This window comes from Ornithorhynchus anatinus, chromosome 12 (genome assembly GCF_004115215.2).
Source record: "Ornithorhynchus anatinus isolate Pmale09 chromosome 12, mOrnAna1.pri.v4, whole genome shotgun sequence".
NCBI lineage: Eukaryota > Metazoa > Chordata > Mammalia > Monotremata > Ornithorhynchidae > Ornithorhynchus > Ornithorhynchus anatinus.
Window position 1 is genome coordinate 29,278,173 of NC_041739.1, and position 1,110,262 is coordinate 30,388,434.

At 44.3% G+C, this 1,110,262-nt stretch overlaps 2 protein-coding genes, 1 long non-coding RNA gene and 3 other non-coding genes across 6 annotated transcripts; 3 read left to right on the forward strand and 3 right to left on the reverse strand.

Annotated features, from left to right (window-relative positions):
• Positions 1 to 22,446: 22,446 nt before the first annotated feature.
• On the reverse strand, positions 22,447 to 23,500 carry ATOH1 (atonal bHLH transcription factor 1; the record flags this gene model as incomplete). Its single annotated transcript, XM_029077115.1, has 1 exon — positions 22,447 to 23,500. A coding segment is annotated over one exon (588 nt), but the record flags the coding sequence as incomplete, so codon positions are not given.
• A 34,973-nt stretch (positions 23,501 to 58,473) lies between these two features.
• GRID2 (glutamate ionotropic receptor delta type subunit 2) lies at positions 58,474 to 932,168 on the reverse strand. The gene is given in 19 exon segments (XM_029076869.1): positions 58,474 to 60,930; positions 67,597 to 67,837; positions 138,817 to 138,983; positions 160,014 to 160,209; positions 166,122 to 166,260; positions 200,463 to 200,775; positions 221,823 to 222,020; positions 240,339 to 240,440; positions 306,619 to 306,738; positions 312,047 to 312,208; positions 317,215 to 317,388; positions 326,595 to 326,648; positions 382,728 to 382,933; position 402,093; positions 403,175 to 403,212; positions 403,215 to 403,264; positions 403,266 to 403,455; positions 752,716 to 752,871; positions 931,999 to 932,168. Coding segments are annotated over 19 exon segments (3,021 nt in total). The 5' UTR covers positions 932,087 to 932,168; the 3' UTR covers positions 58,474 to 60,504.
• Positions 133,165 to 133,302, forward strand: LOC114815865. Its single transcript, XR_003763666.1, has one exon. It is a non-coding gene; the product is annotated as a small nucleolar RNA SNORA7 (small nucleolar RNA).
• Positions 149,949 to 150,086, forward strand: LOC114815794. The gene has a single exon (XR_003763596.1). It is a non-coding gene; the product is annotated as a small nucleolar RNA SNORA7 (small nucleolar RNA).
• Positions 244,329 to 247,038, forward strand: LOC120638728. Its single transcript, XR_005660618.1, has 2 exons — positions 244,329 to 244,442; positions 246,868 to 247,038. It is a non-coding gene; the product is annotated as an uncharacterized LOC120638728 (long non-coding RNA).
• Positions 818,431 to 818,568, reverse strand: LOC114815756. Its single transcript, XR_003763558.1, has one exon. It is a non-coding gene; the product is annotated as a small nucleolar RNA SNORA7 (small nucleolar RNA).
• Positions 932,169 to 1,110,262: the final 178,094 nt, after the last annotated feature.

The window sequence follows — 1,110,262 nt, forward strand, 5'->3', positions numbered from 1 at the left end:
ATGGGGTTCACAGTCTAAGTAGGAGGAATAGAGCCAATAGACAGTGAGGCAGAAAAGACTAATTCAGCAGCATCCTCTGGCCGTACTGACGATGAGACAAGGTAGGGCGGAAGGAAATGGGCTTACCCTTGAGTTACCTCAAGTTCCCGAATGAGGGAGACAAGAGTAGGAGACGCAGGATGGTGGGAAGAAGGCAGTAAGATACCTCCAGCCTCTCTTTTAACTTTCACTTTCAGATGTCACTCTATTCTGCAGAATTTTCTCCATGATATTTCCTGGCTTCACCCCATCCTCTCCCTGCAAGCAGTTCCTGTGCTGGTTCAAGCTCTCCTCATCTCCTGGTTATATCTGTTCTCTTCCCTCTCAGTTCTCCAGCTCACATTCTTGGCTCATCGCAACCTAGCCATCTTGCTGTGCCTCACTCTAGACTCTCTTACCTTCAACATCCCTCCTCCCTTATTTTTCTAATGGCATTTGTTAGGCGTTTACTATGTGCCAGGCACTGTACTAAGTGCTGGGGTAGATACAAGCTAATCAGGTTGGACACAGTCCATGTCCCACATGGGGCTTTGCATTTTACAAATGAGTTAACTGAGGCAGAGAAAAGTTAAGTGCCTTGCCCAAGGTCACACCGAACGCAAATTTCAGAGCAGGAATTAGAACCCAGGTCCTTCTGACTTTCTGGCCCGTGCTCTATCCACCAGGGCTTGCATGTCCTCCAGTCCGCCTGGTAAGTCCCACTCTTGAAAGTAGCCAGACCTCAACTTTCTCCATATTCAAAGCCCAACTGAAATCCCTCCTACAGAAGGCCTTTCCCAACTAATTTTCCCTACTCCAGTTCATTTCAAGCTGACAGATCCCCTTAGCACTTACATTTATATGACAATCCTTAAGGACTTACGTATATATTGATTGACTTACCTCACTTGACTTCTGTTATATTTATCCACTCATCTTTCTAGACTCCTGCTATGACCAGTTCCAGCTTTGTTTTTGCTCTTGATTCCACTATTTGTAGACCAATTGTGCCTGCCTGTCTCCCCTTTCAATTCTAAAGCTCTAGAGGACATTTACTGAGTCCTACTGCATGCAGAGCACTGTGGGAGAGTACAAGACAGCTAGTAGGTATGATCTCTGCCTTCAAGGAGTTTACAGACTAAGGGAGGAGACAAATGCTAAAATAATTTACAGATCAGAGGAAGGGGAATGGCTATATAGGTGAAGGAGTTTTCTAATAGTGTAGATTAAAGAGTGATACAGATGTTTGTGGGTATATAACTGCACAGTTGATGAAGAAGTGTTGGGAGGATAAAACCCCGAGGAGAGGGGAAATTTAACAGGGAAGGCCGGCTGAAGGAGACATAATTTCAGAAGGGTCTTGAAGATGAGAAGATTGATGGTCTGACACATACTAAGGGGAAGGTAGTTTCAGCTATGCAGAAGGGTCTGACCCAGAGATCAGAACCTGGAGAATCAAGAATGAAGCACAGTAAGCTGGAGAAGAATGAAGAGTGCAAGCTGGGATATAGTGAGAGAATAGTGTGGATAAGTAGAAGGGAGACAACTGAGTGACTGCCTTAAAACCAACGTGTCCTATTCTTGCTTTTCATGCATCATCTCAAGCACTTAGTACAGCTCACTGCAAGTAAATACCACTGAAAATAAAATGGAAAGTGTATGCTTGCAGTGTTCTCCTGCTGGGAGCTACTTTCCTAAAGGCCAGGAGATATCCATTTCTAGATCACCCTTCTCCTGTACTAGACCAATCATCCTCTCTATTAGACCACCCTTCCCTGTATAAATGACCCTTCTCCTGTAGTGTAACAACCTGGCTTAGAACTCCCTTCCTCCCCTCTAGATTGTAAACTCCCTGTGGACCGGGAATGCGTTTACCAAATCTACTGTATTGTTCTCTCCCAAGCGCCTAGTGTTTGGTCTGCAATAAATACCAATGAGGGATCCCAACATCAGATATAGTTCTCTCTGCAGTTAAATCCCTCCTAAAATTCCATCTCCCCCAACAAGCTTTCCCAAGTTAATAGCTCAGGACCTTAAGCCATATCATCCCTTCAGCCAGTTCTAGCCTTTATGAACTGATGAGCAGCATGGTGTAGTGGAAGAGCACCAGCCTGGGAGTCAAAGGACCTGGGTTCTAATCCTGGATCCACCACTTTACTGTTCTGTGACCTCAGACAAGTCGCTTAACTTCTCTGTGTCCCAGTTACCTCATCTGTAAAATAGGGATTCAATCCTTGCTCTCCCTCTTACTTAAACTGTGAATGCTTTCTGGGAGAGGGACTGTATCTGAACTGATTCTCTGGTGTCTTCTCTAGCACTTAAAACAACACTTGATGCATATTAAGCACTTAGATACTGCGATTATTATTATTATTATTTAAATCCCCACTTAGTACTCATGTATATCTGTCTGCTCAATCTAATTATTTGGACCACTCTAGTTGTAAATATTTGTGTATTTATTGCCCCCTCTAAGGCGTAAGCTTCTTGGGGTCAGAGAATGCATCAATTTGTTATTCTGTTCTTCCTGAGCACCTACTTCAGTACACTGCACAAAATGGGCACTTAATAAATACTACTTACTGCTAACCATCACCACCACTACTACTATCGATGGTATGTACTGAGCACTTACTCTATGCAGAGAACTATATTAAGCACTTGGAAGAATCCAATGGAACAACGAACAGACACATTTCTGCCCACAATGAGCTCACAGTCCTGAGGGGGAGACAGACATTAATATAAACAGATAAATAGATAGATAAATTACAGGTATATACATATGTGCTGAGGGGATGGGAGGGAGGATGAATGAAGGAGCAAGAGCGGAGCAGAAGGGAGTGGGAAGAGAGGGGGGCTTAGTTAAGGAAGGCTTCTTGGAGGAGAGGTGCCTTCAATAAGGTTGAAGTCGGGGAGAGCAGTTATCTGTCCGATAGGAGGAGGGAGGGCATTCCAGGCCAGAGGTACGATGTGGGCGAGATAGACTAGACTGAGGTACAAGAGAGAAGGTTAGCGTAAGAAATCTGATGGAATGAATGAATGAATGAATAACGTAGCCTTGTATAAGTGAAGAACTTCACACTCGCAAAACTCACACGGTAGTACTACGCACACTTTGTCCAACAACACACGGATATGCATAAATGCTTCTTCTAACATGGCAACAGCATTCTACCCCAAAACATCTTACTAAAAAGAGGTTTTTGGAAGATCTGCCTGCACCTGATTTTTCAGACCTATGTTTTGAGACCCGACCATGGCCTTTGATGCAATTAGATTTACTATTTGTTTAAAGTATCCCTTTAAAATAAAACCTCTCAAAGTTGGTTTGTAGCCCCCCTTCTCCCAACAGCGTTTTGGCTCCTGGATAAACGTGGTGCTCTGATGTGGCAGGGGAAAATTTGCTTCGTGCTTTCTTATCAGAGATAAAGAACCTTACTCTGGACGCAGCCTCAGTCCTTCAGCCTAATCATAATTCTACCACACAACCCGCATGTTCTAACTCAATCAGCAGGGTACTTTTTTTTTAATCTGTTCTTCAAGGAAAATTCAATTGATGACTTACAAACCTGATCCACCATCAGAGTTTTTATTAAAGGGGCTGTATTTTCTGTGTTTTCCAAAGCTTAAAGTGGGACAGAAGTGGGGCCTTTTGGGAGGAGACTGACAGTTCAGTCGTGATCAAAACTGATGAGAAAAGGAGAGAGAAAGGAGAGAAAGAGAAAGACAAACACAAAGAGACACAGAGAGAGAAAGAGATGGGAAGAGAGTCAGAAAAAACACGGCCTAGTGGACAGAGCACAGGCCTGGGAGTCAGAAGCACCTGGGGTCTAATACCTGTTCTGCCACTTGTCTGTAGTGTGACCTTAGGCAAGGCATTTAACTTTTCTGTGCCTCAGTTACCTCATCTGTAAAATAGGGATTAAGCCCGTGTGCTCCATGTGGGACACAGAATGTGTCTAACCCAATCAGTCTGTATCTATCCCAGCACTTAATACAATGCCTGGCACTTAGTAAGTGCCTAAATACCATTAAGAAAAAAAAGAGCTCAACACAGAAAAACAGAAAGAGAAACAAAAAGTGATTACCAATCAATCAATCGATCAATTGGATTTATTGAGCATTTTATGGGTGCAGAGCACTGTACCAAGCACTTGGGAGAATACCGTATAACGGAGCTGGTAAACAAGTTCCCTAACAGTTTTCATGTTCTCTCCGCAGTGCTTAGTAAAGGATTTTGCATAGTTTAACTGCTTAATTCTTACCTACGATCAATAAGTCAGTCAATAGTATTGAGTGCTTACGGTGTGAGAGTGAGGCAGCAGAGACTCTAGGACACAGAGATACTAAAGATCAGAGATAAAATCAGAGATAGAGACAGGCAGAGCCAGAAAGACACATGCAGTTGGGATCAGCAGGCACACACACACACACACACACACGCACATACACACACAAACCACCTATTTTTTGTCCTCAGCAAAGGGGTATGCAAGGACAAGGAAGGCTAAAGTAGAAGACATCAGGTCTTCTCCTATCCCCATTATCCTCTAGATTGCAAGCTCCCTGTGGGAAGGGATTGTGTCTTTTATATCATTCTATTGTACTCTACCAATTGCTTAGTATGGTGCTCTGCACACAGTGAGTGCTTAATAAATACGACTGGACCGGTTTGGTCTCCGCCACCATCTGAGTCTGCTCCTTGTGGCTTCCGCTGAGACAGCCCTGTGTGACCATGAGAGCTAGTTGAGACATAAACAGCGTGGCTTAGTGGAAAGAGCAAGGGCATGGGAGTCAGAGGACCTGGGTTCGAATCCCGGCTGCGCCGCCTGTCAATTGTGTGACTGTGGGCAAGTCACTTCACTTCTCGATGCCTCTGTCATCTCATCTGTAAAATGAGAATTAAGACTGGGAGCCCCACGTGGGGCAACCTGATAACCTTGTAACTACCCAGCGCTTAGAACAGTGCTTGGCACATAATAAGCGCTTAACAAATACCATCATTATTATTATTATTATAAATGCAAAGGAACAACTCCTGGTAGTAAGTGGTAACAAGTCCTGTCGCAGTTGCAGCGACAATGAAAGCAGCAACCAAGCTGAAACTAGTGCAGAAGGAAAGTTACACACCATCACGTACACAAGCACACTCACAAGAAGTGATTGGAAGGAGCTTAGACAGAAGATGGAACATGAAAATCTTTGTCCACCTCTTGCTCGTATTCATCCATCTCGTTGGTTCTTTAAGAATTTCCTCAAGTTTCCCTGCAGAACCCGAGAATCTCAGCAATTGAAACATCGCACTTTTTATAATGATTCCTAAAACAGTTTAGATTTCCCTCCTTCAAGCTACATCCTTGAGAACACCTGCTTTGAGCTGTTAACAGATTATTATTAAGCAAGAGCAAATGTCATGGCGTCAGTTACAATAAAGTGTAAATAAAAGAGTTTATGGTAGGGTGTGTGGAGCTAAAAATTGAAATTAATCGCCCAGGCAGCAAATGACAGCTCCAAAGGTCGCGGTTTTGTTCGCTTGAAAAGCGTAATTTAATACTTTGATCAAAGAATTAATCTCTGTTCATCTTTTTTCATCTTAAATGGTGGAACGCTCATGGCGAATTCTTGCCTGGATCAGGCTTCCTGTTCAGACTGTCTATCCGTGTTCCCGTACTCTCTGGGTTGGAGAATTTAGGGTTATCACCCCACGTCTGGACCCTCTTCCCTGATCCCTGATGGTGAAGCAGCGTGGCTTAGTGGAAAAAGCACAGGTTGGGGAGTCAGAGGTTATGGGTTCTAATCCTGACCACCACTTACCAGTGGTGTGACTTTGGGCAAGTCACTTGCCTTCTCTGTGCTTCAGTTCCCTCATCTGTAAAATGGGGATTAATACTGTAAGCCCCAAGTGGGACAATCAGATTCCCTTGTATCTCCCCCAGTGCTTAGAATAGCGCTCGGCACATAGTAAGCACTTAACAAATGCCATTATTATTATGTTATTATTATCCCTGGTTTAGGCCGCTCCAGTCCAGAATAATGATAATGATAATTATGGCATTTGTTAAGAGCTTACTATGTGCAAAGCACTGTACTAAGCACTGTGGAGGATACAAGGTGATCAGGTTGTCCCACGTGGGGCTCACGGTCTTAATGCCCATTTAGTAGATGAGGTCACTGAGGCACAGAGAAGTGAAGTGATTTGCCCAAAGTCACCCAGTTGACAAGTGGCAGATCAGGGATTTGAACCCATGACCTCTGACTCCCCAGCCCATGCTTTTTCCACCAAACCACGCTGCTTCTCCAACATGAAAACATGAAAACTTACTCTCTCCCTCCTAGCCCCATCCTTCCAAACCCCACCCTCGCACCCCATGCTTACTCTCTAGGACTCCTCCCCTCCCATTTCCTGAGATCCGTGAATCCCTGTCCCCCGACCCAGGGGAGTCAAGCCCCTGACATTGGGCCAGAAAATGGTGGAATTTATTCTAGTCCAGAAGAGCAAAGTTCCTTATTTTAGGGGCGGGAAGGACCAGACAGCAGTGTCTGTTAATTGCTTTACCCTTTCATTCATTCATTCAAGTCATTCACTTGCATTTATTGAACATTTACTTGTGTGCAAAGCACTATACTAAGCACCAGGGTACAATACAACAATACCTCCGAGAAGTGGTACCCGTTTTACCACTGGCTAAGTTTAGCCTTTTGGTGGTGTGTCGGTGACATGTTTTTCACCCAGTGCCATTTTCGACTGATCCAGTTCCCAAAGAGTAGCTCGAAGAGGCAAGACTTAGTGGATAGAGCATGGGCCTGGGAGTCAGGTCATGGGTTCTAATCCCGGTTCTGCCACCTGTCTGCAAGTCACTTAACTTCTCTGTGCCTCAGTTACCTCATCTGTAAAACAGGGATTAACCCAATTATCTTGTATTTACCCCAGTGCTTAGTACAGTGCCTGGCACATAGGAAGCATTTAACAAATACCATTAAAAACGATAAAGGACAGCCAAGTCCCAGAAAGAGAGAGAAAGAGAGACAGAGAAAGAGAGAGAGACCGTGTGTGTGTGTGTATGTGTGTGAAGAGGGGTCTCCGGAGGTTGAGGTTTTGGGTGTTGGGGAGATCCAAGTGGATGGAGGGATCCGATGTGATAAGGGATCAGGTTGGAGTGGAAGAGTCTGAGTGAAAGGCAGGGACTCTGGTGGGAATCTGTTTGTTAATTCTGTTGTATTATACTTTCCCTAGGGCTTAGTACAGTGATCTGCACATAGTTGATCTGCACATAGTAAGCACTCAATAAATACCATTGATTGATTGATTGAGTGGGTAAAGGGTACTGAGTCTGAGAGTGACAGAGAGTGAATGGGGAGGGGCACTTCTAGCTAAGCACTGAGACTGCAGGGATACAGTTTCTAGATATGCTTGAAAACCCCCTGTCTTATTCTCTCTTTCTCTCCCCCTCCCCCTCATTCCTGGACTCCAAAGCTTTCCTCACTTCACCTCAGTTCCCCAGAATGGTGAAGTGAGCATAGCAACCCAGGAGTAGGGACAACACAGAGAGATAAGGCTTAAAGGCGATATTAATATCTGTCCACCCCCTGGACTGCGAGCCTGTTGAGGGCAGGGAACATGTCTACCAACTCTGTTGTGTTGTACTCTCCCAAGCACTTAGGACAAGGCTCTGCACACAATAAGCACTCGATAAATACCACTGATTGATTGAAGAGTTGATCAAAAATACAGCAGAGTCCCTAATTCCAAGCATCGTGAACCACCACCATATCATCAGCAGCAGCACTTAGAACAAGTGCTCAGAGCTTAGAACAGTGCTTGGCACATAGTAAACACTTAACAAATACCATCATTATCATTAGTATTATCACGACCATCGTCCCTGCCCTGTCATCACCCTTGATGTCATTGATATCATCACCATCCTCCTCCTTACCAGAGTCACCACGGACAGAGTCATAGCCAACATTATCATCTCTGCCCCATCTTCATCATCATCACCACTGACAGAGTCATTCATCGCCACCATTATCGCCCCTGCCCCATGCCATCCCTAACACCGTCGGCATCATCATCATCATCATCATATTATCATTATCATTATTATTATAATGGTATTGGTTAAGCTCTTACTTTATGACAAGCACCGTTCTAAGCGTTGGGGTAGATGTAAGGTAATGAGGTTGTCCTCTGTGGGACTCACAGTCTTAATCCTCATTTTCCAGATGAGGTAACTGAGGCACAGAGAAGTTAAGTGGGTTGCCCAAGGTCACACAGCAGACGAGTGGCGGAGCCAATATTAGGACCCTCATCTTCTGACTCCCAAGCCCGGGCTCTTGCCACTAAGCCACACTGCTTCTCAGCCATCACCTTCACCACCATCATCACCCTCACCAGCATCACCACTGACATAGCCATCACCACCATCCTTGTCTCTGCTCCATCTTCATCGTCATCCTCACCACTGACAAAGTCAGTGGGGAGACAGCGTCATTCATCGCCACCATCATTGTCCTCGTCCCTTGTCGTCCCCGGTGCCATCCCCATCACCATCCTCACCGATGACATAGTCATCACCACCAACATCGTCCTCACCTCCATTACTATCTGAAGAAAAAAGACCTCCGATCAACCTGCGTTAAGCATCTGGTACAGGTCAAGGACTCAGGGAGGGTCCATGGGAAAGGAGAGCAAGACAGATTTCTGGTCTTGAGGTGCTTGCACACTAAAGGGAAAGGCAAGACAGACCCAAGTGAAAGGCCATGATAACGGGAGTGCCAGATACATACCAATGGCCCCTAACCAATAGCGGACACGTGAGAAGAATCCAGGTTCAGCAGGTGATTCCGGTTTAAAGGAGGGCTGGAGGAGAAGGGTGTCGAGATGGATGGTCATGGGAATTAATGGGTCTGGGAAGTTCATCTGAAAAATTTCTGAGGGACAATCTGAGTCAGGGAAGGATTGAGAGGAGGACAGAAATGCAGAGATGCAAATGTTAATACACCTCCCAAGCCTTCCCAAGCTTTCCCAAGCGCCCCCTGCCCTGCCAAGCCCTCTCAAGATCTTCCATGTTCTCTCCTGCCCCGCCAATCCCTCCCATGATCTCCCCAGTCCTCTCCTGCTCTTGTAAGTCTTCCCAAGTCCTTCCATGCCCTCCCAAGCTCTTTCATCATGCCCTCTAAGCCAACCCGTGACATTTTAGAGACGCGGCGTGGCTCGGTGGAAAGATTGCGGGCTTGGGAGTCAGAGGTCGTGGGTTCTAATCCCGGCTCCGCCGCTTGTCAGCTGTGTGACTGTGGGCAAGTCGCTTCACTTCTCTGTGCCTCAGTTACCTCATCTGGAAAATGGGGATTAAGACTGTGAGCCTCACGTGGGACAACCCGATGACCCTGTATCTACCCCAGCGCTTAGAACAGTGCTCTGCACATAGTAAGCACTTAACAAATACCAACGTTATTATTATTGTTTTAAGCCCTCCCATGCTTTCCCATGTCCTTCGCCCATGACCTCCCGTGCAGTTCTCTGCCATTTTAGGGAGAGAGAGCTTCAATCTGAAAGTTTCCAAACTGGATGTTACTTTTTCCTAGCATTACATTTTCCTATCAAAAAATAAACCTAACTCATATTCATCACCATCATCTTAATCACCATCAAGAACATTAACTGAACCTTCTTGGGTACAGAAAACTGAACCTAGCACCCACTGTGTGCAGCACACTGTACTTGGCCTGTAGGAACAAGCAATAGAAGCAATACACAAATCTTCCTTCCAGAAGACTGCTTTCTAAGAAGGGGGAAGACACATAGTAGTAGTAGTAGTAGTGCAAGGAAGCAGCGTGGCTTAGTGGAAAGAGCCCGGGCTTGGGAGTCAGAGGTCGTGGGTTCTAATCCCGGCTCTGCAACTTAGCTCTGTGACTTTGGGCAAGTCATTTCACTTCTCTGTGCCTCAGTTCCCTTGACTGTAAAATGGGGATGAAGACTGGGAGCCCCACGTGGGACAACCTGATTACCTTGTATCTACCAGTGATTAGAACAGTGCTTGGCACATAGTAAGTGCTTAACAAATACCAAAATTATTAAATTAGTAGTAGTACTAGTTACAGTATTTACTGAGCACTCACTGTGGGCAGTGCATGCCCCAAGTGCTTACAAATTCAAAACAAAATAGAGAAGAGCATGGACCTGGGGGTCAGAGGACCTGGGTTTTAATCCCAGCTCTGACACTTGCCCGTTGTGTGACCTTGGGCAAATCACTTAACTTCTCGACTGGAACTATGTCCAAACTGATTTCCTTAGATCTATCCCAGCTCTTAGTATATTGTTTGGCACATACGAAGCTCTAAACGATTACAATAATAAACAACAACAAAAAAACCAAAGAAGTGACCATGGTCTCCGTCCACAGGAATTTACACTTTAAAGAGAGAAGTAGATATAAAAATATTTACAAATACAGTAGTCAAAATAAATAGTTGACTATATAATTGAATGCACGTATATACAAAACGGCTGAAGATGGAAATAAATGTTAGTAAATACTAGACTGGGCTGATGGTTTTAAGTAACTTGGGTTATTGGGGGAAATAATTGGGGATGGTTTATTGGAGGAGGTGGGAAATTAGGAGAGCTTTGAATGTGGGGAGAATTGAAGCCTGGCTGATTCGGGAAGAAAGGAGTTTCAAGCCAGGAGGACAAAGCGAATGAGGGGATGGAGGTAGAAGAGTCAAGAGAGGGATAAGACGATAGCTTGCTTGGGAGAAATGAAGAGAACAAGCTGGAGAATAGTGGGCTGAGAGAAAGCATAGGTAAGGTGAGGTGGATTGATGGGGAGGCTGGAAGCTGACAATTTTCCTTGAATATGGTGAAGCAGCAAGGCCTAGTGGCAAGACCATGGCCCTGGGAGTCAGGGGACCTGAGTCCTAATCCCAGCTCCCCCACACCTCCTGTGTGACCTTGAGTGAATCACTTAGCTTCTATGTGCCTCAGCTCTCTCACCTGCAAAATGTGGATTATTATTATCCTTATTATTACTATGGTATTTGTTAAATGCTTACAGGCACTGTACTAAACCCTGGGATGGGTACAAGCAAGTCGGGTTGGACAGAGTCCCTGTCCCATATGGGGCTCACAGTCTCAATCCTCATTTTACAGATGAGGGAACTGAGGCACAGAGAAGTGAAGTGACTTGCCCAAGATCACACAGCAGGCAAGGGGCAGAACCGGGATTAAATACCTGTTCTCCTTCCTATTTAGTTGATGGGATCTGATTACCTTGCTTCTACCTCAGAGCATAGTACAGAGCTTGGCACATAGTAAGTGCCTAACGAATATAACAACCCAGGAGTAGGGACAACACTGAGAGATAAGAAGGTTTAAGGTAACATTAACGTCTGTCTCCACCCCGAACTGTAAGCTCACTGTGGGCAGGGAACATGTTTACCAACTCCGTTACAATAATATAATAATAAATGGAGGAACAAAGGAAACCAGTGGAGAACTTGAAGGGAGGGGAGATGCATGCTAAATGATGCCTCTAGAAGATGATCCATGCAGCCACATGTAGTATTTTTCACTCCCCCAAGCGCTTAGTACATTGATCTGCACACGATAAGACCTCAATAAATATGATGGATCAATTGATTGAGAAGAGAGAGACCAGAGGCAGGGACGCCAGCAAGGAGACTGAGACAGTAGTCTAGCAGTGATCCAGGAACTTATTCCAGTATGGTAGCTATTCGGTGGAGAAGGAAGGGTGGATCCGAGAGACGCTGTGCGAGAAAAACCATTAGGAATTGGCAGGGGTCGGAAAGCTAGAGTTGAAAGACAATGAGGAATCAAGGTGACGCCGACGGCGTAAGTACAGAAAGTTATCTTGGAAGGAGTGAATCGTACGAGCTGGGAAAGTACAAGCAAAGAGAGTAGAAAGCTAAGAAGGGGATGGCTCCTTCTCTACACTGTAAGCTCACTGTGGGGAGGGAACGGGTCTACCAACTCTGCTGTATTATATTAGCCCAAGTACCTAGTACAGTGCTCTGCACAGAGTAAGTACTCAATAAATTCCACTGTTGATGATGATGATGATGATGATGATGATGGCTTATGGAGAATCCTGAAGCCAGTGATCAGAAGTTTCTGTTTGGGGTAGAAGAAGAGGTTTTGAAGAAATATGGTGATGGTTCTGGCTGGCTGGAAAGTAACTGGGGCAACTAAATGCAGGAAAGACCAAGGAAGTTGATGGAGTTAGTAAGCATCACCAGTTACTGTATCATTTCTAACCTCACCAACTCTGAAAATCCCCCTTTCAGACCACAACCTCCTAACCAGTAAGCGCTTAACAAATACCGACATTATTATTACTCTATTATACTTTCTGAAGTACTTAGCACACACTAGTAACTCAATAAACACTACTGATCGAACGACCGATTGTACGGGAAGGCTGGAATCACCTTGGTGGCTCCAAGAATGAAGAGGAGAAAGCACAGATCCGGAAAGTACCGTAGAGGTAAAAGCAACAGGATTTAGAGATTAACTGAACGTGGGAGAGATGTGTATTATCTATCCCAGTGCTTAGAACAGTGCTTTACGAATACCATCATCATCATTTAAGTCCCCTATTGTTCATTGAACATTCACCATTTTAACTGAGTTTAGATGGAGAGGAGGAAGAGATTGAAATGTGTCAGAACAGCAGGAGGAACAATTTAGAGGATATTTAAGTATTTGGTCCAAAGGATGTTTACACGGAAACTCCTGAAAAGACCCGTATGACTTTCCGGTGCCGCATCTCCAGAGGCCAGACTTAGGCTGTCTCCTTCATGGGCTGGAGAGTTGTGTAATTAATATTCATGATTCTACTACTAATAATTCTAGTTAAGTGCTTACTATGTGCCAACCACTGTTCTAAGTCCCGGAGTAGATACAATAATAATAATAATGTTGGTATTTGTTAAGCGCTTACTACGTGCAGAGCACTGTTCTAAGCGCTGGGGGAGATACAGGGTAATCAGGTTGTCCCACGTGAGGCTCACAGTTAATCCCCATTTTCCAGATGAGGTAACTGAGGCACAGAGAAGTGAAGTGACTTGCCCACAGTCACACAGATGACAAGTGGCAGAGGGGGGATTCGAACCCATGACATCTGACTCCCAAGCCCGGACTCTTTCCACTGAGCAACGCTGCCTCTCAGTCAATCAGGTTGAAAGAAAGCCTGTCTTACTGGGTGAGGGAACACCTCCTCCTCCACCCAAGATGCCGGGGGCAAAAGCCAGACACCCCCCACCCTGACATCATGGAGGCTGTCGTAACAGCACTCAGGACCGACTGGGCACCAGACCTGGCCACTGGCCACCCCACACCCTGCGAAAGCATTCCGCAGGAATCATTAACCGCACAAACACGTGTGAGACAGCAGATGCTTGGCTCAACACCCTCCCTCCCACTCTACCCCTCGTTCAAACATATTTGTCGAGTACGGTACATATTTATCTACTTTCTGGACCCTGTCACCTCCCTTCCAGCAGGAAGTCCGCAGGGTTACTCCTCAGAGGGTTGTAAAAACATTCTCAGCAGCTACTGGCTTGCACACGATATGGGCCGGGGGTGAGTTTATATCCCCGGATTAAACTGCTGAGCACTTCAGACCCTGTAGGTGACCAGGGAGACAGAGAAGGACGTTTCGTTCCCAACCTGCCAGAGGTAGAGTTATGGAGCACTCGTACTCTCGAGTTGTAACCTCATGTCGGAGAGCTAGCCAATGAAGCAGTTAATCAGTAGTGGTTTTTTAACTCCTACTATGTGCCCGGCACTGAACTAAGTACTCGGGAAAGTACAGTCCGATAGAGCTGGCAGACGGTAAGGTCGTTTTGGACAGGGAACCAATTCTGTTTTACTCTCCCAAGTGCTTTTTACAGTGCTCTGCATGCAGTAAATACTCAATAAATACCATTGATGATGACTTCTGCCCTCGAGGAGTAAAATGGAGTGGGACTGGACTCTCCTATCAGGGCCAGAAATTTCTATTTAGCAGCTAATCACTCAGGAGGATATCCAAGCAAAACAAATGAAGAAGTAAATGAGAGAGTCCCTCCTCTTTTGAAAGACCTAAGACACGCCCTCAGCAATCTCCAGAGATAGAGTACCCGGTCTTGGAGGGCGGGGTGATATTCACCCCTCCCTCAACCCCACAGCGCTTATGTCCCTCTCCGTAACTTATTTATTTATATTAATGTCTGTCTTCCCCTCTAGACTGTAAGCTCGTCGAGGGCAGGGGACATATCTACCAAGTCTGATACTGAACTCTTGTCTTACATTGTACTGTGATTAGCACTCAGTAAGAACTCAATAAATATGATTGCTTGATTGGTCACTATCAGAAGCCATTTTAAAAACACAGAATCCTGGGAATTACGAATGGACCGTCTAGGAAATTTCTGTAAGGAAACTGAATGCTTCAATCTCTGACTTTTGTACACAGTGGATGGGTTGTGCCCATTCATTGCAATCCTCTGTATCAAACCCCTCACTGACCTCCCTGCCACCATCCTCTCGCCTTTCCACTCAATCAGTTGATCAGTTGTATTTACTGAGCATTTACTATGTGCAGAGCACTGTACTAAGAGTTTGGGAGAGTACGGTGTAGCCGTTCATACTTCAATCCGCCGCCCGGATCGCTTTTCTAAAATACTGTTCCGAGCATGACTCCCCACTCCTCATAAACCTCCGGTGGTCACCCATCCACCTCCATCTCAGGCAGAAACTTCTCACCACGGGCTTTCAGGCACTCAATCAGTTCTCTTCCCCATTCCTATCCTTGCTTTTCCCCCAACTATGATCCAGCCTGCACTCTTCACTCCTCTAAAATCAGTGTATTCACCATCACCCTCTCTTGTCTTGCCTTCAGCATCTTTCTCATGCCCTCCCTTCCTGGAATTTCCTGCTATTGTGCCTGGAATTTCCTCCCCTTTCACATTCAACAGACCACCAATCCCCCCAACTTCAAGGCGCTACAAAAATTATATCTCCTCCAGGAAGCCATCCCTGCATAACCTTTCATCTCCCCACTCTATTATCCCTCCTTATTGTACCATCTGCCCCTCTCAGGGTCACACGTGAAGAGTTTCCAGTCCTGTACCAGCCTTGACTCTGAGAGGGAGAGTCAAGCAGAGACCTAGCCATTCCATTCCTAGCTTGGGCAGTGGCTAGCGAGTGAAAGGCAATCTGCTATAAGTCAGAATTCACCTGTGCTGGGCAGCAGTGGCATGAGAGAGAATCGAGAGTGGAGACTCGAGTTTACTGCACGGAAGGAGATAATGGTAAACCACGCCCATATTTTTACCAAGAAAACTCTTTGGACACACTACCAGAACGATTTCAGATGGAGGTGGGGCGTTGGGGAAGAGATGTGTCTGCGGCGTCGCTACGGGTCGGAGACGACTCGACGGCATAAGACAGGACTGTATCATTTATGCACTTGAGTCTGTACCCACTAAGCACTTTGGTATGTACTCCACCCCTAGCCCACACAACACTTATGTACAAAGCTTCATTTTAGGTTGCTTTCCCTACCCGAATAATTCATTTTAGTGTCTTTCTCCACTCTCCGGCCCTCCTGCCCATACATAGATTCTAAACTCCTTGAGGGCAGAGATCGTGTTGACTTACTGGAGTAAGTAAATAAGTAAGCCTCCTCCCCCTGACTTTCTCATCACTGCAGACAGCAACACTATCCTTCCCGTCTCACAAGTCCATACTCTTGGAACGATCCTTGACTCCTCTCCTTCGTTCAACCCACATATTCGATCTATCACTAAATCCTGTCTGTTCAACCTTCACGATCTCGCTAGAATCTGCTCTTTCCTCTCCATCCAAACTGCTACCATGTTCATCCAAGCACTTGGCCTATTCTGCCTTGATCAGTGTATCAACTTCCTTGCTGACCTCCCAGCCTCCTGTCTCTCCCACTCCGGTCCAGACTAAACTCTGCTATCCGGATCATTTCTCTACAAAAACGTTCAGTCCGTGCTTCCTCCTCAAGAACATCCACTGTTGGCTCATCCATTTCTGCACGGAACAGAAACTCCTTACGATCGGCTTAAAAGCACCCAACTTACCTCCTCCTACCTCTACCTTGCTGGTCTCCTGCTACAACCCAGCCCACAAGCTTCATTCCTCTAATGCCAACCTGCTCACTGTACCTCAATCTTCTCTATCTCACCAGTGACCTCTCACCCACGTCCTGCCTCTGGCCTGGAACGCCCTGTCTTCTCATCTGACCTCTCCCCACCTTCAAAGCCATATTTAATCAATTGTATTTACTGAGCATTTACTACGTACAGAGCAGCGTATTAAGCACTTGGGAAAGCACTGGACAACGCAATTAGCAGACACGTTCCCTGCCCTCTGCAATCTTATAGTCCAAAGGCATATCTCCTCCAAGAGGCCTTCCGTGACTAAGTGCTCATTTCCTTTTCCCCACTCCCTTCTGTGTCACCCTGATTTACTCTCCTTATTCATCCCTCCCTCAGCTCCGCGGGACTTATGTACATATCCGTAATTTATTCATTTATTTATATTAATGTCTGTCTCCCCCCTCCTTGTGGGCAGGGAATATGTCTGGTATATTATTCTACTGTACTCTTGGCAAACACTTAATATAGAGCTCTGCACACTGTAGGTGCTCATTAAATACTATTGATTGACTGACTGATTGATTGCTTTGTGAATTAGAGCTCTCCCTCTTCATTCCAGGTTGCTTCAATTAATCAATCAGTCAATGGTATATGCTGAGTGCTTGCTACGGGCAGAGCAATACACTCAGTGCTTCGGAGAGAACAATATAATAGAATTGGCAGACACAATCTCTGCCCTCAAGGACCTCGCAATTTAGTGGGGCAATTGGCACTGGCATTCACTCGACAGTCCACACTGAATCTCTCTCTCGCTCTCTCTCTCTCATAAACACACGCACTCACTAGACGCAGATGCACACACATGTGCACGCACATGCACACATACACACACACACCCCCACACAAATGCTGACATTCAATCCCTCCAGGCTCCCAGCTGGAGCTGGCCCCTGAGCCTTGTCAGGCTGGGGGTGCAAGTTTGGGAGCTGGGGTGTATGTTTCCCTCCCCCAGACGACTGGTTGGGAGAGGCTGCCCACTGGTTGTTCAGAGATGTCTGGACAGGCCCATGGCGATGCCCAGTGAATGCCTCAGTTTCCTCATCTGTAAATTGGGGGTTCAATACCTGTTCTCCCTCCTACTTAAGACTGTGAACTCCATGTGGACGGGGATTGTGTCCGACCTAATTAACTCGTACCTACCCCGGCACTTAGAATGGTGTTTGACGTATAATAAGTGCTTAACAAGTACCATAAAACAAAAAATAAAGGACCAGGATTCTACAGCTATTGGAAGAAGAAGGGACTGCACCCTGCAGCCCAGGCAAAGCAGGGCACTGGGATGGCACACAGGGAGCTTCCCTCCTCTGGCTGGAGTCCTGGCCCACTTCCATCCTCTGTGCCAGGAAGTCCACCAAAGACTTTTTCTGGGATCTAACACAAACCCAGAGCTCTTGTCCCCACTGATGCCCAGCCAGCACTGGGAGGGAGTTCCACTCCTGACACTGATCCATGCCCTGGGCCCCCAGATTCCTCCAACCCCACTCACCTCCTTCCCCTTTCTCATCTCCCTTCTTCCTCCCCTCCACCTTTTCTCCTCAGTCTCCTTCCTAACCGCAGCCTGCGGGAGCCCATCCTGTGCTTGCCTCCCAGACTACACACAATCCTGCTTCTCTCTCATAGAAGAGCCCTTCCCGCTACCAAGACCGCCCCCGGCTTCCTAGTTGGTTTCTGTGTGTGTGGTTGTTGTTGCTTTTATAGTATTTGTCAAGTGCCTACTACCTGCCAGGCACTGTACTGAGCGCTGGGGTAGATACAAGCTAATCGAGTTGGACGCAGTCCTTGTCCCATCATAATCCTCATTTTACAGATGAGGTAACTGAGGCACAGAAAAGTGAAGTGACTTGCCAAAGGTCACGTAGCAGAGAAGTGGTGGAGCTGGGATCAAAACCCAGGTCTTTCTGACTCCGAGGTCCATGCTCTTTCTTCCATGCCACGCTGGTTCCTCTCCTTGACTCATCACCCCGTCCCCTTTTACCCTGCACCCTGGCTCTCTGCTTCTCTGGTCTGCCCAGCATCAGCATCACCATCCCAGTTACCAGCAGCATCTACAGGGTGCATCTACCAAGCGCTGAGCTCTGTACCGTGTGAGGGTGTGGAGTGGGGACGCTTGTCGATTTGGCAGATAACACACCGAGCTGCTTTAGAGGCCCCCCTAACCCAGCTCTCCACCCTCAGCTGCCCAGTACACACACACACAGCCCCTAGATACTGACGCAAGCAGACCCAAATACGCATATGCCTAGATGCTCTCCCACCCAAGCACGCACAGACTCACACAAGAAGAGGGTGCCGGGGCGAGGCGGACTACTGGGGTTATGCCTGCCTCGGACCCCGACTTCCCAGTTTCCGCTGGAAAGGTCTCTGGCGGACAGGCAAAGTGGGCTAGTGGATAGAGTGCCGGCCTGGGAGTCAGCAGGACCTGAGTTCTAATCCCCGCTCCTCCGCGAATCTGCCGTGTGACCTTGAGCAGGTTACTTCACTTCTCTGTGCATCGGTTCCCTCATCTGCAGAATGGGAGTTAAGACCGCGAGTCCCATGGGGGGCGTGGATTGTGTCCAACCTGATTACCTCGTGTCTACCCCAGCGCTTAGCACAGAGCTGGCACACGGCGCTTAAGAAACACCATTAAAAAACCCGAAGAGAAGCCGGTGTTTCCGGAGGGGCCGGGGCAGGGTGAAGGGGCCAGGGGTCCGGGCTGGCCGCCCCCCCCCCCCCCCGGGACCCCCGCATCCCCCCGGCCCTGCGGCCTCTTTGTATGTCGGGGCGGGGGGAAGCGGGCGGGCTTCCACCGTGAGTATCTTGGATACTTGGCGGGGCTTTGGGGGTGGAAGCTAATTGCTAATAATGGAGAGAAAGGAGTCAGCCAGCATGGCAGGGGCGGCCTGGCATATGGGGAACGAGACCTCCGAAACGTTCAATATTCAGGTTTCCAAAATATTAATGAGATTAAAGCAACCTGCAGCTCGCCGGCCCAGCTTGTTAACGGGACGGGAGAGCGCGGCCTGCCAGCCGCTTCTTATGCAAACTCCACGGCGGCGTTTCTGCGGATGGAAAACGGGGGGTCTGGGGGGCCTGGGGGGAGGGGGCAACTCCCGACCGGAGGGGCGAGAGAGGGCCGAGAGACAAGAGGGAGGGCAAGGAGAGGGGGTGGAAAAGATGGAAAGGGATGGGGGAGAGGAGGGAGAGAGAGAGAGAAGGGGGCAGGGAAGGCGGGGAGGAGTGGAGGCAGGGGAGAGGGGAAGGAGGTGGGGAAGAGACGAGAGAGGAGCAAAGTGGGGGAGAGGAAGGGAGAGGGGAACAGGTTCAAGGAGAGGAGAGAGAGGTGCAGGGTGGAGGAGAAGAAGGGAGAGAGGCGCAGGGTGCGGGAGAGAGGAACAGGTCCAGGGAGAGAAGGGGAGAGAGGGGCGGGGTGGAAGAGAGGAAGGCAGACAGGAGCAGGGTGGGGAAGAAGAGGGGAGAGAGGGGCAGGGTTGGGGAGAGAGGAACAGTTTTGAGGAGAGGAGAGGAGGGGAGAGTGGTGCAGGGTGGAAGAGAGGAAGGGAAAGGGGAGCAGGATGGGGAAGAAGAGGGGAGAGAGGGGCAGCGTTGGAGAGAAAGAGAGGTTCGAGGAGAGGAGGGGAGAGAGGTGCAAGGTGGAAAGGAAGGGAGACAGGAGCAAGGTTGGGGAGACAGGAGCGAGGTGAGGGAGAGGAAGGGAGACGGGAGCGGGGGCGGGGGAGAAGACGGGAGAGGGAGAGAGGAACAGATTCAGGGAGAGGAGGGGAGAGCGGGGCGGGGGGGAGGGGGGGGAAGAGAGAAAGGGAAACAGGTGCGGGGTGGGGAAGAAGAGGGGAGAGAGAGGTAGGGTTGAGGAGGAAGAGAGGTTCGAGGTGAGGAGCGGAGACGGGTGCAAGTCGGAAAGGAAGGGAGACAGGAGCAGGGTTGGGGAGAGAGGAGCGAGGTGAGGGATGGAGAGAGGAGGAGGAGGAAGATGGAGAGAGTGCGCGGGGAGAGGTAGAAGGGGTGGGCAGGTGAAGGGGAGGGAAGGGGAAAGGGAGCAGGCAGAGGGCTGATTGGGCCTGGGCCGCAATCCAGCCCGGGGCCGGGCTGCCCGGCGGAGGCGGCCGCCGTGCCTGCGCCCTGGTGCCCGTCCCCTCGTGCCCCCCCCCCACCCCACCCCCGGACCGGCCGAGGGATGCCCGGCCCCTCCCCGGGACACCCCGAGGGACACCCCCACCCCAGCACACAGTCCCTGTCTCTGTCCGTCTCTCTTTCTCTGGTTGGGTGCCGCCGTCTCTCTCTGGCCGTCTCTCTCTCTCTCTCCGTCTCTGCAGCCTCTGGTTGGCTCCAGCCGTCTGTCTCTGCCTCTCCCCGTCTCTGGGTGACTATCTCTGACTCTGGTCTATCTCTGCCCGTCTTTCTGTCTCTGTCTCTGCTTGGCTGCCGACCTCTGTCTCTGTCCATCTCTCTGTCCGTCTGAATCCGTCTCTGCTTTGGCTGCCGACCTCTGTCTCTGTCCATCTCTCTGTCCGTCTGTCTCTGTCCCTGGCTGCCCTCTGTCTCTGTCCATCTCTCTGTCCGTCTGTCTCTGTCTCTGATGGACAGAGACAGAGGTCGGCAGCCAAACACTCTGTCCGTCTGTCTCTGGCTGCCGACGTCTGTCTCTGTCCGTCTCTCTGTCTCTGGTTGACTATCTCTGACTCTGGTCTATCTCTGTCTCTGGTTGACTGCCGGTCGTCTCTCTCTGTCTCTCTGTCCATCTGTCTCTTTCTCTGGTTGTCTGTCCCTCTCTCTCTCTCTCTGTGTCTCTGTCGCCGTCTGTCTCCCTCTGTCCATCTCTCGGTCTCTCCCGTCTGTCTCTGGTTGACTGCCGGTCGTCTCTCTCTGTCCTTCCCGATCTCTGCCTGCCTGTCTCTGTCGTGGGCTGCCCCCTTCCCCCTGTCTCTCCCCGTCTCCCTGCCTGCTATCTCTGCCATCTACGCGTCTCTGTCTCTGTGGCTGTCCGTCTGGCTGGCCGCTCCCGTCTCCGTCCGCCTCTGTCTGATGGGGCTGGTCGCGATGTAGCTGAGAAGCGGCCTGGCCTGGGAGTCAGAGGACGTGGGTTCTAATCCCGCCTCGGCCACGTCTCTGCTGTGGGACCTGGGGAAAGCCCCTTCGCTTCTCTGTGCCTCAGTTTCCGCATCTGTAAAATGGGGATGAAGCCTGCGAGCCCCCAGCTGGGACAAGCTGCTTAGCTGGTACCTACCCCAGCGTTTAGAGCGGTGCTTGGCGCGTAGTAATCACTCGACAGATACCATCGTCATCATTGCTATCATTATTATTATTATTATTAAGAATAATAAATGTGGGTGGGTGGGTGGTTGGAACGTGACCCCGAGCACTCCCCGCGCCCAGGTCGGCCGGAGCAGCGAGCGGGTCCTGTCGACTGGTCCTGTCCCGGCCGAGGGATGCGGGACGGGGATGCCCGGGGACCCAGTGATGCCCGAGGCTGCCCCGGAGTGGGCACCGGGGGTGGTTGGCAGGGGGTGAGGGGGTGAGGAGGTGAGGGGGGGGGGGGGGGTGGTCCTCAGGCAGGAGGTGATGGGCGCAGGGGCGATGGGTGACGGCGTGGCCGCGGGGGGTTGGTCCTGCCCGGCGGGGCCGGGCTGCTGCTGTGGAGGTCGCCCTCTCTGCTCTGACCGACCCTGACCCCAACCCCGACCCCCGGGGTGGGGCTCTCACTCATTCGCTCGTACTTATTCAACGCCTACTGCGGGCAGGGGACCGTACTAAGCGCTTTCCCGAGAAGCAGCACGGCCTGGTGGCCAGAGCCCGGCCGCCAGAAGGCCACGGGTTCTAATCCGCGGTTTGTCCGCTGCGCGACCTTGGGCTGCCGACTTCTCTGGGCCTCAGTTCCCTCCTCTGTAAAAGGGGGACGGAGACTGCGAGCCCCGGGCGGGACGGGGCCGGCGTCCGACTCCATTGGCTTGGGCCCGCCCCGACGCCTAGTACGGCGCCTGGCCCCCTAGTAAGCGCTTAACAAATACCAGAACCATCTCTCCTCTTTCTCCGCCTCGTCCTCCGCGGCCGCTCTTGGGCTTCTGCCCGTTGGCCCGAGCAAGGCCCGGTCTCGCCCTCCGCGGCTTCGGGGTTTTCGTTGAGGGGGGAGAACCCCCCCTCCGAAATTCGTTGCGGAGGCTCCCGCACTTCCCCAGAGGCGGCCTTTCGTTGCCGCACGCCTTTCCCCGCGAAGACATCGGCCGGGACACAAGGCACCACGGGCTCCTTTCCCACCTTTATTGCCATCCTCGCCCAGGAAAACACGCCGACTCCGCTAAATTAAAAATAAACGGCTCTGATAGAAAAAAAAAACCAGTACAAAAAGAACCCCAAAACGGGGGGGAAAAAAAAAGGTGTGTGGGGGGGGGAGGGGGGTGGTAGAAACGGTAGCAAACACTCCATAATAAATACCTGTCCTAACGTCAACGGAGCCAAAGAGAACAAAACGAAATCTTTCGTCCCGGGGGGTTGGGGGGGGATCTTTTGGTGTTTCTGTCTTCTCCGGGGGGCCGGGGTACGGGCCCCGGGCGTGTGCGGGGTTTGGCGGGTGGGGGGGCACCCCGGATGGAGGGGGAGGGGGGAGAAGGCGGCATCCCGTTTCCCCGGCGACGGGGGGAGGTGCGGGATGCGGGGGGAGGGGGGTCGGCATCTCTGTCCGGCCCGGCCGGCCCGGGGGCGTCCACTAGCTGGCCTCGTCCGAGTCGCTGTAGTGGGAGCGGGGGGAGAACTCCCCGTCGCTGCGGTGGGAGCGCGGGGAGGCCTTGCGGCCGCCGTCGGGGCCGGGCTGCAGCAGGGTCCCGGCCAGCGCCTTCTGCGCCACCATGGCCCCCAGGGCCCGCTCGTCGAAGGGGGCGAAGTGCAGAGCGTCTAGCGGCAGGGGGAAGCCCCCCGCGGGGGCCCCGGGGAAACGCGTCCTGCCCGGCCCGGCCGGGGGTCCCGGGGGCAGCGGCGGCAGGACCGATCCCGGGAGGAGCCCGGGCTCCGCGTCCCCGACGGGAGCCGCGGCGGGGGCGGGGGCCGGGCCGGGGGCGGCGGCGGCGGGGGCGGGCGCGGCCGCCTCGGGCCCCCGCAGCAGGTCGGACAGCGCGTTGATGTAGATCTGGGCCATCTGCAGCGTCTCGTACTTGGACAGCTTCTTGTCGTTGTTGAAGGACGGGATGACGTCCCGCAGCTGGTCGAAGGCGTGGTTGAGCCCGTGCATCCGTCGGCGCTCGCGGGCGTTGGCGGCCAGGCGCCGCTGCTTCTGCACCCCGGGGGCGGCGGGGGCGGCGGGGGCGGCGGCGGGGCCGGCGGCGGGGGCGGCGGCGGGGGCGGCGGCGGGGCCGGCGGGAGCCTCGAACGCCGCTCCGGCCCTGGCGCGGCCCGGTTCCCGGCCCCGCCGCCGGGGGGCGTCGCCGTCGGGGCGGGGCTGCGGGGGGCCCGGCCAGGGGTAGGCCGGGGCCCAGGCCCCCGCGGGCGGCGGGCGGGACATGGCTGGCTCGGCCGCCCCGGCTGGCGGCCGCCGACCCGTCTCCGGTTGCCCAAGGCGCCGCGGCCCTTTAAGGAGCGGCACGCGCCGCCGGCCCGCCGCCCCTCCCCCCGCCCCGGCCCTCGTGCCGCGCCCGCCCCCTCCTCGCGCCGGTCGCGTGGCGCCTCGGCCAATGGGCGGCGCCGCCCGGCGCGTGCGAGGAGCCAATCGGAGCCCGCCCGGCTCCCTCCCCTCCCTCCCCCCCCCTCGAAACTGGCCCCGCGCGCGCGCGCGGGCGGGCGGACCGGCGGGCCGGCGCGCGCGCCCCCAACTTTTTCTTTCTTTCTTTCTTTCTTTCTTTCTTTCTTTCTTTCTTTCTTTCTTTCTTTCTTTCTTTCTTCTTTCTTTTCTTTCTTTCTTTCTTTCTTTCTTTCTTTCTTTCTTTCTTTCTTTCTTCCTCCCTCCCCTTCCTTCTCTTTCTTCCCTTCCTTTCGCCTTCTCTTCTTTCTTTTCTCTCTATCCTTCTTTTCCCTTTTTTCTTTCTTTCTTTCCTTCCTCCTTTCTTTAGTTTTCTTTCCGTCTCTCCTTGTCTTTCTTGCCTTCTTTTCTTTTCTTTCCTTTCTTTTCTTTCCTTTCTTTCTCTTTCTTCCCTTCTTTTCGCCTTCTGTTCTTTCTTTTCTCTCTATCCTTCTTTTCCCTTTTTTCTTTCTTTCCTTCCTCCTTTCTTTAGTTTTCTTTCCGTCTCTCTCTTCTTGTCTTTCTTGCCTTCTTTTCTTCCTTTCTTTTCTTTCCTTTCTTTCTCTTTCTTCCCTTCTTTTTGCCTTCTCTTCTTTCTTTTCTCTCTATCCTTCTTTTCCCTTTTTTCTTTCTTTCCTTCTTCCTTTCTTTAGTTTTCTTTCCGTCTCTCTCTTCTTTTCTTTCTTTGCCTTCCTTCCTCCCTTTCTCTTTCTTCCCTTCTTTTTCTTTTCTTTCTTTCTTTTCCTTCCCTCCTCTCTTTCTCTTTTTTCCCTTTCTTTTTCTTTCTGTTCTTTCTTTCTTCCTTCTTTTTTCCTTTCTTCTTTTCTTTCTTTTCCTTCCTTCCTCTCTTTCTCTTTCTTCCCTTCTTTCTTCTTTTCTCTCTTTCTTTTCTTTCTTTTTCTTCTCTCTTTTTTTCTTTTCATTCTTTTCCATCCTTCCTTTCTTTCTTTCTTTTTCTTCCCTTCTTGTTTCCTTTCTGTTCTTTCTTTCTGTTCTTTCTTTTTCCTTTTCTTTCTAATCTTTCTTTTCCCTTTTTTCTCTCTCTCCTTCTTCCTTTCTTTCATTTTCTTTCTTTCTCTCTTTTCTTTTTTTCTTTTCTTCCTTTCTTTTTATTTCCTTCCTCTCTTTCTCTTTCTTCCCTTCTTTTTTCCTTTCTGTTCTTTCTTTTTTCTTTTCTTGCTATCTTTCCCCTTTCTCTTTCTTTCCTTCTTCCTTTCTTTCGTTTTCTTTATTTCTCTCTTTTCTTTTTTCATTTCTTTCTTTCCTTCTTCCTCCTTTCTTTTTCCATTTTCTTTCTTTTTTTCTTTCCTCCTTTCCTTTTTCCTTTATTTCTTTTTTCTTTCTTTTCCTTTCTGTCCTTCTTCTTCCTTTCTTCCTTTTTCTTTCTTTGTTTTTCTTTCTCTTCCTTTCTTTCCTTCTTTCTTTCCTTCTTCCTTTCTTTCTTTTCTTCCTTTTTTCTTTCTTTGTTTTTCTTTCTTTTCCTTCCTTTCATCTTTCTTTCTTTCCTTCTTTCCTTCTTCCTTTTACCTCCCCGCTCTCCTTCCAACCCCCCACCCCCCCGCCTTTTTTCTTTCAAGTCTCCAAATTCATATGTTAATCGAAGGGCCGTTACTGCCGCCCGAACTCCCGCGGAGCGAAGAACGGCTCCCGCCTCGCCATTCGATCAGATTTATGATGATGATGATGATGATAATAATAACAATAATAATAATAATAATAATGGTGTTTGTTCATTCAACAGTATTTATTGAGCGCTTACTCTGTGCAGAGCACTGGACTAAGCGCTTGGAATGGACAATTCGGCAACAGATAGAGACAGTCCCTGCCCAGCAACGGGCTCTCAGTCTAGAAGGAGGGAGACAGACAACAAAACAAAACAAGGAGTCGGGAGTCAATACCATCGAAATAGATAAGTAGAATCACCGATTATATTAAGCGCTGACTATGTGCCAAACACTGTATCGAGTGGGCAGAGCACTGAGACAGTACAGTACAGACTCGCCTCCCGCCCCTTTCGCCCTTCCCGCGTCCCCGCTTCATTACTATTATTAATAATAATAATGAAAAATCGTATTATTGAGCGCTTACAGTGTGCGGAGCACTGTAGTGAGCGCTTGCGAAAATACACTACAGACTCGCGTTCCTTCCCTTTCGCCCTTCCCGCGCCTCCGCTTCATTACTACTATCAGTAATAATATTTACAAACCGTGTTATTGAGCGCTTAATGTCTGCAGAACACTGTACTGAGCGCTTGGGAAAGTACAATACAGCCTCGCGTTCTTTCCCTTTCATCCTTCCCGAGCCTCCGCTTCATGAATATTATTATTAACAATAATCGTATTTATTGAGCCCTTATTGGGTGCCGATCACCGTAGTAAGCGCCTGGAAAAGTACAATACCGACTCGCGTTCCTTTCCTTTCGCCCTCCCTTACCGCGCCCCCCCCCTTATCATTATTATTATTATTGTTACTCATCGTATTTACTGAGCACTTTACTGTGTGCAAAGCACTCTACTCAGCGCTTGGGAGAGTGCAATATAACATCAAACACATTCCCTGCCCACAACGAGCTCCCAGGCTAGAGGAGGAGACCGACATTAATATAAATAAATAAATTACACATATATAGAGAGAGATCTAGACGCATGTGCCTTGGAGGAAGGGAGAGAGGACGGATGAAGGACCGAGTATGAGCGGAGCAGAAGAGAGTGGGGGGAATAATAATAATGTTAGTATTTGTTAAGCCCTTACTATGTGCCAAGTACTGTGCTAAGCGCTGGGGGAGATACAAAGTATTCAGGTTACCCCCATTTTAGAGATGAAGTAACCGAGGCACAGAGAAGTGAAGCGACTTGCCCAAAGTCACGCAGCTGATAAGTGGCGGAGCCTAGATCAGAACCCACAACCTCTGACTCCCGAGCCCGGGCTCTTTCCACTAAGCCACGCTGCTTCTCTGGGAAGAGGAGAGGAGAGCTCAGTCAGGGAAGGCCTCCTGGAGGAGATGGGCCTCCGATACGGCTTTGAAGCGGGGGAGAGCAATAATAACAATAATGATGATGATGGCATTTGTTAAGCGCTGACTATGTGCCAAGCACTGTTCTGAGTGCTGGGGGAGGGAATACAAGGTCATCAGGTTGTCCCACATGGGGCTCACCCTCTAAATCCCCATTTTCCAGATGAGGTCACTGAGGCCCGGAGAAGTAAAGTGACTTGCCCAGAGTCACGCAGCCGACAAGTGGCGGGGTCGGGATTAGCACCCAAGACCTCTGACTCCCAAGCCCGGGCTCTTTCCACTGAGCCACGAATGATCTGTCCGAAAGGAGGAGGGAGGCCGTCCCGGGCCAGAGGGAGGATGTGGGCCAGAGGTGGGCGACCACTTGGACGAGATGGCGTTATAGTGAGGTACAGCTGACCCTCCCCGACCCTTCGGCTGGTGGGCACCAAAGAACCCGCTGCCAAGACACCTGCACCCCTGGACTTATAATTATTATATAATTATTATTATTATCAGCTGGGCTTAGTGGAAAGAGCACCTGCTTGGGAGTCAGAGGACGTGGGTTCTAACCCTCCCCCTCCGCCACTTCTCTGCTGTGTGGCCTTGGGCAAGGCACTTGGCTTCTCTGTGCCTCAGTTCCCTCATCTGTAAAATGGGGACTGAAACTGTAAAACCCACGTGGGACAACCTGAGTACCTTTCATAATAATAATAATGACGATGGTATTTGTTAAGCGCTTACTATGTGCCGAGCACTCTGCTATCTCCCCCCAGCGCTTAGAACGGCGCTCGGCACCCAGTAAACGCTCAATAAACGCGACTGATAATAATCATCCTAATGATGACAGTATTTGTGAAGCGCTTAGTATGTGCCAAGCACCGTTCTATCTCTCCCCGGCGCTTAGAACGGTGCTTGGCACACAGTAAGCGCTCAATAAATACGATTGAGAATAATCATCATAACGATGATGGTGTTTGTTAAGCGCTTACTATGTGTCAAGCACTTGTCTGTCTACCCCAGCGCTTAGAACACAGTAAGCGCTCAGTAAATACGATTGATGATCGTAATAGTCATAATAATGATGGTATTTGTTTAGCGCTTTCTATGTGCCAAGCACTGTTCTAAACGCTCGAGAGAGCATAATATAACATTAAACCCAGTCCCTGCCCACAACGAGCTCCCAGGTAAACGGCGCGCGGGGCCTCTATATCTGCTCCCAAGGCTGGAGAGAGAGAAAATGTTATTTTATCGCCTCTTCCCCACCTCCCACCCCCCTCGCCCCCCTTAGCCAGTTTCGGGGTGCCCCCTCCCCTGCCAACGCCTCCTAGCCCAGAAATTTTCATCAGAGGGAGGGAGCATGAGTGTGGCCTGGAGGGGAGACCCTCGGCTGTGGGAATTAGGGGACGGACATATAGGATTAAACCTACGTATGTCCCCTAATTCCCTAATTCCCACGGCGTCCCGACGGGCCTCGGGAAAACCACTGCCTTCCCTCCTCTGTAAAATGGGGATTCACTCAGTCGTATTTTCTGGGCGCTTACTGTGTGCAGAACACTGTACTAAGCGCTTGGGAAAGTACACTAGAGCAATAAAGAGTGACAATCCTTGCCCACAACGAGCTCACCGTCCAGAGGATAATAGTAACGATGCTGCTGCTGCTGCTGATGGTATTTGTTAAGCACTTACTCTGTTCCAAGCGCTGTTCTAAGTGCTGGGGTAGATATAAGGTAATCAGGTTGTCCCACGTGGGGCTCACAGTCTTAATCTCCATTTTGCAGATGAGGGAACTGAGGCTCAGAGAATAATAATAACAATGGTGGTATTCGTTAAGCACTTTCTGTGCCAAGCGCTGTTCCAAGCGCTGGGGGAGATACAAGGCAATTAGTTCGTCCCACGTGGGGCTCACCGTCTTAATCCCCCTTTTGCAGATGAGGTAACCGAGGCACCGAGAAGTGAGGTGGGTTGCCCAAGGTCACACAGCAGACAAGTGGCAGAGGCGGGATTAGAACCCACGCCCGCGCTCACACCGCCGAGCCACTGTTGATACTTGTCTCTCTCCACCTCGCAGGGATGATGATGTGAGAGCCAAGGTATAAGGAGTGACGTGGCAGGTTGGGAAAAGCAAAATGCGAGGAGGTTTCCCATCATCGTGACCCCTAGTGCCTCCGACCGCAGCAAATCCTCCAGTTGGGCCTTCGTGGGCGTGTTCCCTCCCTTGGCCCTTTGGCTTGGCGCCCCCCGGGTTCGCGGCGATGCCCGGACGAGAGCCGAAGGAGGGGCCGCCGTCGTCCGGCCTGGGCTACTCGCCCACTGGCCCACTCGCCCACCCACCCACGAGGGCGCGACCGGGAGGCTTCTGCACCGTGCGGAAAAGCTCGGATCTCCCCCTTCGATATACCCGTTATACAGTTACATCGCCCTCTCCCAAGCGCTCAGTACAGTGCGTGGCCTAGGGACAAGAGCCCGGGCTTGGGGGGTCAGGGGTCGTAAATTCGAATCCCGACTCCGGCACCGGTCCGCCGTGTGATCTTGGGCAAGCCACTTAGCTTCTCTGCGCCTCGGTTACCTCATCTGGAAAGCGGGGACTCGAGACCGTGAGCCTCACGCGGGACGACCTGATTACCCTGCATCTCCCCCAGCGCTTAGAACAGTGCTCGGCACATAAATACCATCATTATTAAGCCCTCGATAAATACGGCTCGGCTTAGCCCCCCACGCGGTAGCGCTGGCATCGATTCGGCGTCCGCTGGACGGTGAGCGCGTTGTGAGCGGGCAATCCGTTGGATGCCCTACGGCGCTCTCCCCGGGGCTTAGTACAGTGCTTTGCACGCAGTAAGCGCTCCCCAAGTACGACTGCTCACACTAGGCGCCCAGGACTGGCTGGAGAGCGGCGGCTGCCGGGTCCGGGAGGCGGGCCCGTGGCCGGATTAGCTTCGAGGGCTTCTCAAATCCCCTTCAGAGCGCTGGGTTGGCACGGCCTCCTCTGGGCCTTTCGCGGGCTCGCTCTGGGTGTCACCCCCCTTCCCCTCCCCCTTACCGATTTCTTCTTTCAATCTTCTCCGCTGGAGCCACGAGGTGACAGCTCCGGGCTCGACAGCCAACAGCGTTGCCAGGCTGGCAGCGGCCCGCGGGGAGGTGGCGTTGGCACGGCCGGCGCGCGGGCCCAGCACGGGAGCCCGGCCGACAGAAAGGACGGGGAAGGGCACCGGTGCCCCGGGGCTCTTCGAAGCCCGAAGGCGCGGGGACTCTGCTCCCCCTGGGCGGGAGGCGCTTTCCCTTTCTGCTCCGGAGCCGCAGAGCCTCATCCTCCTCGCCCGGAACCGAGGCTGCCCGGACCAGGCCTGGTGGGAGCCCAGAACCGAGGCTACCAAGACTAAGGCTGGTTTGAGGTCAGAACCGAGGCTACCCAGGCCGAGCCTGGTAGGAGCCCAGGGTCTTCCCGGGCCAGGCCCGGTGGCAAACACGAAGCACAGGGGGTAGCTCTCCTGGGCCGTCAAGACGGATCAAACATCAGGGCGACCGGGACCACCCCAAGCCCCGTCTCCCCTGGAACCAGGTCCCACTCCGGACGGGGTCACCATCGGCCGTCCTCTACGGTCACGGGGAGTCGGTGTGGACGGTCCAGGACGGAGGGGGGCCGGATTCCGGGGCCGGGGCCGCCCCAGCCAAAGTGCATTGGCAGGGCCAACGTCATGGAGAGTCAGAGAGGCCACCGGGCGTCTTGACGATGTTCCCTTCTCCATCCGTCCCCATCTTGGTCACTTGTGCAGCTCCATCCAACGAAACTAGAAGAGGGTAAACTGAGCCTGTGGGCCCTGGATTGGCAGTGCGGTTGAGTTGAGGGGTGCGGGGGTGCGGGGGGGGGGGGGAGTTGCTTCTGGGTCTGCTGGTTCTCCTCGAAAACCTGGGGCCCGTGGTCTCTGGCAGCTGCCCACCTCTCCTCCTCCCCCATCTGCCTGCTTGAATTCTGGGGATCTGCAGGCTGTGGGTGGGAATGAGGGGGCAAAGCATGAATGCCGCCAGCCGTCGGGGTTTCTGAGGGGAGAGCACACAGCTGGGAAGCACGCTGGGCACCTCCCTACTGTTTCCTTGTCTCCACCTCCGGAGCGGTGACTACGAGATGGACCCCAAGGGTTAGGCTTGCTCGGGGGAAACGTGGCGGAGACAGGATTTCTAATAAAAAACATCTCCCCCCTTGCCCCTCCCCCCGCAGATCACGCCGACGGCCCAGGCCACGTTGTTGTTGAAGGCTGGGACAAAGGAGCCGGAGAATTTAGAGGGTTCTCTCTGGGCCGATGTGGACGACACAATGCGGCCCGGCCCGGACGCTGCAATGAATGTGTTTAGGCCCTAAGCCAGCATTTGGGAAACTTGACGGACAAAGTTGAGAAAATGAATGACCGGTTGATCCCCAGAGGGTGTTAGTGCATTAGTCATACCAGAAATGCTAAATGAGGTTTTAATTGCTGCCTTTCTGGCAGCTCCAGGAGAGGGACCCAGCACCGGCCGAGCTTCGAACTCCTCTGACCCGGGCCGAGGGGCTGTGGCATCTCCGGTGCTGGGCTGTGGAGGACAAATTCGATATTAAGGAAACACGATGCTGAGGGGACAATCGGTGTGAGCCTCTGCTGCTCGAGGACGGTTAATAACGACAACAACAATAATGACAATAATAACTGGGGTATTCGTTAAGCGCTTGCTATGTGCCAAAGCACCGTACTCAGCGTTGGGGTAGATACGAGATCAGCAGGTCCCACCCGGGGTTAACAGGCTAAGTAGGAGGGAGAACAGCCATTGACTCCCCATTTTGCAGATGAGGGAACAGAAGCAGGGAGAAGTGAAACGACTTGCCCAAAGTCACACATCAGGAAAGTGGCAGAGCCGGAATCAGAGCCCACGTCCTCTGATTCCCAGGCCTGTGCTTTTTCCACTAGCCCATCCTACCAAGCCCTGGGCCAATTGCCGGGATGGATAGAATGCAAACCCTGTAGTAGTGTACTCTCCCAAACGCTTAGGCCAGTGCTTTGCATGCAGGAGGCGCTCAATAAATACCATTGAATGAATGAATGAATCCCTGTCCCTCGTGAAACTCACAGCCGAAGGGGTAGGGAGAAAACTGAGGCACAGACCAGTCAAGTGACTTGTCCAGGGGTGAGGATCGTTTAGTATGTATAGCCCAACCTGGTCACTCGGCCTTAAAATGATCCTTCTCAAAACCGTGCGTTACTGGGGGTCGCCAGTTACCTCCATCCGCCCCTTCCTGCGTACGCCAGGCCTCTTCACATCAGGGTGTGGAAATTCAGACTCGTTTGCAGGTGACTGCCTTTCCTCCCAGAATAGACCCCAGAATAAGTTCATAATGAATGACATTTCTGTCCTTGAAAACATTCAGTCGGAATCAAGAGGGACAGTTTGACTTGGTCTAGATAATGCCTTCTCACTCAAGGTATCCGGGCCAGCCAGACGAGCCGCAAATCGTCTAGATGCGACTATGTAGTATATTGAAATTCCTCGGTTGATCTTTCAGAAGAAATATTCTGACTGGCTATGAGGGCGGAGATCTGCTGGAGGCTTCAGTGCTATTGATACACCTATCGCTCACAATGTCTTCTTGATAGTTTGTTTTTTCCGGCTGCTTGGACCCTGGGATATGCCCAGTCGATAAAGGAAATAAATCCCATGGTCTTCTGGGCCCCCAAGATCTCCACAGCAGGTTTGGGAGTAATGGAGGGGGGAGCAAACTTCTCCCCCCCTCCCAGGCCCCTTCCGTTCTGCGTTTTTCTCGCCACCTGGCAGGCTCCGTCGGATGAGGGCTTTCCAGTGGAGCTGACTGCGTCTGGGTACCTCCACGCCTCCCCACACCTGGCTCTTTGAGGTGCCTACATCTTAGGGGACTTAGCGACGGTAGCTGGGTTACCGGGAGAGCTGCCAGGAACACATGCCTGCTGCTGTTCCTCCCTGGGCCCGGACCCAAATAGTAACACCTCTGGAGCCCACTCCTGTCTGATGCCAGGGCAGGGGGGTTGAGGGGGTGGGGGGTGGGGGGAGAGCCCGACCCTCTGGGCCTTGAAAAGCCCGCCTCCCTGGGACCGACAGATCCACTCTCCTTGTTCATGTGAGAGAGAATGGAGGCCAGCTTTCTTTGGCTGAGAATGTGTCTACCGACTCTGGTATATTGTACTCTCCCAAGAGCTTAGCACACTGCTCTGCACATTGTAAGTCCTCGATGAATACGTTTGATGGATTGATGATTGATTTACCTCTCCTCTAGAGTAAGTCACTACTGGCCCCAAGCAGTGGGAAATGAGAGGCTGAAGATCCGCCAAAACCCAGGCCTCCTGTCAGGGTGACAGTCTGAGTGGAGGCCTATGGAAGCAGAGCACAGTCCTCCAGAGTAGACAGACCCAGATGCAACAACAGGCAGAGCAGACTCCTATGGCAGACAAGTCTTCCATTCATTCATTCAATCAATCGTATTTACTGAGCGCTTACTGTGTGCGGAGCACCACACTGAGCGCTTGGGAGAGTACAATAATTACAATGAAACAGACACATTCCCGGCCTGCGGCGAGGTCCAGCAGGAAGAGACGAGTGGGGAAGGAGGAGGCCAGCAAGGGAAGAGAAGGCTGGGCCGAAGACACAGAGGGGAAGGGAGACCACACAGGGAGAGATGGACAGGCAGAGAGCGGGAGACTTACCTTACCCAGTGCGCTCTGCCACATGCTGCCCCCGCTGCCTCATTCGGGGGCTCGGCAAGTGCCTCCTGCCTTGGCTGTCATCCCACTCCCCAGTTAGGAGGCAGAGCTGGGCCGTGGCGGGGCGGGGGAAGGGGGAGGAGGAGCACACTGACACAGTCGATGCCAGGGAGTGTCTGCGAGCGAATCTCGGTGTCCCCCTGGCAGCGAGCTTTCTCCAGACAGGCAGGGTTGGTCGGCCCCCGGGCTGGCTCCGTGCCCCAGCGGGCTGCTGGGGGGAGCTGCCACACAGCTCTTCACCGGGGGTTCCGTTCTCCATTAAGGCATCCTCGTGGCTTGGCTTGGATGCCCCTTTCCGATCCCTCTGCCGCGTGGCCGGCGTCGGTTTGGAGAATGCAAGCCGATGCCCCTTCCTGAACCGGGCACCTGGTTCCTCAACTGGAACACCTTGAGTGGCTGCAGTCAGCCAGTCCCACTGACGGATAATGCTGCAGTGGCCTTGATGCCATTGATCAGACCACGGGCCCACATCCTTACCTTCCTTCGCATGCATCGGTGAACTCTTTCTCTTTGTGGGGAGGAGGAAGATAGTGTTAGTGATTACTAACATACCGATATGACACTATTGCTATTTCTTTTTGGAGAAGGAGAAGTGTCTCAGGGGAAAGAGCAAGGGACTGGGAGTCAGAAGATCATGGGTCCTAATCCCGGCTCTGCCACGTGTCTGCTGTGTGACCTTGGGCAGGCCACTTCACTTCTCTGGGCCTCAGTTACCTCATCTGTAAAATGAAGATTAAGGGTGTGAGCCCATGTGGGACAGGGACCGTTTCCAACCTAACCTGAATCTACTCCATCGCTTAGAAGAACAGTGCTTAGCACATAGTGCTTAATAAATACCCTAATTAATTAAATGGTTTTTTCCGACCCCATGAGGCACGACGACTTATTTTTCACATCTGGGTATCGCAATCCTACAGTAAACTGGTATCGATCCAACAGTACACTGGTATCTAAATCCAAGCAGCTAATGTGACTTGGGCACTTGTAAGATCAATTAATCAATCAGTTGAACTTACTGAATGATTACCATGTACAGAGCACAGCACTAAGCACTTGGTAGAATACAGTCTAACACATTTAGTAGCCACAGTCCAGATGGACATTTATATAAATCAGTAAATAACCAATCGGTACAAAATGCTGTGGGGCTGAGGGTGGGATGAATCATTCAATCAGTTGGATTTAGTGAGCCCTTTCTTTGTGTAGGGCACTGCACTGAACGCAGAGGAGAGTAAAATACAGTTGGTAGACACTCGAGGAGCTCCCGATTTAGTGGGGTGATCTCTGGGAGAAGTGGGGTGGCAGGAGATTCCTAGGTCTTTTCAGTCACACTCACAATGATGAAAAAGATCTCATCGTCAAGGGCATCAACTCTCAATATAAAGTAGAGCCCCATAAAGATGGGTCCTTTGGGTTTCAAGTTGACGCTGCAGACAATGCGACTGTTTTCTGTGCTTCCAAATGTGGACGATAAGACCTCTGTGTGACATCCCTTCCACAGTCCGCATGTAAACCCTGGCCCTCGCTGCCCTGTTGTCGTGCCTGGTGCCCTTTCTGTTTCTCCCTCTTGGTGCCACCATTTTTCCAAAGCCTCTATTTTAGAAGTGGCCTGTGCTATTTGACCGTCACTCCATTCCTGATTGGTCTATGGCTGATCAACCTGCCTTTTATCGTTGGCTTCTAACTGTCCCCGGCTCCGCTAATTGGCTGGGGTTTATGCTTCATTGAGTCTTTAATGCTTTTTCTGTTCACTCTATTTATGATAACTCGATTTTATCCCACCACAGAGCCGCTGTTTGGGCACCTTAATGTCACATATTTTGGATAAGCATTGCATATAGTGAACACCGATGGCTCTAGAATTAAATGTGTTGCTGCTGGTAGGCTCAGGTCTCTCAATCGGTCAATAAATCCATCGTATTTCCTGGGCATTTACTGGGAGCAAAGCACTTGGAAGAGTACCAACTAACAGAGTTGGTAGACTCTCAACTAATATCGGCCTTTAATTTGGTACAAATCTTGATGCCATGTAGGAGCCACATTCAGCCAGTCTACCAAATGACAGATTAGCATTCTGATTTGATTTTCTACTTTGTCTATCCTTGCATCATTGGATAGTGTGCTGCCTAGGTAGCAGAATTAAGTGACTGCAGTCATGATTCATCTAGGTAGATATCAACAATACCAGTCTCCAGTTTAGATCCATCATATAATAGTAATAATACCAATAATGTCGGTATTTGTTAAGAGCTTACTATGTGCGGAGCACTGTTCTAAGCGCTGGGGTAGATACAGGGTCATCAGGTTGTCCCACGTGAAGCTCACAGTCTTAATCCCCATTTTACAGATGAGGTCACTGAGGCACAGAGAAGTGAAGTGACTTGCCCACAGTTACACAGCTGACAAGTGGCAGAGCCAGGATTCAAACCCACGGCCTCTGACTCTCATGCTTGTGCTCTTACCATGCATATATGAGAAGCAGCATGCCCTAGTAGTGAGAGCATGGGTCTGGGAGTCAGAAGGACCTGCGTTCCAATCCCAGCTCTGTCACTTGTCTTCTGCGTGAACTTGGCCAAGTCACTTCATTTCTCTGTGTTTCTCTGTGTCTCTTCATTTCTCTTAGTTACCTCATCTGTAAAGTGGGGATTAAGACTGTGAGCTCTTCCTGGGACAGGGACTGTATTCAACCTGGTTACCTTGTACCTATCCTACTCTTTAGAACAGTGTCTGGCACATAGTAAGCAATTAATAAATACCATAAAAATCAAAGATTAATTTTGACATGGGTAAATTAAAATATTATGCTAGAATTAATATTTCTTCAGGATAACCAAAAATGGCAATCCTGAAAAATTTTCAAAAAGATAATTGTATTATTTCTTATTTTAAAAGAATCTATATGCCACCGTAATATATGAAGCAATATATCATATGTTTCATAATAGCCTTTCCAGGAACACTTTCAGATTACTAGTAAACAACTTAAAAATGAAAAAAAAAGGAATCAAATAGACCATACCTTGTAATAGCATGATCTTTTGTGAGATTCATAGGAGAAAGGAAAGAAGTGATGTCATTTAGGTATCTAATTGCTTCTCTTTGGCTATAATAAGCATTCACTGCAGCAAGTATCTTTGGAAGTTCATTGTATCCTCATTTCTTTGCTCACAGTACTTTAGACTCGGAGCCTCATGAAGGACAGGGATTGTGTCCAACCTCATTACCTTATATTTACTTCAGCGTTTGGTACAGTGCTTGGCAAAAATTAAGCATTTAACAAGTACCCCCCCCCCCAAAAAAAGTTCCTGGGTTAGCCCCTCTCTGAGCACAGGTCATGAGAACATTCATTCTGTACCATGTGCTTTGAGTGAGAACTTAGACTGTGAGCACAGTATGGGACAGGGACTATGGTTTTCCTGATGATCCTTTATCTACCCCAGGGCTTCTCTGTGCCTCAGTTTCCTCACCTGTAAAATGGGGATTAAACGCCTGTTACTCCTCCTACTTAGAATGTGACCCCGGTGTGGGACAGGGTCTGTATAAGCACCCGAATAAGCAATTAACAAATACAATGATGAAAAAAAAATAATCATCCTGATTTTTCCTGTCTTTGCTCAACTAATCATGAGAAGTCAATGCTACATGTTACTGTGAAAAATAAAACACAATATGATACGCTATGTATATATATAAAATCCTAATTCACTGGAGCCAGTGCTGAATCTACTATAACTCATTCTCTGACCATTGTGTAGCACATAGACTGCATACATGTCTGCCATAGAGAAATGTGACATTTAAGGGCTCATTCTTCCCATACGTTGTTTGTGAGCCAATTTCAACTGGTGTGTATGTGTGTGTGTGTGTGTGTGTGTGTGTGTGTGTGTGTTTGTAATGTGCAAGAAAGTACATATTGAGCTCAATCAATTGATCAGTGATATTTATTGCATGCTTACTATGTGCAGAACACTGTACTAAATGCTTGGGAGAGTACAGCAACAACAAAATTAGCAGACTCCCAGACTCGAGATCCTGCAACTCTAAACATTTTTCCTTCAGGCTCGGGTTTGGCCAGAGAAGGTTGAGGCTATTCAGGAACCAGAAACTACATTAGCCAAGATAGAAGTTGATCAAACCCGACAGCAGAACTCTAACCTCCCTTGTCATTAGGGAAATACATCAGAGACTCTTTTGTCTACAGAACCATGATAAAACCCAGCAGCTCCCCGAATAGTATGTTGAGAGCATTTGATATTTTTCTTTTTAGTACACCACTGATCTCACTGACGTGTAACCCCAACCGCAGAGTCTGCAGAGTCTTTTCAGGGAGCCCCATGAAATGTTTTCAGAATCAAACCTTCCACCACAAGCCAGGCAAAGGGAAGAATGAAAAAGTCAAAGCTGCCAACAGGCTGACAGAGGAAAATAGCAAGCATGGTTAGTTAAACTGAAACACTGTTTGCTTTGTAGGTGAGAAATAATTGACCCTGAACCGAGCAATAAGTGGTGATCTTCCTCAGTAGTAAAATAGTATTAGTCAAGAATGAAGTTGGCATTCAAAGGATGAATATACTTCCAAATAATGAAATCAACTTGTAACACATCCTTTTTGAAAGAGGCAGATAGGGCACTGAATGGGCCATCACCTTGAATTCCTTTCCTTTTGTGGTGACTGTGAGAGAAAAAGAGCCTAGTCTTGTCATCTCTCCCGTGAAATGAATTGAAAGGCTCATACGTATCGTTTTCTCACTTTACCCATTTGTTTTTAAGTTGCCTATCTGGATGCCCGATTTGGTAACCGTCGTCATTCCTCTTTAGCACTGGGCTTTCTTTTGCTGCCTCGTGGGGCCTAATACTGTGACTTGTTTGAATATCGGTGACTGTGACACGCTTTGGCCCTAAAAGTCACACACAGTAAGCCAGAAACACAGGAGGAACTGAACAAATTGGGAATCTTTTGAAAGACATGCAGTTAGGAATTGGAACATCATTACACTTTTAAATGTGACAGTTTTATTGGCCAGGGTATTTTTACAACTATTTCAAAGCAATTTGGAGTCATTAACATTAGAATGATTTCAGCATTCACTTATCTGCAACCTGTTCCAATGAATTTGGCCAACAGAGCCCGGCTTTGCGTCTCTCCCTTTCCACTGTGAGACAACACCCTTCGAAAAATGAAATGCCCAAATTGGATTTCTGTACTGAGATGACCAACAGAAGCTTTAGTGACAATATGCTGGAGGTGACTGAGAAATTAGCGAGCCCTAACCACCACTCCTGCTAAGACAATGTTCGGAAATTAAGCCGATTGAGGAACCCGTGGTCAAACCCTTTAGAAAAGAAGAAAATCAACAATTTAAGTAGCACAGTTTCCCCAGCGGATGATTTACACGGTCACATCAACCCTAACTTACCTCCTTCAGTTCTTGTAACCTTTGATTTGCAACACTGACTGTGTTTTCATCCCTGTACCTCACTGAGACCCGTTACTTTGCAGATGAACACACCCTCATACACACACACACACACACACACACACACACACACACACACACAAACAGTCAAAGTCAAAGGCAGTGGGTGGTTTATGTCAGAGCTGAGCTAACTCTACTCTCCCAGAATAAGATAAATGTAAGTGCTGAAGAACCCCTGGGGTTAGCTAAACTCATTGTGTATTCAACACTGCCTGGCCCCTTTCTCTTCTCTTTCTCTCTCTCTTTGTATGTTCAAGCTTACTTGAGTTTCTTTTTTCTTTTGTAGAACTTGGTTCTTTTGATGTGATTCAGGGCACACCCTGCTGCAATGAGAACTTCCCAGGAATCGGAAACACTAGCACACAGGTCTGTAGCAGTTACTGTACAATAGCAAGAATGTTTCAAGCTTAGAAAATGAATTTTCTCTCCCCAAAGAAGCATCAAAGCTCTCTGGGAGGGAGAGGAGGGGAAGGAAGTACACCGTATCAATAGGAATACAATTTTAGAGAAAGCGATATTATTGCACACATTGGCCAGTTCCAAACCCACCGATTGGCTGGGGAAAGCTTCGACCCAGACCAAAATCTACAGTAGCATTCTATTCGGGGCTCTGTTTGATAGGTTAGTCTAATTTCATCTCACATCACTATATAAATCCGCTCGTCCGTCATTGGCGCTTTAGAATCAGCACAGCTGATATTTTCTGCAGCACACTCTGCTCTTCAGGGTCATTTTCCAGTAAAAAAAAGATACATGTAAAATGATTCAAGGCTTTGTGTACACTATTTACTTTGTCAAGAAAACACAAAAAACCGAGAGGTACATACTATGGTAAGGCTATGGATCTTATAAGGTTGGCCTGGGGTGTCCTTTCTGTATTAATTATTACAGAGGGGCTGGAGTGTTGTCAGGTATTTTAGTCCTAACTTTGCCAGAGGCATTATCGTTCATCTTGCGAAACACTGGTGTGAAAACAGGCTAATTGAAACACCTCCCTCCACCCCTAAATGCTTTACTTGCATATTGCACTGCAGAACTGGGAAAGGGTGAAAAGGTGGAAAGGGTGAAAAAGGGAGAAAGAGTCATCTCTTTAAAAGTGACTAGGCAGATTAGCAGATGAAAGGCTTTTGGGATGCTTAAAAACCCTTAATTAAATTAGATAACATATTTTCCAAAGTTCCTGAAATAAATTAGAAAAGTGAGAACAAGGTAGTTTTGTTTTCAGTGGCAGATTTGGACAAGATTTCAATAATTCTAAACTAAAATCCAAATTAGAAAAAAACCAAAAAGGCAAAGTAACTAGTGTTTTATCTAACGTTAGAGATGGCTTAGCAGAAAAGAGTGCAGGGAAAGAGGCTTTTAATCCTGCTCTTCTAAAGGCAAAACTTTGTGGGCTGGAGGGTTAACATTGCTTTCCTCTAAATAAGCGATTACATTTTCTCTTAATCCTATTTTTGCAGTCCGGTACTGGCGAAGGACGATCCGGTTGTGCTGACTGGGGGGCACCGGTGTAAATAAGAGTGCAAGGCTGGGAGCTGGAAGAGGAGGAAGAGGAGAAGAAAGAGGCGGAAGAGGAGAAAAGGCTACAGACCCTCGGTCCTACCGCCTATTGTAATGATGTTCCCACAACCCCCTTGCTGTGGTTACAGCCTTCTGGTCCTTGTCTTCTTCCTCCTCCTCTTCTCCCTCACTTTTGGTATCAGTGTCCTCTTTGAACTCTAACACCCACAGAAACTGGTGACACCAGGCTCCAGATAAGCACCAGCCCAGCAGCCCATCCCGGAAAACTGTGAAGGACAGACAAGGAAAGATCGCTCCTAAGAGAAACTGAGCGTTCAACATTTCTGAACAGGGAAGGGCACCTGCCCCAGGCCGGTGAAAGAGTTGGCACGTCCCTCCCGAGGGAGAGAGCCCGGACGGCTGGGTCTGGAGTCCCCGAGGGAAGGGGGCGACAGGTGGGGAGTGGGAGAGGTGGGGAGGAGGAAAAGCAGCACGGCCTAGTGGATGGAGCCCGGGCCTGGGAGCCAGAAGGTCACTAGTTCTAATCCCGGCTCCGCCACTTATCTGCTCTGTGACCGTGGGCAGATCACTTTAGTTCTCTGTTCCGCAGTTACCCCGGCTGGAAAATGGGGATTAAGACTGTGAGCCCCACGTGGGACAGGGACTGTGTCCAACCTGATTTGCTCCTATCTACCCGGACACAGTAAGCACTTAAATACCATAATAATGATTATTATGTAAACAACGGAGTTCCGCAGGCGGAAGGCACGTAGGGGACACTTGTCCAGAGAGGGACGTGGCCCGCAATCTCCACAAGCACCCCTCCTCCGGCTCCTGCTTCCGGTTCCAGTTGGACTCCTGGGCCCTACCCCTCGCCCCCAGTCCATCGATGGTACTTATTGAGAGTTTACTGTGTCAGAGCACTGTACTAAGCGCTTGGGAAAGTTCAGTACGACGGAGTTGGTGGACACTTAGGGACTAGAAGGGGAGACGGACGTTAAAATAAATTATAGCTGGATGTGTACCTAAGTGCTGTGGGAGTGGGGTGAAAAAGCGCCTAAGGGGTACAGAGGTTAGACGCCTCTCGCCTCGACCCTCAGAGCAGATCTCCCTTCCCGTGCTCTCCCAAATCATACCCATCCAAAAAGCTTTTTGGCTTTCTGGGCCTAGAAGGGGAGATTGAGAAATTTGTTCTCAGTTGTACTGAGTGTTTTTTTTAAAAAAAAGTCATAACCCGAACCAATCACAACTCTAGAATCCCCACGCAGCTCAACCTCTAAGCGATCCTTTCACTCGGAACTCCGGGTTCACAGGGTGGGCAATTCTCCCTTTATGTCTTAATTATTGATTTTGGTGATCACCCACTTTAGACCACTGACGGCTATATTCTTGTCTGAAGAAATCCGTGGTAATCCTGGATCAAAGCCCGGTAGAAAAGGCCTCTAGCCAGGAATCTGAATTTGTTTGAATTCCACTTTTCCCACATGGTAGTCTATTTATGGGGGCGGGGAGGGAAGGGAGGGCACTAATTTTTCTCACCCTGCCAGCTTCTTGCCTTCCTTCTCCCTACTGAAGCCTTACTTGTGCCTCTGAAATGCTCCTTCCTCTTCTTCTTCCTCCTCCTCCTCCACCACCACCTTCTCCTCCTCCTTTTCTCCCTCCTACACCTCCTCCTCTTCTTCTCCTCCCCTTCCTCTCGGTCATTTTACCCCTTGTTCTCCAGTTACTTCCCATCTCTCCCAGCCCAGGGAGCCATGGCACACTGCTTATACTTAAATCCCCAGACACTAACTAGAAAGTCAGGATGGCCAGATGCCCGGGACTGCGTATTTATACCCCGAAGCCCATCGACATTACCTAATTAAATGCATTTAAAGACCATCCACCGAGGGTTGGATAATCTTATTAACATTCCGATTGCAAAAAGGGTCCAGTCACTGACTGCGTGCGGAGTACTGTGCTAAGCGCATTGGAGTGTGTAATACGACAAAGATGGTAGACACGTTCCTTGCCCACCACGAGCTTACAGGCCACGATTCCTGGAGGTGGAAGTGATCGTCGAAGTCGGGAAGACGGCGGCCCTCAATCCGAGCGTCCTGGGCCAGAACGGGTCCCGATGGGCCCTTGGATGGTTTCCCTCCGGTCACTCTGGATGCAGTGGCAGGGGCCAGGCAGTCCGGACCGGTACCGGTTCCGTATTCTGTGAAAAACATCCCGGAATAGTCACGTTTTAGGATATATATCCTAAATATATATATATATATATTCTAAATATTTAGGATATATATCTGCGAGGTCACATCAGAGATGCTAGTTGCCCTCTTAGGCTTCCCCCTAATGACTCTCGGACATGCTTGAGAGGGTCGAGGAAGGACGAGGTACTTTACGTGGTCAGTGGTTAAACGGTTTAAGGCAGGTACACATCAAACACTCATCTGAGGGTTTATAGTCCTAATCCTCTCAACGAGTACTAATACGTGTTTAAAGAGGAGATTACACCACATTTATCCTCGGTGACGACCGTACCCATTTGGTAATCTTTAAGAAGAAAAATCCACTTGAAAATTTACAGTGTTGTCGAAAGGGGACTCTCGGGGACAATGAAGCTACAATCAAGCAACAAAAGGGAAATCGTAACCGGAGCCCGGTAAAGGACAGCGACGCTAAGTTAAAGCTTATAAAGTTGTGGATGCGAGTCCTTGCCAAGAGGCAGAAGTCTAAAGGTGCAGTGTCAGCTTTCTCTTCACGGGTCATCTTCTCTTTCTTTGTGTTCGTTCCCTAATGAAACCTCCCCCGCCCCCTCCCCAGAAATTTCAGTGGACATGAACGCCCATATCTGGACCCCCTACATATATCTTAGCACTATGCACGTCCACCACTATCCTCCCCCGGGCTAAAAACATCCGATGCCCTGGGCTTTAGTCTTCCCGTGAGCTCTCTCCCCTACATGTACATGTCCTTCTTTCTCAACTTGGCTCAGTGGAAAGAGCACGGGCTTGGGAGTCTGAGGTCGTGGGTTCTACTCTCGGCTGTGTGACTTTGGGTGAGTCACTTAACTTCTCTGTGCCTCAATTCTCTCATCTGGAAAAAGGAGATTAAGACTGTGAGCCCCACGTTGGGACAACCCGATTACCTTGTATCTACCCCAGGGTTTACAACAGTGCTTGGTACACTGTAAGCGCTTAACAAATACCATTATTATTATTACTACTTAACAGTCACCAGCGCTACAAATCGTTTTGCGCCCCCATCACCTTCTTCTGAACCAACTCCCGAGAGAGAACAAGGAGCAAAGGATTCCTCTCAAGGGTGAATTGGTCATTCCGGGATCATGTCATTATCAATGCTCTCCGCCCCCTCCGTCCCCAACCCCTGCAATTCTATTGGGATAGATCTGTAATCATGTATATCTGTAATTTTATTTATTTCTACTGATGCCTGTTTACTTGTATTGATGTCTCGATGTCCGTTTAGCTATACTGATGTCTGTCTCCCCCCACTCTAGACTGTGAGCTCGTTATGGGCAGGGATTGTCTCTCTATTGCCGTATGGCACTTCCCCGAGCGCTCAGTACAGTGCTCTGCACACAGGAGGCGCTCAATAAATACAATCGAATGAGCGGATGAATTTTTTCGAAAACGAATGTAGTCTTCGCCGGCCTTTTCGGACGCAGCAGCGAGGTGTGCTCGCGGGAGTGGGCGGCGAGGAACAGAGACACGGCCAAGAAGCAACATTTCGCACACCGTAAGGGGAGAGAAGTCGGAGTCCAGGCTTCCCCTCCCACCCCCAACCCCACCTTCTCATCCCACGACCAGAGTCCGGCCGTGGTCAAAATAATAACGATAATGATAATGCTATTTGTTAAGCGCCTACTAGGTGCAGAGCACCGTTCTAATGCGGGGTCATCAGACTGTCCCCCGTGGGGCTCACATCTTTTAATCCCCATTTTGACAGATGAGGGAACTGAGGCGCAGAGAAGTCAAGGTCACCCAGCGGACAAGGGGAAGAGTCGGGATTAGAACCCACGACCTTCCGCCTCCCAGGCCCGGGCTCCGGCCACTACGCAGCGTGGCTCAGTGGAAAGAGCACGGGCTTTGGAGTCAGGGCTCATGAGTTCGAATCCCAGCTCTGCCACTTGTCGGCTGTGTGACTGTGGGCAAGTCACTTCACTTCTCTGGGCCTCAGTTCCCTCATCTGTAAAATGGGGATTAAGACCGTGAGCCCCACGTGGGACAACCTGATTCCCCTCTGTCTACCCCAGCGCTTAGAACGGTGCTGGGCCCATAGTAAGCGCTTAACAAATACCAACATTATTATTATTACGCCGCGCTGCTTCCCTGCAGCCGGTGCAGGGCCGGGCCGGACCCCTCGCCGACCTCCCCTCCAAACCCCGAGGGGCGGGGGACGCCCCCCGGCCCCTCTCGACCCGGTTCGACCCGGTTCGACCCGGGCCCGCGGCAGCCCCGGGGGTGCTGGTCCGGCCGGCCGGGGCGGGGAGCCGCAGGATGGAGGCTCGTAGGTGTGGGTTATTAAAGTGTCGGCGGGACAATGGCGCTCTCTGTGTCCCATTCGTAACGCTTGGGCTCCTCTTTGGAAAGGGCACACAAAATGTGACACGATGTTGGCTTCCAGCATTATTCAGTCTGCATAGCAGCGAGGCCCTCCCTGTCTCCCGGGAAATCCATCGCCGCCCGCCGCCTGCGCCCTGCCGGCTCCGGGGCACCTGCAGGCCGGTGCGGGGCGGCAGGGCCGCCGGGGGGCCAGGGGACCCGGGACCCCGGGGGCTGGGGACTTGCACGGGCACCGACCGGCCGGGCCGCTCCCCCCGCACGCTCCCCTACCGACGCCCTGGACACATCTTCTCCCCCCCCCCTTCGCGGGCCCGGCTGCCCTCCCGGTTATTAGACTCGTCGTAACAAGAGAAACGCTAATCATCATCATCATCATCCTGTTGGCGTCTGTTGAGCGCTAAGTGCCACCGACACGCTGACATATCTTCTCCCCCTCCGTGCGGGCCGGGCCGCCCTCGAAGTCATTATAGTCATCGTAACCAGAAAAAAACACTAATAACGATGATAATAATAATGTTGGCATTTGTTAAGCGCTACGTGCCACCCTGCCACATCTTCTCCCCCCCTTGCAGGCCCGGCCGCCCCGGAAGTTATCAGACCCGTCACCACAAGAAAAACACTAATCATGCTGATAATGTTGGCATCTGTTAAGCGCTAAGTGCCACCGTAACATCTTCTCCCCTCCCTTGCAGGCCCCGCTGCCTTCGAAGTTCTTAGACTCATCATAACAGAAAAACACTGATAATATTAATAATAATAACGTTGGCATCTGTTAAGCGCTAAGTGCCACCGACACACTGACACATCTTCTCCCCACCCTTGCGGGCCCGGCTGCCTTCGAAGTTATTAGACTCATCATAACAAGAAAAACATTAAGAATGATAATAATATTTGCATTTGTTAAGCGCTATACGCCACGGACACACTGACACATCTTCTCTCGTCCCCCCATCCCCCTCCCCTCCATGCAGGCCCGGCCGCCCCAGTAGTTATTATACTCATTCCAACAAGAAAAACGCTAAAAATCATAATAACAATAATAATGATGTTGGCATTTGTTAAGCGTTATGTGCCACCGACACATCTTCTCTTCCCCCCCCCCCCCCCATCCCCTCGCAGGCCCGGCTGCCCTCGAAGTTGTTATACTCATCATAACAAGAAAAACACTAATAATTCGTAATAATAATATTGGCATTTGTTGTGCGCCAAGCACTGTTCCGTGTGCTGGGGAGGATACAAGGTGATCAGGCTGTCCCACGTGGAGCTCACAGTCTTAATGCCCGTTTTACTGGTGAGGAAACTGAGGCCCAGAGAAGTGAAGTGACTTGCCCAAAGTCACACAGCAGACAAAGGACAGAGTCGGGATTTGAACCCACGCTCAACAGTAGTATTTATGAAATGTTATGCGCCAGGCACTCCACTAAGCACGGGGACGGATACAAGCAGGTCGCGTTGGACAGAACCTCCATCCCACGTGAGGCGCACAGCCTCAGTCCTCATTTCACAGACGAGGACACTGAGGCCCAGAGAAGTGAAGTGACTTGCCCAATGTCACTCGGCAGACCCCGTGACTTAGAGGAAAGAGCACGGGTCTGGGAGTCCGAGGTCGTGCGTTCGAACCCCGGCTCCGCCACTTGTCTGCTGTGTGACTTTAGGCAAGTCACTTTACTTCTCTGGGACTCAGTTTACCTCATCTGCAAAAAGGGATCGAGACTGTGAGCCCCGCGTGGGACAGGGACCGTGTCCAACTCAATTGGCTCGTATTCACCCCAGAGCTTAGTGGCCTGGCGTAGTGCATACGGCATAGGTCTGGGAGTCAGAAGGTCCTGAGTTCTAATTCCAGACCCACCGCTTGTCTGTGGAGTGGCCTCGGGCAAGTCACTTAACTTCTCTGGGCCTCAGTTACGCTATTTGTGAAAAAGTGATTAGTACTGTGAGCCTCAAGAGGGACAGGGACTGTGTCCAACCCGATTTACTTGTATGCACCCCAGCTCTCAGTATAGTGTTTGGCGCAGAGTAAGCGCTTAATCAATATCACAGTTATTACGGGCCTTAGTGGAAAGAGTACGGCCTTGGGCGTCGGAGGTCGTGGGTTCTAATGCCGGCTCCGCCATTCATCAGCTGTGTGATTTGGGGCAAGTCACTTGACTTCTCTGTGCCTCAGGTACCTCATCTGGAAAACGGGGAATCAAGGCTGTGAGCCCCACGTGGGACGACCTGATTACCTTGTATCTCCCTCAGCGCTCAGAACAGGGCTTGGCACATAGTAAGCGCTTAACAAGTATCATTATTATTATTATGATTTATCGTTAGAGTGCCTGGCACACAGGAAGCGATTAACAAATACCATCATTATCATAATTATTATTGTTTAGTATTCTAGTGCCTGGCACACAGTAGGCGCTTAACAAATACCGTCATCATTTTCATCATTATTATTCTAGTGCCTGGGACATAGTAAGCACTTAAATGCCATCATCATCATCATCATCTATCACTATAGTGCTTGGCGCATAGGAAGCACTTATCAAATACCATCATCATCATCATTATTATTAGAGTGCCCGGCCCATAGTAAGCGCTTACCGAATACCGTCATCATCATTTTATTACTATTATAGTGCCCGGCACCTAGTAAGTGCTTAACGAATACCACCCTCGCCACTTTTATTTACTATATCATAGCGCCCGGCCCATAGTAAGCGCTTACCAGACACCATCTTCATCATTTTTATTTATTATCATCATGGTGCCCGGCCCATAGCGAGCGCTTACCAAATACCCTCATCACCATTTTTATTATCGTCGTAGTGCCCCGGCCCACAGTAAGCGCTTAACCGTATGCCATCACTATTATTATTTATTATCATCATAGCGCCCGGCACACAGTCGGCGCTTAACCGATGCCACGGTTTTCCAGATGAGGAGAGTGAGGGTGGGAGAAGGGCAGTGAGTTGGCCGAGGTCCCCCGTCCGCCAGGGGCGGGGAGCGGCGCAAGGGGCTCGGTGGGGCCGCAGCGCCGCCAGCCGGGGGACCCCACCACAGCCAGGGACGGGAGCCCCGGACGCCCCTCCCCCCCCGGGGGCTGCTCGGGGGTCGTCATCTCTCTCGGCACCGGCCGTCAGGCCTCCTTCTCCTCCTCTCTCCCCCGCGCCCCCTTGGCTCTGGTCCGTCCTCCTCCTCCTCCTTCCTCCCTCCCTTCCTTCCTGGCCTTCCTTCTAGTCCTCTCTCCCTGTCCTCCTTCCCCTGGTCCTTCCACTCTCTCTCCTTCTCCTCTCCCTCCCTTTCTTCCTTCCTGTCCTCCCTCCCTCTCTTCTGGTTCTCCTCTCTCCCTTTCCTCCTTCCCCCGGTCCTTTCACTTTCTCCTTCTCCTCTTCCTCCCTTTCTTTCTTCCTTCCTGTCCTTCCCCTGGTCCTTCTTCTGTCCTGCCTCCCTCCTGCCCTCCCTCCCTATCTTTCCTCCTTCCCCTGGTCCTTCCACTCTCTCTCCTTCTCCTCTCCTTCCCTTTCTTCTTTCCTGTCCTTCCCCTGGCCCTTCTTCCAGTCCTCCCTCTCTCCCTTTCCTCCTTCCCCTGGTCCTTCCACTCTCTCTCCTTCTCCTCTCCTTCCCTTTCTTCCTTCCTGTCCTTCCCCTGGCCCTTCTTCCAGTCCTCCCTCTCTCCCTTTCCTCCTTCCCCTGGTCCTTCCACTCTCTCTCCTTCACCTCTCCCTCCCTTTCTTCCTGTCTTTCCCCGGCCCTTCTATCCTCCCTCCCCCCCCATCTTTCCTGTAATAATAAAAATAATGTTGGTATTTATTAAGCACTTACTATGTGCAGAGCACTGTTCTAAGCGCTGGGGGAGATACAGGGTAATCGGGTCGTCCCACGTGAGGCTCACATTCTTAATCCCCATTTTACAGATGAGGTGACTGAGGCACAGAGAAGTTAAGTGACTCGCTCACAGTCACACAGCTAAGTGGCAGAGCCGGGATTCGAACCCGTGACCTCTGACTCCCAAGCCGGTGCTCTTTCCACCGAGCCACGCTGCTTCTCTCTAGTTCCCCTCTCTCCCTTTCCTCCTTCCCCTGGTCCTTCCACTCTCTCTCCTCTCCCTCCCTTTCTTCCTTCCCGTCCTTCCTCTGGCCCTTCTTCTAGTCCTCCCTCCCTCCGTCTTCCTCTCTTCCTTTTCTCCTTCCCCTGGTCCTTCCACTCTACCCTTCTCCCCCGCCCCCCTTTTCTCCTACCCGTCCTTCCCTTGGTGCTCCTTCTTGTCCTCCCTCTCTTTCCCCTGGTCCTCCCCTCTCCCTTTCCTCCTTCTCGTCCTTCCCCTGGCCCTCCCTCCTCTCCGTTTCCACTTTTTCAAATGGTATTCAATAGCGCTTACTATGTACCGGACACTGTTCTAATCGCTGGAGTAGATACAGAGTAATCAGGTAGGGCACAGTCCATGTATCCCACGGGGCTCACAGTCTTAATCCCCATTTTACAGATGGGGTAACAGGCCTAGAGAAGAGAAGTGGTTTGCTCAAGGCCACGGAGCAGACAAGTGGGCAGATCCACCATTAGAACCCAGGTCCTTCTCACTCACAGGTCCTTCCCCTCTCTCTCCTCTTCTCCCTCCCTGTCCTTCCCCTGGGCCTTCTTCTAGTCCGTCCTCCCTCCCTCCCCTTCTGTCTCACAGGCCCGTGCTCTATCCACGAGGCCATACTGGTTCTCGTCCTTCCTCCCTCTTTCGCTGGTCCTCCTCCCCCCCCCCCCCCCCCGGCTCCGGTCTTCCAGCTCCCCCTTTCCATCCTTCCTCTGATCTTAATAATAATTATGGTACTTAGTTGCGGTGAGCGCTTACTATATGCCAGTCCCTGCAAATAAACGCTGGGATGGACCCTAGCAAATCAGTGGGATACAATCCCTTGTCCCAAGTGGGGCCGACACTCTCAATTCCCATTTTTCAGATGAGGTAACTGAGGCCCAGAGGAGTGAAGCGACTTGCCCGAAGTCACATAGCAGATAAGCAGCAGAGCCGGGATTAGAACTCACGACCTTCTGACTCCCAGGTCCGTGCTCTATCCACTACCCAATGCTGCGTCTCTTCGTCGCCCCCCCCCCCCGACGTCCCCTCTCTCCCCTCCTTCTCAGGGGAAGATGCTGGGAGTTGCCCGCTTTCCCCAGCGGCCCGGTCCATTCCTGTCCAGTCCCGTCCAGTCCGGCCGCAGAGATCCCGAGGGTCTCCCCAGGCAGCGTGGCGGGCTCGGCCTTGGGGGTGTTGGGGGGAAAGGAAGGTCATCGCACCCTGAGGATGCTGTCCAGCCCCCTGACAGGGGACAGGGCGAGGTGTCCTGCGGGGAGCCCCCCGCACGCCCCCCGTCCCGCCTCCGCTGCAAACTTGCCGACCGGGGCCGGCCCCGCACAACTCCCCAGGCCTTGGACCACCCTGGCTCAAGTATCCAGGACCCCTTCTAGACTGTGAGCCCACTGAGTAGGGTGTGTCTCTATCTGTGGCCCAATTGTACTTTCCAAGCGCTTAGCGTAGTGCTCTGCACACAGTAAGGGCTCACTAAATACGATTGAAGGAACTGAACTCGCAGCGGCCCGGCCGACCCCACGCTTTGGGGTCTGGAGGCAAGTGGCAGAGAACCGGGCTTACCAGGCAGCCCTCCCCACCGGCCGAATCCCCCTTCTACACTCAGCAGGCCTCAAACCGCAGCTGCAAGGAACACGGGGAGCTTCGGGACTGACCTTCTCCTCCTCTGCCCTCAATCCCCGACCTCCACCTTGATCCCTTTTAAATGGGATCGGCCGACTCCCCTAGCACCCTGTGGGATCAGCTAAATCCCCCAGCTCCTTGTGGGATTGGCTAAACCACCCCCCTCCCTATGGGATTGGTTAACTCCCCGAGATCCCTATGGGGCTGGTTTACTCCCCCAACCTTTAGGGGATTGGCTAAATCCCCCGGCTCCCTAGGGGACTGGATCATATTCCCCAGTTCCTTATTGGGCGGGGTAGTTTCTTCTGCACTCTATGGGATGGGATAGAGGTGAACTCCCTAACCCTTGGCACAGATCTACACAACTCTCTGACAATTCACTCTTTCACTACCGCTGATCATGATGGTATCCGTTAAGCCCTTACTATCTGCCGAGCCCTGTTCTAAGCGCTGAGGGAGATACAAGGTAATCAGGTCGTCCCACGTGGCGCTCACGGCTTTGATTCCCCATTTTTCAGATTAGGTAAATGAGGCACAGAGGAGTTAAGTGACTTGCCCAAAGTCACACAGCTGACAAGTGGCGGATCCGGGATTAGAACCCACGATCTCTGGCTCCCAAGCCTGTGCTCTTTCCACTGAGCCATGCTGCTTCTCTACTACTACACCAACATTCCTTCATTCGGTTATATTGATTGAGCACTTACTATGTGCAGAACATTGTACTGAGGGCGTGTACCAATTTAACGACGACTGTTTCTACTATTTCCTCTACTGTGGCACACACTTTCGTAGGGCACGGACTGTGCTTTCTCCCTGCTACTTTTACCGATTTTATTGCACAGGGAACATCATCAAGTAGCTTGGCGGGGACTCAGCCGAAGTCCACTGAATTTGATTTAATCGGGCAAAAAAGAACACTATCAATTGGTGTTGCCAATTGCCTTGGGTCAAAACACTCACTTTATAGTTGTAAATCACTTGATAAAAATTCAGCCTGTTTTCCTCATAGCCCTTGTTTTTTCTGTTTAGCTAGGCAAAAAGGAGACAGAAAATCCCAAGAGAGTAAGAAGAAACTTCTCTTCACAGATAATAAAAAAGGGTGAATTGTTGAGAGAGAACCTATTGTTTCCTCCTCCACCATTCCCTTGCTCTGCTTCCTTGTGGGGTTTTAGGGTATAATTTCATTACTTAAGAACACACAAAAAAGATGTCTGTAGTTTATGAACAATCCTAACAGCATGACAATCTATCTAACAATCCTAACCACGGGTGGCTCAGGTCTGCACAGCATAAAGCCAATCTGGGGATGAGGATTTGTCCAATTATATAATTATGGCATTTATGAAGTAACAGAATAATAAGTGTTGCATGGTTTCCATTTTTAAGTGACTCGCCACATTTTCTAAACACACGTTAATCTCATTTTCTCTCTGGGGAGACCTTTGCTTAATTGGTATTTGTTAAGCACTTACCATGTGTCCAACACTGTTCTAAGGGCTGAGGTAGATGCAAGTTAATTAGATCAGACCTGACGCAGAGACGTTTTCTGGGATGTGCAGAACTGAGTAAGGGCACCAGGAGTCTTGCTTTTGCTTTATTCTTATACCTCCAGATGCATCCCTTTAGCAATCAGTGATTTTAACACATCCCATCCATTCCTAACCAAGGGTGGGGTCTGCATAGCAGAAGACCAACTTGGGGAAGAGGATTTGTCTAATTATAATAATTAAGGCATTTAGTAAGTGCTAATGGTTCCCAGTACTGGGTTAAGTACTAGGGAAGATACAAGGCTATTAGCTTTGACCATAGCCTAGAGGAAAATTTCCCTAAGTGACCAAAACCTGCCCAGAGAGAATTAAATCCCCCATCTCCAAACCTTGCAGGGAATTTCTCAGGAATCATATTGTCAGTCAGTCAATTGTATTTATTGAGCACTTACTGTGTGCAGAGCAGGAGAATACACTATAACAATATAGCAGAAACATTCCCAGCTCCAGCCCAGAGCTCCTTGCCCGGTTTAGCAACCCTGATCCTGACTTTGCAAACTTCATTCCTTCTCTTCATTTCCTGTTACATAGGGGAACCTCAGCACCGCTATAGAATGACTGGCTGGTTCCTATTTGAGACAGGGACTGTATCCAATCTGATTATCTTGTATCTACCCCAGCACTTAGTAGAGAACCTGGCTTGTAGTAAGTGCTTAATGAATACCTTTTTAAAAAACAAACAAACAAAAAGCTGCTATCCATCAAGAGGACTCCCAACCAATTTGAAGGCAGCAGGTGAATGCAAACTCATGTCATAAAATTGTGTCTGCACCATCCAAACCCAACAGTTTTGGCCCAACTGATGGCTTTCCAATTGCCTTTTGTTCAGAATGTGAAGGAAACAGGGCACATTTGCACGGTTGGAACACATCTGGAAGAGAACGGGGGTTTCACCCATGTAGATGTGATGGATGGGCGTAGCCTAAGGTTGATAAAGCTTTGTAAAACAGGAGCTTTTTAAATGAGACTAACCCTGATTCTTCTAAGACTAATAACTGTGGCATTTATTAAGCGATTACTATGTGGATAGCACTGGGTAGATGCAAGATCATCAAGCTGGGTACAGTCTAGGAGAGGAACCGGTATTTAATCCCCATTTCACATATGAGGAAACTGAGGTATATAGAAGGTCAGTAATTTGCTCGAGGTTGCCCAGTAGGTAAGTAGCAGAGCCAGGATTTAGAACCCACGTCTTCTGACACACAGGTCTGTGCTCTTTCCATTAGGAACACTGCCTCTCAGAAGAAGATTTTGACTGTTTGCGCTTGACCTGGTTTCCTTTACTGTACTATATAGTGAAAAAGGAAAAATACAATCTTTTAATGTAAATTTTGATGCAACAATAGAGAGATAGATCTCTCTTATTATAGACCTCAACACAAGTTTGATAGGTGAGAGTTGTGAGAGAACGGATGACGGTAGGTGCCCTTCAACTCCACATAATTAACTGTAACCACTTGGCTGCCTTCCCTGTGTTGCCCAGTCTGTTGTCAGCTGGGTGACTTTGGGCAAGTCACTTAACTTATCGGTGCCTCAGTGACCTCATCTGTAAAATGGGGATTAAGACTGTGAGCCCCACGTGGGACAACCTGATTCCCCTGTGTCTACCCCAGTGCTTAGAACAGTGCTCGGAACATAGTAAGCGCTAAACAAATACCAACATTATTATTATTACTATTATTTGTGTCCCACGGGTGTGAAGACATGAACCAGTGGTGAAATTATACCAGTCCATGTGGGCACAGTTCATCAGACTGATGAACTTTTGATAGCCCCTTCATCACGCTGTACTTTATTGCGCCATTGTATTGGTTATCTACAGTGCTGGGTATTTTAGTTTTGTGATCTTCTTGAAGTTTCTCTTCAAGACGGACCTTCCATTTCTGATTCCTGCCCATTAAGCTGGCATGTCTTCAGTCCATCACTTCTGCTTCATTGTAGAAGTCTTTCCTAAATCCTCATTTTCTCTTCTCCCACTCCATTTCGTTGCCCCCTTGAACTTGGGATTTGTACCCTTTATTCACCCCACTCACAACCCCACAGCACTTACCCATAATTTATTTATATTAATGTCTGTCTCTCCCTCTCGACTGTAAGGTTCTCGTGGGCAGGAAATATGTTTATCAACTATTGTACTGTACTCTCCCAAGTGCTTAGTACAGTGCTCTGCACACAGTAAGTGCTCAGTAAATACGATTGATTGGTTGAGTCTTTAAAGCATTTCTCCTGCCTTACCCAAGAACTGCTGTTTGGGTTTCTCATTGCCATTTATTCCCAAACACATCCCACCAGGAGAAAGGGTGGACTAGAGACTACAGCATTTTTTTTTTGGCCAGTTTCCAGAGGGATCGATCTGCCAGGAGAACAGAAGGGTGTTTGCTATTGGGAGAAGCTTGTGGTCTCCTAGCTGAGGGCTAGGGGAGCAGGAGAAGTAGCTGTGGAGGAAAGGGTGGTAAGGGGCGGTGCCATCACATACAGGGAAGAATGTGGAGAGCCAAACGATTTACTGAGAATTGTAGAAGGGTTACTAACAGAGGAGAAAGTTTATCCAGACCCCCAAACTGCCCCCACCTTGCCCTTTCCACCCCACCATGCTGGCCCCTCCTCCGAAACCTCTGGGGTCTCCTCTCAATCTCCATGCATGGGGTCCAAATCTTTGGGATAATAATAATAACAATTGTGATATTTCTTAAGTGCTTACTATGTGCCAGGCACTGTTCTAAAGGCTGGGGTGGGTACAAACCAATCCGGTTCGACACAATTCCTGTCTCACATGGGGCTCACAATCTTAATCCCCATTTTACGGATGAGGTAACTGATGCCCAGGGAAGTGAAGAGACTTGCCAAAGGTCACACAACAGACACATGGCAGAGCCAGGATTAGAACACAGATCCTTCTGACTCTCAGGCCCATCCTCTATCCACTTCGCTACACTGTTTCTCCAAGGATGACAGGGTCGGGGCTGGGGAGGGAGGGAAAAGGGAGTTGGGGTAGGCTCTACTGACCTGATCATCCCCCATCTCCTCCCCGACGAAACCACTGGACTGACTTCCACCTTGATGTTTGCCCAGATTTTCACTTTTCCAGGAACAGGTGGTGTTGAATTACGTGAGAATTTTCACCCTAAAACTCTAATGAGTTTGTTTACTTCCCGAAGTGCTGGCCAGCAATATCATTTGCATGGTAGGTGGGTTATAAGAATGTTATGGGTTTCTTTTTAGGGTATTTGTTAAGTGTTTACTATGTGCCAGGCTAAGCATTGAGCTAGATACGAACTAATCAGGTTGGACACATTCCAGGTCCACAGGGGGTTCCAGAGTCTTAATTTCCATTTTACAGACTGAGGTGACTGAGACACAGGAAGCAGCGTGGCTCAGTGGAAAGAGCACGGGCTTTGGAGGCAGAGGTCGTGAGTTCGAATCCCGCCTCTGCCACTTGTCAGCTGTGTGACTGTGGGCAAGTCACTTAACTTCTCTGTGCCTCAGTTCCCTCATCTGTAAAATGGGGATTAAGACTGTGAGCCCCACGTGGGACAACCTGATTCCCCTGTGTCTACCGCAGGGCTTACAACAGTGCTCGGCACATAGTAAGCGCTTAACAAATACCAACATTATTATTATTATTATTATTATTATTGCTCTGCACATAGTAAGCCCTTAACAAATACCAACATTATTATTATTATTAAGTTAAATGATTGCCCAAGGGCGTATGGTAGACAAGAGGTGGATCTGGGATTAGAAGCCACGACCTCTTACTCACAGGCCCGGGCTCTATCCACTAGGCCATGCTGGGTCTCTTGGTAATTATGTGGTGGGTGTGTTATGGGTGTATTGAGGATGTGGCTCTGGATGTGGTTTGGATGTGGTGTGATAGATGCATTCTGGGTACAGGAGAGGTGATAAGTATGTTGTGAGTACTTTGAAGGTATGTTGTTGCCATGTTGCGTTTCTTTAGAACTTGAGAGAAGTATTTTGTAATTAGGAATTGTATTTCCCTCTCTAGGCTGTAAACTCTTTGTGGACAGAGAATGTGTCTATCAATTCTGTTGTTTTGTACTCTCTCAAGCCCTTAGTACAGTGCCCTGCACCCCCTAAATGCTCATTAAATACAACTGAGTGATTGATTAGGAAAGAAGCTTTGTTTTGAAAGTATGTAATCATTAGAAAAAGATATAAAAAATTAGAACAAGAAGAAAATAGCGATTAAGAAGTTGAGGGGATCTATGTAGCGTCACTCTGGAATAATAATAATAATGATAATAGTGATATTTGTTAAGCACTTACTATGTGCCAAGCATTGTACTAAACACTGGGATAGATACAAGGTAATCAGGTTGCACATGGGGCTTAACAGTTTAACATGAGGCTTACTCAGTAAGCTTTATACTTAGACTGTAATTCCCATTTTATAGGTTAAGAATCTATATATTCTGAACAGTTATTGAATCCCTACTTTGCCAGTGAGGGAACTGAGGCACAGAGAAGTTAAGTTTAGGGAAGCAGCTTGGCCTAGTGGATAAAGCACGGGCCTGGGAGCCACAGGACCTGGGTTCTAATCCCTGCTCCATCACTTGCCTGCTGTATGACTTTGGGCACTTCACTCTATGTACCTCAGCTTCCTCCAATGAAACAATGAGGATTCAGTATCTGTACTTCCTTCTACATAGAATGTGAACCCAATGTGGGAGAGGGACGGAGTCTGACCTAATTAACACGTATCTACCCCAGTGCTTAGATGAGTGCTTGACACAGTGTTTCACAAATACTATATAAAATGACTTGCCCAAGGTCCCACAGCAGGTATGTAGCGGAGCCAGGATTAGAACCCAGCTCCTCTGACTCCCAGGCCCTTTCTCTTTCCACTAGGCCATGCTGCTTCCCAACGTGACTCAGCTGGAAAGGGAGAAATGAAGGAACATCTAATCTGAACTCTCAGAAAGGTGAAGGGGGGAACATGAGTTTTCATTTAAGTAAATCACTCACCAGTGATTTGTTATTACTGCCATCCATCAGCACTGCTAGGCAGACATGAACACCCCCACTTTTTCTATTGTCAAATGTGCCTCCCGGGTGAGTCAGTGGTTTACCACGTAACCGAGGAACCCGAACAATTTGTTCCCATCCCAAAGTGGGGCTCCACAAGGAGCAGTTTCCAGGAGTCGAGAAGTCTAAACTGGCGAGTGCATACAGAGACTCCCACAGTGCCTCATTCCAATGCCTCCCACCCAAATGGGGCCTCAGTGATTTCATTTCATCATCGTCTGACTCTCCAGGTTGCCAAAGCTGTCACTAATCCTTGCTTCTGGGAGAAGGAGACTTAGAAGCCACCACAACTCTATTTGCCCTTTCGTCTTTTGTTGACAACTTCCACATTGGAAGTTTCAGAAGGAAAGGCCGTCTCTGGTGAGCAGTTTGTTTAGCGCTGCCTGGAAGCTGTTTTTCCCCGGTTTGATCGCTCTATCAGCCTTTCAGAAAAGACTCTGCCCAAATTGGTTGGAGTGCATTCTAGTTTTCACTGTTGGCTGAGTGAATGCTGAAAAGGCAACTGTCATTTAAAGCAGTAGTCCATGTAAAGAAATATAAAAAGCTAATTATGGTAGTCAAATTCATTTGCATGAAATGCATCCTAACTAGTACGCTATAATGACCTCAATGAAATGAACGGTAAATGTGCCGTTACTAAACTAACCCCGATTCTCTCACTCTGCCGGAACAGGAGTCCTGGCCCGTTCCTTCCACCAATAAATTCTCTTACATAAAAAGCTTTTTGGTTTCTGTCTCTTAGGCCATACATACTCCCACCCCCACCCACACTTTGGAGAAAGCGCAAGTCTAATTCGCGAGAGCCGGTACGGCACTGTCGGTGCAAAGGGACAAGCTAGGAAGGCAGCCCTTTCCTCTTCCAGGATTATTGTCCGGCCAGGTGGGTAGCAGGGATTGTGTCCAAAACCGAACTTCATCGGCCCCAGGGGCTTGTACCTTTTCACTTTCCACATTATTTACAGAGAACTTCGGTAGTGTGAGAAGCAAGTTTAGAAAACAATTTTATTAGACAAATTATTTAGACAAATTATACACTGAAAGCTCTGCCACTTGTAACTGAGGCCTCCAAAAAGTGTTCTGTGTATTTGTATAATAGGCAGCACATTAAAATAGGCCTATTTTAAATATCGTACAGAGTTAACGGTTTGTTTATAGCTAAAACCACGGCAACATCTGGTCTGTCCCTACATAGCTTGTTGTGAAGAGTCTTTACTCCGAGTTGGTATGAGATCATGAATGTTACAAGGGGAAACAAGGTGTGCATGCGCTCAGATTCTCGTTCCCCTGGAAAGAAAACGGCTTTTAGCAGGAAATCGTTCTGCCTTACCCAGTAGACAATATTTGAAGATTTAGTACAAAAACAGTGACAGTAGAAGATGCTTCTCCAGAACAGAATTTGCATCAAAATAGATTACATCTGAAGAGTATCCCTTCTAATTGCTCCTAAAGCAAACCACGAAGGCTGAGCCTATATCCACCCTAACCACAGACTGAATCTGAGTAAAATAAGGGGATGGCTGCGAGAAAAACACAGGATAAGTTGCTTGCTCCCTACTTATCACAGTTTAGTCTTAAGGATTACAAACTGAAAGCTCACTCTACATCTCTAACAAGCAAGAACGTTACTTTAAAAGGGTTGTGTGTGCTCCAACCGGCATGGTCTTTGCTGTCTCCCTAGACACTCGGCACTAATGTCAAAAATGTGCGGCTCCTCTAAATTGAACTAAGCCCAGAAAGGGTGCCGGTGAGGCGGGGGGGAGGGGGGCCTGGTCAGGGGGTTTTGGATAGCACATGATGGTCATTAAGGCCACATCAATGTCCTCGAAGGCTTCACCCCCTCACGCAATGACCGTATTGACTGGCCGAACTACTTTGGAAGAGGATTTATTAACCTTCAATGATCTATACTTAAACTCTTAGAGAGTTACATTAGAATTTCCCGGCTTGCTAATTAACGTAAAATGATCAAGGCTAGCTTCATACACCACCGGATGGCAAAGGCAAACTCGATTCCGGGGTGTCGCACCGAGGCAGCAACGTTACGTTGCTCCTGGATGCTCTAATTCGAAACGTGTAAAATAACTCAGGTGGCAAACGACGAAGCCAGCAGATTAAAGCAATCCGAAGTTTCCAACTGAAAATCTATCCCCTGCACTGTACATCTTTCCTGTATTCCACACATTTTGAACTAAAGCCTTATTAAGTGAATCATAAATAGCAATGGCCGCCGTCATCTATGTATATATATACATATATACAAATATTTAGATGCATATATATGTATATATATATGAGATAGTAATTTATTTAACACAACAGAGGCTTCTGCCATATGATAAAGTTTACTATACATAAGAAAAAACTTTTAACACTATACAATCACATAATGGTCATATGCACTGTTGCAGTGCAAAAGTCGATTGAACTGTAGTCTTTACTGGCATAGTAATGGCTTTTTTGTAATCCTACAAAATTGCATTCTCGTGTTTGGCGGCCTGAATCGTCTTTCTACCCTGCAGGGCTCGATCTTGGCCCACAGGTGAGGACCCACAGCAGCGGAAAAGTTCTGGGAGGAGGAAGCTGGACGGGTGGAAAGGGGGTGAGGTTATTGCAATCGTGTGTGGTGGTGGAAACGGAGAGAGACGTCACAGAGGCCCTGATGCGAAAGGGTGTTCAGCACTCGCATCCTATACTTGAAGCACAGTGAATGAAGAGGGTAGTAACAGAAGACAGTTACGGTAGATTGCATTTGTGGATGGTTGGGGGGGGGAGGGAAGGGGGAGGTGTCTAACCAACAAAACGGCAAGGGGATGGGTGGCAGGAGGTGGAGATAAATAAAAAGAGCCAAGGAGAATGGAGAGAAAGCGAGTGAGAGAGACAGACAGACAGAGGGAGAGAAGTTACTGAGAATCCTGATTTTTTTTTTTAAAAAGTTACATCCTTGTTAGTCCCACAACACTTCAGCTGCTCCTTGCGAAGGGAGTCCTAGACAGAAACAGGGAAGAAACTTTGCCGTTCAGATGGAGGTTCCTCGGTCTGGGTCACTGCTGCCCAGGTTGAGACCGAGCGTGGGAGTCGGCTGGTACGGGATGGAGGACATGGTCTTGATGGGGCTGCGGAAAAAGCCCCCGTTGGGTGCTCTGTGTCTGAAAGGGCCCGTTCGGTGCTCCGGCATGTTGCCGAAAGAGAACCCAGAGGCCGCTTTGGCGGAGAGTGTGCGGCTGAGAGTCTGGATCTGCTCTGGGATGAAGGTGGTGGTGGTGATGTGAGTGTTCCTGAAGTCGCTGATCTGCTCCAGGGCCTGGCGCGTGGGCAGAGTGTCCATGTCCAGGGGCGTCAAGTCAATGGACGAGGTGGAGAACTGTTTATGGGGACTGTCGTCGTCGGTGCACAGGCTGTTCACCCGCCGGTGGAGCTGCTCCAAGTCCATTTCCTTGTCATCCTGGGGGAGAGGAAGGGGAAACCCGTCAGTTCCCATCGGCGCGGCGGCGATCCACCGCGCCGGTTCCAGAAAACGTGGTGTGGCATTCAGTGGGGCGTCCCCGAGGTAATCGGGTACCCCTACGATAAGGGGGCACGCCCCGGTTTGTCAGACACCCGGTTTTCGTCGGGCACATCTGGAGCCGATCGTGTTCATGGAGCGCCCTTGCGTTCATCAGCTGTGTGGATGTAATTGGGCACACCTGCTTAAATGGGGGTACACCAAGGGGGAATCGGTCCTCCAAATGCAATGGATTGGAATGTAAGTGCCCAGCCCCTGGGCAGAACCTCTGGCCAAGACCCTCCAGATGCTCTGCTCAAATCCCCTCAGGACTCTGGACAGTGATTGGAGCTGCTGGAGAGTTCTGGCTTTCTGGGGATCGTTCTGTCACCAGGCGGCGGAACCGAGCCCTCGTCTAGGCTCCGGCTGGCCCCTGCCCTTACCCAGGGGCACTCTGAAGGCAGGAATGCCAAGCTGGGACAGCCAGATGTGGATACAGCCAGATGTGGATTCGGCACAGCCCCAGGTGATAGCAAGATTCCCAGAACCAGAGCCTCTTCTATTTATCTCTGTCTTGGGTTCTGGACCCCTTTAACATGGGCCACCCAAAAGGAACAGGTCCTCCCGCTTCCCCATTGATGACGGAGGAAAAAATGGGGTAGCCGATCATGAAAACCTCTGGGAAATAAGGCACTAGGCAAAATCAAGGCATTATGACAGGGTTACCCCCGATCACTCCCACATTCTCTAAGCTGTAAACTCGTCTCTAGTCTGTAAGCTTGTTGTGGGCAGGGAATGGGTCTCCTAACTCTGTTGCATTCTACTCTTACAAGCTCTTAGTACAGTGCTCTGCACACAGAAAGGGGTCAATAAATGCGATTGATCGATCCACATCCCTAGGGATGTCACCCCATCTGCCACTCACCTGGGGACGCATGTATTTCTGTTTATTTGTTAGCTCTTTATTTCACTGTTGGATTGTGCTTGATTATTTGTACCTAGGCTCTTACTCTGGCATCTCTCTGTATGTTTGGCAATTTGTATCCACAATAGACGGTAAGCTCTTCAAGGGCAGAGTCTTGCTTAGTATGACACTCTACACATAGTATAGAGAGATGCTGGGGATAATGCTGATTTCACGGGAACCAGAAGATTAATCAATGACACCTTGATGAGAGGGACTTTTATAAAGGATACAGGCCTGAGCCAGGTAAAACCAGCCCACGATTCAATCATTCTGGGGAAACCACTTATATTGTTGATTCCTTACCCCACACATTAAGCCAACTGGCTTCAGTATTTCAGATGAGAGCTACGAGTAAGTAAATCCCTACCCAACTGGACCGAGATTAAGAAATCAACAATGAATGGATTTTGGAGGAAGCTCTGCCCCAAGTAAGGTTCAAATTTTCAAAGGGTTGAAGAGACCCCTGAGAAATTAACCAAAGAAGATGTTGAAATGTGGAGGCATCTTAACTTAGAAATGGATGATGGTGATGATGAAGATAATGATGATGATGTTGGTATTTATTAAATGCTTACTATGCTTCAAACCCTCTGCCAAACTCCAGGGTTGATTCAAGATAATCAGATCAGCTATGGTTCCTGTCTCACATGGAGTTCACACATTAAGGGGGAGAATGGGTATTTTATCCTCATTTTACAAATGAGGAAACAGAGGCACAGAGAGATAAAGTGACTTGCCCAAGGTCACAGAGCTTAAAAGTGGCTGAGCCAGGACTAAAACCTGGGTTCCCTGACTTCTAGTCTGTTCTCTTTCCACTAGGGCACAGTGCAGATATTGGTAAGTTAATTGCATCTCATTCATTCAGAGGTATCATGCAATGAGGACCTCATCAACTTAGACCATCTGATGCATTGCTGGAAAATTCTAAAACAGATGAAGAAGTTATGATTTCTCAACTACCAGCTTAAATTCGGGATTAAACAGTCTCATGTCAATTTTCAAGCAAGGAGATGAATTTATAAATATGACTGAAAAAAAGACCTGAATGGGGAAAAGGGGTCAAACATGTGCAGAGTTGTTCAGAAAGAGTTCACAGCTACAAAGGACTTTTAGAAGAAAAGAAAAGGGATGCTTTTCAATCTCTAATAATAACTGTGGTATTTGTTATGCACTTACTATTGGACAAATTGTTTATTAAAGTTGAAACCACCGGCAGCAGAATAAGTTTCTATGTCGGTAGCCTTCTGTAAAGATTCATAATCAGATACCAATTTTAAATGTATTTAAAACTGGAATGTTTATCTTTCAATTACTTTTACAAGATTAAGCAGTAGTTTTGTGACATTTATCATTAACAGCATAAGCATGGAAAGGAATTTCGTATTCTTTTTCCTGAGGATCAGAAATATACTCTAATTTATAACACCTTAGTCTGTGGGAAAACATTCCCCAAGATACAACCATTCATCACATTAAAACCATATTTTGAGGACCATAAACTGGTTGTATTGGGGGGGACACCTAATAATGAGGAACTGTAATCTCAGACCGCCAAACTTTTATTTACACTCTCCGTTGCATTTATGTATGCATGCTGGTTCAATTAATTTACTTTGACCGCTTTAGTTGTAAATATGGTTATGTTTGTCTTTCCTATTATTAGAGTATAATCTGCTTGTGGGTAGGGAATGTGCCAATTCAGTATTCTGTAGTTCCCAAGCATCTACTGAAATGTATCACACAAAGTGGACATTTAATAAATGCTGCTCCCACTACAACCATTATCAGTTATAGTATTTATTAAGCATTTACTTTTTGCCATGTTGGACATAGTATCTGCCCCACATGGAGCTCACAGTCCAAGGGGGAAGAAGTAGGACTGAATACACACCTTACAGATGAGGAAACTGAGGGACCAAGTAATAGAGTGACTTGTCCAGGGTCACATAGTAGGCAAATGGCCGAGCCGGGAGTAGAACCTAGGTCCTCCGACCTTCAGGCCTGTGCTCTTCTACTCCTTTGGCCTGATTCTGATGATCATATTTGAGCTTTAAATTTGAATTAAGAAAATCTTTGTCTGACACACAGAGTATTCTCTTTGCCATTATTTAATTTAAATCAAACTTGAAGGCCAAAGATAACCAGAATGTTGTTTTAATAGCTGTTAGTTACAAGAGAAGGAACAGAATAGGTCTTTCCAACAAAGCAATATGGTCTAGTGGATACAGCACAGGCTTGGGAGTCAGAAGGACCAGGGTTCTAATCCCAACTTTGCCATTTGCTAGCATGACCTTGAGCAAATCACTTAACTTCTCTGTGCTTCAGTAACTCATATATAAAATGGGTATCAAGGCTGTGATTCCCTAGTGGGACAGAGACCGTGTCTAATCCGATTAACTGGTACCTACCCCAGCACATAGTTCAGTGCCTGGCATATAGTGAGCACTTAACAAATACCATTAAAAAATGCCTTAGAGAGAAAGAAAGACCTGCTGCTGTAAACCTGTGCTATTCCAATGTCCTGGGGGTGCTCACGCTTGGATGGGATTCACTGTTTTTCCTTCTCCTTGTCTCAAAACATGACAGTTAGATTGTTGTTATTGAAAATTATCACTGAAATGTTGGGGATTGGGAACTGGTTTACACAACTGTAATTTAGTCATCCAGATCACATGCATAAAGCTAGAGTTTAAACGCGGCTTATTCAGGGATAACTCAGTGCAAGTCTTTGGAAGCCTATAGTTTCCAGATTTATTTGAAAATACAAAGCACAGTCCTAAAACTGAGTTAAAGTGGCCTTTTGCATTGAAATAATATTGACTTAGGTGCCAACAGAATCTCAAATAATTTATTTGGTGATTCTGTCACTAAAAAATGAATTCTTTGTGCTTCCACTCTGGAAAAATATTGTTGGCATAGTAGCTATTTTTCCTTCACAGTGATGTTTCTGTTTATCAATTTATTGAAACAAGACAAATGTGTGGCTCAAAAATGAAAACCTTCCCCTACATCTATGGATACCATCAGTGGTATCTATTAAGTGCTTACTATGTGCAGATCACTCTACAGAGCTCTTGGAATAGTACAATATAACAGAATTTGGTAGCCACGAACTCTGCCCACAACGATTTTATGATTATTCTTCCGGGACCATTACCACCCTATTCCTGGAAAACCTTTATGCACAAGCAACGCTTCCAATGGCAATGACGAACTTAATGCTGGCACTGAATTCTGCTACTTTGTCAGTATATCATCCAATAACGCCTGGATTGATAGAGCAACAGAACACAGAATAAAATAGGCCAGCATGATTTTTGACAGATTAACAACATGTGGGATAATGGAATGACAAATCCACACCAAGTTAGAGGTCTTCATAGAAGACCTATATATGACTCTGAGACCAGGAGCTAATAGAGAAGTCACATTCAGCTCCTTAATGTTGGTATTTGTTAAGCGCTTACTACGTGCCGAGCACTGTTCTAAGCGCTGGGGGAGATACAGGGTAATCAGGTTGTCCCACGTGAGGCTCACAATTAATCCCCATTTTACAGATGAGGGAACTAGCCACAGAGAAGTGAAGTGACTTGCCCACAGTCACACAGCTGACAAGTGGCAGAGCCGGGAGTCGAACTCATGACCTCTGACTCCGAAGCCCAGTCTCTTTTCCACTGAGCCACGCTGCTTCGCTGGTCCACTAGTGTTGCCTAACGACCACACTCAACATCAGATGACAGGACCAGATTAATGACTAACCAAGTTCTGGAACACACACAGTTAACTAGTATATGAAGCAGCATGGCTTAGTGGGTCAGTGGAGTGAAAGAGAAGCAGCATGGCCTAGAGGATAGAGCAAGAACCTAGGGGTCAGAAGAATTTGGGTTCTAATCCTGCCTCCTCCACCTGTCTGCTGTATTGTACTTTCCAAGCGCTTAGCACAGTGCTCTGCACACAGTAAGCGCTCAATAAATATGAATGAATGAATGAATACTGTGTGACCTTGCACAAGTCACTTAACTTCTCCGTGTCTCAGTTACCTCATCTGTAAATTGGGGATCAAGACAGAGACTATGCCCAACTGATTAGCCTGTATTTACCCGAGCGCTAAGAATAGTAATTAACCCACAGTAAGCGCTTAACAAATACTATTATTATTAATAAAACAATGTTCATACAACCAGTTTGATGAGGCAGGACACGTGGGGAGGACAACAGCAAGGTATTCGAGCAGCTGCAGAATGAGGAACCGAATGAGGACATTGCTAAATCAGGACACCAGAACGACTGGCTTAAAGATAGCATGAAACACAGTCTGAAAAGCAATGTGACACAGCAGTGGGTAGTTGGGAGACCCCTACAACTGACAGGTCAACCTGTTGGGCAGCAATCGGGAGAGGGTTTGCTTTCCTTGAGCGAAGATTTTGAGAAGACTGGCATGTCAAGGTTTGCTTGCAAATAGAGACAGGCCTTGTGTGGTGCGACTCATTATCACAGCAAGGATCTAACTTTACCTGCAAATGATGTCGGGGAGGGAGAAGGGCCAGTCACTCATCGCCAGTGGTACTACTACTAGCAGTAGAAATATTATTTATTATTTACTACATACATAGCACTGTACTAAACGCTGGGAAAGATTACACAGGTGGGTATTAGACATAATAATAATGTCGGTATTTGTTAAGCGCTTACTATGTGCAGAGCACTGTTCTAAGCGCTGGGGTAGATACAGGGGAATCAGGTCGTCCCACGTGAGGCTCACAGTTAATCCCCATTTTACAGATGAGGACATGGTCCCTGTCCCTCAGGGGTTTCGTGTCTTCAAAAATAAGGACAGACTTCTTTCTCTCCTTCTCTTTCTTTCTCACTCCTCCCCTCTCAGAATATATTTATAAATATATACACATATGTATATGTATACATATAAACATACACATATACATATATACAACAGATACACATATATACCATGTAGAGTAGAAGGGGCATGACTCACCAAATTGTCAGCAATAATGACCTCACAAAGAAAAAAACAAACATCCCAAACTAATTTTGGTGATTCTACAGTGGAAAGTTGGCAAGCAAGCACACTACATGTCTGGAGTAGAGAACACCATTCACTGGTGGTCTGTAAAGTGCTATATGTACACAGAAAGTACTGATTGCTCCTGGAGCCATCTGGTTCTCAGCTCCTTCCTCTCCACGCAAAGCCTCGTTTACTAGTTATGTTTTTCCAATGCTGCGTCTCTGTCATATCTGCCAGGCTCAGGAGAGTGATACAGGTGGAGCAACGCACTGAAATGGTGCGGCACTCACTCTAGGACTGGGTGAGAAGTACTCAGCCCTCACCCGTCACTGGGTCTGATGCCCATCACTGGGTCTGATGCCTGTCACCGGATCTGATGCTGCTCTGAGCAGCAGAGGGAGATCGGCCCTCCTGCCTGCAGTCCTGGACCACGTGGCAATGGATGGAGTTGGATGGTCTGCCCGGCTCACCTTCCCGGGTTGCTCCAGACACAATAGTGAACCAGGGCCACTTTGGAACTTCGGGAAAATTTGCACAGAGGGAATGGGCAATAGATTAGTTTTGCAGCCTTTTTCTTCCTGGCATCCAGGCTCCCTCCCTCCCCTGGGAGTGGGGAGGAAAACGAACCCCTTACCTCTTTAGAAGGAACTCGGGAGCCTTTCCTCTTGTTCCACCACGTCTCCAGCATAGCGATGAAGCAGGAGAGGACGATTCCCGCCGCCAGGATGCAGAAAACTCCCGCGAAACTCTTGATGTCCAGAGCGCCCCCTTTCTGCTTGGGGTCGACGCTCGAGTACAGGTCGCACTGGCCGTTCCTTGGCCACCATTTATGCTTCAGGATATCCATGTCCCCATTCTGCTGGAGCTCCAGGATCCTGGGGAAAGAACACAGCCCAGTCGTGGTTAGAGAAAGAAGGGGACGTTGGGACGACTAAAAAGATGTGTAAACCGACCGGAGCTCAAGATCTGGAAGCAGAAACAAAAGTGGCTTGTGATGTGTGCCGTGGGGATCTGAGGGAAGACATACTTCCTCACCCCACTCCACCGAAGGAGGAGAATCCACGTGGGGTCAGGCCTTTCTCCTGAAATGGAGAATATCCACCCCGGGATTTATAACTACCTTACCATCTCATCGCAGTTTCCTGCTCCTCCTGCTCTGAATGGAGCTCGGGTGCTTCTGACTTGGCCAAGAGCATGCTACTGTGCAGAGTAATGATTAATAATAATAATAATAATAATAATAACTGTGGTATTTGTTAAGCGCTTACAAGGTGCCAGGCAGTGTACTAAGCAATGGGGTGGATACAAGTAAATCAGGGTGGACACAGTCCCTGCCCGCATGGGGCTCACAGCCTTAATCCTGATTTTACAGATGAGTTAATTGAGGCACAGAGAAGTTAAGTGACTTGTCCAAAGCCACACAACAGACTTATGGCAGAGCCAGGATTAGAACCCCAAACCTTCTGACTCTTAGGCCTGGATTCTATTCACTACATTATGCAAGAACCTGCAGTCTAGCACATACATCTGCTTTGCATCAGGGGTCCAGACCAAGTTCACTGTTCTCACTGGGGTGGGATTGCGTATTGAGACCATTTCAAGGTGGCTATTTAGTTGAAGCTGTTGCTCACTACCCAGCTCCTTCCCTTTTGAGAGCCAAAGTTGGAATGCGCGTCCCTTGAAGAACAATGTGAAAAATGGTTGGAAGGTTTTCAGATGGAGTCAGTAAATTCCTATCAGAAATACATTTCTTTCAGAGTCTGGAAATGGCCTGTTTCATACAGAGAAAGAGTTTCAATCCATCCCAGATTAGCTTCAAAGGTACAGTTTGCTCTCTGAATGCACAGGGATGTCTCACTCCACCTTGCGGGGTGCTACAAATGCACTCCTTTGTGCTACAATGTAGGTTTAACCCAGAAACTACTGACTTACTAATTAAGAATGTGAAACACTCGGATGGACTGAGTGTATGTGTGTGTGTGTGTGTGTATGAGAGAACATGGGTCTGCTTAGAGGGAATGTTGTTATTGTCCTGGGATTGGAGATCTTCTTTTCGCATGTGTGCGAGAAACATGATCTAGTAGCTTGAAAGAATCACTGTGGAGGAGAAGAATCAGTGGGTCTAACCAGGATATCACATTTTCCCCCTGAATGATGAATCAAATCGGTATGACTTACCCAAAACCCTTTGCTCAGAGGGGAGTAGCATCCATTTCATCATAAACTGGCATTCCTTTGTGGATGCCTAAGCTGCAAGCCTCAGAGTTGACACCTTCCAGAAAGATATTGGACCGCCCTAGTGGAATCAAAAGTCTTACCTCCCCAGGCTCCACTTTCCCAGGCTGTCTCATTGGTCAACTCTCCCCGACCCAGGTTCTGCTCAAAACGGAAGACGTCGGTGCTCACCGGACACCCGGAGAGTCACGGGGGACAGACCGCAGGAGACATATAGTAGCGCATGCGTGTACGATCATCGGTGTCACCAGAGGAGCAGGAGGGCTAGGTGCCTGGGAGGGATCCCAGAGCTGATGGGATACTGGCTGAGATCTACAAGCAGGAGGGGATGTGCTACTTAGTTGTCGGCACAGCCTCGTCCTCAACGCATGGAACTTGGAAGAAATCCCACGTGGAAAGAGCCGACAGTCATGGGATCTCTCCAAAGCTGGCAAGATCCTGGCCAGGCTCCACCTGGGTATCTAAGGGGGAGCATCATTAACCTCGCTCACCTGGGTCACAAAGCAGTCACAGTGGGACATGGCAGACGTAGCATACCTTCGCCGGGGGGGGGGACTCAGGTCAGGGAGAGATACTCAGGGAGAGATACACACGTACAGGGAGAGAGAAATAGATCATCAGCGTGTCCTCAGACTAAACACACGAAGAGAAAGGATGACAGAAGGCTATCCAAACAGCTACTTTTTGGCGAGCAGCAACGGGATAGTCACAGTAAAGTCGGCCAGAGGAAAAGCTTAAAAAAATCCAAAGACTAAACCTCAAACGATGTTGCAGTAGGCAGGCAGCGGCAGAGGGCAGGTCAATGTTTTGGGAGGCTTGCGAGTGTCTCCTTTTAGTTCACCCTGCATTTCCCTAGGGGGTAAAGTGCAAGGCGATTGAAAGGCAATCATAAAAGCCAAAGATAAATCAGAGCAGTCACTGATCCATTCCTGGGGATGTCTGAGAGACAGGGGAGAATAATGGCAAGAACCTATTCACATCAAGTACATTTAAAGTTCCCATTCATGTGTCGACGTGTGAGTTTCAGGACCGGAACAGGTACGTAGATACCGGGCAAATCGTAAGGAAAACCAAAAGAACTGAGAGAAAACGATTGAAGGGACCGAACAAATAGTCTATTTTGGTAATTTGTAATTGCCCGACCCAGCTAGCCCGAAGGGAGTCGGATGAGAGATAATTTACCGAACACTGGTCCAAGGCCAGACAAGGCATTGCCCTGCAGTGGGAGAGCACTTTGCATCCGACTATGCTTTGCTCACCTTGGCTTGCTATTGCCAACGGATAAAGGCCAGCGGAAGCCGAGCCCTTCAGCGGGGGGGATTGGGAAGGAGGTTGATTTCTGCAACCGTTTCCTAGTGTCTCCGGAACTATTTTCCACAGTGGGAAGCCTCAAGTTTTGGTTGCAAAATTCTCGGTATGTAGAGCAGGTGAAGAAAATACGTGACCCCCAAACAGCCAAGCCCGTCTTTAGAGGTTTCCAACGGGAAATGTGTTTAACCGGATTGAACCTGCGAGTTTGGCCACGGACGAACTCGCCACAAGATGTCAGTGTTAGCTTAGAAGACCAAAATAAATGTCATCGCGGCCACAATCGCTCTTTCGTGCACACGGATTGCACTACTGATTGACCTCTCTCGCTGTAAACACCCATTTTAATAATTGCAGTGGAAGATTTAATTTTCACATTTAATTGCTTGGTATGTTAACAGACTAGCAGAGCGGTTTTTCTGAAAGGCTGACATGAAAACCCACGTTCCGGTTACGGGCCGCGTCCTATCATCGGTGAAGACCCACTCTTTGCAGGTGAACCGTGACGACACATTTGGCTAGTGAATGATGGACTACAAAAGCGGGATAATGTATTATAGGTAGAAATGCTAGAGTTAGGTGGAGAGAGAGGAAAACATTTACATCTCGCTCCCTCTCTATGTGTGTGTTTATGTATAAATGTGATATTTATTGTTTACTGTGTGCCAGGTGCTCTACTATAATAATAACAGTAATAATAACGTTGGTATCTGTTAAGCGCTTACTATGTGCAGAGCACTGTCCTAAGCGCCGGGGTAGATGCAAAGTAATCAGGTTGACCCATGTGAGGCTCACAGTTAATCCCCATTTCACAGATGAGGTAACTGAGGCACAGAGAAGTGAAGTGACTCGCCCACAGTCACACAGCTGACAGGTGGCAGAGCCGGGAGTCGAACCCATGACCTCTGACACCGAAACCCAGGCTCCTTCCACTGAGCCAAGATACAAGCTAATCAGGTTGGACACAGTCCCTGCCCCACATGGAGCTCACAATCCATCCCCATTTTACAGATGAGGTAACTGTGAAGTGACTTGCCCAAAGTCGCACAGCCTGATGAACGGCAGAGCTGGGATTAGAACCCGGGTCCATCTAACTCCTAGGCCTGTGCTCTGTGTTTGCATCCTGTGTGCTCCTTGCGGGCAGAGAATATGTCTACCAACTCTGTTGTATTGTACTCTCCCAAGCGCTCAGTACAGTGCTCTGCACATAGTAAGTGCTCAATAAATACCACTGATTCATTGATAATGCACCATGTATCAAGCCAATTAATGACGGCGATGCTCTCCGCTGGATTGTAAGCTCTTGGAGGGCAGGAAGTTAACTCCCCCTGAAGTCTCCCAAGCACTTAGTACAGTGTTCTGCACCCAGTAAACACTCAGTAAATGCGGTGGATTGATTGGTGATCATGGTGACAAAGACCCTAATCTTCCCAAGGCAGGCATTCTTTGCTTGGTGTCAGTTGCTCCTCTTCCCAGTCCCACGGCACTTCTGTACATATCTGTAATTTATTCATTTATATTAATGTCTGTCTCCCCCTTTGGACTATAAGTTTGTTGCGGACAGGGAATGTCTCTGTTTATTGTTGATTTGTACTCTCCCAAGCACTTAGTCTCTCCTATGAATTGGCAGGAGTGTTTACGTAAGCTGATGAAGCTTAGAGCTATACCATATAGGGCTACCCGTAATGGAAACGTCTAAGCCGAAGCATCAGACAAAGCCGATTCTCCAGTGCCGCATTGTACATTCCAAGCGCTTAGTACAGTGTTCTGCACATAGTGTGGCTCAGGGAAGCAGCGTGGCTCAGTGGAAAGAGCACGGGCTTGGGAGGCAGAGGTCATGGGTTCGAAACCCAGCTCTGCCACTTGTCAGCTGTGTGACTGTGGGCAAGTCACTTAACTTCTCTGCGCCTCAGTTCCCTCATCTGTAAAATGGGGATTAAGGCTGTGAACCTCAAGTGATTACCCTGTATCTACCTCAGCACTTAGAACGGTGCTCTGCACATAGTAAGCGCTTAACAAATACCAACATTATTGTTAGAGTAAGCGCTCAATAAATACTATTGAATGAATGAATGAAAGAGTCAAAGGTGGATGATCAAGTGATCAAACGCTGTTCAAAGACGGTGGCAGAGACTCAAGTTTTTACCACGTGGAAGAAGGCAATGCTAAACCACTTCTTTATCTTTACCAAGAAAACTCTGCGGATACGCCTACTTGTAGGATTTTATGACAGAAGACAGTAGGCTCTGAAGAGGGTGTGTCCACGGAGCCACTATGGGTTGGAAACAACTAGAAGAAAAAAGCACTCAGTACAATGCTCTGCACACAGTAAGGGCTTAATAAATATGATTGAATTGAATAAATGAATGCTTCTTTATTTTAGACACTGCGTTTTATTATACTAAGGTACTCTACAATAGCGAGAGCAAAATTCCTCCTGCTTTGCTGGGTTTGGATGTATCGGTGCACTGTTCATAACCATGGCTAGAAAGACATTAGGGGGAAAAGTCCATTTGTTATACAGGGATACGAGATTTCACGAGGGGACCCGTGATTCCAAAAGACAGTAATGATCACTCTTGGCCATCGCTCTCCAGAAGGATTTTGTTCTGAATCATCATTACCATCATCAATGTTATTTATTGAGCGCTTACTGTGTGCAGGATATTGTGCTAAGTGATTGAGAGAGCAGAGTTTGGCCACAATGAGCTTCCAGTCTAGAGGGGAGACAGATATTAATATAAAAAAATTATGCTATACAATTTATCGATATGCATGTTCATAAGTGCTGTTCTATGCCGAAGGAAGACAAAGGCAAATCCCTCTTCTCTTAAAAGGTCCATTTCTCTAGAAAGCCTTCTCTCTGATCCCCAATCAATGAATCAATCAATGGCATTCATTGCCAATCAGTCAGTGGTATTCGTCGAGCGCTTATTGTGTTCCGAGCACTGTATTAGGCACTTTGGGACAGGACAATACAACAGAGTTGGCAGACACGATCCCTGCCCACTCAGAGCTTACGGTCTCTGTCATGTTTTTCTCGCCTTCTGTTCTCCTCAGTTGGGGAAATCACCGGCCTGGGTCTGGAGCTGGAGGAGCCGTGTCCACAGCCATGTCCACAGGCTTTTGAAAGCCCGGAATATGGCAGAAGGACTCACCCGCGGGCCTCCTGTAATGATATTTATTAAGCATTTACTACGTACCAAACCCTGTGCTAAGCACCGGAGTAGATACAAGATAATCAGATCAGGCCTAGTCCCTGTATCACATGGGGCTCACAAGAGGGAGGATGGATATCTTTCCCCCTCACTTAAAGATGAAGAAACTGAGGCACAGAGAAGTTAAGTGTTCTGCCCAAGGTCAACCAGAAAACCAGTGGCAACTGGACTAAAACACAGGACTCCTATCTCCCAGGCCCACGGTCTTCTGCCACCTCCTCTCTGGACAGCATTCCAACTGCTCTAGAGTTTCAGGTGAGGGTGTTCCATTTCCTGGAAATCACTGGCTGGGGATGTGGGGGCTGGGTCCAGTGTAAACAGCATGGCTAAGTGGATAGAGCAAGGCCTGGGAGTCAGAAGGACCTAGGTTCTAATCCCTGCTCTGTCACATGTCTGCTGTGTGACTTTGGGTGAGTTGCTTAACTTCTTTGGGCCTCAGTTACCTCATCTGTAAAATGGGGATTAAGAGTGCAAGCCCTATGTGGGACAGGGACTGTGTCCAACCTGATTATCCTGTATCTATCCCAGGGCTTAGAACATTGCTTCTCACATAGAAAACATTTAACAAATACCATCAGTGTTGTTATTATCATTAATAATAATAAGAGGAGTTTTCCCGTCTGCCCTTAGGGCCTGGCCAGGACTTTGGCTCCTCTTAAATTAAGGAAGGAGGGACTAGCCTAGCGGCCCCAGCTCAATCTGGCAGGCCCGGATGGAGCGCCTACGATTACGTGACCATATATTCTGAAGCCAAGGGAGCTGGCAGGGAGCAGCAGTTTCATTATGATCCACATCCCCGGTCACGTGGCCCCAAATCTGATGATCAGCAGCTCTAGCAGGCTACCAGGGCCTCACTATCTTCCCTCCACTACTCTCTAGGCACAAGAAGAACCACCACCTCATCTCAGCCATTGATAGATGACGAAAAGTTATGAATGTTGCATTAAATGTTCACTTTGGCTGCCGCGACATCATCGTAGCTCTGCTTTCTTGGCAGTAGCCCTTTATTATGTCATTCATCACGACAGAGGAAATGTTTCCTTCCCTAGGGGAAAAGAGCTTCGAGAGGGTATCCGTGCATCCTCCGGCTGGTCTTCCCTCTCACCTGGATGCACAGTCCAAAAACTGCATCTGTGTTGGGTCTGAGAAACACTGTCTGTGAGACTCTCTCTCTCTCTCACTGTCTGTCTCTCCCTCTCCTAAATCCGGCTCCTATCTTTTAACTTTGTTATTTGGTACTGCATATTTCTGAGGAGGGAACTGGGGCATCAATAATTGCAATAAAGTCTAGTGACAATGCGAAGTCTAGGTGTCGGGGTCATCCTCTAGTCCCCGAATCAAGGAAGGAGATGGGAGGGGATGGTTGGACACTGTTTCTGACTTGGTGGGGAGGGGATGACCAGATTCTGCTTCTGATCCTGATCTGGGGACCCAGGAATTCCTGGTCCCTGCAGTGTTGGACTCAGATGGCGAAAGGCTAAATAGTCAGTGCTCAGCAAATATCATGAATTGATTGATGCTCCTAATAATAATAACTGTGGTATTTATTAAGTTCTTACTATATACCAAGCACTGTGTTAGGCCCTGGGGTAGATACAATACAATCAAATCAAACACAGTCCCTGTCCCACATGGGGCTCGTAGCCAAAGTAGGCTTTGGGTCCCTATTTCACATATAAGGAAAATGAGACCCAGGGAGGTTAAATGACTTGCCCAAGGTCAATCAGTCAATCGTATTTATGAGCACTTACTGTGTGCAGAGCACTGTACTAAACGTTTGGGAGAGCACAATATAACAATCAACAGACACATTTCCTGCCCACAGTGAGTTTACAGTCTGGAGGAAGCAGGCAAGTGATGGAACTGGAATTAGAATCCAGGTCCTTTGACTCCCAGGCCTTTACTCTTTCTACTAGGACACACCGCTTCCCAAGGATTGGGTCCAGAAGAAACCCGTGCTAAGGAAAACTCACAATGGAACATGCATCCCTTGATGGATACGGCATACATGCACGTAACTGTTCCCTTTTCCACCACATCAGGTTTTATCCAGATAGACGAGGGTTGTGGGAATAACATTCCCTAATTCCCCAGAAGCTTTTCTATTCAAAATCCACAATGAAAACACACGTTATGGAAAAATTATCTGTTCCTCTGTGTCTCCCTACCCCTACATCTGCAGCTTCCTCTCCTGCCCCCACTTCGGCCTCCTCCAGGCTCAGAACACATGGCAGCTGAGGGTAGAGACCTGGACTCCCCAGGGTCAGGAAACAGAATCCTAGTAATGGGGATTGGGGAATTCTTTTACTGAGCCACTGCTCGAACCCCGCAGTGTTATCAGCTGCAGAGTATCTTGAGTTGCCCAGGTGGAACAGCACTTGCTGCCATTGAGTTTTGATGGAAATAATAATAATGATAATGGTATTTATGAAGTGCCATGTGCCAGATACTATACTAATCACTGGGGTGGATACAAGCAAATCGGGTTGGACACAGTCCCTGTCCCAAGTGGGGCTCACCATCTCAATTCCCATTTTACAGATGAGGTAACTGAAGTACAGAAAAGTTAAGTGACTTGCCCAAGGTCACACAGCAGATGAGTGGCAGAGATGGGATTAGAACCCATAACCTCTTGACTCCCAGGCCCATGCTCTATCCACTACACCATGCTGCTTCTCTGGCTCAGAATCACCCAGTCAAGAAAACAGTCTCCTCAGCTCTGCGCAGAGTAAGCGCTCAATAAATGCCGCTGACTGACTGATTGATTTGTTGGCCCTTTTCCCCAGCCTGCCTGAAATAGGGCCAGTTACCAGGAGAGCCAACGCTGGGCAGAATCCCACAGGCTCCAGCACACTGGCTGTCAGACACGACTCACGGTGGATTGGTTCCCAGCCTGGAAGCTTAACCCTGCTTCCAGCCGGGCTCACCCCTGCCCCTCCCTTCCCAGACAGGGAGGCCTGGAACTGCAAGGATCTGATGCTTTGGGAGAAGGAGAAATGGCTTTAGCGGTTTCTGCTAGAAGTCCTCCCCTAGGCAGGTTTAGATCAGATCCAGGAGATGTGCAGCTGCCCAGTCAGAATGCTCACCATGGGCATAGAAGGAGAGGGTTACTCTATGCCCCTTGCTGACCAGTCTGCTCCTAGTTGAGGACATATCTGTAATTACATGTACATATATACATGTAATTATGGACATATCTGTAATTTATATTAATATCTATCTCCCCATCTAGACTGGAAGCTCATTGTGGGCAGGGAACGTGTCTGCTTATTGTTATATCGTACTCGCCCAACCACTTAGTACAGTGCTCTGCACACAGTAAGCGCTAAATAAATATGCTTGAATGAATGATTGAATGATGGGAGTGGTGCTGTTGAGTGCCATCATCCGTCACAGAAACTGAAAGCAGAGGACGTCCTGGGCCCACACCACTTCTGGCCAGAGTTCTTGCTGGTTGATTCCCCCAATGCCTGAAAATATGGCAGGAGAAGCAGTGTGGCCTACTGGAAAGAGCCTGGGCCCGAGGGGCAGAAGGATGTGGATCCTAAACTCGGTTCCACCACTTGTCTGCTGTGTGATGCCGGGTTAGTCACTTAACTTCTTTGTGTCTCAGTTACTTCAGATGGGATTAAGACTGTGAGCTCCATGTGGGAAATGGACATATCCAACCTGATTGGCGTGTATCTACTCCAGTGCTTAGTACAATACCTGGCACATAGTAAGTACTTAACAAATACCATAAAAAAAAGGTGTTTGCGAGCTACTTCTCAGAATCCATAAAACTGTACACACTTGTGATTACTGTGAGGATGATCAAGGTTATATATCAATCTGTGCCTGGCCATTGCCACACACGACCAAAGGTCAACATCACAGGTGAAGAGTTGAATATTACCTTTGATTTTCTGTTACCTGGGGGGTACAGAGTCCAGTAATGCAAGAATAGACCATTAGGTAGAAAACCAAATCAAGATATAGGGTGCGCTTCGAAAAACTCAAAGATTCTGGCACCAGCGTGGCATGAAGATTCGGATCAAACGGAAGGTGTACTGGGCTGTGAGGCCTGGATCTTCCTTAATGGCACATTTGGTGTCTAAAATAGTACTGAATATCAGATGGCAGGCAGGAAAGTACCACATACAATTATGTCCATGAGTTCAGTCAGATCACCAGCAACGAAGCCATGTTTGTCAAATCATACCTTGGGTAGGACATTTAAGGAGAATGGACCACAACCGAATACCCACACAACTACTCTAATGGTGAGCCAAAATGGAGCAACTGTAAAGGGGGAGGAATACTTTAAAGAAAATTTGAAGCAAAACCTCAAATGACCCGGTGTAGCAGTGGACAGCTGGGAGACAGCATAAGAGACAAAAGAGTGACTAGAGGAGCAGAATTTCAGACTCCTGGTGCATGAGTCCACAGCGACTGTGTCAGCTCGAGCAGCAGCCACCATGGTCTTCCCGAGCTTCTAGGTTCTGTAGAGGCCTCGTGCTGCGGCTGCTTCTCGCCTGTCCTGTGGCAGTGTAAGGCACTTGACAAATATCACGATCATTACATAGGTTTATTAAATATTCTGTCACACACATTGACACTTTCTGCTAATTAGACTGAATTAGATGAGGCCAATAACTGTGTCTTCCACTTCCTGTTTATCCCTCCACAAACCAGGAAGGGCTCTGTCACTGGGACTTTTCGAAAAAGTTGAGGGGAGGGGAACTCGGATTAGTTCTTCGCAGAACCACCCTCTTTGAATTAAAGGTGTTGTAACACATGCACACATACATGTATACATCTCTATGTTTGAAGTTGATGCGTCCGGCGATTGAGGCCTTATCCATTGGTGTGATGTATGATGGACATTTTTTTCTATCCAGAGCATGTGAAGATGGTCCTTTGTGGTTCTGATGTGCTTGCCACTTGCTGTGCCTGTCAATGTCGTCAAATTTTCTTAGTCGCTCGATTAGGTCAAAGAAAAAGTCAGCCTTCTGTGCTCACAGGCCTTTCCCTGACAATCCCCAAGCGCACCGCTGGTGGTTTTTGGTTCTTTCTGCCTTTTCATGCCCTCTCAAGGAAGATGTGGGGGTCAGTATTTGTGTCAGACCCTGAACTGGTAATCTCCCAGCAAGGAAAGAAAAGCAGAAAGGCCGGGAAACCCCTCACGAAAAGGCTGCTTGCACAGACCGACCAGTCCGAGAATAGCACATTATTCCAAGCCCTCTGATACTATCCCAAATATCAATTTGCTGAACACTAGAGGGGAAGACAGGTAGTGGACAAAGACTCCACCCCATTGCTCCCAGGCCATCCAAGATCCATGAATCCACTCCTACTCCCAGCCCCCTGAGAACCAGATGTGCCCCTTAACCTCTCTTTCAGCAGAGGATACATCCCGTGAATTTATCATCAGGTCTCCAAGTGCCTTTACTAAAATTTTTACAGTAAGGAAGTGTGCTCACATAAAGAATATGTTCTGAAGGAGGTCGCTCTTCAGTCAGGGTCAAACCACAGGCACTTCTCGACTGACATAAGACTTTTTGCATAGGCGAACAGCACTTACTCTTCTAAATTTACACCATCTTTCAGTTTTACCACATATGGGTTTCAACTTTTCATAACACTAGCCCCCTGTTCGGCACTGGCTCTGGGGCACGGACAATGGTGGGGAAGGAATCATGACATCCCTAGGGGGAGCAGGGAAGTGACATGGCCTAATGGAAAAAACACAGGCCTGGGAGTCAGAGGATCTGGGTCCTAATTCTGCCTCTTCCACCCATCAGCTGTGTGACCTTGAGCAAGTCACTTGATTTCTCCGTGCCTCATCTGTAAAATGGGGATTATTAATAAAGATGGTATTTGTTAAGTGCTTACTATGAGCCAGGCACTGTACTAAGTGCTGGTGTGGATACAAGCAAATCGGTTGCACACAGTCTCTGTCCCATGTGGAGCTCACTGTCCCCATTTTACAAATGAGGTCATGAGGCCCAAGGTCACACACAGCAGAAAAGTGACGGAGACAAAATTAGAACCCTTGACCTTCTGATTTCCAGGCCCGGGGTCTTTCCGCTATGCCATGAAGACTGTGATCCCCATGTGGGACACAGACTGTGTTCAACTTAATTATCTTGTATCTACTCCAGTGCTTACTGCTTAACAAATACCATAAAAAAACACAAACCTCCTCACAATTTTCATGTCAGGGGTGGGGGTAGGAGGAAAATTTATAGAGGGTGGGTGTTGGAGGAAGGGATGGAACTGGAGCCTCCTGTGACCCCTCCCAACAATGCACAAATGGCTCAGATTGGGCCTAGCCCTCCTAGCCCTAGGAGACCCAGCTGAGGCTCTCTGAACCCGACAGCTTTGTCCAGGGACCCAGAAGGCTGGGAAGTCAGAGGAGAAATGGAAACAAATCTCTTTGTCTTGGTGGGGAAAGTGGAACTGTTCTTCTTACTCAGAGCCAAGCTTCAGGCCACGCAAAGCTGCAAACTTGTAATATTCTAAATGGGAAGAGAATGCAACAGAATCGAGAGCCATTCGCCTAGCCCAGGGCCAATGTTCTGGGTTTGTTTCCAGTCAACTGACCTAATACCAAGTTCAGGAAGAGGGGCAGTGGCCTGCTGAGCTTTCACATAAGAAAATACTGGAAAACGCTGCTTCCACAGGGCAGTGTCAAAAGATAAATCTTTGATCTAATAATAATTATAATACTACTAATAATGATGGTATTTGTTAAGCACTTACTATTTGTCAAGCACCGTTCTAAGCTCTGGGGTAGATACAGGTTAATCAGACTACGAGTTAATCAGACCAGATACCGTCTTTGTCCCACACAGGGCTCTAAGTCTAAATACAAGGGAGCACAGGTATTGAATCCCTAGTTTGCAGTTGAGGACACAAGCATAGAAAAGATAAATGACGTGCCCAAGGTCACACAGCAGGCACATGGCAGAGCTGGGATAGGAACCCAGGTCCTCTGATTCCAGGACCACGCTCTTTCCACTAGGCCAGGCTGCTCCCTCTATTTTCAAGCTGAGGATTGGGTAGCTTGCCGATAGCCTCTCACTGGTGCCTTCTGCAGTCAGTAGCTCCATCTGCTTTTTAGCTCTGATTCCTACGTTAGATGTCCTTTTGTCTCTGTAGACTGAATTTACTGCGGCCAATAACTGTGTCTTCAACTTCCTGGGTACCTGCCCATAACCTGGGACAGGGCTTCTATCCCAGGGGTTTCTGAGAAAGTTGACAGAAGAGGGACCAGGATCAGTCTTCCCTGCTTCACTAGAAGATCCCTGGAGAAAGATGCTTTGAGCTCCTAAATTATAAAGAGGGTTAGGATGACAGTCTAGGGGCGAGGGCAGGAAGAAGCCAGAGATGGGGGAGGGAGGGTGAGAGAAGACTGCTTCTTTTTTGTGATTCGATAGGGGCAGCAACTGCTTGGCTGATGGGAATCTGGAGGGGAATTGGGGGTGGGAGGGCTGGAGGGGTTTCCCCTCCTCTTCCTCCCCAGGAGGGTCCCCTGCTGATAGATGGCTGGTCTTGAGAGGATTTCAAGTCACATATCTTGAGCTTTGTCAGGCCCTGAGCTCCTGGGGTGTGTTGATTCTCCCAGGCAGACCCTGTTGTCCCCAAGGGTTCTGATCATTTGGGAGAGTTTCCAGGAGGTGGGAAGGGAGTGTCCTCTTGCAATAATCTGAAAAGCCACACCAGTCCACACTGATAATATTTTACCCTCTCAAATAAATGCCACGTTGTATGACCATAAAGAATTGAAACAGTTTATCTACTCTAGTATAGAAGGAAACCCATTGGTATAAACTGGTTCTAGGTTTAATTCACGCCTATATTAAATTCAGTTCGCCTGTGTTTTGAAAGGCCTTGATTTTCCATTTGCATGTCTGACCCTTTTCTCTCTATGAAAAACAGCACCTGGGATTTGGGATACGTGGCTTCCACTGCAAGTTCTTGGGCATGGCCGACTCCATTTTGCCTGGGGTTGGAAATATCCGAGGTTAGGGGGCTCAGTCTTTGCCCAGTTCAATCTGATGAAGTGTGAGCTCCCCATACAACTTTCCTTCTGGGCTTGTGGGATTCTTTGAGTCCCCAAGAAAATAGATCTACTCTAAAATGAAAGATTCAGGTTAGGCAAGAAAGCTTGTGAGAAACCGTCTTTATGTCGCAGAACCCAATTCAGTCAAATTTACCCAAATGAAACCAAGTCCTTGCAAAAATGAATTTTTAGGAGACTTCAACTGGAACAAAACCCAATTCCCTGGGCCCCCAAAATCTGTGATGTCTTCTGATCCTGGGTCCAGTGGATATTTTAGAATTCATCCTTTCTAGGCAGTACTCATTCGGGAACTGATATTTTATGACCTCGGACAAAGTATCATATTGTCTGTTTGCTAAGGGTACCACATTCCAACTCGGACCAACTCTGGTCGTACAGGGTATTGGATACAAAGTCAACATAGGTGAGCTCTCTCAACAAGGTGACCCTCATCAAGACCCATTCATGGATGAATTTAGGGATAAATGGTTTAATAGTAATACAATGATATTAATGATTGTGTTTTCTGTTAAGCGCTTACTATGTCCCAAACACTGTTCTAAGCACTGGGATAGACACCATACAATATGACCAGATGCATATTACACATAAAGCTCAAAGTCTCAGTAGGAGGGAGAACAGATATTTTGAATCCCAACTTGGCATATGAGGCAAAGAGAAATTAAGCGATTTGCCCAAGGTCACACAGTAGGTAAGTGGCAGATCTGGGATTAGGACCCAGGTCCTCTGATCCTGGGTCAAGAGAAACCTCCAGTGGTTGCCCATCCACCTCCGCATCAAACATACTCCTTACTGTGGGCTTAACAGCATTCAATCAGCTCTCCCCTTCCTGCCGTACCTCACTGATTTTCTACTGCAACGGACCCACGCACTGTGCTTCTCTAATATCGACCTATTGTGCCTTGATCTCGTCTACCCCACCACTGAGTCCTTGTCCACTTCCTTCATCTAGACTGGACCTCCCTTCCCCTTCATATCTGACAGATCACCACACTTCCCATTTTCAAAGCTTTATTACAATAAAATCTCTTCCAAGATGCCTTCCCAGACTAAGCCTTCATTTCCCCAATCTCTCTCTCTCCAGCGTCACCTATGCATTTGTATCTGTACTCTCGATATTTACTCCACCTTAACCCCCACAGCACTCATGTATATACCCACAATTCATTTTAATGTCCTTTTCCCCCTTGGACTATAAGCTCCTTATGGGCAGGGAATGTGTCTACCAGCTCTGTTGCATTGTTTTCTCCCAAGTCCTTAAAGGTACAGTGCTCTGTACACGATAAGCACTCAATAAATACAATTGATTGATTGATTGATATGTTGACTGTGGCCACCACAGGCCTAAAACAGCTCACTCTGCTGTCTTCCTGAGAAATGTGCTGTAGATTTATTCATTCAATCAATCATATTTACTGAGCACTTACTATGTGCAAAGCACTAGATTATGGGAGAGTACAACAATAAACAGACACATCCAGCTTCTGCATAATGCAGAGGAGTTTAGCTTGACCTTTGTCCATGAGACAGAGCAGCAATGTATGGAAAACCTATTCTGTAGACCTGCTTGGAGGCTCGGGGTGGAACGCTGATAGAGGAGATGCTCCCTAAACCACCTTATACCAGGGAAATGGCTTCTTGAAGTTTGGCCTGAAAATGTGAGGCATTTTCTGTTTGTTCTGAACTATTTCTCATCAGAAAGTCTTTCCGATCAGCCTTTTTCTGTCCCATTGTGCTTATATTTTTAATTCATTGGGGACCCTAACTGAAATTGGGTTAGTTCTTTAATGTCAGGGCCGTGTCCCTTCTCTGTCAAGGGAATGGATTTGATATCCTAATTGGCCTTTTCTGTGTCTTGCTACCACAGTTAATTTTTGTTACAGCCCAATTAAAACTGCCTAGAGAAATGCATTTTCTTCAACTCTTGGAGGAGAGGTTAGTGCTTGTGCTTCATTCTCAGAGGATCAGCCAGGGACCTTTGAAAAGAGATAAAAATGTGGCCCGGCTGACCCGGCGAAGAAGCCTTTCTTCAAAAATCGCATTTACCAAGGAAAGCGCTCTACACAGAGCAGAGCTCTTCGATGAACTCACTTCACCAGGAATAGGGAAAATGACCACCACCTGTCAGTGGAACTGTGTTCTACACCCATAAGATTCTCAGACCAAAGAACTGCCAATCCGGGGCCTCCAGCAGTGTGGCCTAGTGGAAAGAGCACAGGCCTAGGAGTCAGAGGACCTGGGTTCTAGTCCTGGCTCTGCCGCTCACCTCCTGTGTGATCTTGGGCAAGTCACTGAATTTTCCGAGGGACCCAAGCCTAGAGTGGCACGTTTGTTCGGGAGGAGGGGAGTGGAGGGAGAGGTGGCAATTTTTCAGGGGAAGTCCTCAACCAAGACCTTTTCTGTTATCGGGCCAAGGTCTCTGAACATAGCTTTTCAGTGGCAGCGTGTGTCACTCTCACCCTCTGGCATTAGACCAATATGCCACACCCACACCCTCCAAAAGCAGTGCCATCTTTAAACCCGAAACCGCTCCTCTGTGAACACGTCCCTTCGCATGCTGTGAGTGTAAGGACAGCGTGGCTCAGTGGAAAGAGCACGGGCTTTGGAGTCAGGGCTCATGAGTTCGAATCCCAGCTCTGCCACTTGTCGGCTGGGTGACTGTGGGCAAGTCACTTAACTTCTCTGTGCCTCAGTTCCCTCATCTGTAAAATGGGGATTAAGACTGTGAGCCCCACGTGGGACAACCTGATTCCCCTATGTCTACCCCAGCGCTTAGAACAGTGCTCGGCACATAGTAAGCGCTTAACAAATACCAACATTATTATTCTACGTAGATACTTGGATTCTGAGCCCCTTGTGGCAGAGGCACTGTGTCGTGCCTAATTATCTTGTATCTACCTCAGAGCTTAGTACGGCGTTTGGCTTAACTAACACTAATACCACGGTTACTATTATTATTATTGTTATTATTCCTGTCACAAAAATAACAAAGCATTTGCTCATCCACCAAGAAGAGTCAACTTAACAAACCCATTATCATTCCAGGAGATGACCTGGAGCCTACAACTTAACAGCTTGGACAGGACACTACTAAGGAGACCAGTTTCAGAGCCTTCACTTGAGTGTGCCAGCAATATTATGGAGAGGACTGGGTGGGCAGGGGCTACAAGCCCAATAAATCAGAAGTGTAGTTGGTCATCAGCTAAACTGAATTTCACAGTGGAAATCACCTCTGTGACGGTTACCACGGTTGCCGACAGAGGACCTTTCATACTGAAGGATATCATGAGATCCAGGATGCTCCTCTCAAAATCATTCTTTCTTTTCTTTTTGTGATATCTGTTAAATGCTTAATGTGCCAGGCACTGTACTAAATGCTGGGATAGATTCAAGCTAATCAGGTTGGACACAGTGCCTGTCCCACAAGATACTCACATTCTTAATCCCCATTTTACGGATGAGGTAACTGAGGCCCAGAGAAGTGAAGTGACTTGCCCAAAGTCTCAAAGCAGACAAGTATCCATCCCAGAGCTTAGTACAGTGCCTGGAACATAGTAAGCACTTAACAAATACCGTGCTAATTATTTTTAATAAGTGGCGGAGCCACGATTAGAACACAAGTCCTTCTGACTCCCAGATCCATGCTCTATCCACTAGACAATGCTGCTTCTCTTTCTATTTCTCTCCATTGACCCCTTGCTCTTGCCCTCCTTCTTGCCAGGGATTCCCTCTCACTTCACACCTAACAGGTAGGCGTTTAGCACACTGCCTGGCACATAGTAAGCCCTTAACAAATACCATAATTATAATTATTATTATCAGGACTCTCTCCATCTACAAGATCATACTAAAACCATGTCTCCTTGGCTGGGATTGACCACCGAGAGGAGCCAGAATCTGCAAGAGGCAGCCTGCACCTCTGAGCCCTGAATTACAAGTGTCAGAAAGGAAACAGTCTACGCTCTAGACTGTTAGCTCGTTGCAGGCAGGGAATGTGTCTGTTTATTGTTGCACTGCCTTCTCCTGAGCGCTTAGTACAGTACTCTGCACCAGGTAAGTGCTCAAGAAAAATGATTGAGTGAATGAATGAACGAATGAAACAAATTGCCAAGACTCAGCTCACTCAATCTGAGGCCACGTTCACAAACAGCTCTGCTGGGCGGGGCATAGAAGAAGATGGAAAACACCTAAGGAACTGCTGCATGGTCAGCCAGTCAGTTTACATTTATTGAGCACTTACTATGCACAGAGCACTGTACCAAGCACTTGGGAGAGTATAATACAACAATATAACAGGCACAGTCCCTGCCCACAACCAGTGAACTGAAAGAGACGACACGCAAAGCAGGACCACAGAATAAATGATTTAAAGGCAGAGTGGAATACAGTCTTAAGCGATTAGGCAGAGCAGTGGGCTGCAGGGAGACTTCCGCAGCAGAGTCTAGCATCGCAGGTAATAATTGGAAGGGGGTTGCTGGAGCAAAGACTTCAAGAAGTTTGGCATACCTAGAGGCCGACTCTGGTTTCCAGTCAGCCGTCTCACTTTTATCCTTGAAATGGTGATTACCGTAGCATTGTTTAAATATTTTGGCATTTCCTCAGTGTCTGACTTCCAGGCCCATGCAAAGTTTCAGCATGGGAAAGCTAATAACTGAGGCTTCCAAATGGAGAGAGGAAATGGACTTTTAAAAAATACGTTAGGCCGTTGGCTTCATCAAGTCCCACGTTTTGGGGTACATGGTAGGGGGAGAAGAGAGAGGCCTTCCAAAAGGGCAGGGAACCAATTAGGCTAATGATGCCCAGCTCCACTGGGATCCATTCCATCTCGAATGGCCCCTTTGGTCAGTCATGTGTGGTCGCCAGGCAGATGGATGAGGGAGAGCTGCTTGTATTCTTTGGCTAAATCTGCTTAATTAGGAAACAACCCGCTTTCGTTCCTCTGTTTTTCATTTACACTCTCCTGCCAATGCTTAATGTAGTTTTCCAACCACAGACTAGTGTTGAATGCCGATTTGCCGATCTCCGGTTCAATCCCCAGTTCAAAGAGGACTTTTTTTTAGCTAATAGGTAGCCTTCTGCTTGCTTCTAAAGACATTTTTAGAAACTATTCAGCTTTCATGAACTCTGCTGGTCTCACCTACTTATTTATAAAGTTGAGGGTTGCTACTAAAGCAACACAGAACAATTTGTTCACTGGTTGAAAATTATCCCCAAGGATGAATGATGTCATGTCAAAACAACTATTGTCTGGGGACTGCTACGATCACCCTCCTCACAAGGGCTAAACTCTTTTCAGATAAAGATTTTAAAGGAGTTTTTTCTTCAAGTGTAGCCTGTTATCTTTATTATTTCCTACAAGAGTCCTCCTCTCTTTCTGTTGTCTATCACCTTGATGAATTGTACTTTCCAAGTGCTTAGTACAGTGCTCTGCACACAGAAAGTGCTCAATGAATACGACTGAATGAATGAATGAATCGAGACAACCTGACAATCTGTCTGTCCAGCTTCTCTCAGGGGAATCTCTTCCCAAAATAAATCTTCACCTTCCCTTTTGAGGAAGCCTCTGGGATTTTGTGTTTGGAGGGGGGATTACTTTAGAAAGCACTCTCCCTTATTCCCTTTCTCTCTCTTTTTCTCTCTCCCCATACACTCCCTCCCTCTCCAGATTATTATTAGTTGCCAGTTTCCAGTGGACAAATGGAAACAAAAATAGCTTCCATTGGCTCCCGCTTGCAAGTCCAGGCTGTCTGGTTTACTTCTGGCAGCCAACAGAAAACCATCCACATTTATGAGAAAGATTTATAAAGAATAAAATGAAAAGATGGTAATTCTGATCCATCATCCTAATGGAGACAGTGAGAAGGAGGAGGAAAAGGAGGAGCCAAGGACAACGTTAGGGAGATGGAAAACAAGAGCAGGTAGAATGGGGAGTAGCAGAAAGAAGAGAGAGGGAGGAATGAAGAGAGAGAAAAGGAAAGAGGGAGGAAGAGAAAGAGAGGGAGAAAAGGAGAGGCGGGAAGATGAGAGGGAAGGAGGGAGGGGGAGAAAGAGAGACTGTAGTGAAAGGAAAAAAGGGCCAGGGAAGGAGAGAGTGGGGGCAAGTAGCATTCTTTCCCAATCAGGTTACCCTGCTTTTGGCCATCTAGGGGGCTATCAGTGTCCGGAGGAGGATCCAGTTTACAACAACTAGAGTAACAAGTAGCACAAATCCAAGGAGCAATTCTGTCGGTAATAACCTGCTACTTATGGAGATAACTGCTGAAATACTTACCTCGAGTACCTCAGGAAACTGCCCTCTTATTATGTTTTAAGGGGCAAAATGCAATAAAAAGGTTCTCCGCCTTTGGAAGAGCAATAACGTTATTGATTTTAGTCGTGAAAATGGTAAGGAGGTTTTGCTCCTGCCACTGCAGCAGCTGCTTTTCTAACTTTACTGCTGGGCTTTTAAATGGCTTTTTTCTTGTTCGTGTCTTTGCTGCTCCCCTTTCCTTCCTTTAAGTGGCCCCGTGTGTGCCCCACAAAGCAAATGTTTTCTTGGGAAGGGTTGTGTTCTTGCCGACATTATGGAAAAAAGTAAGAAAAAGCCATTTGTACTCCAGGAGGATGGGAAGCTGTCCTTTTCAAAAGCATTTCTGCAGTATGGCCATTAGCCGCTGATGGAGTTGCCATGGTTATAAGAGGTCCTCTGTGGGAGAAATCTTCATTTATTATTAGATTTTGACAGCAGCAGTCAGAATGCATGATGGGAAAAAATAAGAACAAAAAAAGTCTCAGCTATTTTACCACTAACAGCTGAGTTAGAGAATCAGAAATATTCACTGATGGAAATGAGGGGGAAGCAAGTGGCGAGACAAATCTCGTTTCTGAAATGAAACATTCCTGTAAACTGCAGAGATACGAGATACTAGTCTAAGAGAGAGAGAGAGAAAGAGAGAGAGACACACATAGAGGAAGAGGGAACGAGGGAGAGTGCAGAGAGTAACAGGCAGACACCTGTTGAGCGAGATGGATGAAATAATTCCATAGCATCATTGACCTTGGCTCCGTCGATGTTCACCTCAGTTGGACAGATCTGACGGTCAATATCCAGGATTTGGGGAAGTGGGCATTGCCTCGTAACTGCTTGCCCAAATGAAAGAGAGCTGGTGCACTAACCAGCCCTGGGAAGGCTGAACTGATGGCCTCGCCAGAGTACACGGTTCAAAAAGCTGGGCTGAGCCCTCCCTTCCCAGCCAGCCGGGGCATAACCTGCCAAACTGACGGCACTTTCTTATCTCGGACAGGTGGGTCTCACCCTGAAGGATTAGACCTTAGGGACAAACAGCTCCTCTCTCCCAGTTTCTTTCCAGTCACGCGTGGGTGTAGTCAGAGCTCCGCCAGGCACCGGCAGAGGGCCTTGCTTGCATCCCATCTACCCTCACAACACGGAAAGCCCAGAGAAGGCACTGGTGCTGTTTGTGGCTGATTGAGGGCCGGGGTAATGGTTTGGAGGGGGATAGTGGGGACCCTGTAAAAGGGACACCGGCAGCTCTCCCTTGTCCTCTCTTCCTTCTCTCCTGCCCAGAACCTGCTTATGGCCCTCGCCCCTCTAGACTGTAAGCTCACTGTGGGCAGGGAATGTGTCCGTTATAATGTTATATTATATTCTCCAAAGCACTTCATAAAATTCCCTGCACACGGTAAGCGCTCAAGGAATACGACTGACTGACTGATTCGTGGACTTGCAGAGGTATCAGGGCTAACAATGCCACTGACTCTGTCAGGACGGGCAGCCGATCTGACTTCTCCAGGTGAGCAGCGTGGTTGAGTGGTTAAAAGCATGGGGCTGGGAGTCAGAAGGACCTGGGTTCTAATCCTAGCCCCACCACCTGTCTGCTCTGAGACCTGGGGCAAGCCTCTTCATTTTTCTGTGCCTCAGTTACCTCATCTGTAAAATGGGGAATAAGACTGTGAGCTCCCTGTGGGACAGGTACTGTGTCCAACTTGATTAGCTTATAGCTACCCCAGTGCTTACTTAATTAGTACCATTAAAGAAAAAAACGCATCCAACCAGGCCTCTGGGGAGAAAACCTGAGCTCTGGCTGAAAATTGCTCCCCAGCAGGACACCAGGGAGAATCAGGGCTGTCCCCAAGAATGGATGATAATGATGATAATGGTGTCAAGCACTTACTATCTGCCAAGCACCTTACTAAGGGCTGGGGTAGTTATAAGATCATCAGGTGGGATACAGTTCTTGTCCTATCTGTAAGGAGACTCCAGAATTCCAGTTCTCAGCATCTTTGAACTGCAGTCTTTTAACCCCAATTTCCTGGATCTTCTCTGGAACCCGATGGGTGGAATCTCAGCAGCAGGCACACAGAATGACGGCTCGAGGGGATTCAGGCAGTCAGAGCTTGGCACTTAGAAACCCTTCCTGCTCTGAGCCAGGGACTTGCTGGCATTCCAAAATAGCGCAGCGGACCGGGTAGCTTTACTGTTGATGCCCCTGCCCTCTGCGGGGGAGAAGCGCAGTCCCGGGGAGTAGAGAAAACTGGACCTGTCTCTACAGAATCACAGGGGATCTTGCAGTCTGCAAACCTCGCTCTGGGAGAGGGGGAATCAATTGAAATGCTACAAAATGGGGGCAATCGTGGCAATCATATCACTCTCTGAAATGCAGGCGGGCATGGTGATTAATAATGGTAATTATGGTATTTGTTAAACACAAGCAGTGCCAAATACTGTTCTAAGTACTGGGGTAGATACAAGGTAATCATGTTGGACACAGTCCCCGTCCCCCATGGGACTAGGCGTCTTTATCCACATTTTACAGATGAGGGAACTGAAGCACAGAGAGTAATAACGACGATAATAATGGTATTTGTTAAGCGCTTACCATGTGCCAAGCACTGTTCTAAGCACTGGAGGAGATACAGAGTAATCAGGTTGTCCCACGTGGGGCTCACAGTCTTAATCCCATTTTACAGATGAGATAACTGAGGCACAGAGAAATTAAGTGATTTGCCTAAGGTCACCCAGCAGACAAGTGGCGGAGCTGGGATTATAACCCATGACCTCTGCCTCCCAATCCCGTGCTCTTGCCACTAAGACATGACTTACCCAAGTTCACACAGCAGACAAATTGCAGAGACGGGATTAGAATCCATGACCTTCTGATTCCTAGGCCTGTGCTCTATCCCCTAGCACCCGCGGGAAGGGGACAAGGCCGCATCGGCATCATTAGGTAGAATTTGTTCTTTCTCAGATGCTGGCTTTGACCCCTTTCCCAACTTCCCAGCCCTCTCCGGGCAGCAGGCAGCCGCCCTTCCTTGCATGCAGTGGAATCAGGCATGAAACCAATTCAGCCGAATGGCTGCTCAGGACCCCACGTGGGAGCTTTGAAGCAGAAACTGTCATCACCGGGGGACGTGCTCTCATTTAAGTTAAACGAGTTTGGGGGAGATTAGGTTGCAGTAACAGAGTTCCAACGGTCTCCTTTTTTGTCCCTTTCAACCCTCCCTTCCTGCTCCCATCTAGCTCTTGCCGTCCGGCTTCCACTGTCTTTCCCGCTTGCAGCCCCTTCTTGAGCGAAACTGTCCTAGATAAGTAAGGTAGCACCATCTGTTTGTCAGGCTATTCCCGGGCTGGCCGGGTGTGTGTATGAATATTTAAGATATAGCTTGCTGGTGAGTGCTGTTTGTTTGCTGTTTATGAGTGTCTGTCTAGAGAGTGTGGACAGACATTAATCCAACCAGTTAGGTCTAGAGAATCTCGCCACTCCAAATCATCTTCCCAGCTGTCTGATTTTTCTCGAGTCCTTCCCGCATTCCCAAATGGCATCACCACAGGGAGCAGTGGATCACAGAGAAGCAGCATGACTTAGTGGATATAGCACGGGCCCGGGAGTCAGAAGAACCTGGGTTCTAATCGCGGCTTGCCCTGTCTGCTGTGTGACCTTGGGCAAGTCACTTCACTTCTCTGGGCCTCAGTTACTTCATCAGTAAAATGGGGACTAAGAGTGTGAGCCCTGTGTGGGATAGGGTCTGTGTCCAACCTGATTAATTTGTATCTACCCCAGTGCTTAGAATAGTGCTTGCCCCATAGTAAGCATTTAACAAGTACCATTATTATTACGATTGTTATCATTGCACACCGGACCACCAAAGCCTGGAGGGTCAGGGTGTAGGATCAGATGTAAATAAAAGCTAGTACAAATTCTCCCTTCTCCACGGACTGATTTCATTTTAGACCCAGCCTGATTTCTTCAGGAGTGATTACTTAATTATAACAAGTGATAATCATGGTATCTGTTTAATGCTTATTATGTACCAAGCACAGAATAATCAGGTAAGGTACAATTCCTGTCCCACACAAAGCTCACAGTTTGAGGGGGAGAGATAACAGGTATTTAATTCCCATTTTACTAATGAGGAACCAGAAAAGTTAAGGGCTTTGACTACAGTCACACAGTGGGCAAGTGGATTAAAACCCAATCTCCTGGCTCCCAGGTCTATGCTCTTTCCTGTAGCTCTTGACACCCGAATCTCTTTAACCCATTTGGGTATCCGTGCCAATGTTTATATAGTCCTCTAGACTGTAAGCTCGTTATGGAGAAAGTGTCTGCTAATTCTATAGTATTGCGGTTCTCCCGAGTGCTAAGTGCCGTGCTCTGCGCAAAGTAAGTGCTCAATAAAGGCCATTTATTGATAGAATGGGGAATGCCACTGATATAACCATCAAGGTCTAAACTCCAGAGCCGGTGATTAGAAATCTAAAATGGATTCACTAATAAGGGGAGAGAGGATAAGGAATAATGTCCAGAAAACCTTGGAGCCTGAAAAAATGGCAAATACCAATAACATGAAGCCTGCCTTTCCAGCAAATCTCAGGATGTTAAAGTTTCATCTTGTGAATCATTCTGTAAATCCATTCTTGTGTGCTTTGAGAATGATTCCCCTTAACTATAAATCCCACTGTGGTTTGCAAACACGGAGAACTTGTGAATTCTTAGAACTAGGCAGATCATGTGAATCAGTTTGGCTGGGACAGTGCTGGATTTCAGTAGCTTATTCTGTCTGATTTTAGCAAAATAGCCCCATGTCTGGCTAACCTAGGTAGCCTATCTGTGTCCCCTGCCCCTTCCCACCTCCACACTCCATCCCTCCCACTGCCCAACTCAATAACTTCCCAGGTGCTCTTCAGGCTGAAGTATGCTCAGTCCTTTCTCATTATAGGTTCTATTGCTTGCTGAGGTCTATAGTAGTACTTGTTAACTGCTTACTATACGCCAGGCACTGTACTAAACACTGAGGGGATTGATTACAAGATAACCGGGTTGGACACAGTCCCTGTCCCACATAGGGCTCATAGTCTCAATCCCCATTTTACAGATGAGGCAACTGAGGCCCAGGGAAGTGAAGTGACTTGCCCAAGGTCACACAGTAGGCAAGTGGCCAAAGTGGGATTAGAATTTAGGTCCTCTGATTTCCAGGACTGTGCTCTTTCCACTAAGCTACAGTGCTTTTCTATAGTCACATGCAGTATGGCCTGTGAGATAAAAGGTCATGGGTTCTAATATGGGCTCCGCCATTTGCCTGTTGTGTGACCTTGGGCAAGTCACTTAACTTCTAGGTACCTCAGTTACCTCATCTGCAAAATGGGAAGTGAGATTGTGAGCCCTACGTGGGATAGGGACTGTGTTCAACCCAATTTGTTTGTATCCACCCCAGCGCTTAATATAGTGCTTGGCACATAGTAAGCACTTAAAAAAACCATAATTATTATTATTATTATAGGGGGACTGCAGCACCACTCTTCCACTCGATTCTCCCAATTACCAATGAAGCAGCAGAAGGGTGGCTAGCTCAGATTGGGGACCTGGTCAATCGATTTGATATCCATCAAAATATCCTACACTTCAGCCACTGGAAAGAATTCTTGCCAAAAATGCATTTCAAGAGGAAGTTAGAATTATTAACAGCCTGTTTAGAGTTTGAAATGCACCTCTCAGGCCTGAAAGAATTTTGAGTTATAAAGAGCTCGCCCAGTGGGCTCTCAATAAATACTACTATTACTGCTACTAATACCCTCTCTGAAGTAAGTCCCTTGGACAGAGGGGTTCTAGGAGCCCCAGTGTTAGGCAGAGACCTGGGCACAAACCCAGAAGGATATGTCAAGTGGCAGCTGGGTAATGAATCAAAGGGAAGAGAAAGAAAGAGAAGGAGATGGAGAAGTAAGGCACCACTGGAGAGTGAGGAAGCCCTTCCCCAAACTGGAAACACTGCAGGGAGAAAGAAGGTGGAAGTTGGTGTGTGCCCAGGGTTCCTAGGAACTCACAGAGGTTATTTATTTAAAATGGTACTTAAGTGCTTACTACGCCCCAGGTACTGTTTGCAGTGCAGGGGTAGATACAAGCTAATCATGTTGGACACAGTCCCCGTCCCACATGTAGCTCACAGTCATAATCCTCATTTTAAAGGTGAGTTAACTGAGGCAAAAAGAAATGAAGTGACTTTCCCAAGGTCACACAGCAGACAAGTGTTAGAGCCGGTATTAGAAGCCAGGTACTTCTGACTCCCAGGCCCGTACTCTATCCACTAGGCCATGTAGGAGGGGCAGAAGTAACAACAGCAGCAGCAGCAGGGCACATCCTGAACCCCGGCTCTCAGAACCAGTTTTGAAGAAACACAAAGACCCCCAACAGTAAATTTCAGGGCCAGGAGTGAGGAAGAGCAGTGGGAGGAAGAGCAGTGGGGAGAAAGGGACATGCGGAAAGGCAAATGTGGCCAGCAAAACAGACAGCCGCAGAGGTCAGGGAGACCGTCCATCAGGCTTCGATCCAGAGGAATGTGGAGCCATGGGGTTGGGGGAGAAGGCACACACATCACTGTACTGAGATGCACAAACAGCCTCTGGTTCTCTAGTGGAAAAGATCTCTAGATCCCTTGTTCCTAGAAATACCACTCGAGCTCCCCAGGCAGCTATTGCCGAAGAGGAAGGAGAAATATTGTGTCCGGTAGCCCCAACCCTAGACCCTTCTCAGGCAGCCAACTTGACTAATGGGTCTCTTGCGTCAGGGTTAGATGACAGCCAAGGGGGTGTTCATGGTCTGGCCCTCTGGCCTCCCCCTGACAAGCCCCTCAAAATGTGCTGCAGACAGCACCCAGCCCAGTGGCGTCTGAGCATCGGGGGAAAGAAATGGAGGTAGAAGTCATCTCTGGCAGTTTCACTACCCTCTGTGTTGGTCTCCCTTTGGTCACCATTTCTTGGTAAAATAGGGCTTTTGGAATTCAGCAATCCTGTGTCTGACATTGAATTATGGTGATTCTTTTGTAGACGATCATTGTCCTGCCAGTCTGACGCCGCTCGGCGGCTTGCAGGGAGGCAGTCCGATTCAGCAACAGGCACAGCAAAGCAGACAAGTGGCAGAGCTGAGATTAAAACTCGAGTTCTCTGACTCCAAGGCCTGTGCTCTTTCCCCTAGGCCATGCTGCTTCCCTAATTACTTTGCTACTTCCCCATCATTACTTTGTTCTGGGCCCCAGCCAGACAGGTGGCCTCTTGACTTCTATACTTCTTAGGAGAGTAAGAGATGAGAAACTAGACTAAGATATTGAACTTAGAGGTAGTTTTGGTTTGTTAAATTAGAAACCAAAGGCCCTATGGGAGCACAGTACTGGGGGGTGAAAGGGCAGAGAGGAAGCAAAGAGTATAAGGATGCCATGCATGGAATTTGGTTTTAGGGGAGAAAGTGAAGGGGAGCATTGGTAGGGAAAGCTACTATTCCCTCAAAATCAGGGATTAGTGGGTAGGAGGGAGTGGGAAGATTGAGAGATCACTTTGGTGGGGAGGGAAATGCCCAGGGAACGATCAGAGGCGGTCTAGCAGCATAATCTATGGAGTCCCTACTCTCTAAGCTCTTGGGAAAGGGCAGTCAAGACAACAGAGGGAAGATTCCTGCCCTCCAGGAGAGCCATGCCAGTGATACAAGCATTGGGGAAACCAGTCCTGGGGGTCAGGGGCGGGTCTCCTGCTTGGCCTCTGGAAGGGCAATGAGATGGCCATCATGCGATACATCAGGAGCCTCCTTATTGCTTTCCCCGCTTTGGCCTTGGCTCTAGGCCCATTAGTTTGGATTGGAACATGCCCAGATGGTGCAGGCACAGATGGTAGTAGAAACCCATTTTCCGTTTGGGCCTAACTGCTTTTTATACTATCGCTCTGCTTGAAGATACAGTAACCCCTGGAAGCTTATGGATTCCTGCTGAGAATGAAAGCTGCCTCTCCAATAGCAGAGACAGATACCAGTTGATCAGCTCCACCTGTAGAGAACCCAAGCACTTTCATCTTCGCTAAAATAGCTAAGAGGTCGACAGGCGTTTCACCTATATGTTCTTTTCGGTTTCAATAATCGATTTCAACAATCAACAATCTATTAAGCAAATCAGAACCTGGTGTTTGCATAACCCACCTAACCCTTTGCATCAGTCCCCATGTATCATGCCTATTTAATCTGCCTAAATCAATCAATTGGTGGTATTTATTGAGCACTAACTGTGTGTGGAGCACTGTACTAAGCACTTGGGTGGAGATGATCCAAGAGTAGATACAATCCCTGCTCTCAAGAGTCTATCTAACCAGTTAGGTGGACAGGTTAAACCTAAGAGAGTGTCTCCAAGAAAGAAAATTAAATCACCTACTTCAGTTGGTGAAGTTAATGTGAACTGCTTGAAATACAGCAGTGTGGCATCATGGGAAGAGCACAGGGCTGGGAATCAGATGACCTGGGTTCTAATCCTGGCTCTGCCACTTCCCTGCTATGAAACCTTAGGCAAGTCATTTAATTTCTCTGTGCCCTAACTTCCTCATCTGCATATTGGGAATTAAAAGTAGGTTCTCTCTCCTACTTAGATTGTGAGCTCCAGGTGGGACAGGGACCATGTCCAACCTGATTATCTTGTCCCCAAATGCTTAGCACAGTGCTTGACACATAATAAGCACTTAACAAACACCGCAGTAAAATAAAAGAAGGGCACAAAAGTACAGGGACTTAGCAATGTAAATTGAATAAAGAGGCTAGAAATTGACCCATTTCCTCAAAGACCTAAAAGCACTTTACAATTACAGCCCCCATTACTCTTCTGAAGATTGGCCCTCTTATCGCTCACACACAGGAGGCAAATCAGTAGGGCAACTGCAGGCCTGGCTTGACCTTCAGTGGAAGGAAAATAGGGATGCTGTTCCTACCTAAGGACCTCTGCCTGGAAATCAGATAACCCTGTCCCTCCCCACCTCCCTGCCTCCACCTGGCCTGCTTGTCCCTGCTCCTCTTTAACCTCCCCATGACAGCTTTTAAAATGATTGAAATCGTTTCCCTTTCCCCACCTCACATTCCCCATGTGCCCCCCAAATCCATCCCCTCACCCCTGAAGCTCCTCTGGAGTCTCTGAAGCAATTCAGTATGGTGTTGCTTTTTGATTTATCTATTAATCTGCTCCCAACTAGGCTGGCTCCTTCCTGCTTTGAGGTTGGAGGGACCAAGCTGGGGCCAGGTGGGATGGAAGAGGGTGAGGACAGTGGCAGCCCACACCAACCAGCTCTCTTCCACCAACCCCGACTGGCTTTGTCAGACCCCTGGAAAAGCTCCAGGAGTCATGATGACTATCTGCCCTTTCCCTTTCCTTAGGGAAAGCAACCTCAATGTCCAGAGTTAGAAAGCACTCCAAAGCCTACTGGGAATGGGAAATGAGTGAGAGCAAGGATGGCTGCTTAATCAGTGGGCTTCTCCTCCCACGAGCCAGTGTGGTCAAACCTAAGCCTGAATAGAATGAAAAGCAACATGGCCTAGTGGATAGAGTACAGGCCTGGGAGTCAGAATGACCTGGGTTCTAATCTCGGCTCCTCCACTTGTCTGCTCTGTGATCTTGGGCAAGTCACTTCACTTCTCCTTGCCTGTTACCCTGTCTGTCAAATGAGGATTAATACTAAGAGCCCCATATGGGAAAGGGACTCTGTCCAATCTGATTACCTTGGATCTTCCCAGTGCTTAGTACAGTGCCTGGCACATAGCGCTTAACGAATACTATAAAAAGCCCCCTAAACGGCCAGTTCTCCATTTCAAGGAAGAAAAAAGGAATATTGACTCCACAGAGTTTGATTACTAAGAAAATTCTCCCCCACCCGTATCTCTAAATTACTGAAGCTCTTAAAGCACTTTGTAAGTTTACCTGCCAAGACCAGAAAACATTCAGTCTGGAGTTCTTAACTGACGTGACAAGCGCTCTGGGGCTCCACTGCTGTGAAAGTCACATGGTTCATAATAATAATAATAATAATTGTGGTATTTGTTAAGCGATTACTGTGTGCTGAGCACTGTTGTAAGTACTGGGGTAGATATAGGGTAATCCGATTGTCACACGTGGGGCTCATATTTTTCAATTCCCATTTTTACAGATGAGGTAACTGAAGCACAGAGAAGCTAAGTGACTTGCCCAAGGTCACAGAGCAGACCAGTGCAGAGCCGGATTAGAACCCACGTCCTCTGACTCCCAAGCCCGTGCTCTTTCACTAAGCCACGCTGCTTCTCATATCTTGAAACAAGGAAGAGATCTTTTCCCTGACGTAGCCTTCTGCCAGACAGGGGCACATATTCTTCCTCAGGACATACCAGAAGCCAGTTCCCCAGAGATGCAGGGATAGGGAATGCAAGAGTGAAACAGTAGGGACACCCCTGAAGTCACTTTGAGGGCAAGCCAGGGGGAGGGAGAGGCAGTGAGTGGCTGATCTTACTTCTACAGAGTTCCATTAAGCTCACCCTCAGGGGGTGAAGAGGTCCCACTTAAAATGGCTCTCTTTTAAAGCCTCACTGAGTCAAGCTGGAACAATCCAGACAGGCTCCTGATTGCCCAGGCAATCAGCCGAGTCTTTGAACTAGGAATTTGTGTGATGGGAGTTGTCAGTCCTTTAAAAATCCCGTGTATTTGGTCTATATCTTCCCTTGTCTACTGTGGGGACTCACCCTCTGGTGTTAATCTATCAATCATTCAGTCAGTCAATCGTGTTTATCGAGCACTTGCTGTGTGCAGAGCACTGTACGAAGGGCTTGGGAGAGTACAGTATAAAACTATGACAGACACACTCCTTGTCCACAACGAGCTTACAGTCCAGAGGAGGTGGCACAGATTAATATAAATAAATTACTGATGTGTACCTAAGTGCTATGAGGCTGGGAGGTGGGATGAATAAAGGGGGCAAGTAAGGGTCATGTAGGAGGGAGTGGGAGAAGAGGAAAGGAGGGCTTAGTCAGGAAAAGCCTCTTAGAGGAGATATGCCTTCAATAAGGCTTTGAAGGGTAGGAGAGTTATTATCTGTTGGATATGAAGAGGGAGGGTGTTCCAGGCCAGAGGCAGGACTTGGAGCGGAGGTCAGCGGGGAGATAGATGAGATGGAGGTACAGTGAGAGGTTAGCATTAAGGAGCAAGTGTGTGAGCTGGGTTGTTGTAGGAGAGTAGTGAGTTGAGGTAAAAAGGGGTTAGTTGATTGCTTTGAAGCCAATGGAGAGGAGTTTCTGTACTTTGTGGGAAGGATGGGCAAAAATCTCACCGATTTACACCTAACTTCAGAGACACTGGACCTTCCCTGGGATGTCACCACTCTCTGCCGGGCACAAAACAATGATAATAAAACTATTGCATTGTTAAACACTATGTGTCCACCACTGTGCTTAACACTGGGGTACGTGCAATACAGTCCGATCAGACACAGCCCTATCCCTTATGGAACTCACAGTTTAAAAGTGAGACATAACAGATATTGAACACCCCTTTTATAGATGAGGAAACTGAGGCACAGAGAAGTTAAGTGACCTGGCCAAGGTTACACAGCAGGCAGGTGAACTGTACAGGTGCTCTGCACACAGTAAGCGCTCAATAAATAGGACTGAATGAATGAATGAATGGAAGCAGCGAACCAGGGTTAGAACACGGGCTTCCTGACTCCCAGTCCTGTGATCTTCCAACAAGCCCATGCTGCTTCTCAAGTACAGGGCACCAAGACCTGGGCTTGGAAAACAGCCTGGATTTGGCTGAGCCAAAGGGAGCCCCAGGACCCCACAAACCAGAGCTCACATCCAGGTGCCTGCCCTTCTCATGGGGGTCACTGCTGTAGAACGCTCTACCCCTCTACAAGGAAAAAGAAGGGAGTGAGGATGGTCGAGAGCAGCTAATGCTGACTCCTTTCAAGATCTGGAGAATACGGGGTGGGAGGCCCAATGTTAAGAATGACAGATTTGCCAGTATTCTGGTCATCTAAGTCAACATCCCTGCCATCAAGAATCCAGAGTGCACACACACTGGGTGGGTCAGAAGCCAATGACTAAAAGAGTTTTGAGCTATCTGGACTTAACTTAGGGAAGCAGTTTGGCCTAGGGGATAGAGCACAGGCCTGGAAGACAGAAGAACCTGGCTTCTCATCCCATCTCTGCCCCTTGGCTGCTGAATGACCTTGGGCAAGTTACTTCACTTCTCCTTGCCTCAGTTACTCATCTGTAAAGTGGAGGTGAAGATTGGGAGCCCTGTGAGGGGTAGGGACAGTGTCCAACCTGATTCACCTGTATCTACCCCACCGCTTAGTACAGTGCCTGGCACATAGGAAGTGCTTAACAAATACCATTAAAAAACAAAAACAAAAACACCAGCCTAGATCACAGAATCAGAGTTGGCTATATTTATCCCAAACTGCATGAAAAGAAGTAGGGAACAGCTTGACACTGTGAGCGCTTGCTTGTTAATAATAATAATAATAAAAAAACCAGACATCGGCAAAGCATTGGGGCGTGGGGTAACTGTCATCTTTTAATTGCCCCTGACAAAAATACTGCAGCAGTTAGTTAATGATTTTGAGTTGGAGACTGCACACAGCTGGAAGCACAAGAACATATTTTTTAAATCAATATACTGATCAATCCTCTAAAACATTCCTATAGAGTGTAAGAAGTAGTGATCTTTGGGAGCTCTACTGCTTTTTAAATAAATTTTGTTTCTGGACTGAAAATTTCTTTTCTATTATATCATTTAAGAACAAGTAGTTTATCATCCCATAGGTTCAATTTGTTCTCATACTGAGCTGAGATAATCCTGTGTTTTTGTAAAGTCCACATTCTTATTTTTAAAAAATGACCTCATATAAAACACAAACTTTCTATTTACTACCTAATCTAGGAAATCTATGTTCATAAGACACAAAATTGCCATTTTATAGGTGTCTAGACACTTTAGGAAGTGTCTTGTATTTTCCTTAATAAAATTATGCAAACAGCAAAAGCATCTAGTATTCATGAAATATGCATATCTTACAACCTCACAGAGTTGAACAGTAAAACTGCTTAGACTGAATATGAACTCAGTGAAGTGACTCATGTTGTATTTGACTCTAATCATATCTTATTTTGGTTTATCAACCACTCGATGGTAGTTATTGAGCACTTAGTGTTTATAGAGCACTGTACTGCACACTTGGGAGAGTGCAGCATAATAGAGTTGGTAGACAAGATCTCTGCCCAAAAGGAGCTTATAGTCTAGAAGAGGAGACAAACATTAAAATAAATTACAGACCGGGGGAGCAGCAGACTGTAAAGTTATGTATATAAATGCTATGGGGTTGGGGGTGAATATCAAAGTACTTAAAAGGTACCTGCTCAAGATGCAGAGGGGATGGCGAATAAGGTGGGGAAATGAGGGGATGGTCAGGGAAGACCTATTGGAGGATATTGTTATAGTATTTTTTAAATACTTACTAGGTGTCAAATACCACATGCACACAATGTCCTAAACTCTTGGGTAGATACAAGTTAATCAAATCGTTAGCAGTCTATGTCCCACGTGGGGCTCACTGTCTATTTAAGAAGGGAGAGCAGGCATTGTTCGATTTTAGTAACACTTATGTTAATGGGCTTGGGCATGACCCTGTGGCATAAGCATGATCTTGGGAGCCAGAGGATGTGGGTTCAAAGCCCAGCTCTGCCGCTTGTGTGCTCTGTGACCTTGGGCAAATCACTTAACTTCTCTGAGTCTCAGTTATCTCATCTGTAAAATGGGGATTAAGACTGTGAGCCCCACATGGGGCAACCTGATTACCTTGTATCTACCTCAGAGCTCAGAACAGTGCTTGACACATAGTAAACACTTAAAAATACCATAACTATTATTATTATTTTGGGGCAGGACTGACACAGATGATACCAAGGATGCTTTTAGAGGGCAAGTTCAGCTTCTCTTTAATTGAAACACTAGTTTGGCATAAGATAAACTGAAATTATATTGTTAGTGGTATTATTTTCAAAGAATGAAGGATAGCGCCCTCCTTTTCTTTCTCTCTCCATATTAAATCGCTCTATATCTCTATGTTTATAGATATCTGTTCATAGATTTTGAAAATAATGTGACTGACGTCAGGTCTTGGCTAATTATGTGAATGTGGCTATAAAGACTGATGTGTAACTGTCACCTTCTGTTGTACTACTTGTGTTTAAGGATGGATCCTTGTTGGCTAATGGGTTATTTTCATTCAGGGTGTGTCTCTGTTTTGGCCTCCAGACTGTAAACTCGTTGTGGGCAGGGAATGTGTCTGTGACACTGTTGTGTTGTACTCTCCCAAGTCTAATACAGTGCTTGGCACATGGTAGGCCTCAAGGAATATGAAGGATTAAATTGAACCTGCTTCCTTATGTCTTGATCTTCCCGGCATCTTTGCTCAAGTTCTCTCCAATGCTGCCTGTCAGGCTGGTCTGTCAGCTGCAGGGGTGTCCCAACAGTTCAAGTGCTTTGTCACACTGACCGAAGTGTGCTTCACTAGGTCTTTCCACCATTTATTCTGCCCTCCTGGTTGTTTGTGAGCCCTTTTAGCGTACCTGCTAAAGAATCGTCTTGCCGTCCATTCTCCTCATTCGCCCCATGCAGTGTTACCGAATTGCTGTGACCATTGATTACTGCAATGCTGGTGAGCTGTGTTAGTGAAATTACTCCTTCCCAGCCAAATATTGGACTCTACAACAGTTTTATAGACCTATAGCTTGCTGTGGAACTTGATCCCCACATACACAACAACTTCTGTCCTGCCGTCTGACAAAAGCAGTGCTGGCCTTTTAAATTCTGCTTTCTAATTCTTTGTCTATCCATACACCATTAAACAGTTTGCTGCCTGAGAAGCAGAACTCAGGGTGGCTTTAAGTTCTGGGTGACTGATGAAAACATTTAGTTGCCTGTAAGTTTCCCGTGGGTCAGTTGGTAGATAACTGTTTTTCCTCAGATTTATTGCCCATCCCTAAGGGTGTGTTGAATTTGCAAATTGATCAATAATCACTTGTTTTTCTTTCCTTTAGAGCCCTGTCCCTGTACAAAGCAACCCTGTATTTTTCCAAATGCACAGTAAAGTGCTCTACCCACAGTAGATTCTCAATAAATAACATTGATCGACTGAGCCACTATCAAAAACATGTGAAGATGCTTATAGTCTGTTGAGCTGGAAGAGTCTTCTGGTGAATCAGAAGTAAATTTTGACTATGGCCTGCAGATCTACTGTAGCATTTTTTATTTAAAAATGCTTATTTAATGGCAAACTTTGGTAAGCATGCCGGGGTGGACATAATACACAACTCTCACTGCATGTTCAAACATGGCAGCATGGAGTAGGGTAAACAATATTGGGCCTACCACACCAAACCTACTTCTCTCCAGGACAGATGGGGAAGCCGTTAGACAAAGGATCTTCACCTTTGACTTGACTGACCAGCCACTCCTTCAGCAGTAGTCCTAGGGTCTTGATTTATTTCTCTGAACAGCTGAATTTACCTAGCAATTACCAGAGCCCTGATCTACAAGTGGTGTCATAGGTCACTGAATACAGCATAGAAGTCTTGGTGTGACTTTCTGAACTAATCTTGTAGGAGTCACGCTGCCAAGATCTGGCCTACTCTACTATACTTTGGTCTGAAGTCACTCAGTGACTCAGGGAGTGCCTGCAGTGAAAAAAAGGGAGCTTCCCCGGTAGTTTCCACAGCAAGTTCTCTCCTATTTCTTTTTGAAAATTATGATTGTAGCAGCCTTTGAAGTCCTCAGTACTTGTTCCACATTATGGTTGAGGAAGCTGGCAAGACCTGCCACTCTAGCAGGATAGACTTAATACCAAATGGATGACTTTTTATCACGACCACTGGCACACATAGATTGAGCAAAGCTTCTTTCACCGGAGTCTATATCTCAGTGTCAAAAACTGTAACTCTCTGGGAAGGTGGCTGATTAAGAATATACTGTGGTTTGTTTTGCAATGACACCTTCATATTCAGTCCTGACAGGTTGTGGGGTGACAGTCTGGCATAAATTTTTCCTGACACTAAGAGGGAAGGGTGGGGGAGGGAAGGGGTGAAGGAAGGAAGGAAGGAAAGAAGGGGGAAGGAAGGAAGGAAGGAAAGAAGGGGGAAGGAAGGAAGAGAGGAAAGAAGGGGGAAGGAAGGAAGAGAGAAAAGAAGGGGGAAGGAAGGAAGGGAAGAAAGAAGGGGGAACGAAGGGAGGAAAGAAGGGGGAAGGAAGGAAGAGAGGAAAGAAGGGGGAAGGAAGTAAATAAGGAAAGAAGAAAGGAAGGAAAGAAGGAAGGAAGGAAAGAAATAAAGAGGAAAGGAAGGAAGGAAGAAAGAAAGGGAGGAAGAAGCAAGCAAGGAAGGAAGGATGGGGAAGAAAGAAAGGAAAAGAGGAAAGGGGGAAGGAAGGATGCAAAAAAGGAATTGGTTGGTCTTGTAAAAGCATTGGGAGTGATTGAAGAAGAAAACTGATTTATGACAGAATCCCTAATTCCTGACATATAGGTTCTACCCTGCTGACACTATGACTGCAGCTTGCCCGAAGGAACATAGAGTGGCTCTATTACATTCTTTGCTTAAGTGGTGAGATGCGTTCAATCTAAGGACAGGCAAAGAGGCAAGGGGTTTTGGGTGAGAAATATAAATAAGAAAAGAAAGGCTCCCAGCTTCATCCTTCTCAATCGAGTCCCCTGAAAGGTAGGGATCGTTACTTGTGGGGGATGAGGATGGAAGACTATCTGATGAAGAACACAGCACATGTTATTGGCTCAGGCAGCCTTGCAATCCACCTGGGAAAATGGGAACTGGATGGGGAGGGTTCACATGATGGTAGTGATGGTAGAAGAAATGGGGGTGGTGGTGTTGATAATGATGCTAGAGATGGAGTTGGAAACAGTGGTGATGGTGAGTAAAAGGTACTAATCAATTGAATTGAGTGAAATTTTCTTTTGTAGAATGAAATGGACATGTGGGAAACTTCCCATTTAGTTGTTTGCAATAAGGATAGTCACTTTCTGTGATGCCTATGCTTCATTTCCAAATGCTAACAGGCAGATGTGCATGTATTTCCAGCAGAACTGACGGGGAGTTTAGATGAACATCTCAGAAGTGCATGTGTATCATGCCTTCTTTTAAAATCCAAATCAATTTTGCCTGAGTAAAATCTCTCAGAGAGGCTAAGGCTGAAACATATCCATTAGTGGTATTTATATTAGGCAAATGTCTGTATTCTACCACTGTGCATTACCTCAGATTTATTCTTATGACTGATATCCCTGCTAAAGAATGACACTCCCGATTCCAGCCGAGGAAATCCATGGGTTTAAGGACACAAAGAGTCTCCCTCTAGCCCATCCCCGGGACCCAGGAAAGATAGCTCCTGACCTTTCCAGGAAAGAAAGCAGCCTTCTTCTCCAACATGAACTAAGGGCCCTGTTCCACCTCAGGTGATAAGAGCAATAATAATAATAATAATATTGGTAATTGTTAAGTCCTTACTCATTCAATCATATTTATTGAGCACTTACTGCGTGCAGAGTACTGAACTCCATAGTAAGCACTGTACTAAGCAGCTGGGGTAATACAATGTGTTCAGATCAGACACCGTCCCTGTCCAGCATGGGATTCCCAGTCTCATGACTGCTCCTGACAGCTCATGACTCCAGATAATTGTCAGGTTAATGATATATTATCTGCTCCTTCTCCCTTCCCAACCCCACCTGCCTCCCTCTTTCCGTTTCCTGTATCAAGCATCTCTGAGCTGGAATGGCAGCCTTGGTTGGCATTTTAATGCCATGAGACTCCACTCCAAACTTGAAAGGGCTAATAAGATCTCTTAACTTTCTGTTGGACTGCTGAATTGTAAGAGCTTCACTAGGCACTCTGTTGAGCTGTGTTGGGTTAACAGATTAATCACAACTAAAAATTAAAAACAATAAAATGAAAAAACTAGAGAGCGAAACAAAGTGTTGCCATTTGAGAGATGACTGACTCCCGATGACTGACTGAAATCTTCCCATAAAACCTCTGCAACCAGGGCAAGTCCTGTTACTTTGACAACTTTAAATGTAGTGCCGTTCGACACCTGTGAAACCCAATTTCTATGTAGAAAGTCATCACTAGCTAACATCCCTTTAGTATTTCACATTATGAGCAGGCTCATTTGGGAAAGGAAATACCTGGAGCACTGCTGTGCTTGGATGGAAACCTGAAGCCCCACTTCAGCTCCTTGGGCGATGTCCAGTCCTGAGGAGAACAGAACTAAAGTGACATTCACTTTTAATTCTTTCATTTTTTGCTAGGCAATATATTTATTGTTTATTGTTATTGAGTAGCAGCCTGGACTAGTGTACGGAACACAGGACTGAGAGTCAGGAGACCTGGGTTCAGAACACAGTTCTGCCACGTACCTGCTGGGTGACCTTGGCCAAGTCACTTAACTTTTCTGTGGCTCAGTTCCATCTGCAAAATGGGGATTCAAAATCTGTTCTCCCGTTTATTTAGACTGTGAGCCCCATGTGGGATCTGATTATTTTGCATCGACCCCAGCACTTTGTACATTGCTTGGAACATAGTGAGAGATAGCATGGCCAAGTGGAGAGAGCATTGGCCTGGGAATCAGAAGGGCCTGGGTTCTAATCCCTGCAAATTGCTTGCTGTGTGACCTTGGGCCAGTCATTTAACTTCTCTCTGCCTCTGTTTCCTCAACTATAAAATGGAGTTTCTTGTTTTCCCTCCTATGTGGGACAGTCACTGGATCAGACCTAGTTAGCTCGTATCTACCTCAGTGTTTAGAACAGGGTTTGGCATATATTAACCTCATAACAAATGCCAAAAAAAGGACTTAATAAATATTATTTAAAAAGTGCACTGCTGTGGTTTCAGGGGCATAGTGTACAAGTATGCAAAAGTTTCTCACACCTGTGGATACAATCAGCAATATGCAATCAATTGTATTTAACACTTATGGTGTACACAGGACTGTACTAAGTGCTTAAAGTATTTTCTTAACTCGAAGGACAACATTATCTATACATGCTGTGAGGGCTACATTATGTTAGCTACACTATGGCTTACGCAACCCGCCTGAGTCAAGCAGCTGGACTGGTTTGAATGAATATGTTGTGGAGCCAAGCAACAGGTTCTATTTACCAACTCGGTGTGCAGCTGAATTCTCAGAACAAATATCTAATGAATACTGAAATGCGAATGCAAAGCAGAATCAGCTAGGGTTCTCATCGAGATGGATTAGAAGGGAAATGACTAGACCAGGAGTCGACAAGAATTTACAGCGAACACCTGAGAAATGGTCTGCTGATGGGGGAGCTACTCTAAAAGTTGAGTGTGCTCTCTGTAGTAAGTCCAGGTAGGGTGTCCAGTCTTCTGGTATTACACTGGGCAGCCCAGTATAACTGAGCAATTGTTTGTATAGTGGCAGGTGGGTGACATCATTATGCGGGGCTCTGTGCCTGTGCAGTGTGTGATGTCACATGTTTCAGGGACTGGATTTTGGGAGTGTTCATTCATTCAATTGCATTTACTGTGTGCAGAGCCCTATACTAAGCGTTTGGGAGAATACAATTTGTTCTCCCTCCCTTCTGCGTCACCTCAACTAGCTCCCTTTGCTCTCCCCCGCCACCGCCCGCAGAATTAAATATATTATAATTCTCTTTGTTTACTTCAATGCCTGTTTACTTGTACTGATGTCTGCCTCCTCCCTCTAGAGTCTGTAAACCCGTTGTGGGCAGGGATTGTCTCTCTTCACTGCTGTGTTGTACTTTCCAAGTGCTTAGTACAGGGCTCTGTATAGAGCAAGTGCTCAATAAATACGATTGAATGAATTGAATGAATGAATGAATGATAGACACATCTCCTGCCCATAATGAGTTTACAGTCTAGAGGATGTCACTGGCCACCGTGAAGAAAGTTGAATGCCCTCCTAATCTCCCACCCCCAGGAGATGCCCCTTCAAATTTTGATAATAGTTTCTTGAAGCCCTTCCTGTTTTCCTCCATACCTTGAGTCCCCAAGTCCCACACCTGTCTTCCTGAAGACCTCTAATAATTCATGTAACCATCTCTTTTTTTTTTTTAATGGTACTTGTTAAAGGGCTAACTATTTGCATGGGGACTGTACTAAAGACTGGGGTAGACACAGGATAATCAGGTTGGATATAGTCCCTGTTCTGCATGGGGCTCACAGTCTAAATCAGAGGGAGGAGAATTTTAATCCCCATTTCATAGAAGAGGTAACCAAATCACAGAGAATTTAAGTGACTTGCCCAAGGTCACTCAGCAGACAAGTGACAAAGTGGGATTATTGAGTGTTTACTGATTGCAGAACTCTCTTCTATGCACTTGGAGAGTACAATACAACAGAGTTGGTAGACATATTACTTGCCCACAGTCATTTTACAGTCTAGAGAGGGGAGATTACATTAGATTAGATTAAAACCCAGGTCCTCTGATTCCCAGGCCTGGTCTCTTTCCACTAGGCCATACTGTTTCTGTCTCAGTTCTGCTAACTCACTGATGGGTGTTCTCCACTTTCTTCCCTGCTCCCCTAAATTCTGTTACCCTGGATGTCAGCTGGAAGGGGTTCCCGGAGGGCCTGTGAGCCGGACCTGTCACCATAGAGTGACTTCTCATCTTCTCTGCAATCATCTAATGGAAACTTAACCTTCCCCATATTTCTAGGTCCCTATTCAATCACCCTTCCAGGTGTTGAAATCCAGTGTTGCACTGCCTGATTATCTTCCTCAGAGAAAATTCTGAGTAAACTGGTCTTTTTCAAGCAGTTCTGAGCAACCAGAGCAGACATTATAGTAGCACATTCACTTTAAATGTGGCTCCATCACATCTCTAGTTCCCTTACTAAAAGGCAGTTCCTTCAAGTCAGTTTTCTAAATTTCATCTTATAGCTAACATCTTTTTGGAATAATTTGAACATTTGCTTGCCATCTGTCTTACCAGACTAGGCTTTTTTCTAATATGTTAATGTGCTAATTGTACCTTTTCTGCTGGTAACAACCCGAGAGGTCTCCTGCTGTTTAGTAAAACGCCTTCTTGCTGTTTTAATAAGGAGCCATCAGGCAGTCTTGATACTATACTGTTGTAAACAAACAGGTCTCCCTGTAATTCGACCTATTAGCATTATCGATTTGACAGAGCCTTTGTTTTCTCAGAGCTTCTGGGAGCTGCAGCTGCACCGGGGCCCCAGGTGGGCACTGAGTTGGGGAAGAGAGATGGGGATAAATGCAAAAGGTTGATATGTGGTTTGTCCCTTAGGCAGATGTGTCGGCAGAGGATGCTCACCTATGTCCTGAGGCTGGGCTAGTGGTTTGGACTTTGAGAATATTAGCTTTGACTGTGCAGGGGCCAGTTTTAGTAAGAGTGAATCGGTGCAAGATTAGAAGCAGTGTAGTCTAATGGATAGAGCTTGGACCTGGGAGTTAGAAGGACCTGAGTTCTAAACCCAGCTCTGCCACTAGTCTGCTGTGTAAAACTTGGGCAAGTCACTTGGCTTCTCCGTACCTCAGTAACCTCATCTGGTAAATGGGGATTAAGACTGTGAGCCTCATGTGGGACATGGACCGTGTCCAACCTGATTACCTTGTATCTACCCAGTACTTAGCCGGTCACATAGTAAGAGCTTAACAGATGTCATTAAAAAAAAAGGTTAGGGTTAACCTAGCAGATTCTGCTCATGAGGGATTTTTAATATATTCACCTGCCCCAAGCAGACGGGACTCATTTCCATTTCTACGGATGGATTTTATATGCACAGAAATCTGCCGAACAATTCTCAAATGTGCTTATGAGTCAAGTGAATGTTTTCTGGGGTGGCATACTACGTTTATGGGGTTGCTTTACTCAGCTTGGTTCTTCATAAAAACATACCTTTCTGATGCCAAACATGGAGATTAGAAAGCAGGAGCCACCAGCATTTAGCTAAGGAAGGCAGATTTTCAGGAACTCAAAGTGGGACAGAGGATGGGGAGATGGAATTCCATGGGGGAGGGGACCAATGCCCAAGAATAAAGAACAGGAGAGAGAGAGAAGCTCAAGGATGGAGAGAGAGAACTAGAGAGAGAGAAAAAAAAGAGAGAGTCACATAGGCAAGGAAAACAAACACACACCCCCACACACCCTATGGTGTGGCCAGCCAGTCAAGGCAGCAGCGGTTAAGAAGGGGAGAGAGGCCCCTCTGCCGTCATCAGTGCTGCAGTTGTTCTGAGCTTCTCCCAGCCGAAGGCAGGGGTTGTGCTGTCCAGCACAGTTCACCTGCCCCCCAAAATTTTGAAGCTGCCCACTGATATGGCTGAAGTATCTCTAGACTGTAAGCTCATTGTGTGCAGCAGACATTTCTACCAACTCTGTCGTATTGTACTCTCCCAAGTTCTTGGTTCAGTGCTCTGCATCCAGTAAATGCTCAATAAATACCACTAATGACGTGGCAGCAATGGAGGCGCGGGGCGAAATGTCTTGCTTCCTCTTACTTTTTAAGGCTCTATTGTACCCACTATTACTTTACTGTCCTCTCTCAAACACTCAGTCCACTGTTCTGCACAGAGTGAGTGTTCAATAAATACTCCTGAAGCCAAGTCTGGCTGCTTCTGCTGGGCTTCCTCTCCCAGCAAGTGCTACCATGGTTATCGCTCTTTCCCCTCCGACTGAGCTGGGGCCTGTGGGGGGTTCTAGCTGCCGTTTCTGTCAAGAACCAGATTTCAGGACTACCCTCCTGCATTTGGAACTCATGGTCACTTTAGTTGAAGCACAAACTGGGACTACACAAGAAGCAACATGGCCTAGGATGAAGCAGAGTGGTCTAGTGGATAGAGCACAGGCTTGGGAGTCTGAAGGATCCGGGTCCTAATTCTGGCCCTGCCAATTGTTGGCTGTGGGATCTTGGGCAAGTAACTTAAATTTTCTGGGCCTCAGTTCTCTCATATGTAAAATGGGGATTAAGACAGTGAGACCCATGTGGGACATGGACTGTGTCCAGCCTGATAAGCTTGTATCTATCCCAGCACTTTGTACAATATCTGGCACAGAGTAAGCAGGTAACAAATTACATTAAAATGAACAAAAACAAAAAACCTCCCTACCTCTGGGTCTGCATTCTTCTGATACAATTCTCATTGTATCTGAACAGTTTCTTGTGAAACATTTAGATGCTATCGGAACCCAGCCCAGCTTAATGAGCTGGATGTCATGCAAATGTCCAGTGTATCTCAAAGAGATGAAAACCCCTGCTTTAAATTAAGAAATAGAAAATGAAACAATGGCCAAAGAGTAAAAGCATGGCCTAGTGGAAAGAACACGGACCTGGAAGTCAGAGGACCAAAGTTCTGATACCAGCTCGGCCACATCCCTGCTGAATGACCTTGGTCAAATCACTTTACTCTCTGTGTCTGAGTTTTCTCAACTGTAAAACAGAGATTCAGTAGCTGTTCTCCCCCCTTTAGACTCTTAACACCTTGTGGAACAGGATCTGTGTCCAATCTGCTTATACTAAATCTATCCCAATGCTTAATACAGTGCTTGGCACTTAGCGCTAAACAGACACAATTATTAAATGGATGACAGAATAGAAGGAGAAATGGATTTGCAGAATGTCCAAAATAAAATACTGAAGGAAATCTGGATTCACTCATTACTGTCAACCTCTGGCCATGAGCTTTATTAATGGGACACTCAACCTTTTGTCACAGCTCTCTTGACCTGAACAATGGCACAGAGAGACAATCAAAAAGGTTAAAGAGCCAGCTAATGAGGCATTCTCCAGGGGTGTCCATGTGACCAAAACAAGCTAACTCGGTGAAATCAAGAACATTTCTAGGGGTGAGTGAAAGTCTCCACAGGGGCAAATGCAACTGTTCTTTCTTATTCACTCAGTCCCTCTGTGGAGTTAGTTAATTCCATTGGCTAGACAATATAACATTTCCTCTTGTCTCCAGTACATTCCCACCTGGGAAGCAGCATAGCGTAGCAGTTAGAGCATGAGCCTGGGAATCAGACGGTTATGGATTCTAATCTCAGCCCCTCCACTTGTCTGTGTGATCTTGGGCAAGTCACTTCACTTCTCTGTGCCTCAATTACCTCATCATTAAAATGGGGATTGAGACTGTGAACCCCATATGGGGACTCTGTCCAACACCATTTGCTTGTATCCCCACCAGCGCTTAATACAGAGCCTGGCATACATTAAGTGCTTAACAAATACCACAATTATCATTATTACGGATGACCAGCTGATACCTCAAACTTAAGATGTCCAAAACTGAGCTCTCCTGAATCTCTTTTAAACTCCTTCTCCTCCTGACATTCCTATTTCTGTAAACATCACCACCATCATCCAGCCCAGAAACCCACACAATCTTAGCATTATCCTTGACAACTCATTGATATTTAGCCCTCATATTTAGTCTGTTAGTAAATCCTGCCCATTCTTTCTTCACATTTCTCAGATCTGACCTTTCTTTCCACTCAAATGGCCACCCCCACTAATTCCAGCTCATATCTTCTTCTGATTAAATAACCGCATCAGCCTCCTCACTAGTCTCCTTACCTGCGACTTATCCCCACATTAGGCTACACTATAATGATCAGATCGGCTTCTTGAAACGTTAAATTCTGGCCTCAAAAAAATCTCCTCTAGCAGTTCTTTTTCCTCAGTATCAGGCCAAAACTCGTGACCTTTGACTTTCAGACTCATTTGCTCTGCTCTTGGTTATCTGCTCTCTCTCCCTGCTACTCCACAGTCAAGCTCTGAAGTTCTCTTAAGTTAACCTCCTCGTGAGGTTCACTGTTGCAGAGTCAGAACTATTGATTGGTTGATTAAGTGTGACCCAAACCAGCAGATTAGGTTGATGCTAAATTTTGGGTTTGCTGAATGTAAACTTCCATTAGAAACCAGTTAATAATAATAATAATAATGTTGGTATTTGTTAAGTGCTCACTATGTGCAGAGCACTGTTCTAAGCACTGGGGTAGATACAGGGTCATCAGGTTGTCCCATGTGAGGCTCACAATATTAATGCCCATTTTACAGATGAGGTAACTGAGGCACAGAGAAGTTAAGTGACTTGCCCACAGTCACAGAGCTGACAAGTGGCAGAGCCGGGATAATGACAAGAAGCCTCAGGACAATAATATGGCTTTTGGGACAGAATGCTAGCCTCTGGGATATGGGTCTGGTCTGCTCATATCCCCCAGAGGCTCAGCCTTTGCTTTTGCTTCTGTTTAACCTGCCCTAGGCAGTGAGGCCTGTTCCCTGCAGGACCCCCCTTTTTTTTTTTTAAAAAAAAAAGGTATTTGTTAAGCATTTACCGTGTGCCAGGCACTGAACTAACTGCTGGGGCAGGTACAAACTAATCAAGTTGGACACAGTCCATGTCCTACGTGGGGCTCAAAGTTTTAATCTCCATTTTACAGATGAGGGAACTGAGGCACAGAGAAGCTAAGCGACTTGCCCAAGGTCACGCACAGCAGACAAGTGGCGGAGGAGGGATTAGAACCCAAGCCGTACTCCACTAGGCCACACTGCTTTTCATTTGTGGATCTTGTGGGAAGGCAGTAGCTTGTTCCAGGAAACCTCACCCTCCATCTGGAGCTCCGGCTCTCAGAAGTCCTGGCACTGCCCTGGGAAGGGCAGGTGGACAGAATCCTGTAACAGATCTTTTTCAGTGGCATCACATCAAGATGAGTCCATGCCCACGGGTGGAAACCCACCCTCCTTCCCGCTCACTCATGATCACCTAGAGGATTAGTCAAAGTTTCACAGTTTGGGTTGGTGCTCCCATGCAGCCATCCTGGGGTTTCCAGAGGAGTGGACAGGGAACATCTTGTATGGCCGGTCACCCCAGGGTCTTCTCCGGCTGTTTGTAGACTTGAGAGTCATGGGCTAAACATTTTCAAACTGCTTCTTCTTTCCCTTTCATATTTTTTTCCGGCAGAGGATGTTAAGTTCATATCCAAGTGCCCTAGTTCTCCAATAAATTCTCTCCGGAGGCGCCCAGGGGAACGGAACATGAATTCATTTCACACTTAAAAGCGAAATGAAGTTTGGTTTTATCAGTCTGCCAGGTGTTAGAATGAAAAGAGGACCATCATTAAGTTGTATTTTTGATGGTTCAAAATGTATAATTAGCTGACAAAGGAAACAGATATCTTGTTGGGACTGCAGAAGAAAAGTCTATCTGTTCACCCTTTGAGCCAAACTAAAAAGCTTGCTGGGGCTCTGAGAGGGATTTTTCTTTCAGCTTTTTGTCTCGAAACTTCAAAGGGGTTTACATTCTTGAATGAACATGGTCTTTAGCAGTTCTGTGTCTCAATTACTAATGAAGTGATGTCTAGGTGAATAATGAAAGAACTCCAGATTGTTCTGAAGGACCCCATTCTCCTATACTTCCCAGAGAGGCCAGCAGAGTCTGGTTTTAGCTGGGTCTGGGCTGCTCAGGTTTATGGGACTCCCACGTGACATCTGGCATCATTATTAATTACATCACCACACATGATACAATACGATGCATTACTTCCAGCCTCAGGAGTGGTGAGATTCAAAAGGAATAGCAGAAGATGTGCAGAAAGGAAATTCTATCTGGGGCTTTACATTCTTGTCCTCCCTCCTGATGGGCTCAGGCCTAGGTTATGGACAGGTGCCTAGGTTCTGATGGCTCTGTGCCATCTCTCTTACTGCCTTTGGAAACCGGTCAGGCAAAGCTGTCAGAGGTGGCAGCTTGGAGATCAGTCAGGCCAGCTGTGGGGGCTCCTGTAAGGTGGCCCCATGAGAAGGCTGGAAGGATCTCGCTCGGGCATCTAGGTGGCAGGGCTGACCTAGGGTCCCCAGACTGGGCTCTGAGGTAAGCAGAGCATCCTGGCTCCATTCACTGATGCTGCCTGAGCGACCAATTCCCAATCCCATCAGTGGAGCATCCTGGCTCCGTTCACTGATGCTGCCCGAGCGACCTAATTCCCATTCCCATCAGTGGGAGCACAACACTGGGCTGCCTCATGAAGGTTCAGGGGTAAAATGGAATGACCCATTCCAAAACATATACCTGTTCAATGAAGACATGCATCATAATTCTGCTCTACACTGTAAGCTTGTTGTGGCCAGGGAATATGTCTGCTTATTGTTTTATTCTGCCCTTCCCAGTGCTTAGTACAGTGCTCTGCACACAGTAAGAGCTCAATAAATATGATTGACTGACTGCCGGTCTCTGGGCCTAAACAGATTATTAATCCATCAATCCTTCACTCAATGGTATTATTTGAGGGTTGTGTGCAGGGCACTGTACTAAGTACTTCGGAAGAAACAGTATAAAAGTTGGTAACCAAAATCCCTGCCCACTAGGAGCTTACAGTCTGGGGAGCCAGAAAGACAGACATTAAAATTAATTACTTAGACCGGATGATTATTATTTTCTAAATTCAATAAATCTGACTACAACAGATACCTCCAGTGTTGGCATCTACACCACTCACCCCATCTCAAGTCCCCGGGCTATATTCTGCCATGGGGCAAACTGCAAGGTACTTATTCTGGTTTGAAACTTACATTTAAATGCACAGGATTCCTGTCCCCATTAACCCAGAGGCATTATTATTCAATCTATTTTGGCATACTCAACTGGGAAAAATGAACCAAACTGTTTATATTATAATACCAAAAGCAAACACTGCCACATTAATTGCTGAATCTCAGTGGTGACAGAAAACAGTCACTTGGTAAACAGATTAGCTAACATCAATCAAGAACCTCAGCCTCTAAATATAGCATTTCACAAAGACTTTCCTAGCATATGGAAACCAGTGATTGGAAACGCTTTATGTCTATGACGCTTTAAAAATAATCTGAAAGCACTTAACGTATATAGCCTTATACTCTGGTATTTTCCTTTTCTGTGAGTTCTTTTAGCGTCTGTCTCCCCGGCTAGGTTGTAAACTCCTTGAGGGCAGGGATTGTAAAACCAACACTATCATATTGCATTCTTCCAAGCATTTAGCACAGTACTCTGCGCAAAGTAAGCATCCAATAAATACCATTGATATTGATTCATTTTTTAATGGGGTTTGTTAAGCACTTACTATGTGCCCAGCACTGTACTAAATGCTGGGGTAGCTACCAGCCTAATCAGGTAGACACAGTCCATGTCCCACAGTCTTAATCCCCATTTTACGGGTGAGGTAACTAAGGCACAGAGAAGTTAAGTGACTTGCCCCAAATCACGCGACAGGTGGCAGACCTAGGGTAAGAACTCAGATCCTCTGGCCTCCTTGAAATCTGGTGGCATTTCCTCTTTGTGGTATTTGTTAAGTGCTTACTCTGTACCAAGCACTGTGCTAAAAACTCTGGTAGACACAAGATAATCAGGTCCCCCATGGGGTCACAGACTAAGTATTGAATCTCCATTTTGCAGATGAGGGAACTGAGGCACAGAGAAATGAAGTGACTTGCCCAAGGTCACACACCAGGTATGTGGCAGAGCTGGGATCTGAACCCAGGTCCTCTTATTCCCAGTCCCGTGTTCTTTTCATTAGGCTTCACTGCTTCTCAATTTCCTCTGTTTCATGGGGCTTTGGAGTCAGAGGTCATGGGTTCGAATCCCAGCTCGGCCACTTGTCAGCTGTGTGACTTTGGGCAAGTCACTTAACTTCTCGGTGCCTCAGTTACCTCATCTGTAAAATGGGGATGCAGACTGTGAGCCCCACGTGGGACAACCTGATTCCCCCGTGTCTACCCCAGCGCTTAGAACAGTGCTCGGCACATAGTAAGCGCTTAACAAATACCAACATTATTATTATTATTATATATTGAGGGAGAGTCTGGGAAGGTGACTAAGCAGCCCATCATCTCCTGCTTGTAGATTTCAACTTGCTACCATCAGATCTGGGAGCTTTGCTTTTCTGCCAATTATAGCCAGAGGAAGTCTCTGGAGACCTAGATGGACACGGTTTCAGTACGGAAAGAAGAAGAAAACCAGATTGCAGGGAATCGAGTGGAGAAGTAGTGAAGGCAGTGAATATATAGAACCCATTCAAAGGATCTGGACAGGATTGGAAGCAGGGAGACGGGATGAGAACCAGAAAGTTCGGTGGGATCCAGAGAGGGCTTTCTCACAGGTGAGACTTTCACATGTTTGAAGCTGAGGGGAAGGAAGCTGGGCAGTGTGAGAGGTTGAAGGTGACTGTAGGGCAAGAAGCATCTTGGCTTAATGGAAAGAGCATAAATGTGGTTGTCAGGAAACCTGGTTCTAATACCAATTCTGCCACTTGCCTGTTGTAGCCTCAGGCAAGTCACTTACCTTTTCTGTAAAATGGGGATGAAATACTGATTCTCCCTCCCCAGTTAGACTGAGAGGCCCATGTTGGATAAGGACTGTGTCCGACCTGATTGTACTCTCTCTACTCCAATGCTTAGAATGGCGCTTGGCCCTTAACAAATATCATTAAACAAAATTAGAATGGGAATGAATGGTTTTAATTGGTGAGAGGGGTTGGACTCCAAGGCACGGGTAGGGGGGCATGATTTTGAAAGCAGGAAGCAGACAGCTGGAGACAAGTACATAGATATGGTGGGCTTTGATAAAGTCCACTTTTGATGGACCCCATCTTAATAACAACACAATTAACAAGACCCTCAGGGGTTAGAGAGGTAGATGGTAACAGTGGGGGTTTCAGAAGGAAGTTAACGGTCTGGGAGCAGTGGATGCCTGAACCAAAAAGGAAGATACAGTAATGCAAAACACTCTGTTTACTCTAAATAAAGAGGAGGCTTAGAAAAAGTGTGTAAAAAATGCCTGCTTCACCCAAACCCATTCATTATATTATTATCAGGCTCAACTCACTATTGTTTCATTAATTTACATCCATTTGTCTCCCTCAGTAGATCGTAAACTCCTCAAGGAAAGGAACTCTGTCTTTCACTCTTGCATGCCCCCAAGTACCTAGAAGAATGCGCTATACAGTAGTCACCCAGGGCAATGTTTTGTTCAAAGTCGGCACCAAAGCCACTTCTCCGTACCCAGTAGATGTCAGTAGCAGTACTCTGCCACAGTGTGGCTCGAACAAATTCTGATGTTGATTATGGGAATATAATGCCTACATCTTCATGCCCAAACCACAGGACAAGCAAACCAGCATCTCATCTAAGTCCAGGATGCAGACTCACCTGGTGTTCCCTGAATCCTCCAAGAATTTGAGAATACTGTCCTAAATAAGGCTTGAAAGTTAAGATCAGCTGAGGTATGTTCCACAGAAAAGAAACCCAATTTGATGTCTCAAGTGAATGGTATAACTTCAGCTGGTAAGTTATCTGAGCCAATGCTTCGGGACAGGAAGTGGAAGACATTATTTTTGCAGGGGTAACAGATTTCTACTTGAGGTTTTCAGCATTTAAACTGTTTTTCAGGTGAGCGAGACAAAACTGTGAAATACTGAAAAGCTGAATGAGGGGGTAATTAATGTTAAATGTTAGCCAAGAGAATCCTCATGTTTGCTTCCTCCTGCTCAGACTTCATTACATCTCTGTAAGAGCCAGGATGCTGTTATCGGAGGCCTCAGAGGAAAGACTCTAGAAAAGTTTAAAGTACCACTGGTGTGGGCATTAATAATGATCTAATTGATCTTCTAAGATAAGATGTTAGCTTCTCATGGCAAGCAATTTTTGTCCAACCTGATTATCTTGTACCTACCCAGTCCTTAGTACAGTGCCTGGCACATAGTAAGCACTTAAAAAACACTATTTAAAATAGGGGGATTGAGTATCATTTGCTAGGTGTAATCAAATTTCCAAAGCAGAAAACTGTTCCCCTTCCACAGTTTAAAAAATTGCATTTAAGTGCTTAATTGTTAGAGCATAGGGATGGGAGTCAGAAGGACCCGGGCTCTAATCCTGGCTCTGGCACTTGTCTGCTGGGTGATTTGGGGCAAGTCACTTCACTTCTCTGGGCCTCAGTTATCTCATCTTTAAAATGGGGATGAGAGTGTGAGCCCACTGCGGTACAGGGATTGTGTCCAACCTGATTAACTTGTATCTACCCCAGTGCTTAGAACAGTGCTTGGCACATAAGTGCTTAACAAGTACCATTATTATTAGTAGTATTATCCTTCAAAAATCACAGCTCCTCCAGTAAGCCTTCCCCAACTAATTTCTCGTATCCCACTTTATTTCCCTCATCTGCCACATCATCACTTTGGCACCACCTAAATACACAAAGTATTCACATACACTCTTAGAACGTAAGTACGTCTTTATGTACATCTGAAGCAGCATAGCCCTAGTGGATGGAACACAGACCTGGGGGGTCAGAAGGACCTAGGTTCTAATTTCAACTCTACCACTTGTCTGCTGTGTGACCTCGGGAAAGTTACCTAACTTCTCTGTGCCTCAGTTACCTCATCTGTAAAATGGAGATTAAGATTATGAGCCCTATGTGGGACAGGGACTGTATCCAACCTTTCTAGCCTGTATCTACCTCAGTGCTTAGAACAGTGCTGACCCAAAGTAAGCACTTAACACATACCATTATTTACACTCAGTTACTTCTTCCTACCTATAATTTACTTTAGCTTTCGTGTCTTCCACTAGATGGTAAGCTTTTTGAGTGCAAGGATCATATCCAGCAATTCTACTGTCCTCTAATGGGTTTAGAACAATGTTCTGTGCAGAGTAGGTGCTCAACAAATATTACTGATTAATTGTTTTACTGATTGAGGTCCAAGCAGGCAGTACACCATTCAGCACAACAAAGAATGAAGAAATTAAAAGATTCTGGGAGAACAACAGAAGATACATTTTAAAAGAGGCTGACACTGTGTTACAGGAGATATTCAGAACTCTCATAGGATAAAGACTAAGAATGTGACATTGGCAATGAGGGAGGAGCCTATATAATCACTTTGGCTAAGGCTGATCACCTGCACATCATGATTTTATGTGATTTCCAGAAATGCCACCATATTGATCTGGACTGAAGTGACGTCTCGAAAATAGCGGGAAGTAGCATTTGCCCAGACTGAAACCACCAGATGCTGCATTGGAAGTTATAAACCTGTCAACGCTCATGAAGTCCGAATTAAAAATAAAGCTCCAAAACCATCATGAAAGTGCCAATTTAGCCAAGGAGTGTTTGCAGAAAATCAAACTCATCACACCTCAACTCTTCAGGGAACAGACGGTGATTCTGATTGGTTCCTTACGCAACGGACCACAACAGCAAATAAGACAAAATTGAGGACAGAAAGAAATGAAGGGCTAATGAGGAGACATTGGTAATGGTGGTAAGAAAGCAAACCTGAAGGAATCAAATGACAAGGAATCCCAGATACTTTGCCAGGATAGTTGGGAGAAGATTAAAAAATACTAACAAGTGCTCAGAAAGGAGGAATTGAGAAGAGACTAGAGAGTTGAAAGACATATAGCCCAAAACAAAATAGCCACATGGCACCCAAAGATGAAAACAGGGAGAGAACAACAGAGTTTAGACTAATGAAATATGCACAAAAAACCAACACAAGCCCTACTCCTCCACCATTTCATAGAATCATTTCTATGATTCTTGGAGCTTGGAACATGTTCCAGAAGCAATTTGGGAAGCTGGTTTCACTTTTTGCAATGTGAAAAGTACAGGGAGGGGTGATGTATGGCCAGAATGTCTCAAAGCAGGAAGCGAGCATCTAGTTAAGGTGCCAAGAAGCACAGCCCAACTTGTATTTCAAGAGCAAGCACCAGTCAACTGTGTGGAAAACAAAGAAAAGACAAAAAAATCCTTAGAGTAGGAGAGGAGGCACTAAAGGTCTCCGAACAACCCTCAACTACACTAATCCACCCCAAGGCCGACCTCAAACTGCATTCCAGATGAGACTAAGTCAGATTTAGTGCAGGGTCCTCTATTATTGACCAAACCTACTCCTGACAGGGAACAGAGAAACAGAAAGACTACCAAATCCCAGGTTGCTTCACATTCGTCACCTACAAGAGCGTGTTGGACTCAGAGAAATTCAGCACTGCTTCAATTACGTTCAACAGAACTGAAAATCCAATCGACATCCAAAAAGAGCCCAACACAAATGAGGCCTAATGGATAGGGCATGGGACCAAGAGTTGGGTTCTAATCCTGGTTCTGCCATGGGCCTTCTAGATAGCTTTGGGTTATCTTCATTTGCCTCAGTTTTCTCACTTGTAAAATGGGGAAACAATATTTATTTCCCCTTCCTCATAGACTCTGGGCCCTGGAAGGAATGGGCAGAACACTGTACTAAGTGACTGGGAGAATACAAAAATAGCAAAGTTGATAAACACATTGTTTTTTGGGGGTATTTTCCTTCTCCCCACTCCATAGAGAGCTTGTTATGCCCATGTCAAAGTGTCCCCTGGGTCAATTTTAAGTACTTAGAACAGTGCTCTGCACACAGTATGTTTTCAATCAATACCATTGATTGATTGACTGATTGGTTCACGGTCATTGTTTTTCTTGCTCCATCTCAAAATCCTCATTTCCAAATCCAGTTTTGGATATTTTTACATTTTGGGTTGATGAGACAGCCTGATGCCCTAGATTAAGCCAGGGACCTTATTCGACTTACCTCGATATGGGTGCTGACAGGTGGCTCCAATGATGAACGTTCATTTAGGCATTTGCGTTATTTGCAAATGCTGAAAAGCAATCATATTGCCAAAGGAAAACTTGCCTCACAGATGTTAATACACATGAATCATTCAAATAAAAGCTCAAATGAAACCCCAATTGAAAAGAAGTGAATCTGATTTTTATCTAATTTTAAAAATAAAACCCTAATATTATCCCTTAAATTACATTCATTCTCCAAATTTTATATATACATATATATACACAGAGAGAGACACAGAGAGAGAGAGAAAGAGAAGCAGTATGGTCTAGTGGAAAAAGCATGGGCCTGGGAATAAGGGGACCTTGGTTCTGATCCTATCTCTGCCACTTGCCTGCTGTGTGACCAGGGGCAAATCACTTAACTGTTCTGTGTCTCGGTTTCCTCATCTATAAAATGGGGTATAAATACTTCTTCTTCCTCCCACTTAGACTGTGAGCCTCATGTGGGAGAGGAACTGTATCTAACCTGGTCATCTTGTATCTACATCACTAAAATTCACCATTTCCCCTCCATCCAAACTGCTAATACACTGCACTTATCCAAGCACTTATCAAGCCCACCTTGACAATGGCATCAGCCTCCCTGCTGACCTCCTTGCCTCCTCTCTCTTCAGTCCATATTTCATTCTGCTCCCTGGATCATTTTTCTGAAAAAATGCTCACTTCATTTCTCGCCACTCCTCAAGAACCTCCGGTGGTAGTCCATCCATTCCACATCAGTAACACAAGCTCCTTACATTCAGCTTATCCCCTCCTGCCTTACCTCACTGATTTCCTACTAGAGGCCAACCTGTGCCCTTTGCTCCTCTAGCACCAGCTTGCTCATTATCCCTTGATTGCATCTATCTTGCTGCCATCACCTCTCTTACATCCTCCCTCTGACCTGGAACTCTCTCCCCTTCCATATATGACAGACCACGACTCTTCCCAAGTTCAAACCTTTATTAAAATCACATCTCCTCCAAGAAAACCTCCCCAAGCCTTCTTTTTCCCTATTTCCCTCTTCTGCATCACCTATGAACTTAGATCTGTACCCTTTAAGCACTTGATATTCAGCCCACCCTTAGCCCCACAGCACTTATGTGCATATCTGCAATTTATATTGATGTCTATCCCCCCTCTAGACCGTAAGCTGCCCGTGGGCAAGGAACTTGTCTACCAACTCTCTTGTAATCTCCCAAATGTTTAGTACAGTGTTCTGGACACAATAAGTTCTCACTAAATACCACTAATTGATTCATCTACTTCACCACTTAGGACAGTGCTTGGCACACAGACAGCACTTAACAAATAATATTAACATTATTACTATCATTAATAACCTGTAATTCCTTAACCTATCAACAATCTATGCTGGATAAATTTACACTGTAGAGGGATGACCCTCAAACACATTATCTGAATCCAAGACCCTCCTCTGCTTTGGATCAATGATCCAAGAAATAATAATGTCGGTATTTGTTAAGCGCTTACTATGTGCAGAGCACTGTTCTAAGCGCTGGGGTAGATACAGGGTAATCAGGTTGTCCCACGTGAGGCTCACAGTTAATCCCCATTTTACAGATGAAGTAACTGAGGCACAGAGAAGTGAAGTGACTTGCCCACAGTCACACAGCTGACAAGTGGAAGAGCTGGGAGTCGAACCCATGACCTCTGACTCCCAAGCCCACGCTCTTTCCACAAGAAACAAATCCGTTGACCCCACAGACCCGTCAGAAAACCTTGGCATTGCTGGCACTGGTCCAGAGTGGCAATTTAGCTTCAGATGAGTATTGGTCCCAGTAAGAGGGGCATCTGTGCTCCAGTAGCAGCCAATGGGAAGGCCGCCTGAGACTGGAGTGGCTGAATCACAGGAAGCCTTCTGGCCACTGTCTCAGGGAAGTGGAGACAGGAAAGGAGCCCCATTGCAGAATGACAACTGGCACACCATTTGTTAGGATTAGAAGCTATCGTGCTCAATAAATACGATTGATCTATCGATCGTATTTATTGAGCAATCACTGTGAGCGGAGCACTGTGCTAAGCACATGGGAGAGTACGCTATAACAGAGTTGGTAGACATGTTCTCTGAACACAAGGAACTTAGAGTCTAGAGGGAAACCAACTCCATGGATTCCTTGGGTTTTAAAGAAATGCTCTTGGGCCCTGCTTGTTTCAGAATGGCACAAATGAAACTAATGGTTTCATTACCCAGAATTCAGTGTTGTTCATCCTCGGTGGTGGATTACTTTGAAGCTGTACTATTGGATGAGGGAAACATAGAACTGGAAACTCCTCAAAGGCAGGGAATGTGTGTCTTGTTACTGTTATTCTCTGCCAAATGCTTAGTACAGTGCCTAGTACTCAGAAGGCATTCAATAAATGACAATAAATTTCTCTCATGAGTAAAATCAAAGTTTTTGGGGGAGAACCGTTTTCATCATTGTTATTTTGGCACTCTATTACCCCTTCCTTAGCTATCTGCAGGTAAACTGGCAAGCAAAAATATTATTTCCCAGTGTTTTTAAAGAAAATAAGTACAATTTGAAAGATAACCACAAATTTACACAAATGAAAGCTATTTTGACTGGAATAATGCCATAATTGACTTAAAAATTGCTTGAATAAATGGAGTTAGAGATACTTGAATACTCCCAAATACTCCCAAACGGCTACCTTACTATTACGGGCTCTCGTTATATCCCGGCTAGACTACTGTGTCAGCCTTCTCTCTGACCTCCCTTCCTCCTCTCTCGCCCCGCTCCGGTCTATTCTTCACTCCGCTGCCCGGCTCATCTTCCCGCAGAAACGATCTGGGCACGTCACTCCCCTTCTTAAACAACTCCAGTGGTTGCCTATCGACCTCCGCTCCAAACAAAAACTCCTCACTCTAGGCTTCAAGGCTCTCCATCACCTTGCCCCTTCCTACCTCTCCTCCCTTCTCTCTTTCTACCGCCCACCCCGCATGCTCCGCTCCTCCGCCGCCCACCTCCTCGCCGTCCCTCGGTCTCGGCTATCCCGCCGTCGACCCCCGGGTCACATCCTCCCGCGGTCCCGGAACGCCCTCCCTCCTCACCTCCGCCAAACTGATTCTCTTTCCCTCTTCAAAACCTTACTTAAAAATCACCTCCTCCAAGAGGCGTTCCCAGACTGAGCTCCTCTTCCCCCTCTACTCCCTCTGCCATCCCCCCTTTACCTCTCCGCAGCTAAAGCCTCATTTTCCCCTTTTCCCTCTGCTCCTCCACCTCTCCCTTCCCATCCCCACAGCGCTGTACTCGTCCGCTCAACTGTATATATTTTCGTTACCCTATTTATTTTGTTAATGAATTGTACATCGCCTCGATTCTATTTAGTTGCCATTGTCTTTACGAGATGTTCTTCCCCTTGACGCTGTTTAGTGCCATTGTTCTTGTCTGTCCGTCTCCCCCGATTAGACTGTAAGCCCGTCAAACGGCAGGGACTGTCTCTATCTGTTGCCGACTTGTTCATCCCAAGCGCTTAGTACAGTGCTCTGCACATAGTAAGCGCTCAATAAATACTATGGAATGAAATACTCCATGATTTTCACAGGAGAATGGCCACTTCTGAAAATAATTTAAGTGAATAAAGTGCTAGAAAATTTTGGAATTTAACTGCATGCTTCCCTTTCTTTTTCCTCCCTTCCCCTCTCTCCAGACAAGAGTAGTATAGTCCCTGGATTTGAACATAGCAATTGATCACAGCAACACTGATATTCATATCAAATAACCTGCCCTTGGTAGAGCTACTGGGAATGAATCTGTGGCATTCTACCAAAGAGACCATTAAACCCCTAAACTCTGAGAGTACAAAGGATTAAGTTCTGACATCCTGATCACATATTCATTTTGAGAAAGAGCCCAGAAGAGCCCCCACAGTGGCCTCTCTCAAAAGCGGTGTCCAAGTAACCATGGAAAAGAGCGAGAGGAAGGGAGCAAGTCTTCCCTCAAATGGGCCTGAACTCAATCTTCAAGATCTTTATAGTCTCTTTTCCCTCTTCTGTCTCCACTGTCTACAGGATAGAGCGCAGGCTTACGAGTGAAAAAGACCTGAGTTGAAATTCCGAATCTGCCACTCGTCTGCTGTCTGACCTTGGGAAAGTCACTACACTTCTCTGTGACTCAGTTACCTCATCTGTAAAGTGGGGATTAAGACTGTGAACCCCACTGTGGGACAGGGACTGTGTCCAACCTGATTATCTTCCATCTACCCCAGCACTTAGAACAGTGCTTGACACATAGTGAGTGCTTAACAAATACCATCATCATCATCGCTCTGGCGATCGTCAAGGTTCAGACTTCTGCGCACCGTCAGCCAGTGTCAGTCTCTGTTATAGACCTTTGCCTCTTCCCCAAACTTCCCTCCCTTCAATATATTCTGCTCAAGGAGGAATTCAAGAACACAAAGCCCAAAAAGCAGAGGATTTCAGGAAAATGCTTCTTGTGTGGGGATGGATGAGAAGGCTTTGATTTAGTGATAGGTCCCTTTTGGAGATGGCTCAATGTGGGTTGCTTCTGACCAGGCAGTGAGTTTGGCACCTCAATCTGCCCCGAGTGCTTGGTATCCTGCTGTTGCTCATTCTCCTCACATGTCCACCTCCAGAGATGAGGTGCTGAGCGCATTGTTTCAATGTTGGTGGTCTGACAGGATCTCACTCCCTTCTTGTCTACGATCCTGTCCTGCCACTTCTCCTACCAGCATAGGTGACACTGGCAAAACTTCTTTAGAAGTTGAATATAAAATCTGTGGTAGGTTCAAGTCTCCCTTCCGGACAAGACGTGGGCCCTGACGAAGTCAGGAGAGATGGATGAGCCGTGGGTCTGAGAATTCAGGACAGAAAGTCTGTGCAGTGGAGTTGTCGATGGGGGTAGAGGCTTGAACAGCTCCACACTCACTCTCTCATTGTTGTCTGGCTTGTTCCTGCTGGGGCATGGAGTGTGAGGAGAGCAATTAGGCAGGTCAGGAGTGCAACCCAATGCTACGTGAATGTGTGGGTATTCATCCACATTAGCCAGCTACACGTAGGACCTGGGGTAGCACTCAGGTCTTCTGATTCCCAGGGCAGTCTTTATTCCACTAGGCCAACTGCAGGGTTCATGTCGGACACTACACTTATATTCTTTCCCAGTACTTATTACAATGCTCTTCACACAGAAATTACTTCAACTTGAGAATCCTAGGGTTTGACCTGAATCTTGTGGCCGGGCCTTTCCCATCCAAGCCAACAATCTGATTCGCTCATGTTTGAAAGAGCTTGTAAATTCTGGTCACGGAGATTGTCCACAGACTAAATACCCAAATCACAACTCTGGTCTAGTTCCGGATATTTCGCCTCACATAGTTCTGTGCCTCTGGATGCAACAAGTCCTTTAAGATTGAGGAGGTCCGAGTCCATCGCTCAGCTTTGGATAAGGAGCCGGGACTTGGGGAGCACAAGGAAATTTGGAAATTGAGATGAACGGGCGCAACGAGAACCTCCCTTTGAGAGCACACCACTCTATCTCTGAATGTGTCTGATTCTGTATCATTCTTGTTGACTTTCCTTAGTGTGAGATATGTGGTACGGGGAAGAGCAGGAAGCTGTCACAAATCAATAGGAGGGAGAGGCTATGGTTTAACCCCACCTCCCCTACTCCACTTCCTGTCCCAGAACATGCCCAGCCCAGCCCCCTCTGAAGGAGAGGCTGGAGCAGGTCGGTAGCATGCGTGACTAGGAATTCTATTCTCCCAGCTGTAGTCTCTGGGCCTCTGCTGAGAAATATTTCCTAACATTAAATGGGATTCAGGCTGCTGGCAGCAGCAGGGCCCACTGGTAATATTAGTAATATAATATTAATAATAATGATAATAGTGATAATGATAAATCATGGTGGTGGTATTAAGTGCTTACTCTCTGCAAAACACTCTGCTAAGTGCTGGGGTAGATACAACACAACTAGACCAGAACACAAGGGGCTCACAGTCTTATGGGGAAAGAGAACAGATACTGGATCCCCATTTTACAGTTGAGAAAAACCAAAACCCAGAGAAATTATGTGACTTGCACATGGGCATTTAGCAGGCAAACTTGTGATTAGAATTCAGGACTCTTCAAGGCCCAGGCTCTTTCCACAAGGCTACACTGCTTCGAGGAGCACCAGGAACCAGGTCAGGAACCAGGAGCACTGGAACAATCCATGGTTTTGTTTGCCCAACCCAGCTAAGAGGGCACTGTGGGAATTCATCATTCTACACTATCTCACTGGGCAATAGGGACTTTAAGTTGTCTCATTTATAGCTTGGGGTAGGGGGGAATCAACCTCACTTGAGTTGTTTTTTTCTGTTCTGAACGCTTGTGTCTGCGACAGACAAGGCATATCATGATCCAATTCCAATGTCTTCTTATCATGCTAACCCAAGGCTTCAGGAGAAGGTCAGCCTGGAACACTGTCCACCGGCCTGCATTAACAGAACAGCCTCCACATGCAAAGCTGAGGAAGGACATCCTGGGATGTGGTGATCAGCGCCGCAGGGCAGGGCAATTTCCAGTAGGCTTCTTCTCTCCCCCAAATTTCATTATATTTTTCTTCATGGGTTTTTGAATTTCATATCCCCATTTCATAATGCTGCATTCTGCTGTCCTTTTAAAGCATCCATTTGTATGCATTTATTCTGTTTTATCTATTGTTTTATCAGGCCGTTTCAATATTCTGGTTCTACAAAAGCCTTTTCCCCTTACTCAGGAACTGCAGTCTGTAATAATAGCAATCAAGACAGTTCATTCTGACAAATGTGTGTAGGGAAAAAAAATCCTGCTGTGACTTTGAAATATTGAAAGTGACTGATAATATAATGTGCGGAGCAGGAATAAATGCATATAAATGGGAGTTTCGGCTAAGCACTCAGAGTCCAAACTGAACACGACGTCGGAAGCCGGCAACCCGGAAGGAAGCCCTCTCTGTTGGGCTTTATGATGGTGAACGACTGACTCAAGCTGCAAATGTGTTTGAGGAACACAGCGCTAAGTGGAGCGTGATTGTACCATTTCTCCCGCCATCTCTGAACGGCTGTTTGGCCAGAAAGTAGAGGGACTCATGACGCTTCCCTAGTCCTCTGTGGGGAAATCTGGGCAGAGTTTTCAGAGATGAGAAAGGCGGCAGAGAGCGGGCCGGAGCCAAGGTGGAGGGTATGGTCAACCTGACAGGAAGCAGGAATGGCTGACAGTGGGCCAAACCCAGCTTCCGAGCGCCACAGACCGGCTGATTAAGACGCTAAGTGATGAAAGATCGTCCAGGCTGGCTATTTGCGGAAACGATTGCTTCCCTTTTTAAAGCTTTTTTGACATTTAAAATGGGGTGCTCTGAAGCAATGGCTAATAAAAACGAAATCCTTTTCTACCCTTCTAATATTTGAACAATCACGGTTGACAAGAATGACTTTATTATCTACCAGAGGCTTTCGTGATTTTGGGCCCCAGTGTTCTGAAATGCATGCTAGGCTTGGAGGAGAATTAGACAGATTGATTTCACGTTAATTTCATTGGGGAATCAGTCTGACCTCATCTGAGAAACACAGCAGACACTACACATCAAGACCAAACTGTCTCTCAAAAAGACCGGCTAATCAGTCAAACGCACGGCTATGAAACCTGAACTATTTTGATCAACTCTCTTGAAGACGGGAGTTACCTCTCCCTAAAAGAAGCAGGTACCAAAGATTTAGGGAAAGTGAATTTGCAGATGTCTACTGTGATTTTCCTGTGGAGCAGACGGAACATCAGGGGGCAGGGCACGACTGACAAGCCCGAAGCCTTGGAACACTGTCAGCTCATCAGCTCGTAGCATTACTGCCTCTTGGGGCAGGACATACGACAAGAATAGCTCCAGTAGAGGTCCCAACATTTCATTCTGAGTACAGGGGACAAAAGAGGGAGGGGATTTCAGTGGGAGGGGCAGGATGGAGACCACGAGAAGATAGGCTTCACAGCGCTAATAGTCCAGAAAGCCATCATTTCAAAGCTTTTCGGCCCTTACTGGAGACTCTCATGTCTTTTCAGAGACCTGTGATGAATAAAGATGGGAATCCGTTCAAAAAGCCATAGGGGGCATGACTGCCTTTGCCCTCTTGGAGAGGGCACCTTGGCTCACAGCAGGATACCCATGAAGCTGATGTATGGTAGACTGAAAGGGGGCATGAATGTGCTGAGCAGGCCATGGCTTAATGGAAAGAGCCTGGGCTTGAGAGTCGGAGGTCATGGGTTCTAATTACGGCTCTGCCACTTGTCAGCTGTGTGACCTCTCTGGGCCTCAGTCACCTCATCTGTAAAATGGGGATGAAGACTGTGAGCCCCACGTGGGACAACCTAATTCCCTTGAATCTACCCCAGCACTTAAAACAGTCCTTGGCACATAGTAAGCACTTAACAAATACCAACATTATTATCATAAGTGATTTATAGACAAAGAGAAATGCAATACCAACCAATGCATCCTAGCACTGGCTACAGTGGTCAGACCAGCCTAGTGTTGAGCAATTGGGAAAGGGGTTACTCTCCCCAAATGATGACACTCTTTTCTTTAAAAATAATTAATTTTACATTTTCTTATCTTTAAATAGTAGTGGTAAATTACAATAACTGATATTGTTTCTGGCATATGATCTGAGTATTATTTTGGAACATCTACATCATGCTTATTTACTTTTTATATTCTTGTCTTCTGTGGTATTATATTTCCTTAGGTACCCTGCTCTAGCATAAACAACTCACATTCCATTTCTGACATATTTTGCTACTCCAGTCTTGTCTGATTCCATAAGTTTTGATATTTATTGCTGTGAAGTTTTGCCCACTGTAAGTTGCTCAAGTGTGTCTGTCATTTTTAATCAACTGTATAAATGCTCCTATTCGGTTCCTGAATTCCTTTTTGGTTTAAGAAACCAAAGCAAGATGACAATACCTGTTGCAGTAGCAGCAGCATTTTCCAAAAGCAGGGCATTATGTTGGTTGAGTGATCCTGTCACTTTTTTTTGCATTTATTATCATGTATCACTGCATTATCATGTATCAAACATTATCATGTACCAAATATTGTCTGTATTAAACAAAAACTCTTCACCACTGGCTTCAAAGCACTCCATCACCTTGCCCCCTCCTACCTCACCTCACTTATCTCCTTCTACAATCCAGGCTGAATACTTTGCTCCTCTGGTGTTAATTAACCTCCTCACTGTGCTTCAATCTTGTCGGTCTCACTGCCGACCTCTGGCGCTTCAATCTTGACGGTCTCACTGCCGACCTCTGGCCTAAGTCCTGCCTTTGGCCTGGAACACCCTCCCTCCTCAAATCTGACAGACAATCACTCTCCCCTGCTTCAAAGCCTTTTTGATGGTACATCTCCTCCAAGGGGCCCTTCCAGACTAAGGCCCACTTTTCCTCATCTCCTACTCCCTTCTGCGTCACCCTAACTGGCTCCCTTTGCTCTTTCCCTGCTTCCTCCCGGCCCTGCAGCACTTATGTATATATCTGTAATTTTATTTATTTGTACTGATGTCTGTCTCCCCGCCTCTAGATGATGAGCTTGTGGTGGGCAGGAAGTGTCACTGTTGACTATTATATTCTTCTTCCCCAAGTGCTTTTTTTAAGCGCTGGATTTTTAAAATCAGTGAATGAATGAATGATTCACATGTACATATTTGTTCCACCACAACCAAATTTTGGTTATCCTCTGTCATCTAGCCATTGTGAAGCTCTTTTACTGATTTTTAAAAATCCAGTTTATCTCCTTTTGGTAGATTTTCCCATTTTTCATGGTTTGATCTGCAAAAAAGAATTCCATTCAGTCGGAGTTCCCAAATTTCAGTTTTGAGTCGAGTTTTGTGGGAATGCTAGAGAAGTTGTAAAAGTTTCATCTTCTGCTCGAGACCTTAATTTCAGGATTCACTCTTTTCAGGCTCTGATAGATTCAACAGAGGTTGACTGAAACCTGAGGAACATCATGTAAATTTAGTACTCTTGTTGCCAGGGACAAGGAAAAATCTTGTATTAATTTTTTCCAGTCCTGAGCAGCATTCACTATCAGTTTTAAATTGCTGTTCTGCCTCTAACGAGAGATCTTTCTTCCCTTCCCAATACCCAGTGGGTATTCAGTTCGGGTCCGGAATCATATTGTAATGTTTTCCCTGAGAAGCAAACCACTCATGCATGTTTTATAACGCATAAAAAAAGAAAGCCATTTCAAGATGAAAGTATTTTCAAGGGAATCTGACCTAAGCTCTATGCTCTCCTCTCTGCCTTTTGCTGCTGAACTTTGAGTCCCTCTAGAACATTCCCTTTCTTAAAGGGTTCCTATCCTAATATCCATCTTCCAAAAAGGGCCAAGGTTTGGAGAAAAGGGAAGATGGAGGGAGTGAGGGGAGAGGAAGTCGGTAATAACTTTATTTTATGAAATCACCTTATATAAGATTGTTACAGATATTTCAACAAGCTGTCATGAAAATGAGTTACTTACCATGATTTCCTCTGAATTGTTCACTATGTTCCTGGGACTTCAGAGAAAGATATGGATAGCTCACCTATTGTCTCTCCTGTCTCTTACTTTTTCTGGAACTTGTTCTTAGTGGAGCTGCCTGAAGAAGTTCCATCTGCCCTATTCTGCATGCCTGAGAACTATACAGGTGTCGGTCAAGGAAATACAGAATTCCACATTAGGCGGGAAAAAATAATAATTATACTGGTATTTGTTAAGTGCTTACTATGTCCAGGCACTGTACTAAATTCTGGGGTGAAGATGAGCAAATCAGGTTGGACACAGCCCTTGTCCCGTGTGGGGCTCACAGTCTCAATCCCCATTTTACAGATGAGGTAACTGAGGCATGGAGAAGTGAAGCAACTTGCCCAAGGTCACACAGCAGATGTTGCGGAGCCAGGATCAGAACCCTTGGCCTTTTGACTTCCAGGCTTGTTCTCTAATCCACTAAACTGTGCTGCTTCAGATTTCCATGGGGAGTGAGGCCTGTGTCCTGCTGTAAACCTATTGTATCCCAAGGCCTATTGGGATGGGCTTCAGGTTCAGTCCAGCCTCTCTGGGATGCCCTAAGGGGTGCCCAGAAATGGGTGCCTACCACAAGGTGCTTCATCATGGAACTTGGCAGCAGTCGGGAGAGCTTGATGATCTACCACCAACTCCCCATGCAGTTCAGCAGTTCCAATTTGAAAAGCCCCGTATCTACCACAGGAAGGTCTAGTAAGGTTTCCTGCAGAGCTTCTGGCTCACCTCAGAAAGAAAGGATTGTCACCCCAGCAGGGCAAGTGCGTTTGTCAGTCTACAAAGGATGTGAGACTCAGTCAGAATCAGGGTCCCATTATTCACATTTTTGGTGGATTTCTATTTCTGCATCCCGAAAAAGCTGGTTTTGGAGGCTCTACTGTGTAGATCCCCTTTCAGGGTAGCACCTGGAGAGTTTCCATTACTCTACCAGTCTTGGCTACGGAAGGGAGAGTCAAGCAGAGGCCTACCCATTCCGTTCCTAGCTCGACCAGTGGCTAGTGAGTGGAAGGCAATCTGCTACAAGTCAAAACTCACCCGTGCTGGGCAGCAGTGGCAGAGGAGAGAGTCGAGGGTGGAGACTCATATTTACTGCACGGATGGAGGCCACGGTAAACCACTTCCATATTTTTACAGAGAAAAGTCTATGGATGCATTACCAGAACAATTGCAGATGGAGAGAGGGGCGTTCTGGGAGAGATGTGTCTGAGGTGCCGCTATGGGTTGGAAATGACTCAGTGGCATAAGACAAGACTGTGTAGATGGTGGTCACAGGGGGTTTTGAAACACCTAGGATCCGAACCAGCCTCATTCTTATTCACAAAGCTCCGGGCTCACATATTCATCTGGGAGAGATTTCTCATGTTTATCAGATAGGGATCTACAATACAATACAGGTTTTTTAATGGTATTTATTAAGTGCTTACTATGTGCCAGGCACTGTACTAAGAGCTGGGGTAGATTCAAGCTAATCAGGTTGGACACAGTGACCTTGGGCAAACCACTTAACTTCTCTATGCCTCAGTTCCCTCATCTGTAAATTGGGGATTAAGACTGTGAGCCCCATGTGGGATAACCTGATGACCCTGTATCTACCCCAGCTCTTAGAACAGTGCTTGGCACACAATAAGTGCTTAACAAATATCATCACTACTATTATTATTATTATTGCATAGGGCTCATAAACATATTCCCTGCCCACAGTGAACTTACAGTCTAGAGGGGGAGACAGACATTAATATAAATAAATTTTGGGTATGTATTTAAGGCGCTCTGGAGCTGAGGGAGGGGTGGATAAAGGGTGCAAATCCAAGTTCAAGGGTGGCACGGAAAGGAGTGGGAGAAGAAGGAATGAGGGCTTAGCTGGGCAAGGCTTCTTGGAAGAGATGTGCCCTCAATAAAGCTTTGAAGGTAGGGAGAGTGATTGTCAGGTGGATATTCATTCAATAGTATTTATTGAGCGCTTACTATGTGCAGAGCACTGTACTAAGCGCTTGGGATGAACAAGTCGGCAACAGATAGAGACAGTCCCTGCCGTTTGACGGGCTTACAGTCTAATCGGGGGAGACGGACAGACAAGAACAATGGCACTAAACAGCGTCAAGGGGAAGAACATCTCGTAAAAACCGATGGCAACTAAATAGAATCAAGGCGATGTACAATTCATTAACAAAATAAATAGGGTAACGAAAATATATACAGTTGAGCGGACGGGTACAGTGCTGTGGGGATGGGAAGGGAGAGGTGGAGGAGCAGAGGGAAAAGGGGAAAATGAGGCTTTAGCTGCGGAGAGGTGAAGGGGGGATGGCAGAGGGAGTAGAGGGGGAAGAGGAGCTCAGTCTGGGAAGGCCTCTTGGAGGAGGTGATTTTTAAGTAAGGTTTTGAAGAGGGAAAGAGAATCAGTTTGGCGGAGGTGAGGAGGGAGGGCGTTCCAGGACCGCGGGAGGACGTGACCCGGGGGTCGACGGCGGGATAGGCGAGACCGAGGGACGGCGAGGAGGTGGGCGGCAGAGGAGCGGAGCGTGCGGGGTGGGCGGTAGAAAGAGAGAAGGGAGGAGAGGTAGGAAGGGGCAAGGTGACGGAGAGCCTTGAAGCCTAGAGTGAGGAGTTTTTGTTTGGAGCGGAGGTCGATAGGCAACCACTGGAGTTGTTTAAGAAGGGGAGTGACGTGCCCAGATCGTTTCTGCAGGAAGATGAGCCGGGCAGCGGAGTGAAGAATAGACCGGAGCGGGGCGAGAGAGGAGGAAGGGAGGTCAGAGAGAAGGCTGACACAGTAGTCTAGCCGGGATATAACGAGAGCCCGTAATAGTAAGGTAGCCGTTTGGGTGGAGAGGAAAGGGCGGATCTTGGCGATATTGTAGAGGTGAAACCGGCAGGTCTCGGTAACGGATAGGATGTGTGGGGTGAACGAGAGGGACGAGTCAAGGATGACACCGAGATTGCGGGCCTGCGGGACGGGAAGGATGGTCGTGCCATCCACGGTGATGGAGAAGTCTGGGAGCGGACCGGGCTTGGGAGGGAAGATGAGGAGCTCAGTCTTGCTCATGTTGAGTTTTAGGTGGCGGGCCGACATCCAGGTGGAGACGTCCCGGAGGCAGGAGGAGATGCGAGCCTGAAGGGAGGGGGAGAGGACAGGGGCGGAGATGTAGATCTGTGTGTCATCTGTGTAGAGATGGTAGTCAAAGCCGTGAGAGCGGATGAGTTCACCGAGGGAGTGAGTGTAAATGGAGAACAGAAGAGGGCCAAGAACTGACCCTTGAGGAACTCCAACAGTTAAAGGATGGGAGGGGGAGGAGGCTCCAGCGTAGGAGACCGAGAATGATCGGCCAGAGAGGTAAGAGGAGAACCAGGAGAGGACAGAGTCCGTGAAGCCGAGGTGAGATAAGGTATGGAGGAGGAGGGGATGGTCGACAGTGTCAAAGGCAGCAGAGAGGTCAAGGAGGATCAGAATGGAGTAGGAGCCATTGGATTTGGCAAGAAGGAGGTCACGGGTGACCTTAGAGAGAGCAGTCTCGGTAGAGTGGAGGGGACGGAAGCCAGATCGGAGGGGGTCTAGGAGAGAATGGGAGTTAAGGAATTCTAGGCATCGATTGTAGACGACTCGTTCTAAGATTTTGGAAAGGAAGGGTAGTAGGGAGATAGGACGATAACTGGAGGGGGATGTGGGGTCAAGAGCGGGTTTTTTTAGGATGGGGGAGACGTGGGCGTGTTTGAAGGCAGAGGGGAAGGAGCCCTTGGAGATTGAGTGGTTAAAAATAGAAGTTAAGGAAGGGAGGAGGGCAGGGGCGATGGTTTTAAGAAGGTGAGAGGGAATGGGGTCCGAGGCGCAGGTGGAGGGGGTGGCACTTGCGAGGAGGGAGGAGATCTCCTCTGAGGATACTGCAGGGAAGGATGGGAAAGTAGGGGAGGGGGTCGTTGGGGGGGAGGGGAGAGGCGGAGGGGTGACTTTGGGGAGCTCAGACCCGATCGTGTTGATTTTCGTGAGGAAATAGGTGGCCAGATCATTAGGGGTGAGAGATGGGGGAGGGGGAGGAACAGGGGGCCTAAGGAGAGAGTTAAAGGTCCGGAACAATCGGCGGGGGTGACGGGCATGGGTGTCGATGAGGGAGGAGAAGAAGCTTTGCCTGGCGGAGGAGAGGGCAGAGTTAAGGCAGGAAAGGATAAATTTGAAGCGTGTGAGGTCGGCTTGGTGCTTGGACTTTCGCCAGCGGCGCTCAGCAGCTCGAGCATAGGAGCGTAGGAGGCGGACGGAGGAGGTGATCCAGGGCTGTGGGTTAGTGGCGCGAGAGCGGCGGAGGGAAAGGGGGGCGAGAGAGTCGAGATGAGTAGAGAGGGTGGAGTTGAGAGCGGAGACCTGATCGTCGAGAGTGGGAAGAGAGGACAGGGCGGCGAGGTGAGGCGAGATGCTATTGGAAAGACGGATGGGATCGAGAGAGCGGAGGTCTCTGTGGGGCAGTAGCGAAGATTTGCAGGGGGAGGGAGTGTGAGAGATGAGGCAGGTGAGAAGGTTATGGTCCGAGAGAGGAATTTCAGAGTTGGTGAGTGAGGAGATAGTGCAGCGGTAGGAGATGACAAGATCGAGGGTGTGACCGAGTCGGTGAGTGGGCGCGGTATGGTGGAGGAGGAGGTCGGCAGAGTCGAGGAGGGATAGCAGGCGGGCGGCGGAGGAGTCGTCGGGTACATCCGTATGGATGTTGAAGTCTCCAAGGATCAGAGTGGGCAGAGAGAAGGAGAGAAGGAAGGTGAGAAAGGGGTCAAGGTGGTTGAAGAAGTCGGAGGTGGGACCGGGAGGGCGGTAGATGACGGCGACAAGTAACTGGAGTGGGTGGTAGAGGCGAATGATATGGGCTTCGAAGGAGGGGAAGGAGAGGGAGGGGGGAGGAGGGATAGTGCGGAAGCGGCATCGGGGCGAGAGGAGGAAGCCGACGCCTCCTCCCTTACCGGTGAGTCTGGGGGAGTGGGAGAAGGAGAGGCCTCCGCTGGAGAGAGCGGCGGCGGAGACCGTGTCTTCGGGAGAGAGCCACGTTTCCGAAAGGGCGAGGAGGAGGAGAGAGCGGGAGAGGAAAAGGTCATGGATGAAAGGTAGCTTGCCTGTAACAGAGCGGGGGTTCCAGAGGCCACACTTGAAAGTAGCTGTGGGTGCAAGGGAGGAGGGGGGAAGGGCGGGGGGAGGGGAGGGTTTGGATGGGAAGGAGGTGGCGGGGCCCTGGACGAGGAGAGGGGGATGAGGGGTGGCGGTGGGACAAGAGGACTGGGATGGGGCGTGGGTGGGGAAGAGAGAAGGGGGAGGGGGTGAAGAGGGGGTTAGGTGGGGGAAGAGTAGGGGGAGGGGGAAGAGGGGTAGCGCTGGTAAAGTGGGGTTCTAGGGCGGGAGAGAGGAGGGGGGGGAGGAGACAGAGGAGAGAGCGGGAAAGAGCTGAGCGAGAGAGGGGAAGGGGAAGGGGAAGGGGAGGATAGGAAGGGGCGGGAGGGGGGAGGGGGGGAGGAGGGACATGGCGAGGCCAGAGAGGTGGGTGGCAGCACTGACAACAATAAACAGTAATAAACGAAATCGGTAATATGGCAACATGATACAATATGATACAATACAGTGGTGCTAATATAGCAACATGATACAGTATGATACAATATCGTCGTGTTAATAAAAGGGGTGATGACCAGGGTCGGGGGTAGACTCGATTAAGGGGCGACCTGAGAGGGAGGATGTTCCAGGGCATTCCAGAGGCTGCTGGACTGGGATGAGAATACCACAAGGAATACCATAATTACTGTTATTCTGCGGGGCTCGGACTTCCGTCAGCAGGGAGCCTCCTTCTGGTCACAGGGACGCCGACTAGATACTGGCCTGATGAAGGGCAGCCTGAGATTGCTACCCCAAAGTGTTTCTGTGTGGGTCAGTTTGTAGTTTTGGGAGAGCAGGCCACAGCTTGGCTGGGAAACACAGCTTCTTGGAATTTGACTTCCAGTTAGTGGGAACACACCTGACCTGAACCTTTGACTACGCCTCTGGGGATCTTTTGCTGCTGCCTAGAGTCACCGGTGTGTGGCCTGAATGAACAGGACCCCCTGTGAGTTAGTCTGTGATGATGAACCCCCTACCACCTCCAGAACGTATTATTCTTCAACTTCTCGACTCAAAACAATGACTTTTTTTTACAGGGTTCAGAGGGAAGAAGTTATCTAGCGCTGCCAATAAAATGAGGGATCCAAATGACTGCACAAACCTCCAGTTCCTTTCCCAGTCAGCTAGTGCTTCTCCTCCAACACACCAATGTCACCTGCCTTTCATGCCCCGATCTTATCACTGGGTTTAGGTACAGTCACCCTGTTTAGTGCCAGAGCAGTTTACTTTTTCCTGCCCAGCCCTGGCTGAGCTCTGGGAAGTCAGGTACCGAGGGTATCCATGAGGAGACGGCCCTGTGGGTTTTGGTCTTAAACCCAGTGCTTTCCCCAGCTGGGAGAGCAGAATGCAAAGCATATAGGGCCACTGGCAGGAATTCCTGTGCTCTTCTGTCTGGAACGGGCTCTGGCCTCCATCTTACCTCTGAGAGAAGACATCACGGTACGGACTCCCATGTTGCAAGGCAATGCCGTAGCCCCGGTCAGCCACCGTGTTGCCCACGGTGTAAAAAGAGCACTCTGGGTCATTGATGGCCACATACTCCAGCACAGCCGCATCCCACACGAAGGCGTAGTTCCCGTGCTTCACCTGCCACGTGGGGAGAGGAAGACAAAGAGGAGAGGTCAGGATGGAGCTTTCCCAGAATATCTTGGGACAGTTGATGTGAGAGTCTGAGATCCCAGAGCTGGAAGAATAGCAAAGGGAGGCCTGCACTTATGGGTCCTAACCCTCTCATTCTTGATCACCATTTGCGATCCGCTCTGATTTCCTTCTGGCCTAGAGAATGGCTCCAGCAGGCTGGAGAACTCTGTCTCCCCTGAGCAGGTCACCCACTGGAGCTACTCTGGAGTCCCCGATATCGGCACCGTAACCATTTTCAAAAAGAAAATCATCAGTGGGAAAGCTGAGAAGCGCCCAGAAGCTCAATAAAAGGCATCATTTGCACCGAAGTGTGGAAGGATTCTTGTTTCAGACTCTGGCGGCACTAATAATAATAATGTTGGTATTTGTTAAGCGCTTACTATGTGCCAAGCACTGTTCTAAGCGCTGGGGTAGACATAGGGGAATCAGGTAGGTCAGCCTGGGTCACGCACGGTTCATTGCTTCCCTCCTATGTTTTTAGAAGGACCCCCAGACCCAAGTGTGCAGAGGCCATTCCTGCCACCTCTCCTGTCAGCACCATGGGCCTCCTTGGGTGGATGGAGAGAGACGAGCAGTGCACGTGTGGTCATTGGTCATTTTGACCTCTCCTCACTATTTCCGGCCATGCCTTCGAAGCTGAGGACCGCAGGGGGAGATGGGAAGCATCACCATCCAACTAATGTCCCCAGATAGCTGTGTGCTATTGTTAATTCAAAATGCTTCAGCTTCACTGATTCATTCAATAGTATTTATTGAGCGCTTACTATGTGCAGAGCACTGTACTAAGCGCTTGGGATGAACAAGTCGGCAACAGATAGAGACAGTCCCTGCCGTTTGACGGGCTTCTAGAAACACATGCTACTGCCCCAAACACCTTTTCTGCCCACTGGGAATGCCTCAGCCCTGGCACTTAGACTCTGAATTTTGTGTTCAGCCCTTCAGTTCTTTCCCTTTCTCCATTTTCCTTCAAAGTTCCTGCTGAAGGTGTCTTCCCTTTTTAGCTCTTTCATCTGCCCCTTGTGAAATAGCAGCCCAGTTCCCCAAAGCCTTGTATGGTTCGCTTCTGCCTACCTGCCCCCAGGGATATTAACTGGAGGAGTAGTGATTTCTCCTTCAGCTGGCTTCCCCCTGATCTGACTCTGTCTGCTGCTTCTGCCACTGTCTCCTGTAACCAGACCCAAACAGATCCCATGACCCTAATCCCACAGACACTCAGTAGGAGGGATGGAAGGAAAAGTAGGTGTTTCTTGGAGGCCAGCTGATCTCGTCTCCTCCACATACCTAGCCTGCATGCCTCAATCTATCAAACAAGGCAATGGTATTGATTGAGTGCTTCCCTTGTGCTCAGTCGTTTGGGCAAGTACAATATGACAGAGTTGGTAGGCATGATCCCCACAAGGAGTTTATGCCTGACCGGAGTGAACACTCTGTCTGGCACACTGAGGGTTTCGATGCCATCCCGCCCTCAAGACCGCACCTGGGAGCATCTCTTTAGTGGCATTTTATCAGATTTCTGGGAACGTGACCACGGCTTCTAGGTTTTAAGGTGAATTGTGAAGAAGCCTCTTCTAGCGGGGTGTGTGGTGTCTCAATTATTAGCGGCAGCCCGAATCGAACCCACACTGCGGCAGGAAGAAAAACACCTTTGTTAATTTTGCAGCAGGTCTGTTTTTTTTTCCTTTCCCAAGTCCTCCTGCTCAGAGCTATCTGCACACAGCCCCTGGACTTCTCAAACTCTTATAATGTAATGGCGAGTGGGGACTCAAACGAATGATTAACCCAGAATGGATTGATTATGGCCCGCAAGATTCCTCGCTGTCGTAAGTCCTTATGATTTGATAGCCGTTCGCTTTTATTATGCCCCAGCCAGATGGTGACCTGCTGCAGGGGTGGCCGATTCATCTTCCTGCACCATCCTCTAAACTTTCCTGAGTGCATGCAGAAAATTATAATCAAGGAGGTTAATATATGAGTCTATTTCCCGTTGTCCAAACTCCCGCTCTGCCCTGTTTCTTTATCTCTTTCGATGTTTCATTTGGTAGCTGTGCTCTGAGGCCACCTGCCAAGGCCGCCATGCAATCTGAATACAGAGTTCCTCATTTATGTCTAGATTCAGTTTCAACACTTTACTATTGCATTTCCCTCCCCCCCCAAAAAACAAGTACATGGTCTATCCCTGACCTTATCCTCCCATCCCCCCATCTTGCTTTCCTCCCCGGATTCCCTAGCCCCCCTTTAATCCCTTTACCCCCCATGCCATGGGTTCAGGTTATGGTCACTCTGAGGGTAGGATTCTGGCTGCCAGTGACTCTAGCTGGCAGAAGGCTTGGCAAGGCCACGTTGGAAGCAGTACTCTGAATTCAGGTGCATCGATGATTTAAACATCACATTTCTGGAATTTCCCTCTACACCCATGGGCTTTAGGGACTTTGAACCCACCCACCTTTGATTGCCTTCAGGCTGGACAATGTGCTAAGATCTAGTCAAACCTAGAGGGACTCTGCAGAAGGCTTGGACATGGTCAAATGGGACCATGACCACTTCTAAGTGGGGAATAATCCTGGTTTCATATCAATCAGCCATATTTATTGAGAGCTTACCGTATACAGAGTAGAGAAGCAGTGTGACTTAGTGTAAAGAGTACAGGCTTGGGAGTCAGCTGTGTGACTTTGGGCAAGTCACTTAACTTCTCGGTGCCTCAGTTACCTCATCTGTAAAATGGGGATTAATAATAATAATAATAATAATAATGTTGGCACTTGTTAAGCACTTACTATATGCAGAGCACTGTTCTAAGTGGTGGGGTAGATACAGGGTCATCAGGTTGTCCCACGTGAGGCTCACAGTTAATCCCCATTTTACAGATGAGGTAACTGAGGCACAGAGAAGTTATGTGACTTGCCCACAGTCACATAGCTTACAAGTGGCAGAGCCGGGATTCGAACCCATGACCTCTGACTCCCAAGCGTGGAGTCTTTCCACTGAGCCACACTGCTTCTCTAAGACAGTGAACCCCACGTGGGACAACTTGATTACCTTGTATCTACCCCAGCACTTAGAACAGTACTTGGCACATCGTAAGCATTTAACAAATGCCATCATTATTATCATTATTCTGTACTAAGCACCTGGAAGAATACACTACGATATAATACAATCATTTGGTTAATAATCCACAGGGGTCCCCTGGAGAGGCTGGCTGGTAGACTGGGGTAGAGCTGCTCAGGGCAACTCAGGGTAAACTGTGTTTTGAGGTAAGGGCAGAAGTAGGGGAGGACGGAGAGAGCAGGAATAGGAGGAGGGAGAGAGGGAAGGGCAGGAATGAGGAGGAAGGGAGAGGGCAGGAGAAAGACAAGTGGAAGAGAGGAGAGGGCAGGACTGCGAGAGAGCCTGAGCAGTGAGCAGCAGGAAGAATACGGGCCAGTGACTGACAGGGCTGGCACCACGTCTGTTTGATTTTAAGCCCTGCAGATCAATGACTGGGGTGACCGTTGACTGGGCACCATTTCACCAAGAGAGCTACCTCTCTTACCCTGGGACAAAGGGGAAGTAGGAGAGAATGGCATGTGGACAGGACAGAGGAAGATCAGATCAGAAATCAGTTATAGTGGAGGGGTTTGAAGGGAAGGGGAGCAGAACTTTCATCTTCGTCATCCTCCTCTCCTCCTCCTTATCCCTACTTGTAATTGAGCCTTACTGAGTGCTGACCACTGAACTGAGTGCTTGGGAGACAAAGATGCAGAAGTTGTGATCCCTGCCCTCAAGAAGCTCACAGTCCAAGTGGGGGATGAAGTGATAGATGTATTATGGTTAAGAGTGAGAAGATAGATATTACTCCATGTGTTTATTCTTGATGGTGTTACTCCCGTGATTAAGTGCTTACTGTGGTCCCACAATGTGTTAAACACCTGGGTAATTATAAGAAAATAACTAAAACATGGTCCACGTCTCCCAAGGGGCTGACACTGAAGATCGGGGAGGACAGGTACCCAGAACAACAAGGATATAATTCACACCAAAGAAACCAGATAAAATTCAACTCTCCACAGTGTCATTTGTAAAATATGTCCTGCGGAGGGCAGCTTACGGCCTGGGTCCTTCACTCTCCCCTCCTTGAGTTCTGGGGCCAGGTCGGGGCTGGTTGCTTGGGCCCGAGGCTACAGCTTCTTACCCAGTGAGCCGAACTCCCTGTATGCCTCCTGCTTGGAATCCCTACCTCCAGTGAAACCCCATCCCAGAATGTCTTTTTCTGGGAGCCCCTACCCTTGGAAATCTCACCCCTCAAAGTCCCATCTCTTCAAAACTGCAGCCCAAGCTCAAGCCGGAGCTCCAGCGGAAACGTTGGTGTCTAGGATGAATACATTTCTTTAAAATGCAATGACTCTGGGGGCCTCGATACACACACCCATTCTCAGGAAGATAATCTGTACACTTTCTGAAACAAAGTGACCAAAACACACACCCAATAGCTTGAAATAAAGCTAGTTGTTGGGTCACCTATCACTTTCTGGAGCCAGGCATGAGCCCACAGGGTAATTACAGCTTCAGCCTGGTGGGGGAATAACAATAATGACTGTGGTATTTGTTACGCCCTTACTACATGCCAAGCACTGTACTAAGTGATGGAGTAAATTATGACATAATCGAGTTGGATGCAGTCTCTGTCCCACAAGGGACTGACATGGGAAAGGAAAAGGACTGAAAACTTACTGCTTGTCCCAGTGTATATCAATTGGTCTTCCCCTTCAGGCAATTACTGCAGGATCAAGGATTTAAAGGACGGAAGAAAAATACTTTGTAAAAGTGACATTGCCTGGTGGCAGGAGAGTTGGACTGGTGTCTTCTGACAAGCTAAAACCAACCCTCCTGAATCCTATGCCATCCTCTAATGATTCTGGTGCAAGGGAAAGGGACAGACCAGAATGGACAATGCAATTAATATGTGAAAAGAACTTGTCCTTCAAATGGCAAGCAGAGGCTTCCTCCATCCTAGTGTTTTTCTGGTTCTGAAGTCCTCCTTCACCTCATCAGCCACTAGCTCCCTGTTCCCAAGCAGCAGAAATTTGCACTTAGAAAAAATGCTTCCATTTCACAGTAGCGGAATCACTTCCCTCAGCAGCTGTTATGAAAATTCACCTAACACATCGTCACTCAAAGTCTACACTTTCGCCAATTAACCCCGCCCATCTTTCGGCCTTTTGACATAATTCACAATTTGCTCTTCTTCTCCAACTCTGCAGTGAATTGCTGCATATATTTATCCAGGATACATGGACCATATATTTGTCTTTTTTACCACCCCTCTGGGCTTCTGGGGTACCTCCCGATCTCAGAACCATAAAGAAAATTTGCTACTGAAATTGGTCTACAGACTTTAATTTTCATCCGAAGTTTGATGTACCACATTCTGTCAGTTTTCCAAAGGATGTTTTGGCTTTCTTGAGTTTATTTTCTACCTTTTTGACTACTGTTGTATCTTGGGTGCCTGGTGATGATGCATTCATAATCTAGGTCTTCTTCACCCTAATGCTGATCCAGAGCATTTGAAAGCAGCTCATAATCATCTGTGGGTTGCTTTGAGTGGATCTTAGATTGTGTACTCCTTGAAAGCAGGGACTGTGTGTACCAACTCTATTGTATTCCTTCTGATGGCATCTTCGTACAACGCTCTGAACACAGTAAGGACTCACTAAATAGTATCGATTGATTACTTGATTGATGGCTTCCAGAGCACAGTGATCTACGGGTAGGAACTTCTTTCTGGGTGATTCGAGGACTTGGATTGCTGCTCTCAGCCTGTTGAACTGAGTTTTTTTAAATTATATTTGTTCAGCGCTGATAGCATACTAAATACTGAGGTAGTAACAAGCTAATAATAATGTTGGTATTTGTTAAGCGCTTACTATGTGCAGAGCACTGTTCTGAGCGCTGGGGTAGACACAAGGAAATCAGGTTGTCCCACATGGGGCTCACAGTCTTAATCCCCATTTTACAGATGAGGTAACTGAGGTACAGAGAAGTTAAGTGACTTGCCCAAAGTCACACAGCTGACAATCAGATTGAAGCTAATCAGATTGAACACAGTCCATATCCCACATCGGGCTCCCAATATTAATCCCCATTTAACGGATGAGGTAACTGAGACCCACAGAAGTGAAGTGACTTGCCCAAGGTCACACAGCAGACCAGTGGTGGAACCAGGGTTAGAATCCAGGCCCTTGGGACTCCCAGGCCCCCACTCTAGCCACTAGCCATGCTGCTTCTGACTTCCAGACCGCTGCTCTATCCACTGGATCACATTACTTCCCCTGAGTTTCTAAGGGGATCGGAATCGTATTCTGACACCAGCTTCCGGATTCCTTGATGCGCCCTCGAACACGGCTGTACAAGCGAGGCGGAACAGAACTGGGCCTTGAATGTAGCCCTGCTTTACTCTATTGCTCTGATGAGGTCCCTCCAATTCTGACTTGGCCGGCTCTAAGAGTATGGCCTAGGAGCTCAGTAAACTTCCAGGAAGACCAAACATCTTCAGCAGCTGCAGGAACCCAGGTGAGCGCACGATTCCCAGTTTCCATTTAGAAAACCCAAAATCCAGGTGATGAGGCTTTAAATGTTTATGGCAAATGGACAGAGTTGACCACAGGCTGTCAAACTTCATATCATGCAGTAAGTCCATAGAAATATCTCTGTGAGGCCTGAACTTATTTCAGAATACACATACCATCCCTAAAGCTGTTTCAATATCAGTGCCTAAGCCTCACTCAACATCAGTTGGACAAAATTAGAACAACAAGGCCCTGGGAGGGAGACTAACTCACCATAATCAATATCATGCTCACATCAACTCAAGTGCTTAGTATACTGAGCTCTGCACCTTGTATGTGCTCAATAAATATCTCATTTGCTCTTGTCCCACTCTCTTCTGCATTGTCCTAATTTGCTTTCTTTATTCACCCCTCCCTCAGCCCCACAGCACTTAGGTCCCTATCCATAACATCTTTATATTAATGTCTGCCTCCCTCTCTGGACTCTAAGGTTGTTCTGGGGAGGGAATGTGTCTGCCAACTCTGTTATAAGGTACTCTCCCCAGTGCTTAGTACAGTGCTCTGCTCACAGTAAGTGCTCAATAAATATAATTGATTGATTGACTGACTGATAGCACTGATTGATTAAGATATCCAAGAAGTCGCCACATGGTGAAGTCTCAAGCTGGGAGGGCAAAATAGATGATTTAAAGGCTTAGTGAAGCTCAATCTTAAAGAACGTGATATGCAGTGGATTATTGAGGGACCATCTCAGGAAGTCTTTAAGAGAAGGGTTGTTTTCCTCTAGCAAAGGCATCATGAAAACTGGGACACCAAGAGGCAGGTTTGAAAGCAGAGGTTGGGTGGGACAATCCTATTATCTTTAGGTGTACACAACCAGCATGGCCTAGTGGATAGAACATGGGCCCAGGAGTCAGAAAGACCTGGGTTGTAACCCCGGCTCTGCCACTTGCCTGCTGTGTGACCTTGGGAAAGTCACTTCACTTCTCTGGGCCTCAGTTCCCTCATCTGTAAAATGGGGATTAATAATCATAACAATAATAATACTTGTGACACTTAAGCTCCTACTATGTGCCTCACATTCTTAATTCCCACTTGTATTAGAACACAAGTCCTTCTGATTCCCAGGCCCGTGTTCTATTCATATAAGCCACGCTGCTTCTTGTGACTCGTGACTTAAGTCTGTAAGCCCCATGAGGGACAGGGATAGTGTCCAACCTGATTAGCTTGTATCTACTCCAGTGCTCAGTACAGTGCCTGGAACATATTAAGCACCTAACAAATACCACAATTATTATTATTTTTTCAACTGGAAGTCATGAACATTCATTGTTAATGCTACAGTTCTCTCAGTGCTATGGATCTAATGAAGAAAGGAGAATTGGAAAGTTCGAGCAGGAAATTTTCATATGGCAAAAGCAGAGACTCTGCTTTAAGCATGCTGCCAATGGTAGCCCACTTGGTTAAATGGGAAGGTCCTGTGTGTCAGGATTCATCAGGAGCAAATTTACCAGCTGAATTTCAAGGCTGTGAGCACAGAGGTTTAACCCAAAATGCTGAGATCCATCATTCACAAGTTGCTAGGCACACTCAACCTGCCCCAGCTAATCTACTGATGTCTTTTCTGGGGCCTGGGGAGAATCAGGTCACCCCAGAATGCACCGTGAACTGAACACTTTCTCCACCCCTGGGGGCCTACCTTGAAGTCCCTTAAACTTTCCAGAGCAGTGTGATCTGAACCACCATCCTTGCGGTCACTCACCCTTCTCCTTTCTGCGCTCAGAATTTTTGACATTTACATTGGAACTCAGGTCAGTCGAATGCCCTCTGCCACAGACATGAAATCTCAGTCCTCTCTCTGAAATAACGTTTTTGGAAAGGTCCAGGATTATGAATTTGAAATTTGGGAAAGGGAAAGATGCTGAGTTTTTCTCTTTAGAATCCTCAAGGCCCTCCTTCAGTCTGATTAAAAGAAGTAGAGCGAAAGGGGAGGAGGACTGGGCCTGAGGTCTCTGACCTTAGTTCTTCTCCAGCCTAATGTAGAGGGGCAGGAGTTCCCTTTGAAATTAGAGGGAGCTTGGAGGGCATGGATGAACTGGGTAGATCAGGCCACAGAAGACTGTCTCAAGCAGGCTCAAAAATTTCAGGAGCTTTTCTTAAAAAGGTCATTTTTTTCCCCCAGGAATCCAATTTTACTTGCTGACATTTAATGGATTTGTGAAACTGCATGAGGAGATGAACATGGATGTTTAAGGAGACAACGTTGCCGTGAACGCTGAAGGCAGCGTTGAGTGGCACGGCAAGGGAGATTACGCTAGTTAATGTTAGCCGACCGAAGAGGAGATGGAAAATCATTAGAAACAGCAGGACAACCATCTCTGTTGTAAGGGCAGCCAGCGCTCTGCAGGTCTGCGGCAATCCTGTGACAGACATTTAGGGCACCACAGCAGTTCAGAGAAACTCTCTTTCTGGTGAACCTTAATCTGCTCCTGTGATTTTCCCATCATAAATGTTCTCCCCTAAATAATTAGGCTCATTGCTATTGTTCTCACCAATCTTTTAATAATAATAATAATAATGATGATGATGGTGTTTGTTAAGCGCTTACTATATGCCAAGCACTGTTCTAAGTGCTGGGGTAAATACGAGGTAATTAGGTCATCCCACGTGAGGCTCACAGGCTCAATCCCCATTTTAGAGATGAGGCAGCTGAGGCACAGAGAAGTTAAGTGACTTGGCTAAGGTCACATAGCAGACAAGTGGTGGAACTGGGATTAGATCCCAAGACCTCTGATTCCCAAGCCTGTGCTCCCGCCACTAGGCCATGCTGCTCCTCTTATATTTAAATTTTAAATGGCGGTAGACATCTGTATGGCATTGATAACATACACCGGTAAAGGCTGCAGGAGATGAAAGTGGCTCTCGGGCAGGGTCTGAAAGCCTCTCTACCCTTAGGGAGCTCAGATTTTGGATAGAGCATGGGCCCAGGAGTCAGAAGGTCATGGGTTCTAATTCCGATTCTGTCACTTGTCTGCTGTGTGACCTTGGGCAAGTCACTTCACTTCTCTATGGCTCAATTATCTCATCTGAAAAATGGGATTGAAACTGTTAGCCCAGGGTGGGACAGGGCCTGTGTCACCCCGATTTGCTTGTATCCACCCCAGCACTTAGAACAGTGCCTGGCACATAGTAAGTGGTTACAAATACCATAATTATTTTTATTATTATTAATTTTCAGGGCAAAGGGGAAGGCCGTACCCATTAGGACTATTTTGCCTTCCATATCAGGTGTCATGGGAATATCCCCCAAGCTGCCTGTCTCGAACCCACATTTCTCTGGTGCAGAGCAGTCATAGTCAAGCATGCATGAAGTGGACCAACAAAAAGGAAGCAAGAGAGAAGATGATGCACTGCCTAAGGAAAGGTCAGAAAACCTGATGAGAGTTGCCCAATACTTAGCCCTGGGACTAGGTAACTCGGAAGAAATCTGTAGGAAATTAGAACCCACAGCTCCTAACTCCTTGTCTCTATTGCAAAGATGAGCTCAGCCCATCTGTGAAATGGGAAAGTGCTTTTTTTAATGCTCTCAGGATTTAGGTAGCTCTCGCCGATGATTCTGGGAAACAGGTTGCATTTTGCCCATCCATCTCGTTCCCTCCAAGGGGTCATTGAGATGGTCTGGCCCTACAGTCTCTTGCCACTGGCCTTCCTCTAGCTCTAATCTATTTTTGTGTCTGTCTCCCCTGTTAGATTATAAGCTACTTAGAGGCAGGAATCAGGCCCACTAACTCTACTATACTCCCTCAGGTGTTTAGCATGGTGCTCTGACCAGAGTAAAGGCTTAATAATCAATCAATTGTATTTACTGAGTGCTTACTGTGTACTTGGGAGAGTACAATATAACTGGCATGTTCTCTGCCCACAACAAGCTTAGTGGCAAGACATAGGGGATGTGGTGGTGTTGGGAGGTTTGAAGAGGGAGTTAAATGTCTGGAACAACTGGCGAGGCCAACGGGCATGAGTGACAGTATGGATGGAGAAATAATATTTGCAGGCAGAGAAGAGGGCAGAGTTAAATTATGTAAGGATAAACTTGAAGTGGACGAAGTTGGCCTAATATCTAGATTTTTGCCAGCAGCGTTCAGTGTCTCCTGCACGAGAGCGAAGGAAGCAGACTGAGGAGGTGATGCAGGGCTGTGGGCTAGTGGTATGAGACGGACAAAGGGATAGGGGAGCGAGTGAGTTGAATTCAGTAGAGATGATGATGTTGAGAGTGTCAATTTGGTCGTCAAGGCAAGGTAATATGTGTATGGAGCCTAAATGGGGCATGATGAGTTAAGAAAATTGGATGGAGTCAAAAGATCAGCACCTCTCAGGGTTGCACCTGGAGAGTTTCCGGGACTCTACCAGTCTCGACTACGGGAGGGAGGGACAGGCAGAGGTGTACCCATTCCATTCCTAGCTTGGCCAACGGCTAGTAAATTGAAGCCAATCTGCTCTAAGTCAAAGCTCCCCTGCTCTAGGCAGCAGCAGCATGGGAGAGAGTCGAGAGCGGAGACTCAGGTCTACTGTGCGGAAGGCAGCTGTGGTAATCCGCGTCCGTATTTTTACCAAGAAAATTCTAAGGATAAAGTATCAGAAAGATCACAGAGGGAGGTGGGGTGTTCTGGGAGAGATGTGTCCACGGCGTAGCTGTGGGTCGGACACGACTCAACGGCATAAGACAACTACAGAGGTCACTGTGGGGGAACTGGATAGATTTGTGGGGAGGAGGAGTGTGGGAGAGAAGGCAAGTGAGGAGGTTGTGGTCAGAAAGAGGGATTTCAGAGTTGATGAGGGTAGAGTGTGCAGTGGCTAGAGATGATGTATACAACTGATTGACTGAGGTTGACAATGTTGTTGAATTTTCAAGGACTGACCCTTTTTCTGCAATGGTCAAGAGGGACTTTTTGTGGTTTTCTTTGTAACCATTCACCTTTATTTTGGAACCTATTTTGCTCTGCCAATCACTGGTCAACAAGCTGTCTTAGGCTTTCAATGGATTGGGTAGCAAGAAAGAATTCACTCACCAAATTTCTCTGCATATGCAGGCTTCATAGTTTTATCTGGAAGCCTGTTTGCTAGGCAGTGATGCAGCTGATAGGGATAAAAGAAATCATTTTTGGAGGCTCAGAGGGTTCAAACCTGATTCTTAGGAGAGCTAATCAAAGAATCAAAGAATTTTGTACTCTGTCCAGTTGTTTCCTGGAATTTTACTGTCAGCTTTAAGTTGTTTTCTCTTTTTCTCTCATCTAAGCAAAGCAGAGCTATGTAGGAGCTGGATTTCTGACCATCACATCTTAGTTTCAATAATGAAAGGGGAAGCCCAGAGAAGGTTCCCTTCATTATCCTTTAGCCCAGGGCATCTGCTACTGAGGAAGATTTTGAGCCTCTGTTGAATGCTGACGTCTGGGGACACTGTCAAGCCCCACACTCTTGTCAATTGTCTTCCTGGACAGTAAGCTTCTCGCAACGATTATCTCAACAAACTGCTGAACCCACAAGGAACTTCTTTCTTGACAAGAAAGAAGTCCTTTCTTGTCCAGTAAAAGTTTACTCAACCACTGATTCCATTTCAGCCCAAGAACCAGAATGAAAGGAAAGGCAGAACACTCTTTGCAATAGAACCACGGAGTTAGGAGTCCTGGGTTCTAATTTGCTGTGTGACCTTGGGCAAGTTACAGAACTTCTCTATGCCTTGGTTTCCTCATCTAGAAAATGGGGCTTAAATTGTGTGTAATGCCACCCTCTTAGAAAGTCCAATGAGGGACAGGGACTGTGCCACATTGCATCTATTTCAATGCTTAGTACAGTCCTCGGCAAATACAAGCACTTAACAAAATACCACAGTATTGTTATTATTAGGGAGAGAGTGTGGATGGCTCAGTGCAAACCTTACCTACTGCAAAACAACTTAAATTCATTTTTTACCAGCCTTACATAGATAGGACTTTTCCTTTGGCTCTCCTTCTTTCATCACTAAGTTCTAGGCAGCTTAGGCGGTCACATTCTAGTCTGAATGACTGCAGTGCCTTTCAACAGTGTCCTTGGTGCCTGAGCAGTGGCTCAGCCCTGACAGTACAGGGCCAGAGAAGGTTTCTGACATTGTTCTCATAGTCAGAGTGCAAGAGACTGAGTTTTCAGTGACACTTCCACACATAAATGCAACCCCACTGTTAGCAGCTCAGTTTTTGAAACTAGGTAGCTCACTACTGCTGAGACGCACAAACACACACACACAGGCACACAATACTGAACACATTCCCATATATATATTTATATATATTAAAGCAATGGTTCCAAGGAATACTAAAGCCTTGGGAGGAGGTTAGGATTAAGAATTAGGAGGATGATGTGTCTCGAAAAAGTTACAAAGTGATATGTCACATTCTAGATCCAAGTGAATTTTACAGGCACCTTCAGTGAATATTTCAACAAGCAGAATTGGGAAAGTTCACTTTTTAAAGTTTACTTAGAATAAATAACTTCCCAAAGAGCAGTCACAGATTATATTATCCATGCAGAAATGGAAAAATCAATTGAAAATATCTAAAGTAAAATAAAACAAAGGATGTTGAATCAATACTTCAATGTAATCAATTTTGTATATAAAAATATTAGGATAAGCACACTATTTAGTGGTGTATGTGTGTTCGTGTGTGTATTTAGCTGTTGTATGTACCTGTGTACGTAGATGTGTGTCTGTGTGAGTGCATGTATCTGGGTGCAAGTGTATACCCCAAAACAGAGGCACTTCTACTGAGATCTCTGTATTTCATTCTGTATTTCTTTAGAAATACTTTAGAATTTACATGAATTCCGGATTGTACAGAAAACTATCTGTCGGTTTTCCTCCAGAAGAATATTAACACCACCAGGGCTCTGTGTCTAATAGTAGCATCGGGATGCTTGAAGAAACTGTATGCTGGTTGCCCTGCCAGACATTCACCCTTCTGGTTAGAAATGAATCATCCAGGACCACTCATTCACTATCCCTCTCCATCCATGACTTTCCTTCCAGTATATCAACCTCGGATGCTTGTCCATGGATTTCTCCAAACCCCTCTGGGAACCTGCTGTTGTTTTTCTGAGGATATAACATCCCATGGCTACAAATTTTGTGCTTACCCTCCAATGGATGAAGAAGTGTTTATTGTTACTATGGTCATCATTAATAAGAACAATATTACTGAGAGTGTTATTGTATGTGAAACACTATTCTAAGCCCTGGGGGAGTTACAAGTTAATTAGGTAGGGTACAGTACCTGTCCCACATGGGTTTCACAGTCTAAGGGGGACAGAGTACCAGTAATGAATCCCCATTTTACAGACGAGAAAACTGAAGCACACAGAAGTGAAATGACTTGCCTAATGTCATGCAGTAGGCAAGTGGTGGAGTCAGGATTAGAATCCAGGTCCTCTGACTCCCAGGCCCATTCTCTTTCCACTAGACTATGCTGTTCCTATTTGTTTTAAAGTGCTATCCTCAAACATCTACCATAGCACTCAGTACAGTGCCTGGCCCTTAGTAAGCACTTAACAAATACCATCAACAAACAAAAAAAAAGCAAAGACAAAACAGAGGATTTGGGGTTTTAATTCCAGCTCTGCAATTTACCTCCTGTGTGACCTTGGGCAAGTCACTTAACTTCCCTGTGCCCTATTTGGGATCTTATTATCTCGTATCTACCCCATTGCTTAATAGAGTGTTTGGCTCACAGTAGTAAGTGCTTACAAATACTTAATATTATCATTATTGTTATTGATATCAAGTGCATAGAAAGTGTTTACAAATACTTAATATTATCCGTATTATTATTATTATTGATACCAAGATCTCCTTTTTGAGATTGTGACTAATGGGTCTAAATCCATTATAATTTGGTTGTAATTTACATGATTTTGCTTTAGTGCATTTTTTTTCCCTTATTCATTTTGAAGTATGCCTGCTAGTATTCTGCCTGCTCCCTCAGTTTTTTGAGGTGTTCCTCCTTCTTTTCCCCATCTACAAGAATTTAGCCATCCAGAGGAAACATAGCATCACCTGCAATCATGAATATTTCACTATGCACTCCCTCTATCGGTTCTTTTATAAAAATGTTGAATTAGTGCTAACACTAGTTTTTGGGGATTTTTAAGTGGTATTTAAGTGCTTACTACGTGCCGGGCACTGTACTAAGCTTGAGGGTAGATACAGGCTAATCAGTTTGACACAGTCTATGTCCTACCTGGAGCTTACAGTCTGAATCCCCATTTTACAGCTGAGGTAACAGAGGAACAGAGAAGTTAAGTAACTTGCCCAAGGTCACACAGCAGACAAGTGGTGAAGCGGGATTAGAGCCCAGGTACTTCTGGCTCCGAGGCCCATGCTCTATCCACTAGGCCATGCTGCTCCTCACTGTTCACATTTCTCCATTCCCAAAAAGTCATCATTTAGCCCTCTTATCTGTTTCCTACATTTTAAATAGTTTCCCAACCATGCGCACACTCCTGCTCCATACCAGATTCCAAAGTTATTTCCTTTTTAAAAATGGCAAGTTTTTGGTTTGAACCCTTGTCAAAGGCCTTCTGTATATATACATCTACAAAACGTTCATTTGTCTCTTCCTATCTACCCGCTTACCTTACCCTACCCTATCGACCCCTTCCAAGAATCCCAGGAGATTAGCAAGACATGATTTCCCTTTCTAAAAATGAGGTTGTGTTTCTCTCAGCAGGTTGTGGCTGTCTGAGTGCATTATTGATTCTGCACTTGATTTATAGTCTATCAATTTGCCAGATACATAAATTAGAGTCACTTCTGTAAACCTTCTTACACCCAGATTCCCAGCTCTCAAGTTCAGAGGTCATTTGTAATGATAAGTTATGAAGTCCTCTCAGGCGTTCTGTAACTATCATCCATCATCTTCCGTTTGAGATATAACTCGTTATGGGCAGGGAACGGGTCTACTAATTCCATTGTATTGTACTCTCCCAAGCACTTACTACATTGCTCTGCACATAGTAAGTGCTCAATGGGTACCACTGATTGGTTGATGGAAATGATCTACTGAATTCTAATCTAGCCACGAGTCCATCACCTCTGAACACTCATGAAAAGTACTTTCCTGCAGTAATGCTCCACCTGACCTTCTGATAGAGAGAACTATTGGCTCTAGTCCGTCGGCTCGTTGTGGGCAGGGAATGTGTCTATCAACTCTACCGTCCTGTCCTCTCCCAAACACCTAGTTTATCGCTCTCAGCATACAGTAAGTGCTCCCAAAATACCACTGATTGATTGACTTTGGTGCTGCATCAGTGAGAATGGCCTTGGAGTCATTTTTCTTTTCTTTTTTATTGGTCAGAGGAAAGGAGGATTTCTCAGAGAGATGTGGGAGGGAGAGTAGTCTGTTGCTCTCTGAAGGAATTACATCACCAGTTCTTTGCAAAAACCAACAACATCAAAATTAAACATCACAGGCAATTCTGGTTCAGTGGAAAGGCAGCAACAACTGTTTTCAACAGCAAGAAATCCAAGATGAAAATCTGGAATTACAAACGTTGGTTGCTTTCCTCCACTGAAGGATGTTAGTCAACACAGCTGTGTTTGATGGACTCTGGTGTCTCATCCTCCATCAACCCTAGTGTCATTGGCAGGTAAGCCACAATGATGAATTTTGTACTCTAAAGGACCATTCTAACCATATGGGTCTTGCAAACGGGACCAAAATGTATTTTATCAAGAGTTGTTTCCCTGCCTCATCTGTCTTCTGCTGTCCCTGTGTTCTGCACTTTAGAAAGAGACACATCAAACACATTTCAGCCTTTGATTCTTTTGGCAGAGTTTTGTAACAAGACCCTTTACTAACTGCCTTAGGAAATCTCTGACTTGGAAAAGCCCAAAGTCAAGGAAAGTGAGGAGTAGTTTTGCTTGTGAAACTTTCCCTGCTGGGTAGGGAACAAACGCAAGCCAATGGGAGCTTCCTGCCTCCCCTTCCCCACCTCCAGCCATCACTATCAGCAGCCCCTCCAAAGTTCCCCTGCTGATGGACTTAGCAGCCATTTTTAGAAGAGGAAGACACAGCCCCTAGGCAGTGCCTGAAACTTCGTAGTAGCTCATGGAGGGACTGAGGATTTAGGGAGAATCAAAAAGCCAAATGAAAGAACTGCGGGGTGAATGGTGATCTCTGTGCCTATCCCTCCCCACCGATGGGAAAGCCTCTGGTTTCCTGGCTTCCCAGGGGCGCTTAACCCCTCATCCCTCTCCCCATACTCAGATGTCTTATCCCTTGTACAAGAGACCATGGTCTTGAAGCCAACATTGAAAGATGCAGGGCGACTTTCTGGGCAATCATAGACTAACAGAAGGACCAGCACTGAAACGTTCCCTCTGGCCCTACTTAGGCACGGTGGAGTAATTTGCTGGAATCTCTAGGCCAGAAGTGTCAGCTACTTGTCTGTGTAGTTATCTGAAAAGGGTGTTTTAAGAAATCTTGGAAATAAAAGTGGCAAAATAAATGTAGAATAATTCTACAACTCCCTGGAAGCCCACATGTCTCCCTATATTTCTCTCTGCAACAGTCTGGCAGTCAGGCAGACTAGCCCCACATTCAGTGGAAGCAGGACGGTTCTAGAAGAGGAGGAAACTCACTCACTCCTAAGCGGGGATCCTTTCCCTGAGGGAAAACTAGTTGAATTAAGTATCAGATGCCTCTACCTGGAGCACAGATAATCACAGGGGAGGCGTGGGAGAGGGGAAGAGCGGCTTGCTGGTCTCTTGGCCATCTGGGGACAGGAGGTTTTTGGGAAGTGATCTTGTAGGGACAGGTCGCAAAAGTGGGGTTCTTCATATTGGGGTACAGGCTCCTTCCCCGAGAGGTAGAAATGATCTGGAGGATCAGCAGCAGATCTACCCTTGCATCTGAAGCTCCTAAGGGAAAGATTTGGGAGGGGAGACACAGGAACCTGACACATCTCAAAAGGAGACTGGAAAGGACTGGAAGAAGACGTGTACTGGGAGGCCTACAGAAAAGTAGAAAGGGTCCTGGAGAAAGGTGGGGAATGTGTTAGAGAAAGGGAAAAGTCACCGGGATCAGAATTTTGTTCTACTGGTTACCTGATGGATGAGCGAATAACACTTGCAAAGCATATATTAAACCTGTTCAGATCTGTCACCTCAGTGTTTCCTTTGGCACAAGTCTAGGAAACCTGGGGTACCTGGGAGATGTGTTAACCTGGGAAGTTGAGAGATGGGAAGGGAATCCTTCCTCCCCTGAAGTTCCTGTAGCCAACCCCAGGAGTGGGGTGGCCAGCTACACTCTGAATGAGGAGCAATCACTTGAAAGACAAGGGTGGTGGAGGAGGACAAGGGGGTGCAGAAGCGGGGGGTCTCTGGGTAGTCAGAAGTGGAGGGTTCTAGGATCCCGGGGATGGTATCGGGGGTTGGGGCTCTCCTAACTGACACCGAAGGATTTAGGGCTGAGGATTTAGGGCTGAGGATCGCTGGAACTGTGGCACACCCCACAAGATGCACGGCTCCTTCACATGGACCAAGATGCCTTTCAATACAGTAAAAAAAAAATAGACCCTCTCACAGATGCCCCGGTAAAGTGATTTTCCTCACAAGGATAGACAGTCTAGTTGCAGCAAGCCTTATTCACTGTGGGCTCAGGTACTGTCTTCCTGCTACCAGCCTGTTATGAATAAAGCAGTTTTGCTGGGGCTTTTGGTGGGTCAGTAAAGAGCAACGGAGGCAAAAATATAGATTTCCTGAGATTAAGGAAGTTTATGAATTTCTTGGCCATGGCAGCAGGAGAAATGAAATCAAGTGAGCAAATATCATTCACGTTACAAGCTGGCAGGAACAATAAATGTGAGTTGTTCATATGGAAGGCAGCTTGCCCTCTTACTTTTTGCTTGAAAATCAAAGTTGCAGGGGATGACACACCAGCAACTTCAGGGTGGAACTTAGACCAGAGTTCAGAAAGCTGTCCATCACGTTGCCCTCTCCTACCTCACCTCCCTTCTCTCCTTCTACAGCCCAGCCGGCATACTCCGCTTCTCTGCCGCTAACCTCCTCACTGTCCCTCGTTCTCTCCTGTCTTACTGTCGACCCCTGGCTCAAGTCCTACCTCTGGCCTGGAATGCCCTCCCTCCTCACATCCGCCAAACTAACTCACTTGCCCCCTTCAAAGCCCTACTGAAAGCTCACCTCCTCCAGGAGGCCTTCCCAGACTGAGCCTCCCTTTTCCTCTGCTCCTCCTCCCCTCCCCATCGCCCCGACTCCCTCACTCTGCTCTACCCCCTTCTTCGCCCCACAGCACTTGTGTATATTTGCATATATTCATTATTCTATTTATTTTATTAATGGTGGGTATATATCTATAATTTTATTTGTTTATGTTGATGCTATTGATGCCTGTCTACTTGTTTTGTTTTATTGGCAAGTCTTCCCCCTTCTAGACTGTGAGCCTGTTGTTGGGTAGGGATTGTCTCTATCTGTTGCCGAACTGTACTTTCCAAGCATTTAGTCCAGTGCTCTGCACACAGTAAGCACGCAATAAATACGATTGAATGAATGAATGAATGAAATGCAAGAGGTCTCTCACAGTAGTTGTCATCTTTGGAAAAAGTTTTTTTCACCGCTCCAACAGGTGTAATCTAAATCTGAAAACCGTTTGGGAACAAACTGGAATTTCCCCCTAGGGAGCAGGGACTCATTCATTCATTCATTCATTCACTCAATAGTATTTATTGAGCGCTTACTATGTGCAGATCACTGTACTAAGCGCTTGGAATGTACAAATCGGTAACAGATAGAGACAGTCCCTGCCCTTTGACGGGGTTACAGTCTAATCGGGGAAATTGACTATGTGAAACTCATCTCACTATGTCCCACGGGATTATCTTGAATTGACCCTAATGCTTAGTACAGTGCCCGATGCATAGTAAGCACTTAACAAATACTACAATTATTATTATTGTTATTAATATCTGGACTGTGGGACTGGGGGGAGATGGGGAGGCAGTAGTCCAGACTAGACATGTTTGAATCTTCCGTTTCGCTGATCCTATTTGAAGTGTGATAAATACTCCGCAAAGCAAAGTGTCTGTCTCTAAACCAATTGTTCCATTTGATCTTATCACAGAATTATTTTAGTTATTAGAAAGATCAAATTGACCTATTTTTGCTTGGGGTCTGACCAGACTCTGGGTGGGAAGTCCTAAAATACTTCCTGAGCAAGTTTTTCAGGACTCCCATTTTAGAGAGTCTGGTGGTAAGCAAGTTCCCAGTAAAGGGGTTGAAGGCTTTGAATTCCCTTCCCTGGACTGTGTGTTCCCTTATTTGTGTTCCTAATAGGCAGGAATTTAGAGCTGGCTTTTGGCTTTCCAAACCAAAGAAGAACTACTAGGGTGACACAGTCCTAAGAGCGTGAACCTGGGAATAAGAGAAACTGGGTTCTAATCCTGGATCTGCCATTTGCCTGCTGTATGACCTTGGGCAAGTCACTTAACTTCTCTGTGACTCGGTTTTCTCACCTGTAAAATGGGGATTCAATACCTGTTCTCCCTCCTATTTAGACTGTGAGGCCCATGGGGGACAAGGACTGATTATCTTGTACCTGCCCTAGTGCTTAGTCCAGTGCTTGGCATCAGACTGTGACCCCGTCATTGGGCAGGGACTGTCTCCATCTGTTGACGAATTGTACGTTCCAAGCACTTAGTACAGTGCTCTGCACATAGTAAGCACTCAATAAATACTATTGAATGAATAATCAATCCCACAATTATAATAATAATTATGGTATTTGTTAAATGCTTACAATGTCCCAGGCACTGTTCTAAGCATTTGAGTAGATACAAGCTAATCAGGTTGAACACAGTCCAGGATCTACATGGAGCTCACAATCTTAATCCCTAGTTTACAAATGAGATAACTGAGGCATAGAGACGTTAAATGACTTGTCCAAGGTCACACAGCAGGGCCCAGGACTTTCTGACTCCCAGGCCCTTGCTCTGTCCACTAGGCCACACTGCTTTTCTATTATCACTACTCTTTGCCCTCTAGAAACGGTGAGAAGCAATCCTGATTTGGGCCGCGGAACCATGCCGACTGTCACGGGAGAACTGGGTAGGTAATAATAATAATAATAATGTTGGTATTTGTTAAGCGCTTACTATGTGCCGAGCACTGTTCTAAGCGCTGGGGTAGACATAGGGGAATCAGGTTGTCCCACGTGGGGCTCACAGTCTTAATCCCCATTTTACAGATGAGGGAACTGAGGCCCAGAGAAGTTAAGTGACTTGCCCACAGTCACACAGCCGACAAGTGGCAGAGCTGGGATTCGAACTAATGAGCCCTGACTCCAAAGCCCGTGCTCTTTCCACTGAGCCACGCTGCTTCACAAGGTACCTTGTGGATGCCCGCCGATGACTCCTGAACATTGTTCTCTGATCCGTTGCTTCTGTTGATCATCCGCCACATCTGAGAATACACGTTGTCCCTCTCGAACGGGTTCATCCCCTTCACACGGACATGCTCGTAGACTGCTGAGTCCAGGACGGTGCCGTACGGAATGTCTGTCTGCCTGGAGAGATCCTGAAGAGACCTTAGTTGTTGGGGAAGACAAGAGACACAGGCGGTGAGTTGACACTTCCAAGTGGAAACGGAACAGCCAGTGAGCAAAGTTCAATGTGGGAGAAAGGTGTCCTGGCCTTGTTGTAAAGACCCAGAGTCCTGCATTCTACTCCCAGTTCCTCCACTGGCTTGCTGGGTGACCTTGGACAAGTCATTTAACTTCTCTGGGCCTCAGTTACCTCACCTGAAAAATGGGGATTAAATTCCTGCTCTTCCTCCTTTTTAGACTGTGACCCCTGGGTGGGACAAGGACTTCGTCTGAACCTATTATCTTTGCATCTATCATAAGAGCTTAAAACTAAGAGAAAGAGAACAGGCCAGGGAGTCAGAGGACCTGTCTTTGAGAATCCCAGCTCCACCACATGTCTACTGTGTGACCCTGGGCAAGTCATTTAACTTCTCGGTGCTTCGGTACCCTCATCTGTAAAATGGGGATGAAGGCTGTAAGCCTCACATGACACATGGACAGTGTCCAACCTGATTAGCATGTATCTATCCCTTTGCTTAGTACAGTGCCTAGCTCCTAGTAAGTACTTAACAAACACCATTAAAAGAAATAGAAGACCTGAGGCAGAATGTAGATGAAATTCCTTAGAGATGGAGGCCATCTTGCTAGGTGATCACTGTCTTTGGGAACCAGAAAACTTGTCAGCTGCTCCAGCAAAGGCAAACGATTTGAAAAGCAGTCAGGTAACGGTGGACAGTGATCCAGCCTTGGAGCGGACTGGGAGGTGAAAGACCCCAAATCTCACCTCTTCAATCACCTGCCAGACCTAGATCTAGTGCCACCCTAGAAATGGATGTTGACACAGCTGAAAAGCAGCTTTTTTTGGATTTCACGCAATCAGTTTTGGGTTGATGACCATCCCAAGCTGGGGGTCGAAACTGGCCTCCGGGAATACTCTAATGCACCACTTCCTGCCGACCGGAGCCCGGACTGTATTGTTTATGACCTCCAAGGGGTTGGTGATTCAATACTCAGTATCCCAGTAACTACTTTAAGGCTGCCCGAGAAAGAATCTCATTCTGGTGAGAGGGCAGATGTCAGATCGGAGAGCGCCGATCAGGGGATCTTTTAACGGTGAAATGTTTCTGTTTGCTCAGTCCTGAACTTCAAACAACTTTTAACTAAACCTGAATCCTGCCATCATGATCCACTCTACTCTAGCCCTGAGTACCCATGGCTTTTATATCCTTCCCGGGATCTATCAGGATTTCGTCCAAGTGGAATCCTAAGGGTCCTGCCTAGCTTTGTGGGCACTGATTATTGTCAACATGAGCCAGATGTTTACACGCAGCGACAAAACAAAGCTACAAAGCAATGAGACGTAGAGAGGGAATTCACCTAGGCCAGGCCAGGCCAGGCCGGGCCCGACCCAGCCCTCTGCTGACCGAAGGCTGGGGGAACTGTGGGAGGATGCCGTGAGCAGGCTGCGCCCCAGGTGGTCGTGGCTCTAGCGTTTGGTTAAATGTGGATTCTTTCTCTCTCCCTGCATTCCCACACTCTCTGGCCTCCTGGAGCCTCAGCCCTCAGGTGCACCTTTGCTCTTTAAACTGAACGTGAAGCTTAGGTCTCAACCTCTGTTTTGGAAATCCTCCATACTCCATCAGTTTAGGATATTTCATCTCAAGAAGTGGATTTCTCACCGCTTTACTTATTGGGTTATTTAAACAACTTGAATTATTAATCCACTTTCTCTCACAGGCTTGTCAGCGTCTCCCGAGACCCGAAGGTAAGATGAAAAACAGCTACACCAGTTTCTTGGGGTGACTTGTTCTCACTTCTTATTTTGCAGAGATTCGTGGCCAACAAACATCTTTTGTGTGATTTCCTGGTTCCCTGTCAATTTTTTTAAAGGTTGAAGAATTAAATTTTCCAGCTCGTCAGAGAAACTTAGGTCCCTAATGAATTCTTTAACATATCTAATTACTCTAATTTTGAGTTGCAAACCTTGTTGAGAGATGTCTCCGGTTTTAATTTTAGGAGATCTCCAGCTGCAACATTTTCTGATGAATAAAACATTTTCGGAAATTTTCCCCATAAATAATCTGTAGAGCAATGTTCACCATAAAGTAGGCACTCCACCAAGCCGGGGTGAAGGTTTGGAAACAAATACCAAGAGTGCCATGGATCTACCATGTGGCTAGAGAAGCAGCGTGGCTCAGTGGAAAGAGCATGGGCTTGGGAGCCAGAGGTCATGGTTCGAATCCCAGCTCTGCCACTTGTCAGCTGTGTGGCTGTGGGCAAGTCACTTAACTTCTCTGTGCTTCAGTTACCTCATCTGTAAAATGGGGAAGAAGATTGTGAGCCTCATGTGGGACAACCTGATTTCCTTGTATACCCCAGCGCTTAGAACAGTGCTCTGCACATAGTAAGCGCTTAACAAATACCAACATTATTAGTATAGACATACTTGTCTCTCCTGCCATTGACCCCTTGCTCACATCCTGCCTCTGACCTGGAACTCCTTCCCCCTTCATATTCAACAGAGAAGCAGCATGGCCAAGTGGATAGAGCACAGGCCTGGGAGTCAGAAGGGCCTGAGTTCTACTCCCAGATCTGCCACTTGTGTGCTGTGTGACCTTGGGCAAGTCACTTCACCTTTCTGTGCCTCAGTTCCCTCACCTGCAAAATGGGGATTAAGACTGTAAACTCTGTGTGGGACAGGGACTGTGTCCAGACTGATTAACTTGTATCTATCTTGGCGCTTAGTAAAGGGCCTGGCACATAGTAAGCGCTTAACAAATACCATTAAAAAAAAGAACACCACTCTCCTCATCTTCACAGCCCCACTGAAACCATATCTCCTCCAAGAGGTCTTCCCTGACTAATAGCTCTTCTTCCCACTCTATTCATTCTTCACTTTGTGTCATCTATGCTCTTGTGTCTGTACCCTTAAGGACTTTGATTTTCACCACCCTGACACATATTCATCTGTAGTTTGTTTTCACATCTGTCTCCCCTTCTAGTCCATAGGCTCTTTGTGTACAGGGATTGTGCCTATTAAATCTCCCAAGCAGTTAGTACGGTGCTCTGCATGTAGTAAGTTTTCAATAAACACCACTGTTTGATCCGACACCATCCGTCACACACAATCCCTCTTGTGCTGGCAGCCTCCTAATGGTTTGGATTTAGCCCTAAATTGGATTATCCAGGTGAATCACTAGGTGACAGGGTGAAGCAGCATAGTTTAGTGGAAAGAGTAAGGGTTTGGGAGCCAGAAGACCTGGGTTTAAATCCCAGCCCTGCTACTTGCCTAATAGGAGACCATAGATAAGTCATGTAACTTTTCTATGCTTCTGCTTCCTCATCTGTGTATATATAGTTCTTCTTTGCATTAGAAAAAGACACCACTGACAATCAAGGCCACCTATGAGTGAACGTGTGTGAGAGTGTCTGAAAAAGTCAGTGTGCAACCCATAGTCCTGGCCATGTTGGGCATACAAAAACGCTGTCCCTCGTTGTGTTATTAGGCTAAAAATTTGAGGTGCCTGGCTCTGTTTTCTTTTTTGTCTCCCTGTCTCTCTTTCCATGGAGAGCTTTTGTTCAAAGAAAGTCACTCCTTTCTTGATATTTCTCCCCTTGGAAGTCTCCCTCTATTCAATCAATTAATCAGTCCTATTTATTGATCACTTACTTTTGTGCAGAGCACTGTACTAAGTGCTTGGGAGAGTGCATTATAACAGAGTTGGTAGATTTTCTCCATTCTCTGTTTCATCTGTAAATATACTCCTCATATGTAAAATGGGGATTAAGTGTCTCTTCTTCCTCCCCTCTAGAATCTGAGTCTCATGTGGACCACAGACTGTGTCTGATCTGGTTGTACTGAATCTTCTCCAGTGCTCAGCACAATACTTAGCCCATAGTAAGCACTTAACAAACAGCCAACTTATTATTATTATTCTTACGGTTAATAATAATAGTTTCTGGTATTCCTAAATCCCTCAAAAACCTAAAATGACAAAGCAAAAAACCCCTCCAGAACCTGAAGGAACCACCGCCACTGAATTCTTGCTTCCTGTGAGGTGGCACTTTACGGGGAGGGAATGCTCCAATGCCGCTGGGTCTTTCAAGGGTCAGATCCGCTGACAGTTTGGTAGGGTGTAACTGGTATTCTAGGGGCTAGCAAGAAGCATGTGAACCACTTTTTGCATTAAATTTTCACATCTGACCACTATTTAAATGATGTGAGATTTGGATCTAAAGATGTTTACTTGGCTACTGAACTGGAAAGAACCAGGAGGTGGAATCCGAGGTCGTTGCACTCTGCCCGGACAACGGCAGGAAGGCACGCTTTGTGTCACCATTGTGTCAGGAGACTAGATTCCAGACATCTGTGAGCTGCCTCCGTCTCACAGCTGGGTGGCCCAGTGTTGGAATTTGAGCACAAGGATCTTATCTGAGAGGAGAAGAGGGAAATGCCACAGTAGACCCTGAGCCCCAAGACAGGCAAGGACTGTGACTCACCTGATTATCTCAAATCAATCAATCATTCGTAGTTATTGAGAGCATACTATGCGTAGAGCACCGTACCGTTTGGGAGAGTACAATATAACAGAACTAGCGGACACGTTTCCTGCCCATAACAAGCTTACAGTCTAGCGGGGCGAATCTAGTCCAGGGCTTATTATAGTGCTTGACACACAGTAAAGACTGAACAAATGCAATTATTATTGTTGTTATTATTATAATGATGATTATGGCAGACAGTGGGTCCCCAAGTTCCTCAGACAAGGACTCACTTTCTTATTTTTCCTTTGGCTTGTGTATATCCGAGAAGTCACAGAACCTTGTGGCGGGCTCTTTCAGCTGGCACGGAATTGACCACAGCCTGATCTCTTTGGGCACTGAGGCACCAGGGCCCACACAGTGCTCCTTAAGCACTAGAGTCCAAAGAGAAACAACAGCTCAAAAAGGGGAGTAGAGAACCTCAGGGCACAGCCCAGGACAGAGGCAGAACGTGGGTCTATTAATTTATTTATCGCTTATCGTGTACAGTGCTCTGTACACAGTAAGCATTTGATAAATACCACTGACTGAGGTAAGAGAGCTCATCAACTGTCTCTCTAGTTCTTCCCCTAAACCTCTCCATAAGGAAAGAAGAATGTTGGGATAAGAAGCAGGGACTCCACAAGGAAAGAAGAATGTTGGGATAAGAAGCAGGGACTCCAGCCCTGCTTGGTGGTGGTCTTGGAATTCCAGAAAGGCAAGAAGGTCCAGAATCTGAAGTACTGACATTATACTGTACTCTCCCAAGTGCTTAGTACAGTGCTTTGAACACAGTAAAAGCTCAAAAAATACGGTTGAGTGAATGAATGAATGAATCCCTTTGAGTTCTATCAAGCTGATTCCAATTATTGGACTTGTAATAATAATAATAATAACGGTACTTGTTAATTGTTTACTATGTGGCAAGCACCGTTCTAAGCGCTGGGGTGGATACAAGCTAATCAGGTTGGACACAGTTCAACCCGCAGGGGGCTCATAGTCATAATCCACATTTTATAGATAAGCTAACGGAGGCCCAGACAAGTTAAGTGACTTGCTCAAGGTCACACAGCAGATATATGGCAGAGGTGGAATTAGAACCCAGGTCCTTCTGACTCCCAGGTCTGTGCTCTATCCACTAAGCCAGGCTGCTTCTCCTACTCCCAAGTTTTTCAGGAGAGGGAATAGTTGGACCACGGTCATCCAACTCTGCCCCTAAGCCGGTCCTTTTTCTTCTGTGGAAAGAGGCTCCTAATAAAGTATGCAGTAAGTGCTCGATAAAGACCACTGATTGATTACAGCGGCTCTTAGACACCAACTAGCTGCTCCCGGTTCCCACCCAGTCCCCTGAAAGTTGCTCAGGCCCTCTAGCCCACCGGGTCTGGCCCACTTACTGGATCGAGCTCTCAATGCGAGTGATGGTGAGGAAGGCCGCTAGGTTGGCAGTGTAAGATGAGACGACGATCAGAGCGAACAGCCACCAGGCGCCCATCATCATCCGCGTGGCCAGGGTTGTGTATGGGACCTCGCCTCCTGTTGATCAGAGGAAGAAAGATCAGCATGGACAATTTCAATTCTCGGTCAACAAGGGGGTAATATTGATAATAATAATAATAGCAATATTAGTGGCATTTGCTAAGCACTTACTATATGCCAAGCACTGTTCTAATTGCTGGGGTGGAGAAGCAGTGTGGCTTGGTGGAAAGAGCATGGGTTTGGGAGTCAGAGGACGTGAGTTCTAATCAAGGCTCTGCCACTTGTCTGCTGTGTGACCCTGGGCAAGTCATTTAACTTTTCTGTGCCTCAGTTACCTCATCTGTAAAACAGGGGTGAAGAGTGTGAGCCCCACGTAGGACAACCTGATTACCTTGCATCTACCCCAGTGCTTAGAACAGTGCTTGGCCCATAGTAAATGCTTAATAAATACCATAATTATTATAATGATTATTATTACAAGCTAATCAGGTTGGACACAGTCCCTGTCCCACTTGGGGCTCACAGTTTTAATTCCCATTTTACAGAAGAGGTAAATGAGGCACAGAGAAGTAAAGTGATTTACCCAAGGCCACACTGCAGGAAAGCAGCAGAATTGGGATTAGAACCCAGGTTTTTGTGCCTTCCAGGCAGTGCTCTATCCACTAGGCAATACTGCTTCTCGTGTACATTTAGCTCTCTCTGTTTCCCCATACTTGTGGGTCATTTTGTGGACTGAGAACCAGTTCTAAAGATAAGAAGTGTGGTATTTGTTAAAGGCTTACTATATGCCAAGCACTGTACTAAATTCTGGGGTAGAACAGGACAATCGGGTCCCACGTAGGGCCCACAGAATAAGTAGGAGGAAGAACAGATACTGAATCCCCATTTTGCCAATGAGGGAAATGAGGCACAGAGATGTTAAGTGACTTGCCTAAGATCACACAGCAGGTAAGTGTCAGAGCTGGCATTTGAAGCCAGGTCCTCTGACGCCCAAGTCCATGTCTTTTCCACTAGGCCTGCTGTTTCCCACACATAATTAGCATATTCAAGTATATTTCCCCCCACTCAGCATCAATTTAAAATTTCTCATACTCTTCAGCCTAGGATGCTTCTACTGAACATCCTTCCTTTTAAAGGTTCTCTTGATGCTGGGTAGGAGATACTGATGAGTGCCAACCCCTTTGCCACCTTTCCCCCTCAAGTATATGAGAATGATTTATACTAATGTACTGGCAGACATAAATGAAGAAAGATCACATGTGCCACACTCCCTGTCCTGCTGCCAGGAAGTGAAATCGGAGGGCCGTCCCATTCTGTCATTCCCCAGCCGTTTGGCATTTTACAGGAACCTTGAGACAGAACAGTGATCCAGTCTGAATTCCCAGGGTTGAGTTCCAACACATTCTTAATTTTTCCTTGGCTCATGCCTATCCCAGAAGTCACAGAGCCTAGTGGTTGGCAACTTTTGGTTGGCCACTCATTCCCCTTCTGGATTTCTCTCCATTGAAATATAGCCCATCAGGAGAAACTGGCCCAGACTTTTCAATTTCCCAGGGGCCGACAGTTGGGAGCCATTTTGCACACCATTCAAATGCCTTGTACAGTGCACTGCTTCAAGGGGATGCTCAGTAAATACTTCCACTGCTACTATAATAATTTCCTTCTTTTCCCCTTCATGGAAGAAGCCATGAGGTCTCCGCATAGAGGCAGACCCCTCCTCCCCCATCCTCCCACCCATCGCTCCCAGGAGATAACAAGGATTTTGGGACAATCTTAGCAAAGGAATAAAGACATGGTCAACAGCTGTCTTGATTACCTGGAATCCTTTTTTCCTTCCCCCTCATTTTCACTTATCTTCCCCGAGTTATGGACTACCAGGACCAATAGCTTTTTCCTTGAAGGCTCTATATTTAGAGATAATCTGAGACAATCCTCAATAATATTTATTGAGTACTTACTCTGTGCAGAGCACTGTACTAAGCACTTGGGAGAGTGCATTAGAGTTGGTAGACCTGATCCCTGCCCTCAGGGAGTGAACAGTGCTTGGCACATAGTAAGAGCTTAACAAATACCATCATTATTATTACAATCTAGTGGATCTCTGAGGCTGCTGCCAGAAGCCAACCCTTCCTATTTAGACTGTGAGCCCCATGTGGGACCTGATTATCCTATATTTACCCCAGTGCTTAGTAGGGTGCCTAGCATATCGTGAACGCTTAACAAATATCGTAATTTGTCCATAGGTAGGCTCCTTATGGACACGGAAGGTGTCTATGAACTGTTTTGTTGTACTCTCCCAAGCGTTTAGCACAGTGCTCTGCAGACAGTAAGCACTCAATCAATATCACTGGTTGACTGATTGACAAGACAACTGAGAATGGCTCTAAATTCAGAGCCGAACAGTTTCCATGCAGAGATCTTCCAGGGTGGAGAAGAAGCAGAGAACCAGCTCCACTGAAATCCAGTGACCCAACTGATGGAAAAAAGTTGTGCTCTTAAGCAAGATGGGTGACAGTTTCACCTAAGATGGACGGGAATGCTGCAGAGCAGTTGAATTCTGATTATGAATAGTTGTATTTCTTTTTCTGGAAAGCAGGATGTCAGCAAGGGTCATTCAATTTTACAGATCCAAGAATGCGGAGGCCTTGGATGTCCAGGGCAGCTGCTCTCAGACATTTACATGTCACCATCTGGACTGCCTTAAACTTCTCTCTGATTGCAAAATGGTCTCAGGAACAGTTAAAGGACAAAGACCTGTTTCTGGCAGAAAGGAAATGGTTAGTCCAGTGCTCTTGACACTCAGTAAATACCCCTCCCCCTCTATAATTTTTCATTCCAGTCATTTTAGGCACAAATATAGATTTTTCTTTTTATGAGTAGATCAAAAAAATTCTCCCCAAGCCTTCAGAATCTATGGCAGAGAGCCTGCAAACTGTGACAGCAGCTGAAATCCGTCCAACCATCCTGACAGAATGACACCTTACTGGGCATTCTTAGACTATTAGTTATTGACTTTTCCCTTTGCGGATCAAGCATTCAGAAGTTTCCAGACAGGGAACTGCTCTGTAAGTGGAAGCCACCTATGGTGACCTAGAATATCAATCAATCCATCAATAGCACTTACTGATCACCTTCTGTGAGGAGAGCACTGTACTAAGTGCTTAGGAAAGTATAATTGGGTTAGAAGGCACGATCCCTGTCCTCAAGAAGTTAACAATTTAGTGGGGAAGAATGACACTTAAATAGTTTACAAATCGGCACATAGTAAGTGTTTAATAAATATCACTGTCGTGATTACGCTTGAAAATGTGAGTGGCAGTTAGAAATTTAAGAAGGGTGTTTGGGAAGGAACCCATTAATAATATAATGATGGCATTTGTTAAGCACTTACTATGTGACAAGCACTGGTCTAAGCGCTGGGGTAGATACGAGGTAATCAGGTTGTCCCACGTGGGGCTCATAGTTTGAATCCCCATTTTAGAGATGAGGTAACAGGCTCAGAGAAGTGAAGTGACTTGCTCAAAGTCACACAGCTAACAAGTGGCGGAGCCGGGATTAGAACCCACGACCTCTGACTCCCAAGCCCGGGGTCGTTCCACCGAGCCACGCTGCACTAATCAACAGAGCAGGGTCCTAGAACGTCAAGAGTTAATGAAAGTGGAATAAGCAGACACCCTGAAGTCAGTTGGCAGTGCACTATCCCACAGAATTTTGCCATTTTGCTCTGCAGCATATTTAACAGTTCATTCTCCCCTGCTTCTTTTTCTGAAGCCATCAAAGCCTTTTGCCCATATTAATGATTTTTAAAGAGTCTATGGATCGGGATGAATTCCAATTGGCCCTTGGAAGTAGCATATCCAAAAACACACACACACACACACACACACACACACACACACACACACACACACGTATACCTGCAAATTGGTTCAGTTCAAGAAGGCCAGCAACTCCAAGGCCCATGGAAACCCAGATTACCCTTTCTGGTATGTAGTGCCACTACTGATAATCTCTCAGGGTGTTTCATCAATCAGTCGATTGTATTTCCTTTCTGAGTGCTTACTTTTTGCAAAGCACTGTACTAAGTGTTTGAAAAAATATGATACAACAGAGTTGGTAGATTATTATTAATAATCATAGTAATAATGATAATACTAGAAATAACGGTAGTATTTGGTATTTACTATTTGCCAAGCCCTGAACTAAGCACTGAGGTAGATACAAGGTAATTTGTTCCTACATGAGGCTCACAGTCTAAGTAGGAGAGAGAAAAGCTATTGAATCCCCATTTTGCAGATAGGGAAGTGAGGCACAGATAAGTTAAGTGACTTGCCCAGGGTCACACGACAGTAAGTGGAGAACTGGGATTAGAACCCACATCCTCTGATTCCCAGGTCTGTGCTCTTTCCACTAGGTCACGCTGCTCTCCTAACCACAAGGAGCTTATGGTCCACAGGTGGAGGCAGACATTAATAGAAATTACATATGGGAGAAACAGCAGAGTATAAGGACATTTACCTAAGTGCTGTGGGACTGGAGTGATACCAAAGTATTTAAGGATTAGACAGACAAGTTTGAGGCCCTAGGGAGGATGTGTCAGCTCTCCATGGCCACGGAGTAGCTATGGTTGTTGGGACTTTGGTGAAGCCCCAAAAGTTTTCTTTTTTTCAAAATGGTATTTGTTAAACCCTTACTGGGCTAGATGCAAGCTCAGGGTCTTAATCTCCATTTTGAAGATGAGGTAACTGTGACACAGAGAAATTAAGTGACTTGCCAAGCAGCGGAGCCAGGATTGGAACCCAGACCCTTCTGATATCTAGGCCCGTGCTCTATCCACTAGGCCACTCTGCTTCCCTTTGGCAAGAAGCCATTCAGGTCACACGTGAGCTGGCCCCGGGGCTGGCCCTGATGTCACCTCCAACTACAGGGAAATAGTCCAAGGCCTGAAGCAGACAGGCAAGCAGGCGGGTGGGCAGGTGAACCGGTGAACAGGTAGGCAGGAGGGACAACAGAGAGCTAGGTGGATGGGCAGATGGACAGAACTGGTTCTGTAAATGCAGCTCATGCATTGGGATAATACAGAAGAAACCACCAAACTTATTTCCTAACCCTACTTCCCTTCCCACAACAATCACTGTTATTACTAATAATAATGATAATAACAATAATAATAATGATCATGGTATTTTTAAAGTGCTTACTATGTGCCAGGCACTTTACTAGGCGCTGGGGTGGATACAAGCAAATCGGGTTGGACACAATCCCTGTCCCATGTAGGGCTCACAGTCTCAATCCCCATCTTACAGATGAGGTAACTGAGGCCCAGAGAAGTGAAATGACTTGCCCGAGGTCACACAGCAGACAAGTGGCAGAGCCAGGATTAGAACTCATGACTTTCTGACTCCCAGGTCTGTGTTCTTCCCCCTTACTACCCTGGAGTCAGGACCCCAGGGCAGACAATGGTCTGCTCCATCTGTTATTCACTCCCAGCTGCTCACAGGATTAGTGTCTGATCATGGCCTACAACCCAGACCTCTAGGAAAGAAATCTGGGTAAAACTCTCTGTGCTGGCACCAGGGATCAAAGTCCACCTCTCAGGATCTCCTTGGGTTTCGGCTGGAAAGCAGAAATGTGCCAATGCGCTCCTGCTCAGGGAGGGGATGGAGAGCAAGATGAGAGCATTTCATGCCTTGTTAATATCCCCAGCATCTTTCCAACTAAGGCCTTTTAAGACTGAAGGGGGCGGAATACTTATTTGGAAATTTAAAGCTTTTGCATCCTTAAGCTCTTCAGAGGGAACATGCCACATCACTGAACAGCAGTGAAGAGAATTGTTAATTGGCAGTGGGGTTGGGCTGCAGGCCATTAAAGCTAACTCTTACTCAGGTCTCTCCGGTTTCCCTCCCTTGCCTGGAACTCCCTCCCTCTTCAAATCCACCAGAGCTCCTAAAATCCACCCCCATTTTGGGAAATATCAGTCCGTCAGCCACCCTCGGCACTCATGTGTATATCTGTTTATTGCAGCACGACCGGTGGAAAGAGCACAGGACTGGAAGTCAGGAGATCTGGGTTTTAATCCCATCTCTGCCGTTTGCTTGCTGTGTAACCTCGGGCAGAGCACTTAACTTCTCTGTAAAATGGGGATTTAATGACCCATTCTCCCTCCCTCTTAAACTGTGAGCCCCATGTGAGCTTGGTTCCGTGTCTGATCTGATTGCATTGGATCTACCCCTGCACTTAGCAGAGTCGCTGGCACAAAGGAAGTGCTGAACAAATGCCCCAGTTACTATTATTAATCACTTAATTGTCCAACTGTTTTGTTTGTTACTATTTTTCTGATTATTTGTATTTGCATTATCTGTCACTGTTATATGCTATTACTCTTTAATTGGTTGCACATTAGACTATCTGTACTTTTTGTCTTTCCCGTTTCTTTCGTAAGCTCTTTGAGGGCATAGACCACCCCTTGAACATCTGGTGACTTGTCCCCAGAATCCAGAACTCTGCTCTACACAGAATAGGTGCCCAGTACAGTGTCTTCCACCCAGCAGCATCCCAATAAATGCTACTGATGATGATGATGAGGCTGAACAAGGAGCAAACCAAGCAGGCTGTCATCCTCAGGGCCAGCTCCAACAGTGTTCTAATCCTGACTCTGCCACTTGTCTGCTGTGTGACCTTGTGCACGTCACTTCACTCCTCTGTGCTTTTGTTTCGTCATCTGAAAAATGGCTATTTAGACTGTGACCCCAAGTGGGATACGGATTTATCCAACCTGATTACTCTCCCCCTCTAGACTGTAAGCTCTCTGTGGGCAGGGAATTTGTCTGTTCTACTGTTACGTTGTACTCTCTTTGCACACAGTTAAGGTTCAAGAAATATGACTGATTGAACAGTGCAAGACACCTCCAGATCCCCAACTGTAGATGCAATGCTGGCTTCCATCCTCTAGCCTATTTCAGGGCATCTTTCTGTCCACCCACCAGAGCAACAGCAAAAAGGGAGGCAAAAACGAGTGCTTACAGCAGGGAGGACTGGACTCTGGGTTGGTGTTTCACTGAAAATCTCTCCAACTCTTGTCCCCCTTCCCTCTGTCTGATGGACCTGAGCCCCCCAGGGCGGGGAGCTGGAGCTGTGAGATGCTAAGGCAGGAGGCCTGTCAGGATGACAAACAGCTTGTCAGACAGCATGAATCAGAGCTGCAGGCGAGACAGGGCCTGACATCCTGGGGTGAGGGATGGACTTTTAATGTTTTAAAATAATTATAGCGGTGCCCCAGACACTATATAAAACCACTCTATAAATCCCAACGCCATTACCCCCCTTGTTTCGCTGGGATTCCATCAATCACCGGCTCCCAGGGAAGCACCATCCGGTTTCCAAGGCTGAACGGCCGAGGTGCAAGAGATGGGCACCCTCAGGAGTGAACTTGGCGTGAAGGGGTTAATTATCTGGGAATGGGCCGAGGTGAGCTCTTTGCAATCAACTGCCCAAAGGGCTTTAGAGCCAAGGGCGAGCTTGATTCCTCTTCTCAACTCAACCTCAACCCGGCGAGATTCCTAGGATAGAGCATGAGGGCCAGGAGGAAGGTGGACCAGATTCTGTCCTGCTAGGATGCTGTTCTCCCAGAATGATCCGTTCACTGTTGCTAGACCAATATCTGCCCCCTCTGAACAGACAGATTCCCATCCCCAGGGCCCTCAGGTATCTTCTAAGGATAGATGGACTCCCATGTTCTCAGATGTCTCCTCTGGACAGACTTTCACCCCTGTGGGCCTTAGGGCGTTTCCTCAGGACAGGCATGATCCCATCCCCAGGGGCCTTCAGGTATCCCCCCAGACTTCTGCCCCTAGGTATCTTTTCCAGACAGGCAAATTCCAGATTGAAATTAGTTGTTTCCATCCATCAATCAATCAATCAATCTCAGTGCTTAATACAGTGCCTGGCACAGAGCACTTAATGAATATTATTATAGTATTATTTATAATTATTTATGATAATTATTTATTGAGCCTTCACTGTGTGCACAGCACTGTACTAAGTCTTGGGAGAGTACAATGTAATAGAGTCAGTAGACACATTTCCTGCCCACAATACTAATAAGACTGAGGATGTGGTGAATAAAGGTTGCAAATTCATGTGCAAGGGTGATGCAGAAGTGGGGGATGAGGAAATGAGGCCTTAGTTGGGGAATACCTCTTGGAGGAAATATGATTTTAATAAGACTTTGAAGGTCAGGGGAGTGATCGTCGGTTGGATGTGAAGGGGGGAAGAAGGTTCAGGCCAGAGGCAGGATGTGGGCGAGGGGTCAGCGGTGAGATAGATGAGGTCAAGATACAGTGAATAGGTTGGCATTATGGGAGGGAAGTGTGTGGGCTGGATTGTAGTAGGAAATCAGAGAGGTAAGGCAGGAGGGAGCAAAGTCATTTAGTATTTTAAAGCCAATGGTAAGGAGCTTCTTTTTGATACGGAGGTGAATGGGCAACCGCAGGAAGTTTTTGAGAAGTGGCAAAACAAGAACTGAATGTTTTTGTAGGAAAACGATCTGGGCAGCAGAGTAAGAACTTAAGTGGGGAGAGACAGGAGGCAGGGAGGTCAGCAAGGAGACAGGTGCAGTAATGAAGGCGGGGAAGTATACGTGCTTGGATTAAAGAGGTAACAGTTTGATGAAGAGAAATGGGCCAGTATTAGTGATGTTGCAAAGGTTGAACTGACAGGATTTGGTGACAGACTGAATGTCTAGGTTGAATGAGATGGATGAGTCAAGGATAATGCCAAGGTTACGGGCTCGTGAAACAGGGAGGATGGTGGGGCTGTCTAAAGAGATGGGAAAGTCGGGGGAACTACGGGGTTCGGGTAGGAAGATGAGAAGTTCTGGACACGTTAAATTTGAGGTATTGCAGGGATGTCCAAGTATAGATGTCTTAAAGGGAGGAAAAAACACGAGACTGCAGAGAAGGAGAAAGATCAGGGCTGGAGATGTAGATTTGGGAATCATCTGCACAGAGATGGTGATTGAAGGCATGGAAATGAATGAGTTCTCCAAGGGTGTCAGTGTAGATAGATTATAGAAGGGGACGCAGAACTTAGTCTTGTGGGACTTCCACAGTTGGGAGTAGGGGGCAGAGGGGGAGAAATGTCCTGGGAACACACCTAGACTGTAAACCCAGTGTGGGCAGGGGATGTCTCTCTTTGTAGCTGAATTGTACTTTCCAAGGGCTTAGTACAGTGCTCTGCACACAGTAAGCGCTCAATAAATACGATTGAATGAACCTAGACTTCTCCCATCTCTGTCTCTCCCTCTAGATTGTACATTGCTTGTAGGCAGGAATCATATCTACCAACCCTGTAGTACAGACCTCTCCCAAGCACTTAGTACAGTGCTCTGCACACAATACACACTCAGTAAATTCACTGATTAACTGAGAAATGGCTATAGATATTAATGACCTCCTGTGCCTCGATCCCAGGAAATCTGCCCGAGTTCCACATCCCTTTAGTTCTTCTTAGTTCCTTGCCTAAGTCCCAGATAGATTTTAGCCCATAGAAAGCCAAGGAAATCTCTGTAGTGGACAGACTTTATGAAACTATTCATTATTTGTGGTCCCATATTGGCCCAAAGCTTGTTTACTGGATGGAAACCCTCTCTCCAGTTTAGAAAGACTGTACTCCGTTCCAAAGACCTTCCAGACTTCTCTCCTGCCGGAAGACTCTGTAAATGAAGGAGAATCAACTTGGGGAGTTCGCATGATGTCTCAGAGTGGGCTTTCTGAGAAAGTTGTGAAAGAGGACAGAAGTTAAGAAGCTGTTATGGAGTTTGGTCAGCTGCCCAAGATCAATGTTGATCAGGATTTTCTTTCTTCTATTCCCTTCTTCCCCATCTCGTATCTCTCTCTCTCTCTTGGACTTAACAGCACTACCTCTTCCTTGGTTCATCACCAGCAATACGGTTTTTCCTTTCTCAGTCACCACGTGAAAACCTTGCTTTTGCATTTAGGATAATTGGAACCATCACACTGGCTCACGTGGGACCGTTTCATGAGTGCGTAATTCCTGCCTTTGCTAAATGTAACTCTATTTCCCTGCTTCTCTGTTGCTCCCTATGTTCACTTCCCAGTGACACTTCTCAGAAAGCTTTTTTCCCTGGATTTCAGTTTCAATTATCCATCAAGCTTTTTACTTGCATAATTTGGAAATAATGTGAATTCTAAGAACGAATCTGGTTATCTTAGAGGAATTCTGTTTTACCACATAACTAACTACATAATCAGATCGCTATTGTTCCGCTAAAAATACTCCAGTCAATCAGTGATCTCAAACTCATCTTCTTTTAAATTAGAAAAACCTAAACTGCATGAGAATACATTTTCTGGTGTCTCTGGCCTCCTGCCTCATTCTTCATTAAGGTTATGATACCTGGCAAATTCGGGCTCTGGAATCAAAGTTTTGATCTTATTTGGGGGAGAAAACAGCATCATTTGCCTTTGCGTGGCTACTTTTTTGGAAGGAAATAGCTCCCAGATAAGCAGGTGACAAGGTTGTTCCAGTCTTAAAAACATCTGATTGGTTGCTCTATTCTAGCTCATAAGACTATTAGCTTGAATTTACCTTTATATGAATCATTAGGGTTGGGTTCTATCTACCTGTCTTCTCTTTTGGATGATGGTGCCGCTGCGTGCATGCGTGCGAGTGTGACTGAAAAGACTGTAGACTGTAAGCTCTAGACTGTAAGCTCGTTGCAGGCAGAGAATGTGTCTGTTTATTGTTTTATATTGTACGCTCCCAAACACTCAGTGCTTTGCACACAGTAAATGCTCAATAAATACAATTGAATGAATGAATGAATGAATGCTGCACGATGGATCCTCCCTTCCTCATTGTTTGCAGGAGACCTTTGCTATGCCCATGGCCCCCATAGGGCCTTTCAATGTTTCCATCTTTACCTCTTAGTATTCCTGTCTTCACGAAGCCTCTGCTCAAAGAGAATAACCCTTCTCTTGATTGTTGCCCACGAAGCTGGTCTGCCTGCTGGAACGATCCCCCTCCAGTGCTTAGAACAGTGCTCCAGAGCTTAGAACAGTGTCTGGCACATATTAAGTGCTTAAAAAATACCAACATCATCATCAACTTCCACTACTCTGCCATACTGTTTTTCAGACTGAGCATCACTCTACCTTTACATTGCTTATTCTTCTCCCAGCTTCCAATTACCCCTCAATTCTCTGTAAGCCAAACACAACCAGAGGCAAGGTTGGACAGTAAGACAGCATTGCAGACCATTGCTTTGGGGTGTAGTCTGATTCCTGGACCCCCTGTCCTTCAAACACTAGAATACTGTAAAAACAGACCCATAGAATGTCCCACGTATCACGCTGGGGCCTCAGCATAACATGTTGTTGCCACATGTGTTACTTTCGGACATAGGTTGATTTCATGTGATCGTCTTGGATTTTTTCCTGGTGGAGTCCTGAACCCTCCCACCTGCTCCAGAGTCATTATGGTCACCTCCTAGATCTGTATAAGTTAGAGCTTTGTCCAAATTGGCAGCAGGAGCCATAGCAGAGGACGGCTTGAAAATTTTTAAAAAACCAAACAGATATCGAAGAATCTGTTACAATATCAGTACTAGGTTTTTTTTTTTAGGGTTTTAATTAGTGCTTACCATGTGCTAGGGACTGTTCCTAAGTGCTGGGGTAGATACCAGCTAATCAGGTTACAGGGACTGTCCTACATGGGGCTCACGGTCTTAATTGACATTTTACAGATGAGGTAACTATGTCACAGAGAAGTTAAGTGACCTGTCCAAGCTCACACAGCAGATAAGTGGCGGAGCCAGGATTAGAAACCAGATCCTTCTGACTGCCAGGTCTGTAATCTACTAGGCCATGCTACTTTTCAACAAAAAAATAAAGATACAAAAGCATAAAAGACATAAAAGCACCCTGTTCTATGTTGACTCCATCAGTAGATCCAGACTTTGGAAATTGCCCTGGAAATTTGGTTTCCCGAGAAGTTTGTTAACATTCTGAAACTGCTTCTGGCCATGTCAAAGATAGGGTGCCTTGTCTGGATCACTCCTGGGAAATGCAGGGATATGAGCCCTGTTCAGTATGCATTCAACCCTGAGGAAGCCACAAAGGCCTCGAAAGCAGGCAATAGACTACACTGCTTTTCCTCCGGGAAATTCTTCCAACTCAATAGGCTACGACAAGCATCATCTAATGTCCTTGAGACAGTCATTCAAGTATTGCCGTACGCAGATGACAGCACCCTTGAGGCCCACACCCAAGAAGACATGCAGATGATTCTGAACCATTCTGCCAAGTCAGTCAGGCGCTACAGACTGATGATAAATCTGAAGAAAACTGAAGTAATTATTCGGCTGGCACCAGAGAAGCCATACGCACAACCAAAGGTCTTAACTGGTGACGTGGAGGTAAAGAATTTTGTGAATGAGACAACATAAAGGCCAAAGATGGAAAAATAGAAAAGGAGATGGAGATTTGAATCAAGGAAGCCACAGTACTCTTTGGGAGTGGAGGTGATTATATTAGGCATTGGACTAAACTGAAGGCCTACGGGCTGTAATGCTGACCAAACGTCTCTGTGGCCTTGAGATCTAGATCCTCTACAGATACATCTGACTCCTTGGTTAGTTCTATCAGTATCACTAAGGCCTCTGCCCAGTGACAAGGCAGGATCTTGAGTGGGGAAGTCCTGGAAAGAAGTTACCAATTTTCCCTCAGTTCCCTGTAAGTCAAACACAACCAGAGGCAGGGTTGAAACAAGTGACCTCAGGACGGTTTTGCTGGGTGGAATGTGTGAAGGGAATGGACAGTAGGAGAGTTAGCCAGTAGATACGGTTTAAGGGGAATGGAAATCGGGCAGCTGAAAAGAGGGTAACAGAGGAAGCATTTTAAGGTCTCGATAAAATAAAATCTCAGACAACGGAGCATCTCAGCCAAAAACCGGGAGACGGCAGACGCAGCCCGGCCAGTCTGAATCACTATAATCCAGAAAGAAGAGGGTCTTTTTGAACAGAGGCTTCAAGAAGTAGCATGGCTTAGTGGAAAGAGTATGGGCCTGGGGGTCAGAAGATCTGGTTAATAATAATTAATTGTGGTATTTGTTAAGCGTACTTGTTAAGGCACTGCTCTAAGCGCTGGGTGGATACAAGCAAATCATGTTGACTGTAATCATGGTTCTGCCGCTTGTCTGCTGTGTGACCATGGGCAAGCCACCAAACTTCTCTGTGCCTCAGTTACCTCATCTGTAAAATGGAGATTAAGACTGTGAACCCTGTATGGGACATAGACTCTATCCAACTTGACTGATTTGTATCTAGCCCAATGATTAATTCAGGGCCAGGTACATAGTGTTTTACAAATACCATATTTAAAATAAGAGGAGATGAGAAGGAAACAGAGGTAAAAACATGGTAAGATGAGGCAAATGTGAAAACAGGGCCAGGAGCTGCAAATACCAAACATGGCCACACAATAAGGGACAATCTCTGTTCTGGGACTGTGAGTTCCACACTGCCCTTTTCAGTCACACACACATCCCCACGGATGGGCTGCACACCAGTGCCATCATCTTCAAGGATTTAGGCCTCTTTCTCTCTCTCTCTCTCTCTCTCTCTCTCTCTCTCTCTCTCTCACACACACACACACTCAAAAGAAATGGAATGGTGTTTTGATGTCCCCTGTTTATATTTTGGTGACACATCAGTTCCCCTGCTGAAAAGTTTACAGAAAATATGGCTTAATAGCCATCCTGTAGAGATTGTAGGGAGCTCCTTGCTGGAAGAGGAAAACTAGAAGCAGCATGGCTTAGTGGATAGAGCATAAGACAGGCCTGGGAGTCAGAAGGACCTGGGTCCTAATCCTGGCTCTGCCACTTGTCTGCTGTGTGACTTTGGACAAGTCACTTCACTTCCTCTGTGACTCAGTTACCTCATCTGATTCATCCCCTCTCCCAGCTCCACATATACATATCTGTAACATTTATATTGGTGTCTGTCTCCCCCTCTAGACTGTGAGCTTGTTGTGGACAGGAAATGTGTCTGTTTATTGTCATATTGAACTCTCCCAAGCACTTAGTTTAGTGCACTGCACACAGTAAGCGCTCAATAAATATGATTGAATGAATCAATGAAATGGGGATTAAGACTGTGAGCCGCATGTGGGACAGGCACACTGACCAACTTGATTAGTTTTTCTACGCCAGCATTTAGTACAGAGCCTGGCTTATAGTAAGCACTTAACAAATACCATTATTATTATTGTTATTATTATTATTATTCCACACCTGTTTTCTCCATCAGGGCATCATTCAGCCTCCTACATACTCCAGGTTGCCCAGAGAATTCCTCAGTTGAAAGCTCAGTTGAAAATTCTTCCCTCTGTAGGCACCCATCAGACCTGCTGCCTTTGTTGAGGGGTTCCATCTTCCTCTCTCTCAGGTTGTGGATGCTTATGTCGCCTGGCCCGCGGAGAGGCTTTACAAGGATGAAAGCTAGAGGCCCCTGACCTAGACAGCTCATTTCTCCCAGGCAGACTAGTGCCAAGTTTATGAGCCCTTCATGGCTCACATGTGGAACCTCACTGTGTGGGTTGCAAGAATGAATTTCTGAGGAGAGAGCTCTATATGTGCTTCCCGTCGATTCAGAATAGTTCACTGAAAATCCCAGCGGTGAATTTGCCATCCTGTGGAGCTCACAGCTAATCTTCTTCTCCTAAGGCTGCCGAGAGACTCTTTTCTAATCTCCTTCCCGCTTCTTTTTCTCTGGCTCCTTCGCATTTGGATTAGCGGAGGATTAAGGAAATGTTTATGTGTGGAGCAAGAGGGGGAAGGGGTGGAAAACTCAAAGTCAAGCCAAAGATATGATGAACTTTGCCAACGCTAAATTAAAAGGCAGTGAACACCTGGGATTCCACTGCTTATAAATCTTTGAGATCTATCTCTCCTCTGAAGTGCTAGCTCTTTGTGGGGCGTGATACTGTAAGCTCAATGTGGGAAGGGAAAGTGTCTGCCAACTTGGTAATATTGTAGTTTTTCATGTGCTTAGTATAGTTCTCTGCACACAGTAAGCACTCAGTAAATACCACTGACTAATTATGCTTTTGCCGAATTTTCCCAAGCATTTAGAATAGCGCAATGGTCTATTCTACAAGTACAGTTATTTTTACAATTACTGCTACTTTTACCTTGGCTGGGATTTATTAATTTACTTATTTGTAGTATTTGTCAAGTGCTTGTTATGTTCCAGGCACTGTACTAAGCACTGGGGTAGATACAAGCTAATCAGGTTGGACACCGTACAAGTCCCACTTGAGGCTCACAGTCTTTATCCCCATTTTACAGAATGGGTAACTGAGGCACAGAGAAGTTAAGAGACTTGCCCACAGACATACATCAGACAAGTGGTGGGGCCGGGATGAAGCAATGCACTTCTCAGAGACTTGGTGATAAAGCCAAAGCCATATTAAAGTCACTGAAATGAGATCTACAGCCTGTATTGCCCAAACACTGGGATCCAGAATGATAATGGAAAATCTCACCTCTCTACAGTTGAGCTGAGATTCCAATTTTCTGCATCACTACCAATGATAATGTTACACAAACAGTGCTCAATCATTAAATTAATTTCCATTAAATCAATGTCCTTAAAGGCCAAACAGTCCTTTAATAATTACCTGATTGAAATAGGATTAGCTCAGTGTATTAGAGTATGTTTATAATTCCTTTTCAGTGAACGATCCTGCCAGTCCTGTTCTCTCTCTTCCTGTTTCCCTTCCTGGTCCCCATATAAGAGACAAAACAGGGATAGGAGGAGACGTTCATTAGACAAGTAGAAAGAGTCCCTTGGGTGTGGAGCTAACCATACCGAAGAAGCAGCATGGGCTAGTAGAAAGAGGGGCCTGGGAATCAGAGGACCTGGGTTCTAATCTTGACTTGGCCACTTGTCTGCTCTGTGACCTTGGGCAAGTCACTTCAATTCTCTTAACCTCATTTACCTCATCTGTAAAATGGGAATGAAGACTGTGAGTCCTGTGTAGGACAGGTACTGTATCCAACCTGATTATCTTGTATCTACTCCACCTCGTAGTACAGTGCCTGGCACATGGTAAGAACTTAATAAATACCATTAAGAAAAACAAAAAAACCCAGTGATGGACGGTTTGATCAGGGGACTGGAGAGGGCACTTCTCTTCCACAGTCAGGCAGGGAAAGGAAGAGAGGAGTTTTAACTTCAATTTCAAATTCATGTGCGATGCTTGTAGTGTTATCTTAACATGATTAGCAGGCTCGTATTCCACCAATGCCAGATGGTCTTATCTCAAAATGAAACCCGTATTTTGACAGAGGGAATGTTTCTGTTATGCCACAAAAGCTCCCTTGTTTTCTCTGCCTCTGCAGTTCCCTGATTTCATACACAGCCTTTCCCTAGTTCTACTCCTAATGGACTTGAAAAGGAAATTAGAGAAAGTCCCATCTAACAGCTACTCCCAGTTCATTGATTTGGTTTAAAATCATTTTTTAAAAAATTGAACATTGTTTTACAGTACTCTAAAAGGGAGGAAAATCCAATAAGGTGGTAAGCGCTTCTTCTCAAGAGAAGGCTCTTATCAGCTATCACTTATCACCCCACAGTTACAATCCAAACCATGTATGAAACTAGCAGAAATTGGCCTGAACTAGGCTCCAGTTTAAGAAAATGCCCAGGGATGAGAGTTCCTCTAGAATGCAAGCTCCTTGTGGGCAGGGAACGGGTCTCCCAACTGGGTTGAACTGTACTCTCCCAGGTGCTTAGGACAGTGATCTGCACACAGCACTTAATAAATATAAATGATTGACTGATTGATTCCAGGACAGGAGACACTGCAGTGGGTGGCGGGGTGGGAGAGATGGAGGGTTGGTGCTGCCCTCTCATGTGGGCGTGGGTTGGGGGAGGAACTTGCTCCCCCACCCCCACAGCCGCTACTGTCTGCTGCAACCCACTCCCTCCAAGGCATTTCTTTTTTTTAAAAAAAATAGCATTTGTTAAGTGCTTACTATATGCCAGGCACTGTCCTAACCCCTGGAGTAGATACTAAATAACCAGGTTCAGGTTGGACACGGTCCACGTTCCATATGGGACTCCCAGTCTTAGTCCCCATTTTACAGATGTGGGAACTGAGGCACAAAGAAGTGAGGAGACTTGCCCAAGGTCCCACAGCAGACAAGTGGCAGAGCTGGGATTAGAATCCAGGTCTTCTGACTCCCAGGCCCATGCTTTTTTCCACAGGGCCGTGCTGCTGCTCTACTGCCAAGTAGTAGGCTTGTGTTTGGGAAAACTGAATACATTGAACATCTTGGGGACTCTCTGCTCAAAGGTTGGTAATGATGTCAAAGCTTGGAACAAAGCCATGACTTGGAACAAAGCAATGATCTTCCTCTGCTCGATGACCGTCAAACAGCAGATTCATTAGCAGTATCCTCTTCTGTATCCCAAATTGGGAAAAGGCACATTGTGTTTGAACAATGGCAGCTCAATGGATACGGAATTATCCATCAGATGGGCTCAAGAGGAGCCGCACTAGCAAATTGAAATCCCAACAACTCGTCAGATCCACACCTGGGCTATCAAACCAAGCAACACATCCAAAAGGCAGCCACCACCCAAACTTTCATGAAGACTCAATACCAAACTCCTGCAGAGTGTCTGCAGGAGCTCTACGGGGGAAGATGTTCCATCTACAGTGATACTCTGCCATCACTCCTTGGTGCCCCTCATTACGGTAAAGCCGAGAGGGAAGCCACCACAGACTTGCCCTGAGCTAAGGAACAAGTAAAATGCAGGGAATCTTCTTTCTTGTTATAATGTACTCTCCCTAATGCTTAGTACAGGGGTCTGCATACAGTGAGAGCTCAACAGATATGATTGACTGGGAGGTCAGAGGTGGAGAGATCCAGGCATAGTCACTAGCACCAAACCAGGTTTTTCTTTACTCACTGCTAAAAGGCCATAGCCAAAACACAACTCTGCTGAAGAAGACCATCAAGAGCACACACATCACAATCAAAGCTTGCACTGTACCCAGTAGATGATGATGGAGAACTGACAAAAAGAGATGAAGACCTGCCTTTGCTCCAGTGTTTGAGGACATCAATATCCTAGTCAAAGCTAAGAAAAGTGTCAAAGTACCTTGGTCTGTTGGCATTTCTGAAGAAATCAACAAGCACGGAAGAGATCTAATTCTCAGATGCTCGCATGGAGGCTTCTTCAACATATGGAACACTGAAGAGAGCCACAAGATATTGATGTTGCCCTAGGGTCATCATCTCCAACAAGAGTGAGATTGTTGACTGTGAAAACTAGGTGGCTCATCACTTTCCATAATTGGCAATATCCTCACGTAATGTTTGTTAGGACAGTCTGTTTGGAAATATCATTAACCTCATCCTCCCCACATTGACAGTGGGACTTCACACAAAATAAAGCATGCTAGATATGAACTTGAAGACACACAGGGACACATCAAGGCTTATAAACATATCCAGAGACTTCACAATAGCATCTGACAACATCATCAGACTTGGACTTAGGGAATTAGCCAGGGTAAAGAAGCAGCATGGCCTAGTGGAAAGAGAATGGGTCTGGGAATTGAAGAACTCATATTCTAATCCTGGCTCTGCCAATTTCTTGCTGTGTGACCTTGGGTAAGTCACTTAACCTCTCTGGACCTGTTATCTCATCTGTAAAATGGGGATTATATCTTCCTCCCTCCAGTTTAGACTGTGAACCTCGTGAGGTTCAGGGACTGTGTTCAACCGGATGAACTTTTGTCTACCCCAGTGCTTGACTGATAGTAAGTGCTTAACAAACACCATTTTTTAAAAAGGGATAACTTGAAAGTGCTTGCCAACTTTGAAAAGATAGAGTATTACATTAAATGGTGAATCTAGAATTTCAGTTTGGTCTTTATCCATATCTAGATATCAGAAACAAAGCAATAGTGCATGGACTCCACCAAGTCAGGTGGCAGGTAGGAAATCATGTGATCTTGGATTCAACATTTGGATGCAAAGAAGTCGATTTGGGCCATGTATTTCTAAAACATGTTCACATTGCAACTGTAGTTGGCCACTGTGCTACAGAAAACAGAGAATTGAGTTGAATTGAGTAAAGATCTTGCTGTTTACTAATTGAGTTGAAGTGAGTAAAGATCTTGCTGTTTACTGCTTTGGACTCGTCCTCACCTTTGGGAAATGCACATTTGAACGTTAGTCGCATCTCTCTAAGCCCAGGCTTTGGCTCAGTGCACTGAAGCAGAGCCAAAAGTGGGGCTGAGGGTGTCAGCTTACAGCAGTGGGTTCAGAGTTGCCCAGTGAGATGTTCTCAGCTGAGCTGTATATCAGATTGAACGCTGATTCCAAAATCATTCCACCCCAAACCTTGGCTGCAATACAAACAGGTGTAAAAGGCAGCATCTGGACTGCTGAGACAACCCCACACCAAGTTCCTGGAGAAGGAAGACAACAACATCCCAGCTGCCCTATTGGAATTTGGAGCAGCATAGCTTAATGGAAAGAGTACGGGAACCTGAGTCAGGGGACCTGGGTTCTAGTTCCAGCTCTGCAAGTAGCCTGCTGGGTGACCATGACAAGCCACTTAACTTCTCTGGGTCTCGGTTTCCTCATCTGCAAAATGGAGATTAAATACCTGTTTTCTTAGACCGTTAGTCCCACGTGAGACAGGGACTGTGTCTGATCTGATTGTATTGTATCTACCTCTTTTATATGGTATCTGGTAAGCACTTACTATGTGCCAGGCACTTTACTAAGCACTGGGGTAGATACAAGCTAATCAGGTTGGACACAGTCCCTGTCCCAAATAGGGCTCATAGTCTTAATTCCCATTTTACTGATGAGGTGCCTGAGGCCCAGAGAAGTTAAGTGATTTGCCCAAGGTCAAACAGTAGACAAGTGGGGGAACTGAGATTAGAACACAGATCCTTCTGACTCCCAGGCCCATACTCTTTCCACTGGATCATACTGCTTCTCTTGTGGGAAGGGGGACATGTCTTCCAATTCTGTTGTACTGTACTCTCACAAGTTCTTAGCACACTGTTCTCCATGTATAAGTACTCAATAAATACCACTGATTGATTGTTATTATTATTATTATTATTATTAACTCAAGTGCAGTTAATCATAAAAACTGGTCAAGGGACCTCAAGACTGGTTCGATAGTATGGCTCAGAGACAAAAAACAAAAACAGCAGTAAAGCAAGACCTTGACCAACACTTTGCACCTCTTTATGCTTACAAAAGGGACACCTACCACAAACTACAATGTGACAAGCAAGATTAGCCCTGGGAAGCAAGGCTGAAGGGATGAAAGGGGAAAAAAAACCATATTTCATGAGCTACTGCTCATACCTTTTAAGGTGAATGGCCAGATTAGCCTGCTCAGAGAAGCAGAAAGAGTGTGACATGATTTGATGGATTCTGCTTTTACAGTGATAGAGCAATAAGTAAATGTGCTTTAAGATTCATAATGTAACCATTTGAAATGGTAGATGATCACACCCACTAATTAATACAGAGAACCTGAATATGTTTGCCTTCACACCTAGAAAATCCAATAGTTTAATGGTTTGCCTTTAATTAAAGTCCTTTAGAAGCTAACAAGTATTTATTGATTGGCATTCATCCTTGAGATGTCAACACAGCACTGAGTATGTATGTGTGTGTGTGTGTTTATGTATATACACAACTCTGGACTGATCACTGAAGAAATGTTAATCTTGCTCTCCCAAAATCACAATGTAACTTCAGATGACAGTTGGGCAGAGCTCTGATGCACTTCATAGAGAGGAAAAAGTCCAGGAAACAACAAAAAGAGCTAGATATTGTGTTTATAGATCTTGCAAAAGCATGTCACTCCTAGTTGACCTGCACTCCACCAACTACCAAGTCTGACTGTCCTGAGAAGTTAAGATCCCAGTAATATTCCATGATGATATATGGCTGGCAGCATCAGAGTTAGAGTAACCTTGTCTAATCCTTTCCCCCTCACCAATGGACTAAAGCATGACTATTCACTATGTAGAATCAACCCATTCTACACCCAATCGTGCTGGGAAAGACAACTAGGAATATGAAAATTCCTCTGGACAACCTTTTCAACTCATTCATTCATTCATTCATTCAATAGTATTTATTGAGTGCTTACTATGTGCAGAGCACTGTACTAAGCGCTTGGAATGTACAAATCGGTAACAGATAGAGACAGTCCCTGCCCTTTGATGGGCTTACGGTCTAATCGGGGGAGACGGACAGAAAAGAACAATAGCAATAAATAGAATCAAGGGGATGAACGTCTCATTAAAACAATAGCAAATAAATAGAATCAAGGGGATGTACATCTCATTAACAAAATAAATAGGGTAATGAAAATATATACAGTTGCGCAGACGAGTACAGTGCTGAGGGGATGGAAAGGGAGAGGGGGAGGAGCAGAGGGAAAGGGGGGAAGAGAAGGCTTAGCTGAGGAGAGGTGAAGGGGGGTAGAGGGGGAGAAGAACTCAGAAGTGAAAGGGCACCACAAAATATTTTTAAATGGTCATATAAGAAGACAGTCCCCTAAGGAGGATATCACATGGAAATATGTGCCTATGTTTGCAACTTGCTTTGCAGAATCGGCCTTGGCCTTGGCCTATGAGAGAGACCGAGAAGATTGGAGAAATGTTGTGCTGCAGCCTGCCGGCTCTTGGCCATCTCTCAATACAAACTGATGCTCTACATTGATGGCCCAGAAATGAACGTTGTCAGTCCATTCCACCACCAGCCCTGGACTGTCTCAAGATGAAAGCATGGAAAAAGAGGACCAGAAAGGAACTGGTAAGAGGTAGCAGAAGTTTGACCGAGCAGTATGGTATGCAGGAATGAGAAATGGGGTGACTGTTTTCCAGCAGGAGTTTAGAAAAGATTGGCAATGACAAATCCAAAGAGCTAGAAGACATCAGCAAAAAATAAAAATGAGGAGAGGGTCGGAGGGACTCAAAGAGAGACAGGGAGCTCACTGTGAGTTGGGTTTGAAGATGACGCTACTAAGAGATTCAATTTGTGCGTTAGGAGTGATTGAAAATCTCATCCATATTGTGTATGTGAAGGCAGTTCTCTGTAATGCTACTAGATTTTCTACTCCAAGTGAATGCTGCTGTTTCGATTTCTCCCTTCTCTTTGTGTGTATATATAGATATATATATATGGGTATATCTCTCTCTCTATATATATATTTGTATATTGCTAGCTAGATATCCAAATAAATAGAGAGAAGAGGAGAGAAACAGATCTCATTTTTGAAGATAACACTACTGACAGTACAGTCCTATCTTTGTGTGTCAGTATAATTTAAAAAAGATCGTCACACGATCAACACACCCTGCCATATTCTGCGCACTTAGGGGTAAATCCTTGCTGTGCCGATGGGCTTCTCAGGTTCAGGGACTTGGTGTCTGGCTCTAAGACTTGCAACTCTTCTTGGGAATGCTGCAAGCAGGGGTAGATTGACTCCCACAATGGCCTCCCCTAGGTTTCACAGTGTTGGAGTTTGTACTTCGCTCTGCTTTCATATTGTTATATTCTGCCTTTCTGACATCAAGTTTCATGCCATTTTGAAAGTCTTTAAGACGGTTAGGGTGTTCAATCTTCATCTACGGCTGTAAGACCTGGTCCTAGACACATAGAGAAGCACTGTGGCCTAGTGAATGGAGCACGGACCTGAAAGTCAAAGGAAATGGGTTTTAATCCTGGCTCTGCCACATATCTGCTGTGAGACCTTGGACAAATCACTTTATTTCTCGTTGCCTCAGTTACCTCATCTGTAAAATGGGGATTAAGACTGTGAGCCCCATGTGGGACAGGGACTGTGTCTGACCTGATTACTTTGTATATATCCCCACTCTTAGAACAGTGCTTGGCACATAGTATGCTCTGAACATATACCACAGTTATTATTATTATTATTATCCAGCTTCTGGAGATGTTTCCCAGCATCACCCATGAACCATACTCAATGTCAGATGGCACCACAAGATCATCACCAGCGAAGTCCTGAGATACAGTCAGCTCACCAGCTGACAGCACTTATGCATGTATCCATAATTCATTTATTTACATTAATGTCTGTCTCCCCCTCTAGACTGTAAGCTCACCGTGGGCAGGAAATATGTCTACCAACTCTTTCATATTATAATCTCCCAAGCACTTAGTACAGTGTTCTGCACTCAGTAAACACTCAATAAATATCACGGATTGATTTATACAGTGCTCCCAATAATGCAGCTATGCTGAGTGAACATGTGAGGACAGTGGCTGGCAGTTGGACTCCCAAACAGCTGATGTAGGGGGAACTGAAAGGGGTCACACAAAGGCAGAATGGGCATAAATAAAGTCTTAAAGACACAGTAATGAAACTTTTCTAGTCCCTTTCCATTCAGATGAGGATTGTTCATGCATCAGTGACTGAGAGGGTGTACTCTGCATTTGCAAGAGTACGACAGAAGCAAGACACATGCTTTCTGGCTTCAAGGAACTGAGACTCTAATGGAGAAGACAGACAAGTATTCTTTACAAATAGGGAGCAGGAGGAAGAAGAAGGATAGGGCAGGAAGCAGAAGGTGGACCTAGTGGGAGAAAGGGGCTGAGTCTAACTTGATTATCTTGCACCTACCCAAATGTTTAGTACAGTATTTGGCACATAGTAAGCAGTTAACAAATACCATAATTATTATTATTGTTAGGAAGTTAATGCAACAATGTCAGGGCGAATTTGGCAAATCTGTGTTCTGTTCTTAGTACTGCTTCTCTGCACTTAATTAAGTGGTCTATTTAGAAGCTATTTGAAAGGACTTAGTACAGTGCTCTACCCAATAGGTGCTCAGTAAAAACCATTGATTGATTAAGTATAGGTTTAATCATGCAGTCATAAGAATTCATATTGTTTTGGCAAATGGTGACTCTACAGAAAGGGTAGAGTACAGTCAAAGGAAACAGGTCTCCTGGAAAGTCTAAAGTATTTCAATGTCTGATGGGACAAGGGATTTATGATCATTTTAGCCTTTCCTTTGTTCAAAATGGATTTCTGAGCAGGTAGTTTATTCTAAATGTAAAATTCAACACCACTGGTTCAGTTAATTAAGAGAAAATGTCAATAGAACTGAACACTGTCATAAGACAATGGCTCCTGCTGCTAGATATATTCCATGACGATGATAAATAAGATGAGGTAATTTATTAAGCAATAGGACACTTCAGGCAATACATTTCTAGAGGATTATAGTACTCCTTGGGTGGTGATATAAGGCATAGATTGAAGACTAAGTATTTAACTGAATGATCAGTGCCATGATAGCCCAGAGGTACAAGTCTTCCGGCATTAATAAACGGAGTTTACATTTGGGAAAACAGGCAAAAAATGGGCTAACTGGTCTATTTAAAAGAAATACCAAGCATGATGGGATGCTGTTGAGAAGTCTTCAAGCTGCCTCAGCTAGGAAGAGAGACACTACTGTTTGTCTTTTCCAAACTTAAGTCACTATTTGTTATCGAGCTGTTCAAAGTCCCTAGCTGTGGGTAATCAAATACAACTGCCTACAAGATAATAATGGACACAGTTACAGGTAAGTACTGATTGCTCCCCGTATTCAGCAGCATAGCTTAGTGGATGGAGTATGGGCCTGGGAGTCAGAAGGACCTGGGTTCTAATCTAATCCTGGCTCTCCCACTTGTCTGGTCTGTGATCTTGGGCAGGTCGCTTCACTTCTCTGTGCCTCAAAAACCAAATTTCATCAATGCTTTTTTAAAAAGCATTCCAAATCAAATAAAGATGAGAAAAATCTCCATAAAAAACAAGTCAAAAATTCTGTCTTTAGATATACAAGTTTTTTTCTTTCGAGTCAAGCAAGTCACAAATTAAGAATCCAAGCACCATGAAGCAAGTCACAAATTAAGAATCCAAGCACCATGAGGCAAAATTTCCCTAAATGGTGAGTGTTGCAACTTTAGGCGGGCTATAGTGTCCCAAAGATTCATGCGGGTGAGCAGTCCTTGCAGAGGAAGAGGAGAGTGCTATGGATTTTCATGGCCAGGTTAATGAACCAAAAGCATTAGGGAGGCAGTATGGGAGCAGCTATGGCTCATTAAAGGTCTTCCTTTTGGCGGGCCACAGCCTGTCCAGGAGGATCATAAGTTTTAACACGAGCTGTAAATTGTCACTAAGATACCTGGCTTCCAACTGGTGGAGATTCCAGGCAGAGTTTATTTTCCAAGTCTTGCTTTTGGCCAGAAAAAAACAAACAAACAAACAAGGAAGGACTATTCACCAGGGCCCAAAGACTCGGGGCAGATATGATGAGATCAAGGTCCTTTGCCCTTCAGCCCTGGGCTCACCCACAAGGCAGAGGCAGCTGGGTCAGACTCCTCAGTGTAGGGGGAACTGAGTTGGTCCCAAATTTTAGAAAGGGTATCGGTTTATATCATCTTCTCTTTCATTTCTTTCCTGGTGGATTCTGGTTTCTCCATCCTTTGAAAGCCAGTGGTCTCAGGCTGGTGGTACCTTTCACGTGGCTGGATTGAGGCACGAGTCCCAGAAATAACATCGCTCTTTTCACTATCAGATTTTGAATGCCTGGAATTTCACCCCTGACCCTTATCTCTTCAATTCAGTGCTCTGCCCGAGGGCAGGAGAAGTGCTTTTGGAACACATTTGCCTGTGACAATGCCTGCTCCTTTCATTATTGCTTTTACACTGGGGGAGGATTGTGATAACCCAACTGCATAAGCACTGAGTACAGCACATATGACAGACAATACAATTTTAGAGGGCCTCCGGGACCTGCTTTTTCTATCATTTAGATTTGATTTTTTAATATATTTTCTTACAGTCCTTTTGGGAGCCATAAAACCAGCTCAGAATATCTCAAGCATTGCCTTCATTGTCTGCCTCTCAGGAAACATCTTTGTCATAAATACCAAAATCTTGTTTGTAAATACAGAATTATTCATAGCTGGTTCAAAAACCGCTAACAAAATCTGGTTCATGCCAGCCCTGGTTCGTGCCAGCTCTAGTTCACAGGCAACAGACTTGATTTCTCCCCCGATGCTTTCTGCCCAGAATTAACTCTGCAAAGGCAAACACCGTCCTATCTGTCTCTGTGAATAGATTCCAATTCGAGCCCCAGAAACGACACCAGTGTTAAACATTTTCAGGAGCATTCTGGGTCTACCCGTTACATCAGAACTAGCCTTTGAGATCTTCATTCGGGGCTTGGCTGTCTCATTTGGAGATGTAAATGCCACAGCCGGGCATTTTAAAGTCAAGCCAGGCATAGAGAGATCAAGCATCTGCCAGCTCCACTTCCTTCAGCTCAAGACTTCAGTTTCTGGGTCTGAGAGATTGGATGATAAAAATGAGTAGCTAGTCAGACTTTAAATCATCAGTGAGGAAGTCCCTCAAGTGAGTTTGACAGCATTTAAAAAGCTCTATGCCGTCTCCGTTAAGGTGTGCCAATCACAATTAATGGTAACAGTGGCGGTGTTCTCAAACAAATAAAACTGCAGACGGCCTCGCTGAGTTAGGAAGCTGATGACAAGGGAATACAGAAGCAAACTTACTGCTCTAGCTAGTTAATCTGTCACTGGGAATTACTCTCATTTTTCCTGTATTCACTAGGGTCAGTAAACAATTGAGCTGCAGCTAATATAGTTTTTGTTATATTCAAATTGAATGTGAAATATCAGATAACATTATAAATGAATCCCTTTTGCTTCTGATTTGGAAGGCTTAAATCCTTTGGGCCTTTGTGATTAGATCGTCCGAAAGCTTCAAATATTTTGGTATCTCCTGGATTAAAGAGGATGGATTTCTCTCCCCACACTGAATTAAGAGTTTTTCTTTTACGTAGAGCATGAAGGGGATACTCCCCTACCATATACCATATACCTACATATATATATATACACACAAACACATACACACACCAACATATATGTGTGTGTCCTTCATACTTGAAGAAGACAGTGATGGTGAAATTCATTTGTGAGGACATGCGTGACTGAAAAGACCAATGTGGGACAGAAAGTCAATCGATGAAGGTTATTTTTTGAGCCCTTACTGTCTGCAGAGTACTACAGTAAGCACTTGAAAGAATACAGTAGCAAAGAGTTGATTGACTCTCTGACCCCAGGGAGCTTACAGTCTCCTGGTCTTATTCTGTGCCCCAAAATGCTGTCCCTTCTTATGCTGTCAACTCTTCATCTAACACATGGCCTCAATCTGCTTGTTGCATAAGTGGGAGAGTCTGGATTCTTGGTGGAATGAGATGGAAGTGGGGAATCTTCAGGAGAGAGCCAGTATGGCCTAGTGGACAGAGCATGGGTCTGGAAGTTGGAAGGACCTGGGCTCTAATCCTGGCTCTGCCACTTGTCTGCTGTGTGACCTTGGGTGAGTCACTTAACTTCTCTGTGCTCGTTTACCTCATCTGTAAAATGGGAATTAAGATTGTAAGCGTCATAATAATAATGATAATGATATTTTAAAGCACTTACTGTGTGCCAGGCTGTGTACTAAGAGCCGGGGTGGATATAAGCAAATTGAGTTGGACAGAGTCCCTGTCGCATGTGGTCCTCACAGTGGGGCTCATGTGGTACAGGGACTGTGTCCAAACAGATTAAGTCGTATCTATTTCAGCGATTAGTACAGTGCCTGGCACATAGACTGCACTTAACACATACCATAAAAAAAGGTTCTACTTCTAGAAGTCAGGACCTTCCTCCCAGAACCTCCAGAGGTGGTGGGTTTCATCTGGACTGCTCCATGCACTGCCTCTTGGGTTCTGTCTCTCAGGGAGTGGTGCCTGATCAGCAAGTGGAGCTATAGGACTGGGCTGCCCAACAGGGATGTCTTCCTGCCAACACGATGGCGAAGGCAGGGACTCCCCCTGGGGCCATAAAACTCAGAAATTCAGGCCAGCCCAGATGATCTTGGACTCAAAGACTCATGAAAGCATCTATCAAGGTTTATGGGTCTGAGTTGCGGGAGGGGGGTACTGGCCTAAACCAGAACCCCTGAGCCCAAGGAATTGCCAAATTACCCATACCCCAGGTCCTGCAAACCTGGAGACTCCTAGTCTAAGCAGTGGACTTGGTGGCCCACGGCTGTGGTCCCGGGACTCCAGGCTAGTTCCAGTCCCAGAGGCTAGCCAGCAAGCTTACAGAGTGTTGGCTCCCCCCTTCCTGCTCCCAGGACCCCTCCCAGCAGAAAGTACCTCTTTCACTGAGCAGGAGCTGATGCTGATGGATAGGAACATCATCTCAGGCAGAATTCTGCCTGCTCCCTCTCTCAAGGTATCCAGGTATCAAGGTATCTCTGACAGGTTGACCTGTCTGCCCATTGCACCCTCTTAAAAGTAATAATAACGATAATAATTATGGAGCTTAAGTGCTTACTATGTGCCAAGAACTGGGGTAGATGCAAGCTAATCATGTTGGACACAGTCCCTGTTCCATATGGGGCTCACCCTCTTCATCTTCATGGGCTGTGGGAGTGACGTGTGGCCTAGAGGTTAGAGCAAGGGCCTGGCAGTCAGAAGAACCTGGGTCCTAATCCTTCCTCCACCACTTGCCTGCTGTGTGACCTTGGGCAGGTCACTTGACTTTTCTGGGCCTCAGTTATCTCATCAGTAAAATGGAGATTAAAACTTGGGGCCTCATGTGGGACATGGACTGTGTCCGACCCGGTTAACTCAGCGTGGCTCAGTGGAAAGAGCCCGGGCTTGGGAGTCAGAGGTCATGGGTTCGAATCCCATGTCAGCTGTGTGACTGTGGGCAAATCACTTAACTTCTCTGGGCCTCAGTTCCCTCATCTGTAAAATGGGAATTAACTGCGAGCCTCACGTGGGACAACTTGATTACCCTGTATCTACCTCAGCACTTAGAACAGTGCCCTGCACATAGTAAGCGCTTAACAAATACCAGCATTATTATTATTATTCATCCCCATTTTTACAGATGAGGTAGCTGAGGCCCAGAGAAGTGAAGTGACTTGTCCAAGATCACAGAGAAGACATTTGGTAGAGCTGAAATTAGAACCCAGGTCCTTGCTGCTTCTTTCCCTTCCTCTCTTCCCCTCCACTGCCCCCTGAGTCCCTTCTTTGCTCAAGTTTCTCTCATGATAAGGAGTCTTGGTCATCAGTGGCGGGCAGAGAGACTGTGAGTCTACTTAGCCTTGCAGAACAGTTGGGGGAAAACTTGAGTCGAAAGACTGGAAAGATGACATTCAAATCACTGGTACAGAATACCCTGCTGCGGCTGCCAAACCGGGTAAGAATCCTAGGGAGCAAGCCCGTCTAAGGGAGCTGGGATACCTAGGTAAAAGGATCACTCTCCCTTCTGCACTCAACAGGCTACATCACCAGCACTAATGTCACTGTCAAATAGATGCACAACCGGGCTTAACTATGACCCATACCGCACTTGCACAGTTGGGTTCTCTGGCTGCTCTGCTGGGGACACTTTGGAATTCCGGATGAGTTAATGGGCTTGGCCGTTCCCCACAGATATTGAGTATGCTCCGGTTTCTCATATGCCCCAGTTCTTCCAGCTTTCCCCATTAGCCCACTGTCTGGGCACCGGCTGATAGCCCATCGTAGCTCTGTCTGATAGCCCATGGTACAAAGATCTCTCCGACGGCCCACTACATCAACCTCTCTCTGACAGCCCATCACGGAGAGCTCTTTCTGATAGTCCACATTCAGGGCTTTCTCCAAGAGTCGGTGTATGGACCTCTCTCTTAGCCTGTATACGGACCTCTCTCTGACGGCCTGTGTACAGACCTCTCTCCGCCAGCCAGTGTGCAGCCCTCTCTCTGATAGCCTGTGTACAGACGTCTCCCTGATAGCTCGTGTACAGACCTCTCTCTCTGGTAGCCTGTGCACAGGACTCTTTCCGAAAGCACATACATAGACCCGTTCTGTTATTATTATGGTATTTGCTGAGCACTTACTATGTGCCAGGCACTGTACTAAGCACTGAGGTAGCTACAAGCTGACCGGGTCGGACACAGTCCACGTCCCACACGAGGCCCCAAGTTTTAATCTCCATTCTACTGATGAGATAACTGAGGCCCAGAAAAGTCAAGTGACCTGCCCAAGGTCACACAGCAGGCAAGTGGTGGAGGAAGGATTAGGACCCAGGTTCTTCTGACTCCCAGGCCCTTGCTCTATCCACCAGGCCACACGTCACTCCCACAGCCCATGAAGAGACCGTCACTCCCGCAGCTCATAAACAGACCAACTCTCGCGGATAGCGCGTCGTTGGACTGCTCTCCAGTAGCTCATGCACAAGGCTCTCTCCAATATCGCATTATACAATGCTCTTCCTGACTGCCCATTTTACGCTGTTCCCTCTGACAGCCCATCATACCGAACTTTCCCCGACAGCCCGGAGAATGTCTCTTTTATTCCTTTTCAATCTGCTACAGCTGCTCAATAAAGACTGCAATTTCGAAACAGCTTCTGAACTTCGTCTTTTTTTTAAAAAATAAGATATTTTATTGGAAATCATCTCCCTCTGTCTTGTTCTCCTGCCTGCGTGCGGAGACTGCCATTGATTTAATACCTTTCCTCCTTGAACGGTATTTACAAACCCCTTCTTGATTTCTTTTTAATCAGGCACTGGAGAGGCTCAGCATACTCTCAATTTTTAAACGACCTCCTTCTGATTATTAGCGAGACGGGAATAATGATATTTCTAATATGGGTTCTTTAGTCAGGCAGAAGCTAGGGACTGTTTGGGGCTTGGAGCAAATGTGTGCTCACCCTCGAAGCTTGCCAGCTGAGTGGAGGCAACAATCCCCATGGACGTCGCTTCCTCTGGCTCAGCCAGGAATGAGACATCTGGGACCGTGGTACTGGAATTAACCCACCAAACTCTCCTTGTATTTCTGACTTCCATGATCACCCGCTTGTTCTCTTTCCCGAGTCCTAGCAGCAATGCGAGAAGCAGCGTAGCCTAGTGAGGAGAATACGGGTCTGGGGGACAGAGGACCTCAATTCTAATTCATGTGCTTGCTGAGTGACCTTGGGCGCACCATACACCTCTCTGGGCCTCAGTTTTCTCATCTGTAAAAGGAGAAGTGCTACGTGGGCAGGAACTGTATCTGACCTGATTGACATGTATCTACCCCAGTGCACAGTACATTCAGAAGCGGCGTGGCTCAGGGGAAAGAGCCCGGGCTTGGGAGTCAGAGGTCATGGGTTCGAATCCTGGCTCTGCCACTTGTCGGCTGGGTGACTGTGGGCAAGTCACTTCACTTCTCTGGGTCTCAGTTCCCTCATCTGTAAAATGGGGGTGAAGACTGTGAGCCCCACGTGGGACAACCTCATTACCCTGTATCTCCCCCAGTGCTTAGAAGAGTGCTCTGCACATAGTAAGCGCTTAACAAATACCAACATTATTATTCATTCATTCAATCATATTTATTGAGCGCTTACTGTGTGCAGAGCACTGTACTAAGTGCCTGGAAAGTACAATTCGGCAACAGATAGAGACAATCTCTACCCAACGACGGGCTCACAGTCCAGAAGAGGGGAGACAGGTACAGTGTATAGCACAGAGTAAATGCTCAACAAATGCCACAGTTATTACTCTTTCCCAAATAATTATTACACAAAGTGGCCGACTGCCCTCCTGTCCACAGTGGGAACGGAAAGACCCTGAAATTACCATAGCCCCAGCTGCAGCCTTGGTGACTGGGCAGAGGTCCGGCCCTAGGAGAGAAGCCGAACACTGGAGCCAACTCTAAGACCGATAGCGTGTGAACTCTCGTGATAAGCTTGTGGGGGAGTGGGATGGGGAAGGGAGTTGGGGGAAGAATCTAAGAAAGCTGAGGATGAGCTACGATCTCCGGATGACTCCTATTCCAATCTCAATCTTTCAGCCTTCTGAGCTGTTTGAGATGACCCCAGGTTCTGCAAACACCTTGAGCACTGTGAAGATGAGGCGGGCCATCCACATAGAAAATCCTAGTAAGACTACTATTAACGTAATTAAAAGCCCAGTTAGGCAGCAATACTTGCCTCTGCAGACATAGGGTTTGAGCTGCAGGCACTAATGAAGAAATAGTACAAATTCTGGTGGCTTCAGACCAATCTCTATGCCAGGGAGCTGGTTTTAACTGTGGCCTTGATAATAGAAACCCACTAAGGGCAGAGCTACTGTTTCTACTTCTAGTGGAATCATAAAGCTAGATAGGAGCTGCAGTCCTCTGCATCCAAGCAGGTGGAGGACCAGATTCTCTTTGCATACGTGATCTCTCTTTTTCGCAAAAGTCTGGACTTCAGGGAAGGACAATCCACAACCTCCCTGAGTAGCCCTTTTTTTAATCACTCTACACATGAGAATGAACTTGTCCACTCTTACATCTAGCTACCTTGCTACACAAAGATTGAATGAAAAGGTTATAACTCTCCAGCAGGAAAAGTTGTCAGCTGAGAGAGGGGCAGAAGGGTTGATGTTTACAAAATCCCAAAGGGTGTGAATTGTGTTCATTAAATCCCATACCACTAGGACCGGGGGTAAACACTGATGCTTGCCAAAAGTGGATTCAAGAGAGGCAAAATGAAACACTCTACCCCCAGTGTAAATATTTGGAACTTACTACCACAGGAAGTTTGTGCAGCCAGAACTATCAAGAGATACAAGAGAGGTTTGGATACATTTGCAGAGGAGAAATCCACAATAACTTAGAGAGAAAATTTGGGATAGAGAAGGGAAGAGGTAGGGATGCTCAGTGATCTATCCCTAACCATGATGAAGGATGTCCAGGAGGGCAGACATCACCCATTTCCCCAAGCATCCTTTGAGGCCCACTCTCAGAGAAAAATACTAGTTTGGGGAGCACCATTTCTGTTTGATCCACTAATGGTATTTCTTATATGCTTATGCTTTAAAAATCAGAAACAATGTTTTAATAAGCATTACCCAAAAACTGAATTCAGCAACTAAATGATTTCCCACTTCTTCTACTTCTTACCCCTGCTAATACCTTTCAGCACTGTGTTAGTAATAGCATTGCCTTGCTAGCTCATATTCTGCTTTTTTAAAAAAATGGTTAATGGTTTACTGTGTGCTTGGCAATGTACTATTAATATAACAAAATCAGGGTGGACACAGTCCCTGTCCCACAAAGGACTCATAGTCTTAATCCCCATTTTACAGATCAGGTAATTGAGGCACAGAGAAGTAAAGTGACTTGCCCAAGGTCACACAGCAGACAAGTGGTGGAGCTCGGATCAGAACCCACATCCTTCTGACTCCCAGGCCTCTTTTTCAGACGTATTGGCACTTGGACAATCTTTTCCCATCCCATCTAATTATGCACATATATGCACAGAAATACGGCTTGGATTCTGAAACCATTTTCGGGAACTAGCAGGAATCTGAAGATGCCAAGAAAAGTAGCTCTGATCATCAAGATACTAGGGGAGAGTAGAGTGGATTTGTGGAGAGATTGTAAGACAGATCAAGGAGAGAGAGAAAGAAGTAGGACGACAAAGTCTTGGGAAAATGGCTTGATTTAGAAACAAAGTTGCCATCCAAAGTCTTTCGAGGGCATGCCTGGGTGTACTCCTTAGTGAAAGAGTCTTGTCTTATACCGTCAAGTTGTGTCCGACCCATATCGACGCCACGGACACATCGTTCCCAGAATGCCCCACCTCCAAAGATGGATCCATAGGGTTTTGTTGGTAAAAATCCGGAGGTGGTTTACCATTGCCTCCTCCCGCACAGTAAACTCGAGTCTCCGCCCTCTACTCTCTCCCGTGCTGCTGCCCAGCACAGGGGAGTTTTGACTTGTAGCAGATTGCCTTCCACTTGCTAGCTACTGGCCAAGCTAGGAATGATTCCATAGTCGAGACTGGTAAACTACTGGAAACTCTCCAGGTGTGACCCTGAGAAAGAGTATTGGGTGCTTATACTGTTTTCCATGTAACCGTTCCTGTGCTTAGTACGGGGCTTGGCACATAGCATACACTGAACATTTGCCACTATTTGTCTTAGGGAGTGGAGATTCCGGAGTCGGCGGGGAAATCAGCAAACATTCTTTCTCCCTAAAACAAGGGCTTCCTGGACCCAGCAATAACCAGGGCAACAGAACCCTGAGGAGGCAACTCCTGGCACTTTTGAACTGAACCTCAGAGTCCCCTCACCTTGCTGAACGAAGGAGCCGTAGACAAACCACATGGAATTGTAGAGCGTGGTCGAAGTCATGGAGCCCATCTGCAAACGCGGGGGGTTCAGCCAGTTCAGGAGGTAGACCAGGAGCCCCACCAGTAGCACGGTCCCAGCAATGCAGGCCCACAAGGAGAGGTCAAACGGGGCCAAGCAGGCAAACATGTCCATCGTCTTCTCCGCCCTGCGGAGCAGCACGCCCACTGAATAATCCAGGTAACGAGTTGTGAAGTCCACCACGTTTTCCCGAGCCGGGGTGATGGTTAAAGCAGAAATCCCTATGTCAGCTCGCTGAAAAATTGAAAGAGAAAGGAATGCATTAGCAGCATGAGCAACAGATACTATCTTGGCTCCGACGTGATTTATTGTGGCTCTACTCATCCTGGGGGAAAAAAAAAAAAGCCCCCACAGGTGCCGTGGGCCATAGCTCTCGTCTGTTTTAGGAAGGCTGGAAAACTCTGCATTGGCAGCGGAAAGAAGAGCTTCCCCATGAATCTTACACCTCTTAGAGCAAACCTTGTCCCCCCAGCTGCAGACAAATTAGTTTGCCCACATTATTAGTGTACATGAAATCGGGGAAGAATATTTCACACCCAGATAATGGCTGGAGGAAATCCACTCTGGTTTTCTTGCTCCAGTTTATCAGCTCCTTCATTATCCTAGTGACAGAAGGCAAGGTTTATGTAGGCATTTTAACAGAAAATGATTTCCCTCCCCGCCCCCCCCCCCCCCCCCACCACACCCCCCGATCTGATATAATTCTTAACATTTCCGTGACAGGAGATTCTTGAAAAACACCACAGTTGGTCATTACCTCGGGTTACGGCTTTTTGTGTCGGAGGTGCTTCTGTTCTGAGTAGGAACAGATTTTATGCATATTTGACTTTCTGGTTTTCACCCCTGATAACGTTGCCCTGACTCCTCTATCACCCAGGGGTGGAAGATGAGTATAATTCTTCCAACCTCTGAAATCCTTCAGGAATCCATTAAAGATTAGGAGGACTGAGGCTGCTCTGGGAAAATAATCGGGTTGTTGTTTCCCATGGGAGGCAGCCAGATTGTAGTAATAGGGACGGAAGCTTTGCAGAAGATTACTTTCCTTAGTGCACACACAATTAGAACTTCTTGGAAACAAAGGGGGATAACATTACACTTAATTCAATACACCAACTAAAGCCTGATCTCCTATGAATCAGATTGGGATTCCATCAAATGGGACCTAGCGTAGCTTAGTGGAAAGCGCATAGGACTAGGAGTCAGGAGACCTGGATTCTAATTCTGGCTCCACCACTTGACTGCTGGGTGACCTGAGGCAAATCGTTTAACTTCTCTGTGCCGCCATTTCCTCATCTGTAGTATGGGGAGTGCAGCGTGGCTCAGTGGAAAGAGCCCGGGTTTGGGAGTCAGAGGTCATATGTTCGAATCCCAGCTCAGCCCCTTGTCAGCTGTGTGATTGTGGGCAAGTCACTTCACTTCTCTGTGCCTCAGTTCCCTCATCTGTAAAATGGGGATGAAGACTGTGAGCCCCACGTGGGACAACCTGATTCCCCTGTGTCAACCCCAGTGCTTAGAACAGTGCTCTGCACATAGTAAGCGCTTAACAAATACCAACATTATTATTATTATTATTATTGTGAGACCCTCAAAGGACAGGGTCCCTCTTGGGTACTCTTTCCCAGGACCAAGTACAGTTCTCTGCAACCAGAAAGTGCTTAATGAATACTATTTCTACTACTTGTTCTCTCACCCCCTTTGACTAAGAGCCCCATATGGGACAGGGCTGTGTCTGATCTGATGATCTGATGATCTAGTATCTACCCCGACACTTAGAACAGTGCTTGGAATGTAGTAAGCACTTAAAATATACTACAATTATTATTATTATCATTGCTATTAGAAATAAAAATAATTAAAGCTTCTGCTTCTTGTGGGCAGTAATGAATCACTGCTATGATTAAGACAGATGGAGTCCCAACCAGAACAACAGCACAATGCAGGAGCTGGAAAGGACAGAATACATCCCCCCTTGGGTGAGCATTTTCCTGTTTTGATTCTTTCAGCCACGAAAAGTCTCCTCCTTAGAACTTCCTGGAATAAAAGGGGCATTTAATTGAAGCCGATAACATTACCACTTAAAGACCACCAACTAAAGCCTGGTCACCTACGTATCTGTTTAGGATTCTATCAACTGGGACGTAGCACAGACGTTGAGCCAGATTCTTCCTGTCCTCAGGGCCTAGAGGCTATAGCTTGTTTAGCGTCACTCCCCGAACCAGAACTACCAGCTGTGTTTGTTTGGGACCTTGTTGAACCCAGACAGGGCGTTGGTGAGCACCCCTGCTCCCATCACGGAGGAAGCCCAGGGTTGTGGGGGCAAGATTGACCAAGGTTCGGGAGGTGATAGGATGGTTCTCATGGATGGTTGTCCAAAGTCCCAAGAGGTGGAGATGCCCCCTCCAGGGCTGCTTCCATCTTTGGTTTTGCTGGGCCTGTGCAATTAAATCAAAGGTGAGAGAACCCTGGAGTTTTGAGATTCACTCTAGGGGCCCCAGTCTACTGGTTGCCATACTCTGGGAAGATAAAGCCATTTGGCCTTTGATCTTATCAGTAGTTCCTACCTCTGCCCCATTTCTGCCTCCCCTGGCACCTTAGCTTGGATCCACTCTCTCAGGACCTAACAAACTCAACACCTGCCAGGTTGTCTGCTCACTGACAGCTGGAGAGTCCCTTAGGAACTAGAAGCATCTGACTCCATAATAATTTTCAGGGAAGTACCAGAATTAATCTCTGAAGCCAATTCACCTTCTGTAGGCCTGTGTTCTGCTATTGTATTTTTTCTCTTTACTAATAAGCTCGGTTCCCATCCGATGGAGATTAATAACCTGCCAAGCAGTGAAAAGGAATCGGCGTTACCTGAAAATCAGAGAATTACTTGTGTATGAATTGAAACTCCCAAATTGGTCCTTTGGAGAGAGTGTTTCCCAGAAGCTGGGTCTCCAGGCTGGGGTCAGACCTCCCAGACTGATTAGCTAGATGTTCTTAGCATTCCTATACCCCAGTCACCCTATTTATGAAAGAAAGCAGTGGTGCCTAGATGTTCTCGTTGGGATATTTAACCCAGTAATTACACAAATGGCTCACATGGTGAGCAAATCAACTACAGAGCATGATGGGATTGGAATGACTAGCATGGATGCCCCCAGGTTTACAGGCAGCTGGAGGGATGGGAGGTGAGGATCTCCTCCAAGAGGAATTCCCAGACTAAGCCCCACTTTTCCCCATCTCTCACTCCCTTCTGCATCTCCCTGACTTGCTCCCTTTGCTCTTCCCCCTTCTCAGCTCCTGTAATTTTATTTGTATTGATGTCTTCCGCCCCCCACCCTCATCCCCAGACCGTAAGCTCAATGTGGGCAGGGTATATCACTGTTTACTGTTGTATTGTACTCTCCCAAGAGCTTAGTACAATGCTCTGCACACAGTAAGTGCTCAATAAATACAATTGAATGAATGAACGGTACATTTAACCCAGTGTAGGTCTGGGCACGGAGGACCAGGAAACCCTTTTTTATTTTATTTATGTTTTTAAATGTTATTTGTTAAGCACTTTCTCCTTGCTAGCCTGAGATGCTGTGGTGCATAAAAATAGGAATAGTTCTTTGATCTTACAGGCGAAGTAAAATGTTCTGTAAAGTATTAATCCTTAGCCCGATTTGTCTTCCCTGCACAAAGAAACTTAATTATTTCTCTTTGAAACAAATATAGTTGGAAGTGAGAAACGATCACAAGAGGAAATGTGGAGGGAAGAAGGCTTGGTCTGGATCTGTTAACATTTTTTAAACTTGGAACTTATTGAAAACAAGGTTATTGCCACAGCACAACTTCGCAACATTAATTCCCTATAGCTATTGTTGGACTCTATGGTTTAGTTACACAGTTTGGGCATTATCCAGGCTCCTTAGTTCTTTCTCCTTCTCTTAACCTCTGATCCCTTTTTAGGGTGGTTGGGTTAATAATGAGTAATGGACGAGCACAGAATTATTTGGAAATGGTGGACAGGAAGGAGGAATTTCATTCTGGGAACTCCCTGCTCCCACAAAGGCAGAGACATGGCTAATAAAGTCCATACCCTTCTAAGTACTTAAGTAATCACCCCCCATGGCCTGCCCCATAGCACTTATGTACCTATCTTTATACTAGGCTGCTTCCCCTACTTAAAAAAATGCGGTATTTGTTAAGCTCTTATTATAGTTCAGGCACCGTACTAAGTGATGGCATAGATAAGAGAAAATTGGGTTGGACACAGTCCTACTTGTAATTTATTTTAATGTCTGCCTCCACAGCTAGACTGTAAATTTCCTAAGGATGGGGATTGTGTCTAACAACTGTATTGGATTTTCCCAAATGCTTATCCCAGAGGTCTGTACACGGTAAATCTTAATAATACCACCGATTGATTGCTTGGAATGAACTATCAACATCACAATCCTTCAGTCATCTGGACTTTAGAAGGAGGTGGTTTGGGCTACTAGGGACACTTGGGGGAAAATGAAGGTGTTTTAAGTTTTCCCCAAAAGTCCACAGGCCTCTCAAGATACCACAGGAGTTGTGAACATAGGCAAAACAGTTACACTCTTCTCCACTCTTTCTCTATATATGTGTAGAGAGATAGTAGATTTATGCAGTCTCTCTCTTCTAATAAAAATAGTTGTGAGTACCCAGCCTAGGTATTCTGGCCAAATCGTGATAACATTTTAGCTTAGCACCACGGATGGGTTGCCACATATAAGAGTGGGTCACTGCATCATTGGCTTTGATATACTGCATTCATTAATGGTGCTGTTGATTTTAAAGTCTTTATTGGTATCAGCTTGGATGATTTTAAGTAGTTTAGTGTCTGCCCGCTATAAGAAGGACAATTACATGTATGACCTAGTTTCACCAGGATAGCCAGGTTTCAGGTGGTTGGCCCAGGATCCTGGAAATGCCTTGCAATACTTCAGAAAACTGGGCTGGTCTGAGACTCCAAGAATTAACTCTTCATGTTTGTGATCCTAGTTTTTAGTCTGATTTCATAAACCATGAGCAACGGCATTACTGGGCCACATCCAAGAACCATCGAGCCCAGGACTCTTTCTCTTCACAGGGGCACCAGGATCCATAGAAGTATTCTGTGATGTTAGCCCGAAAGGCCACCATCCTACCTGGGGATGGCCATTCTTCTAGTCTGTTCTACAACTTTTGGATCTACATCCCTTCCTGTGAGAACAAATTCCAAACGCTTGGACACAGAGATTGCTCAGTTACACATACTCTCAATCAACCGATCGATCGATTGTATTTCTTGAAGCCTTACTGTGTGCTGAGCATTGTACGAGACCCTTGGGAGAATACAATATGTCAGAGTCGTAAGCCCAGAGTGAGCTAATAGTCTAGAGGGGGATACAGACAGTAATAGAAATAAATTACAGGTATATACGTTATGGGTACATAATAAAGGCACTCTGCTGGGATCCAGAGAGCTGAGAATCACAATCGAGGTGGCATGACTGTGGGGGCACTGGGCCTTGAAATATTCTCGGGGCAGGGAGGGTACCACTTCTTCCCTGTATCTCCCTCTCCCTCAAGCTAGCTGAGTAAAAAGGAGTGTGCGATGGAAGAGCTGGGGATTCAATGGAGGAAGAAAGTGGAGGGCCTCCAAGGCAATATTTCCCGGGCAGCGATCCTCCCTGTGTCCATTTCCATTTCTGTCCATTTCCATTTCCCTCTTCCTCTGGAGGTGACATTCCTACTGAGGAATCCATGTCCCTCCACTAGAACAAATTCCCTGCCTTGCTTCTGGAGAGTCTATATTCTGAGAAGAAATGTCTTAGGAGGTGCTGCAGTACCAACCACGTGGTGGCAAGCAGTTTCGGTTCTGGCTCCGAAACTTAATTTTCTTTGCCGGAAAGCGAGGGCTAGCTATCCTTCTTTGGCGTCATCGGTAAATCTCCATCACAAGTCATTTTTAGGCAGAGAGATATAGCGGAAGTCCAACTGGCTGATTGTTACCATTTAATAGCACTTGGGGGAAAAGTTGGGGAATCAAGTGAAGACTTCTGGCTAAAATTAATATTTTTTCCCACTGTCTTTAAATTTAATCATCCACACCATGGATAATCGAGAGTTTATTGAGCAGTGTTCTAATGCTGAAAAAAGGACCACATCTGTCACACTCAGAGATCATTTAAATTCTGACTAGATCTAATGATTGGTTTTTACTTATGGTATGTATAAAGTGCTTACTATGTGACAAGTATGGTAATAGATAAGAAGCAGCGTGGCGCAGTGGAAAGAGCACGGGCTTTGGAGTCAGGGCTCATGAGTTCGAATCCCAGCTCTGCCACTTGTCAGCTGTGTGACTGTGGGCAAGTCACTTAACTTCTCTGTGCCTCAGTTCCCTCATCTGTAAAATGGGGATTAAGACTGCACATAGTAAGCGCTTAACAAATACCAACATTTATTTTTATTTAGATACAAGATAATCAGATTGGACAAAGATCTCTGACCCACAAAGTGGGTGGGTACAATCTAAGAGGGAGAGACAAAATGGATTTTCCCTCTGCCCCTCATTGTCTCCACAATTTTACCAGTGAAGAAACTGAGACACAGATAACTTAAATGAGTTGTCCAAGGTCACACAGCAGGCAAGTTGCAAAGCCAGGACTAGAACCAAGATGCTCTGACCCCCAGTCCTGTGCTTCTTCTACTAGGCCATGCTGAAACAGATCATTTAAGGAAAGTAACCTATGTATGTTTCTAGTATATCTAGTCATATAATTTTCTTCCTAGGTGAGACCACATTACTTGTGTGCTTCTGCGTTTTTCTCCCACCAGAAGAAAATGTTAATAACACAGTGTACGAAGTTCACAGTCTTTTCCAAGAAAACTGTCTCAGTAACTAACAGTTGGTCTGAAATCCTCAATAAGCCTTAATTTAAAACAATGGGGAGGAAATAATGGCTTCCATTTGAATATCAAAATATTCATAGCAGTCAGTATCCATTTGTTCAAATCTAGACTTCACAAATGTTAATTACACTAATGTTTAGAAGTACTGCTGCCAGGGTCAAATAGAAACAATGTTTCCTAGGCATATGCAGTTTTATTAATACCTATATTTACCAAATACAATTTCAACAAACCAACAGTGTTTATAAGTTGAATGCGATGATGTTATTAATCTGATTGGTTCATCTGCAAAACATGAGTTTCTCTCAATCTTTTTCTTTTGCTGAGTGTTAAGAAAGTAACCCAGAAAGGCAACAAGATCTGTGAAGTCCTCATTGTAGTCATTCACTCTGGATCTTCCCCTAAAAAGTCCAGAATGCACTGATCTGACTGATCTGGTCAATGGGCGGTAGGTAGAACACTGACAAAGGGACAGTGCACTCTTGTTGACTGACAACTAAAGAAAACATCCTCTAGACCGTGGGCAGGGAATGTTTCTACTAACTCTATTATTTTGTACTCTCCCAAGAGCTTAGTACCGTACTCTACAAACAATAAGCACTCAATAGAAATTATTGATCGATTGGTTGGTGGTCCATAACTAGGCTCCCCTGACCCAATTTGCTAAAGTATTAGCTGTTTTTCCACCGGCCCTGTTCTTCGGCTCTACTGTTTTTCCTCTGTATTCTCATTTGAGGTTTTTCCGTGTGTGTTTCCAAACAAGGGTGGGCCTAAACCCAGGACACCTCATCCGATTGGAAGGAAGTTCTTCCTGGTCAGTCGAGCGTCATGGAGACTGATCGAATGCCATCTCCGTCCGCGGCAGAGACGGATGTCCAATCAGATGGTGAGTCTCTCAGTTGGAGGCTGCTTCTAGTGACTGGGTACCATTTCCTATAGGCTAGACACTGCTTCTTATCAGAAGTGGCCACTGTACCACCAAAGAAGGACATCTTTTAATCTCAACAGTGGAGCTACACTCAGGTGAATTTTTCTTCCTGATGACTGCGGCTGTTCGTTACTACGAGATAGAAGTTGTGCTGTTGGCTGGTTTTTTTTTAATGTTATTGTGGCCATGGCCTCTTCAGAGTAGTTTAATTTTCCTGAGATTTCACTTGCATTAGTTGAGATGGTAACCCACCAAACCTATCAATCATTTCTATTGAGTTCTTATTCTATGCAGAGCACTGTACTAAGTGCTTGGAAACCTATGCTGGAAATAATAATAATAATGATAATAATTATGGTATTTGTGAAGCACTTACTATGTGTCAGGCACTGAACTAAATGCTAGGGTGGATGCAAAAAAATCAAGTGGGACACAGTCCCTGTCCCACATGGGGCTCACAGACGTAATCCCCATTTTACAGATGAGGTACCTGAGGCATAGAGAAGTGAAGTGACTATTCCACATAGCAGACAAGTGGCAGAGTAGGGATTAGAACCCATGACCGTTTTACTTCCAGCCCCGTGCTCTATCCACTACACCATGGACTGATGGACCGATGGACCTTAAGAAAAACTTTGCTTCTGCAGCAATCAGCCTTGTCTTTTGCTAAATGAAGCAAATCAAAACTCAGAAGACATATCAGCACAACCCGAACACCTTCCAGCCCTGGAATTGGAATAGTAAAAGGCACAGCTAAAAGGTGTGAGGACAGTACCTCTCCTACTCCACTCCACCATATCCCACAATAGAATTTCGCCATAGTATAACAGGGGGCTCTTGGGCCTCAGAATGGAGGAGGTGGCTGGATCGAAAATGGGATCTAACATCCCCCATTACCATCCCCTTCGCTCCCACAGATTCAGGAGCCATAGGAATGGAGGGAGAGGCTCAAACTCTGTTTCTGACATAGGAGTGGAGTTAGGGAAGTGTTCTTGGGGTTGAGAAATCTCTCTCCTGGTGGCCCTGCTTTCCGAGAGGGAATATCCCTACCGCACAGAGAACGGGGCTGATGGAATGGAAGGCTTATGTTCCATTGTGACTCAGGGTTAGAGAATGAGAAAACTTCAGAACCTTCTCGGGGAACTTGCTTGAACGAGTCAGGTTTGGAATCAGCCTTCAACCTTGGCCCCTTCACTGTGGGGAAAAGGCACTTGGCTGGCTTACTTTTGAGTTCCCCATATAACCTTCCCATCCAGCCTGTTCCTTTCTTCTGAGTAGGAATGACTCAGCTCCCTTGATGCCTTGCGAAGGGCAAGCGATGAAGGGGCAGCAAGAGTGGCCAATCACCCTGGGTGGCGGAGCGGAGGACGGACGGTTTTCTCAAAGAGAGGGCCCGGGAGCCGCACCTGAGCTTTGTCTCTGTTCTGTCTGAAGCAGAAAAGAATATACATTCGCCATAGCAACCGTTGCCCCGGGTAGTGCGCCTACTACATGGTTTCCTTGGCAACCATGCGCTGGGTTCTGCTGGCATCCTTTCACTGAGGGCAATAATAAATCACATCAACATGGCATTTTTCAATAGCCAGAGGTCAGTGTGGTGCCCAAACAGATGGAATAAAAGTAGAAACAAAGTCTCTTGCTGGCTCCAAAGGGACAATATTTTGGGAAACACTGCCTCTCCCTGAGTAGGTCTCCCCAATACTTCTGACTGGCTCTCCCTTCCTCGTCTCCGACCAGGGCTATTACACCTCCCTCCTGTCCTACTCTCAAACTAACTTCCCTTTCCTACACTGACCAGCTCCCTCCCCGCTCTCTGATAAGCTCTTTCTTCTGAGTTTTTCACAAGCTACCGTTAACCCAGAAAGATTAACCGAAAACTGGCTCCACAAGGAAACTGGGGAACCTGATTCTTGACTTCTAAATGCACCTGATTAATTTGCATCTACCCCGGCTCTTAGAATAGTGCTTGACACGTAAACTCTTAACAAATATGATTAAAATAAATGATAATAATAATCAGCCTCCTCCAGGTGTTCTGCTACTCCCTGCTTCGGTCCACCTCGTCTGGAGGGGTAGAGGCAGGTGGAAATTCAGTTAAATCCTGTTCCCACTGACATCCTGAACCCTCACGGGCTGGGTGTGCTAGCTGAAGTTTTTTGCCCAGGAATCCCTGAACCAATCACTATGTGGTGGCTAAAATATTCTCCAGAGCCCAGGCCCAGGGTCTCCCTGTTTTCTCAATCAATCAATCAATTAATGGTACTTACTGAGTGCTTATTATGTGCAGAGCGAGCTAGGCCCTTGGGTGAGTACAATACAACAGAATTAGAGGGCATATTCCCTGCCCATAACAAGCTTACAGTCTAGATGGGGAGACAGATATTAATATGAATGAATAATTTGTAATATATAATTTAAAGAGATGTACATAAGTGCCGTGGGGTTGGGGGTGAGATATATGTCAAATGTTCAGAGGTCATTTACTCTTCTCAACTCTTCTTGGATTCAGTCCTTCTACCCCTCCTAATAATAACTGGAGTATTTGATAAGCTCTTACTTATTCTATGCCAAGTACTGTACTACATGCTGGGGTAGGTACAAGATAATCAGGTTGGATATAGTCTCTATCCCACAGGAGGCTGCTATTTTAAGGAGAAGAACAGGCAGCTAATCCTCATCTTACAGGTGAGGAAACTGGCCTGGAATGCCCTCCCTCCTCAAATCTGACAGACAATTACTCTCCTGTCTTTGAAGCCTAATTCAAGTCACATCTCCAAGAGGCCTTTCCAGACTGAGAACCCTCTCCCGCTTTCTTCTTTCCCACTCCCTCTGCATTGTCCTGACTTGCTCTCTTTGTTCTTCCTCCCTCCCAGACCCACAGCATTTATGCACATATCTGTAATTTATTTATTTGCATTGATGTCTGTCTCCTCCCCTCTACACTCTAAGCTTGTTGTGGGCAGAGAACCAGTCTATTATTGCATTGTACTCTCCCAAGTGCTTAGTACAATGCTCTGCACACAGTAAGTACTCAATAAATACCATCCGAATGAATGAAAGTTAAGTGGCTTGCGGAAAATCAGCTCCACGGGGTCACCAGGGAGGCGGTGATACTGAGCAAACACAAAGAAGGCAGTGCAACACCACAGATGGCTCTGTCTGTATCCCAGAAATGGATGAGAGAAGTTAGCCAAGGGGAGATTCTGTAACAAGCCCTGGGATAGGGAAGTCACTATGATGTTGCTCTTCCTTCAGGGCCTCAATGGCTCCTTTAGGACCCTGGGCCTCCCTGGACCCAGCCCAGTCTTCCCCAACAGGCCTGGCCTGCGCAAAGCCTGCTTTAAGTGCTTTATATAGTGATCTGCACACAACAAGCGTTCAGTAAATAGCATTGATTGATACTGATTTAGCCTGGTTTCTCCCCCAAGTAATTAAAAAAAGTATGAATTAACTCCCAAATCCTATTTTTCATATATTTGAAATTTTGCTTAATGCTATCACTGCCAAAATTGATTTACTGTGATTTACAAATCTAGACTGTGAGCCCCATGTGGGACAGAGTCTGTGTCCTATCAGATTTCCTTGTCTCTATCCCATTGCTTAGTACAGTGGTTGGCACAGAGTAAGAACTTTTTTTAAAGGTATTTGTTAAGTGCTCACTATATGCCAGGTACTGTACAAAGTGCTGGGGTAGGTACAGTACATGTCCCACATGAGGCTCACAATCTTAATCCCCATTTTACAGATGAGGTAACTGAGGCACAGAGAAGTTAAGTGATTTGCCTAAAGTCACAAAGCAGACAAGTGGCGGGGCCAGGATTAAAAACCTGGTCCTTCTCACTCCCAGGTCTATGCTCAGGCCATGCTGCTTCTTATTCAAGACCACAATTATTATTCTACCTCAGCAGATTCAGTGAATTGGTTCATAAATGTGGCAAGCCATCACTTACTCACTGCCACGAGTTTTGGAACAGAATTATTTCCTATTCAACTTCTTTTCCTCCAACTTTCCAATTTTCTCCTCTTCCTCTGCTCCATCTCTCTCTTTTACCCACTGCTCTCTGAATTCCACACCCTTCACTCCATGGAAATTGGCCTTTCTAGGTTACTAAAGACCTCTTTCTTATAAATGCGATGGTCGTACTCCACTCTAATCCTCCTCGACCTTTCTGCTGCTTCAACACTGTGGACCACCCCTTTCTCCTGAAACATCTGACACTGGTTTCTCCGGCCTTAACCTCCTCCTACCTTTCTGATGGCTCCTTCTTGGTCTCTTTCACTGCCTCCTCCTCTGCCTCCCATCCTCTAACTGTGGCATTTCCTCAAGGCTTAGTTCTAAATCCCCTTCTATGCTCCATCTGCATCCTTGGAGAACTCATTTGCTCCCACAGCTTCAACTACCATCTCCAAATGATAATAATAAAAAAATATGGTATTTGTTAAGTGCTTATTAAATGCCAGGCACCGTACTATGCCCTAGGGTAACTACAAGGTAATTGGGTTGGGCGCAGTACCTGTCCCACATGGGGCTCACAGTCTTCAACCCCATTTTACAGGCCCAGAGAAGTAAAGTGATTTGCCCAAGGTCACACAGCAGACTCATGGTGGAGCTGGGATAAGAACTCAGGTTCTTCTGATTCCCAGGCCTGTGCTCTATCCACTAGGCCATGCTGACTCCCAAATTTACTTCTTCAGCCCTAACCTCTCTCTGTCTCTACCATCTCACATTTCCTCCTGCCTTCAGGACATCTCTGCTTGAAAGTCCTGCCGGCACTTCAGATATAACATGTCTAAAACAGAACTCTTCATCTTCCCACACAAACCCTGTCCTCCCCCTGACTTGCCTATAACCATTTTCTCTGTTTCACAAGCCTGTAACCTAGGCATTATCTTTGACTCCTCCCATTCAACCCACACATTCTCCATCATGAAATCCTATCGCTTCTACTTTCACAATATCTCTAGATTCCATTATTTCCTCTCTACTGAAACTGCTATCATGCTGATTCAACTCTGTTGCATTGTTGTCTTCTGAGAGGTTAGTACGGTGCTCCGTACACAGTAAGCATTCAATACCATTAATTGATTGATTGATAACAGGATATCTGGAAGGCTTGGTCATTGAAAAATGAGTAGGGAAATGTGTTTTTCTTGGGGACTCTGCTCTTCTCCATCTCATAGAGAGACTGAGATATACCCTTGGATAACTGGCAGGGATGGTTGGTTTGAGCTTATCTTGCTTCTCCCTCCAGTATAGATCCTGCATCCCAAAACCAATATTAGATAGTCTTTAGTTTGGACTGACCTGGAGTCCAATACCTCAGTCTTAGCTGGTGACCTCAATATTGCTGGGAAGGATCTATGATGTTAAGCTTTTGTTCATAATAATAATAATAATTATGGCATTTAAGCACTTACTATATACCAAGCACTGTTCTAAATGCTGGGATAGTTACAAGGTAATCAGGTTGTCCCAAGTGGGGCTCACAGTCTTAATCCCCATTTTACAGATGAGATAGGTGAGGCACAGAGAAGTTAAGTGGCCTGCTTGTTTAGCCAATACACCTTTGGCAAATGACAGAAAGAAGTGTTCCTGTCACATAGATGATGTAATAAAAAACAAAAACAAAAAAAGCTCAAATGAAATTTAAACCTGCTTTCTGTCCCAATTAAACCCTCCCCCGACCCCACTCCCCCCACTCTTGATAACTGTACCCAAATTACATTTCTCAAAAATTGAAAATCCATGCCCTAACAGTGAACTTTCAGGCCTGTTTCTGAACTGCTCCCACCTGGGTCACTTCCACTTATACTGGGAATGAGGACTCAGTTTGAGATCCCCTTCATGAATCTGGAGCTTATAGGCTGCCAGTCAAGGAAGTTTCTGGAGCTCTAGAATTCAAACAAAATCCGAGGCTGGCAGGTAAATAGGGAGGGAGCAAGCTTCCAGAAACAGCATGTTCCCAGTAAACGACAAACCTCAGCTGGCTGCATGCCTGGTGGCTCTCACACACAAACACACAGACACACACGCACACAAACACCTCGATCATCAGCTTTTAGAAAGGGATAATGATGTTTTCTACCCCGACGCAGTTTATCATTTTGGTGCCATGCTGTTATGAGGATAACATTTTATTTTTCTGAACACTGGGACCAGCCCTGGTGGCCATTCTAACCTGTCCCCATTGAGGGGAATCTCTGCATCGTTAAAACAAACAGCCCTCAGCGTGTGAAGCGGCTAAACGATCATTTTTAAACAGCCTAAAATGCCATTAAAATTGGATGGTGCTGCCTTACAGCTCCTATTCTAAATGTCTTTTTTGAGAATGATGACGTTTTACATTAATGAAAGTTCTCTAATGGTGCAGATCCATTTCATAATATTCTTTTAACGGTTCTTCGTAAGTGGCCCTGCAGAAAGCAACACAAAACAAGATCTTGCTGCCTCCAGCTCTAGCGCTAACATCCATTTCCATGAATGCAGCTAGCGGCACTTCTCAGGAGTCAGAAGAAAATTTTGTTTCTAGTCCAGGAGTTAAAGACTTCGGGGTAATAGTAGGTTATTATTCTAGACTGTAAGCTCATGGTGGGCAGGGAACGTGTCTAACAACTTCTATATTGTAATAATGTTGGTATTTGTTAAGCGCTTACTATGTGCAGAGCACTGTTCTAAGTGCTGGGGTAGATACAGGGTAATCAGGTTGGCCCACATGAGGCTCACAGTCTTGATCCCCATTTTACAGATGAGGTAACTGAGGCACAGAGAAGTGAAGTGACTTGCCCACAGTCACCCAGCTGACAAGCGGCAGAGCCGGGATTAGAACCCATGACCTCTGACTCCCAAGCCCGGGCTCTTTCCACTCCCAAGTGCTTAGTACAGTGCTCCGCCCACAGTAAGCACTCAATAAATAGGATTAATTGATGGATAGAAATTGGGTGAGCTGCAGGACACTAAGCGCTTGGGAAAATTAAACAGAAGCTGGAGACACATTGCCTGCTCACGAAGAGATAAGTGCTGTGGGGCTGAGGGAGGGATGAATAGATCCAAGTGCATAGGCCACAAAGAAAAGAGAAAAGAGAAGGCTCTGGGGAAAATAGGGCTTAATCACGTAAGCCCTCTTGAAGGAAACGTTATCTCAATGTCAGAAGAGAGGTAGATAATAATTATGGCATTTTTTAAGATCTTACTATGTTCCAGGCACTGTACCGAGTGCTGTGGGAGAGTACAGCGTTGCTCAGTGGAAAGAGCACGGGCTTGGGAGTCAGAGGTTGTGGGTTCTAATCCCTGATCTGCCACTTATCAGCTGCGTGACTTCGGCCAAGTCACTTCACTTCTCTGGGCCTCAGTTACCTCAACTGTAAAATGGGGATTAAGACTGTGAGCCCCAAGTGGGACAACTTGACTACCTCGTGTCTACTCCAGTGTTTAGAACCCAGCGCTTAAAACTGTGCTTTGCACATAGTAAGCGTTTAACAAATACCAATATTACTGCTATCATTACAAGCAAATCAGGTTGGCCACAAACCTTTTCCCACAGTTTCAATCCTCATTTTACAGGTGAGGGTACTGAGTGAGGCTCAGAGAAGTAAAGTGACTTGCCCAAGGTCACACAGCAGAAAAGCGTCAGCACTGGGATTAGAACCCATGAACTTCTGACTCCCAGGTAGACGAAAACATTGCTACAACAATCCAGTGATCCTTCAAGAGGCTCCCATGGGTGCCGGCTTTCATTTCTCTAAACTTTAAGATGGATTCATCACCATGATAATAATAATAATAATAATGTGGTATCTGTTAAGCACTTACTATGTGCCTAGCATTGGACTAAGAGCTGTGGTAGATGAAAGATATTCAGGTCCCATATGGGGGTCACAGACTACGTAGGAAGGGAAACAGGTATTGAATCCCCATTTTGCAGGTGAGGAAACTGAGGCACAGAGAAGTGACTTGTCCAATATCACACAGCAGACCACACTGGGATTAGAACCCAGTTCATCCTAGATCTAGGATCCCAATCACTCTTCCCACCCCCCCACACATATTTTAGGAGCTGCTGTTTTCTGTTAGCCTTTGTCCTGGGCCTTCTGTGAACTCTTCCCATCCTCTTTAGCTCCAAAATTGGTTCCTGTAGAGTTATTTCCCATTTGACAAATATTCCCCCTTTTTTTTGTTTTTAATTGGATTCAAAACTTATTATTCAGCACTTACCTGCTCTTGCCATCCATTAGACCAAGCACTTAATGATCTCGGTCCTTTATCTGATTGCATGGCTGCTTTCTGTTAGTGAGGCTGCCAATTAAGCCTCACCTGCACATTTGGGAAGCTGTCCCTTCCAGCAGCCACTGTCATTCCCTGATACGGAAGTTAGTCCCTTCAACAACTGGGCTCTTTTTTCTTCCATTTCTTATGAGTTTTAGATTCTGTCCTTATTTCACCCTGCCTGCTTAGGGCTGTTTCTGAGAATACACGTCCAGGGTTTTCAATTAGGCTGCAGGTTTTGTGTTCAGTCCTGCTCAGTTAGGGAATTTAATTTAATGGGAGCTGCCCATTCTGGTCTCAGTCCTTCCTGCCTAGGGTTTCTTTTATTTTATAATGGGATGTGTTAAGTGCTTACTATATGTCAAGCATCATTCAGAGCTCTGGGGTAGATACAAGTTAATCAGGTCACACACAGTCCCTATCCTACAGGCGTTCACCTTCTGAGTAGGATGCACAAGAGGTAGTGAATCCCCATTTTACAGTTGAGGAAACGGAAGCACAGAGAAGTTAAGTGATTTGCCCCAGGTCACGCAGCAAGGCAACCGGCAGGGCCAATATTAAGACTCGGGTCCTCTGACTCCCGGGCCTGTGCACTTGCCACTAGGCCATGCTGCTTCTCAGTATTGCTCAGTTCCTTGTCAGAGGGAAGAATTGTGTTCCCTCAGGACCCTCAGAATTTATGCCCCAATCTTTTTCCTCTTGAGCTTCAGGAAGCTGGCTCTGTTCCAATCCCGATATGACCCTAGTCCTCACACCTGAACACCCCTCGACCTACCTTTAATTCCCCCCATCAAGTTATTTTTGTAACTTGGATTTGTTTTTCTGTATTTCCCATCACAGTGTTGCTGATGACAGCCCAGCCCCTTTTACGCCCGGTGTTCCCCATCCTCTGAAGATGTAAATTCTAGGGGCCAGGATCGGACCATGGCATGAAGCTGGGGAGAACCGGGAGCAGAAAGAGCAGAGGAGGAGGACGGAGGAGTGGTGGGGAAGAGTCTCAGCTTTTCCTCCCAAACTTTCCAACCTCCTCCTCCTCTGTGGTTATTGCATTCTCTTCCTGCTCCTACCCCAAACTGGGCCTGGCCATCTTAACTGGTCAGCCTAGATGACAGGGACTCCTGGGCGCTAGTCAGGCCAGGGTAGCAGCAGCTGCAATAACAGCGAAGTCCATCACATTTGAACTGTTTGAAAGAAAGAAGTTAAAAGAATAGAATATAAGGGAATGAGAGGAGGGGGCACAGGAGGACAGCGTAGTGATTTCTGATCGTGTATGGTTAGGGCAGAAAGCCTTGAAAAGGGGAAGGGCTGGGCAGAACCTCTTCCTTGGTGAATGAACTGAAATGGAAACTGTTGCTCTTGCCTTTCTCAGCCTTGGATTCTGTGGCAGAGAGGTGAGCACCAGGCTGCTTTCACCATGGAGCCAACTAACATCGGTCTTTCCCCCGACCCACTCACCATCCTCTCCTTCACCCCCACTTCCCTGATGACCCAGAACTTTGCACATAAAGCTCTGCTGCTGCAGGGCATCCCCGAGCTGCCAGGGTGGTTTCCTTCACTGTCCCTTTCCCCTACTCCAAACCATCGTCTGAGCTGGGCTCCGCGGTGTCTAAGGTTTCCTTCTGACTCCCAGGCCTGCGCTCTATCCACCAAGCCAATCTGCTTGATATTAAGCCACACTGCTTCAAAACCCAGGAGCATGAGGATCCTATCACCCAAGGAATATTTAAGCTTTTCTTAAGCTTTCTTACCTCATTTTCTCCCCTAAAAACTTTAACTTTGCCCTTGATAGGCCTATTCTGGACATCTCATCCATGTATCTATCTATCCAGAGTCCTCTGGATTCCACAGGTATTTTTGGTTGCTCCGCTTCCTCTGGGAACTGATTCAATTTCCCGCCCTCCCATTGAAACTGCTGCCCCCCAACTCTAATTGGTGTGCCTCATCCTGGTAGTGTAAAGATTGGGGTACAAAATTTTGTCGTTCATCCTGTTCACAGCTGGTCGGTGGGAGAAAGGCGAATCAGCTAGCTAAATGCAGTTTCTGGGGCTATGAATTTCAATTATCCCGGCTATCACTGTGTCCTCTCAGCCCACCCAGAGCTATAAAAATAATACTGTTAATAATGATAAGTTTTGGGGGTAGACACAAGTTAATCATGTTGGAACTATCGCTGTCCATCATCGGGCTCATGGTCTAAGTTGAAGGAAGAACAGGTATTGAATCCTCAGTTTTCAGAATGTGAAAACTGAGCACAGGAGTTAAGTGCCCAAGGTTGCACCACAGGCAAGTGGAGAAGCTGGGATTAAAACCCAGGTCTTCTGCCTCCTAATCTGCTGTTCTTCCCATTATCACTGAGGCCACTCTTCCGTGAGAAGAACACGTGTCACTTCCATCCCAAACCCTGGGAAGGAGAAAGCGGGCCCCTCTCCAGCCTTAAACTGGTAATTTCTTTTGAGCTTTCCCTTTTTTAAACTGAAGAAAATCATTAATGATCACTTCCCCTCTGCCATCCAGTATTTCCTGAACTGGGTAGAGTCTCACTCCTGTTTATCCCATCCCACTTTTAATTATCTCCTGGACGAGTCTGAGATGGCACCAATTTTAAGAGCAGGTGGAAACGGTGACGTTTCTAATGGCTCCGCAATCCCAAGGCAGAGCACTTGAGGAGGAATTTGCTTCCATTCCTGGTTTCTGATCAGCCTGCTCGCTGCCTGATGGACAAGTCTCTCATGCCTTTGGCCGGCAATTCTCATCTGCTATGGCAACTAACTCGTGGTGGGGTCATGGAGATCATTCCTGCACCTCTAGCGCAACCCCTATCCCTCTCACACCTTCCCTGTGTCCCTGATCAGTCATCATCATCAAAATACAAAAACTGTTCACCTCCCTTGTGGCACAGCTTGGTCCTCTAGACTATAAACTCTTTGTGGCAGGGAATGTGTCTATCAATTCTATTATATTGTTATATTGCACTCTCCCAAGTGCTTAGATCAGTGCTATGCAAGGAGTAAGTGCTCAATAAATACAACGGATTGATTGATTTCTTAGATAATCGCCTGCCCCTGTCTCCCCTGAGACCTTGAGGACTGGCAAAAGGGGAATAAGGAAGGGCTAAATCTCCCACGATCCTGGGGTGTCAGCACTACAAAGTCCCAGAATGTTGTGCAGCCTGGACTGAGCGTGGAATTGCTTTTCCCTATCCCTGCTACTCCTGCCTTGCAATATCTTCAATATGTCCACATTGCTTCTCATAAAAAATTAAAACTGCTAACCCTCAACTTCAAGACTATCAAATGGGCTCAATACAGCACACTGCATAAAGTACGTCCTCAGTACGGTGCTGGGCACACAATAGGGATGCCAAATCCTAATCGATCAATGAGTGGCATTTATTGAGACTTCCTATGTGCAAAGCACTACACTAAGCACTTGGGGGAGTACAATACAACAGAGTTGGTAGACTGGACAGAAGACGAAAGAGTCAGAATTGAAGCATATCTCAAGGCATTTCAATTGTTCCATCTATCAGAGCTGGCTTATTTGCCCATGACTCTAGGCTTGATGAAGCGATACATGGCAGACGAGCTGACATGTAACAGAGGCCTCTTCGGCTGCCAGCATTCTTCCTTGATGTGAGAGAGGCAAGAAAACTTTACTCCGTGGATGTGATGATCTCACCGGACTGCACTGCCATCTCCCAGCCTGGAGCCTCTAGACCTGCCCGGCCTCTGATCCTCCCCTGCCCAGGAACAACCAATCACACAACCAATGGCATTTATCGAGTGCCTACTTGAATACGAAGCACCATAATGCTCATTTGGTAGAGTATTCACTAGGCGCCAGACACGAAGAGCTTACTACTAAACCGGGGTGACAGGCATAGGTATTTTTCTCCACTAGTTGTACATCATGGATACCAGGGGAAGAAAAAGAACCCAAAAGGAAGTAGCACAAATACTCTAGGATGAATTAGCTGAAAAAATAATTGAATCTACAAATGATTACATAATTATGATGGTATTTCTTAAGTGCTTCCTATGTGTCAAGCACTGTTCTAAGCAGAGGGGTAATAAGTTAATGAGCTTGGACACAGTCCCTGTCCCACATGGGCTCATAGTCTTAATTCTCATTTTACAGATGAGGTAACAGAGAAGTGAAATGACCTGCCCAAGGTCACACTGCAGGCAAGTAGGTGGAGGCAGGATTAGAACCCAGATCCTGTTGGCTCCTAGGCCCATGCTCTATCCATCTTTAAGTTCTTGGGCAGGGAACACGTCTACCAATCCACGATATGGAACTCCTTCAAGTATTTAATACAGCTCTCTGCACACAGTAAGTATTCAGCAAATAACTTTGATTGATTGATTGACTGATCTATTAGCCAGCCAAGTCCCTTGGTCCCTCTGGGCCATGCCTCCTCACCAGCGAGGCCCTCCGTCATATGGAACAATTATGGAAACCCCAAACAGTGAATATGGTCCACTATTAGAGGAAACACATCGTCCTGGTTTGCTCTGTTTCCAGAAAGGGCTTGAGGTCAGGAATTTGTTTCAACTTGTAGGATCACAGGGTAAAGAGGAACAGGTTACTGTCACCCTTCCTCACCTAAACAGGGACCCAATTGCCCTTGCTCTGTAAGAACATGGCAGGCCCAGAAGAACCCATGTCCCAGGAGACCCAGAGAGGAGAGCTCCGTCCCTAGATGCCAGCCACTGAGGGTCAGACCCACTTTGCGCTAATCTCCTTCTCCCCCATCAATTTTGATAGGCTCTAGTGGGAGACTCACTGGCCAACTCCAAATTCCTGATCATTGGCCACCGTCCACCCCTCACTGAGAGCACTAAAGGACATGGGAGGCAGGACCTGTGCTGTGTCTGCATTGGTTGATCTACATGAGGGACACAGGGAGCCAAGTGAAGAGGGAGGGCAAAGGGAGGGTGAAAGGGTCGAGAGAAGCAGTGAGCTGGTCCTATCTGCTGGGAGCTCTCACTTGGCTCTTTCTAAATGCTGACCTCAGAAAAAGAGTTCATTATCCTCTAGACTGTAAGCTTGCTGTGGACAGGGAATGTGTCCATTTATTTATTGTATTGCACTATCCCAAGCACTTAGTACAGTTCTCTGCCCATAGTTAACGCTCAGTAAATACAACTGACTCGTTTTCCCTCTGTCCCTCAACCCAGCTGATGGTGGCCACCTTACCTTAAATACCAGTTCTCCAACGATGCCGTTCCATGTCCCGTCCTCTTGGGGACTCCCATACTTGTGATCTGGCGCAACGTAAATCTCATACTTGAAGCCCAGGTAGTTGGACAAGGCATCCAGGACGTCAATGGAGAAACCCTGGTATTTCTTCGGCTTCCCCAACACATTCTCCGAAACCATCACAAATGGCTCTTCCTGTATGGAAAAGAAGGGAAATGTCTTTAATTTCCATAAGTCTCCTCTACACTGTGGGTAAAAAGGGCGGAGAGCAAGATGTGTAGACTACACTGCCAACCCAGTCTCAAAATCACCATAAAACATGGCCTAATGGAAAGTACACGGGCCTGGGAGTCAGGAGACCTTGGTTCCCGATCCAATCTCTACCTCTTGCCTTCTGGGTGACCATGGCCAAGTCACTTATCTTCTCTGTACCTCAATTTCTTCATCTGTAAAACTGGGATTTAATACATGTTCTCCCTCGTATATGGACTGGGCCCCATCCGAAATAGGAATTATGTCTGAATTATCTTGTGTCTGCCCCGTAACTTAGTACAGTGCTAGGCACATAATCATCCCTTAACAAATACCACCATTATTATTATTATTACTATTATTGGGCTCGGTCTTGGTGGATGGGGTGGGGGGGAGGTCATCATTTCTAAACCAGAATTTCTTAAAAGCAAATGCCACTCTGTTACTTTATAATTTAGAACCTCAGATGCAAGGAATAGGGATACTGCAAAGGTTGAAAGTCTAGTCCAGTGGAGTTCCCCACCATCACTCACCACTTCCTTGCCCTATGGCCAACTATCCTACATTGGGTTCCCTCATAACTCCGCTGGTCAGTTCCAACACCCAAGCCCAAAGCAGTACCTTGGGAGCCACTGAGAGGGCTCCTGGTCATCTGGCAGGGGACTAAAATTTGGGAAGCCTGGTGCAAGTTGGGCCTTCATTTACCTCCTCTGCGTACTAGTAATAATAGTAGTATTAGCAGAGAAGCAGCGTGGCTCAGTGGAAGGGACACAGGCTGGGAAGTAAGAGGTGATGGGTTCAACTCCCAGCTCTGCTGCTTGTCAGCTGTGTGACTTTGGGCAAGTCACTTAACTTCTCTGTGCCTCAGTTCCCTCATCTGTAAAATGGGCATTAAGACTGTGAGCCCCACGTGGGACAACCTGATCACCTTGTATCCTCCCCAGCGCTTAGAACAGTGCTTTGCACACAGTAAGCACTTAACAAATGCCATTATTATTATTATTATTATTAGAGGTAGTACAAATAGTAGGAGCATTTACTGTGCACCTCACTTGGTGTGGTAAACTGTTCTAGGAGCTTGGGAAGAACAGAATTAAGAAGTGACATGTTCCCTCTGTGGGGCCACATCAATCAATCAATCAGCAGTATTTATTGATCTCTTAATGTGTGCAGAGTCCTCTTCTAAGTGCTCGGGAGGGTACAGTACAGTAGCTAGACACAATCTCTGTCCACAACGACCTTTCAAACTCTTCCCTGGCCAGCACTTTGTTCCCTCTCTGAATGGGTCCTTTCTATTTCAAGTCTCTTGTGTCTGGATTTTGCCTGGATTCCTAGCCTGGTCACAGCTCCACCCTTGCTCTCAAAATCCTGGTCAGGGCAGGGTCATAAGGTCTTGTCTTTTTCTGACAGTGCTTTCTTAACTGACATGCCATTGAAGAGCAGACCTCCATGTTTTTCTACAGTTATGTGATTTCTGCTAGGGCACGGGTCTTGGGTAAGGTGAAGCAGTGTAATCCAGTCTTTTCCAGAGAAAGAACACCTGATAATTAGGATGCTTATTTCACGCTTATAATATGCCGAGCACTATACTAGGCACTGGGGTAGATACAAGTTAATCAGGTCAGACACAATCTTTGTCTCACATTGGGTTCACAGTCAAAGTAGGAGGGGGTTAACGGGACTGAGATTAAGTCACATCAAACCTGCCTGACTGGAAAATGGCAACCGATGGCATGTGACGATTTACTGGTCGTTCAGGTGACAGTCTCAAAGCCAAAGCTAGAGTCGCTGAGGAAAATAAACGTTTCACTGCCAGCTGCGGTTTATCAATCCAAGGGCATCTCGAGGCTCCACTGAATGGCCTGCAGAAAAGGCACTTGAGGAGTTGATTTCCAGACTAGAAGGGATTTATTCAAATCACTCCTCAGGTTATGATATAATAGCTTCTCCTAGTGCTGAATTTGTATTCAGCTCCTAAAAAAATGTTTCTGCTAATTGGCTGGTTAATTTATGTCTGTACAAACCTTTCAGTATTCAGAGTTAATTCCATCTTTTCACTAAACTTTGGTATATTGTTAATTAGGAAAAAAAGGACAAGAGACAGACAAGATGCTGCTTCCCAGCCCCTGTTGTGGAGAAAGTTAGTTGGAGGGTCTGATGTGTGCAGCTTTCTGAATGTCAACAGGGTGAAAGGGAATGTTCTTATACGGTTCAATTCAACACGCTATGCTCCAAAGACATTCTGGGAGACAAAAATATTTCTGATGGTTTTACAAATTAACTGTTGGTTGAAATGAGTGGTGTCAACTCTAAGCGCCCTGGGATGTGGGGTCTGCTTAGTGTTTACGATAGAAGGCCCCAGCCCCTGATGGTTTGTACCAAATGGTCACTATTCCCTGGAGAGCCTGGAACATTCCATTTCCTTTCTCGCAGTAGTGATCCCATCATTCTTTAGTGTTAGAAATGTAAAGAACAGTAAGAAGGGCCCATATATTGGACAGGTTAGCATCATCCATGACTCATTTCTCTTATTCAAAGCACATTTGGTTAATGCCAACTGCTCTGGAGAGGGTAATCAGAAAAGCTGCCATTAAAAATTTCTCTCCCCCACTTCAAAACCTTATTGAAGGCACATCTCCTCTAAGAAGCCTTCCCTAAGCCCTCCTCTCCTCCCATTCCCTTCTGCGCTGCTTTTACTTGCTCCTTCCTTCATTCCTCCTCCCATCCCCAGAGCAAATATGTATATATCTGTAATTTATTTATTTACTGTCTTTATTTATATTAATGTCTCCCCCTCTGGATTTCAAGCTTGTTTTTGGCAGGAATGTGTCTGTTCGTTGTTATATTGCACTCTCCCAAGTACTTAGTACAGTACTTTGCACATAGTAAGCGCTCAATTAAATACAATTGAATGAATGAATGAATGGTAAGGCTCTGGTAAAGAGGTATTGCAGTAAGCATAAAACCAGGAAGGCAGTGTGTTACCCATGTCCAAATGGTATTAATGTGGGAAGAGGTTCTTATCCTCTGCACATAGTAAGTGCTCAACAAATACAACTGCATTGAATTATCCTGTTTCTCTTTAATTTGTGTAAATCTTTCAGAAACACCATGGCCCAATGGAGGAGCTCTAATCCTGCTCTGCCACTTGCTTTCTGTGTGACCTTGGGAAACTCACTTAACCCCTCTGTGCCTCAGTTTCCTCAACTATAAAATGGGGATTAAATCCTACTCCCTCCTACTTAAACTGAGAGCCATGGTGAACAGGGAATGTGTCTGACCTGATTACTTATTTTACCCCAGTGCTTAGTACAGTACTTGGCACATAATAAACACCTAACGAATACCAGAATTATTGTTGCTTACGGGAATTCAGGGGTATTATTACCGTGAGAAGCTTGCAAATCCCTAAAATAATGGAATTAGTTGATACAGTTGCCACTGTTGGGACAAGAATGAGAAAAAACATTTTTTTCTCTAGAAATCAAGAGAGAGTTGTTGAGGGAATGTGTGTTTGTGTGTGTGTGTGTGTCTGTGTGTAAGTGTGCATGCATATCTACAATTGATGCCTGCTCTCTGATGTATAGTTTCTGTTGCTTATACTGCTCCAGTTCTAGCTTTACACTCCACATGCAGTATGGGTGATCAAGGTGAGATGAAAACCACCAATCCTTGGCACAGAAAACACACTGAATGCACACAGACTCTGCTAATAGAAATAATAATAATAATAACGTTGGTATTTGTTAAGCACTTACTATGTGCAGAGCACTGTTCTAAATGCTGGGGTGGATACAGGGTAATCAGGTTGTCCCACGTGAGGCTCACAGTCTTAATCCCCATTTTACAGATGAGGGAACTGAGGCACAGAGAAGTTAAGTGACTTGCCCACAGTCACACAGCTGACAAGTGGCAGAGCCGGGATTCGAACCTATGACCTCTAACTCCCAAGCCCGGGCTCTTTTCACTGGTCCATGCTACTTCTCTAGAAATCCCTGGAGGATATCATTTTTGCTTAATAAAACTATGATTTCTAACAGGACAATGAGAATAAAATAATACTTCATAAAAAAGGGGAAGAAAACTGTAGTCATTAAAACTAATGCATCCTCATGCTTATTTGACCAAAGCAAACCTTGTTTAATACACTAGAAGCAGGGGTCTGATTTCTCTCCAACGATGTGAACCCAGGTCTCTAACCTTAGAACGCAGTCTCTTTTGGTTGGAAATCTCAGTGGGATCAGGAACACTAGGAAATCCATCCAGGATACCAGCTCCCTCCACACTGTTAGGCAAGAAACATTTATTTTCCATTCACTGAACTCACAATCATATGGTTTAAGGAGGATCAAGAGCCCCTTCTTCCCTGAGTTGGTTTCCCTGTCTTTGACTCTTCGACTGATGATTAGAATCTCTCGAGTGGCTGGGAAGCAGAAAGAGCAGGAGGGAGGTGCAATGAATCAGCTGTGCTATTTAAGTGCAATTTTGGTTGCTGTTTGGTAAAAGGGAGTGTTGACGGTATTGTCTACAATGAAGCGCCTGGATTACGCAGATTCCATTTACTCAAAACTATCACTACTCTGCATTTAAATTCATCATTTGAGTTTTGTCTTTATTTACTAGAGGAGTACTATTTAATGTGTAGTAATAAAGCAGGGCTCAGTGCAGAGGGAGCCTCCTTAACCTATCCTATACTGCCTGCCGGAGAAAATATTTCTTTCTGCTAATTGGCACATTTGCTATCTCCATGCAAAGGCTATCTTGGACGATTGATCCCTGGTGGAGAATATGTTTACAGTGCTTAAATTCTTCCCAAGAGTATGCAGTGGGGTGTTTGCATAAACTCCCTGTTAATCTGATTAGCGCACCACCTCAGCTTCCCCCTTCAGTGAGCAATCTCTTGATGATGTCTGTTGATGTCTGTTCCTCAGGCATAAGCTTTTCCTGGGAGTCCTGGCAGGGACTAACACACCACCTTCTCCCTCTGACTAGCAGCAGTAGCCGTGGTATTACAAGAGAGGCTATTGTGTACAATGCTCTATACTTAGTTTTTGGGAGACAAAACCGAAACACTGGACATGATCACTGCCTACAAGTAGTTTACACTCTGAGGAGATAGATATAGGAATACTGACCATGTATATACACACACCAGTAGTGAGGGGGGACATAAATGAATAATAACTGCATGAGAGCAAGAGGCAGCTGAAAGATTGCTAAGAATCAAGGTACTGATAGGTTTGGGGGAATGGTTTGCTGGGGGAGGTGGGATTTTTAGGTAGGCTTTGAAATGAGGTGGATATTTTTAATGAGGTGTATATCTCCTTGATCCTATCTATTTTGATGATGTTGTCTTGTTTTGTTTTGTTCTGTTTTGCTTTGCTGTCTGGCTCCCCGGTTTAGATTGTGAGCCTGTCACTGGGCAGGAATGGTCTCTATCTGTTGCCGGATTGTACAGTCCAAGCGCTTAGTACAGTGCTCTGCACATTGTAAGCGCTCAATAAATACTATTGAATGAATGAATGAAACTGGGGCGGGTTGAGGTCTGGTAGAAATGAGAGAGGACACTCCCGGGCCCGGGGGACAACATAATGACCAGGGATAGAGACCGGCAAGGTGAGAGTAAGGTGCAAGAAATGAGCTTGGGAGAAGTGAAAAGTGTAAGCAGGGGAGTAGCAATTGAGGAGAGTCAGTATATAAGATGGAGAGAAATATTGGCCTTAAAGCCAATGGTAGGGAGACTTTGAAAAGAAGCAAGGTAAGGAGATGGGCAAACATTGGAGGGCTCTGGGGAAACGAGAGATGCATGCTGGCTGACGTTTCAGGATGATGATCTGAGTACGCATGGCAAAGGAGAATGGCTGGAGGCAGGGAGACCGGTGAGGAGTCTGATATAATATTTCAATGGTAAGCAGCATGGCTTAGTTGGAAGAGCATGGGCCTGGGAGTCAGGGGACCTGTGTTCTAAATCTGGCTGTTCCACTTACCTGCTGTGTGACCTTGGGCAAGTCACTTACCTTCTCTGGGTCTCAGTTCCCTAATCTGAAACAAAGGGGTTCAAAACCTGTTCTCCCTCCTAATAGACTGTGAGCCCCATGTGGAACCTGATGATCTTGTACCTACTCCAGCCCTTAGTAGTGCTTGGCATATAGTAAGCACTTAACAAACACACTAATTAAGTGCTTGAAGCAGGGGAGTAACTGTATGAGTGGAGAGGAAGAGGGGGAGTCTGTAAGATGTCTTGGAGGGAAGATAATTTGGAGGAAAGACATCGACAGGTATTGGCAGTAGATTGAATGTAAGAGCAGAATGACAGTGAGGAGCTGAAGATGATACCAAGGTTGTGTGGTTCAGGAGGAGGTGGTGTCAGTGGAGATGGGGAACTGAGGATTCGGGAAAACTGAGGATTCCGTTTTGGACACATTTAGTGTGACATGTCTGTGGGTCACCGTGTAACAGTGAGGCTGAGTTGACTACAGTTTCAGAGGAGATTATCCCCTTAGCTCATCAGATCAATCTTTTCTGTGTGGGCTGTTGGATTACAAAACTTTCATCCTATGCAGCAGTGAGACCTGAATTTTCCAGTTTCTCAAGAGGTACCATCAACATTAGGTGGCAGAACAGTATCAGCGACAATGAAGCCTTGGAATGCCAAGAGCTCACTAGCAACGACGGCACTGCGATGAGATTCTCTGAAAGACAATGAGATTTCCTCTTTCCCCTCAGTAACTGAGACAAAATGCTGCTCTCTCTCCAGTATGTCTTGTCAAAATCTGCAGCATAGGGAAACGGGAGGTTGAGTCAAAAAATCATCCCAGGTCTCAGCACAGTGCGAGGTACAAAGCTGCAGTTAAGTGTGGATAACCAATCCAAGTATTTATTGATCCTTTGCTGTGTGCAGAGTACTAAGCATTTGGGAGAGTAAAATAGAGTTGAAGACACAATCCCTGTCCTCGTGGAGCCTACAGGAATAATAAGAATGGAGCCCAGGATGAGGAGGGAAAAGAGGCAACCGCCAGCCACTATTCGTGCTGGTAACATTTTTTTCACAGGCAGCTGGAGGGGTCCCAGGTGGGATTCCTACACTTCACCAGTTGAGTCATATTGCTTTTTTGGGGTAAGTAGGTGGGGCTCAACACTAACTCAAATAATAATAGTAATGATAATAATGATAGTGGTATTTGTTAAGCACATCTCATGTGCAAGCAGTGAATTGGTACTGGAGAAGATATGATAACTAAAGTCAGTTACAGTGCCGTATCCCTCCCGTGGAGGGGAGAACAGGTATTTAATCTCCACAGAGAAGTTAACTAGTTCAAGGAGCCGAGAAAGAATAGGAAAACCATAAACCAAATTTGAGCAATTTTTCCACAGGTATTTGACCTGGTGTTCTTAATTGGGGAGCATATTTATCTGGCCCTTGGCATTGTAACTGTTCAGTGGCTGCGTCTGAATAAGGAATCAGTTTGGTCCTTTTTCTCCAAAGATTTCAGCCAGTCACCCAGCCCCCAAAGGTTCATTTTCTGGAGTATTTTATCGACTTCAGACCAGGGGACCATGCTTGGCTCACAACATAGTAGCTTGTTATTTTTAATTGAACAGTAAAGTACATTGCTCCACGTTGGAATCGATGGGTAAAATTTAATTGAAACATTTAATTTTCTCATTACAGAAATCTGCCCACCAGCAATGGTTTAAAAAACCCAAAAGATTGAAATCTACTGAAATATGATAGTAAAATAGCAATCTGATTCAAGCCCATGAAAGCTGGGGAGATGAAAGGGAAGCCTGTTAGCTTCCCCTTCTTACCCTTCAGGTAGATGCTGTTAGACTTTAGAACACCAAGGACCTTGAGACCTAGTGAAATCATTTGCTCATTCCTAAGCACAAGGGCTTCTTCCTTTTCAGATTTAAGCAATTATGATAAAGTTGTCTAGGAAAGACATCTTCAAATAATCACATTCAGGCCACACCTGACTATTACTGATTGGTTAGGGGAGGAAGGGTGGCTTCCCTAAAAGTCATTTCCTTTAGGTGCCATTCCTAGAATAGGTCCCCGCTGCACATGTCAGTCATACCTTCAGCTCAGCTTCAGTGCTCACATGGATATTGGATTATTTACTCCTCTTATTTATATTTTGCTTTTGGTGCTTGCTACCACTTCTAGCTATGCTACCTACCACTCTTCTTTTCATTGTATTTATACTATTTAAATTTAATGGTCTTTCCCAATAGAACATAAAGTTCCTCAAGGGCAGGAGAGAGGTCTTTTAATTTTAATAGCTATTTCCAAAGTCCAGACAACAGAACTTCTCATCTTCCCTCCTAAATCATTCCTCCTTCTTCTAACTTTTCCCAATTCGGTAGATAGCGCTACTGTCCTCCCTTGTCTCAGAAATCTGCATTCTTGGTGTCAGCCTTGACTAAATCAATTAATCAGTCATATTTATTGAGGCCTTACTGTGTTCAGGGCACTCTTCAAACCACTTGGGAAAGTTACAACAATATAACAGACAGATACTCTGCACACAAAAAGCTTACAGTCTAGACTCTACCTGGTCTTCAACTCTCCTATTTAGTCTACCATCAATTCTGCTGGTCCTTTCTGTTCCAAATCTCCTAGACCGGCGCCTTCTTCTCCAATCCAACAGCATGCTCTAGTCATACTGTGGTTAGACTACTGTATCAGCCACCTTCCTGACCTCCCTGACTCCAGCCTCTTCTCTTTCTCCAATCAATACTTCACACTGCCACATGGATCATCTTATATCACCATTTGGCACACATCTCTCTGCTCCTCAAAATTCTATATTGGTTTTCCATTTCCATCTGCATCGAGCAAAGACTCCTCAGCTCCAGGTTTTTCCACCAACACACCCCATCGCTCATATTTTCTCTCTTCCCCAGTTCACTTTCTTGGCTCCTCCCAAGGTAACCTTCTAATTTCAACCTCACTTTCAACTCTCCTGCCTCCATCCCCTCACTCCATCCCCTGGCCTGGAACTCCTCCCACCCCACAAATGTGACAAACCCGCAGCTCTCTTTATATTCAATATTAAAGGCCCTCCTAAAATTCCATCTCTTCCAAGAAGCCTTCCCTGATTGCCTCCCAACACTCTAAGCTATATGAAACCAATAGCCAATTCTAGCATATATATATCTCTCTCCAACTTTGGCAGTTAGAAATATGCCTACTCAATGCACATTACATAATTATTCTGATTAATCTAGTTGGTACTACTTTAATGTTTGTCCCCTCATTAGAATGCAAGTGCCCTGTGGGCAGGGAATATGTTACTTCCTCAAGTTTTATTCTCCCTTGATCATAGGACAGTACATCACACCAGGTGGGCGCTCAGTAGATACCATTAGATTCCCCCGATTAGACTGTGAGCCGTCACTGGGCAGGGATTGTCTCTATCTGTTGCCGAATTGTACATTCCAAGCACTAAATACAGTGCTTAGCACATAGTAAGTGCTCAGTAAATACTATTGAATGAATGAATGAATGAATGAATGAACCATTACTACTGCTGCCCACAGAAACTATTCCCTCCCTCCCTAGAAGCAGAGCAGTAGAATTGCAGCGATGCAGTAGCAGTGCTGCGGGAGAGAGAAGCTGTAAAAGTGCGCGTTTGAGGGGTGTCGGCTGGTATGCTGAGTAAACACTAGGTCGTGGTCCTCCAGTCAATCAGTCAATCGTATTTATTGAGTGCTTACTGTGTGCACAGCATTGTACTAAGTCCTCCAGGTGTTCCCACATCTCCTGAGGTGGTCAACTTTGCCTTCACTCACTACTATCACCCACAAATACATGGTCCACTACTAACTCTAGGGGTTTTTTTAATGGTATTTGTTAATGCAGGCACTGTACTAAGCACTGGGGTAGACACAAGCGAGTCAGGTTGGACACATTTCAGGTCCCACATGGGGCTCACAGCATCAATCCTCATTTTACAGATGAACTGAGGCACAATGAAATTAAATGACTTTCCCAAGGTCACACACCAGACACGTGGCAGAGCAGGAATTAGAATCCATATCCCTCTGACTCCCAGACCCATGCTCCATCCACTAGGCTACCCTGTTGCCCAGTGGTCTTTAAGACAACTCATCAGATATAGAGCTTTTGAAAAATTTTCATATTTTACTTCCCTACACACTCTCTAGGACTTTTTCAGATGCTGGTGGGGTGCCATTTCAATTCTATTTATTGATAATGATGCTACTGATGCTTGTTTACTTGTTTTGATGCCAGACTCTCCCCTTCTAGACTGTGACCCCTTTGTGGGCAGGGATTGTCTCTATTTGTTGCTGAACTGTACTTTCCAAGCACTAGGTACAGTGCTCTGCACACAGTAAACGCTCAATAAATACGATTGAATGAATGAATGCCATTTTATCAATCAGTGGTATTCATTTTTAAAATGGAATTTGTTAGGCCCTTACACTGTGCTAAAGTGCTTCAAACACTCTGTGCAGAGCAGTGTACTAAGCACTTGGGAGACTACATTTCAATAGAGGTAGTAGACCCTATCTCTGCCCACAAGGAGCTGGTTTCTTAAGATCTCATTTATAATATTTTAGAATTAATTGGCGCCTGAGACTTTTATAAGCACCAGCAATCAGGATAGTGGTGATTCTGCCAGGTTTAACAATAATAATAATAATAATTGTGGTATTTGTTAAGTGCTTCCTATGTGCCAGGTACTGAACTAGGGACTGGGATAGATACAAGATAATCAGTCTGGGAACAGTTCCTGTTCCGTATGGCGCTCAAAGGTTAAGTTAGAGAGAGGTTTGGGGTATGTTTCAATCCCATGAGCTCCAGGCTCAAATTCCTTGGGGCAGCTCAATGGGATTGAATGAATTCTTCTAAAAAGGAGATTGCAGTTCAGAACATAATTTCCTATACCTGATAGGAATCCTTATATGCTGGAAAAGTCTGAAAAGGAGACTTGATATTCTTAGTATTAAGTTTAAAAGCTCAAGGTCACCAAAACTTGATCTGTTTCATACCTGAAGAAAAGATAAATTTTAAGTGGGAAACTCAAATTCCAAAAGCATAACTGTGGCCATCGGATTGCAGTAGCTAGGTAAAAGCCAATATGCTATTATTTTCATTTTCAGAGTTTACAAATGATTCTGCCAATATCTTTCTCAACTGTTACAGACAGGTGGCAAATCCATTTTTCAAATGTAGCTTCTGTAACTGAACTCTGAAATGTTTATTCATTGTTCCGTCCTGCAGGCTGGGTTTCAACTTATTCGAGGAAATGCAGTATCCTACTCAGAAGCTTCAGCAGGTTGGACGTGCTTAGGGAAACTTCTTGAGTGATAGTTTCCACCTCAAGGTCCAGGGTAACAGAAGAGACTTTCCCATGACCCACATCATCCTGTCATGTGCCACTGCAAGTTCCGCCGATTGATTGCAAGCTTCTTGAGAACAGGGATCGTGTCTACCAACTCTAGTGTCGCTTCCCAGAAACTTAGTATAGTCTTCTGCACATAGTAAATGCTCAGCAAATATTGCTCATTGACTGATGTGCCAATCCTTTAGCCTGCAATGAAACGAGCACATGGATCTGTGATGCAATGCAGAGATCCAGGAGAGACTCTTCAATAAGTAACAAAAGTGCTTCCTTCCTGCTCTCCTCTCTTTAGAACCAACACGCTGGTCAGAAGAAAGAAGCAGAGTAGGGTCTGGGAAGGTGAGGAATACAATCTGATGCTGACAACTTACCCTGTGAACCCTGGGTGGGACAGGGACTGTGTCCAATTTGATTAACTTGCATCCACCCTAATGCTTAACAAGTACCATTATCATTATAATTGACTAAGGAGAAATATTAGGAGATGACAATCAACATTTCCCTCTGATTAGCTCTCAAGCAACAAGATTTCAACTTGGGTGATTTTTTTTTTTTTTTACTTTTTGAAATTGTGGTCCATTCAAACACTAAAAGGACATCTTGCTAATTACTCTCTCACTGGATACTCTTCTCCCTTGGCACCATCACTGTTAAAAACAACTTCACACCCAGGGAAGGCTAAACATTTGGGTCTCCTGAGAGTTCTGGGGAAAGACTTTCTAATCCACAGACTCCTGGCCATCTGGGAATGGGCTGAAGCCTGGCCCTTCTTCTCAGGATGCCTCATTAATCTCTCAAGGTCACGCAACACCAATATGCATATCCCTATACTTTACCCTTTTCCTTATCTGTAATTTATTTTAAAGACTGCCTCCCCGGCTAGATCATAAGATCCTGGTGGGCAGGGATCATGTCTACTAACTACATTGTTTGTCACTCTCCCAAGGGCTTAGAACAGTGCTTTGCACGCAGTAAGTACTCACTATATATCGCTGATTGATTGACAAGAGATCCTTGAGATGGTTATCTGAACTGTGCCTCAAAAATGTCCTTATCTGTACTTAAAGAGAGAACGTGCCTCGGTTCAGTTCTCAGAGTCATAAAATTAATTCCATGTTTTTGTATTTTATGTAGAAAATCCAGGCCTCTCTGACTCTATCTTCCCCAGGTGAGTGATGAGACTGTTCTTTAGCCAACTTACCCCAAGAGGGAAGTTGTTCTCAAAGTCATTGAATGACAAATTGAAAAAAATTACTTGGGTTTTACAGTCAAGGACTAGAGCATCAGGAAATGCAACCCCTCTTCCACTGACTCTGATTAAATTATTTTTCCTTCAGCTAAAAGACTCTTTTTATTTTTTTGAATGGTATTGGTTAAGTGCTTTCTATTTGCCAGGCTTCCTTTGTGCCAGGACTATACTAAGTGCTGGAGAAGATACAAGATAATTGGGTTGGACAAAGTCCATGTCCCACACGGGGCTCACAGTCTTAATCCCAAATTTACAGATGAGGTAAATGAGGCACAGAGAAGTTAAGTGACTTACTGAAGGTCACACAATAGACAACTGACTGAACCAGCATTAGAACCCAAGTCATCTAACTCCCAGTCCCATGCTTTTTTGGCTAGACCACGCTGCTTCTCAATCCCTTCATAAGACTGTGAGTTAGGAGGCCCAGGTTCAAGACTATGCTCCACCACTGTGTTACCTTGATCATCACTTAACCTCTCTTTGTGCCTTAGTTTCCTCATATATAAAAATGGAGACAAATTCTCTGCTCCTTTTCTGTCTCCCTCCTTCTTAGATTGTGAGTCCCATGTGGGGTAGGGATTGTGCCTGATCTGATTAAATTGTATCTACCCAACGGTGATCTAGTGGAAAGAGTGAAGGCCTGGAAGTCGGAGGACCGGGGTTCTAATCCTGGCTCTGCCAATTGCTTTCTGTGTGACTTTGGGCAAGTCACTTCACTTTTTTGCACCTCACTTCCTCCACTATAAAATGGGGATTCAATCCTAACTCCTCCTACTTAGCTACTTAGAGTGTGAGCCCCACGTGGGACAAGGATTATGTCTAACCTGACAAAATTTTTATCTACCCCCCCACCCCCCTGCACTTAAACAGTGCTTGACACAGAGTAAGTGCTTAACAAATACCATGGCTTAACTGCCATTATTACTATCACTACTACAAGGTCCACCCAAAGGAGTAGCTAATGTTTCAGGACAAAAGTTTCAGAGCCTGCATTAACCCCTTTAAGAATCGGAAAAGTTACCACATTCTAGACTGTGCCCTAAAATCAATCATATTTATTGAGTACCTACTGTGGGCTCTTGGGAGAGTACAACACAACAATATAATAGACACATTCCCTGCCCACAACGAACTTAACAGTCTAGCTGCTTATTTAACTCCATTCACATTCCAAATAGGAACTAGAAATTAGGAAAACAAACATTCTAGTTGTTGGAAGTTAAATCCAAGAGAAGAGCAAAATCTTGAGCATCGGTTGCCTCTCCCCCACCTAACTTTTCTTCCCCTAAATTCCCTAAAGGTCCCTTGATCTCAATTCTCCTGCCTCTGACACGGATTAAGTCTTGCCCTCTGTCTGGAATAGTCTTCCCTTTCTATACAACCAAACCACACCCTTCCCTTGCTTCAAAGTCCTCCTAAAATGCCTTCTCCTCCAGGAAGCCTTCCATAACGATTCCCCATCTTTCTACTTCTGCTGCCCCTTTGTCATCTCAAATTTATCTGTTGATGTGTTCTCAATTTATTCATCCTCTGTGTTTATTATTTATGCCTACTCTGTCACTCTTAGCTACTGAATATTTATCAAGTTCCTTGAGGGCAAAGACCCCATCTTTCACTTCTTCCCTGTTTCCTGAGTGAATAGTGCAGCGTTCTGCCTCCAGAAGATGTTTGGTCAGTGCTGGAGATATGAATCTTGCCTTTATTTCAATTTCCAGTGCAGCCAAAAACCCTCCCTTTTGCTCTCCGTAACTTCTGCATTCTTCAGCGCATATTTTCCACGGTAGTGGAGAAACTAGTTTATCCAAACGCCTGCCTACCTGGGTCTTTTAATTCATATCCCTAGTCCTTCCCTGATTCTTCTGTCTGGTTGTTTTTCACTCATTCCACTTTCGTGTTTGGCTTCTGGTTTGTTATTGTAATTTGAATGCTCCTGTTTCTTGCTTTCCCTGGGGACGTAATTTCAGTTTCTTCTTTGAGCAACTCCATGATACAGATACAATTTCCAACTCAGTCTACAATTTAGTGACTAGGACTTTTGCATCTGCTTTCTTTTCCCAGAATCTCTCCCAAAGACTGATGTTCCTCTCGGTCCCTCTGGGGCCCCGCCAACAGCTGAAGTCTGTGCGGGCTGCCACTGGTCGGTAGTTCCGGTGACCCTGAAGGCATTAGAAGTGCTTGGGTACGGTATATATGCATCGACTTGGGGCCCACACACATAACTTTAAACACCAGTCCCAGCAGTAGGAATTAAACAAGTTCCCACAAAGGGAATTGCTTCACCTGCTGATTTGTCTTAATGATAACAATAGCATTTGTTAAGTGCTACCATGTGCCAGGCACTGTACTAAGTACTGGGGTGGATACAAGCAAATTGGGATGGACACAGTCCCTGTCCCACATGGGGTTCAAAGTCTTAATCCTCATTTGACAGATGAGGTAACTGAGGCACAGAAAAGTGAAGTGATTTGCCCAAGGTCAAAGAGCAGACAAGTAGCAGACCTGGGACTAGAACCCAGGTCCCTCTGACTCCCAGGCCCCCGTCTCAGACTTCTCAGGCTCCCGTCTTCCTCGTCAATCTCACACCTTCCTATCTGGCCCTTCCCAGGTAACTTCCCTGGATCACCGAGCACATTGCCATCAATCTCCTGGTCAGGCTGGTTCTTCTCCCATTGTCTACTGTGGAAAAAGCCTACTTGCACCTCTTGGCTTCAGCATCGGATCGTCCTGGGGTGGCATCGGCCATACGGTGGGTCTCCGTCACTACCCATGAGGGAGGGTCTGTGGTAGGGAATGTGGAGATCCACTGGGCAGCTCTGGACCCAGGTGGGGGCCAAATGGTGGAAGCAGGACCACTTTTGTTCAGCCCTTGTCCACAGACAGACCACACAGTGGAACGTCCAGAAGCTGAAGAAATGGAAGCAATAGGACAGAGGAGGGATGGCCATTCAGAAAGCCTGAGAGACACGATGAGCACACGGAGGGTCCCTTCCCTAGGCCCCTCCAGACAGTCTCCCCATGGGCTACCAACCTAATTCACAGAAGCGTCTGATCTGGGTTTGAAAACATGAGTTTAGATCTTGCTGCAGGGCCTCTTTCCCACTTGTATTGGCTAGAGTCGGGTGAATCTGCTACACTGAGCCTCCCAGAGTTGGAAAATTAGATTAAACCAACACTCCAAGAGTCATGTACAGTCAGGCTTCACTGAGCCCCCTACAGCCCTGCCGTTTTAGGACAAAACACATCCCAGGGCCAAGCCCAATCTAACCTCCTAGAAGCACACAAAGCTTGCTATACTCAGAGCCACACACATTTCGAGTCCAACATCTCTGAGTCTCCCGGAGCCACACAGAGTCTGACTACACTGACTCTCCAGGCTCTTTGACAAGGACAGGCAGTATGTTTTCTCCCTCCATGAGAGCTATGCTGGGGAGCGTGAGGACTCGCAGAACCCTAATATTTCACTGTGATCAAGAAGGGCTCCAGGCCAGAGTCATTCATTCGTTCATTCAATCGTATTTATTGAACGCTTACTTATTGCAGAGCACTGTACTAAGCACTTGGGAGAGTGCAATACAACACTAAACAGACACATTCCCTGCCCACAACGAGCTTACAGTCTTGGTGGGGAGACAGATATGAATGTAAATAAATTACAGACATGCCTGGGGCCTTCCCTAGGTGCTCATCAGATAGGAGAGTGGGGTGAATTTTCCTCTCTCCACCTTGCTTCCCAACAGACAGGGTCAGGCCTTTTTTTTTTTCAATAGTATTTGTTAAGCACTATGTCCCAGGCACTGTACTAAGGCCTGGGGTATATACAAAATAATCAGATTAGACACAGTCCCTGTCCTTTTAGGTCTCACACTCTTAATCTCCATTTTACAGATGAGGTAAATGAGACCCAGGGAAGTTAGGTGACTTGCTCAAGGTCACACAGCGGACAGGTGGCAAAGCCGGGATTAGAACCTAGGTCTTCCGACTTGGGCTCTTTTCACTTGGCCCCGCTGCTCCTCTTATTCCTTCTCCCAAGTCAACTTGGACCAGTCTCCGGGCTCTCAAGAGCCCAGTTTAGAGAGGACCGTTTCGGCTGGTACCCCAGTCCTGAGCCCGGCGCAACAGGAGGGATGACGCCTGCAGCCTGGTGACTAAATATGCTAGTTGCCTGGGGCATTTACTAGTCAGAATGACCCCGTAGCCCAGAGAGAAGCCTCAGAGACCATGGGCCCTTGTTCTGTAACACTGACAGATTTTCCCCAGGGGGAATTATTGTGTTCTGTAAGACGCTTTTTAAGGGTAGAAACTGCTTCTGGCTGTGGATATCCCCTGTGCTGGGAAATGAAGACACAAACCCATGTGTTATTGTGGATTACGAGTCTCAGTCCCAGAATCCCTTCCACAAATGGGCATCTGCACTACAAACACTCTGAAAGAAACTGTACCAGCAGCACCCTGGAATTGATCCTACTCCTGGTGTGACAGGATGGGATTCCGCACGTTAAAAATGGTGAGATGCTAATTTGAATCTCCCTTGATAGGGAACAACCACAGAACATTCATGTCAGGAAGAAACGAAGAATCAATTTTAATTTGAATGAAACGGTGTACCGAGGGCACCCGTTGCTGCTGTGATGTGATTTGGATGAACATCCAATTAGCATTAGATAGGACAAAATGAACACTATTTTGTTTCTCTCTCAAGTTACTAGCTTTTCCATTGGTTCACTGGGTTGATGAGGTCACTCTACAATGATGAGCCCCGGCCACAAGCCTAGGGGCATTGGCGGAAATCTGGCCAGATGGATTCCATCCGGAATTGATGAAAAAACGTTCACGGAGAAGGGTTTCTGGCTGTTGTAACTATCTTTGATTTTAGACCAAGCTCCTGACCAAATTTGAGGGCCCAGACTAAGCCCTTTATTGCTCCTATTTCCTTGCTGATAGCTTTCTTTGTCCTGCTCGCACCTCATCTTATGAGGGAGACAGGGAAACCGCCACTTGATCTGACTGGGCCCTTGGCAACTGCAGCTGAAGTGTTGGGAAGAAACGGCGGAACCTCTGATGTCCTAAAACAGGGCAATTGAGGAATCAGCAGATGATGATGATTATAATAAACACAACAATTATTATCAAAAATAATAATAATGGCATTTGTTAAGTGCTTACTATGTGTCAGGCACTGTACTAAGTGCTGGGTTAGATTCCAGATAATCAGGTCCCACATGACAGTCACAGAAAAAGGGAGGGAGAACTGGTGTTGAATCCCCTTTTCACAGATGAGATAACCTAGGCACAGAGATGTGACGTGACTTGTCTGAAGCTCCACAGCAGGCAAGTGGCAGATCTGAGATTAGAACTCAGGCCTCTTGCCTCCCAAACCCTTGCTTTTTCCACTTAGGTTAGACTGTTTCTCACCAGTTGGGACTATGTTGACAAGTAACGAACCTTGGGCATCACAGCATTTCTAAGAAATATCTGACCTGATGCTATCACAGGGAAAGTAGCCCAGAATGTCCTTCTGGCATCGCTGGCTAAACAAAGCAGCAACCCACAACCACCTCCCCTCTGTTCAGCATTCCAGCTGGGAAAAATCAAGGAAGAATGGGAACTTTTTGATAGAGATAAGGCTCAGGTTGCCCTTACCAGCACCGTGACGACACGAAGGACGACTCCACGCATGTTATTCTCCAGTTTTATGTCTGTCAGTGACCCATTCAGCCCCGTGATGGGATTCCAGCAGCCAAGCTGAAAGATAAAATCGCACCGATCACCTTTCTGCCTTGAGAACCTACACAGTAACCCCCACACAGAGGTCTCGGGGGGCTGCAGCCCATGGGTTGTCTCCAGCACCCAGGAGACAGGCAGGTTTGTGGGTGCCTTATCTTTGTAAGCACAAATAAAGTCATCATGAAAATCATGTCCCACTCTCAAATACCAGCTCGCTAGTGAGTGACAGAACCCTCAGTACAGTGCATGAGGAAGCTCAACGAGGACTTCAGATCTAATGAGGAACCTTTCAAACATGAAATGGTTAGAAACACAACCACTAGATGAAGTTCTGGGGAAGTACTAATTGGAAAAGCAATCGCTCACATCATTTCAGCAAAACATCTGTTCTGGTATTTTTAATTTTTTTTAAGGAATAAGTAATTAGTACAGTGCTCTGCGCATAGTCAGCCCTCAATACCATCGATTGATTTACTAAGCACTTATCACGTGCCTGGCACTGTGCTAAGTGCTGGGGTAGGTATAAGATAATCAGGGAAGACAGTCCATGTCCCACAAGGAACTCACAATATTAATTTCCATTTTACACATGAGGTAACTGAGGTATAGAAAAATTAAATGACTTGCCCCAGGTCCCACAGAGGACAAGTGGAGGAGTAAGGATTAGGACCCAGGTCCTTCCGACTTCCAGTTCATTGCTCTATTAAGTCACGCCGCTTATCATTTCTTGGATAACTCTGATAAAAGAGTGACAATAACTCTGATTAAACTCACTCTGTCCACCCTTTAAAAAAATCTGAAAACTGAAGGAGAGAAGCCCTTCTTCCAGAGCTTTGCCTCTGTCTGGGATAAGTGAGGGGGGAGGGTCTTGTTTGGGTACCGAGCCTGCCTTTCTTGCCTGGGTGATATCAGTCCTCGGGGGGACTGGGGACGAGCACTCTTCCTGGAGCAATCCCTGTGTTTGAATCTCTGGAATGCCTCTGCCCTTCGCCGCTGCAGAACCTGCTAGAGTGATAGCCAAATCTGTGAACTCATCGCCTCACAACCAATGCCTATACATCTCCCCTAGAGTGGGATGGATGGCTCTCCCCTCAGCATCAGGGAGAGAGGAAGAAGTGATGTGACTGGAATCAGCAGCAGCCCCTCTTTGTACCAGGCTGCCAAGAGAGAATCCTGCTGCCTGTCTTGGGAAACAATGTCATTTTGCTAGTGGATTCCAGGGCTGCGTACCGACAATCTGGAAGCCAAATTTCCATCTCTACGGAGTTGGTTTATAAACTCCCATTGTAGCCTTTTGCGGAGTCTGATTTGATCAGCAGAACCATTCCCGGGCCCGTTGACATCTGCACAGCCACGCGAGGGCCCCGGCGGTGTATTTTCTGATATTGCACTGTAGTTCCTAGCGCCCAAGTACAAAAATCACTGCCATGCCACCTGAACTCGCAGTCTAAGTGGGAAGGAGAACAGGTATTTAATACCCATTTTACAGATGAAGAAACTGAGGCAAAGAGAAGTCAAGTGACTTGCCGACAGTCACATAGCAGGTAAGAAGTGGAGGAGGGATTAGAAACCAGGTGCCTTGACTCCCAGGCCCATTTCTCTTTCTATTAGGTCACTCTGCTCTCAGTCAGTTTATGTTAGGAAGGAAAGGTGATGTCATCCCTTGGGATAAATATGCCAGAAGAGAGTGCAAGCCTGTGTTTTCTTTATTAAAATATTATAGAAAATGTTGCTAATTGTTAGGCTCAGCTGTAAAAGCACATTAAATTCATTCAATGACATGTCATTCTTAGTTACATAAAAGGGTCTAATTAGAACTTAGATCCAATTAGCAAATCTAAATGTGTTGAAAGTCTAATTACAAAAGTTATTGTATTGCTCTCGCCAAATTTATAATCTTAGGAAGTTTCTGAAGAGTCTTTGTTCGCTTTTGGGGTCAGCTGAAGTCCATCTTTAATTATGCTCATTAATGTGCACTTTTTTCTACAATTATCTTTTCAGTGGAATTCATTTCCACCACAAACAATGCTGGTGAAATAAGTTATCTAAAGGTTTAGGGAGGATCTCATTTTCCAATTTTCAATTGAATTTTTTCAATCGCGCTCATTTGGCTCTAAATTTAATGATTGTCTTATGTGATGCCATCTTGTTCTTGATGAATATGCAGAAGCTAGCAAAGTTAACACGAAGCTGATTTTTGTCTCGGCGTGAACGAGAATACTGAACTCCTTATCAAACTGCCCAAGAAAACCCATTACACGGGGGCCTTTTGATGCCATGAAGGGCAAAATATTTCCTTGGAACTATGAGAAGATTTCAACCGCTGAGCTTATTTATTCTGCACTTTATTTCAGGGATGTGGCTTAGGCCAACAACTTCTTAAATAGAATGGGATTTTACCACTGCTTTTCTTCAGTCATCAATTAATCAATCAGTTGCACTTACTGAGCACTTATTGCGTGCAGAGCACGGTGCTAAACATTTGGAAAAATACAATGTTATGGAGTCGGGAGATATGTTCGCTGCTCTCAACAAGTTTACAGTCTAGTGATGTTTGTGTAGACACAGAATGAAAATGAATGTTCAGTGCTTTTTGAAAAACATTAAGCAACTGAATGTGATTTTGGCTGGGGCTGTATGTGAACTGCATTTGGAAATTTGGAGGAACACTTTGACTGGATACATCTGTTTTCATCCCCTCTGGGTTCAAGGGAGAATGTAAAGTGCTTCGCAATTCAGATGGAGATGATGCAGCTTTATTGCTTGGACGCATTCTTATATGCCATTGCCTGGCCCGACTGGAAGGTTTTGGACTCTAAATGTACCATTTCTTTGGTGTTTCATTCATAGAAGCTTTGTGAGTCATTGGGGAGAATGTTCAGGAGACCAAGAAGCAAATTCCAAAAAAAACCGGGCATCTCACAGTGTACGATGGAGCCTCGCTTGAGGCAAGACTTTTCAATCCCACCCATTCCCAGGGACAGGATTTCACCTTCAATGGTGCTATCTTTGAATTCATAAGACAGCTCTGAATATTTCATGCCGTAATCAGGTTGCTGTTACCATTAATAATGATAAGGATGAGGATAATAATAATAACTATGGTATTTGTTAAGCGCTTACTATGTGCCAAGCACTGTTCGAAGAGCTGAGGTAGATACAAGGTAATCCAACTGGACACAGTCCGTGTCCCACATGGGGCTCAGAGGCTTAATCCCCATTTTACAGATGAGGTAACTGAGGTACAGAGAAGTGAAGTGATTTGCCCAAGGTCACACATCAGACATGTGGCAGAGCCAACATTAGAACCCATGTCCACCGGTCTGATAGTTCAGCTAATCAGCATCTTTATTTTGCTGTTAGCACTCTTCACCAAACAGAGATTCCCCCCTGCCATTCCTGTGGAGAGTGGGGACCTTGAGACTCTCTTCAGAACCTCTATTGACCTAAGCAAGCGGTGCCTGGATGATCTGCCCTTCCCTATGATCAGTAGGTACCCCGAAATGACTCCCCTGTTTCCCTCTTCCCTGGTGGTGCAAGCATTTGGTGGGCAAGACCAAGCCAGCTCCTAATGGTTCCAGGATAGGGAGAAGAGGAGCTTAAAGAGCAGAACACCCAGTAACTGCTGGATTGCTCTACCTTATTTGCCCTGTTCCTAGGCCCACTCTGGCTGGGGGCAGAGTTTAAGGAGCTGACCTACCATCATGTTGGAATATCGGCCACTTAATCTCTCCTTCCTTCAGCTCTGAGCCTCAGAGAGGGCTGAGAATGGCAGCAACCTGGGGCTGCCCAGCCTGGGAATCTCATCTGTGGTCAGTTTGGGCTTGTGTTTCATGGGCAAACCAGGAATATGGGTTATCTGACCACCATCTTCCCTGTCTCTCATTCCCCTCGCAACAGTGTCCCTTCCATCAGAGAAGCACCTAGGGTGCATCGAGAAACTCTCTAGTCTGAGGTGTCTTCGATCCTGACAGCAGTGAGCTGTGGGGTGAACAGGAACAGGACCATTTCCTCCCTGAGGTGAGTGGGGAAGGAAGATTTCCCAGAAATGGTCAACATCTAGGCCTCCCCTCCCCAAATCCAGGGCTCTGAGTGCTGAAGACAGGAACAGTGTCCCCAATCAACCCTTGGAATGTGCAATCCGCTTCCCAACCAGAGCTGGAACCGCCAGTGGTGACTCACGTTTCCCCAACTGCTGGGCCTCAGTGGTCTTTCAGTCAGGAGCTGTTCAGGCCTTCCCACAGTTGCTTGGTCTGCTCAAAATCTCTCCCTTCTCGTGGCCCCGGCTCTTCTACTCAGTGTCGCTCCCTAGCCCAACTTTGGACGTAATCAAATTAGAAGGATTTGGATCTAAATGCACTGACTTTCCTTATAAAATTTGGCAGAGACAGATATGAGGAAATGAGAAGTGAATCTACCATTGAGGCAGGTGGGACTACTGCCCCACATTACCTTCCCCTAGGGGGCCCCCTGGGAAGGGGAAAGCAAGACTCTGCTTTTAATGATAATAATAATAATTACGGTATTTGTTAAGCACTTACTATGTGCAGACCACTGTTCTAAGCGCTGGGGGAGATACAGTGTCATCATTGTCCCACGTGAGGCGCACATTTTTAAATCCCCATTTTTACAGATGAGGTAACAGCCACAGAGCAGTTAAGTGACTTGCCCAAGGTCACACAGCAGACAAGTGGCGGAGCTGGGATTAGAACCTCCAGCCTCTGACTCCCAAGCCCGGGCTCTTTCCACTGAACCATGCTGCTTCTCTAATGAAAAAACCTACTTTGGACTCCAATGCATCCTCTAATCATCATCCCATCTGTCTGCTGCTGAACTCCTTGATCGAGTTCACTGCCTTTTCTTTCTAACAACTCTCTTTTTGACCCCTTAAAAAGGTTTTCTTCACCTTTGCTCCCCTGAAGATCCAGGTCCAAGGTCACCAATAGTCTCTGGCTTCGCCAAGTCTAAGGGTTCTCCTCTTCCCTAATCGTCCTTGACCTCTAGGTCCAAATTGATCTAAACTTTCCAAACTGTTGACCACCCTCCAAGAGATACTCTTTCACCAACCTGGGATTCACTTGGTTTTCCTCATCTTTCTGCCCACCCTTTCTTAATCTCTTTCTTGGGCTTCTCTTTCTCCTCTTATCCCCTAACTCCGGGTGTCTCTGTCTTTAGAATGTGATCTCTGAAGTCAGAGACTATGCTTTTTGGCATCTTTTACTCTCCCAAGCCCATATGGCATTCCACACATCATAAGCACCTAGTACAGCGGTCACATTACCACACACCCCAGAACAGTACTCTGCACACTGCAGATACTCAGAACGGTATTTTGCAAAGAGTTGGCAATCAATAAATGTGATTGATTGATTGCTGGGCTGTGCCTGACATGCCTTGGAGCCACTGAAAGGACAGCAGCAAAGGCCAACCCTCTGTTCTCCTTGAAACTTAGACCATAGGGCTGAAGGGCCCAAAGCGAGAGGGCTCACTAATAAAAATAATAATAAATGTGGGTATTTGTTGAGAGTTTAGTATGTGCCAAGCACTGCTCTAAGCACTGGGGAAGGTACAGGGTAATCAGGTTGTCCCAGGAGGGGTTTACACTTTTAAGCCCCATTTTACAGATGAGGTAAGTGAGGCACAGAGAAGTTAAGTGACTTGCCCAAGGTCACCCAGCAGACAAGTGGCAGAGTCGGCATTAGAACCCGTGTCCTCTGACTCCCAAGCCCAAGTGCTTTTTCCACTACGCCACTCTGCTTCTCAGCCTTGGCCCCAGGCCAGATTTCCACACCAAATCCAGGGTTTTCTTCAAGATTAAGTCTAAAGCTTCAAGTAGCTTTACAGTTGGAAACTCTTAAGTTTAAAGCTTCAAGTAGCTTTACAGTTGGAAACTGCTCTTCCCTGACCGGCTGGGGGTTTCCTCTCCCGTAAGGCATAAGGGGAATGCCCAATCTGATGCAAGTTTGGCCTCTCTGCACCCTCCTCCCCAGTTCCCAGCCCAGCTCCTTCTCCTGCCAAGGCTGACGGGTGGGGCCACTGGAGCCAGTCATCTTGGTAACGGGCCCAATGACTGTCAATATCCCTCACGATGTGGTGTCTGCTCATAACGAACAGTGGATTCAAGAGCGAGGACCAATTCCATTTCCTTTCAATTGCAGCATATTGATTTTCTGCAGGATTTTCTGTTTATTGGATGAAGCCGTTTAGAAATCTTTTTTTCGAAAAATGTTTAATGCTTTAATTATTTCCTTCACTGGAGATTTGGCAATAACAATCCCGTAGCGTCGATTCCCGTCAATGCGGGCATCGTGTGATCGACAAACCGGCTGGAGAATTAGCAGGAGTGCAGTTGGTCTTTCTCCCGCACGGCCCCACCCCCAACACACTTTCGTGTCCTCTCTCAAGAGACTATTTGCTTCTTATAGTTTGGCTGTTTTTCCTCCAGGTTTCTACATCACTGGCCCGAAGCTCTAAGGGGTAACATTTAAATCTGGCTTTGCATGGCTGTTTCTCCGGCAATGTTATGAAGTAAAGAAGAGCCGGGCGGTTCAAGTTTAATTTTACGCTGAATAGTTTGTGGGCTTTAATAACACTATTCAAGAGGCGGCTAATTGAACACCGGATGCAATTTGCTGTATTTCTTCGTGTGCACTCCTAGTCACCACAGAAGGCTAAAGTTTTTGAATATCTAATGGTGATATCCAGGCCAGTGTCCTCTACTGAGGGGCTCTTCCCTTGAAGCCCCAATCCAATGATCCAAATAGGCCAGGATAGGCCAGGTCAGGAGTAAAGGCAAAGTTGATTGACCTAGGCCCATAGGAAATTTGTAACTGGGAGCATTTTATCTACCAGATGCTGAAAGCTTTCATGGGTTAGTTAGTGTATTTAGCAAACACCGTACCTAGTGCTGGGGTAATTGCAAGAAAATCAATTAACACACAATCCCTGCCCCACAAGAGGCTCAAAATCTAAGTGAGGAAGAGTAGACGCCTAGCACAAGAAGAATAAATGACAAGCGACAATTAGAGCAAGGTGAAATCCAACAATCCAAAGTATCGGTAAAAATATCTATCTAAAACAGGATTCTGCAAATAATACTACTAATAATAATTGTTAGGTGTTTACTATGTGTCAAGCACTATCCTAAGCAATAAATACAATAAATACAATACAATAGATTGTACGATAGTAGATACAATCAAATCAAACTGTACACAGTCCCTGTCTCATACGAGGGTTATGGTCTAAATAGGAGGGAGAACAGGTAATGAATTCCCATTTTATAAATGAAGAAAACAAAGCACTGAGAAGTTAAGTGACTCAGCAAAGGTCACACAGTTGGCAAGTGGCAGAGCCAGTATTAGAAGCCAAGCCCACTGACTCCCAGGCCCATGCCTTTTCCACTAGGTCACACTGCTTCACAACCTGGGTTCTGATCTCAACTCTGCCTCTTCTGAGCTTCGAGATCCTGGATAAGTCATTTAGCTTCTCTGAGGTTCAGTCCCCTCATCTGTAAATTGATGATTCAATACCTGACTCAATATCCCACAACGCTTACATACATATCCATAATCTATTTATATTTTCGTCTGTCTGCCCCTCTAGACTGTGAGGTCATTGAGGGCAAGAAAAGTGTCTAACGACTCTGTTATATTGTACTCTCCCAAGTGCTTAGTACAGTGCTCTGCACACAGTAAGTACTAAATAAATATGATTGATTGATTGACTCTTCGATTTTTCTCCTTCTCCTTAGACGATGAGCCCCTTTGTGAGGCAAGGACTGTGTTCGACCTGAGTATTTTGTAACTACCCCAGTGCTCAGTACAGTGCTTGGCACCTAGTTAGTGCTTAACAAATATCACAGTTATAATTATTTATTATAATACTGAGGGGTTCATGACTCATCGGTACACACCAGGGTATCATGGAGAACACTGGAAAGAGCACGGGCTTTGGAGTCAGAGGTCATGGGTTCGAACCCCGCCTCTGCCACTTGTCAGCTGTGTGACTTTGGGCAAGTGACTTAACTTCTCGGTGCCTCAGTTACCTCATCTGTAAAATGGGGATTAAGACTGTGAGCCCCACGTGGGACAACCTGATTCCCCTGTGTCTACCCCAGCGCTTAGAACAGTGCTCGGCACATAGTAAGCGCTTAACAAATACCACCATTATTATGGAATAGGAAGATTCTCCCACCTCCTTTCCCTGAAAAAGGTCCTGATGGGGAAAGGGCAAGGAATTCTCTACCCCTGGTCTGGAGCTGGCCTTGAGGTCCCACGGACCCTGTCAGAATGGATCAACTGCAGTCAGCAGCAGCAACAGCAGCGACTGTCAGTAGCATCTAGGCGGAGAGGAGGAGAGTCCGCTTCTTTGGCTAACATGAGAATGGCTCTCATCAGGTCAATGAACCCAAAGTTACTGCCAATTCCTTCATTCAGTCGCCTTTGTTGAGCACTAACTGATTTTACAGCTCGATAATAACGAGATCAAAGAGTGTAAAAAATGGGATTGAACCCAAATAATTAGATCACCAAATCAGGAGAAAATGCTGCTGCCGACAATAATGATAACGATAATAACAATGGTGATGGTTATGATACTGATAATAATTGTGGGTTTTAAGTTTCAATCGTATTTATTGAGCGCTAATTGTGTTCAAGGCACTGTACTAAGTGCTTAAGCGCTCACTATGTGCTGAGCGCTGGGATAGATACGAGATAATCAGCTTGGAAACAGTGCCCGTCCCATGTGGGGCTCACGGCCTAGGTAGGAGGGAGGATAGATTTTCCATCCCCATTTTACAGATCAGGAAACCTGAGGCACAAAGTGACTTGCCCAAGATCACACAGCAGAGCCGGGATTAGAACCCAGGTCCTCTGGCTCCCAGGGACGTGCTCTCCCCACTAGGCCAGACTGCTTCTCGGGCCAGGCATCATGAGGACAGGGCCTGAGCCATGCACAGTCACAAATGATCCTGACTTAAAAATATCAGTTGAAAAGATCAGCAGGAGCAGCTGGTCAAAGTGTGGGGATTAGGCCTGGGTCAAGCCCTCTGCTGCTCTCAGTGTTTAGTTAGGTGGTAATAATGATAATGATGGTATTTTTTAAGTGCTTACTACGTTCAAAGCACTGCTCTAAGCGCTGGGGGGATACAAGGTGATCAGGTTGTCCCACGTGGGGCTCACAGTCTTCATCCCCATTTTACAGATGAGGGAACTGAGGCCCAGAGAAGTTAAGTGACTTGCCCAAAGTCACACAGCTGACAAGCGGCAGGGTTGGGATTAGAACCCATGACCTCTGACTCCCAAGCCCGTGCTCTTTCCACTGGGCCACGCTGCTTCTGATGGGCAAATTCCCCGTGGGTTTGGATCACATCTCATCCTGGGCACGCTTGCCATGGCATGTATCTCAGTGCTGGGGCTGACACTACACGACTCTGAGCTCGTTATGGTCCGGGAATGTCTGTTATAGTATTGTGCTCTCCCAAGCACTTAGTATAGTCCTCTGCACACGATAAGCGCTTAATAAATATGAGCCACTGTTTGAAAGGTAGGTTCCTCCTAGGCCCGAAGCAGGATCTCTTTTGGGAATGACGCCATTTTCGAAGGGAACTTCATAAACATGCAAGTGCCGCCTGCAGTTACAGTGAGCGAGGCTGACAGGGCAATCTACCTGTCGTAGGCATTTCAGGGGTAAGTGACACACAAGTGCAGACGTGAGCAGCTTTAAACGAAGACTCCTGATGGAAATACCCAACTGCCAGTTAAAGTGATGAATGACAAAACAGAGCTGCTCTAATAAGCTCTCTGCGGAACCGGAGACGGTCGCGGTAGGGGCCACGCCAGCGCTGCCTTGGGGACAGTCTGATGCCACTACCGGCCACCCTCTGCCTGCCACTCAGAGAAGCAGAGTGGCTCAATGGATAGAGCGCAGGCCCGGGAGTCAGTAGGACTTTTCTGCTGTGTGACCTTGACGTCTCTGTGCCTCAGTTGACTCATCTGTAAAATGGGGATTAAATCCGTGAGCCCCATGCGGGACAGGGACGGTGTAAAATCGGATTTGCTCGTATCTACCCCAGCGCTTAGTACGGTGCCAGGCACGTAGTACGCTCTTAAACAAATGCCACAATTATTATCATTGTTATTATCGTTATTATACTTCCTGCCTAGAGGAAACCTGCTTCTTTCTAGGGAGATTGGGGCAGGTTGGTTATTGGAATGATCTCAAATGCTGTCTCCCTAGCTTGCTGACCATTCCTGGGGCCATCCAGGATCTTTCAACGATTCTCTTATCGACTGAGAGAATGACAGGGTGACAGCCCGGCCCTTGGCACTCTTTTGCTTTCCTTATCTTCATTTATCCCAGTGTGGCTTGGTGGAAAGAGGTTGGGCCTGGGAGTCAGGTTCTACTACATGACTGCTGTGTAACCTTGGGCAAGTCACTTTGCTTCTCTGGGCCACAGCTACTTTATAAGGGGATTAAGATTGTGAGTCTCATATGGGACAGGTATTGTGTCCAACCTGATTAGCTTAGATCTACCTCAGCACTTAGTACAGTGCCTGGAACATAGTAAGTGCTTTACAAGAACCATTATTATTATTATATTGGCATTTTCTTCACTCTGCACTTCATCCTAGCTCCTCAGGGCAACAGTAGCTTCTGAGCAGCGCGGCTCAGTGGAAAGAGCCCGGGCTTTGGAGTCAGGGCTCATGAGTTCGAATCCCGGCTCTGCCACTTGTCAGCTGTGTGACTGTGGGCAAGTCACTTCACTTCTCGGTGCCTCAGTGACCTCATCTGTAAAATGGGGATTAAGACTGTGAGCCCCACGTGGGACAACCTGATTCCCCTGTGTCTACCCCAGCGCTTAGAACAGTGCTCGGCACATAGTAAGCGCTTAACAAATACCAACATTATTACCCCTACTTGAAATATTACACATCTCATCGGTTTGAATGTTTGTCATCTTCCAAACAGATCCTATACGCACAATGAATGGAAGGAACATCACTTTCAAAACATATTTCTCTGTCCCTTCGAAGTATTATATCTATGAAGCACTTACTGTGTGCTAAGCTCTGAGGCAGATGATAGGGCCTTCTTCGCCCTCTCTCTTAATAATAATAATAATTTGGTATTTGTTAAGCACTTACTATGTGCCAGGCACTGGACTAAGCACTGGTGTACATGCAAGGTAATTGGGTTAGACATAGTCCCTGTCCCAGACTGGGTTCACGGTCTTAATTACTATTTTATAGATGAGGTAACTGAGGCACAGAGAAGTGAAGTGATTTGCTCAAGGTCACAGCAAACGAGTGACGGAGCTGGGCCTAGAACTCAGATCCTACTGAATCCCAGGCCTGTGCACTATCCACTAGGCCACGCTGCTTCCCCAAGCCCCTGGGACCAAGAGTCTGGTTGGGGCAGGGAATGTGTCCAATCTGCTTATCATCTGTCTATCGCAGCACTACCCAGGGCTTGAAACCTAGTAAACAATGCTGATAGTTGTAAAAACATGTCCCTCAGATTCCCTAAAGAGTTACTGTGCTTCCTCAAAGAGAGCAAATACTTGCTTGTGTTTTATTTTTTTAATGGCATTTGTGAAGCAGTTTAGTGTGTATCATACATGATTTTAAGCCCTGGGGGAGATTCAAGTTAATCAGGTCAGACACAATTTCTTTCCCACACATTGGGCTCACAGTCTAAGTAGGAGGGAGAACAGATTCTGAATCTCCATTTTGCAGTTGAGGAAACTGAGGCACCGAGAAGTTAAGTGACTTGTCCAAAAGCGCACAGCAGGCAAGTGGCAGAGCTGGGATTAGAACCCAAGTACTATGGCTCCCAGGTCTGTGCTTTATCTACTAGGCCATGCTGCTTCAAAAGCACTTAGTACAGTGCACTTTATCAAGTGAGTGCTCAGTAAATACTATTACTATTATTGAATAAACACCATTATCATTAGGAAGGACACAGTCCTTCTCCGAAACTGGGGTCACAACCAGTTTTATTCCCCTTTTCAGATGGGGAAACAGCCCAGAGTGGTAAAGTGACTTCCCAAGGTCACACAGCAGGACATGGGAAGAGCTGTGCCTAGAGCTTGGGTCTTCTGATACCTCATACTGGGTTTTTTCCAGGAGGCCAGCCACTCTAGAACTAATTGCTCACTGAATTCTGTTATTATTAGCAGTTTATAATGCCTATTTGGGTGGGTGTAAGATTGGGCAGTGTAAGGGCAACAGGATGATGAAAAATGTTCAATCGCATGTGGTTGCCTTATGCTAAATATTTTTCTACGAATAGAAATTATTCCTATGTTTTTTTTATGATTGTTGTTGTTAATTTGTACTTCACTCTGGGCCCCTGGAGGAACATGGCTGGCAGAGAGGAGACAGTACGAGGGGCATCGTGCAGATCGCTATCACTACAAACAATTCTTTGATGCAAGTTTTCGATCCTGAAGCCTCGGGTTGGAGTTTTTGACAGAAGTATCCATCGCCAGTTCCTTGACCCACTTTCCACCTACAAGGGGGACATGGTTTTCATTTTCCCTACCAAATTCCCCTGCCATTTAAGTGACTTCTCTGTTTCCCTCTATCTCCTGTTATATCCCATACTTTGGAGCTTCATATTCTGAGGTTTAGCATGAAAGTGGATTCTCCCAACTGCCATCGCCCACAGTTGTGCCATGGTTGCTATACAAGGTGCTACTGGGGAAGCATCGGGGTCTAGTGGGTAGAACATGGGCCTAGGCACTAGAGGATCTGGCTTCTAATCCCAGCTCCGTGACTTGGCTGCTGTTATGACCTTGGGGAAGTCACAACTTCGCCATGTCTGTTTCCTCAACTGCGTAATGGGGAGTCAATATCTGTTCTCCCTCCTACTTAGGCTGTGAGTCCCCAGTGAGACAGGGACTGCGCATGACCTGATCAACTTATATTTACTGCAGTATTTAAAATCGTCCTTGACACATAGAAAGCGCTTAACAAACACCATAAAGACACCCAAATCACCTTTGGAAGCAGCTGGAGAGAGAGCCTTGCTTAACAATTGCAGTCATTCCCACTTAATATACTGCTCACAGTGGTTTATTTTGCATGATTATGACATGGGGGCTTTCTCTTTTCATATCGATATACAATATTTTCCCAATTGCATTTTATTCTGTTCTTTTCTCTATGGAAATTCTGCTCATTAGGATGCAGATCTGTTCTCACTGGCCCTGGTGCCTCCATCCCCTCCTAGTTTAGTAGCTGAACTTCATCTAGCTGAACTTGTTAACTCCTCTTTCCAAAAGCTAACAAACTACTCAAAAGGGTCCCAAACACACAACCCTTGTGACACCTTAGAAGATATAGAACCTTATTCGGCAGAGTTCATAACTACATTACTCTCTGTTTATTTTCTCTGAGCCAGTTTTCAATTCATTTAAGAGTGTATCTCATTTTCAAGCCAATTCAAATTAATTTTGCAAGCAGAATTTTGCATGGCATTGTCTCAAATACTTTACTACGAGTCAAGATGTATTACATCAAGCCCGTTCCATTTATCTACTAATCTTGTAATTCCATCAAAAAACCAATCAAGTTTGTCTGGCACGATTTGTTTTTTATTAGCCCATTTATTCTATTTATTTCTCATCGTTATATTGTCCTCTGACTATAAATTTAAACCATAAGAAGTAGTGTTTTCAGGATAACTCCCTTTTCCATATTGTGGCAAAAAAAGTCTTAATTAGCGTCATGAGTCAACTTTAAGAAATAAATGAGGATTTTTCTTTTTTACCGAATAACTAAGATAAAGTTCTATAAATTATCTAATATTGCTTCCCTTTAGCGACTTTCCATTTGTGTTAAATAATGCCATGACAGCTAACATCCCACACTTTCCCGTTATGGACCATCTCATTCATGAACCGAACCAAAAATCGCTCCACTGGCTTTTATTTTCCATTTGTTTGTTTTGGATCAACCACACTCCCGCTTCGGCCTTCTTGAATCTGAAGTTGGAGCTTCCAGCCCAAGAGCGTTCAGGAACTGTCTCTTCCCGTGTAGCCCATTTGCGAATCTGACACCGCTGCAAGAGCCGAGTGCCAGTCAGTATTCTTGAAGCTGAAGGAAGGACACTTTTTGGACACAGTGCTTAGTGGTCCAAAAACCAGCCTTTACACTGATCACCTGTGTGGAGTCTTCAGCCCTGCTTTCTCTCCGTAGGCAAGTATTAGTTCCACCCAACCAATCAACTTTTGCACTATGAGTGCTGTTTCAGAAGCAGGGATTTTCCCATTTTCCCTTGCAAGAGGAATTGGATGCTTAACTCATTTCCGATTATTTCCCTTGCTCCACTGATAATGAAGGATAAAAGCCTACACAGATAGGTGTCACAGACTGCTTCCTCTCTATTCTTCAATCAGCCAGTTAAAGGACAGGAGGACTGGGCAATTTTCATATATAAATATATTGCTGAAGAAATAGAGAAGATGATACACTGGGCAAATACATTATCTCTCAGATGCAGAGCCTCTGAGCTAGGATAAGTCACCACTATCTGACAGTGAGGTTGTGAAGGAAACTGCTCACAAAGACAGTGAGGAGCAGAAAAGAAAATACATGAGTGATAGCAACATGGCCTAATTAGAAAGAGCATGGGCCTGGGAGGCACAGGACCTGGGTTCCAATCCATGCTCCGCCACTGGCCTACTGTGTGACCTTGGGCAATTCCCTTAATTTCTCTGTGCCTCAGGTTCCTCAACTGCAAAATGGGAATGTAATATCTGTTATCCCCCCTAATTTAGACCGTGAGCCCCATGTGGGATGGGGACTGTATCTGGCCTAATTAACTTGTATCTAACCCAGTGCTCAGAAATGTTCTTCACACACAGTAAGCGCTTAACAAATTCCATAAAAAAAGAAAGAGGAAACGGTCAGCTCCTGATTTTCAGCATCATTAAGATACAGTTTTGAGAAATTGCCTCAGGGACCTCAGTACAGTGCTTTGCACACAGTAAGCCCTCAATAAATGTGATTGAATTCATTCATTCAACCATATTCATTTGAGCATTTACCATGTGCAAAGCATTAAACGCTTTAGTGCCCTGCCCTGCTGCCACCTGCAGGGACCACGTTACATTCCCAAGGTCATCGGTGGCAATGTAGAGTAGTCCTTTGCACATGTTTTTTTTAATTCTATGAACTTGCTTTAGGGCCACACTCTAGAGGCCAACAGTTTCCCATTGGGGTTAAAATTGGACTTCGACGGCCAGGCTTCTGGGAGATTGGAAGCCCCCGAGAGCCTCCTGAGAGATGCAGGCTCCCGTTGCCTTATGGCGAGGGGGAGGCAGCGAATCGCTGACTTCCTTGAAACTCTGCAGTTCACATGATCACAGTCCATTCATTCATTCAATAGTATTTATTGAGCGCTTACTATGTGCAGAGCACTGTACTAAGCGCTTGGGATGAACAAGTCGGCAACAGATAGAGACAGTCCCTGCCGTTTGACGGGCTTACAGTCTAATCGGGGGAGACGGACAGACGAGAACAATGGCACTAAACAGCGTCAAGGGGAAGAACATCTCGTAAAGACAATGGCAACTAAATAGAATCGAGGCGATGTACGATTCATTAACAAAATAAATAGGGTAACGAAAATATATACAGTTGAGCGGACGAGTACAGTGCTGTGGGGATGGGAAGGGAGAGGTGGAGGAGCAGAGGGAAAAGGGGAAAATGAGGCTTTAGCTGCGGAGAGGTGAAGGGGGGATGGCAGAGGGAGTAGAGGGGGAAGAGGAGCTCAGTCTGGGAAGGCCTCTTGGAGGAGGTGATTTTTAAGTAAGGTTTTGAAGAGGGAAAGAGAATCAGTTTGGCGGAGGTGAGGAGGGAGGGCGTTCCGGGACCGCGGGAGGACGTGACCCGGGGGTCGACGGCGGGATAGGCGAGACCGAGGGACGGCGAGGAGGTGGGCAGCGGAGGAGCGGAGCGTGCGGGGTGGGCGGTAGAAAGAGAGAAGGGAGGAGAGGTAGGAAGGGGCAAGGTGATGGAGAGCCTTGAAGCCTAGAGTGAGGAGTTTTTGTTTGGAGCGGAGGTCGATAGGCAACCACTGGAGTTGTTTAAGAAGGGGAGTGACGTGCCCAGATCGTTTCTGCGGGAAGATGAGCCGGGCAGCGGAGTGAAGAATAGACCGGAGCGGGGCGAGAGAGGAGGAAGGGAGGTCAGAGAGAAGGCTGACACAGTAGTCTAGCCGGGATATAACGAGAGCCCGTAATAGTAAGGTAGCCGTGTGGGTGGAGAGGAAAGGGCGGATCTTGGCGATATTGTAGAGGTGAAACCGGCAGGTCTCGGTAACGGATAGGATGTGTGGGGTGAACGAGAGGGACGAGTCAAGGATGACACCGAGATTGCGGGCCTGCGGGACGGGAAGGATGGTCGTGCCATCCACGGTGATGGAGAAGTCTGGGAGCGGACCGGGCTTGGGAGGGAAGATGAGGAGCTCAGTCTTGCTCATGTTGAGTTTTAGGTGGCGGGCCGACATCCAGGTGGAGACGTCCCGGAGGCGGGAGGAGATGCGAGCCTGAAGGGAGGGGGAGAGGACGGGGCGGAGATGTAGATCTGCGTGTCATCTGCGTAGAGATGGTAGTCAAAGCCGTGAGAGCGGATGAGTTCACCGAGGGAGTGAGTGTAAATGGAGAACAGAAGAGGGCCAAGAACTGACCCTTGAGGAACTCCAACAGTTAAAGGATGGGAGGGGGAGGAGGCTCCAGCGTAGGAGACCGAGAATGATCGGCCAGAGAGGTGAGAGGAGAACCAGGAGAGGACAGAGTCCGTGAAGCCAAGGTGAGATAAGGTATGGAGGAGGAGGAAAAATATGGAACGCTTCACGAATTTGCAGTCCAGTGCCCGGTCCTCAGAAGAAACCATTTCCAGGAAACCCATTATATGGTGGGGCACGGATTCATTTTTGAAATCAGAGGTGAAGGCAATTAGCCCACCAGCATTACTTCTGATTTAAACACTTTACTTCAGACACTTTCATTAACTGTGCTGACAGGAGATATATATTATTCATTTTCCTTGCACTTCATTGCCCTCCTAATATGGAATCATGCCTGTCCAACGTGACTAACTGAGACATTCATTCTTTACTTGGGCCTAGGAATACCCCAACCCCTGACACCCTTCCCAGAGTGAATCTAAACCCCTTATTGTTCATTTCCTTCACGGATGCCTTGATGCAACAAATTCGCAATATTCCTCCAGAAGAATTGGTTGCCATACAAAAAAAAAGGCATGCCTACTCTTGGGAGAAAAACACCATCCATCTTTGAACTCAACATTTAAATTGTTGATCAAATTCACTTAAACATTACATGATTGTAGAAAATCAGCCTCTAAGCTGCATAGTAGATATATACTTATTAAATACAGAAATATAAAAATGCACAAATATATGCTCTCTGCAAAAGACTACTTAGAGCAGAGTGAGAACTCCAACATCTAGTACTTCCTCATAATTCTAATAATAACCGCGACAATGGTAATAATAATTTTTGTATTTGTTAAGTGCTTACTATGTGCCAGGCACTGTACTAAGCACTGGGGAGGATACAAGCAAATCGAGTTGGATGCCATCCCTGTCCCACATGGGGCTCACAGTCTCAATCCCCATTTTACAGATGAGGTTATTGAGGCCCAGAGAAGTGAAGTGACTTGCCCAAGGTCACATGGCAGAGTCAGGATTGATAATGTTGGTATTTGTTAAGCGCTTACTGTGTGCCGAGCACTGTTCTAAGCGCTGGGGTAGATACAGGGTAACCAGGTTGTCCCACGTGAGGCTCACAGTAAATCCCCATTTTACAGATGAGGTAGCTGAGGCACAGAGAAGTTAAGTGACTTGTCCACAGTCACACAGCTGACAAGTGGCAGAGCCGGGAATCGAACCCATGACCTCTGACTCCGAAGCCCAGGCTCTTTCCCCTGAGCCGTGCTGTTAGAACCCATGACCTTCTGACTCCCAGGCCTGCGCTCTATCCACTATGCAATGATGCTTCTCAAAGAGACCTACAAAAACCTTCAACGGGGCATTAAGATCAAGCTAAGCAACATCAGTGTCCAGTAGTTGAGTGTAAAGATTAAAGAGATCCAGGACTATGCTGCCCAAAAGATTTCTATTCATCACTAAGGAAGCTGTATGGGTCCACACACACTCCCACATCATCCCTGAAGTACACAGTTGAAAACACCCTCACCACAGGCAGAGGGAATTTTAGCTAGATGGCAGGAACATTCCCTCTTTGTGTAAAAATCAGCTTACCCTAGTGGATAGACCATGGATCTGGGAGTGAGAAGGACCTGGGTTCTAATTCTGGTTCCCCCACTTATCTGATGTGTGTCCTCGGGTAAGTCACTTCACTTTTTGGGCCTCAGTTACCTCACTGTAAAGTGGGGATTGAGACTGTGAGCCCCAGGAGGGACATAGACTGTGTCCAATCTGATTAGTTTGTCCCTACCTCAGCAGTTAGTACAGTGCCTGGCACACAGTAAGCACTTAACAAATACCAAAAAACAAAAACAAAACAAAAAATGCTTTATGCCATCAATGAGGAGGCCCTCAAAGCAGAGAAAAATCAATAGTATTAACTGAGCACGTACTCCGCAGAGCACTGCACTTGGGAAAACCATTTAGTGTGAAGGCAGGCATGATCTTAGTTCCAACCTTTGAAGAAGTAACTTCTGCAAAGCCATAAAAAATGATAAAGTTTCCAGAACTGGAGCAAAGTCTTTTCAAGCTGTTCCTTGACAAATGGGACACTGAAGAAACACCACAAAACTTTAAGGATGTTACCATAATCCCTACCTTCAACAAGAAAGGAACGAGACTGGATAGGACTGGAGAAGCTCTAGATTTTCCATCACTGGCACAAATTCTAGCCAGATCCTTCCAAATAAACCAATGAAGAACATAGTCACCTGTGTAGGACTTGACTAGCAACATGGCTTCAGACCAATACAGAGCACGGCAGGAAAGATCTTTCAAGCATAACGGATATAGATCAAATACAACACCAAGACCTCAAAATAATTCACTGTTCTATATCTAGAGAAGCAGCATGGCTTAGAGGAAAGAGCATGGGCCTGGGAGTCAGAGACCTGGATTCTAATCCCAGCTCCGCCACTTGCCTGCTGTATGACCTTCGAAAAGTCACTTGATTTCTCTGTGCTTTAATTCCCTCATCTGGAAAATGGGGATTCAATACCTGTTCTCCCTCCTACTTAGAAAGCGAACCACATATGGAACCAGATGATGATATACCTACCTCAGTGCTTAGTATGGTGCTTGGCTCATCATAAGGACTTAATACTGTTATTATTATTATTATTATTATTAATAACAGAAAATGGCTCTGGCAAATGAAAGTTTCATTGGCAGCACACAACTTGAAGAATTCATTATACTGTGCTATCTAGGCAGTACACTACCTAACAATGCATGGAAACGTTTTGGGCACAATGCTCTGCCTTTTTCTGTGATAATTGTTAAGTGCTCACTGTATGTCAGACCCTGTTCTAAAGGCTGGGGTTTAAATACAAGCTAATCAAGTTGGACACAGTACTTGTCCCACTTGAGGCTGGCAGTCTAAGTAGAAGGGAGTAGGATTTAATCCCCATTTTACAGGTGTGGGAACTGAGGCACCAAGAAGTTAAATGACTTGCCCAAGGTCACGCAGCAGACATGTGATAGAACTGGGAATAGAAACCAGGTCCTCTGACATCCAGGCCCAGGGTCTTTCCAGTAGGCCACGGTACTTCTCATCTAGCTCTGTCCCAAATGAATTCCCTGTAAGACTACTGGGGGGTCTGAATTCTGAATGGCTGTAAGAGCCAGACCTACTAAACATCCTGGAACGGTTTCCTCAGGGCCATCTACAGACCACCCTCAACATCAAAATGACAGTACAGCATTACTGGCAGTGGGCTACAGGAATGCAGACTGCTCACCAGCTCAAATATCTAGTGACGGTACGCAGCACCAACGAGGCACTCAATAAATGCTTCTACTACCCGTAGCAGAAGGCAAAGCAATGTTCGCAGCAACCCAGCTCCCCTGTGGGACAGGATGAGAGCAGGACTTCCAAATAACTATTTCGTTGAGCAGAAAGGGGAACGTACAAGCTAGAAGTACAGCAAAATACATTTAAAGAACCTGTGAAGCACAGTTCCAAATTACCTAACAGAGCAATAGTTGGTTGGGAGATCCCTGCAGCAAATAGACCAGCTTAGTGAGCAGCTATCAGGAGAGAGGTTGTTTTTGTCGCGTAAAAGTTTCACAAAGACCTGGCTGCCCAGGGGCAGGCTCAAAAACAGAGGAAGGCTCAGCATGGGACAAACTCATCAGTGCATCATCATCAGTGGTATTTATTGATTGTTTACTATGTGCAAAGCTCTACTTTAGGAGCTTGGAAGAGCACAAGAGAGTTGGCAGACATGTTCCCTGCCCACAGTAAGCTTGCAGTCTAGAGGGGGAGACAGACATTGATATAAATAGTTTAAAATATATAATTTATAGATATTTACATAAATGCTGTGGGCCAGGGTCTCTCCACTTGTAAACAAGTGCATAAGGGAGTGTTAGTCACCTTTCCCGTCACTCTTGCCTGCCTGGAGAAGATCCCATGGCTAGTAGCTTCAACTTGGAAAACAGATATATTGCAACTTTGTATATCATATATTGTAAAATCATTATAATTAATAGATTATATATCACATAATTTAATATAGCATAATTGAGCATCATCTATCACTTTTAGAGTATTGCACAATATATCACTGTATATACAATGTACAATGTATCATTATATATTATGTATACTAAATAATTAAAATACAAGCATAATATATTTTACTGTAAAAAATTAAATGGCAAGTTTTGGGGGAAATACTGCCAAAAAGGGACTGAAATTTTTTCAACTCTGCCAAATAAAAGAAAAATGTGTACATATTTTCCAGTAGCAAATAGTTATCTTATGAAATTCTTCTATTGCTATGTATCAGCACAACAGTTCTTGAGAAAATTCTATATTTGTCCCATGCAGAGAGTAGGTATAAATCAATTCAAATTACACCCGTTTAAACTTTTCCAGACAAGAATCATTTACTAAAATCTGTCTTTTCTCACAAAATAAATAAATCTGCAAGGCAACAGCGATCCCAGTATTAAAAGTACCGTTTTAGAAATGGTAGGCTGTTGTGGAGAACAACTCATTAAACTGATGGAGATGATAAAGAGCTATAAATGTGTTAATATAAATTACCATGGGAAGGAAATGATCTATTTATGAAAAGGATAAAAAGCCATTTGGCAAAGACAGAATAGGTGACCTTTGATTGTGCTCCTTCTTGAGAATGTGACTGTTACTTTATAAAAAGAAATGCAAGTGTCAGATACCAGACTGAATCAAAGCAGGAAAAACTCCAGAAACGAGGAACAAAGTGGTTGAGCTTTATAATCGAGCAATGAGTAAAGCAAAAATTTCAGCAAAAATTTGGCCTCTTCGAATTTTCCATTTTAGATTTTTATCCAAGCTTGACATTTTCTAGTCTATTTTAAACCTTGAAATCCATGCTATTCCTTTTGGCGCATTAAAAAATTGCTGATTCCTTTCCACCTCACACGGACTCCGGAACCTCAGGAAAATAAGTGGAGTTGAAGGTAAAATGTTGACAAGGAAGGATTTGTTTCCCTTTGTCCAGCAAAAAATTAAACTTGGGCTTGTAATCTAAGCACCAAGATCATCAACCCTATCTTCCTGTTTTCCACAAAATGAATTAATGATAAGTATTTTCATGAGAAGAAAGTAAACCTGATGAAGAATTGGATGTTAACCCTTCATAATAGAAGGTCAAGCTCCCTCGCACCTTCCATATATATTTTCCAGTGAGTCTACAGTTACAACTGACCTCATATCTGGTCAAACAGGAAACTGTAGCCTTGAGTCAGGTCAGGATAAATGGGTAAGTGTTCTATTACTGTGATTTCCCCAGAGCCCCAGACATTCATCTACTTTAGGATTCACTGATTTTACGACTCCCTTCCCCAAAAGCTTTTGCTGTAGTGTTGAAATATTGGCGAAAATATGCAGTCTCTCCCATTTCCACTTCTTGAATATTTTTCGTACTTCCCTCTCCTCAGGGCACTTTCCTCATTCAAGCACTGCCTGCTTCCCTTGAAGCATTAGTAATCTTAAAATTCTCCCAATTTCAAGCAGATCAGCTGGGAACAGTGATAGTATTAATGTGCCCGATTTAATATAATGCAAATAGAAAATGTGCAAGCTAGGGAAAAATAACAGTTTAGCACATAAAACCTTAGGCATCCTCCTGTCTTGTTTATTTTTTTCCGTGGAGTCAGTTAACTTGTTTCCACAGATCCCAGAGATGGATACATTTTAGTCATTAATCTCTAGAAATTACTTCATGTTCAAAATATTTTCATTGGGCAGGCTGACAAAATATTTCATCATTTGGGCAAGTGGTCTTGTGTTTACCATTGAAAGTGTGTTTTTTTTTGAAAATCAAGAAGTGTGCTTCAACCATGGAGGGGTTTAATAGGTATGCTTTAAAGTTAGACTCTCAAGTCAACAATACTTAGGTATCAGAGGCCAGTATTTTTCCACCCTCTTATATCTGGGAATCTTAGTGGAAAAACATTTTAGAAAATATAGTTACGTTAACTGGAATCAAAATTGCCCGTTTTTTGAAAAGAGATAAATAATGAGTGCATCAGGTCACCTACAGTTGCCCGATACTTATGAAAATTAAACATTTGAGATTTACTTCTATGGTCCACCTTATGGCCTGAACATGAAATACATTGAGAGATATGGTAAAAACCAAAAAAACAGAACAAGAAGAAGGTGGGAAGTTCATGTCAATTGACAATTATTAATCACTGGAACTTATAAATCAATGGTGTTTTGTGTTTACTGTGTGCAGTGCAGGCAGTAAAAGCCTAGTGGAGAAGCAGCATGCCCTAATGGAATGAGCATGGGCCTGGAGTCAGAGGGCCTGGGTTTTAATCCCGGCTCCACCACTTGTTCGCTGTATGACCTTGGGAAAGTCACTTATCTTCCCCAGGCCTCAATTACCTCATCTGTAAAGTAGGGATTAAGACCGTGAGACCAATGTGGGACATGGTTATGTCCAACATGATTATCTTGTATCTACACTAGTGCTTAGTACAATGCCTGGCACACGGTAAGTGCTTAACACATAACATTAAAAAAAGAGCACTGTGCTAAGCACTTAGGAGAGTATAATACAACAGAGTTGGTAGACATTCCTTGCCCTCAGGAAGTTTACAGTCTAGAGGGAAGAAATAGTAAATGGTGGGAAAAGGCTACTTAGCTCGCTGTGGGTGGGGAATGTGTCCATTATATTGTTGTGTTGCGTTGTTAGTACAGTGCCTGCACACAGTAAGTGCTCAATAAATGCGATTGATTTTTTTTTTCAATTTCCTATGGCACCTAGGAAAGTTTTCTGCACATAAGAATTCCATGATGGTTTACTGGAGGGAAAGTTAGGGATGTTTGATTGTTCACCCCTAGCCAGGGTAAGCTGAGCACTCAATTGTCACATCTTTATATACAAAATAGATAAAGCATCAGTCACTAGACTGGAAAGGTTCCTCACCAGTCCCAGAGACCAACATTACTTGTTTGTTAATATATAAAAAGAGTCGATCTGTGGGGAGGATTCACTCAACCTAGTGGATACAGCCTGGGCCGGGGAGTCAGAAGGACGTGGGTTCTAATCTCGGTTCTGCCACTTGTTAATCTTGGCATTATCCTTGACTACTCTCCATCATTCAATCCACATAATCTGTCACCAAATCTTGTCGGTTCCACCCTCACAACACCACCACAATCTGCCCTTTCATCTCCATCCATTCTGCTACCACATTAATACAATCACTCATCTTATCCTACCTGGATTAGTGCATCACCCTCCTTGCTGACTTCCCAGTTTCCTGTCTTTCCCCCTCCAGTCAATACTTCACTCTGCTGCCTGGATCACTTTTCTACAGAAATGTTATGGACATGTCACCCTGCCCCCACCACCTCAAAAAACACCAGTCCTTGCCCATCTACCTCTGTATCAAACAAAATCTCCTCTCCATTGGCTTTAAAGCACTCCATCACCTTGCCCTCTCCTTTCATAACCCAGCCCACACACTTCGCTCCTCTAGTGCTAACCTTTTCACTCTACCTCGATCTCCCTTGTCTCTCTGCCAACCCCTAGTCCATGTCCTACCTCTGGCCTGGAGTGCCCTTCCTCAACTAAATTGACAGATAACCACTCTCCTCTGCTTCGAAGTTTCACTGAAGGCACATCTCATCTGAGAGGCCTTCCCAGACTAAGCCCCACTTTTCCTCTTTTACCACTCCCTTCTGCGTCACTCTTAGTCCCTTTGTTATCCCTCCTAACCCCCGGCCAGCCCCAAAGAACTTATGTACATATCTGTAATTTTATTTAGTCCTTTGCTCTTCCCCTCTCCCAGCCCCAAAACACTTAAGTACATATCTGTAATTGTATTTATTTGTATTGATGTCTGTCTTCCCATTCTAGACTGTGAGCTCATTGTGGGTAGGGAATGATGTCAATGTTTGTTGTTGTACTTTCTCAAGTGCTTAGTACAGTTCTCTGCACATAGTAGGTGCTCAATAAATATGATTGAATGAAGGAATGAATCAATGTGTGACCTTGGGCAAGACACTTAACTTCTTTGTGCCTCTGTTACCTCATCTGTAAAAGAGGCATTAAGACTGTGAGCTGCATGTGGGACAGGGACTATGTTCAACCCAATTTGTTTGTATTCACCCCATCGCTTAAGTACAGTGCCTAGCACATGGTAAGTACTTAACAAATACCAGTATTTCAAAATAAAAGCAGTATGCAAATAAAAGCATAATGACTATCAAAAAGTAGATGATACACAAAGATAAGAATTATTATAACTAGATAAGTGGAATGCAGCGAAGTGCTTTTTCTTGATAATGAATACTGAAGTCCCCTAGATCAAATGTTATGCATTTTTTTAACATCATGAAAAAAATGTCCATTTCTTTCTCCCTTTTGCTTTTAAGCAGATGCTTGCTACAAAGAAAATGCCCCCTAAAGCCTGTGAGAATTCTGAGATTATAAATGCAACAAGATTAATCATCCTTACAGATCCCAAAGATTTCTCAGGGAATTCATTCCACAGATGAAATATTTTATAATTGTCTTTTGGAATGGCCATTGGCAAGGATGTGACAGATCATGATAGCGCATAATTCTACTCAAAACATGCTTGGTCTCTTCCCAAGAATATGACCTTTAAATCCTTTATGAGAGGCAGATACTACTGCCCATGTAGGAAGATACTATAGCAGCAACATCAGACCTCCAAATGCAAGGTCAAAGAATTTGCTGAATCCCCAACGGTCTGACAGATTGAGATAGTGATTCTGTATCTTTTCGCCATTTGAGTTGCTTATTTCCTCTATGACTTTAAGATTCTTCCACCTGTGTTTTTGCTCATTTTTGTATTTGTGATTTAGGGGCTTATTACATCCCCCTGGCATCTTTCAGAAGACGTCTGCACCTTGAAGGAAGGCGCAGATCTTGTTCTCCCTCAATAACGATCGGCAGCCATAGAAAGCCCTTCACAGTTCACCTGTCCTAGGAAACGCACAGAGCAAAATTCTTGGTCCAAAGTATAAATTCTAAAGCAGGGATGAAACTAGGATCCTAGGCCAAGCCTGGAACTAAACTCAGGGCACTAACCTACTCACTGTGCCTTACACTTATCTGTTTTGCCATCCATCTATGGCTTTCACCTTTTCCTCCTACTCAGAACTCCCTCCCGCTTCATATAGGGAAGACGACCATTCTCCCCTGCTTCGGAGCCCTACTAAAATAACATCCCTTCTAGGAGACCTTCCTGACTCACTGCTCCCCTCCCTACCTTCTTATTTCTCCTCCCTAAATGGGTCACCTATGCATGGAAATCTGTATCCCTTGAGCACTTATGTACTCCTCTCACTCCTACTAGTCCTCCCTCCAGCTCTCAAGTACAAAACTTTAAACTCTGTTTCCCCCCACTACCTGTAATTTATTTTACTGCCTCTCTTTCCCCCGCTAGACTGTAATTTCCTCAAAGGCAGGGATCATGTCTACCCACTCTACGGTACTCTCCCGAGTATTTAGTAAAAGGTACTGTGCAGAGTAAGCACTCACTGACAGTGTAGATCAGGATAAGAGTTACAGACTCTCACCCTTAGGAATGAAAACCTTCCAATTAGAGAATAGATGCTGCACATGCCCAGTTCAGCTCCCATTCCAATGAACCTGGAATGACTCTGAGGGCTACCCAGGCATATTCAATCTGAAAACCTGTTCAAACTCTTCAGGGCATTCCAATGAGGGTATTCCATCTGGTGATGAGTTTCATCATATGGACACTTATCTTGAGGGAACGGGACTGAGAACATCCTGGCATTTCCTGTTAGCCCTTGAACAGCTGCTGGTGTTAGTGGAATTTATCACTGACAACTTGGCTGGAGTCCCCGGGACCTAGAGGAATCCCGGCCCCATCTTATTTTCAGTCTCCCAGGAAAGTGCATTCTGTTTTAGCAGGTTTGAGAAAAGCAACACTGCTTGATTACGCTCCTTGAGGCATAATGTGGGCAGAGACTCAGAAAGGCCGAGGTACCCTGCTCAATAGACATTGGAAAGTGGATTGTTTCTTGAAAAAGAAATATAGGAAGATTCTGAGACCTTGAGAACTTAACCCCTAATTTCCATTATGTCAGTGATTCCAGAAGCAATTTAGAAGGGCATGGAATTTTCAGCAATTCTAACTTCAGGGCCATTTCAATTACACTCAACTGGTATACAATAGTTAGGACTAGATTCTCAGTGTACTTAGGTTGTCTCTAAAATGATGCTCACTTGATAATTACTGAATTGTAAGCTTCTCGAGGGCAAGGGCTATGTCTTTTATTTGTTCTATATGCACTCAGTGGTCTCTCAATAAATATGATGGTGCTAATCATGATGACTGAGTGAAACCAGCCTGATGAAAGGCAAACTTGGTGTCCCTTCTTCTGAAGAGGCCTCTTCTAATAACAAGGGCTGTGGCATTTGCTAAGCACTCACTATGTGCTAAGTGCGGGACTAAGTGCTGCAGTAATCAATCAACTGTATTTATTGAGTTCTTACTGTGTGCAGAAAGCTGTACTAAGAGCTTGTGAGAGTACAATATAATAAGAATAATATTGGCATTTGTTAAGCACTTACTATATGCAGAGCACTGTTCTAAGTGCTGGGGTAGATACAGGGTGATCAGGTCGCCCCACGTGAGGCTCACAGTCTTAATCCCCATTTTACAGATGAGGCAACTGAGGCACAGAGAAGTGAAGTGACTTGCCCACAGTCAAACAGCTGACAAGTGGCAGAACTGGGATTCGAACTCATGACCTCTGACTCCCAAGCGTGCTCCTTCCACTGAGCCAAGCTGCTTCTCAGTTGACAAGTGGCAGAGCCGGAATTAGAACCCATGACCATGCTAGGCCATGCTGCTCTCCTCTTCGGAGTGACATTATTCTGGAGGTGCATTTGCAGTAATCAGTCAATCAATTGCATTTATTCAATAATATTTTACTATGTGCAGAACATTGCACTAAGCACTTGGAGAGTAAAATAAAGAGGCATAATTCCAGTCCTCAAAGGTTTTAATCTAATATTAAATGGACAGACCCAAAATAATTTAAAAGTAAGAGAAAATAGAAAAGGATATGGTAGACTGTAGAGTCCAGACTGTGGGTTCAGTACGTGCAGGGAATGTGTCTACCACCTCTGCAGTACTGTCCTCTTCCAAGTGCTTAGTACAGTGCTCTGCACATAGTAAGCACTCAATAAATATCATTGATTAATTGAAGGATAGGTGAAAAGTGCTTAAATAGTAGACTAGGTAAATGTGGAATGTACGAAAGTACAGAAGGGAGTGGCAAGAGTGCTGAGATGGGATTTGGGAGGACATGATCTGTGGAGAAAAAATCAATCATGGAAGGCCTTCTGGAGGAGGGTGCTTTGTTCTTTTAAGGAAGGCTTGAAAGTGGGGAGGTTATGGTCTTGTCAGTCGGACAGTATTTACTTAGGATGGCAGTTGAGACTGAGTCTCTTGTCCTTTCTAGTACGGCATAAAATAGGCCTTCACTGAATTATGGTAATACCCCTTTCCTTATCTTTTTCGACCTCTGTTTGCCCATGATTGATTCAAAGATCAATCTCCAGCAGTGCAAGCCGCTGTCCACAGCATTCTGACTTCACCTTTCTTCCTATCCCCCAGCACGCCTCTATCACCACATACAAAAATAACCTTTTATTTTCTCCTCAAAGAGCAGGAACTGGGGGAGATTATGTGGTGGAGGCAATTGTGTGATTAAATATAAGTACCTGCGTGCAGAACTCTGTACTAGGCATTGGGCAAAAAATACATGGGTGAGAATTAGACATGGACTCTGGCCCCAAGTGGCTCACTTTCTGAGAATAGTTTGGGGAGAGGAGGTTGGCAATAGACAACTAGGAAAAGATGAAACAATCCAAACAATAGAGAAGACAAGGACAGTGATAAATGGAATAGGAGCAATAGGTTAATGTGTCTAGAAGATCAGAGTTTCAGGCTTCCCGTGACTCAGAGTCCAATAGTCACCACCTCCATCCCCGTTATGGCCTTTCCAGATGCTGATTTCTCATCCGTCTTGGGTTGGAGTCTAGCCTGATGGGAAGTTCCGGAAACACGGAGACTGGGCCGTTGGTCTCCTGTTGATGCTAAGGGAGCAGCTAGAATCTTATTCTGCTATTGCTGCTATTTCTCGGCACTATCTCAGTACTCATGTCAGCTTCGTGGAAGTACCTTTGATCCAACTCATTGCCTCTTTCAGCTATTAACCATGTTTAGCTCTCTCTACTCAGCTGTGGATCCAAAGAGACAATCTTGCCTTGAATTTGATTTTCTGTTGGTCCTACAAGGCACAAGTAGAGCAGCGGTATTTTTGCCCCCTGCGTGCTTACATGTATTGATGTGAACAGTTGAAAGGTCAGCTGCATGGCACAGTGGATAGAGCATGGGCCTGGGAGTCAGAAGGTCATGGGTTCTAATCTTGGTTCCATATGTCTGCAGTGTGACCTTGGGCAAGTGCCTTTACTTCTCCATGCCTCAGTTACCTCATCTGTAAAATGGGGATTGAGACTGTGAGCCCCGCATAGGACAGGGACTGTGACCAGCTTGATTTGCTTGTATCCACCCCAGTGCTTAATACAGTGTATGGCACATAGTAAGCACTTAACAACTACCATCATTATTATTATTATCATCACATCTTAGGACCACTGTTAATCTGATTTACTGCCACCAGGGCTAGTGAGGAGGAGCTGGTGCAATGAAAACAACTCAAGATATTTAAATTACTTGCAGCCCTGCAAGAAATTCATCAATACCGCTCGGCAGAGAGTGTCTCATGAGTGTAAGAAAAGGAGGTCTTGTAGGTTTACAAAATCTGCAACGGTTTATACAGCTTAAACTAAGAGACATGCGTGACTAGTGGAAGAATGCCAACTCTGAAGAGATCCATGATACATTGGCCAGCTCCATACTAAGGACTTTTACTCATCACTAAGAAGTTCTCATAGCACCCCAAACGCTTCAGTGACACCGGTGAAGGGTACAGTTGATACATCACAGACAGAGGAAATCTTACACAGGTGGCAAAGACTGCACAGTCATTTTCTGAACACACTTGCCATTGTTCATGAAGAGGTCCTTCCAAGTGTACAAAACTGGCTAAAATGTGGGGGCACAGCCTTTACTCTTATACAAAACACTGTTTTTCCCGGTAAATTGGAATCACAAAACTATTAAGATTTCAGCATTTCTACCAAATCTGTCTTATTGTACCAAGAACACTCTGCACAGTTAACACTCAATAAATGCAGTTGATTGATTGTGGTCATTTTGCTTGTATCTATAGGTCACACCTGTGCATAGTAGTTTGTTCCTTACTACTTTCCCCACTAAGCTCATACTGTTTTCTAGTCAGACATTTTTGTGATTAGGAAAAATTTTCCCCAAGTCAAAAGGTAGAGGAAACTAAACTTCTGAGCTATTTTTTCTTATTTTAGAGTGGTGGCAATGGGTCACAAGTATGGAAACCCACATCCTTAATCCATAGTTCGTCTAGACTGCTCCACGATACCATCCACACAGCCGGTGTGGATAGTTCAGGGCAACTTATCACCATGGCCAGAAAGCAAACTTCGGTTTGTCTGGCCTCTTTTTCCTCTCTCCTTTCCTCCCATTTTTAGGTATGAGGAGCAGCATGACCGAATGGAAAGTGCGTGGGCCTGAGAGTCAGAGGACCTGGGTTCTAATCTCAGCTCTACCACTTGTCTGCTGTGTGATGTTACCACCTCTGTAAAATGGGGATAGGGACTGTGTCCCACCCGGTTTGCTGGTATCCACCCCAGCATTTAGTACAGTGTCTGACATTTAGTAAGCATTTAACAAATACCACGATTACTAATTCTCACGGCTGAGAGCCCGGGCTTGGGAGTCAGAGGTCATGGGTTCTAATCCCGGCTCCGCCACTCGTCAGCTGTGTAACTTTGGGCAAGTCACTTCACTTCTCTGTGCCTCAGTTAGCTCATCTGTAAAATGGGGATTAAGACTATGAGCCCCAAGTGGGACAACCTGATCACCTTGTATGTCCCCAGCGCTTAGAACAGTGCTTTGCACATAGTAAGCGCTTAAATGCCATCATTATTATTATTAAGAATAATTTCAGTTCTATGCAAGTGAGCTTCCCACTGTCAGTCTCTTGAGTGAAGAGATAGCAGTGTCTTTCTGAAACACTGTGGTGACAGAGGTCTTACAATTCGTGAAGCTTTGGCCAGAGTAGCCTCCAGCTCCCACAGTGGCTTGCCCTGTGCTGCCGACTGCCTGTGAGGTACGCACAGGGACTTTTAGTCCCCACCTATCTCGGTCCCCAGCTAGCTGCCTCTTGGGAGACTCTAAAACATATCAGAAGGATCTGGTCAATGGGGAATCCCACACCCCCTCATCCACACTGAATGCACTTCTGCCAACAGATTTCAGTTCATCTAGAAACCTCCTCACCACAGCACTAGCTGTACACCATTCTTTTGTGGGATTGGAATTGAAACTGTGACAGTGGAACTAAGGAGATTTAGGGCTTGGGTTTCCATGGAAACATCTGCATTTCCTCTGCAGACCCATCAGGAATATGGACTGAATAGAGTGTGGGCTCATTGTGGGCAAGGACTGTGACTAACAACTCTGTTGTACTGTATGCCCCCAAGCATTTAGTACAGTGCTTTGCACAAAGTAAGTGCTCAATAAATAAGATTGATTGATTGTGTCTGGGAGTTCAGTTAGGGACTCCCACTTGTTTCCTGTCCTTACAAAGGCTATAGCAGCTACCTGTTCTGTTCCTCCCAAGGAGAAAAGACTTTCAGAATTCCCATTCATTCAACCATCCCAATGGAGTGGGGATTTTTTATCAGCACAAACTTCATTTTAGCCCACCCAGCCTCCACTTACTACCTCAAGAGAAGGAGGAGAGCGGAGGTTTCTAGATTCCCTAGGATGTGTCACTCAGGGGAGTGGCCCCGTTGATGCTCTGACGAACGAGAAAGAAATAGAATACATCCAAAGGATACATTTTGCAGCCAATGCACTATAAAAAAATGCCATTTGTATTGAAAACAAGAGCTGTACTTGCAGAAACATTCCTGAAGGGAAGAGTGGGGCCACTGCAAATACAAATGAGTTTATCTCCAAACTTCCCATGTCATTTCAGTCAGTGCAGCGCTCACGGCACACCTGTGGCACTAAGCCAACATGCTCTCTCTGGTTTAAGGTCCCTGTTTGTTTTCTAAATGGCTGCCTGCTGTTCTGCATCGTTGACTCTGGGAGAGGAGGATTAATTCTCACCATTAACAGTAGGGGAAGGAATAGGTTTAATAAACTGGAATGACTAGAAGAATTGAAAGAAATAACTAGAGATAGGAGAAGGTATTCCATATCAGGGAGTCAGTCCTTCGTGAACAACAGATTTAGGTTCCAACAGCTGGTAATTAGTTCAATTTACTTGATCAGAAAGAGGTGAGTTCCCAGAATGGTCCATTTCATTCACATTGGTGAAGCTCCCTGTGTTGTTTAAACCCCATCCTAAGAAACTTTACTTTAGAATCATAATCCTTGAGAATTTCTAAACAATCTCCAAACCTCAGATTCTAAAAAACTACCGGGTATATGCATATGGAGACAAAGAGAGCAGAAGACAAAATAACAGGAGGTGCTCAATAAGTCCTGTTGCTGAAGATCATTTTTAAAAGATGCTACGTGGAGTATGAAAGATATATTTAGCAAGACAGAGGGTGAGAAAGTGCAGGGAACACCGCCATATCATCTCCGCTGTACTGAATTCACTGACTTTACAAAAGCAGTGGTTACCATCATCAAATGAGGACTCTGATAATTGCTACACAGATTTAGCTTGCCTGAGCAATTAATTCTTCAACATACTTTGGCTACTCCACAATGGTACATGGCAGAGTTGAAGGACTCTAAGACTGTAAGCTTATTGTGCCTACCAACTCTGTTATATTGTACTGTCTCAAGAGCTAACCACAGAACACTGTACAGAGCTCAGTACAGTGTTCTGTGCACTGTAAGTGCTCAATAAATGCGCTTGATTGATTGACTCTTTCCCCATCATCATTTGAGTGATGCAGGACTTTGTGAAAGGTCCAGCCCTAAGGTTGACCTCCCTGATTTAACCTTCTTTAACCTGCTCCCTTTTTCCTTCTCCATCACCTATGCACTTGGATCTGACCCCTTTAAACACCTGATATATACTCTACCTTCAGCCCCACAAGACTTCTGTACACATCCAGAATTTATTTATTTGAACGCCTGTCTCCTTTTTAAGACTGCAAGCTCCTTGTGAGATGGGAATGTGTCTAATAATAATAATGATGGTATTTGTTAAGCACTTACTATGTGTCAAGCAATATGCTGGGGTAGATACAAGGTAATCAGGTTGTCCCACGTGGGGCTCACAGTCTTAATCCCCATTTTACAGAAGAGGGAACTGAGGCCCAGAGAAGTGAAGTGACTTGCCCAAGGTCACATAGCAGACATGTGACAGAGCCGGGATTAGAACTTCTGTTGTTTTGTACTATGCCAAGCACTTAGTTCAATGCTCTGCACACAGCAAGCATTGAATAAGTGCCACTGCATAAGTAAAAATCTATGCAATGAAGCTAGGACCAGAATACACCTCTGATCCACTGGGAAACCCATCCAGCTCAATAGGTTGTGGGCATTAGCAAAGTTTCTTGAGACAGTGGTTCAGGTTTCAGATGGCACCCAGCCAAGATGACATGCAAATGGGGTCTGAATTGTTTTGCAGTTTTGGCATTGGGTTTGACACAGGATCTGAAGAAAACTGAAGTCTGACAAGAGAATCAGACCAGGCACAGTCCCTGTCCCCATTTTGCAGATGAGGAAACAGGCCAAGAGAGGTTAAGTGACTTGCACAAGATTCCATAGCAGGCAATCAGCAGAGCTAAGATTAAAAACTAGGTCTTCTGACACTCAGCCCCAATGGTTTTTCCACCTGGCCACATATATTTCTCTGGTGTGCTCTGCCTGTATGCGCTCTCCTGGCACCCAGCCAGAAGCTCCACATGGTGAGCTATTTTTATATGCTGAATATATACCTGGGATAAAAAGGAAGCAAGGCTGAGCTAAATTGAGGTTATTTTAGTCTAAAATTATTTCAATCCTCTTTCCCCTGCAAAACCTTAAGGTACCCATGTGTATAAACCCAAGGTGGTGGTTTTGGAAATAGGGCAATCAAGCTTGGCATTAGCAGCTTTGAATCTCAGTGGCTCTAATGATCATTTTGTAAGTCTTCCTCTTTCTATCTTCTTTCGATATTGTTTCATTTTTCCAATATTAATAAAATCTTGACTTTGGTGCCTTTTCTATTTGGGAACTTGGTTTGGTCATGTTTGCTAGGGCCTTCACAGAGCTATCAACTGAATTCCAGCAGGACTCTAATCCTGCATCTCCCTTGGATTGCTCTCGCATAGGCTCATCAATCTTAGTCCTATCAATTAATCAGTGGTATCCATTGAGCAGCACTCTACCAAGTACTTGGGTGAGTAAAACAGATTTGATATCTTATAGACTGTAAACTCCTCCTATAGACTGTAAACTTCTTGTGGGCAGGGAACGTGTCTTGTTGGTAGGGAACACAACAGATGTGTTCTACTCTCCCAAGCTCTTAGTACAGAGTTCTGCACACAGTAAGTACTCCAAAAATGACTGATTGATATATGATCTCTGACTTCAAGGAGCATACACTCTAATGTAGAGTTCGATGTTATATAGCTATGCAGTCACAATCTCAAATCTCCTGAAGCAAAAGCTTGAGAGTCTAATAGCAACAAGTCTCTATTTATAAGCACAAACAATTCAACTCTTAGTCATACACCTACCAATGAACTACTTGCTTGAGTAAGTACAACAGAATGGTTGGACACAATTCCTGCCCTCCAAAGTTGACAACAGCAGTCTTTTCAGCCACTCACACACATGGATAGGATATTATCATAAGTACTGTCATCTTGAAAACCTTAGAGGATTACATACATATATATGAATTGCATAATTTTAGAGGTTCTGGAATGTATCTTCAATTTATGACATGAAGATCTACTGAAAAACAAACTATATTATACCCATTCATAACACAACCACATTTTCAAAGCAAATTAACTGGCTGCATTGTGGTGCATAACTCTCTATGTATATACATATGTACATATATATACATATATATGTACATATATGCAATAAGAGGTGGTCAGAGCATATCCAAATGATTCATATCTGAATTTCAAGTCACTTACTAAAAATGTATTGGTTGGGTCTATTTTTTCTAAATCTACTTTTGTTCTGGCAAAACAAAAGTCTGTTTTGCTTCTAGTAGAGACTCAGAGTTGAAAGAGTGATAATATTTCACAAATATATTACTTTCCTTCTTCTCTACAAGGCCGAAGTTTAATAAAACAAAATTAAACCCTAACACTGAGTATCCCCTATTGTCGCCAGCAATGGGTGAGCATGTAACAGAGGCTCCATTCTGGAGTTAACTCTGGACACTGAATAGGCTGAGCCTGGGCCCAGTCCTTTGACCAACTGGGAACCCGTGGAACCTGGCTCGGGCACCACACTCCACAGACCTTGGTAAAGCAGGACTCTAAGCTCTACGCTGCCTCTCCTATTCCCACGGTGGGAGAAGGAGAATGGAGTAAGGATGGGACACAGGTACCACTTCCAAAGTTTAAGAGACACAGCTCTAATGTGGGTGTCTATGCCTGTCCATCTTTAGTTTTCTATTCATGTAATTTGACTTGAGAGTTGGGGAAAATGCAAAGATACTTAAGTGACAGACATTTCAACCTAGGAGGGTTTGTATCCTTTATTCACGGCCTACTGGACTGAGCCCTGGGAGTGGAAAAGATTGGGTTCTAATCCCAGCTCTGCCACTTGTCTGCTATTTGACTTGGGGCAATTCACTTAATTTCCCCATGCCTCAGTTACCTATCTATAAAATGGGAATAAAGATTGTAGGACAGAGACTATATCTAACGTGATTATCTTGGATAAAGATTGTGGGACGGGGACTGAGTCCAACCTGATTCGCTTGTACCTTCCCAGAACTTGGAACAGTGCTTGACAAATAGTAAGTGCTTAACAAATACCATTATTATTATTATTGTTGTTAATAATGGTGACATACTTTAAACAATTACAAATGGAGCTTCCAAAATATATTGCAAAATGGAAATCTATTCTACTAAACCTATCCTATTTTCCCAGTGTTTACACATTTTGAGGCTTAGGTTTTTACATTCAAAGCACACATATACAGACAAAATCTAAATCTAAATTCTCTTTGGGGAAGTCCGTTTTGTAAACATTTCAGAGGATGGCAAATTCAAAATGATCAGTTTTACCTAGTGGTTTCAATTGTGTGCGTGGCTGGCTTTTAACGTTCAGAAAAGAAAATCCATCATTAGCTATTTGTAACCCTCAGGATGTTTATGGGTTCCAGCAGGTGGCTGGCTGGAAAACTGTCCCGTACAATATATTAACTCTAGTGTCCCTCTGCCAAGGGGCTAGGCACCTGAGATACCTCTTTAGTGCCACCAGAGGGTAATCCTTTGTGTTGAGAGCTCATACTGCTAGGTATTTGTTTTAGGAAGAACACCAGGATACTAATATCCCTAAGGACCTGAAAGAGTTACTTCACTTCCTTAACATTAAGATGCATTAACGTCTTACCACCTAGCAGCAGGCATGGGGGAAAATAAAGCTCAATAAAACTCAAAATCTTTTTTCTAAAATTAAAAAAAAAAATCTCCGTAGGCCTCTTCTTTCTTTATCCACCAATATGGTTTATGGAATAGCAGGTAGGTAGAACAGGGAAAGTCTGGGGTCACAAGTAGACTTTAACCACAAGAAAGTCTTCTGTGCCCTCACTGGATCTGATACTCCAGAGGCTTAGTGAAGTTTAGGTAGATAAGTTCAAAACCAATGTTTAAAGGACAAGAAGGAGCAAATAAATGGTCTTATGTCCAGTCGCCAACAGCTCGATCTCCCAAGGAATCAATCATCAGCACTTCTCACCCTAATTCTGGTCTTGTCCCAGGTCAACGGAAGAATGTCGAGGGCTGATTTCAGTAGGGGAAATGGAGACGATTGGAAAGTAAAAAAAAAAGTAAGGAAATACTTCTGCACACAATGAGGGTTAAACAATACAAATTGTGAGTTAGTGATTCAGTTATTCTTTCTGAATCTACTTGAAGGCCAACATTAGAATTTAAATCACAGTTAGCTAAGGTTATTTCCTTGGTTTTCCATTCACTGGCAAGAGTCCAACCAAAAGCAAATGAAAGGAAATACTTCTTACTTACATTAGCACAGTGATAAACATGGAATTATTTTATACCAAAGGAAGATGTGCAACTGGAAATATCAACAGTTTCAGAGAGGTTTAGATTGGCCCATGGATGGGTGAATGAATGAATGAGACACAGAGGTGGAGAAGGAAGGGCTAAGGGTGTCGAGCGGTTTCTCTTTAACTTTGAGAGTGGGGGTTCAGGAGGGCAAACCATTTGTGTTTCTTCCAAGCTGGGGCTCCTGATGGAGTCAGAATCCTAAGGTGGAAGGACCATGGGGCTGACCTAGTGATGCCATTTCTTATGGTTTTACATTCCTGGTGACTCAACTCAATTTGAAGCAGCGTGGCTCAGTGGGAAGAGCACGGGCTTTGGAGTCAGAGGTCATGAGTTTGAATCCCTGCTCCGCCACTTGTCAGCTGTGTGACTGTGGGCAAGTCACTTAACTTCTCTGTGCCTCAGTTACCTCATCTGTAAAATGGGGATTAAGACTGTGAGCCCCACGTGGGACAACCTGATTCCCTTGTGTCTACCCCAGCGCTTAGAACAGTGCTCGGCACATAGTAAGCGCTTAATAAATACCAACATTATTATTAACTCTGCAATTTATTTTAATGTCTGTCTCCCCAACTAAATTGCAACCTCTTTGAAGGCAGGGATTTGTCTCTACCAACTCTATGTCTTCCACTCTTCCAAGCACTTAGTAAAGTGCTCCCAACACAGTACTCTCAATAAATACCATTGATTGATTGACAGGTTCTATAAGGCTATTTCCTGCTCTACCTTATCAACAGGCAGTATGGCTAACCCCTGCTTCTGGAAGGAGAAAGTGGATGTTGATTCTACAAACCGAAGAACAAACTCAAGCTCTGGGTGCAGCTGTCTTTCAGGAGAAGATTTGAAAGTTCCCCAATGCAGAGACCCTGTGTGGGCTCGGTCCTGCTGGGATCTGCTGCCCTTTGGGGAATCAGGCTGAGAAACCAGAAAAATGATAGACTGCAAACTTCTTGTGGGCAGGGAACATTTCTACCAGCTCTGTTGTATTGTACTCTCCCAAGCTACACTGATCTGCACACAGTAAGCATTAATAGTAACCGTAGTAACCATTAATTGATTAAATAAATACCACCGATTTCCCTTTCATCAGAAAAGGGTCCAGTTGGTCCCTTTGAGAATCTTTAAATGGATTCCACACTGTACTCACTTCTGAAACCTAAAGACGTCCATGTTCTAATTTCCTGAATTTAAAACCTTAAGTGTTTTCAATTTCTATCCCTCCTTCAACATGTTCATGAGTCTCAGGTAAATTAAATTAATCAGGGGCAGGGGCAGGGTTATTGTATCTGGGAGAGTCCCTTATGATGATGGTGGCATCTCTTATATGCCTATTATGGGCCAAGCACTAAGGTAGATAAAAGATAATCCAGTTAGACATGGTCCCTGTCTCATATGGAGCTCACAGTCTAAGGGGGAGGGAGAACAGGTATTTATTCTCCATTTTACAGATGAAGAAAGTGAGGCACAGGGAAGTTAAGAGAGTTACCCAAAGTCTTACAGCAGGCAAGTGGCAAAGCTGGGATTAGAACTCAGTTCCTTTTATTCTCAAGATCATGCCATGCTGATTCTCCTGTCTGTAACATAATTCTATCCCTGTTCTAAAAATTAGCTGGGAGATGACCAGTCCCAGGGACTGGGCCTAGAATTTCTCAAGAAAGCTGAAAAAATGCAGTTCCGAAGTAGGGGCATTCTGGGTGTTCGGCTGACTTGCCTCTGGATTTATTCTTCCGCTTTCCTTTCAAGAGATAAGGATCCTCCTTTCCATCTCCCCCAGTTTCATGGAAAATTACTTTGTGTGTTTTATAGACCTGATTTTCCAAGGCTGTTCTAGGAAGCAGAAATGTGAATTCAATAAAATAAGGAAAAAGAAAAGGAAACCATATGCTAGGTGAGACAAAGCACTAAAGTAAAGGAGAAAAGAAGACAGGAGATGCTGTCAGATTAATAAAGGTAAAACATTACAAATAGAAATAAAACAATTAAGTTAGATGCAATAACAGTAAGCCAGAGTCAGGCAAGGACAAATTTCGTATCTAAATGAAATCCTGTGATTTATATGTCCTGTTAGGTGTACGTGTGGAGGGATATTTGATTTGTCATCCAACTCTCTGTGGGGAATGTCTCACATCATAAAAATTACAGTTTTGAATAACAGGAGAAAATAACATAGCCCTGTGATTTTTTTTCCTGTTCTTAATCTTCAATTTAAGAAGCATCAGTGTGATGAGACTGATAACAGGGACAATGGCGTGACCGCTGGCAATGTAGCTCATCTTGGCAGCAATGGTCTCCTTCCCCTCAGCACTCCTATCCACAGACAACACCCTCAGATAAGCACTGTATGTAACCGGGGGCCAAATCAAAACCAACCGAACCAACATCTTCTGGGAGTTACATAATAGTTGGGGGGGGAGAGAGGTGGGAAATTTCCCCATGAACCTCACAATGCTTTGTCCTGGTTCTTGTGGGGTGGGGGGTAAGGAAAGAGGGGTGATTGTCCCCACCACGCTGCGTCCCAGATCCTCAGGGATCTTGTGTCCACTGCCATAACCTCTGACCCCCACTCCTCTGGAGAAGAGAGAGGAGGGGTGGGAGCAGACATGGAATAGCTGCGGGCAGGGAAAGAGTTGGGGGTTCATGGAATGCCCCTCTCTCCCTTTTCCCTGGATCCACTCCCTTTTCAATAGGCTGTTGACCATGTAGTTTAAACCACCTTGACAATGGGTGAGTCCCTGAGATGAGGTGGTTGCTTATCGGGTCATCTTGAAGGATTTTGACTGATAAACGGGTCTTAGCTCAAAGTGACACTAATCCTTCAAAGAAATCTTCTCAGCTAGCTTTTGGATTAAGGTGAACTCACTCACTGTCTCCAACTCCCTTTATGGTGCCATACTGTGTGATTTCATCCCCCTTCACTTCAGGGAGTTTGCGCTCCAAGGTCACTAATGACCTCCTCATGGTTCAATCTTAATTGCGTCTCCTCCATCCCTAGTCCTTGTCGAAGGTTCAGCCACCGTTAACACGGTGGTTGGAATACCCTCTTCTCCTGGGAATGCTTCTAATTTTGATTTCATTCACTCAGTTCTCTTCTGAATTTCCCCCTACCTCTTTGGCTGTTGCTCTTTAATGATACTTAAGTCCCTGAGACCTGTGTGGGATAGAGACTGTGTCCAAGCTGATTAACATGAACCTACCCCCAGCACTTAGGACAATGCTTGTCAATTGCTCAACCAATGTGGTAATGATGATCACATCATCATTGAATATGAGAAGCAGCGTGGCTCAGTGGAAAGAGCACGGGCTATGGAGTCAGGGGTCATGGGTTCGAATCTGGGCTCTGCCACTTGTCAGCTGTGTGACTGTGGGCAAGTCACTTCACTTCTCGGTGCCTCAGTTACCTCATCTGTAAAATGGGGATTAAGACTGTGAGCCCCACGTGGGACAACCTGATTCCCCTGGGTCTACCCCAGCGCTTAGAACAGTGCTCTGCACACAGTAAGCGCTTAACGAATACCAACATTATTATTGACTATATTATTATCATTATTATCACATTTGTTAAACATTTACTATGTGCCAAGCACTGGGGTAGGTAAAAGATAATCAAATGTCTTTCTCAGTCTTTCACCAGCTCTTACATTATCTCTAATCCCGTCACTGTGGTTTCCCTCATGTCTCTCCTCTGGTACTCATCTCTTTTCTAAACTCCCTCCTTGTGGAGCTCATATGCTCCCAGGGTTTCTATTACCACCTCTATGTGACTAATTGCCAAATCGACCTAAATAGGCCACTCTTTTTCTCTCAAACCACACATCTCTTCCTGCCTTCAAACTAAACTTGTTGATTATCACAACATAACCCCCACACTCTGTTTCTCTAACACCATCCTACTCAGTGTACATCGAGCTCATCTATCCCATCACCGACCCGTTGCTCACAGGCCTGGAACTCCATCCCACTTTATATCTGAAAGTTTACCACTCTCCCCACCCTCAAAATCCTCCTAAAATAATATCTCCTCCAGAGGCCTTCCTAAACTAAGCCCTTTATTTCCATTCTGTAGTGACTATTGGCTGTGTACCCCTTAGGCAATTAAATAATAATAGAGTAAATAATCTTTTACACTACTATTTTCCCCTATCCTTAATCCATTTTAATGTGTCTTCCCCCGTGGACTGTATACTCCTTATGGGCTGGGATCACATCTGCCAACTGTTGTATACTTTTTCAAGCGCTTAGGACAGTGCTCCCCACACAGTATGTGCTCAATAAATACCAGTGATTGAGTAACATCTGTACATGGATGTTCCATCAACATCTCTAGCTTAATATGTCCAAAACTAAACTCCTCATATTTCCTCTCAGTTTCTTTCATCCATCTCATGATCCCATCAGAGTTGACAACTTTTTTATGGTATTTATTAAGTGCTTATTATGTGTCAAACACTGTTCTAATAGTGGGGTAGCTACAAGTTAATTAGGTCAGACGCAGTCCCTGTCCCACATGAGGCTTTCAGTCTAAGAGGAAGAATAAGAACTTAATCCCCATATTACAGTTGAGGAAACTGAGGCACCGAGAAGTGAAGCGATTTGCCCAAGGTCACACAGCAAGCAATTGGCAGAGCTGAGACTAGAACCCAGGTCCACTGACTTCCAGGCCCCTGCTCTTTCCACTAGGCCATGCTGCTTCTCTAGGGAGCTTGAGATCTCCGGCATCTTCACCCACTACAGGACAGGAATAAGTGGAGAGGATGGATTCCCCTGGCAAATATCTGCTAATGGCCACTCGCTGCTCACCTTCAATCTCAGAAAGCTCTCACTTTTCCTCTTAGATAATAGATGTTCTATTTCCAACTTACAGGACATCTGTCATCCTCAGCTCGAAAAGGTATTTTTATATTTCATACTCTTTGATTGGAAGAACATGTCTCTCAGGGGAATCTGTAAATCTTGAAAGGATTTTACATGGCACACAGCTAAGATGCTCCATCCTGGAAGGAATCCACAGCGATTACTGGAAATGCACACATCTCCCATTTCTTTTGTAATGTGGCATTTTCATGCAACTTAATAAACCGGTGTAATCAAAAGGATGAAAACTGTTTCCCTGGGAACACTTGCAAAAGGAAAATGTTTCTCAATGTGCTGTGCTTGCTAGCATGGCCTGTCCTCAGTGTGGGGGGTTGGGGGGAGGGGGGGGCGCTGTGTGATGGGACTGAATTTGGCCAGCCTGAAAGAAATCGATTTGGGAAACAGGAAAAAAAATTCATAAAAATTGAGTGAGAAAAGTAATTTAAAAATTCCCTGCCTTCTCCAGACTGATCTAGACTTTTTTTCCTTCCCCTTTCACTACCCAAAGCAGAACTCCTTATCTTCCTATCCAAACCCTGTCCTCCCCATGACGTCTCATTATTACAGATAGCTCTACCATCCTCCCTGTTTCACGATCCTGTAACCTTGACATTATCCTTGACTTCTCTCTTTCAATCCACATATTCGATGTGTCACTAAATCCTGCTGGTTCAACACTCACAACAGTCCTCTGGGCAGGGAATGTGGTAGCTTATTGCTATATTGTACTCTCCCAAGTGCTCAGTAGGGTGCTCTGCACACCGTAAGCCCTCAATAAATATGACTGAATGAATAATAATAATAATGGTATTTGTTAATCATTTACTATGTGCAAAACACTGTTCTAAGCATTGGAGGGGATACAAGGTGATCAGGTTGTCCCACGTGGGGCTCACAGTCTTAATCCCCATTTTACAGATGAGGTAACTGAGGCCCAGAGAAGTTAACTGACTTGCCCAAAGTCACACAGCTGACAAGCGGCGGAGCCTGGATTCGAACCCATGACCTCTGACTCCCAAGCCCATGCTCTTTCCACTGAGCCACGCTGCTTCTCAAACTGCTACTATGTTGTCTGTCTCCTCTCTAGGCTATAAGCTCGTAGGCAGGGAATGATTCTGCCACCTCCATTGTATTGTACTCTCCCAAGCATTCAGTACAAAGCTCTGCACATAGTGAGCGCTCAATAAACACGATTGATGACCATAATGATGAAGATGATGATGACCTGCGGGGGAAATAAAAGGGTGTGGGATGGTGACTGGATATCGAGGCAGAACCTAAAACCAAATAGACTGATAGTGGACACATCTAAACCTTCCCAAAGACTCATAAACAGCATTCTCTAGGTTTTAGGTCATTCTCTAGGTCCAGGTCTTTTGTACTGTACTTGCCCAAGGGTTTTGTACAGTGCTCTTCACACAGTAAGCTCTCAATAAATACCACTGACTGATTGATTGAAACTAGTCCCACCATCATCTCAAAGTCCCCACCCAACTTTTACCATTAGGGATGAGGCTCTAGCATTTGGATTTGTCTCCTATACTCACCTCTCATTCAATCGTATTTATTGAGTGTTTACTGTGTGCAGAACACTGTACTAATCACTTGGGAGAGTACAACAGTAAACAGACACATTCCCTGCCCACAACGAGCTCAGCTCTATAGCATTTAAGTCCATAAAAAAATAATTTATTTATTTATATTACCTGTTTGCTCCTGCACTAGACTATAAATTCTTTGTGAGGAGCAGTGTGGCCTAATGGAAAAAGCACTGGCCTAGAAGTCAGAGGACTTAGGTTCCAATCCTGGCTCTGCCACATGCCCGCTGTGTGAACTTGGGGAAGTCGTAACCTTCTCTGCTCCTCAGTTTCCTCAACTGTAAAATGGGGATTTAATACATGTTCTCTCTCCTACTTAGACTGTGAGCCCCATGTGGGGCAGAAACTCTGTCTGACCTGATTACCCTGTACGTATCCGATCGCTCAGAACAGTGCTTGACACATAGTAAGTGGTTTCCAAATTCCAAAGGAAAAAAAAGGGTCTACCAACTCTGATATATTGTCCTTTCCCCTTAGCCCAGCGCTTAACCCAAAGCAAGTGCTTAATACATTGCCACTGCTTTCATTAATCTCATCGTCATCGCCATCATTAATAATAAATGCTTCCATTCCCATGGCTGAAAGTAGAGTGAACTGTTTAACGTGATACCAATTTCTCAGTGCTGGGAAGGGGCTCTGATGAGTTGGGCAGGCTGCACGTTGGGCACTACTTCATGAAATAAACTATCAGGTTGACTGTTTTACAAGAACATTTTTAAAATTACAAAATGTCCTCACTGAGGAGAAAAATAAATTATGGATTCAGTGAGAAATCATACCCTCCAGCAGACAGCAGACGGATCGTGCCAAATCATTCAGCACTGTGATAGGAAGTAAACAAATACTCATCCTGTTATGTTTCCATCATTTTATTACGGTTTTTAAAAGGAAATTTCAATAAGGAAATAGCCGCTTGTGGATGGGTGATACCACACAAGCTGTTGTGATATGTGTTTCTTTAAGTATATTTTGCCGATGCTTATGCTCCGTCCACGGTTAGCTAATGCAATTACTAGCTCTTTGACTACTCAGTTGCTTCACGATTATCAAATGGGAAAGACGGAACCTCCTGAACTGATTTATCTTTGCTGCCATTTTTGCTATACAGTTAAAACTCTCACTGGAGTTCTTGCAGGCAAAGGGATTAACTTCTCTCTGCTGCAATGCCAGCCAGGCAAGAAAGAGTGAAACAGATTTGGGGCCCAGTGAAATACACATGACTGGGGACTGACCAGCCCAGTGGACATCAGGCGGGGGCTTTTGAATTCTTGTAAAGATAATCAGTATAGAAATAGGCCCTGGCTCATAAGGAGCTCACAGTCTATACAGTAGGAAGAACGGAGAGCTTCTCTCCACTTTACAGATGAGAAAACTAAGACCTCGAGAGGTTCAGCTACTTAGATAAAGTCACACAGCAGGTTAGTGGCAGAACCTGGACTAAAATAAGGCTCTTCTGACCTATGTTTTTTCCACAAACCATATTTACACACCAAACTGCAGTGTGGCCTAGTGAAAAAGAGCACGAGCCAGGGAATTAGAAGATTTGGGTTCTAATCTCAGCTCTGCCACTTGCCTACTGTGTGACCTTGGGCAAGTCACTTAAGTCCTCTGTGCCTCTATTTCCTCCTCTGTAAAATAGCTATAAATCCCTATTCTGATTCCTTCTGTGACCCCTCTTGGAAAGGATATTGCCATTTCCCCACTGGAGATGCTTATACGCCAAGAATAAAAAGTTTTAAAAAGCCTGACCTATGCTTAATGCATGCTCCCTACCTTGAGCACGAGCCCCCTCCTTCAATCAATCTATCACATTTCTTCTGTACAGAACATTCATCCAATCATATTTATTGAGCACCTACTGTGTGCAGAGCACTTGGGAAGTACAGTTCAGCAAGAAATAGAGACAATCGCTGCCCACAATGGGCTCATAGTCTAGAAGCTCTGTACTACGTACTTACGAGAGTACTTTACAACAGAGTTGGCAATATATTCCCTTCCCACAAGCAGCTCACGGTCTAGGTAGGGAGACAGATATTACAATAAGTTATGGACATGCCCCTAGGTGCTGTGGGGCTGAGGTTGGGGGCAGTAAAGGGCACAAATCTAAGTGCTAGGGTGATACAGAAGGGAGAAGGAGTAGGGGAAATGAAGGCTAAGACAGGGAAACCCTCTAGGAGAAGATGCGATTTTAATAAGGCTTTGAAGATGAGGAGTGCACTGGTCTGACAGATACGAAGAAGGAGGCACTTCCAGGCCCGCGGCAGGACATGGGCAGGGGGTCAGCGGCGAGATAGACGAGATTGAGCTACAGGGCATAGGTTGGTATTAGGGGAGTGAAATGAGCATGCTGGGTTGGCTTTCAAACAACCCTTCATAAAGAAACCTTCCCCTATTAATCACCCACCTTCACAGCCTGTCATCTTCTCAACTTCCTCCAAAATCTTGCATGCAGATTTGTTTACTCATTAGTGATCTGTCTACACAGTTGCTGACTAACCTCTACTGTCATGCCTTAGCCACACCTGTATGTAGTATCTATGTAGTGGATAGAGTACGGGCCTGGGAGTCGGAAGAACATGGGTTCTAATCCCACTTTTCTACTTGGCTGCTGTGTGACCTTGGGCAAGTCACTTCACTTCTCTGTGTCTCAGCTACCTCATCTGTAAGGAGGTGGGATGAACTCAAAAGAAGTCATGACGGTCTGGCTCTATTAGTTGGTTCAAATGGAGAGATGTCATAGAGCTACTGGGTATGTAATGATGATAATAACAACAACGATAACAGTTTTTTAAGCATTTACTATGTGTCAAATACTAGAGTAAGCACTGGGGAAGACACAAGATAATCAGGTCAGTCACAGCCCCTGTCCCTCATGTGGCTCAAGATCTAAGTAGGAGGGAGAACAGGTATATGATCTCCATTTTACAGATGAAGAAACTGAGGCATACAGAATTTAAAGGACTTTCTCAAGGTCACCAAGCCAACAAGTGGTAGAGCTGGAATTGGAACCCAGGCCCTCTGATTTCCAGACCCCAGTGCACACTTTCCATTAGGTCACACTGCTTCTCACAAATTATTGAAGAATTTACACATTTGGGTGCAAATTCAAAATCTTAGAGTTCAGAAGGTCAAATTATATGTACAGAGCAGCCAAATTGACTGAATTGTCTGCCAAACTCCCCCAACACATATCCTGTTCTCCAAAATTGCTCCATTTTGTGTTAGAGCACACTGACATGCACTTGGAAGGGGACATTAATATTGAACACATAGCATCAATTGAAGTTTATATAAAGCTGAACACAGATAATCTGGAGTGCAGGCAGATATTAACTATAGCAGGTTTTTAAGGTACAAATGAAATTCAGGAACCAAATAAGAAAACGTAGCTCTCAAGAAGTGGAAAACACAGTCCAAGATGATGAGCATCTACATTCCCCTCCACCCTTGCATTCAAAGGGCATAGGAAGAAAGATACGAAGTTTCTTGGAAAAAAATAAAGTTTTACTCTACAGTAACGGGGAAGTTTACTTGATTGCAGCTACCTAATTTGGAATATTTCAGTTGGATTTTAATATTTAAAATGCATTTACACCATAAAGTCTTATAACCCATTCAATGAATAACAAGCTTTCAGACTCAGTACTATTCACCCAGTGCTCATGGTTAATTCCTTTTCTACTTCTATATTATCATGTCTCCAAGTCACAATTGGTAGTTTGATGAATATTGTACTGTGTTCCGCCATGACAGCTGGGAGCTTCTTTAACCAGCCATTGTATGCTGGATCCGGGATAAAGAGCTGAATGTGCCTTTTGGGAGAGACATGCCAATGACAGAGGATCAGTGAGGCCTACTGGATAGTGCAAGAGCCTGGAAGTCGGGAGGACCTGAGTTCTAATCCTGGCTCTGCCCTTGTCTACTGTGAATCCTTGGGCAAGTCACTTAACTTCTCTGGGCCTCAGTGACCTCGTTCCTAAAATGGGGATTAAGATTGTGAGCACACCCTGGGATATGGTTGGTGTCCAATTTGGTTATCCTTTATCCCCTCCAGGGCTTAGTACAGTGCCTGGAACATAGTAAGCTTTTAACATTAAAAAAAAAGACAGGAACTGATAAAGTTTTGAACGGGCTGTTGGCTTTCTCCGATTACTTTCACTTATGGCTACTACCCTTCCACATGGGAACCAATGTTCATCAGAATGGAAATTTTAAGCCAGTAGGAATACCTGGTGTAAATAAGAAGCAGTAGTAGTAGGAATAATAGGGAAGCACTGTGGCCTAGTGGATAAAACATGGGCCTGGGGAACTAGAGGACCTGGGCTCTAAACCCGGCTCCACCGCTTGCCTGCTGTGTGACTCTGGACAAGTCACTTAGCTTATCTGGTCCTCAGTATCCTTAAGGACAAAATGGGGATTCAAAACCTGTTCCCTCTCCTACTTAGATTGTGAACCCATTTTATCCAGCCTGATTAACTTGTATTTACCCCAGTGCTTAGAAGAGTGCTTGACAGTGACGATAATCCATGACATTATCATTCCCAGGGTACACGAGGGATTGGACAAAAACTATTTACATTCATCCCTATGGAAAATTCTGACTTGCCTGGGCGGTTCTGCTTAACACAGGGACCCTGTCCAATTCCCAATTGCGTATTCTTTTCCAGTATTAATACTGTGCTCTGCACATAGTAAGCACATAATACATACTTTTTATGGTTTTTGTTAAGCACTGATATTGTGTCAAGCACTCTTATAAGACCTGAGGTAGATACAAGTTAGTCATTGTTAGATGGAAGGCCCTGAGTCTTTGATTTTATCTTCCTTCTTTGATGTGGCCCTTCCTGGTCATCTGGCCAGACTTAAAGCCCCAGAGACCTAGATTCGGCCCTCACCTTCTTCAGCTTATTCCATGACTTCCAACCTTAGCTCAGATCTAGGTTTTTTTGATGCTTCTCCTCAGCACTGGAACAGAGGTGGTTGCACATTTTGACTCAATGACATTGCTAAAATCAAAGCTTGAAGGAAAAACAAAGAGCTTAATGATGCCAAGGACAGTATTCGGGGGGAGGGGGGCACTAGAATGGGCTGGGTGAGGAGACAAATTGTCCTGGGTATCAATACTCAGAGAGGGCTAAGTTGAATGTGTATCAGGGAACCAGGGTGCACTGTGGAAAGATCATGGACTTGGGAGTCAGAGGACCTGGGTTCTAATCCACACTCTGTCACTTACCTGTTGTGTAACCTTGAGTAAGTCACTTAGCTTCTCTGTGGTTCAGTTCCCTCATATGCAAAGTGAGGATTCAATACCTGTTCTCCCTTTTAGGTAGACTGAGAGCTGCATGTGGGACTTATGATCTTGCATCTACACCAGCCTTTAGTATAGTGCTTGCACACAGTATGCACTTAATAAATACCACAATTCATTATCATTGTTATTATTATTATTGTTATTATTATTACCATTTGATAAGTCTTGATAAGGACAGGCTGGCTAGGTCATCACTTAGAACTCAGCTAGCATCTCCCCTGGCCATGATTACTACAAAGCCAAGGATCAAGCCATGTTTTATCTGATAAGTGTTATGGAACCTATCTTGTCTAGAAAATATTAGACTTAAATGATATGTAACATTATCTGGAGACACATCGTCAAAACCACCACCACCCCAACATAATAATTATTGATAATAATAACAATAATAAAAAAATTTGGTATTTGTTAAGCATTTTACTGAGCCAAGTACTGTGCTAAGCACTGGGAGAGTTATAATATAAATTAGCCCAGATTCAGTTCCTCTCCCTAGTGAGGCTCACAGCCTAAGAGGAAGGGAGAACAGGAACTGATTCTCCATTTTAAAGATGAGGAAACTAAGACACGGTCACACAGCAGGCAAGTGACAGAACTGGGATTAGAATCCAACTCTCCTTTCTTTCAGCTGAATGTTCTCTCCATTAGACCATGCTGTTTCTACTCCAAGGTGGGCCAATTTCCGAACCGAGTCAAGATGAACGGTGTCCATCATGTCCCTGTCTGAAAGCAGGTTCGGACACTTGAGGTATTACAAAATCCAAATTGGAGGAGTGGTGATCAAAAGGGTGGAAATTTCCATCCAGCAATGAGCCTGCACCTGGGGCAGAAGGACAAGGCACTCTAAAGTACTGGAGCCTCGGAGGGACATCGATGTGCCAAAGCATGAGCCTGACCCCCATGCCCCACAGAGATTGTCTCCTGCCTACCTGCACTTTGCTGCTCAGTAAGAGTTGTCAGCTCCCGCAGGCGAGGAGTTTGACACCTTGTTCCTTAAAAAGTGCTGATGGTTCAATCACAGCCTCTAGCCTAAAGGCCACACAGATGGCACATCACTGAGAGCATATGGCCAGCCCAGGGCAGTTAGAGTGATCTTGCTCACTGGGGAAGCCAGCCGGGAAGGGCTACACTTGGATCGTTCAGAGGGAGAGAAGCAGCCCAAGGGACCCAGACTGCAAAGCGAAAGAGCCAAATAATTCTTTGTGTGAACGGAAATTCGGATTTGGCGGTAGCTTCCTTCTAGCCAGTTTGACACATTTACACCAAGAGGAGTGGGGAGCCCAGAAATCAACAGAAGAGTCGATAACTTGAGTCTGTTGGATTTTTACTGAATTTGTTTTTCTGCGAGGGCATATTCTCTTGCCATATCTCCTTTCCTCCTTTCCTAAATTCACCCAAGCTTTCAACAGCACACCATCCAATCACACCCATGACGCCCACCTCTCTAGGTCCGATAGGACTATCTAGTCAAGAGAGGGGGTTAGTCAGTCAGTCACCATATTAACTGAGCACTTGATATGTGCAGAGCACTGTATTAAGCTCTCGGGAGATTACAATTGTAACAATAAACAGACACATTCCCTGCCAACAACAAGCTCGTTTTTATCAATAAGAGATTAATAGTATTGACTGGGCCCTTATTGGGTGCAGAACATTGTAATGGATGCCTGTGAGCAAAGCATTACGATGGCACTATACTGAGCACCTTGCATGCGAAGAACACTGAACTGGGTGCTGGGTAAAACACATTGCTACTGGCAAAAACAAATGCCTACCTTGCTGGTAGGACAAGTTTGAGACAGTGTTTAAGGGAACAGTTACATTCATTAATAGAGTCACAACAGTAAGCCACAGCTTTGATCGCAGTACAGAACTGAATGCTCTAAATAATAAAATATCTGATGTGACAATGTTTCCAAAAACAAAAAACAAAAACAAGAAAGAGTGCATTCTAGTGTTTGACTTAGATAACTCAAAAGAAACCTATTTAGCTGAAACAGGATGGATGGAGCAGCTTGAAAGTTGAGGGTCGATGCGGATGAAGAAATGTGCTAAAGAGACACCAAATCATCTTTCGGGGGAGCTTGTTTTGTTACATGGGGAAGTGCTATTGAACTCTCCAGCCCTTCAGAAGACACAGGCACATGCCCCATGAAGCACAAACTAAAGTCTAAATCAATCTTCAACAATTGGATGGGTTTAAGGACTAAGGTCCAGCTACTTCAAAAATTAGCCATCGATTCTGCTACTACAAAGGGAGAGTTCCCGTGGTAAGAGATAATCAGATAATGGCTTCAAGGGAAAGAGGACAAAACACATACGTTACGAGAAGAAACTGAACAGACCAGAGCGGTTCTGCACCGAGCCTCGATCAGCGATGAACACCGCTGTTCTCTGAGACCCGTGCTCTGTTAGGAGCTAAGGCTAACAGGCTGGATAGAGCAAGGCATGGAGGGAAGCGGGCGGTTGCTTTTGGAGTACATTGTCTACTGAAGAAAGACCCTACAAGTGTAGATAACATCCCCTTTTAGATTGTGAGGTCTCTTTGGGCAGGGAATGGCACTTAAAACCTAAGTCGTATTGTTCTCTCCCACGTGTTTAGTACAGTGGTCTGAACACAGTGAGTATTCAATAAATACAACTGATTGATTGAATGTGGCAAAGATTTGGTTCAATTCCTCCCATTTTACCCATCATAGGAGGAGTCATATTGTACTTTCTCTGAACACTCTGAAAAGCACTGAGCCTGATCAGGCATCCTGGGGTCATCCCCCCGTTAGACTATAATCTCATTATGGACAACACTGTGTCAGCCAACCCTCCTGTATTATACTTTCTTAAGCACTTCAAACAGTGCTCTGCAGACAGTAAGCACTCAATAAATACCATTGATTGATTGCCTGTAAGCATAGAGTCAAAGGCATTTTGATGGCAATCTGAGTCATGTTATTCTGAAATTATGGTTTGTGCTTGCATTTGCTTCAGTAAGTTTTGAAGACAGTCTTTTCCTTTCTCATGTCTATGAGAGGAAGTGCTGTGCTAGCCAATGAATCAATTTCTTGGGATTCATTAAAAAATTCACCCCGATACAGCCAAGGAGGCCAGAAACAAAATTCTTCTGATTTCGGGTTTTAGCCAGAAGTGAGCCCAAGGTGACAGAAAATATATAATTGTAGGAGACAAGATGGGATGATGCCTGGGGTGCGTGAGAGGAGCCCCCACTCAGTATGAGGAGTGTGTCTGTTTGGATGGCTGCCTGTCTAGACCCTGCTGCCCTAACCATTGATGTCATGGCTCAAAAGGGCCATCCCCAATCAAACCAACACCCTTCTTCCCCACTGCCAGCCAAATCAACACTCTTCTTCCCCACTGCCAGTCGAACCAACACCCTTCTTCCCCACTGTCAGTCAAACCAAAGCCCTTCTTCTCCAGTCCCAGTCAAACCAACTGACAAACAGGCCTGGGCATCAGAAGGACCTGGGTTCTAATCCCTACACTGTCACATCCGGGGTGCGACTCTGGGCGAGTCACTTCATTTCTCTGTGCCTCAGTTACCTCATCTCTATAATGGGGATTAAGACTGTGAGCCCCATGTGGGACATGGACTAGTTTGTCTCTACCACAGCACTTAGTAAAGTACTTGGCACAAAGTGAGTTCTTAGCAAATACCATAAAAAACCAACAAAAAGATGCCTTTCCTTCTCACTGCCAGTCAAACTGACATTTCTTCCCCACTGCCAAACAAAGGCCCTTCTTCCCTTCTGGCAATCAAACCTACGCCCTTCTTCCCCACCCCTATTCCTATCTGTCTATGAGCTGCAGCAGCCAAGGCTGGGTTTGGTGGAGGCTGAGACAACTTTATGTCTTAGAGGGAGAGGTAATAGCCTCCCTTTCCCTGCCGCATGCACCTGCTATTTAACACACGGTGTTGACAGCCCCACCATTACCGCTGCTGCTGTTTCTAATTGACAGGACCCATGAGCAAGCACTTTACTGGAAATCACTTTCTTGCAGACTGTAGGACATTTGATTTTCTGGAAGGAGGCAATTTACCTCAATTAGCTCAAGATTTTACTTCAAGGAAAAGTGTCTTTACTCACCTTATTTTTCTTTAACTGCCCTTGGGAAAAAAAAAACCACAACAAAAAAACAAGACATTGGCATTAGCAACTTATTTTTTTGTGGGCACTCTTCAGTGACCCATCACCACCATTTTCATCATCATCATCACTACCAGCATCATCACTGCCATCATCCAATTATATTTATTATGAACTACAGCATAGGAATGCCATTCTAGATGCATTCAGTCAATGGCATTTATTGAGGGCTTCGTGTGTGCAGAGGACTGTATTAAGCACTTGGGAGAGTACAAGATAACAGAGTTGTTAGACGTGTTCCTTGCTCACAACGAGCTTACAGTCTAAAGTTTACAGTCGTTATCATTCAGGCACAGTTTGCCCCCACTGTTCCGAAGCTTTCAATAGCCATAGCAAACAAGAGCATTAAATTCATGGCTCCTTGGCCATTCCACTTGACCACCTCAAGATTGCCTAATCAAGCCAAGCTCTACTGTAGGGCAAGGATGGGCTGTTTCTCTTCTGCCTAGCCTCAGCTGTCCACATCCACTCTTCCAAAATGTTGCAAATGATCAATTTTTATGTAAAATTAGTTACAACTCACAAAGAATTTGAGAAGCACCATTCCTAGTGGTTAGAGCATGGACCTGGGATTCAGAGGAGCAGGTTCTAAGCCCAGCTCCACCACTTGTCTGCTGCACGACATGAGGCAAGTCATTTCACTTCTCTGGGCCTCAGTTACCGCACCTGTACAATGGGGATTAATTCTGTGAACCCCATGTGGGACAGGGGCTGCGTCCAACTTGTTTAGCTTATATCTATCCCAGCGCTTAGTACAGCACCTGGCATATAGTAAGCACTCAACAGATACCAAAAGAAAAAAAGGAACAAGAGGAAATGGAATTGGTGAATAGAAATGCCTCTAAATAACTCACCCTTCCAGTGCTATGACAGGGGTTAAGCAGGGTCAGGGTCAGCCCAAGACTGGTGAGAAACCAAGTAAGGACAGGAAGAGAGAGACATAGAAAGAGAGAGGGACAGAGAAACTGCATGGAAAAAGTATGGGCCTGGGTGTCAGGAGACCTGGGGTCTTAATTCCAACTCTGCTGTGCCTCAGTTTCTCTGTGCCTCCGTTTCACCAACTGTATAATGGGCATAAAATACCTGTTTACCCTCTCCCGTAGACTCTGAGCTCTACGTGGGATGGGGGGCCGTGTCCAACCTGCTTACCCCTTGTATATAACGTTGCATAAAAGTTAATCCTTAAGAAATAGCATTATTTTCAGATAGGAGAGACACAGAGAGAGATAGCAGGGCAGGTGTGAGGCTGGGTTGAGCTGCAGGTGTCTCAGACAAGGCTGTGACTGCTTGAGACAGCTGTGGGACTGTATGAATAGCCCACGCCACCCCACCAAACTTCCAGAACCCTCGGGGGCCAATGTTTCCTTCAGCCCAGAGCAGGGGCGAGAAGGTGGTCTACCAGTGGAGTAAAGGGAAGGTTTGGCTGAGCTCCTTTCACCTCCTGCTTCCCTGCAGCCATCTTCCTTCACCTCAGGGACTGTGTGGCATCTCTGCTTGTAACAATCCTAAAGCAACATCCAGGCTGGGTGGCTCTGCTCCCTGTGATTCATTCGCTGCTCATCATGAAGTCCAAATTCCTTTTCCTCTGACTAAAAGCAGAGGGTGCTGGTCGAGTATCCGCTGATGTCTGTCCACTATGATTTTGGACAGATCCCAGATCCCCCACTTGCCTGACAACTCGGTTTGGGTTCTTCTATAACTCAAGCCAACATACTGCAAAATTAAGAGCACATTCTCAACACCCATAAAAGCAAGGTCATTTGTTTTGCTGCTGTTTCGAGGTGTAGACACATTTAAGCTTGGCAAGGAAGGTACACAAACTGCAGGGGTAACTAAATCACTTTCAAGTGTTAAGAAAAAGTAAACTGGGAAATTGTGACCCATTACACTTCTAGGTTTTTCAAGTGTTTGGTCAGAGGAGAGGAGAGTACAATACCAGACACGTGGGTCTTTAATTCGAGGTCAATTTTCTCGATTCCCAGTTTTAGAGTCCTGCTCTTACAGCACCAGGAGGCAGCATTGCATCTGTCAGTTCTGGGAGAGTGCGTGTAATCATACCAGCCTCTTTACAGAGTGGCTGAACTTTAGAGTGCTCAGATTCAAGTGCTCGTGGTGGGGTTATCTGAGCCGAACCGATAGCTGATCGGTCACTGTGAGTAACTGACTACTGAGGCAGCCAGGGCTGTGCAAGCTCAATCAATCACTCAATTGACCATATTTATTGCTTACCGTACACAGAACACTTACTAAGCGCTTGAAAGAATACAGTTTAACTGAGCTGCTAGATACGTTCCCTGCCCACAAGGAGGTTGCAGTCTAGATGGGGAGATGGTTAATAGCATAAATACATTACAGATATTGATAGAAGTGTTTCAAGCCTGAGGGTGGGATAAATAAAGAGGATAAATCTAAGCGCAAGGGCGACACAGAAGGGAGTGGGAGAAGAAGCAGTTAGATCCGGCCAAGAGCCCAATGTTCCGGTGTCATGCTGTAGGTTAGAGTTAACGTGGATTCACTAAGCAGGATACGCTTCTTCTTCTTGCCCCTTCCTGTTCATGCCCATACCTTCTACTGAGCCACCCAAATGATAATGATGATGAGGGTATTTACTAAGAGCTTATGATATGCTTCAGGGACAATTAGATCTATAACTGTCCTTATCTGATATGGGGCTCACAACAACAGAGGGAGGGAGGATGGGAATTTTGTTCCCATTTTATAGATACGGAAACTGAATCACAGAGGGGTTGAGTAACTTGCCCAAACTCACTCAGGAAGCAGTGTGACCTAGTGGATAGAGCATGGACTGGCAGTCAGAAGGACCTGGGTTCTAATCCCAGCTTTGCTACTTGTCTGCTGGATGACCTTGGGCAAGTCACTTTACTTCTCTGTGCCTCTGTTCCCTCATCTGTAAAATGGGGATTGACAGTGAGCCGCATATGGGACATGGACTGAGTCCAACCTAATTAGCTTGTACTTATCCCACTACCGAGTACAGTGCCTGGCACATAGTCAGTGCTTAACAAATACCATAAATACCGCCACCCACCCATGCCCCCAAAAAACAAAACCAAAACACAGCTCACACAGCCTGTACTGATGAGGCTGGAACTTCAACCCTGGTCTTCTGATTCCTAGTCACAGAACACACTGAAATGGAGCAAAATGAAAGGAACTGCAATAGGTAATCTATTAATCAATGGCATATCTTAAGTGATTACTGGTGGAGAACACAGTACTAAGCACTTGGGAGAGTACAACACAGTGGAGTTGGTAGACATACACAACGAGATTGGTAATTAGGGTTGTCTTCATGAATGACTTTTAGAGACCGTGTTCTGCATGGAGCTTCCAAGGAGCTGAGGGCAATGAGAATGGAAGGATGAAAGTCTCCTCAATTCTGATGGATGCCTTCCCACTACAGGATGGGCAGATACTATTATGAGTCACTTCTCAGAATCAAACCAAGCGTGATAGATTATTAGCTTGAAAAAAAAGCAGATTATATTCCAGTTTCCACCTGGGAAACCCCTGGCACAGACAGAAACCTTTATCTCAATCCAGAGTTGAATGCCATCAATAAATTCTAAATACACAATACAATTATAACCCAGCCTACACACACTGCTCCCCTAACTCCCACTTGCTCATTTTGCCCCGGTCTTGTTTACCTTGCCGCCAACCTCCTTCCTACATCCTCCCTCCGGCGTGGATTTCCCACCTCTTCCCTCTACATCAGACCACTACTTTCCCCATCTTCAAAGCATTATTCAGCTCCTATCTCCTCCAAGAGGCCTTCCCCGATTAAACCCTCTTTTCCCCAAATCCGTTTCCCTTCTGCATCATCTGTGCACTTGAATCTGCACCCTTTGGGCACTTGGGATTCACCCCACACTCAGCCTCACAGCACTTATGTACAAATCTGTAATTTATTTATTTATGTCTGTCTCCTCCTCTAGACTGTAAGCTAATCATGGGAAGGGGACGCTTCTGCCAAACCTGTTGTAATGCACTCTCCCAAATGCTTAGTACAGTGTTCTGCACATGGTACATGCTCAATAAATACCATTGCTTGATATACATCCACCATGGAAAAAGTACTTACCAATCAAAAGTATTGGCTGGACACTTGGAACAATAATAATAATAATTATAGTGCACATGGCACTATTCTAAAAGTTAGGGAGAGCATAATACAATCAGAAGATATAATCTGCTGCTCTCAAAGAGTTTACAATCTAGTGGGGATCATGTGCACTACAAGAAGTTACAGATAGTAATACAGCATGAAGATCTGGACAAAGGATGTCAATGAGTGAAGCCATGGTTGTTATTCCATGGTTTAGTAAACTATCCACCAAAAAAAACAGCCAAGAAAATGTCAACGTCTTCTGGGATTGTAAACTCTTCCTCTCTACTACTAGCTCGTTGTGGGCAGGGAACAAGCCTACCAACTCTGTTGTATTGTAGTCTCCCAAGCACTTAGTACAGTGCTCTGCATATACTGATCAGTCAATAAATAACACTGATTGATTGCTTGATTGATCTGCTGAGGTCCACAAACAGGGAGGGGAAGTTCGATAGTCAGCACTGGCTTTACCCTACTATTTGGAGGCCGGAGGAACGCCACTTGTCGGCGTATGACCTTGGGCAAGCCACTTAATTTCTCTGTGCTTCAATTTCCTCAGGATCCCAAAGTGGGACAGGGACTGGATCCAACCTGATTATCTTGTATAGTGGTTGGCACATAGTAAGTGCTTAAATACTGTGATTATTGTTATTACGGTGATTGACTGGATCTCAATATTAGCACTGTCTTCAAAAAGAAAGGGGAGAAACCAGCCTGGAAGCTATTTTGGAAAACTGTATTGGTTAAGCTCTACTGGACAATCACTCATGCAATGAAGAGAATCAATCACTGGTATTTACTGAGCACTTACTGTGCAGAGCACTGTAATGAGTGCTTGAGAGAATACAACAGAGTTGGTAGACATGTTCCCTGCCCTCAATGAACCTACAGTCTAGAGTTGGAGATAGACATTAATATATATGAATACACTGTGGATAAGTACATAAGTGCTGTGTGGCTGAAAGTGTAGTACAGATCCAAGCGCATTAGCAAGCCAGAGGGAGAGGGAGTCGAGGCAAATCCTTCAAATTTTGTTAAAGTATATTTTGCCTGCAGAATTATGAGACTTTTTCCCTCAACATTACCCTTCCTGGAGTAACTCAACACACTCCCATCACACCAATCCAACACCACCCTTAGCACTTATATTTCATTCCTCTCCTCTGTACTTATGTAACTCTGTGGCATTTCTTAAGTGTGCCAAGCACTTTGCTAAGCACTGGCATAGATACAGAATAATCACATTGTACACAGTCCCTGGCCCACATGAGGTACACAGATATATGTCTATTTCTATATTCAATAATTTATTCACTCATTGCATCCTGTTACATTTGTAAGATTTCCTCTTAGAACTCTGTTCTCCCTCCTGCTCTCACAAACTGTGAATAACTTTTGTCTGTCCACCCCTGATAGACTGCAAACTCTCAAAGGGCAACAATTGGTTGCCTTGCTTCTGTTGTATTCTCCCAAGTGCTTAGAATGGTGTTCTGTATTCAGTAGGTGCTCAATAAATACCACTGATGATGATGGTGCTGATGCTGTCAACGGCTGTAGAGGCTAGATTCTGAATTTTTTAAAAATCCAATTACACTAATTCATTCCAATTCATCACTTATTCTTATATCACCAGTACGTTTTCTTCGGTGATACACTGCAATCAAAATTATTACTGTTTCTCCTAGTATGATTCAATTGGAAGGAATGTCCTCAAAATGGAGAAAGGAAAATGGGACTAGGTAAAACCAGACTGATATCCCCATTCTTCTGCCTAATACAAAAAATCCCAAGTCAAAACAAGAGGCAAGGATAATTAAGCCAAAAATGGGAATCTTTTATTGATCTCTACAGGTCTTTTGGTAGCTTGATGGCTGATATAATAGCACTCTTGGTTAAGGCAAAGGATAGTATTTAGAAATTCCATTTCTGTTCAAAAATATATTGCTACCTTCATCCCCTGTGAGCAGAGTTTTGACAGGGGCTTGGAAAACAAAGCCAATCAGGATTCTAAAATATAGGCCCTGCAATTCAAGGTTTTTTCCCAAAACATATTTTATTACAAGTTTCTTTAAAAATATGTCTGACTTTAGAGAAGGCTTTTATATTCCAATCACTGTTTTGGCAATGTTTCCCTTTTTTGCAGATTATCTCAAGACAAAATATTGTCGGTGTGAACTGAATTGCTCATTCACTTCAATGACCTTTAAATTACTATTATTAAGCAAGTAGTCTAAGAATTTTTTTTAATCCTCTAAAGTAGATGATATGTCTTGGAAGCAATTTGCATGGTTAAAATATCAGGTAAATCAGAGAAAGTTCTCCACATTGCTGAAAGCCAAGCAGCAACCTATCCAGCTCTCCACAGGCAGCCTCCTCTTCTTGGGACCATAAATGAGTTGCTTAGCTCAGACACAAGACTGATCAATTTCCTGCCTTTTCACTGGAAAGATGAGCAAATAATCCATCCTTTCGTTGATTTTGTGCAAAGGCACGAGCTGCTCTTAAACTCTGGCCACTCTGCAGGTTCTTATAAAATATCCCAGCTCCCAAAGCCATTGCTACTGAGTCAGCAATGCGATCCTATTTTGGAAGTTTTTATTCCCCCCCATGATCCATCACCATAATGATGCTCTATCCCATACTGTAACTATCTAATAACAAAACCACTCATTTGAACCTGCCTGATCCATCCCTGACCCATTCTTTCCAAAGTTCACCAGAAAGGTTAGTTGTCCGTATTCATGATGTGGAGGGTATGCTTATCTGCCATTTTTATTAGGAAGTCACCTAATTGATATCGTATCGGCCTCCTTGATGATCTCTCTTCTTTACTTCTCTCCCCACTCCTGTCTATACTTCACTCTGCTGCCCAGATAGGTTTTCTAAAGAACACTTTGGTCCACGATTCCCCTCTCCTCAAGAACCTCCAGTTGTTGCCCAAACACCAAATCAAAAAAAAAAAGCTCCTTACCAATGACTCAATCAGCTAGTCCCCCTCCTGATTTCCTTACCTCTGTGATGTCCTATTACCATCCAGCCTGCACACTTTACTCCTCTAATGCTAATCTACTCACTGTACTTTGATCTCATCTATCTTGTCATTGAGCTCTCACCCACACCCTGCCTCTGGCCTGGAACTCCTTCACCACTCAAATAATAATAATAATGGTATTTGTTACACACTTACTATGTGCCAGGCACTATACTAAGTGCTGGGGTGGATACAAGCAAATTGGGTTGGACATAGTCCCTGTCCCACGGGGGGCTCACAGTCTCAATCCCCATTTTACAGATGAGGCAACTGACATCCAGAGAAGAGAAATGACTTGCCCAAGGTCACACAGCAGGCAGGCACCATGAACTTCTGACTCCCAGGCCCATGTTCTATCACTCTCCCCACCTTAAAAGGCTTATTAAAATCATATTTCCTCCTTCCCCAACTTCCCTCATTTCCTCTTCTACCACTCTCTTCTTTGTTACCCTTGCAATTGGATTTTTACCTTTTATTCACCCCACCCTCAGCTCCACAGCACTTACGTACATAATCTGTAATTATTTATAATGTCTATCTACACCTCTAGACTGTAAGATCCTTGTGGGCAGAGATCGTGCCTACCAATTCTGTTCTATTGTTCTCTCTCAAATGCTTAGTACAGTGTTCTATAAATAGTAAGAGCGCAATAAATACCATTGATTAACTTCTTTGTGACTCAGTTCCATCTTCAAAAAAAATGGAGATTTGGTACCTGTGCTCCTCCTACTTAGAATGTGATTATTTTATAATTGCCCCAGTGCTTAGTACAGTGTTTGGCACATGGTAAGGGCTTGACAAACAACCCAATCATTATTATTATTAGGAGCAGTAACAATATCTGTTAATCAATCACTGCTCACCCCAGTGACCAGTAGATACAATGCAGTGAGTAGATACAATGCACTGTATTTACTATGTACCAAACAAGTTAGATCTTCCCTGCCCACAGGGGTTTTTACTCTAGTTCACACTGTGCACAGATCTAGATTCAGATCTATTCACATGTTTTCAAGTGATGGAGCTAAATAAGTCCCTCCTAGCCAGTTTCGGCAGGCTGACATACAGGGAGTTTCCTTACACAAAAGGCTCAGTCTCACTGGGCTAAGCTGAATCTGGGTTAATCTTTTGTTGAATTCACATGCTTTTTCATAGTTCAAGTCAATCTGTGCCCTGGGCAGCTTGTGCTAGGGGGACTTTGCCACTCATGCTTTTTGTTGTAATTCAATGTGGGAGCCCTCCAGAGCTTGGTCTGAGGCTGGGCATGGCAATAGGATCCTGTTCTGAGGAGAATCCCCCAGTTGGACTTTAGCAGCTGTGTTGCTGGCAGCCACCACCTCCCCAACCAAGCACCTTGGGCTCTGAATCCCACGGGAGTGGTGGAGGGAGGGAGGGACAGACATGCAGGCCGGACCTCAGGCAGGGAACTCGTAATGTACCGCTGATACGGATGCTGGGGCCGGTTCCGAGGCAGAACGAACAGACGGCGGCTCCAGAAACACCGGTCTCCCAGCCGTGGGGCAATCCACAATGGTGGGATCTTGGCAGTGGATTTCAGTGTTCAGATTAAAGTCGAGGGACATTTTTCATAATACATTCCTCTGGTAAAAGTCCCTGCCCCATGCAGATCAGTCAGACCTGAGAGACGATGTTAGCAACAGAGATCCCATCTGCTGGTCCCTTTGGGGGAGCAAATTCCCCAAGCAGAAACCCTAGTTACCACCTAATCGTTCATATGGGTGGTGGGTCCATTTTCGTCCTGGGACAAGAATCATATTTCACATGGCTGGGGCTGTGAATAATAACTGTTGTATTTGTTAAGTGCTCACCATGTGCCAGGAACTGTACTGAGTGCTGGAGTAGATACAAGCTAATCAGGTGGGACACAGTCCATGTAGTGCTCACAGTAGTCTTATTCCCTATTTTTCAGCTGAAGAAACTGAGGCACAGAGAATTAAAATGACATGCCCAAGGTCATAGAGCAGACAAGTGGTAGAGCTGGGATTAGAACCCAGGTCCTGCTGACTCCAAGGACCATGCTTTATCTAAAAAGCCATACTGCTTTTCAACTCAAAATGCTTGCCAAGACAGCCCATCACTTACTTCCCTTCTTAGCTTCTAACTCCTATCTCAGGCCACAGCGATGCATAATGCATTTCAGTTGTTTTTGTTTTTTTAAAGCTTGTTGATTGCAGCAAGAATATTTTGAGATTTGTTTAGGGGCATTAGGTTGCCACCTAAAGCTTCTTATAAAATGATGCAACCACTTTGCATTTCAAGTTGGAATAACACCCAACATCATTTATTTGTGTAAGTGAATGGAAAAAAAAACAACAACTTGTAGTGTTCCTAATAAGATAGACATGTTAGTTATGTGTTGCCTGTGGGTTTGTTTTCTGTTCCTACAAGAGTTCAGAAGCTCCCTTTCTGGTTAGTAAATTACACGTTCCATTAAGGTTCCCTCCAGAAAGATGCAAGAGATTGAAATTTCTAATCTATTTCATACCCTCCAAGAATCTTGAAGAATTCTCATTGACTCCCAACCCAGTTACTGCCCCCAAGGTACTGAGAACAGGAAAGGGAGAGGCATTTTGATTCTGTACACAAACTGGCCTCCGGGAGCCAATGCACTTTACTCTAGCAGTTTCTTAAAGCTGAAAAGAAAGGGGGAGTGAATTAATATGGGGAACCTTGCTGCCAGTCTCAGGAAGCAATGTGGGCTAGAGGAAAGAGTATGGCAAGTCGGATCACTCGATCAATCAAGCGTATTTATTGAGCGCTTACTTGGTGCTGAGCAATGTACTGTTTGGAAGGATACATATAACGGAGTTGATGAACATGTTCCCTGCCCACAAGGATGATCTGGATTTAATCCCGGCTCTGCTACGTGCCTGCTGAATGGCCTTTGGCAAGCCTCTTAACGTCTCTGAACCTCAGGTTTCCTCTTCTGTAAAATGGGGATTAAATACTCGCTCTCCTTCTCCTTTAGACGTGAGCCCCAAAGTGGGACAGAGACAGTATCTGATCTGATTATATAGTATTGATGCCAGTGTTTAGCAAAGTGCTTGGTCATGGTAAATGTCTAACAAATACTGCAATAATGATGATAATGATGCCGTTACTAGAAACAGAAGTGGGCAAGGAGGTGGTTCTGGGCAGGGGAGAAATGACAGGGCAGATGAGCTACCCTGGTCTCCAGGAAATAACCTACTCTAGACCTTGGGATGGGAAGTTGTGAGGTCGGTTATACTCCCAAGGGGAAACATAATGGCCTAGTGGATAGAGCGTGATCCTGGAAGGTAGAGGATCTGGGTTCTAATCCCAGCTCTGCCACTAGCCTGCTGTGTCACCTTGGACAAGTCACTTAATTGCTCTTCAGTTAACTCAGTTGTAAAATGTGGTTTCAATACCTGTGCTTCCTCCTAGTTAGGCTGTGAGGCCCATGTGGGAAAGGGACCATGTCTGACCTAAGTTGCATCACTGCAGTGCTCAGAGTAGTGCTTGACAGATCATAAGCGATTAACAAATACCATAAAAGAGTGGAGCAATCAGATCTCTGGGGAATACCATGAAATGCAATGTTGTTTCTGCTCAGCTTGACGAACATGAAGCCATATAAGCAAATCACCCCAGAATGCCAGTGTCACAGCGAAGTTCTATGTATCTTCAAGTAAAAAAGTGCAAACTCAGTCATCAGCATGGAGAGGACAAGTGGCAAGTTAGAGATCAACAGGCACGTTAGTCATCTTTCAGTGGTTACAAATTATCTGGGAGAGGGGAAGGGAAAAGGTAGGACACTCAACCCCAAAATTTTCACCAGGAGCATGTTATTATTATTATATTATTATTATTATAGTGTACTATCCCAAGTGCTTAGTACAGGGTTCTGTACACAGTAAGTGCTCAATTAATACAACTGACTGACTAGTCACCAACTAGAAAACCCTTCCCTGTGCTTGGATGTTCTGAGAAGGAGAAATTGGTACTTCAATATGGACCCAAGATTTGGTAGACTTGCCATGATTCATATTCACACAGCTCTTTACCCTTGCAGACTGTCCCAGCTAGTAGCAAACTTGGACAGGTTGGGCCATGGGTCTGACCCTGTCAGAGATGTGTTTATGAGGTTATGATTTCTGTATGGATTTTAGAATGCTTTATCCATGCAGTTCAGTGCTTGCCCTTTAATGCCCCTTGAAGTAAACTCTGTCCAACATTCCTCATTTCACAGCCAGGCAAATCTAAGAGAGCTCAAGGGAGTTTGATGATCTGACAGAGTACTCCATGAAATGACCCATGAAAAGAGTTACTTGGTTTTGATCGAGGCATAGCACTTTCCTGTGTTTTATAGTTGAGTTTGTTTTCCACTGAGCTGTATCTAAATATAACAAAAGTAATCACTTGGACCTTTCTGTAGTCCGATCCCAGCGAATTGCACTACAGTGGAAAGTGATTATAACTGCACCTCGGCAGCACTGTGGCATCCAGTTGGCTAGACCGTGCTGGGTGTGAAGCCCGGCTCCCTGGCTTGATTTCAAATCAAGTCCCAGTGTGAATGAATTGCCCATAGACGTCTGCTTGGAGATGTTCAACTTCATATTTACTCCAGCAGGCCAACCTTCTGCTGTTACAGACACAGCTCTATGGTGGCAAAGCATGGAGAAGCACAGAGAGGTAGCATGGCATACTGGATAGAGCATGGGCCTTGGAGTCAACTATCCTGGGTTCTAGTCCCTGTTCCGCCGATTCTCTGCTTTGTGACCTTAATTTCTCTCTGCCTCTATGTCCAAACTGATTACCTTATATCTATCCCAGTGCTTAGAACATTGTCTGGCACATAGTAAGCACCTAACAAATACCAGAATTCATTCATTCAAACAGTCTTCCAACATGCTTTCCTGTCAATGGGAATGGTCCTCCTGCTTAGCACCTTGACACAAGCATGTGATAGTGATGCCTGAAGTTGCACTTTGTAAAAATAGCTTCTTAACACCAAAACCAGCAGAGAGCACACTGGTAAATTCAATGTTGAACACCCATTGGTTCTAAGCATTTTAACGGACTATGTTAACCGTACAGAAAATACATCTTTAATCAGAATTCCAGCCTGGAGAGAAGCCACTGTTTTAGTGGCTTTTATAATAATAACAAGAAGAACTTTGGTATTTGTTAAGCACTTAATATGTGACAAGCAATGTTCTAAGCACTGGGGTAGATATAAGGTAATCAGGTTGTCCCATGTGGGGCTCACAGTCTTAATCCCCATTTTACAGATACAGAGAAGTTAACTGGCTTGTCCAAAGTCACACAGCAGACAAGTGGCAGAGCCAGGATTAGAACCCATGTCCTCTGACTTCCAAGCCCGTGCTCTTTCCACTAAGTCATGTGAAATTTCAGTGAGAAAATGTGTGTCCCAACAGTTCATGTAACACTTTTAGCCAGCTCTTACATAAGAGAGGTACAAGCATTGGACAAGAGTTTATTTCTTCCAAACAATCTTCCTCTTATCCCAAGACAAAAAGATGAAATTCCTCAATTCAGAGTGGATTTTCTCTCTCAGAGTATGAGAATTATATTCATCAACCTGGGGTCTCACAGGGTGTTAGCAGCAGCTGGGGCTCTAACACCCAGTGTAAGCTTTGCCATTTTGAAAACGAGAGATTACAGAAGTTCATGACAAACCATTTTCTAGCTTTCTCCCGGGATGACAGTAGGTTTTGCATTTCTCTTTCCAAACTGAATCGCTAATAAAAAAAAAATAAAGCTTTCTCAAAGCTGGGACTCAGAGCAATTAAAATCCCAAAGGCACTGAAATGTTGCAATATTGTCTATCTACTTTCTTCTGTGCTGTTTACCTCACTCATTATGATTTATCATGAACTTTCTCTTTAGAAATGGAGTAACAAAGACAGGAAAAGAGCAATCTGGGAGTTGAATAATTGAAAGAAAATATCACCGACGCGTCTGGTCTCACCTTGCGGACGCCTCTGCCAAGATCTTCGCCATAGTTGGTCCCAAGAATTTCAAAGTGGACGTTGGGATTTCCCCCATGCTCTCCGAACTCCAGGTCACCAGTTAGACCACTCACACCACCCTGAGGACCAGAGAAGAACCATGATAAAGTTAAGGAGAAGGAACTGAGATTTTCCTCACCTACAGTTACTGGCCAATCATCTCTTGATGTGGTCAGTTCTCGAGTTCCTCAAGATTTAAGAGGCCTCTACCTGCCACAAATAAACAATAGTATCTGCGTGCTTACTATGTACAAAGCACTGTATTAAGCACATGATCCAATGGAGGTCAAAGATTAGAAAGGAGTGAAAGAAAACTGAGCGGTTTCCAAGACACAACCCCATTCACGAATTCTGCCCTGGGAAGTTTGGACAACAACATGATTCGTGGAGTCCTTCACTGAGATTGAATCAATTGACAGCAAAACCCTTTTCCAGTAAGGACTGTTGAAAGTCTTGGAACTCATTTATCAGTTATTCATATTTAATGAGCATTTACTGTGGGAAGAGCACTGCACCAAGTCCTTGGGAGAGTAACAGAGTTGGAAGACATATTCCATGCCCAAAGGGAGCTTTCAGTCATTTGGGAGATGAACTTTGTAATCCAGATTACTTCCTGAGGTCCCTTCCCTTTGACTTCTAGATCTCTAAAACCCTGAAAAGCCCAGGAATGCCAACCAGGCAGCATGGTGTAGTGAATAGAGCACAGGCCTGGGAGTCAGAAGGTCATGGGTATGAATCCTGACTCTTTCACCTGTCTGTGTGACCTTGGGCAAGTCATTTCACTTCTCTGGGCTTCAGTTACCTCATCTATACAATGGGGATTGAGATTGTGAGCCCCACGTGGGAGAGAGACTGTGTGTCCAACCTACTTTGCTTGTACTCACCCCAGCACTCAGTACAGTGCCCGGCACATAGTAAGTGCTTAACGGATACCATAATTATTATCACATGTGACTCTGGAAGGCTCCTGTTTCTCTTTAGTGTGAAAAACTTTAAGTTCCAGGATTTCAACCTTTCAGTTCTATCTCAGGATACTAACTCAGTCCTCTAGACGGTATACTCATGGACAGGGAATATGGCAACTCATTTTGTTGTACCATACCCTCCCAAGTGTTTAGGAGAGTACACGGTTCAGGGTCACACAGCAGACAAGTGCTCTGTACACAGTAAGCACTCCATACATACCACTGATTAATACTTCAAAGGGGCTTCAGAGCTTCCAGGTTGAAGCCCACTGCTTCAGAAAAGATATGTTTCGCTGATGTACAGAACCAAGCAATCAACAGGCAGAGCAAGTGCATCATACAGATGACCAGGAAAAAGTCAAAACCTCAATACTGGCTCAGTAGATGCGCTACTGGTGAGCCTAGAGAATTACTAAAGCCAAATTATGCAAGCCAATCTCTTGTGAGACAGCTTCAGGAGAGAAGGAAGGATCTAGTTATGTGGGTGGGATTTGAATCCCTTGGTGTCAGAACCATTTGGAGCGTGGCTCATGGGTTATAATCCTGGCTCTGCCACTTGTCAGCTGTGTGACTTTAGGCAACTCACTTCACTTCTCTGTGCCTCAGTTACCTCATCTGTAAAATGGGGATTAAGACTGGGAGCCCCACATGGGACAACCTGACCACCTCATATCCCCCCAGCGCCTAGAACAATGCTTTGCACAAAATAAGCACTTAACAAATACCATTATCATTATTATTACAGTGGATTCACCTGTAGTCATCTGCCTCTGAGGCCCAGATTCAATTAATTAACCTAGAGATCTTACCACATTGGGAATTCTCCTTCTTTCACTGGCTGCTAATTCTAACAAAAACAGCAACAGAGGGTAATGGTAGATTCTCCCTAAAATGACTCCCTGGGAACATTTCCAGATACTTGAGACAACAGCCTTCTTCCTTTGCCATAGGCACTGAGCAACCCCAGTAGCTAGAAATACTGGAAAATGTTGGAAGACCTTTCCCTCTGGCAATACCATGAGGAACGCCTAAAGGAGACTGCTAAATCAACAGAGAGGTCAGGCCTTTAGCTGGGAGAAGCAGCCTAGCCTGGGAGTCAGGAGACTGGGGATACAAATACAAGGGATGGGAAGTCAGTTGGCTTCTCTGTCTCAGCTGCACAGTGGGGATTAAATATTAGCACTTCCTCCCACTTAAACTCTGAGTTCTATGTGGGGCAAAGGCTGTGTTTGTTCTGTTTATATTGTATCTACCCCTGTATTTAGCATAGTGCTTGGCACACAGTAAGCACTAAAATATCACGATTACTATGGGTACCACAATAGCACCTGTCATTATTATTATTAGTAGTAGTATTATAATTAGTATTCCTTGGTCTAGGGTGTCTCCGCCCCAAGAAGTGCTGCCTGGAATGAAAAGAAAGCCAGATAAATCTGTAATTAGAGTTGAGATTTGGGTGATATGAGTTTTAGTTTCATGCTGGTTTTTGATCTTCTAACATTCTGTGCCTTGGTTTCCCATTTGTAAAATGGGGCACACAGTCACTTTGAAGGATGGGAAGGTGCTTCAGAGCTCAAATCCATAATGGCTAGCATCCCTCTGAAATAATGGGAAATGGATTGCTCCACATTTCACTGTGGCCTTTTTAGGGTGTTTAGAATTCACTCCAGTGCAATAAAAAGTTGAGAGAAGAACAAAACCTTATTCAGGGTGCACTTATGTTAGGGAAAACCTTCCTTTTCCGGGGAATTATTTTCATTTCTGGAAAAGATGCCTTGGAAACATCCTTCCCTATGCCTTTATGGATGTCAACCTGGCTGTGATTTCCTCCCCATTCTCCCCATAGGAGCTCCTCACCCACCTCCCCATGCTGTTATGGGTTTTTCTGAGGTAAGTGCCAGACATCGAATCTTGTGCTCCTCTGACCCGGCTGAACTGTGTTCCTCCCAGTCCTGTGGTCTCCCTCCCCCAGGATCTCCTCCCGTGCCCGGCAAGCACCACAGGCAGATGGAGCTGCCGGTCCTGGCACCACTGTAGGCTAAGAATGGCCCGAGGAAAGGGGCAGCCCAGACCCTCTCCTCTGCCAGGGCTCTGCCAGACCCTCAACAGGACTGACAACCCCTGGCTTCCCATCAAAGCCATTCCGTCCAGATGTGAGGTGTGCCAGGAGGAAGCCAAGGCCCAGCTGCCAAGATGCACATTTTCCATTTCGGAAAACCCTTCCATCATGTCCATTCGTCACGGACCCAGCCGGTGCCTGCTCCTTTGGCTGTGGTTGATTGGCCCTGGCTTTGCCTGGTGCACTGATTTCCTGGATTGACTATTGATCTTCAGGCAATAAGAGGAAGGGAGAGGGGGAAGAGAGTAGGTGTGTGAATGAGTTGATGGGAGAAAGAGGAGTGAAAAAAGGCAACAGAGTGCTGATAAGGAGGGCAGAGTGAGAGAGAGAAAAGAGGAAAGAGAAGAGAGTAGAGGATCCAGGGTTGATGTGGTGACTCTACATCTCAATGGGAATTGAGATTCAACTAAGTGGGACCAAAGTAGTTCCAACAGCTAATCAGTGTGCAACTACAAACCAAAAGTCTGAAACGTGTATGGGGAATGAAACTGTAAGAAAATGGATAGATTTGAATTTAGGAATATAGGGCAGAATTGAAGATTTGGCATGGAAGTTACACAAATGACCTTGGAATTCGGGTAGTTATATGTTTCCAAGAAGCCATTCAGAAGAAATAGAGGCTTATTTTCAGAAAAAAAACATGAGCAGATGCAAGTTTCTGTAACATAGGAGAATTGTTAAATCTCTCAAGGAAGCAAAAGTATGATGTAGTTATTCTGAAGAGCAAATGTTGAAGACCTCATAATAAATAGGTCAGAAATGGGAGCAGAAGGCAGCTTCCATAAACCCTTGACACAGTAAACTGTCATCTGTAAGCCTTAGACATACAGCAGATAGCATTGAGGATTAGCAATGCTGCATTATAAGTGGTTTTCATTGGTGTTTGCCTTATGCAAATGAGTTTTTTAATGGCATTTCGTGAGCACTGACTTTGAGCTAGGGAGTGTACTAAGTTGCTGGGGTAGATACTGGATAATCAGATAGGACATAGCCTCTGACCCACATAGGAATCACAGACTAAGTTGGAGGGAGGAGGATTTAATCTCCATTTTACAGATCATTTTACAGATGAGGCAACTGAGGCACAGAGAAGTTAAGTGATTTTCCCAGGGTCACCCAGCAGGTAAATGACAGAGCTGGGCTTTGAACTCACATCACCTATTTCCCAGGCCTGTGCTCTTTCCACTAGGTCATGTTGCTTCTCCATTTCACCTAGAGAAAACTGGGGTTGCTATCTCTAGACTGTAAGCCCATGTGGGCAGGAATCATCTCTAGTGCTATATTGCAATTTCAAAGCGCTTAGTACAGTGCTCTGCACACAGTAAGCGCTCAATAAATACAATTGAATGAGCAAATGAATTCCTTAGTTCTCTCCACTCATTGGCAGGGAACCTTTGCTGAGAATTCCTTATCTCCTCAGTCACCTCAGTGGAAGAAGGTTGGGGGCACTTGGTGGGGTAGGAGCCCTCAGACGTCTTGGTGAATTACTGCAATGAAATTTGGTCTACAACCATTGGGCATGCTGGAAGGTAATTGGAATTTACCTTTGCCGGGAAGATAATTGGGATTTACTTTTGCCAGGGAATAATAATAATAATAATGATATATGCACCGGCAGTGGGAATGGGGCAGTTTTTAAGATGGGAAGAGGAATCCAGGTCAAGTCTGATTCTTCAGGACTTCATTCCTATAGAACTAGGAAGGCTCTGCAGAGCCCTAATGCTCTCCAGAGCCTTCCTGGGACAGAGATGGGCTCTTGCTATTAGGACCCTGATGCAATCTGCATGTGTGTCCTGGTTTTCTCAAAGTTCGATCTCTAGGAAAGGACCTGAAAGCAGTTTGGGATTGATGTGGGGGAGGTAATTCCAGATTTCTGAAGTGGGGTTATTTTTTACTTCTAGCTAGGATAAAGATTTTGTGGGAGAGAGGAGGCAAAGAGTAAATAATCATGGTTTGAAATCATTTGGAAGACTTGTGAGATGCTCAACAATCAGGCTGGTTCCTGAAGAACAGAAATGCCTAGTAATAATCAGCATCATAACAGTAATAATAATAATAATGGTATCTGTTAAACAGTTAATGTATGCCAAACACTGGAATAGATACAGGATAATTGGACTGGACACGATTTCTTTCCCACAGTCTAAGCAAGGGGGAAAACAGGCACAATCTCCATTTTACAGATGAAGAACCTGAAGCAATGTGAAGTTAAATGACTTGCTCAAGGTCACCCAGTAGGCGAGTGGCAGAGCCGGGATTAGAACCCAGGTCTAAGTGCCTGACTGCCGTGAGAAAGAGTGTTACCTTCTTGATGGTGTCCAGCATGGACCGTCCTCCTTGCCATGGTTTGGAGCTCTTGCGGATGCAGGTCAAGCTAGCCATGCTATGCCATTTCCGGTCCTCCAGCTTCTTGTGGAAAGCATTGGCCAGCAGAAGCACTGTGTCGTAGATGTAGAGGTTGGAAATCTGCAAAACATGAGAAATAGAACTGTAGATTCTGAAACACCCACTGTCGACTAAAGTAGAATTCACAATGGCCTCAGCTGCGGCTAAGGGGTTTGAAGTTGGAGAGGTTTACTTTGAGAAGCAGCATACTTTGAAAAGAGCGGTTTGAGAAGTGTAGTGGATAGACCACGGGCCTGGGAGTCAGAAGGTCATGGGTTCTAATCCCATCTCCACCACTTGTTTGATGTTTGACCTTGGGCAAGTCAATTCACATCTCTGAGCCTCAGTTACCTCATCTGTAAACTGAGGATTGAGACTGTGAGCCTCACAGGGGACAAAGACTGTGTCCAACTCAATTTGCTCGCATCTACCCCAGCGCTTAGTACAGTGCCTGGCACATAGTAAGTGCTTAGCAAATATCATTATTATTATTATTTTCTAATTTTTTTCCACTCAGGCTTTCAGAAGAAGAGACACAGAGGAAGGGTAGAGAGGTGGAGAGGTTAAATTGAGTGTCTCATAGAGAAAGCACTGCATATTTCATTTGAAAGCACACTCAAATAGCCCAAGGGCCCACGGCTTAAAAACCAGAAGGGCGAGTTGAATGATCTTTTTTTCCAAATAGGCCAGGGTGGGTCAAATTTACATTTCAGACACTTGGGAAGAGCAGTTTCAGTCCAAGTTATGAAGCTAAAATGATGATTAAAAACAGGGAATTAAGTGTGTGTGTGTGTGCATGTATTTGTGTGCGTATGCATGTATTTGCTCAGTGGGGGGGTGAGGTACGACAGGGGAGGTGCACTGGTGGGATGGGGTGGTGGGTGGACAGGGCAGAGCCGGGTTTGGAACCCTGCTGCACTGATCCACATGTGGGGCCGCTCTGCTCAGCAGTCCTCAAAAATCCTCAGGAAGTGATGCTGGAATCCAGCATAAAGGAATAGGTCATGAATGGAATCCAGGTCAATTGACTCAACAGGACCAGACATTTTTCTCCTCCTGCAGAGTAAGGGTTGTTGTGAGTCTATTTTGACTGCCATCTCATTTGCAGATATACTCAGACCCTGCCGGAACCTGCGCTATAGCTGTTGTCAACATTCCCCTCCTGAGACCCAGATTGTCCAAAGTGGATGAAAATCCTCCACTTAGGAGCCCTGCACCACGGCTGGATGTGGGAGGCCACCGTGAGTGCATTAGCAGGTCAATCGGTGGCAATCTTACTCGGGGCATTTTTTTCTCCATTTTTCCTTTCCTGGTTTCAAGGCCGCTGCTCCTCAGGCCACAGATGGGGCAGCCATTTCTGAATCAGCGGCATCATTTTCAGCAGAGTGAGGTGGTATCCTCTTAGCTGTAAACTCCTTGAGGGCAGGGATCATATCCAATTACTCTCTTGTACTCTCCCAAGTCTTTAGTACAGGGTTTTTCACATAAGGAGTGCTAAATAAACTACCACTGATTGAGGGGTGCCCAGGGAGATAGGCCAAAGGGCACCCTTTAGGTCAAATGCACTCCAGTTTATTACATTCCCAGTTCTTCACTACTGCAGGGTAATTTTCTGTCCTTTCCAGGGTAACAATACTGCTTCGTAAACATACATATAGACACGGAACACTATTTTGCATCAGTGTATACCACAGTTTTCTCGTACTATTATTTTTATATTTGTTAAAATATTGCTTACTATGTATCAAGCACTGCTGTAAGTGCTGGGAAGATACAATTTAATCAGTTCGGATTGGATTGAAAAATGGGGATTAAGACTGTGAGCCCCATGTGGGCAGGGACTGTAACCAACCTGATTATCTTCTATCTACCCCAGTGCTCGGTTCAGTGCCTGGCCCGTAGTAAGGACTTAACAAATGCCACAGTTATTATTATTAGTTGGATAATGTCCCTGTCCCACAAGGGGCTCTTTAAGTAGAAGGGAGAAGAGCTATTGAATCCCATTTTACAGCTGAGAAAACTGAGACAAAGAGAAGTTACTTCCCCAAGGTCACACGGCATCCAACTGACAGAGCCAGAATTAGAACCAAGGTCCTCTGACTCCCAGGGCTGTGCTCTTTCACTAGGCCATGTTGCTTCTTTGTCAAGTGGCCTCCAGTTTGACATTGAACTAAATTTCCCTCCAGAGATTTCCTTGATCACTTTCCCTTTTATCTATTTAGTCTTTACTAGCCCTCCTGGAGTTTGAGAGGTTGGCAAGAATTCTCTTTCTAAATAGGACTTTCATTGGCCTAGGGCTCGATTTGTTTATCAGGAGAAGAATCTTTGGTATCCTTCCTCTCTCCCTCCCCTTCTTATTCTTCTTCCACAAACAAGCAGGAAATGCAAACACCGAAAATGGTTTCCCTTCACAGCCATGTTCACGTTGGCTGTGTCCGGGGAAGGTGCCAGCATAGGCCCCTGGGTATTATCTCATCACCTCGTTGGGCTGGATTATGTTTGCTTTTGCCAATCCCGGGGAGAAACTATCTTGACAACCCTGTGGGATGCCAGGGATATGGCACAACAATCCACATATCTATTCTAGACTGCTTAAGCCTTGACATCGTGGCTTGAGAGAAATAGGGAACTTGTATAACTGAAAGAGATTCATTTTAAGATGTCGTATCCTGGGTCCCTCCCGTATTCTTTGCAGGTGATCTGTAGTCGGTGGGGATGTGTGCCCGTCAAAGGGCAGGGACTGTCTCTATCTGTTACTGATTTGTACATTCCAAGTGCTTAGTACAGTGCTCTGCACATATTAAGCGCTCAATAAATGCTATTGAATGAATGAATAAGATGAGGAAAGGAAGGAAGACTGATACGCTTGGCTTTAGATGGTAGGCCAGGTAATTGCTCTCCCCAGGGTGGCATGTGGCTGGGCCTCCTGGATCATTCAAAATGTCTGCCATTCATGCCCAGCGTGCCCACAATTCATCTCTGATGTTGTGCATGCACAGAGGTCTTGTTTCAGGATGCTCCTCTCTCCCTTTCTCCTAAAATAAGCAGTGTCTCTGCTATCAGGTTTGTTTGTTTGAAAATGATTGTTCCTTTATTCAGCTGGGTGTTGGGGAGGTCAATGGGGTAGGGCAATAGCCAAAGAAAGGGGAAGCAGGAGAGGCATAGAGGGTAGGAGCCAGAGGCATAGGTGTTCTGGGAGCTGGGCATGGAAAGCCTGGCTTAGGACTCATCCCTATCCACCTCACTGCAGCCCAGGTACTGACTCCTGGCTGTTCCCTGAGCGGGAGGACAGGCAATGAATCCCCATTTTCCAAATGAGGAAAGTGAGACACAGAGAAGTTGTGACTTGCCCAAGATCACAAGCCCCAGAGCCAAGATTAGAACCCAGGTCCTGTGACACCCAGGCCTGTGCTCTTTCCAGTAAACCATGTTTTCCTTTAGGCTGTAAGCTCTTTATGGTCAGGGAATGTGTCTGTTATATTGTACTCTCCCAGTGCTCTGCATGCAGTAAGGGCTCAGTAAATATAACTGGCTGACTATCTGTCATCTATGCCCCTTCAGTGCCCCACCGGGTGAAGGTTGAAGACCATTGCTTCGATGCTGCTGGTTCGATTATCTTCAAGGAAAGACTTCATTGTTTGTGATCCTGTATTGTCGCTTGACGCTCCAGTATTTTACCCAAGTGACACTTGAATTATAGGTCCTGTCCCTTCCCCACACATTTATAGGTTCTGAGCCCCCTGTGGGCCAGAGACATTGTTTGATTCCTTATTCTCATACCTTTCTTCACCACTTACTACAGAGCTTATCACAAAGTAAGCACTAGATAATCAGAAGAATAACTGCCTTCTGCTCTATCTCTGAATTATGGAGTTCATGGTAGGTCCAGGACTCACTGTCATTAATGAAAGTAGGTTTAAGGGTATGACTGCTTTGAATACCTTTAGTTTTGTCTGCAGCTTGATGCATTACATGCTAGGACACACTTGCTTTCTTCCTTCTGTTTTCTACCTCAATCAATCATATTTTTGAGCATTTATCACGTGCAGAGCACTGTGCTAAGCGCTTGGGAGAAGTAAAATATAACAGAATTGGTAGACATGGTCCCTATCTCCTTGTCTAATCTTACATTATCATTCCCAGACATCAGTGGCACCATACCATTATCTTAGCAGGGATCTCTAAGGTTTAAAGACTAATATCTATGATTGGCAATATGTACTAAGGAATATGTGGATAAGTGACAACTCTCTCATCTACTATAAATTATACTTGTATTCCCTTTTACTTAGACTGTGAGCCCTACGTGGGACAGGAACTGTATCCAACCCGATTAGCTTGTATCTCCCCCAGCGCTTAGAACAGTGAGTGGCACACAGTAAGCACCTAAAAAGTACCATAATCATTTTTATAGTTTATTTATAGTTCTATAACAAAAGGTGAGAATAAGGCAGTCAGATTAATTATGCAGAAACTCTAATTAATGTAATGTTCAATCAATCAGCAGTATATATATTGATTGAATACTGTGTGCAGAGCACTGTACTAAATGCTTGAGAGAGGATAATAGATTAGTAGACAGGAACCTCATCCTTAGAGAAGGAGAATGTCCTAAGTGGATAAATAGATCGTGACCCTGGTAGTCAGAAAGATCTGAATTCTAATCCCAGCTTTGCCACTTGTCCGCTGTGTGGCCTTGGGCAAGTCACTTTACTTTTCTGTATTTCAGTTACCTCATCTGTAAAATGGAGATTAAGCCCTATGTGGGACAGGGCCTGTGTCCAACCCAATTATCTGTGAGCCTCACGTGGGACAACTTGAGTACCCTGTATCTACCCCAGCACTTAGAACAGTGCTCGGCACATAGTAAGCGCTTAACAAATACCAACATTATTGTTATTAATTATCATGTATCTATCCCAGTGCTTAATACAGTGCTTAGTACTTGCCACAGAGTAAGCACTTAACAAATACACCAATTATTATTCTTACAACCTAGCGGGGAAGATAGATGTTTAAGAGCAGATAAAGATGGGCAGTTAAAAACTGCCAGCAAACATGGTACCCAGGACTTATAGTAAGCATACCTCCATGTTCTGGGAGAAAGGATCCTTGGGGTCACACAGTGATGAAGATATTCGATGATTGCCACGGAAGCATCGTTGACTTATATTCTGAGGTACTGGAAATGTCTGGCGAATAATCGTTAGCCTTCCAATGGACCTTCTCACTAGCTCCTGGACATCAGCATCATTTATTTCCTGGTAGGAAAGGATAGAGGATTTAGAAGTATTTTAATTCAGCAATGACAATTCTAAGTCATTAAAGAAAAACAGTATAGACGAAGCAAGGGTCACTCTTATGTTGTCATATTAATGCAGGGTAATAATGTGTGCAAATTCCAGGGCTAGATGGTGAGTAAAATAGTTGATTCACTTAGAATGGTTCATGGTATTCTGCCTGTGCCACCCAGATCTCTGAAGAATTCAAGAAATTATTGCAATTTCATCAGGACTATATGTTCTTCTCTAGTACATTGTCTCTCATCTGAGAAAAGCATTATTTGGAGCAAAAGAAATAAAGAATTGAATAGGAGTACAGGAGAGTAGATCAGAAATTAATGCTGTGAGGTGTTTTAACACTTTCAAAAGATACCATGTAGTGTAAAATGATGCTATTTTTTCCATATACAATGACTCAAGAATTTTAAAGTTGTTAAAAGTCAAACAAATCAAGAGGTCAAGAGCTCACATTGGTTTCAATTTGCTCCTTGTAGCTGCGGGACTTCAGAAGCAGTGGTCAGTTGGAAAATGTCCCTCCCACCTCCTCTAGCCACTCCTATTTGGTTTAGAAAATTGTTCCTTCAGGACGTCTGTCTCTCTCTGTACACCTGTGAGGCTTCACATCACTACCTTGCCCACTCCCTTGGAATAGGATTGGGCTAATCTATCTTCACTTATCGGTACAGATTAGAATTACATTTGCTTTTCTGTGAAGAAAATCCTACTTTCACCTCTCATTTAATGTCTTTAAAGTCATTTTCAAATTTTTAAGCAGTCTAAATTAGAAGTGCTTGACATGAAATCGAAGGCAAAATGGCAGCGAACCCAGCCTTATGGGAAGTTTGGAAGCTTAAATCTCAAGTTCTGCCAATGGTTTGAATGTTCTGATTTCTGCCAGCAATAGGTGAGGAAGTCATGAGAGACAAAAATAATAACAAACCCTTCGCCCGATGTAATTACAACAGGTCTGTTTGGAAATGATTAGTCTCATAGCTCACCTCCAAGGGAGATGGGTTTCTGGACTAGCTTTTACCTTTTTCGAACCCTTGACCTGTTTGGGGCTAGGACATCTTTAGCCTCAGTAGAGTTTACTGGGATCCAAAGAACAGAATCTCCAAGAAGTAAGAGGCTTCAGTTTTTTGCTACAGTGAGAGTGCCTCAGGTTTAAAATAAAATCTTGTGATAGGAAAACTGGCAGCTAAGGTTCCACCCGATCATTTTTCCTACTAGGGCTATCAAAGAACATGCTCACAGAGTGTGTTTACATTTCCATTTTCTGTGATTCTGTTAAACATCTTGTCTTTCTTAGAGTATGCCATGCCTTTAGTATCCATCCGTTATTTATGCTTTTTATGCAATATAGATTTTCTGCAAGCAAAATAACACCTGGCATCAGCTGTGTCCAGTGTAATAGCTTGTATTTCTGGTCGATCAATCCTTAATGTACCGTGGATAATGTTTTTTTCAGCTTTAAATGGCAGTCTTTTCATTTAGCCTGTAACATTTCACTAGCAGTAAAGAAGAAGTTGCTTCTCTGGCAAAATACAGGTCATTTTTTTAAAAATCTATGTGCACTATAATCACAAAGGAGAGTGAAAAAGAAGCTTATTAATACTGTCCAAAGCCATACCTTTGACTAGAATGCTTACAAGAAAGGTCAATAATGATAGTCAACATGTAATTGGCTCTTTGTTGCATATCTTGACTAATCTTGTTCTCAGACGTTTTCTTTCGGAAAGCAAGGTGGCCATATTCCCATTGCATAAGCCTAGCTGTATCTGTAAGTTGTTGCAGTGCAAACGTTATTTGGTCAAATCGTGCAATATTCTTGGTCCCACTGCAACCCTTCCTTGCATTGTAATTACAATTGCCTCATTTTACTACATTTTGCTATTGCTACATTTCACACGTATCAAGTACTGATAAATGGTGACGATAGGGTGTCAAGCTCCACATCAAGTTGAAGTTTGACGAGGCTGTGGTGGCGTTCAACTTACTCTCTGAAGGTGAGACCTGGACCCAGTGCAGGAAACATATTTCACTCCGGGAACAGTTTCACCAGTGTCGTCTTTGAACCACACTCGACATCTCATGACAGGGCAGGATTCCCAGTAATAATAATAATGATGGCATTTGTTAAGTGCTTACTATGTGCCAGGCACTGTACTAAGTGCTGAGGTGGATACAAGCATATCGAGCTGGACAAAGTCCCTATCCCATGTGGAGCTCACAGTCTCAATCCCCATTTTTCAGATGAGGTAACTGAGGCCCAGAGAAGTGAAATGACTTGCCCAAGGTCACACCGGGATCAGAATCTTCTGACTCCTTCTGACTCCTAGGCCTATGCTCTTTCTACTAGGCCATGCTGCTTCTCACAAAGTCCTGGAATGCAGTCAGCTCACCAGCATTAAGACAGTGCTCTCAGTAACACAGCTCCAGCGGTTGAAATGTGTGAGGGTAATGGACAACAGGATATCCAAGTAGCTTCTCTATGGGGAACTAAAAAGCGACCATGTAAGCTGGGAGAGCAAAATGAACAATTTAAGGACCCAGCCCAGTATAGTATAAAATCTAAGTAGTAGTTGCCTAGGTTAAATAGGTTATGCAACTATGCAATATAGTGGACTGTTGTGAGATCTCAGGTGCAAATGAATCTATTTGTGAGGTCATCTTCTCAGAACCAGATTTCCTTCAGATTATTTGTCCATCAATTAGCCTTTTGTTGATCCTGAGACATGTTTTATAATCAGCTGTGGGTCTTTATTTTATTTTTTATTTTTGTGTCGGTATGTATGTCTGTGTGCACTTTCAGAACTCAGTTGCCAGCATGGTGAAGTTGGTGATCCAAGGACGTTTGTTGATGCCCTCAGCCTGTTGGTCTGAAAGAGTTTCCCTGAGGATTAGAAATGCAATCCAACTCCAGTTTCTTGAGATCCAGTTGCATAGAAGCAAAAAATGACTTGAATAGAACTGGACCTAGTACCCAGCTCCACTTCATTCTGTCTGGATTGGGGTAAGAATCTAATGAGGCCTCTCCAATCATGCCATATCCAGTCATATCCTCTTGGAGTAGAATGTGGATCTTGATTGACTTCTCTATGGACTGTAAACTCTTTGTGGACAGGATTCGTGTCTACCAACTGTATCACAGTCTCTCGAGCACTTAGTACAGTGTTCTGCACATTTTATAAATCTTATTAATTGATCAACTGATTCTCAGCCCAGCCAGAGAGGTTCAGAAGTTCCAGAACCAACATCTACTGAGATTGGCGAGTGCTTTTGTAAGATCTACAAACATTGGATAGAGGCCTTGAGGCTACTGTCTACATTTCTTGCCCGCAGTGGGGAGTGTGAAATAATGATATAAGAGAACGCACTTGTCCTAGCTTTTTATTACAAGCCACACAGCAAGGCAAATTTGGCTGCCCTGGTCTAGATCTTGAATGCTGTCAAGAGGGCTTCCTCATATTCATTAAATGAGAAATGGGATTGGTTATTATGATTGATGTTTGGCACATCCACTGGGCAGGAGTAGGCCAGTGGATTTTTCTTTCCAAGCCCATGTGCCTAGTGATTTTTCTCCCTGTTTCAGTCACTGGCTTTATGTGCAGTGAAATCTCCCCTGAGAATCAGCTTGCCTGCATCAGGACTGCAGTCATGAGTCTGTTTAGATTCTTAAAGAATCTTTCTCCTAATTTGTGTCGTCCCAGTTGAGGCACATGAACTGACGATTGGAGCCTAGAGCTTTGGTTTAATAGGTAATGGAGGGTCATGAGTTGCTCATTAAAACCTCTGGGCAGATTAGAAAGCTTGAAACAAGTGGTTGTCTGATTGAGGAACCCACGCCTGTGAGCCTTTCTCCAGGCGAGGGGAAACTTTCCAAAAAGCAGAAAATTTAGCACCATCTTCTGCCTGCTGCACTTCCACAGAAAGTCTTGCTTCACTCAGTACCAAAATATCGATTGTATATCTGGCTAACACATGTGCAACAAATATTATTCTCCTTATCTTATGGCTGCTGTTCTCATCTACACATAAAGGGCTGATGTTCAATCAATCAATCACATGTATTTAGTGCTTACCGTGTGCAGAACACTAAGTGCTTGGAAGATACAATATAACAGACACAATCCCTGCCCACAATGAATTTACATCTAGAGAGGGAGGCAGATAGTAATATAAAAAAAAAATTACAGATATGTACTTAAGTGCTGTGGGGCTGAAGGGGTGGTGAATAAAGGGAACAAATCAGGGAGACACAGAAAGGAATGGGATAAAAGGAAATGAGGGCTTAGTCAGGGAAAGCCTCTTGGTGGAGGTGTGCTTTCCCTTTATTCACCACCACCACCAGTCCCACTACTCTTATGTGCATCTCTGTAATTTAATATATTAATGTCTGTCTCCCTGTCTAGACTGAAGCTCGTGGGGCGGAAATGTGTCATATTGTTGTACTGTACTCTCCCAAACAGTAATAATAATAATAGTTATGGTATTTGTTAAATGCTTACTCTGTTCCAGATAGTGTACTAAGCTCTGGGGCAGATACAAGCAAATGGGGTTAGACACGGTCCCTTTCCCGGGGGGACTCACCAGACTGATTTTCTATTTTACAGATGAGGTAACTGAGGCACAGAGAAGTGAAGTGGCTTGCCCAAGGCCACACAACAGATAAGTGGCAGAGCCCGGATTAGAATCCATGACCTTCTGACTCCCAGGTCCGTGCTTGGCCACTACGTCACGCTGCTTACTCCGCACATAGGAGGCACTCGATAAATATGATCGATTGATTGATTGATTGAGCCATCTGCATTATCTCATCCAGTCTCCCCATGGATAGGGGCACACACTGTGAGTTGGCGCCATGCTTCAGGCTTCAGTCTGTGGCCAAGAAGCAGAATAAGTCTGGGCAACCTCTTCAACAACAGACACCACTGTACCCTCCTTCATTTGGTAGGCCTTTGCTAGAGATGGCACACACTACTGTGTGTGCAGCGTGGCTTAGTGGAAGAGCAGGGGCTTGGGAGTCAGAGGTTGTGGGTTCTAATCTCGGCTCTGCCACTTGTCTGCTGTGTGACCTTGGGGAGGTCACTTCACTTCTATGGGCCTCAGTTACCTTATCTGTAAAACTGGAGTATAAAAAATATGAGCCCCACGTGGGACAATCTGATTACCCTGTATCTACCCCAGCGCTTAGAACAGTGTTCAGCACCTAGTAAGTGCTTAACAAATACCATAATTATTATTATTGTTCCCTTGCAGTGCATGCAGCATAGTGGAACTGGAAGAATCCAGAGAGTTTACAAGTGATGGTCGTTGGAGGAAATGGAAGAGCGAAATGAAGAAAATAGGGGGCCTGTTCACCACAATGCATGTTCTCCAGGAGGCACAGTCCTCAACCTCAGGATATGGGGGACCCAGGCCCAGTACCACAACAGAAAATTCTGAAGGAGCAATGGGGTCTCCCTCCCAATTTGGCCCCCAAACCGGGTACCATTTTCTTCTGGACTCTTCTCTCTTTTCCAGTCAGAAGTAACCTTCTCAATGCTTTCTGCACTTAATCTTAGGCGTCTATTACTCTGCACCACTTGTAAATATCTGCCTCTGCTAGAAATTCTACCTAAGGTCCAGATCATCTGCTTGAGGGCCCTGTAGGGGCAACATGTATACAGAGAGGACATTCTGTTTAGGAGCCTATCAGTGTTGGTACTGCGACTAACAAATGATTGATCACCTGGCCGTGCCTAGTTGTCTCATTTTTATAAAACTCTTAATGTAAAGCAAAACGCTATTGTTTGTTTCCAGATTTCCAAATCAATTTATGCCAAAATGTACAATGCTGACTTTGATGTACTGCCCTCTATAAAATAACTACCGTTGTAATAAAATTAAATAACTCTTCATAACTTACTTCAAAAGAAGCAAATGGAATAATAGCTACAGCCCAAAGAAAGCAGGTAGATTCATGTTCAGAGAGTCAAACAAATGCTCCTGGTAGGGTTTTTAGTTTCCCAACTATACCTGAGCCCAAGGGAAATAGGACAAGTACACTTAGCATTTGGTGGTCAGTGGCCGTTTAATACCCTTTTTATAATTCCTCTCAAACATGAGAAAAATGTGCATAATGACAAGTGGGTCCCATTTGTAAGATTTGTTTTACTTACTAACAAGAGGAGACTTCATGAGAATCAGATGGTTTTTGGCCCTGACTTCTAGGGACTGTCAAAATGATTATTGATATAGCAGTGTGTTTTTGAGATTATTAACAGCAGAGGGACCCCTCTCTATATCAATGAATACATCTACAGAAGAAGTCAATACAATTAGATGATAACGATTATTGTTATTGTCTAATAAAGATAGATAATGCCTGCAGCTCAGACTTGGCATATCTGAAACTGAACTTCCTAACTTCCCTCCTCCTCGCCGTTCCATCTCTGTCGATAACCCCATCATCCCTGCCCGAGAAGCCCGCAACCTTGTAGCCGCCTTGACTCCCCACTGCTTTTCAGCTCTCATATTCACTCCCCTGATAAACCCTGACAATTTCTTCCTCTAAAATATTTCCCACATCCACCTCTTTTCACCCAAATTGCCAACGCTCCGGCAATTAAATCACAGTTTGACTAATGGTCTCTCTTCACTGGTCTTCCTGCTGTTGGGCTGGGGTAATGAACATGGTTCTGGGGATCAGGATCCCCGGCCCTGCAAGTATATTAATTATTAATATATATTATATCAATGCCTGTCTCCCCTCTAGACTGTAAACTCGCTGTGAGCAGGGAATATATCTTTATATAGTGTAATCTCTCAAGCGCTTAGTACAATACTCTGCACACAGTAAGTGTTCAATAAATAAAACTGAAGTAGGGGAATGCCTGCTGGGGCTAATCCCATTCACTCTTTAGTTGTGAGCTTTTGGGAAGGCCATGGACCACGTTTAATGTATTCTTCCCCAGTGCTTAATACAGTGCTCTGCACACAGATGATTGATTGATTGAATGAATGAAATAGGGCTAGCTAATATAACTACCAAAGATTGCAGTGGATCCCGAGGCACTCTGCCAATTATGGTTTATGGCACAGTATCAACGCTATGCTGAGGACACCCAAGTTGGAAATGGATCCTTCATGCACACAGCCTCTGTGTGTGCTTCACAACTTGCTGTACCCGCCTACCTACTTGTTCATTGCTTCTTCATGCCCCAAAGGGAACACAAATGGCAAGGACAAGAGAAGTGGAGTGGTATTGCACAAACTACTAAGGCTATGATCATTTCCTTCATACAGGTTTTTAGTCCTGAAGTCTCAGCATTGAGGTTTGTCAGTTGTTTTAGATGGGGATCCCATCATCATCAACATCATCATCCTTGTCCTCATCATCTCCCAGACCCTTCCCTCTTCTGACCACGCTTCATGCTGCTGTCCAGATCACCATCTTGCAATATGGCTCAGTCCACATCTCTTCCACTCCTCAAAAAGCTTCCAATCGCTGTCCATCTCCCTCCACATCAAATAAAAATTCCCTACCAAGGTTCACCCCTGTATCTTAATCTTATGTATTGGCTCTCTTCATCTACCAGTTCCCATGTCAAATGCTTACCTGCTCTCAAACTCACCTTTTATCTGGGTGCCACTCTTGGCTCTCCTGCCTGTGACCCCTTTCTCACCCTGATCCCTTCACCTGGGTCACCCTCCCTCCCTGGGATCTGGTTCTAGAGTTTCAGAGTCACTAGTTGTGTCAGTGTACTTGAGGCTGAAAACATATGGTGGCCATTTCTCTGACACTTGGAGGTAATTAGGAAAACAGAAATTGGCTCAGAAAAGGGTCTCAACATCAGAGGGGTATTTACCAAAACTCTGAGGTGGGTAAATACTGGGATCATGGCACTGATTTGCTCGTTCATTGTGGGCAAGGAATGTGCCTGTTATATTGCTGTGTGGTCCTCTCTCATGTTCTTAGTACAGTGCTCTGCATGCAGTAAGCGCTGAATAAATATGACTGATTTGGATCAAATCTATGTAAGCAAGTGATCGTCTTTTAGTAGCATGCTTTCTGGGCTCTAAAAATTCAAGTTTGCAACTCTCACTTTCTGATTTGTAAAAGGGAGACTGTGGGGCCTACTCTTCATCATAACAGACAAGGAACTGGAAAGGACCCCAAACTGGAAAAAAAACCAACCCACCCTAAAGTAACAAGGGAGCAGAGCAGATCTCCTAAAGTCAAAGCTGAAACATTAGTCCCTGCCTCTGAATATCTTCCATCATAGATACTCGGCAACATACTTTTGTTCGACAAGTAGGTGGTACAATAGAGCTGTGTTTTCTTGGCAAAGAAAACAGCATCTTCTTAGCATATTTTAATTTAAATAATAAAAATCAAATGACAAATCTTGTTTCCAGAAGGTGTGACAAATCCAAAACAGATTCACAAGCGCTTTGGATTTCTTCAAATGGCACGACAGTGCCTCGAGATTAATTTATCAACACAGGGCTAATGCAAAACAGGATCTACATTTGCAGTGGTAGATTGTATTTCCTAGACAATGTAGAAAACGCTTGACTACTGCAATAGGTTAAGGAAAGTTCATATTAGCACTCTTTGTATCTAGAGCTCCCTGCTCACTGACCCTTGGATTCTCATTCCCGGGCTTCTCTGCACAGCTCATTTGGAAGCTTTTCCTTTCTAATATCCCTTTCATTTCATCAACTGTTTTTGCAAAAAGCTCTCCCTGGATTTGACAAGTAGATAGATGCGTTTGTTCGTAGAGAGGACGGACTTCACTTTTCCGTTGATCCATATTCATACATTTCACTCCTTAATCCTAGTGCCCAGAAGGGGGAGTAGATAAAAGTTTTAGCTGCAACATTATAATATAAATGGAACCCAAGCCTTCCTCGGGGGAGGGTTCACTGGGCTCACAGAGAAACGCTGCGTTGTTGAAAAGGACAGGCTCCAAAGCCTGCAGCTCGGGCCAAGAAAAGAGCCTACGGATTCACAGCGGGAAGAGGCTTTCATTGGTTTTATTCCTAGGGAGCCCTTTATGGGAAACGTCAGCCTACTGCTGCTCGCAGCTTCCCCACAGCAGGCCGAGACTTCGCTCCCCATCCTGTTTCCTCTTGGCAAAATCAAGACCAGTCAAAACAATGTCAAAAAGCCCGAGACAATACGGTTTAGTTTCCGTTACCTCATTGATGATGATCCAGTGACAGTCAAAAGCCACTAAATTCGTCTCCACGACCTGGAATAGAAAACAAACCGACCATCAGACAACATCCTCCGAGAAGCTCCAACACAGCAGAATGGGTGGCCTCTTCGAAAGGAAGACGGTGGACCGGACCGTGGGATCGGAAATGGCCATCTCTGGTGCCTTTGAGGATGGCAGACCTTCCGCCAAGCTGAGCAGAAACACTTGTGGTTTTGTTTCTCTCGCTAATTCAATGTGGAACAGAATTCATAGATGGCATTAGCGAGGAAAGGCTTTAAGTGACTCATAAAAAATGGAGAGAATCATTTCCGAATCAACCCTGTTTGGAGGGACACAGGAGGGGAAGAGAGGTGAAGAGTCAGCTTTAAGCAGAAAGGATAGAAGATCAGACTGAACACTAAGGAGGACCCCACAGTATGGCAATCTTCTGGTAACCTCTGGGGTCGGGCGTAAACTGTGGCCCTCTCCAGCTGTCCGGTCAGAGTGGCTGAAATGCTGGGAGCTTTAGGCCTCAGAAACCCCTCCCCCATCCAATCAGACCACAGCATGGCCTAGGGGATAATAGCACAGTCCTGGGAGTCAGAAGGACTTGGATTCTAATATCAGCCCTGCCACTTGTCTGCTGTGTGAGCATGGGCAACTCATTTCATTTCTCTGTACCTCAGTTACTTCTTCTGTAGAATGGAGATTAAGACTGGGAGCCCTGTGAGACTGGGCTGATTAGCTCGTGTTCTAAGTGCTTAGAATAGTGCTTGATACATAGTAAGCACTTAACAAATGCCATCCTCATTATTATTATTATTATTATTATTATTAAGTGTGCTAAAGGCCTGGCATTGGTAAGGCAGCTGGAGCCCACCAGGTCCTCAAAACTGAGAGCCCCATTTCACTCCTGTTCAGAGGCATCAAATATATCTGATGATCATTAAAAGAAAAACACAAGACATATTGGGAGGATAGACTTTAGAGACTGCACCTCAATTTGTTCATTTTAATGTAACTTTGCTCAGTTCCTACCCTGGTGGACTCATATCCACCAGCAAAATAATGCATGGTCAAGTGTTTCAGGACTTACGTTTGTTCGCTGCAGATGTGAACATCACAACACATTAGACTGGAGAGTGGAAGAGACAAAAGCAAGGTGCTGAAATAGGAAGCTGTGCTTTCTGCCTCTGATCCAAAACTTCGGAAATCTTTGCCTCAACATAAACCATCTGATTTTCAAACCCTTCTCAGTCAAGCAAAGGTGATGGAGCTAAAGTTTGGTAACCTATAATAATGTTTGTATTTGTTAAGCGCTTACTATGTGCCAAGCACTGTTCTAAGCACTGGGGTAGATATGAGGTAATCAGGTTGTGCCACGTAGGGCTCAGTCTTCATCCCTATTTTACGGATGAGGTAACTGAGGCACAGAGAAGCTAAGTGACTTGCCCAGCTGACAAGCAGCGGAGCCGGGATTAAAACCCATTACCTCTGACTCCCACGCCCGGGCTCTTTCCACTGAGCCACGCTGCTTTTCATGGGACCCCTCGTCTGGAAACCATAATAGCATCTTCCCCAGAGGATTACAGTGGTGATCTAGAGTTTGGTAACCTAGGGAACCCCAATCTGGGTGGTTGTATCTAATAGCATCTTCCTTGTGGGCATCCTAAGGGTGGTCCTGAGCTCAGTAATCTATGGAAACCTCAACCTCAGTCTGGAAGCTAGACCAGCATCTCTTCCAGGGAATCTGGAGGTGATCAAGAACTTGGTAACCTAGGGAACACCAATCAGGAAGCTACAAGAGCATCTCCCCAAGAGATCTCAAGAAGGATCTGATATTAAGACAGACAAGAAGGACCAAGGGAAAATATCTCCTTTCCCTACATGGGGGAATTGGCTGAATGATGTTGAAGAAATGGAGAGGTAAGATGAGCAGTGGCAAGTGTTGACTAAGTGGGTGGTGGTGAATGCTGGGAGACCTGGTCCTGGAAAACATTTTAATACAAGAAATCCACTTAAGAGATGCTTCCCATTTTATCTTCCTTTTTTGGAGTCAACATTTCCAACTGGTCAGAATCATTAATTAATTTTCACTGCCCTCTCCAGCCCCTGGCACCACTGAGGGTTTTGAAAGGTCACGGGCTTCGCCTAGGTGCCTGGGGAAAAAAATTGCAAGGAGTTTGTCTTTCAGGGTGAATCAGTCAATTCCCTTTCTTTCTTTACATGGCATTTGCTAAGCACTTACTGTGTTCGACACTGTACTAAGCACTGGGGTAGTTACAAGTTAATCCAGTTGAACACAGTTCATATCCCATGTGGGACTTACAATTTTAAACCCCAATTCACAGAGGAGGTAACTGCGGCACAGAGAAGTTAAGTGACTGGCCCAAGGTCACAGGTCACCCAGCAGGCAAGTAGCAGAGTCAGAATTAGAACCCAAGTCTTCTGACTCCCAGGGCCGTGCTCTTTCCAATAGGCCATGCTGTTTCTCTCTTTCTTTTTCTTTTTGTTTGATTTGAAACCCGGTGACAACTGGTCTTTCTCTGCGATTCCACTTGGAGGCCGGTGTGGCAGGGGATTTTTCAATATTTCCATTTCATACAGTTATACTGTGGTAGAATCAATGCCATACCCTCAGAAGCTCTTGGGCCCAAGGGGAACTGCCCGATTGTTAAACATCTCCCTTCTTTCTACTCAACATGGCAGGAGCCAAGCCCCACTGCCACAGGAGTGAAGGTCAGGTTGAACCCCCTGCAACAACTGGTAGGGCATCAGGAAGGTCGGGGAGGTTTCTAGCCCAGAGTTATTTTCCTGGAGTCATTATGTGCCCAAGGACTCACCCCGCCAAGTAATATTTTCTTGATTGTGGTTCTCAAAGTCCCTTTCAATTTTAGCTGATGTCGGGAAATGCATAAAAATGAACAAATTGAATCTTCTTCTATCTGAAAAACCTAAATGAGCATGATTGAAATACTCCCAGTCGTTTCTCCAAAACTACAAAGTCGACTTTGATCACCATCTAATGAGCTCAAATTTACATCTTCTTGATTATGTTTTGACAAAAAAACTATTGACAAGGGTCACTTGCTCAACAGCCATAATTCCCTGGTCCTTCAGGAGAAGAGCATCAGAGGGGAAGAGCAGAGTTGGCTGTGCCTTGTTTTGCTACTGCCTTTCCAGAGTCATTTGGAAAAAGAAATAATTACATCTTTTCTAGAGAGAGAAATTAGATTACAACGGTGAATAAAAACAAGTAAAGATATCACCACCTTCCTTAACATTACATATCCTGGGATTGATGACCAAACTCCCATATATCACTGCCACGCATGTCATGGTACACAACTATGTGGAAGCTTTTATTGCTATAATATGCCCTTGAAGTTACTGTTTCCATTCATTATCTTAGGGAGAGTCTGCTGAGGGAGGAGAAGGAGTGTAATTCCTTCTGCTCAGGTTAGCCTCCCCATGCCCAGCCAGTGAGGTGGCAAAGGCATGGCCTAGTGGACAGAGCACAGACACGGGAGTCAGAAGGATCTGGGTTCTAATCCCGTCTCCACCCCTTGTCTGCTCTGAAACCTTGGACAAGTCATTTCCCTTCTCTGTGCCTCAGTTGCCTCATCTGTAATATGGAGATTAAGACCGTGACCCTCACGTGGGACATGGACTGCGTCCAATTTGATTAGCGTGTATCTACCCCAGCACTTAGTACAGTGCTTGGCACATAGTAAACATTTAACAAGTACTATTTATTAAAAATGAGAATAAAAAGAATTCAGGTCTGTTTCTACCTAATGATATTACTCCAGCTGGGCCTAAACAATATTACTCATTAAATGAAAATTTTCAATTTTATATTTTATCTTAGAGAAATTGGCCTGACAAAGCAGAGCAAGGGTAAGAGGATTTGGTGTGCTTAAACGACAATCAGAATTATCAGAGTTTGGGAATCCCCTGGGACTAGGCTACTTGGATAGCTTCTCCTCTCCTCAATAAGTTCCAGACCTACAAAGGGTCTTGAGTCCTTACACCTTGGCTGGTAGGTAGACTGGAATTAACCTTCCAGCCCATGGCTGGTCAAGAGTTCTCAGTACAGCCACCCTAAAAGTTTCCTGACCTGCATATGCTCTCATGTAGCAGTGTGGATGAAACAGCCTCCAAAAAGGAGGGTTGAGGCTTAGGTTTTTTCCTAGGAAGCAGAGTACACTGGAGGGACTGCAGAAACCGCAGAAAAATACTGTCAAGGCAGCCAGCTATTAGTACCAACAGACCATCTGTCACTAGATGGAACTTAAGAAACTTTGGAAAGCCTGGCCATTTATCACCGGCTCCTCCACCATTCTCTCAAATCTTTGGATGTGTTAATGGGAGTCAGTCTGAAGCAAATACATCTCTTCTATAACAGATAAATATGAGGAATCGTTCCTGCAGGTGCAGGTTGCCGCTTAGCTGACTAACAATGCAGACAATGCTGTTCTTTCCTCTTTCTCATGGCACCATTCAATGATATCTGTTCAAAATGTCCCATCCACCTTTACCAATGATCTGATTTCTTGGGGCAGGCAAGATGCCAAGGACTGCCTCAAAGCGCCACCTCCGCACCCCATTTAGGGGAGATAGGATGGGGGGGAAACAGTGAGGAAGGACCAAATAGCACAGTCAAGGAGAGTGGGTGGGATCATTATTTGCAGGGCTACCACTCCTGCTCACAACCAAAGAGAAACAGAATGGCATCGGAGACTGAATATAAGCCAGGCATGTTGCAGGCAAATTGTGACTCAAATATGACTTCATATTATGAAGTGTAAGTCACTTAACTTCTGTGCCTCAGTTTCCTCATCTGCAAAATGGGACTTAAAAACCTAGTCCCTTCTACTTAGACTCTGAGCTTCATGTGAGGCAGGGACTGTGTCCAACCTGATTATCTTGTACTGACCCCACTACTCAGTACAGCGCTTGGCACATAGCAAACGCTTAACAAGTATCATAATTATCATTCCCAGTGTTAATCAGGGAAAAGCTCTTTAATAATCAAATTCCTGATTCTTTGAATATGTCTTAACCTGGATGCCCAAGCTCCACTCTGAAATGAATAACCCAGTGGTAAAAAAGAAAATGAAGTTAAGGAGGACGAAAAGATTCCGACTAGGTCAAAGTTAACCAGCAAAGATAGGGATGAATCCTATTCTCTCATCAGGATTTTCTCCCTTATTCTCCATATTTCATTTCAAATTGTGCACATCTTCATTACAATTTTTGTACACAAATAGCTGCAGGCTCCCCACTAAGCAGCCACAAGCATCTAAGCAAGACTAAAACAGAGATCATACACTGCCACTCAACGTATCTCGTGAACAGAGTGTACAAACTTCTGTAGCTGACAGTGGTAAATGACTGAACTGGACTTCAACCCAGCTCTGCCGCAAAGACTAATTCAGGGATGTGAATCTCTCATGTCAGCAGGCTCCTTTGGTGGTGTCAGAAATGGTTAGTGGTTCTGTGTGAAGCCACTGAGCTGGGTCAGCATGGCTGTACACAGACTGATGGGGTGAAGCTCCATTTTCTTTATCCTACCTGGAACCCCGCATAAAGATGCATTGTCTTTCTGCCTGTTCTTTCCCACTGGAATCCTAGGACTGAAATAGAACTGGTTTGTGCCTATGTACATGTGTGTAGAGAGGAAGAGAGGTGGGATGGGAGGAAGAGAGGGAGAAAGAAAGATAAGTTAGGAGAGAGTGAGAGTTGGGAAAGAGAGGGAGAAAGATAACTGGGGAGAGAGAGAAGGCGAAGAGAGGGAGAAAGAAAGAATATATTATTTTTCAGAAAATGGTAATATCCTACCCTATTCATGTACTATTGCACCCTATCCATGTGTGGTGTAAGAGGCACATAAGGATAGATCCAAGCTATGTTGTTGGGTTTGTTCCCTAGAGGGATTGTCTCTGACTTTGAACCTTTGTATCCTGATCTTTACAGAGTCTTCACTGGAAGAAAGCAAACTCTCTCCCGATTGCCGCCGAACCGGCCTGCTCTCCCGGCCGCAGTGTTCATGGTCCAGAAAGGGGGTGATGGTCAGTCTGTCTGTTCAGTTCTGGGGAAAACCAGCAGATGGCATCCATAATCCCTTGGGCTACCCCTGGGCAGCGTGGACTGGTTTCGAAAAGCTGTCTTTTCGCATTTCCCCCTGAGCTCAGCGGGCTTCCAGCCGGTCATCTCTTCTCAACAAGATACCACGAGCTGTCCTGTCACCCTCCGCCTGGTGCCTCCATTCTGCTGTTCCAGCTGGAAGACTGCTAATGTGCTTTCATCCAAATCCTCCAGCCACTGCTGCCAATGGGACTTCATAAACGGATGTGGCAGGAGCCTTTGCCACCACTGTTCAGTTGAGTCTTTCCACATCCCCTAGGAGATGGATAGATGCCACCGTTGAGATCTGGCCAGCATGCTGCTACCTGCTATGCTTCCTGATGCATGAAGATGTCAGCCCGTGAAAGAAAACGGGTCTAGATTCTTCCGGTGGCACTTGGCCACCTGTCAATCTTGCACAGTTTTGAAGAAGGAGAATAGAGTGAGCTGTTGTGTCTATACTGATTTCCCATTAAGGAGAAAACAGACATTTTGGGTTTGGGATGGCAGAAGAAATGATCCAAGAAAAGGAGGTGATTTCCCAATTACACAAGAATAGGATCTTGGTCCACCCAGAAGGGTCTGCTACCACTTATTTTAGCACTTATCACGTATCCCTCTCCACAAAAAAGCCCACATTATTTTTTAATGTATTCGTTCGGGTCCTGGTCCCCAAGAAAAGGCAGTCAACCAGAGTTCAAAGGAAGCGATGCCATATCTGAAGGGAAGGAGAGATGAATGGGAGCTTCCAAGCATAGTTTTCATTAAACATTTCTGCTTTATCTCTTTTTGGGAATCTAGCTCACAGACCCAGATCTATCTGCTGAGCCATTATGTTTTCAAGAGCAAACCAAATTGCCACATACTAGAACTCTCTAGCTACCTACTCACACTCATCTCCCAATACCCTCCAGCTCAACCTTCGCTCCTCCCAAGCTAACCACTGCCTGCAACTTCATTCCCAAATCTTCTGGTTTCCATATCACCAGTCACTTCCTCCTGAAAGGAAAACTCCTTCATAGCCACCAGACCTTTTTTCTCCTACAAAGCCCTCCATTAAGCATTTTCTCCAAGTGGCTTTTTCCGATTAACCCCACCTCCTCCCCAGTCAGGTTGCTTCAGCAGCCCCCTCTACTAATCGTCCATCCAACCACGAAGAAGCAACATGGCTCAGTGGAAAGAGCATGGACTTGGGAGTCAGAGATCATTGGTTAGAATCCCAGCTCAGCCAGTTGTCAGCTGTGTGTCTGTGGGCAAGTCACTTAACTTCTCTGTGCCTCAGTTCCCTCATCTGCAAAATGGGGATTAAATGTGAGCCTCACGTGGGACAAACTAATTACCCTGTATCCACCCCAGCGCTTAGAACAGTGCTCTGCACATAGTAAGTGCTTAACAAATACCAACATTATTATTATCCATCTGTTTGTTAACCTATTTTTGTCTTTATCATTTATATATATGATCTTTAGTTTGAGTTAGACCTTTGGGAATCAATAATCAGGTTTTACATTTGCTCTTATACCAGGTTTCAAGGACTCCATTTTCATGACTCCTTGTCAGGTGGGAATATCACCGAGAAGGTATTTGTGAAGAAGTACGCAATCACCAAGAGTTACAAGGTATCTAAATGTTGACCCACACCAAATAGAACAAGCATGCACCTAGATGTTCAATCTTGGCAGCAACTCCATAAAAAGTACTTGAAATGAGAGTCAGGACCTGTTTTTGGAATTCCTGAATTCTTGCTTTGTCTTCATCTCTTAATTCAGAAGATTTTTGACTTTAATGAGACCAGATATTTTGTTTTTCCATATGAACATGGAGATTTGTCATTGAGGAACTTACTACTTTGTTTCAATTCATCTATATTCATTAATTTAGTTTGATTCATTCTATATTCCATTAGGCCACACTGAGAAGAAATGTGGTCTTGAGGAAAGAACACAGGTCTGGGAGTTATAGGATTTGAGTTCTAATCTTGGCTCTGCTCCTTACTTACTGTGTGACCTTGGGCAAGTCACTTCTCCGTGCCTCAGTTCCTCATCGGCAAAATGGGGATTCAATAACCGTTCTCCCCCCAGCTTAGACTGTGAGTTCCTCGTGGCACCTGATTATCTTGTATCTACCCCAAAACTCTGAACAGTGCTTGGCATGTAGTAAGCACAATTATTATAATTCAGCAATATCATGTCATTTGAATACACTTACTATGTTAACTATTTTATGTTGTGATTTGGGCTGCTTGTTTCCTCCATTAGATTGTAAACTCCTTCTGGGCTGAGATTATATCTTTTACTTCTAACCAGTGCATGCTCCCAAGCACCTTTTGCAGTGTCCTGCACACAGTAGGCATACAGTTGTGCACACAGACTCTCAGTGGACATTAATAATGAGAATGATGATGACAACGATGATGATTTGCAGATAGGGCCTGTCCTTTATCTGTCAACACTCGATGACTCTGGGAAAAAAATTTTAAACTGATTTGGAAATGAACTCCAAAACAACAAAATCAATGCTTTATCCTAACTTTTTCTTAAAAGCAAAGTTCAGACATTAAATGGGCTCTCTAGTCTATTATTAAGGCTTAGAGAAAAATAAATTATATTAATTTAAAATAAGAACATTAAAACTTCAACTTAAAAGGCTCTGGTTTTCAAAATCCATTTTTCTTTTCCACTGGAGCCTGCCATCTTCATTTGGCACTCTACAGATCTCTGATAACTTCTGACTCCTCAGAGCTAGGTCTGCTAGGAAAGATACTTTTGAATGAACAATAGTGGAATACATCTCAGAGCTAGGGTCTGCTAGGAAAGATACTTTTGAATGAACAATAGTGGAATACATAGGAATATTTCCCAGGTTGCAGAACTTTAATTTAAAATTTTTTGAAATCGTATTGCAAAATAATTTTGATTTAATGTAGATGTATCATTGAGAAGCAGTGTTTTAATTTCTTTTTGAATTTCATCTTGCCTTGTTATTTTTACATATTTGGTGAAAAATATGCTGTCCACTTCAAAGACCTGGAGAGATTCATCTTATATTATTTATTTCTTAAAAAGGAAATTATTCCAATATTACCTTTTGGAATACATTTTTCTTTTAAAATAAAGAAATACAAAATAAATCTGAAAAGGTCTTCAGAGTGGATAGCATAATTATTTTTCTTCAAACAAAACATAAAAAGGTGCTATACTTTCTAAAGCCAGGAAAATTGAGTTATTCTACTAAATAATGTGTTTTGTATTGATTTGACTCTCTAGCTTAATTGTATTTGAAAGGGTTATACTCTTAGGAAAAGACATCTCTTTGGTTTCCATTGAAAATTTAAGGAAGATAGAGAAAATTCAGGTAGAAAAAAATTGACAGGGGGAGTATAGGAAATCAACAAGAACAGTTAGCTAAGAGTTAAATAATGGGTAGTGCATAGTGGCAAAATAAACACTTTGAATCATACCACCAGGGGAGAAAAGGAATGAGATCCAGTGGGGCTTGGGGTGGGTAAGGAAGAGGGATCAGAAAAACCAAATGGGACCTCTGGTTAGGCTAGGAAGTTTACAGTCCATTTAATTATAAATTCTTTTAGGTTCTGTGAGCTCTGCTCACTAGGCATCCAGGACAGGACTTCACACCTGGAAGTGCTCACTCAGTAAATGCTCCTGCTAATGATGATGATAATAATGATGATGCGCTTGGTCTTTCTCCACACTGCAGGAACATTCAGGTGGAGAAATAATGACACTAGTAATTGTAATATTTGTTCACTGCTCACTATGTGCCAAGCACTAGTAGATATAATACAGTGATGTTGATGATGCTGGTATTGGTTAAGTGCTTACTATGTGCAAAGCACAGTTCTAAGCACTGGGGCGGGTTGGGGGGGGGAATACAAGGTGATCAGGTTGTCTTAATCCCCATCTTACAGATGAGGTAACTCAGGCACAGAGAAGTTAAGATTAGAACCCATGACCTCTGACTCCCAAGTCCATGCTCTTTCCACTGAGCCACACTGCTTCTCCAATCAAACGAGGTCCCTGCCCCACATGGGAGTCACAGTCTAAGTGGGAGAGAGAACCAGTATTGAATCCTTACTTTACAGATTAGGAAACTGAGGCACAGACAAATTAAGTGACTTGTCAAGGTCACACAACATTCAAGTGATGGACTGAGGATTAGAATCCAGGCCTTCTGATCCCCTGCCCTGTGCTTTTTCCACCAAGCCATGCACTTCTCAAAGGACCTGGGCGGGGACATCGCTAGGCCAGGACCTGAAAGGACAGGGAGTTTGTAGTACACTCTGAGGGCAGGTTCTCTAGAAACAATTGGGGATGAGGTTAGGAGCAATGTCACTCCTGATTCAGACTGTTGGCCAATCCAACATGGTGCTCTGACAGTGATGTGGAAAAACCAGATATAGTTTCCCCTCACCCAGCCTCTCCAGGGGCTGAATTCCAAGGGCTGATCACTCCTGCTATGATTCTCATTGCACACAAGATTTTACTCTACTGCAGTGGCTGAGGGAAATGCAGGAGGGCAGGGAGGAAGTTTTTTTATGGTATTTTTTAAGTGCTTACTAGGTGCGAGGCACTGTACTAAGCGCTGGGGTAAATTCAAGATCATTAGTTTGAACATGGGGCTCACAGTCTTAATCCCCATTTTACAGACGAGGTAACCGATGCATAGAGAAGTTAAGTGGCTTGTACAAGGTCACACAACAGGTAATGGTGGAGCCAGGATTAAAACACAAGTCCTTCTAACTCCCAGGTTCATGCAAGAAGCTCTGGCCCCATTCCACTCCGGCATCACTCCCTATGACTCCCTATTTACCTTACAATCACGAAGATCCCCACATGGAGATCTCCTCTCTCACCATTATAAACAAACCACTTTCTTTAGTTTAAAGAAAGCTTTTTCACTGCAAAATACAGAAGAAAGCCTATTCACAGAAACTAACTGGGAAGAAAAAGGTAGAGTTAACCAATTACAGCTGGGCATGATTCTCTCACTTGGTTCAGGGCTCTGAACTGGGCTCTTCAGGAAACCTGCCATCCGAAAGAGAGACATTAACAGAGTCACCCATTCCTGTTCAGAGAACTATGTCAACATATCCAGCCACAATCTGAATTTAGCACAAAGTGGAGTGGAGTATTTCAGTCTGTCGGCAGTTGAGAGCAGATGTTTGGGCCATTAGCAAGGAGTCTGAACTACAAGGTTCAAAACCTCAAAAATCTCTCCTTGTCGATAACAAACTCCACTATTAGTCACTAGTGCCTTGCATACATTAGGATGGAGAATGAGGTTTTCACTTGAATACCTACAATATCCCAAACCCTCGGGCCAACCGTCACCAAATATTATAATAATTGTACCTCCGCATGTCTTGTCTGGCATGGGAGAGTTGTTTCATGTGGGAGAATATTTGTTTTAGTTTTTGTTTTTCAGTTGGGAACTACTTCTGTGAAGACCGGCTACCTTGGAGTTTGGGAACAAGAAAACAAGAAGAGCAAATCAAACAGTGAAAAACATTTCCTAAATCAGGAGGGATCAGAAGGAGATCAACTGGAACCTTCAGGCTGGGGCTGACAGCCAGCTGACTATGCCCAGCTCTGACTAGATGGAATGTGAATCACTCTCCAGGAAGAAGAATTAATCAAATAACACTGCCTCCACATTCAAAGGGAATAGCGGGAGAGTGATCCCTTTCTGAAACATCTTCAAAATCCACTGGTGCGTGCTTAAATACACTTCACTCCCACCGAGCTGCATTCTTGGAAATACCTTAGTAACCATCTACCCCCTGAGAGTGCAAGGTGATGGGGGAGGAGGGTAACTGAAGGAAGAAAAATAATGACTTGTATTTTTAATTGGAATGTTTTCCACTGAACGGTTCAGGCCCACAATGGCAATTTTTTTAAATGACCTTTGTATACAGGCAGAACTACTGACAAGAGAAAAGTGTCCCCAGATCTAGTTTCCTTCGACCTTGCAGTTTTCTGATTTGGATCACTGGTTGATAGATAATAAAAAACACAAGTTTAGAATGGGACAAAGGATTTCTATTTCCTTCACATTTGCCTCAACAGGATTTCGGGCTCCCAGCTCGCTTTGCATTATCAAAACACAAAGTCTCATTTCCCTATCACAGAGACATTAACATAGACCCATGTCCGATGAGCTGGGGATCTCTAATTCCTGAGGGTTGTTCTCTCTGGATGGAATTTTGGAAACTTTCTCTGAAGGTGGCTTTATCCCTCTAAGGATCACTGGAGCAAAGGGGAAGATGGAGAGTTGGGATGGAGGGTAGAGCCTTGCAAAAACATTAGAAAACAAAACCCTCTTGCCTGATGAAAATCGGCTTTAGATAGTGAACAAACATCTTTCATTGAAAGGGAGACAATGAAAAAGGGCTGCAGTAGAAATGACTACTACTACAAGTTATCACTTGTCTGCTGTGTGACCTTGGGCAAGTCACTTAACTTCCCTGTGCCTCAGTTCCCTCTTCTATAAAATGGGGATAAAGACTGTGAGCCCCACATTGGAGGGGAACTTTGTCCACGCCCATTTGATTGTAACCACTCCAGATCTTCGTACAGTGCCTGGCACATAGTAAGTGCTTAACAAATACCAGTTATTAAGATTAGTAATCACATTTATTAAGTACTTACGGCATGCAGAGCACGCACTGTACTTAATGTTGAAAAAGAATACGTAAGTGGGAATAAGCCATGGAACCTGTCTTTCGAGGGGATGATAATCTATGAATATAGGTAGGGGAGAGGCCGGGAGACAGACACATAGGGAGTGGTGAAATGATAAAACAGCCCAGTAGGCAAGGATAAATAGATAAAATAAAAACAAAAATCAGTAGGGAGCTGTAGTGAGAGTAGGGAGTGTTGGAGACTTGCATGCTATTAATATTCAGCTGGTGACAGGAGTCCAAGAATCATGAGCACCTTAATCTCCCTACTTCACACCCTCAACGTGAAATGTTGATTAGCTGAGGGCCATCAGAGGTCTAATAGCCTCCTCTGCTCCAAAACAAAAGCAGCCGCCACGATTGGAAGGATGCGTGCCTTGGGCCATTGTTCAAAGGTAAAAGAGGCAAAAACTTCCAAGGATGAGGTTCTCCCACTAAGCCTTGTTTCCGCATTTGTTGTACAGGATAATTCAGGCAAAAAGTAAGTGAATCAAATCTCTCTTCAGACCACAGAATCCTATCAGGTCAGTGCATTCTGAATTAATAACACCAAAAGTTCCCTTCTGTGCGAAATATGGACATTCTGAAAGGTTTCGTCAAACAGCCCGGTATATACGACTCCAGCAGGTAATATTTATTGTTCCTTTTCCCTGACGGGTCCTGGGAGGGGGTCTGTGTCCAAACCTGTTTAAACTGACAAAATGGGATAAAGTAAAAGGGAAGCTTGAACCACTGTTTCTAATTCTAACAATCTCTCAATGGTATTTACTAAGGACTCACTTTTTGCAGAGTATTGTACGAAGCGTTTTGGAGTCTGTAATACAAGAAAGTTGGTAGATACATTCCTTGCCCATCATGAAGTTACAGTCTAGATTCTACAACACGTAAAGCTGCATTCTAAACCCCCATCAGTTTCGTAAACTTCAGGAAACTATGGAGTCTTAGAAACATATTCAAGTCCTGCCCCCCACCCCAAATCCTAGAATGCATGGTACTTGCTCCATTTCACCAGATCTCCGGCTAGAGAGATTCGTGTCATTCCAAGGCACTAGCTAGAAAGTGATAAATTGGGTTCACCTCTTGCCAAACACCTTCCAGGAGCACATTCATTTCTTAGGAAAACTGAAGGGGATTCTGGGAAATGACCCAACAGCTTGGTATTCCTCAAGAGAAAAACCTAGAAATTGTGAAACCTCTAGAAGGCCCGATTCATTACGTGTAAACTGAAGGGAAACCTAGGAATGCATCAAATATCTTATTAATTCCGATTTTAAAGCAGTCTGATGTGATCAACCACTGCCCTACTTAATCTGGACTCAGGCTGATCCAGGACCAGAGAGGGTTAAACAATAAAAGCCGGTGCTACAGTTATTGAAGTATAACTGCAGTAATTTAAAGGCACTTTGAAAACTTAAATTAAATTACAACTATAGCAACACTGTAGTAAACCACAAAGAGTCAATAAATCTCTAGAAAGGGCTCAAAGTATCTACGTCTTGGTAGCTGCCAAAACTCCTAATTCACCCTTGAAGTTTTAAAGTAAGTCTTTTAAGCACCAAACTTTTAATAATTTTAAAGGGCCCAAACTCACAAAGGGAAAAATGGGACAAGAGAAGGGTTTTGATGGGGTGGAGGTCCTGCCTTAATGATGGGATGCAAATCGGCTGCTCTTCGGTGATCATTCCAATATAGGTTGCGTTTCTTTCCCCAGTGTTTTGGCACTGGCAGCTCAGCAGAACTTCAAAATCCAGGTCTGAATAGGCTCCCTCAAGGTCCTTTTACTGGGGCTGCCCTGCCCGGCTATGTCCCGCTATGGGACTGAGACAAGTATCAACTTGGGGTACAGATTTAAGGACATAGGTGACGAAGAAAGAAGAACAAATAGAGTGGGAAAATAGGTAAGTCAGGGAAGGCTTCTTGGAAGAGATACTATATGGCTCATGCACAGACCCCTAATGCATCACGGGAAGCAGGGTTGCCTAGTGGAGAGAGCATGGTCAGGGAGTCAGAGGACCTGGTTCTTAACCCAGCTCCACCACTTGCCTGCTGTGTGACCTTGGGCAAGTCACTTCAATTATCTGTGCCTCAGTTCCCTCATCTGCAAAATGGGGATTCCATACCTGCTCTACCCGTTACTTAGACTGTGAGCCCCCGGGGGGACTGATTATCTTGTATCAACCCCAGTGCTTAATACCATAGTTATTATTATCATTATTATTGTTATTATCATGAATGACTTCCCTGCCAAGCTGAAGGATTTTCTGGGGCAGATCTGGGAGATTGAGGCCCATTCATTTGTAATTACCATTCTATGCCTTTATTGGAGAGATAGGTGAGACACTGTTCTTCATTCTGGGTCACCTATGTCCTTAAATCTGTACCCCAAGTTGATACTTGCCTCAGTCATATTTAATATACATATCTTTACACTCTGGCAATTCCCCAACTGTAATTTATTTCAGTGTCTGTCAATCAATCAGTGGTATTTATTGAGTGTTTACTATATGTACTATGAGTGGGAAAGTACAGTGCAATAATAACAATAATAATAATTATGGTACTTAAGCACTTACTATGTGCCAATCACTGTTCTAAGTGCTGGGATAAATACAAGTTAATCAGTTGGAAATAGTCCTTTACCCACAAGGGGCTCACACTCTTATCCCCATTTCATAGATGAGATAACTGAGGCACAGAGAAGTGAAGTGACTTGCTCAAGGTCACCCAGCAGACATGCGACGGAGTCGGCATTAGAACCTAGATCCTTCTGATTCCCAGGCCTGTGCTGTATCCACTACAGCATGCTTCTTCAGAATTAGCAGACATAATAATAATAATGTTGGTATTTGTTAAGACATGTTCCCTGTCCATAATGAGATTATAATCTAGAGGGAGGTGGCAGATATTAATATGAATAATAATTCATATTCAATCCCCTTTTGAAAAATGATACCTGAGGCACCGAGAAGTGACTTTGGCCAAGGTTACACAGTAGCCAGCAGCAGAGCCAAGATTAGGTCCCAATTCCTCTGCACGGGAGATGGGGAGGAGATGGGGGTGTGTGTGAAGGAGGGTGAAGGCCAACACTTTGGCCCCTGGTAATCTAAAATATACCCCATGATCATCCGCAGAACTTCTGCTGACTCTCAGGGCCTCTAGGAACAGAACCACGGTCCATGATGCAGTGCTGGGGTGGGAGAGAGAACCGATAGCCCCCAGAATGTCAATGTCTCCAGAGCAAACCAAAGTGAACAAGCACTCTGCATTAAGAGGATGGCAATCTGACCACCAACCTACGACTGGAGTCATGGCCCGTGAGACCCTCTGACACCCTGCTTTGTCTGAGACAGTAGATGATGTCAAATGTTCAGTTTCACCCCATTAGCACCCTGTTCTCTCCCCTACATTGGCCTCTGGAAAGAAAGATTGCTTTCCATCCAATGTACCCTTTCTCGTGTGCAAGACCTAAGCTTGAAGGAGAAGAGATACACTCCCAAACGTGACACCAACTTGCCCCCCTGGCTCTAGCCTCCAACCACGCCCAACACCCCCAGAGAAGTACAGACACCCTATTGCCACCACAGAGACACACTTGCGATTAAACACACCCAGTACCGGCAGAGCTGATTTTCCCCAAGTTTGCGGTGGAGGTTTGATGAGAACAGACTTCTCAATTTTACGGTGACAAAGCTGATGAGGGTTCCTCATCAAGCTAACACACTGAAGTAGTAGAACTACATTAAGTTTCTGCTTTTTGGTCTCAGGCTCAGCTTTAGGGAAATATGAAGTAGAAACTTGGTAATTAGAAATTTCAACTCCGACTGCAACCTAGCCCTGCAGCAGGACGGTGCTAAGAATGTTTTAATTCTGAATCCTGCACTTCCATCACAAATTCATTTAGGTCCGTGATAATTTAGTCATAAGTGCTGAGCTGAACATTAAACTGAAAGACTCTCCCAGTGTTCGGGGCAGCTTCTCCTTGACAAGGGGGCAAAGGGAGACATTGTTCAATTAGCTCTGACTTGGAATACCCTGGAGGAGGATAAATAACTTTTTATGACCATCACTTGTGTCTAAGACCTTTGATGAGCCCTGGCCTGCTCAGGTACATCCTAGTGGAAAGTGTTGGTGACCATAACCCTCGGGAATCTTCTTGGCCTATTAAGACCCACCTCTGCCATCTGGCCTTGCCCTGGTATCCGGGGGCAAAACTGACCAGAAGAAGCCTGGCCTAACTACCCCAGGGGTGGTGCCTTGGGATATGCTCTTTAGGGGAGAGATTACAATTGGGGAGAGAGTTCCACAGGGCAGAAGTGCAGCCAATCTGCCGCAGGGCAGGGAAGCAACCAGGCAGAGCTCTGCCCCTCTAAACTATAAGATCGCTGTGGGCAACGCATGTGTCTGGTATATTCATTCAATTGTATTTATAGGGCACTTATTATGTGCAGAACACTGTAATAAACACTTGGGAGAGTACAATACAACAATAAACAGACACATTCCCTGCCTACAATGAGCTTACAGTCTGGAAGGAGTGTTATACTATTTGTACTCTCCCAAGAGCTTAGTACAGTGCGCTGCACACAGAAATTGTTCAATAAATACTACTGACTGCCTGACTGACTGAAAGATAACATTCTCCACTCCCCTGTCATCACTGGGCCTCTGCCAGCTTTTCTTAGGGTTGCCAACCCTTACTCTAAGGCCTTCCACCAACTAGGACCCCTTCCAGGCTAGCTTTTAACCCACAGCCCTACCAAGAGCCCCTGTCCCATTTACCCGAAGAGACTTACGGAGAGTCTCCCATCTCATTCCTTCACTACTGTATTTAAGAAAATCCTTTTCTGAAAAACATTTTCTCCTATAACCGTGTGCAGAGTGCTGAACTAAATGCTTGGGAGAGTACAGTATAACAGAGTCGGTAGGCACGATCTCTGCCCATGAGGAGCTGACAGCAGGCTCAGTTACCTCATCTGTAAAATGGGGATTGAGGCTGTAAGCCCCACGTGCGACAGGAACCGTATCCAATCCGATCTGCTTGTATCCACCCCAGCGCTTAGTACAGTGCCCGGCAGATATTGAGTGCTTAACAAATACCACAGTTATAATTATTGTTATTATTCAAACCATCTCCCTTCTCTCCTTCAAAACTCTACTGTAGTTTGAAGGTCTCATGAAGCGATTTCCAATCAGCCCCAGCTGGCCCATCACCCCAGGGCACCGTGAGGGTTTGAGTTGGCCAGTTATCCCAGTTAGATTATCGGCTACTAGGGACTGGTGCCTCAACTGCTTCTTTATTTTTTAATGGTTTTGTTCAGTGTTTACTGTGTTTCAATCACTCTTCTAAGTGCTGGGTTAGAAGAACAGTGTCTGGCACATAGTAAGTGCTTAACTCTTCTTTTTTTATGGCATTTGTTAAGTGGCTTGCCCAGGTTCACACAACAGACAAATGACAGAGCTGGGATTACAACCCTGATCCTTCTGACTCTCCGACTAGTGCTCTATCCATTTGGCCACGCTGCTCTTAAGGTTCTGGCAATTATCAGGCCATGTAGGAAGCTAGATGGAATGAAGAACTTTCAAGTAATATTCCAGTCATCTTATTAGCCCCATTTTACAGGCACTGTTATCAAACATGAATAAAAATAAATCTGTTCTCAGAAACTTAAAAGGCATATATTTTCTACAAGAAACATGGCTCATTTCTGCAGATTTCTGTCTTCTTAAAAGACAGATGTGGTGGAGGAATGTTACATCAAAAAAGTAAAATTTCTTAGCACCAGACAATAATTGGAAGATTCAGTTCAAATACTCAACACAGTTTTTGGTTCGCTTTCTTTTACCCAACTTCATAGTTCCTATCAATCCTTCTGAGACTTACACAGCCCTGATGTAATTAAAGCGGCTTTTGTTTCTGAACCGAGGTTCTTTCAAGGAGCAGACAGACTCTCTCAGGCAGCGTGCTGGCAAATCTCAACAAATCGAAATTGTTTTGTGGTGCTCTCTTTTGTAAGTGTGGGGACCCACTTGGCTAGGATTGTATTTAGATCATAGTCTTAGAGGATGATCAATTGCTCTGACACCCTTTCTCGGTGGATTGGATTCACTCCCTTTTTCCAACTGGATACCCCATGACTATCAATTACAGAGGCACTATTGACCTGATGTGTTACTTCATATCTGACAGTCCACCCTTCTCCCCACCTTCAAAACCCTGCCAAAATCACTTCTCTTCTAAGAGGTGCTCCCTGACATAGCTCTCATTTCCCCTATCTGACCTTCTCTTTCATCAACTATGCACTTGATAGTCACTCCAGCTCCACAGGACTATATTTTAAGATCCTTGTGGGCAGGGATTATTCAACTTTATTACACTTTTCTTTCCCAGTAATAATAGTAACAATGATAATGACAATGATAATCAGGATTGTGGTATTTAAGTGTTTACTATTTGCCAAGCACTGTACTAAGCTCTGAGGTAGCTACAAGAGTACAGTATAACAGAGTTGGTAGGTACGATCTCTGCCCATGAGGAGCTGACAGCAGGCTCAGTTACCTCATCTGTAAGCCCCACGTGGGACAGGAACCGTATCTGATCCGATCTGCTTGTATCCACCCCAGCACCTAGTACAAATGGTCCCAAATGGGGCTCAAGGTCTAAGTGGGAGAGACAACAGGTACTGAATACCCATTTTTCAGATGAGGGAACTGAGGCACAGAGAAGTTAAGTGACTTGTCCATGGTCAAATGGCAGATAAGTAGCAGAGCCTGGATTAGAACCCAGGTCTTCTGACTTCCAGGCCTATGCTCTTTCCACTAGGCCACACTGCTTCCCGAGTGCTTAGGACAGTGCTCTGCACAGCACTCAGTAAATACTATTTATTGATTGATCAATAACATACCACCACAGCCCCTAACCTGGGAACTAGGGACATTGTAAATTCTCAGAATATCCTGAGTTTATTAAGTTTGCAGACCCAGTTGCTCATGGAGCTCATATATACAGCCAAATATCTATTTTGGTCACATGGAGATAGATGCTGTCATTGAATTTTCCTACTTAGGCAGCACACTCACCAACAATGAAACAGACAAGGAAGTAGAAAATCAAATTGGGAAGGCTAGAACAATATCTCTGGAAGTGATTAATTGACAACAGCATTGTAAACGCAAGAAACAGAATGGAAATCCTAAGGGACTGGACTGGAATGGCCCAGAACTCAGAATTCTTCAACTCTGTTTGGGCACTCAAAGCATGATCCACACTGCCTAGTGGATCCCTCTTCTCTTTCTTTGTATGTTTTTAAAAGGGTCAGGAAAGGCAGTGCCAGGTGCAGATTACGTGCAAGGTTTGTATTCCTTTATACCAGGGGCTGATTGCCACTTTTCAGTGAGTAGTATTATGAAGAAATGGCTCACATAAAACACAGATATTTTCTTATTCTTAACTAAAGCATATGTGTCTATGTTTCCAAAAATATCAACCAATACGTTAGGAAGAAATACTCCTGAAATCAACAAGCCAGAAACACCATGTTACCTCCTGCTCAACCAATCAATCATGGTCAGAACTGAAACATCTGCTTTAAAGGTAATTGCCCAAATGTCCAGAAGAAATCTAGACATTTCATTAAAAGAATTTTGCTTGGGATACATCATCCCTTTAATAGAGCCAGTGCACATTTCACCAAAACATAAGCAGCAAACTGTCAGAGTTCCCAAGTTCTTAAATTCTTATTTGGAAATAATTCTTTTTGTGTTTTCAAGCATCACCCAACATTAGAGAGGCAATTATTCAAAAATTATTACATGTAGATACTTATGCCTGGAAGTAAACATTCAAGAAGTCATGTACATGAACAGAAACCACTTAGCCAAATCAATGAGGCACTAAGGACCAGTGATGAATCTGTAGAAACTAAAGTTACGTATCGTCCTGCACTAGGGATACATACAATATAAAATGAACACTGGCAGGAGAGAGTTAAACACTAACACTATTGAATGAATGAATGTCTCAAAATTCCTATAGCTAGGCAGAACAAAGACCAATGACGGACAAGGAAATAGAAAGTCAAAACAAGAAGACAGCTCATCCTTTAGTCTGTTATACTTGCACTGGTCTATAGTGTTGGCTACTCTTTTCTCTGGCTGGGAAACTAGGTCCTCACCACAAACACCACATCCTATTCCTCGAGCAGTTCCATCAGTCACTTGCCGGCTACCCTTAGCATCGAATGGCAAGAAACGAACACCAACAATTATGTCTGGAAACAAAGGGAGCTTACTCAGGTTGAAGCTTTGCTCAACTCAACACAACTGCATTAAAGGGAGCAGGAGAGGAGAAAGGATAATGGCAGGGTGCCCAAACTGCTGGTGGGTTGGAAAATGGGAAATTAACAGGAGTAAAATATAACCTTAGCTAATATTGCAACTCAACTGAAAGCTGGGAGACATCGGCAGCTGGGAGAAGACCATAGCATACTGCAATTGAGAGACGGACAGTGCTTTTTCAGTAGAAGCTTTCAAAGCACTGTCAGACAAGGAGGGAAAATTGAAAACAGTGCTAGGGCCTGCGAACAGTAAGCATGACAGCGCAACAAGGGGCAGGATTTGTTTGTGCACATGTGATCAGGGTTTTGCAGCCATATACACCCATAGGTAAAGTTTGTTGTCATGGCTTCTCCTTCATGCATGAAGGATAACTGTCCATTCTTAAATACTGTGCTAAATGCTTAGTACATTGCTTTGCACACAGTAAATGCTCAATAAATATGATTGAATGAATGAAAGTAGTAATGGAATTGCCTGAAAGAGTTACTGCATGACCCAATAGCAATCAATCATATTTACTAAGCACTTGTTGGGTGCGGAGCATCTGGGAAAATACAAATAATACAGTTGTTAGACACAACCACTGACCACAAGGAGCTTACAGTATGCCTGTGCTTTTCAGTGGGATAGACAACCTCAACATTCATTCCAGTCAGAGAACTGCATATGGTGAGTTCACCAGAAGAAGACACTGGCAAAGAGAGGACAAACTAAAATGCCCTGAAATTGCTCACAGGTCAGAAAGTGTCTCAGAATCAAGGAACAATTCAATCCTAGCCTTCTGGGGTTTGTGGATGGAAGGAGGGAGGGAAGAGAAGTGCAGGTCTCCTATAGCCACATCTCTGCAGAAATATTCAGTTGGCAGAATTTTCTCTTGCTGTAGCTCAGACTTTGGGAGGGTCATGGTGGACTGACTGTGCCCAGAGTCAAGAGAAGCTGAGTAGATTAAGAATGACCGTGACCGAGCAGGAACGGACTATGATTGTTCTGGCTGCTTCCTTCTCTTCCTCTGACCCTCTCCCCTCCTACCTCCCCTGCCTCCCCACCCTCACTTTTTTATGGTATTTGTTAAGAGCTTACTATGTGTCTAACACTGTTCTAAGTACTGGCGTAGATACAGTTAAGCAGGTTGGACACAGTCCCTGACCCTTATGGGGCTCACTATCCAATTAGGGAGAACAGGCTTTGAAAACCCATTTTCCGGTTGAGGGAACTAAGGCACAGAGAAGAGAAGTGTCTTGCCCAAGGTCACACAGAAGAGAAGCGGCAGAGTTGGGATTAGAACACAGGCAGGGCATGCGCAATGTCGGGAAGGCAAGAGGACAAGCACTGAGAAGGAGAAGAGCCCAGGCAAGGATGGAGGCAAACAGTGTAAATGAAAAGCTTTCGGGTTTGGAGAGGCTAATTGAATGACTGATTCTTCAAAACCCAACAAACAACAACAAAGCCCTTAGTAGTAATGTCTGCCTAATTGAAATTAGCAGCATGTTTTCCAAGGCTGCTGGAATCTTTTTCCTTTGTCGGAAGAATTAGGAGAGTGACTTCTTAATTGGAAAGCATTAATCTGCAGTGAAAGAAATTTGTTTATAGCCCAGAGGTTGTAGAAGTAACTCCTTTCAACCATAACATATTGACACTGAATATTGACTAAGTGAAAGAAGATTTTCCCCAGATATTATGGGGTACAAAGTGCCAATTTGAAAACAATGGGATGGAAATTTTATTTACTGGAGAATTCAATCATCCTGAATGGGGCGATGTGAATGAATCCTGGCCTACCTTCTTCCATTTCAGCTTCACCCAAGTTCACCATTCTAATTTCTAAAACTTCAACTGGCCCTGGTCTTTGATGGGATAGTCTATCTCCTTAATTTCACCATAATGAGTACCCCAAATGTTCTTTAAATGTTTGTAACAGTGCCAATTAGCTGTCATCATTCATTGGAAATGCCATTATTCACTGTGGACCAATCAAATGCCATCATTCATTCTAAATGCCATCATTCATTTTTGACCAATCAAATACCATAACTCATTCTAAATGCCATCATTCATTCCGGATAAAATGCCATCATTCATTCTCTCTCTTTCACACTACAACCCTGACACTAAATTTGTCTCTTGGAGATCTTTTTCTATTTGCACCATTGCATCTTTCAAATCTTAAGCGATACCCGTTTGTGTTCTAAACTTCCTTCTCTCAGGGAAACTTCCATTTATTCGAACCTGTTGTTCTAGTGGAAAGAACACTGCTCAGTGATTTAGAAGACCTGAGTTCTAGTCCTGGTTCTGTCTACTGAGGCTGGGTCATCAGTGGTGAAGGTCTCTGAACTAAGAACCAGTTAGGCATTCTGCAAGGATGGAGGGAGGGATTCTGAAAAATAATTGGCCAGCAGGGATGGCTACCAAAGTGACCATCTGCTGGGTTATGGGTTGCACCTGTGCTTGTCTACTCACTCAGTGCATTCCATGCCCCAGCATACAGATGACAGAGAGGAATAAAGGAGTACGAATGGCACCACGCAAGTCACTAGCACTATAATCCATCTCTGAGAACGGTTTCTCAGTCCTGGAGTTTCAGGACCAAAGATCATCCAACACTCCCAGTGGGAGACTCCATCCTCGAATCCAGCTAGAGCTTGAGCACCCTCACTCAGGAATATGTGTGTATGTGCCTCTGTTATACCTATTATTATTATTAATTATAACTATAGTAGTTAAGTGCCAAGCACTATGCTAAGGTTTGGGCTCAATATAAGATAATCAGGCTGGACACAGTCCCTGTCCCAAATGGGGATGAAAATCCAATCAATCAGTGGTATTTATTGAGCGCTTACCATGCAGAGCACTGTACCAAATGCTTGGGAGAGTATAATGCAACCAAGTTGTTTGATACATTCCCTGCCCACAGTGAGTTTACAATCTAGGAGGGGAGACAGATATTAATATAAACTAATTCACAAATGTGTACATATGTGCTATGCGGCTGAGGGTGAGGCAAATACTAAATACAAGATTAAGTAGGAGGGAGCAGAATTTGATCACTGTTTAACAGTTGAGAAAACTGAGGCACAGAGAAGTGACTCGTCCAAGTTCACAAGGCAGGCAAGTGTCAGAACCAGGAATAGAACACAGGTCCTCTGATTCCCAGGGCCATATTTTTTCCACTAGGCTATACCGCTTCCTGCTGGGTTAGGCCTCTATGCCACATTCAAATTGACTGGCTAAGATGAGTATAGGTTACACTGTTTGAGTGATGGTCAAGATTCTTGTTTGATCCTCTTCCTAGCAAATAGAAACGATCTTCTTTTGTTCCCGTCTGGTGATTCTGACCTTACCATAGGGAACAGCTATAAAGCTAAGTTAAAATTGGTCATAGAGCAAAGATAACAAAGGGCTCAATTCCTCTGTTTCTTGATAATAAAGGAACTATAAGTAACTAACAGGTTTGGAATAATGTAGAGAGCTGTGGCTTCTTCCCTGCCTTTACTTAAACACTGGCTCATTTCAAATGCACCTCACCCAGCAGCCTGAATTGTTTTAAAGCAATTAAAATACAAACAAACATTTCTGCACTCTGAATGACTTATTTCTTAATTTGAGGTCTGTTGCTACCACTGTGCAAGAGAAAAACATTTTCTTAAGTGCTTAAAAAACCCCATGGAAAGAAGAAAAGAAAAAGGCAAATGAACATTTTCAAGATGCAGGAATAGGCATGACTCTTCTGCCATCCCACTTTCAGACCATCATCATCAGTAGGTGTATACATATGTAGATGTGTTTGTCCTTTGTTTTCACAGATGATGTTTTTGATGGTGAAATTCTGTCTTCTTACTACTGAACAGAGCACAGGCCTGAGTTCTTATGTCACCTCTGCCACTTGCCTGCTGTGTGATGTTGGGTAAGTCAATTCACTTCTCTGGGTTTCCGTTTCTTCCTCTGTTCTTCCTCTTACTTACACCGGGAGATCTGATGGGCCAGGCCAGGCACTGTGTCTGACCTGATTATTTTATATCGACTTCAGTGAACATAATAAGCAACCAACAAATATCCACAGTTACTATTACTGAGTGATGGATACTCCATTCTGTACAGTGTGCACACAAAGATGGCTGCTTGTCCCCTGATTCATCTCTTTTTATCGAGGGACTCAAATTTTTGTGAAGTCTTTGCTCAAGGAAAGCAACCCCTTCCTGAAATGCTGCCCACAGAGTTATCCTATCTTCTGCAGTGATCTCCAAACTGTTCTAGCTTTATTTGAGGCTGGGGGAGGACGGTGGGAGGAGTCAGCAGACCTCAGCTCTCCCCAACTTCAAAGCTCTTCCAAAATCTTACCTCCTTCAGGAGGCTTTTCTTAATAAAATTTTTGCTATTATCGTCTCAGAGTGTTTTGCTCCACTTCAGCACATGTGTACTCTGAAACCTCTGTGGAAAATTTGAACATATCAATCTATGCACTCAAATAATTAAGCACTACTTCTTTCCATCTCCGGACTGTAAGCTCGTTGTGGGTATAGAACATGTCTGCCAACTCTGTCATATTACACTCTCCCAAGCACTTAGTACAGTGCTCTTCACACACTAAGCGCTCAATAAATATCATTGTTTAATGGTCTCTGTTGTACTTTGTATCTGTCTTCCTACTAGACTGTGAGCTCCTTGAGGGCAGTAATTATATCTTCTCCCTCTCGATTGAACTCTCCCCAAGTACTTGGTACAGTGTTCCGTGCACAGTAGGCATTCAATAAATACTTCTGATGATCTCGTGGGACAGAAGTCTAAAATATGAATCCAGTTTCCTGATTTCTCTCTGCGTCCTTAAATATAACTTCCCAGAATAGGTTGAACGGTCCTACTTATCTCTATGATAAGGGGAAAAAACGGTTAGACAGAGAAGCTTCAATTCTGATTCAACAGTCCATCTGGCCCAAGGAAGGAGACTGCCCAGTATTCTCTTGGTAGGAAGGGGTTTCAACTCGTTATCCTGAAAGTGTCCAGGAGCGAGGAGGTATCTCCCACTACAGAGTGGCTAATTATTTTGGGAGAATAGGGTTTGCAATGTGCAACACGTCACTGACAAATTCAAGACACATTCAGTGTCCTGACAAATCCCTCTGCATAACCTACAAACAACCTCTAACTGCTCCCACCTACAGAGTCCCTCCCCTTTAAATGTCACCATCTCTGAGGTCTTGGATTTCTGCATTTGTCTCCAGTAGGCTTGAATCTCTGGAGCCCAGGGTGCTGTCCATTCCACCCTTGGGCTCACCAAGAGGATTGTGGGGGTTCTAGCGATCTGGTCCTGCAGCTGGGTCCCAGGTGGGAGACTGGAAAGAGGATGGCTGCTTCTGGGAAGAAAGGAGACCAGATTGCCAGGTGAGACTGGGGTAGAACAGAGTCTGGAAGGTAGCCAGCCAGAAGCCAGGCAGAGCCAAGAGAAAGGAGGGTGAGACCTGAACTGGCCAGGAGCAAAGAGATCATCCAAGACCTGGAACCTGGGCGAGGGAGAATGTTATTCTGGGCAGGGTGGGAGCAGGGCTCCAGGGGGTGCGGCGGATGCAGGAAACACTGGTTCCATCAACCTGGAGCTTCCTGCTGGCAGAGCTAGGCCATTACTTGCCTCTTCTCACAATTTCCGCCCTCCCTTCACTCCTCCTGTCATGACTACCCCAGTAGCAAAAGTCCAGCTGTCAGGTAGGTAGTCCAACACTCTTCCATGCCTCTGACAGCGACTAGAGAGACTGTTGGATCAACTCAACACTAAGAGAGGCTCGGTGTCTCCCTCCCTGGTGACACCTTCTCTCTTGGACATTCAACCTAGGCAATCAGGTGGGGTTCCTTTTCCAGGCCCCTGGGTCAAGCTTTATTCAGAACAACAATAATAATAGTAGTAATAATATTAATAATAATAATAATAGTGGTACTTGTTAAGCACTTACTATGTGACAAGCACTGTACTAAGTTCTGGGGTAGACACAAGATAATCATGTCTAACACGGGGCCCAAAGCCCAAGTCAGAGGGAGAACCGATATTGAATCCCCATTTTGCAGATGAGGGAACTGAGGCACAGAGAAATTAAATGACTTGCCAGACGTCACACAGCAGGCACATGGCGGAGCCGGGATTAGAACCCAGGTCTGCTGACTCCAAGCCCTGTACTCTTCCCACTAGGCTGTGCTGCTTCTCGCGAACAGCTAGACCAGCCCACCTCTAAAGGAAAAGCCAACAGATTTCCAGGGTACAGTCAGTGTCACAGCCAACTTACAGTATAAGAATTTCCATATGGAAAGAGAATTGCTCAATAATCTTAATATGAAAATCATTCTGCAGTAATAATCATAAGAAAATTCCCAAATTTACTCTGCTGAAACAATTCTAGAACACCACAACTGTTCTTCGAGGCCCTTATTATATTACCTAAATAGTTTCTAAGCCCAAAAGGAACAGAAAGAAAGTGTTCAATCAGAAAAGAATGGGTAACCTTTAAGGAAGAAAGAGGAAGAGACCTCAATTTCATCACTGGAAGACGATGACAAAGGGGAAAGAGGATCCATTTAGTGTATTTTTATTTTCATCATTGATTAAAACACTATGTTTATTTGCAATACTTCAAGTTCATTCATCACACTTCAGTCACTAAAAGCCATCTACTACCAAACTGGACAAAGTGAATTACAGAGTGAATACCATTTAGGAAAATTCAGCTTTCAAACATCGGCAGTAAATACTACATTCCGCTGAGGACATATGGGGAAAAAAGAGTTTTTCGGTATTACAATATTGGTCTTAATCCTGTTAACTTTTCAAAGCTACCCCAGTGATTGATGACTGCAGGGTGCCTCACTAAGAAAATGCACTAGATGTCCGAAGAAGTCCCAATTTTGGCTGCAGAAAGGTACAGTGAGACTTGAGGCAGGAAGAGTCTCTTTCTTGAAGGGCTAGAGGGACAGAGCTGGGTATCTGAATTATTTTCAGAAGCCACATCTGCATCTAGCCTAGTAAATCGGTTTGACTGTCTCTTTTCTCTCTCTTCAGCAGCCTAGGAAATAAGAAATTATTACGTGCCAACTCCAGGGGCAAATGCTGATTTAGATAATTGCACTGTCCTCTGGTGGGTCTGAAAATATTTCAGGGCATAGGAAGGCACATATCAAGAGTGATCAATCAATGATAAACTCATCAGGAAAGAATATTTCCTTCCCTCTCTGCTCTATACAAACAGGATTCTCTCACTTTCTCTCCAGGCCCTTCATAATGGGAAGCAGTGGGACACCTCGTTTATTTATTCTCTGATTGAAGAGGTGATTCAAAGGTGAAGTCAAATTACTATCTCTGTTGATATCAAGGGGAAAAAAAGGATTGTGCAAGATTAGACCAGCATAGAACAAGGACTGGCTGGGTGTGGATTTGTTGGGAACAACACCCATTCTTAATGAGGCCACTGACACTGGTCAGGGCAAATTTGGGGTGTGAATGGGGGCAAGAGGCAGGATATCCTAGTGGACAGAGCACCGGACTGGAAGTCAGAAGGACCTGCATTCTAACTCTGGCTCCTCCACTTGTCTGCTGTGTGACCTTTGGCAAGTCACTTAACTCTCCGGGTCTCAGTTGCTTCACCTGTAAAATGGGGATTAAGACCGTGAGGCCCATGGGGTACATGGACTGTGGGCCACCTGATTAGCTCGTATCTATCTCAGCAGTTAGTACAGTGCCTGGCAAAGAGTAAGCACTTAACAAACACTTTAAAAAAATAAAAAGAATCAGGTAGGCAGGGCCATAAGGTGGATTCTCCTCTCCGCATTGTCCTTTGAGGGTCCAACGGTATCTGGACAGTGTTACGTTGCTTTGGCCCAAACTTCGGAGAGCCTTGAAAGTTCTCATTCTACCTGACTGGACAGTCTAGCCAGTTGGGTCCATCCATTTGGCCAGTCTGACCTGCCCAATACAGCTGACATGGTGTCACTGGATCGGCTCCCACTAATCCAAGTTCTCCTGATTGTGGGCACTGCCCTGCCTTCACGCAGGCTAGAAATGAAGCTGGAAGTGCTGTGCAGCAGCAGACCAGTTTCTTGGAACTTGGGAGGTTATCTAGATTTGCGTTCTGGATCCATCCCTGGGTCTGTCGCTGGATGCTGCACAGTGAGAAGCAGCATGGGCGTAGTGGTGGGATCATGGGCCTGGGAGTCAGAGGACTTAGGTTCTAATCCTGACTCTACCACATGTCTGCTATGTGACCTTGGGCAAGTCACTTAATTTCTCTGTGCCTCAGTTACCCCATCTGTAAAACGGGGATTAAATTATTTTCCCCCCACCCTTCCTGGACAGTGAGCCCCAGGTGGGACAGGAACAGTATCAAACCTGATTAACTTGTATCTACCCCAGTACTTAGAATGGTGATTGGAACGTAGTAAGTGCTTAACAAGTACCATAATCATCATTAATTACTGATGCCGGAGTTTTTACCTGCTCTGTGCCCACTGCTTTCATTGATTTAACCCTTGATTGCCATATTTCTGCATGCACAGTCATGCTGAGGCCTGCTATAAGAGTGGAATTCAATATTACTTCCAACTCCTCTGCTAATGAAAACTTGGGCGGTTGTTGAGTTTGACTTGGGAGCAGCCTGGATATTTGGGGGTTTATCTGAATTTTATGCTAATTTTCAGCCCCCAATTAGTTTCTGGTTTAATTTCTGTTAAACCCCAACATCCTGGATTGTGTATTTGTTTCTCTACCCAAAGCTTGCTTTTGCTTCCTCCCCTGTTTTTCATCCAGCCAATCAGTCACACCTTTCCTTACTCTTCTTTTCCTTCTCTCATTCTCCTCCCCTTTCTCCATCTTAGAGGTGTGACACAATAATAATAATAATAACAATAAGAAGAAGAAGAAGAAGAAGAATGTTGGCATTTGTTAAGCGCTTACTATGTGCAGAGCACTGTTCTAAGCGCTGGGGTAGATCCAGGGTAATCAGGTTGTCCCACGTAAGGCTCACAGTCTTCATCCCCATTTTTACAGATGAGGTAACTGAGGGATACCCAGAGGAGCGGAGCTTCAAAGCTCAAGATCTTTCTTCAGCAAATCAATGAATCAACTAATCAATTGTATTATTGAATGCATACTGTGTGCAAGGCACTGTAGTAAGCACTTGGGAAAGCACAACACACTGTAACAGACACATCCCCTCCCCACAATGAGCTTACAGTCAAGAAGGGAAAACAGGCATTGATATAAATAAATACATTACGGATATGTACGTTAGTACTTTGGAGCTGTGGGTACGGTTGGTGAATAAAGGAAGCAAAGTCAGGGCAATGCAGAGGGGAGTAGAAAAAGTGGAAATAAGGCCTTAGTCAAGAGAGACCTTTTGGAGGAGATGTACCTTCAATAAGCCTTTAAAGATGGGGAGAGTAATTGTTTCTTGGATATGAGAAGGGAAGGGGTTCCAGGCCAGAGGCAGAACGTGGGTGAGAGGTCGGTGGTGAGATAGATGAGGTGAAGGTACAGTGAGTAGGTTGAGATTAGAAAAGCAAATGGGTTGGGCTATAATAGGAGAGTGGCGAGATAAGGTAGGAGGGGGCAAGGGGACTGAGTGCTTTAAAGCTGATGTTAATGAGTTTCTGTTTGTTACGAAGGTGCATGGGCAATCCTTGGAGGTTATTGAATAGTGGTGGTAGATTTCAGTGGGTGAAGAATGGAGTTGTAGTAGAGGAAGTAAAGACAGTAAATACATAAAACCTATCTGAGGAATGTGTAAAGGAATGGGAACAGGGAGATGGGGTAAGTATATGGGAGAGAGTGGGTCACTCAGAGAAAACACATTCGGTACAGACGATATATGTGCTTGCTTGAAGACAGAATGATGCATTCAGGAGAGAAAGAGAGGCTGAAGACAGCAGAAGGGATGAAGGAGGGAGCAAGTATTTTTAAGAGGTGTCAGTGGATGGGGTTCAGGTCAAATGAGTATCTGTGTATGGGAGGCCCCGGATACTGCAGATTCTGCGATTTTCATTCTATCCCTACTAGTATCCCTCCCATCCCACCTCCTAGAGTAAGTGGCAATGAGGGTGTTTTCTTCCCCAGCATCCTTGGCAGAGATCTCTTAGATCAGGAAATTATAAAAAAAAGCTTAACTAGTCAAAAAACGAATGGAAAAAAGAGAGATGGGAGGTTGAAGAGATCAAAAGTCAGGTAAACCTCAATCTACTGATTCTATCATAGTAATGATAGACCTGTAAATACCAGAAGAGCCTATCTAGAGCCCCATGACAGCATTGTACTACTGAACAAGACAGCTGATTTCACCTAGAGAAGGAGTTTTTTTTAAAAAACAAACTGTGTGTCAACACGGTTCTTAGCACTGGGGTAGATTCGAATCAATCAGGTTGGACACAATTCCTGTCCCACATGGAGCTCACAGTCTAGGTAGGAGTGAACGGACATTGAATCCCCATTTTATTGTAGAGGAAACTGAAGCACAGAGAATTTAAGTGACTTGTCCAAGGCCACACAGCAGACAAGTGGCAGAACTAGAAGGAGAACCCAACTCCCATGACTCTCAGGCCCAATGGTTTTCCCATTATACCATACCGCTTCCCAAGAGCTGACAATAAAGCAACAGACCTAATAACAATAATGGCAAATGAGATTCTTAAATCATGTCTCCTTCCAGAAACCTTCCTCAACTAACCTGTTTTCACTACCCTATTCACCCTCCTAAGCATTCGGATGTGAGCCACACGTGGGGCAACTTGATGACCCTATATCTACCTCAGCGCTTAGAACAGTGCTCTGCACATAGTAAGAGCTTAACAAATGCCATCATTGTGATTGTTGTTACTCCACTTGCAGAACCATGTCATTTCCGTACATATCTTTATATTCTGCTGCTTCCCCTATCTGTAAATTATTCTAACATCTGTCTCCCCACTAGCCCGTAAGTTTCTGAGGGAAGGGATCATGTCTACCAATTCTGTTATACTGTAATCTCCCAAGAGCTTAATATAGTGCTCAGCACATAGTAAGCACGCAATGAATACTATTGATTGATTACATCTTCTGCCAACAAAGTGAAGAACTTGCTAACAGGAGAAGACTTTGTCTAGGTTCCAATTTCTGAGGAAATGGCCAACAGAGATATATTACAAGCTCTGAAACTACCAGTGGGAGGAGATGTGATACTCTTATACATTCTACTCCCTGCTCTGACTCCATGCAACAAACAGACCACTGTGGGATTGCCAAAGGAGGATTATTCTGAAACTAGCCACTAGACCTTTACTGATTTATCTTACTCAAAGATAAAATCCACTTGCAGCATGCATCATTAAAATCACACAAAGAACAGTAGATGAAGAAAACATTTTCACACATGTATAGGCTTTTCACTGAATGATCTCAAAGAGTCTATACGAGTACTAATTAATGAACATTCTAAAAGCCCCTGTGGAGTTGGTAAACTCCAGTCATCTTAACCTGTTTACTGTTTTACCTTTTCGTTGACATCAATTGTGGGGAAATACATCCTTAGTCCCAAGCTTAATTTCCTTTCTCCAGTCAGAGACTAATATGTGGTCCTTTGGAGTGTAGCACCAGGAAGGCGAAACTACTTCCAATTGTAAACCTTTCTGATACTTTTCCAAAACAGAAGGATTCATTCCATAATAAAGATGATCTTCATAGAAAGAACAGCAATAAACCAAGACCATTATATATTGCACCAGGATTACCGGGTTAGCACATCTTGTTTCATAGTGAAGGGTTGCCATGGTGACTTGGTTGGGGATTTTTTTTTCCCTTGAATTCGGTAATAAACCAGTGCCATCTCAGTGGTTCCTAATGAAACAGAGTGCAACAATTTCCCATACATCCTTCCCAGCTTGCAGTTGTGCAGGAGAGTACCTGGTCTCAGACTGTAGAAATGGGAAATCATCCATCAATGAATGGCATTTATTGAGTGCCAATCATCTGTTGTTATCTTCATCTTTGAGGTAAGACAGCATTGTCTGCTCCTGAAAGATTCCTATGACTGTGTCATCATCGATACCTCATCAGTTGGATTTACTGAGTATTCACTGGGTGTAAAACATTCTACTGAGGGCCTGCTGTGTGAAGAGAATTGTACCGAATACCAAGAGAGCTAACTAAATGCCTACTTTGTAAAGAGCCCTGGGTTAAATGTTTTGGAACACATCAGGAGTAAAAGACATGGTCTCTGCCCTGGAGGAGCTTATAATAATAACAATAATAATAATATTAACAACAATAATTATTATTATATTCTTAAGTGCTTACTCTGTGCCAAGCATTTTCCTGAGCACTGTGGAAGATGCAAAATGATGAGTCAGTAACAGTCCCCGACCTGTGTGGGGCCCACAGTCTACATAAGAAGGAGTACAGATACTGAATCTCCATTTTACAGATGAGGAAACTGAATTATGATCTGATTGGCCTATTGGGGTGACAGGCAGACACAAATGGCAAATATACAGTAGGAGGAGGGAGAAGAACAGAAATACAACTGGTAAAAGATAAAAGAGATAAAAAAAACAAGGGTAGCCAGTTAAGTGAATCAATACATGGACTAAAAAAATGGATATGTACAGAAGTGCTAAGAAAGTCTGAAGGGATGACTGGAGAGGTAGGGATTGGTCATGGGATATACCTCCTGAAGTCAGTCAGTCATTTTTAGTGAGCTCTTACTGGGTGCAGAGCACTGTACTAAATGCTTAGGAAGTAGAATATAATAGACATATTCTCTGTCCCAAAGGACTAAGTTCTAGACTTATTATTAGACTTATTTTAAGATTATCTTCTAGAGATAATAGGATAATAATAATTATGGTTTTTGTGAAGGGCTTACTATGTGTCAAGAACTGTTCTAAGTGCAAAGAATATGGCTTCCATAACCATGCTAGAGCATTCCAGAATTTGGGGTGTGGAAGGTTTTTCTCAAAAGGTTATACCTGCTTTTCAGCTGCTAATTCACCCTGGTTTTTATTGCACACTTTGTATCGGAGACCTCAGACATGCGCTTTTCCTTTGATTACATCAACTCAGCTACTGCAGCCCTTCTTCAAAAGCAGCATGATTTGGTGGAAAGAACATGAGTCTGGGAGTCAGAGGACCTGAGTTCTAATCCCAGCTCTGCCACTTGCTTGCTGTGTAATCTTGGATGAGTCATTTAATTGCTCAGTGCTTCAGTTTCCTCACTGGTAAAATGGGAATGAAATACCTGTTCTTCCTCCCCTTTAGACCATGTGGGACAGAGACTGGGTCTGTCTGATCTGATTATATTGAATCTACCCCAGTTCTGACTGCAGTGTTTGACTTATAGTAAATGCTTAACAAATACCAATATTCTTTCTTCATTCCCAACAAACATTCACTCCTTAGATTTTATCCAATTATGTCATCACTAGGTGCTGCAGTTTGGAGTTAATGTTAGTTAAAATAGAAACTCCAGAAGGTTTTGACCAGAGATGGTCCATGCAAAGCTTTTCCAACAACTAAACTTTTCAGCTTCCGTAAGGTAGCACAAGTCAGAGTAGAGTAAAATCTCACTTCCCATTTATGAAACAGGTATTCAAAAATGAGGTTTTTGAGCTCAGCGGCATAAGATGAAGGTCATGAATGTTAAAGTCAGAAAATCGCATGTGGATTTCCCTGTGGTTCAGGTATTATATTGGTATTTGGGAATAAGCCCTTCTCTGAAATTTCCATAATAATCCAATTTTCCCATTTTATATTTAAAAGCTTAAGCTCTAAGTTCACGGTACCCGTTCTGCTGCATTGGAGCAGATTTTTCTTCTTCCTATGTTTCCTGGAATGATTTCCAGAACTTTTTTCTTAAGCAGGTAAACAGCTCTTTTGGAAGCGTCTTAGACTCCAGTTAGAGCAAAGACAACCAATCATTAGGGGATAATGCCTAGTGAAATAAAATTCTCCAGAGATAGTTCCTTATTTATAAAAGACTGGAAATGAGCTCAGCTCTTTCTTTTACCCACAATCGACATCACCTTCATAATTTTCTAACCCTTAACTCAAAGTAAATGGATACATTAGTTTTCTACAGTGTTCATAGACTATAAACTCACTGTGGACAGGAAACAAGTGTGCTAACTCTGTTGTACGGTACTCTCCCAGGCACTCTGAACATAGCAAGTGAAGAGGAGAGTAAGATATATGAGGACAATGATAACATCAACTAATTCTAGTGTACTCTCCTAAGCATTTAGTATAGTGCTCTGCACCCAGGGGGCAGTCAATAAATACTGTTTATTAATTGAGCATTTGGCTTGAATATTTTTAAAAGTCTATTACCAAAATATGAAAATGACTAAAAATGTACTTGAAGGATTTTACAGTTTCGGAACTAGGTGTTGCCAATGAATGAATGAAATGTAGTCATAAATACACCTTAAGTGCTTTGAATTGCTTGAGTGAAAACAGACCTCTTTTGAAACCATATTTCATTGAATGGGGCTAGAAGAGCAAATTCTGCATCTTATTTTGCACTTGCTTTTGGAAGCTCAGGATCCACTTGCTATTTTTCTACACTGTCCTGTTTTAATGGGGGTGTTCCACAGGGAACGGGAATTTCAGTGACAGAAGCTTTCTCTTTGCAAATGAACATGCCCTTCCTGGCAAGCTTTTTATGTGTGAATGTGGATGAGTGTGTGTGTTCTTCTGTCACACTGACAGAATTTGTAGGTCATCCTTATCTTCATTTACCTCTGCCTCCTGCTGCTCACAACTCTGCCTCTTAGTCTCAGAGAAAGCCTCCTCTTTGATGAGTGAAAAGGATTTCTCTTTGGGCCTTTGTGTTTGAACCAGCTATTTAAAGGAGGCCACAATGCACTGGGTTAAAACTGAATCAAGATTCTCAATTTTCCTCTCAGAATTCCAGATCAGAAGTGAGGATCTAAAAATTCAATCCAATCTCACAAAGGGAACCAAATGGGTTTTCCCCACTTCATCCACAGCAGATATGGGAGGGCACCTTGATGAACAGGGCTCCTTGGTGAATTCACCCTTTGAAGAGTTCACTGAGATCATTTCAATGAGGACAACTGTAGCCACATTGCTAGACCTTGCAGTTGCAGCAATCAATCCAGCAATCGATTGTATTCATTTATTTATTTTTTGGTGGGGGGGAGGAGAGGGAAGGGGGAGAAGCAGCACAGACTAGTTGAAAGAGCACAGGCCTGGGAAGACCTGGTTCTGAAATCTTGCTTGCTTGCTGTGTGACCTTAAACCAGGCACTTAACTTCTCTGTTTCTCGGTTTTCTCAACTATGGAAAGGGGATTAAATACCTGTTCTCCTGCCTACTTAGACTGTGAGCCCCAGGTGGGACAGAGACTGTGTCTGACCTAATTAACTTGTACCCACCCCAGCTCTTATAAAAGTAAACACAATAAACACAGTAAACACAACAAATACCATTGAAAATGAACCCAAAAAGCCCTGTTATGGCTTTTAAATAAGGATTGTTTGCCTAGAGCAGTGGAGAGTCTGAGAACTCCCATCTCCATGAATGGTTCATTTCCTTGTTTTGACTGTTGTCTTACTTTCTTGACTGAGTTGCTTGTTATTGTTGTTTGCATTCCATTGCAATCAAGTTTTTATCTGCCTATTCCTACCTAGACCGAGACCGTCACATGGGCAGGGACTGTGCCTGACCTGTTATGTTTGCATCTCTTCCAGCGATTAGCTCAGTGTTTTAACATAATAGGTGGTCCATAAGTAATGAGGTGCTGTTGCCAGATTCCAAAATGTGTCTGTCCACCTTCCGCAACCCTTATCCCACCTTCGAGCCCAGTCAATTTCCTGACGTCAGCCCATCCACTGAGTAACTGAGAGCATTTCAGATGTGTAGCCAGGTCTTGGAGGCGGGGGGAAGGAAGAATGGGGCAGTGGAGTGCTCAGGAACTTTCCAAAGGCCAAGCAACTTGGGAATGGACAAAGGAAGGGAAGAGCCCCAAATGTTACTGATTAGACAGACCTCCAAAACCAAAGATTCACTCTTAAGGGGAAGGGGACTAACACTTTTCATCTTTGCCAAGCTGAAGGGCTGCACCAAGTTAAAGGGACCAAGCTCCCCAGCATTAACTGGCTGACAAGTTAGAAAATATTTATTGTCAATGACAAGGTGGCAGAACTGAAGAAACTGTACTGTACTATCCCAGGCACTTAGAACACTACTCTGTCCATAGTAAAGTAGACTGAAGGCTCATTGTGGGCAGGGAATGTGTATATTGTTATATTGCATTCTCCTAAGCCCTTAGTACAGTGATCTGCATGCAGTAATTGCTCAATAAATACGGTTGACTGATTGACTGAATGAATACCATTGATGATACTTCCCATTTGTAAGGAGATTAACCCCCATTGTCAGACGAAAGAGCGTTGACCTTAACTGTGTGCTCCTCTCTCTTCCCCATGGATTACAACTTCCACCACTGCTATCCTACCACATGATACCTCACATCACGCTGCCCAGAGGTTCTGTCACTTGAGCAGGTAAGGCAGGCCTCTGCCAGGAGGCCTGAAGAGCTTCAAGGTCCACTCACTCCATCAGGTCTGCAATTGGGAAAACACTTCCACAGTGCCCTTTCTCTCCTCCAAAATGAAGATGGGCTCACTCCTCTAATGCTAACCTTCTTGCTGTGCCTCGATCTCATCTATCTCACCTCCGACCCCTCGCCCACATCCTGCCTCTGGGAGGGAACGCACTCCCTCCTCAAATCCGACAATTACTCTCCTCCCCTTCAAAGCCTTATATAAGGCACATTTCTTCCGGGAGGCCTTCTCTAAGCCCTCCAGTCCTCTTCTATCACTCCCTTCTGTGTCGCTCCAACTTGCCCCCCTTACTCAGTCCCCCTCCCAGCCTCATAGTACTTATGTGCATATCTGTAATTTATTTATTTATATTAATGTCTGTCTCCCCCTCTATACTTATAAGCTCATTATGGGCAGAGAATATGTCTGTTTATTATTTTGTACTCTCCCTAGCGCTGAGTACAGTATTCTGCACATGGTAAATGCACAATAAATACTACTGAATGAATTAATTAGTGCTGGTTACACCATGGTGCTGGATCATCAGCCTAGCCAGAGGAGGCCAGTTGCTCTAGATCTTGGTTTCCAAGTGGCTGTTGGATCCATTAAAGCTGATCCACTGAGCAGGGTTGACTGTAGCAAAATTGGATCTCAGGAAAATCCCTTCATTACCCCAAGCACTGTCATTTCCCCCTGTTTTCCAGGGAACTGAATTCACCCTCAGTCACCTTAAGTAGTCTCGGTCTTTTTGAAGAACTCACTTTTGCGCTGAAGGCGTTTTAGGATCTTTAGGCTCTGTTAAATAATCAACCTGCTGTCTGAATCTTCTGGTTTCCAAGTCCATCTCTGAGTCATTAGTAAGTGGGAAAAGGTTAATTCATTCTACTCTCTCCTCTTGGGAAATAATTGTCCGCTGCTTTCTGAGAATAATGAGTCCAATCTCCCACTACTCCAAAGGCCCTGTAGGGGTTATGGGTCATGTGGGCAAAGTATCTAGACAAGACTACAGTAGCAATGGGTCTACTTATAGCTTCTTTCCATGAGGAACCACGAAGAACAGAAAGCAAAATGGGAGAAAGGAGATCGCCACTAGCTAGTTAAATTGGAATTTTCCCAGTACTTACTCTGCTAACACTACTTGCTCATGGGACTTTTTATTCTGGAATTTTAATTTCATCATCTAGACTGTTTATGAAAATAAGGGGCACTGTATCAATTCTTAAAACATTAACATTAGAATAGGCTTTGCATTATATTTGACTACCATTTAAAAATCTCTATAAAATGAATATGCTGTCAAAATTTACATTTTACTGATTTTTTAATTTTTCCTCATGTAATAAGTCAGAGGAAATTTCCAATAAATTTATTACTGCCTCCAAACTGCCACCCAAGTTAATAAAATCTTAGAAATGAGAGTTGTTTTTTCCTCTGAGTGTGTGTTTCTCAAAATCAGTGTAAACTTTCATTTCTCCATCCTTTGTAGATTGAGGCCCATGTGGGATAGAGTACATGAACATAGGACAATCTCTCTACCTACTCCAGTGCTTAGTACAGTGCTTGGCATATAGGAAGCATTTAATACTATTTTTATTATTGTTATTTATTCACAACACACCTGGGCTCATGTCTTTATGTGCCAAGGCCTTGGCAATTTTTATATTTTTAGTTTCTAAAATTTTCAAATCATTTTAGTCTTTCTCTCTCTTTCCTCCCGGAACCCCCACTCCCAACCCTCCCCAGGCAATAGGGACTGATTAATAATAACAAGAATAATAATGACGGTGTTTGTTAAGCCCTTACTATGTGCCAGGCACTGTTTTAAATGCTAGGGTAGATACAAGGTAATCAGGTCGTCCCACATCGGGCTCACACTCTTAATCCCCACTTTAATAATAATAATAATAATAATAATGTTGGTATTTGTTAAGTGCTTACTATGTGATGAGGTGACTGAAGCACAGAGAAGTTAAGTGACTCACTCAAAGTTACACAGCTTTCAAGTGGTGGAGCCAGGGTTAGAGCTCATGACCTCTGTCTCCCAAGCCCATGCTCTTTCCACTAAGCCATGCTGCTTCTCAAGAAGTGTTTCAGACAGAATGGGCTCGCTTTTCCTAATAATAATAATAATGTTGGTATTTGTTAAGCGCTTACTATGTGCTGAGCACTGTTCTAAGCGCTGGGGTAGACACAGGGGAATCAGGTTGTCCCACGTGGGGCTCACAGTCTTAATCCCCATTTTACAGATGAGGGAACTGAGGCACAGAGAAGTTAAGTGACTTGCCCACAGTCACACAGCTGACAAGTGGCAGAGCTGGGATTCGAACTCACGAGCCCTGACTCCAAAACCCGTGCTCTTTCCACTGCGCCACGCTGCTTTTCCTATAGGGACAACCTATAACAGTGACCTCCGACTCTCATTCTATTAACAAGGACTATGTGTACTAGAGGATCACAAAACGGGGGGGAGGGGGCTTAAGATAAACAAAATCATGAACTGTGAAATGTGAAGGAATTGCAACAGGATAATTACAAAGACTGTGACCACCCAAACGGCTACCTTACTGCTACAGGCTCTTGTTATATCCCGGCTAGACTACTGTGTCAGCCTTCTCTCTGATCTCCCTTCCTCCTCTCTCGCCCCGCTCCAGTCTATTCTTCACTCTGCTGTCCGGTTCATCTTACCGCAGAAACGATCTGGGCATGTCACTCCCCTTCTTAAACACCTCCAGTGGTTGCCTATCAACCTCTGCTCCAAACAACAACTCCTCATTCTAAGCTTCGAGGCTCTACATCACCTTGCCCCTTCCTACCTCTCCTCCCTTCTCTCTTTCTACCGCCCAACCCACATGCTCCGCTCCTCCGCCGCCCACCTCCTCACCATCCCCCGGTCTCGCCTGTCCCGCCGTCGACCCCCGGGCCACGTCCTCCCGCGGTCCCGGAACGCCCTCCCTCCTCACCTCCGCCAAACTGATTCTCTTCCCCTCTTCAAAACCCTACTTAAAACTCACCTCCTCCAAGAGGCCTTCCCAGACTGAGCTCCCCTTCTCCCTCTACTCCCTCTACCGCCCCCCCCTTCACCTCTCCGCAGCTTAACCCTCTTTTCCCCCCATCTCCCTCTGCTCCTCCCCCTCTCCCTTGCCATCCCCTCAGCACTGTACTCGTCCACTCAACTGTATATATTTTCATTACCCTATTTATTTTGTTAATGAAATGTACATCGCCTTGATTCTATTTAGTTGCCATTTTTTTTACGAGATGTTCTTCCCCTCGACTCTATTTATTGCCATTGTTCTTGTCTGTCTGTCTCCCCCGATTAGACTGTAAGCCCGTCAAACGGCAGGGACTGTCTCTATCTGTTGCCGACTTGTTCATTCCAAGCGCTTAGTACAGTGCTCTGCACATAATAAGCGCTTAATAAATACTATTGAATGAATGAATAAAAGGTGAAGACTTGGAGCAAATGGTAAGCTCCTTGTAGGCAGGGAACATGCCCACCAACTCTGTGGTATTATACTTTCTAAAGAGTTCAATACAGTGTAACTTTTGGGGCACCATGAACACAGAACACAGGAAGCCTGCAGAACAATCAGCAGTAACAATCACTCTACCTCTGTGATATTTTTCCCCTATGGATCATATTTCCCAGATCTTGGTTCTTTAGGGAAAGTCAACATAGCCCAAGAACAGAGCTGTGAGATTCAATCAATCAAATGCATCTATTGAGTGCTTACTGTGTACAGAGCACTGTACTAAGAACTTGGGAAAATACACTATAGCGGAGTTGGGAGACATGTTCCTGCCCACAATGAATGTACAGTCTAAAGGGAGAGAGAGTATTAGAAATAAATAAATTACGGCTATGTACACAAGTGCTCTGGTGCCGAGGGAGGGTTGAATAAAAGCTGCAAATCCAAGTGCAAGAGTGCTCAGAAGAAGAGAGAGTAGGGGAAATGAGGACTTAGTCAGGAAAGACTTCTTAGAGGAGATGTGCCTTCAATTAGGCTCTGAAGGTAGAGAGAGTGATCGTCTGTGAGATAAGAAGAGGGAGAGTTTTCCAGGCCAGAGGCTGGATGTGGGTGAGAGGTCGGTGGCGAGATGGTCAAGATGGAGGTACCATGAATAGGTTGGCATTAGAGGAGCTAAATTTATGAAATCATGAACTAAAATACCACCAATCCTCCTGCCAGCACAACTCACTGGACTCTTAACTGGAGAGCAAGAACCACCCACATGGCTCCAAAACAAATGTAACATCCTGTACATGCTGACTGCCATAACTGAGGAAACTGGGCAATAATAATGACTGTAGTATTACTACATGCCAAGCTCTATACTAAACTCTGTGGTATCAGAAAATCCAGTCAGAGGCAGTTCCTGTCCCACATGGGGCTCATAGTCTAAGCAGGAGGGAAATAAGGTACTGAATCCCCACTTTGCAGCTGAGGAAACTGAAGCACAGAGAAGTTTACCATGTGACTTTACCAAGGTCACACAGCAGACAAGGGGTGGAGCTGGGATAAGAAACCTGGCCCTCTGACTCCCAAATTTGTGCTCATCCCACTAGGCCACACTGCTTTTCCTGGTGATGGGAACAGGAGAGGAAAACCAGGGTGATCTCTAGCCCTCGAGACCATTTCTGCATTAACTGTGAGGTGGACCTTTCCAACCATTTCCTGTCCTGCTGCTTTTTCAGTTTGTCTTCATGGCTACTTGCAAATCCCTCTGTTCTGAGGATCATGGCTCTTCAGCCCTCCCTAACTTCTGCTTTTCAACTTGGATCCTTATGTGCTATAAAAGTCGCCAAACTTATCAGAGGTGACAACAGACGCACCTCATCCACCTCTTAAGAGGCCGAATCGTGAATGTCCCGTCATTAGTGACTATTAACTGCCATTGTTTTTAATGCTTCACTGAATATTTCTGCTAATGTGTTATTGAACCAAATCTGCCTGCACATAATTATCTAACTAGGTCAGGCAAGCCTAAAAAGATAATTATTTGAAATGGATGCAAGCCACCTTCATCCCCCTTGGTTTATTAAAGTAAATACGTCAGTGACTGCAAGGGAGCGTTTCGCCCATAAATACAGAAGTTAGGAGCACAAAGTGACCCTGGGGGAACTCTGCAAAGAGGGATTTCACAGGCCAGCATCTCTGGTGTTTCAGAACCAGGGATAGATATGAAATGGCTTTTTGGGGCCAGGCAGTGGGACTATGAACACAGAGTCTCTTCCGCTACTGATTTCCCTCACTCTGTTCCACAAAAAAGGATGGCCTTAATCAAAGATTATCGTTCTGAGACTATTAATGCACTTTGAGGTTAAGGAATGTCAAGTTTTAATTTTCACAGTAAAGGACAACTTAATTGGAAATGGGAAAAAAAAAAACTGGAACATGTCCCTTCTTAGCAAATTTGGTGGAACTAGTATTCGACTGATTTTTTTTCCCCTCTAGGAAGCTGGCAACCTCCTGAAAATATCACCCTAGAAAGTAGCAGAGATTTTCTCCTTAACAAGGCCAAATTCTGCTCAGAGTCACCTCATATCTCTAAGTAAAATTGCAGAAGAGAAAATACAAAGGTCTCCAAACACCCTGACTGCCTTTCCTGTGTTATGCCTTCAGAACTGGTATAAGTGCAATAGATAGGACCTAACAGGGAAGCAGTATGACCTAGTGGATAGAGCATGGGCCTGAAAGTCAGAAGGACCTGGGTTCTAATCCCAGCTCTGCCACTTGTCTACTGTGTGACCTTGGGCAAGTTACTTAATTCTTAATTTCCCCACCTGTAAAATGGGAATTAAGACTGTGAGTCCCATGTAGGACATGGACTGTGCCCAACCTGATTAACTTGTATTTACTCCAGTGCTTAGTATAATGCTTGGCACATAATAAGCGCTTAACAAATACCATTTTAAAAAAATCAGAAAAGTGCCCTAACATTGTTGGTGGCCTAGATTGGCTGAAGACGAAGCGAGATACAAGGAGTCTTTTTCACAAATCCAGGCCAATAGTCCATGGTTTCTGAATTGGGAATTTAGACTGTGGGCTAGTGGCCAGTTTTAATGGATGCGTTCATCATCGAAGTTTTAAATATTTAATTTTTATCTGAACAGTAGTGTATTTTATTAGGGAGGTGACAGAACTGAGAAGCCACATTACCTAGTGGAAAGAACAAGGACTTGGAAGTCAGAGTACTTGGGTTCTAACCCCCACTGCTCAGGGAAGCACTGTAGTCTAGTGGAAAGAGAACTGGCTTGGGAGTCACAAGGACCTAAGTTGTAATCCTGGCTCTGCTACTTATCTGCCGTGTAACCTCGAGCAAGTCACTTAAATTCTTTGTGCCTCAGTTACCTCATCTGTAAAATGGGTATTAAGACTGCAAAGCCCATGTGGGACAGGAATTATGTCCAGCCCAATTTGCTTGTATTCATCCCAGTGCTTAGTACAGTGCTGGTACATAATAAGCACCAAATACTACAATTATTATAATTGGCATTATTATTGATAATAATAATAATCCTGGTTCCACCACTTACCTGGTCTGTGACCTTGGGAAAGTCACTCAACTTCTCTGTGCCTCAGTTTCCTCCTCTGTACAATGGGTATTATCAATTATCATTATAAATCAATCAGTCATAGAAATTGAATGCTTACTGTATGTAGAGCACTATACTAACTACTTGGAAAAGTATTATGTACCAGAGTTGGTAGGTAGTTCCCTGCCCACAAGGAGTTTACAGTCTAAAGGAGACATTAAAATAGATTGTGGATATGCATGTAAGTACTGTGGGCTGAAGGTGGGATGAATAAAGGGTGCAAATCCCAAGTTCAAGGGAAAAAAAAAAAAAAAAAAAAAAAAAAAAAAAAAAAAAAGGGTGACACTGAAGGGAAGGGGACTAGTGGAAATGACAGCTTAGTCAGAAATGGCCTACTGGAGGAGATGTTATTTTGTAATAAGGCTTTGAAGGAAGGGAGAGGGATAATCTGTTGGATATGAAGGGGGAGGGTTTCCTGGACAGATTGTTGGCTTTGGATAAGAGGACAGTGGTGAGATAGATGAGATATAGGTAGGAAATCAGCGAGGTAAGATAGGAAGAGGGAAGGTGATGGAGTGCTTTGAAGCCAGTGGTAAGGAGCTTCTGTTAGATGCAGAGTTGGTGGGCAACCATTAGAGGCTCTTGAGGAGTGGAAAAACATAGACTGAATGTTTTTGTAGAAAGAGAATCTAGGAAGTAGAATGAAGTAAGAACTGGAGTGGGGAGAGAGACAAGAGGCAGGGAGGTCATCAGTGAGGCTGTTGTAGTAACCATGATGGGATAGAATAGGAGCTTGGATCAGAGCTTGGATCAACATAATAGCTGTTTAGTTGAAGAGAAAAAAAGCAGATTTTAGTGATGTTGTGAAGACAGAACCCACAGGATTTGGTGACAAATCGAATATGTGGGTTGACTGAGAAGGATGAGTCAAGGGTAAAACCAAGGTTACAGGCTCATGAGGCAGGGAGGGAAAGTCATGGGGAGGACAGGGTTTGGGTAGGAAAATGAGAAGTTCTGTTTTGGACACGTGAAGTGTGAAGTGTTGGCGGTACATCCACGTAGAAATGTCCTGAAAGCAGGAGGAAGTACAAGTGCAGAAAAGGAGAAAGATCAGGGCTGGAGATGTAGATTTTGGAATCGTCCATACAGAGATGGTAGTAGAAGCCATGGGAACGAATGAGTTCTCCTAGGGAGTCGGTATAGACAGAGAATAGACGAGGACCCAGAACTGAGCCTTGAGCAACTCCCACATTTAGGTGATGGAAGGCAGTTCATTCATTCATTCAATAGTATTTATTGAGCGCTTACTATGTGCAGAGCACTGTACTAAGCGCTTGGAGTATACAATTCGGCAACAGATAGAGACAATCCCTGCCCAATAATGGAAAAGATTGAGAAAGAGGGGCCAGAGAGGAGGAGAACCAGGTGAGGGCAATGTCAGTGAAGCCAAGTTTAGATAATGTTTCCAGGGGAAGGGAGTGGTTCACTATGTCAAAGGCAGCTGAAAGACAAAGGAAGATTTAGGAGGGAGTAGAGGCCATTGGATCTGGCAAGATGATTATTGGTGACCTTAGACAGGAGAGTTTTGGTGGAGTGAAGGGGGCAGCAGTCAGATTGGAGGAGGTTGAGAGAATTGGCGTAGACAACTTTCTCAAGGAATGTGGTGAGGAATGATAGGTGGGAGAGGGGTGTTAACTGGAGGGGAGCTGGGGTCAATAATAATAATAATAATAATGTTGGTATTTGTTAAGCGCTTACTATGTGCCGAGCACTGTTCTAAGCGCTGGGGTAGACATAGGGGAATCAGGTTGTCCCACGTGGGGCTCACAGTCTTAATCCCCATTTTACAGACGAGGGAACTGAGGCACAGAGAAGTTAAGTGACTTGCCCACAGTCACACAGCCGACAAGTGGCAGAGCTGGGATTCGAACTCATGAGCCCTGACTCCAAAGTCCGTGCTCTTTCCACTGAGCCACGGGGTTGTACTGTGAGTCCCACATATGACAGACTGTTTAACCTGATTTTCTTGTTTCTAAATTACTGCTTCTTATAGTACTTATCACATAGTAAGTGCTTATCAAATTCCAATATTGTTATTGTTATAATTGTCATAACAGTTTCACCTTGAATTTACAGAGTACTTTTATTTCCCCAAAGTGCTTCCATGTCAAGTATCTCATTTTATCCTCATCAATCAATCATTCATTAGTATTTACTGAGCACTCACTGTGTGCCGAGCACTGAATTGAGAATTTAGGAGAGTACAGTAAAGATGGTAGACATGATCTCTGCCCACAAGGAGAAACACTGTCTAAAGTGCGAGGCAGACATTAGGAAAAAGGGAGTGACAGACCATAAGGATATGTAGACTTAAGTCCGGTGGGGCTGATGCTGAGGTTAATATGCTCAGTGTGGGCAGGGAATGTATCTGTATGTTGTTGTATTGTACTCTCCCAAGTGCTTAGTACAGTGCTCTGCACACAGCAGTAAATACAATTAAATGAATGAATGAAAAGTGCTTAAGGGGTACACAGCAAACTGCACAGAAGTTGCAGAAGAAAGGACGGATAGGGGAAATGCAGGCTTAATTAGGCAAGCCATGCCATCCATATGAGGTAGGGAGGGTAGAAAGGTAAATTATCCTCATTTTCTTGCCTCTACTGGGACACATCTGTAATTTACTTAGAGTGTCTGTCTCTCCCTCTAGACTGTAAGCTCAATATGGGCAGGGGGCATATCTACCAACTCTGTTACACTGCACTCTTCCAAGAGCTTAGTACAGTGCTCTGAATACACTAAGCACTCAATAATACAGTTGACTGATTGACCTACGTGGGAGGGAGACCAGGCTACCCCATTCTTAAACATGAGTTGCAGAATCAGCCACGGGAATGTCTTCCCTCATTTGAAACCAATCCTAATGTGTCCAGTATCTTTTTGAGGAAAGGCATTTGGGATTTATTATAAAAAAGAGCTTTCTAAAAGCTTCGACTGCTATATGGTGCAGACCACAGTGTGGGCAAAGGTTGGCATTTCCTCAGAAACCCAGCTTAGTGGAAGGCACTGAGTTACTGGGTTAGCACCGTTTAGCTATACTTTAATTATGAGGGTTCATTTTCTTTCCTCATAATGTGCCCATACTAATGAGTTAGAGAAGGAATAACATTTGTCTTTTCAGGATCCCAGGACTGAGCAACTAACAGTCCCTTAAACCAAAATTAATGGTCAAAACCATCCCTGAAGGACAGAACTGTGGCGTGATTGAAAAGCTGCCAGGAAGAAGAGGGAGATTTGTCAAGGACAAAGTCTCTGTCATTTTAGAAAAGTGACCAGTCATTCAACACTGGCTGGGATGGACACCTGAGCCCTCATTTGGGTGTCAGGACCTTGCAGCCAGGCCGCGGGATACCCTATTAGAAGCAGGGACTATCAATCCATAATATTTACTGAGCACTTATTCTGAGCAGAGCACTGTACTAAGCATTTGGGTGCATTAAAAATGTTGGAAGATGCAATCCCAGCCCCCTCAAGGAGATTGTGAGCAGGGGAAACAGATACTATAAGAAATCACAGAAAGGGAAAGAAACACAATTTAAAGATATTTACATAAGCGCTACTGAGGTGGAGGGAAGAAAATTTGGTGAGTGAGTACCCAAGTGTTTATGTGATGTGAAAATCGTGACATGGCAATTTGGAGGCATGGAGGAGGGGATGGAGAACAGGGTGGAAAGATAGCTTAATCAGGGAAGACTTCCTGGGGAAGACATGATTTCAGGAACTCTTTGAAGATGGGAGAGCAGTGGTCTTGGATGGGTCACGGTAGGTAAGGAGTTCTGGACAGGAGGAGGGTGGAAATGTTTGTAAATGAATGCCTGTGAGTTTCTAGGAGGATTGGTGTGTATCTACTGCATGTGCTCCCTTGCTGAAGTACTGTGTTCTTCTCTCTATCCCTGTCTCTCGTGAACCCTCGTGTCTACCCCCGTTTCTCTGTCTTTTCTCTACCACCATGTTTCTCTGTCTCTGTCTCTCTCTCCCTCACCTCTTCCCACGTCTCCCCATTCTGTGCTCTTTCATTCTTTCTTTTGGTTTCACTCCCATACTCTGGAGACTCTTGCTCCTATCCCACTTAGTGGCTCCACAAACACGGTTTCTCTTATGCTTTTAGACCCTGAAAAGTCATTTCCAAAGGCCCAAAACATTTCATAAAGAGTGGCATGACTGCCTATGGTCCCAGTGTAGAGCACAACATTCTGGCATAGAAGTGGAGAAGAAGCTGAAGAGTAGATGAGAAAATCTTGCAGAATCAAGGCAAGACTCAAACTCAGCCTAAGCTGCTTACTGGGAGGAGAACCAAAGGAGAAGGGAAGTTAATTAGCACTCAAAAAATAAACATGACCAGTTGAGCACTCCCAATTGAGGACTTTCCAAAGTCAGGACACACTAATTTAGATGTCCCGAAAATCGAGCATGGGTTAAACATCTTCCCAGAAGGCTGAGTACTGACTGAGCTATTTCCAGGCATCTTGAGCATTTTCATTAACAAATCTTCAGCTGTCATACATATGTCTCTTCTCTCTCTCTCTCTCTCTCTCTCTCTCTCTCACACACACACACACACACACACACAACCCTCTCCCCCTTCCCCCTCACCTCCCCCCCAAACTGAGGAGCCTTCACTATCTGAAAATTGCCTGTTGATCAGGGTTCAATCACAGCCATCCACTCTCCATATTAGAGGGATGAATAGGGAAGGAAAATGTTAGTGAATGGGAGATCTGATTTACATTCTCACCTGTCCCCACCAAGCCTCAAGGTATACCTGAGAAATCAGCCATGATGCTAAGTTCTGAAAACCCAGGGCTGGCTCACTCCTCTGAACACAGTAAATGCTTAGTAAAAACCATTGATTGACTGACTGAATGTCTGCCCCGCACCTTGTGCACCTGGCAGAAATCATTTTACTATTCTGGGCCTCAGTATCCTCCTCTGCAAAATGTGGATTAAATATCTGTTCTACCTCTGGAAATCCCACATGGTACAGGGCTGTGAGCCCGTTGTTGGGCAGGGATAGTCTCTATTTGTTGCCGAATTTTACTTTCCAGGCACTTAGTACATTGTTCTGCACACAGTAAGTGCTTGATAAATATAACTGAATGAATGTCTACCTGATTGCAATGCCACTTTCCCAGAGCTTAGTTCAGTTAACTTTTTTATTCATTTTTCTTTATTTTTCTCATTAATTTACACTGTATTTGAGATTGAGAGTAGAATTCTATGAAATGAATAACCCATGGGTAGATAAGAATGAGTTTTGGGGATAGTAGCAATGCAAATGACAAATAGTGTGGCACAGTGGAAAGAGCACAGGCTTGGGAGTCAGAGGTCATGGGTTCTAATTCCGGCCCTGCCGCTTGTCAGCTGAGTGACTTTGGGCAAGTCACTTAACCTCTCTGTGCCGCAGTTACCTCATCTGTAAAACGAGAATTAACACCGTGAGCCCCACGTGGGACAACCTGATCACCTTGTATCCCCCCACAGTGCTTAGAAGAGTGCTTTGCACATAGTAAGCTCTTAACAAATGCCATGATTATTATTATTATTGATGGCACCCCTCAAGGGTCAGAGACCATGTTATAATTCCCACTTGTGCAGTCTCAGCACAACTTCTCTGTGCGTCAGTTACCTCAGTGTGCTCCACACACAGTAACCACCTAAGAAATACCATTACCATAGCAGTCCACTAGAGAGCTTGTTTTGTTTCCAACCCAGAAAGAACAAACGTGAAGTAGGAATTTTCCTCTGACAGACTGTAGGAATCTTCCTCTGACAGATCATTGTTTTGAACTAATGTCTTAAATGTTAATTCACTAAACAGGTTCTTCATTTCAAGGAACAGTCACTCTATTTAGCATAACTTCACTTAACAAGAGCAAGATCAGAACACATTATCTTAGGATAGAGATGCTTTAATTTACCAGGTCAAAAGGTGAATGGTAAAAAAAGGGAAATCAGGACCTAGTTAATGGAGTAATGAATATAACATATTTAGCTTTTAAGTTAGCTTACTCTGCCTTCCTACCCAATGAAAGTTTCCAATCAAGAATCAACAACAATTTCTGTGAATTGTTGTTAGAAGCCAAATTCAAATTACACACAGAAATTCAATGTCATCTTTCGCTTAACTGGGGCGTTCCAAATGTGTACATTGGAAATTCATTGAGTCTAGGGAGAGGAAATTGGGACTCCGGCAGCTACATTCAGTCTTTCAGAAATCCAGGTAAAACATTTCTACTTTGGAGGAGACTGGGGGGATCTTGTCCAAAGGGAGGTGAACCACCTACATATCTAATCCATCACCCAATCCTGTCGGTTCCACCCTCACAACATTACTAAAATCCACTCTTTCCTCTCAATAATAATAATAATAGTAATAATGGTATTTGTTAAGTGCTTACTGTGTGTCAAGCACTGCTCTAAGCTCTGGGGTAGAGCAAGGTGATCAGGTTGGACACAGTTTCTGTCCCACATGGGGCACACAGTCTTAATCCCCATTTTACAGATAAGGTAACTGAGGCACAGAGAATAATAATGTTGGTATTTGTTAAGCACTTACTATGTGCAGAGCACTGTTCTAAGCGCTGGGGGAGATACAGGGTAATCAGATTGTCCCACGTGAGGCTCACAGTAAATCCCCATTTTACAGATGAGGTAACTGAGGCACAGAGAAGTTAGGTGACTTGCTCACAGTCACATAGCTGACAAGTGGCAGAGCCGGGATTCAAACCCACGACCTCTGAAAGGACTCACCCAAGGTCACACAGCAGACAAGTGGCAGTGCCGGTATTGGAACCCAGGTTTGCCGGATTTGGAACCCAGGTTCTTCGGACTCCCAGGCATGAGTTCTATCCACTAGGCCACGCTGCTTTCCGCACAAATTGCTACCACATTAATCCAAGCACTTATCCTACACCTCACCTTGATAACCGTATCAGACTCCTTCCTGACCTCCCTGCCTCCTGTCTCTTTCCACTTCAGTCCATACTTCACTCTGTTGACCGGATTGCTTTTCTACAAAAACGTTCAGTCCATGTTTTCCCACTCCTCGAGGACTTCCAATCGTCGTCCATCCACCCCCGCATCAAACGGAAACTGCCGGCTTTAAAGCACTCAATCTCCTTGCTCCCTTTCTGGTTTCCTACTACAACCCAGCCCACAAACTTTGCTCCTCTAATGCCAACCTATTCCGTGGATCTCAATCTCATCTATTTTACCTCCATCCCCTGCCCACATTCTGCTTCTGGCCTGGCACACCTTCCCTCTTCATATCTAACAGAGGATCACTCTTCCCACCTTCAAAGTTTTATTAAAAGCAAATCTCCTTCAGCAGGCCGTCCTCAACTAAGCCCTCATTTCCTCTTCTTTTACTCCCTTCTGTATCACCATAGCACTTGAATTTGCACCCCTCAGCTCCACAGCATTTATGAACATATCTGCAATTGTCTCCCCCTCTAGACCGTAAGCTCAACTGTGGGTCTCTCAACTCTGTTACACTGTACTCTCCTAAGCACTTAGTACAGTGTTCTGTACACGGTAAGTTCTCAAAAAACATGATTGATCACACAATTGTTCCTAAGCGTCCCCGTTTTGCACGTCACCCTCGCACTAAGTCTTCTGGGTTATAAAGGGAGGGGCAATGGATTCCTCTGGGGGACCATATCAAGCTCAGGGGTTCAGCATATTGCCTCAGAGAAAAGAGCGATTTAAAAGGACACTGGGGCAGATTGCTATTACGGTCAACTTAATAATAATAATAATAATGATGATGATGGTATTTGTTAAGCTCTTACTATGTGCAGAGCACTGTTCTAAGCGCTGGGGGAGATACAGGGTAATCAGATTGTCCCACGTGGGACTCACATTTTTTTATCCCCATTTTTACAGATGAGGTAACTGAGGCCCAGAGAAGTTAAGTGACTTGCCCGAGGTCACACGGCAGACAAGTGGAGGAGTCGACATTAGAACCCACGATCTCTGACTCCCAAGCCCGTGTTCTTTCCACTAAGCCACGCTTGGGGCCTGGTTCAAGGACCAGGCCCCTGCCCTTCCCGTGGCCGCGGAGTTTCATCTGGTTATTCGAACGCAGCAGTCCAGACAGGTTGCTGTTCTCCGGGACCTCTGAGAGGACAGCGGCAGCCCACAGCCCCAGTGAGAGGGAGGTGGAGAAAAGCCCATCGCCAGCGTCAGGCTTGCAGATCTAGAAAATCAGTAGGAGAGTGATGGCCACTGCAGAGTTGGGAAGAGCACCATCTAGGGCGAAGGGGTGATGACTGCACGGCCAAGGTCCCTGCCACTGGCAGAGGGCTGTCACATCAGCACCATCTGTGGGAGAGGGGCTCTCACTGCACAGAGGGGACACTGGCTCAGGGCCGCCTCCGTCCCCTACAGCTCAGTAGCGGGGCATACCTCTACAGAGAAGCAGCGTGGCTCACTGGAAAGAGCACGGGCTTTGGAGTCAGAGGTCATGGGTTCGAACCCCAGCTCTGCCACTTGCCGGCTGTGTGACTTTGGGCAAGTCACTTCACTTCTCGGTGCCTCAGTTCCCTCATCTGTAAAATGGGGATCAAGACCGTGAGCCCCACGTGGGACAACCCGATTCCCCTGTGTCTTACCCCAGCGCTTAGAACAGTGCTCGGCACATAGTAAGCGCTTAACAAATACCAACATTACAGCCTTTAGCAGCCGCAGATGGACCTGATCCCCGGACAGAGACTCAGGGAAATGTGGGCTGTGTCGTCTCTTCGGGACGCTCTCTAGGGACCTCGTCCCACAGCTCGGTTCCAGAGGTCCAGGCGGCCAAGGCCTCTGCAGTCATGCCGACACTGTCCGTGAGCCCTCTGATAGGGAGGGGCTTGGGCAGCAGCCTAATTCAGGAAGTGCAGAAACATGGTGGTCCTGGCCTCTTAATAATAATAATAATAATCTTGGTATTTGTTAAGCGCTCACTATGTGCAGAACACTGTTCTAAGCGTTGGGGTAATCAGGTTGTCCCACGTGAGGCTCACGGTTAATCCCCATTTTACAGATGGGTAACTGAGGCACCGAGAAGTTAAGTGACTTGCCCACAGTCACACAGCTGACAGGTGAGCCGGGAGTCGAACTCAAGACCTCTGACTCCGAAGCCCAGGCCCTTTCCACTGAGCCACGCTGCTTCTCCTTCTTCCAGGAGGGCCTGAGGAGTTACCCCAAACCCAAAGCCTGGGGCCTCCTGCCCCCCTGCCCCCGAAAATGCTCTGCCTGTTTAGGTGGCACTAAACACTAAACAGAGTTAACAGTGTTAACAGTGTTAACACTAAACGGTGTTCTTAGAACTGTGTCGGCACTAGGTGTTCCTTGCTACGGCTGGGGATCACCGGAACTGCCAGGCAGGCATCCTCCAGCTCTCACGCGTCTGCCTCGGTTTTGGGGACATGGACTCAATCTCTATATTCGGGTGGTGGGTTCTTTGGGTGGGACTCCCCCTGAGTGTGGCAATATCTAAGGTACCCGACCGACCGGCATCCTCAACAAGACTGTGGCTCAACGGATCAGGTTACCAGCTCTACGTTCTGTCCCCACTGAATGTCCGCTGAAGAGATCCCGAGGACTCGGCGCTGTGGGGAAATAGGTCCACCGAGAAGCAAGCGGCTCAGTTCTTTCCCCAAAGAAAATGGAGATGAATCCTAAAGCGGAATTCAACAATGCCATGAAAATGTTACCGGGCACCGGGGGACGATCTGTTTCGGGCCATTTCCTACAGGAATCAGGGACGATCTGCTTCTGGCCATTTCCTACAGGAATCAGAGACGATCTGCTTCTCCATCCACCCGGAATGACATAACGGAATTGGCGAATTGGGCCAGCTAGGCCTGAATAGAACTCATCTGCTGACCTAAACCAGCAAGCTCTCCCTCAAAACTGAAAACAACCAAGATCACCCTGGCTAACCAAACGTGACCCGTCCTGATCGGCACATCCACAATACACAAAGAAGCTTACTGTACTTTTCCAAGCACTTAGTACAGTGTTCTAACACACAGTAAGCGCTCAATAAATATGAGTGAATGAAGCTTAAGTACTCCTGGGACCGTGTTAGAGGCACTGCAACTAAGATCATTATTTCCAGCTCTTGAGACACAGATCTTTAGAAACTAAAGCCAAAATCTTGCTTAACTCAAACAAACAACCTTCAAAACAATCAAGTGGAAGAATGAGACTGGGGCCTGGGAGCAGCTCCTGAGGAGTTTTTCCTGGAAATCAGTTGAAGGGAAGGAGTGGGGGTGGAAGGGGAGAGAATGAAAGAGAGGGACAGTAGGTCCTAGAGGGTCTAGGGCCTCTCTAGCCAGCCATCAGAAAAGCTCAGAGGATCCATCTTCATCTCTGGCCAGTTCTGAATTCACGAAACATGCGGCTATCCCTGTCCCACTGCGAGGTGACCTCCTTAGAAGACATCAACAAACATCCACTCTAGAATAATAATGATGATAGTTGTATTTGTTAAATGCTTACTCTGTGGCAAGCCCTGTGCTGAGTGCTTGGATAGAAACAAGATAATCTGATCAGACACAGTCCCAGTCCCGCAGCCTAGCAGGGAGTGGAACAACACGTAGTTAATCCCCAATTTACAGATGAGGAATTTAGGAGCAGCGTGGTCTAGTGAATAGAGCATGGTCCTGGGAGTTAGAAGGACCTGGGTTCTACTCCCGGATCTGCCACTCGTCTGCTGTGTGATCTTGGGCAATTCACTTAACCTCTCTGTGCTTCAAATTTACTTCATCTGTAAAATTGGGGATTAAGACTGTGAGCCCCATGTGGGATATGGACTTGCAGCCAACCTTATTACCTTGTCTCATTACCTTCGGCGTTTAGAACAGTGTCTGGCACATAGTAAGTGCTTAACAAATACCATTAAAAAAAGTACAGAGAGATAGGTGACTTGCCCAAGGTCACGTGGCAGAGCAGGTTAGCTACCCTGGTCTCCTGATTTCCAGGCCTGCCACTCTTTCTACAAGGCCCCACCAAGAGCACGAGAAGGCCACAAGCAGTGTAGCCAAGAATTTCATAGGTGAAACCTCAATAGGTACATAGAATTGTTGACTTTGAGGGAGCACTGCCTTTAAGTAGTCAAATCAGAATAATCAGTAATGTGAAGAAGCACAGCATGGCCTAGTGGATAGAGCATAGGTCTTGGAGGCAGAAGGGACCTGGGTTTAGTCCTGGCTCTGCCACTTGTCTGCTATGTGACTTTGGCCAAATCACTTTCCTTCTCTGGGCCTCAGTTACATATCCTGTGGAATGGGGATTAAGACTTAGAGTCCCATGTGGGACATGGACTGTGTCCAACCTAATTACTTTGTCTCTACCCCAGCACTTAGAGGCAGTGTCTGCAGTCATTCCACGTGTCCATTATTTAGAGGGGTCACTGTCCTGGCCGGACCCTCTTTGCCAGAGGTTTTGGCAACATGACCTTGCTTCAACTAAGTCCCCCTGAGGTCTAGTGGAGTTTGAGGTGTGCCGATTCCCTAACTGGTCTGAAATTGCCTCATTCATTTGTCCTGGAAAGGAACCAGGTGTCCAACTGTGGGAGACTTGTCTCCACAGGGTGTTGACAGCCACCTAACCTCTCTGGCCTCAGGCTAAATACAAACAAATGCAAATATTCCTAATGATTGGGGGCCGGTATGGGGTAAATGTGATGATCAAAGAATTAGCTGTGCTCCTTCACCATTCCTGCTAATGAGAGTTGTGGAAGTTTAATTCCCTGGCCGGGTTCCAAAGACTTTTTCTCTTCTGTGCGTTCTGGACTGATATCTTGGAAAGCTGTCACGGGCACTCACCTCCGTAATGAAGGACTTAGCCGTGGATGGATTCATGACCAGGACAGCCCGTCTGAGGGTGTCCCGGTAACGGTTCAGCTCCTCTATCCGCATGGTTGAAAAGAGCCCCGTGATCATCTTGTTGATGTTGTTCTCCACTTTCTGGAGGGCGACGTCCATTCCCTGCTGAGACACTTTATCCAAGAACTCCTGGATTCCACGGATATCTAGGAACGTGGAGAGCACACAAAGATACCAATTAGGTCAGGGCAAAGACATGAGGGTATTTGGGTTAACTGAGCAGGACTTCTGCCCAACATTGGCAAAACCCCTGAAGGCAGGGCTCCGATAATGATAACAACAATAACAACAATAATAATGATAATAATAATAATTGTGGAATTTGTTAAGCGCTTATTATGTGCCAAGCTTTGTACTAAACACTGGTAGATACAAGATAATCAGGTGAGGCACAAGTCTTTGTCCATCATGGGACTGAAGCCTGGGTCAATCAGTGCTATTTACTGAGTGCTTACTATGCACTGTACTAAGCGCTTGGGAGAGTGCAGTTCAACAGAGGTGGGAGACACAATCCCTGCTCACAAAGAGCTCACAGTCTAGAGGGGAGACAGACAATAACATAAAAATATGGATATGTACATAAGTGTTGTGGGGCTGAGGCTGTGGTGAATATCAAGTGCTTAAAATGGGACAGATCCAAGTGCACAGACGATTAGAAAGTAGGAGGATTAGGGGGAAACATGGCTTAATCAGGGAAGTCCTCTTTTAGGAGGTGAAAATTTAATAAGACTTTGAAGGTGGGGTCAGGCACAGTCTCTGTCCCACATAGGGCTCACCATTCATTCAATCTTATTTACTGAGCGCTTACTGTGTGCAGAGCACTGTACTAATACTTGGAATCTACGTAGGAGGGAGAATAGGAATTGAAACCCCATTTACAGTTGAGGAAACAGAGGGACAGAGAAGACTTTCATTCATTCAATCATACTTGTTGAGCGCTTACTGTGTGCAGAGCACTGTATTAAGCACTTGGAAAGTACAATTCGGCAACAAATAACCAATCCCTACCAACGACAGGCTCACAGTCTAGAAGACTTACCCAAGATTCACACAGGAGAAAAGTAATTATGATATTTCTAAAGAGCTTACTATGTGCCAGACACTGTACTAAAGAGCTGGGTTCGATAGAAGCAAATTGGTTTGGACACAGTTCCTGTCCCACATGGGATGGTCTCGACCCATTTTGTAGATGAGCTAAATGAGGCACGGAGAGTTAACTGACTTGCCCAAGGTGATACAACAGACAAGTGGCAGAGCTGGGATTATAACCCATGACCTTCTGACTCCCAGGCCCATGTTCTATCCACTACTCCATGCTGCTTCTGTGGCAGAGCTGGAAATTAGAAACCCAAGTCTTCTGACTCCCAGGTTTGTGCTCTCTCCTTTAGGCCACACTGCTCCCGTTTCAAGTATATGCAGCACAGACCTCATGGACTCAAAGAGGAGACTGAGGTTGGTGAAGCTGAAACAACTGCACCAAATTCCTCCCTCAGGGGACTATATGTGTCTGGCTTACTGCACTTCCACAGCGAGCTATTCGTTGAGTACCATAGGGCCTGGTCATTCTCGGGAGACCTCTTGGGCCTCATGTGACAGCAGACTCGGGTTTGGGCAGATGCAGGAGGAAAGGATGGGAGAAGGAAAGAGATTTCTGCCAAGTGTGTGTAGGGGCATAATCATGATAGTAGTATTTGTTAACCATTTACTAAACGCCGAGGACTGTATTAATCTCTGGGATAGATGAAATACAATCAGATCAGAAATTAATTCTCAGGATTTTTCCTGCAGATTTTCTCCTGGACCTCAGTTCCATGTGGAAATCAGCCAGGACAAAATTGATCATTTACAAAACCCAGGAAATCACTTTTCTCTCATTTATCCCCTTTCCCGACCAAGTCTGGAAGCCAAGAGACGAAAGTCATGGTGGTTTCCATATCCCCAAGCTCTCAGCCTCTGGGCACTAATGAGCCAGGGAATTCCAGGAAACGATGAGAAATGGCCTTAACAGGGCTATTATCTCCAGACAGTGGCTTAAACCTCATGAACAACATTATCAAAATCACAAAATATTGGTGGTAGCATTTAGCTCCACCACATTTTCAAGCACCCTGCGTTATCCTTATCTTCCTCAGGCTCGGGCTCTGTGGCACAGAAGTGAGGGCTTGGGCTGCTTCCATCATGGAACTAACACTGGTAAGCTTTCCTCCCACTGTCATGACTCCTCCCCACACTGGGCCCTACACGAGGAGCCTCTGCTGATTTGGAGCTAGCTGTCCTTTTTCTATTTTCAAAAATGCTATTTATTAAGGATTAACTAAGTGCCAGGCACTGTACAAAAACTGGGGTATATGCAAGCTAATCAAGGTTAGACACAGTCCATGTCTACAGGGGGCTCAGAGTTTTAATCCCCATTTTAGAGATGAAGTAACTGAGAACAGAGAGGTTAAGTGACTTACCAGGTCACACGGTAGACAAAGTGACAGTTGAATTAGAACCAGGTCCTATGACTTCTAGGCCTGTGCTCTTCCACTACCATGCTGCTCCTCTAGGCCACACAGTTGTCTCTGGGCTGTCTACACTCTACTTTCTCTGGAAGTGGAACTAACCTGCAGATCTTTTTCCTGTAAAGGGCCATTTTCAAGGTTATATAAAGAGTTTATTTGATTCCCAGGCAACAGCTGATAGGCCTTAGAGAACAAATAGGGAATGAAGACTGGATACACTTCTTCTTTCTAACCTGCAGGAGAGCAATTTCCTGAGCGAGCCAGCAGCAGGCAAAGCTGCATTTCTGGAGGAGAGAAGATGCACTTCATTCAGGGTACTTTCACAATCTCCCTAACACGACTTTCTGAAAGGCATTTTAGGTTTTTAACCAAGCTACTGAAATCCTTTTAGAAAGTGTTAAAATTTGACAGAATAAGCACATATTCTTTCTAAAATAAGCTAGATTCTAAAAGGTAGTCAAGTGCTAATTGCGGTTTCTATTCAGTGTCTAAATGAGGAAGATTAAATTCAATCTAATTAGAGTAGTTAGAAATTTTTGGCACTTCAAGGCCAATTTAAGTAGCACAAGATTATGGGAAATGCTACAGAAATTCCTGGTTCCATGCAAGCGATGGGAAAAACTGCTGTGACTCTCCTCCCGAGTACACAAAATCATTCTGCAGACACCCAGTTCGTTGTCTGCCTCTGTACCTCACCAGCTCTCAGAGCTCCCGGATGGGCATGGGTGTTTCTTCAAATCCAGCTCCAAAAACGGTGGGTCTTCAACTGTTTACATTATGAGAAGATTTGACAAAAATCTCCCGGGAAATCAAAAATTACCTTGGAACCTACCTTTGTTGCTTTTTGGTCAATCAAAACTTCATTGATTTAGAGAACCTAAGGCTATATATTAAGTCAATGAAACAAGACCAAGAACCATGACTGTGCAAAATGCAGCATTTCCTTATCATATTACTAGGTAGGAAATCAAGGGTGGTTACTAATTCACCAACTATTATTCTAACTGTGTTTGGGGGTTTTAAGTTTAAGAATTGTTTTAAAAAAGGTAATTCCCATTACAATTAAGAAGCAATTAGAAATGCTCAGGAAATGTAGACAACAATTAACAAAAAACATTGGCAGACAAGCTGGTTACACTGAGCAGAAAACAACTGGTAGAAATGTCTAGTTGTAATACACATAGTAAAATTGGTAGAGCAGAGATTAAAGACTATGACGTTATAGGCTATGAATTAACTGAACTAGGTTAAAGCTAAAAAATAATCAGTGAAATGAATGGCTACAGGCCAGTATCCTGAATCTAGTTAATTGGTAATTCTAATAAGAACACAAGAATATAATAGCACCCCAACTAGACTAATGCTTCTCTGGCCAGGTACTGTTCTGTTTTGACCGGTAGCACCAGGCTGATTGGAGAACAATGGCTAGGTATGTAGCCTAGTGAAAAGAACCTGGACCTGGGAGTCAGAGGACCTGGGTTCTAATCCCATTTCTACCACTTGTCTTTATATGTTGCCAACTTCAGCTCTTACGTGTACACCTATGAACTCTACGTATTCACTTATTCAGGTATCCATGTTCCTAACTCTTGCTATCATCACTCACTGCACTTCCCTTCCTCATAGATGAGAAGCAGCATGGCCTAGTGGATAGAGAATAGGCCTAGGAGTCAGAAGGCCCTGGGTTCTAATCCCGGATCTGACACTAGCCTGCTCTGGGATCTTGGGCAAATCACTTAACTTCTCTGTGCCTCAGTTACCTCATCTGTAAAATGGGGATTAAGAATGTGAGTCCCATCTGGGTCATGGACTGTCTCCAACTTGATTAGCTTGTATCTACTTCAGTGTTTAGTATGGTGCCAGGCATAGAGTAAACACTTTAAAATACCATTAAAAAAAAACACAATTCCTAAATTATTTGTTTCTTGCTTCCTCTTATACACAGTAATTTCCATAATGACAGGGACCACATCTTTTGCCTTCTGTTTTGAGTTCCCGGGTGCTTATGAAAGTGATCTGCACAAAACATCCCCTCCAGTAAACACACTGATTGATTAATCAATTAATGTCAGTTCCCTTCTCTGGAAGGTTTGAGGTCAGCATTACAACAGGCCAGGTAAGTACAGGAGGAGTCATGGAGAGACAAGGCATGTGAAAGGGTCCTGAGCAAAAGGAGGGCAGCAGAGACCTGATTCGAGACTGAGCTGCTGGGATGAGGGAGGGGTCGATTTAGGCACACCTGCCCTCACTGCTTGCCAGGTGTCGGTGGGTCTGGCTGAGAAGACAGCTTCTTTCAGGGTTCCACGAAGAATTGGAGCATTGCATTCTATGAAATAGCAGCATGGCCTAGTGGATAGAGCACAGGCCTCGCAGTCAAGACCTGAGTTCTAATCCCTACTCCCTCAATTGCAAGTCATTTCATTTCTCTGGGCCTCAGCTGCCTCTACTGTAAAATGAGGATTAAGACTGTGAGCCCCACATGAGACTGGGACTGGGTGCCTTCTGATTACCTTGTATCTACCCCAGCAGTTGAGAATAGTCCTTGACACATATTAAGTGCTTAACAAGTATCATAAATATTACATGGCTCAGTGGAAAGAGCCCGGGCTTGGGAGCCAGAGGATGTGGGTTCTAATCCCAGCTCCGCCACATATCAGCTGTGTAACCTAGGGCAAGTCACTTCATTTCTCTGTGCCTCAGGTACTTCATCTGAAAAATGGGGATTAAAACTGTAAACTCCACATGGGACAACCCAATTACCTATCTAACCCAGTGCTTAGAATAGTGATTGGCACATAGTAAGTGCTTACAAATGTCATTATTATTATTGTTGTTATTATTCAAAGTCATCAGGAGAAATCCTTCAAGATGATCCCATGAAGGAGTGGTTTATAGTACCTCTTGGTCTGCTGTCTATGTAATTTAAATTATGAAGCCTCTCGACTTTCCAAGTAGGGGCAGTGTTGGGGAAGGGAGTGGCAGGACTTTCCTCAGAGATTGACACCAGTGGCAGAGGTGGGGGCAGGGTAGGGGGCAGAGTCTGTGGGATTGTGTGGGTTGTGAGGGCAGGGAGAGGCCCAGTTGCAGACCTCTCACACAGCCGACCTTTGGCCGGAGCAGTGCGGGGGAACCTCACCCTGGGCTGACGCAGCCTGTGTTCTCTTATAGCTCAGAATCCAGGGCACTATCAGAACTGAAAGGTCAACTTAGCTATCCTTATCTCAAGAAGAATATACTACACCTCTAAAAGAACTCTGGCTGGAGGCCATTTCAAACCCACAGGGTTTGAAACACACTAGGTTTTAGGGCCGAAGTTCTAGGTAGGTTGATGGCTTTTAAAAAGATGCCATTTAGCCCAGTACACAGGGAAAATGGGCAAACAGATCTGATGGGGTTTAACTGAGTTTCTATGGGGCTTTTCATTTGGTTTTGGAAAGTCTCTCTAGAATTTCTTAGTCTGTTTGATTTCATAATCTGAACAGTTGGGCTCCTTTTCTGATAGGAAATGGAGATCTTTAGTAAATGGTTGGGAGATGATTATATGGAATTTCTCACACAATGATTAGATAAATTAAACAACTATTTCTCTGGAATGAGAACATAATGGAAATTGTAATATGCACCACAACCTCTCATTAAGTGTTTTAATTGTCTTCAATCTGGGGCCCAGAATCTTACTTCTCATAACTTTTACTTCTTTTATGGTATTTGTTAAGCAATTACTATGTGTCAGGCACTGTTCTAAGTGCTGAAGTAACAAAGTAGTCAGGTTGGGCTCAGTCCATGTCCCACATGAGACTCACATCTTAATTCCCATTGTACAGATGAGGTAGCTGAGGTACAGACAAGTTAAGTGAGTTTGCCCAAGATCACACAGCAGACAAGTGGCACAGCCAGGATAGAACTCCGGTCCATCTGACTCCCAAAGATGTGTTCTATCCATTCTGCACACTGCTTCTCCCAAGCAGCAAAGACCTGAACTGATTACTCCCATATCCCCTCAGGAAAAACAGCCCCCTCGCTGTGTATAATCACTAGTGCTAGTACATCTAGGTACATATCCAGCCACCTAATGGCACACGCCAGCCCAGCGTGTTTGTCCCATTAATGAAAACTGCAGATTGGGAGGTGGACACATTTCTCACACTCTGGTCTAGAATGCTGTTGAGGTCATTTCAGCCACAGTTCCTTGTAGAGTGAGTAGGTGGGACCTGGGTTCTACTAAGAAAGAGGCAGTGAGGGATGGGGTGGGAACCTCAGCTTCACTTCAGACCACTACATGGGTATGTGTGGATACATAGTAAACGATACAGTGCCCTTATTCGATGGTCAAGCAATGGTCTGCTCCCTTTTCTTTCAATCTAGGTCTGGAGCAGCACATCTGGAAATAGGAAGCCCTCTGATGATGGGGAGCCAGATTGCCAGATGAACATAGAACTCATTTCCTGAAGGGTCCTGGAATGCCACCCGGGGTTCTGGTTATGAAAAACCCCAGGGTCACAGCTTGAACTTCCAAGGATGTTTGAGAGAAACCACCGGACTTGTCCTGGCTGAATTCTGTCTGAAATGACATTGTCCTAATGAGTTCCAACACAGTCCAGCAGGCAGCTACACCCTTCTTGTTGCAAGTTTACAATGTCAAGTGGTCAATCTCTTTGAGGATTATGTTCTAGCTGTCCTCTTGGCCGAGAGTATGCCGATTACTAATCCCTCCCAGAGAAGTGCCCCATGGTTCCACAAAATTACCAAACCCCACAAAATGGTGTGTGATTTCATCATGTTACATTCATGCCCAGTGCCACGTGTGACTTTACACACATTTCCCTGTCTGGAATTCACAAGAGTCATCAGTGGCCTTACTATCAGGATGTCAAATTGGGCGAAAAGCCACCTCAGAATACATTTCCTGGTTGAAGAGATCAGAAAGCAGCAGAATATATGGCCCTTGTTTATCTAGATGACATAGTGCGTACTAAGGCAAAGAAAAGAGTTCAGTGATGAGTACGAATTAATTATGTGTTTATCGAGGCACAGTGAAGTAGCTGAGAACTGGAACTTGGGAAGGGGCCAAATGAGTAATAAACAGCTTTAGATTGTCTAGAGACAGACTTGAGAATATTACAGTCATCAGGCAGATGAAAACAGCCTCAGGGTAATTATGAGCATTTGCAATCGATTAAGGAGAATGTGGCAATTTTATGAGTCTTTATTAAACTCACATCAACACTAAATGCTATGAAAGTGGGTGTGATTCTAAGAATGGGCCTGGCAGGTCAAGGCAGTCCCATTTCCATGGAGGTGGCCCAGTGGCGTGTTTTTGTATAAAATCTGAGGATGGAAGGTGAGCTTTGGGCAGTCCTCATTATCGCTGGGGGGGGTGCAGAGTTGAGGGCAAGGAGAGAGAGTGGGGAGGAGAGAGCAGCATTTTGTGGACTTGCAACCTCACATTGCCATGTGACAGGCATATGGTGGCAGCCTGGGACTACCGTAGAAAGGCGGTGAATGAGTTTTCTGCTTTGGAAAGGAATCTGGTGACAGCAGTAATGATTGTGGTACTGGTTAAGTGCTTACTATATGCCAAGGACTGTACTAAGCACTGGGGTTGGTACAAGATCATCAGTTCAGGCACAGTCCTTGTCCCACATGGACCTCACAGGGCAAAGTAACAGGGAGGGCAGGTACTCAATCCCCATTTTACAGTTGAAAAAACTAAGGCATGGAGAAATTAAAGTGACTTGCCCAAGGTCACACTGTAGGCAAGTGATGGAGCTGGATTAGAACCCAGGTGCTAGGACTCCCAGGTCTCTGTCTTTCCATTAGACTATGCAGTTTGGGGCTTGGGGCTTCATTATCAAGTGAATGAATCAATCAACTGTATTTACTGAGAGCATACTTTGTTCTTGGGAGAGTACAATAGAGTTAGTAACATGATCCCTACCTTCAAGGAGTTTATAGTCCACATGTTTAGCATTTGCTAAACGTAATTATGAGTAGGAGGAAGCAATAGAGTTTAAAAACATATGTAAGTTTACAGGGGACAGAGGTGGAGTGAGTACCCAGTGCTTAAGTGACCCAAAGTATTGAAGTGGCAGTAGATGGGGAAATAAAGTAGAAAGATAAAGATTCATCAGGGAACGGCCTCCTAGAGGAGATGTGAGTTTGAAAGAGTTTTGAAGATGGGGAGAGCAGTGGTCTCCAGATATGAAGACGGGAGATCGTGGAAGATGAACTACAAGACTTAGGCAGCAGTTAACATGAAAATGAGGTACAGTGAGTAGATTGGATTGAGAGGAGTGAATTGAGTCAGGTGGGAAGAAGTGGGAGAGGAGGATCAAAAGGAGTGGGGAGAGAGCGCTGTTTCAGTGCTTTTAAAGGCAGCAAGTGAATTGGAGCAAGCCACTCTTGGGACAGGTTCATTAACTAAAATCAAAATGGCCATAAGACTCAATTAAGTCTTTTATTTGAATGCCACAATTTAGCATTCTAGCAGGGATGAGAAAACGAAAAGGCCTGTATCTTCTGTGGACTAATCTAGAGATTCTGGGCCATCCACCCAATCCTGGAATGAAATTTTGCTTCTCCCGACAGACCCAAACATTTTTCACAACAACCTGTCAAGGGATGTGACTGGATTTACTTTTTAGGCAAGCCCAAACTCTCCTGCTTCTTTGCCATTTAACCAAACCTTAAATAGGGATTACAATGAATGCAACCCCCTCCCAACACTGCTGAATCAGAGATCAGATAAGAATGATGGAAACACAAGCCATGAGCAAAGTGAAAGTGCAGAACAATTTCACTCTGAGTTTCTCATTTTCTAACTTGAATTTGAAGGGATCCAATAAAATACACTTGGACAACCAAGGTGAAAATGACCGGGGTGGTGGAAATAAAAAGGAACGGGGAGAGGGAGGGCATTAGAAGGGGGAGCCTGGTTGGATTCAAGATAATTGAGGGCATAGTGGCCCAACCCCCAAACAAAGCAATGAACGCTGTTATGTGAGTCAGTAAATATCACTGATTGACTGATTTCAGTAAAAGTTTCCTGTTTTTCAACATCATAGAAGGCTTTGGTTAATCAAAAAAGGCCTGTCATTTTAGACAGGACAGCCCAAAGGGGGTGAGTTAAGTCCCCTGAGACTGAAAAGGAGCATATATCAGAGTGAATCTTGGTCGTGCTTACGTTCAAAATATCAACGCAGGATTAGGCATTGATCAGATTTAGTCGATAACTTCACTGTTGGAGTTGTTAAAGAGAAAATAATGGTGGCTAATCACAGTGCAGCAGACCAATCTGAGGAACATCAGAGGTAAGAGGAGATCACTGATCTGGATAGCCGAGGTGGTTGACATCCTATTAGCAGAGAGTTTATGCAAATACCACCGGGGAACTGCATTGCTGAGGAATAGGATCAAACTTGGGCAATTCCTTCTGCATTAGGGATGTCAGCCTAATTTGTCACTGTTATGAAGGCTCTCAATGCCAGTTGGTTAAGGGTCCAGAGAGCAACACTTTCTCAGTAGTCTCCATGGATTTACCAAATTCAAACCACTGACCACTCTAATAGGCACTGGTTCTGAACTTCTGACATCAGTGTTGTGAGTAAAATAATATCTCCTCCAGAGCTACACATTTGGGTTGTTCTATTCGAGGAGTTTACCTATAAATCAATAGGACGTGGTATTTAATTCCTTAGAATATAATCACGTTAAGGGTTCAACAAATTAAGTCAAGAGTTATATGAACTGGAAAACTTGCTATTCAAAGGCCATTTAAGGGGCTTCCCTGGTGAGTTTTGTTAAAACTATGAACGTTGGTCCTGCAGGAGGAGTTTGCTGTAGTAAATCCCAGTACACCGTGAACTACCCTGGAACAAGAGAAGTAGAATGGGCTGAGTGGTTCCTGATTGCAAGAATTATTTTTTATTTACATTTATCCTAGAATGAGATATCTACGATAATTATCCTCATTCTAGGATAATGAGACTCAGCGTGCCTAGTGGTAAGAGCATGGATGTGGGAACCAGAGACCTAGGGTCCTAATCCTGACTCTGTCACTTGTCTGATATGTGACCTTGATAAATCATAAAACTTCTCTGTGCCTCAGTTTCCTCATCCATAAACTGGGGATTCAATACCTGTTCTCCCTCCTATCTAGACTCTGAACTTCGTGTTTGACAGGGACTGTCACCGACCTGATCATCTTGTATCTCCCTGAGCGCTTAATACCATGATTCAATCAATGAATCATATTTATTGGGCACCTACTGCGTGCAGATCACAGTATTAGGCACTTGAGAGAGAGAATACAATAACACAGATTCGGTAGGCATGCTCCCTGCCCACCAGGAGTTTATAGTCTAAATAATTATTAATAGTTTTATTATCACTATTAGAATGGCACTTTGTTCCAAGTCATCTTTCCGGCCTTCCTCCCAAGAGACCGAACTATGTACTACAAATCTACTACTGACACAAGGAAGAACCAGGAGTTCAAGAGCCAATGACTAAAATTATCACTGACTCAGAGTTTGGTTAAAATCATGAGGTGCAAAACACAGCTCTGCCTAATTACAAGTTAAGAGAGACTGTAGGGAAACGAGTCACCACTAATACAGGCAAAATAAATTTTCTTCATAATCGAGTAGGTAATAGGCTTTTGGTAATCCAAAAATGGTAAATTATCAATTTCCATCAAAGTGTCCATCAAAAAGCCTAGCTGTAAGTGCCACATCTAATAGGTACTATGAATTTGGATGCATGTGTATTCTGTTTGTCTTCAGGAAAGTATGAATAACATAATTTGCCTCAGATTTCATCAGTCTCCCAGGACAAAATACATTTTGAACTTCCTGAAAGAACTTAAGTTCTTTCATTTCACTGATGGTCTAAAATATATATATATATATCCCAAAATATTTAAAAAAACAATACTCTGTATTAAATGGCAATGAAATTTGACTAAAGAATCCGACATTAAATGACTTACCAGTCTAAATATCCTGCTAATGTTGAAGTTAACTTTCCTTTAAGAAAACTACTGAATCATAATGTTTCATTCATTCTTCAAATTATATGTGATATTTGGAGATTAAATCATCTGGCTAATTATATGTAGTGATTAGTGCCATGCTATTGTTACAAGCATTTTTCTTCAATTTCCATTTTTTTCCCTAGTGGAAAGAGGAAACGGAAGTTTCAGGCAGGAAATTATATACTGGTCTAGGTAGCAATAGAAAACTAGAATTCTTTTCATCTTCATATGTAAAAGAAAATGGCTAGAAGTGAATATGTAAGCACATTCATCCAGCATCCAGTACTCCTATAACAGGACTGCATTCTTGGAACACATAGCTTTCTTGGAAAACTTTGTGGTTAGAAAAACTTATTCTGGAGTTCTTGGCTATTTGAGCAGCTACCCATGCATTAGCGGGTAGCGGGTAGAAAGTAGCGGTTTCTTCTAATAACATGGCTCACTGGGCCCATACGGGTTCATGTGGTGAAAGAACTGTCTCTAATTCCTGAACAGTGTTCTAGCCAGAACATAAGTTATGGCAGAACTGAGGATATCCTATTTCATATTTTGATCCTCTATGGATTCTAAGATTGCTTTCTCTTCATTTTCCTACCACTTGCAATATAGAATTTTGATGAGTTGTTAGTCATTTTATGTCCAGGGAACCCTTCTGTTTTTTCATGAGCTTTAACATTTTCTTGGAAATAGGAAATCACATCTGTCAAAATCATAACTTCAGAATTAGAATGAGTTTGAACACAAGAGGCTCGAAAGGATTAGAGATCCACTGAATACTGCTTTCTTCACCTCTATTCCAGGAACTTTGGATGCATTTGGCCCTCTTTCCAAGACTCTTGCCCACCATATTCTGATTTTTGAGCATCTTGTGTGATTCTATGTCTCCATCCCTTTGATCATTTCTGTTATTTTTTATCGTATTTTCAAAGTGAGAAAATTCCATGATTATATACGGGGGTTTATTTTATTTTAATGTTTTTGTTGCATTTTTTCATTGCTGCCCAATAATGAGCCAGTGATTTTAAAGAAAAGTTAATGTTGACTACAAGACCTCTTTCTTAACTTCTTTACAGTTCTGGTTGCTGGGTGGTACTTCAGGAAACAGATTTGCGATGAATCCGGGGGATGACAGGAAGGGATTACTGTAAAGGTTTTGATGGTATTCCCTGCATTTCTGATGAGTCTGATGTTTAATAGAGATCAGATGTTAAACAAAGATGCTTAACAAAAAAAAGTGTGGCCCCCTAGATAGAGCATGGTCCTGGGAGTCAGAGGTCCTGGGTTCTAATTTTAGCTCCGCGATTTGTCTGCTATTCTTGTCTTCACTTCTCTGGGACTCAGTTACCTCATCTGTAAAATGAGGATTAAGACTGTGAGTCCCATGTGGGACAGGAACTGTGTCCAACCTGATTAGCTTATAACTATCCAGTGTGTATTATAGTTCCTGACACATAGTAAGTGCTTAACAAATACCATTAAAAAAATTCACTCCACCTTGACTTGTTGTGGTTTGAATCTACACTCCAATTCTGTGTGGGCATAGTTTTTGAGTCGTCCTTCCAGGAATCTTCCAGCGAGGCTTCACCAACAATGGTGAATAGGGTTAGCTTGTTTTATGCCAATACCAGGCTGTGATTAATGGCAACTTCAAGCTGGCAACACTGATGTTACATTATTTCATGCAAAAAACCCAGTTAGTTTGTAGCTAGCAACTTGATGTTTTCATTGCGCCCATAAAAAAAGCTATAAATGCTAAATTTGCAGAACTGGGAGAAGCAGCATGGCCAAGAAACAACATGGCCTAGTGGATAGAGCATGGGCCTGCCTGGGTTCTAATCCTGGCTCTGCCACTTGCCTGCTGTGTGATCTTGGGCAAGTCACCTCATTTCTCTTTGTCTCAGTTACCTCATCTGTAAAATGGGGATTAAGACTTTGAGCCCCATGTGGGACAGGAACTGTGTCATAAGAAGTGTTTAACAAATACCATAAAACAAAACAAAACTATTCTGAGGATGTCCAAAGGCTTTCCATATCTTTGTGCTGTCTGGAAGGATAGTATCCCCTTTAACAAATGCAGGAGTAGTATAGAATAGTTGGAGATCTGAAACAATCACCTAGGCAGCAACAACAGAAATATTTAAATTCCTTTGTGCTCCAGACCCTGAGTTTCCATCTATGAATGGGAGTCTGAAAGAAATATTTATTTTCTTAGCCATTTTCCTGATGTTTTTGACACTGACTTGGGAAGCAGTTTTAGCATTTTGTTAAGGAGATTTCATTCATGTAGATTGAAAAATATTTTGGCCACCCTACCTTTCACAGCCTTTATTCAAGCAATTAGTGAATTAACCTAGACAAATTCAAACTTTCAGAATTTAGGAATTTTAGAGTTTACAAAGATTTAAAAAACCATAAAAGAATAAAAAAAAGCATCTTGTCTCTCTCCACACCAAAGAAATAGCCCTGCTGTCAGTCCAGTGAAAAAAGCTAAGTAGTAATACTAATAATAGTAGCAATAGTGTTTATTAAATGTCTTCTGTGTGCAAAACACTCTGCTAAGTGTTGGGAAAAATACTCACGGCAACTTTACGCCTGGTCCCTGGCCCTCAAAGGCTCAAAATCTAGCAATCTAAGACTCTGTTTTCTTGTTGGTAAGTCAGAACAGACATGAAGCTTTGATCATAATTAAGTGAATTCGTAAAGATCCTCCTCTATGAACTAAATTCACGGAGTCTAAGGAAACTCCAAAGAACAAATTTGGATACTTTTTTCTCAGCTCAGGGGCCCTGCCTGAGAGGGAGATTTGGGGATAGCACACCGAAAGGTGTATAATAAAAATTACTCGGAAAAATAAGGAAACAACAATGATAAATACATACAATTTAAAGGGTATTATGGCTAGAGGAGCAGGGTTTTAGTTTTATGCAGCTTGGAATCCCAAAAATTCACATCCACAGCTCCAGCAAAAGTGGGGCCGGTGAGGCAACCTGCTGCAGTTACTTTGGCCATAAAGCTTTTTTACACACTTCACAATGGTGAAATAGTTCTGCCCATCTACTCTTTCACTGAACTCTGTGTCCTAGGACACATGGCCAGCAGGACAAGAGTCAAGGAGCCACAGCACCAACCTTAAGAAAAATTAGGTGCTTTCTCAGTCCAAAGCTTAGGATCAAGGCTGGTCCATCATGCCTATGGGAGATTCCATCATCAGAGAAACAAAAACCATGACAAGCTGAGACCTTTTGGATCCAGTTCCCTTAATCTCCTCATTGTTTCAAGCAAAGTTCTGAATCTTTTCTTTTATTCTCTCTGAAAGCCCCATCTCAGCTTTCAAAGACTCCCTTTCTTGTTGGTAAAAGAAACCAGAGCAGACATTTTTACTCTGAAGCTTTAATCGTAATTAATTGCACTGAAAAAGATTCCTCTAATGAACTCAATTCAGGAGTCTAAGGGAAATCCAAAGAACAAATTTGGGATACTTTGTTCAGCTCAGCAGGTGCCTGTCTCTGTAACTAGTTGATGCTCGATCATTTCTCCTCTGAAAGACCATTCCTGAAACCAAAGATAAAAGTGAAGTGCAAGTCCAGCCAAAGAATTAAAATCCGATGGCACTGATCTCCAAATATGCAAAAGAGACTCTCTCACAGGTACGAGAATATTGACTTGTTTGATTAATACTTTGGATTCCAATAATAGGAGTTTTAGTAACAGGATTTATAGTAAAAATATCAAACAAATTTTATTTCCCTGAATAAGGATTTCCTAGAAAAGAGAGATTTTAAGGATCTGCGAAGTTTTTCTTCGAGAACTATTTGAGTAAAAGCCCAAATCAAGTTCATTAAGACAACATGAAAAAAGCACAATAAATTTTGACACTTTTGAAACTCTGCCACCATAAAGCCCACCTTTTCTTATTTTCTGAATACAAAAATAAACAGGTGTATGAAGCGGGGGAAAGTTTCAAATTAGAGGCTTTCAAACATGCTCTAATTGGTCTGGGATTAGAAACCAAAATGCTTACACTCTCCATAAATTAACAAAACAAAAACGAATGAGAACATCCTTGTTGTCAGGAAGAAACACAACTGCTCCTTGAGTGTTTTGCATCAGCCGATAAACACTTTGGACTGACAGTCTGAAAAAGACCGAAGTCATACTCCAAACATAGGCAAACCCCACTCCTGTTCTAATGGTATGCATCAGTGGTAACGTAGGTCATCGAATAGTAAAAAATATATTTGTTAAGCACTTACTATGTGTCAAATACTCTTCTAATGGGGTACATTTAAGTTATTAATCAGTCAGAAACAGTTCCTGTCTAATATGGACTCAAAGTCTACGTATGAGGAGAACAGGCTCTGATCCCATTTTGCACTTGAGAAACTGAAGCACAGAAATTAATTACTTGCCCAAAGTCAACACAGCAGAGAAGTGGCAGGGGAATGAGGCACAATGTTTGGTTATATTTGAGGAACTGGATGAGTTGTTAGAGAGGAACAAAAGTAGTGGGGAAAGAGTTGACTGTTTGCCTAAAAGTTGATGGTGAGAAATTCTTGCATGAGCAGAGAAATGAAATTATGTAGATTTGAGTGGGAGACATGCATAAAACAATGTTTCAGAAAAATGTAGACAACCTATAAGTATGACTGCAGAAGAACAGGTTGCAGCCAGAGAAGTCACTTGCAACAGTGTACCTAGTGAAAATGTACAGTTCAAGAGTCCGATCCCAATCTAATCCTGCTCTCCACTTACTACTGTTGATGGGAAGTCATTTAACTTCTCTGTAAAATGGATTCAGTACCTAATTGTGACCCCATATGAGACAGGATCATTCAATCTGAAACTGTATCTACCCCAGCATACTAACATTGCACATAGTAAACTTGACCACGCCACAAATATTAATATCATTATTGCCTGAAGCTATGCATAGTCAAATCAGAGACCAATGCTAAATCAGCTGGCATGGAGGAGTGGAAGAGTAGTTGAGTTCTGTAAAAAAAAAATATAAATTGTTTGCTAGTGATTAAAAGAAGAAAGTAAAAGAATAATGCCAAAGTAGCTGATTGTAGATGGCAGGATAGTTGTTGTCCACTGATGGAAAGTCAGAGATGAAAGATAATAGTTTAATAGTAGGAGTAATAATGAGCATAAAGATAAAAAACAAAATATATGGAATTGAGTTTTTAATGCTTACTCATTCTCCGTCTGACCTTAACACAACGAATTGTACCACTCAGCATCTTTTAAGCAATGCTCAACCAGATGCGCACATCTGGGGAGGCTACTGTAAGTCCACCCCAGATTTCTGCATGTCCTTGTTAAGATCTACGACTGTCACACAGCAGTAGTGCTTTCTCTTCTTCCCAGTGTTATGGTTAATTGAGCAGATCAGCATATCTTCTTCTCCTTTTTTCCTTTTAGGAACTATATCTACACAGTCTCCTCATCTGGAAACATATTCTCCAGTTTCAATGGCAGAGTTCTGAAAATCTGACATCCACACTCTCCTCTTACGCCAGCCAGTGCTCTGTGCTTGTCCCTTCCTGTGTGCTAACATGCCTAGTGAGAAACATGGGCCTGGGATCAGAAGATCTGGTTCTAAACCCATCTTTGCCATTGTCTCCTTGTGACCTTGGCAAGTAATTAACTTCTTGGGCCTAGTTTCCTCAACTGTAAAATAGAAATACTAGTCTCTCTCCTACTTACACTTAGCCCCATATAGACAGACTGTATCTGATCTAATTAACTGTATCTCTCCCATGATTAGAACAGTGTACACATAGTAATGCTAACTAATACCGTTGAAAAAAAAAAAAAAACACATACCAGGATCAGAGGGCCCACAATGGCAAAAATGTCTACCAACTCATTATAGTGTGCTCTCCAAGCTAGCACATGCTCTGCACACAGTAAGCACTCAATATATACAATTAATGGATTGAGTGACTGACCTGGTTTGAAAACCACTCTGCCACCTGCCTGGTGATACCTTGGCAATACTCTATGTCTCATTTCCTTATCTTTAAAATGGGACTAAATTCTTGTCTCCCTCTCCCTATACAGGGAGCATCCAATCTGAAACTTGCATCTTCTACACACTTAGCACAGTGTTCATACAGTAAGCATTAACAATATTATTATTATTTCCCAGTCGAACCAGATTCATATGCACATTAAGTCGTTCTGTTTTTGGCGTGTTTTAAGATCTTAGCAACGCATCAGGAACTTCATGGACTTTCCCAAAATACAAACAAGCAGCACATCGTAGTAGATCGAGCACGTCTGGGAGTCAGAAGTACCTGGGTTCTAATCCCAGCTCTGTCACTTGCGTATGATTTCAGACAACTGACAACTTCCCTGTCCTCATTACCGCATCCTAAAATAGGGATTAAGACTGAATCTTAGAAAAACATAACTATGTGTCCAACCTGATTAGCTTTACCTATTCATCATTCAATAGTATTTTGAGCGCTTACTATGTGCAGAGCACTTACTAAGCGCTTGGAATGAACAATCGGCAACAGATAGAGACAGTCCCTGCCGTTACGGCTTACAGTCTAATCGGGGAGACGGACAGACAAAACAATGGCAATAAACAGCCAAGGGGAGAACATCTCGTAAAAACCGATGGCAACTAAATAGAATCGAGTGATGTACAATTCATTAACAAAATAAATAGGTAACGAAAATATATACAGTTGAGGACGAGACAGTGCTGTGAGGAAGGAGAGGTGAGGAGCAAGGAAAAGGGAAAATGAGCTTTAGCTGCGAGAGTAAAGGGATGCAGAGGAGTAGAGGGGAAGAGGAGCTCAGTCTGGAACGCCTCTTGAGGAGGTGATTTTAAGTAGGTTTTGAAGAAGGAAAGAGAATCAGTTTGGCGAGTGAGGAGGAGGCGTTCCGGGACCGCGGAGAGACGTGACCGGGTCGACGGCAGAATAGCGAGATCGAGGGACGGCGAGAGTGGCGCGGAGAGCGGAGCGTGTGGTGGTTGAGAAAGAGAAAGAGAGGAGAGGTAGGAAGGGCAAGTGATGAGAGCCTCGAAGCCTAGAGTGAGGAGTTTTTGTTTGGACGGAGTCGATGGGCAACCACTGGAGTGTTTAACATGCCCAGATCGTTCTGCGAGAAGATGAGCCGGCAGCGATGAAGAATAGACCGGAGCGGGCGAGAGAGGAGGAAGGGAGGTCGGAGAGAAGGCTGACACGGTATCTAGCCGGATATAACAAGAGCCCGTAATAGTAAGTAGCCGTTTGGTGGAGAGGAAAGGGCGGATCTTGGCGATATTGTAGAGGTGAAACCGGCAGGTCTCGTAACGGATAGGATGTGTGGGGTGAACGAAGACGAGTCAAGGATGACACGAGATTGCGGGCCTGAGAGACGGGAAGGATGGTCGTGCCATCCACTGATAGAGAAGTCTGGGAGAGGACCGGGTTTGGGAGGGAAGATGAGGAGCTCAGTCTCGCTCATGTTGAGTTTTAGGTGGCGGGCCGACATCCAGGTGGAGATGTCCCGGACAGGAGGAGATGCGACCTGAAGGAGGAGGGGAGAGGACAGGGCGGAGATGTAGATCTGGTCATCTGCGTAGAGATGCTAGTCAAAGCCGTGAGAGCAAATGAGTTCACCGAGGGAGTGAGTGTAAACGAGGGCTATCACAGTGCCTAGGAAATAGTAAGTGCTTAAAAAATACCATAAAAAATGGGGTATATCACTTGAAGCAATCAGAATAAGGACAGTTTTCATTTTTGCTCCTCTTCACCATCCTTGAACCCTGTCCTGTCATGGTCACCCAGATAGCCAGGTCAGGGCCCCCAATCTGCAGCTACATGAGGGTCACAGCATGTCACAGTGAACCTGGCAAGTCAAGAAACATCTAGAATCACTTAAGAAAGCACTTCTGAACCCATCACCTAGCTCACCCATCCAAACTAAGACCTGACTCTTTACAAAAACAGCAGCATAGAACGAAAACCAGCATGGCCTGGTGGATAGAGCATGGACCGATCAGAATGACCTGGTTCTAATCTGGCTCTGCCACATGCCTTCTATGTGACCTTGGGCAAGTCACTTCACTTCTCTGTGCCTCCGCTACCTTGTCTGTAAAATGGAGATTAAGACTGTGTGCCGCATGTGGCACAGGGACTGTGTCCACTCTCGTTACCTTGTATCTATCCCAGTGCTTAAAACAGTGCCTGCCACACAGTAAGTGCTTAACAACTCTCATATAAAAAAGAAACCCCACAAGCTAGAAACAGTCACTTTTGCTTTCATAAACAATCTCTGAGCAGCACTATCTTCTTTCACCACACCAAACCAAGGGTGGGGATGAGTTGGGTAATAAATGTGCTAGTTGTTCAATCAATCAATTGCACTTATTGAGTATATAAATCATGGTACTAAGGGCTTGGGAAAGTAATCCATAACAGAGTTGGTAAGCACTTACTATGTGTTTGAGCAATGGTACTGAGTGTTGGGGTAGATATAAAATAATCAGGTCCACATAGGGCTCAGGCTCACAGTATAAGAGGGAGAACAGGTACTAAAAACCTCGCTTTGTAGATGAGGAAGCTGGGGCACATAGAAGTGAAGTGACTGGGCTTAAGGTCACACAGCAGGGTAAGTGGCAGAACTGGGATTAGAACTCAGGACTCTGACTTCCAGGCCCATGTTCTTTCTACTAGGCAATATTGCTTCACTGGATGCAGAAATCTGATTCATTCAAGTTCAAAGGGAACCCAAACAGAAACACAACCCAATGTCTACAGTGGCATTGGGACATCCGGGAGAAGTTGAAGATCCCTTCTTGTTGCGATAGGGACCAAAATGGTATGGTACTACATGGTGAGACTTACATATTGGTTATCATAGAAAATGATGAATTTCTGCCAGCATATTCTGTGATCACTCTCAGGATGACATCATTGAGATAGACAGGGGGCGGACGGAGAGGTGTAGTCGTCATTCCTGTTACTCCGGGTGAGTCCACAGCCACTCCGCGGCGTCCCCGCTGTTGAGCGCTGGATGAAGAGATGAGGGATGTGCATGGCATCTGCCAGAGACTGGAGAGACCCTGCTGATGTGCAGCCAATGGAGCTCACGAGGGCCAGGATGCCTTGGTTCATAAGGTCACAGGCTGTAAGAAGCACAGGGACATTCAAGATGATAGTGGGTGGAAGAGTAGAGACATCAGTCAGCAACAACTGCAAAATATCTGTGAACTGGATAGGGCCTCAAAAGGCTAATTAAACCATTTCCCAGATCCCGCTTTTAAATGCTCAGAAGGAAAGAATTGGATCATTTCAAATTCCTCCTCCCAACTCAACCTTCAGTTCTTTTGCAATGGGTGTGACCTTTCATTTCTAACTTCAGTCCCCCAGGCCTGTGCTTTCCTCCCTTCGTTGTGCCCAGGGAGACCCAGGCTATTTAGATAGAGTTTTGACTGCAGAAATTCTCCAGAATCCTAGAGGTTGAGTGTTTGTGGATTTTCTCCCCTTTATTTCCAGAGCCCATATATCAGATTTTGAAAGTTGATGAAAGCAAATTTGTCCAGAAATAATTAAAACAAATTCCAACTGCTTGGGAAGAGATCCATGGCATCAGGGGTGGGCCTGACCTTTTAAAAACACCCTCTTGAAAAACAATGCTTCTGAACTTTAATTTTATTGTTGATTTTCTATGATTCCTTTGGGAGCCACAGCCAGCTTAGGTGTCAAGTACCACCTTATAATGAATAGGCCAGTTAAAGAAGAATGATTTATCGTGGAAGTTCTGAAATCATACACTAATGACATTTTATAAAAATATCCTATACATTTATCTTGATTATTAAGTCAATCATACGTAGCAAAGGAATTAATCCATGATTAGGGTCATGATTTGAAAGATTCCACCTGGATCGATGTGGCAATAAAGAGTCTGTATTGAGCAACAGATGACTAGCCACTGTCACTGATCTATCATTCTATATTGGGAACCATAAAGATTCACCTTTGTAGTTCAGGACACTGGCACATGCAACACTTCTTGTATTCCAGTCTACTTGCTGGATAACTTGATAGCCTGTAAATCTCTCCTCAGGGAGAACAATACCTCTCCTGATTATTCTACACTGGCTGGTCTACCTGTTACTTCACATCTTATCAGTCTGCTGATCTATCACACTGTTCAAGACTTTTTCAACAGGTCTCTAAACAGATGTCTTATTTCTGTTCACCATCCAGAAGTTGAGTATCCCGGTATCATCTATTCTTTCATCTATCCAACCCACTGAATCTATATTGCTTTGAGCACTGACACAATCCTGGCGAGGCTGACTGCATTCCACGACCTCACTCCTGGCGATCTAGGATACTGATAGATGAAGAGAATGAGAGAGTGGATGTGGTAGTGGAAGGGAGTTAGGAGGTGAGGGGTAGACTTTGGGAGATCATGCCTGATAGTTTCTATTTTGAGTGGAGGAGTTAGGAGCACTTAGGGATTCACGAGAGAGGTAAGGGTCTGGAATAATTGGTGGGAGCAGATTGTGACTGTTGAGTTTCTTGGGGGAGGAGAAGAGATGTGCAGTAGAGAGAAGAGGGAAGGGTTATATAAGGATGAATTTTGAAAATGGCCCAAGTCAGTCAGACACCTGGATTTCCCACGACAGTGTTTGGTGGTGCAAACACAAACAGAACTTATGGAAGGTGATTCCAGGGCTAGGGGTTGGTGGGTGTGAGATCAACGGAGGGACGGAGGCTTAGAGTGGTAAATTTGTCAGAGAAGACAATGTCAAGGCTGAGGATTTATGGATCAAGGCTGGTTAGGTTGAGCAGAGAGTCCAAGTTGGACAGCATAAGTGGAGGAGATCAAAGTTCTCTATGGAGAGAGAGCAGTTTCATGGGATGAAATAAGCAAGGTTGTCAGAACCTGGAATTTCAGAGTTGGTGAGGGTAGCAATAGCACAAAGACTAGTGATGATGAGATCTAGCTCATGTCCAGGTTGATAAGTGCGGAGCAGTGCAGTGGAGCAGGCCATCTGCTGAATTAACGAGTGAGAGGAAATGGTGAGGGTCATTAGGAACATCGACTTGAATACTGAAGTCCAAGACTGGAAGTACCTCAACTTCCTCCCACAGACAGATGGATAATGGTCCCAGGTTCTACAGGAAAACCAGTTGGAACTAGAACTCATTGCTCTGGATTTGGAATATGTTTTCTCAGATCCTGTGACTACTTGTCTCTGAAAGTAAAATTGGTGCAAATAGGAAGTTTCCTTTCACTTTTCCATTCTTTTTCTTTTGAAGTTCAATTATTTTCTTTCCTTCCATTGAAAAGGAATGGTACAATGAGCTTCTACCATGTGCAGAGTACTGTACTAAGTACCTGAGAGAGGATAATAGATTTCAATGATAAGGAGCTCACATTCTAGCAGGAGAAGCAAGCAATAAATGTAGAGCTACATAAATAAAGTTAAATAAATGATTCGTTTGTACAAGCTGACCTTTGTGGGGCATATAAAATAAGCTTCCTATAACATTTACATTTATTTTTCTGTTCTGTGAATGTGTGCTGTCATAGGCATCTATATATGTAAAACTACATGAAGATCTAAGCACTGCAGAGCTTGTTTATACTGCATACATAATTGTTTTCAACCATTTCCCAACTTGTGGGTGGGTGATCTGGAGAAAATAATTTGGCTTCTTTGCCTTCATCATTCTATCAATTCCCAGATATTTTCATTTATCCTAATTTTTGCTTACAGGCGCTCACCTCTTCCAAGAATGTCCCAGTTAGTCTGTGTGGAGGAGGATGAAACATTCCTCTTACCCTCCGTGAATTTGGAAAAGGGTGTCTCCCTATACCTTTCCAATGGTATGATCTCCCCTTTATCCATTCTACCCAGGCAGAACTATGGGGATGATTGTGTCAATTCTGATTCTTTTGGTTTTCCTTTCTGCCCTCATATAGCCAAATTCACTTACTCTTCCACAATACATTTTTTTCCTCCATGGGTAAAATGGAGGTCATATTTGCTCCTTTCCTACCTGACAAGTCTTTTGCAATAGGACTTGGAAAATTCAGTGTTTCAGAGGAAAGGCAAAATTGTCAGAAAATGTTTTTTGAATGCTGTATTATTCCTAATTCAATTTTCATTCCCAGGCATTGAGCAAAAGCTTCTTATAGCTGCAGAAGCTGAAAATCACACCAAAAGGAACCTCAGAGAATGAGAGATACTAAAATGCTAGCTGGATGCTCAGGAAATGCTCTTTCAAATGCATTGATGTTTCAGACAGTGGATGGCATGAGTTCACCAAACCTTATCTTCTAAAGACAATTCATTCAAAGCTAGATCTTGGCAAATGATCTCGGTATTTTTCTACACCGCTCCTTTTAAAAGGCCACAATTAATCTCCCCCTTTGTTGTTAAGAAAGTGCTAGCATCTGTGTTATCAATGCATATTATCGAATCCTGGGCTGATGCTACGGACTTAACATAATGAAAGCAGTAATTGACCCTTAACTACATCTCAGCTAATGGATGCTGCAGTTGATTAAAATGAAGTGGAGCTTGAAGATTAAATCAGAGATGAGTAATACGGTTACACAGAATCATTTTCTTTTTCTTGGTGGAGGATGGCGTAGATCACACATGCACACACAGACCACATCCCCCCCCCCCCAAAGATGGGGAGTCCATCATTTCAAAGGTTTGTGCTATCCAAGGGAGGGAAAGAGAAAATGGTGGCAGAAGCATAAAATGTAGATTCTTTCACCACACTTCCCCTGTGAAAGTTTCTTCCAGGCTGCAACTATCTTACCATTCTGAGATTGATTTACCAGTCTCATCCACAGTTCATGAAGGAAAAAAAAATGATTCTTGTCCTTTAAGTGAAAGGAAACTTGGGGACTAAAAGTTGCACAACTTGTAATTTCCTTAAGGAAGTACAGATGAGGAAACAGAAGCCTAGAAAAGTTAAATAACTTGCCCACAGTCACACAGCAGATGAATGGCAGAGCTGTGACAAAAACCTAGGTCTGTGACTCCCACTTCTGTGCTCTTTCCACGAGACAGTATGCCTCATCTTCAACTGATGTCATCAACTGTAATTGAATCTGTTTGTTCCACCTTCACTACACCTCTCCAATCCAAATTTTCCTCTCTGCCCAAACTGCTACCATGCAGATCCAAGCACTTATTTCCTAACTTTACTCCTGCCTCAGCCTCCTGGCTGATGTCCCTCCCCTCATCTTTCCCCTCTCCAGTCTATACTTCACTCTCCTGCCCAGATCATTTTTCGGAAAATCCATTCTGTGCATATCTTCCTACTCCTCAATGACCCCCTAACCATTGCTTTTCTACCTCTGCAACTCCTAAACAACAGATTTAAGGCACTCAGTCACCTCTGTCCTTTCTACCTTACTTCAATCTCCTACTACAATTGAGTTCACAACCACCAGTTCTCTAATGCCAACCAATTCTCTGTACTTCAATCTCTGTGCCATCAGTGCTTTGCCTGTATCCTCTCTTGGGCCTGAAACACCCTTTCTCCCTACCTTCAAAACTCCTAAAATCACAACTCTGCCAAAAGGCCTTCCCTGACTAAGCCCCCATTTCCCTTATCTGTCCTCTCCTTTCCAGTGATTATGTACTTGGCCATGTGCTCCTTTAGCACTTTGATACCCTAGCTCCACAGCACTAAGGTACATATCCTTATACTCCATGATTTCCCTATTTACTATTCATTTTAATGTAGGGCTCCCCCATAGACTATAAATTCCTTGTGGAGAGGGATTACATCTACCAACTGTATCGTACTGTACTTTCCCAAGCACCTAGAACTGTGTTCTGCACATTCATTCATTCAATAGTATTTATTGAGCGCTTACTATGTGCAGAGCACTGTACTAAGCGCTTGGGATGAACAAGTCGGCAACAGATAGAGACAGTCCCTGCCGTTTGACGGGCTTACAGTCTAATCGGGGGAGACGGACAGACGAGAACAATGGCACTAAACAGCGTCAAGAGGAAGAACATCTCGTAAAAACAATGGCAACTAAATAGAATCAAGGCGATGTACAATTCATTAACAAAATAAATAGGGTAACGAAAATATATACAGTTGAGCGGACGAGTACAGTGCCGTGGGGATGGGAAGGGAGAGGTGGAGGAGCAGAGGGAAAAGGGGAAAATGAGGCTTTAGCTGCGGAGAGGTAAAGGGGGGATGGCAGAGGGAGTAGAGGGGGAAGAGGAGCTCAGTCTGGGAACGCCTCTTGGAGGAGGTGATTTTTAAGTAAGGTTTTGAAGAGGGAAAGAGAATCAGTTTGGCGGAGGTGAGGAGGGAGGGCGTTCCAGGACCGTGGGAGGACGTGACCCGGGGGCCGACGGCGGGATAGGCGAGACCGAGGGACGGTGAGGAGGTGGGCGGCAGAGGAGCGGAGCGTGCGGGGTGGGCGGTAGAAAGAGAGAAGGGAGGAGAGGTAGGAAGGGGCAAGGTGATGGAGAGCCTCGAAGCCTAGAGTGAGGAGTTTTTGTTTGGAGCGGAGGTCGATAGGCAACCACTGGAGTTGTTTAAGAAGGGGAGTGACATGCCCAGATCGTTTCTGCGGGAAGATGAGCCGGGCAGCGGAGTGAAGAATAGACCGGAGCGGGGCGAGAGAGGAGGAAGGGAGGTCGGAGAGAAGGCTGACACAGTAGTCTAGCCGGGATATAACGAGAGCCCGTAATAGTAAGGTAGCCGTTTGGGTGGAGAGGAAAGGGCGGATCTTGGCGATATTGTAGAGGTGAAACCGGCAGGTCTTGGTAACGGAGCAGGTCTTGGTAACGGACACACCAAGACCTCAATAATTTATTGCACACCATAAGCACTCAATAAATACAATAATTGACCATTCCATTAAATTGGAAAATTAGATGAGAAGGAATATGAGGAGTTCAGTTTTTGATATATTAAATTTAAGATGATAATCTGGAGACAAGAGGAAATGCAAGATGGCAGAGAGGGGGAAAGCTAGGGGATCAAGATCTAGAATTGGGAGCCAACCAAATAATGGTATTTATTGAGTACTTCTTACTGTGTGCAGACCACTGTACTAAGCACTTGGGAGAGTACAATACAAGAGAGTTGATAGACATGTTCTCTACCCACAATGAACTTACAGACTAGAGGGGATCATCCACTTAGGGGTGGTAATGGGAGCCCTTTGGGATGAGCTCCCGAAGGGAATGAATATAAAGTTAGAGAATCTGCAAATAATCTAAGGCTGAGGGAGAAAGCCCGACGGGTGACAGGAAATTATTTATAAAGAAGGTAACATTTGACTAAATTTCAAGGTCTTCTGAGTCAGCACGTGGGTAACTATTTAAAAAAAGTCACCCAGCAATTTGGTTTCTTTTGATACCACTGGCTCCTCTGCTGTTGCTTCTAAAACAAACACTGGCTCCATAACTATCTAATCCTGGCTGTGATGACAGGGTTAATTTCCTAAAGCTTCTCTGTTCTGGTAGCAGGGTTAGGGCTGTTGGCCAAAGGGAAAACAGGAGAGAGGAAACAGACGCTGTTTAGGATACCCCATAGTGCTCATCATCCTAGATGCAGGGTTTAAATTAAACTGAGATTGGATTAATCTCTTCATCTTGATACACCACCGTATTCTTTATTTAGGCTTAGAATCTTTTCTCATCAACTTGGACTGCAGATACAGTACATCATTGCTATGTGTGTGACTGGACTGTTATTTACTGTTCCAGGCTTAACCCAATATCATTTTCAGAGAATCTTGCCTATGGCACACTTCTACAGAAAAGTTTTATTAAGTGCTGTTACGTTAGGAAGATAACACAGCTTGCGGAGTTAATTGCCTTGGATAATCATCTCTCTGTTAGACTGTCTATACTGAATATCGGGAATCATAGAGAAGGGTAGGGAAATCCATAAGGACAAGGAGGGGAAAGGGGGGAAGCGCTGGGGTAAGAGGGATGGATTGGGGCTGCTTCAATGGGGAATTTGCTAAAGCAGAAATTTCATCAGCCAATTTTTTTAGAAGACATGATTTATGCTGGGCTGATGTGGATGGAGTCTTCTACAACATGTGGATTATGGAGGCAATGTCACAATCAATCAATCGGTGGTATTTATTAAGTGTTTACTGTGTTGTGCAGAGCTCTAAGTGTTTGGGGGAGTGCAATGCAATGCAATAGGTAGACATGATTTCTGCCCTCATGGAACTTGTTGTCTGATGGAGATTTGTCCCTGAGCTTTCTGCTGCCTCTTAGTTTGGGGAAAAAAATAAATGAACTGTTCTCTCAGATTCCTTTTGGGCTCAGAACGTGTCTATCAGTTCTGTTAAAATGTATTCTCTCAAGTGCTTAGTAGAGTGTTCTGTGTACAGTAAGTCCTCAATAAATACAATTTATTGATTATATGCCTTCACAACTTCAGGCGAGGGCTAACTTCGGGACTGCCATGACCCCACAAGGAATCCCATCCCTGCCATGTTAGTTATTAGGATGCAAGAGCACAGGCCTGAGTGAACACAGGCCTGAGTCTCAGGATCTGCGTTCTAATCCAGACTCTGCCACTTGTGTACTGTGTGATCTAGGTCAAGTCAAGTAACTTCTCCGTGCTCCACTTTTCTCATCTGTAATATGAGAAATAATCCGCCTACTTATTATGTGATCCCCAAGTGGGACAGTGACTGCGTCCAAATTGCGTATCTCATATCTAGAGAAGAAGCATGGTATAGTGGATAAAACACGTCCTGGGAGTCAGAAGGTAATGGGTTCTAATCCTGACTCCACCACCTGTCTGCTGTGTGACGTTGGGTAAGTCACTTCACTTTTCTATGCCTCAGTTACCTCCTTTAAATGGGGACTGAGACTGTGAGCTCTATGTGGGACAGGGACTGTCTCCAAGCTGACAGACTTGTATCTACCTCTGAGCTTAGTACAGTGCCTGGCATATAGTAAGCACTTAACAAATGCCCCAATTATTATTACCCCAAAGCTTAGTTAGTACCATTACCATTAAATACCATTAAAAAGAGAGGATAGAGGGAGAAAAGAGCTGCACACAAAAACTATCAAGGAATCTACTTGCTTTACATTGCTGACTAAATTCTAGACAGGATCCCTCTGGTTGGGCTACTGAAAAATGGAAGTAAGTGGACAGAACCTGAATCAGGGAAGCAGCATGGTTTAATGGATAGAGCACGGTCCTGGGCGTCAGAAGGACCTGGGTTCTAATCCTGATCTGCTGCATGCCCGCTGTGTGACCTTGGGCAAGTCACTTAACTTCTCTGGGCCTCAGTTATCTCATCTGTATGTACCCTAGTGCTTGGAGCAGTACTTGGCATATAGTAAGCGCTTGACAAGTACCATTATTATTATCACGAAACACAGCCCACCAGACCAAATACAGTCCAGGAGATATCAAGATGGAAATGATAAATAGCATAGATAGCATGATAAGAATGGACAAAGTGTAGGGAGCAACAGCAAGACTTTATAAGACTGCAGACTGCAAAATAGTTTTTAGTTTTCATTTGACTGGAACACTTTGGGCTTATTATCCAGGCTGAGTTATTTATAAACCCCATATGAAAATTAATTGCTGTAATGAGAAGGGAAGGAATAATAAAATGTGGAAAACTAAAATCTAATACCTAGTCATCCAGTTCACTTAACACTTGAGCCATCCACAGGAACATTTGAAAACCCCACACAAAATAAGAAAATTAATCATTGTAATGAGAGAATGAATAATAAAATGATGAAAAATAAAAAAGGAGCTTTTATATTTTCTTTAAGAAAAAAGGTAGCATATTAAAAGCTCATCTGATTAATAATTTCAAGTGAAAAATTTGAGCTCCTGAGTCATTAATATTTCAAGTGTTCTAGAAAAACTCTTCCTTCAATACCCTTAAAGTTTCAGCAGATGGTTACAGACATAATTTATTACCCAAACTCCTATAAATCATGTGCATGCATTGTTAAAGGTGAAAATGGCATACAGAAGCATAACAATATTTTATTGTCACAGTTGATTTTAAGAAAATAAAAATCTTAAAATGATAAGACTCAACATATGCATTCTTACATTGAAAATGCATTTGTAGTCTACTTTCAAAAATGGATCACCCTGACTTTCAACAGCTTATTCACACCCATTTCCTCCTTATGAAGAGCAGCTCATTAGTAAGGAATGAGCAGGGAGCTGAAGCAAGAGAAAGGTTCTTCAAAAAACATATCTTTCAGCTGGATGTAAACTGTCTATAGGATTTTTACAGTACACCTTTCATTTGAAAGGAAGTTATTTAATTTGAAATATAAATGGTTATTGGATACCCATATAAAGTTTGATCACTAATTCTGTCTTTCAATCTCCCCCATATCATGCTGGCCTTCTTAATTTGGTCTCCTAATTTATCTCTCTATGGATTGTTGGATAGTGTACTACCTACCTAGCAAAATTCTATAATATCATTAAGTTCTCCACTGCTGCTGAAAATCTTGGGTTGTGTAAAGGGTTTCACAGGAACATCTTTTATATATCAGTTTTAAAAATACTACTACTAAAAATAATTACTGTTGTGGTATTTGTTAAGCGCTTACTATGTTCCAGGCACTGTACTAAACACTAGGGTAGATTCAAAGTAATGGGGTTGGACATAGTCCCTGTTCCATGCTGGGCTCACAGTGTTCATCCCCATTCTACAGATGAGGTAACTGAGGCACAGAAAAGTTAAAAGACTTGCCCAAGGTCACATAGCAGGCAAGTGGTGGAGCTGGGATTAGAACTGAGGACCTTCTGATCCCCAGGCCTGTGCTGTATCCACTGGGAAGTTGCTCCTTCAGATTCACATAGTGCTGTGTTGACAGCGAAATAATTCGTAATCACCAGCATGTCTTCTGAGTAAGTGCTTCCAGAATAGTCATCTGCCTACAGAAAAAGCTCCTGGAAATTCGGCACGATGTTTTATGTATGCAGCTTGACCTAGTGGAAATAAACAGCATGGGCCTGAGGGTCCGGGGTCCTGAGTTCCGATTCTGGCTCTGCCACTTGTCTGCCATGTGACCTTGAACAAGTGACTTAACTTCTTTGAATCTCAGTTTCCTCATCAATAAAGTGGTGGTTTAACAACTTTTCTCCCTTTCCCTGCCCACCCTCACTTTCCTTTTTAAATGGTGTTTCATTCATTCATTCAGTAGTATTTATTGAGCGCTTACTATGTGCAGAGCACTGTATTAAGCGGTTGGAATGTACAATTTGGAAACAGATAGAGACAATCCCCGTCCAATGACGGGCTTACAGTTTAATCGACGGGCTTACAGTCTATTAAGCACTTACTATAAGTCAAGCAATGGTCTCAGAACTGGAATTGTCAGGTGCACATGGGGCTCACAGTCTAAGTAAGAGGAAGAATAGGTACTGAATCCTCATTTTATTGAATCCCCCTTAAACTGGGAGCCCCAGTTGGGAAAGGACTGCATCTAATTTGATTGCTGCGTATCTTCCTCAGTACTTAATACAGTGCTTGGCACATAATAAGTACTTTACACACAACACAAAGATGATGATGATTATTATTTTGAGCTGGAAAAGTTTCCTGGTGGATCAGAATGGTATTCTGACTCCAGCTTCCTGGGTTCAAATCCCAGCTCCGCAGTTGCCAGCTGTGTGACTTTGGGCAAGTCACTTAACTTCTCTGTGCCTCAGTGATCTCATCTGTAAAATGGGGAAGAAAACTGTGAGCCCGACGTGGGACAACCTGATCACCTTGTATGCCCCGGCACTTAGAACAGTGCTTTGCACAAAGTAAGTGCTTAACAAATACCACCATTAATTCTTTGTCCCATCCTCAAGCATGGAGACAGAGAATAGACTTAACACAACTGAACCTAACATCCAACCTTGTTCTCTTCTGAAACTGATGGTCAAAAGGGTTAGACTTTGACTCAACCAGCCCTGCTTTCATGGAGTAGCCAAAAGATCTTGGTGAATTGCTCTGGCCAGCAAATTGGCTTACAGTTTTTAGTTTGCAAGTTCCTTGAAAGCAGGAATAGGGTCTCCTACTTCTATTGTAAAGGTCAATCAGTGGTATTTATTGAACTCAGTGTAGCCTAGTGGATGGACAGAATTGGGAGTCAGAGGACTTGGGTTATAAACTCAGCTCCACCATTTGTCTGCTTTGTGACCTTGGGCAAGTCACAACTTTTCCGTGCATCAATTACCTCATCTGTAAAATGGGATTAAGACTGTGAGCCCTACATGTGAGCAACCTGATTATCTTGTCTCTACCTCAGTGCTTAGAACAGTGCCTGGCACATAGTAAGCACTTAACAGCTGTCATAAAAAATCAAAAAACAACCTAGTGCTGAGTGAAAAGCACTGTAGCAAGCACCTGGAAAAGTACTGCAAAATTAAAACATACGTTCCCTGCCCACCGAGAGTTTACAATCACAATTTTTCCAAGCTCTTAGACCAATGTGCCAGACCTCAGTAAATATTATTGATTCATTCCAGCGGTCTGGTCTCTTCATTAATTTCAAATGCTACTGAAAGAACTACCAATGCTTTATGATAATCTGGATGTTATTCTTTGCACTTCTGTTACCTATTGTACTGTCACTTGGCAACTGACACAACTACCACAATTTCTGATCTATACCCCAAACTCGATCATTATTCACATTTTGCTCTGTCAGTTTCATCAGTGTGCAATATGGTTTTCTATGCCAGTGACAGAATAAAAATACCCATCCCCTGAGAATAACTAAAAATTAATATCAAGGGGTTGCAACCAAGCAGGGATAATTTTTAAATGCTTCATAAATCATGATTTTACATCACCGTGTGCATCATTGATTCAACATACACTGTTTCTTCAGCAACATGCTTCAAAGCTTGTATTGTAGTTTAGCTAATCAGATCCTAAAACAGCATTTCTGGACTAGAACTAAAAGTCAACCCTCTGTACAATGACAAAAATCTGGGGAGCACCCCTTTTAATGGGGGGGGGGTCAGGCATAAGAGCCTTGTGATTCTAAATTGTCAATATTTCTCCTACTCTGAAGTCTTTTGGCATTTTCAGTGTTCCTGTCACACATGAGGCTTTTACGTTCTAATGGGCAAGGAGAGCCAGAAGGTGAAAAAATAAGAAGCAGCACAACCTAGTGGCAAGATCACAGGACTGAGAGTCAGAGGACCTGAGTTCTAATTTCTCTCTGCTACTAGCCTGCTGTGTGACCTTAAGCAATTCACTTCACTTCTCTGAGCCTCAGTTTTCTTATTTGTAAATCTATACCTGTTCTCCCTTCTATTCAGAAAGTGCATCCCATATAGAACACAGACTCTCACCCTCTGAGAGTAGAGGTCCCTCAAGGCTCAGTTCTAGATCTCCTTCCATTCTCCCTCTATACCCACTCCCTTTGAAAACTCATTCCCTCTCATGGCTTCAATTACCATCTTCATGCAGGTGATTACCAAATCTACATCTCCAGCCATAACCTCTCTCCTACTCTGCAATTTCACATTTCCTCTTGTCTTCAAGAAGTATCTGCTTGGATGTCCCTCCGAATCTCAAATTAAACATGTCCAAAACCAAATTCCTTATCTTTCCTCAAAACACTGTCCTCTCCAAGTCTTTCCCATTTTTGAAGACAACAGCGTTATCCTCCCCACCTCTCAAGCCCATTACCTTGGTATTGTCCTTGACTCATCTCTCTCATTGCACCTACATATTCAATCTATCATCAAATCCTGTCAGTTCAACCTCCTCAGAACTGCTAAAATCCATCCTTTCCTCTTCATCCAAAATGTTACCAGGCTGATCTAAAAACTTATCCTATCCTGCCTTGACTACTGCATCTGCCTCCTTGCTGACCTCCCAGCCTTCTGGCTCTCCACACTCCAATCCAGACTTCACTCTGCTGCAGGAATCATTTATCAAAAAAGACTTTCAGTTCATTTCTCCCCACTTCTCAAGAACCTTCAATATCTGCCCATCCTCCTCCACATCAAGCAAAAACCCCTTACCATTGGCTTTAAAGCACTCAATCAGCTTGCCCCATTCTACCTCACCTCACAATCTCCCACTCCAGCCCAGCCCACACACTCCATCCACTCTTCTAGCTGCAGCTTACTCACTTGGCCCTGATTTCATCTATCTCACCACTGACCCCATTCCCAAATCCTCCCCCTAGCCTGGAACTTCCTCTTTATTTAATCCAGACCACCATTCTCTTCAAAAGCATCACTAAGGTCCCATCTCCTCCAAGAGGCCTTCCCCAATTAAGCCCTCTTTCCCTTGGCTTGCTCTCCCTTCTGTGTCATCTATGCACTTCAATCTGTGACCTTTGAACATTTGATATTCGCCCCATCTCTGACGCCACAGCACTTATGTACATATCTTTAAATTATATATTGTAAATTATTTATTCATATTAATACCTGTCTTCCTCTCTTGACTAAAAGCTCATTATGACAAGGAATGTGTCGCTAATTCTGTTGTACTCTCCCAAGCACTTAGTACAGTGCTCTGCACATAGTAAGTGCTCAATAAAGACAATTGATTGATTCTGGCTGACCTAATTAACTTGTATCTACCCCAACATTTAGCACACTGTTTGGAACATAGTAAGCACTTCATATTATTATCATTACTCTTATTATGACAATACTACTGATAGTAAGACTGACAAACACACCATTTCCCCTCCTCAACTGGGGGCGTCTGTGGCTTTTAAATATGAATTTTCCCCAAATGCCTGATACTTTATCAAGACCTCACCCATTCAAGCAGTCTTCACTTCTCTTCTACAAACAGACCTTCTGAATGTCTAGAAGAGTAACACTGAGGTGGCAACTATCTGCAAAGGGCTATTATAGTATAGAAATAACGCAGCTAAGCTGGTATTTATCTAATGGAAGTTAACATCCCTTCCTATTGAGAGGAATCTTTTCACATAGGAAGGAATCAGGCTGATCTTTTGCAAGAGTCCCGCCTGGGGGACTCTGCTCTGGGTCAGTTGTGGAAGATGATCCAGAATCATCGCAAGAAGCATAATGAAAGGTTTCTGTTGGAGCCTTCAGCTGACATTTCAGGGGATGGAGTTCCCAGTCTCATTACCGGGCATGAAAGAGGATGATCAAATGGGTCAGGCATCAGAAAGAAATAAATTCACAAATGTCTGTACAGAGCCATCAGTGTTGGGTGTGTTTGGGCTTGTGCAGAAAGCAACGGTACTCAGGTCATTCCCAGAGCACTGTGGTTTTGTCAGCGAGGGCCTGTCGGAATAATCTCAGAATTCAGTGATGCTGATGGTGCCTGACTCAATGGCCAAAAAGTGCTAGGGCGAAGAGTTAATTCAAGCACTAGGTAGTCCAAGGCACGATAGGTCATCCTCATGGAGATGGGTATGCTTATTATGCTTGTTGTGAAATATTCTAGTGGCCTCTTAGTCAGCCCTCAGGTACAGTGCAGACAGAAGCTGTTGGAGAAGACCAGTAGCCTCATGTCATCCCTTCCTTATCCTGTTGTCGGCTGCCTGCCCTGGGACTAGAAGTTCAAATCCCAAAATTCCGATGGACAACAGAAGGTGACACAATGGGCCTGGGCACCAAGGCAAAGCCACAAACACAAATGTCATGTCTGCTCACCATATCTCCTGAGGCTGAAAGTTAGACTGTGAATCATGTGCAGGACAGGGACTGATCAAATTCTCTTGTATCCACCCAAGACCTTTGTACAGTGCTTGGCACAGGGTAAGTGCTGCACAAATACCATTAATATTAAGTGATGGCAGACTTGTTCCACATGGAGCTGGGAGTCCAGGGGATTTTTTTTAACCAAAAACATGCATGTTGTTGATAATGAGGAGGACAGAGATGAAGATGATGAGATGTCAAAGGGACTGGGTGCACAGTCTTCCCCAAATCATGGCAACACCAACTTCTCTCCCAGTGTGAAGTTTAGAGACTGAACTGAGGTACAGGAAATTCAGGAGGGAGGCTAGGAAACATTTAAATTTTGGGGCAGGGTGAAGGTTTCAAAGAACTCTAATTAGCCAAACATGACTCTCAAGGACTGCAAGTTTCAGGTATTCTCTAATGAGAGTTCATTCTTCTAAGCACCAGAATAACATTACTTCTGAGCTCAAGCCAGCCATATACACAGTAGAACTTCTGGTCTTCAGCTCTTGGGAGCTGTATTTTCCAACAGAAAAATAATAATTATAGTACTCGTTAAGTGCTTACTATGTACCAAGCACTCTCCTAAATGCTGGAGGGTAGAAACAAGTTAATTAGGTTGGACACAGTACTTGTCCCACATGGGGCTCCCATCCTCATTTTACAGATGAGGGAACTATGGCCCAGAGAAGTTAAGTGAATTGCCCCAAATCACACAGCAGACATGTGGGAGAGTTAGGATTATAACCTATGTCCTTTGACTCCCAGATCTGTGCTCTATCCACTAAGCCGCACTGCTTCTCTGGGAAGGATAACACACTTAGCAGCATGGTCTAGTGGAAAGAGTATGGTCCTGGGAGTCACAGAAGCTGGGTTCTAATCCCAACTCCACCACTTGCCTGCTGTGTGAACTTGGGCAAGTCACTTAACTTCTCCATGCCTCAGTTTCCTCATCTATAAAGTGATATTGAATGCCTGTCCTCCCTTCTATCTAGACTGTGTGGCCTGTGTATATGTCTGAACTGATTAACTTATACTCCAGCACTTAGAAGAGTATTTAACAAATATAATAATTATTTTCATCATAAAGAGACCTGCAACTCTAAGAAACTACTCTTCCTAAGATAAGAAGCCTCCTGCTCTATTCTTCCTCTACTGGAATATGGCATTTTCTGGTAATGGATCACAAAAACTAACTTGTGATATTCTTATATAAACAGAATTAATCTCAAGTTTAGCACAAACTTGCTATATGTCATTGTGCTATTATACCCATGAACTTGTCAAGAAAGTGGTAAGAATGGTAATTATCTTAAAGCATCTGCTCTGTTGTACTGTACTCTTCCAAGAGCTTAATACAGTGCTCTGCACATAAGAAGCGCTTAATCAATACCACTGATTCATTGGTTGATTCATCATGTTTCTTCCACTAGGCCTTCCCAATTAAGCCTTCCTTTCCCCAGCTCCCTCTCCCTTTGATGTTGTCTATGCTTTTGGATCTGTGGCTTTTGGGGATTTGATATTCACCCCATCCTCAGCCCAGAGCACTGATGTACATATCTATAAATTATACATTATAAATGATTTATTTATATGAATATCCTTCTCTACCACTAGACTTTAAGCTCACTGTGGACAGGGAATGTGTCAACCAACTCTGCTGCACATTACTCTCCCAAGTGCTTGGTACAGAGTTCCACACACAATTTGTGCTCAATTAATACCATTGATTGATTGCTCTACATACAGTATATGCTCAATAAATGCTACTGATTTCAATCACGTGTTGCTTTACAAAATCTCTCCAGCAGTCAGCAATCTCATTCAAAATGGGGAAGGCAAGGACCAGTCTCCCCTTCCCTCTGTGTTTGCATAGGCAAGGCCAGAGTCATAGTTGCAGATGATAAATTATATCAGGAGCCAGTGGGAATTCACAACTCTAATTGCCCAGAAGACATTATCAAGACTAGTTAAAATGCATTTAGGAGCCTGGCTGACATGTTATATCATGTAAAATGCTGTCAGATGGAACACACTAGACAACTAAATAAACACCAAGTTATATTCCTGACATGCTTCCCCTCGACCAAAGTTTTGAGCTGAGTCTTGTCTGAACATGATGCTGCTGCTGGTCTTTCTGACAGCTTCAAATCAATGAAAAAATGGATCCCTGAGGGCCTATCACATAAGACATCCAAGTTTTTGAGAGAACTGAGGAGAGATGATGAAGAGCAAAATAGGTTGCCACCTCTGTGCTCTGTTTCTGAAGGACAGATGCCTGTATGGGAAATAGGCATGTCAAGGGGCTCCATATGAATCAATGGTATTTATTGCATGGCTTACTTATGCAGAGCACAGTATTAAGCACATGGCCTAGTGGCAAGAACACAAGCTTGGGAGTCAAATGATGAAGGGTCTAATCCCGCCATTTGTCTTCTGGGTGACCTTAGGCAAGTCACTTAACTCTCTGTGCCTCAGTTATCTCATCTGTAAAATGGGGATTAAGGCTGTGAGCCCCATGGGGAACAGGGACTGTATCACACCTGATCAGCTTTTATCTATCCCAGTGCTTAGAATGGTGCTTGGCACATAGTGAGCACTTAAATACTATAATTATTATTATTACTTGTTAGAATTAGCAGACACATTCCTTGCCCATAACAATATGAAGCTGTTTGGTTCCTCAAGAATGATCTTAACAATGAGACAGGTTTCTAAAACAAGAGCTCATTTGTCCAAACTTCTATTTTTCTCACTTCCAGGACAGAGAAAACATGATATACTTGTCTAATTCCACAACTGAATAGTGTTCACATCAACTGGAATGATAATTTATAGTTGTTGGACATGGCCTAACCCTTACCCTGAAATGAAAACACTCATTTGTCCAAGAAATTTGACTTTTATATCAGCTTCTTGCAAGAGTGGAAAAATCCCAAGATTTTTCTTTCCCTGACTTGGAATCAGAGATATTATATTCATTGCCATCTATCATGCTGTAGCATTTCCATTTGAGACTCCTTGGTCACTGTTTCCTAACGTACAACTGTTCCTGGCAGAGCCCTTGAACATGCTGAGATTATGCTATCAGTAAGGTCCCAATAGGAAGAGGTTGTGGTGCTCCTGTAATTTCTATGTCGTTCTGGAATTGGGCCAAGTCCATTAAAACCATTCATGTCCAGGGACTCCCATGGTCAGAATGGGTCAGAAGGGGCATTCACTGATGGACGCTATTGGCTTCTGGAACCCAAACTGATCTCAGTCTCAACCTTCTCTCTTGGAAATGAAGGAAACAAAGGAATTGAGGTCAAAGTTAAATGCAGAAATGACAGAAAATAGAAACACTGGAAAATCCTTATACATTTGGAGATACAGAATTCCTTTACCAACAGTATGGTTTATCTTTAAAATAATTCTGGCTGTTGCTAGTCAAAATGTCAACCATTACCAATCAAACAATAGTACTTATTGGGTGTGTACTAAGTTCAGAGTATTGTGCTAAATATTTGGGAAAGTCCTCAGCATACTGAAGGACCTAAAGACATAATATTATTGATTGATTTACCAATTACAATGGAAGAGATATGGTCTTTATCTTCAAGGAACTTATAATGTAAAGGGGTAAGAAAAAACCCACATGATTTTCAACTCATGGGAACAGGAGGGGAAAGAAATATACTAATGACAGCAAGAGTCGGGAATGAAGGACTTTATGATCAATCACTGATAAGTGTGCATTGAACACCTATTGAGGTGGGCAGGACACTTTACTAAGTATCTGAGAGTGAATCATACAGGTGGAAGACTGGAACTCTGTCCTCAAGGCTCTAGACTGCAAACTCTTTGGGGGCAGGGTATGTGACTGTTTATTGTTGTAATGTACTCTTCCAAGCACTTACTACTGTCCCCTGCACACAGTAAGTGCTCAATAAATATGATTGAATGAATGATCAGGAGACAGACATACGTATTTAAAATTAGGAGGAAAATGGAAAGGTTGATCTCTAAGTGCATAAATAGCAGATGAATAAGTCATCATAGGCATAAGTGCTTACAGGTGTCTGTGAGCACTTATGTACTGAGGTGAAAGACTGGAGAATATGTCCTGGGGAGAAGAAAGTCAAATGAAGAACATCCTCTGGGTGGGGGTGGAATTTTAAGAGGGCTTTGTAGATGAGGAATCCTATGGCCTGCTGAATGTGAAATGGCAGGGAACTCCAGGCAGAAGAAGGGACAGAAGCAAGATAGGTGAGAATGAAGGGACAGGGAGAAAAATTGCTTGGTAGGAGCTGAAAGTGTAAACAAGGGAGAGAAGGTGAACAGAGCAGACAGAGAAGTAGGAAAATGTCTGTAAGCCACTTGGTTGGAAATTTCTGCCCAGAGAAATAGGCAGTGATCAGAGACCTTTGAGGTGTGAAGAGGTGTAATGTTTTGGAAAAAACGACTTTCATTCATTCATTCATTCAATAGTATTTACTGAGCACTTACTATGTGCAGAGCATTGTACTAAGCGCTTGGAATGTACAATCTGGCAATAGATAGAGAATCCCTGCCCATTGATGGGCTTACAGTCTAATCGGGGGAGACAGACAAAAACAATAGCAATAAATAGAATCAAGGAGATGTACACCTCATTAACAAAATATATAGGGTAATAAAGATATATACAAATGAGCAAATGAGCACAGTTCTGAGGGGAGGAGAAGGGAGAGAGGGAGGAGCAGAGGGAAAGGGGGGAAAAGAGGGCTTAGCTGAGGGGAGGTGAAGCAGGGGCAGAGAGGCAGCAGAGGGAAAAGGGGAAGCTCAGTCCGGGAAGGCCTCTTGGAGGAGGTGAGCTCTCAGAAGGGCTTTGAAGAGGGGAAGAGGGTTAGTGTGGCGGAGGTGAGGAGGGAGGGCATTCCAGGTGGGAGGACGGGATAGGCGAGAACGGGGGACAGTGAGGAGGTGAGCGGCAGAGGAGCGGAGCGTGGGGGGGGGCAGTAGAAAGAGAGAAGGAAGGAGAGGTAGGAGGGGGCAAGGTGATGGAGAGCCTTGAAGCCTAGAGTGAGAAGTTTTTGTTTCGTGTGGAGGTTGATAGGCAACCACTGGAGGTTTTTAAGGAGGGGAGTTACATGCCCAGAGTGTTTCTGCAGGAAGATGACCCAGGCAGTGGAATGAAGAATAGACTGGAGCAGGGAGAGGCAGGAGGAAGGGAGATCAGAGAGAAGGCTGACACAGTAGTCTAGCCGGGATATTATGAGAGCCTGTACCAGTAAGATAGCCGTTGGGATGGAGAGGAAAGGGTGGATCTTGGCGATATTATAAAGGTGAGACCGGCAGGATGGGGGAGACATGGACATGTTTGAAGGCAGAGGGGAAAAAGCCATTGGAGATTGAGAGGTTAAAGATATAAGTTAAGGAGGGGAGAAGGGAAGGGGCGATGGTTTTTATAAGGTGAGCGGGAATGGGGTCCGAAGCACAGGTGGAGGGGGTGGCACTCGTGAGGAGGGAGGAGATTTCCTCAGAGGATACTGCAGAGAAGGATGGGAAAGTAGGGGAGAGGGTTGGGCGGGGGGGAGGCAGAAGGGGGAGGTGTGATTTGGGGGAGCTCAGATCTGATTGTGTTAATTTTCATTATGAAGTAGGTGGCCAGATCTTTGGGGGTGAGGGATGGGGGGAGGGGAGAAACAGGGGGCCTGAGGAGAGAATTAAAGGTCCAGAACAACTGGCAGGGGTGATGGGCACGGGTGTGGAGGAAGAGGCAGAGTTAAGGTAGGAAAGGATAAATGTGCAATGGATAAAGTTGGCTTGGTGCTTGGACCTTTGCCAGCAGCGCTCAGCGGCTCGAGCATAAGAGCGAAGGAGGCGGTCAGAGGCAGAGACCCAGGGCTGTGGGTTAGTGGAGCGAGAGCGGTGGAGGGAAAGGGGGGCGAGAGAGTTGAGATGAGTAGAGAGGGTGGAGTTGAGAGCGGTAACCTGATCATCGAGAGTAGGAAGAGTGGGACGGGAGGATAGGGAGGCAAGGTTGGGATGGGAGGATAGGGAGGCAAGATGGGGAGAGATGGTTTTGGAGAGATCGATGGGATCAAGAGAGCTGGGGTGTCTGTAAGGTAGTACAGATTTGCAGGGGGAGAGAGAGTGAGCGAGGAGGCAGGTGAGAAGGTTATGGTCCGAGAGAGGAATTTCAGAGTCGGTGAGGGAGGAGATAGTGCAGCGGTAGGAGATGACGAGATCGAGGGTGTGACTGAGCCGGTGAGTGGGCGCGGTATGGTGGAGGAGGAGGTCGGCAGAGTCGAGGAGGGATAGCGGGCGGGCGGCAGAAGAGTCGTCGGGTACATCCACGTGCATGTTGAAGTCTCCGAGGATCAGAGTGGGCAGAGAGAAGGAGAGAAGGAAGGTGAGAAAGGGGTCAAGGTGGTTGAAGAAGTCGGAGGTGAGACCAGGAAGGTGGAAGATGACAGCCACAGAATCTGGAGGGGGTGGTAGAGGGGAATGATATGGGCTTCAAAGGAGGAGAAGGAGAGGGAAGGGAGAGGAGGGATAGTGCGGAAGCGGCATCGGGGTGAGAGAAGGAAGCCGACGCCTCCTCCTTTTCCGGTGAGTCTGGGGGAGTGGGAGAAGGACAGGCTTCCGCTGGAGAGAAAGCGGAGGAAACCGTGTCTTCAGAAGTGAGCCAGGTCTCCATAACGGCGAGGAGGAGGAGAGAGCGGGAAAGGATGAAAGGTAGTGTACCTGTAATAGAGCGGGGATTCCAAAGGCCGCACTTGATAGTAGCTGTGGGTGCAGGGGAAGGAGGGGGGAGGGGAGGGTTTGGGTGGGAATGAGATGGCAGGGCCCTGGACGGGGAGCGGGGGGTGAGGGGTGGCGGTGGGACAGGAGGACCGGGATGGGGCGTGGGTGGGGAAGAGAGAAAAGGGGAGGGGGAAGAGGCTTGGTGCTGGTAAAGTGGGGTTCTAGGGCGGGGGAGGGGAGGAGGAGAGAAGGCAGAGGAGAGAGCGGGAAAGAGCTGGGAGGGGAAGGGGAAGGAGAGGATTGGGAGGGGTAGATGGGAGGAGCGAGGGTGGAAGGACACGGTGAGGTCAGAGAGGTAGATGGTAGCACTGAGAACAATTAACAATAATAAGGGAAAGCGGTAATACAGTAAAATGATACAATAAAATATTATTAATAAGCGGGTGATGACCAGGGTCGGTTGTTGACTTGATTAAGGGCCGATCTGATCAAAATCAAAAGGCTAGCGGAAAGGAGAGTCCTGGGGTTCACGGTCCAGATGTCTCTGAGGCGGAGGAGGGAGCCCTGGGGATGTCCGATGTGGGTTGCGGGCGAAGGTGGCGGCTAAGGTAACACAGTGAGAACAAGGGCATTGTAGCCCGAGGATGAGGATGGGGAAGGGGGGCGGGGGGGGGGGGTTGGGAAATCTATCAACTCACAGGGAAGGAGGGAATGAGGGCTTCCCAAAGGATGGTTGCTTCCGGGCAGAGTGGGGAGAGGGCGGTTGGCGAGGTAATGTCCAACGGCCGGTGGGAGGGGAGGGGGCGGCAGGGGAGCACAATGTCCCAAGGCCCGGGGATGGGAGGAGCAGGGGAGCAAAATGTCCCAAGGCCCGGAGGTGGGAGGAGCAGGGGAGCACAATGTCCTAAGACCCGGGGGTGGGAGGAACAGGGAAGCACAATGTCCCACGACTCTGGGGTGGGGACGGGGGGAGTGTTAGGAAGAACTGAGTCCTGCGGATCGGGTTTGCTACCAGGACGGTCTACGAGAGTCAGAGAAAGTTGCAGGGAGGTCTGGGAGCTATTCATGGATCTGGAGGCTGTGGGGCCTGTGGTGGCGTGGGGGCGGGGATCCTCAGGGTCGGAGTCCTTGAGCGGGGGTGCAGAAGTCCAGGTTGGGGAGCTGACCATAATCCCTGGGGCAAGTCAGAGCACAGAACCCTAGAAGCGGAGGTCCCGAGTCCACGTGGCGGCGGATTCAGCAGGGAATAAGGGGACCGGCGGTCCAAGGCAAAGCTCCAAGGGAGTTGAGATCCCGGCGCAGGTGTGTTGCCGATCTGCAGCCAAAGAGCTAGCTGGGAATAAAGCACTGGCGGCCAAGGCACAGCTCCAAGGGAGTGGAGATGAGAAGTCCAGCTGGGCAGGGGTGATTAAGGAGTCTCAAGATCTACTCTCCTTCTCTAAACTCCCCCTTAAATTGGCAATACCGCACCTCCTCCCCTGAGAGGGTGTAGTAATCTTGTCAGGGGATGAGAAAGGCTTGAACCAGGGGTTCTTTAGGCATAGAGGAAGGGGCGGGTCAAGGAACTATTGTGCCCACCATCCTTTCTGCACTCTCATACAATCAATACCAGCTACCTTTTGGGACTTCTCCAGGTTGCAGATAAAGTCCTCAGTGCAAGTTCAACTTTTTCCAGAAGCTGAAAACACACTGCAGTGCCCTTCGGGCACAAATGGTGATTTGTACCGGGGATGCCTAATGACGCTTAGGAAAATGACCCATTTTTCCGTGACCAAGCTAAAGAGCCATAGAAGCCATCGCAATCATTTAGAAGGAGGAGGGGGACTTGGTATTCTTCAAGGCAACAGAGGCATGGAAAACGAGTGGCACATTGCCAGGGTGAAAGCTCTTTTCAGGTCCTTGCTGGGCAAAAGGCAGTAAAGAAAACTTTGCCGAGGCAGATACAACTGATCCCCATGAATCTATACAAACCCACAGTCAGGACCTGGTGGTTAACAGGACCTCTCACCATGCAAAGCTCTTTACTGATGCAATCAGTGCACCCATCATCCAAGCAACAGAATCGCCACCTTCCCACTGAGTTTTTGTTGATATTTTATTAGTTCTGGATGCTTATACTTTTGAACTGCAAACTCCACATGGGAAACCTACCCCACATTATTGGAGACTGCACAGTCCACAGCCGAACCCTTAAGCTTCACCACCAAACACTAATAAATTTCTCGCTGGCTCCAGAGAGCAGTTAAAACACTAAGTGAAAGTGAGCCATGCTCACTGCATTAATAGGAAATGAGCAAAAAGCTCCAAGCAAAGTTTATATTTCCCACCGTGGGCCCTCCACTCTCAGTGCTGCTTACGGACCTGGGGTGAACCCTGAAGTGGGGGGTTGAGGTACACGAGCATAGCCACTCAGGGTGGGTAATAATACATAGTAATCATAACTGTGGTATTTCTTTTACGCTTTTACTATTTGTCAAGCACTGTACTAAATGCTGGGTAGATACAAAATCAGCAAAAATGGTGTTTATGTTTCAAGAACTGTACTAACCGCTGGGGTAGATACAAGATGCTAACAATAATCCAAGCACTTAGTAAGATGCTCTGCACACAGAAAGCACTCAATAAATAATATCGATCAATTGATTGTGATGTGATATTTGTTAAGCCCACACTATATTGGTTAGGCACTGTACTAACTGTCGGGGTAATTACAAGATAATAATTAATTCAATTGCATTTATTGAGTGCTTACTGTGTGAGACCACTGTTATAAGTGTATGGAAAGTACAACTCAGCAACAAACAGAGACATTCCCTGTCCAGCAACAGCCTCACAGTCTTAATAATTGTGGCATATTTGTTAAATGGGTACTAAATGCCAAGCACTGTACTTTCTGCTGAGGGAGACACGAGATGATCAGTAATTATAATTGTGGTATTTGTTAAGTCCATACTACACACCAAGCACTGCACTAAATTCTGGGCAGATACAAGATCAGCAATAATAGTAATTGTGGCATTTATTATGTGCATACTATGTGACAAACACTGTCTTAAGCATGGGGTAGATTCATGAAAATCCATAATAATTATGGTATTTGTTTAGTCTGCACTATATACCAAAACTGTACTAAATGTCGGGTAGATACAAGAGCAGCAGTAATAACGATTGTAGTATTTCTTATGCATTTACCATGTGCCAAGCACTGTCCTAAGCACTAGGTTAGATTCAGGACAATCAGTAATACACATGAAATATACAGGTGGGTGGGTAGGAATGGATACTCCACACAATTTTTTAAGGGAGAGGGAGGAGAAGCCCTAAATTATCAAGCTCGACTGAGAGTAACCTTAGGCTAAGGGTCTTAACACCTGTGCATATAGAACACTAGGATGATGCAGAAACCAGTGAGCCCCGAGGAGTAGATAGGGGAAGCACAGGGGATATCGGGGTTCTGACAACTGGACCCCCTCCCCAAAAAGAGCACACCGCTGTGGACTGGAGGGGCTTCAGCTATATGCATGCAAAATCGCAATAGGGTCTTCCTGGTCCCAGCACCATCGTGTCAGGCTTGTCATCTGCAGGTTGGTAGAGCCCCCGGAAGGGGAGGCCGAGCCAAGGATGAACAGGACTGGACGAGCACCCAGGTCCCCCTGAGAATACTAAGTGGTACAGCCTCTCGAATCCTGGGTTTTCTCCTGGCTCCTAATGAAGCATTGCACCAAATCACCTAAGAAAGATCAGGTTATCCCATTATTTTACAGAGCAAATGATTCTGTCAGTAGTAATCCGGGCCCCATATTTGTACAGTCCCTGTAGGAAACACCAGAGTTACTATTCAGCTCCTCTTTTAAGAATAATTCTCTCTATAGACAAGATGTTCCACATAGTTTGTCTTCTGCAAATGTATTAATACTGGGGTCAGGGCACTGCAAAGGAAAGATTTAGATCGTGTTCAGAGAGATGAATGCACTATTTTCACTGAATTTACTATCTGTGTTGATATAATCAGTGGATCTTAAAACAGACCACTCTCCTCTGAACAGTTACTTAAATTTACTTGTACTAGTTGTTCTAAGGCTGGAAGATCACTGTTTGACTGCAATGATTCTCCTCTGAGAAAACCTCTTTATTGAACTGTGATGCAATGCCTTTCTTCACTGGCTCGGGCTTCTGGGGGTTTCGGTATGGTTGAATTTCAGGACATGGTGGACAGCTCTGCAGAATCCTTAGGCAAAAGACAAGTACCTGTGTTTCATGGAAGATTTGCTAAGTATAGTATCCACTTTTATTTCAAACCCCTCTCATTCACAGGATCACAGCCTTCCCTATCTTCATACCTTCCTGAAAACTCATCTCCGTTAATCAATCAATTGCATTTATCAAAATTATTGAGTGCAGAGCACTGTACTAAGTGCATGGGAGAGTACAATGGAATTATCAGACATCTTCCCTGCCCATAACAGTCTCTAGACTGTAAGATCATTGTGGGCAGGGAATGTGTCTGTTTATTGTTGCATTGTTCTCTCCCAAGCACTCAGAACAGTGCTCTGCACACAGTAAGTGCTCAATAAATGCGATTGAATGAATGAGCTTACAGTCTAGAGGGGGAGGTAGACATTTATATGAATAAGTAATTTATAATATATAATTTAAATTTAGGTACATAAGAGCTGTGGGTTGGGGGTGGGAGGGATATCAAATGTTCAAAAGTCACAGATCTTTGTGATGTTGTTATACATCAACAATGCATAAGGGAGAGCAAGCTAAGGAAAAGAGGACTTAATTGGGGAAAGCCTGTTGGACGAGGTGGGACCTCACATACACCTCAGCAAGGTGTCAGTCTCCACATAATTTTCACCTCCTCTCTCCCCTAATCATGCTATCCCAGGCTTCCATCCAACTTTAGCCCTTACGTACATAATAATTTTCTTTCTCCATGGTTTATTCATTTCTTCAACTACTTATTTTTCCATAATCTTGCCACTTGTGTCTATAGTGTGATGATGGCACCTCTTATTGAGATTTTTGGATGACCCTTGGTCTTGGGACTTCAGGATTGGAAACTGGGGCAAGTAATCAATTTTAGATTTCTTCTAGACTGTAGGGCAGGGTCCAAGTCTTTTGGCTTTGTTGTAGTGTACCCTTCCAAGCACTTAGTACAGTGCTCTGCACACTGCAAGCACTGAATAAAGACCATTTTTTGGACCGTCGACTGACAGAAATAGTGGCATTGCAGTGGTACTTGCATTTTTGCACTTTTTTTTCCTCTGCCTGTCATGTTCCCTCTGAGGCACAGAGTGCAACAAGTGAGTAGGCAGGCAGGGGTGCAGCACAATCTGAGGAACACATTGAGGGCTGCTTCTTTTTTTTTTAATAAGTAGGAACCTATTTATGCCCAAAATGACTACCACATCATGCTTTTGCCTATATCTCCCCGGAAGCTTTTGGGGTATTCTGGGAGGACTTTGGCTTCTTTTCAATAGTGCAAGATCTTCACTGTCCCCTCTGGTTGGAGAGGAGTTTTCCTCAGCAGGAGCTACGGGGAAAAAGTTTCCATTTGATGTGTTTTGTCTCTGACAGCTTCTCCCCTGGACTCTGTGTAATGAGCAATTTCTCTCTGCTTAAGATTGAATTGGTATTTGTTCAGCACATACTAAGTTCCAGCACTGTGCTAAGAGCTGGGGTAGATACCAGATAATTACATTGGACAAAGTTCCTACTCCACATATGGCTCACAGTCTTAATCCCCATTTTACAAGTGCGATAACTGAGGCACAGAGAAGTTAAGTGACTTGTCCAAGGTCATACAGCAAACATGCAACAGAGTTGGAATTAGAATTCAGGTCCTTCTGATTCCCCAGCTTATTTTATCTTTTAAATGGTATTCATTAAGTACTTACTTTGTGCCAGACACTCTGAAACAAGTTACTCAGGTTGGACATAGTCCATATCCTACATGGGGCTCACAGTCTTAATCCCCATTTTACTGATGAGGTAATGCACATAGACAAGTTAAGTGACTTGCCCAAGGTCACACAGCAAAATGGCAGAGGGATTAGAAATCAGGGCCTTCTGACTCCCAGGCCTATGTTCTATGCACTAGGCCGAGCTGCTTCTCTGTTGCTTTCAATGGTACATGGCCATTTTTACTCTAGTACCGTACAGTTAAATGGTCCGGATCTCAATTTTATGAAGTTTCTTCTTCCTAGACTAATAAGATGAGTATGCATTTATATACACTTATCTGCCTTCATTTTTGAAAATGGCATTGTGATAGTGAAACCATATCCTCATGTATGGGTTTGACCCCAAAATACTGGACCTGCATTATGTACATATAACCGTAGAGCCTTGCTATGCTAATGAGCTTGTCCCACACAGGATCCTTCTCAGTTTTCAAGTCTGCATTGTTTCAAGAAGGGCTTCCCCTGGGAAAGCAATCTCTCTACCAATCACCGCCCTTCAGGCTGGTCTGTCTACTGTAATGTTCTTCCAACAGTTCACATCCACGTTGTATTTCTTTTTTTTACTGATCTTCAAATCATTCATTTGGTCCTACTGGATTACATCTGTCCCTCTTCAGTTCCCTATTCAGCAGCTACTTTGGTATCTTGCCATCTTCCATCCTCTTCCTTTGTCTCTCCCCAAGGAGCTGTGTGGCTGTGAGGGCAGCTTTAAAGCTGAGGAACTGCATTCCACAACCCTATTGTGGATAGTCTTGTAGGCTAGTGAAGAATTTAGGCTTTCTTTTGATTTGTTTTCAGGCTATAGCCCTGGGCTGAGTCTGCAAAAGGATCTACTAATGTTTTCGTGACTTCCTGGGTGTATATCTCTAGAGCGCAGTCGTGTATATATAGAAATTCCTGAGCCACTGCCTCAAAAGCTTTTGATAAAATTTCTTGTATTTTGAGCTAGAAGAGCCATCCCAGTGGATCAGCAGGTTATTCTAACTCTGGCTTCCAGATCCCTTTCCCTTCTTCAAGCATGGTGGAAGTGAGGGACTAAAATCTTGGAAAGGGGCAAGGAATTTGAGACAGTTGAATTACTTAATTCAATAAACAGTTGGCCTCTTGCATTTTCCCAGTAACCTGAAGTTTTTCCATAACATTTCCCACTGCTTTTAAACATGTTTGTGACTTCCCTAGCCTAAAAAAAAAACCTCCTTTGACCCCAAGATTTCCTCCAGTTATCACTCCATTCCCTTCCATGCCCATTCCTCTCCAAACTCCTTGAGCACATTATCTACATTTGCTTTTCTGCTCCATTTCTCTCAAACCCCTCCACTTCTATCCCCTTCACTCAACAGAAACTGCTCTCTCAAAGGTCACCAGTGATCTTCTTCTATCCAAATCCTCTACTCCATCCTAATTCTCCTCAACATTTCAGCTGCCTTCGACACTGTCGACCATCCTTTATCCTGTAAACATTATCCAAACTTGGCTTCACTGACACTGTCCTCTCCTGGTTCCTCTCCTATTTCTCTGGCCACTCATTTTCAGTCTCTTTTGTGTGGGCTCTTCCCTTAACTCCCACCCCCTAAGTGTGGGAGTTCCTCAAGGCTCAGCTCTGGATCCCCTTCTATTCTCCATTTATATTTGCTTGCATGGTTTCAATTACCATATCTATATGTATGATACCGAAATCTATGTCTTGATTCTATTTGATTGCCATTGTTTTTATGAGATGTTCTTCCCCTTGACTCTATTTATTGCCATTGTTCTTGTCTGTCTGTCTCCCCCGATTAGACTGTAAGCCCGTCAAACGGCAGGGACTGTCTCTGTTGCCGACTTGTTCATTCCAAGTGCTTAGTACAGTGTTCTGCACATAGTAAGCGCTCAATAAATACTATTGAATGAATGAATGTCTCCAGTCCTGATCTCTCTCCTTTGAAGTCTCACACTTCTTCCTGCTTTCATAACATCTCTACTTGGATGTCCCACTGACACCTTTAACTTAACATGTCCAAAACAGAATTCTTAATTTTTCCATCCAGACTTGGTCCTCCCCTTGACTTTCTCATCACTGCAGAAGCACCACCATCCTCCCTGTCTCATGAGCCTGTTCACTTGAGGGGATACAATATAACAACAAATGGACACATTCCCTGCTCACAATGAGCTCACAGTCTAGATGGGGAGACAGACATCAATATACATAAATAAATAAACTTCCAGATACATACATATGTGCTATGGGGATGGGAGGGAGGATGAATGAAGGGAGCAAGTCAGCATAATGCAGAAGGGAGTGGGAGAAGAGGAAAGGAGGGTTTTAGTCAGGGAGGCTTCTTGGAGGAGATATGCTTCAATCAATGTCATGACCTTCGCACTTCCCTAGACTCACCTCTTTTGTTCAACACGGATCCTGTATGAAGGTGTAAAAACTTCATTAAAATCTGCTCTTTTCTCTTCACACTGCCACTCTGTTGACCCAAGCATGAAATCAATCATTCACTTCATGTTTTCCCACTTCTCAAGAACTTCCAGTGGTTGCCCATTCACTTTTACATTAAAGAGAAACTCCTTGCCATCGGCTTTAAAGCATTCAATCACCTTTACCCCCTCTTACCTCACCTTGCTACTCTCCTACTACAATGCAGCCTGCACATGTCGCTACTCTAATGCCAATCTACTCACTGTACCTTTATCTCATCTATCTCGCTGCTGACCCATTGCCCACATCCTACCTCTGGCCTGGAATGCCCTCCCTCTTCATATCCAACAGAACATCACTCCCCCTACCTTCAAAACCTTATTAGAAGCACATTTCCTCCAAGAGGCTTTCCCTAAGTCTTTCATTCCTTCATTCAATCATATTTATTGAGCACTTACTGTGTGCAAAGCACTGTACTAAGCGCTTGAGGGGGTACAATATAACAACAAATGGACATATTCCCTGCCCACAATGAGCTCACAGTTTAGAGGGGGAGACAGACATTAATATACATAAATACATTTGTATTTATATAGATATGTGCTATGGGGATGGGAGGGAGGATGAATGAAGGGAGCAAGTCTGGATGATGCAGTAGGGAGTGGGTGAGGAGGAGAAGAGGGCTTTAGTCAGGTAGGCTTCATGGAGGAGATGTGCTTCAATAAGTTTTGAAGTAGGAGAGAGCAATTATTTATCTGATATGAGGTGGAAGGGTGTTCCATGTGGGTGAGAGGTCAGTGGCGAGATAGATGAGATTGAGGTATATTGAGAAGGTTACAGGAACAAAGTGTGCAGGCTGGGTTGTAGTAGGAGAGTAGTGAGGTGAGGTAGGAAGGGGCAAGGTGATCAAATGCTTTAAAAACAATGGTGAGGAGTTTTCGTTTGATGTGGAGGTGGATGACAACCACTGGAGTTTCTTAAGGAGTGGGGAAACCTGGTCTGAGTGTTTTTGAAGGAAAATGACCCAGGCAATAGAATGAAGTATGGATTAGAGTGGAGAGAGACAGGACGCAGGGAGGTCAGCAAGGAGGCCGATACAATAATTGAGGTAGGATAGGATAAATGCTTGCATTAATGAGGTAGCAGTTTGGATGCAGAGGAAAGGGCAGATTTTAGCTTTCACTTCTTCTCCCACTTCCTTCTGCATCATCCTTGCACTTGGATTGGTTCCCTTTATATTCACCCCTCCCTCAGCCCGCAGCATTTTTGCACTTATCTACAATTCCTACATTTATACTAATGTCTGTCTCACCCTCTAAACTGTGGGTTCACTGTGGCCAGGGAATCTGACCATTCACTTTGTTATACTGTACTCTCCCAAGTGCTTAGCACAGTGCTCTGCACAAAATGCTCAATAAATATGATTGATTGATACTTTAAATTGCACCAATTACCATAGACCTTTAGTAAGAACATTGGGATGTGGAGGATACAATGAAGTGGCATCCCTTCATAAATTATTTTTGAAATTCCTTAAACATTTTGAGAACACCCACCTTACAATTTCACTTCCACCCACTTAAGTTCTGGGTATTCAAGTTTTATCGCTTTTGGGTTCCCAGGTAGCTGGCATGTCTCCTAAGAATTATTTTGGAATTCATCCATCTCCATTTAGAAGGGCATTTCACCTAGGTTTCCATAGCATAACTGGAGCTCTGACCCTGACGATATTGAAACGTCTTGGCAAAATCAGTCTGATCTACACAGTCATTATTACTAACTCTTTTGGGATTAGCTAATAAACCAAAAGGGGCTAGAAAATTTTTTAAAAACAAACTGAAATATTCCTTAGTGTTGGCAATCAATCACCGATGAACATTAATAGAACCCATCTAACACCTGGAGTATAGGCAGAGTACTGTAAACGGTGACCATTACCGGAAAAATCGCAGGCGAATGGACAGCAGCGGACAATAAGAAGAGTCATTTAAATTGAGTGAGAAGAGAGATATTGACCATAATTGATTAAGAATATGCTTAATCATAACCAAAAATTCTTCAGTTTTTTCACCTTTGCGTTCCACCTTTAAGTAGCAAAATAATCATTTTCTGGAATAGTTTATAGAGAATGATAATACATTCCAGGAGATAATGCTATCAAAGTGTTGCAGAGGCTTTTGGGGGAATGAAGGGAAGGATAATAGTACAGAATTACATCAAATACATGTTTATGTTCAGTGAGAGGAGATATTTGCTATTTTTACACTGGGTTAATTTGTTAATGTCATTTCTAGGCTAATAGTATCGATTGCTACACCTGTCAATCAACTTAGTCTGTATTGTTCCCTGACTCAAAAATCCCTGGGAAATTTTTTATGCTTAATAATTATAAGTACATAGTGGCATTTAAGTGCTTTCTATGTACCAAACACTCTACTAAGCTCTGGGACAGATACAAGATAGCAAAGTTAGACACAGTCCCTTTCCTACATGAGGCTCATGGTCTAAGTTGGTGGGAGAACAGATATTGAATCATTTTACAGATGAGGACACTGAGGCACAGAGAAGTGACTTGACCAAGGTCACATAGCAGATAAGTGGAACAACCAGGATTAAACCCCTGTCCTCTAATCCCCAGGCCTGTTCTCTTTCCACTAGGCCACATTGCTGCTACAACAGTTTGGAGAGGACAAGGACATGACAGTGTCTGTTTAAACTGCAGATAGCGCACAGAAAAGTTGTGTCCCATGGGCTCAGACTGCATCCTTAACCAACATCAGCCCATCCCTCAAAACATGTTACTAGCCAGAGGAGGACTGGGGGAGAGAGAGAGAGTGTAGATGATTCATTGATAACCATAACCACTGTAACAAAACAACACCACAAGCACATGTCCTGCTGATGTTAGAACATCCCTTCCTTCCCCTAAACAAACATTCTCTGTCAATAGGTGGCCAAGGATAACTAGTCAGTCAATAGATTTTGATAACATTTAAGAACACATTGCTCACTCTGACTGAGGAGAAGTTAGAAAAGGTGCCCTAAACACTGCTGATCTCACCAAGCTGAAACCTGGTTCACCAGAGGACTATAGCTGGAGAACCTTAACCTCAAGGTGTAATAACAAATGGAAAACTTACAAACAGACCAGCTCTAACCATCACGGTATGAACATCAGGATGCAATGGGACGATAATGGACTCATCCTCAAAGAAGGAAGGCACTTGTTGTTCGTGACACTGATTAAATGCGTAGTTTATGCAATAGATGTGAAGTTGATCATCATGGCAGATTTCAAAGGCTGGGTGGACTGTGAGGTCCTAACAGGGAAAATAATCAAACCCCACGCTAATTAGAAGTCATAGGCTGAACAGGGCAGTGTAGTGGGAAGAATATGGGCTTTGGAGTTAGAGAACCTGCTTTATAATCCGGGCTCCATGACCAGACTACTATGTGACCTGGGGTAAGTCATTTAACTTCTCAGTGCCTCAGTTACCTCATCTGTAACATTGAGCCTCACTACCCGTTCTCCCCCCTACTTAGACCGTGAGCCCTGTGTAAGACAGACTGTGTCTGACCTGATTATCTTGTATCTTCCACAGTGCTTAGAACAGTGCTTGGCATATAGAAAGCACTTAACAAGTACCACAGTTATTAAATAGAAGTGTTTTAACCTAGCACTTAGAAAAATCCTCGACACATATTAAGGGCTTAACAAATACTATACTAATAATAACAATTTTAATTACTATTACTAAAAGTTAATGATACCACCGATTCATGGAAAACGACCTAGAGACTTAAAGCCTACTTCCAGCAAAGCAAGAAACGCATCAAGATTATGCCATATATGTCAATCAAGCTAAGAGATACAGGGATAAACTCACCACCAACAAACTATGGAATTTACCATTCATCATGAAATAAACTCTAAAACTTCTACCCACTACCATAGCATCTCTCAAGAATGTGGATGAAACCAGTCTCATCACAAATAAGGAAGAAACCTTCCCACATGCCAGTAACATTATTTTGAATCCCTGATAATGGCTACCAATCAATCAACGGTATTTATTGAGTGCTTACTGTGTGCAGAGCACTATTCTAAGCGATTAGGAAAGTACACTACCAACATGTATACTATCATGTCTTCTGCTGCCAAGGAGGAGACCGCTCGAAAGAAAACCAGCCAAAATGTTAAGGAGTGACTTTTGTTCTGACTTTGGGATATGTAACTTCAGCAGTCAAAGTAATGAAAATCCGATCCGACGGTAATCCCGCAGAAATCTACAAACAAGGAAAGGACGTAATTCTCAGAAATCTGCAAAAGCTTTTTCTCTTTATACTGAACACTAAACTAATGCCACAAGATTTCAAAGATTTCAAAATGCCCATCATCAAAAGGGAATGGAAAGAGAGGAGAGTGAAAACTACCAGGGAATCTCATCGCTTTCTACTTCTGATTAAATTCTAGCCAGAATCCTTTTGAACAGAAGAACACAGCCAATTGTGCATTGGCTCCAGACCAAAATGCAGCTCATCAGATGTGGTCTTTACAGCATGACAGACAGAAGAAAAGTGCAAAGACAATATCCAGACTTCTACTTTGGGGTGGCTTCAGACACTCCGATGCCTTGGTTGGGAAAAATATTTCTTGCCCCAACCCTTTCTGGATGATTTTAGGTTACACTCTCCATTTATGCCAGGCACTGAAAGTGATGTAGTAGCATCACAGGGAACTCGAAACCTTGAAGCTGGGGTGTTTCTCTACAGAACCCACTGAGCCCTCTCACTTTGCTCCAGAGCCACTGCATTCTCCACCCAGGTCTCTGTTAACACTGGTGACACTTCTGATTCAGATGAAGGAAGCAGCATGACTCATTGGAAAGAGCATGGGCTTGGGAGTCAGAGGTCATGGGTTTGAATCCCAGCTCTGCCACTTGTCAGCTGTGTGACTGTGAGCAAGTCACTTCACTTCTCTCTGCCTCAGTTACCTCATCTGTAAAATGGGGATTAAGACTGTGAGCCTCATGTGGGACAACCTGATTACCCTGTATCTACCCCAGCACTTAGAACAGTGCTCTGCACATAATAAGTGCTTAACAAATACCAACATTATTATTATTATTATTAGCGCTTCCTAATTTTCAATTGCCATCCTTGTCTGGAGCAGCTGCGTAACTTGACTGTCATCTGAATCCATCCCTCTTTCTACCCTGTTTTCATTCATTGTCATCAATAGTATTTATTGAGCACTTACTGTGTGCAGAACACTGTACTAAGCGCTTGGGAGAGTACAATATAACAGAGTTGGTAGTCACGTTCCCTGCCCACTTTATTCAAGCATTCGACGCATCATAATGACAATAACTGTAGTATTCAGTTAGCATTTCCTATGTACCAAGCTCTATAATGTACTTGTACAGGCTGGGGTAAGTACAAATTAATTAGGTCGGATAAGGTCCCTGTCCTGCATGGGACTCACGGACTGTCTAAGTCACATGCATTTAATACCCATTTTACAATTGAGGAAACTGAAGCATAGAAAATAATAATAATGATAATTATGGTATTTGTTAAGCACTTACTATGTGGCAGGCACTGCACTAAGTGCTGGGGGTGGATACAAGCAAATCGGGTTAGGCACAGGCCCTGTCCCATGTGGAGCTCACAGTCTCGATCCCCATTTTACAGAGGTGGTAACTGAGGTACTGAGACAGTAAGTGACTCGCCCAAGGCCACGCAGCAAGCAATTGGCAGAGAGGCGTGGCCTCATTGAAAGAGCACAGGTCCAGAAGTCAGAGCACGTGTGTTCTAATCATGGCCCTGCTACATGTCTACTGTGTGACCTTGGGCAAGTAACTTAACTTCTCTGTGACTCAGTTACCTCATCTGTAAAATGGGGATTAAGATTCTGAGTTCCATGTGGGACAGGGACTTTGTCTGACTTGACTTAAATACCACAATTATTATTATTATTATTACAGATTCTCCTCCACTGTGGTGTGGGGAATCTATGATCCTGAGCCCTCAGGACTTCTAGTCACTCAAGGGAACTCAAGACTTGGAAAGTAGCACAGGACACAACTTAAGGAAACCTTCCTGACCCTAGCCAGGTAACACACAATTTAGATATCAGGTTGTTCTCCTGCAGGGATGTTTAGGAAGTCCTGCCCCCTGGGGATTCTTCATCAGCATATCCAGAATCCGCCTCTACAGGAAAAATGGATCTACACCTTGGACTGCCCTGATTGGCAGAGCTAGAAAGGTAGAGTAGAAGAAAGGAATCATCATTTTTAAATGAATTTAGGAAAAGACACCACGGCAGGGGCAGAGAAAACTGGGCATAAAAGGCAGAATGCAGAGAACAGCTCGGGGTCACTCTGTTGGGTGCAGTCAGGCTGTCCACTGCTTATACATGGCAGTGTGTGGCACGGCCTGGTTGCTTGGTGGAAACTCGGTGACCGACCCAAATAAATGCTTCTTATCTGATTCCCAAGAACCCGATTCTTTATCATTCCTTATCATTAGATTTGGCATTGGCTCAACCATGGCAGCAAGAGAGAGCTCTTGTAAGGAAGAGTACCATTTTGTCAGGAGGGAAAGCACACCCATTCCATGGAAGTGCTTTTTCATTAATAAAAGAAACATCAGGTATTATTCCTCCCCTGGCCAGACACTCAGCTTCAGTGTTCCCATGGCAACCCACTAAGCTCAAAGCTGCCTTAGGCAGCTGCTGATTCCACTTTGAATTTTATTTGCATTCGTGATTAAGGAGGAGTATAAAGGATTGAGGTAAAGAATTGAAAAAGCAATAAGAGAATAAAAGACCTCTCAATCAATGCTTTCAACAGTTTTAATTACAAAAAGAGGGTAGTATGCTAGAATTTTTGGAACTTATAGTTAATAGTTGGCAGACTGTTGCAACAGTATTAAATACGAGTTTACTATCATCAGCCTTAACTTCTGCAAAGCGCCTGATTGTTCACTATTAGCTGCAAGGAACAGGTAGATAATTTCTATTTTCCACGAGTGGCTAAAGTGTTTTCAAAAAGAAATAACTCCTCTACCCCAATTCAAGATTAAATTGAGGGAATCTTTATTTTATTACATCCTCATTTGTTGAGAGCATGTTTTGAACCTCCAGGAAAGTCATTCTTGAAAATAATGTCTCTTGCCCTTGGCTTTTTATGTACAGAAGAGTACTCTGCCAATTACACTAAATGGAGAAACGAACAATTATTACCCAAGAACACTATAGCAAAATTAGAATAGAAGAACACGGTAAAAAACACAAAGCTTCCAAATTAAAGCTACTGAACCTATCTAGAATAATATTCCTTTTGGGGGTGAAAATTTCAGTTCCACTGGCATGAGTGAAAACACTACAATTAAACTTCATATATGGATAACATTTGTAAGAGAGGAGGAAGAATGATATTAAATGGAACAAAAAAAGATTTGTGTCAACACGATCTGCATGCCAAATCTAACTCTTGGGAACATCTGATCAAAGTTCAAAACCAAGTTTTAAATACATGTGTGTTTGTGTGTGTGAGAAGCTAGTCTTTGAATAGAGAAAGGATTGATACCTGTTATTTCTTCAGACAAATCAGAGAAAGAATTTCAATTCTGAGGAATTGCACCTGCTTGGTCTTTCACTCTTGTCAATCTCCTCCTCCAATGATTCGGTTTATTTATTCATTTCCTAATGGTATTTGTTAAGCACTTACAATGTGCCAAGCACTGTACTAAACACTGGGGTACATACAAGCTAATCAGGTTGTCAACAGTCCATGAATCACATGGGGCACACAGTCAATCTCCATTTTGCAGATGAATACAAATTAACAGAGAGACTCAGAGTTAAGTGATTTATCCAAGACTAGAGGCAAAATTGGAATTAGAACCCAGGTCCTTCCAACTCCCAGGCTCATGCTATATCCACTAGGGCAATGCTTGATTACTTACATCTTTTACAGTTTATATTAAGACTAGAAGTGGCATGGCTTAGTGGATAGAGCACAGGCCTGGGAGTCAGAAGGATCTGGGTTCTAGTCCCAGCTCCTCCTCATGTCTGCTGTGTGACCTTGGACAAGTCATTTCACTTCTCTGTGCCTCAATTACCTCATCTGTAAAATGGGGTTAAGAGTGTGAGTCCCTTGTGGGACAGGGACTCTGTCCAACCTGATTAAGTTGCATCTACCACAGCACTTAAAAGAGTGCTTGGCACATAGTGAGAGCTTAACAAATACCATAATAATAATTATTATTATCAGTTAACATTTGTAGTATAAGGGCACGTCCTCAGGGGAAAGATGAGTTGAACTGCAAATAGAGAGGGCAGATTCTAAAATGTAACTCTCAGTAGTCAGTTAGGAAAGCAGGAAAAAGGAGGGATTTCTACCAGAGAGAAGATGACATTTCAGGAAAAGCGTCTTGAGAACGCCTCCCAGAAATTTTTAAAAATGGAAACCGAGCTGTGTGCTGTAGTTACCAAAACATGAGGCTTCCAAGGTAAAGCTTTTCCAACTACAGTAGGTGTCTCTCAAAGTGGCTCCGCTTATGGTGAAAACCCATTTCTATTAACTTATCCTCAGGTTTCCTGAAAAAGATGTTGGGGCTATGGGAGAGTGCAGATTTGCTTTGGATATCTCATCAGCTGAAACCCCTTCTACACTCTTGGGTTTAGCTTGGGTTTTTCACCCATCCTTCTTTTTCCTTTTAGGGAGAAAGCGATTGAGACCTTAATGGGGTTTCAGCAGAGACTGCTGCTATTTGTATTGCCGCAGCCAGACACGGGAATGAATGGCAAAGATTATTTGGCATCTCTGGTCATACCTTAAACTTGTTAGAGGATTATTCTATGTGTGAGAGCACAAGGTGGAGTATAAATAATCTTAGACTAGAGGAGGAACCCCAGAGAAAAGAAAATAAGAGTTTAATAGTAAAGATGATGAAAATGGGTGCTTATTTCTCCATCCAGAAACACAGATCAGCAAATTCCCTCCAAACAACCACCATATCTTTCCCACCATGCTCTTTCAGCTTAGAATACAGAGATGCTCATCCTCATTTTTCATCATTTTATCAGGCAGCCTGGGCAGAATGAAATGTCCCCTCTTCTGCCTCTCATTTAAAAGTTAGGGAATTAAACTTGTTCTAGTGCAAGAAATATTTTTCAAGAGTCAGGGCAAGAAAGCATCATTATAGCCGTGCAGAATAATTCATTTTAAATACCCTATGAAAGTGAAGGTTTTCTCAGAAATGGTCTTCACTGACAGATAGCCACCCACTTACAGATGGAGAGAGAGGAGGAAGGAGAGAAGAATGCCTGAGAACATATCAAACAGATTTTCATTTGACATTAAGGGGATAGTTTCAATTCCTTCAGTTTCTTAAAGACACAGAAGAAACAGTGTGGCCTTGGGGGAAAGAGTACAGCTCTGGGAGTCAGAGAACCTGGATTCCAACCCCACTTGCCTGCTGTGTGATCTTGGGCAAGTCATTGAAATGATGTAGGCCTCAGTTTTCTCATCTGTAAAATGGGAGATTCAATACCTGGTCAATACCTGAAACCATGAGCTCCCTGTGAGTCAGGGGCTATGCATAACTCAACTGTCTGGTATCTACCCCAACACTTAGTACAGTGCTTGGCAAATAAGTAAACACTTAATAAATACTACATTATGGCTATTATTATAAGGATAATCAACATTTAGTCTAGAGGGGGAGTTGATTTTCTGTATCCCTCTCCCCCCTCCCCGTCTCCCCTTTGAAGGATGAGGGATGGATCCTTGAACAAGGGTGATTTTCTCAGGATTCAGAATGGCTACTTTCTGGTCATCCTTCATTCGAGGGCATCAGAAATACCGGGACTCTGCTTGGGCTGCATATTTCTCTTTTCTCTCCCACCTTTCTGGATCTCCTTATCCACTCAACTCCATTCCCTCAGCCACCTTCACCCATAGTTAGACACGCACTCACAAATCCCACCCACCCACAGGCAGAGACTGACACATTTATCCTCAGAGCCATCCCCACAACAGAGGGGACCACAGTAATTCCTACTGAGAAGGGAGATTCCAGCAGCTCATGGCTCTTTCATTCATTTAATCACATTTATTGAGCACTTACTGTGTGCAAAACTCTCCATTAAGCTCTGCAGCCTTGGCTGCTGGTTAAGCTGAAATCCTGGTGGAAATCCTTATGGGGCCAGGAGGAGGACTCACCAGGCTGTGTTGCCTGGCAGAATGGCAACAACTACTGGGTTCCCTGCCATCTCAGCCACTGCAGAACCTGGGACAGAACATCATTCCTGATACCAGTACTGGCCACTGAAGAAGCAACCACTTTGGGGCAGAGTGGATAGAGCCTGGGCCTGGATGTCAGAAGGACATGGGCTCTAATCGCAGCTCTGCCACTTGTCTGCTGTGTGATCTTAGACAAGTCACTTCACTGTGCTTCAGTTACCTCATCTGTAAAATAGGGATTGAGACTGTGAGCCCCAGGCGGGACATGGTCTGTGTTCAACATGATTAGTTTATTTCTACCCCAGTGTGTAGTATAATGTCTGGCACATATATGCATTTAACAAATGACATTTAAAAAAAAGTCACTTTTTTTTTTCCACCTGGCATGCTTAGAGAATAGGAGATGCTAGTTAGCAAACATAGTTATGGTAATCTAACAGTCTGCATTGCTTATCAACCGGAGGGCTCCAGTAAAGTCCCTCTGAAATTGCAGGAAAGGTCTACAAGGTTGAGAGAGGATAGTTTCCTAATCACATCAAAGGAGAAAAAACTTCTCAAGTGCAGAGATCTCTTAATTGCCCTTTGAGATACCAAGATTGTTTTCAAGGTACCAAGATTGTTTGCGAGAAAAGCAAAAACCCCTAGCATGTTTACATTCTGATATTTAATAATGTTGGTATTTGTTAAGCGCTTACTATGTGCAGAGCACTGTTCTAAGCACTCGGATAGATACAGGCTCATCGGGTTGTCCCACGTGAGGCTCACAGTTAATCCCCATTTTACAGATGAGGTAACTGAGGCACAGAGAAGTGAAGTGACTTGCCCACAGTCACACAGCTGACAAGTGGCAGAGCCGGGAGTCGAACTCATGACCCCTGCCTCCGAAGCCCAGGCTCTTTCCACTGAACCACACTGCTTCCAATTGGAGTAGGGTGGCTTGCTAGTCAGATTAGGTGTTAATTTTGTTGTTGAAGCAGTTAGGGTTAAAATACTGTTCGTAACTCCTGTAATAGCTAACTGGAGCACCTATTGTTTTAAGTGAGAGGAACAGTAACAATTGATCCATTGAATTTACAATATCTATTATGTGTGCAGAACATTTTATTAAGCACAGGGAAGAGTACAATTAGTAGATATGAGCCCAACCCTCGAGGGGATCACTATCTTGTCAGGGAGACAGACACCAGAATTCATCTTAAAGAGGAAGAATAAGGAAAAGGGTTAGGTGCATGAGTTAGTGACCAAGTAATGTAAGATGTAAGATGTGTACAGAAGTGCTTTGGGAAGTTATGAACACTTAAGTGCTTAGGTGGAACATAAGTGTTGAATAGTCAGTAGGGAGGATATAAAAAAGGGACACTATAAATTAATTGGGGAAGGATTCCTTGAAGGAGTGTGATTTCATAAGGGCTGAGGAGCAGAGTGTCCCAGGGGAAAGATCATGGTCCCAACAGTCAGAGATCCTGGGTTCTAATCCTGCTACCACTTGCCCGCTGTGTGTGCTTGGGCAAGTCACAACCTATGTTTGCCTCAGTTCCCTCATCAGTAAAATAGAGATTCAATACCCATTTTCACTCCCCCTTAGACTGCTAGCCTCACTTGGGACGGGGACTCTGTCCAATGTAATTATCATGTATCTACTCCAGTGCTTAGCACAGTGTGTGGAACATAGTGTTTAACAAATACCCCAATTATTAGTATCTGTAAGATGTGAAGGGTGGGAGACACTCAGGCAGTTTGAAAAGTCTATGACCCTGACAATATGGATATTTACTGGAGCCTCTGTTATGTAATTCAAAAGAAAACGTAGAGGCCTGTGGGACAGGTGTTGGTAGCTAAGAGATAGCAAAGGGATGTGGAATGAAACCCATCCAAGGACTTTGATCCCTTCTGAAAAGTGTGCATGGGCCTCACACCACTGAAAAGAGGACATGGCCCCATTCTCACCACTGCCAAAGAAGGAATCTTAAAAAAATGGCAACTCCATTGGAAAGATTTCTAAGCTGGCTGTGGGCAGGGAATGTGTGGTTTCTTATTGTATTGTACTATTGCAAGTACTCAAATATGCAGTAATTACTCAAATACGATTGAATGACTATTCTCACCTGCTTCTTCTCTGTGATCTCTTAGGAACCACAGAATCTTGGTCTCTGTTGTTTCTTTCTTGAACTCTGCACATCATTTAGGAACTTAAATAATCATAGTACAGCTGCCCTAGCTGTTGATTTTTCTTTTTAGAAAATGTAACTCTCTCATCTTTGGCATTAGATTTGAAAGCAGATTCATCTTGAGATTTGGACAGTTCTGACTTTTATGCCCCTGTAAACTAGACCTGTAGAAGATGCCTGATATCTACAAACTCTCCAGACATTTTTCAACTCTGAAAACTGTCTTATGGGATCCTAACAGAGTTACCGTACATGATATGGAACAAATTCACCCTTGTCTCTGGACAATATGCCTCAGTCTCATTTATTTTCCACAAATAATAACATCTTTCATGAAGAATAATCATAATAGTCACTCCATTCCAACAAGAGCTGCTTGCATCAGTGCGACACTAACACACTGTTGAGCCTGTTGATTCAATCCTGAATCCTTCCTGTCCTTCCCAGGCTGATGCCACAGTTTCTCCTTTTTGGACTCCACAGTTTGAATGGGATGAGCTCAGTGAGAAGCAAAATGTGGCCTAGTGGAAAGAGCATGGAAGTCAGGGGTGAGTCAGAGAAACTGAGTTCTAATCTTGGTTCTGTCAATTACCTGCTGTTTGACCTTGGGCAAGCCACTTAACTTTGCTGTGCCTCACTTGCCTAATCTGCAAAATGGGGGTGAAATACCTGTTCCCTTCCTGATTAGACTTGCGGGACTGGTACTGTGTGCAACCTGATTAATTTTGATCTACTCCTGGGTTTAGGTAAATGCTCTACAAATATCATTTAAGATAGCTAGGAAGAGTACTGAGAGGCAGCACACAAAAATGTGAAAAGGAACAAACAAAAATCTGAGCTGGAATGTCGATTTGCTCTCCGGCATGATGTTTGATTTTCAATGTATCCCTAGCCCAGAATTGTAGCAGCTTCATTAGGGTACCGATAGGGCTTAAAGATGCACAAGAAGAGGCTTCAGAAGATTGCAATCCAATTGTGATGATCCGGTAAAATAACTATCAAAGTTTTGGTACAGAAGGCCATTAAGGGAGAATGACAGAGCTCTAGCCTCCAGTGCCCCCTCTCCCCCTCCAAAAAGAAATCTACACCCGAGAGGCAGAGAAGGTAAGGAAATCTCAAAGTCCTCCTTCCCACCATCTTGTAAGTAAATAAAGCTGACTTTGGGAGGACCCTTCAGCTGTCAAACAGGCCTCCCCAGCTTCACTCCCAACCCCATCCAAAAAGGAACTCAAGATGAAGCATGGAAACCACACAAGCTACTCTCCCCCTTCCCATGTTAGGTCACTACATATCAACCAACTGTCAACCATCAATATACCTAGCTTTTCTTCATTTTCAAAGGGGGTTATGCTGGAAGTGAGATCCCATCCGTTGCAAGGAACATGTCTACGAACTCTGTTACATTGAGCTCTCCCAAGAGCTTAGGACAGTGCTCTGCACACAGTAGGGGCTCAATAAATACCATCGATTGACTGGTGCTCTTGTGGCATGTGCAAGATACTGCTGGTCAGTCAACTTTAAGTCTAGCGAGGGTGTTTAAATTATCGTAAATTATCCCCCCATTCAGTGCGAGCATCCACTCAGAATGTTGACAAGCACTTCTGCTACCTCATCAGTCCTCAAATTCAAATGTAAAATATTGGGTTATATTTTCCAAACGGACCAGAGAAATCACCAGCCTAGAAGCATGCAATTAGAGATAGGGTGACAGAGCTGGAAGCAATACTGGCATATATGCTGGTTTGGATTAATCACTAAGGAAGCTCCATGTCCCCATGTACACTACTATGCCATTGTCAAAGGTACAAATGGAACCACCCTCATAACATAAAAGACGGGGACCTTATTCAAATAGTATCCTTTTTTGCACACACCTTTCCCTACTAAATAATGATGCCCTCTGAGGCATACATAGAGCTCCAAGGGGTGGCCTTAGCTCTGTTGTATGAAAAGGTTAATCCATCAGCCGTATTACTGAGCACCTACTGTGTGCAGGGCACTATAATAATTGCTTGGGAGAAGATAATAAAAGCCAAGTAACGTGGAAAAGAATCTGAAGCTGATGGCACTCTTTCAGAAATCTGCAAGCAGGGAGAGGAATCAATGCTCAAATGATTATCAGAGTACTTCCCAACGTATCAATCATATTCACTAAGCATCTACTCTGCGCACAGCACTGTATTAAGTGGTTGGGAGTCTGCAGTATAACAGAGTTGATAGATATGTTCCCTGCCTATAACAATCTTACAGCCTAGAGGGGAAGACAGCCATTAATATAAATGAATAAATTAGGGAAATAATAACAATGGTACTTGTTAAGCATTTTCTATGTGCCAAGCACTGTTCTAAGTGCTGGGGTAGAAATAACTTAATCGGGTTGAACACAGTCCCTGTCCTACAAAGGGCTCATACTCAATCCCCATTTTAATGATAAGGTAACTGAGGACCAGAGAAATGAAGTGACTTACCCAAGATCACACAGTAGACATGTGGCAGAGACAGAATTAGAACCCAGGTCCTTTCGACTTTCAGGCCTGTGCCCTATCCACTAAGCCATGCTACTTCTCTCATAAGTGCTGTGAGGCTGAGAGTAGGGGGAATAAAGGGTGCAAATCTAAGTGCAAGGGTGATGTAGAAGGAAGCGGGAGAAGAGGAAATAAGGGCTTAGACAGGGAAGGTCTCTTGGAGATGAGCTTTTAATAAGGTTTTGAAGGTGGGGAAAATGATGGCCTGTTGAATTTGAAGGGGATGGGGGTTCTGGGCCAGAGACAGGATGTGGGTGAGAGGTCAGCAGTGAGATAGATGAGATGGAAGTACAGTGAGTGGATTGGTATTAAGAGAGCAAAGTGTGTGGGCTGGGATGTAGTAGGGAAGCAGTGAGGTAACATAGGAAGGGGCAAGGAGATTGAGTGCATTAAAGCTGTTGGTAAGGAGTTTCTGTTTATTGTGGAGATGAATGGGTGACCACAGGAGGTTGGATATGGATCACATAAGCATCACTGAAGAACTAAACACCATTATCACCATCTTCAAGAGCTCAGGACAGTGCCCTGCACACAGTAAGCACTCAGTAAATACCACGGATTGATTTTCAGAAAGAAAGTGGGTTGACCTGCTTTGGTCATATTTGAACATAATCATCTACACACTTTTGAGTCACAGCTGGGGTTCAGATCAAACCACTGGACTCTATACAGCACAACAGATATAGGAAAAATGCAGGGAATTTAAATAACATTGTTCTTCTGACCTTTCCTATCCTAAAAAGTCCTCCATTCAAATGTGAATATATATATATCACTCTGAATGTCATTCTATATTCAGATTCCTCCTTTGGGATTTTCTTTTTCCATAGAGATACCTGTAAATGCAAATTTACATCATAAAATCTTTTGCAGAGGTAAAGGTTGATAGACTAATCATCCCTATTAAGAAAAGATGATTTTCATCTAGAATATTGTCTATCATAAGAGTAATGAGTTTATATTTTACCTGGCCTTCTTCTGCAAAAATAATCCTTAATGATTTCCAGGGTTAATTACAATAGTTCAATCAGCATCATATAAAAATCATAAGTGAGAATGACAACCACTGCTCCATGCAAACTCCAAATTTAAATATCATGGGACCTTTGGGGAAGAGAGATGCAACAGTAGTATTGTTAGAATTAAATAAAGCAAAGACTATTAGACTTGATGATGGTGATGGCAAAGGACTTCTGAGAGTTGAGCATGCCATCTATCTAAATACATTATTGGTTCATTTCCAATTCTATAAGTTTTAGGAAAAAGAAAATCAGACAGGGAAATGACTCAAAGATATTGTACTTTAATTCACCTGAGTGCTGTCTTTCTCTCCCTACACATTTGCACTAATAAAGCTCTTCTTTTTTTCAGAAGATATTACTGGTGGTGAGATTCTTTACATGTTTGCAAGTTTGGCTGAAAAGATGTTTGACTGCCACTCCCTCCTTCATTGTTTGCAAGTCAAGACAGAACCTGGCTGCACTAAAGGGTTTGTGTCTATCTTTGTTTTTGAGCCTGTTTCTTGGTATCCTGATCTTTATGATACTATTGTTATCTGCTAGTCTGTAAACTCCTTGAGGGCAGCGCCCGTGTCTACTAACTCTCTTTTGCTCACTTGCAAATAAATTACAGATATGTACATGATCCAAGTGCAAAGATGACACAAAAGGAAGTAGGAAAAGAGGAAATGAGGGGTTAGTCGGGGAAGGTTTCTTGGAAGAGGTGGGCTCTTAGTAGGGTTTTGAGGCTGGGGAGAGTGATCGTCTGTTGGATATGAAGAGGGAGGGCATTCCAGGCCAGATCCAGGATGTGAGTGAGAGGTCAGCGGTGAGATATGTGAGACTGAGGTACAGTAAGTAGGCTGTCATTAAAAGATCGTAGCCAGTGGGAGCAAAGGATGGACACAGCACGATATCCAAGCAGTGGCTGAATGATAAACTGAAAGGGGCACACACAAGCCAGCAGGGCATATTACATATTTTAAGGAAGTAGTGAAACATCGTATCAAACAATGTGACATAGTACTGGACTGCTGAGAGTCCACTATAGCTCACAGACCAGTCTGGCAGGCAGCAGTCAGGAGAGGGAGTTGCTTTGACAAGCCTTGACAAGCGGTTCTAGGAAGCTTGGGAGTGGCCCCACAAAATAGCATTGTGAAGGGTAATCCTTATTTGTGGAGAGTGGATTTTTTGTGTATTGCAGATTGGACCACTTCAGCTACACTCACGCAAAAATCGGATCCGTCTATATTTCATCCTCGAAAAGAAAGACTGCTACATGTGGAGTGTGTGCGTATATAAACCTATTTATCTTGAAGATAATGTCATTGATGGCGAGATCCTCTCTATGCATGAGGAAGGGACGAAAAGATCGATGGGTGATCGATGTGCACTGTGAAAGGAAAGATGGCCTTCTGAGTGTGCCACTTACAGCATCTGTTGTTTGTCGATCTGTCTCTTGGTCTCTCCAGCTTCCTGAAGTTTTTGCTCAAGGAAAGCAAAGCTAGCCTGCATTGTCTGTCTGGCATTATCTTCCCGACAACTTGCTGCTGTACTATTTGTGGAGGCTGTTTTACTCCAAGTACTCTCAGGGAGGTGAGGGAGAGGGGCAGAGAGGATAAGGGGAGATGGAATGGGGAGACTTTAATCAAGCAAGAGGAAATTTCACATGTGCAGAGTTCTCCTTTATTCATTTTTGTCACCATCAATCTTTCAAGTTCTCCAATGACCGATTTAGGTTGATTTCCACAGCACTATGTGTTGTTGTCAGGGAATGTATCTACCAACTCTGTTATACTGTTACGGTGTACTCTCCTAAGCACTTAGTTAAAGTGCTCTGCATAGAGCCAGTGCTCAATAAATGATTGATTGATTTAAATTCAACCGGTTCCACTAAGCAGTGATGTCGCCAACGCTATGTAGGGCTAACTTGAATGTCACATTCCACACCAGTCTGAGGCCCAGTGGTGTTTGCGGTTGAGGAGGGTCCATGGAGGCATACGGTTCCATCGTCACTGATGGCTTCTGCTCTCCTTTCCAGCTCTCTTGATCTGTGGGCTGCCAGTCACGGGGGTCTGCGCAAGACCACATGAATGGCACTCTGACTTACAGACAGAAACTATGACCCTTTGATACCTGATACTCACCCCAGCCCCCAAACGCTTAAATAAATATTCTTATATTCTACTATTCCTCACCTCTAATCTATTTTAATGTCTCCCACCTGTAGATTGTAAGCTCCTTTTTTATGGTATTTGTTAAGTGATTACTATGTGTCAAACACGGTTCTAAGTGCAGGGGTAGATAGAAGTTAATTAGGTTGGACACAGTCCCTGTCCTGCATGGGGCTCACAGTTTAAGGAGGACAGAGAAGAGGATAACTGAAGCACAGAGAAGTTAAGTGACTTGCCCAAGGTCTCACAGCAAGTAGTGGCAGAGATGGGATTAGAACCCAGATCCTCTGACTCCCAGGCCCATGCTCTTTCCATTAAGCAATGCTGCTTTTCAGCTTGTGGGCGGGGAGCACGGCTACTAGCTCTGTTAGAATATACTTTCCTAAGCATTTAGTACAGTGCTCTGCATATAGTAATCTCTCAATAAATATCGTTGGTTGATTGATTACATCTTTTATCGTGCCTCATGGTTCTTTGGATGCAGATGTGTCCGTTTGACTAATGTGCATTCCATATATTGAAAGTACCTGGATTCCTCTGTCGGAAAAGATAGGGAAGATAAATGTGAATGAGGCGGGGAAAGGTGTGGGGGGAAATCCCCGGGGAAGGGACCCTGGCTCTTGTCTCTGAGCCAAAATTTCTTAATTATGGGAAGATAGATGTTTCCAGAGCCTCCTCAAAGTTGCCATAACCAAACATCATTCCCACTTCACACAAGACCTGGGAAAGCACCGCCGAAGCCGCAGTGGCTGGCATTCCAGATAGAGTCCTAAACTCTTTCCTAGTTGGTATTTGATTTACAGATGAAAACGCTTGGCACATTACTCCAGCTGCGTTCCCATAGCAGATTGTGACATGCCGCAGTCTATATGAGAGCAGCTGTTATTTCCTATGTAGTTGTATCGGCGTCAGTGTGAAAGCAGCAGTCTGATGCATGAATTAAACATACCTCTTCCTCACGCTACCCCCGAATTAAGACTCATCGAGCTAATCGATTTCTGAGAAGGGGGCGGAAGGAGTTAGTGAAGCTGTTTGTTTTAAAAGAAGTCTGTTAGTAATTCTGTTTTTATTCTGTGAATACTTCCCCCAGAAGCTGTGTCACACATTTGAAGGGAGTGAAGTATGGGGTGGCCCATCAAAAAATCAATCTCCCCACTTTAGAATTCACGATACATCCTAGGAGAGCAGGTGTGCTCTGAAGATCAGAGAGGGACCCAAGCACTAGGTGCTTCATCAATCTGAGGTAAAATTGGACCTCCAGGCCTTGTCCAACTGAGCTGAGAAAAAGCTCTCATTGGCCACTTGGGTTTGATATCTGCAAAAAATGGGCTGAAACGTATACAGATTTTCACAGACTACCATCTATCAGTGTAGCTAGAAGCGCAAATGGGCAAGGGCCCCCAACCAAATTCTTGTTAATTCTACCATAAAATCTCCAGCTTTGAAATCCCACAGTTGTGATTACTTCAGTGATAACTCCGTGATGAAAAACTGCTCCGATATATTAGGGGTTTTTTTATGTTCCTTTCCTGCAGTGGGGGAAAATTGTAAAATAAAATCTGTTGCTCAATATTAGTGCAATCAGTCAAAACCAGGATTCAAACTGATAACCCAATATGAAGTATCATAAAAAGGAATTTACAGATGCTTGAAGATGCCCAGAAACCCAGATTAAGCTTCCTGAAGTTGACAGGTCAGAGAGAACAGATAATTTTTTTCTTCTGCTGTTGGCTGAGGATGCAGGTGGAGGCAAACTGTGGCACTTCCTTTTTGCGTGCCTCAGTTTCCATATCTCTAAACACCCTACCTCGCTATCTTGCCGGAAGCTGGATGGGCACTTGGGAAGATTAATGGTAGCATTATCTGAGCCCACGAGACATTAAGACTAGCCAGGAGTTGAGTTATTCACCAAGTCACAGGATCCCTCTGTTTGTTCATTAGTTAGGTTTGGTAACTGTCTTAGCTCAGAGGAAACTTCCCTCTTCTATATGCTAATGTTGCTTCCAAGAGACATTCCAAACCTGCCAATGCCAATCTCCCACCTCCCGTGGTCCGCCCTCTCTGCCCCTCCCCAACCCCTGCCACATAGGGTGAGCAATCTGATGCTTTGCCCTAGAACATTTACAGATATAAATTACCACAGCAATGAAACAGTAAGGGATTGTAATAAAACAGTGGCAGAACTCACTCAAAGGAGGAAAGGCCCATAGCCTGATTTCTTCCAGGTCAACTAGCTAAGTCACACTGTAGATCTTATTTCAGTATCTTTTTCTTTTTGACATGAACATGTCCTTGGACATGTCACCTTTTAATATATATATAGATAGAAAGACCCATCTGAAGGTTAGCTACACTGATCCAGATAAAATGCCCTATTTAATGATCTGGAAAGTGTTTCACTGGAGGGTCATTTCAAGCCATAAGAATGACATGGGTCTTCCCAGAGAAGTGGATATTCTAATAGACTCGTGGCTTAGTGGAAAGAGCACGGGCTTGGGAATCACAGGTCGTGGGTTCTAATCCCAGCTCTACCACGTGTCAGCTAAGTGACTTTGGGCAAGTCACTTAACTTCTCTGTGCCTCAGTTACCTCATCTGTAAAATGGGGATTAAGAGTGTGAGCCCCACAAGGGACAACCTGATAACCTTGTATCTATCCCAGCACTTAGAACAGTGCTTGGCACATAGTAACTGCTTAACAAATACCATCAGTATTAATAGACTGGTGAGATTCTCAAGAGGTGCCTGCAAATGAATGGGAAAGCAGGTAACAGATATTTTCTAACATTCATTGGTAATTCAGGAAAAAAAGTCTCGCTCATGAACATTTTCTTATTTCCTTTGGTCAAGTAGTGTTAATAATTCTCATTCACATAGGTAAGCAAGTTTCTGTCAACCTCTCACATGAATTACTTTATAATTATGCTAATTTGCTTTGTATTACTAGGATTATTTCAATCAAATATTGAAAATTCATTCAATCATATTTATTGAAGACTTACTGTATGCAAAACACTTTACCAAGTGCTTGGGAGAGTAAAATACAACAACAGACACATTCTCTGCCCACAACAAGCTCAGAGTCTAGAGGGGGAGAATTGTTACCCATTCTGTCATTTTCAAATATTTTACATACTGGGATGAAGCCTCTGAGTATTACCTCCGCATCAAAGAGAAACTTCTTACCATCAAATTTAAGGCACTCAATGACCTTGCCCCCTTCTACCTCACCGCTTTTCTACTAGATAGTACCTCTAAAATGTAAGCTCACTGAGAGCAGGGAATGTCTCTGCTTATTGTTATCGTGTAGTCTCCCAAGTGCTTAGTTCAGTGTTGTGCACAAAGTAAGCACTCATTAAATACAACTGACAGACTGCTACAACCCAGTCTGCACATTTTGCTTTTCTAATGCCAAGCCTTCTCACTGTACCTCAGTTTCACTTATCTCACCACCAATCTCTTGTCCTCAACCTGCCTCTGGTCTGGAAGCCCTCCCTCTTCATAACAGATAGACGATCACTCTTCCCCGCTTCAAAGACTTATTGAAGGGACATCTCCTCCAAGAGGTCTTCCCTGAAGAGGATCTCATTTCCCCCTCTCCCACTCCCCTGTGTCAGTCTTGCCTTTGGATTTGCATCCTTTATTCACCTCTCCTTCAGTCCCACAGCACTTTTGTACATATCATTAATTTATTTCTTTATATTGATGTCTGCCTACCCCTCTAGATTGTAAGCTCGTGGTGGGTAGGGAATGTGTCCAGCAACTCTGTTATATTATACTCTACTATGCGTTTAATACATCACTCCGCACACAGTAAGCTCTCAATATGATTAACAATACTTGTGGTATTTGTGAAGCACTTACTATGTGCCAGACATTGTACTAAGCGCTGGGGTGGATAAATTCATTTGAGCACAAATCTCCACGAAAAGTAAAAATCAACATGGAAGTTGAAGTAAACTTCTCAACAAACCTGTACAGATCTAATTTAGTGGAAGATAAGATTGTGTCATCATGGTGAATGGTGAGTCACAGTGAAACCTAGTACAGCAGATACGACCTCTGCAGCTCAGGAGATATAGGAGAAATATAGGTAGCAATGGAAAAAGGTCTACGCATTTCATTTCACAAAATCCATTCAACACCATCATCAGACCTAAACTCCAACAACCCTTAAGTAAATGTGACCTCCTTGAGAGGTTGCCCGAGATGCTCTGAGCCAGTTTAATTAAAACCAAAGGACCTTTTGCTCTTCAGAACTGACATGAAGCTGGGTTTTCAAGCAACCAGTGGTATACATCAAGTGCTTATTGTATGCAGAGCACTGTACTAAACTCTTGGGAAAGTAGGATGCAAGAGAAGTGGCAGAGATGGCCTCAGGACCTTACAATCTAGAGGGCTTAATGTGAACTTTATGGGTGATAAGCCCAGTCCTGTTTGATCCATTTGGGGCTACCACTCAGGAGGAAGGTATAGGTATCTCCTGTCTAATTGCACTTTGTATTCTCAAGGATGCTTTTGCATTTGAAGTTTTAAAAAGACTAATTGTGGTATTTGTCAAGTGCTTACTATGGGCTGAGTATGAGACTAGATAGTCAATATCATCGGATCAGACATAGCGCCTATCCCACATGGGGTGCACAGTCTAAAGGGGCCAGAAAACAGGTAGTGTCCATTTTTACAGATGATGAGACTGAGGCAAAGAGAAGTTAAGTGGTTTGCCTATTAAGAAGCAGCATGATCTAGTGGAAAGAGCATGGGTCTGGGAGTTAGAGGACCTGGGTTCTTATCCCACTTTTGCCAATAATCTGCTTCAAGACTTTGAGCAAGTTGCTTAACTTCTCTCTGCCTGAGTTCTCCCTCCTACTTAGACTGTGAGCCCCATGTGGTACAGGGACTATGTCTAACGTGATTAACTTGTATCTATCCCAGCACGTAGAACAGTGTTTTACACACAGTAAGTACTTAAAAACACTATAATAATAAAAAGTGGTAGAGCCAGGAGAAGAACTCAGGACTTCTGATGCTCAGTCTTGTGGCCTTCCCCACAGACAACTGTCTTCCACAAGCCACTGAATACTAACTCTCCTGAGAAGACTTTATAACCAAAAAATAGCCACCGATGATTATTAACTCCCTCATAATTGGCATAATGTAATGGCCTTTTAATGTGGACCCAGATTTTGTGAAGCACCACTACTGAACTGTAACAATGAATCTGATATCCACACAGACAAGAGGGGTTTACCAATTTTAAAGCTCTTCTTAATTCATAGTGACTTTCGATCACAATCCCCCAGAGGTCGGGCCACAATGCGGGCTATTTCAAGTGTTTCCTTATTGCAACTACATCACCTTTTAACAACTGCATCATAAGCCTAGTAAAGTATAGAGGATAAAATAATTTTACTAAACCACCAACAAAATGCCCTTGAAAGCAGCCAAATGAAACAGAGGTAGATTGTCAGCCAGTCTGGAAATCCTTGCTGTGTTCTAATCATCACAGTTCTAGAACAGAACTTGGACCTGAGGTGAATACTAACATTGGGTAGAAAGGGGAAATGCCCTTTTTCCTCACTTTGTATGTCTTGGATGGGAATAAAAACCTGACCTTTTGGCTATCCTCTACAGGCAAACTGGCTTTAGAAGCTTGTTTCCAATCTCTCACTCCTCTTTTTCCTACTCAAATGAAATTAAACTAAATCTTTCCAAATATATACCTCTGCCAAGTAAGCTGTTAAAGTTGTCTCCAGTACCAATGAAGCAACCCCTCATCTGCCTCTGCCCTGGCCTCCCAAGTCTCTTATTGAACTCCAGCAATAGTTTAGGTTAATTTTGGCAGCAGGAATTTGAAAACCACACCATAAAGATAAACACTCAAGTACACTCCTTGATGATTTCTTTCAATGGAATTGCAGTCATTATAGCTTCAAAAGGATCAACAGAACTGAACTCCATTCTGTCCTAGTTATAGGACAGAGACTGATAAGAAAGCAAATCAAAACACGCTATACAAGGACTCTTGTGGGGTGGAATAACAACAGAAAGAGACTACAGGATGGCATACCTCTAAGCAAGAGCATTTAACATGGTTCGTAATATCATCAAAGCATCAATCTGTGTTGACATTACCACGGGAATTATAAAGGTATCTTCAGCCTGAAAGGAGTCCTAAAAAAACCTGACTGGAACTCTCTCCTTCACAGCTGGCAGATCACTCCTCTGCAAATATTCGAGGTCTTACTTAAATCACATCTTCTCCAAGAAGACTTCCATGATTTATCTTATTCCTCCACCTTATTTCCTTTTCTACTACATCACCTAAGCACTTGGTACTCACTCCACCTCCACATCCACAAAGGACTTATGCACACAAACTTTTAAGTTTGTTAACAATGGGTAGGGAACTTGTTTACCAACTCTGTTTTGTTGTACTCTGACACCTCTTAGTTCAGTGCTCTGCACACCTTGAGCTTACAATAAACACCACTGATTAAATACCATTAGCTGATTCTCTACCTGAAATTTATTTTAATGTCTGTCTTCTCTGTTAGGTTTTACATTCCTTGATGGCAGGGATCATGTGGACTTTATTGTACTCTCAAGAGTTTAGTACACTGCCCTATATGCACTTTCATTTTGCAACCTCAAACTATAGGCTTGCACTTCACATGTTCTAATGGAAAGAGAGAGATGGCTTGGCTTGGGAGAGAGATCTGGGTTCTAATCCTAGATAAATTAAATGCCTACTCTACCTCCCTTCCACTGGGGAAGGAGCATGGCTTCGTGGAAAGGGCACAGGCTTGGGAGTCAGAGGTCGTGGCTTCTAATCTCAGTTCTGCCACTCGTCTGCTGTGTGACCGTGGGCAAACACTTAACTTCTCTGTGCCTCAGTTACCTCATCTGTAAAAATAGGGGTTAAGACTGTGAGCCCCACCTGGAACAACCTGATTACCTTGTATCTACCCCGGCGCTTAGTACAGTTCTTGGCACATAGTAAGCATTTAAATACCATGATAATAATTATTATTAGTAGACTTTGAGCCTCTTATGGGACTCAAAGGGCTGGCCTGACCCGATCATCTTATATTTATCCCAGGGTTTGGCACATAGTAAATGCTAAATGCCAAAGTTATTATCATCATTCTTATCATTAAATGATATCATCATATTCATCATGCTAAAAATAGGGAAAATAGGGAAGAGCCAACTGCTTTTCAGAGAAGGATTGCCCATTTCAAATGCTTATTTGAGGCTCCTATGTTGGTATTCAATCTGGTCTGTTCAGGTTGTGCACAAATTTTTTTGGTGGCTTTCTCCTGGTCCTGGCTCAAATGAGAGTACAGAGGCTTTATAAATGCAAAGTGCTGCTCTGTGTTTATTTTGTAAAAAGCTAAGCACAGCTTCTGCACTCCTAGAAGGTCAATTTGCTTGGATTTTGGGCAAAGGCCCAAGTTGGTTACTCTGTTGGTTATTGTACTCAAACGGGTTCATTCACCCTGGGAGAGGACTGCAGCCAGCAAAATACCAATCGAGGAAAAGAGGAAAAGGAAAGAAAGCGAGGATTCCCAGGGGTGGCTAAACTGAGCTGAGTGAGAAAATGAAAGAATCGGTTTGTAACTGGGAGTGCAATTAGCCCATTGAGTAATTTCTTCAGGCAGAATTGGGGCAAAAGAAAATTAAATGGAAAAGGAGGAGGTTAAAGAGACTCTTGTTCTGAGCAGAACTGAGCCCGCTGAAGGAGAATTACGTTGTGTCTTTCCTAGACTGTCTCGGCAACTCTGGCCATTTATCTCCCATTTACAAACCAGCTGAGGATTCTGTCGTTCCACAGAAAGGCTCATGCATGAAGCCCTGGGCAGTCCCAGCCGGCCAGCAGAACACCACCACTTGTCCCCCCGCCCCCCGTGCTCAACGGGATAGCTTTTAATAACCCGAGAGCAAAATGTCAACCAACCTGGATGCCACGTGGTCTCACAAACGGTTTTCCAAAAGCAGCTTATTTCAACAATGCCAGTTAATTCTGCGTGGCACATTTAATGGGGTTCATCCACCCCCGGGCCCAGGTCTAGGGTCTGGACCTTAAGCAGTAGAAATGGAATGATGATATCTGCAGCTTGGAGAAGCAGCATGGCATAGTGGATAGAGCAGGGGCCTGGGAGGCAAAAGGGTCTAATCCTGACTTTACCACTTGCCTGCTGGGTGACCTTGGGCAAGTCACTTAACTTCTCTGCACCTCAGTTACCTATCTGTAAAATGGGGACTGAGATTCCGAGCCCCAGGTGGGACAGGGACTGTGTCCAACCCGAATTGCTTGAATCCACCCCAGGGCTTAGTACAGTGCCTGGTGCATAGTAGGAACTTAACAATCACCACAATTATTATTATTAGCATGGAAGTGTGAGATGCTTGCAGGAGGGCTGGAAGATGGTTGTGGTGGTAAGTAGATAGTGTTGGTTAAGAAGGCTGTCCTCTATTGAGTCTCGGTAGATCCACCGAAGGAGGAAAGGAAAGTTTGGAGGGCGACCAGCCAAGAGGCAGAAGGAATGGAGGGGTCAGATAATGAAGAAAGGCAATAGTTCCAACTCCTTTCTGTCATCTAACCTCCCCATCCAGTGCAGCCCCTAAAGTTGTTTATCTGTGAAAAGCTGAAGCAAGATAAATGTCCTACAAAGCAAGGGTTTTCTTCTTTACAAATTCTTCCACCTGGATCGCTGTCCCTCAGAGAAGTAATCTATCATATTTCTTGAGTGCTTACTATGTGTAAAGCACTGTGTTAAGTGCTTGGGAGAGTACAATACAACAGAATTATCAGACATGTTCCCTACCAACGTGGTTTAGTGAAAAGAACATGAGCCTGAGAGTCAGAGGACCTGGGTGGTTCCAATCCTAGCTCTGTCACTTTTTGGCTGTGTGAGCTCGGGCCAGTCATTTTCTCTATCTTTCAGTTACCTCATCTGTAAAATGAGGATTAAGACTATGAAGCTGTGTCCTACCTAATTATCTTCTATCTTCCTCAGTGTTTAAAATGGTGCCTGGCACACCTTAAGCACTAACAAGTAGCATTAAAAACCACACCCAATTAAAGGCATTTCACAGATGCTTTCAGTTAAGCACTTCACCCCTTAGTCAAGCTAGTATTGGGTAGTTTTAGGTCAACCTAGAGCTCATCACCACAGAATAGGATGAAAAAGGTTTCAACAACTAACCCTTGATGAGATCACCCTAGCTTCCTTTCCCTCACTTATAGATTTAGCAAAAAATATCACCCCTCATGCCACGGAAATCTTCTGTCTGGCAGGAATAGAAATAACATTAGGAAAGTAGCTATCAGCAAGGGTGAATGCCGAACAGGGACAAAAATTCTCCCCTCCTTCCTGACAAATCAAAATCCACCTTTCCTTCCTATCCAAATGGCCACTCCATTGGTTGATGCACTTGTTGCATCCTGACTTGACTATTTCATCAGCTTCTTTGCTGACTTCCCTTCCTCTCCTCTCTCCAGTCCATATTTCCCTCTGCTGCCCAGATCAGTTTTCTAAAACAACATTTTGCACAACTCCCCTCTTAAAATACTTCATTTTTCTCCTCCTCCTCCTCATCTTCAGTATATAATGAGCACTTAATATATGCAGAGCATTGTACTAAGAGCTTGGGGGAGCACAATACAACAAAGTTGACAGACACATTCTTCGCCCACAGTGAGATTATTGTCTGAGGGAGAAACAGACATTAATATAAACAAATAATTTATAATGGATAATTTAAAGATATGTACATAATTTCTGTGGGGTTGAGCATGGGGCAAACATCAATCTCCCAAAGGTCATAAATCCAAGTGCACAGATGATGCAAAAGCGAATCAGAAACTTCTGTCAATTGGTTTTGCTATTTATTCTTACTCCTCTCTCATTATACCCCAGCTCACACACTTTACTCATCTTAAGCCAAACTATCCACTGTGCCTTGCTCTAGTCTCTCTCACTGCTGACCTCCTGTTCATGCCCTGCTTTCTGTTTGAAACTCCCTGCCCCATCGCATCTGGCAGACCATTGTTCTTCTCATTTTCAAGGCCCTTCTGAAATCACATATCCTCCAGTAGGCCTTTCCTGATTAATCTCTTACCTCCCTACCTTTTTCCCCCACCTACTGCCACTTTGGCACTTCTATGTCACCTAAGTACTTGGTTACTACCTCCCAACCTGGTAGCACTAATGTGCATATAGTTCATTTAATAATAATGAATAATGATTATGGTATTTGTTAAGCGCTTACTACGTGCCAAGCACTGTTCTAAGCACTGGGGTAGATACAAGGTAATCAAGTTGTCCCATATGGGGCTCACAGTCTTAATCCCCATTTTACAGATGAGATAACTGAAGCACAGGAAATTAAGTGGCCTGCCCAAAGTCACACAGATGACAAGTGGCGGATTCAGGATTAGAACCCATGACCACTGACTCCCAAGCCCGTGATCTTTCCTCTAAGCCATGCTGCTTCCCCCTGCCTGCTATTTATTTTAGTCTCTGTCTTCCCCACTAGATTGTCAGCTCCTCGAGGGCAGGGATCATTCTCTCAAGTGCAGAGTACAGTGCTATACATAAAGTAAAGAACTGAATATATGCGATTGGTTGATGGCTTCTGGGAAATTTAGGCACACCAGCCATTTTGAACTTCGATTCATATAGCTTTGTTGTTGTTTTTTTCCATTTCCCGCAATTCTGTTGTTTGTTTTCAAGCAGACCAGAGTGGAGGGTTTGGCAGATCTAACTGCCTAAAGGTTGGCGGAGATAGGTGTGGACGGGAGACCTCCCTGTGACCCAGATACTGCCTGCCAGCTCTGGGCTACGGCCAGGCCCGAGGACTTCTTTGTCTTAGGCCAAATTTTCCTCCTCTACTACCATCTCCCTGGCTTCCACAGCCAAAATCAGACCTTAGGCTGACGCAGTCTTTGCAGGTGGATGCAACACAGAGGCAAAAGTGTGATGAGGCTCAAGGACTTGCACCTTCACAGTTAGAAAAGGAGGAATAAAATAGCCCACCTCAGCTACAGAAGACTCTCCAGGGGACTACATTGGGGCACACGATTAAAGCAGAAGACCTCATCCCTGCCCTCAAGGAGCTTATAGTCTAATGAAGGACATTTATTCATATTAATGTATTTTATTCATATTTATGTCTATCTCCCCCTCTAGTCTATAAGCTCATCGTAGGCAGGAAATGTAGATGCTAATTCTGTTGTATAGTTCTCTCCCAAGTGCTTAGTCCAGTGCTCTGCACATGGTAAGCACTTAATAAATACTATTGATTGGTTGACAGGCCAAATTGGATTCATTTAATGGGGACAAGACGGAAAGCATGGATACAACTGGTCACCCCCAAAATAAGGTAAATGAATAAAGTAAGGAATAGATAGATAACTACACAAATGCTAAAGGTGGCTGCTGGGGTGACCTGATCTGGAATATGGAGGTTAGATAGGGAAAACATCCTGAAAGTCAGCAAAAAGTAAAAACTTTAAAAAGGAAGGAGCTTAGAGAGGAAGACACATAGGTTTTCTTCTGTTTGTACTGAGAGTATGTTTAATTCCTATTTTTTAAAAAGCAAGCCACAAAAAATTAAAATGCACTCCACAGTGATGGCTGGAAAATTAAGAGAATGCAACTGGTCTCCTGAGTAAGTAAATGTTGAAGCCAAGAATGTAACACTAAAGGTACTTCCCCAGAGCCATCAAGAAACAGAGGCAACCATCTGCCAGGAGGCTGAATGTTAAATTCCTGGAGAATGGAGTCACATACAAGATACATCACTTACAAGTTACTTAAAAATCACCTCTTCCAAGAGGCGTTCCCAGACTGAGCTCCTCTTCCCCCTCTACTCCCTCTGCCATCCCCCCTTTACCTCTCCGCAGCTAAAGCCTCATTTTCCCCTTTTCCCTCTGCTCCTCCACCTCTCCCTTCCCATCCCCACAGCACTGTACTCGTCCGCTCAACTCTATATATTTTCGTTACCTTATTTATTTTGTTAATGAATTGTACATCGTCTTGATTCTATTTAGTTGCCATTGTTTTTACGAGATGTTCTTCCCCTTGACGCTGTTTATTGCCATCGTTCTTGTCTGTCCGTCTCCCCCGATTAGACTGTAAGCCTGTCAAACGGCAGGGACTGTCTCTATCTGTTGCCGACTTGTTCATCCCAAGCGCTTAGTAGAGTGCTCTGCACATAGTAAGCGCTTAATAAATAGTATTGAATAAATACTATTGAACATAGCAAAAACATCATTGCAGTCCTATCAGAGCAAGAAATCCCATTTGCCCACACAGTGCTATCAGGCTTGCTATCTTTATTAGATACTGTTTACTGGGTAGATTTTGGGATCAGGCATATCTTTCACAGATAACATCAGTACATCAGTATTGATCATGGCTTGGACACAATCATGATACTAAATGCTCAACCAAAAGCCCTCTCTTCACAGGTTGACAAGGTGTCTGTTCAACTGAAAGCCTTTCCTCAGTGGGCGGGGTTTAAGGCAACCACTGAAATAGTTTGAACCCACAGCAAATACTTCAGGGGACTTTTAAATTTTGCATGTCATGTGTGAGGGCAATGGAACCTCTCAATGTAAACACTTGCAAGGCAGTTTGGCTTCGTGGAAAGAGTTCAGAATCGGTTGTCAGGAGTGGAGAGCCACATGCCTGTAGTGTGATCCTGGGCAACTCACTTAACTTCTCTGTGTCTTTGTTTTGTCATCTGGAAAATCGGGATAAAACATCTGATTTTGTTGTTGTTTTAATGCTATTTTTAAATCACTTACTCATGTGTCAGGCACTGTACTAAGTGCTGGGGTAGATAGAAGATAGCTTGGACACAACGTCCCACTTGAGGTTTACAGCGTTAACATCCTCTTTTTAGATGAGGTAGCTGAACACAGAGAGGTGAAGTGACTTGCCCAAGGTTTCACAACAAACGAGTGGTGGAGCCGGGATTAGGACCCAGGTCCTTCTAACATCCAGGGCAGTGCTTTAACCACTAGGCCAGGCTGCTTTGTTGTTCTTGATTCTTTAATAGCCCAGTGTGGGACAGGGACTGTGTTCAACCTGACCATCTTGGATCTACCACTGCTTGGCACATAGTATCGCTTCATAAACAGAATCATTATGAATCAAGGGCAAGTCTCAGTCCATCCGTGAAAATATCAAGATAAATATACACAAAGGAATTGATTCTAATGCTAACGGTTTGCACAGTGCCACAGGGAATCTTTTATCCAATTGTATTTAATGAGCACTTACTATGTGCAGAGCACTGTACTAAGCATTTGGGAGGTAGAATAAAACAATAAACTGACACTTTCCCTGTCTACAAGGAGCTTATCCTGTCAGACACGTTCCTGCTGGGGCAGTAGATGCAGGAGCAGAGGGACAAACATATCTCACACAAACATTTCGACCTCTGAACTGGCATATCACTCTCACACTTAGGCTTATTTCAAAAATCCTAGTTCAAATATCTAGTTTCATAATTTAAAAAGGCAACTGGAAATGGCAGTTGTGTGTCATAGTTGCTTGAGGGACACGGAGAGGCTTTACGTCAGTACAATTATAATTATCTATAACTGTGGTATTTATTAAGGACTTACTCTGTGCCTAGTTTGGGGGTAGATACACTGTAAGAAGATCAAACTCAGTCCCTGCCCTACATAAAACTCAGAGTCTAAGGGTGGGGAAAAGAATGGGAGAGAAGCCATATGGCGTAGTGGATAGAGCATGGGCCTGGGGGGTCAGGTGGTCATGGGTTCTAATCTCAACTCCTCCACTTGTCTGCAGTGTGAACTTGGGTAAGTCACAACTTCTCCTTGCCTCAAGAGAGTCTGTAAAATGGGGATAGAAACTGTGAGACCTACATGGGACAGGGATTGGGTCCTACCTGATTTGCTTGTGTCCACCACAGCGCTTAGTACAGTGGCTGGCACATAGGTGCTCAACAAATACCATAGTTATTAATGGGTATTTTATGCCTGTTTTACAGATGAGGAAACTGGGGCATAGAGGAGTTAAGTGACTTGCCCAAGGTCACATAGCTTGCGAGTCAGTATTAGAACCCAGGTTTCTCACTCCCAGGTCCCTGCCCTTTTCATTAGGCCACACTGCTTCTCAATGCATCTCCTTACACAGGTTGAATGATCGTATCAGTTTGACTGAGTTTAAGCCTTCCAGTGTGGTGAGCTTGATTAATTCTTTACTGAAAACAGACTGTTAAAGTACCACCCCTCCCTGGGAGGCTGGTTTAACATGGGAGGAGAAGCCTAGCTAAACTCTTTAGTTTCAGATGAAATCTAACTAAATATAAAATACCTTCATCATTATTATTAATTTGGCATTCAGGACGGCCCCATTACTTATACTGGTCTGTTACTGTTAGCTGTTTAAAAATGGTTTAAATCTGCCTACACTCGGTTATCAATTATCTATCAATGGTATTTACTGAATGTTTGCTGTGGTCAGAGCACTGAATTAAGCACTTGGGAAAGTACAACATAAGAGTTGGTAGATGTGATCTCTTCCCACAAGGAGGTAACAGTCCACAGAGGGGTTTTCTCAGAATACAGGCACAATGATTCTGATAAACCTTGCGAGAAGGAAAATAAACACTCGTTCTCACACCTCTTTCAGTACCAAGGGCATCTGCACAAACCTCTCTTCCATTACCTCATCACGTCCTGTGCAGTTAGAGATTTTTTTTATTTTAATGGCACTTGTTAAGTGCTTCTATATGCCAGGAACAGTACTAAGCGCAGGGGTAGATACAAGTTCCTCAGGTTGGACACAGTCCAGGTCCCACATAGAGCTTGCAGTCTTAATCCCCATTTTACAGATGAGATAGCTGAGGGCCAGAGAAGTTAAGTGCCTTTCCCTAGGTCCCACAGTAGACAAGTGGCGGAGCTGGGATTAGAACCCAGGTCTTACTGATTTCCACCTCTATCCACTAGGCCATGCTGCTTCTCTTGAAAATTAGGAGAAAGAGATACAGATGTGTTGCCATCAAAAGAAAGTTCCCTGATTTCCTGGCAATGTTCAATCCAAAACACATAGGGAACACATTCAGTGTGGGAAAACTGGGTGTACTTTAGGTTTCATTTCTCTTTCAGTTAGATAAGACAGTTCAAACCTAATTTGGCCAATTGTTTCAGCATTCGCTCTTCCAGAATCTTTAAGCTGAGCAGCTGTAAAGCAGCCAAATTGACTGCTTTGTTTTTTATTTGTCCTTACCACCCTGTTGTGGAGATGCCAGTTAATGGGCAATATTGTTGCCCAGCTCTGGATGGAGGAGGGGAGGATTATAAAATGTCCCCAGCCCGACCCAGTAGAACTAGAGCTGGGGTACCGGGGAGCTGACCAAAATATTATTTCCTATTTTATGTAGAGACCAGAGTCCATGGGAAACTGGTGTACATTTACTACTTCAAATAGATTATGCAAATGTCCTTTTAAAGCCATTTCCAGGCTCTTACATCCAGATAATTTTACCTAGAGGCTCCTAGGCTGAGACAGTGATAAACTATGTGAAAGGCAACACAATAAAAATCCATCCATTTTGCAAAAGGATAACAATGCCTCCCCGCTCCCACAGAAATGCCGCAGAACTACCATTTAATAAACCTTCAATGGCTGGTCTATTAGCTGATAATTTAGGAAACGCTCTGTCAAAGCACTTGGGAACTGGACTCGAGGACTGATATTGTGCATGTGATTGTCTACTCCTGTCTTCATCGGTTTGTCTTTGTTCTCCTGACCAAAAATAACAAATAAATGATTTCATTTTCTGACTGCAACTGGCTTTCAGATACAGGGTATGTATATATTTGGAAATATTTGTAATTTATCTATTTATTTATATTAATATCTCTCTCCTCCTCTAGACTGTGAGCTCGCTGTGGACAGGAATGTGTTTGTTTGTTGTTATACTGTACTCTCCCAAGCACTTAGTACAGTACTTTGCACACAGTCAGCGCTCAATAAATATGATTTAATGAACAAATGAAAGGGTATTTCCTCAGTAGTTCCATCCATTCTGCTACCTGCATGTCTTCTTGTGGTTGTGCTTCAAAAGCTCGGTGGTCCTCATAAAGCCCTGAACCACTGTCTCAGAGACTTTAGATGACACCTCTAGCCTGTTGAGCTGAAAAGCCTTCTCGGTGGATCAGAAGCAAATTCTCCCTGCAGCTGGCAGATTTCTCATTGCATTCTTGAGCAGTGCATTCTAAAATAGGTGAAATAGACTGGGTCCAATAGACAGTCCTGTGCCACTCCTATAGTGATGGGAAAAGGGTCAGAAAGGGCACCTTTAACTCTGATTCAACTGGTCATAATGCTATGCGTTAAATTAAGCATCAGATTGTAAGATCACTGAGGGCAGGAATTATATCTACTAACTTCCAAACTCGTCTCAAAGCACTTAGTATGGTGGTTTGCACAGGATATGACCTCAACTAATCAATTAATCATATTTACTGAGTGCTTACCGTACTGTCCTAAGTGCCTGGGAGAGTACGATATAACAGAGTTTGTAGACACATTCCCTGCTCACAAGCAGCTTACGTTCTACGCGGGGAGACATAAAATTAAATATATTATAGATATGTACATAAGTGCTGTGGGACTGAGGGTAGGGTGAATAAAGGGTACAAATCCAAGTACGAGAATGATGCAGAAGGAAAGGGAGTAGGGGAAATGAGGGCTTTCTTGGGGAAGGCCTCTTCAAGTAGGTGTGGCTTTAATATGGCTTTGAAGGTGGGAAAAGAGATGGCCTCTAGGATTTGAAGGGAGAGGGAGAGTTCCAGGCTTGAAGGAGACTGTGGTCAAGGAGTTGGAGGTGAGATAGATGAAAGTGGTGCTAGAGAAGTAAAGTGAGCATGCAGGGTTGTAGTAGAAAAATCAGTGAGGTAAGATTCTGTTGATTGAGTTTGCTCAACTTCTTGGGATAGTCAAATTTGCTTAGCCAGTGGCCTGGTCTGTTAAAGGTATCAAATGCTTTTGTAAACTAATGGATCTTGTCACTGTCATTGACCTTGGTAGTCTTGACACTGCTCTCTGGGTCTTTCCTGCATGTGTCATACTGAGTCTCTCTCAACTCTTCTGTGTCTGCATAGAACTCCTTACCTTGGTGAAAATCCACAAATAAACCACAGCTTTCCCAATCTTCATAGCTTTCCTAAAATCCCACCTTCTCTAGGAAGCCTTCCATGATTAATTCAAAACATCCCAATAGTTTCAACTCTACAATTGTCCTTAGCACTTATGCATTTCATGCCTAACCTCAGTATTCATTCATTCAACCATATTTATATAGCTCTTACTGTGTTCAGAGCACTATACTGTAAAATACAATAAACATTCCCTGGTCATAATGAGGTTACAGTCTAGAGGGGGAGACGGACATTAATATAAATAAATAAATTACAGATACGTACATAAGTGTTATGGGGCTGGAAGAGGGGGGGGAATGAATGAAGGGAGTAAGTCAGGTGGATGCAGAAGTGAGAGCGAGAAGAGGAAAGGAGGGCTTAGTTAAGGAAAGACCTCTTGGAGGAGATATACCTTCAATAAAGCTTTGAAGGGGGAGAGAGTAGTTGTCGGACTTGAGAAGGAAGGATGTTCTAGGGCAGAGGTAGAGAATGCAGGTGAGAGGTCGGCCCTGAGATAGATGAGATCGAGGTACTGTGAGAAAGATAGCATTAGAGGAGTGAAATGAGCAGTACTTATGTGCAAGGCAGATTTTAATACATTGCTATTTATATTTTATCATTTTTGTACATTCAATTATTGAGCAGTTTCATCCTTATGTATCTGCATTATTGCTGCTAAATACATATTCTCTGACTGTTGCTATATAAATTTTGTCTGTCTCCCAATTTGGACATGACCTCTTTGAATGCAAGTCTTGCTTCTTTTTTTTTTTTTGGTATTTAAGCGCTTACCATGTGCCGAGCGCTGTTCTAAGCGCTGGGGTAGATACAGGGTCATCGGGTTGTCCCACGTGAGGCTCACAGTTAATCCCCATTTTACAGATGAGGTAACTGAGGCACAGAGAAGTTAAGTGACTTGCCCACAGTCACACAGCTGACAAGTGGCAGAGCAGGAATTCGAACTCATGACCTCTGACTCCCAGGCCCCTGCTCTTTCCACTGAGCCACGCTGCTTCTCTAATAATGTTGGTATTTGTTAAGCGCTTACTATGTGCAGAGCACTGTTCTAAGCGCTGGGGTAGATACAGGGTAATCAGCTTGTCCCACATGAGGCTCACAGTCTTAATCCCCATTTTACAGATGAGGGAACTGAGGCACAGAGAAGTTAAGTGACTTGCCCAAAGTCACACAGCTGACAAGTGGCAGAGCAGGGATTCGAACCCATGACCTCTGACCCCCAGGCCCGTGCTCTTTCCAGTGAGCCACGCTGCTTCTCGATTTTCACCATCAAGGAAGCCATTCGAGACATAAAAAAAATTGGCCAAAAATGCAGTTGTGACTTAGTTCTGACTTTCATAGAAATAACTTCATCAAAGTCACAATAATGGTAAAGCATTAACTCTCACGGCAATCCGGCAGACATCTACTAGAATGGAAGAGACCTAATTCTCGGCTGTCTGCATGTGCTTTCTCTCAACATATGGTTCCCTGAGGAAATACGACATTTCCATTTACTCACAATTTGCCACTTGATAAATACCACCACAATGTTCCTCTTGAAGAACAAAGCCAGAGAGTTGGCTGAGGAAACTACAGGGGGGAAAATCTCTCTCCTATTCATTGCCAATAAGATTCTAGCTAGAGGGTTTATGAGCAGACTATTGAAAAATAGACTAATGAAAATCTACTAAAGAACAAGCTTTAGTCCTACTCTTACTGTTCCAGTCAACCAATCCCTACGCCCCAGCATTGCTATCTCTCCAGGGAGCCCCCTCCCCACTTCTCCATGGCTTTTCAGGTGAGGCTCAGAGACCACCCCCACTCCCCAGGGGCATCAACTCTTTCAGAGAGTGGTGACTACTGGTTTTGCCCCAAGAAGCAGGTGGTTGGGCAATGGTGATACAGCCAGAAGTGGGTCAGAGTCATTTCTGAGGTCACAGTGAAGCAGAATTGGGGCAGTCCTATTCTACTGGTGCCTGTCCCTCCTGATCATCAGGGATAGGGATCCCTGGCACTTGCCCCCACCCCTGACCCTGGGTCACTGTTCCCAGCAAGCAAAATTGATCTAAGCGGGGAGAGGGGCTGCAAGGCAAAGAAGAACTGGATACACCTGCAGAGGTAGCTACAGTGCGGACCTGGGGGCAGCCACTGGCCACTGACACCCCAGTGATGATTACCCCCTTCACGCCTTTCCATCCTCATGGTTAGGCATGGATCATCCGACATCCTTGATTTTCCTCATCCACATCCTAAACTCTCTCTCTAGAGTCTCAGCAAGGACCACTCTGGCATGATGAATTCACCAAACCCTTTCTGAATCTACTGATGCGTTTGGCCTACACAACTCCCAGTGGTAACAAATTCCATGTTTCCCACCCACTGTGAGAAGAAGTGTTCGTTTTATTGGTTTTGCTTTGGACTTTGCCCATGAATAGAAAACTAAGTAAATAACAGTAGATAACTATGATTTAAATTCTAATGTTTATCTCTAAGTAGATTCAGAAAGGATAACGGTATCTCTAATTTACAATCTACTCTCACTACTTTTATTGCTCAGTTGGGAAAAACAATCCTGAATATCAAAACAGCAAGTCAAAAACATTATAACTCTGAACACTCTCAGAGATACTATCGAGCATTAACAATATGTAGGCAGTGTGCAATATGGATTGCTTTTGAGCTCTTTCACCTCAAAGGTATTTTAATGGAGTTAAGGAGTGCAGCTGGTCATGATCCAATATTCTATAGTGAGATTGGCAGACCAGGAGCGGAAAGGAGCCAGCAACCTACAGGGACTTTGTCCAACTTGATTTGCTTGTAACCACCCAAGCACCTAGTACACTGCCTGGCATATATTAAGCACTTAAATACCATCATTATTATTAGCATTATTATTTAGATCGAAAGCTTACAATGGAAAGGGACTGTGCCCTTTAATTGAACTGGCCCAAATGTTTGGCACAATGCTCTGACTGCAGATGGCACACCGAACAGTGTTCTGCTCACAGTAGGCACTCAGATCAGTTGGTACTCAACAAATACTACCGGTGATAGTTGTGATGGTTTGTATAACAATCCTCTGGGTCCCATTTAGCTTAATCAAACCTTGAACTATAAAATTTAAAAAAAAACTAAAGTGACTGTGAAATTGGTGATCAATCACATTTATTGCGTGCTTACCCTGTGAAGAGCACTGTACTAAACACTTGGGAGAGTACAGTATAACAGAGTTAGTAGACACGTTCCCGGCACACAACAAGTTGTCAGTCTAGAAGGGGAATAGCCTTCATGAGGGCATTTCAGGAGATCAGGAGGGGCTTCTAACCTACACGGGATTCACCATGTAAGAGGTGGAGAGAACAAATGTTTTACCCTCATTTTATAGATAACGAAACTGAGGCTCAGAAAGGGGAGGTGACTGTCCAAGGCTACAGAGCAAGTCAGAAGCAGACCTGGTGATTAAGAATTTAGGCCTCCTTACTCCCAGGACTGTGCTCTTTGCCTTATGCCTTCGGCAGTCTGTGTATTTAGATGGACAATTTATTGAAAGCAATTGGGGCACAAAAAACAGTAAGTCAATCATATTTGGGCATTCATATGTGAGTAGGGCACTGTACACAGCAACTTGAGAGAGTACAAGACAATATAACAGATGCTTTCCCTACCCACAGTGAGCTTACAGTCTAGTTGGGGAGAAGATATTAATATAAATGAATAAATTATGGTTATGTACATAACTCCTTCTTCTTCTAGACTGTGAGCCCATCTTCTAACCTGTGAGCCTGTTGTTGGGTAGGGACTGTCTCTATTTGTTGCCGGAATTGTACTTTCCAAGCGCTTAGTACTGTGCTCTGCACACAGTAAGCGCTCAATAAATACGATTGAATGAATGAATGGACAGCTGTGGGACTGAGGAAGGGAATGGTGAATAAAGGGAGCAAGTCAGGGTGACACAGAAGGGAGTGGGAAAAGAGGAAAGGAGGGCTTAGGAAAGACTTCTTGGAGGAGATGCACCTTCAGTAAGGCTTTAAAGGGGGGAGAGTAATTGTTGGATTTGAGGAGGGGTGGGTGTTCCAGGCCAGAGGCAGGACATGGGTGAGAGGTCGGTGGCGATATAGGCAAGATTGAGGTACATTGAGTTGGTTGGCACTAGAGGAGCGAAGTGTGCAAGTTGGGTTGTAGTAGGAGAGTAGTCAGGTGAGATAGGAGGGGAAAATGTGATTGAGTGCTTGAAAGCTAATGGTAAGGAGTTTCTATTTGATGGAGAGGTGGATGGGCAACCACGGGAGGTTCTTGAGAAGTAGGGTGATGTGTTCTGAATGTTTTTGTAGAAAGCTGATCTGAGCAGCAGAGAGAAGTATGGACTGGAGAAGAGAGAGACAGGAGGAAGGGAGATCAGCAAGGAGCCTGGATATCCTAATCAAGGTGGGATGCGATAAGTGCTTAGATTAACATAGTAGCGGTTTGGAGCGGAAAGGACAGATTTTAGCTGTGTAGTGAAGGTTGAACCAACAGAATTTAAAGATAGATTGGATATGAGTATTGAATGAGAGAGAGGAGTCAAGGATAACTCCAAGGTTACAGGCTGTGAGACAGGAAGAATGCTGGTGCTGTCTACGGAGATGAGAATGTCACGGGGAGGACAGGGTTTGGGTGGGAAGATAAGGAATTCTGTTTTGGACATGTTAAATTTGAGGAGAGAAGCAGTGTGGCCTAGTAGAAAAAACATGGGTCTGAGAGTCAGAAGACCTGGGTTCTCATCCAGGCTCTGCCAATAGCTTGCTGTGTGACCTTGGGCAAGAAACTTAAGTTTGCCGAACCTCAGTTTCCTCAACTGTAAAATGGGGATTCAAAACCTGTTCTTCCTCCTACTTAGACTGTGAGCCCCTGCAGGACAGGGACCGTGTCTGTTCTAATTAACTTGTACCTACCCAGCACTTAGACAGTAGTTCTTATTTAATAAGTGCTTCATTTAATAAGTAAATTACTAATAATTTAGTAATACTAAATACTAAATTTAGTAAAAATTACTAATAATTTAGTAAGTGCTTATGAATGCCATTTAAAAAACAAACATGTTTTTAAAACAATTGTTGCCCCCCTTCATTCATTTGCTCTGATAACTTTCAGCCTATTCACTGCAAAGAAAGTTATAGTATTAAAAAGTGATCTCATTCTGAACTCGAGTATCAACATTTATTGGAGTAAAGAAAAGTCACATCAAATAGCCTACCCCATAGATTTCATTCCCAGCTGCATTACGAAGCACTTTAAAGTCTTTTTTTTTTTTATCAAGAAAGGAAGGTCAGCCACACTACCTGAGGAAAATGCTTTCATTCCCAAAATGGCATCATAGTAAGGAAAGAAAACTCTTTGGAGGAAAAGGATCTCTGAAGGAGTGACAAGTGAAGCAGGGATACATCTGCGAGGATCCAGAGAGATGGTGTGCCTTCTTACTTGGTAAAGTTTCTAAAAATCTTGAGGGATAGCTTAAGAGTCCTTAGGTCCACTTATAAAATGAATCCTCAGATCGTAAGAGTTCTAAACGTAGCTACGTTTAAACATTTTCTTGAAAGATAAAATAAAAATTGGCTTAATTCATGAGAGAGTTTTCCTTCTTTCAAAGCTATTAGAAGTTCAAGCAATAAACATCTTGATTTCTTGAATATAAATGATCTGAAATGTAGTTGGGTCCAGTCCGTAACTGGCACTCAGGCTGCTTAATCTCTAATACCCCAAATCTCTAATACCCCAAAATGATAGACTCATTTGTCCTCTCTCAATCCCAGGCATAATCCCTCCCATTATCACTCACATTATAATAATGTTGGTATTTGTTAAGCGCTTACTATGTGCAGAGCACTGTTCTAAGCGCTGGGGTAGATACAGGGTAATCAGGTTGTACCACGTGAGGCTCACAGTCTTGATCCCCATTTTACAGATGAGGGAACTGAGGCACAGAGAAGTTAAGTGACTTGCCCACAGTCACCCAGCTGGCAAGTGGCAGAGCTGGGATTTGAACCCATGACCTCCGACTCCCAAGCCCATGTTCTTTCCACTGAGCCACGCTGCTTCTCTGTGCCCAGGATTGCCAGATGTTCTCCCTATTTTCCAAGTCCTCCTAAAAGCCCATCTCCTCCAGGAAGCTTTCTCTGGTCAATTCGTAACACCTCAATATCATATCATTCCAAAGACCATCCTTAGCATTAACTCTACGTCAATATTCAGCACTTATTACAGACTTGTATATTCAATTGTTTATTCATATTCTTCATCCTGACATGTTCATCCTCCTCCCAGTTATTTCCTTGTTCTTTTCCCTCCTCCCACCCTTCGTAAATAATTTGGTCTATCTATGACCTCCATCAGACTGTAAGGCCCTTAGAGCAGGTAACCCTTGGGAACCTTACTTAGAGAAGCAGCATGATCTATTGGAAAGATCACGGCTGGGATCAGAACACCTGGATTTCAATTCCGGCTCTGCCACTTGTCTGCCGTGTGACTTTGGGCGAGTCACTTTACTTCTCTGTGCCTCAGTCACCTCATCTGTGAAATGGGGATTAAGACATGTGAGCCCCACAAGGGACAACCTGATCACCTTATATCCTCCCCAGTGTGAAAAGTGCTTTGCACACAGTAAGCACTGAAATATCATCATTATTATTATTATTATTTGTTAAGCGCTTTCTATGTGCCAAGCACTATTCTAAGCATTGGGGTAGTTAGAAGGCAATCAGGTTGTCCCATATGGGGCTCACTGTCTTCATCCCCTTTTACAGCTGAGGTAGCTGAGGCACAGACAAGTTAAGTGGCTTGCCCAAGGTCACACAGCAGACAAGCGGAAGAGCTGGCATTAGAACCCACATCCTGACTCCCAAGTCCCTGCTCTTTCCACTAAGATATGCTGCTCTCCACGTAGTAAGCACTTAACTAACACCATTTAAAGAAAAGTATCTTTCTGTTATGTTCTCCTCCTAGTACTTAGTGCATGCACAACATACAGTAGACTTCAATAAATAAATTGATTGATTGCAGGAGCTCTCATATGCTGCTGGCTATGTACTTGCAGCAGACACCCAAAAAAATACACAGATGATTAGGAAACAGTTTTCTAACCACAAAACACTAAGAACTGTCCATTACAATACTGGTACTTATTAATCAGTAATAGTAGAAGATTTTATTGAACACTCATTAGGTGCTATATACTAAGCATCTGGGAAGTACCAAATAAAGCAAGTGAACTATTCCCTGACCTACACATAAGCCAAGGTAGGACATTCTGGAGAAAAAGCATCTAGGGAGTTGTTACGAGTAGGAATTGATTTGATAGTACTTGACGAGGAAGAGTATACACTCAAAAGGGGAAAATTGATTAAATCCTACTCCTAGTACCTACAATGTGAGCCCTCTGTGGGCAAAGGACTGTGTCCAACCTGATTATCTTGTATCTTCCCCACTTAATAAAAATGATAATGATAATTACGGTATTTGTTAAGCACTTACTATGTGCTAGTCACTATACTAAGGACGGGTGGATACAAGCAAATCAGGTTGGACACAGTCCCTGTCCCATATGGGGCTCACAGTCTCAATCCCCAAGTGGCAGAGATAGGATTAGAACCCATGACCTTCTGACTGCTAGGCCTATGCTGTATCCACTATGCCATCTGTTAGCCCTACTAGAAGTTAAATGTATGTTAAATAAGTCAGAAACAGCATGGCCTATTGGAAAGAGCCCAGACCTGAGAGTCAGAGGACCTAACATCTAATCCTGGCTCCAAAACCTGCCTGGTGACTTTGGGCAAATCACTTCATTTCTCTGGGCCTCAATTTCCTTAATTGTAAAATGGGGATTCAATATCTATTCTCCCTCCTACTTAATCTGCAAGTACCATGGGGACAAGGACTGGGTCTGACTGTTTAGAACAGTGTTTGACACATTGCTTAACAAATACAAGTTAAAAAAAAAGTGTTGGGCTGGATACAAGATAATCACACACCTGATAGGGGGCTGGCAAGCTAAGATGAAAGCAGGTAGCCCCAAGAGGATTCAAATTGCCTACTAGCATGCCCTCCTTCTCCTCAGAAATATTAACTGGGCTGTAAGCACATTGTGAGCAGGAAAAGTCTCTCCTGACTCGTATTGTATTCTCCCAAGCTTTTAGAATAATGTTCTGCACATAGAAAGTATTCACTAAATACTATTGATTGATTAAAAACTAGTGACATCTAATTAAGTGTTTTCATTGAATTCAGTTTTGATAGCAGTTTTTCCATTCATTGCACATTAGGTATTTAATATAAAATGCTAGTTTTCATTCTCTTCAGCAGTAGTCTAAACACTAATTCATGTAATCCCTGAATCAGTCATGTGTATAGCAGAGTAGGCATTGTTTAGTCATGAATGATCTCCAAGGAGAAGCTACTCACAACCCTATCACAAACTTTGGAAGTGACAGGAAATTTCTGGTTAAAGTCCATAAATAATGGGGTTTATAAGCATCATTACTGATGTCAAGTTGCATCCTTGCAACAATCCTTATAGGAAGCATGGAGAAATGTTGCATCCGGCAGTGTAAACACTGATGTCCAAAGACAGAGAGTAAGCATGGTAGAAATCTCCTCTCTGCCCAACCAGAAACTGGACAAATGGACAGATGTCTTTCATGGGAAGCCTGACCTTCACAGCTAGTGCCTAGTTCTCAACATAATGCAAAAGCCTAGGGTCTTAATTTTTTTGTTGTTGTTCTTAAGCACTTACTATATGCCAGAAACTGTAAGAAGTGTAGGTATAGATACACACTAATCAGTTTGGATACCATCCATGTCCCATATGGGGCTCACAGTCTTAATCACCATTTTACAAATGAGGTAACTAAGGCACAGAGCCCAAGGTCACATAGCATGTTGTTGGTAAAAGGAACGTTGGTAAAATGGAAAGTTTAATAAATAAAAAAAATAAAAATCAAGATCTGCTGTTACTTGAGGTGGCAGCAAGACTTCTGAACAAGCTACATTTAATCTTTGACTAATTAATTTGCTGTAGAAAACTCTCATGAATGCAACAAGAGGTAAGAAAGCAGAGGGTACTTAGGTAGGATCGGAGTGAACCTGTTATGGGACAGCATGCAAATGATACAGTCAATCTGTGAAATATTCTCACACATGCTGCTGCTGTAGGCACTAAAATTTTTAAAATTCAGGAAATGAATGACTGACCAATAGATGTTCAAGAAGGAAAACATTTCAAAAACAAAAGGCAGATAGGAAAAAAGGTTATTAACCACCACAAAGTGCGATATCTTGTAAAATAGGGGTTTTTTTATATACATCTAATCCAGTAAGAACATCATAGGCTCAGAAAATCACCAGATTCGTGATTTTAACATCGTAGATTTTCTGGCACTTTAGCTGTTGGGCTAAAGTGGGAGAGACAATTGGCCAGAAAAAGAAAGATTTTCCACTAGATTACAGAGAGTGCTTCTTTTCAAAGTGGTAGTCAAACATTGACTGTAGGCTTAAAGGATTTAGTGCCCAAGAAGAATATTCAGCCAAAGTCATAATAGCAGCCTTCATGGGCAAATTCAGGTCTGAGCTATATGAGGTGGCAGCAAAATAAGACACCTTATCCAAAGAACCCAAAATTCCATCTAACCTTTCTCTAGTGGAAAAATGCAATTCTATTTATGTGTAAAAGTGGAAATTTCATTGGTAAGTCAACCAAGAGAAGTAGCAATTCTGCTTGGGATTCTGAAAAATGATTCTGTTAGTGGCTCATTGCGGGCTGCTCATTACTGGACACAGAGCATACAAACTTATCTCAGAATTAAAAGTAAATAAATACATGAGACATGCTATTTAGAATTGCAATCTTTTTTTTAGATCAACATCACAGAGTATACAGTGTGCTCTCAACAGAGCAACAAACCAATTGATCGAGAAATATTTATTGAGACAACTGTACGCAGAGCACCGTACTAAGCTCTTGGGAGAGTACAATATAACAGAGTTGGTAGACGCTTTCCCTGGCCCTAAGAAGCTTGCACTCTTGAGGGGCAACAGAGTCATCATTTCCAAAAGACTGACGAGCACATACATATTTCCTTCTTCGTCATTATTATTCCTCCATGTACTTTTTCAGTTCACAGGTCTCAACGGCCAAGGCTTGCCTGTGGTTCCAAATAGGATGACTTCCTTTGCTATAAAGTCATTTTTCCCCCCACCTTGGGGATGTATACTCTCAGTTTTCAAAATATGTTCAACAGGATATGTTACCCCTCTAATGAGCAAACTGCTATTCTCCAGTTAGCAATCTTTTAACTGATTCCATGAAAATAGAGCATTAAGTGAAAGAGCACTCAATGGAATATGGTTTCCTCATAGGAAATAATGGGAAGAGCATTAATGCATTCCCAATATCCAAAAAAATTGACCGACCCAATATACATATATTAAAAAACAGTGATGAAAATCACAATATAGCAATGTAATCAAACAGTAATATAAACACTGATAATGAAATATTTGAATTGATGATATTTATTGGTCGCTTGGGAGAGTGTAATAGAAGAAGTAGACGTGATCTCTGTCCTTTAGCATCTTACACTCCATATGGGAAACAATAATACAATAATAATTGTGGTATTTGTCAAGTGCCTACTCTGTTCCAAGCACTGTACTAAGCACTGGGGTAAATTCTAGATAATCCAGTCTGACACAATCTGTGTCTCACATGGGGCTCAGAGTATAAGTGGGATAATAATCTTTTGGCTATTAATTTAAGATTAATTTTCCATTTAGTCTATGTTCATATATAAATACAATACTTAACTTTAAAGGTGCTACCTTTCCCATTTTATTCAGCAAAATGATTCTTTCTGGTAACAGACTAGAGAAGTCAACATCTATACTAAATTGAAACGGTCTACAGTCACTCTAAGGAATCATCAAAACACTTCAGAGGGAGGGGAAGGGAAGTAAATTTTTTAGTCTATGGCATTTGGAAAGGAGCATTAAAAGAAGGGTGTTAAAACAAGTAGTAGCACTATGGCCTCATGGATAAAACACGGGCTCAGGAGCAGAAGGACTTGGGTTATAATCCCAGCTCCGCCCCTTGCCTGTTGTGTGACCTCAGGCAAGCCAGTTAACTTTTCTGAGCCTCAGTTTCCTCAACTGCAAAGTGGAGATTCGATACCTGTTCTCCCTTCTACTTAGATTGTTAACCTCAAGTGGGGCAGGGACTGTATTTGGCCTGATTATCTTGTACCAACCTCAGTGCTGAAAAGAGTGCTTAACACCTAGTAAGTGCTTAACAAATACCATAAAATAGTAGAGTAGCTATAGTTGCATCAGGGAACAGGTGATTTTTGAACCATGTCTTTCTTGGGCTCCCTATCAATCTGCTTTGTATGATCACTATGAAAACCTGCCAGGGAAACAAATCACATCCTGTAAGGGAATCTGAATCTGGACTGTGTTGGGAAAGCCCCGTTTCCCACAAAAGCTGTCTGCACCTCCACAACTCCATCACCAAGCCCGGAAGCGAGCTTTGCACATTTTTAAACAAAAGCTTGATCTTGCTTTCTTCAGGGATGCTAGGATGTTTAGTTACAAAACATGAAATTCCTGGCCAACAATGCAATAGTAACCACCATTTTCTCTCCTCCACAACCAATCACTTTGTGTCTGAAGAAGCCAACCAGAGGAAGTAAGCCATAAACACCCTGTAAAGCAATGCTTTCAAACTAGTAGAATATAATCAAAGTTGGTCTCGCCAGGGGCCAATGATTTTGTGCTCCCTCATACTTTAGTACCACACAGCTTTCTCAGGTAACCAACACCACAACATGCTCATTGTTGTGCTGTTTGGAGAGTGAGGGTCTGTCAGATACAGAGGGGAAGGCAGGAGCGTGGAAATGAGCAATGAGCAGGTGAGAGTGAAGCATACTGAGTAGGTTGAGATAAGAGGAGTAAAAGTTGCAGTGTTTGGGTTGGAGTGGGAGAGGATCAAGAATAAGTAGCAGGGAAATAGCTGATTGATGGCCTTGAATAACAACGATAATGCTATTTTCTAAGTCCTTACTATGTGCAAAGAACTGTTCTAAGAGCTAAGGTAGATACAAATTAATTTTGAGTTCTGATCATCACGATTTTAGTGTTTGTGACCCTGCAACATTGCAGGACTCAGGGTTTGGGATGGGAAGTTGTCATTTGATCAACATTTGTAGTGTTGGAGCTACATAAATCCAATTAGTTTTGATTTTGAACATACATTTTTCAAGCAGAGAATTCTGACCTTATCAAACATTTTCTTTGCTGTAAATAGAAGTGGCCGCATTAAGCTATTATTAGTCAGCTAAGGTTAATGCTTAAGAGACTATTTGTACACGAATTCTCCTATAGATTTTTCTTGGGTGGCTTTAAGTCAATATTCTAAATGAAGACACAAATAATTTTCTCTGAGAAGTAATTGCCTTTTTATCTATTAATTTTATCCATTCACTTCTTGTACAGCCTTAGAAAGGCGTATGTCCTGTATTATTTTGAGGATTGTTTTAATCATAATAATAATTCATCTGGTCCATTTTCAGCTAAAGGAAAAGTTATTGTTCTACAGTGGGATGAGGACAAGCTTTCCTTCTGAAAATTCAGTGTGCTCTTCCATATCGATATTTGCCATTATGAATGGCATTTTCAAGAACAATGGGACAGCTTCATTGTTCTCCATTGCCCATTTGCAACATGGCTTCAGACCAGAACAGAGCACTACAGATATGATCTCCTCAGGGTGGGTTTACAGTTTTCACCAGAGCATTCAATACCATAAGAGAGCTTGGCTTTGGCAATTCCTGAGATCCTGGCTCTGCATGCCACTTGTCAGCTATGTGATTGTGGGAAAGTCACTTAACTTCTCTGTGCCTCAGTTACCTCATTTGTAAAATGGGGATTAACTGTGAGCCTCATGTGGAACAACCCTATTACCCTGTAATAATAATGTTGGTATTTGTTAAGCGCTTACTATGTGCCGAGCACTGTTCTAAGCGCTGGGGTAGACACAGTGGAATCAGGTTGTCCCACTTGGGGCTCACAATCTTAATCCCCATTTTACAGATGAGGTAACTGAGGCACCGAGAAGTGACTTGCCCAAAGTCACACAGCTGACAAGTGGCTGAGCAGGGATTCGAACCCATGACCTCTGACTCCAAAGCCCGTGCTCTTTCCACTGAGCCACGCTGCTTCTCTGTATTTACCCCAGCTCTTAGAACAGTGCTCTGCACATAGTAAGCGCTTAACAAATACCAACATTATTATTATTTATTATGTGCGTGACTTTCCTGAAGAGCTAACCACGATCCTCAGACTACTCCAAGGTAGCCACTTCCAAGTGAGTCAGATTATGAGGCATTTTATCAGGCCATCACAATTAGAGTGAGGTGGAGTCAGTTGGTAGGTCGAGCCCGGTTCTTATTCTCCTGTGGCCAACTTGAGGTGGTAATGCCTACGAAGAGCTAATATTCTAATGACAGAGATGGGCAGAAAAATGCTTAAAAATAGAAGAATCGATATAATTGAATTTACATTTGAATACAGCCAAGGAATAAGGTGTGATTGTCTTTGTAGAAAAGTTCCATAACAAGTATAGAGACACAGATAGTCAGGGAAAGAACGTTCGTCTCGTTACTTTGTTCTGAATCAGAGGCCAACCTTCCTCCATGTTCCAACTAGGGTGAGATTTTAGTTATAGAATCTGTGTGATCTTCTTATGTGGGACAAACTTTCACCAGGCTTCTGGTCTGGGATGCTCTCCCTTTTCATATCTGACAGACAGTTATTCTCCCCACCTTCAAAGTCAAAGTCTGAGAAGCAGCATGGCTCAGTGGAAAAAGCCCGGGCTTGCGAGTCAGAGGTCATGGGTTTGAATCCTGGCTCGGCCACTTGTCAGTTGGGTGACTGTGGGCAAGTCACTTAACTTCTCTGTGCCTCAGTTACCTCATCTGTCAAATGGGGATCAACTGTGAGCCTCATGTGGGACAACCTGATTACCCTGTATCTACCCCAGCGCTTAGAACAGTGCTCTGTACATAGTAAGCACTTAACAAATACCTTACTGAAGGCACATCTTCTCCACGAAGCCTTCCCTAAGCCCTCATTTCCTCTTTCCCACTCCCTACTGCATGGTCTTGACATGGTCCCTTTACTCACTACTCCCCACCCCAGCCCCACAGCACTGATGTACACACCCATAATTATTTATATTAGAGCTTGTCTACAGTCCCTTTATCACTACACCCCACCTCAGCCCCACAGCACTTATGTACACATCCATAATTTATTTATATTAGAGCTTGTCTACCTTCTAGCCTGTAAGTTCACTGTAGGCAGGGAATGGGCCTACCAACTCTGTTATTTTGTACTCTCCCAAGAGCTTTAATACAGTGCTTTGCACACAGTTAGTGCACAATGAATACAAATGATTGATTAATCCCTTGTATGGTCTTCATTTCTAACAATGTTTTTGTGCACACCACGATGTTACAAATAGTATGATGATGCTAAATCCTTCCTGATATTAATAAAGCACGATTACCTCTGAGTATTTGAATACCTCTCTACCTATATCATTTGTTTCCTCTTGAGAGTTCGACTTGAGAGTCTTCTCAAATGCTTCACACCATCTACTTTATAGAAGCAATGAATGAAATGCACACTCACCTAGACAAAGACAAACATTAATCAGTCTAGACTACTTGGGCCTTGATTTAGCATTTCTATGCCAATGTTTGCTTGGTCTTACATTTATGTCTCTCAGGAAGCATTTTAATTCAAAATGGGTGAGAGTTAACATCCTGAAATAAGGAAAATAGTTTTAATGGTGACATTATGTAGAACACAAATTTCCACTATATCGACATTAAAACTTAGTGAATATGGTTTTATTCCTTACTGAGTGTTTAATTACTGACAAACAGTTCCATTAGTTGCATAGCTAGATTTAATAGAACATTTAATGAATGCCAATTTAAAACCAATTGGCATATTTATTATGGTTAAATAGGATAGAAATTTGTGTACATGGAGGAAATATTTTCCAGGAAATTGAACAATAAACTAATAAATATTACCTTTAATATTTGGCAAGAGTAATGGATCAGATGCTGAGTCAGCAGGGCATCGCCTGGGGGACACTGTGGGCTCTATTATCGTACTCAAGCTCTGAGGAGAATATCCATTTTGGAACTAAACCTGTGAGCCAACAGCATCAGGTTAATTCTTTCCTTATGCTGGGAGGTCACCCTCCCCCCGAGGTCCAAATATAATCCAAGTGACAGTGGCTGAACAAATCAAGCTCTGGTTATATCTGTAACCACTGCTAACTCTTTCTACTTAGCATTTTCATTTTAATAGCATTTGTAAAGTGCTTACTACACACCAGCCACTGAATTAAGCACTGGAATAGATACAAATTAATCAGGTTGGACACACTCCCTGTCTCACATTGGGCTCACGGTCTTGATCTCCATTTTACAGATGAGGTAACTGAGGCACAGACAGTGAAGTGACTTGTTCAATGTCGCACAGCAGACATGTGGCGGAGCTGGGATTAGAACCGAGGTCATTCTCAGTCTCATGCCTGTGCTCTATCCACCGGGCCATGATACTTAGTTTTCCTGGAAACCTTGCTTGGATGATTCTTCCCGTGCTGCAACATTTACCAAATAAATGGGTGGCACACAGGGTTCTATCTTCCACAGGCTTAAAACATGTCTTGGGTGGGGTCTTGAAGATGCCTCCAGGCTTCCAAGGATCCTCAATGGTTCTAGAAGAGTCAGTGTGTGTGCCTGGCTGGGCATCTAATGTACTAATTTGGGCATTTTGGCCTTGGGCAAACCTTGCTTAGAGTCACAGTGGAAGTTTGGCCCACTGTTACCAATGAAACACAGAAGTCATCTGACCCATTAAACCAGCCCACTCGCATGACTTTGTATTCTACCTAGTGGAGAGGGCTTCATCCAGACTTAGGCACCTCTGGTGTACCAGGACATTCTTCCACTGGAGACCCTCTCTTCACTTAAGTAGATCCCACTTAGCCCACAGCCCTGATGCATGAGAGCAAACTACTTATCTCCTTAAACCTCAATGAGGGATTCTGGAGTAATTTTAGCCACCTTTTCCATGAATCAAAACTCTCCTGACCTGCAATGGTGTTTCTGATAGTAAGCAGAGCAGAGATACTCCCTAACTGATGAAGAGGCAACTCATGGAGTGGTGATCCCCTCCTTCTAAGTGCAAGTCCATCTGAGGTTCCATGAATGGAGAAAGGGCAGATCACTGGCAAATGCCCACCTTGAGCATCCATAAAAGGAGAGCAGGGACATTCTTCATACTCAGGGGATTCACCTCCAAACTCCACCCAAAGAGACAGACTTTGGTCAGGCAGAAACCCCCAACTCAAAAGCTATAGGCAGCAATAAGAATAATGTAATAATAATAATTGTGGTATTTGTTAAATACTTAATATAAGCTGGACACTGTACTAAGCACTGGGGTAGAAACACAATAACTGGGTTGGAAACAGTCCCTGTCCCACATCAGGCCCACAGTCTTAATCCCCATTTTACAGATGAGGGAACTGAGGCACAGAGAAGCAAAATGACTTACACAAGGTCACACAGCAGACAAGTGGTGGAGCAGGGATTAGAACCCAAGCCGTCTGAATCCCAGGCCCGTGCTCTATCCACTAGGCCATGCTGTTTCTCAAGATCCTCTGTAAGACACTCTGCTAGCCTGTAAGGTCCTTGAGGGCAGGGATCATGACTATCAATTGTACTGTACTGTTCCAAGACCTCAGTACACTGCTCTGCACAAAGTAAGTGCTCAATAAATACTACTGATTGAATGATCTCTCCTTTCATCCAAACCCAGTCCCATTCCTGTAGGATAAGTGACAAGGAGGCAGATCCAACTGTTGGTTTGAGACACTTACTGTCATGTAAACATATGGTGGAACCGTTGATTAGTCACCATTATCTGACAGCATGCTGTCATTTCACCATAACTAGTTTGAAATTCAACAACTGCTTAAAAGGGCTTGCTTCAGACAGTCTGCCTAAGGCACCTATCCAGTTGAAAATATATATTGTTTTATAGATGGGCAGAGAAGAAAAACTAGGCAGTTTTCCTCAGCACCTGTTCACATATCTTCCAATCTTCACTGTCAGGAAACTAGTCATTGGACCAATACAAAACTGGATTTTATTACTCTTGAATGATTGATTCTTGCCATTTCTTCTTCTTCTTACATCCTCAGTGGAAATACAAAAGAGCTGAAAAAGAACCAAATGATGAACTTTGAGCATGAAAACTGAGTCCTGCAAATTGAGAAATGTGAGGTGTGAAAAGATATTACCCTGCAATAGGAGGGCAAAAATCTTCCCATTGGACTAGCGAAAGATGCTAGAACATACAGTCATTAGTAAAAAAAATACAATATGAAGAATCACATATTTGGGATATGGAGAAAGCTTTGGCCCTTAGTAAAACCAAGTACTAAAACCAAGTACAGTTTATAGTTCTAGAGAAGCAGCGTGGCTTAGTGGAAAGAGCCCGGCTTTGGAGTCAGAGGTCTTGGGTTCGAATCCCGGCTCTGCCATCTGTCAGCTGTGTGACTGTGGGTAAGTCACTTAACTTCTCGGTGCCTCAGTTACCTCATCTGTAAAATGGGGATTAAGACTGTGAGCCTCACGTGGGACAACCTGATTACCCTGTATCTACCCCAGTGCTTAGAACAGTGTTCTGCTCATAGTAAGCGCTTAACAAATACCAACATTATTATTACTATGTGTGAATACACATATCTATACAAATGAGTATATATATATATATATATTTGCATACGTGTACATATTTGCTGAGAATAAATGTGGTGGTTAAGATGGATAATTCCATCCTCATTGTGTTCAGGTAACTGCATGTAATTACTAAATTGTGATTTTCATTTCTTTCTCTTGGCATCAACAGAGTCACTCCATTTCTGCGTGCTACCTTTCAGGTTAAACTGTCTTCTAAAGCTCCTTCCCAAATGTCCACAACCCTGCCCCATCATCTATGTTTCTTTAAAGTATTTCTTCTATCTGCTCTGTTCATAGTTATCCCATTGCTTCTCCCCATCGAGCTGAGAGTACAATATAACCAATACATTCCCTGCCCAAAATGAGCTTAGAGTCTAGAGCTTACTCCTCTTACCTGCCCCAGACAGGGAAGGTAGGATGCAATTTGGATTGTTTTGATGTACAGATATCTTAATGTTGCAGTCTGACCACTCCAGGACCTCAATGTGCATGATCCCATTTTGCCATCCGCAGTGAAGTTTTATGGAGCGTGGCACTGGAGAAACTGTTCAGAAGGTAAATGTGAATTCTGAAATAGATGCCGGCTTCACAGCGATAAAGAATGTCGGCTATTACAGTTGTTCTGTAGCCCTTCAGCTTGCACTGATTACTGATGTCATATTAGCGGCATATTTGGTCAATAAGCTCCCAGGAATGCTGGCTCTCTTGAGTCATTATTCTTCAATCACTGGATACCCCACTGACTGGGTAGAATATTGCCGTGCCAGCGGCCAGCTATGAGTTACCAGCGAACATTCTTGAATAAGTGTGGAAGTCCCAGGAGCCTGATCTTCTTCTGAATAAGTGTCAGCTCACATCTTATTCTCTGATGGTGAAAAATGGTTCAAAAGTCATATACTTGTCTTTTGGTGGGTGATTTTCTGCAGGCCAGTCATCAGAAAAGGGGAGCTCCTGAATGACAGCTCTAAGGATGAAATTTAATGATGCTCTCAATGAATTGGGCTGTCAAAGCTTCTCAGGTGTTCAGAACTGTATTCTGACACCAGCTTCTGTGTTACAGCTTCAAGCACTCCTCTATAGGACAGGCTGAGCAGAATTAGACACGAGTCTTCTTTATTCCAATGGTATAAAGTGGTGAAAATTCTGACATGACCACCACATGTCTTTGAAGAGTAATTTTATGATCCCAATCAACTTCTCATGGCAGTCAGACTTTTTTTAGTGATGACCAAAAGCCAGTTCTACTGATGATGCCAAGTGTTTTCAGAAGGTCTGCAGACCTGCATAAAGATCTTCATAGCATGTCCTATACTTCTACCATAGCTGATGTGTAACAAATGAGGGGTATAAAATTTTGAAGTGCTAAAATTGAGATTTCAAATTGATACTCGTTCAGTTTTAATTTTTAAGAATATTCATACGTAGTGTTAAAGAGCTCTATTAAGTCTTTTCTACAAAGTAATTGTGAGAGTCTTTGGAAGCTAATGGCTTCATCTAAATGATAATGTTTAATCAACTAAAGATTTCTGTTTCACTAATGCTAGAAAGTCAAAATTGACATTAGTTGTAGGCCACTTTTTTTCCATTGGAAAAGGTTTTAGACTTTTTAAAGGGTAAACAAATGTGTCGATCTAGATTGATCTGTCACTGATATTGAAACCGTCACATGATGAGGACAGCCTATCAGGTTGCAGTGAACTCAAGTTTGTGTCAGTGTTAATATAAATCATGTTTTCACTATACATTTTGAACAGAATACTGTTGAGATATTAGGGAATGTTCTTCCGACAGCCTTCGTCTTGCTGGATAGAACATATTTTGAATCTATCCCCGCACCTAGAACAGTGCTGGATACACAGTAAGTGCATAACAAATACCAAAATTATATTTATCATAATTATCAACTTGTAAGGTTGTCAGAAGAAATGATTATGCTCACAACCCGTCAAGGTGGGGGGTACCATAAGATAGGTTTTCCTTTAAGTGAGGTGCTTCAAGAATGAAGTCCCACATTGAGAGAACTGTTCAATAGTATCTTATATTTAAGAAGTGAAACACTTGCCTATAATTTTCTTTAAAAAGTTAAAAAAACATAAAAACCATTGTTTTTTAAAGTATGTAAGAAACTTAAGGTCACTTGGGTCTGTTTTAGAATGCTAAGTGGAGGTGAATCATGTGCAAGACTCTAAATTTCTTAAATAGAGTGTCCTGGTGGTCTTAATTAAATTTCTAACTTATCATATAGGTATGAATTAAGATGAATTCCTGGATAATGCATTAAGAAACACCAACCTTCTGGCACATGACAAAACTCCTGTCCTCGCTACACTAAATGGAATGAGGTGAAAATTATACAAGTTCTCACGTCAAAACACCCCACTTAGGACTGAAGAACTATGATTACAGGTAGATTGGATTTCATACAGTGGTCTCAGGTTCCTAAATAACTCCAGCAATTTTATAATATCCTACATAGTAATTCAATTTCTTTGGTGAAATTCAGAGATCTCCATTCTCAGAGATTCCCTGAGGCCAATTCCATCAATAGACAAAGCAGAAAAAAGGGTCAAAATGATTTTTCTTTCAGTTCTTAATGGATTAGACACCAGAAACATGTTCTCCATTTTCTCATTTCATTCACCAGGTACATCTGCCTTTTTGAGCAATTTCACCTGCAATACCTACTAACCACACTCACTGTCAAGTGGCAAGACATCAAAGGACTGGGTGTCAAGGTGAAGAGACAGCAAGATGCCCGAGCAGGTACGGTAAGGAGATCCAAGACGGGGCAAGAAAGCAGGATAAATGGCTTCAAGATAGAATGAAGCAGTCTGAAGCAATGCAACATAGCAAAGGATGGCTGTGAGATATGAGTAGCAATAGCAATAACAGTGTTGGTATTTGTTAAGCGCTTACTATGTGCAGAGCACTGTTCTAAGCGCTGGGGTAGATACAGGGTCATCAGGTTGTCCCACGTGAGGCTCACAATCTAAATGCCCATTTTACAGATGAGCTGAGGCACAGAGAAGTTAAATGACTTGCCCACAGTCACACAGCTGACAAGTGGCAGAGGCGGGATTCAAACCCATGACCTCTGAATCCCATGCCTGTGCTCTTTCCACTGAGCCACGCTGCTTCTCTAAGATAGAGAAGCAGGTAGCAGATAGACTAGCCTTGAGTAGAGCACGTATCAGAGGGGCTGCTCTCATGGAGCACAGAGTTTGGAAAGAATGAGATACCAATAACAACAACTGTGGTATTTGTTAAGTGCTTAATATGTGGCAGGCTCTGTTCTAAGCACTGAGGTGGATACAAGTAAACCGGCTTGAACACAGTCCCTGCTCCGCATAGGGCTCACAGTCTTAATTCCCATTTTACATATGGGGTGACTGAGGCACAGAGAAGTGACATGACTTGTCCAAGGTCACCCAGTAAACAAGTGGTGGAGCAGGGATTAGAACCCAGGTCCTGACTACCAGGCCCTGCTCTATCCACTAGGCAGCACTGCTTCTCAAGGGGCAGATTTCAGCCGCTCACCCACACGTGAATATCACTGCCTGTGGGGTTTCCTTCATGCATGTAGAACTATATATCCTTGCGAACGGACTCAGATTCATGGGTTGTTTGTGTAACTCTAAATATAAAATACTTAACTTGAAGGAATGAGATTAATTTTATTCATAAATAACCAAAGGTGAGTACAAGAATGAGTACTATTAGCCACCAATGGGCTCCACTGAGACAGAATTCCACTCAAAGTGAGAGACTTTCCTCTCAGCTTCTGAAAAAACATCTGGAAGAGGCATCTCCCAGGGAAAGACTTGCTTCTTCTCCAGTTTGTGCTGGTTTACACTGGCCCAAGGGAGAGGCTGTTATCTGCCAGCAAGGTATTAGCTGTTTAAAATTAGCCTCATTTGCACTAGAAGGCAAGAACTGGTCAGGTCCTCCTGATCCATGGAAAACTCTTCTGGGGGAGAGGAGGCAAAAGATGGCCCCTAGCTAGATGAAAGAGAGTACTCAAGGTCCCAGCAGCACCTGGCAGAGCTTGCTCTTCATTCTAGAGACGGCGGTCCACCTCTGACCTCTCCCTCCAGAGAAGGGGGAAAAAACATTGCAGAATGACCTAGGAACATTAACTTTTCTGCCCAGAAAGTACTGCTCGAAGGAGAAACTGACTAAATGAGGCCCAAGTGCTTCCAAGAGTGCACACCTCCAGCCCAGAAAACTCACCTGCTGTTAACAAGATAGTCGCTTCCCTCATCAATCTCCATAGTAACGATGGGAGTTCCGGGAAGAGGCAGGTTTGCATTATTCCCATCTTAAATGTCTGACCCAGGCCACAGTATTAGGTCCTGTGGTTCGAGTCTGCCACTCTGTGAGTTTGTTGTGGGCAGGGAACGTGCCTCTATTATATTATAGTTTCCCAAGAGCTTAGCACAGTGTTTTGCACACAATAAGCACTCGCTAAATACGACTGAATAAATGAATGGTGTGTTGTTCATCTGGTTCCATTGCTACTACTAATGGAAACTCTTAAGACTAAGCAAGCCGGTTGAGTGGTAGCAGACTATTTTTTTATGGAAGGCTATCAATCACAGATTACAGTAAATCCTAACAAACTATAGTGGTAATATCAAGTAGGTTCCTGGTGTTTCCCTAAACAAGAATATTACCCATAGTGCTCTGCACCTAGCAGGTGTTTGATTAATATTGATGATGATGATGTGAAACAATAGATGAGAACGGTCTACCCTTTCCAGGATGTAGGCAGTAACACCAGGTCCCAGCACAGAACAGTATAATTTCCAGGGAATTATGATATTCAAGGAGAGACTGTCAAATTTCATGAATCATTGAGTTAGCACCATGATTCCTATGTCTGTGGAATGGTCCACACTGCATTTCTGATTCATATTTACTTACAGGCTTTCACTATCTTCTAGTCTCCTATATATAGGATTGCAGAAAATCGGTTACTTCCCATCTCCTAACAGTTTGATTTCCTGCCTTCACTGTGCTGTCTTGCACAATAATAATAATAATAATGTTGGTATTTGTTAAGCGCTTACTATGTGCCGAGCACTGTTCTAAGCGCTGGGGTAGACATAGGGGAATCAGGTTGTCCCACGTGGGGCTCACAGTCTTAATCCCCATTTTACAGATGAGGGAACTGAGGCACAGAGAAGTTAAGTGACTTGCCCACAGTCACACAGCCGACAAGTGGCAGAGCTGGGATTCGAACTCATGAGCCCTGACTCCACAGCCCGTGCTCTTTCCACAGAGCCACGCTGCTTCTCTTATGCACAATATGCACAAGTCCCTAGGGGTTGCATATTATTCAGTCTGGGTCCCTTCTCAACATATTAAGACCACTAATAATTGGGAAGCAGTGTGGCCTAGTGGAAAGAAATATGGGCCTGGTGAGTTGGAAGACTTGGGTTCTAATCCCAGCTCTGCCGAATGATTGCTGTGTGACTTGAAGCAACTCACTTAACTTCTCTATGCTGCAGTTTCCTCAACTGTAAAATGGGGATTAAATTCTACTCCCTTGAATTTAGACTGTGAACCCCATGTGGGACAGGGATTGTGTCCATCCTGATGAATTTGGATCTACCCCAGTGCTTAGAATGGTACATGACACAGTTAGTGCCCAAAAAAATACCGTAAAAAAATTCACACCTTCTCTGCTAAGACACTAACCAACTATGATTACTTTAATGGCATTTGCAAACTTTGAGATGTTTGCAAATACCCAATGACAAACATCTGATAAACATGGTGCAGGATCAAACACTCTGGAATCACACAAGAAATATAGAACTACTAAGAGTTTGAGTGACTCTTCCACAGATATGCTATCTAGATCAGCTCTTCCCAGTTGGGGATGACACTGTCATGATAATTGAGTCAACAGGTCACTGAAAATCAAAATGTGAGATCTAATCATTTCCCCAGAAAACAGCCAGAAAAGAATAATTAAATTGGATAATCAGGATATAAAACACATATGACAAATTGGATAAGCAAAGACATTCTTCACAGCAATTCTTCACTATTACCTCAATGGCTATGGTATATTATCCTATGATATTATAGGCTTTCTAAAATGAATTATCCCTGTGGAAATTGTCACTGGCCTGCAAAACCAGATTATTTTAGTTCAATTGTACTTATTGAGCACTTTCTGTGTGCAAAGCACTATACTATACTGAGAAGCAGCGTGGCTCATTGGAAAGAGCCCGGGCTTTGGAGTCAGAGGTCATGAGTTCAAATCCCAGCTCTGCCACTTGCCAGCTGTGTGACTGTGGGCAAGTCGCTTCACTTCTCTGTGCCTCAGTTACCTCATCTGTAAAATGGGGATGAAGTCTGTGAGCCCCACGTGGGACAACCTGATTCCCCTGTGTCTACCCCAGCGCTTAGAACAGTGCTCTGCACATAGTAAGCGCTTAACAAATACCATCATTATTATTATTATTACTAAGTGCTTGGGAAAGTATAATATAAGAGAGTGTGTAGACATTCCCAGTCCACAAGGAGCTCCCAGTCCAGATCCATTACTTCAAGTTGACTTACATGTGCCTTTTTCAATCGTTTGGTCCTTTATGAACTTTCCAGAGATTCCAAAGATGGCAAGTAGTCCTTCTAGGATTTCAGTCAGATTTAACCCTCCAGGCTACTCCTAGTAATCGTTCATCAGCTTTAGTTCCATCATGGCTGGTTTCTGAGAGTTGCATGAGCTGGTCACCATGCCAGAAGAGACTTCCCAGTTCCAATTGAAATGAACGAAAAATTAAAAGTCTGACCATGGTACACTGTCAACCATAAGATCCCCTCCTCATTCAACATTTAATTTCATTAAATTATTCGGCCAAGAAACCAATACCAGTTATCTATTTGCCTACCTGCCTCCTGGTGCCTCCCCACAGGTTGAAGATGAGTGTCTCCCTTTATGTTTCCCTGATTAACATCATTCAGTGGCATTTGAGTGTTTATTGTGTGCAAAGCACTCTACTGATAAACGTGATCCCTGCCTATAAGAAGCTCACAGTCTAGAGGAGGCAGAGAGACATTACATTAGAGATAGGGAAAATGGTAAGGTAACAGGATATATACATAAATGCCGGAGGACTGACGGTGGGGTGAATATCATGTGCTTAAAGGTATAGATCCAAGTATATAGAGAATGCAGAAGGGAGTGTGAGTAGGGAAAATGAGGGTTTAATTGAGGAAGGCATCCTAGAGATGTGATTTTAGTAGGGCTTTGAAGGTGGGGAGATATTAGTGAGGTAAGGTAGAAGGGGGAGAGCAGATTGCCTGCTTTAAAACTGATGGTAAGGAGTTCCTGTTTGATCTGGAGGTGAATGGGCAACCATTGGAGAGTATGAAGATGTGGGCTGAACATTTCTTTGGAAAATTATCTGGGCAGAGTGAATTATGGACTGCAGGGCGGGGAAAGACAGGACACTATGCAGCCCCAGTTCAGCCTCTGGATGAGCAGAAGAGAGGGAGGAATGAGAAACCTAATCTAATGTCCAGGTCAGACCCCATCATCAGCTTTACAAGCATGACAGGCTTGTGGAGAGGTTCTGCTGGGTGAAAGATGGAGCTCAGTTTTCCTGACAACATTACCTACTCAAGTAAAACCTAGGCCTCACTTTGCATGTGGATTGAGATTCAAGTTACAATTTGGTCCTCTGAATTCCAACTGAAGTGCTCCCTTCAGGTCTAATGTCATCAGCTCTTTGGAACTTATTTTCTTCCTCCACAGTTTTCCCTGGAGGGGAGAAGTTTTTCAAACAAAGCATTTCTCTCTAGTTGATTTCACTTTTCAGGAACATGAGCTGAAATGAGGATAGGAACTCAGGGGGGAATTAACATATACGGTCCAATTATCTCTCCTGCATTCGTTCCTTTGTCAGCAGATTATGATGAACCCAGGACAGACATCTTGCCTGTGACTGATCTATGATTTTCCAGGCAAAATCTCACTTCTTGAGGCCAGTGAGCAATAACCATTATTGGCCCTCCAAAACCATTTCTGGCAGATAATAATGCAATGTCACAGGTTTGAACATCATTAAACTGATTTTTTATATCCCTTTTGGAAATTGTCAGCTTGCCTGCTCTGTGCACTTTTCCTGCCCTTTGTTGTGTCTCATAAATTTTTATGACCTGTTTGCGTTGGGAATTTGTGTAATTTTTCTCAGAGTGCAGCAACGCACCTCGGAGCAGTAATAAAACTCTTGTCACTTTCGATTGCAGTTGCCTTCAGAAGGGGGCTTACTGGCCCTCCATGCAGCACGTTAGATAAAATAATCAATCTTCCCAGATGTGAAAATTAAATGCAGCATTTTTGTAGCCACTGAGCTTTTCAAGACTCGGTCAGATCGTCTACTGACAGTTTTTTGGGGTTTTTTGCCAGTTAGTAAAGACCTTGCTCTTGGTGCCTACTTTTATTTCCAGGTTATAATGATAAAACTAATTGCCTGTGTAGAAAGAAAATATGAAATCCATTTGTCTGTTTTTCAAAAGGCACCAAATTATAACGATATAAAACAAACCTGGCTTTTGAGGAACCCCTTGGGAGACACTTATCTGTTAAGTAAATTTCACATTCTGTTATTTTGCAGCTGCACATCCATTATCTGCATATTTGACCTCTCTGCTTCTGCCCCTCCCAGAGGGATTTGTGAGGCTCACAGATCATAATAATAATTATGGTAGTATAATTACTATAATCACCAATATATCAATTATAATAAATAATATAATTATAATCATAAATGATACTTACTGAGTGCATATTGTTTGCAGAGCACTGTACTAAGAGTTTAGGAGACTACAGTACAATTGGTAGACATGTTTCCTGGTTCCAAGAAGAGCCACAATATTTTAATGGTATATATTAAGCCCTTAATATGTGCCAGGCACTGTACTAAGTACTGGGGTGGATACAAGTTAATCAGTATGGACACAGTCCATGTCCCACATGGAGCTCTCAGTCTTAATCTCTATTTTACAATGAGGTATCTGAGGCACAAACAAGATAAATGACTTGCCCAAGGTCACTCAGCAGACAAGAAGGCAGAGCCAGGGTTAGAATCCAGGTCCTTCTGACTTTCAGGCCCGTGCTCTATCCACCGGGCCATGCAGCTTCTCTATATGAGAAATTTTTTGGACCCCTAAGACGGCAAAGCAGGAGCAACCCAAGACCCCAAGGTGACATTTTCAACAGGTTCTAGGGGTAATTTTTCAGCCCAGTCTCTGTCAGTTTTCTGCATCAAGGAATCTTTGTTTCTCCAGGAAGTTCAGCTATAATAAGAGGTTCTATTTCTTCCTATTCTTTAATTCACCCTGAGGAATTGAACTAAGGATCAATTTCTTCCTATTCTTTAATTCACCCTGAGGAATTGAACTAAGGAAAAATATGGGTCTCTTAACTGCACTCAATCAGTCAATGAATCACATTTATTGAGTGCTTACTGTGTGCAGAACACTATACTCTGCGTTTGTGGGGGTGGGGAGGGTATAATGTAGCAAACTGACACATTCCCTGCCCATAGTGAGCTTGCAATCTAGAAGGAGAGACGGACATGAACATAAATATATAAATTACAGATATATATATATATAAGTGTTGGGGTGGTGATGGGGTGAATAAAGCAAGTAAGTCAAGATGACACAATAGAGTGAGAAGAGGAAAGGAGAGCTGAGGGAAGGCTTCCACTATGGAGCAGAGATCACAATTTCCTTAACGCTTTCTCCATAGGAGCCCTTCAGAGTTAACGCAGACACTGTATCAATCACTTTTGATTACTTTCCCCGACTCCCTCTCCCTTCTGCATCATTGATGCACTTGGATCTGTGACCTCTGGGCATTTGATATTTGCTCCACCCTCAACCCCACAGCATTTTTGTATATATCTTTAATTCATTTACATTAATGTCTGCCTTCCCCTCTAGACTGAAAGGTCATTGTGAAACCTCTGTTGTATCATACTCTCCCAAATGCTTAGCACAGTGCTCTACACATACCACTGATGATGAAGATGGTGATGGTAGAATTAGCAGTTTAGTCAGTGAATGTATTTGGTTGACACGCAGCTGAGTTGGTCAGGCAACAGACATCAAGGAGTCTCTCAGGTCTAGACCACTTCAAGATCCTCTCATCTACAGCCAACTGCCTTTGGCAGGTGTCTCTTCTTTCCTTAATGATTGCCAGGGATATATTCTCCATGCCACCCTTAGTCACCCAATAACATTAAAGCATTTACTACATACAAGATAATCAGGTAAGACAACAATCCACAGTTTCTGATAGGAAGTTTTTCCTGGTAGCAAATTGTGTGTTTCTTCTGACCACGCAATATTGCTGAGCAAAAATTTGATAACTGATGTGAAAGGGAACATTGAAGTCTTCCTCACATGAGGGAGTCTCTCTTGCTTAATGTGAATCCATTTCCCCTACTTTATCCTCAGTGGCATTGGAGGATTGATCCACCTGATAAAGACTTCTTTGGAGACAGGAAGCTTGTCTAATCTTCAGTCTGATCTCAAAACCAAGCAAACCCAAATCCTTCCCTTTTCCTCATTTTAATCCCTTCTGTCATTTTGGTTGCTGTTCCCTGGAACCTATTTAAGGGTGCAAGCTAGAGTTGCCCAGTGTTCTCTTGTCAAAACAAGCCCAATCCAGGATAAATGAAAGGGTCACATCCAGCTCCCGCAAGTCATACTCCTTTAGTAGATTCCAATAGCTTGTTGTTTTAGTTAATACCCATGATGCACTGCTTATTCACTTGCCATCCCTGGCTCTCTATGACCAAGTCATTTTCTAATGTCCTTATGCTCAGCCAGTCTTTCACCATCTTGAATTTATTTGGTTTGGTACTTTCACCCTTGCTGAATTTCATCCTGTTTTGATGGGATCATTTATTCCTCCCTTTCAGTAGCCCTATTCAACTGGCTCTCTATCCATCTCCCAGGTCCTTAATGAACAGATTCAGTTGAATCAGCAGCTGGGAAATCCCTGTGAGTTAGCTCATTACCATCTCCAGGTTGACATTGGGCCGTCGGTAATTTCCTTTTGGGTGAGTCCCATAAACCAACTTGGCCCCCATCCAATAGTAGCAAGGTTCAAGACGTTGGGAAATTAACCGACTCAGAGTACCTATGCCATCACTATCACCGTCATCATTTCAGAATCTTCATCATTGCCGATTCTGCACTTCCTCTAGTTCCAGTAGTGGGATATAATGCCGTCTGCTGCCTTTCTCATCTATACCACTACCTACTATAGGAGGATGCTAAGTGGGCAGTAGCTACACATCCAGCTCCCCATATTTTAGTGGTTCCTTACCCTTCATTCTCTCCTCCCTCAGTACCACGGCATTCATGTCCAGATCCATAATCTAATGTCTGTCTCTCCCCATCTTGACTGTAAGTTCATTTGTCCAGGGAATGTCTACCAACTCTATTATATTGTACTGTTATACAGTGCTCTGCACACAGTAAGCATTTGGTAATTACAATTGATCGATAGAAACCTTATGTACAAAGGATCATGAAGTACCGCATGAGCAAGCTAAACTTGATATTCAAGCAGAAGAACTGCGCTCGGCATGGGCTTACTTGTAAAACATTCACCCAACGAACAAAGCATGCCTATCCAAACCCATAGGACCTGGCTTTTGCTTCTCAATGAGGAACCTCAATACCTACTACTGTACTGGTTGGCACCATTAGGCTGTTACTTAAAAACCAGGGTGAAAGTGGAGACTAAGTTATCCAATTCGTGATCAAGTGGAGTACCCTTCTCACGGTACCTTTACTTCTTGGAAAATAGGGCTCACCTCTGAATTCACTGCTTTTATATATTTCCCATTCCCAATGGGCCAATGACAAACTAGTAATTTCCTCTAAAAGTGTTTATTTCATGGAAAGGGGAGGCCAGGAGTCAAATTCTAACTTCATTTTATGGGATGGAATAGTATGAATTGTGTGAATTCTTTTCCTATATTCCCAAAACATGTAAATAATTGAAGTACATAGGTGGGAACTTGTTTCCTACGTCTGATGCTTTTTTTCCCCTCCGCCAATGGTATTTATTAAGTACTTGCTATGTGCCACACACTGTACTAATTGCTGAGGTAGATACAAGCAAATCAGGTTGGACACAGTCCATGTCCCACACATGCTCTTAATGCTCCATTCTACAGATGAGGTAACACAGTGACAGGAAAGTTAAGTGATTTACCCCAAATCACACTGCAGACAAGTGGTGGAATCGGATTTGCTGCTGAATTGTACTTTCCAAGCTTTTAGTACAGTGCTCTGCACACAGTAAGCACTCAATAAATACGATTGAATGAATGAATGATTAAAACCCAGGCCGTTTTGACTCTCTAGACTGTGTTTTACTAGGCCTCACTGCTTCTCCCGCTGCTTCTTTTGTTGGATACATTATTTACTTTGCTTCCTCTAAATGTCATAGAACAAGGATAAAGTGGCTTTTTTAAGCATTACAGTTGGGGTGGAACTTTAACCTTACCATAATAACTTCTCTAGAATTGTGTAGGACTATTCCATTAGTGATTTTTTTTTCCAATACTATGGTTCATTTCTGCTTAGAATAATTTGAAATGAAATATACTCAGGCCTTCTTTGTTTGCCAGTCAATGCTTCGTTTTATCTTGTTTGTCATCACTGGGCAGTCTTTCGAAGATCTTTTTAGTGAATTTTCAATAAGCATCTTCAAATCATTTGCTTGGGTTGCCATTTGATCTGTTTTTCTTATTAGGTTGTGATCATGTGTATTTGGAGCTTGTATGCCCATTGCCCTAATACTTCTCCTCCAGACTCCCTCTAAATTAGCATAATATTTCTGCAATATTCCCTGTGATTACCGAACCTCTTTCTCCCTTGAAATGTAACACTTCCAGCACAGAAGCTTTTTTAAAATTCCATTCTCCTCAAGGTCGTCGGTACATCGAGTCAATAAAAGCATTGCCGGAGCTGAGTCATGCTGCTTGTTAGTATCCACTAATGTGAACTGATTTGCTGGGAGTTTTGACCCTAGGCCAAATTGTAGTCTATTTTAACAATGTAATTGTTTCTTTTGACCATGAAAAATTCATCTTTTTTGTGGGTCACTGAACCTATAAAGGTTTTTCCCCGAATCCAGTAAATAGATGTTTACACTTTTCCCCCAATTTTTTTTTCAAGAGTACTTTTTAAGCACTACGTGCCAGGCACTGTATAAAGTGCTGGGGTAGACATAAGATGATCAGGTTGGACATAGTCCCTCTCTCACATGGGGCTCACAATTTAAGTAGGACAGAGTAGAATTTTGCCCCAGTTTTAAATATGAGGAAACTGAAGCACAGAGGAGTGACTTGTGCAAGATCACACAACAAGCACCTGCTAAAATCAGGACTAGAACCCTGGTCCTCTGACCCAAGGACCATGTTCTTTCCACTAGACCACATTGCTTCTCCAAATATGTCACCAAATGTGAGGTACAGCTTCTCTCAATTCTTCAGAACTCTTTTTTTGATCATCAATGAATAATATTTATTGAGCACTGTGTGCAGAGCACTGTACTAAGTGCTTGGAAGAGTATAATACAACAGAATTGGCAGTTGTGTTCCCTGTCCAGGAAGAGCTTGGAGTCAAGAGGGGGAGATAGGAATTAAAAGAAATTATGGCGGTCTACATAAGTGCTAGGCAGCTGAAAGTGGGGTAAGTATCAAGTATTTAAAGGGTATAGATCCAAATTTAAAAAATTAAAACTTTTCATATGTCTTTTTCTGACCTTTATCCAAATACTCTACAACTTAAGCAGAAATCAAATTCAGCTCATAGTCTCCATTTCATCCTCCACTTCCTCTGAAAAACAAAGGGACCAGAGAGCAAAATTGAAGGAAGAGACTGACTCCCAAACACCAGCCTCAGATTCCCCTGTTGCTCAAAACCCTAAGGGCAAAGAAATCATCAATCCCCTTGCATACCCACCTCTCTAATAAATGACACTACTCTCCCAAACAAGTCTATATACCTGAGCCTGCACACCCAATTGGAACAAAGAGCATCAAGCTGTATTTCTAGCCCTCAAGCTGGATTTCTAGCCCCAAAGGGATCCCTTTGTGTGATTGGTTTGCACTGCTTCCAGAAATGCCGTGTTTAGTCACAAAGTAGCCAGCATATCCTCATACTAAAAATCAGCTCTCGAATGGTTTAGCCATCTCTGCAGTCTGCCAACACTCTTATGTAGATTCATTCCATTTAACTCGTTAAAATTTTAATATTCATATGAACATTCTCTACTTAATAGTAAAAATATTGCTCTGAAATGGGTCCTGAGAGCCTGGGGATAAAGGGATTTGAAAAGTCGGACACCACATTAAGGTAAATGCTGTGCTTCATCTTTCCTGAGATCAGTCCTTTAGCCCTGATTCTATGAATTGGAGATGATTAACCTTTCCAAAATGATATAATTCTGCCGCTGCATTCTAATCCTGGCTCTGCCACTTGCCTGCTGCATGACCTTGGGTAAGCCACTTCACTTCTCTGTGCCTCAGCTATCTCATCCGTAAAATAGAGATTAAGACTATGAGCCCCAAGTGGGACAGGGATTGTGATCAACCTGAGTAGCTTGTATCTAACCCAGCACTTAATACAGTTCCCGGGACATGATAAGTCCTTAAATACTATTTAAAAACAAAAAAACAACAAAAAATCCTTGACTCACACAGTTGGTCAAAGAATCGATAAATCATTGGTTTTTGAGCATTTACTCTGTGCAGAGCACTGTACTAATCGCTTGGGAGAGTACAAAGTAGTCACAGACAAGATCCCTGCCCTTGGGGAGTTTACAATCTAGCTGGGGAGAAATGAACCGATTTTTGTCTAATTTGAGAAAGGCATCAATCCCTTGAGCCAGCAGCTTTGCATTCCAGGAACCTCAGAAAGAGGATGATTCTCATCCAGGAATTTCACTACAAAAGCTAATTGATGACCCTAACAACATGAGCAAATAATGGGCAGGGAATGTGTCTGTTATACTGTACTCACCCAAGTACTTAGTACAGTGCTCTGCATAGCAAGTTCTCAATAAATAAGATTGAATGAATGAATAGTATTTAAGTGCTTACTCTGTCAAATGCTGGTGATATGATAATCAGATCAAAATATCTATTTAGCCTATGCCCACCTTGCCTGTTCTTTATTCATTCAATAGTATTTATTGAGCACTTACTATGTGCAGAGCACTGTACTAAGCGCTTGGAAAGTACAATTTGGCAACAGATAGAGACAATCCCTGCCTATTGATGGGTTTACAGTCTAACTGGGGGAGACGGACGGACAAAAACAAGACACCACCAATACCATCATTTCAAACAAAAGCAATTGTCTTGAACTGTTCTAATGGGGGTATAAGCTTAACTGCCTTTTCAAAAGGTGAGGACAGCAATTTTCAAGAAATTCAGAGTGTTATGTGGGACATCTGGAGGGGGTGTTTCAAAATGGTCCTTTCCCTGCTATGACAGGCAGATGACATGCCAAATTTCAGAAAAGCTGTCATCCCATCACCACTTTTTCTAGCTCGTCCACCCATTTTGTAGCCATCCCCACCCAGCGGCTGAACTTTGAAAGCCCGGTGCCCATGGGCCTCTGCCTCTCTACCCAGCATGTCAATGGGCTGCTGTCTTCTCCACCAGTGTGTTCCCAACCTCTGTCCCTTTACCCACAGTACTCCTGGCCAACTCCCTCTCCCACACACTCTGACCCCTGTCCTTCTCCCTTTATCCCTGTTATCCAATTTTGAAGATATTTTACCTCTTTTTATCTTCTCCTTCTTGCCCCCATCGCTAAGCTACCATGCCTGAACACCGCCAGGGTCAGGGTTTATCTTGGTTGTGCTATGCTATCCCGTTGCTGCCTGCGACATTTTGAGTCTGAAAGAAACATCTGCCCTGTCAACCTTCCCAGCAAGGAATAGGGCTGTCCACTCCCACTTGGTTCGGTTGCAGACTCTCTCAGTCACAAAGGAGGAAGTCTTAGTCATCTAAAGAGATGGGAAGTCCCCAGAGACCTGCCTTTCTCTTTCCAATGGGGAATTGGAATTTCTTGAAACTGCTTGACTATTTGGGGATGAAATCAGTAGTATCCTTGTTAAAGAATTCCTTTAAAGCTCTGATGCATCATTTCATTTCTATGATCCTTGAGAAATATACCCATGATGAATAATAGATCCTGATGGGACTTTTGGACTGGATTTCCTAACATCATCAAGATGTATTTGAAAGCAGAAGGTCAGGGGAAACGAGGCATCTGTTCTCATTCATAAATCCCTGGTAGAGTGCCGGCCGTGCCCAATTGTGGAAATGTTTAGATTCTATTGGAAACTGAAAGGAACAAACAGGGATAAACAGGGGAATAGGAAGTATATCTTTGCAGCTCCATCCTCCTCAGGACTATATTTGTTTTGGACTTTGGACTGCATTTCCCAGTATCCTCTGGGAGGCTAGAACCATCTATGAGGAGGATAAAACCCAATCAGCAAGCTAGGCAGAGCTTTTCCGTTAATGAGACAAGGAGTTTCACATCCCTATCTCTCTTCTCCTGCTCTCCTCCTGGTCTCTTTAAACTAACTCATTCAAATGGCAAATTGTGAATAATGGGCTCAGGCCCAAGATAGCCTGTGTGCGCATAATACTTTGTGCATTTCCGGAAGTATGCTTCTGTCTTTATGGAAATGAATGTAATTACTGAAGCTTGATTAATTAGGGAATGAAAGCATTTGGATCTATTTGGACTTTTCCCTTTATTTTTCCCCTTGGATTAAATGTAAATTTATGGGCCTGAGATTCCCGAGATGATTTGACAATGGCTGGAGGAACGATGAATCTTTCTGGTCCATGGTAAAATAGCTTTTATGAAAACATCACAGGGACTCTAATTGCAGTCTTGTGTTATGAGACCTGGATCCAAGACAATCGAAAAAATTCAGTATTTGACAGTGTTTAGACTAGAGATACAGGCCCTGGTGCAGACTTTATGATATTTATTAAATGCTTACTATGTGCCAGGCATTGTTCTATCCTCAGGGGTAGATACAAGGTAATCAGGTTGGACACAGTCCCTGCCCCACATGGGGCTCACAGCCTCAAATCCCCATTTCACAGGGATTTCTCTGAGGCACAAAAAGTTGAGTGACTTTCTCAAGGTCACACCAGACAAGTGGCAGAACCAGAACTAGAACCCAGGTCCTTCTGACTCCCTGGCCTGTGTTCCATCCAGTAGAACACAATGCTTCTTTAGGATCCAGAGGAAAATTTGACTCTGGACTGAATTTGGTGCTACTTTGCTAGGTACTAATGATCCACCACACTCATTTTGTTACTTTATACAAAAATCTCCCGCCAACCACTCTTAAAGGAGGGAATATACACTCCAGTTGCCGTGACTTACCTGCACTTACAAAGAGGCAAGAAACACAAACAGCGTTTAATTCTGAATAGAAACAGACCAAAACAAATAGAATATTGAAGGAGGAGGCTCATGAGGTAATCTGCCACTCCTGAAGGATTTTAAGACTGATTAACACACCATTCACCTAGAGATCAGTCTTAATCAGATGGCCATGTGGATTCAGGCTAGACCTGCTTGAGAGATCCCTGAGAACTTGGGTTTAAGAAGAATTTACCTTCCAGTGACACCTATCACAAAGTTAACTGAACTAATCCTGTTGTTTTTAGCCGAGGATTGCTTCATGAAAGAGAAAGGACTTAATACAGGCCTTAGGGCCCTCAGGACAGTACTCAGGGGCTCCTACCTCTGCTCCAGCTCCAGGATAAAGAGGTAAACTATCTTACCTAGGAGTCAGAAGGTCATGGGTTCTAATCCTAGGTTCACCACATGTCTGCTGCGTGACCGCGGGCAAGTCACTTCACTTCTCTGTGCTTAAATTCCCTCACCGGTAAAATGGGGATTAAGACTCTGAGCCCCATGTGGGATGGGGACCATGTCCAAGCCCATTATCTTGTATTTACCCTACTGTTTAGAACTATGCCTGATACATAGTACCTTGAGTAGGGACATACTAACTTAGATTTAGTCTCTTGGTCTGATCCTGAGCACTCCCTATGGGCAAAACTTGCTCTCAGGAACAATATCAGCATCAGGGAGAGTAAACCCTAATATATGAAATACTGCCAGACAGACACTTGCTTGGCTAGTGCTGTGTATCCCCTATTCCTTCTGTCTTTCCATTGGATGTGTCCGGTTTGATATATTCATTGGGAAAGGATTTCTATACCTGATCTTTTCCTCTGCAAATATTCTTTTGCAAGAGATGAACTAAAATTTGGGTTGAGTTTTTTTAATGGCATTTATTAAGGTTTTACTACGTGCCAGGCACTATACAAAACTCAGGTAGATACTAGCTAATTAGGTTGGACACTATGTCCCACATGGGATTCACAGTCTTCATGCCCATTTTACACAGAGGCACAGAGGTTAAGTGACTGCTAATTCTGTTGAAGTGTACTCTCCCATGCACTTAGCAGAGTGCTCTGCACAGAGTAAGCATTCAATAAATGATTGACTGATGAAAGTAGGATTGGCTCAGGAGGTTAAGGATCCAAGGAAGGAAGTAAACAATCATTACTTCTGAGTTACATTTACTCCCAGAGTCTTGACAATCTTTCTCTGGGTTCATTCAAATGAAATGACAGAAGTATCCAATTATTCCCAGTTTCTTCTACATTAAAAGATAATTAAATGATCAAAGTGAGAGGTTCCTAATTTAAAGAAACCAGTGACTATGTCTGTCATTAAAAATACCCAGAAGTCATAAATGCAATTAAATTTGTGAATTTCCCATAACTACAACTAGCCAATCTTAATAATTAATCAAATTCTCAGTTATTCAGAGCTAATTGTCATTTGTTTCCTCTGCTGTCTTTGTATTTTTCCATCTTTTGGCTACATAATTATTTGCCATCAGATCCTCCAAAATCACCATCACTATTTATCAAGCAGCAGCAGGGTCTAGTGGAAAGAGCACAGGTCTGGAAGTCAAAAACCTTGGATTTACTCCTGTCTCCACCACATGTCATCTGCTAGAAGTCAAAACTCACCTGTGCTGGGCAGCAGTGGCACGGGAAAGAATCAAGGGCCAAGACTCAGGTTTACTGCTTGCAAGGAGGCAGCGGTAAACTGCTTCCATAATTTTACCAAGAAAATTCTATGGATACATTACTAGGACGATTGTAGTTGCAGTTGGGGCATTCTGGGAGAGATGTGTCCATGATGTTGCTATGGGTTGGAGAACACAACAGCATAAGACAAGACAAGGATGCAAGATAATCAGGTTGGACACAGTCCCTGCCCACCAAAGGGCTCACAATGAAAAAGGGAGGGAAAACTTCTCTGGAATCCCCATTTTACAAATGAGGAAACTGAGGTTCAGAGAAGTTAATGAACTTTCTCAAGATTACACGTCAGGCAAGTGGTGGACTGAGATAAGAACCCGTCTCCTGCCTCCCAGGACCATGCTCTTTCATTAGGCTCAAAAACTGTGCTTAGGTTCTTTCCCACCACCTTGAGGACTAAATTTAAGGGGAAATTGATGATGATGATGTTGGTATTTGTTAAGCGTTTACTATGTGCCGAGCACTGTTCTAAGCGCTGGGGTGGACACAGGGGAATCAGGTTGTCCCACGTGGGGCTCACAGTCTTAATCCCCATTTTACAGATGAGGGAACTGAGGCACAGAGAAGTTAAGTGACTTGCCCACAGTCACACAGCTGACAAGTGGCAGAGCTGGGATTCGAACTCATGAGCCCTGATTCATTTTCAGACCCACTGAAATTCATTCATTTCATTTTTCATTCAAATTCATTTTCAGACCCACTGACTCATATGATCCAAGGCAGAAACCACTTTAGGGGAAGAAACCCAACTTTGGGTCTTTGGGGGACTCCAGGAAGCCTTTTGGGTCAGTTTGTCTGGGTGGCCTCGCTGAATGATGTGAGGATCCTTCAGCCCTACAAGCCCCAATCTTAGTCGTTCTGTTGTCCAGCTAGAGTGACCTATTAGCCCACGTATGGTCATAGGGGGTGGTGGAGGAATGTAAGAGGGAGATCCTGTAACTCTGTTTTAAAAGTGAAAGTGGCTTGGGACTTTGCCCTTGCTGACTCAGGATGAAGAAACCTAAGGAGAAACTTTCACCTAAGAAAGAATCAATTAATCAGAGCATAGCAGTGCATTAAGCACTTGGAAGACTAAAATACAATCGAGTTGGTAGATAATTTCCCTGCCCATAAGCAGCTTGCAGCCTAGATGGGGAGATAGACTATAAATTAGATATGTATTTAAGTGCTGCAGGGGTGAGGTTGAGGTGACTAGGGATTAAGGGTACAGATCCAAGTGCAGAGGTAAAAACGGGCTTATTCGGGGAAGGCCTTTTGGAGGTGAGAGCCTCAGAAATGAACAACCTTTCTTCACATTCTCTCTTCCTCCCCTCTTCCTCTTTCAACCCTTCTAACTCACCTGTCCTCTTCCTCCACCCTATGTTCTTACTCCCCCTCCCTCACTCTAGATTCATCAGGCCTAAGGGCAAAAGGAAACAGGATATCTATTGGCATGTGTTGTCACTGTCCTTTCCCCTTTCCTCAGGTGGGCCGGGGCCTGCTTTAACCCCCAGGGCCCTACACCCACATTCTCCTCCCTTGACCTTAACTTTATTCTTTCCTGTCTGTGTCACTGACCAATCTCTGAAGACACTCATTGTTCTCTGAGGAAACCTTGATTTGATTGTATGTCTTTATTCTCAAAGCAGTTTCATACTGTCTGGCTCAAATTCATCCTCAACACCAGAAAGGCATAAAAAAGCAAGCATTATCATCCCCATTTTACAGATGAGGAAACTGAGGCAAAGGGAGGCTGTGATTTGCTCGGATCACCCAGTAGGCCACTGGCAGACCTGGGACTACAACCCAGATCCTTCAACTCTCAGATCTGTTCTCATTTCATATCAGCTTGCTGTCTCCCTAGTCCCTCCCTACTTGGTCAGGAACCATAAAGAGGAGTCATTTTAAAGAGGCTTCTAATCCATCACCTCAGAGGGGCATGGCTCTGGACTCTAATCAGGAATTGGGAAATTCAACAGCATCGCCTAATTCTTTTTTCTAGACCTCTTAGATAGTTGCATATTCCCTTTTAGTGTCCTGTTTGATGGAATCAAAATTATTTCTGTAGAATATTTATCATATGAAAATAAAAATGTAAAGCAAATTCTTTCCCTCCAAGGAGAAGTTTGATGAATGCAAACTCTGCTACATAATAACTCCACATTATGACTTCATCTTCCAAGAGAGTCATATAAAACATCCAATAAGCAGGGCCCTGGGATGAGAATTCTATCAGAGTGCCTAATTGTATTTGTTCCTCTGGCTCGAAATCACCTCAAGAGGAGGGGCAGTCCCTACGCTGGCTGTGTCTGAGCATTATTTAAAGCAGGAACAATATGAATAGCATAAATCAGTAATTACCTGCAGAGATTCTGTTCTCTTGGCTAACAGTTGGATAACTACAACTCCCAGTTTTATATTTAAGTAAAGTCTCAATAACCCCCCACAGACCAAGTGACAACTGCAGATAATCAACTTCCTAAACTTAATAATTAGGCCTGCAATTTCTAACAGCCCCATTTGAAATCTGCACAATTGGTGGTTTATTCAGGTATCTTTGTTTACACCTAACCAGGGACTCCACATGAAGCTATAGACACAACGGGACAACACAATGAAGTGAAAATAAAATCAGGGGGAGAGGGAGTTTAACCCTAGAAAGGCACTGAGACAGCTGTAGTCAGACTCCTGTTGGAGACATTCTTTTGTAGAATGCCACAGGAAAAATAAGTAGCCCACTATAAATTCAAGATATAACATTTATTAAGAGCTTATCATGTGCTACGAACTGAGGTAGACACAAGGGGGTAGTTGAGTAATTATAATCATTACAATAATAACTGTCATTGTTATTAAGTGCTAGGGTAGATATAAGATAATTAGGTCGGAGGGATGCCCTGATCCAAATTGGACTCACAGCATAAGCAGGAGGAATAAAAGCCTAATGGAAAGAGCAGGGGACTGGAATTCAGAGGGTGTAAAGTTGCAATCCTGGCTCTGTCATTTACCTGCTCCGTGACCTTGGCCAAATCACTTCACTTCTCTGTGACTCAGTTCCCTCATCTGCAAAATGGGGATTCAAGACATGCATTTCCCCCTACTTAGTCCATGAACCCCATGTGGGACCTGATCACCTTGTATCTATCCCTAGGCTTAGTACAATGCTTGGCACATATTATGCACTTAATACCACAATTTATTATTGTCAACAGGTATATCAATTTTAAATTATTATTAATCACCAGTATTAGGTAGGAAGGCAAACAGTGTGGCCTAGTAGAAAAAGCACAGACCTGGGAGCCAGAGGACTAGGATTCTAAACTCAGCTCTGCCACTTGGCTGCAAATTATGGATCTGTGCATAAGTTTTATGAGGCTGAAAGAGGGGTGAATAAGAAGCTGCGTGGCTCAGTGGAAAGAGCCCGGGCTTGGGAGTCAGAGGTCATGGGTTTGAATCCCAGCTCTGCCGCTTGTCAGCTGTGTGACTGTGGGCAAGTCACTTCACTTCTCTGTGCCTCAGTTACCTCATCTGTAAAATGGGAATTAAGACTGTGAGCCTCATGTGGGACAATCTGATGACCCTGTATCCACCCCAGCGCTTAGAACAGTGCTCTGCACATAGTAAGCGCTTAACAAATACCAACATTATTATTATTAAAGGGTGCAAATACAAGCACAAGAGTGACAGGAGAGTGGGAGAGGAGGAAATGAGGGGCTATTTGTGGAAAGCTTCTTGGGGAAGATCTGCCTAAAGAATGAGCAAAGTACATGCTAACTTGATCGAGCAGCTCAGGTGAATTGCACTTTAGCAGGTCAGTAAGTGCGGGGTTAGTCTCTGAGACTTCTGTAAAACACAGATTTTCTATCTGAGGGTGTTGACTGTAATCTTGTTGTGGGCAGGGAATGTGTTCGATATTATACTCTACCAACTGCTTAGTACAGTGCTCTGCACACCGTAATATTCATTCAATAGTATTTATTGAGCGCTTACTATGTGCAGAGCACTGTACTAAGCGCTTGGGATGAACAAGTCGGCAACAGATAGAGACAGTCCCTGCCGTTTGACGGGCTTACAGTCTAATCGACGGGCTTACAGTCTAATAATAATAATGGCATTTGTTAAGCACTTACTATGTGCCAGACACTGTACTAAGCGCTGGGATGGATACAAGCAAATCAGCTTGGAAACTGTCCCTGGTCCACATGGGGCTCACAATCTCAATCCCCATTTTACAGATGAGGGAACTGAGGCCCAGATGTCAAGTGACTTGCTCAAGGGCACACAGCAGACAAGGGGTAGAGGCAGAATTAGAACCCAAGACCTGACTTCCAGGCCCGTGCTCTATCCACTAAACTATGCTGCTTCTCATGTTAAGCATTTAACATGTGTTAATCACTGGAGTGGACACAGATAATCAGGTTGGACACTGTCCCTTTCCTACAGGGGGCTCGCAGATGATATAGGAGAGAACACAGTAAGAAAACTTTATTTTACAGTTGAGAAAACAAAATTAAGTAACCTGCCCAAGGTCACACAGCAGGCAAATAACAGAGCTGGGCTTAGAACCCAGGTCCTCTGATTCCTTGCTCTTCTCAGTAGGTCACAGCTGCAATAGACAATGACACTTGTACACGGAATATTAACCTGATAGGCTTCATTTGTTCTAAAACACATTTGTTTTCATTTTAGAAAACCACAATCACAACAGGTAATCTGAAGGCTCATTCTATGATAAATGACCCTATACAATGTTTTCCTAAAGGACCATGTATCACAAGGGCCAAAGATCAATTAGCACCCTGGTGGATCTTCCATCATGCTTTGTTTGCTGCTAGAAGAGATTAGATAAGGAAGCAGCATGGCCTAGTGGAGAGAACAAGGGTCTGGGTGTTCTAATACAGGCTCTGCCAACTGCTTGTTCTGTGACCTTGGGTAGTCACTTAACTTCCCTGTGCCTCAGTTTCTTCAACTGTAAATTGGGGATACCCATTCTCCCTCCTACTTAGACTGTGAGCCCCATGCGGGATAGGGACTGTGGCTGACATAACCTGTACCTACCCCAGTGCTTAGAACAGTGTTTGACACATTGTAAGTGCTTAAATACCAAGAGAAATTAAAATAAAAAGCCTTAATCTGAATTTTAACATGTCTGTGGAATGGCAAAGGACAGGGGCTTTAGATGAGTGGGTGAGTGAGTCTCCAATCCTTCACTGACCTGTGGGGTGCACCTGCCATGGGGTGACTGACCTGTGGGGCACGCAGGCTTCTGGATGGTGACCCCACATCCCAGGCAGAGCTACCCCTTCTCTTTGAGCTCATACTTTGGTAACCTGGTGCTCTGCCCTGACACCTCCTTCCAAGACTGTAAGCCCGTCAATGGGCAGGGATTGTCCATCTGTCGCCGAATTGTACCTTCCAAGCGCTTAGTACAGTGCTCTGCACATAGTAAGCACTCAATAAATACTATTGAAAGAATTCCAACTCTCCCTTTGGGAATTGGAGAGAATCCCCCCGCTCCCCGCCACACCCCCCCCCCCCAACTGTGGGGTTCACAGAGAGTCCTCCTTATTTTAAATGCACCTCAAGATCAAACTTCACCTTGTGGACCCAGCCTCGGAGGCCATAGCAAGCCTCTCGTGAAACAGGACCTGTATATAGTTCCTTGAGTACTATTTTCTAGTACCTATATTTCAAAGCTCTGCACAGAATAAGCACTTAATAAATGCTCTTACTACCAACATCTCTAGGGGAATGCTGTGTCCAGTACACTTTGCTGTAGAAAACGACGGAAGTAATTTGGGGATTGACTTTTGATCATCTGTTCGTATTCACTGAGTTCCTCCTGACATGGATATCAAAGTATATCAAAGTGAGAAAGGTAGGCCACTTGTTCATGCTTCTCCGTATGGTATCTGTAAAGTACTCACTATGTGCCAGGCACTGTACTAAGCACTGGGGTAGATACAAGCAAATTACGTTAGACACGATACAAAACCCACATGGGGCTCACAGTCCTAGCTGGAGGGAGTAGAATTTAATCCCCATTTTATAGATGAGGTAACTGAGGCACAGAAAGATGACATGCCCAAGGTCTCACAGCAAAATGACACAGCCAGAATTAGAACACAATTCCTTCTGGCTCCCAGGCCACTCTCTTTTCACTAAATCACACTGCATCTCTGCTGGAGTACTCTTGCTGTGGCCCATCAGTACTCTAAATCCACAGGAAAAAATCAAGGGCCACTCAGTAGGAAATGAGAGCCAGAGATTGCAGGTGGTTGACCTGCTAGCCAAGCAAGTGGCCATCTGGGCTCCAGTTGGGACTTTCACACTCCTGCTGCTACTTCTCTATTATGTACTTCTGCCCAAACAAAGCTATTCCAGATCTTCCCTCACTGCAAGGAGACAATCAGCTTGTTTGGTGTTTCTAATACTCATCTGCACTTTGCCAGACTGATTATCCATTTCATTTATTGAGTGCTTACTGTAAATAGAGCACTGTACTAAGAGCTATGGAGAGTACAATGCAACAGAATTGGTAGACACGTTATCTGTCCACAAGGAACTTCCAGTCTCTAAGAGGAGGCACATTAATATCAATTACAGATAGGCACATAAATTCTGTGGAGCTGAGGGAGGGTGGAATCAAAGTGCAAGGGTGACACAGAATGGAGGGGGAGAAGAGATTAGGGCTTAGTTGGAGAAGGCTACTTAGAGGAGATGCTCAACTGTATATATTTTCGTTACCCTATTTATTTTGTTAATGAATTGTACATCGCCTTGATTCTATTTAGTTGCCATTGTTTTTACGAGATGTTCTTCCCCTTGACGCTGTTTAGTGCCATTGTTCTTGTCTGTCCATCTCCCCCGATTAGACTGTAAGCCCGTCAAACGGCAGGGACTGTCTCTATCTGTTGCCGACTTGTTCATCCCAAGCGCTTAGTACAGTGCTCTGCACATAGTAAGCGCTCAATAAATACTATTGAATGCTCTTAATAAGGCTTTAAAGGTGGGGGAGTGATTGTCAGATATGAAGTAAGAGAGAGTTCCAGGCCAGAGGCAGGATATGAGTGGGGGACAGAGATTTCGATACAATTTACATAGCGACCCCAAAGTACTTTTGGGAGGGGTCTGACTTTTTTTAAAAAAAAAATACATGTGGAGAAAAACAATTGAGAAACATCAAAAACGTAGGAAATGGTAAGGGGTGGGAGGGAAAAATCACTAAGAAAGAAAAATGGGAGCAATCCTGGAAGCAGAAATGAAAAGAGCGATTTGTAAGCAGACAGAAAAATCTTACTGAAACAATTTTCCCATTTGTAAGATACTGAGGAAAGGGGAAAAGCTGATAAAAGTGAAATGATAGGATCATAATGGGGCTATGATTTATGCCCCTGAGAAATACGGCAGCCCTAAGTTATTAATTACTCAGTGTTTGTAAGCACGTATAAAATGAATGTGCAATAAGAGGGTTGAATGCTATTATTCCAAAAGGCACTGTTTCAGGTAATTTATGTATATGGGATAGAGATGATTAGGATATAATGACTTTCCTCAACTTAGTACTCAGGTTATTGAAGCTTTGGATTGAAAATAAAATGTCACATGATGTATCTTGTGGAAAGTTATTGTGTTTTAATGTTCTCTCATGAAAGATGGACAGGAGTTGTTACAAGCCTTTCCAGAAAGGAAATACAAAAGGGAAGGCAAAGAAGATAAAAGGTCCACAGGATGGGCAAAAGATTAGAGATTAATTCCATTAACAATTTCTCCTTTCCCTTTTCTCCAGCCATGCACCTATGTATAGTATGGTCTGTTTCAAGTCCAAAATCAATTTATGAAAATCGGTTCTCTGAAGCTGGCGCCTGAGAAGATGGATGATGCCCTCTAAATGGCTCAGTTTTATTTTTAACCCAGTCTACCTTTGTGTTGACAGAAGAAGCTGTGGGTACAGAAGAGAAATCTTCCAGTGGACGTCTGCATCATCAACAAAACCTGACTCAAAACAATTCTGAGCTTCCTACAGCCCATTGCAAAGTATCCACTACCATTTTACTCCAAAAGAAAGGGAGTGAGCCCAGGAAATTCTGTTTTGCTGTAGTGAAGGTTATAGTCCCAGCCAAGACCCTCCATCACTGGCTTCAGACCATGCAGACATTGGTTTGGACCATGTCAGTAAACATGGTCCCATAGGTCCCCAATGGTCAGTTGACTGTCAGCGGATAATTTGGGTCATTACAGAAATATCTACTTAACGTACTTCTTGGATCTCACAAATCGAACCATTAAGTCCCCCTGTGATTCTCAGTCTCTCAGTATTTCCATGGGAATGAGAGGACTCCATTGTGACAAAAGACACTATTCCACTTTGGGTCAGAGTGGTACATGTTTATATTATAAAATCTGGCTACATTTGTCACAGGACAATTAGAGATTCTAGATTGTAAGCTTGTTGTTGGAAGGAAACGTGTGTTCCATCTCTGACTGTATGTTCCCAAGACCATAGTGCAGGGCTCTGCACATAGTAACGGGTCAAATGATTGATCGATTCCACAGAATTCCATAGAACATGTCTAACCCTGTTCTTTTTATTAGAAAATGTGACAATTCTACACACTCCCATCCCCTTCCTTCTGAGACTATGGGGGAGACAGAGCCTAAAGGAAGAGAAAGAGTTGGTTTAAAGTCCTCCAGGAAGTCCCAGAATGCTGGGAGGCCCAAAACTGATCATGGATTATGTCCCATTCCAGACAAGGCTATCAATCCGTACTTGAGTGCTTATTGTCATTTATGTAGCACTTACTGTGCACAGGGTATTAATGGCCTGGGAGAGTACAATATAAGAACTGGTAGACACGTTTCCTGCCCACAATGTGCTTACAGTCTAGAGGGGGAGACAGATTAAGAGATGTGTACATAAGTGCTGTGGGGCTGAGGGAGGGGTGAACAAAGAGTACAAATCCAAGTGTGAAGGTGATGCAGAAGGGAGTGGGAGAAGAGGAAAAGAAGGCTTTGCTGGGGAAGGTCTCTAGGAGGTGATATGCTTTTGATAACTGAAACGTATAGCTGGGACTGGTGTCAGTTTGGATCAATAATCTGGTCAGGACAGTCCCATTTCTGGGATATTGACTGCAAGATTACACTAGATTGTAAACCACTTGAGGATAGGGATAGCATATACCTCCTCTCCCAAGTGGTTAGTATAGTGGTCTGTATACCTTTTATGCGCAAAAATACCCTTGTTGCACTTTTTGTAAACAGCCCAAGGAAGTCTATAGAAAGCTGAGAGTGTCCTCTCTGAGTTACATTATATGGTCTGGCACGTAGGTAGCACAGAGAAAATTTGATCAAGACGTTGGGGGCACCAAATTCTCTAACCAGAAGCTTTTCAGGTCAATTCCATCAGTTGCTCAGAAAGTCAGGGCACAGCAGTAATGGCAGCCTCTCAGTCCTGGCCTTGCTCCTACCCCTTCTCTCCATTAAGCACTTAGTACAGTGCTCTGCACACAGTAAGTGCTCAATAAATACAATTGAATGAATTAATAGCTCTACGTAAAGGCCTGCACCAAAGTTGCTTCCTGTAGGTATAGGACTGTTATCATTATTTGTCCTATTAATGATAAAACTTCCCTGTGCTCCAGCCTCTCATCTCTATAATATTTCACTGTCCAGATCCTGACATTGGATAATTAAATTAGAATAAATAATAATTGAAGCACCTATGTGTCAAGCACTATCCTAAGCACTGGGGTAGATGCAAGCTTATCAGGTTGGACACACTCCCTGTCCCATGTAATCTCCATTTAACAGGTGAGAAATGAGGCACAGAGAAGTGAATGACTTGTTCAATGTCATGCAAGTAGTGGAGTCAGGATTTGAACTCAGATTGTCCTGACTCCCAGGGCCATGCTCTTTCCAATAGATCATGCTGGATGACTGAATATGAGACTTTTGAAGAGATTCGATGACTGTTGACTTGATGGAATCTTCTAGAGACCAAAAGCTTAGTCTAATAGCTGGTTATTCAAACCCAGTTGGACTTAATGGAAGGAGCAGAGAGCTGGGCTGTAGTTCCAGCTCAAGTATTTGCCTGCTGTGTGGCTTAGGGCAAGTCTCAACCTCTGCCTGCTTCAGTTTCCTCATCTGTAAAATGATGATAAACTACCCATCCTCCCCACCTCTGTGGACCCTGTGTGGGAAAGGCTTTGTGTCCAATTTAACTGATCTTCTAATCTACCCCAGTGCTTAGCATTTGGCGGTGCTTAATGAATATCAATGGCCAGCTGAGTAAAGGTTAACTCTCTACACAATACCTTTCCCCCACTTCAAAGCTCTAACACACCTCCTTCAAGAGGCCTTCCCTAACTAAGCCCTCATTTCCCCTACCCTCCTGACCCTTAGTCATCTAAGCTCTTGTATATGTGCCCATTAAGTATTTGATACTCACCTTACCGTCAGCCCCACAGCCCTTATGTACATACCCTTGTAGTCTGCCAATTCCCCTAACTGTAATTTATGCCTGTCTCGCTATCTATATTGTAAGTTCCCTGTGGGCAGGGATCATATTTATCAACTATTTTACTCTCTCGAGTGGCTAGTACAGGGCTCCGTGCCCAGTAAGCGCTCAATAAATGTCAATGACTGATTCCTATGGTCCTTGTAATGTTCTGCACACAGTAAGCACTCAATATGATTGAATGAATGAATAATGGGGCACACGCCAAGAAGGACCTTCACCTCGGACTCAGTCATGTGACCATGAGGAAGGCTCAGAATGTCAGGCACCATTTCACCAGAGCCAAATTGGCCCAGAGGAGAGAGTCAGAATCTTTTGTGATTAGCTGCTGAACACCACCACTAGGCTAGTCATGTGCTTTTAAAGGCTCAATGGGGCTTGAAATCACCATCTGGCTCTGAACACAGTACAGTATCTGCTGAACATCAGATATGGGACGTGAGGAGCAGTGCAAAATTTCTCAAACTCGGTCCTCAATATTTTATCCTAACATGTATCTCTAACATGTGTAACAGCACCTCTGTGAAAAGTAAGGACAGGTAGGCTGAGTTGAGTAGAAACACAAACTCTATACTCCAAAATGAAATTCTGATTCTAGCTTGAGAAGCAGCAAGGCCTATGGGATAGGGCATAGGGCTGGGAGCTGACAGTACCTGGGTGCTAATCCCAGGTCTGCCACTGGTCTGCTGTGTGAACTTGAGCAAGTCACTTCACTTCCTTGGGCCTCAGTCACCTTATCTGTAAAATGGAGATTAGTACTGTAAACTCCATGTAGTATGTGGATTGTGTCCAACCTGATTATCACCAGTACTTAGTACAGTGCTTGGCATATAGTTAAGTGCTTAACAAATACCCTAAAAAATGTTTAAGTTTGCCTCTCAGAACAGATTCAATTTTTTAACATTACACTGCCTGAAATCAAGGATTCTTTCTTTTTAAAGTAGTGTATCTGATATTAAACAAACTTGTTTTGCTATTTATTCAATCATTAACTTAGACTAATGAAAACAAGAATGGTCAGTAATATGATCAGTCTTTCTTCCTCCAAAAGTGGCACCAAAAGTCTGAGAGGAACTGGTGATGGGCCATCCTCTCATGTCTGATTACATTTCTAAATCTTCCCTCTAATAGCATTCTACACCATCATTCATGGAGCTATCCAAACTATTTGTACTGTTTAATGCTTTCCGTCAGCATAACTTCCTGTGGCAAACAATTCCACAGTACTACATTATATTTGAAGGAACATTTCTGGAGCTTGCCTCAAAATAACACTTTCAAGCTTCAATGGGTGGTTCCTCATCCTGGAAAGCAGCATAGCCTAGTGGAAAGATCACCAGCCTAGGAGTCAGAGGACCTGGATTCTAATCCCAGTTTTGCCATGGCTGCTGTGTGACCTTGGGCAAATCCTTAATTACTTTGCATCTCCAGTTTCCTCATCTGCAACTGGTAACCTCGTTAGACTGTGAGACAGGGACTAGGCATGAACTCATTATCCCCAGCACTTCTCCTGTCAGAATCCCACCTGGAGCCTTTCCAGTACACTACCAGTCTCGAATAAGGAAAGGAAAGTCAAACAGAGAAACACCCATTCCATTCCTAGTTTAGGTAATGGCTAGTGAGTGGAAGGCAATCTGCTACAAGTCAAAACTCGGCTGGGCAGCAGCAGTATAGTAGAGAGTCGAGGGCAGAGGCGCACGTTTACAGCATGGAAGAAGGCAATGGTAAGGGGAAGGAGTTCCAGGCCAGAGAGAGAGGATATGGACAAGGGGTCAGCAGTGAGATTGAAGTTCAGTGAGTGGGTTGGCATTAGACGAACAAAATATTCTGAGTTGTAGAAGAAAGTCAGCAAGGTGAGGTAGGAGGGGGCAAGCTGACTGAAGGCTTTAGTCAAATGGTAAGAATTTTCTATCTGTTACCAATTTGTACATTCCAAGCACTTAGTACAGTGCTCTGCACATAGTAAGCACTCAATAAATACTATTGAATGAATGAATTTTCTGTTGTAAAGATGCTGAGCCACCAATGGAGAACCAGGGGTCCTTCTGGACAGAGCTCAGGACTGCCTTGCCAGTTACCAAACTAACTCTAGTTCAAAACTACCCAAGGCAGGTGTAGATATGGATTCTCCCACTTACTAGTCCTATGAGCCCCCATAACTGAGTTACATCCAGAAACAGACAAGGAAACCCAACAGGACTCAATTCTAAACATAGAGCAAAACAAAGCCAAAAAAATACAGAAGATTCAGAAGATAATTACTTAAAGGAGCTGAAGGGCTTTAGGACTGAAAAAAACACAATCCACTTAGAATTCAGTTTCAATCTACTATGTGAACTGAGATCTTAGCTACTTCAGAAAACCCTGAATACCAGGGTTGGAAATGAAATTATTTATCAATGATGCTCTTAAACCCCATTAACCTACACATCTTTCCATTTTATCTACTATATAACTTGGAAAGAAAGAAAGAAAAAAAATAACTTACCCCATCTAATGAATTAAGCCTGCAACACTTCAAGACAGAGAATAAATGCCTCACCCACACTCTTACCTAACTCCTGAAGAAAAATAACTAGATATCCACTTTTTCCCCTCACCAGAGATTGGCTCCACCCCCACTTTCACTCTATTGGCCCAAAAGCCATGTCTTCCCCAGGTTATTCTAAGTAACCTGAAAGGATGGGGTGGGGGAAGAGGGGGGGTCTGCAACAAGACGGTGACCCACCTCTGCCTTGGCTAATGATCACTAACCAGGGCGGGATACTTTAATTGTAATCTTAATCTTGGACTCTATGCCCCACAGCCCAAACATTAACATGCAACAAGATGACAGGGCTTGGAAATAAATATCAAAGGCACGAAAGTAAAAGAAAATAAAGCTAGTGTATTTTAAAAGCCAAGGGCTCTTGAATACTCCTAGTGTATATTTTACATTTCATAAATAGCTAAATTTTTCTAAATTCAAGATTGCAGCTTAAAAATTGGACAGATGAACTCCTGTGTCATAAAGTCAATCCAAACAAACAATGCATCATGTTTAATTAGCCTGCTTAATTCACATATTAGGCTTCATACGGCTCCCAGATGGCTTCAGATTTGGGCATCGAAGAAAAAAATCCCAATAAAGTAAATTTACCATAGATTTACATTGTGGGTTATATATGGAGAATACTGGACCGGCTTGCTCTGCTGAGCGATGCCTAGAGAAATGATAAAAAATAAAGGCTGGCAGACAAGCCAAATGAAACAGATAAATAGCCAAGCTTCTTTGAAAAAACCAGGTCCCAAACCTCCGGGTTAATAATCCTGATCTGGACTGCTGAGTCAACACAACATTAGTCAATGTGAAGCTTCAGTTTATATGGCTGTCACAGGGATGCCTTGGCTGCCAGGCGGGCGTGTCATCTGTGAAATTCAGGTGTGCTCGAGGTGGTAACGGTGGAGGTTGTGGTGGTGGTGACGATGGCAGTTAGCAGGGGCGCTTTCCCTGATCCCGCTGTTTGCATGGGTCAGTAGAGCCTTCCTCCAAAGCAACTGCTCACAAAATGATTTCTACCCTGAAACTGTTGGTGGTCATTGCATTTGCGACTCTTCAGATAAAATTGCGTTTTAGGAGAAAGGAAGATAATGCATTCACTTCTTTTGGCCACCCTTATTGCAAATTATTGCAAATCCCTCAAAGGTTGGGGCTTTCTGGGAGAAAACAGATTCTGGCAAACGGGAACTTTTGAAATACAGTCAATCAGGGAATGAACCAGGTTATAAAATCTGAAAGATGGTTCCGGCACTATTTCTATCTTTCTCTGTTCATCATAAGAACATACATATTTATAAATACATATGTACACATTTATCCAGACATACCCCAGATTTTTTTTTCAATGATATTTTTGAAGTGCTAAGTGTCAGGCACTCTACTAAGCACTGGAGGTAGGTAAAAGATAACCAGGTTGGACACAGTCTTAATCCCCATTTTACAGATGAGGTAACTGAGGCACAGAGAATTTAAGTGACCTGGCCAAAGCCACGGAACAGACAGGTGGTACAGCCAGGATTAAAACCCTGGTCCTCTGTCTCCCAGGCCTGTGTGCTTCCCACTAGGCCATGCTGTTTCCTACCACACCCCTCATGATACCTTCACCAAAGGGATACATTCTGAACAGTTTGATGCCGTATCCCACACACTTGTATAGTGTTCCACTCTCAAGTAGCACTCACTAAACACTATTTGGAAGCAGCATGGCCTGGTGGAAAGACCGTGGGCCTGGGAGTCAGATGACCTGGTTCTAATCCTGGCTCAACCATTTGCCTGCTGCGTGAACTTGGGCAAGACGCTTCATTTCTCCATGCCTCAGTTTCCTCATCTGCAAAGTGAGGAATCAATACATATTCTCCCTCCACTTAGACTGTGAGCCCTGATCTGATTATCTTGTTCTCTACCCCAGTGCTTAGTACAGTGCTTGACACATAGTAATCACTTAACCACTACCACACCTTGTTATTATTGTTATTATTATTAACATTACTGACTTGCCCTTAAGTTTGGCTAAGTGCAACGTGTAAGCCCTTCTTGCTTCTTCCCAACCTGGGCTGGGATTGATCAGTTTGTGTCAGATCTTCAAGACGTTAAGGCAAATGTTGAGGAGGTAGCCAAATTTCTAAATTAATGTACGATTCCGTTGCCAGTGAATCGATTGCAATCTTATTCGGGTATCTGAAGAGGACCTCATCTTCAGGTAAGAAGAAGAAGATCTGCTTTCAGTAAAGCAGATGAATTGATGAATATGATTGAAGAAGAGACACGTGGAGGGGTGAGGGATGCGGGTGTTCATCGGTACAAAGAGGTGATCAGAAGGAATTTGCCTGCAAAAAGGTGCTCTAAGGAGAAAAGGATTCTGTAGAATCAAAATAAGACAGGTACTCTACTAAATTTGATAAACCAGCACTATAATCAGCAGAACAAGTTACTACTCCTAAAGCCTCCTGCAAAATCTCCTGACAAAAGACAACTCATTTATTTCAAATTGTGGTGTTAAGCTTGTGCTCTCCCAAGCACTTAAAACAGCCTTCTGGACTCCATAAATACAATTTGATGAATGGATCGATTGATTTAAATTACTTTAATAAAGAATAAACAATAGTTGAGTGAACTTTATGTCTATAATATTTAGCACATAAAAGACCTTCATCTTTCTTTTCCAGAGATTCTGGAACGGAAGCCAATTTAAAACAAGTATGACCTTGGGAAAACAGATACCACTATAAGGCCAATTTACAGAACTATCCCACTTTCCCGTAATATGACCCATTTATAATATTAAGCCTCACTGATGTGTTCAAATGTCATGCAGTCTGATGTCATGAGCATATCTGCCAGAAGGAAAGAATTTTATTATTTTTTTTTTTAAACCAAATGCATATGTTCTGTGTTCTTAAGGAAGTTGCTGTCCCAAGGGTTTAAAATATCAGTGCCTGATGTTTCAAAGACAGCTCTGTGGTTTCTGAAATCAACACGTGAGTGCAAATAGCCTAGTTGTCAATTCAATATCAGAGTTTAACTGAGATCAGCTGTGTCAGAACACTCCACAAATCCTGGGGCAGACTATCCTCACAGCATGTAATGATACAATAGTGTGTTCCACTCGACTAAGGAAAATGTTTCTCTGCCATACTATATTGAAATGAAGGCAGAGCATAATGTCTAAACCCCAGGAGACCATACCAGATTGGGAGACGGTGGCCTTTCAAGGAAAATTGACCTCCCTGGTTCTGGCCTCTCGCATCTCCAGTCCATACTTCCCTCTCCTGCCAGTATTATTTTTCTAAAAAAATCTTTCTGTGCCCATCTCTCCACTCAAGTGCCTTCGATAGTTGTCCGAATATCTCTGCATCAACCAGAAACTCTTAACCGTCAAATTCAAGGCATTCGATTAGCTCTTTCCCTCTTACTGAACCTTCCTCCTCTCCCGACTACTATCTAGTCTCTATATTTTACAATTCTAATATATCAACCTACACACTGTCCCTTGCTCACACTCTCCTTCTTATCTGGAACTCAATGCAAATAGGAAGTCCCTCCTCAGTAGTCAGGATGAAGGGTGAGATCCCAGGAAGACTTTGGGAAATTCTTCAAAAGAGGTTCAGTTTATTTTGGTTTTTGGAGGAAGCTTTGTGAGGGAGTTCTTTACTGAAAGATTTTGCGCTACCCAGCTTCCAGTTTTTTTCACTTCAAGTCACAGGGAGTCAGTCCCGCAATCTTGAGCCTCTTGACATCACAGGGTGCAAGTGTCATCCAACAAACACTTGGACTTCACACTCAGCATCGCACACAGCGCACAAGGAGTTCTCCCGGAAGGCAGTCACAGGATTGTATGAGCCTCCATTTCTGTCCTCCAAGTGCTGGTTTCTTCTCGTGAATCTGAGTGATGAAAACTACAACTTCTTGAAGGGAGGAATTATGTCTTCAAACTCTACTGTACTCTCGCAAGTGCTTAGTACAATGTCCTGCACAGAGTAGGTGCTCAAGAAACACCACTAACTGACTGAAGATCCAAATGCTAATCCGAGACATAATCGCTCCAAGGATGCATGGGAAGAGTTGACTTGAACGCAGCTTAATTATATCCAAGAGAATGATCTGTTCCCTTGATCTTAGAATAAAACAAATAAAATCGTAAACTGAACCCTGGATATTACCTACTGCAAAATTCCTCTGCCCAGTTAGAAACCTTATTGTTTTTCTGGGGAGTAACATGGAGCATAGTGTCAGGGAAGAGAAAAGAGAACAAGGAGTGCCCAGGAGGAAAGGCATACTGAAGGAAAAGAATTGTGATTAAAAAGGAGGAGTTGGGTACCGGGCCTTGAGCTGCTTCTTAATGTAAAATTGCCCCAGTGCACCCTGAAACCTAGTTGACTGAGAACCTTGAAATCTAAGGATACTTTGTTCCTCAGGAAAATATTCATCCAGCTTGAATCAGCAAGAAATCATTTATTCAGCCAAACAATAGCGAGTACACCACATATTTTAAAAATGAGAAATTGTCAGAAAATGTTAATGAATTTCCAGAAATCACTTATCAAATTGGCAAGCCATATAGAAATGCAAATCAAGTCATCAGAGTTTCCCACAATCTCTGCTAGGAGATTGATACACATGTGAAGTCATGTAGCCTGTGAGTCGGCAGGCCTGGGTACTAACTCTTGCAGAAGTAATAATGGGATTTATTGAGCACCTTCTGGATGCAATGCACTGTACTAAGCATTTGGGAACATACAACAGAAAGACAAAATACTTTCCCTGCTGACACTAATGACAAACTCATAGTAGGGAAGAAGGACCTAATAATATTGGCAAGGAGTGGGCTCCAAATAAATAGTAAATTGTACTATTGAATAGACAAACAGAATTTCTATGGAAGGGAAAAAAGTTATCTGGTATTTACTCAAATAACTTCCCCACTTTTTTGCATAATTTTTGAGACCCAAAACAGGGGAGGGTTTATTTCATGGGCAATTAAGTCCAGTAATAAAGGGTAAGGGAAAAAAGGGAAAAAAATAAAGGAGGAGGAAAAGAAAGGAGATAGAAGAGGAAGGTAAGAGGGCATTTAAAACTCCTCCTCTTCTTTTGCATTCTCCAAATGCTGCAAACAAGAAACACTTAATAAGAGCACTCCCCCAACACCTCTACTTATGTTAGCTCTGTTTTCACCACTCTGTAACTTCTATTGTTCTATTGATAATTAATCTTAATTATCTCCACCTGCCTTACCTTCTCATCCTCTGCTCCTCCTCAGGCACATGGCTATCACTGCTTACAATGATGTGGCACAAAAAATAACTGTTTCCTCAAAAATTGGGGTAGAGTAATTATGTGGTAAAAGCAAATATGTGAGAGAATATGGTACATAAGTGCTAGGATGGCTACTGGACTTGTGTACTTTGGTGACTTAACCTCTCTAGGTCTCATTTTCCCTATCTTTAAGATGGGAACAATGGAAGGTAGAGAGTCTGCCCCTGTGGTTACCAGTCCTGGGTTCTAGATGCTGTGTGACCTTGGACTAGGCACTTTAATTCTTTGAACTTCAGTTTCTTCATCTGCAAAATAGAGATTATAAGGCCCGTCCCACCCTACCTCACAAGGGTGTTGTGAGGATAAAATTAAATGATTGATGTAGAAGATCTTTAGAAAAGTGGAAGTGCTGTACAAAAAGCAAAGTGTTATTATAATCTCTGCCTCTCCCTACTTCGTGAAGATACTTTGAAGACAAAATCAGATAATTGATGTGAAACTGCTTAGGAAAAATAGAAAAATGTCATACAAATGTATTAGGCGATTATGGTTATTGCTGTCTGTGTTTTATACTTCATGACCCATCATTTCTGAACAAAATCTTCCTTGACTCCTCACTGGCTCATGAGAGTAGAAGCACATTTCTTTGTTGTCCAGAATCCCTTCATTGCTTCTCTTGCTCAGTCCCATGGAAGCAGAAAGCCCTAGTGTATAGAGCATGGGTGTGGGAGTCAGAAGGATCTGGGTTCTAATACTGACTCCTCCATATGTCTGCTGTGTGACCTTAGGCAAGTCACTTTACTTCTCTGTGCCTTAGTTACCATATCTGTAAAATAGGGATTATGACTGTGAGTCTCATGTAGGACATGGACTGCAAGCTATCTACCCCAGCATTTAGAAGAGTGCTTGGCACGTAGTAAGGGCTTAACAAATATCTTTTTTTTTAAAAAAAAGCCTCTCACATCCCAGAGGATGCCTGCCATATGTATGCCCGGCAACCAATGGCCTTTAGCTGCCAGGAGGAAACATATTGGCCAGTGATTGCCAAAGGAGCTCTTACAGGGAATACTGAATTTTTCCAATCTTGTGTGAGCATTCATGGGAACAGTACCATGTAGTTGAAAGGTTAAACTCCACTGTATCTTTATTGACTCACTAGCATCTATGACCTTTTACAGAAGGAAGGAACTTTTAAAAAATAAAATTGGAATGAGTTTGGCCATTTCCCTGTGCTCAGTGCTAAGATAAGCCCTGGAAGCTGATGGTTCACCTGAATTTCAGCATTTGTAGCTTAGTCAGCATTGATCTGCACCATTGAACGGGTATTCTATAAAAGGAACCTCTCAGGAAAAGCCACAGAATTGTCTACAGACCCTGTAGCATTGACAGGAAGTTGAAATTAGTTGATATACATGAAACACCCACAGGCTTCCGGAATGTCTCTGTCTGAATCTATCTGTCCCTTCTCTCTTCCTCCCAATCTTTGTCTGTGCTATAGTCTTCAAGTTGACCTGTTCATCTCTTTGATCTCTTTGTCCTCTCAACATCATCTTTTCTTTCCTGACCCTTAACTACTCCTCTCTCGACAATCAATCAATCAATCAATGGTATTTTATTGAGTGCTTTCCGCAGAGAGAGTACTGTATTAACTACTTGGGAAGGGTGATATAACAGAACGTCCCCTCTCTTCTTCCTCCACTCCGAATTCCTAGTCTGTTATCTCTATCACCCTCACCTCTTCTTCTTTCCCTCTGTCCATTTCCTTCCTGAGGCCTGGCTTTCTAGCTTCCATTTCTTCCACCTTTGGGCTGTTGTTGTAGTCACCTGGTCACAAAAGAATCATAGGTAGGAAGTTGCCTGTTGAGCTGCCTGGCTCCTGGGGTTATTTTACTTCATTTGCAGTTTTGGAGATAGGAGCCATGGGCTCTGATGCTAGCGCTCCAGAGGTGTCTTTGTGTCTGCTCTCTTGGTTTTCTCCCTATCCACTTGGTTTCCCAGCCTCTTCCTGCTGCTTTTCCTCTTCCCTCTCTGCCCTTGAAACTATTCCCTTTTCTATTTTCTCCCTCTGCTTGTCTGCCTCTCATTCTCCCTGATGTCTCTCCCCCGGCCTTATGAACTCAGCTTTCTCTCTTTTTTCTTAGTGTGAACTTTCTCTTCAGCATGAGTGGTATGGAGTTACCGCTCCTTCTGGAATCCCTTCTCCGAGCCTATCACTTATTTTGACTCTTTCTGGTTTGTGGGTTTGACCCAGCCACCCTTGTCTCCTCAGTCTCTTAGCATTCTCTGTTCCTCACCCTCCTCCCTCCACCACTATCTTCACTGCCTTCAACTTTGGCTTCTCAAGTTCATCGCTATTTCCCTCCCTAGCATTGCTCTCAGCATCACTGGCCAGTCTGTCTCCCTTAGCTGGAACCCACTCAGCACCTCTGAGCATCTCCCTCCTTTTTGCCCAATTTCTTTCCTTCTCCTCCTAATAATAATGTGTGGTCTTCAACAAGCATTTACTGTGTACCAAGCACTGCATTAAGGACTGGAGTAGGTAAGGACAAGCGGGTCAGATGCAAATTCTGTTCCTCATGGGGCTTACAGTCTAGGTAGGAAGGAGAACAGCAGCGTGGCTCAGTGGAAAGAGCACGGGCTTGGGAGTCAGATGTCATGGATTCTAATCCTGGCTCTGCCACTTGTCAGCTGTGTGACTTTGGGCAAGTCACTTAACTTCTCTGTGCCTCAGTGACCTCATCTGTAAAATAGGGATCAAGACTGTGAGCCCCATGTGGGACAACCTGATCACCTTGCATCCCCTCAGCGCTTAGAAGAGTGCTTTGCACATAGTAAGTGCTTAACAAATACCACCATTATTAACAGCAATTTAGTCTTCATTTTACAGATGAGGAAAGTGAGGCACAGAGAAGGTTAGTAGTTTGCCCAAAGTCACACGAGAGGCAGGCCATGAGGCATAGATAAGAACCCAGGCTCTATGACTCCTGGGGCTGTGCTCTGTCTACTAGGCTACCCTGCTGCTGTTCCTCAGCCACTACTGTCTATAAACCACCTCCCAGGAGTTGATAACTGATTAGAATGATTTGTTTCCATTCAAAGTCTGACATGGGCTGGGAGGGTATTATCTGGAGCACAGTTTCCCCTCCCCCTTGGACCTCAGACCTGGGACTCAGCCTCACTCTGTACACGAAAGTTACTGTTGAAACCGAAGTATCATTAAATGGGTCATGCAGGAATCTATCAATTCCAAACTACCTCAAAGGACAGGCAATTTTAGTCTATTTTTTCCCTTTCTTATCACAACAGAGACATATTACCGCTCTCTTTGACTTTGGCCAATTCTGCCGTTGGAACTTATCCAATTGCAATCTCAGTTTCGGTGACCCCCAAAGCTCTGAAAAGACCTTTTAACTCGACTGACCCTGATCACTGTTTTAAGATCCATTTAACCATAGTGTTTGTGTAAACAGGCACTTCCAGGTGAAGCACTTAGCTTGGATTCACCTGCGAAGAAACAACTGCCTGCCATCTGAGTCACTACCCGCTGCAGGCCTCATTCTCAATTCCTCAATCTGGTATCACAGAGCCTTCGAAATTTGGGGTTCCATCCTAGGGTTGACATAGATTTTAGGGAGGGGGTAGTGGAGGGGGTGTTTGCTTCTGACAGCTCCAACACCAAGTGCTCTATTCTACTGCGTGTGTGTTCATCGCGTCACATTGTTCCAAGCATGGAAATAGTACGTTCATGGTTCAATCGATTGCATTTATTTATTTGATGGTATTTGTTAAGCACTTACTACTGTACAAAGTGCTGGAGTAGATACAGGTTAATCAGGATGGAGACCTTTCCTGTCCCACATGGGGCTCCCAGTCTCAATCCCCATTTTACAGGTGAGGTAACTGAGGCCCAGAGAAGATAGGTCAGCTGGCCAAGGCCAAACAGCAAACAAGTATTAAGTGTTTACTCTGTGCACAGCACTCTACTAAACACTTGGGAGAGTACAGTACAACAGAGTTGGACGACAATCCCTTCCCACATGGATAATGTCTTGTGGCACTGCCCCTTCAGCTCTTCAGGAATTCTGGAGAGGAAGGTATGTCCTTAATTCGCTCTTGGGGACAAATTTAGATTTAGCCTGAGGTAGACAGGATAAAATAAACACTTCTCAAGTACTTCCTATTAAAGCGATGTAATCAATCAGTCAATCAATGGTATTTACTGAGTGCTTACTGTGTTCAGAGCACTGAAGTAAACACTCAGGAGAGTTCAATGCAACAGAGTTGCTAGGAATAATCCCAGCCCACAAGAAGCTTATAGTCTAGAGGGAAGAGACAGATACTGAACAAATTACAGAAAATAATAATAATAATGATGGTATTTGTTAAGCACTTACTATGTGTCAAGCACTGTTCTAAAAGCTGAGGAAGATACAAGCTAATCAGGCTGGACACAATGTCCCACATGGGGGTGGGGGGGAGGTTCATGGCATTAATCCCCATTTTACAGATGAGGTAACTGAGGCAGAGAGAAGTTAAGTGATTTGTCCAAGGTCACACAGTAGACAAGTGGTGGAGGCAGGTTTAAAACCCAGTTCCTTCTGACTCCCAGGTCCACTGGCAGAAGCAATAAAATGACATAAATACTTTGAGGAAATGGGAGAGTATAGGGATCATTCAGTGCATCAGTGGTCATTATTTAGCAGTGACTGATTACTAAATGCTTGGGAGAGTACTACAGAGTTGGTAGATATGATCCCTGCCTTCATGGAATTTACAATCTAGTGGCTTAACTAAGGAACCTCACAAAGTAAAGGACACAAGCATTTTGATAGTGTCATTTGAGCAGCAGAATGTAGAGAAGCAGCATGACTCAGTGGAAAGCGTGCAGGTTTGGGAGTCAGAGGTAACGGGTTCTAATTCCGGCTCTGCCGCTAGTCGGCTGTGTGACCTTGGGCAAGACACTTAACTTCTCTGTGCCTCAGTTACCTCATCTGTCAAATGGGGATTAAAACTGTGAGCCCCACGTAGGACAACCTGATCACCTTGTATCCCCCGGCACTTAGAACAGTGCTTTGCACATAGTAAGCGCTTAGCAAATACCACAATTTATTTTTACTACATCTCCAAGAGATAATGATAATAATAGTATTTTTTAAACTCTTACTATGTGACAAGCACTGTTCTAAGCACTGGGGTAGATACAAATAATCAGCTTGTCCCACAGGACACTCACAGTCTTCATCCCCATTTTGCAGATGAGGTAACTGAGGCACAGAGAAGTTAAGTGGCTTACTCAAGGTCACACAGCAGACAGGTGGCAGAGCCAGGATTAGAACCTATGTCCTGTGACTCCCAAGCCTGTGCTCTTATGTGCCTTGCCCCATACCTCGTAGTTTTCGGGGTCAGCGGGCTGGAATCTGAAAGCCTCTACAGTCCTATCTGCAGTTCATCAATCCATGGAACCTATTGAGTGCTGTGTGCAGAGCACTGTACTACTCTGCAGTTCCCATCAGTTCTAAATCTGTTCTGATAATCAGTCTTGTGTTCCTTATCTCATCATCAAAATAAAATAAAAATCTTAGCTCTGCTCAGAACTGTCAAAAAAGAGCTGTCAAAAATAAACCCTAACCCCTTATTTAAGATATATTTCTGTCATTTTCTGGTGGAACCCACGTGCGTTGTCTAGGTGAGGCAGATAGGCAACTTAATTTGTGTTCTTTTTTTAAAATGCATTCTTTTAGCATCTTTTTGTTGCTTATCATGCATTTGAGAAGAAATAAGCAGAAATGGATTGATTTTTTGTTCAGAATTCTAGACAGTCTTACTAGTCATTCCAAATCCACTCTAACACAACCATTCATATCAATCAATGGAATGCATTGAGTTCATACTGTGTGCAGAGCACTGTACTAAGCACTTGAGCACTGTACTCTTGATACTTGTAGCTTGATACTAGCTAATAGGTTATCATGGGATATAACAACAATAATTTGAACTGCCAAAGTTGTAAATTAAACCTTCCCTATTCTCTGCATGGTTCAAGCATCCCAGACTGTTATTTTCAGTTATATTCTTTTCTAGTAATAATTATGGCATTTGTTAAGCACTTAGTGTCAGGCACTGTACTAAACGCTGCAACTTCTAAAGATAAATTTGTAGGAACATGCAAAGTAGCACCATGGAAAATATTATTTAAAACAGGGGAAATTGGTCACTGTCAAGTATCAAAATAATAGTGGTATTTGTTAAGTATATACTTATCCTAAGTGCTGGGGTTGATGCAATATAAATAGATTAGACACAGTCCATCTAGCATTCACAGTCTAAGGGAAAGGGAGAACAGTTATCTCCAGTTTTACAGATGAGAAAACTGAGGCATAGAGAGGTTAAATGCCTTTCCCAAGGGACAGTCAAAAAGGGCAGAGCTTGGATTAGAACCCAAGTCTCCTGACTACTCAGGCCTATTCTTTTTCCACCTGGCCATGCTGTTTCTAAAGGGTAACTGTAAAGAGGATTGATTTTGATCAGCTGGGTTTCATCTTTATAGAGGACTGACCTTGAGGAAATAAACTTAATTATAGAGGACTGACTTTGAGGAAATAAACTTAATTTGGGTTTCACATATTAAACACTTTCTTGCTATAAGGATCATCATCCTACTTAAATGTCAGTGAGAATTCTGTCTATGCAGTTGTTCACAAGTATTCTGCCACTCACCCTAAATGGTCAGGACATTGCTCTGTCTGGAAGCAGAGACTTGGTTTAGAATTGCTAGCGAAATCCCTTCTAGTTCCAGATTCTATGAGCATCAACCACTGTGTTTACACAGCTTCATCAACCCCAAGTCTAGATCTTCTAAAGGTCAGCAATAAATATGAGTAGACTCAGGGCATAAATATTCTCTCAAATAAATCAAAAATCTTAATCTCTTCATGATTTCTTACCCAAACACCAGAGAGTGAATACCAAGAAAGCATAAAAGAGCAGGATAAACTGCTGCTGAGTTCAATTTTTTGGGTTTGTTATATCAATTTGAAAACCTCTGACATAATGGAAATTGCAAATGACCCTTAACTATAGCATCATGAACAAAACACTGTAATTTAGAAGGTGACTCATATGAGTAAACAAACCTCCCATGATCCCTCTAAGCAGTGTTTGCTTTTTAACTATGCACAACAGTGTTTCAAACATATAATCAATTTGTAAAGAAATAAAGTTCCACTTAGTCTTTAATTACTCGAACTACTAAACAGAGTACTTGCACTCAAACAAGCTTGAAAGTGATTCTGTTTTAGAGGTCCAGAAGACACGATCACTTTCTTAGAGCCACAGTGTGAAAATGTGTGTGGACAGAATTGTTTGTTCATGTATTTATTAATTTCTAAGAGAAGACGCTTTAGGGTCTACCATTAATGTACGGCTGATGTTTCAATTTAGAACTCGGACAGAAAACTACTTCCTACCTCTCCAACGTGGAAAACTTCCTCCCCATGAATATCTGCAATGTCTCATACCTTCCTATCTTCATGCCACCCCACCACTCACACAGTGTGACCTAGTGGGAAGACCAAAGGTCCAGAAGTCAGAGGATCTGAGTTTGAATCCTGACTCCAGCACCACGTACTATTTGACCTTGGGTATGCCTCTTCTCTACACCTCAGTTTTCTCATCTGTAAAATGGGGATCAAATACTTGTTCTCCCTCCCCCTTCAACTGTGAGCCCCATGTTGGGCAGGGACTGTATCTGACCTGATTACCTGAAGACTCTGTCTACCCCATTGCTTGGCGCTTAGTAAGTGCAAAACGAATAGCACAAATATTGTTGTCAACCAAGGGGTCACTGGCATTTATTAATCTAGTTATTTGACTGGCAATCAAATTCAAATTATTTATTGAACACTCATTCTGATCAGAGCACTATACTAACCCCTTGGGAGAGTTCAATAAGTAGACACAATTTCTGCCCTCAAGAATCTTACATTATTGTGGGGGAAAGAAGAACTAAAATAAATTACAGATAAGGGAAGTAAAGAGTATAAGGATATGCACATAAGTATTAATTCATTCAATCGTACTTATTGTGTGCTTACTGAGTGCACAGCACTTTATTAAGTGCTTAGGAAAGTACAACACAATAATAAACAGTGACATTCCCTGCCCACAACAAGCTTACAATCTAGAGTGGAGGAGGCAGAAATCAATTGAAAAAAATAAAAAAAATTACAGATAAGTACGTAAGTGCTGTGGGCCTGGGAGAGGGGAAGAGCAAAGGGAGAAAGTCAGGGTGACCTAGAAGGGACAGAGAGATGAGGAAAAAGGTGGCTTAGTCTTGGAAGGCCTTTTGGAGGAGATGGGCTTTCAATAAGGTTTTGAAGGAGGGGAGAGTAATTGTCGAATCTGAGGAGGAAGGGTGTTCCAGGCCAGAGGATGGAGGCACAGTGAGAAGGTTAGCATTAGAGGAGCAAAGTGTGCAGACTGGGTTGTAGCAGGGGAGTAGTGAGGTGAGGTAGAAGGGAGCAAGGTGATTAAGTGCTTTAAACCCAATGAAGGAGTATATATCTAAGTTTGAGCCACAGCGTCTTACACCCAATGAGAGACTAAGTTTTCTTTTTGGTGGAGGTCACTTAAAGCTATTCTGCAATGTGGGGGCTGTTTTTAAGGGGCAGGGAACTCCCCATCTGCCTGCTTTTCATTGCTCCATCTGACATCTATTCTCCTGTAATGATCTCTAAGCTTCACTCCAATTAGAATGCTCACCCTGACATGTAATCGTGAGGGAAGCTTTAGTAGGAATTCCTCACTCTGCTTCATTGTGTTCCAAGTGTTCTGCTCAATGAGGTCTGTTGGAAAGAGTGCAGGCCTAGACGTCAGAGAACCTGGGTTTTAATCACAGCTCTGCCAATTGCTTGCTGTGTGACCTTAGGCGAGTCACTTAACTTCTCTGTTACTCAGTTTCCTCAACTGTAAAATAGGGATTCAAAACTTGTTCCAAGCACCCAGTGCTTAGACCAGTATTTGACACAGAGAAGTACTTAACAGATACCATTAAAAAGTCTGATGCATTCACAGGTAATCTGATTTTAAAGAAATATAATCAATCAGGGGCAAAATGAGAAACTAGAAATTAGCAAGTGACTTGCCCAATGTCACACAAGAGACAAGTGGCAGAGTCAGGATTAGAATCCAGGTCCTATAACTACCAAGCCCAGGCTCTTTCCACTGGGTCTTGCTGCTTATGCATGACCTTGGTTGGGCAAGTCACTTAACTTTTCTGTGCTTCAATTTCCCCATCCGGAAAATGGGGATTCAATACCTATTCTTCCTCCTACTTAGTCAGTGAGCCCCACGTGGCACATGGAATATCTGGATTCTACCCCAGTGCTTAGTATAATCACTCATTCATTCATTTTTACTGAGTGCTTACTGTGTGCAAAGCACTGTACTAAGTGCTTGGGAGAGTACGATATAACAATGAATAGACTCATTCCCTGACCACAGTGAGCTTACAGTCTAGAGGATACCACACTTATAATCATTATTACTATTGCTATAATCAGAAAGGAAAGATAGAACTCATTTTATGAGAAAACTATTTCCACAAGGTTTTCAAGCCAGTGGAAGAGCTGGCTGGTTTAGAAAGCTCACTTTTTTAGAGGGCTTGGACTTTTACAGACGATTCAAATTACAAAGTTCCGGAAATATTCACCAACCTCCAGAGGAATAATTGCTCTTTACCATTAATACTCTACTTTGTTCAGTCATTATTTTGAGGTGGAATCGGAAAAATGATCACAGCTTCATTTCAGTGGTTAATTAGCTCCAGAATCCAATTATTGCTTTCCAATAATCTGTCATGAAAGCTATTGCTTTAATTAAATCATGAGAATCTATCTTGAATAAAATGCTATCCCCAAGAATTTGAAATGAATTCAATAAAAGAAAGGAAGGGTAAAGGTATATTACTCAGTAGGTGGACCACTGACAGTGTAAAGGGTTCAGATTCTATAGCCATAGATGTCCAGTCATCCAAAGGTTAATTTATATAATAATAATAATGGTAATTATTAAGCACTTACTCTGTGCCAGGCACTACACCAAGCACTGGGGTACATACAAGTTTATTAGATTGCACACATTCCCTGTCCCACGTGGAGCTCACGGTCTCAATCCCCATTTTACAGACGACGTAATTGATGCACAGAAAAGTGAAGTGATTTGCCCAAGGCCACACAGCAGACAAGTGGCAGAAAGATTAGAACCCATGACCTTCTGACTCTCAGGCTCACGCTCGATCCACTACACCATGCTGCTTATTGAAAACTTTTAATCAAAACATTAAATAGCTTTGGTCATATCAAGGGGATCTTGGCAGTCTTGGAAACAATTTAATTGGCACAAACGGTTAGATTTTGCACCATTAACATTCATTAGGACAAAAATCTCTGTGTTACCTCCAAAATCTCCAGATATTAAAAAGTCATGAATTGCTCAACAGCCTGACATTGCCATAAACAGAACAGTCCAAGAAGCACAGTGTAACCAAACCGTGGATTCATCTGCGTTACCGAGTGAAGTTTTGCACATTCCTATTTAATTTTTTTAAAATAAGGCTTTTAACACTGACATAAAAATATGAAGCATCCAACTAAATTTCACTTTTCCTTTCTTGCAGTTAATGAAACCAGATAGCCAATTTGGGTTGTTTTCAGCTGCATTCTTCAGGGAATAAACAGCAGAGTGATTGATAACGGTTTCCACAGACAGCAAAAAGAGATGAAGCATTTTATATCCTGATATTGACAGAATTGTCCTTAGGCCACTGACAGTGTATGACTGGGACAGTCAAGAGTTTGAGTCCTGAAGAATTCCCTTCGACTCTGCTCCTGAAGATTTGCATTAAGTTGTGAAGAGGTCTTAGTGAATGGAGATAGCTCAAACTTTCTCAAATGAAAGAAAGCACAACTGAATACCACCCTAGTGCTGCTTCTATTATTCAAAGGAATGAAAATCTCTTTTTGTTTGTTTTTATGGCATTTTTTAAGCACTCACTCTGTGCCGGGCACTATTCTAAGCACTGGGGTAGATACAAGTCGTGGATAGAACCCAGACCTGGGAGTCAGAAGGACCTGGGTTCCAATTCCAGCTCCACCATTTGTCTGCTGGGTGACCTTGGGTAAGTCAATTAACTTCTCTGTTCCTCTGTTCCTCATCCATAAAATGAGGATTGAGACTGTGACCCCCATGTGGAACAGGGACACTGGCAAACCAGTCTGTATCCATTCCAGTGCTTAGTACAGTGCCTGCCACATAGTAAGTGCTTAACAAATGCCACAATTATTATTAATATCATTATTATGTGGATGCCTTCCAATTCTGTACTGCCAGCCCTCTCCTCTCACCTGTTCTAAAATCCCATATTTCCTCTGTCTCCAGAAGATCTCTACCTGAATGATCCCCTGGAAACTTAAACCTAAAAACTGCCCAAAGTGATATTCTCCCAAACCTTCACTGCCTCCTAACTTGCCCATCACAGTTAACACCACCATCTATCCTGTCCCAGTAATTCACAACCTTGATGTCATCTTGGACTCCTCTGTGGCTATCTTCCACATTCAATCTGTTTCTAAATTCAACCTAGACTATTTCCTCAATAATATGACATGAACCTGCCTGATTACTCTCTGCTTTTCCAGGTTTCACTCTGTTGGAAGAATCCCTGCTTACAGTCTCTCCCCTGTGCAAGTTCTACATTCTGTTGCACATATTTCATAAACGCTGATAAATGCAACTCACTCCCTCTTCAATAGCTGTCGATACTTCTCTATACCTTCTTTCATAATTCAAAAATTACTGACCAACATGTTCAACGCTCTCAAACAGCTGGCTTCCTCATTTCTCTACATTACATCTCATGTTCTTTGCTTTTCCTGGGTGAATATCCTAATCGTCCACGCTGTCCTCTTCCACCTTTAATCCTTTGCTCATGCCTTCCCCCTCCCCCGACCTAATACACCCTCCTCATCTCACCTTCACCCAACCATGTCCCATCTTTCATTCAGAGCTCTTCTCCAGCAGGCTTCTCCCAATTAATTCATCTCTGCTGTCATGTACTTTTCTCCTCTAGACTATAAGCTTGTTGAGGGCAGGGAATATGTCTACCAACTCCATTATATTGTACTCCGAAGCACTTAGTACAGTTCTCTGCACACCTTAAGTGCTCAGTAAATATGACTGACTGATTGACTTAGTACAGTGCTTCGCATACAGTAAATGCTCATTAAGTACCAATGATTGATTGATGTACACTCCCTTGCCCGCCTCTCAGGGTCGCATCTGAAGAGTTTCCAGTACTCTACCAGTCTCAACTATGGGAGGGAGAGTCAAGCCGAGGTCTACCCATTCCCTTCCTACCTTGGGCAGTGGCTAGCGAGTGAAAGGCAATCTTCTACAACTCAAAACTCGCCTATGCTGGGCAGCAAAGGCATGGGAGAGAGTCGAGGGCGGAGGCTCAAGTTTACCATGCGGAAGGAGGCAATGGTAAAGCACTTCCGTATGCCAGAAAGACTGCAGGTGGAAGTGGGACATCCTGGGAGTGATATGTCCATGGCGTCACTATGGGCGGGAGACGACTCGACAGCATAAGACAAGAAAAGACTCTTTGCTAGGGACAAACAGTATGCGTTTGGTGGGCTGCAGTAAAAGCTTAAAGTTAAATTTTGAATAGTGGAGGAAAGTTTGGGTGGATTGTGCTTTTACTTTGGTTTACTTCCCCACTTCACTTCCTTTCACCTTCCACTTCCCAGAGACTATGGGAAGATTAGGTAGGAGACCAAAAGGGAGATCTGTAAACAGTGACAGGTACTACAAATGGCAAACACATCAACACAGCAAAGGACAATTTTTCTGTGCACTCAGAGGAGAGTGGAGTGTCAACTGTACATCTTATTTTCCATCACACCTGCAGCTGGGGTATTATCTTACTGGAAGTAGAAATGTGCTCTTTTTGTTTATTTTTTGTTTTTATGGTATTTGTTAACCACTTACTACGTGCCAGGAACTATATTAAATTCTGGGGTAGATACTAGCTAATAATTGAGAAGCAGCGTTGCTCAGTGGAAAGAGGCCGGGCTTGGGAGTCAGAAGTCATGGGTTTGAATCCCGGCTCTGCCACTTCGCAGCTGTGTGACTGTGGGCAAGTCACTTCATTTCTCTGTGCCTCAGTGACCTCATCTGTAAAATGGGGATTAACTGTGAGCCTCACGTGGGACAATCCGATTACCCTGTATCTCCCCCAGCGCTTAGAACAGTGCTCTGCACATAGTAAGCGCTTAGCAAATACCAACATCATTGTTATGATTGGACACAGTCTCTGTCTTACATGGGGCTCAGTCATATTCCCCACTTAACAGATTAGTGAATTGAGGCACAGAGAAGTGAATTAACTTGCCCAAAATCACACAGCAGACAGGTGGCAGAGTTGGGTTGAGAACCCAGGTCAAGCATGTGTTTGTTATCTATATTCATGGAACTTTAACTAGGTTATGCTTGTCAAATTCTGCCTGGTTGCTTTCTCCATTAAATTGGAAGCTGTTCGAGGGCAAAGATTGTGTTCATCATAAAACTTTGCATTTTATTATAGTGATAATATATAACAATAATTATAATGATACAATATTAACCTCCTTTGGTTCAGGCACTCTGTCCTACATGAATATTATTAACAAATACCATAATTATCATTACAATTGTAATGATAATTATGGTATTTGTTAAGCACTTACTATATGCCAAGCACCATTCTGTACACCATATATTCATGTAGGACAGAGTGCCTGAACCAAAGGAGGTTCACAATCTAAGGGGGAGGGAGAACAGAGGAGCAGTATGGTCTCATGGAAAGAGCCTGGATTCTAATCCTGGCTCTGCCACTTATCTGCTGTGTGATCTTGGGCAAGTTATTTAACTTCTCTATGTCTCAGTTTCCACAACTGTAAAATTAGGATTTGATACCTGTTCTCTCTCCTACTTAGACTGCGAGCCCCATATGGGACAGGGACTGTGGGACCTGATTGATTTGTACCTACCCCAGCACCTAGAACCGTGCTTGCCACATAGTAAGCACTTACCAAGTACCATAAAAAAACAAAAAACAAAAGCCAGGTATTTAATACCCATTTTACAAATGAGGAAACTGAGGTCCAGAGAGGTTGAGGGATTTGCCTAAGGTCAGACAGCAGATGAGTGGCAGAGCCAGGAGTTGAACTCGGGTCTCCTGAGACTCTTTCCCCTGGACCATCCCACTCTCAGTTTTCATATTAGAAGCAGCATGGCCTATCCATGCTCATTCCACAGGCCTGGGAGTCAGAAGGACCCGAGTTCTAGTCCACATGTCTGCAGTGTGACCTTGGGCAAGTCACTTTACTTCTCTGTGCCTCAGCTCCCTCACCTGTACAGCGGGGAGTAAGACTGTGAGCCCTATGCGGGGCAGGGACTATGTCCAACCTGATTTGCTTGTATCTACCACAGTGTTTAGTACAATGCTTGGCACATAGTAAGTGCATCATTATTAATTACCTAATTTTTTCCTCAAACCATCCCCGTGAGTTAGAACATCCTGTGAGGTAGGACTGCTCTCAGCAGCCTGGAAGCATCAGAGGCCAGAGCAACATGTCGAATTAGAAGCAGCCTCAGATAATGAAGCAGCAGAACACTGGCGCAGGGCCGAGCTAATAAAGAAAAATGGGCTTTCCGAATGGATTTGAAGTATTTCACCAATGCGGCGGGGGACAGAGGGAGAAGGGTGGATGAAGAATGATCCTGGTTCTGCAGGGAATCCAAAGGGATGCAGTTGTTTAAAAAGAGCCAGTTTCTGCTGCTGCTTGTCCAATCTCCAGGCTAGAAAAGCAATGACTGGAGCTAAGAAAATCGAATCTACCACATGCACATGGCAGGGTCTTATCTGTCTTCAGGGTCTTGTGCTTTAAGGTCTTGTCCATGTATTTCCATTAAGGATTAAATAAGGATATGGCCCTTTCACCCTCAAAATATTCATTTGGGGAGATTTCACGTTAGCTCCTTTCACCTTTAGAGAAAAATCTGGAAGCGGTAGTCGGTTATATCCGTTCGATTTCATTTCACCACTCCAGCGGTTCTGCAGAATCTGCTCATTAACTACTTCAGTGCTAAGAGTTCAAAGGATGCACAAGTGGCAGTTACTGTTCACACAGGAGCGGACATCTGTGCGAACAAAACTCTCTTCCTTTTCCCATAAAAAAAACCATATTTTTCTTTGCTAAAAACACCAAGTAGTTGGTTAACATATTTACCTCTGCATTGCTTTCTTTAGAGTGCTTTTCCCTAAACCTGCAAGCCATCTGTCTGTTCTCTGTTGCGAAGAGAATTCTCTGCTGGGAATCTCAGCACTGTAAACCAAATGAGGAGTAGCACATGGAGTGGTTTTTTACAGGTTCCTAATAAAATAGGCCATCACTAAGGGTTTGTTCGATTTTCATTTCAGTAAAAATCCAGGGACAAAGTTTCAGGAAGATCGAGTTTCACCAAAGCTGCGTGAGAGAAGACAAGCCGGTTGATTTCTGGAGGGTTTTTAAGAGGTGGCCATTTGAGTCTCCAGATACTAGGGAATGGTTTCTGTGGGGGATTTAGATGCACGTTAAAATGTAGCAAAAGCTCCCATCCAATCTTCCTGTTAAGGAGGTTTCACACAGCTGGACAATGGGTGACATTGCTTTAGACCAGTCTCAATGTTATAAGGACCTCTGACAGTCTATATGTAGTTCAATTCCTCAGCGGAAGAAATGTCCAACACAGGACCGGATCCCAAAACAATCCTCGCTGATTCAATTCTGATTTGAGAAGCAGCATGACATAGTGAATAGAGCACAGGCCTGGGGATCAGATCGTCATGGATTCTAATCCTGACTCCGCCACTTGGTTACTGTGTGACCTTGGGCAAGTCACATAACTTCTCTGTGCCTCAGTTACCTCATCTGTAAAATGGGGATTGAGACTGTGAACCCCAGGTGGGACAGGGGCTGTGTCGAACCCGATTTGCTTGTATCCACCTCAGCGCTCAGTACAGTGTAAGCGTCTAACAAATACCACAGTTACTATTATTATTACTTTTATTATTATTATTTTCCCCTATGGAGGTGCTTACGCCAGGTCCCAAGGGAGAAAACTCCAGTCACTGTTCCATGGGTCACGATGGGGAATCAGAGGGGAGGCAGGGAGAGAAGATACAGCTCCAGAAGGAGGAATGCTGTGATTTGCCCAGGGAAGAGGGTTAGAGAGGTAGGGAACATCACAGACGTAGTGTTGAGCAGGAGCACGAACTGAATAGTGGTTTACAGATTATTGCATATTTAATGTTGTAACACCAAAACAACTCCCATCTCCCCTTAAAATAAAAATAAAGGAAACAAAGAACAAAGGCCCAGCATGGACTTAGGAAGCAGCTGGAAGGGAAGAAGGGTCTAGAGCTGGCTAGAGATCTTTCCCTTACCATCCTTGAGACCTCTCTTCCGAAGCCATATCCCTATTGTACTGTACTATCTCAAACGTTTAATGCAGTGGTCTGCACCCAGTAAAAGCTCAAAAAATATCACTTGGATATGATTCCAAGTGCACCTCTCATTTCCTCATTTTGACCTTGGCCATTTCTGTTTAGTTTCTTGACCTTTCTTTCAACTATCGTGATTTGTTTCACTGTCTGTCTCCCCCTCTAGAAAGTGAAAGATGTCACTGGTTTTGTTTGAATGCTACTTATTAAGTGCTTACTATGTGATAGGTACTGTACTAAGCTCTGGGGAAGATACGTGATAATCATGTTGGGCACAGTCCATGTCTCACATGGGGTTCACAATCTTAATTCCCATTGTAAAGAAGAGGTAACTGAAGTACAGAGAAGTTAAGTGACTCACCCAAGGTCATACGGCAGAGAAGTGGTAGATTGGGATTAGAACTCAGGTCCTCTGTATCCCAGGTCTGTGCTTCTCTTGAATTGTAAGGGTGAGGGTAGCTCTCTCTCATACTCCCTTTTTCATGCCCAAGTATACTCCAGAAGTTAGGTCCAGAGCATGTGGTGTGGCCTGATGGATAGATCATGGGCCTTAGAGTAGGAGGGACCTGGGTTCTAATCGCAGGTTGGCCACTTGTCTGCTGTATGACCTTGGCCAAGTCACATAACTTCTCTGTGCCTCGTTACCTCTTCTTTAAAATGGGGATTAAGACTGTGAACCCCATTTGGGACAAGAACTCTGTCCCACTCAATTTGTTTGTATCCACCCCAGCGCTACATATAGTGCCTGGCACATAGTAAATGCTTCACTAATACCACCACCATTATTATTATTATTTAAGTTGGTGAAGAGAGGAATCAGGAATTAATCACTAATCCTTACCGAGTGCCAGCACGGGCCCAGCAAGAAACTGACAATGGCACTGTGGTTGGCATCCTTTCTGGCTTTGGCTCAGGAGGCTCTGTGCCTAAAACTGGGCTTCCCAAGGGATGCAAAATCCCTTCGGGTTGGGAGGAGGCAATAGTTGAATCCAGACTACTTTATAAGCTTGAGCACGATGAGAGGCAACACAATTTCTCCTATTTTCCTTAGAAGGAAGCAGCGGAAAATTCATGCTTCAGTGTGCCTGCACATAAATATTTGACTTGGTCTTTGCCAAATTGGATCACAGCCCATTGCCCCTACAAGTTGGGGTTTAACCTATTGTGAAAACAGTTTGGAACTGTGGGAGCGGGGGCTGTGATGGTTGCACCTCTAAAATCTATTCAAATCCCGGCATGTCATTCTGCTTACAAAAGACCTTTCTCTCTATTGTGGTGAGGTTATTCATTGACAAACAGTCTTTCCCTCCCTTTTTGCAGACCGATCAAATGGATTCAGCGAGAAGCGAGAGTGTTATGGAAGGATGGCAGACCACAGCCTGAAGAAGAAAAATGAAGTTGCCACAAAACATCACGCAGCAAGGAAGGGGAAGGCAGTGCAGGCAGAGTGCTTGGAGTAGAGATCTGCAACATCACTTAAAATCTCAAAATTTGGCAAGACCAGAGCAATCTGTAGGTTCCAAAATCATTCAAACCAGGAAAAGGGATCCCTGCGGATCAATAATTCCTTCATTACACGAAGTATTCTTGGAGGTGCCGAAATCAATTCAACCAACCTGAGGGGGGCTGGGCCTTAGTGCTCTCAGTGAAATCAGAAAACCACCTGCAGAAGCAGGGAGCCTTCAGCTGTGCTGGATGTATCCCAAAGGAAATGCCTCCCTGGCAGCAGGGAGTAAACACAATAAGAGACGAGAGGCCCAAAGTAGGAAGGAGAAAGCACCACCTCCCGTTAACAAATGGAGGGTTCAGAAAGATGCAGTTAGAAAGAGGTGTCCAACTCTGTTAATCACACCGTGAATGACAAATACTTTACACTAAGGCGTTAACGCAAACCCAACGTCATCTTCTGGTTTTAGTACCATGTCGGGAAAAAGGAACTGCTACCTTGAGCATCTCCACTACAAATTCAACTGCCTTGAAGAGTCCTACAAGGTATCTTCTGACAATTAAAGGATGCAATACAACTCCACTGAATTCTCCAAATCCATATCCCCTCTAGACTGTGAGTTCAAAGTTGATCGGGAACGTGTCTACCAACTCTACTGTATTCTCCAAAGCGCTTATTACAGTGCTCCGTACATAGTAGGCGATCAATAAATACCACTGACTAGACTGCAAGCTCATTGTAGGGAGGGAACGTTTCTACCAACTCTATCGTATTGTAATCTCCCATGCACTTGGTACAGTAGTTTGCACACAGCAAGCACTCAGTCGATACCATTGATGATGATGAGAAATGATACATGGTACAGAAAGCTATCCCATAATGGAGAGTTTGCAAACAATCAATCAATAGCATTTATTGAGCACTCACTGCATGCAGAGCACTGTACTAAGTGCTTGGGAGAATACAATACAAAACAGTTGGTAGAAAAGTTCTCTGCCCACAAGGAATAATCACTGACAATAAAAAAAAAAGCTAAATGTAAAAAAAAAAATAAAAAATGGGGAATCTATCCAGGAAAGAAATGAATGTGTGTTTTCAATGGTAAAAAAACTGGCAGGCTCAAAGCTGGAATGCTGGAATTACAAATGCTAGTATTTACACATATAACTTTATGACATTAACATGCATACCTTAAGAATATTCACTGAACAAAAATGAATGATTTCCACTCAAACTTTCTAGAGTATATCAAAAGATTTCATAGGCATCTCCAAAGTCACCATCATCAAGAAAGATGGGAAAGAGAGCTGAGTATATTAACTGCCGGGGAATCTTCCTCCTCTCCATTACTGAAAAGAACATAGTCAACTGTACACTACCTGAATCACAATGCAGCTTCAGACCCCAGGACATCACATCTGATATGATCTTTGCAGCAGGACAGTACCAGGAGACCTGCAGTGCAGCACCAGGGTTCCCATCAAAGCATTTGCCACCACCCACAGAGCAGCTGGCAAGAGAATTCAGCTTCCATGAGAAATTCACCAATCACTCACTGGTATTTACTGAGTGCTTACTACGTGCAGAGCACTGTACCGAGTTCTTGGGACAGTACAACAGAGTTGGCTGGCACGTTTCGTGCCCAGTAGAAGAGGAGCTGTGGACATGGGTGACTCAGGCAATGGGCAGTAAGATCTCTTGCTGCACCCTACTCGTATATCTGGGAATACCTTGGGCCTATTGACTGGAATTTCCCTCTGCTTATCCTGAGGGAAATGGAGGTAGGAATTGCCTTTGTCTCTTCTCCGGTTCAGCACTTTGGACTCCCAGATGGCCGGCTGGACCCAGCTATTTGGTCCTGGGAGAGCCCCTCCGGCCCTTTCCAGAGCTTCCCTGTCCCGCTCAGAGCTGAGCACATCCACCGCCCCTCCAAAACTTCATATCCCTTGGTTGCCTTCTCCCAAGTCTCAGTCTCCTGTCCTGTTCTTTTCTGCCTGGAGCCTCCAGACTGTTTCTCTGCCCGATTCCCCCTGCCCTCCACAATGGCTCTATTTTTTTCTGGAGCCACATAAAAACTCTAGGCTCATTTTTTTTTAAAATGGTACTTGCTAAACACCACTGTGAGCCAGGCACTGTTTTATGCACTGGGGTAGATAGAAGGTAATAAGGTTGGACACAGTCCATATCCCACATGGGGCTCAAAGTCTTGATCCCCATTTTACAGATAACTGAGGGACAGAGAAGTTAAGTGACTTGCCCAAGGCCACACAACAGACAAGTGGCAGAGCTCAGACCAGCGCACAGGCCCTTATGACTCCCAGGCCCGTGGTCTATCCACTGGATCACACAGCATATCTCTAAGGATGCTGTATACACTCTTGTACCGAACAGCTTCCGTAAGCGGGGAACATTTCTTTCGACTCTGTTTTATTATATTCTCCCAAGTGCCCAGTATGGTGCTCTGCGCAGAGTAAGCACTCAATAAATACCATTGACTGGATGAAAGCCACAGCCGGCCCTCAGGTTTCAAATAGAGATTTTGACCTGGAAAAGAGGAAGGGAAGAGAGGAGTAAAGGGCATGTGAGACCCAAAAGGGGAAGGGAAGACAGGAGTAGAGGGAATAAAATATTGAAAAGGGGAAAGGAAGACAGGAGTAGCGGAATTGTGATACCGATCAGGGAAAAGAAGACAGAAGTAGAGGGAATGTGATAAAATGGGAGCCAGAACCACCCAGTCTTTGGGAGTGGTTTGGATGATGGCCGGAGACTGCGGGCTGGCAGACCCTTAAGGGCCCAAGGGGATGAATGACTTCTTAATGTACCTTATCCTCCCTCTGGCATGGCACTCTCTCCCACTGGACATCAAACAGACCATCACTCTTCCCATCTTCAAATCCCTCATGTTTTCCCCATGCTTGGCACTTACTCGCATCACTTGTCTTCTAGGGTCTGTACCCTTAAGCACTTTGATATTCACTCCTTCCCTAGGCCCACAGTACTTACACATATGTCCTCATCCCCTTAGTACTTACCCATATGTCCCCAGCCCCACAGTGCTTACACATATGGCTGCAGCCCCACAGTAGTTACACCTATGTCCGGCTGTAATTTAATATATCTTCCCTGTTAATCTGCAAGCTTCCTGTGGGCAGGGATCTTATCTACCTACTCTATTGTATAGTACTCCCCTGAGAGCTCAGCACAGTGTTCTGCACACAGTAAACATTCAATAAATACCGGTGATTGATTGGTTGAACTATTATTTTAAACAGGAAGATCAACTTAGTTAAGATCTTTAACATTCAAGAATTCTGTTTCTCTTTTCATCTTTTCCACTACTCTCCTGTGAAATATTTTCTCCAGTGAAATCAACCAAGTCGAACATCAAACTTAGTGTCAAAAGGGAACTGTTTGTAACTGAAAAAAGACTATCCTAAGGCTGGCATTTCCTTTAGTAAGTCCAAAGTCGAGTGTTCTACCCCATTGCAGACACTCACTGGATTAGGCAGAAAAATAACTGTTACATCCATATCTTCTGTCTCTGCCTGACAAGGCATCACAGTTTCCTGTATGTATTATCTCTCAGTCCACTTTTCTCTGCTATCAGTGAGTTAAATGCCAAATGAAGGCGGCATGTAGATTCAGGGACAAAGATGAAGAGATGAACTACTGAGTATAAAAAGTACCATGAAGAGCTTTCTGGAAAAGAAAAGTCAGAAATTCCCTCTTAAGGAATGATTCCTTGAAGGAGAGCAATCAACAAAGAATTTGTCCTTGTTTTCCATCACAGCTTTAAATGTACAGTGAGGAAGGAAGCTGCCTCGTTGGGTCACCAGGCACATTCAAGGTTACAAATGTGTATTTGCGAGGGAGAAGGGGACTCTGAGAATAAACAGTAACTTTCCTTCTTTTTCCAAATAATGATATGTGGCTCACCTTTCCCCCTTAAGGGAAACAGTTTAGGATTTGAAACGTGAAATCCTTTAGAAACCTTAGGAAACAGCTGAGCCATCATTGCGATTTCCAAAATAGGTTATCACCAAGTGGTTTAATGGAGGTCGAATTTAGAGTACAGAGAAAGAGCCGAACTCCGAAATCCTCTCGTTAGGCCTGGGAACCAGGATCGGGTCGAGCAATGCTGAATGCAAATAGGATACTTGGTCTCTAACTCGGACCCAGCTTGGAGGGGTCAAATGTCTTGTTGGTTGTGGTTGTCTAATATAGGAGAGCAGCTCTCTGTGCCCATAATGTGGAAGAAGAGAAGAGAATCTGATATGTCAAAACAAAGCACATTCTTGAGGGACTGGGAAATAGTAAGCACCTTAAAAGAAATGTGATTTTTATAGAGGGTGCTCAACTCCATTAATACAACTCACTATTGACTTGGTTTTATCGGCATAATGGTGACTTCTCTTTGGGGGAAATCCAAATGGGCAGGATTTCCAGTAAAAAACATAGCAAGTCTGCTCTGCCCTATCCCCATTGCTTCCTATATTACAATCACCTCCAGTTTGATTGAAAAGTCATAAATTAGTGCCTGTCCTGATGGCTACTGGACGGCAATATGCCTCTAGTCACTGCCCCTCTTCCTTCATCCTCCTCACCTCTGTGCCCTTCGGCGCTTGTAACAGTGAAAATGCCCTCCTTCTCTTCCCTGGCTCCTAACCCAAACCTTCAATTCTCTACATCCTCAAGGGAGAATTCAGTTGTTCTTGCCTTGGGAAAAATGAGGAAAGGTGGCCAAAAAGGGGTTTCTTGGCAACAATATAGAGAATCTCCCCTCTTGTAGAAGGAGAATATTAGCCAGACAGGCTTGTAGTCAATCGATCAATGGTGTTTGTTGAGTACTTACTGTTTGCAGAGCAGGACTGTACTAAGTTTTCAGGAGAGTACAATAAACGATCCCCACCCACAGGAAACTACAGATTAGAAGCGGAGAGCGACATTAAAATGGGAGAGTACAGGGGTATGTACATAACGGCTGTGTCGCTGAGGTTGGGGTTTATATCAACTGCTTAAGAGGTGAACTAGGCAAATAGGGATGGCAAATCGGGGAAAACAAAGGTTTAGTGGAGGAAGGCCTCTTGGAGGAAATGTGAATTTCTTCAGCAAAGAGAATCTGAGGATTCTGTCACAGACTTATTTCCAAGCACCACCTAAGCAACAAGAGTTGACCCCTTTCAAAGAGGTGCCAAGTATATGGGACTGAGAGAATATGGGATCTGGCATCAGGGGAAGTTCAGGACCCACAGGAGAATGGCTTAGGGTGGAATGGCTTATGGTTTTTACAAGAGCTTTCAGAAAAAAGGCAAATCGGCTTGGGCTGTGATGGTGGAGGTACTGGTTGTGATGGCTCACTAGGGTCATGTCAGAGTGGAAAAGCAGGGTGTTTCAGAGTCCTGCTTGGGTTTTTTGTGGGGATCGGTGGGCAAGTCGGAGGAAAACCACCAGGAAGATACTCCTAGCGCCCCTGGTCCTAACCCACCAAACTGAGACGAGGGTCTAACCACCTGCCGAAGACCGCCCACTGCACTGGAGCAAGAAGCCTGAGTCCAGACTGCACATCTGTCTCCCCCCAACCTTCTCCACCTTTAATAGGATTTGAGGGGGAAAAAATTTTGTGGGTGGAAAATATTGGCTCCTCTCCTTCCCACTTGTTTTCAGTTTATTATGGGGCATCTAAATGTACTGAAATTCTGCCAAACTGTAAGGGGAGAAAAACACTTCTTTCCCTTTCTACCCCAAATTCTAGTAATCACATCTGAACTGCTTCCTCCACTCTCCGCCTCCCGCAGTTTCTTATATCCCTTTTCCCAGAGTTGTTGTTTCTGCTATAGAGAGAGCTTGGGATTGATAGTCAGGAAATCTGGGAGATAGAGTCCCTGCTGCATGAGAAGCAAGATATAGTAGGTGCTGAGTGTCCCTTCCTTGGTTCAAGTGCTCAGTGCAGTGCTCTGCACACAGTAAGTGCTCAATAAATACGAGTGATGCTCAGTGCAGTGCTCTGCACACAGTAAGAGCTCAATAAAGACGAGTGAATGAATGAATACTTTCCCACCAATCAGATCTGGCCTAGTTGAGTTGAGCCGCCAACAGAGAGATTTGCCCACTGATCAGATTCCGACTGGGGGAGCCAATAAAAGGAGAGGGCAGGAAGGGTCAGTCTTAAACCAATGTTTTAAATGGAGGGATTCAAACTACAAAAGATTACTAGAAGCATTTTATCTGTGAGGCAGTCATAGATTAGCCAGCTGAAAATTTATCCTATACCTCTCCTGATAACCCTGAAATACTACAATGAGGGCATCACTCTAAAATTTACACACAGGTCTTATTAACCCATGCCATATTCCATATTTAATTGTGTCCATTTTCACGGAAACATCGGATGGGAGGTCATCACAAGGCTTACCTGGTTCAGTCCACTGTCTCCACACCAACCTAAGCAGTCCCAGGCAGTGTGAATGGATCTGAATTTATAAGTTCTTCAGTAATGGAGACTATAGACCTTGCATGTAACCCTTTATTTTTAATGAGCCTTTGCAGTAAGGCTTTTTTTCTGTTAAACCAAATCCTCACACAGCACTTTAGGGTCATTTCCTCAGAGAACAACTAGCCTGTGTCCTCCTAGTAATTACACATCATGTTCCTGAAGAGAGTTATTAAATCACCCTACAGCCTTACACTAGTGAGAAATGCCATATTGATGTGTTTAAACACAAATGCCTTTCTAACTGTTGTAGCGTAATAGAGAAGCAGCATGGTGTTGTGGATAAAGCACGGGCCTGGGAGTCAGAGGGTCATGGGTTCTAATCCTGGCTCTGCCACGTGTCTGCTGAGTGATCTTGGGCAAGTCACTTCACTTCTCTGGGTCTCAGTTACCTCATCTGTAAAATGGGGATTAAGACTGTGAGCCCCACAGGAGACAACCTACCTTCTATCTATCCCAGTGCTTAGAACAGTGCTTGGCACATAGTAAGTGCTTAACAAATATTATTATTATTATTATTATTAATATCCCTTTCACCTGGCTTCCCCTGCTACTGCCGATCCAAAGAGGGTGGGCCTCCTTGAAGCTGGAATGAAACCAAGTGGTTAAGGCGAGCACCAAGCTGGTGTTCCTCAGATCCCGCTCCACCAGGGCCAAAGGCACCCTTGCAGCTGGTGGGTGATGGGTTCAAAACAAACACAAACACTTTTTCATCCAGCTTGGAGAATACCCATGGAATTTGTTCCCCCAGAAAGCTGTACAGCTAGAAAATATTAGCAGGTTCCAGGATGGTTTGGACAGATCCACAATTGGGTGGCCCATGCTGGATCACAGGAGGAAAGTAAGGGATAAGGGATGGAAAGGGGCATTGAATAGTCCATCCTTAACCAAGGGGTGAGTGTTCAGAAGAACAAATATGACAATGTTCCTCCAATGATCCAGCAAGGAGTGATCATCTATGGATCTGTCCAAACCTTTCTGGGACTTACTAGTGCTTTCTAAGTGCACAAAGTCCTGGTGAAGGATGGATCATAGGGCAGACCCAGGGACGAGTCTCAGAATCTTTATTCCTAGGGATAACCTGTTGGTGACCAAGAGTGGGCCCTGATTGACCTCGAGAAGCAACACGGCCTAATGGAAAGAGCAAAGACCAAGAGAAATAGATTGGCCTAGCGGACAGAACATGGCCTGGGAGTCAGAAGGACCTGGGCTCTAATTTCGGCTCCACCACTTTTCTGCTGTGTGACCTTGAGCAAGTCACGTGATTTCTCTGAGCCTCAGTTTCCTCATCTGTAAAATGGGGATTAAAACTGTGTTCCCTATATCAGACATAAATTGTGATCGACCTGATTAGCTTGTATCTACTCCAGCACTTAATACAGTCCTGGCACATAGTAAGTGCTCAACAAATATCATAAAAAAAACAGAGGACACGGATTCTAATCCTGGTTTTTTTATGTCGTTTATTAAATTCTTACTGCGTGCCAAGCTATGTTCTAAATGGTGGGGTAAATAAAAGGGTGGACACTGAATTAGTTATCTGTCACTTAAAGCTTGTCGGTTCTACCTTTACAACTAAAATCCACCCTTTCCCCTCCACTCAAACTGCTACGACGATAATCCAACCGCTTTTCCTATCTCTCCTTGGCTACAGTACCAGCCTCCTTGCTGACCTCCCTGCCTCCTGTCTCCCGCCACTCCAGTCCATACTTCACTCTGCAGCCCAGATCGCTTTCTACAGAAACGTTCAGTCTATGTTTCCCTTTGCCTTAAAAACCTCCAGTGGTTGCCCATCCACCCCCGTATCAAATAGAACTTCTTTATCAAATTGGCTTTAAAGCACTCAATCACCTTGCTACCTCCCACTTTACCTCGCTGCTTTCATACTATAACCCAGCCCACACACTTCCGTCTTCTAATGCCATCCTACTCACTGTATCTCAATCTCGTCTATCTCCCCGCAGACCTCTCGCCCACATCCTGCCTTTGGCCTGGAATGCTCTCCCTCTTCATATCTGACAGATGATTACTCTCCCCACCTTCAAAGCCTTATTGAAAGCACATCTCTTCCAAGAGGATTTCCCTGAATAGGACCTCATTCCTCTTCTCCCATTCCCTTCTGGATTGCTTTTGAACTTGGATTGGCACCCTTTATTCACCCCTCCTTCAGGCCCCACAGCACCTATGTACATATCCATACTTTAGTGATATCAATGTCTGTCTCCCCCTCTAGATTGTAAGCTTGTCGTGGGCAGGGAACATGTCTACAAACTCTATTATAAAGTACTCTCCCAAGCGCTTAGTACAGTGCTCTGCACCAGTAAGCACTCAATAAATATGATTGATTGACACAGTCCCTGAAGATAGTGAGGCACAGATAAGTGACTTGTCCAAGGTCACATAGTAGACAAATGGCAGAGTCAGGATTAGAATAGAACTCTCTGACTCCTAGTCCTTTACCCTTTTTACTAGGCCATACTACTTCGCTCAAGTGGCACGTGTCTGCTCTGTGACCTTGGGTTTGTCACTTTACTTCTCTGAACCTTGGTTTCCTGATCTATAAAGTGGACATACAATACCTACTTAGGCTGTGAATCCTGTGTGGGACAGGGACTGGGTCCAATCAAATATACCTTAACTAATCCAGCGCTTAGTACAATGAGTGCCCGTAGTAAATGATCAACAAATACCATAATTATTTCACGTTGAGTTCTGGGGCAATCATTAAAGCCACCTAACTTGGCACCCCACAAGAAGAAGAAGCCAGTTATTAGGGGAAAATCCTGAGTTTACAGGTTTAGAACTGCTCAAGTCAAGGGTTTCAAACACTGCTCTGCCTCTGGGCTCACCTTCGCTCTGCACAATGTCCCAGCAAATCAGGCTTATGATTTCTTTTCATCCCAAAAGATCGGGGTTGATGTTCTCTCCAGGCCCCATCTACCAGAAGATTCCCGTGAAATTTACACAGAGAGGATAATTTCCATTTTGCTCCCTAATATGCCGAACTCATCTTTCAGTTCACCGCCGCTTTGTAAATTGTGGCCTCTGCAGACCCGGTTTCTTCCGAAAGAATGGGCTTAGCATTTTCAGAACATAAATGCTCCGGTATTCACCCTTAAAAATACATATTCATGTTCGAATCCCTTGTCGTTAATGCAAGGATTATCCATCCACTGAATGTGACGCAGGGCTGTAGTTAGAAGAAACCTTTGCAAGGGAAACCAATCCGGCTATCCAGCAGCCAGTCATGGAGCGGTGGGGTTCTGCTGCACAGCATTTATCAGAGTGACACTGCTCGGAAAATGAGTTCCTGATGGCAGGCTGGCCAAGGTACTTGGGCTGATAATAGCTTTACTAATTTATTGCAGCCTAGCATGACTATAATAATCAAACATCTCATTCCAAAGCCCTTTCCATATTTTTCCATTGGCACATGTCATCTTGAGGCCTGGAAAAATATCTCTGTCATTACATACTGTTGTGTGAATGCACTGCATCCTACTCAATGGCAAAGAAGATCACCCCTTAGATTACAGCAGTCGGTATAGACAAGAAACAGCTTTATGTTAAGCAACCGCTCGATCCATTTTCCAAGTGGCGTTATTACTGTTCATTTTTAGAGGAAGACATGCACAGAGGTAAATTGGTTGGAAATGACTGAGGTGTTTCCCATCGATGCTTCTTCTCTCACCCCCGCTCCCATTCAGCCTCCCTTCCCCGACCTTGTGCATGGGAACGCAGAAGGGAGGGGCCGAGGCTCTCCTCTGGGCTGACCACTCCATCTAGTAAATTCCTGGGTTTTTTATACCAGCGAGAAAGCGAGAAGCAAGATGAACTAGTGGAAAGAGTCTGGGACTGGGAGTCAGAGGACCTGGGTTCTAATCGTGGCTCTACCAAATGCTTGCTGTTTGACCTTGGGTAAGTCACTTAACTTCTCTCCCTCCAGATTATAAACTCACTGAGGACAGGGAATGTGTCTGTTATATGTTGTATTGTACTCTCCCAAGCGCTTAGTACACTACTCTGCAAATAGTAAGGGCTCAATAAATACAACTGATTGATGATTATCTGTGACTCAGTTCTCCTGTTTTCCCTCCTACTTAGATTTGAGAGCCCCATGCGGGACAGGGACTGTGTCCAACCTAATTAACTTGTATCTACCCTAGAGCTTAGAGGAGTTTTCGACACAGAGTAAGCACTTAAAAAATCAGTGCTTATTAATAACAAATAAACAGACTTTCTGAGCAAGGGAAGTTGCTGGAGAGCGCAGTCTGCTCTTTCTGCTGTTTGCCAATAAAGAGCAGCCAGATATCCATCCGCAGGCATTTATGGTTCTGAATAATAATAATAATAATGGTGGTATTTGTTAAGTGCTTACTACGTGCCAGGCACTCTACTAAGAGCTGCAGTGGATATAAAGTAAATCAGGTTGGACAGATTCCCTGTCCCACATGGGGCTCACAGTCTTAATCCTCATTTTACAGAGGTGGTAACTGAGGCACAGAAAAGTGAAGTGACTTGCCCAGGGTCACACAGGAGATAAGTGGAGGAGCCAGGATTAGAACTCAGGTCCTTTAGACTCCCAGGCCCAGGCTCTATCCACTAGGCCATGCTTCTTCTCATGCTGCATCGGAGACCCGCGGCTCTGGGTGGAGGTGATGGTGGAGTCGTGGTTTGCTTGGGCGGAACTGGAACGGGCTGTGGAAAAGCAGGGGGGGACAAGTGCATGGATTTCCCTGGGATGAGAGCTCTATCTGTGCATCTTTATCGGCCACGGCCTCTCTGGCCACAGTGAATTCCTCTGGGGGTTTCTGACAGTCTGGCTGCCTGTGACAGATCTTGACTTGGACCTTTTTGCCGACGATCACTTTGGGCTCCTGAGATCACGGCCTCCAGGCCCGTGTTCCTTCGGCGTGGGAAAAAGTCAAACACTTAAAACCAAACAGACTAACAAAAAAACCCTTCAACGTTCCAGTTTCTTTTAGCTGAGACAATCTCTTCAATAAATAGGTGCCTATTCCCAAATTCACAGACAGACCTCAGTCAACGAATGAACTTAGACAAAAGCAACATTTTCTTCAGGGTAGTTCTGAAGGCAGCAGTGAAGAGAACCAGCTTTATTTGGGCAAGTCACTTAACTTTTCTTTGCCTCAGTTTCCTTATCTATAAAATGAGGATTCACTAACTGTTCTCCCTCTTACTTAGAATGTGAGCCCCATGTGGACAGGGACCGAGTATGACTTAATTATCTTTTATTTACCCCTGCGTGTAGTCCAGTGTGTGGCACATAGTGCTTAACAGATACCACAATTATTATTTGGCTTGGATCATGCTTGAAGGCAGTACATGTCGCTACTCTCCACACAATGTACTGTGCACACTTTAATTTGCTAAGCCACTTTCTGGAGCAGATTAAAACTCCCAAATTTGTAAGAGTAGTATATGCCTTCTATGAAACACCACTGCTTTTGCAGAAGAAGATGGAATTCTAGAAGCAATTTGTTTTTTAATTGGAAGACTGCAGCAAGGGAAAGTGATTGGGAAAGTTTGTTTCATTCAGATAAGAAAAATTCTGGACGCTCAGCAAAATTGTCACTCCTCCGAGATCCAGCTCTCACTATTATTACTAATGCAACCCTTTTCGCGTGTAGTAAATTAGATCCTGAGCACATTATAGGCCCAAAGCCGCCCTCATCTCCTCTTGTGAAACTCTTAACTGGTTTCAATAGGAAATGGACTCACATCAGAAAGCAGAGTTTTGCTCATTATTTTTTTCCCCCCAAAACTGGCTCAGTGAAGAAGGCAGGAACAGCTATAAACTGGAAGCATCTATATCTGACAAACTAAAATCATTTCCATGCAGGTTAAATCAATCAAGGCTCCAATAAAATGCAAGTTTAATGTAGCATGGCTATTATTCAATAAAGAAGATGAGTAATGGAGAGATAATATCTAGCTGGTGATGTAGAGAGCAATAAAGATTTTGGTTAAGTTTGGCTAAATGGGCACAAAGCTGTCATATAAAATAACAAAAATAAAATGTTGATACTCAGTGACGGTTGGACATTTTAAAATCAAATGAGTACTCTCTCTTCATAAGATATACTGCTCTTTTCTCTCTCTCGCCCTTGGTTAAATGCTACTCTTACTGAAGATAAATCGTCAATTAATGAATAGTTTTTATTGAGTGTCTCCTGTGTGCAGGACTAACTGAACTAAGCGTTGGAAGAATACAAGGGAAGTAAAAAATGAGAACCCTGACCTTAAGGAGTTTATACTCTAACAGGGAAGGCAAGCAGATCCCCGTTGCTTACCATTGGGAGGAAAAACATTGACACAACTGGGGATAACAAGAGAGGGAAAGATGGATAAGTGTGCAGTGTACACATAGATATGTACCTGAGGGTTGCAGATGAAGGTACATGCATAAGTCCGAGAAGGCTTTAGGAATTACATGACCCAGGGAGGAGAAAAGTAGTTGAAGAATGCCTAAAGGAGAACTTTTCAGCTGGGGCATCAGCAACAGCAGCAGCAATAGGAGGGAGGAAAAGGTTATTGGAATAGGTTTTCCACTTCTCCTCGCCCAAGCTCCTCTAGGCAGCTCACTCCAGGGCCAATTCCATGTCCTCTCTGTAGTGTCCATCTCCTCTCTTCACCTCCACCCTTCCACTTCCACAAATGCCAGCCACCACAACTTCAGCCTTGCCCATAAATACTAATGATTATAATAATAATGGTATTTGCTAAGGTCTTACTATGTGTTCAAGCAATGTTCTAAGTACTGGAGTAGGACGCAAGCTAATCAAGTTGGACTCAGTCTCTATCCACATGGGGGCTCACAGTCTTAAATCCCCATTTTTAACAGATGAGGTAACTGAAGCACAGGGAAGTGAAGTGAGTTGCCCAAGGTCACACAGTAGACTAAGTGGCGGATCTGGGATTAGAACCCAGGGTCCTTATGACTCCCAGGCCAGTCCTTTTTCCATTAGGTCCTTTCTGATCTCCCAACCTCCTGCCTCTCCCTGCTTCAGTCTATACTTCACTCTGCTGCTGGGATTATTTTTCTAGAGAAATGCTCTGGGCATGTCAACCCTTCCTCCCCATAATCTCCAGTGGTTGCCTATCCAAACTTCGTATGAAGCAAAGACTCGGCAACTATTGGCTTCAAAGCTCTCCATTCAGCTTGCCCTCTCTTACTCACCTCCTTCCTCTCCCTCTACAGCCCAGCCCGCACACCCTGCTCCTCTGCCACTAACCTCCTCACTGTGCCTTGTTCTCGCCTGCTCTACATCGACCCCTGGTCCACGTCCTACCCTCTGGCATGGAATGCCCTCCCCTCCTCACATCTGCAAACTAGCAAACCCTTCCCCACTCCTGGGCTCTTCTGAAAGCTCACCCTCCTCCAGGGCCTTCCCAGACTTGAGCACCGCTTTTCCAACTGCTCCTCCTCCCCTCTCCAACGCCCCCCTCCCTCCTTCTGCTCTATCCCCTTTCCTGCCCCACAGCACTGGTGTATATTTGTACATACTTATTATTCTATTTATTTTATTATGTATATATAGCTATAATTCTATTTATCTGCTTTTGAGGCTATTGATGCCTCTCTACTTGTTTCGTTTTTGTTGTCCTATCTCCCCCTTCTAGACTGTGAGCCCGTTGTTGGGTGAGGATTGTCTCTATCTGTTGCCGAATTGTACTTTCGCAGTGCTCTACACACAGTAAGTGCTCAATAACTACGATGGAGTGAGTGAATGCTTACTCGTGCCACATACCCTACTCTGACAGCCTCTCTGACCCCCACCGTGTCCACAGCTCCCCGCAACCCACCACTCTCCATTATTTGACAGTTCTGCTTGCTGCTAAGAATGGAAGGCTCTAGCGGCATAGGGAACATCCGGCCAATACAGCGCCATGGTGAGACCCTCAGGAATTATGAAAATCAATCAGATCACTCAGGCATAAGTCAACCAAACCAATCAAGTGTAAACTCAATATGCCGTGGTCTATAATTAGGTCCCTAGAGATTTCTGAAAGTAGAGAGTGGATGGGCCCTTTTGGGCTCTCCCAACATATGTCAGGTAACGTTATGAGAAACAGAAAGTAAATATGTTTTAGTGATTAGAGTGACTTCCCTATAAGGAGTCATAATGACAAGGTCTGTCTCTTTTCATTAAAATTGGTCGGTTAACTCAACAGTACATTCCACAAACTCTCCAAATAAGTAGAATAAATAGATTTTAGAGTGACCAATTTGGCTTGACTTGGGACAGAGCAAGTTTCTTGAAATTGTTTTCTCGGGAAGGGCAAATATAGTTAAGGAAGAGCCCGCTATTGTTTCTGTTCCCCACATGAGCTTTGAATTAGCTCAAATGGTAGAGCGCTCACTTAGTATGTGAGAGGTAGTGGGAATGATGCCCACATTCTCCAAAGTTTTAGAGAAGCTGCCTGACTCAATGGAAAGAGCCTGGGCTTGATGAGTCAGAGGTCGTGGGTTCTAATACCGGCTCCATCACCTGTCTGCTGTGTGACCTAGGGAAAGTCACTTGACTTCTCTGTGCCTCAGTGACATCATCTGTAAAATAGAGATTAAAAAAACAAAACACTGTGAGCTCCACGTGGGACAACCTGCTTAGCTTGTATCTACCCAGTGCTAGAACAGTGTTTGGCACATAGTAAGCGCTCAACAAATACCAAAATTATTATTATTGTTATTATTATGAGCGCTCAATAGGTCTGCCCCGACAGACCATGAAATCCCCAACAATGTGACACTCACGCTGTCATGCTTGTCACTCTGGACAATTGGCATAAGATAAAAGTCTTCACAAATACCGTTTTGCAGAAGCGTGTCTGAACATAGAGCGCTTCTCTATGGGGTCCCAACTATCACACTGACTCCCGAATCATTGGTTCTCAGTCCAAGGCCCCTGTGAACCCAAGCACTGTATCTGCATTGTGGAATTTGGAGGCAGAAATTGGTCCAGAACAAGGCTGGATGCTGAAAATCAAAATCCTGGACAGAAGAGTGTCCACAGCTCTACTGGACATGGAAGAGAAGAGCTGAAAACAGGACTATCCAGTATAAAACTGGATGACTGGTCACCCTAGTCTTTGGCTTCTATCACCAGAAGCTGGACCCAGAAACCAGTCCAATAGTGTCAAAGGGTCTTCTCCAAGTGGAAAAAGCAGGACTCTAGAAGTCAGAGGACCTGAGTTCTAATTCGAGTTGTGCCAACTGCTTGCTATGTGTCCTTGGGCAAGTCACTTTACTGATCTGTGTCTCAGTCCATGGGAAAAATGAAGGTTTTCCTTCTCCCTCCAATTTAGACTGTGAGCCCCTTGTGGAGAAAGGACCGTGTCCAACCCGGTAAACTTATATCCACCTCAGCACCTAGTACAGTGCTTGACTTACAGTAGCACTTAACAGATACCATTTTTTTAAAGAAAGGGACAGAGCCCATCCTGACCTCCTGATGCCAGCCCTTATCCCCTAGCAGACGCTGCAGCTTCCCTTAGGCCAGTGCCCCTAAACCTTTCATTAAAAAGTGCAAGGATCCAGAGGGTCCGTTAGGATGCAATTAATGTTCCAATTGCCTTTCAGTGGAAAGCAGCCAGTTGTGGTGCCCATATAATTAACTAATACATGATGGGGAGTCAAGCAGGTGAAGAGAGTTTGCTGGATTTCTATCTTCCCCCTGCAACATTTGGAGAATGGATAATTGTTCCATAATAGAAACCTTGTTAATAATTTTCTCACAGATCTATTATCCACCAGGAGAGGTAATAATAATACCACTTAGCACTTACAGGGAGCTTTATGTTTACCCAGGCTTTGACAAACATTACATTAATTAACATTGCACAGGAATGTAAGGGGAATGCATAGGATTGGCAGAAGCCCTTACGATTTCAAGGAAGATATGCAAATTGTCCCTTTGCCAATGAGAGAACCAGACTGAAATTCAAACTGGGGCCCCGATCTAGGCAGGGAACTTCACACCTGGCAGGCCGTCACAATCTCAGATCTGGTGCCTCGGGACTGCCCGCGTGCCCACTGCCACTTTTGTAAAACTTGTGAGGGAAAGGCACGCCACAAACACAAAATATAAGCAAGTCCAGAAAAATGGTTTGGTTGGCAACTTCAGAGCACTGACAGCAAACACGGCATTGAAGGATAACAGTATTAAAAGTGTCGTATATTCTCAACCGTCGCCTTGCTAAAAGTGTTTCTATAAGAGTATTTTTCCCATGTTTTTGCACTGACTAGAAGTGTGCACAGCCTGGGGTACACCCATGGGCACAGCAGAGAGCTGCCAGGAAAATGTCAGCAGGATTAACGAGGATTGGCTTCCCTGACTAATTTCTCATCTTTCATGTGTCATGCCCATGTATGCCCTATCCTAAAAACCAAAAAACCAAAAATAGTTTATCCCACCCCAACCCCACAGTTATCTCCTCATTCTAGACTGTAGGCCCATTGTTGGGTAGGGATTGTCTCTCTCTGCTGCTAAAGTGTACTTTCCAAATGCTTAGTACAGTGCTCTGCATACAGTAAGCGCTCAATAAATGCAACTGAATGAATGAATGACTCTCCCTCCTACTCTTCCTCTCCAAAACCTTCAATCTGTCTTCCATCCCCTTCATTCCACAGAAACGGCCCTCACTAAGGTCACTGATGACCACCTTCTTCCAAATCCAATGGCTTCTCCTCCATCTTAGTCGTCCTCGACCACTCAGCTGCTTTCAGCACTCTGGATCACTCCCTTCTCTTGGAAACATTATTTAACCTTGGCTTCACTGACACTGTCCTCTCCTGGTTCACCTCCTATCTCTCTGAACACCCTGGCTCAGTATCTTTAGCTGGCCTCTCCTCTGCCTCCCACCCTCTAATAGTATGAGGAAGCTGCACGTTTTAGCGGAAAGAGCTCGGGGGTCCAATTCCGGCTCCTCCACTTGCCTGCTTTGTGACCCAGGCAAATCACTTAACTTCTCTGACCCTCAGTTTCTTCAACTGTAAATGGGGATGAAATACTTGTTCTCCCTTCTATTTAGACTGTGAGCCTCACGTGGGACAGGAGCTGTGCCCAGTCTGATTAACCTGTATCTATCTCAGGGCTCAGAACAGTGCTAACACCACAGTAAGTTTTAACAAATACCATTAAAAAAGAGAAGGGAGAGGTTAATGCTCAAGGAAGACAGCCTGTCCTCACAAGGCTCTTGTGACTCCTCGGGAGGCCGAAGGGCACTGTCGATTTGCTCAGCCCAACGAAAGGATGAAAACCTTCCAGTTGACGTGGCCCGGGAACGTGGCATAGTGGATAGAATATGGGCCAGGGAGTTATAGGACTTGGTTTCTAATTCCAGCTCAGCCACTTGTCTGCTGTTTGACCTTGGTCAAATCACTCCTCTGTGCCTCAGTTACCTCATCTATAAAATGGGGATTAAGACTGTGAGCCCCAAGTGGGGCAGGGACTGTGATCAACCTGATTAACGTATAGCCATCCCAACACCTACTACAGTGCCTGGCACATAGTAAGCACTTAATAAACACCACAATTGTTATTAATAGCAGTACACATGCTTAGTAATACTGTACTAAGCATTTGGGAGAGTAGAATGCAATAGAGTTGGTAGCCACAGTGCCTTCCCTCAAGGTGCTTACAGTTTTCTGTCTTACAGTATTAAGACAGGCATAAAGGAAAAGAAATGAATTAAGGATAAAGACATAAGTGCTATGGGGCTGAGGGTGGGGTGAATAAAAGGTCAAAACTTCCCCATTTTACAGATAAGGAAACTGAGATCCAGAAAGGTTAATTAGACTTGTCTGAAGTCACTCTGGAGGCCAGTGGAAACTATAATACAGTTCTGCTGCTTCCCAGGAACACACTTGATTTATAAATTGCTCGGGATCTGGGCTTGCTCCAAAGTACACAACTATACGATAGATAGTTCACTGTCAGTTTTTCCCATAAAGAGGAATTAAAGAAGAAGTGAAGTTTTGCTGTAAACCCCGAAGCTAAATCCAAGGGTCCTTCATATGGATGATGATTACTATTTCTACTACTACTATTATTATTACTACTAGTAATAATGATGATGAAAATTCTAATAATCCCAGAATTTAGGGTAGTACTTGACACATAGTAAGCACTTTACAAATACCACTATAATAATAATGGTCACTTTCATTATTATTTTGTTAAACGCATATTATGGGTCAAGCACTGTACTAAATTCTGGGATAGATATAGTATATGTAGATTCAACCCAGTGCCTGTCCCACATGGGGCTCACAATTTAAGGAGGAGAACAGAGACTTCATCCCCATTTTACAGATGAGGAAACGTAGACCCAGAGAATTTAAGTGACTTGCCCACGATCCCACAGCAGGCAAATGGCTGAGTAAGAATTAGGACATAAGTCCTATGGACCAGGTGAGAATCCGCTGCCCTGTTGGAGAGCCACCCACAAGACTGTGCCCGGTGCCCAGCTCCCGGCCCATCTGGCTGAGCAGGCAAGCTTCTTGGGTGACTCTTCTTGGGCCTGTGTCAAGGGAGAATCCAGAAAATACCGGTGTGTGGATGAGTGACAGGTCTTTTCCAGTGTGAAGGGGAGAAGTGAGGTCCTTAAGGGAGGCTGCTGGTGGTACTGCCAGTGACGGAATGAGCAGGGGAATAGGGAGAAGAGAGTGCGTTATAAAAGGACCCATCAATTCCACATTGGAAAACAGACTTTTTTTAAAAAAATTGCTATTTGGAAAGCATTTATTATATGTCAAACACTGTTCTAAGTGCTGGGGCAAATACAAGTTAATTAGATTAGATAGTGTCCCTATCCTGCATGGGGCTCACAGTCTAAGTAGGAGGGAGAGCAGGAGAACTGAAGTACAGAAAATCAATTAATGGCATTTATTACCACACAAAGAAAAGTGAGCTGTGTTCACTGCACTGACAATGTTTTCCCCTGTGAGCTTCTGGAAGCGATGACCATTACATTCTTCTTTGAGTCATCTGCCCCAGCTTCTCCCAGGTCTCAGTCCCTCTGCTCAATTTCTGCCTTGGATTTCCAACAACTTCATCCTGGGGTTTAATTACAGCACCCTTTTGGATGCAATTCCCCCATTAGAGTGTAAGTAACTTCTGGACAGGGAATGTGTTACTTCTTTATTTGGTAAGGGAGTCACGCAACTCCGCTTAGAGGGCCACCTGAAGAGAAAGGATGACAGCAGTTTACCCAAACAGCGTGGTGAACGGAAAAGAGGGCCCCTCAACCCAGGTGAGTAAAATAAATGATTTCAATACACGGTGCAGCGGATTCTCAAACCGTGTGCTGCAGAAGTAGCCTGTTGGGAGACCCCTGCAGCAGAAAGATCAGCCTGGCATGAGGCAAATAGGAAAAAGGTGATTCTACTTAAGAACAGAGTTGGCAAAGATTGGCATACTAAAGGACAGGATGGAAACAGAGACAGAACCTGTATGGAACAAACTCATCACTGCTGCAAGAATCTATCGTTGTGCGCACACAACGTGGGAGAGAATGTCAGTCACACAGGGGCATTTTCAATCACACTTCCATAAGACCTCATCTCAGTGGCATCATCTTCGACAATGAAGGCGACAGTTAGCTACACTCAATGTCTAAATATACACAGCACGCTGCCTCCATCGTGCATTTGTATGCAAATTGTGCTGCGTGTCAATGGAAATAGAGTCAAGCAACGTGAAAACATTCTACAGAGAGATAGGTGGTAGGGAAGACAGCATCTTCAGGGAAATGCCTTCCCGACATGCAGAGTCTGAAAAATATCTGCACAACAGTTCTCTCCACATTATGTGCAGGCAAACATAATCTCTCCCCAGCACCAAGCTCCACCATCTTCTACACTCAAAGAGTGGATGATGCATTTAGGGCTGGAATGCAATAGCCCTTTCCCTCAGCTAAGTACACCAAAAGAACCAGTCCCTGCACCAAACAGGGCCCAGATTTTGGGTCCCGTCTGTGTGCTAACACTTCACCTTACAAACCTCTCACAACAACACAATCTCAGGATAACTCTCCAATAGCTCACATTTAAGAGTTGGTTAAAAACTTTGCGCTTCCCAGAGGCTGATAAGGATTGTCTACATGGACTGGTTGGGGATATAATGGTTTTCACTGGAATGTTGAGACAAGCCACTCAGCTCTGCAATCAAACGCCGGCAGAGTGTCCTGATCAGCAAAGAGCCCCAAATGAGGGGCCATCAATCTGCCAGGCTACTTCAGGGACAGAACGAAAAATGAAAATGCCATCTTGCTTTCAAAAAAAAACTGCACCCTAAACAAAGATGTCAAATAACAAATATTTCAAGCAGAATAATTGAGTCGGGGTATTGCGCTAGGATTAGCCTTGAGCCATCAGCTTTCCCCAGTTGGGCTATTTATTCTTAATAAATAACTCGTGTCTCTAGGCCAGTGCCATTATATATTGAAAAACGGTAAAGGAATAAGCATATGGATTTAAAGAAAAAACACACACAACTGGAATGTTCAGGATATTCTTCCAAAATACATTCCCTGGGTGCTACCTAATCACACCACTTAATCACCTTTTGCTCCAATTTCTTCTGTGAAAAATTAGGGCTTGTCTTTCAGCACATCTCTTATTGTCAAATCACACCACAAGGTATGCACGATAGTGAAAAATGACGTTAAAGCCAAGGGCACTCAATTTACACATTTGCTGGTGGTCAGTCAGTCAATCGTATTTGTTGAGTGCTTACTGTGTGCAGAGCAATGTATTAAGAGTTTGGTAGAGTTTGGGAGAACTTGGGAGAACTCCTTGAACTGTTGGAGTTCCTCAAGGATCAGTTCTTGGCCCTCTTCTGTTCTCCATTTACACTCACTCCCTCGGTGAACTCATCCGCTCTCACGGCTTTGACTACCATCTCTACGCAGATGACACGCAGATCTACGTCTCCGCCCCTGTCCTCTCCCCCTCCCTTTGGGCTCGCATCTCCTCCCGCCTCCGGGACGTCTCCACCTGGATGTCGGCCCGCCACCTAAAACTCAACACGAGCGAGACTGAGCTCCTCATCTTCCCTCCCAACCCTGGTCCTCTCGCAGACTTCCCTATCACCGTGGATGGCACGACCATCCTTCCCGTCTCTCGGGCCCGCAATCTCGGTGTCATCCTTGACTCGTCTCTCTCGTTCATCCCACGCATCCTATCCGTCACCGAGACCTGCCGGTTTCACCTTTACGATATCGCCAAGATCCGCCCTTTCCTCTCCACCCAGACGGCTACCTTACTGCTACGGGCTCTCGTTATATCCCGGCTAGACTACTGTGTCGGCCTTCTCTCTGACCTCCCTTCCTCCTCTCTCGCCCCGCTCCGGTCTATTCTTCACTCCGCCGCCCGGCTCATCTTCCTGCAGAAACGATCTGGGCCTGTCACTCCCCTTCTTAAACAACTCCAGTGGTTGCCCATCAACCTCCGCTCCAAACAAAAACTCCTCACTCTAGGCTTCGAGGCTCTACGTCACCTTGCCCCTTCCTACCTCTCCTCCCTTCTCTCTTTCTACCGCCCACCCCGCACGCTCCGCTCCTCCACCGCCCACCTCCTCACCGTCCCTCGGTCTCGCCCGTCCCGCCGTCGACCCCCGGGCCACGTCCTCCCGCGGTCCCGGAACGCCCTCCCTCCTCACCTCCGCCAAACTGATTCTCTTAACCTCTTCAAAACCCTACTTAAAACTCACTTCCTCCAAGAGGCCTTCCCAGTCTTGAGCTCCCCTTCTCCCTCTACTCCCTCTACCGTGCCCCCTTCACCTCTCCGCAGTTTAACCCTCTTTTCCCCCCATTTCCCTCTGCTCCTCCTCCTCTCCCTTCCCATCCCCTCAGCACTGTACTTGTCCGCTCAACTGTATATATTACCCTATTTATTTTGTTAAGGAAATGTACATCGCCTTGATTCTATTTAGTTACCATTGTTTTTATGAGATGTTCTTCCCCTCGACTCTATTTATTGCCATCGTTCTCATCTGTCCGTCTCCTCCGATTAGACCGTAAGCCCGTCAAAGGGCAGGGGCCGTCTCTATCTGTTGCCGACTTGTTCATTCCAAGCGCTTAGTACAGTGCTCTGCACATAGTAAGCGCTCAATAAATACTATTGAATGAATGAATGAATGAATGAATGAATGAATGAATGAATGAGAGTACTATATAACAATAAACAGACACATTCCCTGACCACAAGGAGTTTACAGTCTGGGGGAGAGCAGGAGAGGAGATGCCACCCTCGATCAGCCTCTCGACTCTCAAGCACTTAGTAGAGTGAACAGTAATGATAATAACTGTGGGATTTTTTAAGCGCTTACTATGGGCCAGGCATTGTACTAAGTGTTTGGGTGGATACAAGCAAATCGGGTTGCACACAGTCCCTATCCCACATGGGGCTTACAATCTTAATCCCCATTTTACAGATGAAATAACTGAGGCATGGAGAAGTTAAGTGACTTGCCCTAGACAAGTGGATTAGAACTCATCACCAACTGACTCCCAGGCCCATGCTCTAGCCTCTACGTCATGCTACTCTGCCCACAGTAAGCACTCAATACGGATTCATTACCAGACATATATGTGGCCGCTTTTATAAATTCTTCACATCCTTAGGCTTTTTTCTAATGGTATTTGTTAAGTGCTTACTTTTTTTAAAAAATGGTATTTGTTAACTGCTTACTCTGTTCCAAGCACTGTACTAAGCACTGGGGTAGATACAAGTTAATCAGGTTAGTCAGAAGCCATGTCCCACAAACAACTCATTGTCTTAATCCCCATTTTACAGATGAGGTAATTGAGGCACAGGGAAGTTAAATGACTTGCCCAAAGTCACACATCATAAAATTGTTGGAGCCAGCGTGGCTCAGTGGAAAGACCACGGGCTTGGGAGTCAGAGGTCATGGATTCGAATCCCTGTTCTACCACTTGTCGGCTGTGGGACCGTGGGCAAGTCACTTAACTTCTCTGGGCTTGTTACCTCATCTGTAAAATGGGGATTAAGACTGTGAGCCTCACGTGGGACAACCTGATGACCCTGTATTTACCCCGGCGCTTAGAACAGTGCTCTGCACATAGTAAGTGCTTAACAAATACCAACATTATTATTATTATTATTATTATTATTAACCCGCACTCTTTCTACTAGGCCATAAGGCTTCTCCATGAGAGGATGGCCGGTTGGGTCAGAGTTGAAAATGAATCTGACCCTTACCCCAACACTCTTTGATGAAGCTGGGCTCAGGTTCAGGTCCGAGAAGCCCAAACCCGTTCGACCCATTCTGAATCACCATATTCAAGGATGCAATAAGAGATCGGGAAGCTGGAGTCAGAGTACGAGTCTATTCACCAAGAAACTTTGCCAACGCTGATGATGAAGTTTCCCTCCAAGAGTGACGGACGAGTCTGGGTCGTGAGAAGTGAGAATCTGAGGACTTAGTTCATGGTTCAATGAACCACAATGTCACTTCTCTCTCATCTCTGACAGTCCTACTCTCTCTGGGGCACTGAATATATTGAATTATCCCACTGTGGGGATCACCAAGGGCTCTTTACGACCAAAGTGACTGGGCTGTAATGTCACACTCAGCAGCCACTGTGGTTTCTGCCGACCATTTTCACTGGCAATTTTACATGATTTCTTCTGGCCCGTTCCCCTGGCAGAACACCCTAGATATTTCATTAGTCAGAAACCTCCACTACTGGTGGCACAGTCCCAGCAAACAATCTCCTATCAGCAGAGATGGGCTGGAACTCAGGGTACCTGATTTCCAGAGCAGAGCTCTTTCTATTGAAATGACGTGTTTGAGAAAGCCAAAAAAGCTGATGGAAGTTGTTCTGGAGGTATATCACCCGAATCCCTACCACTGATTCTACACTGCTGAACCACAAGGCTCTGGACCAACATAGCCCCCCAAAATTGAGGTTACGTACCAGCCTCAACCTGGCGAACCCTACTCGTAATCGAAGATATTTTCGTGTCACTACCACTGCTACTTACCAACCTGTGTCATAGGCAAATCATTTAATATCTCTGGGCCTCAGTTTACTCAACTGTAAAATGGAAATTAAGCACCTGTTCTTTCTCCCACTTTGACTCTAAGCCTCAGGTGGGACAAGACTTTTTTTATGGTATTTGTTAAACACGTGCTATGTGCCAGGCTTTGTACTAAGCCTTGAGGTAGATACAATGTGAGCTCGTTCTAGGCAGGGAATGCGTCTGTTCGTTGATGTATTGTACTCTCCCAAGCGTTTAATACAGTGCTTTTTACATAGAAAGTGCTCAATAAATACGATTGAATGTATGGAGATGATCAGGTTGGACACACTTCACGTTCCACATGGAGCTCACAGTCTTAATCCTCATTTTACAGCTGCAGTAGCTGAGATATAGAAGTTAAGTGATTTGCCGAAGGTCATTTTCCCTGTGTCTGACTTGATTATCTTGTATCTAGCCCAGCACTGAGTACAGTGCTTGGCACATAGGAAAACTCAACACTTATGAGCATTATGACTAAAATAATAATCACCATGCTGGAAGGGGTTAAGGTAGTGCCATCATTAGCCATTTATGGTATTTGGTACTTAGCAAGGGCTTGCTATGTGTCAGACACTGTTGTAAGCGCTGGAGTAGATACAGGTTAATCAGGTTGGACACAATCCCTAACCCTCATTAGGCTCACAGTACAAGTAGGAGGAAGAATCGGCATTGATTCCCCATTTTACTGCTGAGGAAACTGAGGCACAGAGAAGTTAAGTTACTTACTTGGCCAAGATCACACAACAGGCATGCGGCAGAGCTGAGTTTAGAACCCAAGTCCCCTGACTCCCAGGCCTGTGTTCTTTCCACTGTGCCATGTTGCTCCTTGATAAATGCTAATTATCATCATCATCTTCATCATCATCTTAACTCTGTCCCTGAATTCTGTAATCTGGCCGGTACACAACCCAGTGTGCACGTATAGTCGAAGAAAGAGAAAACCGCATCGAGAAAGCCAATCTGTCCTTTGGCAAATTGACAGTGCAGCGACAGTGAGGAACCATGTTTCACAAGAAAGTGAAGGTCCTTAAAGTTGCAGTATTATCGGACTTTCTAAATGGTTGTAAGACCTGGATCTTCTAGAGTACGAATTCCCCATCTGATCAAACAAGTTTCGTCAGTGAGGCTGACTTGCCAAGCCCAAATAGCAGGACAGGATCAGCAGCAGGGGAATTCTGTGACCCAAACTGCTCACCAGCACTGAGACAGTGCTCATCACAACATTGCTCCGCTTGGGGGGGTGGAGCTCAGGCACAGCATGTTTGACCACAGGATTTCTGAGCAGCTGCCAGATGGTCAGCTGAAATGGGACACTCGCTTAAGGGGAGGAAAGAAAACCGTTTTGAAAGGTGGAAGCAGAGAAAATATTTTGAAGCCTGGTGCGAGGCAGCCACGAGGAAGTTTGCTTCCCTGGGGCAGAGACATCACAAACGTCTGACAAAGCATGGGACAGATTAGAAATCGGCATCGGGGGCTAGAAGGGCCTAATGCATCAGCATGACAAACAATAGTCTTTACGTTCAACATTTTTTTCAGCCACATACAGACACACACACACACAAACACACTCGCTTCATTTATGCAAACAAGCAGTTTCCATTTTATAGTCAAGGGGGGAATCAATTAGAAAATCACGAAGTTCTGCCTTATCTAAGGTTGCCCGGCAGTAAAGTCATTGTGGGCAGGGAAATGTTTGTTTACTGTTGTACTGTACTCTCCCATGAGCTTAACACAGTGCTCTGCATATAGTAAGTGCTCAGTAAATACAATTGAATGAATTCAAAAGCCAAAATGCAGGTTCTGCTTTCTGCTCTAGCATTTTCTGCCCTGGACTTGGGTTTTAGTTGGTGCAGCCAAAGATTTTTTTCGAGGTCTCCAGAAGCTCAGGAGGAAGGCAGGGAGTGTTGGGGCGGGGGGCGGTGGCTTCACCATCAGTTCCACTTGTGGTCCTGGACAATCCAAAGGATGTTGACTCAAACTAGACCCATGACTGATAACTTTGAAGAAAAATTAATCAGGAGACCAGGTGTCAGGAGACCTGGGTTCTAATCCTAGTTCGCCTCCTGCCTGCTGTGTGACCTTGGGCAAGTCACTTAACTTGTCTGTGTTTCAGTTTCCTCATCTGTAAAATGGGGATGAAGTACCTCTACTCCCTCCCCCTTTGTTTGTGAGCCCCATGTAAAGCAGGATCTGTGGCTGACTTGATTATAACTTCACTAGTACATTCAATCAATCGATGGTATTTAACTTTGGTATTTGTTAAGCGCTTACTATGTGCAGAGCACTGTTCTAAGCGCTGGGGGAGATACAGGGTCATCAGGTTGTCCCACGGGAGGCTCACAGTTAATCCCCATTTTACAGATGGGGTAACTGAGGCACAGAGAAGTGAAGCGACTTGCCCACGGTCACACAGCTGACAAGTGGCAGAGCCGGCATTCGAACCCATAACCTCTGACTCCCAAGCCCGGGCTCTTTCCACTGAGCCACGCTGCTTCTCAATTGAGCGCTTAGGGTACGCAGAACACTGTACTGAATAGTAAGCACTTAAATACCATAATTATTAACAATTATATATTAGGTGAATACTTAGGCCAGTTCACAGAGTAGATACTGCATTACAGAGGGCACGGAAAGAGTCTGTGTGAGCCCGTTGTTGGACAGGGATTGTCTCTGCTGCCAAATTGTACATTCCAAGCGCTTAGTATAGTGTTCTGCACATAGTAAGCGCTCAATAAATACAATTGAATGAATGAATGAATAACAGACGGGTGAACTGAAAAAAGAAACCTTCCTGAACCTCACTAACAGCATTTAGTTTGGTGAAAGATGGCCCAAGCTAGATAAGAAAAATACTATCTAGTTCCAGGTTTCTAAAGATAAATAATCTGGATGCACTGGGCTCTACAATATGGTCTATCGATGCGAAAGAACAAAGTCACTGTTTAGTCCTTGAAGTATCTGTGGCTAAAATGCCAACCTCGTCACCTAAATCTCAAAAACTCCCAGGAATGAGGAAGTGTTTTTGATCCTATCTTGACTGCAACTAATGCCACCGAGGAACTGTGGGGAGAATTGTCAGAGAAGAGACTTATTAAACTTGCTTAGCGAAGGAAAGCTTAGTTAAGCTCAAGGCCAATGGAAGGCTCATAAACATCCTCACGTCCTTCACACTCTACCAGACGAAGTCAGCGCTCATGGCACGGTTACTAATCTTCCGCTCAGGGTTGGTATTAGAAGTTTGACAGCACCCAGTGAGGGCATTATGTGACCCCGCCGTGGTAAGGTTTTAAAAAGCTGAACAACTTGCTGGTCTGTGAGTTCTTCTCCTGCTCTAACTGCCTTGAGCCTGGCGTACGATAAGAGAAAAAGCCGTGGTTCATAGGGACTGGAGAGTGTATCTGAGACTCCTGAAGCCCCAGGACATACCAGTGACCTCCCCGATCCGGCCTCTGGTCATCATATCCTTTCTCCCCTTTCTTGCCACCTTCCCAAGCCTATCATAATTGCATTATGATTTTTCTGCATTCTATTTTGTCCCTTTGGAGAACAGCTAGGCGAACTATTCCGAGGATATGTCTCCTCTGTTTTCATTGAGAGCATAATGATCACAATTGGTATTTAATAAGCACTCATTATATGACAAGCTCTGAGGTAAACACAACACAAATCAAATCAGACATGGGACTCTCAGTCTAAGGGGGAGCCAGAACAAGTATTTAATCCCCTTTTCACAGTGGAGGAAGCTGAGATACAGTGAAGTTATGTGACTTGCCCTAGATCATACAATAGGCAATGAATTGAAGGTGATGATAGTGGAAGCTTAAAACTGTTAAATTCTGGAGAGCCTCTTAAATGATCTTCAGATGTAAAACACAACTTTTTAAAACAAGATCATCTGAACCTTGGTTGGATTCAGAAGTCTTTTTTTTATGGTATTTGTTAAGTGCTTTATGCCAGGCACTGTTCAAGGGGCTGGGGCGAATATAAGGTAATCAGGTGGGAGACAGTTCATATCCCATATGGGTCTCACAATCTTAATCACTATTATATAGATGAGGTAACTGAGGCACGGAGACGTAAAGTGACTTACCCAAGGTCACATAGCAGACAAATGGCAGAACCAGGACTAGAACCCTGGTCCTTCTGACTCCCAGGCTCGAGCTCTATCTATTAGTCCATTCTGTTTCTCAAATCAAATGCCTTCCCAATCGAAAAAGAAATAGCTATTACTACTCTCAAAGCCACAGACAAAAACTCTGAAAGAAAGTATGTGGTCAGAAATATATCACAAAGGGAAAGAGATGTTAGGCAGAATGCAAAATCAATTTATATTTACCCTATTGTTTAACACAAGTGCTTAATAAATGCCAAAACAGCAACGATATCACCTCCTTGTTACCCATTCTAGTGACCAGGAATCTGTAGAGTCCAAGGAGCTGACAGCAAGATTAAACATTTCAGTATATTCAATCATTCCTCCCAAATGCCACGCTGATGTTATTAGGGAAGCTGTTAAGCTGTGAAGGTCTATAGGCTTGGTACTTAATTACCAAAGCCTCATCTAATCTTCCTAATTGATGTACCCAGAATAGCAAAGTAAGTGGTGACAGAATCACTGGAAAGAGAGCACCTCTCATAGAGTCGAAGTCAAACTTCCAAGAAAGGCAATTTTATAAAATACGAAAGTTGTAGAACCAGAGAGTGGCAAGGATTTTGGGTGAAAGGCATAATTTTCCAGGATCGATGCTCCCTTTCCTCTTCCTTGGCTTTGGACTCTACAGTCCCTTTTGGTATCCATTTCTGGCATTTTATAAAGCTAGTAGAAGATGAAGCAGTAGTTATAGCGGTAGTATTTACTGAGTGCTCACTTATAGTAATAATTGCGGTATTTATTAATAATAATAATGATGGCATTTGTTAAGCGCTTACTATGTGCCAAGCACTTTTCTAAGCGCTGGGGTGGACTGAAGGTAATCAGGTTGTCCTATGTGGGGCTCACAGTATTAATCCCCATTTTCCAAATGATGGAACTGAGGCACAGAGACGTTAAGTGACTTACCCAAAGTCACACAGCTGATAAGTGGCAGAGCCGGGATTAGAACCCATGACCTCTGACTCCCAAGCCCGGGCTCTTTCCACTAAACCACGGTGCTTCTCAAAGAAAACTCACCGGGTAAGTGAAAAAACGATAAGAGTAGTGGTATTTCACCGGCGGCCCGGAGCCGGGGGACTGCCCCCACCCCACCGCCCCCCACCCCACAGCCCCACCTCGTGGAAAGGGAGTCGGGGGAAGGAACGGGGGGCCCCGGGAGCCTCCCACTTATTCTGCACCTCTCATGTCTCACTATATGTCGCATGCCCACATGGGGCTCACAGTCTAAGAGGGAGGGAGAGCAGTTATTTCATTTCCATTTTCTAGATGAAGGAACTGAGGCACAGAGAAGTTAAATGACTTGTCCAAGGTCACACAGCAGGCACGAGGCAGAGCTGGGACTGGAATCAGGTTCCTCTAACTGTAAACCTCCGTGGGCAGGGAATATCAACTCTGCCCTCTCTCAAGTGCTTTGTACAATGCTCTGCACACAGAAAGTGCTCAATAAATATGATTTATTGATGGTTCGATCAGTTAGGTCTTCTCACTCCCAGATCCGTGCTCTTCTCACACTACTTCCCACTTGGTACAATGCACTTTATGCATTTGAAAACTACAACAGAAAGAAGTGACATTTTCTCGGCCCAGAAGGAACTTACTGTCTAATGTGGAGAGACAAACATAATATATCTGCAACTGGAGTGGTCAAAATAAATAATAGAATGCATGGGTACTAAGGATGGACCAAGTATGTTCACAAATGCAAAAGCTGGCTGATGGGTTTGAATTTCTTCACTAGCTCATGAAACCTCAATCTTTTTCGAGGAATGTCAAGTGCATAATATGAAACCTAAACATCAATTGAATGCAAAATGGAAAATTTGGAGCTAAAGTGATGCTGCTTGTGTTTGAACTGAAATCAGTTAAATGCCAGGAATGAAATTTTTAGGTTGTTCCACTCACGATTTAAATTGCATTTTAAACTGCCTATCACATTTCCCCCAAGGCTGTATCCAAACAAAGTTTAATTTAAAATAGGACACTCCACAATAGTGAAGAGCCTCACTTTCTTTGATAACATAAAAAAATACTAGATTTTTTAGAGCATAAGTAAAAAATGGCACTTGGGAGAGAATCGAAACAAACCTCAGCAAAATGCCCCAACACGTTATCTCTCTGAGCAGAATTTCTTACTCCAATTCAGCAGAAAATACTTTAAGGACTCAAGGCTTACTCTGACTAGGATAAAATCGCAATTTGGGATCTGTCTTCTTTACGGTATTTGTTAATTGCTTACTATGCATCAACCACCATTCTAAACACTGGAATAGATACATGTAAATAGGTCAGACACACAGAACTTGTTCCACATGGGGCTCACAGTCTAAGTAGATTAATGATGTGTATATATCTATAATTCTGTTTATCTATTTTGATGGTCTTGATGCCTGTCTACTTGTTTTATTGTCTGTCTCCCCCTTCTAGACTTTCCAAGCGCTTAGTACAGTGCTCTGCACACAGTAAGCATTCAATAAATGAATTGAATGAATGAATGAATGAATGAATGAATGAATTAGTGAGTGAGTGAAGAGCCTTGTAACAAAACATGTTGTCACTGAAAACGTTTGTTTCAGCTTTGAGGAAAGCTTCTCTAATTGCCCTACCTTGGGAAACACTAGAGGAAAAGGAAGTTTTAAGGGGGTAGGAAACCTTTCTACAATAGTGAGGATGAAGCAGGGTCGCCTAATGGGAAGGTCCTGGGAGTCAGGGGATGTGGGTTCTAATCTCTTCTCCATCAGTTGTCTGCTGTGTGACCTTGGGAAAGTCACTTTCTTTACTCCAATATGCCTCAGTTGCCTCATCTGTAAATTGGGGATGGAATCCTACTCCCTCCTACTTAGACTGTGAGCCTCATGTGGGACAAGGACTGTGTCTAACCCGATTAATTTGTATCTATTATCCAGCATTTAGAACAGTGCTTGACACAGTGCATGTACTTAACAAATGCTTTAAAAAAAAAAAGCTGTCTGCAGTAGTGATCGGATTTATTAAGCAATTACTGTACACAGAGTGCTGCCCTAAGCTTTGGGAAAGAAAACATGGATGGGAATTAAACTCAAAGGAAATTCTAATCGGAATGAGAGAAACGTGTCTTAGTGGAAAGAGCATGGGTCTGGTAATCAGAGCACCTGGGCTCTCATACCAGCTCCCCCACTTGTCTGCTAGGCGATATTTGGCAAGTCACTTAATTTCTCTGTGCCTTAGTTCCCTCATCTGTAAAAATGGGGATTAAATACCTGTTCTCCATCCTAATTAGCCGTAAACCCCACGTGGGACCTGATTTTCTTATATCTATCCCAGTGCTAGGAAAGTGTTCGGCACAAAGTGCTTAACAAATACCATAATTATTTTCAATGGACAGGATACAAAGGGGGAGGGAGTTCCAGGATACGAAGCAGGAGATAGGCTTTTAATAAGACTTTGAAGGTACTGAGAGTGGTTGTCTGTCAGACATGAAGGGGGAGGGAGTTCCAGGCCAGAGACAGGACATGGGCAAGGGGTTGGTGGTGAAATAGATGAGTGCAAGGTACTGTGAGTTTTTCGGCATTAGAGGAGCGAAGTCTAGTCCTTCTAGTGGGAAGAGCCTGAGCTTCGGAGTCAGAGGTCATGGGTTCGACTCCCGGCTCTGCCTCTTGTCAGCTGTGTGACTATAGGCAAGTCACTTCACTTCTCTGTGCCTCATTTACCTCATCTGTAAAATGGGGATTAACTGTGAACCTCATGGGGGACAACCTTATTACCCTGTATCTCTCCCAGTGCTCTGCACATAGTAAGCGCTTAACAAATACCAACATTATTATTAGTCCTTCCAAAACCCCACTTACTCCAAGAAACTTTCTCAATAATCCTCCAACACCCTAGGTTGGGTCAATGAACAGTTTCATAAGCAGGTAAAGATTTATCCCCACGTTTACTTAGAACTTAATATATTTGCAACTCAGTCATTCAATCTTCCTCACATTCTTACTGCTACCAGCTATATCCTTGTTCTTTCTCCCATTCCCACTCTTTACCATAATACGTGTCTGCCTCTCTCCTCCTTTAGATCTAGTCTTTTACTTCTCTTATTCTGCTAAATCTCGGTACAGTGCTTACTAAACAGTAGGTGCTCAACAAATACTACTGATTAAGGGACAGTGCTCCACATAAAGTGCTCAATCCATATCACTGATTGATCATTTGAGCTGCCGCAGCATTAGTTGGAGCAGCATGACCTAGTGGCAAGAGCAGGGGCTTGGGAGTCAGAGGTCATGTGTTCTAATCTCGGTTTCGCCACTTGTCTGCTGTATGTGATTTTGGACAAGTCATTTAACTTCTCTGTGCTTCAGTTACCTCATCTGTAAATTGAGGCTTGAGACTGTGAGCCCCGAGTGGGACAATCTGATTGCCTTGTTTTTACGCCAGTGCGTGGCACATAGTGAGCGCTTAACGAATTCCATAATTATTATTAGTTGTAAAGCAAAGTTGCCTCTCAACCCAGTAAATATCTCCTGCAATTCTAGGAAGGGAGCAGAGTCTTCCTCCTGACTTTCCCACATCTTGTTAGAAGCAGCGTGGTTTAGTGGAAAGAGCCCGGGCTTGGGAGTCAGGGGTCATGGGTTCTAATCCCGACGCTGCCACTGATCAGCTGTGTGACCTTGGGCAAGTCACTTGACTTCTCTGTGCCTCAGTTACCTCATCTGTAAAATGGGGATTCAAACTGTGAATCCCACGTGGGACAACCTGATTACCTTGTATCTATCCCAGCACTTAGAACAGTGCTCGGCACATAGTAAGCGCTTAACAAATACCATCATTATTAGTAGTAGTAGTAAGCGCCGGGTACAGGTGTACTACTAAAGCTTCATTGAAATGCATCATGATCACTGCATTTTAGAACCCAGAGAAAACATATTACAAGAACATTTTCCCTCTGTTTCACAATTGAAACTGGTCACATAACTAATACTCTTTATTGCTGCAATTTAGTTCAAGAGCAATGGAAGCTGAATCCTTAAGGTGACCTTGGAAAGCTGTTTGGGAAAACAAAGAGCTGTTCACATGAATCACCGGAAAGAGTCGAGCAGGAAGTGTATTGTGTGAGATTCCACTGTATTTCCAATATCTCTGCTGGTCAAACCATGCCGCACTGAGACTCCCTGAGAGCCGGGGAGGATAAGTGTATCTTCTCTGTGGGTTCTTTATGGGTCTTGATGAACAGTCCGAGGATGCAGGTCATGAAGGATAATAATAATGTTGGCATTTGTTAAGCGCTTACTACGTGCAGAGCACAGCTCTAAGCGCTGGGGTAGATACAGGGTAATCAGGTTGTCCCACGTGAGGCTCACAGCTAATCCCCATTTTACAGATGAGGGAACTGAGGCCCAGAGAAGTCAAGTGACTTGCCCAAAGTCACACAGCTGACAAGTGGCGAATCTGGGATTCGAACCCATGACTTCCGACTCCCAAGCCTGGGCTTTTTCCACTGAGCCCCGCGGCTTCCTGAAGGGTCTACATATAGGGTGATTAGTCTTGGGGCTAATCTCCTGAGGGAGCAGTCAAGCATGATTCTGTGCTGTCATTGTGTGAATAGCCACCAATACCATAACTCTAATTCTGGGGACGAACATCCCCCTCTTTCAGATCCTGGTCGAATGAACTGAAGCATCCAAAGCTGGAGGCTTGTGTTCTAGTCCTCACTGCGGGGGTCGGTAAATATGGCCCGTGAGCCATATCTGGGCCTTCCTTTAACCAGTAAGGTCAGGTCTCGCTCCAAGAGAAGCAGTGTGGCCTTCTTGTCTGCTGTGTGACCTTGGGAAAGTCATTTAACTTCTCTGTGCCTCAGTCACTTCATCTATAAAATGAGGATTAAGACTGTGAGCCCCATGTGGAACATGAACCATGTCCAACCTACCAGTCGGCCAGTCAGTCATATTTATTGAGCTCTTACTATGTGCGGAGCACTGTGCTAAATGCTTGGGAGAGTACCAAATAACAATAAAAAGACACATTCCCTTCCCACAGTGAGCTTACAGTCTACAGGGGGAGAGATAATGATGGTATTTGTTATGCACTTACAATGTGCCACGCACTGTTCTAAGCACTGGGGTAGATAGAAGCTAATAATAATAACAACAATAATAATGGTATTTGTTAAGCGCTTACAATGTGCCAAGCACTGTTCTAAGCACTGAGGTAGATACAAGGTAATCAGGCTGTCCCATGTGGGGCTCAAAGTTTTAATAACCATTTGACAGATGAGGGAGCTGAGGCAGAGACAAGTGAAGCGATTCGTCCAAATTCACACAGCTGACAAGTGGCGGAGCTGGAATTAGAACCCACGACCTCTTACTCCCAAGCCCAGGCTCTTGCCAATAGGCCCTGCTGCTTCCTAATCAGGTTGGACACAGACCCTGTCCCTCATGGGACCCACAGTCTTAATGCCCATTTTACAGATGAGGTAACTGAGGCCCAGAGAAGTTAAGTGACTTGCCCAAGGTCACACAGCAGATCAGTGCCGGAGTCAGGATTGGAACCCAGGTCCTTGAGACCCCCCCCCCCGCTTAACCTGTGCCCTTCCCACTAGACCTGCCTCTCTGCAACCTGATTAGCTATCTACCCCAGGACTTAGAAAAGTGTCTGGCACATACTGAATGATTAACAAGTGCAATTAATAGTAGTAATATCATTAGGTCGAGGTGGCCACAGTCCGATCTCATAGAGCGGCTATCTTGAGTGAGCTGCCTGGGGTTTCTGGCTCCCACTGCCTCTTGTTCCTGAAGTGAGCCTGGCTCCTCTACAACACAGAGCTGGACAAAGGAACATAGATTTCCCCGCAAGAACCAGTGCACACAGGCCCAAAATGAATTTAGTGACATGGGGGAGGGTGAATGGGGCTGACAGGTGAGACGGCTCCCTCTGATTAGCATTCATCCTGGGGGCGGACTACAAGAAATGCTATAACCCAACAGCCTCTCAGAGTGCATGGAGACTCCTCATCTCCAAAAAAATCCCTCACACACACACATAGGCACACACACCATGATGCTACTACTTAATCAAGATGTAACATGCATAAATTAAAAAAAAAAACACCCCAAATTATTCTGAGTCCATGATCTGAATTTGTACTTTGGAAGAGAAAAACAATTTGACACATTTTCTTTTCAATAAAATGTAGAGAACCATTTATTAGCCACAACTGTTCCCGATGAATACTAAGACTTTCTGAAAAATTCTATTTTTGACCATGTCTTCAAAACATTTCAGAAATTCATAGTGTTTTCCACCAGAATTATAAATTGTGCAATACTAAGAAAAAACTAATTATATAAAATGCATTAGTTTTAATATATACCGGCCCCATGACAACTACAGTCTATTACAAAAGAAATTGCAAAAATGGGTTATTTCAGGAAAAACGATAAATTGTACCAAGAAACAGTGTTTTTGATGTACCCAAAGTCAGGAAACATCACACTATTTCAGAGTTCTTCCACTGAGGCTTTAACTCTACAAATCTTAATTTTATCTATTAGTCAAACAAACAGTGATATTTACTGAGTGCTTGTCTATGCAGAAGATTGTACTAAGTGTTTGGAAGAGTACCTTTTATCGCTCAATCAATCAAAGAATGATATTTACTTAGTGTTTGTGCTTGCAGAGCATTGTCCTAAGTACTTGGGAGAGTACAATACAACAGTTGGTAGACATGTTCTCTGCCCATAAGGAGCTCAGTGTAGGAGAGGAGAGAGAGAGATGAAATAAATCAGATGTGTAAATTAGTGCTTTGGAGGTGAGGGTGCGGTGACTATCAACTGCTTAAAGAGCACATATCCAAGAGCAGAGGCAAAACAGAGGAAGCCAACTGAGCACAGCAGGAGAAACCAAAATTGGACCGCTTCCTCATCAGGCAGGAGAAGGAAGAAAAGTGACCTTTCTTTCCCTGCACTGATGGTCCGGAACAATGACCATTGCATTCCTCCTTGAGTCCCCTGGCCCGGTTTCTCCTAGCTGTCAGTCCTCCTAACCAATTTCTGCCTCAGATTTCCAACACCTTCATCCCGGACTACAATTACAGCCTCATTTTGGACACAATTCCCCCACTAGAGTATAAGCTAGTTGGGGCCAGAGAACATGTCACTCCTTAATTTGGTACTTCCCGAAGGTAAGCACTCAGTAAAGACAAATGGTAGTGGGAGAAGAGTCGAGTACATTACACTGCTCTAAGTGAGTGCTCAATTAATACCGTTTCTACGACTACTGCTGGTATCAATCTATCGACTGTATTTATTAAGCATTTACTCTGTTCAGAGTACTGAACTAAGTGCTTGGGAGAGGACAATGTAACAGTGTTGGTAGACATGTTCTCTGCCCACAGCGAGAGCGGGAAATAGTCATTAATAGAAATAAATCAATTTTAGATACGTAGATAAGGGCTGTGGGGCTGAGGAAGGGGTGAATAAAAGGTGAAAATCCAAGGCAAGGGTGATGCAGAAGGACTACGTTTTTATTACCATTACTTCTTTACATCCCTGTAGTCCCTTCTTTTCACTGCTCAAGAAAACGAAGCCCAGTTGGAACTAAACCAAGAACGGTTCTCCAAAGAAACAGAAAATCCAGAAAGAAAAGATAACAGCACACACCTGAAGAAAAACCGCCTTAGAACCTTACAAAGGCATCTGATAAGATCTCCCTGCTTTCCGTGGCTGGCAAGATTCTAGCCAGAACCCTTTCAGATAGGTTATTGGAGAATGTAGTCAACCATGCACCGCTGAATCCCGATATAACTTTAAACCAAAGCACATCCTAGTCGACAGAATCTTTTGCAGCGTGCCAAGTACTGAAGCGCAAGGAAAAACTCCAAGACTTCGACGCTGTTAATAGATTTTGTACTCGAAAAGGGAATGGAACTAAAAGGCAGTGAGGATTCGAACCCAAGGTGGCGACGCAAGCAAGGAAAGTAACACTCAGAGACAGTGTTGGATAGATCAGAAAAGGGAGAAAGGTGACGGAGTGCCCGTTCACCTCCGGAGAGGTGCGAGTGACACAACGGCACCCCTCTCCTGTTTGGCTGTGCCTTTATTTGCAATGTATAGGAGAACGAGAAGCAGCGTGGCTCAGTGGAAAGAGCACGGGCTTTGGAGTCAGAGGTCATGAGTTTGAATTCCAGCTCTGCCACTTGTCAGCTGTGTGACTGTGGGCAAGTCACTTAACTTCTCTGTGCCTCAGTTACCTCATCTGTAAAATGGGGATTAAGACTGTGAGCCCCACGAGGGACAACCTGATTCCCCTGTGTCTACCCCAGCGCTTAGGACAGTGCTCGGCACATAGTAAGCGCTTAACAAATACCAACATCAAGTAGCCAATCACAAAAGAACTCGAGGACAAGTGTGTTTTCTTCAATGACAAAAGAGACTCTTCAAGCAGGCCTTATCTGTTTTGGGTAAGAAGCAATCTCCTGTCCAAGCAGGCCTTATCTGTTTTGGGAAAGAAGCAATCTCCTGTCCCCCGGAATTTGGAATTTGCAGACGTGATATACATCCCACCTGAAATGGGGGACTTCCTGAGACAAAAACAGAGTCATTTAGATCAAGAGCTGCTATGCTCAGAATGCTGTTTTTAACAGATTTTAAAGAAGTATTTGATGCCATACACAGACCAAGGCTTTGTAAATTCTAAGCAAATGCAGCTCTTCGGAGAAATTCACTAAGCTTGTTTGGGTGTTCCACGGTGGTTTGGGTAGTTGGGTCTAAGTGCCGGGTGTTCTGCCTGACCCTTTCCACAACACTGCGGGAGTGAAGCAAAGCTGTGAGGTAGTAGATCTGAGGCACCAAGGTGTTTTAGAAGCTGGTAATGTTTCCAATTCCTGAGAATTACCTTCCATCTCAGCAGGCTGTGAGCATGATCAAGAGACTCAGAAACAGTCATTCAGGCACTGCTGTATACCGATTACTGTAGCAATAATAATAATAACAATAAAAATCATTGTGGTGTTGGTTAAAGTGCTTACTGTGAACCAAGTACTATACTAAGCCCTGGGGGTAGATACAAGATGATGAGGTCAGACACATCCCTTATGCTCTTGAGACACCTACACCAGAAAACATCGATTGCTTTCCCGCACTTAGTGTGGTTTCCACCCTAAATGCTGATGAATGTATGAATAAAAGTTGATTTTGAACTCCCTTTCAAAGGAGGTATGTACCGATGCACTCAAAATTAGCCTAAACGAAACCAAGGTTGCATCAGTTTACCCCCAGGAAGATAAATTCACAACTAAAGATTTTCACTGGCAGCTTGCCCCATGAATCAATCACATTTATTGAGCACTTGCTGTGTGCTAAGCGCTGTATGGCTCAGTGGAAAGAGCACAGGCTTTGGAGTCAGAGGTCATGGGTTCAAATCCTGGCTCGGCCACTTGTCAGCTGTGTGACTTTGGGCAAGTCACAACTTCTCGGTGCCTCAGTTACCTCATCTGTAAAATGGGGATTAAGACTGTGAGCCCGATGTGGGACAACCTGATTCCCCTGTGTCTACCCCAGTGCTTAGAACAGTGCTCGGCACATAGTAAGCACTTAACAAATACCAACATTATTATTATTACTAAGTGCTTGAGAGAAACCATTATAACAGAGTTGGTATGCATGTCCCCTCCCCAAAAGGAACCTCAGTATGGAAGGGGAGATAGGTACTAATATACATAAATTACAGATATATAATTATAATAATACTGTTATTTATTAAGCACTTTCTATGTACCAAGCACTGTTCTAAACACTGGGTTAGATACAAGGTAATCAGGTTGTCCTACATGGGGCTCACAGTTTTAATCCTTATTTTACAGATGAGGAAACTGAGGTACAAAGAAGTGAAGTGACTTGCCTAAGGTCACACAGCAGACAAGTAGCAGAGCAGGGATTAGAACCCACGTCCTCTGACTCCCAAGTCCGTGCTTTTCCCTCTAAGCCATACTGTTCTTCATAAGTGTTATGAGTCTGAGGGTGGGGTGAATGAAGATTACAAATCCAAGTTCAAGGGTGATGCAGAAGGGAGTAGGGGAAGAAGAAATGAGGCCTTGGTAGGGGAAGGCCTCTTGGAGGAGTTGTGCTTTGAAAAAAGCTTTGAAGGGGGGTGAGTTATCATCTGTCAAATACAGAGGGGGAAGGGAGTTCCACGCCAAAGGCAGGACATGAGCGAGGGGTAGGTGTTGAGATAAACAGAAGCAAGGTACAGTGAATATGTTGACGTTAGAGTGAAGTGTAGTCCTCCAAAAATAATAATACTGATGTTGGTATTGGTTAAGCGCTTATTATGTGCAGAGCACTGTTCTAAGCACTGGAGGAGATACAGGGTAATCAGGTTGTCCTACATGAGTCTCACAGTCTTAATCCCCATTTTACAGATGAGAGAACTGAGGCCCAGAGAAGTGAAGTGACTTGCCCACAGTCACACAGCTGACAAGTGGCAGAGCCGGGATACGAACCCATGACCTCTGACTCCCAAGACCGTGCTCTTGCCACTGAGCCACGCTGCTTCCCACTTCCTCCAGGAAATCTTCCTAATTTACCTTTGCCAACACCACAGGGTGTGAGGTAGGACATGGGCGAGGGGTCGTCAGGGACAGGTGAGATTGAGGCACAGCGAGAAGGTCAGCGGCACCAGAGGAGCTGACTGGGTGGCTGGGATGTAGAAGGAGAGAAGTGAGGTGAGGTAGGAGGGGGCAAGGTGATGGAAACCTTTAATGCCCATAGTGAGGAGTTTTTGTTTGATATGGAGGTGGATAGGCAACCACTGGAGATTTTTGAGGAGGGGGGGTCATTGAAAAACCTTCAGAAACACTTAAGTATTTATCCCCATCTTACGTAAGACTTAATATACATGCAAATCAGTCTTGTGTTCTTAATGCTACCAGTTATGTCCTTGTTTTTTCTTCCCTTCCCAAACTTTACCATTAATGTGTGGCTGCCTCTCTCCTCCTCTGGACTACATCTTTTACTTCTCTTACTCCGCTAAGTGCTTAGTGCAGTGCTTATTATACAGTAGAAGCTCAACCAATACTACTGATTAATGGACATATATAATGAAGAAAATGAATTGTACTTTCCAAGAGCTTAGTACAGTGCTCTGCACACAGTAAGTGCTCAATAAATGCAACTGAATGAATGAAAATATGTTGTAATAATAATAATAATAATAATTTTGGTATTTGTTAAGTGCTTATTAGGTGCAGAGCACTGTTCTAAGCGCTGGGGTAGATACAGGGTCATCAGGTTGTCCCACGGGAGGCTCATAGTTAATCCCCATTTGACAGATGAGGTAACTGAGGCACAGAGAAGTTAAGTGACTTGCCCAGTCACACAGCTGACAAGTGACAGAGCTGGGATTCGAACTCATTACTTCTGACTCCCAAGCCCATGCTCTTTCCACTGAGCCACACTGCTTTTGTAGACTTGAAGACTGTGGTATGCGTGTGTGTGTGATTGTGTGTGTGTGAGAGAAAGAGAGAGCGAAAGAAAGAGAGACTGTGAATTCCAGTGCTCAGAAAGCAGGAAATCTTTATAAAATTTGGGATGCCTATTCTTCCCTACTCTCTCACAGGTTGGGTAATTTACTATTCTCAATTATGTAAGCACACCGTATGCCAAAGTTTACCCTATGCAGATTTGTATGGTAAAGTGGCAGGCAATTCTTAGGGGAAGCTACGCATTTGACCACCTAGGGTTGGCAGCTTGAAATTAAAAATGCCAAAGAGGAAAGTGACTCGACCTGTGAAGGCGATCATTAGTTTCCTTTCTGCTTAATGGGAGATTGAGTATTGGACTCAAATGGCTTAGCCCTTTGTCGCTCACATCTTGTAATTCTTGAAAGTAATAACCACCTCAAATGGTGGATGAACAGTTTATCAGTGTAAAGTCACTCAGGAAAATGTTATTGATTGTTCCTTATCTGCAATTAATGAAATGCTTTGTTTCTAAGTTCTGTGCAGAAAGCTGGAATTAGATGGCGTGGGCCAGCCAATGAAGTCTGCTCTCCTGCTCAACCCACAGAAGAAAGAGGAAAGGCTGCAGTTTGTTCCTGGGCTCTAACTGGTCAATGATTGTGAATGAAACTCTGGCCAGTAACTATGACAAGCTCTCTGGACTATGGGAGCCCAGATCAGAAATTGGTGAGACCATTACCTTCTGGGATGAAAGATCTGTGGTGAGGATCTTTGGTGGCATGTAGGTATTTCGGAGTGTAAAGTGGTTCCTAACTTAGTTTTCATAAGCATTACTGATCTACTGTCATGCACCGAATCATCTAAAATAATCCTAATCCTTTGAAAATAATCCTAATCATTTGCATAAAGGCAATATGCACCTAGTACAGTGCTCTGCACACAGTAAATGCTCAATAAATATGATCGAATGAATGAATACGTTTGTCTTTCTGCCTTCGGAGCACCGTGGTGATGAGCTCTGTAGCTCACTGAGTTGAAGAGTTTTCCAGCCAATCAAGGCATATTCTGACGGACCCCAGTATCCGCCCCCTAGCACAGCAGCATAGGTCAAACTGGATTGATCTTGCCATACGGCCCTACTTCATTTCAATGAGGAAAGTGTCGGACAATACCTTCAACTTTGACTCGACCAAGAAGCAGAAGCCACAGAAGCCACCTGGCCCGGGAGCTAAAGCACGGGCCTGGGAGCTAAAGGGCCTAGATCCCAGTTCCATCAGTGACCTGCTCTGTGACCTTGGGTAAATCACCTAACTTCTCTGTGACTCAGTTTCTTCAACTGTAAAATGGGGATTCATTACTTGTTCTTCCTACTACATGACTGTGGAACGGGAATTCTACCTCGCCTGATTAGCCTGTATCTACCCCAGTGCCTAGAATAATGCTTGACACACAGCGCTTAACAAATACCATTAAAATATAACACCAAAAATACCTCCCAAAAACATAACCATTCCACCCATCAAATCCTTCAGATTCTCTCCATAACTCAAGTCCTCCTAAAAATTCCAACTCCTCCACAGTAACTCCCAGCACTTAGCAGTGCTAGCACACACCTATGTATATCTTATCCTTCTTCATCTCTTGTGTACTAAATCTCTATTGTATTCATATATACATGTAAATGTATTTACATATACAATTATTCATTCTGCTTGCTCTATGTGTGTCTTTGCCTTTCTCTGCTGTTATGGTGTTAGCTCGGGATGGACAGGGACTACCTCTCATGCTTTTATGGTACTTTCCCAAGAGCTTAGTGCCTTATGATATGAATGTGCGTATAATTAATACTATCATTATTACAACTTCCACTACTAATGATAGCAGCCTATGTAGCCTGGCAAATTTCACAAGTCAGCATAACTTCCTGGTTGCAGACACTGTCAAATGCTGTATAAGGTCAATAAATACAGTATAGAGGTCTTGTTTAAGTGTCGCTCTTTGCACTTTTCCTGCATTTGTCATGCTGCAAAGACAATATCTGCTCTGCTGTGATATGGTTTGAAACTCCATTACGATTCAGGAGAGGGCATGGTTGACTGTGTTCTTCGATAGTCTGCTCAGTAGGATTCCTGGTAGAATCTTGCCAGCAATGGAAAACAGGGAGATTCCAATGTTTTCCACCGTCAACTCTCTGTCTGCTCTTTCTTTCAAGGTGGTGATTATGAAATTTATCAGGGGTGCTCAGGGTGCCTGATGGTATGAAATCACTCGTGAGTAGGGTAAAGTGCCCAGAACGTAACTTCTCTTCGCCTCAAGGAACTACTGCCCTCTCCTCCTCCTGACAGGGCCCTTCCTATCATCTGAGGATGATTCCTTCGCACAGATACAGAATAGGCCCCTCTGACTTCTCTGTCATTTCCCCATCTGTTCCTGAGAGCTGGGATCCTCCTTTACACCCTTAACGCACAACCCCTAGTAGGCTAGAAAGAAGGACCACCCAGGCCAGTTGACCCTTATCTTTCCAGGAGCAACAACTGCTCAGAGCTGTCTCCTGGACACCAACTCCTGCTCTGGGTATAATAATCATTTGTTAAGCACTTCCTATGTGCCAAGTCCAGGTCTAGATAAAACAGATCTGACACCGTCCTTGTTGAAATTTATTTATATCTGTAATTTATTCATAATAATGTATGTCTCCCTCTTTAGACTGTAAGCTTGTTGTGGGCAGGAAAAGTGTCTGTTTATTGTTGCATTCTCCCACGCACTTAGTACAGTGCTCTGCACACAGTAAGTGCTCAATAAATATGACTGATTGGTCACCCTGGGAACAGTGGCAAGATACCCTGGGACTCATGCCCTCCAACCCCAGATGATACCCAGCACAAGGACAGATGGCCTGCCTATTTACTACTGACACTCCATGTCAATTCTCTGTTTTTTCTTTAAATCCCACTTTCCCTCCACTCTTTGGCACCAGAATCATTGAATAAGCTCTGATGAATTCTGTCTTTTGGTCTATGCAATAGTCTATTTCAAATGTATTCTGTAGGGCTTTTATAGAAACATTGAGAAGAACATTGAGAAGCAGCATGGCATAGTGGATAGAGCACAGGCCTGGGAGTCAGAAGATCATGGGTTCTAAGCTCAACTCTGCCACTTGTCTGCTATATGACCTTGGGAGTGTCACTTTATGTCTCTGTGCCTCAGTTACCTCATCTGGAAAAGGGGATTGGGATGGTGAGAGCCCAACATAGTGCAGGGATTTTGTCCAACACAATTTGTTTGTTTCCTTCTCAGCACTTAGTACAGTGCGTGGCACATGGTAAGTGCTTAACAAATACCATAATTATTTTTATAATTACTATTATCCCATATAAAATGAAGATTCTGTCAGTTTATTGATCATAATCCCCTTTTGTCACCCCTCCCTCAGCCCCACAGCACTTATGTACAAATGTGTATTTTTTTAATGTATATCAAAGTCTGTCTCCCCCTCTGAACTGTAAGCTCCTTATGGGAAGGGAACATATCTACCAACTTGGTTATACTGTACTCTTCCAAGCGCTTAGTACAGTGCTCCACACACAGTAAGCACTTGATAAATATGATTGATTGATTGATTGGTTGATCAGTCTCTAGGCTAGATGCACTTTTTAAATCTTCTGATGTAGTTCAGTTCCTTAGAAGGGAGTACCTAAAATTCCTGCCCAGGGGAGAAATAGGAAGGAAACAGGGACAATAGAACGGTCTGTGGGATTAATTAGCAAAGCAATGAGAGCTTTGTCTAGTAGAAACTAGACAAAAAGATTAGGAGATACTATGGTATTAGAATTATCCTTTAGATTATGCTATGCAGAGGGAAGTTTAGTGTGTGTGAATGTGTGAGTGTGTGTGAGACAGCAAAGAGAAAATGTGCTGAATAGAACGATATGTGACTAATATTCACTTCCACAGCATTTGCATTAAAAGATCACCACACTTACACACTGTTGCATTTATTTTCATGTTCTTTGCAAAGCTCTTCTCCTTGAAAAAGCGTGGCATTCCTGGAAACATAATCAGCAGCAATCAGTGTAGCAACTATTGGCCTATTTGTTTTACTTTCCTGGATTACCATGATGACATTTTACACAGATTTAAAAGAAACATACTTGTGTTCATTTGGTGTTTAAGGAGGACAAATGACTGTGGGGAGAACCCAAGGTTCAAGATTTGAACCATTTCAAAGACCACTTGACCCAAACTGTACCACAGAGGGGCCTTCATCACTGGGCAACTGTCCAGAGTCCACTCCCTATATCTCCTCTTTTCCTTCCGGTTCTCCTGCCCACCTACCCTGCCTCGGGGGCCATCAGAATCCAACACAGCTACTCCTAAACCCACCACCAGTACAGACATTTCTAAGGATGGAAAACTTCTACAGTGCCCACAGGCACTGGAGACAGCAGCCAGGTTTGGGTGGAGACCTTTTTCAGCATCCACTGCCCAGCTCCGTCAGATCCTTTGTCTTGCCCAAGGACAGACACAGAAACACCGGGGAGTCATTATACACCGGATCCTCTCTTCAAATTGGGAAACAAGCCATTAGAAAGCAGAGCACCTTTAATTCCATTTCAAATCCTAGTGGTTTTCTCATGCTGAAAAAACTGAGAAAATTATAATGATTGTGGTATTTAAGTGCTCACTATGTGCCAAGCAATAAATTAAGCATTGGGCTAGATACAAGATCATCAGATCAGACCCAATCCCTGTTCCACACAGGACTCTCTGTTTATATAACCCAGCTCTGTGGCTAGTTAATCAAACTTCCATAGTGTCAAGCAAAATCTGTTTAAAAATTAAGCCTGTCTCCTTGTTTATTCTGGCTCTTAAGAAAATCTCTGGAGTTTAGTTCAGTCACAAGTGAATATCAATTCTGAGTTTCTGAAGAAGTGGCAGTGTATACTGTTTCCAGCAAAGACATGTTCTTTCCTTACAATTTCATCCATTTTAAAAGTGAATACTTTTCTTGTCTGGACAAAGGCTAGGTTAAAATCACAATATATAAAAAGTGAAAAAATAGATAATAAAAGGGCAATGAAAAAACATTCACCAAATAATATAGGTTATCTTGATTCCTGAATCCATTTCCAATGTATATTTAGTTGGTGTCACAGTAGATTTTCAACAGTAGTTGTGAAGTTTTTCTCCCAAATTAATTCCTACATATTTGCATATCATTGTAAATAATATTCTCCTAAACTTTACACACACACCCACACCCAGTTCCTTAAAACCTTCCAGTCTTGGTTTAGTTTAATTTATGAATATATTCTTACAGAACACTTTAACAATGTGATTCTGATACTCAGGCGAAGGAAAGAGACATATCCTTTGTCACTTTAACCTACTGGATTTTTTTTTTTACCTTAACACTAAGAATGATCAATTAATAATATTAATTGAGGGCTTACTCTGTTCTGAACACTGTAATAATAATAATAAAGATAGTGACATTTGTTAAGCACTTACTATATGCCAAGCACTGCACGAAGTGCTGGGGGAGGGGAGAATACAAGCAAATAGGGTAGGACCCAGTTCCTGAACCACGTCTGGCCCACAGTCTTAATCCCCATTTTACAGATGAGGTAATTGAGGGCCAATGAAGTGACTTGCCCAAGGTCACATAGCAGACAATCACATAGCAGACGAGTGGCGGAGCTCGGATTAAACCCACGACTTTCTGACTTCCAGGCCTGTGTTCTTTCCACTAGGCTACGAGAGTACAATAGATGTAATAGAAATAATCCCTGCCAAACAAGAGTTTACATTGTAGTGGGGAGGAGAGACACTAAAATAAATTAGGATGAAACAACAGAATATTAAGATGTGCTATCTAGACTGTAAATTCACTATGGAAAGGGAATGTGTCTACCAACTCTGTTATATTGCATGCTCCCAAGCTCTTAGTACATAGTAAGCCCTCAATAAATATCATTGATGATGATGTTCATAATTTCAATGCGGGTGGGGTGAGCTCACAGTGGGCAGGAAATGTGTCTTTATTGTTATATTGTGCTCTTCCAAGTGCTTAGTATAGTGCTTTGTACACAGTAAGTGCTCAATAAATATGATTGAATGAATGAATGAAAGTGCTTAGGTGACACAGAAATGTTGCAGCAGCAGTTCAGGGTGGGAAAGTGAGAAATTAATTAGGGAAGATCTAGAGGAGATGTGATTTCAGAATAATTATCTTCATGGTCAAATTTATAATAATAATAATGTCGGTATTTGTTAAGCGCTTACTATGTGCAGAGCACTGTTCTAAGTGCTGGGGTAGATACAGGGTCATCAGGTTGTCCCAAGTGAGGCTCACAGTCTTAATCCCCATTTTACAGATGAGGTAACTGAGGCACAGAGAAGTGAATGACTTGTCCACAGTTACAAAGCTGACAAGTGGCAGAGCCAGGATTCAAACCCATGATCTCTGATTCCCAAGCCTGTGCTCTTTCCACTGAGCCACACTGCTTATATATTAAGCATTTACTATATGTAAAGCACTGTACTAAGCCCTAGAGTTCACATGAAAGTTAAACAAATAGTTAAATCTGCCTCAAATGATGGTACTTATTTTATGACTCTTATAACAGGGCACTGAATGTACCTTCAGTAGGCCTAAATTATCATGTGAAGTGCCCACAAAACAGCTTGTTTAACAGAAAGGTAACATTTGCAAAACAAACATTTGGTCCATTCCTTGGGTAGGAAATTGCTAAGATTCTGCACAGCATATATAATAATGCTAAGAATAGTTTATTGCACACACTATTTTAAGGTCAGATTTGAGACAGGCATTCAGAAAATTGCTGGTTGCATGAGATGAAATGAAGAGAAAGGCTTGGCAGAGGAACCAGTAGAGAATAATGGACTGAGGTCTTAAAAAGTAACTAGTTGTGTACCTGTTAATCAATCTCCAAGGGCATCCTAGCTGCTGTCAACAATTTCTGATTCCAAGATACTTTTCAGGAGCCAAGTTTCCACGATGCAAATGAAACAGACCAAGGTTTGGTTTTTTTTTTGTTTTCACTTGATACCGGTGTTAAAATAATTACGTCAATTAATCTATGGAATTCATTGACCTCTTACTGTGTGTTGAGCATTGTACTGAGTACTTGAGAGAGAACAAAACATTAGAATTGATAGACATGTTCCTTGACCACAGGGAGCTTATAGTCAAGAGGGGGAGTTGACACCCTCCTCCCACCAACACTGATGATAATGTTTGATGATAATTTCTCCAGGAGCTTGGGGGAACAGAGCAACTCTGAGCAGAAGGCCACAATCAAGCTCAGGTCTAAACTCCAAAACCTCTGGGAAGATTAATAAGGCTGGTAAAAATTATCACACAAGAGCATCCTTATGTAAGTGTCTTAGCTCTGCTTGAATTGTACACATGCCCCCAGGAGATCACGCGGAGAAGCAGCGTGGCTTAATGGAAAGAGCACAGGCTTGGAAGTCAGAGGACGTGGGTTCTAATCCCTACTCTGCCACTTGTCTGCTGTGTGACCTTGGGCAAGCCACTTAACTTCTCTGTGCCTCAGTTACCTTATCTGTAAAATGGGGAATAAGACTGTGAGCCCCAAGAGGGACAACCTGATTACCTTGTATCTACCTCAGTGCTTAAGAACAGTGCTTGGCACATAATAAGCACTTAACAAATATCATAATTATTAATATTATTTTCAGGGTTTCATGTTAGCTGAAACCACCCAGGAAAGGTATAAACTGCTGGGAACCTCTTCTTAGTCATAATCTCCTTTTCCATACCCAGGTTCAGGATGCTTCAATTCCTTCTGATCAATATCTATCTGGCAAATCGTCAGCAAAATTAGGATTACTTTCTCTGAGATGCCCGAGCATTGAAATGATCTTCTACTTTTGACAGACTTACCTTGTGTGCTCGCTTTTTTAGTCTTTATCAGATCCTACCCTCCCGCTTCCCCAACACACCTCCTCAGTGGGCTAAGAAGATGAACACCCCCCTTCCCGTAAGGAAGCTGCAGAGAGACAAAATACTTCTCCATCTGCTGTGAGCAAAAACTAAAAGTAGAGGAGACATTCCTATCACTCGAAAGGAACAGTCCATTAGCAAAAATCAAATCTCTGCTGCTTGGCAGGTGGCTGAGATTGAGACTCATGATGCCAGTCATATCCGACAACTCCGTTTCTTCTGAATCTGGTCTCGTCTCTCCTCGGTCCCTTTATCTAATGCGGAAGGTAAGAGGGCTAAAGAAAGGAGGTGGCAGAGGTGAGGTGTACTGTGGAGAGGTTGGCTGGGGTGGTGGTTGGGGGGGCTGGGTAGAGATGCACACCTGCAGGGAAGGGCAGAGAGGGAGGCGAGACTGGAAGGAGCTGACAAGGAGCCCAGGGGTAAGAGATACTGAAGGTGCAGGGCAGAAGGGGATGGTGAGTGTCAGAATCAATCAGTGGTGTTTATCGAACACTTACCGTGCACAGAACACTGGGCTAAGCGCTTGGGAGAGTACCATACAAAAGAGATGGTAGAACTGTTCCCTGTACTCGTCTGCTCAACTGTATATATTTTCATTACCCTATTTATTTTGTTAATGAAATGTACATCGCCTCGATTCTATTTAGTTGCCATTGTTTTTACGAGATGTTCTTCCCCTCGACTCTGTTTATTGCCATCGTTCTCGTCTGTCCGTCTCCCCCGATTAGACCGTGAGCCCGTCGAACGGCAGGGACTGTCTCTATCTGTTGCCGACTTGTTCATTCCAAGTACTTAGTACAGTGCTCTGCACATAGTAAGCGCTCAATAAATACTATTGAATGAATGAATGAAAGGAAGCAGCATGGCCTAGTGGAAAGAGCGCTGATGTAGGAGTCAGAGGCCCCTAGTTCTAATCCCAGCTCTGACACTTGTCAGTTGCGTGATTTTGGGCAAGTCACCTAACTTCCCTGTGCTTCAGTTACCTCATCTATAAAATGAAGACTAAAACTGCGAGTCCCATGTGGGACACGGACTGTGACAATCAATTCTATTTATTGAGTGCGTACTATATGCATAGCACTGTAGTAAGCACTTGTGAGAGCATAGTACAACAGAATTAGGGAAGAAAAATAGCTTAGTGGGTAGAGCACGGGTCTGCGAGTCAGACGGACCTGGGTTCTAATCTAAGCTCCACCACATGTCTTCTGTGTGATCTCTGGCGAGTCACTTAACTTCTCTTTGTCTCTGTTACCTCATCTGTAAAATGGGGATCAAGACGGTGAGGCCCATCTGAGACCCCAGCGCTTAGGACAGTACTTGGCACATAGTAAGTGCTTAACAAGTACCGTAATTATTAATTAGCAGACGTTCCCTGCCCATAATGAGCATAGAGTCTAGAGAGAGTCTAGAGACTGTTTAACCTTGTATCCACCCCAGCGGTTAGTAGTGTCTGGCACCTTGTAAGCACTTAATAAATACCATTACTTTTTTTAAAAAAAGGAGATTATATGATAACGTCTATTGTTTAGCTCATTGCACTAAGCACGAGGGTGAGTACAGACAGTAAAAACTCAATAAATACAATTGATTGACTGAGTAGAGTAAGCGTGCCTGACCTCTGTTCTCAAAAATCTTATAGATTTTTGAGGAAGGAAATATCATGTCCTCTGGTCCCACCCAGCCTTGTGAACTCCAACTCTCCAACACCCACCAGCTGCTCCCCAGGAAGTCACATCAACAAGAGTTGAGAAGGTCCATCTAAGAAGCTGAAAAAGGCAGGGCATTTCACATATGTTAAAGTCTTAACAGAAATTAGGACTAAAGGCACTACTGGAAGCTGATGGAAAAAGTTCTGTGCTGATGGAAACAGTGTGGCCTTATAATACTAATTATTATAATTATGGTATTTGTTAAGCACTTATTATGTGCCAAGCACTGGGGTAGATACAAGATAATCAGGTTGTCCCACGTGGGGCTCACAGCCTTAATCCCATTTCACAGATGAGGTCACTGAGGCACAGAGAAGTTAAGTGGCTTGCCTAAGGTCACACAGCAGACAAGTGGCAGAGGCAGAATTACAACTTACATCCTCTGACTCCCAAGCCCGTGCTCTTTCCGCTAAACCACGTTGCTTCTAGTGCTTCTTATGGAAAGAACATGGGACTGGGAGTTGGAGGACCTGATTTCTAATCCTGGCTCTGTCATGTGCTTGCTGTGTGACCTTGGTCAAGTCACCTAACTTCTCTGTGCTTCAGTTACTCCATCTGTAAAATTGCGATCAAGAGAGTGAGTCCCTTATTGGACACTGACTGTGTCCAAAGTTGTATCTACTCTACCTCATCTCCCTTCTCTCCTCCTGCAGGCCAGCCTGCACACACCGCTCCTCTGCGGCTAAACTCCTCACTGTGCCTCATTCTCTCCTGCCCTGCCGTCGACCCCTGGCCCATGTCCGACCTCTGGCCTGGAATGCCCTCCCTTCTCACATCTGCCAAACTAGCACACTTCTCCCCTTCGGGGCTCTACTGAAAGCTCACCTCCTCCTTCCCAGACTAAATCCCCTTTTCCTCTGCTCCTGCTCCCCTCCCCATCTCCCCTACTCCCTCCCTCTGCTCTACCCCCTTCCTGCCCCACAGCATTTGTGTATGTGTACATATTTCTAATTCTATTAATTTTATTAATGATGTGTATTTATCTATAATTCTATGTGTTTATATTGATGCTATTGATGCTTATCCACTTGTTTTGTTTTATTGTCTGCCTGTCCCCCTTCTAGATTGTGAGCCCACCGGGTAGGGATTGTCTCTATTTGTTGTTGAATTGTACTTTCCAAGCGCTTAGTACTGTGCTCTGCACACTGTAAGCACTCAATGAATACGATTGAATTTAATTGAATTGAATACAGGGCCCGTCACGCAGTTTGCACTTAACCATTACCATTAAACAAAAAAAGTTCAGAATGAAGTCTCCAGAAATAGACGAGGGCAGTAGGGGACAATAAACCTCTTAAACCTTCTTGGCACGGCTCACTGTCACTTTCCCATCCATGTCTACCTATGTCTCATAACCCACCACGGTTCTTCCCTCTTTCATCTCTCTGATTCTCAAGTCCAAGCTTGTAACTCAATTTGGAATGTCACTTGGTAGTGCTTCGGTTTCCGGAGAGACTGGCGTTCACCACATCTTTCATCACTGACAGTTTGCAGACGCTCTCACCACAGGCACTGTTTGTTTAAGTTTCGCTTGGAAATGTCAGACAAAATCGCATTAATGTGTGCCTCTGCGGTCCAGGGAAGGCAGAATCAGGCAGGCCGTGAAGCTGGCTCATCGCTCCCATGGCAGAAGTCTGCAAAACTGCCCAGGTCCATACTCGTGCTTCCTAATGAGTGTCTGCATTATTATTATGGTATCTGTTAAGCTCTTACAATGTGTCGGTGCCTGGCACAGAGTAAGCACTTAACAAACATCACTGCAATTATTACCATTATTATGTGTCAAGCACTGTTCTAAGCCCTGCTGTAGACACAAGTTTCTCAGGTCATCCCACACTGGGGTCCCCGGTCTAAGTAGGAGGGAGAACAGGTATTAAATCCCCATTCTTATAGCTGAAGAAACTGAGGCACAGAGGAGGTGAGTGGTTTGCTCAAGATCAACCGGGAAGCAAGTGGCGGAGCTGGAATAATGATTATAACTGTGGTATTTGTTAAGAGCTCACTTTGTGCCAGGCACAGTACGAAGCACTGGGGTAAATCCCAGGTAATCAGATTGGACACAGTCCCTGTTCAACACTGGGCTCACCGTCTTCATCCCTCTTTTTATAGATGAGGGAAATGAGGCACAGAGAAGTGAAGTAACTTGCCCATGGTCACACAGCACACAAGTGGTGGAGTCAGGATTAGAACCCAGGTCCTCCTGACTCTCAGGCCCATGCTCTATCCACTAGGCTATGAGAACCCAGGTCCTCTGACTCCCAGGCCTGTGCTCTTTTGGCTGGGCCATGCTGCTTCCCGTTGTGAACGGAAAGAGGAGGTGGGGGAGTGGGAGTGAATAACCACTGAAACCAGCGTAATCACTATAGACCAGTGGTCTGAGTAATACATCAGTGTGGGAGTGAGCAGGCTGACGGTGCAGGAACCGCTGGAGAGGTCAATTGAGGTTGGAAGGGAAAAACAGGCCTCTCAGGACCATTTCTCTAACAGGTTCGGTCAGGTGCTAACGATGCACAGATAGATCCAAACGGGCATTTAAACTTAAAAGTCAATTGTCGTAGTTTCAACTGTAGTCAGAGTACAGAGTGTTCTACAGATAAACTGACATGAAGATTGATTGTTATTGACTTGATCATTACCAGGCATATCTTGTTTTCACCAAAAAAAAACCAGAAGCAACTTCCTTCCCTCTCTCTTTTTGTACTGTACTCTCCATAGCGCTTAGTGGAGTACTCTGCATACAGTAAGCCCTCAACAGATACCACTGATTGGTTGATCTCTATCTCCCCCCTTCTATCTTCCCTCACTCAGCATCTCCCCAGTTTACATAATTTTAGCAATTTTCTAATTATACAAGGAAAACATGGCACCTGATAATAGTTAACACATTTTGCTGCCAAAAGTGATGGACCAAGAAAATCATTTTCTCTTTCTTCTTACTTAATTTGTGAAAATTTGCTTGGGAATCTGTTGCCTATGTCAGCATTCAATTCACTTCCTTCAGAATAAACAAATTTCCTTCAAGCAATTCCCTCCAAGGTAACCCTGATTCCAATTATGCTGACAAATGATATCAATCACTTATTAAGCACATAAAATGAGAATATTAAAGCTTAAACACATCCCTCCCTACAACAGCTCGTGGCTCAGGGTTCATAAACACTGATCGGTTTTTCTACGTATTCAAGATAGTTTTGAATATAACAGCTCACAGCATCTTTCTAGGTCATTACATTTTGGATCACAGGCAATAGCGGAAATAATAAGGTCAAATTCTGTGGATCTGGGTGAAAGGAGATGGAGAAATAACATACAGAAAGTAGCTTTTATGGGCTCTGAGCTCCGTCTCTGCACTGTTTACATACTACCTACTATTACAGTAGACTCCTATTTCCCTGCCCCTTGACTATCAGAAGTGACATCAAACAGTACTATTGTTCCTAAATATAAGGTGGAGGTCATCTCTGTCTGAATTACTACTGAGTACTCAAACTGCAACTGAAACATGACCAGAAGGTCATTAGCCATGAGAACTGCGAGCAGAAGAACAGGGAGTAGAGCCAGAAACAGGGGCAGGACTAGGGGTATAGGAAGAGGGGAAAGGAGAACTCAGAGTAATGAAAAAGAGAAAAAAAGGAAGAGGAAGATGGAATAATAATTAATAATAATTGTGGTATTTGTTAAGCATTTACTATGTACAAGGCACTGTTCTAGGTGCTGGGGTGGTTACAAGCAAATTGGGTTGGATACGGTCCCTATCCCACATGGCGCATCTGTTGCCGATTTGTACATTCCAAGCGCTTAGTACAGTGCTCCGCACATTGTAAGCACTCAATAGATACTATTGAATGAATGAATGAATGGCGCTCACAATCTTAATCCCCATTTTACAGATGGAGTAAATGAGGCACAGAGAAGTGAAGTGACTTGCCCAACATCACACAGCAGGCACACAGAGGGGGCAAGTTTAGAAACCATATCCTTCTGACTACCAGGCCCATGCTCTATCCACTAGATCACAAGAAGGGCCAGGACAGGACCAGAGGAAACGAAGGGGGACGAGACACAAACACTGGTGGGTAAGAGATCAGTGGCTGGAAGAGAATAAGGCACAGTGAATATTTGACTGGATGGGAATGAAGCGTGAGAACTGGGACGCAGTGGGATAAGAGAGCGGAGAGCAGATGGGAGAGAGCTGACTGGGTGCCTTTAAGCAAACTGTTACGAGTTTCTGCTTCATGCCAAGAGGATGGGCAGTTGTTGGACAATTGTGAAGAGGGAGGAGATGTGGATAAATGACATTTTAGAGAAATGATTTGGGCAGCAGAGTGAAGCTTGAACTGGAGAGGGGAGAGGGGAGACAGGGAGATCGGCAAGGAGGCTAATGCAATACTGAGGCTGGGATATAACAAGTAACTGGACCACTGGTGTGGCCATTTAGACAGACAAGGAGACATTTCTGAGGAAGAACTGAAAAAATATCGAAAAAATTCTAACTAAATCCAAATCAAAGTATGCAAATCTATGTGCAGCACCCTCAGAAATGTTGTGACTCTCAACATCCAGCTAGACCCATTTTGAGTTCATCCTGATCAGGAACGATCCCAGGCCTGGTAGTCAGAGGATCTGGATTCTAATTCTATCCCTGTCATTTGTCAACTGTGTGACCTTGGGCAAGTCACTTAACTTCTCTATGACTATGTTACCTCATCTGTAAACTGAGGATTAAGACTGTCAGCTCCACATGGCACGTGGGCTGTGTCCAACCTGATTATCTTGATTAAAAAGATTATCCCAGCGCTTAGTATGGGTTATGGCTGGCACATAATACACGCTTAACAGTCACTAATAAAAAAGTACATTCACTAACGCAACTATGGAAGTTTAAATTGTGGGCTTAAAATAAGTTAACCGCATTTATTTAAAACACAGCATCATCTTTCTTAATGGCATTTGTTAAACTCTTACCAAGTGTCAAACACTGCTCTAAGTACTGTGGTACATACAAGTTAATCAGGTTGAACATTGTCCCTTTCCCACATGGGGCTCACAGCCTAAGAAAGAGGGAGAACAGTTATAAAATCCCCATTTTACAGTTGAGGAAATTGAGGCACAGAGAAGTGACTTCCCAAAGTCACATAACAAACAATTCATGGATCACAATATGAGCTTCTCTTCTGATAGTAAGATTTTTAAAACATCTTGGGTAAAGTACAACCAGTGCAGCCTCCCCTTTCCATCGACACTCATGCGCTTATGCAGAAATCTGTAACACTGACACAGTTTTAGGACTTGGCTCCCTGTTACTAGTGTCTAAAACAGAGATCAGATTTCCTTGTGTAAAAGGCCCAAATGCCTGTATCGGTCAAAGGGACGCAAAGCTACTGGAATTTTCAATGACATGGACACAAATCATTGATTAAAGAGACTAAAAAGCTGGGTCTGTTTTACAGCTAACGATTTACTTCTGGATTCCAAATCCATACAATCATGGGAAAATATTGCCTAGCAAGAATAAATACACCAGCTACACCAGCGACTTGGTTTTTTTAATATGCTCTTCCAAAGGATTATCAGTCCAGATAATTGGGGGTTAACTCACATTCAAGTGGCCGCATTGCATTGGGCTTATTTTTCTAGTCTTTCTCTGCCTTAGCAGCAGTATATACTCAGATAGCATTCAACTACCCTTACACCAAAAATACCAGCTCCATCACCAAAGCAACTAATCCAAGAAAAGGAAAGATACCTAGTGAATAGTGTACTCTTCCAACTGCTTAGTACAGTGCCCTGCACTCAATAAATATGATTGATTGATTGATTGATTGAATAGGTGTGGTTCTGATGATCTGCTTCTCACACCGAAGAAAGGCTGATGTGGAATGGTGAAAATCTCCCAAGTTTTCCAACAACAACAAATGCAATTCCTTGATTCCTAATCTCCAAATAGAGAAGGTGATGCCGCTCCACTGAAATCCAATGTCTCAGGGAGTCTAGGGAGCAGGTCAGGAGGAGAGATGGATGTAGACGCCTAGCGTTGGAAGCAAGCAAATCAGAACTGGAAACCTGAATTTCACCGTGGCTGGAGTGCTTAAGGGTTAAAGGCGGCTGTAGTCTTTCAGAGCTGATGTTTGTCTTCTCCTGTTTAAGCAACTCCATTTCGGTTTCATATATCTATGTCATCTATAGCTATATCTAGATCTAGATATATTTCTGCTATATCTATCTCTACACATTTACAACTATATCTTCATATATACCTACAGCTAGAGAAGCAGCATGCCCTAGTGGAAAGAACACAAACCTGGGTGTCAAATCACCTGGGTTCTAATCCTGGCTCTGCCACTTACCTGCTCTGTGACTTTGGGCAGGCCACTTAACTTCTCTGCTTCACTTCCCTCTTTTGCAAAATGAGGACTCAATATGTCTTCTCCTACCTACTTAGACTGAACCCCATGTGGGACCTGATTATCTTGTACTTGCCCAGCACTGGCATGTTATAAATGCTTAACAAACACCACAGTTCTTTTTCTTATAATCTATAGCTTTACATATATATATATATATAAATATAAAGAATAATGTATATATATATATAGAGAGAGAGAGAAAATGTCTCTATTTCAGGACAGCCAATTAGATTGTGAGCCCCATGTGGTCCAGGGGCTGTGTCCAACCTGTCTTCCATCTATCCCAGAGTTCAGTACAGTGCTTAGCATATATAAGTGCTTAACAAATATCTTTACTATCATTATCACTTTAGCCTGTATTCCTTTTTTAACTTTTTACTATTTCATTATTCTTATTTTCTTTATGTTACTATCAGTAGCATCATGTATACAACCGCATTATCTGTGTATCCATGATGCTTTACCCGTGTGTAGGTGCAGCTCAGAGGAGCTAAACCATCATCAACCCTTTCTTCCAAACAAGGTCTTCTGGGGCACTATCAAGTGTATTATATGTAGGGCCAATTGCTGTTTTCAAATCGATGTCTTCCAGAAGGCTTTGCTCAAGGAGGAAATCCTTCTTTGTACTGCTCCACATTAGGCTGCTCTGCCTTCTGCCGCTGCTGCACTGCTATATTGTTTTGTTGCACTGTTTAGGACTCCTCCTCTATGTGAATCAAGTATTCATTCTGCCCTCCCTAGTTTTGGGAACGAGGCAGAAGCCCTGCAGGGATTGTTAAGAAGCATCATGGGGTAGTGGCTAGAGCATGGGCCTGGAAGTCAGAGGGTCATGGGTTCTAATCATATCTCCACCATTTGTCTGCTTTGTGACCTCGGGCAATTCTCTCTGTGCCTCAGTTATCTCATCTATAAAACGGGGATTAAGATTGTGAGCGCCATGAGGGACAGTGTCCAACCAGATTTGCTTGTATCCACCCCAGTGCTCAGTACAGTGCCTGGGGCATCATAAATGCTTAATGGATACCACAATTATTATTATTATTATTATTGTGAGGATCTGAATATGGCTTCCTCACTGTGAATGAAGCCCGGATAAAGGCTGTTGGGCTTCCTGCAGAAATACCTAAACAAGAAGTTACAGTCAAGTGTATAAGTGAGGAGCAACATGGCCTAGTGGAAAGAACATGGGTCTGGGAATCAGAGGACTTGGGTTCTAAACCCAGCTCTGCCAAATGCTTGCTGTGTGACCTTAGACAAGACTTCACTTCTACATGTCTCGGTTCTCTGGTTCTCCCTCCTAGAAGACCGTGAGCCCCGTGTGGGAAATGAATTACGTTCAACCTGATTCACTTATATCTACCCCAGCACTTAGGACAGTATTTGACACACAAGAAGTGCTTAACAAATGCCATAAAAAAAAGGAAAAAAGAGGAAGTGACATACTCAACTTGTGAAACCATGAAGAACCCCCACAAGTCATCTCCACATCAGCATCTTCTCCCATTTGACCTTTCTGAGAGGAGTGTAGCAGCAACCAATCAATCATCGGTGATTATTGAGTCCTGTACTAAGTGCTTGGGAGAGTATAATAAAGTAGACATAATTCTCTGCTCCTTAAGGAGCTTACAACCTAACAGAGGAGTTGGGGGAATCATTAAAATAAATAGCAGGTAGGGAAGGCACCCTGTCTGCCCCTGTGCAGGGGAGGATTGACTCTGAGCAATGAAAGAAGAAGTGTTACATTGGGGTGGAAGGGAAAGGAGAGGCTAGTTAGTTAAGTCTTCCCAGTGGACAAAGCATGGGCATAGACGTCAGAAGGACCTGGGCTCTACTCCCAGCTCTGCCACCTGTCTTTTGTGTGCCCTTGGGCAAGTCACTTTACCTCATCTGGAAAAGAGGGATAATAATGTGAACGTGAGGAACAGGGACTGTGTCCAACCTGAATAACATACCTACCTGCTTAGAACAGTGCTGGGCATATACTAAGTGCTGAACAAGTACCATAATTATTATTATTATCTTAGGTCTCCAGAGACGGAGATATTATGCTCTTTTCTGGAAAGCTATTTCATAACTTTCTGTAACCCTGCAGTAATTCATATCTGACAAAAAACAAACTCTCTGAAAAGAAGTTTCTATTTCTGGCCTGCCACGGGCACCAGGGAAGTTAACCCACTTGAGTTAGAGAGTGGCACTGAGAGAAAGCTGTTCTGTGCTGGTGAACTTCAATAACTTCTTCCCAGGCAACCTCATCCCAACACCAGGGTCAAGGCACAGAGGTCTAGTAGAGCTCATCAATCGGACAAGTTATAACTTGAGAAGCTTTTTAATAGCCAATAATACTCTCTGCTGACCTACCACTTTGAGGACTAACAGTTTGGTGGGTCTATTTGAAAAAATTTAAACTTTATACCCCGCAAATGTGAAAACTAAAGACATCAAAACAAAGAGAACATGCAGTTCCTATAATTGTGCACGAGTCCACTGGTGGAAAGCACTTGGACTTGGGAGCCAGAGGGCCTGGATTCTAATCTAGGCTCTGCCACTTGCCTGCTGGATGACCTTGAGCAAATCACTTTACTTCTCTGGGTCTCAGTTTCCTGACATGTAACATGAGGATTTACTATCTGAAGTCCCTCCCACTTAGACTATGAGCCCCATGTGGCACAAGGACAGTGTCCAAATCTGATTGTCTTCTATCTACCCCAGTGCTTAGAACAGTGCTTGGAACAGAGTAAACATTTCACAGATACCATGATTACAATAATCACTTTAGCCTATATTACTTTTTAAACTTTGTAGCATTTTATTCTTCTTGTTTTCTTTATGCTACAACTAGGTTGGTAAAGAGTTTTGTTACACAAAGATTCCCCAGCATTTCCTAGGCTGTTCAATTTTGAAAATGAGCTGACCTGCTGGTGGTTATAAATGGTTTCCCACTTTCCAAGATATATATACTTCTGATAAGAATGTTCTTTAGGCTGCATCTGAAACTACAAACACAGCCCTAACATGCCTCCTGCCATGTATGCCAATGAGAAAGGAAGAAGCTTCAAAGGGAGAAAAAATAAAAACAACAACAGAATAATGTATTATAGCATAGGAAGGGGAGGATGCAAAGTTGGGGAGGGGAAAGTTAGTCCCTGGTAGCACTCACCTTCCGCGCTGCTGGGGGGACATTTCTATACAAAACCAGGCATGCTGGGAAAGTTGTGGGAGATTGGGTCAGGATGAAGCTTTGAAGAAGAGAGGAGACCAGTCTGTCTCTTCCCACTCCCATCAGCTATCAGCTGTTCCTGTTGCTTTTCTTGATTAGCTTAGCTTAGTTTGTTTCCTTCTGTGGCTTTCTCTCCCTCTTTCCCCTACGTCGCTCTCCCTTCTGCATCGTCTCTGCACTTGGGTCTGAGAGCTTTGAAAATTGGCTGTTCACCCCAACCCCACAGCACTTATGTGCATATTTTTAGAGCGTATATGATGAATTATTTATATTAATGTCTATCTCCCCCTCTACGTTTAAGCTCATCTTGGGCAGGTAAGATGTCTACTAACTCTTTTGTATTGTACTTACCCAAGCACTTCTAACAGTGCTCTGCACATAGTCAGCACTCAATAAATACCACTGATTGATTGGATGCTTGTTGTCTCCTCTAAGACTCCTGAATGGGTATCAGGGCCAGTACCTGAATCGCTGCCTAGAGACTTCTTCCCAGTCCTTTGCAAATTCTTATTACTGATTCTCACATTACGCATTAAAGTGGTGGGAAGATTCATGGAGTCACCTGCTCTCATAATCTGACCTACTAGGGACTCACTACTCTGCAGCTGAAACAGGTTCTTCCTTCTTATAGCAAGAAGCATAAGTAAAAGACTTGATTTTGAAGGGGACAGAAACAGGAAGAGCACTGAGACTGAGAAATTATTCATTGATTCATTCATGCAATTTTATTTATTGAGTACTTACTGTGTGCACAGTACTGAACTAAGTGCTGAGAAGCTCATTTGTCTAGTTTTCTACTGGGTAGTTCAATTACAGCTGATCTACCCCCGATCTGATTCTTATATGGTACCAGTTACCTTTATGTTCTATGTTTTTACATTAAGCAGCATGGCCTAGTGGATAGAACACGGGTCTGGGAGTCAGAAGGTCCTGGGTTCTAATTCAGCCTCTGCCACTTGCCTGCTGTGGGACCTTGGACTTAACTTTTCTGTGCCTCAGTTTCCTTAACTGTAAAATGGGGATTAAGACTGTGGGGCAGGGATTGTGCCCAACCTGATTATCTTATATCTACACAATGTTTAATACAGTGCCTGTCCTATCATAAGTGCATAACGAATACTATAAAGTTCCCACCGTTCCTTCCCTCCTTGTTCCACTGCAGCTCAGATGGGATACCACTGTTTACAGGGATTTGGAAGAAGAATGCAATGGCTCTGAATCAAGGGAGGAGGCTCAGGTGACAGTCACTCTGGCAACACACTCTAGCTTATGCAATTTTCCACCATTTTGAGCATTCTCAGACACGACTGAGTTATGTCCCAGAACCTACATTAAAGGTTGGCAAGGAGATGTCTGGTATTCTTAAGATTTTTAATGGGCACCCTACTTAGTGGGCAGACAGGACCTGGAGATTAAAAATTCAGAAGTGTTGCAGGTAGTTCACAAAGAAAGAAATCCACTAATAACAGAATTGGGAGTGGATTGCCATATTGGCGAGCCTCAAAAACCAGAGCAATGACCCGCAGAAACAAGTTACTTTATTCATAGATTATAACACAAATATCCAAGAATGGACAGCTTTGTTCTCACACACCAAAACTTTCATCAGTGAGTAATAAGTTGGACTGTTCAGAGACCTTGGACTGGTCAGAAGCTCAGTGCATCATCACACCAGATCCTCCTTGTCTTCCAAAGGACATATTAATGTCTCTTGGACAAAATGAACAAATACCTCTCTCCAGCTAACCTAAAAAAATTCTCAAAAGAAATGAAGCAGTCTGTCTATGAATGGGGGAATAAAATCATTACCCCTCACCCCCTGCCTTCTGGTGAGGAATGGAGATCAAAATATGCAAATGGTTTTAGATCCTTTTTCAATCCTAAAAATAATAATAATAATAATAATAATAATAATAATGTTGGTATTTGTTAAGCTAAGTGCTATGTGCCGAGCACTGTTCTAAGCGCTGGGGTAGACACAGGGGAATCAGGTTGTCCCACGTGGGGCTCACAGTCTTAATCCCCATTTTACAGATGAGGGAACTGAGGCCCAGAGAAGTTAAGTGACTTGCCCACAGTCACACAGCCGACAAGTGGCAGAGCTGGGATTCGAACTCAGGAGCCCTGACTCCAAAGCCCATGCTCTTTCCACTGAGCCACGCTGCTTCTAATGCCAAGTAACACTTTTTACTGTTTTGAGGAATTATGTCTTTAAGAAGAATCACTTCCCTATAGCATATGACTATGATGTTTTTCCTTGATTTGGCTTCCATAGCTTCTTTCATTGAAAGCAGCTGGAAATAGAGACCTCATTAGGCTTAGGGTACCGTACAGACATCAGAGTATCCCTCATGGCTATAGGGCAATTCTCCGCTGGCATATTATGGAACTTGTTAAGCACTTACTATGTGTCAAGCACTGTACTAAGAATCGGGGAAGATAAGAGATAATCAGGTTGGATTACATTCCCTATCCCACATGGGGCTCACAGTATAAGAGGAAGGGAAAAAAGTTATACAGTACTTATTTTACAGATGAGGAAACTGAGGCCCAGGGAAGTTGAGTGACTTGACCAAGGCACAGCAGGTAAAAGGCAGAACTGGGATGTGAACCCAGGTCATTTAACTCCCAGGCCCAAGGTCTTTCCACACTGATTCCCAGTAGCCCTTTACTTTCAAAATAATTGCTCCTTCTTTGGACTTGTATGTGATGATGAGAAAAGAGAAGGCAATTGACACGCTGCTCTGGCTGGAGAACACTTGGGTTGGTCCCTACCCGTCAGATACTACTAAAAAATGAAAAGAAGTGAAACGATTCAATTGGAACAGACATGCTAAAGCCTAACGTGAAATAGCTATTTTCTTGCTAAATACTGAAGTTTGTAACACTCCAGAGCTGATTGGAACTGAGGCTTCTGTTAACACTTCAAGTCTCTATAGGTTGCAGGAAAAATGAGAATTGAATTGATTGCTAAGGAGACCAGGTGACAAAGTCTCATCTGGACAATGTTGTACCCCAATTTTTTCCTTAGACTGGGAGCTTCATGAGGGACAGGAATTGTCCCTGATCTGTTTGTAAGGGATTTACCCCAAGGATTTAGTACAGTGCTTGGAACATAGTAAGTGCTTAGCAAACAACATGATTATTGATTAATAATATTATTACCCATCACAGTCTAGGTTGGAATCACTATCCCCCTAATTTGCTCGCTTGGACACAGCCACCACTTTCTCTTTTTTTAATTCTCTCTACTCAACTTCCTCTTGATAAGGATGTGCCACTAGGTCCCTTCCCGACAGAAACTCTGCCCTGCGCTTTAGACAGCTGGAAGCAGTGTGATCCAGTGGAAAGTTCACAGACCTGCGAGTTAGAGGACCTGGGTTCTAATCCCAACTCTGCCACTTCATAATAATAACAATAATCGTGGTATTTGTTAAGCGCTTTCTATGTCCCAGGGACTGCTCTAAGCACTGGGGTAACTACAGAGTTACAGAGTTGGACATAGTTCCTGTCCCACACAGGGCTCACAGTCCTAATTCCCATTTTACAGAGGAGGGAACTGAGGCATTTAACTTATCAGTACCTCAGTTTTCTCATCTTAATTCAACTGTGGGCCCCAGGTGGGAAAGGGACTTCATCCAACCCTTAGCTGGAGCTGGAACATTTGTTTTACTGCAGAGTTCCCAGAAGGGGGGCCTTGTCCGCTCAGAGCAGGACATATGGCCAAACCCCCCACCGGTGTCCAACTCTCATTACCAAGGCTACAGGTGAAGGGAGCAGGAGGGAAGAAGGAGAGCCATGGTGGGAGGTGGCCACAAAGGAAAAAAGGAGGAAAGGCCCTGGGAGGAGTCAGGATTCTCAGGTGATGAAGGAAATGGAGTGACAGGGGAGGATATTACCCCTCTGTGAGCTCCCCCAAGCCCCTTAAATGTCCCTCCCCCACCACAGCCTTCTGAGAGAAATGACCAGAAGAGGATGGCAAGCCCGGTTTGCAGAGGAACTCAAGGCCCATCATTCTACTCTCTGTCTGGGGATTCATGGTGGCCTGGCCCTGCCCCTCGTCCAATGAAATGCAACTTCCTGCTCTGCCAGCCCCTTCCTCCCCCTGCAATCAATCAATCGATGGTATCTATTGAGCACTTAAAGAGTGCAGAGTCGCTCAAACCTGATCGGTATGGCCACCCAATGACTAGCCCCAGAAGAGCACTGCATCCTAGCAGGATCCCAGTCCAGGTGGAGTGGCCGGGCGATCAAGGATATAATAATAAGAAGAATGCTATTTGTTAAGTGCTTACTATGTGCCAGGCACTGCACTAGGTGCTGGGGTGAAGACAAGCAAATCGGGTTGGACACAGTCCCTGTGCCCCATGGGGCTCACAGTCTCAATCCCCATTTTACAGATAAAGTAACTGAGGCCTAGTGAAGTGACTTGCCCAAGGTAAAACAGCAGGCAAATGGTGGAGCTGGGATTAAAACTCATGACCTTCTGACTCCCAGGCCTGTGCTCTACCCCGTTCACCGTGCTGTTTCCAGCAGGATGGAAGGATAGGCAGAGCAGTGACCCAAATCAACTTTCTTCACGATAGGCAGAAGGCAGCAGGGGAAAACCCTATATCTTGGAGAGAGGAATCTGGCCACATTAGCAGTTCCCCTACATGCTCTGGATAATTGCCATGATTGTCATGGATCTCCCTTGAGCACCTGGGGTCAGGGTGTTTCCGATTTATCGCTGGAAGTTTGAATATTAGGGTGAATTAGATCACCAGGTCAACCTAGATCGTACCTTACCTTTGCCAGTGCAATAGCTGAAAGGTAAATAGATTTCTCCACCATTCCAGAAAACCCAGCCAGCCAGAAGTATGTGGGAAGGAACCCCCTATTAGCCTCTGAATGATCAGGCCAAATACTGTGAAACATGATGCTTAATGACCCTGCTTGTTAGCTCTGGCTACAGAGACCAGCGAGCATTAGAGAGCCACAAGTGTCCAAATGCTTTTTTTTTTTTTAATGTGGCATTTTTTAAGCATTTACTATGTGGCAAGCACTGTCCTTAGCACTCAGGTAGGGTTTTGGTAGCGTTCACCCCACAAGGTTCAGAAGGCATCTGCTAAGCTTCTTCCTGGATATAGCTTTGTTGATTTGCCCTGTATCCTGTTCCCTGCCATCCTTCAGGGTCTTAAGAGAGAGCACACAAAAGAGAAATGAATTAAAGCGTACATTCTTACAAATCCCCACCAAGCCATATCTGAGCTGTCAGAACTGCTGAAAGAGAAAAAAAATTGCTCTGCAACTCTTCATATTTATTTGGGAGAGAAATGTATTCAATAAATGATAAGGCACAGAAACATCCTGGAATTTACAAAGTTTCTGCCTCCGGCAGACACCTTTCTGGTCTCCCATTAGCCTCTGAAGAAGACCTGGGAAAATGAAAGAACAACATTAAGCTTAATATGAAAGTCAGCATTTGTTTAGCTGGAGGGATGGGGGAGAGTGGAAGAAATAAATGGAGGAAGGGAAGGAAGATGTGACCGGAATGGCCGAATCAATTGTATCAAGACATGTCTCTGTTATATTGTTATATTGTGCTCTCCCAAAAGCTTAGTATAGTGTTCAGCTCACAGTCAGTGCTCACTAAAGATGATTGACATTTCAATAATTATATTACGGTACTTGTTAAGCACTTATTATGTTCCTTGTAGTGCTCATAACGCCGGTGTTGGTTACAAGGCAATCAGGTTGGTCACAGTCCCTGTTCCATATGGGGTTCCCAATGTAAGTAGGATTTAATTTCCATTTTACAGATGAGGAAACTGAGGTCCAGAGAAGCTAAGTGACTTGCCCATGGTCACACAGCAGACAAGTGGCAGAACCACGATTAGAACCAAGGTTCTCTGACTCCCAGGCCCGTGCTCTTTCCCCTAGGTCAGGCAGCTTCTCAACAAATTGTCACCCTTCATTCATCCCTCCTCCCAGCCCCAAGGCACCTAAGCATGTACCTGTAATTTATTTATTAAGTTTATTCATTTATATATATTAATGTCTATCTCCCCCTCTAGATTGTGAGCTCTTTGTGGGCAGGGAACGTGTCTGTTTATATTGTACCCTAAGTACTTAGTACAGTACTCTGCACACAATAAGTGCTCAATAAATATGATTGCATGAATGATTGACTCTTTCAGGCAATCAGAAAGACCTTTTGCTTTCTCAGGCGATGCCAGGTTCCATGCAAATGCTCAAAAATGAAAAGTCAGCTTGTATCAAAAAAAATGCTGTACTGACATGTCCGGGAGGTATGTGGTTTACTAACCTACAAATGGCTAACTACGATAAGGCGCCTCAAAAATGGTAAATCCATGAGGGATTCACCAAATAGGGGGATTGCTGTCGATAAAGTTGAACTGGCTTCACGGCACCAACCCAACAAGCCCTTGAAGCACCTCAGGATTGAGACAAAAGCAACTAAGAAAGGACAACTATAAAACGTTGAAGAGATATGCAAAATAAATCATTCCTTAATTATATGCAGGGATAGGATCTCACCATAAGCTGAATTATCTTTGGAATGAAAGACAACATTATGTACTCTATTAATCCCAATTTGTACGAGCTTTTAAAAGTTTTAAAGCTTTCAAAAATGGCATAGATGGATTTCAATGTGTTAAACTACATTAAACACAAAACTAATAGGAAATTGTAAAGAATTTGTGTTCTAGGTCTCTAATGGAATTCAAATATATTTTTTTCCTTGGAAAAAGGAGCTACCAACCAAAAATGTGAAAAAAAACCACCCATTAGCATTTGGGTCTTTCAGGTGACTTCATCCAACCAGGGGCCGCAGACCCTCATTTTCCTGGGGCCACTACCAAATCTTAAAACCTGAGTTGGGTCTCTAAATGGGTTAACAATCCTAAAAAAAAAATTTGGTCCCTGAATCTCAGAAAAAATATGAATCCATTCTGGGAATTGGGAATTTAAGTTCACTTTTGAGCTGAATTTAAACAAATGTGAAACACAATGAGAAGGTTTTAGGCATCTTAATCTAATCTTGTACTCTGCATCTATTCCTAAAGGCTGCCTCCCTGCCTACTCACTAAGAGAAACAAGGTGCATTTTTGTCATTCTTTTCTACCATCAAAGACTTTCACAACGCACAGTATAAAACAAGAACTGAAATCTAAATGTAACATCACCAAGTTGTATTTATTAAATTGGTAAATTGAATGAAGGAACTCATTAAAATGATTGAAAGAGGAAGAGGGACTCATGGGGGAAACCAGGAACTGCTAAAACTGAATCTACTTATTACAGTGACTCCAAGTTTGCTGGTCCCAGAACTAAGCCTGCTAATGGATACTACCAATAGCAAGAGCAGTCAATGAGCAATGAAGCAGAAAACTTAAAGGAGGGAACAAAAAGTGGGGATGTCTATGCTGCCAAGGCAGAGATTCCCAATGGGATATAGTCAGACTACTTCAGAAAGGACCGGGAGTGGAGCGGGTAGGGAGGCAGTGGCAGGGGAGGAATTTATTATTATTTTTTTTTTTAGCCTCAAAGAAAAGAACAGATTTTTCTCTTGCTGTGCCTGCCAGGAGTTGAGATTTCATTTGAGTGACACTACTGGTCTCAGAACAAGGGTCCCCATTCCTGAACAGAAGAGATTTCATTTTGATGTTGGAAATGAAGTTTCTTCGTGTCAAAGGACCCTGATTCCTTTTCTTCCACACAGGGAAGATACTCTGTTGATTCCACACGTTCTAATCATTCAATTGATGGTATTAATTAAGCACTTACTGTGTGCAGAGCACCCTACTAAGTGCTTGGGAAACAGAGTTGGTAAATGTGATCTCTGTACACAAGGAGTTTACAATCTCCAGGGGGATTTAGACATTAAAATAGATTAGGGATAGAGCAAATAGTAGAATATAAGAATATCTACATAAGAACTGTGGGCGTGGGGTGAGTATCAAACTGCTGAAGGTGTACACAGCCCCTGTGGCAACTGTTTTAGAGAAGCAGTGTGATCTAATAGAAAGAGCACAGACCTCGGAGTCAAGAGAACTGGGTTTTAATCCAGGCTCTGCCACTTGCCTGCTGTGTGACTGCGGGTTAGTCATTTAACTGTTCTTTACCTGTTTCCTCATCTGTAAAATAGAGATTAGATCCCTCCTACTTAGACTGTGAGCTCCATGTGAGGCAGGGACTGTGTCTGATCTGATTGTACTGTATCTACTTCAGTGCTTAGTACAGTGTTTGGCACATAGCGGGACTCAACAAATACAAGACAAGAGGGCTCCGAAACTTGGTAAACTGATTTCCCCTGAAATACACTTGGAGTTGAAAATCACTGAGGAAAGCACAAAAGTAGGAATGAGAAGAGACATTAACTAAACTGGAATAAAATAATTGGATGTCAAACTCGGATAGAGGCAAAAAGCATCTGACCATACATGGATATTTTTGGTTGAGGTATATTAGGAGAGTACCCTAAAGTTGAATCAACGCTTCAAGGCAATGGAATGTAGATCTTCACTAGATTGTAAGCTCCTTGAGGACAAGGGGCATGTCCACCAAGGCTATCACACTGTACTCTCCCAAGTGGTTAGAAGAGTGCTCTGCACAAGGTAAGCACTCGATAAATATCATTGTTTGACTGGTTGACCGACTGGGGAGTGAAAAATCCAGAGGCAGGGAATGCTTACTGGAGCTACATCACTATTGGTGAAGTCAGTTCATCTATGCATCAGTCAATCATATTTATTGAGCGCTTACTGTGTGCAGGGCATTGTACTAAGTAAATGCTTGGGAGAATACAATATTACAATAAACAGACACATTCCCTGCCCACAACGAAGTCACACTCTAGCAGAAGAAGATAAAGAATCAGGTAGGTAGGGTATCTTACAAAGTGAAAGGATTCAAGAGGAATTCTTTGAAAGAACTGGTTAACTTGGGCGACCAAGAAAGTCACTTAGACAACTACCCTGGAAGTCCCTGCTACATCCCAGTGCTGGCATTACGCTGCAACATGGCTTAGTGCATAGATCACTGGCCTGGGAGTCGTAAGGACCTGGGTTCTAATCCCTGCTCTGCTACATGTCTGCTGTGTGACCTTGGGCAAGTCACTTCCCTTCTCTGGGCCTCAATTTCTTCATCTGTAAAATGGGGATAAAACTATGAGCCCCAGGTATCCAACCTGATTAACTTCTATCTACCCCAGTGCGCAGAACAGTGCTTGGCACAAAGTAAGTGCTTAATAAGTACCATAATAATAATTATTATTATTTTGGACATACGTAGGTTCTGTTCCTAGAATATTTGAGCTTACTTCACAATGTGCTGCACCCCTGCCCACCTTTCGATCAATGAGCAGTGCTTACTGAGCACTTTCTATACACAAAACACTATCCTAAGTGCTTTGGAGAGACCAGTATAGTAGGTACACCCGATCCCTGCCCTCAGTGAGCTCACAGTCTAGCAGCAGATCATGACTGGTGGGGAAAAAAAGAGAACCCTAGTGGTTCTCCGCAAACCACTAGTTCCAAAATCAATTCCAGTGCAGGTTCTTCTCCTGAAATTTTTATGACTGTACTGAGGCTTGATAGTGGCAGACTCTTTCATCGGCAAATTAAGCCCACATATTTGAAGCTCTGAACATGTAAATTCTTAGGAGCGGGGAGTTAACTGAAGAAATTGAGGACCACAGAACAGTATGCTTGTTTAGGGCACTGCTGATTATTGAATTCCCTTCAAAATCGCACAACGGTTCACTCCCAATGCGGTACAAGAAAAACATTACTATTTCTATTTCTCCCAAATTAAGGGCTGCAATGGTTTGACGCTAACTTACTTTGCGTATGTAAAAGTGAGGAAATTATTCCAAATAAAAAGTATAATGATGTATTCTATCAGAGAATTCAAGTGTTTTCTCAACATATACTCAAATATCATTAATCTAAATATTGCTACAAGTTTTCAGGCGGTTTATGCCATTCTTTTCTTCACAAGGTCTTTAATACCATTTTTTTCTTTTAAATTATTTTAATGACTAGTTAATTAACTTAACTATACCTTTTAGGATAAGCTTTAAGAGTCAAGCAGTGAACCACAGCAAAGTTTTGATACGCTCGTTTTTCCTTTACAGCTTTCCTAGCTCACTCACACTAAACCATTTAAAATGTCCAGGGTTTCCCCATCTTTCTAGAGACACGAGACACCTCCAATAACTGAAAATGACCTGATCTTGAATAAGAGAAACAGATTCCCAGCTTCAGCTGTTGGTGAATATTTTCCCCCACACAGGTCAGGGGACTCCTGGGTTCTGGTCCATTCTGAAAGGCAGGAAGAGTGGAGAAATGGCATGAGGGCATTTGAACAGTTAAAGCCAAATTTCTATCTTCATTTTCAAATATATGCCAGATAACTGATAAATGATTTGAATCCTTGAGTCTTCTGGATTTATCATATCTTCTCCTGCATCTGCTGTTTTTACTGTTCACTTTCTCAGTTGTTTGTAGGCACAGTTTTCATAGCCTAGTGGAAAGAGCATAGCCCTGAGATTCAGACATTGAGGGTTCCAATCCTGGCTCCACCGCTTGCCTGATGAAAGTAGGCACTACTCTGTGCCTCAGTTTCCTCATCTATAAAATGGGGGTTCTATACTTTTTCTCCCTGCTGCTTAGAATAAGGGAAAGGGACTGTGTCTGACCTGATTAATTTGTAGCTATCACGACTTAGTAAAGTGTTTGGCATATAATAAGCGCTTAATGATTACCATAATTATTATTGTTTATCTATGTCTTCCTTCCCTTACAGTTATTCTCCCAACACTAACACTTCTCCCTCGTCTCAATCTTGCCTTTATTGTCATATTTCCAATCCCTTCTTCCTTCTTTAATCTCCTGGTTTCCTCTGGTGTCTTTCTTGCCTCAATGCCCGCTCACTTCAGTGTCTGTAATCGAGATTGTAGTAAATGGGGAAGGGCCTTCTGGACTCCACTGAGGAAGTTAAACTCAGGTCAAGGTTAGAGTCTGCCCCTCCAGGGGAAAACCACCTCCCCGTCCAGTGATGAAAGCAATAGGCACTTCCAGTCCATGTGGAAGTTTAGCTCTGGTCCAGGGAGTGGGAGGACCAGCCAAAGGAGAGTGACAGCAGGAGCCAAGGAGAAGATCTCAGAGTGGAGCACCTTATCAGTGAGGTCAGCATTGCACCTCTCCAATTTGCCAGCTACCATCTTGGTGCCCAAGTCTTGACCTGCAGGAGCTGAACTGAGGCCTTCATAGCCTGAGGATTCTGGAGGCTAGTTCCTCTTTCCTGGATTCGGGGGTGCAGGGTGCTGATGGATCCTGTGCTGTCATACTGTACTCTCCCAAGAGCTTATTACAGTACTTTGAACACAGTAAATACTCAATAAATGCCACTTATGGATTGATTTTGTGGCAGAATGTGTCCACATGCCAAGCTGTCAAGGATAAGGAAGATGAGAGGAGCAGGCTCTGTGGTTCAAGGGCAGAAGCTGCCCATATTTCACCAACCAATGATGCATGCTTTTGGGTCCTGCCAGGTGACTGAAATGCCATTTTCAAAGTTAATTTTCATACAGTTGGGAAATTACAGTGAAGATTAAATTATAGCCGAGTAAAGACTCAAATTGAGATTGAAAAGACTGAAAAAGATTAATAAAAATAGGCCTTAGAACTGACTTCTTGTGCAAGGTAGCAGAGATTTTTATTTCTGCTGCCTTCCCTTCCCAGTGAAACTTGGACGACCTTCTCAGTCCTGGGGGAAATACAATCAAAACTGACAAACTCCAGGAGCAGTTCAATCAATACAAACATTTGTTTATTAAATATCAATATTAGGATAAAACTGTAAGGAACATAGCCTTTGAGAATGTGGCATAAAGGAAAGAATGTGTTTTCGATCAGTCTTAACTCGATATTCTTCCTCAGAGAGCCACAGTGCATGGCCATCGCTCCAAAAGCATTCTCCTTCGGGGCTGGCTTGTCGAGGTATTCTGAGCATCCTGAGTCACTGGGGAAGGATGTTGACAGTCATTTGCTCTCTCTTTATTCACGGACAGGAGGAGCTACCCAGTTATACATCTGCTCCTAACATGGTCAAAAATTGGGTAAACTCTTGTAGGTATTGGATGGTTTGTAATCAACCATGGTCCACTTCACCCAGAATTGGTTATCATCATTATTATTAGTGTTAATAGTAGTAGTAGGGAAGCAGCGTCGCCTACTGGAAAGAACTCGGTCCTGGAGGTCAGAGGTCATGGGCTCTAATCCCATCTCCATCACATGTCTATTGTGTGACCTTGAGCAATTCACTTAATAATAATAATAATGATGATGATGGCAGTGGTTAAGCACTTACTATGTGAAAACCACTGTTTTAAGCGCTGGGGGGGATACGAGGAGATCAGGTTATCCCACATGGGGCTCACAGTCTTAATCCCCATTTTACAGATGAGATAACTGAGGCACAGAGAAGTTAAGTGACTTGCCCAAAGTCACACAGCTGACAAGTGGCGGAGCCGGGATTAGAACCCATGACCTCTGACTCCCAAGCCCGGGCTCTTTCCACTGAGGCCCGCTGCTTCTCTGCACTTCAGTAACCTCATCTGGAAAATGGGGATTAAGACTGCGAGCTCCATGTGGGACAGGACTGTGACCGACCTGAATTCCTTGAGTCTAACCTAGCATTTAGAATAGTGTTTGGCACATAGTAAGTGCTTAACAAATGCCACAATCATTATTATTATATCACTTTATTTGTCAAGCTCTTATGGCATGTCAAGCACTGTTCTAAGCGCTGGGGTAGATACAAGTTAATTCAGATCCTAAAAAAGCCATATTTGGAAAAGCGAGCTTCTTACATTTTCTCTCTCTTATTAAAGTGGCAATAAGCTCAACACAGCAACTGAAAGTCACATCTTATTCGAAATTCTCCCATCCCAATCTAACTCATGGGTACAAGTGATGATTTATATGTCATGCTATCAATCATATTTCCTGAGCACTTACTGTGTGCAGAGCACAATACTAAGCGATTGGGAGAGTACAATAGAGTATAGGTTGGATAATGTTATTAAAAGAATGAGATTCCACTTCCTTTATTTGCTTTAGGCATGAATTAAGCAATTCCTACTTGGAGTGAACTTCCACATATTTACTGAATACCAAGTGGCATGGGCACTAAACATTATGTATATGGCAAAAAAAAATAATCAATTTTCAGCAAATCATATTTTTAAAAATCAGAAATCTGTGCCCAGGGCTGCTATTTAATGTCCATGCACTTGATTTTTCTCTGCAACTGAAGGAAACAGTGTTTATTAACATCACTCTCCTCCTGACAACATGGGCAGAAACCCACTCCTCAAGGCAGGGCCCTTGGGAGGAGCCCCTGGGCAGAAGTCAGAGCAACAAGAGGCTTGCAATGTGAGAAGCCCGAGGGCACCTCCCTCCTCAGTGGGCTGAATGGCTGCAATTAACTGCTGGTATTTTTGATTTTTCATTTGAACTTGGTTTCATGGCTAACTGGATTGCACTCTCATCGTTCTCTGTCTTCCTGCTCATAGAATGCAAATAGGAAGTCCTGGCAGGCAGGGATCACGACTAAATTGTTTATCTTGCACCTACACCAGCACTTGATACAGTGCTTTGCCTATTGTAAGTACCTAATAAATTTATTATTACTGTTAGTATAACAATTATGACGATTATTATTATTGATTGTTCTGAAATATACTTTGCCATGTGAAAAGCAGAAACAATGGTAATGCTCACACAGGTTAAAATCAAAAACCAAAGTTCAGTGCACTTAGCTACTTTAATCATTTAAAGGTTATGATGTTTGATCTTTAAGTAAAAAAACAAACCCTGAAATGTCCACCATTTGTTCTGATTTGTGTCTCATTGCATTTAACTCTCTCAGGAGTCAAAAACCCATAATGTCTGTGGTGGCGATATTGTGGTTTTATATTAGCAACAGGATCAGGATCATGTCTACCAACTTTTTTTTAAATGGTATTTTCCGGTGCTTACGGCGTGTCAGGCATTGTGCTAAGTGCTGGGGTATACACAAGATAATCAGGTTGGACACATAGGACTAACAGTTTTAATCCTCATTTTATAGGTGAGGTTGAGTAGAAGGAGTAGATCAGTGCTTAGTACAGTGCTTGGTACATGGTAAGCTCTTAACAAATACCATCATTATTATTATTATTAGAGGAGAGGGGAACAGAAGGAAGGGACTGAGAGCACGAGGAAGGAGGGGTGGTGGCACAGAGAAGTTCATTGACTTGTTCAAGGTCACACAGAAAAGCGGCAGAACCTGGATTAGAACCCAGTTCCTCTGAATCTCCAACCCATGCTCTTTCCACTACGCCATGCTGCTTCTCAGTCTGTTGTACTGTACGCTTCCAAGTACCTAGTATAGTGTTCTGCACACAGTATGTGCTCAATAAATACCACTGATGATCAAAATAATGGGTGTTTCTAGAGGCCTCTGCTACAGTATCAACACGGTGTGGGTACAGAGGCAATAGTTCTTGTCCCAACTGGATATCGTCCACATTCCTTGAGAAGTCAGTGGTTGTTACTCTAGATGGGATCATAAACTTCTACATCTTTCCCACTTGATCGTTCTTCACGAGCTCTAGCTAATGAGCTTAATGGGTTGTGATACGCAGAACACTTTCTAAATAATTAATCCTGTTGAACCAGAAAAGAACCTGTAGGGAAAGATACTACCTGAATCCAGCAGTCGGAAAATACAGAGCTGACGGTAACCAATTTTTTTTTAGTGATGCTTTGAGGGTAGGGAACTCGTGCCTTGCTTCTGTGGTACTCTCCCAAGTACTTCAAGCCCAGTGTTCAGTAAATACCATTGATTGGCTGATTGGCAAGCCTGGGCAGACAGATTGGCTCGCAAATAGGAAAGCAGGCTCCACTCATACCAATTTCTCTACCCTATGGAGATTTCAAGTAGGGGTCCTGGAATTGCTCCCACCTTTTGAACTTTAGCTTCATTTTATTAGTCAATGTCTTTTTTGTAATTTACATCTGCTCTATGTCCATTCCAGGAGTAGTAAGTCAGGGAAATGTTTGTCCAGCACTCTTCTGCACACAGTTCTAGGCCACCCTTGCAACCTCTCTTGAAACATCGGGAAAATCAGAGTCACAGCCAGCAAAAAGGCTAGACTGTAGACAGCAAGCTACAGACTGTAAGCCCATTGTAGGGAGGGAATGTGTCTGTTTATTGTAATATTGTACTCTCCCAAGTGCTTAGTACAGTGCTCTGTGCTTAGTATGAGCTCAGTAAATACAATTGAAAGATTGAAAAGAAGGCATGCTTTCTGCTTCAAGCGTGATTTTCCTGGTATAGCTATCAGGTCCAGGTGAAGGATTCCATTTCATGGAAACTATTTGTAACTCTAATTCAGACAGGGATTGGGAATGAGAGGGCAGGGAAGCGGTGCTCCGGAGGGGAGAGAAGGAGGGTGAGAGTGAGTCTCACAGTCATCCAATTTAAACAGCTGGAGGGACACAGTTCTCTCACGCACACTTTCCAAAAAGGATAAGATGTTGAGGGCAGACCACACTAGCATCAGTAAGATTTTGTATTTAATCAGTGCCGTCTTCCTTGAGTGGTGAAGTGAATAATTAGAGTGGGCTACTGCAGTTTATAACATTATTCTAAGCTTCATTGGAGGATCACTGGAATAACAGAGAAAATAAATCTCCATTCTAACCACCAAATAATAGGTTCTAAATCTATCTACTTTAGCCCACAGCCCAGAACCTGAAAGAATGGACAGTCCTGCCTCCCTCCACCCAATCAAGGCATTTCTACAGTGATGTTGGATGATGTTTCTGGGATTGAATGTGTGAACCCCTAAATGTGCAGTAGCTTTGGCCAAATATGGACAGATATGATATCCACCAAAATACGTTAATAAGACCGAGGTCTTCTGTAATGAATTGACATGATTCTCTAGACTGAAAGCTCATTATGGGCAGGGAATGTGCCTACCAACTCTTTTATTGTACTCTTCCAAGTGCTTAGTACGGTGCTCGGCCCAGAGTAAGTGCTCAGTAAATAGCTCTGATTGATTTTTCTTTTTACTGCTTCTCAGCTGGAAAGAATGTCTTATTTCCAACATGGGAGAAGATATTTTCTAATCTTTTGGGAACTTTTAACTCTTGAACCCACCCATCTGGATGGGCTGCTTCCCTCCTGGGCATGCTCGTGGCTCAAAAGGCGATGGGTGGCCAGCCGTTCTTTCCCCACTGGGTAACTATGCAGCAGTCTTTAGCACGATAGTGAACTGGCTATTTGGCAGGCCTGGATGCTAATTTCAACATGATCCCTCGGTTTCCTGGGCTTGTTTCTGCTTGAAAATGGCTCCCCTACCCATTACCAGGGACCTCCAGTTCACATTTTCTCTTTTCCCATGCCAGTCTCTCCATAATGACATATAGGATGTCTTCCCTGTGGTTGAGAGCCAGAGGAAGGGGGGCATGTGTGGATGACTGAGAAGTTCCTTTGCTTTGGCTCTGGCAGTAATACCACCTGATCTTAGAGAAGCAGCGTGACTTAGTGGCAAGAGCACGGGCTTGGGAGTCAGAGGGCCTGGGTTCTAATACCGGCTCCATCATTAATCAGCTGTGTGACTTTGAGCAAGTCATTCAACTTCTCTGTGCTTCAGTTCCCTCCTCTGAAAAATGGGGATTAAGACTGCTAGTCCCACGTGGGACAACCTGATTACCTTGTATCTACCCCAGAGCTTAGAACAGTGCTTGGCACATAGTAAGCATTTAACAGATACCATCATCATCATCTGAGAACTTTACTATTTTCAAGTTGCTTCTACTTTGGTGACGTATCCTCAGCAATGGGATTGGAAGCCCTACCCCTCAATGAGTTAGCTTCTCAGTTACTTGTGAGTGTTTACTCAGATACTGAAGTAGCTTTCAGATTGATGTTGGTCTAGCTTATATTGATGCCACCGGCATCTCATCACTGCACTCGTGCCGTGGGTAGGGGGCTCCTTGGAATGTTATTACATTAAAGAATAATAATGTTGGTATTTGTTAAGCGTTATGTGCAGAGCACTGTTCTAAGCGCTAGGGTAGACAGGGGAATCAGGATTTCCCATGTGAGGCTCACAGTCTTAATCCCCATTTTACAGATGAGGGAACTGATGCACAGAGAAGTTAAGTGACTTGCCCACAGTCACACAGCTGACAAGTGGCAGAGCTGGGATTCGAACTCATGACCTCTGACTCCAAAGCCTGTGCTCTTTCCACTGAGCCACGCTGCTTCTCCTGATGATTGCATCTGATCTCCCTCCAGGAAAATTCCTCCAGCCTGCTTTGCCAGCTATTTTCCTCCCCCTGAGGTGGCCCAGACACATCCTTTTCCTGCTGGGAAGAGACATTCCTCACAATGGATGGATGGACCAAGAGTGAGGGAATAGAAACGTCCTTTCCTGGAGCTACTGCTCTTGCTAGTTGTTCCTCGATGCAGAGATTTTACCTTCAGCAGGACGCAGACCTGAAGAGAGGGTAGACCCTGACTGCGTGAGGTGTAGATTTGGTCCTGTGCTGTGTTCCAAGGACTGAGACTGTACTGGGTACCCAGGATCACAGAGGGAGATGGGACTCAGAACAGGAAGAGGTATTGGAGTGGGTAAGGGGCATTCTCCCTGGCACTGCCCTTTCCATTACTCTGGATTTTGAACTTTCCTTACATCACTCGTTCAATTCTGGCTTGAAGGATTCTTTGATTTTAGAGAAGTGTTGCTTAGTGCATGGAGCACAGGCCTGGGAGTCAGAAGGACCTGGGTTCTAATCTCAGCTCTGCCACTTCTCTGCTGGGTGACTTTGGGCAAGTCACTTCACTTTTCTGTGCCTCAGCTATCACATCTGTAATTTATTTATATTAATGTCTGTCTCCCTCTCTAGACTAGAAGTTAGTTGTGGGCAGGGAATATGTCTGTTGTGTTGTTATATTGTACTCTCACAAGCCCTTAATATAGTGCTCTGCACACAATAAGCACTCAATAAATACGACTGACTGACTGAAAGTGGGGATTAAGACTGCGATCCCCATGCGGGACATGGACTGCGTCCAACCTCATTATCATTTTTCTATTCCAGTGCATAATACAGTGCCTGGCACAAAGTAAGCCCTTAACAAATGCCATAAAAAAGCACTGTACTAAGTGCTGAGGTAGATATAAGATAATCAGGTCCCACATTGAGCTCACAGTCTAATTAGAGGGAGAACAGGCATTGAATTCCCATTTTGCAGATGAGGGAACTGAGCTATAGAGAAGTTAAGTGATTTACCCAAGTTCACGCAGCAGGCAAGTGAAGGAGCTGGAATTAGAGCCCAAATTCTCGGACTCCTAGGCCCATGCTCTTTCATTCATTCAGTAGTATTTATTGAGCGCTTACTGTGTGCAGAGCACTGTATTAAACTCTTGGAAAGTACAATACAACAGTGCTCTTCCTGTTGCTAACTGCCATTCCCATCAGCAATGTACGGGGTCTCTTATAAGAGAATAACCAGGTAGACTGTAAGCTTGTTATAGGCAGGGAATTGGGTGCGCTAATTCTGTTGTATTGTATTCTCCCAAACACAGAAGCAGCTTGGTGCAGTGGATAGAACATGGTCCTGGGAGTCAGAAGGTCATAATTTCTAAGGTTCTAATCCTGGCTCTGCCACTTGTCTGCTGTGCGACCTTGGGCAAATCACTTCACTTCTCTGGGCCTCAGTAACCTCATCTGTAAAATGAGGATTGAGAGTGTGAACCCCCTTGGGACAGGGACTGTGTCTAACCCGATTTGCTTCTATCCACCCCAGTGCTTTTTATAGTGCCTAGTACATAGTAAGCTCTTAACACCACAGTAATTGTCAATATTATACAGTGCTCTACACATAGTAGGTATTCAATAAATACGATTGACCGAAAAAGGAAAGAACCCACCCGTCACCCCGATATAATTACCAATACAAGATAGAGACGATACAATAAGAGGTCCACAACAAGCCCATTTACCGGCTCCTCCGTACACTGGTTTAGACAGGTGGATACCGGCCTGCAGAGGCTGTAGCCTCGCTGTGGGTAGGAAATGTGTCTGTTCATCATTGTATTGCACTGTCTCCAGCAGTTAGTACAGTGCTCTGCACACAGTAAACACTCAGTAAATATGACTGAATGACAGACCAGTGTTCCCTGCACCTCCCAATCAAACCCTTCCAACACTCTTTGCCCCTCCTTGGTTCTATCTCAGTGGTGGGCAACCACGCCTCTGCTGTCAATCTGGGTGGTCCAGGGTATTTCTGAGGTGTGCCTGCATATTTAAGGGAGTCTCTTGGGTGGGAGTCTGAGCAGCTCTTGCAAAAGGGTCATGGCTGGGACAGGTAACATGGCCTTCTTGGACTGACTGAGAAAAGTTTCCCTGCACCTTCAATATTGCCTACCTCAATAGCTTTCCTGGAGGTGATGGGATGATCCACTCTTTGTTGTAGTCCCATTGTCCTTTGTAATTGCCCTGCACCCTTCCCCCTTTGTGTTCTATGTGCTATATGTTGCTCCTGATACCTGCTTTTGTGATACTGCCTGGAACTGCCTGCTCCGCCCCATTCCCCTGCTCCTTCCAGTGGCCCTCAGACTTACAGTTTGAGTACCCCAACGTCGGCTATAACTCAAAATCGGCCACAGGACCCCTCAACCTCATTGCTTAGCCTCAATAACTCTTTCCACTAGGCCACCCTGCATCTCAGTGCTCTTAAATATTCAAGACAAGGCCTCTAGACAGACATTCAGCTTCGGGCACATTAAGCCATCAAGACAAACCTTCTGAAACTTCAACTTTGAGAACACTGAATGGTCAAGATGAGCATTATGCTGCCCAGATTATTTTCCTAAAAAAACTTTCAGCCCACGTCTCCCCACTCCTCAAGAACCTCCAGTGGTTGCCCAGACTCCTCCGTATCAAACAGAAACTCCTTAGCGTCGGCTTTAAGACACTCAATCAGCACTCCCACTCCTGCCTTATTCCACAGATTTCCTACCACAATTTAGCCCACACACTTCATTCAGACAATGGCAACCTACTCACTGTACCTCCATCTCATCTACCTCACTTTCTATCCCTTGCTCCTGTCCTCCCTCGGCCTGGAACTCCCTTTCCTCTCATATCTGACAGTCTGCCACACTCCCCAACTTCAAAACCAACCTAAAGCCGCATCTCCTCCAAGAGGCCTTCCCTAAGGCCTCATTTCCCCTATCCATACTCTCTTCTGCATCGTCTATGTAATTGGATCGATACCCTTTACGTATTTGATATTCACCCAACATTGAACCCCACAGCCTTTAATGTTCATATCCTTATACTCTCCCATTTCCTCTATCTGTATTTATTGTAATGTCTGTCTCCCCGCTCTAATCTCCCGGTGTTTACCAAGTCTATTGTATTGTACTCTCCCTAGCACTTAGAGTACAGTGTTATGCACACAGTGCTCGATAAATATTAATGATTGATTGCTTGATGGAGGACAGGTATCTCAACCCAATCTTAAAGATGAGGAAATTGTGGCACAGAGGAGTTAAATAACTTGTCCAAGATCACATACAAGACAGCCTGGTCTAGTGGAAAGAGCACTGGCCTGAGAGTCAGAGGACCTGGGTTCTAATCCCAGATCCACTGTTTGTCTATGTGACCTCGGGTAAGTCACTTTAATTTTCTGTGTCCCACGTTACCTCATTTGTAAAATGGGGATTAAGACTGTGAGCCCTATATGGGGCAGGGACTGTGCCCGGCCTTCCTAGCTCGTATCTATCCCAGGGCTTAGTACAGTGTCTGATACATAGAAGGCACTTAAATACCATTAAAAATGCAAATAAAGACAGGTAGCAGAGCCAGGATAAGAACCCAGATACTCCCTGTTTCATGCTTTTTCCACTGGTCTATACTATAAATTCCTTGTGAGCAGGGCACGTGTCTTCCAACTTCGTTATATTGTACTCTCCCAAGCAATTAGTAGAGGGTTCTGCACACAGTAAATGCTCAGTACAACTGATTGATTGCTTCTATGTCCTAAACTGTTCAGGTGATCAGAGAGGGGCCCCAAGATCTTAACTGTTCACCTCTGGAATCCCGATAACTAGTGACCTCCATCCACAACCAGTCTATCAATATTCGTTGAGTACTTGCTGTGTAGAGTCCTATACTGAGGGGTTGGGAGAGTACAGTGCAGTGGTGTTGGTAGACATGATCTCTGGCCACAAGGAATTTATAATCTAGAGGAAGGAGTTAACAATTTATTCATTCATTCATTCAATCGTATATACTGAGCATTTACTATGTGCAAAGCAGTGTACTAAGTGCTTTGGAGAGTACACTGTATCAATAAACAGACACATTCCCTACTTACAATGAGCTTGCAGTCTATAATCTAGTAACCAATTTTGACATTCACAGCAACACTCTGAGGGGAGCAAGTCATTCAGCCAATGATGATCCTGAGTGGTTGCTCACCGACTGAAATCTCTATAAAATCCCCTTCGGTCCACAGGGATCCTCAAAACCTTAGCAACAGATGAATGGAGATTTCTCAGAGCCAGGACAACCAACCTCACCCTGACCATAAAATTGAGGTCAAAAGAACTGGTTCTTAATATTCGCTGGGGCCTTATCAAGCAATCAATTACAAATGGCCACTGTGTGTGCAGTACTATTCTAAGTGCTCGGGAGAGTCTAATAGAGGTGGAAAACATGATTCCCACCTTCCAGAATGTTACACTCTAACAGAATAGCCAACGGCATCATTTTCAGAAAAAAAAGAAAGGAAAGATGTACGGGGGAACAAATAAGTGCCTAAATAGTAGAGTTTGTAAATCAATATGTGCATGAGTGCTGTGGAGAGCTGTGAATTCCTAACTGCTGAGACTGTAGTTGGGAGGATATGTCCTGGGAAGAAGAAAATTAACTGGGAAATGCCTCTTGGAGAAGGAATCGGTATTAGTCAATCTGGCCTTGAAACCACCATTCCTTCCGCAGATTCAAATCTATCTTCCTCAGACAGAAAGAGCAGTCATCATCGGTCATCCATGATGGATGACCACGTCCCTAGCTCAAATATTACAATATGTCACTGCAGTCTCTCCTACCAACGCAGCTTATAAAAATATTCTCAATGTTTTAAAAATGAAACTCCAAAGCAGATAAATAACAGGTCCTTAATCGGAGTTTTCAAGTACATTAAAACTTTTCAGTAAAAGAAGACTTGCTTCATTGAAAACACGTGGGGAGGAATTTCAGTTCTCAAGATTCCTTTTTTGAAGATTCAATATAGAATTTGAGAAAGAAAACATGATCTCTCTCCAACTCTCATATTGGTTCTGCAGCAGTACACAGACTGAGCTCCGGAACAGCTATTCTCTGAGCCTTCACATCTGCTTCTAACTCCCTTTAAATCAATGCCCCAAATCTAGCCATTTCCCTTCTCTTATCTAAATGGAAAACATATACCAAAGATAAGATCCCCACACTCGCCTGTTGAAGTCAGCATAATTTATGCTTTCCTGCCACCCAACCCTTTAGATGTACTCTTTCTGGGTGATAAAGAGAACGTCTATAAACCTGGCCTGTTTGACATTCCCATCCATCCCATCAACTTGTTGGCTTGTTGCTAATTTGCTGATTCTTGAATATGTCGCTTGAGCATCCTTTCTACCTGGCAGATAACCGAAGTTCAAACATCACTAATACCTTAACCAAACAGGCAAAGAATGTGTTTTCCACCTCTGGGGAAAACCCAGCATGTCTCCTTTATATCTTTCAAAATGCCCTGGGATGAGCCTTCGTGTTCCAGCACTAAAGAAATCTCCACTTTCCTGGCTAGTTCTCCCTAGATCAGGGGCTGTGTGTGGAGATTTCTTTTTTAAAACTGCTGAAAGGTCACAGGAAAGGTGGCAGAAATGGGAGAGAGGGAACAGGAGAATGTGTGGAATAGTTCTCAGTCCCATCGGTAGACATATCCAGATCCAACTGTATCCTTAACCCAGGGACCGCCTCTCAATCAATGGTGTGAATGGAAGAACACTCTACTAACTCTGGAAAGTACAATACAACAGAGTTGGTAGACAGAAACCCAATACACAATGTGATTACAGTCAACAGGAGGAGGCAGACTTTAAAACAGATTAGAGATAGAGGAAATATTGCCATACCTCCTCCTCCTCACTATTGGCTTCCAAGCTCTCTATCACCTTGCCCCCTCCTACCTCACCTCCCTTCTCTCCTTCTACAGCCCAGCCCGCACACTCGATACTCTGCCTCTAATCTCTTCACTGTGCCTCGTTCTCACCTGTCGTGCCATCGACCCCTGGCCCACATTGTACCTCTGGCCTGCAATGCCCTCCCTCCTCGCATCCTCCAAACTAGCACGCTTCTCCCCTTCAAAGCCCTACTAAAAGATCACCTCCTCCAGAAGGCCTTCTCCCCTGGTCCTCCTCCCCTCTCCATCGCCCGACTCCCTCCCTCTGCCCTACCCCTTACCCCGCCCCCAGCACTTGTGTAAATATGTACATATTTATTACTCTATTTTATTAATGATGTATATATATATAATTCTACTTATTAATACTGATGCTATTGATGCCTGTCTACTTGTTTTGTTTTGTTGTCTTTCTCCCACTTCTTGACTGTGAGCCCATTGTTTGTTAGGGATTGTCTCTATTTGTTGCTGAATTGTACTTTCCAAGTGCTCAGTAAGCACAGTAAGTGCTCAATAAATATGATTGAATGAATGAATGAATAAAGATTCCCAGAGAAAATGGTGTAAATCCCATTAATGTGTTCCCAAGATGCTCAAAATTGCCCAAAAGAACCTAAATACATTTAAAACAGTAGGGAAAATGCAATAAACCAAGTTATACGGCCAACTACCACTATGCATTAGCAACTTTCCATTTTGACAATCCTAATGCTTCTCTGCGATAATGCTTTTGACTTTAAAAACTTCATTTTTTACAAGGGATCCCACTCCTCACGATAGCACCCAGAGCATCGGACACAATTTCTGTGTGTTGGGCTGAATTTCTGTTTGTTGGGCTGACTTAGTAGCACCGACACCCCCGTTCTACTGTATTTTGCAATGAAACTAGTTTCCACTGAATAATTAAAGCAGAAACCCCAGCACAGCTCCAACAATTCAGCATAAGAGCAGTCTGCTGGGAAACAACAGGGAGATACAGCCTGGAACGCAACAACTGGGGGTTCCTTGAGCTGTCAGGCTCTGCAGGTAGTAAACAACATTAAGAGCTGCCATTAGATGATATATCCTAAAGTGTTTGAAATTATTGAGGAAAAAAAAATCAGTGCATGCAAAGCTCTAAGCTTTTGCTGAGGACAAGTATGTTTTGATGTAGTCATATTTTAACACAGAAATTATTAATGGAAATTTATTCTGCTATTCTGTCCTGCAAGATAATAGTGTTAACTACACATATTGTGTTTTTACCTAAAAATACGTATATTGTTTCGGTCAATTTTGGGAGTCTTAGATACGCATTAATTTGCCTTACATTATTTTCTATAAGAAACTACACTTTGTTCAGCACTTTTTTGCTTATTACTGTATATCTTTTAGCTCTCTTGTTCAATGTACTGTTTTTATGGAACCAAATGAAAGCAGCATGCCCTAGTGGAAAGAACACAGGCCTGGGAGTCAGAGTCATGGGTTCTAATCTCAGCTCTGCCAATTGCTTGCTGTGTGACCTTGGGCAAGTCACCTAACTTTTCTGTGCCTCAGTTTTCTCAACTGTATAATGGGAATTAAATCCTACTTCCTCCTACTTAGAGTGTGAGCTCCATTTGGAACAAGGACTGTGTCCAATCTGATTAACTTGTATCTACCCCAGCGCTTAGAAGAATGTCTGACACATAGGATGCACTAAACAATTACCATTAAAAAAAGAGTATAATCTGATAATTTCAGTTGTCCGTCCTCAATAATAGAATATCATTGATTCGTTTTTGCGTACACATGTAAATATTTAATTTTCAAAGTGCTTTCACATTATATTCTGCAACTAGGCATCATGTGCTAGCACACCGAGAACTGTTATTTTCTAATAGTAGTAGAGAAAAGACAGCTGTGGAAATGGGTTTCAATCTTTCCATTTAGGTACGCCAGAGTACTTCGGAGGTTGAGAGGGGGAGGAGAAGGGAAGTTTTTCAGGGAAGGCAAAATTTGCAGGGGCTGCAAATCAAGAGGATTATCTTTAAGTGAGAGAGTACTATAAAAAAAAAATCAGCTATAAAACCCAATAGTACTGCTATTTAAAAATGCCAAAAGAAGGGTGTTATAATCAATCGATAAATACCTGAAACAGTGAAACAGACACAATTCCCAGGATAAAGCCTGCTGAATTGCCTCCTTGATGTAGTCTTGTTGTAGGTACAAGTCAAGTCAGTGGTGCATTTTTTAAAGTGATTTATTTAGGTCTAAATAAAAGAGGGTGTTGACTCTGAAAATAGCATTGTTGGGAGTGTGTTTTACTACCATCACTGTGGGTACATTGACCACACTAGGTTGAGATCAAAAACCATTAAAAGTGCAACTGGCGGATTTTTAAGGGCCACAAAACCTGCCTTACTATAGCTCAATGAGAAGTACTGAGGGTGAGTTACAGTTAGGAAAAGACCAGGAGATATGTGACAACTCTGAGGTTTCAAAATTTTCTGACAGGAAAAATCTGCTGGAAAGATCTATCAGCCATCTTTATGAAACAGATGCCCAAGTAGAAAGTGCATAGACCTGGGAGTCAAGTGACCTGAGTTATAATCCCAGCTCTGCCACTTGTCAGCTGGGTGACCTTGGGCAACTCTCTAAACTTCTCTGTGCTGCAGTAACCTCATCTGTAAAATGACAATAAAAAGTCTGAACCTTAGATAAGACAGGGACTATGTCCAAATCAATTAATTTGTACATACACCAGTGCTTAGTGAAATTCCTGAAACATAGCAAGAATTTTAAAATTCCATAAAAAACCCTAAAACCAAAACCAAAAAAAAACAGAACAAAGAAGGTTGATAGATTCACAAAACCAAATACCTCACTGATAGTATGCCATCCATGGGGATTATGGGAAATGAAAACAGACTCCATGGAGCAGAAAAAACACTGCAGTGAACCTGAAAATATGGCAAAGTGTCAAGTGGTCACAACTAGATATGTGATCTGCTTCTTCTTTCCTTGGACTAGAGGGTCAATTCAGAATCAGACAATGTAGGATGATTATAGGGTCTGAGAAATAGTGAACTACATTTGGGTGGGAATAGTAGGTCTCCGTAGTCTTCACATCTTCCACTGTCCTGCTCTGTATCTCAGTTTCCTAATTTGTAAACTGGGGATTAAATATCTGTTCTCAAGGTGCAAGTCTCACTTGGGATTGGGACTGAGTCCAATCTGGTTGTATTGAATCTCTCACAGAGCTAGGCACACAGGAAGAGCTTAATAGATGTCACATTTATCATTACAATTACCATTATTATTCTCCTACAGCCCCAGCTACCTATCTGTACCTTGGTGCCCTGCTGTGGGGCACTGACTGCTTTGCTATTCTAGGCCTGGTGAGGACAAGGCTTGAGGAAAGGAAAGAAGAAGTTACCAACTGAGCCTAAGAAAGGTAGGCAGGGCCAGTTAAGCCCCTAAGTAACACATCGCTTTCATCCAGATTGGTCCATTCCCTTTGAAATAAAAATAATTAATAATTACTGTAGTCGTTAAATGCTTTCCATATGTCAGGCACTGCATTAAGCGCTGGTGGGGGATACAAGCAAATCAGGTTGGACACAGTCCCTGTCCCACATGGGGCTCACAGTCTCAATCCCCATTTTACAGGTGAGGTGACTGAGGTCAAGAGAAGTGAAGTGACTTGCCCAAGGTCACATAGCAGACAAGTGGCAGAGCTGGGATTAGAACCCATGACATTCTGACTCCCAGGCCCATGCTCTATACACTAAGCCATGCTGCTTTCCCTAAGAAAAATAAGCTAAAGATCCACCAACTCCAGCTCTTAAAGAAAATGAATAATGAGCCTCATGCAGGAGAATTTTACATTACTCTTGCTAAAGGATGATTCAGTCCTTGTGAACATTACCAGGTTTCAGAAGTAAAAGGGAAATAGAAAATGAAGAATATGATATTTGGATTAGTCAGTCTCTTAAAGCATGCTGATATGGTTTTATTAAAAGTAAAATAATCTTCAGTTCAACGAAACTGCATATTGGCAACCAACTAATTCAAGACAGCAAGCTGGAGTGTCTGCCAAAAAAAAGAATCAAATAGATATTTGTTCTACAACAACTAGCAGAGAATTCATCGGGCATGAAAACAAGAAGCTGCATAACATTCCATCGACTGGAAAAGCGTGATTTCTTGAGGGAGGCACCAAGGATTATTCTACATCTTGAAATATTCTGGTACTTCTAAAAATCGATAACTATCCCCTGCTTCTTAAGGAAGCCTTCTAGTAGGATTTCAAAAAACTCATTAAGATATATTGAAAAAAACCACCAGTCAGTTCTACCAAAACATGTTTCACTGTACATGTCTGCATATTAGAGGATTAGAAACGTGAGCCTGTTTCAATGTAACATGCTCACTTGTAAGAAATCATATGAGCACATGCGCATGGAATTGACATGGTGATAGCTAGACTGTAAGCTCATCATTGGGCAGGGATTGTCTCTATCTGTTGCCGAATTGTACACTCCAAGTGCTTAGTACAGTGCCCTGCACACAATAAGCGCTCAATAAATACTATTGAATAAATGAACACAATGCAGTTTCTTCAGTGCAATTTACAAGAATGCACTCCCCAAGTTCAAGAAGAACTGGGAGCATGCTTTAATGATTTCCTTTCATTCAAATGGATTTTAATGTAATATTTTAAAACCTAATCTCATATATCCCTTACTTCAAGCTTTCCAAACTTGCCCAGAAATATTAGTAAGCATCTTATGCTCCTACTCTGCCTCTCAAACAGAGACACAGGTTATAACTTTAGTGAATATGCCCTCAACCATGACTCGTCACCATGGAGGAGAAAGATGGATACTCATTTTAGAAGTCACATTTTAGAAGTCATACTTTCATTCAATCAATCGTATTTATTGAGAATTAATAATAATAATAATAATGATAATGTTGGTATTTGTTAAGCACTTACTATGTGCAGAGCACTGTTCTGAGCACTGGGGTATACAGGGTAATCAGGTTGTCCCACATGTGGCTCACAGTCTTAATTCCCATTTTACAGATGAGGTAACTGAGGCCCAGAGAAGTTAAGTGACTTGGCAGAGGCAGGACTCGAACCCATGACCTCTGACTCCCAAGCCCGGGCTTTTTCCATTGAGCCACGCTGAATTACTGTGCACCTCTCTGCTAGTCTGGTTGTTTTCAAATATCTACCTCTCTCTATATGTCTCCTATTCCTGCAATATCATGGAGAAATGGAAGGGTAAGTAGTAACTTTTCATTGACACTGTCTTCTCCTGGTTCTCCTCCTATCTCTCTGGCCGCTCATTCTCAGTCTCTTTTGCAGGCTCCTCCTCTGCCTCCCATGCCCTAACTGTGGGTGTCCCTCAAGGTTCAGTTCTGGGTCCCCTTCTTTGCTCCATCTACACACACTCCCTCGGAAAACTCATTCGCTCACATGGCTTCAACTATCACCTCTTTGCTGACAACACTCAAATCTACATTTCCAGCCCGGCTCTCTCTCCCTCTCCTCAGTTTTGCTTTTCCACCTGCCTTCAAGACATTTCTAGCTGGGTGTCCTTCATTCACCTCAAACTTAATATAGCTAAAACTGAATTTATCTTCCCACCCAAACCCTGTCCCCCTGCTCACTTTCCCATCACTGTTGACGGTACCACCATCCTTCCTGTCTCACATGCCCAAAACCTTGGCATTATCCTTGACTCCTCTTTCTCGTTCCGCCCACGTATTCAGGCCATCACTAAATCCTGTCCCTTCTACCTCCACGGTATTGTCAAAATCTGCCCCTTTCTCTCCATCCGAACTGCTAGCACATTAATGCAAGCACTTATTCTATCTCCCCTTGACTATTAAATCAGCTTCCAAGATTATTATATCTTGCTGTGCCTCAGTTTTCTCAATTATAAAAATGAGCATAAGAAACCCATAGTCAGCTGCCGCTTACAGGTGAGCCCTTTGTGGGACAGGGCCTGTATCCGCACTACTTAAATTGTATCTACTCACGAACTTAGTACTCATACTGACCTCCCTGCCTACTGTCTCTTTCTACTCCAGTTCATACTCCACTCTGCTGCCCAAATCATTTTCCTTCAAAAACATTCAGACCAGGATTCCCCACTCCTCAAGAAACCCCGGGGTTGTCCATCCACCTCAACTGCAAACTAAAACTCCTCATCGTTGGCTTTAAAGCACTTAATCACCTTGACGTCTCCTACCTCACCTCGCTGCTCTCCTAGTACAACCCAGCCCGCACACTTCATTCCTCTGGTGCTAACCTTCTCACCGTGCCTCAATCTCATTCATCTCTCGGCCGACCTCTCGCCCACATCCTACCTCTGGCTTGGATTGCCTTCCCTCCTCATATCAGACAGACATTTGCTTTCTCCCATTTCAAAGCCTTTTTGAAAGCACATCTCCTTCAGGAAGTCTTTCCTGACTGAGCCTTCCTCTCTTCTCCCACTCCCTTCTGTGCTACTCATACTTGCTCCTTCATTCATCCTTCCTTCCTTCCCCACAGCACACACGTAGTTATCCGAAATTTATTTTTGTTATTTATTTATTAATTTATTTATTATGAATGTCTTCCTCTCGAGACTGTGAGCTCATTATGGGCAAGGAATGTGTCTTATGCTAAATTGTACTCTCCCGAGCGCTTAGTACAGTGCTTTGCACACAGTAAGCATTCTACGATTGAATGGACTCGCATTTGGCAACTGAAACTGACAAAACATTACGGTAATTATTAATGAAAGTATCACACCAGAAATCAACTCACCTTCTTGAGTCCAAAATCACCCCCTAAATTTCTGATTACAGCACTTTATAAAATAGCCTCCAGGAAAGGGCAGCTAGTACACTTGAGAAGGAAGAGTGATACCTGGGAATTGAAAAGCCCCAAACCAGACTCTGTGTGTTTTTGTGTGTGTTGTCCTTGTGCATTCATCTCAACTCTGATGTTGTTTTCATCTCTGTGTGAAGAGAAGGCACATCTCTTCCATGAGGCCTTCCCTGACTTAGTCCTCCTTTCCTTTCTCCCACTCCCTTCTGCGTCATCCTGACTTGCTCCCTTTATTCATCTCCCTTCCCAATCCCACCACACTTACGCACTCTTCTTGTCTGTCTTCCCCTCTAGACCGTAGGCTCACTGTGAGTAGGGAACGTGTCTGTTACACTGTTACTGTGTACTCTCCCAAGTGCTTAGTACAGTGCTCTGCCCAGGGTAAGTGCTCAATAAACACTACTGATTGAATGGATCTCAGAATAGCAGGAGTCTGGGTGAGGATAAACCCACTTCTCCCCTTCCTTTGCACAGGAAGCACAGCCCATGATGAGTAATGTTTGGTTGCCACATGTTATCCGGGAACAGTAGTGTTGGAACCATTGGATCTTAGCATTCAGCAGGGAGTGTCCGCTAACTATACGAAGTGGGATCTGAGATTGGCCAGAATTGGATCACTGTGGCACAACTAATTTTATAGCAGTGTGGCCTAATGAAAAGAGCAAAGGTTAGGGAATCAGAAGACTTGGGTTCTAGTTCTGACCTCACTATGTGCCTTCTCCACCGCTTGTCTGCTGTGTGACCTTCGGCAAGTCACTTCACTTCTCTGTGCCTCGGTTACCTCATTTGTAAAAAGGGACTGAGACCGTGAGCCCCACGTGGGGTAGGGACCGTGTCCAACCCGATTTGCTTGTATGCACCCCAGTGCTTAGTACAGTGCCTTGCACTCAGTAAACGCTTAACAAAAACCCATTATTAGCAAACATCATTATTATTATTATTGCCATTTGACTTAGACAAGGCACTTAATCTTCCTGTGCCTCAGTTTTCTCAATTATAAAAATGAGCATAAGAAACCCATATTCAGCTCCTGCTTACAACTGAGCCCTTTGTGGGACAGGGCCTGTATCCGCACTCCTTAAATAATATCTACTCAAGAACTTAGTACGGTGTTTGGCATACAGTAAGCGCTTAACAGATACCACAGTCATCATCCCTATTGTTACTACTGCCAAATTCCACGATGATGTAGCTCCACAAATCCAACAGGGCAGCTGGAGGGGCTTCCGGCTGATGTACTTCGCCCAGCCCAATTAATGTCGATTTCAGTTTCTTTGTTAACCCAGTGCTTTAGCCCCAGAGATGGAGATTTTCTCACGCTAACACAGAAGAATTCTGTCTTTCAAAAAGTTCATCCTTAAGGATGGAAAATGGGAAGATATTAATAAAACGTGATATTTGCTGAGAGACGGCTTAGTAAAACTGTAGGCCCGGACTCTTGGCAGGGAATTGTGTTTTCTTGGCTCGGAGATGCAGACGTGTCTGAGCTCCTTCCATGAGGGATACATTTGCACAACATTGCCGAGATGAAAAGAAACTCATTCTGGCACTCAATTTGATGCGTAAATTTAGTCTACTGGTAATTCTCCTGAGTGCCATTCATTTGCACAGACCATGTTTCTCTCCGGAGAAATCCATCAGTCAAAACTCCCATCCCCTAGAGACGCAGGGCTGAGGGTTCAGACCGAGTCGGGGGCGCCACCCAGAGACCCTTAATCAAACCTTTGAAATGAAACATGACATGAGGTCATCGATCCATTCACCTCCATCTTCTGTCCAGAGCCCCAAATGAAAGAGTTTGCCCTGCAAACCTGGAGGTTGAAAGACACACAATGGGGAGGGATTCTATCCCATCAGAACACTCTGCTAAGTGACCTTTCTTTAGGGGGAGGGAGTGGAGATAAACCTACTGAGAAGCAGTGTAGCTTAGTCCGAGCACGGGGCTCAGAGTCAGTGGACCTCAGTGCTAACTCTGGCTCTGCACTTGCTTGCTATGTGACCCTGGGCGAATCTCTTAGTTTCTCTGTACCTCAGTTCCCTTATCTGCAAAATGCGGATTCAATACCTGTTCTCCCTCCTTAGACTGTGAGCCCCATGTGATTATCTTGGATCTACTCAAAGCTTAGCACAGTGCTTACCACGTAGCAAGCATTTTAGAAATACCAAAATTATTTATTAATAACATTTAATAATACTGATAATCATTATAATTATTTATCACTATTTCAGTGGCTTTTCTCTCTCCTGAATTTTCCAGCACCCTAATGGTCCCCTTCGGCCCCTGACACACCACTTGGCCAAAATTTATGAGTGGTTTAATATTTCTGCAGCCTCTCCGGGTGAGAGTGGATCACAACCTGACCTCCTTCCTGTCTTCCTCAGGAGATGCTGCTTTTTGATCCAGGGTCTGCTAGGGTTTATTTAAACACCCCTGAACCCAAGCAGCAAATACATATTGAGCATCACTTCAGGAATTCCAGAACTGAAACTGAACAGATCACCTTTTTCTAATGAAGAGTTAAAACAAAGTTCTCATAATAAAAGTTCTCATTCCAACATTCCCACGACTCTAAGTTAAATTCCGCTATTATGCCGCTGCTGCCTGTAAACCTCCTTGCAATATGCCTCGCTAATGACTTCCTCATTTCATTTTTGGTTCTAGGGAACGGAATTAGATGCTCCATTTCATGGGACCATCTGTTCTGCGGGGCTGGGCCCCTTTCCCCCTATAGGAGTCTGTTTCTACATTTTCAGCTCTTCCTGTATTGTGCAGTTGGGAAGTACTGGAGCCACTATCCAATGGTTTTCCTTCCCATCCACTTCCTTGGCCCCCTGGGCTTGGGGAAGGTGCTTTGAGGAGTCACAGAATAGTTGGAAGCCAGTGGCACCGCTGAGAAAATCCCCAAAGTGCAGCTGGTGCCCCTCCCACAGGCCTCCATGGGCGAAAAGCCCACGGCTGCTGCTGACGGCTGCAGGTAAATGCCCCCTTCCCCCACCATCAAGCGATCCGGATGGCCAGCAGTCAGGGCGAAGCCGAAGTCAGGACTCTGAGTTCCAGTCTAAGCTTTTCTTCTCACCAAGGGGAAGTGATTTAACTCCTTCTAGGCATCTTGGAGGCCGGGTAGAAGGGCGCACAAGGCACATCAGCAGATGATCCAGAACTGCAGATTTCCATTTTCCTGGAAGGGCTTCGGAGGCATATGGGAAGTTTGCCTCCCTCGTTGAGCATGGAAGAAAAGGCAGCCGAGTTGTGGCTTTTTTCTTGTTGAAGTTGCTAAGAAATCTCAGTGTCTCCAATTCATCATCATCATCAAAAGCATTTATTGCACACTCCCTGGACTGAGAGCCTACAGCATGCAGAGCGCTGTACTGAGGATCTATGTGCAGAATGCCGAGCTGGGACCTACATCATGCAGAACACTGAACTGGGCATCTATAAACAGAACGCTGACCTGGGACTTAGAGCATGCAGAATGCTCTACTGAGTACCTACATGGTGCAAAGGACTGAACTGGGTGCCTACTGCACGCAGAACACGGTGCTGAGTCCTTGGGAGGTGCAAAGTTTTGCATTCTGGGGATAGAAGCAGATATGGAACAGCAGCATATGTCAGGAGTGTCAGAACTAACAATGATTAGATCTTATGATGCCTGGGTCAATTTCAGGCACTCTGGGTCTAGTGCATACCCATTTTAGACCAGGACAAATCCCCGATGAACAAACTGAACCGAACCTCTTGCCGTTCCTTTCCGTATCTGCAGTCTCTGGAGTCCCTCGGTCTCCTCTGCAGTTTACCAAGGTCTAAGAGCTGGTCTAAGAGCTGTGGGACAAGAGTGAATTTTGCTGCTCTCAGAGCCCACTTCAGACAGGATCCCGATGAACAAAAGTTCTCCATACCCACAAGCGAACTCAGGAAAAAAAATCCAGATTTCTTCATCAGGCTGCAGTGCCAGGAGCAGCGTGGCTCAGTGGAAAGAGCCCGGGCTTTGGAGTCAGAGGTCATGAGTTCGAATCCCAGCTCTGCCACTTGTCAGCTGTGTGACTGTGGGCAAGTCACTTAACTTCTCTGTGCCTCAGTTACCTCATCTGTAAAATGGGGATTAAGACTGTGAGCCCCACGTGGGACATCCTGATTCCCCTGTGTCTACCCCAGCGCTTAGAACAGTGCTCGGCACATAGTAAGCGCTTAACAAATACCAACATTATTATATTTGAGTCCCTCAGTTCTGGGTGCCTGGCTTGGTCACCTTTACAGAGTAGGGTTGGGGTGGCTTCTCGGGAGAATAATAAACAAGGAAACGGTGTATGCCTCATCCAAGTGGGTCTTAATGAAAGAATGTGTCATAGCCAGGCTGCGCTGGTGTTGTCAGGCCAGGCACACACCCACACTCTCTTCGTAATTCAATTTCTTTCAGTGCCCGAGCCGCCAACAGCACTCCGTGAAGCACTTATTTTTCTAAAGAAGAACTCACAAAGCATGTGCCCTCGAGCTAATTAACTCCCTTAATGGGATCTGCTGCATGTTTTATCCCTTGCATCAGAACTCTTTATATTGAGGCAGGAAATATTAATTCTCCACCACCTGATTTACTTTTCTTTCATCTTCTGCTGAAATGATCCACCAAAAAAAATAACAAATCCATTTCCGCTGCGACCGCGGAGTTCTTCCACGATTAGGGTAGGTATGTAGACCTGGAATCCCTGCCTTAAAACCCCAGAAAGTGCCAAATTTGACATGATCCAGGAGAGGATAAAGGGAAGTCAAGGTCGTCTCTCTGTCAGTCTTGGACTTGACCTCCAGTGCAGGCCCCACGGAAGGTTTTCTCGGTATATATCCTAGGCAGACTGACAGGGTTGCAACATCCTGCTCGCACCGTTGAGCTTCCCACCAGTTGGGGAGCCGGAAGGATTTGGACCAGGGTGACCTCTTGATCTCGACAAATCGGATCCAACAACAGGGAATGGAGATGAAGGAAAGTGGGGTGACCTTCCTAACTTTTCCAACAAACTTCCCTTTCTCTGAGCAACCCCCCCACTTGTGCCACCACCTGTCAGTAAGTCAATTGTATTCGAGCATTTACTGTGTGCAGAGCACTGTACTAATCACTTGGGTTAATACAATAAAACAGACACATTCCCTGCCCACAATAAGCTTACAATCTCACAAAAAGTGTTTGCCAACCTAGTGCTTCTCACGGCCTGCAAACTATTTCCCCACTACCATTTCCCTGATCCCATCTTCCAACTCATGCCCCCAGATTTGGGGTCCTAGGGTCAAAACTACCGAAGGGGAGGCAGGTGAAACGTAGTCCAACAAGTTAGAGCCATAACCTTGTAAAATAAATCCACTTGAGGCAAAGTGGAGTTGAATCGGAGAGCATGGGGTGTTTGTTCTGTCTGGGTTAATCAGAGAGTACTTCTGGAAAAGATGGAGTTTCTCCTACTGGAGTCGTGGTACGAAACCCATTTCTAGGCTGAGAAAAGCCTTTCAAAGATACTTCTAAAATGAATTACGCTTCGAAACGGACAAATTAGACTGTAAGCCCGTCAAACGGCAGGGACTGTTTCTATCTGTTGCTGACTTGTTCATCCCAAGCGCTTAGTACAATGCTCTGCACATAGTAAGCGCTCAATAAATACTATTGAATGAATGAATTGAATGAATGAACAAATGTAGTTTCTTGAAAATGAGCTACTCATGCAATTCATTCAATCCTATTTTGAGGGCTTACTGGGTGCAGGACACTGAACTAAGCGCTCGGGAGAGTGCAATATGGCAACAAACAGACACAGCTTACAACGAGCTTACAGTCTAGAGCTACCCAGGTCACTTCATGCACTCTTGGGGTGCTTAACTTTGTCATACAGTCCAGGAAACAATCACTTTCTTTTCAGATGCAGCTGAAGTGGTGGTAATGAGGGGACACACCCTGGCAGAGTAGTGACTGAATCAGAGTCCACTGCCATGCTCGCACCCAAATTGGGCAACAGGAGAACGTACACACTGACACTGCTTTTCTGTTCTCTGTGCTGGAAGAGCATTTAACTTTCAGATTCAGAAAATGCTCACTGGCTACAGTTTTAGTTGAACAGGGAGCGAAATAGGAGATATCTAGCCCTCTGGGCACTGACTGCCCACTCGGGGTTCTAACGCAATCTCATCCTCAACTGTTAAGTGCTTATTTCGTGCCAAGCGCTGAGTTAGATATGTCATAATTGGCTCCCATACAGTCCCTTTTCCCCAAGGGGCTCACAGTCTTAAGTAGGAGGGAGAAAAAGTCTTGAATCCCCATTTTACAGATAAGGTAAATGAGACTCAGAGAAGATAAGTGACTTGCCCAAGGTCACCTAGCAGGCCACTGGAGTTGCTGGGATTAGAATCCAGGTCATCTGACTCCTAGGCCTGTGCTCTTTCCACCAGGCCTCACTGCTTCCTTACTACTAGAAGTTCTAGTCTTCGGTCTGAACATTGATAAGTTCATGAGGTTTCCCCTCCCTTTTTTCTAGACCTATCAGTAGCAAAGGGGATATCGATGACCCCCCCAGGGTATGGGAGCAAAACGAGCACAGCTGAGTTCGAGTTTTCAAAACTAGCTGTTCACCAACACTGCTTAAGTGACACTCCCTCTTTCCAGTGGGCCTCGAAGAGCCATGTTCTTAGAAGCAGCATGGCCTAGTGGAAAGACCTCAGGCCTGGGGAGTCAGAGGACATGGGTTCTAATCGCAGCTCTGCCACTTTGCTATGTGACCTTGTGCAAGTCACAACTTCTCTGTGCCTCAGCTACCTCATCTGTAAAAATGGACATTAAGACTGTGAGCCCCCTTTGGGACATGAACTCTGTCCAATCTGATTATCTTGTATCTACCCCAGTGCTTAGTACAGTGCCTGGCACATAGTAAGCACTTAAGAAATACCTTAAAAAAATGTGCTCTGGACAGCGTGGCTCAGTGGAAAGAGCCAGGGCTTCGGAGTCAGAGGTCACGGGTTCGACTCCCGGCTCTGCCACTTGTCAGCTGTGTGACCGTGGGCAAGTCACTTAACTTCTCTGTGCCTCAGTTACCTCATCTGTAAAATGGGGATTAACTGTGAGCCTCACGTGGGACAACCTGATTACCTGATCACCCTGTATCTACCCCAGCACTTAGAACAGTGCTCTGCACATAGTAAGCGCTTAGCAAATACCAACATTATAAAACACTGTTACTGGTACTTCTGGGATGGTGATATGATCAACAAACGGAAAAGTTACTCACTTGGCACAAATGGGTACCCGATTTTAAAATTGCCTTTAAAAGTCCCATAACACTCTGCAGCATCTGAAGATATTTTCCCATCTTCTCTCAAAATACCCTTCCTGGCTGACATTCACCGGTCTTTAAATATTAATTAAATTTCACTGTGGCATTTGTTAAGTACATTCTTTGTGTCAAGAATGGGTCTAAGTTTGATTACTGAGCCCTGGTGTAGATCCAATATATGGAGGTTGCACGCAGTCCCTGTCCCACAAGGGATTCACAGTGTAAGCTGGACCGAGAACAGGTACTGAACCCACAGATGAGGAAACTGAAGCACTGAAAAGGTAAGTGACTTGTCCAAGATCATCCCCTTGACTCTATTTATTCCCCTTGACTCTATTTATTGCCATTGTTCTTGTCTGTCCATCTCCCCCGATTAGACTGTAAGCCCGTCAAATGGCAGGGATTGTCTCTATCTGTTGCCAACTTGTTCATCCCAAGCGCTTAGTACAGTGCTCTGCACATAGTAAGCGCTCAATAAATACTATTGAATGAATGAACAGTAAATACTATTGAATGAATCCAGGCAGCAGAGAAGAAGCAGAGAGGTGACTCTCCTGACAACAGCTTGGCCCAGTGGAAAGAGCCCGGGCTTGGGAGTCAGAGGTCATGGGTTGGTGTCCCGGCTCTGCCACTTGTCAGCTGTGTGACTGTGGGCAAGTCACTTCACTTCTCTGTGCTTCAGTTCCCTCATCTGTAAAATGGGGATGAAGACTGTGAGCCTCACATGGGACAACCTCATTCCCCTGTATCTACCCCAGCACTTAGAACAGTGCTCTACACTTAGTAAGTGCTTAACGAATACCAAATTAACAAAACCACACACAAAAAACAGTCCTATGCTCTTTCCAATAGGGCCCTTAAATATCCTCATCATTTCTGGGTAGGTGAAAATTCAGGAATGCCCTCAGATGAGCACAAAATAAAAGGAAAACAAGGATCTTCTGAGTGGAATTAAAGCAATTCTCGGGACTGGACTTCTTGCAGTGGGGACTGCAGGGCACAGGGAGACTTGGGGTGAGAAGGTGGATGGCTCCAGGACAGGTGAAGGCTGGCTCAGCTAGGTATGTGGTGGAAGTCTCTGAGAAGGGCAGAGGTCTGCGGGTGACAAACCAGAGATACTGTATGATTAGAAGGCACGGTAGGTCCGGGATTCCCCGTGGCAAGGGGGCTGGGGCTTGTGAATCGTACCGGGGTTGAGTTTGATGAGAACGAAGATCATGCGAGGGGAGAAGCCCTATCCTGGATCTACTGCAGCCAGACCCACTCAAACGATCAATCAGTCTGTGAGTGACATCTTGAGTGCTTACCGTGTGCAGAACACTGCAGTAACTGATCGGGGATGTACAATTCTCTACAGTCGGTGGGCAAAATTCCCACCCTCAAGGAACTGACAATCTAACGGGAGGAGCTCTGGGTCAAGATTGGGCTGCTGTGTCCTCACTGTCGCAAAACCTGGACCCGATGCCCAACTCTGCCATTGTGGAACTGAAGGATGAACTAACTTGTGCCTTCCTCCAGCTCAAAGCTTACTGACCTCGTGGGTGCCCCATGGCCTCCTAACCCACAGTGTTTGTGCCTGGATAGGAACCAACTCCTGCCCTTCCCTTCCATATGAGTGCCAGTGGGAACAAAGTCGTGTTATCTTACTGCAGCGTGGCCTAGTTCATTCAACTGTATCATTCAGTTGGCTGCTTACTGTGTGCAGAGCACTGTACAAAATGATTGGGAGAGTACAATATAATAAAAACAGATATATTCCCTGGCCACATTGAGTTTAGTACAACTTAGTGCCCAGAACTTAGTACAGTGCCTCGCACATAGTAAGCGCTCAACAGATACCGTGATTATTATTACACCCACAGCCAGTACCCTCTGAAGAGCAAAAGAAGCAGCATGGCCTAGTGGATAGAGTACAGGCCTGGGAGTCAGAAGGACCTGGGTTCTAATCCCAGCTCTGGCACTTGTCTGCAATGTGATCCCAGGCAAGTCACTTTACTTCCTTGTGCCTCAGTTACCTCATCTGTAAAATGGGGGTTACGACTGTGAGCCCCAAGTGGAATACAGACTGTCCAACCTGATAAGCTACCCCAGCCATTAGTTCAGTGCCCGGCACACAGTAAGCCCTTAACAAATACCGCAATTATTATTATTATTATCATTATTGGATTTGTGCTAATTCCATGGCCAGATTAACACTGGCTAGTTGGGGATGCATTCTGTGACCGCCCCGGGGTGACTCCAATCAGAGGCCGGCAAACAGAGCTGATGTTTTTGAGAGCCACAGGACCGTGATTTCTCAAGCCAAGCTTTGTATTCCCCAATTCTCCGATCTGCATCTCCTGCTAGGAGTGGGGAGTAACAGTACTGCTGCCTTGTCAGAATAATCCCAGTACTTAACCACTTTGCTCTAGCGTGTCATTTTGAGAACAAACATAATGTTGCATTTTGGATTGTGCTCTAAGTAATTGTTTTGCCAAGAAGCAATTTTGGGGGGAGGAATCCATTTATCTCTGAGCTCTGAGTCAGGGAGTAAACAAAAAATAGCATCGCCAGTTTTTAGCACCCTTCACTGGAAGACAAGTCAGGAAACCTATCTCTTAGCCCAAATGTATTCCGCTTTCTGCTTGGAGAAAGTGTTTTCCCGAAGAAGCTGCCCCGGCAGACTGCTCGCTCCGCCTGTGGGTCTCAGTGCCCCCGTCCACCTACGGGCTTCGGTTACCCCTCCTGAGCACTTTGAGGACACGGTCAGATCTGTGAGGGAAGTGAATGATAATAATAGTGATAGTAATAATGATTGCGGTATTTTTTAACCACTTACTATGTGCCAGGCACTGTTCTAAGCACTGGGGTAGATACATGATAATCGGGTTGGACACAGTTACTGTCCCATATAGGGCTCACAGTCTTAATCCCCCATTTTACCGATGAGGGAACTGAGGCACAGAGAAGTGACTTACCCACAATCATGCAGCAGGTAAGTGGCGGAGCCGTAATTAGAACTCCCAGGCCCCTGCTCTATCCTCTAGACTGTAAGCTCGTTGTGGGCAGGAAATGTGTCTCCTTATTGTTATGCTGTACTCTTCTAAATGCTTAGTACAGTGTTCTGCACACAGTAAACGTTCAGTAAATATGATTGAATTGAATAAATGAATGAATAGATGAGGAAAGCAAGTAGGGCCTGGCTCCTGTGGGCCTCCCAGACACTTCCAATGGCCACTCCCTACCATGGCCGGCTGCTGCCCTACCTGTTTGACCTCTCCATTCCTTACCATGCCACCAGTGCCTCTGCCTCGGTAAGCTGTCTGGGGACCGAGGTGGAGGGGCTGGGACTGCAGGCTGCCCATCAGGTGGACATGCCGGGTCCAGGGCAGGCTCAAGGTGCAGGCAGGAGGCAAGTGGTTCCATAACCAGGTTGGGGGCTAAGAGTAATATGGCAGATCGGAGGAGGGGTGAGGGCTCATAGGTGAGTGAGCCCGCTGTCCTGCGGGGCCAATCTCATGGACCAAACTGGACTCTCCACATCAGAGTTATCTCAGCTCCAGCCCAAGCTCTGGTTGGTCATCTGGCGTTTTTGACCGAAGGCCTGCATGTGGGGCTGGACCGGCCATCTGGCTCACTTTGGCATGCGGACCTCATCTGGCCACTAGGCCCACATTAGCACCCAGGCCTCGACTGGCCACCTGGCTCTCTTTGGCATGAGGGCCTCATCTGGCCACCTGACCCACATTGGTTTGTGGACCTCAACTGGCCTCCTGGCCCTCATTGGCATGTGGGCCTCAAATGGCCACCAGGCCACATTGGCACGCAGGCCTCTACTGGCTACCTGGCTCACTTTGGTGTGCAGGCCTTATCTGGCCACCTGGCCCATGTTTGACCTTCCTAGATCCAATTCTCTTCTGATCACCTGCTCGTCTGGGGGCCGGCGGCCACTGAGGCTGGAAACCGCAGGGAGGCCAAGGTTCACCCACTGTGGTTTTTCCCCTGCCATGAGCTGAGGGACTCAGGTGGGGACAGTTTGGGAAACGATGGCAGTTTCTCCCCAGCAACACGGAAGGCTGCCCTGGCTCAGGGAGGATGGGAAATGCCTTTTGGGCACTGACCTTTCCAAGTCCCGCCAGGATTGATGACCCTGTGTTTAATGATGTTTAGGGGGTGAGGAGAGTTGTTAATGCCCCATAATTCACCCTCAATGCAAAAGAAATAACTTTTAAGTCTCCGGAGGAAGGATGACAAAGTTCAGATTTCCCCAGCAAGGCCAGCCATGTTGTCTCAGTAAGAAAACATATTGCTCTAAGGAAAAGCCTTTAAAATGCATCATCTTTGGCCCTGCTTGGGGTTTTCCACTGGGCACCAAGATCAGTGAACTCAGGAAAAAGTCCACAAAGCAGCCGGGAAGATGTCTCCTTGTCCCCTCACTCCACCCTTTGCTGTTCCTTCGCTCCATCCTCGGCCATCCCCTCACTCTGCCCTCTGCCATTCCATTTCCGTGCTCTGCTCTCTGCTGCCCATCACCCCATGTTCTGCCATCCTCTTGCTCCATCCTCTGCCCTCCCATCCCCTCATTCTGCCTTCTGCCACCCTCACCCCACTTTCTGCCATCCCTCACTCTACCCTCTGCCACCTCCACTCTACCCTCTGCCATCCCTCACTCCGTCCTCTGCCGTCCCGTCCTTTCACTCCGGCCTCTGCCCTCCTCACTCCACCTTCTGCTGTTCCTCACTCCTCCCTCTGCCGTTCCCCAATCCACCATCTGCTAGCCCATCCCCTCGCTCTGCCCTCGGCCATCCCACTGGAATAATGACTGCAGTTTTGGAGACTTGTGGTGCATCCTAGATCTGAAAGCAGTTGCCAGAACTCAGTGGAGTGAGAAAAATCACCCTCATCCTTTATTAGACATTACTCTGCGCAAAGCGCTGTAATAAGTGCTACTCCAAAGCACTTAACACAGGGCTCTGTACTCAGGAAGTGCTCAATAAATGCCATTAATTGATAGATTACCATGTGCATGGGACTGTATTGGGCATCTGCCTTGTGCAGAACGCTGTACCTGGCACCTTCTCTTCTGCAGAAACCTGTATTCAATTCTTGGAAAAATGCAATTGAAATAGAAGACGTGATCACTGTCCCCAAAGGATTTATAATTCATTCAATCATATTTATTGAGCGCTTACTGTGGGCAGAGCACTGTACTACGCCCTTGGAAAGTACAATTCAGCAACAGATAGAGACAATCCCTATCCAACAACATGCTCACAGTCTAGAATCTAATGGGAAAGCAGATTCGCACTTTCTTCAGTGCTTTGGTCTAGGGTCAGCAGATATGAACCACTATAAAAACAGCATTTCTCCTTCTCTCTTCTCTCTCCTTTATCGTTTAGTCAGGTAAGAGGCAGACAGCGGGGGGGACACGGAAGCACGGCTGAGTCAAACTGCCCTCTTATAAGTTCAGTTTTAGGCCTGCTGTGGAGGAAGGGGCAGAAAGAAAGCAGACATACGTTCCATCCAAGCTGGCTCTTTGACTATATGTGAATAGCCGGGGGAGGACATTCAATTAGTTGCGCCTAGACCACTCTCAAGCTACTGCTTTAGAGATCCAACTGTAGAGTCAGCCGAAGCTCCGGCCCTGATCCGAGAGGAGGTGGACGTGGATTTTAATCCTTCCTAAATTGAACCCTGCAGCAGGGGATATTGCAATTATAAAACACTAAGGCAGTGACACTGCAGTAATAATGTTTTCACAACATTTGCTTACCTATCCTTATACTCAGTTTCTTCCCTTATTTGTAATTTATTTTAATGCCCGTCTCCCCTTAGACTGTAAGCTCCTTGAGGGCTGTTTACCAACTGCGTTGTATCCTCCCAAGTACTTAGTATAAGTGCTTGCTTACTCTGCATAAAGTTTCAGTAAATACCATTAATTGACTGTATGTCACAATATTACTACAAGGCTGATGCTGCAGAAACAATGGGGTAGTAATAATGCTCCTATGTTGAACCAAACACATATTTTATCCTGGCAAGAATATTGCATCAGCCTCCTTGCTGGCCTCCCTGCTTCTTGTCTCTCTTCCCTCTAGTCATTACTTCACTCTGCTGCTAAGATCATTAAAAAAAAATACATTTAGTCCACATCTCCACATTCCCCAGGAACCTCCAGTGTTGTCCATCCACCTCCACATCAAATCCTTACCACCAGCTTTAAAGAGCTCATCAGCTCACCCCAGCCTACCTTACCCTGCTGATTTCTTACTAGGTTCAAGTTTACATGCTTCACTCTACTATCACCAACTTACTCACTGTATCTCAATCTCATCTCTCTTGCTCTTGAGAAGCAGCATGGCTCAGTGGAAAGAGCATGGGCTTTGGAGTCAGAGGTCATGAGTTCGAATCCCAGTTCTGCCACTTGCCAGCTGTGTGACTGTGGGCAAGTCACTTCACTTCTCTGGGCCTCAGTTACCTCATCTGTAAAATGGGGATTAAGACTGTGAGCCCCACGTGGGACAACCTGATTCCCCTGTGTCTACCCCAGCGCTTAGAACAGTGCTCTGCACATAGTAAGCGCTTAACAAATACCAACATTATTATTATTATTATTATTGCCACCGAACCCTTGTCCACATCCTTCGTCCAGCCTGAGAATCCCTCCCTTTTCATAGCTGACAGACCACCACTCTCTTCACCTTCAAAACTTTATTAAAATCACATCTAATAATAATAATGTTGGTATTTGTTAAGCGCTTACTATGTGCCGAGCACTGTTCTAAGCGCTGGGGTAGACATAGGGGAATCAGGTTGTCCCACATGGGGCTCACAGTCTTAATCCCCATTTTACAGATGAGGGAACTGAGGCACAGAGAAGTTAAGTGACTTGCCCACAGTCACACAGCCGACAAGTGGCAGAGCTGGAATTCGAACTCATGAGCCCTGACTCCAAAGCCCGTGCTCTTTCCACTGAGCCACGCTGCTTCTCATCTCCTCAAAGAGGACTTCCAAGTCGAAACCCTCTTTTCCTCTACTCCCACTCCATTCTGCATTCATTTGCCCTTGAATCCGTGAAGCATTTGAAACACTTGATAATCACCCCATCTTCATGTATGTAGCTGTCATTTATTTATTTACATTAATGACTGACTCTCCGACTAGATAGTGAGGTCTTTGTGGGCAGGGAACATGTCTACCAACTCTACCGCATTCTCCCATGTGCCTAGTACAGTGTTCTGGACAAAGTAAAAGCTCAATAAATGCCATATTGATTGATCTTATGGCAGCATTAATGCTACAACAATGATAATGCAGTAATAATACAGAGAAGTAATCAGAGACTGCTCTCTCAAGAGCCAAAAGAGTTCGAAGGGATTGTGAGGGACTGCGAGCGCAACATGGCATGGGGACTGTGTCCTAGGTGCTTATGTTGTATCTAACCCAATGCTTATAACAGTGCTTGGCACCCCATAGGCATTTAACAGATACTACAATTATCATTCACTTTAGCAGAGGGAGGAAAGGCAGATAATAATAATAACAGTGATAATGATGGTATTTGTTAAGCCCTTAGTATGCGCCTTGCACTCTTCTAAGCACTGGGGTAGATACAGGGTAATCAAGTTGTCCCACACGAGGCTCACAGACTTAATCCCCATTTTACAGATGAGGTAACTGAGGCACAGAGAAGTTAAGTGACTTGCCCAAAGTCACACAGCTGCTAAGTGACAAAGCCGGGATTAGAACCCATGATCTCTGACTCCCAAGCCCGGGCTTTTTCCACTGAGAAACAGGAAACCTTAGGTAGTTTCTTTAAGCTAAGATCTTTATAAGGCTCTAGTTAAAACAGAGGGAGGAAGTGAAGGGAGTCTGATTTAGTTCCATGCAGGTTAGTATCAGGCATGCTAGTTCTATGTAGGTTAAGAGCAGGCATCTTACTTCTATGTGGGTTAATGACAGGTAGGTATACTCTGGTGGGTGAGTATCCAGCCTATAAATCCCCAGTGGTTTGTTCTGGCATATTAATTTATAAAAGATTAGTCACGGTGGGTTAGTACCGGAGGAATCATTCTCTGTGGATTAGTTCAGTTAGTCCATTCATTCATTCAATCATATTTATTGAGCGCTTACTGTGTGCAGAGCATTGTACTAAGCTCTTGGGAGAGTACAACACAACAATACAACAATAAACAGTCCAGGCAGGTTGGTAACGAGGGTTAATTCTGGGTGTGTTAGTTCAGGCAGTTTAGTTTCAAATGTATATTTCTGGTTAGTATCAGGAGGGTGCATGAATTTCAGGGGGTTATTTCTGGTGGATTTGTTTCAAATGGGAGGGGTTAGCTCCCGGGATTTAGTACCACATGAGCTAGTTCCAGGAGGGTTAGTCCTGTGAGTTAGCTGCAGATGAAGTACTACCAGATATGTTAGTTTGAGGAGGATTTGTTCTAGGTGAGTTAGTTCCATGTGGGTTAGTACCAGATGGGTTCGTTCCAGGTGGGCTAGTACAAGGAAGGTTAGTATACGTGGGTTGGTGCCAGATGTGTTAATTCCAGAGGGGTGAGTTCCAGTGGATTAGTTTTGGAGGATTAGTTCATTCATTCATTCAATAGTATTTATTGAGCGCTTACTATGTGCAGAGCACCGTACTAAGCGCTTGGAATGTACAAATCGGTAACAGATAGAGACAGTCCCTGCCCTTTGACGGGCTCACAGTCTAATCGGGGGAGACGGCAGACAAGAACGATAGCAATAAATAGAATCGAGGGGATGAACATCTCATTAAAACAATAGCAAATAAATAGAATCAAGGTGATGACCATCTCATTAACAAAATAAACCAGTCAGGTTAGTATCGGGGCCGGTACCTCTAAGCATGGTAGTTCTAGAAAGTTAGTTCTCAGCAAGTTAAGTTGAGGCTAAATCTTTAGGGTAGTTTCCCCCAAGAGCAGTCCAGGAAAGAGGAGCCTTGGAAACTGGCTCAGAACCACAAGTCAGGTCCCGCTTGTCCAAGCTGCAGGCTAAACAGCCTTGGAGCGGTTACTCATGGCTGGGCTAGATTCTAGGCTGGGGCAGCTGTCCAAATTCACTGCCCAAAGCTGGGTCCAACCCTCTCCTCTGTACCCCTTCTGCCTTGGCTATTGCAGTGTTCAAAATAGTTCCAGCAGCCTCAGCAGGGAAGAGAGCAAAGGGAGGGCGGTTGGAGACAATGGGACAGAAAGAAGCCATAGGAGATGTCAATATTGGTAACCTCAAAGCTCTACCTGCTTTGTTTGTGTTACTATTGCATTTGTCACCCACGGTGCCTGGCACTGTTTTCTTTTCTTCTTCTAGCCACCTACTCCGCCACTGGATCAAGTGGACAACTTCACAGGAGAAAAGGTCGCAGGGCCCAGGAAATGGGTTTGGAAAAGGATGAGGGAAAGGGGCTGGCCCTGCCTGCCATCTCTTCATCTCTATCTACTCATGGGAGCAAATGGCCCCAAGCAGATCACACACTGCCTTCCAAGGCTGGCCACGCCATGTGGGCCTGAGAGCTTTAATACGCATTTCGGTCTGGTGTGTGAGACGAACGCACTTTCAGTAGCTTGGGAAATAACCACACTACGTCCCATCATTATTGATCCTCCATCCGGTAATGCCCGGCTGCCTCAATGAATGGACTTATTCGGCCTCAACGATAACCATAAATGACCGGACTGTTTAATTCGCAGGGGAACAAAGCCCCGTGTTGTCTCAAAATAAATCCTGACACCCATCATGATTTCCTCACTCCATCGAGAAGGATGAAAGAAGGAAATAGCTGGCGGGACAGAGCCCTATCGGAGCAGATTTGAATGTTTGCAGGAAGATGGGAAGAACCAAGCCCTTTAACCGGAGGACCGGGGATCATGTCAGAACATAGTAAGGGCTTAATGAATGTTAGCAATTCATTCATTCAATCCTCAAGCGTATTTATTGAGCTCTTAAGGTGTGCAGAGTACTGTACTAAGGACTTGGGAGAGTACAACAACAATACATAGGTACATTCCCTGCCCACGGTGAGCTTACAGTCTAGCAATCACAATGTCAGTGACCATAATGACCATATTTCTCTCTGACCACAAGCTCATGTGGGTAGGGAACATTGTCTACCAACTCTGTTGTACTGTACTCTCCCAAGCTCTTAGTACACTGCTCGTCACACACTAAGCATTCAGTAAATACCACCAATGATGATATCCACATTCCTACAGGATGAACCCAGAGGTTTCAGTGGGTTCAGTGACCCATCCCATTCACAGAGGGAAAAAAAAAAAGGTCTTTCTTCTTGCCTTCCCATAGCAAAACCCAGTCTGTGTCCAAGAAGGCCCTCTCTGGTTTGCCAGAGATCTAAGTCTCACAGTGAACGTAATTGTAGTCAGAGACATTCATCTGAAAGATCGTTCAGTGTGACTTTAAACCCGGTCACCTCCCCTCTTCCCTTTCCCACTAACAGGTTTGAGATAACCTTTTGATTTTCTCATAATACAGACACTCAAAGCTTATCTAAAAAAAAAAAGGAATGAAAGGTGTCTTTTCTGCTGTACATTCTGCATGCCAGACAGATCTATGATTTTCCACAAGTAAAAAGTCACACAGGCTTGCAGAAAGGAAACAGCTTTTTTCTGGAGAACCTAGAGGGTCCCAGTCAGCAGCTACCCACCCAAAACTGATGTGCTCTTATTTTCAAATACTGTAAGGTCTGTAAACAATAACAACAACATTTGTGGTATTTAAGTGCTTACTATATGCCAGACACTGTACTAAGCTCTAGGGTGAACATAAGCAAATCATGTTGGACAAAGTCCCTGTCCCTTGTGGTACTCACATTCTCAATCCCCAATTTACAGTTGAAGTAACTGAGGCACACAGTTTACAGTTGAAGTAACTGAGGCACACAGAAGTGAAGTGACTTGCCCAGGTCACACAACAGAGTAGCAGAACTGGGATTAGAACCTGTCACCTTCTGAGGTCCAGACCTGTGCTCTATTCACTGCACCACGCTGCTTCTTATTGGGAAATGTACAAGATCTATGATTAGTGCACAATTATATCTAGCTGACCATCAGGTTGGAAATTGATACTAGAGACAATGACATTTTATCTGACAAACCTTTTCCACACTGTGTGGTACAGAGATGGTCCCTTCCAGTACTGTTGCTTTAGTTAGCGCCAGTGCCTGACACCATTTTCTTTTCTTCCTCGTGGTGTCACCACCAATCCAAAGCCTCTTGCTGGACACCATTTGGGATTCCTGTCCATTTGTCTGACCTGACGAGATACCTGATTCAGTGATTTCAATGATGTTGGGAGTCTGTTGATTTGACAGTGATTCCCAGGAGATCGGAAACATCTTCCATTGTGTCCTTGAGCACAGCTGTCCTAGGCTATTGCTGAGGTCTGGACCTATCTAGTACTTAGCCCTGCTTTACCCTGCTGGTAATGAGAAAAGGCATTTAACTTCTCTGTGCCTCAGTTTCCTCAACTGTGAAATGGGGATTAAATATCTGTTCTCCTTAATTAGACTGTAAGCCCCCTGCAGTTCAGGGACTGGGCCTGACCAAATTAACTCTTACCTACTCTAGTGTTTAGAACAGTGATCGACGCGTAGTAGGTACTTAACACATACACATACCATAAACAAGTGTGCAATCACAGAGTAGAGGGGATTTAAATGCCAAGAACAGAGGCTCCTAGCAAATTATCTGTGGGCTTCAGCTAGGAGAACTTTGACGGACAAGTGGGCTTGGAGGCTGAACAATGGCATTGCCCTGGGCAGTGAGCGCTTTAGAGTGGCTACCCAGCTAGCTCCAGCCCTGGCTTAGCCAAGGTCCCAAAGAGGGAGATGAAACAGCGGGGACAGGTAAAGAACTCTGGAAAGGTAAAAAGGCAAACAATTGTAAAACTATAATTGTACCCTTAAGTATTCTTAATTCTGTAATTTAACTACTTGCCAAGAAACACCCTCTAATAGATGCTCTAAACCAAGAAAATGAGCGCAAAAGCTGTTTCTCCATGGGGAATAATACTCAGTCCAGTATGGTGGGAGAGCAGAGTCCCCAGAATAGAGAGAAAAATCAGAACCTAAGTTCCCACCACTTCTACAATTCTGGATTCTGCGTCAGCTGGGGAAGCCAGTAACACAGCTTGGGCTCACTGGTGGATTGGCAGGAATCCGTGTCACCACATGAACTCTGGAGAGATTTCTCTTCTAATTTCAAAACCTGACTTTCATTTGTCCCTGAGACAGCCAGTTCCTACCTGGTTCCTGCCTCTTTAGCCCAGGGAGAGGAGAGGGTAGGTGGGAGGTGGAAATTGAGGATGCTGAATATGTTGTTCAATTGTAAGCATTTTTCTCTTAGAAAGGGCATTAGTGGCTTTAATGTGGGGTCCATACTAAATCTCAACTTTTAAATGGGGCTCAAATGCAGCACTTAGATTGTCAGCTCCTCAGTAGATATGATCCTAGAGGGCAGGGATTGGGTTCACCAACTCTCCCAGCCTTAGTACAATGCCCTCCACACAGTAAGAGCTTAAAAATTAATTGACTGATTGGTACAGCATATATTCTAGGCCTCAAACATTTACACCCTCAAAGAAGAAAACGAATAGATGGGAATCAGTTTTCTCCTCAGCAGGTCCGCTCAACCAGTCTAGCTATAACATAACCCCAGGACATTTGGGGCAAATTCTCCTCTGTACCACATTCCCCCAACCCCCTCATTTCTGGAAAGTGATGCTGACATTATCACACACAGCCTCTGGAAGCCAAGGCACTAGTTGATTGCTTAAAGAAAGTAAGATCCATTTTCACTGGATCCATTAATTCATTCAATAGTATTTATTGAGCGCTTACTATGTGCAGAGCACTGTACTAAGCGCTTGGAACGAACAAGTCGGCAACAGATAGAGACAGTCCCTGCCGTTTGATGGGCTTACAGTCTAATCATCTTCCACTTTCCTTTATTGGGTCAGAGATTCTTCAAAGATTCCTTTGAAAGAGGAACAATGATGTACCAGGGAAAATCCTGGGAGTAACAGATGGTTGAAAGTTAAATACATATAGTATACATATTATATAGTAATAATAATAATAATTGTGGTATTTAAGTGCTTACTCTGTGCCAGGTAGTGTACTAAGTAAAAGAGTGGATACAAGTAAAGCAGGTTGGACACAGTCCCTGTCCCATGTGGGGCTCACAGTCTCAATCCCCATTTTACAGATGAGGTAACTGAGGTCCATAGAAATCAAGTGACTTGCCCAGGTCATAGCAGACAAGTAGTGAAGGCAAAACTAGAACCCATGACCTTCTGACTCCCAGGCCCAGGCCCATGCTCTATTCACTATGGCATGCTCATGCTTCTCATACTATATACATACTATAGCAACGTGGCTCAGTGGAAAGAGCACAAGGCTTGGGAGTCAGCGGTCATGGCTTTGAATCCCGAATTTGCCACTTGTCAGCTATGTGACTGTGGACAAGTCACTTAACTTCTCTGTGCCTCCGTTACCTCATTTGTAAAATGGGGATGAAGACTGTGAGCCTCACATGGGACAATCTGATTACCCCGTATCTACCCCAGTGCTTAGAACAGTGCTCTGCACATAGTAAGCACGTAACAAATACCAACATTATTATATACACATATAAATATATGTAGGCATGTATGCATATGTGTGTGTGTGTATACAGACACAAACATATGTATATTTGTATGTATTTTAATAGCACTTGCAAAGCACATACTGTGTTCCAGGCACTGTACTAAGCAGAGAGGCAGAGAAAGATAATCAGACTGGACAAAGTTCCTATCCCACATTGGGCTCACAGTCTAAATAAATATAAAGGTTACTTCCCTATTTTTTCCTCCCGTTCATTTCAGTTGACTTGTTGCACTCCATACCACAGAGGAAATAAGCTTTGCAGGTGTGAGAGAGTATGAATGGCACTGGGCAAATCACTGGCACTAAAATTGAAACTGACATGCAGACTCTTGACTCTGAAGTCGAGACTCGTACATCTTTATCAGTGAGAGACTTGATCATCACCATCACCATCCTCCTCCTCCTCATTCTCATATGTTCACACAAAGATAATTAAAGAATTTAAGAACTGGAATCATATCAATTAATGGTATTTATTGAGCACTTACTATTTGCAGAGCACTGTACTAAACGCTTAGGAGTGTACAAGGCGACAGAAGTAGCAGACATGTTCCCTGCCCATAACGAGCTTACAGTCTAGAGGGGGATCTATGGATAGATTTTAATGTTGACTGTTCTTTTTCCCTTTTCTTAAATAAAATCAACTAATAAATAAATGGAAAAAGATGGGAAAATCCCTTTGGCAAGGATTTTTGGGCATGTTTACAAAGATAAATGGCTACCTGCTGTTCTCCACTTGGTTAAAGTAGTTTGGAAAAATTGCCTCTGGCATATGTTTATAAAATATTGTGAGCTAAAATCGTATTATTATTGCTGACAATTTGGACAGAAGAATTTATTTTCAAGATACTGATAAGAGAATGGGAATACCTGACATTACTATATGGTTTCCCAGTACAACTTTTACTGACAGTGAGATGACAAAGAGGAATTTCTTTTCTGCTGACCAGAGAAATGAAGTGGTTTAAAATAAAACAGTGTTTTCCAAACCTTTCCATTTCTGTTCCTGTATACAGTCTGAACTATATGAGACAGAATGATAATCCAAAACAGCAAAGAGAGCAGAAACTGGCACTTGGTTTAATTTGATGCTTATCCTTTAGGACTGATCTGGTTGACCAACTTGATATCAAGAAATACAACTGAAAGACTGTGTCATTTGTACATAACACCAACCACCTTCCCGCTGAACAAATGAACAGGTTTATATTCCTAGCTTGTTTACTAGGACAAGACAAAATGTTAATGATATAAAACCTTTGAAAGAGGAACATCCAAGTACCAGGGAAAATCCTGGAAGTCACAGATGGTTGAAAGTTAAATAGGATTCAGTTATATCCTACAGTTATTAATTACAGTCATTTATGCCTCTAGACCTATATGTAGAACATTGATAAATGGATTGTGAGACTTATCCTTTGGGATTTGCTGATTAGAATGAAGAACAAGAGTAACACTGAATGGGGTAAAGCCCATGAACCAATCAGCCAAGGACTCTATCTTTGTGTTGTCTGAAGGAACCATGTGATAGCTGTCCACCCAGATATTAATCTTCATGTTTATATGCTCCATCCATAACCTGTAAATTCTCCTAATTACTCCATTATTTCATCCACGAAGCTATTAATCATTTTCCTGTGGCAACATGTTTGGCCTCAGTTTTTTAAAAATTGTATTTGTTAAGGATTTACTATGAATCAGGCACTATACTAATCACTGGGTAGATACAAGCTAATCAGGTTGGACACGGTCCTTGTTCCACAGTGAGGCACACAGTCTTAATCCCCATTTTACAGATGGGGTAACTGAGGCCCAGCGAAGTTAAGTGACTTGCCCAAGGTCACACAGCAGACAAGGGGCAGAGCGGGGATCAGAACCCAGGTCCTTCTGACTCCCAGGCCTGTGCTCTATGCACTAGACAATGCTGCTTCTTGGTTTGCAGCAAGTAATTCATAGCAAAAGTCACAGTTGTTCATGGCTAACCTGTGTAGAAGGAGATAGTGTGTTCACAGACCAAAATGAAAAGTTCACTGAGTTCTATTACGGAGAGAGTATATTCTCCAACAACACATGGGCACCCAAAGACATAAAAACAGATGGCCAGCATGACTTTCGGGAGACAGAGAGACATGGTTTGATGCTGAAGGGATATCCATCTTGATACCACACTGAAGGCCAATAAAGTTGTGATGGGGTTAAAACTCCCATACTTTTTTTTAAATGGTAATTTGTTAAGTGCTTACTATGTGCCAGGCACTGTAGTAAGAGCTGGGGTAAATACAAGATAGGTTGGACACAGCTCCAGTACCACAGGGGCTCACAATCTTCACCCCATTTTACAGATGAGGTAACTGAGGCAGAGAGAAGTGAAGTGACTTGCCCAAGGTCACACAGCAGACAAGTGACTGAGCTGGGATTAGAACTCAGGTCCTTCTGACTCCTAGCTCGGGCCCTATCCACTAGGCCATGATGTTTCTCTTAAGCCATGCTCCTTTTCTGATCCTTTTCCTAGACCTATTCTAGAAGATGTAGCTAGCTTGTTAAGCCATTTCATCATCATCATTTATGAAACAAACTCAGCATCAAATGACAAGACAGAACTACAAGTAAGGAAGTTGTGAAATGCTGCCAGTTCACCATCACTGAGACAGTTTTCATCCCAACACATTTTCTCTGGGTGGGACACATGAGGAGAGTGGATCATACCAGGTTTCCTAAGCAGCTATTCCACAGTGAATTGAATCAATCAATGGTATTTGTTGACCATTTACTAGTGCAGAGCACTTTACTAAGCACTTTCATTCATTCAATAGTATTTATTGAGCACTTACTATGTGCAGAGCACTGTACTAAGCGCTTGGAATTTACAAATCGGCAACAGATAGAGACAGTTCCTGCCCAACTGACGGGCTTACAGTCTAATCCTAAACACTTGGGAGAATATAATGCAGTAGAGTTGGCAGACACATTCCCTGCCCACAGTGAGCTTACAGTCTAAAGGGAAAGCAGGTTAAAGCAACAGGGAGGGCAGAACACATGCTCTCTTTATTTTCAAATCAATTCGGAAATTCACCACCTCCATGAGGCCTTCCCCAGCAAATCTGTCATTGCCCCCATCTTACTGCCCCGCTACTGTCATTCTGGTACTTGGGTGTCACTAATTCAATAGTCTTCACTTCCTCCCCTCTTCTCCTGGTAGCACTTGCATATCTCTCTTTAAATTCTGTTGCTTCCATCTAGCTGTAATTTACTTCAATGACTATCTTCCCGGCTAAATTGCAAGGTCCTTGGAGGCAGGGATCATGTCTACTAATCAACTGTATTGTACTCTCCTAAGTGCTTAGGACAGTGCTCTGCATAGACTATGTGCTCAAAAAATGCTATTGACTGATTAAAATTTTAATCAAGCACAATGTAGAAGAATTCGATACGGCAGGGAACTGTTTTAAGAGCAGCAGCCGATAGATCTGCCCGGCATGTAACAGTCAAGAAATGAATTGCTTGTTTTGAATTACTAATAATGATAATGATGATGGTAATGATGATAATGAAAAATAATTATTAATTGTAGTATTTGTTAAATGCTGTCTTGCACTGTAGTAAACAATGGGGTTGATACAACTTTCTACTCCCATTAAGACTGAGGGAATATTGGGAGTGTTCTACTATAGTTATGCTGTAGGCGCTGCATGGAGTGAGTGCTCAATATATTGACTATTGAGGAGGATAATGAAAGATGACTACAGATATACAGGGAAGAGGTGTCCACATTACAAAAGAAACACCATCTCAATCACTTCTGAATTCAAGTCGCTGCAGAGAGACAGAGATCAAATGGGAAAGGAGTTAATCTTCGATTTTCCTTGCCGTTTTCTCCGGGAGTGTTTAGAAGCAATTAGCACGGGCTCTGTGGGAACCTCTACCCTAAGGCTGGACTGTGCTGGGCCTCGGGTAGGCAGAGGCCATTAGCCTTTAGAGATCTCAATCTGGCTTTTACAACTACTAAAATTGCACCAAAAAAGGAAAGCACATTAGTGGTGCCATAGGGAGTTGAATTCCCTCTCAGACCACTTTAGTCATCACCTGGGGGAATCACAGACCAGGGTTTCCGGCGTCCTACAGGAAATATGTCTCTAAAAGTGTCTCTCTAACGGCAAGAAGCTATCGACCCTCTGGGGGCCAACGTGGGTACAAATTCCCCTTCCACCTCTCAGGCCAGACAAGCTCTTGATTCCAACAAAAGGACTGCACTCGTTAGGAAGCAGTGGTCCTGCTCAAGTATATTTTATCTTTCCTCCTATGATAACCATGTGTGGAGCTGGGAACGGAACCTTGTGCATTGGTTTTTAATGAAAAATAGAACTCAAATCTGTTGTTCTAATTATGCTTTACAGTTTAAATTTGATCTGAACTGAAACCCCTGAATTCCATGCTGTCTCCCTAGGAGAGTAAGTGTTCAATAAACACTACTGATAGATTGAATGTCTGGTCCAGAAATGCAGATGTCACTTTGGTGATTTGCCACGTCTCTCTCCACCTAAGCTCAGTTCATACAGTAAATGTTAGCATAAACTGCCGAAAGGGGTGGCAGCTGTTTCTTTCTAGTGCGAGGATTAAAAATGATAACTGTGGTATTTCTTAAGCACTTACTACATGCCAGGCAGCGTACTAAGTGCTGGGGTGGATGCAAGCAAATCAGGTTGGACCCAATCTCTGTCCCACATGGGGCTCACAGTCTTAATCCCCATTTTGCAGATGAGGTGATAAAGGCACAGAGAAGTTAAATGACTTGCCCATGGCCATACAGGAGACAGGTAGTGGAACCAGGATTAGAACGCAGGTCCTTCTAACTCCCAGTCCCAGGCTGTATCTACTATACCATGCATCTGGAACACCTAATCAGCCTGGAGTGCTGGGCACAATGTTCATAATAATGATGAAAATAATTGGAGCATTGGTTAAGTACCTACTATGTTCCAAATAATGTACTGAACACTGGGATAGATACAAGATAACCAGGTCAGACACAGTCCTTGTCCCACATGGCTCACAAGTTAAGCAGGCAAGAGATCAGGGAATTTGATTCTCATTTTAGAGATGAGGAAGCAGAGGTAAAGATAAGTAAAATGACTTGCCCAAAGTCACAAAACAGGTAAGTAACATAGCTGGAATAAAAACCTAGGTCTTCTGACTCTCAGGCCTGGGCTGTTTCCACAAAATGCAGTGACTAATACAAAATGGGACATCATGGAGGACGAAAGGAGGGGTGGGTTTGATGCGGTCGGGGTGAGGGATGGAAGGGGTGTGGAAGCGGGGAGGCAGGGCAATTCGCTATGCCTCTGTCCTAGCTAAGGTTGGATCTGGGTTCCAGGGCCTGCGGAATCCATGTCTAAAGGCTGCTAATGAAGGAGAAATGCAGTGCAGGATACCCAGGACTCACTGATTCCAGCTGGAACAGCTCTAAGGAACAGAACCACTGAACCAGTGAGAAGTTAAGATCTGCAAAACCCCAGTAAAAAAAAAAAAAAGAAAAAGGTGACGATGATGATAATGATTATAATAAAAATAACAATGATAGAATTTAAGTGTTTACTAGGTCCCAAGTACTGTACTGAGCACCGGGGTAGTTACAGATTATCCAGTTAGGAAACAGCCCCTGTCCCACATGGGACTCGTAGTCTAAATAGGAGGGAAAACAAGTATTGAATCCCTATTTTACAGATGAGAAAACTGAGGGACCAAGAAGTTAAGTGATTTGCCTAAGGACACACTCAGGAAAATGCTAGACCCAGAATTAGAGCTCAGGCCCTCTACCTCCCAGGCTTCTACTCCTCTCTCCTCATCGTCCCCTTCCCTCATTCCAGCAAGCATTTGTTCTGTCCTGGGCCCCAACTGCCTAATTGCCAACCTTTGGGAACGTGAAACAACCTGGAGAGTTGCTGAATTAAAATACATCCTAGGCTTCTTGACAGATATCATCGTATTTCTCTACTTTTGCCACACTTGCATTTTACATGGCCACAGGGACAACCACGACAAGTAGATTCTACCCGGACTCTAATTTCCTCCAGGCAACTCCCCTTCCATTTCTGTCTATAATTTCATGAGAAGCTGCGTGGCCTAGTGGATAGAGTACAGGAGGGCTGTGACTCAGAAGGACTGGGATTCTAATCCTGGTTCCGCCTGTGTGATTTTGGGCAAATCACTTCACTTCTCTGGGCATCAGTTACCTCATCTGTAAAATGGAGATTAAGACCGTGAGCCCCATGTGGGACAGGGACTGTGTCCAACCTGATTAGCTGGCATCTACACCAGCACTTAATAAAGTGCCTGGAACATAGTACCTGCTTAACAAATATGATAAAAGAGAAAAAGGCCAATGCGTTGGTTTTCTTTTTCTCACTTTACCTCCCCTCTTGTCACTATTGCAAATCCTACATGTCCAGTTTTCAATAAATCTCTTTCATTATAAAAAAAGTGGCAGTATGGTCTACTGTTTCTAATCCTGGCTCCGCCACTTGTCTGCTGTGTGACCTTGGGCAAGTCACTTAACTTCTCTGTGCCACGGTTACCTCATCTGTAAAATTGGGATGAAGATTGTGAGCCCCATGTGGGACAACCTGATTAGCTTGGATCTACCTCAGCGCTTAGAACAGTGCTCGGCACATAGTAAGCACTCAACAAATACCATCATTATTATTACTGGAAAAAGCATAGACATCTGAGAGTCAGGAAGCCAAGGTTCTAGTCCCAGATCCTGCTGCTGTGTGACCTCGGGCAAATCACTTAACGTCTCTAGTTATCATTTATCTCTCCTTCAAAATGGGGTCAAAAGAGTCTTTCACCATCTCTCTAAAAGAGGGAAGCAGGGTTGTCTAATGGTTATAACACAAGCCTGATAGAGGACCTGGTAGTAATCCTGGCTCTGGCACTTATCTGCCGTGTGACCTTGGGCCAGTCACTTCACTTTTCCATTCCTCAGTTACTTCATCTGTAAAATAGGGATTAGGACTGTGCATCTCATGTAGAATATGGACAGGGTCTAACCTGATTAGCTAGCCCAGTGATTAGTGCAGTGCCTGGCACAAAGCAAGCACTTAACAACACACACACACACACACACACACACACACACACACACACACAGATTGTAATCCCTCTATGGGAAAGGGACTCTATCTGATCTGATATCTACCCTAGCTTTTGGTACAGTACTTGGCCCCACAGTAAGTAGTTAACAAAACCCATAATCATTATGATGACAATGAATGGTCTGTCTATTTCATCTTTTCTTTGACCTCTCTCAACCTTAGCTACTCCTTTCTGTAGCTCACATCGGTTAAACAAGCTGCTCCAAAAATATGAGAATCATTCAAGACTCTGGAAACATATTTAGAAGACATCCTGGGTGGGCATCAGAATGAATTAAATTATTATTAATCAAACCATGTAGGGAGAGACTAAAAACAAGACTGAATCGGTGCACAATTTTCTCTTCTGGCTATTTTTGGCCTCTCCTTTTCTGTCTATTGTCTTAATAGCTGGAAACTGTGAATTAGAGGTCTCTTAGAAATGTTGCATTTTCTATGACTTGCAGGATAATGAGTCTTCTTGCAGAGATCATTTCATTAGAGCACCCCTGATTAACTCAAGAGGGGAGGCAGTTGTTAAACCATATTTAGCCACTTTGACTCCATTTATTTGTGAAGCTGAGATGCTACATGTCCCCCTAGGTTTTCTTCAGGGTTTGAAGCAGCAGGCTGGGAAAAAAAATCCTAGTTAAAGCAGCAAATAGCTTGTGTATGTCTGGGTTACGTACACAACAAAATTCCATTTGCATTGGGTGCCGTGCCTCTGACAACTGTGCAGTGCTGGACTAGGTCAAAGGGAAAGGGTGTCTTTCTGTGGGTATGAGTTCATTATCTCTTTTTTTCCTTCCAGAATTAAGCATTTCTTCTCAGAATGTCTCTGGGTAAAGTCCCTGAAAAAGATAATTTGGGAAATAAATGCACAAAGATGATGCTTCTCAGCAGGTCGTGGAGAGCAGGTCACTGCCTCATGGAGGCTCTCCACTCCCTAGTAGCACAGGCCAGGGAGTCACGCATACTGGCCAGAGGGGTTGGGGGTCGAATAGTGGGGGTCAGGTGGAGGTTCACACTCTGCACAGTCACGCTGTCAATGTTAAAGTGCTTACAGAGAGCAGTGAGATGAGAATTAATCATGTCAGAGGAAACCTGTCTGTCTCACCTTCACAACATCTCCAAGATCCGCCCTTCCCTCTCCATCCAAACCGCTACCGTGTTAGTACAGTCACTCATTCTATCCTGACTGGATTACTGCATCAGCATCCTTTCTGATCTCCCAACCTCCTGTCTCTCCCCACTTCAGTCTATACTTCACTCTGCTGTCCTGATCATCTTTCTATAGAAACACTCTGGGCATGTCACCCCCCTCCTCAAAAATCTCCAGTAGTTGCCTATCAACCTCCGTATCAAGCAAAAGCTCCTCACTATTGGCTTCAAAGCTCTCCATCACCTTGCTCCCTCCTACCACCCCTCCCCTCTCTCCTTCTACAGCCCAGCCCGCACACTCTGGCGCAGTGGAAAGAGCACGGGCTTTGGAGTCAGGGCTCATGAGTTCGAATCCCAGCTCTGCCACTTGTCAGCTGTGTGACTGTGGGCAAGTCACTTCACTTCCTCTGTGCCTCAGTTCCCTCATCTGTAAAATGGGGATTAAGATTGTGAGCCCCACGTGGGACAACCTGATTCCCCTCTGTTTACCCCAGCGCTTAGAACAGTGCTCTGCACATAGTAAGCGCTTAACAAATACCAACATTATTATTATTATTATTACACTCCGCTCCTCAGCCGAGGAGGAGGTTCTAACCTTCCAACTGTGCCTCCTTCTCGCCTGTTCCACCATCGACCCCAGGTCCACATCCTACCTCTGGCCTGGAACGCCCTCCCTCCTCAAATCCACCAATCGCACTTCCCCCCTTCCAAGTCCTACTGAAGGTTCACCTCCTCCAGGAGGCCTTCCCAAACTAAGCCCCCTTCTCCTTCACCTCTCCCCTCCCATCAGCCCGACTGGCTCCCTTTGCTCTACCCCTTCCCTGCCCCACAGCACTTGTGTATATATGTACATATCTATAATTCTATTTTTTTATATTTATGTCTGTTTACTTGCTTTGATGTGTATATCTATAATTCTATTTATTCATATTTATGCTATTGATGCCTGTTTACTTTTTTGATATCTGTCTCCCCCGTTCTAGACTGTGAGCTCGTTGTGGGCAGGGATTGTCTCTCTGTGTTGCTAAACTGTACTTTCCAAGCACTTAGCACAGTGCTTTGCACTCAGTAAGTGCTCAATAAATATCATTGAATGAATGAATCAGTAGGAAAGGATGGAAGGATGGCAAGATGGAAAGAAGGAAGGAAGGAAAAGATGACTGAACATGGTAGAGATGTTGAGGCTAATGTAAAAGAAAACAGAAGGTTTGCAGATAACACTAAAAACTTGCAGCCGCTCTAAATATTCCAGGAACTCATCACCTTTTCAGGTTCTTTTAGGACTATTCAGGGCCAAGAAAGATTTAAATTCCTTTTCTTTTCTCAAAGTACTCTTCCTAAATATTGGCATGTAGATTTTTAGAGTCCATCAATAACAATTAGCATTGAAGAATAACACAAAGGCATGACCAAGTGCAAAACAACCCACAAGATCATTCACAGGCACTTGCAAACCCAGCACTGCGAAGAAACTCAACAGACATCTAAACTAAGCATGATCGGTTACAGTTGAAAGCAAACATTTCAACACCAACAGTGGGAGCAATATTTACTGTCTAAATACCGCTTGTGTGCAGAGTACTAAAATAAGTACTTGGGAGAGAACAATAGAGGTAAAAGACCCCAACTCTGGCTGCAAGGAGCTTACACTCCAATAAGGGAAACCGGCAGATACTAATTATTTAAACACTGAAGAGGCAGGGGGAAAATACAGAGATACGGCTGGTAGGGGCAGAGAATGAAGAGATGAATAACCGAATGAATCAGAAGGGTACATGAATTACTTTGACATACAAGTGCTCAAAATAGTCACATAAGGGCTAATGTGGGGATGACACAACCTGGATGATGGAATCGAAAAGGGGAATACTTACTGAATAATAATAATAGTAATAATAATGATGATGGCATTTGTTAAGCGCTTACTATGCGCCCAGCACCGTTCTAAGCACTGCGGAGGGTGGGGGGGAAATACAAGCTAATCAGGTAATGGGGCTCACAGTGTTAATCTCCATTTTGCAGATGAGGTAACTGAGGCAAAGAGAAGTTTAGTGACTTGCCCAAAGTCACACAGCTGACAAGTGGAGCCGGAATTATAACCCATGACCTCTGACTCCCAAGCTGTGCTCTTTCCCCTGAGCCATGCTGGAGGTGGTGCTTCAAGTGCCAATGATGAGAGCTATAATCTGGTGGATTTGAAGGGGAAGAGAATTTCAGGCAGGAAGGGTATGAGCAAGAGGTTGAAGGCGAGACAGTTATGACCGAGGCACAGTAAAAGGGTGAGGTTGGGAGGAACAAATCAATCAATATTTATTGAGCACTTATTATGTGCAGGGCATTGTACTAACCACTTGATAGAATACAGTACGCCAGAATCAGCAGACGTGTTACCTGCCCATAATGAGCTTACATCTATGACAGATATTAATATGAATAAATATTTTGTAATATAGAATTTAAGGATTTGTACGTAAAGGCTATGAGTTTGGGGGTGGGGTGACTATCAAATGTCCAAAGGTCACAGAGGTTGGGGAAAAGCTGTGAGGGATAATTATTACAATTACTACTACTACTATTATTGTATTGGTTAAATGCTTACTATGTGCTAGACACTGTACTAAGTGTGGGGGAGATACAAGCAAATTGGTTTGGACGCAGTCCCTGTCCCACATGGGGCTCACCGTCTTAATCCCCATTTTACAGATGTGGTAACTGAGGCACAGAGAAGTGACTTGCCCTAAGTAATACAGCAGACAAGTGATAGAGCCAGAATTAGAACCCAGGTCCTTCTGACTCACAGGCCCATGCTCTATCCACTAGGCCATGCTGCTTCTCTCATAGGAAGGGAGAACATATGTATGAAAGAGTTGACTGGTGGAGAGCCTGAAAGACACCAGTAAGGAATTTCTACTAGATATGGATGGATCTGGGAAAGATGAACTGGGTAATGGTCTAATACTGACTGAAGATGGGAGAGGCTGGAAGAAGGGAGACCAATGAAAAGGCTGACGCATTAAAGCAGCGTGGCTTAGCGGAAAGAGCTCGGGCTTGGGAGTCAGAGGACATGAGTTCTAATCCAGGCTCCACCACTTGTCTGCTGTGTGACCTCGGGCAAGCCACATAATTTCTCTATGCCTCAGTTCCTTCATCTGTAAAATGGGGAGTAAGACTGTGAGCCCCACGTGGGACCACCTGATTACCTTGTATCTACCCCAGCGCTTAGAGCAGTGCTTGGCACATAGCAAGCGCTTAACAAATACCATCATCATCATTACTATTATTATTTGGAACCAGGATGGTGACTTTTGGGTAGAGAGGATAAGGAGGACCTGTGAAATATAGTGGAGGAGAAAAAGGGAGGATAAAGCCATAAGCTTAATGGGAGAGACAAAATGGCTAAAGAGTCAATTATTAAAGATCAATAGCAACAGAGATTTCACGACCTTCATTGTTAACCTGTGTTTCAGGAAAATCTTATGTCCTGCCCTAAGTTTCCTATTGCTCTTTCATGATAGAAGATTCCTTTGAGTCCCTGGTTAGTCTGTTTTTATTGCACCTCTTGTATAATTTGGCAAATTCACTGTTAACCAATTTGTAGTACTTAACAGCTACGTTACCTCATAATTTATTCCTGCTTTAAGAGATGCAGACCTTCTAAAATAAACTACCAGTTTCAGGCACTTTCCTCTTGGATTGAATATTGAAAACGAGACAAATCTGGTTCCAGCTAAATTGTATTATGTCCCAAATTGGGATGATGATCATATTTCTTTTTCTTCCTTATCTGTCTTTTCTTCTACTTTTGCGGCACTAAAAGTAGCTTCAAGGTAATTGAATTTGCCATCTTATTATATCTAGCTGTCCTTCATTTCCAATGGCAACGCCCCTGAAGGTATGATTCTATCCATGCATGTAGCTAAAAAGATGTGAGACTGACATCTCTTCCATCTGAGTATCTTGTACTTATCTCAGAACATAATATTAGTTGTAGTAATTGGCATTAGTTCTAGAAGCAGTACAGACAGAAGCCATGTGGCCTAGTGGATAGAGCTTGGGCCTGAGAGTTACAAGGACCTGGGTTTTAATCCCAGCTCTGCCACTTGCCTGCTGTGTGACCTTGGATAAATCACTTCACTTCTCAGTGCTTCAGTTACCTCATCTGTAAAATGGGGACTAAGAGTGTGAGCCCCATGTGGAAGAAGCTGATTAGCCTGTAGAGAAGCAGTGAGGCTTAGTGGAAAGAGCACAGATTTGGGAGTCAGAGGATGTGGGTTCTAATCCTGCCTCCGCCACTTGTCTGTTGTGTGACCTTGGGCAAGCCGTGTAATTTCTCTGTGCCTCAGTTACCTCATTTGCAAAATGGGGATTAAGAAACTGTCAGTCCCACATGGGACAACCTGACTACCTTGTGTCTACCCCAGTGCTAGGAACAGTGCCTGGCACATTGTAAACGCCTAACAAATACCATAATTATGATTATTATTATCTACCCCAGCCCCAAGGACAGTGCCTGGCTCATAGTAAGTGCTTAACAAATACCATTAAAAATAAACAAAAACTTCTCTGTGCCTCCATTTCCTCATCTGTAAAATGGGGATTAAATACCTGATCTCTCTCTCCCCTACTTCAGCTGTGAGCCCCATGTGGGAAAAAAGACTGTGCATCCAATCTAATTGTACCTACCCCAAGTGCTTAACACATAGTAGGTGTTTAACAAATACTACAATTATTTTTTTATTACTAGGCATCTCTGGATTCCCCAGGCCAGTGATAGGGAGATGGAGAAGGGGCAAAAGAGAGAGAAGGTATTATAAAAATCAGGCTTGATATCTTACTTTTGGTATTTGTTAAATATGCAATTGATATGTGAAAAAATTCAGTTGAGCAGAAAGGGCATTATTATTTTATTTGTTAAGCATTTACTATGTGTCAAATACTGTACTAGGTGCTGGAGTAGATACAAATTAATCAGGTTGGACAGAGTCCCTGTCCTGCATGGGGCTCACAGTTTAAGAACAGTTTATTATATTTCATTTGTTATGTGGGTGTGGGAAAAAATCAATGATATTTACTGAGCACTTACTATGCGGAGAGCACTGTATTAAGTGTTTGGAAGAGTAAAATACAACAGAATTAGCAGACAAGTCCACTGACAATGGATATATTCACCCCAAGACCCTGACTATGCACATGATTGTGGCTAGAGAGTCCTATGGACAACTCAACCACCCATTCCACAGTTCAAACATGGAAAGAATTTCCTTGGCCACCTGCAGAATCTGGTGCTGTTTTCAAATTTGCCCCACAGTCTTCATGATCTTTAGCTGTTGTTGAAGGAAAGCAAACCCTCTCTGCATAATCAATCAATCGCTGGTTTATATTGAATGCTTTCTGGGATGTAGAGCACTGTACTAAGCACTTGGAAGAGTACAATATAACAGAGATGGTAATAATAATAATAATGATATTTGTTAAGCATTTACTATATCCCAAGCACTGTGGAAGATACAGGATAATCAAGTCAGGCACAATCCCTGTCCAAAGGTAAGTTGAAACAAATATTCAATAGTCATTTTACCAAAAAGGAAACAGGCACGGGGAAGTTAAGTGACTTGACCAAGGTCACACAGCAGGCAAGGGGCAGATCCAGGAATAGAACCTGGATGTCCTGACGTTCAGGCTCACGCCCCTCCCACTAGGTCATGCTAATTCGGCAGGCCAGATTGGCCTCTCTCCTGCTATCAGCAACCTCATGTAGAAGCAGAAGAACTAGTAAAGGCAGTGAAGTACTCCTCTAGAGAAATTATTTTACCTTTCCTCTTGCTGACATGCCAAAAAAAAGGGCCTAAAAATAACAGTCCTCATTTTTAATTTCCAGAGACAGTCTGTAAAACAAATACGCTTTTAACAATTCCTCCACGATGTACTGGAAAAAGAAGCCACTTATGAAAGAAGAGAACGAGTCCTCCAAATACATCACAGAGCCTGCCACACTTCATCGGAGCTCCGGAGACACATTCCTTGGCCCCCTGGGGTCCTGCCAGCCCCTCTTTTCAGGTAGAGCAGTGTAAGTTTCATTTTTCTCATTGAACAGGGTAGAATAATCCATGAAAAGATCAAGTCTGGGACTGGGGGAAATGGGAAAAAAAATACACTTGCTAAAATCTCACCTTTGAAATATCTCTCTTGCCTGGGCTGGTTGTGATGCTTGAAGAACTTGCAAGAACTGATCTACACACTTGCTTGCACACTTGAGACCATGGAGCGGGTGAGTCTCAATGATGGATGAACTCTCCTTTGTGACCTTGGGTAAGTCACTTATCCTAACTCAGTTACCCTATCTGTAAACTGGGGATTATGAGTGTAAACCCCATGTGGGACCAGGACCATGTTCAGCCTAATTATCTTGTATCTACCCCTGTGCTTAATACAGTGCCTGGCACATAGTAAGCACTTAACAAATATCATAAAAGAAAAAAAAAAGGAACTGGATAATCCATACATGCCCCTATGTGCCACTGGATAATTGAAAATTGACAATAATAGAAGTGCTTCCATTTTGATGGTAACGGCAAGGTGGTTATAGGGCTAGTTCAAATGATCCCTCTGTCCAGTAGATTGAGCTATAATTCATTTTTTTGAGGAGTACTCATTAGTAATAATGATGGTATTCATTAAGCATTTTCTTTGTGCCAGGCACTGTACTAAGTGCTGGGGTGGATACAAGCAAATGGGGTCAGATCCAGTCCCTCGTGTGGCTCACAGTCTTCATCCCCATTGTACAGATGAGGTAACTAGGCACAGAGAAATGAAGTGACTTTTCCAAGGTCACACAGCAGACAAGTGGCAGAGCTGGGATTAGAACCCATGACCTTCTGACTCCCAGGCCTGTGCTCTATCCACTATGCCACTCTCACTGAATGCTTGAATGGCTGATTGCCTGTACAGCTTCCCCGCACGGGATTTCTGTTCAGGGTCGGGAAGGAAATACCCTGCCATCTGGATGGCATTCGTTTGAGTTGTGTTTCCCTGTTTCTACCGACTCCTTTGTATTGCACTTTGCCAAGTGCTTAGTACAATGCTCTGCATACAGAAAGTGCTCAGTCATTACCACTGATTGATTGATTGAGGAGCGGTGATGGTTTGTGCCGAGCCATCCATTATCTCTCACCAGGTTCCCCATGACCATCAGCAGGGATGGGGAGATGGTAGGATGGGTAAAAAATGCAGCCTGGTAGGATCACTCCCCCCTCAGGTTCGCAGCTGGAGAGTTTCCAGTCCTCTACCAATCTTGGCTACGGTGGGATAGTCGAGACATACCCAATACCCAATCCATTCTTAGCTTGGTCAGTGGCTAGCGAGGGGAAGGCAATCTGCTACAAGTCAAAACTCACCCATGCTGGGCAGCTTCGGCAAGGGAGAGGGTCGAGGGCGGAGACTAGTTTACTGCATGGAAGGAGGCAACGGTAAGCCGCTTCCAGATTTTAACCAAGAAAACTCTACGGACACACTGCCAAAACAAATGCAGGTGGAAAGCGGGGCGTCCTGAGAGAGATGTGTCCGTGGTGTCGCTATGGGTCAGAAATGACTTGATGGCACAAGACAAGAAGGAGTACCACTCTGAAAAAAAAAGCAATACCTGATTTTAAGCCAAATGGTCTTTACAGAAATAATGAGACTGAGGTATTAGTTAAGAGAAGCAGAGTGGCCTAGTGGAAAGAGCACAGGCCTGGGAGTCAAAAGGACCTGGGTTCTAATTCTGGCTCCACCATTTGCCTGCTGTGTCAACATGGGCAAATTGCCTAACTTGTCTGTGCCTCAGGTTCTCTCACCTGCAAAATGGGGATTCAATACCTGAACTGCCTCCTATTTGGAGTGTGAGCCCCATGTGGGACCTGATTATTTTGTATCTACCTCATAGTAGATACTGTGCCTCATGGCACATAGTAAGTGCTTAAGAAATACCATGGTTATTATAATTGTCATTATTATTATTCACTGAACTAAGTGCTGGAGTAGATACAGGATAATCAGATTAGAAATAGTCCCTCTCTCACATGGGGCTCACAGTCTAAATAGGAGGGAGAACAGACATTAAATCCCTATTTTACAGAAGAGGAAACTGAGGCACGGAGAATCTGTGAGGGAAGAATTAGAACCCAGGTCCTCTGAATTTCAGGCCCATCTGAATTTCAGGCCCTTCCTCTTCCCCAGTAACATGTGAGGATAAAGAGTTATATTTTATTCAGTGAGGAAAAAAATATAAGCATTCATTTATAGCAGTTATGTAACTGCAATCAAGAATTTCACACACTTCATTTATGCCTATTCTTCGATTTAAAAGCAGACCCACAACAAAACAATGACTTTTCTAGAAAGGAAATATGTGATGAGGCAGCTTTTTCCAAGACTGATGACAAATGGGAACATTTTGCATATTCTCCTATATGAAAATAGAAGCCATCTCCACCTTGGTGACCATTAGGCCTGGTGTCTTTTACTTCTTCCGGATGATGTAGTGTTGATGAGCTGCCCTACACTGATTTTCCCTGATGCTTTACCTCCCTGAACCCCTAGGTCTTCTCCCATCCAGTTTCCCCTATTTCTCTTCAAAGCATTTCTCCCCTTCCCCCATGCAACAGTTTTAAACTTTCCCATTTCCTCTTGACCTCAGAAAAGGAGTCTGAATATTTACTGAACAACTTCCAGTAAGTCTGCATTACCCTGCTATCTCATCCCTTCCCTTCCCTTCCCTTCCCTTCCCTTCCCTTCCCTTCCCTTCCCTTCCCTTCCCTTCCCTTCCCTTCCCTTCCCTTCCCTTCCCTTCCCTTCCCTATCTCTCCCTCTTTAAAGCCTTACTGAAGGCCTATCTCCTCCACAAAGCCTTCCCTGATAAAGCCCCCCTTTCTTTTCCTCCCACTCCTTTCTGCATTACCCTGACTTGCTCCCTTTATTCATCCCCCCTCCCAGCCCCACAGAACCCCTGTCCAAATCTGTAAATTATTATTTAAAGTCATATCTGTCTCCCCCTCTAGAGTGTAAGCTCACTGTGGGCAGGGAATGTGTCTGTTATATTGTGGTAGTCTACTCTCTCAAGCACTTAGTACAGTACTTTGTACACAGTAAGCACTCAATAAATACAACTGACTGATTGACAAAGCCCTCTCTTTATGTAATTAATGTCATATTGAATTATTCAGGCTTCCACTATGTGGGTACTAAGCCTGGGGATATTTTCACACCCCCACGAGGTTGTTTCCACCTGATGCTCTATGGCCCAAACCCAGGACTGATGAGTTTTCCCTTGAGCAGATGATGGGTGGCTTGTCTCACTGGTCCAACCAGCGACATATCCTCTACCACGGCCCCAGGAACCTCAGTAGACATCATTCACTGGGCAGTATCCTGGCACAGCTCATGACTGGCCCATCAATCCAGAATCTGTGCCCAGTGCCCCGTGTTGGACTGATCATTCCTCTCGTAACCACTCCGCTGATCTGCTCCCGAGCCAAAGTGGCCAGAGATAGGAATTTTCATGGAGCAGTGAAGAGGGCAGCTCGATCAGGCCAGATTTCAGCTGCTCCACTGTCAAAGGCTTTAGGTAAATTAGCTCCACCAATGCAGCACGGAGGGTTTTCGGCCTTTACCATGTGTAGAGAACAGAGGGCCCTCCCTCGCTCAAAGCCAAAACCCCAGACAGAGCAGCTGGCCAAGCGTTCGAGGACAATGACCAGCACAAACTGTGCAGATGTCAGTCATAGCCCATAGGTTCAAGGGGATCTCAAAGGGCCATAGCTGGGAATAATCAGGGCAGGATAATGCATCTTGTCCATGCTCAGCGGCTTCTTTCCCCAATACCAAACCGTGCAATTTCCCCAGCGCAGACATGCATTGGGGAGGAGGGTGACTCCGTGTACTGCCACAGAGCAATGAAAATCTTTGGCCCCAGAGTGGTAGAAAATTATGGCTCCAATATTTTCCACCACATGTATAAAAATAGGGAACAAGAGAAATTCACTGTAATTAGCCCAAGTCTGAATGAGTCTTTTCACCCCAAGAGTCCTCATGGTGATCAAAGGCTTTTACACCTTATCAAAAATTAGCCGAGTGATAAGAGGTGCAATTTTGATTGAGATTTTCCTAGAGCAAAGATAGGTTATAAGGTTCTATCACTTAAAGCCTTAATATGCACAATAGTTATAATACCTAGAGCTGGAAATTAATGTTTTGGGCACATATACACCAGGTTTCTTCCAATTTCCAATCCATTAAATAATTAAACTATTATTATTCTTTCTATTTTTCATAATAGATCAGTATCCAAATATCCATTTTTCTCAGTGAAAGTTTGAAGGGTGATTGTCAAATCAATCATTTTTTGAGCACTTACTATGTGCAGAGCACTGTACTAAACACTTAGGAGAGTACAATAAAACAGAATTAGCAGATACATTCCCCGCCCTTAATGAGCTAACAGTCTAAAGGGGAAATGCTTACTATGTGTTAAGCTCTGATCTAAGTGTTGGGGTAGATACAAATTAATCTGCTCAGAGTCCCTGTCCTGAATTCAGCTCACAGACTAAGCAGGAGGGAGAAGAAAACTTTCAAACTCTGAAAGGGCTTTGGAATAAACTAAGTATTGAGTATTCATCAATTTGTGTGTGTTGTCAGTGAGTTAGCCAATACAAGGCAGCAGAGTGGATTAACACTCAATGCAAAATACTGGAGAATGGAACTTGATGGAAATACACTGAGACCACTAAAACCCTATTTGGGTCTGTATGTAAAATTCATGCAAGGTGCCGATAAAACCACAAACGTCTGCTACCCAAGGGGAAAGCAGGAATGATTAGAATCCTTGGTAACGGATAACAACATCACTTCGAACTGTGCAAAATCCCTAAGCATTACCTTACTTTAGTTAGACTACAGTACATTTTAACGTTTTCTTGCCTCCCCCACTTGAATAAGTTCCTCGAGGACTGGGACCGAGTCTTTTTGTTCCCTAGCACCTATCCTCTAGAGTGAAAACTTGCTGTGGTCAGGGAATGTGTCTGTTATATTGTAATAGTAATAATGACAGTATTTGTCAAGCGCTTACTACATGCCAAGCACGGTTCTAAATACTGGGGTAGATACAAGTTATCAGGTTGTTCCACGTGGGGCTCATAGCCTTAATCCCCATTTTACAGATGAAGTAACTGAGGCACAGAGAAGTGAAGTGTCTTGCCCAAAGTCTCACAGCAGGCAAGTGTTGGAGTCAGGATTCGAATCTATTACCTCTGATTCCCAAGCCCATGCTCTTTCCACTAAGCCACGTTGTTTCTCATACTTGTACTCTCCCAAGTACTTAGTACAGTGCTCTGCAGACAGTAAGTGCTCAATAAATACAATTGATTGATTGATTACAGTGCTCTAGATGGGGCAAGTATCCAGTGTTGCGGGCCCTGCCCATAGTATATGCTCAGTTCAGTGCTCTGCACAGAGGTGGATCCCAGTATCATTATTATTATTATTACAATATGCAGCACATAGTGGAGCCCAGTACGGGGGCTGACACACAATAGGAGCTCAGTAAACACTGCTACTTCGACAGATGATGAGCAGCAAGAATTTAACATATTCAAGTTACCTCTGGGCTCTAGCAGGAGTTGCTGCAAAAATCCTAGGGAGTTAGATGCCCTAGAGCCCCTCTGTCTCTTGCAGGAGCTAAACGTTTGAAAGATGAGAGTCATCCAGTGGGCACCGGTCTGGAACCAGTCTCTACAAACAGTCTTAATGGGAAAGGCATGTGCTGTCTTTCCTTTCCACCCCAGGAATCAAATCGCACCATTAACCTGCCCTCTACAGTCTCCGAGTACTCCCTGTCCCAAGACCAGACGGATCTCTGCTATTCTAGCTCAGGAAAGGCGACGGGCAGACTGAGTGGTGCGAGGGGCTGCAATCAGGGCTCAGTGACCCAAGGCAGGGAGGCCAGATTAATGGAGGGGGGGATGGACCCATCTAGGGTCAGGTGGAATTGATTTCTTAAAATGATTCTCTTCAATTTGAATATAAAGAGATTAGCAGTTTCAGGGTCTCCACCAAAGGTTAGAACCATTTGGTTATGTATCTTTTGGCTCCACACAATGCTTATTGCTCACAGAGGATGAACAACCCCCTTACTCCTGCTCTGTTCTATAATAATAATAATCATCATCATATCTGTTAAGTGCTTACTATGTTCTAAGTGTTGGGATAGGTACAAGCTAATCAGGTTGTCTTATTTGGGGCTTACGATCTTAATCTCTTAATTACCGTAAGCGCTCAGTAATATGATTGAATGAATTAATCTCCATTTTACAGAAGAGGTAACTGAGGCCCAGAGAGGTTAAATGGCTTGCCTAAGGTCACACAGCAGACCAGTGCCTCCCAAACATTTGCTCTTCATTAAGACTTTTGAGATCTCAAGCATTCACCTATGACACAGCTGGTCCCCAGGCCCCATTATGATACTCCAGAAACCAGTACATTGAGTTATCACGAAATAACAGTCCCACCATTCAATCAGTGACATTTACTGAGTACTACTTTATACAGAGTACTACACTAAACCCTTGAGAGAATATAGTACCATAGAGCTGATAAACACAATCCCTGTCCTTTAGGAGTTTACACTCTAGTGGGATCTGCAATCTAGTGGTCAGAGATTTTTAAAAGTTCAAGCAAGTCAAGAGCTTTTGCCTCTGTAAACTAATCAGAATGATATGGATGTTCAGATTGAAGGAGGAGAGAAACTGGTTTGAACTGGGAAGTTTTTCACTGAATCCAATAATAAAGTCCAATCTATCAATCATTCTCCAATCCTTACAGTTTGGTCATTTGGAGACCGCTTTCAAATTTTTCTGAGGTTCCTCGGTACTTGCAACAGATAATCAATACCAACAATGAAAAGCTGCAGGAAAGAATCCCCAAATTTAATACTGTTTCCTGTTTGTTTCAATAGGTAAGCCTTCCCGATCTTGTTTGATCAACACCAGTAACCCTTCCAAGATTGGGACACGTTCCTTATCCACCTTCTCCAGCTCCTTTAGGGCAGAGGTGGGTTTTCTCCCCATTCTATACCAATCAATAAATTAATCAATGGCATTTATTGAGCACTTACTGTATGTACTTACAGTGCAACAGAGTTGGTAGACACATTCCCTGGCCACAAGGGGCTTTCTGCTTCCCAGAACCCCTAGTTCTGGATTCGCTCACAGCTCATTCCTTCTCCGACTTCTCTCTGGGAAAGCCAAAGCCTGCTAGACTCCACTCAGAGAGCAATGCCCTGGGCCACCTGGAGCTGAGGCCTGTGAGCCTGGAGTAGGGCCAAGTGTGAGAATCTCCCTGCTCAATGAATTAATTGATGGTAATTATTGAGCATCTACTGCTTGCAGAGCACTATACTAAGCCCTTGGGACACAATTCCTGACGGCCTTCTTATCAACAGCCATGCATTGGTGACCTTTGAACTGTTCGTAAGATTGCAAGCTCCTTGAGGGAAAAAACCATGTTTTTTATCCCTGCTGCTCTCTCCCGAATGCTTAGTGGTTTTTTTTAATGGTATCTGTCAAGTGCTTCCTATGTGCCATACACTATACTAAGCGCTGGGGTAAATACAAGCCAATCAGGTAGGACATTGTCCATGTCCCACATGACTCCAAGTCTTAATCCCCATTTTATAGATGAGGCAACTGTGGCACTGAGAATTGAAGCAACTAGCCCATGGCCAAACAGCAGACAAATGGCAGAGCCAGGATTAGAATCCAAGTCCTTCTGACTCCCAGGCCTGTCTTTCATCTACTAGGCCATGCTGCTTCTCTAGTTAAGTTTCTTGCACCCAGTAGTGGTTGATTGATGGCTCACTTTATTTTCTCTGCGTCCGTCTCAGACTGAAGTTCCTTCAGGGACAGAGACCATATCATTTGTCACTCGCTCTGAGTCTCCCCCAGGTCACCACAACGCTTGCATAAAGTGGACAGAAACCTAACACACACAGCCCACAGTTTCCTATGTTACCTGGGCTCTGGAGCCCATAGGGCTCATCTGATGGCCAGCGCAGGATTCCCTTAACCCCTGCCATGTTGGTAGGGGGAAGTCTATGATAACTGTCACAGTGTCAGGAAGGTTGTGGCAATCAGTGAACCCAGAGATTATCCTGGAGACATTGGCCTAGGGACGACGAGAAGCCAAAGGGATTTTAGCTAGACCTTTAACCTGTCTGCGCCGAGAGTTTGCCAGCTCTAAACAACGGTAATTCCATTAGTTCCATTCTCCAGAACATCCCAGGGAGGAACACCAATGCCCCCTCCTTCCTTACCTGGCCGTTTTTGTACCACTACAACCCAGCCCAGATGTAGAAGCCTGCAATTAACGTTGGTATTTGTTAAGCGCTTACTATGTGCCGAGCACTGTTCTAAGCGCTGGGGTAGACATAGGGGAATCAGGTTGTCCCACGTGGGGCTCACAGTTTTTCATCCCCATTTTACAGATGAGGGAACTGAGGCGCAGAGAAGTTAAGTGACTTGCCCACAGTCACACAGCCGACAAGTGGCAGAGCTGGGATTCGAACTCATGAGCCCTGACTCCAAAGCCCGTGCTCTTTCCACTGAGCCACGCTGCTTCTCATTGCATTGCATTGACATTACTGGTCAATGTCTGTACTTTGCCACTGCCCACTGTACTGTAGAATGTTAACTTGTTTTTATTGATTGGATTCTATCCTTCCTGTTCTCTGGGTCTGTTCTCCGCTTAGGGTGTGAGCCCCTGAAGGCCAAAGATCACATGTGAATTGTTTTTCCTTATATTTACCCCATTACTCAGTCTTTAGCACATGTTGTGTAGTTAAGGATGCTAATGATAGTAATGAGTAAACATCTAATAACGCCCTGCTGGCAATGATTAGAAGAAAGCAGGATCTCTGATCCCTCAAGGATTTTCCTACCTTCATTATGATTTTATTAAATTTGACAATTCCAAAGGATTCACGCTGGTACAAAATGGAGCATCAGCAGGTGATATCCCCAGAAGGGCAGAATAGCTTAGTGTTGGGGGTGGGACAGGTGGGTATCGAGAGATATGTGTGTCAGGTAATAATGATGATAACAACAATAATTATGGGGTTCTCATTCTAAGTAGGAGGGAGGACAGGTGTGGGTAGGGAATGTTTCTGCTTATTGTTATATTGTACCCTCCCAAGCGCTCAATACAGCACTCTGCACATAGTAAGTGTTCAATAAATATGACTGAATAAATAAGTGAAATTACAGATGAGGAAACAGAGGTATGGAGACGTTAAGTGACCTGCCCAAAGTCACACAGCAGGTAATTGGCAGAGTCAGGACTAGAAACCAAGTCCTCTAACTCCCAGACCCATAATCTTTCCACTAGGGCAGGCTGTTTCCCTGAGATGGTGGGTGAGATGGTGAGGCAATGCTGAGCAAGAAGCGATGCCTCAAAAAGAACTACAACTTGGACTCCATTGTTCTTCATTAATCTCTATTCTCTGGGATGTACGCGCACTGACACATCGTTCGCCTTCCTGGGCAATCCGAAAAATTCCTTGATTCACCCTTACACCCAAAAGGGTCATCACCCGCATTTCAGAATCTGGTTCCCCAAGCATCAGAAAGCAATTCATTTAAAGACATAGAACACTGAATCAGCATTGTTTTAACGAAAGCTCTTACATTCATTCTGAATCAATATTCAATCATCCTCGTGGCTGCACCAGTGTTAATTCTCTGAGAGGTCAGCCCTCGGCTTGGACTTACATCACGATTTATTATGAAGTCCTGGAGGAAGAGAGTGAGCCTGTGAGGAGTGAACCAGTTTCTTCCTTGTTCATCACCAGGTACGGACCTTACGTTGAAAGGTATCAGTACCGGAGAATGACCGGATGTCCTGTAATTGGGGGGCTGTCTCCCATCCAAATCACCATTGGTAGGACACCTCTAACTAGATAGCCCCCCAACACCTCAAGCTTAGCATGCACAAAACAGAACTCATCTTCCCACCCAATCCCTGCCCTCCCCTGATTTTCTTAACACTGTAGACAACATCACCATCCTCCCTGTCTCACAAGCCTGTGACCTTGACATTATCCTCAACTCATCTCTCTCATTTAAAACCCACACATTCAATCTGTCATGAAATCCTATGAGTTTTGCTTTCGTAACAACTCTAGAATCTGCCCTTTCCTTTCCATTCAAACTGCTCTAATCCAAGCCCCCATTATTTCCCACCTTGATTACTTTTTCAGCCTGACCTTCCTGCGTCCCATTTCTTCTCTCTCCAGGCCATATTTCCCTCTCATGCCTGGATTATTTTTCTAAACAAAATTCACTCCATATCTCCTCGCTTTCATTCATTCTATTGTATTTACTGAGCATTTAATGTGTGCAAAGCACTGTACTAAGTGCTTGGGAGAGTACAATATAACAATAAACACATTCCCTGCCCACAGTGAGCTTTCGCTGTCGAGTCTACCGCCCCTTCTGTTCTTCTCAGTTACTCAATTGCTTTTATTGATCACTCACTGAGTGCGGGGCACTGTACTAAGTGCTTGGGAGAGTACAACACAACAATATAACAGAAACATTCTCTGCCCACAACGAGCTTGCAGGCTAGAGCGGGAGAAAGACACTATTAGGGATCCCTTATAGTGCTCTATATCCAACAGGCATCCACTAGAGCACTCTGTACACATCAAGTGTTCAGCACCCAGTGGGTGCTCCGTGAAAACTATTGATAATGACCGATTGCCCTGATCCTTCCCTCTACTTGTATGGATCACCATCATCATCATCTACGGCACTTATTTCGTCAGTCGTATTTCTTGAGCCCTTGTTATGTACAGAGCACTGTACTAAGCACTTGGGAGATTACAATCTTAACAATAATCCACACTGCCTGTCCACAGTGAGTTTACAGTTCAGAGGGGGACACAGATTATATGTATCTATATAATTATTGAGTGCTTACTACATGCAGAGCACTGTACTAAGCACTTGGGAGAATACGATGTAACAGAGTAGGTGAACGTGTTCCCTGCCTAGAGTGAGCTAACAGTCTAGAAGGAGAGACAGATATTAATACGCTGGTGTTTCCATTCTCCTGACATCCCACCTCTCTGTAACTGCTCATAGGATCAGTGCACACTTTCAATTTCTAATTCCCTGATTATACAGAAGCGGCGGTTTTACAGAGTGCAAGGTTGTATGCTTTTAATGGCTGTAATGATGTAAATGAGAAAATGTTAGCTTTGGGTCTCATTTTCCCCCAACTACTTTCTTTCTTTCTATGCAATCTGTCAGTAAAAGGCACTTTTTTATTCTCCTTCTAAATCAGTTTTTACCCTTTTCTTTCCTACTCCTTTGCCCTATAGCTAATTTTTAAAAAAAGTGCCTAGGGAGAAAAAAAAAAATCTCATTCCATCTTTCAAATTCTAAAACCAGAAACATCTCTTGGGAGAATTGGGAACAGCAGCTACCTCTTACCCTTCAAGAGGAAGGTGATGGTTGATTAGAGAAGCAGTGTGGCTTAGTGGCAAGAACCCGGGCTTGGGAGTCAGAGGGCTTAGGTTCTAATCCTGGCTCTGCCACTTCTCTACTGTGTGACTTTGGGCAAGTCGCTTAACTTCTCTGTGCCTCAGTTACCTCATCTGTAAAATGGGGATTAAGACTGTGAGCCCCATGTGGGACAACCTGATTACCTTGTATCTACCCCAGCGCTTAGAACAGTGCTTGGCACATAGTAAGCGCTTAACAAATACCATAATTATTATCATAAGGTGTTTGGACCACTCTTAGATGGGTTCTTACTGGGAAGTGTGAGACTCCCTGATGGTGGACGATCCACTAGATTATAAAACCATTGTATGTGGGGATCATGTCTACCAGCTGCATTGTGCTCTTCCAAGTAACTACTACAGTGCTTGGCGCAGAGTAAACCCTGAATAAACACTATTAATTTGATTTATCATTACTATTAAAATTATTATTTATGTATTTGTTAAGCATTTTCTTTACGTGGGGCATCATACTAAGTGCTGGGGTAGGTACAAAATAAACAGGTTGGATACAATTTGTATCCCACATGGGGCTCACAGTTATAATCCCCAGGAGAAGCAGCGTGGCTCAGTGGAAAGAGCCTGGGCTTCAGAGTCAGAGGTTATGGGTTCGACTTCCAGCTCTGCCACTTGTCAGCTGTGTGACCTTGGGCAAGTCACTTCACTTCTCTGTGCTTCTGTTACCTCATCTGTAAAATGGGGATTAACTGTGAGCCTCACATGGGACAACATGATGACCCTGTGTCTCCCCCAGCGCTTAGAACAGTGCTCTGCACATAGTAAGCGCTTAACAAATACCAACATTATTATTATTAATCCCTAATCTGCCATATGCCTGCTATATGTCTTCTGTGTGACGTTGGGCAAATCAAATAACTTCTCTGGGCCTCAGTTCCCTCATATGTAAAATGGACATTATAAATGTGAACCCCACGTGGAACAGGGATTATATTCAACCTGATTAGCTTGTACCTACCCCACTGCTTAGTATATTGCCTGGGAGACAGTAAGCGCTTAACAAATACTACAATTACTATCACTATTATTATTATTACTACCATTTTATAGAAGAAGTAACTGAGGCACAGAGAAGTTAAGTGACTTGCCCAAGGTCCCACAGCAGACAAGTGACAGAGTTAGGATTAGAACCCAGGTCTTCTGACTTCCGGGCCCACGTTCCTTCCACTAGGCCACGATTGCTTGATTGATTGATTAAGGGTGAGAGCCGATTCAGAGGCAGGAGCACGTCCCTCTCACCTAATTTGGAATCTGTATTTTGGTGTCTGATCCTAGCTCTCTCACTTCCCCATCTTTAAACTCTGGTGCGGGGGGTGGGGGGAGGTCTGCCCTTTTCTTGAAAATGGATTTATGAAGCCAGCCCTTTGACAGGCAGGGCCACTTAGATGTGCGGATCTGCGATGTCTTAGATGGGGTTCTATTTTTTAAATGATCGAATGTTCTCTTTTATACACTGTGAGGCCAAACCTTCATTTGCTTTCCTTTATAACTGTATAATTTGCTTGACAAGGTCAAATATTTTAAGGTTTAGAGAAGATGTCTTTCAGCCTCTTACACTTGCATGAACTCCACAAGGAAGAAGCAGCAGCAAACAGAAAAGCAAAATTTCAAAGACTTTCAGGTTAGTGCTAATTGGCAACTCCATTCTTTTGGGCAGCACTTTTCAGGCTGACGTTTTTAAGGATCCTTCTGCCTCTGACACCGGGGCAGAAGGACACTCCGCCGTGGGAGATCAAAACACTAGAGCACAGATGAGAAATCCCTCATGGAAGAAAATCAAGGGAAAAAAGGTCAGTCGGAATTAGAATAACACTGTTTTCGCTCCCATATACACTTGACCCCATCTATATTCTCAACGACTATCACATACGGCACATTATCCAGGCTTCGAAAAAAGGTAACTCTGCTATCCTTTCCTCCTTTTGATGAGCTCCTTGAAAATTCCAATCAGTGAATGAATTGGGTGCGAACAGATGGGTCAGAACACGGGAGCCTCCGGAAGCAACTAGAAGAATGGAAATAATGGATCTTATTTGGTGGAAATATTCGGTACAACTTAACAGGAGTCCCCAACTGGTCCAGAGCGGGGCTCGAGCCAGGCAGCATCGTGGACCCTGGCTTAAGTGACACAGTCCAAAGAAGGACAGACCCTAAGTGTCCCCTCCTAGCTCTAGCGCTCCCAGAGATCGTGGAAAAAGCAGTCTCCAAAGGTGACCATGTTAGCCTAGGGTTGGTGTCACCTTTGATACTGGGGCTGAAGGAGCCTCGTCAGTCAGTAATAATAATAATAATAATGTTGGTATTTGTTAAGCGCTTACTATGTGCAGAGCACTGTTCTAAGCGCTGGGGTAGACACAGGGGAATCAGGTTGTCCCACGTGGGGCTCACAGTCTTAATCTCCATTTTACAGATGAGGTAACTGAGGCACAGAGAAGTTAAGTGACTTGCCCACAGTCACACAGCTGACAAGTGGCAGAGCTGGAATTCGAACCCATGACCTCTGGCTCCAAAGCCTGTGCTCTTTCCACTGAGCCACGCTATTTATTACATGCTTTCTGTATGGAGATCGCTGTACTGAGCGCTTGAGGGAGTACAACATAACATCATAACAGAGACATTCCCTGCCCACAACAATCTCACAGTCTAGAGGGGGTGGCAGACGTTAATATAAATAAATTACAAATATAATAATGATAATGTTGGTATTTGTTAAGCGCTTACTATGTGCAGAGCACTGTTCTACATGCATGTATAAAATATGTATACAGGTGCCGTGGGGCTGGGAGGGGGGTGAATATTGGGAGGAAGTCAGGGCAACACAGAAGGGAGTGGAAGAAGAGGAAAGGAGGGCGTAGCCAGGGAAGACCTCTTGGAGGAGATGTGCCTTCAATAAGGCTTTGAAGTACACTGTGGGCAGGGAATGTGTCTGCTGCTGTATTCTCCCAAACGCTGAGTACGTTTTAATAATAATAATAATGTTGGTATTTGTTAAGCGCTTACTATGTGCCGAGCACTGTTCTAAGCTCTGGGGTAGACATAGGGGAATCAGGTTGTCCCACGTGGGGCTCACAGTCTTAATCCCCATTTTACAGATGAGGGAACTGAGGCACAGAGAAGTTAAGTGACTTGCCCACAGTCACACAGCCGACAAGTGGCAGAGCTGGGATTCGACTCACGAGCCCTGACCCCAAAGCCCATGCTCTTTCCACTGAGCCATTACACACAGTAAGTGCTCAGTAAATACGACTGAATGAATAATTGTCCGAATATGAAGAGGGAGGGCGTTTCAGGCCAGAAGCGGGACATGGGTGAAAGGACAGCGGTAAGATAGATGAGATCTAAGTACAGGGAGAAGATAAGCATTTGGAAGAGTGAAGTATGTGGGCTGATTGTAGTAGGAGAATAGTGAGATGAGGTGGGAGGGGACAAGGTGATTGAGTGCTTTAAACTGTTGGTAAGGAGTTTCAGTTTGATGTGGAAGTGAATGGGCAACCACTGGAGGTTCTGGAGGAGCGGGGAAACACGACCTGAATGTTCTTGTGGAAAACTGATTCGGGCAGCAGAGTGAAGTATGGGCTGCAGTGGGGAGAGACGGGGAGGTCAGCAAGGAGGCTGATATAGAAATCAAGGCCTACCACCTTACAGATCATTTCATTCCCGGCTGGACTACTATCTCTGCTATCTTTGCCCCAGAGCAGTGAGAAACTGGGACCTCCGATGGGTTGTCTGCCAGTCAATCATATTTATTGAGCACTTACTGTGTGCACAGCACTGTACTAACCACGGGGGAGAGCACAATAAAACAGACACATTCCTTGCCCACTACTGTGGAGCTGGTAACCCATGGCAGCACTTCTTTGGCTGCAGCCATCTTGGCTACCGGCTGTGGGGGGCCGGTAGGGTAGGTATAGGCACAACAGAGCTCTGTGGAGTCCCCTAAGACTGTAACGGATGTGATGCCCATTGCTACGAAGCAGGAGAAAGTCAAAGTCACCGAAGCGTTTCTTACTACTCTAGCAATAATAATTATGACATTTTTTAAGCGCTTACTCTGTGCCAGGCACTCTACTAAGTGCTGGGGTAGAGACAAGCAAATTAGGATGGATACAGTCCTTGTCCCACATGGAGCTCACAGTCTCAATCCTCCTTCTCCAGATGAGGCATCTGAGTCGCACAGAAGTGAAATGACTTGCCCAAGGTCACACAGCAGATGAGTGGCGAAGCTGGATTTAGAACCCATGATCTGACTTCCAAATGCATGCTCTATCCACCACGCCATATTGCTTCACCACCAAGGGTGTCACAGCAGTATCGCCATCCTAATATCACCATCCTTCTCTGAAGCTGTAGACGTTGCCTTCCGGAATACCGTTCCATTATGACCTCCTCCAGGAAAGGGATCTGGGTTCTAATCCCCGTTCTGCCACTTTTGTGGTAATTGCTAAGCACTTACTATGTGTCAGGCACTGTACTAAACGCTGGGATAGATACAAGATAATCGGGATAGACACAGTCCTGGTTGCACATTAGGCTCACAGTCTTAATCATCATTTTACAGATGAGGTAAATGAGGTGCAGGGAAGTGAAGTGACTTGCCCAGGGTCAGAGAGCAGAAAGGTGGCGGAATCAGAACCCAGGTCCTTTGACTCTCAGTCCCGGCCTCTTTCCACTAGGCCATGCTGCCTCTCTGCGGTGACATCATTCTGACTTGGAGAGTTCTGTGTATATGATATGTATTTTAGTATGTCTTTCCTATAAAGAGAGGAGTTTGTAAAGTCTGTCTGTTTGTGAGCCCATTATAATAACAATGTTGGTATTTGTTAAGCGCTCACTATGTGCAGAGCACTGTTCTAAGCACTGGGGTAGATACAAGGTCATCAGGTTATCCCACGTGAGGCTCACAGTTAATCCCCATTTTACAGATGAGGCAATTGAGGCACAGAGAAGTTAAGTGACGGGTCCACAGTCACACAGCTCAGGGAGATACGGCTACTGCTTTGGGGAAGAAGTTGTGGCAGATGGCATTCAATCATTCTTCTCCAACTTGCTGCTGAGGCCAGAACAGATCTACATCCAAATGCCTAAAATCTTCTAGCGGCTTGGGGGAAGGGCATCCGAGTCTATCAGGTAGCAGGATGGTGAAGCAGTCTGAGGGGCTTCTTGTATCACTCGGTCAAATCGCTTGATTTTTCTGGGCCTCAGTTTCCTCATCTGTAAAATGCAGATTCAACACCTGTCCCCCCTGCTGAAATTGTGAACTCCGGGTGGAACGGGGACAGTATCTGACCTGACCATCTTGTTTCTACCCCAGCACTTAGTATAGTGAGTGATATATAGTAAACACTTAGTAAATACCACAATTACTATTATTATCATTATCTTTCTAGGAGGGAAGACCAGCTGTGCCATCAGCTGTGGTCTGGGACAGGGCAAGTAACATACTCTCAGGGGTTGTGCGTTTGAGGCAGCTGGGACATGAGAACTGCGGAGCAGGGCAGTTCATCTTCCTGAGCTGGTCACCTACAGCGGTTGCTTCACATTTGCTGCATATGTCCCGGTGTTGATTATGGAGCCATTCTCTTCTTAAAGTGACCCCAAACTTGTTGCAGTGTGGCAACTGGAGCCCAGCCCAGCCTCAGCGGAGTTGACCAGGGTCTCCCCAGCAGCCGGGCAGAGCACAGTGGTGACCTGCCTATCCAAGAGAAGCGGCGTGGCTTAGTGGCAAGAGCACAGGCTTGGGAGTCAGAGGTTGTGGGTTCTTATCCTGGCTCCACTACTTATCAGCTGTGTGACTTTGGGCAAGTCACTTCTTCACTTCACTGTGCCTGTTACCTCATCCGTAAAATGGGGATTAAGACTGTGAGCCCCACCTGGGACGACCTGATTACCTTTTACCTACCCCAGCATTTAGAACAGTGCTTGGTCCATCCTAAGCACTTAACAAAATATTATCATCACTGCTATTAAGAGAGTTGCATGGCCTGATTGAAAGAGCACAGGCCAGCGCGTCAGAGGACCTGGATTCTAATCTCAGCTCTGCCACTTATCTGCTGTGTGACCTTGGGCTAATCACTTAACTTGGCTCTGCCTCAGTTACCTCATCTTGTAAAATGGGGATTAAGACTGTGAACCTTATGTGGGACAGGGACTGTGTCCAACCTGATTGCTTTTACATCTGCCCCAGTGCTGAGAACAATGCTTGACCCATAGTAAGTCCTTAACAAATATCATAAAAAAGCACTTAAATAGCATTAAAAAAGAGGTCTTTATTTCTGCCCTTTACAAAGGTGAGAAATCCAGGTCAGAGGAGCCCATAGATCAAATGCTCCTGGAATCTTGCAATTCTCATCTCTTACAATGTGGCTTCAAGGCACCTGTGCACTAAGCTGTTTAGATCATTTTGAAAAGTAGCTTCCTAAACCAATGATGCATGAACATATAAAATCTTATTTAAAGTTATAAAGAACCTGTCCAACCTCATTACATGGATTTTTTTAGAAGCTAAGTAATAAATTGTACTTAAAGTGAATGTTACAGAGGGTAAATGACTTCAACTCCGCAATAAATAGTACAGGGAATTGAGTGTGTTTTAAAAAGAGGAGCAATTTTCCTTTTATAACTCTCACTTGAAAGAACATTATTGCTATTTTATGAAATTGACTAAATGAAAAATAAATTAGAAGGCATTTTATGGAGCTTAAATACACTTGATGATAAGCATATGAAATTTATACCAAAAGAGGTAGATACATACACACACCTATAGACATAGTTACATGACTATTTGTTAGATGAAGAAACTTCCAGAGTAACCAAAACAAAAGAAACTGGTCTTCTTTTTTTCCTTTGAGATTCACAAATCAATAAGTCTATCGGCTGATTACATAGCTTCTCTACCAATTAAAATGGGCTTGTTTGGTTTGCTAATGATTCTAATAGCTTTACTTTCTGGAAGGAAATGGAGAAATACGGACAATGATTAAAAACTGAAAACCCATTATAAATGATATGACCTGTGTTTCAGTTTCCTATTTAGTCAAAATGGAAAGTAATAGTTTATCTTAAATACTCATTATTCTGAAACCAAGCTCACCCCAGATTTAAAACTAGTGTCAATCTGATATTTCTGAAAGAAAAAAAACAAACATGATTTTTACACCAATAATCAATCCGTGGTCATTTATTGAATGCTTACTGTATGTAAACCACTACACTAAAGGCTTGGTAGAGTACAATACAATAAAATTAGTAGAAATATCTTTATTTATACTGTATACCTGTCCCCTTTGCTTCCACTTAGAACTGCAAGTGGGGAGAATGCATTTTTTTATGGTATCTGTTGAGTATTCGTCAGAAGCAGCGTGGCGCAGTGGAAAGAGCACGGGCTTTGGAGTCAGGGCTCATGAGCTCGAATCCCAGCTCTGCCACTTGTCAGCTGTGTGACTGTGGGCAAGTCACTTAACGTCTCTGTGCCTCAGTTCCCTCATCTGTAAAATGGGGATTAAGACCGTGAGCCCCACGTGGGACAACCTGATTCCCCTGTGTTTACCCCAGCGCTTAGAACAGTGCTCTGCACATAGTAAGCGCTTAACAAATACCAACATTATTATTATTATGTGCAAGGCACTGTTCTAAGCACTGGGGTAGATATAATATAATCAGGTTGGACACAGTCCCTGTCCCATATGGGATTTACAATCTTAATCTCCATTTTACAGATGAGATAACTGAGGCACAGAGAAGTGAAATGAGTTGCCAGAGGTCACACAGCAGACATGTGGCGGAGCAGGGATTAGAACCCAGGACCTTCTGACTCCCAGGCCCGTGCGCTTTCCCTTAGGCCACGTTGCTTCTCGGTTTGGTTTACTGTGCTGGGGGACTTGAGGGCAGCTGGGGAAGGAAGGAGAAGTAGCAAAGAGCTAGGCAGACTTTTAAAGGACCGAGGTGTCGCTGGAAATTATTATTATGGCATTTGTTAAGCACTTTCTATGTCCAAGCACTGTACTGATCACTGGAGTAAATACAAGATAATCAGGTTAGAAAGTCTCCTCCCACACAGGGCTCATAGTCTAAATATTACTTAGATACGCTCAGTGCTGCTCTCTCCTATGTTTCCGATACACATTTTGCAGAGAATGTCATCAGGGAATTAGGGAATTCTTATATAAAAGCAAGCCTGTTTGGGCTCCATGTGCTGTTTACAGAAGGAACTGCTTATGCATGTTTGTGTAAGATGTAAGAACACGTGAATTCTACAGAGAGGTTTATGAGAAGTTTCACTAAAACATAATGCTTGCATTTTTGGAAAACTGGGTCTATATTAAGTTCAAGATGACTCCATATCAGGGTCTAAAAAAAAGATACAAACTCCGAAACAATTCCGTACTGTAGATGTCATTTGGTAACTAAAAAAACCTAAAAACTGCTATATAAACTACTAATATCATTTCCCCTTTTTCTAACAGAGGCATTTGCCAATATGTACCCTGAAACTGTAATCAGAAATTCGTCTGGCCTCTAGTGCTTAGTTACCAAATCCAATCAGTCAGTTCTCCTATAATGTGAAGGTTACCCACTTGGTGAACCTCGCATTAACAAAAACCCAGGAGTGACACTCACCCTACATCCTAAGTGGCATTTCTTCCAAAATTGCAATATGTCCTATCCAGATAAATGGACGTTGGTAGAAAACCATTTCCTAACCCTACATTTTCATTCCAGCCCGAAATGGGTAGTGAAAACACGCTTTCTGGAAAACTGAAAGAGAGAAGTAGTAGTTATAACAATAATGGCATTTAATAACTATGATATTTGTCAAGTCCTTACTGGGTGCTAAGCACCGTACTAAGCTCTGGGATAGATATAAGATTATCAGGTCGGACACCGTCCTTGTCCCTCTTGGGGGTTGCTCACTTTGTCCAGTGAATCGTACTAAGCTTTGGGAAAGTACAAACTCATTATGGGCAGGGACCGTGACTACTGATTCTGCTGTACTGTGCTCGCCCAAGTGCTTAGTACAGGGTTCTGTGCATCTCTAGACTGAAAGCTCATTATGAGCAGGGAATGTGTCTAATTCTGTTGTACTGTACTCTCCCAAGTGCTTAGTACAGTGCTCTGCACATAGTAAGTGCTCAATAAATACCTCTGATTGATAAAGGCTCAATAATTGCATTGATTGATGGATGAAACAGATTCCTTGCCCACCACAAACTTAAATTCATATTTGCCTTTAGTGAGAGGCAAAAGATTAATCGCCTTATGCATGCCTTTCCCAGGAGGAAACAGTGATGATTTATTTCTCAGAGCAATGACTGTTTCGCAACAGGGAAAGACATTCGGTCGCAGGGAGAAGAGAGCTGCAGAGATGTAAAGCTGAACAGATCCCAGAGGAAAGGAGTATTGGTTGCTGGGAACTGGGCTATTTCAGAGAGAGCAGTCGATGGTACCAAAGAGGAGCAGCAATAAACATGTTTCTGGACTTTTCTTCTTAAACCTGAGCTGCCTGTGGGGTAAGGAGAGCCAATCAGCAACCCATGTCTAGACTTTAGAATGGATTCGATTGAGCTCTTTGTCTTTGGCATCTATCTCCCCCAGTTTTATAGGCTTTATTGGAAGAGAATCTGGCCCAATTCTTTGAGCTCATCCTAGAATTGAATTTGGATGGTGCTGCCTGCCTTGGAGCCCAGCAAAACCTCATGTCTGAAAACAAACAAATATGAGCAAATAACTGAAATCGGAACGGACTGAGAGGAAACAGGCAGGCTGAGCAGCAGAGACTCTCATGGGGTTTTTCCACATTTTCCTGGGCCAAAACTGCCTTTACCAGGGTGAAACACTAAAGATGAAAGGGAGTATTCCAAGGCCTAGCCTGCCCCAAATTCCTCCCCTGGGCCTCCCCAGTGTCTGGGCTGAGGTGGGGCTGGATAGGAGGGCTGGTAGAAGAAAGGAAGAGGGGCTACTGGGAATCTGAGGAGGTCACGTGGAGGCTGCCCAAACCCCGGTGACTTTTCAAAGGAAATTCCTCATTGAATGACTTCTTGGTGGCTCTTCCTGCTGCCAGGATTATTCAGCTGCCATTTGTGCATCTCCAACATGGAAACATTCAGGTGGTTATTTGGTAAATCAGAGAGTCAAACAACCGATGGTATTTACTGACTGCTTACTCTTTCCCCTTCAAAGCCTTATCGAAGGCACATTTCTATTTACTGACTGCTTACTCTTTCCCCTTCAAAGCCTTATCGAAGGCACATCTCTTCCAAGAGGCCTTCCATAACTAATCCTTCCTTAAGCAGTGTGGCTCAGTGGAAAGGGCACGGGCTTGGGAGTCAGAGGTCATGGATTCAAATCCCAGCTCCGCCACTTGTCCACTGTGTGACTGTGGGCAAGTCACTTCACTTCTCTGGGCCTCAATTACCTCATCTGTAAAATGGGGATGAAGACCGTGAGCCTCACGTGGGACAACCTGATTACCCTGTATCTCCCCTAGCGCTTAGAACAGTGCTCTGCACATAGTAAGCGCTTAACAAATACCAACATTATTATTATTATTCCGCTTCTCCCACTCCTTTCTGCATCACTCTGACTTGCTCCCTTCATTAATCCCCTCTCTCAGCCCCACAGCACTTGTAATATCTGTAAAATATCTGTAATTTAATATATCTGTTAAATATCTGTAATTTATTTCTTTATATTAATGTCCATCTCCCCCTCTAGACTGTAAGTTTGTTGTGGGCAGGGAATGTGTCTGTTCAATGTTGTACTGTACTCTCCCAAGCACTGAGTATAATGCTTTGCACACAGGAAGAGCCCAATAAATATGACTGAATGGATGAATGAATGAACACTGTGTGCAGACCAATGTACTGAGCACTTGAGAAAGCACAACAGACAAAATAGCCAGTCCTGCCAGAGCATTTTATTCCCCAATAATCCAGACTCACATCCGGGAAGAAAGAGTCACAGGATTTGGGCCTTCCTCCTCCACCAAACGGTCTGTGTACTTGGCTCTTGCAATAGTCATAATTGTTATATTTGTTAAATGCATGCTGTGTGCTACTAAGTGCTGGGATCAAGTTATATCCAAGTTACAACAGGACAATCGGGTCAGGCTGTTGAAGGTTCAATTCTTCTCAATGTCAATAACTCAATCCGAGGCCTGAACTCCAGTGAAATCTACAGGGCAAACCCGAAGTAAAAGAGAATTCACCTTTCTAATGGAGGAGATATCCATCTCACTACTGCCAGGAGCAGAGATCATTAAACTCACTGATGTAAATATACAAATGCAATAGCTGCTTTATTAATCTATCCATTTCTTAATTAATTTGAAAATTCCTCCAGCTTTGACATCTGTGACTGATTTCTATCCAGAAAAACACCTTAATTAAATTCTCCGCATCCAAGAATTCTAATCTACGATGAAGGCCCAAACCAAGATGTGTTGCCAAGGTAACAGAGGCTGGAGAAGGCCCTGATAGGTGCCCGTCCTGGCACTTGATCATATCAGGCTTCTTGCTGTGATTTTAATTTCCAAATAATGGGAAAAAAGCAAGGTTTGGAAGCCAGGCAAAAATCCACTTTTTTAATGTGATGACATTTTCACAGTTATTAATAGTTCTAACAGTTCTAGAAATGTCCCCAGATGTGGTTGATGTGCTCAGCAAAACTAGGAGATTGGAGCATCCCCTCTAAGCACTCAGTTTGATTGTCCTGTTACTACATGCTCTACTTTCAGTCTCCATTCTCATATGACACTTCCTGATCTCTTTCCCCTTCGCTGCTGACCCCTTTCCCATATCCTCCCTCTCTCCTGGAATTCCCTACCCCTCCATATTTGCCAGACCATTACTCACCTCACCTTCAAAACCTTAGTACAGTCACATATCCTCCAAGAAGCTTCCCCAATTAAGCCCATTTTTCTCTGACTTTCTCTCTCTTCTGAATAATCTGTGCAATTGGATCCGAACCTTTTGGGCACTGGGGATTCATTCCATTTCAGCCCCACAGCCCTTATGTACATATCTGTAACATTTACTTATATTAACGTCCATCGCCCCTTCTAGGCTGTAAACTCACGTGTGCAGGGAACATCTCTCCCACCTCTGTTGCATTGTACTCTCCCAAGTGCATAGTACAGTGCTCTGCAAACAGCAAGCACTCAATAAATAACATTGACTGATTGATTGATTCCTGATCAGGAGGTTCATAGAACATTCCTACTGTAGACTGTAAGCTCGTTGTGGGCAGGGGACAGGTTTACCAACTCTGTTATATTGTACTCTCTCAAGTGCTTACTATAGTGGTCTACACATAATAAGCACTCAATAAATATGATTGGCACTTTTGTTTAAATGATGGACTTTCCAGTGATCCCTTTGGGCCTCTCTCATCTGATAGGATGTCGATATAATTAGCGTTGTTTGTGAACGAGAAAATCTTACCCCCATCTTTCCACCTCTCCGTGTCTTTCCCGTAGATATGATAATAATATCAAATCATTGAAGCAGCATGGCCTAGTGTAAAGAGCACAGACCTGAGAGTCACAGGACCTGGGTTGAGAATCACATCTCTGCCACTTGTCTCCTGTGTGACCATGGACAAGTCAGTTAACTTCTCTGTGCCTTAGTTGCCTCATCTGCAAAATGGGGATGAAATACTTGTTCCCCCTACTTAGTCTATAAGCCCCCTTGTGGGACACAATCATGCTTTATCTACCCAAAACTTAGTTTAGTGTTTGATATCTAGTAAGGGCTTAACAAATACAGTTTCTATTACTTTTAATAAAACCCTTATGATGATAATTGTTAAGTGCTTACTCGGTACCAAACATTGTATTAAGTGGGGGGGGGTAGGTACAAGATATTCATTCATTCAGTCATATTTATTAAGAGCTTACTGTGTGCAGAGTGCTGTACTAAGTGCTTGGAAAGTACAGTTCGCCAACAGAGACAATTCCTTCCCAAGAATGGGCTCACAGTCAAAAAGATAATCAGGTTGGACACACTCTCTGTTCCACATGTTAGCTTAAAGTCTAAGTAGGAGGGATGAAAAATATTTAAACCCCAATTTAAACCCCATTTTACCAGTGAGGGAGCTGAGGCACAGAGAAGTGAACTGTTCAAGATTACACAGCAGGAAAGTGTGAGAGCTGGCTGAGAATCCAGGTCCTCTGACTCACAGGCCTGCACTCTTTCCAATAGGAAAGTTATAGCCTGGAATTGCTAAATCCTGCTTCCTTCTACCAAGCCTCAGAGATGATGATGATGATCAACCATTCAGTGATATATATTTATTGAGTGTTTACTGTGTGACAAACACCGTACTAGGGGCTTGGGACAGTATAATATAACAGAGTTGGTAGACACATTCCCTTGCCCACTATAGATCAAATGAGAAACTTTCTGAAATGCAAATAGAAACACTGCATTAATAAGGCAGAAAAGAGCCATCACATCCTGGCATGGATTTTGTAGGTAAGGAAGCAACCCACCCTGTGTGTGAGTGTGTGTGTGTGTGTGTTTGCGGGTGTTTGGGTCTATGTCACTTTTCAGATTTGAAGATAATGCCTCCAATGCTTATAGGTGTGCCTGAAAATCAATCAGGAGTATTTATTGAGACCCCACTTTTTATGGTATCTGTTAAGTGCTTACTCTGTGCCAAATACAGTTCTGGGCTCTGGGGTAGATACAAGCTAATCAGGTTGGACACAGTCCCTGTCTCACATGGGGCTCACAGTCCTAGTCCCCATTTTACAGACGAGGTAACTGAGGCATAGACAAGTGAAGTGACTTGCTCAAGGTCACATAGCAGACAGGTGGCAGAGCTGGGATTAGAAGCCAGGCCCTTCTGACTCCCAGGGCCATGTTCTATCCACTAGGTTCCATGTTGCTTTCCCTGTGCTGTGTGTAGAACACTGTACTAGGCTCCCGGGAGAGTACAATGCAGCAGTCTACCAAGTCTAGGAGCGTACAGTCTAGCGGAAAAGTCCAGCGTGTAATGAACCCGTCCTTCCGTGTTGTGCGATGTAAAAATTGTCCGCTGCAGTACCGTTGCATCTGTTACCCATAGGGCCCAGCACCACTGGGAGTAATAGGATTAACCCTGAGTCAACGGGAAGGACTGAGCAGGCCTAGAGCCAATCAGGAGCCACCCTTCAGGAATCTCTTCTCTGGCCCATTTGAAATAGCTCTGGGACAGACAAACCAAGAAGCTATCACTCTCTCCCTTTATCGACACCGGCGCTACCTCTAGAAACTGTGGCTTGGACATTGTTTTTATGGATGAGTGTTGACCTTGCCCTGCGTCGCCCCTGTCTGTTGGTCAACCACAGAGCTGGATTTCATCGCTCCCTCCAGGAAGAGCCCAGTTATGATTTCACTGATAGGGCTGTCAGCACCTTCTTCTCCATTTGATCCAACACTGCAAGAGCGAATTGACTGAAGCAGTCTAGATTTATCTTGTAATCAGGGATGTCAATGGGAGATAAGATTTTACTTTCTGTGTTTTCATTTTCAGCCTGTTCGCCAGCAGTGATAAGCGTTCTGCCTTCCAATTGCTCAATAACGATTCTGTTTACCAGGCTTTTGCAGGTCCCTAGCAGAGGGCAACCCTGTGAGGAAAAATGTACTTAGCCACGAGCCCGTAGGGGGCAAGTAGTTTCACGCAGTGAAGTCTGGCCTGTCAGACTAGTGTACTCACATGAGGTAGATACTTTCTTTTCCAAGCCAAGCTAGAACTCCAATCTTGAACTCCAAGGAGCACTGGGAATCAGTGGATCTGGGTTCTAATCCCGCTCTGCCAGTTGCTAGCTGTAGAACCAAGGGCAAGTCACTTCATTTCTCTGAGCCTGTTTCCTCATCTGTCAAATGAGGATTCAAAACCTGTTCTTCCTACTGGATAGGGACTGTGTCTGACCTGGTTAACGCATATCTATCCCAGTATTTAGAACAGTGCTTGCCACATAGCAAGTGCTCAATAAATATCATAGCAATAAATAATTATAATAATGATAATGATGATAATAATAATTAGGAAGTCCTGCTAATGCCAGCATCACAGCTTCGAGGCCGCTCTTCTTCCTGCCCTTCTGCCGCTGGACTGAAATGGTCCAGCAGTGGAGGGAAAAGTCTCAGTTCACATGTTGTCTCATGAGGGCAAGGAGGCACAGGCTCTGACCTGACCTACCTCTCCAACTCCACCCTATCCCTGGCTCCCCCGAAACCAGGCCCTCAAGAGCCCCATCAGCTCCTGCAGATGGTGGTTGTTTTTTTTTTTTTATAAGGGTATTTGTTAAGCACTTACTATGTACCGGATACTGTTCTAGATGTTGTGACAGATACAAGCTAATCATGTTGGACACAGTCCCTGTTCCATATGAGACTCACAGTCTTAATCCCCATTTTACAGGTGAGAAAACTGAGGACCAGAGAAGTTAAGCAACTCGCCCAAGGTCACACAGCAGACAAGTGGCAGAGCTGGGATTAGAACCCGGGTCCTTCTGACTCCCTGGCCCGTGCCCTTTCCATTAGGCCACAGTGCTTATCCGCTGAGGTCAGGATTCCAGAATAATGGTCCTAGGCTCATACACCATAAGACAATGCCAAAAGCAGCTCTGTCCATGATGAGAACATGTGACCCCTTTCTTAAAAATAATGATAAGAATATAAAAATAATAACAGAAAGTGCTATTTGTTCAAGGCTTATTAACAAGCACTCTACTTAGCAGTTGGATAGATACAAAATCATCAGGTCAGACACAGGCCCTAACCCACGAGGGTCTCACCGTCTAAGTGGCAGAAAGAACAGGTATGTCCTCTCCATTTTACAGATGAGGAAACTGAGCCCCAGAGAAGTTTAGTGAACTTCCTAATGAGCTGGAATTGAAACTCAGGTTCTCTGAAACCTAGGTCCATGCTTTTTCTGATAGCTCACACTCCTTCCCTAAATTCAGGTAAATGCCCCTGATCTTTGTCATGAGATATGAGGGAGGTAAAGGGGTCAGGACGCTTTGTGCCAGACACAGATTTAAACCAAATTGCTCCCACGCAGATTGTTAAGAGCAGCTAAATCCTGATCGAACTAAGAGGACTCCTTAGCTCGAGCCCAGTCAGTGCTTTGCATTATCGATGAAGGGTTCCTGGAAAATTGTGATGTGGTAGAAAAGAGCAATTTGGCAAAGAGCAAATAACTACTTCATCAATTTGCAGGTCTGACCCTGAACTATTTGGGGCTGCAAGGATACAGGGATGACTATTCGTACTATTCCCTGTCACCATAGACCTCAAAGTGATTTAGCAAAAGTGTCGGTTGGACGTAAGGTGACTTCTTTAAAGGCAGATGTGGAAAGGGCCCAGCTAACCGCCTGAGGAAAATATGGCAAGAACACAGTTTGGAACCTTGCTCTTCATGTCCTGCCTGAGAGAACAGCCCCTGAAGGAGGAATATTCTTGGGACACACGGGGAGCTGTGTCCACAGCGCACAGATCAGATCATGTCCTGGTTCGTGTGTAAAATCAACTCATTCTATAAAGAAAGTTATTGGGTTGGTAGAACTGAAAATACAGGGGACACTGCCCCGAAGATGTGATCACTTCACCAGGACGGAGAATGGCATTTTACTTATGGGGCTATTTCTCTGGGTTGCTAAAAACGCACCACCAAACCCCAATTTTCTAAATTTTATAACTCCACTTTTCTCTAATTATGAGTCTATGTAGTGCAAACTTCCCCATGTGCTTCTTGTGCGGTCAGTAACGTTGTTTCAAGCGCCACTTCGAGGCTGAATTCTCCAAGATATAACTGCTCCAGCAATCAATCGATCCATCAATCAGTGGTATTTACTGAGCACCTTACCGTGTGTAGAGAACTGTACTGAGCACTTGGGGAAGTACAGTGCGATCCCTGATCAGGAGGAACTTACAGTTTGTAACAAGACCCTCGCGCATGTGCCTTTCCCAGCCGTTCAATTATTGTTTCACCTCCCAAGCCGGTCGGCTGTTGCCGTGGGGGCCCCAGAATGCTCTGGGGGAAGCTTCAAATGACACAATGTGGGGCTGAATTTTGCTGTGCCTTTGCCACCCTCTGCTGCTCACTGCTGTCACACGGCCTGGACATCTTTTAGGATCTACTCTCCATCCTGCCTGCTGCTCCCCTGGTCCCCAGCAGCCCCTAGGCCCCATGGCAGAGAGGGGGCTCATGAGTGGCAGGAACTGGCTCGAGGACCAGCTAAACCCAGGTGAAGCAGTATTTCCTAGTAGTTAGAGCACGGAGCACAGAGTCCTTCTGACCTGGGTTCCAATCATTGCTCCTCCACTGTCTGCTGTGACCTAGGGCAAATCACTTAACTTCTCTGTGCCTCAGTTACCTCATCTGAAAAATGGGGATTAAGACCGAAAGCCCCATGAGGGACAGGGACTGTGTCTAACCCAATTAGCTTGTAGCTACCCCAGTACTTAGTAGAGTCCCTGGCTCATAGCAAGCGCTTAACAAATACCAAAAAAATAAAATAAAATAAGGGTCCATCGTCCCAAGTCAGACTCTCCTGGAGGTGGGACAGCTTGATGCTGGGGACCAGGGGTCAGAGTTAAGTGGCGCTACCTCAGTGATGAGCTTAGACCAGCTTTATCACAACTGTTTGCAGGAATCACCATTATTTCTGCTCACTCCTGCCTGTTCCCCCTCCTAACAGAAAACTCCTCCAAGTTCCAACTCTGCTCTGTGTACTCTCCCAACCGCTTAGTACAGTGCTCTGCACACAGTAAGCACTCAATAAATACCACTGGTTGAATGTCTCTTGAGCCATTATTTACAGAGGGGGTGGCCAAGCTGAGGAGAAAGTGCTGAGGTTTCTCACATTACACTGTTTTTATGACTGAAAGTTAAGTCTTCTGAATCTCCAGCACATGCTGCTGCAGCCATTTCTTTTTAAAGCAAAAATCTTTGCTGGAGAAGAACCCTACAAGGCTAAGATGCAGTAAAAATAGACACTGCATATGACTCTAGGATGTATAGTAGCTCCAAAATGGGACTCTGACCTCCAGGCGCATGATTCATTCCCGTGAAGCCAGTGTTCCCTCTATAAAGTTTTACACTTGTAATTAAAGCCCAGAGGAAAGAAATCAATTATATTTCTCACCTTTGCCATTCGATTTTTCCTCTTCTCCTCTTATTGGCTTTAATCACTGCCATTGCTCTAAGTAACTGCATTATTTAGTTACTGAACTAAGCAAAACGGAGACGGTCTTCCCATACAATCCAGAGGCGATTATAACCCCAAATAAGCTTAGGCTAAAGAAAAGGGCCAAAGGTACTTTGTGGCAGGAGGGGAGAGATGACACAGACTGTGGCCCCAGCTCTGACTCCCCCAACCTAGAAGATTTGGGTGCTTCAGACACCTGGGTCTCCAACCACAGGGGATCTAGGTGCCCATCTTTCAGGGGTGGGCAAGGGTAGTGAGGTGCCAACTCACCCCTGCTCCTGGGCAGGAGCATAACGAGGGGCTGTCTCTAGGACTCACCTATTCTGCACTCACTTGGGCTTGATCAGGCTTGTGCCAGGTCTAAGGTTCCCCCAGCCTATGTCCCGGCAGATCCCTGTTTCTGCCAGGCCTGGGGTCTCCGCCACCGTTCTTTGTAGACCCAAGCACCATAACTTCAGAGAGCTGGGAATGATGGGAAATAGATGGGAAAGAGACCATTTTCCCAGTTTGGAGCTGCAGCTGGACACACCGGGCCCTCAGGAACACCACTGGCCCAAGCTCCCATCCTCTTCACTCTCTCTGTATGTCTTCTCTCGGTGTTTAGGTCTGTCTCCCCTATCTCTACTTCTGTTTCTGCCTCTGTGGAGGGTCTCTGTTAGAAGCTTTGGGTCTGAGAGAAGCAGTGTGGCTTAGTGGATCGAGCACAGGCCTGGGAATCAGAAGGTCATGGGTTCCAATCCCGGCTCCACCACTCGTCTTCTGTATCACCTTGGGCAAGTCACTGCACTTCTCTGGGCCTCAGTTACCTCATCTCTAAAATGAGGATTAAGACTGTGAACTCCATGTGAGAAATGGACTGTGTCGAACCTGCTTATCTCGTATCTATCCCAGTGCTTAGTATAGTGCTCGGCACATAACGAGCGCTTATAAATACCACTATTAGCATTATTATTAGTTTGGGTTAGAAGTCCATTTACCCACCCCTGGAATTTCCTGCTTTTCCTGCCCAGTCCCCCCGCCTTGCCCCACCCTCTGCACCCACATACACACACACACAAACACACAAACGGCTATACAATGAAAAGCTTTCCCCAATATGCTTAGAGACACAATATAACAAAATCAAAATTATAGGGTCACAGGCATCTTTATGTGATCGCCAGCATCATCCTCCTCAACAGCATTTACTGAATGCCCACCAGAAACACAAAACTGAGCAAAGGACTATACTAAGCTCTTGGAAACACACCATAGAAATAAAAGGCACAATTCCCGCTGTTGTGGTTACAATCTAATGAGGGAGACCAGCAGGCAGACAGCATTGCCAAACACAGGCTAAAAACAAAAGTTAGACATTAAAATAACTAAATGAATTAATAACAGATCTGTGCTGGGTTAAATAGCAGAGGATTTCTCTGGTGTATGTGCGTTTGTGCGTGGGTATGTGACCACAGAGTTAAGCCCACATATTTGAATCCGGTATCCAAATACAGCTAACCCAATTCCCAAGCCACATTTTACACTGAGGGAAAACGTGTCTAAATTGACTCAGGTGTCTGAGCCTTTAACTGCACAGGTTAATAGAAACAGAAGCTACTGAGAGAAAAGCCAGGCTCCATCTGGTTCAGCCCCCGGCTGACAGCAGAAGTTCCAGCAAGTGTGCAAAATTAGGTTTGAACTCCAAGTTCAGTTTACCAATATTTCTCTTTACCCCACAGATGCTATCTGCTCCCCCGATACCATCTGGAAGACCGATCTCTGCTCCAATGAGGAGTCGGACAAGTAGAGGAAAGCGAAGCCTGCCCATGCAGAAGGTTTGTCTCAGAGCCACTGACCATCTGGGTTTGCCTATCTAGGCAACCCTTCCCGCCCACTGGTCCCCCGGTCCGCACGCCCTCCTCCTTTCTTGCAAATGATGCCCCTGACTCTACCACTGTCTTACCCACTCCCAATCCCTCCATAGCATTCAGTGGCAGATGCAGCTACGGGGGAGTGGGCTAGGCGGTGACATTCTGAATGACTCGGGCCCAGTCAGCAGAGAACGGGGCTTGTCTTACCATTAATCAAACAATCAATCGTATTTCCCAAGCACTTACTGTGCTCAGAGCACTGTGCTAAGTGCTTGGGAGATCCCGATACAACAGAGCTGGTAGACACTGTCCCTGCCCACAATTCATTCATTCATTCAATAGTATTTATTGAGCGCTTACTATGTGCAGAGCACTGTACTAAGCGCTTGGAATGAACAAGTCGGCAACAGATACAGTCCCCGCCGTTTGACAGGCTTACAGTCTAATCGGGGGAGACGGACAGACGAGAACGATGGCAATTAACAGAGTCGAGGGGAAGAACATCTCGTAAAAACAATGGCAACTAAATAGAATCGAGGCGATGTACATTTCATTAACAAAATAAATAGGGTGATGAAAATATATACAGTCGAGCAGACGAATACAGTGCTGAGGGGAGGGGAAGGGAGATGGGGATGAGCAGAGGGAAATGGGGGGAAAAGAGGGTTAAGCTGCGGAGAGGTGAAGGGGGCACGGTAGAGGGAGTAGAGGGAGAAGGGGAGCTCAGTCTGGGAAGGCCTCTCGGAGGAGGTGAGTTTTAAGTAGGGTTTTGAAGAGGGGAAGAGAATTAGTTTGGCGATCACAACCAGCAAGACCACCCCTGCACATTTCTCTAACCCCAATCTGGGAAGGGCAGGGCTGGATAATAATAATGTTGGTATTTGTTAAGCACTTACTATGTACAGAGCACTGTTCTAAGCACTGGGGCAGATACAGGCTAAGTAGGTGGTCCCACGTGAGGCTCACAGTCTTCATCCCCATTTTACAGATGAGGGAACTGAGGCACAGAGAAGTGAAGTGACTTGCCCACAGTCACACAGCTGACAAGTGGCTGAGCCGGGATTCGAATGGTCACACGGCTCTGACACACCAAGGAAAAGCAGTGTGACTTAGTGAAGAGAGCATGATCCTGGGACTCAGAAGGACCTCGGTTCTAATCCTGGCTCTGCCACAAGTCTGCTGTGTGACCTTGAGCAAGTCATTTAACTTCTCTGTGCCTCAGTTATCTCATCTGTAAAATAGAGATTAAGAGTGTGAGGCCCATGTGGGGCACAGTCCAAACCGATTGAATCGTATCTACCCCAGTGCTTAGAACAGTGCTTGGCACATAGTAAGTGCTTAACAAGTACTATTATTATTATTTATTAAGTTATGAAAGCTTGAACCCTGCCACTTTCCTGGTACCATGGGTCCTTGGACATCCCTCCTCCCCAGTGTGGCTGGCCACTCACTGAACCTGGGATTGCAAGAACCCAATCAGTGAATAGCATTTAATAAGCATCTACTCTGTGCAGAGCACTGTAATAAGGATTTGGGGAGGACTATAGAGTTAGTGGATTATGTGATCAATGCAGGATAGTTCATCTGGGGAGCACTTTGGCCCCCGTGATTGCCCAGAGTAGTAACTGAAGTTCCCAGGAAATGCTCATCCAAAGAGCAGTGCTGGTCTCGTGGAAAAAACATGGGCCTGGGAGCAGGAGGATATGGGTTCTAATTCTGGTTTTGCCACATGTCTGCTATGTGACCTTGGGCAAGTTACTTCACTTCCCTATGCCTCAGTTACCTCATCTGCAAAATGGGGATTAAGACTGTGAGGCACAGGGGCTGTGTCCAACCTAATGAACTTGTATCAACCCCGGTGTTTGGAACAGTGCTTGGCATATAGTAAACTCTTAAACAATACCACTATTATTATTATTAGCTCCCACCAGAAGTTCTTACAGTGTCTTGTAACCATTGATTTCTCGATCGTGTGGCACTGCCATTTAGCAACATCCGCATAATCTGCAGGATGTTTGGCCCCTAGCCTTGGCCCAAGACCAAAACCTACACCAAATTGATTTCTCATCAGTATACGTGGAATAAGCTTTGAAAGCAGTGAACCCCTGGAAACAAACTTTACAATAAACAAAATGCCCAGACAGCAAACCTAACTGTCCAATTAATATATAACTATAGTGTGCAGTAAATAGCAAGCCAATAACAAAGTTATAGTTGTTTTTATGGTATTTGTTCAGTGCTTTACTATGTTTCAAGCACTGCTCTAAGCACAGGGTTAGATACAAGTTAACCAGGCCAGATAAGGTCCCCGTCCCACGTGGGGCTCACAGTCTAAATAGGAGGGAGAACAGGGATTCCCCATTTTACAGATAAGGAAACTAAGGTGCAGAGAAATTAAGTGACTTGCCCAAGGTCACACTGCGGGCAAGTGGCAGAGCCAGCATTAGAACTCAGGACCTTTGCCTGGCCTGTGCTTTATCCACTAGGTCACCCTGCTTCCCAGATCGTATAAATATAGAGAAACTCTACAGTTATATGAGGTCACATGTGCTTCCTTATCGAGGGCCTCACAGCTACCATTGATTTTGTTTTGGCCCAATGCCAACACATATTTTCAAAAGGCTTCCTTATTAGTTTAACAGAACAGCAAACGGGAAACCATTGGTATTCCCAGACAATAGCCACCTGTGCTCCACCCTGGAATACTACTACTACTACTAGTAATAATAGTGGTATTAATCTCTTACTATGTATCAAGTGTCGTACTTGTGTTCCGGGGTACACCCAAGATGATCAATGTCCCACACGGGCCTTACGGTCTCAACAGGAGGGAGAACAGGCATTCAATCCCATTTTGAAGATAAGGGAACGGAGGCGCGGACACGTGAAGTGACTGACCCAAGGGCACGCAGCAGGCAAGTGGCAGAGACAGGATTAGAATCCAGGTCCTCTGACTCCCAAGCCTGTGCTCTTTCTACTAGGCCACACTGCTTCTTCAAAGGTGTTCCATTTCCAATAGTTGGGTAAGTCCATTGGCCCAAGGAATTTTCTTCTCAGGCCTCCCTTCAGCCCTGATCTCTGGGACAAGGGCAGACTTCCAAATGGGAGGAAACTCTCGACAGACCCCCTTCAACTCCTGATAGAGAGATGAAACGAAGAAAGACGACACCTTGACAGGAACTCCGGACGTAGCCCTCAAGCGAGGGAGACCCCAGAGCAGAAGATCCCACTGTGACTCTTTAAACCATCTCATAGCCTAACACCACTTGGGGACATAACACCGAATGCAGACCCCTTAATCAATAGAGAACAAATTGTGTTTCAAATAACAATCTAATTGAGAATTCCATTAGCACCAAATATTGCAGTCAGGGAAGAATTTAGATTAATCAAAGATGATTAAAACCCTCTCCCGTGGAGCTAATGATTTACTAGCTGTCAAATATACAAAGCAGCAAGAGGCTTCTGCTTGGACTTGAGGACCGGCCCATACGAAGAGGATGCACTTTCACAGACCTTGGGGCCGTGGGGTTGCATGCCAGGTAGGGGGGAAAGGAGGGTGAGAGCTGACACTACCAGGAGTATTAGGCCTAGCTCACGGATGCCTCGAGAAAATCCAGGTCTGGAGAAAAAAATCTCTCCCCTCCGACTGAGCCAGCCTGCTGTGGACTAGAAAGTTGGAAGAATTGGGGAGGGAACTAAACGAGCATTTTCCAATGCAAAATTGCCACCTTAGTGGTGGAAGTGAGCTCCCTATTTTGCTCTCTGTTTCATAATAATAATAATAGTAATGATAATCAAGATGGTATTCGTTAAGCACTTACTATGTGTCAAGCACCGTACAAAGCCCTGGGGTGGATATAAGCCAATTGAGTTGGACACAGGCTCTTTCCCATGTGGGGTTCACAGTCTCAATCCCCATTTTACAGATGAGGTAACTGAGGCCCAGAGAAGTGAAGAGACTTGCCCCAGGTCACAGAACAGACAGGTGGGGGAGCCAGAATTAGAACTCAGGACTTTCTGACTCCCAGGCCCGCGCTCTATCCACTACGTCATTACTGACACTGCCGCTGTTGCACGAGTGGAGAGTGGTCGCGGGTGGCTCAGATTCCAACCGAGCGGCTCTGCAGCGGGAAATGCTAGTTCATCTTCTCCCTCTCCTCTCCGCTTACTCTGCATGCAACTCCACCTCCCTAGCCTTCTTGGCTTCCTCCTGACACCCAAGAGGGTGAAGGCTACATGTCCAAAGATGCCCCTTCCCAGCCTCCACCTCCTCCCATCTTCAGCCCCTGAAAGAAGTCGCATCTCTGGTGACTGACACCCATGGGTCCAAACTGGCAAAGATGGGTGCTGAGGAGGAGTGGGGTTGGCTGGCTGGCAATTTTCTAACCCTGTTGGCCGACCCTGCCAGGCCTCTCAATGTAGAAACCGGTGTTAGATTCAAAGATGATGTCGGTTCAGTGGTGTCGAGCACATTTAACCTTGGCTTTCACCTGAACACACAGTGTACTTGTATCCACTTGGAACGTCTCACAGGGATAACTGCTCCCAGAACTTGGATTTCCAGAGATGCCCGGTCTCTTTCCCAGCAACTGATGGTGTCCTATAGTGTTCAATAGAGGAAGAGTGGAGCAGAAGTGTCCGTGGAGGTTTAAGAGTTCCTCAGATAAGGGGCATTTGTTTGGATTACCACTATGTTTTCATGTATTTACTAATTTACCAATCCCCATGATCCATCATGGTTCCGCCTCCCCTTCGAGTGACATCTGCCAGTCATACGATACCATCCGATGCTCACTCCCAGCTACACTGCTTCTCCTGCTACTCAGGAAGCTAAGGCCACTCTTCATCTAATAATAATAATGATAATGTTGGTATTTGTTAAGCGCTTACTATGTGCAGAGCACTTTTCTAAGTGCTGGGGTAGATACAGGGTAATTGGGTTGTCCCACATGGGGCTCACAGTTATACCTGGGTGCAACTCAGGGTGTCGGGCCTGAAGTCCAGTTCAGCCGGGGAACACTGGGAACACACAGAATTAATAATAATAATAATGTTGGTATTTGTTAAGCGCTTGCTATGTGCAGAGCACTGTTCTAAGCGCTGGGGTAGATACAGGGTAATCAGGTTGTCCCACGGGAGGCTCACAGTTTATCCCCATTTTACAGATGAGGTAACTGAGGCACAGAGAAGTGAAGTGACTTGCCCACAGTCACACAGCTGACAAGTGGCAGACCTGGGATTCGAACCCATGAACTCTGACTCCCAAGCCCGGGCTCTTTCCATTGAGACACCCTGCTTCTCTAAGCAGCATGGCCTAGAGGATAGAGCACGGCCATGGGAGTCAGGGATCCTGGGTTCTAATCCCAGCTCTGGCCACTTACCCGCTGTGTCACCTTGGGCAAGTCACTTCACTTCTCCATGCCTCAGTTCCCTCATCTGCAAAATGGGGATTCGACACCTATTTCTCCCTCCTACTTAGACTGTGAGCCCCATGTGGGACCTAATGATCTTTTATCTATCCCAGAACTTAGTACAGTGTTTGGCACAGAGTAAGTGCTTAACAAGTATTATTATTACCATTATTATTAACACCTTAGCAGAATCTACTCTCAGAGAAACTGGCCACCTTCTGAGCTGAGGTGTCCGGCCCCCAACAAGGAGTGTTGCATAATGGACAAAATGGGCATAAGTGGCACAGATGGTGCCACTTCCATCTCGCACATCTGGGGACCAAGTTATTGATCATTGTGCAGCAGGAAATAGTTTATGAGGAAGGCATTACGCGACTTGTAAATTCCACAAGTGCCGTTCCAAACCCCTGATGGCAGAGAGGGGAGGGAGAAACCCTCATGAATGGTGATTTTGATGTTCTCCTCAACACACTTGCACACAAAGGAAATGATAACGGGGAACCTCACTGCATCCTATTTCCAGCATCGAGAAATGACAGTCGTTTTGTTCATTTTTCCCTCCATCTGGTGAATGTTTATATTTGCAAATGCCAATTTCCTGGCAGGCAGGCACTAATGATTACGCACAGGCAAACACAATACAGGAAGCCAAAATAGGAAGCATTTCACTAAGACATGCCGGCAAGCCAGACTCCCCAAGACAGCACCCTTTCCTCAGACGCGCAGAGGACAACTTTGCTAAGCGATACCAAGTCTGCTGGAACCCCAGCTAGTCAGTCGGTTGCATCTGTGCTGATTTATAAGTGACTTGAACAAGAATCTCGAGTGCGGAACTGAGACCTGGATTGGAGCTCACACAGGCTTGGCTGCAGGGTTACAAACTGAGGGCCGAAGGTGAGCTGTAACGTAAGTCACGGCTTCGTGAGCAGTGCAGTTTCGTCAAATACAGAATTGCCTTTCAAACCAGTAATGGAATCTACTCTAATGTAAGGGAACTTACTGTCCTCTCCAAAGTGCTTAGTGCGTTCTCTGCGCAAATTAAACACTCAATAAATACCACTGATTGACAGATTGATCTGCCTTAAGTAGCGTCATCAGTAGCTTGTGTGCAACATTATATGGGAATAAAGGTGAATCCTGTCTCACTGGGGAGGGGATTCAAAGATTCCCTCAAATCTTTCCAGCTCTTATTTCCATGAACCTGGCTTGTCTCCAGAATTTCAAGACTAGAAGGGAGAGCTGGAAAAAAGTGAGGAATAGCATCTTAATAGAGCAAAGAATAGGATGAGACTACCTACGCCGACCTCCTATTTAAGAGTTAGATTCATACTCAATCAATTTTATTTAAGTTCCTTCATTAGAATGGAGTTTCCTGGGCTCAGTAGAGGATAGCCTGCTAGAAGCTGCTGCCAACACCACAACTTTCACCAGAACAAGTAGCTGTGCTAGGCCATGACACCAATGAGGATAAGAAAAGAGTCCTAGTTTGGGCTCGGGCATTCCCCAGGGCACTGTGCTATACTAAGCTACGCCATCTGGTAATCAGTCAATCAATCACTGTATTTATTGAGTGCTTATTGTGTGCAGAGCACTGATAGAAAGTATAATTGAAAGAGTTGATAGACATCGGGTAAGCACCAAGGCCTCCAGGCTGGCATGGGGTGGTGTGTAAGTACATGCTAGGGGATGGGTGCAGGAGTAAGTTGGATTCCTAATCGTTTGTTGATCCCTTTACCTCCCACGTGATTTGCATCAAACCTGTATTTGCATATCTGAATTAAGCAGCACCTCGTCCTATACGCTGATGACCCAGGATCTCCTCATCCAGTGTAAACTCCTTTCCAGTGTAAACTCCTTGAGCCAGGTCCTGGACTTGCAACCTTTTCAATCCACACAGCCCAATTTGAGGGTCCCACATGTCAGAGAGCTGAGTGCCAATCCTTCCCAAAAGTTCAAGGCCTGGGCCTCAAATTTCATTTCCTCCAGGTAGTCTTATCCCCGGGTTCATCATCCTTTCACCCACTCATCCAATCAATAAATCAATCAATGGTGTTTACTGAGCACTTTCTTTGTGTAAAGCACAGTGATGAGAGCTTGAGAGAGTTCAATTCAACAGAGTTGGTAGACATGTTCCCTGCCCAAAAGGAGCTTACAGTTTACAGGGGGAGGCAGACATTAAAATGAATTACAGATATGTACCTAATCACTGGGTTCATCCATTCTTTCATCCACCCAGCCATCCAACCATCCATCCAGCTAATATCCAGCTGATATTCCCGAGAGTTACTTTCTACAGGACACAGAACTAACAGCTGGCTCCTAGGGGTAGGGAGGAGTTAGTAGATAAAAAAAATCATTGAAACAAGACATCATAACTTCTCTCATGGAGCTGCAGTAGAATGAGGGAGACGAGTTTAATTCAGCATTCAAACAGACAAACACTGCAGGAGACAGAATGATGTCACCCGTGGAAGACACAAAAGACATACATCCGCAATTCCTTAAAGGAACCAGCTGCTGGGAGCAGCTGGGGAGACCAGAAGCTTGAACAGCTCCCCCAGTACTCTGCAAGACTCCATAAGACAGAGGTCCCCGGGGTCCAGCCAGGGATTGAGGGGTGCAGTCTCCCTAGTGAGGAGGACCAGAGCCTCCGATGAAGAGGTAAAAGTAAAGCAAAACTTACTGACCGTAGAGGGCGGCAAAATACAGGCACAGGGTGGTAGCCCTGATAGAGAGCTCTGTTAAAAAGCTTCTCATCTCTCCCTTAATTTTTCTCTACTCTGCTGTTTAGTTCCCTGCAGGGACTGTAAAAGCATAATAGGCACCTGCTGATTTGCTTCCACCTATTTCTGAGCTTCAGGGAGAGAGCCACTTCAGATAATAATAGTAACAACAACAGTAATTGGAGTATTTGTTAAGCACTTACCATGGGCCGGGCACTATACTAAGTGCTGGAGTGGATACAAGCAAATTGGGTTGGACCTCGCCCCTGTCCCAGGTGGGGCTCACAGTCTCAATCCCCATTTTACAGATCAGAGGCAGAGGGAAATGAAGTGACTTGCTCAAGGTCAAACAGCAGACAAGTGGCAGAGTCAGGATTAGAACCCGTGACCTTTTGATTCCCAGGCCAGTACTCTATCCACTATGCCATGCTGCTTCTCATGACAGTGAGTAAGCTGGCTCTAGAGGAGTGGAGTGTGCTATAACAGGAGATCAGTGAGATGAGGGAGGAGTAAACTGCTGGAAAACCATGGCATCAGAAAAACCAGTGTGGCAGGCAGAAATTGGGAAAAAAATCGTTATTCCCAAGCAAAGATTTCACAAATATCGAGGTACCAAGGGACAGACTGAAAAACAGAGACCTCCAGAGTAAACACCCAATATATACTATAAATACCATTGATTCATTGAAGAAGATACACAATGTGAAAGTGTTTTGTTGGCTATCTTCACATGCAAGGATGGAAAATCCCATCAGTAGAGAATCATCTTCCATAATAATAATAATGGTATTTTTAAGTGCTTACTATGCATAAAGCACTGATCCAAGCACTGGGGAAGATACCTGATATTCAAATCTCTGTCTCAGAAAGGGCTCACAATCTGTGTAGGAGAGGGGAACAGGTACTGAATCTCAGTTTTACAGATGAGGGAACTGAGGCCCAGAGAAGTGAATTGATTGGCCCAAGGTCACACATCCCATTAGTGGCAGAGCCTTCATGAGAATTCAGGTCTTCCGACTCCTAGGCCAATGCTCTATCCATTAGGCAACACTGCTTCTCCGAATACAAATGACATCTAAGAATAGATAAAACCCTACTTAAAGCTCACCTCCTCCAAGAGGCCTTCCCAGACTGAGCTCCCCTTTTCCCTCTGCTCCCTCTACCCCCCCTTCACCTCTCCGCAGCTAAACCCTCTTCTCCCCCCTTTCCCTCTGCTCCTCCCCCATCCCATCCCCTCAGCACTGTACTCATCCGCCCAACTGTATATATCTTCATTACCCTATTTATTTTGTTAATGAGATGTACATCACCTTAATTCTATTCATTTGCTGTAGTTTTAATGAGATGTTCATCCCTTTGATCCTACTTATTGCTATTGTTCTTGTCTGTCTCCCCCGATTAGACTGTAAGCCCATCAAAGGGCAGGGACTGTCTCTATCTGTTACCGATTTGTACATTCCAAGCGCTTAGTACAGTGCTCTGCACATAGTAAGTGCTCAAGAAATACTATTGAATGAATGAATGAATAAATAAAAGGTCCTTGTGGGAGGAACTACATCCTGGATTCTATTTTGTATATTTCCCATTTAAGTGGTATATCCCAGCACAATCTTATCTGAAGCAACCGAGATAAGGGTGATGATCATGAAAAACTTTCTATCCAAGGAGATCATCTGGAATTTTTTCCTCTCATACTAGACATCTGAGCTTGTGTAACTGATATAATCATTCTCACAGTTTCTCAGTGATGTCAAGCACATCAGTACTGACTCTGAGTTAACTGGATAGATCCGCTGGTAAGTCAGGAATGTTGTAGGTGGCTTAAGGGGTAGGAGGAAGAAGCTGCCCCATTGGCAAGCCTTGACAAACTTTAGCATTTCTATTTGAAGATGTGGATATTCAGAGACTATGTGATGATGGATTTCACTTACTGAAATAAGCTTCAAGTTAAAAGATAATGAGCAAGATAAAGATAATTCAGTCTAACCTACTTTCTTTAATCAGAGAAAATGCAAGCAATAAGTCCAGTATGTCCATGGAAAGACTATATGATATAATGTGATGACAATGTGCTATCAGATTTTCAACCAAAGTTTGAAATATGTAAATACTTATTTTTTTTTAACCAATCCAACTTTGCATTTTGTTTTTTCTCTCAAATGTAAGTTATTCAATGGCTATCACCCCATTAGTTTGTAATGTTGAAGACAGAGATTGTTCTCTTACATGCATGGCAACTTACTGAGCACTTAATACAGTGACCTACTAAAAATAGCTATATATATATATATATATATATATTTGTCCTTCACTTCAAAGAAGACATCTCTGAGGGTGAAGTTTATCTCCTATGTGGTGGTAGGTGTGACTGCTGTTGCTTACGATATGAACAGTTTAGGGCGAGCAAAATAGTGAGAGCCACGATTTAGCATCTAATAAATGGTGCCAGTAGATAAATCTGGGGTAAGACCAGAAAATGATATCGGTGGAGAAGCAGGGTAGCCTAGTGGAAAGAGTATGGGACAGGGAGTGAGAGGACCTAGGGTCCAGTCTTGCCTCTGCCACTTACCTGCTATGTGACCTTGGGCACATCTCTAAGCCTCAGTTCCCTCACTTATAAAATGAAGATTCAATATCTGTTCTCTCTCCTTCTATGTGAGTCCTATGTGCAACCTGATGAACTTTCATCTTCCTCAGTGCTTTTATATAGTGCTTGGCATATAGTAAGGACTTAAAAATGTTCATCTTATTATTGTCATTATTACTCTACAGGGCAGTGTCCATTCTCTTCAGCCATTCTTTGAAACTGTTCAGTCACACCTGATCATGGATTTGTCCATGAGCTTGTTCAAACCTGGAACCTGGACAAAGTGTTCTCATCCTGGGTTTCTATGCAAGTGTTGTCTTCCATGCTGTAGGAAGAGGAGGTAAGCTTCAGAAGTGAATCCAGTTGCTAAGTGGATGCAAATCAGTCTTGAAAAATGAGTTAACTATCCTCTTCATGAAATTACTTGAGCAGCAAATCTCCTATCATAAAATACATCTTTAATTTCTTCATCCTACTAAATGGCCATTACTCGACCTCTTTGCGCTAACCATTTCAGGGCTTATTAATTATTCTCAATTGTTACTTGTGAGAGAGCAATATTTTCTCACTGCTTTGAATATACTGAGTTCTTCAAGTTGATTCAATACCCAGAAACAGAGTGCGTGGGCGGCGTGTGGCTTCATCAGGTAATATTAACTGGGCACCTATTGAGACGGGCACTAAATGAAATTGTCTTCCTGCGTAGAAACCCAGTGGATTAAGTACAGGATGAAAACCAGTCCATTAAATTTCAACCCTTAAGAGTTTTGGGAGAACATTTGACTGAAGGAGTATTTGGTAGATGTCTGATAAGTTAGGCAAGGTAGCAGGTAGGCTGGAAATCATGAAAGTGCTTCCAGAAAGATCTGTGAACTGTTTGGAGGTAAGTTGGAAGAGGCGGACTCCCGTTGATGGCACAGGGCGTCTGTGGTCTATGGCTAATGCATTTTTGTGACCAAATAATTATCTTGGAGATATTGACTGCCCTAAATCCCGTGACCCTTCAAGATGCTCCCATTGAACCTTGATTGTTAAGGCAGCCAGCAGGACTTGTGGCAGATTGAGAGAAAGAAATTGACATCAGTGGAGCATCTGGGCTCATAACAAATTAAAGGGCTATAGAACTGGCCTGATCTCCAACCTTCTTTAGAAAACTCTGAGACCTAGCTGACAAGGCTGACTTTATCCATAATGGGAGCAATAAATGAATTCTGGGTTGTTGTTCTTTAATAGTCACTTTCTTTGGGCGATATGAGCCTTAATGTTTCTTACTATAACCACCCCCCGCCCCCGCCACAGACGTTCAGTTGCACATGGCTTCTAAACTGCTTCAGTTCAGGGGCTTTCTGTGTCCGTGCTGTGATCTAGAATAGGCAAATTGCAGTGTCCTGGTACCTTCAGATGTCCATGTGGTAGGCATCCCCCACAAACAGCTCAAAAGGACAGCAGTTTTGGCATCTGGGACACAGGGACTAAGTCCAACTCTGGTCAGAACAGACCTGACAGGATTAAGCCTGGCCTCCAAGTGGTTTGACTTGAAGACTGCTGGCTGGATCGACCCTCACCTGGGGGTCTTGAAAAGAGAGGCCCGTGCTCCCCAGTCAATCCTCGGGACTTGGGTGCAGCTGCTAAGGATGTCTGAAATCTGGGGCTCGATTATTGGTGATCTGGATTGCGCTCCAGCTCCAGGACCCAGGGAGTTGTGGCTCTCTTGGTTTCCATTCATCTGGTAGCTTTGACTCCCAAACTGCCTTCCCATGAGACTCTCAGCTCCTTGAAGGCAGAGATCTGACCTAATCCAACTATGGAAAACCCATAGCCGCTAATATAGAACCCAGGACCTTGCAGGACCTCAGCATCCTGCAGTAGAAATGCATGGAAGGCTGAGGAAGGCAAAAGCTACCAGCTGAGTAGTCTTCAAATCTACGTGAAGTAGACTATTTCTCAAATGAAAATCTATCATTAGTCTACACACAGACACAAGCATACACTTACACGTCACAGGTCAAATTTGATTTCATTAAAGTTACTGGCAAGTAAATATTTCTTCTTGAATAGATGCTAAGGATAAGAACATTGAGAAGCAGCGTGGCTCAGCTGGGCTTCGGAGTCAGAGGTCATGAGTTCGACTCCCGGCTCTGCCACTTGTCAGCTGTGTGACTGTGGGCAAGTCACTTAACTTCTCTGTGCCTCAGTTACCTCATCTGTAAAATGGGGATTAACTGTGAGCCTCACATGGGACAACCTGATTACCCTGTATCTACCCCAGCGCTTAGAACAGTGCTCTGCACATAGTAAGCGCTTAACAAATACCAACATCATTATTATTATTATTATTAACATTTTCTATTAATTCATTCACCCAGCTCTATTCGTTGAGAACCTTCAATGGGCAGAGCACTTAATTAAGTATTTGGGAAAGAATTATGAAGGTAGTCGGCTCAGTCCGACTCCAAGGTACTTTGAACTACTGCAGGAGAAAGACACAGATGACGCATATGTAGTGGGAATTACCCCCACTAAATTGTAAACTCCTTGAGGGCAGGGATCACGCCTACCAATCCTACAGTACTTTTCCAAGCACACAGTTTGGTAACCTGCACATGGTAAGTGACTGTGGAGGAGAGGAAGGGTAGTCACGCTGGTAACAGCGTAAATCATTTATGTACAGAATTGCTTAAGGTGGTTGTATGTTAGGCCAGACCAGGGGTGCTGCTAACGAGTTAACAAATGCATCTTATTGGAGGTGAATTTTGAAGACGGGCAGGGGCACATCAATGTATTTATCTTCCTTCGCTTCATGGATTAAGGAGCTGGGTAGGCCAGTGTATTATACAGATAGGAGAGAAACCCTTGTCCTGGCTAGGGCTCAGTCCCTTTCCCAAAGAAGCTGTGAACATTAATTAATATGATTTGCTCAGCTCATGCAAATACAAATGCTTCATGAGCCAGCTGTAACAGGGCTCTGCAGCTCTACTGTTACTAGTGCAGTTAATCCAATTCTCTGTGATGGCTTTTTGAGGTTCGACTGTTTGCTCAGCACACACCCTGGCCTGCACTGAACTTCTTCTCAACACAACAGAAACAAAAACCATGTGCTGGTAGAGCCCATTTCATGGGAAAGAAAACAGGGCCCGGTGACCAATGTGAACTAGTTTGGAACACACAAGGTAAAAATCCTTAGGTCAGTATGGTGCAAGTATTGTTCCAAAAAATCTTAACAATGACTACAGGTTAATCAGGTAAAGTCCTACTTATAGCTTGTCCAACATTCCTCATTTCAGATTCTTGTCTTAAATGAGACAAATGGGATTGAAGCTGCATAAACCCTCAGTGGAATTTCTAGACCAAATGTGTAATTGAAGAGAAATGAGACTGAGGGATACAGGGTCACAAGCACTCCTGGGATCAGGTCTACCAACTACGTTGCCTTGTACATCCCCAAGCATACAATGCTCCTGCACCCAGTAACCATTCAAAAAACACCACTGAATGATTGATATGCATATGCACACACATACACACATGCACAGAATTGCCAATAATAATAATAATGTTATTTGTTAAGCACTTACTAGGCGTCCCAGCCAACCTGCCCGCCTACGTGGTAGAGGAGGTGGAGGAGGAGGAAGAGGAGGAGGAAAGTGCCCAGGTTCAGTAAATGGTGTGGGGATCCTCCAAGTCTTTTGCTTCTCTGCTGTCTTCTTCAGGCTGCTGGGTTGTTAATTTGTTCAGTTTGGGCTTTTTTTTTGACCATTTCATTGCTTAGTAGCCCTGCAGTTGCTCAATTGACAAGCCTGAGGTTTGAAGATTATTGGGAGGATTTCAGGCTCCCATTTTCCTATACCCCTTTATTTCCTTGAATTGGAAAAATGAAGCCTTCCCAGGCTGCGTCCGATGCGGACAGGCTTAGCCCTTAATGGAAACAATGTCACAGTCTCCACGAGCCCTTATTGGGCCGATGCCACTTACTGGGAAGATTTGCTCCTGGTCCTTTTTCTATCCCCCTCATTGTGGTCCTCCCCCCATCTTGACTCTATTTATTGCCATTGTTCTTGTCTGTCCGTCTCCCCCGATTAGACCGTAAGCCCGTCAAACGGCAGGGACTGTCTCTATCTGTTGCCGACTTGTTCATTCCAAGCGCTTAGTACAGTGCTCTGCACATAGTAAGCGCTCAATAAATACTATTGAATGAATGAATATGTGCAGAGCACTGTTCTAAGTGCTGGGGGAGATACAGGGTCATCAGTTTGTCCCACGTGAGGCTCACAGTTAATCCCCATTTTACAGATGAGGGAACTGAGGCACAGAGAAGTTAAGTGACTTGCCCACAGTCACACAGCTGACAAGTGGCAATCAGTGGAAGGGTGTATGTTTGATAGTAACAAACACCTTCGGGCCACAGGCCCACATACACTTCGCTGGCCCTCCTGCCTGACCCAACTATCTGTTTGGTCCCTATTATTTCATCTAAATCAATCAAGGAATGAATGGTATTTATTGAGGGCTTACTGTGTGCAGAGCACTGTACTGAGCACTTGGGAGAAAGAACAATAGAGCTGGTAGACATAATATTTCAGTTATTTATTCAGCTATTGCATCCTGACCCATGGTCACTATTTTTCATTATATCCTTGTTCTTCCTTTTGCTCCCATTCTGAGCTTCCCCCTAAGATTGTAAACATTCTGTCAGCAGGGAATGTAATATGTCTTGCTTCTGTTGTAGAAGCAGAATGGCTTAGTGGAAGGAGCATGGGCTTGGGAGTCAGATGTCATGGATTCTAATTCCACCTCTGTCACTTATCAGCTGCGTGACTTTGGGCAAATCACTTAACTTCTCTGTGCCTCAGTCACCTCACCTGTAAAATGAGATTAATATTGTGAGCCCCACGTAGGACAACCTGATTACCTTGTATCTACCCCAGTGCTTAGAACAGTGCTTGGCACATAGTAAGTGGTTAACAAATACCTTCACCATCATCTTCAAATGCATTAGTTAATAATCATAATAATTGAGGCATCTGTTAAGCACTTACAGTGTGCTAAGCAGTGTACTAAATGCTGCAGTAATTACAAGATAATCAAGTTGGACACAGTTCCTGTCCCACATGGGGCTCATATTTTAAAGAGGAGGGAGAACAGGAACTGAATCCCCATTTTACAGATGAGGATACTGAGGCACAGAGAAGTTACACAATTTGCCAAAAATCACATAACAGGCATGTGGCAGAGCTGGGATTAGAACCCAGGTCCAGTATGTGTTTAAAAAATGCTAACGTTGATAGTGTTCATGAGGAAGATGGTGAAGATAGTAGTGGGGAAATGCAGCAGCACGACACGTCTCCTCCTCACAAGGAATTTGCAGTCTAATAGGTTAAAAAGAGACCCATAATTGTCCAAAATAGTGGGAGCACTATGAAGAGCAAATAAGTAAAAGGATAAACATTTGAATAAATAAGAATAAACAATTAAATGTTCAATGAGATGCCCATCTAACTAGCACCCTGTTTCTGGGGCAGAAATTACAGTCTTCAGGAACAAGGCGGGGTCTCCAAGGAATCTTCCCTGCAGGAACCTGATGCTTTTCATGTTCTCTAATTCATTTGCAGTAAAGATTTAATAATGGGTTAAATATTTGAACAGTGGAAGAAGACATTTATTTCATCTCTTCTGAACAGTAATTTTCAAGTCTGATAGATACGAAAGGTATTTTCGAGTATAAATAAAAGTAGACAACTTTACCTAACATTTTAGCTAGATTGAGTTTTTTTAAGGTTATAGATTTATTCCCTGCTATCATTTCTCTTAATTAATTTCAAGGGCCAGGGCACACAGGCCTACAGATTGATTTCATGCCAAGTTTGATAGAGTGCACATACAGGTACATATATCCATTAATAATGAGAGAAAAAAGTGGAAGAATAGTTAAAGTAAGGAGAGAAAAGTACCAGTTTATTCAGCAACAAGAAAGTGAATGACAGTGTTCAAAATCGGAAACCTAGGGTAGCAAAGTGGCTGGTTATGTTGTGCGCTTTGGGACTGTGTATATACAAAGATAAATGACAAAGCAGGGGCCTGGGACTAAAACAGACACACACACACACACACACATATATATACGTATATATATATGTCCTGAACCCCCCCTACAGCGCACCCAAAAACATTTCCTTCCTGGTCCCTTCTCCATACCTAATGAATCTTCCCCTTATATTCCTGGATTTCTTCCCATATAAGGGGGGGACTTAATAATAAATGGTATTTATTGAATACTTGATGTGCAAAAAGCACTATACTAACTGCTTGGGGAAGAATAATATAGTTGTTAGACATGATCCCTGCCCTCCAGGAGCTTGGTCTAATGAGAAAGGTTAGAGACTAACAGAAAGCAGAACCATGCAGATTTGGAAGGGAATATGAAATTCTAGGGTTTGCTGTTATTCTTCACAGATAGCAGTGTGTATGTTCATGACTTGGATTCTCTACCACATGGCTCCATGGGGTGTTATTGTGGAAATAAATGGGTTGGAGGAAGAATTAGTTTCAATATTCTGTACTTTGGACACACCCAAGGGTTGACAGTAGGCAACAGGCTCATGCTACCAGCTGGTGTCCGCTTCAGATGGAAAATATGGGTTTGGGGCATGACACTCTACTTGCAGGAGCTATCAGGGAATGTGGAAATCATTATCAGAACCATCCATGGTATTTATTGAGCATTTACTGTGTGCAGAGCACTGTACTATGTGCTTGGGAGAGTACAGTACAACAGAGTTAGTAGACAGGTTCACCTGCCCATAACAAGTTTACAGTGTAGAGGGGGAGAAAGACATTAATATAAATAGATCATTTAAAGATAATATATATACACATATAAGTGCTGTGGGATTGAGGGTGGGCAAATATCAAATTCACCAAGGTCAGAGATCCAAGTACCCAAAGTGGGCAAAGGCATTAAGTGTCAAAGGAAACTTTGCTTACACTAGAAGCAGAATGAAATGTTTGATTCTCCTCCAGCTTGTCCCCATGGTGATAACTCCCAGCTCATCATTAACTGATCAAACCATCAACATCTCTCTGGTGCATTGTTTTTCCTTGGCAATTGACCTGACACCTATGATAACACCTCCTATAATAGATGCTGCCTAGTGGATTTCTTTCCCCACAAAATTCCCAATTTAGCATTATCTCATCTACCGTAATCTTGAAATTGTGGCCAACAGCCTTCTCGATGGCTCTGGGTGAAACAGTTTTAAGTGTTCCTATTCAATACGTCCGATAACTGAAACCATTTCCACCGCCAAAGGAGTGAGCATTTCTTGTCTCTGACCCCTAGATTCCAAGCTCGCTGGGGGCAAGGATCACATCTATTAAACTTCCCCACGAGTTTAATACAGTGCTCTGTACAGATCTCAGTGCTTAATAAATACTTTTGATTGACCTATTGAAGTGGCACGCTCTCCCCACTGCCCCAGGATGAGTTCAGGTAAGGTGACCTCCTGAGGCATTTAGGTTTGAGGCAATTTCTCCCACAATGACCCCGGCAGAATCAACAAGGGATAATCCTGGAAAATCCACTTTAAAGATTCTCATGCAGGCAGCACTGCAGAAAACAGAAGAAAGAGTCCCAGAGGGTCTAGCCAGGCTAGGGTCTATTTGTTTTTTTAATGTACCAGACAATCGCCACAGGAAAACATCTTCTGAAAACGCTGCAGCATGGTTGACATTTTAAAATGCGTCAATTGGTTAGTGGATAGCTTAACAAAATCGATGCTCTGTCCTCCTGTTAAATATGGTAATGTAGAGGATGGTAAAAGTTATGACGGCAATGAAAACATAAAAGCAGCAGCTTTCAAAATCATTTGTTCCTTGACATATCCACCTCCCACGGAATAAACAATAATCTAAACGAGCTTCCTAACCTGTTTCAAAGACAAAAACACATTTTGAATGCTTGAGGAGCAGCATGGCCTTGTGGAAAGAGCCTGGGCCTAGGAGTAATAGGAGCTGGTTTCTAATCCTGGCTCCACATTTTTTTTAATGGTATTTTCTGAGTGCTTTCTATGTGCCAGGTACTATACTAAGCTACTCAGGCTGGACACAGTCCGTGTCCCTTGTAGAGCTCACAGTCTTAATACCCATTTTACAGTTGAGGAAATGAACGCACAGAGAAATTATGTAATTTGCCCAAGTTCTCACAGCAGAAAAGTAATGGAGCCAAATTAGAACCCAGGTCCATTTGATTCCCAGGCCCAGGGTCTATCCACTAGGCCATGACTTGCTTGTTGTGTGACCTTAGGCCAGTCACTTAACAGTGCCTCAGTTTCCTCAACTATACAATGGCGATTCAAATCTGTTCTACCTCCCATAACTCTGTCTAACCTGATTAATTTGCATCTACTTCAATGCTTAGAATGGACCGTGATAGACAGTCTTCATATCCATTATACAGTTGAGGAAAAGGAGGCACAGAGAAGTTATGTGACTTGCCCAGGGTCTCACAGCAGAAAAGCGGTAGAGCCAAAATTAGAACCCAGGTCCATTTGACTCCCAGGCCCATAGTAAGCACTTAAAAATACCAGAAATAAATGGAAACAGGGAAAATTTATCCAGGGCAAATTAGATCCACGATCAAAATATGGAGGGCTTGGCCAACTCCACTGTATATGCTCTGAAAAAACTCCATGCTGCATATGTCTTTGCTCTGAGTCAGTATTTAATCTGATTCCCAAACATCAGCTCTGCTTTTCGTGGTGATAACTGGGCTATAGAATTTTATTAAAGACATTAATCAGTTGATTAGGACTTGACTTGTAGGTTGGCATTGTTTCACCTTTTTTTTCTTCCATCCAGGAAGCGGTACTTAAGAACATAATTTTTTAGTTCAAAAACAAAAACACTCAAACCTGAGGAGTAAGGTAAACCGGCTTTTGTTTGTTTTCTCCAAGTCACTTAACCATGTGCCTTTTTGCCTCTGCAGATGGAGATGATCTGAGTCACTGTCTGAGGAGCCAAGACTCCCATCAGATCAGACGCAAGTACAATATACACTCAAAGCCTTAGGGCTTATAAAGGGTTAAGAGAGTGGATCCATCCATTTTGACCAAGAGAAGACGTGTTAAAATTTTTAAAAGGCTGGTACACATGAACATTTCTGGATGGTAAGTGGAACTTCCTAGCATAATGTTAAGGGAGATGCAGCATTCCAGTGATTGGAAGCCTGTTTCATGGGACCCATTTGGGAAGGGAATGTAGCCTACAGAATCACACAATCACTGCTGCACAATCACAGTACTGTGCCCTAGACAAATGGCAATTTGCATCAGTGTTTCACACCTGTACATCTGTGGTGGCTCCACCAGACTGAAGGGATGAAGGCCCCAAGTTGACTTTCAAATCAAAAAATTTCAGAAAAATACCCTATCCCCATATGCCACCAAACTTTCAGTCTCCTTCTGATCTGTCCCTTTTCCTCAGATGTGAACCCACTGGCTTTCTCCATCCACCTATTTGTGACCTTTCAGTCTGTCCATAAATCCAAATTCTGACCTTGTCTCTATCCTCCTTCTCTTGAGCTTTTTGACTGGGATTCGACTTCCTACCTCATTTACTCCTGAAGCCCTCCTTGGGTTTCCTCTTCTTCCCCTCCCTCACCCACTGGGCTTGGTCAAGGATATGTCCCTACTCCATGGACATTCTGTACCAGAATCACTTATCTGAGAAGGGGGCAGGATGGTACAGAAGCAATCAATCAAAGGTATTTATTGAGCACTTACTGTGTGCACAGCACTCTACTAAGGGCTTGGGAAAGTACAATACAATAGAGTTGGTAGGCACAGTCCAGGCCCTTAAGATCTTACCGTCTAGTGGAGAGAAAATGGGTCCATGCTTGCCAGCAGGCTCCTCCTTCAAATGGATAATGTGGGGTAGACTCATGCCATTCTACCTTAAGTGACAATTAGGGAGGCACGGTTCAAAGAACTGAAGGTAATAGGTACTTCTCCTTTCAGTGGAAGGAGAATGAAATGGTTCTTATTTTAGCAAGGCCACATCTCCTCCCAGCATCCTTCCCCGATTAAGTCCCCTTTCCCCTGAGTCTACCATCTGCATTGCCTATACACTTATATCTAGACCCTTTGATCACTTGACATTCACCCCACCTTTAGCCTCACAGCACTTTGTCTACCTCCTTAATATATTTACTTGTATCGATGTCTGTCTCTTCTTCAAAACTATAAGCTCCTTGTGGACAGGGAACATGCCTACCAACTCTTTTGTGCTGTACTCTCCCAAATGCTTGTAGCATGCTCTGCACACAGTAAGCATTCAAAAAAATCAGATTGATTGATTCTTTGGTTTTTACTCTACAGGGGTATGTAAGGAGTCTCTTCCATAAACTGCTCCTCATTAAATGATCAATCTATCAGAGTCTCACCCTTGAGTTTTTCCTCCTTGGTTTCAGCCCAGCACAGAGGACAGTGCCCTGAAGCTGCTGAATACACTCCCATATCTCACTTTCCCTCATCAATGTAATTCTTCAAGTCACTGTCAAGGGCCCTGCTCTTTCTATACCTCCTTTATCTCTTTTTTAGTCCTAAGGGGTTTCATTTGCATCCTCCATCTCATGCTGCTGAGGCATCTTCTCCTACTCAGGCTCCTGGCATAGCTGGTGGTCAATGAAGGCCTTGGGTCACATGTGACCCGGGACCAAGGGGAAAATAAGAATAATAGTATGTGCTAAGCACTATTCTAAGCACTGGGGTAGATACAAATTAATCAGGTTGGACACAGTACTTGTCCCACATGGAGGTCACCAGCTTAATCCTTATTTTACAGATGAGGAATCTGGGGCCAAGAGAAGTGAAGTGACTTGCCCAAGGTGACAGAGCAGACATGAGGCGGGGCTAGGATTAGAACCCAGGTCCTTGTGACTCCTAGACTCATGCTCTATCCACTAAGCCACGCTGTTTTGTCAGAAGGATGTAGAAGGAGATCCAGGACCTTCAATTTAGTGAGCATAAACTCCTTTCTTTCTACTTATGCCTATATAATAAATGGCTGTTATTACTAAGTGCTGGGGAAAATACAAGATAAACAGGTCAGACACATTCCCTGTCCCATATGAGGTTCTCAGACTAAAGAGATGAGGGAAAATGTATAATGAATACTCATTTTACAAATGAGGATATTGAGGCACATAGAAGTTAAGTAACTTGTTCAAGGTCATACAATGAAGTCAAGTTTAGGACCCAGGGCCTCTGACTCTCAGGTCCCGGGATCTTTCCGAGAGAACAAGCTGCTTCTCCTCTCCGGATGATTTAAAATACTATCTACATTTCTTCTTTCTCCAACTTCCCTTCTAGGAGTGGAGGCCATGGATCAGATTCCCCCCAGCTGACTCTTTAGACCTACTTAGAATCCAGGGGAAGAAGCTTAGAAGGCACTGGTCTACCCTGGCATTTTGGCTTCTCTGGGAAACATATGACTGTCCATTGCCCAGACTAGGTTTTCTTCTCCTGTTTTTCCTACCTGGTGACCCCATCGGAGCCCCTGGCCCAAGACCCTCTCAGTCTGTCCAGCTCCTGGTCAGCCCTTATGCTGTACGTCAGACTCTACTTCTGGGACATTCTGAGAGGTGAGGGGTCGCGAACCTCCTGACCCAGCTCTTCGGCCCTCCATCTTCATGCCAGGAGAATTGCAGCCCAGCAAATGGTTCAGATTGACCACAGCTCCCTCTGGACCCAGGTCAGGTCAGCACAATTACAGACCCTTTTGGCCTTGCACAGTTCCCCGACTCCCACCTTGGGTCAATGCAGAAATAGGGTCTTTGTCCTTGGGCAGGTCCCTGGACTCCCACCTCTGTATGGGCTAAAGCAGTGGTGAATTGGAACCAAGGCACAGGACAGGCAGAAGCCCCCGTTCACCTGTCTGTCTCTAGGGAAAGCTGAGGCCATATCTCCCCGAGGGTGGTTCATCTGGAGCAGAAAGAGCCCAGGACACCTCCCTCCATGGACAGCCAGAAGCAATTTACCCTGATAGCTTCAATGGCTGAATCTCGAAATATTGTCACTTTTTGATTCTATCCTCATCGCTTTCTGTGTCTGCCCTCCTCCTCCACATAGACTGTGAGCCTCTAGGGGCACAAGGGTCCCAACAGAGTTGACCCTGGCATTTGACATGGTGGTTTAAATCAATCAATCAATACCATTTATTGAACACTAACTATATGCAGAGCACTGTACTCAGTGCATAGGAAAGTACAATACAACAGAATTGGCAGATACCATCCCTGCCCATATGGAGCTTACACACTTAACAAATCTGAGTAACAATAATAATATAAAAGGTAACTATTAAATAAATAGATGGATAGATACACAAATAAACAAACAGCGAAGGGAAAATTACTCTGGAGACCTTGGGAGGAAGCTCTAGCCAGGAAACATGGCAGCTTAGGCAATTTCTATTGATTTTACTCTGGGGTTTATAGAGAGCTTTTCTTTAATTTGCTCGAAACTTTAGAGTGAGAGTTTTAACCAGTGAATGTTTTACCATCAAAATACAAGACTTACATCAAACTGCGACTGCATAAATTCAGCATAACAAGGCGTCAGATTGTTTTAATGAATTCTGCGTCTCTTCACCAGCAACCAAAAGCCTAAGAAAGCTGTGGTCAGTAGCCCGTGAATTTATGCTAGATGTTATGAATCGCAGCCATGCACACTCACATACACATAAAAACAGACATACACATAACCCCAGAATCATACAGAAAACCTACACAGAAACATCCTTAGTTATACACCCAATCACTCAGGCACACCTAGATAGATACTAAAACACTCACCCACGCACAGAGAAACACACAGGCAGTGTGGCCTAGTGAAAAGAGTACATGGGAGATATTACTTGCGGATGATGGAAATAACTTGGGAAAGAGGTCTTGGAGGGTTTGTAACTTTGGGAAGACTCTGAAGGTGCAGACAGTTGTGGTCGGCTGTAAAGAAGCAGTGTGGCCTGGTGGAAAGAGCATGGGCTTGAGAGTCTGAAGTCAGATGTTCTAATTCTGGCTCTGCCACTTATCAGCTGGGTGACTTTGGACAAGTTCCTTAACTTCTCTGTGACTCAATTACCTCATCTGTAAAATGGGGATTGAGACTATGAGCCCCACGTGGGACAACCCAATTACCCTGTATCTACCCCCGTGCTCAGAACAGTGCTTGGCACATAGTAAGCACTTAAAGACCATCATTATTATTATTATTTTAAGGGGACGAGAGTTCCAGATAGAGGGCAGAGTTGTAAAGGGGTTGAGTTCCGTTGAGGTGGAAACTCAATTAATGGGTTAGCTTGGGAGGAGTGAAAAGAAGACAGGCAAGAGGAAAGTTGACTGACTGTCTTCAAGCCAATGGTCAGCAGTTTCTATCTGATGCAGTGAGGAATCGGTAGCCATTGGAGGTTTTTGAGGAGTGGGGATTGTGCAGAACAATGTTTTAGAAAAGTGATCTGCAGCAGAGTAAACTGTGGACAAGAGAGGAAACGAGACCAGAGAGCAGGTGGATGCAGTGGTGACTGTGAGTCTGTCGTTGGGTAGGGATAGTCTCTATTTGTTGCCCGAATTACACTTTCCAAGAGCTTAGTACGGTGCTCTGCACACAGAATGCGCTCAATAAATACGATTGAATGAATGGTAAAGCCAATATAAGCCATGAACCTAGAGTGGCATGGTGGTTTACTGGAGGGGGATAGGATGGATCCTGGAAAGGTTATGGAACAAAAACTCACAAGACTTGGTGATAAAATGGATATAGGGTTATAAAGAATCAAGGGTAATCCCAAGGTTGTGGGCTTCTTGGATGGGGAAGATCAGTCAGTGGTATTTTAATCAATGGTATTTATTGACGGGTGCTGATATAGTCAGTGATGGCAAAGTTAGGTGAAGAAGTGGATTTAGGTGGGGAGATGAGGAGTTCTTGTTTGGACATGTCCATCTCCAGGGGCTGGCGGGGCATCTACGTAGAGATGTCTTGAAGGCAGGAGAAAATGTGGGATTATAGAGACAGAGAGAGGTCGGGCCTAGCATTTAGGAGTCACCTAAGGTGGTAGTTGAAGACGTGGGAGCAGATGAGGTCCCTCCAAAAGGGAATGAATGGAGAATGAGAAGAGAACAGAGCCTTGAAAGACTCCCCCAGAATGGAAGTGGGAGGCAGAGAAAGAGGTGGCAAGGGGGGGGGAAAGGGAGGAATGTGAGGAGGCTGTGCTCAGAGGCCTGTGCCTTCCATCCTCCCTTCAGAATGCTTTCTCCCACTCACAACCCAGATGGTTCACACTGGGGAAGAGACAGTTTCTGAATCCCCCATTGAAGGTATCTGCATTTCCTCGCTTCCCGCCATCCACAGGTCTGGGCTCGGGCTGCAGACACCAACAGTGCAGTTGCACACAATCCTACACAGGTTGTGCCTACCTCTGGATTTGCAGGCCCCCAGAAGCCAAACCTGGGTAGGCTATCAGCTCAGTTGTTTCCTCCCAGGGCTGTCAGGCCCCCAGAGTTCAGGCCAGGTCTGGATCTAACCTTCCACCTCAGTCAGCCGCCAGCAGTAGAGTCCTGGCAGACTTGGGAGCTTCTGGAAGCTGCAAAGGACCCCATTAAATCTCACTGAAGTCCAGTGGATCTTCCCAAAGGCCCTACTGAAGATCTAGCTTTGGCTGACCCTGAGGAGGTTCTCCCAAGGTAGGGATCTCCGGGGCCCCAGTGGATCTCATCAAAGGCTCTTCTGCAGGTCTATCTCTGTCCAGGCCCGAGGTAGTTTTCCAAAATTAGGGATCTCCAGGCCTCCAAGGCAGGCTTTCCTCTTGGGGCAGACTGCCTTGACATTTACTGCTGCACAGGTAATGATGGTGGAAGGCATTCATTCATCCAATCCCAGTGCTCCCTGCCTCAGCTTGACCATATTCTCTGTTTTCTTTCTTTCTTTCTTTCTTTCTTTCTTTCTTTCTTTCTTTCTTTCTTTCTTTCTTTCTTTCTTTCTTTCTTTCTTTCTTTCCTTTCTTTCTTTCCTTTCTTTCTTTCCTTTCTTTCTTTCCTTTCTTTCCTTTCTTTCCTTTCTTTCCTTCTTTCTTTCTTTTTCTCGTCTTTCTCTCTTTCTTTTTCTCGTCTTTCTCTCTTTCTTTCTTGTCTTTCTTTCTTTTTCTCATCTTTCTTTCTGTCTTTCTTTTTCTCATCTTTCTCTCTCTTTCTTTCTTTCTCGTCTTTCTTTCTGTCTTTCTTTTTCTTTCTTTCCTTCTGTCTTTCTTTTTTTTTCTTTCTGTCTTTCTTTTTCTTTCTTTCTTTCTGTCTGTCTTTCAAAAAGCAAACAGCATTTCATGAAGAGTTGGAGCAGACCATCAGCGGTCTTTCTTTATGACCAAGGAGCAGATTTACATCATTCACACATAGAACCTCTACCCAGCAACCCTTGCACTTTGCTGCCTGTACCTGTCAAGGTCACAGGGATATTCTAAGTGGAAATGCAATTTAAAGGCTCATGACAAACAGCAGCTATACAATAAAGATCAAACCTCTCCATGGTGGATTCCACTTTAGGTGTGTTTGTCAACATTCGTCCTCTTCTGGTAAATTCAAAAGATCTGAGAGCCAGATGTCCACAGCAAGATAATTATAGTAGTTACATGCTTACGAACACACAATGCTAAGTGAATAAAGTTCTTTCAGATTTATCTGACTGTAAAGATGACAAGATCTCCTCTAAATGGCATTTAAAATTGCAAGTGCACCTGGAGCATAATTACATAAATAATTATGGTATGTAACATTGGAGTTAAGAAAATCAAGGTTGCAAATGGATTGATGAATGCATTTTTGTCAAAGTTGAAAGATGAAAATTGACGTGATTAGATTTAGTAAGAAAAAAATGGTGTTCATGACCAATGAAGGAATTTAATAAACAGTTTAGAAGGAGTAAATGTAGTTATGGTGGCTAGATAGTAAACATGCCACCACTTCAGTTTGTCAGTAATTTTTTTTAACCCACCTACTGTGCTGAAAGGAAGCAGATTGGGAAAGAACTGAGGTAAGACACCTGGAAGTAACCTTTGAACCTGCCGTTGTTCAGCTGTGAGGTGTGAATTTCAAATTTTCAACAATAACTGTGGTATTTCTTAAGTACGTGAGGTATACTAAGGTGTTGGGTAGCTATAGAAGAGAAGAGAAGAGGTGTTAATTGCCCATTTTCCAGATTAAGTAATTGAGCTTCAGAGAAGTTAAGTGACTCGCTCAAGGTTACATAGCTGGCAAGTGGCAGAGCTGGGACTAGAACCCAGCTCCTAACTCCCAGTACCATACTCCTGCTAAAGGAGATCCAAGAAAACTGGATGCCAAGCTGCTAGAGTTTGGAGATGTCAGCTGATAGTGGAGTGTTAACTCATCATCAAAGAGCTGATCTTACCCAAACTAATACTCCCCACTAGGACTGTAAGCTCCTCAAGACTAGGGATATCTACTAATTCTATTGCATTCTCGCAAGGGGTTAGTAGAGTGCGCTGGATATGACTGGTGCTCAATCAAGCTATGAGAAGCAGTGCAGCCTAATGGAACAGACCACAGGCCTGGGATACAGAGGACCTGAGTTCTATTGCGTGGCTCAGTGGAAAGAGCCCGGGCTTGGGACTCAGAGGTCATGGATTCTAATCCCGGATCTGCCACTTATCCGCTGTGGGACCTTTGGCAAGTCACTTACCTTCTCTGTGCCTCAGTTACCTCTTCTGGAAAATGGGGATTAGAGCTGTGAGCCTCAGGTGGGGCAACCTGATTACCTTGTATCTACCCAGCGCTTAGAACAGTGCTCGACACATAGTAAGCGCTTAACAAATACCAAATTATTATTATTATTGTTATCATTCCTGGCTCTGCCGCCTGTCTGCTGTGTGACCTTGGACACGTCACTCAACAGTTCTATGCCTCAGTTTCCTCTATCTTACTATCATTGGTGGGAGTAATAGTACTATGGAAAATCTGCCGGTTAACCTTAATCCATGCAAGATGTGTCCCTGAACAGCGAAGGATGTTTATCAAACCATTTTCCCCAGTTACTACCACCACTAATGAAAATTATAATAAAAAATTATTATTACATGGTATTTTTCATGGACTTACTATGTTGCAAGCACTGTTCTAATCACTGGGCTGGCTACAAGATAATCAGATATGATCCAGTCCCTGTCCCACATGGGGTTCACCATCTAAGTAAGAGGAAGAACAGGTGATCAAGCCCAAATTTACACGTCAGGGAACTGTGGCTCGGAAGTGAAGCGACTTGGCCAAGGTCAAACACAAGTAGCAGAACCAGGATTAGAACCCAGGTCCTCTGAATCCCTGGCCCGACCTTTTTCAATTAGGCAACACTGCTTTCACACACGACTGAGTCAGTGAGCCCCATATGGGACAGAGACTGTGTCCAACCCGATTGAGCACTTCAACCCCAGCGCTTAGTACAGTGCCTGGAACATAGTAAGCATTTAACGATTGCCATTATTATTATTATGACTGTAGCTCCTATTTCAGGTAAGTGTTCTGCTATGGGTCAGGCCACAGGGTAATATAGTATAAACGTGGGAGTATAATATAAACGTGGGGTCTCTATGGGCCTCCCTGAAATTGACACCACCTCAACTCCGCCACTGACTCATGCCGCTTCCTAGATACATGCTATCAATCTCCCCATCCTGCTGGTCCACCCTATGTCACAAGCATTTTCCAAGACCACGGTCTCTTTCCGTACAGCGCCGCTCTACTTTAAGGTTTTAACGTGCTCCTATCGCGAACGCTGTGCGCGTGGCCACAATAGTGCACTCAAAGAAAATCATTATCGAAGGACTTGACCTAGAGCATGTTGTTGGGAGGAAATCATTATCTAAGAACAGTTAGTCTCTCTGGAGGTGAAGAGCAAAGTGAAAAAGGAAAGTGTCATTATTTCCTGATTAGCGCATCCTCTTGCAATTCAATAAAAAGTGTTTAGCATACCGGGCCTTTACACTTCCATAAATAACATCAAGCACAGGCACCACTTTTCAGGTGAAGAAACAGGTTGACAGGGGTCGAGAGAGGAAGGAGAAAACTGGATAAGCACCCCACGCCTACGATCTCATGGGTAGCAGGCTCTAGGGCCTGGGAGATGTTTCGTCACCGACGCCTGGAGCGGGGCCAGCTATTCCCTTTCCCTCCAAAGGAGTTCCCTGGTTTCCTTTTCAGGGTGCTGGGACCTAGTCGAGGTAACCCCACCATACCCATCCCCCGCCCCATCCTCGATGCCACGGCAAAAGTCATTTTGCCCACCAAGGCTCCACCCACCTTTGAACAGAATCGAATGCCATGGACATATTTAATTACCTTTCATTTTTTATCTCTGCTTCTAAATTAAGACCTAAACAACCATACTTGCTTAGTATTGAGAATAGCCACCCAGTTTCAGCAAACCATAAAGGCCACTGTCTCTCCCAGACCTGGACTGTAAGCTCATTGAGGGCAGGAAATGTACCTGTTTATTGTTATATTGTATTCTTCCAAGTAATAATAATAATGTTGGTATTTGTTATGCGCTTACTATGTGCCGAGCACTGTTCTAAGCGCTGGGGTAGACACAAGGGAATCAGGTTGTCCCACGTGGGGCTCACAGTCTTAATCCCCATTTTACAGATGAGGTAACTGAGGCACAGAGAAGTTAAGTGACTTGCCTACAGTCTCTCAGCTGACAAGTGGCGGAGCGGGGATTTGAACTCATGACCTCTGACTCCAAAGCCCGTGCTCTTTCCACTGAGCCACGCTGCTTCTCATACTTAGTAGTGCTTAGTAGTGCGCTCTGCATACCCTAAGCACTCAATAAATACAATTAAATAGACACTAGCAGGTGGATTCCCACAGCACCTCCCCAAAGGGGTTTGCCCAGATCACTCTTCAAATCTCTAGACATGCTACCACTCCTCTGCACGCTCCGCTCCTCTCCTCTGCCGCCCACCTCCTCACCGTCCCTCGGTCTCGCCTATCCCGCCGTCGACCCCTGGGTCACGTCCTCCCGCGGTCCTGGAACGCCCTCCCTCCTCACCTCTGCCAAACTGATTCTCTTTCCCTCTTCAAAACCCTATTTAAAAATCACCTCCTCCAAGAGGCGTTCCCAGACTGAGCTCCTCTTCCCCCTCTACTCCCTCTGCCATCCCCCCTTTACCTCTCCGCAGCTAAAGCCTCATTTTCCCCTTTTCCCTCTGCTCCTCCACCTCTCCCTTCCCATCCCCACAGCACCGTACTCGTCCACTCAACTGTATATATTTTCGTTACCCTATTTATTTTGTTAATGAATTGTACATCACCTCGATTCTATTTAGTTGACATTGTTTTTACGAGATGTTCTTCCCCTTGACTCTGTTTATTGCCATTGTTCTTGTCTGTCCGTCTCCCCCGATTAGACCGTAAGCCCGTCAAACGGCAGGGACTGTCTCTATCTGTTGCCGACTTGTTCATCCCAAGCGCTTAGTACAGTGCTCTGCACATAGTAAGCGCTCAATAAATACTATTGAATGAATGAATGAATACCATGAAGGATGACAGAAAACTACTCTTACTGTGTCAGTAAACACCTACCTGCTTGTTTACTGCATTTCAATAAGTTCCAGAGGGTAAAACCAGACACCTTGAACACAGCCTGTTTGCCCTTCAGTTATTTTACTGGAATCACTAACAATGAGCTCACAGGATTTAGACAAATCTGACCTTAAGCGCATCTGATCCAGCACTCCCCACCCTCTCATTCCTACCTTATGTCTTTTTCAATCAGTCATCTCCTTTACCACAGTGTTAGAGTGCAACAACACAGGTCAGCTGCATATACGGGGAGAAAAAAATTGTGACTGATAGCCCAAAGGCAGATTTTATCTGATTTCCTTCTATATTTCCTTTGCTACTTCTTAGTTCCTTCCCCCCTTGCTTCTCTGAATGTCTTAGTTTCCACTGGAAAGTTCAGGAGGACTTCTCCCTTCTGCGTCATCAGTGTACTTGGACCCTGTGGACACTCGGCATTCAACCCTACACTCAGCCCTACAGCACTTAAAATAATAATAATAATGATTATGGTATTTAAGTGCTTACTATGTGCAAGGTACTGTGCTAAGAACTGGGATGGATACAAGCAAATCGGGTTGAACACAGTCCCTGTCCCCTGTGGGGCTCCCAGTCTCAATCCCCATTTTACAGATTAGGTAACAGAAGCACAGAGAAGTGAAGTGACTTGCCCAAGGTCACACAGCAGACACATGGCAGAGCTCGGATCCCCATATCTGTAATCTACTTATTTATTTATATTAATATCTGTCTCCCCTCTAGACTGTAACCTTGATGCGGACAGGGAATATGTCTCTGTTTTACTGCACTCTCTCAAGCACTTAGTACAGGGTTCTGCATACAGTAAATTCTCAATAAATACCTTGAATTGATTCATTTTTTATGGCATTTGTAAAGTGCTTACTATGTGCCAGCACCGTACTGACCTCTGGGGCAGATACAAGCTAATAATAATGATAATAATAATAATGATAATGAAATTCTGGTATTTAAGGGGTTACTATGTGCCAGGCACTGTACTAAGCGCTGGGGTGGATACAAGCAAATTGGGTTGGACACAGTCCATGTCCCACATGAGGCTCACAGTCTTCGTCCCCATTTTACAGATGAGGCAATTGAAGCAAAGAGAAGTTAAGTGATTTGCCCAAGGTCACACAGCAGTGGAGTGGCCGAGACAGAATTAGAACCCAAGTCCTTCCGACTCCCAGGCCTGGGGTCTGTTTACTAGGCCTAGTAAAGAGACCACACTGATTCATTCATTGAGAAAGATTTACAATAATATGCTTAATGGTGACTTTCCCAAGGACACTTAGAGCAAACTGACACACTAAAAGAATTGAAAAGACAGCCCCATCCTTCCCCATTCCAAAATATGGTCTGAGCCACCATGATGCTGGAAGTTTTCCCAGCCTTCTCGAGTGGGAATCCCTGAATTTCTACACAGCCGCCGCTTCAGCTCTCCATGGTTCAACCTAGCCTTGAAACTGCCGAGAAGAGAAAAAGGTTTTTCAACAGCTTGAACAGTTATAGAAGGAACTGTTCCTGCTCCATTTATTAAATCATTGACTTTGTTATTCCAGGAAAATTGTTATACATTTGGATCGCTTAGACTCAGCGGGTATTCCTATGCTTCTGGATGATTCACTGATTGTACCCATCCCAGCAAGGTGTGGGTTGGACTTTGGGGATGGGCAGTAAATACCATAATCATTTTGATTTAATAATCGGATACATTTAAATCATAAGTGAGACTATAAGTGGTGCTACCCAAATCATTAGAACTTTAATCCCTCCCTTCCTGCATATTCGCTGCACTCCAACCGATTCCTTCACACGTGTGTGCTGCACTCTAACCAATTCCTTCACATGTATGTTCGGCACTCTAACAAATTTCTTCATATATGTGCACTGCACCCCTGCCGATTCCTTTACACATGTTCCTAGACCCTCAACCTTTGTGTCTTGGCAGCAGCTCATCCCAGTGTTTGTTTACAGCAGCATTAGAAGACAGCATCATTACTGTGTATCAAGAGCTGAGGTAGAGTCTAGATAATCAGATCAGACAAGGTCCTTAACCCACATGAGGCTCAACATCTAATAAGTACCTTAATGCTTAATAACAATAATAATTATAATATTTTTAAGCACTTATTAAGTGTCAAGTACTGTTCTAAGCTCTGGGGTAGATACAAGTTAACAGGTTGGAAACAGTCCCTATAATAATGTTGGTATTTTACCACATGGAGGTTCACAGTCTTAGTAGAAAGGAATACAGTATTGAATCTCCACTTTACACTTGAGGAAACTGAGGCACAGAGAAGTTAAATGACTTGCCCAAGGTCACACAGAAGGCAAAAGGTGGAGCTGGGGTTAAAATCCAGGTGCTCTGACTCCCAGGCCCGTGATCTTTCCTTTAGGCCACGCTGCTTTCCACACCGCTTCTCAGTGCAGGAATATTATCCTCATTTGACAGATGAGAAAACTGAAGCCGGAGACGTTCAGTGATTTGCCCAAAGTCACCCGGCGGGTGGGTGGCAGAGCCGGGATTGGAACCCGAGACTCCTGCCTCCTAGGCCTGCCTTTTTTGCACTAAAAAAGGCAGTTTTCCAGCAGTGCAAATTACTGATGCTGTGAATAGGTTTGTTAAAGCAGCTGCCATATAAGTCACAAGGTAACAGGTTTCTATTTCAGGTGTGTGGGCTGGTGAGTGTACTGAGTGAAATTCCTCACAGCACTGAACATATATCTAGCTGTCCTTTATACTCGAAGAGGCCACTGAAGGATAAATAGGCCCACAGAGGTGTGTGTGTGTGAGAAAAGGCTTCTGTTGAAATAATAGTGAACATCACATACACACACACACAGAGTACTTTTTTGGGTTATCACATTTGTTTGATGTAGCACCTCGCCCTGTTTTCCTTATTGCCTCTGTCTCACCACCCTCTAAGAGCTTCTGCTCCCGAAGACCCACTCCTTTGTGGATCGCAATGCTCCAGGCAGACTGGCTGCCACAGCTGTCTCCTGATTTTCAGTTGTGTGTTGAATAGAAGCAGCTCTAAAGAAGTGAAGGGCAACCAGAAGCCTAAGGGGTGGCTTAGTGGAAAGAGCAGAGACCTGGAAGGCAGAGGACCTGGATGTTAATCCCAGCTCCGCCACTTGTGTGCTATGTGACTTTAGGCAAGTCACTTATCTTCTCCGTACCTCAGTTTCCTCATCTGTTAAATGAGGACTAAGACTGTGAGCCCCATGTGGAACATGGACTGTGTCCAACTTGATTAGCTTGTATCTTCCCGAATGCTTACCGCACTGCCTGGCATATAGAAAGCATTTAACAAATACACTTAAAGAAAATGGGGGAGGGGATAAACGTTCTCTTTCGTGAAGTGCTAATTGTCCAGGATTGCATAGGCTAGGCCTCCACTTCCTCCTACCTGACCTGTGCCAGTTCCCAACCCAATGCTGAGATTGACCATCAACGATTGGCCATGTGAAACAGGGAAGGAAATGGCAAAAGAGCATTGTTGAGGGTATCTGATTCCATCTGGCTGACACTCACTTCGTGCAGCTATCTTCAGTCCGACTGCCAAAAACCTACCTCTGGGCAGCTTGTGGCAAACACGGAAGAAATGATTTCTCACTTGTCATGGAACTGGGCTGAAAGGTTAGTAGGGGAAAAAAGAATACAGCAACTCAGTGCTTGCTGATGTTGGGGAAGAAAAAAGAATCCTGAAAGGTTTGAGAACTGATAATGTTGTTGAGTCATAGGGGTCAGGATGACCTATTCAGTTTCTGAAATTAATCTTGGCATTTGTAACCATCAGCAACCTAACACATGACCCCAAGGCAATAGATTCAAGAAGGTTTCTGTTCTTTTTTCCAAAAACATTATAATATGGAGTATGTCTGACAGTGAAGGTTTCATTTTGTGTGCCCTCTTCTCTGAATCTTCACCCCATCTCATCCCCTAAGGCACGAGCAACTCAATACCCTTCATTGCTCCCCTCCCTCTGCGATGGACAGCATCAATAGATGGTAATGAGCTTAATGGAAAGACAACAGGACTGAGACCACCACTCTCTCTTCCTTCAAAGCCTCCTCCAAGATGTCTTCTCAGACTAAGCCCTATTTCCCCTACTCCTCCCTAACTCCCTTCTGGTTCACCCTTGCTCCTTGGACTTGAGAAGCAGCGTAGATTAGTGGATAGAGCACAGGCTTGGGTGTCAGAAGGTCATTGATTCTAATTCCGGCTCTGCCACGTCATTTGGGCAGAAGCCATGTTGGCTAGTGGAAATAAAATGGGCCCAAGAATCAGACCACTTGGGTGCTAAACCCAGCTCCATGACTTGCCTGTTTAGTGACCCTGAGCAAGTTGCTTAGCTTCCCTGTGCTTTAAATTTCTCTTCTATACAATGGAGATTCAACACCTGTTCTCCCTCTTAGACTGTGCATCCATTGTGGGATAGGGACTGTATCCAACCAGATTATTTTCTGCTTGGTGGTTACTAACAAATATAATCATTATTAAAGAGCTTTTGATAGTGGTCAAGGGAGGGTTAGGTTGTGATTTCTTGATCTTCTACCTTTTACCTGCAGAGAGAATAGATCCTGGAGAATTATATTTGCCAAACTACCATTCTGAAAATTTCTTTCTCAGCACAACAGAGCCCAGCTTCTCTGAAAGTCCACAGCCAGAGAGTAGCTGCAACTGATATCTGAGCCCTCACGTAATAATGATAGTAATTATAATAACAATTATGGTATTTGTTAAGTGCTTACTATGTGCCAGGTCCTGCACTAAGCACTGGGGTGGATGTAAGGAAATCAGGTTGGACACCGTCCCTGTTCCTACATGGCGTCTCACAGTCTTAATCCCCATTTTACCGATGAGATAACAGGCACAGAGGAGTGAAATAACTTGCCCTTGCAGAAATGTGGCAGAGGCAGGTCTGGGACCCAAGTCCTTCTGACTCCCTGGCCCGTGCTCCATCCACTAGGCGATGCTGCTTCTCAGCATACTAAGTGCCAAGCAATGCAAAAAGATAATCGGGTCAGACACAGTCCCGGTCCCTCAACTGTCTAAGAAGGAGGGAGAGCAGCTGTCTAGAGGAAGCCCCTCAGGTACAGACAAATCACTTTCTGTTGATATTCAGTAGAACCCTTAAAAGAAAACTTATCCTGCTCCATGGAGGAGAGGATGATTTGAGGCTCCATAGTGCTTGCTGGGGTAATTCCCCTAAGACAGTGCTGGATTCGATCTGGCCAAGGCTGTGGGAACCAAGCTTTTCCTCTCCCTCTGCCGTCCCCACTCATATTGGAACCGGCATGTCACTGCATTAACCGTCTTGCTCAATATGAAGTTTGCCTCTACCGGCTGTCATTGGCAGAGACTTCTCCCAGGGCTCAGATAGAACTAATATTGATTTAGCAATGAAAAGGGGGCAGATTTTCTGTGGCTGGGGATTCATTTATCTCAGCAGAGGAGTAGACTTTTCGCATTCTTCCCGCGCTTGCGGAGTCTCCGATGGTGACATATTGAAGTGAGTAAAAAGGTGATGAGGTGCAGGAAACACGGCAGGTTGAATATTATCCTAGGATTCACTCAGACAACGTGTGAATGCTATTTGCTGATGGGTTAGGGAGAACTGAAGAAATAGCTTTCTGAAAGATACCACTTTGAACAGGTGAATATTTATCTCCATGGGGTATACAAGGGGATCTTATTAGATGAGATAATCACACACAAGCCCCTCTATGTGATGATGGCAATCTTTCCCAGATGTCAATGCCCCAAGGAGGTGTTCGGTAGTTGTCAGCTTTTCCATGAAATGGTCTGATTTTCAACATGAAATAATGTACTAGACTGAATTTTCCAATGCAGAAGCCTTCTAAGAGGGCAAGAGGATCTGTATCCAAACATCTGTTCCACGTCTCCTTAAATGGTATCCCCATGGGGACTTGTAAAATAGTCTCCTGGAGGAATTTGCCCAAGTTAAGTAAATTTTTTGGACTTCCACATTATAATGCAACTTGTCAAAAAATCTGGTGAAACCAACAACTTCTTTGGAGCACCCAGCAGTATGAACAATGAAAAGGCTCCGAGGATTCATTTTTCCCAGCAGCCCAGTGAGTTTCTAAATCAATTTCTCCATTATGACATTCTCCACTTAAGATAACAAAAGTAAATCATTTCACAATCGCAAAGGCAGAAAGGAATTGACTTTTGAACTTAGTAGAAGAGACTTTCAAAGGATAATGTGTAAGTAGTGGTTCTTCGGATGATCTTATTTTCTTGAAAAATCTCTATTTTTCCAGTTCCAGGAGTAAAATTGTGGATTATAAAGACTGTGTTATGTAGCTCTGAAAGTTGCCCTTTCCTTAGCAACTGTTTTTCTATCCCTCTGACAGCACCATCTTACAGATTGTTAGGAGGAAAACTCCCTCGACGTGTCTGTATGAAGCAACAAATGGACACGGATAGAACGTGGCATCCTTCATACTTCACACCAAGGGGTGATTAACAGATTAAATTTACTACCAGTGAAAACTGTGTAGGCAGAGAACCAATGAGATCTCAAAAAGGGTTTGAAGTTTTTCTTGGCTGATAGACCCTACCTGGGTTAGTAGAAGGAAAGTTAGGGATGCAATAGAAAACATTCATTCATTCAAGAGTATTTATTGAGCGCTTACTATGTGCAGAGCACTGTACTAAGCACTTGGAATGTACAAATCGGTAACAGATAGAGACAGTTCCTGCCCTTTGACGGGCTTACAGTCTAATCGGGGGACATCATCTGGTCCATCCCCAAATATGAGAATGGACAGCAACCATCACATGTTTCCAATCCATCAGTCAATGGTACTTACTGAAGGCATACTGTGTGTGAGCACTATTCTAAGAGATTGGGAGAATAATAATTATTATGGTATTAGTTAAGCACTTACTCTGTGCCAAGCCACATAACAGAAATCAACAGAATTGGTGGACACATTCCCTACCCACAGTTATGGCCTTGTGGAAGTCACATAACTTCTCTGGGCCTCAGTTACATCATCTGTAAAATGGGGATTAAGACTGTTAGTTCTACATGGGACGGGGACTGTGTCCAACCTGATTAGTTTGTATCTACCCCAGTGCTTTGTAAGGTGCCTGATACATAGTAAGTGCTTAACAAATACCATTAAAAAAAGGTCCTTTCCACCTGGGGGCCAGCTCCATGGGGAGAGGCACAAAAGGGTTGAGCCATTTTGAGACGATTTCCAAACATCATATTGGCTAGAGATTCATACATTGCTTTTTCCCCTAAATTCTAATTTTGGGCCAAGTTTTCCTAACCTCTACGGCTTCCATTTCACAGGGAAAAAGAAGAGCCAGTCTTTAGAATAACAGAGTATAGGACTAGGAGTAAGGAAACCCAGCTCTACCACTGGTCTGTTGTGTATGGCCATGGACACGTCAAGTAACCTCTCTGGGCCTCAGTTTCCTCCTCCGTGAAATGGGACTATGATGCCTGCCCTTTTTACTTCTTAGAATGTGAATCCTGTATGGGTAAAGTACTTTCATTCATTCAATAGTATTTGAGCACTTACTATGTGCAGAGCAGTGTACTAAGCGCTTGGAATGTACAAATCGGTAACAGAAAGAGACAGTCCCTGCCCTCTGATGGACTTACAGTCTAATCGGGGGAGACGGACAGACAAGAACAATGGCAACAAATAGAATCAAGGGGAAGAACATCTCATTAAAACAATGGCAAATAAATAGAATCAAGGTGATGTACATCTCTTTAACAAAATAAATAGGGTATTGAAGATATATACAGTTGAGTGGACGAGTACAGTGCTGAGGGGATGGGATGGGGGAGGAGCAGAGGGAAAGTGGGGAGAAGAGGGTTTAGCTGTGGAGAGGTGAAAGGGGGGGTAGAGAGAGCAGAGGGAAAAGGGGAGCTCAGTCTGGGAAGGCCTCTTGGAGGAGGTGAGCTTTAAGTAGGGTTTTGAAGAGGGAAAGAGAATCAGTTTGGCGGAGGTGAGGAGGGAGGGCGTTCCAGGACCGCGGGAGGACGTGACCCAGGGGTCGACGGCGGGATAGGCGAGACCGAGGGACGGCGAGGAGGTGGGCGGCAGAGGAGCGGAGCGTGCGGGGTGGGCGGTAGAAAGAGAGAAGGGAGGAGAGGTAGGAAGGGGCAAGGTGATGGAGAGCCTTGAAGCCTAGAGTGAGGAGTTTTTGTTTGGAGCGGAGGTCGATAGGCAACCACTGGAGTTGTTTAAGAAGGGGAGTGACATGCCCAGATCGTTTCTGCAGGAAGATGAGCCGGGCAGCGGAGTGAAGAATAGACCGGAGCGGGGCGAGAGAGGAGGAAGGGAGGTCAGAGAGAAGGCTGACACAGTAGTCTAGCCGGGATATAACGAGAGCCCGTAATAGTAAGGTAGCCGTTTGGGTGGAGAGGAAAGGGCGGATCTTGGCGATATTGTAGAGGTGAAACCGGCAGGTCTCGGTAACGGATAGGATGTGTGGGGTGAACGAGAGGGACGAGTCAAGGATGACACCGAGATTGCGGGCCTGCGGGACGGGAAGGATGGTCGTGCCATCCACGGTGATGGAGAAGTCTGGGAGCGGACCGGGCTTGGGAGGGAAGATGAGGAGCTCAGTCTTGCTCATGTTGAGTTTTAGGTGGCGGGCAGACATCCAGGTGGAGACGTCCTGGAGGCAGGAGGAGATGCGAGCCTGAAGGGAGGGGGAGAGGACAGGGGCGGAGATGTAGATCTGCGTGTCATCTGCGTAGAGATGGTAGTCAAAGCCGTGAGAGCGGATGAGTTCACCGAGGGAGTGAGTGTAAATGGAGAACAGAAGAGGGCCAAGAACTGACCCTTGAGGAACTCCAACAGTTAAAGGATGGGAGGGGGAGGAGGCTCCAGCGTAGGAGACCGAGAATGATCGGCCAGAGAGGTAAGAGGAGAACCAGGAGAGGACAGAGTCCGTGAAGCCAAGGTGAGATAAGGTACGGAGGAGGAGGGGATGGTCGACAGTGTCAAAGGCAGCAGAGAGGTCAAGGATGATCAGAATGGAGTAGGAGCCATTGGATTTGGCAAGAAGAAGGTCATGGGTGACCTTAGAGAGAGCAGTCTCGGTAGAGTGGAGGGGACGGAAGCCAGATTGGAGGGGGTCTAGGAGAGAATGGGAGTTAAGGAATTCTAGGCATCGATTGTAGACGACTCGTTCTAAGATTTTGGAAAGGAAGGGTAGTAAGGAGATAGGACGATAACTGGAGGGGGAAGTGGGGTCAAGAGCGGGTTTTTTTAGGATGGGGGAGACGTGGGCGTGTTTGAAGGCAGAGGGGAAGGAGCCCTTGGAGATTGAGTGGTTAAAAATAGAAGTTAAGGAAGGGAGGAGGGCAGGGGCGATGGTTTTAAGAAGGTGAGAGGGAATGGGGTCCGAGGCGCAGGTGGAGGGGGTGGCACTTGCGAGGAGGGAGGAGATCTCCTCTGAGGATACTGCAGGGAAGGATGGGAAAGTAGGGGAGGGGGTTGTTGGGGGGGAGGGGAGAGGCGGAGGGGTGACTTTGGGGAGCTCAGACCTGATCGTGTTGATTTTCGTGAGGAAATAGGTGGCCAGATCATTAGGGGTGAGAGATGGGGGAGGGGGAGGAACAGGGGGCCTAAGGAGAGAGTTAAAGGTCCGGAACAATCGGCGGGGGTGACGGGCATGGGTGTCGATGAGGGAGGAGAAGAAGCTTTGCCTGGCGGAGGAGAGGGCAGAGTTAAGGCAGGAAAGGATAAATTTGAAGTGTGTGAGGTCGGCTCGGTGCTTGGACTTTCGCCAGCGGCGCTCAGCAGCTCGAGCATAGGAGCGTAGGAGGCGGACGGAGGAGGTGATCCAGGGCTGTGGGTTAGTGGCGCGAGAGCGGCGGAGGGAAAGGGGGGCGAGAGAGTCGAGATGAGTAGTGAGGGTGGAGTTGAGAGCGGAGACCTGATCGTCGAGAGTGGGAAGAGAGGACAGGAAGAGAGTTCCAGGTTCAGAGCACTGTTCTCTGCTAGTATGAGTTAGAGCACACAGAACTCAATGGCCAGCAGAAATACTGTGAGCCCAAGTGTAAACATCAGGTTCACAACATTGTCTCTTGTCCTTGGGTTAACGGTGATATGTCAAGAGTCTTCTGCAGAACCACTGAGTGTCAACAGCACATTCGTTGTACCACTATGGAGGTCCTACGGATGAAAGAGCGCGCGCACACACACACACACACCCCTTTAGCTCTAATGGTGTATCCACCTATCAGTTTGGGGCTGAAAAGAGTGATCTGTGACTCACTCTGGCATACTGACTGCACTCAGGAAGGGACCCCTTGATGCCTTAATGGGTTTAATCTAAATAAGGACTGCCTTTCTTATAAGGGATCCCAATTTACTCTAAGCCATTGCTCAGAAAGAGCAAACCCTCTCAGAATTGCTACCTACCAGTCTGGTCTGTCTGCTGCAGTGGTCTCCCAACTGTCCACTGTTATAATGTATTTTCTGAGATTATGCTTCCTGTGTTTTTGTACTGTTCATTCTCCCCACTGGTTAGGTACACTCCCTTTCAATTCACCCTCCAGCAGATCCTTAGGGTTGGTATATTGTTAAGCGCTTACTATGTGCAGAGCACTGTTCTAAGCGCTGGGGTAGATACAGGATAATCAGGTTGTCCCACGTGAGGCTCACAGTTAATCCCCATTTTACAGATGAGGGAACTGAGGCACAGAGAAGTTAAGTGACTTGCCCAGTCACACAGCTGACAAGTGGCAGAGCCAGCATTCGAACCCATGACCTCTGACTCCCAAGCCCTGACTCTTTCCACTGAGCCACGCTGCTGTTGTCCATTCTTGTCCAGTGTTCTGCCCAATGGAGCTGTGTCATCATGAGCATTGCTTCAGTGCTAGTTCATTAACACAACTGGTCGGTAGCTTTGTTCAAAGCACAGTTACTGGGGACAGAAAAATGAAACTACTGGAGGAAGTGAGGTTGGACTTAATTTGAGATTAGAGTCATTCTTGGACTCAGTTGGTTTCAGTCTGGAAATTAGGAATAGGCTGGAATTCTCTTAGCCAAGATGATTCCTGGTCCCTCTCTGCATTCTGAAAACATTGAAAACAACCCTGGTGGATTAGCCTGGAACCAGACCAGAAATTCGCCCCTGCTTTGCTGTGCATCCCTAAATAAATCGCTTTCTCTCTGGGTTTCCGTTATGACCCTGGAGGGCAGTCTTATCCTCATCATCCAAAGGCTTTACTACCATGGTGGCAGGGCTCCACTGACAGACCGTGTGTGTTCTTCACGCTGGTTCAACTGGCATTGAAATTACCATGATCCAGTTTTCTGGTATTTTGCAATCCACCTCAAAATAAAATCCTGAGCTAATATGACACTGAGAAATGCCCTTAAAAAAAGACCAAATTTTAGGAAATCAAAATGGACAGTTTTAGTGTTTTTAAGGTAAAGAACTCTATTTCTGTATTTCCTCCACTGGGCTGGAAAGTGTTCCTCTTTCCCTGAACAAACACATGTTAACTCAGCATAAATTACTTTTCTAGAAACCTAGTTTCCCCTAAATTTAAATCACAAAACCTCTTTGATTCCCTTATAAATAGCTCAAAACTGCAATAGTTCCTAGAACTGGGAGCAGCAGTAAAAATAACAACTCTTCAACTGCCTTGGGTTTATGCTGCAACCTTCCTCCCAGAGATAAAGGCTTTTCTAGGAGCAGATCCACCCTAAGCAATCTGTCTCCGACTGTAAAATTAGAGTTGTGCTGCCCGGGATTGATGGCGAGAGCTCAGATTGGTGCAGAGATATTTCCGGGTTCAACAGGCTTGTGGACTTGGCACAGTGCCCCGACTTTCTCTGCCCCACTGTAACTCAACGTGGCCTGATGGAAAAAACAACACAGGCCTGAGAGTCAGAGGACCAGTATTCTAATCCTGGCTCTGCTACTTGCCTGCTGTGTGACCTTGGACAAATCACTTCACTGCTCTGTGCCTCAGTTTCCTCATCTCTAAAATGAGCATTCAATATCTTCTTGGTCTCCCATTTAGACTGTGAGCCCCCTTACTAGCTCACTGGCTGCGTATCACTCAGGCCTTCTGGAAGGTTGGAAATAGAGAAGGAGGTGATACGATTTTAGTTGGGCTTTGAAGGTGGGGAATTTGAAGGGGTAGAGAGCACCAGGCGAGAGGGAAGATGAGGGCAAAGGATCGGTGGTAAGGCAGATGAGATTGATAGGTTGGAGTTAGAGGAGCAAATTGCTTGTCAGTCAGTCAATCGTATTTTTTGAGCACTTACTGTGTATTGAGCACTGTACTAAGCTCTTGGGAGAGTACAGTGTAAAAATAAACATTCACATTTCCTGCCCATAATGAGCTTACAGTCTAGAGGACTGCATTGATCTGGTTTATCAGAGGAAATCAGCTAGGTAAGGTAAGACAGAGAGACCGTAGGAGAGGGAGAGCTGAGTGAGTGCCTTGAAATCAAAGATTAGGGGAGATGCAGGAGGCAGGGAGGGCAGTGAGGAGTTTGTTCCAATATCAAAGAGGAATAAGTGCTGGAATCAGCTTGGTAGCAATTTAGATAGAGAGGAAAGGCTGCATTTTAGAGAAGTTGTGAGGGTAGAACTGATAGCATTTAGTGACCAATTGAAATAAGTGGGTTGAATGAGAGCAATGAGTCGAGGATAACACTAAGGTCACGGACTTGTGAGACAGAGAGGATAGCGGTGTTTATCGATGCAATTGGTGGTAAGTTCATTAGGGGCAAGAGATGGGGAGATGGGATTTGAAGAGGAAGTAAAAGTCTGAAACAGCTGATGTAAATAGTGGATATGGGAGTCAATATGGGTGAAAAAGTATTATGGCTGGATTTTGGAGAGAAGAGAGTTAAGGGAGATTAAGGATGAGTTTGAGATAGACAAGGTAAGCCCAGCGCTTGCATTTCTCCCCAGCAGTGCTCACAGTTCAAGCCCAAGAGTGGGGGAGGTAGACCAGGAAGATGAAACCAGGGCTGTGGGTTGGTGGTGTGAGATTGACGGAAGGAAAGGAGAGCAAAGGAGAAGAGTTCAGTGAAGAAGGCAGTTTTCTGGACATGGATCTATGCATCAAGAGAAAGTAAATTTGGTTTGGAGATCAACTGGGGCTGATGACTTTGAAAAGTTGGAGGAGACAGAGATTGGAGGTCTTTGTGGGGGAAAAGGACAGTTTTGTAGGGTGGGGATGCTGGGATAGAAAAGGTAGTCTCTGCCACCCTTCTTCTGTGTGACTTCAGGCTAGTCCCTTAACTTCCCTATGCCTCTGTTAAAGAGGAAAACTACCTGTTCTCCATCTCTCTCAGACTGTGAGTCCCATGTGAAACAGAGACTGTCCAATCTAATTGTCTTATGCCTACCCCATTGCTTAGCAGAGAGTAAATGATAATAAATATCACCTATATTATTATAATCACCAAATCTTCCTGGAAAGCCGACAAGATGATTTGAACAGATAAGCCAGACTTGGCTATCAGAAATGCCTGGGTCTTCAATGTTCTTTTAAAAAGTTTGAAACGGGTGAATTCCAACAGCTGGGAAGCACAGATCACAGAGGTCACAAAAGATTGCGTGTCTATTGGCTCTCAGCACTTGATGCTGCAACTCCTGAATCGTAAGCCTTTTCTTGAAGCTAGTCCTTTATTCAACCTTTGCGTACATCTCAGCCCCTACCACCCTGCTTCTCCACCGGCGAACCCACTTCGGTATGACTCACCTCCTTATTTACTCCACCGGTCGCATTAAGCCCTCAAAAGCTATTGCAGAGTTTTAATTTGGCCTCTGCTGGCTTTCTTAGCTTCCCAGAAAAGATGAAAAGGTGTTTTAAATTCTCTCAGCCCCAAATGGGAATGGTTGCCACATCCCCATCTTTTGCCAAATAAAATGTACTACTAACATAATTCATATCTCTTATGATGAGTCAGTAGATCTAGGCAACAGCCGGAAATGGGAATTGCTCCTTGGATTTTCCAAGCTGAGGAATTGTCCCTGTCCCTGAGGGGGTGATTTCTCATTGGCTCCAAGAGCAGAGTGCAGGGTCATTTGGGGCGAATTACTGGGGTGTGTTTGAAAAATACTAAAATTCTACCCCAATGCCAGCAAAGTAGGCATTCTGCTGAAGCCCAACTAACGTCTCCAGAACCTAGTTAACTAGTTTACTATGTGCCAAGTGCTGAAGTAGTTACAAGATAATCGGTTTGGACACTATGTCCCACTTGGGGCTCACAGTCTTAATCTCCACTTTGCAGATGAGGTATCCGAGACACCGAGAAGTTAAGTGACTTGTCTGAAGTCATACAGCAAACAAGTGGCTGTGTCAGGATTAGAACCCAAGACCTCTGACTCCCAGGTCCATGTTCTTCTCACAGGCCAGGCGACGTTTTTTGGATATGGAAAGAGGAAAGTCAGCAGAGTATGATCAGCTTTCAGCTACAGATATTTAGTGTGCAAATTTGATTTGAATTATGCCTTGAAAATTCCACAAATATTGAAGCCACTTTCAAATGACCGGAGGGTCCTGAGACAATTCTTGGCTGTATATACTGCACGGCCACTAATTAGCCAGTGAATAATTCATTTCCTGAAACTTTCCTTAAAGGGGGTTTCTTTCCCTATTCTGGATTCCGCTGCCTTAGTCTGTACTGAAGATGCTTGACAGATCTGGTTCCCAGCCCCACACCTATGAGAAGCACCCCGATATACTGTCCTCAGCGACGTTACACGGTCTGCCTCCTATCAATCCATCATCTCCTAAACCCTTCCTTCCTTTCAATTTAACAAAATCCTTTGATAAACGTTACCATCCTTCCTCGGTCCCAAGCCTGCCATCTCGGTATCACCCTTGCCTCCTTAGTGCCTTGCTTTCACATCCATCCTTGGCCTAGTGGCAAGAGTACGGTCTGGGAGCCAGAGGCTCTGGGTTCTAATCCTGACTTTGCCCCTTGTCTGCTGTGGGATCTTGGGTAAGTCACTTCACTTCCCCATGCTTCAATATACTAACCTGTAAAACAGGATTCAATACGTGTTCTCCCTTAAACTTAGAGCCCCATGTGCGGCAGGGCCTGTGTCCAATCTGATTAACTTCTACCCAACACAGTACAAGCAGCGTGGCTCAGTGGAAAGAGCACGGGCTCTGGAGTCAGAGGTCATGGGTTCGAATCCCTGCTCGGCCACTTGTCAGCTGTGTGACTTCGGGCAAGTCACTTAACTTCTCGGTGCCTCAGTTACCTCATCTGTAAAATGGGGATTAAGACTGTGAGCCCCACGTGGGCCAACCTGATTCCCCTGTGTCTACCCCAGCGCTTAGAACAGTGCTCGGCACATAGTAAGCGCTTAAATACCAACATTATTATTATTACTACTTAAAACAGTACTTGATACATAGTAAGCACTTAACATTCATTCATTCTTTCAATCGTATTTACTGAGTGCTTACTGTGTGCAAAGCACTGTACTAAGCATTTGGGAGGGTAGACTGTAACAACAGGCACATTCCTGTCCACAACAAGCTCACAACTATGATTATTAAAGTTATCATTAAAACCTATCCATCTTGCCTCACAAACATCTCAGAGATCCATCTCTTCCTCTGTATGCTTTTGGTCACTACCATGGTTCAAGGGATCATTATGATTGTGCCTCTCATACTGGCCATCTCGCTTGTTGCCCTTGCTAATAGACTCTGCCCACTTCAGTTCTTACGCCATGCAGCTGCCTGGATTATCTTCCTGAAACTTCGCTCAGCACATAAAATAAAAAATGACGGCATTTGTTAAGCGCTCACTAGGTGCCAAGCACTGTTCTAAGCGCTGGGGGTGGGGAATACAAGGTAATCAGGTTGTCCCAAGTGGGGCTCACAGTCTTAATCCCCATTTTCCAGATGAAGTCACTGAGGCCCAGAGAAGTGAAGTGACTTGCTCAAAGTCACACAGCTGACAAGTGGCAGGGCCGGGATTAGAACTCATGACCTCTGACTCCCAAGCCTGTGCTCTTTCCACTGAGCCACGCTGCTTCTCTAGAAAGAAAAGGCCCCGCTGGGATTTGAACCCAGGATCTCCTGTTTACGAGACAGGCGCTTTAAAAACCTTCCATTTTTTAATGGTATTTGGAAGCAGCGTGGCTCAGTGGAAAAGAGCCCGGGCTTGGGAGTCAGAGGTCATGGGTTCGAATCCCGGCTCTGCCACTTCTCAGCTGTGTGACTGTGGGCAAGTCACTTCACTTCCCTGGGCCTCAGTTCCCTCATCTGTAAAATGGGGTTGAAGATTGTGAGCCCCACGTGGGACAAACTGACGACCCTGTATCTACCCCGGCGCTTAGAATAGTGCTCGGCTCATAGTAAGCCCTTAAGAAATACCAACATTATTATTATAAGTGCTTACTATGTGTCAAACACTGTTCTAAGTGCTGGCGTTGATACAAAGTGATCAGGTTGGACAAAGTCCCTGTCCCACATAGGGCATCAAGACTAAGTAGAAGGGAGGACAGGTACTTAATCTCCATTTTACAGTTGAGAAAATTGAGGCACAGAGAAGTTAAGTGGCTAGTCCAAGGTCACACAGCAAGCACTTGGAAGAACCAGGATTAGAACCCAGCTCCTCTGACTACCAGACCTGTGCTCTTCTCATCTTAGCCATCTCCCTCTGCATCAAGCACAGACTCCTTACTTTAGGCTTCAAGGCCCTCCACCAACCCTCTCCATTTACCTATCAGTTGTTTTCATCCACCCTCACACTCTTCACCCCTTCCAAACCCTTATCCTGACTGGTAACCCATTCCCGGTTTGCCCACCTCTGACCTCTTGTCCGCACTATCCTCGGGGCCTGGAATTCCTTTGCCCCCTAAGATGTGACCAAACTCAACTCTCCTTACCTTTCCTGAGATCCCACACTTTCCCACAAGCCTTCCGCAATACATTATCATTGACTTGAATTGTATTTTTGATCATCCCCAGCACTTGTAAATACATGCATATTTGGCTATTCAATTTTCTTTATTACGTTTGCACCGCCTTGGATATTTCTACGTCTGTCTTCTCCATTACAACGCAAGCTCCTCGCGAACCGGAAACATGTCTTGGCCTTCTGCTGTTAATTCTCAGGAACTTCTCAAGAGTATAGTGTTTCACATTGAGAAGATTCTCAGTAGATACCATCACTGCTTCTACTGAGGGGCATTAAACCGCTCTGTCATAATTTGCGCTTTGCAGCTACAATGGCTGCTTCCTGATGTCTTTGTAGTCGTTAGATTGAGGCCATGCCTCCTCCAAGAGGTCCTCTTTTCGCCGTCTCCCTTTCCCTTCTGCATCATCTACGCATTTCAATCTGTGACTTTTGGGCATTTGATATTTACCCCACTCTCAGCTCCACAGCACTTATATACATATCAATAAATTATACATTATGAATTATATGTTTATATTAGTGACCGTCTCGCCCTCTTGACAGTAAGCTTGTTGTGGGCAAGGACCATGTTTACCAACTCTGTTGTATTGCACTTTCCCAAGGTCTTAGTACCATGCTCAACCCATACTAAGTGCTCAATAAATGTTATAAATGATGATGATGATAATGGATGATTTACTCTAGAATCTCTCTGCCTCTTATATTTGACTCTCTGCTTTCTCCTGAAATTACCAGGACTCCTCTTCTCTTCAGAGATGGACACAACATGCCCCCATGAGGTCCCAGAGTTTTTTTTTTTTTTAATAGTATTTGTTAAGCACTTACCTTGTGCTAGGCACTATACTTTGAACTGGGGTAGGTGCAAGTTAACCGGGTTGGGCACAGCCCATGTCCCATGGGGGCCTCACAGTCTGAATACCTATTTTACAGATGAGGTAACTGAAGCACTGAAAAGTTAACTGGGTTGCCCAAGGTCACGCAGCAGACAAGCAGCAGAGCCAGGATGAGAACCCAGAATACCAATCCCCACCAGCCCAAGGTCAGAACTGCTTCTCTGTGCACTGCCAGTATATCATGATTCCTTATCTGCCTCTTCCCCATCGACACTGGATTCCTACCCCCTCTGGCGAGTAGGGAAATGGAGAAACGTTGTCAAAAGCAGGGAAAGAGGAGGGAGGGAATCATTTATGACACTTTTAAAAGCCTCTAATGGGAAAGCAGAGAGAGGTGGTTTGTCTTTCAGGACATTTTGTTTCTGGAAGGTATGCACTTTGAAAAGACAGCCCATCATTCTCTTTGCTCAATAACGAACATTCGGAAACATCCAGGGGGGACCAGGAGACACCTAGGGCAGAAACCCACACAGATATAAGGCTGTAGTCCTCGCTACTGGGGATTCTGAAAAGGTGAATTCAGTCCAGAGAACCTGGAAGATGGGCACTCTGGCTGTAGAGATAATAATTTGGGCGTCGATTTTCCAATTCTTAACGTATCGTCTCAAAGCCAGATTCCTTATAGGCTCTAGTCTGGGATTGTAGGTGACTGGAATCGGGATCAGATTAGACCCTGATGGGACACTGCACTGCAATCTCCCTGTTCAAAACAGCTCAGCTGTTGTGCACCATCCCTGGCTCCCGGAACTGTCGCTGTGGGCAGGTAAGTGTCCACTGACCACTTTGAGCCCTCGCCTTACCCACGCTCCCTGGGGGAAGGCATGGTCCCGGGATTTATGTCATTGTCCTGCAACGCCATCTCTACTCTGGGCTACCTTGTCCCACTGGTTTTTTTATGGTATTTGTTAAGCTCTTATTATGTGCTAGACCCTGTTCTAAACGCTGGATATATACAAAATATTCAGGTTAGACACAGTCCCTGTCCCACATGGGGCTCACAATCTTAATCCCTATTTTACAGATGAGGTAACAGGCACAGAGAAATGATTTGCCCTAGGTCACAGCAGACAAGTGGAGGAGCAGTGATTAGAACCCAGGTCAGAAGGACTCCGTGCTCTGTGCTCTAACCGCTAGGAGATACTGCTTCACCTGGGTTTAGCTGGTCCTCGAGCCAGTTCCTGCCACTCATGGGTCACCGAGCAGACAAGTGGCAGAGTTGGGATTAGAACGCAGGTCCTTCCGATTCCCTGGCCCTTGCTCTATCCACTAGGCCTTGCTGGTCCCACCATTTTCCTCCTCGAGTCTACCCTCTCTTCCCCCACCGCAGACTACCAAGTTACCCAGCCCTTCCTAATTACACAGGCTGAACTGCCTGAGAAGAAGGGCGTCCCTGGATCTCCATGGGACTGAAGCAGCTTGTGATAGAATCAGTTAGTGGGTCATTTCTCAAAAGGGGTAGACCCTGATCCAAGATCTCAGACAATACAACTGAGTTTCTCTTCCCAATTTTTCCCTCTACCTGAGAGGTTATTTCACCACCCCTTTCCTGGTGGAATATCTAAGTGCCTCCAAGCTACTCCACTGTACTCCCATCCCCAGGACTCTGAGTAAGGCGTTTCCAACTGGAAGATCCCAGACCTCTTTTCTGCTTAGATGATTTAAGGCAAACTGTCTATAGCGCCTCCCAGCACCAACCAGTCTGTTCCCCATCAACAAAAACTCCTCACTCTAGGTTTCAAGGCTCTCCATCACCTTGCCCCTTCCTACCTCTCCTCTCTTCTCTCTTTCTACCGCCCACCCCGCATGCTCCGCTCCTCCGCCGCCCACCTCCTCACCGTCCCTCGGTCTCGCCCGTCCCGCCGTCGACCCCCAGGCCACGTCCTCCCGCGGTCCCGGAACGCCCTCCCTCCTCACCTCCGCCAAACTGATTCTCTTCCCCTCTTCAAAACCGTACTTAAAACTCACCTCCTCCAAGAGGCCTTCCCAGACTGAGCGCCTCTTCTCCCTCTACTCCCTCTACCACCCCCCCTTCACCTCTCCGCAGCTTAACCCTCTTTTCCCCCCATTTCCCTCTGCTCCTCCCCCTCTCCCTTCCCATCCCCTCAGCACTGTACTCGTCCGCTCGACTGTATATATTTTCATTACCCTATTTATTTTGTTAATGAAATGTACATCACCTCGATTCTATTTAGTTGCCATCGGTTTTTACGAGATGTTCTTCCCCTCGACTCTATTTATCGCCATCGTTCTCGTCTGTCCGTCTACCCCGATTAGACCGTGAGCCCGTCAAACGGCAGGGACCGTCTCTATCTGTTGCCGACTTGTTCATTCCAAGCGCTTAGTACAGTGCTCTGCACATAGTAAGCGCTCAATAAATACTATTGAATGAATGAAAGCTGTTTGCTGCCCCCTGCCAGAGCTCATGTCAAGCAGCTTAACTGGAGGCTGATGTTCCGTTCAAGCGATTTCTACTATCGAGAAATGCACTTCACGAGACACTTCCCAAATTACAATCAGGGCGTTCACAAGCCTGGCTGCTTCAAATAATTATCCCTTGACCAAGATCACTTGGTCACCATAGATGTCCTAATTAAACAAAATTTTTGGACCCAATTTCTATCTCCTTCCTGAGGTGGTTTCAGAGCTGTGACAGCACCCAGAAATGAATTCGGTCAAACATGGGTGTTTGTGAATGACTAAAGTAGGGTCTAGGGCAGCACAATCATGGACTTAAATTATAAACTTCTCTCTCACTTAAACTATAAACTTCCACACAGTGATTGGAAACCCCACGCCTGGGGAGGGGCTCTTGGAATGTGCCTATGCTTCTCTTGCTTTTCACATCATTGCCCTCGTCTCCCTCATTCTTCACCATGCTGCTGGTGCTCCCTACTCCTTGGCTGAGAATCTGGAGCAGCTAGAGGGAAGAAAAGGACTTTTCCCCATGCCCTTGAGACTCCTTCGTTCTGGGGAGAAACCAAGAACAGCGCAGGCAGATGAGATTTGCTCTCTGGGCCTCCCTTCACCCACTTTCTGCCCTGAGATTAAGAATAAGGTGCAGCCTGCCATCTGTTCTGAGCACTGGAGCAGAGAGGCGAAGATGGAAAGTTAATTTGATTGAAAAGAAAAGAAATTAAACATTTCAGTTAGCAGCCACATGGCTTTTCCCAAACTATCCACCGTGGCTGAGGACTTGCTAGGTCCTCATTTAAACAGCTCGGTGGGTTTTCTTGGAAACTCTCTGAAGACTCTGTCTGGAGGACTGTGCGTGTAGGACACCCAACTCCTCCAAGCTTGCGTAGCTGTGAGTTCTTCACCTATCCAGGGTGAGTCGGTGGGCCTTATGACCCACTAGCAAACACCACAAACAGGATAGAGGGAATGTTACAGGGATGGATATGGGTGGAAAGAAAGGGCAATCAAAGCAGGGTGGGACCAGCTAAATCCAACCCAATTGAGAGTCGGTCCAAGTTCCTAAAATCCCTGTTATGGCCGTGGTTTGATCCTCATTCTCAGGGGATCCTACCCTACCCCTCAGAGCCCTTCCGTACACTTATCTGTCCTTGGGAAAAAGAATTTCTTTCTGAAATCAAATTCAAATATGACCACCAGTCACAATCAAAGCTGTCCCACCTCCTTATTTTCTTATTATGGTATTTGTTAAGTGCTCACTATGTTGTCAGGCATTGTATTAAGTACTGGGGTAGTTACTAGCTAATCAGTTTGGTCACAGTCCTTATTTTCAGTAAAAGCTCATCAACATTTGCATGATGTGCAAATTCCAATTGCCAGGGCAAATGAAATAGATTTCCAATCAGACATCTCAGAATTACAAACCAATTTTGCTCCCTGAAGGGAATGTAGACATTAAAGACACATGGACATCTTAAAATGATTAACTCGGTGGGAAATTGTCATTGACAAAGATTTTCTTCACCTAAAAAGAAGTGTTGTTCTATCCCCAAACAAATGTCTTCCAAGGAAATCAACCATGAAGTACCATTACCTCTGAAATGCTCTGATAGACAGCATGCATCAGCAGATACAAGGAAGCATCATTCATACTCAGGTATCGATCCAGTATAGAAGAGAACTTGGTTTTCACAGTAACGGTGCAAATGCCAGGTGCAAAGTGTTTTTTCCATGTACAACTGAATTCCTTCTATTCCTTATTCTGTGACTTGAAACACAGTAAAACTGCTGAGGTTACCTTATAATCTGCCTGTTTTCTCTGCCTCGTGTATTTTAAACCTAATGTTGCCATTTTGGACATGGAATTAGATCTCGCATGCAGAAATTGTACAATGAAATCAAATGTACCTTTGATTAATGGCTTGATGAGCTCAGGCCTTTAAATGCAGGATATGAAGAGTAAAATTACTAGGTCAGCACATGGTATAATGAGAAGATAAGCTACATTTATGACAAACAGCAAGTTGTTTTTTATCCACTTAACAGTTATTCTATAGATTAGCTCCAATTTTATAATATTTATTTTTCATCCAAATCCTTCAAACAAACCCAGCATGTATCACTAACACAGAATATTCACTGACCATCTTTGGATCAGATGAGCAAAAAAGTAGCTCCTTGAGTCAAAACAGTGCTTCACCCTTTAAGAAGGTAGTTTTTTTCTTACTCTGATGAAAGGATTTTAACAAATGCAAATCCAGCTTTCCAGAATTTTTCAAGCAATATTTTCTGTCTCACTAAAGACCAATCCAATATAACAGAATCGAAAATAAACTAGTTTCTCAACTACCTTGAAGTCATACAGATTGTCTGCTCTCCATCAGACAAAAATGTCCGTTTTCTCCGAGAAACAGAAATGAGGAGACCATGCTTTGAAATGCCTAACCCATAGAATCCACAGACATTACAAGTTGCCTAGTTCTCTAAGAAGAAAGACCTCTCCCTGAATCCACAAACAACACCGACTGCAGAAAACTCCATCAACTCCATGCACAATGGGGAATGGGAGCAAATGAAGTAAGTGGGTGTGTCATAACCTTAAATAACCCACCAATCAAGGGATGCAAGCCCTACTTCCAGTATCTCCAGTTCCTTCCACTCAACAGTCTCACAGCCTGCCATTCCAAGAGCAGCTTCAGGGATGCAGTAATCCTATCCTCTTGGAAAGAGCAACAAGCAATTTCTGACATTTTTTTTAAGGGGAAAATCCCTCCCAAGGAGACCATCAGAAATGAGCATTCACAGCCAGGTTTGGAATAGAAGATAAATTTTTAAAAATCATAGTGACTTTACCTTCTTGAACTGCCTGGAAGGGGTTGTTGCCATCTACAAATGTCACCGAAAACGTGATTTTCTCAGTCTGTAAGATCTCCTCATTCTGGTTGAGGTCAGCAACTGCCACACGGAACACCTCATCATCCTTCTTGGCAGATTCATCAAAAATTGCTCCTGGAAGAAAAGGTTGCTGCTATTAAACAGGATAAAGATTTCCAACATGCCCTTTGGAAAGACACCAATGAGGCTGGCGTATCTGGGTACTTTTACTTCTACTCCAGGATATTCTCTGTGACTGACTCACACCCAGCTGCCAGCAATGAGACAGTGGGCATTGTGAAAACTCATGACACAGAGAAGTTAAGTGACTTGCCCAAAGCCAAACATCTGACAAGTGGCAGAGCCGGGATTAGAATCCATGACCTCCGACTCCCAAGCCAGTGCTCTTTCCACTGAGCCACGCTGCTTAAGAAACGTGGGATTCTATCTAGGATCAAGTAAACTGTAACAATACTTCATAGCCCCACCAAAGAATTTTTTCAATACTTTGCTCCTATGCAATAACAAATGCAAGAGAAAGAAAACACTCTGCTATCAACAGAAAAGAAAGCAGCGTGGCCCAGTGCCCGGTTGCAGAGGACATTGGGCTCTAATCCCGACTCTGCCCCTTTTCTGCTGGGTAACTCTGGGTAAGTCACTTAACTTCTCTGTTGCCTCAGTTCCCTCACCTGAAAAATGGGGGTTCAAAACCTCTTCTCCCTCCTCCTTAGACTGTGAGCCCCATGTGGGACCTGGTTATCTTGCATCTACCTTGGTGCTTATATAGCGCTTGGCACATGGTCATCTTTATTGAGTGCTTAGTGAGTGCCAAGCACTGTACTAAGCACTTGGGAGAGTATCCTATAAGTATTAACAGACATTCCCCGCCCCCAGTGAGCTTACAGTCTAGAGGGGTGCTTAATTACCACAATAGCAGTAGTCATGCACCTACAAGTCCTCACTGCAAGCTTTTTGAGGGCAGGAATTGTATCTGTATTGTACTCTTCCAGGTACTTTCTACAGTGCTCTGCACAAAGTGCTCAATAAATACCACTGATGGATTGATTGTGCCCAGCCCCTTTTTTCTATCCAGAAAGGGACAGGAGCAATCAGAGTCCTGGCGAGCAACAATGTGCTGTCACTGACAATGCTTAACAATGGGAATAGCAGTCACGGCCACTGCCTACAGGCATACCACACGAGTGTAGAAGGGAATGACGTTCACCTGCCGGAACTAGTCACACATCTGTGGAAACTAGCCAAACAGCCGCTGAAACTAAAGTTCCTTTTAAATTGGATCGTCTGATGGCTATCATAGAACCAGGAGTCTTTTTCTTGTGTGAAGGAAGAGTTATAAAATATACATTTAATCATCCTCATCATCATTATACTACTATTGAGCACCTCCTAAGTGCAAAGCATTTTACTGAGCAACTGCAACCAGGAAGTGTTTAGCTTGTGAAGCGACAATGATAAAATACTTAACTAACCATAATCATCATCACAAATAACATGACTGAGAACTTTTGGAATGCAAGGCTCTGTACTGAGCACTTACTGTGATCTGTGTGAGAAGCAGCGTGGATAAAGTGGAAAGAGCACGGGCTTGGGAGTCAGAGGTCGTGGGTTCTAATCCCGGCTCCGCCACTTGTCAGCTGTGTGACTTTGGGCGAGTCACTTAACTTCTCTGCGCCTCCGTTACCTCATCTGGAAAATGGGGATTAAGACTTTGACGCCCACGTGGGACAACCTGATTGTCTTGTATCTACCCTAGAGCTTAGAACAGTGCTTGGCACATAGTAAGCACTTAACAAATACCATTATTATTATCTGAACACTGGACTAAACATTTGTGGGAAGAGCACTGTACTGAACACCTACTGTGATCCGGACATTGAACTAAGAATCTATTGCTGGACTAAGCATCTATTGTGGGCAGAGCACTCAGCTGAGCACCCACTGTGATCAGAACATTGGATTAAACATCTATTGCAGGCGATCGAGGCAGTAGACTAAGCACCTATTGTGTGCAGACCACTGTGATGAGCGTATTGAGCATCCCATGTGAAGAATGCTGCTCTGGGCATCTAACCATGTACACAACTATAGTAGGGGCTTACTATATGTAAAGCACAGTATTGTGAGTTTGAGGCGTAAACTAGAGAAGTAACATGGCCTAATGAATAAACCATGGAAATCAGAAAGATCTGGCTTATAATTCTCGTCCTGCCACTGATCTACTGTGTGGCCTTGGGCAAGTTCACTTCACTTCTCTATGCCTCAGTTACCTCTTTTGTAAAATGGGGATTAAAACTGTGAACCCCCTGTGGGATGTGGACTATGTACAACCTGATTAAATTGCATCTACCCCAGTGCTTAGTATAGTCCCCGGCACATAGTAAGTGCTTAAAAAGTACCATTTAAAAAAAAAAAAAAGACATAAGAGAAATGGCCCTGACTCTTAAGGAGGTAATAACCCAATTGAGGGGCTAATCATTTCCTTATGTCGGAGGATGTAATAATTGTACTCTTTCACAACCGTTTGGAACTATTTTTCTCTCTCTTCTGACTTGGTTATAACACGGTCAAATAGCATACAGCCTAGAAAATAGTGGTAATAAACTGCATGAAAGTATTTTCCTCTGATGAGGCAGCACACTCAAACTCAAGTTAAGTAACTAAACTTGGCTTAAAAGATAACAGAAAAGTGGGAACATGATAGCAATTTGTCAATCTTAGTCCCCCTAGGCAGAAGGCAATTCAGAGCAGGATTAAGCCAGTGCTGGAAGGGAACACACAGAAGGAGTAATTCACCTCATTGCAAAACGGCATTATCGAGGAAAGAGAAATTCGGGCCAACAATTCAAAGCCCAGCTATTTATTTACTTTTTCCCCTCAGCTGCAAAATTCTCTTCTTCAAGCTGGCTTTGTGCCAAAAGAGTGCACAGAGTGTTGTGGATTAAAGCTTCAGCAATTTGCCAGGAGCGGTATGTTTCCATCACGAATCTCAGCGAGGCCCCCTCTTCCAGGAGTCACAGCATAAACAGTGGATTTTGCCTCCTCCATGTTGAGCCAAACATTAAAGAGAGTTTTCTAAATTTGGAAACAGGCTAATCTGAGCCACAGATTTCTTCATTCTATTGTCTTTGGAGCTGTCTTTTCTAGGGTTGTTGGCTCACCATTTAACACTTGTACAGAAGGAATCCTGCCATTACCTTCGCCACCAGACTGACCTAGTCACATCCCACCATTTTGATTAGGGCCATTACTGGTGGCGAGAAGCCTGTTCATTCGCTACACATTTTTTAATGGTATTTCATTTCGTCATTATCAGATTCCACACTGCTGTAAAAGGACATTACGGGCAGCTATGTCTTGAGAGAGCTCAAGTAAATGATCATGGAGGAAACATTATGTACAAAATGATGAAAAGGATTGTCACATAATAATAATGATAATAATAATGGATGGTTAAGGGCTTAATATGTGCCAAACACTGTGGTGGATACTGTAAAATCAGATCAAAGTCCTTGTCTAACATGGGGTTAGCAGTCTAAGTGGGAGGGAGAACATATATTTCATTTCCATTTTACAAATATAGAAGTGGAGGCAGAGAAGTTAAGTGACTTGTCCAAGGTCACACTGAGGGCAAGTGGAAGAGCCTGGGAACCTGGGCGCCTGCCTTGTGCCCTTTCCACCAGGCCACACAGCTTCACATCTGAGTAATTATTCATATCCACTGTGAAGGGTTGTCCCTTTGTTTTTGGATCTGAAGCTATTATATTATGAACGTGTGGGAGTTACCTACTTGATGAACCCTGTGATAAGGAAAATTTGCTTTATATCGAGTATGTCTTGATCCACAGCTGTTTCTTCTGACATAACATCAGATTTTGTTCAGATAGCTAACTGCTGTTGGATGAACATTTCCATACTTGCAGTGTCTTATCTAAAATGTACAATGGAAACACACAATTTAGATGAACTACTGATCCAAATGCCTAGAGAAACTCTGGTAGTGTGTGTGATATTTGGGGAGGAACATTAATTCTTTCAGATCATTAGGGGATTATTTAGTGCAATGCATTGCAAAAGTAAATGCATAGCTGTTCTTCAGGGTTTGAAAATGACACCACCGACAATAAGATTCTTCTCTGTGAGTGTAGCTGATAAAAATTGATGTACAACTAACAATTATCTCTGCAACAAGAGCTCTTGAAGACTGTCTGCTATTCAATCGATCGTTTTTATTGAGTGCTTACTGTGTTCAGAGCTCTGTACTAAGCAACTGGGAGAGTATCATATAACAATATAACACACACATTCCCTGCCCACAGTGAGCACTGCATCATGTACCTCCTTAAAGTTGTTGCTCTAAGACAGTCAACTCATTTCTGATTGCAGAACACTAGACTTATGCTCCATACACTGTCCATACCATAGGGGTTTCAAAATATTTCACTGGCTACCCTGTTTTCATTTATCATATATTAGAGTACTAGAGTAAGCAGCGTGGCTTAGTGGCTAGAGCACAGGCCTCAGAGTCAGAAGAACCTACATTCTATTCCCGGCTCCTCCACTTATCTGCTGTGTGACCTTGACCAAGTCCCTTCACTTATCTGTGCCTCAGTTACCCCATCTGGAAAATGGGGATTAAGAGGGTATGCCCCATGTGGGAGAGAGAATGTGTCCAACCTGATCAACTGGTATCTACCCCGGTGCTTAGGACAGTCCTTGGCATATAGTAAGTGCTTAACAAGTACTATCATCATAATTATTAGTTGTTTGGGTAGGCCACTGTCATTCATACTCCTCAGAAGTCTTAATCGGTAAAATTACGGTTTGAAGTAAATCACTACATCAAGATATAAAAAGGTAAACGGATAGAAAACACAACATTGCAGATAAAGACGATCTTCACATGTAAAAGATATGGAAGGACTTGTCAAAACTACATCTGTTGTAACCAGCCACACTCTGTACAGCAAATTTCACTGTCTATAGAGCCAATGTCTAGCCCAAAATACTTCCACACTTGTAATAGTAGAAGTAGTAGTAACAGTATATAAGGCACTTACTGTGTGCTGAACACTGCACCAAGAACTGAGAAAAAATTCACAGGTGGGAATTAGAGGGTTCCTCTGGCCCCAAAGAGGCTCCCAATCAAAGAATATCAGGCAACAGACATTGAAAAATGAAGCAATATAACACTAAAACAGCATTAAAGGTCAAAAAACCCAAAATAAAAACAGGAACTGTGGGGTACTATGCTAAAGAGCAGAATTTCAGGCCCACACACATATATTATCATTATTGTTGGTACGATGATGACTACAGTACTTGTAATAATACACAAACACAAAAACACAAACATACACACAGTAGGAGAATTAATTCAGATGCTAGAATGCAGCCCCTGGAAGTGCTAGTCTCTGTATTAAAGTACCAGAGGGGCTGTGAATGTTGACATCACCTCTGGCCTTCCCTTGTATCAAATATCATCCTGTGCCTGTGTCTTCTGGAGGATTTTAGTGTCCACAACTTTGCAAAACCAGGCCATGCCATTTCCCTCAATTGCTGCTCATGAGCTTGCCACGCTATGCCTGCTGATGCCACAATCACTGTTCCCATGGCTGCTGCTGCTCTCTTTGGAGGTCACTAGTGGCCAGAATCATCTCACGGGTGGCAAATAATTCCCGATCACGTTGCTTTCCTTCAGGATGGGAGAGGCACAGAAAAACCCATTTAGAAATTTTAGCCTCAGCTATTCTTAGAAGAGATGCAGATTAGCGAACGTGTGGCTAAATGGAACAACACATCAAGCAAACGGAAGCAGTGAGTGTGAATCTAACGGGTGCCCCCCCCCCCCCCCCCAGACTGTGGTTTAAGAAAACAGCCAGGCAGGTTCAGGGAGAAAAATATATTGTTTATTTTAAAGTTTATTCCTTTAGGGAAGGTAAGGGTGCAGTTGGATAAATCTATGCGCAATCCTACCTTGCAAAGCGTCCTCTCTCTCTCACATACACACATTTCAACATAGCTGCAATTTCACGGAGATCTCCTCAAACACCATTTCTGAAGGCTAGGTCTGCCCAGCAGCAAGTTTAGGGAACCGTGGATGTTTATATGTACTTTGCATTAGGCAGGCTCAGCATGACCCCCTAGTTCTCTTTATTCATTAACTGCCTCATTCATCCCCACTCCACATTCACAGGACAATCCCATCCCCTTCTCCCCCACCCCCCAGCAAAACACACTCTAAGCACAAAATGACCTTCTAGGAGTGTTATGCCATTGAAGGATATCACATGACCTGAGTTCCTTGCACACTCCTGGATATTCTCTCAGGTAGACAGGGAATGAGTCCATTAAATTGCTATCTTGAACTCTTCCAAGTGCTTAGTCCAGTGCTCTGCACACAGTAAGAGCTCAATAAATATGATTGAGACACGTCCACAAGCCAACCCTTTTCTATCTCCCACTTTCTCTTCCAGCCCTCAGCAAATTCCACCTGATTTATACTTTTTTGTGAGTTTAGGATCTGACTCTGTGGACTTTCATTGGCCTCTTTCCTCCCCACTAACAATTACTGCACTCCTGTGGATTGATAACTCTGTAACAAAGATATATTGTTTTCCTTAAATTCATTTTAAGTACTTTTTTTTATGAAGTTTGGTGAACTTTAAATGAGGAAAAGTAATTGTAAGACATAAGACTAAGTGGAAGGAACCTCTCCCCTTTTCTGCACAATCTAGAAAGGCTTCCGGAAGGAAATGAGATTTGAGGAGGGCCTAGATATGTGTTCTGAAGGCATTCCCATCATTTTCCCATTTCATCTCCCCACATTCATTCATTCAATCATATTTATTGAGTGCTTATTGTGTGCAGAGGACTTTACTAAGCTCTTGGAAAGTACAATTCAGCAATAAAGAGAGGCAAACCCTGCCCACAAAGGGCTACTCATTTCAATATTCACAGGGAGATTCATGACTCAGTTGGATTGAATCAGAATATGGCCCTTTTATTTCCCATTTTCTAAAGATCTGAAGCAGGGTTGTCTCTCAGCTATCAGTGAGCTCTATTAAACTATACCAGCAAAGGGGAAAATCCTAAACCATAAGGACTTGGGGCCTGGGACTAGGAAGTCAAACTGTTTATAGGCTAGTCTCTGAGAATTATCTCCCTCTCCCCATTATCCCTTGTTGGAATGAATTTACCATTAAGCCACTTAACATAAATAGAAGCCAAAGTGCAGGCCCCTCAAAGTTGCTATACTGATACTGAAAATGTCCATTCTCCACAGCTAAACTGTGATTCCTACATGTGTAAGTGTGTATGTTTGCACATTTTCTTACTCATTATGAATGTTTTAATCAGAGTAGCTAGCCTCCATACTGGATAATCAGCCCTTGAGTCTACTTTCCTGACATAGATGGTAGAAATAAGGAGATAGGATCAAAAGGAAGAAAAAAAATCTCAGTCTGCTACACTCCTAGCTTAATCTAAGCAGGTTTGCATGTTCCCAAAGAGGATGTGGTACAACAGATGAAACCTATTTATCCTAAAGCAATGAAGGATTACACTTCCAAAGCTGAAAAGCATGAGTCTGAATATTGGCTCGGGTTGCTTTCAGAGGGCATTGGTCTTGCTCTTGCCTAGAAACTTGAGTTGGATGAGTTCAGGAGGTTAAGGAAAGAGCACAGTATAGATCCCAGACTTCAGCTCACACCAGGGCCCGGGAGGACTTGCAGATGGGAAGAGATGGTCTGTATTCCTGGGGTAGATGCTATTTTTCTCCCACGGAGTTTTCCTTTTTTTAAAGAAAAAAAAGGCAGTGGGGCACACTCAATAGCTGCACCACAAACTCATGGTGATGAGCAGGGATCTCTAATCCCTCTTAATCCACCTGGCTTTCCCATTCCTGGTTTTTTTTTATGGTATTTGTTAAGTGCTTACTATGTGTCAAGCACTGTTCTAAGCCTTGGGGTCCATACAAGCTAATCAGGTCAGACAAAGTCCCTGTCCCACACAAGATTCAGTCTAAATAAGAGAGCTAACAGGCATTTCACCCCCATTTTACAGTTGTGAAAACTGAGGTAAAGAGCAGTTAAGTGACCCTGCCTGAGGTCACGCAGCAGGCAAGTGATGGAGCCAGGATGAGAATCAGATCCTCTGACTCCCAGACCCGTGCTCATAGCACTTGCATGCAAAGTGACAACAGTCGTGTAAAGATATCGGACCTAATTTGATAAGCAGGCATCCTCTTTGATCCTCTTGTCTTGTATGCTGTCAAGTTGTCTCTGGCCCACAGTGACTTCAAGGACACATCTCTCCCAGAACACCCCACTCTTCATCTGCAATCATTCTGGTACTGTATCCATAGGGTTTTCTTGGTCAAAATACAGAAGTGGCTTACCATCGCCTTCTCCCACACAGTAAACTTGAGACTCCACCCTCGACTCTCTCCCATGCCGTTGTTGCCCAGCACAGGTGAGTTTTGACTTGAAGCGGATTGTCTTCCACTAGCTAGCCACTGCCCAAGCTAGGAATGGAATGGGTATCCCTCTGCTTACCTCTTCCTCCCATAGCCAAGATTGGTAGAATACTGGAAACTCCAGGTGCCATCCTGAGAGGGTCTTTCATTCTACCCCGACTCATATTGTTACCAATTCTTTCAAAACTCAAATGCTTCACAATCCCTAAAGCTCTGATAGAATTTGGGCAGCAAAAGCAATGTTCTTGCCCACTGTTCTTCAATTTTGTCCTTTGGGCAAAATGACTTAGTAGCATCCTCAAATCTGCAAAGCCTGGGGGTTCACAGAGACCAGGGAAACTGCTGAATTTGGTTGCTCACTCTTTGTTGATGGGTTGCTCTACTCTATCAAAAACAGTCAGCTACTTCTTACATAACACATTCTTCCACAGGGTTAAAGCAATTCACAGGACTTAATCCTGCCCATGATGGTATTTGTTAAGTGTTTACAGGTGCCAGCCACTGTACTAAGCACTGGAGTAGATACAAGAGTTGGACACAGGCCCCGTCCCACATGGGGCTCAGAATCTTCTCTCCCCACGTGGCTGGGTCATGGAAAACATTGGGGTGGCAAATAAACTGATTGGTACCATTTGCACTAAGTAACATATGAGGACATCCAATAGTCACTATGGGGGGGGGGGGGAAGGACAACATTTTGGGTAAACACTTATAATAGATTGAAATTTTCAACTCATGTAGGTAATTGTTTATGCCTTTATGCTTAAATCCTCACAGTTAATTGGCCATTAGGGGATCTAACGGTTTCTGCAATGCAATGCAATCCTTCACCTAATGGAGGTTTTTCAGAGAAAATGAAAGTAGACAGGCAAAACCGAGCTGGAAAAACATCCATGCATTTGTTGTCAAGACAACAAGAATGCAGGAAAATAGAATCTGAATATTTGTGTAAAAGACTTTTGGGTTTCTATAGAAAGAATGGTACGTGCAGTCATTCACAGCAACCTTTGAACCACATAGAAAATAGTTTTCCTTTTCATTCTTTCCCTATCTCCACCTCTATGAGATACGATGAAAACTAAAGAAAGAAAAAAGGTTTGCAGGGGAAATTTCCGAGAGCAAAGGAAACAGATCTACTTGCAACCCCAAAACTACCAAAGGGAGAATGGTATAGATGGAGAATAAAACAGATACTCTGAACTTGGCAGGGAACATGTCTACTAAATCCATTGTGTTGTACTTTCTCAAGTGCTTACTACAGTGTTTTGCACCCAATAAATGTCATTAATTGATTAACTGAGTGAACTTGGGGTTTTCAACCTGGAAGGCCTGTGTGGATAAGGGATGGAAACAACCTATGTGTTCAGGGGGTTTCTTCACCAAGTTCCCAAAGTGGCCATTCTTCTCCACAGCTATGATCAATCAAGCAGTCACACTGATTGAGCACTTACTATGTGGAGAGCACTGTAGTAAGTGCTTGGGAGAGTATAACACTACCATATAATAGACACATTCTCCGCCCACAATGAGCTGTGGAAATAGCACAGGTCTGGGTATCAGGGGACCTGGATTTTAATCCCCACTCTGCCAACTCCTTGGTGTGTGACCTTGAGCAAGTCACAATTTCTCTGTGCCTCAGTTTCCTCCTCTGTAAAACAGGGACTAAATACTTGCTTGTAACCATGCCAGTGCTTAATACAGTGCCTGGCACATAGTAAGAACTTTACAAATGCCATTATTATTGTACTTGTTCTCCCTTCTACTACAACTGTGAGCCCTGTGTAGGCAGGGACTGTATTCAACATGATTAACAGACTCCACAATTCATTGACTAAATCAATTAAGATCCTCTCTCAGCCATCGGAGGGTTAGAGTTTTTGTATTTTACTGAGGTCCCACAAAGGATAATCGTCATTTTGAACTGACCCGTTTATCTGACGAAGTACATCAAGATAAGCAGATAAGCTGTGGCAGTATCTGGTCACCTCATCCATTTTCAAGGTGGTTTCAACTATAGTAGTCACCGGCCTAGCAAAAGGGGACGGGGACAGAGAAGAGGGAGCATGACTTTTATTCCTCCCAGAGTGGGCTCTCTCCCTTTCCAAACCCTCCTGTAGTTTCTCTTCCCACTTCCCTGGGCCCTCAGTGAGCAGGACCCTTCCCAAGGAGCCAGGACAGAGCTGCTTCAGTCTTCCCACTACCTACTCTGTCTGGGGTGGTGGGCCTCAACCTCCCCCAAACACAGGCACCAAGGAGCTGGGAAGCAGGATTGTTAGGCCAGGAGGAGATGAGAGTGGCAGGGAAACTGGACTAGGGATGAGAAAGGATACAGATTTTGATTTTTGAGAAACATTCTCTCTCCCTCTTTATCCCACTATGATTTCGCTGCTTCGGAGGACTGGCAGAACTTCCGATCAATCATATTCTGTCTGAATAATAATGATAATTGTGGTATTTGTTAAGCACTATGTGCCAAGCACTGTTCTAAGTGTTGGGGTAGATACAATGTAATCAGGTTGGACACAGTCCCTGTCCCATGTGGGGCTCACAGTCTTAATCCCCACTTCACAGATGAGGGAAGTGAGGCCCAGAGAAGCTAAGTGACTTGCCCAAGGACACACACCAGACATGGCAGAGCCGGGATTAGACCCCACATCCTCCGACACCCAGACTGGTGCTCTTTCCACTAGGCCACAGCTGCTGCTCGGAAAGAACGAATCAAAAGATGCAGTTCACGAGTCAACTGATAGATATAATTCTATTTATCTATTTTGATGCTATTGATGCCCGTCTACTTGTTTTATTGTCTGTCTCCCCCTTCTAGACTGTGAGCCCACTGTTGAGTAGGGATTGTCTCTATCTGTTGCAAATTGTATTTTCCAAGTACTTAGTACAGTGCCCTGCGCACAGTAAGTGCTTAATAAATACGACTGAATGAATGAATGAGCTTACAGTTTACTGTGGCTAGCAGACATTAAACAAGATGAGGATTAGGGGAAATAGACCATAATAATATTTACATTAAGTATTGTGGGACTGGAGCGAGCATCAAGACGCGTAAGGTGTACACAGTAAAGTTCATAGTCGACGCAGAGGGGAGAGTGGCTAGGGAAAAGAAAGGGCTTAGTCTGGGAAGGCCTCTTGGAGGAGATGGGACTTTAGGAGGGTTTCCAAGGAGGGGAGAGAGAGGAGAGCTTGTAATGAGAAGGTTTCAACCTTTCTTATTTTAGACTACAGCATCCCTTCAACTATAAAGCAGAGCTCAGGTCAAAGCTTTACAGCTGAAATCCTCATAGAATTTTACTTTGAAAATGTCTGTTACGTCAACAAGCCTCCGCTCCACATGATCTACAGTGCAGGCACATTCTGTTAGCTAATGTAGCTGACTAAATACAAGATCTATATGCATGAACACTTTGATTGAAACTCAGTTTTTATGGTCAGACTAAATGTTTCCTGCCAATTGTGCACTGCTCTTCTAGAAAATGTTTATTTCATTGCCTATGTCAAAAGATAGAGCTGAATCCATTTAAGTATACTTACATTTCTTGCTAGTAAATTGATCCTTTACTTAAAGCAGCTTTAAAAACTTGTTGGATCTGGGCACAGGACCTCATTTTCCCTCTGTCAGAGCTTTCTCCCCGCTTTTATGGAAATGGGAAATTAGAATCTTCTTTTTCTTTCAGGAAATGGTTTTAATGTCACTGAATTTCCACACTGCTTCTCCCTGCTTGTTCAAGCAACCCGGGACTCTACCGAGGGCAGGATCATGATTCTCAGTTTGCTCTTGCTTAGAAGAGGTGCCCAAGAGTTAGACTTTTGACTATCTTTCTAATTAGATGATGAAATGTGTGTTCAACGAGGCCAGGAAATTGATCTTCATTCCTGATGAAGGTAAGAAGAGTTGAGGTCCATATACAAGCCCCTCCATCATTACACCTAAAGTTGTATCCTGTCCTCTCTGCCTCCACTGTGAATGCTCTCTGAGAGAAAAAAAATCCTCACAACCTAGTGTCCAAATGGGGGATGAAAGAATAACACACAAAAGGGTATATGTATGTCATTTACATGTGCGTGCTGTGATACCTTTTTAAGTGCTCATCTTGCATCAAGTATTATTCTAAGTGCTGCGGTAGATACAAACTAATCAGGCCAGATACAGTCTTTGTCCCACATGGGGCTCACAGTCCTGTAGGAGGGGGAAGGTACTGAATCCCCATTTTGCAACTGAGGAAAATGAGGCACAGAGAACTTAAGCAACTTGTACAAGGTCATACAGTAGACGAGTGGTAGAGCCGGCCTTAGAACCCAGGTCCTGTAGCTCCCAGCCCCGGGCTTTTTCTACTATACTACTCTGTTTCTTAATATTTTTGCCCACAAAAGAATTCTCCAGTACTTTTCTAACAAAGGGAAGTGCAACTACTCTTATATTCTGCACCAGCGTGAAGTGAATAGAGAGGTTTGTGCAAAACAGGAGTCCTCAACTCAAAGAAACTCATTTTCCTCTGCACAACCCTCAGTGAAATCTGGACTTATGGTTCATTGCGATTCACCCACACTTCTCCTGCCACTACAAGCCCATTTAGAATGAGGAGGCTGTCACTTTTAATGTCCCTCACATCTCCAGGGCCTCAGTGGAGAAAATGAATTGCCAGCAGCTTAAAGAACAGATAAGCTGATTCCTGAACTCAGAGAATAATAGAACTCTAATCTTCAAAATCACCATTTTGTGTTTGAATATGGAATCACACTGAATACTGGAGGCATCCTGTTATTCTGGTTATTTGGATGTTTGAGGCACCCACACTTATAAGGTCAGTTCTGCAGATAAGAACAAGTTGAAATTTCTAAAAGAGTGTTCGACTAACTGGAGTTAATAATGATAATAATAATAATAATAATAATAATGTTGATATTTGTTAAGCACTTTCAAGTTGAAATTCCTCAAACAGTGTTCGACTAACTGGAGTTAATAATAATAATGATGTTGGTATTTAAGCACTTACTATGTGCAGAGCACTGTTCTAAGCACTGGGGTAGATACAGGGTCATCAGGTTGTCCCACATGAGGCTCACAGTCTTAATCCCCATTTTACAGATGAGGTCACTGAGGCACAGAGAAGTGAAGTGACTTGCCCAGAGTCACACAGCTGACAAGTGGCAAGCCGGGATTCAAACCCATGACCTCTGACTCCCAAGCCCGTGTTCTTTCCACTGAGTCATGCTGCTTCTCTATTTAGGGATCAACTCAAGTGTCTGACATTCTTTAACTGGCAGAAACTTCCCCACAGCATTTCACTTAGGGATAGACCACTGAAAGGCCTACCATCTATACCGCATCCCTGCTGGTGCTGATTGCTGCACAAGGGTGTCAATCACTAACACAATTCCCCATCAGAGTCACCTCTGCAGCGGCAACTTCAGGCAGGTTCATTTTTGTTGTCTCTGTCTCTTTTTCTCCCTCCCTCTACCTCCATCCCTCCCTCCTTCCCTCTCCCTGATACCTGTGGGAGGCAACTATCCCCAGTGTAGAGAGGCTCAGCCTCAGAAGCCGTAGTGGGAAGTAGGAGTGGATTCTTCTTACTACCAGCTGGGAATTCCAGCCAGTGGAACTGGCAGTGGAAACTCCATCCATCCTTCAATCAATGGCATTTACTGAGTGCTTACGCTGTGCAGCGCATTGTACATATGAGGTAACTGAGGTCCAGAGAAGTGAAATGACTTGCCCAAGGTCACACAGCACACAAATGGTGGAGCTGGAATTAGAACCCACGACCTTCTGACTCTTTCCATGCCCATGATCTATCCACTTCACCCTGCTGGGGCTCACAGTCTAAGTAGGAGGGAGAGCAGGTATTGAATTCCCACTGGGGAAACTGAGGCACAGAGAAGTAAAGTGATTTGCCTAAGATCACACAGCAGGCAAGTGGCAGGGCCAAGATTAAAACCCAGGTCCTCTGACTCCCATGCCCATGCTCTTTCCATTAGGCCATGCTGCTTCCCATCATGTCTCTCCAATCTGTCTTTGTTGGTTCCTTCTACATGGCTGCTAGATTCATTCATTCATTCAATAGTACTTATTGAGCACTTACTATGTGCAGAGCACTGTACTAAGCGCTTGGAATGTACAAATCGGTAACAGAGACAGACAGTCCCTGCCCTTTGACGAGCTCACAGTCTAATCAGGGGAGACGGACAGACAAGAACAATAGCAATAAATAGAATCAAGATTGTGACCCCTTCCCTCCTTAACCCCATCCCTAATTAAAGCTATTACTTCTTTGCCACCCAAGCCTCACCAAAATAGTGATAATGACATTGATCTAGCACTTACTGTGGATACTGTACTATATTAAGCACAGGGAAAGTGTATATATCTATATATGTAAAAATTAAACATGGACCCTGTTCCTTGAATGGCTCAATCTGTGGAATGAATGAGAAGTTTAGAATTGTGGCCAGAGCCTTGAAAAGTGAGATTCAGCCTCTCCACCACTAAACTGTAAGCTCATTGCGGGCAGGGAATGTGTCTTAACTTTGTTACACTGTACTCTCTCAAGAGCAGAACAGTGCTCTGCACACAGGAGGCCCTCAGTAATAAATACAATGGACTGAATGATTCCTCAACTGACAAGACGGCCTTTAAAATCGTCAGTGCATTTGGTATTTTTAGAAACGTAACCGGTAGTCTTTCTCTTCTTTTCAACATCCCCTTCATCCATTTTAGTATTTACCTTAACTGCAGAGCCATTTGTGGAATATTTGTAATGCTAGTGGTGAATTGAGGGTCACAGCCACATCAGTGTAAAATGGTAATAAGCCATCCCTTTGGGAGAGCTAAAGAAGTTCCAAACAAATGGTCTCATTTACATTCCCGCCCTTACTGGGAGGCCCAATTTCAGGTTTAAGGCTGTAACTGACTAGTTCTAAGACAAAAATGTTGGCCGAGCTCAATAAATCGGTCAGCGGATTGTAGCTATTACTACAGGGATAAACTCAAGAGTGGAAGCGCATCAGATGGGTGATATTTCATCGGGTGAGCAGGAGGGGGGGAAGAGTAACACCTGCAACATGCCTAGAATAATAATAATGATGGTATTTGTTAAGCACTTACTATGTGAAAAGCACTGTTCTAAGCGCTTGGGCGGATACAAGGTGATCAGGTTGTCCCATGTGGGGCTCACAGTTTTAATCCCCATTTTACAGATGAGGGAACTGAGGCACAGGGAAGTTCAGTGACTTGCCCAAAGTCACACAGCTGACAAGCGGCAAAGCCGGAATTAGAACCCATGACCTCTGACACCCAAGCCCGGGCTCTTTCCTCTGAGCCACGCACTAAAACATTGTAAGGCCAGACAGAAGAGATAGAGGGAATTATCATGGAGAGAGAAGCTGGGGACATGAGAATAGGAGGGAATAAACTAGGGTGCATGGAGAAGTGGAGGGACAAGGGATCTACCCTCTAATAATAATAATGGTATCTGTTAAGCGCTTACAATGTGCCAGGCACACTACTAAGCTCTGGGGTGGATACAGCAAATTGGGTTGGACACAGTCCCTGTCCCAAATGGGGTTCACAGTCTCAGTTCCCATTTTTACAGATGAGGCCCAAGAAAGGGAAGTGACTTGCCCAAGGTCACACAGCAGACAAGTGGCAGAGCCGGGATTGGAACCCATTACCTTCTTACTCCTAGGCCTGCGGTCTATCCACTACACCATGCTGTAGTGCTCAGTTGCCATGTCAGCACAGGAAAATAAATTAGGCTTAAACCTATGGGAAAACTTATGATTCAGAATGCATTCACATTTTGGAGGAACATATTAAATACGCATCTGGAGTATGGCTGGAGAGGAGTGTGGAAGCTCAAATGTTTAGCAGCATAAGAGTTGGTTATGAATGTATCGTAAGTGCTGAGGTTGACCAGAACGCTGCAACAGTAACCTGGGCAGGAGGAAATTTAATCAGGGAAAATTTCCTGAAGGAGGTGGGATTTCAGAAGGATTTTGAAGATGGAGAGAGGTGTGGTCTGGAGGATTTGAAGGGAGTTCCAGGCAGGTGGAAGGGCAGAAGGAAGGGACTGGAGGTGAGAGAGGTGAGAATGTCACCTTGATCAGATTATCTTGCTTGTGAGGGATGAACATCATGCATCCTGGGGTTGAGTGGGATAAGAGAGTGGATAAATAAGAGAAGAGACCCTCTAATAATAATAACGTTGGTATTTGTTAAGCGCTTACTATGTGCAGAGCACTGTTCTAAGCTCTGGGGTAGATACAGGGTCATCAGGTTGTCCCACGTGAGGCTCACAGTTAATCATCATTTTACAGATGAGGTAACTGAGGCACAGAGAAGTTAAGTGACTTGCCCACAGTCACACAGCTGCCAAGTGGCAGAGCCGGGATTCGAACCCATGACGTCTGACTCCCAAGCCCGTGCTCTTTCCACTGAGTCAAGCTGCTTCTCTAGACTGTAAACACATTGTGGGTAGAGAACATATTGTATTGTATTGTTATATTGTACTCTCCTTAGCACTTAATATAGAGATCCGCCCTTTCCTCTCCACCCAAACGGCTACCTTACCGTTACGGGCTCTCGTTATATCCCGGCTAGACTACCGTGTCAGCCTTCTCTCTGACCTCCCTTCCTCCCCTCTCGCCCCGCTCCAGTCTATTCTTCACTCCGCTGCCCGGCTCATCTTCCCGCAGAAACGATCTGGGCATGTCACTCCCCTTCTTAAACAACTCCAGTGGTTGCCTATCAACCTCCGCTCCAAACAAAAACTCCTCACTCTAGGCTTCAAGGCCCTCCATCCCCTTGCCCCTTCCTACCTCTCCTCCCTTCTCTCTTTCTACCGCCCACCCCGCACGCTCCGCTCCTCCGCCGCCCACCTCCTCACCGTCCCTCGGTCTCGCCCGTCCCGCCGTCGACCCCCGGGTCACGTCCTCCCGCGGCCCGGAACGCCCTCCCTCCTCACCTCCGCCAAACTGATTCTCTTCCCCTCTTCAAAACCCTACTTAAAACTCACCTCCTCCAAGAGGCGTTCCCAGACTGAGCTCCTCTTCTCCCTCTACTCCCTCTGCCATCCCCCCTTTACCTCTCCGCAGCTCAAGCCTCATTTTCCCCTTTTCCCTCTGCTCCTCCACCTCTCCCTTCCCATCCCCACAGCACTGTACTCATCCGCTCAACTGTATATATTTTTGTTACCCTATTTATTTTGTTAATGAATCGTACATCGCCTCGATTCTATTTAGTTGCCATTGTCTTTACGAGATGTTCTCCCCCTTGACTCTGTTTATCGCCATTGTTCTCGTCTGTCCGTCTCCCCCGATTAGACTGTAAGCCCGTCAAACGGCAGGGACCGTCTCTATCTGTTGCCGACTTGTTCATCCCAAGCGCTTAGTACAGTGCTCTGCACATAGTAAGCGCTCAATAAATACTATTGAATGACAGTTCTGCACACAGTAAGCAGTCAATAAATATGACTGACTGACAGAGACCAGATGGGTGCCTTAAAGCCCAGGGTCAGGACTTCTTGCTTGATTCAGAGAGAAATGAGTAACTATTGAAAGGTTTTTGAGGAGAGAAGAGTTATGTGATTAATATGTAGAAAATGATCTGGGAAACTGAGTCAAATAAGGACCAGAGAAGGGAAAGGCTGGAAGCTGAGAGACAATTGAGGAGGCCGATTCAGTAGCCTCGTAGTAATGCGGCAAGTGCCTGGATCAGTGTGGTGGTCAGAGAGGAAGGGGCAAATCAGGGAAATGTTGTGGAGGGATAAAAGTGACAGAATTTATGACATTTTGAACATGAGATTTGAAAGAGTGAGGAGGATAATAGCATGATTGCAGCTTTCCAAGACAGGGAGGAAGGTGGCATTGTCAGTTGTGATGGCAGTTAGGTGGAGGAGTTGATTTGGAATAGAAGATCAAGGGTCCATGACAGGGGTGATTAGCTTTAAGGTATCAAGATGAAGAGTTCATTTTTAGACACATTACATTTAAGGTGCCGTAGAGACATCCATGTGGAGACGAGGGAAGACGAAATTCCAAAGGAGGGAAGAGATTGGGGCTAGCGAGGCAAAGTCGGGAGTCATCCACAGCGACAGTAGTTGATGTGATGGCAGTGGAAAAGGTTCCCAGTGCAGTGAGTGTAAAGTGAGAAAAAAAAGGGAACCTGGAACAGACCCTTGAAGGACACCTAGGGGGTGATAGGCGGGAAATGAGCCAGTGAAAGAGACTAGAGAGAAGTGGGCAGTAAGGTAAACGGAGGAAAGAATTATGGCAAGTTAAAATGAAGTTACATAGTAATTCCAGGAAAAAGGAATGGTCAATTGTGCCAAAGACAGTCGAGATGTCAAAGAGGATTAGGAATTGGTAAAGTCCAGTAGACTTGGCAAGAAGAAGGTCAGTGGAAAATTTGGAGTGCCATCTCAATGGGCGGCAGGGGGAGGGAGACAGATTCAAGTGGGTCAAGAAAGGAGTTGGAGGGAATGAAATGAAGGCAGTAGATGGATATAATAATTATAATGGTACTAGTTAAGCACTTACTGTGTGCCAAGCACTATCCTATGTACTGGGGAAGAAACTAGTTGCTCTGATTGGACACAGTCCCTGTCCCACATGGGGCTCACACTCTTAATCCCCCTTTTACAGGTGAGGTAGCTGAGGCACGGAGAAATGAAGTGATTTGTCCAAGGCCACACAGCAGACAAGTGGCAGAGCCGAAATTGGAACACAGATCCTTCAGGCCAGTGCTATATCCACTAAGCTATGCAGCTTCTATGACCGTGAAGCAGTTTGGACGGGAATGGAAGCAGAGAGATGAGTTAATAGAAGGAGGGTGAAATGGAGTCCAGAGCATGACTTTTCAGCATAGAGGAAAATGACTATGTTTGAAGACAGAGGTGAAAGATCCAACAGAGACTGGTTATATTTACAAATGTACTGTAGAAATTAGTTTGTTCAATTTAGCTTGGACATAAAGGCCAAAGGAAGGTAGAGACCTTCATCTTGGGTCACCTTCCAGATGAATCACTAGCAAACATGAATATGTGCAGAGCATCAGGCACTGTACCTCTTTTTTATTTGTAGTATTTGTTAAGCACTTTCTAGGTGCCAGTATTGTACTAACCTGTGGGGGAGATACGAGTTAATTCAGAAAGACACAGTCCATGCCCCACATGGGGCTCACAGTCTTAATGTACAATTTACAGATGAGGGAACTGAGGTTCAGAGAAGTTAAGCGACTGGCTAAAGGTCACATAACAGACAAGTGGTGGAGCTGGGATTCGAAGTAGGTCCTCTGACTCCCACTATTTACTTAGGTCGCGCTGCTTCTCTTGGCTCTGAATGGAAAACACAGAAAGTCAGGAGAGTCACTTCCCCATCGTCTCCTGCAGGATGTCTTTGGGTTGGGTGGCAGAGCCGAAATGAGACAACTGAGGAGTCCGATTCAGCAGCCTCGTCGTAATACGGCAAGTGCCTGGATCAGTCTGGAGGTCAGAGAGGAAGGGGCAAATCCTCTCTGGATTTGGACACAGACCCTGTCCCACATCGGGCTCACACTCTTAATCCCCCTTTTACAGGTGAGGTAACTGAGGCACAGAGAAATGAAGTGATTTGCCCAAAGTCACACAGCAGAGAAGAGGCAGAGCCGAAATTGGAACACAGATCTCTCAGGCCTGTGCTCTATCCACTAAGCTATGCAGTGTAGTCAGGATAGTCACTGCCCCATTGGCTGCTGCAGGATGCTCTGCCACTTGTCAGCTGTGTGACTGTGGGCAAGTCACTTAACTTCTCTGTGCCTCAGTTCCCTCATCTGTAAAATGGGGATTAACTGTGAGCCTCATGGGGGACAAACTGATTACCCTGAATCTATCCCAGCACTTAGAACAGTGCTCTGCAAAGAGTAAGCGCTTAACAAATACCAACATTATTATTATTATGTCTTTGGGTGGCAGAGAAGGATGTCTTTGGGTTGGGTGGTTCCTTTTAGGGTTTGAGTTGTGACACTGGGCCCCTTCACTGAGCTGGAGAGGGGCACACAGAGCAGAGGAGGAAGAGGCAAAAACTAAGGCCTCATCCTGAAAATGATACCATTGCACTGACTGGTGACTATTTCTTTATGGTAATTGTTTATATGATTTCATGCACTGGGAAATCAACCTGTGGGAGTATACGTTGCTCCAATTACCACATGCAGTCAATATCACCATCTTCTCAAACCCTCAAATATATTTCCTCAAAAATCTATTTCCCTAATAAAAACACTTCACTAACACTGAAATAGCACTCAAAATACTGTGGGTACTTCCCTTTTCCCACCTCTCCCCCCAAACCAAAAAGTGATTTCCCAGGGGCACCGATTGCCTAAAGATGTCTTTTAAAAAATTAAAAATACTAAAGCACTATTTCTTTCAGTAATGCTTCTTAAAATGTAAGTTGAGTCAACATTAGCATGAAAACAATTCCCTAAGCTCCAAAATCTCTTTAATATGGCTCAGCTTAATAAGACAATCCCTGTCAGAATCAAAGCAGGGAGAGAGTATAACTGTTCACCTCCAATGACCTCAGCATTTCACTCTTAGTCCAACGCTCTAGAAGTCCATAGAATGAAATTTATTTTGATTGGTATTCTACATCATACTCCTGTTGGAATTCATAATCTAATTTAGCCCCCAACTAATATCCCTCACTATCTTAGGAGAATCAAATTTTATAAAAGAGCAAGAAAATGAGATCACAATTTGAGATGAATCTGTATGGAGTAAAACTTCCTGAAGTACAGGCCCAAGAGTGAAAGATATAAAAGATGTGGTCAAACTAACTGTGAAACCCTAAAAATAGCTTGGAGTTCAATGCAACAGGGACATCCAATCAGAATAGGCCTTTTCAACCTTTATTAAAAAAAAATCAAGAATTTTAAGAGCCTCTTCCCTTTTGGATGGCATTTTCCAGAAAGGTTTTGTTTCACCTTATTTTTATCTACCCAAGAGCCTTAGAAATCAATTTGGGACTAGAACGTTGTTGTACATAAAAGGCGGTAAACTTGTTGACTTTGTTGCCAATAGGATGTTGTGCTTGTAGATCATAGCAGAAGGTTCTGGGCAAATTCATGGACAAGTGACTGGCAATGGTTTTTAAAGGGAAATTTTGGGATAATAAAGGGAAGTGTTAGGGGTGTTAGCTGGCCTCTGAATTATAAAGATGTCCAGAAGGGCAATTATGAACAATATTGATCAAATAATTACCAGTGGAATAACAGTTCCTAATCATTATTCTAAAGATTAGAATAAGCTCTAATCATTAGACTCTAATGTCTTGTAAAAACAATCTCTCTTTGCTGGGCACAGTGAGCAAATTGCAGTCCTGCACATTGCCTCCTGAAAATCATCAGTCGATAAATCATTTTTATCGAGCACTTACTGTGTGCAGAGCACTGTACTAAGTGCTTGGGAGAGTGCAAAATTACAGAGTTCGTACACACGTTCCTTGCTCATAATGACCTCACAGTCTAGCGGGGAGATGGACATTAATGTAAGTAAATAAATTGCGGATATGTACACAAGTGCTGTGGGGCTGAGGAAGGGGTGAGTAAAGGGAGGAAACCCGTGCAAGGGTGACACAAAAGGAAGTGGGAGAAGAGGATATTAGAGCTTAGTCAGGGAACGCTTCTTGAAGGAGATGTGCCTTCAATAAGCCTTTGAAAGCGGGGAGGGTGATTATCTGTCCGACATGGAGAGGGAGTGTGTTCCAGGCCAGAGGAAGGATATGGGTGAGAGATAGGTGGTGAGATAGATGATATCGCGGCACAGTGAGTAGGTTGGCACTAGAGGAGCAAAGTGTGTGAGCTGGGTTATAATAGAAGAGTAGGGAGGTGAGGTAGAAGGGAACAAGATGATTCATAGCTTTAAAGCTGATATAAGGAGTTTCTGTTAAATACGGAAGTGTGTGGGCATCCACTGAAGATTCTTGAGATGTAGGGAAACATGAACTGAACATTTCTGTAGAAAACCGATCCAGGCAGCCGAGTGAAGTATGGACTGGAGTGGGGAAGAGACAAGAGGCAGGGAGGTCAGGAAGGAGGCTAATAGAGTAATCAAAATGGGACAGGGTAAGTGCTTGGGTTAACGATTTAGCAGTTTCAGTGGACAGGAAAGTGTGGACTTTAGCGAAGTTGTGAAGGTTGAACCAACAGGCTTTACTGATAGATTTAACAAGTGATTTGAACGAGAGAGAGGAGTCGAGGATAACACCAAGGTTATGGACTTGTGAGACACGGAGGATGGTGGTGCTGACTATAGTGATTGGAAAGTCAGGGGGAAGACAAAAGTTTGGGTGGGAAGACAAGGAGTCCTGTTCTGGACATCTTCAGCATGAGGTGTAGGGGGATATCCTGAAGGCAGACCGCAGAAAAGCACAGCGGTCAGGGGTGGAGATGTAGATTTGGGAATCATCCACATAGAGATGGCAGTTGAAGCCATGGGAGCGAATGAGTTCTCCAAGGGAGTGGATGTAGATGGAAAGGAGAAAGCATGTGCTTTTTCCCCAGGAAGGTGATCTAAGAAGGGCTTTGTTTCTAATTCTTCTGTCAAAGAGCTAAGACCAAAGTTCAATAGTCAATCAATTCCGAACAGCATCATTCACTGGAATTGACAGCGTCCCACATACAATCTCAACCTTCAAAAAACGCCATCTGAGCAAGGATTAGAATTAGAGTTGTAATTGAGGTAAGGGATAGTGTTGCGATTAGAGTTGGGACTCAGGTTAAATTTAGGGTGAAGTATTGATGGCTGACGATGTTATCAGTTGACTGGCCAGCCCTTCACACTCAACAATTGATTTTCCGATGAATGATCTTTAGGCAACTTACTTTCAAATGCCTATTTAACCCTGGAAAGAGGCATTGGTTCAGTGGGAGTGTTTTAGAAGATAAAATCATATAATGTGCAATTAATCTATCAAAACTTTTAACCAATAAACCAATTCAGTGTTTTGATCCGCATGACCAAGTGGAAAGAGCATGGGCCTGGGAGTCGGAAGCTGGGTTCTAATCCTGTCTCTGCTTGCTGTGTGATCTTAACTTCTCTATACTTCAGTTTCCTCACCTGTACAATGGGGATTAAATCCTAGCTCTTCCTATTGAGACTTTGTGCTTCATATAGGACAGGGACTGTGTTTAGAGAAGCAGCGTGGTTTCGTGGAAAGAGCATGGGTTTGGGAGTCAGAGGTCTTGGGTTCTAATCCCATCTCTGCCACTTATCAGCTGTGTGACTTTGGGCAAGTCACTTACCTTCCCTGTCCCTCAGTTACCCCATCTGTAAAATGGGTATTAAGACTGCGAGCCCCACGTGAGACAACCTGATTACCTTGTATCTACCCCAGGGCTTAATAAATTGTTTGGTATGCAGTAAGCTCTTAATAAATTCCATAATAATCTTTATTATGAACAATTGTAGTACATTAATAATAAACTGTCACATCTGGATTGTATTTCTATTTGTTTCTTTGAATTTTTCAATAGAAATTTCTAGTGCAATGGTTCACTTTAAAAGTTGGTTAGTACTGGTTTATTAGAATTTATATGATACCTTTCTTCAAAATTACTATGACAAACAACTAAAAGAAAAATGCTTGTCAGTAAAAGCATTTTCCTTCTGAATTGGTATCCCATGTTGAAGCCAGTTTACAAGATGGGAATTTTACCAAAAGAGTATTTACACATTTTTCAAGCTACCTGAGACTGTGTTGGGGCTTTGGATTAGGAGACCATAATGTTAGGCCAGTCTCTCCATTACTGTAAACCCTTAAAATCACAAACATAGTTTTCAGTATCAAATTTGCCAGATTTTCACAGAAGGTTAATAGAGAGAATAAATAAGACTTTAGAGTTGGTAGTCAACAAGAAGAAATACATTCCACTGCAAGTAGACCCTCTCTCCTTCTTCCTCAGTTCCAAATTAAAGCCTTACTTCATCTCCTATGCAACTTTCTTCGTTTTTGGCATTCGAGGAGCAACTGAGTTCTTCATAACTTTGAGGAAAGACCAGGAAAAAAAGGTCCCCATCTCCTATTGTTTCAAGCCGTCACCAGAAGTTATCCAGAAATGTCAGGAGAGTAAAACACAACCAAAATGTCCAGTACACAAATGATCCCCAGGACTTTTCTACACATTTGAAAATGTTGCTGCAAGGAACCACAACATAAATAAAAACATATGATTTAGCCTTTGCTGACAAATGCCTTAGTAAGACCTTTAGCTCTAAACAATAAGCTATCAGATGGCAACTTTCATGAGGAGAGGGATCAAACTTTACCTTTTCCTTTACAATAATCTGAGAACATTCTTTAAATGAAAATCCCTAACTGAACTGGGGCTTGGGGCTAATAGCAAGAAAGTGAATTTGGACTATACAAATAAATTGGAGTGAAAACCCACTCCCATGATCCTGAGGAGAAAGGCACTGCTTAAAAGCTCATCCTAATTTATGGCGAACTCACCAGCCTCGCACGGAAGAAGTTTAGCTCTTATTCATCATGAATATAAATTCAGCATTATAAATAGGATTCTCAGGGATGGTAATTTGGAAGGCTTGTAGGCAGTATTCCTAAAGAACCTCAAGATTCCTCTGTAATGCAAGAACAAGGATAGATACTTTAAATTTCTAATAAATCCCATTTCACAGCCATGTAAAACTAATGATAATAATAACTATGGAATTTATTAAGCACTTATGTGCCAGGCAGTGTACTATGCGTTGATGTGGATACAAGCAAATGGGTTGGACAAAGTCCATGTCTCACAAGGGCCTCACAGTCTTAATTCCCATTTTACAAATGAGGTAACTGAGGCACAGAGAACTGAACCAACTTGTCCAAGGTCACAGAGCAGATGAGTGGCAGAGCCATGATTAGAACCCAGGACCTTCTGACTTCCAGGCCCATGCTCTATTCCTAGGCCACGCAGCTTCTCAACTACTTCTCAACATAGAGTCTACAAAGTATTTGATCTGCTCTAGCGTATACAAAGGAAAATGTTTTTAAATTTAACCACAATTCTAGTAATCTGAAAAATTATCTTTCTTAGTCTCCCTTCAGCAGATCACGATGACCCTTCACATTTTTTTTTCTCTAGAGATGAGTATGAGGAATTGTATGAATGAACATGAATCTGAGCTTCACAAACTGCATTAAGGTAGGTGGCAATCTTCCTTCTCTGAATGTTCTTATAAGCAAAAATCGGCAGAGAATCTCAGGATGCACTAGCAACAGGGATTCCACCATCACCATTAAAGACCAGAAAACTACATCCCATTTACCAACAGCCCCCCAAACCTGGTCTTCATCAGAAACACTCATAAGACTATCGATTCATGTAACTGGTGAAAACTACTGAAGCAAGAACCATCAGCTCTAAGACACGGTCTCTGGCTGATGCATAAAATCCAAGTATTAAATATCAGACTTCAGGGAGAGATGTAGTAAAAGTATAACTTTAAACTGTATCCCATCTCTCATATGTGAGGAGAGCCATTGAGTCACCGAACTCATACGCAAAAAACACAGACCAGCCCCAAACACAACCACACATCAAGATCAGGCATGACCTATGACAGGTGACTGACAGATCATCCTTGGGAGACCCAGATTTCTACCTTCAAACTCAGGAACATGGACAAGAAGTTGCCAAAGGGTCATAACACATAACCTATCGTTACAAATAGCCACTGTATCAGGGGACTGGTGGGTCACCAATAAAACTCCCGTCTCAGACTGTGACCATCCTGACCTTTCCTCTTTGTAGACAGGGACTGTGTCCCACTGGATTAAATTGTATCTATCTCAGCGCTTAGAACAGTGATTGACACATAGTAGGCACTTAAATTATCTTTTCAAGGGCTTTCAGAATTGATATTGGAAAATATGCTATTGTGTCTCATCCTTTCACCAGGTAATGTAGTTAAGTCTATAATTAAGTTTTGGGGCAGTGAACACTTTGAAAAAATTAACTTGCTCAGAGAGTCAAAATGGTTTCTGTAATCTGGTGATGCTCTCTTAAAGTGTCACTAAAAACAAATGGATGGGAGCCATTAGTCAAATTTTCAAATAGCTTTACAGGGTTTCACATCAAAGGTTTTGAAAATAACTTCTAATCATGGGATTGATGTGAATGTTTTCACTGACAGGAGATGGGTAAAAGATAGAAGAGATAAGGTAGGAACAAAAGTCCTTTTTTAATAGAAGAAAAACTAATAATGGGCAGGAATTGGTGCTTAGATTCGGTTTCATTTAACATCAGCACAAATGATCTCAATGTTTCCTCCAACTGTGCAAATGACCCTAAACTCTTCCATTTGGTAAAAGGCATGTGAATAGATTTGAACTGAAGGAAGACCTCATAAAATTGAATTAATGGGAGGAAAACTGACAGAAGAAATTCAGTGTCAACAAGGACAAATTAGTGCACCTAGGAAAAAATATTTCAAATTGCAACTACTTGATCAGATGAGCTATCAGACATGATTCAAGGAAGGGATCTGGAAAAGTCACCTTTGCCAATTCCCTCCAAGTATCGGTTCAGAGTGTGATGGTAGTCATAAAGGTCAACCTCCCATCATGAAGAAGAATATAGAAAACAAAACCAAGAGTATAGTTTTGGTTTTATATAAACTTATCAGATGTCCACATCTGAAATACTGCATGCTCCTCTCCACCAGAACTCACGAGGGACATTTTACCCACTGGAGGAGAGAAGATGGCAAACATGATAACCAGGGAAATGGAAAATATTTCCAAAAGGATAGGCTAATAAGATTTGGAATCTTTGGTATGGTTAAACAGAAGCGCTCAGGGACAGATTTAAAGTAAATACAATTCAAAGGCGTGAGCACACCACACCAAGCACCAAATTATCTTTCACCAAAATCTACCTTATAAGTATGGGGTGTCCATTCAATCAATAACATTTATTGAACACCTTTGTAAACATGATTCCTGCCCTGAAGGAGTTGATCATCAAGTTGGGGGGGCAAGCACTAAAATAAAATAAATGAGAAAAAGGGCAATTAACTAGAATATAGAGTCACATGAGAGCACCAGGGAGAAGGATGAGAAATATCCAGTTGTTGAGGAGGCACAGAAGTTTTGAAGTGGCCATTAAGTGATATAAAGTGTTAACGATTGTAAATTAATCAGGGCAGGCCTCTGGGATATTTGATGTCAGAAGGGTATTTTTTGTTTGTTTGTTTGAAGATAGAAGTGAAGTGGTCTGTCAGAGGTGAAGACTGAGAGTTCCATTCTGGAGAAGGAGTGGAGCAAGAGGTCTGTGGTGGTAGAGATGAAAATGAGGTACTGTGATTAGCTGAGTTTAAGAAGAACAAAGCATACTAGGTGAGGGTGAGGTGGAATAAGAGAATGGAAAATTGGGAAAGAGAGAGAACTGAGAGAGTACTTTAAAGCCAGTGATCTGGAGTTTCTGCTTAATGTCAAGAGGAATAAGGAACCACTGCACATTTTCAAGAATCAGGGAGATGTGGGCAGAATACCTTGTAAGAAAAATGTACCAGAGTGAAGGATGAATTGGAGAGGTGATGAACTGGGGGCAGTGGAGCCAATGAGGAAGCTTATAATGTAATAAATGTGAGATATGAGAAATGCTGGACTACGTTGTGATGGTTTGGATTAAAATGTAAGGGCAAATTCTGGAGATGTTACGGAGGAAGACCCAGCAGCGTTTTGCAATAGACTGAGTATGGCTGTTGAAAGAGAGAAAGGAGTGAAAGTTACAGCCTTGAGAGACAGAGAGGATTAATGGTGTTGTCGACTGTAATGGGAAAATTAGGTGGAGTAGGAATTTGGGAGGGAAGATGAGGAGTTCAGATTTGAATATGTTGAACTTGAAATCCTGGCAGGACCTCACTGTAGAGATATTCTGGCGGGAGGAGGAAATGCAAGATTAGAGAGGTCAACATTACCTACTTAGATTTGCGTTCATCCACAAAGCACCGAACCGCAGAGACATAGTAGTTAAGGCTGTGGTGGAGGATAGGTTCCCCAAGGAAGCGAGTGTAAAATGACAATAGATGGGCACCCAGAAGGGAGCTCTGAGGGACACCCATAATTAAGTGGTGGGAGGCAGAGAAAGAGCAGATGAAAGAAGTATTGACCGGAGTGGTAAGCAGCATGGCATAGTTGATAGAGTAAGGGCCTGGGAGTTGGAAGGTTATGGGTTCTAATCCTAGCTCCACCAACTGTCTGTTGCGTGTCCTTGGGCAAGTCACTTAACTTCTCGGTGCCTCAGTTACCTCATATGCACAATGGGGATTGAGACTGTGAGCCCCATGCTTAGAGAAGCGGCTTGGCTCAGTGGAAAAAGCCAGGGCTTGGGAGTCAGAGATCATGGGTTCAAATCCCAGCTCTCCCACTTGTCAGCTATGTGACTGTGGGCAAGACACTTAACTTCTCTGTGCCTCAGTGACCTCATCTGTAAAATGGGGATTAACTGTGAGCCTCACGTGGGACAACCTGATTACGCTGTATCTACCCCAGCGCTTAGAACTGTGCTCTGCACATAGTAAGTGCTTAAATACCAACACTATTATTATTATGTGGGACAGAGATTGCCTCCAACCTGATTTTTGTATCCACCCCAGCTCTTAGTACAGTGATTGGCACATAGTAAGCGCTTAACATTATTATTTTTATTAGGAGAATCAGGAGAGAACTGTGAGAAAAAAACAAGGTCAGATCATGCTTCAAAGAACAGGGAGTGGTCCACATTATCAAAGGCAGCTGGAGAAACATCATGGCCTAGTGGAGAGAGCTCAGGCCTGGGAGTCAGAAGGACTTGGGTTCTAATCCAGTCTCTGCCACCTGTCTGCTTTGTGACCTTGGGCAAGGCACTTTAGTTTTCAGTACCTCAGTTACCTCATCTGAAAAATGGGGATTAAGACTGTAAGCCCCATGTGGGACAAGGACTGGTGTTCAGCCTGATTAGTTAGTATAATAATAATAATTATGGTATTTGTTAAGCACTTACTATGTGCCAAGCATGGTTCTAAGTGCTGGGGTAGATGCAAGATAAGCAGGTTGTCCCACATGGGGCTCACAGTCTTCATCCCCATTTTACAAATGAGGTAACGGAGGCAAAGAGAAGTTAAATCATTTCCCAAAGGTCACACACATAAGGAGGAGCTGGGATTAGAACCCACGACCTCTGACTCCCAAGCCTGTTCTCTTTCCACTAAGCCACGCTGCTTCTTCTATCCCAGACTTTAATACAATGCCTGGCAGATAGTAAGCACATAACAGATACCATAAAAAAAGAAATAGGTTGAGGAGGATTAGGATAGGCTAGTCTGTCTGATTTGGCAAGAATTGGTAACCTTATAGAATGACCTCAGTGGAGTGAAAGGTGCAAAGACCAGATGGTAGAGGATTAAGAATGCAGTTGTAGGAGAGGAAATGGAGTCAACTGGTGGATATAACCCATTCAAGTAGTTGGGACAGGAATGGGAGAAAGAAGATCGAGTCATAGCTGGATTGTGGGTGACTGAGCAGAGACAGGGGAAAGCCATCCCTCAATCCCATCCTTTCAGCTGGGAAAACGCGGTATCTGACCAGGAACCAGTGGGATACCCTTTATCCTGACCGTGCGGCAGAGCGAACCAGAATGCTCTCGCCCCTTCTCCTCAACATCCTCTCACTGATGCTGTTGTCCTGGTGACCGTGGTGGCAGCATTCATTCATTCCACTGTATTAATTGAGGGCTTACTATGTGCAGAGCACTGTCCTAAGCACTTGGGAGAGGAAAATATAACAATGAAACAGACATCCCCTGCCCACAAGGAGCCTCAGTTTTAAATGTCTGGCCATTCCAGGTAGTGAAAATATTTACTTCTTACCCTTGAATTTGAAGGCCATTAATGATTTATTAGAAAAGTTAGGAAGTTTGGGTTTTCGATTGATAAGCACGAGGACGGATGCCCAGGAGGGCACTTATCACAAACAGGTCCTCCACATGAACTAAAAAACACACAAAAGTTGATCAAGAAATGGGGAAACCTACATTACTTATGCTTTTTTGTTGTTTTTATGGTATTTGTTAAGCGCTTACCATGTGCCAGGCACTGTTATAAGCTCTAGGGTAGATACAATGTAATCAGATTGAACACAGTTCCTGTTCCACATGGAGCTCACAGTCCTAATCTCCATTTTATAGATGAAGGAACTGAGGCCCAGAGAAGTGAAACGATTCATTCAAGGTCACACAGCAGACAAGTGGCAGAGCCGGCAATAGAACTGAGGTCCTTCTAATTCCCGGGCTCATGCTCTATCCACTGGGCAACAGTGCTTCTTTATTGCAGTGTCTGGAACCCTGGACAAAGTCCCGAATTTACTTGTTCCATGTGTTTTAAAGGAATTATGTTATATCTATGTAAGGTCTTTGTGAGGAGGGATCATGTTTACTAACTCTATTATATTGTACAGTGCTCTATGCACAGTAAGCACTCAATACGGGAAGCAGCATTACTAAGTGGGAGTCAGAAGTCAGAATGACCTGGGTTCTAATCCCGGCTTTTCCACCCATCTGCTGTGTGATCCTGGGCAAGTCACTTAACTTCCTGTGCCTCAGTTACCTCATCTGTAAAATGAGGATTAAGGGTGTGAACCCAGTGTGGAACGAGGACTGTGTCCAACTTGATTAACTTTACCTACCTCAGTGCTTAAAACACTAACACAGTGTTTAGTGGCTGGAACACAGTAAGCACTTTACAAGTACCATAATTATTATTAATAATAAATATCACAGGACACCAACTGTTTCGATATAAGCTTCAAAATAGCTAGGTCCCTACCATTTCCACTCTTGGGTAGCCTGGAAGTCTTTCTGCTCCCCAGAAGCCCCTAACGCTTTTCCTCCACAAGCTTAAAGAGTGGAGATACTGCACCTGGAGAGAGTAGCTTTGTCCTATTAGTTTCTTCATCCCATCAGGCTGTTCAAAGTGCTTAAGGAGATACCCATTAGGATAGATTGACCTGTTTTACATAGTAAATACAAAAATGTGGGATCAGGGTGAGTTTGCACAGCTGGAGGAGGCAGATGGGATTCTAAGGCAATGGGAAGGAGTGGCAATATCGCTAAATAGAGGCTGTAACAGAAGTTCCCATTGATCCTTGAGGCATGTGAAGCAAAACAGTGACAACCCTCCACATTTCACCTTCCTGCCTGTTCCAGTGAAGCTCCAAGCTACTAAGGGGAGAGAAATGGAGGCCCCACCTTTTGTCCGAAGATTATTTCCCGGAAGGATGTTTGCCCAGTGAAAGCGCAAGTGATTTGGGGAGACTTCTGAGGTGATGCCTAATGATCTGAATTATGTACAAAGCTCATTTGGGCTGCAGAGATTGGATGGATTTTGAATGGCTACAGCACAGGGGAAAGGACAAAGAAATCCAGTTTGAAAAATAATGCTCTCCAAGTGTAACCTTATTATTGTCTAGCCTTAAAGTTTACTCTGTCATTTAAAGTGAGTAACTACAGCTCTCTTTAAACTACAGATTATTGTCACTGCATTATATATACACTCTGGTAGGCATTCACCTTGAAGGAAAACATTCAGAGGTTCAGTGGAGGAGAAAGGTGAGTTTTTTGTTTCTTTTTGCTTTTTAATGGTATATATGAAGTGCTTATTATATGCCAAGCATTGTTCTAAGCCCTGGGGTGGATAAAAAGGTAATCGTGTGGTACATACAGTCCCTATCATTCATTCAATCATATTTATTGAGCACTTGTGTGCAGAGCACTGTACTAAGCGCTTCAAAAGTACAATTTGGGAACAGATAGAGACAATCCTTACCCAACAATGCGCTCATAGTGTAGAAGCAGCGTGGTTCAGTGGAAAGAGCCTGGGCTTCGGAGTCACAGGTCATGGATTCGATTCCCGGCTCTGCCACTTGTCAGCTGTGTGACTGTGGGCAAGTCACTTAACTTCTCTGTGCCTCAGTTACCTCATGTGTAAAATGGGGATTAACTGTGAGCCTCACGTGGGACAACCTGAGTACCCTGTATCTACCCCAGCGCTTAGAACAGTGCTCGGCACATAGTAAGCGCTTTACAAATACTAACATTATCATTATTATTATAGAAGAGGGGAGACAGGCAACAAAGCAAGTAGACAGGCATCAATACATCAAAATAGATAAATAGAGTCATACATATATACACATCATTAACAAAATAAAGTAATAAATATGTACAAATATACACAAGGGCTGTGGGGAGGGGAAGTGGGTAGAGGGTAGAGCAGAGGGAGGAAGTAGGAGAAATGGGGAGGGGAGGAGGAGCAGAGGGAAGGGGAGGGGTCTAAGTGAGTTTGTGGCTAGCACATGGTTCCTGGATGACAAATAATCTTGTACTTTCTAGGTATTTAGGAACCTTGCTGGCCAGGAATAGGCAGAAGAATGAATAGCAAAATTACCCACTGATGTTGGACCCAGATTGTTCAAACTGATTTCCATATACTTATACACACACACTTGTCAAGTGCTTACTATGACTCAAGCACTGCTTTAAATTCTAGGGTCTGACATGGTCCTTGACCCACATGGAGCTCACAGTGTAAGTAGGAGGGAGAAAAGGTACTGACTCCTCATTTTACACTTGAGGAAACGGAGTCACAAAGAAATTAAATAACTTTTCCAAGGTCACCCAGCAGGAAACTGGCAGAGCTGAAATTAGAAGCCATGTCCTTAGACTCCCAGGCACAAGCTCTTTCCACTAGGCAGAAGAAGCAGCGTGGCTCAGTGGAAAGAGCACGGGCTTAGGAGTCAGAGGTCACGGGATCTAATCCCGGCCCTGCCACCTGTCAACTGTGTGACTTTGGGCAAGTCACTTAACTTCTCGGTGCCTCAGTTCCCTCATCTGTAAAATGGGGATTGAAAGTGTGAGCCCCACGTGGGACAACCTGATACCCTTGTAGCTACCCCAGGGCTTAGAACAGTGCTTGGCACATAGTAAGCACTTAACATATGCAAAACAAAACAAAAAACCTAGTTGATGGTGCTTCCTCTTTGTTAGAAAACGTGTTAGCCCAACAGGTTCAAAAAGAATTGCTTCAGATTGTTTAAAACAATGTCCGAGGGGGAATGGTTTTTGTTTTAGAGATGGGGTTATTCAGCACGTTCACTTCCGTGTCATTACTATCCTTCTATATTTTTACTTAGAACCTTTGATGTTGCCTGCGGATTGACTTTTGGAGGAACCGCTTGTGATGTGGAGCCTTGCAAAACCCAGACAAGGTACCCTAGTGGAATAAGCGTCTTTGTACAAGAGGCTACAGTTCTCCACATAAGGGAATTTGAAGCAGAGAATGGGTGGAGCTGGTGGCCGAGGAAGCCTCTCCCACCCACCAAAAACCACAGATGTGAAGCCCTATTCCCACCTTGAGGGTGGACAGAGAGCTGACCCCCCCATGGCCTGAATCTCCTCTCCCTAGCAAGTTCTGTAGTCCTTGAGGCGGCAGGTGGGACACCATTGATCTGGGCATCATCACCCCTCTCACAAGATGGAACAGGAGAAAAGCCTAGAACCCAACTGAGAACGCTGGGTTGGCAGAGCCAAGGTCTGTGGTGTCGTGTTGGAACAGTCCCGATCCAAGGACTGTTACAGTCTCTTATTCACTGCCTTTCATTTCTAATTATTGCATTTTCCATTTGCTCTTAATGCTTGTTAGTCACTGTTGTTTATAAGTTATTCCTATTATCTATATATCCATCCTCCACCTCCCTTGCTGTGGACTCTTCGGGGGACAGAGAACCTGTCCAAAATTATCTTGCATTTTGCCCTAGAACTTAGTACAGAAAGAGAAGCAGCGTGGCTCAGTGGAAAGAGGCTGGGTGGAAAGAGGCTGGGCTTGGGAATCAGAGGTCATGGGTTCTAATCCCAACTCTGCCACTCTTCAGCTGTGTGACTGTAGGCAAGTCACTTCACTTCTCTGTGCCTCAGTGACCTCATCTGTAAAATGGGGATTAAGATTGTGAGCCTCATGTGGGACAACCTGATTACCCTGTATCTACCCCAGCGCTTAGAACAGTGCTCTGCACATAGTAAGCGCTTAACAAATGCCAACATTATTCACTTGAGGCAAATACATGCTCAAAGAATTCAAGCAGCGTGGCCTAGTGGCAAGAGCATGGGCTTGGGAATCCAAGGATGTTGGTTCTAATCTCAACTCTGCCACTTGTCTGCTGTGTGACTTTGGGCAGGTCATTTAACTTCTCTCTGCCTCAGTTACCTCATCTGTAAAACGGGGAAAAAGGCTGTGAGCCCCACGTGGGATGGGGACTGTGTCTAACCTGATCGCCTTGTATTTACCCTAGTGCTTAGAACAGTGCTTGGCACATAGTAAGCACTTAAATATCATAGTTATTATCACTAATATTGCTAACAGTAATAGTAACAACAATAATGAAGGTCCAAGATTGGTTCCAAATTCTTTGTTTGTGGGTTTAAGCCTTCACATATCTCTGGATATTCAAGTCTACATTTCATTTAGTTGCCATTCTTTTTTCCCTTCCAGACCTTCAGTTTTGTAGATAGCCATCTTCCCAAATACCTATAGGCCAGTTTATGTTGGAGGCTGTGAAAATCCATTCATTCATTCATTATTTTTGAGTGCTTACTGTGTGCAAAGTACTGTATTAAATGATTAGGAGAGTACAATGTAACAGTAAACAGACACATTCCCTGCCCACAACGAATCAGATAGTCTGAAGAGTTGCACCCCTTTAAATAAAAAGGACCCCAATGGGTTTCTCAGTGAAAATGAGTGCCTGAAGAACAGATTATAGCACAGCTTTTTCTTTCAATTTTTTTGGTCGCAGTTTAATCATATTTTGAAACATGCCAGACTCAGTTACTAATCAAAGACGAGGGACCTGGGGCTCAGAGCTAATCCTGGATCCTGAATGGGCATTCTGCCCTGGTACCGTAGTTAAATATCCTTTATCTTTGTTGGCCAATTTATAAAGGGACAGACAATACTACTGGCCTACTGCCTCCCCAGATGTTGTCTAGATTTACGAGAAACCTGGAAACAAACACTGACTAAAGCAAAAACATTCCTCATACTGATACTGTGCAGGATAGTAAGCCTGAGAGTGCAACACATTTCTTTGGTTGGGGAGATTACAGAGATTCATCTGGTTCAAATAAAAATAAACAGGTTTGCGACTGCCAACGGTCTTGGAGTATTATGGCTAATCCCTCTGCATGGAGCCCTCCCTTCACCTCTGAGGGCACTCTCTAACAGCTCTGGGTCCCCCAGGCCTGGTGCTCTGAGGTAAGGACCTTCTTAGGGTAGCCAAGTTGCTGAAGATGAGGCATAATGGAGTGGCTCTTTTGGTGTCAGGGAGAAGAGCAACTGGGGGGGTGGGTAGGGGAGTGGTTGAAAGTCACCCAGGTCACTGTCTCCATTAGCCTGGACCCAGGAAGTCAATCTTTCCCCGGATCTGTGGCTTAAGCACACATTTTTTAGTGCTTGGCCGCTAGCCAGCCCTTCCCAAATGACTCAGAAACCCTGCGGAGAGCTCAAGTGTTCACTAGCCCCCTGAAATGTGACCCGTCCAGATCCCACCACGTTGAAGCTTAGTCAAAGGAGCCTTCCTTCCATTTGGCTGCCACTACCTTGAGAAATACTTCAACAGGGAGACCACCTATCCTATGGAATCCAAAATTCCAGCCTCTCTAAAACCTTTATATTATCCTCCCCCGGAACAAAGAGAAGCCAATGCCCATTTGTGTGGGATCCAGCAGACAGATTGCTACCAAACAAAAAGGGAAAACAAGGAAAATAGCTTCATCCGTCTCTGTCCTCCCACCTTCCTGCTGATGGCTTCCTATAGTAGGTGCTCTAGAGAAAAAGCTCTTCGTTTTTAATCAATCAGTAGGCCAATCGATCACATTTACTGAGTGTTACTGTGTACAGAGTACCGCACCACACACTTGGGAGAGTACAGTAGAGTTAGTAGACATGTTCCCTAACCATGAGGCACTTACCACCTAGAAGGGGAGATACATATTAAAATGTATTGCAAATATGTACATAAGTACTGTGGGGCTGAGAAAAGGATGAATAAAGGGCACAAGTCCGAGTACAAGGGTGACCCAGAAGGGACTGCTGAGGAGGAGAAAATCAGAGTTGGAAGTGTAGATTTGGGAATCACACATATAGAGACAAATGAGTTTTCCAAGGAAGTGGGGGTGAAGGGAGAATAGAAAGGGAACTGAGTCTTGAGGGACTCCCATAGTTGGGGAAGGGCAGGCAAAGGAGGAACCAGTGGAAGAGACTGAGAATGAGCAAAATACATCATTCAGAATCTGGACAAAGATCCCCCAAACCTACCTCAGTCCAGATCCAGAACAACTGAGGCTACAAGAGCTGAAGAGATCCCATTGGCCATGACCCCAAGAGGCTGAATCTAGGACAGGGAGAGTCACTGAGAGCAGCAGAGGCAACAACTCAGAACTGATCTCCATGGAAGCCTTGTGGGGAGGAAGGGGAGGAGAGCTTCCGTTAAGCATCATTTTATTCAGCTGTGCCTGATGACTAGCAGCTAGGACCCAAACCTTTCAGGTGAATCATCCCTATAGACTAAGGGCAATATATATTGGGTCCCATTTTTTCTTTCTTTCCTCTCTCCCTACCAGTTCTTCAAGTTTGAAGATATTACAGACACCGAGATTGTATGTATGCAAGCCGGTGTACTTGATTAAAACCCAAGATTGACAGTTCCTCCCACATCGTGACCTGTGAAGATCAAGTCTACTGCACGGTTGTACTTGTTTTCAGTGCCTGATCCTGTTTTCTCTTCTCCCTCTTGGTGACACAAATGTCCCAAAGCCATTGCTCCCAAACCATCACCCCATTCCTGACAGCTGCACATGTGCACACACAAGCACATACACCTGTACACAGGCACATGTCCATACAAACAGGCTCAGTGGAAAGACTCCGGGCTTGGGAGTCAGAGGTCATGGGTTCAAATCCTGCTCTGTCACTTGTCAGCTGTGTGACTGTGGACAAGTCACTTAACTTCTCTGTGCCTGAGTTCCCTCATCTGTAAAATGGGGATTAAGACTGTGAGCCCCACGTGGGACAACCTGATTACCCTGTATCTACCCCAGCACTTAGAATAGTGTTCTGCACATAGTAAGCGCTTAACAAATACCAACATTATGATAAACAAACATGCAACACAAAGGCTGCACTAGGTCACAGCTTCTCTCCAATCCCAAATGGAGATCAGTTCCCCACTCCTCCACCATTCTGGCCCAGGACCTAAGACTAAGTATTAATTAATTAATTAATAATTATTAACTAAGAGAAGCAGCATGGCTCAGCGGAAGGAGCACAGGCTTGAGAGTCAGAGGTCATGGGTTCAAATCCCAGTTCAGCCGCTTGTCAGCTGTGTGACTTTGGGCAAGTCACTTAATTTCTCTGTACCTCAGTTACCTCATCTGTACAATGGGGATTAAGACTGGGAGCCCAACGTCGGACAACCTGATCACCTTGTATCTTCCCCAGTGGTTAGGACAATGCTATGTACATAGTAAGTGCTTAAATGCCATAATCATTATTATTATTAATTATGGAATTTGTTAGCACTTATAATGTGCCGGGCAATGTACTAAGTGCCCGGCTGGATAGAAGAAAATCAGGTTGAACACAGTCACCCAATCTACATGGGGCTAACTGTCTTAATCCTCACTTTACAGATGAGGTAATTGAGGCACAGGGAAGTTAAATGATTATCCCAAGGTCACACAGCAGACAAGTGGCCGAGAGGGGATTAGAAGTCATTTCCTCTGACTCCCAAACCTGTGCTCTTGCCATGAGGCCATGATGCTGCCCCACTGATGGATCTCAGTCCACTGTTCCCCTCTCACCAGAGCTCTGGATTTTCCCATACATTCCACTCCATTTCAGTTCTCAGACAGCTGTGCTTTTACCTCAAGGTTTCACGTTCACGTGGTCCCAAGCTGATTCTCCTTGTAGGACTGGTCAGGATACTGACAGAAAGCAGGGACCCTTGTTCTATCAATTAATCAATCAATGGTATTTATTGAGCACCCACTGTGTGCTGAGCACTTTACTAGGTGCTTGGGAGAGAACAACATAATAGAGTTACTAATAATGATGGTATTTATAAGTGCTTTCTGTGTGTTACGTATCGTACTAAGTGCTGATCTAGAAACAACATAATCAAGTTGATACAGACCCTATCCCACACGGGGCTCCATGAATTGGAGAGAGAACAGGTACTTGAATCACCTTTTTACAGGTGAGGAAACGGAAGCACAGTCAAGTTGTGACTTACCCAAAGTCACAGAGCAAGCAAGTGGCAGAGCCAAATCCCCTAATTCCCACTCTAATGCACTTTCTGATAGGACATATGTTCCCCGCCCACAGGGAGTTTACAATCAAGAGGGGATGTTAAACAAATAGGAAAAGACTCCAAGTCGGAAACAACCACCAAATTGAGCTGGATATTTTAAGAGCAAAATCTAAAAATAAATATATGTTTCAATTACCCTCCTGGAAATTCTGATTATAATTTAGCGTCTGAAAGAAGTGTTTAAAGGAAACGTTACCATCTTAATAAAAAGGTTTCCTAACAATTTAGCAGTGGATGCTTAATGAGCATATGTCATTTATTGATTTAAACCCTAAGCTGACCATTTCCTAGCCCGAGATCATAGAAGATAAGCAGGAGGTATAACACTCTTAAAATACAACCCTAAACTGGTAAGTTGTTCTAATAAGTCTCTGATTCAAAGAATATATAAGTATCATACCAGGATTTTTGGTAAGGCACAGTACACTACCATAATCAATTTGGTTTTACATTAATGGTCAGGTCATTTTCTTTGAGGAAGACATCTTGTGTTCGAATTGGGAATCGGAAGAGGGAGACCCAAATGATTTCTGTTCTTATCCATAATGGACAGCATTTCTGTTTTGGGTGAACTGCTTACCCAACTAATCAAGCTTATTTCTACCAAGAAAGAAACCCAAATCAGCAGCAATCATTACAGAGAGGCATCTTAAATGACAGCTCAAAAATAACATAATTAGAATATTTCTGGTATTTGTTAAGCACTTACTATGTTCCAGGCACTGTAGTAAGTGCTGGGGTGGATATAAGAAAATCAGGTGGTACACAGTCCCTGTACCACATGGGGCTCATGGTCTCAATCCCCATTTTGCAGATGAGATAACTGAGGCACAGAGAAGTTAAGTGTTAAGAAGTTAAGCACAAGGTCTCACAACAGACAAATTGGTTAAATAGGACTGCATGTTCCTTTCAGTGAGCGGGCATGACTACCAATTCCGTGGTACTGTACACTCCTAAGCATTTAATACAGTGTTTTGCACAGAGTAAGTGATTAATAAATATCATTGATGGACTCGTAATACCATAAGAAATACCATTACTTGATTAGACACCTAGTTTACGCAGTCTTCCACACTCATTCTCATGGTTGCAATGGCCATTCTATCACTCCATCAGAGACCATAAAAGTATTTAAACCTTTCTAGGGCCTTCAAATATCCCTAATTTTCCCCTTTAATAAATCATTATGGACCTCTCATTTATGAATTTACACAAACCTCTCTTTGAACCTACTAATCAATGAATTGATGTTATTTATTAAGCATCTATCAGTTGTGAAGCCCTATAGTAAGTGGTCAGGAGGATATAAATGAGTGAAAGAGATTGTCCCATTCCATTGCTTACAAAGTAATAGAGGGAGGGTAGCAGACACAAACCATTCACAGAGAGTTAGTACTGATCTGTTTAGTCCTTAAACTTCCTGTGATAATGAATTCCATGTTTATCAACTTGCTAGGTAAAGAATCATATCCTTTTGTTTATACTGAACCTTCACCCTCAGGATTTATATCTTCTCACTTTCATTAAAGCTAAACGACACCACCCTTGAAGTGGCCTTTTGCTGTAATCTGGGGATTTTTTTCCCTGGAGAAGGTCACTTACTGAACCGCCAAACTTGCCTTTTACTCTTTTATGGCATTCAACTGGTCAAGAAATCTGTCCTGTTTAAGCTACATATGGTTCCTCCAGATGTCAGACTGGCTGAGAAGTTAAAAAAAAAACCATAGATGAAAACAAATTAGAACCATTTATCCCAGTGATCTGCTCATTATCAACAGCTTCCAAGTGTCCAAAATTAAGGTTCACCAGACACTTGCGTAATACCATGAGAGTAATCCAAACTCGAAGAATCCAAGTACCATTTCAATGACTTTTACCAATCTGATAACTTCTCCAACAGCAAAGAAACATGGAGAAGCTGCAAAATGATGATGCTCCAGTAGTTTCTAAAATATTAGTTGTAATATCATCTAACCTCAAACACTTTGTTATAAGCTGATCCAGCTCAAGTCTCAGGACTTGCTTTCAATCCTGAGTCAATTACTCGGGTCAGTCAAAACCAGAAGTAACAACGTAATCTCACAACTTCCTAACTTTCTTAGCATTTTATTAGTCAAACAAATGGCCTTTCTACTTTCCAGTTAACGAAGTTGATTTGGCCTGTATATTTTTTATTAAGATACCATCCAAGGTTAACCCACTCTGACTCCCCTAGGTCACCACAATGAAACAGTAATTTGGTGTCTTTCACACATCCTAACAACAACGGCAGAATACTCTTCATGTCTTAAATTTAAAGTCGATCTGCATGAAGTCTCTGGCTCTTATCTGAAGCTGTCTGTACTGGAATTTTTTTAAAATAGTGTTTCCTTGTAGAATATAGATATTGCTGATATTTCTTGTTTTCCAGCAGGGGAGATATACGATGATAGCATCCTTTTTAGAGATATTTATCACTTGGGCATTAGGAACCAGGAAAGTGGTGCATGAAATGATGGAATTCAGCTAATCTTCAAAAAGTGAAAAAAGACTGCTTTCCCCGCAGTGCAGATTCAGGAGGTAAGAGAGCATGCATGTCAGTTTTCCCTTTCCAGATCAGAAACATATTAATATCTTCTGCACCTTAAGACATGTCAATGGCAATGGAACAAATACAAATCCCCAATACCCAGTAACCCCGTGTTTTCTAGAAGAGATTTCCTGCCTCTAGAGTTGTTATTAGATCGCCAAGGAAAGCTCTTTTTTATTATGGAGAGGGCCAAAGGCTCCATATTTTCAGCCAGTAAAAATGTCTTATTATGAGTCATTACCTCACTTCCAGTAAACCACGAAATGCTCTGAGCAAACAACTTGATGGAGAAAAGCTCTGATAATAAAAGACCATTTTAAAGGTCATACTATCTGGTAGCAGCCAAAATCCTTTCTTTCCTTTCAGTTAAAAAGAAGGAGAAAAAAAATAAACGAGTCATCACTGATATGGACATGGGAATCAGAGAGGGAGCTGTCTGTGGTGGTGGATAAAATCTAAGGTGGATGTTTACTCTTTCAATTAAAATGTTCAGAAGACCACAGTGAAAAATGTCAAGAGGGCTGCCTGCATGCACTGTTTGAAGCTATCCTTCTCATGCCTGAGTTGATTCTACCCATGGTGACTTACCACCCATTAAGCGGCCTGACTGAAAAGATGGATATGTGACAAACACATGACAAATACATGAGAAGCAGCATGGCCTAGTGGAAAGGGCGCAGGCCTGGGAGTTGGAGGGTGTGAGGTCTAATCCTGGCCCTGCCACGTGTCTGCTGTGTGATCTTGGGCAAGTCACTTAACTTCTCTGTGCCTCAGTTACTTCATCTGTAAAATGGGGATTAAGACTGTGAGCCCCATAGGGGACTGGGACTGTGTCTGACTTGATTACCTCATATTTATCCCAGTGCTTAGACCAGTGTTTGACATATAGTAAGTGCTGAACAAATGCCATTATTATTATTTTTATTAATATTATCATTACTAATAAACACTCTACTCCTCACAAGGTACCCGTCAGACTCCTCCCTTGCTGCACTGATATTTAACTCTGTTGTATTCTCCCAAGCACTTAGTACAGTGCTCTGCACATAGTAAGCACTCAATGAATCCTACTGATTGACCGATTGATATTTCTGCCCTTTGTGATGGCCATTGCTGTCTCCAAGTCTGCCTCTTAGAGTCCCAGTCTTCCTGAAGCCTCCCCCCCTAGGAGAACATGGGTGCCCTGAAAAGCTTATCAAGCTTTGGAGACTACTCCATTTCAATGTGACTTGTCCGGTCAGAGCCGAAGGTGCTTTGTCTGACCCATTTTATGCTGTCACTGGAGTAAAGCAGGGATGAATAGTTAGCCCAGTCCTGTTCAATTTATTCTCGGCAGCCTTTCGGGAAGATGTAACAAGAGACCCTAGAAGCAGGTGTTAGACTAAGCTTCTGCTCCTCTGGGAAATGCTTCCAACTCAACAGATTTCAAGAATCTTCCAAAGTCTGCAGGACAATCATTCAAAAACTGTCATGTGCAATGACTGCTCCCTGGAAGGAGACACCCACGGAGTCAAGCATGCAAATGACTGTAGACACATTCACTGAATCAGCCAGGCATTACAGTTTGGTAAGTCAGAAGGAAACAGCCTGCACCTGGGAAGGCTTACACACAACTACCATTTTATGTTGATAACACAGAACTGAACCCTGTCATAGATTTCTGTTTGTTGCCTAAGAGGCATACTGACAACAACACAACAAAGTCAAGGGAGTAAAAAATTGAATCAGGAAGACCAGGTCATCCTGGGCGAGACCGTCAGAGTGCAGTGACAGGACAGTATCGGATTTGAGGTCAAATTAAAGGTTTATAGAGGTGTAAGTGTTTTCCAACCATCTCTATGGTGGCAAGCCCTGGGCCTCACTCAAGCATCACACATGACTCCTTGAGGAGTCCTATACTCGATGTCAAAGCTCAAGACAAAATTATCGACATTGTTTTTCTGGAACAAAGTCAGTCTTCTAGCACTGAAGCTAATCTCCCCTCAGAAAAGCTACCTTAGGCAGGACACATGAGGAGAATGAAAATGACAGCAGGGTACCGAAATATCTGCTGTATGGAAAGCTGAAAGTGGGTAACTGGAAGCAAGAAGGCTGAGGAAACATTTTAAATACCTGGTAAAAACAAGCCTCAGATCATGCTGTAATTCAGCTGAAAACTGGGAGTCGATTGCTGAGGGAAGACCAGAATGGATCGCTGCCATACAAAAGAATATGGACCAGGAGTCCATTTCTACAACTGAGTAAAGGAAGAAGACCCTAAATTGTTCAATGCCATAGGCCAAACCCTGGTAACTTGGCTCATCTGAATTTTGACCATGTTATCTCTGTGGCTGGAAAAAGGATAAAGAGGCCTACCATAAAATGACCCAGGCAAAATACAGGGTCTCCAGGAGAACCAAATTGGTCCTTACAGCCACTGGAAAGAAGAATCATTGTCCTGACATTCAGGATCAAAATAACTCCCTTTCTGATATCTGAACTGATCAGCTTCAATCTCCTTTTTGCCTTTTAAATAGGAAGTCAGTTCTACAGTGAATACGCAATCATCGAAAGCATCGGGGTTTTTTTTTTACTTAAAGCACTATAACCTTCATTGCATGAACACACTGTCATGCTCACACTCCCAAGCATGAATGTGTACACACACACACACACACACACACACACACACACACACCATAACTCAGAATACAATCAATCAATCATATTTATTGACAGCTTATTGTGAGCAGAGCACTGTACTGAGTACTTGAGAGGGTACAACACAACAGAGTTGGTAGGCCTATTCCCTGCCCAAAATGAATTTACAGTCTAGAGGAGGATACAGACATTAATAACAACAAATGAACTACCACAACTGCCACAAGTGCAGAGAAAGTGGCTGATTCACAGGAAATCCTTCCCCCTACCTTCTTCTTTTTGCATTTTTTCTAAACACGAAAACTCAACATGGAATCTTCGGGAATACCCACTGAAATTGGAACTTTTTTTCAGACTGGAGGGGCCAATGGATGAAGCTCTTAAGCCCAGATAATTCACTCTGGTACTCAGTCAGATAACCAAAGTGAATCATATGCTAGAAGAATACATTCCGGGAATTTGAATATTAACATATTTTCCAAAAGCACTGGATAAAGATACAAGGTGAGCTGGATCACTGACATTTGAACAGAATAAGAAACTTGGTAAAGTTTCTGACCATCATCATTATCAATATTTATTAAGCACATATTGCTTGCAATTCAAGGTACTAGGTAGTTATTATATGCAGAGCCACTACTGGACACTTATCATACAGAGGTCATGACTGGATATCTGTGTGCAGAGCACTATATTAGGCACTTGGAAATATGCAGTTAAAGAAGTAGACTTAGTCCTGGCCCCTGAGGAGATTACAGATTCATGGGGAAGACACGTAGACACAGAAAGCATATATACAATAAGAACAAGAATGGATGGTTAAATGGATACAGCTGGCAATAACAGAAATAAGCAAGAATGAATAAATAAATGAAATAAATAAGCCAGGATACACAAGTGTTAAAAACTGGCTGTTGGGATTGATCAGAGAATGCAACCTGGAGACACCATTTATATAGAAGGCTTTGAAGGTATGGAGGAATAGAATTTTGGGATTTTGACGGGGGAGAAAGAATTCCAGGGAGGGAAAGAGGGCACAGTAATTGAATAAACCTAAGTTTTTTTGGATTTTTTTTCAATTGCCATTTTCTCATCTAGGACATTGGTATTGATAGGATGATAAGACTAAATTGTTTTCTCCAACTTCAGAAGCCTTTTTCAGATTGAGAGTATTGGAACCTTGATGATGTTCAAGAACAAAGAAAGGATGTGTTAGAAAAACAGGGTGTCCCTAAATCTTCATGTAAATATTCCAAATTATTGTCTCCTGATTGTTGCTTTATTCTAGTCCTCCCAACTTTTATCATGATTTGCATTTTCCAAGGGCTTCACCAGTGAATGTGAATTCATCTTCAGAGCACCCAAGAAAGTTAATTAATTAATGGTAATTACTGAGCACTTACTGTGTGTAGAGCACTAAGTACTTGACAAAGTACAATACAATAGAATTGGGAAGCATGATCCTTGTCTACAAGGAGCTTCGAGTTCACAGAAAAAGCTTCAATTGTCAAACCATGTTAACTCAGAAGGTGAAGGCTCATAAATGATGATGGGATCATTTGTTCAAGGGTACATGCCAAGTAAATGTCTCATTGAAAACTCCTAATCTCCTGTTGCGTTTCTAAACCACACTGCTTTTCCTGTGATAGAAAGAAGGCAACACAAAACAGGGAGGAACAATGCACTCAATGTCCTTGACCTGATGAGACTAGAGGCTGCCATGGTTACAGTCTGGTTTTTCTACTTCTTATGGCTCGTTTAAAAATATTTATTAGACATTTCAGTTCAAGATGAACACATAAGCACACTTTCCCTCAATAGAACCAGCCTCTAAGCACCGTTGGTTTTTACAATCACCCCCTTCCTTTTCTAATTTTGTTCACAGGCTTCAAGATCCTGGATTTCTGTGCTACATCACATTTAATTTACTCCACTCTGTGACCCTGTTTTATCTGTGAAATGTATACTCAACAAACCAGTAAAAATGATACTTGAAAGACTTCCTTGGAATTTGACTTAACACAATTCTATACATCATTTAACTGAGTTATCATAACATTCTTTCAGCACATAGTCAACCCGTTTCTGCTGTCTTTGTAAATTTCAGACATTTTATTGGGTCAATTACTACTTTACTTTTATAAGTGATCTCCTTATCTTGCATATTATTTTTCAGTGTTCTATTTTTTGTCACCTGTTCAATGAGATTTATCATCTCTTGAAGTATTTTAAGGTGAAGTTGTCTATAACAACCAAGCATTTCCATTAGCAAGAAAGTTTAATTCCAGTACTAAATTCTACTACCTAGATAGCATAAGCTCAATGATGGCAGTTAGAGAATCAATCAATAATCTATCATTAGTATTTATAAGCACTTACGGTGTGAAGGGCACTGTACTGACCACTCAGATGAGTACAATACAGCAGAATTGGTAGGCCCGTTCTCTGCCCACAGGGAACTCACAGTCTAGAGGAGACATGCAATAATATAAATAAATAAATTATGGATATGTATATATATGCTTGGGGGCTGAGGGAAGGATGAATAAAGGGTGTAAATCTAAATGCAAGGGTGACCCAGGTGGGAGTGGGAGAAGAGAAAATGAGGGCTTAGTCAGGGAAAGCCACTCGGAGGACATGTGCTTTCAGTAAGTATTTGAAGGTGGGGAGAGTGATCATCTCTCGGATACGAAGAGGTAGGGCATTCCAGAACAAGCATGTGGGTGAGAAGTCGGCAGCGAGATAGACAAGATCAAGGTGCACTGAGTAGGGTGGCATTAGAGGAATGGAGTGTGCAGTCTGGGTTATAGAATGAAAGAAGGGGGTGAGGTAGAAGGAGGCAAGGCGTTGGAGTGCTTTCAAGCCAATGGTAAGGAGTTTCTGTTTCATGTCTAGGTGGGTGGGCAACCACAGAGGATCTTGAAGAGTGGAGAAGAATGGACTGAATGTTTATGTAGAAAAAGGACTGAGGCGGCAGAATGAAGTATGGACTACAGTTGGGAGAGACAGACGGCAGGGAGTTCAACAAGGAGGCTGATCAAGTAAACCAGGAGGAATAGGATAAGTGCCTTGGATTAACCTGGTATCAGTTTGAATAGAAAGAAAAGGGTGAATTTTAGTGATGTTATGAAGGCTGAACCAACAGGATTTAGTCACAGATTGAATATGTGGGTTGAATGAATGGGATGAGTGGAGGATAATGTCACTGTGATGGGCTTGTGAGACAGGAAGGATGGCGGTGCTGTCTACAGTGATGGGAGAGTCGGGGGGGACAGGATTTAGGTGGGAAAATGCATTCTGTTTTGGACATGTTAAGTTAGAAGTGTTGGTGGGACATCCAAGTAGAGAAATAAATAGAAAGCTGGATCATGAAGAGCTGTACAGACATTGTCCATGAACTAATCAGTATATGTTGCTCCACTCTTCATTAAACTGCAGCATAGTCATGATGGTAGCTGTCAAAATAGTAGTAATAGTAATATTTATTAAGGACTCACTTTGTGCAGAGCAGTATACTAAGTGCTGGAAAAAAGTATTCTATCACAATTCAAAATGAATGAGTTGTAATATGGTATGAATCTCTTCAGGAGACTCTTCTCTACTGTTGAATTGATATTGGTTTTCCAGTTGTGGAGAAACATTTGGCCAATTTAGGTAGGACAGAGGCCTGTTTCTTTTCTTCTTGAAGCCCACTGAAGTAGTTGACTGCCTTATATATACCTCCATATACCTCAGAAGCTTCTCTCTGTTAGAATCCTCGTCAATCATATTTATAAATCCACCTACTTTCTTGAAAATTGTTGCAATATTTTTAAATCCCAAGTCGTTAGCTAGTGGTGGAGAAAGCATAACTTCACTGCCAAATGTTTCATCATTTTGAAATGACAGTGTGGATTGTCAAAGTTCAAGGAGCTTCTTGTTAAGACAGCAATTCCTCTGGATGAATTTTAAATTATGATTATTGTAAATCGACCACTGCATCACCCATTACTATACTTAGCCTCCTCCCCAGTTTAATAACTTCTTTATCTGTTCAGGGGTGTCTCTGGCACCTTAAAAGTCTGACAAACTGTGGACAGAACTTCAACCAAGATTCATTCAATATTGTTAAATCTCATCCTAGGTCAGGAGCGGGCAGGTTGTATGTATCATAGAGTGGTGGAAACCTGAAATATATCTCCTTGTTCTTTGAAAATCTAACAGAGTATGGCAGCCAAATGGCATCAGTGGTTCAATTGGATAGCTATATAACAATTACCACAGATGCCACATTCAATTTGTGGTTGGGGAAAATGCCCACTAACTCCATTATATTGTACTCATCCAAGCACCGAGTACAGTGCTCTGCACACAGTAAGTGCCCAATAAATACTATTGCTATATTGATTGCTATATTGATTTCTAGAGACATTCTATTAATCTCACCTCTGAGATGTACTTATGTTAATCCACTGGCATTTTTAGATCAACAATATAGAAATCCTAGAACTCAGACAACTAGCATAGAAACAATGTTTGTCCATCACTCTTTTTCATATAGGGACATGTGAGGTGAATGGATGACATCAGGATACTCAAACAGCCTCTCTACGATGAGATGAAGTGGGGATCTATAAACAGAGTAGATAGGAGACAAAATGAAGAAAAACTTCTGTCAGATAAGGTGATGTAGCAGTGGAGAGTTGAGAGACAGTTACAGGAGGCGGGTCAAACTGGAGTGTAGAAATTGGAAATATGGGGCAGTCAAGGCAGAAACTTTGTGAAATCATGAAAGAGAAAGTGAAATGAAAACGTCCTCCCCCTGACCTGGAACTCCCTCCCAGCTCATATATGATAGATCACCCCCTTCCCCAAAGTCAGGCCCCTATTAAAATCACATCTCCAAGTGGAATTCCCCAAGTAAGCCCTCAATTCCTCTAGTCCTTATCCCTTCTGCAACACTTATCCACTTGGATCAGCATTTTAAGCTCTTGATATTCACCCCACTCTCAGCCACCCAGCACTTATGTATACATCTATAATTTATTTTAATGTCTAACTTTCCTTCTAGACTATAATCTCCTTGTGGGCACAGAACATGTCTATCAATTCTACTGCACTGGACTCTCCCAAAGCTTGGTACAGTGCTCTGCACACAGTAAAGGCTCAATAAATACCATGGATTGATGGATTGGAAACAGCAGTACGTATTGTAGTTAAAAAATGCAACACTGCCCCAACGGGCAATGTACCTACATGCTCTGCATAAAGAATTGATGGGATTACCAGTCTCACGTATCATTCTTATCAGCCACCAAACAAACTCTCACAGTCAATGAGAAGCAGTATGGCCTAGAAGATAGAGCACTATCCTGGGAGTCAGAAGGACCTGGGTTCTAATCCTGGCTCCACCACTTGTATGCTGTGTGACCTTGAGCAAGTCACTTAACTTCTCTGGGCCTCATTTCACATGTAAAATGGATATTAAGACTGTGAGCCTATGTGGGATATGGACTGTGTACAACTTGATTAGCTTGGATCTACGCCAGCATTTAGAACAAGTAAACAAGTTTACCACAGTGAACACTTAACCGATACCATAAAAAACCCAACACTTTCGACCAAGGGAGCTCTATATAGTTATATTTTGAGTTCAAAAAAGATGATGATGATTTTGGGATACACAAAGAAAAACTAAGATGGAGATAGAGGTATGAGAATGGAATGGACTTTGGAAAACCTAGATTCATGTCATAAACAGTTCCTGTTCTGTGAAGGGCTACGGTGAGAGGCAGAGTGGGGTCCTATTTTATCCTCTCCGTCTCCCTCGGCTTCATAAAATGGAAGCTACAAAATCCTCATTTTCCTCCACCATAGAATCGACCGTTTCCTTTTCATTGGTATAAATGCTCACAGCTCAGAGTTGCATTTCAAGAAGTCCTATTTTAAACCTTCCAGCATTTCGTTTTCTCCCTCAAAAGCTTCTTAAAGCATTTTAAAGAAACAGAGTTCTGGAAGAGTTATGAAGAGGAAATTACAGCTCCTTTAGCTTGTCACGCCTCCTGGATTGTTGCCAGATTCAGTCCAGTGTCTTACCTCCTATAGGCTAAGAAGTGTCTCTCATTATCCTTCATTCTCCACTGCTTTTGAGAGCCAGGTTGCTTGATTCCCTTCTTTCGGCAAGTCACTTAACTTCTCTGTGCCTCAGTTTCCTAAACTGTAAAATGGGAGTTAAATACCGGTTGTCCCTCACTCTTAGACTGTTAGCCTCATATGGAACAGAGACTGCATGTGACCTATCTTATATCTGCTACAATTCTCGGCTCATATTGCTTAATACTATGATTACTAATAAATAAAATTGCTAATAATTGTTTCACATGACACTTCTAAACTCTGTTCATGTGCATTCAGTGGATGTTGCCCCTCCACTGAACCAAGCACATATCAGCAGTCCACCTGACTCATGGGGAGGAGACCACCTTTTCTGTACTTAGTTACAGGGCAGCTAAGTTGCCTCATGGTCTTTGCCATCACTGCCCCTTTCCCCCCCCAATGTCAACATGGGTAGGTCGAAGATATTCTGCAGTGCAGCGTCTACTTTTCAAGTCCATATTCTAGCCCCACCCCCAAGGGAATAATCATTTTTCCTATGAATGTTCATTCCATTTCAGATGATGAAGTAAAGCATTTTGGTCATCTTGCCAGCAGACACCCCAAACATACAAGATATCAATGCCGTTGCCAACAGTTAGAATTGAAACGTGTCTAAGGGCAACTTCTTCTAATGGACTGAGGTTCTAAGGCCATTTCTCCATTAGCAAATGAGGTGCATGTAAACAGGGCTGAGGCCTCTGGCCCTAATCATTAACTGGCTCCAAAAGGACACTTTGAGTGTGGTCACATTGGATTAATAAGCTCAGGCCAGCTCTGTCCGCATTACACAGGGCAAAGCCTCCTGTGCAAAGCCTCAGGACACCATCAGTGATGGTACGGGCAGCCCAGGCTATAAGAATTTCTAGCCAGGGGAACTTTAGAGTAGTCCATCTCCAAAGGGATTTGTCTCTCCAACTCCACTGGCTTTGGTGTGCAGCTCCCTATTCAATTATTAAATTTCAATGAAGGATATTTATTACCTATTCCTTGCCAAAGTAGGAACTGGATCACAAGCAGATTCAGGATTCCAAACACGCCCTGGTGTTTGCAAACAAGCAGGAAGGAAAAGAATGGTAAAGGTAGAATAATAATTGAAGTGCAGATCTTTTTTCTCTCTTTTTTTTCCTATGGAAAGCACTTACTATGTGACAGGCACTGTACTGAGCCTGGGGTAGAATATAAGCTAATCCGGCTGGACACAGTCCATGTCCCACATGGAGCTCACAGTTTAATCCCCATTTTTGCAGATGAGATAACTGAGGTACAGATAATTTCAGTGACTTGTTCATGGTCACACAGCAGGCAAGTGCAGGAGCTGGGATTAGAACCCAGGCCCTCTGACTCCCAGGCCCATGTTCCTTCCACTGGGCCTTGCTGCTTCTCATTTTCTTCTGCTTCTTCCCCTGCTTGTCTCTCGATTCGGACGGAACCAGTTGTAGGTACTCGGTGGACAATTGGTAAGTGAGTGAGCATTTGGCATTGCCAAAATTTTGTGTGGCAGAAGACCTGTGTTAATGCCTCTATCGAGTGAGCTCTACAAATTGAGGAGGGGACTGGAAAGCAGATGGGGTGATGGCAGAGGATAGGGAAGACTGTCACTGTAGTAGGTGCCTGTGAAACATATGAAAGGCACAGCAGACACCATCTGTGCCCTCAAGAAGCTTACAAAGTAGGGGGAGAGTCTGCAGTTTGGGGTGCAAGCCACTTTAAATTTCAGCCTTAATTTAATCAAGCAGTTTTGTTCTGGGCAGTCTGTGGCAAGAAGAAATACAAGGGAACTTATTTGCATAAAAACCCAGAGATCTAAATAATTCATCCCTTTTTTAACTGAGCTTTAAAAAGCAAGAGAGTCTATGAATCAAAGATCTACTGGGATTTTAAATGAGCTTCACAGTTGTGGGTAAAAGACCATTGCCCATTCAGTTCATCTTAGTGGGAGATTGGCTTTCTGATAAGGGCTTTCCCAGAATGAACAGAAAAACTACCGGTCTTTTAAGCTCATTAATTGGAAAAGGGGCTCCCATTCATTCCTCTGAATAGCTCCATCCCAAGGCCATCAGCAGGAGCCGGTTCCTAAGAACACAAGATCTTCACCTGCAGTGACCTTCCATTATTGAATGGAATCAAAACACAAAAAGTAATGTTAAATCCAATAGACAAGATAGAGTGAAATATTGTAAAATGGAAATTTAAAAATAAAAAAATGATCTAGCAAGGAAGGTGTCCTGCCTCCCCCCGCCTCCACATCCTAAACTCGTGAGCAGGTGATGTGTCTACTAACTCTGTTGTATTATACTCTTCCAGGTGCTTGTTACAGTGCTCTGCACAGGTGCTCAATAAATACCACTGATTGATTGATAGAAGGTGGGGACTGGCCTGAAGTATTCAGTACATCCAAGAAGGTACTGAGCCTAATGCTGAGGAGAAACAAGCGTGCGTTTGTGTGTGTGTCTGTGTGCGTGCATACGTGCACATGCCTTCTGGACCCCACAGAATGACTGACTACTGGCTTTTCTTGAAAAACACACAGAAGACTTGAATAAAACTCTGATCAGAAAGGCACGGTTACTGACCTTCGACAGCTCTCTCTCTCCTAATAGTAGGTGTCCTTGAATCTGTACCTATTAAAGCACTTGATATTCACCCCACTTCAGCCCCACAGCACTTCTGTACATATCTATAATTTATTTTGATGCCTGTCTTCCCCTCTAGACTAAGCTCCGTGTGGGCAGGGAATGTGTCTATCAGCTGTTATATTGTACTCTCCCAAGTGCCTAGAACAGTGCTCTGCATAATACACATGACACAGTAAGCGACATTGGTTCACCAATAAGGAAAACAGCATCTTAATTACTGCTTCCTGTACTCACCGCTACTGCCCCTCCCACCCTCAACCCCAAGTTCGCTCAGTTCCTGGCTGCAGGAACAAGCAGCTCGTTGGCTATCAGGAAATCCAGGCAGCACCAGCAGTGACGCTGGCAAGATTTTCCTGGAGCTAAGGTCAGAAGGTGTGGAAAACAAGATGGACTCAGGGGATCAATGTGGTGGAGATGCTGCAAAAGGAAATTCAAGAGAGAAAATAAGAGCGAGAGAGAAGAATTCACCACTTGGAATGATTTATTGCCATTCTTTTTTCCTACTACTTCCCTCTTGATTTTCCTTTGCAGATACTGTGAGAATTAGGAGGTAGATGACCGGAGCCTGTTGGAGGCAATTAGGAAATCTGAATTTTCATCCTGCGGGGTGCCACCGGGCTTGTGGAGCACATGTTGACAGTCCAGGCACAATGCCAGGCAGATTGATCACCATAGGGTGGGCAGGGTGATGTCTGCTAATTCTGTTGAACTGTAATAATAAATTATGGTACTTGTTCAACGCTTACTATATGTCAAGCACTGTTCTGAGTGCTCGGATAGATATAAGGTAGATACAATGTAACTGTACTCTCCAAATTGCCTATTACAGAGCTCTGCACCTAGTAAGTGCTCACTAAATACCACTGACATTGATTGTGGAATGGGGAACTTGGCAGTGGACCATCTCAGACTTTGCTCATGAGACCTATCTGCCCCAAGATCTGCATATTTCTAGCATTTGGGGGCTTGTCCTCTAGGACTGTAAGATCACTGTGGGGAAGGAACATATCTGCCAACTCTGTTGGATTGAATTCTCCCAAGCACTTAATAGAGTTCTCTGCATATAGTAGGCACTCGGTAAATACCGCTGTCTGACGGATTGATAGCAATTGTTTCCTTTCCCTCAGTTGACTGTCCAGTGGGAGGGCGGTCCATCCTTCATGTCTTGCCCGCAGTAACTGTAGACAAAACACTGATCCTATGTTTTCGCTGTGGGAGGTCCTACAGCAGGGGGTACTAAGTAAATGCCAGAGATTCCTGAATTCAGTGATTATACACTTGCTGCTTCCACTTCCTTTTTTGTCACCCACTTCCCTTGAGAAGCTCATTCATTCCCAAGGTTTCATCTCACCCACTTATGGGTAGGGATTGTCTCTACCAGTTGCTTAATGGTACTTTCCAAGTGCTTAGTATAGTGCTCTGCACACAGTAAGCACTCAATAAATACGATTGATTGAATGAATGATTGTCTTGCTGGCGCCTCTCGCTCAGCATATCCAAAAGTGAACTAATCTTCCCTCTCAAATCCAGCTGGCAACATTACCATCCTCTCAATCCCCGCAGTCTGCAATAATGGCATTGCCCTTGATTATTTCTTCCCTCTGATTCATTCTCTATCTCTCTGTCTCCAAAGCCCTTCTGTTCTTCCTACACTACATTTCCACAATCTACCATTTCCTCTCCCTCCTTACGGCCACCATGCTAATCCAGAAATGGATATCAGCCTACTTGCTGGTTTTCCTGCCTTTTTCAAAAATGTCATTCTGTTCTTTTCTCCATACTTCTCCAAAACCTCAGATTAATAATAATAATAATAATAATAATAATAACAATGTTCATTTTAACAATAATAATAATACTGGTTAAGCACTTACTACATGTGAAGCACTGTACTATACTCTGGGGTGGATACAAGTTAATCAGGTCAGACACGGTCCCTGACCCACACGGGGCTCACATCTAAGAGGGAGTAAAATTTAATCCTCAGTCTTCAGACGAGGTAACTGAGGCACAGAGAAGTTACGTGATTTGCTCAAGGTCACACAGTAGCAATGTGGCAGAGCCGGGATTAGAACCCAGGTTTCCCGACCCAGCCCCGTGCTCTTTCCATTAGGCCACACTGTTTGTCAATCATAATAATAATGTTGGTATTTGTTAAGCGCTTACTATGTGCAGAGCACTGTTCTAAGCACTGGGGTAGACACAAGGGAATCAAGTTGTCCCACGTGGGGCTCACAGTCTTAATCCCCATTTTACAGATGAGGTAACTGAGGCACAGAAAAGTTAAGTGACTTGCCCAAAGTCACACAGCCGACAAGTGGCAGATCCGGGATTCGAACCCATGACCTCGGACTCCAAAGCCCGGGCTTTTTCCAGGGAGCCACGCTGCTTCATTCAATCTATTGCATTTATTCAGCCCTTACTCTGTGCAGAGCACTGTAGTAAGAGTTTAAGTGAATACTTAGAATTAGAAGGCACAGTCCCTGCTCTTAAAGGCCTTCCATAACAATTACTCATAATTACATAATAAACACCTATTCCTGTCCACATCAAGTGGGTACTCCAGGTCTGAATACATTCCATAGGTTCTCTCCTATTATTCATCCAAACTCTTTCTCCCACTGTACCCCAGCTAGCTTATCTATTCCCTTCAAGCTACCTACACATTTGGTTTGACTCTCCTATGGACAACCTCTTGCTCCTGCCATCCTCCACACCTGAAACTCTCTCCTACCTGGGTTCTCCTCATAATGAAATCACATCTCTTCCAGGAGGTCTTCCCTAATTAATTTCCCATCTCCCTATTTTATATTCCTGCAATTCCCATTTCAGCACCACTAAACCACTTAAGCATTTAAGTATTCATAAAACCTTGTAGCATTCCCATATATATTGTTTATAGCTTATTAATTAGCATTAACTCATAATAATAATAATAATATTGATGGTATTTGTTAATCACTATGTGCCCTGAACTCTACTAAACGCTGGGGTGGATATAAGCAAATTGAGTTGTACACAGTCCCGGTCCCACGTGGGGCTCAAAGTCTCGATCTCCATTTTACAGGTAAGGTAACTGAGGCACAGAGAATTGAAGTGATTTGCCCAAGGTCGCACAGCAGATAAGTGGCAGAGCTGGGATTAGAACCCATCACCTTTTCTTCTTTGTCCATCCGCAATGTCCTTTAGTGTCTGCCTCCTCCTCTGGATGGTAAGCAGCTCGAGGCCTGGGATCCTATCTACTAGCTTCATTGTACTCTACCCGATTGCTTATTAGAGAGTTCTGCACAATAAGTGCTCAATCAATACTATTGATTGATAGGGATCTCATCCTGCTGCCTAAATAAGTGATTAATGATGTCTCTTCTATACTTTAAATAGCAAGGGAATACGTCATCAACAATGATTTTGTTTTCCAGGGTTCTGGTAAACTTTTTTGAAATTCTAGATAGGAGTCAGAATCTGATTTCCAACTGTATGATAATATTTTAGTGCTTACTGTGGACAGCACAGTTGGAGAAGTAGCAGGGACTAGTGGAAAAAGCACAGGCTTGGGAGTCAAAGGACCCGGGTTCTAATTCCAGTTCTGCCACTGCTCTGGTCTGTGACCTTAGGCAAGTCACTTGACTTCTCTGTGCCTCAGTTCCCTCATCTGTAAAATGGGGACTGAGGCTGTGAGTACCATGTGGGACATGGACTGTGTCCAATCTGATTATCTTCTATCTACTTCAGTGCTTAAAAGAGTACTCAACACATAAAAAGCACTCAACAAGTACCATAACAAAACAAAACAAAAAAGGCACTGTACTAAGAGTTCAGGAGAATAAAATAATAATAATAATAATAATGGTATTTGTTAAGTGCTTACTATGTGCCAAGCACTTTTCTAAGCACAGGGGGAGATACAAGGTAATCAGGTTGTCCCACATGGGGCTCAAAGTCTTAATCCCCATTTTACAGATGAAATAAATGAGGCACAGAAAAGTTAGGTGACTTGCCCAAAGTCACACAGCAGACAAGTGGTGGAGGTCCGATTAGAACCAACGACCTCTGACTCCCAAGCCCATGTTCCTTCCACTGAGCCACGCTGCTTCCGTATAGAGAAGGAAGACACAATTTCTGCATCAAGAAGCTTACATGAGATCAGTGTTTGGCATCATCTTGTGCAAATCCCTGATTTCTGCCTCTGCAGAAGGACAATATGACAACATGTGTTTCCCAGTCACTACAGATTGCGAAACACTGGCTAATTCCCTACTGTTAAATTCTTGAGAAAATCTCTGTTCAAAGTACCTCAGATATTCCTGAGAAAAAAAATCCTCTCGGGATCTTAGGTAGAAGAATGTCAAGTTTAATGCCGGGGTCATTTTCAAAGATTAAACATAAGTAATTCCTTTATGGAGCCCCCAAGTTGAAGTCAACCAAAAGAGTCCTGGGGTTTGAAAAGAGGGGGAAAGGTTAAAATGCCCCTTCACTTTAAAATGCTGTTTTTAAGCTTTTGTGGGCACAGATGTGACAGTTGCATCACTACAGTTAATATCAAGATTTAAGAAAGAAGGGTAAAAATGAGAAACAACTTAATGCAGCAGAGTGGCTCGGTTAAAACTGAATGTATTTACACTTTGAAAAATATTTTTTCTATCCAAATTGTTACCCAAATCCACACTCCACCATCCGCTGTCATTTTGCTTCTGCAACAATGCAGACAAGAAAGAAAAGTCTGGTTCTCTAAGACACCTATGATCAAAATGGTGGAACTTGGTGCCCCTAAATAGTTTCAGTCCTAGGACCTGCCAGCGGTGTTCTGGGCCACCTGGCGTCCTTTCCTGAGGGTGAAAGGGCTGGGTGAAAACAAGTTCAGATGGCACCGAGAGGCACATTGTTGCCTCGAGCATCCGAATCATTTTGAAACCACTCATATCTTTGTTACTAGATTAAAACTTCATTCACGGGAATCACCGGTCTCAAAAATACCTAAGCCTCATTGGCACACAGAAAGGCAATGTAGTAGTCATAGTAGTAATAGAAGCTATTACGCGATCACTGAGTGCAGAACATTGTACTGAGCACTGGGAGAGAGTACCCAGGTGGCAATTAAACACAGTCCCTGTCCTTCAGGGGGCTCACAATAAATTTGCGGCTTACAGTCTGATATCTGCCATAGTGAAGATGGGATTTATTGTGTAATGGCTTGATCTTCCTCTTTCCCACCATTTATTGCCAGAAGACATAGTAATGCTCATTGGTTTTGAGTGTGTCATGGCACATGTAAAGTGAGAATGCAGCAGTATAACCTGTACACGTCTATCTTTCCTGGGTTTGCAGCTAATAATGTAATGATGGTAATGGTTAAGCACTTACTATGTGCAAAGCCCTGTTCTAAGAGCTGGGGTAGATACAAGGTCATCAGGTTGTCCCACATAGGACTCACAGTCTTAATCCCCATTTTACAGATGAGGTAACTGACGCAGAGAGAAGTTAAGTGACGTGCCCAAAGTCACAGAGCTGACAAGTGGCGGAGCTGGAATTAGAACCCACGACCTCTTGCTCCCCAGCCCGTACTCTTTCCACTAAGCTATGCTGTTTCTCTGATCAGATCAAGAGAGCTCTCTGGTTCTGTTTAATGTTCTTTACTACTAATTGGTTTTCATTTCAAAATATCAAGTTGAATCATTTCCACATGTGGATCCACATCAAATGGCAGGATAAGATCATCAACAACGAGGTCTTGGAACACAGTCAGTTGCCACCATTGAAGCCATAATCACAGTAACACAGCTGTGCTGAGCAGGACATAGGAGTAGAATGAATGATTGCAGGATATCAAAGCACTGCCTACACGGGGAACTAAATAGGCTATACATAAAGCCAGGTGGGAAGAATAAATGATTCACAACTTTAGTCAAGCAGTGTCAAAGATTGCAAAATACCCACGGACTTCTGGAAAAGCACTGCAGCAGCAGAACAGCTCGGTTACCGGTAGTCACGGAGGAGCTAGATCGGATACCAAGGGGCAGAGATTATTCCTGTATGGTTCAAACCCAACCACAGCAGAAGGAACTATCCTTAAATGTGAAAAGTCCCCAAAGAAATGCTGATTATGAACCCATCTTTTTAGCCACATGGATAGAATCTCATCATCAGTGGCATCATTTTCGAGCATAAAGTTAGATATATATGCATGTGTTCCCAACTTCAAACATTTTTCACTGAAAAAGATTGTTCCCTTGTGCCCCATGTAAAAATCAGACTACTAACCAAGAGTTGCTTTGGGTATCATTTAATATTGCAGCTTACAAACCCTAAAACTGTTTTATGCTTTAACCTTATGCTCTAGGCCAACAGAACAAGGATGTGCTGAAGTTTAATGAGGGTTTAGCAAGTATTCTTGGAAACCAAGGAGCTGAATTCACCCTGGACCCATGCATGCAAATTAGGAGAAGCTATACGAGAGACTAGAAGGGGACTTAATTCTTATTAAGCGAACACTGGATGTGCATCTTGAGATCTCCCACTGTATACCCACACTTCAAAAGAGTATTTCATCCTGTGTAAGACACACACCTTCCTGATAGGTAAGAAAGTTATAACGCTAATCACTAAGCATTTTTCTGACTCCCTACAAGCTTCACACCTGAGTCACACTCCCCCATTGCCCCTTTCCATTGGATAGGGTGGTGCATCTGCCAATTGTCAGCTGTGTGACTATGAGCAAGTCACTTAACTTCTCTGTGCCTCAGTTACCTCACCTGTAAAATGGGGTTTAACTGTGAGCCTCACGTGGGACAAACTGATTACTCTGTATCTACCCCAGCGCTTAGAACAGTGCTCTGCACATAGTAAGCGCTTAACAAATACCAACATTATTACTGTGTTAGATGGGTTCCGGCTCCCTGATATCTCCTTCCCCTTGCCCCCTTATAAAGTCTGCACTGCAACCTGCCCCCGGCCATGCCTCTCCCAGGAAAGTTTCCATTTTCTAAAAGCCTTCTATGCCTCCCAATCAGGCAGTGGAAGAAAGGGCAGAGGTTACGGAGGCAGAAGGAAGCTGGGTTCTCAACTTCGTAGAGCATGAGTCAAATCCAAGAAGATGGGCCTGAGTCCTTGTCTGGAAGGCAAAAGGCAAGGGTCATCCCTAGTGGAATGTGAGATTCAGGGCATATTACCAAATTTACTGCCATTGACTAGGGAAAAGGGCAGGAAGGAGGAAGGGGAGGTTTAAGTACCTGGTATTTATACAAGGCTTAGAACAGTGCTTGGTACATAGTAAGTGCTTAACGAATACCATAATTAATTATTATTATTGAGGTCTGAGAATCTGACAGTTATAGTAATTCTACTCCAGAACAAGTCCCCTGGGTTGTTCATTCCAGGGCCTATTTGGCCCTTCTCTGAAGAGCTCCACTGCTTGCCAGAGGTGAATCCCCTAGAGCCCAGGGCTGAGCTTAGTTGCCCTTAAATCATCCTACCCCAGGGTGATTTAATGGACACTTACTGTGTGGTGAGCACACAATATACAAATGTACATCCCCTGCTTACAACGAGCTTACAGTCTAGAAAGATAGCATTTAGTAAGTGCTTACCATTTTCTGAGCATGGGGTAGGTGCGGATTATCAAATCAGACACAGGCCATCTCCCACATGGAGCTCACAATCTTTCTTAAGCCTAGTTTACAGATAATAATGCTGAGGCCCAGAGAGGTAAAGCAACTTGCCCAAGGTCACACAGCAAGTCAGTGACAAAACTAGAACTAGTTCCTAGGTCAGGTGGTTCTTAATCCCATCCCGTTTCTTCAACTCTTGTGTCAAATTTGGGGACAAATGCAACGCTCCGAAAGCGAGTAAGGGCCAGGATTTACATGAGACATAAGGAAGGGGGAGGGAGAGTGGGAAGGAAAGAAGGAAGGAAGAGAGCGGAGAAGGGAGGGAGAACATGAGAAAGACAAGAATCATCCACCTATCCCTTGCCAAGCCTGATCTATGATTTAACCAAGAATTTCATTTGCTAACCTACAAGGTTAGTTTGCTATGTGGGTTATATGGTTATGGGTACAAAATATCTCAGACATAGACACCATTAGCCAAAGTTTAAATGCAAATCTATGCAGACACTTTAAGTAGAAATAAGTCATTTTGAAGATGAAGTAGGTTCAACTTTGAAAGGATGGTTATATAAGTGATGGTAATTTGAGTCGGAAATTCTGGGAAGTTTTTTTTTGTGTGTGCGTTTCTGAGCTATTGATCTAACAATAGGGGAATATATGCATGCGTGTCCATCACGGACTTTAGACAATCATATTAAGTGCTGCAGTATCCTCAAATCACTCTTCAGATTCCGCAGTGTGGATCTACCAAGTAGGCACACCAAAATTATATAAAGGGTTAGGGTTTCTTGATTCCTTCAGGGTTAGTGTTTAACAGGAGAGGTCAAATCCCTTAGCCTGAGGTTTTCCTCCGGGTATACTCATTGGATTGAAGGTCAAGGATATTTCTGATATTTAAAGGAGCCACATCTCCCCTTCTCCGGCTCTAAACTCCACACCACAATGGCTGGCGGCTGTGAGAAGCCTTGGGGATGAGGGGCTCACTGAGCGTGTAATTCAGCCCAGCCATTACCAGATCGAGGACAGGAACTCTGTCTTGTCATTACAAATAACAATTCCTTGCTGTCCAGTCTCATTTTTTCCCTCACTCTTCGCTTCCTATTCCTTTTATTTCTGCTCCTCCCCAACTTTGCTCACTCCTCCTCGTTTTCCACCATCTCTTCCTCTCCACCCCTCCTTTTTCTCCACTTCCTCCTTACCCATCGGGAGAGCTTATACACGAGGTAGGTTACATCTATTTTTGCCTTATATCAAACAGATTCCAACTTTCTCTAAATGACTTCAACCTCAGAACCTTTTAGGTTTATAATTTCTACCTCACTGATTACCTCTGCCTTAGTGACTCTGATAGAGGATACATAGTCATAAATGTTCCCTCTTGTAAATGTATTTGGAAATATTCATTTAATGCTTCAGCTATTTTAGTATCTTGGATGACTATGTCTCCCATTATAATTTGTAATACTGAGATTCTTCCTCCTTTGACCCCTTTCTTCGGAAGAGCCAGAAAGTAATCTTGAACTTTCCCAAACTCTCAAATTTCATTTTGGTACCTGACTCTGCCCCACAGTAAATTGCTCTTTATCAATCAATCAGCTTACAGTTTTCTCCTCGCAGGTGATTTTTTGGTTTTACTGCACCTTTGTCTCACATACTTGCAATTAAACACAATTCAAAATGTGGGAAAATGGTGCTTAACATCTAGAGTCTTCAGAACCAGGCAAACCTTTTACTAATTATTCATTATGCATTGACTTGCACAAATGTCTTACGCACAGAAATATCATTTAGAGTTCATCACCCTTTCAAAAGGCTGAGGAAGCTTAATTTGATTTTTTCCTTTATTTCCATGAGGTTTGATTACATAAAGAAGGTTAGGTATGTAACCTCAGGACAGAGTTGCTGCTTAATGTCATTCTTTAGTGCTGGCCCTGGTACTTTGAGATTTCCTTCCTGGTTCTCACCCTTACCCTCTCTGTGAACAGCAACTTATGTTGGACACTTGGAGAGAGATATAATATTTTAAAGCCTATCACAAGAAGCTGAAAACAGGCATATATGTGTTAGCATTTCCCACTTAACTGTTGAATGTGGTTCTAGGGTCTGACTTGCTGTTGCCAGGAATATATCTAATGTGGGGGTTGGAATTAATTTCCCAGATCCCTTATCTTTAAAGTCAAACTATAAATGGTGTTTGATGTAAGATCCTGCGGGTGATATATGATGGTAAAACCCTAGAAGCAGAGCTGGGCTGAGAGTAATCAAGGCTGAAATCCCACCCATGATGTCTTTGGGAGTTTATTCACCATTTTTATGATGGACTCAGGAGTTCAAGTTGATAAAAGCGTTTTTTATGGTATTTGTGAAATGCTTACTACCTGCCAGGCACTGTACTAAGCCCTGGAGTAGATACAAGTTAATCAGGTTGGACAGAGTCCCTGGCACGCATAGGGCTCAGAGTTTTAATCCTCACTTTATAGATGAGGTAACTGAGGCCCAGAGAATTGAAGTGACTTGTCCAAGGTCACACAGCAGACAAGTGGCAGAACACAAATTAGAACCCAGGTGCTTCTGACTTCCAGGTCCGTGCTCTATCCATTAGACCATGTTGCTTGGAAAAGACCCTTCATAGAGCCTTGGCCCACAGACTTAGCCATGTCCTTAGCTCGGGGCACTCACAGAAATACCAACTCATGCACACCGATGCATGTGTTTCAAAGCTGTCCATGGCTTCAAAGCTTCATTCTCCCTACTTTACCTGTAAAGTTGAATCAAAAAGACACCATCTAGTAAAACTCGTTCCTTTCTTTTTGAAACAACTTCCAAACCCCATTGCATTAGAGAGCCCCATTTCAGAGCAAGTGTATATTTTATAGAAGTTCATGTAGCATAAGAGTGCTGGGTAAATTTTTAAAAGGCCCAAATCTTTGCTCTTTTTCTTTGTCCTCTCAAGCCAGCTACATCACTTCAAAAGGACTTCTCTCTTGCCTCTCTCAGATCCATCCCAGAGTGGACTGCTATGCCTTCCTTTCTGTTTGATAGCATGTTCAGAGGCAAGCCAGGAGAGGGATTTGGGGCCTATCCACTACCCTTAACTGTGGACCCCGTTTGATTCATTGTCAAACAACCACAGTGTGTTGAAATCCTCATCTCAACAAATATAGATTATTGTTTACAACCAAGGACGATCATGAGAAGCAGAGAGGCCTGGTAGCACCACCCTGGGAGTCAGAGGAAGTGGGTTCTAAATCCTGGCTCTGCCACTTCTCTTCTGTGTGACCTTGGGCAAGTCACTTCACTTCTCTGGGCCTCGGATATCTCATCTGTAAAAAGAGGATTAAGAATGTGAGCCCCATGTGGGACAGGGGCTGTGTCCAACCTGATTAGGTTGTATCTGCTCCAGCGCTTAGAACAGTGCTTGACATATGATAAGAACTTAACAAATACCATCATCATTATTATTTTTATTATGTAAAATCTCTTTATGGAACCTATAAATTCAGACACTCGCAGGCATAGTGGAGGGACGGAGCAGGACTGCCTAGCTGACCTCTAGACTGTAAGCTTGTTCATTCAATCGTATTTATTGAGTGCTTACTGTATGCAGAGCACTTTGTGGGCAGGAAACATGACTACCAATTCTGTTGTATCCTACTCTCCCAAGCGCTTAGTACAGTGTTGTGCCTGTGCCCTTTATAATGGCATTTGTTAAGTGCTGATTATGTACTAGGCACTGTACTGACTGCTTGGGTAGATACAATAACGTACTCTCCAAGTATCTACCCTCGTACAACACAGTAAGTATTCAATAAATACCATCGATTGATTAATTGATTGACTGAACACCAACTCTTCCTGTGCCATCTGGAATTTCCATAACTACATCAAAAGAAGGTGGCTGAAAACTTAAACCACCAGGACAATTGGTGAAGCAGCATGAATTCCAGAGAAATTCCCTATTCTAACTCTTAATAAATAAGGACACTGGGATCCTAGGGTTGGGACCCTAGGGCTATCCCCAGGTGTTAAGCCCCAAAAATGACCATAAAGGTGGCAAGGTTGATCAACTAAGTGTCACAAAAACTCAGTCATGTTGTGGGAGTCATTTGGAAGCTGCAGGGATCAGGAAACAGGCCTCTTTGGTGGAAGAAGCAGAAGCAAGAGACCTTGTGCAGGAGGCTCTGTCACACGTTCCTGTAGAAAGGAGCAAGTACAATCAATGGTACTTATCGAGCGCATAATATGTGCAGAACACTGTGCTATGAGCTTGGAAGAGCACAATGCAATTGGAGGACATGAACTGTGCCCACGAGGAGTTTACAGTCTTATGGGGAGTGGTCCAAAGTCAGGCTTGGAAAGAATCCTGCATTTTAACAGACAGCCCACCTTTACCTCTGGAAAAGAAACACTACCTCTGAATCCTGCCTTCTTGGAACCCCTTGCAGGGAGAGAGCACACCTGCCTTGGGAAACTGAAGAGGATCAGAAACAGGATGATTTTCACAGATGGAAGAGAAAGGACATCTCCCTCCTGAGACATCTATCCCCTCCAGGCTATCTGAAGAACAACTAGTCAAACCATAAAGCATTTCGCACACCAAAAACTAAATGTTTCATATCAATATGAAGTGAGTCTTTGGCAGGTAGAATCCACTCCTAACTCAGACTGCAGTTTTGACCCTGGGCCAAGAGATACAATAAACCTGTGATCTGAGGAAAGATCAATATGTCTTATGTTCACTTTGGCTACCTTGGGTCATGCCCACAGGGAATAGCAACAGGAATAATGGACAGCAACGTAGACCTCCCCAAATAACCTCTGGAAAACCAACCAATACCTGACAGCATGATGTTCCATCAGGGAGAAGACATTCCTCAAAGGAACAGCAGAGAGCTGGGCAGTGGCCTGCAGTGTGATTTCTGTGAGACAACTTTCCCTTGTCTTGTCTTACGCCGTTGAGTCGTTTCTGACTCGTAGCGACACTACGGACACATCTCTCCCAGAATGCCCTGCTCTCCATCAGCAATGGTTCTAGTAGTGTATCCATAGAGCTTTCTTGGTAAAAATACAGAATTGGTTTACTACTGCCGTCTTGCGCACAGAAAACTCTTGTCTCTACCCTCGACTCTCTCCCATGCCACTTCTGCCCACCGTGGGTGAGTTCTGACTTGTAGCAGATTGCCTTCCACCCGCTAGCCACTACCCAAGCTAGGAATGGAATGGGTAGGCCTCTGCTAGACTCTCCGTCTCGTAGCCGAGACGAGTAGAGTGCTAGAAACTCTCCAGGGGCGACCCTGAGAGGGGAATTTTCCCTTTCCAACCACATATTTCCAAACTCAGTCATTCAAACAGTAGTAGTCCTTGAGCACTGTACTAAGTGACTAGAAAGGTACAACAGAATCAGTAAACATGAATCTGTCCTCAAGGAAAGAGCCTGTCTTGAGAAGAATCACTCTCACAGCTCATTAACTTGTGTCTACCCCGGAGCTTAAAACAGTGCTTGGCATATAGTAACAGCTTAACGAGGACCATTATTATCATTGTTATCATCATTATTATTACATGTTCCTCAATTCCACACCAGTGACGAGACTAGTACCTGCAGATGTTGCCTGTCAGTACCTTGCCCAGTGTCACAGCATCAGGATGGCACTGAACACTTCTTCACCCAGCACAGGGTGAAGGCCTGGAATCCACAGGAAGCTATGCAGGTGGAAACACCAGAAGGAAAAGGAGAGGTTCTAGGTGGCCCACGGTCAAGTGGTCCATGTTAGGTCACCCTAGGTAAATTCAAGGATGGGGAAGGGAAGAGTTAGAGGTTTTGAATGGTCCAACTCTACCCAGTGGGTGAATGTCCAGGAGGGCAACCATCTCACAGTTTTTTCACACATTCCAGTTCCCTTGCTGGAGTCCAAATCCTGGACTGGATGGATCACTGCCTTGAACAAGTACAGCCATCATTTTTACAACTGGTAGTGACATTCCTTAAAATAACAAAAGTGCAGGAATGAGAAATCATGTTATGCCAATGACTGTTTCAATGGTAAACAAGAGGTTCGGGGGGAAGGTGGTTTGCAAACAACTGAAACAGTGCATCTTAAAAGTGAGAAATGGCCAGGATCCAGGCTTTCATAATGATAATGGTCTTCATTAAGTGGTTACTATGTGCCAGGCACTGTAGTAAGTGCTGGGGTAGATAAATGATAATCAGGATGGACCCTGTCCATGTCACACTTGGGGCTCATGGTCTCGATCCCCACTTATCGCTGGGTAGATACAAGATAATCAGGTCCCACATGGGACTTACAGTTTAAGTAGAAGGGTGAACAGGTACTGAATCCCTATTCGGCAGATAAACTGAGGCACAGAGAAGTTAAGTGACTTGCCAAGGTAACACACTAGCCAAATGGCGAAGCCTGAATTAGAATCGAGGTCTTCTGACTCCCAGGCCCATGATCTTTCGACTACACCACACTGCTTCTTCCTTGCATGTGCCAAGCATTCTGCCTTGGGTTCCTCAATAAAAAATACAGTTCTTAGTTTGTTAGCATTTTACAGGGGATGGTTCAGTCTCCAGCAAAAAACTGGGAAGGGTGATCTTAAAAACTTCTATCAAGTTCCCTACACAATGTCAATGAACTGATGCAGTGTTTCTGATAAAGCCACAGTGTGTTCTGACCAATTCATGGGTGAGATAAGACATTCTCTTTCTCTGTTTGCTCTATCATGTTCTATCAAAATCTCATAATGAAAACACATTATAGTAGAAATAACAATAATGGATTGTAATGGCAATTTTTTATCCCTTTAGCAATGCTGCAGACATTACGACGGTCTCTGGTCCATTATGAAAAAGGTATTTTCTAAAAATATCCACAGTACTCCACATATACATTAAGAATTAATAATAATAATACATTAAGAATTAATAATAATATAGAATTATAATTATTAATAATAATAATAATACATTAAGAATTAATAATAATTCTTAATTAAGAATTAAGAATACGGAGAAGCAGCGTGGCTCAATGGAAAGAGCACGGGCTTTGGAGTCAGAGCTCATGAGTTCGAATCCCAGCTCTGCCACTTGTCGGCTGTGTGACTGTGGGCAAGTCACTTAACTTCTCCGTGCCTCAGTTCCCTCATCTGTAAAATGGGGATTAAGACTGTGAGCCCCACGTGGGACAACCTGATTCCCCTATGTCTACCCCAGCGCTTAGAACAGTGCTCGGCACATAGTAAGCGCTTAACAAATACCAACATTATTAATTAATTTTCTGATCTTATCCACAGGAGATTCTGAATAGATTCATTATAGTTTTAGAATTTTGAGACAGCCACCCCAGAATAAAAAAAAAAACCCAGCAGGGCCATTTCTCTAAAAAAAAAACTACAAATAAATCAATACACTACAAAGAGAAAGAAATATAAACATTTCCTTGAATGTTTTAGAATCACAGAATCAAAAGAAATTAACATCAGGAGAGTAGGAATGCTAATCAATCAATCAATGGTATTTGAGTGTTGACTGTGTTCGGAGCACTGTACTAAGCACTTGGGAGAGTGGAATAATAACAGAGTTTGTAGACATGTTCCCTGCCCACCACACGGTCAGTGTCCATTTAATGTAGGTATCTCAGCTGGGGTCAGGGGCACTTTTCATTTTGAGTGTTGGTGTGAAGCTGGGGATGGAGTTTTGAGTGGGAAGGGCACTGAGGAGGAAGAAGCAAAGGGAAAAGAAGGAGAAAAGGGAGAGAAAGGAAGGAGGAATGGGGAAGAAGCAAAGGGAAAAGAAGGCGAAAAGGGAGAGAAAGGAGGCGGGGAGGGAAGTGAGAGGGAAGGAGGGGATGGGGAAGAAGCAGTAAGAAGTAATAATAATAATAATGGTACTTGTTCAACACTATCTACCAAGCACTTTTTTAAGCGCTGGGATAGATATAAGTTAATCAGGTTGGATATAGACCTGATATGACGCTCACACTCTTAATCCCTATTTTACAGATGAGGTAACTGAGGCCTAGAAAAGTTAGGTGACTTGTCCAAGGTCACATAACAGTCGTGTGGAAGAGCCGGGATTAGAACTCAAGTCCTACTGATGCCCAGGCCTGTGCTCTATCCACTAAGCCATGAGGAGTGCCTTCTCCTTCTCCAGCACCTCCCTGCTGGTCTTCACTGGGGAATAGGGTTGGATGTTAGTGACTCTCATCACCCCTGCCCCAGAGCTGTACAGTTACTTACCTCACCCCAACCTGATCTCATGCCCCATGACACCATCCAAGCCCTCTGGATGCTGTAGGCACAAAACAGCCATAGTTCTATATCATTATAATAACTGCTATTTGTAAAAGCTCTACTTACTGCTAGAAAATGGGATTGGACTATATTTGTTGACGGGACATCGTTCTCGCTCTACATGGGTCTCACAGTCTACAAGGGAAGGAGGATAGATTTTTGATCCCCATTTTATAGATGGGGAAACTGAGGCACAGAGAAGTTAAGTGACTTGCCCATGATCACCTAGCAGGTGCAATCAGGATAAGAATTTGGATCCCCTGACTCCAGAGTCTGATGCCCGCCACTGCCCAGCCCCCGATCGATTCTTGAAATCGCAGCCCGCCCTCACACAGCAAAACCTCCAGTCCATGCCCAGCCCTCATTCCTTCCACACAGTCTTCCCACCCACTTGGCCCAACAGCACCTCGACCTCGCCCCCTCCACGTGGCAGCCGGGAGGACTACAGCGAACCCGGGAGGGACAAGAGGTGATTAGTTATGCTACCCTTCCTATTTGAAAAACCATGGGGATGGAGTTATTGGCATTTGCCTCAGGGCCCCATGGAGCAGATGCCTATGCCTCAATTAATGTTTCTGCTTGATGTTTGCATGACCACCCGAGTGCTGCCTGGGCCTTGTAATAGCCACCCACAGTCACAGTCATCAGTCTTTGATGCTGAGCTCCAGTAAACAAGCCTGTTGATCCTTCAAATTTCTGTGTAGGACCTGAAGCACTACACAACCGGATGGATGCTTCTGGAAGGTTAAGACCACGGTGACATGGGTGATAGCGATGGCGATCGATGATCTTTCACTTAAACTCTATCTCCCATTTATTCTCGGTTTTCCAAAGCTCTGCAGTCTCCAAATCAGAAGTAAATCTTTGACAAACAAACATTCTTCTCTCTCCAAAAGCTGCTCCAACAGCTCTTCTTCAGCCTCCCCTGCACTGATTCTGAGCTGGAGAAAAGATCATCCAGATCCAACTTCTTCTATGAAGATACTCTGAAAACTTCCCACTCAAACTGTAGCTTTTCCAACGAGAAAACCCAAACCTAAACCTATTCAGGGAAAGGTTTAGGGGAAATATTGTATGAACACGTAAGCATTATGGGGCCATAATGAAGCTCATGAAAAACAGTTCCATTGACTATCTCCGTCTAGATTGTAAGCTAGTTGTGAGCAGGGACCATGCCTACCAACTCTGTTGTATTGTACTCTCCAAGGCACTTAGTAGAGTACTCTGCACACACTAAGCACTCAATAAATACCACTGATTATGATTGATGATCTCTTTATTTTTCTTCGATGAATCAAAAGGACCTTCTGGGATTTTGAAGAATATGACTACCGTAGCTAGGGAAATGATCTAGCTCAAATAATAACAACAATAGTGACAACTTTGGCATTTGTTAAGCACTTACCATATGCCAACATGGTAATAATTGCTGGAAAAGATACAAGATAAGCAGGTCAGATACAGCTTAAAGGGATGGAGTACAGGTATTTAATTCCTTTCTTAGTCTGTAAACTCACTGGGGGCAAGGAACACATCTACCAACTTTGACTTACTGTACTCTCTCAAGCACTTAGTACCGGCCTCCGCACACAGAAAGTGCTCAGTACATTGACTGATGGATAAATCCCTAGTCTTTTGACTCCAACACTGCTTTTCTATCCCCCAGATCACACTCTTCAGTGATTCCCTTAGAACAGTTTTCCTCATCATCATTACCAAGAAATGGGGCATGTGTTTTCACTTGTTTTATGGTACTTGTCAAGCATTTACTATTTGGAGGGACTGTATTAAATGCTGGGGTAATCAGGTTGGACACACTACCTGTCCCACATGGAGCTCACAGTCTTAAACCCCATTTTACAGATTAGGTAACAGGCCCAGAAAAGTCAAGTGACTTGCCCAAGCTCATAGAGCTTACAAGTGGCAGAGCAGGGATTAGAACCAAGTTCCTTCTGACTTTCAGACCCACGCTCTTCCACTAGGCCAAGTTGCTTCCCTACTTTGCTAATAAACATCGTCTCCCTGGCTTACTCCTTTACAAAATGCCACAATTCTGTGTTTGAATTGGACCCTGGCCCTGAATTGAAATGTGGCAAATGCTAAACAGTGGCTAATCAGGAAGGGACAGAAGGTTAATTAGAAAAGAGGTAGCTCCTATTGATGGACAAACATCCTAGCAATTACCAGTGATGGAAATAGATATCCAGAAGACGTTGTCTCTCATTTAATCATTCTACCTTCTACTTTTCACATCTGCCCATTTGTAACTTTTTATTTGATCACTCTCTCCTACCTCCTCACTGCTCGCTCCAAATCAAGACTACAGCATACACCGGTATCACCGTCTCTTATCAGGGCTGCAGAGATAGCCCTTTCAGAGACATGAAGGATAAATATGAAACATTAGCATTGAAACAACCACATTTTGCTTCCTTATTGTAGGAGGATATTTGTATTCAGGCCACTAATGAGACCTGCTCCGCCAGCTGAGTTATAAATCACACCAGCAGCAAAAGTGGAGGTAACGGGCGGGTCCCCCATGAGTCATCTTGAACACCCAGATGATGCGCGTCCCAGATGACTGCAGCTCAGCTTGTGCCTCTGGAGCCAAGTGCTACACCCAAGGACACAAAAGTGCCGTCATCTGCCACAGCACCAAGGGGTGAACTTTCCGGGCCAAATTCTTCATTCAAAATAAACCTGCCTGTGGAGGGATCCAATCCTAATACTGAGCACCAGCCTGGGAGCCAGAAGGTCTTGGGTTCTAATCCCGGCTCCGCCGCTAGTCTGCAGTTTGACCTTGGGCCAGTCACTTCTCTGTGTCTCAATTTCCTCATCTGTAAAATGGGGATCGAGACTGTGAGCTTCTGTCTTCCCACATATTGCCACCAATGTTACAAAAATCAAATGCAAAGTCGACTGTAAATCCAGATCTCCCAGCCATAAGAAAGGCTGGCACCTTAAATCTTCTGGTCGGTGCTGTAAGATCTTTAGGGGCATCTTCCACGTCTATTGTATTGTATTTTCCCAAGCACTTAGTACGCTACTCTGTACTACACAGTAAGTGTCCAATAAATACCATTAATTGATCCGACAGTGGCAGCATCATCGGCCTTTCGGTCTCCCAAAGGTCTAAAATTCAAACAGCAAGGCTAGATAGCCAACAATGAAATCCCGGAACACAGTCCACTAGTCCATTTGATTCGTTTTTCCATCTCGTTGTCCAATCTTCCTCATTGTAAAATGAGTTATCCGGGCAGCAGAATTTAGCAATAGAATTCAACAAGGTGTCACTGATGGAGATCCTGAGTTGTGAAGGGCTGCCAGGTGCAGGCTGGTATTTAATGTCAGTCTTCTTCAGACTAATTGTCTACCCAAGCTGTTTGCTGATTCTGGAAGCAGCTCATAATCATCTCCATGTCTTCTTGAGTGTGTGATTGCAGAGCACAGTCATCAGCAAATGGGAGTTCCTGAAGGAGAGATTTGGGGACTTTTGATGATACTCTCTGCCTATTAAATCAAGAGTTTCCCAGAGGGTCAGAAATTAATTCTGACCTCTGCTTTTGGAGTCTTTATTGTGGTTAAGCCTGGTGACTGGCCTACGCTGAACAAGACTACTGGAAAATCACCTCAAGCGAATGTCCAAATGATGGTTGAAACATCTAAACAATTGTCATACGGTCCAGGACTTTTGTCGCGGTGTATGATAATGATATCCGCAGTTATCTGTTAAGCACTTACTATGTTCCAGGCACTGTTCTAAGCACTGAGGTAGATACAAGCTAATGGTGTTGGAAACAGCCCTTATCCCACATAGGGCTCGCAGTCTTAATCCCCATTTTAAAGAGGATGGAACTGAGGCACAGAGAAATGAAATGACTTGCCCAAGGTGACACAGCAGACAGGCGGCAGAGCCAGGATTAGAACTGAGGCTCCTTTGACTACCAAGCCCCTGCTCTATTCACTAGGCCTTGCTACTTCTCTGAGCTGTCCTGCTCTTCCAAAACTGGGTCAGGTAAGATTGGAAAGCTACCCCCAGACAAAAATGTACAAAACCACAGTCACTAATTCCAACATACAGGGTTATTCCACCAATAGTGGAATTGCTAGGCCTCACCCTGAGCCCTCATGTCTTTGCCATGACTGACACCGATGAGACTAGTTATTGGCCTTTTTGTTTTTCAGGTGTTACACAAGAGAATTTCTCCTCTGCTGAGTGGCCAAGCACAGTAGCAGCTCCTGTGGCACCACTTCCCATATCTCTTATTTCTCCATCGACCATGGACAAGAAACTGGAAGGCTTTTGGTGGATGCGTCTGACATCAATGGATGTGTTTTTGTAATGTTTAGCAGTGGGTCCCCAGAATTCCCACCTGGAAAATTGGCTCTGATCTTACAGTCACCCTTGCCACCTCAGAGGCGATGGCTCCACCACCCATTCTCCACCCTCTCCAGTTCAGGATCAAGAGCAAAGGGCAGAAGGAGAGAACAATGATCAGACCTTAGTTGACGCTGCACCTCTTGGGTCCCAGTTAGAGGCTCATTCTTAACTAGCAGTCTATTTCAGGCACTGTCACCCTAACTCGACTTTCCTGATGGGTGGGAAAAGGCCATTTAGGGTTAGCGAAAGGAGGTGAGGAAGGGAAACAGGTGCTGCCTATTTAAATCATTCCCAAAGATGCTCAGCAAGGACCGCCTATCCTCATCTCCATCCCTAGCCCAGTCGCAGGGCTCCGAACGCATCTGTGTGGCCACGGCAGGGCACCCGCTTATGGAGGAAGCCTTTTCCAGCAGGGAGAAGAAGCCTTTCCAGCACCTCCCTCTGGATGATCCAACGGGATCCCTGAGACATTCCTGTTGGTCCCACTTGGAGATTCTTTTTCCTCCTCCCCTTAATGGTTCAGGGCCACGGAAGGGTCCCAGAGCAAGAGGCCTGGGAAGACTGAAGATGTGGTCCACTACATCAGGACAGGCAAAGACAAGACCGGAAAGGGAGAGATGGTAGAGGAAGAGGAAGAGATGGGAGTCAGTAAGGATGGAGACACTGGATACAGAAGGTTACGTGACCCTTCAAAACTGTTCTGCATGTGGCATAGGACTCTGGGTCCCAGGTGAATACTGTGGGGACCAGCAAATAAATAAATGAATGATAATATTTGTTAAGTATCTACGATATGCCAAGCACTGTACTAAGTGTTGGGGTAGATGTGAGATAACCAACTCAGAGACAGTCTCTGCCCCATTTGGGGCTCACAGTCTAAGTAGGAGAGAGAACAGGTATTGAATCCCCATTTTACAGGCGAGGAAACTGAGGCACAGAGAAGTTAAGTGACTTGCCCAAAGCCACATGCTCCTTCCCTGAGCAAAGGAAATGGAGTGAGGAAGAAAAAGGAAGGGTCCTTTCTACAGGCCTATGGGGACTTTCTGTTGAGGTTCAGGCCTGGTTAACTAATCAATCAATAAAAATTATAAAAAGCAGTGTGGCCTAGTGAAAAGAAAGAACATGGGCAACATAATCAGAGGACCTGGGTTCTAATCCTGATCCACCATTTGCCTTCTTTGTGACCTGGGGCAATTCACCCAGTTCCTCTGTGCCTCAGTTTCTTCATCTGTAAAATAGAGATTTAATACCGCTTCTCCCTCCTGCTTAGACCGGGAGCCCCATGTGGGCCAGGGATTGTGTCCAACCTGATACGATTGAATGAACGAGAGTACAGTACAATAGAGTTAGTAGACACATTCCCTGCCCACAGTGAGCTTATGGTCTAGACGGGAAGGCAGATGATAATACAGATTAATAAATAACAGATAGGTGCATAAGTGCTGAGGGTGGGGTGAACACCGAATGCCCGCAGGGCACCCTACACTCACTTCGCCCCTATTACTACCTTGGACATTTTCTCCAGGTACTTATTTCCACAGTTACCACAGCTGCCAAGCCTCCGCTACAGAGAGCCTATCTCTCCCATCCCAGTTGTTGAATGAGTCTCTGCTTGATTACTCTCCACAGTTTCCCAATGATCTGTATGCTAAAGAGAGGCTTCAGTTGCCATGAGTGGAATGACAATGGTGTTTTGCTTTATGAAGCTATTCAAAAAGTCACTCTGATTTATGGCACTCAAAAGCGCCAAAGTCCTCAAGATTAGCTGCATAGCTTGCTGCTATCTTAATAGCTGGACATTTTTTTCTTTTCCTTGCTTCAACAATTTAATTAGCCAATTGGTGCTCGCTATGTTTAATATACATTTAATTGCTTTACCGGTTTTCTGTCTACAGAGTGGGCAGTTACCGTAAGAGTGTGGTTTTCTCCGGTGTAAATTTCCCTCCCCACTTTGTTGAGGGATTTGAAAGGATTCTGGTTACGAGCCAGGGACACGCCATTCAGCTGTCTCTGATGGGGGAAGATTTATTTTGGTCCTTTGCGTCCCAATCAATCAATCAATTGGATTTATTGAGCACTTACTGGGTGCAGAGCACTATACCAGGTGCTTGGGGGAGTACAATATAACAGAGTTGGTAGAGACATCCCCTATTCACACCGAGCTTACAATCTAGAGGAGGAGACAGACATTAACATAAATGAACAAATTCCAGATATGTATATAAATTCAGTGGTACTGAGGGAGGGGTGAATAGAGGGTGCAAATCCAAGTGGAAGGGCGATGTGGAAGGGTGTGGGAGACGAGGTAATGAGGGCTTAGTCAGGGAAGATTCCAGATAGTAAAATGTGCCATCAGGGAAGTCTCTGCTCCTGACCTCAACTGGGGTGTGGTTCACTGTGGATGTTTTTTTTAAAATGCAATTTGTTAAGCACTTACTATGTGCCAGGCACTGTTCTGAGCCCTGGGGTAGGTACAAGGTATTCAGGTTGGACACAGTTCCTGTCCCACATGGGGCTTACGGTCTTCATCCCCATTTTATGGATGAGGGAACTTAAGCACAGAGAAATTAAATAACTTGCCAAAGTCGCACAGCAGACAAGTGGCAGAGGCAGGATGAGAACACACGTCCTTCTGATTCCCAGGCCTGTGCTCTATCCACTAGGCCATGTTGCTTCTTTGACACTGTGGGGTGTGGACACAGGGTGGGAGGCTTCCACACACAACCTTCTCAGTCACCTTCTACCTGTCATGTCTTCCCTCAGCTACTCTCTTCCAGGCCCAGCGTGTGGACCCAATGAACTCTTCACCCACTGCTCTGAGGGTCACAGTTGCTAGGGAAACTTGGTTAAACACTGGGAGACTAGTTTGCCAGGGAGAGGAGAAACCTGAGCTGTAGGCTCCAAAGGCAAACCAGACTATCGGTATATTTCAGACCCATCAGATCATCCTGCCTCCACCTTGGCAAGAATATCAGAGATACCGGAGCATACAGTCAGTCTGTATGCTCAGGAGAGCCAGAGGGATGTGTCAACACATTAATAATAATTGTAGCATTTGTTAAACACTTACTATGTGCCAGGCCCTGTACTAAATGCTGGGTTGGATACAAGCAAGTTGGGTCGGACACAGCTTCTGTCCCACATGGCACTCGCATTCTTAATCCCCATTTTACAGATGAGGGAACTGAGGCACAGAGAAGTGATTTGCCCAAGGCCACACAGCTGACAAGTGGTGGATCTAAGATTAGAACCCTTGACCTTCTGACTCCCGTCCATGTCCTCTACCCACTACGCCATGTGACCTCATGTATTGTGAGACACTGCTCAGATGTGCCTCTGGAGTAAGGCAAAGGATTGTGGGGTTTTTCGTTTGTTAAGCCAAGCACTATACTAAGCACTGGGGTAGGTACAATATAATAATAATAATTTTGACATTTGTTAAGTGCTTACTATGTGCCAAGCACTGTTCTGAGCGCTGGGTAGAAACAAGGTAAAAGAGAAGCAGCGTGGCTCAGTGGAAAGAGCCCGGGCTTGGGAGTCAGAGGTCATTGGTTCGAATCCAGGCTCCGCCACTTGGCAGCTGTGTGACTGTGGGCAAGTCTCTTCACTTCTCTATGCCTCAGTTACCTCATCTGTAAAATGGGGATTAAGACTGTGAGCCTCACGTGGGACAACGTGATTACCCTGTATCTACCCCAGCGCTTAGAACAGTGCTCGGCACATAGTAAGCGCTTAACAAATACCAACATTACACAACTCTTGGCAGCTGGCTGATCCACCTCAATGGAGGACCGTATGTCCCCTTTCAACATCCTCTGGGAATTGAGGAAGAGGCTCCTCTCACCCACTCTTTGCTCTCTCCCTAATCTATTTTTATGCCTGTCTCCCCTTCTACATGGTAATCTTTTGTGGGCAGCGTTCGTGCCTTTCAGATCTGTTGCGTTTGACTTTCCCAAGCACTTAGCACAGTGATCTGCCCACAGCAAGCATTCAATAAAAATCACTGACTGATTGACTGACTTAAAGAACCAAGAAAGAATCAGGATGACAACCCTCAGGAGAGTGGGATTTCTTCACTTGAGATCCAGGGAGCTGACAAAGCTGCGTTGAGCTTTTTGAAGTTCGAGACTCTCAGCTGCTTTTCCAGAGTGAGGCTCTAGTTTGGGTTTGCAGAAGAACACCTAGGCCGAACTTTGCAAATAGATGAAGGATTAGAGGGGTTGTAGGCCGGGGAATCCAGGTAGACAGAGGTGCGGGAGAGAAAGATGGAGCCAGTGAGGAATTCTGGCCAAAGTCTATGTCTGAACTCAGCCCCAGAAGTCTGGGCATTGAATCAAATCAATAGTTGGGTTAGAGAATGGCTGTGTTCCAGATTCCAGCTCCTGTCTGATGCCTACGTTGTTTTGTGAACTCTTTAACGTTGGTGCCGTGATAGCTAAAGTTGGGACCTCAGCCTGGGAAATCCAGGAACATCCCAGTGATCCCCCAAATCCAAGAAAATAATTCCTCACAGTATTTTCTCAAACAATTGAACTGGATACTTATATGAAGAGGACTTTTAAAATAAGTAGGTTTGCTGTTCATTAAAGACAAATGAATTGTCTGATATGCACCAAGACAACATTTCATATTTTGAATTAAGAGAAATAAACTAGACAGATATGCTATAACCTCCAAATGAATCACCATCCAAGGAAATCGTAGAGTTATAATTAGTACTATCATTATTATCATTAATGATGATAATACTAATATAAAATAATAATATTGAGAAGGAATGTGGCCTAGAGGGAGAAGCATGGGCCTGGTAGTCAGGAGTCCAGGGTTCTAACCTTCACTCTGCCATTCTCCTGCTGTGTGACCTTGTGCGAGTCATTTAAGTTCTCTGTGCCTCGGTCTCATCTGAAAAATGGGGACTAAATATGGGTTCTAGCTCCTTCGCAGCTTCTGAGCCCCATGTTGGGTAGGGACTGTATTTGATTTGATTCCATGTTATTACTACAACTACTACTAACAGTTATTATGCACTATATCGAATGCAGAGATCAGGGACAAGGAGGTTGATTCAGACCAGATTCCTGGCCTGCAAGGTGCTTCCAGTCTAAAAGGTGGAAAGATGACTGGAACACTGAGAAACCAAGAACAAAAAGCAATTAATTTCTCACTGCCCCCAGTCACGGTGCCATTGTAGTTTACTTGGAAGACAGAGTCCTGGACTGAAATGCCAAAAGCTTTCATCAATCAACCATTAATGGTACTTGAGCATTTACTGTATATAGAGCACTGTACTAAACACTTTAGTACAATTTAACAGACGTGGCAGACACGTTCCCTGTTCACAAGTAGCTTACAGCCTTGTCCAAGTACCTCCTGTCTGCAAAGCACTCTAAGCATCTACTATATGAGAATGTTTATTGATGTCAATTGAGCAATGTACTAGATCGTTGGGAATAAACAACTTAAGTAAAACACTTCCCCTTGAGGAGTTTTCAGTCTAATAGAGGAGAAAAACAGATTTGTATTGACCAATAAACAAAAGACAAACGGACAAGAGAATAGATACAGATGAGCAAAAAAAAAAAGCGATTTTTAAATAAAATCAAAATAGACACATGTCTATCCAGGTCATGATGGAGTGACATGGCTGGTGACATGGGGATTAGTCAAAGGATGCTTCTTGGGGGAGGTTTGTCTGGCTTTTGATTATAAAGTATTTGTTAAGCCCTTCTTATGTGCCAGGCACTGTACTAAGTGCTAGAGTAGATAATACATTAGCCTCCATTCTGACTCCCAACCTTCTGCCTCTCTCCACTTCAGTCCACACTTCACTCTGCTACCCGGATTATCCTTCTACAGAAACGTTCGGGGCATGTCACTCCCCCACCTCAAAAATCTCCAGTAGTTGCCTATCAACCTCTGTATCAAATAAAAATTCCTCACTATGGGCATTAAAGCTCTCCATCACCTTGCCTTTCCTCATGGTTTTAATCCCCATTTACAGATGAGGTAACAGGGATAGAAAATGAAAATGACTTGCCCAAGGTCACACAGCAGAGAAGTGGTGGAGCCAGGATTAGAACCCATGTCCTCTAACACCCAGGTCTGTGATAGTTAACAGTGCTCCTCTAAGGTAAATTGATTAGGGCTTTGAACATGATGTGATTTTGAGAGTGGGAGTTTCCTGCAGTGGAGAAAGTAATGAGAAATGAGCTGGAGATGGGAGAGCAAGTTGCATTTTGAAGGTTAACTTGGGAGGACTGAAGAGTACGAGCTGCAGTGTAGAGGAGAGGAAAGCAGGTAGGTAAGATAGAGAGAGCTTATGGAAATCCTTGAAGTCAGTGGTCTGAAATGTTTACAGCAAATACAGGTAGCCACTGGGGGGTTTTAAAGAGAGCAGTAATGGGTTCTGAATGGAGATGTAGAGGGTAATCTGTCCAGGTGCATTTAAGATGAGTCTTGATCCAGGAAGAAGAGAGTTTTTAAAAATAAAACCAGGAGATCAATAAATCAGTGGTATTTATGGAGCACTCAATCGATGCCAAGCACTGTAAAAATCACCTGAGACTGCACTATACAAGTGGTAGACATGATCCCCATCATCAAGGAGCTTACAGTCTAGCGGGACCTTGGAGGAGATAATAAGGGCTTGAACCAAAGTGGTTTTCACAAAGGTGGAGAGGTAAGGACACTATTAAGGTCTCATTTTCTCCAAGAGGCCTTCCCAATTTAGTCCTCTCTTTCCTGGCTTGCTCTTCCTTCTGCGTTGTCTATTCACTTGAATCTATGACCTCTGGACATTTGATAATTGCCCCATTTAGATAGAATGAATGTGGGAGATAGATGACAAGTCAAAATTAATTCCAAAGTTGTGACCTTCCGAGACAGGTAGGCTGGCAATGGTGTGGACGTAGGCTGTGATGGGGAAATGAGAAGGAGGAGTACGATTAGGATGGAAAGTTCAATAACTGAGTTTACTGAGTTTCAGGTTTTATCAGGCCATCCAGATAGAGATGTCCAAGAGACAAGATGAGATACAAGATTGTAGCCTAAGTGAGGGTTCAGAACTGAAGATTTAGATTTGGGGATGACCCACATAGAAATGGAGGCTGAAATTATGTGCATGGATGAGGTCTCTGAGAAAATGAGTAAAATGCAAAAAGAACAGAAGACTCTGAGTTGAGCCTCGTAGTACCACCACAGTTAAGAAATGAAGGGAGGATGAAGATCCTTTAATGGAGTCTGAGAAGGGGTGATCAGAGAAGTAACAATTATGATTGTGGCACCTCTTGAGCGTTTACTATGCGTCAAGCACCGTGCTAAGTGCAGAGATAGATACAATACAATCTGATCAGACACAGTTCCTGTTCCCAAAGGGGCTCACAGCCTAAAGGGGAGGTAGAACAGATATTTAACCCCCATTTTACAGATGGGGAAACTGAGGTCGAGATATTAATTAACTTGTTCCAGGTCAAACTGCAGGCAAGTGGCAGAACCGGGATTAGAGCCCAGGTCTCCTGAGTCCCAGGACTGTGTTCTTCCCACTAGGTCACAGTGCTTCTTCTAAAGAAGAGGAGGATAATTCCACACTGGTGAAATCAAGGCCATTGACAAAGATTCTCAGGAGGAGAGTTTAGCAGTGGCAATGGCAAGGGTGATGGGTGAGGAGTCCAGGAGACGGTAATGTCCAGACTGGGGACAAGGTTCTAGTGGAATGGGTAGTGGATGGGCAAGTACCATGTCAGCGGAGCTGCCAAGTGTTTAAGCAACCCGTAATAAAGACGTTACGACTTAGCCAGACGCAAAACACATTTAGGATTTTGACAACAAACATTTCAGCGGAAACGAGACATTTCATTGGAAATGCAAGTAGCCATCGGATAACCCGATGGATAGTTCGCAGTGTGGTGGGAAGGAGGAGAGTGGTAGAGGGGAAAGGGCAGTGAGCTTGATTGATGAGCAGATGCTGTCACTCTAAAGGTGTAGGCCATATGGTGAAGAATCCTATTTTCCCAGTGTCTGGGGAAACAATCGATCAATCAATCATATTTATTGAGCATTTGTTGTGTGCAAGGCACTGTACTAAGTGCTTGGAGAGTATATCACCAAAGTGTAACAGACACATTCCCTCCCCACAACATGCTTACAATCTAGATGCAATAGGGAGATGGACAGGACAGGCAGAACACAAGGACAAGGGGAGGGGAATTCAGTGAGGGGGCACCCATAGGAAGGGGGATCCAGAGGAGAGTCAGGCAGTCCTAGGGGAGGAGAGTAACCCAAGAGGGTAAGAGTGAATGGATTTAAATGTGTTCCACATTGGGAGACTTAGTTTTCTACAATCAATAGTACTCCTACCACAGCCCAGCCCACACACTCAGCTCCTCTTTAAAGATCAAGAAATTCATAAATAATTTGGAGCCCGAGATGATCGGCAATAAGATCCATGAACATTGCTGCCATATCGGTGATGACAGAAGGAGAATTGGGACCTATCTTGGGTCTCCAGCACTCTCTAGAGCTCTGGCCCAAAGGACAATATAAATAGAAACTCCATGCTCATTTGTGTTCACTTGAAACCACCTTAAGCAGGAAGACTGGCATCTTTCCCCTTGGCTGTTTGCAGCACAAGGATCTACACACTAATATTTTGCAATGTGTGAATACAAATCATCGGGTTATTACTGCTAAAGCACACATTTCATTAGACTTTGCAGCCATTCAAGGGGAAAGAACCCTTCATTTTATACCAAGTCTAATGTTCCATTTCATACAGAGATAGCACATTTACTTATGGTGTTCATGACCTGCCAATCCCCCGACTCAAAAAAAGGAATTTTCTTCTAATCTTAGATGCTTGTATTTTAAATAGAGCTCTCGAGTGTGTTTTTCTCAGTCTTACAAACTTAAACATATTTGTGAAAAAGAGTGTCTGGCAGAAGTGTCCTATATGCTGGGGTTAACCCTACACAGTTTCTAGCTTGAAGTATCACAAAAGCTAACGAACATTGTACCTGACATTGATTGATGGCTAGTTAATAAGGTGGTAAAGAAATGTTTGAAAGTTGTAAGAAATACATCTATTCTGGTGTTTAGGACTTACAGCGATATGGAAGGTTGGATACCACAACAGCTTTGTAGACCTTTGACTTTTAGGGCTCTGGATAGCAATCAATCAAGCATATTTATTGAGCACCTACAGTGTGAGCACTGTACTAAGTGAGGAGTACTGTACTAAGCACTTGGGGGAGTACAACAGAGTTGGTAGACACATTCCCTACCCCCAAGGAACTTATAGTCTTTATGAGAAGATGGACATTAAAATAATTTATGGATATGTTCCTAAGTACTGTGGGGCTGAAGGTGAGGTGAATAAAGGGTGACACAGAAGAGGGAGTAGGGGAAATGAGGGCTTAGTTGAGAAAGGTCTCTTGGTGGAGTTGTGCTTTTAATATGAATTTGATAGTGGAAAGAGCGGTTATCTGTCTTATGGAGAGGGAGGGAGTTCCAGCCCACAGGCAGGACATCAACTAGGGGTTGGCGGCAAGATCGATGAGACTGAAGTATGGCGAGTAGGTTGGTCTTCATTTATCACTGCAATCCTTCTCTCAGGATGACTTTTTTATTCTCTTCTATGCCACCATGCTTGAAGTTACAACAAGGTGTCCGGAAGCAGGAGCTAAAATACCCTTCCAATACACTTAGAATCTAAACAGGCTAGTGGCATCCATCAGAAATTTTGATAAAGTCACAGAACTGCTATAATCATGTTCTTTTGGCAATTACACAAGAAGACAAGTGAATGATTATGATTTACTTTGCAGATTCAACACAGTGTTCAGTCAGTCAATGGTATTTACTGAGTGCTGAGTGCAGAACCCTGTACTAAGTGGTAGAGAATGAACAATACAACTGAGATGATTGACACAATCCCTGTCTACAAGGAAGCAGCAAGGCGGAGTGGAAAGAGCACAAGCTTTGGAGTCGTAAGACCGGGGTTCTAATTCTGCCTACTCCATTTGTCTGCTGGGTTACCTTGGGTAAGTCTCAACTTCTAATAAAAAGATATAATGATATTAAAGAATTAGGGAATATACTTCAGGATGGCACGTTTTCAGAAGAAGGTGCTTGTGTGTGTGTGTGTATGTCAGAAAGGATAAGAACTATAGCGTGAGCGTTCTTTAATAATCGTTTTGCAAAAATACAGCCCTCAGATTATAAGAGAACTGGGGTGTCGGTCCTTCCAGTTTGAAGATAAATCTATTAGTAGAGAATTTATCAGTTTATGCCAAGGTGGTTAAATAATTCAAGAATGCAGTAAAACAGCCTCAGATAATATTGCACCTTGGCTGAAAATTGGAAGAAGTGTCCATGAAATATAAACTATAAACTCTACCCACTGGGAGTCTGCAGACATGTGACCTTTTTTAATTAACCTTCTATATAAGAAGATGAAGAATCACTCACTATGCATTCCACTGCTAGAAATGTTAATATTCATCTTTGCCTACCTCATCATAGGAGCCTGTCATTTCTCTGAGCACTTTACACCCCACCAACACTTAACACCTTAAAGTGATTGTTTATATAATGCAGTTAAGCAACAAATGACAACAGTGGCTAATTTAGCTGTCATGTATCTACATTCCCCCTAAAAGCAAGACACTCATGTTTAGTTCAACACAGTGAGGAGGTAGTAGTTGTACGAACTGAATAAAAGAGCCAGATTATACCAACAAGAGCAACTTCACAGCCGTATGAATGATTTAAAAAAATCCCACGGCATGACAGTGTGGCGGATTTTATTTTATATTAGATAATACCTTTTCCAAGTCCGAACCTGAAAAAGTTACTTCATACTTCAATCTCATTCTTCAGAGAATGGGAAATTTTATTTGTTGTTTCCCTCGTAAGTTGCAAAAATACTAAAATTCTGAGGTCAGAGAGATATGAAATAGAAAGCTGTTCCTTCAAATGTAAAACTGCCAACTTGAGACTGTATTGGTAATTACTAGATTACTATTTTACAGGAAAATAATGTAAGGATTTGGCACCCGAATAGCTCTTTGTAACAACTTTCAGAATAGGACAGGGTCTTGTTTACCTGAAAAGGAAAATGCACATTTTCCTATTTCCACAGCATTCAAAGGGTCTGGATAATCTCTAGGTAGGATAAGGATATGCAGCTATCAGTCTTCCTGAAATCAGGAAGTGGTCACAGATTGAATAATCTCATAATAATAATAGTGTTGGTATTTGTTAAGTGCTTACCATGTGCCGAGCACTGTTCTTGAGAAGGTTAAACCACCATTTGTTATGTTCTCTTCTTAATCCGTCACCTGATGAGGCATTACTCCAAGGAACACAAGTGTCCAGTTATGCTATGATTCACGCTCACACTCTCTCCCCTCATTCCTAGGTTCCTAGAGTCAGGACAACAGAAACTGGTCCTTAATTACACTTCCCGTTCCTTCTCTAAATTGGCCCATCATGGCTGTGATTTAGCACCCACTAATGAAGTTTGTAAATCGCCTTCAGAGCTGATTAGCCACCACAGACTTGCCCTGACTCTATTCCCATTTGTCCAATCCTTCCCTTCCCAGCCATCCTTTTCTATTTTTTTAAATGGTATTTGTTAAGCACTTTGCACCAGGCTTTGTTCTAAACGCTGGGCTAGATACAAGGCAATGAGTTTGGACAGAGTCCATGTCCCACATGGGGCTCACAGTTTTAATCCTCATTTTGCTGATGAGGGAACTGAAGCATAGTGAAGTTAAGGGACCTGCCCAAGGTCACACAGCAGACAAGAGGCAGAGCCGGGATTAGAACCCAGATTCTTCTGATTCTCAGGCTCGTGATCTATCCACTACACCACACTGCTTCTCTTTCTCTCTATATTTTACAGATTTCAGACCTGGGGTCTCTTGAAGCATTAGTTTTCAGAATTCACCCCAAAATCAGATCCCCCAAGAGACCGAAGGGACATTGAATAGCAAGGTGGAGAGGAAATGGAAATGAATATTTTTTCAGTCCCTTCCTTGTGCCTCTCAGGTCTTCAGCACGAGAGCCAGTACTGGTTGAAATAATCATTAATTGGTTGAATTGGTCCTGAGCTTTTACCTTTCTGAATTGCTTTCACACCAATTCTCTTTTAATCTACCTAAGACTCTTGTGAAGTAGGGGGCGGCTTGGATTGCTACCCTGATTTTGTGGAAGAGAAAACTGAGGCACAAAGAGATTATGTGACTTATCCAAGGTCACACAGCAGCAGTTCAAGTGACAGAGCCAGAAGTAGAACCCAGGTCTCCTTATATCCAGGATTATGCTTTTTCATGATGCTATATCGCCTCCTTTCCTGTGAGTATAGACATAAAATGGTAGCGCCACTGGGTGCAATAGACTGAATTCACTATCCATCTTGTTAATCATAAACAATTTCTCACTTCATTATGCTGTAAGCTTTACATTCTCTCCCAAAAATGTATTAGAATATTCTCTATTAGAATATTTTCCACAACAGTAGGTGCTCAGTAAGTACTACGAGAGGTTGAGCCAATTCAGAGCCTAGAGATCATTTCTAGGCCATTTAGATCTAGTCACTTCAAGTCACTTCAGCTTCTTGAGTTGGTGTTGAAGGACAGTCCAGTTTTCTGTTGCGTGGCTCTGCCTTCAGACCCAGCTGAACCTGTCTGTACTAAGTGGCATATATACCCAGATGGTAAAACCTTATGGTGTCCTAGGTTGAAAAGATGAGCTTCATTAAAGTGAAAATTAGCTGCCACCTGCTCGGCCTGTTCAGCACCTACTAAGTGATGTTCCCAAGAAAATATAATTTAGCCACATCACGTTCTCCAGTGAATGTGACCTACAACAGCAGGGACCGTATCCTTCTTCTTTCTCTTTGGAATTTATATAAACATCCCAAAAATATCTCCTTGCTGTCAGTTATGCTGTTTGTGGAAAGCTTTCTGGGGGCTATTTGTTTTTAATGGGCTAGACAAGACATGACGATCAATATCCGCTCATAGGCTCAGCATGGGCATGGAAAACGGGCAGGGAGGCTGAGCTCCGTCAATCAATCAATCACTAGTATTTGTTGTGCACTTACTGGGCACAGAACACTGTATTAAGCACTTGGGGGAGTACGATGATGAGTAGATATGAACTATGCAACAAGAATCAATTTAAGGCAATCTCCTCTGCCTCTCCATTCTATCTCGTCATCATGGGAGATTTCAAATTAATTTCCAGGTGGGATAGTGAGAAGATACGTGTGCTCTGACCTTAAAGAGACAAGAAACCTTAGAGAGAGTTTTGGTCAGTTAGGTGGAGGGGAGTCAGGCATTTGGGGATTGGAAAGGGGTGCATCAAAGTAAGCAGGTTAAATAATCTCTGGTTGGAAGATGGAAGATAGTATAGATTTCCATGAGACCTATGAAGATATAATTTAGTTGGAAGTGAACTGAAAAATACATTTGCAAATGAAACTGGAAAACACATTTCCTATGTAATATGACTCCTGATAATGTGCATTTATGTGGCCAAATTAAGAAATGGTCTCATATCTTTTCCACTCACCCCTTTTGACAGTCTGTTTGGAGCCCTGACTCCAAAGCCCGTGCTCTTTCCACTGCACCACGCTGCTTCTCTACAGGTTGTCCCATGTAGGCTCACAGTCTTTAATCCTCATTTTACAGATGAGGTGACTGAGGGACTGAGAAGTTAAGTGACTTGCCCAAAGTCACACAGTTGACAGGTGGCGGATCCAGGATTAGAACCCATGACCTCTAACTCCTAAACTCGTGCTCTTTCCACTGAGCCATGACCCTTATGCTCTGCTGCTTTCCCTAACTGTAATAGATTTTAATGGTCTGCCTTCCCAACTAGGTTATAAAACACCATCTTCCCCCCGTCAAGGAACTACCCACTCTCTCATTCCGACATCCGACATTCACTAACTAACTCAAATGGGGTTGCCATTGCTGTGTTAGGATGGTTGCTGTTATCAATTTGTGGTATTTTCTGTGTGCAGAGCAACATACTAAGTGCTTGGGAGAGTATAGTTCAAAGTTGGTAGACAAGTTCCCTGCCCATAAGGAGCTTACAGTCTAGAGCAGGAGATAGATGTAAAAATGCGTTACTGGTTTGTAATTAAGTTCTATGGAGCAAATATTTATTGTTTCAAGACTACAGATTCAAGTGCACAGGTGACAGGAGAAAGAGCAGGGGAAAAGAGGGAAAGGTGTCTTGGATGAGATGCAATGATAATAAGACTTTAAAGATAAGGAGAGTGGTAGTCTTTTGGATGTGAAGGGCGAGGGAGTTCCAGGTCAGAGAGAGGACGTGGGCAAGGAGTTTCTGGTGGAATGGATAAGATCAAGATGCAATGAGTAGGTTGCATTAGTACAGTTAAATGTGCAAACTGGTCTGGAGTAGAAAAATCATTGTAGTAAGGTTGGAACAGGCAAGCTGATTGTGCGCTTTAAAGAAGATGGTAAGGAGTTTCTCTTTGACGAGGAGGTGGATAGGCAACCACTGGAGGTTCTTGAAGAGTGGAGAGACATGGACTGAAAGCTTTTTTTTTAGAAAAATAATCCAGGCAGCAAAGTGAAGGATATACTGGAGTGTTGCGAGACAGGAGGCAGGGAGGTCAGCAAGGAGGCAGTTGCAGAAGTCAAGGAGGGATAGATAAGTACTTGGATCAATGTAGTAGCGGTTTGGATGGAGACAACGGGCAAGTTTCGGGATGTTGTGAAGGGAAACCAACATTATTTGGTGCCAGACTGAATATGTGGGTTGAAAGAGAAAGATAAGTCAAGGATCTTGCCAAGGCTTGTGAGACAGCATTAGGATAGAGTACAGGTTACTGTATACTGTAATACGGGCTACTTGGCAAAAAGGTGGTCATGGGTGACTTTAAAGAGGGCAGTTTCCAGGGGATGAAGGGGATGGAAGTAAGATCAGAGCAAGATAAAGAGAGAATTGGAGGAGATGAAGTAGAGGCAGCAGGCGTAGACAATTTGCTCAAGGAGTTATGGAAAGGAATGGTAGGACAGAGATGGGGTGATAATTGGATCAAGCCACAAGATCAAGGGAGGTTTTTTTTTTAGAATGCGGGATAAATGAGCATGCTTAAAAGCATTTGGGAAAAAAACCATTGGAAAGGGAGTGGTAGAAGATGGCAGTCAGGGATGAAGAAAGGAGGGGACAAGTGTTTTGATAAGGTGAGAAGGGATGGGGTTGGATGCTCAGGCGGATGGAGTGAATTTTGAGAGTAGGCAGGAACTAGTTATGGTCCTTGCTGCTGTGGCTATTGTTGTTTTCATTACTACTGTTATTGCTGCTATTGTTGATAATGCTGTTGCTACTACTTTTCTCACTTTTCCTTTGGGCAGTTCCAGTGGTGATCTCAAGCTCTCTGAAACTTCCATTATAAAATTGTAGCCTAAAAATACGTGGCAAGAGTAAATAAATGGAATGCTTTTCTTGCAGGCCATCCAGAGCGAAATCTAGCCAAGTCCTGTGTGTTTGGATTCTTGGACTACATACACAGATGGACTTTCTGAATCCAATTTCAGGAAAGGCATATTCCATTGGCTTGTGCTTAGAATTTGCACTCATAATCATGACCAGTTAAGTGCTGGAGAGGCTCTGAAATACAGGAATGTTTCCTGCCTTATACAGTGGGACTGTTTCATGGCTGATTCTGTACGGCGCTCCCAATGAAGCACCAAAATTGAATTGAAAACGTAATAATTACTTTCAATCCCTTATTATATGTGAATATTTTATGAGCTCCAAGCAATCGATAAGCCTTGTACTATTCCCCATTCAGATCTTTCAGCTCTGATTTTCCCAGCTCTCATTTCCTCTGGCAACCCTTTTGGTTTACAAGTCCTTATCCCCACTTAATCCCTCCGAATATGGAAAGTTATTATTACTTTTCTTTTCATTCTTTGCCTGGGTATTAAAATGATCATCATTTTTTCAGAATTTAATTTGTTTTATTAGTCTTCTAATTGTCCATTTTCAGTTTGATCTTGCTTGGACCTTCTTGACCACAAAGACTACTGTGTTTGCACCTGTTCCTAGTCTCTCCCTCTCCCCTTTCCCCTACCTGAGGCAGCTTGACCTAGTAGATAGAGCACAGGAGTAGGAGTCAGAAGGACCTGGGTTCTAATCTTGACTCTGCTACATGTCCCCTGTGTGTTCTTGTGCAATTCAGTTAACTTCTTTGGGTTAACTTCTCAGTTCCCTCATCTGCAAAATGGGTTTTAATACTATTCTCCCTTTTATATTTTTCAAGGCATTTGTTAAGCACTGACTATGTGTCAGACAGTAATAAATGCTAGGGTACATACAAGCTAATGAACTTGGACACAGTCCCTGTCCCACGTGGGCCTCACAGTCTTAATCCCTGTATCTTAATAGGTACGGGGAAGTAAAATGACTTGCCCAAGGTCACACAGCACACATGTATCAGAGTCAGAATCAGAACCCAGGAACTCTGACTTCCAGGCCCATACCCTTTCCACTAGGCCATGCTGCTTCTCTAGAACTCTATTTTTTTTTTTAAATTATGTATTAGTCTTGGTCTTCTGCTGTTTTTGTGTTTTATTTTTCCATTTCTCCTTTATGGTTCCGACATTCGCCCCATCTCCCTGCCTTACGGTAGTAGACTGGAATGTCCCTGAGGAACCAGGAAACATGCCTAATTTCCTTCCATGTATTTTTTTCCAGCGCTTACTACAGTGCTCTACGTACAAATGCTTAACAAATACTATTTCTACAACTACTTCCAATGCTTTCACATTCAGTATTATACCTTTTATTGAATGAAATACTGGGTTGACTGAAGAGATAAAGACTTGGGCAGTTGGAGAAGAAATAAAATGGCTTTGGGAGGACTACACGTTCTACCAAGAGTTTAAATCATGCTTCCTTGCATCCTGAATGAAGGTCACTTCCATCAGAGGGAACTCAGATGGGGAAAGTCAAGTCTGTCTACTGCTTTTCTTCTAAATTTAAAATGAATTCTTGGGGATTTGAAAAATCTCAATAATTACAGCACAAAGGTTATTCTCTGAGCCTGATGTATATGGATAATGTGCATGAATAGACATCTTGCTCATATGAACTAATTTAAAATGTCTTCATTTCACCACCCTATTTGCCCTCCCTTCTGGGTCATCTATGTACTTGGGTCTAAATTCCTTAAACACTGATAACTCACCCCACAGCACTTATCCTTATAATAACAATAATAATATTGGTTTTTGCTAAGCGCTTGCTATGTGCCAAGCACTGTTCTAAGCATTGCGGTATATACACGGTAATCAGGTTGTCCCATATGAGGCTCACAGTATATAATCCCATTTTATAGATGAGGTAACTGAAGCAACGAGAAGTTAAGGTAATCAGGTTGTCCCATGTAGGCTCACAGTCTTTAATCCTCATTTTACAGATGAGGTGACTGAGGGACTGAGAAGTTAAGTGACTTGCCCAAAGTCACACAGTTGACAGGTGGCGGATCCAGGATTAGAACCCATGACCTCTAACTCCTAAACTCGTGCTCTTTCCACTGAGCCATGACCCTTATGCTCTGCTGCTGTCCCTAACTGTAATAGATTTTAATGGTCTGCCTTCCCAACTAGGTTATAAAACACCATCCTCCCCCCGTCAAGGAACTACCCACTCTCTCATACTGTACTCTCCCATGCTCTTAGTACAGTGCTCTGCACAAAGTACTCCATAAATACCATTGATTGATTTTCACATAGCAGTTTTTCCCTTAACTTCATAGAAAGAACTTTTCTTAAGACTGAGATTGAGCGGCCAGAGAGACAGGAGGAGAACCAGGAGAGGATAGTGTCAGTGAGCCAAGGTTGGATAATGTTTTCAGGAGAAAGTGGTGGTTGACAGCCTCAAAGACTGCTGAGAGATCGAGGAGGATTAGGTCGGAATAGAGGCCGTTGGATTTGGGAAGAAGGAGATCATTGGTTTCCTTTGAGAGGGCAGTTTCTGTGGAGTGAAGGGGATGGAAGCCAGATTGGAGGGAGTCAAGGAGAGAATTGGAAGTGAAGACCTTGAGATAGTGGGTGCAGACAACTCACTCAAGGAGTTCAGAGAGGAATGGTAGGAGAGAGATGGGGTGATTAGGGAAGGGAGCTGGGGAATCAAGGGAGGATATTTTTAGGATGGGGAGACATGAGCATGTTTGAGAGCAGTGAGGAAGAAGCCACTGGAGAGGGAACAGTTGAAGATGGTGGTCAGGGAGGAAAGAATAGTGGACATCAGAATAACCCAAAGGTACAAAGCTGAAAGGGGAAGATTGTAAACAAGAGGGACAGAGGAAATACTTAAAGGTTCCAGAAAAGGGCAGCCTCAATCAGGTTGGCTTCCCAGCATACCTCACTGTAACCAAGAAATTAGTTGTTCCTTTAAGCAGAGGCTTGAAGAGAATTTTGAAATGAGGAGGTAAAAGCCAATGTGCCAGGTGCAGCCTACATCAGTCAGCGCTGTTACCAGCTTGACTAATAATAATAGTGAACACTTAACAAATACCATTATTATGTGCCAGGTACTGTACTATGCGCTGGGTTAGATATGAGCTAATCAGGTTGGACACAGTCTTTGACCCGCATGGGCTCACAATCTTAATTCCCATTTTATCGATGAGGCACAGAGAAATGAAGTGACTTTCCCAAAGTCCAGGCAAGTAAGAGCATTATGGTCTAATGGAAAGAGCACAGGTCTGAGAATCAGAGCATCTAGATTCCAATCCTGGTTCCTCGCTCATCTGCTGGCACACAGTAAGTGCTTAACAAATGCCACAATTATCATTATTATCTCACAGGGGTCCAGTGGTTCCAGCCATAAGACATCTCTACCACTGAATGCCCCCCAACCCTAACCCGTGTCTGCTAAATTCAATTGGAAAGCTAGGAGGATGTCACAGGACAATGGGCTCTGAAGGGAGGTAGAGGACAGCTGGGAAGGCAGATACCAAGTACGGTCAAAGGCTGATCTCACACCCCAGGGTTTCAGATCCAAAAACAGGTCAGAGATGCTGCGACGAGGGAAATATAACTCCTGACTGGTGCCAAAGGAGAAGAGACGATGATGATAATTGTGAGCCTTATGTGGGACATGTAATGTCACCAATTTAATTAGCTTGAATCTACTCCAGTGTTTAGTACAGTATGTGATGCATAAGTGCTTAACAAATACCGTTTAAAAAACACCACTGGAAGCACACATCCGTAGGGGCCAGAGGTTTACTCTAGACCGTCAGCTCGATGTGTGCAGAGAATGTATCTTCCAACTCTATTTCGTTGTTTTCTCCGAAGTGTTTAGCACAGTGCTCTGCATTCATTCTTTCCACTGTATTTACTGAGCACTTACTGTGTGCAGAACCCTGCACTAAGTGCTTGTGAGAGTACATTATCACAGTAAACAGACAAATTTCCTTTCCACAATAACCTTACAGTCCAAATGGGGGGGTGCAGATAGACATAAATATAAACAAAGGAATTACAGTTATGTACAGAAGTGTTGTGGGGCTGGGAGGGGGGAAGAACCAAGGAAGCAAGTCAGGGCAACATGGAAGGGAGTGGGAGAAGAAGAAAGGAGGGAATTAGTCTGGGTAGGTCTCTTGGAGGAGATATGCCTTCAATAAGATTTTGGGCAGAAGGTGGCGGGTTGGAGGGGGGGAAGAGTAATTGTCTGTCAGATTTGAGGAGAGAGGGCGTTCCAGGCCAGAGGCAGTAGTGGGCAAGGGGTAGGCGGCGAGATAGACAAGATCGAGGCACAGTGAGAAGGTTGACATTAGAGGAGCAAATTGGGCAGGTTGGGCTGTAGTAGGAGAGTAATGAGGTGAGGTATGAGGGGGCAAGGTGATTGAGTTGCTTTAAAGCCAATAGTGAGGAGTTTTTGTTTGACGTGGAGCTGGATGGGCAACAACTAGAGCTTTTTGAGGAGTGGAGTACATGCCATGAATATTTTTGTAGAAAAATGATATGGGCAGCAGAGCGAAGTATTGACAGTAAGTGCAAAATTAATAGGTTTGATTGAAGTGGCAGAACTGGGATTAGAACAGAGGTCCTGAGATGCCCAACCCCCGCTCTACTAGGGCACCCCAGCCATACATGCACTGATTAACTGCATTTCTTGAAACATGGGGAAAGATTCGGTTTTGAGTGCCAAGCAGGGAAAATGTTAGAAGGAAAGGAACCACTATCTTTATACTAGCATGTGTCATGGTTTCTGGCTGAGTTTTCCATTTGAAACTTTCCTTATAATTGGGTTTCTATTCAGAGCCAAACAACTGTTAGTACCATTTGAATAGATCCACACAATCACCTAGTAACATGGAACACACCTCTGGCCCTAGCCCCGAGTCCTTCCCAGAACGCTGGCCAACACTTGCCCTAATGTGCCAATAGTGTCTTAGAACTTCCTACCCGTCTTCATTCCCGTCCCTCATTTCCCCAGTCCTGGAAGCCTCAGGGTCGCATGCAAAGGACTATGAATTCTCCCTATGATAACTATTTTAGAGAAGCAGCATGGCCTAGGGGAGAGACCACAGGCCTAGGAGTCAGAGGACGTGGGTTCTAATCCGACTCCGTGACTTGTCTGCTGAATGACCTTAGGCAAGTCACTTAACTTATCTGTGCCTCAGTTTCCTCAAAAATTGCAAAATGGTGATGAAATACCTGTTCTCCTTCCTGCTTGGACTGTGAGGCTCATTTGGGACAGGGACCGTGTCTACCTGATTAATTTATATCTACCACAGTACAAAGAACAGTGCCTGACATATAGTAAGAGCTTAACAAATACTACACTTATTATCATTATCAGTCGGGCAGGTGGGGCAAAGAAGAGGGCAGTGCCCTATTACACTGGATAGTGCCAGCTAACGATTCTTCTCAGACCGGGAGGGACCCAGTCTGTCACTGGGTTACACATGGCATCACCTGGTAGGTGAATCAGATATTAGGGAGGTGGGAAGTGCTGAATGGAAATAGAAAAAGACACCGTTATTAGCATTCCTCCTTCCTTCCTTCAGGTCGAAAATGAGTCTGGAATTGCAAGGGCCATTAAGTAGCAGGCCATTTCCATTCAGATTGTTTTTATTTTTAATTCCCCACACTGCTCATCTCACAGAGACATCATAAATGAAACACAAACACTTGAGAAACACTAAACACTTGAGAAAAAATAAAGCATTAAAAATGCCACTTTCAAGATCCACTGTTTCGCAGAATGTAGTCTTAGCTGGGGAAAGCTGCACTCTACCCCTCAAAAGAGTGACCTCATGGTTTTGGTTTCAGTTCCAGATGACAAGAATGACTGTGAAAAAGGAGAAGACCTACATGCTTCAACTTCAGATTTGAATTTTTTTTAATGAGAAGCAGCACTGCCTACTAGAGAGACAACAAGCATGGGAGTCAGGTCAGGGATCATCTGCTGTGTGATCTTGGGCAAATCATTTTACTTCTCTGAGCCTCAGATACCTCATCTGTAAAATGGGGATTAAGACCATGAGTTCCATGTGGGACAGGGACTGTGTCCAACCTGATCAGCTTGTATCTACCCCAGCATTTATTACAGTGTCCAGCAAATATTGAGTGCCGAACAAATAGCCTTTTTTTAAAAAAGGATATTGGGAAGAGATAGCTTTTAGCTAGTCTGAAAATTTTTATTACAAGGATTAACTCTCCCACTGTCTTCGGCATCACTGTGACATAATAACAACGATAACAATAATGATAATGGTATTTGTTAAGCATTTACTACATGCCAAGAATTGTAATAATAATAATAATGTTATATTTGTTAAGCGCACATTATGTGCCAAGCACTGTTCTAAGCCCTGGGGTATTTACAAGCTATTCAGGTTGGATATAGTCTTGTTCCAAATGGGGCACACAGTTTTAATCCCCATTTTACAGATAAGGGAAATGAAGCACAGAGAAATTAAGTGATTTGCCCAAGGATCACACAGAAGACAAGTGGTGGAGCCAGGATTAGAACCAGTAAGAGTAACAGGTACTAGAGTGACCAACTCCTTAGAAAAGGAAGAAGAGGAAAGAAGCATACTCTTTCTAGAACAGTTCAATGTAGGGATCCTTGTCAGAAGGGAGCATCTTCTCTGATAAGGTCTACTTCATCTTCTTTTAGATGTAGAAATTGGTTCTCTTTTCTAAGGACCTTTTCTCCTGGGCCTTAACATTTGTCTGCAAAAAGACAGGATTTCATGATTTTGAAGATCTTTTTATAGAGCATCAGACTGGTGGGATCACAAAACTCCAAACTATTTCTTAAAGGATGATTGTAAAAGCTACCTTAGATACAGTCTTCTACTAATCTGGTTAAGATGTAGAGTTGTGACCATGATGAGTTTCACATCTGCCTACTTTCAATCTGCAATTTCATTAATAATACAAAAAACCCCCAGGAATAATGGCTCACTTTTTTAAGCAAGGCAATTTTTTTTAATACTAGCAGTATGAATTAACAAGCATAAAGCGACAGTGTCCATAGGCTACTGGGGGAAAATAACCATATTTGAATGGGTAGTCTAGTTCACTGAAATGCTTCCCTCAGTAACTCAAAAGTCAAAAGAACACACCAACAATTCAGAAAGCAATATCCTACTTACTCCAAACACCAGTGACGATGCTTCAAATTGGTTGCTGGAGGTCTCTGTTCATGCTTAACAATCCTAATTAAAGCTAACCTTTTGTCATCCTTGCTCACTAACCAAGACCTTTCAAATATGTTTTCTAACTCTGGAATATATGAGCAGAATCATAGGCCATTTCTTTGATTCATTACAAATTTAATTTGGGAAGAGAATAGTCAGAACTCTAAATGAAGGACAGATGTCAGCCAGGCATATGCTGTACTGTAACCGGGGCAGACTCTGATTTTTGCAGGGTTTGTGGGCAGTTTTAGAAAAATGTTGAAAAATGTCCCAGAATTGAGACTTTCTTAGCTAAACTGGTCAGCCACCTTTCAGTTCCCAGATGCTCTCGCTCCCTGAATAAGCTTGAGGCACCCAAATCCAGATAGGAGTAAGCCTGATTCAGCATCAGTTTGGAACGCTCAACTTTCTGGTGTTTGTTTACAGATGGTCCGCAATGCAGGTGACCTGTAATCTCACTCCCTACCTCCTCTGTCTCCTCTCCTCCTTTCAAAGTCGTCAAGATGCCCCAGTTTTCCAGAAAACGAATATGGTGATCTTAGGCAGATTGTTCTGTTTCTACCAGATAAAGGAAACAGCAAGACCTGAAAGAGTCCTTACAAAAACTTATTTTGCTAGTTCTCTTTAAATAGGAATTGCATATATGTCAGTTTTGTTATCCTGTTATCCTGATAAAGCACCGGTCCTGTTGTGGGTGGGTACACAAAAGATTCTAAAAAAACAAGAGCCAGTGATGATTATGATTTTGAAGTTATAGGAACACAGCTTTCTTCTTTTTTATCCTTAATCTTGTCAACTTGGAAGCGTCTGGATTAACTGGTTTTGTTCCTGCAGCAGAATTTAAACTTCTCCTTTGCGTAATTTCAGTGAAGTATGCCTGGAGAACGTGCAAAAGACAGGTTTGGCATTTCACTATCTTATTTTCCTTGCGACTGAACTTAGTATGTGCTGTGCAAATGCTTTGTTGATTTTAAATTTAGTCTTGAAATTGTACTGTGGGCTCCTTAAATTGGGCACATTGATTAATACGAGCCTGGTCCTAAAATCAACACGATCAATACATGATGGGCGATCTGAAGATACAGCATTGCTCATAAGATGGTGAAAGGGCGAAAGCGAAATGTGACGTCCAAGAAGGGACAGAAAAATCAATCCCAGGAGCTGATTTGTAAGGGTTTTTTCATTGGTTTTATCCATAGAGATAAGGACTAAAATAGAGTGTTGACTTTGATAAACTGCAAAAAAAAGTCCAAGTGTCCCGAAACACCCAAGTGGGATTAAAATGCCACTTTGTGGCCATGTCTGCAATGACTGAATTTAATGATGGGTTGCAAAAAATTTTACAGAATCCACATTTTTATTAACAAGCCTAATAACATTCCTGCAAGCCAGCCAAGATACAAGTCCTCTTTGGTCAGGATTCAACACATAAAGATTGAGAAGAATTAGACTGAGGATGAATGGGGTTGGTTTGTTTTCCTGGAAAAACACCATTTTGGGATGCATTTCCTGATGGCTGCTTTCCCAGATTTTCATGGACCTTCTTTCATTTTTCGAAATGGAAACGTGGCAAAACGCAGAACATCATATACATTAGCATCCTGACTCAACACTATTGTCTAATGCAGTTCAGAGCATAGTTGCCATTAACATACAACAGAGGTAAAAGAGAATTTTCTAAAATGAATCAGCCCAACTTCACTTTCATGCAAGTCAATTAATCAGCAGTATTTACCTAGGGCCATCTGAGGACAAAGACCTGTATTAAGTACCTGGAAGACCACAATAGAATTGGAAGACATGAACCATAACCTCAAGCAGTTTACATTTCGGTATGGAAGAATGACACTAAGATAAATTACAGCTAGGAGAAGGTAATAACAATAATAATGATTATGGTATTCGTTAAGCGCTTACTAACTGCCAGGCACTGTACAAAGCCTGGGATGGATAAAAGCAAATCAGGTTGGACACAGTCCCTCTCCCACGTAGGACTCGCATTCTCAATCCCCATTTTACAGATGAGGTAACTGAGGCACAGATAATAATAATACTGATAATAATTATGGTATTTGTTATGGGCTTACTATATGCCAAGCGCTGTTCTAAATGCTGGGGTAGATACAAGGTAATCAAGTTGTCCCTCGTGGGGCTCACAGTCTTAATCCCCATTTTGCAGATGAGGTAACTGAGGCCCAGAGAATTGAAGTGACTTGCCCAAAGTCACACCGCAGACAAGTGGCGGAGCTGGGATTAGAACCCACATCGTCTGACTCCCAAGTCCGTGCTCTTTCCACTAAGCCATCAAGTCAAGTGACTTGACCAAGGTCACACCGCAGACAAGGGGCAGGGCCAGGATTAGAACCAGTATGACTATATGAGAAATGTGTGTATGAATTTACAACCTTTACCCCCCTGCGTTACACTTAAGGGTGTGGGTAGCAAGTGTTGATGTGGGAGTTGTGGGGATATGAAGTGTGGAGAATAGAAATCAACTGAAGCAGCAGTGAAGCAGCTGAGAAGCAGCGTGGCGTGAGACCCAGCGTGGCGTAGTGGATAGAGCAAAGGCCTGTGAGTCAGTAGGTCATGGGTTCTAATCTGGATCTGCCCCTTGTCTGCTGTATGACCTAGGATAAGTCACTTCCCTTCTCTGTGCCTCAGTTACCTCAACTGTAAAATGGGGACTGAGACTGTGAGCCCCACGTGGGACAGGGACTGTGCCCAACCCGATCTCCTTGTATCCGCCCCAGCGCTTAGTATAGTGCCTGACACATAGTTAAGTGCTTAACAAAATCCACTATAAAAATACCACTATAAAACTGGGGAAAAGCCTTCCTGAAGGAAATCTGATTTCAGAAGGGCTTTGAAGATGAGGAGAGATGTGTTTGCTCATGGGATGGAGCGCCTCTGTAGATTGTAAGCTCATTGAGAACAGGGATTGTGTCCACTTGATTGTATTCATTCATTCATTCATTCATTCATTCAGTAGTATTTATTGAGCGCTTACTATGTGCAGAGCACTGTACTAAGCGCCTGGAATTTACAAATCGGTAACGATTGTACTCTCCCAAGAGCTTAGCACATAGGATGCTCAGTGCACAGTAAATGCTCAATAAATACCAGTGCTGTTGACTGACGGGAGAGGCAGTAACCAAGTCCTTAAGAGGTTGACAGTGGGAGAGATGGGAAAATAATGAAAGGCTTAGCTTCAGAGGCATGAACTATCTAAAGGAGGGTGTAAGAGAACTGAGTGAATAATTTGGAGGGTTAGAGAAGGTTGAGTGACTTTAAACCAACTGTCAGGAATTTCTATGTGGAGTTTTATGAGAAGGCTTATGAGGAGTGGGAGAGATGGGCAGAATATTTTTTAAGTAAACTGAAATGGGAAAAAGAGTGAAATATGGTGTGTGAGCTGGGCTGCAGTAGGAGATCAATGAGGAAAGATAGGAGGGGTGAGCTGATTTAGAGGTTTAAAGCCATTAGTAAGGAGTTTCTGTTTGACGTAGAAATGGATAATAATAATAATAATAATAATAGTGGTATTTTTAAGCACATACTATGTGTCAAGCAATCTACTAAGCGATACAAGGTAATCAGAGCCCTGATGGATCTCATGTTCTAAGAGGAAGAACTGGTATTAAATCCATTTTGTAGTTGAGGAAACTAAGGCACAGAGAAGTTAAGTGACTTGCCATGGTCACACAGCAGACAAGTGGAGGAGTTGTTATTTAAACCCAGGTCCTATGACTCCCGGGCCCTTGTTCTTTCCAGAAGGCCAAGCTGGATGGGCAACCATTGGACTGGAGTGGTGAGAGACAAGGGCCGGGGAGGTCAGTGAGAAGGCAGGTGCAGGATTTCAGATTTGGACATTTTGTGTTTGGGGTGCCATTGGGAAACCCTTGTAGAGGTGTCCTGGAGGCAGAAGGAGATGTGACACTGCAGAGAAGAAAGTAGGTGAAGTTGGTGGGGTAGATTTGGGAATCTGCAAAGAGTTGGTAATGGAAGCTGTGGGAGTGCATAATAGAGTGAGTGTAAACTGTAAATATAAGGGCCTTAGAACAGACCTCCAAGTTTAGCACTGGGAAAGAAAGGAACTTTAATTCTGCATTCATTAAGAGTGGAGTGAGCAAATGGGCAAAATAAATTTTGAAAATGATAATTACATGGTGTTTTCTAGAATGCCTTCTCAGGAACATGCATTATGGCTGCATCTGAACACGGAAATAACCTGGAAAGTTCTGGCCCCTAAACTATAATTCTGGCTGAATTATTCATGCATTTTAGGAAAACAAGGCTTTTTGGCCTTAATAATTTGGATAATTTCCTTTGGCCTGAATTGCTCATTTTAGCCATCAAGTATCTGGATCATTTGCATATTCAGACCCATGCAATCAGACAATGAGCATGCTGGCCTTAATTTCTCCTTTATCCACAACCATTAGAGTCTCATACAGCAGCGTTTTGAAAATTCATGCTCACTATTAACCCTGGAGCAATTGGAACCCAGCAAGAAAGCCCTGAACATTGAGGGCCATTTATAATCCAGAGGAGAGTCAAGTAAATAGTTTTTCCCAGGGCTTCCTTTGCTGATGAGATTGTGGGGAGGGGTGGGAGAAGTGAGGAGGAGTTCTTTGGGCATTTAGAGGTCTGAAGGGGTTGCTGCTCTTCCCAAAGTGCCTGCAACACACTAACAATCTCTAATTTAATTCTGGGAATGATCCAATTTTTTATTTACCACAGTTGTCTGGGAAAGGAACACTCCCCGTTCATAGCCAACAGACCACCACTATCTCCATCTTCTAAGCCCTACTAAAATCACATCTCCAATCAATCAGTAAATTATATTTGAGTGCTTACTTTGTGCAGAACTCTGTACTTAGCACTTGGATGAATACAATATAGCAGAGTTAGTAGACACATTCCCTGCTCTCAACAAGCTTACAGTCTAGAGGGGAGGCAGACATTAATATAAATTATGAATATTATGAATAATTATAAATTATGAAGCCAGGCGTCGGGGGAGGGCGTTGGGGAAATAAAGGTAGCAAGTCAGGGCATCACAGAAGGGAGTGAAAGAAAATGAAAAGGAGGCTTAGTCAGAGAAGGCCTCTTGGAGGAAAGGTGTTTCAGTAATGCCTTGAGAGTGGGGAGACATTGTCAGACATGAAAAGGGAGGACAGAGTCAGGATAATAATAATAATAATGATAATAATTATGGTATTTAAGTGCTTAATATGTGCTAGGGACTGTACTAAGCATGCTAGGGTGGATACAAGCAAATCATGTTGGACACAGTCCCTGTCCCACAGGGTGCTCACAGTTTTAATTTCCATTTTACAGATGAGGTAACAGACATAGAGGAAGTGAAATGACTTGACCAAGGTCACAGAGCAGGCATGTGGTAGTGCCGTGTCTATCCATTAGGTCATGCTGCTTCTCTATGGAAATCAGGTAAGGTAGGAAGGGGTAAGATGATTGAGTGCCTTAAAGCCTATATTAAGGAATTTCTGTTTGATATGGCGATGGATGGGGAAACACGGACTGAAAGGATTTGTAGAAAAATGGTCCAGGCAGTAGAGTGAGGTATAGACAGGAATGGGGAGAGGCAGGAGGCAGGGATGTCAGGAAGCGGACACAATAATAAAGGTGGGATAGTATAAGTGCTTGGATTAATCTGGCAGCAGTTTGGATGGAGGGGAAAGGGCAGATTTTAGCAATGTTGTGAAGATTGAATTGACAGGATTTGGTGACAGATTAGATATATGGGTTGAATGAGAGAGATAAGTCAAGGATCACACCACGTTTATGGGCTTGTGAGCAGGGAAGATGGTGGTGCTGTCTGCCATGATGAGAAAGTCAGGGGAAAGACAGGGTTTGGGTGGGGAGAGATGAGTCTTGTTTTGGATCTGTTGTTTTATGTGTCAATGGGTCCTCCAAGTAGAGATGTCCTGAAAGCAGGAGGAAATGCAAGACTGTGGAGGAGAGTGATCAGGGATGGAGATGTAGATTTGGGCATCATCTGTATAAAGAAGGCAATTGAAGCCATGGGAGTGAATGAGTTCCCCAAGTAAGTGAGTGGAGATGGACAATAGCAAGGGACCCAGAATTGAGCCTTAAGGGTTAGGAGGCAGAGGGGAAACCCATAAAAGAGACTGAGAATGAGTGGCCAGAGAGATAGGAGGAGAACCAGGAGAGGATATTGTCAATGATTGGAAAATGTCTCCAGGAGAAAGAGGGGGAGGTCCCCAGTGTCAAAAGCAGATGAGGTCGAGGAGGATTAGGATGAAGTAGCTAGAGACTGTTGGATTTTGGAAGAAGGAGATTATTTGTGACCTTGGAGAGAGCAATTTCTGCATAGTGAAGGGGTCAGAAGCCATGTTGGAGGGGATCAAGGAGACACCTGGAGGAAAGAAAGTGGAAACAGTAAATGTAGACAATGGACAACGGGCACAGGAGTCAACAGGGTGAAGAAATAATGTTGCCGGGCACAGGAGAGGGCAGAGTTAAAGCAGGTAATGATGAACTTGAGGTCTGTTAGAGGCCTTCCCTGACTAAGCCCTCATCCCCCCTATTTGCCCTCCCCTCTGCACTTGAGTTCTTAGCCTCTAAGCCCTTATGCACATATTCTTATAATTCATCGTTTCCCCATATATCGTTTCTTGCCCCTGCTTGATTGTAAGCTCCTTGAGGGTAGGGATCTTGTCTCCCTACTCTATTATACTCCTCCAAACTCTGAGCACAATGTTATAAGCACAGTAAGCACTTAATGGCATCGATTATCATTTCAAGACACTGGATCACAGTGCAGAATTCTTGTAAAGGTGTAATTATCAGGGTGGCACGAGGTTTCACTCAACCACAAAAGGAACAAAATATAAGACTTTCAGAAGATTCATGTGTTTAAAAAAGCAATTCTTCAAATGTTCTCTAATCTGGAACTGTTTTGCTGTTTTAATACGATTTTAGATAAAATAAATCTAGAATAAAAGCCAAAGCCTCAGTATTATTTTTTTTTAAAGTCAGTGGTTTGCCCAGGAGACATAGAGTGGTAAATGGTATGCCGGGATTCACAGATTAAAGGTAACCTGACACAATTGAACATGCGTGTTTGCCTCAGTAAGCACGGACAAAGGACTGGGGAAAACTGGTGAATCATGACGGAGAAATGGAGATAACTGGGTCACTGAGAACTGGGTTAGTAAACTGCACTTTCAAAGACACGGAAGCGCGTTTGTCCCATATGCGACTGCCTGATTACAACTCTCAAATTGGCACCGCTCTCTAAGCAAAGCATGAACATACTACAAATTGTGCCCTTGTGAAGAAAATGCCACTGTGGTGCAAGAGCACAAAATGTGTTTTAGAGATGGAGGCTCCCTCTTCCAGGGCCTCAGGCGTGAAGGAGGTGTCTCCTCAGGGAGGGAGATTAAGGCAGCACTGCCCATCTGAAAGAGGGACAAGGCAGCCCGGGCTTTTCGTGACTGGCAATCCCTTGAAAGTGAAGGGTTTGTCACCTTTAGAAACCTGGATTCCAGGAAGGAAATATACTGGTTTATGCTCCAACCCTCTCTGGAAGTTCCCATCCACCTCCCTACTAGTGTCAAAAAGAGGCCGCTGCTCACCCACACACTTCGCTCCTCTAATGCCAGCCTACTCACTGTGAGCCTCAACCTCATCTATCTCACCGTCGACCTCTCGCCCACATCCTGCCACCGGCCTTGAGTTCCCTCCCTCCTCAAATCCGACAGACAATTACTCTCTCTGACTTCAAAGCCTGAATGAAGGCACACCTCCTACGAGAGTCCTTCCCTAAGTCCTCATTTCCTTTTCTCCCACTCCCTTCTGCATCATCCTGATCTGCTCCCTTCATTCACGCTCGATCCCAGCCCCACGGCACTTACGTACATATCTGTGATTTACTCATTTTGATGTGTGTCTCTCCTTCTAGACTCTAAGCCTGTTGCGGGCTGGGAATGTGTCTGCTATATTGTTATATTGTACTCTCCCAAGCACTTAGCACAATGCTCTGCACACAGTAAGATCTCAAATATGAGTGGTTGATAGATTGACTGACTGGCCTCTCAGTGCCCAGGTCCTGCCAGAGAATCCCCAGACATGTAATGACCGTGGTATTTGTAAGCTCTTACTTTGTGGGCAAGTCACTTAACTTCTCTGTGCCTCAGTTCCCTCATCTGGAAAATGGGGATTAACTGTGAGCCTCCCGTGGGACAACCTGTATCTCCCCCAGCGCTTAGAACAGTGCTCTGCACATAGTAAGCGCTTAACAAATACCAACATTATAGAGAAGCAGCGTGGCTCAGTGGAAAGAGCGCGGGCTTGGGAGTCAAAGGTCACGGGTTCTGATCCCAGCTCTGCCACTAGTCAGCTGTGTGACCTTGGGCAAGTCACAACTTCTCTGGGCCTCAGTTACCTCCTCTGTCAAATGGGGATTAAAAAAACTGTGAGCCCCACGTGGGACAACCTGATCACCTTGTATCCCCCAGCGCTTAGAACAGTGCTTTGCACACGGTAAGCGCTTAACAAATACCACAATTTATATACCAAGCACTATACTAAGCCCTGGGGTAGACACAAGATGATCCAGCCAGATCCAGTGCCTGTGCCTCATGGGGCTCTCGGTCTAAGTTAGGAGGGAGAACAAGTATGATTTCCCATTTGGAGGCATGGAGAAGTTAAGTGACTTGCCCAAGGTCACACAGCAGGCAAGGTTCTTATCCAGAGAGACTTTGTTCCCTGGACTGGGGCACACGGGGGCTGGCTTGAATTCCCCTGGTCCCTCAGACCCAGCTGCTACTACTTGCCCTACAGTGGGAGGGATGCCGGATTTCCCTCTTCAAGGAAGCATGGACCCCTGGTGCGCTGCTGTCTGCCCGGGAGTCCCCTCAACATTGAGGAGGAGCCTCTTTCCAAGGGAGGCAGGAAGGACAGCAGGGCTGAGGCACCTGCCTGGGGAAAGTGTGACGACGATGAGTGAATCCCCGCTCTCTGGTGTCAGGGCCTGGGTATCCCACCTGGCTCTTCACTAGTCTGGTTCTCTTAGGTCCCCACTCTCTGTCACTCCGCTGGCCCTGACCTCCTCAGGGGCTGGGTCACAAACTCTTCCTTGAGGGTTAGAGAAAGTTCGGGAAGACAACATGCTTAGAACTTGTTTATCAGATTAACGGTTGCTTAACCTATCTGTGCCTCAGTTTCCTTATCTATAAAATGAGGAGTAGATCCTACTCCCTCCTACTTAGAATGTGAGCACTGTGTTGGAGCAGGGCAGAATCCAACCTGATTATCTCATATCTACCCCAGTGCTTAGTACAGTACATGGCACGTAATAAGTGCTTAACAAGTATTATTATTATTTGTTAGGTTCCTGGACCAAACAACCAAATTGAGAAGCAGTGTAGCGGTGAAAAGCCCTTGGGAGTGAAGGTCAGAAGACCTGGATTCTAATCCCAGTTCTATCTCTTACACTGTGGTATGACCTTGGGCACATAACTTTTGTGTGTCAGTTTCCTCATCTGCAAAATGGGGGTTCAGTACCTGTTCACCCTTCTATTTAAACTGGGAGCCTCATGTGGGACACGAACTCTGAGCGATCTAATTAACCAGGACTTAGAACATAGTGCGTAAATACCATTATTATCATTATTTGTATTATCATCATTAGTAGTAGTAGTATATTGTACCCATAAGGCTATTTTTAACTTAAGAGATGTTTCTGTAAAATTCAGCTGAAGAGCTCCTCTGCAGGCAAAATAAGCGACACTACGCATTATCGAGGCATTTACCAAAACAATTTCATTAATTTTGACAATGAATCTTTGTCCTCTAGACCTTCTCGGAAGTGTAAGCTAGTTGTAGGCAGGGAATGTGTCTACCAACTCTTTATTATTGTACTCTTCCAAATGCTTAGTAAAGTGCTCTGCACACGCTAAGCATTCAAATACCAGTGATGGTGATAATAAATCCTGACAGATTACTCCTGATTGTGCAACTATTTTAGAATTCTAAATTCTTCCAAAGCTCTGAGATGTGCTAAATTTCTGGAGGCCAAATGCCCCATCTTTTAGGCTAAACACATTTAATGTTAAGTTTTCTATACTACTGTATTCTTTATAGAAGAAATATTTTGCCAAATATGATTAAATATCTACTGTAACAGAAAGGCAAACCCAAAACGTTTCATTTTTTCCTCTATAAGCCAGTTTAGTAGAGGCCACACTGAGCTAGGGCATGAAATATTAACTACTCAATTTGGAAGTTTTGCAATTGGATAAAGGTTATTCTAAATGATCTGAGAGTGGTCGCTGCAAAACATATGTGGATTCCCTTCTGCTTGGTTGGCAGTGCTGCTCCTTGCTTAACTTATTAGTCACGAAAAATGTGTAGGTTTTAGTTTAGTGGGTAACAATTAATGGTATTTAATGAGTGCTTACTGTGTGAAGAGAACTGTATTAAGTTTTACGTGCCTGTTACAGTAAATTTCACCTTTATTCGAGTGAACTCAGTTGAATTTTTATTCAGTGGACACCAGTGAATTCAGGAACTATTTAGATTAGTAAATTTTACATGGTTTTGAATTTTAACATTGGTTCACTATTATTTTATGTGCAGTTTATCCTCTTGATGGACTTTTTACAATATATAACATTCCAATAATGTCTCAAGAAAAACATTTTTGCAGAAATGCTCCTTTCCCATGAGTGTGCCACTGAACTCTAAATTTGAATGTCACTTTGCAATCCAGTGGTTTTAACAATAGTAGAAGTTTGGGACCTAACAAACGATGGTTGATTCAACACTTGGTATCTAGCACAGCAGAGCACTGCATATCTTTGAGCCAGTAAGGTGGCACCAGATGGATTGAGAAGCAGCACAGCGTAGTGGATAGAGCACGGGCCTGGGAGTCAGAAGGTCATGGATTCTAATCCCCTCTCTACCACTTATCTGCTGGGTGCCTTTGGGTTAGTGACTTAACTCCTCTGGGCCTATGTTACCTCATCTGTAAAATGGGGATCAAGCCATGTGGGGCAACCTGATTACCTTGTATCTCCCCCAGCACTTAGAACAGTGCTTGGCACATAGTAAGTGCTTAACTAATACGATAAGTATTATTATTATCTTGAGTGCACTCAAGATACGCTAAGGATTATGCAAAATTACTGAGCTATAAGAGGTCATTACTAATGATTTTATCAAACTCAAACATCAGTGATTTTTCTCCTCAGTTCGGCTTCTGCCCATATATGCACTGAGATCTTATATTAGGGAATCAGCTTGTCAGAGATTAGCACTATGGGGTGAGCCTGTTCAAGTCTTGGAAAATCCACTACCTCTCACAGGGGTCAGTCACAAGGCGTGCACAGTCACTGATCATTTTGGATTGGAGGGTCAGTTATAGAAATCAACATCTTTTGACCTGCACCATCTCTACATCATGACTTTCAGCAGATCCAGAAACTTCTCCATTTTGCACGATTGACAGTGCAGGACGTCTTCAAATGATGGGGCTAAGATCAAGCCTCATTTTTCCTTGTTCCTTAAGCCTCAAGAGGCCTCCCCTTCACGGCGCAAGGCCTTGTAACAGTGTTCAGTTGGGACTTTCATAGGACTCCCTCTTTAGCTTTGATGCAGGCAGAATCATCTCCTGCAGGCTATGGAACCCTGATCAAGCTTCCTGTGTGTAATAACATGTCTCGGTTGGGTTACAATCTCCATTGTCCTGGAATACTTCAATCTCAGCGTATATTCCAAAACTCAATCTGTGTGACATCACAGACTTCTGAAGACCTCCTTTTGGTGATGATCTTGCTGAGTTACAATGTATAGGTGATGCATGCCTTTTGTGGTAAAGATATGACTCATGTTCAACCACTGAGCTATGGGGCGGGGGGGTGGGGGTCTGGCCTATATTCTTGGTATACACAGATTGTGTTTGTGAATGTGTGTGCCTGTCTACTTGTTTTGTTTTGTTGTCTGTCTCCCCCCTTCTAGACTGTGAGCCCATTGTTGGGTAGGGATTGTCTCTATTTGGTGCAGAATTGTACTTTCCAAGCACTTAGTACAGTGCTCTGCACACAGTAAGCACTCAATAAATACAACTGAATTAATAAATGTGCATACATATGTGCTTTTGTATGTTTTTCTTGTTACTAATTTTGCCTTCCAGTTTGGGCGAGAGTACTCGTTAGGATATTAGGAAGGTCCTGGAGAGCTGGGGGTGCTTCCAAGTAGCTATCCAAAGCCCAGTGCAATCAAAGAGCCATTTAGAGCCAGTTAGAGCTGTGGAGTGGATGGGAGCCGAGGAGCTTCGGTTCCTTAACCTTCGCCTCCCCCTCCCGTCACCTCCCCTCCTGTTACAGATGGCCAAACCAGATTTCCCTATAAGAATTTTAGAGCCAGTACAGCCCTGTCGCTAGTCCAAGCTTTCAGCTTCTCCCAGGCAAAGGGTAATACTCCTTTTACCCTAATAGCCACCATAACTTTCCCCAAAGAGAAGGCAGTCACATCAACATTTCTCCTAAATTCACCAACTCGAAGCCCACCCTCTTCTTCATTCACAACACCTGGCTTTGGCCTAGCATAAACTACTCTTTCACTAATGAATGTCCTGAAGGTTCATTTCTCCACATGGCTTCATCTGCCTTAGATTGCAGACGTGGAGAACCAAAGCCCAGCCTGCTCACCTCTCAGGCCCTGGGATATCAAGCAGAGGCAGGCACTTAATACTCTTGGCAACGATCAATAGAGCGACCCACTGCACTGTTGACAGACTTGGAGAGGTCTTTGACACGACTGGAGGTGAAACATTTCCAATAGCAATTTGCCCCCTAGAACACTGACTTTAAATTTTGTGCAGCAGAACTGGCTTAGGTTTTGAGTTATGCATCGTTGCAAAATGAGCAGAGCTCCCATGGATTATTTATAGCTTCTGTGGAATAATGTGAAGACTCATCACCATTTTGCCCACCCATATTCTATAAGTGAAAAAAGACTCCCACTTGCAAAAGGATCCTCTCTGCATAGGGTGAAGTCCAATCAAAGCTCCATCCTACCTGGTTATATGAGGTTATCTCCAAGAACAAGCTATAAACAATTATCCTCTTCCATATACACTGCACGCTAATGAAGACTCATCCCTTTCAGTGGAATATAGTGACTGCTTTCTTGGTGCTGAGCACTGCACAATCAAGCCAGCAGAGATGATCCCTGCCCACAAGAACCTTGTGGTCTAGTGAGAGTGAGAGAATAAAATTTTACAGATATGGGAAGCAACACTTATTCAAACATCATAATTAGTTTTTGCCTAACTTTATTTGACCACAGTTTGCAGAGCACAATTTATTTTCACACTGCAGTTATCCTAAGTAAACCATAAGTATTTGTTCACTATGGAGAGGATATAGTGATAGGTTATGTCTTTTAAATTGAGCAAATGTCAGATATAAAAGAACCCATATTGGGATCAGTCATTTAACACCTCCCCTCCTCAACCCCAGCCAAAAAAAAAATTTTGCAAGATTTTTGGAAAAAATGTGAAATTTGGTGGAACAGAAAAACATCAAAATTTGAAGTCAAAACACTACACATCAGAAGTCAACATGTGTCAATCCAAAAGAGACTCAGAACCATTCCCACTCTCCGATCTTGTCCCTTCCATCCCCTGACCCCATAACCTTCCCTGAATGCAATCAATGTCCCTTCTCACTCAGAATGAAATGGTACCTGCACCTAAATCATTTTAATGATTTTTTATGGTATTTAAGTACTTCTTATGCGCCAGGCACTGTTCTAAATGCTGGGGTAGATATAAAGTAATCAGGTTGGCCACAGTCCAGGTCCCACATGGGGCTCATAGTCTTATTTCCCATTTCACAGATGAGGTAACTGAGGCACAGAGACGGTAAGTGACTCGCCTAAGGTGACACAGCAAACAAATGGTGGAGCCAGTATTAGGACCACATCCTTCTGACTCCCAAGCTTGTGCTCTATCCACTAGGCCATGTAGCTTCTCCAAGGTAGGAAAATTCCTATCCTTAATAGTACAAGGGTAGGAATTCATTCATTGTAAGTAATGCCCTCTCCAAACATCTCTTTCATCCGCAGAGATCTATAGACATACAAAGTAGATATGGAGGGATATTCATCCACACAATCTTCACATGCAAACAGTTCAGGTGAAAACTTCTAGGCTCTTCTTAAATGACTGTGTTAGTGAGTTCTCGGCTTTCTGTATGGATCCCAACCTCTGTGGGAATCTTTCCCTTTGATTAGGCTTGCTATTGCCTGATGGATGTCAAGGAATAAAATTTGCAATTTTGTTTTTTCATTACCACATTTGTAAATCAAGATTTATGCAAATGTGGTAAATGCTCTTCACATTAGTAGGAAGGGTTGGAAATTGGACTGACCTCTATATTAACATTCCCCAATCTCATTTTTTATTCTATTGGCACCTAATTTAGTACCATGACAAAATAGAAGGACATGTCAAAGAGGAGTACAATGCTTTGTGAACTGCATACAAACATTTAATTAACTGAGCATTTTTTAAAGATCCAATTAGGCAAATGCAATGTGTTCTACAAAAAGAGTTCAGATGGCACTCCAAAAATCAATGTTCCATCATCCGTTGGATTACCAAAAAAAAAAGGGGGGGGGGGCGTTGTATAGAAGTAAGTTTCACATTGTAACTTGTATTATTATTCCTGGGCTTTTTGTGACAAGAACAAAGCACTTCCGAAAGAACTCAATTTGAATGCACTCTTGATGATTAATATTTTCCACACTCATCCTCAGGTTCAGAGGTGACCACCATTTTCAGGACTCCAATGCTATTGGAAGAACAAGTGGGTACGCGTACAAACACACACATACAAAGAGCTCCCACAAGGCTGCAGATAGAGAACCACTCCTAGGGGTGAGTGGGGAGGGAGAAGCAGCGTGGCTCAGTGGAAAGAGCCCGGGCTTGGGAGTCAGAGGTCTTGAGTTCGAATTCCTGCTCTGCCACTTGTCAGCTGTGTGACTGTGGGCAAGCCACTTAACTTCTCTGTGCCTCAGTTACCTCATCTGTAAAATGGGGATTAACTGTGAGCCTCACGAGGAACAACCTGATTACCCTGTATCTACCCCAGTGCTTAGAACAGTGCTTGGCACATAGTAAGCGCTTAACAAATACCAACATTATTATTATTTGATTCTCCTCTCTCTGACAGGCATAAGGCTGGATGGTACCTGTGTCCTCAGACCTTGACCCAACTCCCCAGCAAATTCCCCATCCATTTTTGGCCACGCCTTCACCCAGCCATGCCTTTGATATCATCATGCCAGGCTGTGCTTCCACAGAACTGTGGATGATGTCACAATGTTGAGAAGCAGCATGGTCTACTGGATAGAGCACGGGCCTGGCAGTCCGAAGGTCATGGGTTCTAATCCTGGTTCTGCCACTTGTCTGCTGTGTCACCTTGGGCAAGTCACTTCACCTCTCTGTGCCTCAGTTACCTCATCTGTAAAATAATGTTGGTATTTGTTAAGCGCTTACTATGAGCAGCGCACTGTCCTAAGCGCTGGGGTAGACAGGGTCATCAGGTTGTCCCTCGTGAGGCTCACAGTTAATCCCCATTTTACAGATGAGGGAACTGAGGCACAGAGAAGTTAAGTGACTTGCCCACAGTCACACAGCTGACAAGTGGCAGAGCCGGCAGTCGAACCCATGACCTCTGACTCCGAAGCCCAGGCTCTTTCCACTGAGCCACGCTGCTTCTCAATGGAAATTAGTACTGTGAGCCCCATGTGGGACATGGACTATGTCCAACCTAATTAGCTTATACACTGTGGCACTTAGTACAGAGCCTGGCACATAGTAAGTGCTTACCAAATACCACTAAAAAAAGGAGTTTCCAGCGGCCTTCATGCACTAGTTTCAGGGCACAAAACTGAGAATGATCGTTTACTTTCACACCCGATAGAGAGACTTGAACTCTTTATTTCTAAGCAATCCTGGTCTTCTGCTGTCAAGATTTAGCTTAATAGCATTCAAGGATGATGATGGAGGTTGTGTGTAAAGTGATTAATTACAGGGTCACGATGAGGCAAAGTATTTTTTTTCTCCCAGTAATGGGCTGGTGAAACCCACTATTCCTAGACAACCAAGAAAAAGAACACCAGAAAAATTCTGAACTGGGAAGTAGAGTGGCCTAGTGGAAAAAACACGGGCCTGGGAGTCAGAGGACTGGGTTCTAATCTCTGTTCTGTCAGTGACTTGCTGAAAGGCACTGGGGCAACTCACTTTCTCCATGCCTCAGTTTTCTCATCTGTAAAATGGGGATACAATACCTTTTCTCCCTCCTACTTAGACTGTGAGTCCCATGTAGGACACGGGCTGTGTCCAACCTGATTAACTTGTACCTGTTCTAGCGCTTAGAATAGTGCTTGACAATCCATCAGTGTCTGTTTATTGAGTGCCTACTATGTGCAGAGCACTGTACTAAGTGCTTGGGAGAATTCAATTGACCATAACAAACTCATAGTTTAGAGGGGGAGACAGATATTAATATGAATAATTTATAATATAAAATTTAAAGATATATACAAAAGTGCTGTAGGGTTGGGGTGGGGCAAGTATCAAATGACATAATAATTATATGATAAATGTCATTAAAACAAAAATAAAAACACCCCCCAAAACTAGCGACCACTAAGAATATCTGTGCCAAATAACAAAGATGAAAACTAGTCAGCCTATCACACAAGGGGTTAATAATAATGATGGTGCTAAGCATTGACTATGTGTAAAGCACTGTTCTAAGTGCTGGGTTAGATACCAATAATCATGTTGGTATTTGTTAAGTGCTTACTATGTGCAGAGCACTGTTCTAAGCGTTGGGGTAGATACAGGGTAATCAGGTTGTCCCACGTGAGGCTCACTGTCTTCATCCCCATTTTACAGATGAGGTATCTGAGGCACAGAGAAATGAAGTGACTTGCCCACAGTCACACAGCTGACAAGCGGCAGAGTCGGGATTCGAACCCATGACCTCTGACTCCCAAGCCCGGGCTCTTTCCACTGAGTCACGCTGCTTCTCTAGATTCTAGCTAAGCAGGTTGGACACGGTCTCTGTCCCACATGGGGCTCATAATCTTAATCCCCATTTTACAAACGAGGTAAGTGAGGCCCGGAAAAGTGGCAGAGTGGATATTAGAATCCAGGTCCTCCTCATTCCCAGGCTTTATCCACTAGACCACGCTTCTGAGCTTAAGGGACTGAAGCAAGAGTTGGTTCTCTTGCCAGCGTGACGGATAGGCAATTGTTTTCTTGAACATCAGCTATAAACCACTTCTCTTTTAATGGTGAGAGTATCACGAGCTCTGATTGTATATTGCTATTTATCGACCTTTATAGAGGGAACACAGAAATCTGTTGCTTCGAGTTTTAACAACTCTGGCCAGGAACTCCAAAGGATCTGTATGGAAAAGGCGTGGTTTGTTTTTATGGGGAAACATTTACTGCTTTCAGGACTCAATTACACGTGTTTTGTAAAGTGTCAAAAATAGAACTTTCCAACTATTTCAAGATGCCACGCACCCAAAGTTGCCTAGGTAACCCTCGCCAAACCATCAAGTCAGAAGTAATGAGCTAAGGGTACCCTGGCTGCCTCAGCAAAAACCAGGTACTGAGAAAACACTTCCTTCCTGAAATTACACATGCGGAATTAGTTGTGTGGATTGGCAATTACTGGGTATTGCATGGCCTGTGCACACAGTAAGGGCTCAATAAATATCATTGATGATGAAAGAGGAGGCTTCTAAAGCTTTTATGACCCACCAAATTTAACTAATTTATATCTAAAGTACCTTCCCATTCAAAAATTTCTATTAATTTCTAAAACCTCACTTTTGTCTTAATGAATGCTCAAAGTCAATGTTTAAAAACATGAACCTGATTAGAGCAGGAAAGCAAAATCAACAAAATGCCTGGGGTGAAATCTGTATGCATGAGGAAAAAAAGTGTTTATTGCTTTAACAAGAACAGTTTACAATACACCGACATGGTTTTGTGGGCACGGCAGACACTCAGCAGGTGTCTAGCATAGTGCTCTCCGAAGGCATCCAGCACTGCATTCTACACCCAATAGGTGCCCAGAACAATGCTCTTTATTAAGTAGGTGCTTAATAAATGCTTTAGATGAGAAACAAACATTTTAAAGAAAAAGTGAATTCTTAAGCTACAAGGTTTGTGCTTTTTTAAGTTGAGATAGGGCTCTTCATTGTCTAAAAGCAGGATGACTACTTTTGTGAAAAATTTGGTTTACCTAGCAATATTGAATATCCCTGCAGCTGACATTCTAACATTTTTCGCCGCAAAACTGAAAGGAATGTTGGATAGAAAGTCGTCTTCCAAAGATCTCTGCTTCCTGCCCTTGGAGAAAAATCTTGCGACTGGGGACGAGAAGATTCATTAAAGGTCTGTAAGGAGCCAGTCACGTTCTAGAATTTGCTGCCAGAATCCATGCTCTTGTTACAAACCAAAGGAAAAACAAAGCAAACTTTGTATTTCCAGCCTGGGCCCCTTGGCTGTGTGATGCTCTTTTTTATAGTATTTGTTAAGCATTTACTACATACCAGGCATTATACTAAGTGATGAGAGAGATACAAATCAATCAGTTTGGACACAGTCCCTGTCCCACAGAGGGCTCACAGTCTTCATCCCCATTTTACAGTTGAGGTAACTGATGTACAGAGAAGTTGAGTGATTTACCCAAGGTAGTCAGCAGACAAGTGGAGCTCACAGTCTTAATCCCTATTTTACAGCTGACGTAACTGAGGTACAGGGAAGTTAAGTGGCAGACCCAGGATTAGAACCCAGGTCCTTCTGACTACCAGGCCCATGCTCCATCTACTAGGCCACACTGTGTCCCTACTCAGTGAAGAAATCTGCTACAGGTGACATGATTTTTGTCGATCACATTTATTGAGCACTCACTGTGTGCAGAGCACTGCACTAAATGCTTGGGGGAGAACGATATATCAAAGTTGGTAAACATGTTTACCAACATGTAAACCATGTAAACATGTAAACCAAGGGGTTTAAAGTCTAGAGGAGGAACCTGTTTTCTCAAACTATAAGGTCTGGTATCAAAGCCAATTTTCCCAGAGTTGCTACGATTATAAGCAGGCCTGGAAAATACTTGGAAGGCGACAGGAAACTTTGTAAGGAAATTACAAAAAGGACTCCAGTTTCATTAGCTTGGATAAAAATATTTTAAAAGTTTGGGTTAAGCCTGATTTTCTCTAATTCTTCCCATGAATAACTATATTTTCCATATTATAGAAAGAAAAATAGATGAATTTTAGAGAGAAATTAGAGCTAAATGATAATTCCTCAGAGTAATTTGAATATGGCCATTTTGTCCAGTAAACACAATGTTTAGGAATGAAAACAGCTGCTTAGAAAATGATTTCAGACCTGAATTATCACCCCAACAGCAAATTCTGCAATTCCATCTCTCAAAGCTGTCCGCAGTTCTCTCCTAGTTTTTAGCTCCTGCTTTAGATGCTATTTGCATATCTTCTAATCAGCATCAAAAGTCTGAGTCACAACTGAAGCGTTGGATGAATGTGGGATGCTATTTATTCATTTTTTTAAGATTAAATATCCTCAGAGAATCAGTCTTGACCCTGAGGCACCGGCACTCTCCACTGAAACTCGAACTGGAGGCTTTCCAATGTCCCCATGCTCTTGGAGATTTCCTGATTTTTCTGTTGGATGCCATGACCCAGTGGGCACAAGGGTGGCATTTCAAAGTCTTACAGGATCTTGCTCTCCTGGCCATGGAGCAATTCTACAACCCTGGGAATTCTGACTCTGCCAGCGTTTACTTTATAAAGATAATATAAATTTAGGGATAGAAAAAAATTGCATTTTACTTGCTCAACAAAGAAGAAAGATGAATCTCTTGGTGCAGAGAAATTTCCATCAGGGCCCTAGGACAACTGCTAGGTTTAAAGCAAAGTCCTTTGGGCCAGTCAGCCTGCATATTCCATGCTTGTCTTGTTCTTGTGTAACAGGGCCATGGAGGAAACAAGACTGTTTCTGTAGAAAATAACAGAAACAAGACAGATAGAGCAGTTTGTTTCTGATGACCTGGCAATACAGGCATTCTTGACAATGTAAAAGTTTCCCCATTAGAAAGGAAAGTAGTTTTGGTCAAAAGTTCAGTGATCAGCACAGGCCGACCATAACTATGATCAATCCTGGCTTATCAGGCACTAACTTGAATAATTCTTGCAATGCTGACTCCTTGAACCCCCATGGATGCCCCTGCACCTTGAAGAAGGATTTCAGTGACCAGAATATGTTTGGCCACCCCTCCCGTAGGGAGGGAGCTATTAAAATGATGATGATCATGATAGTAATAATGATGATAACAATAATAACCAAAATAATAAATGGCATATGTAAGATTGCACAAAAAGTGAAAGGAGAGTTCTTGGGCAACAGGGAAAGGGAATCAATCCAAGGTATTTATTGAGCACTTACCATGGCAAGAACATTGTACTAAGTGCTTAGAAGAGTACAATACAACAGAGTCTTACAAGAGTACAATACAACAGAGTCTGTAGACACATTCTCTATCCACAAAGAGCTTACACTCTAGAGACAAACTTACAAGTAGGGAGTTCCCACTGATGTGATCAGCAAAGAGCCCTTCTCCATGATCAGCAACCCGTCCCACTCGACGCGCAACATGAGTGATGGGAAAGGATATTGAAATGCTCCATCTTCACCAATGCCTGAACCAAGCCCAGCCAGGGTTCGGCTAATCAGCAAACTCCTTCTCCCCACTGATGCTCACTCTGCTGGAGTCTTTATCTCTAATCACGGGCCTCTTACCGCCCTCCGTGTGAGACAGTGACAGTCCTGACGCTAACCAAAATATTGACTAATTTAGCACTCCGACATGCTGGATGTAAAGTGTTTCCCATACACTGAGAAAAGCACATCTGCTGGAGTCACTGTACTGAGCACTTGGGAGAGTACAATAAAGCAGAATTAACAGATATGGTCCCTGCCCACAACGGGTTTACAGTAGCATTCCATCATGAAAGGCTCAGGTGTTCTGAAAGGGTTAATGACACTTGTATGTTTACACCCTGACTGTTTAGGCACTGATTCAAATTATATAAATGTAGTGCTACAATTTTCCCATAATTCTATTCCCTTGATGTCATATTAAAAAATCAGCCACTTTTGTGGTTTATGTTATCTAAGGAATAGAAGAACTTGTGGTTCTTTTATTTTCCTTATAACCTCCAGGAATGTGACATTATTAAGCAGGTTAGACAAGGGAAATCCAGTAGACCAAGATTTTAATCAGCAAGCCAGGATTTAATGCTGCCACTGATTCTTCTACCTAACCATCCATGACCCAGCAATGAATATGCAGATAAAATTTTAAAAAGACAGAATCAAGAAAATGATCATGACTTTGGGACACTGATGACCATGGGTCATTCAGCTTCACACCAAAGTTTTATAAAGGTAATGTGGTGTCTATCCATTGTGAAACCTAATTTACTGCAAAAGATATGAACTCTGAGCAATTTCAAGCATCCCTTAGGGGTAATACTTAACATCAAAAGGGAGGACGAGATGGTCAAACAGAAGGCCCTGGATCATAGCCAGTTCAACAGGCATGAAAGCAGTGTTCAGAGCAACACAGTGCCACTGGACAGGACAGGTGAGAAAAATGGACAGCAATAAGATGCCCAAGAAGCTGCTGTATGGAGAGTTAAAAAGATCTATAAGCAAGTAAGAGAGGCAAGATAAGATACTTGGAGACATAGGACGCATAGTTTTGAACCACAAGCAGAGTAAAGGACTGTTGGGTGACTCTTGAAGCACAGAGCAGACTGATGGACCATCATCGGGAAAGGGCTGGCTCTTTGAGTGGAGGTTTCAGACGTACATTGCACAAGAAGTAGCATGGCCTAGGGGAAAGAGCATGGGCCCAGGACTCAGAGGACCTGGATTCTAACCCCAGCGCCACTGCTTGTCAGTTGTGTGACCTTGGACAAGTACCTTAACTTCTCTGAGCTTCAGTTAACTCATCTGTAAAACATGGATTAAGACCGTAAGCCCCTCGTGGGACATGCGCTGTGTCCAACCTGATTAACTTGTAGTCACTTTAGCGTACAGGAAGTGCTTAACAAATACCATTAAATAGTATATTGAGAGACTGACCCAGGTTTTATGACAGAAGCAAGCTCTAAGAAAGACATATTAGAGCACTGAAGGGCAATCTTTATGCACTCACTCTCAGTGTAGAGAGGATAAACCTGTTGTGGGCAGGGAACATGTCTACCACCTCTGCTATAGTCTCCCAAGAGCTTAGTATAGTGCTCCACGCATAGGGAGCGCTCAATAAATACGATTGATTGATTGATACTGGCCAAACGGAAGACTTTCCAGCCACTCTTGCACCCATGGAAAGAATCTCACCATTGTGTCACTGGAAACCAAGGGCTGCTATAAATTACTAGAATTTGAACATTTCAAGGCTTACTATTTCAAGACAAAAATGTTCTGAGTCCCCAAGGCTAAAAGTGTAATATATTTGAAAGTGATGAATAAAATATCAAACTGCTGCCGGTGAAAAGAAATAAAATTTAAAAAAAAATCAAATCTGAGGTTTCTGAGAAGAGACAAGTTCAAGAACAACTTTGACCTATTTCATCAGCAGTTAAGTAGGACGTGACCAATACAAGAAGCAGAGTAAGCTATTTTGGGATGAGCACTTTGCAAGAGCCTAACTCTTTATAAAGCAAAGATGGGAATTGTCCTTTTGTACGTGGGATAGTGGAAATGGAATCTATTACTTGGGTTGGGAAATAATTACTGGAAAGAGACCCTCAAAAGGGCCGTCCTCCCACTTCAGCACACAATCTGTCCTTTAAGAAGAAATCGGCCTTTGGGATTGCAGTCATAGCTTTGAAGAGCTTGTCTCTCGCATTAATTTTTTTTGGTAAGATTTCTATCTTTAGACCAATTTTCTCCACTTGCACAGTGCTAACATAAATCTGTTTTGGGGTCAAAACTTCTTGAAGAAGTCCTCAAGACAGCTCAATATCAGGCCTCTCAAAAGATATCAGAACATCACAGGACTTCAGTCACAAGCTCAATTCTATAAAGAAAGGAAGCACAGGGAAGTGGATGTAATAGAACATGCCAACACAGTTCAATTTAAACTAGGTGTGTATTGATGTTCTTCACCAGTTGGGAATAGAACTTCCTTATTTAGATGCTTTTATATTTTTTTCCCACTAGATTTTAAGCACCTTAAGGTAAGGAAGTGTTATCTACCAACTTGACTGTTTCGTAGTCTTCCAAGTGCTTAGTATACACAGAGAGTACTTAATAGGTACCACTGACGAACTGATGTTTGGGTTCTTCTTTCCTTGTTTTGGTGTGTGTGTGATCAGTGAAAGAAAAGGAGTTTAAGGAAGAAGAATCAAGTGTTAATCCATATATTTCCATTCACACCAGTGGTAATTGAAACATTGCTTGCTTCTGCAAAACAGTGTCTACCAACTCTATCACATCGTTTTCTCCCAAGCTCTTAGTAGAGTGATTTGCATACAGAAAATGCTCAATCAATTGTATTTATTGAGGGCTTAAATATGTGTGCAGGGCACTGTATTAAGCACTTGGGAAAGTGCTTGTACCATATAACAGAGTTGGGAATCAAATTATCTGCTCATACAATTGATTGATTGCTCTTCCTGGCATCAACATCTTCATTCTGCTTTCAAATCATTTCAAAATAAGATATTAGTTATGTATCTAGGCCTACTAATTCCTGGTTTGCAATGTCCTGAGATCACCTCCCTCCATAGTAACAAAGACTAATAGGTTTAGATATAAATACACTGGAATTAAAATTCAACTTTATCTTTCTACTCTACCTCCATTACCAAAAAGCTCATATACGAATGTATTTTTATTTTACTGTTTGCATGTAAAACATGTAGACAAATCATGGTATAAGGATTTTTGTAGCATGGTGCTGTCCACTATTATTTTGGAATTTTTTTGTGTGACCTCAAATCACTTTGCTTCACCGTCTGGAGAACTGAGGCAGCTGAAGTCATCATGATCCACTTAAGGATGCACTTTGAGTTTTCCTATCACGCTTGGAGACATGTCAAAAGGTTCCATGTTGGGAATGTCTCAAATCTTCCATATGCCAACTCTCCACAATCTAACAAGGTCCTCAAGTCAGACAACCAAGTTGAAACCAAGTTGGTCTGAAAACCAAGTTGGGATGCTCCAGGAGCTTTGCATGGATGGTCATTGGTATTTGGGGATCGTGAACAGTTTTCTCTTGGTGGGGAATATCTGGAAATCCTTCATATCAATGGTATTCAGTGAGTGCTTACTGTGTGCAGGACACTACTGAGAACTTCGGAGAGTACAATATAATAGAATTGGTAAATATGATCTCTGCCTCTAAGTAACTTATAGTCTAGAGAGGAAGACAGACAATAAAATAAATTACAGATATTTACATAAGTATTGTCGGGAAGGGAGAAGGGTGAATATTAAGTGTTTAAAGGGTACAGATTTGAATGTAAGGGTGGCAGAGAAGGGAGAAGGAATGGGAGAAATGAGGGCTTAGTTAGGGAAGAACTCTTGGAGGAGATGTGATTTTAATAAGGCTTTAAAGGTAAGGAAAATGGTAGTTTGTTGGAAATGAAGGGGGAGGGAGTTCCAGGCCAGCGGGAGGTTGTTGGTGAGGAGCCAGTGGTGAGATAGATGTAACTGAAGTACATTAAGTAGGTGGATGCTAAAGGAGCAAAGTGAGCGAGTTGGGTTATAGTAGGAACACAGGGAGGTAAGGTAGAAGGGGGCAAGATGGTGACGGGTTAATAAAGGGCGCAAATCCCCGTGATAAGTTGACATAGAAGGGAGTGGAAGAAGATGAAATAAGAGCCTAGTCAGGGAAGGCCTCTTGGAGGAGATGTGCCTTCAGTAAGGCTTTGAAGGTGGGGAGAGGGAGGGCATTTCAGGCCAGAGGAAGGATGAGGGCGAGAGAGCATGAGCGGTCAGATTTATGAGATCAAGGCACACTGAGTGGGTTGGCATTAGACTGGTGAAGTGTTCAGGCTGGGGTTTAGTAGGAAATCAGGGAGGTAAGGTAGAAAGGGGCAAGGTGGTTTGAATATCTTGTGAGGGCTTTCAGTAAATCGCTGAGAAGCTTGGAAGTGGAAAAAAAGCAATTCCAAAGTGGCTACGTTTACCCCAAAAGTTCTTATCACCAATATAAATATTTGTAACAAAGGCACTATCTTCATCATCTTGAAACTGCAAAGTAGTTTTCCAGTTTGGTAAGCATTACAGCTGCTGGTAGTTTATCAGCCAGCGAAGGAGCCATGAACGTTTCACTAGGTTGACCCTCAAGATAAAAATTCTTCAAAATAACATCTTTTGCCATACGACAGATTCTCATTCAGTCTACTTTGGCATTTCCTTTATAAATCCAAGGAACCGACTGGTATCTGGTAGTGTGCAAGATGAGCCTTATCTCATTGCCTGTGTTCTAGTCTTTCGATTTTTACTATATGATGCCATTTCTTTGCAGGAGGACAGCTCAGCTTAAAGGGAAACTCTAGGATTTAATGAGTAGTCATCCTGGAAAGATTTCCTTTCACATATCGCAATTTCTCTTCCCGTTAATGGAGAGGAAAGTGAAAAGTTTCTCGTGGAGAATCCCTGTTCTGTTAATCAATGCTATTTACTGAATGCTTACTGTGTGCAGAGTTCTTAGTGCTTGGGAGACTACAATAAAACATAGTTGGTAGAAATGCTCCCTGTCCACAAAGAGCTTACAGTCTAGACCCGGAGACAGCCATTATACAAGTGAATGAGCTATAGATACAATAAATTATGGCTTTGATATGTAAATTAAGGTCAGAATAAATAAATTACAGAAAAAACACATAAATTATGGATACATTATTAAATTACAGACATAATTAACCTGAATGATGTCCCCTAGCCTACTCCGCTGCTATTTACAGGTCTGTCATTGTCACTAGCACCACCACCTCTAAACCAAAGAGAAGTAGCCTTTAACGGGTCACGAAAAAATGTGGTTTCAAAGTGAAAGTAACAGATACCAACCACTGACATCCCCTTGCTGATTTTCTCATTTCAAACTGGGGCACTGAAGGCTACATCAGTCACTCCTATTATAAAATGACACCTCGTATTGCAATGATGAGGTGCCTCATCTGGTCTGTCCCTCTCCCCCAACCCCATCTAACCTCTCCCCGATGAGGATCTGAGCCTTTAGTACAGCGCTCTGCACACAGTTAACACTCAGTAAACACCACAGACTGATGGACGGATTTAAAGAAAATCAGCCCTAACCCAGATCCACATCATGAGTCCCAGAGTCTTTCAGTCTCCCATCCAGGTCTGGAGAAAGGTGGCTCTCTCGACAGAGGGAAAGTATTGTCCTCTTTTCATGAGGAAAAGGTCAAAACCAAGTAGGATAACTGCTTCATCTTTTCTCTCAGCAGCTCTCCGACAGTCCAAATGAGACTCCAGAGGGAACGATAGACCCCAGTGGAACAGACCAACTTTGGGTAAGAGAAGCTTAAGACTCATCTCTGGTTAGGGAGAGGAAGATAGGCAGCGACTGGTCCCAAAGGGTGAAAGCATTTTCATGAAAATCCACCTAGAATTTGCCTGCCACATTCTTTCACTTTACCTGAGGTTCCCAGCACGAGCTTCCACTAACAACATTTTGTTAGAACCTGAAGGGCTGTAAGATGTTGCAATACAATACTTGCCTGACTGCTAGGCACTTTTGATCTCAGAGTCTAAGAGGGTCTAGCAGAAGGATGACTAGCTGGTTCTTACAATCCCAAAGCCTGTCATTACATCCCACTATCATGTTGGCTCTCTGCTTAACACATAGTAAGCGCTTAACAAATACCATCCTTATTATTATGAGCAGTACTATGGCTCTGCCCTCTGTCAACCACAACAATTCTAAAGCCTTTTTCTATCATTCTCGTCATCGGTCTGCCCCCCATCCAAGGCTGGTGGACAGTCATCTTTGTCCCTACGCTCTGCCCTTGTGCCTACTGGATTTCAGTGGGCTCTGAATGGACAATTTCCTCTATTTCCACTTTTTAATTTTATTCCTCCCTTCCATATTGTTGCAGCTCCTCCCGATTTCATGGGCTCTAGAAACAATTTGTGAAAATACGTTCTGTTGTTCACAATGTCAAAGATCAAGATGTGTCCCCGGGTGGTCAGATTAGGATAACTACATTCAAAGCCACACTGGGGAACTATAACAATGGGATAGAGAGGGAGAAAGTGTTGAGAGCCCAAGAGATGTCAGCATCTGTTCCCTGCTCAATGCTGGCCCACAGTACCACAACCATCGGGCGTGCACCCTGGGAAAAATGGCTATCACATCCTTGCTTTGCACCCTGAGCATCCTTAAGCCAGTTATAGTGCCTGTTAAAAATCATTTATACCACAACATTATGTTCAGAAGAAAGAACACCAAAGACATTTTAATGGTGCCAAAAGGAGATTTGAGCAAATGTGCATTATGTTAAAACTTTGGAATTAAGATACATATTTTACATTACATTACTCAACCTGATAATATAGACTGTGGTATTTAAGCACTTATTATGTGCCAAGAATTGTACTAAGTGCTGGGGTAGATATAAGATAATCAAGTCACACGTGGGGTTCACACTCTAAGTAGGAGGGAGAACAGGTTTTGAATTCTCACTTTGAGGATGAGGGACCTGAGGCACAGAGAAGTCAAATTACTTGTCCAAGGTCACACAGCAGTTAAGTGCTGGAGCTGGAATTTGAACCCAGGTCCTTGCCTTTAGAGATTAGATATGTTTGATATATCAGTTATTCATGAGTCTCTCCAATAAAAATAAGTGGGGAATTGTATTCAACAAAATAAAACAATTTCAGGAACTTAAATTTCATCTAGTCAGGAATGTAAATAAAATCATTGTTATTGTCCAGATTTGCATCATTGTTTATTATCTTTTTAATGTTTATGACTTCAATAGTTGGAAAATGAGTAAAAAAAAAGTCAAGATGAATGTGTTTAGAATGATAATCTTTACTTAGCCCTAGCTCTTTTCTGGTTAGGTCAATATTTGCATGCTCAGTGGAAACAATAAAAATCAATAAACTGGAAATCTTCGCTCTCTGCACAGTAGTTCATGTTTTAAAATGTGCATAACTAGAGCTTGTAGAATGCCCAAATTCATGGAGAGAGAAACTTGCCTTAGAAAAGATGGTTTAATTGTATGATTCTAGGAAACCAAAAGCCACAATCCATAAAGCACCTGAAACGCAGGACCATAAAGTGTTTAGTTGGGAAATTATACTCCAGAGCAAGTTTTCTAGTTAGTTCAATGGAATCTATGTACAATGAGGTATAATTTGGAGGATTGGCATGGAGGATTGTGGGAGAAAGAAATTACCTATCCAGAGAAAATCCGCATCATTGTACTCTACCGAGTGCTCAGTACAGTGCATTGTACACAGTAAGTGCTCAATAAATACAGTTGAATGAGTGAATTTGGAAACAGGAAAGTGCTCTCTGGGAGCATGACGGGAGAATCCAGCCATGGGTCTGGGAAGTCCAGCTCTTGGCCTTGCCCCCTCACTACCAGAGCTCTGCATTATGGAGCCAGGATTAATGTCCTGGACACCTCCCGTCCTCCTACCTGACACTAAGGGACGGAAGCCCACTCTCTGTAGAACCCAACATTACCACAGTTCAGCTACTGCATAGGTTGTAACTGTTTGGACCAGGGATCCCGCCACCACAAGTGGGAAGAAGCCCAAGGATTATTCCCTCCAGCAGGGATGGATGTCAATTCTCTTGCTGAACTGAATTCTTGATTAGTTTAGCGTGCATTTTTCACTGTGTGCCTGTGAACACTCGATCATATTTATTGAGCACCTACTGTATGCAGAGCACTGTACTAAGCATGGGTGAGTATATTACAAAAGATGGGATACACGTTCCCTGCCTGAAATGAGCTACAGACTGTGTGCCCCCATGGGGTGGGGAATGGGTTTAAGCCACGGTTCCCAGAAACTAGATCAGTATCTCACACACCGAAAGCACATCTCCTAGTCACCGATCTAGAAAATACTTTAATGCTTCCAGGGATATATTAAAGGACAACTACAACTATCGTTTATGGCTTTTTGCTTCAATGCCTTCGGATTCTGAATCTAACGATACATTTTGCACATTCTAGGTGAAGGATAGTTTAGATTCCTTGGAAAGCCTGCCTGCCTTTGCTGGATCAGGTCAGAGCCTGAACTTGTTGTTTTATTAAAAACACAAATCACCAAACCTGTTCATCTTCCAGTGCAAAATGACATACTCAGAGATGGGTCCTATTCCCTTGGGAAAGAGATGTCATTTGTTACTGACCCTTAGGATGGTATTATTATTATTGCTAGATAACCTGAAGTCTACTATTGGATAAATAGCTCAGCTGGAATACATATTATGACTTCCCTCATCTCCCAAGCACAGCAGGGTCAATCAAGATTGTATTTGCAATCATCAAGTTCTTCTACTCTACTTTCACACCCTCCTCATTTCCAACTGTTTCTCTTGAAGAGGTCTGCTGCCTGTTTTCAGAATCTATCCCCACCTTCCCATGGCATGGAGTTTGGGCCCCCACTACTCAAAAACACTTGCTCTCTGCACAGTAGTTCATGTTCAAGTCCTCTCCTCACCATCTTCAACCTGGTATTCTCGGCTGGCTCTTTCCCCTCTGCCTTTAAGCAAGCCCAAGTCTCCCCCATTCTTAGACTCTGAAATGAATTGAAACTATCGTCTCACCTCCATATTTCTGTTGCTGTAAAAGCTTTTAGAGCTGGTTGTATGTACCCACTTTCTTCTCTTCCTCCTTCACCCTCTTCCTTCTACTGAGTCTATCCTCAATAATGGTTCCAGTGACCTTCCTGCTAAATCTATGGCCTCTTTTCTGTTCTACTCTTTGCTTCAACCTTTCAGCTAACTTTGCCACCCTTATCCAGTGAAGTAATACGGCTCAATGGAAAGAACACAAGCCTAGGTTCTAAACCCAGCTCTACTGTGTAACATTAGGCAAGTGACTTAATTTTTCTGCACCTCACTTTCCTAATCTGTTAAATGGGGACTTACTACCTGACCTGTCCTTAATCCTACATAGATTGTGAATCCATATGGGAGAGGGCATGTATCAAACCTGATTAGCTTGTACCTACCTCAATGCTGAACAAATGTCACAATTATTATTAATACTATCACTGTTACGAACCACTCCCTTCTCAAGTGTTTCTTCAGAGATGGTTTCTCTGACAAAGTTTCTCTTAGTTCTCTGACCACTTCATCTCCCATTGATGATTCTTCATCCTCACCTCATCCTTTAACTGGGTGGCCCCAGTGTTTTAAATCTGGATCTCTGTAACTCTTTCCTTATTCTCTTAGGAAGCTCAGCTGTTCACAAGGCTTTGGTTATCACTGATGCACATAACCCCCAAATCTCCATCCCCTGCTTTACTACTTCATATCTTGTCTTAAACAACTCCAAATGAATAAAAAGCCGATACCTTCAATTCCGAACTGTTCGTCAAAATAAGTCTTTTCATTTTCTCTCCCTTTCCTAAATTCGTGTCATCTAATGCTTCTCTGCTTTCTACTTCCCACATTACGTCTCTAAGTCCTGCCAGTTTCTACAACACTATGCATCTTCAATCTGCCCCTTCAGCCATAGCCCCTGTCTAAGCCCAAACACTTTCAATCTGGATTTCTACAGCAACCAAATTAAAATGCCGCAATCACATGGATCAAGTCATTTACTTCTATTTTATGGTCCACCAGTACCCAGTGTATTTCTTCCCTCCACACTGCTTTCCATTTCAGCTCACTACTGAGCAGCTTCTGTTAAACCCGAACATATCATAAAAGTTTGAAAGCCTCAACTATTCATTTTCCTTTGAAATGCTCTCATCAGGAGAGGGGTTGCTTTTTGAAGATCAGGGTACCAAAGAGCAGGATTAAAAGCATAGGTCAGTTCTGTACGAGACATGATCAATATAAAAGACCAAGGATCTAACCTTGGGTGGAAGTCACCCATTGATCTTTTCAGCCATACTCACGTGCATGGTTAGGGTCTCATTAAGAGTGGTATCATCTTTGAAAATGAAGCACAGCTACACATATTCATACATATATATTGGAATGAATATGCCATAAATCGATAACTGCATAAATATATATAATATAATTATATTTTTATATATTAGCTATTATTTGTAGTCAAAGATTATCTGAACCACACACGCGAGTGCAGCTGAAAAGTTCATGTACAGTCAATACTCCTTTATGGAAACGTAAACACTGCCCTTTGCAAAGGCAGTGGTGTCCATGCTTGAGACATGGAAACTCTCATGCCCAGTGCTTAGTACAGTGCCCAGCACTTAGTACAGTGCCTGGAACAAAGTGCTTAATAAAGACCATAATAATAATTATTATTATCTTTATTACGCATGGCTCAATGGAAAGAGCCTGGGCTTGGGAGTCAGAGGTCATGGGTTCTAATCCCGACTCCGCCACCTGTCAGCTGTGTGACTTTGGGCAGGTCACTTCACTTCCCTGTGCCTCAGTTACCTCATCTGTAAAATGGGGATTAAGACTGTGAGCCCCACATGGGACAACCTGATCAATTTGTATCCTCCCAGTACTTAGAACAGTGCTTTGCACATAGTAAGCGCTTAACAAATACCATCATTATTATTAGAGAAGAAGCGTGGCTCAGTGGAAAGAGCCCAGATTTGGGAATCAGAGGTCACGGGTTCGAGTCCCTGCTCTGCCACTTGTCAGCTGTGTGACTGTAGGCAAGAGACTTAACTTCTCTGTGCCTCAGTTACCTTATCTGTAAAATGGGGATTAACTGTGAGCCTCATGTGGGGCAACCCGATTACCCTGTATCTACCCCAGTGCTTAGAACAGTGCTCTGCACATAGTAAGCGCTTAACAAATACAAAGATTATTATTATTACTATTATTATTATCCACCCAAAGCCTATATTTAAGGAAATCAAACCCACTCCTTCCTGCCGTTGACCAGCCCGGTCTGCCACTGTAGTGGTCTCCCAGCTACCTACTGCTATGTTGTGCTTGAAGTCATGTTTCACTGTGTCTTTAAAAAGTTTATTTTGTCTTCCTGATTTGCATATGTCCAACTCAATTCCTCATATAGCAGCTGCGGGGATACCATTTTAAGTACATAAATTTAATTGAAAATGCTCAGAGCTCATTTTGAATTTTTTTCAAAGTACCTGAGCAATTTTTGAGCTCTTCTAGGCTAAGGTCTGACTGGGGAGATGATTAAAGTGACAGCCGGGAAGCAGTCTCTGGAAAACAATAACAAAACCTAATGTAAAAATTGTGTTCAGTTACACACCTACAAAGTGATCAGGCCTCTCCCAAGGGGTGAAGAGATGTTACATCAGGATGGGATACTTTAATAAATCTGCTCACAAAACTTTCCTGCACTGGGAATTTCTCAATTTCTACTTTGCAGACATTGGCTTTAGGTAGAAAAGGAAGAGGTTGGAATGCTATAGCAGAATTTCCCTCATTCTCGAGGTTGAGCCACAATCCCCTTCCTTATACAAGCTGGGCCAGGGGAGCTCTCACTAGCAATTTTTATCATTGTATTTGTTAAGCACTGGCTGGGATCTCAAGCACTGATCTAAAGAACTGCCGCAGATACAAGCTAACCAGGTTGGACACGGTCCTTGTCCCACAAGGGGCTCTAAGTAGGAGAGAGAACAAGTATCAAATCCCCAATTTACAGATGAAGAAACTGAGGCACAGAGAAGTTAACTGACTTGCCCAAGATCAGAAAGCAGGCAGGTGATGGAGGTGGGATTAGAACCCAAGATGTCTGACTCTCAGACCTGAACTCTACGGCCACACTGCTAGTCACTTCACTTCTCTGGGCCTCAGTTCCCTCATCTGTAAAATGGGGATTAAGCCTGTGAGCCCCACGTGGGACAACCTGATTCCCCTGTGTCTACCCCAGCGCTTAGAACAGTGCTCTGCACATAGTAAGCGCTTAACAAATACCAACATTATTATATTAAACGAGCCATAAGAACAAGCCACCTATATTGTGGGAAGAGGCCACAGAGGATTTTGCCACCAAGTGTTTTGAAGAAAACCATGGTTTTTAAAGTATTTGGATAGGTAGCTGGAGAAATAAATTAGGAATTGAGTTTTCTGCCCTAGATAAGTATAGTTATTAAGTAGGGGACATCAGCTTGGACCAGAACAATTGTTCTGAGAAGCTAAGGGGCAACTGGTTTAGTCATGGCAATTAATCACTGCATTATTTATAGGACTTCAGAAGCAACTCACCACATTAATCAGGGATAGCTTTTGATTAATTAGTAAGGCTGCCAAAAATGTCAAACAAGCACATTCAAAAAAGAATTGAGTAAGAAAAAATTAGACAAGGAGTGATAATCATGACCACGCAAAGTTTCAATTCACTTAAGTTCCTCGCTTCCTTGAACTTGTTGTGATTTTACCAAACATTCCCCTGATCGAATGACTCTCATAGGACAGAGATATTCCACAAGGCCAGAGAGATCAGAGATCATCCTGTCACTGTGGACCTTCAGGGGAGAGAATCATTGTCCTTGAAGCCGTAATGTTATCTTAAAGAGTCCTAAATGTTTTTGGAACCTCTAGACTGTAAACTCATTGTGAGCAGAAGATGTGTCTACCAACTCTGTAGTCAGTTTGGTGCTCACTTCAGTGCTCTGCACACACAGTAAGTGCTCACAATATGATTCATCAATTGATTGAAACTTTGTTCCAAGAACTGGTTCATATTACTACCTTCTTCCAAAACAATTTCGATACTTTCTCTGGTATTTTGTGTGTGGCCAATGAGACTTGGTTGGCCAACCTCAGAGGTAAATTATGGGACTTAGAGCAGAGCTGTTCCTATTCTTCCATCTGTTGATGGGGCTATGGGTGAAACTACATGGTGGTGGTCTATCAGGAGGGAAAATGGCTCCCACCTTATTTCCAGTGTAAAGGGACATTGATGTTACTTCAGGAATCCAGATGGGATCCATGACCAGGATGCAAATCACACGTCGACCCCTGGGCCACGTCCTCCCGCGGTCCTGGAACGCCCTCCCTCCTCACCTCCGCCAAACTGATTCTCTTCCCCTCTTCAAAACCCTACTTAAAACTCATCTCCTCCAAGAGGCCTTCCCAGACTGAGCTCCCCTTCTCCCTCTACTCCCTCTACCTGCCCCCCTTCACCTCTCCGCAGCTTAATCCTCTTTTCTCCCCATCTCCCTCTGCTCCTCCCCCTCTCCCTTCCCATCCCCTCAGCACTGTACTCGTCAGCTCAACTGTATATATTTTCATTACCCTATTTATTTTGTAAATGAAATGTACATCACCTCGATTCTATTTAGTTGCCGTTGTTTTTACGAGATGTTCTTCCCCTCGACTCTATTTATCGCCATTGTTCTTGTCTGTCCGTCTCCCCCGATTAGACTGTAAGCCCGTCAAAAGGCAGGGACTGTCTCTATCTGTTGCCGACTTGTTCATTCCAAGCACTTAGTACAGTGCTCTGCACATAGTAAGTGCTCAATAAATACTATTGAATGAATGAATGGGCTGGAGCTTGAACAGAAAATGGTGCTGCCATTATTTGGCTTGGGAATCCAGAGAACTAGAAGAGAGAACTAGTGATCCATCATCACCATCAACAGTATTGAGTGGTTGCCTAAGCTATGCAATATACTGTGCTGGACACCTGACCAAGAATGTAAAATAATGGACTTGTACTCTACCCCAGAGAAAGTAGGCTCCCTTCTATCTCAAAACAAAAATAACCTCAGATGCATGTGGAGACTACTCTTAGACACTCACACTGATCTATCTGGGGCTTCACAATAGTCCATTCTCCCCCAGCTCAATGTACCTGTTCTCTTTGGTTTTGTCAAAAATATCTGCTATAGCACCTTGCCGGCTACTCTATGTTGCCAGGAAGAAGAGTGGCACAACTGGCTCATAATGCCTATCAGTATTTGGGAATTTTTTTTTTTCCATTTTCCTTCCTCCAACTGAAAGCACATTCCAATCATTTCATAATGTCTTTCTAGAAAACTTTGTGTTCTTTTTTATTTTTTTTTAACACAATTGATCTATCTTGTGGACTCCTCAAGGTGAGTTTATATTCCACAAAGAGGTTTTATTGCCAGTATTTTGGGAGCTCGATTGCTGCTCTGGCAAAAATGAACATTCCAAAAAAGCTTAATTTTGGAGAACTTTATCTTTGGCCATGCTCAGGAGTCTATAACTTCAAAGAGGCAAAAATCAAATAAACAAACACACATACTTTGAGCCGGAACTAATTTCCCAACAAACCCGGTGTGAGAGAATATTAGGTCCCATAAACTAAGGAAATCATCAGTAGAACTAGGAACTAATTTTCATGTTGGGGATATGCAAAATAGAGAGCATCTAGTTTTAAAAGGAGACACTTCACAAAATTACATGGCTATTAAAAGTAGCTTATTTGCTAAGAAGTATTCTGATTTGCATAAGCAAATTTATTTCAATTAGTGCATGCAAATGATAATTAAATAAAGTCAAAACAAATTTTTATTGAGAGCACATATAATTATAGAAGGCATTAATGAACTTTGCAAGATAGTTTTTCCGTTGGAAGTGAAGCCTGAATAAAATATTAGGACAAACACTTCTATTATTTAGACAGGGGTTTGAAAGTTAAGTTTAACCATGATGCAACTACAATGAGCTTAATTCACTTTACGGTAGCATGTGCTCTTCAGGTTAAGGAGGAAGTAAACTCCTCTAATGGAAATGGCATTGCTAAGGTTAAGACAGTATCATGCACTCTCCAGCTTCTTGCTCCTCTGTAATTGTATCGAGTGGTCCACCCTGGAGCACCAGACTTGAATTCCAAAACCAATTGTTCCCTTGGCTGCGTTCAGCCATCATGCATTATTAAAAGGAAAACAGGCATACACGGCAGATCACTCTCCCTCTAATCTGAGACAAAGTAAAAGCCTTCTACAGCTTTCATCCAATCCACAATTCTCTAATGCCACTTGCAAATTCAGAGGGAAATTGCGTGATTTATCATCAGTCTGGCTGATGGGGAAGATTTTAAGGAAAAATATTGGGTCACTTTACCCTCAGACATTATTCCATGACAGGAAACAGCATTTGGGGGAACTGTCTTTTTATCCCGGAAAGACCGCCTTGTAGCTCAAACCTCTGAGTTGGAAATGGTTGCTTCAATATCTATGAATTAATTAGCACAGGCTTGGTAGTTTTGCCTCTCTCATCAATGCGGTTGTTGGGTTGAGCTAAGTGATGCTGAGAATCCCTTGCCACATGCATCCTTCCCATCCTGGGTCCCAAAGGCAGAGGATACTTTGGAGCCCATGTGGAAGTAGACATTCGTGTGAAATTCTTTTTCGCCCAAACCACCATCTGGTCCTCAGACATGTGCTCCAAAAATCTGAAGGACAAAAATATGTTTGCTTTTGCTTCAGGCTGGATCTTTGACCCGAACCTTACCCTGGACAGATGAATGTAGTAGCAGAGGTTGTTTTAGGTCAGCAGGCCTGAAGAAAAAAGCCTTGCCAGAGTAATGCTAAAATAATTGAGAACCACAGCTATTTGGTCATATTACTGAAATATCATATTACTGAAATAAAATCCTCAGTCAGGAAGCTAGAAATTACCCTGATACTTTACAGCAGTATTTTTTATGTCCAAGTGTCTAGTTTTTCATAGTAGATGCTCGATGAGTACTGATGGGTGAAACAAGGACATTACATAACTCTCAAGTTGGTACATAGCCATGAAAACCTATATGAATTTTTTTTTCTGGTGAGAGCTTTCTTTAAGCAATGACTGCAGACAAAAGAGTTTAAAGTGGCCAAAAGGAAGTAGTAACCACATGCCTTTCTCTAGAACAGAAGATTCATGTCACAATCCTCAACTTTCCACTATAACTGAAAATAACTGAGGTGTCAAATAGTGAAGTGGATATATATTCATGAGTGTTGAGGAAATAAATAGGCTCATCGGTGCCAAAGGGTGTAGCTATACCTATGTCCATTTTCCTTTATGGGAGATTTCCTCATCACTACTTAGTCAACAGTAATTTTTGAATGCTTACTGCGTGCATAGCGATGCACACGACACTTGGAAGAGTAGAACATAGTTGGAAGATATGATCCCTACCTTCAAGGAGCTTACAGTCTAGCAGATTTTTCCTGGGAAATTGACAATCTGGCCTAGATTAGTCTATCTGGGAGCCAGACGAGGAAGAGTGGGTAGGCCTGACTTTGCCTCTATATCTTGTTTCTGCTTTCCTCTCTGAATCAGTTTGTACATTCATTTTCTCTCTCTCTTCCTCCCGCTGCCCCTTTCTCTTTGTCAAACTGGATGTATCTCAGTGTTTTTAACAGATAGTTCTCTCACTTCTCTTTCTCTCTGATGGTAGTCTCTGGGTGGAAGGGTGCAGGGGTCTAGCTGGGATTCTCTTTCCTGCCTTTTTACACCCTACCCTGGAAATCCATCCTATTTTGCATCCCAGCCTGGAAATCCACCCCCGTTTTACAGCCCACCCCGGAACACCAACTCATTTGCTACCTTGCTCGTGCAAAAAGTCATACCTATAACATACATTATTCTTTTCCTTCCTTGTACTCAACCTGCAATAATGTATCCTTATCCACTAACTCTCATGCAATAACTTTCTAGCAAGGAAACTTCATAAAATGAATCTGTTCCAGTAAACACCTGCTTTTACCAAATAAAATTACAAACTGGAGGTGTGGAGCCTGACCAAATTTGAAATAATTTTCCTGAAATAACATTCACAACCAGCCAGCCAGGTTGAATCATATCCAAATGCGTCTCGTAGAAAACTCATCCAATTTCTGTCTTAGACCACCCTTACCCATCCCACCTTGCCAAGAAAACAGTCAAGTAGCCTATACTCTCTATCCACAGGGCCCCTTTGACAACCATGCTCCTTCATCCGTTACCATGGATATATCCATCTGCATGTCTTTTCAGCTTTTTTTCAAAGCAAGCCACCTTCACCTGTTGCTAGAGACTGTAATGTCACTGACTCAATAAAGTCACTCTACAAAAGAAGAAAGAAAAACTACACTAAGCTTCAGGTCCCTCATATCATTTCCATCCCAGTGTAACCATTATAGTATTTAAAATGCCTCATGTGCCAAGATCTCTAATACCTATTTTATCCTAATGGAATAGTCACTGACACATGAAAATTATACACAGGCAGGAATGAATGCATAAAAAAGCCAATTTCAAATCAGAAAAAAAAGCCCCATAAGAACCATGAAGAAAATACAAATGAATATATTTTCCAGACTATGGAGTCAGGATTTTGTAGTTTTCCATTCCTTTTTTATCCTCTGATTATCCAAGAACAAAGAAATAGGTAGAATACTCAGTGGACACAGGCAGAAATCAAAGCCACTATATTCATACGAAGAGTTTCATTTTACTCCTGACTCTGGCTGACAGCTGACCACAGACCTAATTCAAGATTCTGACCTTCATCTATGACTCCGTGGCCATGAATATTCTGGCTGAAGCAGTTCTCTAAGGCTTCCCTATCTTAACTGTCCTGCCGCAGTTCCTTTTAAAGCCGGTTAGAAAATTCACCTCTAACGAAAATGTAAATCTTCCCCAGTCAGGGACCACGTCTTTTAGTTGTCTTCCTAGGCAGGAACTATGTCTTTTAGTTGTCTCCTAAGTTCCCTCAGCACCTGGTACAGTGCCCTGCTCTCAGCAGCAGCTCAGTCCCCAAGTCCCTCTGGCCATCTCTCTCTGGCCCTAGATACCAATTGGTCAGAAACTCTTGCCATTGTAAAGTGCATGATAAACAAAACAAAATCCGCTCTGTGTCACTCTAGCAAAGCGAAAACTTGGTTGACCCCAATATACTCTCAGAATATCTCAATAAATGAAGAAATGAACCAATGAAGAGCACAGGTCTTACACTCCCTGCGTCCAGAATACCCTAGTAGACCGTAAACTGTGTTCAATTTCCTAATGATGTGCAGCCATAAAATCGCACTCCACATTTCGGTGTGAGCTCTGCTTTGCTGATAGTGCTAAACCAAGGACAGATTAGACCCGAGGAGGGCTCAGCACTTTGAGAACTACAATCAAGCCTATTAGTTTTTCATGTAATTAGATCGTTTTTTACCCATTTGACAAGTTTGCTTACAACAAATATGATTTTCTTCCCCAAAGCAATAAGTGTAGGATTAGTATTTGTGCAACACTGGCAGCTCTATGGCTATACCTTGGGGATGTTTTAGGAGACTACTTAAACCCCAGAGATAATTACAGACACTGAAGAAATGCAATTTTCTCGGTTGCTTACCCAGCGATAGCATTGAAGGGAAGAGCCTGCGTCCCTGCCTCCCCACCCCCATCCCGGGGATCATCAATCCTGACTTCTACTAAGTGCCAGTAGGGTAATCCTGTAGACTTGGTCTCAGTTGTATTAGCTAATCCATCCCTGAGCTTGCCTGACTCACCCCAGCCTGGCCCCCATAGACGGCAGATAGTGGCCCCGGGCTAATGATAATGTTAATATGCTTATTATAACTGCGGGTATTTTCTAATCACTTGCTATGTGTCAAGCATTGAACTAAGTGCTGAGGTAAATATGACATAATCAAGAAGGAAAGCCTTTAAAACTCACTGAGAGGATAGAATAACAACATTAAAGTACATTCAGATGAAGGCTGTGAGCCCTGTGCGGAACAGTGACTGTGTCCAACCCGAATGGCTTGTATCCACCCTAGTGCTTAATACAGTGCCTGCCACACAGTAAGAATGTAACAGATACCATAATAATAATAATAAAGCACTGTTGTAAGCACTGGGATAGATACAGGTTAATCCGGTTGGACGTGGTCCCTGTCCCACAAGGGGCTCACATTCTGTTTCAAGTTCGTTCCTCTGCAAACCCAAATCTCTCCTGCATAAAATGGAGTCCATTTCCTCAGGTGTCATCACAGTGAAACAAGTTCCTACTCCCTAGTTTTTACTCCAGCGGATCTCATGCTGATGGTGCTCAGGCCTGAAGGTAATGGTGATATCTTTTCCATTAAAGCTTTTGAGCTAGGAAGACAAAATTGCCCACAATCCATTCCATAATTCCAATTAATGATATTTATTGAGGAGTTATTTCTTGGGAGAGTGCAATGCAATAGAGTCGGCAGACACATACCCTGTCCTCCAGGAGCATGTGTGCATTTAAAGTTTGTCCTTTTTCCTGCTGATCTGTTTGCCACTTGCAATGCTTGATGTTGTTCTGTCTCTGGTCTCCCAATCTTCCTGAATTATCTGCTCGAGAACAATCCAGGCAGACTCATTCCAAGATGCTCTTTTTGCTGGTGTGGTCTTTTTGCAGCCTACTACAACATCACATTGTTTGAGACCATGTTCCATTTTATTCGGCCCCCCTAGATTGCATGAGCCTGCTTTCACTTTATCTTCAGCTTCTGCTTCGACACCGTGATAAACATCCCATGAGGACTTGAAGGTACAGAACCTGAGGCAGCTCGCCAGAGGGAGATCCCTGTGTCCGTGGGCAGCTCCCTGCCCCGGGCAATGTTAGATGTCCTGGGTCTGCTGAGAACACTTGGCCAAGAGAGATCCCTGAGTCCCCAGACACCTCTCTTTCCCAGGTTACGTTAAATGTCTTGGGCTGGCTGAGGCACCTCGACAGAGAGAGATCTCTGTGTCCACAGGCAGCTCTCCTTCCTGGTTGAAGTCAGATGTCCCGGGCTACCTGAATCAGCTCTGCAGAAAGAGAACTCTGCGTCTCCAGGCTACGGTAGATGATTTGGGCCGGCCGAGGCAGTTCGGCAGAGAGAGATCTCAGTGTCCTCGGGTAGCTCTCCGTCCCGGGTGATGTTAGACGACTTGGTATGGTGGAGGCAGTGAGACAGAAAGATCTCAGTGACGTTGGGTAGCTCTCTGTCACAGGCGATGTTAGATGTCCTGGGCCATCTGAAGGAGCTCGGCAGAGAGAAATCTCTGTGTCTATGGGCAGCACTCTGTGCCAGGCACTGTTTCATGGCATGGGCTGGCTGAAGAATCTCAGCAGAGAGAAATATCTGTGTTGGCAGGCAGCCCTTTCCAAACTCTGTTACATTGTACTCTCCCAGGTGCTCAGTACAGTGCTCTGCACACGGTAGGCACTCAGTACATATGATTGACTAATAATCTCCGCCAGCTCAGGCCACTACATGTGACACTATTACTGCAGTTGGGAAAGGGTTCTTAATGTTCTGTACAGTAGCTTGTAGAGAAAATCTACCTACTCTAAACATACCTACTCTACCTACTCAATAAATACCACTGACTGACTGACTGACTGACCCGACTCTTGGCTTTTAGGATTTTAACTCCATGCTTTCTCCTTATAGAACTTAGTAACCAAACTTCATAAAAGCTTTGATAAGTGGGTGAAATGGAAAAAGAGGATGACAGGCAATATGAATAGAATTTTATTGAAGATCACCATCTCAGGCGTGGGAACATCCTATTGAAATGAAACCATTTTATTAGTGTCTCATTAATGGTAACATCCAGCTGTAACAAGATGTTCCGAAGGTAATGTTTATGACGGAATAATGGAATGATGCATCGTCTTTGTCTCGTCTTCTCTTTAAATCTAGCGATCTTCTAAGCAGAATGAAATCTGAGCCTGCTAATTGCTCTATTGAACTGCACTATTTTGTCCACTTTCTGGAGAGAACTTCACCCAGCTCGCATAGGATTTGTAAGTGGTGAAAGGATTCAGTTCACCATAGGCAGACTGTTTGAGGTAATAACTCCCTGAAAACTATCTAAGGGCCATTATGAAGTTTTTTTGAGGTATCTGTTAAGCGCTTACTACGGGCCACCAACCGCACTAAGTGCTGAGGGGGATACAAGAAAATCAGGTTAGACACAGTCTATGTCCCACTTGGGCCCCATGCTTGTCACCCCCATTTTACAGAAGAGGTAAATGAGGCACAGAGAAGTTAAGTGACGTTCCCAAGGTCACACAGAAGGTAAGTGGAGGAGCTGGGATTAGAACACAGTTCCTCTGACTCAAGCCCTTGCTCCCTCTACGAGATCAAGCTGCTATTTTTGGGCAACTGCAAAAGCTTTGGAGGCAAGACCCTCTCTTTTCCACTGATCCAGCCTCTCGCTCAGTGTAACGTGGTAGATTTTCAAACTGACAGTTCCGGTGAAAAGAACCCATCACTAGATGAGTGTTGTTATAAAGCATTCCGTTAGCAGAAGCAAGAATGTCGATTCCTATGTGGAAATGCACCAAAGAAGTGAAGTTGTTTCTCTCCAAACTCTCCAGCAGGCCAAAAGATGACCAAGTTGCAAACAAACCTCCCCACTGCACTGTTTCTATGACAGAGTAATTACTGATGCGAAGAGTATCTCGTTCCTTTCACCAAACTCCACCATTGAGTGAGCACCGTGAGTGAGCACCGTGTTTCGTCATGTTAACACTGGAGCTCGTGATACGCAGCACTGTTTCAAATGAAGGCTCTAGCTATTTACTCCAAACAATAAAAGTTCTTGTCACATTGCATGCTTTATTTTCCATTCTGAGCAACTGACCTAGATTTGTAGTTAACTCTGAGTTCTCATTTTCCCATTCATGTCTTTCCCCCTCTCCCTTAGGTTCTCTAATGGCTTCAAACCCAGATACCAAGGGGAGTTTGGGACCCAAATTGATTTAATCTTGACACATAAATCACTGCTGCGCTAAGAAACCTGACTCGTAAATTTGAAAACAATAGTAGGAGAAGTGTTGCCTCTGGATAGTTACGGTACACAGCACTGTCGGTGGCATTTCATTATCTGGACATCTGGAGAGTCTGTGCAAAGTGGTTCTCGGCACCCGTTGTGTGTCTGTGACTGATATCCTCTTTCCATCCTCAGCCGACTGTAAGCGTCACGAGGTTAGCGGTCCCATCGTTTATTTTTACTGTAAGTTCTCAAGGGCCTAGACAAGTCCTAAGTATAGAGTATCAATTCAATAAATCCTGATAGTAATGATGAAGATAATAATAATAATGTTGGTATTTAAGCCATTACTATGTGCAGAGCACTGTGTTAAGCGCTGGGGTAGATACAGGGTAATCAGGTTGTCCCACGTGAGGCTCACAGTCTTAATCCCCATTTTACAGATGAGGGAACTGAGGCACAGAGAAATTAAGGGACTTGCCCACAGTCACACAGCTGACAAGCGGCGGAGCGGCATTCGAACCCATGACCTCTGACTCTCAAGCCCGTGCTCTTTCCACTGAGCCACGCTGCTGCTCTAAGATGATGGTGTTCGATAGATTGAATCCATCTCATATTCAGATGGGTGAGTCACTGGTTTATTTTCCAGCTATCGAATAAAACAGGATATGGGATAATCTGTTTAACTTCCCTTAATTCCCTCAGACTTAGTGTCAGGCCAGAGCACGTAGAGCAATGCATCATCATTTGCATTGCTTTGTGCCGGGCTTCAAAAGTCTAGTGAACATGAAGCAGTTCTTGAACCATGGTTTCCAGAAACATTTACTGATGGCTGTAGTCTGTAAATTGGAAGATTTTCTCAAGGGATCAAAAGGCAAGTTCCCTCTCAACTTTCTAGATGCCACATTTTTCCTCATCTGTGATAGCAAAGACTTGCTGAATGGGACTGGGCTGGCAACATAGCCCTCCCTCACATTCCAAACAGTGTTGGGGAAGGGCAGGACAAGGTCCCTTCAATCCTAACAAAACTGACCATTTCTTCCAAACCATGATTCATGTGTATATATATAATAATGTTGGTATTTGTTAAGCGCTTACTATGTGCAGAGCACTGTTCTAAGCGCTGGGGGAGATGCAGGGGAATCAGGTCATCCCACGTGAGGCTCACAGTTAATCCCCATTTTACAGATGAGGTAACTGAGGCACCGAGAAGTTAAGTGACTTGCCCACAGTCACACAGCTGACAAGTAGCAGAGCCGGGAGTCGAACCCATGACCTCTGACTTCGAAGCCCAGGCTCTTTCCACTGTCTGCCCCTCCAGACCACTGTAGGCAGGGAGCGTGTCTACCAACTCCCAAGTGCTTAGAGAAGCACCATGTCCTAGTGATTAGAGTACAGGCCTGGGAGAAGAGGATCTGGGTTCTAATCCCTTCTGCCACTTTTCTGCTGTGTGATCTTGGGCAAGTCACTTCATTGTACCTCAGTTCCCTCATCTGTAAAATGGGGATTAAGACTATGAATCCCATGTGGGATAGGGACTGTGACCTACCCAATGACTGGCACATAGTAAGTGCTGAACAAATATCATAATTGTTAGTATTAGGAGTAGCACAGTGCTCTGCACACTCTAAGAGCTCAGTTACTACCATAGATTGACTGACTGATTGGTTCACAGAGTAGCCTAAGGATTTTGGAGGGCATTTAGGGGAGGCTAAATTTAGTCACGCCAGAGTTCTGGTCTGTTGGAGTCAGAAGTTGTAAGATTTGTGAAAATACCACGGAGGCCTTGATGTTGCTCTCTGTACTTTTCCCGTATCTGTCACACTACAAAGACCAGATCTGCTGGACTGCGTTTTGGTCGAAAGCCACGCTGTAATCCTGGTAGTGCACAGTTGACTATATTTGTCAGGACTCTATTCGGAATGACACTGCTACAATCCCGCCAGCAATGGAAGAGAGAAATGCCTTGGTAGTTTCCATAATCAGCTCTCTCCTTTCTTCTTAAAGATGGTGCTTAAAAGATAGCATCTGGGAGAGATGCTTATTCTTTGGGCACACTGGAAGAGACAGATGGGGTTTCTCAGTTGGATAGGGTCCCTTTGATGTTACCACAAACCTTTTTAATGGATGTCTTCATTCTCCAAGGATATAATGATTAGCTTTTGGATGTAACACAAGTCAGAGTCTGGCACATATCAGGCAATGGTCGGCCCAGCACTAAGCCTCGGGCGGAGCGACAGTAATTTGATCATCCTACGGTCTCATTGGACAGTGATCATACCTAGAATAATCAAACTGTCCCAGAAGCTCGATTTAAAAGGAGACCTCAGAACGCTTTAATGGTGAACCTGTTCTGGAATAATGGAAGCTATTTTAAATTCAAAATGCTCTGAAGTAATTTTAAACTCATTAGTGAAATATCTGGCAACATGGGCAGCATGTAAAAAAGGGCAGAGCCGCCCAGTGAGAGCAAGGGATGAGCCTTGGTCCTGAGACTTAGCCCGCGTGCAGAGGAATTGATGATAGTGTTAATGGCTTGCCCAGGGCCACAGACTTTATCATCCCGGCCAGCTGTCTTCCCACTTGGGGCACAGAGTGCAATGAGAGAGTAATCAGTCAGGGGTGCAGGGCACTAAGAAGTTCACGTGAGTTCTTTCACTCCTGTTAGCCAGCGAAGATCAGTATTGGGACTAGAAATATTATTATTACTACTGGTATTTGTTAAGCCTTTACTATATATGCCAGGCACTGTTCTAAGCAACGGGGCACATACAAGATAATTGGGTTGGAAACAGTTCCTGTTCCACAAAGCGCTCACAGTCTTAATCCCCATTTTACAGATGAGGGAATTGAGGCACAGAGAAGTAAAGTTACTTGCCCAAGGTCACAGAGCAGACAAATGGCAGAGCCGGGATTAGAACCCAGGTCCTTCTGACTCCCAAGTCCAGCTCTATCCACTAGGCCATGCTGCTTCTCTACTATTGATTAAATGCTTAATTTATCATTTAATTTATGACATTTATTAAGCGCTAACCATCTGCCAAGCACTGTTCTAAGCACTGGGGTAGATACAAGTTAATCAGGTTGGACAGAGCCCCTGTCCTCCATGGAGCTCACAGTCTAAGTAGGAAGGAGAAGAGTATTTAATGCTCATTTTACAGTTGGGAAAACTGAGGCACAGGGAAGTTAAGCGATTGCACAAGGTCACACAGCCAACCATCCACAGAGTTGGGATTAGAACCTTGGCCTGCTGATTCCCAGGCCTGTGGTCTTTCCACTAGGTCATGCCACTTCCCATTACTGTGTGAGGAGCACTGTACTAAGCACTAGGAGAGAATATATAGTCTCTGTCCTTCATGGGATTCATAATCTAAAAAAATCCCTTGATTCAATCAATCAACCAGTGATATTTATCGAACACATACTGAGTTCAGAACATTCCACTAAGCGCTTGGGGAGAGTACAATAAAACAGAGCTGGAAGCCATGATCCCTGCACATAATGAGCCTATAATCTAGAGTGAAAGACATTACAATAAACTACAGCTTTGTAAAGACGTTCTATGGGGCTGAGGGTGGGGTGAATATCAAGTACTTAAAATGGTACGGATCCAAGTGCCTAGGTGATACAAGTGTGAGGGAGAGTAGGGGAAATGAGTGCTTAAACTGGGGAAGGCCTCTGGGATTTAAATTGTGTTACATCGACTGTATTGGAGGCAAAAAGGGAGGGGAGATCCACAGCCTTGAGTTTAGCTAGGAAAATGCATTCTCAAGTTAAGCTCCTTTTTAGGACTGATATTAGAAGCTCACCACTGCGATGAGAAAGCTGAATATCAAAACAGAATTAAAGACTTCCAAAAGCAGGTGCCTAGGTGACAACCTAACAGCTGTTTTGAGCTCCGCTCCCAGGGTAGCGCTTTCTCCACAGAGCCAAACAGCAAGGCAGGCTTACACAAATAGAGCATCCGCATCTAACTGGTGACTGCGGCCCCAAAATGCCACATTTTAAACGACTGATTGGCAATCAAGAGAGGGACTCCTCTCTTTGAGCAGGGGCTTCAGGAAAACTGGAAATCAATCTGTAAAAGGGGCAGCAAGTGGCAAACCAATCAGCGCAAACACAGACGGTCTTTCTGGTCACATCTTGTACACGGGAGTGTTGGGGAAGCGACTCGGCCTTTTCAGTTCCACCTTACTCAAGGGCACCGCTGACACCAACGTAAAATATGAAGGATAAGCAGGTAATATATACATTCCAAGCCACCCATCCAGCCACGGATTAAAGAGCGGGATAGGTACGACGCAAACCACTGGCACTCTAATCAATTCCTGCGCACAGGATTTCAGTCCCGAAAGCCTCCGTACCACGACTCATCCTATGCTCCTGACAAGACACTCCATCATTATGCACACGTTCGCAGAGGAGAGCGGAGCAGCCTGTGACCCACGCTATGTAGTGGGAGCAAAGTGTTGCCTTGGGCACTGTTTGCCCTGAACCGCAGGCCATTTTTCACATCTACAAAATGCAACCCTGGGAGCTCTGAATTCAGGTTAGATACACTTCTCCTGCCCTCCAGGATTGAGATCATGTATGAATTCCCTGGGGAAAGTAAATGTGCCTTTTCTGAATGCCAGCTGTTTCCACGGGCCACTAGACACAGCGTTCTGCCCTCAAGGTGTGATCGTACAGTGAAAATTTGGTCCAATTATGTACAAGTTGATATCCTGCTGGCGATATGGAAAAAAATATGCCCGGTCGATCCATCTTTCCAACTGTTAGAGCACTCTGCAAGCAACTAAGGTGGTTTGATTCTCAACACGTAAAAACCAATTCCTGTATTTCTAATCCACTATGGAGAGTCCCTTATTATTTTTATGAAATATGAATTGCTGCTATTTTCACCTTCAAATGAATATGCTAACCTAAGAAAATGGTTCCATGCAGTCCATTACATTCAGTTTATTTTCTGCTTTGTTAAAAAAAAAAATCTCTCCATAAATCATGTGTTTTCCAAGTGAATGCTGCCACCTGGATATCTTTCCACGTTCCTCCGATTGAGGGGCCTCTGCTACACTCCTATAGTATGCTGGATGGATAGGAAGATAACCCGGAAATCTTGGAATCTTAGAGAGATTTGTCTCTCCTCTCTGGCCAAACAGGTTCAGGATCCTTCTTGGGCAGAACAGCCAAATAAAATGGAAACTTGGAGTAGATAGTGGTTCAAGAGCTGAGCATCCAATTTAGACAAGCAGCGAAGCAGCATGGCCTAGTGGAAAGAACACAGACCTGGGAGTCAGAAGTCCTGGGTTCTAATCCTGCCTCTGCCACTTACCTTCTGTGTGACCTTGGGGAAGTCACTTCTCTGTGCCTCAGTTATCTGGTACGGAAAATGGGGATTCGATACCTATTTTCGCTCCTACCTAGACTGTGAGCCCCATGTGGAATCTGATTACCTTGTATCTTCCCCAGTGCTTCATCTAGTGCTTGGCACAGAGTAAATGCTTAACAAATACTACAGTTATCATTAGACTCTAGTCTGTAAGGTCGTTGTAATCAGAGATTGTGTCTATTTATTATACCCTCCCCCAAGCGCTTAGTATAGTACCCTGCACACAGTAATGCTCAATAAATCTGATTGAATGAATGAATTATTGTTAAGCCCATATTAACCTAGCGTAGTTCATTGGTAATCAAATAGTTTCCATGCCTGACACCCACCCTCTCCCCTTGCACAGCGGTGATCATATATGCCTGTCCCCCAACTCATTCCAAGAGGAGGCAGACACGGCTCAGATGCCATGGGCCGTAGACCTCCGCTCTTGCCTGTTCCGTCTGGCGAGTATGACAGGCAGAACACAACCCATTCAAGCTCTGAGTTTTCGATTTGATTTCTACCGCTTTGTTTATCTCAACCGAATCTCCAGGTCTGTGCAACTTGCTCAGGAAATTTTAGGAAAACCAATGATAGCTGAGAGATGTGATTATCCCCCCAGGTAGGAACTGTTCATGGGAGAGATGATAAGCATAGTCGCCCAACTGACTGTGTTAGAAGTGTGTTAGAACTGCTTTTGCAAAATTGCATCAAGGTTAAAAGCCATTTGCTTCCAAGTGTAAATTTTGACTCAACCCGTGCTTATTGCAATAATACAGAACTCCATATCCTGTGTATTTTCTTTGGTATCTAATGTCTGAGAGGAATAAAGTAAGAAGATCTGAAAAATTTCAGGAAAAAACAAATATCTTGCATAAAAACTACAGGCTTAATAAATTCTTTCATTTAATTGTATTTATTGAGTGCTTACTGTCGGCAAAGCACTGTTCTAAGCACTTGGGAAGGTGCAACAATGAACAGACACATTCTCTGCCCACAAGTTTGATGTTGTTCATGTGAATTTGTCAAGACAAGGACTTTTACAAAAGGTTTAGATTCATTTCTTTTATTGGTCCAAACCAGTAGAGCATTTCAGCCTTCAATCAATCAGTGGTATTTACTGAGCCCTTTCTGTGGGCAGAGCACTGTACTGAGCACTTGGGAGAGTACAACAGAATTCATAGATACGTTTCCTGCCCACAAAGATCTTACAGTCTAGAGCCGAGCTTACAGCCTCTCAACACATCTGCATGTCACACTGGATGAGAGAGAGCAGGTGAGTCATAATTAATAATAATAATAATAATGTTGGTATTTGTGAAGCGCTTACTATGTGCAGAGCACTGTTCTAAGCGCTGGAGCAGACACAGGGGAATCAGGTTGTCCCACATGGGGCTCACAGTCTTAATCCCCATTTTGCAGATGAGGTAACTGAGGCACAGAGAAGTTAAGTGACTTGCCCACAGTCACACAGCTAACAATTACAGCAGGGATCCAAGATTAAAGGAGGAAGGAGTGATAACAGAATGACATGAATAAGGAAAATCTTCATTTTAATTATTTCCCTGAGAGATGGCAGGCAATAAAGATTCTAGTATTTGTTAAGCACTTACTATGTGCCAAGCACTGTCCTAAGCACTGGGGTAGAGACAAGGTAATCAGGTTGTCCCACATTGGGTTCACAGTCTCAATCCCCATTTTGCAGATGAGGCGACTGAGGCACAGAGAAGTGAAGTGATTTGCCCAAGGTCACACAGCAGACAAGCGGCGGGGCCGGGATTAGAACTCACGACCTCTGACTCCCAAGCCTGTGCTCTTTCCACTAAGTCACCCTGCTCCTGCCTTTAAGTGTTAAATCCAAGTCTGACTCCAGGAAGCCAAGTGAGGAGGAATGACAAAGGGGAAGTTAGAGTTCCAAATACAGAACAAATATTTCTTCCCTCAACTACCTCTGCTTTGGTGATTCATGGACTGTTTGGTTGCTTCCTTATTTTTTTGTTATGCTATTTGTCAAGCACTCACTACGTGCCAGGCACTGTACTAAGTTGTGGGGTAGATACAGACAAATCAGGTTGGACACAGTTCACATCCCACATGAGTCTCACAGACAGTTGTTCCACTGTTCCCACACCTCAGTGGTTTTCTTGACTTGGCGAGGGCCTCAGAGGCCTCTCTCGTCTCCTCCAAGAGGTCTTCCCCCACTAAGTCCTCAATTCCAATACTCTCTCTCCCTTCTGTGTCACCCTTGCACTTAGATTTGTACTCTTAAGCACTTGATAAGCAGACAGCATTTATGTACATATCCATAATTTATTTCAATGCCTATCTTCAGACGTAGGCTGTAAGCTCCTTATAGGCATGGAACAGATCGACCAATTCTGTTATATTATACTCTCCCAACCACTTAGTAGAGTGCTCTGCCCACAGTAAGCGCTCAGTAAATACAATTGATTGATTGAGATGTTGGGCTGTGCCTGAGAATTCTCCAGGTGAAAGTATCTCTAGAAATGGCAGGAATTATTTACTTTGCCTGAGGGCTGACAATTGGGATTCATTCAATAGTATTAAGTATTTATTGAGCTCTTACTATGTGTAGAGCACTGTACTAAGCGCTTGAATGTACAATTCGGCAACAGATAGAGACTATCCCTGCCCATTGACGGGCTCACAGTCTAATCGACGGGCTTACAGTCTCCCCCGATGGCACGGAGCTATGGGGAAGTCCCTTTCAGAGCTAGGCCTAAGGGTTTCCAGCAGAGGGAACATCCAAACTGCTGGCCTTCTAGAAAGGTACCCACCTTTGGGGAGAGAGCACTGAGTGAGGGAGGGAACCGTGGGTGAGGAAAGGAACTGTGGCAAGGAAGCACAGGGAGGGAGCCACTGGCAATGGAGAAAACCATGGATAAGGCAGGGAGCCGTGGGCAAGTAAGATAGCCTTGGGTGAGGGAGGGAACCTTGGGTGAGGCAGGGACCTGTGGGCAAAAAGGCAGCCCTGGCTAAGGAAGGAAGCCATGGGAGAGGGAGTGAGTAATGGATGAAGGAAGGGAGGATTTCAGAAGAAAGTGCCCTCGCCCCCGGAGGCTCTCCAAGCCGTAGATGGGCCAGGGCAGGACTGCAACTCCATGTTCAGGGGCTTGAGGGCCAGGCCCCAGAGGGTGGATGTAAGGAGGTTCACTCTAGATGAAAATTTAAATAAGCTCTGAAACACAGCCTTTCTGTCCCGTAAATTCTACATCATAACATTTAGGATTTTGATCAGTCTAGCCAAATTAGAAGTTTTCAAGCATTGATAGCTAAGTAATTGCAGAGCTGCCCGAGTTTCACGTTGCAACAGTGGCTTTCCTGGCTGATTGTCTAAAATGAAGGTCAAAGGTAGGTTTCTCTGAGCAGTGAAAATAATCATTTTGAGGCGAAAAAATCTTTCAAATCTATTTTAGATTTAAACGTTAGCATTATCTATAGAGAGAAATTTTATTTCAGTGCATCAAGAAGCTTGGGAAATGGAACTCTAATTTTCTGATATTAAGCAGGAAAGATTGGAGCAAATGTTAGTGTGTAGGAAAGTGACCGTCTTATTTTAGGAGTAGAATTCCACAGCACTACAGTGGTCTCATCCCTTCATCTGCACCAGAGCTGCAAGGCCCAGACAGTCTCCAGTGTGTTCCTTTTGGAATGAGATTTTAACTAGAGAATGTGTGACCTATTTTTTTTTTTTAATGGCATTTATAAGGCTTTTACTATATGGCAGAAACTGTACTAAGCACTGGGGCAGATGCAAGCTATTCAGGTTGGGCACAGTCCCTGTTTCACACAGGATTTACAATCTTAATGGCCATTTTCCAAATGAGGTAACTGAGGCACAGAGAAGTTGCCTGACTTGCCTAAAATCACAGAGCGGACAAGTTGTGGAGCCGGCATTAGAACCCACGTCCTCTGACTTCCAGGCCCATGTCCTTCCCAATAGACGCTGGTGCTTCTCTATGGCTTTTGTGGGGTGGCGGGGGGATGGAGGGACACATATGTGGTTGTTTTCCTAAAGGATTTATTTTATTTTCTTATCTCTTAAAAGTTTTCATTTTGGATTTCCTTCACTATAAGGTTTATATACTTTTCTTCTTATTTTTCTCACAGTTCCCCACTATTGTATCACTCTCTCTTTTAGTTATCAAAAATGTTAATGATGATTTCCATATATAATGTTGTCTGGAACATTTTGGAGGATTACCCTACCTCATTCACAGGTAACCATAATTCTTACATCCCCAACAGAATTCATCTGGGCCATTTGGATAACTGCTGTAACTTGAACGAGAACAGATGCGTCTGATCATCACTTTTGTTTCTTTTATAAAACAAGCGTTTTATTTCAAACTAGACAAGACAGAGTCAGCCACCTTTATAGATCACTACCTTTCGGACTTTCAGAATTGTCTCCTCTCATTCATTTTTCTTTTTATGCACAGTGTAATGTAAACCGCTGAAAATTCAGGGTAAAGTTATTCAAAAAGATTATTCCCCAGTCAGTGTCTCCCTTGGCCTTAAATTCTATCTTAACAGGGTCATGATTTTCAATGAAGATAATGAACCAGACAAAAGTTTAGAGCATTCTATCTCTTTTTATTTCATCCCATATCCTGGTGAATTTATGCTGTTTTCACTGACATCTCAAATAGCGATACTATTTGGAAAGCTGAAAAGATCTTCATCCCATTCTTACCCTTAGCTCTCAAAATGGTCCCCCGATCATGTACCTTGGCAATACTACTGCTGTCTGAACTATAAAACTGATAATTTATTTCAACGTCCAACCTGATTTACTTGTAATAACAATAATAAAATAATAATAATGCCCCCTCCCACTCTAGACTAAGTTCGTTGTGGGCAGGAAATGCATCTGTTGATTATTGTATTGCACTCTCCTGAGCACTCGGTACAGTGCTATACACATATTAAGCGCTCAATAAATGTAACTGAATAAATGAATTTCTATTCTATTTTCAGCATCCCTATATTCAACGTTATTCTAGAGGTAAATCTCTCCCACTAGATTATAAACTCCTTGGGGGCAGGGATCGAGTCAACCAGAATTACTGTATTGCACTCTTCCAAATGTTTAATACAGTGTAGCTCTCAATTAATATCATTGATTGATCAACTGAAATCTACACGACACTGACGTCTTTTATTTCCTCAGACAATACTGTCAATCAGATCTTTGCAATGAATCTTTTCTGTAGAGACATCAGAAATGCATTTCTTTCAATATTTATTTTATGTTGACCCCCATGCTTTAATTTTACTCATTCATTTCTGTTAGCTAACATTTTATATGTACTGCTTTCAAAATGCGTGAGATAATCATCAGATCCTGACAATTACTAAAATGTGTAGTGTATATCCCAATCTTCTCCCATCTAAGACCTCTAATTATGGGCTGTAATCCTCTTTCTAGAGAAAGAAAATTTCTAGCCAAGCATCACCATCCTAGGTACCACTCTGCATGCCCTCCCCAAGCAGCATGACAAAGCAGATAGACCACGGGCATGGGATTCAGAAGGTCGTGAGTTCTAATCCTTCCTCCACCTTGGGCAAGTCACTTTGCTTCCCTGTGCCTCAGGTTTCTCATCTGTAAAATGGGGAATGAGACTGTGAACCCCATGTGGGACAGGGACTGTGTCCAACCCGGTTTGCTGGTAGCCATGCCAGCACTTAGTAAGTGCCGGTACACAATAAACGCTTAAATACCACAATGAATCGTGAAAGATTAAAGATGAAATACCTACCAAGTGGCAGTCTTAGGGACAGGTTATTCTTTTATTGTTTGTTTATTTTAAGGTACTTGTTAGAACTTACTATATGTCAAACACTGTTCTAAGATCTGGGTAGGTACAAGTTAATCAGGTCAGACACAGTCCCAATGCCGCAGGGTGGCTTAGTCTTAAGTAGAAGGAATAACAGGTATCGATTCATTTTACAGTTGAGGAAACTGAGGCAGAGAGAAGTTAAGAGACTTACCCAAGGTCATGCAGCAAGCAATTGGCAGAGCAGTTAGCAGGGCTGGGATTTAGAACTCAGGTCCTCTTATTCCCAGGCCTGTGCTCTTTCAACTAGGCCACACTGCTTCTGCTAATTATAAGAGAGTCAAATACAGTATTCGAGTACCTAGTATAATTGAAAGGAGCCTTTGGTATGTGTGTGTAGTACAACTGTTATATGCTGTCAGGAACTTGTCTACAGTCTTCCTCTGTCTCCCCCTCTAGAATGTAATTATATTCTACCAAGCACTTAATACAGTGTTCTGTCCACAGTAAATGCTCAATAAATACCACTGATTGATTAATCACTTTTAAAGCTTGTGACTCTTGGCCCTCTTGATTTTCTTTACAATAAAATATAGGTGAGGCTTAGATTGAAAATCACAGGGCAGTTACTAAATAATTTGCTGAATACCACACACCCAGATCCTGATAATTTGCACAAAGGTTTATTTTAGGTCCTGAGAACTGAAATAGTGTGAGTTTTATGGTCCTATGCCGCACTTAGTGCTTGGGGAATCATCAGTCGAGTTAGTACCCTCTCCAGAAAGATGCAGAATCTATATTAGCTTTGTTTTGCTTGCATGCAGGGGCAAAACAATTCAGTTCACAGAGGGAGCAGTTCCAGGTTGTGTCTGGGAAATTAATGGCTGGAACACTATGCGTTCTTTCGGGTCTTTCTGGGGAATCAAGCTAGTTGGTCACCTGTTTGAAGAATTCCAAGCAGAAATGTTTTGTGTGCTTAAGGGGGTATGGCCCTACTTCATAACCCCTCAAAGGAGGAGCCATGTTGGGGTAGAGGATGGGAAGAGTTTGGAGGATTTGCCTAAGCATGTTACTGTGGTTGACGGGACTAACTCTTTTTGTTGCCCTCCCCACTCCACTTAGATTTGTAACCTTCATTCACTTCACCCTATTCACAGAGCTTTATAACCAGTATGTGCTCAGTAAATACCATTGTTGCTGATGTGAACGTGAAATTGATTTCTTGATAAAATCCATATCCCGTTTTTAAAAATTTTAGTCAATTCATTTCACCCACTCTTGTAATGCCGGGCTGCGGCTCTAATGTCAAATGTGAAGGTTAAGTCTATATCATTATACACTGTAGCAAACAGACCATGCTATTCACAGCTGACCCTTTGTGCAAATTACTATATTAAGCACTGGTGAGAGTACAGTTGAGTAAGAAGCACAGCTTACAATCTACCGGGGGAGATTAACAGACACAAACCATTCACAAATAATTCTAGCTTTTGGTAGTGAAAGAAGTATGGATAGATTGATATATTCATCTGCTGGGCACAATTGCCCTTGTTTGCAAAATTAAAAGAGGCTTAGATTAGTGGAAAAGAACAACCTGTCATCTACTCTGATTTCTGGGCAAATAAAGTGTCAATATTACAGGTCTACTTAAAAGCTTCACTGAGAAACAAACAGTTCCACTTTCCTCAGGAGTCTCCACAAATAGAGTTCTTGGGCTCTAACACATTCAGGAGTGAGCTGTCTTTTCAAAGTAGGTATTATCGAATCCTTTTCATTACACATTCCTGTCATATCTTATTAGAAGAGATGGATAAGTGGATTAATCAGACCTCCTTGAAATTAATTAACAAAGCCCAATTTTCACACTTAAAAAATATCAAAATGCATGGCAGTAATGATTTCATTTCCCCTCTTAAGGGTTGATTTCAGAACTTTGTTAAACTGTCTTCCTTTCGCCATTATTGAATGTTATTTCATTCATTCATTCAATTGTATTTACTGAGCGCTTACTGTGTGCAGAGCACTGTACTAAGTGCTAGGAAAGTACAATTTGGCAACAGATAGAGACGATTCCTTACCCAACAAGGGGTTCACAGTCTAGAGTACTTCTGGTCTAGTTATTTCTTAGTTTTGAACTCTAGATTCTAAAACCAGGCCTTGTGACTGCCCTACATTCAGGGGAGGTGAAAGGTCGTTTCAGGTAAGTCGGCGAGATTTCACTGTGAAGCCTTGCCTTTTTCCAGCACATGCCTCATCTGCTGTAATTGTTTCCTGTAACGTTTGATGCAGGCTTGCTGAAAAATGTGATTTAACACTGGTCAGAGTTGCTTTCAGGGGGTGAACACTGCCAATAAAAATGCTCAGGAAGTCTGCGAAGGGCACGGTATCCTTCCTGGGGGGAGGTCCCAGAGAGAAGTCTCTGCCTGAACGTCACTGCGACACTGCCGGGGAATCAGTGATGGACGACTAGCTCGGGACTTGACAAATCATATTCTAAATATAGCATGGCAAGATAACTCCAGGAGACAAAGCATCCAGGTACCGAATGTTACCCATTTCCCAAAGAGGAACTTAGATTCTTGTATCCATTGCACCTTCCACATTAGCAATAGAGAGGAAATAGATTTTACAACATGATGGTAAAAAACAGAACATACTGTTTTCAAGGCAATGCCCATATCATTTAGGTATTAGCTCAACTTGAAAGTAATGACCCAACATAATTTTCTATAGACGGAATGGCCAAATCCTCCAATTCCAATGTCTGGGGTCGCTTTAGGCAAACCTGTCCTGAGGTAGAGGAGTGGATTAAGTGACCTTTGAAGGTCATCTAGCCATATGAATCAGCAATTCATCTGAATAAGGAGATGGACGTGAAGAGCATCCCAAGTCGCAGCCGACCTGTCTTCTCTGGCTAGGCTGTGCACAGAGAACTCAGGTCCAAAGGGTTTTTTTAAAAAAAATTTTGTTTTGTTTTTAATAGTATTTGTTAAACGCTTACTAAGGGCTAGGGTAGATACAATTAATTGGGTTGGACACAAGCCCTGTTCCACGTGGGGCTCACAGTCTTAATCCCCATTTTACAGATGAGGTCACTGAGGCCCGGAGAAGTGAAGTGACTAGCCCTCAGTCACACCGCGGACAAGTGGCAGAGCTGGGATTCGAACCCATGACCTCTGACTCCCAAGCCAGGCTCTTTCCACTGAGCCACGCTGCTGACCTCGCTCCAAGACTAAGGAACATGGACTGGAGCTAGGAGGTAGATGAGAAGACCCCGGGCAGGATCGAGGCAGGTCGGACAGTGTGCTGAAATGACACAGAAGGGACACTGATCTAGGGCAGAGGATTCTACGATGACACCACAAGAAGCAGTGTTGCCTAGTGGAAAAGGTACAGACCTGGGACACAGAGAACCCGGGTTCTAACCCTACAAATGCTAGGGCATCGATGGCTCGAGAAAATGGCACGTGGCAGTCCAAGTCTTTTATGGGAATCTTTATCACTGCTCCTGCCTATGGGTCTGATTGGGCAGGGAAATCAGTTTGCACCCTGAGCTCTGCCACAGCAGCGTGGCTCAGTGGAAAGAGCATGGGCTTAGGAGTCAGAGGTCATGGGTTCTAATCCCAGCTCCGCCGCTTGTCAGCTGTGTGACTTGACTTCTCTGGGCCTCAGTGACCTCATCTGTAAAATGGGGATTAAGACTGTGAGCCCCATGTGGGACAACCTGATCACCTTGTATCCCCCCAGTGCTTAGAACGGTGCTTTGCACATAGTAAGCGCTTAACAAATGCCATCATTATTATTATTGTCTTCTGTGTGATCTTGGGCAAGACACTCAACTTCTCTGTGCTTCAGTAACCTCATCTGTAAAGTGGGGATTAAGACTGTGAGCTCTATGTGGGGCATGGACTCTGTCCAACCTGATTAGCTTGTATCTAAGTGCTCAGCACAGTACCTAGCACAGAGTGAGCGCTTTAACAAATGCCATTAAAAAGAACACACAGAGGGGTAGGGCAGTGAGAATTTGAAGAGGACTCCCTGGAACTACAGCCGAATTTGGAGGGATTTCAGTTTCTCTAACCTATCAGCCCCATACGCAAGGGCAGTGATGACGATTCTCTCAAAACACTAAATGCCAAGGGCCATTATCTCAAGCCATGGATGCCCTAGCATTTTTAGGTAACTCTGCAGGATCCCTCAGGAAGCACTCGGCAGAGCGGGTGTTGAGAGGAAACAGCAGCAGTGGTCATATAGACTTGTGAAGAAGCACAGTGACCAGGGCCACGCATTTCCCTCATCTCTTTAGACTCTAATGCTCTGCAGAGGTGAACTATTTTATCTAAATCAAAAGTTCCTTCTGTAGGGAAGTGCTTAGGAGGGTTATCTTGGGTATAAAAACCCCAGATATCTAAGAACTTGCAAGTTTTAGGTCCATAATGAACATATATATATAATTAGCCTGAGTTCTCTTCGACGAGAGGGGTACCTCTTTGGGCCTCCGCCTTCTCATTTTCTGAGGACTCTTGCGGTTTGGCACCCTGCATCCCTTCAACTCTTTTGGTGCCTTGCGTCTAAACTGGCACCCCGTCCCTACAATAGTTCAGTGCCCTTCACTGCTAACCAGCCCTGCTGTCCCAACAGAAGAATACAAATCCTATGTTAGTAAATGGACCAAATTACCCACTCGTGTCTAAGTGGTCAAATGACGTAAGCTCATTTGGTCCAACAGCCCCAGTCTTTCTCTCCCTGAGCCCCAACAGAGATTTTTTGGTTGGTTCCTGGGGGTTACTGAGAGAGCGACTGCTTCGGACCACTCTCGAGCACTCAATCATGACATTGAATTACTGTCAAGAACTTCACAGACTCTGTGTTATGTTCAAACGGGTATGTCAGAGACAAGTTTATTTCTACTAGCACTAGTAGGGAGTAATGGTTGACAGACAAAGTTTCCCCTGTGAGCCAAACCCAGCTCAACTCCAATACAGAGTTTCTTTATATACTGTTGATAGAGCACTGGAGCTTTGTATGTGATCAAAGAGCATGACAGAAGGCATGTACTCTAAGACAGGCAGCGGTAAATTTTTACTTCAGGTAGTTGCTAAGCCCTGCCTGGTTCTCCCCATTTTACAAGTCAGGTGGGCAAAATACCACTAATAAGCCAGGGGTCTTGACCTCGTTAAAGGAAAAATGGCTCCATCCTGCCTCAAGACCTTGACATACCATGTTCCTGATAAGAGAGAGTCTGGACAGGATGAGCAAAGGATGGGAGGATACACGATGTGCCCACTTTGAGTAAATGGCAGCTAGGCCAGACAAAATGGAGTCCAGACCTAAAGGCCCATCACATTCCATCCCATGTTATTCTACTACTCCTAGGGACTGTAATCACTTGTTTACTTAAACAAGATAGTTAGGAGGCAACAAAGCAGGCTTAGAGGCAAAATAGCTCAGAGAGGGCAGTGTAAAGAGAAAGGGCAGTTACAAGCCCCTGATCACTGTGTTTCCACACTTACAACTCTCATTTATCTAAGAATTAGATCTGGATCATGGGGTCAACTTTCCCTTCCTTGTGGCTTTGCATGTATAGAGTAAGAGGTACTCCTCGGTTCTGGAATACTATGTCAGATGTTGCATCTTACTCTATTCAGAATTCTCTGGAATAATGATTAAACTTCTAAATTCACCGAGGAATGCTTTTGTCAGGGCAGGTGCTCCTGAAAATGTTTCCACATAAAGGTGCTGAGGACTGTAAAGCAACATCACATTTAAAAAGTAATTTGGAATACGAACATGTAAGAATGAACTCGGTAGGGAAATGGGAATAGTTCCACCCCTGTGGATAGTCCCTGTCGGCATGAAATGAGACAAGCAAGAAAAAGAATTAGTAGCGAATGACCATCTAGTTATATTTCTCTCACTCCTGCCTTCAAATCAATCAAAGAGAGCCCCCCATTGGGCATTTGATAGCATTCAGCGTACTGGAAGGACATTTGCTTTTTCTTCTCTTTATTAAAAAACAACTCAAGTTAAGCCATGTTCTCACTCAATTGTATACAAGAATGTGATAAAACATAGAGAAGGAGCAACTATTAAGGTGATATTACACTATTTCATACTGTCATCTCTACTAGCTAAAGATTTTCATCAGTAACCCAGAGCTTAAAGCTGTCACCAAATTTTGCTACACATTATACAACTATGCCTCTTTTCTGCCTACTCACTCAGAACTCTTCCTGCAATTTAGCCCCATTGCAGGGTATCATGGTATTTCACCCGTTGAATGAGCTTAGTTCATTTACATGGTTGGAGATTTCACTGCCACGCTTTCTTCCAGATCATACAAATATGTTCAAATAAGCCATTTCTAGCACAGATTCCAAAGGACCTTATATTCACTTTACTATCCTCCAAAGTGGTTTTAATATCTCCTCTGGGTTTCTGTTCTTTTTTCCATGTTCTTTCCATGACAGTATGTTCTTTCCATTCCCATAGTCTCTTGAATTTTTTTTTTAAACCTCTGTAGTAAAGCTTTAGAAAAATCTAAATAAAATATGTTTAGCGTTTCCCCTCTTTCTACCTTCATGATGAGTTTTTTAAAACTCTGGGCAATCAGTAAGGCCTGCTTTTCCTTACATACCGCTTTGTCTTTTCCAAATAGGTTGTCTACACCCCTGCCCCTCTAATCCCTCAGTTCACAGCGTGCCCCTGGTGGAAACAAAACCGGCAGGCACAAGAGAGTGTGAGTGGTGTGGTACAATTAACCAGAACGAAAACCAATTCCTTCTTTCAGGGCCTTGACCCTGGAGTCTCGGTTCTCAACGGAAGGCTCCATCACCGTCACATTGGCTTCACCGATCCCAGACTTGGTTATGAATTCGAACAACTTTCTAGGTAGGATAGTGAGATCCGATAGCCTATAATTGCAAGGAGTAACTTTAGAAACTCTTCAACTGCAACTTTTCACATGTCCAAACCCTGATCCTCCCGTGGGCATGGGAGTCTGGGGGACAGAAGCTGACCATATTGGGCATGCCTCGCCTTTCTGACCATCTTTTCCTCTCTCCTGGGGACAGGTGCTCAGTGAGCTCTGAGTAGTGAAGACCCTTAACCTCAGGTTCCTCTTCCTCAGCCCTGCCCCACCAGCAGGGGTCTTTGGGGGGGTCAAACATACTGTGAATGGTGAAGGGCAAACCACCCCCTCTGTCCCCAAACACATCATTTTACAGGTAGCTCAAGCTGGGGAGGTCACAGCAACTTGGCCTATTCAGGGGACACTGGCAATGGGTCCAGTTCACCTCCTGTTGCGATAAGCCACATTATAATCATCCCAAGGATCATACTCAAATTGGATTCAGGAACATCCAGCAAACTTCTACAGGCCACATCAAGATTCTCAGATTGTGTTTTTTCAGAAATTCTTCAAAAATACCTAGGAAATTTCAAAGTGCTACAAATCCCAAATGCACCTCCTGGTTGTCCTCAACAGTGCAAAGTACTCACCCAATAATCAGAGAAACACTTTCAAAATGGCTCCCAAGAACAGACAACTTTCACTTTCAAGCAATAAAACACACAGAAATCCTGGTGGTGGTCTAATGTTCTTGGGGCAGAGCGCAAGTCTCCTCTTCTAACCATGGTCCAGTGACATCCAGTTTACCCCACTGGCTACTTGACCTTTCACGACCTTCAAAGCCCTTGGGATCTAGTTTACTGACATCCCAAAAGGAGGAGTACCAATGCTGAGTTCTTCCATCATGTCTCCCATTCAAATACCCTCAACGTCCATCAAGTTCTTTTTAGAAATTCCATGGGAAAAATGAGGAAAATAGACATTGCTAAACCTAATGTTTGAATGGGGGAATTAATGCATATATTGAGCGTAGATAGCTTTCCCAGTACGGCCCAGCAGGACTCCTCCTACTTAATTGTCTCATCGTCCCTAGACCACACAGCGTACACATTTTGCATTATCGCCCTGAGCAAGAAAGCAAATTTGCATAACAAAATGGCACTGGGAGAACCTTTCCCTAGAAAAATGGGTGCACTTTGCCAAATCCATTCAACACGGAATGGCTGAACCTGACTCTTTGCCAAATCTGTAAGAATGCACACAAATTCTCTGGGAGGATAATCCAAGCCAAAACGGTGATTGCTATGATATTCATGATGAGGAGCTTTCAGCAGAGTTTGGTCCCAATCAAATAGGCCTAGTTTGAAGTAGTAGTGAGTTAGGAGGGGGCAAGCTGATTGGATGCTATAAAGCCAATCGTGAGGAGTAAATGTTTGGTGAGGAGTTGGATGGGTAACCACTAGAGTTTCTTGAGGAGTCTCTTGACATGTTTATCACTCTCCTGCTTAATTCCATGAGGCATTTATAAGAATAAAATTAGAGATATCAATGTTAGCAGATCCCGATAGCCAAGAGAGCCATTGTAAAAATAATACTAATAATAATAATGGCATTTGTTAATCACTTACTATGTGCCAAGCACTATTTTAAGCACTGGATAATAATTATGGTATTTGTTGAGTGTTTACTACGTGCCAGGCACTGTACTAAGCGCTGGGTGGATACAAGTAAATAGGATTGGACAAAGCCCCTGTTCCATGTGGGGCTCACAGTCTCATTCCCCATTTTACAGATGATGTAACTGAGGCTCAAAGAAGTGAAGTGACTTGCCCAAGGTCACACAGCAGACAAGGGGGCAGAGCCGGGATTAGAACCCATGGCCTTCTGACTCCCAGGCCCGTGCTCTATGCACTATGCCATAAGGCTTCTCATCACTTAGTTCCTCAAGCATCTAGCCGTTACTGTTGAAGACAGAATTCTGGGCTGGATGGATTGGATGGACCACTGAACTGACTTAGAAATGGTGCTGCTAAGGTTTTGTGTTCTTAATAGGAATCAAGGGTTAATTGTGCTAAACATTCTGGAGGAATTGTTTGATCTAATTCAATATCTGAAAGATCCGAGCTGAAGGAAGCAAAAGACATGATAATGGAAAATGTTGTTATTAAGAGACATGAAGCAATTATAGCTTTCATTGGACAGTGACACGGGGATTCCTATTTTGCAATGCCTCAAGACCAGCGCTTATTAATACACTGAAAAAACCACATTTTTTTTTTAAAAAAGACCTGATTTTTAAAATTATTCCTAAATACTTTTAACTTTCAAAGGCCTGAATAACAAATGAAGGACTCGAGCTTTTTCAAAGCCTGGCATAACCTAAGTACGTTTAAACCTCAATTAAATATTGGCATTTTATTGCACATAATATCAATAGTATTTATTTATAGTATTTATTGAGCGCTTACTATGTGCAGAGCACTGTACTAAGCGCTTGGGATGAACAAGTCGGCAACAGATAGAGACAGTCCCTGCCGTTTGACGGGCTTACAGTCTATTCGGGGGAGACGGACAGACGAGAACAATGGCAATAAACAGCGTCAAGGGGAAGAACATCTCGTAAAAACAATGGCAACTAAATAGAATCGAGGCGATGTACAATTCATTAACAAAATAAATAGGGTAACGAAAATATATACAGTTGAGCGGACGAGTACAGTGCCGTGGGGATGGGAAGGGAGAGGTGGAGGAGCAGAGGGAAAAGGGGAAAATGAGGCTTTAGCTGCGGAGAGGTAAAGGGGGGGTGGCAGAGGGAGTAGAGGGGGAAGAGGAGCTCAGTCTGGGAACGCCTCTTGGAGGAGGTGATTTTTAAGTAGGGTTTTGAAGAGGGAAAGAGAATCAGTTTGGCGGAGGTGAGGAGGGAGGGCGTTCCGGGACCGCGGGAGGACGTGACCCAGGGATCGACGGCGGGATAGGCGAGATCGAGGGACGGCGAGGAGGTGGGCGGCGGAGGAGCGGAGCGTGCGGGGTGGGCGGTGGAAAGAGAGAAGGGAGGAGAGGTAGGAAGGGGCAAGGTGATGGAGGAGCCTCGAAGCCTAGAGTGAGGAGTTTTTGTTTGGAGCGGAGGTCGATGGGCAACCACTGGAGTTGTTTAAGAAGGGGAGTGACGTGCCCAGATCGTTTCTGCGGGAAGATGAGCCGGGCAGCGGAGTGAAGAATAGACCGGAGCGGGGCGAGAGAGGAGGAAGGGAGGTCGGAGAGAAGGCCGACACGGTAGTCTAGCCGGGATATAACGAGAGCCCGTAATAGTAAGGTAGCCGTTTGGGTGGAGAGGAAAGGGCGGATCTTGGCGATATTGTAGAGGTGAAACCGGCAGGTCTCGGTAACGGATAGGATGTGTGGGGTGAACGAGAGGGACGAGTCAAGGATGAAACCGAAATTGCGGGCCTGAGAGACGGGAAGGATGGTCGTGCCATCCACGGTGATAGAGAAGTCTGGGAGAGGACCGGGTTTGGGAGGGAAGATGAGGAGCTCAGTCTTGCTCATGTTGAGTTTTAGGCGGCGGGCCGACATCCAGGTGGAGACGTCCCGGAGGCGGGAGGAGATGCGAGCCTGAAGGGAGGGGGAGAGGACAGGGGCGGAGATGTAGATCTGCATGTCATCTGCGTAGAGATGGTAGTCAAAGCCGTGAGAGCGGATGAGTTCACCGAGGGAGTGAGTGTAAATGGAGAACAGAAGAGGGCCAAGAACTGACCCTTGAGGAACTCCAACAGTTAAAGGATGGGAGGGGGAGGAGGCTCCAGCGAAGGCCATCAGACATTGCAATCTGATCAGGAAATTTTCCATTTTCCATTTTCCATTGGATTTAAGGCATCACAGCCAGTGCTGATTCAGGGGATGCTTTCTCTATGGAAGTTTTTCCCTTTTATTATATTAATGAACTCTTTACTTGGCTTCTGAAAGGTGACAAGAGTTCTGTTTTCCTCCTGGGAAACCGGAGGACCCATTCCAGATTTCCTTCCATCAATCTGATCAATTAATCAACTGTATTCATCGAGTAATACAGAACATTATACTAAGCACTTGGGAGAGTAAAGCACAACAGTATTGGTAGACACGATCCCTAAGCACAAGGACCTTACGGTCTATAGGGGAAGACAGGTATTTGCCTAGAAAGCCCAAGTTGTTAAGCCCAGGGATGAAAACCTGTGAAGACCCAGGAAGAGTGTAGCAATGGGAAAACTGATCAACCATAACAAAAGGTAACCTTTTTTTTAAATATTCTTTCTTTGATTAAAGAAAAAATACAGTGTTCTGGGATATGAAAATTCTTTTTACAGTGTTACAGCCAACTTACTTCCGGATGAAAAATAGGAAGTGGTTGTGATTGCCAGAAACTTTTCAAGAACATGTCTGCAGAGTGGAGTGGCACAAGAGGAATGACTTCCAACCTGTTCAGGTGGCTGTCACATTAGGTCACGTTTGAGGCTGGTGGAGGATAATTGTATGGGGCTCTCTATCTGCCCGCTGTGTACTTACTGTCACATAGCGTCCCTCCAAGGAGATGGGGAATGGGGAGGCCATGAAAACCTGGCTGTCAGATTAGATTCCCACCATGCCCGCTATTATTCCTGTGGCTCTATCCACTAACAATCACACTACACCACACATCAGTTTAACAGAGACTCAGATCAGTGAGAACCTCATCTCCAACCCAGGAAGGGCCCAACACAGTTATCAGACAGGAGGACGAAGAAAAGGGCCCATGTACAGAAGAAAATCAACACTCCAGATGCTTCAGAGCAATAATATGGGGAGTGACTAGATGGTAAAATACTTCGCTTACCCCGGCAGAAAGCTGTTAACTTAAAATATTTCGCAGCCAGAAGAAAAACGGTAGCAATTAAATGCACGAAGTATTTTTAGAGAAATATCGAATAAGCTGAAAGAATTCCCTTAAGACTAAGAAATAAACCAAAACTACGAGGGTCTCTCAGGTGGCGTACATAATCCAACAGTTTCTTACCAGCCCGTTGCTGGTAATGCGAGGAAATCTCTCCTGAGCGGTTTTCACTGATTTCTCCGAACTGTCTACTTAACTCTACTGCACTCTCCGAAGTCCTTAATACAGTGTTCTGCACAGAATGAGTGCTCAAATAATCACGATAATGATATCTGTTAAGCACTTATTATGTGCCAAACACTGTACCAAGTAGATACAAGATAATCAGCTCCCACATGGTGCTCACAGTCCAAGTAGCAGAGAAAACAGGTTTTGAATCTACATTTTGTAGATGTGGGAACCGAGGCACAGAGAAGTCAAATGCCTTGTCCAAGGTTACACAGCAGGCAAGGGGCGAGGTTGGGATTAGAACCTGCGTTCTCTGATTCCATTTCCCCCTCTCTTTCCACTATTGATTACTGGTGGTAAAATCAAAGGTATATTTTGAACAAAGGTGTTTAGGTGAAATGGTCGAATGAACTTGGCAAATGAATCTAGAATATAAGCCCAAAAATGCATATACTCTAACCAGCATGTAGGATATTTACACACACAGCTGTCTTATCTACTAGAAGACTACGCCACTGATGGTGAAATTCACTTACAGGAGTTGGTGTGACAAAACAGGTCAAATTGAACATCCAACTCCTGGCAGAAGGGTGCACTCACAAAGTCTATCTTGTGTAGTCATGCTTGTTGCTTTCAGGTCCAGGATCTATTTTCACTTTTGCCTCAGTCAATCAATCAAGAATATTGAGACCTTACTGTGGGCAGAGCACTCTACACTAAGCACCTGTGAGAATACACTATAACAGAGTTGGTAGACATGATCCCTGCCCTCAAGGAGCTTTACAGCTGAGCAGAGACAGACATTAAAATAAATTACAACTAGGGGAAGCACCATCCTTATGAAGCTTTTACCAGTAAATAGCTGCTTCTTCCTTGACTGCAATGCATAATGTTGGTGTGAGAGAGCTCGTGTTCCTCCCCAAATGCCTAACAGTCTGACCTGGGAGTAATTTTAGGCCTTCGGTAAACTGGGCTGGAAACATCCTTCGATCCATGGCTTCTTGATAGCCAGGACTGCCTCGACTGTCTCGCTCCTCCCAACGACTCGACGGGAGTCAACCCTATCCTTCCGATGGGTAGAACACCAAGAAAGTTGTGTCCAGCAACCATGAGGAGCTTGAGCTTAATACACTAACTGAAGTAGCCGCTATATTTTGATGCCATCGCATCTTTCATCTACCCTAGTTGAAAAATAGACATAGAAATGACAAGCCTGACAAAAGAGGATATTAAGAATCGGTCATTAGAAAAACAGCTATTTTCTTCATTTCCTTTATATTTCTAAATATAAGAATAAAGCAGGAATGTTCTTTCTATTTAAAAGGATGGTAAAGGCTAGAGAAAGAGATGGAATTTGTTCCAAACAAAGAGAGCTACTCCCTCCGAGGCCTGTTGGAGCTCGTATTCCAACATCATGAATTTGGATGGCTTGATCTTTATATGATTTCATTTTTCTTTTAATTTATCGTTGTTGGCAAGTTTTCCTCATTGTTCTGTCTATTGCTACACGGATTGTGAGCCATCTATGGGACAGGGATTTATAGCCAAATTGTTTCCTCTGTTGTCACCTTAGTGCTTAGTTTCAGTAAGTTGGCATGTAGAAAGCCTCAATAAATGTAATAAAAATAATGATAGCAAACAACAATTTTAATTAATATTACAACAACAATTATAAGTAATATTAACAATCTCATCCTTTCACAATTTTGGCTAGTGTCCAACTAAATGTCGTTCCAGTGACACAAACATTTTCCCTTCTCTAGTACTCCACACCTGTGACTCCTTTTTCCTCTCCTCCAAAACAATATGCGCATTATTCATTCAACAGTATTTATTGAGCGCTTACTATGTGCAGAGCACTGTACTAAGCGCTTGGAATGAACAAGTCGCAACAGATAGAGACAGTCCCTGCCGTTTGACGGGCTTACAGTCTAATCGGGGGAGACAGGCAGACGAGAACAATGGCAATAAATAGAGTCAAGGAGAAGAACATCGCGTAAAAACAACGGCAACTAAATAGAATCAAGGCCATGTACATTTCATTAACAAAATATATAGGGTAATGAAAATATATACAGTTGAGCAGACGAGTACAGTGCTGAGGGGATGGGGAGAGGAGGAGAAGCAGAGGGAGATGGGGGGAAAAGAGGGCTTAGCTGCGGAGAGGTGAAGGGGGGGCGGTAGAGGGAGAAGAGGGAGAAGGGGAGCTCAGTCTGGGAAGGCCTCTTGGAGGAGGTGAGTTTTTAGTAGGGTTTTGAAGAGGGGAAGAGAATCAGTTTGGTGGAGGTGAGGAGGGAAGGCATTCCGGGACCGTGGGAGGGACGTGGCCCAGGGTCGATGCGCGGGATAGGCGAGACGGGGAACGGTGAGGAGGTGGGCGCAGGGAGCGGAGCGTGCGGGGTGGGCGTAGAAGGAGGAGAAGGGAGGAGAGGGAGGAAGGGCAAGGTGATGGACAGCCTCGAAGCCTAGAGTGAGGAGTTTTTGTTTGGAGCAGAGGTTGATAGGCAACCACTGGAGGAGTTTAAGAAGGGGAGTGACATACCCAGATCGTTTCTGCAGGAAGATGAGCCGGGCAGCGGAGTGAAGAATAGACCGGAGCGGGGCGAGAGAGGAGGAAGGAAGGTCAGAGGGAAGGCTGACACAGTAGTCTAGCCGGGATATAACGAGAGCCCGTAGCAGTAAAGTAGCCGTTTGGGTGGAGAGGAAAGGGCAGATCTTGGCGATATTGTAAAGGTGAGACCGGCAGGTCTCGGTAACGGATAGGATGCGTGGGGTGAACGAGAGAGACGAGTCAGAGATGACACCGAGATCGCGGGCCCAAGAGACAGGAAGGATTGTCGTGCCATCTACGGTGATAGAGAAGTCTGGGAGAGGACTGGGCTTGGGAGGGAAGATGAGGAGCTCAGTCTCACTCACGTTGAGTTTTAGGTGGTGGGCCGACATCCAGGTGGAGACATCCCGGAGGCAGGAGGAGATGCGAGCCCGAAGGGAGGGGGACAGGACAGGGGCAGAGACGTAGATCTATGTGTCATCTGTGTAGAGATGGTAGTCGAAGCCATGAGAGCGGATGAGTTCACCGAGGGAGTGAGTGTAAATGGAGAACGGAAGAGGGCCAAGAACTGACCCTTGAGGAACTCCAACAGTTAAAGGATGGGAGGGGGAGGAGGTGCCTGCGAAGGAGACTGAGAATGACCGGCCAGAGAGATGAGAGGAGAACGAGGAGAGGACGGAGTCCGTGAAGCCAAGGTGAGATAAGGCGTGGAGGAGGAGGGGATGGTCGACAGTGTCAAAGGCAGCAGAGAGGTCAAGGAGGATCAGAATGGAGTAGGAGCCGTTGGATTTGGCAAGAAGGAGGTCACGGGTGACCTTAGAGAGAGCAGTCTCGGTAGAGCGGAGGGGACAGAAGTCAGATCGGAGGGGGTCCGGGAGAGAATGGGAGTTAAGGAATTCCAAGTAGCGATTGTAGACGACTCGTTCTAGGATTTTGGAAAGGAAGGGTAGTAGGGAGATAGGGCGATAACTGGAAGAGGAAGTGGGGTCGAGAGCGGGTTTTTTTAGGATGGGGGAGACGTGGGCATGTTTGAAGGCAGAGGGGAAGGAGCCGTTGGAGATTGAGCGGTTAAAAATAGAAGTTAAGGAAGGGAGGAGGGCAGGGGCGATGGTTTTTATAAGGTGAGCGGGAATAGGGTCCGAGGCGCAGGTGGAGGGGGTGGCACTTGCGAGGAGGGAGGAGATCTCCTCTGAGGATACTGCAGGGAAGGATGGGAAAGTAGGGGAGGGGGTCGGTGGGGGGGAGGGGAGAGGCAGAGGGGTGACTTTGGGGAGCTCAGACCCGATCGTGTTGATTTTCGTGAGGAAATAGGTGGCCAGATCATTGGGGGTGAGAGACGGGGGAGGGGGAGGAACAGGGGGCCTAAGGAGAGGGTTAAAGGTCCGGAACAATCGGCGGGGGTGACGGGCATGGGTGTCGATGAGGGAGGAGAAGAAGCTTTGCCTGGCGGAGGAGAGGACAGAGTTAAGGCAGGAAAGGATAAATTTGAAGCGTGTGAGGTAGGCTCGGTGCCTGGACTTTCGCCGGCGGCGCTCGGCGGCTCGAGCGCAGGAGCGTAGGAGGCGGACGGAGGAGGCGATCCGGGGCCGTGGGTTAGCGGAGCGAGAGCGGCGGAGGGAAAGGGGGGCGAGAGAGTCGTGATGAGTAGAGAGGGTGGAGTCGAGAGCGGAGACCCGATCGTCGAGAGTGGGAAGTGAGGACAGGGCGGCGAGGTGAGGAGAGATGCTTTTGGAAAGACGGATGGGATCGAGAGAGCGGAGGTCTCTGTGGGGGAGTAGCGAAGATTTGCAGGGGGAGGGAGTGTGAGAGATGAGGCAGGTGAGAAGGTTATGGTCAGAGAGAGGGATTTCAGAGTCGGCGAGGGAGGAGATAGCGCAGCGGTAGGAGATGACGAGATCGAGGCCGTGACCGAGTCGGTGAGTGGGCCCGGTACGGCGGAGCAGGAGGTCGGCAGAGTCGAGGAGGGATAGGAGGCGGGCGGCAGAGGAGTCGTCGGGTACATCCGTATGGATGTCGAAGTCTCCGAGGATCAGAGCGGGCAGAGAGAAGGAGAGAAGGAAGGTGAGGAAGAGGTCTAGGGGGTTGAAGAAGTCGGAGGTGGGACCGGGAGGGCGGTAGATGACGGCGACAAGTATCCGGAGGGGGTGGTAGAGGCGAAGGATATGGGCTTCGAAGGAGGGGAAGGGAGGCGGGAGGGATAGTGCGGAAACGGCAACGGGGTGAGAGGAGGAAGCCGACGCCTCCTCCCTTACCGGTGAGTCTGGGGGAGTGTGCCATCCCTAACTCCACTCCTGAACTCTCAATGCATCTCTAGAAATGACATTTCAGACCGCCCATAAGTCTTATGGAAAGACAAAGTAACTGCACGAACAGAGGTAGATGTGATGGTGTCAATAAGCAGCAGATATTATCCACCCCGATTGAAAAATACACACAGAAATGACAAACCACAAAAAAGAAAACAATAAGTAGAGCCAGTCATCAGAAAAACAGCTATTTTTTTCCTGTAAGAGTAAAGCAGAATGTCCCTATATTTAAAAGGAAGGAACAAGCTAGGGAAAAAAGAGATGTAATTTGTGCAAAATAGAGAAAAGAAGGTAGTAGATAATATGGGCAATTTCAATTACAAGTCCCTCTCTAGATTGTGGGCAGGAAATATCGAATAAGCTAAAAGAATTCCCTTAAGACTAAGAAATAAACTAAAACCATAGAATTCTCTCGCGTGGCCTACCTAATCGAACAGTTTCTTTTACCAGCCCGTTTCACTCGCGGTAATGCTAGGAAATCTCTCCTGCAACACTGCAGCACTGTGCTCTCCCAAGAACTTAGTACATGGCTCTTCTTATAGTAAGCGCTCAATAAATATCATCCATTGATTGACTGATTGATAAACTGGAGAGAGATGCCACAGCTATGGGGACTGCTATTCTCCCTGCCTGCTTCTTCATGATGGTTGAACAAAATAAAAAATCTGGTAGTAACAAGATCAAAGGAGGTGACTCAAATGATTTTTATAAGTGAATTGCCAGTCTGGGGGCTTACCACAATAGGAAAAGATTGAGATAAAGAGCTTAAATTGATTTTTTTACAGGATTAAATATTTATTCTGCATAAGCCACAAATTATATTCAGCCAGGAGAGTGAGGTCAGAAAGTTACCAGAGGTATCATTGCTGAAGTATAGGGGAATAATTGTTCAGTGGCTAAAATCAGTAGGCTGTGAACACCCTCGTAGGTAAAAGAGAATTGCATAATCAGTCAGGTACATTCAGTAGCACTTTCTGTCGTGTTTTAGGTGCAGCCGACTGCATTAGAGACATGTGATCAAGTTAGCCATGGGCAACTCCCACTATTATCCTGAGAAAATTATCCTATTATCCTGAGAAAAATGATCCTATTATCTACTATCCTGAGAAAATATTATCCAGAGAAAAATGCGTTGATATATTTGGTATTGCTATAGATTAAAACTAAGTGTTTAATCAATCAATCAACCAATGGTATTTATTGAATACTCTGTGTGTGCAGAGCACTGACTAAGCTCTTGGGAGAGGACAATACAACAGATTTGGTAGAGATGATCTCTGCTCACAAGGAGCTCACATTTAAAGATCTTTCCATCTGAGACGCTTACAGTGCAGATGTTAAGAGAACTATGTAATAGACTCATTATTTAAAAACAAAAATTTAGCCCATCATAGGTTTTCTTACCCAGCCTCAATCTCCATATCTTCCACCTAAGTAAACAGCTTTCAGGCAGGGATCATTTCAGGCAGGGATCACGCCTCCCTGTTGGACTATACGCTCCTGGGAACTTAGTACAGTGCTCTCCACACAGTAAGTGATTGATAAATAACAATCATTGCTTGATTTATAATTAGGAAAAATTTATAAATTTAGAAATGAGTGGAGTAACTCTAGTTGTACTGCGCTGTGAGCTGCGAAGGCTTTGAAAAGACCAGGGCGTAAAAGACTTCAGAAGTCAGTGATGGATCTTTGCTCACGGCCACAATCAAGGTAACAGATGGGCCCGCTCTGTACAATCACAACTTGGGACCGACTATTAATGCAATTAAAGAACTCCAGTTACATCATCTTGAACACCAGATGCCATAAATGACTGTTGATACAGGTGAAACACCAAACAGTTGTTCTGATCGGATCCAAGTTCAAGTCACTTTTAAACCGCTGAACAGGGACCCCAGGAAGCAGCCTATTGAACCAATTCTAGGTTTTCTGTCCGTGATAAGAGACATTTTGTGCCTGGCTGGCCAAAGGGACCGCCTTCCTCTTGCACCAGTAGATTCAGGGAATTGTAGACCTGGTACCAGTTTAGTGGAGAGTCAGGATTAGTCCTATATAGCACGATGCAGGATCCTGGCTCACATTGTGTTCCGCAATGTCCCTGAAGACACACATAACCATCTGGAGCAGGGGGGCAGTAGGAAGGTAGTCATTGAGACCTTTGGCCACCTATCCTCCATCTTGCATATTCATTTATTGATTCTATTTCTTCCTTACATATCCATACCTATTATATTCTTGTCATTTCTCCAGCTTCCCCTATTTGAAAATCATTTTTGAAGGTCTGGACTCACCTACCTGCAACCTCCTTGAGGGCGGGAAAAGGATGTCTTCTGCTGTACAGTGCTCTGCACTCAAATGCACCCCCAAAATATCAATGATAGATTTATTGATGAGAGCAGGGGCCTAATGGTGAAGATGCTCCAAACTCTGTCCAGTGGGGTTGGAAGGATGGGGGAGAGATGGTTTAGGAGAAAGCAACCCAACCCCCTCTGGGTCCTGGTTCGGGGGAATCATGTAGTGAGGGGTAAGTTGGGGTGAGGCTGTCAGTGGCCCTTTGTGCTTCTTTAGGGATGCTTAGTTGTCAGTAGGAGACCTTAGGGGAGATTCCCTGGTTAAATAGCTGTATTATCAATATCAACAGTATCTCCCGAGAGTCTGTATGTAGAGTACTCTACTAAGTGCTTGGGAGAGTACAATTCAGCACAGTTGGTGCACATTTTCCAGGTCCACCACAGGCTTAGAGTCTAGAAGATTAAAATAGCCATACTGTGCTACAAATTCACCAGTCTATCCCTACACCTTTCTTGTAAAGGACTGAAAGGCAATTCTTGACTTACTTTGGGAGAGTGCCCTACAATTGAATTGGTAGACACGTTCCCTGCCCACCAGGAGCTCTCACAGTCTAGAGGGTTAAAGAGCTGTACTATGCTATAAACTCACCAATCAACCCCAGACCTTTCCTTCCTAGGGCTGCAATGCAATTTTTTATGTCCTCACTGGACAGGTACAGCTGCAGTGGTAAGTGCTAAGTGATTAGTACAGTGCTCTGCACATAGTAAGCGCTCAGTAAATACCATTGAATAAATGAATGGTAGGAGCAATGCCCACTTATCTTAGATGTAGAGTAAATGCTCTCTCAGGCTGCCAAGAAAAATCCTGCTAGGTGGTCGTCAGTATCAGATTGCACTAAGCGTTTCTAACAGAGGGAATTGGGCTCATTAATAATCACAGCTTGCATTGGTATAGTACATTTATTTTTCCAAAGCACATTGACATCATCTCTCTCATTTTCTTCTCACTGCATTGCTGAGGGAGAAGCAAGAATTATCATCTCCATTTCACAGGTGAGGAAACTGAAGCCCAGAGAAGTTAAGTGACGTACCCAAAGTCACACAACCTGGAATTCAAACCCAGCTCTTCTGACAGCCTGGTCCTATGCTCTTTCCACTAAATTATGCTGCTTTAATAGATGCTGCCTGCCAACAGGCACTGCTTTTTCACAACAGTTTCTTCCCATGGAGCTGAGGCCATGACCACCTCAATCTCTTCTTGAAATAAAGCCAAGCAAAGGGGAAGTGGCAAAAATCAGTCTGAGAAGCCAGAGGCTGAGAAATCTCACAAAGAGCCATCAACCAGGGAGGGAAATCTAGCCTGGAAAATGCACAGCATTTTTCTCGCAGATTGGAAAAGTGAAACTAACTACCACTTGGTAGGTTTAAATCTTCTTTCTGCAGCACAATTTTACAAGTTGGTTAGCAGCCGAGAGTGACCCATCCCAACCTCTCCCTGATGCAGTTTTCCAGATGTGGGATTTGGTTTTGGTCTAGGATGCCAGACGCGGGACGCATGTTGGTGAGACCAAGCACGAGAGGGACAGTTTGAGCAGAGGGATCGTGTTGGCCCTGGTAGGGGAGTATACGCAGGAGTATAATAAGTTGGAAGCCAGATTAATTTTCCAGAAATAATCACCCCCAGCAGGTCATGGACAAAATTAGATCAGTGGAGTGGGGAACAACTACTGTATTATGCCTCGGAGCCCGAAGCTGCCTGTTAGCTGAATTCTTGACAGGTATTAGCAGGAAACTGGTGTGCTTCTCTTTAGAAGGATCAGGTCTCAGTGAGTAGCTGCAGGGAAGCCTGCCCTTTGTGAGTTTGCTATGCTGTGCAGTCATTAGCACCTCATCAGCTTAGACTCCATTTCTGCATGGCACAGGACATGCGTTTCTGTCCTCTGGCCTGGAACTCCTAGGCAGTTTCTGGCACTTTCCTGCTTTCATCACATCGGTGATTTTTGCCAGTCAAGTGGGCCTCATAGGTCCACTGCGGCAATGATGAAGTGAGGGTTCAGGTGAGTTTTTGAAGCCCTGGGTGTCTCTTTCCATCTCTCTCTCCCCCCACTCCTTCCCTCTTTTGTCTCTCAACATAAAGATATCCAGCCCACGCAAGAACGGATCTGGTGTTTCTGCCTACTATGCATACGTTCTGAAGGAATCACTTCCTCTTAGGCACAGCTCAAATGGTGGGAAGAACTTTCCAGATTACTGCAGACTATAAACTCTGTGTGGGCAGGAAAATTTCTACTAAACTGTTGCTCTGTTGTAATGTGCTCTTCCACGCATTCAGTAGAGTACTCTGCCTATAGTAAGCTCTCAATAAATACCATCCTTTAGGAGTGTCTGAAGTACCTCACCAGCTCAGGCCTGACAGTACTGCCCAGTTTTGCATAGCAGGACAGTGTTTAACACAACTGCAGGAGATAGGGTATATGGCAATCAGGGTCGGGTCACCCTTACTAACTTTGGGGAAGTGGATAATATAATATCCTTTGGGATCAGGGTTAATACTTCCAAACGCCCCTTTCTCCCATCTAGTTCCTGCCAATTAACTGTTTGGAGCACTGTGTTTGCAAGTTGGTTTCAAATGGGGTCCAAGGCAAACAGTCATGCAGCATCCTTGACTTATCATACTCTTACAAGGCAGAAGGAACCATACTCCAAACACTTCAGAGGAAACTAGTACCGGGCCTGATTGGCATCTGTTTTGAAATGGACTAGCCCCACCTATGGAAGCAGGCAAATGACATTTATTGCATCCGCAATAGCAGTGCTGCTGAAGATCTGAGCACAAGTTCTACCTCCTCATCTACAATGGCTTGCCTGGAAGAAACTGTAATAACAATAATAATAATTTCGGTGTTTGTTAAGTGCTTACCGTGTGCCAAGCACTGTTCTTAGCACTGGGATAGCTATAAGATAATTGGGTTGGACACAGTCCCTGTCCCACACAGGGCTCACGGTCTTTACCATCTGTGTGGATAACCACAAGTGGCTTTTGCAAGGGCTGAATTCTGCATCTTGAAAAATCAGAACAGTCATATTAAGCTTCTGCACCTATCTTTGATTCTTTCGAGTTCAGAGTTGGATAAGTGGCTGGGTTTCCAGGGGACAGGTCACCAAAGGTCCAAGAATTGAGGAAGGAGATGAGAGGCAGCTAGACACACATGACTGATACAATTGGAGTACAAAACCACTGTATATCGAATAAGGCCCAAAGACACATACACACACACACACACACACACACACACACACACACACTTTTAGGTGCTACATGCTACAATGAGAAATGTCACTAGGCCAGATGGTGGGTTTTCAACTCTAGGAAAAGATTTGTCCAATTTAGATTGAAGAGTGACGTTCATTTTTCCTTTATTAAAGTATCCTGAGGCCAACTCCTGACACCTCTGCACACTTTTGAAGTCTTTTCTCCAGTAACACCCCCTTCAGTCAAACACTTTTAAACTCATCTGCTGACTTGAAACTTCTTGCACAATTTGTTAATTCCAAACTCTTAGCAGGTGGTGGAAAAATCGTAATTTCTCCATCTCTTCGGGCCTTTTGCAACAATGCATCAGATTATCAAAGTTTAATCAATTGGATGTTGACACATTCCACATCCAATGTGAGGGTCACACTCTTAATCCCCATTTTACAGATGAGGTAACTGAGGCAAAGAGAAGTGACTTGCCCAAGGTCACACAGCAGACAAGTGGCAGAGGGATCCCCCACCCAGAAGGCTCCAAAAACTTACCCCTTTACTCCAACTATATTTTAGTGTTCGTCTCCCCCACTAGATTGTAAACTCCTCGAGGACATGGATTATGTCTACTATGATATTCTGCCATGCTTTTATGACAGCGCTTGGCACAGAGTAAGTGCTTATTAAGCTTACTGTGGGCAGGGAATGCCACTGTTTATTGTTGTATTGTACTTTTCCAAACGCTTAATACAGTGCTGTGGCCACAGTAAGCGCTCATTAAATACAATTGAATGAATGAATGAATACTACTGATTGACTGAAACAGCAGTGATTAAGATGGTGGAGCAGAAACTTTATTAAACTGCCCTAATGCAATACCAGACGATCCCGAGACTGAATTTTCCAAGGCCGAATCAGCAATCGCGTTCCGATTCAAATACTTTTTTTTAATCAGATGGCTCCACTTGCCTTTCTCTAGGCCTTCCCAGGAACACATGAGAATTCTGCTAGGACCAAACTCAGACTAACGTCTCCCAGCCTGGACCTAGTTATAGCTGACCCGGGGCATTTAAGAGATCAGACCTAGTCGATACAGCATAGAACGCTCGTTTCCAAAACAAGCTTACTATCCTCCAAGGACCCTCGTCAACATAACTGTATTAGGTCATACTTGTAAGCTCCCTGAAGCCAGGAGCCTGGTGGCCTACTTTTTTTTCCCCTAATGGCATTAGGTAGGCGCTTAATATAAGCCAATCACTGTATATAGCTCTGGGATAGTTACAACATAGTCTCTTTCCCACATGAGGCTCGCAATGTTAACCCCATTTTACAGATGAGGTAACTGAGACACAGCGAAGTTATGTTCCTTGCCCAAAGTCACACAGCAGACAAGTGGTGGATCCGGCATTAGAACTCATGTCCTCTGACTCCCAAGGCCTTGCTCCTTCCACTAGGTCATGCCGTTTCTCATTCTTCTCATGTATGCTCCCAAGCAATTAGCGTAGCACTCTGTACATAGTGGGTTTGGTTGAGTGCTTTTTAATTAGTCCTTTCTGTTTTTCACAGACTTTATCAATCAATTCCTATCTACAGTAACACCACACGATCTGGCACTCTCGATTCGTTTAATACGTAAGCCAGAACAGACTTTTATCCATAGATAAAATTTTGCTTTGGACAACGCTGCACAAAAATAAATGCCGCAATAGCTCGTCCGTCTAATTTATCTAAATAGCAGCAGTTTGTTGACACATTTTCCAAGTGAGTGATTCTGACAGGGCAAAATTGGCCACCTTGAGTTTCCTAGTTTTCATATGGGAAGCACCTATCTGTCCCAAAATATCATTATTGGACAGTTAAGGCAGGTATTTCTGAGGATTTAGACCATGCGGCACTTGGTAATCAATGTAAAAGCACATCCCAAAACTCCAAGTAGAAAATACTGAGCACCTTCCCATCAGAAAGTTCACACAGGTGAGAAAACACAACATTAGGGGTTCAGAATGTGGCCCGGCAGAGATAATTGAATTCTGATTATATCATAAATGGATGTTTACAGTCTGACTGTTCAAATATCACCATCATCTATCTTTCATTACTCCTAAAATCCTGGACTTGTTTTTATCACTCTGTCAACAAAAAGATAATTATTTGTGAACCACTCGGAGGATGAAAAATAAAAACCACGGGTAAAGTGGTACTTGGCCTTCTAGTTCTGTTCAAATGCAATTCAAAAGTGATTCACTGACCATGTCATTATCATTTATGAGTAACAAAATGGTGTCACATTTCAAACACACCTTAAATAGTTGAAACGTTGTACAGCTAATTTTGTTCAGTGATATAGCAAGCATCAAATTTTAAATAATGCCAATGAGGTCAGTTCAAACTGAAGTCCTTCTCCCATAACGAAAATGTAAAAGCGATTACTTATGATTCTGTAATAATCGCATTCTAAAGAGAGAAGATCGTGTACATTGCTTGGAGTCATAAGACCAGGAAGAAAAACACTACTTTTTTTACATTAATGTGTTAAAACATAAATATGACTGGGTTTCTCGTCTACACTTCAAAGATGATATCTTAGTAAGAGGATAAGCTAGTAGAGGAGTAGGGAAATAGTAAAACTGTATTTGGGTCGAATTTACAGTACTGTACATATATCTTCATGATCTTCTCTTTTTTTTTATTGGTTAGATGTCATTTTATTGGAGATACAGGAGAAAGAGGGAAAGCAGAGGTGTCAAATTTATCACTGGGTTAACAAAATGAAATACAGTGACATGATGTGACAGATGTTGTATTCAGCCACAATAGATAGTCTCTGTGAACAGGCTCACACTGAAAATATTCAGTGACTTGCCCTGGGTTTCCTAAACTTACACAAGGTAGCAGTCAATAGCTATGCTGTCAAAGAAAAACAGAATCTGAAGGGGAGAAAGTTCTATTGGAAGATTATTTTCCTCCCCACCCCCGAACTCCCAGCTGGCATATGTTTTTATACTTTACATTTATCCCTACCAGAGACATGTTTGGAATTTATGCTTAATTTATCAAGTATATATTTAAGTGAACAAAGCATTTAGAGGTTCCTGGAAGGAGGCATAAGTACATATACATTTTAACTAGTTCATTTACAATCGTAGCATTGTGTACCAAAAAAAAAAAGGATGGAGTCCATATTAAATTTGCAAAATCATGAGGTCCTCCATATTAGATTTGAAGGCAAATATAAACCGTTCGGTAGAGTGCCAACACTATCAAAATCCCACTTAAAGCGGAGTTCTAAACTCTTGTGTTTCAGGAGTAAAGGGTGTGGGACAACCGACGTATGGAGAAGATCACAGACAGCGTGGCTAATCTCAAAGACTTTGGAGTTTTCGAGCTACATAAATCAGAGCGACTTTTTGAATAGCCTCATAAAACACAATGTCATTACCATTCCACTCACGACGTCCGGGTTCTTCCTCCAGCATACAGATCATTAGGAAACTTCTAAGCAATCAAGTAATGTGAATCTGATGAAATTACTCAATCAATGCACAGGCTCACAGTAGCGGTATAGTATAGAATTGCAGCGTTTTGATATGTCAGAAAACATTTTAAAAACCCACCCTTTCCTTGAAGGGGCAAGGAACATAACAAGGAAGGTGATTCATTTCAACAGTTTCCCAGGAATACTTAATGCAGTCTCTCTAAACTGCCTTTTATATTGTAATATCCAATAAAAAAAATTAACACTAGAGATGTGTATCAGTCCCAACCCCCTCAGAGCACTCAGATTTACAGCCACAAAGATTCTGCAAAGTATCTGGGATGATAGATCAGAATGCGAAACCAGGGTAATTAAAGGATTATACTTTAAGGGGATAAAAATGTATTACCATTCCACGTGAATAAAATATTTCAAACAACCATCAGAACTCGCTAATTCAACATGTCCATCTTTGATCGTGGCAATCTAATGAGCTAATATTTACAAATTTATGTCACCGTTTTAAATATCTGCATGACTTATTAAATAACGTGAATACCGTTAAGCAAGATGGGTTCACACAGATTCACTTCAGTGGAGCTCACAATAACTTAAGAGATCCATGCAGAGAAAGAAAAAAAAGAAACCGCTTCCCGCCTTTCTACTATATCATGTCTAGTATATCTTCTGACGCTTCCCGTGTATTAAATATATTAATCACACAAACACAACCGTGTCCACATCCTTACTCTGCCGAGCGGAAACATTTCCATTCCCATCCGTCTCCCCCTTTAGATTCCCAGGCATTTCAACAAAATCTCCTTAAAAAGAAAATGAACCAATGACTCCGATCAGGTTATATGGCTTCGAACCTATTTTTAATTCAGTTAAGAAACTAAGCTCTGTGTACAATCAGTGCGACCCAGACTCCACATCAAAGTTTAGGGCCTGGCTTCTTTTCCTCGAACTGTTGCTAAGGGCTGTGGTTACTTCTAACCTTGGAATTGCACACAAATTAACCTCACTTACTAACACATTTAACTTTTTCAAAAAAATCGGCGTCCTTCTTCAGACACATAAAAGAATGCAAACTCTGTGAAACGACAATCAATTTGCCAGCTTCGTGGCGATGCAAAACCGTCTATAAAAAGGCTAATACCCCTGTCAAACGCACTAATTCTCTTTCAAGTCAAATTCATTCAAATTGTCTCAGAAGCAACCAGGTTGGTATTTTTTCTTTTTGGCGGATCTAGCGGACATGGCGTCCCACAGTCAAACCAACAGTCCTGCTGGGCTCGCCAACCCTAAATAACTTCCCCGCACCTGCCCCCCGAGCTCTGTCTCCCCTTCCCATTGCCCCTCGCCAACCCATGATTCCCATGTTCAAGCCAGAAGGCGGCAGATCCAGGACCGGACATTCATTCTCTTTGGAAACAAGCCTCAGATGGCCTGGCCCGTCGGTGAGCCCACGGCCTGCCTGCAGGCATCACCGGGGAGGGGACACGCTGGCACCGAGGAGGGCACGGCACAGTAATTCTGCCGGTCTCTCCGCCGCGACCCTGACGGACAGCCACCCCCCCCCCCCCCCCGGCCATCGGGTGCGGAACAGACGGGGCCCCGTCCAGACCACTTGTGCCGTCTCAGGATCTGCAACCAAATGCCGGTCGGTGTGGGATCTGCTTTAGGACGAGCCCTTGAATGGGACATGGGACTTTTACTTCCCAAAGCGCTTTCACATCACCGATCCTCACAACGTCCCTCTCAGGTGGGTAGAGCGGGTGTTATTCATCCCCATTCAATGGATGTGCAAACTGAACCACAGAGAGGTCAAGAGATTCGTCCCGGATCACACAGCGGGTCAACGGCACAACAGACACAAATGCAGCTCTCGCGACTCCCAGATCCACGTTTCTTCCACTAGACAACACTGCCTCCTTGATGAACAGGAGTAGACCTTCACACAGATCAGGGTGGTTCCCAGCAGGGCGACCGTCAGTGGGAAGTCGGAGTCGGCTCCGTGTACCGGTCACTCTACGTACCGGATCCCGTGAGATCTGTTTCCGTGGGACGGTCAGCGCGGAATCTGCTCAGCGCACCGATCGGGGCGCAGTCCACTCCGTGCTGGTCAGCGTAGATTTCTCCTCTCTCCGCTGGGCAGCACGGAGTCCGCTTTTGTGTCCCCGACGGCTCGGTGTACCGGGCAGTGTGGAATCCATGCTGCGCAACGGTCACTAGGTACCGGGCGGCGTGAAGTCCGCTCAGTCCTCCGGTCAACGGGGAGGCCGCTCTGCGTACCGATCAGGATGAGGTCTGCTCGGCACACCGGTCAGCGGCAGGTCCTCTCTTTTTACCGGTCACCGTGAAGTCCTCCCAGTTCACCGGTCAGAAGAGAGGCCGCTCTGGGAACCCATCGGGACGAGGTCTGCTCGGCACACCGGTCGGGGGGCAGGTCCTCTCTCTTCACTGGTCCTTGTGAAGACCGTCCAGTGGGGAGTCCACACCGTGCAGTGGTCACTCTGTGCCCTGTTAAGTGTGGGGGTCTGCTCTGTTGGGTCAGCGTGAGGTCCGTGGGGCGCAACCATCGCTAATCACGATGGTATTTACCGAGGGCTTACTCTGTGCCAAGGACCGTTCTAAGGACTGGGGTCGCTACGAGATAATCAGGTTGGACCCGGTCCCCGTTCCGCACGGCGCTCGCAATCTGGATCCCCATTTTACAGAGGAGGGAACTGAGGCCCAGCCTCACACAGCCGAGGTCACACGGCCGACAAGTGGCAGCGTCCGGATTAGAACCCATGACCTTCTGACCACACAGACTACACATAGAAAGACATAAGTGGACATTTAGACAATATAGGGCCGTCTGGTGGTCCGGTGGGCGGTGAGGGTGGAACAGTCCGGCCAGGGCAGAAAGGAGGTGGCGAAGCGTGTCCGGACAAGGAGAAGGGGCCACCCGGGAGGGGAGGGGAGGGAAGGATGGATCTCCAGGGGCCTCGCCTCCAGTCCCAGACCCCAGACCGGCGGCCGGGCGCACCGGTCATCGTGCAGTCCTCTGAACGCTGGGGACAGGGCTTGGCACACAGTAAGGGCTTAACAGATACCATCCTCATCACTACAGTGGACGCACACTGTGGAACGGTCGCTCGGGAGGGGGGTCTTCTCTGTCTGGGCCCGAGCCCCGGGGGGGGGGGGGGACACCCCGTTTTCCCCCCTCCCGGGACCTCGGTCCCACCGAGGCACCGAGGACCCTCCTCGCCGACGCCAAAGCCCACCCAAAGGCGCCCCCCAAGCCCGGCAGCTGCCCGAGGTCTCCCCGGGGGCCTCCTCGGGTCGGAGGGGACCCAGGCCCTCCCACCCCGTCCCCGGGATCCGTGCGGGCGGAGGCCCCCCCCCTCCTCCTCCTCCCCGCCCTCCGGGCTTACCGATGTGGATGATGGAGTCGGCGGCCGCGGCGTGCCAGGACCGAGCCCACCAGACGGACACCACCAAGATCACGGAGAAAACTTCCATGGCCCCCGGGGGACCGGCTCCTCTGCCCGCTGGCCCGCTTGCCTCGGTCCCGGCCGAGGCCGGGGGAGGGGGGGATGGGGGCCCGGGGAGGGGGGGGGTCAATTTGGGGGTCTCCGGGGCGCCCCTAACATAGCCAGCCGCCGCATCCGGATCCTCGCCCCCCCCGGCTGCCCCGGTCAGTCCTGCCGTCCGGTACGCTCCCCCGGACCCTCCAGCCGTGCCCCCCTCGGAGGGACCCCCGACGCGGGGTGGTCGATCCCCTTGGGAGGGCAGAAAAAAAAAAAATCCCCCCCTCCCCTCCTTCGCCCCCCCCCCAAAAAGTGAACTTCAAGGGAATGCGGAGGGCGATGCGGGCGGCCGGTCCCGGCCCCCGAGGATGCCGAGCTCCGGCCGAGGCGGTCCGAGTTGCTCTGTCTGGGCGTGCGAGTGGGAATGAGCGAGGACGCGGGTGGGAATGAGCGAGGACGCGGCTGGGAACGAGCGTGTCTGGCAGTGTGTGGTGCGGGCGGGGAGCCGGTCCGCAGGATCTCCCCGAGCCGCCCGTCCGGAGGGAGGGAGGGAGGGATGGAGGGATGCAAGAGAAGCCAGGAAGCCCGAGGTTCCGGCGCCAGCCCGTCGCCTGGAAATGAATCTCCCGGCTGGAGGAGGACCGACGATGCTCCCGGCCGGAGAGAGAGGAGCAGAAAGAAAAAAAGGAGGCGAGACTGGAAGCGGGCCGGCTCCCCACCAGCCTCCTCCTCCTCCTCCTCCTCCCCCTCTCCGCGGCAAGCGTCGCTCCCCGGCTCGGAGTCTTCAGCCCCGACCGCGGCGGGAGGAGGAGATGCAAGGCGAGGGTGGCGTGCCACGGGCGGCGATCGACAAGATGCTTTTCCCCCCCGCCTCCCGCCTCGACCTGCGGAAATCCAGCCCGCTCATTTAACCTGGCAAGGCTCCCCGCGCCAACCCCCGCGTCCCCGCCTGCCGTGGGCAACGCGCTCACGCCCGACCGGGGCGGAGGGAAAAAAAAACCCCCCCAAAAAATCGGGGCCGCCCGGGGAGCCCGAGACCTAGAAAACGCTCCGTGGGATTTCGGTGACCAAGTTTCGGGATTGGACGGTTCCCCGGTCCTGGCAGAAACTGCCCCTCCCCACCCCCCCCGGGGGGGGAAGGGGGGCGGCCGGGGCTGCACGGGAATCTGCCACCGGGCCGGAGGGAGCCGGCTCCCGCGATGCCACCTGCAAGACATCCCATCCCGCGGGCCCCCTCCCTGAATCATTCCTGCCGTAGGATTCATTCGATAGTATTTATCGAGCGCCTGCTAGGTGCAGAGCACTGGACTGAGCGCTTGGAATGAACGAGTCGGCAACAGATAATAATAAGGTTGGTATCTGTTAAGCGCTCCCTATGTGCCGAGCACCGGGGGAGACACGGGGCAATCAGGATGTCCCACGTGGGGCTCCCAGTCTTCATCCCCATTTTACAGGTGAGGTCACTGAGGCACCGGGAAGGGAAGTGACTTCTTATTTTATTTTTATTTTTTTTTTTATTTGTTAAGCGCTTACTATGTGCAGAGCACTGTTCTAAGCGCCGGGGTAGACACAGGGGAATCAGGTTGTCCCACGTGGGGCTCACAGTCTTCATCCCCATTTTACAGATGAGGCAACTGAGGCACCGAGAAGTTAAGTGACTTACCCACAGTCACAGAGCTGACGAGTGGCAGAGCTGGGATTCGAACCCATGACCTCTGCCTCCAAAGCCCATGCTCTTTCCACTGAGCCACGCTGCTTCTCCAGATGTGGGAACTGAGGCCCAGAGAAGTTAAGTGACTTGCCCACGGTCACACAGCCGACAAGTGGCAGAGCGGGGATTCGAACCCATGACCTCTGCCTCCAAAGCCCATGCTCTTTCCACTGAGCCACGCTGCTTCTCCAGATGTGGGAACTGAGGCCCAGAGAAGTTAAGTGACTTGCCCACGGTCACACAGCCGACAAGTGGCAGAGCGGGGATTCGAACTCATGAGCCCTGACTCCAAAGCCCGGGCTCTTTCCGCTGAGCCACAGATGGAGACGGTCCCTGCCGTTGGACGGGCTCACGGGCTAATCGGGGGAGACGGACAGACGAGAATGGCGATCGATAGAGTCGAGGGGAAGAACATCTCCTAAAAACACTGGCAACTAGATAGAATCGAGGCGATGGACATTATAGTATTTATTGAGCGCTTACTATGTGCAGAGCGCCGTACTGAGCGCTTGGAATGAACAAGTGGGCAACAGATAATAATAATAATAATAATAATAATAATAAGGTTGGTATCTGTTAAGCGCTTCCTATGTGCAGAGCACCGTTCTAAGCGCCGGGGTAGACGCGGGGGAATCAGGTTGTCCCACGTGGGGCTCACAGTCTTCATCCCCATTTTACAGATGAGGTCGCTGAGGCACCGAGAAGGGAAGTGACTTGCCCAAAGTCACCCAGCTGACAGGTGGCCGGGTCGGGATCCGAACCCATGACCTCTGACTCCAAAGCCCGGGCTCTTTCCACTGAGCCACGCTGCTTCTCTAGATAGAGACGGTCTGCCGTCTGACGGGCCCACGGTCTAATCGGGGGAGACGGACAGACGAGAACCATGGCGATAGATAGAGTCGAGGGGAAGAACATCTCCTGAAGACACTGGCAACTGAATAGAATCGAGGCGATGGACATTATAGTATTTACCGAGCGCTTACTATGTGCAGAGCACTGGACTGAGCGCTTGGAATGAACAAGTCGGCAACGGATACGGTCCCTGCCGTTGGACGGGCCGACAGTCGTGGCTCGGTGGAAAGAGCCCGGGCTTTGGAGTCAGAGGTCATGGGTTCGAAGCCCGGCCACCTGTCAGCTGGGTGACCGTGGGCAAGTCACTTCCCTTCTCGGTGCCTCAGCGACCTCATCTGTAAAATGGGGATGAAGACTGTGAGCCCCACTTGGGACAACCTGATTGCCCCGTGTCTACCCCGGCGCTTAGAACGGTGCTCGGCACATAGGAAGCGCTTAACAGATACCAACGTTATCATTATTATTATTATTATTAATCGGGGGAGACGGACAGACGAGAACAATGGCAATAAGTAGAGTCGAGGGGAAGAACATCTCGTAATAATGTTGGGATTTGTTAAGCGCCCACTGGGTGCCGAGCACTGTTCCAAGCGCCGGGGGAGATGATACGGGGGCGTCAGGGCGTCCCCCGGGAGGCTCCCAGGCTTCATCCCCCTTTTCCAGATGAGATCACCGAGGCCAGAGAAGCGAAGTGACTTGCCCACGGTCGCCCGGCTGCCGAGTGGCAGAGCCGAGATTCGAAACCGTGACCTCTTGACTCCCGAGCCCGGGCTTTGGGAGTCCGGGCTCGTGGGTTCTAATCCCTCCTCCGCCGCTTGTCAGCTGGGTCACCTTGGGCAAGTCGCTTCTCTGGGCCTCAGTGACCTCATCTGGAAAATGGGGATGAAGACTGTGAGCCCTGGGTGGGACGACGTGATTACCAGCGTGGCTCAGCGGAAAGAGCCCGGGCTTGGGAGTCCGGGGTCGTGGGTTCTAATCCCCTCCTCCGCCGCTTGTCAGCTGGGTCACCTTGGGCAAGTCGCTTAACTTCTCTGGGCCTCAGTGACCTCATCTGTAAAAGGGGGATGAAGACTGCGAGCCCCATGAGGGACGACCTGATCACCTTGTATTCCCCCGGCGCTTAGAACGGTGGTCTGCGCATAGTAAGCGCTTAGCAAATACCAACATTATTATTATTACCCCCAGTGCTTAGAGCGGCGCTGGACACAGAGTAAGCGCTTAACAAAAACCAACATTATTATTATTATTTGCACATAGTAAACACTTAACAAATACCGACATTATTCATTATTACCCCCCAGTGCTTAGTAAACGCTTAAATACCACCATTATTCATTATTATTACCCCCAGTGCTTAGAACGGTGCTTGGCACACAGTAGACACTTCTTAACAAATACCAACGTTATTTATTATTATTACCCCCAGTGCTTAGAACGGTGCTTGGCACATAGTGAGTACTTAACAAATACCAACATTATTACTATTAATTAGAAGGGAAGTCAATTTGATCCCGGATGCCTTTACTCCACCCCGGGAGAGGGGACCGTCTCCCTAGAGCAGTTCCTGGCCCCCCTCCACAACTGTGCACAGTTGGTAGTCTACCGATTTTCTGTCCCTTGTTCCCCAGTCGATCAATCAATAGTATTGATTGGGCGCTTACTGGGTGCAGAGCACTGTCCTAAGATCTTGGGAGAGAGTACACTACCCCAGAATTAGTGGACGCGTTCCCTGCCCGTAATGACCTCACAGTCTAAAGGGGGAGATGGACATGAGTATAAATACATAAATAATTCATAATATATCATTTGAACACGTGTCCCCAGCGGCCACCCGTGTCAGAGTCCTGCACCCATCCGGATTTATAACCCGAGTTGAACGTAGTTACCCATCTGATGGATCCCTACACCACTCTCTCGAGGTGCCAGGACCGGTGCCCGTTCCGCTTGATTCGGTCAGGGTTTGGGGGAGCATTTACTGGCTTGCAGTAAATGAATATCGAGGTCAGTAGGAAACGACTCGCAAATGTCAGGCCTATCCCCAGTGGCGCTACGTAAATCCAGCCCCCCCTCTGCAGGTCCCCACGCCTTTTGGTTTGCCTGTCCTCCCCGCACCTCCTGGAACCCCTGAATTTTTTCTACGCTTCCAACTCTGCCGGCAAAGCGGACCCCATCTTCAGAGTTGTACGACTGACGGTGATGGCTGACTCAGAATGGGACGGGATGGAATTATTTCACCTCTGAACGTGCCAAAGCGGAGAGCAGTCACTTGCAAAAAAAAAAAAAAAACCAAAAAACACAAAACAAAAACAGGATGAGTGTTCAATCCCTGGCCCAGAACGGGATGCGGGTTTAAAATGCAAGGGACGGAAATTAAAATGGCAGCACGATGTGTGATCTAGAGTATTGAAGGATCTCAAGATCTTTGATGAACATGTCTTAAACCCCCTGGAAAACCAGACGTATTACCAATCCCACTGTTCTCAAGAGTTCATTCATTCGATAGTATTCATCGAGCGCTTACTATGTGCAGAGCACTGTACTAAGCGCTCGGAATGTACAAATCGGCAACAGATACAGTCCCCGCCCTTCGACGGGCTTGCGGTCTAATCGGGGGAGACGGACAGACGAGAACGAGAACGATGGCGGTAGAGTCGAGGGGAAGAACAACTCGTTAAAACAATAGCAAATAGATAGGACCAGGGTGATGTACATTCATTAAGCAAAATAAATAGGGTGGTCAGAGCATAAGTAGTTTGCCCAAACCACACATTGCGTATATATGGGGCGTTGTCCCTGTTCTCGGGAGGATATACAGATGCCCAGACCAAACACTAGGGCGACCTCTTGGGCAAGCGGGACCTCCATTTCAGGATTTCTGAGGCCCCCGGCCTCGCCCCTCATCTGGATGACGAGTGGTGGAAGTGGGTCAAACTGCGAAGGGAGGAGGAGAGGGTCTTGCAGAGCAAGTTTTAGGGCTTGGTACAGCGGGACTTGGCCCCAAGTCACCCTTTCAAGCCCCACCCCGCCAGTAGCACCACCTCCCATGGGATTTCCCCGTCTCTTCCCCTACTCCTTCCCTGGACCAAAGTCAGAGATAACAACAATAATAATAACGTTGGCATTTGTTAAGCGCTTACTCTGTGCAGAGCACCGTTCTAAGCGCTGGGGTAGATACAGGGGAATCGGGTTGGCCCACGTGAGACTCACAGTTGATCCCCTTTCTACAGATGAGGGAACTGAGGCACGGAGAAGTGTCACGCGGCCGACAAGTGGCGGGGCCGGGATGCGAACCGGTGAAGTCTGACTCCCAAGCCCGGGCTCTTTCCACTGAGCCACGCTGCTATGTGGGGGCGACCGAAGGACCAGGTCCGATGCCTTGGGCAATCCTTGCATCCAGGCAGATGGTGGGGGGGGGGGGTCCCCAGGCAACAGCTGTCAATCACACACACTCAGCAGGTGAATCAGGAGAGCCCACAAGGGAGCACTGTACCCTAGCTGCCAGCGCCACCTACTGGCATCTACCTGCCGTCTCCATCTCAGAAATCCCAAACCCCTCTCATTAGCGGGAAAACTAAGCTGGGAAAATGAGAAGACACGTAGGAGCCGCTCATTTTTTATTTTTTTTTTATAATCCGCCTCCCCCCGCCTTGCACCATATCTGCACTTTCACCGTCGGTGACGTTTAAGATGCTTCCCGGGATCCCACCCCAGCGGGAAATCAATGCACCTGATGATTGTCTAGGTGAAATATAGCCCGAGCTACCAATGTAACTTTCATTCGTCTAGCGTGTGGAATTCCAAAATTTAAACTCGCTTATTATAAATGGAGAAATGAGGGGGGTTTTCATCCCGATGCAGCATATCTTTTATCATATTTCTTTTCCATTACAAAACTGTAGCATTGGAGCTTAAAATATAAACGCTAGCTTATCCTTCAGTAGAAACGAATGTAATGAGATTTAGCCTTTCTAGTGGTAAATGCAAACTCATCTGAGGAACTGGGGGAACCAGAGGACTGCTTAAGCATTATTACTTCTTCACAAAGCAAAACAGTAGAGGTCATGAGAAATGTTAATTTGTTTCTTTTGGGGGCATGCAAGTGCTGCGCTCTTTAACGATGCACTAGGCTCAGAAGAAATGCAGTGGAACCTTTAGAAACGTGATGGTTTTCTAATTCTCACTTCGGCTAATGTTAAAATATGGATGCTATCTTTTTTGATTATTTTAGCACCCTGGAAATTCTCTCTGGATGATCATTCGTGGGGAGACACGGCAGAGGTGTTTCCAAGCTGGCTTCGCGCATCGCGCCGCTAGTTACGCCTGGCCGGGCGATGGGAATGGACACTCCCATGTGGCCGGTGATTTTTAGAGTTCCACTTGCCATCAGAAAAGCCACCGAAGGGACCTGCTCCTGACCGCACTGGCGGCCACCGCTTCCTCCTGTGGGGCTGCAGGTGAAAGAAGATGATACTCTCTTCCTCACCTCGCTAGGCTGTAAGCTGGTTGCGGGCAGGGAACGTGTCTGTTACATTATTCATTGTACTCGCCCAAGCACTTAGTCCAATGCGCTGCACACACTAAGTGCTCAATAAATACGATTGATTGACTGACACAGGATGGTGGTGGTGGAGGAAATGGCAGGGAGGGCTATCCATTGTGTGAGTGGCTACTTCTCCCTGCAATTTTATCCCTTTCTCTCCGTCTGCTTCTTTTTCCTCAGCCTTACCAAAACCGTATGTCCTCCAAGAGGCCTCCCCTGAATAATTCCTCATTTCCCCCACCTTATTTGCCCTCCCTGCTGGGTCATCTATGCCTTAAATAGGGGGTTTGTACCCCTTAAACCTATTGATACTCATCCCACCACTAGTCCAACAGGACTTTTCTACATAACCTTATAAAATAATCTGTATTTCACGTCCGCCTCTCCTACTATATTGTAAGCTCCTTGAGAGTAGGGATCTTGTCTGCCAACTTGACCGTTCCGTGCTCTCCCAAGTGCTTAGCAGAGAGTTCTATACACCGTAAGCACTCAAAGCCTCATCTCTTTTCTCTGACTACTGGGCCCTTGTTCTTTCCTGGCACTAACTCTGTGGCTTCCTCCTCCTTGCTCCCTTGTCTTCTGCTGTCCCTTCTATCCAGCTGTCCAGGTCCTAACTGGGATCCACTCCCCTCACCACTACCTGGGGTGGGCTTCGATAGGCAGCTCTGGTTCTTCAGCTCCATTCCCGTTTCTCCTTGACTGTCAAAAAGAAAACCGCCAAGAGCACTGAGCCATGAAGATTTCCATCAGTTAGGCTGAGGTGGAACCCAGTTACGGCAATCAGTGGCGTCCATCCAGCAGCTGGACGGTGGGACTAAGTGATGAGGAAGGAAGCGGTATGGGCTAGTGGAAAGATCACGGGCCTAGGAGTCAGAGGACCTGGGTTCTAATCCCGGCTCTGCCACTTGTCTGCTGTGTGGCCTTGGGCAAGTGACTTTACTTCTCGGTGCCTCAGTTCCTTCATCTGCAAAACGGGGATTCAATACATGTTCCCCCTCCTACTTGGGCTGTGATCCCCATGTGGGATCTGATTATCTTGTACTTGACGCACAGTAAGCACTTAACAAATACCACAGGTATTATTATTATTATTATTACAACCGAATGGCCCCCGTGGAGGTTGACCCCCTCCCTACCTTTCTTGCTGTGTCCTCAAAGAGTCAACCATATTTGCACTGATTTCATGTGTTTCCTTCCCAGTTGACTCAGGTTTAATTGTTCCCTGGTTGGAATTTCTTTTTAATGGTATTGTATTCATTAAGAGTTAATATATGCTAAGCACTGGGCTAGATACAAGGTAATCAAATCGATCCAAGTTCCCATCTCGCACGGGCACACTACCTCTTTGTGGCCTGAGGCCCATACACACAGCTCCAAACTGTTTGAAAAACCCTACACGATGTCCTGGCTAGCTGGGGTTTTACCATATTTACTTTTTTTTTTTTTTTTTTTTTTACCACTTTTAAGTTGCAATAGCTCGCAACTAACTCGCTTAAAATAATTTGCTATTTTTTCCCCCCAGTTCATCTGACTTGGACAGTTATTGGGACTAAACAGCAATAAAACGATCATTGATAACCTGCCGCTGGATCCTGTTGGAAAGCAATTTGAATCCTGGAACATTATTTTGCGATTCAGATCTTTCCGCGCGGACATTAATATTGCATGAATGACAGGTTCCTCTAGGCATATGCTATTTCCACAACAAAATTAAATGTTTAGAGTCCTTCAAGTGTTAAAGACCTGCATGTTGCCCAGTCTCTGGGTTGGGGCTTCCCAGATAAGTCCATCCGCTGGGATGCTCTGGCTCTGGCTATACCCAGTACATAAGGCTTTCGACGGGCAAACCCAATGAATTCCACCACTCCAAGTGCACCCATAAGAACGTAAGATCGTGAGGCCGTGCCCCTCCTGGGTCAGCTCCACAGGCCCTCCAGACCAGGAATCTGTCTCTGATGGGTGCCGCGGGAATACTGAAAGAACATAGCGGGTGCCTGCCCTCCCGGGAATCCAGCCTCATGGCAACGGAGGCTTGGTATCTGTTAAGCACTTACTATGTGTCACGCATACTAAGTCCTGGAGGAGATGCAAGGCAATCACGTGGGACGCAGACCCTGTCCCACTGGGGGCTCACAGGCCATGTTGGAGGGAGAACAGGTATTGAATCTCCATTTTGCAGATGAACAAACTGAGGCAGAGAAAAGTCAAGTGCCTTGCCCAAAGTCACACAGCAAGAAATTGGCAGAGCCAGAATTAGAACCCAGGTCGTCTGACTCCCAGATCTGTGATCTTTCAATCATCAGTCAATCATTAGTATTTATTAAGTGCTTACCGTGTGCAGAGCACTGTCCCGAACCCTTGGGAAAGTACAATGTAACAAAGTTGGTAGACATATCCCTTGCCTACAAGAAGCTTAAAGTCTGGAGGAGGAGATTTCCGCTAGCCATGCTGCTTCTCAGAGTATGTATAAAGCACCTTCGTGAGTGAGGCATTAGAGTAAACACCGGTCCCTGCCCCTCAGAGGGGCTCACAATCCAACAATAAGGGTGGGAAGGAGTTTGGCAAGAGATACATAAGGATGAAACAAGAAATGACCAAAACAGCATACAAGTACCTTGGGTGTGCACATCATGTCTCCGTTGCACGGTTTCATCGTTCCTTGGTTTCCCACCATCGTGTTCTTTTCACCTTCGGATAGTCCTGAGACTAACCTGACAGTCCTGACTAGTCCTGACAATCTCTACAAATCTGGCTTTTGGGGTAATGGGGTGAGATGCTCCTTTGAGAGGTTCTTTTGAAGAGAAGGATGAGAGTTAACCTGCAGGAATGGGAGAGGGATTTCAATTGCAGGGATTTATGGGACAGAGGGACCAAAGTGAGAAGTTGGAAGATGTGGGCCAAATCAAGCAGTGATGACACTGACCTGATGGGATAGAGGGAGTCAGGGGGTCCTAGCAGGGAACACAAACTCTTCAAGTCCACACAATCCCGTGAAGCTCTACATTGTCCTGCTAAATTGCAGCTCCACTATCTTCCCGCTCTCAGCCCCTTCAACGGAAACAGCCGACGGTGGAGTTTTCCCTATGTACATTCATTTGAGCCGAGTCTCAACAACTGTCAAATCGACACTTCTAATGGAATGGTTTTTTAATGCCATCTGTTCCCGAGAAAAGCATTGCTCTGTCCCCTAGAGACCACACGTTCCTCTCTAGGTTCAGAAATAATGTGATTTGGCCTCTGTAGGAACACCCAGCCTGTCCTGATGAAGCAAATGTGTAAACTATCCTTTCTCTAGGACCCCTTTTTCCCCACAACAATGACTTGGCCAGTCCAGGATCAATTGGGTGCCGATAGAGAGTAGTCTTGAGTACATCAGATAGGAAGCAGGACGGTTAATCCGTCAGTCAGTCAATTGTATTTATTCAGCGCTTACTGTGGGCAGAGCACTGTACTAAGTGCTTGGGAGGGTACAACACAACAATCAACAGACACATTCCCTGCCCACAATGAACTTCCAGTCTAGAGGGGGAGACAGACATTAATATAAATCAATTACAGATATCTTTCTCAGTGTTGTGGGGCTGGGTGTGTGTGTGGGGGTGGAATAAAGGAAGCAAGAAAGGGTGATGTGAAAAGGGAGTGGGAGAAGAGGAAAGGATGGTTGAGTCAGGGAGGCCAATTGCAGCCCCGGGCTTGCACTTTGATCCTTTGCTTTCTTCTCCCCACGGAGGTACATAAACTTCATGACTATGCCATCTTTGTCGACAGTTCCCACGAACAGCAGCGGGAGAACATTTTGCAGGGAGCCAACTGCATGGATGAACAACTCCGGTTGGTCACACCTGCACAGCCCTGGTTGAATGGCATCGGACTCTCTTCCCAATAATGGTGATAATAACGATGGTGATATTTAAGTACTTAACTATGTACCAAGCACTGTACTGAGCACTGGTTCCTCTAGACCGTAAGCTCCTCTATTCATTCAATAGTATTTATTGAGCGCTTACTATGTGCACAGCACTGTACTAAGCGCTTGGAATGTACAAATGGGCAACAGATAGAGACAGTCGCCGCCCATTGACGGGTTTACAGTCTCCTCTAGACTGTAAACTCACTGTGGGCAGGGAATGAGTCTACCAACTCTGTTATATCGTACTCTCCTTAGCGCTTGGTACGGTGCTCCGCACACAGTTAGTGCTCAATAAATTCGACTGATTCCTAGATCCAGTAAAACTGCTGCATTGGCAGCGATTGGAAAAAGGCATCCTCTGCCTTCCTACTATATGTTTGTGCCCTGAATGTTTTTGTCCTGGTATCAATCCAGTACTGAAATCAAAATCAATCAGTGGTATTTTTAAAAATGCTTTCTAGACGCAGAGCACTGTCTTAAGAGTTTGGGAGAGAACCAGAGCTCTTCCTTCGAGGATCTTATGGTCTGTGTTTAACATTTTAATTCCTAATTTTACTTATTCAGTTTTCATCTTGCCAAATTTGAGGGCTAGCAGTCACCCAGTGACAGCTGGGCAGAAGGCTTTGAAGGGCAAAGCCTTCCACCACCCTTTCCACCCTCCGCTCCAGGATGATTCACGGCCCGTATCTTCACCATTTCTCTTATAACTGGGCTGCAGGTTCTACACCATAGGAGGCCTCTGGAGACCCAGTCCTCCCGCTGCCAGAACTCGTCTACCGAGGGAGAGATGTGCTCAGTTCAGTCCCATGTTCCAGGAGGGGGAGAAGTGTATATCTCTATAATTCTGTTTATCTATTTTCGTGCTATTGATGCCTCTCCACTTGTTTTGTTTTCTGTCTCCCTCCCTCCTTCTAGACTGGGAGCCCGTTGTTGGGTAGGGATTGTCTCTATCTGTTGCCGAATTGTACTTTCCAAGCACTTAGTAAGAGTGTTCTGCACACAGTAAGCACTCAATAAATACGACAGTGAATGAAAGTGGCACGTGGAGTATGGCCTCTAGTCTTTCAAAGAAAGAGCTCACACAGTAAGCGTTCAATAAATATGATTGAATGAGTGATTGGCCAATTGTGACGAGACTCTGCTCACCACCTGTTTCCAACCAATTTTTTTTTTTAAATGGTATTCGTTAAGCCCTTACTCTGTGCCCGGCATGGTACTAAACTCTGGGATAGATATAAGAAGATCAGGTCAGACACAGTCCCTCTCCCACACAGGGCTCACAGCCTTAATCCCTATTTTACAGATGAGTTAACAAGCAACGAGAAGTTAAGTGACTTAGCCAAGACGATACAGCAGACAAGTGGTGGAAATGAGATTAGAGAGCAAGTCCTCTGATTCCCAGGCCCGAGTTCTTTCCGCTAGGCCACGCTCCTTCCGCTCGACCACTCGGCCTTCGGATGCTGACATGTGAAGTCTCTCTTGAAGGGTTTCCAGTAAACTAATACGGAGTGTTTACATTACCCCAGGCTGCCTGTTTTTTTCCCAAACCGCCTTATGGGAAACTCTTTGATGGAGAGTATGTAGACTCTAAAGGGATGAGGTTTTTTAAAGAAGAGATGTCACCTTCCAAAAGTTAACCTAATGAATACAGATAGCAACCCTATTTCAAAATTCTTGCTCTGACACATTAAGCATAATTCCCTACTTCTACTTTGCTCCACATTTTCATGGTGACAAACAGCGTCGTTAGAGTTGACATTTACCTTATTGCGCCAGTATTTCTGTCATAAATTAAGAACGAACCATTAGATTTGATGACATGACAAGGAGGCAAATATCCAAAATGATAAATTATTTTGGTTGTTTTTTACAATAAATCCCGTCAAGATGACGTTTGCCTCTGCAGTAACTAAAGAAAGAAATAATCATGACTTTCCTCTGCAGAGCGAAGACTCTGCAGCTTTGAAGCGACAAGTTCTTATATTGCGCCCACCCGAGTGGTCTGGTCCAAAAGTCATAAAAGGCAGCGAGTCTCAGAGCTGTTATCTGATCTGATTCATAAGAAATGAGTGAAATACATTTTCACCAAAGGCATACTAAAATTTCAGTCCTATGAAAGCATTATTGAGACTGTAACATAATGAACTAAAATTATCTTCCAACAACGACCTACTTAGGCCCTCTGTCTACTTCTTTAATAACACTCATGGTATTTGACAAACTCTTACTATGTGCCAGGCACTGTACTGAGCACTTTGGACACGGTTGGACACGGTCCCTGTCCCACATGGGGCTCACAGTCTGAATTCCCATTTTACAGATGAGGTCACTGAGGTATAGAGAAGTGAAATGACTTGCCCAAGGTCACACAGCAGGGGTCAGGATTAGAACCCATGACCTTCTGACTCTCAGGCCTGTGCTTTATCCACTATGCCAAGCTGTCTTCCCTGGGGTTGTTTTGAGAATTGAAACTGGGACTCCCTCCCGCAATTTCTGTTCCCCTCGTAAGCCAGAAGTAGAGGCGCCATGTAATCGGCAAAGAGAGGCAGAGGAAGAGGGTGTGACTGGAGTCCACTCCCCCTGCACTTTATTACTAATCACTGGCCAATACCGATTGTGCTATTGGCTTTCCTGAGCAGGCATCTTCAAAGGGAGGGTCAGAAGGACACGCTGGCCCTTGAACAGGCCTAGTTAGTGGAATGAGCGTAGGGCCGGGAGTAGGAAAGCTTGAGTTCTAATCCTCTCTCTGCCACTTCATTCAATCAATCCCTTGCTGTGGACTATAACCTAGAATAGGAAGCAGCTTGGCGTAGTGGATAAAGCACCGGCTTAGAACTCGGAGGACCTGGGCTCTAACCCCGGCTCCATCGCTCACCCGCTGAGCGACCTTGGGCAAGTCGCTTAAATTTCTCCGTCCCTCCGTTTCCACATCTGAAGATAGGGAACCTGTATCTGTTCTCCCTCTTGTTTAGACTGTGAGTCCCATGTGAGATAGGGACTGTGTCTGACCTGAATAACTTGCATCTACCCTACCATTTATAATAGTGCTTGACACATAGTAAGTGCTTAACAAATACTATAGTCATCACATTTCAGCTCAAGGATTTATACGGCATCAGCACAGATTTCCAATGGAAGGCCACACCTACCTCTTCCTGGTTGGTTGGAGAAGCAGCACGCCTTTGTGGAAAGAGCACGGGCTTGGGAGTCAGAGGGTGTGGGTTCTAATCCTGGCCCTGCCACTTGTCTGCTGTGTGACCTTAGGCAAGCCACTTAACTTCTCTGCACCTCAGTTACCTCATCTGTAAAATGGGGATGAAGACTGTGAGCTCCACGTGGGGCAACCTGACTACTTTGTATCTACCCCGGTGCTTACAACAGCGCTCGGCACCTAGTAAGCGCTTCGCAAATACCATAATTATTATTATTAATGATAATCACTGATCGACAGGCAGAGGGGTGGATGGAAATGGCTGAGAAGGCAAGGCCCTTTAAATATAGAAGCAATAGTTCTGGAAAACCCAAAAGAAATGGATCCCTGCCAGGTTCAATGTTACATGTGGGGGCAAAGTGAAATCCTTTGCATTAAAGTTATGGTTCCCACTGGCAAAGAAAAAAAAATGGTGCGAAGGAAAGAGGAGTCGGGGGAGAGGTGAGGGGAGAGAGAGAAAAAAACACAAACAATGAGGAACTTTAGGCTTACTGACGCCAGATAGGAATGTAGAAATCCAGCGACACTTCTGAAATCCAGCCTTCCCTTCCTGTCTGTAAAGCAGCACATCCCACAAAAGTCAGTTTCAGCTCTGGAGAACTAGATGCTGTTCTAAAAAGGGAATGTCTTCTTTCACTAAAAACCAAAACAAAAAACAATAATTCAGGTACTCTTTCAAGAAGGGCTGTCCGAGATGACTACCTATTGATTGATAATCTCTACCAACAGGCAGAAGAACGTGCCAATTAACTTGGAATTGTGAAAATTTGTGACTTGAAAGAGAGAAATGAAAATCTTGGCCCTCACCCAGAAACGAAAGGACCTAGACTGCAAGGGACATAAAATATTAATTCTTTCTGATCTGAAACCAAGTACACAGCAAAAAGAAAGGATATGGTCCCTATGAAACAACAGATTCCAGGTCATAATTTAAAGGCATTTTTATCATGCCTAACAACTCAGTCTCCAATATGGTATTAAATATCTGCTTTGGGATTCTGAAAGCAGGAAGGCAGTGCTACATCAGACGTAGAACCAGCAAAGGAAGATATGCTATTAAATTTAACTTCCTCTTATTCATGTAAGGTTCATCCTTCTCACTTTGTAATAATCTGCTACTGTGTCACCCTCCTAAACACTTTCCAGGGTTCCCTGGCTAGAATAAGTTAAATTAAATGGAAATGAAGAGACAAGATGAATGATGAAAAGAGGACATTTGAATGAAGAAGAATTTGGTCATGTCAGCAGGAAGCCTGCAGCTTCCAAAAATTTGTTTCTCAATCCTGCTAGCGTGCCCTCTACTTCCGTTAATCAAATCGAAAGGGAATTTTCATAATTCAGGATATGGCCAAATCCATTCATTTTGCCTTGTACAGGCAGGCATTTTTATGCCTGGTTTCTCCTATGTATCCTATGATTGGTTGAGTGGTTGCCTGATTGACACTTCATACCTGCCCCTCCTAGGCTTATATTCAGCAAAGGATACGGAGCACAGTTTGAGGCAAGCTTGCTTCATCCGCATTCAGAATGAAACTGTGGCATCCTCGATCAGAGGGGAGGTCCAATAGCAGGGCCAGGGGGGTGGTCATGTGTCTCAGAGTGCCACCGGTCAGTGGGAAAGCCTCATCACTGTGTGTCCTGGTAGCAGGGGGCACACCCATTACCGATGGATTGGCACCGGGTGAAATTTTTCCCAAAACAAAATCGATCAAAAATGAATTTGGCACTAGATCAATAACTTTCCAGACACCCTCCTGCTTCATGGTAGGTTAGCATGTTAGAAATAAATAAAATCAACATACGGGAATTGGAACAGTCCCAACGTGGCCCTAGGAACAAAAGAGAAACTCTTTGGGCCAGGGAAAGGGGCTGAGGCTTTTAGAAGGCAGGAGTGAGGCTGACAGGAGTCTAGAAAGGTAGATAAACATTAATATAAATACATAAATTACAGATAGGTACATAAGCGGCCCCCTCTGAGGATCACACCTGGAGAGTTTCCAGGATTCTACCCGTGTCGACTATAGGAAGGAGAGCCAAGCAGACGAATTCCCATTCCATTCCTAGCTTGGTGAGTGGCTAGTGAACTGAAGGTAATCTGCTACAAGTTAAAACTCACCTGCGCTGGGCAGTAGCAGCATGGGAGAGAATCAAGTGTAGAGACTCAAGTTTACTGCACGGAAGAAGACAGTGATAAACTACTTCTGTATTTTTACCAAGAAAACTCGATGGCTACACTACCAGAACAATTGCAGGTGGAGGTGGGGCGTTCTGACAGAGACGTGTCCATGGAATCGCTATGGGTCGGAGATGGCGTGACAGCTTAAACCAAGACAAACCTAAGTACTGTGGGGCTTGGAGGGGGGATGAATAAAGGGAGAAAGTCTGGGCGATGCAGAAGGGAGTGGAGATCCGTAGGCCTGGGAAGACCTAGATAACTTGAGAACCAAGAAAACAGCATCTCACTGACCCACTGTAGTACAATCCAGGGGCGGTGATTCAGGTTATTGATGTAGGGAAGGAGTTATATGTCAGCTCTGGATTTGAGGAAACCAAATAGGGCACTCTTTGGGCCTGAGTATGAAACTTCAATTAAAATAGACTCTCACCAGCTCTCTGAAAATAAAAACATACAGCTTTCCTTCTTTTTCCCAGGAGACATCACTGATGGTGAAGTTCGCTTATGAATGGGTGTGTGGATGAAAGGAAACCTCAGTCTTGGTCACACTGTGCCCATGAAAAGAATATGGGGTTGTCATGCTGACCTTTTAGGTCTGGTGCCATTTTCACTTTTGCCTCTTTGTCTCTCATTCCTTATATGCATAGTTAAATAAGAGTCAACAAAGAAGTGTTGCAAAAATTTCTCATTTATATGTGTTGGACCAAGAGAAAAACTTCAGATTATGGTAAACTGTGATGGCTTGATCCTATTGTTGATGGCTAGTGTGTGAAAAATCTGAGGACTTTACACAAACACACACATACACCCTCCTCCCACTCTTAGCTGGCCAGAACTCAGTTTATACACACTCAATTTTATATTCCATTCTTGCCTATGAGTGTTCCAGAGTCTTTCAAACCTGCTGTTCTTGTATCATCTTATATACTAGTATACTTAGAACAGTGTTTGACACATAGCAAGCACTTAACAAATACCATAAGTACTATTACATTTGTCATAACTCTTCTTATACTTTCTCCTTCTGGGATTGGCTGAAACAGTTTCTTCTGGTCTTCAGAGATTTCCAACCCCTCTGTGAGTGCACCAAAATACCAGGGTGTGTTATCAAGGGCATCCCGTTATCCAAACTCCTCCTCTGGGCACACATCCAGGAACATTTCACAGTCAGAACCTATCGGTGGGTTACCTCGGTACGCTTCTTTATAGTTTCCACAGTCACAGCCTCTTTTTAGCCGTAGCACAGCCTCCTTCTCACACACACACTTCCACACCTAATATGCCTATATGCCCTCTTTGAAATTTACGGCAGCATATTATTTGATGTCAGCTGTGAGATTTTATATTGTTTCTCCCCTTACTAAAGCACCTGCGATTGTTTTTGAATTAACTGTATTATAATTACCATCCATTAATTTTTTAATGCAACCCTTTAAAATTATTGAAAGTGTCAGTAATTGTAATGGTGCACACGGTTTCCTGAAATACTTCAGATTATTGTCCTGACAACCTTGCCTGGGTGACATTTGTGGATAATGGAATCATAATCCATGAGTTCATTTTTTAGCTTAAATCAAGAGGGCCACCGAATAGAAGGCAAACGACCCAATTTCTACTTAACAGGAGACACAAATGACAAAGGCACTGTGTTTTATACTGTTCTATGCTAAATATAATTTTGCTGTGAGTCTGCTGCATGAGATTCAAAAATTATCTCTCTTAATTTATCTAGTTTTTCTGCAAGGAGAAATAGAAAATTGGAAATATCTTCCTAGACCACAAGGACTTTGCATTCTCAACCTTCCTCTCCTATACCTCACCCATAAAGTTACATAGCGGTAATTTGCTGAGCACTGTACCGAGCTCTTGGGTTAATACAAAATGAACCAATTTAGACATGATCCCTATCCCACATGAAAGGATAGATGGTGGGAAAAGGTTGGGGCAGACACTTGAACAGAGAACCGTAAATCTCAGATAGCAAGACACAGACAAGTGGGAGTCTTTAAATTGCAATCATAATTATCGTGGTATTTGTAAAGTACTTACTATGCACCGCACACTTTATGAAGCACTGGGAAAGACAAGATAATCAGTTCAGACACAGTCTCTGTCACTCATGGGGCACACAGTCTCAAGGGGAGGGAGAACGTGTATTTAATCCCCATTTTACAGAGGAGGAAACGGAGGCACAGAGAAGTTAAGTGACTTGCCCAAGGTCACACGGCAGGCAAGTGGGAGAGCCAGTATTAAAACCCAGCTCCTGACTCCCGGGCCCACGATCTTTCCGTGGGGCCATGCCGCTTCTTGGAAAAAAGGCAGAGATCAATAGATAAACAGTCCTGGGAGGAGGCAGCCCTGATATTTTACCTCACTGCTGGCACGGTTCTCGGTTCCAAACCGTCACAGCCTCTCCGACATTCCAATATTTCTAAAGACTCTTTGTTCCCGGGTCCTGGTCTTTTCTGACCCCTTGCTTTTGTGCACAGAGAGGGTCTGTGCTGCTGTGGTGGTGGGTGGGTGAAGAGAAGCTACCCAGGGCAAAGGCTTTTGGGAAACCCCTCGTGGAAAATGCTGTTACACTTCCAAATTCTGAGGGTCCACTTCCTGCACTCTTGCCTGACTGGCATTTTAAGTGGATCAGGCCCAGTCCCCACAAACGTTCTGGGGGCTTTGTTGAGAACTCCGCTCCCTTTAACGAGATATTCCTCTAGGCTTACGGAAATGGTGTGTCAGCATCTACTCTGCCTTTGAATATTTACGACACGCAAATCTGCTGGTGGTTAAGTACAGGGCAGGCATACCCTTTACTACCCACCGAACCCGGCAAAGAACGCAGGCTGTAACTGCGTATAACCCACATGAATGTAGAGATGTGTGACTTCCAACATTAAATAGCATAACAACAACAATGACAATCATATACTTTAAGCATTTGCCAAGCACACAATTTTATGAAGACGACGATTGAAATAGATTTCTAAAACTGCTCATCTTCCCCAAATTAACTTTTTACTTGGATGGCAAATTGCCTGTGGAATCTTCTGCTCCTAAATTCCCTCATTATCTATTTAAATGATGACCTCCAGGTCCTTTTCATTCTTTGTTTGACATTGCTCCATTTTCCCCACGAAGCAAAAATGTAGTATTTTCAGATCTGAACTTCTCTCCCTGGATCCAACTGGGAAACTCACAGGTAAGAGAAAGGGCAGCACCTGCATTCCCAGTAGAGTAGGGAGGGGACTGGTAGATAAATGTAAGCTTTTTTTATGGTATTTGTTAAGTGCTTATTATGTGCCAGGCACTGTACTAAGCACTGGGGTAGATAGAGGATAATCAGGCTGGACACAGTCCATGTCCCACCTGGGGCTCGCGGTCTTAATCACCAAGAGGTAACTGGGGCACAGAGAAGTTAAGTGACTTCCCTGCGGGCACACAGAAATGGCAAAGTGGAATTCCTGATAGGTGGGGCTTTGGCTTAGATCGACACCTCTCTCAGTTAGCAGACCACCACCCGAGCTCACTGGACTATCTTCAAAGCCCTAATGGAGATGTACCTCCTCCAAGGGGCCTTCCCAGACTCAGCCCCCTCTTCCTCAGCTCTCCCTCCTTTACGGGTCACCTCGACTCACTCCCTTTGCTCTTCTCCCCCACCTTCCGCTCCACAGCGCATATATGAATTGGGGTATTTGTTAAGCGCTTACTATGTGCAAAGCACTGTTCTAAGCGCTGGGGGAAACAAGGTGATCAGGTTGTCCCACGTGGCGCTCACATTTTAATCCCCATTTGACAGATGAGGTAACTGAGGCACAGAAAAATTAAGTGACTTGCCCAAGGTCACATAGCTGACTAGTGGCGGAGCCGAGATTAGAACCCGTGACCGCTGACTCCCAAGCCCGTGCTCTTTCCATTGAGCCACACTGCTTCTCTCTCTCTCTCTCTCTAATTTTATTTATTTATATTGATACCTGCTGGGTTGTTTTGATGTCTGTCGCCCTGCCCTAGCCTGTAAAGCCCATTGTAAGCAGGGATTGCCTCTCTATTGCTGTATTGTACTTTTCAAGTGCTTAATACAGTGCTCTGCACACAGTAAGAGCTCAGTAAATATCACTGAATGAATGAAATGATCAATGAATCTGATTCAGCCATTTGTTGGCTGAACAGCGAGTGGCCAAATGGATCACTGGGTGAGCCAAGTGATGAATACCCACTGGAACGTGTTTGCTGACTCTGTTGTACTTCACTCTCCCAAGCTCTTAGCACAGACTTTTGCACATTGTACGCACTCAATTAATACCACTGATGATGGTGATTTTCCCTCCATTAGGACATCCATTTCCAGCCGGCTCCATAGCTGTGGAGGGAGGCAGTGAGGAATGAAGTCAGCAGTCGTTTAGCTTGGCTGGGCCACCAATCTCCTCCAACATGCGTTTTTACTTTGCTTTGACGCTAGACTGCTGCTGGGAAATTGGGGAATGGTCTTCCGACAACGTGTGATTCTCTGGATAGAACACAACTGCAATGTTGCAAGAAATGGCTGTGTAAATGGCATCGGTCTAGATGTAGATTCTGCAATGTAAGTTTTCCTGCACATGGGATTCACTAAGATCTTGTGTACCCTGTGATGTAGGACAGCTGAATATTCCTGAAAACCACAGAAATGACTGAAAGACCCAACACCCTCAAACCGCAATATAGAACAACAAAGGTTTCCTTCCGATTGTGCACAAATACAAAGAAACAAGTGATCTGAAAGACCAGACTGTGGATTCTGTGGACACTGAGAGAACTGTCCGGACAATCCTGTGTTTTCCTGCTGGAGGGAGACCCTTCAGAATCACTGGCAGGGAAGAGAGAAGTTCTTAACTGGAGATGAGGGTATTGGGGCCCTATAATGAGCAATCTTGCAAGCAAATATTGTCTGGAGAAGAGAGGGAAAGAAAGGGAGGTCTAGATAATGAATAGCAAAGGAAATGTTTGTAAGAGGAGAATAGTCGATTAGGAGACAGAGTCAGAGAATGGCAGACATAAAGGGCACTCAGGAAATCACTTGCCCCAGACCACAAGTACTCTGGTAACCCTTTCACACTTTAGATGATTTTTTATTATTTTCAGTGAACTCCATGCCAAGGTTTCCCTGTCCGTTAGCACGAATATCTAAAGACTAATCATGGACAAATCAAAGTCCAGTGTTGAGGTATTTATAGAACTGATTATAAAATCAAATGACACTCATCCCTAACCCCAATCCTCACCCACCCAGAGCCCTCGTTGAACCTTAAACCAGCCTTAGCCCTACTCCAAGCTCTAGCCCTGATGGGAGTCTTTAGGATTCTAATTTCCTGTGGGTTAATTGTGATTTTTGTCAAATGTAAATCAACTGTTTGGTTCAGAAGCTCTGTCCCTCTCCCAGTAATAGACCACACTAGAGAAGCAGCATGGCCTAGTGGATAGATCACGGGCCTGGGAGTCAGAAGATCCCAGATTCTAATCCTGGCTCTGCCACTTGGCGGCTGTGTGACCGTGGACAGGTCATTTTACTTCTCTGTGCCTTAATTACCTCATCTGTAAAATGGGAATTGAGACTGTGAGCCCCACTTGGGACCGGGACTGTGTCCAACCCGATTTGCTTGCATCCACCCCAGTGCTTAGTACAGTACCTGGCACGTAGTAAGTGCTTAACAAGAATTACTATTATTATTATTCTTCATGACTCTGGTCTGCAGGTAAATTCCTTCTTGCTGTTGGAAAGTCCTCGGGAATGAGATTTCCGCAACTCTCTCTTGCCTTTGAATTTGCCCCCTTTAAATACTCCAAACTAAAATAAAATGAAAATTAATACTCCAAATAAATCTACTATGTTTATCTTCCTTCTCTTATCGGTTAAGAATCAAGTAAATAAGAATATGCAAGTCAACTTACAGAAATGTTCTGTTTATCTAAAGAACAAAGGTTTTTTAATGGTATTTGTTAAATGATTCAAATGATTAAAAGATTCAAATGATTCTAGCTTTTAACATTATAAGCACTCTTTTTCAGTCAAGCACTGCTGAGTTTGAGCAAGGCAGATACTCGTGCTTCAAAGTACACAGAGCTTTACAAAAATTGATTTGTTAACCATGGGGGAAAAAAAACTACAAAATACTTGTTTCCTATTCATACAGGTGTTTAAAAGTTGAAACAGTATAAAATCATTTGGCCTCTGACCATGACGTTGACAAAAACACTCACAGCATTTCATCACCCTCTGACCAAAATTGAAATTAAACGGTCCTGAGTAATAAAGCAAAAGTACCGCCTAAGTAGTATCAACTAGTAGCTTACTTGGTGCCGTACACTGTGCTAGGCATTTCGGGAATTACAGGTTATGGAAGTGATTACAACACGGGATATACTTAGGCCTGGAGCTTTGAGACATGACTTAGAAAAATGGAAATCAACTGTAATAATAATGGCGGTATTTGCTAAGTGCTTGTTACGTGTCAGACGCTGTATTAATTGCTGGGGTGGATACAGGCAAATCAGGTTGGACACCATCCCTGTCCCACATCGGGATCATAGTCCTAATCCCCACTTTACAGATGAGGTAACTGAGGCACAGGGAAGTTAAGTGACTTATCTAACGTGACACACCAGACAGGTTTTGGAGCTGGGATTAGAACCCAGGTTCTTCTGACGCCCAGGCCCTTGCTCTATCCACTAGGCCATGCTGCTTCACTCCTTGAGACCACAAACTGTATTCTAAATAAGCCCAGTTCCAACTATACCATTCGGAAAAAATCCGCTTAGTGAGACTGAACCCTGACTTTACCATTCAGGACATCAAAAGGAAAGTTCAGTTTTCCACACTGTGTAGCTTTGGCTTCTATCAACCACTATGCAGCTGCCTAGAGCAGAGCTTCAGAAGGAATGTATTCTGAGCAAAAGAGGCTATTTATTGGTTCAGCTTTTGTAGAGAATGCCAAATAAAACTAACTGTAAAAAACTACTGATACTGAGAACCAAAATAATACCATTCACTTGCAAGCCCGCGGTGATCTCCGCCGCTCGGCACAAAACAAGGCCATCAGTTCCGTCTGCCTCTTGGTAATGCCCAGCTCTCCTTCCTGGTTGAGGAGAAATCTGGGTAATGGGGGTGGAGGAGGTTCTGCTAAGCATTCTGCCACGTGGGTAGATTTAAGATGAAGCAAACGCTTTCCTTCTTTTATCCCGTCCCCACCTCTTAGATGCTTTAAGATTTGAAATGTAATTTCCATAAGTGCTTATCTCCATTTATTGCAAAAAGATATATGAAAGCATTTCCTAAACACTGAATGTGAATATCTAATTAGCAGCAGTAGAATGTAAAATGTGCTGTTACCGTATCACAATAAACACAGGAAAAACCATAATACTCACTTTAATGAAAATGCGAGCTGGCAACTCCTGACAAAACGTTCATTCAGAATGGATGAAATTAATAATCTTGTGGGAGATTAGATTTACCGCGTGATGAGTAATGCTGCTCTAGAACATAAAAAGATGCCATTTAAGAGATAGTATGTTTCAATAATACAAAATGAAGCATTCATGACCCTGATGCTAAATTGATTAAAAACTCTGGCAAAAAGGAATATCCAATTACTCTTCTGAGGGCCCTTCCCAGACCAGGGTAAAATGTCACATCCATGGGCTTGTTTTGTTGAGGGACTAAGCCCAGACAAGCTGGGGCATGACTCATTGGATCTGGAAATGCAATCTATCAATCAATCACATTTATGGAATGCTTGCTGTGTGCAGAGCACTATACTAAACTCTCGGATAAGTACAATATAAAAGAGTTGACAGACACATTCCCTGCGTACAAGGAGCTTACAGCTAGAGGGGGAGACTGACATTAATATAAATATATTATGAATATGTAGACAAGTGCTTTGGGGGTCATTAGTACAGCTAGACACTCCTATGATCTGGTCCCCAAAGTAGCTACAGTGTGTAAATCCAGAGCATCTTTTTCACATTTTGTTTCTGCACAAACCAGTCCACTTGGGCCCCTAGCTCTGCACCAAGCTTCCAGGGGAAAAACTCCCATCAGTGTGAAGAAAAAATGGGGGCTCTAAATGCTCCTTCATCACTCCAGTGAAATCTGCCTCTAACCAGAAGGCGATTTGCCGCTTTAGTTTACATTTGATCCGTAGTGCCCTGGATGGCAACAGGGAGCTAAGTTGAGGCAGCACACTAAGGGTGAGTGCTTGGAAAGAGAGGGTACACGGGTGCAGAAGGAAGGTGCACGGGGTATATAGGTGCAGAAGGAAGGTTTATAGAGTACACAGGTGCGGAAGGAAGTTGCCAGGCAGAAGGGTGGTCGAGATATTGAGTGCCTGGCTTGCTCCTGAATGACTCTGCCAATAAACAACTGACGATATGCTTGCTACGATTAACAGCAGGTACTTGATTCCTGGACTGTTATTGTGAGCTCAGTGTGGGCAGGGAACTCTGTTGTATTGTACTCTCCCAAGCGCTTAGTAAAGTGCTCTGCACACAATATGGGCTCAGGAAATGCAACTGATTATTAGCTGGCTATCCAGGAAGACTCCTAGCCTCATCATCATCATCATCACCACCAATATTACCATCAACACTCATTCATTTAATCGTATTTATTGAGCGCTTACTGTGTGCAGAGCACTGTACTAAGCGCTAACATCAATATCATTCTCACGATCATCATCATCATCGTGATCATCATCATCTTCAAATCCATTCACCCAGTGCTGTACTAGAGTTTGGGTGTATATAGAAAGACAGATTGAATTAAAACACTCCCTGCCCCCAAGGAGCTCATAACCTAGAGTGGAAGACAAACGTGGAACTAATTGCTAATTATGTGGTAGAGACAACATGTCAACAATCAAACAAGATGACTCACAGTAACACAGTGGTCCCTTCCCTCCCTCGAGAAAGAAAAAAGGGGGGGCAAATCTACAGAATCCCTGTGGTTTCTAGGTTTGGGAAGTTACCTCTGCTCTCATCTCTCCCTCTGCTCCTGCAGGGGGGAAACTTTGGTGTTTTGATGGCCTGGGGCCTTTGGTGAAAAGTGGAGGGGCGAGGCCTTCAAAACACTGCACAGTCCAGGTCTGGGGGCTTCAGAAGCTTCAGCAAGATTCCTACTGTTTCCGTAATCCATTTCTCTTCCGCCCCTTGGCCAGAGTCCCCTTTTTCCATACAGGGTTCAAGAGGGAGGCAAGCAAGGGAGCGTACTGGGCCTTGGACTCCAATCTCTAGGGCTGTTGCGCTTGATGAAATTTACATTCCAGTGGGAGAGGCAGCCAATAAAATAAAGTAAACAAGATAAACAGTTAAACAAACAGTTGACTAGGAAAACAAACCGAAGTCCTGAACAGTGGGTATAAATTCATTCATATATGTTAGAGTTGCCCAATGGGTTTTTGCAACTGAGGAGCTGGGAATTAAGTGGGGGAGGCTTGTGGGAAGCGATAGGATTTTAGAAGGGTGTTGAATGTGGGGAGAGCTGGAGTCTGTCATATTTGGGGAACAACATGAATGAGAGGAAGGAGGCCACGAGTCCAGAACAAGGTACAGTTAGAAGGTTCATTTGAGAAGAATGAAGAGAGTTAATTGAAAGAATCCTCTTTGAAACAGGAGTTTCATCGTAACTCAGGATTGTAGGAATGAGCAAGGCAGGAACAGGGAGCGAGTAACTGAGGGAGGAGGAGCATCCCTTGGCCAGGGACTGCAGTGAAGCTCATCACTATTACCAAATTTTCATTCATTCTTTCATTCAATCATATTTATTGAGCGATTACTGTGTGCAGAGCACTGCACTAAGGGCTTGGAAAGTACAGGTCAGCAACCCTGCCCACACTGGGTTTACAGTCTAGAAAGGGGGAAACCAAACCCAAACACATGGACCCACACCTTCAAAGTCTTATTGAAGGCGCCTCTTCTCCAAGAGGCCTTCCCTGATTAAGCCCCCTCACCCTTTCCTCTCCTCCCACTCCCTTCTGCATCCCCCTGCCTTGCTCCCCTTGTTCTTCCCCCCTCCCGGCCCCACGGCACATATGTACGTCTCTGTAATTTATTTATTTATATTGATGTCTGTCTCATCCCGTCTAGACTGTAAATTCGTTGTGGGTAGGGAATGTGTCTGTTCATTGTTGTACTGCACTCTCCCAAGCGCTTAGTAAAATGTTCTGCACACAGTAAGCTCTCAATAAGTACGACTGAAGGAACGTTCCCTTCCTCAAATCTCCATGTTTTCAGTGGATTGTTAAGGAAAGTATAAGAGGAGGAGGAGGAAGAGAAATAGTAGGATAGTGAGAGGGAAAGATGACAGGTGAGAGGTACTGGCAAGCATGACGGCCAGCTTTCTCTCCCCACCAAACTGAGCAGGTGTCAGTTTAGATTTGTGTAATGCAGAATCGGGTGCCAAAATGAATTTCTCACTTGAAAATGTAACAGCAACAATGAAAAAAAATTAAAACAATAATAATGATAATAGTAATATGTGGTATTTTTCAAGGACTTACTCTGTGCCAAGCACTGTGCTATATGCTGAGATAGATATAATTTAAACACATTAGATGCCCTTGTCCCACACAGGGGTCAGAGCCTATTGGAGAAATAGAATAAGTACGTAACCTCCACTTTGAAGATGAGGAAACTGAGGCACGGAGATTAAGATTGGTCCAATCTGACTGTTGCCAGACATCTGTGGCTTCCTCTTTAACCCAGCAGGCAAAGAGCAAAAAACACCACCACCTAACAAAGGAGAACAATACCCAGATCGGTTGCTGACCAATGTCCTTTCCTCTCCATTCAAACTGCTACCAGGTTAATACAGTCACTCATTCCATCCTGTCTGGATTACTGCATCAGCCTCCTTTCTGACCTCCCGGCCTCCTGTCTTCCCCCACTCCAGTCCACACTTCACTCTGCTGCCCAGATCAATTTTATTAAAAAAACATTCAAGACCTGTCTCCCCACTCCTCAGAAAACCTTGAGTGATTTGCCCATCCACCTCTGCATTAAACAAAAACTCCTCTCCGTTGGCTTTCACTTTGCCCTTTCCTACCTCACCTCCTACTACAACCCAGCCCACACACTTCGCTCTTCTAATGCTAACCTTCTCACTGTGCCTCGATCTTGTCTATCTCACTGTCGATCCCTCACCCACATCCTGCCTCTGGCCTAGAATGCCTTCACTCCTTAAATCTGACAGACAATTACTCTCCTTCACTTCAAAGACTTATTGAAGGTACATCTCCTCCAAAAGACCTTCCCTATGTCTCCTTTCCTCTTCTCCTTCTCCCTTCTGTATCACCCTGACTTGCTCCCTTTGTTCTCCTCCTCCCCCAAGCTCCACAGCACTCAGGTCCATATGTCTGTAATTGATTTCTTTATATGAATATATTTATATTGTCTGTCTCCCCCTCTTTAGAGTATAAACCCGTCGTGGGCAGAGAATGTGTCTGTTTATTGTTATTTTGTACTCTCCCAAGCACTTAGTACAGTGCTCTGCACATAATAAGTGCTCAGTAAATACAATTGAGTAAATGAATGCCATTCCTGAAGTCTTAGAAGTAATATGAAGGGTCTTTGGTTCACCAGAGAAAGATTTGGGCATTGAAAAGCACGGAGTTTATCAGACCCTGTAAATTAAAAATATACCCTCACCAATGCCTATTTCATGTTCATTGAGAGGAGGGAGACTTGTTTCAAATAATGGACCAATTATTTAGAGAAAACAACTCCAGGGAAAGAGAAAAAGAGTAGAATGACCTAGAAATGAAAAGAAGAACTGGGGTTCTAATTGCAATCAGAATTTGGGTATGATTCAGTTTATTTACCTGAGATGGGTTTATGTCAGGATAACCTAGTTAGGGATTCAGGTCCTTCAAAGATTGCCTCTGGAAATAACAGCAAGCTGTCAGGATCACATTGTTGTATTTTAATTTTATTAAAAAGGTAGGCAACAGGGTCCCTGAAATGCTGGCTTGGTGGAGAAACGGACCACAAAATGCTTCTCTCAAATCACCAGCATGAGAGTTTCTGGAGCCAGGTACTTCAGTACATCCATCAGTGGTAATCACTGAGTGTTCACTGTGTGCAGAACAGTGGGAGAGTACACTACTGTAGACATGATCCCTCCCCTCAGTGAGCTTACAATCTAGTTGGGGAGACCTATATTAAAACACATTATAGACAGGGGAAATGGGAGAGAATAAGGATGTGTTCATAAATGCTATGGGGTAGGGATGGCTACAGATCCAAGAGTAAGAACAGAGACAATGTAGAAAGGAAGGCAAATACGGTGGGGAAATGAGATGATAGTTATGGAAGGCTTCTTGGCATAGATATGCCTTTAATAGGGCTTTAAAGATGGGGAGAGTGGTGGTCTGTTGGGTATGATAGGGGAAGAACTTCCAGGTAGAAGGGGAGGATGTGAACAAGCATTTGATAGAGAAGGAGATGAGATCGAGGAATAGTGATTAGGTTGGTGTTAGAAGAGGTAAGTGTGTGGGATGGGTAGGATAGGTGATAAGTTTTCATACTAAAATTAAGATCACTATACCCCCTTTCAATACCACCTTTTATCTTTTCATTTATTCCTAAATAAATCATTTAAAATGGGCCTGAAATTGAAGTAAAAGAGCCTTGGGGACCTGCCCACCTGTTCCTATCTCAATATTTTAACATCCCTGGTGCTTCTTGTTTTCTTTCTGTTGACCTTCAGCTAAAGCTCTATCCATTTAGAAGCTGAGTTTTGTTGCTCCCTTGAATACAATAAGAACGATTTCCTGAAGTATAAATGAGTCTTAAAGGTTTGAATCAGTTCCTGATTTGGGCTTGTTAAATTACCCAATGACATTAAATTAGGCATTCTATTTAATTTCCTTAATTTGAGGGTCTTTTTCTCCTTACAGAAAAAGGGAGTTGAGGAGAGACGAAGCTGTAATGGGAATGCATTTCACTGAATGTGGTATCCCATGATTTGCCATAACAACAATATTAGAATATGAGGAACAGGATAATTATTCAAATGCAAAATCATAAATCACTCAGATCAGACTTGTATCCAACTGGATAGCCATCAAATGAGGGATGATCTTTATTTGGATTAATCCATTCTATTTGAATTCCAGTTGAGAGCAGAAGGAATTCCTTAGGACCTATTGAAGAATCTCCATTTGGTATTAGTTGCAGTGCTATTTTAGGTTCATATTCTGCCGGTTTTTGTACAACATGACCTTACACACAAGCTCTGGCTCAAAAGATAACAGTTTCCTTCAACCTACTCCTCCTGAGTTTCCTGTTTCTCAACATTGCTCCAAATGCATAACTGGAAAAGGTACACAGCTATGCCTAACTCCATTAGCCAATCAATCAGTGGCACTTTTTTAATTCATTAAGTCCTTACTATATGCCAGGCACTATACTAAGTGCTGGGGTAGATACAAGATAATCTTGATTCTATTTATCTTGATTCTATTTATTGCTATTGTTCTTGTCTGTCCGTCTCCCCCGATTAGACTGTAAACCCGTCAAAGGGCAGGGACTGTCTCTGTTACCGATTTGTGCATTCCAAGTGCTTAGTACAGTGCTCTGCGCATAGTAAGCACTCAATAAATACTATTGAATGAATGAATGAATCATCAGATTGGACGCAGTCCCTGTCCCACAAAGGGCTCACAGACTTAATCCCCATTTAACTGATGAGATGAGACACAGAGAAGGTAAATTAATCTCCTAAAGTCACGCAGCAGACAAGAAGCAGAGTCAGGATCGGAACCCGGGTCTTCTGACTCCCAGGTCCATGCTCTTTCCACTGAGTCATGCTGCTTCCCTTATTTACTGAGGACTTTCTGCACGCAGAGCACTATTCTAAGCACTTGGAAAAGTACAATGCATTGAAGTTGGAAGTCATAATCCCTGTCCACAAGGAGAGCAAAGAGAGTGCTAAACCCTACACTTTTAGGACTGCCTTGTAACAGCAGATCCCAGTAGGGTACCATGGATATGATCTTTGCTGCAAATCGGGTTCGTGATTAGTGCAGCCACAATATCACTCTGTGATAGCCTCATTGGCTATAGCCCACTCCAGTATTCTGAATCAAGAGACTTTGGGTAAAAATAATAATAATAATAATAATAATAGTGGATTTTATTAAGTGCTTACTATGTGCCAGACACCGTACTATGTGCTGGAGCGGGTACAAGCAAATTGAGTTGGACACAGTCACTGTCCCATGTGGGGCTCACAGTCTCAATTCCTATTTTACAGATGAGGTAACAGAGAAGTGAAGTGACTTGCTAAAGGTCACACAGCAGACAAGTGGTGGAGCCCAGATTAGAACCCATGATCTTCTGACTCCCGGACCTGTGCTCTATCCACTATGCCATGCTGCTTCTAAAAGAATGGAACTGAGGCTATAGACAAGGCAAGGTGGCCCATCAAGATTCTCGTCTCGTTTTATGCCGTCGAGTCGTTTCTGGCCCATAGCAACACCACGGTCACATCTCTCCCAGAATCACCCACTCTCCATGCAATCGTTCCGGTAGTGGATTCATAGAGTTTTCTTGGTAAAAATACGGAAGTGGTTTACCATCGCCTCTTTCCGTTCGGTAAACTTGAATCTCCGCCCTCGACTCTATCCCATGCTGCTGCTGCCCGGCATGGGTGAGTTTTGCCTTGTAGCAGATTACTTTCCACTCTCTAGCCACTATCCAAGCTAGGAATGGAAAGGGGCCTCTGCTTGACTCTCCCTGCCGTAGCCGAGATTTGTAGACTACTGGAAGCTCTCCAATTGCCATCAAGATTGGTTTTATACAGATGACTCAGAAATGACTCAGCGAAGCAAGAAATGCACGAAGAACACTTCGCAGTTCTGCTGGTTATAGTGAACTGGAGGTTTACAAAAACCTGCAACAATATTTAGAGATACAGCTAAGAAAAGTGTGTGAGACTAAGCTGGGATGCTTTAGCTGCGTGGTCTCCGGAATGCTGACTGACATCAACCTTCACATTTCTACTCAATCATATTTTTTAAGTGCTTACTCTGTGCAGAGCACTGCATTAAATACAGCTAACGTTTCGAAACACCGAAAGATAATCAAGTCTGCTTTTTTGCAGATATTTACAAGGAAAGAGGTGTGATAGGGATAGGTCAACAGATGCCATGAGCTCTTTCTCAATTTACAGGACACTGAGAAAATGCTCCCCTCTCAGGGTCACACCTGGAGAGTTTCCAGGACTCTACCTGTCTTTTGTATGGGCGGGAGAGTCAAGCAGAGCCATCCCCATTCCATTCCTAGCTTGGGAACTGGCTGGTGAGTGGAAGGCAATCTGCTACAAGTCAAAACTCGCCTGTGTTGGGCAGCAGTGGCACAGGAGAGAGTCGAGGGCAGAGACTTGAGTTTACTGCGCGGAAGGAGGCAGTGGTAAGTCAATTCTATATTTTTCCTCAAAAAACTCTGCGGATATATTACCAGAACAATTGAAGAAGGAGGCGGGACGTTCTGGGAGTGGTGTGCCCATGCTGTCGCTATGGGTCAGGGGTGACTCAACAGCATAAGAGAAGATGCTACAAGATTTCCAAAGCTGCCAGCACAATCACCATCTTCAATCAATTAATCAATCTATGGTATTTATTGAGCATTTACTATGTGCAGAGCACCGTAGTAAGCACGTGGAGGAGTACAATACAACAGAGTTGGCAAATATGTTTCCTGCTTCCCGTGAGCTTACGGTCTTGAGGGGGAGATAGATATTAATATAAATAAGTTAAGGTAGAAAGGGAAGAGAACTCTGACTAATATGGAGAAATCTTTCGGCTTTCTAGTTCTGATTAGAACACATTCAGATTCCCTCTACTTGGCTACGTGGTTTCAAACCACAACAGCACATAAATTGCTAAGAGTCGATGCCCAGTCAATAGTTAGAAGGGGATTCCATTTAATGGCTCTGTGAGGTGTAGCTAATAGCTTTCTGTGTCAGATATCCCATCTTACATTTTGAAGTGGAAAGAGCCTAGAAATAGAGCAGTTGGAAACTAAGATTGAGTATATCCCTACTTGCCAATAAGCTATCACTGATAGTTTATCACTGATATCACTGATGGGATGAGAAAGGAGGGAGTGAAGGTAGGTTTGTCAAGGTGGGGTTGGAGGGATGTGAGAAGAAGTAGATTGTCAGGGATTGGAGGAGAAAGGGAACATTAGAGGGATAATTGAGATGAGCAGAAATACCCCAAATCCTGCAGTTGAACTGCAATTGCCCACCTTTTCTTCCTTCTTTCTTTCCTCCCTCCCTGCCTTTTTCTCTTCCTATTTCTCACATAGTGGATAGAGCCTGGCCTGGGAATCAGAAAAACCTGGGTTCTAGTCCCAGCTCTCGCACTAGTCTGCTTTGTGACCTTGGGCAAGTCACTTATCTCTGCGGCTCAGTTACCTCATCTATAAAATGGAGATTAAGCCTGTGAACCCGATGTGGGACAGAGACTGTGTCTAACCTGGTTAACTTGTATGCACCCCAGTGGTTAGCACAGTGCCTGACCCATAATAAGTGCCTGACAAATACCACAATTACTTTTGCTTCCCTCTAGGCCCATCCTCAGCCCCCAGACCTGGTAGCCGGCTATCTGATAGGCACTGTGAAGAGGCCCTCCAGCCCCGACAGTAGAGTCTCAGTGCCGAGAGACAGTTTCTCCAAATCTATTAGGCAGATTACCTTCTGCAAACCTCAACTTAAGTTACTGAAGAACAAGTGCAGAAGGTTAGAATTTTTGAAGAGCAAAATGCCATCAAAGTTGGATGCTGCTAATTGGGACACAGTCCTAACTGGAAAGCCTCAGTAGCAAGCTTCCATCTTGGTGGGTGGATCTCTTGTGGGGAATTCCTGCCCCCAGCAGAAGGAGTGAACAGGGACCGGTATATGCACGTGTTCTCCTGAAGACTGAGAGGAAGTTTGCTGTGGGCAGAGAACGTGTCTACGAACTCTGTTATATGGTTATACTGTAGTCTCCTAAGTGCAAGATAAATATGATAGATTGGCAAAGTCAAAAGCCCATTGCCTTTCCCCTGCAGCCCTTTTCAAGAGTTCTCCCCTAGGCTAAGCAAGCAGCATTGAATCTGCTAATCTGAACAGCTAACAGCCCTTTCTTTACACGTTTAGCACTGGGAAATTTCGAGTGGCTGCATGCTCAAATTCTCAATTTCAAAATTTAGACTAGGCCACGATTCAGTTAACAGACTGATGCAAGGACTGTATTCCTCATTTTGTGGCTCTCACTAGCCCTCCTTTGGACCGGGCGAAGCTCCATGCTGGGAGAGATTTCCTGGGGCAATGCTGACTCTCAACTGTCAATAGGATTTAACTCACCAATCCCTCCCCCTCCTTCCCCCGGCAGGACTTATAACAAAGCTTTTACTGTATATCACCAACTAGCTTAAAGCAACTCTTAGGAGCTTTCCATGTAAAATGAATGATGCCTGAGCTGAAACCAAGCGTGAACAATTTTAGCATAAAACTGACGGAAGTGGCTTGCGAAATGATTTAATCTCCTTGGGCTTTGGTTAATATAGGAGATGCTGCCAGAGAGGCAGGCCAGAGATACTTGGGAGTAGCAGAGAGGTCTGCCACAGGGATGCGATTTGCATAAAAGTTGTTTGGTTGACTAACAAATTTGTCTGGGCAGCCTATCAGTTCTACCGATCCCGAGGCGAAGGGGTCAATCTACCATCCGATACGGTGCTGCGTCCCCCAACGGTCATGAGATGCAATCTGTTGTTGGAATGGTGCCCATCCCTAGCAGCGCAGCCCCACCAGAGACCGCCCCTGCTTCAGGCCGCTATTGGCCCCAGGGGGATTTATTTTTTTATCAGTTTTTAAAATGAAAATAAATCAAACACAAGGCTCTTTACAGGTGCTTTCCTGTTTTCTCTTGCTCTGGGTTGATGAAGACACAGACTTCGGGCAATATAAACCCTCCCGAGGAGCTGGGACGGAGCCACTTGGTTTGCTTCACTTTCCTACTTTGAGGGGTGAGCGTCCTCACTCTTGAACCCTGGCTGACGAATGGGGAGACAGATTCACACACACACACACACACACACACACACGTTCCTGTCAGAGTTGCGCCTCTGTCCTCAGAACCAGCTGTGAAAACCATTTGTGCGAAACTCCCTTCACCAACACGACCTGGAGGCGGGAGAGCACCGGTTACAGCAGGCCAGACTGTGGTTTCCACTAGCCCTGCCATGGGGGTCAGCTCCGGTTTCACCCACACATGCTTCAGGTTCAAGGAAGAAATGTTGCGTGGTTGTGTCCCCAGCCCATCCTGAATTTGGACTAGAAGGGCTCACCTTTCCTGGGGAATCTAAAATTTGATCTTGCCCAAAAGGCCTTTCCTAACTAAGACCTTATTTCCTATATCTGTCCTCTTCTCTGTGTCAATTATGTACTTGCCTCTTTGACATGCTCCCCAACCCCACAACACTTATGTATATGTGCAAATAGTCTTATAATAATAATTATGGTATTTGTTAAGTGCTTACTATGTGCCAAGCACTGTTCTAAGCATTGGGGTAAATACAAGATAATCAGATTGTTCCATGAGGGGCTCACAGTCTCAATCCCCATTTTACAGATCAGGTAACTGAGGCTCAGAGAAGTTAAGTGACTTGCCCAAGGTCACACAGCAGACAAGTGGCGAACCTGGGAATAGAACCCACGACCTCTGACTCCCAAGCCCAGCGCTCTTGCTACTAGTCCATGCTGTTCCTCTTACTTATGTGCTACTGTTTCCACTATTTGTGATTTATTTTAACATTTCCCTCCTCCGGTTGACTGTAAACTCCTTGTGGAGTTGCATTTTACATCTACCAACTCTGTTGAATTGTACTTTCCCAAGCACTTATTACCGTGTTCTGTAAACAGTAAGCACTCAATAAATACCAGCGATGCTGGTCTTGAATGAAAGGGGCAGAGTCACTGAAGCTGGGCAGGACCAAGATACATTTAATCAATTAATCGATTGATCGATTAGCCGCATCTAACCTTCCCTGTTTGGCACAAGCAGCCCAGCTTTCAACAAGGTAACTTCTCTCAGTCTTCAAGAATTGACGAATGTTTCCTTTCCACTTAGACGTTTGTGTCAACTTAATAAAAGGTCAGTGAAACCTACGCTACATGTGAAAATGAAATAAGCATGCATATGCAATCGGAACGGACCTTAAAAGGTAAATGTTGCAATCAATAACAAGTGTAGATTAATCTTCTATTGAGTAAGCCGTCAAAGTCTCTCCTACTGAAAGTCTAAGACTTTGAGCTGGAAATGAAACTATGACGTCAGCATCTAAACCCGACTTTGAAAAAGGTCTGGATATCAATCAGTCAGCGGTTCATCCCTTGATTATTCTTCGGTGGATTCCCTAAACTTCAGTGCCGTTCTTCTCTGATAAGACAGACCTGATAGAAACTCCTTCCTACATATGGTTCCACATGAAAGAAAGTAAAAGAAAAGCCAACGGGAAATATGACCATTGGAATAGAAGGTGCAAATGAGTGGTGTCCAGAAAAATGATTACATTCAACTTTCAGCTTTTCATGAACTCTTAGCATTTGAAAGACTTAGAATACAATAAAATGATCATCATTCTCTCTGTATCAAGAATGGGTATCTGTTTCCTTACTTCACTGACTTCCAGAAAGTGGGTGATTGAGTCTATGTCACCCTGAAGAAAAGAGGGTTGACCGGCTATCCATTCAATTCAGGGGAATGAATCCAGATTATTCAATTTCTGTAGTTCACTTTCAAAATTACTGTTTATGAACTGTGGCATTTATTAAGTGCTGATTATGTGCAGAGAAGCAACTTGCCCTAGTGGAAAGAGCATGGGCTTAGAAGTCTGCCACTTGCCTTCTGGGTTACCTTGAAGCTACCAAATCAAGGTAACTGCTCTGTGCCTCAGTTTCCTTATTTCCTCTTTGGGGATTCAAGGCCTGCTCTCCCTCCCCTTTAGATTGTCTTATATGTACCCCAGCACCTAGTTCGGTGCTTGGCACTTATAAGGGCTTAACAAATACCTTGATTTTTTTTCCAGGTTCCCAGTTCAGTGCTCAGCACACAGTAAGCATTAAGTAAATAAAAGTGATTGATTTGCTAAGTGCTAGGGTGAAAGCAAACTAAACACATCAGACACAGTCCCTGCCCCTCACTGGTCTTATGTTGGGATGATATAAGATAAAGATAATTGGGTTGGTCACAGTTCCTGTCCCACATGGGACTCACAGCCTTAATCCCCATTTTACAGATGAGGTAACTAAGGCACAGAGAAGTTAAGTGAACAGCCCAAGGTCACACAGCCAACAAGAGGCAGGGATGGGCTCAGAACCCAATTCCTCCCAGGCCCATGCTCTATCCATTAGGCCATGCTGTTTTTATCAGCAATGACTTCCAGGAAGATAGAACAAAACAGCATTTGAGAAGGCGCGGACAGCTTGTTAGCTACGGAAGGGAGAACAGTATAGCATCTCTATACTGTAAGCTTGCTCGGGGCAGGGAAAGGGTCTATCATCTCTGATATATCGTAATCTCCCAAGCACTTAGTACGGTGCTCCGCACACAGTAAACACTCAATAAATATTACTGACTGATTGATGCTCAGTATTACTGGTAGATTTGGAACATGGACCCTGAGAGAGGTCTGACATAAGCGTTCGATTGAAAGCAAATATGGATGGGCCATGGGGTTTCTCAACTTTGAGACACACTGTTGGAAATAAAAGGGAAATAAAATCTGTGAATTAGAATTCGTGAATCTAGCTAATACCAGTATCTGGCAGGGTGGCAGCCATAAATCCCATTAGGTGCAGATGGAAAGTCATCAGTTCCAAGGGAATGGCTGCAACTGTTGCAGGTCAGTCATAACTTCAGACAACAAAACCACATGAAGTCTTGGGACCAAGAAAGCTTGAGATTGCTATTGTTCTTGTCTGTCCGTCTCCCCCGATTAGACCGTAAGCCCGTCAAAGGGCAGGGACTGTCTCTATCTGTTACCGATTTGTCCATTCCAAGCGCTTAGTACAGTGCTCTGCACATAGTAAGCACTCAATAAATACTACTGAAAGAATGAAAATGAATGAACTAGTACGGCTAATGGCTAATAGTGAGGAGGACAGCAGGGGAACCTATAGGACTGAGGCCAATTCGAAATCCTTAAGCGACGGTTGTATAAGATAGGAAATATGAATAAGCGACTGTGATGTTAGGGGTCAAGGGATAGGTAGCCATCATAAGCAATTCTGTAATGGGAATACTTTTATGATGTTTAAACCCATACATCAGACCTTTCAATACGTATGGCTCATCTTTCCCAAGTAGAAACCAAGTTATGAGATCAAATTCAGACCCTGTTCCCCATGGAGCTCACCATCTATTGGATACCCATTTAAAGATGAGTAAACTGAGGCTAATAGAGGGCTAGTTCACACAGCAGGCCAGTGGAAGAGCTGGGTCACGAACTCTCCTAACTCCCAAGTCCATGCTCTCTCCCCTTGCTGCACTTCTGTCCTGAAACCTCCTGTCAACACTCAACCTCTCCCTTCTTCCCTCCTCCCCATGCCTGTTTCTGAGTAGATTTTGTTCCTTTTCAGCTCTAGACATTGGGGTCAACCTTTGGAAAGTCTCTCCAATGGAATGTTGCCCTTCATTAAAGAACATTTTTCTGAACAGCCAGCCCAGAGCGGCCCTGATCAACAAGTTCAGAAACACAGACTGACAGCAGGAGACCGCTGAAAACAAAAAGCTCATTTTCAGTTGGGTTTCAATTCCACCAGGTAGCCAAGAACAAATTACTGGCCTTCTTAGGGCTGGGGATGAGTGCAGAAAGGTGGAGGGAGGATGGAGAAAGACCCAGAAACAATCCTGGGACAGAGCTTCCTCTCTGAAGCCCCAAACTGACCTTTTTTTCCTAGGGACAGTTGAAGCTGGCTGCGTGAGTGCCAAGGTAACAATCAGTCAGTCAGTCAATTGTATTTACTGAGGGCTTGTGGTGTGGTGTGTAGAGCACTGTGCTAAACTCTTGGGAGAGTACAATTTAACAGTAAACAGACACATTCCCTGGCCACAATGAGCTTATAGTCTAGAGGGGCAGACTCACGTTAATATAAATAAAAACAGACACCGTAAAGTGACTTGTCTTGAATCAATCAGCGGTCGCCTTTCATTCATTCAGTTGCGTTCATTGAGCACTTACTGTGTGCCGAGCTCCGTACTAAAGTGCTTGCCAGCTGTGTGACTCTGGGCAATTCACTTAACTTCTCTGTGCCTCAGTTACCTCACCTGTAAAATGGAGAGTAAGACTGTGAGCCCCAAGGGGGACAGCCTGATTACCTTGTATCTACCCCAGTGCTTAGAACAGTGCTTGGCACATAGTAAGTGCTTAACAAATACCATCATTATCATTACACTATAACAATAAGTTGACACATTCCCTACCTACAAGCTTACAGTCTAGAGGAAAAGACAGACACTAATATAAATAATGAACTCAGTGGGTGCAGAGCACAGCGTGGCTCAGTGGAAAGAGCACAGGCTTGGGAGCCAGAGGTCATGGGTTCGAATCCCAGCTCTGCCACTTGTCAGCTGTGTGACTGTGGGCAAGTCACTGCACTTCTCTGGGCCTCAGTTCCCTCATTTGTAAAATGGGGATGAAGACTGTGAGCCTCACGTGGGACAACCTGATTACCCTGTATCTACCCCAGCGTTTAGAACAGTGCTCTGCACATAGTAAGTGCTTAACAAATACCAACATTATTATTATTACTAAGCACTTGGGAGAGTATGATACAACAGAGTTGATAGACACGTTTCCTGTCCACAAGGAGCTTACAGTTTCCAGCAGAATTCTCTCTGTGTCTGGGATGTCTTCCAGGTCCTGCCCTTTTCACCCGTGTCAGACTTCATCCTTTCTGCCACTTATCTTTGATGGTGCCTCCGAGGCCGGGATAAGGGCACGAGGAGGAGGGCTGGCTGAAGGGGGACTCTAGGCTGACAAGGATGGTGGTGGCCCTTCGACACCTCCAGGCTCTTGCTGCTGCAGTGTTCAAATGTGCTCGTTCCCTTAATCTCTGATATTTCTCCCTTCCACAAAGCTGGGAAAGTTTATAGGGAAAAAAAAATAAACTCGAGAAACCCCAAAGGAGTTCAGAGAAGATTCAATGACTGGAGGATAAGCTATATGAAAAGATACTGGGAAAACTAAATGTACTTAGTCTAGAAGAGAGAAAACTGAAGAGGGTCATGATCCCAATCTATACATGCCCCCCGGTAGCAAAATAAATGAAAGAAAGGAATGATTCCATTTTGGGAGTGGCCAGGAGAAAGAGTGGTAGCTGAAAGCTAAGGAAGACAAAGCCAGTCTTGAGATTAGAAACATGTAGTGAGCTGTTGACCTTTGTAATCCTCATGACCTACAACAGGGATCCTCTGCCTGGCTGAACAATTATCTGGAGAATTCATCTGAATCCTAAGAACCAAACCGGGAAATTATAGTGGGTTTTCAGCGGGGCTGCACTCTGGAAACCCAGCTTCAAGAGAATTTCTGGCCATTAATAATACTATTGGTGGTTTCTGTTAGGTGCTCACTATTGTGCCGAGCACTGGAGTACATACAACATAATCAGGTTACAGTCCCTGGCCCACATAAGACTCATCTAAGTAGGAGGGAGAACAGGAATTGAATCCACATTTTACAGAAGAGGGAACTGAGGCACCGAGAATTTAAGTGGCTTACCCGAGATCACACATCAGGCAAGTGGCAGAGCCGGCATTAGAACCCAGTTCCTCAGATTCCAGGCCCCGCGCTCCTTTCACTAGGCCGTGCTGCTTCTAATCAAGCCAATCGAGGGAAAAGAGTGTATTTCCTGAATCCAAATGACAAAGTCACTCTCTTTTCTGCCTCCTCAGTGGCTAAGAATGCTCAGGAGGAATATCAACCTGCTCTCCATATCCATGTTCTCAGTGCCTCTGCTTCTTCTATGCGGACTACCCCATCAAGGGATATGTTCTCCTGAAGGAATCTATTGCCAAGCAAAGAGTTTATCTTTCCAAGAGTTTTGCCATTGTACGAGAGGTTGACACAAATTCGGCCCTTTGATACTGATGGAAGTGGTTTCAGACTAACAGTTAATTCTCAGGGATGAAGTTTATTTTCCTGATCCAGGTCTGGAAGAATGGACATTTGTGACCCTGATATGGCACAATGTGAGAGTCCAGTCAGTGGTTACACCCTGACTAGAACCAGCCCAAAGAACTGGTCTGGTCCTTTATGGAGTCCCCTTCGTGGCCCAAAGGGGATTCTAGGGGAGACATTTCACCCCCAAAATCAGGCACCATCAACCAATTGGATAATTATTCAGAAATTGAGTGCCAATGGTGAGAGATCTGAAATGGGAAAACAAGGGTGAATTTGGAAATTTTAGAAAAAAAGATCATCTAAATAAAGGTTAAATTGGTTAAATTTAAAGTCCGTATATAGAGGGCTCAAAGACCTACAAAGCAGTGAGATTTATGGTTAATTTAAAAATACATACTTAAAAAATTTTAAGCAAAACAAGGCGATTGACAACAAACTTTCATTAAAATCGCATGTTTGCTTAAAAATGCATTTTGATGGAACTTTTTGGTCTTTTAACCAAACACAATGAGTTTTCTGCTTTTGGTGTCAATATATTATATTGTTATTGCATTGCAGAGGTTATGCTGGCTCCCTCTGGTGTTTAATTTCCTAGTGGAAAAAGCTCCAATTTTCCCCCAGAAGTTTTGAGAAAGGGACACTTCAGTCTCAAAATTCCAGTGAGATTTGATTCTCTAAGTTCATTCCCCAAACTTATAGCTGCCTTTCTCTCCCTGGGTTAACGATGAGTGTGTAGGCACACCACGGATTGTAAACGCGATTATAGATTACAAATAGAAATTGTTCAGATAGAACAGTGGAATGTATCATTCTCACTCAACTAAGACTCAGATAAGAAATTCATGGTTTTAAGGGGTGTGATGAAGATTCAAACAGCACAAATCTATTATACAAGAGGAAACTGGAATTGAGTTATCAAAAATTCATTCCCTTTCATTTTCCAAGAACTCCTCATCCCTCAATTTCATAGTTTTTCATTAGTGAATATAGCCTTTTATTAAAATTAACTGGAACGTTGTAGGCCAGAGAAGACTTGGAAAATAAAATGATTACAAAATAAAAGTAAGTGATGAAGTAAGTTCTGGGACAATACGATTGACAAGGTACACGAGAGGAAACCAAAAAAGGAATAATAATGATTGCGGTATTTGTTAAGGGCTTACACTGTGTCAAGCACTGTACTATATACTAAGGTAGAAACAAGATAATCAGGTATAATCACAGTCCTTGTCCTCATGGAGTCCATTCACCCTAACACAGATCAACTGAAGAACAGGGATGGTGTTCTCTTTGTCCTCAAAACAAGATGGCAACAAAATGTAGACAAGTCCTTGATACACCTTCCCCCACTGAAGACGTTGGTCAGTGAAGATTACCACTATGCAAAGAGGTGATTCACACCCTGGGCTTCTCTAGCCATGTAATGACATCTATCATCATCCTATTTTGTTTGTTGTTGTTGTTAATTGGCAACCATTTGCAACACAACCATGTTATTGAATTGAGAATCAAGGTCATAATGATGTAGCAATATCCAACGTTTAGTCTAACTCTGGGCATAAGGACATCCTCTGTGGAATCAGATCCTCCCAGGGAAATAACCTGGAGAACATGGATGTATCCACACCTGGCACCTGGAAATGGTTGGAGTTGTATGGAAGATGGGCAGGAACGGGAGTTTTGACAGTGACATTTGGCCTCAGGGGCCAGGGGTGTCAGTTTTGGTCTGTGGATAGATTCCTTTGAAAGTCCGTTAACTTTTGTCTTGGGCACTTTTTAAACAAGTTATTTTCATTCTATGAGAGAAAGGTTCTATGGAGATCTAGTCAGAATCACTCAGTACTTATAGAAACTAAGCAGCTGATCATGGCAGATTTTAACGTGCAGATGAGTAGTGATCCCCAAATTTGGGAAAAAAGTAATCAGACAGCAAGGGCTTGGAAAGCTAAAGAACTTTTCAATTCTCTTCAGTAAATGCACCAAACATCAGCTTTAATCACCAACACTATTTCCTTCCTCTCAAATAAAAGGCATCATGAATGCACCAAGCTCTGAACAATGACAACTCATGGATAATATCATCTTCCAATAATAGGATTTGTAAGAGGTACAGGTGCTTATGTCCTCCAAATCTGAGTCAGAAATGCAAATTATGTACCCTAGAGTAGCTGCTAAGAAATTCTGGGGAAGAGGTTGCCCTTTCTCCTCTGGATTGCCATAAAAATCCCTGTTGAAACACAGGCATTCGATAGGAATAAAGGAAATAAGGAGATCCCAAAGGCAACTCCATGTAAATCTTTTGGAGTGTTGTACAACTGAGTGAATATGTTTGCTCACAAATGATATTTCAATTACAGATACATGGTAAAAGGATGTAAGAGGAGATCAAAATGGAGATCAAAATGGAGGTTCACCAAATGAGAGTTACAACTGCAGACCCAAGGACTGAAGAAGAAATAGAGGCCTCTTACCATGTGCTTTGAACTAGAACTCCAGAACACATGGAAACCTTCTCTCTAAAGGCTTGTGCTTGAACAAAGAATGGAATTATACCTCTCGTAAATCCTAATGTCCCTGGTCTATTTTATGAACAATACTGGTTAGGAGTGAAAAATGTATCATATGCCCTAATTGTTTTGTGCACTAATTTGGCAAATCTTGAATCCCTGGGTACTGTCCCTAAACTTGGCAAATGGTGTAATAGCAGTAATAATTACTATGACCTTTATTTAGGACTTATAAAGTTAAATTCTGGGCTTCAAGCTTATAATATAGGGCAAAATTGGGCTCCCAATCTACTCTATCCCCATTTTGCAATTGAGGAAACTGAGGCCCAGTTGCTTTTCTGAGCTCTCATAGTAACTCTGTTGCAGATCATGGAACTCAAAAGCATATTTCCTGAATCCCACTCCCAAATTCATTCCATTAGGCAATGTTGCTTCTCAGGATAAAACAGCTTAAAAGGTAAAATTGGAAAAAGAAACATTCTTTTCTTGTTGAAAGATAAGAACCTCAATCATCCTCTCAAAGAACTCTATGCATTCTTTTATTTATATCCACATTAACAGATCAGATTTGACAGCATATGAGAGTTTTTGCTCTTTATATACCTGGACCTGAATGCCTTATCCATTTCCCACAGAATTGAGATCCCTGCACCTACCCTGCTTGGTTAGTGAATTCCTAATTCCACATATCTTTTTCCAACCAATTAAAGTCCATTCATAGAGGCAGAGGTCCTTTGGCTATTTCTGCACACTTAGAAAAACCCTTATTTACAAAGATTTAGATAATCAGTCAATTGCATTTATTGAGTCCTTATTGCATGCAGAGCACTGTACCAAGCACTTAGAAGAATATAATAATAGACACGTTCCCTGCCCACAATGAGTTTACAGTCTAGAGGGGGGGAGACAGACATTAATATGAATAAATTACAGATATGTGCATAAGGGCTGTAGGGCTGGGAGGTGGGATGAATAAGGGGAGCAAGTCAGGGCAATGCAGAAGGGAGTCGAAAAAAAGGAGAATAATCCTATTCAGATTGTGCTCTGATTCAATGAAATGCCTTTTTTGTAAACATGAAAGCTTTCTTTTTCTAATTTATATTTTGTTATATTTGAGAGAATAATCTAATATCAGATTCCTCTTATAAATCATCAATGCTTAGCTGTGCTTTGGGTTTCTCTGAGTATTCGAAATCCCATTTGCCGTCTTCCCTGAGGCACATCATTTATTTTGTGCATCGCCTACATGGCAGTGGAAGAACACCAGCTGCATAATTTCCAGGCTCTGCCAGCTTCCCGAATGCATGTGCCATTTTGGAATGCATTTTCCTTCTCCATAGACCTGGAAACTATATGGCACTTTGGAGTGTACTGAGGCCAGGTCATGCATTACCAAGAAAAGTGACCCGAGGAGAACAAGTAGAGTTTGGTCCATTTGGGACTATTCTTAGAGGTTATTTGGTATCTAATAATATGCATTTTGCAGTTTCTCGAGTTTGGGGCCTGAACAGTTGAATTGGCAGTACAAAAATCTCTAAAATGTAATCACGGCATTGCACATTAAATTGGAGCTTCCATTTACGTGTGAGTAAATCAATGTAACTCTTAAAGTGTAAAGTCATGGTTGGCAGAGAACTTGTCATGTCTTAATTCTGTACTTTCCAAGTGCCTAGTACAGTGTACTATACCAAAAGTTCCTTCTCTTCCTCCTCCTCCTACTCCTTTCCCTCATCCTTTGCTTTCCCCCCCTTCCTCTTCCTCCTCATTTCCCCCCTTCCTCCTCTCACTCCTTCCCCTCCTCTTTTCCCTCCGTTCTCTTCCTTCTCTTCCTCCCACTCACTGCCCTCTTCCTCCTCTGACCATAAGTTAAAAATATATTTTTTATTACTTTAGACACTGACTTGTTAGAGAACGTGACAAGCAAACTTCAACCTGCTTCATGAAGCCAAATAAGTACGTGGTCCAGAAGATGCTGGTGGAAACTAGTGCTCTAGCAACATCCATCACCTGGATATCCAAATACAGACTGCAAGAGGCCGGGGCATTTCCTTAACTTCCCAGGATTTATTACAAGCCTTTTACAGTCACCTTCGGTTACGTTAACACTCAGTGTCCTATGCGTGTACTTTTTCGTTCATTTAGAGGTCAGTTTGCCTTTTCCTGAAACTTTGTGAATTTGAAAATGTGTTTTTGCTGAAACTGACTCTGTTTGGCTTAGGAAACTATACAAACACCCTTTAAAAATGTCCTTTTAAAAGGAAGTGCATTATTGCAGAGTTTGTTGAAGTGAGAATCCATTTTCTTGTGCTATAAACAGAAAATGAAACATCTTTGAAAGGTAGCTAACAACTTGGGACTCTGCAGTCTGTTTTAAAATGGTGGCATTTGGGATATGGGGGAAGTGCTGCCATTCTCCCCCAACCCTCTCCAAGCCCCAGAGTGCTGATATTCATAAGCTTATACTCTGTTTCGTCTATCTGTAATTCATTTTACTGCCTGTCTCCCTGATGAGATAGTAAACTCGTTGAGGGCAGAGATCAGGACTACTAACTCTACTGAATTCTGTCAAGTTCTTAGTACAATGTTCTGCACAAAATAAGCACTCAATAAATATCACTGATTGATTGATTGAAAAGTAACCATGATTGCCATCATCTCTTTTTATGAGGACTCTGATCGGTTCTTTTCATCCCTAGGAACAGCAAGGCGTATTGGAAAAAGCACAGACCTGGGAGCGAGAGGACCTGGGTTCTAATCCCAATTCCACCAAATCCCTGCTATGTGGCCTTGGGTAAATCACTTAACTTCTCTGGGCCTCAGTTATCTAATCTGTAAAATAAGCAAGCATGACTTAGTGGAAAGAGCCCGGGCTTGGGAGTCAGAGGTCGTGGGTTCTAATCCTGGCTCCGTCACTTGTCTGCTGTGTCACGTTGGGCAAGCCACTTTACTTTTCTATGCCTCAGTTCCCTCATCTGTAAAATGGGGGTGAAGACTGTGAGCCCCATGTGGGACAACCTGATTGCCTTATATTTACCCCAGTGCTTAGAACAGTGCTTGGCACATAGTAAGCGCTTAAATACCATCATTATTATTATTATTAAAATGGGGATCCAATACCTATTCTCCCTCTTACTTAGATTGTAAGCCCTTTTTGGGAACAGGGACTGTGCCTGATTTGACTATCTTGCATCTTCCCTAACGCTTAGATGTACTTGGCCCATAGTAAGCACTTAAAAAATATCACAATTATTATTATTATTATGGTTATCCATATGCAAAATTCAGACTCTGCTTTAAAGGCTGAAGCATTCTGTGTGGCAAGGTGATTAGACAATCTGACAATCACTCTTCTCCCCTTCAGAGCCCTACTGAAGGTTCACCTCCTCCAAGAGGCCTTCCCAGACTAAGCCCTCCCTTTTCCTCAGCTGCCCCTCCCTTCCACGTCACCTCGACCCAATCCCTTTGCTCTTCCCCCGTCCCTGCAGCACAGCACTTACGTATATATGCATATATCTATAATTCTATTTATATTGATGCCTGTTTACTTGTTTTGATGTGTATATATCTATAATTTTATTTATTTATATTGATGCCTGTTTACTTATTTTAATGTCTGTCTTCCCCCTTCTAGACTGTAAGCCCATTGTGGGCAGGGATTGTCATTCTTTATTGCTGAACTCTATTTTCCAAGGGCTTAGAACAGTGCTCTGCACACAGTAAGTGCTCAGTAAATACGATTTAATGAATGAGTAGACTGTCAGTGACCCAAGTCAGATCAGGAGAGGGAAACAAATGGGGTTGATAATGAGATGGACAGAGAGAGAGAGGGAAAGGGGTGAGGCTGAGAGGGAGGAGATAGAAAAAGGGAGAAGGGAAAACAAGAGGAAAGAGATGAGAAAGGGAGAAAGGAAGAGAAGAGAAAGGTACTGTATGTCAGAGTGACACTGCTATTCTAGCCCAACCTCTATCATTACTTACTGCCAACTGCTGCCAGCCGTGCCCAAATAGTTGTGCTGGAATAATAATGATAATAATAATGGTATTTGTTGTCTTTAGTATGTGCCAAGCACTGTTCTAAGCTCTGGTGTAGATACAAAGTAATGAGGTTGGACACAGACCCTGTCCCTCATGGGGTTCATAATCTCAATCCCCATTTTACAGATGAGGTAACTGAGGCCCAGAGAAGTTAAGTGGCCCACCCAAGGTCACACAGCAGACAAATGGTGGAGGCAGGATTAGAAGACAAGACCTCTGACTCCCAAGCCCGTGCTCATGCCACTGCTCTAGTCCTGGCTGGGCTGCCCCTTGGAGTCTCTGGCATGGTTGGAACTGGTCATCCTGACCTGGCTGGAACTTCTAATGATGGTTTAGAAAAGCTCATTATGGGCAGGGAACGTGTCTGCTAAAGCTGTTGCATTGTACTCTCCCAAGAGCTTAGTTCGGAGTTCTGCACTTAGTAAATGCTAAATGAATACCATTAATTGATGAAGGGCCAAACCAGCTACAAAAGTAGAGCCACTGTGGGGATTGAAGGAGGAGGAGGAGAAGGAAAAGGAAGAGGAGGAGAAGGACAAACAGGAGAAAGAAGAAAGGAGGAAAAAAAAAGCAGTGAAGAAGGAAGAAAAAAGAAGGAGGAGGGGAAGAATGAGAAGGAAAAAGGGAAGGAAGAAGAGGAAAAACAGGAGTGAAATGAGGAGAAAGAGAAACAAGAGGAGGAGGAGGTATAGAAAGAGGAAGAGACAGGTGAGAAGAACAAGAAGATAAGGAAGAGGCATAGGAAAAACATAGGAACTGGAGGAGGAGAAGGAAGGTGGGGAGAGGTGGAAAGGGTGTCCCTTCCCTCCCCATCCTCCTCTTCCTTGCAAATGTGTCATTTCACTCACTCCAGGGATACTCTGCACTTCACTATGCAGGTGGATGCAGCCTCCCTTGATATAGATCCCCAAGCACAGATGGCTTATAAACAGAATGTTAAACATTGTTAGCATGATCAAAGAACAAACTCCTTGTGGGCAGGGAACTCTCTGCCAGCTCTGTTATACTGTGCTCTCCCAAGTGCTTAGAACAGTGCTTTGCACGTAGTAAGAGCTCAATAAATGTAATTGATAGATTGATTATCCTTTGAGTCTTGTGGGATTCAAAATAGGAAATACATTTTTCATTTTGATTTTACTTCAGGCTATGCTCATTCAAATATATAAATAGAAAAATGTGAATTGATCTGTAAACTTTGGAACCCTGCTGAGGAAGAAGATGGGGTTTTAGGCCACATTTTCCCTTTCTGGCTATGTGCATTAATCAAGGTCACTGGATAATCGATTGATCAACAATCCACTTGACTTCTCATGTGGAGTCATAGCCTAAAGGTCTTGTTTCCTACTTATGAAGAAACGTCCATTTGGGGCAAACAAGTGAAAGATGAAGAGACATTACAACATTGAAAATGCTTTCTGTTTGGAAAGTCTTGAAATTTTTTTCAAGTATGCTATTCAATTAACACTGAGGAAGAAAAACTGAATACTTTCATTAACTCACTTTTTTTTTTTTACAGGGCCCAACATGTCCTTGCTTAGACTGATGCAAATTATTTTATTTTAACCAAAGTGGGTAAAAATATGGGTGAATTCTTGCACAGTGAAGATATGGTGGTCAGGCTTCCATGGGCCAAGATGCTGGCGACATTCAGTTTGGATTTGTCGTTTCCTACTTTATAGCCTGCAGGTCCTCCTCTCGGTTCAGGAGTCCTCCAGTCCCAGCCCAGGACAGGCAAGGGATGAGGGGATCCTGTTAACAGCATTTCCAGTTGAACCGGGTAAATTCATAATTTAAAATTCCATCGCGGCCGGGCCTCCTAGCATCCGTCATCTGTTCAGCAACAGGGTATGGCTCTTTGGGAAATGAGCCGTGATGAGAGCTTTTCAGTGTTATGAGAAGCAGAGTGGCGTAGTGGATAGAGCACAGGCCTTGGAGTCAGAAGGACCCGGGTTCTAATCCTGGCTCTGCCACTTGTTTGCGGTGTGACCTTGGGCAAGTCACGTCACTTCTCTGAGTCTCAATTCCCTTGTCTGTAAAATGGAGAGTCCCATGTGGGACAGAGACTGTATCCAACCCAATCACATTGTGTCTACCCCAGCGCTTAGTACAGTGCCTGGCACATGGTAGGTGCTTAAAAAATACTACAGTTATTATTAATGTTTTTCTCTTTCCCAGCTAAGAGGGTGAATGTTCTGGTGGCTACCTGCAAAATTAAGAATCAACCAGCCAATAGCCTTCTTGACTCAGACCATCCCAGATGGGCAACTGCCAGTTGCCAGTGACCTGCCACTGGCTGACTTACCACCTCACTCCGTAGCTCCAATAAAGAGATTTTATGAGACATCTATCACAGTGGCTCTTTATGCCATATATTTTTCTGAAATCAAATGGAACCAATACGTACACACCTTGCTTTTAGAATTATATTAAGAAGAATCAAATAACAATGATGGAACTTGCTCTTGGGGAGCCAGGAATAATTAGTAAGACCCATAAATTAGTAAAACACATAAATTCTCATTTTAAGGCCCTTCTGTTGAGGGGAAGAATGAATTCTGAGCCTGGCTTCAATTTAACACCTAATTCTGGTAATTAGGAATGCCAAAGGTCATATACAATTAGGTTTTCTTGTTCAGTGCCCCAAAATGAAAACACTACTGTGTTCCTTGAAGGTTAAGGTAAAACTACTAATCTTGCATTACTAGAGATTCGCATATTCAAAAGCTTACAATATTGTGCAATTAATGCCTCATGGCAAAATAAAATAAAGGCTCATTTTCCATATGACCTTTAGACAGTGGAGGGAACCTGATGAGATTTTTTTTTCCTCCCTGGACCAGAAAGTGGACCTGGTGTTGTGCAGGCAGCCAACACTCCTCTTCTTAATCCATGAACACTTGGAATAGCCCCATAAACAAGCCTCCTCTGGTGAGGTTGTGTCTTGAAGGCTTCTGCCAATTCCCAGAGAAAGGAAGGTGGGTTGTGGCCCTTCTGGTTATTCTAAAGGAACCCGGGTAAGGCCAAACTGGTGCTTAGACCACTAACCGGCTCCGGCATTTATTTCAAAATCATAAAAAGTTGGCCAGGATGGGCAGCATCTCTCCATCCTCCTTCCAGCTCTGTGGGAAAATGAGAAATCTACCCAGAACCAGAACTCCAAGGCACACAGAATGAAATGACAGTGAAGGACCTTTGTGATCTAAAGTCCAGGTATTTGAGCCCCAGGGGATTGTGGTCCAGACTCCTCGGATTGTTGCCCAAGTCTGGATTGGCAAACTGGGTCACAGAGCATGTGCTCCAGGCTCTTCCTTCATCACTAACCTTAGGCTACTGGTCCCATTCACTGACAGCGAGATGAGCTGCCTTGTGGGGGACAGAGGGAGACATTTTGGAATCATGGTTTGGACTGCATCCTCTTGGTCCCTTGTCCCTCCCATTTCTCCTCAGTGCCTGGGGGATGTGTGGGAGCTAGGAAGGGGGTGAAGGAGGCTAATTCTCTTCCCCTCTTCAAAACCCTACTTAAAACTCACCTCCTCCAAGAGGCCTTCCCAGACTGAGCTCCCCTTCTCCCTCTACTCCCTCTACCGCCCCCCCTTCACCTCTCCGCAGCTTAACCCTCTTTTCCCCCCATTTCCCTCTGCTCCTCCCCCTCCCTTCCCATCCCCTCAGCACTGTACTCGTCTGCTCAACTGTATATATTTTCATTACCCTATTTATTTTGTTAATGAAATGTACATCGCCTTGATTCTATTTAATTTCCATTGTTCTTACGAGATGTTCTTCCCCTTGACTCTATTTATTGCCATTGTTCTTGTCTGTCTGTCTCCCCCGATTAGACCGTAAGCCCATCAAAGGGCAGGGACCATCTCTATCTGTTGCCGACTTGTTCATTCCAAGCGCTTAGTACAGTGCTCTGCACATAGTAAGCGCTCAATAAATACTATTGAATGAATGAATGAACAAATTAGTAAGAAAAACAGACACATAGGTCACTAGAAACCACAAGCATATTCATTACTTAGTTGGGGTGTCAGAAGAAACAACTTCCAGTTATTGAGCAATTATGAAAGAACTTCCAAAGTAAAAACAAATGAGAAATGTTTTCAAACAATGTGATGGACATGATGCTAAATGTATTTCTCAGAAATAAAAGTTGTGGCAAAGAATACCTCATGGAAATGGGGAAAAGGGAGAAATGGCTACAGACTCATTCATCACTGTCTTTTCTGAAAATGTCCCAGCATGCACTGAGCTCATCTTCTATCCAGTTTTTAAATTTTTTTATGGTATTTGTTGAGCGCTAACTCTGTGCCATGCACTAGTCTAAAAAATGGGGTAGACAGCAAGTAATCAAGCTGGTCACAGTCCCTGTCCCCCTTGTGGCTCACAGCCTTAATCCCCATTATCCAGATGAAGTAAATGAGGTCCAAGAAAGTTACGTGACTTGCCCAAGGTTACACCGCAGATAGATGGCAAAGCTGGGATTAGAGACTTGGTACTTCTGATTCCTAGGCCTGTGTTCTATCCACTAGGCAACACTGTTGCTGTTGGGGGTTCACTTATGTCAGTGTAAAAGAGTTAGCATAATTTGGCTTTCCTTTGTCACCAGTTTCTACATCTTCAAGCTTCCTCATTGATGACATTCTGATATGCCTTCATGTCTTCCCTGAATATCCCTGGCAGGAAAGTTGTCCTCCCTGTCCCAGGAGCTCTCAACCTTGGTGTCATCCTTGATTCTTTTCCATCTCATTTAATCTGTCCCTAAATCCTTCTAGTTCTTCCATTTTATGACTTCTGAAATTGGCCTCTTCCTCTCCACACTTAGCATCACCACCCTCATGAATGCAAGCCTTCATAACTTCTTACCCGTAAACTGAAACAGCTCTCATATTGGTCTCCATGACTCTAGCTTCTCCCTTTTTATAAACCAAATACGATAGCAAGACATCCCACTGTGCTTTGCATAAGTCAAAAACTCCAACTGCTCTCCTCCATTATCTTTCTCCTCTTCAGTCAGTCACTTGTATTTACTGAGTGTTTACTGCGTGAGGAATACTGTACTAAGCACTTGGAAAAATATAACATTTAAAATAGAGTCGGTAAACACGTACCCTGACCACAGTGAGCTTAGAGTCTAGAGAGGGAGAAAGATGTTAATATAAATAAATTACAGGTGTGTACTTTAGTGCTGTGGGGCTGAGGGAAGGATGAATAAAGGGAGCCAATCAGAGTGAAGGAGAAGGGAGTAGGAGAAGAGGAAACAATGGATTAGACTCTCCAGTGACATTCCAGCTCATCCTCTTCGTCCTGCCAGATCAACCTCCTAACCATCTCTCCCTCTCTCTACTCCCCAGCCTCTGACCCGATACTTATACATTGTCCAGCTGTAGAATCTCCCTTCTCACCTTCATCAAGCCCCTCCCCTCCGTCATACTCTATTCAAGTGTCACTTCCTCGATGAAGCTGACCCTGACTAATCTCGATCTTCTTAGTCTTGTCAGTCTGTCAGTCTCCATTGCTCTCAGGTGTATATCTATTTATAAGTTCTTTTGTTCTTTATTCAATCACTTGAGCTTACCATTTGCCTCTCACTCCTTTACCTTTTGGGTATTCAGCAACTTGTGTCCATTAATTTCCCTCATTGGCCTGTCAGCCCCTTGAGGATAGGGTGACATAGTTTAACTTTTTTTCAATGTTCCCCAAGAACTCTGCACACTACTGTGCACCCAGTGGGTGATCAGTAAATTATTTTGCTGCTGCTACTGCTGATGTTAAGAATAATATTGACGAACTAGTATTTGAATTCTAAGCACAAGACATGTACATGTCTACAATTTTGCTTGTCTTTGTGTTCCAAATTAGTCCCTTTGACTTTCTGCAGGCAAAGTAATTTCCACTCAGGTAGAAGATTCTCTGCCACCCCCAGTACCAGAGTATGCTATTGAATCAAACTTTGGTTTTCTATTTTAATCAATTTCTGGATGAGAACCCAAGTGATCTCCTCCTCTTTGCTGTTCATCGCCTTTAAATAGTCTTGTGGGAGGAAGGCATCAAAGTGTATTCTGTAAATGTGGAATTAACAAGGCAAAAGACACTTAAGAGACTAAAGACAATTAGGTCTGCCTCATAAATTGCGGATATTGCCTAGAGAAGCTTAAACTGTTTACTGGGTTATCTGATCCCCTCACCTTTCCGACCCCTGGGTTTGATCCAGTTGATGAGATGGGCCAGTACCTCATGACCCAGTTAGGGACAAAGCAGGGGAAGGAGGGAGAATGTTGCTGTTTGAAGAATTCAGCGCTCATTCCCCTAGCTAGTTAAAACTCCTATGAGAGACAGATTAATAAAGCTGAGCTTGTGTGTTCATCAAAAATAAATGAGGACAAGTAGGAGGAATCCCAAACTGAAGGGTTCTAAGTCTATGTGGACCAAAACCCAATCCACGACTTCTGTGCATCCCAAAAGAGTAAATATGGACCCACACATAGCATTGTAACATCACTGAAAAACAGGATTGGGTTCACCCTCATTTCTGACAAAGAAGAAGCCATCTTAACAGGAACGCAAAATCTCTGGGGATAACACTCTATAAAGAACACTTTTCCTGCCAACATTTGGAGATATGGCTCTCACTCCAACACTTGACAAACTGACTATTCCAGTTAGAGCCATGAAGAATGACAGAGCACCCAGATCCTATGTTTCACTGGCTGCAATCTATTAACAGGAAGAGCCTGTGCTGCTTAGATACCTACTCAGGATTTTCCTCAATGTGTAGAACACTGAGGAAATTTCACAGGAATTAAAGGATGTCTCAGTGGCCATCATCTTCAAGAAGAACAGAGAACGAGAGCTGGCTGAAGAATCTTTTGTGGTTTCACACTGCTCTCCATAGCAGGCAGGACCTTAGCCAGACTCCTCTTATTCTTATTGATTTTTGTTAGGCTCTTATTTTGTGCTAAGCACTGGGAAAATTTATCGGGGCATTGATTCCAAAGTTTGCAGGCCCACAGGGGTCTCACAGACTAAAGTGTCAGTAGAGGACAGGCACACAAAGAAATGCATTTCAGAACAAATTCAGTAAGCAATTCAACAACAAGGAAAGCTGCAATCTGCCCTGATGGAGAGAAGAGTCCTTGGGATCCTCCCTGGTCCTGCCAGGTCTAGCTTTGCTTTGAATTACACAACCAGTTGCATGTTCGAATTGTTATACAGGAACTTCTGCCTTTCCTGCTCCTACAGTGTCAGGCTTCTCCCAGTGATGGCACATCATGAGATTGGGAGAGGAGTTAGGGAGTAGTTCTTTGGTTTCATCATGCTGCAGCCCAAATCCAGAGCCCCGCCTCCCGGATTGATTACTGAAGAATATCATTAATCATAAATTAATCATAATACTATAGTAGTGGTATTTAGTAAGTCCTTATAATGTGCCAAGCAATGGGGAAAATACAATGCCATTACCTCAGCCTGGAATCTCCATTTTACAGATGAGGAAACTGAGGTATGGAGAAGTCAAGTTTCTTGCCCCAGGTCACAAAAACTGCAGCGGCGCTGGGATTAGAACCCGGGTCTCCCGACTTCTGGGTCTGTGTGTTTTCCACGAGGCCATGCTGGTCCTCATAATCAATCACCCTCAGCATCACATAGCAAGTCAGATCCCAAAACGAAACGGTGGATGTAATCTTTGCTGAGCATCAAGTACAAAAGATGTGCAGAGAATATCAAACCCCTGTACAGGAAACTGGACAAAAGCCCAGGGCTCTAGCAAACTCCTCCCAAAACGTAATTGATCCTAGATGTACAACAAGACCCTAAGAGTCAGACATGACACTACTGATAGTGGGAGACGATCAGTGGGTGTAAATGCAGCTGGTAAGACCGGTACATAGCTGCCACTCCATTCTGTGTCCTATGCTTTTAAGATTGTCCACTGCAGCTCTATTACGTCTGTGACTCACTTGGTCCGGCACTGTTTTTGCTTCTCCCACTTGGGATCAATCTGCGATTTCATCATTTCAGTGAAATGATTTTTCTTTACACATACCTAACTTCTATATTACTGATTGATTTGACTATGTTGCCTGTAAATCACTGAAAGATACCACCAAGCGAGCGGCACCAGTCACATCGTTAGAAGGGTGATCTAACTAGTAGATGCCATGGTTAAGTTTTAAATTCTAGATCCAGTATGTCACTTCCCAGCGGGACAATGGCCTCCTCAGAGGGCCGGGAGTGGGATACCAAGATCCTATCACTAGCCCCCTCATCAGCCATCGCCCGTGGAGCGGCTGAAGAGGCAAGACTCTTCCCCTGCCTTCCTCTGAATCACCCTTCCTTTCCTAATCCAGCACCCATATTGCTCCAAGGAAGGGAGGTGAAACTCAGGGAAAAGTGGCTGGGATTTTTTATTGCAAACTCCAAACCCTAAATCCTCCCTTTAGACTCTAAGTTTTCCATTTTGTTCCTGTGCTTGCTTGACCTCACTGAGGCAGAAAAAAAGATCAAATGCAACAGATAGGAAAACGTTTTGACTTTTCACGGCCTCACTAAACTCTAAGGTTTAGGCTCTAAGGTTTCTATTTTGTTCCTGTGTTTCACTTGACTTTACTGAGGCAGAAAAGAGGTCAAAAGCAACAGATAGGAAAATACATTTGCTTTTCATGGCCTCAGTAAACTCACGATTATCTGATTCAACTAAACTGGATAACTGAAATACACAGATCATTAAACATAGTTTGGACCTGTTAGCCAGAAGCTCCTACACTGTGGGCTGGTGGGGAGTTGAAATGGCGTGAGAGAGGCCCGAGGCTGGAGAGAAGAGCTGGGATGTCAGCTGGCCAGAGAGCGGCACTGTGGGTTTTGCTTGGGCTGGAAAGAAGCACCATTTCAACCCCTCAGGCAGTAGAAGTTCTCCCACCCTCCTGACTATGCGTCTGTCACCCAGGGCACTCCACACGGAGGGTGAACATGACAGACAGGTGATTGGTTATGACAAGGTATTCCCACTGCCCAGGCAGGGAGTGAGGTAACAAACCTGAGCTGAGAAGTTTCCATCAATCAATCATATTCATTGAGCACTTACTGGGTGCAGAGCACTGTACTAAGTGCATGGGAGTGTATGATGTAACTGGGTTGGTAGATAAGTTTCCGTACTTCGCTGCAAACGCTGCAGCTTTGGACAGGGCTTGGGGTGTTCAGACACCCCCAACGTGGGACTCTTGTAGTGAAAGTCAAAAGTTCCTTGGCCCAGACAGCTGGAATCCTACATCCCAACTGACAGCATGTCCATGGTTCCTTCACAATGAAGGGGGCCTGTGTCAGTCGACCCTCCGCTCTCCAACCCGCTCCTTGTAATGGGAAAGGCTCCAACTCCGAAGGTCAGCAGGTAAATGTCTCCCACTCACCGTCAATCCTCTCACTCCGCAGAACCCAGCCCAGTCGATACACGGTGCAGGAAACCCTATCCAGATACTGAACAGTTTGCTATCCGGATACATTCCCGATACCATGTCTGCTATTTCAGGAATTCTAAAGTTGGGCTCCTTATTTGACACAATTTGAAGATGTCTTGGGTGAAGAAAGGTTGCATAGAATATTATGGAAAGGCACTGTCTATGGTTCCAGCCATTTTAGGGCAGAAATCACTTGATTAGTGAAGTAGCAGTCAGGTAATATCCCCAGCAAAATCAGGAAACTTTAACGAATGCAGAAGAGTCCCTCATGACATTCTGCTTGCCTGGTTTTTGGTTTTAATTTTCAGGATTGCTCACCTCACTCTGTATAGCTGTTTTTTTAAAATGACATGGCTAATAGTAACATTAATTTCTCATCTCTCAACAACACCTCATGTATATCTGGCCTTGGGTGAAGAGATGAGTCATCTCTTCAGCTGCTGGTGGTAAAGATGAAGGAGGAAGGAGTCACGTAACACATCCAGAGATGGTGAATATCAGAGGTAATACTACTAATAATTAGAATAACTCCCAAAGAATTCTGGGCTGGACGGACCATGGGACTGGCCAATGATACAAGAGAAGCAGTGTGGCCTAGTGGAAAGAGCATCGGCCTGGGAATTAGGGGACTTGACTTCTATTCCCAGCTCTGCCTTGTGTCTGCTGGTGACCTTGAACAAGTCATTTAACTTCTCTGTGCCCCAGTTAACTCATCTCTAAAATGGGCATTAAATCCTACTCCCTCCTATTAGACTGTGAGCCCAATGTGGGACAAGGGCTGTGTCCAACCTGAGTGCCTTGTATCTATCCTAACACTTTGTACAGTGCTTGGCATGTAATGAGTGCTTAATGAAAAAAAAAAGTCCTCTCCATAATTTCCTGATTTTATCGTCTTGGGAATCATTCAAAAACCACCCAAGAGGCTCTTAAGAAGGCTTGAATATCTAAGTAATTTGCAGCTGGTTCACAGTGCGGGGCAAAACATCTCCCATATCCCTGTCGTACACTTTCTGCCAATCCTCCTAATCTCGTTATGTCCTTCCTCCTGTCGAGATCATCTTTTCTCCACTTCTGAGGCCTGGGTTTCCACCTCCTAAATCTTTTGTGAACTGCTGCCTTTTCATAGCCTGGGCAGAAGAGATGCTGCCCCAGCTGAGACAACAGCCAGGAAACTGACTCAGAGGATGTTGGGATCAGCTCCATCCCGGGAGCGGCTGTGGCGGGATCCCCTGAGTCCATCATCTCTGCCCGCCCTCCCTTCCTGCAGAGAGTGACATAGCAATTATCCTACCCCCAGGAAACATCTGGTAGTGTGTCCTCAAGGCCTCCTTATGCTAAGTTTTCATAGGGAGGGGAGCTGGGAGGACACAGGATTTCTGGAGGCAACCAAACTAGGTAGCCTAGTGGAAAGAGTGAGGGGCTGAGAATCAGAACTCCTGGGTTCCCATCCAGTTCTATTTAGTTCCCCATCCAGGAAAGCAGCGTGGCTCAGTGGAAAGAGCCCGGGCTTGGGAGTCGGAGGTCAAGGGTCCGAATCCCGGCTCTGCCACTTGTCAGCCGTGTGACTGTGGGCAAGTCACTTCACTTCTCTGTGCCTCAGTTACCTCATCTGTAAAATTGGGATAAAGACTGTGAGCTTCAGGTGGGACCATCTGATTACCCTGTATCTACCTCAGCGCTTAGAACAGTGCTCTGCACATAGTAAGCGCTTAATACCAACATTATTATTTACTGTATGCAGAGCACCATACTAAGCTACTGGGAGAGTACAATACAGCAGAGTTGGTAGACACTTGCCCTGCCCTCAAGGAGTTTACGGTTTGCAGAGGGATAAATCTAAAAAAAGTACAGATAAGGGAAACAGCAGAGTTTAAAGATATGGAAGCAGTGTCGCCTAGTGGATAGAGCACGGGCTTGGGAGTCAGAAGGACTCTGTTTCTAATCGTAGCTTTGCCACTTATCTGTTCTGGAATCTTGGGGAAGTCACTTCACTTCTCTCTGCCTCAGTTACCTAATCTGTAAAATATGGATTAAAACGGTGAGCCCCATGTGGGACGGGGATTGTGTCCAAACTGACTAGCGTGTATCTACCCCACCACTGAGCTCCTCATCTTCCCTCCCAAGCCTTGTCCTCTTACTGACTTCCCTGTCACTGTGGACGGTACGACCATCCTTCCCGTCTCTCAAGCCCACAACCTTGGTGTCATGCTTGATTCAGCAATCTCGTTCACCCCACGCATCCAATCCGTCACCAACACCTGCCGGTCTCACCTTTACAATATCGCCAAGACCCACCCTTTCCTCTCCATCCAAACGGCTATCTTACTGGTACAGGCTCTCATAATATCCCGACTGGATGATTGTGTCAGCCTTCTCTCTGATCTCCCTTTCTCCTGTCTCTCCCCGCTCCAGTCTATTCTTCATTCCACTGCCCAGATCATCTTCCTGCAGAAATGCTCTGGGCATGTCACTCCTTAAAATCCTCCAGTGGTTGCCTATCAACCTCCGCACGAAACAAAAACTTCTTACTCCGGGCTTCAAGGCTCTCCATCACCTTGCCCCCTCCTACCTCTCCTCCCTTCTCTCTTTCTACTGCCCACACCGGAAGCTCCGCTTCTCTTCCGTTCACCTCCTCACCATCCCCCATTCACACCTATTCCACCGTCGACCTCTGGCCCACGTCTTCCCTCTGTCCTGGATGCCCTCCCTCCTCACCTCTGCCAAACTAACTCTCTTCTCTTCTTTAAAGCCCTACTGAGAGTTCACCTCCTCCAAGAGGCCTTCCCAGACTGAACTTCCCCTTTTCCCTCTGCCCCCTCTGTTCCCTCTCTGCTCCCCCTTCACCTCCCCTCGGCTAAGCCCCCTTTCCCCCTGCTCCTCCCCCTCTCCTCAGCACTGTGCTCATTTGTATATATTTTTATTACCCTATTTATTTTGTTAATGAGGTGTACATCCCCTTGATTCTATTTATCATGATTAAATTGTCTTGTTTTTTGTCCATCTGTCTCCCCCGATTAGACCGTGAGCCCGTCAATGGACAGGGATTGTCTCTATCTGTTGCCAAATTGTACATTCCAAGCGCTTAGTACAGTGCTCTGCACATACTCAGTGTTCAATAAATACTATTGAATGAATGAACCACTTAGAACTGTGCCTGGCACATAGTAAATGCTTAACAAATACCATATAAAAGTATAAAAGTGCTGTGAGGCTCGAGATGGGGTTCATGTCAAAGTTCTTAATGGATAACGACCCACGTGCGTAAGTGATGCTGAAGGGAAGGCAAAGAGGGTGAGGAGAAAAAGAGGTTAGTCAGGGAAGACTTCTGGCAAGAGATATTTTTAATAGGGTTTTGAGGATGGAGAGAGTCATGCCTGTCCAGTGCTCAGCACACACTAAACACTTTAAAAAATGTGAGCAATGAATAAACATGAAAGGCCTCAAGCGTGACCTTCTCCAGTGGCCCAGCACGGACACAAATAAAGATGAGGTCCAGCTGACCAGCTCAGCGGGACACTCAGCTGTTGCCTCTGGGATTTTCCTTTTTAAACAGGTGCAGCAGCCTGCCTTTTCTGGCCTCATTTTGCTGCCCTAGTTAAGTGTTTCAGGGGCTGCGTCTCTATCAGTTGCTTATCACTGGGAGCTAGGTTACGGGGAAGTGTGTGTTTGAACTGGCAAGGGACCCCTGGGGAAGAAACACAGATCCTTTGGTCGTCCCCTTCCTGGGTCTTCCATCTGAGAATTTCAAAGCATTTTACAAACCCCAGATCACAAACGCTCCCATCCTCCTGAAAAATGCCTCATCTTGGCATTGCAGATCCAAGAACGGAGCACGCGGGAATTGAGTTGCTGAAGGTTGTGAAGATTTGAGTAGAACTGAGGCTGGCTGCCCCAGAGCTGGCTGCTCTGATCAATAATCCTGCAGTCCGTTATTGGATCGTGGCGGTGAGGTGTGTGGACTCAATTCGGCGGCTGGGTAGAATTGAAATGCCCTGATCCAGAAGAAGCCGCGGGGCCACGGAGATTCTTGGGTGCAGCAAACAGAGCAGAAACCGTGGTTTGGGAAAGAAAATCCTATTTCTCCCTGCAGTTCCGACTACAAAATTGCGGCTATGGAATTCGTCATGAGACCTGTTCCCGAGTTGTTCACACTGTCCAGATGGGAATGGCCCAACTCTCCTTCCTCCCTCCTCCCAAACTATCCCACTATTTATAATAATGATGGCATTTATACAGGCTATGTGCCAGGCACTGTACTGAGCACTAATGGAAAAGCTGGATCGGTTGTCCTGATTTCCCCCGTGAAGGAAATGGGGAGACTGAGTTGGGCTGCAGAGAGCTCCAGTGCAATTCCTCGAGCCTTGGTGCAACCCCTGGAGCCCCACTGTAGTCCTGGAAACACGCTCCTCCCCCTCATGGCTATGGGTTTCTATCCACTTCGAAGGCTACCACGTTCATCAGGGACGACCCCCATTGGAAAGCAGATCAACGGGAATATCTTTCTGGAGTTGCTGGGAGCCCCCACCCAGTGGAGCCAGCGACTCAGAACCTGCGAGAGTAGTCCCAGCAGCTCTGGGCGAGTCTGGTCCATGACCACACAGGCCCGGAGAGATGTAGGAGTAGGGATCCAAGTCCCCCAGGGGCTGTCATCCTCTTGGATAAGGCAGGGCAGTGGGTCCCAGGTCCACCTGGCTCCCCTGATTTTCTCAATCTACTCAAAACTGCAATTGACCATCTGTTCCTATGGGCAGGATTATGGACTGCTCTAATAGACATGAGTGTGTAGTGTCAGCTGGCTTCTCTTTCCCTTAGGGACAGGCCAAGTCAACACTCAGGGAAAGGTCTACTCACTAGGTCTAAACAGAGAGGGTCCAATTTGGAAGCTCACTAATCTTGTCTTTATGACCAGATCTGGCTTCTCTCAAAAGAGTCAACCAGACATTATCCTCAACTCATCTCTCTCATACAACCCACATATTCAATCTGTCACCCAACCCTGTCGGTTCTCTCTTCAAAACAACTCTAGAATCCACTCTTTCCTTTCCCTCCAAACTGCTACTGTGGTGATCCAAGCACTTAATTATCTCATCAGCCTCCTCTCTGACCTCCCTGCCTCCTGTCTCTCCCTACTCCAGTCCATTTTTTATTCTGCTTCCCGGATCACTTTTCTACAAAACCGTTCAGTGCAAATTTCAGTCCAGAAGCAGCATGGCTTAGTGGAAAGAGCACGGGTTTAAAAGTCAGAGGAAGTGGGTTCTAATCCTGGCTCCACCACTTGGCAGCTACCACAACTTCTCAGTGCCTCAGTTACCTCATCTGTAAAATGGGGATTAAGACTGTGAGCCCCACGTGGGACAACGTGATGACCCTGTATCTACCTCAGCCCTTAAAACAGTGCTTGGCCCATAGTAAGTGCTTAACAAATACCAACATTATTATTATGATTATTCTCTACTCATCAAGGAACTCCACACCAAACAGAAACACCTTGCTATTGGCTTTAAAGCACTCAATCATCTTGCCCCCACTTAAGTTAGTTCACTGATTTCCTACCACCCAGGACTCTCCCTTTGCTCCTCTAACATCAACCTACTAACCATTTTTCAACCTCATCTATCTTTCCACTGACCCTTTTACCATTTCCTGCCTCTGGCCTACAACTCCCTCCTTAATCATATCGGACAACAACTCACTTCACTTCTCTGGGCCTCAGTTACCTCATCTGTGAAATAGGGATTAAGACTGAGCCCATATGGGACACGGACTGTGTCCAACTCGAGTAGCTTGTATCTACCCCAGAGCTTAGAACAGAGCTTGTCACATATGAGTGCTTAAAAAATATCATTATTATTATTGGCATCACTGTCCCCACTTCAAGACTTTATTAAAACTACATCTCCTCCAAGAGACTTCCCCCATCTAAGGCCTTATTTCCCACATTCCTTCTCCCTTCTGTGTCACCCTTGCACTTGGATTTTTACCCTTTCTTCACTCCAGCCACAGCCCCATGCCACATATGTCCATGTCCATAATATAAGTATAATTTAATATCTATCACTCCTCTAGACTGTAAGCTCATTTTGGACAGCAAACATTTCTGCTACCTTGGTTATATTATACTCTCCCTAGAACTTAATCCAGTGTTCTGCACACAGTAAATACTCACCAAATATGAATCATTGATTGACTGAGGCTTCAAGGAATTTCCACATCCCTAAATCTGCCACAGTGACCCCAGATTTCAAGGTAAGAGGCAGAGAAGTTATCTCTCCTGCCTAATCCTTACCTGGAGCATGACCACTTCCTCACATCTGATGGAAGTTCCAAATCAGTTCCTGCCCCATTCCTAGTCCAGCATGGGTATGAGGGAATTATGGGAATTTTTCCCAAACCACGGCACAGCCAATGAGACTTGAAGCACACTCAAGTGATGCCCATTCAATTAATCAATCAGTGGCATTTACTGAGAAGTACTTTGTGCAAAACACTCTACTAAGATGTTGGGAGAGTAGAACAGATTTAATAGATGGTATCCCTGCTTTCAGGTCACTTACAGTCCAAGTGGGTAGATAGGCACTGAAATGAATTAATCACCTCAAAACACTGAATGACTCTGCTGTTTCAGGTGAAAGTGTTTCCTAACCAGATTATCTGGATAATTGCCTTCACTCAGCACTTCTTGCTCCTGTAGACCTGACCTATAGATAGGTTAGAAAGGGTCCTTGGAAAGTAACCCGAATTAACTCAGTAATTCTTTCTGTGCCACTTTTATTAGGTTCAATGACTTGAGAAAGGACAATTAATATTGTGGCTAACAATAGTTTCTTATATAACATTATATCTTAATGAGGTTGAAATGTTAACACTGGCTAGAAAGAGTTACACCAGGAAACTAGTACACAGTAATTGAAAAGCTACTTTATAATGACACCCTAGATCAAATAGTGCAGACTTCTGGACAAGGACATAATTCACAAGTGAAACTCCACGAAGTCAGAGAGAACACTGCAGCAAACCCCAAAACTTGCACAGTACTTCATGGATTCTACTGAAAGTGATTTCAAGAAAGACATTTTCAAATCTACAGTTTGTGCAGAATCAACTCCAAGCAGCCTTGGATATGAGGGCACATAACCCCAAGCAATAAGAGAACAAAAAGATATAACAAATGTAAACATTATTGAAAGAAGCAAGATAATATTTTTCTCTTTTGGTCAACCACCTTAAGATTACCTTAGTTTTAAATAAAAATAGACTTTTGCATTTGGATCAGTTGAATTCAATCTAGAGATGTTTCTAGCAAGTAGTTCATTTAATACTGGGTCTTTCTATTCATACAAATAGGCATGGTTTATGGACTACAGAGTTCATGTTTAACAGCCTCTGTGGCTGAGTTCAGTAACTTGTCTGGTGACTGAGGGTACCTATTACAGTGATGTGAGTAGAATAGGTGCTTAATAAATGACTATCTCATGTAGAAAATCTTCCTGAAACGGACAACAGGCTAGTCCGGCACCAATCTGTTGCTATGATTATGCTTAGTCTCAACAAGATCTACTTGAGAAGCAGCGTGGCTCAGTGGAAAGAGCATGGGCTTTGGAGTCAGAGGTCATGAGTTCGAATCCCAGCTCTGCCACTTGTCAGCTGTGTGACTGTGGGCAAGTCACTTGACTTCTCTGTGCCTCAGTGACCTCATCTGTAAAATGGGGATTAAGACTGTGAGCCCCACGTGGGACATCCTGATTCCCCTGTGTCTACCCCAGCGCTTAGAACAGTGCTTGGCACATAGTAAGCGCTTAACAAATACCAACATTATTATTATTATTATTACTTGAACTCCTATGGCTAAATTTTTCTCCATGGGACTTTTTAATCTTCATTAGCTGCAGCAGCAGGCATGGACTATATTGGATGAAGAGCATTGTATTAGATGCCCTTCCTTGTCTTTTCAGTTTTAATTGTGTTCTGTTTTTCTTTCAGTGTCTGTTGATTGTCCCCTGGGCCTGATTATACTTAGTTAGTGAGTCCCAGGAAGGCCAGGGACCGTATCTAATTCTCAACTGAATAATCTTTCAAAACCTGTAGTACATTGCTTTGAACCCTGTAAACACTTAATGTAAGCATGGGCCTGGGAATCAGAGGGACCTGGGCTCTAATTCCAGCTCAGCTACTTGTCTGCTGTGTGACCTTGGGAAAGTTCCTTAACTTCTCTGTGCCTCAGTGATCTCATCCGTAAAATGGGGATTAAGACCTTGAGCTCCATATGGGGCAGGGACTGTGTCCAGCCTAATTAGCTAGGGACAGATCGGGAAAAGCAAAGTGTGAGAGTTTTGTTGGAGCAGAAACAGAGAGCAGATAGAGAGACGAGGGACAGGAGAGGACCACTTCTCAAGAACCGCCCATTCACCTCCGCTTTAAACAGGAAATCCTTTCCATCGTCTTTAAAGAACTCAATCAGCTTAACACTCCTACCTTATCTCACTCATCTTTTACTTCGTCAGCCTGCATCCTTCGCTTCCCTTGCACCAGCTTACTCGCCGTGATCTGATCTTATTTATCTTGATGTCAACCCCTTTCTCACATCCTCCCTCTGGCTTGGAACTCCCTCCCTTTCCCTACATGCCATATAACCACTCTCTCCATCTTCAAAGCCTCATTAAGGTCACATCTCCTCCAAGGCCTTTCCCGATTAAGTTCTCTTTTCTCTGACTCCCTGTCTCTTCTGCGTTATCTACGCACTTGGATCTGTGCTTTTTGGACACTTGATATTCACCCCACCTTTAACTTATTTATTTATATTGATGTCCGTTTCCCCCTCTAGACGCTTTGTGAGCAGGGAACGGGTCGACCAACTCTGTTGCAGTGTACTCGCCCAAGTGCTTAGTACAGTGCTTAGCTCACAGTAAGCACTCGATAAGACCATGGGCCTGGGAGCCAGAAGGGTTTGGGTTCTAATCCTGGCTCTGCCATTTGTCTGCTGTGTGACCTTGGGCAAATCACTTCACTTCTCTGTGCCGCAGTTACCTCATCTGGAAAATGGGGATTAAGACTGTGAGCCCCATCTGGGACAGTGCATGCTGACTGCCTTGTATCTAACCCAGTGCTTAGAACAGCTTGGCACATAGTGAACACAATAAATTCCACTGTCACCAGTAACTATAATTGATTGAAGCTGTGTATAGAGCATTGTACTAAGCAGTTTGGTGAGTACAGTAGAATTGAGAGACAGAATCTCTGACCTCAAGAAGTTTACAGTCAAATGAATCCTTTTTAGGACAATCTCCATCATAGGAAGTAAAATATTTTTCACTGTGTCTCTCTATGGGATTACCTGTTATGGAATTACCTGCAAACACCTGTTTTTAAATCCAAAGGCAGATTATGGTCATTTCAATCATTTACTGCTATTCCTTTAACATTTTACCGCCTGAGCTAAATAGCTCTGTGCTTTTTAAAGCTCAAAATGATCAGTTTGGCCAAAACCAATTTACAGTCATTCTCTTCTCAGCAGCTCGACATTTCATGCTTTATATTTGTAGGTAGTGTCTTTGATATAAACTTTAGATTTAGCCAGTAACCATAGTCCACATATGTTAAAGTGGGATAAGTAGCATCCAACTGGGGAGGTGCTGTGGCTTTAATGGAAAGAGTATGGGCTTGAGGGTCAGAGGTCATGGATTCTAATCCCAGTTCTGTCATGTGTCTGCTGGCTGACCTTGGGCAAGTCACTTATATTCTTTGTGCCTCTGTTTCCTCAAATGTAAAATGGGGGCTCAATCTTACTCCCTTCTATCTAGACTTTGAGCCCCATGTAGGACAGGGACTTCTTATACCCTGATTAACCTGTAACTACCCCAGTGTTGCGTACAGCGCATGACATATAATAATAATAATATTGAGCACTTACTATGTGCGGAGCACTGTACTAAGCACTTGGGAGAGTGCAGTATATTACAGTGTGGCTTAGTAGAAAGAGCACGGGCTTGGGAGTCAGAGGTCGTGGGTTCTAATCCCGGCTCCACCGCTTGTTGGCTGTGTGACCTAGGACAAGTCACTTAACTTCTCTGTGCCTCAGTTACCTCATCTGTAAAACGGAGATGACCATTTTGACAACCTGATTACCTTGTATCTACCCCAGCTCTTAGACCAGTGCTTGGCACATAGTAAGCACTTAACAAATACCAACATTATCATTATTATCATTATTAGAGTTAGCAGAAACATTCCCTGCCCATAATAAGCTTACAGTCCCAAAGGGGAGGCAGTCATTAATATTAACAAATGAGTAATTTTTAATATGTAATTTAGAGATTGGTACATAAGTGCTTTGGGGAAAGACTGGAATGTTTTTGCAAGCAGAGGCTGAGTCCTATTTTCAGTATGAGCAGCTGGTGTTCAATGCCTACTGTGGAATGATCTGAAAAGCCTGACAATTCCCAAGTTTGTTTGTCTCCAGAACAGTCCTTAAGGTCGAGAACTGCTCCTGTCTCCCTTTCTTTCTTCCCTACATTAAATGAATTGCTTCATGACTGTAAACTAAAATCAATAAAAGAAGAGAACAACCAACAGACTGAGAACAGAATCAGATTCGAAATCTGAGTTGTGGACCAAACTCATTAGAAACAAAGACCACAAAGAATGCATAACCTTAAATAGTTTTAATCTGAAGTTCATAGCCTAGTGTAAAGTCTCCTGACCTTACTTACAAAGCATGAAATTATAAGACTATCTCTCTGTTTTGCTTTCCTGGGGTCCTGTGGTGCTGTCCTCTGTGTAAAGAAAATTGGCATTTGTGTCAAAGCAGCATAAATATTATTTTATGAGAGGGCTGCTAGAAAGACATCAATACCTGAAGTGTAAACACAGCCTGGGAGCTTGATATTCAGTTCGATGAATTCTTGGGAGAAACTCAGCCATCTCGGGAGATACAATTCAGTAAATGGAAATGTACTGAGCTTGACCTTTCAGAATGAAATGAGCAGGTGGTGTTAATTCAAGAAAATTAAAAATAGGGGAGAGAGATGACTTTTCTTTCCTATTTGTTGTTCAGCAGGATTGAAAATACTTAGCTTTTCTAATTGTGAAAAAAGTCTTTGTAAATAAACTCAGCAGTTGGACTCCTTCCTAGACACATATAGCTGTCTTTTGGGATTTTGAGATTTTTATCAGTGACTGAGAGAGGGATCGACAGCAGGGTGTGACACTGCCTATTCCCTTTTTGCAAGGAGTGGGGGGCCCAATCCAGAATGGGACGTGACCGAACCACAGTGACGTCATTATCCGAACTCTTGGGATGTGGGGAATCCTTCAGTATGGGCATCTGGTCTGCCCTGCTGGGACAGTGAGAAGCCCACAGACTGCTCCTTGAGCTTTAATTGTACTTTCGTACTTATGTTATTGTTCATGTTGCCTTATGTTGTTTTGTCATTTTCATTATATTCCTCTTTCCTTGCCAATTTCCTCAGCAATTATCCTTAGAATATGAATCCCCTGAGTACCAGACTGCCTAATTTTGATCCTCAGATTTTTTTCCCAGTGCTTAGTACAGTACTTGTAGCGAAGTGGGTGCCCAATAAAATGCCACTGAATAAATGAATGATTGAATGAATGAATAAATGATAAGACTAATGACCCGACTGACATTCCCTTTCGCATTCTGTGTTTGTGAAGATTGACTATTGCTGTGCTGTTTGCAGCATTTATTATCCACAGTGGCTGGTGCTGTTCTCATTCCCTTCTCTTGGCCTGACAATCGTCTTAAAACTTCCGCTCCCACATATCCACCTTGTTTCTGATTGCTTTCCACCAGGATGGCCTATCTACAGCTGCTGTCCCCCAACTGACCATGGAAATGCCACATCATTTATTATTTTTAATATTATGTCACTTTTAGGCTCTTACTATGTGTCAACCACTGCTCTAGGTGCTGGGTGGATGCAAGTTAATAGGGTTGGGCACAGCCCGTCTCCCATGGGGCTCACTGTCTAAGTAGGAGTGTGAACGGGTATTAAATTCCCATTTTACAGTTGAGGTAACTGAGTCCCAGAGAAGTTAAGTGACTTGCCCAAGGTCACACAGCAGGCAAGTAGCAGAGCTGCGATCAGAACCCAGATTCTCGGATTCCCAGACTTGTGCTCTTTCCACTAGGCCATGCTGCTTCTCCTAAGGCCATGGTGCAGAGACCATGTCTACCAACTCTGTTGTACTGAACTCTCCTAAGTGCTTAATTTAGTGCTCTGCACATATTAAGTGCTTAATAAATACCAGTGATAGACTGACTGATTGATTCTCCTGTCTACCTTCTTTACAGTTCCCACATTTCAGCTCACCATAAAGCAGTGTGGTTACTCTGCTGTGAATAAATTCATCAATCGATGGTATTTACTGAGCGTTTACTATGTGCAGAGCACTCTACTAAGTGCTTGGGACAGTACAACAGAATTGGCAGATAGGTTCCCCTCCATAAAGAGCTTATAGTCTAGTTCGACTCCCGGCTCTGCCACTTGTCAGCTGTGCGACTGTGGGCAAGTCACTTAACTTCTCTGTGCCTCAGTTACCTCATCTGTAAAATGAGGATTAACTGTGAGCCTCACGTGGGACAACCTGATGACTCTGTATCTACCCCAGCGCTTAGAACAGTGCTCTGCACATAGTAAGCGCTTAACAAATACCAACATTATTATTCACCTCAGCTACCCCACCCAGGGAAGGGGTGATGTGACATGTATTGTTTCACACTGATAATAATGATAATGATAATCATGGTATTTGTTAAGGGGCTCACTATGTGTCAGGCACTGTTCTAAGCGCTGGGGTAGATACAAGGTAATCAGGTTAGACACAGTCCCTGTACCATATGGGGCTCACAATCTTAATCCCCATTTTACAGATGAGGTAACTAAGGCACAGAGAAGTGTCTTGCCCAAGATCACACAGCAGAGAAGTGGTGGAGTCGGGATTAGAACCCATATCCTCTGACTCCCAAGCCCGAGTTCTAGCCATTAGACTACGCTGCTTCTCTTGCTGCTTCCCGCTGATGCACCTACTGCATTCCAGGATCTGATTGTTTTAGACCCGTCCTTGTCATTTAATGTAAATATGGGCAATAAATGGTGCTGGTGGAATTGCTCTCGAAATGGGATGTGCACTCTGTGGTCACAGTCAGGACCCACAGACACATAGATGGTTAAACTCTAGTTGCCCTCTGCATCTCAGCTTCATTTGTTATCAGGTTGGATCCACCCTCTGTCATTTTCCGAAAGGATGCATTAGCCATCTTGATTTGATTTCCATTTCTTTAACCCTGCAACACTGATGGGGTGGTCAGCATCAGTGTGGCCTAGTGGAAAAAGCACAGGCCTGGAAGTCAGAGGAATTGTGTTCTAATCTCACCTCTGTCACTTGTCTACTGCGTGACCTTGGGCAAATCAGTTAACTTTTCTGTGCCTCAGTTCCCTCACCTGCAAAATACGGATTCAATGCCCGACCTCCCTCCTACTTACAATGTGAGCCCTATGATGGCCCTGATTAGTCTTGTATCCAACCCAGCGATTAGTATGGTGTTTGGAACATAGTAAGATCTTAAAAAAAAGCCACAGGTATTATTATTAGAGCTATTTAAGAATACACTGTTCATCCAGCATAGGAACTAGTAAAATTTACCAACTTCACTTATTGGAGTCTCTGACGACTGCTTTAACAACAGCAACAGACAAACTTACTGGATCTCAGCGGGGAGGCATCACACCTAGTTGGTTTTCTCGAGCCACCCAGCCAATAAAGGAAAGATTAAAAACTCCAGTCTGAACCACGGGGGATGCCCTCCTTAGCCTTATTGCAATTTATTACAGTTTGAGGAAGAACTCGCGCAGACATCTGAGGATTAGTTCCTCTCTGGGTTTGTAGATTTTTGTGAGAATGCCATCAGACCTAGGGCTTTTCCATTTTTACGGCTTTGAGTGTGAAGATTACTCCATTAATGGTTAGAGCTAAGGATATCATACTTTCCCATTTGGGCCAGTTTTCTTTGCCTCAGAGGGTAGAAAGCTAGTCCAGGGTTCCCGAGAGTATTCTTGCCACATGTGTGAGATTCCCTAATTGTAATGAGGGTGGTTGTATCTCTATATGATGGGATCCCTTTACTTTTGACATCCCACCCCTAATTACAAGTGTTTTAGTGGGGGTTTTTTGCTTTATCTGTCTGTCACTTCTGCCATTTTTCATTGGTCTTCTTTTGTTATGTTCATCCCGAGCAGCACGGTGTTATGGTTGCTTTTCTTGGCTGCAAGTAACTTTTTCTTTCTATAGTCTGACTCATTTTCATGAAACCAGTCTTCACCGAGTCTCCTTGTCAAACCCACCGTCTTTTTTTATTGTTGTTGCTTTTTTATTCTCCTGGAGTTTTCTAGATGTTTCTCCAAATTGGTTATGTTGGTGGGAAAACATGACCTGATAGTTATATACCTCACACGGCTGCAATGATCTGACTGTCTTTTCGAATCCCACGATAGATGATGAAATAATCTATAATGTCATTGTTCAGATCATGTGTGCATTCATGATGTATTATTATAAGATGCTTGGGAAATAACTAATATTAATGAAATGTGAAACAGCACCTGTTCGTCTAAAGCTTGGTAAATAGTGAGCTTAATCCTCAGTAAATTACAACTAATATTTGAACAAACAAAATGGAAATATATTCCTCATGTCACATGATTGGAGGATGCATCTTTGGTGGACATTTTCTAAATATTAAATGTTCCCTTTTTTTACGTGTCAAACAGTTGTGATTATGTTTCTTATGAGGTGGTGGAGAAACAAACCGAGCAGAATATATATTTATCAGATGTTGTGGTGGACTTTGATTACTCCCTGGATTTGTAAAGTGCTTGTTTAGTGCAGAGCACCGTGTTGAACACTGGGAAAGAATATAAGAACACTGAATAAGAGAGGCAGCATGGCCTACCAGAAACAGCTTAGACTAGTGGAAAGAGCATGAGTCTAGGAATCAGAGGACCTGGGTTCTAATCCTGATCTGTCACTTGTCTGCTGTGTGACCTTGGGCAAGTCACTTACCTTCTATGTACCTCACTTACTCATCTGTAAAATGAATATTAAAATTGTGAGCCCCAAGTGGAACAGAGACTGTATCCAACCTGCTTATACTGTATCTACCTACCCCAGTGCTTAGTACAGTGTTTGGCACATAGTAAGTGCTTAACAAATACCTTTAAAAAAAAAAACAAACGAAAAAAACAAGGAAAGAATCAGAGACAGTCCCTTGTCCTGGGGAACACAAAGTCCTCAATGAGAGGGGGGAAAACTGATGACAGAATCAATCCATTAATCAATCATATTTTATTGAGCATTTTGTGTAGAATATTGAACTAAATTCTTGAACAAGTATGATAGACTTTGAAGGTCTATCACATTCTTGCCCTCAAGGAGCTTGCAATCTAGTCAGAGAGACAGACAATAAAATAAATTACAAGTTGGGGGAAGCCACATGAGGAAAGCCTAACATGAAGGAGAAAACATATCGATTGCTCATACTCAGTAGTCTCTCAAACACTTAATACAGCACTCTGCACATAATAAGAGCTCAATAAAAACAGTGACTGATGAACAAAACAAGGAGAAGAAGAAGAGCTGCAGAATGGCAGCATGGCCTAGCGACTAGAGCATGGGCCTGGGAGTAAGAAAGACCTGTGTTCTAATCCCGGCTCTGCTTGCTTTGTGACCTTAGACAAGTCACTTATTTACTCTGTGCCTCAGTTACCCCATCTGGAAATGGGGATTGAGACTGTGAACCCCATGTGGGAAAGGGAAGGTGCCCAATACAATTACCTTGTATCTACCCAGGTGCTTAGAACTGTGCTTGACACATAGTAAGAGTTTAACTAATACCATCATCATGAGGAAGAGTTTCCAGAATCCTAATTTCTCTTGCAAGGCTAAACCCAGTCCAAGTGCCACAACCTTAGTCATATTTCCACATGGCAGCATTTGAGACCAGTTTGCTTTTATCTGGGGAAGGAAGAAATGGAGGAAGATGGCGGGGACTGGGATTGAGACACTTTCCTTTCAGACAGAAGATTTAGGAGGAGGATGTCTCATAAATTCATGCAGAAAGAGTGCAAGAGCATTTCAGGATTATCAAGAATGCTGCTGTAATTTTCATTTTTTAAAAAATTTCTAGTTTTCTGTCCTCCCAGATTTATGGATCTGTAAATTACATTGCTCTGTAAACCTACAGAACTGGTGCTGGATGGACAATGGGGATTGTATTCACACGAGTCATCTTTTTCGGACTGTTTGATGATGGTGTGTGTTTTGAGAACAATGCACTCAACTGATACCAGTCTATCACAAACTGTCCAGAGGGGCTCAGATGCTCACAGTTGGACAAGTTCCAATTGCTTTTTCAAAGTCATATATGACAAAACCATCACGGGCGATTGAAGAATGCTTCAGTATTTGCTCCTATTGAGCCTTATTCAGAGAGAACCTTGAAGTTGAGGTTTTAAACTGAAATGATCATTGCAACACATTTCTTTGGCCCAAGGATATGACAATCCGTAAGGAATATGGTTGAAATATTTTCATTCTTTGTGCTTAATTCTTCCTATCAGGACTTACTGGGCTTAGTTTGCTACATTGGGAAAGTAGGGATTTTTCAACCAAAGCCCTCATTTCCTCTTCTCCCGCTCCTTTGTGTGTCACCCTCATTTGCTCCCTTTATTCACCCCTCCCTCAGTTCCACAGCACTCATGTAGATGTCTGTAATTTATTTCTTTATATTGATGTCTCTCTCCTCCTCTGGACTGTAAGCTCATTGTGGGCAGGGAATGTGTCTACCAACTCTGTTATATTGGTATATTGTATTCTCCCAAGCACTTAGAACAGTGCTCTGCATCCAGGAAGAACTCAATAGTCAATTGATTGATTGATGGATTGATTGATATTCAAATTGGCTAGCTTAGCCTTCATCGGGACAGGAATGTGAGGCCCCCAAGAGAATAAGGAACAGAAATACAGCTAAATAGTTTCTGAAAGCAGGGTGAGTTTCACTAGGGAAGGAGGGGCCAGGAATCCTTCTCCTTCCCCTGGATGAAAAGAGACCCTGTGCATGGCTACTCTGACTACCTCGAAGAGGGGATGGGGAGGGAGTTAGTAGGTGGAGAGGAGAAGACAGACAGAATGATCCCCAGGAAATATTAAGACACAGCCTTCTGGACCTTTCCCTTTGTGGAGCTGGGCCTCTGTCCCCTAGTAGTGAACTGCTGAATCAATCTATCAATCAATTAGTAATATCAATCAGGGCTTGGGAGAATACAATAGACTTGCTGCCACTGTTTTCCATGTCCAGTGGACACATGGTCATGCCACCATGGTTACGCACAGTCAATCATTCAATCAATCAATGTCTTTCCTAAGAGGAAGTTGAGCTGAATCAATGAATGAATTGGGATAGGTGTTTGGGTGTGCTGTGGTTGAACTCCGCATTTGAGGGTCTAACTGGGTGCTTGTATGTGATTTGCAGGCCTCCTTCTCTCTCTGGGACACTCTCATCTCTGTTGATTTGTCCATCTCTGCCTCTTATCCTCCCGCCTTTTTTTTCTCACCACAAACTGTTTTTTTTCCAGTGGTATTCGTTAAGCTCTTACCAAGTGCTAGGCATTGAATTAAGCTCTGGAAGAGATACAAGCTAATCAGGTTGGACACAGTTCATGTCCCAAAAGGGGGTCCCAGCTTTAATCTCTATTTTATAGATGAAATCTTGAACTTTGGACCATTAATTCTTCCTATCAGCACTTACTGGGCTGGACTTTGGACTCTGGACCACTGTCTCCAGGCCACCGCCCCATTTTTATTGTATCTTCATGGCACTAATGGAGATCGTTTGATTTACCTTTGGGATTTCTTTATAGTTGATTTAATAATAACAATTCAATAAGTTGCTTATAATTTTGCAAAAAAATTGATTAGTAATGAATAGTTGTATGAAGCCTGGCCCCTGCAAGAATATATCCTCCTGTAAGTAGTTCATCCACAGATGTAAACCTGTTTCGCCTGTTTTCTATTGTTGTTGTAGTGATTTTGTGGGTTTTGATGGTGTTTGTTAAGGCACTGATTACTTCTCAAGCACTGCTTTAAGTACTAGGATAGATACAAGTTAATCAAGGCAGACACAGTCCCTGTCCCTTGTGGGACTCACAATCTAAGCAGGGAGGAGAACAGGTACTGAATCCCCATTTTGCAGTTGAGGAAATTGAGGTACCAAGAAGTTAAGTGACTCGCCCAAGGTCCCACAGCAGGTAAATGGTAGAGATGGGATTAGAACTCTGTTGAAATTCACTGCTGCTCCAGTTCTTCAGTTTAAGGGGTTCATGAGGCAAATTGCAGAGATGTTTTCAAGGGGCATATTTGCATATATGAGTCTCTGAATTTGGACTCACTGCTTTCACACTGCACGGGGTGATGAATAGGAAAAGGATATTTGCCCCCACAAACCAATAGCTTAGGGTTCTTCTAGGTCACTCTGCATTCTTGTGACCTTGACCAAACTCCCCAATACCCTTGTACCCTTTTGGCTTCTGCCTCCAAACCAACAGCTGTGTTCACACTTGGTTGCTGGCAGGTTATAGCCTGGGAGCCAAGTTCTGAAAGAGATTGTCTAGGCACAGACTCAAGGGCTCTCACTGCTGCCCTGTGACTGCTTCTTTGGCAGGTCGCTTGGTTAATTTGAATTTTGGCAGTGAGACCGGACTGCTGTCTCTCTATGTCTTAGGGATGGTCAAAATGGTAATCCATGCCTTGGTGCTGAGGACTACCTCTCTCGCTTCACCGTTCAAGGTTTTCCCAAGATCTAGGTACTGCCATTTGAAGGCGGATAAAAGGGGTTCTCCCAGAATGAGTGGTAAAGCTGTCCATCCCCTTGCCCCCTCCTACCTCACCTCCATTCTCTCCTTCTACAGCTCAGACCGCACACTCCGCTAACCTCCTCACTGTGATTCGTTCTCGCCTGTTCCACTGTCGACCCCAGCCCAAGTCCTACCTCTGGCCTGGAATGCCCTCCCTCCTCACATCCACCAAACTAGCACACTCCTCCCCTTTGAAGCCTTTTTGAAAACTCACCACCTCCAGGAGGATTTCCCAGACTGACCCTCCTTTTTCCTCTTCTCCTCCTCACCTTCTCATCGCCCCTACTTCTTCCCTCTGCTCTACCCGCTCACCCCATAGCACTTCTGTTATATGTATATAGTTATTCTTTTTTTATTACTGATGTGTATATATCTATAATTCTATTTCTTTACAATGATGCTATTGATTCCTGTCCACTTGCTTTGTTTTGTTTTCTGTCTCCCCGCTTCTAGACTGTGAGTCCATCACATAGGGAGTATCTCTCTTTACTGCTGTACTTTACTCTTCAAGAGCTTAGTACAGTGCTCTGCACAGAGTAAGTGCTGAATAAATATGATTGAATGAATGAGATGGGCAACCGAACAAAGTCCCTCCCTTTGTACCAAACGCTCAGTGGCAGAACTCTCAGTGGATCTCTCACTGCCTTCTCCTAAGAGAAACTTCCTGGGGGTTTGGACCTTCTTGGCAGGCAGCTAACTCCACAAGACACCAGAATTTTTCAAAGCAAGCGGGTGGCTTCAATTCAAGAAATTGGGTCTTGAGAGTGAAATTTTGACCTACTGCTACTACCATGGAGAAATCTGGGGGCTAATTTGTTGAGAAGCATTCTGGGGGATTATCTGGAGATGCCCTTAGATTCACTGTGCTGGAAGCCGTGGTGGAACGTGGAAGATTACAGCAAGAGATAATGTCTTCCCTGACTGACTCATTCGATATGGTCAATGGAGCATTGTATAATTCATCAGTTTCATTCAACTAATTTTACGTAAGTCTGCTCTGGGACAAAGTCTTCGAATCCTCTGATGCAAGACCCTCAAAATATTCCATTTCTGTTGTGGATCTCCTTCCACTCCTGAAGCAATGTGGTCTACTGGAAAGAACACAGCCCTGGGAGTTTATCCAGCACAGCAATATGCCCTTAGCCAGCCCTCCTCTATCGTGAAGCAGCCTGACCTATTGGATGGAGCATGAGCCTGGGAGTCAGAAGGACCTGTGTTCTAATCTTAGCTTTGCCACTGATGTGCTGTGTGACTTTGGGCAAGTCATTTCACTTCTCTTAGCCTCAGTTACCTCATCTGTAAAATCGAGATTAAGACTTGGAACCCCCTGTGGAACTGGGACTTTCCACCCCCGATTTGCTTGTATCCACCCAGTGCTTAGTACAGTCCCTGGGACATAGTAAGTGTTCAACAAATACTACTATTATTATTACTGTTGGGGACTTTTTCCTCTCACACTTATCTTTGGAAATGTGCTTGCCTATTGGGATACTGGAAAAGTCCACCTGCTCTCACTCCCACGAAGGTTGATATAGGATCCTTCCACCTCCCTGGGCACATATTGGAGAATTTGTGGGGTGAGCATGGAAGCCAATCAATCAATCAGTGGTATTTATTGAGTGCTTACTGTATGCAGAGCACTGTACTAAGCACTTGAGAGAGTTCAGTAGTTGGGAGACTTGATCCTTGACCTCAAGTATCTTGCAATCTTGTGGGAGAGAAAGACATTAAAATAAACCCTGGCAGGAGAAGCAACTTAGTATAAGGGTATGTACATAAATTCTGGGGAGAAGGGCTTAGTACTCTAAGCTCTTACTGGGTAAGGACTCAAGAACATAGGTGATGCAGTAGAGAGGAAAATAGCATGAGAAGATGAAAACTTGGTCAGGGAAGTCTTCCTGGAGGAGATGTGCTTTTAGTTGGACTTTGAAGATAGGGAGAGTAGCGGTCTAGAGAATATGAAGGGGGGGGGGGGGAGTTCCACGAATTAGGGAGGGTGTGAGCAACGGGTCGACAGCGAGAGAGAGATGAGCCAGAAGCCGAGGAGCCGGGACTGCCCAAGTCCCAGAATGGATATGCCTAGTTCAAATGATCTGTTGGAGTTTCCATTTCAGGTGACCGGCAAGATCGTTAAAAGGATTGAAACTGGGGAACGGAGAGGAAAGAGCTAAAAGAGAAACAGGGTCCACGTTTACTAATGCAAGGGCAGAAACCTTCCAACCTTGGCTCGTATTTCAAAGAAAGTTGGTGTATACCACGCACCCTACGCCCTTCCTCTCCAGAAGCCAAACCAGTCCTCGGGAACAGAGCAGAGCTGCCCGACAATCCAGCCACTTCCAATTGTAATTGAAGAGGTCGTTTCCAAGCCATCGAACCTGCATAAAGGGATCCCAATTTCAATGACCATGAAATAGCTCTGACAAAAGCACACTTGGATCCTATAAGTGCCAGAAACTTGGTTCAGAGATTTCAGGGCAGTGCCAGCCTAAATCGGGCAAGATAAACTCTTATTCGCTTCCGCTATCTGGTTAGTCAGTCATGTGGCCTGAAAAAGTTTTGCAATTTTTGAGTGGTTAGTGAGAAATCACGAGCATTCCCCAATCCGGGCCATGAGCAGTGAGTCGCACAGGCAGAAGGTGTGAAATGGCATCTTTGCTTTAACTTTCCAACTCCTGGCCATCAGGGGCCACTTCCAATGCCTGAGCCAAGACACTTCACAGCCACACTCCTGCTGCACATTTTCATGGACCTAAGTAGCCTCAACCTCTGGGAAATCTTTCATACACTGCACTCTCTTCTCCCCCATTTCATCAAGCAAATGAGCAATCTCTTTCTGTCTGGACCACTGGCCACTTGATGAACTCCTCAGAGAAAATACAAGCTGCTGTCACGAAAGCACAACCACACGCAGGCCAGTTTTGCTGTCTGAGCTGAGCGTCTGGAAGTGGAGCTTCTGGATGCCAGGCGTTGGACACAATGGCATAGTCTTGCCCCCTGCTTGTGTTTCCTGCCCTTTCAGTATCTCGGGGCCTCACGGGGTTCAGTGTCTCCCAGGGAATGCCTGCCTGGCTTCTGGATTTTCCCGAGAACTTTTCCAAGACCACTGTTGGGCTGATTTTTGATATTTTTTTTGGGTACTTGTTGAGCACTTACTATAAACCCAAATACTGTATTAAACGTTGGGATAGATAGAAGAGAATCAGGTTGGATACAATCCCTGTCTCACATGGGGTTCAGAGTCTAATTAAGAGGGAGTATGATTTAATCTCATTTTACAGATGGGGTAATTCAGGCACACACAATAATAATAACATTGGTATTTGTTAAGCGCTTACTATGTGCTGAGCACTGTTCTAAGCTCTTGGGTAGATACAGGGTAATCAGGTTGTCCCACTTGGGGCTCACAGTCTTAATCCCCATTTTACAGATGAGGTAACTGAGGCACCGAGAAGTCAAGTGACTTGACCAAAGTCACCCAGCTGACAGGTGGCGGAGCCGGGATTAGAATCCATACCCTCAGACTCCTAAGCCTGTGCTTTCCACTGAGCCATGCTGCTTCTCAAGTTAAGTGACTTGCCCAAAGTCACATAGCAGACCAGTGGCAGAGCGGGGATTAGAACCCAGGTCCCCGTAATTCCATATTGTGGACCACCCTACTTCTTGAAACATTATCCAACTTGGCTATGCTGACAATATCCTCTCCTGGTTCTCCTCCTACCTGTCTGACCACTCCTGCTCAATCTCTTTTGTAGGTACATCCAGGTAGAAAAATGATTTTTTTTCTGGATGTCCCACTGACACCTTAAACTAAAGATGTCCAAAACAGAATTCCGAATCTTCCCATCCAAACCCTACCACGCTCATCTTTCCCATCACTGTAGAAAACACCACTATTCTCTGTGTCTCACAAGCCTTGGCATGATACTTGAGTCATCTCTGTCAATACCACCAGCATACGCAAACTGTCCCCGAATCCTGTCTCTTCTACCTTTACAGTGTCACTGAAATCTGCCCTTTCCGCTCCATCCAAACTGCTATTACACTGATCCAAGCGCTTATGCTATTCCTCCTTGAATGCTTCCTCGCTGAACTCCCTGTCTCCTCTCTAGCCTCACTCGAGGCCATATTTCACTTCAGTTCATTTTTTTAAAAGAAAGTTCAGCCTACATCTCCCATTTCTAGAGAACCTCCGGTTGTTGCCCATCCTCCTCTGCCTGAAACAGAAACTCCTTACCGTTGGTTTTAAAGTGCTCGATCAGCCTGCCCCCTCCAACCTTACCTCACTCATCTCCTATTACAGCCCAGCCTGCACACTCTGCTCCTCTAGCACCAGCTTGCTCACTGTGCCTCAGTCTTGTCTCTCTCTCCACCAACCTCTTCCTCACAACCTCCCTCTAGCCTGTAACTCCCTCCCTCCCCACATATACCAGGCCATAACTCTCCCCAACTTTAAAGTCTTATTAAAATCACATCACTTCCAAGAGGCCTTCCCTGATTTAGCCCTCTTTCCCCCAGTGCACTTGCTCTTCTGCATCATCTATCTTGGATAGACACATCATCATAATCATCATCATCATCTTGGATCTGTTCCCCATGGGCACTTGGCATTCACCCCACCCTCCGCCGCACAGCATCTATGTACATATTCTTAATTTATTCATTTTATCAATGCCTGTCTCCCCCTCTGAACCGTAAGCAGGGAACATGTCTACAACTCTGCTGTAATGTACTCTCCCAAGTACTTAGTATGGTGCTCAGCACCTGGTAAGCTCTCAATAAATGCCACTGATTAATTCATTGACTCCCAGGCCATGCTGCTTCTCTTACAGTCATGATAGGGTATTTTGGGCGATAAACATTTTACCAAAAGGGTAAGGCAATTTGGAGTTTTTCCAATTTTGAGGCAATCTGAGGACTGTGGTTATCATCCTCGGTAATGTCTTTAGGTTCCATGATTCAGTGGTTATTTTCTAGCTATTGGTTTTCTCTTTGTGATTGTGCCTTAAAGACCTCTGGTGAGCCAGTTTTGAGTCTGTTTGTGATGACGCAGGTGACGTTCAGGACAGCTTTCCCAGACCCTTCTGAATTCAGGGTGACGAGAGTCATCCCATATGCATCTGCTCAGATGCCTGGGATATCACGGGAATATTGCGGCTGCCCCATCAACGATCAACAGATCAGTAATATTGTGGGCCCTGATGTGAGAACTTGTCTTTAGGAAATAAAAGGTGGCCTGTTCCCATAAAGGCATTTGATAGATTTGTTTGTTTTTTAGTTGTTTGTGAACAGGTATTAAACCTGCTGCAGCAATCATTTTGCTAAAGATTCAGTCCTCCATCATTTCCCAGTTCCTGAGCACAAACTTTAGCCCAGCATTCTGGAAAATGAATTCCTCAGTTTGCAGTAGCCAAGGTGACTAGCTGGGGTGCACTTTATAAGACAGTGTGAATACAATCAATTAAAAAGTGTCATATGAATTGTATGTAACTCAAGTTTCAACAAAGCATAAAAATAAAATGTTAGATATTTGCTCAACTGTTTCTGAAATTAAAAAATGGAGCTTGCTTGCCCTGGCCTTGGTAAGTATTTTTGAAGAAACGGTGGTGCCATAAATCATTTTCACGCTATTTATTGAAGAGCCCAACTTCTGGATTCATCCCACCTTAATACATACCCCAGCCCAGCCCCATAGGACTTATGTAGATATCTGTAATTAATTTATTTAGATTAACATCTGTCTCCTCCTCTACAGTGTAAACTCTTTGTGGGCAGGGGATGTGTCTGTTTGTTGTTGTACTGTACTCTCCCAAGCGCTTAGCAAAGTGCTCTGCACACGGTAAGTGCTCAACAGATACTATAGTCTTACTGGATGAATCACACTGAGAGGGCGGCACCTAAAAGCTCAAGGAGCCTTCACATAGTTACTTCAACCAAACCCCACAAAGATTCGGCAGAATATTTCACTCTCTGGAGATCTGCCATTATGTCGCTCCAACCTAGAGTCGAAGGTCAGAGGCATCTTTTTTGCTCCTCAAATGTTCATCTCTTTTGTCTCAAAGAGTCATTTGTACGGGAGGCAGGTAGCTTTAGACTGCTAGCAAAGCACCTATAGATTTTTCTGATACAAGGTTGGAGTTTTTGGGACTGTGACTACTTGCTCTCATTAGAGCAAGTCCCATCTGATATTTATGTTGTTGTTGTTGGAAAGCATTACAGCCTCCCCCTGTGGTTTGCAGTGCCCCTCTGTTTCCAGTCCAATTGTTTTGAATGTTAGAGGTTATTGCCTGTAGACATTATTATGAAGGTGACAAATTACAAGTAAGTTTTATCGTTATGTGAGGAAAGTTTCTTCTTTACAGTTCCTCTCTCTTTCTCTCTCCCACTCCCCACCCCCCCCCCCACCTCTTTCTCCCTTCCATCCCAACCCCCTTTATATCTCCTTCTGTCAAATAGCCTACAAATCCCTTTAACATTCCATCATGATATGGCAGTACCCTTCACGCAGCTGTCCGGCTAAAATTCATCCTGTGATGACTAAAGATTTTACCAGATTTTACCTGGATCCAGCTAGGATTCAACTGTCAGTACCAAGAAATAATAGTTCTGTAGAAAATAGACTTTCCATGTTTTTGACTGTATGGAATGAATTTTATTTGATAACCAAGTTTTTTCATTTGACTGGAATACAGAGACCATTTTGTTTCTTTCAGTAAAGGTATCAGAGACCTACTTGGTCCTCACAGGTTCTTTAGGGAAAGTTAGTTCCACTGTCCTGGTACCCTCAGGAACCATAAAACATTTGCGTTTAAGGCATATTTTAAAGTTATAGAAATGATTATGGTAACGTGCTGACGAGTGGTTAGACGAGAAAAGGACACTCCCCCTCTAGACTGTGAGCCATCTGGGGGAATGAAGCCTATCAACCTTGTTACATTGTATACTCTCAAGTGTTTAGTAGAATGTTCTGCACCCAATAACTGCTCAATAAATACAATTGATTGATCGATTGAGCCTACTGTGCAACTCAAGGACAATAAAGAGATGAGGAGATGATTCTGCTGGATAAAGATCAGTCAATCATTGGTATTTATTGAGTGCTTACTGTGCACAGACCACTATCCTAAGAGCTTGGAAGATCCTGGGATTGACCTCACTGCAGCCTGCCCAGCCCCCGTTACACCGCAAACAGTGCCCAGTTGAAAGGGCGGCCGGTCCGGAGTGTTTGGAAGTGTGAGAAACAGAACAGAGGATGAGCTGGGGTCCTCAGTGAGCTGATGGAAGATGCACCTGAGTGGCCAAGACATGTCCGATCTGAGCCCAGTTCTGGAAGGGCTCTCCCAGGAATGGGGAAACCATGAACTCTGGGCAGAGACCTCCCCCAGGCTCTCTCCCTACTACTGGCTGACAAGGCGGGAGTCCAGAAGCCTGTCCCTGTCTGGAGGTATGGCTCAGTTAAAGCCTGGTAGAGACCACTCCTGTTTGTCCTCTAGCACTATAGTCAGAATCCTCAGTAACCCAGGACTACGGTTGAAGCAGCATTTCCTAGTGGTTACAACACAGGCTTGGGAGTCAGAAGGACCTGGGTTCTAATCCTGGCTCTGCCCCTTTTCCCCTGTGTGAACTCGGGCAAGTCAGTTAACTTCACTGTGTCTCAGTTACCTCATCTGTAAAATGGGGATTAAGACTGTGAGCCCCGTGGAACAGGGATTGTGTCCAACCTGCTTAGCTTGTATCTACCCCAGTGCTTAGTACAGTGCCTGGCACAGAGTAAGAACTTAACAAATACCATTTTAAAAAACCCAACAGAATGAACTTCAATACTGATCCCCTCTAAGGACTGTTTGCCCAATGTCTAGCATGCTGTCGAGTTTCTTGATCAGCTTCCGTCCAGGCTGCCAACCACTGAACATATTCAACGTGAAATGGTAGAGATTCCTCAATGAAGTCCTAGCACATAGCTCTCCAGCATTGCACGTTGCCATAGTAACGCAGGACATAATAATAATGCTAACTGTGGTATTTGTTAAGTATTTACTATGTGCCAAGCACTGTTCTAAGCACTGGGGTAATAATAATAATAATAATGTTGGCATTTGTTAAGCGCTTACTATGTGCAGAGCACTGTTCTAAGCGCTGGGGTAGACACAGGGGAATCAAGTTGTCCCACGTGAGGCTCACGGTCTTAATCCCCATTTTACAGATGAGGTAACTGAGGCACAGAGAAGTTAAGTGACTTGCTCACAGTCACACAGCTGGCAAGTGGCAGATCCGGGATTCGAACCCATGATCTCTGACTCCAAAGCCCGTGCTCTTTCCACTGAGCCACGCTGCTTCTCTAGATACAAGGTAATCGGGTTGAACACAGTCCCAGTCCCACCTGGTCTTAATCCCCATTTTACAGATGAGGTAACTGAGGCCTAGAGAAGTGCAGTGACTTGCCCAAGGTCATCTAGCAGACATGTGGCAGAGCTGGGATTAGAACTCGAATCCTCTGACTCCCAGGCCCGTGCTCTTTCCACTAGAGCATGCTGCTTCCCTAGGAATATTCGACAAGTAGGATCCCCAAGCCGCCGCTGCAGGACAATTGTAATACAACTAGTAGTAGTATTTATTAAGCGCTTACAGTATGCCGAACACTGTACTAAGTGCTAGGAAAGAATATAGAGGAGGGAATTAGACAGGGCATCATGGTGAACTGAAAGGTGGCTCACACAAAGCAGGAGGAAATAATGAATGCTTCAAAGACATAGCAAACAATCTTAGACAATGGAGCAAAGCAGTGGACTACTGGGAAACCAATGGAGCAGATGAGCCAGGCTGAGGGGTGGCCACTGCTAGGTCCCACCTCCGCACCGTCTCCCGTTCTCGCCTATCCCGCCGCCGACCCCTGGGCCACGTCCTCCCGCGGTCCTGGAACGCCCTCCCTCCTCACCTCCGCCAAACTGATTCTCTTCCCCTCTTCAAAACCCTACTTAAAGCTCACCTCCTCCAAGAGGCCTTCCCACACTGAACTCCCCTTTTCCCTCTGCTCCCTCTACCCCCCCTTCACCTCTCCGCAGCTTCACCCTCTTCTCCCCCCTTTCCCTCCGCTCCTCCCCCTCTCCCGTCCCATCCCCTCAGTACTGGACTCACCCGCTCAACTGTATATATCTTCATTACCCTATTTTGTTAATGAGATGTACATCACCCTGATTCTATTTGTCTGCTATTGTTTTAATGAGATGATCTTCCCCTCGATTCTATTTATTGCCACTGTTCTTGTCTGTCCGTCTCCCCCGATTAGACCGTAAGCCCGTCAAAGGGCAGGGACTGTCTCTATCTGTTACCGATTTGTCCATTCCAGGCGCTGAGTACAGTGCTCTGCACATAGTAAGCGCTCGATAAATACTATTGAATGAACGAATGGTTCTCCTCGAGCAAAATATCCAGGAAGATATGGATACCTAAACAGAGACTGGCCCCAGAGAGGCTAAAACATCAACCTAGCAAGAATCTGTTTTTTATAGGCAAACAACGCTGGAGGGACTATCCTCCATGCATTTTTTTCATTCCCACTTTTACACTTGTATAGGATCCTGTTCTTAGTCCTATCGTCTTCCAAACAAATATACTCATATGCAACCATGTGTATTTTTATATATTGCATAAACATCATTGCCTGTAGTCGTTGCACACACACGTATACATATGTTCTAAAATGTTAATATCTAAATTTATATGGGAAACACTGAAGGCAGCGGGGAGGGGGGATGATTTATTTAGTACAGAGATATACACATATGCGATAAAACAAAGCACCTGTCAGCTATTCTAGTTATTCTAATTCTGCTTCAAGGAAGACCTAGTTTCAGTGTCAATTAAGTTGTATTCCATCTCTAATTGGTGTTGGTCTAAAGGGCATCCGGTGTAGGGAGTATCCCCCTGTGTTTAAACTGAGCCCATCTTCCCCAGACCATATGGGCAAGGAGGCTTGGCAGAGAGCAGGAATGGTCCCAATTCTAAGTGATGCCCAGTTTTTTGGCAGCGGACATAAAATCAGAGGCCCACAGGTCACATATCAATGGTCACATAGCTTCCTGTAGCTTGGAATAATCTGGGTAACTACGTCAACTCTCAAACCTGTTTCCAGGAGACACAGCATCACGGTGGAGTTTCCGAAGGGCTCACCGTGGGTGAAACCATTCTGACCTCTGGAAAAATGACTCCTAAAAATTTTCAAATGTGTTTGCTGCCAGAAATCCCCAAATGCTTCATGAAGAAAAACCTTGGCTTTTTTTTAAGCTATTAATAAGCATTGTGGCCTAGTGGAAAGATTACCAGCCTGGGAATCAGAAGACCTAATCCCAGCTCTACCATTTGCCTGATGTGTGACTTTGGATAAGTTGTTTAGCTTCTCTCTGCCTCACTTTCATCTGCTCAGTGTATATGGTAAGGGCTTAACAAATACCACAGTTATTATTATTTGAATAAAAATCATCTAACAGGACAAAGATTAGATCAAGCTTTTAAAGGCTTGTTCCTGAGGCTTAAACATCCTTCTCTTCTGTCCCTGCAAACTCAGGGAACTGAGAAGCAGTGTGCCCTAGTGGATAGAGTATGGGCCTGGGGAGTCAGAAGGTCCTGAGTTCTAAGCCCAGCTCCGCCTCTTTTCTGCTGTGTGACCTCGGGCAAGTCACTTCACTTCTCTGTGCCTCAGATACCTCATCTGCAAAATAATAATGATGGCATCTGTTAAGCGCTTACTATGTGCAGAGCACTGTTCTAAGTGCTGGGGAGGATACAAGGTGATCAGGTTGTCCCACGTGGGGCTCACAGCCTTCATACCCATTTTACAGATGGGGATTAAGACTGTGATTCCCATATGGGGCAGGGACTGTGTCCAACCTGATTAACTTGTATCTACCCTTGCATTTAGCACAGTTCCTGGCACATAGCACTTAACAAATATCATTTAAAAAAAATCCTGCGGGGAAAGAAATGTGGTATTTGGTGAGACAACTCTCACATCTAACAGTCAATCAAATGTATTTATTGAGCACTTAGTTTGGGCAGAGCACTGTACTAAGTGTTTGGTATGCAGAATTGGTAGACACGTCTCCTGCCCACTGGGAGCTTAGAGGGGAGAGGGGAAACAGACTTTAACATAAATTACCAATAAGCACAGAAGTACTACGGGGCTGAGGTTGGGGTTATTATCAATTATGTTATAATTCTCAATGATAAGCTATTATCAATTGCTAAAAGGGTACATACCCATGTAGGGGATTCAGAGAGGAGGGAGATTAGGGGAAATGAGGGCTTAGTTGGGGAAGACCTCTTGGAGAAGATGCAATTTTAATAAGGTTTGGAAGGTGAGGAGACTTGTGGCCTGCTGGCTATGAGCGGGGAGGGAGTTCCAAGCCAGAGACCTCCCCCCCATTCCCACAGCACATATGTGTGCTGTATTCATTCATTTAATTCATTTGTGTATGTTAATATCTATCTTCCCTTCTAGAGTGTGAGCTCACTGTGAGCAGGGAATGTGCCTGTTTGTTATTACATTGCACTCTCCCAAAAGTGTAGTACAGGGCTTTCCACACAGTAAGTGCTCAATAAGTACAACTGAATGAATGAATCAGTGAATGACCTGGGTCTAATCCCAGGTCTATCATTTACCTGCCGTGGGACCTGTGCAAGTCAATTAACCCTTCTGTGCCTCAGTTCCCTCATCTACAAAATGGGGATTCAATACCTGTTCTCCCTCCTACTTAGACTGTGAGCCCCTCGTGGGATCTGATTATCTCATATCTACCCCAGAACTTAGTATAGAGGCACGGAGTAAGGACCTAAAGAATACCACAATTATTATCATTACTTCCCCAAGCTGCATATCATAAGTACTCAATAAATGCCATCGATTGGTCGATTTATTGTCAAGCATCCAGATACACAAGTCAGAGGTCGTGGGTTCTAATACCGGTTCCGCCGCTTATCAGCCGTGTGATTTTGGCCAAGTGGCTTAACTTCTCTGTGCCTCAGTTACCTCATCTGTAAAATGGGGATTGAGACTGTGAGCCCACGTGGGACGACCTGATTACCTTGTAACTATCCCAGAGCTTAGAACACTGCTTGCCACATAGTAAGCGTTTAGGAAATACCATTATTATTATAATAAGGCCCAAGGAGGCTATGAACTACCCCTGATCCTACATACCAGGGTAAATTGTGCTTCCACTGAACCTCTTCTTCTCCTTCCTATTTTCCTCTTCCCATATCTCTACGACTGAGGAAGAAAACACTCAGTTAAACTGAGATCTGGGGTTTGTGTTTGTGAGGCTCTGAGCATAAAGCATGTGCATGCAGAGAGCCGGATTTAAGCAGTGAAGTCATTTAGAGAGGAAATTTCCCAACTCCACCGGGATACCAAACTGTGACAACCACAACTCTGTCGGGAAGCCTTTACCTGCGAGCTGTTTATGAAAATGCTTGTGGCTGCAGTGGCTCCTGCTCTGCCGTGTGAGGAATTGAAATTCCATAATAAACTTTCTAACCCCAGGCGGAGCCGGACGATCCTAGAGGCAGCAAGAGCAAGGACTGTACCGAGAAATCTGCCGTGCAACCACGGACCAACTGAGCCGCAATCAATGACCAGGGGGAAATAGTCTCCGTAAAACTGATAATAATGGAGTTATCCTTTAAGTGTTTATTATAGATATTCATTCATTCAATCAATCGTATTTATTGAGTGCTTACCGTGTGCAGAGCACTGTCCTAAGTTCTTGGGAGAGTACAGAACAACAATATGCAGTCACATTCCCTGCCCTTAATGATAGGACTGTGTTGGGCACTGGGGTAAATAGAAGATAATCAGGTCAGATACAATCTCTCCGTCCCTTATCGGGGCTTATCGGGTCTACCCCAGCGCTTAGAACAGTGCTCTGCACATAGTAAGCGCTTAACAAATACCAACATTATTATTATTATTATAGCCTAAGTAGGAGGGAGAATAATAATAATAATGATGGTAATTGTTAAGGTCTTATTACGGGTCAAGGACTGTTCTAAGAGCTGAGGAAGATATAAATCAATCATTTTGGACATAGTCCCTGTACCAAATGGGGTTCATAATCCAAGTAAGTGGGAGAAGAGGTGTTTAAGCCACATTTTTCAAATGAGGAAACGGAGGTCCAGAGAAGTTAAATGATTTTCCCAAGGTCACACAGGAGGCAAGTGGCAAAGGGGGGATTAGTCCTGCAAGTCCCTGGTCAGTGTTCTTTTCACTGTGGGCAGGGAATGTGACTGTTTATTGTTGTATTGCATTCTACCAAGTGCTTAGTATAGTGTTCTACACACAGTAAGCAGTACATAAATACAACCGAATGAATAGGTCAGTACAATCATAACAGGCCACTCTACTTAGCTGCTGCAAATTACCAAAACCTTCATGTGACACACTGAGAAATCCCAAGACCCATGTCCTCCTTCAAGATGGAACCTGCTGATGGTGACAGAATTCGGATATTAGCACCAGGGCTGGAGAAATCAAGGCAGAACTGCAGGGGAGAATAATGATGACAGTGATGATGATGTTAATGATGGTATTTGCTAAGAGCTTACTACGCACCCAGCATTGTTATAAGCACTGGGGTAGGTACTACCTAATCAAATTAGACACAGTCCCTGTCCCATATGGGGCTCACAGTCTTAATCCCCATTTTTACAGATGAGGTAACTGAGGCACAGGGAAGTGAAGTGACTTGCCCAAGATCACACAACAGACCAGCGGTGGAGGCTTGGCACATAGTAAATGCTTAACAGATACCATTATAAATTAGAACTCAGATCCTTCTGACTCCCAAGCCGATGCTCTATCCACTAGGCCATGCTGAATACCCCGAGATGGAATGACCCTCAGCCAAAAGGCAGCCACCTCCAGCTAGAAAGCTAGGCCTCAGCCACAGGTTACAGGATAAACACAGATGCAGCAGAATGAGTCACCAGAGTAAAACAAAATGTAAATTGGAGGTAAATGAAGCTCTGTGCACATGCATGACAAGAAATTCATTGAGCAAAACTGATTTTATTTCTGTGCTAGAACGACTGTCTTGTATGTCGAGAAGAGCGAACAGGAGGAAAAGAAAATTGCCATAGATAAGCAGACTTCAGAGAGCACTAAAATAAGGAATGTCGAAAGGTAAGAACGGTCCCCTAAATCTGCCATCAGGCTGGGAAAGACAAGACCTAGGGAAGGACGAGGGAGAAAGCACACACACCAGGGTAGAGATACAAAGGGAAATGATTATTTGGGGCAAGGACTCAGATGAAATCTCTTGTGCCCAGGAAATCTGCATTTTGGATTGTGAACAGCCATTTGACAATTAGACTCCTGACTGCATTTTGTGGATGAGATGTTGCGGGGTTTAACTTGCAGCCACGCCAAACCGGTATGCTCAAAACAAAGACAGCGAATTTCTAAATTGTGTACAAGGAATCATTTTCTCCTTTATTTGAAGAAGAAAACACCATCTTTCTCAGCGTATTTTTATCATATTGCTTGCCAGCAGCATGAAGCAGAACTTGCCCTTATTCGCTTGGGGTTAATATTTCTGAAGAGGAAATGCTGTTTCATGGAAGCAGGAATTCCAAGTGGCATTTAGGGCCAAGGGATCATATTTTCTGGAACTCAAAATGGGACAGCGATGTGGCTTGGGGCCAGTGATTGAAAAATAAAGCAGAGAGACTGGGTAGAACTGGAGGCAGAGAGAGACAGAGAAGCCGAAACACTGAAAAAGACAGAAAGAATGAAACATAGGCCAAAAAAAAGACCCACACTCACAAAGGAAGACACACAGAGTGAGGCAGTGAGAGAGACAGGGACAGAGAAGATGAGAGAGGGAGAAGAAAAAGGCAGGGATTGAGTCTAACAACTTGATGGCACAGTACTCTCCCAAATGCTTCAAACAGTGCTCGACTCTAAAGTGCTCAGTAAATATCACTGATTGAACGACTAAAAGACAGACAGAAAGGGGACATGCCGGGGTCCTGTTGACCAGAATGGAAGGCAGAGGACTGAGGATCATGAGATGTGGGCTAATTATATTTATATTAATGTCTGTCTCTCCCTTCAGACATAGGCTCTGTTATGGGCAGGGAATGTGTCTGTCATAATCAAAATGATGATTATGGTATTTTTTAAGCACTTACTATGTGCCAAGAACTGTTCTAAGTGCTGGGGTAGATACAAGGTAATCAAGTGGGATTCGTGGGGCTCACTGTCTAAATTCCCATTTTACAGATGAGGTAACTGAAGCCCAGAGAAGTGAAGTGACTTGCCCAAAGTCACATAGCTGAGAAGTAGAGGAGCAGGGATTGGAACCCACAACCACTGACTCCCAAGCCCATGCTCTTTCCACTTAGCCACGCTGTATTCTCCCAAGTACTCAATACAGTGTTCTGCATCCAGTAAATGCTCAGTAAATACCACTGACTTACTGACTGGGCTTCAGAAGGGTCGGTCTGTCTCTCTAGCAGTGCCTTGCTATGGGACTGGGTCATCATGGCAGGGAAGAGAAGGGTGATATTTCTGCTTGGTATGGTTACCCACCCCTGAGAGTGGCAGGTACCATCCATCCCTTCAGTGATGGCTGAACTCCTCTCACGGGTTCCAAAAGGTGGGGTCCAACTGCCCAACTCTCCATGCCAGCAGCCACACCAGTGGCTTGACACACTCATTAGAGTCAGAACTCTTGACACCTCGCAAACATAAGGATTAGAATTCGAGTACCATAATTGCCATTGAATAGCTCCGATAAGAAACCGGCATTTGATGTGTGAGAAACGTGACCCTGAACCTTCGGCTCCAAATTTCTCCCCCGGTACTGTAGTGAAAGATGCAAGCAGCTGGTGATCCGTAGTTATTGGCATTTAAGTAGTGGAGAAGGAGACCTGGGCCAGGGAAGACTTTTTGAGTCCGCTGTTCCACGTTGAGTGTCCTGGACAGAGAAGAAGCCTGGCTGATCGCGTCAGTGTTACCATGTTTAAAAGGCATCACAGAGGAAAGTCTCATTTTCTCTTTCAGGTCATATGCATATGGCTACTTTGAAGAAGCAAGAGATAAAGTGTGTCATGTGACCACGTATGGGGTCTACTTTTCATCTCTTGCACCATGAAATTCTGAATGAGGTGGAGTGGGATCGGGTATATTACCGTGGAGTTATGTTGCCTGAAATGTATAGTTTCATCCTCTGGGCATAATCTAGGTTGAATATTTCACAAAGCATCACAAACAAGTTCCTTAATTTCTATCAGCCGTTCTGAAAACAAGGTTTTGCTCAGATTCCAAGGCTAAGAAGAATGAGTCCTTCAGAAAACTACATTTCTCACATGGAATATTGACATTTTGGGCTGCGGTTACTCTTTTCCAGAGATTAACAAAGGTTTTCCTTCCCCTCCGGTTAAACGATGCACTACGTAAATTACACTGTGACTTCAACCGAAATACCTGCTAGTAACTGTGATCTCTACATTGTGACAGATATAGGAGATGTGCTAGGTTGTATTCAGAGGCCTCACAAAAGTATACGATATCATCACAGGCACTTCCCAACGTAGCATGAGGAATGGAGAGCATCTCTTACCCCTTCAAAGGTCTCCAACAGTTTCCAGTTTCTTGCTTAAAGCAGGAATGCCTGAGGAGCTGAGCCAAGCATTTATCATTTCCCACCCCGACTACTGCATCAGCCACCTTGCTGATCTCACTGTCTCCTTTCTTTCCCCTCTCCAGCCCGTACTTCGCTCTGCTGCCTGGATAATTTTTCTAAAGAAATGTTCAGTCCCCATATCCTCATGCCTCAAAACTTCCATGTTTTTATGGTATTTGTTAAGTGCTCCCTATGTGCCAGCCCCTGTAGTAAGAGAGCTAATAAGGCTGGAAACAGTCTATGTGCCACATGAGGGTCACAGCCTTAATCCCCAATTTACAGATGTGGTTACAAGGTATAGAATCTCAGAATGTCTGGAAACTCTATAATCTTCGTACTTCAAGTAGCCAGGTAATGGAATGCTTGTATCCTGGGAAAGTATATAATCCCTGTATTTAGGGAATGAATATAATCCTGGTAGTCTTATTACAATTCCACGGCTGGAAGGTTTACAGTACTTTCACGAATGCATGAATCTTGGGCTTTGGCTACTGCAGTGAGTCCCTTCTGGCCAGAAAGCAGAGAGCACAGGTGCATCGGGAATGAAATCTGATTTCTCCAGTTGGCCTGTCCAGTTCCTTTTTCACCTCCATGTTTCCCTTCAGCTCTTCAGATCTCCACCTTGGCAGAGTGGGGAGGAGGTGATTCCTGCCCTATGATCAGCCCTACTGCTTGGTGAGAAGTCGCATGGCTTAGTGGAAAGAGCATGAGCCTGGGAGTCAAAGAACCTGGGTTCTAAACCCAGCTCTGCTACATTTCTGCTGTGTGACCTTGGACGAGTCACTTAACTTCTCTGGGCCTCATTTCCCTCATCTGTAAAATGGGGATTAAGACTGTGAGACCCATGTGGGACAGGGGCTGTGTCCAATATGAATAACTTGTATCTACTCCAGCGCTTAGAGCAGTGTACATAGTAAGAGGTTAACAAATTACATAATTATTATTATTAATGGTGACCTACAGCTAGGTGACTGGGGGAGATGATAGCTGCTGGCTCCAGAAGCTCAATCCTTCATCTCTCTTGCATCACTGAGAATAGGATAGCAGAGCACCAAGGTGCTCACTGCCCATCACGGCTCCTGCAAGCAAGCCTCCCTATCAGTGTTTCATTTGTTGTTTAAAGAGGTGTGGGAGAAGGAGGTTTCAGGGGACACGGGGTGAGGCAATTTAGAAACTCTACTTTAGAGCTAGATCAGGGGAATAAGAATTTGCAGTGATAATGCAAATCAACCATCTTGCTATGTTGTAAAATGTTTGAGTAGAGAGAGTGGTCTAGACAAAAACTTCCCAGTGTTGAAGTCCTGCTAAAACCCTTTCAGTGAAACTCAAGGACCACACCTACCCAGGACTGTTTAAGTTACTAATTTAACAATGCTAATTTGAACCGCTGAATTTGCAATTAATGGTTGTTTATAATTCACCATTATTGGTCTGGAATCTGTCTTCTCCCTCACTTTGTTTCCCTGGGAGGACAGGGGTGATGTCTGCTCTGATTGTCTCCTGTTAACCCTAGAGTTGAAAGCAGTGTTGCCATATAGCAAGCCCTGAATAAATACCAAAACTAGTTAACTAGAGAGCTATCTGTCTGCCAGAGGGGAAAAAAAATCGAACAATCTGATGCTTTTTCTCGATTTTAGTGAAGACATTCTTATTATTTTCCTTTCCAATTGGAAAGTCCTGCTACAATGCCAGGATGAAGGAAGAATAAATAACCTTGTGTTCTAGCTGAGATGCACGGAGGGGAAAAAGGGTAAGTCACTCGCCTGAGGTGGGAGTGGAAGACGATTAAATCCATCCCTCTCTGGCTTGCTGTGAGGAAGGTAAAAGCAGAGGATTTCAAAAATCTCTCTAATCACCAGCCCGGGTCCTCCCTGATTCACACAAAGAAAAAGCCATCTCACCCACACACACACATATATACACACACCAGTCCCGGGGACAGTAGAGTCCCACCTGCCACCGATCTGCCTGTCTCCAGAATCAGAGATTCAGAGCCAGGGGTGAGGAAAGGGTTTTCCAAGCAAGCTCAGGGTGAGGCCTTGCATGCAGATACCCTCAGAAGCCTGTCTTTCCCTGGCCACGTGGATGATTTCTTTAGGATGCTACTGTACTTGCACTTGCTTGGCGCTCCGGTTCAGTTTTCTTGATGCCTAGCAGTTCCACAAGAATGTGTATTTTGAAAATGCTACGTTTTGTTCTTTCATTCCCTCCGATTCTGCCCTGGTGCTCTTTAGCAAGCCCAGTGGTTCCATGACTTTGGGGTTGAAATAACTTCTCCCATCCCCTCCTTCCAATCCCAGTCAGGCCCATTCCTGATGGTTTTCTGTCCCCTCTCCCCACGCCTCAAATACTTAACCCCCTACATCGCTACGCTCTCCCTATGCCCACCTCATCCCCCCGCATTCTATTTTTCTTACAGCTCTAATGTAACGAATCTGCCACCGTCACTGCCCCAGGAACCGCCGACCTGGGGGTTCTTTCTTTCTCCACAAAGCTACAGAGTTGTTCCACGGGACAGGCGTGGGTAAAATGCAGGGAGAGCAAGCTAGGGGAGAAGGGAAAGGGGGTGGGAGGGTGTTGAGATATAGGAGAACCTCACATGATGTTGCACGCCTTTTTGGATGGGAACACTGGGCTCAGGGGAAGCTGGGGTGGTGGCAATAGTGATAGAGAGGTCCATGAGTTCAAGCCGTGGAGGAAGAAATAGAAAATATAGGAGACAGTTTGGGATGGAAGGGAATCTGGGGAAAGTGAAGGTGGGCAGAGAGGAGCCGGAGAAGGCAGAAAGTCTTGGAACTCCAAGGGGGAACAGCGCAGGGGAAAGCACATGCACGGCGTGCTTAACAGATCAATCAGGTTCAGGACATCTGAGGACACAAGATAGTAAATTTTCTCTGGGTGATACCTTAAAAGACCTTTCCTTCCCTCCCACGGGGAGAATCATGACTGAAGCAATAGCTGATGATATTGTCTTCTCTTTGGGAACCCGGTGTTATAGCAGCTCTGAGGAAAGATTCTGTCAAGCAGGCCAGCGGGGCTGTGAGGAAGGCATGAATAGACTGTAAGCCCGTCAAAGGGCAGGGACTGTATCTGTTGCCGATTTGTACATTCCAAGCACTTAGTACAGTGCTCTGCACATAGTAAGCGCTCAATAAATACTATTGAATGAATAAATAGCCCTTATTCGCTCTCCTCCTCCCTGGCAAATGGCACTGGACTGGGGGTTCACCTAAAGCATAAACATGACATCCTGGGGAATGGCCATTCTTAAAGAGGAGAGGGTTGGGGGAGACAAGAAAGAAATAGTGACGGAGACAGAGGCAGAGAGGAAGTGATGGAGAGAAGGGAGAGAGAGGGAGGGGGAGAGAGAGAGAGAGGGAAAGAGTCCATAAGGCTTGTAAGGTATGTGAGTTTGATGATCTAAGGGGAAGCAAAGATGTTGAGGATCAAGGAAAGAATATCTCATTTCCATTGTTCTCTTCCAAGTGCTTAGTACAGTGTTTTGCACTCAGCAGACACTGGCTAAATACCATCAATTCAAGGGAGAGGAGACCCTTTATTTATACTTGATTCTATTTATTGCTCTTGATTCTATTTACTGCCATTGTTTTGTCTGTCTGTCTCCCCCGATTAGACTGTAAGCCCATCAAAGGGCAGGGACTGGCTCTATCTGTTGCCGATTTGTACATTCCAAGCGCTTAGTACAGTGCTCTGCACATAGTAATAGCAATAAATACTATTGAATGAATGAATGAATCAACGTTCTAAACCTGCATTTGCCTAAACTCACTTGCTTTCCAATGGGGCTTAGTACAGCATCTGCCCAGAGGTTTCTGGCACGCCCAGCTGGCTGAGCTGGCTGAGCTCAATGCTATTAGGAAAACGAGCGTTATGCCAGAAGGGGATGCAGCAAAAACAGAACTTAAGCTGCTTTCCAGATCGATGAGAAACTGGAAGAGTTTCACGGCCTCCTCCGGAACGCGTGCCGGCTGACGAACACATTCCCCGCCAGCCTTTACCGATCCTCCTGAGAAGAGCCAGCGTGGAGACACTGGTATCAAGCCACGTTGCCTGGAATTCCAAACGCGTATACTTGAATGACAATCACTTCATAAATTTGTTCAGCACACCCAATTCCCAATGATAATAACTATGGCTTTTGTTAAGTGCCAAGCACGGCGCTAAGCACTGGGGCAGATAGAAAATAACCAGTTTGGACTCAGTCCCTACCCCCATGGGGCTTACACTTTAAGGGCCACTTTCAATTCAACTATTCCTTTCCCATAGCACTTTCACTTCGCTTATTATCTCCTCACATTTCAGGTAGTGGCAGGTGAGCCCCATGTGGGACGTAAACTGTGTCTAACCTGATTCCCTTCTATTTAGCTCTGCGGTTAGTACAGTGCCTGGCACACCGTGAGCTCTTAACAAATATCATTATAAACAAAGAAACCAAACAGTAAGCACCCTAAAACCTTCCTCAAGCTATTCTGTGAAAAACAGTTGTATTCCTGCTGTAAAACAAGTTCACGGGCTGTTACCTTCCTTGCTCCTGTTTCTCTCTGATTGATTTGTGTGTTTTTGTCAGTGCTTAATGAAGTATCATTTCTGTTGTGTTTGTGTCACTTCCCACAGGATGCCAGCTCCTCAAGCGCAGGGACTGCATCTGCTCTTTTCTTTGTAATTCCTCTCTGTCCCCAGGACAGTAGAGGAAGTGCTCAATAAATGTCTAGCTCACCTTGGAGTTCGAAGAGGATGCCGCTGATAGCGACTTTCTATCTGTGTCTGTGGGGTTTATCAGATGATATGAGAATATTATCCCTTCTGAATTGGGTGCTGTTAAGATCACCCCTCTGCTGTACCGCTGTATTTGTCTTTAGAGCATGGAACTGCTTTTTTCTCTCCTGCCGCTTGGTGTAAATCAATCATATTTATTGAGCATTTTACTGTGTGCAGAGCACTGTGTTAAATGCTTGGGAGAGTACGATATAACCGAGTCGGGAGACGCATTCCCTGCTCACAACAAGCCTACAGACTAGAGGGGAAGACAGACATTAAGTAAATAAGGTGAGGTCACCATTTTCCTGAAGCTCTGCTTCCAAACGGTCCTCCACATTTCAGATTGGCACACACCCTTCTGCTCTGTCATCTTCTCCCACCACCTCTCTGTTGTGATGCCACATCATGGAACTCTCTCCCCCTTCATATATGATAGACCACCACCCTTTTCTCCACCATAAACGCTTTTTTAAAATCCCATCTCCTCCTAGAGGCCTTCCTCGACCAAGCGCTGATTTCTCCTACTCTACCTTCTGTCGTCTTTGCACTTCAATTAATCAATCATATTTACTGAGTGCTTCCTGCATGCAGAGCACTGTACTAAGCACTTAGGAGAGTACGATATAACATAGTTGATTGATACATTCCATGCCTACAATGAGTTTACAGTCCAGACTAGGAGAACACTTGGATTTGTACCCTTTGAGCATTTAATATTCATCTCACCTCAGGCCCACAGCACTTAGGTGCATAACTGTAATTTTTTTTGATGCCTATCTCCCCCTTTGTTATTTATATGGTATTTGTTAGGTGTTTACTATGAGCCGGGCACTTTACTAAGCTGTGGGGTAGTTACAAGCTAATCAGGTTGGACACAGTCCGTGTCCTACATGGGGTTCACAGTCTTAATCCCCATTTTACAACTGAAGTAACTGAGGCACAAAGAAGTTAAGTGACTTGCCCAAAATCACACGACACACAAGTGACAGAGCTAGAATTAGAACCCAGGTCCTTCTGACTCCCAGGCCCATGCTCTACCTACTAGACCATGCTGCCCGCCCCCTTGTGTAAGTTCCCTTTGTGCAGGTAACATGTCTCATACTTCTGATGTATTCTAATAATAATAATGATAAATGTGCTATTTGTTAGCACTTACTTTGTGTTCAGCATTGTTTTAAGCACTGGAGAGTTACAAGATAATCATGTCCGACACAGCCCTTGCCCCATACGAGGCTCACAATCTAAGTAGGAGGGAGAACAGGGATTGAATCCCCATTTTACAGATGAGGAATCTGAGGCACAGAGAAGTGAAGTTACTTGCCCAAGGTCACACAGCAGGCAAGTGGTGGAACCTGGATTAGAACTGGGATCTTCTTACTCTCAGGCCTATTCTGTTTCCACTAGGTCATGCAGCTCCTCTTTATTGTCCTAAGCACTTAGTACAGTGTTCTGCACACAGTAAACACTCAGTAATGATCAAATGATTCATTGGACCTTCCAAGTCTTCTTTCTGTCATGCCTGCTTACCAATCTAAATTCACTCTACAGCGACGGCTGTGGTCCGTTCTCTTCACATGGTCCTAGCTAAGGTGTGAGAGCGGCAGAGTTGCTTCAACTGCTGGTGTTTTGCCTGCGTTTCACAACCTCACTGCTTCCCATGAGCTCTCCCTTTCCCCTCCCAAGTTCTCGCCCAGCTCTCTAGCTCCCACGTTTCCCCGGGTTCTCTCTGCCAGCTCTCTGCCAGATCCCAGGTTGGACAGATGGAGATTCATCAGGACCCAGGACCAGGCCTAGGATTCCCTGAGATCCAGTCAGCTCTCTAACTGTGCCAATTCCATCGTTAGCCCTGGATGCCTCAAATGGGAAGGAGAATTCTGCAACAGATTGGAATGTAATGCTTCTGTGAAAAACCCACATAGATCCTTTCCCAAATTTTAAAAATATTTTGTTTTGTAAGAGCCGAGGGGCCTTTAAAATGGGAAGAAAAAAATCCAGGGATGATGATTAAATGTTTGGCCGATTAATTCAGCAGAGCAGTTTGGATATTATCTATAGCGAAAATAATTGTCCCAACTAATTAGATCTATTTGAGGAAATGCTAGCAAAGCAGGTAGATTTCACATGTGTAGAAGAATGAGTGGTGCATATTGAAATGAAAATTCAACTCGGATTCCTTGTGAGACTATATCTCTCCAAACCCTGAGGAATTACCAATAGAATTAAAGCAATGCTGTGCTTGTCTGACTCATAATGACTCGTTCAGAAAGAAATTCAGCCATTATTTTATGCATTTTTTCAAGAATTGCCTTTGATTGTCCCTGATCAGCACATACAGGAGGAATATGAAACATACTGTTCTACATCCCGGAGAAAGAGAGGAACCCTGGGAAAGACATTTAGTGCAACCTCACTGCCTCTTAATGAGGTTGTGATTGTGCTACAATGGCTAGATCTGGTTTCAGAGTTACAAATCAGCTCATGGACACACGCACAGCATATACCTCTTCTGTGTTCCTGGATCTCACAAGAGCACTTGACTATTTATTTTGATTGTTCAATTTGTCAAGAATTCTGTGCCTGTCTCTCTTTGGGCAGCGAACGTGTCTTGTGCTTCTGGAGTATTTTCCCAAATGTCCATTACAGCAGTGCACCTTGTGAAAGATAAAAAAACCCAAGGAGGGTAAAAAGGCCGGGCCCTTCAGGAAAGTGACACAGTGTGGCACAAACATGGAATCAAGATTCAGGGCCAACTGGAGGTTTAGACAGCAATTATATCATCCAACTGACACGACTGGACTTCCAGAGATGTTTCACAAATGCCACATCATATGGCAATTTTGCAGTGTCACAGAGTGTTCTAAGTGCTGGAGTGGATAGAAGTTAATCGGCTCGAAGACTCCCTTTCCCACAGGGGGCTCACAGTCTAAGGAGGAGGGTAAAAAATGATTAAATCCCCATTTTACAGACGAGGAAACAGACGCAGAGAAGCAAACTGAATTATTCAAGGTTATACAGCAGACAACTGGCAGAGTTAGGATGAGAACCTAGTTCCTCTGACTCCCAGGCCTGTGCTCTTTCGAGTAGACCGCTCCTCAAATCTCTGTGGGTTGTGAGCCAGGAAGGAGATGTGAGGGTAGGGCCTACAGGGCTGTGTCCTGTCCCCTCCAGGATGGAAGATGCTCAGTTCATCGTTTCTGCAAACTCTTCTGAGATCTCAAGAACAGGTGTGTGTATGCATATTGGTATGTGGGTGTATATGTGGGTGTGTATGTGTGCATGTCTCTGCATGTCTCTTCGTGTGTACGTATGTGTGTTTCTGATGGGAGGCCCTGTGTCCAAGAGGACAGTACTGAAATGAGTGTTAATGGGCTTCTTTACCAGCTGCTGGCCCTGAAACACAAAACAATGACCCCGGTCTAGCCAGTCCCCAGAGGCACCTAATAATATTAATAATGATGATTAATAATTATGGTACTTGTTAAGAGCTTCCTATGTGCCAAGCACTGTTCTAAGTGCTGGAGTAGATACAAGGAAATGAGGCTGGACACAGTCCCTGCCCCACATGGGGCTTACTCTCTTAAGCCCCATTTTACAGATTACGTAAAGTGACTTAAGTGACTTACTCAAGGTCACACAGCAGAAATTTGTTAGAACCCGGGTCCTTTGACTCCTAGGTTCATGCTCTATTCACTAGACCGCACTGCTGCTCACCTGGATATGCTGTGGTGCCCAGTCCAGCAGACTGGAGGCCAAAGCCTGGAGCCCGGAGTGGTCGAACCTGGGGACAGGAGGAAATTGCTGACCCACCTTTTTCCTGGCTGTGTTGCAAAAAGGCCAACATCCTGGCCCTCAGGACCAGTCATCGGGAATCCGGCACAGAAGAGTCTGACTGGGTGAAGACGCAGAGTGGGAATGACAGAGGGACGATATGGAGCTAAGAGACATTATCAGAACCAGGGACTCTGAGTGGGATACAGGTGGGTGCCCTGGGTGCCCTTGGGAGCAAGAAGAAGCACCACTGGGAGCCCGGTTGAACCTCAAGGACCGGCAACTCAGGAGAAATGAAGAGAGGAGAGAAGGGAGCTGATATTCGGGGTCTAGCTCAGCAAGTTTCTTCAGATTTGGAGTTCTCTGAGGAAAATGTCAAAGCAACTTCAGCAAAGCAACGCCTTTTCCCCATCACACCCAACCCCCAAGCCCACTATCCAGGGCACTGGTGGTCAGGGAAATGCCCAGAGCCCAAGTGTCTTTTACTCATTCAATAGTATTTCATTCAATAGTATTTATTGAGCGCTTACTATGTACAGAGCACTGTACAGAGCAATGTACAAATCGGCAACAGATAGAGACCGTCCCTGCCTATTGACGGGCTTACAGTCTAATCGAATGTTAGACTGTAACATTTTAATGTTTTACCTGCTGAAAGGGAACTGGCACAAGGTCGGATGCTCTCAGGGCTTAATCAATCACTGGCATTTGTTGAGCGCTTACTGTAGGCAGAGCTCTCGGGAGTGTAGAATACAACAGAGTCGGAAGACATGTTCCCTGCCCATGCTGAACTTATAGTCTAGAGTTGGCCTGTTTGATGATGATGATGATTATAATGATGATGATGGTGTCTTGAGATCAGCCACATGTCTCTTCATGTGAACTCCTTCTCAGCCTCCCAAATGGCTACAAAATTTCTCCTCATTCATTCTTCTTTGGTATAAAAACTCGATGAAGTCCATGATACCTTCAGACAGTTACACTCACCGCAGAACACTTTCCTCCTGGGCAATATATGTCAGGAGGACACATAGAGATGATTGGTGTTATATCATCCCTGTCTGAGAGATTTCTTTTCATGACTGGTGGGTGAATTCTCAAATAGAGGCAGCTGAGCAGCCGAGAAGCAGCCCACATTCTGCACTAGGTATGCATTCCTCGGGAACCTTGAGGAGTGTGAGTCGATTCAAATGACTCACGTACTTGGTTCATTGTAAAAATTTTAACAACTGGATTTGGGCTTTTCTAAGAATTTCCCTGCCAGTGAAGTTTTTATTGCTATTGCAAATTTATAGAGTGCCATGCATTTTGCAAAGTCTTCAAGATGAATTATTTTCATAATAAAATAACTATGAGCTCTTGGGCTGCTAATCCACGGAAATGGCTTTGGCTACCTTCTCTTTGTAGAATAATCCCAAATCTACCTCTCTGGTCCCAGTCTGTCTCCCACTATCTCTTATTTCCCCTTGTCTCCAGGATATCTGCAGCCACCAGCACCTAACATTCATTTGCCTTCCTAAACTTACTCCTTCTCTTAACTTTCCCGTTATAGTCAACAATCACTACCCTTCCTGTCCAGAATCTCACCAACTTGGTGAGATCAATTCCTTACTGCTTTTAATTTCTCACATTCGTGCTTTTGCTAAATCCTGCTAGTTTTCCCTCCATAACATTTCCTGAATCTGGCCCTGCCTCTCAATCCAAACTTCCTGGTCCAACCTCTTGCCAGCTACTCTCTAGACAACTGAAATAGCCAACCCATGAATCTCTCTGTCCCTCTTTAGTCTATACTAAACTTCGTTGCCTGGATCGCCTTTCTAAAATGTTCTTCAGAGCACATCAGTCCATTCTTTAGAAAGTTCTCCTGGGACCCATTTCATTCAATTCAATCGTATTTATTGAGCACTTATTGTGTGCAGAGCACTGTATTTAGAGCTGGAGAGAGTACAGTATAACGATAAACATACACATTCCCTGCCCACATGTCCCTTCTTGTCAATCAGAAATTCCAGGCCCCATGAAGACCCACAAGGAGAAAAGGAACAATTACATTAGGTTTCATCTGCTGTCACACATTCAAATCCCTAAGCATCCTGCATTTCTGTGAGTCACTGGATTTATCGCACGTTCTGGAGACACAATATGGTATTTGTCTATTACTGGAGATGTTTCCAAAAATAAATTATGAATGTTTATCACTTCCGTTCTTTTTTCTTATTTTTTTTTTCAACTCTTGCATTATCAAAGTGCCAAACGTGACTCAGAAGCCTTCATCAGGAGTCTTCAGTGTGACATCATGACAACCCAGGAGGTACCCTGGGATCGAGCTAAATCAAAAATGACTCTGGCCATGGGAGAACTGATTCCCACTTGTTCTGCTTCCCCACAACTCTTCTCCAGCAGCAAGCATGTTGGTGGGTGACCTGGGAGACTCCATCAGGCTGCTTCCCTATTATTGGGGCAGATGGAGTGTGTTAGTCAAAGGCGGTCAAATCGCAGAGTTATGAGGAGTATCAAGCTTTACCCAAATAGTTTAGTGATGGAGTCCAACTGGGGTGTTGAGAGGTCAAGATGGCTCCAATCTCTGGAATATGTATTACCTCATGTAAAGAGAGGAAATTAGCTCCCTCTTAGTTGAAGCTAGAGTGGCACAGTGGTCCCTATGTTAGTAGCAGGAGCAAGAACAGGCCAGGGAGTCAGAAGGCCTTGGGTTCTAATTCTTGAAAGTTGTGTGACCTTGGGAAAGTCACTTAACTTCTCTGTGCCTCAGTTACCTCAACTGTAAAATGGGGATTAAGACTCAGAGCCCCATGTGGACATGGACTGTGTCCAACCTGATTAGCTTGTACTGATGCCTGTCTACTTGTTTTGTTTTGCTGTCTGTCTCCCCTTTTTAGACGGTGAGCCTGTTGGGCAGGGATTGTCTCTCTCTGTTGCCGAATTGTACATTCCAAGTGTTTTGTACAGTGCCCTGCACACAGTAAGTGCTCAATAAATATGACAATGAATTAATCTACCCCAACATTTAGAACAGTGTCTAGCATATAGTAAGGGCTTAAAAAATGCAGTAAAAAGCAAATAGTAATAGTGGCATTTTTTGAACAACTATTAAAAAACAAATAGTAATAATGGCATTTTTTGAACAACTATTGAGCGCAACGCACTATACTAAGCACTTAGGAAGATAAATCAGAAGTACAGCACATCAATCCCTGCCTTTACCCAATTTATAATCCAGCGGCTAAGAATGACAGACAAAATTTATTTACATAGAGTTGGAGAAGGGCAAAGGACAAAAATGTAAAATAGTAAATAAGTTGAATAGTTCTGGATGAAATATAAAAATACATCACGGTAAATAATTATATGTCTGTAAATTATTTTAATGTCTGTTTCCCTCACTAGATTACAATGAAAGGCAGAGATCATCTCTATTTACTCTATTGTACGCTTCAGAGGGCTAAGCACCGTGCTCTGCATATAATAGCTATTCAATTATTAGTGACTGGTTGATTAAGCAATGTACAAATTTATCTAGGTGGTTATGAATACACAACTGGTAAAGTTGCATATTGGGTTGAAGTGACTTTGAGTGATGGGAATTAATCAGGGAGGACTTGCAGAAAGAGGCAAGGTTCTGAAAGGACTTAGAAAGTGGGGAAGACTGAGTTCTGGTGAATCAGGGGTGGGGACTGTTTTCCACGGTGGGGAGAACAGTCTGAGAATGTGGTTAGGGTGGCTGAACTGAAAGTGGGATACAGAGAGTGGCATAGAGTTAGATAGGGATCACTCTCAGCCTCTAGGTCAGGAAAGCATGATCCACACCTGAGTCATGACTAGTGTCTCTTCCGACTCCCAACCCCACAGAAATAAAGAATTCAGGTGAGGAGGTCCCCAGGGTCTGGAAATCATTCCCCCCAAAGGCTAACAGCTGTGGTGGGATGGGAGGAGGGGGAGAGATGATGGCAGTGGAAGGGATGGAGGCAGCTCACCGCCAGAAACCCGAGCTGGCACATGAACCTATGTCAGGTTCTGACTGCTTTCCCAAGCTCTGGTATGGTTCAAGGCCACGTGGAGAGAGGTCCTAGCTGTTTCACAGGAACTGGGAGAGACCAGGGGCTTGTGCTAAGCCGACCATCTTGTTAGAGGAGGGGGAAAAGATTCCAGTTTAAGCTTATTTGAAAGTCACTGTGACCACTTCACAAGGATACTGTGAGAGTAAAATGTGCCAACCTTAAACCTCTTGCTACTTTCAGAAGATTGTATCAAATGGCTTAGACCTATTTAGCAATATTACTTCATTGTGCATCTAGTGGCTAAAAAGTGTTAGATCTATGACTCTTATAGACATGAAAAACATACACTGAATATTTCACATGAAAGGAATAAAGAGCAAATATGACCTATATATATGTATATATTTCCTTGCCTTTTATTACACAACAATTGCTGCATATTTTCTCTATGATCTGATTCTGTTGAAGACAATAAAAATTGTCCCCAAATAACAGAGAGGTCAAGGGATAGACACACATGAACACACACACACACACACACACTTTCTCTCTTTTCAGGTCTGAGTTGAACCAACAGTTTGGGCGAGATTCGTAAGCCAATGTGTCTGATTGAAGCTCTCAGTCAATCACATATAGTGCCCGGCTGATAATTCCCCCCATGCCCCAAACTGCTCTCAACATCTTGAGAGTTCTCTTCAAATTTCTCCTCTTTTACCAAGCCTTTGTGAATCCTTCACAATAACCCAGTCACTTCAATCCAACCCTGACCTTAGGCACCCCTTTTTTTTTCTTATCCTCAGCATGTATATATACATCTTATATTCATTTATTTGTGTATTCAATTCTTTATCTGGCTATATTTCATCCTTAAACATTTAGGTCATTTCCTGCTCCATACTTGTTCTTCCTGCTCCCTTATTTTGCAACTATTTGCTGTCTGTCTTCCCGCTTTGGACTGAAAATTCCTTGAAAGCAGAGAATGAGTGTCTTGCTTCTGTTGTACTATCCCAACTGCTAAGGGTAATGCTCAGCACTCTGCTTGTGCACAGTAACTACAGGGGATTGATTTCCCCAAGAACATGTCCAACAGCCAGCTTTTAGGAGGCTCTGTGCCCCTGCTCAGGTTGCATGTTGAAATGGATGAACTCTGGAGGAGTTCTAAATCCCCCAATTACCACATTGTTCCATCTGTGCCCTGTTCATGTCAAAGTATTTGGCTACTCTTCAGGGGAGTTAATTTTGAGAAGGTAAAAATTAATAAAGGAAGTCAAACTCTTAATTCAAGTGAATAAACACCTGGATTGGAGCCGATGAGTAGGTATTTTTTAGGTGGAGCTCTTTTATTCCTATTTTTAGGGTTTTGTGATTCTTTTACTTATTATTTAATTTTGATTCCCAACAAGTTTCTGTGAGATAGAAGTTCTCCCCTGGAGATATTTTAATGAGGGGAAAATTCCCATCAATACTAAGCAAAGATGATCTAACCGAGAAAGGGTAGGAAAGGGTGCCTGCCAATTTATTTCATTAACTGTACAACCAAATGCGAATCTCGTTGGAGTCTCTCAATTTCCAAGTGGAAAGGTATATTTTCAGCACTTAATTCCCTTTAAAGAAGAGAAAACTGAAGTTGCTTTATTTGTCATTTTGTAACTTCCTTCTTGGTTTAGGTTTTCTCTTTTAGGTCCATTAGCTGTCCTTCTCTTCCCCTTGGGAAAACTGCCAGTGGATGGGGAAATGGGTCAAGCCTCAGCTGAAAGGAACTCTCAAGGGTGAGACTGAAATTCATCTCTCGGGATAATAATTATGCTATTTTTAAAGCACTTACTTTGGGCCAGACACTGTAGTAAGCACTGGGGTACATACAAGCCAATAAATTTAGACCACAATCTTAATCCCCATTTTACAGATGAAGTAACTGAGTGAAATTAAGTGACTTGCCCAAGGTCACAGAGCAGACAAGGGACAGACCCAGAACTAAAACCCAGGTCTTCTAACTCCCAACTCCATGCTCTACCCACTAGGCCACTCTGCTTCTCAGGATCCTTGGGAAACATCCACCGAGGAGCTGGTCATAGCAGGCATGCTTTGTCAATCAATCTGTGGCATTTATCAAACACCTACTGTGTACAAAATGCTAAAATAAGCATTTGAGAGATTATAGGAGACATAAAATACACAATTTCTGCCATCAAGAAATGTACAATCTAATGAAAGAGAAATAATATATACATCTAATGGGGGCAGAAGGAATCACAAGTATATAGCAAACAGTTTAAACATCAGTCGTATTTATTGAGCGTTTACTCTGTGCAGAACATTGAACTAAGCCCTTGAAGAGTACAATAGAGTAAGTTGATACAATCCCTGCCTCCAAGTGCTCAAGAAATCCCATGAATTGATTGGTTGATTACAACCTAGTGGGGGAGACTATAGATTAGCTGAACAAATCATTGAATATATATGTATGCATTTTCATGCTGAAAATGGGCAGAAAAGACCTAACCATGAGAAGGAGTGGCTGTTAATTTGAAAAAACAATGGGTGTTGTGAATTAATTAGATAGGGCTTCCTGGAAGAGGTGGGACTTTAAGGACTTGAAAATAGGAATAACTGTGGGAGGTGGATTTGGTTCCAGAAGTAGTTTCTGACGGCTTTTTCCATTGGAAAGGGGCATTTTGAGTTAGCTAATCAGCCAGGAGTTTACTTCAGCTCAGCAAATGTTCCAAAAGTCAATTTGCAGTCACCAACCTTATCTTCCTTCCCCCAAATAAAAAAAAGGACATCACAAATGCACCCGGTGTCTAAAACAAAGGCATCTCTTGGACCGGATCACAGTCCGACAGGCTGCTCAACTAACTTCAGTCAGGCTTCTTGTCACACGTTGCTGGTGTTGAGGGACCGGAGTCAAGATGTCCTAGAATGATACACAAATCACTGCAGCCATAAGGGCTGCCAAGTGCTGGTCTCATCTGCCCAGGTGCTCCTAAATCAAGCTTTTCACACAACGGTAAGTCATCAAGCAGATCAAACCCCGGAGAAGGCTAAATGCGTTGTTCTTGGAGAATAAAAAAATGGGCATGGTGCTCTATGGCAATGACACGTCAGCTCTTTCGGATAAACCGATCGATCATGCATATTTATCGAGAGCTTACAGTGTGCAGAACACTGTACTAAATGCATGGGAGCGTACCATATAGCAACATATCAGAGTCAGTAGACATGTTCCCTGCCCACAACGAGCTTACAGTCCAGAGGCACCAAGGCAAAAGGAAAGCCTATGGGAATTAGTGAACAACGAAGGACATTTTTCAAATACCCTGCCACCAATAATAATTGTGGTATCTGTAAAAACCTTACTATGTGCTAAGAGGCCGGAGTAGCTCTGGAACAGTCCCTGTTCCATATGAGGCTCACAATCTAAGGGGGAGGAAGAACAGCAACTGAATCCCCATTATACGGATGAGGAAACTGAGACAAAGGAAAGTTAACTGACTTGTCCAAGGCCACACAGCAAGCAAGTGACAGAGGAGTTTGGACCCAGGTGTTCTGACTCCAAAGCCCATACTCTTTCCACTAGGCCACACTGCTTCTCCCACTGCTGATCATGAAGGCATTATTAGACTCAATATTATCAATGGCAATATAAAAATAATAATGATAATTGTGGCATTCATTAAGTGATTACTATATGCCAAGTACTGTGTTATGTGCTGGGGAAGGTTTAAGAGAACCAGGTCCTACATGGGGCTCACACTCTAAGTAGGAGGGAGAACAGGTATCGAATCTCCATTTTGTAGGTGAGGGAATTGAGGCACAGGGATGGTCATCCAGCAGACAAGCAACAAAGCCGGGATTAGAACCCAGTTCTTCTGACTTCCAGGCCGGTGGTCTTTCCACTAGGCCACGCTGCTTCCCATTATGGCAGGGAGGCATTACTCGATGAGAACAACTCACGGTTTGTATTTAATAAGTGTTAACTGTGTGCCGAGCGCTGAGCTACACGCTTGGGTGAGTACAGGACAGTGAAGTAGGTAGGCGTGCTGCCTTCAGGGAGTTTACATACTAGAGGAGACCTATGCCGAGACCTATGTAAAGCCTTAAAGCATTTGCCAACATTTACTGAAGGCAAATTACAGCGCACGGTTGGGTAATGCCTCTTCAAAATGACTAAATCCAACCCTATTCCTGCCTTCCATTTTCTCTCAGGGAAATGACTGCCAACTCTGCTGGGAAGCCATAAAGAGATTGTGTTAATGGGAAGTGGCTTCAAGGGGTTGGGGAAATTATTATTAAAGCACAAATGATCTGATGCTTGGAACGGGCACTTTGTGCCTGCCAAATGCAGAATTGATGAATCGTTAATAAAAACGTTCACCTCGGGCTCAGATGCAAAGAGGGTGCCATCATCTGGGAGGAATGTAGATTTCCAGCAGCAGTCTAAGGTTGGTCGACTGCAAACCTACCCCGATTAATTACCAACCCACCTGGGTCACGCCAATCCAGTAGCAGATGAGATGGGGACCGTGTCTGACCTAATTACCTTGTATCAATCCCAGCGCTTAATACAGTGCTCGCCACATAGTAAGCGTTTAACAAATATCACAGTAACGATAAAAAGCAGCAGCCACCTCTAGCCCGGGCAATTAATTTTACCCATCTTCAACACTTCACACATGCAGAGAAGAGGCATGGCTCATTGGAAAGAGCACGGGCTGGGGAGTCGGTCCCGGCTCAGCCACTTGTCAGCTGTGTGATTTTTGGGCAAGTCACTTAACTTCTCTGTGCCTCAGTTACCTCATCTGTAAAATGGGGATTAAGACTGTGAGCCCCACGTGGGACAACCTGATCATCTGATATCCTCCCCAGCGCTTAAAACAGTGCTTTGCACATAGTAAGCGCTTAACAAATGCCAACATTATTATTATGCAGAGTCAATTGAACATTCAATTATTTCTTCCCATTTATTCTGATATTTCTTCATGGTATAGTAGTCATTCAAAGCTCTACCTGAGCCTTCTTCTTCTTATGTTTCTTTTGGCTGTAAAGAGTTCATGTCTGTCTCTACTCCCGTGATCTCATTTTGCACTGGAGATATCTCTTGTGCTTCTGTCCTACTTTCCCAAATGCTTAGTATACTACTTTGGACTCAGGAGCTGTTCAATAAATACCATTACTAATACTATGACAACAACTGCTGCTTTTGCTCCTATTCCTACTTGTGGTAATAATAATGGTATTTGTTAAGCGCTTACTATGTGCAGAGCATTGTTCTAGGCACTGGGGTAGTTACAGGGTAATCAGATTGTCCACATGGGGCTCACATTTTTTAATCCCCATTTTACAGATGAGGTAACTGAGGCACAGAGAAGTTAAATGACTTGCCCCAGGTCACACAGCAGACAAGTGGCGGAGTTCTCTTTCAGCAGCTACCTGTGCATTTAATTAATCACTCAATTTCAGCGTGGCTTGGTGGAAAGAGCCCGGGCTTGGGAGTCAGAGGTCATGGGTCTGCCACTTGGCAGCTTGTGTGACTGTGGACAAGTCACTTCACTTCTCGGTCTCAGTTACCTCACCTGGAAAATGGGGATTAAGACTGTGAGCCTCTCGTGGGACAACCCGATTACCCTCTATCTAACCCAGCGCTTAGAAAAGTGCTCTGCACAAAGTAAGCCCTTAATACCAACAATATTATTAATATTATTGAACACTTACTGTGTGCAGGGTACTGCATAAGTGCTTGGGAGTGTATGACAACAATATATGAGACACATTCTCTGCCCACAATGAGCTTACAGTCTAGAGGGATGGGATTAAAACCCAGGTCCTCTGCTCCCTGCCTGTAACCTTTCCATTAGGCCACACGACTTCCCCTTCTGGTGAGTGGCTGCCCTCTCTGAGCAGAGTGGAGCAGGACAGGGTCCATTCCTCACTTTCCTGCCCATCCCTAGACCATTCCTGGACACCTGAAGGGCCTAAGTACTGATGAGGCTGCCGCTTGCCAGTGAACGAGGCGGCTTTCCTCCAACACTTTCTCAACTAGGACAAAGGACCTCGTGGCGGAGACCAGGATGTAGGCCGGCCGGACTCCAGATCCACGGACACTTATTTCTAAACACGATCGAGCAGTTCTTTAGGCCGGGGCTGCCTGCAGGGCCTGTGATGCAGGTTGTGAGAAACATCATAGGGAATATGATTTGTCTGCAGGTGGAGATTTCTAAGATCATTTATATAAGATGAGCTAGCATTTTTCATGTCTTCCCGAGGCTCACTGAGTTTTTCTTATTGATTTGCCCTACTCACTTTTTATTAAACTGATAACTCAGCTGTTGTCTCTCACTCTTCAACAATTATCATGTGAAGTAACTCTCAAGACAATATCTGATTAAAGCCTATTAGAACTTGTGGTGGATAAATGGAACGAGATATGGTGGCCCATCCCAGCTTGGATTCCTTCAGGGACATCACTGACCTGGAAGAGACTCATTTTCGGCGGGCAGTTGGTTTTTGCTAAGGTTTTGTCCATCTTCTAAAGCTCCCAGGTACCCCCATTACCCATCGACAATGAGCGCTTACTATGTGCAGAGCACTGTACTAAGCACTTGGAATGTACAATTCGGCAACAGATAGAGACAATTCCTGCCCAATGACGGGCTCACAGTCTAAACGGGGGAGTCAGACAGCAAAGCAAAACAGAACAAAACAAAGCAAAAACAAATCATCAAGATAAATAGAATCAAGGAGATAAACACCTTATTAACAAAATAAATAGGGTAATAGATAATATATACAAATGAGCACAGTGCTGAGGGGAAGGGAACGGAGGGGGAGAGGAGCATAGTGAAAGGGGGTTCAGTCTGGGATGACCTCCTGGAGGAGGTGAGTTCTCAGTAGGGCATTTCTATTAATGCCTGTCTCCCCCTGTAGCCTGTAAGTTCACTGTGGGCAGGGAACACGTCTTTAAACTTTGTTGTAGTGTATTCTTCTAAATGCTTAGTATGGTGCCTTGCACATAGTAAGCGCTCAATAAATACCATTGATAAGGGTCCTGCCAGACCAGGGCAGCATTGATCAGGCGAGCATGGCTCAGTGGAAAGAGCCCGGGCTTGGGAGCCAGAGGTCATGGGTTCACAGCCCGCCTCAGCCACTTGCCAGCTGTGTCACCTTGGGCAAGTCACTTAACTTCTCTGTGCCTCAGTTACCCTATCTGTAAAATAGGGATGAAGGCTGTGACCCACGTCGGACAACCTGGTTACCTTGTATCTCCCCCAGTGCTTAGAACAGTGCTTGGCACATAGTAAGTGCTTAACAGATACCAACGTTATTATATTACTCCGATTGAGTCCAGTGGGTGCTGCTTGCCTTCTGAGGTCACTCCTGCCAAGTTCAGGTTCCAGGGAGCAACTTGATCCAAGCCCCCATGAGGGACACCATACTGACAAGCAGTGATTGCCCCATCCAAGGCTGATCAAAGGACCTTCCTCCATCCCTACCAAGCTCTGCTCATTTCAGGTCCCAACACCTTCCGTATTTCCTTAAATACAAAATCCTGCTGACCTCATCACCTCATCCAGATCTGACAGCCCAACCTTCTATAGTAGATCAGTGTCCCTCATGGGGAGGAAAGCATCCAGCTAGACAACATATGCAGCATAATCCTGTGAGAACCTCTCAGGGATCAGAGTTTAGTCTAATAATTGGCCCGTCCTGAAAGAGCATCAGGAGACCTGGGTTCTTGTCCTGGCTCTACCACTTGCCTGCTACATGATCATAGGCAAGCCACTTAATTTCTCTATGCCTTAGTTTCCTCATCTGTAAAATGAGGATAAAATATAGTTCTCCTGCCCTCTTATATGGAGAAACAGGGGCTGTGTCTGATTTGATTTTCTTGTATTAACTTAGTGTAGTGTTTAGCTTAACACATAGTAGGTGCTTAATTATTAATGTTTGGTTAATATTATTCTCTCACCCAAATGCAGCAAGACTTTTAGAAGCACTGAACCTACAGCTTAACAGAGTGGGGGTGTGGCGCGGGAAGGAGGACAGGGCCAGGGCGTGGATGCTGGAGAGGGCAGCAGTACAATACTGGCAGCCTCTGAATGTTTCTCTTTCCTGCGGGAGCAATAGAGTATGTGGGCTGCATGAAGCACTGCCATTTGTAGGAAGACCAGCAATTTCACCAAATCAGACCCATCTGCTACAGAGCAGGGAAAGCTGTTTGCATGATAACAACTTCTTCGTGTTTTACAAAAGACCTTCTAATGCATTGGTAAGTGAGGGGAGGTCTTGGAGGGTGGTAGAATAACTGAGAAGAACAGGAAAAGGCTTGGGATCCCTGTAGAAGGGAAATACTTGAGGCCAGGTTCTTGTTCCCAGGGCATTTCTACTATTCAAAAAAAAAAAAAAGACAGAAAACTCAGCTTAGGAAAAAGAATAAAATCCCAAAGAATCTTGGCCATTTTTAGAAGAGCTTTTTCTTTTCTGATTCTTACATAGAGCAGGATTTTTATGCCACCTCGCCACCACCCCCATTTTCACTTATAGCTGAGATGACATTCAAAAGTAATTCTACTGGCTTGGATTTCTAACCTAATTTTATGGCTCAGCTATGCAGCTGCTAGTTTGGAGGGGGAGGTTAGGAGGAGTGTAGGCACTAATAGATTCTCCAACCGGGTGCCACACTACAAGCGATTTCTCAATATAGAAGTGGCCAGAGAGCTTGAAACGTGCCCCTTTGTAGAACAGACTCCTCTGTCTACCAGGCTGACTTTGATGTTGCCGAGATAAATGTTCCTGAAAGATTAGTTGAATCATCACTTAGATCAGTACACCGAACTAATACAGAGGAAACATGCCAAATAGAGGTAACAAAAATATTTGAGCAAGAAATTATGCTATTTTAATTTAGCTTGAGAATAGTGCCAGAGGCACACCTGAAGTCTGACTTTAGTGGAAGGAAAGGAAGTCTCTAGGCCACTATAAAAGGAAGAGAGAGAAGATGGGTTTAGATGTCAAATTGCTTCTGATGGAGTGGGAAAAGGGATTTGGGGAACAGGTTTTTTTTTTATTTTTAACGGTATTTATTAAGTCCTTCTCTGTGCCAGACTCTGTACTAAAGCACTGGGGTACATTCAAGCTAATCAGGTTGACCACAGTCCATCTCCCACATGGGTCTCACAATCTTAATTCTCTTTTTACAGATAAGGTAACGGAGGAAAAGAGAAGTTAAGTGACTTGCCCAAGGTCACACAGCAGAAAAGTGAAGGTTGGTTGCAAAGCAGAAAATATATGAACAACAGCTTGCAGAGCTTCATGATCATAAAAATAAAGATCAAGCTAACAAATGTGCTTGACCAGTGGTGAGAGGCCAAGTCAGAAGAGATCCAACAACACGATCCCTGAAACCTTTTTATGGCACCACACCTACCACTATGACACAAGTGAAGAGTTCAAATCTCATCCTCCTCCTCACAAAGAGAAATTTACTGAGATGGCAAGACCTTTATAGGCGATTCCTGAACAAAATTTCCCACATCAAGAGAGAGGTCCAGGGATTGTCATTCTAACTTTTAAAGTAGTAACTCTTTCCATTCAAAAAAAAGCCAAGGACTCTAATGCTGTATTTTGAGTCCACTACTCTTGTCCTAGCTATAGTCAAAATGTAAATCACAGTCTCAGTAATTCTGTTTCTGAATTCCACAACCTAAGCATTGTCCTTAATTCCTCTCTGTCAAATATGTCATATTGAATCCTGTTGGGTTTTGCTCCACAATATTTCCCACATGCACCTTTTCTTCTCCATCCAAATGGCCAGCACTTTAGTTCGGGTTTAGCTACTGTATCAGTCCTCACCAGACTCCCTACCTCCAGCTTCTCCCTGTCCTGTCTATACTTCAATATGCTGCTCAGATTATCTTTCTAAAGTGTCTACACATGTTTCTCTGATCTTCCAAAACCTCCGGTGGTTATTCATTCATCTTCACATGAATCAGAAACTCCTAACAGTAGACTTTAAGGAAGTATATCCGCTCACTCCCTCTTACCTATCCACTCCCCAACAATTTGAGAATAGAAATTGTATCTTTTTTTCTATGGTATTCTTCCAAGGTCTTAGTTCCATGCTTTGCACCCAGTAGGCACTCAACAGATATGACTGATAGATTGACTGTGCTCTACTGCAATTTACCTTCTCAACTGAAACACAAGATGAATACCATCAAAGCTGAAAAATATGCACGCTCTAGTTTTTGACCTACCCAATTACCCGAAATGCAAAAGAAATGATACAGTATAATGTTCAACCATCCCCTAAAAATAGACTGCAATGAATCTTCAGTAGTGTCTACATCTTTCAGCAACCCCCTACAAAAATGGCTAAGATCTCACCATCACAAACTTGTCTTTGAACTTGATAAGGCAGAGAGACAGAGAACGTGTGTGTGTGGGTGTTGGTGTATGATGTCCCTCTCCTCTTTCCCTCTCTCTTCTATCTCCCCCTTGTCTTTTTCTCACTGTCTTTGCTTTCTCTCTCATTATATGATAGGAAAATCAGTTCTAAAATCTGGAGTAAAAATTTAGCGAAATGTCTCGTTTCCTTCCTGGCTGACTTAAAATTAGTTACAGTAAAGGTCAGAGTCCATGGAAACCAGGTTAGGTTATAGAAGTCTCAAGAAAGAAGTGAAATGCAACTGATTCTATGCGGGGTAAGGAAAGATGGATTTTAGAAAATGATAAGGCTATTTCCAGCAAGTCCTTCCAAAAGGAATGCTGCCATTTCCAGGGGAGAAACTCAAGCTGAAGTAGAAAGGAGCGATTTGGAAAGGCTTTCAGACTTGATGCTGGCATTGGGCCTTCCCTCTGTAACCGTTTCTTCCAACTGGCATTGAAAAATTCGGAGAAGAGCAGTGCTTCCCTGAAAACCTGCCCCAGTATTCCCATCATGCTTTCTCTTGGTGGTCCCACATATCAGAGGCAGGACAGCAACCTGGTGTTGGTTTAAATGATGACGATGGTATTTGTTAAGCAGAGCGGTCTTCAAGACGTCTCTACTTGGATGTCCTCCCGTCACCTCAAACTTAATATGGCTAAAATGGAACTTCTTATCTTCCCACCCAAACCCTATCCTCCTGCTCACTTTCCCATCATTGCTGATGGCACTAACATCCTTCCTGTCTCACAAGCCCGTAAACTTGGTATTTTCCTTGGCTCCTCTCTCTCGTTCCACCCACGTATTCAAGCCCTCACTAAATCCTGTCAGTTCTTCCTTCACGACATCACCAAAATCCGCCCCTTCATCTCCATCCAAACCGCTACCAGATTAATGCAAGCACTTATCGTATCCTGCCTTGATTATTCTATCAGCCTCCTTGCTGACCTCTCTGCCTCCCGTCTCTTTCTACTCCAGTCCTTATTCCATTCTGCTGCCCGAATTATTTTCCTTCAAGAACACTCAGACCATGTTTCCCCACTCCTCAGGAAACTCTAGCGGTTGCCCATCTGCCTTCGCATCAAGCAAAAACTCCTCACCATTGGCTTTAAAGCACTTATCCACCTTGCCCCTCCTACCTCACCTCACTGCTCTCCTACAACAACACGACTTACGCATGTCATTTCTCAGGTGCTAAACTTCTCACTGTACCTCGATCTCATCTGTCTAGCCGCTGGCCTCTCGCCCACATCCTACCTCTGACTGGAATGCTCTCTCTCATTATATCAGACAGATAATTGCTCTCCCCCACTTCAAAGCCTTATTGAATGCAAATCTCCTCCAGGAAGCCTTCCCTGACTTAGGCCTCCTCTCCTCTTCTCCCACTCCCTTCTGTGCACATATGTATATATCTGTAATTTGCTTATTTATATTAATGTCTGTCTCCCCCTCTAGACTGTGAGCTCATTGTGGGAAGGGAATGTGTCCGATGTGCTATTGTACTCTCCCAAGTACTTAGTACAGTGCTCTGCACAGAGTAAGTACTCAATATTATTCATAATAATAATACCTTAACCACACTGGACATGGTCCCCACTGAACACGGGGCTCCCAGTCCAAGAAGGAGGGAGAACAGGTATTGAATCCCCATTTCACAGATGAGGAAACTGGGGCCCAGAGAAGTTAAGTGAATTGCCCAAGGTCTCACAGCAGGCTGAGCTGGGATTAGAACCCAGGTCCTCTGACTCCCAAGAGCCTGCTCTCTTGTTTTATGGTATTTGTTAAGCACTGTACCAAGCACTGTACTGCACTTTACTAAACACTGGGGTAGGTACAAGATGATCAAGTTGAACACAGTCCCTGCCCCATATAGGGCTCACAGTCTTATTCCCCATTTTACAGATGAAATAACTGAGGCACTGAGATGTTAAGCGACTTGCCTCAGGTCACACAGCAGAAAAGTGGTGGACCTGAGATTAGAACCCATTCTCTCCTAGACCCCCTCCAATCTGGCTTCCGTCCCCTCCACTCTACCGAGACTGCTCTCTCTAAGGTCACCCATGACCTCCTTCTTGCCAAATCCAATGGCTCCTGCTCCATTCTGATCCTCCTTGACCTCTCTGCTGCCTTTGACACTGTCGACCATCCCCTCCTCCTCCATACCTCATCTCACCTTGGCTTCACGGACTCCGTCCTCTCCTGGTTCTCCTCTTACCTCTCTGGCCGATCATTCTCGGTCTCCTATGCCGGAGCCTCCTCCCCCTCCCATCCTTTAACTGTTGGAGTTCCTCAAGGGTCAGTTCTTGGCCCTCTTCCGTTCTCCATTTACACTCACTCCCTCGGTGAACTCATCCGCTCTCACGGCTTTGACTACCATCTCTACGCAGATGACACGCAGATCTACATCTCCGCCCCTGTCCTCTCCCCCTCCCTTCAGGCTCGCATCTCCTCCCGCCTCCGGGACGTCTCCGCCTGGATGTCGGCCCGCCACCTAAAACTCAACATGAGCAAGACCGAGCTCCTCATCTTCCCTCCCAAACCCGGTCCGCTCGCAGACTTCTCCATCACCGTGGATGGCACGACCATCCTTCCCGTCCCACAGGCCCGCAATCTCGGTGTCATCCTTGACTCGTCCCTCTCGTTCACCCCACACATCCTATCCGTTACCGAGACCTGCCGGTTTCACCTCTACAATATCGCCAAGATCCGCCCTCTCCTCTCCACCCAGACGGCTACCTTACTATTACGGGCTCTCGTTATATCCCGGCTAGACTACCGTGTCAGCCTTCTCTCCGACCTCCCTTCCTCCTCTCTCGCCCCGCTCCGGTCTATTCTTCACTCCGCCGCCCGGCTCATCTTCCCGCAGAAACGATCTGGGCATGTCACTCCCCTACTTAAACAACTCCAGTGGTTGCCCATCGACCTCCGCTCCAAACAAAAACTCCTCACTCTAGGCTTCAAGGCTCTCCATCACCTTGCCCCTTCCTACCTCTCCTCCCTTCTCTCTTTCTACCGCCCACCCCGCACGCTCCGCTCCTCCGCCGCCCACCTCCTCACCGTCCCTCGGTCTCGCCCATCCCGCCGTCGACCCCCGGGTCACGTCCTCCCGCGGTCCCGGAACGCCCTCCCTCCTCACCTCCGCCAAACTGATTCTCTTTCCCTCTTCAAAACCTTACTTAAAAATCACCTCCTCCAAGAGGCATTCCCAGACTGAGCTCCTCTTCCCCCTCTACTCCCTCTGCCATCCCCCCTTTACCTCTCCGCAGCTAAAGCCTCATTTTCCCCTTTTCCCTCTGCTCCTCCCCCTCTCCCTTCCCATCCCCACGGCACTGTACTCGTCCGCTCGACTGTAATTATTTTCGTTACCCTATTTATTTTGTTAATGAATCGTACATCGCCTCGATTCTATTTAGTTGCCATCGGTTTTTACGAGATGTTCTTCCCCTTGACGCTGTTTAGTGCCATTGTTCTCATCTGTCCGTCTCCCCCGATTAGACTGTAAGCCCGTCAAACGGCAGGGACTGTCTCTATCTGTTGCCGACTTGTTCATCCCAAGCGCTTAGTACAGTGCTCTGCACATAGTAAGCGCTCAATAAATACTATTGAATGAATGAATGAATGAACCCGCATCCTCAGGCTCTTGGGTCCGTGCTTTTTCCACTAGGGCATGCTGATTCCTAAAGTTTAAAGCCAGAAACACACCAAGGAGCCAATGTACAATGGATCAAGACCATCGGTGCAGTGATGGACAATGCACATACAGTCTTTAGAAAGCAAATACATTTTGAATCGAATAAATCCCAACTCTTGGCCCTCCTGCTCCACATTCACAAAGGTACTGCGAGAAGTAGACTCTTTGATGGAAATATCAAAAATAACGAAAATAAAAGTGTCACTCCAAAATTGTACTTTTAAGTAACCAGAGACTTTCATTGTCAACATGGGACTTAGTGCATTTACTGAAACAAGAATATCAAATGATGTGTGCGGAAAAAAGTTTCAAACATAATAAAAAGGCCACCATGGCTTTTAGGTGATTGACAAGACTTTAGTCCAACTTCTTTCAGCTTCTTACAATCAATCAGTGGTATGTGCAGAGCGCTCTACTAACGGCTTGAGAAAGTACAATATAACAGTTGGTAGACATTATCTGCCCCTAATGTTATATGTGGTTGTGAGATCTTGATCTGGTACAGAGGCCCTGTCTTACACCAGGGATGGTAGCTATCAAATCTATTGTACTCTTCCAAGTGCTTAGCGCAGTGCCCTGCACGTAGTAAGTACTCAATAGATACCACTGATTGATTGAACAGGGAGGGCACAGTTAACATTTTGTCTATAATGACATGCTTACCTGTGGACTATCTGATGACCAGAAAAGCTGACAGGTCAACCTTGTCTAATAATAATAATAATAATAATAATGGCATTTGTTAAGCGCTTACTATGTGTGAAGCACTCTAAGTGCTGGGGGATATACACAGGTAATCAGGTTGTTCCATGTGGGGCTCACAGTCTTCATTCCCATTTTACAGATGAGACCACTGAGGCCCAGAGAAGTGAAGTGACTTGGCCAAAGTCACACAACTGTGGGGATTAGAACCCACAACCTCTGACTCGCAAGCCCAGGCTCTTGCCACTAAACCACGCTTTATATCCCGCAAGTAGGAAAAAGGTTGCTTTCCTTCACCAAGATCAGTATAATAATAATGTTGGTATTTGTTAAGGGCTTACTATGTGCAGAGCACTGTTCTAAGCGCTGGGGTAGATACAGGGCAATCAGGTTGTCCCAAGTGAGGCTCATGGTTAATCCTCATTTTTACAGATGAGGTAACTGAGGCACATAGAAGTTAAATGACTTGCCCACAGTCACACAGCTGACAAGTGGTGGAGCCGGGATTAGAACCCATGACCTCTGACTCCCAAGCCCGGGCTCTTTCCACGGAGCCACGCTGCTTCTCTAAGGATATCAAGAGGCAGGTTTGAAAATTGATGAAGAAACAGACACAGAAAAGTTTTTTTGTTTCATTTTTTGTTTTCTCTAATAGTAATTGATAAGCGCTTTCTCTGTGGCAGGTAGTGTACTAAGAGCTGGGGTAGATACAAGATAATTGGATTGGTCACAATTCCTATCCCACCTAGGGCTCACCTTCATAATTCTCATTTTACAGATGAGGTAATGGAGGCACGGAGAAGTTGAATGACTTGTCCAAGGTCACACAGGAGACAAGTGGGAGAGCCAGGGTTAGAACCCAGGTCCACTAATTCCCCAACCCATGTTCTTTCCTCTAGACCACTCATGAGTTAGTTCACAATCACATCCTATAACCAATTGATCAGTCAGTCATTCAGTGCTACATTGATCACCTTAGCAATTTATGAAGTACTTGGGAAAGTTCCATAAAAGTAGAAGTCATGGTCCCGTTTGTCAAGGAGCATACAATCTAATGGGGGTAGGCAAAAGACATATGTTTTTACAAAAAGATTGGAAGTCAGAGAAAGAACCACCCATCAGAATAAATGAGAAATAATTGATCTTATTTTCTTATTCATTTCAGTGAATCATTCATAATGAAAATGGCTAAAAAATGCAGTGTAATTCCAATATGAATTCCAATATCTCAAAGCTGGGAATGTTGAGTAGTGATGTATGTAGGGGTATTAATTCAGCCATGATACAATATTGATTCAAATAGTCATCTTAGAAAATTAAGGGAAACTACATGAATTTATTAAAACATCAAATTTAGTTTGCAAAAATATAAAATACTCTATCGTAACAGTGTTAGAGGAGCAAGTTACAGTCATGATTGCATGAAGATAACACCGTCTTAAGTGAGCGAAACCCATCCAATTCAATTTTCCTGGTACACATGGGGGAAGACACTACTTGGAAACATGCTATCTTCTATGACCAAAGGGCCCTCTCGATAAACGCAGGGCTAATGAGTAGTTAACGATAACCATGTAAACTATTAATCAAATATGCTGTCACCTAAAACCAGAAAACCAAGAGGAATTCAAAATCTCAGGCAATCATTCCCACACTGATAATCAATGTATCTTACAGGATATAAGAATAGGGTCACTGTCATCCTACCTTGGAGTAAAATCCTGAAGTAAATAGAGATATCCCCAAAGGGAGAATGATGGTTCAGTTTTCTTCATTGTACTCAAAGCTGGGATTCCTGGCCAATCTTTAAGTGTGTTCCAGAGGGAGTGAGATTTTTCACCATAGAATCTGTTTGATCTATGGCCTTGCTCTGGGTCTAGCATCTGTGAGTGTCTAGCTGAAGGATTTATACTCTACGCTGTCTTATTGTCATCTCAAAGGTTTTATATTGCACTGCTGTCATGATAACATCTGGGATATATTTTTCTCATTCTTTTATCACTGTTCTTGCCCATAGCTGTTAGATCACACTCCCTTTCAGTTGAAAACAAGCCACAGAAACTAGGACCACTGTATATGTGGTTTCTTGCCTCACTGCCCTTCCAGGATAACCTCACATATCTGTCCCTGGCCCTGTCGTGAGATATTTGCACAACTACATGAGAGTGAGCAGGATCAGGAGGAGGAGATGAATATTAGTGGGAAAAAAAACAACTGAGCTGGGAGTCAGAGACCTGGGTTTGCATCTCACTCTGCCACTCATCTGCTGGGTGACCTTGGGCAAGTCACTTGACCTCTCTGAGCCTCAGGTTCTGTCTCTGTAAAATGGGGATAAGCTATTTTCTCTCTCTCTCAGACAGTGCGTCACATCCCATATATGACAGGGGCTGTGTCTGAGCTGATTTTCTTATACCTAACCCAAGGCTTAACGCATAATACATAAGAAAAGGGGGACACTTCTAATTTATATCTTTGGAGGAAGAGAAATTTGGAATTTTGGATAAAATGGGACATTTTTAATTGCCAGTGGATTCAATTTATTCATCTACCCCCAACTAATTATCATTTCATTAGCCGAGCCTGGATCTAGAAATCTTCAGACATTTTGGGAGATGCGATGGGAAAGGCAAGCAGGAAACTTGTTATGCCAGTTCTCTCTTGGCAATTTCAATTCCCAAGATTCAGAAGCACTGTGTTTTCTAGACTTCTGAGAGACTGGAATTTATAGAGAAAATTTAGGATTATCTAATCGGCCATCCAGGTAAAGCTTTTAAATTCAGGAGAGGAGAAGCTCTCTCTCTCTTCCTCTCTCTCCCTGGCCCTCTCCAAATATCCCCATGAGGTGAACTGTTCAAACTCAATCAATGAGTGGTATTTAGTGAGCACTTCCTATGTGCAGACCATTACACTAAGCACTCGATAGAGTACAGTACAACAGAATCATCAGAAATGTTCCCTGCCTGTAATGAGATTACAGTCTAGAGGGGGAAGTTTACAATCTAGATTCAAGCACATCTGTTCAGGTCCAAGAAAGTTTATTCACTCTTGGATCTTTTTTCAGCTGCGAAGGGCTGCGGGGGAGGGAGGGGCGCTCATTTGTGTGTTTGTGTGCATATGTGCATTAATTGAGGTTTATATGATAAAGGAAGTGTAAACCTTTGGGTTTAGCCTGTTTTCTGCTTTCCTCTCCATTTATATGAGAATTCAATTTCTGGGTCCAAGCTTTCTGTGGCTGTTTCAGAATGGCTGGAGTTATCATGAATATCTCCTCGGTTCCTCTACCATCCACTGATGCGTCCTGTCATCGTGAGGTTCGGAACCTGGCTGTGAGATGCTTGAGAGTATTTGTAATCAAATACATGGATTGTACATGGTTTACTGAATTATTGATCGTACCTCTCTGAATATATTAGGGGAAAAATTTCACCAGTATATGAAATAGGTAAAATAAATGGGTGAAGAGCAATCCCTCACAAACTATGGGAATATAAAAATAAGGACAATTGGAATAGGGTGAAGAGATTATCAGGTTCGCAGAGAAAATTATTTCCAACTGCATGTATGCTCACTGGGTAGAGACTTTACTTTTCTCCCTGCCTAGGACACTCCTGAGTCCTAACGTTGACATTCGATAAATGTTAACTACAACAACAACAAAAATATCTCAGAAGGTTATAATAAGCAGCTGCTCATACTCAGTAAACAACTTTAAATATAACGTACCCTAGGGCTTACCACTCATAGGCCTCCTGTTCATGAGTCTTCCAAGAGAAATTAGAGGAAAGCGAACAAAGCTACGTCGGATTGTAACAGCAAATGCACACAGTGTGTAGCACCCTGCTGGCATCAAGGAAAATGATCAGACAATTGACAAGCATTAATCAAATACTCCCAGAAGGTAATCCTGATCTGATCAAAGACTAAAATACCACCAGGGTTAGAAGGGGGAAAGCTTTAGAGTTCAAGGAATAGCAAAACCTCTTTCCTGATGAAACAGCTAACCTTAGATTTTCATGACAGTGAATGGTACAGAATAGACACCCAGTACAATGTTCTGGACAGTAGGTACTGAACTAAGTTGTACACACAGCTGATGCTTAATACTAACAATGATGATGATATGGCAGCAAATATTTCCGGAAAGCATATCTTGGAAAGACTGTCAATCTTAAAGCTGGTTTAGAGATGGATTTTCAGGGGAGAGGCATGGAAAGTGGGAAGAGCATGGGCCTGGCAGTAAGAGGACCTGGGTCCTAATTCTTGCTTGACCTCTTGTCTGCTGTGTCACCTTGGGCCAGTCACTCAATTCACTGTGCCTCAGTTATCTCATCTGTAAAATGGAGATTAAGACTGTGAGCCCTATGTGGGACATTGACTGTGTCCCAGTTGATTTTTATACCTACCCCAGTAGTTACTACACTGCCTGGCCCATAGCCTTTTTAATAGTATTTATTAAACACTATGTTCCAGGCACCATATTAAGTGCCCTGACCCACATGGAGCTCACAGTCAATCACCATTTCACAGATGAGGTAACTGAGGTGCAGAAAAGCTCAGAGATTGCCTGGCTGGCTCAGTCAGAGAGCATAAGACTCAATCTCAGGATTGTGGGTTCGAGCCCCATGTTGGGAGCAAGTTTTTCTCCCGCTTAGAATGCGAGCCCGTTATTGGGCAGGGATCGTCTTTATCTGTTGCCTAATTGTACATTCCAAGTACTTAGTGCAGTGCTCGGCACATAGCAAGGGCTCAATAAATACTATTGAATGAATGAATAGAGGAAGTGAAGTGACTTGACCAAGGTCACCTAGCAGTCATGTGGTAGAGACAGGATTAGAAGCCAGGTCCTTTTGACTCCCAAGTTCAAGTTCTACCCACTAGGCCATGCTGTTTCTTATTCAAAATAAATAAATAAATAGCCAGCTAGGCAGGATTATGCATTTAAGGAGAGAAAAACTTTCTACCCAACTTAGGAATTAGAAGTATAGACAATGCACAGTTCTAGTTGGACACCTCCCCCTCCTTCCTGAACATGAATTAGAATTGTACTCCGGTGGTGATTAGAAAATCATTCCCCCTAATGCTGGCATGACATATTCAAGCTCTTATTCCACAAACACCAACAAGAATAACACAAACCACCCAGAGATCAATATAGCAGCATTAAAATCATTGCTAGAAAGCTTATGCATGAATAGAATAAAGCAATCAGGCATAGAGAGACAACACTCAACCAATACTCACCTTCTCTGAGGGAAGGCCCACTGCCCACGCTCAACCAATACTCACCTTCTCTGAGGGCAAGCCCACTGCCCACAGCCGTTTGATGATCATTTAGATCATTTATACAATTAGAGGAATGTCTGCCAGCTTTGGAGAGTTGTCAAGGTACATCAGTGCTATCAATGATTAATTAGTAGCACCTGGCTAGGGGGATGTTTACTTACATTTCTCCATGTTTATGTCACGTCATTTTCTAGAGAGAGAGCCCAAGTACCCAATCCCACTGATGCACTGAGCCTTAGGTTGACCCTGACACTAAGCATATCTTTTTTTTCATGGTATTTGTAAAGCACCTATTATGTGCCAGGCAATATATGCTAAGTGCTGGGATAGATGGAAGCTAATCAGGTTGAACACAGTTTTAATCCCTGTTTTACAGATGAGGTAACTGAGGCACAGAGAAATTAAAAGTGACTTGTCTGAAGTCATCCAGCAGACAATTGGCAGAGCCAGATGAGAGTCCAGGTCCTTCTGACTCCCAGGCTGGTACTCTATCCACTACAGTTGGATACAGTGGTCTTCCTGCTCAGGTGGCTAAAATGTGAGCCCTCTGTGGGTAAATAGTAATTGAATCTTGTTGATTTTCTTCTATAACTTTGACCCCAGAGTTTCAGGACTAAGTCCCTTATGCATTTTTTGACCAAGAACCCAGTTATCTAGTTGCTCCGTATGTTGAAGTGTCCTATGATTAAGGAATCGGCCTTATATTTTGAAGCAGTGTGGCTCAGGGGAAAGAACACGGTCTTGGGAACCAGAGGTCATGGGTTCGAGTCCTAACTCTGCCACTTGTCAGCTGTGTGACTGTGGGCAAGTCACTTAACTTCTCTGTGCCTCAGTTACCTCATCTGTAAAATGGGGATTAAGACTGTGAGCCTCATGTGGGACAACCTGATGACCCTGTATCTACCCCAGAGCTTAGAACAGTGCTCTGCACATAGTAAGCGCTTAACAAATATCAGCATCATCATTATTATTATATTTTGCAAACTGATCCTAGCCTGGGGCATCTCTGTGAGAGATGATTCTCTGACCTCCCTGCTTATGCCTTGGTTGGGGTGGGTGAACTCCTTAGCTAGCTTGGGCTAGAGCCAGAACTGAGCCATAATTCCAGGGTAACAGGTAATAGCTGAGATGTGCAAGGGCCCAGTCACTGGACTGGCCTGGGTGGTTTTTTTACTGTAGGTGCCCAGGTGGATGTGCATTTCAGGGGAAATTAGACTGTCAGGCATGTGATGGGAAAACACAAATTACAAACTCATAATATTGTTCAACATCAATGGTCTTTCATCAGTGGCATTCACTGAGTGCATACCGTATGCAGAACACTTGTCCTAAGCGCTTGGGAGAATACAATATACTAGAGTTAGTAAAAGATGTTCTCTGCCCACAGTGAGTTTATGGTCCAGAAGGGGAGACAGACATTAATTTAAATAAATAATTTATAATATATAGTATAGGTATGTACATTGTTTTCTTATAGGTTTCCATGTGTTTTTTTAGAAAATAAAATAGAGTCTTTCTTTGGGCATATTTTGTGTCCATTATGTGCTTCACGACAGAAAATTTTTTTAATCCGTGTCTTCATTAAAGAACTTTACCCAATTCCTATTTTCCATTCAATTTGTGAACTGCTTGATTCTTTCTACTGGCTCTATATTCTCCCAGTTCAACCTAGCCAACTACCATCTCCTAGAATGCTTGCTGGTGCTATCATTCAGACAAATTGATATTACTTATCCTTCATGGCATCTACCTGTTTTATTATTAAACATCACTGATGTATAGTATGTATATCTGGAAAATAAAACAGTGTGTCCATATTAAATGGGCAAGTACAGTGCTCTGCACACACTAAGTGCTCAATAAATATGATTGAATGAATGAATGAACTTCCAATTTTCAATCTATCAGTAGTACTTACCGATCAATTACTGTGTGCACAGCACTGTGCTAAATTCTTGGGAAATTACAATATAACAGAGAAGGTAGACACAATCCCTTCCCACAAGAAGTTTACAGCCTACAGCCTTTGTCCCATTACGGACAAAGATCTCATATATAATTTGATTTCACTTTTATTAGAAAAAAATAATTCTTATAAAAAGCATTCAGGGTGCATGAGAATAAATGTAAAATGAATGATTTCTTTCAAATCATTTACTGGAAAGGTTAACCTGAATTCTCCCAGGACCTGCTATCTCCAAAGCCTGTTTGTCAGTCTAGCACAAACATGATTACCTTAATTGAATGTCATTATGTGTTTGGTTGAGCATTAGGCCACAAGATAATTCTTAATGATTTATTTATAACTGAGATTTGCCATAAATTAAATTCTCATTAAGATGTGCCTCTGACATAAACCTACATTCAATTTTGCCTAAATAAAAATTCAGCAGGAGTAAACACAAAAAAAATGGACGTTTTCTTTAGATTAGAAGAATGTTTTGTTGCCTTACCTTTGGGGATTGAGACTGATTCTCCACTGTACGCACTTAGATACATGCAAAACATTCATAACCATCCTGTTAGGAATAGAACAAAACCTAGAAACAAATCTGTCATTGTTAGGTCATGAGTCGGTTATGCGCTGGGCTTGTGTAAAACCAATCCTCACTCAACCAAAGGCCGGAAAGAGTGTTGATATGAGCTATGGAGTGACAGGCAGGAGTTTTTGTTTTGGCAAGCAGCATGGCCAAGAGGGAAAAGCATAGGCCTAGGTGTTGTCAGACTAGGGTTCTAATCTCAGTTTTGCCACTTACCTGCTGTGTGACCTTGGGCAAGTCACAACTTCTCTGTGCCTCAAATACCTCAACTGTAAAACGGGGATTCAATACCTGTTTTCCCTCCTACTTAGACTGTGAGATCCATGTGGGACAGGAGCTGTGACAGACATAATTAACTTATATGTGCACCAGTGCTTAGAACAGTGCTTGACACAGAATAAGTGCTTAGCAAATAACATGAAAAACAAGTGACAGAGCACGACCAATCTTCAAATCACAGGGATGTGACACTGACCAGGGGAACCAAGTCTTTATAAATGTGGAAATGGCAAAGGTATATACGGTTAGTCTGTGAACAGAGATTTTACTGGAACAGAAAGCTGGAAGATACCAAAATTGTTCTGATGTGCCCTTGAGAAACTATGAATAATTCTAATCAAATGTTTGAGCAATAATGACCACATAGAAGAACCGAACATTGTTAGGTTATAAGAACAGAGCAATGCTAATCTTTGCAGTGGAATCCTGATGATTCAGGGAAAAGAAAAAGATCCAGGAGGAAAGAATATCCTCGTATCTTTTGTCTGAACCAGAGTTATGAAAATTTGGCCAGTCTACCAGCATGTTCTTACTGCGGTGAAATTTTTATTGAAAAATGTGTGGATACATTGTTTTTCTGTTATTATTATAAAGAGGTTACTTTATAGGACTTCAGCTAAAACTTGCTTCACCATTACCTGAGACAGCTTTCCTTATACAATTTGGATAAATATTATCATTTCATTAAACATGACACCATCCATTGTTTATCATTATTAAACTTCAGTCAGTATCCCAGAAAAAAATAGTATTTTTTAATTCTGTTTACAATCACTTTGATTATCCTTGCATTCTTTGTAGCTAATGGACATACTTGTGTACCACCAACTGTTGGCTGGAAAATAACTTTTATCATCTTCAGACGAATTGATAAACAGTCTAGAGCACTTTGCTGACTCTGAAAACTGGTTCCTAATGATCTCCATGACTTCATGGGTGGGTACTTCCAGTACAGAGTCACAAGCTAATTCACAGGAGTGTGAATTATTTAAAGGCTTCAGGTGATGCTCTGAGCCAGGGTGGCATTTTGACACAGCTTTCTAGACCCCCTAATTTTATTCTCAAACATGCCAGTACAGAATAAGTTGAACAAGATTGGACCTAGCACCCAAACAAGCTTCACTCCACCAGTGATGGAGAATGAAAGAGTCCGTCAATACCCTCCAATTCTAATGCAATCATATTATCATGAAGTAATCTCAGGATCTTGGTATTCTCAGATCCCCCGTCCAGCTTATCTAACAACTACTCTGCAAAACCAATTTTAAATAGTGTTGACTGTCAAGCATTGAAGAAATAAGATCCCTAACAACAAAATGTTATTGCTGGATGAACACATATTCTTTGGAGAATTAAATTATAAATGGATGCATTTGGGGTGAAGGGTTGTAAGTAAAAAATTTAAGTTTGAACCTTAGCCCTGCAGATGTGCGCTCAATGAAACTTAAACAGTCGAGAGACAACAGCACTAAGACAGACCAAATTGTCATGTGGAATTCAGCGGGGCTGTTTTCTTCTAGCAGAGGATTTGAAAACACTGACTGGCAGTACAAGAAACAAACACATTAGTGTGAGTGTGGGGGGAGGGGGAGGGAGTGTATCAGTGTGTGTCTGTGTGTGTGTATGTGTCTGTGTGTGAGTGGGGGTTGTTATTCATTTTTGAAGGTGACACTACTGATGATGAAATCCCAGTCACATGAATATGCAACAGGCAATCCCCTCCAGACTGTGTATATATAAAGAGAGTTCCATGGGGCCTCATGCAGAATCTATCATTGTTTTTGAGACTGCCTCCTGTCATTCTGAGTTTAGTTTTGTGAAGTCTCTGCTTAAGGAAAATAATTCTTTTTCCTTTTTGCTGCTCTCATGGCTAGCCAAGTTTTAACACTGGCTCCACCAACCATTTCATCATGGAGTAGCCTAAAAATATTGGTGAATTTCTCAGATCAGCTGAATTTATTTAGTAATTCTAGAGTCTGGTTCTTCTGATGGTATCGAATGTTTCTCTGAGGTCAAAGAACTCAGTACGGTGGTCTTGTTGCTCTTGACTTTCCTGTATTTTTTAATATTCCCATCTGAATGCCACATGACATTCTGGTCTTAGTGCTATTGTCACCTGACGATTTAAATTTCATTGAGCATGCCTAAATTTCAAATTTAATTTTTTTTATTTACAACCCTTCACTCCAAATGCATCCATTTATAATTGAATTCTCCCTAGAACACCCTAGAACATTCAACATTAGCATTAATTAATTGATTATTGTGATGGTTACAGAAGTGTAAGCATCAAGTACTGTACAAAGTGTACGGATAGAAACACGATGATCCGGTTGGACCCAGTCCCTGGACCTACATGGACCTCACAGTCTAAGCAGGAGGAACAACAGGCATTTAATTGCCACTCTATAGCTGAGGAAACTGAGACACGAAAAATTAAGTGATTTGTTCGAGGTCACCAAGCAGGCAAGTGAAGTAGTTGGAATTAGAATCCAGGACCTCTGGATAATTAACAGTAGGTCATGCTGCTCTCTGCCTTTGTTACATCACAAAGATCATATCTGATAGCTGCATTTTGGTTTGAAGCCCTGTTGAGATTCAGGTAGTGCACAGCTGACTATATTTTGGGGCACTTATTTTTTATGGTATTTGAGGCGTGGTAAGTTCATCAGAAATAAAAGGATAGTGTTCATATATCTGTCAAGTGGGGAACATACGACACTTGCTTCTTCAGGATGTTGCGTCGTTGAAAAAGGTAGCAAATGAAATAAAGAGTTGGATGAGCCTGTCATTCTGGGTGACCAATTGAAAAAAGTTAGGGATTTTAGGCAGTCCATTACTAACTTTAAGAATATATGTTCAAGACAGCAACCATTCCAGCATCCAGATGCCACGAGACCAAATTCTGGACTGGATAGATCAATGGTCTGACCTTATTAGAGTGCTGCTTATAGTCTAAAGGTCGTGTGACTTCTATGTGACATCGGTGAGAAGCAAACAAGTCTCTGTCGGGTTTTTTTAAAGGAAACAATTTCTTCATTTATATGACTGAACTATTTACAAGTGACTTTGTGTTGTGTGCCTTTATGGTCTCCTAGAATTCATGGTTCTTTCGAGAACAACTGTATTGGAAAAATAAAATATCAAAATATCTTTTCATATATAATAACTATTGTTAGGCATTTGATAAAGTACTTACTATATGCTAGGTACTGTACTAAGTGCAGGGGTAGATAGGACCTGATCAGGTCGGACACAGCCCATGTCCCTAACGGGATCATAGACTTAATCCCCATTTGACAGATGAGGTAACTGAGGCACAGAGAAGTAAAGTGACTTGCCCAAGATCACACAGCAGAGAAGAGGTGAAGCCGGGACTGGAATCCAGGTCCTTTTGGCTCTCAGGTTCTTGCACTATTCACTAGACCATGCTACCTCTCCACTGGCATATCTGGAAATTACCGTATACTTTAAATGCTTCAAAAAATTTCAATTAATGTTACAGGGCATCTTGTAACTCTAGTTGGCCTTCCTAGAGATCTCATGTTCCTTTCTGGATAAGAGTAACCTCAATACAATTTTCTGAATGCCTTGCTTGCCCAAAATTGATAGACCTTCTGCTTTAAGTGTCTATCAAACTCTCAGCTTTTCATGAATTTCCAGCATGCCCATTGGAATTCTTTTCTGGTTTTTCTTCTCAATCTCCCTAGTCAGGCTTCTTCCACCCTTCCTCTGGTTAGACTATGAGGAGCAAATGGGATTTTACACCTTAAGGTGCATGTGTAGGGAATGTAGTATGATCTGGTGGACAAGAACCCTGTTCTGGAATTCAGGAAAATTCAGATTTTAATCCCAGTTCCACCACTGGCTAGCTATTTGACTTGGGCGACTCGGTTGACCTCTCTCTGCCTCAATTATATCAAATGGGGATAAAATGACTGCTCTCTCTCCCTCTTGGAATTTTGAGGCCCATTTAATGATAATAACTGAGGTATTTGTTAAGTGCTTCCTACTTTTCAAATGCAGAGTAAATCCGATATGATCAGACCAGTCACTTTCTTCTTCAACATGGGTTCACAGGCACAGAGGCACAGAGAAGTTCAGTGACTAGCCCAAGATAACACAGCAGACAAATGCCCAAACCAGAACCTTAATCCGCTGACTTCCAGTCCAGTGCTCTTTACACTAGGACATTCTGCTTAGATGTGGGACAGGGGCTTGTGTGATTTGACTGTCTTGTATCTACCCCAATACTTAGTACATAGTAAGTGCTTAATAAATGCCACAGTCATCAAGTATAACAACAACTCCTGCCCTACTCTTACCCCATTCCCAACAATGTGCATACGGATCGATCGCTGTGGCTTTCTGGCTTTTCCTTCCTCTTAGGACCATTCTCTATGCTCCTAAGTCACATCTTCGGCCTCTTTACACATGATATGCCAATTCTTAAGCACTGCTGCTATGAGACCATGGAAAACACTTGCATACAGGGAAGCATGGGGGGTAAGGCACCTGGCTCTTTTGAGAAAATATTTCATATGCTAAGACAGCCTGGAGCTGGTACAAAAAACAATAGGCTGAATCCAGATTCTTCAAAGGACGAACCGACTCTGCAAGCTGAAACTGGACAAGATATACTGTGCAAATCAAGCTACAAATAGGCGTTCTTCTCCCACTCCGTCACTCTTTTCAGTTTTCCAACATACAGGGGCACCGGTCACTGAATACCAGCCTGGAAGCACATTATCCTCTGCAGAAAAGAGAAATCTATGTTTTCCTTCTTCTGCCACCCTGCCCTGGCTTTGTGACCCACAGACTATCCCCTGTCCTTGTCAAATAAAGATGGAAATGAAAATAAATCTGCATTTGGAGTCTTGGAAAGAGTTAAACATGAATTTGTGAATTAGGGAATAATTTTCCCTGGCTTTCGAGCACAGAGGAGACATGATAAGGCTCATTAAATGATCTAAAAGCTGAAAACCATATTTCTACCAGATGTCCAGGATTAGGGCTTGATTAATTATGGCGTTGGCTTCCATTTACGTCAGAAAGGCTAATAGCATTTCTAGTCCAAACACCCTTTCTCAGGGAAAAATACAGTCAGCCCTATTGGCTTTGTTCATCTTTCTGCCTGTTCTCCCCTCCTTGGCTCAGAGGTGCCTTCACAGTGTAGGAAACCAGTAGGATTCAAGCACCAACACTGCCATCACCATCATCATCAGGAGCATTTATGGGGAAAGTACTGGTTGTGGAACACTGCCCTATAGTTTGAGGGACCCACAATAGAAATTGAAGACAATACCCACAGTCAGGGAGGGCATCTGGAATCTTATTGGACTCCAGTCCTACTAATCACACTCCAGACATCCTAAGAAGCTGGGAGTTCAACAGGGTGACCAAAAGCAAGGTAAACCGGAGAAAGCTATGAGAAGCAGCATGGCCTAGTGGATAGAGCAGAGATCTGGGAGGCAAAAGGAACTGGGTTCTACTTCCGGCTCTGCCTCTTATCTGTTGTGTGACCTTGGGAAACCCTCTTAACTTCTCTTTGCCTCAGTTATCTCATCTGTAAAATGGAGGCTAAGACTGGGAGCCTCTTTTGGGATGTGGATTGTGTCCAACCCGATTAACTTGTAACTATCCCAGGGCCTTATACAATGCCTGGCACATAGTTTGAAAAACAAAAGACACATTAAAGTGATTGCAAGCTCCTTAAGCGCGGGGATTGTGTCTTCTATATTGTATCTATTATACTGTATATTCCCAAGCCCTAGTTCAGTTCTCTTGCACCTCTTGAACACTGTAAGTGTTGAATAAATACCACTGATTGAAGCTAAATCTCAAAGCTGAGATTGCAGTAGACAGACATCATGGTTTGATGTAATCAGAAAAGGGGCAACTGGCATGGAGCAAAGGTTTGGAAAGCTAGCAACCTATAGAATGAACAGCAGAGAGTGTGTCAGGTAAGATGGGTAACTAATGGGTAACTTTTCTGGGGGTGTTGCATTTCCTATCAACAATATATCACTTCCCCCTTTCCTAGGGCCCTCCACCTCGCCATCAACAGTACCAGTTGAGGGCTGTTCCACTTATCTGCTGACCATACCAGTGGTTGTGATGTGATCGCCTTGGGCTAATGGAAACTCATCCAACAAAATGGAGTTGGTCCCTTCAAGCCTGGCCCGTCCCAGGAAATGAAATTTCAGGAGGGCTTTAAAGTCACAGAGATCTGAGGTCTCACAGATCCGAAAGAGAAGGGGATTTCCAGCTAAGGGAACGGGTGTGAGAAAGAGGTTGAAGGCACGAGAGACACGAATGAGGTTCAGTGAGTCGGTTAGCTAGAGAGGAGTGAAAAGTGCAAATTGAGGTATATCCAGATGAAAGTGGATAAGGAGAAGGAAAGAGAGCTGATTGAGAGCTTTGAGGTCAATGGTTAAGAGCTTCTGCTTGATGTGGAGAGGAATAGGTAATCACTGAAGGTCTCTGAGTAATAGGGAGATCTGTACAGAACAGTGTACTAGAAAAAAAATGATCTAGACAGCAAGGAAAGGTTTGATTGGAGAGGGTAGAGACTGGAGGCTGGAAAGCTAGGGTAAAGGTTGGGATATTGCAAATGCCTGGACCAGCCTGATGGCCATTTGAACACCTAAGAAGGAGCAGAAGCTAAAAAATACTGTGGAGGAAAAACTGAAAGAATTTGGTGACTTACTGATTAAGGGGATCAAAAGAGAGGGTGGCAATCAAAGATAATGCAAAGGTTTCTTACTTCAGTGATGGGAAAGTTATATGGAATAGAGGATTTGGCAGGAAAGATGAAGAGTTCCATTTATAACACATTATGTTTGAGGTGTCAGTGGGATATCTCTGGAGAGATGGCCAGTGGGCAGGAGAAGATAGGAGATTGTAGAAGAGGAGAGAAAATGTGGCTAGTGAGGTAAATTGGAGGGTCTTCCACTTAGATGTGGTATTTGATTAATAATTATGCCATTTGTTAGTGCTTACTATGTGCCAGACACTGTACTAAGCACTGTGGTGGATATAAGCAAATTGGTGTAGACACTGTCCGTGTCTCACGTGAGGCTCACAGTCTCAATTCCCATTTTACAGATGAGGTAAATGAGGTACAGAGAAATTAAGTGATTTTCCCAAGGTCACACCGCAGACAAGTGGCAGATCCAGAATTAGAATCCATGACCTTCTGACTCCCAGGCCCGGGCTCTAGCCACTACGCCATGCTGCTTCTCTACCATTGAGTTCCCCCAAAAGAGTGAGCATAGGGTGAGAAGAGGAAGGTCCAGAACCCAGCAACAAGGACATAGACAGTTAAAGGTTGAGAAGCAGAGGGAGACCCCAGGAAAGAGATGGAGAACGATTATCCAGAGAACTCTGAGAATTGTGTGTGAGTGAAATCAAGGCTGGTGTTTCCATGAGAAGGGAATAACATTTGGGGTTGAAAGAAGGTCAAGAAGGATTAGTTCAGAGTAGAATCTGTTAGATTTGGCAAGGAGAAGGCCATCGGTGGCTTTGGAGAGAGTGGTGTCAGAGGAATGAAGATGTTGGAAACCAGATTGTAGAAAGTCAAGAAGGGATTTGGAGATGAAGGAGGAAATATCGGGTTTATATACTCCAAACCAGAGTTTGAGCAGAAACGGAAGAGGAAAATGAGTTGAAAGCTGGAAGATGCAGTGTGATCTAGAGAGGTTTCCTCAGGATAGGGAAAGTGTGATCCTGTTTGAAGGCAGGGAGGAAGTAGCCACTAGAGAGTAAGTGGCTGAACATGGCAGTCAGTGAGGGAAGAAGAATGTGTGTGTTTTTAGAAGGTGAGAGAGGTTGAGATTAAAGACACAGCCCGAGGGAGTAGATTTTGAAAGCAGATATGTCTTTTTCTTAATAATAATGTTGGTATTTGTTAAGTGCTTACTATGTGCAGAGCACTGTTCTAAGCACTGGGGCAGATACAGGGCAATCAGATTGTCCCCCGTGAGACTCACAGTCTTCATCCCCATTTTACAGATGAGGTAAATGAGGCACAGAGAAGTTAAGTGACTTGCCCACAGTCACACAGCTGACAAGTGGCAGAGCCGGGTTTCGAACCCATGACCTCTGACTCCCAAGCCCGGGCTCTTTCCACTGAGCCGCGCTGCTTCCCATTCTTGAGAGATGACTGAGAAGTATGCAAGTGGATGAGGTGATAGACAGGGGTTGAGTAAGTGAGGAGAAGACTTTGGGGAGGAATTACCATCTGGTATCAATTTTATCAGCAAAGTAGTTGACAAGGTCATCAGGGACAAGAGAGGAGCACTTATGTATATCTATAAATAATATATTCTAAATTATTGATTTATACTAATGTCTGTTTCCCCTCCAAGATGATAAGCTCATTATGGGCAGGGAACGTATCTACCAACTCTGTCGTATTGTACTCTCCCAAGTGCTTAGTGCAGTGATCCGAACACAGTAAATGCTCAGTAAATACCATTCCAGCTCTTAGTACGGTGCTCTGTAAATAGTAAATGCTCAATAAATACCACTGATGATGATAAGGAAAGCGAGAGCTCTGTGGGCTTTAGGATAGGGTTGAATGTCAGAAATAATTCATTAGAGCAATGGGCTTGGGAGTTGATGAGGATAGAGAAGTATCGTTGCTGAGCGGAACAGAGGGCAGGATTATAACAAGTTCGGAGAGGAGATCTGGGACTAGACATATCCATCTCCCTTCCTGCACTGGTAACGGGAATCAGCAATAATGTTTTGGCAATTTTGTTTCCAACAGCACTCTACAGTTGTATGTAACCATCTCTAAGTACAGACAGGCACAGAAATGTTGGCTTTAGACTTAGCATGTGTTAGTGATTCTGCCAAGGATTTTTCTGTTGTTTTTTTATGCCTTTTTAAAATTACAGACTCATAAAGCTGAAGTAATCTCATGAGAGCATCTGGTCCTGACCACCCTTCACACCCATCTCTGGAATTAGCAAGGACAGAGGCTTGACTTTGATGCTGAGCCTTATATTTTGAGGAAACGGGCTCCACCTCTAGACTGTAAGCTCCTTGCGGGCACGGAACATATCTACAAACTCAGAGTTGTTATACTGTGCCCTCCCGAGTGCTTAGTACAGAGCTCTGCACACAGTGAGCACTAAATCGATACAATCGATTGTCTAGGAAAACATTATTTTTCCTAGACTTTTATGAACAGTATCAGAAAATCTGATTCCAATAAGCACCACGATGACAATCCAAAATGCAATCAACTTAAATAGAGAAACTATTAAAATATGAAAAAAATCATAGAAAGGAAACTTTAAAACCTATTTCTTGTTTTGAGCACCTACTGTTGACGATATTTTTGATCCTCTTCACCTCTGCAATACTGTGCCAGATCAAGTTTTGTTTCATACAGGTCTCTATCTATATGGATTTAATTATAAAATGCTGCACATTCGTCATTTACAAAATATTTACTGCTCTAAGTGCCCCTGAGCAGATATGTGGTTAACGGGCACAGTGGTGTAATTGGGATACTTGGCTAGAACATAACTTAATATAATGTGCTTAATAGCTTTTAAACGGGTTTTATTTGAACACCTTGGAGAGCTAAATGAAGGGAGTGGCAAGCGGTCCTATTTGGTTGGAGTGGAATTATAATACAAGAACAATTGTTGGTGGGAGAAGTAAAAAGGACAATGAAAATACTCCTTATGGAAACGAACATTTTTTACATGCATTAATTTTTCATTGGTGCGGAACAAAGTTATACTTTAATTTATACAAATACATGCAATTAAAGTGCAATTACATTGCCGTTAATGGGTGCGTGCAATTACATTGCCTGGAAAGGAAATTTATAATTCCTTGTGACTTTATATTTGCTTCTACTTCCTGAGGGGCTTGCTATCTGAAAACTACATTTTTGTGATTAGGAACTTTCAGTTAATTGTGTGATTTTTCAGCCTCTGCAGGTGTCTGAGTTAGCAGTAGTCAGCTCTGGGATATCTTTCCAGCCCAGAGTCCAGGAATCCAAGGAAATGTTACTGGTTTTTCTGGTTTTTCTCAGTCCATCCTTCCCAGAGTTCTCTACCTGGCTGCAAAGCTCTCTGAAAAATGTTTGGTTTGGAAACAAAATTTAAATGTTGGGAATTTTCAAGGGTTAAATTAGGGGACTGGGGAATTTTGGGGAAGATCTGGAAGGTATCAATTTCTGTGGGAACTGGTTTGACTTATTCAGCCATGAATGCTGTTTCCTACAGGACTGGCCAGCCTGAACAATATATTTTGGAGGAAACAAGATTTTGGAAAATCAAAGAAAAGTCACTTTCTAGAAAATCACTGCTATGTAAATGATGAAATCACCCCAAGAGGAGTTTATGGTCTGCAGAAGAGCAGTGTAGCCTAGTGTTGTGGGCGTGGGTGTGGGAATCAGAGGATCTGGGTTCTAATCCCAGCTTCAGCACCTACCTGCTTTGTGACCTTGAAAAAAATCACTTAACTTCTCTGGACTCCAACTTCAGTTTCCTCAACTATAAAATGGGAATTTGTACCTCCCACTTAGTCCCATGTGGGCTAAGGAAATGTGCCTGACTTGATTATCTTGTATCCACCCCAGTGCTTAGTACCATTATTATCGGATTGGTTAATAAACCAGTCGGAAGGCCTGGTGCTGGGTTGCAGAATTTTTTAATATTTTAGAGAGGCAGCATGGCTTAGTGGACAGAGTACCGACCTGGGAGTCAGAAGGACCTGGGTTCTAATTCCAGCTCTGGCACTTGTTTCCTGTTTGACCTTGGGTAAATCACTTCACTTCTCTGTGCCTCAGTTCCCTCATCTGTAAAATGGGGACTAAGACTGTGAGTCCTCCATGGGACAGGTACCGTGTCCAACCCCATTAGCTTATATCTACCCAACACTTAGAACAGTGCCCGGCACATAATAAGTGCTTAACAAATACCACGATAATCATTATTATTCTTATGAATCTTATAACTTGGATCCCAACTCTTTTTCTCTCCCTCCACCATCCTGGCAGGCCCAGACAGTCATTCAATCGTGTTTATTGAGTGCTTGCTGTGTGCAGAGCACTGTACTAATGTTGGTAGTTAAGCGCTTACTGCCTGCAGAGCACTGTTCTAAGCGCTGGGGTAGATACAGGGTAATCAGGTTGTCCCATATGAGGCTCATAGTCTTAATCCCCATTTTACAGATGAGGCTAATGAGGCACAGAGAAGTTGAGTGACTTGCCCACACACAGCTGACAAGTGGCAGAACCGGGTTTCGAACCCATGACCTCTGACTCCTAAGCCCGTGCTCTTTCCACTGAGCCACACTGCTTCTCTACTAAGCATTTGAGAGATCACAGTACAGCAGTAAACAGTCACATTCCCTGTTCACAACAGGTTTACAGTCTAGAGGAGGACACTGAGAGGAGGAAAGGGTGAGGGCATCTTGGAGGACTCCAAACTCCATCTTTATGAAATTGGATGCAATATTGGGTACAGCTCTGGCTAAGGGTCGGTTTCTGACTCTCTTAATGTTAATTCCTCCATATCAAATTTGGTACCTGATATCTGAAATCTAATGCCGAATGACATCTCCCTCAGCCTCTCAGGCCAGGCTTCTATCTGAGGTCGAACTGCACCTTAGTGAGAACCAATCCTTGACGCGAGGACCTGTTGAGTGCATAATACAGTGCTCTGCACTCAGTAAGTGCTCAATAAACACAACTTGATGAATGAAATCCCACATCGCTCAGACAGGACTAAAAAGCCCAGTTCCATATGCCTTTAAGTCTTTAGTGTCCTTTAAGCCAAGTCAGGTCACCTGAGCTTACACACCACCAGCAGCGCAGTAATTTTTTTCTTTTTATGCACACATGTGATCTTGATCTCTCTTTTTCTCACCCCTAATCGACAGTAGCCAGCACCTACACTTCTCCTTTCCTCATTGTCATCATTTGCTATGGGCAGAGAATGTGTATCAAATAAAAAATAAATAAATAAATGATGGTATTTGTTAAGAGCTTACTATGTGCAAAGCCCTGTTATAAGCGCTGGGGGAAACAAGGTGATCAAGTCATCCCATGTGGGGCTCACAGTTCATCCCCATTTTACAGATGAGGGAACTGAGGGCACAGAGAAGTAAAGTGACTTACCCAAATTCACACAGCTGGCAAGCGGCGGAGCCGGGATTAGAACCACGACCTCTGACTCCCAGGCCTGGGCTCTTTCTACCGAGCCACCCTGCTTCTTAACTCTACCAACTTTATTGTAGTCAGTCGATCAATCAGTCGATCATATTCATTGAGCATTTACTGTGTGCACAGCACTGTAATAAGCGCTTGGGAGAGTACAATATAACAATATAACAGACGCATTCCCGGCCCACAAGGAGCTTACAGCCTAGAGGGGGAGATGCTCTGCACACAGTAAGTACTCAAGAAATACCACTGATTGACTGACTGATTGATCATCCCCTTTAGGCCCTTACCTATTTTCCCCCTCCCCACTGCGGTTGAGCTAAATAGTAAGATCTGGACACAACCAGTTCACTCTAGAACTTTACAAACTCTTTTGTTCTTCTGCCCAGATCCTACACTTAGCTTCTGCAGGCTAGTTAAAACTTCTCACGGCTATTTCCCTCCACGTTGGTTCACTGAACCTCATGTATGATAATCAGGCCAGCCCTGTTATTCTGACTACTCCTTTCCCGATTCCCTCACACTTTTCACTTACCGACTGGCTTATAAAATCGGAGCTCCCGGTCTACCATTCCCTGATACCATCAGCAGGATCTCAGCCCTGAAGTCTACAGGCTGAGGCTCATCTAGTGTTCCCGTCACTGTTCCCGTCACCAGTATAGAAATGTCTACAGGGGGAACTTCACGCGCGTGTGTGTGTGTGTGTGTGTGTGTGTGTGTGTGTGTTTGAGTTCCCTTTAAAAATATAAGAAATTCGTAGGTGGTGCAAAAAGTCACTATTAATTATTTGGAAATTATCTAAATTAGTACACTTGCTTCTCTACTGACTCCAGAATCTGTGGAAGAATTCCAGCAACTCATTTTATGTCTATCAACAGATACCCTCCCAAGTGCTTAGTATAGACACACACACTAAGCACACAATATATACCGATGATGATGATGAGGGTAACGATGATGAATGAGCAGAAAAGTCTCACCTCCTGATAAAGTTACTTCTCCCAGGAGTTCCACTTTCTCAGATCTGCTTGCTTATGGTCATCGTTTCTCCGTTACATGACGGATGGTCCTCTTCTTTTGGTTCAGATGATACATTATTTAGAGGTACCAACCATTTCTGTTTTTCATTTTTTGTCCCCACATGCTTTCCAACTTCATTACCTCATTGCCACTTTTTCTTTTTCATCTTCCTCATTTCGTATGTATCCTTGTGGGGTTTTTTTTTTGTTGTTGTTTTTTACCTTTACCAAATAAGGTCAGGAACTCTGTGCATAAATCCTAGTTGGCATTGTTGAGAATTTTTTTTTAAAATTTTAAATGGGAAAGTGAAGACCCAAGGGCATTTTTTCTAATGTTTATTCACAGCCATAAATAAACAAGATGCCCTCACCGAGAAACAAAATCCAGATGATAACATCATTTAATTAATGCCCTTTGCTTGAGTATTCCTTTACTAATATCTTTGAAATCTAAAGGCCTGGAATGCTGCTGCTTCCTAGGTGAAATGTTTATGAATCATTAGTGAACAGTCATAAAATATTCATTGGCCAAAATTCATTAGCTTTCATTAAAATTCAGGAAACATGGACAACTCAAACCCAGGAACATAAAATCACAACATCTCATGTGCAGGTGGGTTCATATACCATTTCTATAATATGAATATTTATGAACTGGCCAGAATTGGGTTTTGGTTTTTTTCTCAGTTCATGTTGTGGGAAAAACTTCCTGAACAATGTTGGTTACATTTTCTTGTTTCCAAACAATCATGTGCAGTTTAATAGAATTATTCATAAAGATACACACATTCAAATCATTTACTTTATCTTAAGCTCTTCTGGGTATTTGCAATGGAACCAGAATTTTTTTACAGCTAACTTATGAAATGGCCAGGCATACACACATCGTAGAATTGAGTTACTGTATAGGGTGAGTTCAGGATATGAGAGTGCATTCTGGGATTCAGAAGGACTTGGGTTCTAATCCCACCTCCACCACTTGTCTGCTGTGTGACTTTGGGTAAGTCACTTGACTTCTCTATGCCTCAGTTCCCTCATCTGTAAAAATGGGGATTGATTTTGTGAGCCCCATGTGGGACATGGACTGTGTCCAACTTGATTAGCTTGTATCTACTCCAGAGCTTAGTAAAGTGTCTGGCATGTAGTAATCGGTTAACAAATACCAGAAAAAAGAAAGTGAACAACCATTTAGCAGGGTTCTGAGCCAAAATGAGCTGAAAATGCCACCCCTGCATTTCAGTTGGTGGAGGGTAGATCCAGGATTCTCAGTCTTGTGAAAAGTGACAAGGCAGGGAAGTAGTGTGGTCTATAAGATAAAACATCCTGGGAGCCAGAGGATCTGATTTCTAATCCCCAATCTACCACTTGCCTGCTGTGTGACCTTGGGCAATTCACTTCACTTCTCTGTGCCTCAGTTTCCTCAACTGTAACATGAAGATTCACTAACTTTTCTCCTTTCTGCTTGACTAGGATCCCCATGTAGGACAGGGACTATGGACCACTTGATTAATTTGTATCTTCCCAAGTGCTTAGAACAGTGCTTGACACATAGTAAGTGCTTAACAAATTACCATAAAAAATGAACATACTAACTACTTGACAAAGGACCAGAGGACCAGTGCTAGCCAGTGTTATGTGCCTGGATCAATTCTATTTATTGAGCACTTATAGTGTGCAAAGTTCTGTCCTAAACACTTGGGAGAGTACCACAGATATTTCTGTCTAGAGAGGAACAAGTGGACTGTCCTTCTGTCGAAATCAATATTGGTTGATTTTTCTCTTAGTAGATTAAGTATACGATTTCAGTGATAACACATATTAATCCTCAACACTAACAACTAACAGTATTTATTGATTTCCTACATGCAGCACATTTTACCAAGCACTGGGAAATATACCATAGAACTAAAAGACAAATCCCATATACTTGAGGAACTTACAATCTAATGGAGATACAAGTGGGCATCAGTTGTCAAGTATATAATAGGTAATTAGTAAAATGATAAATGCAAATGAAAAAATCCAAAGTATGTCTGACCTGATTATTTTGTATCTCCCCCAGTGCTCAGTACAGTGTGTGGTATCCAGTAAGGGCCTAATAAATGTGGCAATTAGCATTATCATAAAAAATTAAATAAATCTATAAATAATTAAATATTCACAATCCAGATTGTTGGTTAAGGTAGGCAGCAGAGATCACAGCAACAATCAAGGCAGATTCCCTTGATCACTATAGGCGATTCTTTGGTATTTCAGCTCAGCATCTTCTAGGATCACTTTGGCCCTACATAGCTTTTGTATATAAAGTTGTTGAAAGCACTTTGCAATGGATCGTAGTCCTTCCTGCTGGCTCTCTGGTTGCACCCACTGTCCCAGCGGAAAACAAATTACCTGCAACAAAAGAATGAAACTGACACTGTACAAAACACTGGCACTACTGTTTAAGTAGCTCCTCGGCCCACATTGTGGCATGAGTCTTCCCCTTCTAGACTGTGAGCCCATTGTTGGGCGGGGATTGTCTCTGTTGCCGAATTGTACATTCCCAGCACTTAGTACAGTGCTCTGCGCACAGTTAGTGCTCAATAAATATGACTGAATGAATGAATGAATGAGAGGGCGCCCTCATAATTACACATAACTTTTCTCCTTCCTACTTGACTGGGATCCCCTTGTAGGACAGGGACTATGGCCCTCTTGATTAATTTGTAGCTTTCCCAGTGCTTAGAACAGTGTTTGACACATAGTAAGATGCCCTCATGATGGGACTCAGATGACATTGTAATTTATAGAAGGACTCCATCATTTCAGTTTTTTTCCTCTGGGCTTGCCTGTGCTCTCCTTCAGTTCACCTTAGAGTAGACATTTAAGAAGTCTTCTACGATCTCACAGTCCCTGAGTCTCACAGCCCCAAGGGCACACACATACATGTACGCACACACACGTACAAACATCAACTATCCCCTTCTACGGCTCATCAAGACTAGATTCTAATGATGTGTTGGTGAGCAGTGAACCCCTAAGGGACTGGGACCGCCTCTAATTTCCACTTGGATATTCTTTCCCAGCTTTCTGAACAGTGCTCTGCACACATTAAGTCCTTAATGAATACTATTCTTACTAAGAAGTTCTGGCTAGACTGGGAACCAAGGGGAACAGGACACTCTGTATTTTAGGGACCCTTGTGATCAAGACGAACTAGCTGAAGAATCGGTGCTCACTCCATTGATCTGTAATTAGGAATTTAACATGTGAGGTCTCCTGCTTCCAAAATCCCTACACTCATGCACTTCCCATTGACCAGAGTCTCCCTTACGAGAGAAAGAGTCGAAATAATGAACAATGATGGTGACTTCAGTCTAAACACTCTAGACTATCAGCACTGACCTAGTAAGAGGGAGACAAAAGCTACTGTGATTCCTCCCTCTCAATATACACAGTCAAATACCCACATCCTATTCCCCAGCCCCTCAGCCGGAAACAATTGGTTTCCTGTCAAAATGCTTCAAAAAGATTCATTGTTTACTTTCCAAAGAAGGCTGCAGCTTGACCTTGGGCTATCAATTCTTAGACAGTTCTGACTACAATGCCCCCGGAATAAATGTCTCTGCCAAGACTGAGTCTTAAAGTCGAACAGACAAGATGCGGCATTGCAGGCTTGGACTGCCTAAACACTCTCCAAAAATGAAATCTGTCTGACATTCGATTCATCTCAGGGTTGTTGGAGAAATTAAGCTCTTAATTTGGGTGGTACCTTTACTCATCATTTAACCACACACTGAAGCCATTTGCTCCATTCACAGTAACTAGAATCTTTTTTCTTTTATTTCGGTGAGATACAATAGGAATCATTTGCTCTCTCTCCCAAACCCGTTCACGGCCTCTCTGTGTTGCTAAGAACCTTCAAAAGCGAGCAATTTATAGGGCAACATTTCCATTCTTTAGTTGAGCTTTTAAATAACTAATGATTTTGAAATTGGCCTATTCCTCTACATATCAAAATGTATGAGCCAAGTTTTAGTTCTTTTTTAAAAAATTTATTCCGGTATACGTGGTCAATAAGAAGCTATTAGGCACTTGATCCTGAGCTAAAAATGGGATATAGTAAAGATTATAGAAAAAGAGTCACAGTAATAGCTCATCTTATATTGTTCATGGAAATTATTTCCTGGAAGAAATTCAAATTCCCTGGGTAGTGGTGAATAGTCATATAATTGAAGTTCTGGTTGTATATATAATGCAAACAAACACAAAGGAACAAATATGCATATAGTCTCATCAAAACGATTGCCGCTGAATTTCATTATAAAACCATCTAGCTTTAAATGAACCCCATAGATGGTGTCCCATAGAGAGAAATTTAATCAATGCTCCTATTGTTAGGGACCAGTGAGTTTTCTTGGGCTGCTTCAATGCTGTTGTGCACTTTCTTGTGTGCGTCTTCTCTCTTTAGGAGTTTGACGCTCAGCCTCACTCGTCGTTTGGAGGCCACTTTACAACTCACTGGTTTTGTTGTTAGTGAAAGTTTGGAAATGGAAAATGCCAAAATGCCAAAATTTCAAGGAAAAGTCAGTCCAAGACGTTAGAGCTATGGCAGCAGAAAAGTAATATGATCATCCTTCTGGTTTCCCAGCTGGATATTTTACAATAACTAAAGTCTTCTGTGTAGATATTGGGTGCATCAAAAATGTTTTCCGATCAACATTTCATATTCCTATTCAATCAATAAATCAGAGTTGTTGAGAGCTTACTGCGTGCAGAACACCTCTCGTCCACATCCTACCTCTGGCCTGGAAAGCCCTTACTCCTCAAATCCAACAGATACTTATTATCCCTGACTCCAAAGCCTTATTGAAGGCACATCTCTTCCAATAGGCCTTCTCTGAGTAAGCGCCCCTTCCTCTTCTCCCACTCCCTTCTGCTTTGCCCTGACTGGCTCCCTTTATTTGTCCCCCTCCCAGCCCCCAAACCCCTATGTACATATCTGTAGTTTACTTATTATAGTAATATCTGACATCCCTACTCTAGACTGTAAGCTCATTGTGGGCAGTTAATGAGTCTGTTTATCGTTCTATTGTACTTTCCCAAGCACTTAGTACAGTGCTCTGCATAGGGCAAGCACTCAGTAAATGTGATTGAATGAATGAACGAATACAATATGACCGAGTTGGTAGACACGCTCTCTGACCACAGCAAATTTACAGTCTAGAGGGATTAATTTTCTTGCGTTTGGCAAACAAATTTAGTAACCTGAGCTGGCGATTATGAACTGAAGGTCGTCATATTCACTGAATAGAAGGCCACTGGCATTTAGTTTACCAATCCCATGTTGTCTGATAATATTTTTCCATTTTCAACATCGCTGCCCACACATGCATGGAAAGCTTCCAAGAGAATTGGCTAATCAGACATTGATCCTGAGTCTGACCGGATCATTATGGAATCTTTCTTTCTCCTTATTGGTGTCAGCTATGGTGACAGCACATGTTGAGTTCCAGTGTGTTCCAATTTACTTTCAGCACTGTTAATCTGTCTCTTGATCTCCAATAACCCCAAGGTTCCTGCTCAAGGAGAGCAGACCTTCTTAAGATTGTTGCCTGTTTGTACAAGGCTCTTCCAACAGACCACAGCTACACACCACTGAATGGAGAGTTTCAGATGGGAATACCAGGCCATTTGTTTCTGGAAAGAAGGGGTACTTATTTTCAGTGAAAATGTTCTGGGGAAATATTTATTAAGGATCAGTTCCCATGGATTGAATGGTGTATGGATTGGATGAACTGGGAAAAAACTCCACATAATTCTAAGGGTAACTTTTGATTTAAAGAAATCATCTGGGATGCTATTAATCAGCCAGTCAATCAGTAGTATTTCTGTGTGCAGAGCCCTGTACTGAATTCTTGAGAGAGTAATAATAATAACAATAATTTCGGTATTTGTTAAGCACTTACTATGTGCAGAGCACTGTTCTAAGCACTGGGGTAAATGCAGGGCAATCAGGTTGTCCCACGTGGGGCTCCCAGTCTTCATCCCCATTTTACAGATGAGGTAACTGAGGCACCGAGAAGTTAAGAGACATACCCAACTTCACACAGCTGGCAATTGGCAGAGCTGGGATTAGAACCCACGACCTCTGACTCCTAAGCCCGTGCTCTGTCCACTGAGCCACGCTGCTTCTCTAAGTACAGTACAGTACAATAGAGTTGGTAGATATGCTCCCTGCCCACAAGGGGCTTGCAGACCTGCAGGGGGAGAGAGAGACTTGAAAATAAATCACAGATGAGGAAAATGGCAGATTATAAGGTTATGGACTTTAGTGTTGTGGGGCTGGGGCTAGGATGACTATCAAGTTCTTAAGGGGTAAAGAGCCCAGGACACATGTTAGGGGAAGCAGCGTGGCTCAGTGGAAAGAGCCTGGGCTTCGGAGGCAGAGGTCATGGGTTCGACTCCCGGCTCTGCCACTTAGCTGTGTGACTGTGGGCAAGTCACTTCACTTCTCTGTGCCTCAGTTACCTCATCTGTAAAATGGGGATTAACTGTGAGCCTCACGTGGGACGACCTGATCACCCTGTATCTCCCCCAGCGCTTAACAAATACCAACATTATTACATTATTATTCCATGTGGCATAGAGGGAAAGGCCAATAGAGAAACATGAGGAGTTGGGGCAGATATTGTGTCTGTTTATTGCTATATTGTACTCTCCCGACCGCTCAGTACAGTGCCTTGCACATAATAAGTGCTCAGTATACAATTGAATGAATGAATGAAAGGCTTCAATGGTAATGATGCATTCCATAGTAATTATGGTATTTTAATGTATTTGTTAAGCACTTACAATGTGCCAGGCACTGAACTAAGTGCTGGGGTAGATACAAGATAATCAGGTCCCTCTTTCACATGGATCTCAGAGTATTAATCCCCATTTCACAGATGAAGTCACTGTTAAGGTATGAGGTATTGGTTGATCACTATGTGTCAAACACTGTCTTAAGCACCTGGGTAGGTACAAGTTAGGTTGGGTGCAGTCCTTGTTCCACAAGAGGCTCAACATCTTACAAGGAAGGAGAACAGGTGTTTAATTCCCATTTTACAGATGAGGAAACCAAGGCAAAGAAACGTTAAGTGAGATGCCCACCATCACACGGTAAACAAGTGGCAGAATCGATATTAGAACTCAGGTCCCCTGACTTCCAGTCTTGCGATCTTTCCACTTTAAGTCACACTCCTTTTCTTGAGGGAGATGTGATTTTAATAGGGTTTTTTTAACTGAGGAGAGTTATTTTAGGATTGAGATTTGAAAATAATTATTAAATGTTTTGAGGTGGTCTATATGTGAAACACTTGTCTTGAGATGGACTATATGGGAAACAGCAAGCGCTCAATAAATACGATTGAATGAATATGCAATGTTTGTCAAACCTCTAGCAAATTCAGTTCATGATGATACATCTTTTGGCAAGTGAATTATCAGAACTTAACATAATATGTAACCCAAAAGGACCTGGTGCTCTGCCACCTTTCTGCTCTGTGATGGTGGACGTGTCACTTAACTTCTCTGGGCTTCATTTCCCTCCTCTTCAAAAGGTGATAAAACACCTGTTCTCCCTGCTACTTACTCTTTGACCCTCATAAGGGACCTGATTATACTCTATCTACCCCAGTGCTTAGTGCAGTGCTTGGCAAATAGTAAGCACTTAACAAATGCCACAATTATTATATTATTATCATCATCATCATTATCATTACTATTATTAGTGTTATGATAATTACTTATGTTGGGATAATTTGTCTTCCAACCCAGAATGTGACAGGTATTACCAAATAATATGACAAAAGGCCATCTTTTAAGACTATTCCAATACATTTGTTGGTATTTGATTTCGTTTTTCAGTTTATGAAATAACCATTACCTAGGAAATACTATTCAAATGTTTTTTAAATGCTGCCTTGTCAAACATTTTTAATTCAGTGTCTAAGTGTCTTACTCGGCTGACTATGTTAATATCTTAAAACCTGAGAAATTAATATTTTCGTTTTCTCCGCAACACCTATTATATACCGACAAGCACACTTTTGGCAATTAATCGAAATTTAATTAAGGCATGCCATTGGAATGCAACAAAAGTCAACTAGAAGATTAATTGGAAGCATATGTGCTGTATTTTTATCGTAAACATGAATTTTTATTGGTTCAGGGAATATATTCATTTAGACTTCCAGCAATCGAGGAAGTGTTTTTCTTTAAATTATATTTTAGCATTTAAAACATGCAAATGAAAACAAAATAGTGACTGCATATTAAATTGTGGAACTGTGAACAGTGTTTTAATGTTGGGAGTTGACTACATTCCAGGACTTCTCTGATGGTGTCACAGCTCTGATGTGGAAGCCTTGAGGAAATTGGGGGCAGTTTAACACTTAGGCAGGTGCTCAGAGCAGAGTAAATCCTTCAAAGAGGTAATCAGTCAATCAATGTTATTTGTTGAGTACTTACCGCATGCAGAACACTCTACTAAGCACTTGGGAGAGTACAGTACAATCGAATTAGCAGACAAATTTCCTGCCCAAAACGAGCTCAAGGTCTTGAGACAAATTCATGATAATCTCAAACAATGTGACATCGCGGGGCACGCTGAGAGACCACTGCACCAGACAATCCCACCTGGAATTCAGAGACTGGAAGAGGGACCTCTCTCTTTGAACAAAGGTTTTTCAGACCTCAGGATGCCAGGAAGGAGTTTGAAAAATAGAAAGAGGCCTTATATGGGACAAACCTTTAAATCCAAAAGGATCTCTCTCTCTTTTTAGGGTGTTTGTTAAGTGCTTACTATGTGCTAAACACTGTACTAAGTGCTGGAGCAGATATAGTTCAAATCCCACATGAGATTTATCCCATTTTAACAGATAAGGTAACAGACACAGATAACCGACGTACCTTAGGTCGCACAGCAGACAAGTGGTGGAAACGGGATTAGAACCTAGCTCCTTCTCATTTTCAAGGCTGCGCTCTATCCGTTAGGCCCTGCTGTTTCTCGACATAAAATAGTGGAGGGGGAGTTGGTCACACATTGGCCTTTAAGCCACACTTTCGTGAGTCGTTAGAATCTTCCTGCTAATGGTACCATCTTCAAAGCAGAACAGTTCTCTCTTTCTCTCTCAATCAGTACAGGGCACTGGAGACTAAAGATGTGCATAAGGGTGACGGGAGAAGGAGTATCTGAGTGCTGAAGACGTCAGTGCACAAAGGATAGTTACTGGAGACAAAGGGTGTGGAGATGGGAGATGAATCAGGGCAGGCTACCTGGAGGAGATGTGATTCCAGAAAGGCTTCGACTATGGGGACAGCCGTGGTCTCCCAGAGGCAACTGGGGAAGGAGCTCCAAGCAGAAAGGAGTTATGTGGGTAAGATGTCAGTGATGGTAATAACAATAGCAGTAGTTATGTGCAGAGCACAGTAGTAAGTTCTGGGAAAGAGTAGACATGTAGGAATTAGATGATGTTGAGGCACACTGAGCAAATTAGCTTTAGCAGATTAAAGTACGGGCATAGGAATATAGCGGAACGAAGGTGAAGATAGGTATGAGGGAGAGATCTGCGTGAGAACCTAAAAGCCAGTAGTCAGAAATTTCCGTTTTATTTGAAGAAGAATGCACAACTTTGGGGAGTTGCTATTTCCTCTCTTTTACTCTCTTTTTATCTCTTAGAGCTACATGAAGATCTCTTTACAGTCTCCATAGCTCTTGTAAAAGCTCATAACATGCTGTCTCTGGTAACAACTAAGTTTGATTTGCTTGAGAATTTCACCAAGATGTTGAGGTTATTTCATGGTAGTTCATCAGGCTATGCCAGAAGTGAATGTGTCTCATCTTACAGTCTATTACCTTGTAGACTATAAGCTCCTTGTGGGCAGTGATCACTTCTACTAACTCTGTTGCATTGTACATTCCCACGATAAGTGCTCAATAGATACCACTGAGAGATTGATCGTTTGATTATCCCTGGAAAAATTGTACTAGTTCCAGACCTACTGAACATACTCTACGTCCCCACACTTGAGAATATCAGAGGATCTAACAAATGGGGACATGTCAAATGAGAACCCATACCTACAGAACGAGGAGGAAATCTTGAAGAGGTAACAAATAACACTTCAAAAATCACATTTAGCAATCAAGTAGTCAAATGCATTTATTGAGCACTTACTTATTGAGCAGAGCACTGTACTAAGCACGTGGGTGAGTACAATACAACGGAGTTAATAGACATATTCCCATCCTACAGTGAGCTTAGAGTCTTTCATTACTGAGGACAGGCTTTTACAATGACCAATTACTCTTTGAAATACTGGATTTCATGACAACATCTTTGAAGTCACCACTGCAGTCAGCACCACACAGAATGACAAGCTTCCGGTATCTGTTGGAATGTTAACCAAGATCTACAAGCAGGAAGGACGTGTTCTGTCCGCCTTCCCTTAAATGTAAGGAAAAAGAAGCAAATGCCAAAAGACTTCCTAGATGCCCCTTTTGGCACTACTGAGGAACAGCCATTTTAACTTGGATAAAAGAAAATCTAACGAATAAAGATCACACACAATTTGTGTGAGCTTGTTATATAAACATTGAGAAGAACTTCATCTAATGCCCTGATGGTCCATAGTCCCTTTCCAAGGCATTTCTCAACAAACTGAGCCCTAGCACACGAGCAAGGGGAGTGTTTTGAGTGAGACAACCTACCAAAAGTCGATCCACACAAGGCAAGAATCCTGCCTCTCTCTGTTTGATTTCAGCTTCCATCTCCTTTCATTCAATTATATTTAATGAGCACTTACTATGTGCAGAGCACTGTACTAAACACTTGGGAGAGTACACTCTAACAACAAACAGACACACACCTCCTTCCAAACTGAGGCTCAATCAGCCAGTTTAGCAGTTGCCCCTTTTGTCCCTGGTCCTTCCTACATGAGTCAGGAAATGTTAAGCAGATTTGTGCTTTCTCACTTATCTCATTTCTTAACATATGGAGCTGGAGTTGGTGAGAAACCCGCTAGGCTATTTTGAGAAAATGGCTTAGAGCTCTTCAGCCTGGTTTTACTACAGAGTGGTTCTAAAGCATGACCAGAGTGGGTACTAGAGTGTGTACCAGAGTAGAAGGGGTGGGGGTAGTGAAGAATAATCATTAAGGGTAAAACTAGCATTCTCTGAAAATGTGTCTGTTAGAAAATAATTGAAAAAGCTGAGAAGGCTAAGGAACGGGCAGCCAGCGTCTGGAAGAATCCAAGGGACCGTAAACAGCATCCGTAGTACGACATAAGGAACAGCTGGTCTAAAGGATGGCCTTGCTTGACAACACACCCACATCATTGCAAGGGACTTGTAATTTCTGGGTAGCAAAGACTGGTCTGCGGATGAGACTGGTCTGAGCTATGAGGATGGCGGTAAAGGATTAAGTTGACCTAAAAGGGCCTCGTAGGTACCGTTCAAGGGGATAATTATACCTACGTGGTTAGTTATGACTTTCTTAAGTGGGATGTTGGTGATTAAATCCTCTGAACTTGATCTACTGTTTTACTGTTTGTCTTCCTGTTGCTCAGGTTAAAGAGGGTCCCAGAAGAACAGGTCTAGACTCTAGACTGACTGTAATCTATCCATTTTCCTAATAATGTTGGTATTTGTTAAGAGCTTACTAAGTGCAGAGCACTGTTCTAAGCGCTGGGGTAGATACAGGGTAATCAGGTTGTCCCACGTGAGGCTCACAGTTAATCCCCATTTTACAGATGAGGTCACTGAGGCACAGAGAAATTAAGTGACTCGCCCACAGTCGCACAGCTGACAAGTGGCAGAGCCGGGAGTCGAACCCATGACCTCTGACTCCGAAGCCCAGGTTCTTTCCACTGAGCCACACTGCTTCCTACTGAAGGGCTCCACCTTATCCTGATTTAAACAGCCTCCAGAGGTCAGGAAATAGAGGAGGCTTGCTTTCAAGAAGAAAGCAAGAATGGAGAAAAGAAAAAGGGAATGACGCAAACAGTGCCCGTCACTCCCACCCCATTGGGAGCAAAAGAATGTAGAGATATATTAGCTCTCCCCTTCCCCACAATTCTTTAGACCCAAACATCGTAGGGTTGTGGAGAGCCTACGTTGGCTTACATTGGGAATTACCTTCAAGTGAAGCATACCCAATTCCCTTCTGAAAACCCTCCTGGGCTCAGACACATAATCTGTCTGAAACAAAAACTTCTGACCATCAGTTTCAAAGATCTTCACTAGTTAACCAGCTGACTTTCCATTAACTTCTCTGCTCTTGTTTCTCATTACATCCCAGCTGATGTTTTTTCTTCCTCTGTCTTTCCAACTCCGATGCCTAGCACTTTTGCACAAATCTTATGTACTTTATTACTCTCCCTATCTGTAATTTATTTAAGCGCCCGTCTCCCCGACTAAACTATAAGATCTTTGAGGGTAGGGATGGTGTCTTCTAACTCTTTTTTTAAATGGTCTGTCAAGCAAAGTTCTAAGCTCTCGTGTAGATACAAAGTAATGAGGTTGGAAACAGTTCCCCGTTCCACATGAGGCTCACAGCCCAAGTTGAAGGGAGGACTTAATTCCCATTTTCACAGATGAGGTGACTGAGGGACAGAGAATAAATGACTTGCTCCAGGTCACACAGCAGACAAGTGGCAAAGTCAGGATTAGAAGCCAGGTTCTCTGACCCCCGGTCCCATGCTCTATTCACTAGACCACACTGCTTCTCTTGTTCTTGGTATCCAGTAGGTGCTCAATAGAGATCACTGATGGATGGATGGATTCTATTGCCAATCCCCTACCTGCATCTCACTCTTTACTTTCCTACCTCTGACCTGTGCGTATGTCTTTCTCCTCTACTGAACTGCCCTTGTCCTAAATTTCACCTCAGCAGCCACCACCACAGTCTTATTCACTTATTTTATTTGCTAGAAATTTCTTGATCTATTTGTGCTCATTAATATCCTCTAGTCTGACATTTTTAACCATTTTATTCATCCATTTATCTCTATTAGATTAAACTCCACTGAGACCAGGAGTAAATTAAGCTGTGGTGAGAGGGATTTGACTTATAAAAATCAAGAAATACTATTAGAGGTGGTTATGAAACTCAGAGCTCAGGCTCAGTGACTCAGTGCAGTGTCATTCAGTCGGTCATTCAGTCAGTCGTATTTATTGAGCACTTACTGTGTGCAGAACATTGTACTAAGTGCTGGGAAGAGTACACTACAACAATACATAGACATATTCCCTCCCAATAATGTTAATGAATAAATTACAGATATGTACATAAATACAGTGGGGCTGGGAGGGAAGATGATTAAAGGGAGCAAGTCAGGGCAACGCAGAAGGAAATGGGAGAAGAGGAAAGGAGGGCTTGATCAGGGAAAGCCTCTTGGAGGACATATGCCTTCAATAAGGCTTTGAAGTGGGGGAGAGTAATGAGTAATTGTCCGTTGGATTTGAGCAGGGAGGGCATTCCAGACCAGAAACAGATGCAGACGAGGGGTCGGTGGCGAGATAGACGAGATCAGTGAGAAGGTTAGCATTAGAAGAGCGAAGTGAGGGCGTTTTTGTTGGAGAGTAGTGAGGTGAGGTTAGAATGGAAACCCTTTCCTATCAAACACTTTAAAGCAAGATGATCACCTGTCCAAGAAGTCTTTGCCATTCCATAACATGCAATCCTTCATGAAATGCCACTTCTGGCCCTCGCTTGATCATGTGATTTATCTTCTTGTCCAGACTGTCCAGGGTGGCCTGATGAATCAATCCATCAATGTTATTTACTGAGTACTTACCGTATGCAGAGCACTGTACAAAGTGCTCCGAGAGGACAATACAACAGAGTCGGTAGACACAATCCCTGACTGCAAGGATCTGACAGTCTAGTGGAGTTAGTCCATTGTGGGTCCACAGATGGACAAAGCTTCTCCCATTGAATTTTGTCTTAAATAACAAATGGAATATCCCTACTAGTATGCTGTGGTTGCCAAATAAACCCACTGCACATAGACATGGTCTCTGTCTGGACAATTTTTAAAAAAGAAAAAGAAAAATGGACTTTTTAAAGGCACTCCCATAGAAGGGATAATCCCCCATTGTCATTCAGAATTGAAGGAAAACAGGATGTTTTGGATAACATTACACCCTTATACTGTAGATATACTGCAGAAGTCACTTAACTTCCCTGTGCCTCATTTACCTCATCTGTAAAATGGGGATTAAAACTGTGAGCCCCACATGGGACAACCTGATCACCTATCCCCCAGAGCTTAGAACAGTGCCTTGAACATACTAAGCGCTTAACAAATACCACAATTTTATTTTTATTTAGATATTCAAAATAATCCCCATTTGATTCGTACAATTGCCTAAAATTATTCTTTCTCCTTATCATTCAAACATAATTTACTCTAATAATGTTTTCAGAGATTCTACATTCAAACAGTTGTGCCCCTAGAAACTTTATAACTATATATTGCCTGTTTTTACTCAACTTTTTCAGTGGAAATGACTTTTCTGCCAATCGCTTTATTGTGAAAACCAGTCACACAAGGAATACACAGCAAACTTCGAAATGTCTTAGTGTATCCCCGACCTAATTTACCTGAGCAAGAAAGTGTCATTTAGAATGAAGTTCTTTGAATGAGTTCAGTGAATGATTCAATGAATAATGTATTTACTGCAGGTGTTGGAAAATGGGGAACCTCAACTCATTCTACTTGCTTCTTTTAAAAAAAAAAAAAGGAATAATGTATGTGGTATCCAAAACGAAGTGTAAAGACCTAGAAACAATGCATTCGCAATTGAACTAGACTAACTAAAGCTTAGTTACCTGCTCATTTAGATGTGAGTAGATCATTACCCATTGTATTATAATTTTCACCAGATCATTGTTGCTAGGATCTAATGAATGAATGTATTTGTGTTCAATTTGATGAACAGACATTTAATCACTCTCAGGTAGAAGAAAATACAGTCATGGTGTGAGATTTATTGGTGGCCTTCTGTTTCTCTTATAAATCCCTTTTTATTGAAAAATGTAATCCTATAGTAGAGGACTTCCGTTCCTAAAAGCCTTGCGTTCAGAAAAACAGTACTCACGTTTTTCCTGATGTCACACACATATGCAAAGCAGGTTTTCCTACACTGCACTGCAGTGTACCCATTCAGACATATGTTGTGGGAAGAACATTGTCAAATTCCCCAACAGTTCTCTGTCCAAAATGCATAATAGAAACCCATGTTATTGAAGAACAGACTGTATTTAATATTCATGGTTAATTGTATGAAATAACTCATTTTGAGTGATATTTTTAAGCTTACTTGTCAGATTTGCTAAGAGCTCGTTGGGACCAGGCCCCGTATTGAGCATTGGGAAAGGATAACTGAGACACGATCCCTGGTTCACAGGGCACTCAAAATCCAAAACAGGGAAAACTAGTGACAGATACTCAGGGGAGAAACAAGATGAATTAAATTAAAAAAAATGGGATTTATCAACACGGACAACAACACTGACAATCAGAATTGTGGTATATTACATTACAGGTTTGGCAGGGCTGGTCCTAAACCAACAATCACAAATATCCCCAAGCACAACAGTTATTACACGGGGGCAACCACTCCAACTTCTGTTTATCTCTTTCTCCTACAGGGGAGCTTTTAATTATGGCATTTATTAAACACTTACTACAGGTTGGGCGGGAGTGGAGGGCTCATGATCAAAGAGGTAGGAAGAACCACGTATCTTATTCCCATTTTACAGATTCATTCATTCAGTCAATCGTATTTATTGAGCACTTACTGTGTGCAAAGCACTGTTTTACGCACTTGGGAGAGTACGATATAAGAGATAAGGGAACTGAGGCCCAGAGAGATTAAAGGATTTACAAAAGGTCACCTAAGTAGTCCAAAGACAGAGCTGGAGTCCCAATCTCCTGACTCCCACTTTGGTGTTCTTTTCATTTGACCACACTGTCTCCCTAGGCATAGTTTCCGCAGGTGGGTGGGATTGCGCGGTGGTTCTCAATTGACTGAGTCTCCAGTAGCAGGACAGTCCAGACCTGGGTGGCTGCTGCCACTAACTTTAATGCCTAATAAAGTTCTCAGCAGGCTCCATGCTGATCCAAGCAAAAGCTGACAACAAATGAACTAAATTAGATCTGATACCGGTAGAGAGTTATTCCTGTCTCAAAGACATTAGCGTTGTTTTCCAAGGACAGGGCTATCTTAGAAAAGAGATTCCCGGACTGCAGGGTCTTCCAGCCCTGTGACAAGAGAAGCAGCGTGACCTAGTGGAAAGAGCACGGGCTTGGGAGTCAGAGGTCATGGGTTCTACTCCCAGCTCTGCCACTTATCAGCTGTGTGACCTTGGGCAAGTCACTTCACTTCTCTGGGCCTCAGTTAACCTCATCTGTAAAAAGGGGATTAAGACTGTGAGCCCCACATGGGACAACCTGACCACCTTACATCTACCCCAGTGCTTAGAAAATGCTTGGCACATAGTAAGCGCTTAACAAATGACACCATTGTTCTTATTATTTTTATTATTAAGAGAAACCCCAGTGTCATCCAGGAGAAGGGAAAACAACATTCCTCATCTGTCCTAATCTTCCCATCAGTAGTCGTGATGAAGAGACATGACATTAGTCAGGAATGCTGGAAATGTCCTTCTACTGACAATCAATAATATTGAGTGCATACTGTGTGCAGAGCACTCTACTAAGCGCTTGGGAGAGTATAATAAAATAGGGATGGTAGACACCCGCCACCCTCCCCGCCCCATCCACAGTTTGAATCCCGGCTCGGCCACTTGTCAGCTGTGTGACTTTGGGCAAGTCACTTAACTTCTCGGTGCCTCAGTTACCTCATCTGTAAAATGGGGATTAAGACTGTGAGCCCCACGTGGGACAACCTGATTCCCCTGTGCCTACTCCAGTGCTTAAAACAGTGCTTGGCACATAGTAAGCGCTTAACGAATACCAACATTATTATTAACTGTAGATTCCTGGGTCATCTAGATCAGGAAAGGTAGAATGACCCCAACATTTTATAATTACTGAATTCTCAGAAATGACCATAATCAATACAAGTTTCCCCCAAAGTATTAATTCATCTCTTTCAGGGGAAAGAAAAATAAAAGAGGAGGAGAGAGAGAAAAGTAATGAGAGAGTAATATATACATTTAAACATGTCATTGTTAGGGGTAAAATCAATCAATTACTCAAAAGTATTTATTGAGTGCTTAATCTGTGCAAAACACTGTACTAAACACTGGGAAGAGTATCAATCAATCAGTGATATTTACTGAGCTCTTCCTTTGTGCAGAGACCGGTGTTCAGCACCCAGGAAGGAAGAATACATTCCTTGCCCACCGGGAGTTTACAGTCTAGAGGGGGAGATGGACATTACAGTGAATTTTAAGATATCACATAAGTGCTGTGGGTCTGAGAGTGGGGTGACTATCAAGTACTTAAGGAATATATAGATGTAAAGGGAGAGGGAATAAGAACTACAACAGGGTTAATAGACATGATATCGACCCCTTAGTGAGCTGCAATCTAGTTGAGGAGACAGACACTAAGCTAAATTACAAGTAGGAGAAATCAATAGAATGGAAAATTATGTACATCTGTGCAATGGGAAGTCAGAAGGTGAGTACCCAAGTGTTTAAGTTGCAGTCGGTGGGGAAATATGATGGGGATCTTATTTTTCTGGGTTGGTGCTGAATATATGGATTCAAAATTGACTTACTGCTCCACTTTCTGTGCCTGCAAAGGTTGTCCTTGCCACTTGCTTCTGCCTCTGAATTTGTATCCATCTCTCACACCCAGAGGCACTAACAAAATAAAACACTGACCTCCAAATTCTTCACTCTTGTACTATACCTCAAAGGATGCCCAAAGAAAGTGGAAAGAGATGGAAGTTCTCTGGTACTCTTAGAAGTGGTTTCTTCTGATTTTATGATTTTTACTTCTTCTACAGTCTTAAACTCATTCCTTCCTTTTTTCTTGGCTCTTAAACTGGTTTCATTTTCATTTGACTTACTTTTATCACATCATTTTCCCCACACATAATGTGTCTACCTTCTGAATTTTTCTATATTTTCCACTCTTTTTTTTATTTTTTGAGCTCTTACTATGTGCCACGCAATGCACTAAGCCCGGAGTAGATACAAGCGAATCAGGTTGGACACAGCCCACATACCACATGGGGCTCACAGTCTTAAATCTCATTTTGCAGATGAAGGAACTGCATCTGAAGGCACAGAGAAGTGAAGTGACTACTCCAAGGTCACACAACAGACAAGTGGTGGAGCTGGGGCTAGAAACCTGATCCTTCTGACTTCTAGGCCCGTGCTTTATCCACTAAGCCATGCTGCATCTCCTTCTCCTTCTCCTCCTTCTCCCTGCTACTTAGATTGTGAGCCCTATATGCACAGGATAGATCTTCTATCTACTTCGGTGTTTAGTACAGTACTTAAGAAGTAGTTTAAAAAATATTTTCCAAATTATCCTCCACTTTTCAAATTTGTCTTGTCTCTTTGTTCTTTTTCTCTCTGGATGTAGAGGGAAGGGGTTAGTGGAGTGATTGCTTGATTTCTGCAGCATGTCTCTGTGTTGCGTGCTTAATAATATCCATGGAACAGCTGTTCCTGCAATGTTTGCAGAGGAAAGTGTCTCCTCCAGCACGACAGGAATAAGCATTTCTCAGAGAAACAACTGAACCAGGACTGAAATGAAAAATATGGATTTTTGAAACCTGTCCCTACCAGCTTCGAGCCATTCCTCTCTGACCACAGATTGATAATTAACTGCCTCTGTAGCTCCAGCTATTATAACCCTGGTTCTCTGATTTCACTGTGGAAAGTCTAAAATGATGCGTAGGAATTACTATGAAATCTTACTAGAGAGTGCTCAACACTTTTATTTTCTATAGTTCAACCTTATTGACTATTGGTAAGCATGTAGGTTTTAATAGGCATTTGGATTTTAACTTGGAGATTTGGTAACAAAAAATTGAGAAAATGTATTGATAGGCAATACTGAAAACCTAGTGGCAATATTATTTTAGTAGTAATAGTATTTATGAGGCACTTACTGTGTGCAGAGCTCTGTACTAAATGCTAGGAACTGATATAAAATTGGGAATTGGAATAGACCCTCTACCTTGTAGGGCTCAACATCTACGAATAAACCTGGGGAGAGGATTTGAGAGACATATTGGGAACACAAACTATGAAACATTAAAACCTCATAAGAAGTATCATGGCCTAGTAGACAGAGCAAGGGTCTGGGAGTCAGAAAGACCTGGGTTCTAATTCTATCTCCTCCACTTGTCTGCTGTGTGACCTTAAGCAAGTCTTGTAACTTTTCTGTGTCTCAGTTACCTCATCTGTAAAGTGAGGATAAAGACTGTGAGCCCCATGTGGGAGAGGGACTGTGTCCAACTCGATTATCTCATAACTAACCGGTGCTTAGAATGGAGCCTAGCACATAGTAAGTGCTTAACAAATACCACTAAAAAAAAATGAGTCAAGGTCAAAGACCCAGTACACAAAATGAAAACAAAATTCAGTAGGTAACTCAGGCTAGAGAAACAGAATTTCAGGCTCCTCATGATTCAGAGTCCAGCAGCATACTGGAAGTTACAGTAATGGTTACTGGGGTCACCATCTTTCTCAAGATTCTAAGGAGAACACATGCTGTGGGTGTCCGTTCTCTTTCCCATCAAGGAGGTAGAAAGCAGGATTAGATGGGGTCTCCTAGATGGCGTGGGTGGGAGCCAGGGCTGGTTCCTAGGGGCAGCGTAGCTGGTGCACAAAACAAACTGGGGGACAAGCACAGAGATTCTCAGCCATTGGTGGAGATTGAGGGAGGACTGAAGGCACAGACGGAGGCTAGGTTGCAATTACCAGATGCTTCGCCCGGCTGGAGATAAAGAAGGTCGAAAGAGGCATAGCAGCTGCTTTTATACACAGCCCGATGTGCACAGAGCAGGCCAGGGGCAGGCAGATAATTCCTCAGCCTTGGTAGGAGGGCAGGGGGCTGAGGAACAAATTTGGCTCAGCTGCAGTGGGAGAGAAGATGCCAGAAATAAGTAGTTTCTCAACTTCAAGGTGAAGCTGTACCACATATGAAGGACCTTTAGGCACTTGATATTCAACCCACCCTCAGCCCCATAACGCTTATGTACACATCTGTATTTCATTTTAATGTCCATCTTCCCCTCGAGACTATAAGCTCCTTGTGAGCAGGGAATATGTCACAGTTATGTTGTATTGTACTCTCCCAAGCACTTATTACAGTGCTCGGAAACAGTGCTCGATAAATACCATTGAACTACTGACCATGATAATCAGCTGCGAATAAATTTGAAAGAATGCCCTGTTTGTCTGCTCGCATTTGACCCCTAGAAGAGCTGGCTGAAAACAAATGAACAAATTAAAAAAAAAAAGTTTTCCACAGACTGTCACTTATTATCAGGTTACATATAAGACTAGAGCAAGGGCTGGTGATTACTGGGCTGAAAGCCATTGAACAACTTATAGGAAGGTACTGTGGGTCACAGGCATCAAATACTTGGGGTTCACCACACCCACTATTATGGGGTTCATTTAATAAAGAACCCTTCCCATCAAATTAACAAAATTTAAGCATGTGCTAATAAACTTGACCATCATCAGCAGCAGCAGCAGTATTTACCGATGCTCATTATTTTCAGAATCCTCCCTGAGTACCTAGTGTGTTCTGAATACTGTACTGGGTGCCTAGCACGTGCAGAGCACTGCATTATGCATTTGGAAACATACAATAAAAGTAGAAGGCATGGTCCCTGAGCTCTAAAGGAAGACAGGCAGACACAGAGAGCGTATATTCAATGGGAACAGTAGGGAAAACAATTATAATTGTTACCATCAAAAGTAAGCAAAAGGTTTTCTCATTTGCAATTGCAGGATTGGGAACCTTTGAACAGAATCAATTAGCAGTTGCAGGTAGCTGAACCGAGGCCTAGAAATGCATGGATTGGGGGCGAGATGGTGATTCCCACTGCAGTTGTATTCATCATGAATTGAAACACTTAGAGTTCAAAGAAAACATGTTTTCAGATGAGTCACAGCATTTGGCCCAAGACAGGTGCTTCTCCTAAATTTTCTCCGTGCTTTGGATGTTTCCACTTTGCAGGCAGACTGTCTGGTTTAAAAATCTACTCTAGAAGAGCTTATATTGTAAACTACAAGCTATTCAACTCAGTCATTGCAGGAGAATTAGTAGTTCAGTTGGAGCTGCAAGAATTTTAACCCAAATCCCTAGAGAACCGAAAGCATTTTATATCTAAACCTTAGAGCTTTTCTATATCATAGCAGATGGGAAAAAGCCCCTTTGCTCTAATTCAGCTGTCTGAAAAAGTAGAAATGGCAAAATGCTTTTTAAGGGACTTCATATGATTGTCACTTTGCATTTCCATATTTCCCGATCTCTAAGGAGCTTGGCTGAAATATTCCTTATGGATATATGGGCAGGGCTGACAGTCTCCAATCAGGACCTTTAACCTATTGTGAAATTCCTCCTTAAGCTTTAGTTTATCCCTGTAAGACCAGTTTTGAAACTTCAGTGACATTCGATAATTCCACCACTTGGCCGTAACAAATCTTTTCTGTGAAAGTTGATGTGCACACACATTCCAGAGAAACCATCATGATTTGGGATTTTCACAAAAACAATCTTAACATTCTCTAGAGGATTCCATAAGCCAAGAAAAGAACATGTTATAACAATGAGTCCAAAGTCATTGCGGTGAAGATGTTCGAGAATGACCTTAGGTGTCTTTCAGTGGCAGGAGAGACATATAATGAAGGATGAGGGAGTAAGAAGCAAGTGTTAGGATGCCATGTGATATGATGAATTCATCAGAAGCAAACACACATTCCTGCCCTTGAGGAGCTTACTAAGGGAGGCAGGCAGATACAAATCATTTCCCATTAGGGCAAGAGGAAGACCAGGGACTTATGGCAAATAAAAAAGGTGAATATGATTGACAATAAAATCGAATATACTTACACACACCAGTGTGGGGGATGGGTATAAATACACAGTTGGTTCCTTGGCCTGGCCATAGGTGAGCCTTCTGGGAAAAGGAGGAGGAGTCACAGGGCCACTAAATTTACCAAAATGACAAGATCTTCCATATAACAGTGGTGGGGGAAATGAAAGAAATGAAAAAATGAGTAGGGACTCAAAGAAGAGGTTTAAGAAGCAAATGTATGAAAAGTCAGTGGCAGATGATGATGATGATGACGGCATTTGTTAAGTGCTTATTATGTGACCACCACTGTTGTAAATGCTGGGGTAAAAATAAAAATAAATAAATAAATGGTGGTATTTGTTAAGCGCTTACTATGTGCAAAGCACTGTTCTAAACACTGGGGGTTACAAGGTGATCAGGTTGTCCCACGTGGGGCTCACAGTTTTAATCCTCATTTTAAAGATGAGGTAACTGAGGCACAGAGAAGTTAAGTGACTTGCCCCCAAGTCACACAACTGGCAAGTGACAGATCCGGGATTAGAACCCACGACCTCTGACTCCCAAGCCCGGGCTCTTTCCGTTGAGCCATGCCGCTTCTCAGTAGATAGATACAGGTAGTTACAGGTAGATACAGGGTTATCAGGTTGTCCCATGTGGGGCTTACTGTCTTAATTCCCATTTTACAGATGAGGTAACTGAGGTACAGAGAAGTTAATTGACTTGCTCAAAGTCACACAGCTGACAAGTGGCAGAGCCAGTATTAGAATCCATGACCTCTGACTCCCAAGCCCACAATAATTATAATAATTATTTTTATAATAACAGGTTGTCTTAAACCAAAAGAGAGCAACTGAAAGCAACAAATGGGATAGGAAGAGGGAAACAGAAAAAGGTAGGCCCTGGGCAATGGAAGAGATGTAGGGACATTATAGTCGTATGTAGAAGAGGAGCAGGAACCCACCTGTGATCCATGCTGCTGTGGCCCCTCTCGGCTTCTTCCAGGTTCTGCCCACTCTGTTGGACTCTAGCTCCATCAGAGTCTCCTTGAGTGGGGATGTGAGTCTGGCTTCAATCTCAGCACGGAACGGAGCCACATCTAGGACTTTCTGGGCTCAAGACTGTAAGCTCACTGCGGGCAGGGCACGTGTCTACCAACTCTGCTATATTGAACTCTCCTAAACACTTACGACTGTGCTCTGCATACAGAATGCACTCGATAAATGTGATTGATTGCTTGAGAGAGAAAAGATCAAGGCCAGTTGTAATTATTCGTTATTAAAATGCTTGAGTCCTTCCTTCCCCTTATCACCGACACTGATTACTGTGTACAGAGCATAGTAATGAGCATTTACTGGAGACAGAGCCCTGAACGAATGCTTACTGTGTGCAGAACACTATTCTAGGATGCTTACTCTGTGCGTAGTGAGCGCCCACTGTGTGCGGAACACTGTAGTGGGCACTTACTGAGCTCAGAAAACTGTTCTAGGTGTACTAGAAATAGCAGAAGTGGTTCATGCCCTCAATCTAATGATCCTTTTCACAGGCAAGTAATAAGAACAGATTTTAATTTAAATAAATTGCAGGATTCTCACTGCAAGGGGAGAAATATTTCCTAGTGTGCATTCTTCTTTTCAAGGATCATCACTTCACGAGGAGCTCTGTGCATCTTAGTCACCTTTAATTTCCTAACCCCTCCATATGGCTAAAATTAATATTTGTACTATTTCAGTTTCATTATATTTAATGTGAAGATTTAATAACGAAACTATTCACAAAGCTGTGAGCGTGTTTGAACCCCAAACACTGTTATACCGAGGGTGCAGTGGGCATAAGCAACGTTATACACTTTGCTCAACTCTCCAATTATCTCTTTCCGTCTCTTGGTAGTAGATATTTCTGTCAATTTTAATTTCATCTTGGCTGAAAGGGAAAATGATGTGAAGCCTAAGCAGATGGCTGTGACAAAATGTGGCCCGCCAATGGAATTTATGGGAATCTTTCCAGCAGGGAAACACATGGGGGAGTTAGTCACCAAAATCCCTTTATTGTTCATGGAAATCGTGGGCCAAATGCCCTATCAAGGCTGCTGGAAATGATCTTGTTGGTGAACAAGCATAATTTATGCCCCTGGTGTTAGGGAAATGTAAATATGGCTGTTTGCAAGTCCTGAAACAACTGATCAGGAACGGGCAGGGGTTGTCAGCTTAATGAATGCAACGTGGGGTGGGTTCTAAAGAAGTAAACAACAGACTTGGTGTTCATCATGCAACCTTCCGTCCAAAGTCCTTCTTGATTTTGATCGGGAAGTTTTGTCAAGATCTAGATGGATAGACGTCCTTCACAGCTACTGGTGACACCTCTCACGAAGCAGTTACCTGAAGTAACGTAGGTGGCTGAAATAGCCATTTTGGAACCAACAGCCCTGCGTAAACCTGGCATCCACAACTAAATTGTCCTTCTTCATGCTGTCTCCCTTGTCGTCTCCTGTTTCTGCTTTCACTTTTGACTCTGTCTCTTAATCCTCTCAAACCTTCTGCCCAGAAAGAATTGCCGGCCTGTCTGCGGACGCCTCAGAGTTTGTGGCTGCAGTTTGCTGGTTTATTGTCTGAGGCTTTGTTTTACTGCAGCCTTCAGACGTTTTCCCCGTCTCTCTATTCTGCAGCTGCCTAATTCAGCCGTCAATCCGGTGTTTCCGGAAGAGAGGCCACTTCGAGACTGGTTTGATGAAAATGACTCAGAGGTTAAAGTAACGATTTACACCGACACAGGAAATGCATCAACGCCTCCTCCTCGCAGCTCCTCACGATCGCAACAAAACAGAGGCCTAAAAATACGTGCCACTGGCCACACGGATCCAGATGAAAAATTGCCTGCAACCAGTGGTGGGGAGAAATGTAAAGAGAGGCTGACCGCCGTCAGGGCCCCGAACCCTGGGACATTTATTCAGCATTCGGGAAGCTCTAAGGCCCCATACACACTTTTGTGTGTACTCACAGTGCAGACAGAACCACCCTCGTCACAGACGAAGGAGGAATCTGGTCCAGATGGCAAGGACAGTAGAGCGAATGCCTGAATGCTGTTGAGGAGACCTTCCAAGCATAGGAAATCAGCCAGAATTTGGCAGCATGGGATGAGCCATACCCCCTACATTTGAAGAAGTAACCCCCTCAGTCAGCTGCCATGCAAAATAGAAGAAAAAAAACCACCCCATCTGACAACATACCTTCGGAAATCTGCAAACCAAGGGGGCAACTAATGCTAGTCTCTTGCATGAATCTTCCCTCAACATGTGGCTCACGAAGAAATGCCACAGGGCTTCAGAGATGCCACGATAATCACCAACTTCAAGAAAAAGGCAGGGCATGTGACTGTTATATTGTACTCTCCCCAGTACACTGCTCTGCACATAGTATGTGCTCAATTTATATGATTATTTGGTTAAAAGGGAGATAGAACTGACAGTAGAAATTACAGGAATATTGCTCTGCTTTCCACTGCTAAGAGACGTGTAGCCAGGTTACTTCTTGATTACCGAAAGACAGAGGCAACTGATGGGAATCTGAATCACAACAAAGCTGCAGACCAAATCACAGCACGATGAATTAAAGTGAAGCAAGGTTGGGGGCTTGTGCCTGATTGATAGACCTTTCATACCCCATGAACCATCACTCTCCCCACCTTTAAAGCCTTACAAAAATCACATCTCCTCCAAGCAGCCTTCCCCGACTAAACCTTAGTTTACCCTACTCCCTCTCTCTTCTGTGTTGTCAACGCACTTGGATTTCTAACCTTCATTTGTTCCCCCCTCAGCCTCTAATACATACATATCCCGTAATTTATTTTGATGTCTGCCTCCTACTCTAGACTACAAGTTCCTTGTGGGCGGGGATTGCATCTACCAAGACTGTCTTTATTGTCCTTCCCAAGCACTTAGTACAGTGCTTGGCACACAGTAAGCAATCAATAAATATGATAGATTGATTGATTGCTTAACCTAGACTATCCTGAAAGCTCATCTCTAGGTTGTAAGTTCGCCTCTAGACTGTAAGCTGTTTATAGTTATAATGTACTCTCACAAGGGCTTAGTACGGTGCTTTGCACACAGTTAGTGCTCAATAAATATGATTGAATGAATGAAAGCCATGCTTAAGGATGCAGTAAGAGATCTGCAAGCTGGAATAAGGATAGGCTTCCGATCCTCTGGGTTACTATACCTGCTACTCAGTTTTAAGAGCATCATCAAAAGTCTTTGCGACAGGAGCCCAGGAACAGATGCATGGAGATAGAGAGATGGAGACAGAGGTGAAAAGGAAGCAGGGATTGGAGGAAGGGATGAGAATTAAGAAGGAGCAGACCTCAAAGAGCTAAACCAAAAAGCCACTATTCTGAGTCCTGTCTTTCTTGGTTGGAAACTCTCAGGTCTAGACAGAGATGTAGAATTAGCAAGTTTAGAATTCCAGTTCAGAAAACTATAGGGGAATTATTCCCACTGGCCCCATGGGGTTAACGCTTATGTGTTGAGATTACTGAGTTTTAGAGCCACTAATAAAGCATCTAACCAATACCATTTTAAAAAATGAACTTGAAACACTTTGAAGATACAGCCAACATTGTAGTCTGACAAAAAAGCTAAAGAAAATGGAAATCATAAACTAGTTTATAATGGGGAATCTTTGCAACCAAACAAGGATGTCATTGACAACACAGAGCTCAAAATAGTCACCGAATCCTGCTACCTAGGCTGAATCCTGTCCAATGTGACATGGATAAAGAGGCAAAACACAGAATCAAGAGAGTCACAATCACCATGGGAATCCTGCACGAAAGACCATGGCAACCATGGGGAATCAAATTCAGAACCATGTGGAAGGTCTACAAGGTCTAATTTTCAATTTGACTGGGAGACTTGGACCTAATCCAGAGATACATTCAGCTCCTGGAGCAGTTTCCTCAGTATCATCTCTGAACCGGACACAGTATCAAATAGCAGGACCAGAGTACAAGCAATAGATCCTGGAACATAGCACGCCGGAAATGAAAACCCAAGCAGCTGACATAATGGGAACTGGAAGGGCATCAGCACAATCCCAGAGGACAGAAAGAACCTTTTTAAAACATGATGAAGCACAGTTCCCAACAATATGATGTAGCAATTTAACAAAGTGTTTCATACAGTGCTCTGTGCACAGTAAGTGCTCAATAAATATAATTCAATGAATGAATGAATAAGGCATTAAAAAAAACAAATAAAAGATAGAGACAGCTCTGTTCTGAAACACACTTACTTTTAAAAAATGGTGGATGCTGGGTTGACTTCATCTTGGTCTTTTCAGCAGCATGGGAACTATGACCTTGCGGTCCATAGCATCACTTTAACTGAAAACTCCTTGTAAGCAGAGAACATGTCCATCAACTCTGTTATATTGTAATAATAATAATGTTGGTATTTGTTAAGCGCTTACTATGTGCAGAGCACTGTTCTAAGCGCTGGGGTAGATACAGAGTAATCAGGTGGTCCCACGTGAGGCTCACAGTCTTAATCCCCATTTTACAGATGAGGGAACTGAGGCGCAGAGAAGTGAAGTGACTTGCCCACAGTCACACAGCTGACAAGTGGCAGAGCCGGAATTCGAACCCATGACCTCTGACTCCCAAGCCCGGGCTCTTTCCACTGAGCCACGGTACTTTCCCAGGTGCTACGTGCTCTGCAGACAGTAAGCGCTCAATAAATATGAACGACCAGTTGATTTCAAATATAAAGCACAGATAAATATAGACATCCTGCTCCTTCTCTTGTACAAGCATATATAAGAGAAAAGGAGAGAGAGATCTCTGTACATAAGAAGGATTGTAAGCTTTCATTTTACTCTGTAGTAGACTATATCACTATTTACTTTGTGGCATATATTTCTTTTGGTTCTCGTAAGACTGAATTCATCTCTAACTCTGAACCATTCATGGAATATGTTCTTAATTTTAAAAATAATTTTAACGATGAGTTCTAATAGAGTATTCTTCCTTCAACTGACACCCCTTTCTTTGAATTGTCTTTTCTATATGCTTCTCTCAATTCAGGATAATTGCTCTGGTTTAAATTGATTTGAAGGGACTTGAAAGTGCTATCTTTTTCTGGTTTGAAATGTTTTATTTTTTAAAGTATGAGTTCTTCCTCAAAGGTATTGTATACATATTGTGTGGTTTGTCCCTGAATAAATCCATTTGCCAAGTCTTATGCAGGGAAGCCTCTCTTATTGCTTCCTACTTACCAGTTAAGCTTTGTCTTTAAGCTTTTGACCAGCCTTCCTGCATTTCAACAGAAAATAACAATTAAGAGGAATCAAAAGATTTGCAATTCAAAAGAAATACCTCATTTCCTACACATTTATTTTTCCACTTTCCTTTATTAATAATACTAATAATAATAATAATGGCATTTGCTAAGCACTTACAATATTTGCCAAGTACTGTTATAAGCGCTGGGGTAGATACAAGGTAATCAAGTTGCTGGCAGACTTAATCCCCATTTTACAGATGAGGTAACTGAGGCACAGAGAAGTTAAGTGACTTGCCCAAAGTCACACAGCTGATGAGTGGCAGAGCTGGGATTAGAACCCACGACCTCTGACTCCCAACCCCGGGCTCGTTCCGCTGAGCCACACTGCTTTTCTAGTTTTTTTTTCCCTCCAAATTTACTTTCCTTTTGTTATTTTTGTCCTCTGCTCTTCTTTCTCTGGCATCTCCCTTTTTGGAAATAGATAGTGTAAGCCAAGCAGGAGGATGATAGGCACTTTATCAAGCCAATACTGGAATTACTTGGCACTAAAGTGCATCACAACAAAGAATTAGATGGTAGACATGAAATATTCATGGGCTTCTCATTCTCTCTCCCCTCTCCCCCCACCCACTTTCTCCTATGAATCTCTCATTTTATCTCATTCAAGATCTCATTCATGATTTCTTCTCATTCAAGATATCAGATCAAAACAATAGTGGTCTCCCTCGCAGTGCTCACGAACTAAGAGGTGGAAAGAGCAGGAAAGCACGTGCCTTATTCCCATTTTACAGATAAGGAAACTGAGGGACAGAGTGCCATTTGCCTAAGGTCACAAATATAGGTCAGTGGCAGAGTTGAACTTAGAATCCAGGCTTGCCTCCTGAGTCCGAGGCCTGTGATCTTTTCACTAGAACGTGCTGCCAGCCTAAAAACAATATGAAATCTGACCACACTAAAGCCAAAGATATTCACTGCTTAAAAAGCATCCTATAATGACCCGGATGCCATTGCTGGATTCCTCTTTTCCTTGACTACAAGGGAGGGAATAAACCCAAGCTTATGGAACTGCTTAGAGTTTCATATCAAATTGGTGATAATGTGGAAGACTGTAAATGAGACAGACTTCAGGGCAGTGGATTTTAAGCTAAAAAAATCAAAAACTCTCCAGGCAGAAGATTTGGGCCGGAGAGCATTCTGTAGTGGAAGGGACTGATTAATAAGATAAAAAAATAATGAGTTAGGATTTAGACTTTCATAAGAGCAGGGAAAATGTACAGAGCACAGAAATATGTAGCCAGTGTGTCAAAGACAGAAACAGGCTAAAACGTGAAAGAAAGAAGACAGTGAAGTTGGACTGATGAGATTTCACACTTACCCTCCATTAGCCAGACACAACCAAATTTCAGTGGATAGCCAAATAACCGTCCTGTTCTTGAAGTTTCCTTTTCCTCCTCCCCTTCTTCCTCATCATCATCATCATCAGTGGTATTTATTGAGCACTGACTGTATCGCGAGCACTTACCAACAGCTTGGGGAAGTATAGTAATAGTAATAATGTTGGTATTTGTTAAGCGCTTACTTTGTTCTAAGCGCTGGGGTAGATACAGGGTAATCAGGTTGTCCCACATGAGGCTCACAGTCTTAATCCCCATTTTACAGATGAGGGAACTGAGGCACAGAGAAGTGAAGTGACTTGCCCCCAGTCACACAGCTGACAAGTGGCAGAGCAGGGATTCGAACCCATGACATCTGACTCCCAAGCCCGGGCTCTTTCCACTGAGCCATGCTGCTTCTCTGTTGGTAGACATTTTCCCTGCCCACAATGGGCTCACAGTCGAGAGGGAAAGATAGACATTAATATAAAAAAATAATAATAATAATGGTATTTGTTAAGCTCTTACTATGTGCCAGGCATGATTCTAAATGCTGGGGTAGATACAAAGTAATCAGGTTGTCCCACGTGGGGCTCATAGTCTTAATCCCTGTTTTACAGATGAGGTAGCTGAGGCACAGAGAAGTTAAGTGACTTGCCCCAAGTCACACAGCTGATAGCTGGCAGAGTCAGGATTCGAACCCACACCTCTGACTCCCAAGCTCGAGGCTTTGCCACCAAGCCACGCTGCTTCTCTAATAAATAAATAAATAATTTTCCTAACTGCCTAAGTCACTTGGCCTATAGCCAGTCACTCCAGGATCAATATCCTATTAATATTGTGGGATCACGATTGGGTCCAAGATCCGTTGAAAACTCTTGTAGAAAATGGAGTTCAATTGCAATAAGAAAGAAAGTACCGAAGACGTTGTTCTGCCTATTGCAGTCACACAACCAATCAATAGCCTTTATTGAGAGCTTGCTCTGTGCAGAGCCTCTTGCTAAGTGCTTGGGTGAGCACAAAAGAGTTAGTAGACACGATCGCTATTATCAGCTCAGCCTGACAGTTCATCTCCTTCCCTAATCCTCCAGCCAGATGACCTGCTCCTCTATCCCATTAACCACCAGGAGTCTGTGTTCTCCTCCGGCTATTCCAGTCGATCAATAGTATTTATTGGGCGCTCACTGTGTTCGGAGCACTGTACTAAGCACCTGGGGGAGTAAAATAAAACAATAGAACTGACGCATACCCTGCCCACAATGAGCTTACAATCTAGAGGGGGAGACAGACATTTATATAAATGTAAAAATTACAGATATGGGCTTTGGGGCCGAGGGGAGGCGGGGTGAATAAAAGGAGCAACTCGGGATGACACAGTTCTTTTCCCACTAATAATAATAATAGTAATAATAATGTTGGTATTTGTTAAGCACTTACTATGTGCAGAGCACTGTTCTAAGCACTGGGGTAGATACAGGGTCATCAGGTTGTCCCAAGTGAGGCTCACGGTTAATTCCCATTTTACTGATGAGGTAACTGAGGCACAGAGAAGTTAAGTGACTCGCCCACGGTCACACAGCTGACAAGTGGCAGAGCCGGGGTTCAAACCTATGACCTCTGACTCCCAAGTCCGGGCTCTTTCCACTGAGCCACGCTGCTTCTCTAATGATAATCTTGGTATTTGTTAAGTGCTTACTATGTGCAGAGCACTGTTCTTAGCGCTGGGGGAGATACAGGGTCATCAGTCTGTTCCACGTGAGGCTCAAAGTCTTAATCCCCAATTTACAGAGGAAGGAACTGAGGCCCAGAGAAGTTAAGTGACTCACTCACAGTCACCCAGCTGACAAGTGGCAGAGCCAGGGTTCAAACTCATGACCTCTGACTCCCAAGCCCCAGCTCTTTCCACTGAGCCACGCTGTGCATCCGTTAGTATCCATCTCCCTCCGTCTCCCCCGTCCTCCTCATTCAATAGTATTTATTGAGCGCTTACTATGTGCAGAGCACTGTACTAAGCGCTTGGAATGAACAAGTCGGCAACAGACAGAGACGGTCCCTGCCGTTTGACGGGCTCACGGTCTAATCGGGGGAGACGGACAGATGAGAACGATGGCGATAAATAGAGTCGAGGGGAAGAACATCTCGTAAAAACAATGGCAACTAAATAGAATAGAGGCGATGTACATTTCATTAACAAAATAAATAGGGTAATGGAAATATATACAGTTGAGCGGACGAGTACAGTGCTGAGGGGATGGGAAGGGAGAGGGGGAGGAGCGGAGGGAAAGAGGGAAAAGAAGGTTTAGCTGTGGAGAGGTGAAGGGGGGGTGGTAGAAGGAGTAGAGGGAGAAGAGGAGCTCAGTCTGGGAAGGCCTCTTGGAGGAGGTGAGTTTTCAGTAGGGTTTCGAAGAGGGGAAGAGAATCAGTTTGGCGGAGGTGAGGAGGGAGGACGTTTCGGGACCGCGGGAGGACGCGGCCCGGGGGTCGACGGCGGGACGGGCGAGACCGAGGGACGGCGAGGAGGTGGGCGGCGGAGGAGCGGAGCGTGCGGGGTGGGCGGTAGAAAGAGAGAAGGGAGGAGAGGTAGGAAGGGGCAAGGTGTTGGAGAGCCTCGAAGCCTAGTGAGGAGTTTTTGTTTGGAGCGGAGGTCGATAGGCAACCACTGGAGTTGTTTAAGAAGGGGAGTGACGTGCCCAGATCGCTTCTGCGGGAAGATGAGCCGGGCAGCGGAGTGAAGCATAGACCGGAGCGGGGAGAGAGAGGAGGGAGGTCGGAGAGAAGGCTGACACGGTAGTCTAGCCGGGATATAACGAGAGCCCATAGCGGTAAGGTAGCCGTTTGGGTGGAGAGGAGAGGGCGGATCTTGGCGATATCGTAAAGGTGAAACCGGCAGGTCTCGGTAACGGATAGGATGTGTGGGGAGAACAAGAGAGATGAGTCAAGGTTGACACCGAGATCGCGGGCCCGAGAGACGGGAAGGATGGTCGTGCCATCCACGGTGATAGAGAAGTCTGGGAGAGGACCGGGTTTGGGAGGGAAGATGAGGAGCTCGGTCTCGCTCGTGTTGAGTTTTAGGTGGCGGGCCGACATCCACGTGGAGACGTCCCGGAGGCGGGAGGAGATGCGAGCCCGAAGGGAGGGGGAGAGGACAGGGGCGGAGACGTAGATCTGCGTGTCATCTGCGTAGAGACGGTAGTCGAAGCCGTGTGAGCGGATGAGTTCACCGAGGGAGTGAGTGTAAATGGAGAACGGAAGAGGGCCGAGAACTGACCCTTGAGGAACTCCAACAGTTAAAGGATGGGAGGGGGAGGAGGCGCCAGCGAAGGAGACCGGGAAGGACCGGCCAGAGAGGTGAGAGGAGAACCGGGAGAGGACGGAGTCCGTGAAGCCAAGGTGAGATAAGGTATGGAGGAGGAGGGGATGGTCGACGGTGTCAAAGGCAGCAGAGAGGTCAAGGAGGATCTCGCACCTGAAACGTTGACATGTCAAATTCCCTCACGATAATGCATTAGTGAACATTAAGTACGATAGAGAGGAACAGCACTGGGACCCTTCAGGGAGATATGGGGCTAGTGAAGAGGGGAGATAGAGGAAGCAAGGAAGGGGAAAGACCGTGAGGTCCAGGGATCGATCCCCTCTAGCCAGGCGAAATTGCTGAGGGTGGGGTGGTGTTGAAAGAGAGGAAGTAGGGGGTGGTTAAAGTGATAGAGGGGCAGATCATCTGGTTGGAGGCTGTAGGGGAAGGGAATGTCAGGTGCAAAGTAAGGAAAGGACTGTGTTTACTAATTTTATTTCATCTACCTAAGTGCTATATAAAGTAAGCACTCAATAAATACGTGGCATTCAATCAGTCAGCATTAGTGCTCACTGGGGGCATATCAAGAGCCATCTCATGAAGGAAGAGGGGAGGGGTCCATAGGAAGAAAAAAGGGGCCCTCAGAAGGAGGAGAGGGAAGAGGTGAGGGATCCAGGAAGACGAGAAGGGACAAAAGCTTGCGTGACGACGCTCATGGGAGTCTCACTGACTCAGGAAAGCAGCATGTCCTAGTGGATAGACCTGGGACCTGTGCTCCAATCCTGGCTCTGCCTCTTACCGGCTGTGTGACCTTAGGCAAGTCACTTAACTTCTCCGTACCTCAGTTATCTCATCTGTAAAATGGCGATTGACACTGTGAGCCTTAAGTGGGGCAACCCAGCATTTAGTACAGTGCCTGGCACATAGTAAGCGCTTAATGAATAATATTAAAAACACAAAACAAAACAAAAAAAACGAAACCTTGTGCTGGGATTGCGGATATGCATGTTGGTGATGACAGGCGCTTAGTACAGTGCTCTGCACACCGAAAGCGCTCAATAAATACGATTGAATGAATGAATGAATGACAAGATGTTGGAACACAATCAGCTCATATGATTGAGGCAATATTTCCATTAGAGGGGCATCGTGGTCTAGGAGAAAGAACATGGTCCTGGGAGTCAGAGGCCCTGAGTTCTAATCCCACTTCTGCCAAAAACTTGCTCTGTGACCTTGGGCAAGTCAATTAAGTTCTCTATACCTCAATTCTCTTGTTATTCCTCCTACTTAGACTGTGAGCCCCATGTGGACAGGGACTGTGTCCGACCTAATTAACTCATACCTATCCCAGCATGTAGAACAGTTTTTGGCACATAGTAAGCGCTTAAATACCATAAAAACAATGAACAAACAAAAAAACCCAACTCCACTGGGCAGGACATTTGAGGAGAATGGAAAACAGCAGGATTCCCAAACTGCTGAAGTTTGGAGACCCGAAAGGGTCACTTGCAAGCTGAGAAGTAGAATTTAAGTGATTTAAAGATTCAACGAAGCACGGTCTCAAACAATGAAATATAGCATCGGACGGTTGGGAGATCGCTGAAGCAGACAGACCATCCTGCCAGGCAGCAACTGGGTGAAGAGTTACCTTCCTCAAGTGAAAACTTTGCTCTAATCAGGTTACAGAATGGCAGGCTCGAAAGCAGGTACAGATCTTGTATGAGACAAACCCTTCAGCACGGCGAGAATCCATCCATATACGCGAACGATGGCAGAGAGAGAGTTAGTGATGCATTAGACCTTTCAGGCTCACACGCTCACAAGGACAAGTATCTCTCCTTTAGGGAAAATCTCCAAGAAGCAAGTTTTGCTTTGTAAGAAAACCACAGAACTCTCTCTAATGTATCACTCTCCGACCAAGTTCACTGCTGCCCAAGACAACTGAGAAAAGGTCACCCCTCCCGTGTTTCTGAATTATCACACAGTTTGTGTCTGTGTGTGTGCACGTGTGTGAGCGCATATACACGCATGAGTGTGCAAATGCTTGTGTGTTTGTGTGTCAAGTTGGGAGCAACTAATATCTTCTTTCTCTCCCTTTCCTTAGATTTCCCCTCCCCCAGTCTTCCTACTTGTTAAGTGCTTACTATGTACCAAGCAATGTGCTGTGTTAATAATGTTGGTATTTGTTAAGCGCTTACTATGTGCCAGGCACTGTTCTAAGCGCTGGGGCAGATACAGGGTAATCAGTTTGTCCCACATGAGGCTCACAGATAATCCCCATTTTACAGATGAGGTAACTGAGGCACAGAGAAGTGAAGTGACTTGCCCACAGTCACACAGCTGACAAGTTGGAGAGCCGGGAGTCGAACCCATGACCTCTGATTCCGAAGCCCACGCTCTTTTCACCGAACCAGACTGCTTCTGGGAGTAGATACAAAATAACCAGTGGGACAGTGTCTGCCCCGCATGGGCTCACAGTTTAAGTTCCTTTCCTCTTGTCATGTTCGCCCCTAGAATCGGCAAGACCTTCTGAGAGTATGAGGATAAAACGGGGCTCCAGTTCTGCCTCCTACTTAGAGGGTGATGTCCACATGGGAATAAGGACAGGTCACATCTTCTCCAAGAGGCCTTCCCCGATTAAGTCCTCTTTTCCTTGGGTCCCTCTCCCTTCTGTGACATCTGTGCACTGGATCTGTAACCTCTGGACATCTGGTATCTACCTCACCCTCAGATCCACAACACTTATCTATAGCGTATATTCTAAATTATAAATTAGATATACTAATGTCTATCTCTCCCTCTAAAATGTAACCTCGTTGAGGGCTGGGAACATATAATAATAATAATAATGTTGGCATTTGTTAAGCGCTTACTATGTGCAGAGCACTGTTCTAAGCACTGGGGTAGACACAGGGGAATCAGGTTGTCCCACATGGGGCTCACAGTCTTTAATCCCCATTTTACAGATGAGGTAACTGAGGCGCAGAGAAGTTAAGTGACTTGCCCACAGTCACACAGCTGACAAGTGGCAGAGTGGGGATTCGAACCCATGACCTCTCACTCCCAAGCCCGGGTTCTTTCCACTGAGCCACGCTGATCTGTCGACTCCCTCGCACTGTACTCTCTCAAGCACTTAGTTCAGGGCTCTGTAGACGCTAAGCACTCAGTGAATACCATTGATTGATTGATTGATTGATTGACCTGATCATCTTGTCTTTTCCCCAGGACTTAGTGTTCACCTGGCCCTTGTAAGCACTTAAAAAAATGCAACAGTTATTATTATTACTGAGGGCTAAGGAGGCTGATGCGCTACGATGCCTTGGAAGGTGGGGAATTAATCAGGACATTTATTCCTAAGAAAGAGGTGTCTTTAAAGTAGTACATTGGAGGAGTAGAGGGGTGAGCTGGGATAAAGCTGAGAGGTTCCAGGAATGGGGGAAAAAAGGAAAAGACCTCTTCTGAGTGATGTGCCTTAGACATCAGATGTTCATCAGACAGGCTTAAGTTCCAGGCCCGTGATCCCAGTTCCATCTACTGAGATGAACAGCACATAAGAGCTTCTCAGAGGCACTGTCTACCTGAAAAATATCAAGTCTGTGGGTGTTGCTAGGACATACCACTGAAATTTGCTCTCTGAAGATGACTCAGATTTGAAAACCATTCAAATCAAAGCAAGGAATGCATCATCAAAGAGAAGGTTAAGTTTTATGGGAAGGAAACATCCTGGGTCTTTTTTTAGTTATAAGAGTGGAAGACTGCTTTCTTCCAGAAACCGAAATAGCTAAAAAAAAAATGTTTTCCTCAACCTAGGAAGCTAGGGATGATCGCGGCATTTTATATCTAGTATTTTGGAACCACGTAGACCACCAGGCATGTTCTCTACAACTGCCCGGAACTTATTCGAAGCAACACAGCCGAGGAGAAGCAATGTGGTAAGTGGATAGAGCACTGGCCTGGGAGTCAAGAGGGTTCTAATCCTGACTCTGCCACTTGTCCACTGTGTGACCATAGATAAGTCACTTAACTATTCTGTGCCTCAGTTACTTAATCGATACAATGGGGATTAAGCCCGTGAACCTCCTGTGGGACATGGACCGTATTCATCTGAGGAGCTTTATCCACCCCAGCGCGTAGTACAATGTCTGGGCACATAATACACACTTAACAAATGCCTTTAAAAAAATACAAGACAGTTCTTACAGCCACTTTTCTTAACCCCTACTACAATCACAATCATTCAACTGTATCAGCTAATAGAACATTGGAAAATACTTTATAAATTCATTCG